The sequence below is a fragment of the Anabrus simplex genome, chromosome 1 (genome assembly GCF_040414725.1).
Source record: "Anabrus simplex isolate iqAnaSimp1 chromosome 1, ASM4041472v1, whole genome shotgun sequence".
Classification (NCBI taxonomy): domain Eukaryota; kingdom Metazoa; phylum Arthropoda; class Insecta; order Orthoptera; family Tettigoniidae; genus Anabrus; species Anabrus simplex.
Genome location: NC_090265.1, coordinates 1,515,266,479 through 1,516,419,911, shown reverse-complemented (window position 1 = coordinate 1,516,419,911; position 1,153,433 = coordinate 1,515,266,479). Strand labels below are relative to the sequence as shown.

Here is a 1,153,433-nt window from a genome sequence, read left to right as displayed (position 1 = left end):
ATTTTTTTGTTTCCCAGCTTGCTATTATTAGTTCATTAGCTGTTTTACATTTTTACTCAATGCCCTGCTAAGCAAACATAGAATAAGTCTAGTTGTATGTACTATTATCACCATTCTCAGTGCTAGTAAAAGTATAACCTCCTTTAATATTGCCTTAAAGAAATGGTTCCTCTTCATCTCCATCAAATATCAGTTCCTCTTGGCTCTGAATGGACAGTTCTGAGTGTTTCATCATAGAAAGCTCTCCTACTGTCACTGAGGGCAGAACTTTTCAGTAATCTTCTTATGTCTTGCCTCTTGTCACGGGGGATAGTAAAAGCAATTCTGAAGGTTGGTACCCATTTTAAGTTCCTTTTCAATAAGGCTGATTATGAGTTCAGCCTTGAATAGGTATTCCTATGGTCGATGGATTTATATTCTTGACAGAGTCCCAAAGCACGAACCTGTGAAAGTTTTATTGGCAGTAATGAGTAAAACACATTCTTGATTGGAAAATTTCTTGAAAACCTTGAAGAGCATATCCTCTCCCTATTTCTTCACCTGTCCAAATTTGTTCGGAGTCCTGTAATAATCTGCTGGACTTACCATATTTTTGTAGTTCCTACACTCCTTTTCTTTGTGCCCAAAGACTCGACCCGCAGGTAGGTATGAATGTCCTCTTATGGGAAACGCAAACTCAATCACATCAAATAAAGGGCTTCCTTGAATGTAAGATAATTATGCCAACTTTGTCTTATTTTTATTTTGTCCGGCACGCGAATCGGCAAATAATCTCAAAGTAGTGTACTATCCGGACAGAATTTTCTCTTCTAATAACTTCAAGAAGTTAGCCAAGCAAGATATCACTTCGTTCGATCGCTGTGGGAGCTCTTTTTTAAGTCCATGTGTAAAAATAAATGTTTTTCTTCTCGAGTGCCCCATCATGAATCATAATTGCCAGGTTATATAGCCATATCTGGTGGGCATAGTTCACCTCACCCACATTAAGTTTAAGTAAGGGTTTATTCTGCTGCATGTCCAGAACAACTTTCAGAGTTGATGGGTCATCCCATTTCAGTATTTGGTAATACTTCTTTGAATGCAAACTCTGTAGCCTATGTTCTGTTATGAGTTTCTGCCTTTAATAGCTGTTTAAATTTCCATCTTCTTTGTTACACCAAATGAACATACATCAGATTTGGGAGATCCAAATCCAATATTAAACTTACTCGCGAATATATGATAATATTTCATGTATGAACACTGTAATCCAGAGTCAGTTTCTTCTCTTTTCCACATACAATACATTTTGCTCACATTCAAAGTAGAATGTAAATATGAACGTGCAGTTTTCATTCTTGAATAATGTCACTCAATAGTTTTGAAAAGACAGACGGGAACTTGCAATCCATTTCCTTTCTGAATATTGTACTCTACGACTGCTCGATCTCTCGGAGTCTGCACCCTGGGTCATTGTTGCTTTTTCTTCTTAAATCTGCTGAACCTCAGTAAAATGTTGTCTTGTTCAATCTTCGATTTATTGCTGTATATTTCATTGAAAAAGTGTTTTATGTCATCGGTAGTTAAACTATGATCATGATGGCAATTCAGTCTTGAAGGACGATGAGCTTCTTTACTGTTCATGGCTATTTACTTCTCCATTCTTACACACCTACTTTTATCACTTGTTCCTGTTCCTTTCCTTCCCCTTTGACTTTTAGGCCACAACACTATATGAGGCAGAGCAATATAATTGCCGAAATTACTGCTACACGGCATCCCGGAAGAACCGTCTGAAGATGTGTATAATAAGTCTTTGGATATAATAAAAAATGAATTTTCGATTGAGCTCTCGATGAGAGACGTTGACTGCTGTCACTGGCTGGGGCGCCGAAGCCGGACATCTGCACAAGTGGTTGCGCAAGGAAATCGCCCGATTATAATTAAATTCCTGCGCTATCACAATCAAGATCGTGTGTGGCGAGCCAAGCGTGCACTGAAGGGGAGTGGACTTTCTTCTCACAGAGTCCCTCACAAGTGTGAGGAAAAGTATATTAAATAGTGCTAGGGACTTTTTGGGGACCAAGAAACTGCTGGACTCAGGACAGGAGAATATGTGTTTTGAAAGATAACGCAAAGTTTCAAATATGCACGATTGCGCAACTAAATGCCTTAGCTGTGTAGGATGAACGAGTGGACTGTTCAATTTTTATTATGTGTGTTTTCAGTAGTTTACGTTTGTGTGTGAGTGAGTGTGTGTATGTAATAGTCAGTGGATCTATTCAGTGCTGTTCTCAGGTAAGCTCATCTTATTTCATGTACCTCCTATTAGTTTTCCTGTTATGTTGGTAGACAGATCTATCCCTTGTGTCAACGACCCGCATTCCTCGCCTCCCCTCTTAACTCAACCCTCACCCCTCCCATACCCTGAGGCAACGGGATCCATTCTGAGGCGACAGCTGATGAATCACCCGAGAGCTCTCTCGTGTTGTCACCTAAATTCACTATCCATTGCAGTTCACCTAGAAGAACTACAGGCAGTTTTCGAAAATAATAAGGTGCATTGTATTGGCATATCAGAAAGCTGGTTACGTGGAGATTTGCCAACATGTGCTGTAAATCTCAACGGATACTCGCTGTTACGACATGACTGTACTGACAGACGAGGTGGTGGAGTAGCCTTTTACTACAGGAATGATTTAAAATGCAAGATTATCTACACCTCAGACCCAAGCCTTCCCCTGCGACCTGAGTATATGTTTGTTGAACTCAACTGTAATAAGAAAATATTAATAGGAATTGTATATAAGCCACCTAATATTAGACAAATGGAGGAATTCGAAGCAGCTTTAACTGATCTTATCTCGGTCTACGAAGATGTCGTAGTCATGGGGGATTTTAATACTGACTTGTTAAAACAAACCAGTGAATCAGATAAGTTGTGTCACATATTCCATGCTCTGAACATGGAAATCCTACCCACTTAACGCTACGAACCATGTCTACTACCCTGACCACTCAACTCACACTTCAATTGACCTTATAATGTCAAATCAACCCCAGAAAGTCATTAAGCACGGACAGGTCCCAGCTCCTGGGATTTCAACTCGCGACTTATTGTACTTATGTTACTCTATCCGAGGACCGAAGTATAAAGCACGCTACGTTATTTTAAGAGACATAAAACATATTGAATTAGATGAGCTACGCAATGACGCATATAACTTACCGTGGGATGACATACGTAATTTTCATAATATTGACTCGAAGGTCAACAGAGTCAACTCATTAGTGCTGAACTTGTATGACAAACATGCTCCGGAGAGGCAGGTAAGATTTACCCGCCCCCCTTCTCCCTGGCTGGCGACCGAGATAAGATCTGTTATGGCCAGCCGTGACCGTTGGTACAGACAATTCAGATGAACACGTGACAAAGATGACTTTGAGCAATACAGGAAACTGAGAAACAAAGTTAAACAGCTAATTAGAAACAGTAAATGCCACTACTTTCAACAGTTAGCAGGGAAATAATAATTTAAACCAAACCTGGAAGAAGTTACGATCTTTGGGCATAGGCAAAGCCGTAGAAGAGCACCTTCCCACCATATCTCTAGATACCTTAAATGATTACTTTTCTCAGCCTAAAGTTGGACCACTTCCATTACCGGCTAATCCCACAAACTTAGCATACCGTTCCGAGCGCGACCAGTTCTCTTTCCATACCGTTAGCGCAAATGATGTTAAATGTATGCTGTACTCTATCACTTCTGATGCGACAGGTAATGACGGTATCTCGATAAAGTTAATTAAAAACATCATCGGCTGTACTAACAATACTGACTCACATATTCAACTACTGCCTGACCAATGGAGTATTCCCTAACGTTTGGAAAGACGCACTAATAAGGCCTATCCCGAAAAACAATACCTTGGATTCTCCATCAGATTCCCGCCCTGTGTCCATCCTGCCACCCCTCGCAAAAGCACTCGAACGTCTGATTCATGCACAAATCATTGTATACATGACCCAAAATTCCCTCCTTGACCCTTTTCAATCCAGCTTTAAAAAAGAACATAGTACCGCGACAGCATTACTGCGAGTTACGGACGACATCAGACAAGCGATAGACCAACGATATGTGACTGTAGCAACACTACTAGACCTAAGCAGTGCCTTTGACACAGTTAGCCCTGGGTTACTACTGCTGAAACTCGGTAATCTCAACTTTAATATGACATCTCTTAACTTTTTTAGCTCCTACCTCACTGACCGTCAGCAGTGGGAACAATGTACTCAGGATGGCACAACAAGTCAATAGGTGCCCCGCAGGGGTCGGTTTTGAGCCCACTTTTATTTGTTGTTAGTATGAACGACATAGGGGACGCATTGAAATATAGCAAGTACCATATCTATGCAGATGATCTTCAGATTTATTATCACTCATATCCACAAGACATAGATGTAGCCATTGACAGAGTAAATTTTGACTTACGATGACTGAATGACAATGCGAAAAATAACAGCTTGTTAATAAATCCTAACAAAACTCAGGCTATTATATTTGGTACCAAAAGAAACCTTAACGTGTTAAAAAGTAGACATGTACCCCCAATTATTTTAAATAATATTGTCGTGCCCTATTGTACGTCAGTAAGAAACTTAGGCGTTATAATGACTGAGACGCTAAATTGGACTGAACAAGTGACAAATACATGCCGTAAAGTGCAGAAATCCCTTTTTCCTCTCAAATGCTACTCTACTATATTTCCAAAACATCTTAAAATACAACTGGTAAAATCCCTAATCTTACCAATTCTAGACTACTGCGACACTGTACTTACGGACATATCACATGACAGTAACAAGATGCTTGAATGGAGTTTAAACACCTGTATTCGATTCATATTTAAGCTGCGATATGGTTCTCACATTTCACCTTATTACAGGGAGTTGTCATGGCTTCGTGTTCATGAGCGTCGCAGTCTCCACATGTTGTCCCTTCTGCATGGAGTTCTAAACACAGGTGTACCGAATTATCTCTCTTCAAAATTGAATTACCTCTCCTCCTATCATAACCACGATACACGATCTGGCTCCTGTTGAACAATATCTCTCAGTCACTCCAGGACCTACAACCGCTCCTTTGTAGTCACTGCCGCGAGGCTGTGGAATACCCTACCTGCTACCATTAGGGATTTGCGTTCTCGTAGGAGATTTAAGATGGATTGCCGAAATCACTTTCTGAATACTTCTAGCTGACTTTTCAATGTGTGTAGTGTGAATGAGCATATTTTCATAAAAATTAGAAATATATTCGCTAGTTATAGATTTTTACTGTGTTTCCGTCTCTTATTATCACTAGTGTTAGTTTTATATTTATTATCATGTACATTTAGATTGTTGTGTTGTACATTCTATAATCTTTTTTTTATTACAATCTCCAAATTTTCTATTAGTACTATATTATTTTAAAAAGATTTGTTGTATTTAAATATTATACTGTATGTATGTTAATTATTTTAAATATTGTGGTTAAGTGTAAGAGGCCTTGAGCCCTAACTTCGCCACGAATAAAGATGAATTACCTACTTAATTACTTACTTACTTACTTACTTACTTACCTACTTACTTACTTACTTACGCATGTCTTAGCTGTCTTCCTTGTTCTTCTGGCAGACTGAATTGCTGGCTAGCGAGATACATTTCATGTCATTCGTTAGAGAGAAATCTTGTTGCCGAAAGGGAAATGAAGGGTTGAAACCACGACTAATTCATAAGTACAATATCTTCATGGGAGGTGTAGATAATAAAAGATACGTGCATTTACCTTGCCACTTGTTCCAAACCGACCAGAAGGTACTGGAAGCAAATTGTTTCAAATCTCCTAGATATGGCATTATTTGATGCATACATTCTGTACATAAAGAACACTGATAAGCCTTTAGCAAGACGAGACTTCATGGTCAGTGTAGTTAGGGGATTGCTAAATGAACAGTTCCCAATTCCAGTTGCGAGGCCAACAGGTCATGCAGGAGGCTCCTCTCATGCTCTCTAAAAACTGCCACAGAATAACAATCGCTTATGTGTTGTGTGCTTGCAAGAGAAGAAGAAATCTACATTCTGGTGTCCAGGATGTAGCGGTGGTATTCACCAGGGGTGTTACCATAAACTAGTGCACTTCTGGAGGCCTAATAATCGTGGAGTAAAAAGAAAGACCCACCCAAGTGACTCTGAGTGAAATGTATAAGTGGTAGCATACAATTGTTTCATACATTGTTGAATATTTTTTGCAGCTAAGAACAGTACATGAACTATATACTGGTACGTAACTATTTACTATGAACCGGTGCTCCTTTTGTATATGTCATTTTTTTAAATTTACCTAAATATAAACATATTATATATAGTAAAACATTTGTAAAAATATAAACAAATTCAATATATTTTTGGTCTTACATTTCTTGGATGATAAATAACAGATTTAATATAATCTTCTTATTCCTTGTACTTCGAAGGATAACAGGGTGTGCTGTTTTGGTATGTATAATATGTTAACGATTTTTGGCATAGTTAATACTAAGAGTCTGCAACACCGGTAAAATATTGCTGCCACTACAGGATAAATGACCGCCACTTCGAGGGTTAAACTAGCTTCTCCCTCCAAAACTCAAATTCAAATATTGTTCCATATTGTGCAGCAAACTATATTAAGCCATGAATGGAATTAAAGAATATTGATATGATTTAAGGGGACACTCCTGAGATAAACAGATAGTTTTATCTAATGCATGGATTTTCACAAACTTTTTGGGAATGTCACTTACATAAAAGTAGATATATCAAGAACATTTCTTTAATATACAGTACAATTAATAGTTTTCCAAAATATTTTTTAACATTTTTTTGAAATGTTTAATTCCATTTTTTTCATGTGTGACGTTCGATTAGTGATAAAACATTAATATGTAGGGTGGGATGACATGGAAAACCATTTTAACACTGCGAGGTGCCAGGTTAGAATACATACCACATAACCCAGTGCGGAGTTGTAAATCATACATAAAAATCACTGTACCGCTGTAACGTGAGGCACCAAATAAGAGAAATTAGATATAATGGCACAGTGGTACTCAAGTCTCAATAAGGTACCGGGTGACAGGCAGTTAACAATTCAATAACGGTAAGTAACCCAGTGCACAGAAAACCGAAAATAAATTAGCACATAGAGTCACCACAGAGAAGCAGTAAATGGAATAAGTTAATACAAGTAAAAAAAAGCAAGACAACTTACCTCAAAGGTGTAAATGTGGAAGGTGCCTTTACAAAGGATCATTGCAATCATGCCTCTTTCTTTAAAATTAATATAGTAAGCTTAATCGTGAAGGGATAGACTTAGGTTTTTTGAAATAGTTGAATTTAATAACAACGCAATGTGAACATTACACCAAGTTAATTAATTAAATGAATTCTCAAGCACGAATAGAGAGAAATGAATCCGATCCTTAGCACGGTGTTAATACAGAAAAGGGTGCATAAATTAACAGGGACAGGATATCAAGCAAAATCCAAAATACATAAATCATATGGTATCCCACCTAAACAAGGTGCAGTACTGGCTCAATACCAAATTAATTAACATGAAGAAACTGCTTAATCCAATTTTTAGGAATTAAATGACAGGAAATAGTTCATGAATGACACCACATAACCAGAGAAGTGCTGAAATAAGATAAATCAGTAAATATCATCAACAACTCTTCAAGGGCATTTCAGGTTAACCAGAAATTACTACTTAATTCAATTATTCATGGATTAAATCACCGGGGGAAAAAAACATCACACAATAAATAATCAGATAGCGTGGTGAAATTAAGGTAATATCGGTAATAATCACCACCAAAATTCCAAGACAAGGTCCAGTCAACTAATTCCCAACATTATCCGAACCAATCTTAATCAAACTCCCCAGTAATAACGCAAAAAACTGAAACAATATCTATGACAATAAATGTCACCAAGACGACCACCAAATAAAATTAGTATCAGACAGTCAACGAGTGACAAAACACTGTTGAACGGATTGGTATTCATTTTTCTCAGCTCCTTTTTTAAAACAATTAAATAACAATTTACCACCCAGAGTGGTTTATGATAAAAGTTAACCTTACAGAACGGTTAGGCATATTTAGCTTGTCGCCAAGGTTTAAAATGGAAATTAAGAAAAAATCATAACTTTCGATCAGGATGATATTACACCCCTTATCTGACTCATAGGGTACATTATAATTAATGCAGACACGGAATTACAGTTTTTAAAAAACAAGTTTGATAGCCTCCATAACGGAAGTTCTAAATTAACATAACTGACCATCAGAAAAATTAAAATCAGAAACCAGAAGAAAATGTGTTTTAGGAAAGGGGTCAGTTATGAACTAATGATCCAATGAGTTCCTAGTACTAACGAAAATGCCAGGTTGAGAAGAGAATCCAGAACAGAGATAATAATACCACCAGCTCATCTTACGTTAACAGATACTAGGTATAACTAAAATAAAACGAAACTTACAAAATTCCCACCCAATAGGGGTGGAAACCAGGGTAAACCCTGGAAAAATATAAGAGCTTACATGGCATGTCTGTCTGGTACAAAGACAGGAGTAAAACTTACAAGATGGCTTCCCCAACACAGTTCAAGGCCCCGGCGTTCTTGCTAGTAATAGGAAGCGAAGGGAGGGGAAAACATACACACAATGAGTGCAGCATAACACAGAAGTACACAGACAATGATATGTATACCTCTGCTAACATCTTAAGGAGGACGTGGTTCAAGGAAATTCTAACTTAAGGTATCAACCTTCCAACTCTCCCCACCCCCCACCCCCCCTCGGGGGTAGAAAATTGAACCTATAATAATAATAATAATAATAATAATAATAATAATAATAATAATAATAATAATAATAATGGAACATGAGTTGTGAATCATGGATTACACAGGCGCAGGTATACGTTAATGATTACTAGAGTCCAATGGCATTCGAAAAGGTACACAATGTGGCCAATGTTTCAATCGTGGATAGCTATACATATGAAGAACCGAGGAAGATGTAGACTTCCACCAAGTCTGAGGTATGGTGTACCATGGTCAAAGTTTCTAGGTGTCGCGAACGTAGAGCTCCAGACCAACTCTGAAACAAAAGTGGAAAGGCCACAGCACCACCAGAACAACCATAATGCAACTACAGCACAGTTATCTTGAAATACCATATGCCATTACAGGAAGTATTATGTTACAAAATATTTCCAAGGGTAAGTTTAGAAGTAGCAAGAAATAGATTTTCATAATTTAGTATATGTCTACCAAAGAAAGAAAATTTTCAGATTTCAAAGCAAGGTTACAGGCTTGAGACTTAAATGTTTACATTCAATAAGAACCTCCACTCGAGACTGAGTTATTTAAATGAAATTTTCCAAGGGATGAAAATAAATAATAACTAATGTGATACCATCAAATCATTACCAAATCCACATTAACTTCATCTCCTTGAACAAACAGTCTCGAAATAAAATGTACAATGATATTCCCAGAGGTTATCATACATAAGGGTCAGTGAATTAAACAGTACATTCCCCTTAGAAGGTTGCATTCTATAATAATATTTACCAAGGGTAACCCCTGGATGTAACAATTTAAATGAATCTCACGACAGCATGGAGTAGGTTTGGCTGGCATAAATACAGAGCTAACAATTGCAGTTATCAGACTGTGCTTCATAAATAAGCTTCTGATAGGTTCACCTGCATACACCCCAGCGTCAGTGGGTAGGGTCTGACACATCCCACTCTGAAGAGTCTAGTGTCAGACCTAAGACGAAACGCTGGTTAATATAGCAAACGCCGGATAAGCCATACATCTAATTTTTGATCTGATTTTTGATATGCTCTATTGGTGGAAAAGAATCTAATTCCCTTCATGAGAACTTGGAATTTCCATTTGGAATTGCTAGGCGGGCATTAATTCCATTGTGGAGTTTTATCTCCCGTATGCAGTTATCAGACTGTGCTTCATAAATAAGCTTCTGATAAGTTCACCTGCATACACCCCAGCGTCAGTGGGTAGGGTCTGACACATCCCACTCTGAAGAGCCTAGTGTCAGACCTAAGACGAAACGCTGGTTAATAGAGTGTCGGCCTCCGGATCCCAAGATAGCGGGTTCAAACCCGGCAGCGGTAGTCGGATTTTTAAAGGGCGGAAAAAAGTCAATTCGACACTCCATGTCGTACGATGTCGGCATGTAAAAGATCTCTGGTGACACATTTGGTGTTTACCCAACAAAATTCATTAAATCTCAGCCATAGACGCCCAAGAGAGTTTCGGTTTACTCGGTCTGCCACCTAGTGGGGGCCTAGAGTAAAACGGAACGTCGAAATTGACGAGCAGACAGCCAGATGGCGTCAAATTGAAATGTGTGCACACGGTAGCTGAGGCCATACGATTATTATTATTATTATTATTATTATTATTATTATTATTATTATTATTATTATTATTATTACTTGTCCGACTCGTTGGCTGAACGGTTAGCGTACTGGCCTTCGGTTCAGAGGGTCCCGGGTTCGATTCCCGGCCGGGTCGGGGATTTTAACCTTAATTGGTTAATTCCAATGGCACGGGGGCTGGGTGTATGTGTTGTCTTCATCATCATTTCATCCTCATCACGACGCGCAGGTCACCTACGGGTGTCAAATAGAAAGACCTGCACCTGGCGAGCCGAACCCGTCCTGGGATATCCCGGCACTAAAAGCCATACGACATTTCATTTCATTATTATTACTCAACAAACTTGCATGTCTGTGTCTTCGCAACATCTTATGCACAACCACAAAATATTTTAGAAATACTTCAGTTGCAGTCCACACTGTATGGATCTCTCCAAGTGCTTAATTCAGCACGGCTCAACAGAAGGACCTCACAAAAATAAGGGCACCTGTCCAAAACATACTCCACAGGGATAGTAGAATATGTGAGAAGGTAATAGGACAAGATTACATAAGTGATGACAGAAAGTGGCATGCACTCATTCTAAACCACATGACATGACACAATCTTCTGAGCCCCAACATGGCACATAATTTAAGTGAACCCCAAAAATTCTACAATAACAATCAATTTTTTGAGGTTCAAATCCACATGATGAACACGACGCTTACGCCAAGAACCCCAAAAGATCAGAGATGGCAAACCACACCGTCCCACATATAACATACTTAAGAACATATCCCTTCACAAGTATCTACCATGCCTTACCTCCAAAACAATGAACAATCAGAAGAGACATTGCACCACTCCTCTTAAAGGACATCAAATCCCCAGCACAACTCCCCCAAATACATTAAATACCAACTAGGGTAAGGAAACCACCAAAACTCCAATCACACACAAGGAAAACTTCGAGTTTGGGGCAACCCCAATAACAATTAGGGAAATCATGAAGTAAGTAGTACATCAAGGATATACACAATGGAAACTTCGAAGAATATCACCAAATAACACATGCCATGTAACCCAGAAATGGACATCACCAGCAGTCGTTTTCAAAAATATCAGCTATAACCTTCATCGGAACATGCCAGATCCCAAAATGGGGTGAAAATACCAACTACATACCATAAGCGATAATACCAGGATGCTAAAAATTTGATCAAATTTTACCGGTATTAATATCCAAGAGACAATAATATGCAAATACTTCACAGAGAGAGATCAGTAGTGCAGAGAGAATGAAATATTTCTTGCCCACTGGCATGGATACGGAAGAACTCACTTTGCCATGGTACATTTTCACAGATAATTGTAAGTGGTGCACACAAATGGTGGTTAGAAAGGGTGCAAGAGGAAGAAAGTACATTTATAACAGCAAATAGGTAGAAAAAAGAAAACAATATTAAGTCCATTGGTAAACAATGTACATCCAATTATGTCCAGGAAGTAAAACAGAAGGAGGTTAAGTGGGGATATTTGGAATTCCATAGGGGTTCAAGAGAGCTCAAAGGTTAATCCACACGAAACCTACTACAACTATTACCAGTCAGAGAAATAAGGATGAAAAACAACCTATTACTTGAATAAGATACCACAGACAGGCCAGGTTTAAGGAATACAGTAGCTATTAACCCACAGAGAAACAGGACAAGCAGAAACAGTAAAGGGTATTAAACAAGGGTTCAGATAGAAAATTAAGGCAATGGGTGGGATGGTGTTCTCCTAACTAAATTGAATAAACTAAGTGACTCCATTAAAAACCAGGCGATCCGATACAACTTAAGAAAGAACATAATGTTCCATACCAGGACACACCAAATTTGAAATGAAGTCAGAGGCCAATGCATACCCAAGAAACAACAAATGCCCTAAGAGGGACACGGGAAACCCTGGACTAAAAATAAAATGAATTACCTCACATACAAGACGTCCCATACCGTTTGTAGTAACCTTCCCTAACGGTAGGCATCTCAAGATTAGATAAAATATACCAGCCATGACATGGGTAGACGATGACAAATGGCAAGACAAGGAAAAATATCAGAGTCAGTCATGCAGAACCCATAACCGACAAGACTAACATCAACCGAACCCTCCCCGCCACCAAGGTGCACACCCGATAAAACCAAACTTAACTAAGAAACATGTGGTACCATGATATTAAATAAAATAAAATAAAATAAAAATAACCCTACACAAGGTTGGTTACTTGACAGAGTATGAGTCCAGAACAGAAAACTAGGCAGATAGAACACATTTCTTAGCACCAGAACATTAAGAGAAGAAAATTTAAAACACCGTAATAGAAACTACTACCCACCAAGACAAGGATTTCAGGAAAAATTTTCAAAGATTGACACATCTCATGATCATGTTCAGGCAAAGACGTCCCCAAACACAGTAAAATTAAGGTTGGGTCTATCACCAATAACACTAATACAAAATACCAGTAACGGATAACTATAATAAATGTTTTAAATAAAATTTAGGATAACAGACCAAAGATGAAAATCAAAACAAAAATTTGCAGTGTGGCAGGAGCAAAATTTCCCACAAGAACCAGACCTAACAAGGATAATTCCAGGTCACTTCAAGATTACATACCCATACATGCAACCAATCAACCAGGTACCTTACCAACATGACACAAGAGGTAAAGAAAAGGCAACAAAACCAACCAGTGTCTCAGACGCATCACCCACAATAAAACCAAAAACCACAAATAACCAACAGTAACATTAGAAACATGTACCAAACCATTCACAGGTAAAAGGAGTAATTATCCTCAACACATTCCTCTAACAGACTTAAAACCAAGGTCTACCAACACATGGATGAAGAAGGTAAGGGTAGGTTCAAACCACAAGCTCATAACACAAGGCGTAACTAGTAGGGCACTGAAAATGGGGTATTTTGTATAATGCATCAGGATTCAAGGACAACATTTAAAGGATAGAAAAAGAAATTGAAATTTACCAAAACAAAATAAGCAGGGATCAAAATGCTGAAACAAATGGCATGGTAAATAAATTAGTAAAAGCGTCGCCATAAGACCTATCTGTGTCGGTGCGACGTAAAGCAAATAGCATATATATATAATATATAATTAGTAAAAGTATCACGTCATAAATTTGGGCAGCTGCTAAGGAAACATAATACGAGTTTAGGTCAAGATAAAACATTATGAACCGGGCGAGTTGGCCGTGCGCGTAGAGGCGCGCGGCTGTGAGCTTGCATCCGGGAGATAGTAGGTTCGAATCCCACTATCGGCAGCCCTGAAAATGGTTTTCCGTGGTTTCCCATTTTCACACCAGGCAAATGCTGGGGCTGTACCTTAATTAAGGCCACGGCCGCTTCCTTCCAACTCCTAGGCCTTTCCTGTCCCATCGTCGCCATAAGACCTATCTGTGTCGGTGCGACGTAAAGCCCCTAGCAAAAAAAAAAAAAAAAAAAAACATTATGATGTACTGGTACTTCAGTAAGAGAGATAATTCCAAGATATTTACCAGACTGCATAGATGACATACTGATCAAGCTGGTAAAATAGAGGTATAACATGGGTTAGACCCACATAGTTCTTCAATAAGAAAAACCCCTATATGAGGTTAAGAGAACAAGGAGGACAAAAAAACACAAATTACCAATTTTTATACCAAAAAGAAATTAAAATTCAAGAGCACAGACTTACTTGTCGCTTCCGCAGGCCAAGGAAGAATTAAATTTAATAGCAAACCCTTTAAACATGTGATGTCCGCCAAACCAACTCCAGAAGAATTAAATCAAGATAGCTCCAACAGATAATCATCGATACTCCATGCAAATATGTTAGTAGGTGGGGAACCCAGAACATAACATGAAAACAAAACAAATAGCATTAATAGAATGCACCAACCAGGATATACATTAACAAATATGGAATTTAGAATTTACAATACACCTATAAATGTTGATAGAAATTAATACAATTTCAACAATTAGATACAAATGAAATGTTTTCTGATCCTTTCTTTAGTTTTGAAAACTCCATAATGAGCACCTAAAACAGATTCATGGTAGTACTTAAATAATGCAGGGACTAAATTAGCAGGAACTACAATTTTGAACTTGTTATCTGCTCTAGCCTTACAACACAAGACCTGATTTTTAACCACATAAGGTTTGATGACTTCACCATTATTAATCCTATCAATGAAGATTTTCAATTCCTGATCTTCTAGTTGAGTCTTAGCTATATCCTTAAAAAGGAATGGGCAATCAGTTAATATAGCATTGTGGAATTATTTAAGGAAGATCCTAACTTAACGCTATCTGTAGGAGGCAGATTGACAGGATTAGTTTGTTTAGGGATATCCTCAGAGGAGGGGCCTAGATCATGATTTACATTTCTAGAGGAGAACATTCTGCTAGTCCATCAGCAATTACATTGTCAGTGCCTTTAATATGTCTGGTTTCAAATTTAAATGCTAATATTCTTACAGCCCATTTAGCAATGCCACCAGTTTTTCTAGGCTTACTAATTACCCAACTGAGAGCTTGATTGTCAGTTTCCACAATGAAAGGAACGTGTTCAAGGTAAAGCCTAAACTTTTCAAGTCCAAATAAAACAGCAAGTGCCTCAAGTTCATATACAGAAAATTTACATTCAGTATCAGAGAGGGTTCTTGATGCATAACTAATGGCACGTCTACCAAGTTCCCTATCTTGCAGTAATACAGCAGCAATAGCATGGTGAGAAGCATTGGTTTGCAAAATAAATTCTATATTGAAATCAGGCATAGCTAAAATAGGAGCATTGCATAATGCCAGTTTCAGATCATCAAAGGCTTCCTGTTGGGGTACACCCCCATTGAAATTTTACATTTTTCTTTCTTAAGGAATTTAATGCAGCAGCTCTCTCTGCAAACGTAGGGACAAACTTCCTGAAGAAGTTTACCATACCAATGAAACATCTTTCGGCGGTGGAAATTGTTCAATAGCAACAGTCCGACTCTAATCAATAGAAACCCTATTTCCAAAAATAATATGGCCTTAGAAGGGAATTTCAGAAGATGCAAATTTAACCTTAGAGGGTTTAACAGTTAACCCAGCGTTGCGAATCTGGTCAATACTTCCTTGAGGTGTATCAAATAATCCTCAATGGATTCACAAAAAATTATAAGATATTCTAAATAGTGGTAAATGTATTTGAATTTAATGTCACTAAAGATGTTGTCTAACAGCCTTGTCAAAACAGCTGCTCCAGAAGAGATGCCAAACGGTAAGCGATTGAATTCATAGAGGTTCCTGTCAGTAGTGAAGGCAGTAATCTTCTTAGATTCTTCCTTTAAAGGAACTTCGAAATAAGCTTGATTTAAATAAAAGAAATAGACCTTAGCATTAACAAACCATGCGAAACATGAATAAATGTCAGGGAGAGGGATAGATGAATGCTTAACTTGTGTTTGAGAGATCTGTAATCAACCACAGCTTGAAATCCCCCTTGGGATTTGGGAACCAAGAAAATAGGTGAAGAATAAGGAGAGGTAGATTTCCTGATAACTCCATCCTCTAGCATTTTGTCAATAATTTCCCTTAATGCTTTCATCTTAGGAGGGGATAGGCTGTATGGAGGAGATTAGTGATGGGCAACGCTCTCGCTCGAGACTCTCGAGACTGACGTCACAGATCTCGATACCCTCGCGAGAATCTCGAGACCGATTCTCCTGTACTGCGAGCTGTGCGTCGTCGCAGTAACTACGAGTGTAAGCTTTTCAGCAGTTCTCATATGGAAATGTGTGTGCCGATAAATGTTACTAAAAGCCTGGGAGAGTACTGTGTTTTGAACTGTGAGCCCCTTAATACCATTAACGAAAGTGAAAATTGAATGTCAGTACAGTATCTTAAATTGTTCACAACTTATTTGAGGTGGACATCTTAGCTGAATAATCCTGTATAATTTGTGAATAACTGTAGATAGGATGTACACCTACTTGGATACTAAAGGCGTGCATTATTCGAACTGGAGACGAGGAAAGATATGCTTTGCTACATGTGCAACAACCATTACACATGAGTTGAACGTGTAATCTAAAATGCCTGAGTATGCTCCAATTCTTTCGAGAGGGGTGATGGGCATCGCTCTCGAGACCGATTCTCCTATGCTGCAAGCTTTGTGACGTCCCAGTAACTACGAGTGTAAGCTTGATAGTATATCACCAGTTCGCATATGGAAACGTGTGCACCAATACATTTTGTCAAAAGCCTATGAAAGCTCTGCATGTTTAACTATGCGCTCCTTAATACCATTAACGAAAATGAAAACAGAATGTCAGTATCTTAAACTGTTCACGACCGATTTCAGGTGGACTTCTTAGCTGAATAACCCGTGTAATTTGTTAATAACTGTATATAGGATTACACCTACCTGGATACCTCGCAGTTGTTGTCGTCGACTGGGTGGCTTCTTGTGACGCAGACCGGCCCGGAGGTGTTTTGTGACGATTCCTCTTCAGCGATAGTATGCGGGCTGTGTTATGTGACATCTCTTCAAAATAACCGACATCCACGACTTACGTTGCGTTTCGGACATAGGCTTCAAGTTGTCGCGTATAACTGGACACAATTACACATTGCACCGCCATATACCGAAATACCTAATTATGACGCAAATACTATATAACATTGTAAGGAATTATTTCTTTAGTCACCAAAATATCGGTAAACACAAGCAGTGGTCAATGATATTGAATGTGGGGTCTGATAACGATGTACACCTACCTGTCGAAAGAATTGGAGCATACTCAAGCATTTTAGATTACACTCCTGCGTAATGGTGGTTGCATATGCAGCAAGGCGCTTCTTGCCTCGTCTCGAGTTCGACTATGCACGCCTCTAGTATCCAGGTAAGTGTACCTACAGTACCCGTCAGTTTCTGTACTTAGCCCATTCATTCGCATACTTGCGCTCCATGTAATGAGAGAATTAGTGATGGGCAACGCTCTCACTCGAGAGTCTCGAGAATGACGTCACAGATCTCGAGACCGATCCTCCTGTAGTGCAAGCTGGGCGACGTACCAGTAACTACGGCTGTAAACTTGATAGTTTATCATTGGCAGTTATTGCGTGAAATAACGTTCTCATGTGAAAACGTGTGAGCTATACATTTTCTCAAAAGCTTGGTAAAGTACTGCATGTTGAACTCTGAACATCTTAATACCATTAACGAAAGTGAAAAACGAATGGCAGTATCTTAAACTGTTCACGACATATTTGGAGTGGCCATCTTAGTTGAATAACCCTGCATAATTTCTGAATAACTGTAGATAGGATACTAGAGGCGTGCAATGTTCGAACTTGAAACGGGAAAGATGTGCTTTGCTACATATGCAACCAACATTACATATGAGTGGAACGTGTAATCTAAAATGCCCGATTGTGCTCCAATTCTTTCAGCAGGGGTAATGGGCAACGTTCTCGAGACCGATTCTCATGTGCTGCTAGCTGTGCGACGTCCCAGTAACTACGAGTGTAAGCTTGATAGTTAGTGTACCAGGCGGTACACCTCCACGCCGCGAATTCAAATATTGTGCCAGTTGAAACCTCTCTACAGGAGAAACTCTGAACTTTAATATCTGTATAAAATCAAAAGTTTCTCGGAAGATGTCTCTACTGTAAATTTTGAATGTTCTGAAATATCTCTATTTCGATTTGTATTTGTTTGCTCTGCAGCAAGAAGTGTGCACATTCTCTTCTAGGTAGCACTACTTAAGAACTATAATTATGCACCCTAGTGCGAAGTGAAGGAACTGTTTTTTGAAGAAATTTGGTATTCATAAGTTCGTTCTTTGTTAAATTTCTTTCATTCATTTTTTGGGTTGGCAGTATAACCCTTCTCTTTCCGCCAGTTTTGAATTTAACCAATCAGTAATTTCTGTAATTCATTTTCCACCAATCCTAGATTTCATCTTCAGTTTTTACTTGTAATCTTTAGCCGACCAATAAAAGTTTGTGGGCGGGTTGTTATTATTCATGAAAGGTCTCGAATGTTCCACGAGGGTATATAAACTGCTGATTTTCTGGTCTCGGGGCCACTTCAGTAACATCTTTCGCAGTGTGGGAATATATATAGCAGGGGGCGGGAAGCGCCTCTTTCTCCAAGCAGCAGTTCATGTACAAGGTAATGGCCTGTTAACATCTTCATTTCTTGCTAGCTCAGCAGTTTAACTCTCGGGGAGGGTTCGAAACCTTTAGTATGTAAACTACCCTTTTAAAATGTAAATTCCTTTCTGTCTATCTATAAATTACAAATCTGTAAAGCGGGGATAGAGAGTGCTTCAACCTCTCGAACTCCCCTTCATTTTGAATTTGAGGTGACTATGTTTTCGTAACCGTTTTTCTCTTCCTTCTTAAAGTCTTAAACTTATTTGCCAACTAGTCTCCTCCCTAGTATGGGATTACCCCTGTATAACTGGCCGAGTGCCACCTAGGTTTTAAGAAGTTTCATGTAGGAGTGCCAGCTACGCCTCCAGTCAATTTGTTTTTTTTTTGGGCCATTTAATTAACCCAGTGTTTGTTTTCTTCATATGAAGGCCCTGTAGGTTGGGTACAAGATACCCCTGTTTCACTGTGTGTGTGCCTTAAGGGCAGTTAGGAATGAAGGTTGTTGTAGCCTTTTATAGGCTTGTAAAATTGAGAGCGGGTCTGCTCTTTTCCTCTTAACTTGGTAATTAGGAGCAAGTGCTCCTCGTACTTAGGGGTTTTCTGCCCTTTAGCTATGGTGGTTGTGAGCTGAGAGCTTAGGAATTAAACTTGGGGCTCTGTAAATTCTTAAATTGTTAATCTGCTACTTGGTACCTGTTACATCTTTGTTATTTGTTGGCATTTGTTGATTTTGGAAAAGAAAATATAACCTTTCTTAAAGTTTTAAATTAACTTTAATTCTGTAGTTGAGACCTATTCCCGCCCGCACCTTCTTTCACCTCTAACTACCACGGATAACTCCGTAACAAGTAGTAGCAGAGCGTGGTTGAATGGGTCTCAATTTAGCCCCTTTTGATGGCTAAACATTGTTTTCGTTTCGAACTCTAACAATTTTCTCAGTTGCTGGAATTTTTTTCTAAAATTTTTCTGTCATCATGTCCGGCTCTCGCGACGTCCTCCATGCCGGAGGAATTGATATATGAATTAACGATTAGGAATGTTTAGTCTGGAGGCACGGTTGCGATAGACACCAATAAGTTAAAAGATTCCCTTGATTTGCCTATTACCATCCCGACTTTGGGAGAAAAAGAGATCGATGACTCTCTCTCTCCACGATCACTGATAGTTAGTTTTTTTGAGGTAAGTGATCCATCTCCTAATCAACTCAAAAGAGTACAGGCCAGACTGTACCACTTTTATAATAGGGTATGTGATCTATTTTCCCTGAAGTTAAATGACCTTCAGGGTAAGGAAGCTAGTGCTGTTGCTGAAAACCTGTCTAAAATGTCTAGTAAAGTTAGCCAGTTGTTATCTGAATCTGCTATTCCAAAAACCGACCAGCCTATGGTAGTAAATATCATAAGTGGGGAGGATTCCTATAAAGAGGAAGGAGGTAGTACAACGAACATCTGCCCCATTAGAAACTGTGTCCGATCGTCACACGTCCATTCCACCCTTCGTGTTAAATAATGCTCCTTCTGAATCTGCTTCTCCGCCACTTAGGCCCCTTCCTACTACGTCCCCGGGTTTCAGCAGTTTGCCCCATCCTTTAGTAATGTTGCTCAGAGGTATTTCTAAGTTTTCTGTTAACTCTACCAGTGACGTAATTTCATTCTTAAGGTTTTTAGTTGAGTTTCAGGATCATGCCCTGGTTTTTTCTTTTTCCGTGTCAAATTTTGCAGATCATTTATCCCTATGCAATTGGTGTTCTCTCCGACAAGATAGTTAGGGCAATTGCTGAACAGTCATCCATAGAAGATTTCCACGCCCATCTGTTAGCTAATTTTATTCCAGCTCGAGCTAGGTCATCTCTAATTCAAAAGTATTATTATAGAGTGCAGCGACTTGATGAAAACCTAGCAGACTTCATACAAGACATCAAATTCTATACTAGGGTATTTGCCCTTCGTTTTCTCGAAGATCAAATCGTTCAAGCCATTGTGGAAGGAATTTCACAACCTTACAGATCATACTTGTGTTTTGCATCGCGTCCGCAAACTTTTGCCGAGTTAGAGGCTATGGCTGTCTCAGCCGAAGGAGTTAGATACGCCGATACCTTGCGTGTCGCGAAAGAACCCCCTCCATCCTCTAGTAGTTTTCGGCCTCCACCTCGCCGACCCATCACACCCCGTAAATGTTACGCTTGCGGGTCGCCTGACCATCTTCGCAATAAATGTCCATTGATCAAATCTAGTAGGACAAATAATGGAGCAGGTTCATCCCAAGGCTGCTTTAAATGCGGCGCGTTTTTACATATTGCCAAGAACTGCCCTAATGCTAGCAGCACCCCCTCCTGCTCAACTTCTGGTGCATCTTCCACCAAGGCCAATAATAATAAGTGACTAGTGGCTTCGGCTGAGTCGGCTAACCCTTCTTCCCGAGGCTCAGCCCCAAGTAAACATGTCGAAATTTCAGGGAAAACTCAGTCTTCAAATTTATCTTTTGAAGGTCCCAAAGAATGTCTTAGGATTGCGGCGGATACCCCCGCACCTGTTCCTTTTCTCAAAATTGAATTAAATAATGAACCGGTAACAGCTCTATTAGATTCTGGCAGTGCTTGTTCCATTATTTCGGCTGAGTGGTATTCCAAATTAAAATCTATTTGTAAACTTCCTGATTTTTGCTCGTCTTCGGTTCAATATGTTTCGGCTAATTCTTCTCCATTACAAATTTTAGGTTCCTTAAAGGCCAAAATTCGTATTTCTAAATTTACTTGGAAGGTTAAACTATTGGTGGCAAAGCACTTGTCTTTCCCCATTATATTGGGAGCAGACTTCATGTCCTATACTGGTCTAGTGCTCGATCTTCAGAGCAAGTCGTGCACTTTCATATTTGACAGTAATTCCAAAATCCCTTTGCGAAAATGTAGTTCTGTGTCATGTTCACCTATTTCGCCTACCCAGGATGAGATGTTGTTAGATCTTAGACATCTACCTGAGGAGCAGGCTGATAGTATTCGTAAGCTGTGTCAGTCGTTTCCAGAGGTTTTCTCGGATACTCTTGGTGTTACTGACCTTATTGAATACAAGATTGAGGTTACGGATTCCATCCCCGTCAGATTTCCACCTTATAGACTATCTCCGCCTAAAATGAAGGCGCTGAAAGAAATCATTGATCAGATGCTAAAAGATGGTATTATTCGCCCCTCTAAGTCGGCATACTCTTCGCCGATTTTTCTAGTCCCGAAACCCCAAGGTGGATTCAGGCCCGTGATTGATTATAGGGCTCTCAATCGGAAGGTGGTGTTACAATCCGTGTCCCTTCCCAACCTTCATTCTTGTTTTTCATGGTTTTGTAAAGCTAAGTTCTTCACCATCTTAGACCTCAATCAGGCTTATAACCAGATCCCGCTAGCAGAGGAATCCAAACACCTGACAGCTTTTGCCACAGATTGGAACTTGTACGAATACAACCGCGTGCCTTTTGTGCTCCCCACGGGAGCAGCTGTACTCACTCGACTGCTAGACAGGGTCTTCTCCGACATCAAATTTGAGTACTTGTGCCACTATCTTGATGATGTCGTCGTATTTTCGGAGACCTTCGAAGAACATCTAGATCATCTGAGAGAAGTTCTCAATCGCCTTCGTAAGGCTGGGTTAACTGTGAAGTTGTCCAAGGTCGCCTTCGCTAAGCCTTCCATGTCATTCCTAGGGCATATTGTGTCGCCCGATGGTGTTGCAGTTGATCACTCTAGAACACAGGCCATCCGTGATTTCAAGCCTCCCAAGGACATCAAAGGTATTGCTAGGTTCATTGGTATGGTGAATTTCTTCAGAAAATTTATTCCAAATTTCGCCAATAGAGCGGCGCCCTTGAACTTACTACGTAGGAAAGCCGTCAAATTTGAGTGGGGACCTTCTCAACAGGCCGCTTTTGAAGATCTCAAATTAGCTCTGTGTAATGCCCCTGTTCTGGGTATGCCGGATTTCTCGAAGAAATTCATCGTCCAAACCGACGCGTCGTCCGCGGCAGTGGCTGCGGTCCTTCTTCAAGAGACCGAACTAGGGAGGCGACCCATCGCCTATGCATCTAGGACTCTTTCGGCTCAAGAAGCCAAGTATTCCATCTATGAACTTGAGGGTTTGGCTGTCTTGTTTGCGCTAGAAAAGTTCCGCCTTTATCTGGAACATGTCAAGTTCGACTTGGAGACTGATAACCAAGCCTTAAGCTGGGTCTTAGGTAGGCCGCGTCGTACTGGTCGTATATCTCGGTGGGCCATCCGAATTTCTGCCTTCCAATTTGACGTTAGGCATATCAGAGGTACTGAAAATGTTGTGGCAGACGGACTAAGCCGCAAGTTTTCCAATGATGTAGAGACCCATGAACTGGATGATAGTTCATCACCTCCCGAGTCCATACGACCTGAGGTTAATGCCATTTTAACTGATGCTCCTATGTTGTTTAGGGATCTTGTGAAATATTAACGTGAAGATCCGACGCTGGCCCCTGTCATGGAAACCCTTTCTTCTGGAGAACATGTTGTCCCTTATGTGCTGAGGAATGGTGTTTTATGTTGCCCGTCGAAGCATGATAATAAGATGAAGGTTGTGGTTCCAGCTGTTCTTGTGCCCATGATCTTCAAGTACTATCATGAGACCCCATTAGGGGGGCATTTAGGTATCTTCAAAACCCGTGAAAAGATCCGGGAGATGTTTGTTTGGAAAGGTATGGACGGTGAAATTCGTGAACTAGTTAAAGCTTGTAAATCTTGCTTGCTTAGTAAACCCTCCATGTCCACCAAGGTAGGCCTATTGTCTTCTCATCAAGCATCGCGCCCAATGGAACGTCTGTATATCGACTACGCCGGAGCCTTCCCCCAGTCAAAGGGGAATGCCAACAAGTTCATCTTTGTGTGTGTAGATGGCTTCACTAGATTCTCATGGTTATTTTCGACTAAGCTGGCTACCGCTCAGTCCACCATTTCCTGTTTAAATTCTATCTTTGCTTCTTTTGGTCCTTGTCAATATATCGAGTCCGACAATGCGAAAGCTTTCACTTCGAATCTTTTCCGTAAATTTTGTTTTGATCTATCTATCTCTCATGTAACAACTTCTGCTTACTATCCTCAACCATCTCTGGCTGAACGGGTCAATCGTAATCTGAGGTCGGCGCTGATTGCATATCATCATGAAGATGATTCTAGGTGGGACACGTCCCTACATTGGTTAGCTTTTGCTTTGAATTCGGCGGTTCATGAATCCCATAAATTTACTCCAGCTTCTTTGATGTTCAATTTTGTTCCCAACACGCCGCTGTCTAACATTTGGTCTCTTAGTGATATTCTACCCGAGACAACAGATCCTGATAACATTAAAGATCTTTGGAAGAAGGCTATGGCCAACTTTAAAGTGTCTCATGAAAAGGTTAAGGAAAGATATGATCGTGGACGGAGACCCACCCATTTGAAGGTAGGCGACCAGGTTATGGTCAAGAATTTTGTTCCCGCGGGCAAGCTTGCCCCCAGATTTCATGGGCCGTGTGTCATTTTAGGTTTCCTTACTCCGGTGACGTTGTTAATAAGCAATCCAGCCACCGAGAGGATATTTAGGGTTCACCTGTCGCAGGTGAAACCTGTGTAATTTCCGTGCTAACTTGGTCCTTATTATTTTGTAAGAATCCTGAAGGTTATATTTTAAGTTCATTTTAAGGAATTCTGCCCCTTGTTGTTTCACATTTGGTTGAATCTGCCTTGTATAAATTTTGTAAAACCTTCCCTCAGGTCACTCTGCTGTCCTCTCCGTAAGGCCATTACCAAGCTCCCGTCTCCTGCTAAACCACACCAGTGGCTAATTAAAATGAAATAAAAACTTCCACGCCGCTGGCCCCTCAGCCTCACCACAAAGAATGTACCCTAAAATCATTATGGTCCAACAAAATTCTGCCGCCGAGATCTTAATGTTTCAGTGCCCCCGCAGCCGTGCGGCGCTGTACCGCCACTGTGGTGGAGTACGGGCCCGTTCTACTCCAGTGAGGTCAACAAGTTTACGGCGAGTCGGAGTCCTCCTTCCAGCCAAGGCTGATGTGCGGCGCACCACCTGCTAACTGCCTGCGGACTGTAAACAATCGTCGCGTGTGCGGCGTGCTTCACCACCACTACCCCTATCATAGTAGCGGGAGAGGTGTATCTCAGGGTACTAGAGGGGTCCGAGCGGCCTCCTCTGAACACAAGCAGCGGCGACTGGTCTGGCCGTCAAACTTAATCAACAACAAATGCACTTATTCAGCAACATGGACAGTCCATATCCACAATTACGGCGTTTTAGGATTTAACATCAACATCTGGTGGACTTAGAAATTTTTTTTCTTCTTCCAAGAATTAAAGTTTTCCTTTGGAATTCAATAACTACAACCATAGAGTCCTTTCATCAAAAACTGCTACAAAGAAGTTCCAAAACTGGATTTTATTTAACCCAACTTATATCAAACTAACTTCTGATTTTCTCTTCTAAATTCTTCAACTCCTCAGCAAAACTTGGATTTTTTTTAAAAAACAATTTTTTTGTTTTCTCCCGTGTCACCCCTTGGAAGGACTTTTGGGGGGGGGTGAGGTCTGTACCGGGCGGTACACCTCCACGCCGCGAATTCAAATATTGCGCCAGTTGAAACCTCTCTACAGGAGAAACTCTGAACTTTAAAATCTGTATAAAATCAAAGGTTTCTCGGAAGATGTCTCTACTGTAAATTTTGAAGTGTTCTGAAATATGTCTATTTCGATTTGTATTTGTTTGCTCTGCAGCAAGAAGTGTGCACATTCTCTTCTAGATGGCACTACTTAAGAACTATAATTATGCACCTTAGTGCGAAGTGAAGGAACTGTTTTTTGAAGAAATTTGGTATTCATAAGTTTGTTCTTTGTTAAATTTCTTTCATTCATTTTTTGGGTTGGCAGTATAACCCTTCTCTTTCCGCCAGTTTTGAATTTAACCAATCAGTAATTTCTGTAATTCATTTTCCACCAATCCTAGATTTCATCTTCAGTTTTTACTTGTAATCTTTAGCCGACCAATAAAAGTTTGTGGGCGGGTTGTTATTATTCATGAAAGGTCTCGAATGTTCCAAGAGGGTATATAAACTGCTGATTTTCTGGTCTCGGGGCCACTTCAGTAACATCTTTCGCAGTGTGGGAATATATATAGCAGGGGGCGGGAAGCGCCTCTTTCTCCAAGCAGCAGTTCATGTACAAGGTAATGGCCTGTTAACATCTTCATTTCTTGCTAGCTCAGCAGTTTAACTCTCGGGGAGGGTTCGAAACCTTTAGTATGTAAACTACCCTTTTAAAATGTAAATTCCTTTCTGTCTATCTATAAATTACAAATCTGTAAAGCGGGGATAGAGAGTGCTTCAACCTCTCGAACTCCCCTTCATTTTGAATTTGAGGTGACTATGTTTTCGTAACCGTTTTTCTCTTCCTTCTTAAAGTCTTAAACTTATTTGCCAACTAGTCTCCTCCCTAGTATGGGATTACCCCTGTATAACTGGCCGAGTGCCACCTAGGTTTTAAGAAGTTTCATGTAGGAGTGCCAGCTACGCCTCCAGTCAATTTGGGTTTTTTTTGGGCCATTTAATTAACCCAGTGTTTGTTTTCTTCATATGAAGGCCCTGTAGGTTGGGTACAAGATACCCCTGTTTCACTGTGTGTGTGCCTTAAGGGCAGTTAGGAATGAAGGTTGTTGTAGCCTTTTATAGGCTTGTAAAATTGAGAGCGGGTCTGCTCTTTTCCTCTTAACTTGGTACTTAGGAGCAAGTGCTCCTCGTACTTAGGGGTTTTCTGCCCTTTAGCTATGGTGGTTGTGAGCTGAGGGCTTAGGAATTAAACTTGGGGCTCTGTAAATTCTTAAATTGTTAATCTGCTACTTGGTACCTGTTACATCTTTGTTATTTGTCGTCATTTGTTGATTTTGGAAAAGAAAATATAACCTTTCTTAAAGTTTTAAATTAACTTTAATTCTGTAGTTGAGACCTATTCCCGCCCGCACCTTCTTTCACCTCTAACTACCACGGATATCTCCGTAACAGTTATCATAAGCAGTTCTCATATGGAAACGTGTGTGACGATAAATTTTGTCAAAAGCCTAGGAAAGCACTGCATGTTGAACTATGAGCTCCTTAATGCCATTAACGAAAGTGAAGACAGAATGCTAGTATCTTAAACTGTTCACGAGTTATTTCAAGTGAACTTCTTATCTGAATAACTGGTATAATGTGTTAATAACTGTTATTAGGATGTAAACCTACCTGGATGCCTCACAATCGTCGGCAGGGTACCTTCTTGTGATTCACACCGGGCCAGAGGTGTTCTGTGACTTCTGTGACTATTCCTCCTCATGTGTTTTTAAGTGTCGGACCATCCCAGACGTTTTTCTGCAGACGTATTTTACTTTTTTGAATAAAAAAGTACAGAGGGCTGTGCTATGTGGCATCTCTCCAAAATAACCGACATCCACGACATACGTTGCATTTGGGACATCGTCTTCAAGTTGTCGCGTACAACTAGACACACTTACACATTGCACTGTCATATACCGAAGCACCTAATTTATTGTTATTATTATTATTATTATTATTATTATTATTATTATTATTATTATTATTATTATTATCGTCGGCAGGGTACCTTCGTGTGATTCAGACCGAGCCAAAGGTGTTCTGTCACTTATGTGACTATTCCTCCTCATGTGTTTTTAAGTGTAAGACCATCCCAGAAGTTTTCCTTCGTAAACAGGACCATAAGGGATTGGAATAAATTACCTGCAGCAGTCTTTGATAGATTCTCTTCCGGTATCAAATCATTTAAGATGATGATTAATGCTACTGTAAAGTAAAAAACTTAAAAGCTGTAAATGACGGACACTGAATTTGTAACTTTCTTCTGGATTTAGGATGTTAAACTAGTAGTAATTTTTCTTATATTTTCTCTTCATGGAATTGCTTGTTGTACTCTTGTTGTTGTAGTTGTTGGGTAGTTTAGTTTAAACTTTAATATCACTTGTAGTGTTAAGCTAGTAGTACATTCAACCTATAGTATTGTAAGCCATAGTGTCAAGTAATGGAAATACTTAAGCTGTGTGTGAATTAGTGTATAATGATGCTGGGTTTAGAAAGTTAAACTCGTAGTATTTCTTGTCATATTTTCTTTCGTTGTTGTTGTCGTTATAGTTATAGGGTAATGATGGTTTAACTTCACTTTATTATCACTTGTAATGTTAAGCTAGTAGAAAGCTCAACCTGTAGTATTGTAAGCGGTAATGATAAGCACTGGAAATAATGAATTTGTGTATGATGATGCTGGATTTAGAATGTTAAATTAGTAGTACCTCTTGTAATATTTCCTTTCCATGGAATTGCTTGTTGTACTCTTGTTGTTGTTGTTGGGTAATTATGCTAACTTTACATATGACGCGAATACTCTATAACATTGTAAGGAATTATTTCCTTCGTCACCAAAATATCGGTAAACACAAGCAGTGGTCATAATATGATATTGAATGTGGGGTCTGAAAACATTGTAAACCTACCTGGCAAAAGAATTGGAGCAAACTCAACCGTTTTAGATTACACATTCCACTCATGCGTAATGGAGGTTGCATATGCAGCAAGGTGCACTTTGCCTAATTTCGAGTTCGAATACTGCACGTCTCTAGTATCCAGGTACGTGTACCAACAGTAGCCGTCAGGTTCTGTACTTAAACCACTCATTCGTGTACCTACCAGTGCATACAATGCCAGAATGCGTGTCCTTTATAATTATGTTATACCTGTACTGCGATAAAATGACCCCGGTAGAAATGAATGCCTTAGTCACTTGTTAATACGTATTTACAAAATGGAGAAGGCCCGTGGTTGGCTATTGGCATACTCATCACAAACAACGTTCGACGCCGGCACCTGTAAGCCTAACGACACGCTGCTCGCCGCACAATGCGGGGACAACGCTCTCGAGATCTCTCGAAATTTCTCGCGAGAAATTGTGCCTGCGCTAGTCTCGAGAAATCCCGAGAAGTCTCGAGACCTAGTCTCAGACTGCCCATCACTAGAGGAGATCGCACAGGGCTTGGGTCAGTTAATTCGATTTTGTATTTAATTACATCAGTGACCCCTAACCTGTTTGTAAGAACATCCGGAAACTCATTACATAATTCCCTGATTTGCTTAGCTTTAAGGTCATTGAGATGTTCGAGATTAAATGAAAGAGGATCAGCCTTTACATCGTCATCAAAATAGTCCTCACAGGGTACCTTATCTCGATCAAAATAAATATTTTCAATTTTAATAAAATCAGAAACTACATGGTCAAGACATCAAATGGTTCTCAAAATATGGTAGATCTTGGAGCATGAGTGTGTGTAAAAATATATCGGGAGAAGGGAGGGGGGCTGTTGGCCCATCCCATGGATGCCTAATTGCAAAGAACAGACACATTTGATTGAATGGAAACATGACAATGGCATCATTACCTAACAAAGCAGTTCAGCAGATGCTATGCCTACTTCTGCTGTGTGCAGACTGGCAAACAAAGCATTATTAAAGTAATAATTTGTTTGAATCAACAAAGTAACGTTGTGAAAAGAAAGAAAAACTCAGCCCTTTCCATTTGACATTTAAAAATAACCAAAATGACCAAATTATTTATTTTTTATCTCCGGAGTGTTGCCATAAGTGGGTTTTGGAATTAATGGTTTAAATGACTAAGGTGGACTTTGGAGAAAAATTCAATATATCAAATCTTATTATAACTAAGACTTAAATGAGTTTTGCATGTTATTGTAGTAGTTCAGTAGGTGTATCTCATGCGAGCAAGACGTTTCAGCAAAAAAAAAAAAAAAAAAAAAAAAAAAAAGACGTTTAAAATGACTTAGGTGGTGTTTGCAAGAAATCTCCGAATTTTCTTGTCAAATACACAAGGGTTACAGAACCTAAAACTCGCAGGCCAAGAAACAAGACCAATCCAAGGCCAAGATTAGTAACGAAATACTACATTAGGAAGAAAACTGCACATATACGTTTGTGTGAAAAAAAAACCTGTGCTTCTATAACCAAAATAATGAAGAGGTTGACTGGTGTAGCAAAGTAATTCTCAGCAACTGGTGAAAATAGACCTGAGAGGAGAGGGGGCTCTCAAATGGGATCTGGGAATGTAGAGATTTTCACAATCAATATCTGATTTCCGGAAGGCACTAAAGTCCAGGGAAAGTCACTATGGTTGGGAAAAAGTATACATGTTTAAATGGGCCCTTCACTTTCTATTAAGAAATGTTGGCAACTTTGGTAGACCAAAAGAAATGACGAAGGAAATCAAAGTGCATCATTTAGTATGTTTTCTAAAACTTTTCAAACCAAATTTAACGTAGGATTTAGAAATCCAAAAACAGTTATCTGCTCATTTTGTGAAGATTGCAGAGTTCAAATAAAGAATTGCGGAAGCTCAGGTGAAAAAATGGAATGGATGACAAGATATATTTTGCACAAGCTTAGATCAAAGAAATTTTAGGAGATAATGAAGTCTGAGAAAGAGGATATTGTGAAAGTTGCCTTTGATAAGCAGCAGAACCAGTCCCTTCCAAGGTCAGGAAATCTGAAACATTCTTTGCATGACAGGTATGGTTGTATAAGCTTACCTTCGTTATTCATGAGAAAGAACAGTGACCAATAACAGCTTCATCTACACTACTTGGACTGAAGATCAACACGGACGTAGATCAAATGAAGTGGTCTCTGCACGGCACAGCTTCCTATGAATCCTTGAAGAGAAAATTATTAAAGAGAATGCCCTAGCACTTCCTCATACTCTCAGAGACTTTTCAGATTCTGCAAGCAGCCAGACCAAAAATGCAACAATGCTGGGTTTCCTTCTAAACTATGTTAACACCAGTCATGTTTTCAATGTAGTAGAGCACAATTTCCCGATCCGGAGACACAGTTTTATGCCTCCTGATAAAGTGTTTGGGAGAGCTGAGAAAAAGTACAGGTCTCAGTAACAGATACTTCATCCAGATAACTACCATTCCATCCTGGCTAATATGGTACTGTAAAAGTTCTCGGCAAAGACTGGAGGCTTCAAAACTCCAAAAATTTTGAAATTGAAATTACCATCTTTGGTGAGGGAGCAAAGAGTGTTTATTTACAAAAATTGGTACAGCGTCATACAGGCCAAACAAACATACACTGGGTGAGTTGGCCGTGCGGTTAGAGGTGCGCGGATGAGCTTGTATCTAGGAGATAGTAGGTTCGAACCCCCTGAAGATTGTTTTACGTGGTTTCCCATTTTCACACCAGGCAAATGCTGGGGCTGTACCGTAATTAAGCCATGACCACTTCCTTCCAACTCATAGGCCTTTCCTATCCCATCGTCGCCATAAGACCTATCCGAGTCGGTGCGACGTAAAACCACTACCAAAATAAACATACACAGGGGACCCAATTACATACAGTGTTCTGAAGAAGACATCGGGCTCTTTCTGGAGATTCTGCTACGAATCCTGCTCAGAAATCGAAGAGAAGAACAAGATAAGCAAGTTAAAGAAGAAAGATGTGGATAAACTACGAGGATTGGGGCAAAAGTCATGGCAACTATTTTTTCTTGAAGACACCAGTCCGGTTGGAAAATGTGACACATACAGACGAAAGGACAAGGTGTTAACTACATGTGTGGACAATGAATAGCACTGAAATATCTTAACACACTAATTTATTACGGTAGTATACAGGGCAATATGGCCTTCCCGGTGCAAAAGAATGACAACACAGTACACATAATGTTGACATGACAAACCTGGGCCTAAAGACCCTCAAAGTAGTCCCCTGCTACTGACACCACACGCTGCCAACGATGTGGGAGGCGCTGAATACCATCTGCCTCAGCATTTACCGCACCATGTGTGAATCGAGTCACCTGTTGGCGCACAGCATTAGCAATGTCCTCTCATGTTGCAAACCGCCTACCACGTAGTGGTTCCTTAATCTTTCGAATGAGATCAAAGTCACAAGGTGAAATATCGGGGCAGTACGGTGGGTGCTCCAATTCTTCCTGTACCGGGCGGTACACCTCTACGCCGCGAATTCAAATATTGCGCCAGCTGAAACCTCTCTACAGGAGAAACTCTGAACTTTAAAATCTGTATTAAATCAAAGGTTTCTCGGAAGATGTCTCTACTGTAAATTTTGAAGTGTTCTGAACTATGTCTATTTCGATTTGTATTTGTTTGCTCTGTAGCAAGAAGTGTGGACATTCTCTTCTAGATGGCACTACTTAAGAACTATAATTGTGCACCCTAGTGCGAAGTGAAGGTACTGTTTTTTGAAGAAATTAGGTATTCATAAGTTTGTTCTTTGTTAAATTTATTTTAGTCATTTTTTGGGTTGGCAGTATAACCCTTCTCTTTCCGCCAGTTTTGAATTTAACCAATCAGTAATTTCTGTAATTAATTTTCCTCCAATCATAGCTTTCTTCCTCAGGTTTCCATGTGTAATTCCTTGTCTACCAATAAAGTTGAAGGGGTGTGTCTTTTTCATTCTTGAAAGGTCTCGAATTTTCCACGAGGGTATAAAAACTGCTCATTTTATACTATCGGGGCCACTTCAGTAACATCTTTCGCAGTGTGTGAACATATATAGTAGGGGGCGGGAAGCGCCTCTTTCTCTAAGCAGCAGTTCATCTACAAGGTAATGGCCTGTTAACATCTTCATTTCTTGCTAGCTCAGCAGTTTAACTCTCGGGGAGGGTTCGAAACCTTTAGTATGTAAACTACCCTTTTAAAATGTAAATTCTTTTCTGTCTACCTATAAATTACAAATCTGTAAAGCGGGGATAGAGAGTGCTTCACCCTCTCGAACTCCCCTGCATTTTGAATTTGAGGTGACTATGTTTTCGTAACCGTTTTTCTCTTCCTTCTTAAAGTCTTAAACTTATTTGCCAACTAGTCACCTCCCTAGTATGGGATTAGCCCCTGTATAACTGGCCGAGTGCCCCTTAGGTTTTAAGAAGTTTCATGTAGGAGTGCCAGCTACGCCTCCAGTCAATTTGGTTTTTGGGCCATTTAATTAACCCAGAGTTTGTTTTCTTCATGTGAAGGCCCTGTAGGTTGGGTACAAGATACCCCTGGTTCACTGTATGTGTGCCTTAAGGGCAGTTAGGAATGAAGGTTGTTGTAGCCTTTGATAGGCTTGTAAAATTGAGAGCGGGTCTGCTCTCTTCATCTTAACATTGTAATTAGGAGCAAGTGCTCCTCGTACTTAGGGGTTTTCTGCCCTTTAGCTATGGTGGTGGTGAGCTGAGAGCTCAGAAATTAATCTTGCGACTCGAAGCCCAAATATTGTAACAATTGTAATTTCTTAAATTGTTTTCCTGCTACTCTGCTGTTGTTATATGTTGATTTTGAAAAGAAAATATAACCTTTGTTAAAGTTTTAAAATTAACTTTAATTTTGTAAGTTGAGACCTATTTCTGCCCGCACCTTCTTTCACCTCTAACTACCATGGAAAACTCCGTAACACTTCCCATCCCCAACGTCGCAGTAGCTGCCCTACACACTCTGCTTTATGTGGTTCTGCATTTTTGTGCAGGTTTATTGCACTGTCCACAAGATCCGGGCGTTTCTCCCAAATCACGTTGTACCCGTCTCACCAGGAAGTCCCTGTAGTAGTGTGCGGTCACTGTTCTGCCATGTGGAACAAAGTGGCAAACAATGACACCCCTGACGTCATACGCAACGTTCACCAACAATTTGACTGGAGAAGGATTCTGACGGACCTTCTGACTCCTTGGCGATCCAGCATGTCGCCACTCCGTGGACTGACGTTTTAGTTCTGGTTCGTATGCCCTGGCCCAAAATTCATCGATGGCGATTATTCGTGATAAGAATTGATCGCCGTCCTGTTGCCAGCGTGCAAGGTGGTTGGAGCATATTGCATAGCGCACCCACCATTGAAATCCCGTCAGTTAATGCGGTACCCACCGTGATGCGATTTTGCGCAGTTGCAAATCATTACGCAATATCCTGTGGACGGTGCGTTTCTCGGTGCCACTTGCCCTCTCTAATTCCAGTAGTGTCCATCATCTGTCTTCATCCAGGAGCTGCTCGATGACGGCACGGGCCACGTCGGTCCACACACTGATAGGTCATCCCGATCGTTGCTCATCACTGGTTGACACGTCTTTGCTGAAACTTTCCTACCCACCATGCTACTGTACGGTATGGTAGGGCATTGTTCCCAAGGGCTTCCACTAATTCACTGTGACATTCCATTGCATTTCTCCCTCGGAGAACGGCTATCTTGATGTAATCGCACTGCTCAACACGGGTTACTTCCATCTTGCACGACACTCCCCAACTGACTGATTTCACAGCCCTCGCTGCGCTGCTACCAGCTATTACAGAGCCATCTGTTATTCTGCATACACACTATGCCTGCAGAACTTCCACACGACACATATACGTTTGTGATCCGTTCATATATCTACTAGAAAAAAATAGTTGCCATGACTTTTGCTCCAATCCTCGTATTAACATTTGTGCAGCACAATCCAAAGGACAAGGCCTTTTATGAAAAAGCTCTGGGCCGCTGCACATCACTGGCTGAGGACAATGACGATGTTCACTGGGATGAAGAAGAACCTTTTCTGTAATATAACCCTGATGTCAAGCTGTAAGATTACTTTAGTTGTGTTCCAATGAAGGTAGCACTCAGGAATGCTTTTGTTTTTATATTATATCTACTTAATCATTCATACTTTTTCCCAGAATGCACTAAGTCAGGATGACCTAGTTCATTTTGGAAAACCCAGCTGTAAAATCCAGAACTTTTTCAAGAATGGACGTTTGTATTATAAAAATAATAATTATTCTACCTTTAAGAGGCAATTAAGAGAGGGCATGATACAAACATTATGAATGATACCTAAATATATAAAAATACCTCTCTGAAAAATACTATTTTTGACTTGGTGCGTTTTGGAATCCACCTCTTAAGTTCTTACTAAAGATTAAAAATACTAAGTACCATCAGGAGTCCTGACTATGAAGCTAGGCTTAGGATATTGGAAAGCTAATCAGAAATAAACTGGGTGCCTGTTTTTGGTTTCAGAATCAGCCTAATGAGCAACATCATTCCCTCCCCACACAGACACACACACACAATTTGCTTACATCGCACCGACACAGACAGGTTTTATAGCGATGTTGGGTTAGGAGAGGGATAGAAGTGGAAGGAAGCAACCAGGGGCTTAATTAAGGGTACAGCCCCAGCACTTGCCTGGTGTGAAAATGAGAAACCACAGAAAACCATCTTCAGGGCTGCTGACAGTGGGATTCGAACCATATTTGTAGTTATTTGATTCATTTTTTCAGCACCTTTTTTTTGCAAACTCAGAGCTGATTCTCGTCACTTCTTGAGTGTCCTCATGATGATGATATTAAATTAATGGCATATGGCCTCCAGAGAGACCAGGAATCGAACCTGGACCCCCTTGGACCAAAATCCAGCATGCTAACCATTTAGCTATGGAGCCAGACATAATGATGATAATAGGATCTCTTCATAGTATAATATAATAATCATAATTTCCCCTTATCTAGACGTTAGCAGATTGGGTAAACTATGTACCAACCTCATCCATCAATGTGATCCAGTCCGGCTCTTCAGTTTCAAAAAGACAAAGTAGATGTCTTCACTGAATATTCAGTAAGTAATTATCTGATTATTAAATGTTTAATCGTAGCCCCATAGGACTCGATACACTCATGATCAGAAATTTTATAGCATTTATAGAAAATCATAATAAAATATTTGGATTGAGATGGTGATTTAGGATTTGGCAGAATTTCTTCTACAACATCACTACAATCTCATCTCTAAGAAAGGATTGCAAGCCAAATCTCTTCCTAAAATCTTTAAAAAACCTTCGTGTGCTACTTCGAGCTCCCAGTAAAAGACTATGAACTTCGATTGACTCCAAGTGATATTTACCTTTGAAGAAATTTACTATGGGTGCATAAATACTCTTCTCTTTTCGGAGCACTTCTATATCCTGTTCATTTCCCAATTCATATATTGTGGGATCCACAATTACACCTTGCTGTGTACAGAGTCTGCCAGAAAAATGTATGCACTCCTTATGGAACAAAAACTATTTATTTATTATTACTGTTCCGTGGATTCTGTGGAACGCACAGGTGTAAGAAGGTGACAGGGTGAATGGGAAGCCAGGTAAATGACCAGAGCATCAGTTAAAGCACTAAATTTTAAAATTTTATTTCTTTCCTTTTTTAATTTTGAGGTAGAAAATCTGAACAAGCAACAACAAATAACAGTTAATGAGAATAATGATGAGTTCGTCAGCTCCCACAACAACAATGACTTAAATTCAAAGAAATGGTACAATATATACGAGATGAGCATTGTAGCTCTGAGGGTACAGTATTTTACAAGAGCATATCTGCTCCACTCACTTTCATGCTAGGAGACTTAGCTCCGAAAGGTACTGTAGTCCAGCCTCTAAGAGACACATGCCCCTTACAAAATTATTTCTTACCCCTTTCAAAAACAGTGTTTGCATACACTTCTGCTCAACAGTCTGTTACACACTCGTTTATCAATAATTAATTTTAAACCGGAGCAAAGAGTGCCCATACTAAATGATTAAAAGGTTTAAGACGATCGGCCATGAACAAAAGGCTAGGAGGTGAAACACTTGCAATCTTTTTTAGAAAACACTAAAAATCCTAAATGGGCTTATGGCCCGAAGTTGCAAAGGCTAAGCCTGTACTACAAAGGGTGACTAAATTAAAAATATGAAATGCTGAAGGTGAGTGAAGAATTCAGAGGTTTAGAAGATTTTAGTTACCCCATACCAAGTTGAATGGGAATAAACAGACGGTGAACCCTCTTTGATCCCTTAATTTACATATTTCTCAGCAGAGATTTGAACTTAGTCCTCAGGCTTGCCAAAAATTTACATTTAAAGAACGATTTTAGAACTTTACATTAAGAAAAAGCTAGAAACATTTCCCTCAAGTTATCTGCCTGGATCTATCACATATTAAGAGACGTCTGCCATTACCTTGAGTTGTTGGGCCTTCCAAATGCGGGCCTACAGCCATTGCCTCCTAATTACACCACACTCCCTAGACCGGAGCGATGAAGAAGACAATATGGCCCTAAAGCGCCCCGCTTTTGTAGCATCTCAGAGGGGAAGATTCCAGAACTCCTGTACACACCCACAATTTTAATTGGCTAGAGAAATGTCACAAAATTCCTGATTGGCTGATTGGTTATGAACTTAAGGAAGAAGGAAGCTGCAGGAGTATTGACAACACAGATACATTAAAAAACAATCTACAAGAACTTAAAGTTCCCACCTTCAAAAATTGAAATTCCCTTCAGAATTAATTGTCCTTAATCCCGCCAAGGGGGCACATAGGCCGATGGTAGAGACATCTCAAGGTTAAAGGTCCAAGTATCTTGAGTTACATTACTTCGAAATTCCTAGCACAGATGACCTTCTAGAAGGCGCGCATTGCAACAGGTTGGAGAAGTTGTTCCCACGGTACAGACCTCTACACCCTAAGGTTTTACCACAGTCTGACAGTTTTGAAACCATACATCTAAGAACTCTTAAATCTTGAAATTGTATATCAACGTTGAAAAATTTCCTGATGAAGAGTCAGTTCTAATTGGTTTTTGAAGTTAGGAAATATTGATGTTGTTTGCAAAGTCGTAGAATTCCGGTCTGTTGCGCCCAAAGTTGACGGCAAGGGAGGCCGCCACTGCCGATGTCAGGATGGGGTTCCCCGGACTCCCCAAGGACCAAGTAGCATAGTTTCGCCCCATTATATAGTGGGTGGTTGGGGTTCAGCTTCCAAGCTACTCCCAAAGATGACAGTCCCCAAGTCGACCGTTAAGAAGGAGACTTGGCCGGAACGAGGCGGGCTCAAACCCCGCGCAGGCATGCCTCACCAGATGACACGACGTGGCCTCCGGGGAAAGTAGGGCTCTGTAACAATATAATTTCTGGGCGCTAGTAACTGGCTTGTAGACAGATTTGCATGTAGAGCAGTTATGGTTGGTGGTATTGAAGGACGAGTGCATGGAATTTCTGGCAGAGACTTGGAGGCAGGGGCAGAAATGGCAAAAAGGAAAATAAATAATTGAAGGGAAGGTATTCACAAAGGTATTTCAACAAGAATTTGAAATTGTCTAACTTAAATACCTACATATTTTCACCACCAACAAGGGCAGAAGGCCTCCTTGATAAACTTGCTTCCCCAAAACTTAAACTAATAAGATACTAAGGAGATAAATATAATTAAATCGGCAACGCCATCACTTGGTGGCCAAAATGAAAAGCAACAGTGTTCACACACATAAAAATTCTTTCCGTTTCAGGATTGCTCACCAAGAGGGTGACCGGAGTTAGAAAATCCAAAATTACACAAGGTCCATGAAATCTGGCAGAAAGCTTGCCTGCTGGGACAATATTTTTACTATGACCTGAACTCTGACTTTTAAATTGGTGGGTCTCCGTCCGCGATCATACCTCTCTTTTACTTTCTCATGGGAGGCTTTAAGATTATTTTTGTCCTTTCTCCACAGATTCTTGATATACTCTGGGTCTATTCAGAGATTCAGTAGAAGATTGTCAGGACTTGGAAACCATAACAGAAGATAGAGAGGGAGAGACACATAGGGAAACAAGAAGCTTCTCATTCACAAATGAAGATATTTTCAGAGAAATCCAACTGCTTCAGCAAGGAAAAGCAGCAGGAAGTGATCAAATTACTGGGGAGGTATTAAAGACAATGGGGTGGTATATAGTGCCTTATTTAAAATTTATCTTTGACTATGTCATAAATAATAGTGTAATACCAAAGGAATGGAAGGAATCTATAATAATACCAATTTATAAAGGAAAGGGTGATAAAAGGAAACCAGAGAACTACAGACCAATCAGCCTGACCAGTATAGATTGTAAAATACTGGAGCGTTTAATAGCAAAATACATCAGAGGGATATGTGATGATAAAAATTGGTTCATGAGGAGCCAGTATGGATTTAGAAAGAAATTTTCTTGCGAGGCACAACTGGTGGGATTTCAGCAGGACATATCAGTTCAGTTGGATTCAGGAGGCCAGTTAGATTGCATAGCCATAGATCTCTCCAAAGCCTTTGATAGAGTGGAACATGGAATATTATTAAAGAAATTGGAGGGAATAGGACTGGACGTAAGGGTTATACGTTGGATAAGAACATTTCTAAATTCAAGGGTTCAGAAAGTCAAAGTAGGAAATTATATATCACAGGAAGAGAAAGTTTGGAAGGGAATTGCACAGGGTAGTATAATCGGTCCGTTACTTTTCTTAATATACGCAAATGATTTAGGGAACAATATAACATCGAAAATAAGATTGTATGCAGATGACATAATTGTTTATAGGGAAATAAATAACATTGAGGATTGCTCAGAATTACAAAGGGACCTTGAGAGTATCCAAGAATGGGTTGAAGAAAATAATATGAAGATTAATGGAGACAAATCAACTGTTACAACATTTACAAACAGGAGCTTTAAAACTGAATTTGAATATACTTTGGATGAGGCAGTTATCCCTAAAGATGGCAAGTGCAAATACTTAGGTGTGAGATTTGAAAGTAATTTGCACTGGAAGGGTCATGTTGATGACATTGTTGGGAAAGCATACAGATCGTTACATGTCATAATGAGGCTACTTAAAGGATGCAACAAAGAATTAAAAGAAAAAAGTTACTTAAGTATGATTCGTCCATTATTGGAATATGCAAACAGTGTTTGGGATCCTCACCAAGAATACCTAATAAAAGAACTAGATGGTGTGCAGAGGAAAGCAGCAAGGTTTGTTACAGGGGATTTCAGGAGAAAGAGTAGTGTATCAGAAATGCTAAAGGAACTTGGTTGGGAACCTTTAAGTAAGAGAAGGGAGAAAACTAGACTTATAGGATTATATAGAGCCTATACAGGAGAAGAAGCATGGAGAGATATCCGTGAGAGGCTTCAGTTGGAAAATAATTATATTGGTAGAACTGACCACAAGTACAAAATTAGAAGGAATTTTAGCAGAAGCGATTGGGGTAAATTTTCATTCATTGGGAAGGGCGTGAAGGAGTGGAACAGTTTACCAGGGGTAGTGTTTGATCCTTTTCCAAAATCTGTACAGATATTCAAGAAGAGAATAAACAACAACAGAGAAAATAAATGAAATGTTAGAGGGCATACGACCAGTGCAGGATATTGTAAATAAAAAATGTGTGTGATTAAATTAATTCCATCCCCTGGTCTATGGAGTTTGGACAGCCCAAGTAGGGGACTGCCTGTAGGGGTGAAGTACAGTGGAGACTTCAAGGGCCCTGGGACCGCTACGGTAGCTATGAAGGCCCTTCAGGAACTCTGAAAAGTGGTGGCAAAAGGGGCTCTGGTTAAGACGCAGCAGGTCGTTATGCTACTTACGTTCCAAAATGGGTAAAATATAAATATGTAAATAAATTCAATGTTAATTTTAATCTTATACCAGTTGCAGTGGCGGCTCGTTTGGGGGGCGCTAAGGCGCGCGCCCCGCACGGGGTTCCATTAAATTACGGAATTTTAATCTTAAATGTTAACAAGCGAAATATTTTACTACTATTATCAAGGGCGCGAGTTGTACTGTACTACGGCCCGATGCGCTGCTGGCCCGGCGAAGGAGGGCGCTCTCTCAGAGCGGACCAAATACTCCGAGTCTCGCTCGACTGGCCTTGAGGGAGCCAATCAGAGGCACAGTAGAGATGTGCTGTTCTAACGGAGATTCCGGCGCGTTTCTGCAGCGGCCCATGGTTGCAGCCAACCTACCCGAAACATTGCTGATTTGATTTCTATTTAACAGGGGTCAGTTTGTGCCATTTCTCTCCTAAAACTAGGAACTATTTTACTGAGGCACTTACCTGAGTTGAATGTGCCGGTATATATTTAAAATAGTCTTGTAGTTTTTAGGATTATTAACTAACGAAACGACTAACGACTGTAACTACTGTCTCCTCGCACTTGACTCATGTTGGCCATACTCACTGGAGAGCGCGATGTTTAGCTGTGTGTTGATGAATGATCTCGTGAGGTGACTGTGACGAGGTGAAATTAGGAGAAAGTTTGTGATTTATATGTAGGCGTAGTGTTATGTTTGCATTTCGTACAGTATGATTACCATCGAACATATTAAAGAACTAACGTTCTTCTCTTTCTATCGAGAAGAAAGTCGAACTGAAGGAGTGAGGTAGGCCGACACCAGACTTCTCGTCGAAAAGACCGGAGACCAAGGAAAATGAAAATAGAGCTGCCCAAAGACAAATTAATTCTCCTGACGTATATAACAAGAACGCGCGGATATGTGGAAGTGATATCTCAGAAACCTTTTACTGCATTCCTTGCCTGCTATTTTCCCGTTGTAGGAAAGGAGATAAATGGATCACCACAGGGGTGATATCAATAGTACCATGGACTTTGAAATGCTTGGTAAAGTCAATGTCCTGTCTTGTTTGAGTGATCACTACAGCGAAACTATTCGTACACATAATTCGATCGTGGACAAGAACAGGCAAATGTTAATAATAATAATAATAATAATAATAATAATAATAATAATAATAATAATAATAATAATAATAATAATACAAACAAAAGCGGACATGAAGAACGCACAAATTCAACCCGAAGACATTTTGAATCGAAACATATATAGAAAGAAAATTGACACGTGGTAAGTTACTCCAGAGAATGAAGTACCAAAAAGAGCAGGTACCAAGTGGACGTAAGAAAGGAAGAGAATCTTTAGTCAACAGATGAAAAGCATATCATAAATAAAGCTTCGTGTGTTCCAAAAGGGACCATTCACGCATAATAATAATGATAATAATAATAATAATAATAATAATAATAATAATAATAATAATAATTACATATGCATTGCACCGTATAGTGTTCGAAGTGTGTATCTTGATGACATGGTTTGAAGAACTTGAGATATATTATGGAATTATGAAACTAAGGCGCGTCCCCCACTGCTCATATCTACGAGCCGCCACTGACCAGTTGTATATTATTATCAGAAGTAATTTCACATACTGTATATGAGTTGACTATGTTTGTAAGATATTATAAGTAGAATTTTGTAAACAATATAAATTTATTAAGGATGATGTATGTGTTTAAAAGAACAAATTATTAGCGTAAATTGTATAATATTGTATTCTAGGAAAATTTTCTTCGTCTCTTGTTAATTTAAAATATAGTGCTTGACAATAATGTATTTTAGTGTACCATTTGCCACCGAGGTAGACACCTCATTTGCAAATAAAGAGATTTTTGATTTTGATATTATCTCTGGTAAAAGCTCATAGATTGACCACAAATTTGACGAAGGAGTGTTGGGAACAAGCTTAACATAGGAAATGTGTTAAGTAGAATTTTGTAAACAATATAAATTTATTAAGGATGATGTATGTGTTTAAAAGAACAAATTATTAGCGTAAATTGTATAATATTGTATTCTAGGAAAATTTTCTTCGTCTCTTGTTAATTTAAAATATAGTGCTTGACAATAATGTATTTTAGTGTACCATTTGCCACCGAGGTAGACACCTCATTTGCAAATAAAGAGATTTTTGATTTTGATATTATCTCTGGTAAAAGCTCATTGATTGACCACAAATTTGACGAAGGAGTGTTGGGAACAAACTTAACATAGGAAATGTGTGCGAAAACTTTTGTGCCTCGTGAACAGCCGAGTTAAAGGCTAATGATAACCAGTGTGAGGACGTGTCCCAACGAGAATTATCTTCGTGGTGGAAGGCGATCAGGGCAGATCGAAGATTACGATTAACCCGCTCAGCTAGAGATGGCTCTGTGTAGTATGAGGACGTCCTGGCATGTGAGTTGGAGAGATTGAAACAGAACTTACAAAATAACTTAAAGGTGAACGCTTTAGCTCTATCAGAAACAAGTTATTGGCAGGGTCCAAAAGATGCAAAAATAGTATTGAGACAAAAAATAGTTGACTGAGCAGTGGCAAGCATAGTTGGCAACAACCATTAGAACTGTCTGAATCCATCCACGCACACAATAATGAATTTATTCCCATTCCCTTTTGATTGAGGGAAATGCCTTACGTAATCTATGTACTGTACAATCGCTCCATAGGAAGAGATGCTTGGTGTGTTGACAATAGCGCTACCTTAGTATACAGCGAGGGTTTGCTAATCAAACAAGATTTACAGGCTTTAACCATTTCCCCTTATCTCACCGCCCATACTCTTCCAGATAAATATTTCACTTATCTTCTCTCTAGTTTTGAAGATGCCGAGATTCCCCCCCCCCCCAATTGGGGCCTCATGGTAATAATTGAAAATCATAGGCAATAGAACAGCTGGAATCACAATTTTCATCTCCTGATCATGCCTCAAGAGGGCAACCGTGAACCCCATTCTGCAGAACATAAGAGACACTATGTTCCCCAGAAGAAAGGGTTTCCATAATACGAGCCAGCACCAGATCTTCACGTTGATTTCGCTATGTATCGAAATAGCATAGGGGCATCAGTCAAAACGGCGCTTAGACTAGGAGGTATAGAAATAGAAGCTGAAGAAATTTCCTCCGGGTCAACCGAATCAAAATCGCCAGAAAAAATCGGCTGAATTCATCTGCGACCACATTCTCAGATCCCCGAATGTGTCTCACATCAAATTTAAATACCGGAATTCGAACAGCCCAACGGGCGATTCGCCCGGTACGACGGAGCCTAGCCAAACGAGCTCAGAGCCTGATTGTCGGTCTCCAATTCAAATTTAACATGCTCCAGGTAAAGACGCAATTTTCCAAAGCAAATAGGACGACCAGTCCTTCAAACTCGTATATAGAGTACTTGGCTTCTTGAGATGACAAGGTTCTAGACGCATATGAAATTGGCTGCCTTCCGAATTCAGATTCCTGAAGAGGATCCGCAGCCACCGCAGTTGACGAGGCGTCTGTCTATACAATGAACTTCTTGGATAAATCTGATATTGCTAGGACTGCGGCGTAACAGAGAGCAAATTTCAAATCCATTCAAACTTGACACCTATCCTACGAAGAAGGTTTGGGGGTGCCGCCCTATTAGCAAAGTTGGGGATGAATTCATGGGCATGCCCATGAATCTAACAACCCCTTTAACATCTTTGGGAAGCTTAGAGTTACGGATTACATGTGTTCTGGAATGATCGACTGACACTCCATCAGCTGACACAATATGCCCGTAGAAGGACATGGATGGTTCAGCAAATGATACCTTGGACAACTTGATTGTCAATCCCGCTTCGAAGGCGATTTAGAGCTTCCTCTAGATGAGCTAGGTGTTCTTCAAAGGTCTCAGAGAAAATAACATCATAATTTATATCAGTGGTTCCCAAACTTTTGTGGCCATTCTCCCCTTTCTGGAGGTTGACTAACACCTATCGCCCCCTTTTCATTTTCATTGTATGCCTAAATTTGAAGTAAAGTGTAAATAAATAATAAAGCAGTAAGAACATAGAAGTGAAATAAATATTTTATATCATTATAAGGTGTACCGGTATTGACAAGGCAGACTCAAGTAAAACTTTTAAATAGTTCTGTAAGAGATTCAGACAAGTCAATACGGGATCAAACAACCATATTAACCTATTATGGTTAAGTTTATCAACAGTGCATTCGAAAAACGGGAGTGCATATTTCATTTTTAAATTGGAATCTGGAAAAATTGAGAAAGTTGACGGTTAAAATTTGAAAACATAAATAAAAATTTGAACACTTTGTTATTGTTTTGTTTTACCGTTTCAATGGCTGCCTTGTATTTGGTGGATTTCAGTTAAAGCTTGAATATCTGGATTTATGTTTGTCAAGTTCAGGCCAGTGGCGGCGCGTGACTTTCGTCACCGGGGGTTCAACAGAAGGAAAAATCCTCCCTCAATATCTCCCCACCCCCCGTCACCTGTGCCTTAATATCAAAGAATGGGCATGCCGGTGAACATAATGTGCATGCCTAAAATCTTCCCTGATGAGAACTTGCACCCTGAATGGTGACCACTCATTACATTTGCTCCATCATAACCTTGTGAAATCAACTTATCTGGATTATCCACAACTTCGTTCAAAGAAAATTTTAAACGTTCTGCTATTGTCTTTGCATAATGACTAGAGGAATAGAACAAGGCTTGACGAAAGGAGGTCGATAAGGATAGATGAAAGTGAGGAGCCTGGCACAAGTAAGTGGAAGCAATGCCAGGACTCAGCTGAGGGCCCCGTGTTTGCCAACCCACACTCCAAAGTTCAGAGCCTCTGAGGCCCCTTTTAGTCACCTCTTACGACGGGCAAGGAATACCGTAGGTGTTATTCTACCACCCCCACCCACAGGGGATCCCATGATGGTTGGAACCAACTTGTCCCTTTTAACAGCAACAAGCCACTTCGACCGAAGTTCAGGCTTATTCAATGGAAAACAATGGAAAGAAATATGTCTAAAAATAATAGCCATGTATTCGAAATAAAAGAAATGTATATATTTCTATCTCCTCCTTTTTTTCTCAATCATTCATGGTACAATGACAGAACATTCTCCCACTGATTTATCACATAATATTCTTCTGCTTCATAAATAGAACTTCATGTGATACACTGACTGACAGAGCAAATGCAACACCAAGAAGGAGTGGTCAGAACTTTATGCCAATTGCAGGGTAGACTGACGTCACTGAGGTATGCTCATGATGTGAAATGCGCCGCTGTGCTGCGCACGTAGCGAACGATAAATGGGACACGGCGTTGGCGAATGGCCCACTTCGTACCGTGATTTCTCAGCCGACAGTCATTGTAGAACGTGTTGTCGTGTGCCACAGGACACGTGTATAGCTAAGAATGCCAGGCCGCCGTCAACGGAGGCATTTTCAGCAGACAGACGAGTTTACGAGGGGTATGGTGATCGGGCTGAGAAGGGCAGGTTGGTCGCTTCGTCAAATCGCAGCCGATACCCATAGGGATGTGTCCACGGTGCAGCGCCTGTGGCGAAGATGGTTGGCGCAGGGACATGTGGCACGTGCGAGGGGTCCAGGCGCAGCCCGAGTGACGTCAGCACGCGAGGATCGGCGCATCCGCCGCCAAGCGGTGGCAGCCCCGCACGCCACGTCAACCGCCATTCTTCAGCATGTGCAAGACACCCTGGCTGTTCCAATATCGACCAGAACAATTTCCCGTCGATTGGTTGAAGGAGGCCTGCACTCCCGGCGTCCGCTCAGAAGACTACCATTGACTCCACAGCATAGACGTGCACGCCTGGCATGGTGCCGGGCTGCCGGGCTAGAGCGACTTGGATGAGGGAATGGCGGAACGTCGTGTTCTCCGATGAGTCACGCTTCTGTTCTGTCAGTGATAGTCACCGCAGACGAGTGTGGCGTCGGCGTGGAGAAAGGTCAAATCCGGCAGTAACTGTGGAGCGCCCTACCGCTAGACAACGCGGCATCATGGTTTGGGGCGCTATTGCGTATGATTCCACGTCACCTCTAGTGCGTATTCAAGGCACGTTAAATGCCCACCGCTACGTGCAGCATGTGCTGCGGCCGGTGGCACTCCCGTACCTTCAGGGGCTGCCCAATGCTCTGTTTCAGCAGGATAATGCCCGCCCACACACTGCTCGCATCTCCCAACAGGCTCTACGAGGTGTACAGATGCTTCCATGGCCAGCGTACTCTCCGGATCTCTCACCAATCGAACACATGTGGGATCTCATTGGACGCCGTTTGCAAACTCTGCCCCAGCCTCGTACGGACGACCAACTGTGGCAAATGGTTGACAGAGAATGGAGAACCATCCCTCAGGACACCATCCGCAGTCTTATTGACTCTGTACCTCGACGTGTTTCTGCGTGCATCGCCGCTCGCGGTGGTCCTACATCCTACTGAGTCGATGCCGTGCGCATTGTGTAACCTGCATATCGGTTTGAAATAAACATCAATTATTCTTCCGTGCCGTCTCTGTTTTTTCCCCAACTTTCATCCCTTTCGAACCACTCCTTCTTGGTGTTGCATTTGCACTGTCAGTCAGTGTATATTTCACAACAGAGTGGTGGAGCCGGCAATCATTCATATTTCATTACATTATTTTACATTTTGAAAATATTTTTCCTGAAAGAACTCATTACACTAGTGCTACTCTACCTCATAATTCTAAATTGATCAAACAATGAAAAGAATACCTAGCTTAGTTTTTCTCTGAATTAAATATATTTTTACCAGTTGGTTAAATTTAAGAGGAAAAATATATCGTTTAGGATGCAAAATTCCATCTCATACTCTTCTCATCTTGAATACCAATATTACGCCTACTGATTTTACAAACTCGAACTGAAAGGAGATGTTCTGAACACAAATTAAAATTAAACATGTGTTCTAACTTGTCTATTACAGGAACATTATGATTCACATAAGGAAGAACATAAAGGAGCTTGAATATTAAGCATATATGAATATAACAGTTAAACAGGTAGATTGATTAGTGTTTTCTAGTGCAAAGTAGGAGTCAGCCTAGTCAAACTTCTCTGGAACAGCATATTTAACAATTCTTTTATTATAAAGGAGATGTGAAAACATGGATAATGGTATCAATAAATCATTTTTCTGATAATTGTTAATAATCTGAAGTCATAATTTGACCTAAAAATAGATGGGTTTACCAAGCTTTATCAATCATTTTTTTCGGATTCTAGGCCCGTGTTTATCGAAATTTTAATACGGGTACACAGTCTGTAAGAACAAAATGTGTGCTTTTTCAGAATAGCCGATTAGGTCTTAAGAATTACCCCTAATGAAATGAAAAATGCAAAGAAGAAGAAGCCTAAATATTGAAAATGCCACTTCCTTACATCCCTGAATCCACCAGTCTGTAGCCCATTCTCGATTATGGTAATTTTATAACATTTCAATTCCTACTCACTTGTGAAAAGAAATACCAGATCCTTTCTGATACCAACTGTGCAATTGAAAGCTGCACATGAGGTCGCCATCGTGAATAGTACTCCACTACGCACTTACGGCTTAAATTAGGCTTACTTTCATCTATTATCGCCGATCAATGTAAGCTCGCAATTATCACTAAAATAGTTGCCAATACTATAAATTATCACTTTATCACATAACACAACTACAGATTCGCTAACCGATAGGAATAACCACGAAAAACACATAAGAAACTGTAAACATCGCCGCGGGTTAGCCATGCATTCAAAACTGAAGTGCCCGCAACATGACGATGCGCGAAGATATTCCATTTTCCGAATAGCACCAGCGCGTTCTGTGGATATAGGTAAGTAATATTAAAGTCTTTGGGTATTACATTCCCGCTACTCTTTGCCTCGGTGATTTTTAGGTTAATTATCTCTCCAAAAAGTAATTATTCCAAAGAAGGCAAATGAATGGACGTTTAGTAAGTATTGATGTATTTGGCAAAAGACAGCAATTTGAATTTGGCAGTTTAATCTGACTGCTGGTAGTAATGATGCTCTTCAACACTAGCGCTAATTATGTGCACTATTTTCTACTACGTAGTTGAATTCTTGTAAGGGCAACAGATGGCAGGCACATACTTACCCCAACACCCCCGATAACACGACTTGAGAGAGTGGCATATTGCGCATGCGTAAACCACAGATATATGTTTCTGCGATATCCTGGTCTTGTGTACGTGCCGGTCGATATCTCCCTGCACATCGCCGCTCCCTTCGCCCAGGGGGTTCATTCCAGACAAGTATCCAGCCACGGAACGGGCGCAGTTCACATGAATTGAAAGATAGTACGAGTATATTGCGGATAGATGGGCTATCAAATCAATCAATCAATCAATCAATCAATACTGATCTGCATTTAGGACAGTCGCCCAGGTGGCAGATTCCCTATCTGTTGCTTTCCTAGCCTTTTCCTAAATGATTTCAAAGAAATTGGAAATTTATTGAACGTCTCCCGTGGTAATTTATTCCAATCCCTAACTCCCCTTCCTAAGCAAGAGCTTCGAGATTGACAGTGGGGTTATGAATATTAAGTAGTTGAGCACAATGTGGTATAAACTGAAGGTTCATTGCTCCATTGCGCTATACCAGAAACCACCACTGGTTCAGGCGCAAGTCTTCTTTGAGGCAAATGTCCAATTTCTTTCTTTGTTTTGTGGGGAGTTGGACAACACAACTAAATCCTTTTTCAACTAAATATGTTGAGAGGAACGAGATAAGAAGTGGTTCAGTTTTCAGTTTTTCCCCACAGTTGTGGTTAAGTGTCCATAATCTTCACCCAGGCTAACTCGTAACAGCTCTGCCTGAAAATGATTTTCGCCTCACATTCATACTTCAGATCTAGAAACACCGTCCGCAAAGAGTTATCAAGCTTATCCGCAACTTCAAACAAGAATGTATCTAGAATCCAATCCGGAATTCGTAAGTTGGTCAAATCTTCAAATCTTGATTCCATGTTAGTTTTTAACTGATCAAGGTGATCAGTGAAAATTAGGATTTTGTCTTGTGGGAGTTCAGGAGTCTCGTTATCTGACACGGAAACTGAATCAGCTTTTTACGGCCAATATTTACCTTATGAATATCAAACTCGGCGACGAATGATGAAATAATTCCTTTGGCCTCGATAAGGTTCATCTTGTTTCCTTATTGACTCCATTCATTTTTTCAAAAATATCAGTAAGGAACGCAAGTTCCAACTTGCGTTGCTTCAAATTCTCACTTAAAACATGATCATATGTGTCGAAAAACTCGATAAACCTGTCAAATCATTCCAAAAAATGAGTCGTCTGTGAGACAGTGAGCTGAGCAGATGTGCTGAGTGGAGCGCGGAGCAATGGGTATCACGTTGACACAATATAGGATAGCGATCGGCAGATGGAACTGTAAAAAGGGAAGCAGAATGGAAACAAGAATGGAGTTAAAGGGTGAAAAAAGGAAGATGGTGGCTACGTTACTGGTGGCGGCGGTGGTGATGGTGTTGCTGATAATAGGAGGAGTAGAGATTAATCCCGGCCCAGGTCCAGTAGGTTCCATTGGATGGGAAGAGTACGAGGCGATTAGAGAGATGATAAGAGAGGCTTGTCAGACGGAGCAAATAAAAGAAATGTTCCGAGAGTTATCCAGGGAATTTATGGACCTAAAATTGAGTGTCAAAGAAGATGTAAAGAAGTTTTTGGAAGAGGAAGGGTGTAATAAAGATGAATTAGACCTATTGAAGCAGAAGGTAAGAAGCCTGGAGTGGGACCTGAGAGAAACGAAGAGAGCAGTCGAGAAGAGTTTACAAGACAACGTAAGAAAAAATATCTTCATATACGGTGTCCAAGAAGAAGAAAGAGAGTCTAAAGTTGAACTAGTGTACAAAGGTAGAAGTTATCCAGAACAGGATGAAGATCAACTTCAGTGAAGTTGATATTGACGATGTACAGCGTGTGGGGAGAGTTAAAGGTAAGAGACCAATTAGAGTGAAATTACTATCGACACTGATGGCGGACATTGTAATAAGAAATTCGAGTAATCTGAAAGGAGAGAAAGTGTGGATAAAACGGGAGATGGATAGGGAAGCCATAGAGAAGAACAGAATTCTGAATAAACATTTAAGAGAGGCAAGAAAACAAGGTCTTAAGGCATATATTAGAGGCCAGCAGCTGGTGGTTGGAAACGGAAGGTGGAATCGAGTGTGGGGGGCGGGAAGGCTGAAAAACCTTGATGAAGAACACCAACAGCAGCAGAACGTGTCCTTGGCAACAGTGGAAGTAGCAAGGAAGGTCAGTGACGTAGAAAGGAGTGATATTACGGAAGTGAGCGAAGTTCACATCACATCAGGTGCGGGAAGTAGGGATGTGCTGAACAGCAGTGCCAGCAACCAGGTGGACGGAAATGGAGAGTCCTTGAAGAGTCATCACAACACAGAGATGGAGGAAGCAAGTAATGTGCCACAACTGGTGAGGAGTACAGTGAAAATTGTGAATGAAGGTAACAGTAGGCAGGGTATGAATGCATCCTCTCCGAGTAAAAGGAACACTGAAAATAAAATGGAAAAAAGACAGGCGCTAAATAAGGAAAGATCATTAAGTTTGAAAGATCTGTGGGGAAAGAAAACAGGCGTAGGTATGGAGAAAGGGAAGGATGACGGGAGAAAAGAGAACGAGGAGAGATCTGGAGAGGACTCACAGGGAAGAGTGACAAGGAGTAGAGGTGGAAATGGAGAAGCACAGTTGCAAAGAGTGGGAGGGAATAAATAACTAGAGATGGCGATAGGGTTGTGGAATATTGAGGGGTTGATGGGGAAAATAGGGAATAAAGAATTGGAGAAAACAGTAAAGGAGTATGAGATTATTGCCCTAGTAGGGACGTGGTTAGGAAAAGGGATAGAAATTGAATGGGATGGGTATAGAGTAGTCAACGTTAATAAAAGAAAAAAGGGGGAGAATGGGAAGAAATACGGGTGGGATAACAGTTTTAATAAAAAATGAGTTAGTAGAGAGAGTAGAGAGAATACAGAATGAGGTAGAAGGGGTGGTATGGTTGAGAATTAAAATGGGAAATGATGCGAAGGAGGCAATTTGCCTGGCTCTATTATACAACCATCCTAAAGACTCAACTTATGCTAATAAAACATTTTTTGAAGAACTGATTGAAGAAATAAACAAAATGAAAGGATTATATGTGGAAGATGGAATGATATTGTTAGGGGATTGGAATGCAAGAGTGAGTAATAGGGTACCCGATTATGGGAGAGAGGATAAGGAAGTGAGTGAGTACAGAAGAAATAGTAAAGACAAAGATATAAATAGCTATGGGGTAAGATTATTAGAGTTATGTGCTATAGAAAAATTATATATTTTAAATGGATGGATGAAGGGAGATAGTAATGGTGAACTGACATTCATCTCATCGAAGGGCGGGAGTGTAGTAGATATAGGAGTTAGCACGGAAATAGCTCTAAAGATAATAAGTTTTGAGGTGAGAGAATGTGTGATAACAGAACATATGCCCATCACGATAAAATTAAGGGGGGAGTATGATGGAGTGAAGAGAAGGGTAGGAAAAAGAGATAGGTATAAGGAGGGATGGAAGTACATTTGGAATGATACCACGATCGAGAGATTGAGAACAGAGTTAAAAGAGAGTGAAGAAAGTATAAGGGTTGAAAGTGAAAGGATGTTGGAAGGAGGGGATGTGGATGAAGTTTTAAAACTAATAGAACGCCCAGTATAGAAGGTGGGTAAGAAAGTGAGAATAAGGGAAGAGATAGACAGAAACATAGGCGCGGGTTGGTTTGATGAAGAGTGTAAGAGGAAACGAATGGTTGTAATGACAGCTCTAGCGGACTTCAAGAAAGGAGGGGAACAAGGGAAAAGAGAGGATTATTGTAAATTAAGAAGAGATTACAAGAAGTTACTAAATGAGAAAAAAAGTGCTGGAAAGAGGCGGAAGCTGAGAGAGTGAACAGGTATTGCAAAGAGAAAAGATTTGATAGGGTTTGGGAAACTATAACTAAGATAAAGAGAACTAGATCGACAGGGGGAGGAACAATGATAACAGAAAATGAGTGGATAGGATATTTTGCAGAGCTTTTGGGTGGGAGGGGAGAAGGTCAGGGGGGTATGGAAAGGTCGTATATTGTAAAGGAAGTACAAACAGGAGTACAGTTACTAGATGAGGAGATAACAAGTCAGGAAATAGTTAGGGTGTTAAGTAAAGTAAAAACCAAAACAGCGGGTGGGGCAAATGGTATTACTAACAGGATATGGAAGGAAGTAGGAGCAAATGAAGTAATGTTGAAAGTGATGGTAAATTTTTTTAACAAGATATGGGAAACGAATAAATTCCCTAGCGAGTGGAGAAAAGGAGTACTTTGTCCTATATATAAGAACAAAGGAAGTCGAAGTGATCCAAACAACTATAGAGGAATAACACTCCTGGACTCGCTGTCGAAGGTATATACAGGAATTTTAGCTAATAGGATTATACATTGGGCAGAGAAATATGGAAGGATTTCGGACTATCAAAATGGATTTCGAAAAGAGAAAAATACTGTGGATAATATATGGATTTTGGATACTTTAATTACGAAGTATGTGAAAATAGCAGGGAAGAGATTATATGTAGCAGCAGTAGATTTAGAGAAAGCCTTTGATGCAGTGAATAGAAAATAAATTTCCGGATATAAAGTACAAAATACAGAGATTGGTGTTCCAATCAATGGTCAAAGGAAAAATGTTATATGGGGTAGAAATATGGGGATTAGAGGAAAATAGAAAAGAACTAAACCAGGTGGTGGCGAAATTTAGTAAGATTATCATGGGAGTCCCAAACTGTACTGCAAATGTGGGGGCTAGATTAGTATGTAAAGAATCGATAGACACTACTATAGCCAAGAGGGTGATGAAGTATTGGATGAGATTGGAAGAAGGGAAGGGAGGGGATTTAGTACAAGACCCATATAGGTTCCAGAAAAATATGGAGAACGAGAGGTATTGGGTAAATAAGTGCAAAAATAAATTACGAAAACTGGGGTTAGGAGATATAGGATATGAGAGGTGGAGAGAAAAGAAAGAATGGGTATGGAGAAGGGTTATAAGGAGAGTTGCCGATATAGAGAGACAGAATTTAATAATGGAATGTAGAGAAAGAGCCTCACTATCAGTATTTAATAAATTGTTAGAAATCATGAACCCGATAATCGAAGTGGAGGACCGGAAGGGCAAGAGAGGTCTATACTGGTGGATTTTTGGAACTCCTACAAACAGAGGGTGGATAGGTACAGAAAATGCAGGTAGATGTATTCTGTGTGGAGAAAAATGGTCGGACCTACATATATTCATCGAATGTAGGGAGTTAGAAGAGTTGAAAAAGAAAGTGTTGAGTAAAAAAGAGATAGAAAAAGTAGAAAAAATTGAAAAGATGACGGTTTGGCTGGCCAGAGAATGGGGAAGAGGAACAAATATTTCGAAATATCTAAATATGGTTAGAATGAGATTTATAAAGAAATTAAGAGAATAAGGGGTAAAAGAGGGTTACAGAGGAAGGAGAGGAAGGAGGTAGACGAAACTGCTAGGTTATATAAAAATTGAAGACAATAAGAGGAGTTTGAAGTACAATCTGATTGTATGATGAAAATAAGATTTGTATATATTTGGAGAGGATTGCATGTGTGAGAGAACGGAGGTGGTAGTTAATGTTAGAAAAAAAAAATAAAGCAACGAGGGATGTGAGTAAGAGGAACTGTTGGACTGTTTAGAAACGGAAATAAGCGGAAGAAAGAGAAGGAATAAGGGAAAGCCAGGTTTGATTGTTGGCAATTCGATGGTTTAAGATTTAAGTTCAAAAAAAAAAATTAGAGAGTAGTTTTTTAGTTTTAGTCTAAGACTCGTAGGAGCTATAGAATTGTCAACAAATACATTTGTAAACAGTGTTAGAATATGAATGATAGGGTTAGTGGACAAGAAAAGGTGTTTGGATAACATAATAGTAGATAATTTTAAACTCTGGCCTAAAAATTTTAAGAAGTAATGAGTGGTCGTAAGGAAGAGGAACTGTTGGTCTGTTTAGAGATGGAAAGGATTGATAAGTGATGTGAGGAAACAAGGAAAAGACAGATTTGTTTTGTGGCAATTCCGTGGTTTAATATGTAAGTTAAACTATTTAATAAGTATTATAAGAGAGAGATGGACAGAGGCTAGGAAGAGTAAGAGGGGAATATTAGGGATGCAAGGGGGGAGGGGTATAAGAGACAGACGGGTGGGATGGTACAGTCCCATCCCTAGGTGAAAGAGGAAACATGTCCGCTCACAGAGTAACAAGTGAATCAAGATGGAGGCAGTAAGACGACACGATTATAGGCGGAGCAGTAGATAAATGCGTGACGGATCGTATGATGGACCGGAAACCGCCTCTACGATTCGCCACGTAAGATGAGGAGAGAAGTACGAGTAATATCTAACCCGGGAGGAGTGGCTGAAGCGGCCAGGGTGGGATGGCTCTCTCCTCACAGGGAATGCCGCATGCAGCCGAGGTTTTTTATTTTATTTTTTTATGTATAGTTAGCTGTAGAGAGTAGATAGGGGATGCCCTTACATGCGGAGGAGTTCCTCGCATACCAGAGGCATCTCAATAGTTTTAGACAAGTTGGTGCAATGTTAGGCTGGATTCCACCGACATTGACACCACTAAATAAGTAGAGTAGATAGTAATTGTATTGTTTGGTTTATATTATTTTGTGCGGGTTTTTTTTGAGTTCTTAGTTAATAGTTTTAGTGTAGATAGTTAGAGCTTTATATTATATACAATTGTATGTTAGTTTATATTGTTTTGTTTTGTTTGGTTTATACTGTTTTGTTTGGTTTTTTTGGGTTCATGTGTATTTTATGCTCTTTATTGTCTGTAACCGATGGTGCAAACTAGGGTGGCAATAAGGAGTTATCTATCTTACCTATCATTCCAAGAAATGGCACAAAAAGATTCCTTTGGAAAGCCACCTCACGGCCGTATGTAGAAGCAAGCATTCGGATTCCTCATCATTTTCATGGCAAAGTTGTCGGAACAGACGGTCAATGAGGGAATTAGTTTTGATATTGCTGACACCAGTAACAACCAGTTGTAGGGTTTCATGCAGGTCACCACTCATTTTTTACGCAGCTAAGTGTTGACGATGAATGACATAGTGAATAGTGATGACCTCTGGCACTTCTTTCTTAAGGTGGTCTAGAAACCCAGCATGACGACCTGACATATCAGGAGCACCGTCTGTTGTGCAGGCGCTCACGTATTTTAAGGAAATCTCTTTTTGCTCAAAATAATCTTCCACCACTTTAGAAGTCAAAGATCCCTTTGTATCAGTGATCAAAGTTCTAGCAAACAACATTTCCTCAGTAATTTCCTTTTGTTCATTGATAAACCTCAAATAAGCTAATAAAATTGCTTTGTTATCAATCGCAGTTGATTCTGCAAAACAAATCTACTCACTTTCAACAAATTCGTGAGTTTGGATTCAACGTACGTGGCCGTTTAGTCAATTTGCCTGGACACAGTATTGTTGTTCAAAGGAAACGACTGATTTATCTTATTACTAGGGCGCTAGACTTGCATGATTCCAACAATTTTTTGGTAGCCGTTAAAACAAGAGTTTCGCCAATAGTATGAAGTTTACCACATTTATTGATCAACTAACAGATGTACCCGTGCTTCGTTACGAAAATCTACATTATATACAGAATTGTAGGTTAGGTAGTGTACACATTGTGAGCAAGATTGTATTAAATTGCATAGCTCTTATCTTTACCCTAGAAACGCGACGGGGAAGTCACCAAACATCCTTTATCATGTGAAGACTGAGTTAGGGAATTTTCACTGTAATGGTACACACGCTTGCAAACCATCAGTCACAATCAGGTTGGGGAGTTTTCATTATAATGGTAGACACTCTCCACCTGCCTTTTTACATCCTAATAAAGACCGTCTTAGTGGTTTTCCCAACTGAAATGAACATGCATTACAAAGACGTCAGTGGGAATGGAGCGATTAAAAGCAATGCTTTCATATGAAATACTCGATCAAATGAAATACCATACATTTTCTCTCTTTTAACGAACAGGACTATACTGCCGATCTAACAGTCCAAAGTACCAGAGCTGGAATGACCAAGCCGCAGACCACCGTGATTCGTGAACACTCCGTACTTTTTCGGCGGAGAGAGGGTCGAATAACGGAGACTCCCAGGGCAAAAATTAAGCCCTATTACTAATCTGTTTTCTAGCAGTAAAAATCTATCTGACTTGGAGTCAAATTTTTCCTCCAAGCCTGAGGAGAAACACCCTCTTCACTGATAATTTGAAATAAAATGAATGTAGAATTTAATAAAAGTGAAGAGGAAGAAGCTTTTCTTAAGAAACAGCTCTTTTCAGGGTTCAATTTTAAGTTATTTAGTGGATTGTGGTGCTATAATTTGGAATAGGCCTAAATTGTTATTCTAGACCAGGCAATACTACTACTACTACTACTACTAAGTCGGCCTCTACCTTAATGCACACTACTCATTCAAAAGAGCGCTCAGAGTAGGGATCGAATAACTGGAATACTATGAAGAACCAGTGTGTTACCAGCTGTATCAGAAAATGTTTGAACCAGAGGAATGGCATGCTAAATAAGAAAGTTTTCTAACTCCCCGGCAATTTACCCGCAAATTTTCAGTCAGGCTACTATACTCGGTACGCAGCAGTTGAGAGTTGAGAGGCAGCATAAGAGACAAATAACATTACAAAAAAGAATGATTAATTTAATGATATTGTTGATCAATGCTAAGCGCTTTCGATATTGTAGGCCTTTACATATCGTTTTCTTCCGACTCTGAAATACCACTCATCTTAGTGGGTACGGTAACACTGAACAAAACTAAATGATCGTAAATTGTATTCTCTGCAACTTTTGTTATGCAGTGCTTTTCGATAGGACCAAAAACATAGGTATTTAAAAATTAAATTTTAGGCGCCTTCCCTTAACTACAGTTTCATCCAGGGCGAATAAAATTGTTTATAGCTTAGACTGTAGTTTCTTATTCCCCGACTCTATATACCGATTTTCATTGAATTCTGTTAACCCATTTTCTCGTGGCTCGGCGTCGATATTGACTTAGCAAGAAATATATAAATTCATGAATATCTGTGTTATCATATCCGGTACAGTATAAATGTATAAGACATAAATGGACGGAAATTTAATTCTATATAACTTTGGTCATGTAGTACTTATCGATAGAACGACTAATATCATAAATATTTGAGAATTACATTTTTGCCTTCCCGTAAACTACCATTTCATTCAGCGTGAATAAAATGATTTACACTGACTGACAGTGACAATGCAACACCAAGGAGGAGTGGTTCGAAAGGGATGAAAGTTGGGGAAAAAACAGAGACGGCACGGATGAATAATTGATGTTTATTTCAAACCGATATGCAGGTTACACAATGCGCACGGCATCGACTCAGTAGGATGTAGGACTACCGCGAGCGGCAATGCACGCAGAAACACGTCGAGGTACAGAGTCAATAAGACTGCGGATGGTGTCCTGAGGGATGGTTCTCCATTCTCTGTCAACCATTTGCCACAGTTGGTCGTCCGTACGAGGCTGGGGCAGAGTTTGCAAACGGCGTCCAATGAGATCCCACACGTGTTCGATTGGTGAGAGATCCGGAGAGTACGCTGGCCACGGAAGCATCTCTACACCTCGTAGAGCCTGTTGAGAGATGCGAGCAGTGTGTGGGCGGGCATTATCCTGCTGAAACAGAGCATTGGGCAGCCCCTGAAGGTACGGGAGTGCCACCGGCCGCAGCACATGCTGCACGTAGCGGTGGGCATTTAACGTGCCTTGAATACGCACTAGAGGTGACGTGGAATCATACGCAATAGCGCCCCAAACCATGATGCCGCGTTGTCTAGCGGTAGGGCGCTCCACAGTTACTGCCGGATTTGACCTTTCTCCACGCCGACGCCACACTCGTCTGCGGTGACTATCACTGACAGAACAGAAGCGTGACTCATCGGAGAACACGACGTTCCGCCATTCCCTCATCCAAGTCGCTCTAGCCCGGCAGCCCGGCACCATGCCAGGCGTGCACGTCTATGCTGTGGAGTCAATGGTAGTCTTCTGAGCGGACGCCGGGAGTGTAGGCCTCCTTCAACCAATCGACGGGAAATTGTTCTGGTCGATATTGGAACAGCCAGGGTGTCTTGCACATGCTGAAGAATGGCGGTTGACGTGGCGTGCGGGGCTGCCACCGCTTGGCGGCGGATGCGCCGATCCTCGCGTGCTGACGTCATTCGGGCTGCGCCTGGACCCCTCGCACGTGCCACATCTCCCTTCGCCAACCATCTTCGCCACAGGCGCTGCACTGTGGACACATCCCTATGGGTATCGGCTGCGATTTGACGAAGCGACCAACCTGCCCTTCTCAGCCCGATCACCATACCCCTCGTAAAGTCGTCTGTCTGCTGGAAATGCCTCCGTTGACGGCGGCCTGGCATTCTTAGCTATACACGTGTCATGTGGCACAAGACAACACGTTCTACAATGACTGTCGGCTGAGAAATCACGGTACGAAGTGGGCCATTCGCCAACGCCGTGTCCCATTTATCGTTCGCTACGTGCGCAGCACAGCGGCGCATTTCACATCATGAGCATACCTCAGTGACGTCAGTCTACCCTTCAATTGGCATAAAGTTCTGACCACTCCTTCTTGGTGTTGCATTTGCTCTGTCAGTCAGTGTATATCTCAGATTTTAGTGGCTTATTCTCCCACTTTGCATACCACGTTTCAATGAGATAGGAACACTAATGACGTAAATATTTAAGAATTAATTCATAGGCCTTTCCCTTAACTACCATTTCACTCAGCATGAATAAAATTATTTATAGCCTAGATCGTAGCGACTTATTTCCAGACTGTGCATACCAATTTTTATTAGGGTAGGACCACTAATAACATAAATATATGAAAATTAAATTCAAAAGAGCGCTCAGAGTAGGGATCGAATAACTGGAATACTATGAAGAACCAGTGTGAACTACCATTTCTATCAGCGTGAATAAAATTATTTATGATTTAGATCGTAGCGACTTATTCCCCAACTTTGCATACCGATTTTCATCAAATTCTCTTCAGCCGTTTTCTAGTGATGAGTGTACATAGATACATACATACATACATACATACATACATACATACATACATACATACATACATACATACATACATACATACGTACGTACATGCATACATACATACATACATACATACATACAGACAGACAGACAGACAGACAGACAGACAGACAGACAGACAGACAGAAATTACGGAAAAGTAATAAGTGGATTTCCTTGTTACTGTGGACATGGCCAATAGAGAAATACCATTCTTTTCAAATTCTGAGCAATGTACAGACAAAACTCTTCTTTTACACTGACTGACAGAGCAAATGCAACACCAAGAAGGAGTGGTCAGAACTTAATGCCAATTGCAGGGTAGACTGACGTCACTGAGGTATACTCATGATGTGAAATGCGCCGCTGTGCTGCGCACGTAGCGAACGATAAATGGGACACGGCGTTGGCGAATGGCCCACTTCGTACCGTGATTTCTCAGCCGACAGTCATTGTAGAACCTGTTGTCGTGTGCCACAGGACACGTGTATAGCTAAGAATGCCAGGCCGCCGTCAACGGAGGCATTTCCAGCAGACAGACGACTTTACGAGGGGTATGGTGATCGGGCTGAGAAGGGCAGGTTGGTCGCTTCGTCAAATCGCAGCCGATACCCATAGGGATGTGTCCACGGTGCAGCACCTGTGGCGAAGATGGTTGGCGAAGGGACATGTGGCACGTGCGAGGGGTCCAGGCGCAGCCCGAGTGACGTCAGCACGCGAGGATCGGCGCATCCGCCGCCAAGCGGTGGCAGCCCCGCACGCCACGTCAACCGCCATTCTTCAGCATGTGCAAGACACCCTGGCTGTTCCAATATCGACCAGAACAATTTCCCGTCGATTGGTTGAAGGAGGCCTCCACTCCCGGCGTCCGCTCAGAAGACTACCATTGACTCCACAGCATAGACGTGCACACCTGGCATGGTGCCGGGCTAGAGCGACTTGGATGAGGGAATGGCGGAACGTCGTGTTCTCGGATGAGTCACGCTTCTGTTCTGTCAGTGATAGTCACCGCAGACGAGTGTGGCGTCGGCGTGGAGAAAGGTCAAATCCGGCAGTAACTGTGGAGCGCCCTACCGCTAGACAACGCGGCATCATGGTTTGGGGCGCTATTGCGTATGATTCCACGTCACCTCTAGTGCGTATTCAAGGCACGTTAAATGCCAACCGCTACGTGCAGCAAGTGCTGCGGCCGGTGGCACTCCCGTACCTTCAGGGGCTGCCCAATGCTCTGTTTCAGCAGGATAATGCCCGCCCACACACTGCTCGCATCTCCCAACAGGCTCTACGAGGTGTATAGATGCTTCCGTGGCCAGCGTACTCTCCGGATCTCTCACCAATCGAACACGTGTGGGATCTCATTGGACGCCGTTTGCAAACTCTGCCCCAGCCTCGTACGGACGACCAACTGTGGCAAATGGTTGACAGAGAATGGAGAACCATCCCTCAGGACACCATCCGCAGTCTTATTGACTCTGTACCTCGACGTGTTTCTGCGTGCATCGCCGCTCGCGGTGGTCCTACATCCTACTGAGTCGATGCCGTGCGCATTGTGTAACCTGCATATCGGTTTGAAATAAACATCAATTATTCTTCCGTGCCGTCTCTGTTTTTTCCCCAACTTTCATCCCTTTCGAACCACTCCTTCTTGGTGTTGCATTTGCTCTGTCAGTCAGTGTATATATATATATATATATATAGAGGTACCTCGTAAGAAGCAAGAAGATCTTTGTCAAGATCGGTTGCTCGTTTTTTTAAATAATACACTCACATTTATCAGTTTTAGGTTTGAGCTGTTGGAAATAATTAAGTTCTTTACTCCTTCATCACTGTGTACTCTTGATAAACTATTTTTCACTCGCGAATGCTTCATGGCTTCATTACTAGTAAATATTGTATCGCACAAAAGACAGCGTGGAGACTGCACATTTTGCAGTGACGCGATAAAACCAAATATTAAATACTCAGCTGAGTATTGACGACACCATTTCTTTTTGAATCCATTGTGCATGAACTTCTACACTTCAAAACAAACACACAAAAACAGAAAAGACACATGAAAAAGCTGATGGTGAAGCACACAAAAGGCTAGTTAAGTCTGAAGACGAATATAGCCCAATGGCAAGTGTGTTGTGATGGCAGGAAGTGGAGGTGATTGAGTCACCAGTCGGCCACGCTGAGCAACAAAAGGTGGGGACTGTGAAGAGGGGTGAGTACAGTGAACTTGCTGTCTGTGAATAGCCAGTGACTCGTGCTACCCGGGAACTTCTACTGTACAGCACTATTTTTATTTTGCCCCCTTTGAATATTCATCACCCCCCTGATAACCCAAATTGCCCACTTGGGGGTGATCGCCCCCAAGATGGGAACCACTGATGTAGATAATGGTACAGATATTCGAATTTAATATGTAAGATGCTGCCTGAAAGGAGCATGACATTGCTTATCGTCAAAACAATCCTGAACTAAGATGTGTAGCTGATAAAAATCTGCTTCGTAAAGCTATGCAGCATGTGTCGTCACCTAATGCTTCGTTGCTGAGAAGAGAGCAGCACTTGTCGTTGCCGGTGCAATGAAAGTAAAACGGTTACTAGGTGGTGGCATTAAACAGCGAAGACAGTAGAAATAATATATGTAAGAAAGGACAGAACAGATTTACTTGAAGAATGAAAATGTATATATTCTAAAATAAATACGAATTGTGAAATATATTGCAGGTGTTGTTTAATTGTTTAATATTAATCCTACCCTACAGCATGTCCTAAATTATCTAGTAGTAATAATGTTGACTTGAATCTTGTATTATGACGTAGAACAAAGTAGAGGTAGAGGTCTGAGAATAAAAAACACAAGATTTATATCACATCCTCTTTATTAATCCATGAATTTTAAATCGTTATTAAAACCAAGCCATTTGACATACTGTTTATTTCCACAACGCCGAATAACACGTTCGATTAAATAGTGATCAGGATGTTTTGATTTCTGCAGTTCTTCGATGTAGAATCCTCCTTCAATAGGCTGTTCTCTGAGATCGCGAAGTAAATATGTAACTGGATTATTAAGCTTAACACTCCTGATTCGAAAAAATTCTGTGCTCCAGTTAGGCGTCTATTATTTTGCAAAGAGAGACTTGTGTTTGCTGATACGAACGAAATCACATTTTTTAAAGCGAAGGCGGCGTGGATCAGCCGTTTTGATTACAAGTTTAATAGCATCTAAGCGTGGTGTATTTCTTGTAACAAGACGCGCCTTTGTCCAGAAAGTGCGATGAGGTGTACCGTTGTATGTAGACACGAGTCTAGGCAGCAGTTCAATCCAACGATATGAACGATACGAAATTTTAGTCCAAAATGGAAGTGTGTGTATAGGTTCTTTAAGACAGAAACAGGTTCAAAACAGGATATTTCAGGAATCGTTAATGAACAAGGGGAGTGTGTATGTGAGGATATTGAAAAGGAAGAAGTATTCAGTCAGCAGCATGTCAAGATTGTTGGTTACAAGGATAATGCCCATATAGAGTAGGAGACTTATGCTAATGAAGTATTCAAATTTATTTACATATGATAACAATAACATTTAACTAAGATACAAAAATTGAAAACTAGAAAAGCGGCTGGAATTGATAAGATTTCTGGGGATATACTAAAGACAATGGGTTGGGATATAGTACCATATCTGAAGTACTTATTTGGTTATTGCTTGGTTGAAGGAGCTATACCAAATGAATGGAGAGTTGCTATAGTAGCCCCTGTGTACAAAGGAAAGGGTGATATACATAAAGTTGAAAATTACAGGCCAGTACATTCGTTGCATGTAAGCTTTGGGAAGGCACTCTTTCTGATTATATTAGACGTGTTTGCGAAATTAATAATTGGTTTTATAGAAGGCAGTTCCGTTTTAGGAACGGCTATTCCACTGAAGCTCAACTTGTAGGATTCCAGCAAGGTATAGCAGATATCTTGCATTCAGGAGGTCAAATGGACTGTATCGCGATTGACCTGTCTAAAGCATTTGATAGGGTTGATCATGGGAGACTACTGGCAAAAATGAGTGCAATTGGAATAGACAAAAGAGTGACTGAATGTTTGCTATATTGCTAGAAAATAGATCTCAGAGAATTAGAGTAGGGGAAGCTTTATCTGACCCTGTAATCATTTTGAAGGGAATTCCTGAAGTCACTATTATTGGACCTTTATGTTTTCTCATATAGAAATGGTATTAGTAAAGAAGTGGAATCAGAGTTAAGGCTTTTTGCGGATGATGTTATTCTGTTTAGAGTAATAAATAAGTTACATGATTGTGAGCAACTGCAACGCGACCTCGATAATAATGGGAGATGGAGAGCAGGCAATGGTATGTTGATAAACGGTGTTAAAAGTCGGGTTGTGAGTTTTACAAATAGTAAAATTGCTCTCAGTTTTAATTACTGCATTGACGGGTTGAAAGATCCTTTTGGGGATCGTTGTAAATATCTAGGTGTTAATATAAGGAATGATCTTCTTTGGGGTAATCATATAAATGGAATTGTATGAATGAATGAATGAATGAATGAATGAATGAATGAATGAATGAATGAATGAATTTATTGAACTGAACATAACTGGCTTTCACCCAGTTACAATGTTCCAATGAAATAAACACTCACAGACTATAGCTAGACACTAACTACTTACTACTTAACTACTTCTAAATCTACTTTGTAGCATCTTGCCCATGGGCGGATCGCCAGCTCCACATGCAACACACCACCTAACTAAACTAACTTACTTTACTACATAAATATACTACTTAACTACTTCTAAATCTACTTTGTAGCATCCTGCACATGGGCGGATCGCCAGCTCCACATGCAACACACCACCTAACTAAACTAACTACTTTACTACATGAATATATACTAAATCTATCCTAAATCTGTCTGGCCGCGACATCACCCCTGGTGAGGAACTGCTACCACCCTTCCCTGGGATGTCACGACCAGACATGTCTCATGAGGCTCGGAAACCGATACCTCATAGACCCTTTAAGCTGTCAATGTTATTTCCTCACCACTCCTTCCTGTAACAACCCACATGTGTGCGGATTGCCTAGCTCTACATGTAGGCTGTCACACCTATATTTCACTGCCGAGACGGATTCCATAACTCGGCTCATCTTTCACTGTCTCATTGACAACTTACTTCCTCTAACCTAACACTATTCACTACTTAACTCTACTTTACATGTGCAGACGTACCAAATCAACACTTTAGCTTGAGATAGGTCAGGCCTATCCCCGCCTCTTCCAACTGTACGTCAGCAGCCAAAAACAAACAAACTAACAAAACCAAACTAAAATAAAACCAAAATAAAATAAAATAAAACGGGCAGACAAACAACCAACAATCTCATTAGAAGGTAGCCAAAACAAACTAACTAACAAAACCAAAGTAAAATAAAACAGGCAGACAAACAACAAACAACCTCATTAGAAGTAATACGGTACGGCTTACATATCAATGAACTGAATCTACTAATTAGAAATATACAATACCTAAGGAACAAGGGAACAAAACTGAACAGATATAAAAAACGAAAATAATACTAAACTTATAATTATTGTCGCCCTTAATTATTAGTGAGTTAAACTCTATAATGTTCCATATCTGTGAATCAAAGTTGTTTTATGTACATACATGATTACAAAACTTCGTTATTATTAACCCATACAGAGATGATACTTCAGAGATAACTACTTTCCGTATGTTTTCTTCTACTGACTATAATGATTTTAAACTTCTTATTCAGTGTACGGGTAACTGGTCGATTTGGAGTCTCCCTCTTCCAACTTCGGTCGTCCGAAGTAGGAGAGCCGAGACTTGGTTCATCCTGAAATACTAGCATGCATTCCTGTATGTGTAGCTTAAGTGTCCCATAATATCCTTTCAACCATGTGTACTCGTGCTAATTTCGCTGTTTCATTTTTTTTCAGCAGCATGTGCCCCTTTCCTCATGCACTAATTTCATTTTTTTCTCCCACAAGCTTTTTATAATTGTGAATAGTTTTGATAGTTTCCCTGGCCTTCTCCATTCCCTGTTTATTAATTTGACAACAGTATAGTACTCAGATTCTCTTTCCATTTTATTTATCTCTTCCGCTTCCAAGTATTTAACCCGTAATGCTCTTGTACTTTCACACTGTCTCAAGAAATGTGCATTTCCTAACTCCTTTTCACACAATAAACATGTATTTGCAACTTCTGTAAATGCCTTATTTTTATAAACTCCCATCAACCACCATATCATTCCCCTGTATTCTCTTTTGGTTAATTTATCATGTATTATTTTCATACCTGGGTATATATTCATGAATTCCTCCAGAGTTCTCCTATTATTACCCTCAGCTCTTAGCCTTTGTATTTCTATATCTGCTACCCTCTGTGCCACTCTCCCACAGACTTTTCTTTCTTCTAAATCGTTGTCCCAATAGTTCCCCATCGCAATTCCTTCTAGTATTTTCTTTAAGTTGCCCGCCCAGTACCCATCCTGATACCTCATTTGGTGTCGGTAAGCTATACCTAGAATTTCTCCCCCTCCTCCCCTTTTTAACCTAAACCAATATTTTATTAATCTCTTAATTATATCCACTTTTATATTAATGTCAGTACACATTAATCTTGCTCCACTATTCGCTGTACATATTGGTAAGCCTGTAATTATTTTAATAAATCTACAAGTGACTGAATCGAGCATTACTATTTCCTTTTCTGTGCCCCATACTTCTGAACCGTATATCATTTTAGATTTAATCACAGCGTTGTATACATTTCTTTGTACCCTAAAATCAATATTAGGCATCCTGTTATCTAATATTCTTATACTAGCTAGGGCTGCTGTACCAATCAGTTTTGCTCTCTTGACGTGTTCAGACCAATTTCCATTTCCTGATATGATAATTCCTAAATATTCTAACTTATTAACTACTTCCAGATTTACTCCTTCAAGATACCATTTCTCCTTTTTTGCTAATTTGTTCCCGTTTTTGCACACCATTACTCTAGTTTTCTGTGCGTTAATTTTCATATTCCACTCTTTACAGTACTTCTCGATACCATCCAATACTTTTTTGCATTGCAACTGGCGTTAGTGTAAACAGAAGTATGTCGTCAGCAAAGACAAGACCAGGAATATCCTGATTTTCTAAAGACGGCAGTGCTAATCTTTCCTCAACTTCAAATTCTAGTATATCGTTAATGAACAATAAAAATAAAATCGGTGACAATTTACATCCCTGTTTCAAACCCATTTTAGAAATAATATCTCCTACTATTACTCCTTCTTTGACTCTCACAGTACATTTTACTTCAGCATATATCTTTTCTATAGCCCTTATCATTTTACATGACACTCCTACTTGTCTCAATCTAGTAACGACTGCCCCCCTGTTCACAGTATCGAATGCCTTTTCTAAATCTATTGATGTAATATAGAGCTTTCCACGTTTTTTCTTTACATAACTGTCAATAAGAGTTCTCACAATAAAACATTATCTCGTGTTGTTCTCCCTCTTCTGAAGCCACTTTGAAATTTCGAGAGGATTGAATGTCTCTCTGCCCAGTTCCTTAGTCTATTTGCTAGTATACCCGTATATACTTTCCCCAATGTATCTAATAAGGTTATTCCCCTATAGTTTCCTGGATTTAATCTATCCCCTTTATTTTTGTATATAGGGCATATAATCCCCTCTTTCCAAGCTTTTGGAAATATCTCTTTCTCGAATATCTTATTGAATATCTTTGTCAAAATTTCCAACATGCCGCTTCGTTCTCCCACCTCTTTCCAAAATGGAATTGTAAATAAAGGGTTCAGATCTCTGCACATGATTATGATGGTGTTTAGGAGTTGTAGTAAGGATGTAAAGGAGAGGCTATACAAGTCTCTGGTAAGACCCCAACTAGAGTATGGTTCCAGTGTATGGGACCCTCGCCAGGATTACCTGATTCAAGAACTGGAAATAAGTCAAAAGGAAAGCAGCTCGATTTGTTCTGGGTGATTTCCGACAAAAGAGTAGCGTTACAAAAATGTTGCAAAGTTTGGGCTAGGAGGAATTGGGAGAAAGAAGACGAGCTGCTCGACTAATTGGTATGTTCCGAGCTGTCAGCGGAGATATGACGTGGAATGACATCAGTAGACGAACATGTTTGACGTCTTTAAAAGTAGGAAAGATCAAAATATGAAAATAAAGTTGGAATCCAAGTGGACAAATTGGAGCAAATATTCATTTATAGGAAGGGGAGTTAGGGATTGTAATAACTTACCAAGGGAGATGTTCAATAAATTTCCAATTTCTTTGAAATCATTTAAGAAAAGGCTAGGAAAACAAGAGATAGGGAATCTGCCCCCTGGACGACTGCCCTAAATGCAGATCAATATTGATTGATAGATTGATTGAACCTTGAGCTGTAAATTCTCGCCACATCATTTACCACGTTTCCATGGTGAATTCAAATCGATTTGAATATGATTTCCGTATCCAATACCTCATGGAAACCGGGACTCAGTTCGTATTGAGTCTCAAACTCGATCCTGTTAGAAAGTAGGATCGAATCGTACTCAATACGGATATAGTATCATGGAAACGCGGAACGTATTGAAATCGATTCGAAAAAGCTGCGGATACTCGATTATACTTTGTTTATCGTGTGCTTCCTGTGATTTCGTTCGTGTTTATTTCTTGGGTTAGTTAACAAATTTAACATGTGTAGTATAAGTAGAAATGTATGGACGCCAGAGGAGTGTATAACGTTATTAGAAATAATACGAGAGAAAGAAATATATAAGCTCTTCGACGGAGAGCGATACAAAAATGCTGAAATATATAAATTAGTTGAGCAGGAGATGGGAAAGCGAGGTTATGTAAATAAGAATGCTGAACAGATCAAGAATAATTGGAAGAGTCTGAAGTCCGCGTACAATGCTTGCAGAAAAGAGAACGTTAGGAGTTGATCGGACAGAAAAGAGTGTGAATATTTTGATCTTCTTGATGAAATGCTAGAGCGTAGACCTTCATCTTCAACTGAAGGCTTTGTTACTGTTGGAATCCCTACACAGCAGCAGCAACAACAACAACAACAACAACAGAAAGGGGTAATTGTTAGCGAATCTGAGGGGGACATCGCCCCTGATGTAACCACAACAGACCTGAGTAACTTCTTTCATTCACCGACTGGGAGCCAGTCATCTAGTGGAACTGTTGCTGGAGAGAGTACAAGTGGATCATGTGCTTCAGGTAGACAGTTATATAAGAAGAGGAAACAGTCCCCAGGAGTTGGTTTGGGGGAATTCATGGAACTGCAGAGGCAGCTCATGAACGAGTTCTTCAGATAGCAGCAGGAAGCAGAGAAAGCTGCCAGTAGGAGAAGGTCGGAGGACCTACACACAATTGTGGGGAGTTTCACAGCTGCTATCGACCGCCTAATCAATATATCCCAAGTCCCAACTTACCCATTTTCCATGTTTCCACCACATTCACTGTATCCGTACCAGTGCTCAAGTCCATCACCTCAACAATCCACATCATCGAGAGTACAAAAAAACTGAAGCTGATATTCCTCCACAATCAGTCAGTCCATACCAGCAACAGTTTTCAAGTCCATCACCTCAGCAATCCACATCATCCAGACTACCCCAAACTGAAGCTGACGAAGAATAAGATAATAGAGATCAAGGAGGAATCCATAAACACTATGTATCGTCCACTGTTTCCATAATTGTGTGTTGTGTAGTGCATAAGGGTGTGATATTTTTTTGTGAGATGTCATTTTTTATTTATATTTTAAACCATGAACTCTATGGATCTCCCACTCTTTTCATACATTGGTGTTGTGTAGTGCATAAGAGTCATAGCATTGTACAGAGGAATTGTACACAATTTTGATTTTCAGAGACTGGTGAGCAAGTATGCTTATTAAAATTAATATTCTTCATAACTTCATGAAATTTGAGGCTCACAGTTGACATGATGCAGTTGATAAATTAAATGTATGATGTATAATAACTTTTAAACTGTGTTTTGTAATAAATTGATTTAAGGAAAAATGAGTACATAATACTAACCTAGCTTCATTAAAGGAGGAGATACAATACATCATATCACAAATTCTTATATTGTTACTGGATAATGAAGGGGATATATTTACAAACAAATTTGAGCAAGCTAAGTTAATTTAAATGTTAGGCTACATTCTCTTACAAACTAAATCATATCACCAAGTTATCCTACAACTTTCCTTTAACATTTTATTTAAATATGAGCAAATTTTATGTTGGTTTTATGCCTACAGGACTTTTAGACTATTTTTGCAATGTCTTACGGATATTAAAAGGGTCCAGGCTTTTCACTGGAGTACAGTTTACTTATTATAACCTAGATCTCCTAAGTGGATACCTAGTCATGTAGTTATTTAAAGTATCTCTTATAATTGAAGCATTCAAATCGTCCAGGTCTCTTACATTTCTGGGCTGGGGCTGAGGAAATTCTAGTTCTGCCTGCTGTACAGCTTCCAACCAGTTTTGTTGGAAACTATCCTTTCTTGTTTCTATAATATTATGGAGTATCAAAAAAGAAAGAACCACACTCGGTACAAATGAATGGTTTATGTCTATTCTCTTTAATAAACATCTGAAACAGGCCTTCAATCGTCCAAATGCATTTTCAACCACTACCCTAACATTGTTCAAATATACGTTGAAGGATTCTTGTTCTGGTGTCAAATTACCTTTGTAATCTTTAATTAACCATGGTAATAGAGGATATGCTGGGTCACCCACTAAAAATATGGAATGTCTATTCCATCAATTGTCTTTTTCTTTTGGGTAGAAGAGTATTCGCGAATTTGAATAGGTTCGAATCCTTAAATACATATGCTGACTTGCATACCTAAATCTGGGGAGAAAATAAAGCTATGTTAGTTGAGAATATCATATAAATGTATGCCTAATCTTTTCGAAAGAAAAAAATTACATCAATACATTAAAAATAAGCAACAGAGTTAAATCACCTATATGAATGGTCCACAACTGCCATCATATTATACGAAGGCCAACCTTTACGATTTATGAAATCTCTGTACCCGACCGTTGGTGGCAAAACTGGGATATGAGTACCATCTATTGCACCGATGATATTAGATATGCCACACATACCCTCAAACCCATCAGCGATCTCTTGTGTCTCGACATAATTAGGTATAGTTAAGTAGTCACTACTGAATTCAGCACACAGGGCTTCACAAAATTGATACAAACATGTATGTACCATGCACTTATGTGTACCAAACTGATTTGCAATAACTCTATATTCAGCACATGAAGCTAGTTTGTACAAAACAATTGCAACTTTTTTCTCGACAGGGATTGGTTTGCGCACAAAAATACCTTGTTAGATTTGAGGTGTGGTTCAAGACGCGGACATATGAACTTAAATGTCGAAGAACTCATCCTGAAGTTGTCTAACCAATCATCTTCTGTGAAGTAATGCTGCACTATACGCTCCCACCAGTCCTTGTTCCTGTCTCTTACACAGTACCTTCTCTTCATACGCTTCTTTTGGTTTAGCTTAGATTGAAGGAAAACCATATTTTGCGCTTGCAACTGCTGCAGGAAGAACACCGTTACTCTCTGTCGCGCCAATCGTTCATACTCCCATCTCCCAAATTAATGGATTAAACTTGCAAGAAACTGATACACTATTAGGCACAATACCACAGCTTTTGACACTTCCATCGTTTTCGGTGATTGTACGGGCTATAGGATGTACATAGAACAAGTTTGTATCACGGAATATAATTCCCTTGATAATAATGCACGAGAACTTCTTTATTTACTCTATTTTGGTTAGGATTGGCTGTTACTGCCAAGCGCTACACGTCAGAATATTCTCGTACGGCGTCGCGCGATCTCGTACTCTACGAGTGTCAAGACTATCGTATTCAAATCGATCTGAATACGAATTGAATCCTACGTAAAAACAGGTAACGTACTGAGTACGGAAAGCGTATTCAAATCGATTTCAATCCCCATGGAAACGTGGTAATTGTTTTGAGTATACGATTAAAGCGTTCTACAACACTTGTTTTGAGATTGCTGTACGTAGAGTAGTGATGAATTCCAAGTAACTAACTTGAGCTAAAAAGCTAAATACTTGTTGTAAAACTCTTTACCTTGATCGGTTTGAAGAAGCCTTGAGCAGCGTTTCGATTATTCAACAATATGTTGAAATGCGTCTTGGACTTGTGCTGCTGTCTTAGAACGCACAGGTTGTGCAATAGCAAACTTAGAGTGCACATCGATGACTGTAAGTAGATACTAATACCCCTTATTGCTAGAGGCATCTGGAATCATTTCTACTAAGTCTGCTTGCGTCTGCGACAGTAGGTGCGACGTGCTGGTTTATGTAACTCGTGTGCGATGCTTATCTTTACAGGCGAGGTCTTATCTTGACGAGTCATTGTTGAAAAATAACAGCATGTCGTAATTCTCTCGCTATTTCTAGAATGTCTGATTCGTGACCTGTGTGACCAGAAATTTGCGAAGCTCTTAGAAGTTGTAATCGTTCAACGAGTAAGTTAGGTTCCTTCCTATATCTTACGTCTGCATACGGCAACAAAGGCTTGTAGATAACATTAAGACCGCGTGCAATGGTTGATTTGACAGAAACAGCTTAGAAATAAACTCTCGATTCTTGTGACCCTTATTTGCATTTACAGCTTCTGTACTCTTGTAATTACGTCGTGTTGTGTCAGTAGCAACAAGTATTGCTTTATATTTTTTAAGATCATCTTGTAAAATTATATCCTTGTCAGCTATTTGTGAGAAAAGAAGTTCTAAGAGACATTTATTAGGTTTATACGTAACGCCTTTTACGATGAGTCTGTTGCTATTAATCTTAATATTTTCAGCCTGGATCCATGGCTAAATGGTTGGTGCTGGTCTTTGGTCACAGGGGTCCCGGGTTCGATTCCCAGCAGGGTCGGGAATTTTAACCACCCTTGGTTAATTTCTGTGGCATGGCGGCTGGGTGGATGTGTCGTCTTCATCATCATTTCATCATCATGACGCGCAGGTCGCCTAAGGGAGTAAAATCGAAAGACCTGCACCTGGCGAGCCGAACATGTCCTCGGACACTCCCGGCACTAAAAGCCATACGCCATTTCATTTCATTTAACATTTGCATTACCTATCCAGAAACAGTCGTCTTCATAGCAAATACCGTAGGTTATGTCAGTTTGTCCTGTAAATGGTTTTTATATATAAGGGGCAAAGATAAATCCATAGGTATTTCGAATAAAAGTCTTAAACTGTTAACGATACACTGGCGTGATCGTAACCTCAGAAAGGAAGGTAGATCTTGTGTTGATGTAGTATGTGTTTAAGCAATAACATCTGTAACAAAAACTTAACACGGTGAGATGGTGAAATATCGTTAAGTTCTTCTTCCTTACCCTCTCCTTTATCCATATCCTTCTTCTCCTCTTCCTCAACCTGCTTTTCTTCTCTTCATGCTTTTCTTGTTCATGGTTCTCTGCTTCTTTATGCTTTTCTTGTTCATGCTACTCTTTATCATATGATGTTTGCATAGAAACAAAACTTGTAGTAGACTGGGGCAATGAAGTAAAATTTAAAATTCCTCTCAGTTGTGTACCTAGTTGCGTTTTCAAAAATAAATCAGTGTCTGCTTGAATACATTTAAGCTCTTTAAATTTCCGTCGAATTTTATTTCGAGCACGGACTATATGTTTTGTAATCTCTTTGCTGCATGTTGACATGATGGTGGTTTCTGATTAACCGGTGATTGTAAATAGGTGTTGATTAATATAAAATGATCAAAACCAATGCGATATCGTCCATATTGAACATCACTTTCTTTATCAATAACTAAAAACCTATAACGATGTCATGACCAACATGTAGCACACATACGTTTAAAGTCGTTGAATGTCATATCAGTGTTAACATGATGAACATACACATGCTGCTTGTTACGCCCATCTTTCCGAAAAAGCACAATACCATTTGCGTTGTCGCGTATCAACTGCATAGGCACACGAGAATAGGTTTGACATAAATAGATGCAATCTACATATTTATGTCACCCCATACTAAAGGATGCGCGAATAACATTTTGCTGTTCTGTTGCAACATTTTCGAGAATCATAAGGGAATTAGGAAGCACATCATCCGGTGATGGTACTTCCTCATGTGAATTAAATTCAAAATATGTCAATCCATCTTTAACCAGATCGTGCATTACAATTTGTAGAATAGCAAAAAGCGGTTGATGGAGTGACTTGGCGAAAACATCAATATTGTCGAAGGGTATGTCATTTAAAGAGGTAATGAGTGTGACTGAAAGATTTGTATTCCAAATCCCAATGGGCCAGATATAATAGGCCTATATCGAATAGTTAAAGGAAACAATGTTCCATGACGTATTTTGTAGTTGTACAAGAACTAGGTAAGAGATGTGGCACTATGTCAGTAACAGGTAGTGTGTCTTGCTGCTTCATAATCTTCGTGTTAACTGAATAATAAAGTAGGCAATATTAATATATATTGAACGAAACAACAGGTAAATGTCAGTTCATAATTCGCTCTTGACGAGTAAAGTCGTAAAGGATGGTGAAACAACGATATCCAAAAGTTATGAAGAAAACTAAAACTAAAACTGTTGGTTGGAAAGATGTTGTAAAGGCTGCACAAAAAGCTATTCGTAGGGAATACAATCCGCGCGTAGCTATTACTAAGGCACTACGCGCGGCAAGAGCGAGAATTTCTCCAAAGTGCAGAGCAGTGTTTTGTAAACGTGCACGAAATATTCCTATAACTAAACGAGGAGGATTTCTTCCTGCGCTGTTTTTTGAACTAGCAGATTTAGGGTCTTTGCTGGGTGGTGCTAGTAGTGTAGCAAGAACTGTTAAGGCTGTAGAAGAAGGGAAGCAACAGTTGAAAGAGCGTGAACATCATAACAAGAATTGCATTACGAAGCAAAAGTGTACACATGAAGCTAGCGCCTACAAAAAAAGGGCTTGGCATCTACATTTCTCCAAAAAACGTTTACTGAATGCACTGCCACATCGAACTCAAATCCACGAAGAAGTTTTTACGTTTGCTAAAAAACTAGGAATTCATTATTTTTGAGGCGTGTATATCCGCGATCAACTACCAGCATGCCCACATGAACGGGGAGTGTGCTGTAATTAAATTAGACAACAGTCGCGGGCCTGGAATTCATTACGTTGCCTACGTAAAACATAAATATAAAGTATGGTATTTCGACAGCTATAGAGATTTACTTCCTCCATTCGAGGTCATGCGTTACTTCGGAAGTAGTGCAGACATTGTTTACAATAAAAACCGTGTGCAAAAATTCAATACACGCATGTGAGGGCGATTATGTCTTATGTTCTCATATCAAACCCAGAGAGTAGACAAAGAGCAACAGTGTGCACGTGACGACTTACGGTGAAAGAACGTTCGCTGTACGCGGAGAAGGTCCTGAAACAACCGTCTACTTTAATCTAGCGATCAAACTCGGTCAACAGCTACGTAGTTTTGGAATTGTGTCATTTGAAAGCTACAATAAATCTATAATGTGCGTGATGGCGTAAATAAGTTCTATTACGATGAGTAGGGGCTAACGCTACCGTCAGGCAGTTATTCAGTAGACGATATTCATGACTACATTGAAAGTACATTAATTGAACAGCTTAGAGAAGAGAGGCTTTTTAATCATAATTACAAGTTCTCAATTACTGTGAGCGATTTAAAAGTTCAGTCCATCTCACGCAGCATTAGTACTATGGTTACCGCTTGCATTGGCAATATATACGCGCGGTATGACTGTCCTATATTCATTTCTCGCAGACGACTCGCCGATGACGAAGCACAAAGCTGCCAACCACTGTACTTAGGAACTAGTCCATCTGTTAGCAAAGGGGGTCTGGGAGTAAGCCCCCAGTTAGTGTAGGGCATGGATAAGACCATTGTTCCTGGATTGGTTATGGTACTGAGCCCTGGATCACAATTACCTCTCTTTTCACATGTTAGGGTACTTAGCCCTGGACCACAATTACCTTTCTTTTCACATATTACGGTACTTAGCCCTGGACCACAATTACCTTTCTTTCCACATATTACGGCACTTTGCCCTGGACCACAATTACCCTTCTTTCCACATGTTAGGATACTTAGCCCCGGACCAAAATTACGTTTCTTTTCACATGTTACGGTACTTAGCCCTGGACCACAATCACCTTTCTTTTCACATTACTGCACAACGGCATTCTATGTGTGTTACTGGTCAGGAAATGATACGATTGATAGCAGCAAAGCCTACTACGTCTTTCTTTGTATATAGCGCCTCTACATCTAGGCAGCAGTGCATCTGTCCATTGTTGATACAGAAAACATATCTAATTCTATTGACATGGCATCGTACGATGGATGCGTTATTAATGTTACAAGTTTAATTATTAGTGAATGAGAAGTTCAATCGTGTTGATTTTTATGTCGTCGCCGAGTACAAGGGGGTCGGGAAAGTGGTTGGTAAGCCAGTGCTAGAAAAAATACTTTCTTTGTATGGTTTGTAGTGTTTAAAATCGTAATTACTGCATCGAAACGGCTCAACTATTTCAACAGTTTCTTATATAATCGTGGCTGGCGGTGGCACGAGTGGACTGTGCCATCGCCTGAAGATTTGCCCTATGAAATGTAACTGCCATACTTCAAGATAGCCGGATATTGTTAATCTTATTTGTTTCATATGGTTATTCTTTTACATTGCCTCACTCTTAGGTCTTTTCATCGCGTAAGTTGGTCATAATTTCTGCCTATATTGAATTATGGGAACGACATTTCATTGGACTATCCTTCAGCCAATGGTAGTGTCCATTCGCCCACCGTCAGCCATGATTACTAGGTTATGAACTTGCGTGAGAAAGGCTGGACTTTTACCCATTACCATAATATAATTACAAACTTGAATACTAATCAACAAGGTTCACGCGTCCTGCACGATTTTATTATTACAGAGGAAAGTGGTTATACTACTCGTGAGAAAACGTCAGTAGTTCTTTATCCTCCTGTGTCTGTACAACACATTAGTAAGATCACTCTTAGACTTACAAATAAACATAATGAGCTTATTCATTTACATCGGCTTACAAACTTCATCTTAAACCACTATGAAATAATCAATAAAGCACGGTGTACATTCCGGAGACACATTGCATGTTTGCGAAGACTCAACGAGTTAACAGATGCCCATAAGCAGATACTTGTGCCCATAGAGTTAGTAAATAATACACTAGAGGTAGCATTGGCGCCACCGTCTACGAGAGAATAACTGTAGCTAGCGGAGCATGTTGAAATCGCAGCTGTTTGGAAAAAGCACACTCCGCTGTACTCATCAATATAAATAGGGGACTTTTAAAACTGTGTGGATATAGATATGGTTTTAAATTCTTACGTGTAAACATTCTCAGACACTACAGTATACTTGCGACGTTTCTCTCCAGTAGAAAAAAAGGCCAAAAGGAAGAAATACAGGGCAAACGCTTGATAAGAGAGGACGGTGTTCAATTGCAGTTGAGTAAACAAAATCGATTTACTGTTCATGTTAAGTATTCTAACAACATTCATTTGGACTGGGGATACGTATATTTCGCTATCCTTTGTGTAAATGTAATAAGTGGATAGGACTTCGGCATAATTCTGCTCAGCGACCGAAAACATTCTCTCTTGTACGAAGGGAATAAGCGAGTTTTTAGGCCAAAGTAGACAAAATAAATGTCATCGCCGGTTGAGGCGCTGGCTTTCTGAGCTCAAGTTGGCAGGTTCGATCCTAGCTCAGTCCGGTGATATTTGGTACTCAAATATGTCAGCCTCGTGTCAGAAATTTTCCGGTACGTCAAAGAACTCCCGTGGGACAAAATTTCGGCACATCGGCTTCTCCGAAAACCATAAAAGTAATTAGTGGAACGTAAAGCCAATAACAGTAATAATAATAATAATAATAATAATAATAATAATAATAATAATAATAATATCATCATCACTGTTTACTAAACGTGATTACAAATGAAAATATGACACTCGGTTGTGGTTTAAGTCTATTATGGAGTTTTTTATTTAGCTTTTCGTGAAATATTTGATTTGCTTTAAGATTTTAAGTTGTAAAATGACTTCCTTCAATGGAATGTGAGAGTGGTAAATGATATGATTGAACAGAACTGAAAAAATCTTCACAATAATATTTTGTTTGTTTACAATTTGCTTTACATCGCACCGACACAGACAGATTTTATGGAGACGACGTGATAAGAAAGGGCTAGGAGTGGGAAGGAAACGGTCGTGGCCTTAATTAAGGTACAACCCCAGCATTTGCCTGGTGTAGAATGGGAAACCATGGAAAAAACCGAAAAGCATCATCACGGCTATCAATAGTGGAGTTCGAACCCACTATCTCCCGAATGCAAGTTCACAGCTAGGCGACCCAAAACCCGCAACCACTCGTTCGGAATCATGCACATCAGTGGCATTACAAGAAAGGAAAAGAAATAGATCAGGTTAACTTCTAAACACTGACTGTGAGTAATCATGACCATGCGGAGCCAATTATACCCGGCAATATAATCAGTGCTGTAAGAAATATGTTGAGAAATCAACATTACTTCCTGATTATAATGCAGAGTAATAGTGTATCAACCGATTGGTTACGAAACAAAATTGTCTTTGTTAACCTACATTGGAATCATGCATGTATGATCTACCAACACGATCTATACATAAGATCTTTTGGATATTCGCCTTCAAAGATATGTTCATTCAGTGGAAGGAAAATGTCTTCCCTTATATTTCCGAAAACATTGACTTCAGTCTTCATGGTAAAGTCCAAAGAATCTCATTCACGCCGACAAGGAAAGAAACTGCGAAGTCAGCGCAAGCAGGCCAAAGCACATGACGATAAGTGTCATACAAATTATTATTTTATTCGCACAAAAATTAATTTCAGATAACCATACCTGTGAAATGATACGCCATTGCCCTTTATGAACCTCCCTGTGCAACCATAAACTGCCCAGGGGACTAACGTTTTCCTTAAGAGAAGTATAAGACTAATTTATCGAGAAACTCCAGTAGTGACAGTGCCAAACAATCCACCTTTTGCCAAACAGCACGCTCGTTCAACTTCGCACGCGACTGCAGCGCCAATGCTACCTCTAGTGTATTATTTACTAACTCTATGCTTGTGCCACACAAGCCTGCCTTGGTGATGCACTTACTTTAGTTTTACTTCTCCTTGACTGTCATTGTCATCATTAGTGATAACATTACCAAAATGTGACGTGAAACTTATAGTTTCTCTTTGAAGATGGCGCTCTAGCCATCTGTGCTGTGATTCAGTCTGCCTCTCGCTTCCCGCGTGTTAAGTTGGCATGCTCGTGAAACCAACAATAGAGGGATCGAAAATGATGAGCAAACTGGGATTTAAAATATGGTTCTTTATCTACGAACTACTCCTATCTTGGATTTACTTATTTCAACGCCCGGCTCTCTGCTGGGAGTCATTATTCTGATTGACGTTATTGTGCCAGTTACCACTTCTCCTGTGACTAATACAGTAATTCCAAGTGCGCGAGGCAAATTGTATGTTGAAAATTCGAGAGACGGTCAAATACGATAAACGCATAAACCTATAAATCTTTCGCGAACTCACTTAACAGTAGTTTAATGCAAACGTTTATCGGGTCGCGTATCGTGATCGCAGGAGTAGCGTGTGCGCTCGATGCGATTATTGCTCTAACATACGAACTGGAACGGGATCTATTCCGTGTGCCGAACCAGGCCTGCCTTGGTGATGCACTACTTTGTTCCTACATCTCCTTGACTGTCATTGTTTCCATTACCGATAACGCTGCCCGAATGTGAGGTGAAACTTATAGCTTCTGATTGAAAATGATGCACTGGCCATTTGTGTTGAATCACAGTCTGTCTCTCTCTCTCCGAGTGTTAAGTTGTTCTGCTCGTGATATCAACAATGAAGGGATCGTAAATGATGAACAAACTGGAATTTAAAATGTGCTTCTTGATCTACGAATTACTATTATAGTGGATTTACTTGTTTCAACGCTCAACTCTCTGCTGAGAGTCATTATTTTGATTGACGTAAATATTTCGAGATTCCAGATGTGAGGCTCCCAGATGTTTCATTTTATTTCATTTCACGTGCCATAGTTACAAGAACGGTACTATGTAATTGCATTCCTGTAGTCTTTTATTACCTGTCTTTACAGGTTCTTAGTTAATTTTGGGTATGTTTTAAATTTTTCTTTCTTTGTATGGACACACGCGAGAGCAGAAGGTGGTATCTACCTATCCGTTTGTTTGGGTCTGTGTGTTTGTGGGTTTTGAGACCATGCACTTCTGTTTTCTCGTCGTTTTGAATTTTGGTTGAGCTTTGGTATATTGTATGATTTGACGCTACGGCGTTCAATCCATGTTTGTCCACGTGAGGATGTCTCGGGTAGCTGGTCGACGAAAGTTATGCCTGTTACGATTATATTTGGATCAGCCTTGCCAATTTTGCGGCGGTCCAGCAGTGTACCTGTGGTGTTCGAACCAAGCTCGTGAGTCCATGATATCCGTCGCCATCCTACGCGAACGTATACGTCTCGTGCCCTAACACGCTCACTAGTGCTTTGAAACGCCGACCTAGTCTGGGTCGATTTTTATATTGGGTCTCTGTTCTTGTCCGTATGTATGTGTGCGTGTCTGTGCTGTCTGTCTGAGTGCGGTTTATAGTTCCGTATCTCGTAATTTTAATATTTCTTTTTTCTCTTTTCTGCTTTCATTTTACTTGACCGGTTTGGGCCTGTGTGATATACTATTTTATATTTCAAGGCCGTTATCTGCTGTGTTGTCAGCGAGTGTCTTTTGTTTTTGTAACTGTGGTAACATCTTATTTATTACTGCTTCTTCTCCTTTGGGAGACTGTGCTTTTGGCATTGTTGTTGTGACGCACTGGCATCAAGTTGACGCAGAGCATGGGAATAATAACTTTTGATACGTGCGCGGTTCTTATTTATACGATTATATTATCCCATGACGGTTCAATTTTCTGGTGCTTTTGGTAACATATTCCACGTCACATTTTCATACATTTTCGGAGCAAGTCTGTATTCGTATGTGGTCGTACGACTGTTGCACTCCCGCCCAGAAATAGAGAAACCTACTATGTTGTGGAACATGGTCCTACTCTATATGCATTTTTCCTGCAGTTATGTAAGTAACTTTTCAAAGCAGCTTCCAATTTTCTTGTTTTCACTTTAGTATTTTGTGTTGATAATGAACCCCGTTTATTATCCATTCTTTTATTCATGTTGGTTATGGGTTTTTACCTTTCTGTCCTTCTCTCCCCTTTTTAATTATAGCGGGTCCAGCCCCGAATTGTCTTAGTTCGTTCCAGTCCATCCACTGCGATTTATGATGAGAGGTAAGTGAGGTAGGTATTTGTGATTGTGCCATCTATCTTGATGTGTTATTGTAGCGGGAGGGGGTGCGTGAAGTGGTAGGCAGAGCGCGGTTCGTGACTGGAAGGTTTCATCGAGAGGTTAAAATGCGGTTAAACAGAGTTGGATTAGTTTGCAACTCGACCCCTTTTTTTTCATGATTATACAACACTACTATGGATGGGTGTTATATTGCGACATTCTTCCCCTTGCATATTGTTTATAATTTTGGTTTTTAAGTTTACCATTGTTTTGTATTACCCACCACATTACCTATTTTTTCTGACGATATGCTTAATATAAAAGAACCTGCGAGTATAAAACCTCCTTATGTTGATCAACAAAACGTTTCGAGCTCGTCAAATTATGACACTTCCAATATTTCAAATAACGGTAACAACGCCAATGCTACGATAAGCAAACGATCTAATGCACTTATCTCTGATACCATCAGTGACCCTGTATATCATATTTCACATCCGATTACTAACTGTGCGCCGCTATCTAACGTTCCTGTTATTGTTATACGGAAGTCGGATTTGAGGTTCTCCGGTTAGGAGAAGGGTTCTTCAGTTATTGAATTTTTGGAGAGGGTCGAACATGTCGCAGCATGTGCCTCGATGCCCATAGATTCATTTATCCCTGTTATTCCTGGTATGTAGAGGGATGTGCGAGCAAATGGTAACATATAAAATCCATAGTTGGTCCGACTTTATTAAGGAGCTTGAAACTATGTTTGGATTGTTAGACATGAATTTCGTGTTAGAACAGAAGATTCTTCGTAGGACACAAGGTCCTGGGGAACCTATTGACCAGTATGCGACCAATATCCACACCTTATTCAATCGGTTGGATGTCCAAATTTACGAGACGGAAATTTTTGATACAATCTATCGAAATCTAGGCCAAATTACAAATTGTTTATCAAAAGGTCGGAATTAAACTGCGTCGACGACATTGTGAATCTAGGCCGCGAATAGATTCCACTCTTCGATCGAATCACCTATACCAACCTCGGCCCCCACCCTTCATTTTCTCTTTTCCGGATGTCGCTTGTCGTTTTGCATCAAAATCAGTCTCTCTACAGAACGCTCTGCCGACCGTTTCGAGACCCTCGCTCGGCCGGAAACGTAGCCAGCGCTCTCCTTGATCAGGATGTTCCCCGTCGCAAGACGGCAACTTCTATTGTATGTTGGAATTGTGGAAATAATGGGCATGTCTTCAAACAATCCAATTCAAAAACTTCAGCGAAATGCTATCAATGTGGTCTAGCCGGTGTGTTCCGCAACATTTGCCCGCGATGTAACGGAAACCGGAGAAACTAACCCGGTACCAACATGAAGGCCCACCGTAGGTGCCTCAAACGTTTTCTCATCGCGAAATCTGTAGACTCCCCTTACCGTCACCTTGGGCCAAAATTTATTCTGGTTTGTGTTCTGTATACTCTTTGCTCGATCCTCTAGTTCATTCGTGAATCAATCTGTGTTGGAGTGAATGGATATAAATGATCATCGAGATCGCGAATGTTTTATAAGCTATATGTCCGCCGACGATCGCCGCATATGTCCTAAAGAACGTACCAATATCTATATCACAAATCATAACTTTTCTTGGGATCGAAATTTCAACGTTGTCCCCGATCTGTCTGCTCCCCTTATCCTGGATGCTGATTTCATGTTAGCTACCGGGTTGTCCATTGACTTCATCAGCGCTCGTTCACCTTTCGTTTCCGACATAATGAGAACTTTCCATTTGAGTACACTGCCAATAGTAAAACGTTATGTTTTGTGTCGAACCACAGTCCTCTTATCTTATCGATTTGCCTGATCTGTCCGAAAATCAAACCTCCGTGCTTAACAATCTTCTAATTGATTTCCAGGATGTGCTTACCGCATAATTTGGTTGTGCTAAAGAATTTTCGTATTGTATTAGACTGAAAGGCCATACTCCCGATAGGCACTCCCCTTTTATTTGCTCTCCTCCCAAGCTTGCTGCTATGAGGAATTGCATTAACGAATTGTTGGATAAAGGTGTCATCTGCCACTCTAAGTCTTCCTTCAGTAGCCCAGCCTTTCTGATTCCCAAGAAGGACGGCCAGCCTCGCGGTTGATAATCGATCTCTGAGCCGCAATGTAATATACGACAGTTTCCCTCTCCCGACCACCGAATCCGCACTTCAATCTTTTGGAGAGGCCAAATATTATTCCGTTTTTGATTTTAACTCTGCCTATTTTCAAATTCCCCTCGAAACCAGTTGCCAAGAATTTACAGCTTTTGCCACACCCTATGGCTTATACCAATTCAATAAGGTACTTATGGGCATTTCGGTAGGTGGCCAAGCGCTGTGTCGGACCCTTGATTCTCTCTTCGGTGATTCGAAATTTTCCTGCCGGTTTTCATACTTAGACGACGTCATGATTTTTCTAACACCTTTGAAGAGCATATTAGCCCTCTCCGGGAATTCTTCACCAGATTGAAGAGATATGGATTCACCATCAATCCTGAGAAAGCATCTTTATGTTCCAAAATAATTAAATTTTCGGGTCATGTTTCCGGTTCCTGCATCTCTGTTAATCCCGACGGAGTTGAATGTATTCGTGACTTCCCCAGGAATTTAGATCTCCGCACTGTACGTAGATTTCTCGGCATGATTGTACTTTATAGTCGGTTCATCCCTAACACCTCTGAAATTTCAGACTCTTTAAATTCTCTAAAAAGGAAAAACTTTCGATTCTTCTGGAGCGATGCTCAGTAACGAGCCTTTTGTCAACTTAAAGACGCCCTCTTTCGAGCCCCCGTATTACACAGTCCCGACTTCAATGGCGAATTTGTCCTTCAGTGAGACTCTAGTGACATACCCGTCTCCGTTGTACTGAATCAGAAGCTTGAGGATAGTCTGGCTCCTACTGCCTACTTTAGCAAGAGATTACTCGAATCTGAAATTACGTATTCCACATATGGCGTCGAGAAATTCCATTCCTACCTTGAGCATCGGCATTTTGTGTCCATACTGACAATTAGGCGTTGTGTTGGATGAGTGCAAACGTCAAAAGTTAGGAAGAACGGCTCGCTGGATTCTCAGATTGTCATCATATCCAGTTCTCAAATTTAGTAATCTTGCTGAGCATCTCATATACTGGAACCTAATTGTGGTCTTACCAGTCACTTATGTGCCCTCTCCTATACATCCTTACTACAGCCCTTAAATATCCTCACATTCTTCACTGCAGTTTGAAATGTTAATCCAACTAAAGACCTCAGAATGTTAGAAATGAATATGCATACCTGTTTACGACGGGTGGAGGTGTATGTGTGAGCAGGGGTGGGGGTGGGGATGGTTCTCATGAGGGTACAGATAGGCCCTGATGTACGCATTAAAAATTCATGCTACAGTAGTACATTAAATGGATATACTGGCAACAAAATAATCATTAAACATTTTACAACTGCTATACAATATCATGGATCCTGTTAACTTATCACTATAATACAGGTGGTAAACAAAAAAGGTGGCACCATTCAGCCCATGTTTAGCCTACACGTGGCTAAAAATTATGTTTGTTCAGTTTTCCTCTAACACTACAAGAGTTGCCATAAGCTTTATACAAGGATTGCTTTTTTGCCATAACTCACTAGCCTAATGAATAGAAGACAGCACTTGTATGTGTGTATGTATAAATACCCACATAACATACATCACATTGAAATATACCATGGGCTATACCTAAGGAACAAAATAGTGCACTTTACAAAACGACGACTCATTCAACATTCTTCAATGCAGTTTGAAATTTTAATCCAACTAAAGACTTCAAAATGTTAGAAATGAATATGCATACCGGTACCTGTTTACGAGGGGTGGAGTTGTATGTGTGAGCAGGGGTGGGGGTGGGGATGGTTCTCACGAGGGTACAGATAGGCCCTGATGTACGCATTAAAAATTCATGCTACAGTAGTACATTAAATGGATATACTGGCAATAAAATAATCATTAACGTTTTTACAACCTCTATACAATATCATGCATCCTGTTAACTTATAACTATAATACAGGTGGTGAACAAAAAAGGTGGCACCATTCAGCCCATGTTTAGCCTACGCATGGCTAAAAATTATAAGTTTGTTCAGCTTGGCCCTAACACTAGAAGGGTTGCCATGAGCTTTATACAATGTTTGTTTTTTGCCATAACTCACTAGCCTAATAAACAGATACACTTCTGCAATTTTTCTGAGGATTTTTAATTCATGCAGCTCTTCACAAAGGTATTCACTACCCACTGGATGTGAGAAATGGAAAGGCAACTTACCTCCAGTACTTAAGTTCATTACCACTGACTGGACAATAATTTTGTCTAGATTGCTGGCATTCATCTGCTCACCTAACACAACTCTCAACCTAAATTTCTTCTCTGTGCACTGAATTATTCTTAGAACATCTGGAGATGGTTCAATTAGCTTACCTCTCGAAACATGCTGCACACTAACAAGTTTTATGGGGAACTGCGTAAGAGTGATCAGGGAAACTCTCAGTTTGTCTTATTACCTTTTGTGTGTTATAAATCGTAACCACTGAATTATAAGAGGACTTCACCGTCGTGTTCACAATATCACGTTTATTATTATCAACAATACATATACGTCACAGAGTAAAAAGGGCAACTATACAAATACAAAGAATACATAGATATTTCGATGTTGACGTAACCAATGTCAATCCGCGACATTACCATTGCTCTACAACGAGAGCAAGTAAGGGACTTCAAAGCCTCATCACAATGTACCCTCTAATGTAACACAAAATGTTGTCCTGAAATTCAGACAATCGCATCCAAAGCAAATCATCATCTTCTTCTTATTATTATTATTATTATTATTATATTCCTGTGTCATTACTCTCATTACATACATTTCAAACTGTACTTTTCTGCGAACGAAATTCAAAAACACAACCCAATTGAACTGAGTCAATATTCAAACACTGTGTCTGAACAACAACCTTCTTAATGCCCATTACAACTGCAGAGTATTGGGATTATTATTCCACCCCCCACGAGCTCAAATGCAGGAAAAGAACAGCTCAATATGGTCCTGTGAAAACTTATATGTCAGCACGTATTTAAATGGATTCTGTGCTCTTGTGAGCAATATTCTAGCAACTAAACTTATAGAAGTGGCAGCTATAATAAACCCCACACAGAACATTTTACGAGCATGGCACAGAATTGGTAGGCATACACCCTCAATCTTTAAGGACCTCAAGTAATCACAGGTTTCTGTGAAGCATTTTACCTAATACTGTTCCCCCTGTTTGTAACACTTCTGAAGTGGGTTCCTTGAATTAAGCAAATCAAAAAGTCTGCCGATCATGTATATAAATTCTTCAGTTGCTTCACTGTCTGCAAAGAAAGGATAGCCCTGTTTTCTTAAAAATGAAATTGCATCAGCAACACCAGAACTTAGTGTCTGCACAGCAAGTTGTACATTCATTTTTTTTCCCCATCTAATGTGTGCACCACTAAGATTATTGGCAAAATTTAATCCCTCATTCTCCTGAATTTCATTTAATTTTGCAATGTACTCCCATTTTATATCATACTTGGAAGAGGATATAATCTTCTTATCAGAGAGGGTATTCCTGGTTAAAACTTTTCCATATGGCATGGGTGAAAAATAACAAAAACAGTACCCATTTTCACATGCCCAAAGCTACAACTATTCACTGTCAAATCTATTGTGCAACCAAGTTGTTTAATTGCTTGTACATTAGTAGAAGTTCCATCACAGGTTAGGCCCCACACTTTAACATCTACTTCATGTAACTTTGTAAGACACACATTTATCATCTGACACTGTATTTCTGCTGATGTTTTGTTAATCAGAAAGTAACCTACAGGACACTTGAAGTTGTGTGTAAGTGACACTAGCATTAATACAAGAGCTTCCGGTGCCAGTTCATCCTCAGAACCTAAAATTTCACCACAGTCCACATAGCCGGAATATTTGCCCTCAGCCCGGTCCCATACAGTTTGTGTGCATAGCGACATTGCATCTATCACAAGGTTACAGTCTTTTAACCAAGGTTTCTCATCAATATTCCCTTTGAGATACAAAAATACCTCTTCTAAATAGCCTGGCTCACAGTTCAATTTGGATGTCCATGCCCTTATTGTTGATGGGTGGGGTAAATGAAACAAATCATGGAACATTGAACGAACAAACCTAAAAGCCTTCGGTGAATACAAATACAGTGTTGAGGCAAACTGCTTCATGAGACTTGTGTAATGCCACCTGTGTTTAGCATTACCTTCATTTGTGGAAGCATTCATAAGAACTTCAAGGGGAAAGCCTTCAAACCTTGATTCAAGCACAGAAATGACACTATTTGATGAATTTGCAGATTTCAGTTCTTTGAGAAGGAGTTTCCTATTGCTAATCTTCTTGTTCCTTCATTTAAGTTTTTCTTGCAGCAACTTAAATTTTTTTCTTCAGAGCTACCTTCTTTGGTGAATCTGGAGGATTAGGTAACTTAGGAAGAGAATCACATGCAACATGATTTTCTTCAGCACAGAGGTTGGATGCTGAGTTGGTGTGCGGCTTTTCATCCTGTAAAGTAAAATATGTTTGCATCAAACACAATTATTTTTACTTTTATTAAACATTCTCCTTCCATAGTATAGGCCTAACTCTCCATTTGTCTGAAAATTTAATGATCGAAGAATGTGTACAATTTAACATGAGCATTTCAGCACCTTGTGGATGGAACTTTTAACATCAAACGTGAACATACCTTTGACCATGTGTTGGGGTTTAAGGGGATACTTACAGTCTATGATAACATCAAATGATATGTTCCCTCAGAATAAGGTAACACAGAAAAAATTACTCTTTCTAACTAGATGCTGAAATTCTATTTACAGTGCAGTGGAATGTTCACTGTAGGCCTACTGCATATTTGAGATGTGAAACTACTACAGCCTAAAATATAATAGCAAATAATACCTACCTCAACTGGTACTTGCCGTTGAATAATTCTACGTTTTTTTGGGTGGCTGAAGCAGATGATTTGGAAAATTGAAAATTTCAGGTACTGCATCATCTTTAAGAAGTGGTTTGTTTCTATCTGTACCAAACATGTAGCAGGTCTCAGAAAAGTGTTCACTACAGATAAATCTGTATTTTGTTGGGGTCCAATCTTTCCTTCTCACAGCTATAACCCACTTCTTTAATATTTCCGGACGTTTCCATGGAAATCAGCAATTGAAATTATGAATTCTGTAAGTAGATCATTCCGACTATAACCTATAAAAAAGTAACGTACGACATTTAATACGCCAAAATATCATGTATGATATCTCCATAAACATAGAAAACTTAATGGAAAGAGCCAAACCGGAAGAAAATAGTAATTATCGTTGAAAAATGCCATATTTATTATATAATTTATAGCTTTGCAGTGAGGTAGTGCTTTTAGACTCCTTACCTGTGGATATGAAATTTTGTGAGTTCACATCTGTTTTCTTCTGCTGCCTGTTAGTGCAACCGTATGCTACACAAGAAATAGGCGTCTTGATTGCATCACAAATTCGATGTACGGTCACATATTACAAAAAATCCATCAAACACAACACATCAGCTGACTTCCAGACTCAGTATCTCGTCAACTTTGCCGTACACGAGGGGGCGTGACTAGCCAAGGAACAGGAAGCAGTTTTCTGCGAGCGCTACCATGATAGTCAGCATTCCAGTATTAAAATAGTTCAGTGGGTGTGCCACACCAAGCCTGCCTTGGTGATGCACTTCCTTTATTTTTACTTCTCCTTGACTGTCGTTGTCGCCATTAGCGATAACATTTCCAAAATGTGACGTGAAACTTATAGTTTCCCCTTGAAGATAGCGCTCTTGCCATCTGTTTGGTGTTATATATTGGTGTTCTGTGGTTTCAGTCCTTCTCTCGCTTCCCGAGTGTTAAGTTGGCCTGCTCGCGAAACCATCAATGGAGGGATCGAAAATGATGAGCAAACCGGGATTTAAAATGTGCTTCTTGATCTACGAACTACTCCTATCTTGGATGTACTTATTTCAACACTCGGCTCTCGGCTGGGAGTCATTATTCTGATTGACGTAAATATATTGAGATTCCGGATGTGCTGTTCCCAGGTATTACTTTTTATTTTATTTCACGTGCCATAGTTACAATAACGGTTCTATGTGATTCCATTTCCGTAGTCTTTTATTACCTGTCTTTGCGGGCTTTTAGTTAATTTATTTTGTGTGTGTTTAAATTTTTTCTTTCTTTGATGGTGTGCACACGCGCGAGAGTAGAGAGTGGTATCTACCCACGGCCGTCGCGTGGTATATAGAATAAGCGCGCAAGGCAAGATTTAAATCGGCGTCCAACCCACCACCCCCCGCCGTCCCCAGTAAAACTCGTAATTTTGTTCGTTCCAGTTTTGGTTCGGGGGGATGATACCCTAGCTCTTTAGAGCCAATCCATTATCCACCACCTATGGAACCGCTGTGCTGCGGACTGGAAAAACAGGCACCTATTATAAATAACAGCATCACGGGACAACCACCATCCACAACATATTTGATATGCATATACCGTACTAAGATTTGTTTTATTTATATACAAAATACAGTCTTTGACTTTTTCATTATTTGTTCTTGTCTTTGGCGCTCTTTTTGTCGTCTATTTACAAACGTCAAACATTGAAACTCATTCGCGTGGCTTTTGCATGATCAAATGTTTTCAGAATTTTTCTAAAGTCTAAGTTATTTGCAGTGTCATTTTCTATTGCTAGAATGGCGAGAGAGTTCAGCCTTTCCTGTGCCATTGTAGAGCACTAATAAGTTTTTATAAGCTTAAGCTTACTAAAGCTTCGTTCAGCACCAGCAACTGTCACGGGTATTGTTAGTAACACTCTTAATGCGACCCACAAGTTTGTAAACAAATCTTTACTGTTTGTGTTTTTGATCATACGCAATACTACTTTTGGTGTGACTGTGTTCTTTCCATGATTCAAAATCGAACTTACATGTAAAAGTTCAAGATGCAATTAAATGCAGATGATAACAGACACTTCGGTTGTTTTGTCAGTTAAATGCCTTTCAAGGTCCAAACAACTTTGTTTTAGATCTTATTTTCCAGGGAGTTGAGCAACATTACCCAAAAATCCCCACACTTGTTGGTCTTCTTTCAACGCAGTTGACTTCTTAAGTGAGTTCAAAACTTTATCCACTAATGGATAAAAAACTTCTCTCATAAAGTTTTCCTCACGTGACGATTGCACTTTCTGATAAGACTCATACCAAAAAAACACATTTTCGTTTACGAATCCGTTTCTCGAAAAAAACAGGTTCGATATCAAGTTCAGCAGCTATTTCTTTAGCTGAGATTACTGCGTCCACGTATCAATTCTCTCTAAATCTGTTTAAAAACTTCAAACACTTATAGAACATTTCAGAATAGTCACTGATGTCTACTTCCTTCCCTTGAATGTTTTTACTGATCAAATTAACTTCAAAAAGAAGGTCATTCCACAAGGTCAAAGTTACGATGAAGGAAAGTCTTCCATCTGTTTAGTCAAAAATTGAGCTTCAGAGTGTGTTTGGGGGTTATCAATTTTGTCGCCTAACTCAACCAATGCATCCCTAACTTCCGCATATTGGTATTTAACAGCCTGAACAGCACTTTTGCAAGATTCCCAACGCGTTTCACGCACTTGCTTTAAAGTACTTGCTTTAGAATGTTCGCCTATTGCACACAAGCGCTTCGTTGAACTAGAGAAGATGGTAAAGAGGCGTTGTAAAATACGAAATGAAGATGTAGACTTAACTGATGATTTTGCTCAATCTGCAATTACTAGGTTTAAGCTATGGCACCCACAAGGAATGAACACAGCCAGTACACCGGCTTGAACTCTTTTATGTACACCTGCCATGCTGGCGCCGTTATCGCATCCCTGACTGTTTGTCACGCTCAAACCACACTCTTCAATTGTTTTGAACAGCAAGTCAGCGAGAGCTTCTCCAGTGGTTTCTTTGCCGACTCGATTAGGCTATAAAGCTTTCTTCTACTTTGATCGTACCCAAAATCATCTTCAGTGACGTAGCTAATCGTTAATGAAACTTGATCCTTGTGACTTATTTGTGGAGTACAATCAAGGATAAAGGAAAAATATCTGGCTTCCTTTATTTTCCTCAAGGCACTTTGCTTTACTGAATCACCTAGTATAGTTATTAACCCATTTTGTATTGACACACTTAATAAATGAACTTGTATTTCTTTGTTAGTTATACGTCTTAAGTGTCCAACTACTATATTACCAAATTTTCGTTTAAGTTGCACAAGTCCAAGAAAATTTCCATTATTTTTTATGAAAACTTTGTAAGATGGCCCCACGAAAATCCATATTGTGCTCTGCTAGATATAGAGTAATTTCCACTAACCGTCGCAATACCTCTTCTGAACGCTGACCCTTAGTTTAAATTTGCTTCGTGATGTGCTGGTTGACTGATGTGTTTCCTTTAATTCTTTTTTAATTCTCTTTTGTGCTTCAAACCATGTAGCCATATTTTTGAGATGGTTTGGTGACAACTCATGGGATTTTAAACGGTCTGCCAAATTATTCCAGTTGCTAAAACCCATTGCTTGACCAAAATGTGACTTTGATGAGGGATTAAACAATCAACAACAGAAACAATAGACAGAATCTGATTTTCCTGAATAAATCAACAATCGCCTTGATATATTTTCCATTTTCCAAAGACCGATACCGAAATTCATTTGAAAAGTGCCTATATTTTCGGTAATCGTGGTCTTCTTTAGAATATTCAGTCGGCCCTTTCAAAACAAATTCATCACACTGAATGTGCATAATATGCGCTGGCCACGTTGCAGAATTTAAAGTAATCACCGGCACCTGCTCCGATTTGTAAATAAATTCAATTTCAGTTTCAGTGTCTGTTGACAGTTCTATCACTCTTTTATTGCCATTATCGCGATCGCTTGTAACAGTATCATCAGTAGCGGAAGGTACAAATTCAGTGTCTTCGGTCTCTTGACCGCTACTTTGTGAGGTGGAACTACAGCTAGATGCAGACGTATTGGTCTCAGCCGCGGCAATATATGATGTTGTATTAGTTTTAAAAAATTAGTTAGTCTTGATACTTTACTTAATAAAGCCTCATTCACTAACCCACTTTCCTTGTACAACTTTCTCCTTTGCGCCCTTGACAACATTTACGACATAATTTTTGGAGATTTCCACTAATCAATATCACTATGCACTTCACAACAACATCGTTCAGTATTCATAAAGCTCGTAACGCACGGAAGAATAAACTATTAGCAATTGGCGCAAACAGCGACGGCGTGTCTATATCAGTGTCACTAAAACACCAAGTAAACATGACAAGTGTAAACTGTGTCCGATGCGCACTGCGGGTGGGGTGAGGTGTTGATGTCGACTCGCCGACGCCGATTTGTCACGATCCTACTCCAACCCTCACCACCTGCTACCACAGCGGACAGTGCTGCTCAGTATACACAGTTACTACAGTGTATTATGCATAGGGGGAATTTGTGCGCACTCAGCCGCGCATCCGTTTTATTATTGTATAACACAGAGATCAATACAGTCGTGTATAGAATTAAACTACAAACTCATAATGTATATATATATATTGCAGTCGTCTGTGAGACAGTGAGCTGAGCGGATGTGCTGAGTGGAGCGCGGAGCAATGGGTATCACGTTGACACAATATAGGATAGCGATCGGCAGATGGAACTGTAAAAAGGGAAGCAGAATGGAAACAAGAATGGAGTTAAAGGGTGAAAAACGGAAGATGGTGGCTACGTTACTGGTGGCGGTGGTGGTGATGGTGTTGCTGATAATAGGAGGAGTAGAGATTAATCCCGGCCCAGGTCCAGTAGGTTCCATTGGATGGGAAGAGTACGAGGCGATTAGAGAGATGATAAGAGAGGCTTGTCAGACGGAGCAAATAAAAGAAATGTTCCGAGAGTTATCCAGGGAATTTATGGACCTAAAATTGAGTGTCAAAGAAGATGTAAAGAAGATATTGGAAGAGGAAGGGTGTAATAAAGATGAATTAGACCTATTGAAGCAGAAGGTAAGAAGCCTGGAGTGGGACCTAAGAGAAACGAAGAGAGCAGTCGAGAAGAGTTTACAAGATAACGTAAGAAAAAATATCTTCATATACGGTGTCCAAGAAGAAGAAAGAGAATCTAAAGTTGAACTAGTGTACAAAGTGGTAGAAGTGATCCAGAACAGGATGAAGATCAACTTGACGATGTACAGCGTGTGGGGAGAGTGAAAGGAAAGAGACCAATTAGATGAAATTACTATCGACACTGATGGCGGACATTGTAATAAGAAATTCGAGTAATCTAAAAGGAGAGAAAGTGTGGATAAAACGGGAGATGGACAGGGAAGCCATAGAGAAGAACAGAATTCTGAATAGACATTTAAGAGAGGCAAGAAAACAAGGTCTTAAGGCATATATTAGAGGGCAGCAGCTGGTGGTTGGAAACGGAAGGTGGAATCGAGTGTGGGGGCGGGAAGGCTGAAAAAACTTGATGAGGAACACCAACAGCAGCAGAACGTGTCCTTGGCAACAGTGGAAGTAGCAAGGAAGGTCAGTGACGGAGAAAGGAGTGATATTACGGAAGTGAGCGAAGTCCACATCACATCAGGTGCGGGAAGTAGGGATGTGCTGAACAGCAGTGCCAGCAACCAGGTGGGCGGAGTCATCACAACACAGAGATGGAGGAAGCAAGTAATGTGCCACAACTGGTGAGGTGTACAGTGAAAATTGTGAATGAAGGTAACAGTAGGCAGGGTAAGAATGCATCCTCTCCGAGTAAAAGGAACACAGAAAATAAAATGGAAAAAAGATAGGCGCTAAATAAGGAAAGATCATTAAGTTTGAAAGATCTGTGGGGAAAGAAAAAAGGCGTAGGTATGGAGAAAGGGAAGGATGACGGGAGAAAAGAGGACGAGGAGAGATCTGGAGAGGACTCACAGGGAAGAGTGACAAGGAGTAGAGGTGGAAATGGAGAAGCACAGGTGCAAAGAGTGGGAGGGAATAAATAACTAGAGATGGCGATAGGGTTGTGGAATATTGAGGGGTTGATGGGGAAGATAGGGAATAAAGAATAAAGAATTGGAGAAAACAGTAAAGGAGTATGAGATTATTGCCCTAGTAGAGACGTGGTTAGGGAAAGGGATAGAAATTGAATGGGATGGGTATAGAGTAGTCAACGTGATAAAAGAAAAAGGGGGAGAATGGGAAGAAATCCGGGTGGGATAACAGTTATAATAAAAAAATGAGATAGTAGAGAGAGTAGAGAGAATACAGAATGAGGTAGAAGGGGTGGTATGGCTGAGAATTAAAATGGGAAATGATGCGAAGGAGGCAATTTGCCTGGCTTTATTATACAACCATCCTAAAGACTCAACTTATGCGAATAAAACATTTTTTGAAGAACTGATTGAAGAAATAAACAAAATGAAAGGATTATATGTAGAAGATGGAATGATATTGTTAGGGGATTGGAATGCAAGAGTGAGTAATAGGGTACCCGATTATGGGGGAGAGGATAATGAAGTGAGTGAGTACAGAAGAAATAGTAAAGACAAAGATATAAATAGCTATGGGGTAAGATTATTAGAGTTATGTGCTATAGAAAAATTATATATTTTAAATGGTTGGATGAATGGAGATAGTAATGGTGAACTGACATTCATCACATCGAAGGGCGGGAGTGTAGTAGATATAGGAGTTAGCACGGAAATAGCTCTAAAGAAGATAACAAGTTTTGAGGTGACAGAATGTGAGATAACAGAACATATGCCCATCAACATAAAATTAAGCGGGGAGTATGATGGAGTGAAGAGAAGGGTAGGAAAAAGAGACAGGTATAAGGAGGAATGGAAGTACATTGGAATGATACTACGATCGAGAGATTGAGAACAGAGTTAAAAGAGAGTGAACAAAGTATAAGGGTTGAAAGTGAAAGGATGTTGGAAGGAGGGGATGTGGATGAAGTTTTAAAACTAATAGAACGCCCAGTATGGAAGGTGGGTAAGAAAGTGAGAATAAGGGAAGAGATAGACAGAAACATAGGCACGGGGTGGTTTGATGAAGAGTGTAAGAGGAAACGAGTGGTTGTAATGACAGCTCTAGCGGACTTCAAGAAAGGAGGGGAACAAGGGAAAAGAGAGGAATATTGTAAATTAAGAAGAGATTACAAGAAGTTACTAAATGAGAAAAAAAAGTGCTGGAAAGAGGTGGAAGCTGAGAGAGTGAACAGGTATTGCAAAGAGAAAAGGTTTGATAGGGTTTGGCAAACTATGAATAAGATAAAGAGAACTAGATCGACAGGGAGAGGAACAATGATAACAGAAAATGAGTGGATAGGATATTTTGCAGAGCTTATGGGTGGGAGGGGAGAAGGTCAGGGGGCTATGGAAAAGACTATATTGTAAAGGAAGTACAAACAGGAGTACAGTTACTAGATGAGGAGATAACAAGTCAGGAAATATTTAGGGTGTTAAGTAAAGTAAAAACCAAAACAGCGGGTGGGGCAAATGGTATTACTAACAGGATATGGAAGGAAGTAGGAGCAAATGAAGTAATGTTGAAAGTGATGGTGAAATTTTTTAACAAGATATGGGAAACGAATAAATTCCCTAGCGAGTGGAGAAAAGGAGTACTTTGTCCTATATATAATGTACCGGGCGGTACACCTCCACTCCGCTAATTTAAAATGTGCGCCTGTTGAAACTCCTCTGCTGGAGGAAGTCTGAACTTTATTGACAGTATTAATTTTCTACCGTCTCAGAAGATGTCACCACGTGGAAAATTTTGAGTTTTTGAACTGTGTCATTTTTGATGTGTTTTTGTTTCGCTTGAAGTAAGAAGTGTGAACTTTCTCTTCTAGAGGACACTACTGAAGATCTACAATAGTGCAACCTAGTGCGGAGTCAAAGAACTATTTTTTGGAGAAAATTTAATTTCAAGAGTTTGTTCTTTGTTAATTTTTTTTCTATCATTGTTTAAGTTGGCAATATTTACCCCTTTCTTCCCCTTGTTATGAATGTATCCAATCCCGAATTTCTTCAATTAATTTCTATCCAATCAGATGTATCTTCCCCCAACTTGAATCTGTTGCGGGGTCCTATCCAATAAAGAGTTTGTGGGAGGGTGTTTTCTTTCCCCTAAACGCCTAGAAACTTCCGCGAGAGTATTTAAACTGCTGATTTTTGGGTCTCCGGGCCACTTCTGTTCCATCTTTCAGTGTGTTAAGTACATAGCAGGGGGCGGGAAGCGCCTCTTTCTTCTCCAGCCGTTCAACACAAGGTAATGGCCGATTAATAACTTCTTTCTTTGCTAGCTCAGCAGTTTAACTTTCGGGGCGGGTTCTAAGCGTTCAGCCATGTAACCTTTTCCTAAAATGTAACTACTCCTTTCATATATTCTCTTTTAAAACGACATATTGGGATAGAGAGTGCTAACCCTCTCGAGCTCCCACTCACATTGTCTTGGGGTGAACTTATTTTCTCAACCTATTTTTCGTTAATGTAAAACAAATTGTTCTTTTCTTAAGTCACCTCTTTAGCATGGGATTAGCCCTTGTATTAACGGCCTAGTGCCAAGTAGGTCTTAATCAAAGTGTATTAGGAGTGCAAGTTCGCCTCCTCTCAAATTGTTATTTTAGAGGTCATTTAATTAACCTGCTTTTCTTTTAATAGACCTCAGTAGATTGGGTATTTTACCCCTGTGTTTATGTCCGTTGAGGACAACTTGAAGGTGGAGTTTGGTGTGGCCTGGGAGAGGCTTAAATTTTGAGAGCGAGTGGCTCTTTTGAAAATTCTGGGTTGTATGCCTCATGGAGGTTTTTCAGTGTAATTTGGAGCAAGGGCTCCTAGGTATGAATGAGGTTTTCTCCCCCTCTGTTAACACTTGTGTATGGGGTAAAACTGAGCTGATTGCCCAAGCATTGTGAAGTCAGGGCGCGAAGCCCAAATTCTGTAAATATTGTAACTAACCCCTTTTGAATTGCTACTTTGTTCCTGCCATGCTTGTTATTTCTTTGTTTTCGAAAAGAAAATATAACCTTGTTGAATTTTAAATTAATTTTACGTCGCACTATAATTTCGTAGCTTGAAACCCATTCACACCCGCACCTTCTTTCACCTCTACCTACCACGGAAAAGTCCGTAACATATAAGAACAAAGGAAGTCGAAGTGATCCAAACAACTATAGAGGAATAACACTCCTGGACTCGCTGTCGAAGGTATATACAGGAATTTTAGCTAATAGGATTATAAATTGGGCAGAGAAATATGGAAGAATTTCGGACTATCAAAATGGATTTCGAAAAGAGAAAAATACTGTGGATAATATATTGATTTTGGATACTTTAATAGCAGGGAAGAGATTATATGTAGCAGCAGTAGATTTAGAGAAAGCCTTCGATGCAGTGAATAAAGAGGCGTTATTTACTAGATTAAGAGAGGTTGGGTTATCGGAAAAAATGAGGCTGGCAATAGAAGGAATATATGAGAAAGTATTGGTGATGATTAAACTAAAAGGGGGTGGGTTGAGTAAGTGTATGGAATCGAAAAGGGGTGTGAGGCAGGGTTGTAAGCTATCACCGATATTATTTCTACTGTTTATAAATAATATATTGATAGACATGGAGGCGAGAGATGGCAATGCCCTTGGATTTGGAAGAGGGAGATACCGGGGCTGCTATTTGCAGACGATTTATTGATCTTGGCATTAACAGCAAAGGGGTTGCAAGAAGGGCTTAATGAGGTAGTGGAATATACTAGAAGATGGGCACTCAAGATAAATGTACGGAAGACGCAGATAATGATATGTAGGAAGAGGAAAGCCAAAAAGAAAATAAATTCTGGACAGTCGAGCAGCAAGAAGTCAGACCAGAAGAAAATGGAGTATTTAGGAGTTATAATTAGTAGTAACGGCACGTGGAAAAATCATATTAGAAGATCCAGATATAAAGGGAGGGGAGCACTGGCAGTAGTGGGGATATTAGAAAATAAATTTCCGGATATAAAGTACAAAATACAGAGATTGGTGTTCCAATCAATGGTCAAAGGAAAAATGTTATATGGGGTAGAAATATGGGGATTAGAGGAAAATAGAAAAGAACAAAACCAGGTGGTGGCGAAATTGAGTAAGATTATTATGGGAGTCCCAAATTGTACTGCAAATGTGGGGGCTAGATTAGTATGTAAAGAATCGATAGACACTACTATAGCCAAGAGGGTGATGAAGTATTGGATGAGATTGGAAGAAGGGAAGGGAGGGGATTTAGTACAAGACACATATAGGTTCCAGAAAAATATGGAGAACGAGAAGTATTGGGTAAATAAGTGCAAAAATAAATTACGAAAACTGGGGTTAGGAGATATAGGATATGAGAGGTGGAGAGAGAAGAAAGAATGGGTATGGGGAAGGGTTATAAGGAGAGTTGCCGATATAGAGAGACAGAGTTTAATAATGGAATGTAGGGAAAGAGCCTCACTATCAGTATTTAATAAATTGTTAGAAATCATGAACCCGAAAATCGAAGCTGAGGACCGGAAGGGCAAAAGAGGTCTATACTGGTGGATTTTTGGAATTCCTAGAAACAGAGGGTGGATAGGTACAGAAAATGCAGGTAGATGTATTCTGTGTGGAGAAAGATGGTCGGACCTACATATATTCATCGAATGTAGGGAGTTAGAAGAGTTGAAAAAGAAAGCGTTGAGTAAGAAAGAGATAGAAAAAGTAGAAAAAATTGAAAAGATGACGGTATGGCTGGGCAGAGAATGGGGAAGAGGAACAAATATTTCGAAATATTTAAATATGGTTAGAATGAGATTTATAAAGAAATTGAGAGAATAAGGGTTACAGAGGAAGGAGAGGAAGGAGGTAGACGAAACTGCTAGGTTATATAAAAATTTATGACAATAAGAGGAGTTCGGAGTACAATCTGATTGTATGATGAAAAGAAGATTTGTATATATTTGGAGAGGACTGCATGTGTGAGAGAATGGAGGTGGTAGTGAATGTTAGAAAAAAAATGGGATAATAAAGTAACGAGGGATGTGAGTAAGAGGAACTGTTGGACTGTTTAGAAACGGAAATAAGCGGAAGAAAGAGAAGGGATAAGGGAAAGCCCGGTTTGATTGTTGGCAATTCGATGGTTTAAGATGTAAGTTCAAAAAAATTTAGAGAGTAGTTTTTAGTTTTAGTCTAAAAGTCGTAGGAGCTAGAGAATTGTCAACAAATATATTTGTAAACTTTATCTGAATATTAACGATAGGGTTAGTGGACGAGAAAAGGTGTTTGGATAACATAATAGTAGATAATTTTAAACATTTGTTTAAAATTTTAATAAGTAATGAGTGGCCGTGAGGAAGAGGAACTGTTGGACTGTTTAGAGATGGAAAGGATTGATAAGTGATGTGAGAAAACAAGGAAAAGTCAGATTTGATTTGTGGCAATTCGGTGGTTTAATATGTAAGTTAAACTATTTAAAAAATGCAATTAGGAAGTAGCTTTAGTCAAAGAGATGCAAGAATAAGAAAGAAAAGCGATGAACAAGGAACTGGAAATTGTCAACAAGTACGTTTGTATATAGTGTATAAATATTAACTATACGGTGTAGTGGATGATTATCTGTAAAAGTTAGCGAATAAGTATTATAAGAGAGATGGACAGAGGAAGGAAGAGTAAGTTCAACTATTAAAAAAAATACAATTAGGAAGTAGCTTTAGTCTAAGGAACTGGAAATTGTCAACAAGTACGTTTGTATATAGTGTATAAATATTAACTATACGGTATAGTGGATGATTATCTGTAAACGTTAGCGAATAAGTATTATAAGAGAGATGGACAGAGGCAAGGAAGAGTAAGAGGGGAAGATTTGGGATGGAAGGGGGGAGGGGTATAAGAGACAGACGGGTGGGATGGTACAGTCCCATCCCTAGGTGAAAGAGGAAACATGTCCGCTCACAGAATAACAAGTGAATCAAGATGGTGACAGGAATGAAGTAAGACGACACGATTATAGGCGGAGCAGTAGATAAATGCGTGACGGATCGTATGATGGACCGGCATCCGCCTCTACGATTCGCCACGTAAAATGAGGAGAGTAGTACGAGTTATAGGTGGGGGTAATATCTAACCCGGGAGGAGTGGCTGATAGCGGTGCTCTGGGTGGGATGGCTCTCTCCTCACAGGGAATGCCGCGAGCAGCCAAAGTTTCTTTTTCTTTATGTTTAGTTAGCTGTAGAGAGTAGATATGGGTTAGTATATTAGAATTAAGGTAGGGGATGCCCTAACATGCGGAGGTGTTCCTCGCATACCAGAGGCATATCAATAGTTTTAGACAAGTTGGTGCCGTGCCAGGCTGGATTCCGCCGGCATGGACACCACTAAATAAGTAGAGTAGTTAGTAAATTGTTTTGTTTGGTTTATATTATTTTGTGTGGTTTTTTGGGTTCATAGTTAATAGTTTTAGTGTAGATAGTTAGAGCTTTACATTATATATAATAGTATGTTAGTTTATATTGTTTTGTTTTGGTTTATATTCTTTTGTTTGGTTTTTTGGTTTATGTGTATTTTATGTTCTTTATTGCCTGTAGCCGATGGTGCAAACTAGGGTGGCAATAAAGAGTTATCTTATCTTATCTTATCTTATCTTATCTTATCTTATATATATTGCGCTGTTCCCGCGTCCAGGTAAGGACGCACAAATTCCAGGCTAGCTTAAACTACAATAATACTTGTCGCTATTTTGTTATTTACGGGCTATGGATTCAGGTTGAAAAGAAAGAATACCGAATTATGCTTGAGGAAACCTCTAACTCACGTAGAAGGACGTCTCCTACTCGCTTACTAGCTAGAATTCCCTATGGTTTACCAGACTGCCATGAATATAGGTGCTTATGACTAAGCCACTACTCTACAAAGTTATTAAAAGAAAGGTTGATGTTTTAACATACTACATTTTATTACAAGTTCTGTTCATTCATTCCATAGAAAGGATATCATGATTTCATCTTTGGGAATAAGAGTAAAGACTAGTGGGCTATACCTTTATTCAAAAGTTCATTTTTGATAAAATTAAATTAACGTTCTCGAAAGAAATAAAGTATCCAAGTAAGATGCTTGAAAAATTACCAAATTACAATCTTAAAAGATCTCAATCACAAACAACTTGTCTGGAGTGTATCCTTTTGAAAAGAAAGAAACTAAAATGAATGACGGTATCGGACAAAGGAATATTGTGTAATGATAACCTTAAGTAATTAACATGTCCGATATTTGAAGTACTAAATGATAAAAAATATTAAACAAGTAAAACATTAGATAATTAAAATATTCGCTGATTGAAATATTGATTAAGTAGAATATTAGATAATTAAAACATTCAATGATTAAAATATTGAATAGGTAAGATATTAGATTTTAGATGCACCTAATGAATAAAAATAATATTTACAGTACAACATAATATATACAGTGTCGTAGATTGAAGGTGGTTTTAAAATATACAGGGCGCTGCTTTGTATCTGGCATTAAACCATTTTACGAAATTGAAAACACATCTCTTCTACATGAAGTCTCACAACATTGACATTAACTGTTCTGTTTTTCTGATCATATTTACGTTGATCTACAGAAATGAAATAATTTTCCTTCCTTCTAATTCTTTGTGTCTAAATACACAATCAGATTAACCTGGAAAATATTCTCGTAGTATTTTTAACATTTAATAAGTGTTGTATTGCACGTAATGTTCATATTTATTGACATATTCGGTTGCATAAACATTTATAAGTCCCTTTTAAATTAATGTATACTCTCAAAAAGAATGATCAAACATCACATTTAGAATATTAGGTAAATTACTCTCTTAACTTGAGCTTATTCATAAATTCAAGTGCGTATCCATGTTATTACACTATATTACCAAGTGTATATTATCACAAATCCATCAAAATATACGTTGCTTACATGGTCTACCTTGTGCGAAGACTCTACCTCAAAAATAGTAACTCATATTCCTGCAGTCAGTCATCAGTGATACTAGATAACGCCTTAGAAATAACTTCAAATTTCACCTAACACATGAGAAGAATCTTATAATTAGAAGATATATATGAGGGTGTCCGCTAGTTCAAATTCATCCTCCTTGTTAGAAATCATTTGGTGATTTTACGCATAAATGTCAACATACGGATGTCATTTCGATCGTATTCTAACATACTCTATGCTTACTCATGCGTAAATAAACAAATGAAAACCGAATAAGTCCACTAATCACTTCATAAAGCTCAATATGGATTATTATGTCCACAACAACATGACCATGATTATATTTGCGAAGAATAATAACTACTACCAACGTTAATTACCAATCTCACATCATCACTTTCATGAAATAATCATTATTTCACATTTTAAATATCACACTTCAAATTACCATATATATCTCATCATATTCTAATTCAACATATCTCTTACCTTTATCATGGTTCGTGAACTTACTTATTCAGTTATACCTTTGATTCCTTCATAATTCCAGAAGTAATACTACCACATTTATATAGCAAGCACTTCATATATACGATCTCTATCTTACAATTCTTCGGTCATATATCTTCTCACATATGCCTAACTTCCATTCTGTCGTCGTATAAAACTCACCAATACATTAAAAAAACTAACCTTCTCTCACACTATATATTGACAACGTTACGAACGAAGGCTTTCATATCACTGAATGACTGTTTCCTACATATGGATTTGACGTTTCAGGTCTGAAGATTACCTAACATCCTTTAACCTAACTTGTAATCCACTGCTCGTATTTCGTCATCGCACTTATATTAGTTAGTTTAGCACTTTGATCAAAAGGAAAAATGAATAATTTCTTACTTGTACATTAAATTTAAAACAGACTTATCTTTATTCAGCAACTCCTGTAGTCAACTCATGTCCGGATGACTGGACGTGCAGACATATCTCCTTCCGTTTCCCTAAGTATTTTGGAATGCTCGGGAACGTCTCATCTGGTTTCTGGTCGTCCTGGGGCTGGCAACGTCTTCCTACGGTGCGTTCATCCGGGTAGTCTCGCCTTCCGTCTTCTTAGAACATCTTGATCATGGTTTGAGCAATTGGAACAGAATAATATGTGACTTTAAATAACATCGTCATCTTAGGGCTATGTTCTGTTGTTGCCTGCTTATGTAGAATGAATGCTTTTCTTGGGAGAGTTGATGCTAGAGATAATTAAGAGTCTGGGCTAGGTGAAAGTGATTATTATACTCAAAATAAGTAAATTGTATTTTATATATCCCTTCTCAATATTCTTGTCGAAATTCCAATCCTTTAGTTATCTAAAATTGGAAGTATCGGCTAATACGTCGTCTAAGGAAAATCGTGACGTATCACCGTTGCAAATTCTGTATTTATCTTTTGAGTTCTTTAATTTCGCGGAGCGAAATAATATTTCTTGCAAAAATTGTGGAGTGTAGCCATCAATGAAGCCTTCCTCTTGTCTTTAGTATGAAATACTGATACGCTGATATCTTCCTTTGGCGATCAACTATATCGCTTCTCTTGTACGCAAGTTAAGTGAATGTAGTTTTTTCTTAATAATACCTCGTAACAATCTTCCTACTTCGTTCCTTTTTCCACTGCCTTCTATGTTTCGATCCTTTTCCGAGCGCTTGACGAAAATATTACCATCTTGGCTTGTAGTATTGTCTGACGTTTAAATATTCGTCATTCTTGACAGTTCAGACTCGATTTTTGTTCCGGTCGTATCTTTAGGTAACAGTGAAATGGCACAAAATATATTTACCCACGGCGGCGCCCCCCCCCCGATCACAACGCGACCGCATTTGTCGCCCCACTGACGCGACGGCCCTGTATCTACTTACCGGTTTGTTTGGGTCTGTGTTTTTGTGGGTTTTGAGACCATGCACTTCTGTTTTCTCGTCGTTTTGAATCATGGTTGAGCTTTGGTATATTGTATCATTTGACGCTACGGAGTTCAATCCATGTTTGTCCACGTGAGTCAATTTGGATATCCCGCGTATTGAGTCTACAAAAGTTATGATTGCTGCCTTTATATTTGGATCAGCCTTGCCTATTTTTGCGCCGGTCCAGCATTGTATCTGTGCTGTTTGAACCAAGCTCGTGAGTCCATGATATCCGTCGCCATCCTGCGCGAACGTATACATCTTGTGCCCTGACACGCTGACTAGTCTGGGTTGATTTTTATATTGGGTCTCTGTTCTTGTCCATGTATATGTGTGGAACCAACTAGAGGGAAGTATATTTTGGATGTGGTGCTGATAAAACCAGATGAGCTCTATAGAGAAACCGAAGTAACAGAAGCTGTTTTTGTCGTGGTTAAAAATAAATGTGAAAGAAAGGAATTAGGACAATTAGACTTTTAGGCAGTACCTAGCATATGGCTGATAAAACAGGCATGAGGGAGTTTTTAAAAAGTAACTATGATCACTGGAAAATGGTAAATAAAATTGTAAACAGACTCTGGGCTGAGTTTACAGCAATTGTTGAAGAATGTGAAAATAGGTTCGTTCCTTTAAAGGTGGTATGGAATGGTAAGGTTCCACTATATTATAACAGAGAAGTAAAGAGACTACGAAGGAGGTGCAGACTGGAAAGAAATAGAGTTAGAAATCTTTATGGAAGTAAGGAGAAATTGAAAGAAGTTACTAGGAAATTGAATCTAGCAAAGAAGTCAGCTAAGGGTAACATGATTGCAAGCATAATTGGTGGTCATACAAATTTTAGTAAAAAACGGAATAGTATGTATAGGTACTTCAAGGCATAAACAGGTTCAAGGAAGGACATTCCAGGAATAATTATGAACAAGGGGAGTGTGTATGCGAGGATCTTCACAATGCAGAAGTATTCAGTCAGCAGTATGTAAAGATTGTTGGTTACAAGGATAATGTCCAGATAGGGAATGTGAGTAATACTAAATAAGTATTAAAATTTACCTATGATAACAATGACATTTACAGTAAGATACAAAAGTTGAAAACTAGAAAAGCAGCTGGAATTGATAAGATTTCTGAGGTTATACTAAAGGCAATGGGTTGGGATATAGTACCATATCTGAAATACTCATTTGATTATTGTTTGGTTGAAGGAGCTATACCAAATGAATAGAGAGTTGCTATAGTAGCCACTGTGTATAAACCAAAGGGTTATAGACATAAAATTGAAAATTACAGGCCAGTCATTTTGACATGCATTGTATGTAAGCTTTGGGAAAGCATTCTTTCTGATTATATTAAAGATGTTTGCAAAATTAATAACTGGTTTGACAGAAGGCAGTTTGGGTTTAGGAAAGGTTATTCGACCGAATCTCAGCTTGTAGGATTTCAGCAAGATATAGCAGATGTCCTGGATTCAGGATGCCAAATGGTCTGTATTGCGATTGACCTACCTCAAGCATGGAAGACTACTAGCAAAAATTAGTGCAATTAGACTAGAAAAAAGAGTCACTGAATTGGTGGCTATATTTCTAGAAAATAGTACTCAGAGAATTGGAGTAGGCGAAACTTTATCTGACCCTGTAATAATTAAGAGGGGAATTACTCAAGGCAGTATTATTGGACCTTTGCGTTTGCTTATATATATATCAATGATATGTGTAAAGGTGTGGAATCAGAGATAAGGCTGTTTGCAGATGATGTTATTCTGTACAGAGTAATAAATAAGTTACAAGATTGTGAGCGGCTGCAGGGTGACCTCGATAGCGTGGTGAGATGGACGGTGGAAAATGGTATGATGATAAACGATGTTAAAAGTCAGGTTGTGAGTTTCACAAATAGGAAAAGTCCTCTCAGTTTAATTACTGCGTTGATGGGGTGAAGGATCCTTTTGGGGATCATTGTTTTTTCGTTTTTTTGTTATTTGCTTTATGTCGCACCGACACGGACAGGGTTTTTGGCGATGGTGAGGAAGGGGCTAGGAGTGGGAAGGAAGCGGTTGTGGCCTTAATTCAGGTACAGCCCCAGAATTTGCCTGGTCTGAAAATGGGAGACCACGGAAAACCATCTTCAGGGCTGCCGACAGTGGGGATCGAACCCTCGATCTCCCGAATACTGGATACTGGCCGCACTTAAGCGACTGCAGCTATCGAGCTCGGTGGGGATCATTGTAAGTACCTAGGTGTTAATATAAGAAAAGGTCTTCATTGGGGTAATCACATAAATATGATTGTTAATAAAGGGTGCAGAGCTCTGCACATGGTTATGAGGGCATTTAGGCGTTGTAGTAAGGATGTAAAGGAGAGGGCATATAAGTCTCTGGTAAGACCCCAACTAGAGTATGGTTCCAGTGTATGGGACCCTCATCAGGATTACTAGATTCAAGAACTGGAAAAATTCAAAGAAAAGCAGCTCATTTTGTTCTAGGTTACAAAATGTTGCAAAGTTTGGGCTGGGGAGATTTGGGAGAAAGGAGACGAGCTGCTCGATTAAATGGTATGTTGCCAGCTGTCAGAGGAGAGATGGCGTGGTAGGACATCAGTAGACGAATAAGTTTGAGTGGTGTCTTTAAAAGTAGGAAATATCACAATGTGAAGGTAAAGTTGGAAATCAAGAGGATAAATTGGGGCAAATATCCGTTGATAGGAAAGGGAGTTAGGGATTGGTATAACTTACCAAGGGAAATGATCAATAATTTTCCAATTTCTTTGCGATCATTTAAGAAAAGTTTAGGAAAACAACAGGTAGGGAATCTGCCACCTGGGCGACTGCGCTAAATGCAGATCAGTAGTCTTTGATTGTGATTGATTGCTTGTCTGTGCTGTTAGTCTGAGTGCGGTTTATAGTACTTTCCGTATCTCGTAATGTTAATTTTAATATTTCTTACTTTTTCAATTCTGCTTTCATTTTACTTGGCCAGTTTGGGCCTATATGATGTGCTATTTTATATTTGTAGGCCGTTGTCTGATCTATTGTCGGCGCGTGTGTTTTGTTTTTGTAACTGTGGAAAAATCTTGAATATTGCTTCTGCTCCTTTGGGAGGCTGTGCTTTTGGCATTGTTTTTGTGACACTCGTTCGAAGCATGGGAACACTAACACTTGATACGTGCACGGATCGTATTCATACGATTATATTATCCCATGTTGGGGGGTGGTGGTAGTGGTGGTGGTGGTGGTGATTACTGTTTTAAGAGGAAGTACAACTGGGCAACCATCCTCTAAATAACACTAATCAGAGAGAAAAAATGAAGGGGTCCGACACTTCGAAAATGAAGGTATCGGCCAAAGGAAGACAAGGGCCACGAAGGGCAAGAAATTGAAAGACTCCCTAGGCCTCCATACGTAACTCCGTCGGGGTCGTAATAGAACAAGGGTTGACGAAGAGAGGTCGATGACGATAGATGCAAGTGAGGAGCCTGGCACAAGTAAGTGGAAGCAATGCCAGGACGCAGCTGAGGGCCGCGTGTTTTCCAACTCACACTCCAAAGTTCAGAGCTCCTGAGGCCACTTTTAGTCATCTCTTATGATGGGCAAGGGATACCGTAGGTGTTATTCTACCACCCCACCCACAGGGGACCCCATGGTGGTTCCATTGTCTGGTTTTTTGGTAACGTGTTCCACGTCTCATATTCATCCATTTCCGGAGTAAGTCTGTATTCGTATGTGGTCGTACTGAATTGAATTTGGCGACTGCGTGCACTCTCGCCGAGCAATACAGAAACCTACTATGTTGTGGAACATGGTCCTACTCGACATGCATTTTTCCTGCAGTTATGTAAATAATTATATATTTTCAAAGCAACTTCCCATATCCTTGTCTTCGTGTTAGTATTCTGTGTTGATAATAAATCCCATTTTATCCATTATTTTATTCATGGGGTTATGGGTTTTTGCCTCTCTCTCCTTCTCTCACGTTTTTATCTACGCGCGGGTCCAGCTCGGTACTGTCTTAGTTCGTTCCAGCCCATCCACGGCAATTTATGATGAGAGGTAAGTGAGGTAGGTATTTGTGATTATGTCGTGTATCTCGATGTGTTCTTTTAGTGGGTGGGGGTGTGTGATACTCCAGGATTTAGTTATACGCCACTAAACAAAAGGGAAGAAATACTAGTCATTATGAACACAGTAGAAACTCATGAAAGTGTAGTCCGAAGTGAGCTTCATTCTTATCAACATTTTACGTTTGGTCTGAATAACAATGATGAATTTCGCTTTATCATTAATCAGCAAGGTGTATACACCCTACCACACGAAAGCTATCAGTATGTTGAAGGATGACTAGATAAGTCAGATGCAAGAGGACCAAGCACATCTCAACTAAACAAACATGGTCTAGCTTTTCTCTTTCCTGAAGCGCGATATGAAGTAAATAAAGTGGAAATAGATAGATCGAAGAATGTTGGTTTTACAAGGGCAATGAAACCCTACCCTTCCTTTAGTGTTGAAGAAAGTAATCTATTACGGATGGCAGGATGGTGTCCAAAAGCTACTAGCAACAGGATGGTTAATGAGGACGGAACGTTTACAGGTATCTTATCATTAAAACATATTCTCGGCTTCGCAGAAGACTTTAGATGGATTATAATCAACGCAAATCAAGGGCTAATTCTGATCCGTGATCAAAGTGATTACAATTCTCTTAAACCTGCAGAATCACCGGTAGACTCGAAAATTACACGTCATCGTATATTATGGAGGGTTCCACGTGTAACATTATCTGATCGAGAAAAATTCGGTGGTTCAAGATTGTCCAAAATGATCCACCATTATCTTTACGTTTTCAAAGTTTGGAGCTGCTTGAATATACGGTGTTACCACCTACAAACTAGCATAGCTGGGCTGTTAAAACGTCACGTTTTAGCGAAAAGCCTTTGTATATTATTTTTAGCTTTAAATAGTAAATTCAACCACGAAAAAAGAGCTCACAGTTTGATCACTGTAAATTAAGAAACATTAGACTATATCTCAACGGAACGTATCCATACGAAAACATAGACATTTATTTTGAGAAATAAAATTTGGGTTATCCTATGACATGTTTTGTAAATTCCAATCGTCGTGTCATCAGAAAGAAGATCGTCCGCTACTCTCGCCTGAAGAATTTAAAAATTAAGCATCGATTATATTTATAGACTGCTCTTATCATGAAGAATATATAAAAATCTTCTGTCGATATTCGTTTAGAGTTTGAAACCTCTGAAAACATTCCTGCTAACACAACAGCATATTGTCTTACTATTCATATGAGTGATGTCACTTCCCATCCGCTAACGAAAATTGTTACAAGACTATAAATAATGATAGCTATTGTGTGCTTCCACATCATACACTATGGAACAGAAAGAAGAAATAGACTACACCGTTACAGACAATCGTCTTGATAAAAACAAAACTGTGAATGTCCACCTTGTTCGCTTATCAGCGTAACTAATACGCAAGTTCTTATTTATCTCACATAAGGAAGTGAGGCTATTAAGATGTTCCATAGACATAGATCCTTATATCAGAAGACAAAATATCTGATTCAATGTTTACCACCAGGACATTTATCTAAGTACGCTGCACCTTTCGTAGATGCTTTTTGGGACATCCTTCCTCACCACAGTAAGGTGTCAATCGATGTATCTTTATGCAGACCCTGTCGATGACAGTACAAGCATCGAGGTAAAATGCTTCGGATGATTGGGATGGACCTAATCGGTAGATTTCAAACTGTACACAGTGTATGGATGAAATTTTCCATTTCATTACAGCACCTATAATGAATCAGAAAGGAACAAATCTCATGAATAAAAACAGGGTAAGAAGTGCATTATCTTCTTTGTGAAGCATAACGTACATAGTAAAATGTATAAAGAATAATTTCATAACCAATAAATGTTTTGTTTAATTTGAATGTTGCAGGGGGCAGTACAATATTGGAAGCATGCTACCTCTTCGCAGTAAGCTGATGAGTAGTAGACCAACCTTGTCGGCGGCAAAAACCAAGACTGCTCTATAACCGGTAGTAGTTTGTTTAATTCTGTACATATTTACACAATTAATATTTTATTAAATTCAAAATGTTCTACTTATTGCATTCCCTTTGCCTCTTCTCACTTTTCGAAAATATTTACACTCATACTGTCTGCAAAGGCTTGAGTTTACTAGAGTGTAACCGTGAAAACGAACAAGTCTAATAATGCATAACCATGTCGACAGATTACGTGGTGAGGTGTAGTCAGCATAACAGATCCTCCCATCTGTCATTCTCTGCAATCTAGACCGGGATCTACAATAGATAGCTCTTTAATTGTATTGATAACTGTGTAGTTAGGCCCCTCCAAAGAGGCATCTGTAAGGAGGTAAGGGTATCTGTCCGTAAAACTGGGCCAAAATAGTGACACTGTAGTTATGCCCCTCCGAAAATGGCGACGGTAATGGCATCTACCCGCAAAATTGCACCAAAGATGGCGACAGTGGAGTTAGGCCCTACAAAATGTCGTCTTAGAGGAGAGAAGGGCATCTGACCGTACAACTGAGCCCAAGATGGCGATTTTGTAGTTAAGTACCTCCAAAATTGGAACGAGAAGGACATCTGCCCGTAAAACTGAGCCAAGATGGCGACGGTGTAGTTAGGCCCCTCCAAAATAGTAACGGGAACGGTATCTAACCGTAAAACGGTTCTCCGCGTAGTTAGTCTCCTCAAAAATGGCGACGGAAAGGGCATCTGACCCAAAACTAGGCTCTGTGTAGTTAGGCTCCTCCATAAATTTAGGCATGTTCTCTTGTGCGAATCCCTCATTGCCCCACTACTTAAGACTTCGTTGTTAAAATACGCGAATCCCCATTGCTGTACTACACTAGGTGGCGTCGGGAAGGATATCTGACTCTAAAAGTGAGGTTAGGCCCCTCCATGAGGTTAGGCTTGCTCTCTTACGTGAATCCAAATTGCCTACTACTCACGATGGCGTCGCGAGTATCCCCATTGACCAACTATACAAGATGGCGTCCGGGGGGCATTTGACCGTAAATGTATGGTTAGGCCCCTCCTTGAGGTTAGTCTTGCTTTCTTACGCGAATCCACATTGCCCTACTACTATTACTGCCGTAAAAGTAAGGTTTGGACTCTCCACGAAGACTACTGTTGCCGCCGGGACGAGCACCTCCGTGAAAGTAGGTTATTCCCCTCCAAGATGGCGACTGTTAGGTTGGGCTAGCTCTCTAATGCAAAATCCGCGTCGGGAGCCGTAAAAGTGAGGTTAGGCCCGTCTAAGATGGCGTCTTTGAGGTTAAGCTTGTTCTTTTATGCAAAATCCGCGAAAGTACATTGCTCCTCTAATCAATCAATCAATCAATCAATCAATACTGATCTGCATTTAGGACAGTCGCCCAGGTGGCAGATTCTCTATCTGTTGTTTTCCTAGCCTTTTCCTAAACGATTTCAAAGAAATTGGAAATTTATTGAACGTCTCCCTTGGTAAGTTATTCCAATCCCTAACTCCCCTTCCTATAAATGAATATTTGGCCCAATTTGTCCTCTTGAATTCCAACTTTATCTTCATATTGTGATCTGTCCTACTTTTATAAACGCCACTCAAACTTATTCGTCTACTAAGTGGTATGTTCCGAGCTGTCAGCGGAGAAATGGCCATTTCTCCGCTGACAGCTCGGAACATACCACTTAGTCGAGCAGCTCTTCTTCTTTCTCTCAATTCCTCGCAACCCAAACTCTGCAACATTCTTGTAACGCTACTCTTTTGTCGGAAATCACCCAGAACAAATCGAGCTGCTTTTCTTTAGTTTTTCCAGTTCTTGAATGAGGTAATCCTGGTGAGGGTCCCATACACTGGAAGCATACTCTAGCTGGGGTCTTACCAGATATTTATATGCCCTCTGCTTTACATCCTTACTACAACCCCTAAACAACCTCATACTCAACTACGGATCAATGACCTTAGCTGCAAACGTACTTTGCCCCTTTACTAGGGGTCAATTACCTCGTGGGAAAATGCTGACGCAGCCCCCATTGTTTCAGATCCCGTTTTGCTTTACTTCTCGCGATATATAATGTCATTAACAATGCGATACTTCCCTTAAAGTAAGAAGGTTTGCTACAAATGCATCAGCTCTATTCGAGACCCTTAACTGGTAAAATTTGTCGATTTTCCCTGTCACGTTATTCTCATTATTCAGAGGACCATTTCACTCTCTCCTCAGAATTTCACAACTGCCAGATCAGCCGTTCTCGAATTCTCTCGCAGGCAGGTGTGATGAGAAAGCCTCTTTAGGTGACGCCTCATCATTTCGGCCCACTTCTTAAGATTGCTCTAAAGTGGTCCCTACTCGTAACTCAATGGATAGTCTCGGATCCTCTGGACATCGTACTACATTTTGCCGAGATCTTTCTGGTCATTCATCGAAATGGACGACACTGGAAATCTATCCATTCGATTCATGAATCGTAGTAATGATGCATTCCATGATGATTGGAATAACATCAATCCAAGCCAAATGTTATCGCGAGTAGTATATCCGGCAAACCTCAGCTATCTCCCGCATTGTCCTCTCTATGGGACAGAACTTGGGTGCCTTACAGAACTTAGAAAGTGTTGGATATGTAACTGTCATATCTCCCGCTATAATACTGCTGAAGTGAATTGTTTGCAGTTACGTGTCAAAATCTCCTCCGGCTTCCCAATGTTAGGAATTATTTTATTACGGATTTGATACATCACGACGCGGGTGTTAGCCTAGTATTCACGACACAATAATGACAAAATAGGAAAAGAAATCCATACATACTAAAATAAATTGCAATTCTCGTGGCTATCGGAAGTGGCCCATAGAAATCTAAAACATACAATTCTCGCGGTTTTTCTGGTAACAGCGGCTTCGGTGGTTGTTTCAACAAAATATATGAATTTGGCTTGATACGCTGATAAATGTCACATGTCATCAATGCCGTACGGAGCCATTCTCATCATCTTTGGCCAAGTAATGTTTCCCGTGAGGCAATCACCTTTTCAGTACCCGGGAGGGCAATCACGTTATGCGCAAGCCATATTAGGTCGACTTGAAAAACTTGTGGAACGACAAATCTAAGGTTTGTTGGACTTCATCCAAGAATTTATATAGGATCATATTGTTTTGGGAATGTCGATTAGAAAATTGGTATTCTGGCGTTCCTGGTTGAAGCTGTTTCTTGAAAAGATCGGCAATCGACGACTTTGAGGCTAATTCTCATGTTCTTTACTGATGTGCCTCAGCCCATCTACTACCTCTCGGTCGCCTCTGCTCAACACAAGATGGTATAATATTTTTAATTCCGGATAATGGTTTCCTCTCAATGAATCCACGTTGATATTCTCTTTACCAGTACACTGTTCCACTTCGAGATTGAAATGTTGTACAAAAAAGTCCATATGTTGACCCTCTGAGTGAACATCGTCGATTTGAGCATGAATGTCAGAGTTTATTATTCGTCCCAAGTAAAACAGGAAATCCATGAATGTACTTCCGCCAGTGACTGTGGGCGGTAACAACAGCTATCATCTCTAGCTATTCTTCTCATGAATGCGATGAAATTTATTCGCCTTTCTTGATACAGTAGAGCAGCGAAGTCTATCATCGATGCGTCTGTTTGAATCAACGAGTTTTTAGTGAAAAAAGGGTATCCCATTTTAACGCTGCTTTCGAGGAGCTCTTTAGAATTACGAAAGGTTTCTTTGCATGCTGAATCCCACTTCAACGATTGTTCTTCTTGAGGAGATCATGCAAAGCAGCCACCGTGGTCGTATAAGCCGACAAATGGTCTGCAAATAATCCGCAAATACCCAGGAATTGCCTGACGTGTTTGAACCTCGTGGGTTTCGGAAAGCTTTGAATCCTCACTGGATACGGGGAAACACTCGCCCAATCGGTGATATGCCCAAGAACAACATATTGCGTTGTTAAAAATGTGATTTCACGAAGTTGATTTGAAGTTGTTTTATTAAGCTCCTCCAACACGAGGTGAAAATGTTCTAGATGATCTTTTAGGGTCTGCGTCGCGATCAAGATATCATAGAGATATCATCCCGCTATGGACTTGACCTCCTCACTGAAGTTTCGCTCAAAAGTACTAATCAAGGCTGACCAAGCGTTCTTGAGCACAAACGGTACCCGGCTGTATACGTACGCTTGTTGGTCGAACATAAACCCGGTAACGATCACTGACTCACTAGATAATTCCACATGGTGGTAATATGCCCACAAATCGACACTGGAAAATTTGCATGTGTTGGAACTTCTTCAAGATGTCCTAAATGTTAGGTACTCTCTCCTATTCTGGCACTAATCATCCATTTATTGTCCTAGCATCCACGCACACCCTCAACGATCCATTGACGTTGGCAACAATAACTAACGGATTCGAAAAGGGGTTGGAGCCTTTGAAATCAAATTATCTACCATCTCTTTCTTCCTCTTCCTCTGCCTTTTCCAAGTTAGCAACCATCCTCGCGAACTTAGTCCATATTACATCCATTTCCTGTTGCGCCCCTTTTGGGAATACATCCGAACACTCTTCGTCGTTCTGGTAAAATTGAGCAGTCCAAATTCTCTCTTCACGTGATACTTCCTTCATGTCATTGAGCTGGACGTCTTCCTGATTCTTGTTATTTTGAAATTTAACTTAATTTTGATCCATGTCGATTACGGCCTTGCACTATCTTAAAAGTTCCTTACCCAAAATAATGTTGTATTCCATTTTATCTAACATAAGAAATGGATGTGAGAGAACAGCATTGCCTATCTGTACGTCTAAATATACGTGGGCATTGCATACATTTGTACGATCCGGTATGAACCCTCTCGACATCAATTTTGATGGCGGTAATACTGGTATCCGGAATTTGGACAAATATAGTGTATACTACGCTTATGCCGACTCCAGTGTCTACCAAACAACGCACGCGTAGTCCTTGAAGTTTGATATAAAGCACCGTAATTATTTTATGACATTTTCTTACTTTTGCTCGAATCTTCTAGTAGATCTTCCGGTTGAACAACCCATGTACGGTCGTCACCGTCGTCCAGTCTGAGTTCATCGGGTGGCTGCTTACTGCAGAAAATTCTATCTATTCGCTGCCTAATTGGAATTATTTTCTTGTTCCGGTCCCCGTGAAGTAATCCGTCGCCTGAGGATTGATTGCTCTCTTATATATTGACACGCTATGCCTGAAACTGGAGGCCTCACGCTTCCCTGCACCCTTCCAACGCGGCCATCTCTTGAATGCTATTTATTGCCATTTGCCATTTATCGGTGCCTGCTGATTGGTTCCTCAATTGTTCGATATAACGGCAGGACTCAGCATGTCGTTCCCGAATTTGACCATCTCGTTTCCTAGGTTTCGTCAGTGAGCGATTTCCTTCATTCTTCCATCGGGAGTATGATCCCCTGAACCGACTGATTGACTATATCGTGATCCTAAATTCCTATCTGGACAATGTCTGGAGACATAACCACAGGAATTCCACACTTCGTGGTACCGTTCCTTCGGCCTTTTCCAGGTTGGTGGGATGCACTCTTTCCTACACTAAGGGGGACGGGATTCCTTAATTTCATGCGTATTAGATCCTTGTGTTTCATGTTTCGGCGGACCTTAATCTAAAGCTACACTTACGTTATGTACCGCACCGTGGTGACGTTATCTCAAATGTCCTCCATTTGCCGTTTGATCAGCCTAACGCAAAATACACTCTGCTTCAATGGCCGTTTTCACGTTAGCCGAGACCAATATATTTTGGAACTCGGGAGTCAGCAGCCCTATTGCAGATATTAGCTCGTTCCGAAGGAGGGCTGTCTAGTTACTTCATTCCTAACAAGTGATTAACGAAGTACTCACAACATCACGTTTGTCCCGCGGCGGATTCTTTCTTGAACAGAGTTCTAATCTTAGATTATACTGAGCCTCAATCTCCAATATTTTTCTAAAAATCGACACCGGAACTCTTCATACCTAACGAAGCACTACTTGAATACCCTAAACTATACCAACGGCTGTTCTATTAAGTAACGCTCAACGATTCTGAGACGTCTCTCGCGTGGTATACGATGGTGAGTAAAATATTGGCCCACTTCATTGAGCAACCGACCCCTTGAGTCGTGTGGACATTGGATCCGATATTTTTAGGCTCATTGTCTGCCATCCGTACAACGTTATAAATAGGAAGCCGGCCTAATTCCTTTGGAGTCGAACTACGACCTACGGGAAACGTGTTGGCATTGCATCACTCATATGTGATGACTCCTCAACTATTCCTTGATCTAAACTGTCAATTCGAATCTCAGGATCTCCGTTCCCTTGTCTCTTAAGAATCGACATCATCACCGCTTCCTCCTTTGATTCCTGAAGTTTGAGATGTCCACTTCTTCTCGGAGTTCGTTAATAAACTCATCATGAATGTCTATTTTGATTCCAAATGTATGAGTTCCTTGACTCCATTTATCCGTCTGCTTAGATAGTTCTTGTGTTTCATCTCGAAGTTCCTGTTGATTTCCTTCAATTTATTTATTCGCGTCCTTTTTCTCTTGATCCATTTTCCTTCCAACATAACCATGCACCGCCAGGAACTTGGCATCATTATTTTCCGTGGCCTGCATTAACTGTCCCTCGACGTTCCCACGCTTGATCTCAAATTCTGTTAGGTCAGCCTGCATGCTTTCTACATCCTTGGTCACGGCTACCACCTGAATCTCAAGATCTTCGACTTTGCCTGCCTGAACAGTCATTTTCCCTTCAATAAATCCCATTCGATTGCTCAAGCGAGTTTCCACCTAGCCTAATTGTGTGAAAACGGTATCCATTTTATCCGTTAACTTGTGTGGTGTGGATCCAAGAGAGCTTTATTTTCTGCGGCCTGCGTCTTACACTGTACTTCCTGCTCGTCTAAATGTTTAGTGCGATTTCTTACTTGTACATTATGCTAATCGAGATGCTTGTCTAATAGGGAACATGCATAATTTTCAGAAATATTTTTTTTGAAAAGTACACCAATGAAATAGTACGTAAACATATTACGTTGTGGTAAGTTGCCTTGTTTTCTACCATTTAAAAATATTTAAAAGTACCTTTCCGCAAGGCGAGTGAAACGTCCTCCGACGTAAGCGGCGCGCTGTGACGTCACGATCCAGTACCGCATGCAGATCTACCAGCCATTGTGCATCGCCGTTACTAAAAGCCGATTGTTTATTATTCGTGATCGCGAATAACTTCAAAATGACAGAAGAAAGGTTCAAAACAGCACAGTCAGATAATTCACCATTTGTAGATGTCATCATTCTTGAAAAATAGTGACTTTTGTGGCCGCAGAAATTCGCGGATAAAAAGCATGTTTGTAAGTGGCATCTTTTATATACGTGCAATGTACTGTAACTCATAGTATTAGGATAACAACGAACCTGGATAAAATCACATCACTTTCAACTTTTCCTTCTAGACTGATTACCATATTAAAGAATAACATTACATTTTCGGGCTTTCAGCATTAGTAAAGTAAGAAATCGGATTTCAGCACTAATATAAACATAGGTAGCATTATAGTACTAGTCCCCCTCTGTGATGTAGTGGTTAATGTGATTAGCTGCCACCCCCGGAGGCCCGGTTTCGATTCCCGGCTCTGCCATGAAAGTTGAAAACAAATAGTACGTGGGCTGGAACGGGGTCTACTCAGACTCGAAAGGTCAACTGAGTAGAGGGGTTTCGAATCCCACCTCAGCCATCATCGAAGTGGTTTTTCGTATTTTCCCACTTCTCCTCCAGGCACCTAAGGCAACGGCCGTTTTCTTCCCTCTTTCTTGTCTATCCCTTTCGATCTTCCCATCCTCCAACAAGGCCCCTGTTGAGCATAGCAGGTGAGGCCGCCTGGGCGAGGTAATGGCCCTCCTCACCAGTTGTATCACCATACCCAAAGTCTCACGCTCCAGGACACTGCCCTTGAAGCAGTAGAGGTGAAATCCATCGCTGAGTCCGAGGGAAAAACCAACCCTGAAGGATAAACTGATTAAGAAAGAAAGAAAGAAAGAAAGAAAGAAAGAAAGAAAGAAAGAAAGGTCATAGTACTATAGGTCTATAATCTATCATTCCCGAAAAAAAATTATGGTTGGTGCAACTGGATTACCCACTTCTGGTGCCCATGAAAGAGAAACATTAAATATCTTTGTGGAGGGAAAGAGTCAAACATGATAAAGATAAATGTGACTTCATCTAGTTTTCACAAGTCGGGCTGAGTGGTTCATGCGGCTTTCTGACCCCAACTTGGCAGGTTTGATTCTGGTTCATTCCGGTGGTAGTTGACTGTGCTCAAATACGTGAGCCTCGAGTCGGTAGATTGACTGGCACTTAAAAGAACTACAGGACTAAATTCCTGCACATCGGCGTCTCCGAAAACCGTAGAAGTAATTAGCAGGGCGTAAAGCCAATAACATTAATTACATTTGGCTTTTAACAAGCTGAGCATATCGCCCAAGAAAAGTATCTTGGTGACATTTTAGTCGTTAAATACAGGAATGTCTTTGGGTGCTGTGACTTTTACTTTCTTTTTTTGCTATATGCTTTACGTCGCACCGTCACAGATAGGTCTTATGGCGACGATGGGAAAGGAAAGGCCTAGGAATGGGAAGGAAGTGGCCGTGGCCTTAATTAAGGTACAACCCCAGCATTTGATTGGCGTGAAAATGGGAAACCACGGAAAACCATCTTCAGGGCTGCCGACAGTGGGGTTCGAACCCACTATCTCCCGGATGCGAGCTCACAGCTGCGCGCTTCTAACCGCACGGCCAACTCACCCGGTATTTTTACCCTTCGGTTTATTGACTTGGCTTGTATAACCTAAAACTTAGGCTAAGTTGGATAATATTTTAAACACCTACATCACTTTTTTCACCTGTGTGCAATTATGTTATTTATTTCCTTAATATTATGATAATTATCCAGCGGTGAGAGGCCGACGCGCTTCCATCTGAGCCACGGAGACTCTGCAATCATCCTCTATATAACACTAATCTGAGGGAAAAATGAACGGATCCGATACTTCGAAAAATGTAGATATCGCCTAAAGCAAGCAAGGGTCACATGAAAATGAGACTCCCTAGGCCTGGGGAACCTAATACCGTCGGGGTCGGAAAAAACAAGAGTTGACCAAGAGAAGTCGGATAGGATAGATGAAAGTGAGGACCCTAGCGCTACTAAGTGGAAGCAATGCCAGGACTCAGCTAAGGGCCCCATGATCGCTAACCTACGCTCCAAAGTTCAGAACCCCTGGGGCCCCTTTTAGTCGCCTCTTACGACAGGCTGGGGATACCGTGGGTGATATTCTACCGCCTCCCACCCACAGGGGGATCTGTAATGAGGGATGTTATTCTAATTTTTCCCAATCGAAAAGCCAGCATAGGCCTAATTTCTTCTTAAGTGTCTTGATGCGGTAGTCGGAGGCAGTGAAGTGTTCTAATGAATCTGTAACCCGTAAACTGAAGTCTCATTATTTAAGTTAAAATGTAAATTACAGACTCTGGATGAAGTCCCAGGTGACCAAAGCGAACCTAATTTCCCCTCCCTGTCTGGATTATTGAAACCTCAAATTGTTCTCCTTTTTTTGACGAATTGGACTTGCGGTACGAAATACCATATCTTATAGTGTATATGAAATTTACTTGGAGTTCATTTGAACACTAACAGTAAGAGAAATATTTAAGTAAAAGTATTAAAAACACTTTTCTCCATATGTTACTACACCACAGCACATGCAAACTATAGCAAGATGTCAAGACATCTGGCGGCGGTACTGGGGACGGTTTTTATGCTCTGAACTAGCGCACACTTCCCGGCCTTGTATATCTCGTAGACAACGGCATGATATGATTCTTTGAAAGAAAACTGAACATTGTTATCAAAGCACTTCATTGGCGAGTATTATCTTGGTATTATAAAATATTTTGGTATTATCTTTCCTACGTATGAGAGTGTTTACTAAGTTTTGGAAGACTGCCTAAAGCCATTAGTTAAACGTCACTATTAGTACATTCGCGCTGAAACTACATATTGAAATCACCTCTCGAAGATATATCGACCTGGCTCTTATACAAACACCATCAACAACTTACTACTAAACAATATATATAGTTAAATTTTGAAAAGAAAGAAACTTTGTGAAACTTAACTAAATCCTCCTGCATTTCTGAACTGGTACAGCTGGTCTCTCGTTCTTCTACAGGCGGTCATCTCCGGGTTACCGCTGCATCACGTCCGGGCTGTGGTCTCAAGTCTCGGGTCCGTACGTATAGCTGGTTAGGTTACCGCCAGACGTCAATCCCATCTCCAGTTTAGTTGGCCATCATGTACCTCTCGAAAACATGCACAAGAAACACATTTAAAATCATGATTAGTTTCGTAATCTTGTTATTGCCAGATCTTCTTTGAATTATGCCTAGGTTGAGCAAAGTCAATTATGACGTTGCACACGTCAATATTTCAATTTGAATGGCATTAAAGGTATCTTCAATATTGCCTTGTTTTATAATTAGATACTCTACATTAGCAATTTTCAATGTTTCTACTAATAAATCTTTGATAGTATCTAGTTCAATCCCAATCTGCGCTCAACTATTCACTTCGTCTTTTCTTTGGATATTCCGCTCGGGATTTCTATTACGTTTACGAGAAATATAGCGTTCTATCTTTATATTGCAACTTGTTCTCCCAATAAATTAGGAAATATCCCTTTTGATTCTGCTGTTAAATCGACCAAGGTAACCACCCCACAGCAGGACCGATATTTGGCCTTAACAGCCCGACAAAATCGGAGTGCATCTGCAAGACAATTGTCGACGTAGCTTGCAGCCGTCCCAGGGGTTGCCGTTTTCCTGCAAACTGTGTACCGGAGGCTCAGAACAACAGGGCTGTTTGCCCGACGTCCAGCAGTGTGCGTGCCGCTCACTACAGCACAGAGACGGGCCCGTTTACTGTGGAGACGTCAACATCGAAAATGGACCATGAGTGAATGGAGGCATGTGCTCTTCACATATGAATGCCGCTTCAGTTTGCTGACGATTCCCGTCGCACATTGATCTGGAGAGATCCGGGTAGCCGATACAACCAGAGGAACATCGTTGAATGGCAGCAGTATGGTGGTGGTGGCGTCATGGTATGGGGCGGCATCATGTTGAATGGCTGTACGAACCTGCACATCTTCATTGGTGGTCCGAGGAACACTGTTAACTCTCTGAGATACAGCGATGAGGTACTGAGATCACATGTTCAACTCTTCGGAGGTGCGGGTGGTCCAGACTTCCTCTTAATGGACCACAATGCCCGACCGCACCGCATTCCTCTGGTGGATTGATTTCTGGAGGACATTCATCGCATGGACTGGCCAGCGAGGTCTGCGGATCTGAATCCTACAGAGTATGCCTGGGATGCACTTGGGAGGCGAATTGCACCCATCCGCCTCCACCAAGGACCCTACAAGTCCTTCGCATTACCCTTTTGGAGGAATGGGATCGATTGCCGCAAAGGTCTTGGACCATCTGATAGAGAGCATGCCACAGCACTGCGAAGCATGTGTGACCGTTAGGGGTAACCATACACCCTATTAACAGCATATTTTGTTGGTGAAGACATTGCCAAGTTTCGTTAGTAATTGTGAAAGGTGTAACTTAGCTATCAGAACCTTTCTAACACTGTTTCTTGAACAAGTTGTGTGACACATGGTGTTTGATTCAGCTTCCGTTTGTTCATCAGTCCGTCTGACATTCCTATCAGGCGGTATGGCCTCGTTTAGTGATAATGCTTCATTTTTGGACACTAGTGTATTTGCCAATTTCCATTTCCAATTAGATGATTTGATTTTTTTAAACTGATTCTTCACTGCTTGGTCCGTTCTTTCCTTGAGACTGTGACATTAGTTAGACCTCTCCCTTAGTTTGAATTGCCACTGTATCTTTCGACTGTTGTGCTATCCAACAAAGACTGTGCGAACCTTACCATATCCAAGAAGTTCAATGTTTCTTGATTAGAGTCTCTACTGGTGGTTTTGTAGTGTTACCTAGTGTTCTGTACTGTAATTAACTTTATGAAGAATGTTCATGTTTTAAGGTCTTATAACCTGAACGTCTACAGTTGTTTTTGTGTTATTTTTGAGTTGTCACCATTGTCTTTAACTTTGATAAGCCAATTAAAATTCTGACTGATGACCAAACGGATAGGTGAATTACATCTTTGTTCTAAAACTGTTAGCCAGCTCCCTGTAAATTCTGTATTTTGGACCTGATGTGTAAATCATCAGAACTGTAAGAGTGCTACATTAGGCTAAATGGAGAAGGCCTTCTTCAGGAGCAATATCTGTGGCTGGGGGCTAGCATGAGGTAAAGCAGAACTTTATCTAACTATGTAAAGTTTAACTACGTGTGGTATAGGGAAGATTTCAACATTCCCCTTTAACATGTAACAGTTAGATCGATCAGCATTTCCTCAATTTAAACTAGGGATATTTCTTCTGTGCTAGGATTTAAAATGTCGATTTTATAGGCGATCTACAGACATGATGTTAACACCCCTCATGGGGATTTTGAAAAATGTAAGGACGCACAAGAGTGTACTCTTATTTCCCTTACTGACTTTGTTTTCTGGTGACTAAGTATTATTCGTAAATTTTTCTACACTCATCTTGGTCTTCAACTTTTCTTCTTTAGTCACCTAGTTGAATGGCTTATCCACAGTGTCCTCAGGCCCTATGCCCTGTTAGGTTTTATCTTAAGTCTTGAATTAGAAGCGCTTGAGTGGATTCAACCAGCATTTTCATTTAGTTCTCGCCTTTTGTTTTTTTTCCTTTTCTTGACCATGAAGTATTGGCTTCGGCTCCTGTAAATTTCTGGATCTTTCGAACATGGCTCTCCTATGATGTAAGGATAGCACGTTTAAAAGCTGTTTAAGCTTTCAAAAGTGTAGCCTGCTCAGATTAATTAGTGGCATTTTGACACGAGGATATTAATTTAATATCCTGGCACATAAAGGGCATTTGTAATGCGTAATATGTGAAATTGTTGTCAGGGTTCGAGACCCATCTTTGTACATGAGTAACTTTAAAATTGAGGGTTTGATTCTCCTCTTAGTAACTTTGTACTAGAAGCTACATCTACTTTGAACTGTGTAAAATTCTTTTTTAATCTGCTAGGGGAATTTATTTGCAAAGGCCGGCCTATACCATAGATTTTGTAAATTTATAAGACCTATAAATAATTTGTTAAACACTAAGGTAAATAGGCTGTGAAGATGTCCGCTGCTTTAGGGTTAGCTTCTCCTAAATCTGGCAATGGTAAATAGGTTGCATTTACCTTTGTTTCATAACATAATCAACACAAGATCTAATTTATAACATAAATCTATTCCACCTTTTTTCACAAATTGCCTTTATATGCAAGTGTTCAACAAATTATTTCTAGATCAAGACAATGGTTTATGTTTATTGAAATATACTAACATATCTCGAGAATTTTCAAATGTTGTGTTACATCCTCAAGACAGTGACTTATTTTAGGGTGAGTTATATCGAATGTTAGATCAAACTATTTTCAAGTGTTATACTATCTATTTTTATATATGTATGGTCAATTACGTTTCTAAGTATTGTAAGTCCTTATGGCTGATGATGGCCTAATATAAATAGGCCAAAACTAGTACTATAATTAAAATAAATTGAAGTACTAATTTTATATTGAAATGATTAGGTAGATTACCTCATTTATCTACAATGTTTATATGTTTATTCCAGCTGAACTGGCCATTTAGTGGGTGAAGTACAGGAATTTACAAATCTTATTTACAGGTCTTATTCACTACAGAATTTCACCAGCCACTCTGTCTCATCTTACACTTTAACACGTGGTATCTCGCAATGGTCACCGCACCTTGCGGATGTACAATTCGTGCCGGCCTCCTGATAACTCTGTATGTTGCACAGCTTGTGGTGAAATCCGTGCACTGAGAGTCTTGTCACAGTGTGGCAGAGTTCGTATCCTCCCTGCATCTATTCGCGGCTCGCCATAGCGTCAGTAAGGTAGCATTCCTCCCATATCTTGCGTTTCTTCTCATAGAGTTCCCTCAGTAAGTCCTGATAAGCTAATGTTGCTGGTAGTAAGAGCTTCAGTCGTACCTGTTGTATAAAGAAGGGCTCTCTGGTCAGTTCATACATGAGGCGAGAGGGTGTGTGTTTGGAGAGACATAACACCCTTTTCAAGTATGTTGCCTTCAGCTTCTCTATCATATTGAAGTTTTTCTTCTTCATATGTGTCCATATGTTTTCCTAGTAAATACTTTATTAACGGTAATACAATTTTACTAAATGTTTTTCTAAATTTTCTTGGAGCTGAGTGTGTTACTCCGATGAATATGTGACTTACTTTGGTAAGCTCTGTGTTTTAGACATATCTACTGCTGTCAAACTGACGAACGGTCACAGACTTAAATTCAATGAAGTGTGATCAGACGAAATAAATAACCAGAGGCAGTGGCGTGCGGTGGTTTTGAAAAGTGGGTATGCTGTCCAAGGTAGGACGTACTAATTACCGGACGTAGGAAGTATAATTTAAAGTGCATCATTATATAAACGAATGTAACCAAGCTGTAACCATATAGACTTACCTATGTGTAATCTCATGAAAATTGAAGAACTTCTAACCAGAGCGTACGGTATCATGTCAAATCCTTGGCTCTTCAGGAAACACAAAATAACTAGTGACATCACATGTATAGATTTAAAAAATCAATATATTTTTAAAGCTGCAATTAACTTATTGAGATGTATAGAAATAGTTTATTTATGCGCAATAACATTGCATAATCCGTTAAAAAAGGAAGGCAAACGTGTCATTGTTGCGTTTTTGTATAAAAATTATTTTATTCAGTTTCAGTTTCAGCCAACTTGAAATACCTCTGACACTAATGCAACAGCATCATGCATATTGCATTGTACACATAGGCCTATCAAAAATTGATAGTAACTTATTTGCTACGTTTTTGTGAGAAGTTCTTCTATTGTCCACTGTATGCTCTACTACTAACAAAACAGTGCATTAAGTCCCTCCACAAGATTTTTGGTTGCTTTGAGTCTACTTGAAGGTGAAATCTAGTCGTCTCTCTTGTTTTGTGAATGTTGTGATGACATTATCATAAAATGTGTCTGTGCTTTTCAGTTGGTGCAGAACTTCCTTTTCTATGGACAGAACTGCCAAGCCTGATAGCCGCTCTTGACTCTGTGTTGATCTCTGATAAGTCTTAATCCTCCTGAGGGCTTAATACGATCTTTCAACTGACGCTGTTGCGCTTGGAACTGTTACTATAAGTACACCCAATTTGCACACTTCAGGCAGGGCTGTATCTAATTGTTTGCTTTTCAGAGAACACACTAACTGATGAGGGTGTTGACCATAAAATTCATCAAATGAATACAGCACGGTAAGTTCATTCTTCAATCGGATAAAATCAAACGAGTCTTTATAGGACAGTTTAATACTTTCAAAAGCAGAATGAGGAAAAGTAGCTTTGTACGCTTCATACTTCAGAGGATCCAACAAGGAAGTAAACTGTAATTGGTTTAATGACCCAAATCGTTCGGCTAATTGTACAATAATGTTGTCAAAAATAGAGTGGTAAAGGAATTTCCTTGACATTATTAGATCTTCTTCCCGACATTGTCGTTTAGTTGGTAGAAAGTCTTCGACACCATGGTAGACCAGAGTCTCGGCCCAAATTACATCACACTTTTTTGAGGTTTAGTACCTCTCTTTTGATTTCCTGTTGGGAGCAATATAGGACATCTAAATGCTTGGATTGAAGGATATTGAAAAGGATATCAGTGAAGGTGAAAAGGAAGTTTCAGTGCTGGTTAGAAATTTCATGAAACCTTGTGCCGCTACAACTGTTTCACTGTCCCAGTTTGAGCTTTCATCTAAAACATTCCGAAAGAATTCAAGGAATGAAGTGCGATGTTCTTTCACTGTGTGAACAAGACGAGATGAAAAATTCCACGGTGTTGAAGCATTTCTAGGCATCCTCTTTGCGGTACCGGTAAATTTTTTCAGTTCATGAGATCGTTTAGTGGACTTGTGAAAAAATTATCCTAATCCCATTAAGGTCTGAAAAAATATTCTACATTCCTTGATACAAGAAAATGACTGTGACAAAATCACATTAAGCTCGTGACTAAATAAATATGGATAAATATGTCCTTCGGAAAGAGTTCTTGTACTTGTGTGGCCGGCCATCACAGCTGCTCCGTTGAACGTTTGTGCAACCAACATGTATTTTAAGTCAAACTCAGTAACAATGTTTTCTTAGAAGTGAAGCTGCCACGGTGTGAAGAATTATTTAAATTAATTTCCGGGTTGAACCGTGTTCTACTTGTACGCACATCACGTACAGTTTGCCGACGTTTCGAATGCATTGCAGTATTCTTTGTCAAGGCGACTGAAATACCCCTACTCGATCCGAGGTAATCAGTCTCCCAGGTGCTGGCTGGGCGACCCAAGCGGTAGGTGTGTCGCGTACCCTCGCTAATGCAGAAATTCGTACTGCAGAATAACCTTCCTGCATACGGCAGAAAACCATAATGCAGCAATTGCTCTTAGTTAAAAAAATGGTATTGCCAACTGACAAGATAAAATTATTTGATGCACTTACAGTTGCATTATTGCTTACTTTGCTTCTCTAGTCCAACGGGTAAGTTCGGCTTAGCCTGCATACCCACAATGCACGCCACTGACTAGAGGGATTGCTGTCATTAAGTCGAGGTAAGCTAGAACTCCACAAGTGAAGTCATGACAAGGAACGCTGCATATCGCATATCTCAACAGCAAATTTTATGACTATAACTCCAACAGAGAATGATTTTTACTTCGGTATTGTGCATCGGCAATACAAACAGTGGTAGTGTACGATGAATTGAAGTGCAGTGCAATGGATTTGTGATGATGGGTTTGCTATACACGTGAAGTGAGAATATTTGTCATTTGGAGTGCTATTGCTATAGGACAAAAACAGGAAACTTACAGAACCCTTGGGCCACTATGAAAGATCCCTACCTTCCTTACCTATCAGAAATTCTCATGAGATCAGTCTCTTGGGTCGTTACGGGTTCTTCGTCACTTGCTGAGGTAAAAGGAAGGGTTCAGTAATCCTAATCTATCTACTCAAATGAAAGGTCTATTCACAAAATATTTGTATTTATTAATGAAATCACGATGAAAAATATTCATAATCAATATAATTTGGACTCAATCTTGTCCACTTCACGCCACAATAATTTAACATAGAGGAGCAGAATATTGGTTTGAGCCTTTGACTTAACTGCCTGATGGGCATCCTTACTAGAAACCATTGTCACATATTATAAATGAAGAAAATAAAGTCTGGAAATCCTTAAGTTCGGCTTCCATGTGAGACTGCATGTACCATCATGATTCTTGATGGTCCAACCCCCGTAACACGAACTCTGGGTATAATTAAGGCAGTCCAATCGGTGTGTGCCACACAGTAGTTGTACGGAATGGACCCTTAATTTAATCGATGTGACCTGCGACTAAGTCATGGACCGACATCTAAACTTCTAAGTTACTTTAAAGTCATTGTGGATGATGACCGAGAGGAAAATGATGTTACAGTGGCACATGGCCTTAATCTAAGTCACTGAGGTTGATTACCCCATGACCATCCAAGCTTCTAAGCTGAAGGCTAAACACAATTAAGTTACATCGGTTGATGACTAAGTTCCACTTTACTAATCCCAGCACATTTAATACTCAATCAATCAAAATCAAATAATACAACAACAACAAAGCTCACAATACTTTGTGGCAGTAAAATCCATTACCTTCGGATATGTCCCCTTAAGCGTTACGTTAATACTTGAGCTTTCCCAGAAAAATAAACTAAGATTTCCAGAATGCACCTTCAAGTTATTTACTTGGTTTAATTTATTTCACAAATTCGGTTTCCACTGAATTTAATAAATTTAAATGATTTTACCAGTCTTAATTAACAACAAATTCTATCTCCGCGGACGAAAGGTTTCTTTCACAAGTCCCTACTCGAATTCTGACTTCGATCGTGTTTATCGTTTTTGTTAACGTGCAGCTGGAAGGTAATTTACATCATTTATTTCCAGTATTATATCTTGTTTCATGACATCACACTTTAAATTTAATCTAATACTAGCAATTATTACTTGGATAACCCTAATAATTAAGTACCAAACAAATCTGCATAAGTAACTCGTCGTAAAATGTAAGCCCATTTACTATGTCATAACCCACCATGACATTTCCGTAAAGTTTTGTGCACCCCTCAAAAATAAATCAATCATCACTACCATCACTCTATATTTTGGACAATCCTTGAATTAGCTAACTTCGCTCATTATACTCTAACCTCGTGGTTTCAAATATACATTACGATCTCAATTAAACAAACTAGTAGTATCTAATAACCTACACGTTATTCCCGGATGAAAATTTCAACTAGTTCACGCACATTTAATGATTCATTCTAAAGAATAAAATCTCATTTTTAACACGTAACAGGCAGCACACTCCCGTTGTCTCCGAGTGGCGACTAAATCAGCTGGTGGTATTGGAAACAAGCAACCCTCCTTGACAGCTCTTTGAAACGAAACATCTGTCCTATTTCCACTCATAACTGGTCTCACAAGAATGAAATCTTCGACTTCGCAAATAGAATTATAAATACAATATTCCTGACCAAACAGATATGCACAAAAATGTACTTTTAAAATGTCATTCAGTAATTGTACACGTCACAAATTAACACTTATGAGGATTCTCTCACAACTTCCCATCTCAAACACTATACAAATATCTTCATCGGGCTCACATAAAATCCCGGCATCATTACAGGCTTCCAATCACCTGATTCGCAAATTCTATCTCAACTCATACGACAAATCTAACCTCTTGCCTTCAACTCGACGACTTTCACTGACAAAAAGAATGGAATAAAACTCCTTAGAATCCACGACGCATAAATTACGCACAATACTTTAATAATGAACAACTTCTCATAACATGACCTCGTATTTTAAATATTGGATTTTCACAAAAATGACTGACAAACTTTACTGTTATTTATTTGCCAATCAAACACAGTTTAAACAGACATAGAATAGCATTCCCCTTCGTGACAAATAATCACTGATCTACATTACCCAACACTACAGTACGCTTCCACCCGACTGAAACTGGGTAACTACGGATACCTTGCACCAATTCCATTTTATAGAACAGAAAATATTTACGTCAAATAAAACATCTTGACATCACAACAATATAGGCAATAAATTCATGGAAATGACGATCTACTTTGGACTGATATCACTTCGTAGCCCTCATTAATAACTTTTTACAACATGTTACGCGGCACTCGTGATACCTTTAAAATTTATCCAAGCAAAAAATAAAACACATGACCTTTCCTCATATTTCTGACATTCACGAAACATATGGGTGACCAACTGCGTCATAAATATCCATTACAAATACATATAATTGTGATATCATAAAACAGATTAAAAACGGCGTTGAGATGGCATCCTACCTACCTTAACTGCACGTCAGCTTCCATTTTTGGGCTCACGAGTAACCCTGAGATGTTTATTTAGCCATTTTAGTACTTCTGGCTTCACATTTGGTTTTATTTATGTTTTCCTGGAAAATAAAGCATAAAAAAGAAAAAATGCCCTTCACTCGGTGTCTTCGCTGATCGCACTCGACTGATTGTATTTGTTACCCGCACACGAATTACTTTCTTTACAACACAATATTTACAACTTCACAAATACTACTTCGGTATCTTGACCGTCTCTTATCAGGTTACTTATGCAGTGAACAACTATCTCCAAGTCAAGACCCCGGCCACATCGGCCAAAATCTATGTTTGCTGGACTTAGTCTACTTCTCGACGATCCATTTACTGAACAGTTCAACCCTCTCACTCGAGCTTCAATTATACAAATGCAGGGGTTTCAAGATGGCGTCACTCTTATTTAATAGATTCTATCCCCTCTCTGAGGCATTTTTCCTTGCCGCCAAGAAAATTTGCTTAATTTTTCCGACTTAGTGGAATTGCATTTAAAAGAGTTTTTGCTGTAACCGAGTATTTGCTAGCTTGCTATCGACAGAGTTCACGACCATTTATAATTATTCCTTGCCAAATTAACTGGTTAATTGACCTCATTAATAGGCACTATATTCTAACGACTCAGCGTGGGTAAAACAGACACGCGCGTCCTTCCTGAAAAATCCACAGAAATGGCTTATCAATCTCAAATCTGTTTTACTAAAGACCAATTGTCTTACAAATAATTACATGACACTCATTATACCCCGTTCATTGCTAATTCCTTTATTTAAATATACTTATTTAACCAAAACTTTCTTCTGTATCAATCCACCTTTGACATGTGCGGATGACGTCACATCTCATAGCGTGAGAAACACAGTAGCCACCTTCTCGCCTCGTGTCGCCTCTCCAATATAAAAAATATGTTCGAGCTTTTCATTACAACTGTCATGGGGTCTCATGTGGTAACGTTAAGATTTTAAAATCCTTAGGACACAAAGGTCATGGGTTCACCTATCAAAATTATTTTTTTAATGTCTGCATGTCCTCCTCTGTGGCGTAGTGGTTAGTGTGATTGGCTCACACCCCCCGAGGCTCGGGTTCGATTCCCGGCTCTGCCACGAAATTTGAAAAGTGGTACAAGGATGGAAGGAAATAAATAAATAAATAAATAAATAAATAAATAAATAAATAAATAAATAAATAAATAAATAAATAAATAAATAAATAAATAAATAAATAAATAAGGATAATCCATATTTAGTTTACCTATCACTATTATTATTTCTAATGTCTGCATGTCGCCACTGTGGTGTAGTAGTTAGTGTGATTAGCTGGCACCCCCCGAGGCCCGGGTTCGATTCCCGGCTGTCACGAAATTTGAAAAGTGGTACGAGGGCTGGAACGTGAACAACACATCCGGAGGCAGCCAGTCATAGAGAGGGAAATACAATGAGGACCATCACGCCCCACCGGTGGAAGTGACCAGTCCTAAAGAGAGAAGATCAACAAAAACCGCCACACCCCTACCGGCGGATGAAGAAAATAAAGAAGACAAAAATGAAGGCTATAATTTAGTCCACAGGAGAGGATGCAGGGAACAAGAGATGAGAGGGAACAATGCACGACCATTCATGATAGGCACGATGCGCCCAACAGGTTCGGGGTTCCGAGCAGGAGATAGATCTGGATGGCTTTATGTGGAAAACTCCATCAAGATACCACAAAGGAGAAAATCATTCAACACTTCCATGAACAGGAAGATCAAGTGCGATGACATGGAAACAAATGGCCACCTAAAGGCCTTCAGACTCGGGGTGCCTCTTGGTTGCCGCGAACAAGCCCTACAGCCAGACTGCTGGCCAGTGGGAGTGCTGGTGAGACAGTACCTTCTTCGGAGCAAGAAACACAAAAGCGCCCGGCTGTAACATCAAACTCAGTAAACTCAAAATAAAGACACTAAACTGGAATATTGAAGGTCATAGCACAGCATTAGCGTGCATTCCAGATAATTTCTTCAAGCCTTACGATATAGCGTTCCTGACGGAAACCTTCCTTACAAAAGACTGGAACACAATAAGCACGCATTACTTTGTTCAATTCTATGGCGGAGCAAGGCCCAAAGGGCAGACCCAAGGGCGGCATCATACGTCCCATCACAGAAATTTTCTCACCCTTCTCAATTTCCCTCAAATCAAGACACTCCCTAGTAGTAAGGACCACCATCTGCGTTCTTAAATGTGTGTACTTTCAGTCGGAGCTCACAGCAATAAATATCATAGACGAAATAAGTCAGTGCTTGGATACTATCACCCAGGATGACTCAGTCATACTGGCAGGGGACCTGAACTGCCGTGTAGACACCCCTTTACGAAAAACGACAGATGTCTTGAACTACCTGGAAGAGGAAGGCTTTGCACTTTTAAATAATAAAGCAACCCACACTTACTTCTGTCATAATGGCTCAAGCACCACTGACCTCATATTTGTGAATTCCGAACTTAAACTACTAGAACAAATCATCATCCCGGAAGTGGAAAGGAAGCACCTGCCAGTAGAAACATTGCTACAAGTAAAGAACACAGTAAAAAAAGAGACCAAAAAACCCAATTAAGCTAAGCAGAAAGGCAAACATATCAGCACTTGGCAGTGTCGACACCAGCACAATAACACGTTGCTACAAAGAGAGAATCTCAATGAAGCAGCATTATGGATAGAAGGACTCATCCTAAAGACCACTCACACAGTAGACAACACAAAACGCAGAGCTAAACCATGGTTCAACAAGGGATGTTACGAAGCCAGATGGAAAGTCATCAATGCCATGCATAAAGCCAGAATAACTCAATCATTGGATGACTTGGACCGCTATGGTAAGCTGAGGAGAGAGTACAAAATCAAGATTAAGGAAGTGTGAAGAATATTCTGGGAGGAAGAGGAAAAACGTTTAATAGAAACAGCAAGGCAGAGACCATACAAGGCTCTTCAGCCGAAGCAACTGAAATTCCCAGGAAACATCCCAATGAAGGTCTGGGAAAGACATCTAAGCTCAAACCTTCAGGTTAATGACACACGCCCGCCGGCAGCAAGCCCCACAGTGACTCAACCCCCTACACAGGAGAGCAAATTTTTCACAGAAGATGAAATAATCCACACAATTATGAGTACAAAGCACAATAAAGCATCTGGACCAGACAACATTTACAAGCACCTGAAAACTATGCTTCCTTAACTAGTGACTCCACTCACAGCACTCCTCAACGAGAGCCTGATACGAGGAACTATACCGGACAAGTGGAAACACTCAAAGGTGATAATGTTGTACAACGGAAAAGGTAACACGTCTGACCCAAATGCGTATAGGGACATTGCGCTGAGGAACACCCTACTCAAGATACTTATAACACTATTATGTAAGCGTCTTCGAGATATTATCGATGAGAAACTCCCCGATTCGCAGTTTGGTTTCAGATGTGGGAGATCAACTACACAAGCTATACACTTTCTCCAAGCTGATATAGAAATGGCCTTAGCAAACTGTGGGGGAAAGCTTCATGCAATCTTCATAGATTATACCAAGGCATTTGACACAATCAATAGATCCATTCTAATGAAGAGGCTGGAAACCGCCTTAGGCTCAAGACATTACCTGCTGCCAATCATCAGAGACCTTCTCTCTAATAACTGGGTGGAAATATATGATTGCATAGATAAATCGAGCCTGATACAACAAACTGTTGGGGTACTGCAGGGGGACCCACTAAGCCCTTTACTCTTCATTGTAGCTACAGCAGACATCATCGAGACAATAAAACATGACAATGTAAACCTTCTAATGTATGCGGACGATATGGCATTGACCTCAACCACAGAGGGCAACTTGCAGACAACCTTCAACCAGGTGGTGGACTGGGCACAAGAAAATGACCTGGCATTGAATGAAGGGAAGACAGTCTCCATGACTTTCAGAAGAGGGGGAGACCCGGCATTTTCTACACTGGCGAGACACCGCTAAAGTCAGTCACCAGCTTTTCGTATCTGGGACTAACCCTTCAGACACAGGGAACCGTATTCACACGTCGCATAAACGACAGAGTTAGCGCCGCGAAGAGACCCATAAGTGACATCGAGTCAATAGCTAAACTCTCTCTGGAAACAGCCCTATGACTGTTCCAACTCAAAGTTGAACCTGTCATAACATACGGACTGAATCTACAATAATTATCTAATCTCATTAATATGGAACACGAAAATTATAAAGTTTCATGTTATTTCTTGTTAATATTTCCCTTTTGTTAAATCTCTTGTTGTTGTTGTTTTGAAAAGATCATCCAGTAAGGAAAGGAAGAAAATACATTTCGGTAGATATTTTTTTTTGTCAAAATTTAGTCTTTGGTTCTTGCTTTGTCCAGCCATGTTTTTTTTCGTCTCTGCACTATTAAAATAATAGTAACACACACCATTACTTGTTTGGTGAAACGGAGGAGTATAACAATATTTTATTCTGTGTTTTTCAAGGAAACTCGTGTGGTTTAAATGTTTTACTATTATCCAGAAACGGGTGCTTCCACATGCGCTTTAGGTAATCATAAATGAACAAGAAACATAGGAATTTTCACCAAAAAAGCCAAAATTAAAACCAAATAAAATATAACATTAAACAAATTTACATTTATTAATAAACTTAAATCTAAATCACCGTAAATTTTATAAACATTAAATAATCCAACTAATAGGGGTAAAGATGCCAATAAAGTATAAAATAACAAATATACCCCGGCCTGAAGCAGCTCAGGCTGATACCCTCAACCTAAAATTAAAAATAAAGTTGGAATCAAACTACTTTAAAAAAATAAATAAAAAGAAAATATGCTATATGGACAAAGCGGATATGGTGCCTCAGAATAGGTTAGGGCGTCCCCTGCTAAAAGCGACGCGCAGCTCTTCAGGTGCTGGGGGAACTGTGAAAAATGGGCAACCAGCACCAAACTACATCAAAATTGCAACAGTAAATGTACTGACACTGACGGGAAAGACAGAAGAACTGGTTGAATTCATGATAGAAAAAGATATAGCCATACTTGGACTGTGCGAGACCAAGAAGAAGGGTGCAGGGGAGATCCCTCTGAGAGAAGGATACAGGCTGTATTACAGCGGAGGACCTGAAGAAAAAATGGAGTGGCCATCATACTTAGAAGAGAAATCCAAGAATACGTGGAATATACAAAGTACGTCAGCGATAGGATGATGATGATGAGGAGACTCCAATTTGAAAATGGCGTGAAAGATCTATTTGAGTTGTATGCTCCACAAACTAGTTGCATAGATGAACATCTAGAGGACTTCTCAGAGGAAGTGGAGAGACAGATTGAAGATAAGGAAGTACTATTGATGGGAGATCTAAATGCACAAGTTGGAATGGAAAGACAAGGGAAGGAAGATGTTGTAGGGCCCTTTGGATATGGAAATGTAAATCTAGAAGGCGAGTTGTTGGTGGGTTTTTGCATGAGGAATCAAATGATTGTTGGAAACGCCTGGTTTAGGAAGAAGAACAGTCAGAAGATTACAAGGTATGGTTGGAGAGACAGACGAACAAAGACCATGATTGATTATATAACCATAGAGAAAGAACACCGGAAGAACCTTGTAGATGTAACAGACATGCCTGAAGAAGCCTTTGGTGGAGATCATAGAGTTGTGATAGGAAAACTGAAAGTTGGAAAGATTGAAAAACCCCAATTAAGAAGAAAGAATTAAAGTATGGAAGTTGAAGGAGAAAAGCATACAAGAAGGATTTCAAAGGGAAATAATACCCTTCGTACCCAGGACAGAGGTGGGGAATGTTGAAGAGGAATGGAAAAGATTTAAGGAAGCACTGGTTGGATGTGCACAAAAGGTGTGTGGTAGAACATCAGGAAATGTGAAAGACAAAGAAATACACTGGTGGAATGATAGGGTAAAGATTAAAGTGAAGAAAAAGAAAATGGCATGGAAAGCATGTAAAACATCTAAGACTGAAGAAAGTAGAAGAAAATATGTGGAGGCAAAGAATTTGGCCAAGAAAGTAATGGACGAAGAAAAGAGGAAAAGCTGGGCCTTATTCACACAGAAATTGAGAGATGATACGCAGGGCAGCAAGAAATTACTGTATGGTATCTTAAGAAACAAAAAGAGAGATCAAGTAAACACCAGATTTGTGAAGGATGAAGGTGGCATAATTTTAACAAAGCCAGAAGAAATAAGAAATAGATGGAGAGAGTATTTTCAGAAGCTGCTGAACATAAGAACGGATGACAGTCATTCAATGGATGACCAGGAAAGGCAATTAGTTGATGAAGAAATGGATAAAGAAATTACAATGAATGAAATTGAAATGGCAGTAAGAAAGATGAAGAATGGAAAAACTGCTGGAATAGATGAAATTTCAGTGGAGATGATAAAGGCAGCTGGAGCTGTAGGCCTGCAGTGGACATATCGGGTTCTCAGGAATGTCTGGGAGAATAAGGAGGTCCCTGAGGATTGGCAAAAAGGAATAATCATCCCAATTTTCAAGAAAGGTGATAAGAAAGTTTTGAAGAACTACAGGGGAATTACTCTAATATCCCATGTTGCTAAGATAATGGAAAGGATACTGGAAAGTAGAATAAGGTTGAGGGTTGAGAATCAGATACAGGAAATTCAGTTTGGTTTCAGAAGTGGAAGGTCAACAATAGAACCCATTTTCATTATGATACAACTAATGGAAAAGCATTGGGAGTACAGGAATGATATGGTGATGACATTCATTGACATTGAAAAGGCATATGACAGTGTCCCCAGGACGAAAGTTTTGGACAGTCTGGTGCAAAAAGGAATTGGACAGGGATTAATAAAAATGATCATGGCATTGTATAAGGAATGTTGTAGTTGCGTGCAAACACAAGTTGGCAGGACAAGTTGGTTCAAAATAACTAGTGGGCTGAGACAGGGAAGTGTTCTATTACCAATCCTGTTTACAATAGTAATGGATGACATCATGAGAACAGCAAAGGCAGCATATGGAGGAAGAGAAATGAACATGATGTTATTTGCAGATGATATTGCGATTTGGGGAGAAGACGCCAGGAAGGTTCAAGAACAGTTGAATGTGATGAATGGGAAGGTCGAAGAATGTGGATTGAAAATAAGTGTAGAAAAGAGTAAAACTCTTGTTATGACTAGAGGGGAGAATGAAGGGAAGGTCAGATTAGACTTGCAGACAAGCCCCCGGAAGTAGTGGAAACGTTTAAATACCTGGGGAGTGAATGAATGGAGAATGCTCGACTGGATGCTGAGATTAGTAAAATGATTCAAGCTGGAAGTTGTTTCTATCATAGTGTAAGAAACATGTTATGGGACAAAGATGTGCCAATGGAAGCAAAGGAAACTATGCACAATATGTATTACGTACCCATAACAACTTACGGAGCAGAAACTTGGACAATGACAAAGAAGGATGAGAGTCAAATACAGGCAGCCGAAATGAAATTCTTGAGGAGCATGATACAGAAGAGTAGAAGAGACAAAATAAGGAATGAGAAAATCCGGGAAGAAATTGGTGTGGAAAAAATGAATGATAGAATAGAGAAGAGCCGACTAAGATGGTTTGGGCACATAAAGCGAATGAGCGACGAAAGAATGCCAAAAAAGGTGATGGAAATGCAAATCCAAGGAAGGAGAGGCCGTGGACGACCACAATTGAGATGGAAGGATACCATCCAACGCAGCATTATAGAAAGAAACCTGAACTGGGACACAGTGTTGGAGGAGGAGTGGTGGAATGACTGACGAAAGTGGAGAGGAACCATATTTGCCCCTACCCGGCTACAGCTGGATAAAGGGAAATGATGATGATGATGACTATTATCCAACAGTAAAATGTTGGAATCTCAATTAGTGGATGAATTTTATAGGAAATCTATTACTGTTGAAGCTGTCATAATACCTCACAAACCTCTGGCCACTTCTAGTAAGAATCCACTAAGATCAAAATGTTATGCCCATTCGTTGGTCCACAGAAGTCTATACATAATCTGGATCAAGACTTTGACGTTCTTACCTAAGGAATAACTTTGGCACTCCATGCTTCTATACAATGTGGACAATTTCTTATCATAAACTGATCCACACCAGGCCACCAAATGTAACTTCATGCGATGACTTTGGTTTCAGAGATTTCTTGGTGAACCTTATGAAAAAATTGAAGTACAACAGTTCTGTATTTCTTTTGAACTACAACCTGATTACTCCAAAGGAGGCATTCTCGATAAATTGACAGGGCCACCTGCCAAGATTTCAGTGCCTTAAAAGCTCGTTTACACGGGTAGAGCAGCGAAGCGAGTAGAGTAGATAGTAGAGTAGCTACGTTACTCTACTCTACCACTGTCTGGTAGAGTTAACACTAGTATCGTTCATACGGGAGTTGAGCCATAGAGTAGAGTAGAGTAGTAGCACCATGTTAAGATGTAAGCACATCGTAAGGAAGTGTTTACAGACATTTGCAAACATATTAATGCAAGAGGTTAGTAAAGATGATGCTTGTTGTTTTAAGGGGCCTAACATCGAAGGTCATCGGCCCAGGTTAGTAAAGTGTTAGAAGAAGCAAATGAGGAAAGAAGGGAATGGGCAAGAGGCTGGCTTAGTAGGAGAGATACACTCGGATCATCAACATTAATTCTGAGAGAACTTGTGACAGGGTATAAAGAATACAGAAAGTGTATGAGGTTGACGTCTGATAAATTTCAGACATTGTTAGATGCTATAACACCGCAAATTCTAAGACACGACACATTGATGAGAGATGCAATAACACTGTGAGTTAAGCTTGAGGAACCTCTGAAGTTCTTGGCTACTGGTAATAGCCATCAGTACATTGTAAATCATGCTGGCGTAGGCCTAATTTGTAGTAGCTTCTTCGCCATAAATACCCCAATTATTGATCTATTTATATAATTTTTTGTTCGTTGCTTGTATGGCCCAGGTGTAGAGCTTGAGCTTCAAGATCTGACATTGTAGTGTAAACAATAATTATTTTGGATATTCCAAACAAAATATGGAAATTATTCAATTTGTTGGGGAAATTACTGGTATTGCTGAAAATTAATGGCATTGGCAAATGATATGTAGAAGATCCCTATGTGTGTTATTAATATGATTGAAGTACACAGTCCTGCACTATTGTCTTGCCTAACATAAACATGTCAAGACACATGATGAACATGCTGTGTAACACTGAAACTTGAGAAACCTTCATTTAAAGGGACAATCCAGCTGACACTTGTTTATATTTTATATTGCATCTTCAAAACTATTATAGGTATAGGTATTTTTAAAATCCTTCCATCGAAAAGAGGGGAGTCTGTTCTCCTTTATAAGACAACTAGCTGATGTACCCGTGCTTCGCTACGGAATTCTACATTGTATACAGAATTCTAGGTTAGGTAGTGTACACGTTGTGGGCAAGATTGTCTTAAATTGTATAGCTCTTAACGTTACCCTAGAAACGCGACGGGAGGTCACCAAACATCTTTTCTCATATGAAGACTGAGGGAGTTTTCACTGTAATGGTAGACCCATGTTCATACCATCAGTCACAATCAGATTGGGATGTTTTCATTATAATGCCTTTTTACATCCTCAGAAAGACTGTCTTAGTGGTTTTCCCAACTGAAATGAACATACAATGACGTCAATAGGAATGGCGCGATTAAAATCAATGCTTTTATATTACGAAATACTCGTTCAAATTAAACACCACACATTTTCTCACTTTTAACGAACAGGACTACTCTGCCTATCTAACAGTCCAAAGTTCCAGATCTGGAATGACCAAACCGCAGACAGCCGTGATCCGTGAACACTCTTCGGCTTTCTTCGGCGGGGAGAGGGTCAAATAGTGGAGACTCCCGGGGCAAAAACTATGCCCGGTTACTATTCTGTTTCCTAGGAGAACCCGATGAGTCAGAAAATATCAATTCACTACACTGGCGGCGGAAAAATCTATCTGACTTGAAGGCAAATTTTTCCTCCAAGCCAGAAGAGAAACCCCCTCTTCATTGCTAGTTCGGAATAAATTCAATGTAGAATTTAATAAAAGTGAAGAGAAAGAAACGGCTCTTTTCAGAGTTGAATTTTGAGTTATTTACTGAACATTGTGGTGCTATAATTTGGAAAAGGCCTAAATTGTTATTCTAGACCAGGCCATACTACTACTACTACTACTACTACTACTACCACTACCACTAAGTGACGCTCTGCCTTAAGTATGCACACTGATCATTCCAAACAACGCGTCAGAGTAGGGATCGAATAGCTGAAATACTATGATGATCCAGTGTGTTACGTACCAGCTGTATCAGAAAAAGTATGAACCAGAGGAATGGCATGCTAAAGAAGAAAGTTTTCTTACTCCCCGGCTATTTCCCGCCAATATTTAGTCAGGCTGTTATACTCCGTACGCAGCAGTAATCCCATCTCTCGGAGCTGAGAGTCAGCATAAGAGACAAAGAACATCACAATAAACAATGGTCAATGTAATGTTATTGTTGATCAATGTTATGCACTTTCGATATTATAGGCCTTCACATTTCGTTTTATTCCCACTCTGAAATACCACTCTTATCAAAGTCGGTACAGTAAAACTGAATAAAAGATAAATGATCGGAAATTGTATTCTCTATAACTTTTTTATATAGTACATTTCGATAGGACCAATAACATTGGTATTTAAAAATTATATTTTAGGCGCCTTCCCCTAAACTACAATTTTATCCAGGATGAATAAAATTGTTTATAGCTTAGACTGTAGTTTCTTATTCCCCGACTCTATATACCGATTTGGATTAAATTCTGTTAACCCATTTTCTCGTGGCTCGGCATTGATATGGACTTAGCAACTAAATACAAATTCATGAATATCTGTGTTATTATAGCCGGTACGGTAAAAACGTATAAGACACAAATGGTCGGAAATTTAATTCTCTATAACTTTGGTTATGTAGTATTTATCTATACAATTAATATAAATATTTGAGAATTATATTTAGGCCTTCCCCTAAACTACCATTTCACTCAGCATAAATAAAATTACTTATAGCTTAAATTGTAGTGGCTCATTCTCCGACTTCGCATACCAATTTTCAATGAAATAGAACCACTAATAACGTAAGTATTTAAAAATTAAATTTTATGCCTTCCCGTAAACTACCATTTCACTCAACGTGAATAAAATTATTCATAGGCTAGATTGTAGCGACGTATTCCTAGAATTTGCATACCATTTTTTTGAAGATAGGACTACTAAAAACATAAATATTTGAAAATTAAATTTTAGGCCTTCCCCTAAACTACAATTTCTATCAGCGTGAATAAAATTATTTATGGCCTAGATTGTAGCGACTTAACCGCCGACTGCGCATACCGATTTTCATTAAATTCTCTTTGGCCGTTTTCTAGTGATGCGTGTACATACATACATACATACAGACAGACAGACAGACAGACAGACAGACAGACAGACAGACAGAAATTACGGAAAAGTAAAAAGTGCAATTCCTGGTTACTGTGGACATGACCGATGCAGAAATACAATTCTTTTCAAATTCTGAGCAATGTACAGACAAAACTCTTATTATATATATATGTATATACAGGGTGAAGCGTAATTCGCGCACTCGGGCGTCGCAGCGCGACTCCTCACATGCCAGCAATAAAAAAATGTATCTTACAAAATTTCATCTTGCGAGTATATCCGGCAGAAAAACGACGTTGAAGGTTAGCAATCTGGCAACACTGTAACCACATGTAGGGTAACTACCTCTGTCATCAGACATTACTCGTATTGTACAGTTGGTGCAATGGATAGAGTTTTGGGTTAGCATGCAGGAGGTCGAGTGGTCGATCCTGGGTTGAGGCGTATGTTTTTTATTTCGTAAATGTAGTCCAGGTGGTATGGTATCTGGCATCATAATCGCCAACAGCGATTGCAGTGGGTCCTCTAGAAACCATTTGCACTTACATACTACGATCCTAGAAATGGACGAACAATCGTTTTCATTGGTCAGCTTTGAAAGGCGCCCTTTCCACGTCGTGGGCGTGAATTTATTCGCACCACTTCATCTACTAGATGTGAAACCTGTTTTCTTTGTACCCTCCTCCAATGGTCCCATTGATTAGTACCAACTATTATTCTTGCCTCGTTCAGGTCCATTACATTTCGTTAGGGTCTTACGTTACCAGTAGGCCTAGCAACGTGCTCTGCGAATAATGTCCAAACTCGGTTACAATTTGTATGTGTTATCACCATGGTCCCAATAATTCTGCCTTTCAACATTGCGTGTTGCGTCTGGTAACCGCATGCTATTTAGTTTGTATCTTAATGTATTATTATTATTATGATGATGTTGTAAATGTAGGAGTCCGCCTCTGTGGTGTAGTGGTTAGCGTGATTAGCTGCCACCCCCCGGAGGCCCGGGTTCGATTCCCGGGGTCCACTCAGCCTCGGGAGGTCAACTGAGTAGAGGTGGGTTCGATTCCCACCTCAGCCATCCTGGAAGTGGTTTTCCGTGGTTTCCCACTTCTCCTCCAGGCGAATGCCGGGATGGTACCTAACTTTAGGCCACGGCCGCTTCCTTCCCTCTTCCTTGCCTATCCCTTCCAATCTTCCCATCCCTCCACAAGGCCCCTGTTCAGCATAGCAGGTGCGGCCGCCTGGGCGAGGTACTGGTCATACTCCCCAGTTGTATCCCCGACCAAGAGTCTGAAGCTCCAGGACACTGCCCTTGAGGCGGTAGAGGTGGAATCCCTTGCTGTGTCCGAGGGAAAAGCCGACCCTGGAGGGTAAACAGATGATGATGATGATGTAAATGTGGGATACATGTGACCTCAGAAACGGTGTCTTACTGTATCACAGTAGGTAATGTCAGATGGAAATTAGCAAATAAAAAATGCGCCTCAACCCAGGATCGAACCATCGACCTCCTGCATGCCAAAAACTCTACCCACTGCACCAACTGTACAGCACGACGCGGACGTGCTGACAGCGGTAGTTACCCTACATATGGTTACAATGTTGCCAGATTGCTACTCTTTAACGTCCGTTTTCTACCGGATATACTCGCAAGACGAAATTTTGTAAGGGACATTTTTTTATTGCTGGCATGTGAGGAGTCGCGCTGCGACGCACGAGTGCGCGAATTACGCTTCACTCTGTATATAGATTACATTTCAGGCCTTCCCCTACACTAACATTTCACTCAGTGTGAATAACATTATTTAAAGCCTAGATTATAGCGACCTATTCCCCGACTTTGCATACCAATTTTCGTGAAGATACGACCACTAATAAAATAAATATTTGACAATTAAATTTTAGGCCTTCCCCTAAACTACCATTTTTCTCAGCGTGTATAGCCTATATTGTAGAGAATTATTTCCCATCTTTGTCTAGCGATTTTCATTAAGACACGACCACTAATAACACAAATATTTGAGAATTAAATTTCAGGCCTTCCCCTAAACTACCATTTCACTCAGCGTGATTAAAATAACTTATAGCCTAGATTGTAGCGGTTCATTACCCGACTTTACATTCCGATTTTCATTCAATTCTCTTCAGCCGTTTTCTCGTGGTGCGTGGACAGACAGACAGACAGACAGAAATTACGGAAAAGTAAAAAATGCATTTTCTTGTTACTGTGGACACGAGCGGTACAGAAATACCATTCTTTTCAAATTCTGAGCAATGTACAGACAAAACTCTTATTTTATATATATATATAGATTACATTTCAGGCCTTCCCTAAAATAACATTTCACTCAGTGTGAATAACATTATTTAAAGCCTAGATTATAGCGACCTATTCCCCGACTTTGCATACCAATTTTCGTGAAGATACGACCAATAATAAAATAAATATTTGACAATTAAATTTTAGGCCTTCCCCTAAACTACCATTTTTCTCATCGTGTATAGCCTATATTGTAGCGACTTATTTCCCCATCTTTGTCTAGCGATTTTCATTAAGACACGACCAATAATAACATAAATATTTGAGAATAAAATTTCAGGCCTTCCCCTAAACTACCATTTCACTCAGCGTGATTAAAACAATTTATAGCCTAGATTGTAACGGTTCATCATCCGAATTTACATTCCGATTTTCATTAAATTCTCTTCAGCCGTTTTCTCGTGATGCGTGTACATACATACATACATACATAGGCCTACATACATAAATTACGGAAAAGTAAAAAAATGCATTTTCTTGTTACTGTGGACATGAGCGATACAGAAATACCATTCTTTTCAAATTCTGAGCAATGTACAGACAAAACTCTTATTTTATATATATATTACATTATGGCCTTCCCCTAAACTACCATTTCACTCAGCGTGAATAACATTATTGATAGCCTAGATTATAGCGACCTATTCCCCGACTTTGCATACCAATTTTCGTGGAGATACAACCACTAGTAAAATAAATATTTGACAATTAAATTTCAGGCCATCCCCTAAACTACCATTTTTCTCAGCATGTATAGCCTATATTGTAGCGAATTATTTCCCATTTTTGTCTAGCGATTTTCATTAAGACACGACCACTAATAACATAAATATTTGCGAATTAAATTTCAGGCCTTCCCCTAAACTACCATTTCACTCAGCGTGATTAAAATAATTTATAGCCTAGATTGTAGCGGTTCATCACCCGACTTTACATTCCGATTTTCATTAAATTCTCTTCAGCCGTTTTCTCGTGATGCGTGTACATACATACATACATAGGCCTACATACATAAATTACGGAAAAGTAAAAAATGCATTTTCTTGTTACTGTGGACATGAGCGATACAGAAATACCATTCTTTTCAAATTCTGAGCAATGTACAGACAAAACTCTCATTATATATATATATAGATGGTACAGTTTTGGGGTTAAAGGGCTGTCATCCTGGCCCCATGATTTCTACATATTTCGAAAATTGTATTTGTTGAGGTTGAAATTGGATACAATTCTTAGAGTTTACTTTACTAAACCACTTAAGAGAGGGAGTGTAGATGTCTGTGGCACCACCTCGAGACTTCTTGGATTTACAAATTTTCATCAGTTCTTGGTTATAGGTACATCGTCATTTTTTTAAATTTTCTGTGTAAGTTCCATTGAACCAAAACCTTCTTTACCCATTTTCGTAATCAAGTCCTCTTCCACCGCCCGTCTCATATTATTGTTTCTGTAAATAATGCTGTTTATGTTCCATAAACATTCTTTTTCACGATAAAGTTCTTCAAATTTACATGTTTCTTCTTCCGTCCACTTCATTTTGCCACTAAAGAAATGCACAGATGCTCAGTTTACTCAACGGAATACAATCCGTACACACATGGAAATAGTCGAACGATGTGCCAACTGAAAAATCGAGCGCCCTCAGCCTTCTCCGCCAGCTCTCGGAGCTCAGATCCGGTGGAGGGGGAAGGATAGTGGTAGTTACTTTACCACAGGAGAAACCCACTCTACTCTAATTGCTACTATCCCAATCGTGTCCACGATGCTAGTAGCTCTACTATCTAATCTACCCATATAAATGAGCCTTAAGTTCTGATGACTGATTGCCAGGCAGATCCTCAACTATTCCAAGAAGTATTTCATTCATATGGTTGCCATGTTTGTGAGCTAAATGCAATTGGTGCCTCAGATCCATCTGCCAGTCGTTGAGACAATTTCTCCAACAGAAGGAGGTCTGCTGTTTTGAGGTTAGCTTCCCCTATATCCAGCAATGGTAATCTGCTGCAAGCAACTGCGTTTTGGTGCTTTGATCCAGGATGACACTCCAACTGATAGTTCTAGTTTCCTAAGGTCAAAGTACAGCATAGCATTCTAATGCTTTGTAGCAAACCCAGCAGTGGTTTATGATCTGTGACATAGCTGCTTTCTTGATAGCTTTTGCCTTTTCTTCTGTAGGGTGCGTACCATTTGTTTTGTAGCAAACCAGCAGTGGTTATAATCTGTCACTGAAATCGTAAAGTGACCTTAAATATAGTGATGGAATTTGTTCATCCCGAACATAATTGCTAATGTTTCTTTATCTAAGTGTGAATAATTTCATTTGAATGGTTGCCATGTTTGTGAGCTAAATGCAATAGGTGCCTCTGATCCATCTGCCAGTTGTTGAGATAATACAACCCTTACATCATATGGCAACTCACACACCACACATAACACTATCTTCCACCACAATAGCACGCAGTTACCTACACATGGCAGATGCCGCCCACCCTCATCGGAGGGTCTGTCTTACAAGGGGTGCACTCGGCTAGAAATAGCCATACGAAATTTTAAAAAAAATTAATATGGCGAAGCATCACAAGCAAATACAAAAGGTAAGGATGGACCACAATGAATTAAAACCTGGTCTGATATCGAAAGATCTTTGGCATTCTGAATGCCTTTCATTCAGTTTGTCCTCAGTGCCAACTGTTTATCTTAGATAACAAACGTTAGAGAGGTTACTGTACCGTTGCTTTATTTAACAAGAATTCATCGTAGAAGTTCAGCAGCCCCAAAATAACTCTCTAACTCGGAACGATTTTGTGGCATGGCCGCTTTCTTGATAGCTTTTGCCTTTTCCACTATAGGGTGTATACCGTTTGCAACTGTTCTGAAACCAAAATATTCAATTGATTTCATTGCAAGTTCACATTTCTTCAGATTCAAGCATAAGCCCACACTTATAAGGTTCTCAACTACCAGACATACTCTATGCCAATGTTCTTCTTCTGAAGCCTCCTTGATGAGCATATCATCCAAATACAAAACAACTCCTGGAATACCATTAAGTAAAGTTTCCATCAACTGTTGGAAATACGCTGGTACTGATGATATGACGGAAGGTAATCTCATTACCCGGAAAAGCCCCTTTGTTGTATTATTGATTATTCATCTAATGTTATCTGTAGATAGGCCTTGTCAGATCAATTTTTGTAAACCATTGACTGCATGACAACTTTGTTAACACTTCACTGATGGACAGTAGGGGGTAAATATCCTTCTTATTGACTGTATTAACCGTTACTCAGGAATTGCCACATGTTTTTATTTCTCCATTTGATTCCAAGATGGGAACAATTGGTGTGGCCCAGTCAGATTGTTCTGTAGGTACTAATATTCCTTCCTCCACTATCTTCTGTAATGTTGCTTCTACTTTTGCTTGAAAAGCAACCTGTAACGTTTAAATATTGGTTTGGTGTTCTCAACAATTATGTATACAAGGTTTCCCCTTGAATATTCCTACTTGTCCAAGAGAGAATATTTTCTAATAATTTCATTTGAGTTGGGACATCACTGCACTGAATCAAATTATATCTGAAAACCGAAATATTTAAAGAGTCAAATTAAGTGCGACCCAACAGGCTTGGCCCATCCCACTTTTTCTTTGGTTAGTAATGGTAACTTCGCACTGTTTCCTTTGAAACTAACTAGAACATCACCAACACCTAAGAACTTACAAGTTTTCCTTTGACCATGTCTGGAGAACAACGTTGGATGGATTCAGAACTTCATTTCCATTCCACAAGTGTTGAAATATTGTTCTTCCTATTATTGACTGTCCAGCCCCTGAATCAATTTCTATTTAGTGCTCACCCAATTGCACCCTCCTCTTCTTCAACTTTGGAGATGACTGTGTATGTCGCATTTTCTGCATCCATTGGCTCTTTAGTAATATGACATGCCTTCAATTTTTGAATGGAAGAATTCATATTCTTATTATCATGATATTTTCTGTTTTCTATATTTTTATTCATCAGGCACTTTTTCAATATGCCCCAGTTTGTTACAGTATCCGCAAATTGATTTTTCATGATGGCACATTTCAACAGGATGATTATTTCCACACAGAAAACTTGATCTACATTCATTTAACGGTTCACAATTTTGCTTTGACTTGAGGAACAGTCCTTATCTTTTAACTCCATTCAATTTTTTGAGGCAGATTCATCTGCTATAGCTTCCTCAAAAACATTTTTGTATATTAAATGAGAATCCACGAGGAGATGGCCCTGAAGCAGTTCATTAGCCATAATAAAAATCAATCTGTCCAGTAAGATTTCTTCAAATTGAGGCACTGAAAATGCTCACTTAATGGCTGCGTGTTTGTCCAACCCTTGTCCCGTTTCCCTACGGGGTCGGGTATGAGGTGAGATGAATTTGTCGTGGCGGTTTTTTATGACCGGATGCCCTTCCTGACGTCAACCTCATCAGAGGAGTTAATGAGAGATGAAATGAATGACGTGATATATGATAGTAGGGAGAGGGTGAAACCCGGTGCCGGCACATAGCCTACTCCTGTCGAATAGCACCAAGGGGTCTGCTCAAGGCTTAACGTCCCCATCCGACGGACGAATCACCATCAACAGCGTCATATGCCCTCACTCCATATGAGCACTGCGGAGAGGTTTGGAATTTAATCCAGGCTTTTGGCACGCAATCTAGTGATTAGAAATTGTATACCACCACCTCCCCTACCCTGCCGGCCAACATTCTGTTGGTGAAAATTTTTTCGACCAACGGGACTCGAACCGGCTAACCTCGGCGTTAGACCGTTTTTAGACTTCAGCGCCTTAACGATCATGGCCACCAGGCGGGCTACTTAATGGCTGCAACTCCACTAAATTATCTACTAATGATTTATTAGGTAGTGGTCATATCTATTACATTTAAATCTTTGCACATATTTGCTCATTCTCGGGTTATAATGATTTAATAACAACATAAGTGCATCAATGTACGATAAATTGCTTACCTTGTTAGGAGCTGCTAATGAGCGAAGTGTTCGTATGTAGTTTTGTTACAAGCTGAGAAAAGAATTGCTTTCTTCTTTACCTCACTTGTCAGAAGTAATACCATTTGCTTCCAAATAGAATTCTAGTTGTTGATTGATGATTGTTGTTTAAAGGGGCCTAACTTCTAGGTCATTGGCCCCTAATGATACGAAATGAGACGAAATGAAATGATAAATTAAAAACCCTCCCCTCCGAACCGTGACCTTGCCGCGGTGGGGAGGCTTGCGTGTCCCAATGAAGCAGATAGCCGAGCCGCAGGTGCAACCATATCGGATGGGTATCTGTTGAGAGACCAGACTAAGGAATGGTTCATCGAAAGGGGGGGTAGCAGCCTTTCGGAAGTTGCAAGGGTGGCAGTCTAGATGATTGACTGATATGGCCTTGTAATAATACTCAACATGGCTTAGCTGTGCTGATACTGCTACACGGCTGAAAGCAACGGGAAACTACAGCCGTAACTAACTCCCGAGGACATGCAGGTCTCTCTGTATGAATGATGTACTGATGATGGCTTCCTCCCGGGAAAAATGTTCCGGAGGTAAACTAGTCCCCCATTCGGATCTCCGGGTGGGGACTACACGAGAGGGGGCGATCATCAGGAAGATGGATACTGACATTCTGGGAGTCGGAGCGTGGAATGTTAGAAGTTTGAATCGTTGTGGTAGATTAGAGAATCTGAAAAGGGAGATGGATAGACTAAAGTTAGATGTAGTTGGTATAAGTGAAGTACGTTGGCAGGAAGAACAGGATTTTTGGTCAGGCGACTACCGAATTATCAACACAAAATCAAACAGGGGAAATGCAGGAGTTGGTTTAATAATGAATAAGAAAAGAGGGCAGTGGGTAAGCTACTACGACCAGCATGGTGAAAGAATTATTGTCGTCAAGATAGACACCACACAAATGCCCACCACAATAGTGCAGGTCTATATGCTTTTTTTTTTTTTTTTGCTAGTTGCTTTACGTCGCACTGACACAGATAGGTCTTATGGCGACGATGGGACAGGAAAGGGCTAGGAGTGGGAAGGAAGCGGCCGTGGCCTTAATTAAGGTACAGCCCCAGCATTTGCCTGGTGTGAAAATGGGAAACCATGGAAAACCATTTTCAAGGTCTATATGCCTACTAGCTCAGAGGATGATGAGAAAGTCAAAAGAATATATGAAGATATAGAAGATTTAATAAAATATGTAAAAGGTGACGAGAAACTAATTGTGATGGGAGACTGGAATGCAGTGGTAGGCCAAGGAAGAGAAGGTAATACAGTAGGAGAATTCGCATTGGGACAAAGTAACGAAAGAGGAAGTCACCTGGTTGAATTCTGCACTGATCATAATTTAGTCCTTGCCAATACTTGGTTCAAACACCACAAACGACGGCTGTATACATGGACGAGACCTGGAGACACTGGAAGGTATCAAATAGACTTCATTATGATTAGGCAGAGATTCAGAAACCAGGTGTTGGATTGCAAAACTTTCCCAGGAGCAGACGTGGACTCTGACCACAACTTGTTGGTCATGAAATGCCATCTGAAGCTGAAGAAACTGAAGAAAGGTAAGAATGCAAAAGGATGGGATCTAGACAAGTTGAAAGAAAAGAGTGTGAGGGATTATTTCAAGGAACATGTTGCACAAGGACTATATGAAAAGGATGAAGGAAAAACAACAGAGGAAGAGTGGATGGTCATGAAAAACGAAGTCAGTAGGGCTGCTGAAGAAATGTTAGGAAGGAAGAAAAGATCAACTAAGAATCAGTGGATAACTCAGGAGATACTAGACCTGATTGATGAACGACGAAAATACAAGAATTCTAGAAATGAAGAGGGCAGAAAGGAATACAGGCGATTAAAGAATGAAGTGGATAGAAAGTGCAAGGTAGCTAAGGAAAAACGGCTGAAGGAAAAGTGCAAGGATGTCGAAGGTTGTATGGTTCTAGGAAAGGTAGATGCTGCATACAGGGAAATCAAGGAAACCTTTGGAGAAAGGAAATTGAGGTGTATGAATATTAAGAGCTCAGATGGAAAGCCACTTCTAGGGAAAGAAGACAAAGCAGAAAGATGGCAGGAAAATATCCAACAGTTGTATCAAGGTAAAGAAGTAGATAATTTGGTTCTGGAACAAGAAGAGGCTGTTGATGCTGATGAAATGGGAGATCCAATTTTGAGGTCAGAGTTTGACAGAGCTGTGACCGACCTAAATAGGAACAAGGCACCTGGAATTGATGACATTCCCGCTGAACTACTGACTGCCTTAGAAGAAACCAGCATGGCAAGGTTATTCCATTTTGTGTGTGTAAGATGTATGAGACAGGAGAAGTCCCATTTGATTTTCGTCAGAATGTTGTTATACCTATTCCCAAGAAAGCCGGTGCTGACAGATGTGAAAACTACTGCACCATTAGTTTAGTATCTTGTGCCTGCAAAATTTTAACACGTATTATTTACGGAAGAATGGAAAAACAAGTCGAAGCTGAGTTGGGAGAAGATCAATTTGGCTTCAGAAGAAATGTAGGAACACGTGAAGCAATATTGACTTTATGTCTGATCTTAGAGGATCGAATCAAGAAAGACAAGCCCACGTACATGGCATTCGTAGATCTAGAAAAGGCATTCGATAATGTTGATTGGACCAAGATATTTAAGATTCTGAAGGTGATTGGGATCAGATACCGAGAATTAAGAATTATCTACAATCTGTGTAAAAATCAGCCTGCAGTAATAAGAATTGAGGGCTTTGAAAAAGCAGCAGCAATCCAGAAAGGCGTGAGGCAAGGCTGCAGTTTGTCCCCCCGCCTTTTCAATGTTTACATAGAACAAGCAGTAAGGGAAATCAAAGAGGAATTTGGAGAGAGAATCACAATCCAAGGAGAGGAAATCAAAAACTTGAGATTTGCCGATGATATTGATATTTTATCTGAGACTGCAGAAGATCTTGAGAAGCTGCTGAATGGTATGGACAAAGTCTTGGGTAAGGAGTACAAGATGAAAATAAATAAGTCCAAAACAAAAGTAATGGAGTGCAGTCGAACGAAGGCAGGAGATGCAGGAAATGTTAAATTAGGAAATGAAGTCTTAAAAGAAGTAAATGAATATTGTTACTTGGGTAGTAAAATAACTAACGATGGCAGAAGTAAGAAGGAAATAAAATGCAGATTTGCACAAGCAAGAAAGAGCTTTCTTAAGAAAAGAAATTTGCTCACTTCAAACATTGATATATGAATTAGAAGGATGTTTTTGAAGACTTTCATGTGGAGCGTGGCATTGTATGGAAGTGAAATATGGACGATAACTAGCTCAGAAAGAGAATAGAAGCTTTTGAAATGTGGTGTTGCAGAAGAATGCTGAAGGTGAGGTGGATAGATCAGATCACGAATGAAGAGATACTGAATGAATTGGCGAGAGGAGATCGATTTGGCTAAATTTGACAAGAAGAAGAGATAGAATGATAGGACACATCATAAGATACCCAGCACTTGTTCAGTTGGTTTTTGAAGGAAGTGTAGGTGGTAAGAACGGTAGGGGTAGACCAAGGTATGAATATGACAGGCAGATTAGAGCAGATGTGGGATGCAATAGTTACGTACAAATGAAAAGGTTAGCACATTATAGGGTGGCAGGGAGTGCTGCATCAAACCAGTCTATGGACTGATGATTCAACAAATTAAAAACCCAAATCCTCCACTGACCACAATTCAAAATGTGAGGACGAAGAATGAATGGATGGAAATTTAAAACGATCAGTGGAACCGACCCACAGTGCCTCACATGCACAGAAGCTGATGTAGAACAATAGAATTACTGACCAAGGGACTGCTTCTATAGCACAATATTGAATCAATGATACTCGTAGTCAAAAGGGGTCCAAAATCCAAGTCAGCGGCCCCTCACAATCGTACTTATCGCTAGGAAAGTAGAACCATGGTATTTGTCATGTTGCGGTACAAATCAAGAGTAGCGTAGACTCGCGGTATTCCACACATTATGGTACTACTCACAGGTAATGAAATTTGCACATGTATTACAGATCTACTGTGTTTCGCACATTACAGTGCCATTGACAGGCAATGCAAACCTATGGTGTTCATCACCTAAGTGTACTCACCACAGGGACTCGTACTATCCCATGGTGTTCCTCATATAGTGGGTACTAATCATAGGCAAGCCAGAATCATGGGTTCCGTCATCCCATGGTGTCGCTTATATAGTGCTACTAATCACAGGTACTGTAAAAGCCGTTACACTCTCGTTTGCTACTAATCACAAACCTATTTGGTATCCAACATAGTAGTACTACGCGCAAGGAAAAGCAACCCATGGTGTTCCCCGCGTGGTGGTACTAATCACAAGGAGTTTCATGGTTCTAATATAATCATCCCTTGGTCGCCCCTTAGGACAGGCAGGGGATACCGTGGGTGAATTCTTCGTCTGCATCCCCCACCCACAGGAGGTATTCTAGTATTTCTGCATACATCTCCAATGATTCAGACGAGCCTGGGATGAATTCACTTAAAGGACCAACTGTACCAGTAATAACCTGCATCTCACTGATGCTTTCAGAATTAGATTCAGTCATTTTTCTTACAATCTTATATCCTCGTCACCAATGTTATATCTTAACTCAATATCATTCATACAATTCAGTCTAAGTTAAGACAAGCACAAAATCTCCTCTATTACACATACATTTTTCAATCATTCTCTCCGAATTCAATAGTCACGGCCATCTACAGTAGGTTACTGGTTTCTGGTAAGGCTCCAATGGTCATCTCTGACATTTGGTAGTTTGTGAGACCTGTGTAGAATCTCTATGATTTGGAAATTTGTTGTAGAATATTTTATTTATATTCAATGTATGATGTGGAATGTTGTGGTAGAATATTTTATTCATATTCCATTTAGCTACCTAACCAGTATGGTGCAAAATATTTTAGTAAGTTATATTTTATTTGTATTCCCTTTATCCACTTAAGTAACTACTAAATTGTAAATTATTGCTCTGTAATAGCTGGAACAGTCCAGAAAGGTTGGAAGGCGAACTTTTCCTGTCGGTTGTGGATTCTAGAAATATGTCCTTACGAATTGTGGAAAATGGAAAGTTCGCGATTAGTGTCTGTATATGTTTGGGAATATTGTATAAACATCGTGACTGGGTAAAGAGTTATGATTGGTGGATCTGGGTGGCGATAGGCAAGCTCCTGTGCTCTGATTGGTCTCTCGGTAATTGCACCAAGGCCGGACTTCCCTTCTTAAGTGAGCAAGACAGGATTTCATGGTCTTTGGTTCTCTCTTCAGTCCTGCCGTTTTGACGCACGTCGGCGTATCCTCGCTCCCACGATGGGCTACCTTGGGGTAAGCACGGTTGATTTCAGTTCCGCTTTAATTTAGTTTAATTTACTGGTGTTGTCGCGTAGGAGTTTGCTCTACTTGCCACTCTATTTCACAGATGTTTTAGAAAACAGTTTACTTTCATTCTAAATTGTATTTGTATCTTGTGTGCCTTCTTACCTTCAGAATCGTATTGTAGAACTTGGATTATGATAAGATATTTTTGGTTAACTTCTTGGCCTAATAGCAAAGCTCTTGTCAAACAACATCTAATCTTGTATTAGCAAATTGTGTATCTGGATTGTGTGGATAGATGAATATGTTTGGAAGTTACCTTGTAATGTTGATTTCGGAAAATAATATTTTGAAAACAAGAGATCAGCGTTGATTTTACTGGAAACCCGCAACCGTCGCATCTCTATGGCCTTTGGTAGGTTCCCAGCCCCCGTTCCACGTTCCTTGTTTATAGTCGTCAAGTTGCCCAACCTGATATTTGTTTGTGTGTATCCGGCGCAGTTCATCTGACGTTTATTGCGTGTCTAGGTTTAAGGTACTGAGTAATTTGATTTATTTTCCTCCATTTTAACTGTGTATCACGTAACCGCTGAAAACCGGTTACAGTTTGGCATTGTCCACCTTACCATCTAAGCCAATTCATACTTACAGCTTCATCAATCATGTTCACCTCTGTGGATCAGCGGTAGAGTGTCGGCCTCCGGATCCCAAGATAGCGGGTTCAAACCCGGCAGAGGTAGTCGGATTTTTGAAGGGCGGAAAAAAGTCCATTCGACACTCCATGTCGTACGATGTCGGCATGTAAAACATCTCTGGTGACACATTTGGTGTTTACCCGACAAAATTAATTAAATCTCAGCCATAGACGCCCAAGAGAGTTTCGGTTTACTCGGTCTGCCACCTAGTGGGGGCCTAGAGAAAAACGGAACGTCGAAATTGACGAACAGACAGCCAGATGGCGTCAAATTGAAATGTCTGCACACGGTAGCTGAGGCCATACGATTATTATTATTATTATTATTATTATTATTATTATTATTAATACCTAATACTTATCTCGGACGAAGTGCATAATGATCGATTCTCTTTTCAGTTCATTGTCTGTTTATGTAGTTTCACAAATCTACTCTAGTCGATCATAAATATTGGTACTGAAGTACTGTAGATGACATATATACTGGATAAGGAAACTAATCTACAAATTATCACAATACTCCTAAGTAGAATTAGGGGAGGAGGTTAGTGGGGTTCCTTTTTGCTATTTGCTTTATGTCGCACTAACATACATAGGTCTTATGGCGACGATGGGACAGGAAAGGCCTAGGAATAGGAAGGAAGCAGCCATGGCCTTAATTAAGGTACAGCCCAAGCATTTGCCTGGTGTGAAAATGGGAAACCATCTTCAGGGCTGCCGACAGTGGGGTTCGAACCCACTATCTCCCGGATGCGAGCTCACAGCTGCGTCCGCCTAACCGCACCGCCAACTCGCCCGGTGAGGGAGTTCCTAGGTGGTTCACATATTTCCATAAAAGATATCTTTGTTTTTAAAAACATAATTATATCATAGTATTCAATCACTGGCAAGCATAATAATTCTGCCAGGCTGAGTGGCTCAGATGGTTGAGGCGCTGGCCTTCTGACCCCAACTTGGCAGGTTTGATCCTAGCTCAGTCCAGTGGTATTTGAAGGTGCTCAAATACGTCAGTTTCGTGTCGGTAATTTTACTGGCATGTAAAAGAACTCCTGTGGACTAAATTTCAGCACCTCAGCGTCTCCCAACTCCGTAAAAGTAGTTAGTGGGACATAAAGCCATTAACCTTATTATTATTATTATTATTATAATGATTCTGTTCTGAGTTCATCGATGTTGATTATGGATTCATTGAGGAGACCAATTCTAGAAACATAAGTTCCGGCACAATGTTAACACATCAAATATACCCAAGGCTCTTGCTTTTATAGAGCCTGGTAGTAATTTCTTTTCTAATTTTCTTATTCTGATCGGCAATATCTTTTATTCGACTCCTGTTTGCCTTCTTTAAAATTTAAGAATTTCATCTTATACCCGTATTGAATTGAGAACGTAAGAGAAGTAACTTCAACTTACTTAACCATTATAACATTTATTTGTATTGAAAACGTGGACCCTTTAAGTTACCTTTCTTACTCCTGCCTTTGTCGCTATTCAAAATGTTGTAGGCTCTTATAGACAATACATCAGCACACTCGCTGATATGATGCTACATTGAAGAAAAGTCCATATACTAAGGTATAAAATATTCTGAACACTTTTTGTTCAATTAAGTATCTGGAGGGTTGAGTCATTACTGATATAGCTGCATAAAACCATTTTTCACATCATCTGTTAAGTCTTCAGCTGGTAGGTTCTTCAAATTAGCATTACCAAAGGTAATGTGGTTATAGGGAAACCACAAAAATAATGAAGCATACAAGGCATGATGAGGAATGAGGTAGTTTGCCCTTACTTTTCTCTCTGGGACAGAAAGTGGTATTGCAGAATGAGTGGCTCTATGAGTAACACCTTTCATAACATCCAGACACACTAGTCATGTTCCAATGTCATTACTCAGCACTACCCATATCTCAGCAGCTTCTATACTGTCATAGCCATAAATGAGATGCGAGACTTCAGTGGAAGCTGCATTGTGTTCTGGCCTGTGTCAAGAGATATGCAAATACAACATGCGTTCCATAAGTAATGCAACCAATTTCTGCTGACTTAACTGTACACCGCAGTGTGTTCTAACCTGCTGGGCTAGGTGAAAGGGGGTGTTAGCTTTAAACGCTCTTTGTCTCATTCGGCAGCGAGCTGCCGGAGAGTCAGGACGTGAGTTTCCGTCAAGCCCGTTTTGAGTTCATGTAACACGGCACAATGGATCATTCTGTAGAGCAACGGTATGCTATCAAATTTTGCGTTAAACTTGGGAAGTCCGCCACCGAAACGTTTCCATTACTTCAGCAGGCCTTTGGGACTGATTGCTTGTCCAAATCACAAGATTTCTGATGGCGCAAGTAGTTCATGGAGGGCCGAGAGGAGATCACCGACAAACCTCGCAGTGGACGGCCATCAACCTCACGAGTTGACGAAAATGTGACGCGTGTGCACGATTGTTTGAACTCTGACGGACGGCTGAGCCTTCAATTGATAGCACAAACTCTAAACATGGCAAAAACAACCGGTTTCCGTACTGTGATTGAAAAGGAGGGTCTCGTGCTGCCGAAGCGACATCAAAGACACGTGGAAAGTTCATCACAACAACGCGCCGAGTCACAGCGCCTTCATTGTCAACGACTTCCTGGCCAGGACCAACACCCCATTGGTTCCCCAGCCTCCCTACAGTCCTGACCTGGCTCCCGCTGACTTTTTTTGTTTCCTCGGTTAAAAGGAGTCATGAAAGGAAAACATTGGGACACGACTGAAAGAATTCAGGCGCATGTTACATCGGCTCTAAAGGACATTCCGGAAAAGGCCTTCCAGGCATGGAAACACCGCCTCCAGAAGTGTATCGACGCAAGAGTGTGCTATTTTGAAGATTTTTTATTATTTGTACAAATATATTCAATAAATGATTTTTTATGAATTTGGTCGCATTATTTATGGAACACACCTTGTATACTGCATCCATCAAGGTATAGTAACAGGTGAACTTTACATCAAAAAGTGCAAGTAATAATATTCAACCTTTGACTACACATTCCTATTAATATACACTAGTGGAAATGGAAAGTGTTACACCGTGAAGTACCACGCCAATATTTATCAAACTCTGTGGAGATGTTCATCACGTAACATGTATTAAATGATTAAACTTTCAGCCCACTCGGAACTGTCCATCACCATCATTATCAGTATGAGGTATGACCCTCACGGGCACGAATACACTCTTTATTTATTTCGTGTCAGAGTGTTGAAAAAACTTAAAATATATATAAGGTATTATATATAAACAAAACAAAGTACATTTTATGTCACAAAACATGTTTCACACAATGTCTGCCCAGAAATGGGCAACAGAAATTCCCTCTTCAGTGGCTTGAATCAAGTCATGAAGTGTACACGCACGAACATTAATGGTGTCCCGACATAAACAATCAACACTGCCCCACTCCAGTACTGAAAAGGAGGGAAGAGAGTGAAGGGGTAGTGTTGAAGGCCACTCCAGTACTGAAAAGGAGGGGAAGGGAGTGAACAGGTAGTGCTGAATACACAGTGTGTGTATTCCGGCGTTATACTGTAACATTGTAATAAGATGGCTCCTATCCTATCACAGGTGAATTGAGGCCGTATTATTGGCATGAGGGAGGCTCGCATGGTCCCCCTAGCAATAGCACAAGCAATACCATGCAGTCTTAAGACAATTTGGAGATGGATAGAAGTATGGCAAGAACGAGGTGAAGAAGGATTGGTAGACCCTATATAACGCAGCTACGAAATATTCCTAACTAATATAAAATACTTTTCGGTTAAAAACCTCAGTTACCTCTTAATACTGTAATAAACAAAGTAGGTTACCTTTTAATGTTTTTATCTTAAAATGCTATTTGTTCGGAGCGTCGACCTATAGAGTTCTTTTGCCCCTACTTGCACAATGTATGAACCTGCATGTAATTGGAATTGCGGAAGTGTTGAGTGTTGAATGTGAGAAACGTTAAGGACGACACAAACACGCAGTCCCTAGGCCATGGATATAATCATTTACAATTAAAACCCCCCTGACCCGGCCGGGAATCGAACCCGGGGCGGCCGGACGCATTGCGCCGTACACCGCGGGGCCGGACGAGTAGGTAACCTAATGCTGTACTTCAATACATCCGCCATTGTGCCCATTTCGATCACAACGAAGTCTTGTAGCGGGCTGTCTGCATGCAGTTCATGCAGCAATGCGTTAAGCGAGAAGGTGAGTCATTGTGCCTTCTACACTACACTACCCCTTCCCCCATGTTTTGTACTGGATTGGCCTTCAACACTACCCCTTCACTCTCTCCCCTTCTTTTCAGTACTGGAGTGGGGCAGTGTTGATTGTTTATGTCGGGACACCATTAATGTGCACGTCTGTACAACGAACAGGGCAGGACTGACAGTCATACAGGTGTTGGGTAGTTTGTTGCTCCCCACAATTGCAGAAGTCTGACTAATCTTTCAAATAACTCCATTTTTTTAGGTTATCCTTGGATTTACTTACTCCACTCATCAAACGATTCAGTGCCTTCCAGGTTGTCCATTCCAAATGATGACCAGGGGGTAGAGATTCAGAAAGCACCATCCAATCAGAAAGATGCTCCATTTTTGCTCACCACATATCACAATGTGCTGTTCTTGTTGGTTTATCCAGAGCCTTGGAAACATTGAGGAAACTTTTCCTGGACTTCAGTCTTCTGGGTAGAGGTCGATGTCCAAATAAAAGGTGGTTGCTTGTGAGATCCACCTTTGACCTCTCTTGCCTTGCAAACACTTCTCGCCGAATGTCCGGAGGAGAAATACCAGCCAAGCAGTAGAGTTTGTCAGTGGGAGTAAGTTTCAGACACCCAGTTACTATTCTGCATGATTCATCATATTTATCAAACTCTGTGGAGATGTTCATCACGTAACATGTATTAAATGATTAAACTTTCAGCCCACTCGGAACTGTCCATCACCATCATTATCAGTATGAGGTATGACCCTCACGGGCACGAATACACTCAGCTTCGTATGGGCTGACCTGAACCAGACAGGACATGCATACTTAGCTGCAGAGAAACTCAGAGCAAGAGCTGAGGTTCTTAACAAAGTTGGATGGGCTCCCCATTTGCTAGAGCAAAGTTTACGGCAGATGTTATTTCGGGCTGAGACTTTCTGTCCAGAGTTAACACAGTGTTTCTTGTATGTTAAGGTCCGGTCTAAGGTGACAACCAGGTACCTTGGCGTAAAGCAATGCTTCAGTTGCTTGCACAGCTGTCTAGTAGCTTCTCGATTTTGAAGATGAAATGCACACACCTGGGTCTTAGTCGGGTTTTGCAGTAGCCGGTTCTTCTGATAGTACACTAAAAAGTTCCTTAAGTGCATTTCAGTGGTTTGAAAGTCGTCACACTGGAACACTAAAACCAGGTCATTGGCATAAATGAAGCTTCTTGTATAGGAAGGCTTTGGCTGGTCATTCGTGTAGATATTAAAGAGGATTGGCGAGAAGACACTGCCCTGTGGAAGTCCCTCCCGTTGATCCCTCCACCTACTGTACTTTCCTTGAAACTCAACAAAGAACCGGTGATTCTGCAGGAGAGTTTCAACAATCTTCATGAAACCATAGTCTCTGGTGAAGTTATAGAGCTTGGTGATCAAAGTTCTATGATGCACTGTGTCGTACGCTGCTGTGTCCACGAATATCACTCCTGTGATTTTACGTCTTTCAAACCCATCCTCTATATGCAGAGTTAAATTGAGCACCTGTGAAGTGCAGATCCTTCCGGATCTAAAGCCTGTTCTGGAATAAGATGTTGATCTACTTTAGATGTGAGGCGCTCAAGTAGGATCCTCTCAAATACCTTACATAGGTGACAAAGTAATGATATTTGTCTGTAGCTCTTAGGATCTAATGGATCCTTACCTGGTTTCAAAATAGCCATCACTCGAGACTTCCTCCACACCTTAGGTATCTGTTTACTCTGCAGGCAATTGTTTAGAAAATCAACAACTCACTTCCTTGCTCTGGAACCAAAATGTTTTATTTGTTCCTCTCACATATCATCCAGACCTGTAGCCTTGCCACTTTTTGATTTCTTTAGTTCCTCTAGGGTGATATTATTAGTGAGGTCGCTAGACTACTTGTCTATTTGGCGTTCTATTTTAACTCTATTCATATAACTCCCTATTTTTTTAATTGAGCAAAAGTTGATGAGCAATGGCATCTGGGGACAAATTGACGTGTACAGGGGCTTTTGTGAAGTCATTATTAAGCCTCTTTAAGAGTCGCCAGGCTTTCTGACTACTTTTGGACATGTCCAACTCTTCAAGGGTAGATATCCAACGATTTTGTTTATCTTCCGCTAACATTGTTGTCAGCTCTAGACATTTCTGCACAGTCTGTTCGCCAAAGGGATTCGTCTCGAATAGATCAATGTATTCAGCCAGCAGAGCTGAGGAATGTTGATTAAGACCAGGAACATAATTCATTCGACAACCTCTGGGAATTGACTGTCTGGAGCTCTTGTTCACAGCATCTACAAACAGCTCGTAGTCAGTCATAGAAATACCTATATCAGATACAGCATCTTCCAGATATGCAGTGAACTTGTTCCAGTCTGCTTTCTTAAAATTATATCGCCTGCAGAAAGGTATGTATGCTCATGGGACATACCACAGCAAATACCTGACACATGATGGGTCTGTGTTGTGTGTGTGGTATAGGGGTGCCGATGTTCTTTATACACTGCTAAGCAATTCCTTCGCTAACAAAGATTAGATCATGGTTATAACCTCGTTCCCAATGTCCGCTGTTAAAAGAAGGAGGTAGTTTAACATCGTGTAACAGTAGCATCTAGTGGGTCTCAGCCCATTCCAGCACAGCCTCTCCATTTTCATATCCCCAGACATTGCTTTGGCTGTTAAAGTAACCAATTACAATGTGAATGGCTTGATTGTCGAAATTCCTTGGTTTCTGGAAATGGAATGCAGAATTTGGTGGTTTATATATAGAGGAAACAGTGCAATGATTTAACTCAACTGTAAGGAGTTCTACGTCAGCACAGTCAGATATATCAGTGGATAGGACCGCTATACCAGGTTTGACAAATATTGCACTTCCATGCTGTTGGCTTGGTCTCTCTACCACTAAACGCATACCAGAAATTCTTGGCCTGCTCTGATTATTGTCTCGATGGGTTTCTTGTACACAAAGGACATCACAGCCATGTTTCTTACATAAATTCTGCAACAGTTCTTCTTTTACAAGGGACATTCCTTCGATGTTTATGGACATAATCGACAACTGTGGTCCTGAAAAGGACCTTTTAAGAATCATCTTTCAACACTTCTAGAATGGAAGAATTAGTCGGTAGATATGTGCACTCTCTACCGTTTGCAGGGAGCACCATCAGTCACAATCTGTTTAATCAAGCTTAACTGCACAATTTATTCTGTGGCTGCACATGTGGAGGTTTCTTCCAATATATTTGTTTTGTTATTGGACATTTGTATTTGGTGCAGCATGGAAACAAACAGCCCCCGAATGTCATCTTGAGGGATTTCTTGTCAAGCCTGAAACATGTGTCACTTCATGAAGACTGCTGGCTGGAAGAGGTATGACAGTATACGTCTTCCCATCACATCCCAATCATGCTCTATTGGTGACAAATCAGGGTACTGGGCAGGTCAGTCAAGGATCCGTACATTTCTCAAGGCGTTTCCGGTGTGATCTGCAGTGTGGGCTCTTCAATTTATCCTGCAGGAATATGCCATTTGGTACCCTCGTCATGAAAGGTATGACAACAGGGTTTACGATTCTTGCCACATACTGACGAGCATGTAGCCCCCCTTCAACAAGTACCAAATCCGTCCTGTTGTCATATCCAATTGTTCCCCACAACATAATTCCACGAGTTGGAGTGGTATGTGCCTCGATAATCGCTTCTTTCTGTGCCTTTTTACCAGGTCGTCTATGGACATGTTCCCATCGATATGACCTCCACAAACAGAAGCGATATTCATCGCTGAACACCACAGAATGCCACTCGATGTCCCAGTTGACTGGCTCTATACCATGCAAGTCTCGAATGTCTGTGATTTGGTGTCAGTGGTAAACAACACGTGGCAACTTGAGATCTCAACCCAGCTTCCAGTAATTGGTTATCGACGGTTCGTGGTGACACTCTGCCTAGATTTCAACTGTTGTCATCCATCTGTTTGTCAGAGGCAGCCGATGAATGATACGATCTTCTTGTCGTGTAGTCCTTCTGGAAGGATCTGTGCCTGCTCTTTGTGTCACACTGTTGCCCGTTGTCCTGAGTCCACCTCGTTACTATTCGCTCTGCAGTCATAGCACTACAGCCAACTGTCTGCACAATATGTCGGTATGATGCTCCCATATCCCTCATGCCCATGATTCGACCTATCACAAAGTCCGAAAGATGGCGATAAGCTACCTGTGCACGTCCTCTAGGTATGCTGTGTTGCGATCTCTACTTGAAAACAGACAGTAACGTTAGACACACCCAATAGCCATCAGGTACACACACCACCCGCCATCCTCAGGAAAGGCGATTTTTGCTATACTAACAATTACGTTGTATGAGGATGAAATTTTAATCAACATATCTCACAGGCATGGAAATACTGGGGTTTCAGATTGGTGGCATACGGTCAAGGTATTCATGGTGTAATACTTTCTATTTCCACTAGTGTATAAGAAGTATATGCGTAGTGTATTTGTTTTTACACAAAATCACTTAAAATCTGCAATAACAGACAACTGTTATACAAGCAGAATAGTTTGGTTTAATCATACTTATAATAGTTAATTGGATAATAATGTGAAAACATTACATAAAATACAAAAACTGTCAGCAACTTGAAGAAATATTGAAGTATCATTATACTGAATTCTGGAATAAACTTCTTGGAAATATTGTTCATAAATGTGGAAAATTGATTTTACTTATATCACTTCAGCCACATTTCAGCCCAGTCACTCTATGTCTTCAACACAATCTCCATTATTGCATTCTGGACAAGTGATCACAGTAACCACATGTTCTTTACACACTGATTCTTACATGCACTGCATACATCATTGTCACCCTGTTCATCTGTCTGCCATGAGAGAAGCACCGTTGTCATATTTTGATGGAGGGTCTTCCTCTTGCCTTTTGTATTTTCTCAGAAAGAGCTGTGTGTCTGCAGGCAGGTTCCTAAGTTCAGCTCCGTTTTCAAGATGTGGTTTCATCAAAGATATTGACAAGGCTTTGAGGAAATCTCTGACTCTTCAGTATTTATGGCCATTTTCAACGTGTGTTGGATTGTGTACGATTTGACTGTTCATTCTTGCTATATTCACAAACTGATAAAAATAAAGCCAAAGCCCTTGTTCTTCTTGATACCATACAGGAATCACTCAATTTATTCATGGTATTTAAACTATCTTTGTTGCAATTATAGTCCATTATCATGATAGCCCGCCCACTGGCCATGATCATTAAGGCGTTGAAGTCTATATGGTTTGACATCATGGTTAGTCGGTTCGAGTCCTGCTGGTCGATAAAGATTTCACCATCAGAAAGTTGGCTGGCAAAGTAGGAAAGGTGGTGGTATACAATTTCTCATCAGTAGATTGCGTGCCAAAAACCTGGATTAAATTCCAAACCCCTCCGCAGTGACATATGAAGTGAGGTAATATGACGCTGTTGATGGTGATTCAACCATCCGAACCGGACGAGTTGGCCATGCGGTGAGGGGCGTACAGCTGTGAGCTTGCATCCAGGATATGGTGGGTTCGAACACCACTGTCGGCAGCCCTGAAGATGGTTTTCTGTGGTTTCCCATTTTCACGCCAGGCAAATGCTGGAGCTGCTCCTTAATTAAGGCAGTTTCCTTCACACTCCGAGGATTTTCTATCCCATCGTCGCCATAAGACCTACTTGTGTTGGTGCGACATAAAACAAATTGTAATCCGTCGGATGGATATGTAAAGCTTTGTGCACACCCCTTGGTGCTATTCAACAGAAGTGGGCTATGTGCTGGCACCAGGTTTAACCCTCTCCCTATATCATCAACATTTTCCCACATGTAGGCATGCAGGTCACCTATGGGGGTCAAATAGAAAGACCTGCACCAGGCAAGCCGAACATGTCCTTGGACACTCCTGGCACTAAAAGCTAACTGATAGATTATGCTATGATGAATGTCAGTAATTCACTCTTAGCAGTATTCTTTGCATCTCGAGTATGGTCATTGTTTTCCCGCATTTTTTTGATCTGCAAATTTATGCATGCAAGGATATGTTGAATAATGTCCTTTGTGAAAAACGTTTCATAAGCACTTCTTTCAACCACAATATTATGTGCACATGGCTTTTGACCAGGAAATATTTGCACACTGTGATGTTTACGCCTTTTACTTAACTTCCTTGTCAATGGGCTTTTACTCCACCTGGTCACTTTATCTTTCCCCTCAAAATACTCGTCGCCAATGTCACTGTTCTCACTGCTATGGAACTATCCCTTTTCTGCCCTGAGTCACTCAAATCTCCTCCTGATTCTGTATCGTGATCATTTTCCTCTATAAATTCTTCTTCAGAAGTATCTGCATCTCCTCCAACTTCTTCTAATTCTTCCTGTGCTATAGCCTGATAAATTTCAGTAAGCCGCTTTGGATTTTTAGCTCATATACAAGCCCTACGAAAACAGAACTGTACAAGACACGGAGACAGTTTCTAATTCTATTAAAATATCATGTGATAAAGAATACAGTGAGTTAACTAACTGAATCAATATTGCACTTGCATAACTATACACGTGGTATACTTTGTTCATCACATGCTAGAGCTCATTGTTCATTCTCATGAATCAGCGCTAACAAATCCAACAACGACACTGCTTGTAGTCGTAGCAAACATTTCAGGGATAGGTTAGATGACGCCTAAGAACCCACAGAAAAACAACAACAAAATTACCTTCTTTAGTACGGGTGGTGTACTTCATACACCAGTGCATGTATTTAAAGGTTAAATGAACATGAGGAGCTGTGAAATTGATGACAATGAAAGATGTTCAGTTTTATATGGCTATCTACTCAGGATGAATCAAGAAAGGCTTACATGAAAGATTTTGATGCACTGTGAAAGGAAAAAGGCTGTTCCCAGTGCTAATCCCCATTATCTTATATTGCTACAACTGTTTTTGTGACTCATCCTTTAATTTCTGGTTTCCTATGCATTACAACTTTTATTATAATTTGGGTCCACCTTATTCAATACATAAAAATTGGTGCTTGCATGTAATTACAATATATATCTCAATCAGAACTAGTTTTGAGTCACGTAAAAATGATTGCGTTATAAGATGCAATTTTATATCTTGTCTCTTCAGTGAAGTGATAGTTTATTACATTCTATTATTACAGGTCCGCATTGAACTGGGAACGTTGTCCTTAATAACATCTCAAAGGACTTATGGCTCGTTTCCACCTCACTAGGATTGCTCCATTAAAGGGACACTGTAGTTTTTACTGAATCATTTCTACTACGATTCTACGTCAAGTTTTAAGAAGCGCGATAAATAAGCACAGAGTACTTCAAGACTATTTTACTTTAAAGTTGTTGTTCTTTTAAATTCATGTTATTTCATAAGTGAGCAAACCGGTTTGCATAAGTTTTTATCAGTTTATGGCTTACAACTCGCAAGTCTTGGACTTGTAGAAAATATAGTATAATTTTAACAGAGTTTCATGTTGTTAAAGTGGTTTTAAATTGTGATCAATTTGACGTAGATAAACTTATATGATTGTCGATTTTTACACAAACTTATATCAGCTGATGATGATGCAGAGGGGCGTCGAAACTAATTCGGATTGAGATATATGTTGTAATTACATCTAAGTAACAATTTTTATGTATTGAATAAGGTGGACCCAAATTATAATAAAAGTTATAATCTTGGGTCAATACAGACAAACAATGAAGTTTATTAATTTCCTATGCATTGTTTTTGTATTTTTATTCGGCTGATGATGACCCAGATTGGGGTCGAAACCGGTACCGCTTCCGCTTATAATTAAATAAGAATGTAACACTACATTTCTTATTTACTTGTATTGAATAGGTCGAACTACGTTATTTGTTATTTCAATTTAATTGTGAAGAATGTGGGTATCAGAGGGAGATGCCAAGAAAAGAAATTGTTTCAAATGAATGACTTCTGAGATGAAATGGAAATTTCCAAGAGTTCTCTTTTCAGAAAAACAAAGGAAGGATATAAGTGAAATTAAACAATACTTGTGGAACATTAAAGCCAATGGATGAAGGAAATGAGTAGTCTACTGTGACCTACATCCAATAGAAAAAGAAGAACCTTGAATGACGATGCTAAACTGAGTATTATTTTCACCCAAGCTATTCACATTCTCCAGGAAAAAGGTTGAATAGGACCTTATTACAAGTCCTACGGAACCTACCCAAATCCTAACCTTAATGATTACAGTACACACACTACTACAGCTACCTTAATATAACCAGTTATCAGACACATTTCAGCATACTAATGTACATGACCTAAGCCTAATCAACAATAACGTAACTCTGACCGAAGGAACAGTTGCCTAGCTGTACTTCCACTTAAAAGAACAATAATCACAACTCTGACTAATAACAATTCTTCTTCTTCCTGTCTTTGTCTCGATTCCTTGGGGTCAGCACTAATGGGGATCAAGCCTAATTTTACAACCAGAGCTCATTTGGAATTTAAAGACTCCTTCCCCCGCCGGGAGGAGGAGTTTGGTTAGATTTGCTGGTACCAGTGCAATTTAATGCTCCTTACCCAGCTCTTATGTGCAATTTAGTATTTGGTAGAAAATGTATAATTGAAAGGTTGTTTTAATGGCTGATTTGTAGTTATTAGTGAAGTTACTAGTTAGTGAATAATAAATTGCTGACATTGGTCACCTATCCAGTGAGTGACCATACCCAACATTGCTTAACTGTGGCTTAATGAATATTAGTTATTAATTGAAAGGTTTATTATGTGCAGTTAAATTGGAACAAGTCTGATTTTTCGCTTGAGTATATGGCTGACACAGATTTAGTGTTTTAGATATGTGGTAGCATTGGTATGGTTACCCATTCAAGTACTGACCACGCCTGAAATTTACCTTTTCTGGGTAATGGGACTTTATCTGAACTGTTCGCAGAGGCTAACATTTTAATAAACTATTGCGTTTACAATTTAATGAGTGTGTTCAGTTGGTCATTTTGAAAATAATACAGTTATTTATTGGCATTAACGTTGCACCGAGCCACGTTCCGAGACCAGTGCTTCACCTGGAGTTTAGTAGGCAGCGGTTTGCAGAGGAAGTGAGGTTTTCATGTTTTCTTGGTGGGGGAGGGGGTGGAAATCTTGGCTGGTTTTGTCCAGGGGTCTCAGCTACTCAGTCCACCGAGATGGCCCTGGACGCTGTAGGTTTGATTGGAAATATGGGTGAGAAGTAAGGTTAGAAGGGTGTTGATTGCTTGGTTGGCCTGAAATAAGTTGGGGGTGGGTAGGAGTGGGGGCGGCTTGGTGTTAGCAGTAGCGGTGGTTGTCTGGGTGAAGAGAGCAACGGTTGGGTAGTTTTAGGGTCTGTGATAGGTGTTTTGTGTGTGAACTGTTTGTGATTGCTGATAACTGTCTTCTGTCCAACTCGTTGGCTGAACGGTCAGCGTACTGGCCTTCGGTTCAGAGGGTCCCGGGTTCGATTCCCGGTCGGGTCGGGGATTTTAACCTTAATTGGTTAATTCCATTGGCACGGGGGCTAGGTGTATGTGTTGTCTTCATCATCATTTCATCCTCATCACGACGCGCAGGTCGCCTACGGGCGACAAATAGAAAGACCTGCACTTGGCGAGCCGAACCCGTCTTGGGATATCCCGGCACTAAAAGCCACATGACATTTCATAACTGCCTTCTTGAAGTAAGGACAGCCAGAGAAAAAGGCTGTGTGATTGCCGTGGCAATTCACGCACCTCGCCTACTCCCTAGGCACCTTGCAATCAGTATGACGGTGAGGGCCACCACATCTATTACAGCAGGAATCATTTTTGCAGCGAGCTGCATGATGGTCTAGTTTGAGACAGTTATAGCACAAGATTGTGAGTGTGGGGTGCGGTGGACGTGAATGATATGGGGGTGTGTGGGGGTGGTTGTGTGTAGGAGTGTTGGAAGGCACCTGAGGCTTGGGTTGTTTGTTAGGTGTTGGATTTTTCTTCTTAGGAGTCTGTGTCTTGGTAGTTTGTGTAAGTGTTATGTAGTGTGTTGGATAGCTTGTACAGACTTGTGCATGGTGTGGGTGGGGGGTGGGGGTGGGGGGGGGGGTGTAGTTTGCACATAGGTTTCTTGAGAGGGTGGGTTGGTTTGTTCACAGAAGTCAAAGGGTCTGTGGGATGGCTTAAGAACAGGAATCTGCTGTAGTGGGAGCTTGACAGCAGGAGTCTATTGTAGTGGGAGTAGCTTGGATATGGACATGACGTGTGGTGTGACCTGCTGATTGGTGAGAAAGAGAGAGCTGTGAGGTCTGAGTTTGTTGGTTCACAACTTTGGGATCAATTTTTACTTGTTGGTTTGAGGTATTGTAAACTGGATTGATAGGTGTAGGATATTGGTTGATTTGAGAGTCTCTAAAATATTGCGGACTGAGGTATTTCTGCGAGGAGTGACCGTGAGGAGGTTATTATGCGTTTCTTCTATGACGGCGAGATGCTGGTCAAATATGCGCATAAGTGCTGTGATGATAGTTTTCCTGGTTTGAGGGACTGGGTCTGGATTGTTTAGTGGAAAGATCAGGACTTGGCATTTTTGGGAGACTGCGAAGCGGTTATTATTCCTGACACAGTAGAGGGGCATAATGAAGTCAATCTCTTCTTCTTCTTCCCTGGTTTAATCTTCATGGCGTGGGTACTGAGGGGACTTAATTTGATGTGAGAGTTTGTGGGTCTGGTTGGATGGCAGGGAGGGGGTGGGGGAGTGGTAATGTTGCTGATCTTCTGCGGTCACTTCTTCCTTTGTTGTCCGGTGGTGTCGATGACATACGCGGGCGCTGTCGATGATTTCCTTGAATTTGTCTTTGTATGATGGGTCGTTGGGAATGACGTACATAAGATGTATTTCTCCTTGTTCTAAGATGGTATGGGTCAGGTTGAATAGGGCTTGGAAGAGAGAAAGGAATGCTTGTCTGCAGCTGGGGTGGTTTTGAGATAACTTTGGAAATACCTCAATTATATAATAGTTCGTGGTATCGTAGAGGCAGTCATGGTTGAAGGTAATGTTAATAGGCTGTGAGTCGTTTATGTATGGGCCCCAGCTACTCGGTCCACTGGGGTTATCCATAATTGGAGGGGAGTTAGGGGTTTCAAGGTTGAGGACTGTGGGAGCAATGTTTCCATATTCTGCATATAGTGTGTTGAACATTGTTTCTGTTTCAGGACTAAGGCCTATGGACATATTGCTTGTGATTGGTATGTATGTATAGTGTGTAGAGGAGGTGAAGCACTAGTTAGGTCTGGTCAAACTCGTGTGAGGACCGGTGTAGTTGGGCGCACACTCGGTGGGCATGGTTGAAACAGGTATAGCTTTTCTGTATCACAACGTGACAACGTGACAAGTTTCGAACCAATGCCACACTGAGGGCTACCGACAAATTGCTTTCGTATGCCTGCACAGTGGAAGGCTGGCAGGCTGGCTGGTAGGGCTCTGGATGTATAGCAGCTGCTATTGGTTGGAGTTCTTGGTTCCGCCCTCTGATTGGCTGGCAGACTGCGCGGGGGCTGGAGATGTCACTTGGTGGAAGGCGGGCTGGCTAGTGCAGGGTGCTAGCTCCATACTAGACTCTCCGTGTTCAGTCTGAGTATACCTCAAAGGGCGGACTGCGCTGGAAATGCTCGCAGGTGGTCTACATAGTGCTGGCTCAGGGGCTCGCTGCGGCCAGGCTAGGTGCTTGGCGGGTGACGATGGCGAGCTGGCAGGATGCAAGCTTGGTACTTGGCTCTCCGTGATGTGTTCGCTATGAACGCTTTGCTGAGAGTCTGTGTGTTCAGTTTTATAACCAGATGCCTTTCCTGATACCAACCTTATGTGCAGGGATGTACTCACTATTGAATATGTCTGTGATGTTTGGTAATATGTTTTGTTGTATGTAAATGAAGATGTGTATTAATATGAACAAAATCACCCAGCCTCAAGTCCAGGAATTAAACAGATGTGGCTAGAATCACCAGTCCGTTCGGGCTCGGGACTCTCCAAACTGAAAGCCACTACACTGACCATTTAGCCAATAATAATAATAATAATAATAATAATAATAATAATAATAATAATAATAATAACTGTATGGCCTCAGCTACTATGTGCAGGCATTTTTATTTGATGCCACCTAGGCTGCCTGGATGTAAAATTCAACATTCCGTCACTACCAGATGGCAGAGAAATGCATCTCTGTTGGGCAATCTACGTTCAAGTTTTAATTAATTCCGTGTCTAGCTCCATGGCTAAATGGTGAGCGTGTTGGCCTTTAGTCACAGGGGTCCCGGGTTCGATTCCCAGCAGGGTTGGGAATTTTAACCAAAACTGGTTAATTTCGCTGGCACGGGGGCTGGGTGTATGTGTCGTCTTTATCAACATTTCATCTTCATCATGACGCGCAGGTCACCTACGAGCGTCAAATAAAAAGAAAGGAAAAAATGACCTGCACCTGGCGAAACAAACATGTCCGCGGACACTCCCAGCACTAAAAGCCATATGCGATTTCAATTAATTTTGTAGGGTAAACACCAAATTTATCATTAGAGATCTTTTACATGCCGACATCTCGTGACATGGAATACCAAATGGAATTTCTCCCGCCTTTCAGGCTTGGACCCCATGATCTCGGGATCCAGAGGTCAGTACTCTACCACTGATCCACAGAGGGATACAGGAAAGAAACAAACAACTGACAAATAAAGTACATACAGAAACATGAAAACATTATTTTTCTGTTGGACATGGGACAGAGTAGACTACGAAGAAAGAATTTCAGTGTATTGGATTTATATTTATAATAGGATAAACACACTGACAAGTCAGTATCTGAGGAAGAAGCAACAGAAAGAAAAAAACAAGGATAATTTTGCATCTTCGTACATTGTCTTCAAATAGGCAGGTTCTCTCTTTATTAATCTCTGTTCTTCTACATCCATTTACTCTCAGCCCCCGACAAGCTCATTTCTGCTTCCCAGCCTCATCAGGGCAATGGGCATCAATACTCATTGGTGGGGTGGGGAACAATATTTTGTTGCTAGCGCTTTAATGGCGCATTAACACACCACAGGTTTTTTTGGACGCAAGGATGGGAAAGGACTAGGATTGTAGCGCCCATGGCCTTAATTAAAGTACATTTGCCTAATGTGAAAATAGGAAACTATGGAAAACCATCTTCAGGGCTGCCGATGGTGGGAGTGGGAACAACTTGAAAGATCTTAAGTTTGAATGTGAGAAGTTAGTTAAAGACAAAAGACAGAAAAAAGCAAGAGATAAAAGGGTAAACTTGAATACAAAAGGAACATAGGACAAATACAGAAGGAGAAAAGGATTTCAAAAGGTCAATGTAATGGAAAGGAAGCAACAAGTGACAAATTAAGTCTTATTAGACAGATTGGAACATAAATCATGTTCACTAGATGCAAGCCACTGGCATGAGTGTATGTGTGTGTCTAATATGGCCTTTATTTCTTACAAAATGTTCTCTTCCCAGTTTTCTTATCTATATCTGACTTCAACTGACTAATGTTTACTGTTGTGTGCTCAGTTTCTTCTGATGTCCGACTCGGCTGAATGGTCAGCGTACTGGTCTTCGGTTCAGAGGGTCCCGGGTTCGATTCTCGACCAGGTCGGGGATTTTAACCTTCATTGGTTAATTCCAATGGCTTGAAGGCTGGGGTTTGTGCTGTCCCCAACATCCTTGCAACTCACACACCACACATAACACTATCCTCCACCACAATAACACGCAATTACCTACACATGGCAGATGCCGCCCACCCTCATCGGAGGGTCTGCCTTACAAGGGCTGCACTCAGCTAGAAATAGCCACACAAAATTAATTAATCTCCAGTAGATGACATTACTGCTGCAACTGTACAAAAAATAACCCATCAGTGACGGGTAGGCCTACAACAGCTAGTTCCTAAAATGGTGGTTGTGACGACTGTTATGAGGGCAAAATGGAATTATCAGCTCCTTTCAACAAAAAATAATACAAGGAAGACATTGAACCCTTCAAATAATGAAGGTATCATTTAAAGAAAGAAAAGGGTGATGGAAGATGAAAATGAATGGCTCCCTAGACCTATGAACCTGATACTGTTGAGGATAGAGAACTAGAGTTGACCAAGGGAGTTTCAATAGTAAACTAAGTGGAAACAGAGCAAGGCTTAGCTGGGATTCCAGAGTCGCTACTCCACATTCACCAGATGCAAGTTACTGAGGGACATAGGCTACTAAATATGGTCATTATTTCTCTGTTACAAATGTCCTGTTCTCCTACCAGTTTTCTCTGATATTGGTACTTGGTATAAGTAATTGCCCACTACTTTAGGCTGTCATCCTATCGCAATGACCAATTCAAACTAAACTATTATTTTCTACAAGACCAACCAATAATATTACTGGTAAAGGCAAAACTTGCTTTCATAGCAATATATATAAAGATTTTTAAGCTGTACTGGTACATGTTCTGTATGACTGTATTCCCTTGCTTCATTCCTGTGTACACTCAAGCAAGAGCCGATTCAAATAGGATTGTAACCAAAGGAAACCATCAATATGGAATTATTCTAATATCTTGTAAAGGATTGCAACCATATACAGTGAAACCACGGAATGCGAGTAACTTGGTCTACGAGTGTTTTGCAAGACGAGCAAATATTTTAAATAAATTGTAACTTGATAAGCGAGTGAGGTTCCGCAATACGAGCGTCACGTGTGCCTATGTTTTCCCCTCTCCTGTGCCTTTGTCGAATGGATGAACGAGGTCTTTGGTCCTATTGTGAAGAAATACCTTTCAGAAATTAATCTGCCACTCAAAGTCTTGCTGGTTATGGACAATGCTCCCGCTCATCCTCCAGGCCTTGAGGCCAACTCACTGGAGGAATTCAAGTTCGTTAAGGTTAAGTTCCTTCCTCCCAACACTACCCACTACTCCAGAATATGGATAAGCAAGTCATTTCGAACTTCAAGAAGCTATACACCAAAGCACTATTTCAGCGATGGTTCACAGTGACCGAAGGAACAAACCTTTCCCTCCGAGAATTTGGGAGAAATCATTTCCCCGTCGTGAACTGCCTGAAGATCATCGATAAAGCCTGGGATGGAGTCATCAAGAGAACACTCACTTCCGCTTGGGGAAAGCTGTGGCCTGACTGTGTTCTTGGACGTGACTTTGAGGGGATTGTTGGAGACAATGAGCCGCCGATTGTCGATGAAATTGTGCCGTTAGGGAAGACTGTGTAGCTGGAGGTGAATGATGTGGACATTCAAGAGCTGGTGGAAGAACATAGCTAGGAACTAACCACCAACGAACTGATGGACCTGCATCGCGAACTACAGGAGGAGGTTATGGAGGAGATCTCGTCCGGTGAAGAGGAGGAAAAGTCAATGGAATCTCTCACTTCAACTGAGATTCGGGAATAAGTGCAAAATGTGGGAAACGGTGCAATATTTTGTAGAAAAACACCACCCAAATAAGGCTGAGGCAGTACGAGCGATAAATCAGTTCAATGACAATGCAATGTCACATTTTCGTGAAATCCTCAAAAAGAGGCAAAAGCAACAGTCATAGGACAGGTTCCTCGTTAAAGTTGCACAGAAAGAAAACAATTCCAGTGAGCCAACAGATAGCAGTGATTCCATTAGTGAAATTGGTGCTACACAGTAACTCTTCTCATGTCATCTCTTGTCTAACTCACACCAAAAATGATTCTATTGTGAGGTAAAGTGCACTTTAATTTGTATTGCCTTATATTTGGTTTTAGAAATGATATGCGAATAAATATTTTTGTTTTGTGGACGAATCATCCGCGTTTCAATTGTTTCTTATGGGAAAACTTGCTTTGATTTACGAGCGCTTTGGATTACAAGCATGTTGCCGGAACGAATTATGCTCGCAATCCAAGGTTCCACTGTACATCTTAATCGCATCTTTAAAGTGCAGTTTTAAAAAGTAATTAGGTCTGCACGAGCCAATTTGTTTCACCTGTATCTGAGAAACAGTGCTAAGTTATAGCCTCTAAAAGCAGTATGTGGCAGATGCTAGGCGATAGTCCAGTACCTTAAAACAATTATCGCAAACATTTTCGAAAATGAGAGCATTAGGGTATGGAGGTTGGAAAAAGAAACAGTTCTGAAAATGAGTAGGAAGCTAGTTGAATGATTGGTTAGTGGCTGAGATTTTGATTCTGTATAATCGGCGACCTGTACTCAACAGAATCGTGAAACTAATAAAATTATGCTCGTTACTTGAAAATGTTCAACAAAGAAGGGGAAAAGGAAATAAAACACGAGGCTGTTGCACTGTTCTTACGTGGGTCTACCGTAACCCAAAGGACAAATCTTCACCCTCCGCGACGTCTAAACCAGTTTTGAAGCACTTAATTTATTTCTGATTGCTAAATAACAGATAATAACAGCATCGTTTCTTTTATGTGCTGGCAGTAATATGTTCATTTCGTAATCGATTTTAAAAATCATTTTATTAGGCCTACAAAATTAGGTTAGTTTGCTAGTGTAAAATAGCTAAAAAATTATTAGAACTAACGACATGGTAATTTCTGTTACGGCTTAGAAGCAATCGTATATGGGTAAAGAATTGCCCTTCAACACCATTCCATTCCAACTTGTCTAATTACCCTAATGACGACTATTCAACACACCGCACAAACACCGCAGCACACAGAGCGACACGGAGTGCGAGACAAGTAGAAGATCACATCCCATATTCGATAAATGCGCTATCTGTGGTCAGCCCATGCATGGAGAAAAGAGACAATGGCGACATGTAAGTGGCGTGTGTTTGGGTACAGAAATATATAAATATCCATTTTTAAAAACTGTCGTTTGTGGAGTTTTCTTAGGGTACATTTGATCAAGTAAGATAAATGTTGAAGATACCTATGTGACTACCAAGTTATGAAGAATATGAAGTATAGTGTGTAAACATAGTGCATTTGTTTGAGCTCCAGAGTGGCCCATACCCGAAAAGTGACAAATGAAACCGACTCGATCAAAGTATTGTGATCAAAATGCTTAGGTAAGCTCGATAAAAGTGGCCAGGTTTTTGGAATGTAGGCCTCATTAATACCTGCAACTTATTCTATTACTTTTGTTTGTGCATAAAAATAAACATACATTACCCTTAAGGTTAGGTGTATTGAATTGTTACCAAGACTAGATACCCACTGTCTTTTTCATGTCAGTATTAACTTCCTGAAGTTGATGTGGATATATATCAATCATCAATTCCTTATCTTCTATGTTTATTTGTTACTTTAGGAAAATTCTTGAAACACTTGATTTAAGGATTAGCAGAGGAGGTTAATGGATAGCGAAGGGATGGTAAAGTGAAAGGACATGAGCCATAATATTGCAGGGATGGCGCCCTTTGTCAGGTATGTATTTACTTTAGGCCTATGCATTTATCCATAATTTTTCTTTGAATGTATTGTAACATTGTTTGATCATTGTTAATTTCAGTATGCCAAGGGGGAGGAACCACTTGTACTTCCAGGGTCCTGGTGGAGATGCACAGCATATGCAGCGTGGTCCATGCTTTCATGATGAGCGTAGTGAAAAGCATCTTACTAATGCTTGCAGGTTAGTATTACACTATTTTATGTGCTGTTTCGATGCATGTACATGTCTTGTAGGATAAGTGTATTGAAGTATGATGGAGACGTACTGTAGGCTTGAATTTCAAAAAAGTCTATTAGTCCTCCAATTCTGTTGATCAACAATACCTTGGAATAAGAATTTTATGCTGTTACCGTGATAACTCCAGCCCTCAGTTAGTCATATAGTAATTGTTTATTTTACAGTTCTTTACTGCATGAACTCTTCGGAAATATCTGCTGGAATGATCATAATAGTGACATTTGGTAATAATTTATTATGATTCACGCAAGCTTTATAACATTAAAGTAGAAATCATGCAAATCTTCCGTAGAAGAGGAGAGATGTGTTCATTGCGATATCTAGGGACCCACCGGCCTGGCCCCAGAAGTACATTTACTTTTATAACCTAATAAAGAGTAGACGTGATGCTTCTGTAGATCGGCCGCTGATGGGAAGCGTTAGAAATTATTGAGAAGTAACGTTTTACAATAGCTGAAGTAGCAGAGAGGAGTGATCCTTCCTCTATGCTTGCTAGAAACCCACCATCCCGCCCCAAAAAGTTTTCTTAATTATATAGGAGAATTGAAAGCAAAACAGCTTGAAAGAACGAATTGCCACCATTATCTTTGTTTCTATTGGCCAGCTCCGATCAGCTGTGGTCGGCTGTGAAGAAGTCTATGTAATTTTTTTCCTGCTAGAGGTCGCATGATCAGTGGACATAGGGTTACCACATTAGGTGTAATTGTATCCCCCGCTGTAATTAAGGCACGGTTTTGGTCATTCAGTCTCTGTCGCAAAAAGTGTGTAGATGAACATAAATTGAGGGATATTCCTATAATTCAGACCAATGGTCTTGTCACTAGCCGGAACTAATCTAACCTATCCAGACCAGTGGTTTTGTCACTTACCAGACCTAACCAATCCAGACCAATGGTTTTGACGCTAGCCGGACCTAACCAATCCAGCCCAATGGTTTTTGTCACTAGCCGGACCTAACCTGTCCAGACCAATGGTTTTGACACTAGATGGACCTAAGCAATTTAGACCAATGGTGTTGTCACGTGGGTTACTAGAGGCCTAGGGCCGCTTCACGGCTCTAACCTGGGGCCTTACGCCCCCAGACCTTTCCTTGCGCCCAGCCCAATTATCTTGTCACTAGCCAGACCTAACCAATCTAGCCCAGTGGTCTTGTCACGAGCTGGACCTAACCTCCGGACCAATAGTCTGTCTTGTCACTAGATATGTTTAGGTTGGCAGCTCTATATAGCTGTTTCAGACGTCACCGACCTGCGCCATGTTGTTCGTGTAGCATTTTACATCATTTGAGGCACGCTATTTTGTTTGTTCAACCACGTGACGTCCTGGCTCTCGACCGCACTCCGGTACAAAGATGGATCTCTCTGTCTGTGCGTAGTGTTTATTTCTGGACCCGCTCTAAGCCGGTTCCCTTTGTGAAAGGATTTTATACCGTATTTACGCGAATAATCCCCGCATACTTAAAAAAAAAATTGAGGTACGAAATTGGGGTACAGGTTTTATTTGCGTCGAGGTTGGCAACGCTCCTGTTTCACATAGTTTTCGATATTGGGTGTAGAGTTATGCTTTGTGCAACTGCAGATGGAAGATAACTGCCCCCATATGTCATATTACAATGGAAAACAATTAAGACTCTTAAATAAAACTGCCTTTATATTAAAAAAATAGTTTTTACAGTGTAATTTAAATTCAAATTTTCTCAGCGTCATGATGGAACGCGTCCTCTGGAACGTGCAGGGGTAGCGTTCCAATCTTTCACTTGCTCCTGTGTGTCTACAGTGTGTCTCATAATTTGAGTGAAATTGTAATTCGTCACTATTCAGCGTTTTAAGGAACGCCACAATGTCACGTAGCAGGCAGTGTGCAGAGAAACAGAATCCCGAACACTGGTGATGCCGACAGTTGGCGAAAAAGCGTGGTCCATAATTATAATCAATTCGTATGCACCAAACTGTATTGTCAATACCAATGAAACTGCTTTTTTAAATTTTTTTTTTTATACCGAGATCAAACGGGCGCATGGTTTAGAGGAGATAGGGTCACTGCACTGTATTGCAATGCAGACGGAAGCGAGAGACTTGCTACTCCCTCCCCTCATCATAGGAATGTTTGATAAGCCACGGTGTTTTAAGGGCCACGGGTATCAAGGCATCTAAAATGCATACGATGAGTAATCCAATGAATAAAGCACTTGCACAGGGGTGCCAGCATAGATTTCTCCTCGACTTTGAATCATATTTTTTTTCCTTTTTTCTTTCGTTGTGTGAGGTTATGTTTGCCAGTGCATTATTTGATTACTGTAAATGCGCCTTGGTGGATACATTTTGGATTTTTTTCGTGGCATTTGAAAGGTTTAAACTGTGAATAAATGTTAATTGCATGCGGTCACGTAATTCGAAGTTACATTTTTGCGTCTCTACAACTTCGAATTAACAAGGTTTTACTGTATTGAAAACTTACAAACGAGTTCGAAGGTGTGTCTGTTTCAAGTGTTTACATTGCACGAAAAGATTTATCCCCCACTGGTCGTGTTACTCTCCAAGTAAAAAGAATTGCGTGTGCGAAGTGTTTTAGACGTGGAGTGTGACGAATTTGTAAGTAATTTAGGAGAGGATTCTGTAATGGAAGATACAAAGAATCTTCCGACGTACAGCGAATCGAGCCTATTGCAAGTTCAGATTAATGAAATACCTGTCACATAAGAAGGCCTACTTGCCAATTTTCATGGCAAATATATTTTATAGCAGTGATAATGCATTTTTATCATATCAGATATGTTCAGGCAAATTAGCTATATCCGTCATGTTCATATTTGTGTAAAGACCACGTGGAACTCGAGGAGTGATATGAAATGTTTGTTTATGTCTACGTTACTTTTTCGCTGGAAGGAATTTTAGTTCATTTCATTTTTCCAAAATTATCCTTCCTAAAATTAGGGTGTGGGGTTTATTTGGTGGCGGGGATTATTCGCGTAAGTATGGTATTAGTAATGTAACCTATTGACAGATAGAAGCACTGTTTTATTCCATTGATGCATTCGATAAACACTTCTGTGCAGTAATTCTGTGGAATGAATAACTTGTATCTTAATAGATAATAATGTTATTTGCTTTAAGTCCCACTAACTACTCTTATGGTCTTCGGAGACGCCAAGGTGCCGGAATTTAGTCCCGCAGGAGTTCTTTTACGTGCTAGTAAATCTACCGACACGAGGCTGTCGTATTTGAGCACCTTCAAATACCACCGGACTGAGCCAGGATCGAACCTGCCAAGTTGGGGTTAGAAGGCCAGCGCCTTAACTGTCTGAGCCACTTAGCCCGGCAGCTTGTATCTTGGCAACCTCATCGTAAGCAAAATCATGGCTGCCTCCAAGTTGAGTGACGAAGCAATTATAAGGGAATTTTTAGAAGAGAGTGACGTTGATATAGAAATAAGAGATGGAGAATTTAGTGGAAGTGAAAATAGTTCGTGTGCCAGTGACGTGAGAGCTGTTAAAATGTGTTATTGAATTTTAGGCCTACATTTGATGTTACACCAACGGCTTCTAATCGTCTTTTACACGATAGGGAATGGAACTGGGAGCACGTTAATAATACTCCAGAGTATCATTCATGCATCGCAACTGGTGAAATAGTGTTGTTCAAAGGCCCCTAGGACAATGACCTAACGAACTGCAAGTTGTGAAACAATTTCTAACAGCAGATTTTTGGGAACATCTAACCAAAGAGACAAATGCTCATGCATGCTGAGGATATAAATAGGGTAATGTCATATGAAAAGGAACACTGGTTTCCTGTATCTGTGGATGAAATTAAGGCACATTTTCCTCTGTGTATCCTAACATCACAAAATAAGAAGCCCTCACTCCAAGACAATTGGTCTAAGCGCAGGGTTATGGAGACTCCAATTTTTGTAGAAAACCATGCCTTTCAAGAGGTTGTTTTTTGAGCTTTACTTCGCACCGACACAGATAGGTCTTATGGCGACGATGGGAGTGGGAAGGAAGCGGCCGTGGCCTTAATTAAGGTACAGCCCCAGCATTTGTCTGGTGTGAAAATGGGAAACCACGGAAAACCATCTGCAGGGCTGCCGACAGTGGGGTTCGAACCTACTATCTCCCGAATACCGGGTACTGGCCGCACTTAAGCGACTGCACCTATCGAGCTCGGTCAAGAAGTTCAAATCTATAAATAAATTCCTCCACTTATCTAGTGATGCCCCTGGAACTCCTGGTGGTAAACTTAGGAAAGTAAGGCATGTGCAAGATTTACTTTCAGATAGATTTCCAAAGTTCTATGTGCTTGGTGAAAGTGTCTGTAGATGAAAGTCTGATGGAGTTCAAGGGTAGGCTTTCATACGTACAATATAACCCATCAAAGAGAGCCAGGTTTGGCATGAAAATATACAAGGTGTGTGCATCTGATAATGGGTACTGTTGGAACTTCAGAATGTATACTGGGAAGGAGAATGGCAGTGAAGTACCTACAGTGGGATTACTTTCTTTACCTTCAAGTGAAAAAGTAGTTATGGAAATGTGTGAAGAGCTTTTGGGTTGCTGGAGAATGCTGTACATGGACAACTGGTACAGTTCACCAACATTATTCAGAAATCTACTGGATAATAAGACTTATGCTGTTGGTACAGTGAGACCAAATAGGAAGTTCATGTCCAAAGAACTCAGCAGCGCAAAGCTGAAAAGGGGGGAACTCACCTTCATTTCCAGTAATGGGGTTTTGACTGTGAAATGGGTAGACAAGAAGGTGGTGCACAGGCTCTCTACACAACATAGCAGGCCAGATTACCTTGAAGTGGTGATGTATTATGGCAAGAAGAATGTTCAGACCCAATCTTGTTGTTGATTACAACTGTGGAATGGGTGGTGTTGATTCTCACGATCAGAGACTCAGATCATTCCCCTTGATGAGGAAGTATGTAAAAGGATACAAAAATATATACTTCTACATACTAGACATGACACTTCTGAATTCCAACATCATTCATCCCCTCCTCAACCCTGACAAGAAGCGAGTAGGCTTTACCAGCTTCCGGATCAATTTGGCCGAACAGCTGTTGGCAAGTGTGACCTTGCCTGACTATCCAAAACGAGGACGCCCAAGCCCTGGGGATACACCACTGAGACTTCAGGGAAGGTACTGGGGACACTTTCCAACCAAATTATCCCCAACAATGAAGAGGGTTGTCCCATTGCGGAGATGCAAAGTCTGTGTGACATGGGGTCTGAGGAAGGAATCTTCATTTGAATGCCACCGGTGCAAGGTGGTGCTGCACGTAGATGACTGTTTTATGGTCTGCCATACACATAAAGATTTTACGAAGTACAGCTGACAGTAGTTTGGATATTTCCTCTCATTAGGTGTCTGTAAAACATACTTTTTCAGTATCAAAGATATTATCATGTAAAGTAATGAAAATAAATGGTACACCATGGCATAAATTCAATTAAATGGTATTTGAATGGGTTAATGTCTGTGACATCGTGCGAGCTGTGCTATACGCGGCCTGCTTGCGGAAGAATTACCAGAGTAGCACATGGCATTCTCCATTGCTAGAATAGCTACTGGCATTGTTGTTGGCCAACATATAATTGGATTTGACATAATTTCCATCAGTTATGGTAATTAAATTCCATTACCAACCTGTGCAGAATAAAAGCACAAATAAATTAAACCAGTAAAGGAAACAATGTACGTCCATGCCAGTGGTTTATTAACCATCCTGCACAGTGTTATCTCCAGAAAGTTTCGTCAGCCGAGTGGCAGGAATGAGTAGCTGGGTGGGAAATACTACATAAAAAATGAATATGACAAAATTTCAGTTTATTCTTCTCAGGACATTAACAGTATTGGACAGATAAATATAAATTGCAAAATTGAACTATTTTAGTGTTATCACAAACAACACATAACAGAGTATTTTGAACTTTTAGTGTTCTACTGCTTGTACATAATCATGTAACACTGGGATTTACCACTCGGTTGCTGTGAAGTGCCATATGGGTTTGTGACGTCATGCGGAATCGAGTGCTTACATGTGATTCCACTTTAATCCAGACACCGTTTGCACTCAACACTACGTGATGATCAAGCTAAACATTTAAACTCTGATATAAATCATGCAATTATGCTGACAATAATTGAAGACTGGAAATTCCAAAGGGGCTAAGTACCATTTTTGTGAAAAATGAGATTTTGCTGCCTGTAGGAGGTATGTATCAAGGCCAATGCCTGAAGAAAGGTTCCAAGTCCGTACGTGCTCCTGATAGTTTCCTATGACTGCTCCTAGATTGCGCGGGTGGTACATCCAGCGCATGATGAATGTCGATAGGGGCTAAGTCCACTTTCTGCCACTGGCGCTCTGCTCTTTATCAGTCGCCATATGTTAATGAAGATGGCTGATGTTACAGTGCGTAGTGATTCTATAGACTGTGCTGGACCAAAAACAATGAAAAGATAACCCAAAAGTGTAAGTAAGAGAGTGGTGGAGAAGAAAAGGAGAGTGTCTGGTTTATCATACAAGACAAGAACAGGAAAAGCAATATCACCCAAGCAACGGCCAAGCATGCAGGTATGAGATCAGTGCGTTAAAATTTAATGCTTCACAGTAATATTGCATGATATTCATTGAATATTATAGTAGTTTCCTAGATTTCTTGCAGTGTTATTAGCGACAGTAATATATAAATATAACTTTGTTGCATTACAACTAACACGTTTGCAATATTTTGTTACCTGCAAATGCGGGTATGATTGTCACTCCTTGTCAGCAGAACATAAGACGAATTTATTTACTATGTTCTACCAGGAAGATGAGCAGACACAACGCACTTTTTTAATGGGGCTCATGGATGTTATTCCAGTTCAACGTCGGCGAAACGGAAAGTATGCAGATCCACAGCGAAGTCGCCGCCAGTGTACATTGATTTTTACGGTTCCTGATGGTGTGGGTGGACATAAGCAGGTATGTAAGAAGACCTTTATGGATGTTTTTGGTATTTCGAAGAAAAAAATACAGTCGATGGCGCAGAAGAAAAAGGGCGGTGATACAGTTTTCTAAGACAAAAGAGGAGGAGCATTTAACAGAAAATACACAGATGAAGATTGGCAGATGGTTCGGAACCACATTAAAATGTTGCCTAGAGATGTGAGTCACTACAGTCGAAAGCGTACAACGAAGGAGTACCTAAGCCCTGATCTTAATATGAACAGGCTATTTACTGCTTTTAAACTAAAATATCCAGATACTAATGTGACATATAAATTTTACAGAAAAGTTTTCCTTACGGATTTTTCACATGTATCCTTGCGAAAGCCACGATCAGATACATGCCGAACATGTGACCGACTCGTTCTAGAAGCTAAGGCAAATCACCAGAATGCTTACAAAGCTAAGCAAGAACTTGAGTTGCACCATCGCAAAGCCGAAAAAGCCGCATCACTGGTAAGAAGGGATGCAATTTTTGCAACGTTACCAGATAGTGATACGTGCACTGTATCCATAGGTCTCCAACAGGTAATGTTTGTACCATTCCTTACACATTCAGATATGTTCTATCTAAGACATCTCTCATGTTACAATTTCGGAGTACATATGCATGATACTGGTGACGCAACGATGTGTATGTGGAATGAGAGTGAAGGTGGCAGTGGGGCCAATGAAATCGCGTCCTGTTTATTTACATTTTTCAATCAACTACACAGCATTACAATGAATGAAGAGAAAGCTGTGTGTATGGAGTGACAACTGCTCCGTACAAAATAAAAACAAAGTAATGCTATTCGTGTACATGTTCCTTGTTTCTTGTGGTGTGTTTGATTGTATTGACCATAAATATCTCATATCTGGACATAGCTTTCTGGCATGCGATCGAGATTTCGCAATGATCGAAAAGAGAAAGAAGACAGTGAAGTGTTTTATTCCCGATGATCTGATGAAGTTAGTGAGATCATCACGTCATGCAAAGCCATTCAGAGTTTTGGAAATGCATGACTCTCACTTTCTGGACTTTAACACAGCAGCAGATAACTTGCTCACCACCAACAAACTGAATATATCAACTGCATCTTGGATCAGAGTAACTGCCCCAGGAGAAGTCAAAATACGAAGAACCCTGAATGAACTTGAAGAGTGGACGACATTTAATGTCCTGAAGAAGGGAAAATCTGTTTCAGATTTCCAACACATTGAAATAAAGCAAGTTGAGAACCGCCATTGTATTTCAAAGGAGAAGAAGAAAGACCTTTTAAGCATTATTCAATATTTACCTGAAGAATATAGGAAGTTTTACCAGGATATTTGTAGTTAAAAGTGTGTAAAATGTCACAAGAAGGTATTTGTTACTCTCCTTCCACATCCTCTTGCTATTGTAATAATTTGTTTACATCAGAAGAAAAGTGGACTTACCCCTTTTGTCATCAAAAGATAAATGGACTTAGCCCTTTTCTAAATTATCATTTTTGTTTTGGTACTATGTGCTTACTAGTTGTTCAGTTAAGTCTGTGAGTTAACTACCAGGCCACAGCAGCCTCTAGTGTGCAATATGAGTGTATTATTTGTGTCAAGTAATTGTTCAGGGAATAAATTGGTTTTCTTTAATTATCTCAAAACTTTCATTTTGGTACTTAGCCCCTTTGGAATTTCCAGTCTTCAATTATGATTTATATCATTTAAATAAACAGTTTAACACTATTTACTGCACCGTTCCCGCATCCAGGTGAGGATACATGAGTTCCAGACTAGCTCTTGATAAATAAGTCCATCTGATTAATATTGCTGGGTTGTGGGTTCCGCTTGAGAAAGTACGCCGATGGCCTATGGTAAATCTCAACCTACGCAGAAGGACGTCTCCAACACGCTATCAGTCGGATACCATACTCACATGTCGCCGTAATTAATAGCAAACTTCAGGTTACTACGATATTTCAAGTGATTCGTACGTGTTACTAACGAAATCGCAATCAGAAAATGAGTCATTACAGCCTTACATCTAGTTCTTATACTAAGTAGGCATTAAAAGAATTATGTAGTTTCACTGTTCAGCTTTTATTGACTATTCAATCTAAGTATCAAGTAAATGTCATGTAAGATGTCGTTAAAAGATTTCCTTGTACGACGTAGACAGTTTCATAATGCTATAGGCATCTCCATCAGTTGCAATTACGTTGAAATAAGGAAAAATAGGTTTGGAAAAACCCGTAACAAGTAGTTGAAAACTAGGCCTTAATCATCGATTCATTAACTCTGGCCTGTCGAAATACTAAGTCATAGTTAAGTCATGTTCGCAGAATCAATTGAAAAAGAAAAATATATAATTCAAATGAAACATATTAAATAGAGTTGAAAGAATTAGATGCATCCAATTGATTAAAAAATGAAAAGAAGATTATTCTCCCTACTATATACATCATTTCAGATTATAGTTTCAAATTAGAATGTAAAACGCAGTGAAAATAACCAAATAAATAATTAATTAAGATCTGGAATCTCTTCTCACTGAGCTGGATTGCTCCTCAAAGTTACCAAAAATTCTATCATTTAACCTTTAATTCACATATGACTAGTGAAACGAATGTCACTCTGCTAAAACTTAACATCTGTGTCCATACACAGTAGAAAATCGTATGGGAAAGCAATGTCTGTTTTCTGAGGACTTCAGTTAACTCATATGTTTGAAAATTTGCAGGTATGTTTCATATTTCATAGGGTCTGATCTCCATATCAGCAAATTCAGGTCCACTCTAAGTCGTAATTAATTTCAAATTAATTCTATCATAAGGCTTATGTGGCTCATTCACTCAATTATTATCTTAATCCATGGTTAAAATTCAATTTAAGTGCGTATCTGGCTGAATGTAGCATTGCCAAGTGTATTTAATTAACTTTCTAACAAATTATACCATAAGTGGAAAAATTGACCAGTGATGTGTCAAACTGCTCCCATAAAATCATGAATTAGGTTACCATGTGTGAGAGTACTTGAAAATGGTCATAAATAACTCAGTGAAGGCCTAAATATTAAAGTTATTAGCCTCTTGGCTCATCTGATGATCCTGCATACTCAAACAACTCTGTATTGATGGCATTGAGATCGTATCCTAACCTATTTTGTGTATCTGGGAATACAAACAGCAATTGAAAACAATACATTTCAATATATACCTTAGCATGCGTAATTTACACATACTATCATCTCTCAGAAGACTACTATGACCAACCTTTCAAATAAAAATAAATATCACCATCACAACTTAACATACGCTTATATTATTTCTTCATTCACCATTTATCACTTCAAATATCACATAACATTCATATTAGTGCATCTCAAGCACCCATCTCATTAAATACGCTGCATATGTGCCATAACCTACACATATAAAAACATTATCCTTACCGTCATAGTATCAAAGAAAAGTGTATCACAATACTAAGCTGTACTACTATACTTCGTCGTAAACATTCCCTAAATACGATCTCCAAGCTTGTTATTTTGATAAGCCATCACACATGTATATTGAGATTTATATTATACTCTAACACTTCACTGATAACGATTAAAAAATATCTATTAATTTCTCTCACACCACATTGATAAATTTGCGAACGGCTCTCACTGGTATTTTACGCCTATATATGGGATTAACAGTAACTTCAGATGAATACCTACTTCTATGTAATTACACTTCAATATTATATACGCACGCACAATGTCACAAATCATATCACACATAGCCAAAAAGTAAAGGTTTCTACTTACGAAAAACGACTCATAGGGGACTTAACTTTGCTTATTGGGCCCTGTCTGCCATCTCGCTGTTGATCATCGGGAATGGTAGGCCTCGCTCCATGGTTCTGCTTTAGGTAATCGGGTCCATCTCGTCTTCTGAGCTGATTACCAACCCTCCTGGGTCATCAATCTCGTAAAGCATCAGGAACAGAATAATACAATGTATTAGTTAATGTTGACATGCTGCAATTTATCTTCGTTTCATACTGCCTATGATATCAGAATATATGTGCTCTGGGCCGTCTAGTTTCGCTATAATAGTTCTAACTGAGCTACTATTTGTAAATTCTCTCGCTTGCTGAGTGAATGCAATTTTTCCGTGCTTATTAGAATTGCACTTGACAGCTGGTTGGGCTCTGCTCTCTACGATGTGCAGTATCAGACAAATATAAAGCTTCCAAGTCCAGTCGTGACGTATTAGTTGTACCAGACTTGAAGATTCCTTTTTGCTGGTCTTAAATTTCGCGCAGTTATTTCAATTTATACAGTTGACGTTGAGCGGGCTGCCGCGGATTTTATTCTCCGTCAATAGTTGATCTTGGAAACAGATAAGTTGGCTTATTTCTATACTCGACTCCGTCTTACTTGGCGTAGTGCTGAATTGTGTCTAGAGTTTTAATGGAAGTCTCTTTTTTTTAATAATTAGTTTAAATAATCCGCTTCTGTCATTCTTTTCTCACAGCCTTCTAAGAATGGTTCTTTCGGTGACTACCGGTTTAAAGGATTATCATTTCGACTCGTACCGATGTTAATTATTTTCACCTTGACCTATTAATGGTTTGAACGCCATTTTTGTTCCTACTGCTGCAAATATAGAACGGTGAAATGGCACATTACGTTATATTTAGAGCACCCAATGACTCAACTATGTATTAAAACTATGTAACTAGCACATATCTAGGTTATGTTAGCCGGGCGGTCTGTAAAAACGGCAGGGCGGTGTGCCCATTAAAAAGGTCCCAGGGAGAACACTGCTGCATGCTAAATTAATTCAGCTTTTCACCACCAGCCCACATTGAATGTGCTGCTATTATACGGCAAGAAGAAAGGAAGAGCTCCAGACCAATCTGTGTTATGAGAACATGGCCCCATCCAGTCCAATCTCTTGTCATGAAAGGCATTTTTCTGTGGCCGAAGCGCATACTGTCCGCACGGCAAGAAAAGAGGTCATTTAGTAGCTGTAATCTATCTTTGCACATCCAGGCCAGTGTCATGGAAACAGTTGCCCTTTTGGGGCCACACTCCCTTTGAGAGGCTTTTTTTTTCCTGTGGTTGCAGCACATACTGTCACCGCAGGCAAGGAAAAAGGTGTTATAGTGCCCGTAACCTATCTTAGTTCCTAAGAAGACAGCTCAGCAGCCCCGTGCACCGTGCGATCTTGTGGTCCGCGAGAAATAAACAAATGACAGTCATACAATGCCTAGATGTTTGTGATGCAAGTGGTGACCCATGGTACTAGTGTTGCATGAACAAAGGGTAACTTTTGCCATGACATTTAGAGCAATTTTTGTGTGTTGAGTTGTTTGGTGTCTAATTACAAGACTGGTAATTCAGACATAATTGTCGAAAATTATTTATTTTGTAATATATTTTTTAACAGTGCTTCAGTACTACCTGGAAAGATTTATATGCAGGATAGGAAAATACGGTACATCAAGTTACAAGCGTGCACTTATTTTCTGGATCAACATTTATGTCATTTATTTCGAAAAATGAACGAGGCAATATCTATGAGTTAGAAATATTGTACCTTTTCTCTTGAGTTGGCTCTGGGGTGTTAAACTTTTTGTTAGGTACTAGGAGAGTGCCACCCATTTTTTGCCCGATTTGCAACTCTCTAGTTAAACATTCATCACTCTCTCAATTTATACCCATTCTCAGTGAAACTTTTTTCTGTTTTATAAAAGGACCAGGCAAGTTGGCCGTGTGGTCAGGGGCACGCGGCTGTGAGCTTGCATCCGGTAGATAGTGGGTTCGAATCCCACTGTCGGCAGCCCTGATGATGGTTTTCTGTGGTTTCCCATTTTCACCCCAGGCAAATGCTGGGGCTGTACCTTAATTAAGGCCACGGCTGCTTCCTTCCACTCCCAGGCCTTTCCTGTCCCATCGTCGCCATAAGACCTATCTGTGTCAGTGTGACGTAAAGCAACTATTACAAGTTGTCCATTTCATGACCGTATCGATGTTTAATCAAGAAGTAAATATAAATAACCACCTAATCGATACTTTATTAATGCCTCAGGCAAAATTGAATAAAATTAAAACTTACAGGACATGTTTCGACCACTTAGTGGTCCTCTTCAGCTGTATAAATAAAGAACTGAAAAGAAAAACATTGACAATAAGCACAAATAAACGTTTATTTATAGTTCAAATTGGAATAAATCATGAATTTAAAAATGTAAAATTCAATTACTGAAAATCCACATTTTAAGGCAAATATATAGTTCTAAAAATTAGTGTGACACACTAGCTGATAGTGTTTCTTGTAGTACAGCATCGGACTGTCATTCTGGATAAAATTATGTTATTTGGAGTGATAATATATCATAAAAATGAAAATATAAGCTATAGGTTCAGCATCATGAGGAGGGGCATGTTTCAGTTCAGGTAACTCGAGGAAAGGTTGAGATGGTTGGTATGGTAAAACACTATCACGGGTAACTTCACTAAATAATGGCAATGTGCGATATTCTTAATACCAATATTACCGTGGAAATCTTTGTTACTTTCCAAATTATCTCTAACCTCGGCATTTGATGGTGTTCCACATCAAAAATCATTTTCAGAATCACTCTCACTGACTATAACCTCACTAGAAGTGTTTTCAACACTATTATGAAGTCAAGTTCACTTTCTGACTCGACATAATCATTGTCATTCTCTAAACTATGTATGTAATTAGTTAGAACAGCATTGTTTGTAAAAAAAAAATTTAAAAATGATATTTGTTCATGGTGTCGACCTCTGTAGATCTTTTGCCACTAATTTCACCCTATAATAGGAACCTGCGTTTAAGTGTCATTGCGGAAGTGTAGAGTGTTGAATGCGAGGAAAGGAACGTTAAGGACGACACAGACACCCAGTCCCCAGGCCAGGATTATTAATCATCTACAATTAAAAAAACCTGACTCGGCCGGGAATTGAACCCGGGGCTGCCGGGCAATAGGCGGACGCGTTGCTCCCTACACCGCGGGGTCGGACATCGTTTGTAAATAGTCGTCCCATAAGTCCGCCAGCACTGTTGACATGTGCACAAGATGTGCAGATATGAGCTTCAAATTTTTAAATATTCGTCACATGAAAACAAATAATTTCATGGGGCTCGTAGTGGTAAATTCGGAGACTACACTCCTTCCTTGATAATAATATATAAATACGTGCTACCATCTAATGGAAAAGGAAGAACTATGGTAGTTTCCAAATGAGTCTGCATGAGGGATGATATATCATTCCTGGCACTAGTCGGCATGCCCACAGAGGAATGAAAAATCATCCCTTGGCGCTCAAAGTGTTAAGACACCGTCAAACTTTCACTGTTTACTGATGTTTCCCTGGCAAGTACATCTGGTAAATGTAAATATTGCTCATGTTGGTTAAATTAATAGAAAATTTTATTCTGAACATGGTGAGCTACATTATTGATTCTTATACAGGTTGGGGGGCCAAGTGTTAGAAATGAACAACTTTGTTGATATTGTTCATGTATGGTATTCATAGTTTCTGTGTGCAGTTGTCTTCAATATCCCTGTGCAGCTTCGGGATATTTTCAAGATAAAGATTTTTTTTAAATCAGTTAAAAATTATATAAAAGTATACATAGTCATTTTTCCTGTTTTTCTTCATGGTGTGAGGTACATTCTGCTTGATTGACACAGCTAAGAATATTCACCTATGTTTCAAGACAAATATGTAGGAGCTAACCTACATATCATTTGGAATTTATAATTCTTCTCAAGGTGATAGGTTTTTGTCTCCAGTTTTCCCCTTTAAAACAATAAACACCACTACTGACACCTCCAGATTAAGAGCAGATTTATGATAAAACTTACATACCTGGTGGATGAAATTCAGTTTAGAGGTCCAATATGGCATGGCTTGGATGACGGCGCAAGCCAACACGGGCGCTCAAGTAAAGGGGATCTGGAAGCTTAAGACCATGTTCGAGCCGCTCACAGGCTTCTAGTATCTCATGACAATACCTTTGGTTTGAATTGGTTAGGTCTAGATTGGTTAGGTTCAGGTAATGACAAGACTATTGGGCTTCTCACAGACTCTGCAAGATATTCACCGGGCGAGTTGGCCGTGTGGTTAGGGGTACGTGGCTGTGAGCTTGCATCCGGGAAATACCTAGTAGGTTTGAATCCCACTGTCGGCAGCCCTGAAGATGGTTTCCCATGGTTTCCCATTTTCATACCAGGCAAATTCTGGGGCTGTAGCTTAATTAAGGCCACAGCCGCTTCCTTCCAACTCCTAGGCCATTCCTATCCTATCGTCGCCATAAGACCTATCTGTCTCGGTGCGACGTAAAGCCACTAGCAAAAAAAAAAAAAAACAAAAAAAAAACAACACGAAGATATTCAATTGTTTCTTAAGACACTTTGTAGAACACTAAAGTTTGTAGGACCTCCTACATGCCATTTGAAATTTATTATTTTTCTAAAGATGATAGCTTTTTTTCTCCAAAGTCATTTAATTTATCCTAAGATTTGGAGAAAGGAGCTGTTGGCTGATAATATAGTTTTCTCCCCCTTAAAATAATAATCGCCACTCCTTGCATCTTCAGATTAGGTGCAGATTTTGAGTTAACAGTTTCTTTTTATGAATTATGGATTTGTATAGGAATGGCAAGGCAAATGATTCAAGTCTATTTTTTTTTTTTCTATTAAAGCCTTATGAATGCAATTATTTTGGTTTCACACTTCCACTCCTGGTGATTGCTAGAATGGTATTTTAGAGACTATGGTTGAGCATAAGGTCACCAGGATAACAAAGATATATTATGACTAAATTATTGGAACAGCAGATTCTACAGGATCATTTTTTTAAGCTTTGGTCACAACACCACTCATGGCATGGCTGGTGCAATGACACTCAGCCGCTAGCCGGTATTATGTGCACCTTTCCTCCCCACTATATTGTGTCAATTCACAGTTATAGAAAGCTATTTCTAGTGAAACTATTAGTCTTAAATTCTTAAATTTAATCTTACCTGGTACAGGCAGGTACTTCACGCCTCACCTCATCACCACCCATCACCAAAGCAGGCTGTTCTAACATCACTGGTTAACAGGGCCAGAGCGATATCAGACGCAGAACACCTCGAAGAAGAGAAAGAACACCCCACGAGAACCCTCAAGAGAAATGGGTACTCGCTCAATAACATCTGACGAGTCTTTAGAAAATCAGAAGAAAACAAAAGGCCTGCATAGAAGAAAACGACAAGAAGGAAGAACTGACCTGCCCAAAAACAGCGATACATCCATACATTTAAAACACTACAGGCAGGATCGGCAATATACTGGGCAAATATGACATAAAAACCATCTATAAACCACACTGGAAGCTAGCCTGTTATCTACCACTAGTAAAAGACGCAACAGAACTACAGGCTCCTGGAGTATACCAAATTGAATGTAGCTGCGGAACTTCTTATGTTGGTGAAATAAAACGTCTGATCTCCCCCCGCCTAAAAGAACATATCCATCACACCATGAAGCAAAACACAGATCTTTCAGCGGTAGCCAAGCATTCCTACGAAACAAGACACGGAATATCATTTGACAAGACCAAGATCCTAGCAGCTATCCCTTGGAAACTGGAAAGGAAAATCTGTGAGCTATCGAAATCAAGAAACATCCGAACAATATGAATTTAGAAGAAGGATATAAAATCAGCAATTCTTGGATGCCTATCATACAGACCACAACTTAAACACGCAGGTCGAACTTCCATTTACATAACAGCGCGGGCAAGCCCCAGTACCTGGCTGTGACACATACTTTCCAGAAATCTCACGAGACAGCCAGGGGGCTTACATCAGCCAGAAAGGCTAGGATATATAAGACCAAGTGTAGTGTGATTGCTGCCTGGGAGACTGATTACCTCGGATCAAGTAGGGGTATTTTAGTCGCCTTGGCAAAGAATACTGCAATGTATTCGAAATGTCGGCAAACTGTACATAATGTACAGAAAACAATAACATGGTTCAACGTGGAAAATAAACTAAATAATGGCATTACGTTTGATATTCAAAATATTGTCCCTCAGCTGTCAAACGCGCTTGACACTTGTAAACAGATTTTTCAGACACTCGGTGAATCTCAGCCCGTATGATATTCAAAATAACTTGCCCAATGTTCTCTTATAGTACTTGTCCTGTGAGAGGGTTGTTCACAAACACTTTTCCCTTCAGTATCCCCCACAGATAATAATCACAGCAATTTAAATCGGAAGGTCTAGCGGGATAATTAACCACACGGTCTTCGAAAACTTCCCATATTATCTCCAAAGACCAATCAGCAGTGTGTGTCATTGCATTATATTGCATGAAGTAACCATTATTCCTTCCTTCTGCCGTCAGCTCTTGAAAGAATGGCGTGATAATGAAGTCTATATTTCGGTCAGCATTTATTGTTTCGTGGAAAAATCTAGGCCCTATAATACTATGAGCACTTATTGCGCACCAAACTACTATCTTTACATCATGAAGTGGACAGAGATCCAGCTGGTTGGAATTTTCTGCACTCCAGTAGTGATTGTTTTGACTATTTATGTAGCCACTTAAGTGCAGTCATGCCTCATCACTAAAAAATGATTCTGGGTCAGCATCGCGAACAGACTGAAGCCACCAGTTACAACACCGAACCCTAGCGAAACTTTCAGGTCCATTTAATTATTGGGTAGCGGTGGGTTTGTATGGTTTGGCTTTTAACATTTTTTTTGCTTTGTGGGCAGAAGATTAGCTTGTATGGTATGATGCGATAGGGATTTTTGGTAGAATTCTTTCCAAGAGAGCTCCCATTTCATCAGGCTTTTCCTCTGTTAAAACAGTTTGTCTTCTGCATGTTTTCTTGTTAAGAATGGACCGGTGGTGCAGAATTTTTTCATTAAATTACATACCGTATTCCTGTGGGCAGGGAGGCTGCCAGGAAATTTGCGATTGAATCAAAAGCAACACTCTCTAACACAAGAATGCTTTGCATAACACAACACAGTGAATACACGCTGTTCTACTATATATACGTCACTCATTAAACACACAATAACTTTTGTATTCATATAGAAACTACGCTATTTCAAGGCTAAGGCCACGCAGAAAGCGTTTTGATTTAGCATGCATTAAGAAGCGGTCTGAGCAGTTGAGTGCGTAGAATAAAGCCAGCAGTTGAACATGGCCATGGCCAGACCAATAGCAGAACCGGCTCTACTGCTCACACGCTTACTGTTCAACGCCACTTCAAGCCATATCAGTTTGTTTTTTGTTGTTCAGCTGTAAGCGTGTTGTCCCGAGCTCTCCATGTCTTTTGGAACAGAGGAATTGATTCCATCAGTTTTTAAACGACCGGTTCTGTATCTCTCAAATATTTTAAAAACAGGAATGTTACTTCGGAAGCATGGAAAGAAGTCTGTACAGGAGTAAAGACATATGAAGGTAAGTTACACTCAGATGAATATTTAATTATTTATTTAAAAGCACAGATAAGAACACAACTAAACCATGTTTATACACAGGCCATTATTTACTGTAAGTTAATTGGTCACAAAACGTGAGATTGGTTTTGGCTGTGTGTTTCTATGTTTCGTTGTGCAATACATTTGCAGATATTGCGTATTGATTTTTGTTATTAAAGTACTGCGTAAACTTGTACCTGATCGAATTAGCTGTAGTAGAATATTCATTGCATGATTTGTAATGAATGTTGTTCTACTAGCAGGTTGATTCTCCAAGTTCAAACTATTTGTGTCTGTTACCTCGTTAATTATCACACATTTGTGCAACTCACATGCAGCTCGAACAGTAGTGATGACAGTGTTAGGTGATGTGTCTATAGCTTTTCTTAAAATTTGCCATCATCATCCTTTCATGTATTAGTGCTGTAGAAGAACTGATATGGTCTATACAAAGATTTGCATTTTTCACGGCATTTCTTCCTGGGGCGTTCCAGATATCTTTTCCCATCGGGGCAGTAGTTTATGACTGCTAAAATTTGCCATTTAGCAATTAAAATTCCAAATGCACATTCTACTTTTTGTCTACATCTTGTCAGTCTGCCGGGCTGAGTGGCTCAGCTGGTTGAGGCGCTGGCCTTCTGACCCCAACTTGGCAGGTTCAATCCTGGCTCAGTCCGGTGGTATTTGAAGGTGCCTTGTGTTGGTAGATTTACTGGCACGTAAAAGAATTCTTGCGGAACAAAAATTTCAGCACCTCGGCGTCTCCGAAAACCGTAAAAGTAGGTAATGGGACGTAAAGCAAATAACATTATTATTTCTTGTCAGTCTGTAGTTGAAAATATGTTTGGAATCATCCAATGATTTTCTTGGGAAAGGATTAGAGGAAAGAGGAGCCTCATCACCAGTGAGGACAAAAGGCACTTCAGTCAGTGAATTGGGTAATTCAGTTGGTGGTAGAATATTTAAACAATTTGTTTCCAGCGACTCATGTAATTTCAAACTCCTGAAAACACAGTCATCACTTTTTCAGACTTTACAGCTCACATCAATAGCTACAATTTTACAGTCTGCATCCGCCATCTCATGTAGAACGATAAAATAATAATGGTTGTAATTGAAATAATAGGATCCACTATCATTTGGACGTTTTATTCTAATATGTTTCCCATTAATGGTGACAATGCAATTAGGAAAATTAGTTTTAAGGTACATGTTATCAGCAATACTTTTCCACATTCTTTCATCAAGGAAAGGAAGGTATTCTTTCATTGGTAATTCCCATATTGCTTCTGTGCATCTTTCACTATTGAAGCCACATTAGTTTTGCCCATCCAGAATGCAAAAGCCAGGGAACGAAAAACATCCCACTAGTCAGAAATCTGTAAGAATTAATAATATTACCATTCAAGACGTGAATTACTTCTAGCAATTTATATTGATTGTACCAGGTGTTCACAATTAAACGTTATGGTATTCAGCCTGATACAGCACGTGCTGTAATGATCATAGGAGTGAAATATCGTAGACACGCTCACAAATTATGCCAAAAAAATGATTAGTTCTAAATTTTGCCACTAGTTGAAAATATGGCACTCTAAGCGGTCAGACCATGCAATATTCCGTAACTCTAACGTCAAAATGTTCTTCCGGTAGAATTACGTTGCGTCAGTTCCTTGGTTTTTACAATGTTTAGTAAAGCTAAAGGTTCCACCTATTCAATATGTTATCGTAATGGTCTATTTAGAACATCACATATTTATTTAACTTATCATAAAATACATCTTTGGGACCGGTTTCGGCAATCCACTATGCCATCATCAGCCATTGAGTTTTTTATAGCAAGGAACATTCAAAAATTTTAAAAATATGCAATAGCAAGTCCTATTCTTACATGAAAAACATTAAAAATATAGCTAAATAGCATAGGCCCATTGTACTATACAAATAACATGTCTTTTTTGAAAAATACAATATTATTTAGTGCATCTAAAATTTTTAATACTAAATAAGTTCCTTGGTTGATAAAGATGTTGATTCCCATAGGGAACCTGATATGTTTGTTCCAAATGAGTAAATTTATAATACCGATATACACCAGCGTCAGAAAGTTTAGACTCACCCATGAATTTTCACTTACCATGAAAGATATGGGCTATTTGTTGAAAATCAACATGGAAATACCTATGTTTTTAGTACTAACTGGTTTTATTACACATTTCTCTAGATTTTCTTTTATACTGATCATTCACAAGGAGCTAGAAACACAATCACATCATCTTAAGCAATCACACCGCCTGTTCATCCACCCTTTGCTTTGATTACTGCTTTACAGATGCGTGACATTCTAGCTGTTAATTTTTCCAAAGTCATGGTATTTATACATCCCCAGGTTTATAACAGACATTGCCACAACCCATCCACATTGCCTGGTGCCTTTTCTTTCACTTTCCTGTCAAGCTCTTCCCACAAAAGTTCAATAGGTGACAGATCAGGTGATTGAGGAGGCCAGACCATTAGTTCCAATTTTCCTTCAGCTTGTTTCCTTTCCAGATACTGCTTGCACAAATGAGAGGTGTGTTTAGGATCATTGTCCTGCTGTAGAACAAATCCTTCACCAATCAGCTTCATTCCAGATGGCACGGCATTGCACGAAAGGATACGTTGATATTGTTTCTTTTCCAGTATTCCCTCTACTTTCACCAAATCACCAACCTGATTATTTCCAAAATATCCCCACACTGTCACATTTCTTCCTCCATGCTTTACAGGTAGAATTATGCTGGATTCTATAACCCTTTCGCCGGGGCGGCGACGAACGTATTACATGTTATAAACCTCATTTTAGGTCCGTATTGAAAATTTAACAGTTCAACAATGATAAAGGTGTTTTAATTTATTCCACCTATGTGGAACTAAGAATTTAATTATGTAACAACTATACGTGAAAATATAAGTATTGAATAGGTGGAATAAATTAAAACACCTTTATCATTGTTGACGAACGTATTGGCGACGATTGAACCGAATTTTTCAAATTTAGATTCATCCGTCCAATGCACCCTTTTCCATTGTTCACCGGTCCACTTAGCATGCATTTTGGCTCATTGTAGCCTTTTCTAATCGTGAACAGTTTTCAACAATGGTTTCCATGCTGCTATGGGACCAAACAATCCCGCCTCCAGCAGACGATTTTTCATTGTGGTCTCAGACAGTCTCTACAATATCTACCGCTGTACTCCTTCTGTCATGCTTGCTGAGGATTTATGGTTTTCTTCAATTTTAGAAGTCTTCCTTGGACGTCCACTGCGTGGTCGGTCCTCACAACTACCCATTTCCTCTCTGCGTTTCACTGCTCTGCGAACACTGCACTCTTAAAATTAAAAAAAAAATTCTGCAATTTTTTGGCTCGACCACCCAGTTTTTCTTCATCAGCACAAGCCTTGGCTCTGTTTTCTTAGGTTATATTAGCCTTCTTCCCCATATTCAATTGTTTGATGTGTGTTGTTACCGTAGTTATGCCCAGATAACATCAATGTAGAAAATAAACAATCTGGTACAGAGATTAACATACAACTGCTCGGGATAACTTCTGTAGGCTGTCAACTTACAAGACAGCGAGGAAATGAGAAGGACAAGTAATCGCGTGAGAGAGGCATGTTTATTACCTGGGAAAGGGCCGGAAGTTATCCAGGTAGAAGCAGGCAGTAAGAGCTGGGGACCATAAATCTGTCAACTTCTTTGAAAAGATAAAGTAAAATCTCCCAATATGCACTGAAATAGCTTTATGAAGTGCATAAGTAACAGAACTAAAGTACCACTTATCACACAGAAAACAGTTCTTTAAGAAAATTATTAATTTTCGTAGGTGAGTCTAAACTTTCTGACATTAGTGTAGTTGGTCTGTTATTGGACATTATACATTTTACAACTAACTCATTCCTGGTTGCCAGCGTTTCGCCTCACTGTGCTAAGTTGGGCTCATCAGTTGGTAAATAGCACACCTACCAGGACGCGTGGCTATTGAATTCCGTGCAGGCCACTCGAACACGTCAATGCCAACAGACACAAGAAATATTCTGCAATGAGTGTCCATATGAGAGATACTGGCCACCAATATACTGACATAAATAAGACTTGACCATTTTTTAAAAAGTGAGCAAAGAGAACCTGATGAGCAATTATGAAAATATTTATATAGGTTTGGACCAGAGTATTAATGCAAACAAACATTTGAATGATGTACAAGAGAACAAAATTCTGTTATATGGACAGATCCCATCGCTTTTATCATCACGAAAAATTAATCATTTGAAGTCGCCTCCTCTAAAACAAACATCCCACCCTCTCGCTCCAGCTAAGGGCCAAGCTATTTCCCCTTCCCCCACTAATAGCACTGTTCCCCCCCTACCGCCCCTAGCCAAGTTCGCTGGGCAAAAGAAAACATAATTATAACACGCGCAGTAGCGTGGCGAGAAGAAAGTCAGAGCGAGACTCAGTCATGAACCAGCTATAGGGAGTTTCACCAAATTGTGATGGTAAGCTTTTACGTCACGCATTCGTGACATATTCTCTTTTCTTAAATTTCCGAGGGTTTTAAACGCATTAATTTTTATATTTCTTTTTTTCCAGACCTTGTATAAAAAAAAAAAGAAGGAATATCCATAAAATTTAAGCCATGAATATGGTGGTCACGCAGCGCTGATCTTTGCCATACGACAGGCTATCTCAAAAGGCTTCAGATTTCTTTTACCAGAATAGCTCAATTTTGAAAGAAATTTCCATACGAGTTAAAGTTTTTAAATATTCTGATGTGGATTTGGTCCCAATCCTATTCTGAGGCCAGAATTTCAATCTCCTCAGTCAACACACTGGAACTACCAGATACCAACACTGCTTGTAAAATTTTCAAGTAAAGTTGTTCATATTTAACATTGAAGAAAGATTGTTGGGAGTGTTAAACTCCTTTATGAAATAATGTGTATATTTTGTCTTCAGTATTTTCTCAACAGTTCATAAAGGAACTTCCGTTTTAAATTACTAGACAGCAACAATGAACTTCATATTCCGTTACGAGACCTTATGGCTGGCATGTCATATTTCCAGTTATATTTCAATTTTAACATTGAAGATAACATAAGTTTTTGCAAGAAGTGAGGACAATTTTGTATAAATGTATATATTATATCTTTAGCTTATGTCAAATAGTACTTAAAAAGGCATTGTAGCTGATCTCAAACGGTTCTTAAAAAGGCATTGGGTTCTTCCATTTTTTCAATTTCTGAACAATGAGTTTTTTAATCTATCACATGATTTTATGGCTGAAGAAGTCTCTAATAGAGACGAAATATGGACCAAAATTGATTGAATATGTTTTTATGTTAAATAGTTTTCACTTGGCTGGCCATCTTCAGCCTTAATGTAATACATGTAATAACTAAACAAATGTACAAAAACACAACTCACATTAAAATCTGGGGTGATTTATTTGTCAAATTTTACACATAGTTTGTCTTTTCAACATCTTTATCATCGATGGCCAAGCAGACATCAATTTTTGGAAATGAGACAAAGTTTCTCATAGTGCATTGGCACTGCCAGTGGCTTAAAATTGAGAAACAATGTTAGGTTTACAATTTACTTTTCTTATTAGCATATAATAACTATACAGATTCAATCAATCGGCAACCAGCTGTCATCTCATTCATGTATATGTGTCAATGACGATGCTCATTCTCCTTTTCTCATTGTTTTTAATAAAAACAAAACCCTATTCTATAATATCAATAATATAATTGCGTGCGTTTTTATACCTGAGAAGAAATCATTGCCATATAACCTCCTTTTTAATATTTCTGACGTTCAAGGAATATTCTCCTTAACATAAATTACTCTCATGATCGGGAATGCTAACGATGGAATGCACCTAATAATTCAAATAATTTTTTCAATTGTGTCCTAATCGATCTTTTCATAAACAAATTCTCGATCTCTTGTAGATGTTCATTGTAGTCAAATAATGTGTGCCTGGTGCAAATGAAGGTGAACTTGACGTGTATCATTCATGATATTTACTTCAGTCCATGGCCTCCGTCGTATAAACTGTTATTGGAACTAAACGTTGCGCATAAGAAATCAGTTTACTCTCCCGTCGAATATAGTCCATTTCATTCAACAGTAATTGATTGTATTTCGATATTAAACTTCTGGACATGAATTTGTTAGATACCGGTACTACAGGATTCTAAGCTTATGAATTCTCAGATATTTAATTTTTATTAAAGCTTACCACTCAATTGAGCGAGTTACTTCGATTTTTCAATGTACATGGACGTAAATTGACTGGACGTATACTTTCACATGATTTCAAACAGCTTCCATACCATCATAAACTTTAATGATTCCTTCATCTTCGACTCGGAATCCATTGAAAGGTTATATTCCCACCTTACTTAGAATAGAAATTTCGAGCAAAGTGAGAAATTTTGTTCAGCAATCATAAGTTAAATTTACAACCTTCTTCTAATTCAAGAAATCAGTCTCTATATATCGTATGTTAAGGTTTTCGAAGAACTCTTGATAGATTGTTAGTATAATTTCTGTTCGCTTTTACATGACCATTTCAAGATGTTCCGATTCACTTGTTCTCCAAACATTCCTTATAATGCGCCTCCTAGCTTTCGATCTTTTGCTTCTCTTCTGGTGCATATTCGCTCATCTCATATTGCTCACCATCCCGAATAACGTTGATTTCTTCCTCGATTATAGGGTATGATATCATTTCAAGTTAGATACATTAAAAATAGAAATATATATGGAGTCCAGATTTTGGTTCTTGCAGGCATTATTGTCTAGAATGTCTACAATCTTAAATGGTCCAATATACAAGTGAGCGAACTTAGAGTAAAACTTGGTAGCGGGATTTGAAATCGCAGGCTCCCTCACAAGCACGAAATTTCCGACCTCCAATGGGTTACGGAATCGCTTATTCCTCATATTCCTAAGTCGTCGCTCTGCTTGTTTCTTCGTGCGTAGTCGAGCTTGTTCGACATTCTCTTCAACGTTGGGTCTTTCTTTCATTGGCCTGTTGATATCATTCCATGGACGTTTCAGATATTCATTCATGTGAATTATGCTCGGTATAGGCACCGTGCGCATCGCTCTAGCGATCGGGCGGAGAACAACACGTGAGGCAGACTTGCAGTAGCTGTTCTGTTATGACTGAACGTGTAGTCAGTCAGATGATAATGGCAGAGAAAAGGAGATCAAGTAAACGAAATTGATGTGTTGTCAGATGTTCCAATACTTACGCAAATACGGGAAGTGAAGTACAAATTTATTGTTTTCCAAAACGAGCGATAGATGTGGACCGAAGGGGGCGATGGATAATACAAGGAGTTAACCGAACGAAGTAAGTAGGCCTACACATACATACTGCACATATTTGCAGTAAGTTCAGTTGATCCGATTTAATTTAATTTTTAGCACTGATAGATCACTTTGGCAACCTACGACTTACCGGTACTCAAGAATATGTAGTGCACATTTCATCGGAAACAGAAGATCTGGACACGCACTAAGTCCAGCCTATGTTCCGACAATATTTCCGGATGAATCAAAGAAGCGGAATGTGTCGCCGGGATCCAGCTTACAGCGCTTTCACTGACAACTCAAGCGATTAAAAAAGGAAGAATCAGATGGAAAATTTTCAAGTACAGTTTGCCCAAGTAACATAACCAAGGATGCATCCGTGCGAACAGATGCATCTGAATTTCATTGTTCAGACTTCATGTTTCCATGTTCAATAAATGAAAACGACGTAAATACACGTATTCCACTTAATTTCGGTCTGGGAGGGGACGTTACGAAACATGATAAAATGTTTGGAACGGAAAACGATCATGCAGACATCAAGGGTTCAGGTTTCCAAGGCTACAGTTCCATAAGGAACAATGCACAAATGCGTGATTTAACAGGTGTGAACTTCAACGTCTTTGCCTTGCGTTATTATCAAACTGTAATGTTTCGAAATTATGTAAATAAACAAGATTATTCATTTTCCTAATGAAAATGAAAATCGGACTGTCCTATTCTGCTTTGAGAGTGTTCACAGGACAACAATTTCACGTATTTTTACGACCGTGCTTATGCAACTGGCACTGCGTACGAAACATTTCATATTCTGGCCTAGTAAGGAAAGTGTTCAAGAAACAATTTCTCCAGCATTTAAAAGAAATTACGGTAATTGTCGAGTCGTTATTGACTGCACAGAATTTAGGGTTGAACAGCCTCCCCAGGTAGATCAAGAGATTGTATTTCTAGTCTCAATACAAGGATCGCTACACTGCAAAAGTTTTAATTGCAATCACGCCTAAAGGTATGATCGCTTTAAATCTAAATGTTATGGTGGAAGAGCTAGCGACTGATTCATAACAACTGTCAGTGTTTTACTTTCTTTCACCCTGGCGATGAGGTCATGGCTGATAAAGGAGTTAGGCATCAGAACTAACTTATCTAGCCGCGGTATCATAATCGTGACACCACCGTTCTTACATGATGGGAGATTAACAGCTGAGGAAGTTGCGTGTTATTGCGAGTGTTAGAATTCACGTAGAAAGGTGTATTCAAAGAATGAAAATATACAATATATTACAGAAATCGTCTGTGTGTTGCGTGGTAACGAATTTGCAACCCCATCGAATAACACGAACAACAAATGAACTTCCATAGCATTCTATTGCTTCACTTTCCATTTCACTTCTGTAAGAATGTTCAAAGCAGCTCCCCCAACTGGAGATTCATTTAATAATGCGAGAGAGTACCGTATCAAAGTTATGTCGCCTAGTTTTGATCTGATTTGCTTTCGTCATCATCATCATCTGTTTACCATCCAGGGTCGGTTTTTCCCTCGGACACAGCGAGGGATCCCACCTCTACCGCCTCAAGGGCAGTGTCCTGGAGCTTCAGACTCTTGGTCGGGGATACAACTGGGGAGAATGACCAGTACCTCGCCCAGGTGGCCTCACCTGCTATGCTGAACAGGTGCCTTGTGGAGGGATGGGAAGATTGGAAGGAATAGGCAAGGAAGAGGGAAGGAAGCAGCCGTGGCCTTATGTTAGGTACCATCCCGGCATTCGCCTGGAGGAGAAGTGGGAAACCACGGAAAACCACTTCCAGGATGGCTGAGGTGGGAATCGAACCCACCTCTACTCAGTTGACCTCCCGAGGCTGAGTGGACCCCGTTCCAGCCCTCGTACAACTTTTCAAATTTCGTGGCAGAGCCGGGAATCGAACCCGGGCTTCCGGGGGTGGCAGCTAATCACTACACCACAGAGGCAGACATTTGCTTTCGTGCTAGCAGATATTCTTATCTTTTTTTTGAAACCATCGAGGGCTTCTTGATTGAGATAGTGTCCAGGGAGATTTTAATTATATAATATTATATATAATTTAATTTAATTATATGATCTGTATCAACCTGCGCTTTGCTGGTAAAAAACATTTCGTCACTCACAATGCGAAAGGTGTATTTATCTGGCAAGCGCACGTCGTTAGAGACTTATAAATGTAATAGCTGCGTCACAATTTCCTCACATTCTTCTCACATCATTCACTGCCCTGTCTATCAATAAGGTGACTACGGCCCTGCACGATTGTTTGATTTCAGTACTTGCTTCTGCTCGATGCTTTGTACGAAGACTGCAAGGAATGTGTTTCAAAATATACTTAGTTAATTCGAAGGGGGGGAAGAGATGTTCTCAAAGTCTTTTTACCGAACAGTTCTTCTACGCGTTTGCCTTTTTTATATTTTTCTGTTGACATTGTTTTCGGGCTCGGTTTTCCCCACTGTTGCGGACGGTCTGTTTTGGAGACAACACCTTCAGTATTTATATAATACACTACCGCAGCTACGCGTTTGCAATTTCTTCTGGCGCCGGCAGGACAGGAACATTTGCTGGTAGAGACTAGAGACATTACGATTCTGGTTAACCTGAATCCAAAATAAAAATGCCTACAACTTAGCAAACATGCATCAATTAATCCTTACTAAATAAACTAGGTAAATTTTCACCTAACTACACCTTGCCTACCTCAAGTTTCACGATATAAGGCGGCAAATTGCCAGACGTTTGTCGGATGACTTTTCCTGTGATGTATCCGAAACCATTCGAAATTAACTCTTTAACGCCTTTCACGTGGCCACTGACAACAAGGTTTCTTCCTTTATTGCATGATGATTCACTTAGATCCCCGAATTGAATCTCTTTAAACCCGCAACTTGTTCGAATGTTACACACATTGTACTGAGACTCTCGCACTGCGCCTCACCTCTTGTTTCAGAACGGGCCACTATGTAGCGCTAGTAGTAGCATTTCGATCAACCTGCACGGTGCCTATATTACCAATAGATTCATGCCAAGTGTGGTTCATACACTCTGCAACTATCAGTAGAAGCAAAGTCCAAGCCCAATGACGTTGAGGACAGAAAATCCGACAATATTTTGATAGCTCTCTCATAACTCTTTCTGCTGCGTTTGATTCGGGATGACGTATGGAACTGAAACGATGTTGGATACCCATTCTTTCTAACGTTTCTGAAAATTCAGTAGACGTAAATTGTGTTCCATGGTCAGTTAATATGCTATCTGGTTTACCCATCTGACGTATGATAGACCTTTCTAATCTCTTGATGATTGTTTTCGAATTTGATTTTCTGATAGGCTGCAATGATATGAATTTTTACATGACATCCAGAACGGCAAGAATGAAACAGTTCCCAAGTTTACCAGGAGGTAATCCTCCATACAAATCCATTGCGTATACTTCTGTTTGCTTGTTTGGTATCACAAGGATTGGCTGTTGATACAAAAAGATAGAACTATGTTTCACTCTGACATGTATCGGTGGTTTTGACTATTCTCCCTACGGTTCTTCGGAGTTCATTCCAAGTGAAAGTTTCTCCAATGGTAGCTATTAACTTGTCAGCTCCTCCATGACCAATCATACGATGTATGTACCAGATTAATTTGCACCTTAGCTTCTGTGGGACTACAACTCTTGGTTTCGTTTTTTCTCAATGTACAAACTTGTATAGAATTTTATGTTTATAAATCAGCCATCGGTAGATCAATTTTTTGGTTTTCATGGCTATTATCTGCAGTTTTTTTCTGACAGTGTTCAATAATCACTATCAATGATTGAACCTCGTGTTGTAACTCCGGTAATCGTTTTAATTTATCCAAGCATTCTTCGTCATCGGGGGTCTTCTCTATTATATTAACTTCCCGGATGTCTTCTATAGGATTTCGACTCAAACTATCTGCTAAAATGTTAGACTTTCCTGGGCAAAATTCAATCTGAAGGTCGAATTCTCGAGTGTGTAGAGCGCACCTGGACACTCTTTCGCTAGATAACGTTGACTTCAACACGAAAGTTAGTGCTTCGTGGTCAGTTTGAATTACCATTGGGTATCCATAAATTATCTTTCTCCACTTCTGCAGCTCATAAACAATTGCCAACATATCTAACTCAGTTGTTGTATAGTTAAGTTTATGGGAACGCAATTTTCTGCTTACGAATGCCAAATAGGTCTTTCTTTTACCCATATGTTCATCTTCTTGATAAAGAGCAGCTCCAATTCCAATTAGCGAAACATCTGATTAAATGATAAATTTCATATTAAAATCTTGATAATCATCATCATCATCATCATCGGCCAATTCTATCATTACATGATGTGGCCTCTTTAAGTCGTGAACTCAGGTAAGTCTTTAGCAGAACTCTCCAGGTAGAATGGTCTCGAGCAGTTCTCTGCTCGGATATCCCAATTTAATATTGCCTGCCATTAAATTTTTCATGTCAGCGAAAGCTTGATTGTGATGGTTACTCCAGTGCCATCGATTATTCATTTTCAATAATTCTTGTAAGTGCGCTACCATGTCAGTATATCCTGGACAATGATTAGCAAAGAATTGAGTCATTCCTAAAAGTTGCCGGATGTGCTTAATTCTTCTTGGCTTAGGAAAGTCGCAAATAGCTTGGATTTTAGGAGGATTAGGTTTGATTCCTACCCATCAACTACTTGTCCAACGAACGAAATTTCTGGTTGGTAAAACTTTGATTTCGACCTATTAATCTTGAAACCTGCTTCATTCAAATTAGATAATATTTGATCCAATTTCATCAAGTGTTCTTCGAACATGGATGTAGCTAGTACTATGTTATCAACATGTCGTTATAAATTCCTTGACTTCAGGCTTTAAATTTCTGTCCAGTGCTCGAATGAGTGCTGCTCCAGAATTACGGATTCCAAAAGGAAGTCTTTCGAAAATATACACGTGATTGTCAAATAAAAATCCTGTGAACAGTTTAGATTTCCTTTCCAACACAATGTGATAATACGATGACATCAAGTCCAATATGGTGAAGAATTTCATGCCTTTAAATCGTCTAATAATATCCTTTATCAAAGGAGTTTGGAGTTTAAATGTCGAGCATCCAAGCATATGCGAATGGAACCATTACTTTTCCTCACTGCTACTAATAGACATATACGGCAAATGTGCCATATAAATAATACCATTGTCAATCATCTCCTGAATGACTTTCTTAGCCTTTGACATAAATTTATCCTGTACAGGATAAGGTTTGGCTTTGAAAGGTCTCCAGTCTTAAAACCAACAACTTATATTCAACATTTTTCACTGCACCAGGCTGAGATTTGAAAGCATCTCCATGTTTTGTCAGTAAAGCCATAATCATTTTCTTCTGTTCATTAGTACCTCCAATTCCTTTATCAGTCATCCTATCGTTTGAAATCTCTTCAGGGCTCTACTTGATTCCCTCCGTGAGATGTACTACTTCTTCCAATGATAACATTCATGGTTTTCTGTGACTCGCTAATTCCCTTGTTTTCTACCTTCGCTTTGATATATTATTGTTCCTTGTTATCACATTTGAATCTAATTTCTTCTTTCCTCAGGTGGATTATGATGTTATTCTCATGTATAAAATCAAATCCAATAATCAAATTATATTGAACTCTATCCATAACCACAAATGGATGTTCAATATTAATCTTCCCAATTTGTACAGGTAAATATGTTTGTATCTTACATTTGGTAATACTATCTGGACTTATTCCTTTTATTTTCATGTTTGTCACGGGAATTACGGGAATATAGATTTTGCTTTGCAATTCTGAAATACCAAACTCTATAGCTGCAGTCGCTTAAGTGTGGTCGGTATCCAGTATTCGGGAGATAGTGTGTTCGAACCGCATTGTCGGCAGTCCTGAAGATGGTTTTGCATGGTTTCCCATTTTTTTGCTAGTTGCTTTACGTTGCATTTCCCATTTTCACACCAGGCAAATGCTGGGACTGTACCTTAATTAAGGCCACGGCTGCTTCCTTCCCAATCCTAGCCCTTTCCTATCTCATCGTCGCCATAAGACCTATCTGTCGGTGCAACATAAAGCAAGTTATAAAAAAAGAGCAGTTCTGAAAATAATGCTTTGGAGACAATACTACAGGGTGTCCACCCATATGGAAAACCGAGAAAACCAGGAAATGTCAGGGAATTTGATAAATGACGGGAAAACTGTGAAATGTTAGGGAATTCAAAAAATCTGGAAATCCCTTCTTCTGCCAGATAAAATCGACATACCACATTTATCGGTGTAATAGAAGCCCATTTTTCAGTTTTTGTAACATTAATCTAGGGCTTGTCTTTTATGCCAGGAATAAATTGTAGAGAAAACTTAATAAACATTTAAAAAAAACAAGTGTGTTCTCGAATGTGAAGTAACCGATAGCATCAGCATCTGCTATATGTCGATCGAATTTTCAAAGTTATGATCTGCTTACTATTGAATATTCTGTGTTGTTGGGGAATTGTGAGCTTGATGAATTAGGCCTATATTGCGTTCTCAGTATTTCTAATTGCTTAAATACATGGCTTCTTCAACAAAATATGCATATAGACAGAATTCCACAACCCTACAGATGACTGTGTTTGTTTACTGTGTAATGACGCGTGCGATAGTCACTACCTCGTAAAATGTAAAAACAGACAAAAAATGCAGGAAGGTGTGAAATACACTTAAACTCAATACTCATTCGAGTGCTCGTGATTATTATTATTATTATTATTATTATTATTATTATTATTATTATTATTATTATTATTATCATTAAATGCGCTGACGTAGGTAAGCCATGTGTAAATATGTAATGCATCGTGACACCGTTCGGGCCGCGCCATGTTGAGTTTCTAACCTGTCTTTCGTGCAAGGGGTTCGGAAGTTTTAAGGCATGACTAGTAGCTTGTAATATCACATGTAATTTTGTGAATAGAGAACAAGATTTCTAAATAAAGTGACATCACATTGTAAGATGAAGGTGATTTGTTGGTTAGGATATTTTGAGTTTGTGAAGTATGTTTGTATGTGTACAGTCTTGATGTAGCAAATCCCAAGCTGCCATTCATATCAATTTATATCGGTTGAGCGCAATCTCGAAACCGGTCTGCCAACTGTATTGTCTACATCACCACGTGGTTAAGCTACATAACTTTGTGTGTATGGTATAGGTTTAATAGTGTTCAGTGTAGTTGTAATTTTATTTACATCCGTGTGTTGGTTAGCATATAGTTCGTCTGTGTACCATACCCCAGTATAGTTCGTGAAAGACAAGTGGCAATAATGTGACTCGGCAAAAATTGACACCGTGGTCTCAATCAGCCATAACCTCCCCTTCTTATGCCAGTCATTAGCCATGAATAATTTATTTCTTTTATTCTTAATAATAATGTGCCTATCCTTGTTTTAGTGTTTGATATTGTTGGCAAGTGCATGCATTATCTTTGAAGGTTTTGTGAATTTGTTTTCACTTGTGATTCGCGTGTGTTCATAGTACGGTATTACATTTTACGAGGGCTCTGAGCTGCAGTTATATTGCATCAGCTGTTATCGAAGCAGTAGAATGCTGGCAACATAGGTAAGGCAATGCTCACATGTTTTGCGAACTGTCAGTTTAGAAGAAAGCCGTGCGGAGTATAGGACTATTTAAAGATTTTTTACAATATCCTTATCTTACTTCTTTTTTCGGCTAACAATGTATTCATAAAAGCCAAGGAAAACTTTGTTTAATGAAAGGTGGCTGCTTGATGATACTTTCAGAACATGTTTGAAACCCATCACTCAGAACAAATTTTCAGCATTTTGCATAGTATGTAAAACATAATTTTCTCTTCGCAAAACATGGGGAAGCAGACATTGAGAAGTTACATGGTAGGAAAGAAGCATGCCATTAGTGTCAAGTTCAGCCAGTTCTCGGCATTCCTTTCAAGTTATTTAAAAAAAGAACATTCAAATAGTGTAGTAACAAAAGACTTAAAACTCAGTAGATAATACCTTGGCCGCAAACACAAATTGTCCTCTGCCTGCCACAGCTACCACAACGAACTCTATCACATATGACTCCACTGCTGCTGCTTCTGCTTCTTCCATTAAAGAAGGTTCACCAGAGACGAGATGTCTACAGAATTATCTTTCAAGAGAGCAAGTAACCAAAGCTGAGATTATATGGTGCATGTATACTGTCATGCAACACCATTCTTTATGTTCCAATGAAGCTAGTGTACGTTTGTTCCCAGTAATGTTTCCAGACTCTGAAATAGCTTCGAAAGTTCAACTGCACAGAACAAATGTTGCATATACAATCACTCGTGGTTTGGCTCCCTATTTTCATAAGCAAGTTCTTGAGATGTATTGTAAGTGCACTCATTTCACCCTTTGGTTTTGACGAGTCACTGAATAAAGTTTCTCACATGGGCCAAATGGATCTTGTAGTTCGTGGTTTCAATCCTGATACCAATGAAGTATGCACTTCTTATTTTGATTCCATGTTTCTTGGTCACTCTACCTCCTAGGATTTGTTAAATGGTTTTTTGCGAGCACTGCAGGGACTCAATCTAAAAGAACTCTTACAAATTTCAGTGGATGGTCCAAATGTTAATAAAAAGTTCCTTCAGGATATCAGTAATTTATTAAGTGATGATCCAGATGTTCCTGTTTTGGTGAACATTGGATCTTATGGCTTGCATACTGTTCACAATTTATATAAAATAGCAGTAAAAGAAACTCAGTGGAATATTGCAGAGTTTCTTTGTGCTCTTCACTTCCTGTTTTGCTACGTTCCACATTATTCAGGTTCAAACGTATTTCCTTTTTAAATATTGTGCTATAAGATTTCTTGAAAATCGAAAGTCATTGAACGTGCTATACATATTGTACCAGGAAAATTGATTTCAAAAAGCATGAGGGTGTTCTTTTTTTTTTTTTTTTTTTTGCTTTACATTGCACCGACACAGATAGGTCTTATGGCGATGATGGGACAGGGAAGGGCTAGGAGTGGGAAGGAAGCGGCCGTGGCCTTAATGAAGGTACAGCCCCAGCATTTGCCTGGTATGAAAATGGGAAACCACGGAAAACCATTTTCAGGGCTGCCGACAGTGGGGTTCGAACCTACTATCTCCCGAATACTGGATACTGGCCGCACTTAAGCGACTGCAGCTATCGAGGGTGTTCTGAGGGGTGCCTAGTCCTTAGGAGAAGGTACAGAGAGCAAGGATCGCAAGGCGAAATAATAGATATTATAACTTTTCCCTTTTATTCAATCTATGAAAAGTTACCCTATTATATCGCTGAATTGTAGTGATCATAGATATTTATTGGAAAATATACCCCAATTCCAACAACAAAATATCGAACAAATTATGTTGATCGTATAAAAAATCCAACTGGATAATGTTCTTTTCACCAGTTATGTCCATCATGACTTTCTTGATGTAAATTAATAAAGCATGTTGTAAGTAAGTAAGAGATCCTAAATTCCTTTCTTATTATCACTTGTGATTTCAGAGTATGTTTTCTATGTAAATTAAATAAAGTAAATTTTATAATTCCTTCTTGTGAACACATCAAACTATTTATACCCAAATATAAAACACTTGAAATTAAATCCGATCTTCTGGTATAAAGTTCTAAGTATTGTCCTATTTTATGTAACTTATTATACACTTTATGTGAATATTGCAAATAAGGAGCTTATGGTATGCTTTCACTATAAATGAAGCACTGAATTGAAATTCTAAAGTTCCAACAAGTGAGAACATATGATATTACGAGGGCACACTGTCTTCTGAAAGTCTGTCTACTTTTAAGTATTGTAAAGCGTTAATTTTCTAAGTTTATAAAAATATTAAGTAAGTGAGCTTTTGAATTGAGTTAATGTTTCTTTTGTCAGCAATGACACTGTCTGTAAGAGTTTTGTTGAAAGTCAGAATTATGTTTCTGAATGAAAAGACACTTATATCACCTGACATATGTCTTCTTGTTGAGCTCGAACTGTTGAATACTGCTCTGCAAGCAGCAAACTGGAACTCAGCTAACAGCAAGCACCACGATATTCGATAGTACCATGTCCCAGGAACTGTCTCTCGTAGTACCAAGTCTATGTTCTGCGTTGATCTGCATCAAATCTCCGTCGATCTATGTCGTTCTCCGTCGTCATGAGTCAGGATTTCTCATGTTAATAAAAGAGTGGCTTTAACACGAGTAAGTCCATCTAACTAGGCCAATGATAGTGTGTCCTATGTTGAAACATGCACCATTTGATTTGTGATGTTAGAACTGATTATAACCGTCTCAGAAATAATCACCATTCACTGGATGAGAAATGTGTCGAAGCACTGTTTCTTTTTGTAAGTTGTGATAATTGGAAAATAAGAAAACACATTTCTATGCATAGTTCATCTATACACTCACTGCACACTATTCATCTTGTCAGAAATAACTCTCATTCGAAGCACAGTTTGTCATGACTCACTTCACAGTAAAGAAATAAATAAATGGCTCTCTCTCGTAATATATCGTAATGTTCCCTCTCACTATCACAGTTCCTTAAATACTCGTGTACGAATCCTGTTAAATCACATTGTCACTGAATTACGAAGTATGCGTAATGTATTGCAGCATATTTACAGTTCATTGGACAGTCTATTCACACGAGATGTTTCAAATGGTACAGTCTGTTACAATGATTAGCGAACAGTCTTTATGCACAAGTTAAAGTGTTTTAGGCTCAAAATAGTCGATGTGTTGCAAGCCTACATTCACGATGTTGTAGGATGAAACAGTTCAATACCATTACAATTTAAAGTAGTCATGCTAACTTCAAGTTTGTTAAAGTTATTCACACGAAAATCGAGGTATTTGGTAAGTTCAAACATTGGCGAAATATTACAAGTCTTATGACTTCGATGTTATACACACGTTAATTTCTGAAGTTCGAATGTCCCTGATGAATTGTAAGTCCAACAATTTATAGGTTACTCACTGGTATTCACATAAACTAAGTGTCAACTTGCTGTCGAAATTTATACAAGTATTACGACGTTCCGGCAGAATGAAAATTGAGTTCAACTTCACTTGTCGCGAGCAGCATGACAGGCGAGCCAGCTGTGAAGGATTTGAACTGGTTTGCTACGGTCCAGTCCACTGCTTATATTCCCCAAGGCCAAGGTTACTCGCCACGTCATAAGGAGAAATGTGGTTTCTTTCTCGCTTATATCTCTTGAACGCCTTGATGGAATTTGTTGAGATTGACATATGTTTGCCTTCAGAACACTAGCTACACAATGAGGTATGTCTCATTTCTGTATCTTCATTGGTTAAAAAGTTTAAAAAAATTCTTTCCAGTACATTCAAGAGAAATTCATACAACACGTGGCACTGATGTCACCCGCAGGTTCATCGCTCGTGACGTGTCCTGCTTGCCACGAGAGGAACTTCGTATCGAGCTCACATAAGATGTCGGGTACATGAACACATATTATTGCCGTCGTTTTCCAAATGTACCGGCAACTTTAAAATAATGTACCTGGCTAAAACAGGTCCTGGTACGATATCCTACATAATGTTGACAAATATGTGGAAGGAACAAACAGAGACAAGAAAATCCCAAACTGTAACAGCTTCAAAATAGCATCAACTTCACTCCAAGAGAAGCTACTTAAGGCCAAGTTGTCATTTTTAATATCACTTGTGGGAGATTTGAAACCATTCCTAAAACAGTTTCAGACAGATCTTCCATTTGCACTACTCCTGTATGAGTTTCTCATTGCAACAATGAAAAATGTCATGACAAGGTTTGTTAAGTCTGAGTCACTACAGTCTTCAGAAAATGTCCTCAAAATTTATTTATACAGTAAAGAAAATCTTCTGCCTGTATCTAAAATTGACATAGGTTATGCTGCTAGAGCAGCACTGCATGGCACTCCTGGATTAAATGATAGAGATATATTAGTGTTTACCCAGATTGTCTAAGAGGAATGGTAGCTTTGTATAAGAAGTTACTGGAACGGTCACCGCTGGCATATAAACTGACTAAAGGAATTTCTTGTATCGATCAAAGTGTAGCCAAGCAACCTCTAAGCAGCAAACAGCTAAGGGTAGCTTTAAATGCCTTTGTTGAAAACAAATGGATCTCGGGTAATGAAGCCGATCATATACAAAAGGAGTTCACTTCTGTTTGTGAGAATGATTCTTCGTCTTCTAAAGACGAGAGATTATATCACTTTTAGCTCTGCACTGTTTTGCCAACAGTAAATTTGAAAACAAAGTTGGCTTCATTTCTCAAAATGATACTAATATTGTTTCATGGAAATGCTTCACTTGAACGGGGTTTTTCTCTTAATAAAGAGATTATTCTTGAGAACATGCTACAAGAATCCCTTGTAGCACAAAGAAGAATATATGATGCTATCTCAAATCTTGGTGGAATTGAAAAGGTCTCCATTAATAAGAACATGCTCCATGCTGCAAGGAATGCTCATGCTTTGTATATTCAGAATCTAAAGGAGAAACGTGAAGCATTGGAAGTAGAAGATTCTTTGCAAAAAAAATAATAAGAGAAAGGCCACTTTGTTGCTGACAGAATTAGAAGAAAAGAAGCAGAAGGTGATGGCAGAAGCTCGACAGTCGTTGCTGGCTATAGATGAAGAAATTTCTTTGATGAAGCAGTAATGGTGATCATTTTTTAAAATCTTAAAGTGAATTAAATTGGGTGGAAGGTAAGTGATATTTCAAGGTATTATTACCTGGGATCACCATAAATCTCTTCTGGTCATTTAGAACAACCTTGAAAGCTCCTCATCCAACCCCTTGTGGAATTGAATCACCAGCATTTCAGAGAAATTTATCTTCAAGGACTGAATTTCATAGAAGGAGGGGCATCTTCCTCCTGAGATGACAGATTTCTTTCTCATTGTTATAAGGGATCACCATGCAACAGTAGATGAATTGTGGAATTGATCGCAATAATGTAGCAAAAGGTTTTTAGCATCTCCTTGGAGAAAATAGCCTTTATGCAGTTTGCCACAGGAGTACAACTAATATATGAACATCTAGCTGCCTGTTTTTGTTTCACTTGTCTGCGTACTGATTAGACTGAGGAGCAGTGAAGTCATGTCGTTTTTATATGAGACCAGATTTCATAGAAAATTGTGTTGTTCATAATAAACCTTAAAAGGGTTATTTTTATCAATAAATTTTTTCTTTCTTTCTTTCTTTCTTTCTTTCTTTCTTTCTTTCTTAAGCAGTGACGAAGTAAGGGCTTATGGCCCTTCTTACACTTAACCACGTAGATTGTAACAGAGTAAAGGAATATTACCATTCAGTTACGGAAATAGATACTAGGGAAAGCAAGCATTGTGCATCAAACAAAGAAAAAGATAGAGCATAATATAGAAGAAGTCTGCTATAGCGAGTACGGCATATAACGAGGACCACATTATAACGACCGCTTTTGTCTGTCCTTACAAAATTCCTATACTAAACTGTGTATTATCCTTTGTTTACAGCGAGAGCACTTTCACTGACACATCCATTATTACAAGTGATTAAGCAATTTTTTCCGTTACTAATATTTATGCACCCAGCGATTATATTGCATGCGATCAGCCATCTTCGGTATCGTTTCCTCGCTATGTCGACTTCTGAGCTCTCTTGTCGACATTCTAAGGTGATGTCAGAGTTGATTTGTAAAACCTGTTGGCTGTTCCGTAAAGAAAAATGGAAATGAAAGAGAAGAACATGTTTTTGTAATAAATGCATAAATAACTCGTCCAATAGAGTTGTTAACTCATTAAAAATAAAGGCTGAAGTAAAACGATTGCTTTACTGCTGTTTCGTAAAGAAAATTGGAAATGAAAGAGGAGAACATGTTTTCGAAACGAATACGTAAATAAGATGGTCGATATCAGTTGTTAACTCGTTAGAAATAAAGGCTAAGTAAACAATCTCTTAATTTTAATGCTCTACTCTGAAAATAAATAACAACGCGATACACCTCAAGATATGGCATAGCGCATCACCGATTTGAGAGTTTAGTTTATATTTTCTTGCGTCTGGATAAATTTTGGAGAGGCTACTCCCATGTAAATTTATAGCGAGAATGTTATAATTTCTTTACTGACGCTTGGAATATGTTTTAATGATACATACAGTATAGTATAGTTTAGGTGGCACTGCTTGAATAAGAAAACTAAAACATTTGCCACAAAATGCAATTGATCATCTTCGGTACGTATCGTTTCCTCGCTATGTACACTTGTTAGCTTTCTTGCTGACATTTGAAGGCGATGTCGGAGTTGATTGGTAATACCCATGGACTGCTGTTCATTGTTGCCAACTTAGCTTTTCCCCCGATAAATCCAGCTTATTTAATCCAACGTTTAGCGGCACAAGAACAGTATTCTCGCTGTAGCTTTTTACTTGCTAAATCTAGTTTATTTCATCTAACGTGGCTCATGTGATGTGGGTATGGTCACGTAGTCATGGTACGTGTCTCACCACTTGTCCAGCGGTAGCATAGAATGTGCCTTTGTGATGTCATATTATGATATTGACATCCCTTCTCATCCTACAGTTTTACTATCCGATGATCTCACAAAACATTGTTACTTGTGCCAGGCTCCTCACTTTCACCTATCCTATCCATCCTCCCTTGGTCAACTCTTGTTCTTTTCCCACTCGATGGTATTAGGTCACAAGGCCTAGGGTGTCTTTCACTTTCACACCCTTCGTGGCCCTTGTTTTTCTTTGGCCGATACCTTCATTTTTAGAATTGTCAGAGCCGTGCCATTTTTTTCTCTGATGAATGCCTAGTTGTACTTCCTGTTAAAACAATAATCACCACCACCTCCACCTGTCAAGACTAGCTCAGTGTACATAATTAAATGTCCATGGTTTGCAGTTATAGTAATTTGCTAATTGGACAGAACAAAGAAGAGTTTCATTTTCTACCTGACGAGAAGTGCTGTAAATATTTGGCTTATTTTTTAACTATTTGTAGTTCTGATTTAGCTTTTTCTTGCATAGCCTATTGGATGAAGATCTAGCTTATTAAATAAAAATTGTGTTGGCAGCACTGCTGCTTTTCACTCTAAGAAAATTCAAAATGAAAGAGGATAACACGTTTTTGTAATAAATGCCTAAATAACATGGCCGATAGGAGTTGTTAACTCGTTTGAAATAAAGGCTGAAGTAAATGATCGCGTAACTTTAATGTTATATACTGAAATTAAGTAAAAATGTGATAAACCTTAAGGTATGGCAGAGTATATCACCGATTTCAGATGACGGGTTATATTTTCTCGCATCTAATTGAATTTCGGAAAGGCTGTTCCTGTGTAAATTTGTAGTGAGGAGGTCATCATTTCTCTACGTGTGCTTGAAATATGTTTTCATGATAGATATACGGTTATATTAGGTTAGGTGATGCTGTTTGAAGAAGAAAACTGGAACATTTGTCACAGAGGCCTCTGGATTGATACTATTCTTCTTCTTGTCGTTTGGGCCTACTGAGGACCACGGGGCTCGTTTCGACTCCTTGTATGGAAATTCTGTTTTTTCTTCGCCCAGAAAGCTTTAATCTTCTTGCTGTGTGCTTGTTTCCTTTCCTCGGTCCACTTCGGTCGTGTGGTGCCTGTACTCTGTCTGCTGGTGAGAGACTCTGGAAAGACACCTTGAAAGGTCAACTGCCGGAATAATTCACGATCCTGTAGGGTTTGTTCTGAAATCCCCAGCTGTTCTAAGTCGGACTTCACTGTGGTGATCCATTTATTTTGGGACCCTTTCCCTCTGCCTGTAGTGGTAAAAATCTTGCTGGTAAGTCTGTAAGTACTCATACGAGTCAAATGCCCGTAGAAAGTCAATTGCCTCTTCTTCATGAATGTAACTATGTCTTCTTGATGGTCATAGATCTCATTGTTGTGCTTTATCCTGTAAGTACCATCCCCTTCTCTTATTGGTCCTAAAATCCTCCTTAGTATTTTTCGTTCCTTGAGCTCTAGCTTCCTCATTGGACCTTTTCTGTTCATCAGAAGACACTCAGAGGCGTGCATTACGGACGGTCTTACTACTGAATTGTAATGTTGGAATTTAAGGTTCTTAGAGAGGCACTTGGATGTATAGATGCTCTCACAGGTATGGTAGATCCTTTCCAACTTGGTGCATCTGATGTCTGTTGCTAATGTCTCATTCTCGGTTGCTGAAATCCATTCCCCTAGGTACTTCACTGCAGGAACCTTACGAATGGTGGTGTTTTCCAATGGCATAGTATGTGGGACTCCCTTTATGTTAGTCATGAACTCAGTTTACTTTATATTGACCCTCAAGCCGGTTTTAGCTGCTATGGTATAGAGGCTCTGTAGCTGGTGAGTAGCTTCTATGTTGTTGGCTAATAAGGTAAGGTCGTCGGCAAAGGCCAGGCAAGGTACACTGAGATTATCTTTCTTGTAGCCAATTTTCAGTCCACTTCCTGGAGGTAATATGGCAGTCCATTCCCTGATAATCTTTTCTAGAACGCAGTTAAAGAGAATGCAAGAAATTCCATCACATTGTCTAACTCCCGTTTGGATAGAGAAACTCTCTGAGAGCTCACCTCTAAACTTTACTTTGGAGGTGGTGTTCTTCAGCGTAGCCTGGATTAGTCTGATGGTCTTCTCATCCAGGCCTAATTCCCATAAGGTGGAGAAGAGGGTCTGCCTATCTATTGAATCATATGCCTTCTGAAAGTCCACTAGTGTGACTACCCATTGGTGTCCACCACGATTCTTGTACCTCAGGATTGTCTTGAGGTTCTGTATCTGCTCTGTGCAAGATCTATTTGCGCGGAAACCGGCCTGATATTCACCTAATTGGGAATCCAGTGGACTGACCACTCTGGTTTGCAGGGCTTTAGAAAAGATTTTGTATGTAACCGATATTAGAGAGATGCCTCTGTAGTTGTTCAGTTCTATCTTACTACCTTTCTTGTGCAGAGGATGGATCACTGCTGAGATCCATTCCTCAGGTAAGGTCTCCGTTGCCCAAATATCCTCTATGATCTGATGGATGCTTTGTATGGATTGTTCGTCAGCATATTTCCACATCTCCGCTACTATACCGTCTTCACCTGAGCCCTTGTTGTTCTTTAGGCTGTTGATAATCTCCCTTATTTCTTCAATGGTTGGCGGTGTGGAGTCTCGGTTTCTGGAAAGAGGCTCAGAGAATGCGAGTCTCTCTTTAGGTTCCTCTGCTTTGATGAGCTGCTTGAAATACCCTGCAAGAGTATCGGTACAATCCTTGTTGTTGAACTGAAGTTTCCCGTCAGGTCCACGAAGATGAAGGGTGGGAGCTGTGTACTTCGTTGTCTGTTTTCTGAGTTCCCTGTAGAAATCTCTTGAGTTGTGCCTCTTATAGTCTTCTTCCGCCTGTTGTATTAGAGCCTTGTTATGGTTCCTCTTAGCCTGTCGTACTATACTGGCAGTTATTTTCCTTTGAGTAAGGAAGGCCTGGTACTATAATTTTTTTAGAATGAAATTGAACATACACTTTCACGTAGTATCGGATTTTGATAAATAACAAGTGAGAAAGCCGTAGTGTGGATATCATCCACAAAAACGCAAGTTTTGAACAAACTGATTGCCGATTTTAATGTGTATGGGGCTTTCCCGACTTTTATGAAAAATCTGATATAACGACAATCCATTAAAACGTGTAAATTTTTCGCCATTATGAATTCTCACCATAACAGACTTCTACTGTAGTTTAATAAGAAACAATACATCATAGTGAAAACAAGTAAGGTGCAATATGACAACATAGCATAGAGCAATACGTAATAAAACAAGTATGAGAGTAATAGGTTATGTTACTTAAATTCTTTGTACACGAATTAAAAGCCAAATGTTATGCACATATATGTTATTAGACATGAAATAAGTTAATAGTCCATGAACAATTTATAGAAATAGAGGTGCCAGAAGATTAAACTTCTGGGGGTGTGGGGAAAAAAATAAATCTTTGGTTATACAAAAACTTAAACATTTTATTTAATTCCAAAATTTTATTTTCCAAGAGTACTAAAATGTGTTGTAGTAAAGTAATAAAAGCAGTGAAAAAAGCACACTTTCATAATCGTTCAAGTTGTTTGCCCATCCTAAAAGATTGTCCAATACTTCAACATGTTTTCAACAGTTCTCTTGACCTCTCCTTACTCTTGACAGCCGATGTTGAAGGGTGTCCAGTTGGCTGACACAGATCTGAAACTAGACGCAACCCAACGTATGCTCTAAACTCTTCTGAATTTTAAAAATTCCGTCTGTAGTATACTTGCACAGGTTTGTAGTTCCTAGCTGTTCTCCGGTGAAACTTGATACACAACATACAGTTTGTCGATGACAGATTTATATCTATCAACTAATGAAAATGACTGGACTACATCAGACACTGAAAGCTTAAGCCTGTGGTTAGCACAGTGCCAAACAATAACTGAAGGGAATTTTTCACTAAATAATCCTCCAAGACGTTTGCTTTTACCAATCGTAGTAGCAGCTCCGTCACATGTTAAGCTTGTTAAGTTTTTACTTAAAAATGTGTCAGTTATTCCACTAGAGTAAAGACAGTTAATCAAAGAGTCAAATACCGCCTTAGAAGTAACACCATCATGGTCTGATAAAACTTATCCAGGCTAAGTGACTCAGAGGGTTGAGGCGCTGGCGTTCTGACCCCCAACCTGGCAGGTTCGATCCTGGCTCAGTCCAGTGGTATTTGAAGGTGCTCAAATACGTCAACCTTGTGTTGGTAGCTTTACTGGCACGTAAAAGAACTCCTGCTGGACAAAATTCCAGCACCTCGGCATCTCTGAAAACCGTCAAAAAGTAGTTAGTGGGACATAAAAACAATTAACATTGTTATTAGTGAATCTGAAAAAAGATGATGAAACCACACACGCACCAGTTTTACCCAAAGAACAACGAATATACAGGGTGAAGCGTAATTCGCGCACTCGGGCGTCACAGCGCGACTCCTCACATGCCAGCAATAAAAAAATGTCTCTTACAAATTTTCGTCTTGCGAGTATATCCGGTAGAAAACGGACGTTGAAGAGTAGCAATCTGGCAACACTGTAAACATATGTAGGGTAACTACCGCTGTCAACACGTTCTCGTCGTGCTGTACAGGTGGTGCAGTGGGTAGAGTTTTTGGTTGGCATGCAGGAGGTCGATGGTTCGATCCTGGGTTGAGGTGCGTTTTTTATTTGCTAATTTCCATCTGACATTACCTACTGTAATACAGTAAGACACCGTTTCTGAGGTCACATGTATCCTACATTTACAAAATTTTGTAACGCTGAAACAACGAATAACTGGTTAGACTAATAAGAAACAGACAGCTGAAACAAACAGGTTTCACATCTAGTAGATGAAGTGGTGCGAATAAATTCGTTTGCGACGTGGAAAGGGTGCCTTTCAAAGCTGACCAATGAAAACGATTGTTCGTATATTTCTAGGATCGTAGTAGATAAGTGCAAATGGTTTCTAGAGGACCCACTGCAATCGCTGTTGGCGATTATGATGCCAGATACCATACCACCTGGACTACATTTACGAAATAAAAAACACATGCCTCAACCCAGGATCGACCACTCGACCTCCTGCATGATAACCCATAACTCTATCCACTGCACCAACTGTACAGTACGTCTATCTTCTGCTGACAGAGGTAGTTACCCTACATGTGGTTACAGTGTTGCCAGATTGCTACTCTTCAACGTCGTTTTTCTGCCGGATATACTCGCAAGACGAAATTTTGTAAGAGACATTTTTTTATTGCTGGCATGTGAGGAGTCGCGCTGCGACGCCCGAGTGCGCGAATTACGCTTCACCCTGTATACAACCAAACTTGACTTGTTGCTAATTGATTCATCAATTATTAGGCCAATTTTCATGTCGTTGATTATTTCAATAACAAATGTTTCTTGATTTCTTTACTTACGTGTAAAGCAATGTTAGCAGACTTTTTGTCTGAATCTAAAATGAGACCCCTGTCAACCCCATTAACCACTCAACGTGGTACACTGCATGCAGACTCTCCAATGCTCTCTGTCGTGGCGTGACGTGCATTTCACGCGCGTAGCAGCTTCTGATTTGTGTTTCTATCTAGCGAACATTTCTTAAACTGTTACAAATGAAGTAAGATATATTTACAGACGAAGCATCGATTTTTCATTTGATACGTATATCTATAGAGTTTTTATCGTTTACATATGAGGCGGTCCGTTCCAAAACTCGTCTTAACCATCATAAGTGATTTTTCAGGAAAAGCGAAAAACCTGTAATTTTTGTAATATAAGTCTCACTTGTTTAAATGTATTACGACGCGTTCAAGTCCAATGTCATAGGGTCGTCTTACTGAAGAATTATAAATATAATTAGTAGAACGTCAATAAATTACATTTGTATTTTGGATAAGACGAGTTTTGGAGCACCCAAAAAAATTCAAAATATATTACCTCACACAACTTATTTTTAAATAAGAAAAATGAAAGGGTTGAGAATATAATGTTGTAATATAACTCACCACTACACTCATGTACCTTTTTGCTATCAGTATAATGATATTCACAAATAAATTAAACACAGCAGTGTGATTTATCATATTTACATCCTATCCATAGTATTTGGAAGAGAATTTTTCCTTTATAGGCTACATTGCACTCGCAATAGAAGTAACTTGAACAATAAAACATCACTTTGTTGTTAATCAAACTCTCAAATCTGTTCCCTCCTCTTGAGGTCCATCATAAAGAACTTCTGTTTCTACAACAAGATTGTTTTCGTCTACAGAAATTGAGGTGAACAGATTCTTATAAAAAGAAAGCAACACATTCCTATCCCAATCCATTCTAAAATGCTTTTCAAGCAAACTTTTTACGTCCTTTACTTTGGCGGGATTCAAGTTTACTCCTGGCAATAATTCAGGTGGCATTAGCATATCTCGTCAGGCGTTTTCCCTTTTTCATTACCGATTTTCCTAAACCGATGTCTGAGTTGTAAGGAGGTTCTTCTCTAAGGGTGGCATTTCCCAGCGAGTCTTTGCTAATAACAAATCGTTTCACTGAAGAAAATTCACAGTGCCAAGATGCAGGCATTTTCATCATATTTTCAGAAACCATTTTCCAATTGTTCACCGAGGAGTCTCCGCCAAACTTGAAGACTTCAGCATGTTTGCTAAAGATGTCTTCATATTCTGCTGGATTACAGATTATAGAGCATTTCCATATCTCTCTCTCTCGACTTGAGTAAATACCCTGTCAGAGGGCAGAAATGAGTGGCATGTCATAGGAAAGACCTATTCAACACTTTCTATATTAGGCGGAGCTGTGTGTGTCAAGAAATATGAGCACATTGCAATCATTGTAGATTTGCGGTTCTCGCACGAATTCGTATAGTAGCGAAGTTTGACAAATCAGTTTGTAATAATCGATGGTAAACTGCAGATGTCGTTTCATTAGACCCCTTGTTGAATTCATGCTCCATCCATGTGTATGTAAAAACATTCTCCTTTGTCAACTTGGCATGTGAGGTACCCCTCACAATGGTAAAATTATAGGTGTACAATTGGCGACTGTAATAGGCAATCTGATCTGGAAATTTTGGATTCACAAGATTCTTTTGGCAGTCAAATGAAAATATTGCCATCCTATCCGTTTATTCTTGGAGCATTCTGAAAAAGGCTGCAGCCCTTAGTTAGAAGTTCCAAGATTAAATCATTCTTCAGTGCTACGTTCGAACTTTCAAGTTTAATTTTCTCCTTGAACTCTATGCACTTTGAGCAAGCGTCAGTAACTGGTGTTACGAATCCTGTGTTGTAGCAACGCGTAAAAATTTCACGGAAGAACCACCGCTTCACCCTGAGTTCTGTTATTTATAAGTTTCATTTCCGTATTGATGGATATTACTTTACAGAAAAACAATATATATACAAATCTCCACCTTATCAATACAAATTTATTTTACATTAAGCAAGTAAATATAGTCAAATAGTCAAGACTAGTTTCGACCCCTAGGGGGTCATCCTCAGTTGACATGCAATAAAAATTGTATTGTTCATAAAAACATCACATATAGTGGTAAAAGTTTGGACTAATTTAGACTGATCATTAATGTTGGTATGTCTAATGCATGACTAGTGTGCATCGTTCATGAAGACACATATCACCTTACTGCTACTACCATCCAGTTTTTAGGTTATATAATATGGAACACACATATGTTTGTGTAACTCAACAGTGGCAAGTTCAACTATGTACACAATTGGCTATTGATTAGTCACATGAAAGTACAGAACACTGGCTTGAACATTTCTGATTGAGGTATCAATGCAACACCTTACTTGCATACATCCTAGAAGCTAAATTCAGTTTGTAAGGCCCATTACTTCTGATTGAAACTTAGTATGAAGTTAAAATTTGAATAAAAATATTTGCTAATGCAGACATTAAAATGTTGTTAAAATGGGCATATAGTCAAAAACAGTGGTATGTATGCCACACATGTCTAGTTAAAAATACATTACATTGATGTTGTTTATGTGCGGTACAACATGTACACTGATTTGGAATAAATGAGGTTTGTATATATAGTGTTCCAACAAAATGGATCCATAAAAATAATACCAATTGTCTTTACATATAATATTTTTATGGATCCATTTTGTTGGAACACTATATATACAAACCTCATTTATTCCAAATCAGTGTACATGTTGTACCGCACATAAACAACATCAATGTAATGTATTTTTAACTAGACATGTGTGGCATACATACCACTGTTTTTGACTATATGCCCATTTTAACAACATTTTAATGTCTGCATTAGCAAATATTTTTATTCAAATTTTAACTTCATACTAAGTTTCAATCAGAAGTAATGGGCCTTACAAACTGAATTTAGCTTCTAGGATGTATGCAAGTAAGGTGTTGCATTGATACCTCAATCAGAAATGTTCAAGCCAGTGTTCTGTACTTTCATGTGACTAATCAATAGCCAATTGTGTACATAGTTGAACTTGCCACTGTTGAGTTACACAAACATATGTGTGTTCCATATTATATAACCTAAAAACTGGATGGTAGTAGCAGTAAGGTGATATGTGTCTTCATGAACGATGCACACTAGTCATGCATTAGACATACCAACATTAATGATCAGTCTAAATTAGTCCAAACTTTTACCACTATATGTGATGTTTTTATGAACAATACAATTTTTATTGCATGTCAACTGAGGATGACCCCCTAGGGGTCGAAACTAGTCTTGACTATTTGACTATATTTACTTGCTTAATGTAAAATAAATTTGTATTGATAAGGTGGAGATTTGTATATATATTGTTTTTCTGTAAAGTATCACCCTGAGTTCTTCAGGCGATTTGTTGTTATACATTTTGTAAAGCCTAGCGATGCTTAAATTTCCAGGTAGATACTGTCTGACCGGTGACTTTCCGCGGCAATAGTGACTTTCACAACACTGCAAACCTTCAATGAAACGTTTCACGGAGTGCTTCTTTTCAGTGTACTCTGGTTTGATCCTAGCTCCTCCCCTCTTTTCTGTTGGAAGTTTCCCTGTCGTGAAGGGATTTCTGGCAGTCCTCTGAACCCGATCTTTCCTGACATGCAATACATTCAAGAATGTCTTTTGGCAGACCTGAATGTGAAACTGTTCTGTATTAGCAAGTTTTATATACCTTCCACAACAAGAGCAATATTTTCGGTCATCTTAATACACTCTATTCATAGCACAAAACTGCATGAAAGACTAACACAGTTCAAGAACAAGTCAAAGAGGGGAAAGACTGGCATAAAACGCGGCTAAATTGTAGCGTGAGTCACGTGCTGAAATTATCCATTCCTATTGGTTGATTGTATATGGCGAGTTTTGGAACGACAAGCGCCGTGGATAAGGTGAGTTATGGAACAATAGCCTAAGTTTGCTGACAGATTTCTATGGGAAAAGGCGCGTTTTGGTGCTTGATTTTGTGTTAGAACTATCACAAACATCACCAAGAAGGCAATGCTACCTCTAACTCAGTTTTTTAAAAAAATGGATAAGACGAGTTTTGGAACGGACCGCCTCATATATCCTGTCTGAAAAACCAACAAGTTCTGGTGTTGACATCATGGCAGCTAAACGGTTTCTTCTGATCGCAAATTCGAAAATTAACAATGTTTAACCGAATGATGATAGGGAAAGTTTAGATTTGTTAAGCAAAGACTAGGATATAAAATTTGAGAGGGAAAGTGGTGATCGTGACACTGATGTTGCTTTTGATATATGGGAAAATATTGGCTGCAATGTTATTGATGGTGGGTTTGTGTGAGAAGACATGGATAATTATAGAGGGCAAAGGGAAATATTTATGGCAAAGTATGGGTCTCAGAATGCTGTAAAGAACTGCGTATATTCTGTGTGAAAACTTTCAGTTGTTTTCTACTGTCAAGTTCGTCAAGGTTATAGTAGAATAGGCAGATATTTATGCTCAACGTCGCATGCAATCACATGATATGTTATTTCCATTCTGATCAAGGTAAATTAAAGTGTACTGGTTACTGTGGAGGAAGTGTGTGTAGTTTTTGCATTGTGTGTGTTAATGAGCATAGTACAGAAACCTGTATTGAGATCTTATTTCTCAAAAAATCCACATACTAGTTACTTCTGTATTTGGTTCAGCCATATCTCTTTTTCAATTTGAAAGCTCAGAAGGTTCCTCCACTTCATAGACCTTGGATAATTCCAGTGAACGATGCTGTTTGTGTGTTTATGCACTAATAACAAACTGAACATTTTGGTAAAATCCATTGAACCGCTTGTCATATACGCCCAATTAACTAAAAGCCTGCACTCACAGCATGCTTCATGCTATACCCCTCCCGCAGCACAAAGCAGCGAGGTAGTGAAAGTTGTCTCATGCTGAGAGGTTAAGTTCTTGCAAATCAATTTCTGTTAAGAAATTGTTAAATGACTGGTGTTCTTGAACAACATTATATGCAGTACGAAATATATTTTCAGTAGCTTGTTTTTTGTGAACATACTGCTTCAAAACAACATTCTCCTATACTTCATTTTTACCTTCACATACAATTTTGACAGCTGCTCTATGACCAGCACTTTCTTTGTGTTCATTTTGTTTTTCTTAAGGAAGTTTTTTCCTTTAGTGTCACCATGGCTACTTATCTCAACACTTGCCAATCTTTTGAAATGTTCACACCTGTTTTTTTTTTTTTCTGGACCGAAAAGACCCCAACCATTACAAGCACTGCATCCTAACATCCCATTTTTTAACAAACAACCAGTCATATTTTATCTCAAAACATTGTTTTTTTGTTTTTTGAGAGAGTCCAGCAATCTGGAAAGACATTGTCACACTCAACAGGTACATATTTTTCTTTAGGGTATTCTACATTAGAGTCAAGAGTCATTACCTTTTCAGAAGTCATTGTTTCACTTGCGGTGCTTTTCATTTGTCCGTCATCGTCGTTAACCATTTTGGCATCTCACTGGTATTGTTACAACTAATGCTGTGGTTAATTCTTTTACTGCCACCCGAAAGTGAGGAAAAATCAGTTAGCTTTTTGCTCATTTCACGATCGATCACACTCACACGGACTTTTCACTGCTCAGACACACCCAACCTCAACAACACACCAATGGAAGGAAACAGCAAGTCATGGGAAGGGGAGGTACCGGTAGTAGGAGAATTGAGGATGAGTCAGACCATGATGTAATTACATAGGTGAAGCATTCCCAACCATGCACAATAGCATAAGGTGTTAGGCAATGAAACATCTGCCAGGTACTAGCCACACGTACTAGCTGTATATAACTGAAAGCGTGTTTATGTTTTTAAAATATATATTCTTAAAGTTGTATCTTCAGTATTTCATTGTATATTATAACCAGGGAACGGATTTATATATAAATACATATCTCTTTAGGGAGCTAAAATTAATTATATTTTGCATTATTCTTCATGGTTCATGGTGTAGGTTACTGTAGTCACGTCCTAGTTCGTGAACCATGGGCACTGGCTAAGTGGCCTACGAAGTGGTCCTGAGAGTGGGATACCAGTTGCTATGAAATGTTGGAATGGGAGTGGGCATCTCGGACATATTCTGAGTCATGGCCCTTCTTGTGCTCAGGCGGCTAGGACTATACAATTCAATGGTGGTCCATAACCCGTTAGAGGAGAGATCCTCACTTGGACTATGTGTAAGTAGGGTAGGATCCAGCTTCATGAATTTACCGAGGTCAGAACATTTTAAGCAAGCCTCGGACCTATGGGAGTAACGGAGTCCCACTCCCATTTGACAGGCGAGGGACTCCTTGGAAACAACTTGGTGAACAAAAGGGAATTCGATGGGGAGCTATCAATATTAATGGGGCTTATGGAAGAAAGAAAGTAGAACTGACTGAGTCAGCAAAGAGGATGCATCTGGATGTACTAGGAGTAAGTGATATTTGGGTAAGGGGAGATAATGAGGAAGAGATAGGAGACTATAAAGTGTACTTGACGGGTGTTAGAAAGGGAAGGGCAGAGTATGGGGTAGGGTTGTTTATCCAGAATGTAATTGCACGCAACATAGTTTCTGTTAGGCACGTAAGTGAGCGAATGATGTGGGTAGATTTGGCATTTGGAGGAATTACGACGAGAATTGTCTGTCTATTCACCATGTGAGGTTGCAGATGAGGACGAAGTTGACAAGTTTTATGAAGCATTGAGTGACATCGTGATCAGGGTCAACAGCAAGGAAAGAATAGTGCTAATGGGCAATTTCAATGCAAGAGTTGGGAATAGAACTGAAGGATACGAAAGGGTGATGGGTAAATGTGGGGAAGATATGGAAGCTAATGGGAATGGGAAGTGTTTGCTGGACTTCTGTGCTAGTATGGGATTAGCAGTTACGAATATATTCTACAAGCATAAGGCTATACACCGCTACACATGGGAGGCTAAGGGTACCAGATCCATAATAGACTATATCTTAACTGACCTCGAATTCAGAAAATCTGTTAGGAATGTACAAGTTTTCCAGGGATTTTTCGATGATACAGACCAATACCTGATCTGTAGTGAACTAAGTATCTCTAGGCCTAGGGTAGAGAAAGTGAAATCTGTCTGCTAACAAATAAGGGTAGAAAATCTCCAGGACAATGAAATTAGAAGTACATGGGTATGATCAGTGAGAAGTTACGAACAGTGGACAGTAAGCAGGTTCAGGATATAGAAAGAGAATGGGTGGCATACAGGGATGCTGTAGTAGAAACAGCAAGGGAATGCCTAGGAACAACTGTGTGTAAAGATGGGGAAAGGTGAACATCTTGGTGAAATGATGAAGTGAGAGCAGCTTGTAAACATAAAAAGAAGGCTTATCAGAAATGGCTCCAAACAAGGGCCGCGGCAGACTGGGATTTTTACGTAGATGAACGAAACAGAGCGAAACAAATAGTTGTTGAATCCAAAAAGAAGTCATGGGAAGATTTTGTTAATAACCTGGAAAGGCTAGGTCAATCAGCAGGGAATAAAAAATCTTAGGAAGGGAGGGGAAAAAGGAAATGAACTGTGTTTTGAGTAATTCAGGTGAACCCATAATAGATCCTAGGGAATATTTTGAACATCTTCTCAACGTAAAAGGAGATCTTCCTGGTGGTGTTGCGAACAGCCAAGCTCATGGGGAGAAGGAAAATGATGATGGTGAAATTATGATTGAGGAAGTGGAAAGGAAGGTAAATAAACTCCATTGTCATAAAGCAGCAGGAATAGATGAAATTAGACCTGAGATGGTGAAGTATAGTGGGAAGGCAGGGATGAAATGCCTTCATAGAGTAGTAAGATTAGCATGGAATATTGGTAAGGTACCTTAAGATTGGACAAAAGCAGTAATTGCACCTATCTATAAGCAAGGGAACAGGAAGGATTGCAACAACTATCGAGGTATCTCATTGATTGGTATACCAGGCAAAGTATTCACTGGCATCTTGGAAGGGAGGGTGCGATCAGTGGTTGAGAGGAAGTCGGATGAAAACCAGTGTGGTTTCAGACCACAGAGGGGCTGTCAGGATCAATATTCAGTATGCGCCAGGAAATTGAAAAATGCTGCGAGAGGAATAGGCAGTTGTGTTTCGTAGATCTAGAGAAAGCATATGACAGGGTACCGAGGGAAAAGATGGTCGCCATAGTGAGGGACTATGGAATTAAAGGTAGATTATTAAAATCAATCAAAGGCATTTATGTTGACAATTGGGCTTCAGTAAGAATTGATGGTAGAATGAGTTCTTGGTTCAGGGTACTTACGGGAGTTAGACAAGGCTGTAATCTTTCACCTCTGCTGTTCGTATTTTACATGGATCATCTGCTGGAAGGTATAAAATAGCAGGGAGGGATTCAGTTAGGTGTAAATGTAGTAAGCAGTCTAGCCTATGCTGACAACCTGGTCTTAATGGCAGATTGTGCTGAAAGCCTGCACTCTAATATCTTGGAACTTGAAAATAGGTGCAATGAGTATGGTATGAAAATAAGCCTTTTGAAGACTAAATTGATGTCATGTAAGAAATTCGACAGAATTGAATGTCAGATTGGTGATACAAAGCTAGAACAGGTCGATAATTTCAAGTATTTAGGTTGTGTTCTCCCAGGATGGTAATATAGTGAAAAGCTAATGCAGTGAGTTTGCAGTTGCAATCAACAATATTCTGTAAGAAGGAAGTCAGCTCCCAGACAAAACTATCTTTACATCGGTCTGTTTTCAGACCAACTTTGCTTTACGGGAGCTAAAGTTGGGTGGCCTCTGGATATCTTATTCATAAGTTAGAAGTAACAGACATGAAAGTAGCAAGAATGATTGCTGGTACAAACAGGTGGGAACAATGGCAGGATGGTACTCGAAATGAGGAGATAAAGACTAATTTAGGAATGAACTCGATGGATGAAGCTGTATGCTTAAACCGGCTTCGGTGGTGGGGTCATGTGAGGTGAATGGAGGAGGTTAGTTTGCCTAGGAGAATAATGGACTCTGCTATGGAGGGTAAGAGAAGTAGAGGTAGACCAAGACGACGGTGGTTAGACTCAGTTTCTAACGATTTAAAGATAAAAGGTATAGAACTAAATGAGGCCACAACACTAGTTGCAAATCGAGGATTGTGGCGACGTATAGTAGATTCACACAGGCTTGCAGACTGAACGCTGAAAGGCATAACAGTCTATAATGATAATGTTTGTATGTATTTATTTTTATTTATGTATTTATTTATTCATTCATTCATTCATTCAGGATTAGCAAAAGCATAACGCCGAATTACAAAGATCCGAGCTATGTACAATAGTTATGAATCTAAAATGGAAGATATATAAATATTTACAGAGAACACAAATATACACAATAAAAACTGTACAATCATATATAATACATATTTACATAAACAACGTTATTAACAAAGAAAAATACATTTACAGTAAATACAGGAGCAGAACTGGAAAGAACAAGAAGGAAAATTAAGTTATATTAGAAATATCACGACAGAAGGAAGGAAACATTATGAAGATGTCTAGGTTCGTGTTGATAGATAATGTATTAAACATTGGTGGAATACGTATAGAAAGGGACCTTTGGGTGAGAGAAAGCCGGGAGTAAGGAATATGGAATAGGGTCTTCATTCTGCTAGTACGGGATGGGACGTTGAGGGGGAATAATGAAGCTAAATCTGGAGACCTAAATAGACCATTAGCTGCTTTGTATAGCAGCTTTAGGTCGGCTACTTTCCACCGGCGCGCGGCTGTGAGCTTGCATCCGGGAGATCGTGGGTTCGAGCCCCACTGTCGGCAGCCCTGAAGATGGTTTTCTGTGGTTTCCCATTTTCACACCAGGCAAATGCTGGGGCTGTACCTTAATTAAGGCCACAGCCGCTTCCTTCCAACTCGTAGGTCTTTCCTATCCCATCGTCGCCATAAGACCTATCTGTGTCGGTGCGACGTAAAGCAAATAGCAACAAAAAAAAAAAAAAAAAACTTTCCACCGGGCAGAAAGAGTCCTGAGGTTCAGTTTCTCAAGCACTTGGATGGTGCTTAGGTTCCGACACGCAGGGACCCTGGCTCTGACGATAGCACAGAAAAAAGATTGTACACGGTCAAGGTGGCAGAGGTTTGAAGAAGCAGAAATGGACCAGACTGGAGAGGCGTATTCAACAATAGGTAAGATACAGGAAACGTAGAATGCTTGGAGGGCATTTACATCTGTGATGTCAGAAAACCTGTAGAGTAAACCGAGGAGTGACATAACACGTGAGGTAACCCTGTTTATGTGCGAGACAAACAACAATTTACTGTCAAAATGCACTCCTAAGTCTTTTTGATTGTCAACAAGAGCAATCGGTTGGTTCAGTAGGTGATATTCTTGTAGAACAGGGGATTTACAAAGCGTGAACGAAATGGTGGAACACTTGGAGGGATGAGGTTTAAGATACCATGTAGTACACCAGCCTGACAGTGAATCAAGAGCATTTTGCAATTGGATTGTATCTGTAGGAGAATCGATCTGCTTGAAGATTTTACAAGCATCTGCAAAGAGGATTTCACATGAATGGTGGGAAACAGTATTGATAAGGTCATCAATAAACAGGGCAAAAAGAAGTGGACCTACTGTAGGACACTACCCTGCAGGACACCAGAGAGGGTGGTGGTGGGAGAAGACCTGCATCCATCAAGGACCACACGCTGTAGTCTTTCGCTCAGAAAGTTTGTGTGCAAGAAGCATGTGATCCACGGTATCGAAGGCCTTCGCGATGTTGATATAGCATACATCAAGTTGAGAGCCCGCGTGGATGGCAGACATGGCTTGATGGAGGAGGATAGCCAAGTTAGTTATGCAGGAGCTTCCAGGAAGGAAACCATGCTGCTGAGGGGATATATATGGAATTGTAAACGCAAGCAAATACTGTTGGATGATCCTTTCACAAATGATTGATAAAGCAGGTAATATAGAGACCGGGCGATAATTTGCGAAATCCGACCTCTGTCCACCTTTAAGAACAGGTGTTATATAAGCAAGTTTCCAGGAGCTCAGAAAGTAGCCGACTGAGAAGCACCGATTGAATATCACACTAATAGGGTATGAAAGACTTACTGCTGTATTGCTAAGGAAGATAGGACTGAGACCATCCGGACCAGTGGGTTTATTTTTTGACAAAGACGAAAGTAGGGAGTACACTTCAGATTCAGTGGTAGAAATGTTACTGAGGCTATGGGAAGTAACAGGTTTGATTTTAGGGAACTCAGCATACTGCACAGGTTTAACAAAATTAGAGGTAAAATATTCATTGAATAATTCAGGTCTGTCTGCTCCACTGGCTACAGAATGGTCCCAGGTTACCACTTCTGGTATTTGTTTGTTGTCTCTTCTGTTATTTATAAGTGACCAGAACCTTTTACTGTTGTGTCTTACTTCAAGGCAGGCTCCGTTAATATATTCTGAGTAATCCTGCCTTAATAAATACTTGTGGTGTTTGTGAAGGTCAGAGAGTATTTTATAATTTCTCTCGGAGGGCGCGTTCTTCCATTGTCTCCAGGCTACCGATTTTTTTAGTTCAGCACTTTTAGTATCACTCTTCTTCCATGGGGGGAATTTCCTGGACATCGAACGAGTAGGAATGAGGTCACGGATCACAGCAAGCGTCCAATCATAAAATAATTCTACCGCATCTTGAACTTCACCGACTTGCAACAAATGCCATGGTAAAAGGGACAGGGTACGATTCACAGTCTGCCAGTCAACTTTACGCCACACAGGCTCAGAAGGACAGGTCGATGACATCTCGAAGCACGGGGAGGGGTGAGAGTGAAAGTTGCTTCAACGGACTTGTGGTTGGAGTTAAAAATATTTCGTCCCACATATGAGTGTGCGTTATAGGAAAGCCGGTGGTCAAGAAGACTATTTCCGCAGGTGTTTTCCAAGACATGCTGTTTGAAGTTCAGTCCAGTAATATAGTGGTCCACATACCATTTGTCCAGGCTATTAGATGGCTCACCTAATGAAGGAGAAATACAGGAGACAGACAGATTAAAGTCTCCTAGTATGACAGTGTTATCTTTGGAATGAACGGCTTTAAGCACAGAGGAAAGAAAAGCTTCAGAATAGTTGAGATAGGAACGAGGTGGTCTATAGATACATGCAAATAGATATTTTATGTTATGAAATGTAACTTCAACCCAAACAGCTTCACAGTCATTCATCAGGTCGGAGTGTAGGGTCTCATGCCATTTAGATTTGACAGCGATTAAAACACCTCTTCCCCGGGATCCAGTTCTACGATCGGCCCTGAATAAGGAAAACTCTTTAGAGAGTGGGATTTCAGAGTCTAACACAAAATCCGTCAACCAAGTTTAACTTAAGGCGATAACGTCAAAAGCAGCTAATTCTTGAACATGAAGTTCACAGTCCGTAATCTTATTTTTTATGGACCTGATATTTTGACAGTACACAGAGAACTCATTATTCGTTGTCGGCCCAGGGTTAATTTGCACATCACCAGACAGGAGTAACAGTGTTAGTAAGAAACTTAACGGGGAACATCGCGCCAAATATTTTCTTTTCAGGGATTTGCTTGTTGTTGTTCTTGTAGGGTAATTGTGTTTTTAACTTTATTGTCATTGTAATGTTAAGCTAGTAGTAAGGTCAACCTATAGTATTGTAAGCCGTAGTGTTAAGCACTGGAAATACTTTGGTTGTGTAAGAAAAATAATTAAATGAGCTCATGGCATTGATTACTTTACATTTTCTTGAAGACACAGCTTGTAAAACATGTTAAAATATGCATAATAAAAGTCAGAAATGTGCACAATAAATGTGAAATTTGTTATGTAAACACTAATCTGAAATATATAGACATATGCATATAGCCTATATATTCATTCAGGTTCACCTTCAAACACACTTCATTGTCAGTTTTGGAGGACTACAAATCGGCAAATAAAATGTGCATTTGCATAGAAATCAGATCTCTAATGATGACAGCCAAATGTGTTTATCGTGTTACAATGATGTAGTTGGAGAAACAATCAATCGCTACTGATCTGCATTTAGGGAAGTTGCCCCGGGTGGCAGATTCCCTACCTGTTGTTTTCCTAGCCTTTTCTTAAATGATTTCAAAGAAATTGGAAATTTATTGAACATCTCCCATGGTAAGTTATTCCAGTTCCTAACTCCCGTTCTTATAAACGAATATTTGCCCCAATTTGTTGCCTTGAATTCCAACTTTATCTTCATATTGTGATCTTTCCTACTTTTAAAGACACCACTCAAACTTATTCAACTACTGATGTCATTCAACGCCATTTCTCCACCGACAGCTTAGAACATGATATAGATGTTGATTTCCATAGGGAATCTGAAATATTTGTTCCGAATGAGTAAATTTATAATACCAATATAAATGGTCCGTTATTGGACATTATAAATTTTCCAGCTAACTCATTCCTGGTTGCCAGCGTTTCGCCCCCGTGTGCTTGGCTGGGCTCATCAGTTGGTACCTAGCACACCTACCAAGACGCTGGCTAGTGCATACCGTGGAGTCCACTGCGTAGGCTAATTGTAGCCACCAGTAGTGCCATTGCACTATGAGACACTTGGTCTCATTACCAAAAATTGATGCCTGCTTGGCCATCAGATGATATAGATGTTGATTTCCATAGGGAATCTGAAATATTTGTTCCAAATGAGTAAATTTATAATACCAATATGAATGGTCCGTTATTGGACATTATAAATTTTCCAGCTAACTCATTCCTGGTTGCCAGCGTTTCGCCCCCGTGTGCTAGGCTGGGCTCATCAGTTGGTACCTAGCACACCTACCAAGACGCTGGCTAGTAATGAGACCAAGTGTCTCATAGTGCATTGGCACTGCTGGTGGCTACAATTAGCCTACGCAGTGGCCTCCACGGTATGCACTAGCCAGCGTCTTGGTAGGTGTGCTAGGTACCAACTGATGAGCCCAGCCTAGCACACGGGGGCGAAACGCTGGCAACCAGGAATGAGTTAGCTGGAAAATTTATAATGTCCAATAACGGACCATTTATATTGGTATTATAGCTTAGAACATACCACTTATTATTGTCCACCTGTTCAATATAAATTACAAATTTGTATCATACATACCACTTAGTCGAGCAGCTCTTCTTCTTTCTCCCAAGACTTCCCAGCCCAAACTTTGCAACATTTTTGTAACGCTACTCTTTTGTCGGAAATCACCTAGTACAAGTCGAGCTGCTTTTCTGTGGATATTTTTCCAGTTCTTGAATCAAGTAATCCTGGTGAGGATACGCTGGAACCATACTCTAGTTGGGCTTCAAATGAGAAATACTATAGTCAGAGAACATTATGGGTAGGAAACAAATAGAAGCAAATTAATGCCAGACCGGGCGAGTTGGTCGTGCGGTTAGGGGCGTGGAGCTGTGAACTCGCATCCGGGAAGTAATGGATTTGAATCCCACTGTCGGCAGCCCTGAAGATGGTTTTCCGTAGTCTCCCATTTTCACAACAGGCAAATGCTGGGGTGTACCTTAATTAAGGCCACTGTCACTTCCTTCCCATTCCTGGGCCTTTCCTGTCCCATCTTCGCCATAAGACCTATCTGTGTCAGAGCGACTTAAAGCAAATAGCAAAAAAATTAATGCCAGACAGAAACTATGGAAATACTTTGCTAGTTCAGGCAGCTGGGGCATTTTTTTTTGTAGTGTAATAAAGATTCTGAACATTTTTTTTTAATTAAGTGAAACGGGCTCATTGTTGGTCCTGGAGAAGTAACAGACAGATGTTAGGATTAATTTGAAAGCCTATCCTAAAAAGAAACTCTTCTAATATTTCATATTGCAGAATTTAATGGTAAAATGGAGATATATAGAGAACACTAAAAAACAAAAGTTTTGTCTTACAGCGCGGATGAAGTAAGATCTGAAAGGTGAAGGAAGAGAGAGAGAGTGTGTATTTTTTTTACAATGTCAAGACTTGCTGGTGTTAGTCTAGATTTGGAGGTAGTTATGTAGGATGAACAGATGACTTGTTCTACTTTCCTTTCCTTCTTTCTATCTTTCTTCATGTTATTCACTTTTGTCTACTGTGCGTCTTCTTCCTCCGACTTTATTGGAATCTTAACCAGAGCAACACTGCGGCTGTCCAAATCAAGATGAGCATTGTCCTGAAACTGCAAGGAGGGTAGTGGTACAAGGCAAAACTGCATTCTCTCAAGCTTCCTGTTCGGTATCTTCGCTGAGCACATGATGAGAGAAGTGCTAGAGGACTGGAAAGGTGGTATTTCTGTTGGGGGGTAAGTAGATCAGCAATCTGAAGTATGCTGATATCTCACCGAAGCTGGCTGCTAGTGCACAGAACCTGCAGATGTTAAATAGCAGGAAATGTGGCCAGGAAATTGACGAAGGCAGACGAAGGTAATGGTGGTTGACAGTGTGAGGAACATAGCTAGTTTCAAGGTTACCCAGAAATTAGTTCCCTTGGTTTTGATGATTTCCAATATGGGAGGATATTCTGACGAAATCAACAGAGGAACAGCCATGACCAGAGCAGCCACCACAAAGCCGGCAGGATATGGTAGGACCAGACAGTTACAAAGAATATAACCGAGTGATTTGGCCATGCGGTTAGGGCCACGCAGCTGTGGGCTTACATTCGGGAGATTGTGGGTTTGAACTCTACTGTCAGCAGGCCTGAAAATTATTTTCTGGTGTTTCCCCATTTTCACACCAGGCACATGCTGGGGCTGTACTTTAAGGCCATGGCTGCTTCCTTCCCACTCCTAGCCTTTCCCTATTCCCTCGTTGCCACAAGACAAGTCTTTGTCGGTGCGACGTAAAGCAAATGGTAATAATAAAGAATACAAAATTAAAGCTGACTCCCTTACATTCTCCATTGCCATGTATGTAACTGAGACCTGGACAAACAAACAGGCAGATAAGAGGAAAATAGATAGCTGTGAGATGTGGGTTTACCAACATATTCTCCACATTTCTTGGACTGAACACCATACGTATACATCCATGCTAGAAGAATTAGGTATCCAGACTAGGCTTCTTGAGCAGATCAGCCAGCCTTACCTTCAGTACTTTGGGCATATTACCAGAAGAACAGCCACCCTGGGGAAGCTTGTGGTGGAGGAAAAAGTTAATGGCAAACGACCCCGAGGAAGGGACCCAAACAAATGGGTGCGACCCCAGCTGCAGTCCATGATAGAGAAATTTTTCCATGAGGCTGCCCTGATAGCAACAGACTGCCAAGAAATTTGGGCAGCAAAAGCATGAATGCCACCATGCTATGTTAAGGGCAGGGGATGTAGTCTAGATTGTTAATGCAGTCAGTACTCTAGCACAGATTGTTGGGTATTTGCACTTGGAGAATGCTCATGGAAAGTGCACCAAATTCATGTAACGGTTGATTAAAATTCATATAATAAAATGAATAATAATTTTGTATGGCTATTACTACCCTGGTGCAGCCCTTGTAAGGCAAACCCTCTGATGAGGGTAGGCAGCATCTGCGGTGTATGGGAAATTGCGCATTGTTATGGTGGAGGATAGTGTGGTGTGTGATGTATGAGTTGCAGGGATTTTAAGAACAGCACTAGATACCTCTTCGCCAAGATAAGTGAATTAACCGTTTAAGATTAAAATCCCCGACACGGCTCTGAATGTAAACCGGGACATCTGATCAGAAAGCGATTATGCTGACCATTCAGCCAAGGAATAATGTCCAGATATTATAGACAGCTGCAGGTAGGCAGAGTTAAATCAGATGTTCTCCACCATGGATAATGTAGGACATTTTCAAGAAAGTTCTTAGTTATCAATTTCCAAGTTCAGACATTTCAAGGTGTCGGAATCTGGTGGTCTGAGCCAGCTCTGATAAGCCTACTTATAGTTTCTCCCTTAAAAATGAATGCATAATTTTCAGGTAAGGAGTGAATTCCAAAACAACATTCCTGAAAAAAATCCTATACATTTCCTCCATGGTGTCATGTTGTTTGTAGTAAAAAATATTGTACTGTGTCTGTGAATGAAGTATTTTCCTTTTTTCATTTAAGCATGCCTCTGGGAGCCCTGGGACCTGAGTTCAAGCCTCCAGTCGGTGGTGTACCAGACCCCCCTCCTCCTGCCAAGAAGAAACGGCGTACCTCCAATGCAAATACAGTACCTGCACCACCGGCTCCTGCATTACAAGATCTTCTTCCCCCTCCTCTCACAGGTATGTTAAATTTGTGAAATTTTTTCTTGAAATGAAAGATTCTTCTTCATTTGTGTTTCATTTATTATACGCTCAATTGCAAAAAAAAAAAAAAATTACACCATGAACGAATTGTGAAAACACGACGAAGGTTGCCATATAGTATGTGTAGAGGCATGATTTTTTCGCATTAACGATAAGCGCGACAAAAATATTTTGAGGCGATTTTGCTATATCTTTACGAATCATATGTTTCTGGTTAAGAAAATATGGATATTATGTTCGCAGATTAAAGCGAATTAAAGCGATAAAGCCATTTTAAAGCGAAATTCAATTATTTTGCAATAAGCACGATTTTACAGCGAAATCTGTAGTGAATAACGAACTTGACATTTTGTTCCAAGATTATGTTTGAAAAGAAAAGGAAGAGTGAAAAATGATTTATCAACAGGAAAGAAATATGTTATCATTAATGTTCTGGAAAATCTCTTTAAGACATAGCATCAAAGAAAACGGGTTGGCTCCAGGTTTTTTGCCAAACGAAATGTTTGGAATGTTGTTCTTGTGGTGGCTGGTAATCCCACCCCAACCTGTCTCCTCACGGCATTGTGCAATTCTGGAATACCTAATGACGTCTACAAGCAGCACAGTTGACTGGTGTATTTCGGCTTCGTGGTCAGGTAAAATTAAGAAAGTGATCACAGACAGTAGTGAAGATGGGTCGCTCGCTCGACAAGTGTTACGGTGCACAGCAGAGCTAAACAGTTTGTGATTGATGGTTTATACGTTTCGGAAAGCAATATTTTAATGTGTAAATTTTATAATGTTCATATCGAGTGGGAGAAAGAAGATACCGTATCAAAACATTTTAAAAATACGGAACATTCAGAACGTAAACTTAGCACTCCAACAGTGAAATGGCCGGCAAGAATAGAACTCTCATTATACATGAAAAAGAAAGCTAAGAGTAAAAAAACAGAATTTATTCACGAAACAACAGCGATGCTACTCAAAGCCAACATCCCGCTGGAGAAGGTAGACGACCCTGCAGTTCGGAAATGGCTTCAAAAGTATGTACCAGGTATGTACAGTCGTATCAATTAAACCTCCATAATCAACAATCAGTGATAGTAATTAAACCTTGAATGATTAATTTTAGAATTTTATTCAAGCGAAATTAAAGCGATACAGCAATATCTATTTCGTGAAATGATGCAAAAATTAGTATCCTTCTCGTGAAATCGTTCAAAAATTAATGAAAAAAGATCATGCCTCTAAGTATGTGTCATAAGCTGACACTATTCTCCGGACCACGTTTTGAACAGACTAAACAGAACTAATGTCATTGTCTCATCACACTCGCCGTGGTTGCCAAATGAACCAGCAATGCACAATTTAAAGTTGTACTCCAGCGCTATAATACAGCACAGCTCACGGATTGTACTTCGAGTGCATTTAACCCATATGCACCTACCCGCCCTTTGCTCTGACATTGCTAGGAATCCGCGAACATTTTAGTATTTAACCTTGTTGTTGCAAGCTTTCAGTTAAAACAGTATAGTGGGTGATCGACTGCGCATATTATCACAGGACCTGTTTTATATTATTGAGAAATTCCATGCTATTGCTCATGACACAAAAAACAGAACAATACAGAAATATAACACACACAAAAATCCCTTTGAAAAAATTTTTTCATTAACTTACCTTACCTCGGAAGTTCTTTTGTATGTGGCATGACCTTAATTATACGACACGAGACTAACATTTGCCTGAATTTGAAATAATGAAATAATAGGAAATCAATACATGTGCCTAACATTTGCCTGATTTGGAATTAAGGAACTAATGGGAAACTAATCATGAGGCAGCGAATGATGAGATTCGAACCTATCTCCCAAATATGAACTTACAGCAGTATGTCTCACTCAGTGTATTATTATTATGATTACCGGTATTATTATTATTAAGATTGAGTCTGAGGATCACTGGTAAAGTGTTCACATCCAGGTACCAAGATCGTAGGTTCAAATCCGGCAGTTGTAATTGGACCTTGAGGGGCAGGAGAAAGTTCATTCGGCATTCCATGTTGTACGATATTACTACGCGAAAGATCTCTTGTGATACATTTCGTGTTCATTCATGCACAGGATCACTAATAACTTCTTTCTCACTATCACTGCTGAAATCAGAGCCTAAAACATTAAGTATGCTTTGAATTTCTCTATTACTGAGCATACCACGAGAGCAAGCAACTTCCTTAGCCATCTTGCCAACAACAGAAGACAGATTTCTCGATCGATATTTTAATCAATTCTCTTTGCCAAAGAAGCATACCAGAGCACTCTGGTGACATTTGGAGACACCAAGAACAGATTTCAATCAGAAATGTTTACGGAAAAAGCCAACGGATATCACAAACTTCTCCAATATGCGACCTTGCACCCCTGGCGTATCAGACTGCTTGCGGAGTCCTGGCCCAGCCACTCGAGCGCGTATCAGTCCGCTTACGGGTGCATAGGAGTTAAAAGAAATAATACATTAATGTATGCATGTTAGAATCCCATAGTTTTTTAACAGCTTACGTCTTTAAACAATTAATTTACTGAATTACATTTTTAATGTACTAATTACAATTTCACCCTTAAAGCATTGTGAACGAATCCTTTTGACATACAGAGTAAGCATTACACTCATTAAATTGTTATTATTATTATTATTATTATTATTATTATTATTATTATTATTATTATTATTATATATTTATATATATATATATAAAACATTATTATTTATTATTCACTATTATTATCTAAATATATGGCCTGATTCCATTCGAAGACCGGTCCAGGAATGGAATGAAACCCCATCTAGCTCCAAGTATTTGAAATGAGCCTGCCGGAGAGGACTGTCACACTACTCACGGGCAATTACTGAATAAGCGAGAGAAGTGATGATTACACTGCCTGCGATGGTTTTATTGCCACCATCCTGTATTGCTTTTTAGGATGACTTCTGCATCCTGAATCAGGATCCGATGTTAATTTTTCCCCATCACACCACGTTTTCTCAGAAATCGTATATTAAATTTATTTCATCACATGCAGTAATGCACTTCTTACGTTGTTAGGAAGAGTGTTGCTTTAATTTAGATTTCCATATTCTTTCATTAATTTATTTTATTGTTTTATTAATTCGATGCCCTCCAGCCATTTTGTAGTTCTGTATTATCATGCTCAGAGTGTAGAGCCGGCAGCTATTTACAACATAGCCGGCAAAGCGCTGTTTTGGCTGAGTGGCGTCATTCTCTCGTGCTTCGTCCGCGATAGTCTGAGTTGTGTTTCGCTCGCTGGTGAAATGTGATATTTGTCTTCATAAGCATTCTATATGTGAGTGACGCACTGTGTTAATATTTTTATGGAACTTACATCTATCAACATGCCACGACGTGGCTACAAGAATAATCCAGATACATTCTGCTATGTATGTGGAAGTTACGTGCCGATGAGACAGCGGCGCAATATAACCAAGTTTGTGAGAAAGGACCACTATGCCTACTTCGGCTTGAAACTTGGAGACCAAGACAAGCCGTGGGCACCAATAAGGCTTGTAGAACGTGTATAGAGCAGTTATGGCAACGGGTGAACGGTAAGCGAACTGTTGCCATTTGGTATTCCAATAGTGTGGCGAGAACCCCCAGACCACAGTACTCCCTCCTACTTCTGTTCTGTGAATGTGAAGGGATTTAACAGCAGGAATAAAGGTAACATTGTGTATTCAAGTAATATTCGATCTGCAATTTTACCTGTTCCTCACGGCCCTGATACACCAGAACCACAGAGTCCAGAACATTTAGAGGATTGTCCCTCTTATGAATCTGACGCAGAAGTGGTGGACACTAACTCTGACTGTGATTTCTCCCCTGAATGTGTTGAAAAAGAACCGAGACTGTTCAAGCAAAGTGCCTTAAATGATTTAGTTAGAGATTTTGGCCTTACAAAGGAATCTGCCGAGTTACTCGAGTCTAGACTTCGTGAAGGGAACATGTTGCCACCAAGGACAACGTACTATTGGTACAGACATAACGAACAAGAATTTACACCCTTCTTTTCTGATGACGGAGCCTTGGTTTACTGCAGCAACATTCCGGAGGTTATCTTCAAACTAGAACACCACAGTATGACTCTATTGACTGGAGACTTTTCATCGATGCCTCCAAGCGTAGTTTGAAGTGTGTCTTTCTTCACAATGAAAACAAACATCCATTCCCGTTGCTCATTCAGTTATTATGCGAGTAACATATGGGAATCTCGAAATGCTGTTGTGTAAACTGAAGTACCAGGAACACAAGTGGCAAGTGTGTGGTGATTTCAAAGTAATAGGTATTCTGTTAGGTTTACAAGGAGGTTACACAAAGCACCCCTGCTTTGTGTGCGAGTGGGACAGTCGAGCAAGGTTACATCACTGGACTCAAAAAGAATGGCCACGTAGACAGTGGATTGTAGGGTCGAAAAATATAATACAAGAACCTCTTGTTCACAAGAGCAAAATACTCTTACCTCCGCTTCATATCAAACTAGGGCTTATGAAGCAATTCGTTAAGGCCCTAAACAATGAAGATGATTGCTCTCAGTACCTGTGTAATCGATTCCCAGGCATCAGTAATTCCAAAATCAAGGAGGGTATTTTCACAGGTCCAGAAATCAGAAATTTTCTTTTTGATGCTAATTATGAAGATGTTATGTGCGCTGCAGAGCGATCGGCATGGACAGCATTCAGGAATGTGGTTATAAACTTTCTTGGAAACACAAAGGATTCAGGCTACAAACAAATGGGGGACAGATTGCTTGTTTCTCTCCAAGATTTAGGCCGCAAAATGAGCTTGAAAGTGCACATTAACATTCACATCAGGACTATTTCCCTGAGAACCTAGGAATGCTGAGCTAAGAGCAAGGAGAAAGATTTCGTCAGGTTCTACAGGAAATGGAACACAGATATCAAGGGAAATGTATTACTGCTGGTTACTAAAGAGATAAGGTCCAACTACTCCTCACACACGAAAAGCAAGGCGAAGACGTTTCTTATACTAAGGTAGGACATTATAAAATTGAAACCGTAGACTTACCATTCTCAACACGTTATGAGGCTTAATGCGTGGTAAATTTTGGTCCATTTGGCTGTGTTTTTCTACAGATCTGTTCACACAATACACTAATTATCTTCTTTATATTATGTTCATAAGTATACCAGTGTAAGATAGGAGTGTTCAGATAGGTGAAAATAATAAGAAGCGTTCTTTACATGTGATGTGCTTCTTCTTCTCCTCCTCCTCCTTTTCTTCATGGGGCCTCTAAATATTAGTTCCTAATTAGCGTCAATCTCCAAGATCTTTTGCTACCATGTTTTTCCGTCATTCCCACCTTGATATACCTGCTCCCTTCACAAAGCTGCAGGTTGTTCTTATTGGGTCTTCTTGGATTTTTCCTCTCTCTTCACCTGGTAGTCTAGAGTGGAGAGTCTGATTCTACCCAGCGCTTCACATTTGAAAATTGTGTGTTCAGCTGATTCCTCTGCTTCACTGCATTTTCTACATATGTTGTCTCTTATTACTCCAATTCTATGTAGGTGTTTTTTCAGATGGCAGTGTCCTGTCAACAGTCCTACAATCAATCAATCACTACTGATCTGCATTTAGGGCAGTCGCCCAGGTGGCAGATTCCCTATCTGTTTTTTTCCTAGCCTTTTCTTAAATAATTGCAAAGAAATTGGAAATTTATTGCACATCTCCCTTGGTAAGTTATTCCAATCCCTAACTCCCTTTCCTATAAACGAATATTTGTCCCAATTTGTCCTCTTGAATTCCAACTTTATCTTCATATTGTGAGTTTTCCTACTTTTAAAGACACCATCGAAACTTTTTCGTCTACTGATGTCCTCCCACGCCATCTCTCCACTGACAGCTCGGAACATACCACTTACAAGTGATAAAAATCATTGTTATCCGTATTGAAGATACTGAATGTAGGATGTTAAAAGGTTTGTTTTTTTCACCTATTCAATACATATAAATTTTATAAATTAGGAATTTATTGTAGATTCCACTTGAGACATGTTTCGCCCTTCATTGAGGGCATCATCAGTCAAAATATCACCTCAAGGTAAAAAATCAGGTAACTGGTTAGTAGTAGACATGTACAAATTAATACATATTATTAACAACATATAAAAATTAAGTATGGGAAAAAATTTGCACAAAAGTGATGGTTGAACATGTAGGTTTAGATGAAAAGTCAGCACCAATGCCTAAAAATAACAAAGTAGAGTTCTGCAGTGGTGCTCAGGAGAAACAGTTGACGCAATCATATGAAAATAAAAAGTTTAAAAAATATTTACAATAAAACAATTAAGGGAGAAAAGGTGTAGTGTTTGGCATCAATGTTAGTAACCAAAAATTGATGTCAAAGGTTGGTAACTATACAGTATTTACATAGTTCAATTGAACAGTTGAGATAAAGTTTTTTAAAAATATTTACATTTAACATTCAGCGTAAATGTTTGTAATAAAAACTACTGTTAATGATTGGTAACTATATAGTAATTACATTATCTAATTGAAAGTTGAGAATAGGCATCAAGCTGAAAGTTTTCCAGTTGAAGCGCCGAGATCGGGACGGAGACTGGTCAGTGTGGCTGGAGATTCATGGGTAATCCGTGCGTTTGAACAACAACAATGGTGACAGTTAAAGTGGGTAATTGCTAATTAGGAAAAATGTTGTGGGTTGAAACTTCTGCTTATTCTTTTAGTTGACTTCTGTAGCATCGATTGTGATGTGGAGACATCGGTGTGAAATGCCGGTGAGACAAAATGATATTGTTCCGTGGAATAAAATAAGGCGGACTACGGGATGAAGTTGTTGGTCTTTACTGGTCTGGTGAGATAGAATAGAGTTGCTTGTGTTGTGGACTGCTGTGGAGAGATTAGAAAGTATACGGCAACTGCAGAGTCAGAGCGTTAAAGCTGAGGTGAGGCATCTTCTTATTCTGACTGCGAAGAGGAGCCGTAGTGGCCCGCCATATTTGTGCCGATGTGCACTGGGTTCCGGTGAGTTGTTGAAAGTTGTATTGTAAGAAGTGGAAGTTATCTGTAATTGAGACGTTAATAGTATTAGTTGGTGTGTAAGAAAGGTTTATGGTAAGTAATGAAGAGTGAATGTTATGTTACTTACCTGATGTGTCGCTGAGAGGTGATTGTTGATGAGTATTGGTGGACTAAGAAGGAGGCTCAGTCGGTAATACGCACATGCGGTTAGCAATGGCGGCGGGAGGAGTGGATAGCTTTGGGGGGGAGGGGCATGGGCGGAGTCATGCGCAAAGGTGAGCTGTCAGAATGGAGGAAGGTAGAGTGGAGGGGCGAGCTAGTTGTGTATTGGGAGTGCAGGTTGATGTAGTGTTGGTTTATAAAAAGAGGGGGGGGATAAGGAACCGAAAGTTACGCGGATAATATTGATGCCTTTAGTTAATGTGATGAATGTTATTTGCTTGTGTTGGGTGTTGTATTGTTTTTGAAGGTCGAGTGGTTCTTATTTCTCGTGTTGTATCGGTGGGGTCGTGGTGGAGGGGGGGGTGCTTGGGTGGGAGGACGTGTGGGCTTGCTGTCGTTGTGTGTGGGGGAATTGGTCGGAAAGGGGGAGGTGGGGGGTAGGGGGGTAATTGTCGACGTGCTGGGTGAGTTAGTTAATGTGGTATTGAAGATTTTAGACAAGTTGTTGCCTTGAAAATTTATTTTTTGTAGTAAGGTGGGAATTTGTTCATAAAGGGGGTTTTTTAAATCTATTATCTCGTTGAGGTTTTTATCCTTGTTGAAGTGTTGGTCTAGATAGATGTATAGGTTCTCAAACTCAGTCATTAGTTTGCCCTTCTCGACTTTTTTTAGGATTGTTAAGTCTTGTTCTATTGTGGTGAAGTGGTGGCCAGTGTCCCTCATGTGGGTGCTCATTGCGGAAAATTTATTATGTTTTTGGGCATTGTAGTGTTCTAAATAACGGGTTTGGAAGCTTCGGCCAGTTTGTCCGATGTACGAGGAGTTGCATTGTGAACAGGTGAGTCTGTAAATACCTGAAAACCCTGAAAACTTGAAAACCCTTCTCAAAAATTCAACTTTCCTCTTAAATGACCATGAAATCTTTAAACTAGTCAACATGAATCCAACTTTACCCACAGCCAAGTCCTTACCCAAAACCCACAAAAAAGACATCCCCATCCGACCAATTATCAACAGTAGAGGCAGTCCAACATACAAAACTTCAAGATTTCTACACTACTTTCTCAAAAAACACTACAAATTCAACAACAAATACCCCATTAAGAACTCAATTGACCTATGTCAAACCCTGAATAAATTTACACTGCAACCAAACCACATTCTATGTTCCTTTGACATCACTAACATGTATCCGAACATCCCAGTTCTCGAAACCATCAACATCATTAAAAACAACCTCTCCAAACACAGTGGACTAAGCAAAATAGAAATTGATGAGTTCATTAAAATATTAACCTTTGTATTGAACAATAATTACTTCACGTTCAACAACAAGATTTACCATCAAAATGGCTTAGCTATGGGAGACCCTATTTATGGCATTCTAGCGAACATCTATATGGACAACTTAGAACACAATAAAATTATAAACTCCATCGATGGTATTCATCTTTGGCTCCGCTATGTCGACGACACACTAGTAATCATCGATAAACAGTGCAACAACAGCGACAACATCCTCACATTCCTAAACACTTTAGACAACAACATAAAATTCACAAAAGAAGATGAGGACAACGGCTCCATCAATTTTTTAGACATCAACATCACACGAATGGACAACGCTTTTGAGTTTCAAATACACAGAAAACCCTCCTTCACCCCACTAACAATAAACAATAATTCCTTACACCCAAACTCCCATAAACAAGCCCCTTACTACAGTTTAATATACAGAGCTTTAAAAATCCCCCTTTCACCTACCAATCTGAAAAAAGAACTTGATTACATAACAGATATTGCCAAATTCAATGGCTTCAACACCAACATGATCAACAAGATCATCAACAAAGTAAAACTAAAATTAACAACAAATCTTTCCCCAATAAAACCCAATAAACACAAATACGCAACTTTCACATACACTAATCCAGTTATCCACCAGATAGCCAACCCCCTAAAAAAGCACGAAGTCAACATTGCTTTCAAAACGCAGAACACGAACCAGAACATATTTTTCAACCAGAACTCTGTCAACCCAAGAAGAAACCTCTACGTGGGCTCAGGTATTTACAGACTCACGTGTTCACAATGCAACTCCTCGTACATCGGACAAACTGGCCGAAGCTTCCAAACCCGTTATTTAGAACACTACAATGCCCAAAAACATAATAAATTTTCCGCAATGAGCACCCACATGAGGGACACTGGCCACCACTTCACCACAATAGAACAAGACTTAACAATCCTAAAAAAAGTCGAGAAGGGCAAACTAATGACTGAGTTTGAGAACCTATACATCTACCTAGACCAACACTTCAACAAGGATAAAAACCTCAACGAGATAATAGATTTAAAAAACCCCCTTTATGAACAAATTCCCACCTTACTACAAAAAATAAATTTTCAAGGCAACAACTTGTCTAAAATCTTCAATACCACATTAACTAACTCACCCAGCACGTCGACAATTACCCCCCTACCCCCCACCTCCCCCTTTCCGACCAATTCCCCCACACACAACGACAGCAAGCCCACACATCCTCCCACCCAAGCACCCCCCCCTCCACCACGACCCCACCGATACAACACGAGAAATAAGAACCACTCGACCTTCAAAAACAATACAACACCCAACACAAGCAAATAACATTCATCACATTAACTAAAGGCATCAATATTATCCGCGTAACTTTCGGTTCCTTATCCCCCCCCCCCTCTTTTTATAAACCAACACTACATCAACCTGCACTCCCAATACACAACTAGCTCGCCCCTCCACTCTACCTTCCTCCATTCTGACAGCTCACCTTTGCGCATGACTCCGCCCATGCCCCTCCCCCCCAAAGCTATCCACTCCTCCCGCCGCCATTGCTAACCGCATGTGCGTATTACCGACTGAGCCTCCTTCTTAGTCCACCAATACTCATCAACAATCACCTCTCAGCGACACATCAGGTAAGTAACATAACATTCACTCTTCATTACTTACCATAAACCTTTCTTACACACCAACTAATACTATTAACGTCTCAATTACAGATAACTTCCACTTCTTACAATACAACTTTCAACAACTCACCGGAACCCAGTGCACATCGGCACAAATATGGCGGGCCACTACGGCTCCTCTTCGCAGTCAGAATAAGAAGATGCCTCACCTCAGCTTTAACGCTCTGACTCTGCAGTTGCCGTATACTTTCTAATCTCTCCACAGCAGTCCACAACACAAGCAACTCTATTCTATCTCACCAGACCAGTAAAGACCAACAACTTCATCCCGTAGTCCGCCTTATTTTATTCCACGGAACAATATCATTTTGTCTCACCGGCATTTCACACCGATGTCTCCACATCACAATCGATGCTACAGAAGTCAACTAAAAGAATAAGCAGAAGTTTCAACCCACAACATTTTTCCTAATTAGCAATTACCCACTTTAACTGTCACCATTGTTGTTGTTCAAACGCACGGATTACCCATGAATCTCCAGCCACACTGACCAGTCTCCGTCCCGATCTCGGCGCTTCAACTGGAAAACTTTCAGCTTGATGCCTATTCTCAACTTTCAATTAGATAATGTAATTACTATATAGTTACCAATCATTAACAGTAGTTTTTATTACAAACATTTACGCTGAATGTTAAATGTAAATATTTTTAAAAAACTTTATCTCAACTGTTCAATTGAACTATGTAAATACTGTATAGTTACCAACCTTTGACATCAATTTTTGGTTACTAACATTGATGCCAAACACTACACCTTTTCTCCCTTAATTGTTTTATTGTAAATATTTTTTAAACTTTTTATTTTCATATGATTGCGTCAACTGTTTCTCCAGAGCACCACTGCAGAACTCTACTTTGTTATTTTTAGGCATTGGTGCTGACTTTTCATCTAAACCTACATGTTCAACCATCACTTTTGTGCAAATTTTTTCCCATACTTAATTTTTATATGTTGTTAATAATATGTATTAATTTGTACATGTCTACTACTAACCAGTTACCTGATTTTTTACCTTGAGGTGATATTTTGACTGATGATGCCCTCAATGAAGGGCGAAACATGTCTCAAGTGGAATCTACAATAAATTCCTAATTTATAAAATTTATATGTATTGAATAGGTGAAAAAAACAAACCTTTTAACATCCTACATACCACTTAGTCGAGCAGCTCGTCTTCTTTCTCTCAAGTCTTCCCAGCCCAATCTTTACTTCCCTGTTATAATATAGTGGATCTTTAGCATTCCTTGCCACCTTTAAAGGTACGATGTACATTCAAGTTCTAAGGCCTCCGATTTTTTTTCTCCAGACTGGAAAGAAATAGAAACATGTGCATTGTTTTAAAATGAGCCCGCGTTCGTTGTCAAAACGTCACAGAGATGGCAGCACTATATGACAGATGGAATTTTAGCGCCAGCCGCGAGAATGAGAACTGTTTTAGATACTTAAAATGGCGACGTTTTCCTTACTTGAACAGCGTGCAATCATTCGTTTTTTGAATTTGCGTGGTGTGACACCAATTGAAATTCATCGACAGTTGAAGGAGACATGTGGTGATGGAGTTACGGATGTGTCGAAGGTGCGTTCGTGGGTGCGACAGTTTCATGAAGGCAGAACATCGTGTGACAACAAGCTGAAACAACCTCGGGCTCGCACAAGCCGGTCTGACGACATGATCGAGAAAGTGGAGAGAATTGTTTTGGGGGTTCGCCGAATGACTGTTGAACAGATCGCCTCCAGTGTTGGCATTTCCGTGGGTTCTGTGCACACAATCCTGCATGACGACCTGAAAATGCGAAAAGTGTCATCCAGGTGGGTGCCACGAATGCTGACGGACGTTACGCAAACGTTTCTTCGTGAAAACAACTTTGAAGTGATCCCTCATGCTCCCTACTCACCTGACCTGGCTCCTAGTGACTTTTGGCTTTTTCCAACAATGAAAGACACTCTCAGTGGCCGCACATTCACCAGCCGTGCTGCTATTGCCTCAGCGATTTTCCAGTGGTCAAAACAGACTCCTAAAGAAGCCTTCGCCGCTGCCATGGAATCATGGCGTCGACGTTGTGAAAAATGTGTACGTCTGCAGGGCGATTACGTCGAAAAGTAACGCCATTTTCATCGTTTTCGGGTGAGTAGTTAGTTAGAAAAAAAATCGGAGGCCTTAGAACTTGAATGCACCTCGTACAAACCTATGTTCACATTCCTCAATAATTGCTTTAAACCCATCCCAGAGTCTGTTTACAGTTTTATTTACCGTTTTCCACCGATCATAGTTACTTATTAAAAACTCCCTCACGCCTGTTTTATCAGCCATATGGTACTGCCTAACAGTCCTACTTTTAAGACCTTCCTTTCTCTCACATTTATTTTTAATTACTACAAAAGCAGTTTCGTGGTCACTAATACCATCTGTTACTTGAGTTTCTCTATAGAGCTCATCTGGCTTTACTAGCACAACATCCAGAATATTCTTTCCTCTAGTTGGTTCCATCACTTTCTGAATCAGGTGCCCTTCTCATATTAACTTATTTGCCATTTGTTGGTCATGCTTCCTGTTGTTCGCATTACCTTCCTAATTGACATTTGGTAAATTGAGATCACCCGCTACGATCACTTTCCTTTCCTTATAGTTTCCCATGTAGCTGATTATCTTATCATATAATTCTGAATCAGCATCTGCGCTACCCTTTCCTGGTCTGTACACTCCAAAGACATCAAGTTGTCTATTATCTTTAGAAATGAGCCTTACCCCTAGAATTTCGTGCTTGTCATCTTTAACTTTTTCGTAGCTTACAAATTCTTCTTTCATGAGAATGAATACTCCCCCTCCTACCATTCCTTTCCCATCTCTACGATACACCCTCCAGTTCCGTGAGAAAATTTCTGCATCCATTATATCATTTTTCAGCCATGATTCAACTCCTATTACAATATCTGATAAGTATATACAGTAGAACCTCGATAATTCGAAATCTGTTAATTCAAAATCCCACGTAATTCGAAGAAGTTCTCGTTCCCGATAACATGAGATACAGTTTTGCATGTTATTTAAATTGTTTAATTCGAAATACGGATAATTCATAATTCGAAGTACAATGTCGGCCCCATTACCGATATTCAGACTTTTAATTCGAACTGCCTTTACATTTTAAAACAATAGTATGTTACAGAGTAATTTCAACTCGAAATTTATCCGCGTCATAATAGAACGCGTGTTTCGGAACGTGGAGTGGTAGCTTTCCGCACTTACACTCACTTCGGTGGGTCTACAGCGCGCTTCATGATTGCCAAGTTGAATGAAATCGGAATTATTTTGTATTCAACCTTTTAAGGAACGCCGTAACATCACGCAACAGGCAGTGTGCGGGAAAACAAAATGTGCGAACACTGGCGATGCCGACAGTTGACAAAAAAGCGTGGCTCATATAATAAATTCGTAGGCACCGAACAATACTGTCATTGCCGATGAAACTGCATTGCTTTATTTTAATGCGAGCCCAAACGGTCTTATGGTTTTAAAGGAGAAAGTGCCAGCCGGAGAATCGTACAAGGGTCGGGGATGGGGTCATTGTAGTGCGTTGACATGGAAGCGAGAAACTTTATCCCCTCGTCATAGAAAAGTTCGATAAGCTACAATGTTTTAAGGGCGTCGTACACTTTCGATCCCAATACAAAGCATCTAAAAATGTAAACAGTACAGATATCCAAAAAATAATGCATTTGCACGGTGGAAGCAGCATAATTTATCCTTGTCTTTGAATTGTGTGATTGTTTTTCTTTCGTTGCGTGAGGTTATGTTCGTCAGTGATTTATCCAAGTGCATTATTTGAACATTGTAAATTCACCTTGTTGGATACATTTCGGATTGAATTTATTAATGGGTCTTAGAATACTTTGTGACGCGGCAAGTGTTTACATTTCTGAAATACGAGAGAAGTGCCATGGCGGGAAATCGTACAAAGATAGAGTCATAGGAAAGTTTGATTTTAAGGGCATCGGGTACTTTCTGTGTAAATACAAGGCATCTAAAATGCATACAGTATAGTACTCCAATCTCCAATGAATAAAGCACTTGCACATGGGAGCCAGAATAGATTTCTCCTCGTCTTTGAATCGTGCTTTTTTTTTTTTTTTTTTCTTACGTTGCATGAGGTTATATTTGCCAGTGAGATATGAAAGTGCATTATTTGAATACTGTAAATGCACCTTTTTTGGATACATTTTGGAAATAGTTCTTTTTTTATGGCATTTGAAAGGTATAAACTGTGAATCAAGGTTAACTGCATGCAGTAACGGGACTTAGAATATTTCGTAATGCGGCAAGGATTGGTACTTCTGAATTGCGAATTGGCGGTTAATTCGAAATCACGTAATTCGAATTCCGATTTTTGAGTCCCAACGACTTCGAATTAACGAGGTTTTACTGTATCTATTAAATTAATGCTATTCCTTTCTTTACAATACTTCTACAGTTGAGCACTAACAGTTTTATGTCATCCCTACTTGATTTCCAGTTCCCTGTTCCCTTAACACCGCTCCCTAGCGCACCCTGTTTCCCTGAATGTATCTCCCTATAACCCTTCCAAACAAATTTCCTAACTTATATGTACCACTGCGGTTTAAGTGAAGGCCAACTGAGCGCAGATCCCTATCTCCTACCCACCCATTAGGATCTAAAAATTTAACTCCCAGTTTCCCACATACCCACTCCATAGTCTCATTTAAATCCCAAATCACCTTCCAGTCAGTATCCCTCCTCCACAGTATTCCACTGATAACAATCTCCGCTTCCTGAAACTTCATCCGTGCTGCATTTACCAGATCCCACACATCCCCAACTATGTTGGTACTTATACCTGCTTGTTTTACGTTGTTAGTACCAACGTGAAACACTACCACCTTCTCCTTCCCCTCCTCCTTCTCTTCTACTTTCCTCAACATCTGCCTTTACCTAATTCCTGGATAACACTCTACCCTGGTACCCTTTCCTCCACACACTTTCCCGACATGTCTAACGATAGAATCCCTCATGACCAGAGCCTCAACCCTACCCATCTCATTTGATTCCCTCCCCTCCAGGTCAGTCCTATCTTTCCTGACAGGTGCAGAAGCTACTTCCTCCTCCCTTTTCTCCAACCCATTACCCTGTTCCACCTGTCTTTTCCTATCCACTATTCCATATTTCCCTTTGCTACCTCTTCCCTTTCTTCTACTTCCATCTTATATTTTCTCTGCTGAGTTTCAACAGTTCTTTAGTGTGCTTCTTGTTTGGTCCATTTATCAGTTCCTTTGCAAGCCTGTATCCTGGGGTATTTTTCCAGTTCTCCATTTGTTTTTGTTTTTTGTACCCATTTTCCTATGTAGTGTTGGGCTTGTCCATAGGAAATCCTGCATACAGGTTCTGGGCCTACAAAATGTGTTTCTGCCGCTTTCCTGGCCAGTTCATATGCCTTCACATTTCCTTCTATAACTTCATGCCCTGGTACCCATATTATTTTGACAATGTTGTACTTTGAGAGGTTCAGGAGAAGTGAATGACAATACCAGACAATTCTGGATATTATCCAGACTGCCTCTAGTGCCTTAATGGCCGTTTGGCTGTCCGTACAAATGAAAATGAAAATATTCTTATTCCTATAGTTCATTTTCAGATTTTCTTCAAGACATGTTGTGATAGCTATCATTTCAGCTTGAAAGACTGTAGTGTGTCTGCCCAGGCTTATCTGGATTGATCTCTCAGGTCTTCCCCTGTTGATCCCTCCTCCTGTGCCATCCACAGTCTTTGGGCCATCAGTCCACCACACTATATCTTCTTTTTCAGTATTCCATTTGTTGATATCCCAGTTTTTTTGTTTTTTTTAATTGTCTGGGTCTCAAACGGTTCTTCAAAGTTGTACTTTGGTATCATATGATCAGAAGGCATGTATAGAACTTCCTCTGTTATTACTAGGGCCCAGATTTTTAGGTTTTAAACTATTTAATACCTTGCTAGCTCACTGCAGTATTTTAACTTACTTATCCATTTGATTACCTTTGGAGTAAATTACTGGAATCTTATGAAACCTAAAAATGGCTAAATACGACGTTAAAAACCTAAAAAGAACTAAATGGACTATTCAAGACAATATTACGTTATTTTGAAATAGAAGTACCAAATATTAATGAAAGTGAATGATTAAAAAAAAAAAATTAAAATATGCACGACTTTTTGGAACGACTTCATGGTTTGGAACTGAAAGTAGTTTTTAAGTATAACTTGTGCGAAAGAAACAACATGATACGATATTATTTCACCAGGGTACAGCACAAATCTAGAGGCAGCCCCCTGGTATTCACTGACCTGTATCTAGCAGGTACAAGCTTGCCTGACTTCTCAGCTGCAGTGCATCTCTCATTGTGTACGGTCGACTACCGCCAGCTACTGTGCTGTTCACTGTTTAGCTCTATACACATTATTGTGCGACAGACTAAAATTAATTTTCCCTATAAATCAATTGTTGAAGGCAATTTAAGAAGCTTACGCATCTCAGAAGTAGCGATGCCTAAAGGCAAGTCATCTCGAAGTTGTTATTTGCCAGGGGATTGGTAACGATCCGGACTTCACTACAGATGGCAAAATTATATTTTGTCAAGTCTGCCTAAAGCAGGTAAGGAATTATTTAACATACCTCGAACAAAACAAATCCCCATTACTGTAATGAAAAGCAAGTTTTATAGAAAATTATAAATGAGTTAACATAAATATTATGGTTGAAAGCTTATAAGATGAATGCTGCAAAGAAAACCTCGGATGAGTAATAGTACTAGGGAGTCCACACAAATGAAAAGTTGAGCATATAGTACATACCTTGTGTCTACAACAAACTATAATTATTTTATTTACGTACTTTTCCAGGTTGCATGTGACCAAAAATCACATTTTGTGCAGCACAAGGAATCTACAGGACATATCAGCGACACTGCTATCAAAAAAGGAGCAATTTTCTGTTGCACCAGCCAGTCATTTCCAGTTTTCCTGGCACTTCACCGGTAGATAATTTTAATATCCGGTTATTTGAAGCGCTGGTTTCGGCAAATGTTTTGTGGAATGCTCTACATAATCCTGTGCTTAAGAAATTTTTTGAGGACATCAGCTGCCGTAAGATATCAGAGAATCCACGTTGAGAAATTTGGAAAAACTGTGCGAGAAAACTATCGAAGATATAAGAAGTGATATAGGTGATCGTTACATCTGGCTTTCAGTGGACACAAGCACAGATGGTTGTGGTCGTTACATCGCAAACGTTGTGGTAGGTAAATTAGATGCCACAGAGCCTGGTAAACCTCATATTATACTGTGCAAGATGCGGGAAAAAACAAACCATAGCACCATAGCTTGCACCATCCAAGAGGTTCTTCGCATTCTTTGGCCAAGAGAAAAACAGGATGACAAGTTTTTACTTCTTTTGAGGGTCAGTGCGGCATACATGATCAAAGCTGGTGAAGTATTGAAGAGTTTCTACCCTAACATATTGCATGTAACTTACATAGCCGTTGGCTTACACAGATTGGCTGAAGAGGTTAGAAATAATTTTCCAGGAGTAAACAGTATTGTTTCTTCTGTGAAAAAGGTGTTTCTTAAAGCCCTTAGTTGCATTCTCACATTCAAGAAAATGTTGCCTCAGACTCCTCATCCTCCCGAACCCATCATCATTCGTTGGGGGACATGGCTCAGTGCACCCGTATACTATGACAATCACTTTGAAGACATTAAACATAGTGCAAATTCTTTTGATGTCGATGAGGCACTCTGCATAGCGAAGGCTAAAACACCTCTGACGAACGAGAACGCTGTTTGACTTGCCTACATTAGGAGACACTTTGCTGAACTTCCTTCAAATATTGAGTGTGTTGTGTCACCATCGTTACCATTAAAAGATGCAATAGAAGTTGTGGACTCCATTTCAAAGAAGGAAATACCAGGACCAGTGGGTGCAAGCTTACCAAAATTCTGCAGCAGAACCCTGGATTTTCAACAATGAAGAATGTGTCTGAAATATTTCAGTGAGAAGAAGTTACTGACGAGGTACCATGGTGAAGTATTGAAGAACTTCTACCCTAACATATTGCATGTAACTTACATAGCCGTTGGCTACTTCAGTGAAGTTGGCTCCAATGACTTCTTGTTGTGTGGAGCGTACATTTTCCTGCTATAACAATATTTTGAGAGATAACAGAAAAAGTTATACTCTGCAAAATCTGGAAATGTATTTAGTTGTACAATGTTACAGCAAGTGAAAAATGTGTTCTGTGCTTCTGAAAATGTTTGTTTCTTGATTCATCAGAGGTGACAATAATGTAACCTACATGAACTATTTATTGTATTTGTGCATAATTTTTCGTTGTTTTTTTATTTCAGTTGGAATGATGAGTTTGAAATGCTTTCATTAACCCATTCTGTCCCATATTTAGAGAATATTTTGAAATAAGTGGTATAGTTTTGTACTAGAGAGGTGTGAAGTATCACAGATGTTTTCATGTATTTAAAAAAATTGTGTAACGAGAAACTTCTAATTACGCTCTCATACTCAAAAGACTCTTACAGACACTTGAAGTGCGCCTGCACTATGAGTTGAGTGTATTTTCTGTTTCTACATTGGTTGTTCCCCCTCCTGTCCCTTCACCTTCCCTTCTCAAGCGTAGTCTTGGTGGCTGGTAGTATCCAGCGTTTGATTCTCATTATTTATTTGTCGCTCTCTAGAGCATCTACTTGGGGTTCCTTTTGAACCCGAAGTTTCTGGGGTGTGAACATCGGAACGTAAGTCGTGAGTGAATGTTACATGTGTATATTGAGTGAACGGTTAATGCTAATGGCCGTGAATGGGTGTGTAATTGGATTAGAGTTGTGCTTCTGTGCGTGCTGTGCTGTGTGGATGTGCCGGGTTCGTAGTCCCGGGGCCTATGGCCAGTTGAAGGCCGTTTCTTTTTGTAGTATGTATTTTTCAAATGTGTTTCTGTAATATTACCTGTGGGTAAAAGATATTATGTTCTCGGTTGTATATACGAGGCCAATATGGATTACTTTGAAAAGGTTCTTCAGTCATGGTACTGTAAATATGTTGTTACCATTGAATAAAAGACGAATGAATTTACAGATGGAAAGCTCCCTAACCTCGGTCCACCTAGCTTCCTCTCTGGGCCTGTTCCTGTTTCCCTAGGCCCTATTGCTAGCACCTTCTCAGGAGGTAGCGTTATTGCGTGGTTTCCATCAGTAAATTCAATCTTGTCTATTATTCTTTTGTATTTAAAGGAGAAAATATGACTGATACTAGTAAAAATGCACAAGGGTCAATGGGACCCGTTAATGAAGATAAGATATGCGAACGGTTCGGTCTCGAATTGCTACGAACCGAGGAGGTGGGATATGAACTGAGTAGTAGGGGCGTTTCTCCTGCTGGCACATTAGACGATAATATTAGATTACTTCGTTCCTTGTTACGTAACCCTGTTAGTTTATCGAGCTGTCAACCTTCCATTGTTCTTGTAACCGCTACTACAGTGGTTACACAAAACGAAGCACTAAACACAGTAAAAGGTGGAAGGTAAGAGCAATTACACTATATCAGAAACCACTACACACTCAGAGAAACATTGGCTGAAATTATGCGGATCTCCGCCGACCAAAACATACGTAAATATCAGTAGGGCCAACTAGTGGACAATAAACCAGGAAAGTGGAAACAGGCAGGACATACCGAGGGCATGGACATGGCTTAGATTGCAGATTCCGAAATAAATCAACCGTGATCCTTAAATTTGAAAAATGTTATTTACAAAAGGATTTTACAAATACATTCCAAACAAAATCCGCCAATTTGCAACTTACGAACTATACTCTCCGTGATACACATAACTTAGAGGTTCCTTGACAATGTCCTTCTACAAGTTCAAAATTTCAAACCAACTATACATCTAGTTACAAATCCAGTTGTACAATGTAATTTACAGTGAAGTAAACGTACTCTCCACAACTCTAGCATACATCAAAAGACACTGAACTACCAGAGGCAAACCCCAAGGTAAATATATTAAACCACAATCTACATATTTAGTGAAACAAGAAATGGGAATGCCTCGAAAACAAACAGGCAAGCCCAGCTGAAAAGCTAAGTTGTAATAAGTAATTAATTTGACGAATCTAGGTTAGGCTAGGGCAGACTCCTATACGAAATAGGAACCGAACATTACGGAAATTTTAGCCGGAACGGAATTCAAGATTGCTTACCCGAAGGTGGCCCATCCCGGAAGCGAGGCGTCACACACGACGTAAAACTTCAGACAGACAGACTAAGGCAGACCGGGCCAAGACAAGACAAGACAGACCGAATTTTCACGAACGCAGCTTCGCTCTATATATATATAGGTAAACCCTGGCCTTGGAGTAGCCAATCAGAATGCATGAGTCCGCCCATCCCCACCTAGTTTCACCAATCACAATTCCTACTTTCAGTCGCAAACTTTAACTAAACTTCTCGAATACGCACGTTCATGAATCTTCCATTTCCAGAATAGTAAGAAAATGCCTTCTAGAACATAACCAACAAAAGGCAACACACCCTGTTCAAAAATTCATGTAACTTTCTGGATACTTCCATTAAGTACAGAACTGAAATCTACTTTTTACAAATACATATGTTACAAATATTACACTGTACAGGTTAGGTAGTTTCAAATAAAACATATTGCCACACTTTACAAATAAAGTCTTCAATAAACATTTTCCACTTCCACTACATTGTTCACCTGTGACATCCCGAAAGTCGAGCCACGCTCGATTATTAACGTAGTTTCACTGGGGAGAAAGTGATAAAACGTTCTCACACAGTACAGATAGTAAAGATACATTACTCTAACACACACTATTTCTTGAAGTTGACTTTCTAAGCAATCAAAACAAACTGTCGTTATATCAAGGTCCTTTTAGTAGGCAAGATTTTACGATTCACCAATAATTTTCAAAAATAATGAAGGTGTTTATTGATCCACCTATTAAGTATCACATTAAAATCCACATGGATAGTCACATTACACTTTAAAACGCCTTCTGACCCTTTCATAATTGTTTAGACAATTTGTACTCTGTCCACCAAAGGATGTACACACTTTCTTTCTGCCAAATGTTAGTCAGCCAGGAACTTCTCACTTTGTTGCTAAACAGCGTTCAAAGCCTCCTTATAGGCGAGATTACGGACTAAGTATTTTGCACCACTTTTCCACATCAGTCACAGCACAGCTAGGCCACAGGTTCTCGCTGATGATGCGGCTGCCGATACGGCCGTTTGCCGCCAGCCTCCATTCAGCTTCAGTCCGACCCAGGTAGCTATGTAATTGCAGTCGAGTGGTATCTTGCACAAGATAAGCAGATGGGTGAGACACCGTCCAGTCCGACTGTCTCCACTGGGACGTTCGTCATAGGATCGTGGTGCGGCATGGTAGCGCCCAAGGCACAGAGTGTGCCTCCCGACTTGGCACTTCAGGTTGCTGTCAGAAGAAGCTAGTCACTGCAGCCACTGTAACATAAATGAACCGCAGCAGACAGGAGAATACTCAAGGAAAGTATGCTGCTGGCCTCAAAGATCTTGCGCAGTCTCCCAAAGAGTGGCTTAATGAGTATGCAGTAGGGACTCTCCCTCACACACCAGGGATATTAGGGCACTAGCCCCAGGGTAAGCACTGCTATCTATAATTCATTTGACAAGATTATGGTGGGGGTGAAAGGAAACTAATGCCTAATGCCTATATGCCTATAATGCCTATATAATAACTATAGGAGTTTACCCTAAACCTGAAAGTAAGGGGAATAAATTCCAAGGAGTGACCCTAACTAAAACCTACGTAACTTATAATACTAAATCCATTACACTAGAGGATACCTAAAGTATTCACCTACACAATTACAACTAACTGACAACAAAACTTATTATGATCTTATAACTAAAACCTTATATAGTAAATACCTTACAATAAACGTATTATTTTATAACTAAATTCTTACAAATAACTTACAACTAAATCTACATGGTCACCAACAATGGTATTTACCCTTCCCTACCAGGCTTAAGGTACCTTGATCTGGGAGAGGTGGACTCTGCTAATCCTTTTCCTTTTGGGTGCCCTTGTGAAAAAGATGGAGTACAGGATAGGTTAGGACTAACGTTATCCTGCAATGTTACGGGCGCAGACAACCTCATTTGAGAAAGGTTCTCACTGATCTGAGAGACCATTTGGGCATTAACCGGTTGTGTAGAGGTAATGCAACTTGATACTGGTGGCGCTAAGACAGGGGGGTGGTTTTGCACCCTTGTATCAGAAACGGGCTGATTAACAATAGAGGGCAAACACTGAGCCATAACAGGATTAGCAGTTGCCACAGGAAAACTTGTACTGGCACCAACATGCAACAGAGATATATCATTAGAATGACTTACAGGTGTCCTAGTTCCAGACAATGAAATAGAAGATCCCAGGGCAACATTATTCACCTCAGACTCCTGAATAGGCCTAACACCAGCACTAGGTGTCAGATTGGACACTTGAGCAGCAACATATGCATCACCAGAATTAACACTGTCACTCATTTCAGATGGGATAGACACTTGAATTTCAGAAACTGTGTTATTTAACTTATTTCCTTCAAGCAAACCACTGATTCAGTCAAAAATTCTGGAAAACTGTTCAAGGAAGGCTTGACATTTCTGCCGCTCAACTTCCGGCAATTCGAGGGATAACAAATCCTTAATTCTGTTGAGATAATGTAGTAACTGCCCCTTAACCCGCGCTAATTGGCCATGCGAGGGCTTAGAAGCACCAAAGGACACAAGAATGGCGTTAAATTCAGGTAACCTATCTTTAATCACGGCCAAAGACTCACGCAACTCGTCTGTAGTTAACTCGGGTATGGTTATAGGTAGGTTAAGAGACTGTTTCAACAGGCTAGTATCATCTCTGACATTGCCCGTTGAATTAATTTTTAGGATACGAAGTTCATAAACGAGTTCTGCTTTTCTCAAATGGAAAGGATAAGGAACAGCGCGAGCCATCCTGACAGGTAGAAACAAATTTCAAGCGATGCACAAATCACAACTTTTACGGAGTTTTAGGTTAGGTATGATCACGGTTCACTTTTCGTCGTCCGCAACCTAGCGCTTATCTCTGCTACCAAATGTAAACGCTACTACAGTGGTTACACAAAACAAAGCACTAAACACAGTAAAAGGGGGAAGGTAAGAGCAATTACACAATATCAGAAACCACTACACACACAGAGAAACATTAGCTGAAATTATGCGGATCTCCGCCGACCAAAACATACGTAAATATCAGTAGGGCCAGCTAGTGGACAATAAACCAGGAAGGTGGAAACAGGCAGGACCTACCGAGGGCATGGACATGGCTTAGATTGCAGATTCTGAAATAAATCAACCGTGATCCTTAAATTTGAAAAATGTTATTTACAAAAGGATTTTACAAATACATTCCGAACAAAATCCGCCAACTTGCAACTTACGAACTATACTCTCCGTGATACACATAACTTAGAGGTCCCTTGACAATGTCCTTCTACAAGTTCAAAATTTCAAACCAACTATACATCTAGTTACAAATCCAGTTGTAAAATGTAATTTACAGTGAAGTAAACGTACTCTCCACAACTCTAGCGTACATCAAGAGACACTGAAATACCAGAGGCAAACCCCAAGGTAAATATATAAACCACAATCTACATATTTAGTGAAACAAGAAATGGGAATGCCTCGAAAACAAACAGGCAAGCCCAGCTGAAAAGCTAAGGTGTAATAAATAATTAATGAATCTAGGTTAGGCTAGGGCAGACTCCTATATGAAATAGCAACCGAACATTACGGAAATTTTAGCCGGAACAGAATTCAAGATTGCTTACCCGAAGGTGGCCCATCCCGGAAGCGAGGCGTTGCACGCGACGTAAAACTTCAGACAGACAGACTAAGGCAGACCGGGCCAAGACAAGACAGACCGAATTATCACGAACGCAGAGCTTCGCTCTCTATATATAGGTAAACCCTGGCCTTGGAGTAGCCAATCAGAATGCATGAGTCCGCCCATCCCCACGTAGTTTCACCAATCACAATTCCTACTTTCAGTCGCAAACTTTAACTAAACTTCTCGAATACGCACGTTCACGAATCTTCCATTTCCAGAATAGTAAGAAAATGCCTTCTAGAACACATAACCAACAAAAGGCAACACACCCTGTTCAAAAATTCATGTAACTTTCTGGATACTTCCATTAAGTACAGAACTGAAATCTACTTTTTACAAATACATACGTTACAAATATTACACTGTACGGGTTAGGTCGTTTCAAATAAAACATATTACCACACTTTACAAATAAAGTCTTCAATAAACATTTTCCACCTCCACTACATTGCTCACCTGTGACATCTTCCTCCCCCCGAAAGTTGAGCCACGCTCGATCATTAACGTAGTTTCACTGGGGAGAAAGTGATAAAACGTTCTCACACAGTACAGATAATAAAGATACATTACTCTAACACACACTATTTCTTGAAGTTGACTTTCTGAGAAGGTGCTAGCATTAGGACCTAGGGAAACAGGAACATGCCCAGAGAGGAAGCTGGGTGGACCGAGGTTAGGGAGCTTTCCATCTGTAAATTCATTCGTCTTTTATTCAATGGTAACAACATATTTACAGTACCATAACCGAAGAACCTCTTCAAAGTAATCCAATAAACTCCTATTGGCCTCGTATGTACAACTGAGAACATAATATCTTTTACCCACAGGTAATATAACAGAAACACAATTAGTACTAGAATATAACATTTGAAAAATACATACTACAAAAAGAAATGGCCTTCAACTGGCCATAGGCCCCTGGACTACGAACCCGGCACATCCACACAGCACAGCACAGCACGCACAGAAGCACAACTCTAATCCAATTACACACCCATTCGCGGCCATTAGCATTAACCTTTCACTCAATATACACATGTAACATTCACTCATGACGTACGCTCCGATGTTCGCAGCCTAGAAGCCTCGGGTTCGAAAGGAACCCCCAAGTAGATGCTCTAGAGAGCGACAAATAAATAATGAGAATCAAACGCTGGATACTACCAGCCACCAAGACTATGCTTGAGAAGGGAAGGGGAAAGGACAGGAGGGGGAACAACCAATGTAGAAACAGAAAATACACTCAACTCATAGTGTAGGCACACTTCAAGTGTCTGTAAGAGTCTTTTGAGTCTGAGAGCATAATTAGAAGTTTCTCGTTACACAATTTTTTTAAATACTAGAAAACATCTGTGATAGAAGGTTACAATAAAGTACAAAAAAGTTTGAATGAATAGTATAAAGATAATGTAATAGTAATAGTAATGATTGAAATGATCATTAAAAGCTATTTCAGGAGGATAAAAACTTTAAAAAAACATTTTGAGCTATTAAATAAACTAAAAAGTGGTTTTTAAGAACCTAAAAATCTGGGCCCTAGTTATTAGTCTGTTAATTTTACTGTGTCTTAGATTGGGTCTTTGTGCATTTGAGCACTCTGATTGTGCCAAACTATATGAACTCATTCTAGCCTGTCCTTTTATGAAATTGCATAGTGATGGAAGGTCTAGTAAAGTATTCAAGGCTTCTGTTGGCGTAGTTCTCGTAGCCCCAGTTATGTCTATGCATGCCATTCTCTGTAGGCTATCCAATCTACTGCCGACTTTTCCTTGACTTACTTTCTGCCACCAGATGATTGCAGCATAGGCCATCAACGGTCTAATGATCATTGTGTATATCCACATTGCCATTGATGGTCTTAGGCCCCATGTCTTCCCAATGGTTCTTTTACATGCATACAGCAAGTTCTTGGCCCGGGTTATGTTCTTTTCTATATGTGGATTTCAGGTTAGATTTTTATCTAACACTACACCTATGTGCATTGCCTGTTCTTCCATATATGTATCTCGCCCAAAGAGCTTCAGTGATCTGTTTTCCTCTAATTTTCTCCTTATTGTAAAAGGGACCAGCGTTATCTTGTTCAGATTGACTGATAGTTGTTCATCCCGATACCAGTTCTCCACAAGGTTGAGTGATCTTTGCATGAGGTCCTGGATGACACTCATCACCTTATCTCGTGCCACAATCACTAGGTCATCTGAGTATCCTTGTGTATGGAAACCCTGTTCGTTGTGCATAGCTATGATTTTGTTCACCACAAGTTCCACAGCAGAGGCGAAAGAAATCCTCCCCGAGCACAGCCTCGTGTGGCCCTAACCGCCAGCGTTTCTTCAAACAGAGTTGCTTTTATCTTCCTTCCGTCTAACATGGATTTAATCCATTTGATGACTATTTTACTCACCTTGCTCTTTTTGAATGCTTTGATCATAGTCATAGGTTGTATTGCTGAAGTCTTGATTAATTAATTTCATTATGTTCCGTATTGATATCTACCATATATCATAGAAAGAAAGAGAGATCCACCTGATCAATACTTATTTATTAATTTTTTTTTTTCTAAAACAGAACCGGTTTCGACTCCTCACAAAGTCATCTACAGCAATAGTTATCAGATGTCATAGACCAGAAGAGGGCCACCTACAACAACTGGTTTTTTCACACACCAGTGCATCCTGTTTTTAACGATTTCAAGATTAACAACTTCAGCAGCACACACTCATCTTCAAACCAGAACACTTTAACAATATTAGAAAAATGCAAGCTACACAGTGCTTGGACTCATATACCTTCATGAATGTTTATACTTTTCACTTGATTCATCAATAGACGTTTGCATCTTGGAGTGTACTTTTGCCTTGTGTGCAATTAATGTGTTTTACATGGTTTATATTTAATATGTCAATCAATAAGTTACCTATTTATTTATTTATTTATTTATTTATTTATTTATTTATTTATTTATCCGTGTCCGAAATCACTACAATATATTTACAAATACTCTATTTACACTTTGTCTCTCCAGTATTCAACTGTCGAGATTGCACATTCATTGGCTTCCACCAAATCCTTCATACTACATGGTTTAGGCAGATTTCTACAGGTGAGAAGGTGTCCATGATCTTGCTTTTCACCACACTCACACAAATCTTGATCACCATACCCCCACCTTTTCAGGTTGGTTTTACACGGAAGATGCCTCCACGAAGATTTTAAAGACAATCGGGCGTACCCTGGGCAACGTTGAGGAATCCTCAGCGGCTGATTCTTCCATCACCGAAACACTAACTTATTAGTTATTTTACTATTATTATGAACGTGATACGTTTCATTATGTATATGTCAATCTAACTTCCGACACATGTTTCTTTACTTGACAAGGTATAAAACCTTATACAACATTATAAGAGCTTGTACAGCTGTATTCAAGCATATTACCTTTTTACACCTGACGAATTGGTTTAAGAACTTGTTTTATCTGTATAACTTGAAAGGTGATAGTACAAATGTACATAGCAATGTGTTTTACCATATACCCTGTAATGTAAACTTTTAATGTGTTTCAAATTGTTATCTTTTTAATATTAGTCTTCAAACAAACTTATATATACGAATAGGATAACCACTCGAAAACATGACTACTTAATGTCATTCAATACAAAATTGTTTTAAATTTGGCAAGGTATTACCAATAAGAATGTGTAGTCTAATGTAAATGTATGACAGCTGTGTGAGGCGTCAAAACCGGTTCTGTTTAAAAAAAAAAAATTAATAAATAAGTATCGATCAGGTGGATCTCTCTTTCTTTCTATGATATATGTATTGCTGAAGGCTCCCTGTATATCTAGAAATGCCACTAGTGAATTTTTTTTAATATTCTAGGCTGTCCTCTAGTTTACAAACCAACTGGTGGAGTGCTACTTCAGTGGATCTGCCAGGTCTATATGCAAACTGATTTTCATGTAACGTTCAGTTCAGTTGCACCGTTCTTCTGATATATTTGTCCAAAATTTCCTCCATTGCTTTCAGCATGAAGGAGGTTAAACATAATGGTCTGTATGCTTTGGCTTGGGCATAGTTTGCCCTTCCAGGCTTAGGTATGAATACTGCTTTAGCTTCAGACCATGATTTCCACGTACCCTAAAGCTAGACTAGCTCTGAAGAGGTCTGTCAGGGCATTGACGAGTATCTCCTGTCCTTCCTGTAGGAGTATCATCTGGCCCCAGAGCCTTTATAGGGTGAAACGTGTTGATTGCCCATTTTACTTGCTTGTGTTTTATTGTTCTCTTGGCACAATTCCAGTCTGCTCTTCGAGCCCGGGTCTCTGTTCCATCCGTTTCTTCTTCTGTCATCTCCTCAGCCTCAGAATAATGACACGCCATTAGCATCTCCAGCGTGTCCTTCCCTGCCTGAGTAAATGACCCATCTGGTTTCTCTAGTGTCCTCACCTGATTTATAGGGATTGCTTTCAGAACCTTCTGGAGCCTTGCTGTTTCAGTGTGTGATTTCACTTTCTCACAGAACACTCTCCAAGATTTTCTTTTTGCTTTCCATTTCCAGGTTATACTCAGTGATTTTCCTATGATATACGTCCCACATATGATTTCTAGATGATGTTCTATACAACATCCTAACCTCTTTTGTCATTTTGGCTGGTTTGTTGTTCCACCTCCCTACATTTTTGGTGTTTTTCTTTTCTTTAAGAGGACAGTTTTCATGGAATGAGTCTATAATGGCCTCTTCTAATATTTCCACTGCCTCATCCAATTCTTTCTGTCCTCTCACGTTAGTTGGAGTTTTTTGTGCAGCCTTCCGTAGAACTTCTCTGTATCTATCCCAGTTAGTTCTTTTTGGGTCTCCGTATGTCTCAGTCCCATATAGTCTCGCATCTATTGCAAATTGGATGTGCTGGTGGTCCGCCAATGATGGTTCCTCCAGCACCTTCCTGTCTTTAATAAAGTTTGCAATATGTGTAGTGCTTAGTGTAATGTCTATTACCTCCCCACGATTTTTATTTATAAAAGTAGGCTACTTTCATAGGTTTAGTATCGTCAACTCAGTTCAGTAAAGACTCACCCCTTGCATTGCAGTTCGTGCTGCTCCATGCCGTTTGGTGTGAATTTGCGTCTGCTCCAAGGACTAGGTGTTCCCCTTTCCTGTTTGCGTTGCGAATTAGGTTCTCAACTTCTTCTGAAGGGGGCAGATTATTTGAGTCATATGGGAGGTATGCAGAGCCTATGGTTATTTCTCTGGGACCTTCCCAATTACCAAGTTTTATCTTGGCTGCCGCTAGGTCCTTTGAACGATGTTCCTGCAACAGAAGGTATTTTAGTTTTCTGCTCACAAGTAAACATGTTCTAGAGATATTCGATGTAGTATCGTACGTAAGCTTACCTCCAGATTCCGCCAGTCCTGCTACTCTGCCTTTAACTACCCATGGCTCTTGTATAAGAGCCACATCGATAGCCTCGGACTTGAACTTCCTGACGAAATTGGCCACAGCTGATTTTTTATGTTGTAGCTTGGCCTGTAGAATTTTCAGTACCATCCTTGCCGACGCTAGGTTTTGTTTTTCCCTTAATTACGTGAAATTTTATCTGCCCAAGTCCAAGCTTGGCCTTAAGGCGTCTCTTCTTGAGCTCTTCAAAATCTCTTTCATTAAGGCGCGAAACAATTGTCCTTCCTGTGTCATCAGTAGCTGTTGCATTCAGCACTCTCCACTCTTTCGTGGGAAGTTTGGTGTCATGCTGATGTATCCTGACAAGCACATCATCAACGTTCATCTTGTCAAATGGAGGACACTTGGTGATGACCTTTGTAGTATTCAGCACCTTATTGGCTTTTGCCACCTCAAAATTCCCCTTTCCAAGGGTTGCAATTGGCCACTGTCTGTTCGAGCCAGCTTTTAGTTTCTGGATTTGCACGGATCAGTACTATTGCTCCACTTTCCAGCCTTGGACACTCGAGGAAGCCTGGAAGGCATCTGTCCGACAGTTTCATTTGCGCTATCAGAGCAGATGAAAGTTCCTTCACGTCTTCCTCCTTCAGTTTCCCGCCTGGAAAGGTTTTAGGTGTTATTGCTACCTTGATTGAAGTTAGTCTTTCTGAAAAGGACATGACCACCTCTTCTGTCTGTTTCTTGGCGGGCGGTTTTGTAGCCGAACTTGATGGCGTAGTATCCCCCGACCTTGGGCTTTTGGTCGTTGTCGGAGGGATAGCCTCTCGCCGATCCCTGTTCCTTGGCTTCTTCTCTGTTCAAGTTCCAGCTGCTATTTTGGCTTCCTTCCTTGCTCTCTTCCTTTCCTTGTAATATGCACTGTTGCGAGGTGGCCTGTCGATATGAAATCTGTTGATTTTTGATGCAGAAATCTTCAGTTCTGTCTCTACAGACGTTCCTGGTTTGCTTGTGGTAGCAGGTAGGCCTACTCATGTCATCTCCACTTGGCAATATCATGACTGAGTTTGCAGCCATGACTTCCCCCCTCGGTTGGGATCGCCCCTTTCCCAACCCGCGGCTCGTCCAGGCTACGTAGAGCAGAGTGATGTGTTGGTTCCAGCACCCCGCAGTGAGCTTTCACCTCAATCACCAGCCCTACTTCACCTGAACCACCGTATCTCCTATGTGGAGGAACCATGGATGCCTCTGTAGTATGTGTGGGCGAGGCCTCCATTTCCAAGCCTTGACCTTGGGCTTGTAACAATCACAATGCCTCAAGACATTTTCTGGCAATACCTGTTTTTGGTCCGCGAGAGGGTATTTTATTTCCCTCATACCCTCCAGACAAGTCCAGAGGGCCCCCCTATCCGCCACCTGGGACGCGCCCGATAGGGGAACAGGTAAGAAAACCCCACGGGTACATGTGATAATAGTAATCTTGCATGTGCAGTGCTGCATATTTATAAAAGTTTCATTTAGAATTTGCACAAAAAACCTGATGTGATAGGGGAAAACTGACTTCAGTTCCGGAATCAGCATGCCCGAAATATAAAAGATCACTATGTAAACTTCATGCAGTGATTGGAAACTTTGAATTCGCAGGTCAGTGTTATGTACTTGTATTGGAATTAACTTGAAACTGACAGGAGACCTGTCCCACCTTCGCTTTGTCCAGCACAATTTCAATAAATTATTACGAATATATTTTTATATAAAACATTATTACATATTATTATCATCATGCAGGAGGTTTCAGTGTCAGCTTACCTTGTACCGCAGTAATTAATCTGTATTGCTGTCGAGTAGCTGCATACCCAAGTCGGAATCGGGGTCAGCACGCGAGGTATCATCACTAGAGCTGGAGCTGTCATCAGTGAGATTGATCACAATCTTGTTGTGAAGACGTTCTACGAGACCATCCGCTCCCCACATGCGATTCTCCGTCTATTTCACATGTTCTACATAATTTCGTCATTGTTCCAAAGTCACTTTACGTATGTCCTCTCGCATTAATTGTTCCTCTTCTGGGAGCTTGTAACGTTTGTTGTTAGCTGCAGTGTATCCCTTCACTTGGCTCCCTTCACTTTAGCTCACAGTGATATGGAGGGAGATGTAACACCTGGGTGTGACCTGCAGCTGCTGCCAGATTGTCAATGTGATAGTTGGCATCATAATTTGCTCGAATTTTATTGAGTATGTACACAAGTTCAAGTGTTTTCATAGAGGGTTCCCAAGTACTATTTTTATCTGTCAACCAAGCCTGAATAACAGGTTTCGTGGCACTTTTTATGGGCACGTGCTTGATTTTCACTAAGTGATATGAAGCATTATCTATGACAGTAACTGAATTAGGTGGTATGTTCAGTCATGGTTGCTTCGTCAAATATTCCTTGTATCGCTCACCGTCCATTTCCCGATGATAGTCGTCTGTCTTCTTGCCCACGAATATAAGTTCTGCTCCCTCAACGAACCCACACTCAGTCCCTGCATGAATCAGCAGTACACGCTCCGCTTTGCCTGAGGGTGCCTTGCTACCTGTGGTGAGTCTATGCCTGCGTGGTTGTCTTACTACATGTATCACCCAAACCCTGGACTTGGTGTGGCCGGCGTTTGCCCATGTCTCATCTGTGTACACTACGGGTTTTCCCTTGGCCCTTACATCGCTAACAATGCGTAAATACCTATGACACCAAGAAACAGTGTCTTCCCTGTCAATGAACAATGATTCTCTCCTTTGCTTTATATACTTAAACCCCATATCTAAAAGTAGCCTCTGCATGGTTGTTTTGTAGACCTTTGGAAGTTCCAGGTTCTCATTAACAATTGATACCACTTTATTTAATGTCAGTAGATGGTTCTCCCTGTGCAAGACATGGATTTTTCTCCTTATTGCCGCTCAAGTAAAGGAATCATACTTCTGTAGACCACCAAGCTCGATAGCTGCAGTAGCTTAAGTGCGGCCAGTATCCAGTATTCGGGAGATAGTGGGTTCGAACCCCACTGTCGGCAGCCCTGAAAATGGTTTTCCGTGGTTTCCCATTTTCACACCAGGCAAATGCTGGGGCTGTACCTTAATTAAGGCCACGGCCGCTTCCTTCCCACTCCTAGCCCTTCCCTGTCCCATCGTCGATATAAGACCTATCTGTGTCGGTGCGACGTAAAGCAACTACCAATCTTCTTAAAAGGAAAGAAAAATTCCACCTAATCAATACATTTATTTTCTTGCAAAGTACTACAATCTAGGACCGGTTTCGACCCTTCATAGGTCCCGGACTAGGACCTACAATCTTGCAAAGTACCGAAAGTACCGAAACCGGTCCTAGATTGTAGTACTTTGCAAGAAAATAAATGTATTGATTAGGTGGAATTTTTCTTTCCTTTTAAGAAGATTGGTAAATGTCAATACGGAAAATGAAATTCATAAATCAAGATGTAAAGCAACTAGCAAAAAAAAAAAAAAACTTCTGTAGACCAGTTACTTTCCTTTCTGTTCCTCTATGCTTTTGAGGTCTCCAACCATTTTCCGGTTGTATAATCAGCTTTTACATTGAGCATGGTTGTATATGAAGCTCCCACTGCCTCTGCTGTCTGTCTCGCTGCTTTATGAGCAGTAGTAATCTCACCATCAATGGTTTTTGCTCGGAAATGCTTATAAACAGACAGAATCATGTTTCTCTCGACGGACATAAAAATATTATTATTATTATTATTATTATTATTATTATTATTATTATTATTATTATTATTATTATTACTATTATTTATTTTCCACTAATTGTAGTTACAATTTAGGGATGGTGAATGGAGAAAGGGCATAGCCCCACATACACAAAAGTGCCTCCATCACCACTTAAAATTAAAATATACAAATATACAATTACATTCTACATGGTGTTCTTGCGTTTCTTTTTCAACTGATAAGTCTGGTGAATTTTTTGTTCAGATCCATTGCACAATAATATCGAATAATGAGTAAGAAGAAACCTACAAACGTACAAGAGACAACAAGAATTATGAATTAGGACACAATACGCACATACACTGTTTTTGTAAAAGCGAAGCCCACTGATAAAATTCGCTCACTGCTGTTTCAAACAGACTATGATTGGAACTGCACCCGCATGTTCAAGATATCCACTGAGCAAGTAAATAAGTATGGCAGCTCCACATTGACGGCACCATTGCCAAAACTCGTAGCGCACCCCCTTGCCCCCTCACTACCATGTGACGACACCGTAGGCGCTGCCCCCGTCACCTGCGCCATCACCTGGTCCATACGCTCACTTCCGCTTTAGTCTGTTCAAAAGGTGGTCCGTAGAATAGCTGATGTACCTGTGCTTCGCTATGAAATTCTCAGAAAGACTGTCTGTGGTTTTCCCAACTGAAGTCAACATAGGTCATTACATTGATGTCGTAGGAATGTCGCAATTAAAAGCATTGTTATTTAAAAAGTTTTATCGAATGGGAAATCGCATATTTTCACACTTTTAACAAACAACACTGCACTGCCGATCTGACAGTCCAAAGTTCCAGTACTGGAATGACCAGGCCGCAGTCAGCTGTGAACACTACTCTGCCATTATTCCGTTAAATATGCATACTGTTCATTCCAGTCAGTGCTCAGAGTAGGGATTGAATAGCTGGAATGCTATGATGAACCAGTGTGTTACTTACCAGTAGTATAGGAAAATATACGAATCGGAGGAATGGCATGCTAAAGAAGAGAGAGAGATCTAACTTCCCAGCTACTTCCGCCAATATTCAGGCAGGTTGTTATACTCGGTGCGCAGCAGTAATCCCATCTATGGAGATGAGTTGCAGCATAAAACACAAAGCACATCACAACAAACAATGGTCAATGCAATCTTATTGTTCATCAATTTTATGAGCTTTCTGTATTGTAGGCCTTCCCATTTACTTTCCTTCTGACTCTGTGATATTAGGGCATCTTATAAAATTATTTATAGCATAGACTGTGGTTCCTTATTCCCCGAATTTACATACCGATTTTCATTAAATTATATTCAGCCGTTTTCTTATGATGCATGTACATACATACATACAGACAGAAATTTTCGGAAAATTAAAAAGTTAATTTCCTTGTTACTGTAGACACGGTTGATACAGAAATACAGTTCTTTTTAAATTCTGGTCAATGTACAGACAAAACTCTTATTTTATATATATGATGTGTCCCATTTGATTTTAATGCTGGTTGCTTATGGCAAAGTGCCTCCTGTAGGGACACCAAGGCCTTGACGTTGGTGTGAAGGCTTGTTTGCACGTTGATCACAGAGGCTATCCCAGCTCAAGGTTCCCCTCGCTGGATTGACGTTAGAATAGGGGCATACTAACCATGTGTCACCTGAGTTGTCTTGAGAGATGGCTGTGCTCTTTTTTCTTCATTCTATCTCTTTCTTTCCTATTCTTATCTCCTTAAATTTCACTTCTCTGATTGCCCAGCGACCTTCTCTGCCTTGGGTAGAATGTTTGTTTTCTGAATATGTATGCGTGCGGGCGCACGTGGAGGTTTTATCCTTCGCCATTCACAAGTTTTGGGTTGTGGCAAGATGATGCATTGCATGGCTACTGGGAGAGTAGTCCCTAATGGCCAACCTCCAGATACCAGACAACTTCTGGAGTATGCAGCCTTACCTCAGCATAGGTGGCTCTGACGAAGGTTGACTATTTATTTCCCTAGCTACTCGTGGGACCAAAAATGGAATCCTACCTGTCTTTTCCTTCTCTCACAAAAACAAACTAGGGATACTCCAGTTTCTGTTGATTATGAAAGTGACAAACAGGACACTTGTACCCTAGTCTGTTCCAGCATCTTCAGTGAAGTTGTGCCGCTACTAACTCAGCTTATAAATCTCACTAACTCAGTCGGACGCAGTTGCAGTTAAATTAAGAACTGGTGTTTGGTTTAATGGTCCATCTAATCAATACACTTCACTTTGCAAGTGAGAACACAATATTAAAACATATTACACATTCTTTGGAACATGTTTTGTCTAATTTAAGACTTCTTGAGCCACAGCATCTCGTAACAGATTAAGATACATCATTATTACTGTCTAATAATTTAAAAGAGACCGAGCAGATAGCTGCAGTCACTTAAGTGAGGCCAGTATCCAGTATTCGGGAGATAGTAGTTTTGAACCCCACTGTCGGCAGCCCTGAAGATGGTTTTCTGTGGTTTCCTATTTTCATACCAGGCAAATGCTGGGGCTGTACCTTAATTAAAGCCATGGCCGCTTCCCAGTCCTAGCCCTTCCCTGTCCCATTGTCGACATAAGACCTATCTGTGTTGGTGCGACGTAAAGCCAATAGTAATAGCAATTAATTAAAAATTTAAAAGAGGAAAGCAACGGAAAACTACCTCACTCTGCATTTCCCTAGTATGCCTCTTCAGTGACGCTTAGGCTATGACAGCTGTTGATGGAACTGTGGAGGATCAAACCAGCCTAAGGGCTGAATACACAACATACAATCGTTTTTAAAAAATGGAATGAACCCATGTCCCTTTACGAAATGTTTGAAAATACACTCAAAGCAATACACGTTATTTTTCCATAAAATTGTCCTCCAACATCTTGTAAAAATACTTCACATATTAAAATTCGAATCTAAATGATATTTCTTGAAATATGACATGCGGTGCTGGTAGCTGGTAGCTTCAGTGTACTGACTGAGGGAGATTTGAACACTGGCCTCGGAGTGGGAAAATGAGACCTTATCCACTTCAGGATACTGAAAGTTTTAATTCTAATGAAGATTCCTTTCAAAAGACATGGTCTGGAAGGAATGAGATACCGTATAATCTCAAATACCACCCACCACCGAATAAGACCCGCTCCCTTATTTTGAAAGAACAAAATTAAAAAAAAAAAGTGAAGTCAAAATCATTTACAATCTTTGCTAACCCACATCAAATGATTAGAAAATACAAATAAAAGTAAACAAACATTTCCAGAACAATATCCAATGAGTTCATCATCATCAGTACCAACTTAGGAACTTTTATCACCATCACCTTCCCACAAAATGTCATCGCTGCCATCCATAGCATTAGAAATGCGACATTTCCTGAAGCTCTTCTGTATGAGGTCTCCAGGGATACGATTCCATGCTGTCAAAATCCACGAACACAGCAGCTGAACTTCTGGGCGCTGAATGCGACTAGTTGGCGTCAGTGTGATTATCAGCCGCCATCCATTCTGTATAGAGCTGTTTCAAGGCTGCTTTAAATGGACGGTTCACGCAGACATCCAGCGGCTGTAGCATGGACGTCATCCCGCCCGAAATGACTGCTAGGTCCGTATTCCCATTTTTGATATGTTTCATCACAGCGTCTGTTGTGTGGCCGCGGTAACTGTCGAGAACAAGCAAGCTCTTTTGTCCCAATCCCATGTTGCTAAGATAATGGAGAGGATACTGGAAAGTAGAATAAGGTTGAAGGTTGAGAATCAGATACTGGAAAATCAGTTTGGTTTCAGAAGTGGAAGGTCAACAACAGAGCCCATTTTCATTATGAGACAGCTAATGGAAAAGCAATGGGAGTACAGGAATGATATGGTGATGGCATTCATCGACATTGAAAAGGCATATGACAGTGTCCCCAGGACGAAAGTTTGGGACAGTCTGGTGCCAAAAGGAATTGGACAGGGATTAATAAAAATGATCACGGCAATGTACAAGGAATGTTGTAGTTGCGTGCAAACACAAGTTGGCAGGACAAGTTGGTTCAAAATAACTAGTGGGCTGAGGCAGGGAAGTGTTCTATCACCAATTTGTTTACCATAGTAATGGATGACATCATGAGAACAGCAAAAGCAGAATATGGAGGAAGAGAAATGAACATGCTGTTATTTGCAGATGATATTGTGATTTGGGGAGGAGACGACAGGAAGGTTCAAGAACAGTTGGATGTGGTGAATGGGAAAATAGAAGAATGTGGGTTGAAAATAAGTGTAGAGAAGAGTAAAACCCTTGTTATGACTAGAGGGGAGAGAAAAGGGAAAGGTCAAATTAGACTTGCAGACAAGCCCCTGAAAGTAGTGGAAACATTTAAATACCTGGGGATTGAATTAATGGAGAATGCCCGACTGGATGCTGAAATTAGTAAGAGGATTCAAGCTGGAAGCTGTTTCTATCATAGTGTAAGAAACATGTTATGGGACAAAGATGTGCCAATGGAAGCAAAGGAAACTATGTACAAGATGTATTACGTACCCATAACTACTTATGGGGCAGAAACTTGGACAATGACATAGAAGGATGAGAGTCGAATACAGGCAGCCGAAATGAAGTTCTTGAGGAGTATGTTATAGAAGAGTAGAAGAGACAAAATAAGGAATGAGAAAATCCGGGAAGAAATTGGAGTGGAAAAAATGAATGATAGAATTGAAAAGATGGTTTGTGCACGTAAAGCGAATGAGTGATGAAAGAATGCCAAAAAAGGTGATGGAAATGCAAATGCAAGGAAGGAGAGGCCGTGGTCGACCACGATTGAGATGGACGGACACAATCCAACGCAGTATTATAGGAAGAAACCTGGACTGGGACACAGTGTTGGAGGAGGAGTGGTGGAAAGACCGAAGAAAATGGAGAGGAACCATATTTGCCCCTACCCGGATACAGCTGGATAAAGGGAAATGATGATGATGATGATGATGATGATGATGATGATGATGATGATGATGATGATGATGATGATGATGATGATGATTGCACCAGGGAGACGTTGCCAGACACACTTGACCCAGTCTTCCACAAGTGAACTGTCCATCCAGACGGAGTTCAGAGATCTGACGATAACACCAGTGGGTAGATTTTTAGGAAGCGTGTTTTACTTGAGAACAATGTATGGCGGCAATTTGGTTCCGTCGGCGAGAATACACATTACCGTACACCGTTGTTTTTCATTACCACCTGTTCTAATGGTAACACTTTTCGTACCCTTAACATTCACAGTCCTGTCCACTGGCATTTCAAAGTAGACTGCCGTCTGATCTGCATTGCCAATTTGGGAAAGCAAATATGCATTTTTCCTTCCTTAACCAAATTATATGACGCTGAAACGACAATAACTTCTCCTCGTAGGTACCAGGAAGACACTGTGAAATTGAGGTACACCTTCGTACGCTCAACCCATTTCTTTTATAAAAATTACAAACCCATCCTCGGCTTGCCTTAAACCCTTCCGGTGAAAGTTCCTTTGCGATCTCTAATGCCTTTAGCTGACACATTTCGGTTGACACATTATATCCCAATTCCCGCCTTTCTGTCACATATTTATAAAGTTTTTTTTTTTTTTCAATTTCTGGAAACTGTACACTCGGTCCACAAAAAGCTCTACGATCACCACTACATGTTAATAGCACGTTTTTATTTTTTCTCCACTTGCGAATACATAGCACGTTTTTATTTTTTTCCAATTGCGAATACACGACTCGTCAATATCGTATTTCCTACCGGCGGCACGATTTCCAATAACTTCGGCTTCCGAACTACTTTCAGTTTCTCACTCGCAGTAAAAGATCGCAAATGCTTTGTGGAATTCATGTTGATACCCCGAGAACGTGCGTGAGACTGATGCCAGAAGCGCAAGTAGCATATACTGAGAGCGGAGAGAGCATTGTTGCCAAGCCACGCCGGCGGTGATGCCCAATTTATGCGCATTCAGAAAGATAAATTTCCCAAAATTGTATATAAGACCCGCACGCAATTTTAGAAGCGATATTTTCGAAAAAATAGTGCGGGTGGTATTAGAGTTTTCGTCACGAATGCGTGACATAAAATCTTAACCATCAAAGTTGGTGAATCTTCCTATAGCTGAATTCCGATCCGAGCCTCGCTCTGACTTGCTTCTCGCCACGCTACTGCCCGTGTTATAATTATGTTTCCTCTCGCTCATCGGAACTTGGCTGGGGGCGGTAGGAGGAGCAGCGCTATTAATGGGGGGAGGGGAAACTGCTCCACCTATATGCAGAGCGGAAGGATGGGTTGTTTGTTTTAGTGGGGGTAACTTCAAATTATTAATTTTTCGTGATGATAAAGGCAACAGTATTTGTTTATACAACAGATTTTTATTCTCTTGTACATCATTCACATTTTTGTTTGTGTTAAAACTCCGGTCCAACGTATATAAATATTTTCGTATGTGCTCATCAGGTTCCCTTTGCTCACTTTTTTTAATTTGGTCAAGTCTCTATATCGGTATATTGGTGACCTGTATCTCCCATATGGCCACTCATAGCAGAATACTTCCTGTGTCTGTTAGCATTGGCGTGTTCCAGATACCTAGTTTGAAAACTCCTACCTGTTTGCCCAACGTACTTGGCAAAACATGATTGCACAACTTCATAGATTCCTGAACCTAAGTAATTCTCTTTATTGTAATTTACACTATTGTGGTTATAAAATACGTGACCAATATTGTTCTTTGTTGAACATGAGACCTGATAGTCGTGTTTCTTAATTAATTTTCGATTTGGAAAATCCTGGTTCTGTAAATGTAAAAGTAGGATACTTTGAACTTTTGCAATTCTCTGGTGCTAGTCTTATGTTTGTTCTTTGTTTTTACTATCAATCAATCAATACTGATCTGCATTTAGGGCAGTCGCCCAGGTGGCAGATTCCCTATCTGTTGCTTTCCTAGCCTTTTCCGAAATGATTTCAAAGAAATTGGAAATTCATTGAACATCTCCCTTGGTAAGTTATTCCAATCCCTAACTCCCCTTCCTATAAATGAATATTTGCCCCAGTTTGTCCTCTTGAATTCCAACTTTATCTTCATATCGTGATCTTTCCTACTTTTATAAACGCCATTCAAACCTATTCGTCTACTAATGTCATTCCATGCCATCTCTCCGCTGACAGCTCGGAACATACCACTTAGTCGAGCAGCTCTTCTTCTTTCTCTCAGTTCTTCCCAACCCAAACATTGCAACATTTTTGTAGCGCTACTCTTTTGTCGGAAATCACCCAGAACAAATCGAGCTGCTTTTCTTTGGATTTTTTCCAGTTCTTGAATCAGGTAATCCTGGTGAGGGTCCCATACACTGGAACCATACTCTAGTTGGGGTCTTACCAGAGACTTATATGCACTCTCCTTTACATCCCTACTACAACCCCTATACACCCTCATAACCATGTGTAGAGATCGGTACCCTTTATTTACAATCCCATTTATGTGATTACCCCAGTGAAGATCTTTCCTTATATTAACACCTAGATACTTACAATGATCCCCAAAAGGAACTTTCACCCCATCAACGCAGTAATTAAAACTGAGAGGACTTTTCCTATTTGTGAAACTCACAACCTGACTTTTAGCCCTGTTTATCAACATACCATTGCCTGCTGTCCATCTCACAACATTTTGTGAGGTCACGTTGCAGTTGCTCACAATCTTGTAACTTATTTATCACTCTATAGAGAATAACATCATCCGCAAAAAGCCTTACCTCCGATTCCACTCCTTTACTCATATCATTTATATATATAAGAAAACATAAAGGTCCGATAACACTGCCTGGAGGAACTCCCCTCTCAACTATTACAGGGTCAGACAAAGCTTCACCTACTCTAACTCTCTGAGATCTATTTTCTAGAAATATAGCAACCCATTCAGTCACTCTTTTGTCTAGTCCAATTGCACTCATTTTTGCCAGTAGTCTCCCATGATCCACCCTATCAAATGCTTTAGACATGTCAATCGCGATACAGTCCATTTGACCTCCAGAATCCAAGATATCTGCTATATCTTGCTGGAATCCTACAAGTTGAGCTTCAGTGGAATAACCTTTCCTAAAACCGAATTGCCTTCTATCGAACCAGTTATTAATTTCACAAACATGTCTAATATAATCAGAAAGAATGCCTTCCCAAAGCTTACATACAATGCATGTCAAACTTACTGGCCTGTAATTTTCAGCTTTATGTCTATCACCCTTTCCTTTATACACAGGAGCTACTATAGCAACTCTCCATTCATCTGGTATAGCCTTTTCGACCAAACAATAATCAAATAAGTACTTCAGATATGGTACTGCATTCCAACACATTGTCTTTAGTATATCCCCAGAAATCTGATCAACTCCAGCCGCTTTTCTAGTTTACTTATGATTTTATTAATGGTGTTAACACTGAACTCATTCATACTGGCTATCTTCTGTATAAACCGTAATTCTTTCTCTCTTTCCGTATGAGATAAAGGTGAATGAAGGCTCGATAAACCATACTTATATACTTCATAAGGGAACTTACCGACTTCCCTCTTCATGGTCATGTCCAAGAAATTTAAAGCATTATCTTTCTCTTTTTCAACTGTAAATTTGATTCTTTCATCTAATGAATTTAAAATTGTAAAACATTGTTACTATTGTTATAACTAGTGGGCAAATTTCTATGACCTAAAAATGTATGAAATATGTATGCATTTATGACCTAATAAACATAAAAATATGACCTATAAAATTCAAAATATGACTTAATGAATAGCATCTACGTTACATAGAAACACTTTTATTATGATTGCTACAGGCTGCAATTAATTTAGAGTTTTAAAAATTTTAATTCTTCAAAGTCTTTAACCCAAAATCAACTAGAATGATGAATATTTCATGAACTCGTTAAGGTTACACTGCATACTCCTAGGCAAGGACGGACTCTGTGGAAGACATAAACACTACAGTTACCTTCACTGTTCAATATTCAATCAGTTTTAATTTATACACAAAACATATGTTATTTGAATGACACATTCATACCTGATCTAGTCTCCATTATCAGAATTGTTGCAATTTATGATCACATGCATCTTAAGATTGTTAATGTTGTCGCTGAATATCGTCTTGTAGCGAGAAAACTTTTGACATGACACGATATAACAGGAGTGTACTTGAATAGAGTTAAATCACTTGGAGAAAATTCCTGGAAATCTGCAGATGAAGGGTTTCCACAAAGAATGTCACTTATTCAGCGCAGGTACACAAGTCCGCTATTTTTTTCCAGTACATTTTCTAATTTTCTACACACCCTAGATGCTATTGTTCCTTCGCATGCTTTAATTCCTGTTCAATGCACTTTGCAACATCCAGTGCATCGCTTAGTTCTGCACCTGAAACTTCCACTTGCATGATTGCTCCAGATAAAGAATTAAAATTGGACTTTACGTAAGCCAGGTCCGCTTTTAATGTAGTGCTTGAAATTAAATCTTGAGTGGTTTTTATGGAGGACGATTCTGCAGGATCAAAAGACTTCATGATCATCTCCACGACATCTAAGTTGTTGCAGTAGTACACTGCGGTATCAAGCCAAGTACCCATCGCGTTATAACTGGCTGGGGAGGTAGGGGTAGTGAAGGTGCTTCTCCTTGAAATTTCTGAACACGAAGTGGAGCTTTGACAAACACTTCCTTACAGTTCGATATTAATTTATCAACTTCAGGGTAGCTACTTCTAACTTCTTCAGCTGCCCTGTGCAAAGCATGTGCAAGACATGTCACATGTATCATTTTCGGGTATAGCATTTTAAGTCCCTTGGCTGCCTTCACCATATACGGCGCAGCGTCAGTTACAAATAGAAGAATGTGCTCTGTCTTTGCCCCGTTTGGCCACTGCAAAACTGCAATGGTGGAATGGTTTGTCTTCTCTAGCACTTCACATGTCAGGAGGAACGTATCTCCAGGCCGGTCTTCCTTCTGCGTGCCAACAATCACATTTGCTACATATCTTCCATCCACATCTGTGCTCTCGTCTGTTGAAACCCATATCTTACTGTCTCCCACGCCACGCCTTATTATATTCAACATCTCTTCATAACAAGGGGTCAGATAGTCCTTCCTGAGAGTAGGTTCGTTGGGAACAGGATGCTTTGTATGTTTTTCATGAAACTGTCTGAAGCTTTGGCTGTTAAGTTTCTTTAAAGGAATATTAGATGAAACCATCATCTTGCAGAGATCGTGTGAAAATTGTGAACACTGTAAACTTGATGTCGGGGTTTCGAATAGCAGATATTGCCTATTTTTGAGTGCAGAATATCTAGTTACACAATTCTTATGTGTTACAGTATTACAGTGTTCTTGCACAGAGAAGCGTTTTTCGGCGAAGGGCGAAGGAGAGAGATAGGAACAATGACAAATAACTGCAGAATTACCTCTGCTTCCGTGTAAACTATAGCCCGGTTTCCAGGAATTGACCCAGCTAGCAAACAATAGATCCTACCTGTTTGAAACATTCCATAAACTTCTTTAGAATGGTTTTTCAGTAGTATATTCCAGTCTATCCTGAAAAATAATTTCTAGAGCTTATTCTGATTTTTATAAAACGAAATTCAAATGAAAATGACCAAAATATGCCATTATAATGATATTTTGTTCAAAATATGCCATAAAACTTAAGAAAGCCTAAATATGCATTTATATGCCTGATAAAACCTGCTTAATTTTGATTATCATGCTTGGAAATGTGTTGAAAATACAAGACTATTGGATATAATGTTCAGGGAAAAAATATGACTTGTCATAGAAATCCGCTTCCTAGCTATAAAGTTTATCTATTATTACAAAAGTGTCATCCACAAATCGTGTCCAAAAATCCAAACCTTGGATATGTCCAATTATTTTGTGGTGTTCTAAATGGTCTAAATATATATTGGCCAGGATACCCGAGGCTGGAGCTCCCATTGGTAATCCCTCCTGACTATAAATAGTGTTGTTGAACATAAAATAATTGTTTTTTGTGACAAACTCCAGAATTTTCATGAATTGTTTAGTTTCTAATTTCCCCAGTTGACCTTGACTAGTTAAATTCATTCTAATAATATGTATTGTTTTACTGACCAGGATATTTGCATACATAATAGTTATGTCATATGAACATAAGTAATGATGTGGCAGAAGTTTGAAACTTTCCAAACTATCACAAAAATCTACTGAATTCCTTATTGTTGATTTATTATAAAACTTATAGTTGTTAGAAAGAAATTTGTGTATAAATTTGGAGATTTCATACGTAGGACTGTTCTTACAATTAATAATAGGTCTAACAGGTACTTCTGCTTTATGGATTTTGGGCAACATTCTAGCCGTAGGTAACCTGGGGTTTATATTTATCAACCTCTGAATTTTGTCTTCATTGAGGATAAACGTAGAATTTTTCAATAATTTTAAACTTTTTTGTATCGTAGCTGTGGGGTCCTATTGACTCTGGAAAACGACTCGTCAGAAAAAAACCTTTTCTGTCTTTTCAGTATAATCTGCCTCGATCATGATAACGTCTGTGTCTTTTATTTTATTTTATTCCTATGATCCTTGTTACATTATACCTTGTCTAATGGAATATTGGATAAAATCATAAGTAAATCATAAGTAAAAAGAAAGAGCAATGTAAGACTGGCACCATAGAATTGCAAGAGTTCAAAGTATGCTACTTTTACATTTACAAACCCAGGGATATTCCAAATCACAAAATTATGTAAGAAACACGACTATCAGGTCTCATTTTCAACAAAGAACTGTCATGGTCACATATTTTATAACCATAATAGTGTAAATTACAATAAAGAGAATTACTTAGGTTGAGGAATCTACAAACTTAAGTGCAATCAATGTTTTGTCACGTAAGTTGGCCAAATAGGTAAGAGTTTTCAAACTAGGTATCTGGAACACGTCAATGCTAATAGACACAGGAAGTATTCTGCTATGAGTGTCCATATGGGAGATACGGGTCACCAGTACATACATACATACATTATCATTATAGACTGTTATGCCTTTCAGCGTTCAGTATGCAAGTCTGTGAATTTACTAAGCGTTGCCACAATCCTCTATTTGCAACTAGTGCTGTGGCCTTATTTATTTCTATACCTCTTATCCTTACATCATTAGGAACCGAGTCTAACCTTCGTCATCTTGGTCTCCCTCTACTCCTCTTACCCTCGATAACACAGTCCATTATTCTCCTAGGTAACCTATCCTCCTCCATTCATGTCACATGACCCCACCACCGAAGGAGATTTATGCGCACAGCTTCGTCCATCGAGTTTATTCCTAACTTAGCCTTTATCTCCTCGTTCTGATTACCCTCCTGCCATTCATCATCATCATCATCATCATCATCAGTGTCCCACTCCAGTTGCCCGGGTGTGGTTAACAAGCCTCCTCCACTCCTTTCTGTCCTTCCACTTTTCCTGCTCCATTACTTCTAATGTCCTTCCAAATCTGATCCATCCACCTTCTTCTTGGTCTTTCAACTGGTCTCCTTCCCTTTTCTTTCCAGTTCCCTTCTTGCTACCTGTTCCTTTCCCATTCTCTTTACATGTTCGAACCATCTCAGTCTTGCTTTCTGTATGTTCTGTACTAATGGTTCTATATTTAGCTCTTCTGATTTTAATATTTTGAATTCTATCTCTTCTTGTCTTTTTAACCGATGTTGTTAAAAATTTCATTTCTATTGCTTGGATCTTACTATCTTGTCTCTTACTAGTTACCAGCGTTTCTAGTCCGTATGTTAGAATTGGTATGAAATGCTGTTTATATAATGGTAATTTCGTTCTCTTGGGTACTTTGTCATCCCATAAAAGCTCTCTGACTTGATGATAAAATGTTGTACCTTTACTTATTCTGTTATTAATTTCAGGATTGATTTCATTACTTCCATTCATAATGCTACCCAGACATGTAAACTGTTCTATATTCTCTAACAGTTCTCCGTCTATGTTCACTTGGCTTCTCTTTTTCTCTTTTCCACAGTGCATGATTACAGTTTTCTTTTTATTATTTACCATTCCAAACTCCTTCAGATTTTCTTTCCAAATGTCCAGTCTTTTTGTACTTCCTTTTCTCCCTTTCCCCAAATCACCATATCATCTGCAAATACCAAAGCATTCACTTCATCACTACTGATACTCTGTTTTGCACGTTTTATGATTTCATCCATCAATATAATAAACAATAATGGTGACAGTGCACTTTTCTGCTTGCGACCTTTTTTGTATATAATGTTTCAGGGTCACCACTCCCCACTAGTGCACTGCTTTTACTATCCTCCCTCCTGCCATTGTTCCCACCTATTTGTACCAGAAATCATTCTCGCTACTTTCATGTCTGTTACTTCTAACTTATGAATAAGATATCCTGAGTTCACACAGCTTTCGCTCCCGTAAAGCAAAGTTGGTCTGAAAACAGACAGCCTGCAGCTACTAGCCTCGCCACGTGAGAACTGATCTCATATCTCACCTACACTTGCTGACACTGTATTCCTTCCCTACCATGTGTGACAAGCCAACTTGGCGGAAACCAGACCCAACACATGGCCTGCCACACACTTCCGCTTAGTACGTCACACCTCCTCTGTTCATTGTCAGCTCTCTACCTTCCCTCTCCTTTTTCTTCCCGTGCAGACATGCTCAAGCCTAACTTCTTTGGGGTGGGTCAAGTCCCAGCTCCTCCCTCTTCCCTTGATACGTCACCTTCCCCTCTCTCGCACTATTCTCGCCCACTACATCTCACCTTATTAAACTTAAGACTTATACATCAACTAACAACCATTTTACATCCCTCATCAGTGCACCTAAAACAATTTAACTTTTTTTTTTTTTCACACCTCACTTACACGCAAACAAACAGTTTCCATTCTAAGTCCATTAGTTCACTCAGTCTTCTCAATCTACAGCACCACACTTACATCAAACTGTTAGACTTATCCCAGTTCTTCCATCCTATTAAACTTAGTACATAAACATCAAGAATCCATCATTTTACAACCCTCATCAAGGCATCTACACAATTTCACTTTTGTTTCATATGACCTACTTTCATAAAATTCCTTACCTGCTGACATAAATTTAGTCTTCGAGAGGCTAATTTTCATACCATACTCATTGCACCTCTTTTCAAGTTCCAAGATATTAAGACTGCAGGCTTTTGGCACAATCTGCCATTAAGACCGAGTCGTCAGCATAGGCCAGACTGCTTACTACAATTACACTTAACTGAATTCCTCCCTGCCACTTCATACCTTTCAGCAGATGATCCAATAAAACTACAGACAGCAGAGGTGAAAGATGGCAACCTTGTTTAACTCCTGTAAGTACCCTGAAACAAGAACTCATTCTACCATCAGTTCTCACTGCAGTGCAATTGTCAACATAAATGCCTTTGATTGATTTCAATAATCTACCTTTTTAATTCCATAGTCCCCCAGTATGACGAACATCTTTTCCCTCGGTACCCTGTCATATGCTTTCTCTAGATCTATGAAACATAAACACAACTGCCCATTCCTCTAGTAACATTTTTCAATAACCTGGCGCATACTGAATATCTGATCCTGACAGCCCCTCTGTGGTCTGAAACCACACTGGTTTTCATCCAACTTCCTCTCAACGACTGATCGCACCCTCCCTTCCAAGATGCCAGTGAATACTTTGCCTGGTATACTAATCAATGAGATACTTCAATAGTTGTTGCAATCCTTCCTGTTCCCTTGCTTATAGATAGGTGCAATTACTGCTTTTGTCCAATCTGAAGGTACTTACCAACACTCCATGCTAATTTATGACTGTATGAAGCCATTTTATCCCTGCCTTCCCACTATACTTCACCATTTCAGGTCTAATTTCATCTACTCCTGATGCTTCATGACAATGGAGTTCATTTACCATCCTTTCCACTTCCTCAAGCATAATTTCACCAACATCATTTTCTTCCTCCCCATAAGCTTGGTTGTTCGCGACATAACCAGGGAGATTTCCTTTTACATTTAGAAGATTCTCAAAGTATTCTCTCCACCTGTCCAGTGATTCCCTGGGATCTATTATGAGTTCACCTGAATTACTCAAAACACTGTTCATTTCTCTTTTCCCTCCCTTCGTAAGATTCTTTATTACTGTCCAGAAAGGTTTCCCTGCTGCTTGACGTAGCCTTTCCAAGTTATTACCAAAATCTTCCCATGACTTCTTTTTGGATTCAACAGCTACTTGTTTCGCTCTGTTTCTTTCATCTACGTACAATTTCCTGTCGGCATTGGCCCTTGTTTGGAGCCATTTATGATAAAGCTTTTTTTTTTACATTTACAAGCTGCTCTCACTTCATCATTCCACAGAGAGTTAAATTTTTCCTGTCTTTACACACAGTCGTTCCTAGGCATTCTCTTGCTGTTTCTACTATAGCATCCCCGTATGCCACCCATTCTGTTTCTATATCCTGAACCTTTTTACTGTCCACTGTTCAAAACTTTTCACTAATCATACCCATATACTTCTAATTTCTTTGTCCTGGAGATTTTCTACTCTTATTCTTTTGCAGATTTCACTTTCTCTACCCTAGGCCTAGAGATACTTAGTTCACTACAGATCAGATAATGATCTTTATCATTGAAAAATCCCCCAAAAACCTGTACATTCCTACAGACTTCCTGAATTTGAAGTTGGTTAAGATATAGTCTATTGTGGATCTGGTACCTCTAGCCTCCCATGTGTAGCAGTGAATAGCCTTATGCTTGAAGAATGTAATTGCTAAACCCATACTAGCACAGAATTCCAGTGAACGCTTACCATTCCCACTATCTTCCATATCTTCCTCACATTTACCAATCACCCTTTCATATCCTTCAGTTCTATTTCTAACTCTCGCATTGAAATTGCCCATTAGCACTCTCCTATCGTTGGTGTTCACCCTGACTACGAATGTCACTCAATGCTTCATAAAACTTGTCAACTTAATCCTCATCTGCACTCTCACATGGTGAATACACTGAGACAATTCTCTTCCTACTTCCTCCAACTGCCAAATCTACCCACATCATTCACTCATTTACATACCTAACAGAAACTATGTTGCATGCAATAGTATTCCTGATAAACAGTCTTACCCCATACTCTGCCCTTCCCTTTTTAATACCCATCAAGTACACTTTATTATCTCCTATCTCTTCCTTGTTATCTCACCTTACCCGAATATCACGTACTCCTAGTACATCCACATGCATACTCTTTGCTGACTCAGCCAGTTCTACTTTCTTTCTTCGATATTGATAGCTCCCCAACGAATTCCATTTTGTTCGTCAAGTTGTTTTCAAGGAGTCCGTCGCCTGTCAAAGGGGAGTGGGATTCTGTTACTTCCATAGGTCCAAGGCTTGCTTGAAATGTTCTGAGCTCGGTAAATTCGTGAAGCAAGATGCTTTCCTGCTTGCACATAGTCCAATTGAGGATCTCTATCAGATTGGGGACCACCTGTGGATTGTATAGTCCTAGCCGCCTGAGCACAAGGAGGGCCATGACTCAGTATATGTCCGCGATGCCCACTCCCATTCCATAGCAAGTGGTATTCCGACTCTCAGGACCACTTACTAAGCCACTCAGCCATTGCCCATGGTTCACGAACGAGGACGTGTCTACAGTAACACACACCATGAACCATCGGGTCACCAATATTTCGATATAAATAGAGACTTGACCATATTAAAAAAAGTGAGCAAAGGGAACCTGATGAGCACATACAAAAATATTTATATAGGTTTGGACCTGAGTTTTAACACGAACAAAAATTTGAACGACGTACAAGAGGAAAAAAAATTCTTTATATGGACAGATACCGTTGCTTTTATCACCACGAAAATTAATAATTTGAAGTTACCTCCGCTAAAATAAACAACGCACCCTTGCATTCTGCATATAGGCATAGCAGTTTCCCCTTCCCTTACTAATAGCACTGATCCTCCTCCTACCGCCCCCAGCTAAGTTCTGCCGGGCAAGAGGAAACATAATTATAATATGCACAGTAGCGTGGCGAGAAGCACGTCAGAGCGAGTCTCGGATGGGTACCAGCTATAGGAAGATTTACCAATTTTGATGGTAAGTTTTTTGTCACGCAATTGTGACGAATACTCATTTTTAATTTTTCGAGTGTTTAAACCCATTAATTATATATATATATATATATATTTTCCCGTTCGGAGGCCAGTGTTCAAATCTCCCTCAGTCAATACACTGAAGCTACCAGCTACCAGCACCACGTCATATTTCAAGAAAAATAATTTAGATTCAAATTTTAACACGTGGAGAATTTTTACAAGGTAGTGATGGACAATTTTATAGAAAAATAGTGTGTATTGTTTTTAGTGTATTTTCAAACATTTCATTAAGGGACAGTAATAATGATGTATCTTAATCTGTTACAAGACGCTGTGGCTGAAGAAGTCTTAAATTAGACAAAACATGTACTAAAGAATGTGTAATATGTTTTAATATTGTATTGATTGGATGGACCATTAAGGCTAACACCAGTTTTTAATTTAAGCTGTATCAATCTATATAATGAAGTTTGTAAATTATAGCAGTTGCAGTTTGCACTTTGATTCCTGCAATGTCATTGGAGTGCAACATGTATTTTCCACCAGACCACAATCAGTGTTCATGAACTCCAAACTTGATTGCTCGATTACTCCTCCCTTCCTCTTGCTAGGAGACGTGAACACCCATAATACCCTCTGGTGTTCTCTAAGATGGTGTGATATCCTCATTTCTCACATGACCGTGCCGTATTTTCTGCAGGGTACTCCTAAGAAATTTCATTCCACAGGCCCTCTATTTACTAAAGTCTCTAGTCCACAACATGCAGGTTTGTAGGCTGTGTTTGAGTGTGGGTATAAGATACAATTTATACAAGGACATCTGTGTTTGCAGGGGTACCTTCTTGTCCCAGATCAGGGGACGTATGAGGTTATAGAATTTAGACGCATGGGCCACTTTATTAGGTACTTCTTCCCCTGCTCCTCCCTTGTTTGAGACCACTCTCCCAGGGTACCTGAATTCTTGTACTTTTCTAATGTATTACCTATTCAGTTGGTATTTGGCAACCAGTTTTATCTCTGCTCATTTTCATGGCAACAGTTTTTTTGTTTTGCTCACTTTCATCTTAAAAGCGTTGAACTTGCCTACTTATTTGTTCAGCCAATCTTATACCTCCTTTTCTGTCTGCCCCCAAGTAGCAACATCAACAGTAAACACCGAGGCATTTAACTCTCCATTTAGTTCTTTCTTGATGTCCTTTATTAGGGCATCCATGACTGCCACAAACAGCAGAGGCGAAAGAACACTCCCTTGTTATACTCCCTGAGTTGGCTCAAACCATTCTGAGTGGCCATCCACCAATTCTAATGCAGCTGTAACACTTATTGTATAACATTTTTATCTTGCCAATAAGGTATTGTGGTATGGCTAATTTTTCTAGGCTTCTCCAGATGACATCTTCCGGAATGCTTTTGCACATCCAAGAAGACCAAAAATAGGTATTTTTCCCATTCAAGTACTTCCCCTTTAACATCCACAAGGCAAAGATCAGATCTGTGTTGTTCTTGTGAGGTACAAACCCATGTTCTTCCTCTGTGAGAGATTCTAATGAGGTTCAGAGTCTAGCTTCAATAATGTTTTCCATAATCTTTAAAACATGGAACAGATGTGTAATACGTCTGTAGTTCTCACACTTTCGACGGGTTCATTTCTTGAATATCGGAATAATTATTCTCTTGGGCCAATCTTCAGGCACCTGATTCTCATGCCACACTCTAGCTCTTTATTTCAGCTCCGAATGGATGGTGGCAGCTACAGCAAACTATTAACATTGTCAACAAAAGGGCCCTGCAACATGGTTTTTGATTCTCAGCAGCGAAAACCTCAGTTGTACACTTCTGTCGGTGAAGGCTTTTGCATCCAGAACTACAGTTCCGCTTGCAAAACATTATCCTACCAGTGGTGGACACCTGCAGGTTCCTCGCTTTCCATTGTGGTGAGTGTTTAACTTGGCAGCCCCACATCCATCAGTTGAAGGTTACCTGCATAAAAAGACTTAACATGCTTAAATTTCTCAGCGGCACTCTGTGGGGGACTGGCCATGCAGTGCTGTTATATTTTTACATGGCCTCGATTCTATCCCAAATGGAGTATGGGGGTGTGACATATTGTTCAACGTCAAAACCTGTGCTGTACAGTGTAGTGTACTTCAGCCATAGCTTTCTGTACTGGCTTCCTTCCCAGCCTACTCGCTGAATTGGAATTTCATCTTTACAAAGAAGACGGCAGCAGACACTCCTCATCTACACTGCCAAAATTTGTGAAATGCCGCAACATCCAAGCTATCAATGTCTCTTTAATGCCCAGTACCACAAGAGGTACGAAAACTGTCCAATTGCCACATGGCCGGTTGGGATTCTAATAGATATCTTGTGTTGTGAGGTAGATGTGGCTATTGGTGGTTGTCTTGAGCGGACCCATAGTGAGGTACCTCCGTGGCAAGTTCTGCGTCTGGATATATGGTGAACACGGATGCCTCTCTTCTTCACAGGTACTTCCAGCACTTTGTTCACCAGTACCTGGACATGTGACTTGTCTTCAAGGGTGGTTCTAAGGTAGGAAAAAATGTTGGATGCTCTTTCGTCTCCAATAATGTTATTGCTAAGATCTCGCTTCCCAGTGTCTGTAGTGTAAATTCGGTGGTGCTCTTTGCCATCTTAGAAGCACTGCAGTTTCCACTAAGGGATGAAATAGGTCACTCTCTTGTGTTTATCGACTCATTAAGTGCTCTACAGTCTATTGATACCCCTCGCAACACCTACTGGTGCAGCAGATTCATGACCTTCTTGCCTAGTTGTGTGATGCTGGCACCAGAATCACTTTCACGTAGTTCCAAGTCACGTTGATAATGCAGGAAATGAACTTGCAGATCAAGCTGCAAAAGAAGTGGTACTTTTACAACCTAGACCTATGAACGTACCTCCTATGGATATTTGTTCTCAGGTACGCCAAACCGTCTTGGTGTCCTGGGAATCGGAGTGTCTAGCTATTGGAACTCCCAAAAGGTCGAGTGCAATTAAGAAGACAGCTGTCGTTTAGCAGTCCTCTTTCTAAGTTTATGTTATAAGGAGATTTCCACCTTCCAGTGTTTTTCAATTTCTTATAACAGTTTTATTATTTAATGATATAATCCAGCTTAATCTCTAGGGGTATACTAAATAGGACATGTTTCGTTCCGATTATGGAACATCTTCAGCTAAAAGATTTGACAAAATTGCAAGACAATTAAAACACATGTGATAGTTTTGGTGATAAAATAAAATGTTCATTCATGTTGGGTTAAAATTTCCAACAAGTCAGTGTCCAAGTGAAGAAGTAAAATCTGCTTAATTTTTTTTAAATATGTTGGAGACATGTATGCTTGTTAATTATGAAGATAAAATTAGAGATATAAAAGATTTTCTTAAAGTATAGTTATTGGGGGAACTCTTGAGAAATAACCGTAGTTGAAGTTGAGTTGCAGTTAGACTATTAAAATGAGTCTTCTTGTTTCAGAGTTGTAGTTAGAATATTAAAATGAGTCTTCTTGTTTCAGACTCATGAATCAAAAGAAAAAAGAAATAACACCAAAAGAAATGGCTCGCAGAAAAACAATTCCATCCAAGACGTGAGGAACGCAATTGTTATCCATTTTCCTCCAAAGAAAAATATATAAAGAGGTCAAATCTGACATAACACAAGAACCCAAAGGTGCAAAGAAGAAAAAGGAAAACATATCACATGGAGCTCAAATACAAATATGGAGGCTTGCCTAAAAATATGTTAAAGACCAAAATATAAACAGACAAGGTTGCCATGGTAACTAAATAACAAGACTGCATTAATGGTGTAAGAGGACCTTCAAAGACAATTATACTTAAGGGAAACTATGATATTGATTAAAAAATAAATGGACAAATAAAATAAAGAAAATCCCTCTTTGCTTAGCAGCGGCATACAGTCAGTTTCTCACGTTATCCTCCACAACCAATCAGAGACTACAGTCTTACAAGTGCAGTGTCATAAAATGAACATATCACATGATACGTAGGTTTCAAATATATTCCAGGACAAGGGGCTCCAAAAGGTCTAGCCCAGACGTGCACACCATACTAATTCCATAAATTGTAGTACTACAGTACTTGTTCCTTACCTTTTTAAATTTCAATGTAACCTAACCTTCTCTTAAACATAGCTTCTACTACAAGTCACAAAGTGCATCAGAGAGACAATCAAACCATTGGACATAAGACCGGGCTTGCCAAATACTGCCGATGTAAACTAGAGAAATGTTTCTCTCAGGGGCACATATAAAACACAGTCATACCAAACACACAGTTGAATGAACAGTCTGTATGTCACTCACTATGGTAAGATACAAAGAACCATAGATGGAACGTTAAAATATCAACAGGTTCCAAATCATAATCAAGCTACCATTGGTAACCAAGTAATAAAGAGAAATGTGGTTAACTATAATCATTATATCAATAACAATATTATGAATCTCGTGAGAATAGGAAGGCCCGGAATATTTTCAACTGTAAACCGAGTATAAATTTGTGGGTAACATAAAATAGCAATATCTTCATTTTTTTCTTCTCAAGTCAGGTCAAGTGTATCTTTCAACCAAAGAAAGCCAAAACAATTGAAAAGTCAGAGAGAAAATCTCCAGCTGAGATGGAACGCTAGCATCACCTAACAAAATAAACAGTTACTGAGTTTGCAGCTAGTATAGGATGCAAGAATGCAAATAAGATGAGTATATAGGATAGAGACTCTGTTGTGTTATGAAACAAAGAGTAAGGTCAAGGTATCAAAATATACTGATACAGAGTTGTCTCAAGTATAGTTATTTATATAACTCAGAACTCAAGAATATTCTGTTAATACCATTGTTGTTATATAGAAACTTATCTCTCTTATCTAACTCCATTGTGTATTTTGTTTGGCATAAACCAGTTGGTCTCTAGGCATGCTCCATTAGGGAAGTTTATTCTACAACATTACTGATTATGCTCTTTCTTTTTAGGTTATGGAGACACCATTGTTGCCTCAAATCCTTTTGATGACTCACCTCCACAAATGCAGCATTCGATGAGCATGAGCCACGGACATCACATGCACATGAATCACCATCACCACCACCACCATCACATGGGAGGACCTCCCATGGGGGGTATGAGCCCCATGAGTGGAATGGGGGGTCCTCCCATGAACAGCAGTCACATGTCGGGTATGGGTGGTCCTTCAATGAACAGTATGGGTCACAGCATGGGTGGTCCTCCGATGAACAGTGGCCCAATGGGCGGTGGTCCTATGAGTAGTGGCCCACCAATGGGCAGTCCTATGAACAGTTGTCCTCCCATGGGTAGTCCGATGAACAGTGGACCGATGGGAGGACCTATGGGTAGTCCTATGAACAATATTGGGGGGCCTATAATGAACAGTGGTTCTATGGGTAGCCCTATGGGAAGCCCTATGAACAGTCTTAGTGGTCCTCCTATGAATAGTGGTCATATGAATAATGGGCCGATGGGTGGTGGCCCAATGAGTGGTGGTCAGATGGGTAGTCACAACCTGGGTGGTCCTCCGATGAACAGCAGCCCTATGGGGGGCCCTCCAATGAACAGCAGTCCCATGGGTGGTCCATCGATGAACAACGGGCCTATGGGTGGCCCTGCGATGAACAACGGACCAATGGGTGGCCCTGGAATGAACACCATGTGTGGCCCGCCAATGGGCAGTGGACCTATGGGAGGTCCACCAATAAGCAGCAGTCATATGGGAGGTGGCATGAATATGGGACCTATGAACAACATGGGATCCATGAGTCCGATGAATCATCACCACTCGCCTCACTCTCATCCCATGGGCAACATGGGGTCGATGGGAGGCATGAGCAGCATGCATTCAATGGGTATGCATGGACCTCCTCATGGTCCACATCCTTCGCACGGTTTCCCTGGACCAGGAATGGGGCCGAAGCCTATGCCAGTTTCTGCAGGCAAGGTAAATGTTTTTATATATTAATGCTAAATCTTTGAATAATATGGCTAGTGTTTACTGACAGCATAGACTTAGTATACTCGGAGTGCTTAAATCATATTGATTGAAATGTAGCCTTAAAGTGTGAATAAGGGAAAGCTGTGAGGGAAACAGGTTTTTATAATATACCTCAATATAATAATTTGGAGTTAATATATTATACAGGGTGAGGCAGTGAAAAGTTACCGTCACTTTAGCCGGTGCTGCCACGCACGTGGACTGGTGAAATACTTGGTTTGTTTCCAAGTGGCGGGGATAGAGTGTGCGGTCAGGCAGCTCAGCGAGCATGGTCAGCGGTAAGAGTATGGAATGAATGTTTTAGTTTACAAGTGGAGTTCTTGTTGAGTACATGTTATTAGCATTATTAGTGTTGCATTCCAACACTTGTTGTCGACTGTTGTGTTAGTTATCATGATCATGTATACTGTAATATTGGACAACCAATGTTCCTAGTTGAGACACTTCTCCTAAAAAAGAAATCGTTTGACAGAATCGTTTGAAAAATCAAGTGTCTGTTATTTTTGGTTGTGGGGCTCCTAAACACAGAAAGGATAGCATATAGAATAAGAAGTGTGAGCACTGCATAAGTTGCCATGGTCTGCTGTTCAGATGGTGCTGTGAACACCTCGACCTAGTGCAGGGAACAGTGGCATGTATAACTACTACTAACTACGAGTACATAAGAAATAGATATATATAATTCACACTCATAGAATAATACAGCAGGTGAATAATTTGGAATATTTGTGAGATGATTTTACTTTCATCGTGTTGGATAAGTCCCTTCTTATCTCCTTGGTGCAGAAGAATAATCTGCATTTCAAGTAGCAGAATCCAAGTTTGGGTAAAAAACACAACCGATTCGCTTCACAGCTTCCTAATTGTGAAGATTTCACCATAATACTCTAGGAATATACACTCATGTTCATAAAAACCAGAACACCTTGAAAGACTAGAGATAGGAAGTTCATATTCACAGGACATGTGCATTAGTATGTTCTGAATAAATTATTAGCATTTGAACCATGTCTGCCCTCAGGTTCAAGGTCCACATCGATATCTCGGCGTACCACCACCGACTGGTAAAATGTGCGTGCGGCTCTCGTCACTATAAACCGAAGGTAATGGATCAGTGTGACTTGAGCAGATGTGCAGGATGTCTCGCAGACGTATGCGAGAACCTTACCATCAGATAAATGAGTTTGAAAGACGGTGCATTATTGGCATGAGAGAACGTGATGCGTAGATCCGGGAAATTGCTGCTTGTGTGGGACAAAGTGTGTCGGCAATGCAACAGGTGTGTACAGAATGGTTCTCAGAAGTCCGTGAACACAATGAGATGGGTCTGGTCGCACCACCCAGATCTCCCTGAGAAGATCGAAACCTCATCCGAATGGCATTGCAGGACAGATCTGCGTCCTCCTCGGCTCTGGCGCAACAGTGGAACACATCGTACACTATCAGGAGTGACAGTCCGTCGCCATTTATTATGGTCTGGGTTACCGGCGTGTCGTCCACTTCTCCGCCTACCTTTGACTAATGTGCATAAACATGGTGTATGGAATGACGTCACTGGGGACAGGAATGGCAGCAGATAGTGTTTTCGGACTATTCCAGGTTCTGTTTGTTTAAAAATGATGGCCGCATTGTGGTTCGCCGCGACAGGGGAAGAGGCATCACATTGACTGCATTCGCACAAGACATACATCTCCAACTCAAGGCCTTATGGTGTGGGGTGCTATTGGGTACGACCACAAATCACAGTTGGTGCATGTCCAGGGCACTGTGACCAGTTTGAACTACATGAATGACATCCTGCGATTCATAGCCATACCCTTTCTGCACGACACCCCAGTCACCATATTTCAGCAGGACAATGCGCGACCACATGTTGCTGCATGAACATGTGCCTTCTTGTTGTTACAGAATGTCAGACTGTTGCCCTGGCCCGCCCAATCACCGGACTTGTCAGCAATTGAAAACCTGTTGGATATGATGAAACGATGGGTGCAATGCTGTGACCCAGTGCAGCATGGTTGGCTATACCCCAGGACGCCATTCGCGCCTTATACGCATCTGTGTAATTACGCATGGAACAAGTTATCAGTACCCATGGAGGACCCAGTGCCTACTAGGCAATAGGACACATGCTGAACCTATGTGACTGAAATGCTAATCGTTTCTGCAGAACATACCCATGAACATGTCCTGTGAATATGAACTTCCTATCTTTAGTCTTGCAAGATGTTCTGTTTTTTATGAACATTATGGTATCATTATCATCATCATTTCCCAACTCCAGTTTCCCGGGAGTGGTGTACAAGCGCTCACCATCTCCTTCTGTCTTCATACGTCTTCTGATCCAGTACATCCTCCCATTTGTATCCTCTCTCCTCCACATCTGATCTTACAGTCTCTATCCAACATTTTCCTGGTCTTCCTTGTGGTCGAAATATTTTCTGGCAGGTATATCCCCCATAAACTTTTAACAGGAAAAATTTTTCTATGAGAGTTACTATTTCCACTCGCAACAATCGATCCTATACACTTTTCGATGCATAGGTAAAGTATGTACAGTGGCCTCAACGTAGGAAGGTGTCCGCTGAGGGGAAGCGTACAGCGAAAGAGGGCCCCCACTACCTTAAGTAGAGTTCTGTACTGTCGTTTAGAAATAAAGTAGACCTCTGGATCTTAGGCAACTATCGAATTGCAATGGAATAAATAAATACAAAGTCAAATATGTCAGAAATCATAATACTAATCATAATACTAATCATAATGCAGGGGAAAACGAAAACGAACGTGTTGAGCGAGAAAACGTAATATTGAATGTACGAATAAAAAGTATCCAACAAGGATATGGAAACACTAGATACAATTTTTGCCAATATGATTGCGTTTTACGTTGCGTATCCGTGGGTACTATATCTACCATTCCTCAAGATAAGAGGAAAGTATTAAAAGGTGTGAAAGACACGAGAGAACGAATATGAAAAGCTTTTCTGCTGGGGCTTATAAAATAACAATTGCACTGAACGGTGTGAAAAACACCAAACAACAAATATGAAAACATATGCATGGCCCCAAGTATTATTGCAGAACACACTCTTTTTAAAACGCATGTTAGTAGAAGCTTTTTATTTCAGAGCAGTGGGTTATAAAACATTATTTTCTGGTCACACTCTTAAACAGTGAATTGGAGGTTATACTTGGCCATGTGCGACTGCGACAGGATGATTTTGATCGCCGTTTTAAACATTTCGACCAAGTCAAATCGATTGAGTCAAAACTTGAAGGTGCGAGTTCAGCGTTCGCGACCTGGTGGCGCTTTAAAGATGTGGATGCCAGTCCACTATCTGAAAGGTGTTAATGCTGTCTTCATTAGAAAGGAATTTCACTTTTTCTGTATCCATAACTAGTCTATCACAAGACAAATATGTACCACGCTAGTCAATTTCACACAATTATGTTCCTAATCCAGGTATAGGCTACCGTATCATGTGAAGAAACTTCACTGTATCACTCAACACAAAATAAATTTCTAACTTCTGAAAGGAAGACAAGTACAAATAGGCTCACTTCTTCTGTTATCATGCAACTCTGGCGACAGCTCTTACCTGAGTTGTAAATCACAAAGGATGACAAATAATATTTTCAGGTCTAGGAAAAATTTGATCATACTCGTAGTACGCGTAATAGCGAAAATTTGTGATGCGACAGGTATGTTTATATGTTCCTAATCCAGATATAGGCTACCATATGACACAAGAAATATTCACTATACTTCACTGCACCACTCAACACAAAATAAATTTCTAACTTCTGAATGGAATACAAAATACAAGCACAAATAGACTCAATGTGTTATTCAGCAATCTTACTGCGGACAGGCAAGTGAAATTGAACACTCCTGAGGCCAACATTGCTCCCGAATGTACAGCTTATCCTGTGAAGTTCAGGAATTTAAGGCCTTTTTCCATATTTATGCAACTGTGGTGACAGATCTTACCTGAGTTGGAAATCACGTTTCACAAGGGATGACAAATAACATTTTTTAGGGCTAGGAAAAATTTGATCGTACTAAGCTGTAATAGCGAAAATTCATGACGTGATAAGTGCGGTTTTATATAGATTTAATACAGTGAGAATCGGGACTTCGAATTTATGACGTGCTAAGCGTGAAAACGTCTTAATGAGGAATGCACTAACAAGGTTTCACTGTACTTGTTTCTGAGGCATCTCTATCTGTGCCATAACTGAACTACACTATACTACTAGAGTAACATCTAAACTACACTTTTTTTTTACATCTTCTGCTCCACTATGCGATACACTGAACTTACCGACTCTTAAGGCCGGTGCTATTCACTTCTTTTAATAATTTCATACCTAAGCCCATAATCGGAGATATTCATAGTTGCAGCATAAGCCTAAAATCCACATGGATGGGTGACCTATACATTTCACAGCAGCTGAATAGCTCTCACAAACATCAACACATGGGATCAGTGTGAGCGATCCAACTACATGACATTACATTACACTACACTACACCATAGCTGTGCGAGAATGCCAAAGCGTGCTGGGTATAAATTATCCAAGACTGGCATCAACAAATACGTTACCAGCTCGAACAACACAGATCCTAGTAAAATATCTAGCAATAACGACTATTTGGGGCAGTCCTATTAGGACCAAGAATTTTCGTAAGGGTAAAAAGTACCCACACCTCCTGACAGGTTATCAAATAAGGTTGAAATTTGTCACAGTTTTATGTTATGTTGGCCCAAAGGTAGGGAAATAGTTATGAACTTTAAAAAAAAAAGTTTTTTGCAAGGAGAATATATGAAAGGAAAATAAAAAATATGTTAATGATCTGCTAAAATGTGTCAAACCTATACTTTAAACTTCATTAAGTGCTTACATTGTAACAAAATTTCAACATAATTTTCTTTTTGCTTGTATCCTGTTAGTCGTTGACACATTCATTCCCTTAGAAGTTTGTGCTTAGAGCTTGTATATGGATCACATTCAGAATATCACAGTGGGAGAAAGAATATGCTTGTGCATGCATGAACAAGATACCTTCCTACATTGAAGCCACTGTAATGTAATTAGTGTAGTTAGTGAAGCAGGTACATTATCAAGTACAAATGTTCAGACACATCTACAGTGCCTTCTACAGTCACTCTCAAGTATTCCATTTTTTCTTAAAAGTGAATGTATTGTAATAATCTCAGAGGATGTTCTGCCATGGAATTTAAGTTTCATGTGCCTCTGATTTTTTTTTTTTTTTTAAACGCCACATTAACACATAGAAGGTTTTCGACGACAGAAGGGTGGGAGATTGTGAAGGTAGTGGCCTTGGCCTTCATTAAGGTACAACCCCAGCATTTGCCTGGTGTGAAAATGGTAAACCACAGAAAACCATCTTAGGACTGCCAACAGTGGGTTTCGAACCCACTATCTCCCGAATGCAAGCTCACAGCTGTGCGACCCTAACCGCACAGCCACTTGCTCGGTCTCTGATCCTTTATACAATGCCAGTGTAGGAATTGCTGAATTTAATGCGTAAGTCAGAGAGTTGGGATCTCTCGTGAAATTTTCAGTTGTTTTACTATTTTTCTAAACCCTCTAAATGTAACACTGATAAAATGTTATCACATTAGGGATATATCTACTGAATAGCTGAAATGCTAATTAAATGTTCATTCTTGGGAATAAATTAGGATCCATATGAGCAGATGTGAGTTTATAGTAAATAAGCTTTCATAACAGAAAATTCAGGATGTGTTACATTTGTAAACTTTCTTATAAAATCAGCATCGTCATGAAAGTGATTTAAATATATAGGTGCTATTGATGCGCTGTTTTCGTAGAAATTAAGTGAAACCAAGGGCTCATAATTGTAGCCCATACACAGATTTTAATAATTGCAGTAAAATGTCGTTAAAACGTTTCTGCAGGGAACAAGGAAAAAGAATGTGTTATGCAAGAAAACGTACTACTGAATACACAAATAAAAACTATCCAACAGGGAAATGGAAACACTAGATATGATTTTTTCCAACATGACGGCATTTTACGTCGTGTTTCCGTGGGTATGTACTATATCTACCATTTCTAAAGGTGAGAGGAGAATAGTAAAAGGTGTGAAAAACACAAGAGAATAAATACAAAAATGTTTTCTGCTAGAGATTAGAAAATAACAACTGTGCATTAAAAGGTGTGAAAGAAAAAGACAGCAAGTATGTCAAGTATGAAAACATTTGCATGGGACCCCATGAAAATATCTAGTATTATTGCAGATCACACTCTATCTAAAACAAATGGTAGTAGAAGCCTTTTATTTCAGACCAGTGGGTTATTAAACATTATTTTCTGGTCTCACTCTTGGACAGTGAATTGGAGGTTACACTCGATCCTGGTGGCTGCAACTTTGACCTCCATTTTGAATGACAAAACTTCAATTCGACTAACTTGAATGATCAATTTGAAATTCGACATGTATACTACCTCCGCACGCTAAACACATTGGAGACGTAGTTTCTATGGGCGCATGATTTCATTGCTACTGACAGCACTTGGAAAATCTACGAGCATATGTTTTCACTGAGGCTAGAAAGAGAAGCCACTGTTTCAGTGAGCTCTGACTTCACCAGGACACTGTCTGTTGCTTCTAGTGAGCATACAGTTTACTAGTTATGAGCGGAAGTCAAGAGCTCTTTTTTCAAGGCATTGATAACACAGCTGTGTTATTACATAGCCTGTGGCTGCATCATCCCTCACTCTCAGCTGTGAAACAAGCGGGAAAGTATGTGCATATGGACAGGAAGAGTGTGTGTTTGGGAGGCTGGCTTATGTGTGTCATTCTTGTGGCTATTATGTCTAATTCAAGCGCACAAAATTTAGGCGATGGACGTTCTTATGGAAGACTCGGGTTCTGAAATGAAGGACAACGATGACAATTTCATACAAAGTGATTATGATGATTCTAATGCTTCAGGCAATTAAGCTTATTATTTAGCTGATTTCAAATAGGTACAAAGTGGGTTCTGTAATATAGTTTTATACCAGGTCTGTAGTAATTTAGGTGGTTTCCTGCGAGCAGATGACAACCTGCAGCGAGCCGATGCAAGCCCGTCGTCAAGTTACGAACTTCAGGAAAAGCATCAAAACACAGGGAGGAAGCATGCTGTTCAGAGATCAGCTATTGATGACGGATGTTCATCTACCCATAATCTTCTTCAGTTACCTGTATTTCGAGAAAAAAATGGGATTCAGAATTCCGTTGGATAATAACAGTGATGCATGGGAATGTTTTAGTGATTATTCTGAACGTATATATTTTTAGAGACATTAAATCAGAAACAACTCGTTTTGGAAGTGATGCAATAAAAAGAAATTGCAGTGAACAGATAAAGCAGATTTCAAATTTGTGTCATTTCTTGTGACTATTATGTCTAATTCAAGCGCACAAAATTTAGGCGATGAATAATCCGTATTGGATGTTCTTATGGAAGACTCGGCTCCTGGACTACAGTTACATTGAGGGAGGTGTATCACTTCTTTGCAATAATCATTCATATGTGTTTGGTTGTGAAGCCAAAGTTGACAGATTATTGGGTGAAATTGCAGATTCATAAAGCTCCTTTCCCGAGATCACTTCTATCTAAGGATATATTTTGAGCGATTTTGTCAGTTTCTCACTTGAATTACAATCAAACCTATGTTCCGAAAGGTCAACCCAACTATGACCGACTGTAGAAGATTAGCCCAGTTTATGACCATTTTATTAGAAAATGTAATGACAATTTCTAACCCACTGAAAATTTGGTAGTTGATGAGTTGGTAGTTGGTAGTTGTGAGGCCGGGTAGGTTTCTGTTTTTACGTAAAGAATAAGTCAAACAAATATCGAATCAAGTTTTACATTGTCAGTGATGCAGAATCTGATTATGTTTGCAACTGCAAAATTTATACAGGGTTGGCTGGGGGGACAAATAACACGGTTCAGGAACTAAAAAAATCGGTTATGTGGTCCTTATTTCAACAAGGGTCATACTATTTATATGGATACATACTTTACCAGTGTCCCATTGTTTCAGTTGTGGAGCAGAAAAGAATAACAGTTGACACTGTTCAAAAAAATAGGGAAAAAATACGGACAATTTTCAAAATAACAAAATTGAGAAAGAGTGAAGTGTTATTCAGATATAAACAACATTTACTTGCACCCTAGTGGAAAGACACAAGGGATGTTTATTATCTTTCATCAACCCACAGGGAAAAAGTGACAAGTGTTCATGTAAAATGTGAGGGAGACAACATAAACAAGTTAATGCCCAATCTAGTATTAGGTTACAATAAAAATAAAACTGGAGTGGATCTTGAAAATCAGTTCCTTAGTTATTTTCCATTCCAATGTAAGCAACTGAAATGGTGGAAAAAAAGTATTTTTCCATATTTTTTGCATGGCTATGGTAAATTCCTTCATAATATACAAGAAAACCCAGTCAGATCCAAAGAAAGCACATTTAGAGGGCTTTATGATTGAATTAGCAACTAATTTCATGGAAACAGAAGGCATTAACAACCCACTACCCAGCATGAGTAATATCACAAATTCTGCTGCGTGACTGACTGGGGGGCATTTTGCTGAAAGAATTCTGCCCACCACAGGGAAGCAGTATGCATCTAGGCAATGTAAGGTATGTGCAGACAAAGGGCAAAAGAATAATGGAAGGAGAATTAAGAGGGAAACAGTGGTTCTGTAGCATATGTGATATTGGTTTGTGTATACCAGATTGTTTCAAGGTTTACCACACTAAAGCTAATTACTGCTTGTAAACAACGATACCCATTCCAGTTGACCTCGTGGGTTAGACTATGTATATATCAGTAGTATGTTTTAGTTGATTTGTCCTTAATATTTGCAAAATTTTAAAATATTAACCTGACTGGTATCTACAGCAACATCAGACTGAAAGAAAAAAAAACTTGCTTGTAAAACATACTGTGTTCATAAATATATAAAGTAAACTGCTGTACTATTATAACAATTAAAAATTATTTATGTGAAGAGGAGTCAAGTCCTTCTAAATATACCAACAGTTTTTACAATCATCACTTTACCTAACCTTAAAAAAACATTTAAAATAAAAATCCTGCGATTTCTGGAAGATAGCACGTTCAAATATGACCGTCTCCAATGTGTTCAAGATGATAGATTTTAATTTTGTTTTCAATAGTAAGGAATTTTACGACTTGTTTCGAATCCATAACTAGGTTGTCACAAGACAAATATGCACCACACCAATCAACTTTACACAATTACGTTCCTAATCCATACGTAGGCTATCAGGCAGCAAATATTCACTACCCTTCATTTTACCACTTAACACAAAATAAATTCCTTTTTTTTTTTGCTAGGGGCTTTACGTCGCACCGACACAGATAGGTCTTATGGCGACGATGGGATAGGAAAGGCTTGGGAGTTGGAAGGAAGCGGCCGTGGCCTTAATTAAGGTACAGCCCCAGCATTTGCCTGGTGTGAAAATGGGAAACCACGGAAAACCATTTTCAGGGCTGCCGATAGTGGGATTCGAACCTACTATCTCCCGGATGCAAGCTCACAGCCGCGCGCCTCTACGCGCACGGCCAACTCGCCCGGTAAATAAATTCCTAGTTTCTGAATGGAATATGAAATACAAGCATAAACAGGCTCACTGTGTTATTCGATGATGCTTGTTGTTTAAAGGGGCCTAACACCGAGGTCATCGGCCCCACTGTGTTATTTAGCAATCTCACTGCTAACTGGCAAGTAAAACTGAACATTCCTGAGGCTAACTGTTTGCTACCCGAAGGTGCAACTTATCCTTTGAAGTTCAGAAATTCAAGGTCTTCTCCCATTATCACGCAACTGTGGCGGGGGCTCTTTCTTACCCTACTTGGAAATCACGTTCCTTTCACAATGAATGACAAATAACATTGTCAGGGCTAGGAAAAATGTGATCATACTAAGTGGTAATAGCGAAAATTCGGGATACAATAAGTGATGTATTTTTGTATGTATTTAATACAATGTGAATGGTGACTTCGAACTTACGGCATGCTAAGTGGGAAAACGTGTTGAAGAGGAACACACTAACGAGGTTTCACTGTATTAGAATGTGTATTTATTTCCGGAAGTGCCTTTAGCTTTCCTCAGAGAAAAAAATCTAGAAGTGTCAAATCTGGTGAACGGGCCGGCTAAGGTACAGCTCCTCTTCATTGAATGCAATGATTTGGAAACAATTGGTGAAGACAAACTGTAATACGTCGTGCACTACGCACTGGACAGTCATCATGCTGATACCACGTGTTTCTCCTAGTTTGCAGTGGAACATCTTCTAACATCTGTGGAAATTGCTCTGTTAGGAGATTGATATACTTTAGAGAATGTAGTGTTCCTTCTATGCAAGAACGGCCTGTAAGCTGATGGTTTACTGTTCCACACCACACTTTTAAACTCACGGGCGCTGACACTCCACCTGACAAAGCCAATGGAGCTTGTTTAAGGATTAATAGTTATTTTGGAAGTTTACTTGACCATGATTTGTAAATGTTGCTTCATCATTAAATAAGATATATTATAAATCTAGTGTATCTTGTCTTAATGCCCATGTACAAAAGTTAGTATGATTCTCAAAGTCATTTCCATGTAGATCTTGGTGGAGAGGGACTTGATGCAGATGGAACTTATGAGGGTGAAGAACGCATACTACACTTGCCTGACTTGTGCCACTTCCTCGTGCATTGCATGGGAATAACGTGCAGATCTACATCATCAGCATTTAGCATATTTCACCCTCTTCTCCAGTCAGTCGTTTCTTTCTGTTACTTTTTCTAGGTGCTAAGCTTCTAGTTTCACGTAAGTGGTTTAAGAGGTTCACAAATAATAATTGTCGAGATGGGTGATTACATTTGGGATATCATTCCACGTACAAACCACACAAATGAACAGCTTTCTACCTGCATTTTCCATACATCATTAGCATGTCGGCTAAGAAGACTATAGAGTGGCTGTTGCATAGCCATATTTGAATCCTCTTGATTCCGCATTTGCCATATTTTAAGTGATCAAGTGTGGTGATGAAACAAATATACAGGTGGCGGGAATAAAGACCGTTTCACAGTTTTTTTTATTAGGAAAGCAGTCAAAGGGCATTAAAATACAAGATATACATACATACATACATACATACATACATATTGCATAAAGAAGAAAAATAAACACATTACAAAGGAAATTACAATACATTGCCATTAAATACATTATGCTCTACTTACTGAGAATGAACATATAGAATAGAGAACAGAAAACTTGGAAAAAATAATATGACAAGGAGAAATATTGGATATCAGTTGGAGTTGTAATAAAACAATGTACTGAATAAAAAATAACAAATATAGTAATAATAAAACAATACATTATGATGGAGGAAATTGTTCATATACCTTGAATAATAATAATAATAATAATAATAATAATAATAATAATAATAATAATAATAATAATAATAATAATAATAATGATGGTGTATGGCCTCCAGAGAAGGCTGGTGCAGGTGAAGACCTCATCAGTGGTACAAGACTGAGTGGAAGAGGGAGTCATGTGTTTATAAATTGACTACATTCCCTGCAACCATGATCTGCTGAGACAGTTTGTTGACTGCATAGTCATCTCAGGAGAGCCTCTGACATCTCAACATAGGCTTTTGATTGGAGAGCTCTTGCAATGGTGTCCGTTAAACAACAGAGTCAGACCAACTACGAAGATTAATTGGTTTAAGCTACGAGTTAAAGAGCAGCTCAACCACTCATTGATGATATTGAGGCGTATATTGTCCAGGACATACAGGAGAGTAACAACACCACCCCAGATCAAATGTGGATGAGATTCCAGAAGTACTGTACCAGCAGGGTAAGGCATCACCTTGGAGTTTCTAATGGCATACTGAAAATAGACAAGGAAACATGGTGGTGAAAATATAATGTCCAGGAGGCACTGCAGAAGAAAAAGATTGCATTTAAAGCATGGTGGAAAGAGAAAGACAGCCACAATGGACAAGACCTAAAGGAAGAATATAAGATCATCAAAAAGCAGGCCAAGAGAGTCGTAGCAATAGCTAAAAATCTGCTCAGCATGAATGACAATCCAGGGATATTGTCGCCACAAAATATATGTATGGGATCAGGGAATATTACTGACTAATGATAAAGCCATTAACAACCACAGTATTTTGAACGGTTAGTAAATGAGGAATTTCCACGAGACAGAGCAGTTTCGCAGTGTCCAGTTGATGGGCCTTTGCCTGAAGTCACCCCTTCTAATATTGCAGTAGCTGTGTCAAAGATGACGAATAGCAAAGTGGTTGGCGTCACTAAGTTCCTAAGGTGTATGTGAAGATGATCCAAGATATGTGCCTACGTCCATCTACTATGGTGAAAACCATTGCAGGTGTTCCAGATAGTTCCCATGTAATGTTGGTGTACATCAGGGGTTGGCACGGAGCCTGTTACTGTTCAACATTGTCATCTACTACCTGACAGATTAGCTGATGACAGACCTTGCCGTGGACCATTCTTTATGCAGGCGATGCTGTTTTGGTAGGTGAGTCATGTCAGGAGGTTGTGGCAATCTTGGAACAATGGCGAGTAATACTAGAGGCACATAGATTAAGAATAAGTCGCAAGAGAACAGAGTACATGTTCTTCAACTTTGCGCAGCTAGGGCAAGCGGACCCACACAGGACTGTCTTCCCTGCTAGAGAACAACTGATTTTATTTATTCGTGTCAGAAGTGCTTACAGTGATTGAAGTTAATATGGTAATAATGCAGAATATGTACATCATAAATGAACAATGTAACATTGAGTTGACAATTCATTTACACTGTTGCCGTCCAGAAATTAGCAACATCGATTGCATTTGGTGTAGCACAAATCAGGTCTTCCAGAGTACATTATGTTGGACGCTGACTACATTGGATCAGGTGGGAGAACGTCTGCACTTTGCCACATTCACATAGCAGTGACTCCATACGGAAACCCTATTTCATTAAGTCTATTGAGCGATCTCCATGTGGTCCATTTCTCTGTGTATGCAGCGGGAAGTTTTTCACAGGATGTGAGCCATCCCTCAGGGCTGTTAAACCTTGCACGCCAGAGATCAGTTCGGGAATGCTGTGGTGTCCCGACAATAGCCTCGGTTGTTCGGAGTAAGCTGTACCTTGATTTTAGTCATGGGGTTTCTGGTTGACATCCATGTAAAGGATGTCCTTGAGAAGTTTGCACCTTGTACATCTCAAGAAGAACAACTATGATGACCGACAAGTTCAAATATCTTGGATCAGTCATCACAACTGATGGTAATATCGATGCAGATGTCAAACACCGTATCAGTGTTGGTTGGACGAAATGGCGGTCTCTTACTGGTGTTCTGTCTGATAAGCGGATGCCAGTCAAATTAAAGGACAAAGTGTACAAAGCCACTGTCCGGCTTGCCCTCATGTACGGCTCCAAGTGTTGGGCAAGGCAGAAAAAGTATGACCAGCAAATGCATGTTACAGAGATGCGGATGTTGCGATGGTCAGTGGGTGTCATTGTGCATGACAGACTGCGCAACAGTTGTGCCCATAGCGACACGATGGAGGGAAAACATCTTTGCTGGTATGGTTACATCAGAAGAAGAAATGAACACCGTTTAGTACAGAAAGCTCTTGCCATTGAAGAGCCGAAGAGAGGAAGAGGGTGTCCTATGGCAACGTGGAAACAAACTGCTGAGGCTGCTTTAAGGATAAGGAAAAGTGAAATGCCATTAGATCTGGTTCAAGAACGTCGGACATACTGTGTCTCCGAGTCAAGACGAGCCGACCCTCAGTGAGCTCGGGAGTGCCCGTTTTATGGGTGCATATACGGCCAGGAAAGAAGAAGGTGAATGTAACGTATATCACTACATCGAGACTACTGGCCCTCCATGATGTGCAAGGCCTAGACGCTTTACACCAGACAAATTTAACGCAGCGAACGACAAATTTCAGTTTATGATGGAACAAGGTATATGTAGGCCATCACAGAGGCCTTAGGCAAGCCCGCTCCACCTCGTCAAAAAGAAATCAGGGGACTGGCATGTCCATGTGGTGACTGCCGGAAACTGAATGCCCAAACCGTTCCGGACAGATATCCCGTCCCTAACATTGAAGACTGCACTCTAGCCCTTCATGGCTGTAGGGTATTCTCTATTCTGGATCTCAGCAAGGCGTTCCTTCAAGTACCGGTTCATCCTAAGCACATAGCCAAAACAGCAATATCAATGCCCTTTGGACTGTTTGAATTTGTCAGAATGCCTTTTGGACTTCACAATGCTGGTCAGACCTTCCAGCGCTGTATTGATTCCATCACTTGAGACTTGCATTTTGATTTTCTACCAGGCGAGTTGGCCATGTAGTTATGGGCGCACGGCTGTGAGCTTGCATCCCGGAGATAATGGGTTCGAATCCCACTGTTGGCAGCCCTGAAGATGGTTTTCTTTGGTTTCCCATTTTCACCAGGCAAATGCTAGGGCTGTACTTAATTAAGGCCATGGCCGCTTCCTTCCAACTCCTAGGCCTTTCCTATCGCATTATTGCCATAAGACCTATCTGTGTTGGTGCGACTTAAAGCCACTAGCAAAAAAAAAAAAAATATTTTGTCATCGTATGAAGAGCACTTGCAACATCTTGACATCATCTTGTCACAACTCCACAAACACAAGCTCACACTAAATGTGGCTAAAAGTGTGTTCCCCAGAATTGTGTTAAATTTTGGAGGTATCTGATTACTCCTGAAGGTCTGTCACCAGATCCTGAAAATTAAATGCATTCTCCACATATCCCAAACCACAGTCAGTCTCACAGCTAAAGAGGTTTCTGGGAGTGATCAGTTTATATCACGAGTTCTACCTTCATTTCTCTGATATCCAGGCACCACTTCACATCTGTTCCAATTTCAAGAATGACAATTCGTTGACTGAGCGGACCCCTGAATTGGATTTAGCATTTCAGAAATGCAAAGACACTCTAGCAAACCATGTAATGCTTCCTTTCCTATCGCCCAAAGCTGAGCTTAGCATAATGACTGATGCATCCAGTGTATCTGTCAGAGGAGTCATCAGTCAAACTTGTGACGACATAACCCATCTACTGGCTTTCTTCTGTAGAAAACTCGCTCCAGCAGAAAAGAAATATTCTACCTATGACCGAGAACTGTTAGTCATATTTTCCATTATACATCACTTCCTCCTACATACTGGATGGTCAAAATTTCAAAATTGATATGGATCATTGACCTGTCATTTACGCTTTTTCTAAATCAATTGACAGCCTCACACCTCAGCAAAGCTGTCAGCTCTCTAATATTAGACAATTCTCCACTGACGTTCGCTTCATTGAAGGGATGAACAACAGTCCAGCTAATGCACTCTCCAGGATCCAGACAATGTACAGTACGTACAGTTTCTCTTGCAGATATTGCCGCTGTACAAGACAAACATGAGCAATTTACTATACTCTTGACAAGAGACTCATCTAGTCTTGAACTGATGAAGCTTAAACTTGAGGACGCAGAGATGTACTGTGACATTTCCACAGGCACAATTCGACCGTATGCTCCATGGGTTCTTCGAGCTACAATTTTCGAACATTTTCACACCATTTCTCTCCCAGGAAGCTGAGCTACTTCCCGTCTTATAACCCAGTGTTTCGTGTGGCCTCAGATGCAAAGCGACATCAAGGAGTGGGTGTGACAGTCCAACAATTACCAAAAGTCAGAAACCCACAGACACAAAAATTCTCCCCTCCACATGCTTCTGAAACCAGATGAAAGATTTGCTCCGATCATGTCGATGCGATCCGACCTCTACCACCTAATGAAAGATACTTGCTAACGTGCACTGACCATTTCACTCGATGGGTTGAAGCCTTCCCTATGTGAGACCAGACGACTGAAACCATTGTGAAGACATTTTTTTATAGTTGGGTTTGCCCGATTTGGATCCTCGGTCAGGCTGATGCATGATCAGGAAAGAAATTTTGAGTCAGACCTGTTTCAGTAAGTATCTTGCCTACTTGGAATCAATGCCCACCATACCACAGCTTACCACCCACAGGCCAATGGTCTCGTCGATAGAGTTCACCGCACTCTGAAAGCTGCGTTAATGAGCCGCCAGCATTCAGACATTCCTGGTACGAAGAGCTCCTGATAATTCTCCTTGGTCTTCATTGTGCCTATAAGGAGGACATCAAGGCCACAACATCCCAGCTGGTGAATTCTTTGAATTGACACCCAATGACTCTTTACCCAGCCATGCATACATCCAACATCTCAGGCAAGTTTTTGACAATATTCGGTCCACAAATACTCCTTGGCACGCAGTTGCACGTCCATTCTGCCACAAAACCCTAAACTCTTGTACTCATGTATATCTTCATCAAGATGGAGTTCGTGTTGCACTGCAGCAACCCTATAACATCCTACGAAGTGCTGCGACGTTCCAGCAAAATGTTCGACATTGTTATTAGTGGTATAAGATCAGTCTCTCGTGATTGCCTGAAACCTGCTTTTGTGATTGAACAGCGTACATCAACTCCCACCACTCGGCCAGTAGCATCAATGCCATGGGTGCCCCAAAAACTTTACACATCAGCCTAAGTACCTTCGTCATCATCAGTTCTAGAGAGTAAACCACCTGAAACCACCATTACACATAGTGAGTGTAGAGTACATTTCTCTAAAGCCTTTGATGACTTTTTTTTAAGATAACAGGAAGAAGTGATGTAGTGAGCTCTTATGGAATGGAGTGACAACAAACAATGTGTGTCTCTTTCATAGAATTTCCTATTTGTAACCTCCTTGTATTATCTTGCATTTTTGATGTTCTTTTGTTTTGCTCCAGCTCTTAATTTAAAAATAATAAAGTGCTGTGTCTTGGTTAACATTAATATTTATTTATCTATGCAACTAACACTAAAACATCAATTTACCCATATGAAATATTTGTAACTTTAAGAAAAAGTAGGCTGTTCCAACTCATTTCCTATTGTTTACCTCGTCTCCCTTTTCATAAGAAATACAGTTAAGTAGTAATTTTCGAATAGAAGAGTCGCTATATTGAGTGTGTTGTACAGTACTTGTAAAGGTATTGGAAGAGATCTGCTTTTAACTTACAGTGAGTCCAACTGAAAACTGGATTCTGCGTGGGGAGGATTTAAAAAAGAAACTTCCCACTTCAAGTGAAAAGGGCATGAAAGGTAAATGCAAATCATGTAGTTTAGAAATGCAGAGATTAGTTGCTAGAATGAAGTTACATACAGTATTTAAAAATGTAACAGCACAAAAGATAATCAAGAAAAAAATGATACTGCAACTTCTGGCAATGAAGATCAAAATTCAGAGACAGATCCAGTTGTTTCACCTTCAGCATCAAAACATAAAAGAATAGTTACGAATTAGCTATTCACTCAGGGACCCTCTCTAAAAATTAAGCAAAGTCAGATTAGTCACTTTGTTGTCTGAACTAGTGAAAAAGAAAAGAGAAAAAAAAAAAAAAAAAGACTTAGATAAACAGGTTGCAAAATTCTGTTATGCTACAAACAGCTACATCCGCTCCATTAATCATTCAGAATTCAGAAGACTCGTATGTATGTTGCGACCTGGCTATACTCTGCTGCAGTAGCACGACCACTTCTTGAGGAAATTTATCAAAATGTGAGAAGTGTTTTCAAGGACTTATTTGAGAATACAGCTTGTATGAGCTTAGAATGATGGTCAAATGTGCATTATGAGCCCATTGTGTGCATTACAGTGACCAGTGAAAACGTGGACGTACATCTGTTCAAAACACACCCACAGTGACTTATTGAACTTGGTGAATAAATTGTGAGAGTGAATTAAAGTATAATGTGAGAAACTTCTATTACAGACAATGTAAGCACTATGGCAAAAATTAGGAGTGGTCTGAAGGAAAGGGAAGATATGATATAATTACATATGGCTGCTCTGCTCATATTTTGAATCTTCTCACCTGGGATCTTACCAACGACACCTAAAACATAAAGGAATATGTAGAAGTTGGGAAATACTTCTACAGTAATAATTTTGCCAATGCAAAATTTAGGAGAGTAAGAGCACAATCATTATTCCTGCTTCAGGAAGTTCGATGGAATGCCTGCCTTCAGTCTAACATTAGAAACTGGCCATTACTTGTGACGATTATCTTACATTAAAAACTGGTTAATTTTTCTGAAGATATGTAAAGAAAATAGACAAAATTGAAGATTACATTAAGAGAAAGGTTAGTGACCTTCAAATAAAGCGAAATGCTGAAGTAGTTTTAATTGTGTTAAAAACCAATAGCACTGGCTCTCGATGTAACCCAGAGCAGTGACCGTACCATTGGACAAGCAGTGAAAGTGGGGGGAAATACTGAAGTATGACTTGGAGGAATTACAACAAGCTGTTAAGGAAATCTGAAATTTATGACACAAATACTGTAATGTTTGAAAAATGTTATTATCAAGCATTGGCTGCACCACATTTTCTCACTTTCATTTTTCATTCTGTATTAATAAATTCAGAATATGTTTTACATCCATCCGAGCATGAATGTGGCTTTCAAGTTACCCAGGAAAAATATGGAGGAACTTCATTTCTATCAATACTTGTGAAATGTCAAGCAAAATCTCATCCCTTCATTCCAACAATGTTCACCAATGAAGTGGTGCAAGGTGTGTCTGCTTTGTTGTGTTGGAAATGTGAAGAAAATATTCTTGGCAAGTTGGTAATAGAAAAAAAGTTATGCATCTCTTAACAGCTAGAGCAGGTGTAGAATATGTGTTTTCTATGTTTGGTATTGCTCATTCCAACAGACTTGATATAGATGTCGCAGGATAATTGTAACTTCTCCTCTTTTTAAAAAAGATTTCACAATCTTTATAAAATATCAAAGCCATTTCTTATTAACAGTGCTGATGTAGTTATTTTATTATTATTATTAATTATATACAGTTGTATCAGCACACACTTTATTAAAACATAACTGGTTTTCGGACACTAAGGTCCATCATAAGTGTTAAAATCTAAATTTAATTCCACAGGAGTGTGTCGTCAAAATTGGTTAAAATGATTTTAAAATGTAGCCCTGTTGTCATCAACATAGGAAGGGTATAAGAAGGGCTGGAACACTGATAATGGACCTTAGTGTCCGAAAACCGGTTATTTTTAATAAAGTGTGTGCTGATACCACTGTATATAATTAATAATAATAATAATAATAATAATAACATTTTACAATCTGCTGCTTAATTGTAGAAAAAAATGTTGATTACTCAATTAGACTGGAAAATGACAATGCAAAAAGGCTAGCCTCTTTGCAATTTATTTGAAAGCAGTATTATCGTTATATTTAATATCGACTTGTGAAAATTTGAATATATAATTCCACCTTTACAATACTGTAATTGTCTTTATTGAAAAGACTACAATAAATTATCTCGTGAAACATGTTTCGTCCTCTTATGGGACATCTTCAGTCACAAATACAAAACATTAAAAATAAGGCGAGGACACTTTGAAATAAGTGAATAAAAAGTCTTTGTATCCTGTTACACGGCGTGATGGCGTCTTGTCAATCTTCAATGTTAAAATGGTGTGGCGTGAGCATGATATGAAGCTTGAAGTCCAATTAAAATCACAGATTAAATTGTTGTTCAACGAATTTTCAATTATAAAACAACGTGAGTGGCTGTGCGAATAAAATTATATGCATCCTTACTGAAATCAACATAGGTCATTACAAAAATGTAAGTATGAATGTAGCGATTAAAAGCAATGCTATCATATAAAATACTCGATCAAATGGAAAGCCGCACATTTTATCACTTTTAACGAACAGTGCTGCGGTTAGATTGCGGTGCCAATCTAATAGACCAAAGTTCCAGAGCTGGGATGACCAGGCCGCAGATTGCCAATGACACTCATCTGCCATTATTCCGCTAAATATGCACACTGTTCATTTCAATCAGTGCCTCAGAGTAGGGATTGAATAGCCCGAATGCTATGATGATCCAGTATGTTACGTACCAGTAGTATCAGAAAATTTATAAACCAGGGGAATGGCATGCTAAAGAAGAAAGTTATCTAACTCCCCAGCTACTTCCCATCAATATTCAGGCAGGCTGTTACACTCTGTACGACTGGGCGAGTTGACCGTGTGGTTAGCGGTGCGCAGCTGTGAGCTTGCATCCGAGAGATGGTGGATTCGAACCCCCATTATCGGCAGCGCTGAAGATGGTATTCCGTGGTTTCCCACTTTCACACCAGTCAAATGCTGGGCCTGTACCTTAATTAAGGCCTAAGGCACTCCTAGCCTTTTCCTATCCCATCGTCGTCATAAAACCTATCTATGTCGGTGCGACGTAAATCAAATAAAAAATACTCTGTACGCAGCAGTAATCCTATCTACCGGAGATGAGGGGCAACAGAAGACAAAGCACATCACGACAAACAATGGTCAATGTAATGTTATTGTTGATCAATGTTATGAGCTTTCTATATTGTAGGCCTACACATTTAGTTTTCTTTCGATTCTGTGATTTGTAAAATATTTTATACCGTAAACTGTAGTTTCTTATTCTCCGACTTTACATACCGATTTTCATTAAACACTGTTTACCTATTTTCTCGTTACTCGGCGCTGATATGGACTTAGTAACAAAAATCCAAATTCATGAATATCTTTGTGATCATAGCCAGTACGGTAACAATGTATAAGACATGAATAATAGGAAATTTAATACTATATAACCTTAGTTATGTAGCATTCATCGATTACACTTCTAATAAGAAATATTTGAGAATTACATTTTAGGCCTTCCCCTAAACTACCATTTCACTCAGCGTGAATAAAATAATTTACAGCCTAGACTATAGGGACTTATTTCCTGACTTTGCATACCGATTTTCATCAAGTTAGGACTACTAATAACAATATTTGAGAATTAAATTTTAGGCCTTCCCCTAAACTACCATTTTTCTCAGCGTGAATACAATTGTTGATAGCCTAGATTGTAGCAACTTATTCTCCAACTTTGCACACCCATTTTCTTTAAAATACGACCACTAATAACATAAATAGTTGAGAATTAAATTTTAGGCCTTTCCCTAAACTACCATTCACTCAGCGTGAGTAAAATGATTTATAGCCTAGATTGTAGAGGCTCATCCCCCGACTTCACATACCGATTTTCATTAAATTATCTTCAAACGTTTTCTCGTGATGCGTGTACATACATACATACATACAGACAGACAGAAATTATGGAAAAGTAAAAAGTGCATTTTCTTGATACTATGGACATGACCGATAAAGAAATACCATTATTTTCAAATTCTGAGCAATGTACAGACAAAACTCTTATTTTATATATATAGATTGTATAGAAAACAGTGTGGTGGTAATGCCACATTAAAATAGCTATCTTAAGAGGTGGAGTTATACTGATGATGCAAGCTGAACTGGATTATGTGTTGACAATAGGGGCCTAAAAAGAAAAAGAAAATATGAAAGATTTGAGGAACAAGTTCAATTAAATATGAACTAAGTGCCCATCCAGTCACTCACCTCTTTGCCCATCCTATGTCGACCACTCCACCTCAAATGCTAAAGCTAACTGAGTGACGTCCTCGAAGGTCGTTAAGGACTGACTGTGAGGGGAGGTTGAGGGGAGTTTGATGTAAGGGGAGAGGCGTGAGGTAGAGTATTACTCACGCGCCTTCGTGAAAAGAATTTATTGATTAACTCCTCGAAAAGTATATTGATATCCTCCGATATCTCATTGAGATTATAAATCGGGTTGCATTTTTTATCAATATTTATAAAAATGTTTTCGAAAATATTCAACAGGTTTCCTTTCTTACATAAATGGAGAATTTGAAGATCTTGTTGTATGCCCGTGAATGTATGATTGGTATCGTCCATATGTGAACCGAATGCTGAGAATCTGCTGTACTTAGATGCATTAACATGTTCATTATACCTTATGTTAAAATTGCGGCCTGTCTGTCGAATATAACTGGCGGAACACTCCTGGCACTTTAATTTGTAAACACTTGATTTCTGTAATTTGCTATTGCCGTTATTTATAGTGTGCTGATTAAAGAAAAGATGGGCGTTGTTATTGGTTGTTTTAAAAGAAACTTTCATATTAAGTTTCTTGAAAACTTCCGTGATTTCGTATATTTTACTGTGACTATAAGTGAAAAAGGCGTAACTATCTTCTTTCTTTTTGGTATCCTTGATTAATGTGGAAAATTATTTCTTTTCAGTTTTGTTAATAATTTTGTCCACAAATTGCCTGTTGAACCCGTTTCTTTTTGCTATAAAATAAATAGTATCCAACTCATTTTTACGATCTGCTTCTGACATGGGTATATTATAAGCTCTGTGAATCATACTGTAAAAGGAGGCCCTCTTATCTGCTGCCGGGTGTACGGAACTTGGTCTAATTACGTTTGCCGTTGAGTGGGTTTCCTGAATATTTTAAACCTAAGTTTATTAGAATCATTAATAATTGTAATGTCAAGAAAATTTAATGCTTTATTATTTTCACTTTCGAAAGAAAATTTAATCTGTGAATCCATATTGTTTAATTGTTCTAACACCTCCTGTCCATTAGTAATGCTATGGTCAATATTGTAAACGTATCATCTACGTATCTCAACCAGCTTATTATTCCTTTAATGTTATTGGTTTTACTATTTTCAAGAAAATCCATATAGATTTCCGCAAGCTGGGGCCCCCCATAGGAAGACCTTCCTGTTTATATATTTGACCGTTGGAGGTGAAGTAATTATTAGCGGTGATGAACTCCAAAATATTAATAAAATCTGTTATCTCTTGCCTACTCAAATTACTGTATTTAAGTAGATTATTCTTTACAAGATTTATCGTTTTTAATTCTGGAATATTCGAGAATATATTTTTCACGTCAAATGAATACATCTTATGGTTTGATTGCATGTTTAAATCTTTAATATGATCGCAAAATTCTTTGGAATTCTTAATAGACCTTTTACCCTCAAATCTATAATGTTTTTTTTTTTTTTAAATTGTGTATAAATCTAGACGTCTTATCGGTATATTCTCTTTATGCACCTTCGGTAATGCCCTAGCCGTCGGAATACCCGGGTTCATATTAATAAGTTTATGGGATTCCCTTTCATTAAAGATGAAAAAAGATAATTTAAGAAGTGGCTTTAAGTTTCTCTGGATGATATTCGTCGGGTCTTTTTTTTATAATTTTGAATGAATTCTCTGCGAAAAAGGTTTCGGTTTTCCATATGTATGATTCTTTATTCATTATGACCGTCGCATTCGCTTTGTCCGCCTTAGTCACATCAAACCATTCTCCCTAATTTTCTGTTTCAGTGAAGTTATTGTTTGGTTATGATGTGTAGAAATTCTATCTTTGTTATTATTTATTAAATTAGAAAGTTTTTTCTTAATATTATATCTAGTCTCTGTGTAGTCTCTTACATCAAACTCCCCTCAACCTCCTGTCACAGTCAGTCCTCAACGACCTTCAAAGACGTCACTCAGTTAGCTTTAGCATTTGTGGTGGAGTGGTCGACATAGGATGGGCAAAGAGGTGAGTGACTGGATGGGCACTTAGTTCATATTTAATTGAACTTGTTCCTCAATTCTTTCATATTTTCTTTTTCTTTTTAGGCCCCTATTGTCAACACATAATCAAGTTCAGCTTGCATCATCAGTATAACTCCACCTCTTAATCAAGATAGCTATTTTAATGTGGCATTACCACCACACTGTTTTATGTACAATGTGCATATAATTTTATTCGCACAGTCACTCACGTTGTTTTATAATTGAAAATTTGTTGTTTCGAACAACAATTTAATCTGTGATTTTAATTGGACTTCATGCTTCATATCGTGTTCACGCCGCACCATTTTAACATTGAAGATTGACAAGACGCCATCACGCCGCGTCACAGGATACAAAGGCGTTTTGTTCACTTATTTTAACATGCCCTCACCTTATTTTTAATGTTTTGTATTTGTGACTGAAGATGTACCATAAGAGGACGAAGCATGTTTCACGAGATAATTTAATGTAGTCTTTTCAGTAAAGACAATTACAGTATTGTAAAGGTGGAATTATAAATTCAAATTTTCACAAGTTGACACTTTGACAATATGGGCTCTAATATGAGGTTTATAACATGCAATATTTAATATTATTATGAAATAGTAATTTCACTTTTTAACTTCTTGAATCCCCCTTATGGGTTCTGCAAAACAAAAATGTAAAATATTCAGTAAAGAGTTGTATGTTGGGTATTCAGCCTGAAGGATGGTTTGATCCTCCTCAGCTCCACCAGCAGCTGTCATAGATAGCCTAGGTATCACTGAAGGGGCACACCTGGGAAATGAGTGAGGTAGTTTCCCATTGTTTTCCTCGCAAGGCCAGAAGTTGCTATTACATATCAGTCTGCCAAGCCAAGAAAATTAAACTCAAAATAACAAAATGAGTAGCAAATGACAAGGTCTATTGAAACTAATCTGGAGTATAACTTGCATTATTATTAATTAAAGGTCACTTCAACTGCTGAACAATCACCACACATCCTACATGCCTAGCTTTTATTTTGAAACACATTCTACAGTAATGAAAAAGAAGTTGAATACTGGTATCTCAATTAAGAACAGTACTTAGGCATGATGTTTATAAATGGAAATTTATAGTAGTAGTAATAATAATAATAGTGAATTCTGAAATTTTTTTCTGAAAGACTACTTATTAACACGTTAAGTGCAATGACAATTTGAGTTCCACTGGATATTATTTTTTGAATCAAGTATATTGATTTGTTGAGCACTAATTTTTAGCAAGTTTACAGCAACAATTTTGAAAACCTTGTCCACCGAATGGTGACTGCTTTGATATTGCCTCTTTAAAAAAATATAGTTATGTCCAATATAGCACCAGAGTTCAGTGCAGCCGATTATTGTATTTCATGGTATGGAAACCAGTTTTTAATAATTCCCGAAGTGGTACGAAACTATTTATACAGTCCATTCCTGAAATCTATGACCTTTTCGTACAATATTCTTGTGAACTGCCATGTGCAGACAAGAAGAGAAATAGCTACTTGCCTTTCAGCAAAATTGCAGAATAATTATGCTCTTTGGATCAAAGAGTTATTCCACATAAAGTATACGAATGATAAGTTAGAAAAATGATAGTCTCTCATCTAGTCAAAAGCAAATAACATTATTATTTCTATGTATAGTGATAAAAGCTGCCTCCAGGCAACAATAGAAATTCTCTAGATTCCTCCTGGCACTACAGGGAAAATATAGCCCTTGGATAAGTTTTTCTTCCAGCAATTGAAGGCTGTCTTTTGCCATTTAACAGACATTATGCCAGCTTGTGAAGACTTTCAGTTTGATATTTATTAGAGAAACAGCCTTCATTCATTTTGAATTTTCTTCCCCATGCTTCAGCGACATGGTTTGCAACCAATTGCACAACGGAGAGACCTCCCAAATTTGAGGTGCCTGCGAAATATTGCCTTCAGCAAATAAGGAAAATTATAGAGAACAATGTGTATATTCGTTGTGCGTGGTGTCAGAAATATTTGTGTTTTTATTATGTGATTAACGCACCCCATTTATGTTTCACCTAACAATAAAGTGACCTTGGCTTGCATTAACCTGCCAGTTCGTTCTGTCTCTCTCCAGCACAACTGCAATTCTACTCTGCTGTGCGGCACACTAGCCGGCAAGATGCAAGGGTTGTCCAATAGCTGTGGTGTCGCATAGATTTTTAATCAAGATTTTTGACACCTTGCAATTTGAGCTGACAGTTATATTTTTGTACCTTGCTATTTTATTGTCTCCTCATCGTCTCAGTAAAATTGCATTGTCGGTTTCGGTATGATATCGGTAGTTCCCTTGTAAGATACAACACGTAACAGTCCAAGATACTGAATATTCTGTCTTGTAGTGCCTATTAATTCCCAACATTCTCCCCACCTTGGTCAACCTCCAGAGGGATGACCAGCTGAATCGGTCAGGCTATTTGTTGTCCCTGTGGGGTACGAAGAGTAACAGTCCTTACCTTATGGTCTCTTTCTTCCATCAGCCTCTCTATTCTTCCTCTTCTCCAGAGATGGTGGCCATCCTCTTGAATCAGAACTGGATCTCCGACTCAGAACTCAATGTATCTCCTGGACGTATTTTGAACTTCATGAAAACTCTTGAGTTCCAAAAAGTACTCCTTGGTCCATCTTCTCCAAGAAATTGTCTGCTAGTTTCTGCTCTAGTCTGAATTCTCTTGTCAAGACATGTTTAATAGTCAGTTCTGTACCTGTGGGCACGATTAGGAGTCCTTCGCCAACAAGAAAGTGTGCTGGAGTCAGGTCTTCAGCCTCGCCTCCATGGGAGATTAGCCTCGAGTTTACCACAGCTTCAGTGCTGACTAAGTGTTGAGCTGTTCTCTTTGAGTCGTGATTGTCCCAGTACTCTTCGTAAACATTGCTTAATTGTGCCTACCAACCTCTCCCACCATCCTCTCCGCCAAGCTGCCCGAGTTTAAACCTAAGAATTTCATTTAAACCCGATCTGCAGGTAGTGGATCTGCCACAATAGGAAATGTGGTCTTATGTCAGTTGGCTAGTTTCTTCAGGGTTGCTGAGGGGCGATAAACTTCCAGCCGATACTGATTTTTGGAAAGGAATGGATGGGTCTCTGAAGATGATAATGCCTTCCAAAGCTCCAACAGTTCTGCATTAGTGGCCTGAAACGTCTTTGCTTGTCTGTATAAATGGTACGTGGAAGTTCACACCTACCAGCAAACTTCTGAAAAGCTATCAGGAAGGTGTCCGTGGCCATACTGGAACATAACTCTATGTCTTTTGCACATGTAACAACTCAAATGAACAGGGCTATATTGGCCTTTTCCATATTCATGCCCACTTTTATGTAGAGAGGACTGACGGTCTATCCCGGTAACTAGGAAGGGCTTTGATGGTCTCACCCGATCTGCAGGTAGTGGAGCTTCAATTTGCTATCATCTTGGGTTTTTCATTATTCTGCATGGGAGGCATCCGTGCAGGACCTTCTTAGTGATTTGACGGGATCTAAGGATCCAGAATTCTTTCCAGAGATCTGACAACAGTATCTGGATTCTAAAATGATGCAATCTAATTGCCGGATAAGGAGGCTCGTGAATTGGGGAGACCCGCCTAGTGGTTTGGGAGGTCGTTGTACCCTAGTAAGATCTTCACAATGCAAGCGACTCTTGAGATGAATGAGTCTGTCTATGATGGAAGGGTTCGAATTGTCTTATCTGAATTCTTTAGGAATTGGTTGACTATTCTGGAGTGTTTGAAGCGCTAGTGCAAAATATTCCCATTGAACGGCTCTTATCCAGTAGATACATGCCTTTGTGAGTTCAACTGCTGTTGACTCTCCTGTGGGTTTTTCTCGATGACAAATATTGTGTGCTAACACTGCACCTGATACGAAGTCATCCATGAAAGTGTTATTATCTATGAGGGGTGCCACAATAGGAAATGTGGTCTTATGTCAGTCGGCTAGTTTCTTCAGGGTTGCAGAGAACAAGTATGGACTGCTGGTCAGGCCGAGTGGAAGCCTAGTGAAGCGATAGGTTACTATCTTTTCTGCCGTGTAGTAGCTCCCATTACTATCCTGAGTAACCCTGTACCCCAAAATCTTGTCAAGTCCCCGTCTTCCTCATGTAAGGCTAGCTGAAGAAATGCTTGTGTAATATTGCTAATGATGGCCGAGAGATGTATTCTGAATCGTAACAAAATAGCTAATATCTCGAGCAGCAGATTTGGGCCTTCCTCTGAAACATCGTTCAGAGGATGAGAGTCTGTTTCATGAGAAGGCACATTGACAGGTATGCTCCGCTTCGTTCTTCCATATTTCTCTTTGTTCACAGCTTGATGAGGGAGGTAGAACGTGGTGATCTTTGTCTCTCCAGCAGGTGTTACTTCTACTTGCTCCTTCATGATGTCCAGCATTTGTTTTATAGCACTCTTCCTTCGTAGCACTATTATTTTGAAGTATTTTACTCAAGGTATTGAATCAAAGTTCTACATTTATTTGGTTACTTGAAGGAAGAACATTCTGTTTTCTTGGTAGACAGGCTATTCTGTGATGATCTTGTACATGATAGGCTGCTTGTATTTCTTGAAGAATTGCTGTCTCTTTCTGAGTTATTTCTCAATCATGATTTGTTGTTATTCCCATCGTCTTTAGGTCCCAGAAGTGTCTTAGTTCATCGTCCGAAGGTGACCAAACCTGATCATTGAAATTGGCAACAGTTGGATTCATACATGTTCCAGATTGGCGAGGATCGATCAAAATATCATTGGAATCAGAACGATCGATTCAGAAATTCAAATCGGTGAGATGTCTTTCACTATCTTCCAGTATTGGTCACTGCTGATTAAGATCCCCTAGAGCAGGTTCTCTTGAGAATCAGTCCTAGGGTTGGCTAACTGCAATATGTTGTGGCATGCCACAGTCTTAATATCTTGTGGAGCTGCTGGCTGAGGTGAGAGTGAATGTGCACTTTCATAAGCATTGATGACAGCCATAGAACTTGTCCAAACTCCTTTAATATTGAATTGAACGACTCTGCATTGACATCAGGGATTAGTCTGGGATTCAAATTTGCAAAGAGTCGCTTCGTGTTTGTTGGTGGTTAGCAATTGTAAGTGATCTGTTCTTGATCTTGATAAATATTGCCTGACTTCCACTGTTTGGCATACACCAAGTAAGATGGTGTAGCACTGTAGGTCCTGTGATGCTGACTGCAAGAATGTGAAACCTCATATACTGATGTTTATTTTACCTACGGAGGCAATGTTGGTCTGACCTTCTGAGGCATTAGAATTCTTAATGTAATCACAAGTGGATTTATGATGTGCCTTCTTGTGGTTAGTACACTGTGCTCTTCCTTTATTTCTGCAATTGGATGCTGTATACTTGAATGAGGCACGGAAAGCACCGATGAGTTCTCTGCAGTCTCTTTTTGCTCCGTATCATTGGTGATTTTCTTACAGTCCTGGGCCCAGTGGCCCTGTGATTCACAAAAGGCACAAAATTGTTCCAGCCTCTTGGCCCCTTTTCATACTGAGACTTTAGGATCGGCACAGAAGTGAAGAGCTGTTGCCATAGGGTTGTAGCTTGATAATCTGGAAGTTTCACAGCAAATCTTCTGTGTGGTAAGTACCCCATCCGCTTCCTTGCCAAGGAATTCCATCAGTTTTAGGATGTTGCCTTCTGAAAGATATTCTCGTTTGGTGTGGATAATCTAGCGACGGCAAATGTCAGGAAATACTGTGAGGATCTTCAGTGGAAGTACTTGGCCGTAGGCATTCATGTCTTCCCCTAGTGCACGCAGAGCTTGAATGCGGTGGTTACAATCAATAAAAGTTAAATTAAGCACCTCTGGTATTGCAAAGTGGATGGGCTTAATATTTTCCAGGCAGTCCAAGTGGGCCTGTATAATCCTATTCTTGTTGCCATAATGAGTATTAAGAATTTTCTCTATTATTCATATGTCTTGGCTGTCATGGCGATACCTTCAATCAAGTGCTTTGGTTCTCCTAAGTAACCTTGCAGAAATACGTGTTTATAAATGTTGAGTAGTAACGAGTCATTATCGATCGACTGTTGGAAGTGTTCCCAGAAGCGTGCCCATGTCTCTGTGTCACCTGAAAAGGGTTCCAGTTTTATTGGAGGCAAGTGTTGGTACTAATTGTGTGTCGGTGATCCTAATATTCGACATCGAACTTGCCAGTTGTTTTCCCATCTCGTAAAATATGTATGATAGTATGCTTGGTGGTTTCAATATATTCTTCACATGTAGTCGTGTCATCAAAGAGGGGGTGAATCTCATTGTCAAGGCGTGTTAATTTGTTTAAGGTCTCCTTACAATATTCGTAATTTTCAGGAGAGGTAGACTCGGTAAATTCTCGTAATTCCTTGACTAAACATGAAATGTTTGTTCTTTCCCTAGCATGTCTTCTTTTCAATTGGTGCAGTCATGTGGTATTAGTGTCACTGCCTTCCATGCTGAGCCTGTCAACATGAATTGCTATAATAAAGGAACACAATGTTAAAAAGGGAGTTAAGAGGTTCCACCTATTCAATACACTGATATACAGTTGCACAAACTTATGTTAAAACATGTTTAATTCGGGACCGGTTTCGACACATATTTGGTGCCATCATCAGCCGATTGATAGAGCAGGGCAAAAAATATACGATTATCAACACACACAACACAAAATATAAGACAATGTTCATACTGTAAAGGATATATGTAAAAAATGTAACACTTTCATGAAGATGAAATATTCAATTGAAGGTCATAAGCAACGTGACAGTCTTGTACACTTCTGCTGTGAGTGTTGAAATCACATATAATGATGTTGAATTAATGGATAAGAACAAGTTAAGGGACTTGATTCAACACATTGCCTTGTTATATTGTGATAAAAAGGATCTTGAAAGATGCAGCTTGTGTACAGCTGTTGCTAGACAAGGAATAACATGCTTTTGTTTTATTGGCATGTCCAAAGGTGGATAGCGACATATATGAACTCCTAAGAGTTTCTTAGTTTTAACTGTATCAATACGGATCTATACGATGAAGTTCTTAAATTGTACTAATGTTCCCGGTGCTAAAACTCGACTTCTAAGACCTATCGTTGTGGTCACTGACGATGCTTCTAGCACCATGCATGTGTTTTCCAGTCCTATGGTCATAGTAAAGAATAACTTCCAAGACCTAACGTGGTGGTAAAGAGTACTGTTCTAACATCAGTCTTACCGTAGTAATGAAATGGTGTATGGCTTTTTTTGCTGGGAGTGTCCGAGGACATGTTCAGCTTGCCAGGTTCAGGTCTTTTGATTTGAGGCCCATAGGTGACCTGCATGTCGTAATGAGGATGAAATGATGATGAAGAAAGTATACACATCTAGCCCTCGTGCCAGCGGAATTAACCAAGGATGGTTAAAATTCCCAACCCTGCCGAGAATCGAATCCGACCAAAGGCCACCACGCTAACCATTTAGCCATGGAGCTGGATTTAGCGTAGTGATAATGTTTCTAACTCCGAAAGATGTCTTCCAACTCTTAAAAATAACTAAAATAAAAATTAACTTTCTAGACCTAATATGGTGGTAAGGAATAATGCCGTAATGCCAAAAGAATGATTTTGAAGTTTTATCGTAATGGTAAAGAATTGTGATCTAACACCAGAAGAATGTAAATTTACAACTCACATATTATAAATACATCTACACTGTATGTCCTAACTTTCTACTAAATCTGTCTTATCATTCCCATACAAACACTTCCAACCATCCATGATATTCTCAAATACCTTAAAATAACAGCTTGACATGATGTCATTACAAATTAACAAATCGTCGTTGCCGGAACAAAACCTCCTATGTGATAATATTTTTGGAGATATACTGACCCGCAGCACATTATCAAAAGCGAGAATGCCTTGACAATATTCACACAATATTGCACCTTAGATGACAGAACCTTACCAGCCAAAGTTCTTAAGCTAAAATATTTCACATAGGAGGTTTTGTCCCGGCAGCGACGATATTATAGTGTGACGTTCAAAATTAAATCTTCCTATTACCCAACACTTCTAACCTTGAAGCCTAAATAAATCTACATTTAATATTCAACACTCGAAGCCATGGGACGACTGCACTCATATGAATCTACGGTTATATTCAAATCTGAACTAAATTATTCAAATTATTCAACTAGCACTTCATCATAAATAATTCTTCAAGCAACTCTTTACAAGATCTACAGGTGGTATTTGGACTCTTCCTGAATACATATGAACATCACTACTCACAAAATCCACAGGGTCTCACAATTATCCCTGGACAACATTTCACCTTCGCATAATATGCAGGGGCTCAGTCTTCAGATGCACCCTGTTGTGCAATATGTGCTCAACATCAATAAAAGTTCTGCCTGAATAAATTTTCAGTTTGACGTCTCATTACTTCAGTCCCAACTGATAACTGTAGCTTCTGAAATTCATCGCTTAACTTGGGCCTCAAATTTATCCCAGAATTTACACCAGCTAATTTATTTCCTCAAAAATATTCTGAATCCAATTCTCCTCAAATTTTCTACTCCACATTTTAAATAGAACAAAATTTATCTTCAAATTTATTATTATTATTTCTTTTACTGGTATTGATTTGCTTCGAACACAGTATGAACAGTATGAACTGCGTTCTCCTTTATTATCATTATTTAATAATTTTGTTGGTTATGATGACTAATTTCTAGAATTAACCTCTGAAATTACACAACGGACAAATGTAGGCTTCAAAAACTCATTTTAAGGATACAGAATTAGTTGATATAGATATTATAGTGAACCTGAAATATTTGTCCTGAATGAGTAAATTCATAATTCCAATATTAATTGTCCATTATTGGACATAAATTTTTCAGCTAACTCATTCTTGGTTGCCAGCATTTCGCCCCAGTGTACCAATTTGGGCTCATCAGTTGGTAACTAGCACACGTACCAAGACATATAATATATGCATGTAATGGAGGCCACTATGTAGGCTACTTGGAGTCACAGGCAGTGCCAATGCGCTACGAGAGACTTAAGTCTCTCTTACAAAAATTGATGCCTGCTGGGCAATCAGATGATATAGGTATTATATTGGAGGTGTGCTAGTTACCAGCTGATGAGCCCAAATTGGCACATTGCGGTGAAGGGCGAAACGCTGGAAACCAAGAATGAGTTGGCTGGAAAATTTATTATGTCCAATAATGGACCATTTATATTGGAATTACAGAATTAGTTAGCAACTTTATTATTGTTATTATTAATAGTGGTGTTTACTAAATCTCAAGTTAACCTCTGATTTAACACTGCAGATAAGTATAGGTTTAAAAGAACACCTTTTAACAACACAAACTTCATTCAGTAACATCACTAAAAAATCACTGGTAATTATTTATGTTTGTCTTGTCAATACTAATCAAAAGCTATTTAATCCATATTAATTAAAATATTGTACGTTTCTCTTCGTCAGCAACCAAACAATCTACCAAATAATCTGCGGACTTGATACAAAACCATATTAAAAATATACTATCAAATAAGTTATAAATTAAAATACAAGAATTGTCATCTAAATAAGATCTTTAAAATTACAAAGAAATAATATATCTTTTTCTTTAAATGTTCTGATAGTATCTCTGAAAACAATGTGTGCATCGAAAATGTAAAACTTAAAATTATATTGTAGCTCCTTCTGTACTCTTTATCTATTGAAAATACCTTCAAAATGGCTAACAGTGTTCTTCTTTAGTAAGTTGGAGGAAGATATACAGTGACATTTATTTAGATGAGACATCGAATGTGCGAGAAAGTAACTGACATCTGTTTCTTTTATCTAATGTTAACAAAGTGTCGATATATATCTAGACTGAGCTTATGTATTAAATGTGGATTATGTATGAATTTAATATGTATTAAATGACTTTTGATTAGTACTGACAATGCGAACATATAACATTTTTCAGTGTTGTTGTTGAATGAATTTTGTATCTTTAAATGGTATTCTTTTAAACCCATATTCTTGTTAGCCATTTTGGAGGTATTTTCAGCAAACAAAGACTGTAGAAGGAGCTGCAATATAAATTTGAAATTTTTTACATACACGTTGTTTTTAGAGACATTATCAGAATTATTTTAAGAAAATACATTTTTATGTACTTTTACAGATTTTATTTTGATGTCCATTCTTGTATTTTAATTTATAACTTATTTGATAGGATATTGTAATATGTTTTTCTATCAAGTTTGTGGATTATTTAGTGGATTTCTTGGACGCTGATGATGAGAATGTGGTTCTCGAAACGTATGCCATTTTAATTAATATGGATTAATTAGCTTTTGATTAGTATTGACAAGGCAGACATATAGCATTACCAGTAGTTTTCAGTGTTGTTACTGAATATAAGTCCATATGGACCAAAAATAAACCATAATGGTTAAAATTACAAACCTCATTATCGATTATCATCATTCATTAATGGTGTTGATAACTGATTTTTAAGCTGACATTTAATATAATACTGTAAACAAACATAGATTTAAAGGAACACATTGTAAACTTCTTCTGCACACAAGCTACGTCTTGAATCTCATGACAAATATCTATACATCTTAAACCTGAATTGTGGCGTTACTATAATTATTAAACATAAAGAAAACACGGACGTTAAAATAGCAAGTTATGCACTTTTAAAGGTACATGATTGCAAGTTTATGTGACCTTTGAGTGTCAGATTCACATCATACTCTATTCCATCAACCACCTTGGACATAGCCCTACTAGTACATATGTTGACTGCTATGACAGTGGCCTTCTATATATATATATAAAATAAGAGTTTTGTCTGTACATTGCTCAGAATTTGAAAAGAAGGTATTTCTGTATTGGTCATGTCCACAGTAACAAGGACATGCAGTTTTTAACCTTTCCGTAATTTCTGTCTGTATGTATGTATGTATTTATGTATTATGCACACGCATCACGAGAAAACGGCTGAAGAGAATTTAATGAAAATCGGTATTTAATGTCGGGGATGAGCCACTATAATCTGTGCTATAAATAATTTTATTCCTGCTGAGTGAAATGGTAGTTCAGTATCGATAAGTACTACATAACCGTATATAGTGTTAAATTTCCGATCATTTATGTCATATACATTTTTCCCATACTGGCTATGATAACACACATATTCATGAATTTGTATTTTTGTTGCTAAGTCCATATCAACACCGAGCCATGAGAAAATGGGTATTTATTTGTTTATTTAGTGTATGCATACAAATACATTATTACAAATGAACAACAGTAATCAATGAACTAAACTACAAACAAACATCTAGACCTTGTATGTACTCAATATATTTTGGGGTTGCTAACAAGAAGTCTTCATATGGCCTTCCATATGCTCTGATGCTGCAGTCCTCCCTGATGTGTTCAATAGTTTGTCGCGGTGCACCACGGTCTCATACCGGTGAGGACAGCATTCGCCATTTAAAAAGTGAATCCTCATGTCCCGTCCTTAGGTGGTTGAGCATTGGCAATACCTTGCGAGGTTGATCAAACCCTGGAACTGTCTTAGTGATGCATGGCACAGAGGTGCCAACTATTACGGATTGTCCGTAATTATTACTGATTTCACTTCGCGGTTACGGAGTTACGGTCAAAGGGGAAATTATTACGGAAAATCTGGCATTATCACGAAAAGGTCATTTTCGACGGAAACAAAAGAAAAGGAAAAATGTTCAGTCCTTTCGAGCCTTTCTCCTAAATCGTCTTTATTTCAATGCTTGTGAGTTGGCAACGATAATTATTCGATGGTGACTTCCTTTTGCTACCCATAAGCGTTGTAAAATTCATTGTGAATGAAGGAGCTCAGGCGCTGCTCTTCTCCACTACAGATCCTTCAGTAATATTGTATTTGCTGTGTTAAGTGTACCTGACAGTTGACAGAAAGATTGAGAATGAAGTGAGGCCTACATTAAGCACATCTGCACTGGTATCGCTTATGGTTCAGAAAACGAAAATGTCATCACAGTCGGAAGGATGCTTCAAGAAAAAACTGAAAAGCAGCTGCTGCGTGAGAAACAAGCTACAAGGAATTTTTTATCACAGAACTAACAGGTTGCGTGCAAACGTTATTGTGTAATATGATATACTTTTGGATGGATTGCTAGTGGGAAGGGCAAAAGGGGTGTCATTATCAAGACGGATGGAGCATGCTTTGGACTTGACTCGAAATTTTTCTCGGGGACGGAGGGCGATTAATGATAATCCACTTCAAAGTTGGCGCCTCTGATGGCATCCTTGGCATGTAGCTGGAGCATTTTTCATCCATTCTCGCCTCCAAGAATCGGTGATGTTGAACCCGATGTGATTGATGTCAGTTGCAAGAGGTGGATGTCTCGAACGGAGTTGGTTGATTTTGAGGTCCGAGATGTCAGAGTGTACCGGTAGTCCAGGGTTCGCTAGGATCTTGTTGTATTCTCTGATCAAAGCTACTTTCCTTCGCAGGTTAGGGGGTGGTATGTTACTTAGGACAGGCAGCCAAATGGTGGGAGTAGACCTGATTGTTCCTGTAATAATGTGCATAGTACTATTAAGTTGGACATCAACTTTGTTAGTATGGGCGCTGTTCAACCATACTGGTGCACAGTACTCCGCCGCAGAGTATACCAGGCTCAACGCAGACGTCCGCAGAGTTGTGGCGGATGATCCCCATGTGGTTCCACAAAACTTTTGTATGATGATGTTTCTTGTTCTCAGTTTCGCAGCAGTTTTTGTGAGATGTGATTTAAATGACAGGGTCCTGTCTAGTGTGATTCCCAGATATGTTGGTTCCTTATTGTGGGTAAGTTGTGTACCATCAAAGTAGACTTCCAGAGTCCTATTGGATTGTCTGTTGTTGAGATGGAAGCAAGTCACCTCTGTTTTTCATGCATTTGGTCGAAGCCTCCATTTTTAAAAATACTCTGCAAGCACAGACAAATCAATATTACCGCTCACTTACATTATAACATTGTAGTGAAGTTGTGCTGCAAATATATCGATCTATATGCAAGAATTGTGTCTCTGTTGTGGTTTCTGGTGGGTGTTTGTGGATTATTTTGATGTGCTGACCTAGTGTTGGTGTTGTCTAGTAGTTTTACGATCTTTATTTGCTGTTATTAGTGTTATATATGTTATATTTGTGAAAGTTTTACACCCTAAGTGGCAGCCATTTTGGATTTGCTACAATGGTTCCTGAGATAACACTAGATAGAAAGGCAATTTATTATATCCGTCTATAAAATCTTGCCCTAAGTGTCAGCTATCTTGTCTGATTTAACATAATTGCCACAGAAACCACGATTCATATAGAAACTCTTACATATCCGGTGTTGCCTAGATCACAGAATCTGTATTGTTTAATTACATCTATGCCCTGTCTAAGTACACCATCTTTTACTTAGTCAGCCATCGTTAGGGCGGGGTCGATGTTGCTTTACGTCCGTAGGTTTTAACCTTAAAGTGCCCTACACGTGTACCCCGGGTGGTGTTAAGAAAGCAACATAACTGGCTGCCAGACAGTCCTTCCAGCTCTCCTGTCTACACGACAAATACATACCAAACTGAATAAGAAAATGGGTAAACAGAATTTAATGAAAATCGGTATATAGAGTCGGGGAATAAGAAATTACAGTTTAAGCTATAAACAATTTTATTCACTCTGAATGAAATGGTAGTTTAGGGGAAGGCGTCTAAAATTTAATTTTTAAATACCTATGTTATTGGTCCTATTGAAAAGTACTACATAACTGAAGTTATAGAGAATACAATTTCCGATCATTTATGTTTTATTCAGTTTTACCATACCGACTATGATAAGAGTGGTATTTCAGAGTCAGAAGAAAATTAAATGTGAAGGCCTACATTGATCAACAATAATATTACATTGACCATTGTTTGTTGTGCTGTTCCTCGTCTATGCTGACACTCAACTCCGATAGGTAGGATTACTGCTGCAAACTGAGTATATCAGCCTGACTGAATATTGGTGGGAAATTGCTGGGGAGTTAGATAACTTTCTTCTTTAGCATGTCATTCCTCTGGTTCAATACTGCTGGTAGGTAACACACTGGATCATCATAGTATTCCACCTATTTGATACTACTCTGACGTGCTGTTTGGAATGAGCAGTGTGCACACTTATGGCAGAGGCTTTTTTAGTAGTAGTAGTAGTAGTAGTAGTAGTAGTAGTAGTAATAGTAGTATGAACTGGTCTAGAATTCCAATTTAGGCCTATTCCAAATTATAGTACCACAATTCACTAAATAACTCAAAATTGATCTCTGAAAAGAGCTGTTTCTTAAGAAAAGCTTCTTCCTCTTCACTTTTATTAAATTCTACATTTATTTTATTCCAAATTAGCAGCGAAGATGGGGTTTCTCCTCCAAGTCAGATAGTTTTTTCCCCCACCATTGTAGTGAATTGAGATTTTCAAACTCTTTGGATACTCCTAGGATACAGATAAGTAAACAGGCATAGTTTTTGCCCTGGAACTCTCCACTATTCGAATCCCCACCCCCACCCCCGCGCGGAGTGTTCACAGATCATGGATGTCTGCGGCCTGGTCATTCCAGCTCTGGAACTTTGGACTGTTAGATCGGCAGTGTAGTACTGTTTATTAAAAGTGAGAAAATGTGTGGTTTTTCATTTGATTATTTCATATGAAAGCATTGCTTTTAATCACGTCATTCCTACTGACGTCATTGTAATGACCCATGTTCATTTCGGTTGGGAAAAACCACTAAGAGAGTCCTTCGGAGAATCTAAAAAGGCAGGTGGAGAGTGAGTGTTTGCCATTATAATGTCATCTCCCCAACCTGATTGTGACTGATGGTAGGCAGCTGGCCTTACATTACCATTACAATGAAAATTCCCTAACCCAGTCTTCATATGAGAAAAAACATTTGGTGACTTCCCCGTCGCGTTTCTAGGGTATCGTTAAGAACTATGCAATTTAATACAATCTTGCTCACAATATGTACACTATCTAACCTAGAATGCTGTATACAATGTAGAATTCTGTAGCGAACCACAGGTACATCAGCTAATAATAAAGAAAGATTGGTGGATGTTCGTCCTAATCAATACAATTTATATTTGGTTATTTATTTACACCATCAATACGGAACATAAAACGTATAAATTATGAAATTGGTCATCTTAACGCTTTTTTTTATATATTAACAACACACTACAGAAGAAACACAGAAAAATACTTTCGTATTCAAACATCTTCTGTGTCATTTCTGTCTTGATGAAATGATCCGTAATTGCACACAGGATATTATACTCACTATATGGCAGGAAGGGAAAAAACCTCTTGTTCGATAAGATAGGGCCACCTTTTCGCAGGTAGCGAACACTCCCTTGTCAACTGAGTTTAGACAAATGTCAACGTTTTGGTAATATTGGGTAAAAGAAACAGACATTGCATTCTCCCACATTTGATGTCTCATCTAAGTAAATAAATAAATGTTTCTGTAGATCTTCCTCCAACCTTGGTAACATATGTACAGGTTTGTGTCCTACTATTTGCTTTATATGAAACCCAACAACAGAGCTTGAATTTTACATATCTTTCAGTAACTCTTCATGAAATAATCTAAGTCCAAATTTCTTATCGAAATCTCGCTGAGATATGTGATGTCCTCACTACTGGACTTTGCCATGGCCCATATATTGCTCCCGAAATTCACCGTGGAGACTGTTCCAATCCTTTGGAGAAAAATGATGCAGATTATCCCTCACTCTCTGGTTGTATAGCCACGCCACCCTACGGCAGAATATGGCGCAACAGTAATGCCTCTGGATCATCACCTTCTGAAATCGTGGGGATCTTCTAAAAATTGATACTCAAAATAATACAGAAATTCAGGCTGTCATGCCTCCTCTTTCAAAATAATTTTCATTTCATTTTAAATGCCTAAAATGCCCTAGGCATCACCTGGGCTATTTTCTTCCACTGTGGCACATAGCTCGACTCGTGGCATACATCTTACGTCATGGAATCACCTCCTGTTCTCATTTACTTTGACTTTGTTTTTCAGTGCTTATATGTGATATTTAACAGATATTTCACATGGAGAAACCCTCTGGCATTTCATGCATTTCACCTGTGAAATTTGGGGCTTTATTATTGCCGGAATGGCCCCATTATCCTTTAAACTTCAGCTCCCGAAGGACTGCAAAATCCCACATATCTGAAGATGTTCATTCATGCAAGGAGACTGCATTCCCTCAGAGTTCCATCTGTCACTGTCACTTGGGACCTCAAACACCTGGTTTACTGGAGAATATCGATCACATACTAGCATAAGCGGAAGGATACGATATACCTTAAAGAGCTATGGCGACACTATAATCTTAGCTTGTAAAGTAATGGTTGACATTTCTTCAACATTGCATTGACTACAATTTTCTGCTTTTGTCTAAAAGGGGTGACCTGTTTTGTTTGTGTGCTTGTGTTGGCATTTTATGTCCATTTTATTTATTTTTTTCCAGTAAATATATTGTGATTGTAGCAACATTTAGTTTATTCTCTGTTCTGTTGAAATTATGTTTTTGATTTTGAGATTGATACTTTCACGTCCGTAATCGTAGACCTGATGATAATTTGAAGAAGTCTTCCTCGTGAATAGTCAATGTTTTCTTCTCAAGACGCAGAGCAAAGTTCTCTGCAAAATGTAAAGAATTTCACCTTGTTTTCTTGACACAGCAAAAGCCCAAAAGCTTATCATCATGTCTGTGTTTCTGATTATTCAGTCTCTTTTGTAACTAACAATTTATTATTTTTCTAGCATTTACGACATCAGGAGTATCTGTTGCTGAGCCTAAGAGCTCTTCGGCGACACGTTCTAATTAGGAATTTCATTATCAGAAAGAGACTATGGAGTAGACATACTATTATTGAATGAAATGTATGTCTGCAAGGATTGCCTTTTCATGGGAGAGTCAAGTTTCTTAACTGTCTTTGAAAAATGTTTGTTTAGATCATGAAATATATGGGGGGCTGCTTTCATCTCTGTCGTGGAATCTCAACTCTTTCACTGGTCATCAAGAACAAATCTACACTTAATAAAAAGTTGTTGGAAAAATGAATATCACACACAGAATAATTACAAGTCAGTTTTCTGGCCTTTCTAGGGATAGCTTTCTTCTACTTTGAAAAAAAGAAAATTGCTCTTTTTAGGTGGTTTAGAGAAATGTTTAGCTGAAGAAGATTGGTCACATCCAGTTCTGCATCCAAATACAGTACAAAACACATTCGCATGTTGCAGTAGTTAGTTTTCCAACGTTCCTCTCTTCAGACACAATGTATTTTCACATGACAATGAATTGCAACAAAATAATCAGTGATTATTATGAAAACTGTGGATAGCGGTAACCGTGTGCTTACGATAATACTATACTAGCATACTGCAATCTCAGGTGACAGTGCTGCTGCTGTGTGACATGGCCATGACTCCCCTCATTTGGCTTACAGGTAAAATTGATGGTAACAAATAATACTGAATGTTCTTCTTTACTATTATTCTGCAAGCAAGTATACTGGAACATGTGTTTATTGGTAACTTGACAGTAAGAGCTCTCACACTTCTTCTTCTTCTATACGTTATGCAGAAACTGTACAAGAACAATCCACATACTCTTGAAGCCCTGGAGAATGAAATCAGTCGACTAATAATGGAAATTTCAGAGCAGAGATATGAGTGTTGAGTTTTTTTACGCTGATGCAACATTTATATTGGTTTTCAACTTCGTTCATTATTAACTCTTAACTAATAATTTTGGCCTTACATAATGAAAATGACTGGAATGCTATGTGACCGAATGTTACCTGTGAGATTGAAAGTTAAAGTACCGGGCGAGTTGGCCGTGCGGTTAGGGGCGCGCAGCTATGAGTTTGCATCCGGGAGATAGTGGGTTCGAACCCCACTGTCAGCAGCCCTGAAAATGGTTTTCCATAGTTTTACATTTTCACACTAGGCAATTGCTGGGGCTGTATCTTAATTAAGGCCACGGCTGATTCCCTCCCACTCTCAGGCCTTTTCTATCCCATTGCCGCAATAAGACCTATCTGTGTCGGTGCTCAGATGGTATGGTCACATTGTTTGGAGGGATGAGAACTATGTGGAGAAGAATGTCTTGAGGATGCATGATGAACGCAAAAGGAAGAGAGGACAGCCCATGAAAAGAGTGATGGAGCTAATTCAGGAAGATCTTGAGGAGATAGATCTACATGAGGAACTGGTAAAAGAATGAAATCGAAGGTGCTCATTAAAAACAGCGACCCTGTATGAAATGAGTTTAGCTGCAAAAAGAAGTAGTACGGTAATGAAACTGAACACCCGCCCATGCTGCTATAGTTTACTGGTGAGTCTAGCAATGGAGGCCAGGCAGTCTGTTGCTGTGACGTCCCCTTTATAGTGTGGTGACATTTTGCTGCCTCTCCCTGTACTATATATCACCATATACAAGCCAGTATTTCATACTTAATCTCCATTAGGAAAAAGTAGAAATTGTACATTGTAGGTTCATCTTATACATTAGATATAAATTTCAATACTGATGATGATAAGAAGAAAATTTGTGGCACAGTACCTGTCAGATACATGGACAGGGGGGTGAAATGAACTGTGTTGGTTGCATCAGACTTACTGTGAACAGTTTCTTTTGTTTTCCAAATGTAAACAGTTAAATAGGTACACACTTCATCTTGTGAGAAAAGAAATTGATGATAGAAAATAATACTGAGTGTTCTTCTTTATCATTACTCTGCAAGCAAGTATACTGGAACATGTGTTTATTGGTAACTTGACAGTAACAAAGTATCTCAGATTTATTTAATGAAGGTAAAACTCCTTGTTGTACTGCCATGCTGGTTTCAGAAGTTTTGGGCTCTGATAAATATGTTTATTAATATTAGTAACTTGGTGTTGTTTATTCCAGATTTTTGCCTACAACTTCTTAATTTTTTCCCTTCTTTCATATCCCAGTAATGTATTTTTCAAAACTGAACTAGATGATTTTCAGTTTATTTTCATTTTAACTCATGTATTGTTTATTTTCAAAATAATGATATATATATAATTTACACAATACCCTAAAAACAAAAATTCAACATACGTGTGCGTGAAAAAACTACAAAAAGTGCCCGAATTTACCCCATACTTGTACTGTAGGAGAGTCACAAAGTTCCCCCCTATACAATACAAGTTTCTTCAGTTTATTTACATTAATTAGTATATTTTTTGTCATAAAATGTTGGTCATCATCAGCTAAAAGTTGAATAACATTTAAAGCTAAGAACTACAAGTGTCATATAGCAAAACATTAAACTAAAAAACTATATTGAAGCTAAAATGACAAATTCATGGCAGTTAAAAAATGTCTTATAAAGGTCATATGATGCAGCATTTACATAAGTTCTTGAAGTGAACCAGAATTGTTGTTGACATTAAAATGCAGCTTTTGGTATTTGAAGATGTAAACATTAAGTCTTGGCTTACGTTATATGGGACGTTTTTGTGAATTTGTAATAAAGCCCGACTAGTAAAAAGTATTACATAAATAATGAGTAAATAAATAAACAGAAAAAGTAAGTAATGGTAACGGACATGGCATGTTTAATAGCAACCACAAGTGAATCACAATGTTGATAAGTTTGTGGTTGCTATTAAACAGCCCATGTCCCTTACCATTGTTTACTCCCGAGCCCCTCAGTTCATTGTTCCAGATGTGTGACAGTGCGGCAACAGCAGATTCATGAGTGAGAAATCTAACCCCTTAATGCCCAGTGTCTTCATGTGAGGATACAAAGTTCTTTGCTTAAAAAAGAAACTGTATTTGATATATTATTGTACCCCATGGTAGCATTAAACAAAGCAAAATGGAAATGAGAAACCAAATACAGGGAAAACTAACCTGGCACACTGTGTGAGGTTGCTAGGAACGGAAGCAGGCTCATGGTGAGATTTTCCCCCGCCCTTGAAATAAATGACGAAAATCATCTTTATTGTACTGTTTTAGATTTAATTGGTTTATTAAAGCTTTTTGTATTTATTTTCATAAGAATTATTGTAACCTTACATTATTTTAGTTACAAATGTAGAATATTTTACCTTGTTTAATATAACCATGACAAATAGAATACCTAGTGTGATCACTCCGCTCTCTTAACATCATCATTGGTGGCCCCGCCGGAGTGTGGCGTTACAGTCGCAACGCACCAGCTGCAACAACATGTGCACCAAATTGTCGACAAAGGTAATAGGCGGGGTTGCGTGTGAAGTCATGGTAATAATTTTAATGCCTATCGAGGGAATTTGTTTGTTTTGATATTTTCCGAAAGTCTCTGTTAATATCTGTGCAGTGCTTTGTGTGTGCAATCAACTAAGTTTTCTATTATTTAGAGAAAATGTCTTACTTTTGTTCTGGTTGTAAATCAGGTTACGGGAGGAAGCCTGACGGCAGACAGTTCTTTTATACTGCCAAAAGAAAATATCTGTTTGCAAAGTAAATGAGAGTTATTCCAAAAAAAAAAAAAAAAAAAGATAAGCAATTGCTGGCCAAAAGCAGAACGTGTTACCTGCATTTTCGGCAGATTTACTTAACTTATAAAGGCGGACTGTTTCATTGTGTACAGTAAAAACATCCTCGTGTGAGATGAAAATTAAAATCAGGAGCGGTGCCTCATGGTTTTTTCCAAATTTACTGAAATACATATCCACTGCGGTAAAATTGCGAAAGGCACCCGGTAAGAAAAGGAGTGAAGACAGTATCAAGAGGATAAGGAACCAGAATCACGATGTGAGTGAAGCAGTGATGGCAACTGTGAGCGGTAAGGTTCAAGGTCGGGCTAGTGGTAGTCAAATTCACGGCCAGTCTAGTTCTCTTGCTGATACCCAAAAGTCAATTCTCAAAAGTCTCTCAAAAGGCGACTAAAGTACGCAACTCATAATTCAATGCAAGCTAAATATCTCCTTCCTCAGTCAAAGCTAGGATTAATTTTCTACAGGAGCAGATTAAGAACATGGAATGTTTTATGTGCTCTGTTTAAAAATTATTTTTGTTTTCTTTTTGGGTGTTGTATTTGGTTATTTGCGTATCAGTGTAACCTCTGCTAAAACAATGTGTAGCATTGGTGATTGGCTCCACTAGCACCACTTTGCGGGAGTGTGCTTGAATTCAGCCAGTGATCTTACTAGGTATTCTATTCATCATGATATAACCTTACTCAATAAATGAAGTTATTCAATAATATAGAAAAGCTACAAAATCACTATAAACAAGAAGCAAACCAATAAACAAAATGGTAATCTGTTGTTTATCCAAAACTGTTGAGGGAACTATCAGTATGGTCATATTGAAACCGACAATAAAATTTTGCTGATAGGATGAGAAGGACCATAAGAAGCCAAAGTAAAACATTTTGCTGCATTTTCGAGCTGTAAGATCCTGAAATCAACACGGAAATGTCTAATAAGATCGCATGCGTTAACATACAGCTGGACGTGGACAGCCCTGGTGACCAGCTGAGGCGAGCGCGTTACCTTGAGCTTTCTGGGCCAGGCAGTTAACACTTGTTCCTTTGAAAGAGCAGTCATGAAACAGCTAATTTTCTAGGGTATATATATTACGTTATTCATGAGAAAAAGGTTTCTCTTCTTCCCGTGAAATAACTTTGGAAGAAAGGGAGATGGGTCGACATGTGATCAAACTAATTGAAAATTATCCCATGGATGCCAGCATTGTCTCAGTCATGTCTGGAGAGAAATAGTGATAGCAAAAGTAACAGTTGAAACAACAACACTTCATCTGCATCATCTGAAACAGAAGACAGCACACCATTGCCAGGTACGAGAGGTGTTACAGATCTGAGCTTGAGCCCCAGTCTGATTCCCGTCAATCAAATGAAGCGACACCACAGTAACCTGACACATCTACCAGTTCAAGCTATGCTTCCAGTCCACAGAAGAAAATGAAACACACTGTAGATCTTGAGCACAAGAGGGGGTAAAAAGTGGCTTTCATTAACCACTGTTCACAAAAATTGTATGGTGATATCACTCTAATATCTGTACGTTAGCATCTATGTCAGGAAGTCCTGTTGAACACAGGAAACTGATGTATAAAAAAAATTATTTTCCCGCTTTGCAGAAACAAGAAGGTTGACGCAGAATGTTCACGACGAAGACCTGCAACTGTAGGCCTTGGACATTTCAAGTGAGATTTCAATGGGGCAAAGTAATTTTAGTGCATCTATTGGTTGGTTGAGTTGCTTCAAGAAAAAAGTACTGAATCAAAAGTAGAAAAATCACAAAAAATTGTATCCCGTGCATGTCAGCGAGAAGAAGAGGAGGAAAGATTAAAGTTGCAAAGAAATTTGTGGAAGCAGCTGCCGAGCAATTTTTAGATTACACTCCTTAATCAATATAAAATAGAGATCAGAGTGTTTTCGTGCATAAACTAAAAGCAAAAGTGACTATATTGTTTGTTAGCGAGAAACGTACAGAAACAGTTGCTCAGTTGGTTAGTGCATTCACCCATTCATAAACAATTATGCCTACTGTTAGTGTGGCAGGTACTCCTTTCCCGAACTTATTCTTTGTACCCCAGGAGGCAACTGGAACGTTTGGTACGAGAGTTTTCAGAAAAATGTTTCATGCCGAAAATATAATTGTAACAGCAACAAAATCAGTGAAAATGGGAAAAAAAGAATTGAAGCGTTGGTTTTGGTTTAAAGAAGCATTCTTCCCATTCACGGAAGATCAGTGTATGCTACTGTTAGATTCCTGGACTACTTATAGTGTTAAATGTTGCCTTGAAGACATTCCTCCTGGCAAAAGTATAGAAATGCTCTAAGGTAGATTCCTCTGGGTAGTATAGGGAAAATACAGTCCTTGGATAATTTTTTTTTTTTTGTTTGTTTGTTTAACAGATATTATGCTGGCTTGTGAAGACTTCCAGTTTGATGTTTATCAGAGAAACAGCATATTGAAAATGCAATCTTTCATCCATTTTCAATTTTCTTCCCAACAGAACAAGGAGATGATTAACAATTCATCGTTCGCAATCGAACACATAACAGAGAAACTAACTGAGTTTATTAAAGTGCCTGCAAAATATTGCCTTCAAACAAGTAAGGAAAACTGTGAAGAAAAATGTGATCTTAAAGTGCATATTCATTGGTGCATGGTGCTTTTGTCATGCAATTAACATACCTCATTTATGTTTCATGTTCATTCCCTCACATTAAAGTGACCTTGGCACGCAGTAACCTACCAGTTCATTCTATATCTCTCTCTCCAGTACAACTGCAACTCCACTCTGCTGTACGCCGTGCCAGCAAGATGGAAAGGTTGTCCAGTAGCTGCGTTGTCACATGAATTTTGAATCAAGATTTTGACGCCTTCCAATTTGAAATGGCAGCTAAATTTTTGTACATAGCTATTTTATTGTCTCCTCATCCTCTCAGTGAAATTGCATCATCGGTTTCGATATGACATTGTCGATAGTTTCCTTGTGAGTCAAATCTAATAGCAGTGTTTTAGTTATCACTATCTTCACGTTCATGCCCTCAGCACCTGATGCAGAGACCAGCTGGTGTATTCTCCTTGCACACCAGCACAAGACAGTCTGCACAACATGTTTTGGTATAACGATTTTTTTTCCTTGGACTGAACCTGCACTTTTTTATCACTATCCCCTTGAGGTAATTTGGAGGATACGACTTCTGCAGAGTCACCAAAGGTCCTTCGTATCTGTGATAGCAAACGTGTAGGCAAGCATCCATCCTACTGTTGCTCTCCTAGTGATAAGGCTTGAAGAATTCCATTGCTGTTTCTGATAGTTCCATTGCTAACTTTTTTCCATAGAGTCTTTTTGGGCAAACATTCTCACAATTAGCTATATATGATGTAACTGTTGCGCCTTTCCTGCGTCCAGGATGGGTTGCGAAGAAATCCAGACTAGCATACTCTCAGGGTTAGTTGACTGTCAAAGTTTTTTTAAAAACATGGATTCCAGGAGAGATGTGAAAAACTTCTTAACGGACAATTCATCTGCCGATATTAATGATGGACGTCACCATCCTACAAATCGTTATTTTCATCAAGAAAAATCTAAAAATATGAAATGCTTAAACTAAATGATGAATATGAATACCAATATATCTTAATCATAATTATTTGTTCAAATTCTAAGAAAACTTAAGAAAAGTAAATATAATTGAAAGAAAATTATCATCTCATTTTAAAATTCATCAATTCAGTTTCGTTGTAGTAACTAGGATCGTTGATTGAAATATAATAATTATGTACAATAAAAGAAATTATTTAAATTTTAAATTTTTGAAATGAACTCGCATGTCGTAATTACTTAGGATGGGCATTAGATTTTCTTTGTTGTAGTATTATTATTTCAATGGAATATGTCAGGAAAAGGATAAGTATCAAGTTAGCATAATATGTGCTCATATTTACATTAATATCTAATATCACTTGTCAACACAAATGTACCATTCATCTCATTAATCTTCAGTTCAATTTATTCATAATTTATTCATAAAAATATGTCTGATGAGAAACATTCTCGCTTAAATACCTGAATTCCAACACGTTACTAAGTGTGATTTATTAAACTAGGTAAAGGATATCATTCATGAAGAGTCTATGAACTATCTAACCTCCTGGAATTATTTATAAAGAAATAATAATGCCTATGCATATGATTCAGTGTGTGCCATGTTTTTCTTCAATGAATATTCAACATTACAGTAGAGATCTAGATTAAGATTAATCAACATACTACTCAGCATTCCCTAAAATGATTTATTTCAATGATCTACTTATGCCATAACTTATTATAAACACCACAATATGTTTTCGCCTACGTAGGATATGGATTACCTGTCAACGATTGATCATCACGGTATCATGAATATTAATGATCATGGGTTGCGTCAATACTCTTCTCTTTTTCTTCATAATCATTTTCTTCTTTACCGATGTAGCAACACATACTCCATATATGTATCCTTCCTTATATTAATTTAATACTTCAATATCACTTTCTTCTCATATATATCATATCATACTTCTTCCTTTTCTTTCAAATAATTTTCACCTCTACCTCAACTTGATGCTTGGAATCATTTAACTCTCAATTATTCACTTATCCAATCTCTTCTCAATTAATCTCATTACCGGATGAGTTGACGGTGGCTTTAGGGGTGCGCAGCTGTGAGCTTGTATCCTGAAGATAGTGGGTTCGAACCCCACTGTCGGCAGCCGTGAAGATGACTTTCCATGGTTTCCCAGCTGGGGCTGTACCTGAATTAAGGCCACGGCCACTTCCTTGCCATTCCTAGGCCTTTCCTCTCCCACCGTCGCCATAAGACCTATCTGTGTTGGTGTGACATAAAACAAATAGAAAAAATATCTCATTACCACTTCAGATTATTCTCATATCCATATATTCTCTGACTTCATATGGCACTGTTCAACCTTCACACTCCAAGATATTAACCATCACTCACATATAACCTTAAATATTCTACTGCTACATATCTCACAATTCACATAGAATAACCTATTAATATGCTTAAATATCATAGCAATGGCACTAACGTATAATTCACTTCACATTCCCTAACCAGGATTGGTTATGTCTTTCAGATGACTACTTATATCCATGTATTTTGATACAAATGTAACATTAATCCGCAAGAATCTAACATATTTGGGATATTTTGAAGATTGCAACAATTAACCATTTATTCACCAAAAAATATGAATGATTATATTAATTTTATAAGAAAAACTTATCTTTTTCCTTTGGCTCCTCCGGGATTGAATTAGTTTCTCCTCGACGTTGGCAGCTCGGGCTTGGCAATTACATCCTGCCGTTGGTCATCGGGATGCTCTGGGGATTGTAAGCCTCCTTTGCCGTCATCTCAGCTCAGCCTCCTCCAGACATCTCACCATCGACTTCTTTGAAATGTATGACAGCCAGATCTTGCGCAAATAAGTTACAAACATACATATATGAAGTTAGTTGCGTCGTAATGTTGAATCCATAGCCTTCTAACATTTTAGTTTCAATGACAATTCTTTTGTCTTGACTTTAATCTTAATAATGTTAGCAGATTACCAATATGTCTCAGATATATATATTGTAGTTGTTATTGTATGAGTTGATTTAGCTATTTCTGCGTAATCTCAAAATTTTCTTCCTTGTAATTGTGTCAAGGCCTATTCTTTGCTTGACGATATTTCAATGTTTAAATATATTTATAATTCTCTTATTTTGCAGTTTTTATTACGGCTTTTGCAATTACGCATTCTCTAATAGATGTAGATCTCGCAAATCTTCTTCTTCTAATGATTCTTTTGCAACTCTTGAGATTATACGTGCATTTTTAGTCTCTTCAGATTGACACGTTTGTTCCTTAAGCTTGCTCATTCAATTATTATTTTGCAATAGTACAGTGTCTTAACAATTCTGAATCCTTCCTTTGTCTCAGCCACTGCCATATTGATCTTTTCTATTCCGATCTCGTTATATATTGTATCTCCTTGGTATGAATGACTGAGTTCATGCATCATGTTTAACTTTGATATTGGCAATTGCGTCCATTTTAGCTCCATTGAATTAGCATTTTAGGACAGTGAAATGGTGTACTGTTTAGTTTACAGAAGATTCATTATGGTCACTTTTTGTTTTTTCCTGAAACCGTATACAAACTTTTCAACCCATCCATGCAATCTACGCCACCCTTTGTTATATTATAAAATGTAATGATTTCAGGTTTAGTCTCCTCCCCTGTTGCTGCATCAGTGTAGTCTCCTTCATGCATTATGGAGAGTACAATGCATTTTTCTTCTGTTTGACACATATGAAGAAAAAAAAAGTCTTTTCCGTGAGCAAGCGAGCTTGTATTTCCTTTGTATTCTGGATCTCAACAAGGATCTGTGGTTTGTTACTCTTAAGAGTTCCAACCAATGTTAAACTGGGATTGTTTAGGAGATCTAGTGCTGTGGAGGAACTGATGTGAAGAAATTGTCTGTTGTTACATTCCTGCCAGATCTAATAAAGGCTTGAATGAGATGTTTCACAACTACATGTGCTCTGTTGTCCTGAACGTAGGGCTCTCGTGGCTGTTGTGTTCCTGGATAAATCTCCATTCTCATTGTGTGTTTCTGCTAAGGAATATATTTTGATTCTGTACTTTGCCGGTGTATTTATCATATAACGCTGAAAAGAACATTTTCTGAAAGACCCCAGCATTTCATCAACAGCTAAATGTTCATGAGGTGCTCAGTAGGTCTCACATTTCCCAACAAATTCTTCAAATGCTGTCCATATAGGAGCTAGATTATCTTCTTTTCTGTGCTGCTTGCTATGGATGTCATCAAAACACAGAGCACGTGCAAGCATACAAAAGCATTTTTGTAAACATAACTAAACGAAAAGGTTATGGACCTGTTCCATCAGTAGCTCATAGGTCTCCCAACATTTATATGAGAACCTTTCATCATACCCGATAAATACAGCAAACCTAACAAAGCTAACATTTCTTCATAATCAATATCACAAACATCTCTTTCACTTGTGACTTTTACACATTTCTGCCAATTTGAGGTTGGTGTAACGCACAATTTTATAGCATTTTTAGGGAAAAATAAATGCAATGCTTCCATTGCTGAATTTACATTTCGAGCTTGTCCCCTCACACCTGGTAGATATCCCACAAGATTCCGATGCGTAGTTTTATGTGTCGTGTTTGTGCAGTGTACCTTTCCAGGTAGTAACTCCATCTTTCCCTGTGTGTATGGGTCTATTTCGTACCACTTGGTGATAATTTGCAACAGCAGATTCAGTTTCAATTCCCCAAAACTCGTTTTTGCTATTTTGTTCAATTAATTCAACATTATTTACTTCATTATCACTGCAATTGTCAATTGTATTATCTGAATCTTCATCTGCTTCTTCCTTCCTGTTTATCTCCTTTTCCACTTTATCTACACATTGTAACACTTTCTGTGCAGTCTCGTCACTCATAGTTCAATATATTTACAGCATTCAGCAATGCTAGAAATACTACCGTAACAAGGCGCAAGATGAGAGAAAATGTCACTGAACTGTAAGGATTACACCAGTACACTGCAAAAAAAATAAAAAAAACCTTCACCAACAAGCAACTAGACTGTTGCAGAAAATTATGAACTTGTAATACCTAGAAGGGTAGACACGAGCGCAAAACCATTGCGCATTGGGACATGTTCAAATCAAGGAATGAAGGATTTCCTCACCATGCGCCCAGTGCTGGGCCAAAGACGATACGAGCAGACAGAAAAATGTATGTGGAAGGTGTGGTCAACCCTGCCAGGAAATGTAACTAGTGACATCAAGATCTTCAAAAGATAATCAGGGTCATAAAAACACAATTTATTAAATATCGCAAAAATTTTCAAGAATTAGGATCATTACCTTTCATCATAAAGTTGAAATTAAAAATAAAGAAATTAAAATAACGATAATTAATTTTAACATACTCAGAGGAACTACATATAAGGAACTTAAACCAAAGTATCTTTATCTTTGGGACCTACTCTATAAGGGAATTAAATATAAAGAATTTAAATAACAAGAATCCTTACGCTTCAAATTGTTAGGTGGAAATTAAGCAAACACAAATTCAAAATGATCATTACCTTTAAAATACTCAAGTGTGAAGAAAATAAAAAATAAACGTAACCGTGCATTTTTGGAAGAGCATTTCTATACCAGAGTGCTTGCTGGCACTTGAGTTTGTGAACCTGCTCTCAGAACCTACATGATGTTCCTACTCAAAGTAAAGCTTCATCTGGCTTCAAAGTACTATATCAAGATGGGATTGAAAATTCAGGAAACTAAAGTTAAAGAATTAATTAGATAATAATAGAGCTACACGTGAAGACGCCTGTCCCACATGAAACCTAAGTAGAGAATGACCCACGTTAACAAAATGTCCGTGCAGGAATTCTGGCTTGCACCCAGTAAACATCTGGAACAATAGAACTCTTCAACCAATCAGCATGCAGGTTTTCAACTAAATTATTGCGCTTCTACCTACATAATGCTGCACCTTTTTGTACTAATAACTAAATCATCAAGGGAATTTTAAAAGTATTACCATGAAATGCTTTCACATTTATGAATACATGCCGTGAGGCAGCAGCATATTCATTACAAACATAAGGTGGAATATAAGATTCCCTTATACAGTGGGCTAGCTCCATTCTACAGGAGTAAGCGAACAATGGACATGCAGAGTTAAATTTATGTTCACATGACGGATCACAAACCCTAAGGTGGAATATAAGATTACCAGTTGTAGTGTGCTACTCCCATATTACCAGGAAGAGGCAAAGAGGTAGAATCTGACCTTGAAGCATGTAGAAATGTTGAATGTGATTAAGTACACCTCTTTCCTTATGTAATAAAGTGAAAAGTGACATAGACAAGTCTCCTTTTTTAATCTTCACATCTTTTTTCATTGCCTTCCTTTTGAACATTTTCCTGTCTGTTTTTGCCCCTTTTTTATTTTTCCCTCTTATTTTTGTCCTTTATTAATTAAAATTTGTCCCTTTAAAATCCAGTCAATAATAATAATAATAATAATAATAATAATAATAATAATAATAATAATAATAATAATAATAATATGGCCTCGACTACTGTGTGCAGGCATTTCAATTTGATGCCATCTGGCTGCCTGCTTGTCAATTTTGGTGTTCCATTTTATTCTAGGCCTACTACAGTGAGTTTCTCCCATCAGTTGGCCGACAGGCGTGCCCAGAATATCTGCCTCCCGCTGACTCATCACCCCCTGCTCCATTGCATAGCAACAAGGACAGCACTTCACTCACTTCATCCGTGCATGACATGAGATAACAATTAAAATTAAGAAAATTAGTAATTAAGAAAATAAACTTGTACCGTATGACAGGATATGTTGGAAATGTTCTCCTCCTGCATCCACACATTTCTGGCATCGTCTTAGGAATCTCCAATTCACACGCATAAGTTTGTCTTCCATAATTGAGGCTATTTCATGCCGGATATGATCTTTCACTTTGTCCAGCTGTGAGGGTTTCTTGCATACACTATATTTTTTTAAGCTCCCCATAAATAAAAGTCACAAACAGTTAAATCTGGGGACCGTGACTGCCATAAGTCCGTACTAATACAAGGGCACTAGGAAAGTTTTGCAGTACAAAAAAATGGTTGGCTGGACACCCCTGTTAAGGTGAAGGATGAAAAGAGGGGTGAAAACAGGTCTAGAAGACAGCAAGGTGCAACCTTCACACCAGTTGTTACCATGCAGTGGGATTGAAAGCAAGTTAAGATGTCAGTGTGGTCTAAAGGTGAATATCGCGCAATTATCCGCTACAATTTTGCTCGTGGATTAACTGTTGACCAGTGCCTGGAGGAAATGACTCCAGTGCTGGGAAAAGACTGTCCACATCGGACAACAATTTTCCGCAGGTACAAAGAGTTCCAGAGGGGAAATTTTGGGGTTGAAGACTATCTTCATTCTGGGCGACCGTCTGAATCAGTGACTGAGGAAAACATTCAAGCTGTGAGGAAAATGTTGCAGCAAGAGAAGTGGTTGACATATCGGCAGGTAGAAGAGACCCTCTACATCCCTGCACCAGCTATGCATTCAGTTCTACACGACCATCTCCATGTTAGAAAGGTTTGTTCCCTTTGGGTGCCCCTTTCACTTTCAGAGGAACAGAGGGCACATCGAGTGAAATGGTGCCGAGAAATGCTAAAACAGTTTGAAAATGGGACTTCGCGTAACATCAGTAGCATTGTTACAGGTGAGGAAACTTGGCTTTATTATTACGATGTCCCAACAAAATCCCAGAATAAGGTGTGGCTGTTTGAAGATGAGGGTACTCCTGTGACTGTGCGAAAGTCAAGGTCAGTGAAGAAAAAGATGATTGCAGTATTCTTTACTAAATCGGGCATCCTGACTCGGGTTGTGCTAGAAACATGAAGGACAGTTACTGCGAAGTGGTACAGTGAGACTTGTCTGCCTCAGGTCATCCAGGCTCTCAAGCAGCTCCATCCAAGGTCACGGCTCAACACTTGGCTCTTGCATCATGACAATGCTTCAGCACATCATGCTAATGTAACAATGGATTTTCTTGTCAGATCAGGGTTGACTGTGCTTGATCACCCTCCATACAGTTCTGATCTTGCCCCATGTGACTTCGCACTCTTCCCAGAAGTGAAGATAAAGAGGCGTTTTGCATCCGACGAGGAGCTTCTGACAGCATGGGATCAAGAGTGTGAAAATATAACCTAAGAAAAGTGGCAGAGTTGGTTCCTTGACTGGTTTTGATGTACGGAGAAGTGTATTGAGTGTGGTGGAAATTATTTTGAAAAGGTCTAAAGCGTTCACTCACATTGCAAAACTTTCCTAGTGCCCTTTGTAACACTGCCTTCAAAAATTTCCTCAATTAAGTTTAATGTGTCATTAGCTGTATGCATGGTGGCAGAGTCTTGCTGAAAATATCCATTTCAATAGTCATTGTCAGTCATTTTGTCAAAAAATTGTTTGAGTGTATTATCCCTCTATCTTTGTGCATTAATTGTTCTCTGAGGAAGGATAGGCCTTGTAATTCTGTATCTATCCACTGCGCACCATACTGTGATCCGTTCGTGATGTAGAGGAATTTTATATATACGATTGGGGTTTTTCTGTATTCCAGTATCTGTTATTCTGCATCGAAACATACCCGTGTAAGTGGAACCCTGCTTTGCCAGAGAAAAATATTAAGCCTGGATCAATTATTTCTTCATGAACATTTGGCAACATCCAGTTACAAAAAAATTTACAATTTTGATGTTTTTGTAGCCTGCTGTGCTGAGCTGTTCAAAACCCCAGCTTCTTGTCCAAGTCATCTTAGGGATTTTGTAGGTGTATGTTGTAATCTTTCTGTGATTTCATTTACTTTTTCCTTATATATCGTGTTTTTTAACACTTCACTTCACTTATCGAGTAAAGAATCGGTTCTTCTCAATTTGTTTACAAGTTTCCGCACGGTCTCTCTACGTGGAGGGCATACGCCTGGAAATTGTGTTGCAAATGACCTAACGACTTCCCTGCAAGACTCTTGTTTTCACATAATTATCATAGATAAATACCCATTCGTCACTGTATACGCGTGTGGAGACATGAGAATTATACCCCGTAGAAACACTTCACAACTCTAGAACAGTTGGAGCAACAGATCAACACTTAATACACGTTCTAAGCATGGACCTGAACTGCAAAGTGCAGGCCTTCCCATGCTGTCGCTGCACTGTGTAACGGGAAGTGATGAGTCAACGGGTGGCAGATAAGCTAGGTGCGCCTGCTGGCCAACCAATGAGAGAAACTCACTCTAGTTAGCAAAGTAAACCAAATCTCTCTTGAGCATCTATGATTGAGTTTGTAACTAATTTTATTGGGTAAACACCAAATGTCACTGAAAATGTTAATATTATTTTCTCTGAAGATATTCATTAATTGGTAAATGTTGTTTTTAATGAAGGTGAAGGAAGAGTAAATTGTCTTGGGTTTGGTATCCCTTACTACAGTAGAGTTTGGTTTGGTTTTGGATTTTATTAATGATTTCATTTATAAAAGACCTTGGATAACCATTCTTGTTAGTTATGGAGTGAATCATTTTGGTTTGTCTGTTCAAATTTTTCTCTGATAATGGAATGTCAACTCATTGTGGCTTTGTACCTCATTCCTGAATATTCTGTGTCAAACATCTCCTTTGTAAGGTATGTGGGTATTCTTCTGAGCAGCAGATAATATCAGAACAGTTAACAATGCTACAAATTCTTCTTCACACAAATCAGACACTGTTGCACTTTGGATGCTATAATTTGCATATTTTGCTGCAATTTTTTCATTAGTGTGCTTGATTATTTTATCACGCATTGTCTAGTAAAATATGAGGAAAATGCTTTCCTTGGTGAGTTAACATTTTTTGCTCTATCTTTCGGTCCCTGCCTATAATGAATAATATTCTTAGCTGCTGAGCGAGTATTTGGTGGTTTGGAGGAACTACAGACCAACAGTGCCCATTTCGTCCCCACTAAACTACTTTTACTGCGCACTGTTACATAAGGATCTTTTTTTACAAGCCTCGGTATTCTGCTGAACTTGTCCTTCTATAGAGCTTTCCACTTCCTTGGAGCTTGAGTTTGAGGAATAACGAGATATTGTTTCTATGTTATGAGGGTTTGCAAGTGACATCATCATTGAGATTGCCATTCATTAACACAATGCCATTTCTACATTGTATGCAGTTTCACTGCCACAATTTTCACTATCACTCTCACCTTCCATTTCATCTAGCCATTTCACAGCCTTTTTTGTGGAAGAGGTATTAGTAAATGCCATATTTAACAGGAATTTCAGGTATAAACGTCCAAAAGGTCTGTTGTTGTGATTCAATACCTAGACAGAGAGCAGAAAGGATTCTTGTTAACTAAATTTGAATTAAATGTAAGCACAATCCTGCTGCTTCAGTCGAATAGTGAATTATACTTACGACAAAAATAAGGCTTCGTCAGAAAGACTACATGCAGCACATAACTCACTAACGAGACAGGTTTCCACAGGTCAAGGACGAATGAAGGTACTGAAGGAGCCAAGCGGCTGAGGTGATAAGAGGTGGGGGAGAGATTATATCATTGGCATCGTCATTCTGACAAAGTGTTAGCTCTCTAGGGTTAAAGCAAATTTTAAGATGGTAAAAAATTCCTCTATTTCTATTCTGCTTAATGTGATGTGTTTCAATAAGTTGTCCTTGATTAAACTGACTGTGTTACTGACAGGAATGCTTGGATATATATTGATGATATGAAATGAGTGAATGGTGTGATGTTTTGAAATCTTAATTGCTTTTGTCCTATTGCCTAATTCTGTTGTGTTCTTGATTGATGTTTTAAATTAAAAGTGTTAATGCCTTTTCAGAAATTTATTGATTAACTGTGAAACTTTATATGTTTGGCTGTTTCTGAAGTTTGTGATGGGCTTTTTGGGCATGTCCATCATGTGTGAAATTTCAGTAAAGTTTTTGTGGTTAGAATTCCACGATTCAAGTTCAACATTTTGGTTGCTTCTTGGTTAATTGATGATGATGAGGATGATGAGGCTTGTCGTTTAAAGGGGCCTAACATCTAAGTCATCGGCCCCTCTTGGTTATTTAACAAGCAAGTAGTGTTCTTGAAGATCTCTTTTGAGTTGGATTTTTTTGGTAGGGTCTTTTTGATGGAAACAAAAGTTTTCCAAGAAAAAACTTTTTTTCTTCAGTGTAATCTTTGGTTTTTTTTTAATGACATTGGTATTCCCCTTGTCTGCCTTGGTGACGATGACGTTGTTTCTTTTATTTCCTTTATGAGGTCTAACAGTTGTTTGTTGTGTCTCTTTGTACTAGGTGATTTGTTAGGTGTTGGTGCATTAATAGTGTTGGTTAATTTCTTTTTGATTATGTGTTTTATGCCTTCCTGTTTTTTACGGGCAGTTTGTTCAAAGTTACCTCTGATTCAGCTATCATGTTGATCAAATTGTGTGAATTTAATAGTTAATTCCAATTATGCTTGGAGCCCTTTATTCAAAATTGGTAATTTGCCGTTGTCAAACGCTGTGTCACTTAAATTACGAGGGCTGAGTTTTTTTCTCAACCTCCAATGGGCCATAAAAGAAAGACACATTGGCATAACAAAATTATTTTATCACTATAAGTTTTGTAGTTTCATACTTATTTTTCCACGGAATCGCAAAAATGATTTAGGCTTTTGTCATATCATGACACCAGCTTTCCGATGCCCTTTGCAAAGAAGTCTGCTGCCAATAAGGTAATGTGTGTCTGGACAGCCTCCTGTTCCATTAAGTCCACCAACAAGACACCTTTATGGTCCCAAAAAATGCCAAATGCCAAAATTGTTTTGGCGATTATGTGGAAAAATGAGTATGAAACTATAAAACTTATAGTGATAAAATCACTTTGTTATGTCAGTGTGTCTTTTTTTATAGCCCATCGGAAGTCAAAAAGGAAGAAAAAACAGCCCTCGTAATTGTTGGAGGTTGGAATTTGTGTTCTTGACTGTGAGGTGTGTGAGTTGAGTTTGGTTTTCCTGTTGCTCAATGACAGTTTAAACTTTTTTGGACCGGGCGAGTTGGCCGTGCGCGTAGAGGCGCGCGGCTGTGAGCTTGCATCCGGGAGATAGTAGGTTCGAATCCCACTATCGGCAGCCCTGAAGATGGTTTTCCGTGGTTTCCCATTTTCACACCAGGCAAATGCTGGGGCTGTACCTTAATTAAGGCCACGGCCGCTTCCTTCCAACTCCTAGGCCTTTCCTATCCCATCGTTGCCATAAGACCTATCTGTGTCGGTACGACGTAAAGCCCCTAGCAAAAAAAAAACAAAAAAAAAACAAAAAAAAAAACTCTTTTGGTTTGGAGAAGAAGGATGCATTCACTGCTTAGACTGTTCTTTGGTTCCTGGAATGTCACACAGGACCCAAGTATCATCGCCAGTAACGACTGCCTTAAAAAACTCTTCGCCCTCACTATGGTAACGCATGAGAAACATTACGGCTGACGCCATCCGCTGAGTTTTGTTGGGACCCAACGTGAACAAAGTTTCCTGTATCTTAAGTGTTGAGTCACAGTTGTGTACAGAGAAGAGCTTTAAATGCCTGGAATTGCTGTAGAAAGTTCACTGATCGTAAACCTCCATTTGTGGCGTACAAACTAAGACCTTCAGGAGGCTGTTGAGATGCAGAGGGCATCAAAAAGCAGGTGTTACGATACAACAAATGCCTAAATCGTTTTGGCGATTATGTGGAAAAATAAGTATGGAACTACAAACCATTTAGTGATCAAATTAATTTCGTCTTGTCAATGCGCCCTTTTTTATAGCCCATCGGAAATTGAAAAAAAAAAAAAAAAAAAGAAGACAGGCCTTGTAATTGTTAGAGGCTGGAATTTTTCTTGACTGTGAGGTGTGTAAGTTGAGTTTGCTTTATTACTCAGATTGTCGAGTTTCAGTGTATTTGGCTTGCAATTAAGTGTCTCCTGATTCTTCGAGAGTAACATGGATAGTTTCTTGTCTGCGAAACATTGAAAAGACTCCTACTCTAATGTGGTCAAATGGAAAGGACTTCCAAGTGGGTATTGAAGAATTTGTTGTTCAGAGAGGTCTTCTTCTTGAATAAGAACTTAATTTCATTTTTTAAACCATATTCTGTTTGTAATGTTATGAGTTTTTTTTTACATGAAATGTCTCATTATGTTTCCTGCTACTGAATTTTTTAAAATTTTGTACTAAATTTTGTGATACACATTTCTTTAAGAAATGGACACAATTTTGCATCATAGTTTCAAATAATGGTGTGCTTTATTTTTAGCCGGGTCGACATTGTTAATCGTTACAAATTTCATTGTAATCCATATTGACAGGTATCGGTTACAAAATACTTTGTTATTTAAGGTCAGCCTAATCAATATTTGTTTTACTCATGATGAGTTACAATTGGTAAGTACACATTTCATCTTGTTTCAAGCCTTTATCAGCTGATAGATAATTAAAGGTAAAGAATAATCATTCTCTTATAAACTAACCCACCCCCCCTCAGCACTTAACACCCTTGAAAGGGCTTTGGCCTGCCCAGCGACCACTGCTCAGCCTGAAGGCCTGCCGATAACAACGGGCCGTGTGGTCAGCACGACGCATCCTCTCGGCCGTTATTCTGGGCTTTCGAGACAGGGGCTGCCATCTCACCGTCAGATAGCTCCTCAATTCTAATCACGTAGGCTGAGTGGACCTCGAACCAGCCCTCAGGTGGAGAGAAAAATCTCTGACCTGGCCGGGAATCGAATCCGGGGCCTCCGGGCGAGAGGCAGGCACACTACCCCTAAACTTTTTTTTTTCAATCACTACTGATCTGCACTTAGGGCAGTCGCCAGGTGGCAGATTCCCTATCTGTTGTTTTCCTAGCTTTTTCTTAAATGAACACAAAGAAATTGGAAAATTATTGAACATTTCCCTTGGTAAGTTATTCCAATCCCAACTCCTCTTCCTATAAACGAATATTTGCCCCAATATACTTTGTTATTTAAGGTCAGCCTAATCAATATTTGTTTCACTCATGATGAGTTACATTTGGTGAGTACATGTTTCATCTTGTTTCAAGCCTTCATCAGCTGATAAATAATTAAAGCTAAAGAATAATCATTCTCTTATAAACTAACCCCCCCACAGGGCCAGCTTATAAACTACATAAAAGGCACACATTAAAAATAAACAGTATAACATTTGAACCTTTATGAGGATCCTTAAAATTATTGTTTCTTGGAAAAGGTGGAAGGCACGTTAAAATCAATGCGCATTAAAATAATTGGCCCTTCTGAAGAATTCTTAAAATGAATGTCTCTTAAGGAAGAATGTCATGTTAAATACACTGTACATTAATTTGGTGATGAGCGTGTGAATCCTTTTTTGCATCAGAAGCACTTGTTTGATTAATTAATACGAAGGAAGGTGCACATTTTCATCCGGTTTGAATTGGCTTTTCAAGTGAATTTTTGTGCAAGTGTTTGTTATCATATTGGAGTTTTAATTAATTTGGAAACATTGTTTGTGATGAGCTGTAAATTTTGCTTGAACATGTGTCATTTTGCAACATATTTTAGAATGATTTTTGACCGGGTGCCTGGTAAAATTGAGGTTTTGATTTTGACTGGGGGTGCTCCATGAGAAGGGGCGGAACATGTCTCGACTTATATTTTAAAGATGTTTTGACTCGTACATAAAATATTTTGTATTTTATTGAGTGGGTGGTAGTAGAATATTTTTTTAACGTATATTATATGATTCCTTCAATACGGACCTACAATGATTTTCATTACTTGTAATGATAAAGCCAACCAGGCTAATAAAAATAAGTATCAAAACCTCAAAACCAAAATTAGTAAAATCTCAAAAGATATCCAATTCTTAAAAGGATGCGTAAGGCTCAATCTAGTGCCCAAGTTTCTAAAATCGACCCAAAGGAAAAACATTCCAAAACACAAATCTAAAGACATTCAAAACAAAATCAACAACATTTAACAAGAGGCGAAAGGAGAGCTCTGAAGGAACTTAGAGATGATTCTGAACTGACCATTCTCTCAGCTAATAAGGGTAATGCGACAGTGGCTATGGACACTGACGAGTATAATAAGATATCGGCTATATTGCCTGTCTACAGACTGAGCTCACGTGACCACACCACTCGTGTGTCCAATGCCACCATGAAGCTCTTCAGGCAATCTTCAATTCCAAAAGAGGAGGCTAAACATCTGTCCCCGGGGGATGCAGTGCCACCTAGATTATATGGACTGCCTAAGATCCATAAAAAAGCTGTTCCCCTCAGACCTATTGTTAATGCGATAGGTTCTCCTACGTATGCTCTGGCTAAATACCTAAGCAAATTGCTTCAGTCGCACATAGGGCGTACTAAATCATACGTCAGGGACTCGGTATTTCGTCAACAATCTTTCAACCATAACCCTTCAACCTAATGCACTTTTGGTGAGTTTCGATGTGGAGTCCTGGTTCACTAAAGTGCCAACTGACTCGGTCGTGTCTCTCATTGAACACCTGTTCCCTGAGGACATTACTAAGGTATTTTACCACTGCCTGACATCCAGCTTTTTCTTGTGGGGTGGGAATTTCTATGAACAGATAGGCGGAGTGGCTATCAGAAGTCCATTTTCACCCATAGTGGCTAATTTCTTTATGGAGCATTTGAGGACGAGGCTGTTGCTTCGGCACCCATGAAGCCTATGATATGGTGGAGGTGTGTTGATGATGTATTTGTGATCTGGACAGAAGGTCCTGAGAAACTTCATCTATTTCTAGACCACCTAAATCAGCAACATCCATCAATAAAATTCACTACGGAGATGGAGTCGGACGGATGCCTTCCTTTCTTGGATGTTCTAGCAAGAAAGAAACCAGACGGCTCCTTAGGACATACCGTCTATCGTAAGCCTACCTACGCAAATCGCTATCTTCATGCAGATTCTCACCACCATCCAGCACAAAAACAAGGCATTGTCACGACACTCGCCAAGAAGGCGAGACGAACTTGTGGGCCATCACATTTCTAGATGGAGATGGACACGCTCAAAGTCGCGTTTAAGGGTAATGGTTACAGCGATTTGCAGATTCATAGAGCCGTACATCCCAGAGAAACAACCAAGCAAATCTCACAGAAGGAAGAAGTGAAGGGAATTGCCTGCTTGCCTTACATTCACAACACCACAGATCAAATTGCCAAGGTCCTCCGCAAACACAATATAAAAACCGTGTTTGGCACCGCCACTAAATTGCTCAGTCTGAGTAAAACCAAGGACAAATTGTCCCCACTTCTACATCCTGAGGTATACGAAATTCCCTGTATGTGCGGTAAAGTATACGTCGGCCAAACATGCCAGTCCATTGATACCTCTATCAAAGAACATGAACTCAATATTCGTCTCAACCAACCTGACAAATTGGCAATAATTGAGCACGCTCTATCGTCGGGTCATGATATCATGCTCTTATCCACACTAGACACTACAGGTCCAGGATTATACGGGAAGCTGTGGAAATACATGTGTGTGTGTTTCATCATCAGCCCGAAGGCTGGTTGGATCCTCAACGGTTCCACCATGAGCTGTCATAGATGGCCTAGGCATCACTGAAGAGGTGTACTGGGGAAATGAGGAGTGAGGTAGTTTCCCGTTGCTTTCCTCACCGAGCCAGAAGATGCTATTACATATCAGTCTGCCAAGCCCACTGAAATGCATGCACCAACCGACCCTATGAGCAATATTTTCACACCATTCATAGCAGGGACTGGCTGCGTAAGGAATGGCATTACTAGCATCGCTCATACCTCAGTCACTTTCATTTTGTCAAAGCCAAGGATAAGACAGAGACAGGTCAATGAAAGTAACAAAATTGCTCTAGCCCAGACCAGAAGACTTAGTGCACTGTAAACACTAGGTCCCGCCAGCAAAGGCATGTGGAAATTCATAGTAATCCTAAAAATTTCAACAGTTACACCGGCTATCAATTAAGTTATACCTGGTTGCCAGCCATTAAGAATTTACGTAGGTAGTTCCCTTCCCTGCCCCTTCACTATTGTTATTTCATCTTGGTGTTTTCCAAATTCGTACGTTCCTCGTCGCCAGATGTTTCATTCCAGGCTTATGTCTACGTCTTACACCTGTCATGTTACGCAAACACGTTATGTGAACCGCTTAGTCTGATTGTGATGGTTTGACCAGCTTCCGCTTCGAACGCTAGCGCTGTGCCACGTCCTAGGGGACATCTGGTGGTGGTGAATGAACGTACCCTTTCCACTTCTACTTCTATTATAACGTTCCAAATTCAAAAGTGTCATTGTTTAAGAAGCCTTTCTCGTGGACAGTCAAGAATTCTTCTGAGGACGCAGAGCACAGTTTTCTGCGAAACGTTAAGAATTTCACCTTATTTTCATGACACAGCACAAGCCCAAAAGCTTATACAATACCATGTCTATAAGTACGGGCCATGAAAGCATTAATGGAAAAATCAACATCTGGCTCAGAAATGAAATAAAACTAATGTATAGAAGGAATTCATTATTAAACACACAACCTTACCGGGAAAATTTGACCCTTGCGCAATCCTTACCCCCTCTTGAATGGAACTCTTATTAAAGACACATCACGTATAAATTACAGATCACATTGGACAAAAAAAAAAAAAAAAAAAACATTAAACCAGAACAGTAACATAAAAACACCCACCTCCCCATGGAACAATATTCCAACTACAATTAACTTGTTCGACACTACATTTTCAAATAAAGAAATACATCTCTTCAACCAAGGCCTAAAACTCAATTGGCCTAGACCACACAAAGCAGAAGATATAATCACCACAATAGCTAAAGCCGAATAAAACATAAACAAATTCCATTAGACAGGCAGAATGATGTGAGATACGAAATTAAGAAATTACCTACTCCCATAAAAGAAGTTTCTATCAACAATAACTTCACCTCTCTAAAACAGACCCAAGATTTAAGAAAAAGAAGTGGACACCAACAACGTCATAGTAACCAAAGCCGACAAAGGCAACACCATAGTTCTAATGAATAAACAAGATTACATTTAAAAAAACAGAAGAGTTCTTTTCTAATGAAACTTGCACAATAATCTCGAAAGATCCCACCATAAAAACTCAACTCAATTGGAGAATTTGACGGTAAAATGGCTAGCATAGTCATCACGTAACCGGCAGCATAGTAGCAGCTCGCCCCGTAAGCTCATTGACAGCATGGAGGACATATTGTTTGGTTCAGACCAGGGTTACATCACTTTAATTTGTGGATAAATTTAGACGAAACTGAAGAATCGGATGGTTAAAATGGCTAGCGTGGTCGGGTGGGATTAAGAGGAGGAAATTCCGATTCGTGTGAGGTCTCAGAATTATAGCAGGCTTAAGGGAAGAAGAAAAAAAATTTTTTTTCAAGAAGAGAGCAGAAAATATTTTAAGGTAGTGACTAACTTAATAGGTGTTATTTATTTATTTTTACGAATTGGAAACTATTTTATTTTAAAGTGTTTTACTTAATGGCAAAGTAAATGTAAATTTAGACACGAAGAAATATTTTATTCCTTTTAGATGTAAATAAGGACGTAAAATTAGCATATAGTGATTAATTTAATAGATTTTATTATTTATGATTTGAAAATTTCTAGTTTAAAGTCTGTAACAAGTGACATAGTAAGTAAGTGAAAGGTGAAACACAGAGAAATATTTTAACAATTTCAAGATTTATATATAATTGTTCTATTTGTACCAATGTACCAAGTCCAAAGATTAATTGATGTTTTGGCACCGCTGAAGAAGAGAGTAGGTGGCTCTCGAAACATGTACGGTAATTAAGTAATTAAGTAATATGTAAAGTATTGACAAGGCGGAAAAGTGTTCTATAGCGATTCGTAGTTCTGATGGTGTTGAATTTTGTCTAATTTGTACATTGAACTAGTTAATTTCTCATTATGGTGTTTTTATGCTTACTTGTAAAGTGTTTTAAATCAGCAATTTTGTGACACATTTGCAAAAATTAAAAAAATTGGTAAGCTTGTGATTTATTTTTTTCCAAATTTTGTCATTAGAAACTCAGGTGTGCAGGTATTATTCGGTTGCTGACGGTATTCAGGATTATACAGTAATCCTAACTTATACAGTATTTCCCATTGGTTTTTCTTCATGTGTTAGTATAAATATGAAGGGTAATTGTCCCCTTCTCTTACTCGCAATAACTCTCTCCCCATGTTTGGTGAAAGGCAGGTAGATAATTCTAGATCCTAGGGTATTCTTTGGCCTAATGAGCTGGATGGATGTGTGACACTGTTGAACTGGTTTTCCGTGGTTTCCCATTTTCGCACCAGGCAAATGCTGGGGCTGTACCTTAATTAAGGCCATGGCCGCACCAGTACATAGTATGTGTAAGTCATAGGGTATAAGATAGTCCATTGTATTATGATATTGTAATTCACTGTCCAGCTTGATCTCGCTTATAGATGATTTAATGGAAACGTTCCAGAGTTTTACGAGTTTTAACATTTGAGTTTTTCATGGTAATCATGTCATGGGCCGAGAATTTAATTTAATGGAGTTTAATTTACCTAATACTCAATATACAGTCTCAGCTAATCCAATAAATAAAAAAATCTATATACACTGACTGACAGAGCAAATGCAACACCAAGAAGGAGTGGTTCGAAAGGGATGAAAGTTGGGGAAAAAACAGAGACGGCACGGACGAATAATTGATGTTTATTTCAAACCGATATACAGGTTACACAATGCGCACGGCATCGACTCAGTAGGATGTAGGACCACCGCGAGCGGCGATGCACGCAGAAACACGTCGAGGTACAGAGTCAATAAGAGTGCGGATGGTGTCCTGAGGGATGGTTCTCCATTCTCTGTCAACCATTTGCCACAGTTGGTCGTCCGTACGAGGCTGGGGCAGAGTTTGCAAACGGCGTCCAATGAGATCCCACACGTGTTCGATTGGTGAGAGATCCGGAGAGTACGCTGGCCACGGAAGCATCTGTACACCTCGTAGAGCCTGTTGGGAGATGTGAGCAGTGTGTGGGCGGACATTATCCTGCTGAAACAGAGCATTGGGCAGCCCCTAAAGGTACGGGAGTGCCACCGGCCGCAACACATGCTGCACGTAGCGGTGGGCATTTAACGTGCGTTGAATACGCACTAGAGGTGACGTGGAATCATACGCAATAGCGCCCCAAACCATGATGCCGCGTTGTCTAGCGGTAGGGCGCTCCACAGTTACTGCCGGATTTGACCTTTCTCCACGCCGACGCCACACTCGTCTGCGGTGACTATCACTGACAGAACAGAAGCGTAACTCATCGGAGAACACGACGTTCCGCCATTCCCTCATCCAAGTTGCTCTAGCCCGGCACCATGCCAGGCGTGCACGTCTATGCTGTGGAGTCAATGGTAGTCTTCTGAGCGGACGCCGGGAGTACAGGCCTCCTTCAACCAAATTGTTCTGGTCGATATTGGAACAGCCAGGGTGTCTTGCACATGCTGAAGAATGGCGGTTGACGTGGCGTGCGGGGCTGCCACCGCTTGGCGGCGGATGCGCCGATCCTCACGTGCTGACGTCACTCGGGCTGTGCCTGGACCCCTCGCACGTGCCACATGTCCCTGCGCCAACCATCTTCGCCACAGGCGCTGCACCGTGGACACATCCCTATGGGTATCGGCTGCGATTTGACGAAGCGACCAACCTGCCCTTCTCAGCCCGATCACCATACCCCTCGTAAAGTCGTCTGTCTGCTGGAAATGCCTCCGTTGACGGCAGCCTGGCATTCTTCGCTATACACGTGTCCTGTGGCACACGACAACACGTTCTACAATGACTGTCGGCTGAGAAATCACGGTACGAAGTGGGCCATTCGCCAACGCCGTGTCCCATTTATCGTTCGCTACGTGCGCAGCACAGTGGCGCATTTCACATCATGAGCATACCTCAGTGACGTCAGTCTACCCTGCAATTGGCATAAAGTTCTGACCACTCCTTGGTGTTGCATTTGCTCTGTCAGTCAGTGTTTTAAAAGTGTTCGCTATAACCAGCTTTGACAAATCCAACTGTTCGTTCTACTGGACGATTTGCTTCATTTTTGTTTTATTCTCTCCAGAATTACCTGCCGGTGAATCATGAGACATTGATACGTCCTAAGTTTAGCCAACTTTGAGTAATCATGAAATAAAATCTTTAAATGATCACTCCATTGATTGCAAGCAGAGGCTTACCCTAACCTGCAATACATTCTGTACTTAGCAGGTTGTTAAGTGATTAACACTTTCATTAATATTCTGATATATGTGATTTTCATTTTTGTATTATTGCATGCAGCCATGTTTGATTACTACGTATGAAGCCAGAGAGTATACACTTCCTCTGATCACGGAAGAATACTATTCCCTGCTAGATACTCTTTGATTCTCTAACCTTTTCTGGCTTCCAATATATTCAACAGATGGTAGAGCATTCCTAATAATTTACATGCTGCTAAGAGAAAAAAGTCTATGTACAAACAGCCCCCATCATCACATACGCCTTAGACATTATATGGGAACACCTGTCGAAGGATAAGCTAGCTACATTAGAAAGAGTGAAGGCCATTATCTTAAAAAAGTTCTCCACCTGGAAACGCTCCTTTGAGACTAACATATGAGCTCACAAGACAACTGTTCTGTATAGATGAACTGCATTTAAAAATACCTGCCTTCTACTACACAATACCAATGAAGAACTGCACAATAAAAAGCAAATATATGGATAGATATTTTTTTAACGAAACATACGGCATGATGACATCAGAATGGAGCATACCATAACACGTTTCTTATTAAATGTTCATAAAAGCATTAGAAAGGGCAAGCAAAATAATGTGACTATGTCAAGCATGTCAAGACGTGTTATATGATCTATTTATAATGAATGCTGTGGAGTAGCACTGGTCCTCTAGTATGTATATTACATGACAGTTGCTGATACGAGGACTATGCCGAAATGTTTTTAGCAGAGTGTGAGAAAAAAATTTGATTTGCGAAACAACTATTTCAACTTTTCAAAATACTCTCCATTAGCACGTATACATTTTTCCATTCTCTGAAACCACTTAGAAAACGTTTCAGTCCAAGCTTCTTTCGGGATGTCACTTAGTGAACTCTCGTACGCTGCAATTGCCTCTTCATCTGACGAAAACTGCTGCCCACGTATTTTTTCCTTGGTCTTAGGGAACAGGTCAGGTGAATAGGGGGGATGAGGTAACACTTGCACTTTTTCCCTTTCCAAAAAGTCAATTGTTCTGGCAGCCCTGCGTGCAGATGCATTGTAGTGATGCAGCAGAAGATACCCACTCTTGGACTTTGGGTGCTGTGACCTCCAAGTGGCGAGGACTTTGGGAAGATAGTCATTCACATAACATTCAGCATTGGCTGTACGACGTGTGTCCAAGGTCACAGAGGTGAGATGCCCCGTTTTCGTAAAAAAAAAAAAAAAAAAAGTTGCCACCATCTTCTTTCCGGAGCTCTGACTTCGTTGAACTTTTGTGGGTGGTTCCTCCCCTCTAAAGCACCACACAGAAGACTGTCTCTTCGTTTCAGGGTCATAAGGGTAGACCCATGTTTCATCACCTGTGACAATATTGTAGGTGTCTTTGGACTGCCCTCCATTGAATTTTTCTAGCATGAAATGACACCAGTCCACTCTCTCCTCCTTTTGGCTTTCTGTCTGGGAATGTGGTACCCAATAGGCACATCTCTTGGTAAGGCCTAAATAATCATGAACGATGGTCTGCGCTGCTCTTGACCCAATATTTAAGGTCCCTTCAATGTCACAAAAATGTAAGATGTGGATCTGCTTTGATCATTTCCCTCGCAGCATTATTTGTTTTCTTGAGTCACAGCTGTTGCTGGACGACCGGGACGAGGTTCATCTTCACTTGACTGCTGACCCCTTGAAAACTCGCGAAACCAATTTACAATTGTGGCTCTAGAAGGGGCAGCCTCACCAAAAACGCGCAGCAAAGAAGAATGGCATTCTTCGGCACTTAATTTCTTTTTATAATCATAAAAAATCACTGCTCGAAAATCGCGACGTGACAGATCCATCTTGCACCATGTCTGACTCAGCACTGTCTGTGCTTTCTTCCCTCGCTGTGGAGGAACTACCGCTAGGAAGGGTTGCGCGCGCATGTTCCAAGGTCGAAAAACATCGCTCTTTCAAATGAAAATAATCCCACTGTCCTTAGAATTGTGGTTTTCGCGCTGTTAAAAACTTTCGGCATAACCTTCGTAGTAGACCTAATATCTACCTACCAGAGCTTTAAAGTAAAGTAATAATAGATTTCAGGACAGAAGTTTTAAGTTTAAAAAACAGGCGCTGCATTAATTGTAGAATGTTTGAAATAAATAGATCATCATATTTTGGAAGATTTTATTTTAATGTTTTCATGTTATGGGTTACTGTAGTCATGTCCCAGTTTTTGAACCATGGGCAATGGCTGAGGGGCTTAGTAAGTCATCCTGAGAGTCATGATACCAGTTGTTACGGAATGAGCGTGGGCATCTGGGTCATATTCTGAGTTATGGCCCTCCTTGTGCTCGGGCAGCTAGTACTATACAATCCACCATGGTCCCTAACCGATTATAGAGGAGAGATTCACTAGAATTATGTGTCAGTAGGGTAGCATCCTGCTTCACAAAATTTTTACAGAGCGTGCTCAGAACGTTCTAAGCAAGTCTCGGACCTATGGGAGTAACGGAGTTCCACTTCCATTTGACAGGCGAGAGTCTCGTTAGAAACAACTTGGCGAACTAAATGGAATTCGATGGGGAGCTATTAATATCAGTGGGGCCTATGGAAGAAAGAAAGCAGAACACACTTGTGTTTTCTGTGATGCAATACAACGGATCTTTTAAAAAGTTCACTGTGTTTTCCAGAAACATGACTGATTAGAACAAATCTGTCTTCACTGTTCTTTAAGTATTTCCTCCAGCCAACCAATATTGCACTAAATATGGTTGGACCTACACTCGCAACTTATTTTGTCCAAGTTTGGATCCATGTACATTTTTAACAGTTTCCATCGTAGTTGTTGAATATATTTTTAATATATTGAAGCTATGCACATTTTAACATAAACTCCCATTGCATTTGTTAACTGAATTTGATCTCGGATTTTAAGTATCACTGGTTCTGTTGTATGTCTTTCTTCTTTATTATTTTGCTGATGATGACCTCGAAGATAGGTCGAAACATGTCCATTGTATTTTAAAGAACTATGTAACTTTTAAGCAGACCATTTTAATTAACAGCAGAAGTGTATTGAATAGGTGGACCAAATATATTGAATTCTTTCAGAATTTCACTTTAGATATTTTGAAGTCAATACGGAACCGGAATGAAGTTTATTACTTGTAAGAATTGGTTGAGTCAGCAAGCAAAGAGGATGCATCTGGATATGTTAGGAGTTAAGGGGTAAGGGGAGATAGTGAAAAAGAGAGAGAGGAGATTGAAAAATGAAAATCCACAGCCTGTTTCTTGTCATTCGACTGGGTCAGCAATGGAATGAATGAAGCCCCCATCTAGCGGCGAAGATAGGAATTGTGCAGGTTGCCGAAGCCTGTCGCACTCCTCTGGGGCAATGATTAATGAATGACAGATGAAGTGAAATGATATTGGAGAGTGTTGCTGGAATGAATTATGACAGGGAAAACGGGAGTACCGGGAGTAAAACCTGTCCCGCCTCCGCTTTGTCCAGCACAAATCTCACATGGAGTGACCAGAATTTGAACCACAGAACTCAGGGGTGAGAGCATGCTGCCGCCTGAGCCACGGAGGCTCCCTAGAGAGGAGATTATAAAGTATTATTAACAGATGTTAGAAAGGGAAGGACAGAATATGGGGTAGGACTGGTCATCAGGAATACTATTGCACACAACATAGTTTCTGTGAGGCAGATAAATGAGCGAATGATATGGATAGATTTTGCTGCTGGAGGAATTAGGACAGTATTTTGTGATATTGTATTCACCATGTGATGGTGCAGATGAGGATGAAATTGACAAGTTTTACGAAGCACTGAGTGACATCGTAGTTGGGGTCAACACCAAGGATAGGATAGTGCTAATGGGCTATTTCAGTGCGAGAGTTGGAAATCAAACTGAAGGATACGAAAAGGTGATGGGTAATTGTGGGGAGGATGTGGAAGGTATTAGGAATGGGAAGCATTTACTGGACTTCTATGCTAGTATAGGATTCGCAGTTACGAATACGTTCTTCTAGTATAAGGCTGTTCACTGCTACACGTGGGAGGGTAGAGGCATTGGATCCTTAACAGCCTATATTACAGCTGAATTTGAATTCAGGAAATCTGTTATGAATGTGCAGGTATTCCGGAGATTTTTTGATATAGCAGACCCCTATGTGATCTGTAGTGAACTAATTATCTCTGGGCCTAGGATACAGAAGAAAGTGAAATCTCTCTGCAGACGGACAAGGGCAGAAAATCTCCAGGATAAAGAAATACGACAGAAATACATGGATATAATTAGGGGAAAGTTCAAACAGTAGACTGTAAGAAGGTTAGAAGAAAACAAAGAAGAATTCCGATAAGTCATCCAAAGAAAGCTTCAGGTAACAAAGGAAGAAGACCTAGCACAAATGTTAGTTGTAAGTGCACAAGAAGTAGGTGGCTTATGTAAGAATAACAACCAACCAAATAAATTCAGTGACAAAACCAAAGACCTGCTACAGAGGAGAAGAGAAATGAAAATTTGAACTGATCGTGACACTATAGAATACTCTGAGCTATGTAAGACCTTAAGAAGAGAAATAAAAGCTGATGTACAGACTTTCAATGAAGAAACCTTAAGAACGAGTGTAGAGAACAAAAGAAGTTTAAAGGCAACTAAACGTAAGCTCACAATTGGTAAAAAACAGATCATAGCAATTGAAGGAGACATTAGTCGAATTACTGAAGAGGAGGAGATTTTGAATTTTAGTAGTGACTTTTATAGCAGTCTGTATAGTAAAACAAAACTTAAAGTTCCAGATATATTTATTTATTTATTTATTTATTATTTAATTATTAGATGCAGCCTATGGAGGGCCATTTTACACATCATAATAATAATAATAATAATAATAATAATAATAATAATAATAATAATAATAATAATAATAATAATTTTAAATACATATAAGAAATAACAAAGGTATAAACAACAATATTAAGTAAAAACAATAAATTAACAATTTTAACAGTAACAATGTAACAACAATGACAACGGTAATTGGCAAGGGTCGGTTACTGAAATCAGGAAGAAGAAAGGTCGAGGGTTGGAGGGACAGAAGAAAGTGAAAACCCGGGGAGGACTTAGAGGAATCTTCTAATTTTTTGTTTGAAGGATGCGAAAGGTGTGAATATGTCAGTATCGGGTAGTGAGTTACGAAGAGTAGGGAGACGGTGGAAGATAGAGCGTTGTAAAGTTAGGCGCGGATGGGACACTGACGAGTGCGCCGGTTGCGTGTAGGGCGGGGAGGAACGTGTATACGGAAGTACGCCGGAAGAGTATTACATTTGGTGTAACAATTGATTATTTTGTGAAGGTAACATAGATCAGAGAACTGTAAACAGCTTCTCAGGTCAAGTATACCCAGATAGTTCATAATGTCAGATTTAGTTTTGTTCTTAAAGACAGGATTGCGAGTCTTAACAATGAAAGTGAAAAAGTTAAAAATACTATTTAGTTGAGATATGTTTGTGATAGCAGATGAGGACCAAATAGGGGAACAAAAGTCAATAATGGGGAGAACATATGAGACAAAGTATTATTTTAAGGCGTTAATATCATTAATTTCAGTAAACCTGTAAAGAATGCCTAGAGTACGCATGGATATTCCTCTAAGTCCTCCCCGGATTTTATAGAGTGAATGTGAGCAGAGAAGGTTAGTTTACAGTCTATTATAACACCTAGGTCTCTTACCTGAGAAGCCGATTGCAATGTATTTCCCTGGATGGTATATGCAGTGTTAATTCTTTGCTTTAATAATGAAAAGGAGATTGTATTGCACTTCTTAACATTGGGAGAAAGATTCCATTTCTTAAACCAGTCACCACACGAATTGAGAACAGTCTGTAATTCATCACAGTCATCAGGCGTAGACACTTCTCTTAGGATTTTCAGGTCATCAGCGTACAAGAGGAGGGAACACTGACTATTTTGGGTGCAATGAATTATGTCATCGATATAGAGAACAAAGAGTAGGGGTCCCAGAATACTGCCCTGAGATACACCTGATAACACAGGTAACTATGTTGAGGCAGATTCAGGGAGTACCACTCTTTGTTTTCTGCTGGAGAGGAAACTTGTTATCAGTGACAAGATGGGACCATGGATATTAAATCTGGTGGCGAGCTTATGAAGAAGAAGTGCATGATCCACTGAGTCAAATGCCTTGGCCAGATCTATATAGATTACATCTAACTGAGATTTATTTTCCATTGCTGTATTGATGTGGTGATTGAGAACAGTGAGGTTAGTGAGGCATGATTTTCTGGGAGTGAATCCGTGTTGTTCTTCAGAGAGGTACAGCTGTGTGAAGAAGAGGAGTCTGCGGTGGATTATTCTTTCAAGGATAGTATTGGAATGATAGATATTGGGCGGTATGATGAGATATCATGTTTGTTGCCAGATTTGAAAATTGGTGTGATATCAGCTTGTTTCCAGCTGTCGGGGAATGTACCAGTAGCCATACACAGGTTTAAAATTGTAGACAACGGTGCACAGAGAGATACAGAAGTATTTTTGAGGAATATAGGGCTAATATCATTGGGCGGTTTGTTGGGAGACTACTGAGAATATTTTGAACTTCGTTAGGGGTCGTTGATATTTGCGACAGAGAGTAATTGCAAACACTATTGATATGTGGTAGTTCTGTGAGAGGTGCAGGAGGGGTAAAGGTGGAGTGAAAGTACTCATTGAATTTTTGAGACCTTAATTCAGTTGGGACATCATCACTATGTATTTCAAGATTCAGTGGTATCCGGGGTGACTTTCTACGTGATGAAATGAGGGTCCAGAATTTTTTAGGGTTGTTTTTAAGGTTTCCAGTTATAGAAGTGATGTGCTGGTTGTAGTCATTTTTAATATGCGATTTTGAAATTTTCCTGAGGTATTTAAAAGTATTATACGTGTGTGAATTGGGGATGGACTTCCAGAGGGACCACGCACGGGTTTTGTTCTTTAGTAGCAATTAAGTTTCGGCACTCAGCCAGGGGGGGATATTTGTGTGTTCTGGGTTTGGAGAAAGGTACACGCTGTTTAATGGTAGTAAATATTAAATCCTCAAACAGGGAAACCGCACTGTTGACGTCACGATCAGCTGATAACCAGCACCAAGGGAGGGATGACAAGTCCTGGTTGACGACTAGCCAGTCCACTTTACTCCATAGAGGAAATGTTTGCCTCGCAGCGGGTGGGAAGTCTTTATGTTGATAAGCAGGTAGGCTGAGGGTAGCTTCAATTGAGTCATGGTCAGCGCTAAAATGTTTCTGCCAACAGATACACTAACACTAGTTACTGTAGAGAAAAGGATGTCCAATGTTGCCAGATTTCTGGTGGGTTTTAAGCAGAACTGATGTAGATGAAGAGTGTTTATGAAATTAGACAAAATAAATGAGTCCACAGGGTCGGTTACTGTTCCAGTGATTGTAGATTGCCAGGATATGTGCGAATTGAAATCACCGATTAGCACAATATCGTTGGATTTATTCAGAGCCAAAACCGTTGAATTAAAGCAATTTTCTAACGCTGTGATATCACCGGAGGGTGGGCGGTAGAAGCAGCCAACTAACAAGTTTTTAGTTCCGGAGATCGTAATTTCAACCCAGGTTATCTCACATTCAGTTTCTAGGTCGGGCCTGTGACGGGCTTTAAGTTTATTACTTACTGCAATCATTTCACCTCCCCCACGCTTACCGGTACCTCTGTTTCTACGGAACACTGAAAAGTTAGACGAGAATGGAAGTTCACTGTCCGAGACAAAATCAGGTAACCAAGTTTCCGTGAAGCATAATACATCAAACTCGCTAAATTCAGGTTCACTGAGTACACAGGCAGTTAGTTTGTTTTTCAGGCTCTGGGTATTCTGATAATAAACATTAAGCAGACCTGGATTTAAATGAATGTCGCTGGAAAGAAGTAGGAAGATAACAAACGCAACACGTGAGGAAGCATGGCAACCTTTCGTCCTTTCACTGGAAGAGACAGGGGCATGGCGAAGCACAGGGAGATCGTAGACGGACAAAGCAGAGGAAATATAATGCCGTTCAGTGAAGCACCATTGCAGTACGGAAACACACGACACTTCACTTGCTTCAGGGATGGTTGTACGGAAGTCAGATATGCTATAGACACCATGAAGAAAGGAACTGTTGCTGGTGATGATCTCTCTGTTGATATTTTGAAGCTTACAGTTGATGAAACAGTAAACCACTTGGCTAAAATCTTCACTTCTTGTTTACACAATGCTTCCATCTCAGCATCATGGAATAAAGCAAAAATAGTATTATTACATAAAAAAGGAAGTATTCACAATATTCAAAACTATCGCCCTATAAGCTTGCTCTCTGTTTTGTACAAACTTTTTATGAAGATCTTATTACACAGAATCAGCTCTACCCTTGACTCAGCCCAGCCAATTGAATAAGCAGGATTCCTCAGCAGCTTTAGCACAATGGACCACATTCTGGCTCTGCGTGAAGTGATTAGCAGAGCAAATGAATACCAGATGCCTCTCTGCATTGCCTTTGTTGATTTTGAAAAGGCATTTGATACAATCAGCCATTCAGCTATCTTACAAGCCTTAGATGAGCAGGGAGTTGAAGTGGCTTATATCAGAGTTCTTAATAACATCTACAAGACCTCTTCAGCCTTTTCTTAGAGGTGAAGCTTCCACGGTGTGAAGAATTATTTAGTTTAATTTCCAGGTTGAATCGTGTTGTAGTTGTCTGTACATCACGTACATTTTGCTGACGTTTTGAATACATTGCAGTATTCTTTGTCAAGGCGACTGAAATACTCCTACTCGATCCGAGGTAATCAGTCTCCCAGGCAGCAATTTACACTACTAGAGTGGCCCTGACCTTGGCCTTCTATATCTTAGCCTTTCTGGCTGACGTAAGGCCTGGCTGTCCCGTGAGCATACTGGCAGGTATGTGTCACAGCCAGGTAGTGGGGGCTTGCCCGCGCTGTTATGTAATGGGGTTTCGGCCCATGTGTTTATGTTGTGGTCTGTATGTCTTAAACTATGAATGATAGGCATCCAAGAATTACTGATTTTATATCCTTCTTTTAAATTTATGTTGTTCGGATGTTTCTTGATTTCGATAGCCTCGCTGATTTTCCTTTCCAGATTCCGAGGGATAGCTGCTAGGATCTTGGTCTTATCAAATTATATTCCGTGCCTTGTTTTGTAGAAATGCTTGGCTACCACTAAAATATCTGTGTTTTGGTTCTTGGTGTGACGGATACGTTCTTTTAGGCAGGTGGAGATCAGACGTTTTGTTTCACCAACATAACAAGCTCCGCAGCTACATTCAATGTGATATACTCCAGGAGCCTGTAATTCTATTGTGTCTTTTACTGGTGGTAGATAACGGGCTAGCTCCAGTGAGGTTCATAGATGGTTTTTATGTCGTATTTGTCCAGTATCTTGCCGATCCTGTCTGTTGTATTTTTAATGTATGGCAGTATCGCTGTTTTCGGGCGGGTCAGATCTGCTTTCCCGTTGTTTTCTCCTACGGCGGCCTATCCCTGTTCTCTTCTGTTTTTTTAAAGACTCGTCGGGTGTTATTGAGCGAGTAGCCATTTTTCCTGAGGGTTCTCGTGAGGTGTTCTTTCTCTTCCTCGAGGTGCTCTGCGTCTGATATCACTATGGCCCTGTTCACCAGTGTACGCTGGAACTAGCCACTGCCAAAGAAAACAAGAAATTCAACTGCCTCCTAAAAAAACAGAAACCGAAACCACCTCCTCCACTGCAGAAGAATGTAATGGTTAACCTTACAGACAAGCCACTCAGTGAACCTACTACTTCAGTCTTGAAAAAAGGACTAAACTACGCAGTAGCTCCGAATAGTATACCGGTGGAAGAAATAATTCGCAAAATTGAAATTGCAATCCGACACCTTCCTACCAAATCTGCAGAGGAGATCAAACAGGATATATCATGTCTACTGAGAACCGCAAAGCCGCCGCCATCCAGTTTGACCAAAGAAGAAATTCATGCCCTAAAAACACTACGTCAAGATACGGAAAAAATTATCCTACCCGCAGATAAAGGCAACTCTATGGTGATAATGACACGCACCGACTACATTCAGAAAATAAAACAATTACTCACTGATTCTACATACAGAAAAATAAGAAACCCTACCAACCGCATTAAGAACAAACTCCACATACTAGTAAAAAATTCCACTATCCCAGCCGAAATACAGAAGAAGCTGATATTCTCGGACCCGATACCTCCTAAATTGTATGGCCTTCCTAAAATCCATAAAGAAGGCATACCTCTGCGACCTATCGTGAGCGCTATAGGATCTCCGACGCACGATATCGCCTATTACCTAGCCAGACTACTTCAGCCACATACAGGACACACTGAAACCTACGTGAAGGACTCCTGACATTTCATCCAGCTCCTTAAGGACCAATCAATTGAAAGTACGGACTTATTAGTAAGTTTTGACGTCACGTCACTTTTCACCAAGGTGCCGCTAACAGAAGTATTTCTGCTATTAGACCAGAAACTTGCAGAAGATCTGTCAACACTAGCTAAAGAATGCCTTAATGCTACTTATTTCTATTCTAAGTTCCCATGGAGGGAATTAGATATTTTTCCACCAATAGAGCATGTCAAAAATCAGATGTAAGGCTTTTTTCAGGCGTTTTGCTCTATCAACCACCGTTTCATCTTAGGTCTGACACTAGACGCAGGCAATAATTCCATTGTGGAGATTTATCTCCTGTATGCAGTTATCAGACTGTGCCTCTTATAATGGGCTTCTGATAAGTTCACCTGCATACACCCCAGCGTCAATGGGTAGGATCTGACACATCCCACTCTGATGAGTCTAGTGTCAGACATAAGATAAAACGGTGGTTGATGGAGCAAAATACCTGAAAAAAGCCTTACATCTGACTTATTTTTATTTCAACGGGGAGTTCTATGAACAGACAGAAGGGGCCGGCGATGGGGTCGCCGCTCTCTCCAATAACAGCAAACATGTATATAGAACACTTCGAACAGAAAGCCTTAGCCACATCTACCCTGAAACCGAAATGTTTTCTCCATTTTGTGGACAACACATTCGTCTGGCCTCATGGGAGCAATAACCTACAGCTATTTCTCAACCATCTCATCTCTATTCACGCAAATATTCAGTTCACCATGGAAATCGAAGTAGACGGAGAACTACCGTTCCTGGATGTCCTAGTAAAGCGCATTTCCAATGGGACTCTGAATCACGCAGTATACGGGAAACCCACACACAGACAGGTACCTACACGCCTCGTCTCATCATCACCCATCACAAAAGCAGGCTGTCCTAACATCACTGGTGAACAGGGCCATAGCGATATCAGACGCAGAGCACCTCGAGGAAGAGAAAAAACATCTCACAAGAACCCTCAGGAAAAATGGCTACTCGCTCAATAACACCCGACGAGTCTTTAAAAAAACAGAAGAGAACAGGGATAGGCCGCCGTAGGAGAAAACAACGGGAAAGCAGATCTGACCCGCCCGAAAACAGTGATACTGCCATACATTAAAAATACAACAGACAAGATCGGCAAGATACTGGACAAATACGACATAAAAACCATCTATAAACCTCACTGGAAGCTAGCCCGTTTATCTACCACCAGTAAAGGACACAATAGAATTATAGGCTCCTGGAGTATATCACATTGAATGTAGCTGCGGAGCTTGTTATGTTGGTGAAACAAAACGTCTGATCTCCACCCGCCTAAAAGAACGTATCCATCACACCAAGAACTAAAACACAGATATTTCAGTGGTAGCCAAGCATTCCTACAAAACAAGGCATGGAATATAATTTGATAAGACCAAGATCCTAGCAGCTATCCCTTGGAATCTGGAAAGGAAAATCCACGAGGCTATCGAAATCAAGAAACATCCGAACAACATAAATTTAGAAGAAGGATATAAAATCAGTAATTCTTGGATGCCTATCATTCATAGTTTAAGACATACAGACCACAACATAAACACATGGGCCGAAACCCCATTACATAACAGCGCGGGCAAGCCCCCACTACCTGGCTGTGACACATACCTGCCAGTATGCTCACGAGACAGCCAGGGCTTACGTCAGCCAGAAAGGCTAGGATATAGAAGGCCAAGGTCAGAGCCACTCTAGTAGTGTAAATTGCTGCCTGGGAGACTGATTACCTCGGATCGAGTAGGGGTATTTCAGTCGCCTTGACAAAGAATACTGCAATGTATTCGAAACGTCGGCAAAATGTACGTGATGTGCAGACAACTACAACACGGTTCAACCCGGAAATTAAACTAAATAACTCTTCAGTCTTTGTTAATGTCGTTGAAGCAACTTCAGAATTCTCTATCGGAAGAGGTGTTAAACAAGGTGATCCAATCTCTCCAAAGTTATTCTCAGCTGTTTTGAAGATGGCAATGTCGAAGTTAAATTGGGAAGGAAAGGGTATAAGGATCAATGGCAGAAGGCTTAACAACTTGAGATTTGCTGATGACATTGCATTACTGGCAAACGACAATGACGAATTCCAGACATTAATTACTGATCTCGCCATAGAATATGAGTCAGTCGACTTGAAGGTGAACCTTTCCAAAACAAAAGTCATGTCCAACAAGTGGGTCACAGCAGGAATTGTGAACATCAACAACATACCGTTCGAGAAGGTCAATGAATATATCTATCTGGGCTAGTTGATGAATATCAAAGGTGATATAAGATCAGAAATTTTTCGACGCATTAAACTAGGATGGCAGGCGTATGGAAGAAACTCAAGTGTCTTCAGATCAAATATGCCAGTAAATCTGAAGAAAATAGTTTATGATCAGTGCATTCTACCTGTGCTGACTTATGGCTGTGAGACCTGGACACTGAACGAATTTTTGAAAGGGAAACTTAGGGCAGTGCAGAGAGGCTTGGAGAGCAAGTTAATGACATTCTTGAGAGAATAGCCACCTTAAAATGGCAATGGGCTGAACATATTGCTCGAAGGGAAGATGACAGATGGACGAAGTTAGTGTTAGAATAGAGTCCAAGAGATCATCAAAGGCCTAGAGGAAGACCGCCAGACAGATGGGACAAGGACATCAAGAGAATAGCTCGTACTACCTGGCAGAGAACTGCTCGAGACCATTCTACCTTGAGAGTTCTACTAAAGACTTACCTGAGTTCACAACTTAAAGAGGCCTCATCATGTAATGATAGAATTGGCTGATGATGATGATGATGATGATGACATGGATATGATTAGAAGTTTCGAACAGTGGACAGTAAGCAGGTTCAGGATATAGAAAGAGAATGGCTGGCATACAGGGATGCTGTAGTAGAAACAGTAAGGGAATGCCTAGGAACGACTGTGTGAAGGAGAAAAGCGAACATCTTGGTGGAATGATGAAGTGAGAGCAGCTTGTAAACGTAAAAAGAGGGCTCATCAGAAATGGCTCCAAACAAGGGTAGGTCAAGCAGCAGGGAAACCTTTCTAGACAGTAATAAAGAATCTTAAGAAGAGAGGGAAAAAGGAAATGAACAGTGTTTTGCGTTGGTGAAATTACAATTCAGGAAGTGGAAAGGATGGTAAATTATGGTAAATAAACTTCGTTGTCATAAAGCAGCAGGAATAGATGAAATCAGACTTGAAATGGTGAAGTATAGTGGGAAGGCAGGGATGAAATGGCTTCATAGAGTAGTTAGCATGGAATGTTGGTAAGGTACCTTCAGATTGGACCGCAGCACTAATTGCACCTATCTGTAAGCAAGGGAACAGGAAGGATTGCAACAACTATTGAGGTATCTCATTGATCAGTATACCAGGCAAAGTATTCACTGGCATCTTGGAAGGGTTGAGAGAAAGTTGGACCATGGAGGGGCTGTCAGGATCAGATTTTCAGTATGCGCCAGGTTATTGAGAAATGTTGCTAGAGGAATAGTTGTGTTTATGCTTCATAGATCTAGAGAAAGCATATGACATGGTACCGAGGGAAAAGATGTTCGCTGTACTGGGGGATGATGGAATTAAGGGTAGATTATTGAAAGCAATCAAAGGCATTTATGTTGACAATTGCGCTGCAGTGAGAATGGATGGTAGAATGAGTTCTTGGTGCAGGGTACTTACAGGAGTTAGATAGGGTTGTCATCTTTCACCTCTGCTGTCTGTAGTTTTATTGGATCATCTGCTGAAAGGTATAAAGTGGCAGGGAGGGATTCAATTAAGTGGAAATGTAGTAAGCAGTCTGGCGTACGCTGACGACTTGGTCTTGATGGCAGATTGTGCCAAAAGCCTGCAGCCTAATATCTTGGAACTTGAAAATAGGTGCAATGAGTATGGTATGAAAATTAGCTTCTCAAAGACTAAATTGATGTCAGTAAGTAAGAAATTCAACAGAACTGAATGTCAGATTGGTGTTACAAAGCTGGAACAGTTAGATAATTTTAAGTATTTAGGTTGTGTGTTCTCCCAGGATGGTAATATAGTGAGATTAAATCAAGGTGTAGTAAAATTAATGCAGTGAGCTCACTGTTGCAATCAACAGTGTTCTGTAAGAAGGAAGTCAGCTCCTGGGTGAAACTATTTTTACATCGGTCTGTTTTCAGCGAAAGCTGGGTGGACTCAGGTTATCTTATTCATAAGTCATATGTAACAGACATGAAAGTAGCGAGAATGATTGCTGGTACAAACAGGTGGGAACAATGGCAGGAGGGTGCTCAGAATAAGGATATAAAGGCTAAGTTAGAAATGAACTCGATGGATGAAGCTGTACGCATAAACTGGCTTCGGTGGTGGGGTCATGTGAGACGAATGGAGGAGGATAGTTTACCTAGGAGAAAAATGGACTCTGTTTTGGAGGGTAAGAAGAGTAGAGTGAGACCGAGACGACGATGGTTAGACTCGGTTTCTAACAATTTAAAGATAGGATTTATAGGACAAAATGAGGCCACAGCACTGGTTGCAAATAGAGGCTTGCAGACTGAACACTGAAAGGCATAACGGTCTATAATGATAGCGTATGTATGTATTAAACAAGGGATAAAAATATACACTGTTAAGCAAAGAATGACATGTTTCGTTCTTAAGAGTAATTAGATTCTGTCAAGTCACTCTCAGATATTTAGAAATTGCTTATGTTTATCTCTGTTTAATATTTAGGAACTTATCTTAATAATGTCCTGATTTGTGTCCACTCCACCATTAACTGCAAGGTGTTTGGATAACCGTTGCTCTGTCATTGGCGTGAGTCCATTGTAGTCCATTGACCTGCTTTCACCACGTCACGTTCCTTCACCTGCCACGTCATGCCCCTCTCCTTGACACGTTATTATTTTTATTCATGTTGTTGTTGTTATTATTATTATTTCTCGTATTTCAGTTCTTTATGTAAACTATGCAAGGGTTCTTAATGTGCTTCTTAATGATCATGTAATTTATGTTTACGTGAATGGCTTTCGTATTTTTTTATTACCATCAATTTATTCATGTTATTGATTTTTTGGGAACATTCTAATGAGCTTTTTTTTAACAGGTTAGTTAGTTTTTCTTTAATTTTCGTTTTATAATTTAGGCTTATGTTTATATGAACGGCTTTCATGGAACTACACTTGTAGTTTATTATTATTAAGGGATAGTTTAACAGGCTTTTTAACGGATTGTTTAGTTTTCCTTTAATTTTCCGTTGTGTAATTTACGTTTACGTGAACTGATTTCGTGGAACTATATCCATAGATTTTAATTATTTCTTTTAGGAGAGTCCTTGTGAGATTTAAAATTTTATTTAAAGATCATCTCAAGTGGCGAGGATGGTGTGCAAGTTTTGGAGAACTTACTACTACATACTGCTACTTCTACTACAAAATTTACACACTGTCCTCGCCACTTGAGAGTATCTTTAAGTAGATTATCATATATCACTAAAATTTAAAATCTCACAAGGACTCTCCTGAAAAGAAATTAATAACTATGGATATAGTTCCACGGAAGCAATTTACATTAACATACATTACATAACAGAAAATTATAGGAAACTAAAAAATCTGTTAAAAATGTTGTTAGACTATCTCTTAATAATAATAAAAACTACGAATATAGTTCTACAAAAGCCATTCATATAAACATAGCCTAAATTACAAAATGCAAATTAAAGTAAAACTAAGCAACCTGTTAAAAAAACTTCATTAGACTATCTATATATATAAAATAAGAGTTTTGTCTGTACATTGCTCAGAATTTGAAAATAATGATATTTCTGTATCGGTCATGTCCATAGTAACAAGAAAATGCACTTTTTACTTTTCCGTAATTTCTGTGTGTGTGTCTGTATGTATGTATGTATGTATGTATGTATGTATGTATGTATGTATGTATGTATGTATGTATGTATGTACACGCATCACGAGAAAATGGTTGAAGAGAATTTAATGAAAATCGGTATGTGAAGTCAGGGGATGAGCCTCTACAATCTAGGCTATAAATCATTTTACTCATGCTGAGTGAAATGGTAGTTTAGGGGAAGGCCTAAAATTGAATTCTCAACTATATTTTAAAGAAAATGGGTATGCAAAGTTGGGGAAAAAGTTGCTACAATCTAGACTATCAATAACTGTATTCACGCTGAGAAAAATGGTAGTTTAGGGGCAGGCCTAAAATATAATTCTCAAATATTGTTGTTATTAGTAGTCCTATCTTGATGAAAATCGGTATGCAAAGTCAGGAAATAAGTCGCTATAGTCTAGGTTGTAAATTATTTTATTCACATTGAGTGAAATGGTAGTTTAGGGGAAGGCCTAAAATGTAATTCTCAAATATTTCTTATTAGAGGTGTATTCGATGAATGCTACATAACTACGGTTATATAGTATTAAATTTCCTATTATTCAATGTCTTATACATTATTACCGTACTGGCTATGATCACAAAGATATTCATGATTTTGGATTTTTGTTACTAAGTCCATATCAGCGCCGAGTAACCAGAAAATGGGTAAACAGTATTTAATGAAAATCGGAATGTAAAGTCGGAGAATAAGAAACTACAGTTTATGGTATAAAATATTTTACAATTCACAGAGTCGAAAGAAAACTAAATGTGAAGGCCTACAATATAGAAAGATCATAACATTGATCAACAATAACATTACATTGACCATTGTTTGTCATGATGTGCTTTGTGTCATCTGTTGCCCCTCATCTACAGTAGATACTGCTGCGTACAGAGTATTTTTTGATTTACGTCGCACCGACATAGATAGGTTTTATGGCGACGATGGGGTAGGAAAGGGCTAGGGAGTGCCTTAGGCCTTAATTAAGGTACAGGCCCAGCATTTGACTGGTGTGAAAGTGGTAAACCACGGAATACCATCATCAGCGCTGCCGACAATAGGGTTCGAATCTACTATCGGATGCAAGCTCACAGCTGTGCACCGCTAACCACACGGTCAACTCGCCCAGTCGTACAGAGTGTAACAGCCTGCCTGAATATTGATGGGAAGTAGCTGGGGAGTTAGATAACTTTCTTCGTTAGCATGCCATTCCCCTGGTTTATAAATTTTCTGATACTATTGGTACGTAACACACTGGATCATCATAGCATTCGGGCTATTCAATCCCTATTCTGAGGCACTGATTGGAATGAACAGTGTGCATATTTAGCGGAATAATGGCAGATGAGTGTTCATGGCAATCTGCGGCCTGGTCATCCCAGCTCTGGAACTTTGGACTATTAGATTGGCACCGCAATCTAACCGCAGCACTGTTCGTTAAAAGTGATAAAATGTGCGGCTTTCCATTTGATCGAGTATTTTATATGATAGCATTGCTTTTAATCGCTACATTCATACTTACGTTTTTGTAATGACCTATGTCGATTTCAGGTTAAGAAAAACACAAAGTCAGTCTTTCTGAGAATCCCGTAGCGAAGCACGGGTACATCAGCTAGTTTCAAATAAATCAATAAAATGAATAAATTGATTGCATAAAAAAATGTATGAAAGCCATTCACGTAAACGTAAATTACCTGATCATTAAGACGCTCATTAAGAACCTTTGCATAGTTTACTTAAAGAATTGAAATATGAGAAATAAGAACAACATGAATAAAAGGAATAAACAACGTGTCGGTGATATGTTAAGTAGAGGGGAAAGACGTGGGAGGGAATGGGACGTGACGTAGCGAAAGTAGGTTCAGGGACTACAGCTTGGACCGACGCCAATGATAGAGCAACGGTTATCCAAACACCTCACAGTTAATGTTGGAGTGGAGACAAGGCTAGACATTATGAAGATAAGTTCCTAAATATTAAACAGAGATAAACATAAATATTATTTCTAAATATTTGAGTGTGATTTGATAGAATCTGATGATGTCCTTTTAAGAACAAAACATGTCATTCTTTGTTTAATAGTGTGTATTTTTATCCCTTTTTTAATAATGTAGGATTTTTGACAGGTATGTTGTAGTATAATATTTATATTTAACCTGTATGTTCAACAGACTGAAGAGATTTTATGTTACATTTAACTGAGTCGACACTGCAAAGTACAGCTTCCTTCTTAAAAAAAAAAAAAAAAACATCCTGTTGTGGTTAGTAGTGTAGTGTAGTTATTTGTGTGTGAAGAGGAGTGTGTTGGGGCAAACATAAACAGCCAGCCCTCAAGTCAGAGGAATTAGCAAGTGCATGTAAAATCCTCACCCAACCAGGAATCAAATCTGGGTCCTTCTGAACTAATGCTGACCATTCAGCCAAAGAGCCAGACAAGATATTACCTTAGGTTATCACTAGAAATATTTTCACTGACAACAGTTTTTTTTTTTCTAATGAAATTCTGTTAAAATTTTCACATTTGCAACTCCAACATTAATCACAGTATTTATATTACTTTGCTGTATTTAATTTTGTCTATCATTTTTAGTAACACAAAACTTAGTATCATAGTTCTATTTTCCAGAGAATAGCTAGTATATGATGTATCTACTACTGGAGTTCTTTAACATGCAAAATGCAAACGAAACAGGATTATTACATTGATCACTCTCAGATCACACTGACTTCATTGGGATTGAACTCCCTAGTCTGGGAACAGAAGGACAATGACTAGACTATTTGTCTCATTGAGGTTAGCTTTAAGTTAATTATACTTGCATTATATTTTGTTGTTACAATTCTTTCACATATTCCCTTCTCTGATTATCTCTTTGAAATTTGTCTCTGTTTTTCCAGGCCCATCACTTTCATCTTTCCCGTCCGACTAGGCTTGGTCAACTCTCGTTCCCTTCCGACCCTGACGGTATTAGGTTCGCAAGGCCTACAGTGTCTTTCATTTTCACACCCTTCGTGGCATTTTCCTTTCTCTTGGCAATACGTCCATTCTTTGAAGGTTTGGGTCTTTTCTGTTCAATCCTCTGATTGGTGTTAAAAGAGGATGGTTACCTATTTGTACTTTCCCTTAAAAACAGTGGTCACATTCCATCACTCTCTCTCTCTTCATGCTTTTATTTTTGTTCAGTTATTGTCAACTCATATGTCAGACTACTGAATATGTAATAATGACTTTTGAGACATAATTTGTTTGAATTTGTTACAGGTTTATCCTCCAGATCAACCAATGGTATTCAACCCACAGAACCCAAATGCTCCTCCTATCTATCCATGTGGTACCTGCCATAAAGAAGTCCATGACAATGATCAGGCAATTCTGTGCGAGTCTGGCTGCAATTTCTGGTTCCATCGGTGAGTATACGAGTATCTTACTGTTTATAAGATAGTTATATTATTATTTGTCTTTCATTATTGAACATTTTCTCCTGACCTATTTTTCCCCTGTATTGTTTTGAAAATCTCCAATAATGTTTCCTGCATAACTATCATAATTATTGTTGTGGCTTGCAAGAGGTTATCCATTTAATTTTATCAGAAGCAATTATCATATTGTGATCAGATCCTATCTCAGCTCCTCTGTAAGCTCTGATATCAGTTATGGAGCTTCTATGCCTGTTATCAATAGTACATTAGTACTAACATTGGCTATACAGAGCCCTCAATGCCATATGGAAGGATGAAAGAATAGCTGAAGATTGGCAACAAGGAAGCATTGTACCACTGTTCAAAAAAGGAAATAGGAAGAAATGTGAAAATTATAGAGATATAACCCTATTATCACATGGGATAAAAATAATGGAGAAAGTCATAGACAAAAGACTGAGGGATATAATAGAAACACAGTTAGAGGAAGAACAATATGGCTTTAGACCAAATAGATCAACAATGCCCTTTTTTTGCTTGTTTTGACTGAAATCTTGTAGGAAGGACAATTGAGCATTTTAAGATTTTTAGTAATCCTGGGCTCTCTGACTAGTACTATTTTGTTGTACTTCTGCTAGATAGCATCTGATACTCAAAACTGTTGACTTATTTATAGTAACTTATAAAGACTTTGTACAGAGGTATATTTCGATGACTGTTGCTCTGAAGAACAAACCACAGAACTGATTTAACATCAGTAATACTGTGTAATAACTTCCTGTAGCAAAATGAGGAGCATCATAGTCAAATTTCTTAACGTTATGTTACAGTAAGTGATAATGTGAAAGTATCATCCTCTTGACATTATTTTAAGATATGATTTTGGTTGGAAGTGAGGCGCATATTTTTATGTTCAGTTTGGTTTTATTCATAATTTATTATAAGTTTAAAAAAATTAAAACCATAATCTAATGCGTACAACCTTTTAGTTTATAATGTGTTACGAGAATGACTTACTGGTATTGCCACTCAGAAATCAGAGTGCAATTATGGGTATCAATAATGTGCAAATTATTTATTTAGGACTAGCGATAGGGAACTGAAATCAGATGTAAAAACATTACAAGTGTTGAAAATGGGAAAATTAGAACAGTTTAATTACCCAAGTAGATACTAAATTTGTGGTGCAGAGTTGTTTGCTTCACCATATTGGAAATATAGTCCTATACTGTAAGTAAAATCAGGAACAAAGAATAGGATAAACACAATGGCACTGGTTGATATCAGAACAAGCAAGAGAAAGAGGAGACAAGGGCGAACATGAAGATACCAAAAAAAAAAAAAACCCAGATGATCTCCATGTCTTCACATACTGTTGTCTTCAAATAGATAAGGTTCTGTCCTCATCTCTCCCAGTTTTAATACATCTGCTTCTTTTCTCAGTCCCTGCTGAGCTTGCTTCTGCTTACCAGCTGCATCAGGAGGGCGGGCATCATCTCATTTAGGGCCTATCTTGACTGAACTTCAGTCTTGATATGGTAAATGCAGGATAAGAAGAAGCTGGATAAACACAAGAAAAGAGAAAAGACAAAGAATAAAAATGAATACGGGATACAGGTGCTAAAATGCTAAGAATGCTTGGAGACACATAAAAGAGAGAAGGAACTCAACGGGTCAATATAAGTTATGGAAAGGAACAAATAAGAGACGAAGTATATACAAGGGTTATTTCTTTATTAGTGGCAACACTGTTGTATGATATGGATATAGATCCCCTTAGGGAAGCTGAATTATTTGTGCCGAATGAGTAAATTTATAATACCAGTATAATTGGTCTGTTATTGGACATTCTAAATTTTCAGGCTAACTCATTCCTATTGCCAGCATTTCGCCCCAGTTTGCCTCCATGGTATGTACTAGCCGTGCTACTTGGTAGGTGCGCTAGTTAGCAACTGATGAGCCCAAAGTAGCACACTGGGGCGAAACTCTGACAACAGGACGGAGTTACACAAGTATGAAGGACGCGTTCTCCACCTAATCAATACTTTATTTTACATAGTGTCAATATTATTTACATGAATAAGTAAATAATTTAAATATGTAAATAATTTATGTAAATAATATTGACACTATGTAAAATAAAGTATTGATTAGGTGGAGAACTCATCCTTCATACTTGTGTGCTTGAACTATCAATACGGACTATGAAGCTAATAGATTATAGTAGGATGGAGTTAGCCTGAAAATTTATAACGTCCGATAACAGGCCTATTACAGTACCTGGCCACTTTATTAGACTCAACATAAAAAATCTTCATTTTTCTAACAAAATGTTATATTAACAGACATTTAATGGAATATTACACATCACTAATGGATAGCATTACAGTATGTTTAATTTACGATGTCATACGCAGTTTTAAGACTGCAATTCCAATATTTAGTCAGTCCACCCTTAGCTTTTATGACTGCTTGCACCCTGTGAGGCATACTTGCAATGCAAGATGAAGCTACTGCTGACAACTTTTCATTATGTTTCCAATGAAATGTGATCTTTTCAAGTAGTTGAAGCTTGGTAGTGATACAATCTTTACCATTTTCAGACATTGCCACACATTCTCAATCGGGATCAAATCGGGTGAATTACGGGGCCAGTCCAAAAGAGGAATTTCTTTCTCTTTCAGAAAAGCTTTAATAGATTTTGCTGTGTGGCATGGAGCCCCATCTTGCATGAAAATCTTGTTTTCAGCTTCACTAAACCAGTCCTTCAATTGCGGGATCAGTCTATTTTCAAGTATTTGTACTGATCCTGACGCATTATACCCTCCACAATCTGAAGACGTCCCATTCCCTTTCCACTTATCACTGACCAAATCATGATATTGGTAGGATGTTTTACTGTTTGCTGGGCGCAAATCTTCTCATACTTTTCACTAGACAATATTCTTACAAACCGGGATTTCTCGCTGACAACTCAAAAGTTGATTCATCACTGAAGCAAACCTAGAAATTAAGATGATGTGTATGAAATTTAAAGTTGTAAATACTCGTTGGAATTTTCCTAGCTAAAACATTATTTGTTAAGGAATTTATATAAGGAACTTACCCTTTTCCAGTCTTCTGCTGTGAAATGTTGGCGTTTTCTTGCCCACTGTAGTCTCCGTTTCATCATTCGTTCAGTGTTTGGCTTTCTTAGCTTTTCGACGACATCGGTACCCCAAGCTGCAAGTACGTCGACGCACTCTTCTCTCGGAAACCTTGATACCACTGTTGTTCAGTTCTTGGGTTACAGTAGCATAAGATGCCCTTCTGTTTCCTTTCACAATTTTGACGAGCAAACCTTCTGCTCTTGGAGTCAGAATTTTCTTCCTACCACATTTCCCTCTTCTGTTCTTCGGGTAATCTCTCCCAGTTTTATTTGTATTGTTTATACGACGTACAGAAGTCTGCGATATTCCTGAATGGGCAGTAATTTCTCGTTGTGTCAGATTTCCATTCTGCAAAAGTCCCTTCACAAACTCAATTTTGCGAGGAAAAAGGTCTTGAGACTTCCCCATAACTCTGTTGTCAAGAATTTGTTTGATTTCCCAAGTAACAAATTTAAAACGACTGCTACCTCATAAAGTTCCTGTTATCAACACAGATTTAGCGTAAATATCTAAAATACAGCAAGACAAACTGTTAAAGTTAATTATCAGTAAACCAACTACATATCTGACACAAAAATCGCGGGAATTATTACCTCATATGTTTATAGCAAGGTAGGTACTAAGTTAATAAAGTAAAAAAAGGCAGGAATTTGTAATGATAATAAGTTCCAAAACTCACATTATTATCAAGAATACCATGTCCTACAATGCAAGTATCAACAATGGGTTTGCTGTCACATAAATCCAAGAAGTAGGGTGTCAAGTGTAAAGAATTGCTAAAAAGGTCCTTGAGTCTAATAATGTGGCCAGGTACTGTATAGTAGTATTATAAATTTACTCGTTTGGGACAAACTGACCTGTTGAGTTCCTTTTCTCTTTTATGTGTCTCCAAGCATTCCTAACATTTTAGCACCTGCATCCCGTATTCATTTTTATTCTTTGTCTTTTCTCTTTTCTTGTGTTTATCCATATCATCTGATAGCCTGGCAAGCTTCATTTTTTGCAAAAGAGACAAAGTCTTTCATAATGCATTGGCACTGCAGGTAGCTTCAAATAGTCTACGCAGTGGTTTCCACGGTATGCACTAGCCATGCATCTTGGTAGGCGTGCCATTTACCAACTGACAAAGCCCAAATTAGCTCACTGGGGTGAAACACTGGTAACAGGAATGAGTTAGCCTGAAAATGTATAATGCCCAATAACGGACCCATTATATTGGTATTAAAACACTGTTGTGAGCACACTAGGAAACAGAACCTATGTTTCTCGCATATACACATTAGGGCAGGGATGGCGGATCTTTTCCAACCAGTGTGCCATTTTAAGTCCGGTTTATTGTTTTGAACTGTCTACTGTGCCACATATTATTTTCCTTTGGACTAGTTACAACCCCCAGATGTCTTGTTAGCAATTAAATAAAAGACATTGAATTAATGTTTGCAAAATCCTCCGATTATTGATTCTAAAATAATTTTTGTACCAAGTGTACCTAACATATTACATAATTTACAGTTATTTTAACAATATATTGATACTGTATATTTAGAGAAGTTTAACATTAATTTTTTTCTTTCTTTCTAGCGTATGCACAGGGTTGACTGAAGCAGCTTACCAGTTGCTCACAGCTGAAGTGTACGCAGAGTGGGTGTGTGACAAGTGTTTATCTTCCAAAAGCATACCGTTAGTGAAATTCAAGCCATAAGACAGAATATATATTGTCGAGTCAAACCTGCCTCGTTTGTTGCTGAGTTGGCATCGAAATGTGTGGATGAGTGTCGGTGTGAGTGTGTGCGTGTGTGTTCACAGATGTGTCAAAACAAAAACTATGCATACTTCCTTCTTGGAATTCTTCTGTTAATACTTAACCTTCTGTACTTCTTGACAGTGTGTTGTTTTTATTTTAGATCTTAGGCAGCTAACCTTGTTGTTTTTTTTCTACTAAGTGACAACACAATCAATTTGGTGACTACTATCTTTATAATATATAATAAATATTGTGTTCATATTACTTATTCATTTACGGAATTGAGACAGTTTTTTGTGACGTCTTTTTGAGATATTATATCGTATTTTGAGATAATTTTTTGTATATACGATACAAATAATAATGTGTGGTCGGGTTTTTTGTCACATAAGTTTCTTTCCCTTGTAAAATAATCTTGTATGAAAGCATAATGTATGATCACTTGGTCACAAAAAGTACTTTTTTTAATATTTCTCTTTTTTAAGTTTTGAAACTCGAGCATATTAAAAATTGTTTATTCTACAAATGATCTTGTAAAAAATCTTCATACTTAAATGAACAACTTTACCTGAGTATGCAAAATACAAAAGAAAAAATGTGCATAGTTTATTTTTTATCATGTGAATAAATATATTAGCAATAAAATTTGTTATACATTATCTAATATGGGTTTGAATATTATTTTCTTAAATAGTACCGTAATCACATTCCCACCTTCTCTATTTTCTGCTCCCAGCACATGTTCAATGGGATTTATGATAAATAATGAATGAAACTTAATCTCCAGTCATGAGCTAACAGAAAAGCAGAAACTGCTATCATGCTTGTTAGGCATGGTTTCTGAAACACCAAGTATGGAATGCTTAGGTTTTTGTGATCAACAGTTTAAGAATTTACGGTGGTATTTTATGGTGCTCAGATACTCCACCCTCATGTTGGTAGATTTATTAGAACATAGAAGAACTCCTGTGGGACTGTATTCTGGCATCTTGGCATCTCCCAAACCCATAAAAGTTATTGGTGAGATGTAAAACCTGTCATGTTATTTTTATTATCTTATGGCTTTAGTCCAAGTCAAACCTTCATTGACCAAATATTAACTGGTGGTGGTAGTTGTTATTGTTTTAAGGGGAAGTGTAACTACGTAAACACCCCCTCCCAAATCTTAATTACTAGTAATGTTTTTGAAGAAATCTTACGTTGCAATAAAGAGTAGCTCAGCATTAATTAATCTCTCAAATGGACTTTTGATAAAGTGCATAGGACTGGTCTGTCACAGTCCCAGTCCAAGGGGTGTCAGTTCAGACTGTAACAAGCTGTCTAGCTGATAACTTCACTGTAAAATTGCCGCGTTTGCCGTCATGCTCTCCCCGTCAACACTCCGGTGTACCCCCTACTTGTTGCTAGCCTAGCTCAACTCCACACATAATTTGATGCCACACCATTCTGGACCCGGCGAGTTGGCTGTGTGGTTAGAGGCATGCGACTGTGAGCTTGCATCCGGGAGATAGTGGGTTTGAATCCTTGAATGTGGTTTTCCGTGGTTTCCCATTTTCACACCAGGCAAATGCTGGGGCTGTACCTTAATTAAGGCCACGGCTGCTTCCTTCCAACTCCTAGGCCTTTCCTATCCCATCGTCGCCATAAGACCTATCTGTGTCGGTGCGACGTAAAGCCACTAGCAAAAAAAAAAAAAAAAAAAAAGAAATAACAACGTTCTGGCCGAGCTTACCTTCTATGATGGCACGTTATTTAGAATTTAAGTAAATGCTAAATAACCAACATATTTAGCACACTTTGCTGGTGTCAGTTTAGAAGACTGCTGTCCTTACTTTCATCGTTCAATTGCTTTTTGGCAATAATAGTCGTGGAGAGGTTTTTTTTTTTTTGCAAGCTGCTTTACTTCGCATCAACACAGATAGGTCTTATGGCAACGATAGGATAGGAAAGGGCTAGGAGTGGGAAGGAAGTGTCCGTGGCCTTAATTAAGGTACAGCACCAGCATTTGCCTGGTGTGAAATGGGAAACCATGGAAAACCATCTTCAGGGCTGCTGACAGTGCGGTTTGTACCCTTTATCTCCCAAATACTGGATACTGGCTGCACTTAAGCAACTACAGCTATCGAGCTCAGTGAGACTGAGAGTTTGATCTCAGCCTAGGTAAGTAGACTTCCTATAATAAGAATGCCCGTACAATGTCAAATTGTTCATCTCAACACATGAAATAACCTTGATATACTCATTAGATATTAGACCAGCAAAATTTTCCCATTCTCTGTGTCATAACCTGTCTACTTACCGTGTTTGCTATGTGAAGCACATTGTTTTGATACAAGAATGTGGTTAATTGATGATATTGATAGACTTATGTAATAGTGGAAAATGCACATTATAAGAACCTGATAGATGTTAGAGCCATTCTGAAAGAAGCCTCTGGTGGAGATCACAGGGCAATGATAGCTAAGTTGAAAGTAGGAGAGGTTAAACAGTTACATCTAAAAAGAAATAACAAAACATAGAAACTGAAAGCAAAGGATGTGCAAGAAAAGTTCTTAAGTGAGAACCCAGAACAGGCAATGTGGAATGTGAATGGAAAAATTATAAAGAAGCGTTAGTTGGATTTGCAAGAATGATATGTAGATCATCATCAGGAAAGGAAATTTTAAAAAAGAGAAGGCATGGAAATGAAAAATATCTAGGACTGAAGACAGGCAGAAATATATGGACGCAAAGAAAATGACAAACAAATTTGTGGAAGAAGGGTTGATCGCTGTTCAGACAGAAACTAACAGATGATGCACAGTGTGGAAATAATGTACTGTGCAGAATTCTAAGAAACAAGAAAAGAAAGAAAGAATATAAATGCTAAAATGGCTTTTTTTTTTTTTTTCCTTGCTAGTTGCTTTACGTCGCACCGACACAGATAGGTCTTATGGCGACGATGGGACAGGGAAGGGCTAGGAGTGGGAAGGAAGCGGCCGTGGCCTTAATTAAGGTACAGCCCCAGCATTTGCCTGGTGTGAAAATGGGAAACCACAGAAAACCATTTTCAGGGCTGCCGACAGTGGGATTCGAACCTACTATCTCCCGAATACTGGATACTGGCCGCACTTAAGCGACTGCAGCTATCGAGCTCGGTGGCATAATATTAACAAAACCAGAAGAAATAAGAAATTGATGGGAAGGATATTTCCAGAAACTACTAAATGTTAGAACTAACAAGAATCATAGGTAAAAAGGCAATGAACAGGAGGAGAAATCACATTGGAAGATGCTGAAATGGCGATTCAGAAGATGAGTTATCTTGTCCACAAGGTGATAACTATAATCCTGCCACAACACATTTTGAAGTTTGCGTTTGATACTTCCCACAATTTTAATACTTTAATGAATTTCTGAACTAACAGCTTCTAAACAAATAATTGCACTCGATATAATTTCAAAATTTGACTTAACCCATTTGTGCTCCTAATTAGAAATAATTTTTCAACTATTTTTCATCGTTTCAGGTTCATAACAAACCTAATAAGAAGAACTGAAATTTAAAAAAAAAAATCCCCAAATAGTCAGTTTTGACTGGCCACTTACTGTAAGTTGCCGAGGAGCACATACATAGTCAAAACCAGAAGGAAACAATAGCATTTTACAAACATAACCCATACCTCGAAGCAGAGGCACATCGCACTTTCTACACAAATATGTTGTGGGGTTTCCACATACTTTGCAACGCCTATACTTGGATGTTACCTTCCCATTGATGTGATCCATTTGGTCTCCCTTCATATTATCCAACACTGGTGAAAACTCTTAATGTTGGTCAGATGCCTGGAGATCGCTGTGGCATCCCAAGACATACAACATATTGATGACGGAAGTCCAACTATGTCATATCTAGAGACGGGAATTATAGGCACGAATAGGTTAGAATGCAAACGTATTTGAAGAAGGCGCAAGTGTAATCTAGCCGCTCTACAGTTATGTCGGGGAGTTGCATAAATTTTAGGGGTTCTGTTTGTCCAGATCGATAATATATATGAAAATCTCACCGCAGAACCGTCATGCGGGTAACATGCACCTGCGCCTTGGTTAAATAAGTTTGCATTCTAACCTATTCATGCCTATAATTCCCGTCTCTGGTCATATCATATCAAGTTTGCAGAACAGAAGCCATGCTTGCACAGAGGAAACATCAACGGCCCAAGCAAAGAATAGCCACCACCATTTCTTTGTCCTAATACTGCAGCGGCATGTAGCTTACAACTGGTCACCGACTTGGAGATGTGCACGAGTTGGTCTTACGAGCTCTGGTGTACACTGGAGCACACTCGTGACAGTCTTCATAATGACTGCAGTAGCCCATGGTCTAACACCTGGTCAAGTCTGATATGATAGAGAAATGACATTGGGAAATATTACACAGTTGTTCAGTCTTTAGAGTACCTTGTCATTCATTAAGAGGTGGAGACTGTAAATGAGGTAACGAAGAAACTAAATAACAAGCAGTACTATGTAGAGGATGATAATTATTGCAATGATTGTAAGGCAAAAACCAAAGTAAGGGAACTAGTTTATATCGTCATTAATGACAAGGGTAAAAAGTGAAGTGCAAATTTGGAGAATGTATTTTAAAGAAATGCAGTACCAGTACTTTAGCTAGACACAATTGCTCCCAATCAATGAATCGTGGAAGCTCATCGACCGGCATTCCCACAGTCAGTAGCGTTGTAAAACATAAGATCATTGAGGCCTGTGTAGTATTACCCTGCAACTAACAAAAGAACCTGTGCAAAGCTCACTTCTCCGCGCATTCTCTCCGAGTGGATGTCTGACATCATAGGGAGTAGTGGAGGGGGTCACATGCTGCCTAGCCACCGTACTGTGCACACTGTGAAGCGCGGTTACACAAGAGTTTTGCTGTCACTTCTGTATCCGTTTTAGCGCTCTTGTTGTTTTGACAGTTTTATTTGCATTTCTTTCTTTAGTTGTATTAATTATAGTCCTATAATTCCTTCGCGTGTAGCGTGTACTGTATTGGTAAATGTTTTTATGCATATAGTGTTGAACAGTGTCACCTAGCGACCTTCAAGGGTCATTACTCATTACGAAGCACATTAACCAGGTGAATAAACTAAATTCTTGACTGTGTAAAAAACAGAATCAGAAGTAGCGGCAGTTGCGTAACTGGTATGCCAAAACACACGCACATCTAAAGCCGCTCAGCAGCGAAATAATTGACGGCAGCCCAGTCTTTCAGCTATATAGTGTTGTGTACCATGTTATTCTAGTGAGAGTGTCATTTAAATGTACAGCAGTTATGGCTGCTACTTTGAAGTCTGGTAGCAAATCTGGACAGCCTGTAAGGGGACAAGCCAGAGAAATAGTATATAACGTAGCTGCTCACTTACGAGAACAGAAAACAGTTCATAAACTGACTTATAATTTAGTGGCTTCAACAAGTGAAGCAACAGGGGTTTCAAAGTCACTGGTGAAACGTATTTTAGCGGAAGGGAAGACGTCTATGGCCAAGGGTCGTTTGCATTTTTCTACACCTGATGGCAAGAAAACAGTGCACAAGAAAAGGATCGAAACAGACGACTTCACAAAAGATGTGATACGTCGGAAAATAAGCGAATTTTACATGATGAAAATACTGTACCTACACTGGACAAATCGAAGCGTGTGTTAAAATCGGAAAATATACTTGACTGTGGCAGAGAGTATCTTTGACGGTTATTTTGTGTTGTTCATATTATGTCCTGTGTGTGTACGCTTATTGGAACAGTATACTTTTATTTTTTAATTTTAAAAATATGGTTTACAGCTTGGGTATTGTAAGTAGTTCCATTTAACTCAATGCTTAATACTTTTGGCCACTTTACATTTACTTTCGTTCTTTTAATTGCATTGCGTTTCCAGCTTTAATGAAAGAATAATATCAATCGAAGAGCCTGACTGCAGCTTCTTGCAGTATGTGTTAACGCCAGCTTGACAGCCGGCATGTCTGTCAGCCAGTTGCGCGTGTGCTTGTCCTTGATTCGTCAGGTAACATCGGGATGAACCGGAACAAGCTGCAAGAACCGAAGTAGCCGAGGGTTCTTTTGTTTGTTGTCGGTTAATAATGTGTGCATTAGATCTGCGGCCATTCAGTGCCGTGTCGGACTGTGGTTTTCGTAAGGTGGCACAAGAACTAGTAATTAACATGGGTAAGTGAATAAGGAAAAGTTGAAGTTTCCGATGTACTACCTCATCGAACAACTGTTATGCCAATGTCATGGACTAGTCAATGACACTTGTCGCTCAGTTATCCTGGTAGTTGTAGAGGCAATGAGAGATAATTGTTGTCCAGATACTGATGATATGTGGACTGACAATTATAAAAAGAATTATTTCCTGTTGCTCACTGTGCATTGCTTCCATCGTTGGGTCCTCAAAAGTAGAATAATATCTGCATGCCTATTCCCTAAAGCACCAAAGTCTGGTGACAATATTATTCAACAAATTATACAACAGATTGGCTTGTTAGGCGTTCAGTTGTCAGACTTTTGTAACTGATCAGGGTTTAAATAGGAAGAAGACATTCAAAATTCAAGAGGGTTTTTCCCAAATCCCTTGTGCAGCACACTGTTTGATTATGGTATTGAGGCATACTTTCACTGAAGAACTCCTACGTACCAAAGGACAGGAAGTGCTGGTTGTGCTTAAGATAACTCAGAAAATTGTGGAATACTTTAAACGAACTGTTATGGTGATATTACTTGAAAAATCCTTGTATTGAGATGTGGATACCTGATGGAATTCAAAATTACGATGGTGAAATCGGTTTTTCATCAGTTTGACAACATTCTGGAAATTTTGTCTAGTGCTAACGCGGTGATAGTCAAAAGCAAACAAAACTAAAAGGTAAAATGGAATCAATGGACAAAGGTGTTATGAAGGATTTAATTGATTTCTTGCAACTGTTCAAAGATGCCACGGATGACTTGGAATGTTCAAGAAAGGTAACCAACCAGAATGTACTGCTGTGGTTTCCCAGTCTTGAAAGTCATTGTGAATAGAGACCTGGTGACAAAGAAGTCATGGTGAAGATAAAAGGTAGATGTTCTATATGTATACAAGAAGCGCTATAGGCGGGCGCTAGCATTTTGATGTATCCACAATGACGCACACAAAATGGTGTCAACTTGCATACACGGATTTATTTACACTTATTTACAAATTAAATGCACATAACATAAATCACTGCCGTCACAACTAAACACTTTACTCCGTAAACATCAACAAGCCACCATTTTAACAACTGCCTATCACAGCGCATGGAAATTACAACCTTAAAACGCAGTTGAAACCACTGGCGTAGCCCAGGGGGGCCGGCCCCCCCCCACCAAAATGTTTCCCAAAACTAGAGCGAGGATCAGCCGATGTTTTACGTACGGTGCGAACAACTTAAAATTTTACGCTGAAATGTTACATTAACGTAGCGACAAAGAATCTACTAACAAGGTTCAATAGGGCCATACATAATTCTCCATATTTGTACTGCTTGAATGAAAGGAAAACACTTAGGATTGTGATGCGCGGGTATATTTCCCTCTAGAGGCCTCAGTATTGGGGATGTAACAGTGTGCTGACAAAAGTCAAGACATGAGGAAAGGGGCAATTAGCAAGGGATCACTCAGTAGGGAGCCGGAACGTGATCATCGAGATAACGGGGGCCACGACCAGAAACAGTTGCAAGCTTACAACATCGTGTCAGCTTTTGCACATCAGTTCCCGGAAACAACAATGTCCTAGGGATCCTCGGGTTGTACCTTGGTTGAGAGATGTGCTAGTTTAAGTTGCAGCGTTGGGAAGACTGTGACAGGATTGTGAGCTGCACTTGTGCATCCTCGGTAAGTTATGAAAAAGTTTTTTTTCAAATTCTAACAGTAGCAAGACAATTGCGGATGCGTGGCTAAGTTCGATAGGTAGGCCTATATATTTTGTCAAATGCCCAGGAACTGGTTGGAACCTCAAATTTCATCATCAAAACTACTTTGTATTTGGCGGGCATGATAACTCAGTTCCAGTGGTTCTATCTTCTCATCAGGGCGGCCCAGGCTTGAATTGCAGTTGATGCATGAAACATTTTTAAAATGGGAACTCACTTTCTATTGAAACGGATTCTACTTAAAGCACTAGATCCCATCCCTTACCTTTCTTTATACTTTTGAGCCATAACCCTTTCATTTATGGTGGTGTATTTTGAGTATCCAACCATTCCTCGGGCTTACCTTGTACCTTAAATGGTCAGTGGATGCAGTGGCATACCCACAAAATAATTTCAGTCCAGGTCGGTAGCGTGGATACAACTTTTCATTGGAAGGGGTTCTGAAAAGATTTTTAAATTTTGATTTAGAAAATATCTTTACGTCGCACCGTAGGTCTTATGGCGACGATGGGAAAGGAAAGGGCTAAAAGCGGGAAGGAAGCGACCGTGGCCTTAATTAAGGTACAGCCTTGCATTTGCCTGGTGTGAAAAATGGGAAACCACGGAAAACCATCTTTAGGGCTGCCGACAGTGGGGTTTGAACCCACTATCTCCCGGATGCAAGCACACAGCTCTGCGCCCCTAACCGCACGGCCAACTCGCCCGGTGGATATGAAAAGAAAGCCGGTCCTACCGAGTGCGGTGATGGATCTTCAGTAGATGTTGATGGTTTTGATTGTTAACATGTACAATCATAGCTTCTGTACTCTTAACATAAATCGGCTGCATTATTGAAACTGATCGTAAAAATGGTAATATCGTTCTTCGTTTGTGAGGAAATAGCATCTTCATTTAATTTGTCTTCTCATAAAAAGGAACCACTTTGTTACTACACGCCGTGAAGGCGACTACCTTCTAGGTCATAGATATTTTGATTACGAGAGACTCAAGGCCAACTACAGCACCCAAAAAAAGGCTGTATCTTCCCCATCCCATGTCTTTCTTAATTGTCAGTGCCGGGAATCGAATGCAGGATGCCTAAAGTCAAATTCTAAAATAAGGAAACCTAAAAGTAACCAGATGGCTCCGTGGTGTAGGGGTAGCATGCCTGCCTCTTACCGGAGGTCCCAGGTTCGATTCCCGGCCAGGTCAGGAATTTTTACCTGGATCTAAGGGTTAGTTCGAGGTACACTCAGCCCACGTGTTTATAATTGAGGAGTTATCTGACGGTGAGATGGCGGCCCCAGTCTAGAAAGCCAATGGAGTAGAGAATTCGTCGTGCTGACCACACGACAACTCGTAATCTGCAGGCCTCCAGGCTGAACAGCGGTCGCTTGGAAGGCGATGGCCCTTCAGGGCTGTTACGCCATAGAGTTTGGTTTGGAAATGTGAACAGAGAAGGAAGCGACACCCCTGCAAGGCTCTTTAGCTTCCAGCTAGTTCTTCTGTCCAGCCTCGTGCATTTAGGACAGTTGAAAACCGTACGCCTTAATAAATGCTCCTTATAAAACCCTTGTAAAATTACTAACTGCATCTATTTATAACAATAATCACAAACGCCTCCTTTTCACGTAGTTCAGTTGGTTGAGTCACTGCCCTTCTGAGTCCGAGTTCACAAGTTCAAATCCCGGCTTGGGTGGGTGGCCCTTAAAACGGTGTTGAAATGGCAACAGCTCCGTGTCGTTGGTTTCTGGCACGTTAATAAAACTTATACATACGAATATTAGCATAAAAAACTGTAACTTTATACTACGGTACTATATTGTGTATCCCAGGCTTGCGAGGGAAAGTAATTAACAGTCTGCTGTACATCACACCGACACAGATAGGTCTTATGGCAACGGTGGGATAGGAAATGCCTAGGGGTGGGAAGGAAGCGGCTGTGGCCTTAATAATTAAGGTACAGCCCCAGCATTTGCTTGGTGTGAAAATGGGAAACCATGGGAAACCATTTTCAGGGCTGCACTAACCGCGAGATAAACTAATAGGACAAGGTAAAACCTACCTAGCATATTTGTGATGTGTATTTTTCTTTACCAACTAACAAAATATCTATACCCATATGCTTTACATTCTATATTTTATTTATTTATTTATTTATTTATTTATTTATTTATTTATTTATTGATTTATTTATTTATTTATTTATTAGTGCCATCTGTACAGTGACGAAGTTAGGGCTCCAGGCCCCCTCGTACACTTAAGCATATACTAATCTGAATCTTAAATAAAATACTGAGATACCTAAAATAGTAAAAACTACATAAATTAATATAATTGAAAATAAATTTAAATAAATTATTAACTAAATTAATATTAAAACTAATTATTATTAAAAGCTCTTAAAAATGACTAATCCTCATGCACGCACACTCATACTCCAACCATTCAGTCAGCTGTCCTCAGCAGGTAGTCTCTGCAGGTGACCTTAAATCGTGATTTGAAAAAAACCAGTTTCTCTGACCTGAGCTGGCAGGGTATTCCATAATCTGGTGACAGTCACCACAAATGATCTATTAATTTTATTTGTGCGGCGCAGTGGAATAGAAAGAATGAATCTAGAATGTGTATTTAAGTTGTGAATGATAAAAAGATGAATTTAGAAGAAATATACAGTGACTGACTTTCAGCTACCACTCTATACACCGTCGTTAAAGTGTGTAGCTGCCGACGTTTATCAGATATCAGCCATGAGACAACCTGATAGTATGGGGTGATATGAACATCGTACCCTATATTGTAAATAAACCTCAGGCAGGAATTCAGTGCTCGTTGAAGTTAAAGTGTGTCTTCTCTCGTCATGTCAACTAAAACGACGTCACAATAATCAAGAACAGGGAGAATGAGTGTCTGTATTAGTTTGGCCCGTATCTCAAATGGAAATACATACCTCTGCCGTTTAAGAGGGGGAAGAACTCCAAAAATCTTTTTATGTATTTCTTTCGTGTGATCAGACCAATCAACTGTTTCATTCATCATTACGCCGAGGTTTTTAACCGTTTTACTGTAGGGAATAATGTTACCATTCAGTAGGATAGGCGGGATTGCGACATTGTTTGAGCAACTCAGTAATTTTCGTGATCCAATTATGATTGCCTGAGATTTTGTGCAGCTTAATATAAGAGAGTTTCGTTGTGCTATACACTGAGTCGTCGGTGGTCATTGTTAATATCTTGTCTTACAGTGTCGAAATATTTTAAGATCGTCAGCATAGAGATGGTGTGTGTTATTTCTTGTCACAGATGGTATGCCATTGATATACAGAAAATTAGGGCCCCTGGAATACTGCCCTTTGGGGCAACACTAAGTTTTATTTTCCATTTAGAGGCCTTGTCGTTTACTGTTACACGCTGTTGACGGTTACTCAAATAAGAACTAAAAACCTTAAGTACAACCAGGTCAAAATTTAGTAGTTCCATTTTCTTTATCATAGTCGGAATTACTATAGTGTCAAAGGCGCTACTGAAGTCAAGAAGAATAAGTATAGTGAGCAGTCGGTTGTCCATAGCGTTCCTAAAGTCTTCAGTAACCTTCAAAAGCGCTGTCGAGGTACTGTGACCCTTCTTAAATCCAGATGGCAAAGGGTCAAAAAGAGCATTTTTATTTAGGTATTCCAGAACTTACTCGGATACTAAACGTTCAAAGGCTTTAGAAAACGCAGGGAGTATGGACATAGGACGATAGTCAGAGGGTGATTGTGGGTCTAAACTCTCAGGTACCGGTATAATATTGGCTGTTTTCCAGACAGGAGGGAAAGTTCCGTTTAGTAAACAGTATTTCAGTATATGCGTCAGTTGAATAAAAGTAATAGGAATATCATCTACACCTGTAGTCTTTGATTTAATCGAGTACAAAGCCTTTTTAACCTGATTTTCTGTGACACTGTGAAATGTGAATGGTGGATTTGCTGGAGGGGAGGGCGGTGAGTCGGTGCAGTTAATTGGGGTAGGTTGAATATTTATTCTACTAAAGTAATCGTTCAGTTCGTCAAGTGGAATGTCAGAGTTGTCTGTCTCTGTTGACGTTTTCTTATTCCCAGAAATCTAGGTTGGTCCCATGCGCGATTAGAATGTAATTTGTTACCTAAATTCTGGAAATATATATATATATTTTTTTTTCTGATTAACTGATTTGTACGATATCTTAAGATGCGGTAAGATTCGAAGTCTGTATCATCTAGGGTTTGTTTATAATGTCGAAATAACGAGTCACGGTGGGCCATCATTCTCTTAGCTTCATCATCTAGCCATGGACAAGACAGGCGAGAAACCTGTACTCGACGTGTGTGTGTGTATGTGTGTGTGTGTGTGTGTGTGTGTGTGTGTGTGTGTGTGTGTGTGTGTGTGTGTGTGTATTTCTTTGCGGCATTATTGTAATAAAATGTCACTTCTTTATTGCTTATCACATGACCATGATTATAATAACATTACCGTTTTTATTCTAAATCAGAATATTGCATCTTTACTCAAACAACTGTTTATTCTTGCATTCATTTCACTTGTACTCGGAATATATGAAAAGCTGCAGTTATGTTGGGATGAGAGTAAGAGAGGTAGCGGAGGGGAGGGAGGGGGTTGTCGTCCAACGAGTCCAGACTTTTAACGAATGTCCTTTTATTAAGTATTTTATATATAATGTATAATAATATTAGCTTCCGGAATCCGACTCATTGGCTGAATGATCACTGTTGAGGCCTTCGGTTCTGAGGGTCCCGGGTTCGATTCCCGGCTGGGTCGGGGATTTTAATCACGTCTGATTAATTCTTCTGGCTCTGGGTGTTTGTCCCAAGGCTTTTCTCTTCATATTCAGACAACATACTACACTACCAACCACCAAAGAAAGACACAACAGTGACTACATCCCTCCATACAAGGTTGGTGTCGGCGCACGCCCCGTGGTGTAGGGGTAGGGATTTTTACCTGGACCTGAGGGCTGGTTCGAGGTCCACTCAGCCTGCGTGATTAGAATTGAGGAGGTATCTGACGCTGAGATAGCGGCCCCGGCCTAGAAAGCCAAGAATAACGGCTATTCATGGCTATTTCTGTTAATATATTTCCTTTCCTCTATGATTTTCTACTTGTACACAGAAATTATTACATTAGGTATTACAGAACTTCACCAGTCAACGAGTACAGACACGATTCTTGAGGTAGCTGACAATACCAAAGAAAAAATCAACAGTCTGAAAACAGAAATACAAGGACCGAAGTCGGAAAATTTGTCATTAACGAAATAATTTATGGCTCTCAACAAGTCCAAAGTTACAAAATATGCTGTACTTTTTATGAAATGATATCTGCACAACAAGCAGCACGTATATAGTGAACTGAAGCATGTCTGGTCTCAATGTTTCTCTCCTGGCCAAATTCGATCCCTTCTGAGCAGAAACAAGAAAGTGAAGTGGGACCTCCATGACATTGCACATGCCTTTACCTTAAGAGCTCTCTCTTAGGCATATGTTTATTTGCAAAAACAGAGATATCTTCTACCTTGTAGCTCAACCTTTCAAAATTGGGCCAAGCACTTTTAAGTGTAAACCTGGAATTCTGACAGAGGTTCTCGATCTCATTAAGGCTAAAGGCAGAAACATTTACAGATAAATTTCGACGAGTACTCTGTTCATAAAAATGTCATTTTTCTCAATTTTGCAATCACTGCTGTGAGTGTATGTGTACCATTATAGATACAGATTTTAGGTGCTATGTTTTCGTATTAATTTTATATGATAAATGTTATGTCCTCTAAAGATACTTGATGGTCATGTTTTATGATTAATCTGATGACGTGATTTTAGGTCCACATAATTCCATGAAATTCACAACAAAATAACATCGCTGTATGTGAGAAGAAACACATTCATTGGGATTAGACGAACCAGAAAGCATATGTGGACATTTTAAGAAAGAATCCTGTCAAGAAGAATCTTCTCTGGGTAGCATTATCATCATTTAAGATGAGTTAATATCTAATCTCCAATAGAAAATAAGTCTAGATGTATAACAAAATATTCTTAAATTATTGTATTTCCTGTAACCTACATGTCTTATAACTCGTATTTTTCTTTCTTTTGAGCGTGCGATAATTAACTATAATAAGTTGAATACTAATTGTCCTTTATGTTAAGTTAAAACGTATTGAATTCAGTGTTTACCTCATTTATATGCTTATTAGTTCGAGTACTCCATTCATAAAATGTTATTTTTCTCAATTTCGCCAGTATGAGTGTGTGTGTATCATTACAGATACAGATTTGAGGTGCTATGTTTTCGTATTCATTTTAAAAATGTTATGTCCTCTAAAGATACATTACTAAGTGGAGTGTAATTAAGATATCTAACAAGATTAACTCAAGAAACACTCAACTAACTGTACCCTTTAACACATAATGCATTGAATCTGGTGGTAGCACTATCCTCAGAGACATCATGTGCATCAGCCAATGGCATCTCAGCTCTCTGGAATGGTCTACCTATTAATATTCTAGTTACACTGATATTGCTGCTTCTTTCTTACTTTCTTTTATCGCATTGTCAACGAGCCTTGAGGTATACGTACAGTATGGTTGCAGAGTTATTTTGTTCATGTTTCATAGAGTCTAAATTTGTTATAATGGCCAAAAATAAGACATATTCTGCAAAGACGATAGCAGAGAAGTTGCGGATCATCGAAGAAGTCAATGAGAAAAAAACAAAACAAAAGTGAAATAGCCAAAACATAGAGAATATCACTATCAACACGTTTGATGTTCTGAAAAAATCGAGAAAAGATTGAACAACAGATGATCGATGCTAAGAAGATTGATCAATGGAGGCAAATTGGAGGAGCAAGGCATACGGAGGTAGAAGATGAGTTAATAAAGTGGTTTCACCAAGCCTGTTTACATAATATTTTGGTGAATGGTCCACTGATAAAATAAAAGTCAAATGAACTGGCACTGAATCTCAGACTGGACTTCCAGTGCTCAAATGGCTGGCTGCAACAATTCAAAGAACAGCATACTATCACTTGGCAGGCAGTGAGTGGCAAAAAGTGCAAGTGTTGATGTATAGATGCTGATTCCCCGTGGGAAACCTGAAATATTTGTCCTCAATGAGTAAATTTATAATACCAATATAAATGGTCCCTTGTTGGACATTATAAATTTTCCAGCTAACTCATTCCTGGTTGCCAGCGTTTTGCCCCCGTGTGCTAGGTTGGGCTCATCAGGAATGAGTTAGCTGAAAAATTTATGATGTCCAATAACGGACCATTTATATTGGTATTACAAATTTACTCATTCGGGACAAATATTTCAGGTTTCCTATGGGAATCAACATCTATATCATCTGATGGCCAAGCAGGCATCAATTTTTGGTAATGAGGCAAAGTCTCTCATAGTGCATTGACACTGCCGGTGGCTCCAAGTAACCTACACAGTGGCCTCCATGGGACACAACACACATTACACACATCGACGTCTCTCAGGTGGACTACACAACTCGTCGCAGAAGACACTCTGCTATTTTTGATCGGCCGGGTGGCTATACATCTTTACTATCCGCTCGCGCTGAGCCAACAAAGCATATAGGCCGACTCCTTGTTGGATGTCAGCCTACCTACCATCAACCACCATGATGACCACCACCATCACCACTACCTTTGCGACCCCTGCTCACACCTTCTCCTCCCTTTCCATCACAACTGTTACGTCATCCCATTCATCGCCGCTTCTATCCACCTCTCTCCCCGTGCTACCTCCTGTTGATCCACCTCGACTATTACGTATTCCTCCCCGCTACTTCACCCGCCCTTTTATGCCGTCTACAACTGCCTTGCCAACCACTACGTCACCACCACCGTCCGTCGTACCAGCAGCAGCCGCTCATCAACTTCCATCACCGTCAGCAACATCAGCCACAAACGAAGTCTTCAGTTGCGTCGTCCGTGGCGTAAGCCCACTCATCCCGGCAACCGAGATTCAAGAACAACTACGCCTTCAAGTCATACCCGTCAAGAGGGCGTTCCGTATCTACAACTCCACCGGCCCGACATACTTAATCAGACTTCAGCTTCACAGCGCAGCAGCCATCGCCCACCTGATCTCGAACGGAGCACTTCTTTACGGCCGTCATCATACCGTCGTTCCCTGTCGCTCACCTCCCCACCTTAGCCATCGCACCTCCACATCTCGTTGCCATACCCGGCCAGATCATCACCGCTTTCAACGTTCTTTCCATATCCGTCCACCTACTTCCTCTGCTAATCTCTCCCCGCCTACCCTTGCATATCTCCAATATCTCATAACTGTCCTTTACCATATCGCTTCAACACTTCATCACCTTACCTTTCCATGCAACTTCCTTCTTGACACTCTGGTGTAAACCTCCATCTAAAGTTATTTCCCCAAGCTGAGTGGCTCCTCCATAATATTCACATCGCTTACCCATTGCCTACATCTACAAGCGTCACATTATTCTCTTCACTGCTCCTGGCCCGAGAGATCGCGTTACGATCTAGGGGGCCCACCTCGCCCTCCGGGTGGGGAATGAAAACTATTTCGTCGTTATCGTCGCCTCCATGGGGACACCCTTCGCAACAGGACGCAAGACACGCCATCTCTGTTTCTGAGGACGAATCATTTCTTTCCACATGTTTGATCGGTCAGGGTGACGACACATCTCTACTTCGCACCTCGCCAAGCTAAATAGAATATCGGCTGTCCCTAAGTTGGTTGACGGCCTTCCCCAGCAATGTTCTCTTGCCACGTCACTGATGTCGACCCAGCCCTCTCGGTTGAGGCTATTTACTATGAAATTCACCACTTGGGGTCTCTCTTGTACATCGCCTTTACTCCGGTGCCAATCCGGCCCCAGAGATAGTACTGAAATTCAACTCTGCACATGCCTGCAACTCTATCTTGGACAATGGAGTGTTTATTTCTCGCCGCCATCATCGAGCGACATCTACCCCATTATATATCAGCGCTCAGCTCCAGGATGGTGAAGACCCTGCTCCAGCTGCTGCTCGAACGCCTCCGTATCGTTTTCCTCCACTGCCCTCGTCCACCTGCCCCGCCCCTCCTCCTATCATCACTACCTTGCCTGTTCCCACTACCACACCTACCACCACCATCACTACTTCCGCTCACACCTCTTCCTTCCTTCCTATCACTATCACGACTACATCTCACTCTTCACCCCTATTGACATCATCTCTCCCCTCCCCTCCTGCCCCTGATCCCCTGACTACCCACCGAACATCTCTTCAACAATTCGCCGAGGGACCTTCTCCTGATCTGCCTACAAATGTGGTACGTTCTTCGATGCCTTTGCCACCACAGCCATCAGACAGCACTTCCACCTTCAGCTGTGTAATTTGCGGTGTGGATCCTCGCCTTGCGCCTGCAGCTATTACACAACAACTACGTCAGACTGGCCTACCTGTATGCCGTGCATCACGTATTTACAATGCTGATGGTCCGACCTTCCTGGTGCGCCTGCAACTCCAGACTCCAGACGACATCCAGCGCCTTCTCTCCAGTGGACTACGCCACTTTGAACGCCACCATAGGGTCGAACCCTCACTGTCACTCCCACTCACCATGCCCCGTCCTCCCACACACCGCAGTCGCCCCTGGCCTGACCCTCCTCCTCAATCACCTCATCCACGTCTACGCTCTTCTCCAGGCCCACCCCAGCCTCCCTGCCTTACCCCATTCCCATTTTCCCCTGACCTTCTCAGTCTTCTTCTAACCTCTCTAGTTAACTTCTCTTCCTTTTACCACTTCCTTGCCCAACAACTCCTACTTCGCCCCTTTGTGGAAACCCTTATTCACTCCATCTATGTCTTACATTTCAATAAAGATCATTATCTGAAAAAAAAAAAAAAAAAAAAAAAAAACTACCATCTCTTCTATTTTTTACATCCTCCTACCCACCTCCCTCATCCATCAAACCTCCCCAACCCGCCCGCATCTCTTGGCCAGAGAGAGGGTGTTACCCTCTAGGTGGCCCGCCCCACCCCTTCAGGGTGGGGAAGGAAAACATTTAAGCAAGGCTCCACGGGTTCTTTTCATCGACATCTCCAAGACGGACTGAGTTATTCTCTGCAAAACTCTTCTTGGTTTTTTCTCAGCCGGGTGGCTAAACATCTCTACTTCTGCTACCTCGCCGACTCAACAAAGCACATAGGCTGACACCTCGCTGGAAGTTAGCCTCCCCAACACCATGGATAGCTGTGTGATCCTTGACGTTGATCCTTCTCTCCAAGACCACGTCATCCTAACACAACTCCAACAGAAAGGCATCGCAACTGACAGTGTCTCCAGAACACTGCAAGACAATATTCCCACACATCGTGTTTTTGTTCTACTCTACCGGCCAGGCCACCTTCAACGCATCCTCGCCAGCGGAGTCTACCTCAACCGCCAGCACCACCGCGTGGAAGCAATTCTTCCATGTGTTGATGATGCAGCAACGACACCACCATCACCACCTCCACCGCCGTTACGACCACCACAACATCGACCCATCTTTCTCCCTATGTTCCAATTACAACTGTTATCACCTGCCAACCTTCCCCACTCATGAGTTCTTCGCTCCATCTCTCCCCCATACCTAAACAACCCCCGCATCAATACCTATCAGCTGAATCATCAGGTCTACAAACGCAGCACAGCCTTCGTCATCTCCACCTGCCGATGAACCAGCAGCCTCCGCACCACCATCACTGACGCAGCCTTCTTCAACCCTTCACACCATGTCCAGCTGTGTGATCCGCGGTGTGGATCCTGCCCTCTCAGAATGCACCATTCTCCGTCACCTCCAAGCTGAAGGCGTCCCAGTTCGTCGCATCTTCTGAATTAAGAACGCATCCGGCCCAACCTGTATGGTGCGTATACACGTCCCGAGCGCTGAAGATGCAGAACACCTAATTTGCAACGGAATTTACATCTACAACCATCGATATAAAGTTGAGCCTTCCATCTCCCCATCCTAATCTGTTCTCCATCCCAACAACAATTCTCATCGTCGCACCCGGCCAGCCACTTCTTTTCAACCTTGCCAATTCGTCAGTCCACCCCTCCCCCCACCTAGTTACATCACCTATCCACCATCGATGCTTGAAATTCTACAATCCTTCACATCTTCCATCCTCAACATCACAACGTCGCTGCACCTCCTAACCCTACATTTGCATCCTGGTACACTGCTCTAATACTTCACTCCCCAGTAAACCCTCTCTTCTTCCTATCACTGCAGCCAAGAGACCCCATCTTCCCCCTCATTCAACCTGTCAAATCGCTTAACCACCTTCTTCATTTATCGCATCACTCAGTTATCTTCACCTCTCTTGGCCCGAGAGAGAGCGTAACTCTCTAGGGGGCCCGCCCCGCCTTTTAGGCGGGGAATGAAAACTTCTTATGCACGCATGCCTCCACGGTATGCACTAGCCATGCGTCTTGGTGGGTGTGCTAGGTACCAACTGATGAGCCCAACCTAGCACACAGGGGCAAAACACTGGCAACCAGGAATGAGTTAGCTGGAAAATTTATAATGTCCAATAACGGACCATTTATATTAGTGGAAGTGTTGTCACAAAATATTAACGAATGGCAGGAACGAGTGGCACTGATTTAAGCGAAATATGCACCCAAGAACCTGTTCAATGTGGATAAGACAGCTCTCCTTTTCAATCCCCAACCAAAGAGAACTCGGGGGTTGAAAGGACAGGCTTGTCACAGTGGAAAAGATTTTAAGGACAGAGAGACAGTGATGCTCTGCTCTAATGCAGATGGTAGTGAGAAATGATGCCTTCCTATTATAGGCAAGTTTGCAAAGCTCCGCTGTTTTAAGGGTGTGAAGAATTTTGTGTGTGATTATAGATGCTCTGAAAATGCTTGGATGACCGGAAATTTGTTCCATGAATGGTTGCTCTGTTTGGAAACAAAAATGGTGTGTAAAGACTGCAATATTCTTTTTATTCTAGATCGATGCACTGCCGATAACCATGACGAACTGGAACTTTAAAATGTCCATCTCCTGTACTTGCCGACAAAACACTACCTGCCACACGCAACCATTGGATCAAGGGATTGTTTATTGCATGAAACGTGCATATCAGAAGCGGCTCATTCGTTTTTTATTAAGGTATCAAGAAATGTGCCCTGCTTTAATATCAGGAAGTGAATATCATGGATGCTATACGGACTGTAACTGTGGCTTGGGACACTGTAACACCATCTGTTATAAAGAACTGCTTCCAGAAGTGTGGGTTCTTTACAAATGATACAGAAGAAACAGCCAAGGCCTATGCTGATAACATGATAACAGAAAGTGGACTGATTTATAACAGCATTTGGAGTTGGAAGAAACTTTTGAAGACTTTGTGAACACTGATAATCAAGTACCGTAAAACGGGGTAACATCGGCCACTTTCTCTTACATTTTTAAAATTAAAATGTGAAATATTCCCTCTAATTTTCTGAAAAATGTAAGTTCTGCCATGTTTGTTCTTCATTTTTAAATACGAATATTAATTCTAATTGTTATTCAGTAATGAATTATGAATATCGAAAGAGTGGCTGGAGTTACCTCATGCTTTGGGGTAACTTCGGCCGCCATAAAAACAACTCAAGAAATGTTTTCTTTGATGTAATGTTACTTCGGCCACCATAAATGTTTTTAAAAACCTGCAGAATGCGAAAAGTAATCAAAATAACAGGAATATTCTAAACATTCAGGAAGAGGGGAAATTCTATTTAGGTACGTAAATTTTAAGACTGATGAACCCTGGACTTCTTTATTATTACATAAGTCTCTGTACCATACACTCAATATTTGGCGCTTCCTTTTATTCTTTTATTCTAGACTGAAAAAATTGGAATTATTATCTTACTTACAATTTCTGCTCTATTCGTTTTGAGGATTGGAGGTATCCAGGTTCAAGTCATGAATACAACACAAACTTACTGTACACATCTATATATATAAAATAAGAGTTTTGTCTGTACATTGCTCAGAATTTGAAAAGAATGGTATTTCTGTATCGGTCATGTCCTCAGTAACAAGAAAATGCATTTTTTACTTTTCCGTAATTTCTGTCTGTCTGTCTGTCTGTCTGTCTGTATGTATGTATGTATGTATGTACACGCATCACGAGAAAACGGCTGAAGAGAATTTAATGAAAAATGGTATTTAAAGTCGAGGGATGAGCCACTACAATCTAAGCTATAAATAATTTTATTCACGCTGAGTGGAATGGTAGTTTAGGGGAAGGCCTAAAACTTAATTCTCAAATATTTATGTTATTAGTGGTCCTATTGATAAATAGTACATAACTAAAGTTACATAGAATTAAATTTCCGATCATTTATGTCCTATACATTTTTACCGTACCGGCTATGATAACATAGATATTCATCAATTTGTATTTTTGTTGTTAAGTCCATATTAATGCTGAGCCACGAGAAAATGGGTTAACAGAATTTAATGAAAATCGGTATATATAGAGTAGGGGGATAAGAAACTACAGTCTAAGCTATAAACAATTTTATTCACCCTGGATGAAATTGTAGTTTAAGGGAAGGCGCATAAAATTTAATTTTTAAACGCCTATGTAATTGGTCTTATCAAAAAGTACTACATAACAAAAGTTACAGAGAATACAATTTCCGATCTTTTATGTTTTGTTTTTTTAGTTTTACTGTACCGACTATGATAAGAGTGGTATTTCAGAGTCGGAAGAAAACTAAATGTGAAGGGCTACAATATCGAAAGCGCATAACATTGATCAACAATAACATTTCATTGACCATTGTTTGTTGTGATGTTCTTTGCCTCTTATGCTGCCAATGAACTCCGATAAATGGGATTACTGCTGCGTACCGTACCGAGCTCGATAGCTGCAGTCGCTTAAGTGCGGCCAGTATCCAGTATTCGATAGTGGGTTCGAATCCCACTGTAGACAGCCCTGAAGATGGTTTTCCATGGTTTCCCATTTTCACACCAAGCACATGCTGGGGCTGTACCTTAATTAAGGCCACGGCCGCTTCCTTCCCACTCCTAGCCCTTTCCTGTCCCATCATCACTATAAGACCTATCTGTGTCGGTGCGATGTAAAGCAACTTCAAAAAACTTGCTTGCTGCGTACCGAGTATAACAGCCTCACTGAATATTGGTGGGAAACAGCTGGGGAGTTAAGATAACTTTCTACTTTGGCATGCCGTTCCTCTGGTTCATACATTTTCTGATACTGCTGATACGTACACACTGGTTCATCATAGTATTGCAGCTATTCGATCCCTACTGTGACGCGCTGTTTTGAATGGGCAGTGTGCACACTTATGCCTAAGGCAGAGGCCCACTTAGTAGTAGTAGTAGTAGTAGTAGTAGTAGTAGTAGTAGTAGTAGTAGTAGTAGTAGTAGTATGACCTGGTCTAGAATTACAATTTAGGGCTATTCCAAATTATAGCACCACAATTCACTAAATAACTCAAAATTCAACCCTGAGAAGAGCCATTTCTTAAGAAAAGTTTCTTTCTCTTCACTTTTATTAAATTCTACATTCATTTTATTCCAAATTAGCAGTGAAGAGGGGGTTTCTCCTCTGGCTTGGAGAAAAAATTTGCCTCCAAGTCAGACTTTTCCGCCGCCAGGGTAGTGAATTGAGGTTTTCCGGTTCATCGGGTACTCCTAGGAAACAGATTAGTAAAAGGGCATAGTTTTTGCCCTGGGACTCTCCACTATTTGATCCCTCCCCCCGCCGAAAAAGGCGAAGAGTGTTCCTGGATCACAGCTGTCTGTGGCTTGGTCATTCCAGCTCTGGAACTTTGGACTGTTAGATCGGCAGTATAGTCCTGTTCGTTAAAAGAGAGAAAATATGTGGTACCTAATTCATTTGATTATTTCATATGAAAGCATTGCTTTTAATCACTCCATTCCCACTGACGTAATTGTAATGTATATTCCTTTCAGTTGGGAAAACCACTAAGACAGTTTTTCTGAGGATGTAAAAAGGGAGGTGGAGAGTGAGTGCATACCATTATAATAAAAACTCTCCAACCTGATTTAGACTGATGGTAGGCAAGTGGGCCTATCATTGCAATTAAAATTCCCTAACTCAGTGTTCATATGAGAAAAGATGTCTGGTGACTTCCCCATCTCGTTTCTAGGGTAACGTTAAGAGCTATGCAATTTAATACAATTTTGCTCACAACGTGTACACTACCTAACCTAGAATTCTGTATACAATGTAGAATTCTGTAGCGAAGCACGGGTACATCAGCTAGTTTTCAATATAATTTTGTTACGCAGAAATTAGTTTCATTCAAAGTTATGTAATTCAAAGCCCCATTTTTTGTGTCTCAATCACTTTGAATTATAGAGGTTTTACTGTATAATGATGTATGCAAGACCAAATGGACTGAGGTATTATGAACCCTCAGAAAATTCAGGAAAGGAAACAATCAATATCTGAGAATTACATTATTTTATAAAATGCGAATAATAGCAGAGATAAGTGTTTAAGGAGAAGTATAAATAGGAAACTATCCCCAAATGTTGAGATTGCTGTAATTGGTGCTTAAAGGGACAAAGGAAAGGGGTAAGGAATTTTAAATAACCATGTTTTTTGTAGGCCTTGTCCGAGATAGTGAATTAATTCTGTAATAATTCTGTTACCAGTCACAATTTTTATTAAATGTAAATTGTTTTAATTATTCATAAAGAGGTAAGGAATTGATTGTAAATCAGAAAAAAATTACAAGGAAAGCAAACTAAAAACTTTTGAGATCAGATTAATAGAATAAGTAGTTATGATTTTTATTTATTTGTTCATACAACATTGAATAGTGTGTTACAATTTCTTGATGGACGTTGTATTTTTTTCATCTGTCTCTTAACTCAGGCTAGATCAAAATGTAGCTTCTGCTGAAGTCCTAATCTCCTTTTTACTTCTAATGGTATGGAAGCTGCTGAGTAATGATATTTGGAACATGACTACTGCAGCTGGATGTTATGAAAGGTGCTACTCATAGGACAGGTCATGCTGCATTAGCACTGTCTGGCCTGGTGAAGAAAACAAAGGAAAAATACCTCACTCCTTATCATGCCTAGTATGCTTCATTATGGTACTCCCATCAGTTTTTGCAGATTCCCTATAACCACATAAACTTTGATGGTGTTTCTTGTGGATCCAACCAGCCTTCAGGCTGAAGACTTAACAGATAGTATAGAAACAAGAATAAAGTAAAAATCAGATAGATTTGGATAATGTACAATTTTCAGATGTTCTAGGTATTCTTCAGTTCCTGAATTAGCACGACGACACTCTGCAATTCCTCCAGCTAAATTTTATTTTTGGATGATATGTAATCCAGTAATATGTGTTAATAATCAATTTTCTATTGTTTGCCTCCTGTATGGTAACAACTCGCGTACGTATATCCTGCAAATCACACTGGAATCTATATTAACTTTTTGCACTGCGAAAACAAGACTGTTCCAAAGATATGAAATCTGTTGTACATTAATCTAATAAATGATGAAGTTTTAGGTCTGCCAAGTGATTAGGTATAATAAAATGTGCTATTAATGCTTAAAACCACAATACAGTGACATTATAGGATTATGAAACAGTGAAATGGTAGAGAATTGCATGCTAGATATCCTTAATACAAGCCACTTGTACATCTTTTCCATAGCTGAGAGGGATATGTATCAGAGTGCTACTCAGACTGTAGAAGGCTCAAATGTTTTTTACTTGTTCACAGAGCTTCAGTTTTCAAACACAGGTCAGTTCTTGCCAAATTCAACCAGTAAAACTCTGATACAGTAGATAACTTTGCTATAGGGTTCAGGAAACCTCTACTTTCATCAGGCAAACCACAGGCTACCAGTATATTGGCTATGGGCTTTGTGGGGAATAAACATGTGCCACTACCACATTGTAATGCTCACTGCTTATTTATTAACACCATGGTTATGCCATATTTGGTGTTAGCTCTGAGGACAAATGAACAGAAATTAGACACACTGGTATGAACTGACTGAGATTTTCTTTACCATTTGTTTTGTATTATTTGTGTAACTACAGGGACTGTTGTTTTCAAGTAGTCTATAACATCAGGTGAAAAAATTACATTACAAGGGGCAGCTGATTCACCTGATGAATACAGCAAGGATATATTTCCTTAGTTGTCCTGAAGAGATTCACAAGGGTCCATTCATGGTCTTAAATTGTAGCTAGGTGGTTGGGCACTAGGATCTTGGACAAGGTGATCCTTTGTAGGTAGTGAAGCATTCCACATTCCCTTCTATTTGTCTTTGCTTTGGAAAGAAAAATCAGACATGGCAGGATATTAACTATTGTGGTCTCCTTGAACGCAGTCTACGAGATGGAAATAATAATTCACTAGTTCAGTAGATTTTCACCCTCTTTCTGAACTATACTTTCAGAGGTTTCAGATTTGTAATTGCTAGTAAATCTTTTGTTCAGAAAGAGTGAATATTTTCCATTATTATTATTAAGCTTACTTAACAAAATCTACATATTAAGGTTATGGAGATAAGCTCTGTATTTGGGGGATGAGTGGGTTTGAACTCCAACATCTACTGTCCTGAGAATGGTTTCCTGTGGTTTCCCGTTTTTCACGTCTAGGCAAATGATAGGCAGTTCCCATTCATAGGTCACAGCTGACCTGTTCCTCCTCCCCACCTAATTTCATTCACTATCCTTCATTTCATCTTCATTAGCTGCACTGTGGTTGGCACTAGGAACGGATCCGGCCTTAAAAACACACCATATAATTTCATCTCACCTCATCCCCAACGCTGTATCAAGAAACAGGACAAAGGGGTAGACATAAATACATTAGGCTTACGTAGTGAAAGAGAAATAATGGAAATTTCATACATCCTTACTTGTTACAAATTTTATTTTCTTTAAATAACACACACTGTAACATTGGTACAATTTCTCTAACACTTTTTTTGAAAATCACAGATTTTATAAATCCATATAACAACATTCCTACAAGAACTTGACATTTAACAATGGAAATAGATTATAAAATTTCAACATTAGGAAAAGAGTTTTAAAATACACTTAAGAGAAGGAAAGAGATATGTTAAGGTATGAATGGTAAGGATATGAATACAAAGTTCATGTATAATGTTTTCCTAAAAATACTAAGTAGTTGAACTCCTTTTAAGAAACATCAATTTATTATTATTATTATATACGTAATTGGCAAACTAGTGTATGAAGTCCTTTTACAGTAGGCTATACCGATGACAAGGTCATGTTTTTAAACAAACAGCATTTATTGAGAGTCATAAATGACATTCAATATTATCTGAATTAAAATAATACAATTGCTTGAGGTAGTTGAAGAAGTAGTCTCTCTTCAGCCTTCATTATGAAGTTGTCGGTGTTCACGTCTCTCAATTTCTTGCAACTTAACTGAATTGGTGTAGGTGCGAGCCACATGTGCCTTAGTGATCCGAACATCTCGATCCCTAATATCATCTACCCAAACAGCTCTTGGAATGTTCGGTCTTGAGAAGATGGGGGCGTTATTGCATGTGATACTCAAGCCTTAAACAGAATACAAATTTTGGAATAAGTCAATGGCAAATCTAATTTAAATTTTTTCTTTCTAATTCACATTAACTCTTGAAGGAACTGGTCTTTATTGAGATTTGAAATTTATCTTAAATTTTCATATTTCCAATCATATGCCTTATTTACCAGCAATTTGTAGATTCAATAGATAAGAGACAGTTTGAAATTTATCCTCTGTACCAGTGTACTTAGTTACTGCAAAAATTATGAATGGTACTTTCATTCAAATATAAAAAGTGTGGGTACTTTCTTAGTTCAAATTTATATCTTCCAGCAAATGATTAGAAATTAATAATAATAATAATAATAATAATAATAATAATAATAATAATAATAATAATAATAATAATAATAATGTGTAGTGATGTGATATCATACCTAAATTCCTTTTTGGTCTTGTTAGTGTTGAATGCTGAAACAATTTTCATTGATTAATGATTGGACCCAAATGAAAGAAAAAAATACTTCTCTTAATTGCACTACATGATAATAGCAAAAGTTAATTCTTAATACATCATGATTATATTACATTTCCATTAAAGAAAATGAAAAGAAAAAACAAAGTAGACTTGAAAATTTTCTAATCCTGTCATTGAAATACATCATACATTCATACATTTTTTTACATATTTTTATCATCTTAAAACATTGGAAAAGAAATACTACAAAGGAGCAATTATTTATTATAGTAATTGGGGCCTAGATTTTTAGACTTAAAACAACACAAGGATGAAAAACAGTGATACATAAAAAACTTAAACGAGATAAAATACAATCAGCAATTGCAATAAAAATCCATGTTTAGAATATCTATTGCTTCAATCTTGTTGTAAGATGAATCTAGTTGTAACAGGTGTGAATTTGTGTGGGTCCAACCGTGTTTACAACAACTATTGATTGGCTGGAGGAATACTTTAAAATTATGAAGACTGTCAAATGCTATCTGTTAGTCACGCTTATGGAATGGAGTAAAGTTTTGAGATCTGTAAGTTTCTTCACAGAGAATAAGAGTGTAACCAGAATCTAAAAGTGAAACCAAATTTTTTTGCCTGAAATAGAGTAAACACATATTCCAATATGTTGTGCATCTTATAAAGTTAAAAGAAAGTTATTTTTTAATAGATCTGTTAGACCTTCATATGTGAGACAGAAGTTCACATAAAACCGGCCTACACACATATTATTGTTGTGTATTTAAGCATGTATGTATATGTACACTGGTCAGCCTAAAGACTAGTTGGCCCCTCAACAGTTCTACCATCAGCTGTCATAAAAAGCCCTCACAGGCATGCTAGGGAATTTATCATTTCAAGATTGTACTTGTTTATCACTGTCATGAAATAAATAAATCAATGGCCTATGTTTGCCAATTATTATTACGGGGCTAGGAGTTGTAGACCATCCAATAACAAAACGAAAATGAGACAAAGTTGCCAAATGATCAATATGGTCAAATGTTTGATGTTCACATCTTTCTGTAAAAGAAATTGTTATAAATAATATATATTAATCCCTAACCAAGAAAAGGCCAGCAGAGACTGGAGAAAAATGAATGTGTAAGTACTAGTATACACACGTATATTACTAAATGATAAAGAATAGTAGCTATTTCATTTGATGTTTTAGGCTAAGTTTCAATATTGTTTCTGGCTCTTGATGGAATATGGCCTGTTCATTTATTAAATAAATATGAAGATTATACTACAGTTTTTATTTTTGAAATGAATGAAACTGTTATGTTTGAGGAACAAAAGTATAATAACATTTTTTTACAGTACTGAAAGAAGACAGTAAAAAAGGGGAAATACAATATTATTCCAATGTGATAGAGGCAATGCAGTCTCAATATCGTCTTTTTCCTGCTATATTAGTTTTCTTTATAGTATTATCCCAATAACTATCAATTCTTCCTTCAAAAGCTAGTCCTGTTTCCACCTGCAACATCTTTCATTCATTAACAAGCACATCCTCTTTTATATGGACAGGTAGTTATCTGGCAACAAATTATATCTCGATAGCTTTGGCAGTTTTTCACAAGGGAGGGATTTAAACATCTCAGAGCTTTAATCAAATCACAATCTTTAATTGCTTTTTCAATCAAATATTTGAATCCGGAAACATAATACTCTCTAGCACTGTTCATGAAAACAAAGAATTCTTTTTCTGGGTGATGTGGAAGTTCATTTTAAATTTTCTATGAAGCAACAATATCTTTTAGGAGCAATGCATTTAAAAAAAAAAAATCAAGTAACACATTTAGAACAAATTTGCCAACAGAACTAGATTTTGCAAACATGTCCAGCCAGTTTTTCTAACAGATCTTGTACTTGAAGGTACAGGATATAAATTAAAGGTTCGTCTCATTGGAATACTTGGGTGAAGTATGTAAAACATTCTGCAGAAGATATAGTGAAGTACATTTCTGCTTTGCTTGTTGAACTACATAACAGTTTGACCATCCTCCTTTTTGCATGAGGTAGACAGTCACACAGTTTGATTCTTTATTGATGACAAGAATTTAAGAAAATAGGTTCAAGCAATTCAAGCAATCTCCCAGCAGAGGGATGAAATGTAAGCCATCTAGACAGAGAATGTTTCAAGAATTTCATTTGAGGTAACTTCAGATCTTCATGAATACTTGATATTCCTCCAGCCTGGCTGGTCACCCATCAAAATAGCGGTAAACAGCAACAACAGCTAATTCAGATATATCTTCATCAAAAGACATCTACCATGAATGATGTCAACGGGACAAGTCCCGATATCAACTAATCTGTAAGATCTTGTTAAATCTTCTTTGAAAAGTCTATGAACTTTCTTATTCACATCTGGTCCATCTGAGCCAATCACCGTGAGTTTGTAGCTCTCTCTGTGTATGAATGGTAGAGTGCTGGCCTCCAGATCCCAAGATAGTGGGTTCCAACCTGGCTGCAGGGAGGAAATAAGTCCATTCGACACTCCATGTCATACGATGTCGACATGTTAAAGATACCAATATAGTTGATCCGTTATTGGACATTGTAAATCTTCCAGCCAACTCATTCCTGGTTGCCAGCGCTTCACCCCAGTGTGCCAAGCTGGGCTCATCAGTTGGTAAATAGCACCCCCACCAATACGCATGGCCAGTGCACACGGTGGAGGCTACTGCGTAGGCTACCTGGAGCCACCGGCAGTGCCAGTGCAATAAGAGAGAGTTTGTCTCACTTTCAAAAACTGATGCCTGCGTGGCCATCACATGATAAAGATGTTGATTCCCATAATGAACTTGAAATATTTGTTCCAAATGAGTAAATTTATAATACCAATATAGTTATTTATAATGTCCAATAACGAACCAACTATATTGGTATTATTCCCTATGGGAATCAACATCTTTATCCTGTAAAAGATCTCTGGTGACACATTTGGTGTTTACCCAACAAAATTCATTTAAAGAAACACAGCCATAAACATCACTCGAGAGAGATTCGGTTTAATGTGACATCTAGTAAGCCTACAGTAAAACAGAAAATCAAAATTGATGAGCAACCAGCCAGATAGTGTCAAATTAAAAGTTAAACAGAGAAGCTGAGGCCATATTATTATCATCATCATCATCATAATCATCGTGATTTTTTAGGTATATGGCAACAGGAGAATCTTTCCACTCTCTGAGCTATGTGTTTCAAAACTCTCACAGCTATATCAGTGTGAATATCAGAGATGTGGTTTCTGCAATCTTCAGAAGGCCAATGCACATATTTATGCCTGTGCCCTCAGAGAATGGAAAGCAAACACAATGGAATTCTGGGAATGATGGCAATTTTCAAACTGTGTGGGAGCAATTGACAGTAAATATGTTATGCACTTCATAGAATGGTTCCCAATTTTTTAATTATAAGAACATTTTTTCCATAGTCCTCTTAGCAATTGTTAACACAAATGATAAATGTATTGCTGTTGACGTTGATTCTTATGGAAAAGAGGGCTACAGTGGAATATTTGCAAAATCTAACATGAGGAAGCAACTATATTCCAACACATTTAACCTCCTGCCAGATGCAACATCGCCTGGTTCTAACAAAATTTTTCCGTTTGGTGATGAAGCAATTTGACTCCACAGAAACATTAGGAAACCTTATAATAAGCCCCAAGCGAAAGAGGACTATGAGAAGGCAGTATTCAATTATTGCCTTTGCAGAGCTAGACATGTATCTAAAAATGCCTTCAGTCTTTTAAGTCAGATTTTCAGAGTTTTCTGTTCTTCAGTTGTGGTCAAATCCAAAATTTGTGACTCGATAATCTTAGCAGCTTGCTATCCGCACAATTTAATTACGAAGGACACTCAATCACTTTTTCCTGAACTTAATGGAAAAGAACCTGAAAAAGGTGTAAATAATGTGACACCTCTTAGTAGAAATTGAGGTTTCACTATGGCAGAGGGCTTTTCAGTTCAAAACTCCTTCAAGGATTATTTTGTTAGAGAAGGCAAAGTTGAGTGGCAAGACATGTACAATGCTTAAGTATTCTAACAAGCGTTCTTAGATTAATGATGCCACTATGACGTATGGCATAATTTATTAGTGATTTAAAAAGGCTGACAATAACAACAACAAAAACAACTTGGCCCAGTTTCATGAAAATGTAGGTTTAGAAACATTGTTGAAACAACTGAAAATCTACCACCATATTATTTAAGAGAAGGTTTATACAATATTATTATTGAGTTCAACATTTATGCAGGGAGTTGCACAACATGGTATATGTATATATCACCTTATTATTGGTAGTAATTCTAAATTGTGTCTCCCATAATTCCAACCCTTCATCCACGCCGTGGGAGATGGGCAACGTCATTAAGTAAGGGATTGCCTGGTGGGGTGATACCGTATACAGTGGGGACTGTATGTGCCCTGTGATCACTTCACTAACTGTGAAAGCCCAGCAGGAACCCCAAAAAGTGGCAGCTAACAGGGCTCTGGTGAAATGCTGCTGCCTTGTAGTATGTGGGGATGGCTCCCCAAAGGCTAAGGGAGGAAAACCCTGACTAAAAATTACCTGTCTTCTAGAAGAGGTTGGATGTAGGGCTGAAACCCTGCTCTATAAAAAATCAAGTTGCAAAACTTCAACAAAAGAAAGATGGACTGATTAATGGAGACAAACATGGCATGGAAATAGTGGGAGATTGTTGAAGAAGCCAAGGTCTACAATGAACTGTAGAGCCAAAGAAGAAGAAGATTTCTAAATTGTAAATATAAATTGAACACTGTTATATAATGTTCAGGATCTAACCTGCCTGTTTAATTCTTCTACTGTGATTTAATAATGTGATAGCATTGTAATAGTAATGTTTTAGTACGGTACATAACATAGGATGATGTACCCACAATGATGCACGTAAAATGCTGTCAACTTGTGTACAGGATTTATTTACAATTATTTACACAGTGAATGCACATAACCTTAATCACTGTATCACAAATAAAACACTTCACTCCAAGAACATCAACAAAGCCACCATTTTAACAACTGCCTATCAATTCAACATGGAGATTGCAACCTTAAAACATAGTTGAAACAGTTTACTGCTTACAAGCATGTCACAACGTGGTCACAAGTATAACCTGTTAACCCATAACTCGAACTAAGTAATAACTCATCGTTACCATCAAGACCACCTCCTTATATACGTGCCTGGCCAGGCTTCTAGAAAGATACATGACCAAACTACCTTCTCATAAATTCTCGAATGGCTAACAACATGGTTATAATTTACGTATCCACACAGACGCACACGAAATGCTGTCAGTTGGTACAATTAATTTTATTCACATATATTCACAAATTAACACACACATAACCTTAATCACAGTATCAAAACACTTCACTTCAAGAATATCAACAAAGCCGCCATTATTAAAAACAACTGCCGACACTTCAATATGGAGGTTAAACCTTTGAAACACAGTCGAAACAGATGACTGTGTATTTCAATATGGAGACTGCTAATACCATTCTGGAAGTTGCAGTGTGTTTCACAATTATGGATTACAATTTGCATATATTATTATTATTATTATTATTATTATTATTATTATTATTATTATTATTATTATTATTATTATTATTATTATTATTATTATTATTATTCAAGCTTGATATCTGCATTAGTTACTCATGGGTGAAAGAATATTGTTTTCAAGTTATACCTGTTATCAAACTTGCGGCATACTGTAATGTACAGACTATTCTACCATGATCTAGTGCCATTCTAAAAGTTACAGTGTGTTTCACAATTCTGTAGCGGATTACACATCATATACAGGTAAGAATAAATTATAATATTAAGTTACAGGTATTTACATTAACTGAACTGATATAAATGTTTATATACAGTGCCTGTTTCATGGCATAACCTCAAAAACAATGCAATCATATCGCATGTACACATGATGTAATACTAATACCAAATGGATGTAACACTTCAAGCTATACATACAATAATAATAATAATAATAATAATAATAATAATAATAATAATAATAATAATAATAATAATAATAATGATAATGATAATAATAATTACTGTTATGCCTTTCAGCGTTCAGTCTGCAAGCCTCTGTGAATGTACTAAACATCACCACAATCCTCTATTTGCCACTAGTGCTGTGGTCTCATTTAATTCTGTACCTCTTATCTTTAAATTGTTAGAAACTGAGTCTAACCATCATCGTCTTGGTCTAACTCTACTTCTCTTACCCTCCATAACAGAGTCCATTATTCTCCTAGGTAACCTATCCTCCTCCATTCGCCGCACATGACCCCACCATCGAAGCTAGCTTATGCGTATATTATATTATTATTATTATTACATCATATGTACATATGATACGATTGCGTTGTTTGTGAGGTTATGTCATGAAACATGTGCTGTACATAAATATTTATATGAGTTCAGTTAATGTAAATAACTGTAAATTAATATAATAATAATAATAATAATAATAATAATAATAATAATAATAATAATAATAATAATAATAATATTCGAGCTTGATATCTGCATTAGTTACCCATGGTTGAGAGAATATTGTTTTCAAGTTATACCTGTTATCGCATTTGCGGCATAATGTACAGAATAGCCATTCTGGAAGTTACAGTGTGTTTCACAATTCTGTAGCAGATTACACATCATATAGAGGTAATGATAAATTATATAATAATAATTTACAGTTATTTACATTAACTGAACTCATATAAATATTTATGTACAGTACATGTTTCATGACATAACCTCACAAACAACGCAACTGTATCGTATGAACATATGATGTAATAATAATAATACAAATACTAACTGGATGTAACACTTCGTAGCTATACATTACAAGTGGTAATAATAATAATAATAATAATAATAATAATTTGAGCTCGATACTTGCATCATTTGCCCACGGGTAAGGGAATACTGCTTTCAAGTTATATCTGTTTATCACACTTGTGTCAATGATGTGAATATATTTTCCCATTTATATATCAATAACCCTTTATTTAGAAATGTATAAAAAGGTAGGGCCTACCATGTTAAGGCACAAGGTACAGTACTCACATTTTTACACTTTCGGGTTATTCCATGCCTAATCATCACAAAATTTAATATATATATATATACATACTTTTCAACCCATCCATCTCAGGAATCAAAATACATGAAGTTGTTTGTATACACACGCAAAATTTTATGCCTCTGCTTTACGATATTACAAACATGGTAAAGAATGCAAAATTCTTCCTAGTGCGCTCCACAAAAATATATCATAACATTGCTTCTAATTGAGATAGAACCTTCATGTTGGTCTTATTTTGAAACTAAAGGGACATAGTTTACACTAAAAATAGTTACATTTTTAAAATAATTTTTCATTCCAAGGTCAAATGTGTCACATTTGACCTTGAATATCTAAGAAAATGTATCTTTAATTTTATTGGAGAAAAAATATGTTAAGCAGTTAAATGCATTCTCTCTTTGGTATAAATTTCATGTTGGGATGCCCTTCGGAACAGGAGGATTTTTTTAAATAAAGTATAAGTGCAGGTAATAGTAGTAAACTATTATTGCACCAAACATGCATCACACAGTTCAGACTTGTCTCAAGGTTGCTCTCTCCCACTCTCGTTTTCTCTTCCTAGATGCACTGATAATCTGCTAAGCAAGCTCAGTCCTGCTCAATCTTCTGCGGAGTTCACAAGTGATTTGGAGACTAGTGATTCTGTAAGTAGTGATAATTCGAAAAAGTGCAAGAAAATGGAATAATAAAAGTACATACAGACACAGTGCTGCAACCTATATGATATTAAAGGGCACAAGAGCAGTAGATATTAATTAAGGAGGGTGCTACAATGGATGATAGAAAAACTACCACATGTGAATAGTAAACAAATGAATTGTGAAAACTGTAGGAAGAAAATTAAAATATCTGATGATAATCCTGAGGAAGAACCAAGCTCATCAGTTGATGAAGAAAGTGTATAGAATTGGACACATATAGGACTCAATCTTCTATACAATCATTAAATGAAAGTCTGAGTAGTGTCGGTGCATCACCCGTCAAGAAGAGAATGAAGAAAGAGCCATACTGCAAAAAGAAAGCTACTAAAATTGTGAAAGTTGTAAGAGAAGATATTTCACATTCCAGCTGAAGAACCCATGCCTCACAACGACATTTCAGATGCCACACTGCTACAACCTAAAGAAAAGTTTGAAGAAACCACTGAGAAGAGTGAGAAAGTTACAATTTTGACCATCCTTCCTGAAGACTGGAGTATCAGACGAATAAAGCAGGAATTTCCTTGTGCAAGTAACTACAGTACATGATATGTAAATCTAAGCTATTAATAAGAGAATGTGGGATTTTGTCCACACCAAATCCTAAACAAGGAAGGAGCTTGGAACTAGATGTGGCTGACACTGTGAAGAACTTCGACTGCAATGATGATGTCAGCAGAATTATGCTTGCCAAGAAAGACTTTGTGAGTCTTAGAATGGGTGGCACAAAAGAACACATACAAAAGAGGCTAATTTTAAACAACCTTGCAGAAGTGTATATTCATTTCAAACAGTCATATCCTGGTGTGAAGATTGGTTTTTCAAACTTTGCTCCTCTGCGGACTAAACATTGTGTTCTTGTTGAAGCAAGTGGTACACATACTGTATGTATTTGTTCTTTACATCAGAATGTGAAATTACACTAGCCTGCGAATTTAAACTTTTCATTTTCAATAAAAATTGTGATTTTACATAATGTTGATGCACTGAATCCATAATTTCAATCCATTTACTTCTATCATGTAAGGTTTTCTTGCAATATCACTTTACATGTATTGTGCCGTTTCCATGTGGAACATAACGCGAGTAAGGGAGCAACGAGCAGAGGTCCGGAAACATGGCGCCGGAACAGTCTAGGCGAGAGCTCGAATACAAACGTTGAATACGCGAAGAAGTGATCGTGAAGAGAGAGACTTTGCTTTCATCTTTGAGCGGAAAGACGTGTAAATATTTGTAAATAATGTTAGAATTAAGTTAAATGTAAAATGTAGAGTGTATAAAATAAGACGAAACCAAAGATCGTTCATACAGGGTAATGTTATAAAATGTTAAAACATCGATAGTTATAAATAAGGACGGTGGTGACATCTAGGTATCGATAGATGTAAGTAGGTACTTAAGATAAACTTCCACATCTAGTGTGTAATTCTGTATTCCGTGTCTTGTTTCAAAACGAAAAGGAAGATATTATAAGCCTGTACATTGTTCATTGTTGTTGGAGTCGAGGTAATGATAATGTGAAATTGATATACGGAAGCTTAAGAAAAGTGGTTGCTAGACGAGCATATTATCAGTGCACATGAACCGAATGTGAAAAGAAGTTATTAGGTGGTATGTACGCCGCAAATGAATGCAAACAGTGCGAAATAACGACGTAATACTCACAATTGTACAAGCCAAAGCCATTACAAGGAAAGCAACGCAATACGCAAAAGAAATTGTCTGTATCTTACAAACATCTACATATAAGTGGAAGTTTATGCATTGTTGGTTCAATAGTGATTGTGTGTGTATTGAATAATCTAATGTTAGCCTTTTTCAGGTGTGGTCTGCATGAAAGTAAAATAATAGTGTCAGAGGAATATCCAAGGAATACGATTACAATGGAGAACATGGAGAGCTAGATGAATAAAAGCACGTGCAGCTGAGATGATGAGGTGGTTACGAGAAAGGATAACTTAGGCCTAGTGCTTCCCAATACCCGGGCCATCCAAGTCAGTAATGTTACACTCTCTTTAATAATAATAATAATAATAATAATAATAATAATAATAATAATAATAATAATAATAATAATAATAATAATAATAATAATAATAATAATAATGCCTTCTGCATTTTATTTATTTGCAGTTTATTTTAGTTACTAGTATTTTCAATGTAGATAGTAGTGTATGTACAGTACATGTCCTGAAGTAGTTCGGCAACACGTAATAATAATTACACAATGAACGACGTGATATTATGTGATTTGGCCTGTAGTAATTCATATACCGTACGCGTTTGGCGACACGGTATTCGAAATTCTATGCTATGTGAGCGAACGACTTGTTATATCGGTAGGCGACTTCGGCATCGTTTATATTATGTTTTGGTATCGTGATTACTGAAAGGCACGAGCTTATGCAGGCGTATGTAACAGGCGTTAGCATTGGATCAGCATATTTATTGTGAAGTTGACACAGGTAACGCAGGTAAATGGATACGTGATGTAATATAAGCACGGAGACACCGAACGTTGTAAATTTCAGGATACGTCGTTTTTCGGATGATAATTGCAGCATGTTTACTATAATTACGAGTATGGTTATGAAGCAACTGCATATCGGGGTATCAATGAGGATGTTCTGCAGGTAAGTGATACAAATGTAGTGAAGTTATAAGAAATGATACTAATGTGAGTCGAAGTGAAATAAATAATGATAATAATGATGATGTGAATGCCAAGTATATTAAGTGCCTGCGATGGTGATAGTTATTGTGTTGTTAAATAATATAGTGTGGGAGTGATATCGTGATTTGCTATTGATGCGTGGGCGAGCTCACGTGAGGTTCCGTGATTGAAATAGAGAAAAGTGCTGCGCCATGAGAATTATACAATAAGTTGAGATGTGATAGTGAAAATTCGTCCTAAATTCGTTACGTACAACGTGCTATTTAACTTGTTATGTTACTGTGAAGTTGGATAAAGTATATGGAGGTGTTTTTCATGTACAAGCTAATGCTGAGATTGTAATACCCATGTATAAGTGAATGTTAAGGTTGTAATATTCATACATGAGTGAATGCTAAGACTGTTATGTTCATATGTAAGTGTAGGCTAAGACGGTGATGCTGTTGATTATTAATTGCGATGCGATGTCGGCCAGGGTTGTTCAATTGATTATCACGACACTTCGGATGCCATATTCGGAATTTACATTCGGTTATTAGGATTTTCAGTTGGTACGATGGCGATACGCTTGCGGTGTGTAGAAAGCTTGCCACGCACATAACTACGAGGACACATGCCATGATATCGGTTAGATTAGGTGTTTACTTCATGGACATACCGTAGTGGTTAAGTTTAAGTAGTAAAGATATCATGTGATGTTTTATTGACATTTGAGTGTGCATATTTCTTGTTCTTACATGTGTTTATTTTTTTATTATTAATTTTTATGCAGTAGCATTAAGTTAATACGATCCTCGAAGGTATGTGCGAGGATGGGCGTGTAGCTATCGTTGCGTCAAGGCGAGCCACATTAGGACGGCATAAGTTAGTTAGGATGGTGATGATTATTGATTTTTGGTAGGATAGGTATCACATAAAAAAGGCATTATTATTAGCTGGACGTGACGCGGATGGGATTAAATTTCTCCTATTGCAAACCTGGAATTAATCAAAACAAACAGAAAAAAAGGTACCCAAAACAATGATAGTATAAGAAAAGAATATGATCATGCAGGTGATACACTCAAACAGAACAGGTTAAAACAAGATCTCGGAAATAATTATTAATTTCAAGGTTCAGGTGTATTAATGAATAGATGTGCACTGGTGTTCGTAAGTATGAATAGCTCTTGAAAAATGATGATTGATTAATTCAAATTCACTGCATTATGTTGAAATAGGTCTAAATTAATTGAATTACGTCAACCGTTTTTGTGTCATTATCAATGATTCCAAATATCAAAAATTAGGATCACGCTTTGGTTTCGTCTTAGGTAGGATCACTTAAATTCATAAATAGAATTCAATCCAGAATATCTCCATCCTTTCATTATACAACAGATGTAAACAACCTTACCTGTAAATTTAATGGAAACTTCAAGGTCATATTGAAGTACGAATACCTCTAATGTAAAACAAAAGTCATGGTCGTTGAATGTACGTCACAAATTATAAAAATAGATAATGCAGACTGAACGGCGACGAATCGGTAACCTCGATGCAGAGATTCAGAAACCAGGCCGCCCGATAGGATTCCGAATCCGATTCTCACCACAGACGCGGACACGTATTCGTATGGACACATTAGCTAGCTGCGGCATACACAAAGACCTGCGACTCTCGGAAATAGCCCCACAAAAAGAAGAACCTGTTAAGACCCTGAGTGTAGAGTGCTCCCAGTGCTAATCCATGGGGCCAGCCGCCCGTAAGGGTGCAGTGTTGTATAAATTAATTAACAAATTATTAAACAAATTAATCTAAAACACCGCGTAATCGATACTTTATTTCTTGCCTTTTGGCAGATTATAAAAACATTATCATATACAAGACATGCTTCGACCACTTAGTGGTCATTTTCATCTGTCTTCAACTAGCTTAGATGAAACAATTTGATTAGTACCTGCATTAAAATCTTAAATTACCTTCCCATGGGAACTTATAACTATTGATAAAGCGCTTGAAATTTTTTGGGGGAGGGAAAAGGGGGATTTTATTAATGTGGTGTGTTAAAAGGTACTTCAGTTACAATTCGCATCTATGTTAATACTTAAAGACTTATTTTCTAATCAAACATATTTAAAAAATCTTAAAAACATCTGTAATCAGGCACTTTTTGTAAAAACACTAGGTGGCTTGAATTTGCTTATGTTAAAAATCGGTGTGTATAACAGTCTTCAAGTTTCTTATTGATTGTCTATTGTGTTAATTATCTTCCTTGAAAGTTGCTTTTTATTTTTAGTAGCAGGTTGTGTTTAACTCTTAATTTACAATGGTCCCATGGTGATTTTAAAGTTGCGTGAAATGGCCGTCCTCAGATTTGGGCAGCTTGCCTCATGATCTGCAACCAGCAGAAAGATCGTAAAATGTTAAAGTGTATCATTAAAGTAAATTATTCTAATTTAGTTTGATCTCAGAAAGAAAGTAGTGCTAAGGAGTATATTGCTTTAACTCAGCTTTCTGGAATGGTGTTTATACTCCGCCGCCTTGAGACTGTTTTCATGTACACGACCTAGTGTTATAGCGATGTGCCACAGTTTGCTCGTTTGTATGATTCACCGGAGAGAGGGGAAGCGAGGTCGTGTCGCCATCTAATATATCTCGCGAAGGGGGTGGGAGTACTAGCTGTGCTTCTGTGACGTCGTGTTTGATTATTCTACTTGTTCGTCGTATTTGTCTTCTGTTTACCTATTCTATGTATTTACATATATGCTCAGATAGGAGGTTATTTTGGTCATTCGTTTCATTTAAATTCCATTCTTTGTTTTCTAATTTGTCGATAATAATGTGGATATCTTCTACGTTGTTCATAAGACTTACTTTATTAATCCTACTAATGATTTGAAGATCTTGTTTAATGTTAGTGAATTTGTGGCTTGCTTCTTTCATATGAGCTCCCATAGCAGAGAATCTCCTGTGCTTCCCTGCATTAACATGCTCCTGATATCTAATTGTAAAGCTTCTTCCTGATTGTTACACATATGTTTTTCTACACTGATTGCATATCAACTTATAAATGCCTGACTCCTGAAATTCATCGTCCTTAAGTTTATAGACTTTGTCATGATTGAAGAATCTATGTTTCGTGTTGTTGTTAGTTGGAAATGCTACTACGGTGTTGTGTTTCTTAAACGAATTTGCTATTTCATAAATCCTCGGGTTATTGAAGGTGAATTTGACGTACCTCTTCGCTTTCTCCGATTGCTGCTTTAATTTTATTTGTTGTTGATATTTGCACTTAGTAATGATTTTATTGATGAATTTCAAACTATAGCCATTAAAAAGGGCTTGCTGGCGAATGTAAGCTAGTTCCTCCTTCCTGTCTTTTTCAGTTACTGTAATTTTAAATGCCCTGTTGATGAAACTATAGTAAGCGGATTTCTTTTGTGAAATAGGGTGTAAGGAGTCGCTTTGTATTGTATTCGGTGTAAAAGTGGGATTTCTGTGTATTCTAAAATGGAACTTCTTTTTTTCCCGAATTGTTTGAATGTCTAGAAAATTAAGTATGCCTTCTTCTTCTTCTTCTTCTTCTTCTTCTTCTTCTACCGCAAATTAAATGTTTGGGTGTAAGTTATTTAAGGTATTTAGAATGTTGTGATTGTTATTAAGTTCTTTACTTATTATGGCATAAGTATCATCAACATAGCGTAGCCAGAGATCTAGTCCTTTAATGTGGCTTAATATCTGAGTGTGTTCTAGGTAATCGAGGTGTATATTAGCTAAAATCCCTGAAAATAATTAAAGAAGGAGTTGAATTCTGTTTAAGAGGATACTTCTATCTAAAAACTGAAGATGTTACAGACGTGAATGTTGGTATTTTGAATCTCCTTTAAAAATAAATAAACATATTTTTTGTTTATGGAAAGTCCACTTAACAGAGGAGGGGGTGGAAAGAAGTGAAGAAGTTGAATTCTTTTTATGAGGATACTTATATCTCAAAAACAGAATATGTTACACATGTGAAATTTGGCATTTTGAATCTTCTTTAAAAATAAACACACATTTTTTTGTTTAAGGAAAATCCACTTGAGGGGCTGAAAAGAATTGAAAAAGCAGGTGAATTTTTAAGATGAGTACTGGTATATCTACCGTATATGTCAAAAACTTAACATGTCACAGATATGAAACTTGGATTTTGAATGTCCTGTAATAATACAGGAATGCATACCTTTTATTTTCGGAAAAGGCACTTGACGGGGGTGAACAGAAGTGAAAAGAGAGTTGAATAATTTTTTATGAGGATGCTTACATCTCAAAAGTTGAAGCTGTTACAGACGTGAAAATTGGTATTTGTAATCTCGTTTAAAAATAAAGAAACATGCAACTTTTTTTGGAAAATACACTTAGGTTGGGTGGGGGTGGGAGGAGGACTGATAAAGGGGTTGAATTCTTTTAATGACGGATACTTATATCTCAAAAACTGAAGATATTACGAGCGTGGAAATAGGTATTTTTTAACTTGAGAGAAAGACTGTTTCTCACATGTACAGTTCCATTTCGCATGGTCATTTAGCCCCAAAAGGCAATACCACAAGCGTTATTTACAAAGAGTTTCTGGGGTAAATGAAAGTCAATTTTTCATTGAGTTTTTTACTTTAGGGATTTTCAGACAATGTCTTAGTACAGTACCGAGGAACGATTACTTTTATCAAATTATGAAATCCACGCGAGCAAAGCCACGGGTAACTGCAAGTATATCTATATTCCGTTCAAATTTTGCAGCTTTACTAGCCGAGGAGGTATACAAATATGCTGATAGATGACAGAAGTTGTTCCTTGAACTCTACCGATGACGGAAATACCCTCAGTATCTTGCAATATTTTTTCTCCTCTTAGTGAGAGTTGCATAATAAACATGTTGCGTAACACAGCTTTTAGCGTGTATACCTATTACGTATTTTTGCAGTTTTCCAATGAAATAGCACAGCAAAAACAGATTAGCAATACTGATATAGACACAGAAGAGTTGGATTTTAGTGTATGTAACTCTGAAGTTGAAAATTCTTTCTCCAGCTCATCTGAGAGTAACAACCACACAAGTGACACTGGCAGCGAGAGAGTGGATAGAATGTAAGTACGATAATAACATTTCAGGAACTATGACTCTTATACAAATTCGTAATATTGATCAAGGGCCAACGTTGCCATCAAACTTTGATACTGAAACACACCATAGAGAATATTAATGTTATTTTTGCGTAGTGTGGATACAACTTCTGCGACTGTTCTTTGACTAGTTTTTCCACTTTTTGGTGAACAAAGACATAAAATGAAACTAAAGCATCACTGAAGGGAGCTTTTTGTACATATATTCCATAATAGTTGACTAATGTGTACTGAGCGGAGTAGCCACACTATGGCTACGGAGCTAAGCTCTGCATTCAGAAGACGCAAGAGTTCGCCATGTCAGCTTTCCTGAAAACGATTTTCTGTGATTTGCCATTTTCACTTATAGGCAAATGCTGGGACAGCTCCTATTTTTAGGCCAGAGCAGTTTCGTTCCTGCTGCTTACCCAGTTTCATTCACAACTATTCATTTCTTCTTCACTAGCTCCTCAACTGAGGTTGATATTGGGAAGGGCATCCAGCCGTATAAAAATGCCATATAAATTCATCTCACCTCATCCCCGACCCCATATCAGGATGGGACTAACGGGTAGACATACAGAGGACTAACGTGTACTTAAAGTTAACCATTGTCAGATCATATCATGGAGTGTCCCTTGTGCCATTCTTCAAGTGAGAAAATGACGAGACGATATTTATTTTGTCTCCAGACAAATTCAAAGTTGAGTTCCTACTCTTAAACAAGATATGTGGTTAATTTGGGCATATTTTCATTGCCTTAGTACGTACGTACGTATGTATGTATGTATGTATGTATGTATGTATGTATGTATGAATGTATGAATGTATGTATGTATGTATGTATGTATGTATGTATGCATGTATGTATGTATTGTGACCGTACACAGGTCTTGGCTGACTGAATATGGGTCAGTGTGATACTGGGGTTCGCTTTGTCGGCGAGGTACGTGTGGCCTTGGCCAGGTGATAGAAAACCAGTTTCTGACCTGAAGGGGGTAGCTGGCTGACTGTAAAAAAATAATAAAAACAAAAGCGAACGAGTGATAAAAATAACCAGAGTGTGTTCATCTGCAATTACATCGATTTGTTATAAATGAAATATTATAATATCTTTAGTGGCGTGATATGAATCATTAGGAAGGTACACATGAATCATATTTGACTGAACTGTATTAATAATATCACATGTGAACTATAAAAATTAATAACTGAATTTTTACTTGATTTCAACGGTATTTCGGCTAGAAATGATGGTGAAATTATGTAATCAAACCCCAGAAGAATTCAGTATTTGAGCTGACTTCACTTCCGACCACGAGTGCCACTCACGATATTTAAGACAAGTCATAAGAGTCAATTGGAGTATGGTGCACACGTATTAGATATGGCGTCTACCACAACTTTAGCACAATTAAATACAATACAATTTAGCGCCCTACGGATTTGTATAGGTGCTCTTCGTACTACGCCTACTAATGCCTTACTTGTGGAAGCTGGTGATCCTCCTGTACAAATACGGCGTCTTATGTTAACCACAAAATATCTCCTTAAAAAATTTGCCGTAATTGCTACTCCTCTCATTCCCAAATTACAACTATTGTTTGAACTTTCTGATACCTTTCGTCATCGTCTTCGTCTTATCAAAATGCCGGCCCTGTATCATGCATATAGCTATTTACTTGAACAACGAGATTCTATTTTTCGCATGCCCAATCTGCCGTATTATTCCTTTTCTTATGCATGTTTTATTCATCGCCCGTATATTATCTTACCTCCTGCTTCTAATTATAGCCACGATGTTTCTTCGCACAGTACTCAAGTACGGATTCACAAAAAATTACGTGTTACCCCCTCCCCTAGTTCTGTAGACATCTATACGGATGGCTCGAAGACACTAACTGGCGTTGGAGCGGCTTTTTTGCTGTACAACCGCATTTTGTCCAACAAATTAGATTACCCAATTATTTTTCTATTTATTCTGCTGAACTTTTTGCCGTAAGACAAGCCCTCCTTTATGTTATACAACATCATTATGACAAAGTAACTATTTACACTGATTCAAGAATCACTCTCCTCCATCTCTTTTTCATTCAACTGGTATTTACATAACTTCAAACATTTAATTTACACCCTTGAATGTTCAAACGTCTACCTTACGTTTGTTTGGGTACCAGCTCACATTGGAATTTATGGTAATGAACGAGCTGATAATGCTGCTAAACAAGCGTCACGTCTTCCCCTCCCCGCTGCCTCTATAGCTACTCCACCTACTGATTACTTTATACATGTTAAACGTAAGGCTCGTGAAGATTGGCAAATACAATGGCAAAATACTGCAAGCTACAAGGGTAGATCGTACTACCAACTTCAACCGCTCATTCCCCTACAACCATGGTTCGTATCAGGTCAGTATTCCAGACGACACATCATTACTATTATCCGTCTTAGGTTTAATCATGCGCTTACACCACTGTATAAATATAAATTTCATCTGTCAACTCACTCACTTTGTGTTTGTGGTTCTCCCGACGCAGATGCTAACCATATCTTTTTCAATTGTCCGTTATATCGTTCAGCCAGACACCGTTTTTTACACCGCCTTGTTCAGCACAAATTTCCATTGCCTGTCTAGCATATCTTGTTTACTTTACAATTTGACACCTACTGTCATTTCATTAATTACCACGTTTCTTGATGACGTTCACTTAACCTTATAATTAGCATCTGCACCATGCTTTCATTGTTTTTGTTGTTTAGTGAGTTGGTATGTTCCTAGCTTCCTTTGTGTACATAGCATGTTTGATTGTCTTTTTAAAGGTGTTTTTTTCATATCTGATTATTCAGCTCCTTTTGTTCCCTTGAACCGGGCTTTCTACCTTCTATATGAAGTTTTAGCACTTGCTTTAGTTATTGCTCCCGCTATATGAGTTTATCAAGTGTATATTGTGTACATTGTCGTGTGTCTTTATTCAGTGCTCCGTATGGTTAGGTGTGTATATAGTTCTTGTTAATTACATAAGAATATTGACTGGGCAAAATTATTAAATAAGGAGCCCAAAACAGTTCAATAAGAAGAAGAAGAAGAAGAAAAGAGGAAGTCATAAGAGTACAAGCGCTCACAAGCTGACATGTTCCTGGTCTACTATCTACAGTCACTTTGTGTACTTCGCTAGCGGATTTCAACGCGGAACTTCAGTGGAATACTATCATCAGGGATAGTGGACTCATTCCTGTGTTCGATGCTTTCTACAATTATGCAAATCTACGACTTGAGTTAATGCAGTAAACAGACGTCGAAATAGCAGACAAAATTTTTAAAGTACGTGTTCTTTCCATCCTAAATTGCATGTGTGCTCAGGATTTCTTTTAACTCATATGGTACAAGTTTCAGCAACCTCACGAGTGTAAACGTGGAAGAGGGCCTCTACGTTATCATCGCCTGAGGAAGATGGAACTTCGTGCCTTGGACTCCACGTATTTCATCATGAAGTTCTAAGCCCATGACCAACGTCGGCAGCGGCGAAATGCAGGGACTTTCGCCTTAGAATGGGTGATTGAGGACCCGGACTTCGCGATGTGAAGACAACTAAATAAGTTAAGTCGACTACGTCTTATTTATATCTGTTCTATGTAGCTCTTTATTTCTACTCTTCATCTTTCCTTAGATTTGTTCTATAATATCTGGTTGATTTATTTTTACGACATTTCACTGGTTATTTCTAGAGATGTGATAGGACTTGTAGCTTAATTTGCATACTTGCTTGATTCATGACCACGGATTGACGAGTTTGATGATGATGGATCAGTTGAAGTTACGGTATCTATGTGTTACCGGAACCACCCTTTCTTATTGTACGAAATTCATTATGATAGTGAGTTAATCTGTGTCCAATGAATTTATCGAGGTGATATTTTTCCAGTATTTTTAACATTTTCATGGTAATTGGACTTTTACTCGTACCTTATATTTACTATAGCATGTCATCAGGATATTAATTCCGAATCGAGTGTACCGGTATGAATTTATTTAGAGTACATGCAATATGGTATGTGATAACTAATCTATTAGGTAATCATTGAGACAAATTTAATGAGGATATGACTTGTTTTGGGACGATGACAGGTCCTTATAATTTTCATGACTACACAGGCTTGATAATTGGTTACGATGAGTTATGGTCGTCGTTATGATATTGTACTGTACGCGTGATTTATGAGGAATTTGTACGTACGATATGAGTCTTTGTGAAATTGGAATTTTCACATGGTAATGTAGGAATATTTTTATACATGACGTTGATCATAGTATAATGGAAATACGGAATCTTCGAGATTTTACGAGGTGTTGTTAACATAATAATGTCTTCTGATGATGAGGACAAGTCCATGTTGATCGATGTTCTCCATAATTCAAGATAATATCCTAATGGTGTTCATGAAAGTCAGAAATTCTAAGTTTAAGGTACGTGTAAATTTACTGGAAGATCTCAGGTCTGGAGAATAGATCCTCAATTGAATATTCTAATAATGTTACAGTTCGAAACCAGGCATGCTCACTTTTCGATTTCTTATTTCGTACTCACGTGGAGACTTTATCTTTTTAACATGTTGGAACGAGTTTATGGAAGAGTGGCGAAATTAACACCCGATGATGATGTGTAAATATTGTAGATATTTTCTTCTTTGATATTTTTCAGTAGCTAGTAGTAGATTTAGAGATTTTCTAGTGGTAAGACAGTTATTTTCTATGCATTTGTGTTGTGGTGATGTGTGACACTTTGATGATGTTAATTCGTTATGTGGGCAGGATTTCCACGTTGAGGATATATTTTTCCCTATTTATTGATTTTTCCGTAGGGTCATAATGCTAATTTTTGTTCATTTAATGACCAAGCGATAATAAGTTTTGTTATTAGTTCTCACGAGGAGTTAAGTGGGAAGACGTGAACAGATATACTCGACGTCTCGAAATAACTTGTAGAAAACAAAGGCAAATTCAAATTTTCATGTCAATGTTAACAAAATTTTTGATGAACAGAATTTCACTCTTATTTTGTCAAGGTGGTAAAATCAATTAATTAATCTTGTATATTTTTATTATACACTTTATTAAAATGCATTTTTCAGATTGTTCGAGGAATACTACGCAAGACCTCATTTTTAAAAAATTAACTCGACTTTAAATTACTAAATGAATGTTTTAAAACAAAGAAAAACAATGTTATATTCAAACACTCTGTTAGAATGGTACGGAAATTAAGTTATGTGTACCATCCCATTTGTTTGTAATTTTTTGTCACATCAAGAGCAATAGTAATTAACGTAAAGTAGCGATCATTTTCATTATCGTAGATGTCAGGATGGCTAATATTTTATTTTCATTGAATAAAAGTGTGATATGTTCTCTATATTTAAAACATTCTTATTTTCCGAACCTTATGTCAATCCTGCCACTTTTATATTTTTTTAAAGTCAGAGGTCCTGTGAACTGAGCACCCCTGGGGTGTCTCTTGTTCACCGGCAGACCTAGTCGGGGACAGTATGTATGTACAGTCTTTAGCCCTAAGGCAGGTTGGATCCTCAACAGCTTTGCCATCAGCTGTTATAGATGGCCTAGGCATCACTGAAGAGGCATACTAGGGAAATGAGGAGTGGGGTAGTTTCCCGCTGCTTTCCTCACCGAGCCAGAAGTTACTATTACATATCAGTCTGCCAAGCCCACTGAAATGCATGCATCAACCAACCCTACGAGCAACATTTTCACACCATTCATAGCAGGGACTGGCTGCAGAAGGAATGGCATTATTATCATCATCGCTCATACCTCAGTCACTTTCATATTGTCAAAGCCAAGAATAAGACAGAGACAGATCAATGAAAGTAACAAAATTGCTCTAGCGTATACCAGAAGACACAGTGCACTGTAAACACTAGGTCCTGCCAGCAAAAGCATTGTTTTAGTATATTTTCCAAAATTCCTATGCATTTTTTACAGTTTTTCACCACCTACAGCCATAAATTACCACCGTCCATGAAGGGTTAAAATGGCTCATTCATAATGCTAAAATGTTTATGAACAGGTTCTGGAAAATGAACAGAGAACTATGCTTATGTAATGGAAAAAGGAAGATTGAAAACTCTGATTGTGGTATGCAATAAGAGGAACATATACAGGATATAAAATAACTGTACGATAGGAAAATGGACTATAACGAATAATACGGCAATTTCTGAAAAATTTAGAAACTTACTTGACATAAATAAGAAGAAGATAAAATGGAATTCACAAAACAAAACAGAAATCACAGTTTTATGTTGCTATTGATATTGTGAAGATACTAAAGGGACTTGCATAATTTTTATGGATTAAAACCACAGGGATATGAATTTTTATTTTAAAAATTCCTCATGCATTGACTGAGATTAAAACTGCAACCACCCTTGTGAAAAACTGACAATTATTGTTGGAAAATCCTTTAAAGAAACATGTATATAGAACAGAAAGTAATTTAAAATATAATTTTTGTAAACAATAATGATGAATTTATTTCTTTTCATCTAAGATTACTTCACCTTTTCTGATCTTATTCCATGGAATAAAATACTAGCTAAAAAGTCATAAATTAATGATCTACTTACTCTTGAAGAATATGATGAAAATACTGCTGGCAACTTGTTTGTGCCAAAGACTGGACTTATCTTCTGTACAAAATTTGTTCTTGCTAAAGTTCCATATTTCCTCTCATCTCCAGGCCTCAGTGTACCAGTCTTTTGCATAATGTGATAAATCTGAAGCAGGAAGTTGATAATTAGTGACAATTTTTTAAAGAATTTATAACTTTTTTTTTTTAGGCTGTTGAAACTAAATCAATATACCATAACTCTATAAAATACTTAAAAAGGAAAACATTTTATTAGCAGATTATACATGAAAAAGTTACCAATAATTAAAAATAAAATGATATGTTTCATTCTTGACAGAACATTATCAGATTCTATTAAATCACACCCTTTTTATTTATTTTACAATCAAAGAAAATGATTATGAAATGTAAAAACACGTATGTTTAAATTCTGTTTATACCGTAGTCCAGCAGAGAGTGCAAAGTGGTGCAATGGTCTGTCCTTGATATGAGGCCAGCTATCTAATTTGTCAGTAATTTTCATGCTCCAGTGACTTCAACAGCCTTCACAGAGCTGTACATGTAGCATTTTGATCACCATCATAATCATCACATTGTCCGGCTCCATGGCTAAATGGTTAGTATGCTGGCCTTTGGACACAGGGCTCCTGGATTCGATTCCCGGCATAGGTCGGGAATTTTAACAATAATTGGTTAATTTTGCTGGCACGAGGGCTGGGTGTATGTGTCGTCTTCATCATAATTTCACCCCCCTCATGACGCGCAGGAAGCCTACAGGCGTCAAATCAAAAGACCTGTCTCTGGCGAGCTGAACATGTCCTCAGACACTCCCGGTACTAAAAGCCATATGCCATTTCATTTTTTTTCATCACATTTTAAATGGATTTGGAAATTATTTAGGGTTTGTTTAATGAGCTGGCTAGTTTACCAGTGACTTGCTGTTACATCATTTTCTGGTGATGTCATTGCCTTTCTGCACTACTATAATTCTAGTTTTATTTTATTGGACCACTTTGGGCAATTTTATAAAAAGAGTTTTTCAGTTTGCTGTCAGCCCAGTACTTTCTTTCTTTATCTGAAATCACCCGCCCATTGTCTGCTGATGATCTCTGTTTGTTGTCTGGTATATTTGTCAGTGGGTTTCTTGACTTGGTCAATTTTGTTTTGTAAATCAGCTAATGTACTGCAATTTGTAGTTCCCTCATATCTTCCTTGATTTCTGTAATCCATCTAATGTTGCTCCTACTGTTCTGTATTTTTTCTATAATTCTTCTGATCCTGTTTTCTGGTGCCCTGAGTAAATGTCCAAAGAATGAAATTTGTTTCTTTCTCATTACCAGTACCATTCCCTTGTAGACTGGTTCATTAGATGCTCATCTCCAGTATCCATTTTCTTGGTAGTTTCTGTTTATGCACATTCTGGCATTCTCCTTTCAATCTGAAGTATTCTCTATTTCTGCAGTGTTAGTTTTTCTGAAAATTGTTGCATTTGCTTATGTTTTATAGTGTTTTAACTTTGTGGCTACTGTGAGGCCCTTTTTATTGTATGTGTTTTTGGTGTGTAATGACCGTGTGTGACGACGCGCCCCCTTTCATGTCTCAGTGCCGAGCTAACAGATTCGAGTGAGTCTCGAATCCGAGATCTCTGAGACCAAGGATATTGAGTATCGATTTAGTGTTTATATGATCATGTAACAGTGGCAAGAAGTTATAGTGTTTCAAATGTTTGAGTGATAATTTTATTACTTTACAATGGCGAAAAATGAAAGTATCCTCCTATTCAATACATCATATATTCCGTCATTAGACGGAGTAAACAAGTTCAGACATGTTTAGGCTCGTTTGAGCCATCTTCAGTGAAAAAATTAGGGGGGTTGGAATAATTTACATAATATGAGTTGAAAAAATGCTAAAAAACATAATGAAAGCGCAAATGAAAAAACAAACAAAAGAGAGCCTAGACGGAAACAAAATAGCACAAATATAAAATATTTACATCAAAATGCAGAGCAAAAAACAACTTATTGCAACAAAATTCAGTGAAACTGGAGTTAATTTGAAATAATAATTGATACTAAAAAACTGCGTTAACCTAAGAAACAAGGGAATGAGAATGTGCTACCATTATTCATTTCAATTACAAGATATTAAGTGAAAAAAATTATAAGTCTTTAAAACATAAGATTTCATACAAGTTTTACTTGAGGCCAAGCTGGTGCAACGCAAGTTAGTGCATGTGTAATGTTGTGAAATAGCTGACATCACAGCGTCAGTGTAAAACAGAAAATGCAATAGAAAGTTCTGGAAGTGTTTCTAGAATGAAGTAGTGTGTAGATTTTCTGACGCAGTAAGAAGCCAGTCGTTCAAGTAGATTCCATGTCACTTCCCATCGGTTAGTGGGAGGAACATGTGAACCAATCAGACTTAAAAACGACGTACTCCTGGAGAAGTAGAGGGAAAAACTTTGAGAAGCTTCGAACGGAGGATATAGGGAATAGTACTTGGACAGATCAGGGAGAATATAGCCAGCTTGCGTGCAAGCAGCGTGTGTGTGGCTGTGAGCCAGAACAGTACAGAATTTGTAGGTTATGTTTATGGCAGTAAGCCGTGGAGCAAGTAGTATGTGGCCGTGTGCCACTGAGGGAAACAGTCCAGAAAACGTAAAGGGTACGCGAGGCAGTGAAGGTATCACTGTGGACAGCAAGGATAGCAGGTTGCTATAGGAAGAGTTAGAGCCATAACGACTAAGTTTCTTGTCGTGGCAGTGAGCCTAAAGACTGGAAACGATCATCGAACTGTTTGCTAGAAAGACCAAGTAATATAGTGTGCCTTTCCTAAGGGTAACATAACCGTATAGTCAGAACTGTTGGGAGATAGGCTCTTCTGACTGACGACGGAGTTCGAGGGTGACGAATTTGAGCCTTGGAGATACACATCCACTCTAACTAACATTGCAATGCTTGAGATGCCAGCGCAGAGGAGAAGTCAAGAAAGAAGTCAGACGCAGAGAGAAGTCTTCAATCACAAGATAAGTAATTATCAAGTTTTGCAGGGTTTGATCTTATTGAATTGGACAGTCAAGGACTTTAAGACTATCTAACCAAGAGCTATAGTTGTATTTGTACAAAGATTTCAAGATTCTTAATTGTATATTTGGTAAGTGTACAGTGTGTGCCTATTTAAGGTAATACAGGTGAAGGGAAAGTTGACCTTGTTGTTATTTTTAATATTAGCTCCCGAAAAAAATCCAAACCAGGTCCTAGCCTGCCGAATCCTTAGGATCACGGCAGGTGATATATTGTGCTCTGGTTAGTTTATTTATTCTATTATCCTATGGCTGATTTTTGATGTTTTATATTATGAGGTATTTCTCCTAAATATTTAATTTTTGTCAATGATTTTGATTTCCTGTTCTTCTGTTGTGATTTTACTAACGAATGGTCAGTTAACAAGATTTCTGTCCTTTCAAAGGATATTCTGAGGCCAATCTTCTGTGCTATTTCCTGTACTTATTTAACTTGTTCTTGGGCTTCTTGAACATTGTTGGACAGGAGAGCAAGGTCATCATCAAATACCAGGCAGTTTAAACTTACGTTGTCCCAATTTTGATGTTCTTCGGGTTATTGTTTTACCATTCTTTCATTATATACCCCAAGGCACAGTCAAACAGCAGTGGTGACAGGAAATCCCCCTGTCATAAACCTGCTTTTATGCAGAATGGCTCAGAAAATTCCCCTTTGAACTTTAGATTTTGTATTGGTTAAGATGAGTTCTATCAATATGATAAATTTTGGGTGGCATCTGGAACTGAACATTTTCAGCATTGAAGGTCTATGGAAATGGATACAGTCATATGCCTTCGTAAAGTAAATAAATAAACAATTTTAAAAAAAAAATTGAAATGATTTTGAAGTTGTTAATGAGCATTAGTTCCGGTCTAGAAAGCCAACAATAACGGCTGAGAGGATTCGTCGTGCTGACCACATGACACCTCGTAATCTGCAGGCCTTCGGGCTGAGCAGCGGTCGCTTGGTAGGCCAAGGCCCTTCAAGGGCTGTAGTGCCATGGTTTTCTCTCTCTCTCTCTCTCTCTCTCTCTCTCTCTAATGAGCATTACTGATTACCATATTATATATTGTAATAAATGGAGTATGGTCTGTAACATCATGCTGCGGTGATGTGAACAGCTTACGTGGCTCTGGACTTATAGCTTTATTATTATTGTTGTTGTTGATGTTATATTTTAAACTGTTTTGGAAGTTATTTAGAGGTTTAATGAGCATTTAATGAACTGGCTAGTTTCCTGGTAACTTTTTGTTATGTCATTTTCCAGTGATGTTTTTGCCTTTTTTGCAGACTTGTTTTATTATTATTATTATTATTATTATTATTATTATTATTATTATTATTATTATTATTATTATTATCATCATCATCATCATCATAACCATGGATATTATTTTCTTTGTTTGCTAGGGTCTACTATGGACTCCCTTCCCCTTCTCAGCTGCCGTCCCCAAATAACAAACAACTTTCTACTGCTGCCCACCATTGTTCAGTTGTAACATCAACATGACATGACACAACGTGGACAGAGTGTGCTCCAGGAGGCTGAAGGATAGGGAGTGAGTAAATAGTATCATCATTTACTCAAATTCTTTTAGCCGTGTTTTTTCAATTTCCACCACTATACTTATTTCATTTTATTTTCTTTCTAGACTCCAACAGGCTTAAGAACTGCCAGTAATTCTGACACTTGATTTTCTGTGTTGAAATTTTTCATCAAAAACTCTGTCCTATGAGTAAAAACGGTTCCTTCACATTTAAACAAGAAGAGTTCCCCACAATTCAACCTGACAAATATTAGGCACATTTTATGACTAGAATATACTGGAATAATATTATTAACTTTCTATCAAGATTTTAACAAGAGAACATTTTAAGACAGTCACGATAAATTGCCAGTAACTTCTTTGAGCATTCATGACTTATCATCATCATCATCATCATCACTTTTGTATCATGTATTTATATAGTTCTAGTAGTATTTAAGATGTCTTTGTCAATTGTTCAAACCAGCTGAGGGTGGCCCAATGAGGGCTAAAACATGTAACTTACAGGAAGGGAATAACTTTCACATGACTGAATTTAATATTCAATAGTAGTATAATAATATACATCCCACTAACTACTTCTACAGTTTTTCGAGATGCAGAGGTGCCGGAATTTAGTCCCAAAGGAGATCTTTAACATGCCAGTAAATATGCCGACATGAGGTTGATGTATTTGAGCACCTTCAAATATCACCGGACTGAGCCAGGATAAGGTTTAAATTGCACTGAAAGGTGGACCAATAATACATATTCTCTTACGAGTTAGTATTTATGATTTCTGTGTAATTATTAACATTTATTCTGTCCCCTTTTTTGTGCAGTGGGTGTATTAATGCTGACTTCCATTCCTTCAGAATGCTCTCTGTCTGACAAATATCCTGAAACAGTGTCACTAAGTGTTCTCCAGCATATTTCAATAACTCTGCAGCTCCTGAGTCTTTAGCTAATGACTTGTTTTTCATTCCTGTTATTATTTCCCTGATTTCTTCTTTATTTGGTGGTTTTAAGTCTAGTAACTTGTTTGAAGATTTCTCCAATGTTAGCGAGTTTCTTCAGAAGTTTTACAGTTCAGAAGTTGCTGGAAATAATTCACAAGGTGTGAACAATTCTGTTCTATACCAGTGAGAGTTAATTGTTGGATGCGCTAGTGAGTGGTTGACTGTTCCAAGAGCTCTGTGTTATCTCAGTGATAAAGTAGTTAATAATTGTAGATATTTACCAAATTTTGTGTGTGTGTGATACATTTAGCTCCACAAATAATTGTGTTTAGTGTTTATTTGTAGTAATCTGCGATTAGCAGGCATTTATTTACAGTTTCCACACTGAGTAGTTCCGTAGGTGTTCGCTAGATTACAACAGGTAATTTAGGTCAGCGTGAAAGAAGAAATATATATTTCTTTTTAATAGTATTATAAAAATATCAATAGGTTTGTTGATAAAATACGGTACTTACAAATATGGGATATTAAAAAGAGTCGTAACTTCGGTAGCGGTTATACCTATTAGTGCAGGCATTTGACAAGGTATTTCAAATAGCAGTTCAACGGTTCCACCTATCACGAAGGTAATAACTTCTTTTAATAACGTGATACTGTTGTAAATTTTGTTTAAAGAAAGGATTTCAACAGACTAGACAGTATTTCACTGGCGAAATAGTTAACAGTCGTAATTGTTATTGATTATTGTCGCTCTTCTTATTCAAATATTGGCATTGTTGGCTACAGTCTGTGAACAAAGGGTGTAGTGTATCAAGAAAATATAAATAAAAATCAGCTGATTCTGTATTGCAATCATTTGTAGTTCTGAGTAGGCAGTTAAAGTATCCGTAATTTATATTTCACACCTTTGACATTTCAGTATTTATGAGTGGTTGGCTAATAATCAAGTTCCTACATTCCAATAACTGCAATTCATGAGAAATTATTGTAAACAACCTCATATTTTTCAACATTTAAGGACACTTTTATTTTCCGTCCCATGGAGTAGGGAAAATAATAGTAATCCACCATCTGTAAAGATCACATAACCGCATTTCAGTTAAGAATTGTAGTGTAGATACAGTGTATTAGATAGTATCTTGCCTGTTATATTTGTGTGTATTTTTGTGCAAACGGCAGGTTTCATTTCTATTTTTTATTTTATTTTATTTTTTTTTTTTTGCTATGGGCTTTACATCGCACCGAGTTTCATTTCTATTACAGCATAGTAGGACAAGTAGTACTAATATTAATATGTATACGTGTTTAACTTTGTTGGTAATCTTTGAGTACCTACCGGTAGTTCTTGCAAATATCTAAATTTAAGCCTAATTGGAATTTTCATTTCTGTTTGTGCTTAGTAAGAACCTAGGATATGTCTGAACATTGTTTTAACATTATTGTAGTGTATTATAGTAACTTATTAGAAATTAGAGTGCCTATTCTCTAATTTTGAGTAGTTTTGTGAATTTCAAACTTTAATGGTAATTTTCTTCTCTGTTTTTGCTTGGTAACAACCTGTTGTAATTAGAATACGTCTGAACGTAGTTTAAAATTATTGTAGTGTATTATAGCATCTTATTAGAAAGAAGTGTGTTTATTCTATTACTGTTAAATATTTGTATAGTACCGGTATAGTACCGTTTCTGTGGTATCTGTAGTAACTCTCTTACTAAAATTCTGTTGTTGTAATTAGGGTAGACTTAACTGCAGTTAAGAAATGCATAATTCTTGTGCATTATTCTCTGTTTCCAGTAATTAACAGCAATTTTCATCGTGTTAGCATGTTGTAGGAATAAAAATAGTATAATTAAGTAGTATTGTAGTGTAGTAGTAGCCTATATTAAATAACTTACTCTCGTGTGTTCTTTGTGAACTAACCTAGACAGTATTTCTTTCCTTTCATTTCTATTTTGCACAGAATAAGTTCTTATTTTTCCATTTTCTTTTCATTATTTAGTAAAAAATGGCTAAGCAGTGTGAGTGTGGGAACTGTGGGTGTGGCCAGGCATTAAGGAGTATGAGGGAGGGAGAGCTTGAGGGAGATAATTAGGATACTCTCAGAGGACAGGAAGGAAAGCAGGCCTCCAAACAATGTACAGGATACAGTAGGTGTAATAGAGGGATTGGAAGGAAATGGGGGAATTGTGGAAGACACATGGTCTAATGTTTTAAGGGGAAGGAGATTGCAGGCTAAGGGCTCCATTCAGGATCAAAATTCAGGACAGGTGTCGGTGAGAAATCGGTACGAGTCACTGCAGGTAGAAAACCGAGGGAAGATGAGGAACAGGGAACTGTTGCCGAGAAGTTTGGAAGTAGGAGAAAGGGAAGAGGTAGGGAAAGGAAATGTGGAGTAGTGGATAGGAAAAGACAGGTGGAAGAGGGTCATGGGATGGAGAAAAGGGAGGAGGAAGTAGGTTCTGCAGCTGTCAGGAAAGATAGGACTGACCAGGAGGGGAGGGGATCAAATGAGGGGTTGAGGCTCTGGTCATGGGGGATTCTATTGTTTGACATATCGGGAAGGTGTTTGGAGGAAAGGGTACGAGGGTAGAGTGTTATTCAGGAATTAGGTTAAGGCAGATGTTGAGGAAAGTAGAAGAGAAGGAGGAGGGAAAGGAGAAGGTGGTCGTGTTTCACGTTGGTACTAACAATGTAAGACAAGCAGGTATAAGTACCAACATAGTTGGGGATGTGTGGGACCTGGTGAATGCAGCACGGGTGAAGTTTAAGGAAGCAGAGATTGTTATCAGTGGTATACTGTGTAGGAGGGATACTGACTGGAAGGTGATTGGGGATTTAAAAGAGACTATGGAGTGGGTATGTGGGAAACTGGGAGCGAAATTTCTAGATCCTAATGGGTGGGTAGGAGATAGGGATCTGCGCTCAGATGGCCTTCACTTAAACCGCAGTGGTATATATAAGTTAGGAAATTTGTTTAGAAGGGTTATAGGGAGGTACATTCAGGGAAACAGGGTGGCCTAGGGAGTGGTGTTAAGGGAACAGGGAACTGTAAATCAAGTAGGGTTGACATAAAACTGTTAGTGCTCAACTGTAGAAGTATTTTAAAGTAAGGAATAGAATTACTGTAAGTAATTTAATAGATATATACTTACCAAATATTGTAATAGGAGTTGAATCATGGCTGAGAAATGATATAATGGATGCAGAAATTTTCTCAAGGAACTGGAAGGTGTATCGTAGAGATAGGATAGGAACATAGGAGGGGAAGTATTCATTCTCGTGAAAGAGGAATTTGTAAGTTACGAAAAACTTAAAGATGACAAGCACGAAATTCTAGGGGTAAGGCTCATTTCTAAGGATAATAGGCAACTTGATGTCTTTGGAGTGTACAGACCAGGAAAGGGTAGCGCAAATGCTGATTCAGAATTATTTGATAAGATAATCAGCTATGTGGGGAACGATAAGGAAAGGAACGTGATCGTAGCGGGTGATCTCAATTTACCAAATGTCAATTGGGAAGCTAATGCGAACGACAGGAAGCATGACCAACAAATGGCAAATCAGTTAATATGGTAAGGGCACCTGATTCAGAAAGTGATGGAACCAACTAGAGGGAAGAATATTCTGGATGTGGTGCTGGTAAAACCAGATGATCTCTATAGAGAAACCAAACTAATAGATGGTATTAGTGATCATGAAGCTGTTTTTGTGGTAATTAAAAATAAATGTGAAAGAAAGGAAGAGATTAAAATTAGGACTGTTAGGCAGTACCATATGAAGGGTGCAGGGAAAGAAAGGGCTAAGTCCATTTTCATTTTTTAATTTTTTAATGTGAATGAGATGTTTATTCCCGGTCCTAAACAATACCTCAGGTGGATTTGGAAAGAAGGAGCTAAGTCCACAAATACAGCAAAAACAAGAAACAGTGCACTGGGAAAGAAGGGGTCATGTCCAGTAAGTCAGGGAATAAACGGGCTCTTAAACAGTAGTTTTGAACCTTTAAGTTACCAACCCTGTCATATTAATTATTATTTCCCTCCATTGTACCATTTGGAGGTTAGTTAATGTGTAAGAGTTTGTTCTAGGAGTGTTCTGTGAATGATTCAGCAAGAAAGTGTTCTTTATTGCTTCAATATGTGTGACTTAAGTGAACTATCAGATTCTTCAATTATTAAGGATGATCAGCACCAGGTAACTAAGAAAAGGAGACATCATGGAAGAATGTCAGAGGTCAGGACCAAACTTAACCTAAGTAGTCATATAATGGGGCAGAACTGCAATTGTAAGATGAAATGTTTTGATGTGGTTGGTGAGGAAAACAGGAAAACCATTTTAAGGAATTTTAATCTCATGTTAAGCAGGGACATCAAAGATTCATACCTATGCGGTCTCATTTCTGTTTTACCAGTCGCTCGTCGACGGCCTAGAAACTTGGAGGGTCAAGCAAATACTGCCAAACAAGCCACGTACAAGTACAGAGTGAGGGGATGTGCCGGTGTAACGAATGATTACGATGTATGCCGTAAAGCTTCCCTTGCAATTCATGGTATTGGTAAAAAGAGGGTTGAGCGGCTGGTAAGAGGCCTTAAAATCACCGGTGTAAGTCCAAAGAACATGAGAGGAAAGCATTCCAATCGGCTGTGGAAGATTCCAGAAGAAAGTTTAGATGCTGTTCGTGAACATACAAAATAATTTCCCTCAAGAGACAGTCACTATGGTATACGAGACACCAAAAAAGCATATTTAGCTGAAGATCTCAATAGTAAGAGAATGTATGGTATGTTTAAAACTAAGTATCCTACGATCCAGCTTTCATATGAAATTTACCGTTCAGTATTCAACAATGAATTCAATATCAGTTTTGGATACCCACGAACGGACACTTGTTCTACCTGCGATGAATACAAAGCAAAGGTCACCACTTTAGAGAAAGAAAAATCAAACTGTGGGGACTTTGCAAGAGCTGCCCAAATTTCTGATGAAATAAGAATACTTTCATTTGGAAATAGGGTCCATCTTACATGGGCTGACACCTTCTATGCCAGAAAACGGAAAGCGCGGATAAGTTGTAAACGTTCAAGCATAAAAGAAGCAATTTGTATTGATTATGGTAGAAATCTGCCTATCCCTAACATACCAACTGATGATGCTTATTATAAGAGAGAGCTGTCTCTTTATGTATTCAATATTCATAGACTATCCTGTGGTGAAAGTCAGTTTTATCTCTATACAGAGGTTGAAGGAAAGAAAGGCAGTGATGACGTTTGTTATTGCATGATTATTTTTGTAATCATCTGCCCATGAAAATTAGAGACATTCAAATATTCTGTGACTCTTGCGCAGGACAAAATAAGAATCACACTGTATTTCGATTTCTTCACTATCTTGTTCATTTTGAGGTCACAGTTACATGGAGTGTGACCGCAACATGGGCCTAATTAACCAAAAGGCACATATTGAAACACCTGAAGACTGGGCATATGTTTTCAACACAGCCAGAGAAAACCCCTCACCGTTTCAAGTTCGGCTCCTTCATTCATCGGAAGAACCATTTGCCACGTCGTCTGCCATAAGTGATTTCATTTTTGCGAAGTGGACAGTGCACCTCTCTCAATTCTACAAGAAGAAATTCCCCACTCGACCTATTCGCGAAATTGTTCTGGACAACAATGACAGAGGAATAAAGTTCCGCTGCACATACATGGGGAAGTGGACTGATCAGGAAATGATTTCCAGAACCCAGAAGCAGCTTCCCAATGGACAATTCTTCTTGCCAGGACGTAGCTACTCTACTGGTAAGTTAAATTTACATTACTATGTAACCCTGTATCCACCAATGGAAAATGTTACACATGAGGAGTAAAGTGAGTTATGGTCGAATTACCTTTTGTATAAGGTTCCATCCCAATATCAAAGGCAAAGTACAACGACTTGCAACACCTGGCTAAATTCTGTGGATCAAAGGCCCAAACATTCTTTCAAGAACTCCCGAGACAATAGGAGTGGAGTGATATTAAACAGTGACATCTATGATTCAATACTCTTAATTTATACTAATGTGCCTTAGTCTACTGAACAAATGTTGGTAAAATCGGTCGGTTTATTTGCCGATGTAATTGTCCGTTCACATTCATTATAATTTCCATAATAATCATGATACAGTACATAAATTACTTTAAATAACACTGAAAAATTGTCAAATAATGGATTGGGCACCATTTTTACAACATACCCTCTGTATGAATAGCCCCGTTCTTTCCCCTTCTGTAGTGTAGTTTGGAGAGCAAAGTTTATTTTTCCGAACATAGAATGTTGTTTTTACACCAGATATAAGTTAAAACTGTTTAACAATTATACAGCTAGTAGAGAATACCTATAACTGATATTCACTTTAGAAAATACAGGTGGTAAACAGAGTTAAACTGTTTAATGCCATTTACTCAAAATTTTAAAAATGTGACTTAGCTCTTTCTTTCCCTGCACCCTTCATATGGCTGATAAAACAGGCATGAGGGAGTTTTTAATAAGTAACTATGATCAGTGGAAACGGTAAATAAAAAACGTAAACAGAATCTAGGATGGGTTTAAAGCAATTGTTGAGGAATGTGAAAATAGGTTTGTACCTTTAAAGATGGTAAGGAATGGTAAAGATCCACTAAATTATAACAGGGAAGTAAAGAGACTAAGAAGGAGGTGCAGGTTTGAAGGAAATAGAGTTAGAAATGGCTGTGGAATAAGGAGAAATTGAAGGAACTTACTAGGAAATTGAATCTAGCAAAGAAGTCAGCTAAGGATAACATGATGGCAAGCATAATTCGTGGCCACACTAATTTTAGTGAAAAATGGAAGAGTATGTATAGGTACTTTGAGGCAGAAACAGGGTCCAAGAAGGATATTCCAGGAATAATTAATGAACAAGTGGAGTGTGTATGTGAGGATCTTCAAAAGGCAGAAGTATTCAGTAAGCAGTATGTAAAGATTGTTGGTTACAAGGATAATGTCCAGATAGAGGAGGTGACTAATACTAAAGAAGTATTAAAATTTACCTATGACAGCAATGACATTTACAGTAAGATACAAAAGTTGAAAACTAGAAAAGCGGCTGGAATTGATAAGGTTTCGGGGGATATACTAAAGACAATGAGTTGGGATATAGTACCATATCTGAAGTACTTGTTTGATTATTGTTTGCATGAAGGAACTTTACCAAATGAACGGAGAGTTGCTATAGTAGCCCCTGTATATACAGGAAAGGGTGACAGACATAAAGCTGCAAATTATAGGCTAGTCAGTTTGACACATATTGTATGTAAGCTTTGGGAAAGCATTCTTTCCGATTATATAAGACATGTTTGCAAAATTAATAACTGGTTTGATAGAAGGCAGTTTGGGTTTAGGAAAGGTTATTCCACTGAAGCCCAACTTGTAGGATTCCAGCAAGATATAGCAGATATCCTGGATTCAGGAGGTCAATTGGACTGTATTGCGATTGACTTATCTAAGGCATTTGTTAGGGTAGATGATGGGAGACTACTGGCAAAAATGAGTGCAGTTGGACTTGACAAAAGAGTGACTGAATGGGTGGCTCTGTTTCTAGAAAATAGAACTCAGAGAATTAGAGTAGGTGAAGCTTTATCTGTCCCTGTAATAATTAAGAGGGGAATTCTTCAAGGCAGTATTATTGGACCTTTATGTTTCCTTATATATATCAATGATATATGTAAAGAAGTGGAATCAGAGATAAGGCTTTTTGCAAATGATGTTATTCTGTACAGAGTAATAAATAAGTTACAAGATTGTGAGCAACTGCAAAATGACCTCGATAATGTTGTGAGATGGACAGTAGGCAATGGTATGATGATAAACGGGGATAAAAGTCAGGTTGTGAGTTTCACAAATAGGAAAAGACCTCTCAGTTTTAATTACTGCGTTGATGGGGTGAAAGTTCCCTTTGGGGATCATTGTAAATACCTAGGTATTAATATAAGGAAAGATCTTCATTGGGGTAATCACATAAATATGATTGTAAATAAAGGGTACAGATCTCTGCACATGGTTATGAGAGTATTTAGGGGTTGTAGTAAGGATGTAAAAGAGAGAGCATATTTGTCTCTGGTGAGACCCCAACTAGAGTATGGTTCCAGTGTATGGGACCCTTACCAGGATTACTTGATTCAGGAACTGGAAAAAATCCAAAGGAAAGCAGCTCGATTTGTTCTGGGTGATTTCCAACAAAAGAGTAGCGTTTAAAGATAAAAATTTCATTGTTCCGTATTGAAAAGTATCACAGTTAAAATTGAAATAATAAAAAAAGAGGTTCAACCTATTCAATACATAAGAATAAGAAATGCAGTGATTACCTTCTTATTTAATAATAAGTAGAAGTGGTACCGGTTTCGACCCTAGTCCAGGTCATCATCAGCCTATTAAAATATGAAAAACAATAGGAAAAAGAAAATAAAAGATCGAGTTCACTCCAGATCAGTAGAAGAGGCAATATAAAAATGACGGGGGTAGACACTGTAAAATTCAGAAGAAGTTAAATGTAAGTCACTAAAGAAACTTAAAGGAAAACAGTGCGTAACTTTCTGAGCGGCCATACTTTTAATATATACATACATATATACATACATTATCATTATAGGCTGTTATGCCTTTCAGCGTTCAGTCTGCAAGCCTCTGAGAATTTACTAAACGTCGCCACAATCCTCGATTTGCAACTAGTGTTGTGACCTCATTTAGTTCTATACTTCTTATCATTAAACCGTTAGAAACCGAGTCTAACCATCATCGTCTTGGTCTCCCTCTACTTCTCTTACCCTCCATAGCAGAGTCCATTATTCTCCTTGGTAACCTATCCTCCTCCATTCGCCTCACATGACCTCACCACCGAAGCCGGTTTATGCGTACAGCTTCATCCATCAAGTTCAATCCTAAATTAGCCTTTACCACCTCATTCCGAGTACCCTCCTGCCATTGTTTCCACCTGTTTGTACCAGCAATCATTCTTGCTACTTTCATGTCTGTTACTTCTAACTTGTGAATAAGGTATCCTGAATCCACTCAGCTTTCACTCCCGTAAAGCAAAGTTGGTCTGAAAACAGACCGATGTAAAGATAGTTTCGTCTGGGAGCTGACTTCCTTCTTACAGAATACTGCTGATCGCAACTGCGAGCTCACTGCATTAGTTTTACTACACCTTGATTCAATCTCCCTTACTATATTACTATCCTGGGAGAACACACAACCTAAATACTTGAAATTATTGACCTGTTCTAGCTTTGTATCACCAATCTGACATTCAATTCTGTTGAATTTCATACCTACTGGCATCAATTTAGTCTTCGAGAGGCTAATTTTCATACCATACTCATTGCACCTATTTTCAAGTTCCAAGATATTAGACTGCAGGCTTTCGGCACAGTCTGCCATTAAGACCAAGTCATCAGCATAGGTCAAACTGCTTACTATGTTCCCACCTAACTGAGTCCCTCCCTGCCATTTTATACCTTTCAGCAGATGATCCATGTCAACTATGAACAGTAAAGGTGAAAGATTACGGCCTTGTCTAACCCCTGTAAGTACCCTGAACCAAGAACTCATTCTACCATCAATTCTCACTGAAGCCCAATTGTCAACATAAATGCCTTTGATTGATTTTAATAATCTACCTTTAATTCCATAGTCCCCCAGTATAGTGAACATCTTTTCCCTTGGTACCCTGTCATATGCTTTCTCTAGATCTACAAAACATAAACACAGCTGCCTATTCCTCTCATAACATTTTTCAATTACCTGGCGCATACTGAAAATCTGATCCTGACAGCCTCTCTGTGGTCTGAAACCACACTGGTTTACATCCAACTTCCTCTCAACGACTGATCGCATCCTCCCTTCCAAGATGCCAATGAATACTTTGCCTGGTATATTAATCAATGAGATACCTCGATAGTTGTTGCAATCCTTCCTGTTCCCTTGCTTATAGATAGGTGCAATTACTGCTTTTGTCCAATCTGAAGGTATCTTACCAACACTCCACGCTAATTTTACTACTCTATGAAGCCATTTCATCCCAGCCTTCCCACTATACTTCACCATTTCATGTCTAATTTCATCTATTCCTGCTGCCTTATGACAATGGAGTTTTTTTACCATCCTTTCCACTTCCTCAAGCATAATTTCACCAACATAATTTTCCTCCTCCCCATGAGCTTGGCAATTCGCAACACCACCAGGATGATTTCCTTTTACATTGAGAAGCTGTTCAAAATATTCCCTCCACCTCTCCAGTGATTCCCTGGGATCTATTATGAGTTCACCTGAATTACTCAAAATACTGTTCATTTCTTTTTTCCCCTCCCTTTCTAAGATTCTTTATTACTGTCCAGAAAGGTTTCCCTGCTGCTTGACCTAGCCTTTCCAGGTTATTACCAAAATCTTCCCATGACTTCTTTTTGGATTCAACAACTATTTGTTTCGCTGTGTTTCTTTCATCTATGTACAAATCCCTGTCTGCCTTGGCCGTTGTTTGGAGCCATTTCTGATAAGCCTTCTTTTTACATTTAGAGGCTGCTCTCACTTCATCATTCCACCTAGATGTTCGCCTTTTCCCATCTTTAAACACAGTTGTTCCTAGGCATTCCCTTGCTGTTTCTACTACAGCATCCCTGTATGCCACCCATTCACTTTCTATATCCTGAACCTGCTTACTGTCTACTGTTCGAAACTTCTCACTAATCATATCCATGAACTTCCGTCTAATTTCCTCGTCGTGGAGATTTTCCAACCTTATTCGTTTGCAGACAGATTTCACTTTCTCTACCCTAGGCCTAGAGATACTTAGTTCACTACAGATCAGATACTGGTCTGTATCATCGAAAAATCCACGAAAAACTTGTACATTCCTAACAGATTTCCTGAATTTGAAGTCGGTTAAGATATAGTCTATTATGGATCTGGTACCTCTAGCCTCCCATGTGTAGCAGTGAATAGCCTTATGCTTGAAGATGTATTCGTAACAGCTAAACCCATACTAGCACAGAAGTCCAGCAAACGTTTCCCATTCCCATTAGCTTCCATATCTTCCCCACATTTACCAATCACCCTTTCGTATCCTTGAGTTCTATTTCCAACTCTCGCATTGAAATCGCCCATTAGCACTATACTATCCTTGCTGTTGACCCTGACCACGATGTCACTCAATGCTTCATAAAACTTGTCAACTTCATCCTCATTTGCACCCTCACATGGTGAATACACGACACAATTCTTGTCCTAATTCCTCCAAGTGACAAATCTACCCACATCATTCGCTCATTTACGTGCCTAACAGAAACTATGTTGCGTGCAATGGTATTCCTGATAAAGAGCCCTACCCCAGACTCTGCCCTTCCCTTTCTAACACCTGTCAAGTACACTTTATAATCTCCTATCTCTTCTTCATTATCACCCCTTACCTGAATATCACTTACTCCTAGCACCCCCAGATGCATCCTGTTTGCTGACTCAGCCAGTTCTACTTTCTTTCTTCCATAAGCCCCATTAATATTGATAGCTCCCCATCGATTTCCATTTCAGTCGCCAAGTTGTTTCCAAGGAGTCCCTCGTCTGTCAGATGGGAGTAGGACTCCATTACTCCCATAGGTCCGAGGCTTGCTTAAAATGTTCTGAGCTCGGTAAATTCATGAAGCAGGATGCTACCCTACTTGCACATAGTCCAAGTGAGGATCTCTCCTCTAACGGGTTATGGACCACCGGTGAATTGTATAGTCCTAGCCGCCTGAGCACAAGGAGGGCCAGGACTCAGAATATGTCCGAGATGCCCACTCCCATTCCATAGCAACTGGTATCCCGACTCTCAGGACCACTTACTAGGCCACTCAGCCGTTGCGCATGGTTCATGAACTAGGATGTGACTACAGTAACCCACAAACATGAACCATTAATATGTATATAAAAGATTTGATATATCACAGAAAAACATAGACAAAGTCCATTTCTTTTTCTATTTTCCCTTTTTGAAAAAAACAGGAGTTACAACATTCACCTTGAAGGTGGAAATATAATGGATAAGACAATAAGGATGATGACACGCGGAGCGTTTTTTTCCGAGTTGGCCGCCAGTCTGTTGCTGCCTGTGATTGATACACAAGGCGGTTTTTGCCGACTGTGACAAAACACACGAGCAAGCGTGATGTTAGATGGGGCAAGACAAACTACAATTTTCAGACCACAATACAGAAAAAAAACATGGCTGCGGTACCGCACTAAAACCGACATAGCGAGAAGTAACCTAATAATGTATGAATTGATACTTACCAATGATGCCGCATAAATTCAGCTGAATGTATGTACTCAATCTACGGCATGAGAGCGCGCACAAAGTCTTCAAAATGCTCGCTGTACCGCCAGCAAACGACAGGCCGAGTCGGCAAATCTGCCGCCTGCCAGCTAGCACCGCTGTGTCTGTTTTATCCCATCTGATACAATAGAAACATGCGCCGACTTGGCAAAAAACGCTCCATGTGTCATCAGTCTAAAACAACAAACTAGCGAAGTTAACAGTTTCAAAACTGTGCGTACGTTATTACTTTTTTTGTTTTTTGGGATGCGTGAAACATTTTCAAGAATAACTTTTCAACAACACTATTATAATAGGCCACGTATAAAATGCAACACCTCCAGGGTGTTTTATAAAAGCGTAACAAAAGATGAAGACATCAAAAAGGGGAGGCAGGATGATAAGAGACAGTTTGAGGATAGGAGAGGAGAGTAGAAGTTCGAATCCGACTGCGTAACAGAACCCTTTCAGACCGTGTACGCACAATTGTGCAGGTTCATAATTTATTTATGCCTGAGCTTATTTGACGTATTCTTGGCGCTAAACCGGAATGCAGTGATTGTGTGGAACACGTAGCATGTACTTCAATTGTTTTTATTTAGCGCTTGGCCACCAAGGGGCAGAAAGAAGACAATTATGCGGGTTCGTATTTTATTTGGTCTGAGCTTATTTGACGTATTCTTGGCACTAGACCAGACTGCAGTGATTGTGCGGAACACGTAGCATGTACTTCAGTTGTTTTTATTTAGCGCTTGGCCACCAGGGGGCAGAAAGAAGACAATTGTGCGGGTTCATATTTTATTTATGTCTGAGCTTATTTGACGTATTCTTGGCGCTAGACTGGACTGCAGTGATTGTGCGGGACACGTAGCATGTACTTCAGTTGTTTTTATTTAGCGGAAGAAGAGTTTAAAAATACAGTTCATTGGCAAGATGGCAGGAAGCAGTAAAGCCTAAAGTAAATATTTATTTATTGCATTCATATTAATCTAGAAGCTTCACTGTGTAAATTGTTTAGCAAACGTAAATTGTGAACTTATATAACTAGTACATAATATTATGAGGTTTTGAATGTTGATATGCACAATTGTGCGGGCTAGGTTTTCCTACAGGCAATGCATGCGGGAGTGCTGGGTGCTGCCACAAAAAGCACTGTGAAAGCAGAATTCGTATTCTACGTGAGAAATGTATTGTACAAGATTTTAATCGTTCCACACTGTAAAATAGAACATCTGATCATGTACATTTGTATATTCACATGTGCTGAGATTAAATTTTTACTTTTTTCTTTTTTGCAAGTAGTGAATTAAGTCTTAACACGCACAATTGTGTGGGTGCTGTTTATCAGACGATAGTTCTTATTTTGTAAAATAAACTGTAAACACATGTATTTGAGAGCATTTTATAAAAATTTTTATGTACAAACATTCACACCTCCAGTTTTCTTTCAGGTCTGACGACAAGGTGCTGCCGCCAAAAGGGCTGTAAAAGCAAAACTCGTCCTCAGTGTAGAAAATATAATGTATACTTGTGTTTGAACAAAGATTTTAATTGTTTCACACTGTAAAATAGAACATCTCATCATGTACATATGTATATTCACATGCACTGAGGTAATTTTTCTTTTTTCTTTTTTGGAAGTAGTGAATTTTCTTTTCTTTTTTGGAAGAAGTGAATTAAGTTGTGACATGCACAATTGCTTTTTCTCAGATGTTAATTTTCATTTTGTAGAATAAACTAAAAATATAATGTATCTAAGAGCATTTTAGTCAGTTTTTGACGTATAAACAAAAATTCACACCACCAGTTTTCTATCAGGTCTGAAATGATTAAAAAGGTTCTTTCACCCGTTATTGTCAATATCAGATGCTTTGAACAGTCATCTCCATGGTCAGTCTCAGTCCACATTTAAAGTTTTTCAAACAGGAGTCGTGAAATTTTGAGTAACCACCCGAAGGTAAAAATTTTCTAATCATGGAAAAACTATTAAGGCACAAATCAAGGCCTCAGAAACTTGAATCTATGAAAGGCATGCCTAAAGGGCAAAGTTAAAGTTCCATAGAATTATAAGTAGTTTTTAGCTCACCCAGATCCGATGTGGATGATTTAGAGTTCGAGTTGGACAGAAAAGGTCTCGCAACATATGAGCAAGCCGCATGAGGTCAAAGCCACACACTCTCTCTCTCTGAACATAAGTCAATGCCAGGCTGATGGGCCGAGCTTGGCTGTCGCTTATATATGCAAAAGGAAGCGCAGGCTAGCTGCTTCCAGAAGTTTTGATGACGTAACTGGTGACTTAGGTAGTACAGGGTAGATAGCAGACAACCAGTCACTATACAATAAGTTGTGAGAGCACACAGAGAGACAGGTGAGCACACAATGTTCAGTGTAAAAAAAAATTAAATAACATCAAGTAATTAATACGTTGACGAAGAACGCAAATGAACACCTAGAAGCATAGATGGCAGAAGCAGGTTAGAAAATTAACGTAGAAAGTAGATGATCACGTAGAGGAGTAGATATGCAGATTATGGCACGATCACGTTACACTATTAACACACATTCACACGCCTAAGTAACACTGTGGACTTCTGGAGCAGGTAGCCACTCACTCCGAAAAAGTTCATGGCATTAATTATTTTACATTTTCTTGAAGACTGCTTGTAAAACATGTTAAAATATGCATAATAAAAGTAGAAAACAAGCACAATAAATCCGAAATTTGAAGTGTATGCATTAATCTCAGTTTCTGTATTATATATATATATATATATATATATATATATATATATATATGCACTATTAAACTGAATAATTCATCCAGTTTCACTTTCAAATGCACTTCCTTGACAGTTTTGGATGTCTACATATTGGCAAACAAAATATGTATTTGTATATAAAACCTATATCTGTTTATCATTCAACAGTTTTAGCATTTGATTGTAAGACTTCCGACAATGAGGAAGAAGGATATGAACAGGATCCACGTTGTCTTAGATAAGATTTCATCAGAGTATAGTTGGAAAAACAAACTGTGACAGAATATAAAATATAGACATTAGGATCATGGCCCATATGAATAGGCTGCAGGACACCATTATTTAATCCAGAGTCACGTAATATAGCAGAGGATTGAGAAAAACAGATTACCAAGGACAATATTTGAAACTGTAGGTGACCACAAATTAAAAGAAAGACATTATCTTGTAATAAAGACTCCCATTACATTTCAGGAGAATAAGAATAACAAAAATAGTGTCAACATAGATATTACCAAATGTGTAGCAACTATAGGATGGTGTCAGCGAGGTGGTCTTGGTTGATCACAGTGATGGGAGTGCTGTTCTGCTTGAGGCACTGATGGAATATCAGGAAACCTGATGACTTGGAGAGGTTCTTTCAACTGAGGGAATAAATCACAGTCACAAGGACTCATGTCAGGGTAATAATGTTAGATGTTCCAAGACTTTCCAATGCCACCTGTGCAACATGGTAGTCACTGCTTCCACCACATGGTAATACACATTTTCAAGCAAGATGCAAGGTAGATTATTCCAAAAGAAATGTGGACATTTCTGCTGCATAGTCCAATCCAAGTGATGCTCATGGAAACGGCAGCAGTACACTGCATTGACAGTTCTACCCTGGGTGGAACCATGACAAATGACGACACCTTCAGTGTCACATGCCACTATCAACATGACCCTCACTCTACTGGTTTCCTGTTGAATTTTCTGTGGATGAAGCAATCTGGGGTGGCACCATTCACTCAATTGCTGCTGATTCAGCATGGACTCATGCACATGTGTCCATTGCTTCATAAATAGCCAGAATACACCAAAGAAATGTGTACCCTTCATTATGGTATCTGTCAAGATGGGCACCAGCTACAACATACTGGTATCATTTCTGTACATCTGCGAGGTGTTGGAGAGCCTATCGGTATGCAATCTTCCTCACACTGAGAATGTTCTCCAGCACATGCCTTATGTGCTGATGATGAATTTCAACTTCTACGGGTAATTCTTAGACAATCCACTTGTGGTCTCTACTCTACCTTTTCACTGAAAATGGGTGGCAATGGAATGCACTTACCCATAATTCAGCAGCCCAAGTTGGTAATGCGTCATTGCCACAGGCTTCACATAAGCCTAGATGACATTCCTGTGCATTTTTGCCATGGGCCATATGTATTTTGATCCACAATTGTTGATCTACCTTTGTCAGCATGTATAAAGGTAAAATATAACATGTTTGTCGCCCACTTCAACTGTTCATACTTGCTGCATCAACTGCTTCAGGAATTCCATACAATGACACAAGCTCCAATTGATGCACTTCACCAAGGTAGCTTCACGCTACGCTATTAGGATGGCTACTCCGGTGGTTGAAGCTTCCATTGAATGGAGTGCTATGACGTCACGCGGTATGAACAATAGCAGGTAGGGTACACAGTCGCAGTACAGCAAGCCTGTTCATTCTCGCGCCTGTGAAACATCTTCCCAATCTTTCATCAAATAATAATTTGGTCCAATCCGATTCGATAAGTACCGGTCCTTCAAATAGATTTAAAAGCAAGATCAGTGAAATTGCATTATATTTTGTCACATATTTTGCGGTTAAATATCAACTATCAAATACATATTAAAGTATTAAAACTTAAGTGTCAGGAGACTTAATTAGCTGATGAACCAACCCAAAGCTTGATGCAACTGTAATGGACTAGTATAACTTGGAAACAATTCTCTAACCCATGAGTAAATAATGGAAATATCAAGCTCGATGATGATGATTATTATTATTATTATTATTATCAAGACTTGTGAGGTGTGGCTGTTAAGTTGTTTACATGTATTAGTATTATTATTATTATTTACATAGTTATATAAATACTTTATTTGGTATAAACTGTGATGATATAATTTGTGAGGTTATGTCATGAAACATCTGCTGTATATATGTTAATGTGAGTTTATTTCATGTAAGAACATGTAATTAATATAGTGTAAAACAAAAGCTAAAGGTTTCCACCTATTCAATACTGTATGTTGTAACCTTAAAAAAGTTGCATATATTTGTTGAAACTAGTTTCGGTCTTCCCAGAGATCATCACCAGTCAAAATCAAAGTAAAGGCAAGACATGAATAAAAAAATATAAAAAATATATATATATGAAGCAAGCATGAAAATGAAGACAATTAAAGATTTTAAAAACACTCATCACAATCACATGTCCTGTACAAGATCTCAGCTATTCTTCAATATTGGAAGACTGCACCTCACAGAAGACCAGGTGAATACTAAAATATCAGCACTAGAGGAATCTTCTAGAACTTGGCTCAGCTGAAAAAAGTGTGAACACAATGACGTTGATGGGAAAGAGTTGAGATGTTCATTTGTTTCCAACATGGCAGAAACAAACATGGAGGAATAAAAATAAAAATATAAAATAAATTAAAAATGCCTAAGGTGAGGCTGAGGGATGTGGAATGGAGGGAAAGAAGGGGATTTAGAGTACTTAATTTCTTTTTACTGAAAATACAAATTAACAGATCAAATAGAGGGTTTGTTTTTTCAGATATTTCATTAAGGTTGAAATTGGAATTAAGGAAGTGATCCAGGTGGATGAAACAATTCTCAAAGATATTGAGCTGAGAGCCCTTATTAACCATATTTGTGAATTTATGGTTTGAGTCCATCATGTGTTTTCCCATAGTGGAAAATCTATTACATTTACATGAATTTACATGTTCTAAGTAACTCGTCTCCAAGTTTCTACCTGTTTGGCTGATATAGGAGGACGGACAGCTACTACATTTAAGTATATAAACACTGGATTTATACAATTTTTAATTCTTATTACTAATTGAGTTTGTGTTGTGTAAAAGTGATGCTTTAAAAGATATTTTATATCATGTTTTTTGAAAATGTTGGAAATCTGGTGTATCGGTGGATTATTAAAAGTGAACGTGGAAAATAAGGTATTCTTAATTTTTTCTTCTTTAGTGACTAAATTTATTATTCCTTCAATGAAATGTTTATTATATCCGTTGGCTTTGGCTATGTTTCTGATGGTGTTTAATTCATGTACAAGATCTTTTTTTGACATTGGAATATTGAATGGACGATGAACCATGCTGTAGTATGCAGCACGTTTATGTTTTCTATAAATTTTGTAACTAAGGGAATTGTGGTGTCTTGAGATAGTTAAGTCTAAAAAATTGATTTTATGCTAGTGTCTGATTCTAGAGTGAATTTGATATATGGATCAAGTGTGTTTAAGTTTGAAAGGGTGGTGGTAGCATCAATTAATTTTTCATCCTTTATAACTATAAAATCATCTACATATCTGGCCCAAAACTGAATGTTGTTGAAAATATTATTGTAAAAAATTCCATGATCCATACTGGGAACAAACGAACATTTCAACACTTTCCTATCAACATCATGGTGTTTACACTTGTTTCAGCTGAGCCGAGTTCTAGAAGATTCCTCTAGTGTTGATATTTTAGTGTTTCACCTGGTCTTCTGTGAGGTGCAGTCTTCCAATTGGAGGAAAGCTGAGAGCTTGCACAGGAGATGTGATTGTGATGAGTGTTTTTAGAATCTTTGTCTTGAATTTCATGCTTGCTCCCTATGTTTATATATTTTGTTACTTTTTAACTATATTTTTGTTATTTTTATTTTTAATTCATGTCTTGCCTTTGCTTTGATTTTGACTGATGATGGTCTCTGGGAAGACCGACACTAGTTTCAACACATATATGTAACTTTTTTTAGGTTACAGCATACAGTATTGAATAGTGGAAACCTTCAGCTATTGTTTTATGCTATATTGCTCTTCACTATGGATTAATATGAAATGTATTGCCTATGATGTAATTAATAGTATATAATTTATTATTACCTGTATATATGATGTGTAAATCCAACACATGTGCAACACACAGTAATAGTCCAGAACAAAGTATCTTTGGAACTACAGAGTTACAGAAATTTCCATTCATTGTAAATAGGTTATTGGAAACTCTCCAAATTATGAGAAAACATGTTATGTCATATTCTTCTACAAGCCTGAACAGGCAATGTACATAAAGAGGCAGTCTTGATGGTTGAGTGGAGTAATTTTAGTGAGAGTTATGAGTGCAAGTCGTCATTGAAAGTTAGAAACTTCATTTTGTTCCGTATTGAACTGGGATTACAGTAAAATGAAAAATGATAAAGGTCCACCTTTTCAATACAATGAATGTTTATTGATGTGTGTATATATCACATAACGTTTAAAGAAGATTGGTACTAGTTTCGACACTCATTGTGCATCATCAGCCAACGAATCAATTCAGCAAAATACAACTTATCAAATAGCAATATATAACACATGATAGCACCTACAAGACAAATGTTAAACTATGACTAGTTAAAATATAAAATACATGACAGCAAATACAAGGACTAATGTTAAAAGTTAAATTGTAACACATTAAAACAATGAAAGCAAACCAGAGAAGGTAACACAATTGTTAAGGTATGATACACGAGAAAATAGTCCAGCTTGAGGTTTGTAGAACATAAGGTGTATCTATATACAACGCTTGAATCCACCTAATAAGGCAAATTCTAAATGTAACGTTAAAATGATGATGGTATGGTGCGTATGACCATCTAAAATACATGACAGCACCTATAAAGTCACTGTTAGATTATAACCAGTTGAAATGATGAGGTGCATCTGACTGTAAAATATAACATTTTTGAGAAGGTATCCCAGTTGTTGAGTCTTGATAAACAAGAGAATAGTCCAGCTTGAGGTGCATGGATCATAAGGTAACATATGTTATCAGTGGGAAGAATAGTCTTGTTCTCTTAAGTTGCGGTAATTAACAGGCTTAATTCAGGTGGTTTCGTAGCCAGCAATGTGGTCGTGTGAAGATCATAATTTGAATCAACATTATAATTCCCAGTTCAGTACGGAAACGTGGAGACCTGCCAAAAAGAATGAAAGCCAAATTAGGCGTAATATAAATGTAGATAGCCAAAAGAAAGATAAGGGAAAAGAGGCAAACTCACCTTGAGCAGTGTGATGGCACAGTTGTTGAAAGGAGAGGAGCTGGGCTAATGAAGAGAGCAATAATGGAGGCCGAGTAGCCAGCTTCTTGGTAGGTGTGCTAGGGACCAACTGATGAGCCCAGCCTAGCACACAAGGGCAAAATGCTGGCAACCAGGAATGAGTTAGCTGGAAAATTTATAATGTCCAATAACGGACCATTAATATTGGTATTATAAATTTACTCATTCGGAACAAATTTTTCAGATTCCCTATGGGAATCAACATCTATATCATCTGATGGCCAGGCATGCATCAATTTTTGATAATGAGACAAAGTCTCTCATAGTGCATCGGCACTGCCGGTGGCTACAATTAGCCTACGCAGTGAGTTCGACAGCCGTAGTGGAAGGACGTGTTCCTCCCGCTCGCTCTCTCTCTCCTTGCCAGGCGCTCTGTACTGTCCCAGTACTAGTCAGGCAGCTGTACTTGTTAGTACATCTTCGAAGGAGCTTTGTCTAAGCTGAGCACTTCTCAGTGCTCGCTTCTCTCTTTCAGGATTTTATTTCAGGATGGCCACGACGAAGTTCAGGGACGGTCCCAATGGCATGGCGATGGCGAGAGGAGTCTACTACAGGGGAGGTCGCCTCTGCACAACGCGGCAATGGATGGAGGACCACCCAGAACCGAGGACACCGTCCTCACCGAGGGAGCAGGACGAGTTGCAGACCGAGGTGGAGACGGAGCCGCACAGGGACGGGTGCGATCCCCCTGAAGGCTTTTTCTTCTCTGAGGGCTACACCGATCCGGAGTACGAGGCGCTGCTCGTCTACTACAGGCCAGGTCGCCCTGTTCATTCCGAACGGGCCCTAGTCCTGGACAGAGTGCGGCGCCCCCTCCAGGGTGGCAGGAGGCTACCGACGACCATGTCCGTGGAGAGCCATCTACCAGGAGGCCTCATCATAAGGCATCACGACCAGGAGCGGATGCACGACGTGGAGATGGAGCTCTCTACTCTGTTTCAGGTCGTCCGACTACCTGGGAGGGACGGCGTGCCAGGGACGAACGCCGGCGCCCTCAGGAGGAATGCTGAGCCGGAGACCAGGGAGGCCATCACCCAGACGCCGAGGAGGCTAAGGCATAGGGCGGTTAACACTGACCTATCCAAGCCACCCAGCCGGAGACCAGCGACGCCACAACGGAGGTGGAGCACGCCGCCCCCTGGCGCCGCGACTGTGCGACCCAGGCTGAGCGACTCGGAACTGCAAAGTGGACGCAGACCGCTCCTCCAAGGGCCACCTCCATGAAGTGGTCACAGACCCGGGCCTACCAGGAAGGGCCTGTCACCTGGGCGCAATCCAGGAAGGCGCCCCTGATGGCAGATGGCAGCACAGCAGTGGAAAAGGACGCCCCATGGCGTTCGGAGACTGCTACCCAGGCCCAGCCTGCCATCATATCTGTCGAACTGCAGACCTCGATGTGCGCCCTCCAGGACCGGGAACGCAGTCGAGTGGTAGCACCGACCGACGCCGCCGCCGCCAGCCAGGAGAAGGAAGAAGACGGCGACGCAGCGGAGCCACCAGCCACCCCGGGGTCACCAGGCCGGGAGGAGGGCCACCAGGACGAGGCCTCTTCCCCCGCCGAGAAGAAACCCCAGGGAAGAAGAAGACGACGACGCCGGACCAGGAAGCAGAAGGCGATGCCGGCCCACCACGAGAGGACTGCCCAGCTGCAACGCAGGACTGCTCCCAGGACAGCAGTCAGCCGAGGAGCCAATCAGGAGAGGACCTCAGCAGGTAGCGGTAGCGGCAGTCAGGTGAGAACAGAACGTCCCCCTCAACAGCTCTTGCAGTGTTTCCGCTGTTTGAGGTGGGGCCACCGACAGGTCAGCTGTGGGCTCCAAGTAAGGTGCAACCGTTGTGGTGGTGATCACCATTACACGGCCTGCGCTACACTTAGGGAGGCGCCGGTGTGCGCCAACTGCGCGGGGGGCCATCCGGCCTCCCATCGCAGTTGCCCTGTATACCGGGCCATGGCACGGGCAGAGAGGAAGGAGGCCCGGCGCCATGTCCCGCAACCATCCAGCAGGCGGGCTTGGCCTCATTCTCCGGGATTGGAGACTGGGTACGAGGGACCTCAAGGGGGTCGGGCGGTGCGGCAGGCACTAGTGGCTATTGCCGCATGGCTCGGCAACCGGCACGGCCCGCGCTAGTCACAGCAGTGCCCAGAAGGACTGATCCCCTGAATAACTGGAACGGCGAGGAATAGGCTTATGACGATGCATGATACCTATTTCCAACTAACACAATTACCTGGACCTCTCCAGAACCACGTCCTTGCATGTGCTATCTACAAAATGTCAGGTTTTACATGTAGGCACCTTTCTATTTCCGCCTATGTGGTTTTGTCCTGACCCTTACTACCTGATTACACCACTATTGATACCCACCACCACATCTGGCCTGGTAGCATGCTGAGCATGGGGACAGGCAGATACTCCTGTAGTATCACACTTCCACTCCTCCCTGCTATCTTTTTCTTCTTAGAACTAATAGCATGTCGGAGGCCATGTAGATTGAGTCGATGGTCACGCGGGGGGAGCGGGCTTCGGGGGCCCCCCCGAAAAAAAAAAAGAAAAAAAAACCTCCATGGTATGCACTAGCCAGCACCTTGGTAGGTGTGCTAGGTACCAACTGATGAGCCCAGCCTAGCACACGAGGGCGAAACGCTGGCAACCAGGAATGAGATAGCTGGAAAATTTATAATGTCCAATAACGGACCATTAATATTGGTATTAAAACATTTCAGTCTCTGAAGACTTGTTAGCAATGTCAATGCACAACTCATTTGTGACAAAGCCCATTAAATTTTTTTGAGACTCAGGTTCCACAAGTCTTGTTGATGGGCCATTGAAATCTTCTCCAACTTACGTGCTTCCGGATAAAGGAATTGAATTTTGCATTTCCTGATAATAATTGCAGCCTAATTTGATTTCTCACTTCAAATGGAGTTGGGTTGTTACAAAATACTCTCAACCCATGAACACGAGAGAAAAAGTTCTCCAAACAATCCTGGTTTATGCGCGATGTTAGTATGTAAGAAATACCTTGCCCTTTCGGGTTCTCATAAAGTCTGAGTAATTACTAAATTTGACGCAAGTGTGACTAACGGATATAACTTGAAAACAATATTCTCTCACCCATGGGTAAATAATGCAAGTATCGAGCTTAAATTATTATTATTTTACGATTATTATTATTTTTTTTCTACTGGCTTTACATCGCATCGACACAGGTCTTATGGCGACACATGGGATAGGAAAGGCCAAGGAGTTCGAAGGAAGTGGCCGTGGCCTTAATTAAGGTACAGCCCCAGCATTTGCGTGGTGTGAAAATGGGAAACCACGGAAAACCATCTTCAGGACTGCCGACAGTGGGATTTGAATCCACTGTCTCCCGGATGCTATTATTATTATTATTATTATTATTATTATTATTATTATTATTATTATTATTATTATTATTACTACTTGTAATGTATGGCTAGGAAGTGTTTACATTCATTTAGTATTAATATGATTATTAATATTTATGTAGTCAAATGATCGCAGTGTTTGAAAGGGTATGTCATGAAACATGTACTGTATACAGACATTTATATGAGTTCAATTAATGTAAGAACCTGTATATAATTTATTATTACCTGTATGTATGATTTGTAATCCACTACAGAATTGTGAAACATACTGTAACATCCACAATGGCACTCGGTAGATGAGAACTCTGTAGAATATGATGATGATGATGATGATGCTTGTTGTTTAAAAGGGCCTAACATCTAGGTCATCAGCCCCTAATGGTACGAAGTGTAATGACAAATTAAAAGTTCAAAATCATCCACTGACTAAAATAAAAAAAGTCATGAAGAATGAATGGAGGGATATGAATTTAAAACAATCAGTGGATCCGACGCAAAAACTAACATAAAAAATAGTATTGCTGACCAAGGGACCACTTCTAATGCACAATACTGAATCGAGGAGGCTTGTTGGCTAAAGGGGTCCAAAATCCAGGTCAACGGCCTCTCATAACAGTACTTATCACCAGTAAAGTGTCCGCCTCCGTAGCGTAACGGTTAGTGTGATTAGCTGCCATCCTCGGGGGCCTGGGTTCGATTCCCGGTACTGCCAGAAATTAAAAAAACGGCAGGAGGGCTGGTATGTGGTTGAAATGGTACATGCAGCTCACCTCCAATGGGGGTGTGCCTGAAAAGAGCTGCGCCACCTCGGGATGAGGACACGAGTTTATTATTATACCAGTAAAGTAGAATCATGGTATTTGTCATGTTGGGGTACTAATCAAAAGAAGTGTAGACTCACGGTATTCCACACATGATGATACAACTCACAAGTATTGTACGTTGCACATGTAACGCACACCTATGGTGTTTCTCACATAATGGCACCACTCATAGGCAACGCAAACCGATGGTGTTCCTCACCTATGTGTACTAATCACTGTCGCCAGTATTCCCATGGTGTTCCTCATATAGTGGGTACTAATCACAGGCAACGCAGATCCACGGTGTCACTCATAAAGTGGTACTAATCACAGGCAATGCCCAGACCCGTGGTGTTTCTCACAATGATACTAATCACAGGTACTGGAAACCCACTGTGAACCACTCTCTGCTACTAGTAACCACAAACCTCTGGTGTAACTAATATAGTGGTACAGTAATACCCGCAAGTAAAGGTGACCCTTGGTGTTCCCCGCGAGATGGTACTAATAAAAAATGAGGTAACGGACAAAGAAAGGCAAGGCCACGAAGGGCGTGAAAATGAAAGACTCCCTAGACCTCGAATGCTCTAATACCGTTGGAGTCAGAAAAGAACAAGAGTTGACCAAGGGTGGTCGGACAGGATAGACGAAAGTGAGGAGCCTGGAACAAGTAAGTGGAAACAATGACAGGACTCGGCTAAGGGCCCCGTGGTCGAAAACCCACACTCCCAAGTTGAGAGCCCCTTGGGCCCCTTTTAGTCACCTCTTACGACAGGCAGGGGATACCGTGTGTGTATTCTTCATCTGCAAAGAATATTCTGCTGGGCCTAAGCACTCTAGAATTTATGAGAAAATGTATCTTTCTAGAAGCCTGGCCGACGGTAGAGACGAGTTATTGTTTAGTAGGTTTAACTGGAGTTACTTGTGAATACGTGTTGTGGTTAGGCTGACGTGCCAACGTAGGCAGTCAGTAGTCAACTGTTTCAACTGTGTTTTAAGATTGCAATCTCCATGTGCTGTGACAGGCAATTGTTAAAATTGCGGTTTGTTGATGTGTATATTTTATTTGTGACAGCAGTTGATCACGATATGTGTATGTTTATGTGAAGTTAAGGTGAAATAAATAAGTGTACCACCTGACAGCATTTCGTGTGCATCTTTGTAAATTGAAATTACAAATCCCTTCTGAAAAGGTAACAGAATGTTTCTTTTGTTAACCCTTACCTGGGGGATAATGTCCAGAAATTTTTTCAGGGTACTTTCTTGGCTGTTAATATTAAGTTCATAGCCACGTTTGAGTGGAGTTTTATGGTCCTTGCAGATCCTAGAATTTAATACATCGAATACATCATTAACCAGCTTGAAAAAATGACTTTCATGATTTTTATGCTGGAAGTATGTAACTGCTTTAGCAGTACGCCGAGAAAACAGCTGTGCGGCTAATAGTATATTTTGATGAGATCGTCCAGTTACTGATATGATACGTTGGTGTGAGGTCCCCACTTTAGTGGGCTAACAATTCTTGTATCATACCACTATGTACTTCAGTTCCGTCGGGCAGCGAAAGACCCTCATTTAAGAAATGGTTCCTCAAGCTTTAAAAGATGAGGCACATCACAGAAAACCCACACTTTTCTTAATTTGCCCATGGGATTATAAAAGAAAGTGTTGGCCATATTCACATGCAGCTCTTTCCACACTTTAGCATTTTTCCCTCCCATATCACATGTTACGGCAACCACATTAATGTGGAAAGCTTCAATGTTTGTAATAATGTCCTGCAGAATTTTGGCTGTCATGGTCTTGTTATAATCCACAGTCATAAACCATGACTAAAAGGACATTTCTGTAGGGGCCCAGTATTACATTACCCATTGAATCATAACAAATACAAGAGTCAATATTAATCTAATCAAAACTTAAAACAGCATATTTATCCAGTCCTTGAAAATTTACTGCACAAGACTTTAATAAAAGGAGCACTTCCTTCAAAATACCAGGTCTGTATTTCAGTTTTTGTATCCACTTCTGCAATGTTGATCAAGCAGGTAAAGGAGTGTTTCTCTTTCTAAGGTACGCATAAGCCTTCTTAGAAAGTGCCCTTAAAGGAAGAGCACTCGCAATGTCTTCTGAGGACCATTTCACTATTACCTTCATGCTTACAAGACACCAAATCTGTCCTGGTGTAAAACATTTTGTCAGTATTTTCTCTACCATTTTTCTGATAATATTTTGTGTCACTTTGGGTGGTGATGGTCGTCTTTTTCCTGATAAGACATACCTTGGACCTCTACATTTTTCAAACGTATCTTTCGTAGGTTTCAGCATCACCAAAGTAGCAGCATGCTTCCTTTCCAATGCTTCAACTTGTCTTTGAAGTTTCTGAGTTTCTTCTTTCTTATTATCTTCAACTGTGTCAGTAATAGTTGACTGGGGATCATGTAGTGAGAGTAGACATCGCCCATTTCCTGATATTTTGACCTTCATGCTGTATATCTCGTTCAGTGGAGCCCTGTGGAAAGCCAATACATACGTGTTTTAGAACAGTGTTTTGGACACCATTAGGCCAAAGTTTTCAAAATAGCTTATACCATTAGATTAGATGACAGATATGGAAGTAAAGAATACATACCTGTGATGTCCTCCCCTGCAAACCATGTGACCTTGTCGCAGTGGGGAGGCTTGCGTGTCCGAATGAAGCAGATAGCTGAGCCGCAGGTGCAACAATATCGGATGGGTGTCTGTTGAGAGACCAGACTAAGGAATGGTTCATCGAAAGGGGGGTAGCAGACTTTCGGAAGTTGCAAGGGCGGCAGTCTGGATAATTGACCGATACGGCCTTGTAATAATACTCAACATGGCTTAGCTGTGTTGATACTGCTACACGGCTGAAAGCAACGGGAAACTACAGCTGTAACTAACTCCCGAGGACACGCAGCCCTCTCAGTATGAATGATGTACTGATGATGGCTTCCTCCCGGGGTAAAATATTCCGGAGGTAAACTAGTCCCCCATTCCGATCTCCGGGTGGGGACTACACGAGAGGGGGCGATCATCAGGAAGATGGATACTGACATTCTGCGAGTCGGAGCGTGGAATGTTAGAAGTTTGAATCGTTGTGGTAGGTTAGAGAATCTGAAAAGGGAGATGGATAGACTAAAGTTAGATGTAGTTTGTATAACTAAGTACGTTGGCAGCAGGAACAGGATTTTTGGTCAGGCGACTACTGAATTATCAACACAAAATCAAATAGAGGAAATGCAGGAGTTGGTTTAATAATGAATAAGAAAATAGGACAGCGGGTAAGCTACTATGACCAGCATAGTGAAAGAATTATTGTCGTCAAGATAGACACCAAACCAATGCCCACCACAATAGTAGAGGTCTAAATGCCTACTAGCTCAGCGGATGATGAGGAAATCGAAAGAATATATGAAGAGATAGAAGATTTAATACAATATGTAAAAGGTGACGAGAATCTAATTGTGATGGGAGACTGGAATGCAGTGGTAGACCAAGGAAGAGAAGGTAATACAGTAGGAGAATTCAGATTGGGACAAAGGAACGAAAGAGGAAGTCGGCTGGTTGAATTCTGCACTGATCACAATTTAGTCCTTGCCAATACTTGGTTCAAACACCACAAACGATGGCTGTATACGTGGACGAGACCTGGAGACACAGGAAGGTATCAAATAGACTTCATTATGATAAGGCAGAGATTCAGAAACCAGGTGTTGGATTGCGAAACTTTTCCAGGAGCAGACGTGGACTCTGACTACAACTTGTTGGTCATGAAATGCCATCTGAAGCTGAAGAAATTGAAGAAAGGAAGGAATGAAAAAAAGATGGGATCTAGGCAAGTTGAAAGAAAAGAGTGTAAGGGATTGTTTCAAGGAACATGTTGCACAAGGACTAAATGAAAAGGCTGAAGGAAACACAATAGAGGAAGAGTGGATAGTCATGAAAAATGAAGTCAGTACGGCTGCTGAAGAAATGTTAGGAAGGAAGAAAAGATCAACAAAGAATCAGTGGATAACTCAGGAGATACTAGACCTGATTGATGAACGATGAAAATACAAGAATGCTAGAAATGAAGAGGGCAGAAAAGAATACAGGCGATTAAAGAATCAAGTGGATAGAAAGTGCAAGGTAGCTAAGGAAGAATGGCTGAAGGAGAAGTGCAAGGATGTCAAAGGTTGTATGGTCCTAGGAAAGGTAGATGCTGCATACAGGAAAATCAAGGAAACCTTTGGAGAAAAGAAATCTAGGTGTATGAATATTAAGAGCTCAGGTGGAAAACCACTTCTAGGGAAAGAAGACAAAGCACAAAGATGGCAGGAACATGTCCAACAGCTGTATCAAGGTAAAGATGTAGATAATTTGGTTCTGGAAAATGAAGAGGCTGTTGATGCTGATGAAATGGGAGACCCAATTTTGAGGTCAGAGTTTGACAGAGCTGTGAGTGACCTAAATAGGAACAAGGCACCTGGAATTGATGACATTCCCTCTGAATTACCGACTGCCTTAGGAGAAACCAGGATGGCAAGGTTATTCCATTTAGTGTGTAAGATGTATGAGACAGGGGAAATCCCATCTGATTTTCGGCAGAATGTTGTTATACCTATTCCCAAGAAAGCCGGTGCTGACAGGTGTGAAAACTACCACACCATTAGTTTAGTGTCTCATGCCTGCAAAATTTTAACACGTATTATCTACAGAAGAATGGAAAAACAAGTTGAAGCTGAGTTGGGAGAAGATCAATTTGACTTCAGAAGAAATGTAGGAACACATGAAGCAATCCTGACCTTATGTCTGATCTTAGAGGATTGAATCAGGAAGGACAAGTCCACGTACATGGCATTCGTAGATCTAGAAAAGGCATTCGATAATGTTGATTGGGCCAAGCTATTTAAGATTCTGAAGGTGATTGGGTTCAGATACCGAGAACGGAGAATTATCTACAATCTGTATAAAAATCAGTCTGCAGTGATAAGAATCGAGGGCTTTGAAAAAGAAGTAGCAATCCAGAAAAGAGTGAGGCAAGGCTGCAGTTTGTCCCCCATCTCTTCAATGTTTACATAGAATGGGCTGTAAAGGAAATCAAAGAGGAATTTGGAAAGGGAATCACAATCCAAGGAGAGGAAATCAAAACCTTGAAATTTGCCGATGATATTGTTATTCTATCTGAGACTGCAGAAGATCTCGAGAAGCTGCTGAATGGTATGGGCGAAGTATTGGGTGAGGAGTACAAGATGAAAATAAATAAGTCCAAAGTCTTAAAGGATGTAGATGAATATTGTTACTTGGATAGTGAAATAACTAATGATGGCAAAAGTAAGGAGGACATAAATTGCAGATTAGCACAAGCAAGGAAGAGCTTTCTTAAGAAAAGAAATTTGCTCACTTCAGACATTGATATACGAATTAGAAAGATGTTTTTGAAGACTTTCGTGTGGAGCGTGGCATTATATGGAAGTGAAACATGGACGATAACTAGCTCAGAAAGAAAGAGAATAGAAGCTTTTGAAATGTGGTGTTACAGAAGAATGCTGAAGGTGAGATGGATAAATCGAATCACAAATGAAGGGATACTGAATCGAATTGGCGAGAGGAGATTGATCTGGCTAAATTTGATGAGAAGAAGAAATAGAATGATAGGACACATCTTAAGATACCCTGGACTTGTTCAGTTGGTTTTTGAAGGAAGTGTAGGTGGTAAGAACGGTAGGGGTAGACCAAGGTATGAATATGACAAGCAGATTGGAGCAGATGTAGGATGCAATAGTTACGTAGAAATGAAAAGGTTAGCACAGGATAGGGGGGCATGGAGGCTGCATCAAACCAGTCTATGGACTGATGACTCAAACAACAACCTGTGATGTAGTTTCACTTGCCCTAGATCCTTCAGTAGTAAAACCTCCATGCCACTTGGAAATAAATTGAGATGGTACAGCATTTGGGCATTGTATTTTCTTGGTGGGCAAACCTAAAATATCATTTAATGAAATCTTGCTCATAATCCGTTGAAAGAAAATGAACAGAACATATGCGAGAATTGTCTGGATTAAACTTATCAGTTCGCTTACAGCGAGAAATCCACAAATGCAATAACTCGTCATTTTTTGGAAACCTGTGATACATAACACCAGTACATTTAAATCCATAATTACAACACTGCGCCACAACACAATAAATACGACTTTTAACGTTTCAACTCATTATCATTACAATGCATGGGTTCACACCAGACCAAAACATAAAGTAGAACTAACTGAAAAGATCAGCAGTAGAAACACATATTTCATCAGGAGGGCAGGCAAGTGCTGACTTCATAACACATGTCATGCAGAAGGTGAACAGGGAGAGAAACAAGTGAGCACGATGTGGGAAGGCACTTCACTGCCTGTTAGTGAATGCATGATGTTTTAACATTGTTCTGACAGTGTTGCCACTCTTTTATTAATAAACCTTGCGTATTGCAGTAGACCTATATATTATTACAACTTTCTTTTTAAAGTGGGTTGTCTGAAAAGTTTTGAACATTTCTGACTGATGCAAATTTGAGTGCTCTATATGCTGTCATACTGTTTGGAATCATATTAAACCATTTGCAAGACAATTTTTAAATTAATCTTTCAGTAAAGTTAGGTTTCAATCTGCAGAAGTTCTGTGTTTCGTACTTGGTTCCAAATATAGATGAAAAAAACACAATGGAATGGATGATTTAAGAAATGAATGATGACCAGAGATGAAATATGGAGCAGAAACACTTCTGGGATCCAACAAAACAGCAAAATGGAGTATTAAATCAAAGATGCTCTTTGTTCAGTGAGAGTTTAAAAATATTCTTTGCAATGAGCTACTCTTAAACAGTCAGATGATCAATCTAGATGCAAACTGCAAGGATTAATGAACAGAAAAATCAATCAATCAATCAAATCAATCAATCAGTCACTACTGATCTGCATTTAGGGCAGTCGCCCAGGTGGCAGATTCCCTATCTGATGTTTTCGTAACCTTTTCTTCAATGATCGCAAAGAAATTGGAAATTTATTGAACATCTCCCTTGGTAAGTTATTACAATCCCTAATTCCCCTACCTATAAACGAATATTTGCCTCAATTTGTCCTCTTGAATTTCAGCTTTATTGTCATATTGTGATCTTGACTACTTTTAAAGACATCACTCAAACATATTCATCTACTGATGTCATTCCATGCCATCTCTCCACTGACAGCTCAGAACATAGCACTTATCTCACTAAGTTTAAAAAAAGAGTATTTCATTACCCCATCTATTCAATACAATTAATTCCATGGTTATGTGGTTAAATGAACATAGAAATTGCTGGATTTAAAGGGACATGTTTTGCCCTTTTTTTAATTGGGCATCATCAGCCTTATTTAATCATAAAACAAGCTTTGGTTTGAGAAATTTATCACTTATAAAATTGAACTGTTGATTTCTTAAAAGTATTGACACTGAGGAATAGTTATTATTATAAATAAATATATTGAGATATAACATATACAAGACATGTAAAATTACTTTAAACAATTTAAAATATTAGTCTAATATCAATCTAAATTTACCCCTCCCACACTTATGTTAAGAAATAAAAATGGTAAAATGGCACACAATAATCAGGATAATGCTAACATTCTTGCAGAATACTTTAAAGAGTTACTTAATTGTGAGGATCCTGTGGAACATTTAGAATTTGATCCTAACCCAAAAAATAAAACTCCATTACAAAAGATTATACCACCAGTTTACAATGAAGTGAAAACGGCAATTAATGCACTTAAAAACTACAAAGCAGCAGGAGAGAATCAAATAGTAGCAGAAATATGGAAGAATGCTAATGATCAGACTATTCAAAACCTACATAAATACATCATTGATATTTGGAACACGGAGAAGCTTCCTGAGGAATGGAATACAGCGATAATCCACCCGCTGCACAAGAAAGGTGATCGCTCCGATCCAAATAATTATCGGGGGATATCCTTACTTGATATTACATACAAGATTTTATCCAAGATTATATACACAAGAATCCAAGAACAACTCGACCAAGAACTTGGAGAATATCAGGGAGGATTTCGACCAGGTAGAAGCTGTCCAGATCAAATCATTAGTTTAAAATGGATAATGAAGCACCAAAGAGTTCGAAGTAAGGGTCTGGTCATCACGTTTGTAGATTTTAAAAAAGCATACGACAGTATTCATCGTGACTCATTATTAAAAAGCCTTAAAGAATTTGGCTTACATCAAAAACTTGTTAACCTCATTAATATGACTTTTAAAAATACGAAGGCAAAAGTTAAATTTAGAGGTGAATTATCAGAATCATTCACTATAAGAACTGGACTTCGACAAGGAGACGGACTTTTACCATTGTTATTTAATTGTGCATTGGAGAAGGTTATGCGTGAATGGAACAAGAAATGCCAACCAACTATCAAGATCGGTAGAAATATTAAACTCAACTGCCTTGCTTTTGCGGACGATTTAGCATTACTTGCAAATACAATAGAAGAGGCTAAATTTCAAATTGAACAACTAGAAATTATAGCTAAAAAAATGGGATTACAAATTTCATTTGAAAAAACAGAAATGATGCCAACTTTTAAAGTTGATTTACCAGTTATTCAGCTGAACAGTAATAAAGAGATTAAAATTGTTCAGAAATTCAAATATCTTGGGGAAATAATAACATGGAACACAAATGAAAAAGAAGCAATAGAACACAGAACAACTAAATTTAAACAAGCACAAAGACTTACCTGGCCAACCTATAAAAAAAAATCTCTTTCGATAAACGCTAAGCTGAAACACTATAATTCCATAGTTAAACCAGAGGCAACCTATGCTAGTGAAACTTTATTCAAATTAAATGTAAAATCTACAACAGACAAATTACAGAAAACTGAGAGAAGAATTCTTAGAACAATTATTAATAAAAAACACCAAGTTGATGGACAGTGGAGATTGTTGCCTAACAACATTGTCTATCGTGAATGTGAATCAATAATATCTACAATGCGTAAAAGAAGAATTTCCTTTTTCTGTCACATATCAAGATTAGCAGACACCAGGATATTGAAACAACTATTCGATTACTTTTTGAAGAATAAAATCAATAATAATTGGTTCAAAGAAGTTCAGGACGATTTGGAAGAATTGGGTATAACTCGGCAACAAATCAAAGACAGAAAAGAGAAGAGGATTTTGAAGAACAAAAGCATAAGTCTCAAACTAAAAGCAGTTGAACGGAAACAATATACTATATCGGACACACAAAGGGCTTCCAGGTCGGAGAGGATGAAAAAGTTCTGGGAGAAGAAGAAGAAGAAATTAACTCAAATGTATTGATTTCAGTGCTCCAATGTGGGCGTAAAATATGTAAATAAAAAATAATAAATAAAATTAGTCTAAAAAGAAAGGAATTTTGTGTCATATTAATTCTATGAATCCAGCAATCTCTACATTCATTTAACCATATAACCATGGAATTAACTGTATTGAATAGCTGGGTTAATGAAATACTCCTTTTGTAAACTTAGTGAGATAGCTATTTTCAATACGGAACAAAGATGAGAGTAATGGTTTGTAACATACCACTTAGTCAAGCAGATCGTCTCCTTTCTCCCAAGTCTTCCCAGCCCAAACTTTGCAACATTTTTGTAACGCTACTCTTCTGTCGGAAATCACCCAGAACAAATCGAGCTGCTTTTCTTTGAACTTTTCCCAGTTACTGAATCAAGTAATCCTGGTGAGGGTCCCATACACTGGAACCATACTCATGTTGGGGTCTTACCAGAGACTTATATGCCCTCTCCTTTACATCCTTTTCATCTGTCCCAAAAATATCCTTGGAAAGTGAAGAGACAATATAAAGTGAGGTACAGTGACCACCTTCCTAGTTTATTTTAGCTGCTTGGAGGGACTGATTGACTTGGATTAAGTAGGAATACGTTAGTCGCCTTGATAAAGAATATTGAAATGTATTTGAAATGAGGCAATATGTATATAAGGTACAACAATATGGTCCAACCTAAGAAAAGAACTTAATAGTAACAGATAGGTGGTTGTGTTCCACCAAGAGAATATGGAGCTTCATAAAAGATGAGAGTATGAATCCAAATTCAATAAGAACACATTGTTTCAGTTCACTGCAAGACTACATTCATCAGAGATGAGTCATCTGATTTCTACTTGTTTTCTTCTTTGTAGAATTCTGTGTACAAAATAACTCATTTGGCGATTTCATTGTCTCTATGGCAGCCTAGTTTCGTGTGAAGAAAATGTTATAATTGATGGAAAAATGAACAATATTTAATAAATATTCTTCAATGCACAAAATTTATTTCACTTCCATCTGAGAAAAATACTCAGAATTTTCCTTACAATTTAATATAGTAGTCTTTAAATAGTTTTACCTGTTCCAATAAGCCATTACTGCGAATTAAGAAGTCTCTCTGAGCCAGCCCAGTCATCCTGTCACGCTCTTCAGCTTCTAGTATTGGTTCAGGATCATAACATGGCAAACTACATGATTTTATCTCACGGATACCTCTCTTCAACTGTAATTGAGGAACAAGAATACTCTACGTTAATGTATATTTTTATTTTCTATTCCATGCTAGTAATGAATTCCATGAACTTACCGCAAGTGGTGGTGGTGGTGGTGGTGGTGGTGGTGGTGGAGATGGGAGTGGTTGTGGTAGCAAACTCTTCTTGGTTTGCAGAGGTTTCTTAATTGGTTCTTTGGAAGGAGGACTTTCTGGCTGTAGACGCTCCAATTCCTTAACCTTTCCTACAGGTCGTTTGGCTGCTTCAAGTTTTGCTTTACTCTGTTTGATTAAAATACAAAGTCATTACTTGCATATAGTACATGCTAACAAAGAAACATATAGCTTAGATAAAGTTCCTCATAAGTTTCTAGAAATGAGAAAAAAATCACAGGAGTAAGAAGAACAGATCCTTTGAAGAAGAGTATCAGCAAATGGCAGGGAAGGGTATTCAGTGCAAATTCAACCAGGGAATTTTTACACAGAAGTATTTTCATCTTTGGAAAAGGCACCTATTGGAGAAGTTCTCAAAAATATTTAATCCAAAGTAAATTTAAACCAAAGAAAATTGTCCCAAATTTGTTAATTAAATTATTTCATGTTCCTTTTTATATTTCTGTCTTTAAGTATCGATGTAGTTCTGTTCAGTACTATAATTTACATTGCCATATTATGACCACAAAAAAATGCAAATATTCAATAATATTTTCCATGATCTCTGAAATCATGGTACTGGGATGTAATGTTGAGGATGTGAAAACAGGTTTGTACCTTTAAAGGTAGTAAGGTGTGGTAAAAATCCACTATATTATAACAGAGAAGTAAAGAGACTAAGAAGGAGGTGCAGACTGGAAAGAAATAGAGTTAGAAATGGCAGTGGAAGTAAGTTGAAATTGAAGGAACTTACTAGGAAATTGAATCTACCAAAGAAGGCAGCTAAGGATAACATGATGGCAAGCATAATTGGCAGTCATACAAATTTTAGTGAAAAATGGAAGGGTATGTATAGGTACTTTAAGGCAGAAACAGGTTCAAAGAAGGACATTCCAGGAATCATTAATGAACAAGGGGAGTGTGTATGTGAGGATCTTCAAAAGGCAGAAGTATTTAGTCAGCAGTATGTAAAGATTGATGGTTACAAGGATAATGTCCAGATAGAGGAGGTGACTAATGCTAAAGAAGTATTAAAATTTACATATGATAACAACGATATTTACAATAAGATACAAAAGGTGAAAACTAGAAAAGTGACTAGAATTGATAAGATTTCTGGAGATATACTAAAGACAATGGGTTGGGATATAGTACCATATCTGAAGTACTTATTTGATTATTGTTTGGTTGAAGGAGCTATACCAAATGATGGAAAGTTGCTGTAGTAGCCCCTGTGTATAAACGAAAGGGTGATCGACATAACGCTAAAGACATAAGGCCAGTAAGTTTGACATGTGTTGCATGTAAGCTTTGGGAAGGCATTCTTTCTGATTATATTAGACATGTTTGCAAAATTCAATAGAAGGCAGTTCGGTTTTAGGATAGGTTATTCCACTGAAGCTCAATTTGTAGCATTTCAGCAAGATATAGCAGATATCTTGGATTCAGGAGGTCAAATGGACTGTATCGTGATTGACCTGTCTAAAGCATTTGACAGAGTGGATCATGGGAGACTTCTGGCAAAATGAGTGAAACTGTATTAGACAAAAGAGTGACTGAATGGGTTGCTATATTTCTAGAAAATAGATCTGAGAGAATTAGAGTAGGCAAAGCTTTATCTGACCCTGTAATAATTAAGAGGGGAATTCCTCAAGGCAGTTTCCTTATATATATAAAATTTATGAGTAAAGGAGTGGAATCAGAGGTTAGGCTTTTTGTGGATGATGTTATTCTGTATAGAGTAATAAATAAGTTACAAGATTGTGAGCAACTGCAACGTGACCTCGAAAATGTTGTGAGATGGACAGCAGGCAATGGTATGTTGATAAACAGGGTTAAAAGTCAGGTTGTGAGTTTCACAAATAGGAAAAGTCCTCTCAGTTTTATTGATGGAGTGAAAGTTCCTTTTGGGGATCATTTTAAGTATCTGGGTGTTAATATAAGGAAAGATCTTCATTGGAGTAATCACAAAAATGGGACTGTAAATAGAGGATACAAATCTCTGCTCATGGTTATGAGGGTGTTGACGGGTTGTAGTAAAGATCTGAGAGAATTAGAGTAGGCAAAGCTTTATCTGACCCTGTAATAATTAAGACGGGAATTCCTCAAGGCAGTTTCCTTATATATATAAAATTTATGAGTAAAGGAGTGGAATCAGAGGTTAGGCTTTTTGTGGATGATGTTATTCTGTATAGAGTAATAAATAAGTTACAAGATTGTGAGCAACTGCAACGTGACCTCGAAAATGTTGTGAGATGGACAGCAGGCAATGGTATGTTGATAAACAGGGTTAAAAGTCAGGTTGTGAGTTTCACAAATAGGAAAAGTCCTCTCAGTTTTATTGATGGGGTGAAAGTTCCTTTTGGGGATCATTTTAAGTATCTGGGTGTTAATATAAGGAAAGATCTTCATTGGAGTAATCACAAAAATGGGACTGTAAATAGAGGATACAAATCTCTGCTCATGGTTATGAGGGTGTTGACGGGTTGTAGTAAGGATGTAAAGGAGAGGGATATAAGTCTCTGGTAAGATCCCAACTAGAGTATGGTTCCAGTGCACAGTACACCCTAAGCCACTGATGAGTGCAGACGTATTGAGTGGAGGGTCCCTGGAGTGGGAGAAGTGAGTGCAAGTGCTGAGTGCAGGAAGGTACTGAGGAGCTTACTGACAATGATTGGTGTGGAACAATACAGGGCAACCATAGGAGGACGGCAGGGAAGAAAGAAGAAGTGAAACCAGGAGGGTGTAAAATGGAAATGGAAATTAAAGGAGAATTAATGCTATCAGTGGCGGTGATTATAATATTGCTATGGATTGGGGGGGGGGAGTCGAGCTGAACCCATGTCTGACCTCCAGTGGAAATATGAGCTGGGAAGACATGGAAACAATTAGAAGAGTTGTAAAAGAGGTGGTTGTAGAAGTCTGCCCCTTGGAGCAACTCAAAAAAATGATTCAAGAACAAACGAGGGAGTTTGAAAGAATGGAGGGATGGTTGCAAGAAAGGGCAGACGACACAACATCGCAAGTGAGGAAAAATGCTGAAGAAGTTGCAGCATTAAGGGAGAAAATAGGATGATTAGAAGAAGAGACGCTGAAACTGAAAGCAGAAGTGGAAGCCAACACTTTAAATCGCAGGAAGAAATGCCTATTTATATATGGTGTGCCTGAGGAGAAGAGGGAGGACAAAGTGCTTACAATTTATAAAGTAGTGGACCTAATTCAGGGGAAAATGAAAATTAATTTTAGTGAAGTGGACATAGACAATGTGCAGAGAGTGGGAAGAAGTAGAGGCAACAGGCCTATCAAAGTACAACTGTTTTCTACGTTGATGGCTGATATTGTGGTTGGCAATGCGAGTAACATGCAGAGGGAAAAAGTATGGATCAAGAGGGACGTGGGAATATAAGTGATCAGGAATGAAAACATTCTTAGAAAACATATGATACGAGCTAGACATTAAGGGCTGAGAGCAATTATCAGAGGACAAGAACTAGTTGTGTCAAGCAGCAGGTGGAGTAGAATCTGGTCTGTGAATAGATTGATGGACCTAGAAATGAAGATAAAACAAGACGAAGAAGCAGAGAGAAGTGAAGCGATTAGTGGGGAAGATAGGCAAGTGAAAGATAGTGATATGGGAGAAGAGGGGGAATGTAGTAATGTCAATACCAAAAGTAACAATGTGCTGTGCGAAGAGAGACAGGGAGAGGTGCCAAGTGAAAATGCGATCATAAACACCGATAAGGAAGGAGCAGTGGATAATGGGGTGAGAACAGGCAGGCCTAGGGATATAGTCACAGTCACAGCTAGAGTCAAACAAAGTCAGCAGGGTGGAAACAGTGAAGAAATGGCAGCTCAGAGGGGAATGGAATGTTCAGAGGCAACCTGGAAGAGAGTAGAGCAGCGCTGGAACGAAGGGTGGAGCAGATGTTTCAGGAGTAGAAGCTTAGAGACATGTGGGGAATAGGAGGAAATGATGAGGGTATTGCTACAGGAAATAAAAACTTAATAAAGTCAGAAAGAAGTAAGAAAATTGTTACAGAAGGCAGAGTGGGAGTAAGTTGAAATTGGTATGTAGTAAGGTAATTTGGAATTGATCTGGAGTGTTAAGTGTAAGTGAAAGGTTGTGGAGTTGAATGGAGTTTTTGGTAGGTAATGAAGTGTGTTTATTTATTGCTGGGAGTTGGATGGAGTTTTCGGTAGATAATGAAGTGTGTTTATTTACTGCAGAAGTGTGGAGATGGAGAAGTGGTGGTATATGTAATGGCAGAATTTAAGTGTTGAGAGGGTTGAGAATTGAAAAGTGGTGTTTGTTTGAGTGCTAAATGTATGTGGTGAAATGATCTGTAGAGGGATATACTGTATGTTAAGTGTAATGTCTTGAGGTGTGTTATGATGTGGAGTTGGAAGTAGGTGTCTGTAAGTGGCGGTATGAGATTGGCAAGTTGACGTACGGTGGTATACGAAGAGTGATTGTGTTTATTAAATAGGCAGGGTTGGCAAATTTTGGTTTGGTGGACATGATGGCAAATTTAATGTGGAGAATAAGTATATTTGATGAGTGATGTATAAAAGTTGGAGCTGGTGGCATGAGATTGGAAAGGTTGATGGTGATTTTAGGTTATTTGTGTGTTTGTTAAGCAAATTTAATGGTTTGATTGGCAAAGAATGACGAGGAGGTAGTTAAAGTGTTGGAACGTGGGGGCTGGATCAGCAGAGTAACCAGGTCAGGTGTTATGACAATATCTATGATGGAATGTGCCGCGTCGGCGAGGCCAGTCAGGTGGAAGGTGTAGTTCTTTTTATAGCTTGCATATGTGGTATTCTAATTTTTAATTATGTGTTTGCCTTTTGCCAGGGCTAACAGCTCTCCGGAAGTGAGTTGACCGTGGGCCATTTGTTTATATGTCTTTTAACTATACTTTATTTAAATAGCATATTCTGGAAAGACATTAGAAATATTCAGGGGAGACGTTGGACGTGGCATGAAGGGACCGAGGATGCCTGCTGTGGTGACCCTCACTTTGGGGGTCACACTTCTAGAGTATCCGACGGACTTCGTGGCATGTCCAAGGAGTACGTTTGATTATTATTATTATTATTATTATTATTATTATTATTATTAGTTTGTTTTTGTCAATTTCTGTTTATTTGAGTATAGGCTGTAACTGTTATTTTTCTCATTTAACAGATCAAATGGGTATTTGTTACTGTAGATCTGGAGAAAAATAATAAAGCAATAAAGAGTATGGTTCCAGTGTATGGACCCTCACCAAGATTAATGATTCAAGAACTGCAAAAAATCCAAAGAAAAGCAGCTTGATTTGTTCTGGGTAATTTCCGACAAAAGAGTAGCGTTACAAAAATGTTGTGAGTTTGGGCTGGGAAGAACTGGGAGAAAGAACATGAGCTGCTCGTCTAAGTGGTATGTTGCAGGTTATAAATTTCATTTTTTTTGTCTGTATTGAAGATCTACTTGTGATACAAATTCTTATAATTTTATTAATTACCACCTATTCAACACAATAAAAATGTAATAAAAACTTACATATTTATTAAGTTGTTAATATGGTACATGTTTCGCTCCTTTTTCGTGAGCATCATCAGCCAATTATCATTTAAGGTTATATAAGATCATGAATCTATTCCATTGGATTAAGATTATGCTTGTAAACCTAATTGACAAATCTTATAATATTTTACAAGTCATATAACAATAAAATAATGTCTTTAAGGTAAAACATATTTGTCTAAAATTTATTTAAGCCTAACATTTTATTGACAAAACTCATCTGGTGAACATCCTTTAAAACTATTTTAAAAAACCTTTTGATAACTGGCTAATTGTATTGATTCAATGCTGCTTGACTTGTATGATTGGCGTTGAAACTTCGTTAACTACAGTATATTAACAATTTTCTACAGTTGATAATTGCCTATGTTATGAACATTTAACTTGTTCTCGATGTTGCTGGAGTAACATTTGTACAAAATGTATTGGCATTAATTTTGTACTGTCAATATGAGAATATTGTTCATGAACAAACTTGTTGGTGAATAAACACTTTCTAATGTGATGTAGAATTTGAATTGTTCTCTTTTGTTCCAAATTGGGCTTGTTGGTATATCTGCAATGAAAGATAAAAAATTATATGTTTATGGTTTTGATTATAAGTCTGTATAAACTTCTTATTGAAAGATCTGTAACTTACTTTTCTTTCTGCTGCATAATTGTCTAGTGTTACTCCTAGCCTCTTGAGAACTACTTGTTGTTCTGTTTACACTCCTTGTATTATATGAGTGAGTGTGGATGAGTTTACGTTTTGGCGGGGAGTGGGAAGGGGAAGTGAAGGTAGGCGGTGCATTGATAGCTGCAATAGATTGTGGAGGGGACTGCCTAGGAGAAGTAAGGGGAGGAGTTGAGTTTGTTTGTGTCAATAAGCCATTAACTTTTGTCAGATTAAAATGTTTATAGAATTTATTTATATCAGATTTAAGCATTTGTATTAGTTCCGGTAGTTGTACTAAGATGGGGTTCTTTATTTCAATTTCGTCATTTAGATTTTTATTTTTGTTGTATTGCTGATCTAAATGAATGTATATGTTTTCTAATTTTGTCATTTCTTTTCCTTTTTCTACTCTTCTTAAAATTCTTAAATCCCTTTCAATAGTTGTAAAACTGTGTCCAGTTTCTAGCATATGTGTTCCCATTGCAGAATGTTTCTTGTGTTTGGCTGCATTTACATGTTCGAGATACCTTATCACAAAGCTTCAGCCAGTTTGGCCAACAAATCAAAAATTGCATTCTGCAGACGCAAGCCTATATATTCCAGATCCTTGATATTGATTGCTATTTATATTAACTTTATTGTGGTTAAGAAAATATTTCAGTGTGTGTTTTGGGTTTTGAAAGCAATGTTAATATCTCGTTTTTTTTATTGTATTAGTGACTTGGTATATAGCTGGGTTAGTAAATGTAAAAGTTGCAAATTTGGATTTCTCTGGCATGAGATTTGTGGCCAATTTTATTTTCACCTTGTTAATGATCTTGTTAACCATCTCTATTTCATAACCATTATTGAGTGCCAGGTCTTTTATGAAATTAAGTTCTTTCTTTAAACTCTTACTTGTTAGTGGAATTTTTAGGGCTCTGTAAACCAAACTAAAAATACCACCTGTTTTTGAGAATTGGGGTGGAGTGACTCATTTTTTATTGTAAACGTCGGTTTTCTATAAATCTGGAAATCGAATTTATTTCCTGCTCTCTTCACATGTATATCTAGAAAACTTAGCGAATTGTTACTTTCATCTTCTTTAGTAAATTTTATGTTACTGTCTAATTAAAAAAAAATCCGAAATATTGTCAGTATTATTCGTTTTACTGTCTATTATAACAAACATGTCATCCACGTATCTCAGCCAAAGTTTTAGTCCTTCTATGTTATTCAAAATTTTAACATTTTCTAAATGATCCATATAAATGTTAGCCAGTATACCTGATGCAGGGTCACCCATTCCCAAGCACATTTGATGATATATCTTTTGATTAAATGTGAAGTAATTATTATTTAAAACAAATCTCAATACCTTTATGAATTCTTCTATTTCACACCTACTTAATTTGCTGTGATTGAATAAATTGAGTTTGATTATATTAATGTTTTCATTAATCGGTATGCAAGGGTACATGTTAGTTATATCATATGAACACATTTTATGATGTGGTTGCAGTTTGAATTTATTAAGCTTATCACAGAATTTTGACTGTAGGATCTTTCTGTATTATCGAATAGGCTCCATACGAAAAAAAATTCTTCTGTTTTCTTAATGTAATCATGCTTATTTAAAATTCAACGGAATCTAAAGAAAATGCTTAAAAATTCGTCTTTCCTCTTTAATGAACTGGAGTGTCAGAAGGTGATAAATATGAATCCCAAGATACCAACAGCCAGAGCCATGCCCAAAGTCCATAAAGCTAATATACCCATGCGACCTATAATCAACTGCATGAATAGCCCAGCATATAAGACTTCTAAATTTATACATCAATTTTTTAAAAGCACTATAAATTTTACAATAATTCTACAATCAATAAATAACTCAATAGAATTCTGTGATAAGCTTAATAAATTCAAACTGCAACCGCATCATAAAATGTGTTCATATGATATAACTAACATGTACCCTTGCATACCGATTAATGAAAACATTAATATAATCAAACTCAATTTATTCAATCACAGCAAATTAAGTAGGTGTGAAATAGAAGAATTCATAAAGGTATTGAGATTTGTTTTAAATAATAAGTACTTCACATTTAATCAAAAGATATATCATCAAATGTGCTTGGGAATGGGTGACCCTGCATCAGGTATACTGGCTAACATTTATATGGATCATTTAGAAAATGTTAAAATTTTGAATAACATAGGAGGACTAAAACTTTGGCTGAGATACGTGGATGACATGTTTGTTATAATAGACAGTAAAACGAATAATACTGACAATATTTCGGATTTTTTTAAAATTAGACAGTAACATAAAATTTACTAAAGAAGATGAAAGTAACAATTCGCTAAGTTTTCTAGATATACATGTGAAGAGAGCAGGAAATAAATTCGATTTCCAGATTTATAGAAAACCGACGTTTACAATAAAAAATGAGTCACTCCACCCCAATTCTCACAAACAGGTGGCATTTTTAGTTTGGTTTACAGAGCCCTAAAAATTCCACTAACAAGTAAGAGTTTAAAGAAAGAACTTAATTTCATAAAAGACCTGGCACTCAATAATGGTTATGAAATAGAGATGGTTAACAAGATCATTAACAAGGTGAAAATAAAATTGGCCACAAATCTCATGCCAGAGAAATCCAAATTTGCAACTTTTACATTTACTAACCCAGCTATATACCAAGTCACTAATACAATAAAAAAAACGAGATATTAACATTGCCTTCAAAACCCAAAGCACAAACTGAAATATTTTCTTTAACCACAATAAAGTTAATATAAATAGCAATCAATATCAAGGATCTGGAATATATAGGCTAGCGTGTGCAGAATGCAATTTTTCATATGTTGGCCAAACTGGCCGAAGCTTTATGATTAGATATCTCGAACATGTAAATGCAGCCAAACACAAGAAACATTCTGCAATGGGAACACACATGCTAGAAACTGGACACAGTTTTACAACTATTGAAAGGGATTTAAGAATTTTAAGAAGAGTAGAAAAAGGAAAAGAAATGACAAAATTAGAAAACATATACATTCATTTAGATCAGCAATACAACAAAAATAAAAATCTAAATGACAAAATTGAAATAAAGAACCCCATCTTAGTACAATTACCGGAACTAATACAAATGCTTAAATCTGATATTAATAAATTCTATAAACATTTTAATCCGACAAAAGTTAATGGCTTATTGACACAAACAAACTCAACTCCTCCCCTTACTTCTCCTAGGCAGTCCCCTCCACAATCTATTGCAGCTATCAATGCACCGCCTACCTTCACTTCCCCTTCCCACTCCCCGCCAAAATGTAAACTCATCCACACTCACTCATATAATACAAGGAGTGTAAACAGAACAACAAGTAGTTCTCAAGAGGCTAGGAGTAACACTAGACAATTACGCAGCAGAAAGAAAAGTAAGTGACAATTCTTTCGATAAAGGTAAACTCGTGTCCTCATCCCGAGGTGGCGCAGCTCTTTTCAGGCACACCCCCATTGGAGGTGAGCTGCATGTACCATTTCAACCACATACCAGCCCTCCTGCCAGTTTTAAATTCCTGACAGTTCCAGGAATCGAACCCGGGCCCCCGAGGACGGCAGCTAATAACTCTAACCATTACGCTACGGAGGCGGACAATTCTTTCGATAAGAAGTTTATACAGACTTATAATCAAAACCATAAACATATAATTTTTTATCTTTCATTGCAGATATACCAACAAGCCCAATTTGGAACATACGAGAACAATTCAAATTCTACATCACATTAGAAAGTGTTTATTCACCAACAAGTTTGTTCATGAACAATATTCTCATATTGACAGCACAAAATTAATGCCAATACATTTTGTACAAATGTTACTCCAGCAACATCGAGAACAAGTTAAATGTTCATAACATAGGCAATTATCAACTGTAGAAAATTGTTAATATACTGTAGTTAACGAAGTTTCAACGCCAATCATACAAGTCAAGCAGCATTGAATCAATACAATTAGCCAGTTATCAAAAGGTTTTTTAAAATAGTTTTAAAGGATGTTCACCAGATGAGTTTTGTCAATAAAATGTTAGGCTTAAATAAATTTTAGACAAATATGTTTTACCTTAAAGACATTATTTTATTGTTATATGACTTGTAAAATATTATAAGATTTGTCAGTCAGGTTTGCAAGCATAATCTTAATCCAATAGAATAGATTCATGATCTTATATAACCTTAAATGATAATAGGCTGACGATGCTCACGAAAAAGGAGCGAAACATGTACCATATTAACAACTTAATAAATATGTAAGTTTTTATTACATTTTTATTGTACTGAATAGGTGATAATTAACAAAATTATAAGAATTTGTATCACAAGTGGCATGTTCCGAGCTGTTAGCAGAGAAATGGCATGGAATGACGTTAGTAGACGAATAAGTTTGACTGGCGTCTTTAAAAGTAGGAAAGATCACATTATGAAGGTAAGGTAAGAGGACAAATTGGGGAAAATATTCATTTATAGGAAGGAGAGTTAGGGATTGGAATAACTTACCAAGGGAGATGTTCAATAATTTCCAATGTCATTGAAATCATTTAAGAAAAGTGTAGGAAAACAACAAATAGGGAATCTGCCACCTGGGCGACTGCTTTAAATGCAGATCAGTATTGACTGATTGAGTGATACTTACAGAAGCTCAGTGGAACATTTTCCAAGACCAAGTCCAATTTAAGTTGTCTAACATACTAGCTAGTTAGCAAACAACACTATAAAAGAAACTTAAATTGGTTATAGACAAAGCTATGTCTAAAAACTTTCCGGTCAAATCTATCAATAATCCAGGACCAACTACTGATCTTTTAGAACATTTCCATCCTCCAGTAATTAATCTTTCCAATACAATCTTGGATGAAGATGACAATATCATTCTTTCTAAAGGCCCAAAGCATATTGGCCATTCTTAAACCCTGCCAATGCAGCTGCAAACCTCGTTATTGAGTCAGAAATGGACATCAACAGAATGCCATAAAACCTGCAAGATGAACTTAGATTTGATGTGAAAAAGCAAGTAAATAAAACCTTCCTGTCTAAAAACTGTACAACGGCCTCCAATACTAACAAAAATAAAGATTCTCTCATGGAAACAAAGAAGATTCGGAATCTCAAAAGGAAAGTAAACGATAATCAACTTATCATTACAAAAGCCGACAAAGGCAATGTGACAGTAGTCATGGACAGAACGGATTACATTCAGAAAACTTTTTAAAAACAATGACTCATTTTCAATTATTAAGAAAGACCCCACACAGTCAATACAATGTCAGTTAAAACAAATATTAAAAAGTACATCTTTTCTGTTCACTGAACAAGAAAAACAAAAACTAATAATTATGAATCCAAGTTTACCGACAGCCAAAGCACTCCTCAAAATACACAAGGCCGGTGTCCCCTTTCGACCCATTAACAATTATAGACCTAGTCCTCTTTAAAAATTAGCACAATTTATTCAGACATTTCTTAATAAACATTTCAATTTCTCTTCAAATAAGTCCATCAAGGACACGACTGAACTACGGTATGTGCCATAATATACAGTACTCATTTTCATGCAGTGGGCAAGTGCACTCCTGAGCGTCTGCATGTTTTTACATCACCATGGTGAATTGTTAGTTGTGTAAAGAACTTGTGCTCTGTGATTGGAAGTGACACTGGGTTTCGCCACGGAGGAAAAAGTGTTTATGGTGGAGTATTATTTTCGCTCGTATGAAAAACGGTTATCAAGGTGGGCCGAGTTTAAAGTTAGTGGCGGAACAATATCATGAACACTTTAATAAGCAAGCACCTAGCAACACAGTTATGCTATCTATTGTTAAAAAATTTCATCGTACGGGTAGTGTATTGTGTCAACACAAGGGAAGATCTGGTAAGCCAGTAACTGTGACCACAAATGAAAATCATGGATGTGTTCTTAATCAGGTGTTGCAGTCTCCAAAGAGAAGTCTTCGGCGAACAGCCCTGAAATTAAACAGCAGCCCTACGTCACTTTAACGATTTTTTAAAGACATAGGTGGATTTCTGTACCGAATACAGGTTGGGCAACGTTTGATGGAGTATGATAGGCATGTCAGGGTGTAATATTGTGCACGATTTTTAATCATGGTGTACGAGGATCCAGATTTTTTGTTCAACATGTGGTTCTCCGACAAAAGTCACATTCACTCGGACGGTTTTATCAATCGCCAAACAACTCGCTTTCTTGGTTTTGAGAGGCCAGATACTATAGTCCAGAAACCGCTACATAGTGAGCGTGTGACGATTTGGTGTGCAGTGTCAGGAAACGGTGTGCTAGGTCCGTATTTCATAGAGAATGATGATGATGGTGGTGCAACGCTATAAGAACGTGGTGATCGGGCCATTTATTCAGGATCTAAGAAGGTTTTTTCGTGCCAGGAACATGCAGATGATTAGACAGTGGTTCCAACAAGACGGGGTGACCTGCCACACCGCTCGACAGACTAAGGCTATGCTGCAAGAAACCTTTCCAGGACGAGTAATTTCCTGCGGGGCTGAGTTCCCCTGATCTCACACCACCTGATGCTTACGTGTGGGGAATGTTAAAGGAGCAAATTTTCAATTGTCCAGATCCACCCAAAACTGTGCCTGCATTACGTCAGAAGATCGTCTCGTTCTTCAGGACTCTGTAGCAACCTATGTTCAAGAATATGTTGGAAAATCTGCATAATCGTTATGAACACTTCCTACAGCGCAATGGAGCACATTTTGAACATTTACACTATCATCTCGATAAGTAAGGTAATGACAATAAGACTAACATAATTTCTAGTACTGTATATTTTGGCGCATACTGTAATTAAAAAATTAGACAATTTTAAACTTCAACCTTTCCACACTATACATTCCTTTGATATAGTCAATATGTATCCTAGTATAAACACCAACTCTTTGTTTCCTATTATCAAACACAATTTACTCGCCAATAATAAACTCAGCAAGATAGAAGTTCTTAATTTCATGAACATTCTTAACTTGCTAATTAATAATAATTACTTTATACTGAATAATATTATTTACAAGCAGAATGGCTTAGCAATGTGGTCTCCAGCCCTGGGGATTCTGGCTGTTATTTACCTCAATTTCTTGGAAAACATTGCTATAGATGATAATTTAAAGTTTAATAATATTCATTTCTGGGCCAGGTATGTGGACAAAACCTTTATAATTCTAGATGAACATTCCACAGATGCACAGTATACCCTTGATAATCTTAACAGTTTAGACCAAGATATCAAATTTACTTTAGAATCGGAGACCAATAATTTTATAATATTTTTGGATTTAACAATCACTAGATCGCTTTCCTCTTTTAAATACAACATTTACAGAAAACCAACTCAAACAGCCAATACCATAAGGAATGACTCATCACAGCCTCAAGCTCACAAAAATGAAACATATAACAGCCTGGTAGACCACGCATTTAAGATACCAATGTCAAAAAAGAACTTAAACAAAGAGCTCAATATAATTTTTTCTATAGCTAAAAGCAATGGATTCAAATAAGCCTTTATAGAGAGAATAATGAGTTTAGGCATTACCCTAACACTACCCTATTAAGAAATAAATCCAAAGATGACGTTTTTTCAACATTCACTTTTTAAAATGAAATTTACAATATCACTAACATATTCAAAAACATAACGTGAAAATATCCTTCAGAACTAATTTTTTTCTATTTGTTTAACGTCGCACTAACACATCGAAGGTTTTCGGTGACGGAAGGGTAGGAGATTGGGAAGGTAGCGGCCATGGTCTTCATTAAGGTACAGCCCCAGCATTTGCCTGGTGTGAAAACGGGAAACCACGGAAGACCATCTTCAGGGCTGCTGATAGTGGGGTTTGAACCCACTATCTCCCAAATGCAAGCTCACGGCTGCACGATCCTAACTGCACGGCCACTTGCTCGGTTCCAGAACTAGTAATATAAGTAATGACATCCTTCATAACTCTACCTCAGTAAACAAGAGTAACGTTTTTCACAAGTCCGGAGTATACAGATTTTGCTGTCAAGATTGCAACATTTCGTACCTGGGACAAACAGGACGGATTTCAAGATCCGATATGCAGAACAGGTCATTGCCGTCAGATATAATAAGTCGTGTTTTTGTGCATTCCAGCACTCTGATTGTGCCAGTCTATAGGCCTATGAACTCATTCTAGCCTGTCCTTTTATGAAATTGTATAGTGATGGGAGGTCTAGTAAAGTATTCAAGGCTTCTGTTGGCGTAGTTCTCATAGCCCCAGTTATGGCTGTGCATGCCATTCTCTGTAGGCTATCCAATTTACTGCCGACTTTTCCTCGACTTACTTGCCGCCAGATGATTGCAGCATAGGCCATCAACGGTCCAATGATCATTGTGCATCCACATTGCCATTGATGGTCTTAGGCCCCATGTCTTCCCAACGGTTCTTTTACATGCATACAGCAAGTTCTTGACCTGGGTTATGTTCCTTTCTGTATGTGGATTCCAGGTTAGATTTTTATCTAACACTACACCTAGGTGCAGTGCCTGTTTTTCCACATATATATATCTTGCCCAAAGAGCTTCAGCGATCTCTTTCCCTCTCATTTTCTCCATCTTTTAAAAGGGACCAGAGTTATCTTGTTCGGGTTGACTGATAGTTGTTCTTCCCGATGCCAGTTCTCTACAAGCTTGAGTGATCTTTGCACGAGGTCCTGGATAACACTCATCACCTTACCTTACCTCGTACCACAATCACTAGGTCAGCTGCGTATCCTTGTGTATAGAAACCCTGTTCGTTGTAAAATTAACAGAGTAATAACAGACGAAGTTCTACATGTACCTTGTGATCATATGATACCAAAGTACAACTTTGAAAAACTGTTTGAGACCCAGATAATAAAAAAAGAAGACTGGGATATCAACAAATGGAACATTGAAAAAGAAAATATAGTGTGGTGGACAGATGGCTCAATGACTGTGGATGGCACATGAGGAGGGATCAACGGGAAAAGACCTGAGAGATCAATCCAAATGAGCCTGGGCAGACACACTACAGTCTTTCAAGCTAAAATGATAGCTATCACAACATGTCTTGAAGAAAATCTGAAAATGAACTATAGGAATAAGAACATTTTCATTTTTATGGACAGCCAAGTGGCCATAAAGGCACTAGAGGCAGTCCGGATAATATCCAGAATTGTCTGGTATTGCCACTCACTTCTCCTGAAGCTCTCCAAGTACAAGATTGTCAAAATAATATGGGTACGAGGGCATGCAGGTATAGAAGGAAATGAAAAGGCAGATAAACTGGCCAGGAAAGGGGCAGAAACACATTTTGTAGGCCCAGAACCGGTATGCAGGATTTCCTATGGACAAGCCCAATACCACATAGGAAAATGGATACAAAAGAAACAAAATGAAAACTGAAAAAATACTCCAGAATGCAGGCTTGCAAAGGAACTGATAAAAGGACCAAACAAGAAGCATACTAAAGAACTGTTGAAACTCAGAAGAGAAAATATAAGATGGGTAGTAGGACTACACAGAATTGGAGTAATAAGACACATCATATGCAGGAAATGCAATGAAGCAGAGGAATCAGATGAACAAATACTTTTCGAATGTGAGGTGCTGTGTAGAATCAGACCCTCCACTCCAGGACTACCAGGTGAAGAGAGAGAAAAAAATCCAAGATGACCCAATAAGAACAACCTGCAGCTTTGTGAAGGGAGAAGGTATATCTAGGCAGGAATGAAGGAAAAACATGGTAGCAAAAGATCTTAGAGGTCGACGCTAATTAGGAACTAATATTTAGAGGTCCCATGAAGAAAAGAAGAAGAGCTAGAAGGGACTCACGGAAAAGTCAAGTGGATTGAAAAATTTAAGTATCGTGGTGAATGGATAGAACTTAACATGTCCAAAAAAGAAGCCTTTGCATCGTGCATGAATAAAATTGAAATGGCTTACCATCTGACTAAAACTGTCTATAACAAAAGATATATGTCTCTGAATGCAAAAATCAAACACTATTGAACTGTCATCTGGCCAGAGGCTCTATATGCAGTGTAATGTCTCGCCATGAACAAAAAAGGCGTGATGGAGAAATTGGAGGCTAAGGAAAGGAAGATTTTGAGGAAAATCTTGGGTTCAGTCAAAGACTATGGTGAGTTTAGGAGACGGCACAACAAGGAGTTGTACTCGCATGTGGAGAAAATAACCACGTGATCAGGAAAAGGAGGATTACGTTTTATGGACACATGGCCTGAATAAGTCAACATGGTAAACCAACCACATTTTTACTCATCCTTAAAGATCAGCTGGTGCTCAGGGAAGCACCCAGCCTTAACATTAGATAATCACTCCTTTTTTTTTTCATTCTCTTGTCTGTCTTTCCTCCTACTCCCCTCACCTCTCAAAGTCTACTTGCCAACAATGACCATTATTATTATTATTATTGTTATATTATCCTCCACTTATGAAGGTTGCTGTGAAAAATTTTGGATCCATGTTTTTCTTTTATGTGTTATCTATACATGTGGTCTTACATGGTAAGTCACTGCTCTTCATCTGTTCCAAAGCACATATATATTTCAATCCTGATAGCTTTCTTACCTGAGCATTTATATTGTTACATATTTTATTTTGGATTCAGCATGCCTTGTTTTAGAAAGATCTGATTAAATAGAAGTGGGTATAAAAAGAAATAGGTAGTTTTTGTAAGGAAAAAGTAAACTTTTACTTGAAAACTATACATGATTGAGGAAATAGGGCTTTGAATTCAGTGCATGCAAATCATCTAAAATATATCCAAATTCATATTTGTGAGTAAAATGTGACTGTAATTTATTCTTCAGTCATATTAAAGTAGGCAATTACCTCTAACTCCACTCGTTGAAGACGAGCGCATTCTTCTCGTGCACGAGAAGCAGCTGTTTCCTGGAACAGGGAGCTCTGGGTTTGGTTGAAAAGCTCTGCATACTTGTTGCTGCCATGCATGGGATAGATACAGCGGTAATTTCCCAGATGGGTCTCTTCCCATGATTCCTGGATTCTGATATTTTCCTGAAGAGTTTTTTCTGACGTCTGTGCACTGGGTGTATCAGAGCTGTAATAAGTTACAATACAAATAAGAAATTCTCCTTGTATTCATTCCAGTACTGACTTTACATCAAGGGTTTAGCTTAAGAACAATCCTGTCCTTAATTTTCTCTAGCCTTTACAACTTAAGAACAGTATTCTTTTTCATATTGCATGCATATCTTTAGATGGTGATAATATATCTTTATAATAATAAGATATTGTAAGAATAAATAACATAATTTAAAAAAAGATAAAACCACTGTCAGATTAAAGTGGACGGTGTTCTGCATTAACACTAATATAAAGAAAATGAGATTTTGGTTCCACCTATAGCATAGCACAATGAACTACTTGTATGCATGGTTTTGGCACTTTTCTTTAATAATAGCCTTGACTTGACTAACTTGACATATTTCCTTTAATTCCTAGGTGGAACGTAGGGCCTTGGTAAAATTTCGCTAGTTTATTCTACTTGTTGCCAATGCTTTCACTTCTCTCCATGTCTTGTTGACTCCAGCTACTCTCTGTCTATTGTTCTCTTCCAGGTAATCCAGTCTGCCTTGCCTGCGACTACCTTGTGGATTCCAGCTCAATGCCTGCCTCATGACACTTTCTCGTGGTCTTCTCAGGGTGTGCCCAATCAATCTCCATTTTCTTATCATTACCTGCTGCTGTATAGGACTTTGACTTTGACTTATGGCCTCCCAAAGGTCTTTGTTTGAGATGGTCTTTGACAATAATATTCTCATAATGTACCTCAGGCAACAATTTAGAAAAGTCTGTTGCCTTGTGGTAATGTGGTAACTTTCCAGGTCTCACTTCCATATAGTAAAACAGCGCAGTACGAGGAGTGGTGCGAGTCAGCCGTGAGAGGTGTCAGGTGATTTGGATGCAACAACATCATAGTAAGTTGCTTTCAATCTCAAACACAATCAATCCATTTCATGTCCGGCTTCACGGCTAAATTTTGTGTGTGTGTGTGTGTGTGTGTGTGTGTGTGTGTGTGATATCTTCCGCATTAGAATTCATTGTAAGTAGCCCTATCCTCATAGACCCACAGGTCACCTATATGGCGTCTTCGGAGGCCACACATACATTATTATTATTATTATTATTATTATTATTATTATTATTATTATTATTATTATTATTATCAATAATAATAATTTTGTTCATTTGGGACCGGTTTCAACACATACTAATAATAATAATAATATACATACATACATACATTATCATTATAGACTGTTATGCCTTTCAGCGTTCAGTCTGCAAGCCTCTGTGAATTTACTAAACGTCGCCACAATCCTCGATTTGCAACTAGTGTTGTGGCCTCATTTAGCTCTATACCTCTTATCTTTAAATCGTTAGAAACCGAGTCTAACCATCGTCGTCGTGGTCTACCTCTACTGCTCTTACCCTCCATAGCAGAGTCCATTATTCTCCTAGGTAACCTATCCTCCTCCATTCGCCTCACATGACCCCACCACCAAAGCCGGTTCATGCGTACAGCTTCATCCATCGAGTTCATTCCTAAATTAGCCTTTATCTCCACATTCCGAGTACCCTGCTGCCATTGTTCCCACCTGTTTGTACCAGCAATCATTCTTGCTACTTTCATGTCTGTTACTTCTAACTTATGAATAAGATATCCTGAATCCACCCAGCTGTCGCTCCCGTAAAGCAAAGTTGGTCTGAAAACAGACCGATGTAAAGATAGTTTCGTCTGGGAGCTGACTTCCTTCTTACAGAATACTGTTCATCGAAGCTGCGAGCTCACTGCATTAGCTTTACGACACCTTGATTCAATCTCACTTACTATATTACCATCCTGCGAAAACACACAACCTAAATACTTGAAAACATCGACCTGTTCTAGCTTTGTATCACCAATCTGAAATTCAATTCTGTTGAATTTCTTACCTACTGACATCAATTTAGTCTTCGAGAGGCTAATTTTCATACCATACTCATTGCACCAATTTTCAAGTTCCACGATATTAGACTGTAGGCTTTCGGCACAATCTGCCATTAAGACCAAGTCGTCAGCATAGGCCAAACTGTTTACTACATTTCCACCTAACCAAATCCCTCCCTCCCATTTTATACCTTTCAGCAGATGATCCATGTAAACTACAAACAGCAAAGGTGAAAGATTACAGCCTTGTCTAACCCCTGTAAGTACCCTGAACCAAGAACTCATTCTACCATCAATTCTCACTGAAGCCCAATTGTCAACATAAATGCCTTTGATTGCTTTTAATAATCTGCCTTTAATTCCATAGTCCCCCAATATGGCGAACATCTTTTCCCTCGGTACCCTGTCATATGCCTTCTCTAGATCTACGAAACATAAACACAACTGCCTATTCCTCTCATAACATTTTTCAATTACCTGGCGCATACTGAAAAAATCTGATCCTGACAGCCTCTCTGTGGTCTGAAACCACACTGGTTTTCATCCACCTTCCTCTCAACGACTGAACGCATCCTCCCTTCCAAGATGCCAGTGAATACTTTGCCTGGTATACTAATCAATGAGATACCTCGATAGTTGTTGCAATCCTTCCTGTTCCCTTGTTTATAGATAGGTGCAATTACTGCTTTTGTCCAATCTGAAGGTACCTTGCCAACACTCCACGCTAATTTTACTACTCTATGAAGCCATTTCATCCCAGCCTTCCCACTATACTTCACCATTTCATGTCTAATTTCAACTATTCCTGCTGCCTTATGACAATGGAGTTTTTTTACCATCCTTTCCACTTCCTCAAGCATAATTTCACCAACGTAATTTTCCTCCTCCCCATGAGCTTGGCAATTCGCAACACCACCAGGATGATTTCCTTTTACATTGAGAAGCTGTTCAAAATATTCCCTCCACCTCTCCAGTGATTCCCTGGAATCTATTATGAGTTCACCTGAATTACTCAAAATACTGCTCATTTCTTTTTTCCCCTCCCTTCCTAAGATTCTTTATTAACTGTCCAGAAAGGTTTACCTGCTGCTTGACCTAGCCTTTCCAGGTTATTACCAAAATCTTCCCATGAATTCTTTTTGGATTCAACAACTATTTGTTTCGCTCTGTTTCTTTCATCTACATACAAATCCCTGTCTGCCTCGGCCCTTGTTTGGAACCATTCCTTATAAGCCTTCTTTTTACGTTTACAGGCTGCTCTCACTTCATCATTCCACCAAGATGTTCGCCTTTTCCCATCTTTACATACAGTTGTTCCTAGGCATTCCCTTGCTGTTTCTACTACAGCATCCCTGTATGCCACCCATTCACTTTCTATATCCTGAACCTGCTTACTGTCTACTGTTCGAAACTTCTCACTAATCATATTCATGTACTTCCGTCTAATTTCCTCGTCGTGGAGATTTTCTACCCTTATTCGTTTGCAGACAGATTTCACTTTCTCTACCTTAGGCCTAGAGATACTTAGTTCACTACAGATCAGATAGTGGTCTGTCTCATCGAAAAATCCCCAGAAAACTCGTACATTCCTAACAGATTTCCTCAATTCGAAGTCTGTTAAGATATAGTCTATTGTGGATCTGGTACCCCTAGCCTCCCATGTGTAGCGGTGAATAGCCTTATGCTTGAAGAATGTTTTCGTAACAGCTAAACCCATACTAGCACAGAAGTCCAGCAAACGCTTTCCATTCCAATTAGCTTCCATATCTTCCCCACATTTACCAATCACCCTTTCGTATCCTTCAGTTCTATTCTCAACTCTCGCATTGAAATCGCCCATTAGCACTATTCTATCCTTGCTGTTGACCCTGACCACGATGTCACTCAATGCTTCATAAAACTTGTCAACTTCATCCTCATCTGCATCCTCACATGGTGAATACACGGACACAATTCTAGTCCTAATTCCTCCAACTGACAAATCTACCCACATCATTCGCTCATTTACGTGCCTAACAGAAACTATGTTGCGTGCAATGGTATTCCTGATAAAGAGCCCTACCCCAGACTCTGCCCTTCCCTTTCTAACACCCGTCAAGTACACTTTATAATCTCCTATCTCTTCCTCGTTATCTCCCCTTACCCGAATATCACTTACTCCTAGCACATCCAGATGCATCCTGTTTGCTGACTCAGCCAGTTCTACTTTCTTTCTTCCATAAGCCCCATTAATATTGATAGCTCCCCATCGAATTCCATTTCGTTCGCCAAGTTGTTTCCAAGGAGTCCCTCGTCTGTCAGATGGGAGTAGGACTCCATTACTCCCATAGGTCCGAGGCTTGCTTAAAATGTTCTGAGCTCGGTCGATTCATGAAGCAGGATGCTGCCCTACTTGCACATAGTCCAAGTGAGGATCTCTCCTCTAACGGGTTATGGACCACCGGTGGATTCTATAGTCCTAGCCGCCTGAGCACAAGGAGGGCCAGGACTCAGAATATGTCCGAGATGCCCACTCCCATTTCATAGCAACTGGTATCCCGACTCTCAGGACCACTTACTAGGCCACTCAGCTGTTGCCCATGGTTCACGAACTAGGACGTGACTACAGTAACCAACAAACATGAACCATTAATAATAATAATAATAATAATAATAATAATAATAATAATAATAATAATCCCCATGTTGGGATTTACTAGTTAGCTCCATTGGGCACATCCCATTGGAATTGGGGAAGCTCGCTGGCTCTGCCGCCAGCAGAGTCAGAGGGTAGTAGGGAAATAAAATACCACCGTGAAAAAAAAAAAATTGGTCCGTTGCCAGGGTTACGGCGAAGAATGGTAAATGACCAGAAGCCAGAAAACATCTTGAGGCAACCTCTAGGGCTAACAACCCTAGTTGTAAAAGGATGGGTACCCGTCCAAAGCAAAGTCAAGTCAAAAAGCATGATGGCACAACATTTCAAGAAACATACCCCAGGGAGTAAATCTTCGGATAAATCCCTCGTCGTGAATGCCACGGCGCACGAGTCTCGTTCGGATTCTGGGGGAGACTCGACATCATGCAAGAGACGAGTCGGAGCATCTCGGTGTACCCCGAAGAGTCAAAAACTCAGGCCAAAATCTAAAACCTTTCTAGCAACTTTCAACATAAATTCACTTACACAAACTGGCAAGCTGAAAACCCTCACCAAAGCTCTTCACGAAAATCAGATATCCATAATGGCCCTACAGGAAACAAGATACCCAGATGAAGAGATTTTTGAATCCGAAGGGTACCGATTTTTCAAGAGCAAAGCGCAAAGAGGAATCCTCAATGGAGCTGTGATGCTTGGAACTGCGTTTGCTGTTAGAACCAAGATCCTTAAATCGGTTGCAAATTTCAAACCTGTGAATGACAGATTGTCTTTACTCACAATTAAATGCGCGAACAAAACCTACGCTCTAGTTAACGCACATGCTCCTACAAACGATAAGAACAAGTCTGATCCAGACGAAGTTGATAATTTCTGGGACCTACTGGATGAAAAATTAAACAAAATCCCCAAACACCATGTCAAGCTTCTTTCGGGTGACTTCAATGCCCAACTAGGTCGTGAACAGAAGTACAAGAAAGTTATAGGAAATTACCCTGCTCACAAAAGAACCAATCCCAATGGCAAAAGACTGGTGTCCATTTGCGAAAATCACAACATGCAGGTCATGTCGACCCACTTTCGTCATCTACCCAGAAAGCAAATGACTTGGCGTTCTCCCGTCCAAACTCTCAGAGAGTTCCAAATATATCATGTTGCAATCTCCAGGAGAAACAGCCCTGAGATTATGAATGTCAAGGTAAAGAAAGGCATCAATGTGGCCTCAGATCACTATATGTCTCTTAGCAAATTCAAACCAATTCCCGCAAACACAAGGAAGACAACCAAACAGATCAGACGCTTCGACAATTATAAACTTCGGCAAAGGGTCGAGGAGTTCCAGGAGAAGACTAGACCAAATGACTGTGACTTTAACAACGCCAAAAGTCTCCTTGTTGAGGCCGCCAAAGACGTTGCAGAAATCAAGAGAAGCAAAAAGCATGCCTGGTGGAATGGTACCTGCGAATCAGTCCTCCAAGAAAGACTCAATGCTTGGAAACAGTACTACTCTACGAAATCAGAAAATGATTGGGAAACCTACAAAACCCAACGTGCCCAAGCAGCTAGGGTGTTCAGAACTGAGAAACGTAAATACGAAAAATGTCTCACTGAAAAGATAGAACAAAACTTTAGGAAGAATGAAAGCAGAGAGTACTACAGAGCCTTCAAACGCAAACTCACTGGCTATAAACCACCATCTCTATGCTTTGAGCGAAAGGACGGCACACTAGTGACGTCAGATGAAGAAAATTGCAGCATTCTGGCGGACTACTTCAAGAATTTACTTAATTGCTCTAAACCGCAAAGCCCCATTGAAACCAAGGAACCCTTACTCAGGTACCTAGATTCCAGACCACCCGACAGAGATGAAATCAAGCGCCACATTGCCCGTCTCAGAAATAACAAAGCGCCGGTGGAAGACTCGGTAGTAGCAGAACTATGGAAATATGCCCCAGAGGAATCACTTGATATCTTGCAAAAGCAAATAGAAGAAATTTGGTACAAGGAGACCCTACCCGAAGATTGGAAAATAGCTTTGATCCATCCACTACACGAAAAAAGCAGCATGATGAACATCAACAACTACAGAGGAATATCTTTGCTACCCGTGACTTACAAAATTCTATCACTTGCCATCCTGGAGCGTTTGGAAGCACAAGTCGAACATCAAATAGGTGAATACCAAGAAGGGTTCAGAAAAGGTCGCTCAACAGCCGAGCAGATCCAAAATGTCAAAACGATCATCAGATATTGTACACTAAGGTCCAAGCAGTATGTGTCTGTCTTTGTGGACTTTAAGAAAGCGTACGACTCCATTGACCGGGATGTCCTGCTAAACATCTTAAATGAATTCGGAGTTGATTTGAAACTGCTGGCATTAATTAGAGCCACCCTGACCGATACAAAATCGAAGGTGAAGTTCCACGGATGTCTCTCGCATTCCTTTGACATCAAAACAGGAGTCCGACAAGGTGATGGGCTATCCCCGATACTCTTCAACTGTGTTCTTGAAAAGATCATCAGAACCTGGCGGATGAGATTACAGGAAAGCAACTATAGTCCATTGAGAATAAGAACCAAATCCAAGGGGATCGCAACAGACTGTTTAGCATTTGCCGATGATATTGCTGTTCTCTCAAACGACATAGAAACCGCTAGAGCTCAAGTTGAAATTTTAAAGGAAATTGCCGAACAAACTGGTTTGAGATATCGTTTGAGAAAACAGAAGTAATGCTAACATCAAAGAGGCTCCTCCAAAACTCCATACAAAATACGGGGACATCACCCGAGTAGACAAATTCAAATACCTGGGTGAGATCATCATGAAAAATGGACTGGACAAAGAAGCACTTCAGGAGCGAGTACGCAAACTGGAAATAGCCTACCAAACATCCCGCACAATCTACAACAAAAAATGCCTTTCCCAAAACACCAAGATACGTCACTATGAAACTGTTCTGAAGCCAGTAGTTCTATATGGAGCCGAAACCCTGTCTCTAAATGCCAACAAAGGACTCCTTGAAGAACTGGAGAAAAAAGAATGCAAAATTGTGAGAGGAATCTTGGGATCAAAGTACAGAAATGGAATCCGTCAAAAGAGATCCAACGAGGAAGTCTACAGTAAAATAGAGAAAATTACCGACACAATCAGAAAAAGATGGGCACGATTTTAAGGCCATCTGAAAAGAATGGACGGAAGAAAGTTAACTAAAGAAATCTTTAACTTTTTTGATTCAAACCCCAAAACCACAATTCCCTGGTTTAGAAATACCAAAGAAGACCTGCAAATGCTACATATCTCAGCTGAAGATGCCCTTAACAGAGATCTCTTCCGCAAGAAAATATTGACGAACGGGCTAAACCGAGACGAGCAACCGAAGAGAAAACACGGTGCCCCTTGGACAGAGGAGCGTAAGCAGGCCCACTCACAAAGAATGAGGGAAATTTGGGCTCTAAAGAAGGCCAAGTTCAGTGTCAAATGCAACAAGACTTAACGTGGTCCTTGATGGCCCCAGCGAATTATATATATATAATAATAATCATCATAATCCATTTCATCTGACAAGGAAATTCCCCCTTTCCAATCAAATCAAGTGTTAAGTGTCACAAAAATTTGCATAGTTATGCACTGTTTTTTCATTTATTTATGAAGAAACTTCAAGATCCCTGAGCCTTGGGATCATTTTCCACGTGGTATTTCACATCAAGAGATATCAAATAGTCTCAATGAAGAAGAAACCTTAGACCTTTCATCTTGTCAATGACAAGTTGTTTTTAATATGAGTGGTTAATTATGTTTTACTTATGTAACAGTGTTTTTGTACATATTTTAACTGTGAATCAAGATCACAGCTGAAGATGTTTTCTACGAAAAATGAAACATGTACCGACTCATTTAGAATAAATTAATGTAAGATCATAAGATTTAAAGTGGTGGAAAGGCAGAACTTCTCAAACTTACAAGTTGGAATTTGTTATGAAAAAATAATCGAAAATGACCAATATTAGTGTCTAATCTATGCTTTTTGGATAGTTGAGATGAACAGCGGCACTCCAGATGCCATATCAAATAGAAGGAAGGATCCACCTTTCAATACTTCGTTGTTAAGTAGAACCAAATAGATGTTTCAACCTGTATATTTGGGACTGGTTTCAACACATTTGAAGTGTCACCATCAGCCAATGAGTAAAGCAGTGCAAAAATTAAGTCATAAAAGTCTAAAAACAACTAACACAATGATCACAGGCAAAAATTTAACACTATTTTGTGCCAAAGCAATTCCAGTAGATGTTCAAAACACAATTATTACAATCAAAAGAGTAAAAAGAACACCACTAATTTGTGCCGAAACAAATGCAGTTGAAGTTCATAAGCAGGTCTAGTACAATCCTGTTATGCCGCATTCACATATGAAGACATAAGAAGATGTTGTATTTGAGATCGATAACGAGTTAAAGGACTTGTTCTAATAAGCAAACTTGAAGGATAACTCATTATCTATTTAATATTGTATATTTCTCTATTCAATACGGAACAATTACGAAATTTTTAACTTTAAAACTCCAGATGCGGTTTAAGTCTCCATCGGCATTAGGGTAAAAAGGGGTGAAGACCTAGATTATGGATGTGTGTGTGTATATGTTCCAGCACAACACTCAACCAAACTTTGTACACATGTGACTATCTGGAGAAAAATACTGGGGGGGGGGGAGGGGGGTAAGACAACCCCAGCACCCCTACGGTTGTGGGTTGGGATGGAGCGACATATAAAAATCATTGAAAAATATTAGAGTCAGATCCATACTGTTCGGGATTAGTGAGATGAATTGTGACCCTCTGGATCCCGTTTAAATCCAAGTTCAGCCTCCAATGGCATGGGAGTCAGAAGGCTTGAAAAAGAAAATATCCAAATTGGTGACAGTCCCAATGACAACTGGAATTGTGTACATCGTATCTATAGCGCGATGCGTAAATACATACAATTATCACTTTTTTATTGATTTTTTGAAAGGATCAGCTATTTCCCAGACAATATGGGCTTCAAACAAGGACAAACTTCCACGCAAAAAAAAAATCTTAAACTAAAACTTTTATTTAAACACTAAACAATAACTCTAAAATGATAAAATAGTTTGTAAAATATCAATCACCATCACAATAAAGAAATCTACAAACCTTCACTTTATACAAAATTAACATGTAATATACGTAAATCCTAAAAGTTATTCAAGAAAGGACATGGGCAATGCATGGAGGAATTTCATACCAAGACACGCTATTTCACCTACTCATAATGAATGCTGCAGAGCAACAAAGTTCCTCTAGTATAATTATTAATACAGCTTAATAATTTTGCCTTTTCATTGGGTCAACATGTGGTAAAGGTCTAAATTCAAAACATTAGGTGGAAGTAAAACATTACACTTTATCACACCAATCAAACAAACATCAAACCAAGTACAAACAGTACTCGGACACAATACCAGCAAGCATAAACTTACTGGACCCTTGAACTTACCATTCCATCGTTGGTCGTCTGCCACAGCTGTTTCAATAGAGCAATATCAAACTCTTGGATCTTGGGGTCGTGGCGGGTTTATTTCTGTCACTACATTGACAAAATGATGGGGTTCAGAAGAGAGCCTAACTACTTTAAATGAGGAGCAAAAATGCGCTTACTAAAATTTTATTCAATTAAATCATGACAAAAAATATTTATTAAAATCATCCATAAAAATCACTCAATAACTTAAAATGTTTTAACGCAGTCACAATTCTCAACATGAATGTTATCTTCTTCTTATTGTTTAACATTATGTTTCAAAGAATGAAAATGTATTATAAAATTTGTGGACAGCAAATCTAGAAAACGAGAATAAAACCTGAAAATCAGGCACCATTAATCCAAACAATAACTCAGAGTTAATCCACATGATCCATGGAAAATCTGACCTTCAACAAGTAGAATTACAGATTTACATTTAATTAAGGTTATCCACCACTCTGGTATCCTATCGGATATTGGAACATCCCCCAAATGGACCCTTAATCGAACCAAATTGACCATCATTTTCTTTAGATAGGTTGCGAAATACAGTAGAAGCCCGATATAGCGAGTACGGCATATAACGAGAACTCTGTTATAGCGACGACTTTTTTCTGTCCCTTTAAAATTCCTATATTAAACTGTGTATCGTCCTTCGGTTACAGCGAGAACCCTATCACTAGCGCATCCGTTATAACGAGCGATTAAACGCGCGCGATTTTTTCCGTTACCGATATTTATGCACCCCAGCGATGATACTGCATGTGATCGATTAACTTCGGCATCGTTTTCTCGCTATGTGCACTAGCGATTTCTCTCGTAGACATTCGAAGGCGATGTCGGAGTCGATTAGTAATACCCGTCGACAGCTCTTCCGTAAAGAAAAATCGAAATGAAGGAGAACATATTTTCGTAACAAAATGCGTAAATAACATGTCCGATAACGGTTGTTAACTCGTTAAAAATTAAGGCCGACTAAACGACCGCTAAATTTTGAGGCTAAACACTGCAATTAAGAATGGGATACACCTCGAGATATGGCAGAGTGCTTAATTGATTTCAGAGGTTAGTTTATATTTTGTCGCGTCTGGTTAAATTACGGAAAGGCTATTATGAAAATTTATACCGAGAAAGTTATACTTTCTCTATTGGCGCTTGATTTTCATCATACGTATAGTACGGTTAAGTTAGGATACGTGACGCTGTTTGAATAAGAAAACTGAAACGTTTGCAACAAAATGCGATTGATCAACTTCGGTACAGTACAGTTTTCTCACTTTGTGCATTTGCGAGCTCTCTCGTTGACATTCAGAGGCGATGTTGGAGTTGATTAGTAATACCCATCGACTGCTGTTCTCTAAAGAAAATTCGAAATGGAAGAGGATAACACGTTTTCATAATAAATGCCTAAATAACGTGGCCGATAGCAATTGTTAACTCGCTAGAATTAAAGACTGAAATAAACGATATCTTAATTTTAATGTTACCGAGCTTGATAGCTGTAGTCGCTTAAGTGCGGCCAGTATCCAGTAATCGGGAGATAGTGGGTTCGAACCCCACTGTCGGCAGCCCTGAAGATGGTTTTCCGTGGCTTCCCATTTTCACACCAGGCAAATGCTGGGGCTGTACCTTAATTAAGGCCACGGCCGCTTCCTTCCCATTCCTAGGCCTTTCCTATCCCATCGTCGCCGTAAGACATGTCTGTGTCGGTGCGACTTAAAGCAAATAGAAATTTTAATGTTATATGCGGGAATTAAGTAAGAATGTGATACACCTCAAGATATGGCAGAGTACATCACTTATTTCAGAGGATATTGCATATCTTCTGGCGTCTAGTTACGGCTATTTACATGTAAATATTTCGCGATGAGGTTATTTCTCTACATGCGTTTCAAATATGTTTTCATGATAGGCTACATATACGGTTAGGTTAGGTGACGCTGTTTGAAGAAGAAAGCTGAGGTGTTTGCCACACAAATCTCTGGAGTGATACCGTATTTCTCCGAATCCAAGACTTTTTTCCCCCTCAGAATCTCATGTGAAAACTCAAGGGTTGTTGCAATCGCGGCCTAACAGTAAGTTAATGGATACCACTGGCAACTACCGCGGTAACCACGCTACTTCTTTTCACACGCGCACAGAGCTCGTTGACACTCGGAAATGTAGAATAATTGTGCAGCCGCAAGAAAATACGGCATAGGCCTAACTAAAGCCAATTTTTGGCGTTAGCGTGAAGACAAAGAGCTTAAAAAAATGCGTACTGTACAAAAAATGCATTCAGTGGTCAGCAACAAGGACGCTTTAAAGAAGTAGAAGATGAAATTGTGAGGTATATGCACGAAAAACGCAAGGGCGGAATGGCCATACCGTGGCGCACTAAACTCGTTCGTTGACTTTCAGCGATCACGATTAGGCCTATACATCGCTAGCCGCTGAATGTGGCCGAACCCGATAAGCGAGACGTGCGTGTAGCGGTAGCCGGTTATATCTGACGCTGCGTAACAGAAGTAACAGTTTTATAGACAGCAGGAATAATTTCCTGATGGATCGTTGTATTGTAGAGACGCATGGAATAGGTATTACCGGAACATTTACAACGAGTTCTTTTCGGTATTATGATGCCAATGTTAAGTTAATGGTCGTCAAACCCGCGGAAATAAAGAATAATTGTGCAGCCGCAAAAAAGAAATACGGCGTGACGAAAGTCAATGTTCGGCGTCTAAAAATGTGTAGGCCTACTGTACAACAAGGCATTCATATGATTTTACAAACTTCTTTTTGAGCCTGATATCAACTTTTTGAAGGATTCAGAGAAATACGGTACTATATTTTTTCAGAATGAAATAAACACACACTTTCACGTAGCATCGGATTACAAAAAATAACAAACAATAAGCCGTAGTGTGGCTATCATCTGCGGAAACGCAAGTTTTGAAAAAACTGATTGCTGTTTCATACCGATTTTAATGTGCATGAAGGGTTTTCCGACTTTTATACAAAAATCGGATATAACGACAATCCGTTATAGCGAGTGAATTTTCGCTTATGCGAATTCTCGCTATAGCGGGCTTGTACTGTATCACTAGAAAGCATGGCGTTCATTACAAGTTAACATCAATGATCACAATCAAAAATAAAATTTCACCATGTATTGTCATCTCATGACACCCTTAAGTTACAGAATAATCCCGATGCTGAAAGATGCATCACCCAAACAGATGTTCACACGAAACCAACAACAAAGTGATTCAAGGGGATCTTACGTTACGTCGTCCTGAAGGAACAAAACTGAGAAATGCAGGAAGACGTTAATTCATCATGCAATTATAAGAAATGCCAAACACTGAAGTTAAAGAAGAGTGATAAGTCACTTCAAAATATTCTTACTAAACCACCTTTCAGGTTATGAAATAATAATGTTGTTAAGTTTGTTAAATTAAGTCCACACTACAAAAAAAATCACAGAAATCTTTCCAATTTTCTATAACTACAACTACCATTACAAATTTGTCTACCTACACTTGTCCCATTAAAGCAAACTACAAGTAATCGGTAGACCAACGTCTCACCTAATATAAACTGAAGTAACGAAAATTGAAAATAAAATATATTAACAGCTGACGAATCGAAACCGCATTTGTAGCGTAAGTCCCACATAAATGAACTAAGTGTCAACACACTGCACTATCACAAGATACCGGACATCCAAACCATAAATTTCAAAGTCAAGAAATAAAATGGAAAACGAAAGTTCATCGAACCCGAACATATGCGGCTAAGCAGCATTAATCAATCTCCATTAGCTAGGTTTCCATGTTGGACAACCCTCACAATCATGCCACCACTAATGCAACGCTATTATGGGAGCACCTTCTGGCTACTAAGAACTATGCCGAAACATGGGCTGAATATTACCTGCTAACATCCTTCACATCCGTATTCACTAGTGCAGACACTAACATCGTTCTAGTCGATTCGCAAAAATGACTAACCTATGGCTTGACTATATACCAGGGCTGGCCACAACGAGGCTCGCGAGCCGCATGCGGCTCTTGAGTCAGTCTCGTGCGGCTCGACACCAACCTTAGAGTAAAATTAAATGATATAATTAATGGAATCTAATGACATCTCGCGGCCGGCGGCAGTCAGTAGCAGCGATGTGCGGCTTAACATTATTAGCGCTGCAGGACAGTGGTGAGAGACGGAAGATGAAGATAGTTCCGATTTCTTCCATTAAATAGTGCTTTGAGCGCGAAAGTGTGTCACTGAGTCAGTGTCGTTAGGTAAAGCCGGTCGCGTTCACGTGTAGGCGGTACCGAATGTCCGGTACTTTTCTGTGTGCAGTTGTGTGCTGTTTGAGTACAGTTGTGGCCTGGTGTCCGAACAGTTGCGATGCTGTCTAAGAAGCGTAAATATGAAGAGGAGAATCTAGCTTTTTAATACCGACTGGGACGAGGAATTCGTTTTTGTAGAAAGAAACGGTAACCCAATGTGTCTTTTGTGTCGAATAACTTTGTCACAGTTCAAGGCCAGTAATCTAAACCGCCATCATGACACTGACCACAGCGGTTTCAAAAAAAAAGATTTCCCTGTTGGCTCTCAGTTAAGGACAACCAAACTGAAATCACTAAAGGAAAAACTTCATGGCCAGAGTAGGGTTATGTCAATTTTTACCAAGGAAGCAGATTTGACAACCGAAGATGGCTTCATCTTGGCTTTTAATATTACACATAAGAACATGGCACAAGTTATTTCTGTTTTAGAATCCGAAAATAAGAAACTGCACAAACTGATCAACGAAATGCCTGCTGCTAGACACACAATAGAGAGGCGAGTTTCTGTCATTAGTGCAGATATTTTAAATAATTTCCAAAAAAATCTAAGCGAGTGCTCAGCAGTTAGTCTGGCTCTGGACGAGTCTATTGATATCAAAGATAAACCACAACTAGCCGTATTTGTGAGGTATGTGTCAAAGGACTTGCAGGTGGTGAAAGAACTTTTAGACCTGGTTACATTGAAGGACATTGCGACATTAAAGAAGCCTTGGAAACAAGGGCTTATTGGGCTTTTAAATGCTGACACATCATTTCCTGATTTCCTACCTATACATTGTATTATTCACAGAGAACATTTAGCAGCAAAACATTTTCAATACCCTCATATTATGCAGGTTGTTCTAAAAATTGTGAACTGTATTCACTCATGTGCCAAAACACACCAACAGTTAAAATCTTTTATACAAGATATGAACAATGGTTAGCTTCCTGATTAATAAGATGGCTATCAGTAAGCAATGTTCTTGGCAGATTTTTTGAATTACTTGATCCAATCAAACAGGTTATGGAAGGAAAAGGAAAATCATTCCCTGAACTTAATGACCCCAGCGGTTGTTAGACTTAGCTTTTTTTACAGATGTGGTCCAGCATTTAAAAACGTTAAACATATCTTTACAAGGAAAAGAAAAACTTACTTCTGATTTGGCCCAGACTGTATTTAGCTTTCATAGCAAGTTAAAGCTTTTTGGGAAAGGCCTTCAAACTAAAACATTTTCTCACTTCAAATATTTGAAGAAAATTACTAAAAGCCTTCCTGACGTTCAGGTGGAAAACTGAAGATTACATGAGTAAAATGTCTGGCCTTGTTGAGGAAATCAATGGCAGATTTAATGACTAATCACTTAAACCTTCATTTTCACTCCTGGAAAATCCTTTTTCTGTTGATGTTGTGGGCGGGCGATGGCTGTCCTGTTTCATCACCAATAACAAAGGATGCAGCAGCTGTAGAGTTGGCGCTACATGAACTGCAAGAGGACGAAGGACTAAAAGGCCTCAAACGAAGTGGCATTTCTACCACAGAATTTTGGAAGAGAATGTTCCAGAAGAAAAAATACCCACTTACAAAAGAGTGTGCCAAGAGACTTATCTCAATCAATGGGAATACTTATGTGTGTGAATCACTGTACTCAACGCTTAAATTCATTAAATTTAAATATCGATCTGAACTAACTGATGAGCATGTAAGAGAACATGCGCGAACTGCGCGTACCTATTTACAGCCAGATTTCAAAAAATTAACAGCTAAAGTGAACACTCGAAAAAGTAAAATCTCATTCCTTGACGTGCAACTGAACAATAATGCTCTGTGCAGTGTAGAAAATAAATGTTCCATCATTTGTTAAAAAATGAAAAACGTGTCTTCATTTTATAAATCATTTTTTAAACATGCTCCCAATGTTGTCTCCTAAATTTGCGGCTCCCAGAATTAAGGTTAGTGGCCACCCCTGCTATATACAGACAATGCACTAATCCTGTCGTTGAGCCTATGTAGTCTACACATCCGTATATTGATGTAATACACGCAGCATCCTACATCTATCGTTGAGCCAAAGTTGGGAAGTCTACACATCATTTAGACTGTCAGGCGAAATCGAAACTCCAAACACAATTCTGGATATTTAAATTTAATCCTTGTTGAAACTCTAACACAATAAAATGAAACTCGCCCCAGCTGAACTCGAATCTGGAAATATAACACTGTCCATTTCATACAATAAATGTGAAACTGAAATTAAACAATGTCCGGCTACCATAATCCAAAACTCAATACAATCTCAACACATGAGTGAAGTTTGATAAATAAAAATAAATTCAACACTAGTATTATTTTACGCAATATCGTTAAAAATAGTAATTATCACCATCACGGAATCCACAGCATAACTCTAGTGTGAGGCTCCAAATGGCCTTTAATCTTAATGTTCCAAACATGTATTGTCATGAACTATCCAGTGAAGCAACTTTCCATCGATCTACACAAGCCAGACTATCATTCTAATAACATTCAATTTTCTATCCCGCAATGTTTCCATTCAAATAATAATTTTCTCTCATAAAATAATACAGAATAGAATTCAGTTTACAATAATCAAGTATCACCTCGACTGTGTTCAGAATGCACTTTGTTCATGGGGTCAACTATCACAAAAATGCACAACGCTGGTTCTACATAGAATCATCACTTGGACTTAATTGCCAAGACCTACAATCTCATAGAAAAATGGTAACCATGGGAGAATATCGACTTGAAAATAAAAACAGGTGTTACAACGCGCTCACTTAGATTCTGACCACTATTAAATTAGTCATCTCTTCTGGATTGCTTATAGGACATTGTCATCTTATACAGCCTGTCTCAGAAATATCACATTTTAACAAACAATCTGTCACAAAATTCTTTTCCATCAACAAACAGAGTCTCTTATCCTTGGCTACATGTTCATTATACATCACTCGTAAATATACAGGCTTACTCTGCCTTTAACATCTTCCTAACTATTCTCATAATATTTCATTTCCATTACAGTTCATTTCTTCCTGTTCAAAACTTTTCAAATATACATAATCCCACATTAAACAATTTTATAAGAATCTCTCAATTAACTTCATTACATTTTTCTGACCTCCAGAACAAAAATAACATACCATGATTTTCTGTATCACAAATACACGGTGTCACAAAATTTAAGTTTCCCAAAAACAACTGATAACTTTATCAGACTTCACTGGATTTTGGTATAAATCACAAATCCCACTCGACATTACTGTTGAATACATAATTTATCATTAAAATTTTATCCTGACATGAATATTAATATTATTATTCATATTTTGATTAAATTGATATTTGACTTTATCACGCTCAGAATGACTATTTTACCGTTATCATATTTGTAACTTTTATCAGCCTGAACATTATTTCATTGATTTTTAGTACATTATTTAAACTTCGCATTTTAAGTTTCTTAATTAAATTTTAAATGCATTTAAGAGTTTCGGACACTGACATGAACAATAGATACTTCGTCTGAACAATATAATATACTTAAATCTACACACGCAACATAGTAATTTAATGGGACAAGCATTTACAATCTATCTACAAAACATATTGAAAATATACACAGACCTTGTAAAGGCGTCATCTTTGGGCTCCTGGCTACATTTTAGCCAGCTCGTTCAGAATTAGCCACTCATACTTGCAGAGAATATTCTTTCTTACACATTAATTATATTTACACAGATTCTACATGGGAAATGGTATAAACACACAAATAATGGATTATTCTGGTGGCCCACTATCTGTACGTATTTACCATCCACTGGAAAGAAACTGACTGTGTGTGAGAACTTCAACTCGGCCTCAACCCTTTTGTTATACCAAGTGTTCACGAGATATCAGACTAGAGGCTTATCTCTGGCTAGTCTACCACTCCCCTACTGTTTCAAAAAACACACAATAATTAGATGAAAGCTAGCTATGTACTTGCAATTTTCATTTGCAGAAGTTAAGGAATTCTGTTACTAATTCAAATAATAATAATAATAATAATAATAATAATAATAATAATAATAATAATAATAATAATAATAATAATGTTATTTCTTTTACGTCCCACTAACTACCCTTTTACGGTTTTTAGAGACGCCGAGGTGCCGGAATTCAGTCCCGCAGGAGTTCTTTAATGTGCCAGTAAATCTACCGACACGAGGCTGACGTATTCGAGCACCTTCAAATACCACCGGACTGAGCCAGGATCAAACCTGCCAAGTTGGGGTCAGAAGGCCAGCGCCTCTACCGTCTGAGCCACTCAGCCCGACACTAATTCAACTAAGAAATGTCCTTTTTACCTTTACCACACGATAAAATATTTTATCTTAATTCACTAGCTCACAAGTTTATTTCAAGATGCGAACTGTCCTCGCGACTACCAAATAAGTGAGTGTGTCTACTGTCCAGAGTTGGCGATACTTATAGGTTTCCAAGGGACACTATCCTTGTCATGATGAATTGTGTGTAATCATACAATTTCATAACCACTGGGTCGATTTCTTTTGAAACTAACCCCAAAAATTCAACCAAAATTCCAAGTCATGATGGGTTGTTTACGGATCTTCCCCATGTTTTTAATGAGCGTAATTAATTTCATGCATGCGACTTCATGCGCTTTTTAATGGTGTGGCCTTGACATGCGCTGTTAACCTGCCAATACAGAAGCCAACTTTTCTCCAGGCTTAATTACATACATTTCCACCCTGTGGATTTTAGCTTCATTTAATATTTCTTAAATTCTTAATTATTTATTTCTTGGTTAATTATATTGCTGAAATCTCTCGAATGAAGATTTATTATGTGGAAGTTAAATATTAACTACACAAGATCATTCGAAGTGTTCCGACACTGTCCGAATGGATGGCTCGCTTTCTCCCACGGCTTTTTCTCATGGTGACTTGTCCCCCAATGGATGATGAGATTCTTGCAATAAAGAATTATGGTTGCGCTTGTAGTTGTATTTTGTAGTTGCAATTTTCTAGTTGCAATATTTAGTGGGGTTAGAATTACGGGTTCAATCTGACTGTTCTTGCATACATTTCCCGACACCTGGTTAGTTACTTCAATATGGTCGGAAGGCTTGCATGTCTCAGTGATTCCGAGAGCAATGCTGGCAGGAGCTTCAGCCCCTCGTACAGCCACCAAGCCAGTCAGGTCAAGGGTGAGGGACCAGACTAAATGACAAACCATACCTATATTAGGTCCTTCAATAGCAGCTGCAGTAGAGAAGATCTTCAGAATGTTCAATCAATCATTACTGATCTGCATTTAGGGCTGTCACCCAGGTAGAAATTCTCTATCAAATGTTAACCTAGTCTTTCCTTAAATGATTTCAAAGAACTTGGAAATTTATTGAACATTTTGCTTGATAAATTATTCCAATCCCTAATTCATCTTCCAATAAATTATCTGCCCCAATTTGTCCTCTTGAATACCAACTTTATATCTTCATATTATCCCCATCTAAAATGGTTTTAACTAATTGGGAGTAGTCGTTATTTTATTTTGCTAGGGGAGACCTGATCTACAATGGTTAAACAGCTGGGGTAGTAACCCTGAGCCTGGCAACAGCGCGCTGCATGCGTGAAAGATCAAAGGGAGGAATTATTTCTCTATTTGGATTTCAGCCAGAGCAATCAGGTCACCGAAGTTAACCACATGGCAAGAGAAGACAACATTTCATGCACAAACTGTGATATTTAGAACAGGAACTCCAAAAATTTCCATAGTGAGGAGATTTCAACCAATGGATATATGATATATGAGCCAATAAGAACCAAAAATAAATTTACACACCTATTAAGTACAGTTTATACAAGTTATGTGAAATACTGTATGAACCCAAACCCCATGGCACTACAGCCCTTGAAGGACCTTGTCCTGCCAAGTGACCGCTGCTCAGCCCGAAGGCCTGCATATTACGAGGTGTCGTGTGGTCAGCGCGACAAATATTTTCGGCCGTTATTCTTGGCTCCCTAGATCGGGGGCCACCATCTCTTCACTTGTCTCAGATACAACTACTTTTACACTTACGAGTAACATTATCTTACTGCTATATTTCGAACAGTTCAACGAAGTACGAGTATCTTATATTTTCTCTACAATATCAATGTCTTTCGATATGTTAAGGAAAGGCTAGTTGGCAGAAATGTAACTAAATTTACTGTGGAACAGTGGGAAACAGGCTACATTTAACTCACCAGATGCAATGAGAATAGCAATGCAGGGAACTTTGAAGAGAAGCAACTTGTTCTTTACTTTAGGAAAGAAGTTTTCTCATCCTTGCTAATATTATCCTAGAAGCCTGTGTTGAGAAAAGTGTTATGCAAATTTAGTGCAATGTTATAGCCTACAATAGAGCAAAGTTAAGTATTTGTGTGTTAGTTTTCAGTAACTACCAATGGTTGTGCACATCATCAGGGATGAGAGAATACGAAGGATATTCACAAAGCAACCAGCAATGAAGCATCACTTGGCATATTCAGCGAGGGACATAGAAGTCGACATGAGCAGTTAAATTATAAGTCAAGAACTTCATTTTCCCGTATTGAACTGAGATTCACAATTAGAATTAAAGAAGGTTCAACCTATTCAATACAAAATGTGTTGTACAGGGTGTTCACAACATATTATTTATTATTACCAGTACCGGTTTTGACGCTTAATGGCGTCATCATCAGCTAGAAATCACAAAGTGGGCAGAGTACATGTCATAAAAGTTGTATACATAATACATACATTGCAAAATGCAAATGATAGGCTGTTTTCTCATTAAAAGCTAGAAGAATGATGTGTAAAATATGGTGATATAATATAACACATAGAGGTGTTATAGTCTAATGAGGCAGGTGAGTATTGTATAATAAAATTGGTCTGATGAATGAGAATAAAAGTCTTCATATGATAATAAAACGATGCAGTAAAATTGTCCACTCTTCTATTGTTGTTCAATGGAGAGATATATAAGTCCAGGTCCAGTGTTGTATGTGGTTGGCAAGACCATCAAATATTTGTCTAAGGCCGGGTCACCTGACATTGAGAGGTTGAATGAGGTTGATTTTTAAGGCTGTCTCAGCTCAACGTGGGTGGTGAAGCTTAAAAGGAATAAAAAACTAAGTTAATGAAATAAGATTCTTATACAAGAAAAAATCTTTCTTGAATAACAAACTATATGAGCCACACCTCAAGACAGCGCACTTACTTTCCAAAGCTCAATGGGACATATTGCAAACTACACCCGCGGAAAAACTGTTCAATATACTGGAGCAAAAACAAGCAACACATGAGAAGAAACTTAATAAACTTAAGAATAACGCAAGGCTAAATAGACCAATTACAAAAAAAATTCTAATAAATCGAGTACCCATAACCAAGAGTCTTTAATAGAACATTTTCACCCTCCAGTAGCTAACTTAACAAAAATAAAACTTTCAGACAAGGAAAATGAGATCCTTGAAAAAGAACCAAAACACAATTGGCCATATCCTAATAAAGTTAATATCGCTACCACACTGGTCATAGAGTCTGAAACAGCCATAAACAAAATGCCTTTAGACTTACAAGATGGGGTCAGATTGGATGTTAAGCGGACATTAAACAAAATCCATAACCTAAAAAACAAAACAACACCCACTAACAGTAGTACACACAAAGAAACCTTTGCAGAATGAGAACACATTACCAAACTCACGAAGAAAATTAAAGATCACGACCTTATCATCACAAAAGCCGATAAGGGCAATACGACCGTTATCATGAATAAAAATGATTACATTGAAAAAAACAAAACGTTTTTTCAATAATGGCTCCTTCTCTATAGCTACAAAAGATCCGACTCAGCAAATCCAACGTCTCCTAAAACAAACTTTAAAAAATACATCATTCCTTTTCACAGAACAAGAAAAAACGCAATTAATTCACATGAATCCCGGTCTGCCTACGCCAAAGCTTTCCCCAAAATCCATAAGACCAGCGTACCCATATGCCCCATCATTAACTATAGACCTAGTCCATTATACAAATTGGCCCAATTCATCCAAAACTTCCTTAGTAAAAATTATAAATTTCAGTCGAAAATATCCGTAAAAGACTCTATTGAATTAATCGGAAAACTAAATATATTTCAAATACAACCGTTTCACACCCTTCATTCATTTGATATCAATAATATGTATCCCACCATTAACACTAAAAATCTTCTTCCCATAATCCAAAATAACCTAACAACAAAATAGACTGGCTATGGGGTCGCGGGCCTCAGGAATTTTGGCGAAGATATACACAGATTTCCTAGAAGACACAGCAATTAATAACAATAATATTTTCTCAAACATACTTTTCTGGTCCAGATATGTCGAGACACTCTGGTTATTCTGGATGACAGAACGGTTAATGCAGCTACCACCCTTAACAATTTAAACAAGATAGATCCTAATATAAAATTTACATTGGAATCCGAGACCAATAATTCAATTAATTTTTTAGACCTTACAATCAAGAGACTTCCTTCTTCACTAATAATATCTATAGAAAACCAACACAAACAGCAACAACTATCAGAAGAGACTCCACACACCCACACGCACACAAGTGCGCCAATTACTATAGTATGGTAGACCGTGCACTAAAAATACCGTTATCCAAGGAAAACCTAAAGAAAGAACTGAATACCATACTTGCCATCGCTAAATATAATGGTCATAATTCTTCACTCATAGAACGCATTATCAACAACTGTAAACATAGACTAAAGACAACATTAACCAAAGAAAGACTTAACCCTGCCCTATACGCCACCTTCACTTTTAATGAAAACATACACAGTGTAACTAACATCTTCAAGAAACATAATATTAAAATATCATACAGAACCAACAATAGAAATATGGATATAGTTCACAATACGAAGTCAATAAACAAATCCGACATTCACGCAAAATCAGGTGTTCACCGTTTCCAATGCAATAACTGTTTTTCCTCATACATTGGACAGACCGGGAGAAGCTTCAAAGTTAGATACTTAGAACACGTCAATGCCCTTAAGTATAATAGGTTTTCTGCAATAGGCCAACACATACATGACTCAAAGCATAATTTCACTACCATAGAACAAGACCTAGAAATTCTCAAAAACATAAACAAAGGCCCTTTACTCGATGTTACGGAAAACTATTTTATTCACTTAGATCAATTTTTCAATCCTAATCTAAACCTTAATGAAATTTCAGAAAAACCTAATATCCTTTTCGATTTTCTAATCGAAGTCTTTAGAGGTATCACAATCACGGAGAGGAAAGCGATCTTTTACGCTCTCCAAAACACTCTTCTATGTCCCACCCCACCGCCACTCCGCCCCCCTGACCCGCCTGAACTCCGCCTTCCCATCCCTTCCATTCCATTCCTCTCTCCGTCTCCCCCTCCCCCTCCTCTTCCCGCTCCTCCCGCGCTACCTTCATACTCACTCAACTTACTCACATCCATCTCACTCGTCCACAACTCTTCTCACAGCATACAACCAGCACGCTAAACAAGGTGAGTCTCATATCCTATCATATTTGTCCGCGCTCCCATTTTTAGCTATCCATTTCATTAACTTAGTTTTTTCTTCCTTTTAAGCTTCACCACCCACGTTGAGCTGAGACAACCTTAAAAATCAACCTTATTCAACTTCTCAACATCAGTGTCCCGGCCATAGACAAATATTTGATGGTCTTAGCAACCACATACAACACTGGACCTGAACTTATATATGTCTCCGTTGAACAACAATAGAAGAGTGGACAATTTTACTGCATCGTTTTATTATCATATGAAGACTTTTATTCTCATTCATCAGACCAATTTTATTGTACAATACTAACCTGCCTCGTTAGACTATAACGCCTCTATGTGTTATATTATATCACCATATTTTACACATCATTCTTCTAGCTTTTAATGAGAAAACAGCCTATCATTTGTATTTTGCAATGTATGTATTATGTATACAACTTTTATGACATGTACTCTGCCCACTTCGTGATTTCTAGCTGATGATGACGCCATTAAGCATCAAAACCGGTACTAGTAATAATAAATAATATGTTGTGAACACCCTGTACAACACATTTTGTATTGAATAGGTTGAACCTTCTTTAATTCTAATTGTGAATGAGCAGTTAAATCCAACATTGTGCAACCTGTGCAATGAGGCAGTCCATTCAAACCTAAGAAGGGGATCATCGGCCAATCTATGACCTAGGCGGAGAGAATCCATTTCAATCATCTAAAATTAAGTACAATTTTATAAAATAATTCTTTCATTTCCTTAGATGATGGTATATTTCTTCTAGTTATGTAGATATTTTCTTAATTGAAATATTTTTTCTTATTCTATTTTGGTGTTGGTAGCATAGAAATGGAATAGCTCTCTCTTGGTATTTGAATGCTAGTGAATTCTTCTGAAATAACTACTAGAACATTGTTAATCATTCGTAATAATGATTTTAAAAATAATTTGAAGCCAAAAAATAACTTAGAAAGTTAAATGGAAAAAATTCATTGATGAAATAAATTAAAAAAGGGGTGAAGAAGGATTTCAGTCTTCAAAGATTTATTCTTCTTTGATAACCTTCTAGATCAAGTCAGTAATAGGAATTAAAATAAGCAAATAAAAATAGTAATGCTGAAGTTGAGAATCAAATTGGGAAAGTTAAGTCCAACTGTTGAGCAAATAAATGTAATAATGTTGTGAATAATTTGCTGTAATTATTAAGTGCTCAATACTCCGCTAGAAAATTATGGAATGGTAGGAATCCATTATTTAGGAATTCATTCTCATATCCTAAAGGCAAGGCCTTGTCGCTGCAACAACATTTGTCTCTTCTCTGGTGAGCGTTTCAGGTCAACATATTTTTTCAAATTCAGTCTGTCCATCACGGAATCCAGATACTTCTTCCTCGGCCTTCCTCTTCCCTTCTTATCCAGAATTTTTCCTTCCAGCATAGTCGTGAGGAATGTGTTACGTCGAAGTATGTGGCCAAAGAATTTGGTTTTCCTCTTTTCTACAGTGTTGATCAATTCCCTTGTTTCGTCTATTTCCTTAAGGAGCGTATTGTTTGACTTTTTCTCTATCCAACTAATTTTCAGCATCCTCCTCCATATCCACATTTCCATTGCTTCCAGGCGTTTTATACCCTGTTTTGCTAAGACCCATGTTTTGCAACCATACAACAAAACACTCAACACAAACATTTTGGCAAATTCTTTCCTAATTTTAATGTTATGTTCCTGCTTGTCAAAGGCTGTTTCTTGTTACTGAAGGCTTGTTTAGCAACAACAATCCTCCTGTTTTCTGTGGTGCATAAACTGCATAAATTAGGCAGCTAAATTTGGGAATGATTTTCACCGAGGACATATTGTCACATGGGCAGACATTAGCTAGAGAGTTAAGTCATTCAATTAAAGGCTCAACAACTATTGATGAAATGATTAACTGAGTAATCCTAATTAAATGGGATAGTAATATAGGTAATGTGAAGTCAGCATTCTTCATCTTAATTCCTAAAATAAAGTTATTGATATAGGAGAGTTATTCCATGAAAGTGATTCCTATATTTTCTTATCACTAATTTTAACAGTGAAAATGTGTACAGAAATGGAAAATCCAGTAGGATTATCTACTGTAATTAATGGCTACAATGAATAATACTGTATTTACGCAAATAATCCCTGCACCCTAATTTTAGGAAGAATCATTTTGAAAAAATGAAATGAACTAAAATTCTTTCCATCGAAGGAGTGAAGTAGGCATAAACAAACATTTCAAATCACTCCCGGAGGTCCAGATGGTCTTTACGCAAATATGAACATGTAAATTTACGGATATAGCTGCTTTGCCTGAACATATTTGAGATGATAAAAATACATTATCACTGCCAAAAAATATATTTGCCATGAAAATTACTGTATCAAGTAGGCCTAGGTATTTCAATTACCTGAACATGCAATAGGCTCGATTCCCTGTAGATTGGAAGATTCATTGTCTCTTGCATCGCAAGAATTCTCTCCTAAATTACTTACAAATTCATCACACTCCACATCTAAACTTTTCACACGCAGGCTCTTTTTTCTCAGATATTAGCACGACCGGTGGTGGATAATTCTTATCGTGAAATATAAACACTTGAAACAGACACACCGGTGAACACTAATGTTAGTTTTGCGATACAGTAAAACATTGTTAATTCAAACACTTTGGGACACAAAAATCTGACTTTGAAATACGTGATTTGGAATTAACTACCAACTCATGCTTCAGAAATGCTAACCCTTGCCGCGACAAAATATTCAAGACCTGTTACTGCATGCAACTAACATTGATTCACAGTTTAAACCTTCCAAATGCCATGGAAAAACCATTCCAAAATGTATCTAACAAGGTGAATTTACAGTATTCAAATAATGTACTTGGATAACTCAGTGGCAAATATAACCTCATTAAACGAAAGAAAAAAAGAAACACGATTCAAAGACGAGGACAAATTATGCTGGCTCCCCTGTGCAAGTGCTTTATTTTTGGATTACTGATCTGTTTGCATGTTTAGATGCCTTGTACTTGCACAGAAAGTACCCGACGCCCTTAAAACATCATGGCTTATCAAGATTTCCTATAAAGTGGGGAGGAAGTCTTTCACTTCTGTCTGCATTGCAACACAGTACAGTGACCCCATCTCCTTTAAAAACGTCCGTTTTGGCTAGGCATAAAAAACAATTGTTTCATTGGCAATGCCAGTACTGTTTGGTGTGTACGAATTGCTTATAATTATTGCCACGCTCTTTCGCCAGCTGTCGGCATTGCCAGTGTTCGCGGATTCTGCTTCTCCGCACACTGCCTGTTACGTGATACTATAGTGTTCCTTAAAACGCTGAATACAAAAGCATTATGATTTCACTCAAATTCAGCAACTATGAAACACACTGTCGACACACCGAAGTGAAAGAAAGTGCGTAAAGCTATCCCAGCACATTCCGGAAGACACGTTCTATCGTGACACAGAGAAATTTTGAATTTAAATTACTCTTTAAAATACTATTTTTAAAATGTAAATGCAGTTTTAAATTAAAAGTCTGAATTGTTTTCCGTTTAAATATGATGTATGGGGGCAGTTTTCTTCCATCTGCGATTACACAAAGCGTAACTGTACATCCAACATCGAAAACATGCCAACCTTGACGCAAATAAAACCTGCACCCCAATTTCATGCCTGAGTTTTTTTAAAAAATATGCGGGGATTATTTGCGTAAATACGGTAATAATAATTGAAGAAATAATCAAGCTGTAAGTTATGTAAAACCAATTAATAAAATCCTGATATAAATACATGAGTAGTGTAGTATTTGGATATTTGTGACCATCTTCATTCATATGATATTTTCATGTATAATTCATCTTTGTTGTCTGAACTCCATGTGTCCATCATAGTGATAGGATCAGATCGATTGAAGCTAGGAATGTTACTACTATGTGTCTATGAATGACAGTGCTCCATTTAACCAAAATAGAGTTAGAAAATTATTTAACCTTTTTGAGAATCATAGTCATCAACCTTATCAAACATGGCATACTTTGATCCAGGGATGAAAGAAAGGCCAAACAAAACATTCATGAGAAAACATTGTACAATTGATATGAGTGTAATGGATCAGTACAAAAAAAGGTTCCAAATTAAGTAAATGATTTACAACCAAAATATTCATTTATTAGAGCTAATCATTTGTGATGATGATGATGATGATGATAAAAAATTGCCTAATAATATTTATTCATGATTTAAGGAATTACTTACCAGCAGGATTCAAGCTGGAGGAACATTCTATAGAGTTGTCCGAGACCTAATATGGAACCCAAAAGTACCATTGAAATGCAAGCGAGCAATTTATCTGACTTACTACATGCCAATTTTGACATATGGGGGTGAGACCTGGACCATGACGAAAAAGGATGAAGCAAGGATTCAGGCAGCTGAAATGAGATTCACCCGAGTGATGGTTGGCAAAACAAGACGAGATAAATTTCGTAATGAGAACATCAGGGACATGGCTCAGGTTGGCAGAATGCAGGATAACATAACAGCGTAGACTCAAATGGTATGGTCACATGCAAAGGATGGATTCTGATCGCATACCCAGTAAAATGTATGATCTTCAGTTAAAATATTCAAGACCAAGAGGGCGGCCAAGAATGTGATATACAGACATGGTGAAAAATGACACTCAGCAACGAGGAGGGGACTGGGACAATGTTGAAGAAGGAGGAAAGTACAAAGACAGAAATTGGTGGAGGGGCTTCATTCGCCGTCCCACATTGTTCCATTTACAAAACTTGAAAGCAGTGAGAAAAAATGTCGCACGTATTTCTGAGAGCAAGGCATTTTGTCGTCCCTCTCCCCTTGATCCACCTCACGAGGCTTTGTGACGTATGTCTGATAGCTGTTGGAACCGGGGTGACAGCTGTTCTAGGCTTCGTTCCGTCAGATCGCCACTTATAACTATCAACCATGCATTACTCATCGTAGGTACTTCCCCACGTTATACTTCTGACTTAATATCGTAGATAACGCAGCGCTGATATTTCATTCCCGTTTACTTTTACATCCTTGAAGGATGACACTCTAGGGCTGCTGTTATAGGAGTAAATATAGTTTTCTTTTTATAGATAGATCTGCTAAAATGAAATGCATTCTTTCAGGTTTAGTGTTCTCTTTTGTTGGTTGGAATTGAACCCGTGATCATGGGTCGGACACCACAACTGATCTCCCAAGGAAGCTAATTAACCAGTGAATGATGGGTATGACCACTGTAAAATTCAACATTTTACTTAATGTAATAATAATAATAATAATAATAATAATAATAATAATAATAATAATAATAATAATAATAATAATAATAATAATAGTCCATGGCATCTGTATATGATTGGTGGTGACCTAACGGCGATAAAATGAATGGCGAAGATGTCATAAAAAACCAGTCCCCAAGCCAGGGGAATTAACAATATGAGGGGGTTGATTCTGAAAATTGAACCAGGATCGTCGGACCAAAAGCAAGCATTCTATCCATTTAGCCACAAAGCCGGACTTTAATTTGCTAAACCTTAGGCCACGATCACCACTGATCAGGTGTTAGGTATTGGCAGTGGCAGAGGCCAGGACAGTAGCTTGTGAAGCAGCCTTGATAACACAGGAAGCTTCTCCGTTGGCTATTGGCTGCAGCTCAAAACACTGAAGGTTTCACGTTCACTAAACCAAATATCAAAAAGGGGTAACCTAAGTCTAGTGGTATCGTCGCCATAAGACCTATCTGTGTCGGTGCGACGTAAAACCCCTAGCAAAAAAAAAAGTCTAGTGGTAGCTCACGTCTTGATTCCAGCATACGCCACTGAGCTTTACTATCACGTAGTGTCGTGAGCGAGCACTGTCTGGATTAGCGTGAAATCACATGCGAACACTCGATTCAGCATGTCGTCACAAACCAATATTGCATCCACAGTAACCAAGTGGTGAACCCCGATATTACAAGGTTATGAACAAGCAGTAGAACAATAGAAGTTCAAAATACTCTGTTATGTCTTGTTCGTGATAATAACACTAAAATAGTTCAATTTTGCACTTAATGTATACCTGTCTGTTATTGTTAATGACCTGCGGGGAATGAATTGAAATTTTATCATATTCATTTTTTAAGTAGTATTCCCTTCCAGGCTACTCATTCCTGCCACCCGGCTGAAGAAAATTTCTGGGGAGAACAATGTGGCGGTATACAATTTATAATTACTAGACTGCGTGCCAAAAATTGGGATTAAATTCCAGACCTCTCCGCAGTGCTCATATGGATTGAGGGTATATGCCGCTCTTGATGGTAATTCATCTGTTGGATGGAGACGTTAAGCTTTGAGCAGACCCCCTGGTGCTATTTGACAGGAATAGGTTATGTACTGGCACCGGGTTTAACACTCTCCCTTCCTGCTATCATATATCACGCCATTCATTTCACCTCATTAACTAATCTCATGAGGTTGACGTTAGGAAGGGCATCTGGTCATAAAAACCTGCCCCGACAGATTCATCTCACCTCATACCCGACCCCGTAGAGAAAGAGGACAAGGGTTGGACAAACAAAAACAACTAATAATGGTGCAAGATGATGTAAATAAATGTACATAATATAACAAAGGTCAGGGGTTAAAATCACATAGAAGTGCCAGCAAGGTCAAATAGGAGTAAATGACTTGTACAGGAGAATCTATAAATGTCATTGTATGTACTGTATGTGTGTATGTCTTACATCTCCTCTCAAAACCACTGGAGTGATTTCAACCAAAATTGGTACACTTATAAACTTAGTATCAGGAGACAAAACTGCGTGGAGGGGCAAGACACTGCAAGCACACTCAGGCGCGTGGGGCGGGGTGAGATATAAAAATTGTAACCGGTTTCCATTGGTTAAATGATGCATAGTTAAGAAAAGAGGAAATAAATCAATTTACATGGCACCTTAAAACCTTAACACACAATAAACATCAGATGAACTGCGCCAATACACGAATAAATATAAGATTGGGCAATGTGACGATTATAATAAAGGAACATGGAGCGGGTCTGGGGAAGCTACCAGGACCATAGAGATACAAAAGTTGCGGGTTTCCAGAAAAGTCAACGGTGATTCCTTGATTCAAGATATTATTTTCCAAAATAAATATTTACAAGGTAAATTCCGACAAAATTTATCTATCCAAACAATCCAGTTACACAATTTACGAATACAGGATTAGATGTTGTTTGGCAAGAGCTTTGTTATTAGGTCAGAGGTTAACTGAATATACCTTAGCATAATCCGAGTTCTTCAATACAATTTAGAGAGTAAGAGGAAACACAAGATACAAACACAATATTAAATATAAGTTAACGTGCTTTCTAAGACATCTGAGAAATTGAGTGGCGAGTCTGGGCGAGTATGGCAAACTCCTATGTGAAAATACAAGCGAACATTAAATATAAATTGAAGTGGAACTGATATCAACAGTGCTCACCCAATGTAGCCCATCTCGGGAGCGAGGATTCGCCGACGTGCGTCTCATCGCAGGACTGACGAGAGAACCAAAGGCAACAAAATCTTGCTTCGCTCTCTTAAAAAGACAAGTCTGGCCCCAGTGTGATTACTGAGTGACCAATCAGAACACAGGAGCCTCCTATTGCCACCCAGATCCACCAATCAAAACTCTTTAGCAAGTCGTGATGTTTTCACAATATTCCAGAACATAGGCAGACATTAATCACAAACTTTCCATCTTCCAGAATTAGTAAGGACATGCTTCTAGAATCGACAGGGGCCAACACACCCTGTTCCAAAAGTATGCATCACAGCCTTTCTGGAATATTACAGATCTCACCCAACAATAATAATTTACAATCTAGTAGTTACTTAAATAGATAAAGGGAATACAGCAAAACATTCCAGAATAATATTCTACACCAAACAGGCTAGGTAGGTAAAGGGAATACAACTAAAATATTCTACAACAACATTCCACATCATACAGTAAACATTCCTTAAAAGAGATTCTGCACAGGTCTCAAAAATAATCAAAAATGGTGTCCATGCTTTTTGGGGTCTTTGAGAAGAATAGTGACACACCAGATTTTTTAAAGTATGTTGTTTTATTGTTTGAGCCATCAGTCCATAGACTGGTTTGAAGCAGCTCTCTATGTTACCCTATCCTGTGCTAACGTTTTCATTTCTACGTAACTATTGCATCCTACATCTGCTCTAATCTGCTTGTCATATTCATACCTTGGTCTACCCCTACCGTTCTTACCACCTACACTTCCTTCAAAAACCAACTGAACAAGTCCTGGGTGTCTTAAGATGTGTCCTATCATTCTATCTCTTCTTCTCGTCAAATTTAGCCAAATCGATCTCCTCTCACCAATTCGATTCAGTATCTCTTCATCCGTGATTCGATCTATCCATCTCACCTTCAGCATTCTTCTGTAACACCACGTTTCAAAAGCTTCTATTCTCTTTCTTTCTGAGCCAGTTATCATCCACGTTTCACTTCCATACAATGCCACGCTCCACACGAAAGTCTTCAAAAACATCCTTCTAATTCTGATATCAATGTTTGAAGTGAGCAAATTTCTTTTCTTAAGAAAGCTCTTCCTGGCTTGTGCTAGTCTGCATTTTATGTCCTCCTTACTTCTGCCATCGCTAGTTATTTTACTACGCAAGTAACAATATTCATCTACTTCCTTTAAGACTTAATTTCCCAATCTAATATTTCCTACATCACCTGCCTTCGTTCGACTGCACTCCATTACTTTTGTTTTGGACTTATTTATTTTCATCTTGTACTCCTTACCCAAGACTTCATCCATACCATTCAGCAACTTGTCGAGATCTTCTGCAGTCTCAGATAAAATAACAATATCATCAGCAAATCTCAAGGTTTTGATTTCCTCTCCTTGGACTGTGATTCCCTTTCCAAATTTCTCTTTGATTTCCTTTACTGCCTGTTCTATGTAAACATTGAAAAAGAGAGGGGGCAAACTGCAGCCTTGCCTCACTCCTTTCTGGATTGTTACTTCTTTTTCAAATCCCTCGATTCTTATTACTGCAGACTGATTTTTATACAGATTGTAGGAAATTCTTCGTTCTCGGTATCTGATGCCTATCATCTTGAGAAACATAAATAGCTTGGTCCAATCAACATTATCGAATGCCTTTTCTAGATCTACGAATGCCATGTACGTGGGCTTGTCCTTTTTGATTCAATCCTCTAAGATCAGACGTAAAGTCAGGATTGCTTCACGTGTTCCTACATTTCTTCTGAAGCCAAATTGATTTTCTCCCAACTCAGCATCAATTTATTTTTCCATTCTTCTGTAAATAATACGTGTTAACATTTTGCAGGCATGAGATACTAAACTAATGGTGCGGTAGTTCTCACACCTGTCAGCACCGGCTATCTTGGGAATAGGTATAACTACATTCTGCCGAAAATCAGATGGGACTTCTCCTGTCTCATACATCTTGCACACATAATGAAATAACCTTGCCATGCTGGTTTCTCCTAAGGCAGTCAGTAATTCAGAGGGAATGTCATCAATTCCAGGTGCCTTGTTCCTATTTAGGTCACTCACAGCTCTGTCAAACTCTGACCTCAAAATTGGGTCTCCCATTTCATCAGCATCAACAGCCTCTTCATGTTCCAGAACCAAATTATCTACATCTTTACCTTGATACAACTGTTGGGCATGTTCCTGGCATCTTTGTGCTTTGTCTTCTTTCCCTAGAAGTGGCTTTCCATCTGAGCTCTTAATATTCATACACCTAGATTTCCTTTCTCCAAAGGATTTCTTGATTTTCCTGTATGCAGCATCTACCTTTCCCAGGACCATACAGCCTTCGACATCCTTGCACTTCTCTTTCAGCCATTCTTCCTTAGCTACCTTGCACTTTCTATCCACTTGATTCTTTAATCGCCTGTATTCTTTTCCGCCCTCTTCATTTCTAGCATTCTTGTATTTTCGTCGTTCATCAATCAGGTCTAGTATCTCCTGAAGTATCCACTGATTCTTAGTTGATCTTTTCTTCCTTCCTAACATTTCTTCAGCAGCCCTACTGATTTCATTTTTCATGACTCTCCACTCTTCCTCTATAGTGTTTCCTTCAGCCTTTTCATTTAGTCCTTTTGCAACATGTTCCTTGAAACAATCCCTCATACTCTTTTCTTTCAACTTGACTAGATCCCGTCTTTTTGCATTCTTTCCTTTCTTGAATTTCTTCAACTTCAGATGGCATTTCATGACCAACAAGTTGTGGTCAGAGTCCACGTCTGCTCCTGGGAAAGTTTTGCAATCCAACACCTGGTTTCTGAATCTCTGCCTAATCATAATGAAGTCTATTTGATACCTTCCAGTGTCTCCAGGTCTCGTCCACGTATACAGCCATCGTTTGTGGTATTTGAACCAAGTATTGGCAAGGACTAAATTATGATCAGTGCAGAATTCAACCAGCCTACTTCCTCTTTCGTTCCTTTGTCCCAATCCAAATTCTCCTACTGTACTACCTTCTCTTCCTTGGCCTACCACTGCATTCCAGTCTCCCATCACAATTAGATTCTCGTCACCTTTTACATATTGTATTAAATCTTCTTTCTCCTCATATATTCTTTTGATTTTTTCATCATCCGCTGAACTAGTAGGCATATAGACCTGCACTATTGTGGTGGGCATTGGTTTGGTGTCTATCTTGATGACAATAATTATTTCACTATGCTGGTCGTAGTAGCTTACCCGCTGCCCTATTTTCTTATTCATTATTAAACCAACTCCTGCATTTCCCCTGTTTGATTTTGTGTTGATAATTCGGTAGTTGCCTGACCAAAAATCTTGTTCTTCCTGCCAACGTACTTCACTTATACCAACTATATCTAACTTTAGCCTATCCATCTCCCTTTTCAGATTCTCTAACCTACCACAACAATTCAAACTTCTAACATTCCACGCTCCGACTCGCAGAATGTCAGTATCCATCTTCCTGATGATCGCCCCCTCTCGTGTAGTCCCCACCCGGATATCCGAATGGGGGACTAGTTTACCTCCGGAATATTTTAACCGGGAGGAAGCCATCATCAGTACATCATTCATACAGAGAGAGCTGCATGTCCTCGGGAGGTAGTTACGGCTGTAGTTTCCCGTTGCTTTCAGCCGCGTAGCAGTATCAACACAGCTAAGCCATGTTGAGTATTATTACAAGGCTGTTTCAGTCAATCATCTAGACTTCTGCCCTTGCAACTACCGAAAGGCTGCTACCCCCCTTTCGATGAACCATTCGTTAGTCTGGTCTCTCAACAGATTCCCATCCAATATAGTTGCACCTGCGGCTCGGCTATTTGCATCATTGGGGCACGCAAGCCTCCCCACCGTGGCAAGGTCACATGGTTCGCAGAGGAGGTTTTTAAAGTAACGCAAGTGTAATAGACTAATATAACCTGGAAACAATATTCTTCAACCCATGGGTAAATAATGAAAATATTGATTATTAATATTATTTTTATGATTATTATTATGACTTGTGAGGTATTTCTATGAAGTGTTTACATCCATTTAGTATTAGTATTGTGCCCGTTCGCGTCTCGTAGACCATTTACAAAATGGCGGCGTAGGAAGGTATGGCCCATGCGATCTATTAAGGCAATGAACTTCTCATTAATACGGTATATAGGAGACCATGCACGTCACGGAACGGACTGATTTGGAAGACACTGCAGGACAGTAGAGGCTCAGTTGGATTGTTTTATAAAAAAATATAGCAGCGGACTAATTGTTAAAAAAATATACTCTAAAAATTTCAACGGCAGAAGAAAGACGCAGTGTACATGCTAAGCTTTACATCTGAAGATTATCCTAAACTTCTGAAGAAGATACCGGTATTGACTACGGTATTTTACGATCGACGATATAATCTGACAAAATAATTCACCGGTGTACATTATAAAAGAGACGAGATATTATAAAAATAAGTAAATCGCGGTGAGATACATCTGACTTGGATCCAGTGAGCAACCACTCTGCGATTGGCGAAGAAGGACTCACTATATCGGAGGACCGATAATTTCGTATGGGAAGAAAGTTACCCCTGTTGTTATAAATTAATATATATATATATACGAAGAATTTATCCCAACTGATGAAAATTTCGTCATTAAGAATAAGCAGTAGAACAATGGAATACATCATGACTGATTGCTCCGCAAAAGGAATTTTCTACGCTGTCTGCAGATTTGGAATGATGACTGCTTGCTAAATCTACATGATGGGTTGAACTGGGGATAGGTACCGGTCAGCCAGATGACCAGAAGATGAGGAATGGACCGTCCAGCCAGATGACCAGCCGATGAGGAATGGACCGTCCAGCCAGATGACCAGCCGATGAGGAATGGACCGGCCAGCCAGATGACCAACCGATGAGGAATGGACCAGCCAGCCATATGACCAGTCGATGACCGGGAAGACGTTGTCCAACCGGAGATCCAGATCCTAACAGGGTCTAACCACAACCAAGGAATGGAGCGACAACCAGACCAAACATAACATCTGACGAGCTATATCTTTACATTTTTTAGTAGAGTAGTTTCTTGCAATCTACACCCTCACTCTAACTTCGGTATGTGCTGAGTAACTGGTGATATTTATGAATTAATCAAGAACGTGTGTGAATCATAAAGTGAAGTGTGAGATATTTAAGGCTATAAGATGGCATTGTAGAATTAGAATTCTATTATATCACATACATGCTACCGCACTTGCATACATACAGTAGAAACTAGCATGAGTAAATGAAAGAAGTGTTACTTGTGAAGATCTAATAGCAATGAGTCTATACAACTAGTGAAACTTCGATTAATCTCGTATTACTGGTACAATGATTACGTCATGAATTTACCTGCGCGACACAGATGAATATAGTTAAGTTACGTATTCCTTTCTTTATAGAAAGAGGGCATTGAACTCCAACTGCTGTTAAAAGATCAGAGGTTATGAAAATGCGTTTATAATAAGGCAATTCTAAAATGTTTGGCATATAGCTTTAAGAGTAATCCGCGATATGCGTACGGCAATAAGTATGCCAGTGGTATGATAATGTATATTGGAATGGTGTTAACATATGGTTATTTCTCGGAGTATATTAAGGAATATTTGAAGTGCAGATGTTCGTTTATGTTCTGCGGTATGAGAAAGAATTGCTATTCGCCGAGGGAACGTTGCGTTAGATTAACATGAGGTGAGTTTCTGTGTCATATGGAAAGAGTATGTCAAAAGAGTGAACATTTTAAGGTAAGATTGACAAGTACTATGGTAGAATTGTGAATCGTGACAGTTTTTATCTGATATTGGTAAATGGTATGTACCGAATACAAGAGAGTTCTTTAACATACGGTTTAACTAGGCTCATGACTAAGTACACATGTGATATTCTTTGGTGCGGTGACTTTTCAATATAATACGTATTAATTTCATTCTGTACTGAACATACGAGTTGTGTAGCTCGTACACATGAGAGATATTGAGTAATAGGAGATAGCTAAAGCACATTGAGCCGTTGGTGGAGGAGTGTGTGGATCGGAAACTACCTAAACGGTTAGATAGATGTTCATTTCTTTTCACGCAGATATGATTTGAGTTGAAGTGTTTAAAACATAAAGAATAGGAAAATGGTTAGTTAGGAGCCATATGTCGTAGGCTCTAGGGAGGTATTGTCTTAGCCCGTGAGTTGTTATTTATGCGTATTCAAGATGAAGGACCAAGTAATCAGAGTTCAGATTTATGAATGGAAAATTTAGAGAGCAGTTTTACGATTTCATACTCACGCAAGAGTTTGTTTGGGAGATACATACGCAAAGATATGATCAGATTTACATTCGCAATCTGACTTTATCCCACTTAATTTTTATTACGTTTCAATTTAGCAAACCATCCATTTTTATCACAGTAAAATGACTTAAATGTGGTGAGAATAATTAATATAATTATCGTGACAGTATTCACATCGAGTATTTATATGGAGACCGTGATTGCTCAGTGATCTCTTAAATATAATTAGAGTAAATCAAATACACTTCGGAACATGGCTACCAATATAGAAGTAAATAACTAATATGAACTTTAACATTGAATGAGAATGAGTGTAAATAATATAAAATTTTAATTATTTTACTTTATTTGAGCCAGCGCTGACTCTAATCCTTTATACATAAATGTTATTAAGATAATACTACCCAGAATTCACATTAACTTTACATTGAACATGATTTATTCAATAAATTTTCTTATACTATTCTTTTAGAAAGTGCCTGTGTTATGAATTCCTTTTGGGTAACAGCTAGTTTGTAAGTTAGCTAATAAGTTTAGTAGATATAAGTAGCTGATGAATTTGACAAAAGAGAGAGATTCCTTTTGAGGTTTTCGGCCGCAGGTCCTTACTTGAGTGAATGGGTTCCCCCATGATGCGTGTCTCAGCAGACTGAGTCTCTTCCGAAACCACGTTAAAAACAAACACATATAAAATCTCAGATTTTATGAGCGATAGAGAATACCCTGAGAAGAAACCGAGTTACCGGGAGAACATTGCACTGACCGCTCGATTGCCGGGTGCAGAATAATTACTATTTACATAGTTATGTCCGGACTTTATTTGGTATAAACACGATCGTATTATTTTCTGAGGTTACGTCATGAAACATCTATTGTATATATATTAATATGAGTTTATTGAATGTGAGAACATGTAATTCATAGTATATAATTTATTATTACCTGTATATATGATGTATAATCCAATATAACATTGTGCAACGCACTGTAATATCCAGAATAACATATCTTTGGCACTAGATAGTTATAGAAAATTCTTTACAATTAACTAGGCTATTGGAGATTCTAGAATTTATGAGAAAATATGCTGTGTCACATTCTTCTAGAAGCCTGGCCAGGCAACGTATATAAAGAGGCAGTCTTGATGGTAGAGTGGAGTTGTTTTGATCAAACTTGAGTGGCAGTCGTGTTAGCCAAGTGTTTGAATTCAAGTATGTGAATTGGTTTAAGTTGGGTTAGTAGTTGACATGCAACTGTTGAGGTCTCTCCTTATCTTTATTCGTCATTGTAGTGTTTTGTTTTATGATGGCAGCTTATTAGTTTGCGTGTGTAAATAATTTGTAAATAAAATAGTGTACACAACTGACAGCATTTTGTGTATGTCTTGTGAATAAATCAAAAGTCCAAGTTCAGCCCCCTTCGGGGTGGGAGGTGAGGGAGGAGTGATATACAAAAATAAACTAAAATAGTGTTGAATTCACAGTTTTCGGGTCGCTGAGATGAATAGTGACACTCCGTATTTTTAAAAATCCACTTTCAGGCCCCTTTGGGGTGGGGGTGATGGGGGAGTGATATATAAAAATAATAAAAAATAATGTTGAATCCACAGTTTTGGGGGTCGCTGAGATGAATAGTGACACTCTAGTTTAAAAAAATCCAAGTTCCGGCTCCTTTGAGCTGAGGGGTGAGAGGGAGGAGTGATATATAATCAAAAATAGTGTCGAATCCATACTTTTGAGGGTCACTGAGATGAATAGTGACAGTCCGGATTTAAAAAATCCAAGTTTAGCTCCCTTTGGCATAGGGGTGAGAAAAAATAAAATAAGCAAAATGACTGACATTATGGTTGTATGTGTGTATTTACCAGTATATCTTTCAATTTAATTTGGTACAGATATCTGTGAGAAATGCTGTGGGGGTAGAACCCTTCCAGGAGAGGGTGAAATACAAATGTACTGTAACTGAAAATGACGAATAATCGTGTTGAATTCATACTTTTCAGGACTACTGGAGCGATTTGAAACAAACTTAGTACACTCATGACTTACTATGAAGACTAACCGTCTGGAGGTAAGACACACTATCACCATTAAGGGTGCAGGTGAGTGGGGTGAAATATAAAAATAATGGAAAATAGTGTTGAATCTATAGCTTCCATGGTCAATGAGATTAATAGTACACGGCGGACTATTTTTTAAATTCCAAGTTCAGCCCCATTTGGGATTGGGGGGAAGGCGAGTGGGTTGAGATATAAAAATTATAAATATAGAGTCGAATACATAGTTATTGGAATCGCTGAGATGAATAGTGAGCCTCTGGATTTTTTAATTCCGTAAGGCAGGGCTTCCTAAGTGCTCAAAATCTCACGTGTGCAAATCGAGGCGCAGAGACTCCGTGCACTATGCATCGTTCCGACTTGGCTCAACTCGGTTCGACTCGAATGGTGTAGTGCGCTGAGAGCGACGAAGCGTTTGGTGATAGACGGCTTGTTTATCAGTGAAATAGATAAGCACAAGACAACAACATCATAATGGAGCAACCTGTTTCGAAGAAAGCAAAGACTTCCAAAAGTCCATTTAAATCGAACTGGGAACTTTCGTATTTCTTTGTCTGTCGTGACGATAAAGTCAAATGCTTAATCCGTGGGTCAATAATTATGTGATAAGTTAATCATAAAGATCTATTTTCCAATACAAAAGCTTTGCTCAAATTCTATGAGAATTTGTCGAAGGAAGATTTTCCTAAACTGCATTGAGAAGCAGCTAAGATTATTTCTATGTTTGGTTCACTATGTGTACGTGAAAGGTATTTTTTCCTGTTTAGACTTGTACGGAAACTAGATTGCGTGCTAGTAGGCCTATTTCTGATTGTAATTTAAAGAAGGCTCTCACACTGCTGTCAGCCGGTCCCTTGTTTTCAGGCATAACTGGTATCATTGCAAAGATAAAGGAAAAGAAGAGCTAAAGAAGATAAATTGTCTGCTCAAATCAAATTGAAAGAAGAGTGTCTTAATACGGTAACATTGCCCCATACAACAGTGTCACCGCTCACCGCACATAAACATTTCGGAGTGAGGGGAGGATCAGTGGGGAAGGTGGAGAAGGCAAAGACAGGCCGAACAGGTGAGACAGGTGTAGGGGAAGTGGAGTGGGGGTTTGCACTCTGGTCAACCTAGTGAAGTCGTCTCCTGCACCTTGCGTCCGTGCACTGCATGGCGCATACACCCCGAGAGGCCCTGCCTTAAGGGTGGGGAGCGAGGAGTGTGATATATAAAAATAATAAAAAATTGTGTTGAATTCATACTTTTCGGGATCACTGAGATGAATGATGACACTCCCTGGAATCTTCACCGTTAAGATCATCTATTTATATAGGGGCTGGCCAATCATCCAGAAAGATACGTTACAAAAAAAACCTTCTCGAATATTCTAGAGTTTCCAATACATAGAAATAGTGTACAGAATATTCTCAAACATTCTAGTGCCTATACCATTCTGGAAGTTACAGTGTGTTTCACAATTATGGATTACAATTTATATATACATAAGAATAAATTATAATATTAATTTACAGGTATTTACATTAACGGAATTGATATCAATGTCTATGTACAACATGTTCATGACATAACCTCACACACAATACGATTATTCAACTACCGTACGTAAATAATAATACTATTTGTATGTAACACTTCACAGCTATATATACAAGCAATGATAATAACAACCACAATCATAAAATAATAATAATAATAATAATAATAATAATAATAATAATAATAATCACGATCATAAAACAAAATAATAATAATAATTCAAGCTCGATATTTACATTAGTTACCCAAGAGAAAGAGAATATTGTTTTCAAGTTATAGCTGTTATCGCACTTGGGTCAAGAGTGAATATCACTTGCTGGAACCTTGTAAGGCAACGGGGGCAATGTAACAGCTTCCTTGGCAGCCGTATCAGCTAACTCATTGATGTATACACAGACACACACACACAAAATGCTGTCAATTATGTACACTATTTTATTTACACTTATTTACACATTATACACACACAAACTAATAAACTGCCATCATAAACAAAACACTACTATGAAGGATAAGAACAAGACTGCCATCTTGAAACATTTGACTGCTACCGTAGCACGTCAACAGAATCACAACATGAGTTTACAAAAACAACTCAATTCTACCATCAAGACTGCCTCTTTATATACATAAGTGGATCAAAAGGTTAGTTGCACTAACGCGCCGCAGCAGCGTGCTGTGTGTCGCAAATGTGGGCACAGCGGAGAAAGGGACAGACACTGCCTACACATCTGTTAGGCAGGTCACTATGGTGTATCGTCTAGTATTGTGTGAATAGCGGCCAAATGCAATGGCGCGTCAACTGAAAGTTCACTCCAAATATGAGGTGCGTGCGACAATCCGATTCCTATCGGCCAAAAGGAAGAATTGCACGGACATTCATCGTGAAATTAGTGCTGTGTATGGGGAGCAGGCCATTTCCCAGCAAGGTATCATAAAGTGGTGTCAGCAATTCGAAGCCGGATGCACGGATATCATGGACAACCATCGCAAAGGCAGGCCCGCATCGTCCAGGACCCATGCAAAGGTCAACAGTGTGAATGCGATCATTAGACAGAACCGACACATTAAACTGAGAGAAATCGCGACGCAGCTGAACATGTCGTATGGCAGTGTGTTCGCCATTGTTCACGAGGACCTTGGATATTGTAAGCTGTGTCAAAGATGGGTCCCACGTCTTCTCACCGATGAGCATAAGGGACGTTTCCAATCCTCCCTGGCATTTTTGCAACGTTATGCCGCAGACGGCAAGGGTTTCTGTGGCGAATCGTCACAGGCGACTAAATGTCGGTCCACCACTTCACCCCCGAAACAAAGCGAACATCAATGGAATGGGTGCACCCCTCATCACCACAACGAAAGAAGGCCAAGGTTCAACCTTCAGCCGGTAAGGTTATGGCGACAGTGTTCTTTGACATGGAGGGTTTGTTGCACGTGGAATTCATGCCGAAAGGAACGACGATCAACGCGGCGTCGTATTGTCAAACGTTGCACCGGTTCCGTAAAGCGATTAAAGAGAAGCGCCGGGGGATATTGAGCGCCTGTGTGATTTTGTTGCACGATTACGCAACACCTCACAAGGCCCGCCAAACGAGAGAACTGCTGCAGCGTTTCAAGTGGGAGGTCTGGCAACATCCACCCTACAGCTGATATAGATGTGGATTCCCATAGGGAATGTGTAATATTTGTTCCGAATGAGTAAATTTACTCGTATAATACCAATATAAATGGTCCGTTATCGGACATTATAAATTTTCCAGCCAACCCATTCCTGGTTGCCAGCGTTTCGCCCCCGTGTACTAGGCTGGGCTCTTCAGTTGGTACCTAGCACACCCACCAAGAAGCTGGCCAGTGCATACCGTGGAAGCCAATGCGTAGGCTAATTGTAGCCACCGGCAGTGCCAATGGGTTGTCTGGAAAATTTATAATGTCCAATAACGGACCATTTATATTGGTATTATCCACCCTTCGGTCCCGACCTAGCGCCATGTGACTTTCATCTGTTCAGTAAGCTCAAAACGGAGCTCAGTGGTCGAAGTTTTCAGACCGATGAGGAGGTGAAGGCCGCTGTCTCCGAGTGGTTGCAGAATGCTGGAGGAAATTTCTATGCATCCGGCATCGACAAGTTGGTTGTGCGTTCATAGAAATGTTTGGAGTCTCTTGGAAACTATGTGGAAAAGTGACGTTACAGTGTATGTCATTATAGCTGTGTTGCTGTTGTATAGGTGGTGTCCAATAACGGACCATTTATATTGGTATTATCCACCCTTCAGTCCCGACCTAGCGCCATGTGACTTTCATCTGTTCAGTAAGCTCAAAACGGAGCTCAGTGGTCGACGTTTTCAGACCGATGAGGAGGTGAAGGCCGCTGTCTCCGAGTGGTTGCAGAATGCTGGAGGAAATTTCTATGCATCCGGCATCGACAAGTTGGTTGTGCGTTCGTAGAAATGTTTGGAGTCTCTTGGAAACTATGTGGAAAAGTGACGTTACAGTGTATGTCATTATAGCTGTGTTGCTGTTGTATAGGTGGTGTAATAAATGGCCATAACTGGGAAGTGCAACTTATTTTCTGATCTCCCCTCATACGTTTCCTGGCCAGGTTTCTAGAAGAATATGGCATAACATGTTTTCTCGCAAATTCGAGTCTCTAATAGCCTACCTACAATATAAGGATCTTTCCACATAATTCTAGTTACACACAGCATTGTTCTGGACTTATCACAGTGTGCTGCACAATGTTACATTGGATTATACATCATATATACAAGTAATAATAAATTATATATTGTACTATTAATTACGTGTTCTTACATTAAATAAACTCATATTAATATATATATATAGCACATGTTTCATGACAAAACCTCACAAATAATACAATCGTGATTATACCAAATAAGGTTCGCACACAACTATGTAAATAATAATAATAATAATAATAATAATAATAATAATAATAATAATAATAATAATAACAACTGGCGGATGAAATACTAAAGATCCCAAAAATAACATCAAAATTCTCCTGGGGGACTTCAATGCACAAGTGGGGCGGGAAAGGAAGTACATTGAAATAGTTGGACAATATCCAGCACACAACAGGACGAATAAAAACGGAGAAAGACTGATCAATTTATGCAACATGAACAACTTCAAACTCATGTCTACCCATTTAAAAGCACGCCCCAATAAAAAGAAAACATGGGTATCACCAAACCCCTTGTTAGGCGAATTTCAACTGGACCATGTAGCGATATCCAAGAACAATTACAAGGAAATTCATAACGTCAAAGTTAGAAAAGCAGTTAATGTAACATCAGACCATTATTTATCACAGATAAAGATGAATTTCATACCCAGACGAAAAACACATTTCTGTGGCGATAGAGTGCCAAAAATTGACTGTGAATTGCTCATCCAAGAAAAGAGGGAAGAATACAGGAAAAAGCTACAGGTGCCAAAAAATTGGAATGAAGTGACAAAAAATCTGCAGGAGCCAGCAGTTGAATTAGCGTCTACGAAACGTCGAAGCAAGCATGCATGATGGAATGCAGAATGTGAAAATGCAATCAAAGAAAGATTTGAGGCATGGAAATCGTGGAATGAGAATAAGACTGTGACAAATTTGGAAAAATCACGAGAAAAGGAAACAAACCCACCAAACACTGAGAAGAGTCAGAAGAGAACACCTTAGGGCAGAAGTCACAGAAATGGATAAAAACTTCAAGAAAAACAATACCAGATTTTTCCATAGGGCCTTTAAAAATAGAATCAAAGGCTATATAGCACCGAGCCTGCATTTCAAGAAAACGGACGGAACTCTTGCCCTCAACAATAAAGATAACTGTGAGATAATTGCAAAGTACTTTGAATACCTCCTTAACTGTGAATCACCACGGGAAAAATTGGAGATTGAGAAGGACACAATCCAGAACCCAGATTCTGAACCACCAGATGAGGAAGAAGTAAGGGAAGTAATAAACTCCCTAAAGAACAACAAAGCATCTGGTGAAGATGGAGTAATAGCAGAACTGTGGAAGATAGCCAATGACGCCTTTATCACTGAAGTGACAGAAATGTTCCGGAATATTTGGAGAGATGAGAAAATACCAGAAGACTGGCTAGTGGCATTAATACACCCGCTACATAAAAAGGGACCGAAACAGACGTCAACAACTACCGAGGAATATCACTTATCTGTCACGTATAAGATTTTTTCTAAACTCTTATTGAACAGACTGACACCGCAAATTGACCACAAGTTGGGAGAGTATCAGGGTGGCTTCAGGAGAGGGCGCTCTTGTCAGGAACATACCTTGAGTCTAAAAATGATAATCAAATATTACAATGCGCGGGCAAAGAACATTTTCATCTCTTTCGTTGACTTTCAAAAAGCATACGATTCAACAGATATAGACACATTGATGGAAATTTTGAGAGAATATGGCATCGAACAAAAAATCTCCACTTTGGAGTCATTCTGCCATGTGGCTGGCGAGGATGATGAGTGCGGATACTGAGGAGAGTTTTATTTCAGCGGGCTATAATTGTGTTGATTTTATTGGTTTTGATCCATGTCACTACGGTTGTTGCAATAGATGAGATTTTCATATCACAACGTTTAGTTTTGATTTTCCTTTATGCTATGACCGTGCTGAGGAATATTTGTGTCATGTAACCTGTTTCAGAGACAAACATTGAGTTATGCGTTGAAAGTTAAAACCTACTCAGTTATTTTCATTAATTTGTGTCATGTAATTTATTTCAGGACTACACGTTGATTTATATGTGCTCTGGTAAAGTCCACCAGTTGACTGATTTTGTGTCATGTAATCTGTTTCAGAGACCAACGAAGAATTATGTGTTAAAGCCTACTGTTATTTTAAGTGAATTTGTTTCATGTAATTTATTTCAGGAATCCACGTTGATTTATGTGTGCTGTTGTAAAGTCCACCAGTTGATTGATTTTGTGTCATGTAATTTATTTCAGGAACCTACGTTGAACAGGAAGCGATTGCTCAAAGTGTAAATTTATTTCCTTATATTTTGCACCAAGAATATGAGTGAGTGCATGAACGTTGCATAAATACAGCTTGCTTTTTTCTTGGTGAGGCCTGGAAAATATGATATCATGTTTTTGTTTCTTTGATTGTGTATATATGCCATTTATGTGATTTTATTGTGTGTGGTTCAATCCACTGTGTTTTGTGGTGCTCATGAGTTTTCTCATGATTGAGGTGTAGATATTTGTAGGATGTTTTACCACTCAGTGTAGATTTAGTGTACAGTTAGATTAGAGATTTCTAGATCCTAATGGGTGGGTAGGCATCTGCGCTCAGATGGCTTTCACTTAAAATGCATTGGTACATATAAGATAGGAAATTTGTTTGGAAGGGTAATAGGGAGGTACATTCAAGGAAACGGGATTGTCAAGGGAGCGGTGATAAAGGTACCGAGATCTCGAAGTCAAGCAGGGATGACATAAAAATGTTAGTGTTGAAATGTAGAAGTATTGTAAAGAAAGGAATAGATATATATTTATCAGATATTGTAATAGGAGTTGAATCATGGCTGAGAAATGATATACTGAATGCAGACATTTCCTCACGGAACTGGAGAGTGTAAATGCTTACAATATAGTGATTATTTTAATCCACCTATTCAATACAAATTGGTTTTGTGTTGCTAATTGGTTTTGTGTTGCTAGTTCATAGTATTAGTATAGAATAGGTGGATTAAAATAATCACTATATTGTAAGCATTTATAGCAAATTTCAATATGGGTCTAATCATGATATTAGTTCCATGTAATAACTGGAGAGTGTATCGTGGAGATAGGATACGAATGGTAGGAGGGGGAGTATTCATTTTGGTGAAAGAAGAATTTGTAAGCTACCAAAAAGTTAAAGATGAGAAACATGAAATTCTAGGTGTAAGGCACATTTATAAAGATAATATGCAACTTGATGTCTTTGGAGTGTACAGACCGGGAAAGGGTAGCGCTGACACGGAATCAGAATTATTTGATAAGATAATCAGTTGTGTGGAAAATGACATGGAAAGGAATGTGATTGTAGCAGGGCATCTGAATTTACCAACTGTCAATTGGGAAGGAAATGCAAATGACAGGAAGCATGACCAACAAATGGTAAATAAGCTAATATGGACAGGACAGCTGATTCAGAAACTGATGGAACCAACTAGAGGGAAAAATATCCTGGATGTGGTGCTAGTAAAACCAGATGAGCTCTATAGACAAACCGAAGTAAGAGATGGCATTAGTGATCATGAAGCTGTTTTTGTCGTAGTTAAAAATAAATGTGTTAGAAAGGAAGGTCTTAAAAGTAGGACTATTAGGCAGTACCATATGCCTGATAAAGCAGGCATGAGGCAGTTTTTAATAAGCAACTGTGATCGCTGGAAAACGGTAACAAGAAATGTAAACAGCCTAGATGGGTTTAAAGCAATTGTTGAGGAATGTGAAAACATGTTTGTATCTTTAAAGGTGGTAAGAAATTGTAAAGACCCACCTTATTATAATAGAGAAATAAACAGCATAGGAAGGAGGTACAGGTTGGAAAGAAATAGAGTTAGAAATTGCTGTGGAAGTAAGGAGAAATTGAAGGAAGCTACTAGAAAATTGAATCTAGCAAAGAAGGCAGCTAAGGATAACATGATGGGAGGCATAATTGGCAGTCATACAAATTTTAGTGATAAATGAAATGTATGTATAGGTATTTTAAGGAAGAAACAGGTTCCAAGAAGGACATTCCAGGAATAATTAATGAACAAGAGGATTGTGTATGTGAGGATCTTCAAAAGGCAGAAGTATTCAGTCAGCAGTATGTAAAGATTATTGGTTACAAGGATAATGTCCAGATAGAGGAGGAGACTAATGCTAAAAAATGTATTAAAATTTACCTATGATAACAATGACATTTACAATAAGATACAAAAGTTGAAAACTAGAAAAGCTGCTGGAATTGATAATATTTCTGGGGATATACTAAGGACAATTGGTTGGGATATAGTACCGTATCTGAAGTACTTATTCGATTATTGTTTGCTTGATGGAGTTATACCAAATGAATGGCGAGTTGCTATAGTAGCCCCTGTGTATAAAGGAAAGGGTGATAACATATAGCTGAAAGTTACAGGTCAGTAAGTTTGACATGCATTGTATGTAAGCTTGGGGAAGGCATTCTTTCTGATTATATTAGACATGTTTGTGAAATTAATAACTGGTTCGATAGAAGGAAGTTTGGTTTTAGGAAAGGTTATTCCACTGAAGCTCTACTTGTAGGATTCCAGCAAGATATAGCAGATATCCTGGATTCAGGTCAAATGGATTGTATTGACCTGTTTAAAGCATTTGATAGGGTGGATCATGGGAGACTGCTGACAAAAATGAGTGCAATTGGACTAGACAAAAGAGTGACTGAATGGGTTGCTGTATTTCTAGAAAATAGATCTCGTAGAATTAAAGTAGGCAAAGCTTTATCTGACCCTGTAATAATTAAGAGGGGAATTCCTCAGGGCAGTACTTTCGGACCTTTATGTTTTCTTATATATATAAATGATATGAGTAAAGGAGTAGAATCGGAGGTAAGGCTTTTTGCGGATGATGTTATTCTCTATAGAGTGATAAATAAGTTACAAGATAGTGAGCAACTGCAACGTGACCTCGAAAATGTTGTGAGATGGACAGCAGGCAATGGTATGTCGATAAACGGGGTTAAAAGTCAGGTTGTGAGATTCACAAATAGGAAAAGTCCTCTCAGTTTTAATTACTGCGTTGATGGGGTGAAAGTTCATTTTGGGGATCATTGTAAGTATCTAGGTGTTAATATAAGGAAAGATATTCATTGGGGTAATCACATAAATGGGATTGTAAATATTTTTTGCTAGGGGCTTTACGTCGCACCGACACAAATAGGTCTTATGGCGACGATGGGATAGGAAAGGCCTAGGAGTTGGAAGGAAGCGGCCGTGGCCTTAATTAAGGTACAGCCCCTCCATTTGCCTGGTGTGAAAATGGGAAACCGCGGAGCACCATCTTCAGGGCTGCCGATAGTGGGATTCGAACCTACTATCTCCCGGATGCAAGCTCACAGCCGAGCGCCTCTACGCGCACGGCCAACTCGCCCGGTGGGATTGTTAATAAAGGGTACAGATCTCTGCATATGGTTATGAGGGTGTTTAGGGGTTGTAGTAAGGATGTAAAGGAGAGGGCATTAAGTCTCTGGTAAGACCCCAACTAGAGTATGGTTCCAGTGTATGGGCCCCCACCAGGATTACCTGATTCAAGAACTGGAAAAAATCCAAAGAAAAGCAGCTCGATTTGTTCTGGGTGATTTCCGACAAGAGAGTAGCGTTACAAAAATGTTGCTTAATTTGGGTTGGGAAGAATTGAGAGAAAGAAGAAGAGCTGCTCGACTAAGTGGTATGTATGTCTCGAATATTATTACAATATTTTTTAAGTCCACCTGTTCAATACAATACAATATAAACCACTATTTCATATGGTTAAAATATTATACATAATACATAACAGTCAATGGTACATGTTTCACCCTCCTTTACGGGCATCATCAGCCATATCAATCTTAAAAATAATACATATGGAGTCTTTCTAATCTTATAAATTATGAAATAATGATTTCGTAAAACATTATACAATAACATCTAAAACAACGATAATGCACCAAAGTGTGTTAAAATTAACAGTTTTTGAAGATTAAAACGTGGTTAAACATGAATATTTGAGAGTTTAGAAATAAAATGGATCCTTTTTGTTATATATCATTAAGACTGTGACGGCCTTGAGTGTAAATACAATCATCAAAGGGGGGGGTGTTTCTTCAATTCTCATAGTATGAATCCAAGATGGTAAAATCACTGTCAGTTATTTAAAACAGAAGTGTGAACGTAATAAACATGTTAAAATGTGTTTACGGTTGATATATCTGTAAGTAGAAAAGAAAATGGAACTTTTTGGAGGCGTTGCTAATGATAACGTATGCCAAAGCTAGCGGGTGTCAGTAATTATGTTGGTAGTCAATTGGATCCCAACGGACGGTCAATTTGGTGTTATAACCCCGTTGAAACATTTGTTGGAAGAAATGATCGAGTTCTTTCTGAAACAAAATGTTAACGAAAGTTGGTTAAATAATACTGTACAAGAGATTTCCCGTACGTCAAAAATGCCTAAGGCGATACTTACTCATACGGGGCGTATTAAGTACGTCGGGCTGTTCCAGCAACGCTAGCTTGACTGAGCTTTCTACTTCTAGTATTATAACGGTGTGGCTGAGGCAGTGATGGATGTGGAGGGGGGTAAGGGTGGGTGGATCCTTGCGCGCATGTGTTGTTATTGGAAGGTTGTTAGGAGCAAGACGGGCGGGCCTAACATTTGACGAGGTGGTGGAAGCTTTAGAACAAAAAGTTCTAAAAGTTCGCGGGATTGTATTATGTTTTGAATTCACAATGCCTAATAACTTTGGAGTTAGTTCATATCAAGGATTTCTTGCCTCCGTGGCGTCATTAAGATTATGGTCTTTGTTATAGGCTTGGTCTAAAAAGATGTAAAGATTTTCTAATTCATTCATAAGTTTTCCTTTACCTATACATTTTAGAATAGTGATATCCTTATCAACTGATGTAAACTGGTGTCCTGTTTCACTCGTGTGTGAGCTCATCGCTGAATATTTGTTGTGTTTTAAGGCATTGTAGTGTTCCATATATCTCGTATAGAAGCTGCGCCCAGTCTGTCCAACATAACTAAATCCACACTGTACATGGTATGTTCCGAGCTGTCAGCGGAGAGATGGCGTGGAATGACATTAGTAGACGAATAAGTTTGAATGGCGTATATAAAAGTAGGAAAGATCACAATATGAAGATAAAGTTGAAATTCAAGAGGACAAACTGGGGCAAATATTCATTTATAGGAAGGGGAGTTAGGGATTGGAATAACTTACCAAGGGAGACGTTCAATAAATTTCCAATTTCTCTGAAATCATTTAGGAAAAGGCTAGGAAAGCAACAGATAGGGAATCTGCCACCGGCGCAACTGCCCTAAATGCAGATCAGTATTGATTGATTGATTGATTGATTGATTGATTGATTGATGACAGAACAATTAGGGACTTGTTCATCTGAAAAATCACATTGATTTGCTTAGTCTTACCGAACTGATAAGAGAATTAAGAGATGAGGGGAAGGTGGAAAGTGGGGAATGATGCAACGCGGCATGGCAGGTCGCTGCCTGGTGGTTGCGAGGCATCGTGTGCTGCTAGTATTCAAAGTCATCTTCACCTCTCTCCACCTCCTTGCTAATGCCATCATCCGGCAGGTTTTCGGCATTCAATATTGGCATTCAAAATTGAAAGTGGCCTGTGCAGTTTTCACAACGTCATTGTAGAACTTTGGAGGAATAGTGTGTACTAAATTTCAACGAGATTATAATTATTTTACACCAAAATCCAAATCCCTTGTTAATGTCACCCCTGTCCACAAATTATCACATTTATTCTTCCCTCTTGCAACCAGGAACATGCAGAAGAATATTCAAAACATTTAACAAGAAGTAGAAACAGAAGAAACTAAGCCCAAATGAGTTTAAAAGCACAAGGGATTCTTCAATGAAGAGTCTGAATCTGAAACTGAACCAGGAAATGAAAATGATCTAAATTGTATACTACTGAACAGTTATTTGAAGATATTGGAAAAACTGTATACAGAGATAAAAGCACGAATGACTGTATACAATGAATTTGTAGAAAGATTCTCATTCTTATCAAAGCTCACAGAAATTCACAAATTAACTTACATACTACAAACAAAAGATTTATCCATCAGATATCAAAGAATCATTTGCAACAGGATGTATACATCTGAAATTCTTTGTCTTAGAAGAAGGAAATAAAACATGTCATTGCCACTTCTAAACAAACTTCTGATAGCAAAAACCTTCAGGATTATGCATGAAAGTGTATATACGTTTGAAGATATACCAATCTACTCTTTCTACTACTGGTATTCTCTCAGCTCTTAGGACCTTCTCAACACTTGTGAGGCTTAAAAGTATTTATGTTCATCTCAAACCCAAAAATGCTTGGTGCATCTTGCAATGCTTGCCAATGAAGAGATTTAACTGTAAAATTAGAAGATGAAGATGTTATGGTATAGACAATGCTTGTTCATGAAAAAGCAATACGTAAACCACTATCCTGCTAATTATTCCTATATTTGTGTTATTTTAATAGAGTAGGCTATAGTAGTTTTATTACCAGTATAACGGTATTATTATTATTATTTATATTATTATTATTTGATATTTAACCTTGCAGGCATTTTACTATTCATTATCTGGAAATAACTGCAAATGAAATATTGGCTTTTCAAGTTTGGGGAAGGGAGGGCGAAAAATTCTTTGGGTCCAGGTGTTGTAAAAGTTAAATTTGGCCCTGGGGGTGATGCTCCATTGCCAATCGGTCAGTGTTTGATTCCCCTTAACGATCTGCTTGAAGAAAATCGCCTGGGCCAGTAGCTTTCCCTGGCTTCATTGCTTTCAAATCAGCCTTGACCTCTTTGATTTTGAAGTCTCCAACAGGTCCTTTCATATCAGCAGTGGCTCGGATTGGTGGATGCGGAAATTCCTCCGCCAGTGCTCTCTTGCCTTGTTTCAAACAACCAGTAAGTTACCCTTCTCATTGCCGATGCCACAGAGGTGCTGGATGTCTTCTGTTTTGCGATGCCTTGCTTTGGTTAGTCAGTATAATTCTCGCTCACCTTCTTGCGTGTCTGGTTTTGCGTAAAGCTCTGCAAAATGTGCAGATTTGTTGTAGCTATGATCTTCTTTGCATTGCTACTGACTATCTTATAGGCTATCCAACTTCCAACGAGATGGTGTCTTGTTGGCCAGAAACTCATGGTAAAGCTGTTTCTTCTTTTGTACCACATTTCTGACCTCATCATTCCATGTATCTTTGTAAAATTTTCTCTGCCCTGGCTTTGTTGCTCCAAGAACAGAGTGTCCAGTATCATTGCTGCCTCCTTCAGTTTGATCCAGCTCTATTTGACTGTAATAATCAGTGGTAATATTATTTGTGCAACAACATCGACCTAGTTTTCCTTGAAGCACCACCATTTAATTCTCGGTGGTCCTGTACGAAGGGCATGTTCAGAATTTGGCAATTTGATATGCAACTTGCAGATAGCTGGCCAGTGTTGTGTGGTAACAGTTTCATATGGTGCATCTAACAAGTCTTCAAGGTCTCGACGCATGACAAGGATGTAATTGATCTGAGTTGTATTTGCGCTGCTGTAGTATGTAATTAAATGTTAATCACACTTCTTGAACCGGGTGTGCATGATGAACAGGTAATGGGCATCTGCATAATCGAGGATTCATTGGCCGTCATCGTCCTTTTTCTGAAACCATGACCACCATGATCTTCCTTTCTGTGACCAACATGTCCATTTAGATCACTGGGAATAATGAGGTAGTCTTCTACGGTAGAAGTATGTCACACACTCTCTACAACATCTTTACTTCTATATTTTTCTCTTACCATCTGCCAACTTTGCCAGTCTAGTGCTGCTACATCTGCATCGTGTGCTCCGCCTGATCGCCCAGCACATTATAGACTGTGGTGCTTCCCTCTGCTCTTTCTTACCTCGCCGCTACGTCATGCATACATCGTCTTCTTTCTTGCATGTTCTGGACTTGGCCTCATGCTACTATATAAGAGTACTCCACCTTGTTACCACCAGTCAGGCATTGTGTAACGATATGTAGTGGAGGGAGCAGTTATTTTTGCAAGTGGCTGCTCCGTTGTGATTTTTAATTAACTACTTGGAATACCACCTTTTATAATTCAACGCATAGCTGGGTGAGCAAAAATTTATCATGAACTTATATGATGTTTTCACTCGAAGACTTACTACAATACGCCCTTCAGGCATTGATTGTTACCTGAACTTCATTCAGTGTATAAGATTTGAGCACGTGTCTACGTTTCAACTAATTTTCTACTAATGTTTCTAAGTTACTGGAGGTAGTACCCCTAACGTATTATATTTAACTTGCCTAGAATGCTCATTCTTATTTTAATACGGGAACTGTCTGTTGTGTTTCCCGTTATTCTATGCCAAACAGCGCTGGACTGGTATCTGCCTTCTGTGCAGGCGAGCTCGTTTTTTAGCTGTGCATATGTCACTGGCCAATCAGTGCTAGCGAGGATTCTTACATAACGGACCTCTCTCTCAGACTTGTAGTAGCACTTAATATCTCCAGTCCATTTTCAACTTTACGCAGTGGATTTTCAGTGGACAATGGACGTGATTAGAATTGAGAAGCTATCTGACGGTGAGGTAGCGGCCCCGATTTAGAAAGCCAAGAATAACAGCCGAGAGGATACGTCGTGCTGACCACGGTGACATTTTTAGCCTTCCCTATTTATGTTTTGGACTGGCTATCACCATGGAAATCAGTGTCACATCGTCCAACCTCTACATTTAACTTGATTGATGCTCCTACAGGTGCCTTTAAAGTATCTTGTGTATCTGGGTCTGTACTGAAAGAAATTAATGAAATTGAGGAACTAAATCTTAAGCATTTCAGTGAGGAGAAGGCTGAGCAAATTCGTGCCCTCTGTAAAGACTTTTCGGAGGTATTCACCAGTAAATTAGGTTTGACAGATGTCCTAGAGTATGATATTGAACTAACTGATAACCAACCTGTCAGATCTCCTCTGTATTGACTCTCACCACCGCATATGCTTGAACTGAAAAAGATTGAAAAAATGCTTGAAGAGGGTGCCATCCAGCCTTCTACCTCACCATATGCCTCTCCTGTTTTTCTGTTGCCTAAGCCCTCTGGTGGCTTCAGAGCAGTTATAGATTATCGAGCCTTGAACCGTAAGGTGGTCCTTCAGTCTATCCCATTGTCTGACTTACACACTTGCTTTGGGTGGTTTTCAGGGGCTAAATGTTTTACTGCACTGGACCTTAATTAACCTTATTACCAGGCACCTTTGCCTAAGCGGTCCATACCGCTTACAGATTTTATTACTGATTGGAATCTGTATGAATTCAACAGGTTACCATTTGGTTTGAGTTGTGGTGCAGCTGTGTTAACTCGTTTACTAGATTCTATCCTCTCAGATGTGAAATTTAAATTTATTTTTAATTATCTTGGTGATCTGGTAATCTTTTCAAACACTTTTGAGGAGCATGTGAACCATATCAGGGAAGTTCTTGAGTGCCTGAAAAAGGCTGGTCTTTCAGTTAAGTGATCTAAGGTAGCCTTCGCCCAACTCAGTATGTCGTTTCTGGGGCATGTTGTTTCTTCTAATGGAGTCTCCATTGATCAACCTCAAACCCAGGCTATCAGGGAATTTCAATCCCCTAAAGATGTAAAAGGTTTTGCTTGCTTTGTGGGCATGGTGAACATTTTTCACAAATTCATTCCAAATTTTGCTGCAGTAGCAGCTCCTCTTAATTACCTGAGGTGCAAGGATGTCAAGATCTTCTGGGGCCCTTCCCAACAAGAAGCCTTTGAAATGTTGAAGCTTGCTTTTTTGAATGCTCCTGTTTTGGCCATACCTGATTTTTATTAGACGTTTCATATTTCAGACAGATGCTTCTGGAAAAGCTATAGCTGGCATACCACTGCAAGAGTATGAGGATGGATGCAGACCTGTAGCCTATGTATCCAGCATCCTAACTGACCTAGAGAGCAAATACTCTATCTATGAGTTAGAATGCCTAGCTGTACTGTTTGCCCTTGAAAAGTTTCGGCCCTTTATCGAACATGTGAATTTCAACCTTGAAACAGATAATCAGGCTCTCTCGTGGGTATTGAACCAACCCAAAAGAACTGGGAAAATTATTAGATGGGCACTTCGGATTTCTGCTTTTAGTTTTCAGGTTAAACATATTATAGGTACAGAGAATGTCATCGCTGATAGTTTAAGTAGAATGTTTGATGGTGACTTTGGTCTTAATGTAAAGTCTAAAGTTGAAAGTCTTGATGAAGATAATGTTGTTGGGGTTAGTGCCATCCTTTCTGATCTGCCTTTACTCTACCACGAATTCAAGGATCAGCAGAAATCTGATCCTGAATTAAATGAGATCATCAACAAAATTAACGAAGGGATTGTAGTAAAATCTTACTCCCTAGTCAAGGGTGTCCTGTGTTGTAAAGGTCGGGGTGACCATTGTTTCAAAATAATTGTTCCTAAGGTACTAGTACCAATTATCTTCAAGAATTATCACTGTTGTCCTATTGGGGGGTCATTTGGGGACATTCAAAACTAGGCAAAAAATTAGGCAGTTCTTCATTTGGAAAAAGATGGACAGTGATATCCGAAACATGGTTAAATCTTGCAAAATTTGTGCTATCAGTAAACCTAGCCTGAACAACCATGTTGGTTTTTTATCATCTTCACAAGCCTCTCGCCGGATGGAAAGGTTATTCATCGACTACGTGGGACCAATGCCTCGATCTTCTCTGGGGAACACCCATATTTTTGGGTGTGTTGATGCGTTCTCTCAGTTTTCCTGGATTATTCCCACTAAGTATACTACGTCTCAAACTTCTATAAACTGTTTACCTTCAATCTTTGCATCTTTTGGCCCTTCCAAGTTTCTAGTCTCTGACAATGCCAGTGTATTCACTAGTCATTTGTTTAAGAAATGTCTATTTGACTTGTGCATCTCGCATGTTACAACCACTCCATATTATCCAAATCCATCTTATGCTGAGAGAATGAATAGAAATCTGAAGTCTGCACTGATAGCGTGTCACCACAATAATCAATTTAAGTGGGACTCTTGTCTGCACTGGTTAGCTCACGCATTCAACTCTGCTATCCATGAATCTCATGGTAAAACACCCATGTCTCTGATGTTTTCTTATACCCCATATTCTCCAATGTCAACGTGCTTGGTATTGATGATCTTTTGCCCGATCTGTCTAAACCCTATGATGTTCAAAGAGTTTGGAAAGAAGCCAGGAAGAATCTGTCCATATTGTAGAAAGTCAACTAGGTTGAAAGTTGGAGATCAAGTCTTCGTTAAGTGTTACCCCATCAGTAAGGCCATCAGTAAGTTTACAGCTAAGCTTGCACCTTTGGTATCAAGGCCCTTGTATTGTATTACAATTTCTGTCCCCAGTATCTGTGTTAGTGAGTGATCCGGTTACTAGAAGAATTATGCGAGTCCATCTGTCCCAGATTAAGCTTGGTTAATGTGTAGTATCCCTTCCTTTCTTTCCTTAATGATGCTGCTTAGTAAAGCGCTAGTGTGTTGATATAGACCTGTGGTTGGGAACTACCTTTCAGTGAGCAAATTGAATTTAATCCTCTAATATGGTTTAATGTAATTATTTCTGTTGCATATGATTAAAAATGAAAATGAAAACCTACAACCTGTTTTCCAGTCATTGACCGGGTCAGGGGTGTAATGAATGAAACATATATAGGCTGTTATTACAATGGGGTCGCCACTCCCAAGGTGATTTATTAATGAGTGATAAATGCTATGAAATGATAATGGAGAGTGTTACTGGAATGAAAGATGACAGGGAAAACCGGAGTACCCGGAGAAAAACCTGTCCCGCCTCCGCTTTATAGGGATCAGGATTTGAATCACGGTATCCAGTGGTGAGAGGCCGATGCGCTGCCGTCTGAGCCATGGAGGCTCTTTGCGTATGATTATCTTCTAGTAAATGTTTCAATGATAATTGATCCTTGGTTTGGGAACATCATGTAGTATTTTCTGTTTTATGTGTCTCTGTCGGTTTCCTGGGTTGTTATGGTTTTTCGAGCAAGCATTGTGGTTCTGTAGTGTGTAAAGAAAAAAATTACCATGCGGCGGTTACTTAGCTGATTGTTACTGCTGTACAATATCTTACCTGTATGCCTTATGTTTTCTTAAACTGGGATTTAGGCATTTATTTCTCATAGCAGGTCTTGTATGATAGTGTTGTAGCATTGATGTATTGGGTATTGCAAGGCTGCCGTCTGTCATTTACCTACTTATGCCTTGGTATTTTAAAAATGTTATAGTTCTGTGTGGTTGATATGTATTTTCTCACTTGTACTGGGTGTGCCTATTTTCTTGCAGTCACTAGCCTATTTCTTGTTTGGTTTTATTTCTACACCAGGGTGATTGTCTAAAATTATTGAGAATTGGTAACTGTGGATTACTAAAAAAGGGTACATGATTTAAACATTGATTATTATTGTTTATACCTTTGGCCTGCAACTAATTTTGAAAAATTAATCCTTATTTATCCTATGAAAATTATCTAGCTCTGTTTCTTTATTCACCCTTTGTAGTGAAAATTTGTTAAGATGTTGTGTCTTATATCTACACCTGTATAATTATTTTGGAGGTATATTATCGTTCTTTGATAATTTACTCTATTTCCTTGCACCTTTCATGTTTGGCTTAGCGCTTTGAAATTTATTACCACTACTAGTTGCTGGGCAGTAGTTAATGTTCTATTCTCTAGGTCAACCTTATTGGGCGGTTGTTAGTTATTGAGGAGCTCTGTTAATCGGTGTTGGAGTTGGTAGCCTGTTTGCCTTGGGCATGGACCCTGCGTCTTTACGGTCTTCCTTCCTCTAACTATTGGTTGCTTGTGCTTCTCTATTTCTAATAGTTATGTTGCCCTCTTGGTAATTATTCCCGCCACCGACTGTGGTATGTCTATCCTAAGTAAACTCTACCTAGAGCCTTACTTGACTTGTAGAATTTCTGGTGTCAAAACTAGTAATCAATCTTCTTTTTTGTTTTGTTTTGAAATTTTTATTTGCTAAAAACACATTTCTGCCATTGGTTGTAATAACGTTATCTATTATTGTGTTCATCAGTCTTGCCCAACCTGTTTTGAGCCGAGCAACTGGTGGAGCAGCCAGATAGTTCCATGTTGCTCTCTGTTTGACCAGTTATGAAGACAAGCGTGTTCATGAGTTCGATTATTTAGTTTATTGATTGACTAGTTGAGATGAGTGATGAGTATATGCTTCTCCTTGTATTACTGATGAAGAAGAGGTGAAGGAAAAGAAAGATGCATGTGCATCCTATTCTATTTTTAAGACAATCTAAAGGGTTCTACTATACTCTTTTTGATGAGCTTTGTGCAGACAGCAAGTTCTTCAATTACTTGCAAATGGCAAAATCATCAATACTACTGTTTCAAATTGGAGGGCATCTTTCTATTTCACAGATGAAAACTTCAGTGTTCACTTTTGAGTCTATGAACGTTTGACACTCTTTCAAAAGTTGTTTCTGTTTCTCCTTTTCTCCTTTCTCTGCACTTCCAGTAGCACTTATTTTATCCATAGCGCACTTCCACTTGCTGTCAAGAAAACAGTACACAGTAGCACATGGCTATGCGTAACTAAACTGTTGCTGCCGGTCTCTGGCTGCCTTGTGTAATAAGCCCCATATATTTCAACTCCCGGCCACCACCAATGGTCACCAGATTGGTTGCCGGATAGGGAAGCCTCAAGGTCAACAAAGTGTGGTCGCGCAACTGGCTGCCCTAGTGTAATAACATCCATAACAGTCCATGCCCGATGAGTGGCTGCACGACCTGGCTGCCCTGTGTAATAACGCCCTTAGTGTATCATATGGTTCTGTACGAGTTGTAGATTGCATGTGGGCGAGTAGTATGTGACCCTCTTCCACCTGTTGCTGTTATGTTGTATTGTGTGAGAAAGGATTGTTAACCTGAGATATTTATCTTCTTTTACCTTAATGGCTGGTTTTCTAATCCTGAGTTTGGTCATGGTGAGGCGTAGTATCATGGATTTTATTTAGGTTAATGAATGGCATGTCATCGAGAATAGAAAAGGTACTTTGGTCCTTTCGTGGCTAACACATGTCCTTTGGGGTTCTGAGGTTTATTGTTGGTTGTTTCGTGGCATTTTGGTGGGTGGTTAGGCAACTTATTATCGAATCATTGTGTCCTAGTGGAGATGGAAATGGTTAATTTAGTGTACTGTATATCTGCAACTCGTGTAGGATTATATGCTCTTGGTGAGTGTAATTGGTGTTTGCCCACATAACCTTTTGCTCTGATGTAATCATTATTTTAATTACGATGCTGTAAAGCTCAATTAAGCTTAACCTACCGTCTATGGTGTCTTTTTTTCCCCCCCTGAGTGGAATTTTCTAATACCTGTGGATATTGTTGATTTAACACCTTACTGTTCTGTGTTTTGGTTGGATGAGCATGTGATTATCTACCAATTATCTGTCGGTACTGGAATCATCCCACTATTTGGTTATGGGATCTCTTAGTGGAGTTACCTTCCTTCCCGGCATGTTAGCGAGCGACTTCTAGCGACCAACCTCATTATCTGCTATGTATACTTTATTTACCTGCTCTCCAGTATGATAGGAAGTGATACCTGTTTAGCTAGCGTGCAACAGTGTGTATCTGCGGATGTCACTTATTTTTAAACTGCTTTGTGGCGAGGTCCCTATGAACAACTGGTAGTGTATGATGTTTGGTCATTGCTCCACCACCTTCTGGTTGGTCATCTAATTTGAGGTATTTCATTACCTTTCTTTTGATTTAATTAGGTGTACTATTATGGAAGGTATATTTTAGGTATTTTTGCAAAGTTGGTTGGTAATATGACTTCAGAGTCAAGTACCCTCCTGAAGTTTTAATCTAAACCATCCCTTTTCTGTACTTCCCTTGGTGTTTATAGTAGAGTTGTGAGTTAACTACCTTCCATCCTTACGTTTTTCTTTGCTTTGTGTTCCTTAGTAGATAGGTTGCTGACGACAAACTGTAGCGCTCCCTACACCTAATAGTACCAGAGGTCTCCAATTGATTCTGCCTAGGTTACCTTAGCTTGGAAGAACCGTTATCCTTAGCCCATGGGATTTGTTATTTTCTTAATCCTTGCTATGTGGTCTGTAGTTGATTTGTTGGTGAGATTATTTTTGGGTCTCTTGCTTGCTGGGTTATGTGAGGTCATGTATATGAGATGTCGAAGCAAAAAGGAATAATAAAATAATTTTGGTTGAATATTTGTGAAACTTTGAAAATCAATAAGCTCACTGAATTGTGGTTCTGCGCCCATTTCTTTCTAGTGTTTTAACTCTGGTTTCCATTACTCCAGCTTTACAGGTGTAATGTGGTTTGTTGTGAAATTGTTCTCACTTGGTAAATGTTGAGTTAAGTTACTTTTAACATGTTAGTATCCTGTACCTGGGGGCGGGGGTTGGCCTCCATGGTTTTTTCCATTTTGGGAATTGGGGATGTATGTGGAAGATAATTTTGTAAAACTGTAACTTCCATTTTGAGCAGTCCTGCTGTTATGATAATGGTGTATTTGAATTATCTATTGGATGATTAGACTATTAGTATTAAATATAAGGCATGTACAGGTGGATTCTGGGTATTCTTTGGATTATGATGTGTTTGTGCCTTTGGTTGATGAAGTAAAGTTGTACTAAGGAAAATTGTGGTTGTGATATATCATGGTTATGTTATTGATATCTGGGTAATCCGAAGGAACCTTAGATTATTTCCCTACAACCATTGTGGAATTTTTTGGTAAAAGGAATTATGAACTGTCAACTCTTGTGTACCTTCTTCACTTTAATTCTCTTGTCTAGGCTTATTGGTAATTTTGATGTAGCTCATTCCTTTAACTTTACCTGTTACTCTAAGATATTTTTTCCCTTTCTGATTATTATGTCTTCCTGCTGTTGTTATCTGTGGTGATCAACCAAAGTGTAAGATGACGATTACGTTCCATCGTAAACTTGTTTTGAGCATAATCTTAGTGGTGAGGATCGTTGTCGAGCAACTTTTGCATGCCCCACTATCCTTATGATTTTACGTATCTCCTTCGCCCTCTCCACTCTTCCTTTGCCTCGACAAGTACCTTTTCCTGAAAACTCCCACAGATAACTTATCACAGGAAGAAAAATTTTGAAGCCTTTTCTTGACTCTACGTTTAGCATATCCTTCCCTCCTTCCACTCTTCTTGTTGGTATGGGTGTACTACTGAGAAATTGATGTTTTACTTAATATTATATAATTTATGATTGCGGGTCCATGATTTATGTTGGTGTTAAACCTTCTGTTGGTTCGAATGAATTCTTCATTTTAGGGGAGTACTGGATAGGTTGATTACGGGTGGATGAAAATGGTTACGATCGTCTGCTGGTCTACTATTGCGTCTAATTTGATAATTTTACGATTTGGATCTTTAATATCGTAAAGATTTGGACTTTCTCGAGAATACTAAAATCAACAATAAATTCGACAATATCCTCCTTTGGGCTAGGTATGTCGATGATGTCCTAGTAGTTATTAACGAGAATTTGGAAGATGCTCACACCACACTTCAAACACTTAATAACATCGATCCTCATATTAAATTCACATTGGAGTCGGAAGTAGACCAAAAAATCAATTTTCTGGATCTTACCATCACTAGACAACAGGAATCTTTAACCTACAAGATCTACAGAAAGCCCACCCAATCGGCCATCACAATCCAACAAGATTCAGCTCATCCCCTTCCCCACAAAAAAGCTACCTATAACAGTCTTGTACATAGAGCATTCAACATTCCTATGAATAAAAAAGATCTTCATATCGAATTGAATACTATCTGCTACATTGCCAGATTCAATGACTTCAATAGCCATTTCATAGAAAATATCATTAACAAACATAAATTTCACCCCAAGACCACACTTAAAAAAGAACCACTTAAACATGACTCTTTTTCCATTTTCACTTACGTCAATGGAATTCACAAGATCACCAATGTTTTAAAGAAAAAAAGGTATGAAAATAGCCTTTAAAACCAACAACAAGAACACACAAATCTTACATAACACATCACATATTAATAAAATAAATAGGTACACAAAATCAGGTGTCTACAGCATTAAATGTAATACATGTTCTAATATTTCTTATGTGGGGCAAATCGGCAGGAGCTTCAACATTAGATATTTGGAACATTTCAATGCAGTCAGATATAACAAATTCTCAGCTATCGGCCAACACATGGTCGACTAGAACCACAAATTCACGAATATCGAAACAGACATGGACATTCTCGAACTAGCTAAGAAAGGGCCTCTACTCAATATAATTGAGAACTTTTCCATTCATTTGGATCAATACTTTAATGCCAACTACAACCTTAACGAAATAACTGAGAAACCCAATATTTTATTTGACCTTTTCGTTACTTACTACAGAAAAAACAAATCGGTCGTTCAAAACTTTTTCTTTAAGTCAATTAAGGGTCCCCCGCCAATATAAACACCATCACTTCCTCTCCCGTCTACCCCGCCTTGAACCTTTCCCATCCCTCCCACCCTCCACCACTTACGTCATTCCTCCCCACCGTATTCACCTACCCCCTCTCCCGCTGATCTACTCCGCGCTACGCTCACTCCGTGACTTGCATTCAATACAGCAAGTTTGTTCCACGCAGCGCAAGGTAAGTCATCGTTTATATTTTCTGGTGCATCGTTCATTCTCTATTTGATTACTCGCGTTAATACTAACTTCTTTCCCCAGGTTCTTTGGGGTTCCGATTGAATTGAGACTACTTCTGTTTAACACAGCAAGCTTTACATTCCACCATACAACATGTCCAACTTTGTCAACTTTTAATCTTATGCTGGTCTCATCGGACAACTCTTGCCTCTACGCTAAAGTGGAACTCACATCTAGAAATTTCTAGAAGCAATTACTTAGTTGTAAATGTTAATTGTGCAACACAGGAGTAACTGTCAACCAAAGACTATCTCATCAAGAGTTTTTACGTGACTTCACTAAGATTTTACTTGTCAATGTGAACATTTCTGTTACTTTTATCATAATTCGCATTACGGTTTTTCACTTTTTGTCTGTCATTCCACCACCATCCCATCCTTCTAGATCCTCTCTCATTTCTCCACATTATTTTACTTTATTTTATCACTATGTCTTTCACTGTTGTAATTTGGATAGGCTGGATGATGGTCCACAGTGGACCGAAACTAGTACCTATTAATATCATTGTAATGTTTTTGTAAAACATCAAATGATTTTAGTATTGAGAAGGTGGAATATTAAAATTTTGTATTTACTTTAAGCATAGTCTTAACTCAATACAGAACCTAACAATGAAGTTTATTACTTTGAATCATGACGAGTGCATTACTCGTTAATTCACATTCCCGGTGAGCGGTTGGTGGAAGATGCTACACGGTGTTCTTTTGTGAGTTAGACTATGGATTCCTCACCGAGGAAATGCACACTGTGGGCTGTCTTTTATATTTGTAATTTGGAGGCAATATGTTGTACACAGAACTAATTATGACTTGATGGAAACGTAGCCAAAGTGTTTATTACTTGCTCATTCTTTGAATAATACAACAAGCTTGTCGTTATTTATTAATCCCGCAGCAGACATTTTACATTGTGAATGTGTATGGCTTAGTAACAGAGTATAGTGAGGTGGCTGGGTTTGTTTTTTTGTACAGTTATGACATGTGGTAAGATTCCACGGTGATGATGCCATTGTGCTAATGTATTTAAGGTTAAGATGTGACAGTCTTCATATCCGTAGGATAATCAATTTGAAGCTTGGCCTTCAGAATTATGTACAGTTGTGGTGTATAGCTTGTAGATTTTTGTTTGTGTAGGTTTACTGGTTTAATCTTGTGATGATAATTGTTGGTTTTTGTTTTGTTTTAATATTGTTTTGGGAGTAAATGTTGTAGTGAAACTTGTGGTAAATATTTTATCGGTGAAGTGAGAAAAAACCTGGCATGCTATTCAAATGTTATTTCAGGGGTAAACAGCAACAGGTAAGGTTGTAAAGTAAGTCTGGAGCCTCGTCAGCCTGATGACTGTCGCCTTGGGAGAGGGAGTTGCTCGTTGCTCTACAGAATTAATTATTCTTGCAATTCTTTGGCAGGTGGTGCCAATCTTGTTATTTATACTTATTTTAGTCCCCATTTATCAATTTGGTATTTTCAATAGCTTGTAGATCTTACAAGGTTACATTCTATGCCCCTTATATTAAGAAAATCAATCAAATACTATACTGAAATGTCAGTGGGATGTAAAAACAATAATACTAACAAATATGGAACTCTAGTATATTCAAACCTGAGGGTCCACATTGTTAAACAGTACCATAAATTTCACGACTGAAAACTTGCGGGCCTGTAGCATAATGGTTATCGCGGCAGTCTTGAAATTGAAAATTGAAGGCCATGAGTTTCTAATTCAGTCACCTTTTTTTGTAAGAAAATAATAAATAATAATAATAATAATAATAATAATAATAATAATAATAATAATAATAATAATAATAATAATAATAATAATAATAATAATAATAATAATAATAATAATAATTTCTTTACATCCCACTAAGTACTTTTATGGTTTTCAGAGATGCCAAGGTGCCAGAATATAGTCCCACAGGAATTCTTTTACATGCCAGTAAATGTACCTATACGAGGCTGACGTATTTGAGCATCTTCAAATAACACCAGACTGAGCCAGGATCGAACCTGCCAAATTTGGATCGGAAGACTATCGCATCAACCACCTGAACCATTCGCCCGGCATAGGAAAATTATTTCAGTGTATTATTGGCATAGGCTTGAGCACCAGTCCAACTAATTTAATACGTTTGTATGGTAATTCTTCATGCATAAATTGGTGAAAGAGACTTTAGGAAATTCTGAACACTTCTTCCTTGTCAGGAACATCGTAGTTCACTCACATAACCCAATATGTGTTTTATATATATATATATATTACGTATTTCTGTCTTCAGAGGTAAAACAGAACATTCAAACTACAGCAAAAGTTTCCTTGTAGAGTTCGAGAAGATTGGCCCTAAAGAAGAAGAAGAAGAAGAAGAATAAGAAGAAGAAGTCACAATAATGGACCAAAACTCCTGTTTCTTAATTACAGCTTATCTTTCCCAAAATCTTAATAAGTCATGGATGTTGTTAAGTTATCTGCCCCTTCTGGTGCTTTGGCTGAATGGTTAGCGCTTCGTGCTCCCTCTCCTTTTTAAGATACTTTCATTCTTCGGAGTGTTGGAACTCCTCCATTTCCCTACTGATTAGTGTTAATAGAGCAAGGGCTACGTGTCTGTGTTTGTATTCTTACATATCTTCAAGTACATGCAACACATCATACGAAAAACAACCACAGAAACACGCAATAGTAAATATATCCCTTCACATATGATTGCTGTTAGGAAAGGCATCCGGCCAGAAAACTAGGCTAAGTCCATAAAAAATTCTGCACTAGGTAATTAAGAAAAAACTAGAAAGAAGAGAAGAGAGTAGTTGTTAAATATTTCCCCCAGAGGCTGGGTGGATCCTCAAACAAATTCTGCTTTATAATTTTTAAGACATAGCGAAAGGCACGGCTAACGGGAGTAAGATGTTGATTCCCATAAGGAATCTGAAATATTTGTTCCGAATGAGTAAATTTATAATACCAATATAAATGGTCCGTTATTGGACATTATAAATTTTGCAGCTAACTCATTCCTGGTTGCCCTCGAGGGCGAAACGCTGGCAACCAGGAATGAGTTAGCTGGAAAATTTATAATGTCCAATAACCATTTATATTGGTATTATAAATTTACTCATTTGGAACAAATATTTCAGATTCCCTATGGGAATCAACATCTATATCATCTGATGGCCAAGCAAGCATCAATTTTTGATAATGAGACAAAGTCTCTCATAGTGCATTGGCACTGCCGGTGGCTACAATTAGTCTACGCAGTGGCCTCCACGGTATGCACTAGCCAGCGTCTTGGTAGGTGTGCTAGGTACCAACTGATGAGCCCAGCCTAGCACACGAGGGCGAAACGCTGGCAACCAGGAATGAGTTAGCTGGAAAATTTATAATGTCCAATAACGGACCATTTATATTGGTATTAATGGGAGTAATGCTCGTTTGGAGGTTTATGAAGGAGCCATTTCGTATTTTAAAATTTCATTCTTAATTATGATTATTCATTTACTTTAATAAAAATATTTCCAATGAGTGCAGTGCATTACTCTCAACTGTAGCATAGACAAGTATGCAGTTCACACCAACATGCAAGATGTCACCCCCATTGCTGTTCGCACTCCGCTCAATGCTGTTGAGATACAGCTGTCCGGTATTGGTGTATTAAAGTATTTGGTTTATCTTTTATTAAAGTAGTTGAAGGGTGATGTCTATATTTATTAATAATTCTATCAAGGAAAAAATTGTTGTATCCATTTGATTTTGCAATGAAGTAAATGGTATTAATTAACTTTTTAGATCTTGTTTGGTCATCGGAACAGTGAAAGCTCTATGAACTTAACTATTGTAAGTGGCCCATTTGTGGGTTATTAGGTGAGTTGAATCATGACGGATTGTGGAACTAGTTTGAATAGGTTTCCTGAAGATTTTATAACCTAAAGAGGTTGGGTTTCTAGTGATGTTTAGGTCTGAATAGTTAACTGTTTGTTCTAGTATGGATTCAAGTGTAAATTTAATTTGGGGGTCAATATTATTAAGATTTAGAAGAGTGGACTCCGCACTAGAAATGTTTTCATTTAAAATAACGACCTCATCGACATATCTAACCAAAAAGAGGATATTGTTAACATTTTGGTTATTTTCAATATTGTGTTCCATGAAATCTAACCAATTTCAGCCAGATGCCTGAAGCTGGTGAGCCCATGGTCAAACCTTTTTGTTTATAGATGACATTATTAAAAGTGAAGAAACTGTTATCCAGAAATAATTTCAAAACCAAAATGAAATCTTAGATTTATAATTTATAATTTATAATTTATAATTTATAATTTATAATTTATAATTTATAATTTATAATTTATAATTTATAATTTATAATTTATAATTTATAATTTATAATTTATAATTTACTTAAATGACAGAGTTGATTTAAGTTATTTTCAATAATGGGGTAGAGTTTGGATATTTGTATACTAGGGTACATATTAATGATATCAAAAGAATGAAGTGAGTGATAAGGTTGGATATTGATATTACTTAATTTATTAATTAGATCTGAAGTGTTTTTGATGGATTTGTTGGACATAAAATGATAATTCTTTCTGAGAAATTTTTGAATTGTGAAATTTTATATAAAGGACTTGGCCTAAAACTAATTATAGGACAAGTGGGTACATTAGCTTTATGTATTTTAGGAAGAACTTTAGCAGTAGGGAAACTTGGAAATTATGCTGATTAATTTAATTTTTTCTTGATCTGTGAATAGGAAAGGGGTGTTCTTTAAGGTTTGTTTTAGTAATCTCTGAATTTTCTGGGTTGAATTGTTTTTGACTATGGAAAAGGAAGTATCAGAAAAGAAATTACTTGTTTTATTTATGTAATCAGTTTTATCCATTATAACGGTAGTATCACTTCCTAGTACATTTGTTTACTACACGTCCAACACTTGTTTACATAAGATGACTTATTTCTTTTCTTTCTTTCATTCTTTTCATGTAATATATTACATTCCTTAAATTTCATCAATATTTCCTACATTTTTCTAATTTATTTTTCCTTTCTTTATATCAACATTAGATGAGAATTCATTCCACCATTTTAATACAAAGAATACATTTTTTTAAACTTAATTCATATCTTCAAGTGCCTTTTAACCTTCATTTTTAAAGCCATTAATTTCCATGGATACCGTACCTTCAATATTTTTTACATTGTTTTCTTTATACACAACTATATAGAATTTCCTTTCCACTACAATAGTATATTTGAGTTTTCTAGATGCGCAACTGTCCATGTCCACTTTAAAAAGTGAGTTGGCACTCTGGATAGTAGAACATGACATTTTACATATGCTTGAAATGCTGTTTATGCTCAAGGCTCTCCATGTCCTATGGAAAACAGCTCACAAAAAGTGTGGTTAGATTCAAAACTGTCCATGTCCATCAGTAAGTTAGGTGAAAAACTTGCCTTGATCCTTTTGACAAATAGCATTGAAGGCTGGAGTCATGTGACTGTAATGCAAGATGGCTACCGCAAGCATGTAAACATTGTACTTGTGTGGTCTCTTACAGTTTATTCTGAAAGTTATACACATTTTTCACCAAAATAAATTATGGAACATAATCAAGGCATGACAGAAAGAAAGACAACCTGACCATTCTAGGAAGCGGGTACGCCGTGAAGACCAGTGGAAACGAAGAATGGCAAAATTGAAGAGGTACGTATTTTGTCTTTACATCATGCAGTAAATGGTGGAAATCTGAGCATAAGAATAACATTTCAAGGTGTTAAGAAAAAATGTATACCCTATTAATCGTATTTGTGTGAAAGTAATAAATACGTGTGTTGACTATTATCAATGACTTGACTTAATATTGATCTATGAATAACAAGTATTTGTTTATATGTGCGATTTCAGATATTCGTCAAAAGGACTTCCAGAGTATCCGAAATGTGGTCATCGAACCAGATGGGACTGTGCTAGCCTGAAAATGACAGATATTAAGTCTTTTCATACCAGCTTTTATGTAAAGTGTGATAAAATTTACGAAGATAATTTCCTTCTGAAATACATGAGTATCAAGATGCATACCTGCCAACTTTTAGAAACTAAAAATAGGAAGATTTTTAAATTCTTGGATTTCATCACATATATCCCACCATAGTCTAGGTGAAAAAAGGTCAGGATAAAAGGCACATATATCTACAGTTACAATGTGAATTGACCATTAAATTTAAAATCTTGAACTAAGAAAACATAAAAATGGTTACAAGAAAATGTATCTAATCATTCTCATGTATGACACATACGATTAATAATATTTATGTCACACTGACACATGCAATAAAATGCATAATACCATATTTTCTCATGTAATTAACGCACCTTTTTGACGAAAAATACAAAAGAAAACTTCGGATGTGTAAATTATTCAAGTAATTCAGGTTTTAAAAAATTAATTACAATTCATTTACATTTAAAAGATACATCAAATATAATATAAACACAACTGGTTCAACTCATTTGCGGTTATCGTCATTTGGCGTAAAATTCCGGTGTGAGATTTTTTCTGAAAATTCAAATAAGGACACATCAGATAAGTTAGACGTGGGTTTGAAGTACCGACACTGGAAAATATTCTTTCCGTTACGAGCTGACAATATGACATGAAGTGAAATAAACATGAACTAATAAGAGTACAATTCATGTAATGTCATAACAATGACATACTGGTACCGACAAAAAAAGAAAACTGACGAACATGACGAGGGACCCTGCTAGATTACCCCAAACCGTTCGTATCCATCCACGCTTTTTCTTGGATCACTCGGAAATTTTGCTTTAGGCATTGTTTATCATTTTAGAACAATGTAAGGTGCAAGCTTTTTGCCATCAGCTGTTACAGCAAGGATTGTTTTTCACTTCCGGTAGTGCACACGATAACACTTGATGGGTTCCTTTCTTATAGACTGTTCGACTTAGTGGCATATGGAAAGTGATTGGTGTCTGACCTGCGGTTCCTATTTGGGAGATCACTTTACGTTTCTCAATCACAAAGTGATGAAAATGGTGAAAATAATTCGTCATTTTTTGGCATAATGTTGTTCTTTGTCGAAGAGAAAATCCATTTCTTTCTTTTTTTTTTTTTTTTGCTATGGGCTTTACGTCGCACCGACACAGATAGGTCTTATGGTGACGATGGGATAGGAAAGGCCTAGGAGTTGGAAGGAAGCGGCCGTGGCCTTAATTAAGGTACAGCCCCAGCATTTGCCTAGTGTGAAAATGGGAAACCACGGAAAACCATCTTCAGGGCTGCTGATAGTGGGATTCGAACCTACTATCTCCCGGATGCAAGCTCACAGCCGCGCGCCTCTACGCGCACGGCCAACTCGCCCGGTAAGTCCATTTCTCTTCACATAATTAATCAAGCCTCGGCTAACCTTCAAATCCCAGACACTGATTCTACATGCAGCGGCTATTTCTCATTCTTTAAAATACGGCATTTTGTCCGAAACGGCTTATCCAACGTCGCATAACAAAATCATATATTTAAGCAGATCCTCCTCTACTTGCGGAAACTTGTCGCTTTTTGGTCCGAAAAATGCTTTGCGAGATTTGGTGGTTGCTTGAAGTGCACTTCTGTTACCGCGGTATCGCACGTTGCATTTGGACACTGAATACCTGCTGCCCGCTGCCCGCTGCCCTAATCCCGTATGTTTCGGCATAACTGATAACCGCAAGTTTGTATGATGCAGTATTACTTGAATACTGTGGACTAACAATTTTGAGATCACAGAATGTCCCGTACCCGAAACCCTTGTAAAATATATTTGTATCAGACTGGAACAGAGCGTCATTAGTAGTCACTTCTGGGCTGATTCTCTCACTGCACTAGTGCAGTGGGATTTCCTGCCAGCTAATAACAATACATTGCCCAGTATTTGGAATGCCCGTTTTTGCAGTAGGAAGGCCGCTACCTGAGTAGTTGACATCTTTATTTTGAAATGCATCCGGAGCTGGGTGATGGATGTTCGAAGTGGTGGGTGCGTCAAATACGTGAATATTTCTTTTTCTCCACTTTGGGCCTCAAAAGATTGGGATGCATAAATTATGCAAGAGTGTTAATTATGCAAGAAAATATGGTAGTTTCCTTTTTCAGACGGTAAAATGAACAGAAATTTATAGATATCTCTGAACACTTGGAGATAATGTTTGTTTTATTTTTTGGGCATAACGAGAAGAGAAACTGGCACCGACAAAATCCTCTTAAAAACTTTCAACTCATTAAAATTATGCACTGAAATACGCGAAACTAACACAAAAAAAAACAATTCAATATATCCCATACATTATTAACATACGACTTTGACAGAGGGGGAAAGCATAGAAACGCAAGAAAAAATACGTGGCCTACAACTCCGACGAAACTACGAACAGAAACCATGTCAACAACGCGCGAACAACACAATAAGGAACTCATTTTTTCGTCCTGATTAATTGAGTCGCTAGCGCGCACTAGTCTCTCTTGCTTGCAGGATGATTGCCGTCCCAAATCGCCAGCTGTATGAAGCTTAAACGCTGCTGTGGTGAGCGGGAAACACGATACCTGAAGGCGAAGGATGAAACACTTGCGAAATAAAGCATCAAATAAATACTCTTGAAAATGAGGTTTCGTAAATTACACAAGCACATAAGAATTTATACTAGGGGGAAAGTATTGGCCGTACTGGAGGTTATATTGGTCAAAAATAGGAAGAAGTAAAAATAGGAAAGGTTGGCAGGTGTGAAGATGCCTTCAAGATCCCGTTGCAGGGGAGAAAGACAAATCAACAGAGGACAGACAATCTCTTATTTTGTACGAAAGAAAAGTACCAGGTGTGTCAGTGAAAGTGAAAGTATGCCTGAAACATTTTTGAACATTTTTTGTGTTTCAAAAGCAAGAGTGCAGAACATCACATGTCATCACCACAAGACTGGAGATATTGCTAAGAAGAGAAGAGGGGGTGATCGCCAGTTGATGAAGAATAAGCCCAAACGGCAGGAAGTAATTGCTCATATAAAAAGGTATGTTCCAACTGAGTCACATTACAGCAGAGAGAAAAGCTGTTGCGTGTATTTACCTGTGACTCTCAACATTAGAAAGATGTGGCGGCATTACAATTCTGTGGTTACTCCTGAAAAGTGAGTCACGCAGTCTTCTTTTTACGAACATACGTAGGTTGAGTCATAACTCACAGCAACTACTTTTTTCTCGCGAACAGGAGACAACACGGAAAATCTAAGATATGCATTTGGAAACGTACGCTATGTACTTGCGTATGATACTACTAGATGGTGTATGTAAACAACAGTGTGGGTCCAAGCATGCCTCCGAGTTCAGTGTGTGAGTGAGAGCGTCACAAAATGGAAGTCAACAAGCAGGAGCAACGATTGTATATTAAAATGGCAGTTCTCTGCGGTAGAAATGCACGTCAATGCCATACAGAGCTGTGGGAAGCATTAGATGTGCATTCCATGCCCTATTTAACAGTGGCGAGATGGGTGGAGACGTTCAAACGGGGTAGAGTATCAACTACCGATTTGCCTCGCCCAGGCCGTCCAGTGTCCATGGACAAAGATGTACGAAGTAGATTATTTTGAAGGTCTCTAACCAGTGGAGACTTGTCCTTTGTATGTAGTCTTGTGTATTTGCTGGCTATACCATAATAAAACAATGTTTACCAATGGATTGTGTTCTGTCACTTTCCTATGAGAATCTCCTGAAGTCAGAATTTGTCTTCAGGCACTATGCATAAGTACCTGCCCTATATTTCCAAATGCATATCTTAGATTTTCTGTGTTGTGCCCTGTTCACAAGAAAAAAAAAGTTGCCATGACTTATGACTCGACCATCATATTAATAAAAAATTTAACATTGGATTGGATTCTCCAAAAAATGGATGTTTGTTCGATGTGCCTCAGACTTTTGAAGCAGATCAAAACTGAAAAGTGTTTTGTTAAGAAAGCTCAACTTACGGGTCAAAAGAGACTTCATAACCTTAAAGCAAACAGTTTCTATTCGCTGCTGAAGGAAAAGCAAGACAACTTTCTGACAATGTCCTTTGACTGCCAAAAGAATTTACCCTTGCCAAAAATACCAGATCAGAGTGTCTATTACAGTAGGCAAGTATACCTATACAATTTTGCCATTGTAGTAGGTTTATCTAAATCAAGGTTAACCACTAATAATGTCTTCGTGTACACTTGGCTGGAACATGAAAGTAAGAAGGGTTCAAATGAAATATGTTCAGCTCTTTACCACTGTTTGTGCCATACAGACATGAGCAACATACACTTTGAGATTAATTGCCGATGGATGCCCTGGGCAAAATAAGAACACAATAGTTCAGCCACAAACGAAAAAGGAGTACATGTCTCGTATCTATATCAAGGAAAGTCTACGAGTATCTCTGTTAAATCTAAAAATATACGGATGAGGAAACTAAATACCAGATTACAGAAAACAATCTGTAAATTGAGAAGTAGGATACGGGTAATGAAATCAGAAAAAAAAAAGTTTTACGGTATCTGAACTTGACCCAAAAACCAAACCAAATTGAAAAGCATGCTAAAATTGGTCATTTAGGAGCTTTATTCCTGTTAGAACGAATTTAATTTTCTTCTTCTTTCTTCATCCTTTACCCTCCAGGGTCGGTTTTTACCTCGGACTCAGGGAGGGATCCCCCACCTTTACTGCCTCAAGGGTAATGTCCTGGAGCACCAGACTTTGGGTCGGGGGATACAGCTGGGGAGGATGACCATTACCTCGCCCAGGCAGCCTCACCTGCTATGCTGAACAGGGGCCTTGTGGATGGGAAGATTGGAAAGGACAGGCAGAGAAGAGGGAAGGAAGCGGCCGTGGCCTTAAGTTAGGTACTATCCTGGCATTTGCCTGGAGGAGAAGTGGGAAACCACGGAAAACCACTTTGAGGATGGGTGAGGTGGAAATCGAACCCACCTCTACTCAGTTGACCTCCCGAGGCTGAGTGGACCCTATCCCAGCCCTCGTACCACTTTTCAAATTTCGTGGCAGGGCCGGGAATCAAACCTGGACCTCCGGGGGTGACAGCTCATCACACTAACCACTACACCACAGAGGCGAATACAAATTTAATTTTACAGGGAGAAAAAAGAGAAATACGTTTTTTTTAAATTTTGTGTGGCTATTTCTAGCCGAGTGCAGCCCTTGTAAGGCAGACCCTCCGATGAGGGTGGGCGGCATCTGCCATTTTGTAGGACACTGCGTGTTATTGTGGTGGAGGATAGTGTTATGTGTGGTGTGTGAATTGCAGGGATGTTGGGGACAGCACAAACACCCAGCCCCCGGGCCAATGGAATTAACCAATTAAGGTTCAAATCCCTGACCCAGCCGGGAATCGAACCCGGGACCCTCTGAACCGAAGGCCAGTACGCTGACCATTCAGCCAACGAGTCGGACAGAAATACAGTGAAACAATGCTAAATATTTGCATAACGGGCATAACATCGCTCACCAAACAGCAGCTTCAATACGAATGTCAAAATATCAGATGTGCGGAGGAAAAGACTGGATCGCTGATAATTGGTGAAAGGGCGATTAAACCCAAAGTTATTTATGAGCGCAATCTCGGTTCGCTTATTGGATACTCTGAGGCACAATTAAAGGAATCGGTAAGAAGTGACAAACTCGCTATCAGTTTTCTCTGCTTCTTTCGTGAATTAATTATTTCGTTTGAGCATATTGTAAGAAATACGTTGTAAAAAATAAGTGAAACCTCTTGGTCTATCCTTGATCTCATATCTGTTTACTGCGTTCTGAAATTACTAGTTTTAATGAATTTTTATAGTTTTCATATTCGAATGTGTTGCAATGAGCAGGCGAGACAGATCAGTAAAGAGAACTCTAGTGGCACTTGCCGGAAGTATCTCGGGACGAGTCTAGTGTGCTGTATTTCCCGGCCTTGCGTATCTCGTAGGCAACGGTCAAACTCTGACCTCAAAATTGGGTCTCCTATTTCATCAGCATCAACAGCCTCAAATTATCTACATCTTTACCTTGATGCACAACTGTTGGATACGCTCCTGCCATCTTTCTGCTTTGTCTTCTTTCCCTAGAAGTGGCTTTCCATCTGAGCTCTTAATATTCATACACCTAGATTTCCTTTCTCCAAAGGTTTCCGCGATTTTCCTGTATGCAGCATCTACCTTTACCAGGACCATCCATCGACATCCTTGTACTTCTCCTTCAGCCATTCTTCCTTAGCTACCTTGCACTTTCTATCCACTTGATTCTTTAATCACCTGTATTCTTTTCTGCCCTCTTCATTTCTAGCATTTCATCGTTCATCAATCAGGACTAGTATATCCCGAGTTACCCACTGATTCTTAGTTGATCTTTTCTTCCTTCCTAACATTTCTTCAGCAGCCCTACTGACTTGATTTTTCATGACTGTCAACTCTTCCTCTATTGTGTTTCCTTCAGCCTTTTCATTTAGCCCTTGTGCAACATGTTCTTTGAAATAATCCCTCATACTCTTTTCCTTCAACTTGTCTAGATCCCATCTATTTGCATTCTTTCCTTTCTTCAATTTCTTCAGCTTCAGATGGCATTTCATGACCAACAAGTTGTGGTCAGAGTCCACATCTGTTCCTGGGAAAGTTTTGTAATCCAAGACCTCGTTTCTGAATCTCTGCCTAATCATGATGAAGTCTATTTGATACCTTCCAGTGTCTCCAGGTCTCGTCCACATATACAGCCGTCGTTTGTAGTGTTTGCACCGAGTATTGGCATGGACTAAATTATTATCAGTGCAGAATTCAACCAGCCGACTTCCTCTTTCGTTCCTTTGTCCCAATCCAAATTCTTCTACTGAATTACCTTCTCTTCCTTGGCCTACCACTGCATTCCAGTCTCCCATAATTCGATTCTCATCACCTTTTACATATTGTATTAAATCTTCCATCTCAAGATTGTGGCAGGCATTGGTTTGGTGTCTATCTTGACGATAATAATTCTTTCACCGTGCTGGTCGTAGTAGCTTACCTGCTGCCCTATTTTCTTATTCATTATTAATCTAACTCCTGCATTTCCCCTGTTTGATTTTGTGTTGATAATTCAGTAGTCGCCAGACCAAAAATCCTGTTCTTCCTGCCAACGTACTTCACTTAAACCAACTACATCTAACTTTAGTCTATCCATCTCCCTTTTCAGTTTCTCTAACCTACCATAATGATTCAAACTTCTAACATTCCGTGTTCCGACTCGCAGAATGTCAGTATCCATTTTCCTGACGATCGCCCCCTCTTGTGTAGTCCCCACCCAGAGATCTGAATGGGGGACTAGTTTACCTCGGGAATATTTTACCCGGGAGGAAGCCATCATCAGTACATCATTTATACAGAGAGAACTGTATGTCCTCAGGAGGTAGTTACAACTGTAGCTTCCCGTTGCTTTCAGCCGTGCAGCAGTATCAACACAGCTAAGCCATGTTGAGTGTTATTACAAGGCCGTATCAGTCAATCATCTAGACTGCCGCCCTTGCAACTACCGAAAGGCTGCTACCCCCCTTTCGATGAACCATTCCTTAGTCTGGTCTCTCAACAGATACCCATCCGATATGGTTGCACCTGCAGCTCGGCTATCTGCTTCATGGGGACACGTAAGCCTCCCAACCATGGCAAGGACACACGGTTTACAGGGGAGTTCCATTCGTAATTCTATTATATCTTATCCTAGCTTCATTACATATATTTCCTCATAGATTACTCCTTAATACCCCTGATACGGACATCTCTCTATCCTCATACATCAGGGTAACATTACTCAAATATCATTTGCGGAGTTCATGACTGATTATCGACGATGTAGTACGATCCCTGTTATTCCTCTTTGCCCAATTTATGCTTGATTAGTTATCTGAGGTTAGTCTCCACGAATGAACATCAGGGTGTAAATTTACATTCCCCTAAATTTTAACTATTACGTATATGTAATTATTACGTGGTCCCAAACCACTATTGAAAATGAAAATCCACAGCCTGTTTCCAGACATCTGACCGGGTCAAGAATGGAATGAATGGCCCCCCCCATTTAGCAGTGAGGATAGGAATTGTGCCGGTTGCCATAGCCTGTTGCACTCTTCTGGGGCAATGATTAATGACTGACAGTTGAAATGAAATGATACTGGAGAGTGTTGCTTGAATGAAAGACGATGGGGAAAACCGGAGTACCCAGAGAAAAACCTGTCCCGCCTCCACTTTGTCCAGCACAAATCTCACATGGAGCAAACAGGATTTGAACTACGGAACCCAGCGGAGAAAGGCCGGTGCACTGCCACCTGAGCCACGGAGGTTTCTACCAAACCGTTATTAGCACAATATAATTTAGACACTTATTTAATTAATTAGAACTGCAATTTTAACAATAAGTTTAGACCGTTATTTAGCATTCATTAATTAATTCAATTTTTATTAACACATTATTTGGAACCCAATTAGAAATTTGGTATGTCATTAGTAACTCATAGTCATCTTAGTTATTTTATCCATTTAAGGCTCAAATTTTAACACTGTTTACATATTAATATTGCATTTTTACTCCTGATAATTTAATCCATTTAAAACAACTGGCAAAATCTCAGCATTTTGGTATTTTTATTATTATCATTCGATCTTCTGTATGTAAATCACATATTTAAGTACAATGGCACTTTCACATCTCTGGATTTATCATAACATACCTAGTTCCTAATATTAAAGTATAACAAAGACCAATGAGGTCGAGAAATTCATTTAAATAATAATAATAATGTTATGTGCTTTACGTCCCACTAACTACTTTTAAGGTCTTCGGAGACGCCGAGGTGCCGGAATTTAGTCCCGCAGGAGTTCTTTTACGTGCCAGTAAATCTACAGACACGGGGCTGTCGTATTTGAGCACCTTCAAATACCACCGGACTGAGCCAGGATCGAACCTGCCAAGTTGGGGTTAGAAGGCCAGCGCCTTAACCGTCTGAGCCACTCAGCCCGGCGAGAAATTCATTTAGTATAAACTGGGTTTGAATAAGACTCTCCGAAACAAATAATAAACAAATTAAATTAACCCAAATCAAATTTATGCCTAACAAACAAACATTAATTAAATGATATAAACCATTTTAACTTCATGTACAAAAACAAGCATTAATTAATACATCTACCCCCTGTTAACACTTAATCTAATTATGTCCCTCCATCTTATGTTAAATAAATCATGGAACCGAGAAACGGTCCATGTTTTACATTAGGTAACCATTATTAATCTACTTAATTCCCCAACTCACCCCGATAACATTCCCACATAATTAAACAAATCATGGTACTCATCACTGTGTAAAATTCCTGTGTTGGACGAATAAAAGTCCACAGGCCCTCATCCGCCTTACACTGCCATCATTTTGGCCGTTTAAGAAATGGAGCTCAATTAATCCTGTGCACTTATTATTTAAACAATCTTAAACTAAATTTTCTACCAGAAGTTATACATTATTTTGATTCACAGGTGCCTAAAACCATCTGCTCTTTCACTAACACTTTCTTAGTTCCTGCCCGCACTAGGAACTGCTGATACTAATGACGAAGTATCGTATCACGCGACCTGGCGCGGCTTGCGATTGTCAAATACGGCACTTCTGAAATGTTATCTAGGCCGTCTAGTGTTCGTTTCGCTGACTCAGTTTCCTCCACATGTGATGAAGTCTCCCGTCCCATGTGAAATATTCCAAGTGCATGCTAGGCACAATGCCTTCTTACAACTGTTACCGTCAACTGCCGATAATTGATATTATTCTCACTGACTTCCAATGATATAAGAATCATCGTAAAGTTAAACTGAACTGATCACTGTTTAGATCACAAATATGACTAATCATATTTGAGTTTACTATAACCAGCTTAAGTACTGGGTGGATAAATTTGTATGGAGCAGCAGAAGTTTGACCTACAACTCTGTCCACCTGTTGTGTGTCTAGTCACTCAAGTCACTCTTATTTATACTTGCTTGGCCAATTCTTCCTATTCATCAGAGGTCAACCCTAAGAGAGGAGGTAGTTTTCTTAAATCGGTATTTATAAGCGGACTTGAATGTTAAAATTTTACCACAGAATGGTCTGATAATGTACTCTCACATGTTGTAATCATATCCAAATTCGATCATAGGTTAATAAGATATCAATGGATATCCGTCCTCCACGTTTCGCGCATTTTGAGTGTTGCTGCTGGCATGGTATAGTTCTGACCAATAGCAATCCAGTTGGGGTCGATTCCTAGAAATTGATACCTTAATTTATGAAACTTATTGTCAATCATCATGGCGATGATCTTCTAAAATTCCCACATTTGAAATACTGCAGTTTGAATATTTTATTTGTTATTAATTTCAAAGATAGCTGGATTTCATATTTGCTGATTCAAAGCTGTCACACCTGGGGTAGATCCAAAAGTTATCAGAATTTTTAAATTTATTTTTTTAGAAATTTTGCTTTACGTCACACCGACACAGATAGGTCTTATGGCAACGATGGGATAGGAAAGGCCCGCGAGTGGCAAGGAAGCAGTCGTGGCCTTAATTAAGGTACAGTCCCAACATTTGCCTGGTGTGAAAATGGGAAACCACGGAAAACCATTTTTAGAGCTGCGGACAGTGGGGTTCAAGCCCACTATCTCCCGGATGCAAGCCCACAGCTGTGCGCTCCTAACCACTCGGCCAACTCGCCCGGTACCAGAATTTTGTCACTGGCCATAAACTAAAGCGGGTCTTTTAAATGTTCCCATCGCCAACCTGACGACTACATGCCCGTAGGCTAGGAAAATGTGTTTCAACACTTCTGAGAATCTGTGTCGTAGTGCAAACTTGCCTTATTCAGAAATAACAGTCTTCTCTTCCTGATAACAATTAGCCTATCTGTTAATGCTCTCCCTTTTCCAGTATCATAAATAAGGGGGCAGACACTTTGTGTACTTTCCGTCAAGATAACATCTTAACTAGCCAGGCTTTGTACCAGGGAAATTGTCCACTGCTATTGTACGTTTAATGTCCCTGGCTCCAGGTCTGTCTGAATATTCTTGCAGATGTGGTAATATTTCACCAGCAAGCCCCAGCCTTATAATATGTATTTCAGTCTTCCAATATTCTATCAATTCATATAAATTGTATCAAATCATGATGAGATAGCCCTTCCCACATGGGTACAATATAATAATATTACCTTTTTATATTTCTTGTATTGGATAGCGAGATACTGTAATTGGTCAGTTTTCAAGAATTTCTAGGTCCCCAATTTACTAGTTCTAATGATGTCTTATCTCTTTTTCATATAGGCTGCCTGGCCCAAGGCTGTAAAATTCTGCTCGGTTTGCCTGGAAGGATGTGGGGAGGTCGAAAAATGTAAGAAGCGAGATTTCCACTTTTGGAGGTGCACGACCCTGAGGTTCACTCAGCCTACACAAAAAATGAGTACCAGGTTAATTCCTGGGGCAAAGGCGGCCGGGCATAGAGCTAACCACTTTATTGCACCAAGTGTAGAAGATACGGAGAGTGGAAGCCTTTACTTTCCACCCTTCCCAGGGCTTTCATGGCCTGTATGGAGATGACTTTGCTATCCCTTTTCCATATATTTAATTCTTTCTTAGATATGCAATTCCTTAGATAATAATGGAGAGGAAATAGTAGGAACTCACCTGGAATCTTTAGGAAGACCCTGTAACAGTCTTTCTCTCACTTTTCTGCGATCTTCTACCAAAATTTTCTTCTTATCAGGATGACAAAAGTTAAGGATTTCAAATGTATCCATTAATAGACATTCCTTAATTTCCTTGTCAATTTGTGCATCAGTATGAAAACTGGGGGAGTGGTTCACCTGCAAAATAGGAAGAGAAAAGAGACATCAATTTATTGATCTACCTCAATAATTATCCTAATGACTGTAGTCTGTGTCAGCATTTGAGTGAAAGCCATGTATACTTGTAAACAGATGATCAAGTTATAAATTTACTTTTGCACAAAGTAGTTTTTGGTTCATGTAACAATCTACCATATCATTTTTATCTTTTAGAACAGCAATTAGATCAAATTATTTACAACCAACTTCCTAGTTTATTTCAATTTTTCTCTCCCAAACTTAAGTTCTTCCATGAAGGTAACCCCTAAAGAAAGTATATTAATGTGTGAAATTATTGTTATTATTATTATTATTATTATTATTATTATTATTATTATTATTATTATTATTATTATTATTATTATTATTATTATTATTATTATTATTATTAATTTTATTATTATTATTATTATTATGCACAATAAATGGATGTGTATTGTACCCGTAAAAATGTGTTCATATCTTTAAGGCGCTTGACATTAAATTAAAGAGCATGATTCTTAACCTAGGGAGTGGCTTTATCATTGGAGCTGGTACAGAGAGAGGTATAGTTATCAATTTGAGAGATTATTTTGATAAATTGAGTTTATTGATCAACAGAAGCAAGTTCATATCACCTTCGTACAGCAGCGTGGAAGTGTCGTGGCTGGTTGGTACCTCCAAGTCCTGGGATGGTGCTGGACATCGACTGAGCAGGGACCACACCTGCTCGGATGAGGAGTTCTGGAATGTCTGGAGGTTCTGGAAATGTCTCGACATTCTGGAAGTCTCGACGTTCTGCAATGTCCCGAAGATTGGCACACGTTCCTGGGTTCGATTCGAGACGTAATCCACACTTGAATTTCATGTACGGCACTCCACACTTTCAGGGCACTGTCTGAACAGATATGACCTTTTAATTATGGTTACTGCACTCTAGATATTAAATCAAAACGTTCTGGAATAATCACTCGAAGAACAAGTACTGGTAGAAATGCAAGTTCATAATGCAAGCTCACTGTAAGTCAGAATGTTCTAGAGGATGACTGTCACTGCAGTCCTAAACGCATAGTTCTGAAGATTTAAAACATGTTGGCAATGCACTGAATAAGTAGCACTCGGAAACTGTCCTGTTCCGTCAATAGACGAAGTGAATAGCCATTAAAGAAAATAATATTTGAAAGAAAAAGTCTGACTTCATAAATTATGGATCACTCAAAATACTGGAAAGTTCTATGCTTTCTGGGAACGCGATATGCGTATTCTGAATTGTCACAGTCTTTAAGAATCAAAACATAAGTCCCTGTGCAGCACTTGGAAAGTATTGCATATTTCACAATTCAACGTAATGTTGAATGTCCCCTAAGTTTCATAGTCTTTACAAGGCGTAACTTCAATGAGGCACTTGAAAAAAACAAGTCACATCATTCACACGAAAGTTTATGTTGGTAGGACACAAGTTCATCCTACACGCTCGGAAAGTTTCAATGTTCCAGAAATTGATTTTAAAAAATACAAGTTCGAATAAGTTTGAAACGTAAGTTCAATGCGGTACACAACACTCGTGAAAATTCAAAGTCCTTCCAATCGTCGTCGAATAAGTAAGTCCCTATGTGGCACTTAAAAAAAAAACAAAGTTCCAATGTGTAGAAATAACAAAGTTCCAATGTGCCAAAATATTAAAGTCCCAACACGACATTCGAAGAAAATAAAATTCCGATGACAATGTTCCAGTATGTCACCTTAAGAAAATAATAAAGTCTTGTCGCGACACTTGGCGAAAATAACTAAGTTCCAATGAGACGCTTCAGAAAATAACAGAGTTCTTATATGGCACTTTAACAAAATATCAAAGTCTAATCACGACACACGAAAAAGAACAAAGTTCCAATGTGTCAATATGACAAACTTCCAATACGATGCTCGCAGAAAACAAAGTCCCATTCAGGCACTTCAAGAATATGATAAAGTCCCGATACAACACTTAGAGAAAATACCGAAATACTTGTATTTCGCAGACTGTCAACTAGAAGTTCGACACACACAATACTTCTCTTGTCACCCGTGTCACAGAGACGGCGGAGTGACAGACACTGAATTCGTAGGTCGGGTGGTCCTCCTTTTATACACGTTCGCATGGAAGTGTCTAGAACTCGGGTACTATCTACCCTTATAACTTCTATAATACTCAGTGGATTTTCTTGAAATCTTAACAGATGATGTCCATTGTAAGGGCTTTTAAGATGGCAGTGTCAAAATAGCGATAAAGTAGCTCGAAATGTACTTTTGAGGATGAGCTGGAACATTACCATATATGGTAGCGGGTAGCTGGCTTACGGCGGCCACGTCACTCGCTGGGTACGTCACTGCGTTCGGCGGGCTGCCTGCCTTCCATCTCGCGCGAAGTTCAACAAACATACTTCGGACTTCTGTCGTAGCGGTGTTCCCGGTACAGTATGTGTAAATGTGCTGAAACTGATGAACTGTTCAATGTGCTATTGTTGCTATTTTTAACCCTCCTAGTGCCATGCGTTTTTATACGGGGTACTCTATGAATTCAACCCACTTTAAAACTAAAGGCTAAATAAGATGAACCATAATTCTCCAAATTTTAAACCCTATAACTCAAATTAGAACAGAATATACTTTTCAAGTTCAGACCTCTAAAGTTACCTAAAATATTCAGGAACTCACCTAAGAATGGTGTGGCAGGATGTCGTAAGATGCGTACTGGTAGACGTAAAAAGAAAAAATGGAATTTTCTGTCTAGTATTTATTGAATATTATTAACAGTATCTACAAGAAATTTTTTATGTATTTACACTTCTTCAGTCACTACCACTTTTAACACTTGTGAAACTCCAAACATATTGGACGGGGCCCACGTTTGCACTTTGCGCACTGTAAATGGGAACTTTTCACTGGTCTACCATTTTCTTTCTAGACATGGCACATCATTTCAGGTTATGTTTCAGAATATTTTCCAGTAGCATTCCGGAAGGCACCTCCCAGAAGGCAACTTGATGTCTTTGGAGTGTACAGACTAGGAAACGGTAGCGCTGACGCTAACGTATACACAAAGATGCACATGAGATGCTGTCAGTTGGTACAATTTTTATTCACATCTATTTACAAATTCAACACACATAACCTCAATCACTGCTGTCACAACAAAACACTCACATCACAAACTGCCATTAAAAAAAAATGTCAATCGTTGCATGTGGAGATAGAACCTTGAAACACAGTTGAAACAGTTGACTACTGACTGCTTACATCAGCATGTCAGTTAACCACAACACGTGTTCACCAGTGAAACTCCTGTTGAACAATAACTCGTCGTTAATATCAAGACCACTTCCTTATATATGTGCCTGGCCAGGCTTCTGGAAAGCTACATTACTTTCTCAAAAATTCAAGAGTGTCTGATACATAGATTATAATGTACAGAATATTCTGCATCGTTCACGTCTACCTGTACCATTCTGGAAGTTACAGCGTTTTTCACAATTATGGATTATAAATTATACATACAGGTAAGAATAAATTATATAATATTAATTTACAAGTACTTACATTAAGTGAACTCATATGAATATTTATGTACAACACATGTTTCATGACATAACCTCACAAACAGCGCAATCATATCGTATGTACATATGATGTAATAATAATAATAATAATACTAAATGGATGTAAACACTTCATAGTTATATATTACTAATAATAATAATAATAATAATAATAATAATAATAATAATAATAATAATAATAATAATAATAATAATAATAATAATAATAACACAACCCAGCATTTTTAAACATTTTATTTTGTAGAATGAGGTGTAATAGGTGATCTTAAGGGACACTGGGACTGAAATTTTGGCAAAATATATGAAAAATATTGATTTTTGTTTTTTTCCATATTAATACACCCCTAACCCCTGCGGATCAGATAGCAGTGTTTTACCTGAATTCTGCAATTTTTAAAGCTCTAGCATAGCTTTTAAATGCCTGGCATGCAGTCCTTTAAACGCCCACTTTCTTTCGACTCACGATCAGTGCACATTAGTGGTGTATTCAATCAGATTTCTTTATTTCATTTCATAGGAATAATTCAAAAAGGCCTCCTACATCTGTCGGTCTGCATTGTGCTGCTTTCTAGTGGAGGAATGTGTCAACCATGTAGCAAAGAGAAGGGGAACAGGCTTGCGACAGGTGGTACAGACTTGGAAGCTGAAATGTGTACAACTTGGTGGTCAGACAGGTGGTCTTACTAATGCCACGATAACAAAACTTACAAATTATTATAGGAATGCAATAGTACAGAACATAACTAATATTGCAGATATGAAGAAAGCAGTGTATGCCACTACATGTCAACTGACAGTAAGGCCCAGCACGGGAAGTGTCCTAAGGTTCTGAGTCTTGGTGCTTTTATAATCAAGTACCACAGCAGGTAAAACCTCACAGAGCCATGACAAAATGACTGTAAAGCTTTCAGAACCTTTAGTTGTAAAGATTATGCCTGTTTATGAAAGGCTGGCATCAGATGAGCTACTATCCAGATGCATCCGGTGTTCTACTCAAAATCAGAATGAGTCTCTGCATTCTGTTATCTGGAGGAATTGCCCAAAAGAGATTTTTATTTCATGGAGGAGACTTGACATTTCTGTTTGTAATGCTGTAGCAGAATTCAACATGGGGTGTAGTGCAACAAGAGAGTTGAAATCAGGAATAACACAAACTTCAGTATCTCATGTCACAGCACAAGCACTTTGTACCAGGCAGTACACCTCCACGCCACGAATTCAAAGATTGCGCCAGTTGAAATCCCTCTACAGGAGGAAGCCTGAACTTTAACAAACTATATTAACTCAATGGTTTCTCGGAAGATGTCTCTATTGTAAATTTTGAAGTGTTCTGAACTATGTCTATTTCGATTTGTATTTGTTTGCTCTGTAGCAAGAAGTGTGGACATTCTCTTCTAGATGGCACTACTTAAGAACTATAATTATGCACCCTAGTGCGAAGTGAAGGAACTGTTTTTTTGACAAATTTGGTATTCATAAGTTTGTTCTTTGTTAAATTTCTTTCATTCATTTTTTGGGTTGGCAGTATAACCCTTCTCTTTCCGCCAGTTTTGAATTTAACCAATCAGTAATTTCTGTAATTAATTTTCCTCCAATCATAGCTTTCTTCCTCAGGTTTCCATGTGTAATTCCTAGTCTACCAATAAAGTTGAAGGAGTGTGCCTATTCATTCTTGAAAGGTCTCGAATTTTCCACAAGGGTATAAAAACCGCTGATTTTCTTGTCTCCAGGCCACTTCAGTAATATCTTTCTCAGTGTGGGAATATATAGCAGGGGGCGGGAAGCGCCTCTTTCTCCAAGCAGTAGTTCATCTACAAGGTAATGGCCTGTTAACATCTTCATTTCTTGCTAGCTCAGCAGTTTAACTCTCGGGGAGGGTTCGAAACCTTTAGTATGTAACCTACCCTTTTAAAATGTAAATTCTTTTCTGTCTATCTACAAATTACTAATCTGTAAAGCGGGGATAGAGAGTGCTTCACACTCTCGAACTCCCCTTCATTTTGAATTTGAGGTGACTATGTTTTCGTAACCGTTTTTCTCTTCCTTCGTAAAGTCTTAAACTTATTTGCCAACTAGTCACCTCCATAGATTGGGATTAGCCCCTGTATCATCGACCTAGCGCCACATAGGTTTTAGACAAAACCTTTGTGTAGGAGTGCAAGTTATCGCCTCCATTCAATCTTGTATTATGGGCCAGTAATGTAACCTGATGTTTTGTTTTCCTCATGTAAAGGCCCTGTAGGTTGGGTATCAAATACCCCTGTTTCTTAGTGTGCCTTGAGGGCAGTCTGAACTGAAGGTTTTAGCCTTTGATAGGCTGGTAATATTGAGAGCGGTTCTGCTCTTTTCTGTAACATTGTAATTAGGAGCAAGTGCTCCATGTACTTAGAGGTTTTCTACCCTGTAGCTTTTGTGATTGTGAGCTGAGAGCTCAAGAGTTAATGAATTCGGGCCGTAGTCCAATATAGGTAAAAATCACTTAACTGGTTTTCGGTACAGCGGCTGTATACCTGATTGTCTTTGTTATTTCCCCTAGTGGGAACCGGTTAAATATTCTCTAAATTGTGTACCTGATTTAACTTGTTGTTATTTGTTGTATGCTCAAAATTCTATGCTACCATTGTTAAGTTTTGAAAATATAACCTTGTTAAAATTTTAATTCATCTTTCGTGCTTCTGTACTTGAGACCTATTCCAACCCGCACCTTCTTTCACCTCTGCAAATCCACAAAACTCCGTAACACACTTAAAAGATGTGACAGTCGCAGGAAGTATGAAAGTCTGCGGTCATAAATGGAGAAGCGAAAGACATGTCAACGGAAGGTGAAACTGACCAAAACGAAGGAGGCTGCAAAACAGAAGAAGGAGGGTGTCCCTTATGCTGCAGGACAGTTCTAATGTCTTTGGTAGCCTGAAACCTTGTAAATTGTCCATTATTTTAGAAAATGGCTTTTTTCTCTGATTCACTTTTTCAGGCATTCAAAATGTTACATGCATCATAAATCTTATGATATTGCTTTCAAAATGTGCATGTATTATCTTCATTGGAATAACTATAAACCTGCGGATTGATTTTAGGATTGCACTTTTGATCTGGCTGCAAAAAATTTTCAAACTTAAAAAATTGAAGATTTTTTGTAGAATAAAACTTGGATATAAAAAAAATTATTTCTTCATACTCATTAATGCAATTCAAAGCTGAATCCGTAGGTTTCTTCCAATTGTTTTAGTGCAATAGAATATTACCTAAAAGTTACACTATCTTGATTGGTTTAATGCAGCAGACCTTTATAAATATAGAATAATTTGCACATGAAAATGTACAAAATAATTAATATCTCAAGAATTCATCAACTTGCAATGCTCAAATTTCCCACAGTGGTTTATATTATGACTATTCATAAGCATATAAAATTTCAAAGCTGTACCTCAGTTCATATAGAATTTGGAAATTTCAGTCCCAGTGTCCCTTAACTAATTTTGGGTCACTGAACACGAATCCGTTGTCCGTTTCTACGTATCTCGTCACATTTTCTCGCAATAGGTATATCGATATAAGAGATAGACCTGAATATTGTATATAAAAAGTACAAAAAAAGTTGATAATTTTGAAAATATTTATAATTTTTTGTATTATTATATATATTTTGATTGAATATTGTCTTGAATTATTATATACAATGAATAATTATTGTGTATAAAATTACAATGAAGTATTTAGCATTTATTGTAATATAATACTGATTTACATAAAACACATAAACAAATAACTCTGAGGCAATGAAAGCAATTTATGTTGACAATTAAACATGATTTACAAGTGAAAAGTGTAACTTTTATTCAGTAGCTTTATGAATTCATAAATGTGAACAAAATAAACGTTAACAGTCCTAGATGTCCCCTTGGAATGAACGCTTGGCTGCCCAGCGTCTGACTGCATCAAGTTTGTCTTCTCTTTTCAAACACCAACTGTAGTCGGCCATCAATGGTTCATCCCACCTCACCTGGTACATTCTTTCTGCCTCCTTGATGTCCTGGTAGAACCTCTCTCGCATCTCTTCACTAACAGCCCCAAAATTTTCCGGAAAGTGATAGAGATGAGAATGAAGGAAGTGCAATTTCAGACTCATTCTACACCCCAACTCTCTCATATCATCCAACATCTTTTTCACTATTGTTTTGTATTGTTCATCCCTTACATTTCCTAGGAACTTTGTTATGACGTCTCTTATTGAATTCCACGCAGCGTGTTCCACCACATTCATCGTCTGTTCAAAGTTTTTGTCTTTCAGAAGCTTTCTAATTTGTGGTCCATTAAAAATGCCTTCCTCGAATTTTGCATCAGATAAATGTGGAAATTTGCTTGCAATGTACTTGAAACAGGGGCTACTTTTGTCCAAGGCCTTAACAAACTGCTTCATGATTCCCAGTTTGATGTGTAGCGCTGGAAAAATCATTTTTTGTGTCAAAACTTGTCTCTTGGGCCAGGAAGGTGTGTGTGGCGACTACTGTGTGTGAGCCTGTGATATCCGTAGTAGATAATGGTGTAAGATGCAGTGAAAAATGTGGCAAATGCAGAAGAGTAGTTAAAAATGGGATTCTGTGTCGTAAGTGTGATGAATGGTACCATTTTCGCTGTGCAAATATTGTAAATAGGACTGATATTGAAGAAAGTGAGTGGCTGTGTCCCGAGTGTAAACAAACTGACAGTGAGGCAGAACAACAAGAAAGAGAGACTTACGAAACTATAATTAAGATTTTAGGAGTGCTACAAGAGGACTTATGCGCTCTGAAACATGAAAATGAAAGCTTAAAGGACAGAATAAAGAAACTGGAAGATAAAGAAGACATTGGAGATGAAAGATCGCCGTGGACGGAAGTGACGCGTGGTCATTTTAGGCCTAATGTTAAACATATGAGAGAAACTACGAACAACTTAAAACCGGGAAAAAACTCTTTGCAGTGCCAAAATAGATTTCAGTTTTTGCAGCAAGTTCCAGAAGAAGACACACCAAGTTTTCCAAATAATTTTAAATCCAGTGGAGGTAAGCTACAGAAGAAAACCAACCGAAAGTCAAGATCGCCAAAGATTCATCTCTACGCAGACAGTCAAGGGCGGGGTATGGCAGAAGGCTTCAAGGATGAGCTGCAGAATCCAGAGACTGAGGTTTTAGGACTAATAAAACCAGGTGCCAAAACTGAAGACGTCCTTTCAAGTTGTGATCCTGTGTTAGAGAAGGACAATTATGTGGTGATTGTGAGTGGTACAAGGGACATTGCTGCAAATGAAGGTGAGGAATTAATTACGACTCTCAGAGGTAAGATTTCTAAACTACCTGACTCAAAAGTAATTGTAGTAAATGTGCCACCCAGGTTTGACCTTTTAGAGGACTCATGTGTGAACAAAGCTGTACATGATGTAAATATAAAAATCAAGAGATTAAGTAAGAGTTTTAGAAATGTCTATGTAGTAGATACTTTAGGTCTTGGCAGGCAAATGTTCACTAGGCATGGGTTACATCTAAATGGTAATGGAAAAGCAACTCTCTGTAGACAAATTGCTACAATTATCAACAGAGATTTGCAAACTAATCTGTACTTAACAAAACCCATACCACTAAACTGGCACATACAGGGAAACTTGCCAGAAAACCCAGACCCTTAAATCAAGATCTATGTACAAGGATCTGGGTTCCAGGGAAGTTCTCAACTCATGAGTCAAACGTTACCCAATTGCAACAGTCAAGTTTTAGGGAGGAAGGAGGTCTGAGATTGCTCTTGGTAAACTGTCAGAGTGTAGTAAATAAACAATTAAAATTCGGTACATTGATGGAATCTTATGAGACGGATGTGGTGATAGGAGTGGAATCGTGGTTGAGAGAAGGGGTGGGTAATACAGAAGTATTTCCAGAAGGGTATACAGTCTACCGTAGAGACCGAGGAGATAAAAAAGGGAGGAGGGGTATTTATTCTGGTGAAGGAAACTTATTGTTCGCATGAATGGTTTACTGATGAAAGGGATGAAATATTAGGGATAAAATTAGTTTGTGATAATATGAAGGAGGTGGGAATTATAGGAACATATAGGCCTGGAAGAGAGGAAAGAGACATGGAAATATTTGAGAAAATAATGGATTATACTCATAAAAACAATAATGATACGGTAATAATTGGGGGAGATCTAAACTTGCCTGAAGTTGAATGGAATGGAGCTGCAAGTGAAGCCCATGAACAGAAACTGGCAAATAAGTTAATTTGGGAGGGAGGATTTACACAAGTAGTACAAGAACCAACTCGTCTCAATAACTTGCTAGATGTATTCTTGGTTAAACCATGGGAAATTGTTGATAAAACTGAGGTAATTGAAGGAATAGGTGACCATAAGGCTGTAATAATGGATGTAGGACTTGTACCAAAAAGGCTTAATAAGAGGGTCACAAAAGACAAGAAATTATACAGAAAAACTAAAGTTGATGAATTTGGGACTTACCTTAAATCACAATTCAGTTGTTGGATAAGTGAAGGGAATAATGTGGATACACTTTGGGCTAAATTTAAAGGAATCATTTGGGAAGGAGAGAAGAGATTTGTACCTGTTAAGAAGGGTAAAATGACCTCAGACCCTGTTTATTACACAAGTGAAATAAGAAAATTAAAAAGAAAATGTAGAATAATAAACAGGAAAATCAAAGAAAGTAGGGAGAGTAGAGAAAGTAGAAAACAGCTAATGAGGGAACTGAATAGAGTGAAAAAGGAAGCAAAAGAGAATTATATGAATGGCATTCTTCAAGAGGGTAATGACCACAAAGGGAAATGGAAAAAGCTGTATTCATATATTAGGAATCAAAAAGGAAAAGGAATCCAAATTCCTACAATGGTGGGAGAAGGGGGTGAACACTATTTAACAGATACTGAGAAAGCAAACCTCTTTAGTAGGGAATTCCGAGATTCAGTAGAAGATTGTCAGGACTTGGAAACCGTAACAGAAGATAGAGAGGGAGAGACACAAAGGGAAACAAGAAGCTTCTTTCACAAATGAAGATATTTTCAGAGAAATCCAACTGCTTCAGCAAGAAAAAGCAGCAGGAAGTGATCAAATTACTGGGGAGGTATTAAAGACAATGGGGTGGTATATAGTGCCTTATTTAAAATTTCTCTTTGACTATGTCATAAATAATAGTGTCATACCAAAGGAATGGAAGGAATCTATAATAATACCAATTTATAAAGGAAAGGGTGATAAAAGGAAACCAGAGAACTACAGACCAATCAGCCTGACCAGTATAGTTTGTAAAATACTGGAGAGTTTAATAACAAATTACATCAGAGGGATATGTGATGATAAAAATTGTTTCATGAGGAGCCAGTATGGATTTAGAAAGAAATTTTCTTGTGAGGCACAACTGGTAGGATTTCAGCAGGACATATCAGATCAGTTAGATTCAGGAGGCCAGTTAGATTGCATAGCCATAGATCTTTCCAAAGCCTTTGATAGAGTGGAACATGGAATATTATTAAAGAAATTGGAGGGAATAGGATTGGATGTAAGGGTTATACGTTGGATAAGAACATTTCTAAATTCAAGGGTTCAGAAAGTCAAAGTAGGAAATAATATATCACAGGAAGAGAAAGTCTGGAAGGGAATTGCACAGGGTAGTATAATCGGTCCGTTACTTTTCTTAATATACGCAAATGATTTAGGGAACAATATAACATCGAAAATAAGATTGTATACAGATGACATAATTGTTTATAGGGAAATAAATAACATTGAGGATTGTTCAGAATTACAAAGGGACCTTGACAGTATCCAAGAATGGGTTGAAGAAAATAATATGAAGATTAATGGAGGCATATCAACTGTTACAACATTTACAAACAGGAGCTTTAAAACTGAATTTGAATATACTTTGGATGAGGTAGTTATTTAATTATCCTTGATATCTATGCCTGAGGTAGTTATCCCAAAAGATGGCAAGTGCAAATACTTAGGTGTGAGATTTGAAAGTAATCTGCACTGGAAGGGTCATGTTGATGACATTGTTGGGAAAGCATACAGATCGTTACATGTCATAATGAGACTACTTAAAGGATGCAACAAAGAATTAAAAGAAAAAAGTTACTTAAGTATGGTTCGTCCATTATTGGAACATGCAAACAGTGTTTGGGATCCTCACCATGAATACCTAAAAAAAGAACTAGATGGTGTGCAGAGGAAAGCAGCAAGGTTTGTAACAGGGGATTTCAGGAGAAAGAGTAGTGTATCAGAAATGTTAGAGGAACTTGGGTGGGAAACTTTAAGTAAGAGAAGGGAGAAAACTAGACTTATAGGATTATATAGAGCCTATACAGGAGAAGAAGCATGGGGAGATATCCGTGAGAGGCTTCGGTTGGAAAATAATTATATTGGTAGAACTGACCACAAGTACAAAATTAGAAGGAATTTTAATAGAAGCGATTGGGGTAAATTTTCTTTCATTGGGAAGGGCGTGAAGGAGTGGAACAGTTTACCAGGGGTAGTGTTTGATCCTTTTCCAAAATCTGTACAGATATTCAAGAAGAGAATAAACAACAACAGAGATAATAAATTAAATGTTAGAGGGCATTCGACCAGTGCAGGATATAGTAAATAATAAATGTGTGTGATTAAATTAATTCCATCCCCTGGTCTAAGGAGTTTGGACAGCCCAAGTAGGGGACTGCCTGTAGGGGTGAAGTACAGTGGGGACTTCGAGGGCCCTGGGACCGCTACGGTAACTGTGAAGGCCCTTCAGGAACTCTGAAAAGTGGTGGCAAAAGGGGCTCTGGTTAAGACGCAGCAGGTCGTTATGCTACTTAGGTTCCAAAATGGGTAAAATATAAATATGTAAATAAATTCAGTGTTAATTTTTATCTTATACCAGTTGTATAGTATTATTAGAAGTAATTTCACATACTGTACTGTATATGAGTTGACTATGTTTGTAAGATATTATAAGTAGAATTTTGTAAACAATATAAATTTATTAAGGATGATGTGTGTGTTTAATAGAAAAAATTATTAGCGTAAATTGTATAATATTGTATTCTAGGAAAATTTTCTTCATCTCCTGTTAATTTAAAATTTAGTGCTTGACAATAATGTACTTTAGTGTACCATTTGCCACCGAGGTAGACACCTCATTTGCAAATAAAGAGATTTTGATTTTTTGATTTTTTTTTATTTTTGTTCCTAGCTCTGCTGTCCCATTCACATAAATAACAAGGGAATTTAGTGTAGCCTGCTTGTTGTCCTAACAGAATACCACACACCTTCAAGTCACTACACACATCCCACCGGTGCTCTTGATATTTGATTTTACGTAAAACAGTTTGCATTGTGATATAATTTTCTTTTAGTGAAACAGAATGTGCCACAGGAATCAAAGCTAGAGTGTTTCCGTTATGAAGCAGTACAGCCTTTTGGATCCTCTAAGAGGAATCCACAAACAATTTCCATTCTTCAGGAGTGTAATCTCTCCCTAGCTGTTCTATCAATCCTGGAATGTCACAGCAGGTCAGATCATCTTCCTTCTTGAAATATTTCCTGAACTCCTTATCTCTGTGTCTATACCAAGAAAAGGTAGTTCCAGGCGCAAGAAGGTTCTTTTAATTTCAATCGTGACCCTAACAGTTCACTTTTTCCCTTTGTGAGACCAAGGTCTCGTATTAGATCACTCAACTCCGACTGTTTAAACAATTGTGGACCTACTGCATCTGCGGCAGGTGAAAAATCCACATCCATACCAACTTGCTCATTATCAGAATATGAGGAACCGTCAGAGTCAGGTAAACTGGTAGGAGGGAAAAGTATTGGAAATTCTGGTCCATGGGGAAGAGGTCTCATCGCCGACTTTAAATTCGGGTACACAATACTGTCCTTGTTTCTCTTACTGAATCCCACTACTTTACACAGGCAAAAGTAACAGTCCGTGGTATGGTCCTGGGGCTCACGCCACACCATTCCTATCCCAAATGGAAGGGCCTTATGTTTCCTAATGCTCCACTGTCGTAGGTTTTCAAGGCACGTTCTACAAATTACGTGGGGAGCCCGCGACTTGTCCAAGTCTCCTAATTTTATCTTAAAATATGCATAATATAAACTTTTCACTGATGCAGTTATTGGCCTACTCTGTCCCTTCATAATATAACACCCACACACATAACAGAATGAGTCTGGCTTATTCACACATCTTCTAATTCCTGACACACTTGCCATTTTTGCAACACAACACAGTATAACAAGGTCAGACTTCCACCTCACTCACGACGCAACTGACTGGATTCACGGCATTGCCGCTACCATGAGCTAAAAAGAGACTCTGTTATCTGACTAATTCAATGAAGGGGACATAGGAGGTGGAGGAGGTTTGGATTAACAATCGTACGCAACATTAACAAAGCAAACCACGGCCACTCTAACAACAGCTGTTTCGCTGTTATCACAAAGCAGCACTGTGCCGCAATGACACATATTCAGACAGTAAATGGCAAATAACACGAAAACTAGATGTGATACAATAGAACCAATGATATTTCTGAAATCAGGAGACTTTATTTAGTTAAAGTCATGTATCAGATGCTTTGCCGCAAAAATCATGCTGGGTAGTGTAATACAAGCTCGATATTTGCATTAGTTACCCATGGGTGAGAGAATACTGTTTTCAAGTTATATCTGTTTATCACACTTGCGACAATATCGCCCCGATAACTTGAAACAATTTCCACACTTTGTCACACTCTCTTGGTCCTCACCATTTAACTACACACAGACTACCTCAGTCACACAGCTCTCCTGTTGGCGCTGTCTAAGTCAAAAGTTCGTAGCTCGGCGGTTCCATTGGGGACCACCACCTTCCCACGTTGGGTCCGCTGGGTCCGGTCTACGGTGTCTTCATTCCTGGTGATGATGATCCACAGGTCCTCGCGTGGCATTCGAAGCTCCACAGGCTTTCCCCTCGTTCATACCTTTGTGTCCTGTCAGGTGGCACCCTCGTTTGTTGGTTGTTGGTTTGGACCCCATTGGTTCTCCGTCTCCTACAGGGGGTCCGACTGACTGTGTCATTGCCATCGCTGCCTCCATCCCCTAGGACATCATCTAAGCCTCCCCATAGCCTCCATGCTGAACATTCTCCCTAGAGAGTTCACGGTGCCGTGGAGCTTACTGTGGCTGTCGAGCATCTTGCTCTTGGTGTCATACTGGTATGGCCCATTCACCATCGCGTCGTCCGGTTGTTCGGTCTCAGTATCAAAAACCCACGGCGTTCTGTTAGTGTCCTCTCCTACAGCTGGACTCGGTAGTCGGCTCTCGGTTGGTTGACACTGTCATGCCCGCCGAATTCTCACACAACTTACTCGCAGGTCATACTTCCATTTCCTGCCCACAAAGCCCAGCGATCAGGTATTCGGTTCCCTCTTCTGACTTCAGTCCGGTCTTGAACTGGGCCCCGATTTTCTCCTTGAGTTTTCCAAGGTGGGCCTTGATTTTCTCCTCGAGTTTTCCAAACTGGGCCCCGATGTTCTACTTGAGTTTTCCAAACTGGGCCTCGAGTTTTCCAAATGGGCCTCAATGTTCTCCTCGAGTTTTCGAAACTGGGCTTCGATGTTTTTAGCCAAGGAAATTAACAGTTCAAACATTACCATGGTTGAGTCCAACAGATTCTAATAGTCCAGTTGTGGTCACCAATTAACGTATCTACAAAGACGCACACAAGATGCTGTCAGCTGGTACAATTATTTTCTTCACATCATTTACAAATTAAACACACACACAACATTAATAACTGCTGTCAAACAAAACACTTCACTCCGAGAACATCAACACAGCCACCACTTTGAAAACAACTGCCTGACACTTATATGGAGATTACAACCTTAAAACACAGATGAAACAGTTGATTACCAACTGCCTACCTCGGCATGTCAGTTAACCATAACACATGTTCACCAGTGAAGCTCCTACTTAACAACAACTCCCAGACCAATAACTCTCCAATCAATAACTCCCTGTCACCATCAAGATCGTCTCCCTATACATGTCCTGGCCAGGTTTCCAGAAAGATACGTTACGAGAAATACTTTCTCGAAAACTCTACAGTGCCCAGTACATAGACATACTCTACAGAATATTCTCAATTTTTCTAGTGCCTATTACCATTCTGGAAGTTACAGTGTGTTTCACAATTATGGATTACACATTATATATAGAGGTAAGAATAAATTATATACAGGTTCTTACATTGAACTGATATAAATATTTAGGTACAGCACATGTTTCATGACATAACCTCACAAGCAATGCAATTGTATAATAATAATAATAATAATAATAATACAAATACTAACTGGATGTAACACTACCCAGCCATACATACAAATAATAATAATAATAATAATAATAATAATAATAATAATAATAATAATAATAATAATAATAATAATGAAAAATGAAAAGGTGTAAGGCTTTCAGTGCCAGGAGTGTCCGAGGACAAGTTCAGCTCACCAAATGCAGGTCTTTTGATTTGAGCCCCGTAGGCAACCTGTGCGTCGTGATGAGGATGAAATAATGAATGATGGAGACAACACACACACCCAGCCCCTGTGCCAGCGAAATTAACCAATTATGGTTAAAATTCCTGACCCTGCCGGGACCCCTGTGACCAAAGGGCAGCACGCTAACCATTTAGCCATGGAACCGGACATAATAATAATAATAATAATAATAATAATAATAATAATAATAATAATAATAATAATAATAATAATAATAATAATAATAATAATAATAATAATAATAAACTGACAAACCAAAGTTCGTTGGCCAGTAGATGCACAAAAGGACCTCGCAGAAGTCAACATTCATCCAATTGCAACCAGAAGGAATACATACAGACAAAAGATCAACACCCATAAATTTGCACCCAAGAATCCATCTGAGAAAAGCCTGAAACTCAAAAATTCATGGACACAAGAAAGACGCCAGGACCACAATGAAAGGATGAGGAAGTTTTTGGAAGATAAGAAGAACAAGAAAATGAAGAATACCAGTGCTATTTAATGGTTCCACGTGCTCCTTAAGGGGCTAAATGAATGTATATAATAATAATAATAATAATAATAATAATAATAATAATAATAATCATCATCATCATCTGAGCTCGATATTTGCATTAGTTACCCATGGATGAGAGAATATTGTTTTCAAGCTATATCCGTTTATTACACTTGCGTCAACGCTGGTTCAGAATTATATAATAAGATAATCAGCTATGTGGGAAACGATGTGAAAAGGAACACGATTGTAGTGGGTGATCTCAATTTACCAAATCTCAATTGGGATGGTGATGCGAGCAACAGGAAGCATGACCAACAAATAGCAAATAAGTTAATATGAGAAGGGCAGCTGATACAGTAAGTGATGAAACCAACTAGAGGGAAGAATATTGTGGTTGTGTTGCTGATTAAACCAGATGAGCTCTATAGAGAAACCAAAATAATAGATGGTATTAGTGAAAACAAAGCTGTTTTTGTCATAGTTAAAAATAAATGTTATAAAAAGGAAGGTCTTAAAAGTAGGACTATTAGGCAGTACCATATGGCTGATAAAACAGGCATGAGGGAATTTAAAAAAAGTAATTATGATCGATGGAAAACGGTAAATAAAAATGTAAACAGACTCTTGGATGGGTTTAAAGCAATTGTTGAGGAATGTCAAAACATGTTTGTACCTTTAAATGTGGTAAAGGCCCACTACATTGTAACAGAGAAGTAAAGAGACTGAGAAGGAGATGCAGGTTGAAAGAAATAAAGTTAGAAATGGCTGTGGAAGTAAGGAGAAACTGAAGGAACTTACTAGGAAATTGAATCTAGCAAAGAAGTCAGCTAAGGATAACATGATGGCAAGCATAACTGGTGAAAAGTGGAAGGGTATGTATAGGTACTTTAAGGCAGAAACAGGTTCCAAGAAGGATGTTGCAGAAATCATTAATGAATAAGGGTAGTGAGTATGCGAGGATCTTCAAAAGGTAGAAGTATTCAGTCAGCAGTATGTAAAGATTGTTGGTAGCAAGTATAATGTCCAGATAGGGGAACACTAATACTAAAGAAGTATTAAAATTTACCTATGATAACAACATTTACAATAAGATGCAAAAGTTGAAAACTAGAAAAGCAGCTGGAATTGTTAAGATTTTGGGGGATATACTTAAGACAATTGGTTGGGATATAGTACCATATCTGAAGTACTTATTTGATTATTGGTTGCATGAAGGAGCTATACCACATGAAAGGAAAGTTGCTATAGTAGCCCCTGTGAATGAAGGAAAGATGATAGACATAAAGCTGAAAAAATTACAGGTCAGTCAGTTTGGAATACATTGCATGTAAGCTTTGGAAAAGCAGTCTCTCTGATTATATTAGACATGTACGCAATATTAATAACTGGTTCAATAGAAGGTCAAATGGAGTGTATTGCGACTGACCTATCTAAGGCATTTGATAGGGTATATCACGGGAGACTACTGGTGAAAATGAGTGCAATTGGGCTAGACAAAAGCATGACTGAACAGGTGGCTATGTTTCTAGAAAATAGATCTCAGATAATTAGATTAGGTGAAGCTTTATCTAACCCTGTAAAAATTAAGAGGGGAATTTCCCAATGCAGTGTTATTGGACCTTTATGTTTTCTTATACGGTAAATAAAAATGTAAACAGACTCTTGGATGGGTTTAAAGCAATTGTTGAGGAATGTCAAAACATGTTTGTATCTTTAAAGGTGGTAAAGGCCCACTACATTATAACAGAGAAGTAAAGAGACTGAGAAGGAGATGCAGGTAAAGATGATATGAGTAAAGAAGTTGAATCACCGGGCGAGTTGGCCGTGCGCGTAGAGGCGCGCGGCTGTGAGCTTGCATCCAGGAGATAGTAGGTTCGAATCCCACTATCGGCAGCCCTGAAAATGGTTTTCCGTGGTTTCCCATTTTCACACCAGGCAAATGCTGGGGCTGTACCTTAATTAAGGCCACGGCCGCTTCCTTCCAACTTCTTGTCCTTTCCTATCCCATCGTCGCCATAAGACCTATCTGTGTCGGTGCGACGTAAAGCCCCTAGCAAAAAAAAAGAAGTTGAATCAGAGATAAGGCATTTTGCAGACAAAGTTATTCTGTATAGAGTAATAAACAAGTTACAAGATTGATGATGTTTAAAGGGGCCTAACATCTAGGCCATTGGCCCCTAATGGTACAAAATGAGACGAAATGAAGTGACAAATTAAAAGCCCACAAACATCAACTGATCACAACTCAAAATGTGAGGGCGAAGAATGAATGGATGGATATGAATTTAAAACGATCAGTGGAACCGACCTACAGTGCCTCACATGCACAGAAGCTGGCGCAGAACAATAGTATTACCGACCAAGGGACTGCTTCTACAGCACAATACTGAATCGACGATACTTGTAGTCGAAAGGGGTCCAAAATCCAAGTCTGCGGCCCCTCACAATGGTACTTATTGCTAGGAAAGTAGAACCATGGTATTTGTAACATTGCGGTACTAATCAAGAGTAGTGTAGACTTGCAGTATTCCAGACATTATGGTACTACTCACAGGTAATGATATTCGCACATGTATTACAGACCTATGCTGTTTCGCACATTGCGGCACCATTTATAAGCAACGCAAACCTACGGTGTTCATCACATAAGGGTACTAACCACAGGGACTCTTACTATCGCATGGCGTTCCTCATATAGGGGGTACTCATCATAGGCAAGCCAGAACCATGGGTTACCTCACCCCATGTTGTCGCTCATATAGTGCTACTAATCACAGGTACCGTAAAAGTCATCACGCTCTCGTTTGCTACCAATCACAAACCTACTTGGTACCCAAAATAGTGGTACTACGTCCAAGTAAAAGCGACCCATGGTGTTCCTCATGCGGCGGTAATAATCACAAGTAGTTTCATGGTTCTAATTTGATCACCCCTTGGTTGCCCCTTTTAGTCGCCTCTTACGACAGGCAGGGGATACCATGGGTGAATTCTTCGTCTGCGTCCCCCACCCACATGGGGTGTTACAAGATTGTGAGCCACTGCAAAATGACCTCGATAATGTTGTAGATGGACAGAAGGCCTACGCAATGGTATGATGATAAATGGGGTTAAAAGTCAGGTTGTGAGTTTCACTAATAACAAAAGTCCTCTCAGTTTTAATTACTGCATTAACGGGGTGAAAGTTCCTTATGGGAATCATTGTAAATACCTAGGTGTTAACATAACGAAAGATCTTCATTGGGGTAATTAGATAAATGGGATTGTAAATGAAGGTACAGTTCTCTGCACATTGTTATGAGGGTATTTAGGGTTTGTATTAGGGGTATAAAGGAGAGGTCATATAAGACTCTGGTAAAACCCTAACTACCGAGCTCGATAGCTGCAGTTGCTTAAGTGCGGCCAGTATCCAGTATTCGGGAGATAGTAGGTTCAAACTGAGTCAAAAGATCAGTAGTAGGTTCCCGATTTCTAGTCTGTTTGACTGGAGAGCCTCCAGGCTCACCTCAGAGCTACCGCTTTACTTACTGAAGCCCAATGGAACTTACTTCAAGAACAAACTGTAGCTAAGTTATCTGATATATTAGCCACAAAACAATCCACACCAGACAAAAAACTCAGAGTACTTCTAGACAAAGCTACTTCTGGAGGCTCTCCATTCAAACAGACTAGAAATTGGGAACCTACTACTGATCTTTTGACTCAATTCCATCCTCCTTTTAATCAACCTCTCCAACATAATCTTGGATGAGGATGAAAAAGCTATTCTCGCTTAAGATACAAAGCACAATTGGCCATGTCTAAATCCTGCCAACACAGTTACTAAACTTGGTATTGAGTCAGAGATGGCTATTAGTATAATGCTACATGACCTCCAAGAGGAAATCAGATTTGATGTAAAAAACAACTTGATAAAACCTTTCTTTCTGAAAAACGTGCATTAGTCCCCAATAATAGTAATATTACAGAACCTCTTAAAGTAAGGAAGAAAATATAGGACCTCAAAAAAAGTATCTGTTAATAACCTTATCATCACAAAAGCCGATAAGGGCAATACGACCGTAGTTATGGAAAAAACAGATTACATACAGAAAACTGAAGACCTTTTTAATAATGATTCTTTTTCAATTATAAAGAAGGACCCTACACAACTCATTCAATGACAGCTAAAACAAATCTTAAAAGATTCTTCCTTCCTTTTTACAGAACAAGAAAAAGAAAAGTTATTAACCATGAACCCGAGTTTGCCGACAGCAAGATCACTTCCCAAAATTCACAAGGCCGGTGTCCCCATTCGACCTAGTATAAATTATAGACCCAGTCCTCTTTACAAGCTAGCACAGTTCATTCAAATGTTTCTTGCTAAAAATTACAATTTTTTTTCAAATAACTCTATTAAGAACACCCTGGAATTAATTAAGAGATTAGATCATTTTGTTCTTCGTCTCTTTCACACCATGCATTCTTTCAATATAGTTAACATGTTTCCCAGTATAAATATAATGCACTTTTTCCCATCATCAAGAAGAATTGTCTTGCTAATAGTCAACTCAGTAAGCTAGAAGTTCCAAATGTTATGAGCCTTCTCAGCTTGCTGATTAACAATAATTACTTTACCATCGATAATATCATTTATAAGCAGAATGGTCTGGCAACAGGGTCACCGGCCTCGGGGATTTTGGCAGAGATTTATTTAGATTTCCTGGAAAATAATGTTATAGTCAACAATTTAACGTTCAATAATATTCATTTCTGGGCCAGATATGTGGACGATACTTCCGTAATTCTCGATGAGCGGTCCACAAATGCAAAATCTACCCTTGATAATCTCAACAGTTTAGATCAAGATATAAAATTTACCTTGGAATCTGAGAATAATAATCATTTAAATTTTTTGGACCTAACAATTACTCAATCACTTTCTTCTTTTTCATATAATATCTATAGAAAGCCCACTCAGACTGCTATCACCATCAGGAATGATTCTTCCCATCCTCGGGCTCATAAAAATGCTACCTACAATAGTCTGGTTGACAGAGCCTTTAGAGTTCCTATGTCAGAAAAGAATTTAAATAAAGAACTCAATTTAATTCGTGCGATAGCTAAAAACAATGGTGTCAAGAATGTCTTCATTGAAAGAATCATTAACAAGTTTAAGTACCGTTCTAATACTATCCTTCTGAGAAGAAATCTTGAAGTTAGTACTTTTTTGACCTTCATCTTTACAAATAAAATACACAATATCACCAACATCTTCAAAAAGCATAACACCAAGGTTTCTTATAGAACTAATAATAGAAGCATTGACATCCTGCATAACTCCACTTCAATAAATAAAAATAATGTCTTTCATAGTTCCGGAGTGTACAGATTATGCTGTCATGACTGCAGCAGTTCTTATCTTGGACAAACAGGAAGAAATTTTAAAATCAGATATGCAGAACACGTTAATGCCGTCAGATAAAATAGGTTTTCGGCAATGGGGCAGCATATGAAAGATTTTCAGCATAATTTTACTAACATTGATCAGGATCTCACAGTTTTACAGGTTCTCAATAAAGGTACTGTGCTTGACATCACTGAGAGTTATTTCATTCACCTGGATCAATATTTTAGTTCTGGTTTAAATCTCAACGATATTTCTGAGAAACCAAAAGTATTGTTCGTTGTTTTGATAGCATTCTTCAGACTCAGAAAAGTTTCCAATAGCAAATCAGTCTTTCAAAGCATACAGAAAACGTTCTCACGCCACGCGCTCTCACTGCATCGCCCTATATAGTTCCCCCTCTCTCTTCCCTCCTGCTTTCCTTGCCTTTAACACTAAGCCCCTCCTCCTCTCCCATGCCCCGCCTATCCCGCTATTTCCCCTCAATACCTCCCCTGAACTAATTCTCCGCCTTCCCCTCCAACACAGAGACATTGGTCATGGTGTCTTTCGACTCTCAGCGTCTTCCCTTACATCTGATTGCACACATCATACACGCCGCCAGAGGTGAGTCTCATATTCACGTTAATTTCTTAGGACAGGACAGGACCTTATCTTTTTTCAAGAGTTTTTCTTAACATCCCCCTCTTTTTTCTTTATCTGCTTCAGGCCCCATTTTGAACCCAGAACATTGTTTAGCACCCTGGGAAAACACGGCGGCCACCTCATTTTCATGTAAAACCTTGCTATAGAATACTTAGTAGACCGATCCAGCCACAATTTCTTAAGTTACAGAAGACATACATTTTACGACGTAAAAAACAGATAAGATGTACAATATTATAGGGAAGGATCCACCTTTCAATACTCCATAGTAAAAAGTAGTTACAACCTGTTTAATGGGACAGGTTTGAACACATTTAGAGTGAATTGCCACGATGTGATACAATGTTAATATTTTGCCTGTGTTTAATATGTTAGTCATTGTTAAGATCTTCGCTAATTGGCTGATGATGACACTCTAAATGTGTTGAAACCGGTCCCATTAAACAGGTTGTAACTACTTTTTACTACGGAGTATTGAAAGGTGGATCCTTCCCTATAATATTGTACATCTTATTTTCTCTATTCAATACGGAACAATCATGAAGTTTTTAACTTTAAAAAGTAAAAAACAGATTTTGAAGTTTCTTCATGTTCTCTTTAGATTTAAAATTTGTTACATCTTAAGACTGGCTAAGCTATTTTAATGACCGATCTTTTTCAATTAATGGTAAAACAAAATATTTTTTGATTGAAGTTTTTAATATTTGCACCATTTACTTCACGACTCGGTGAATGTTCATTAAGAAGACTTTCATACAAATATTCTCATGAAAAAGGAAATATGTTATTGGACTTTTAAGACAGTAATATATAAGTTATTGTCCTCAGCTCATTGTTAATCTAGTCGCATATCATTCAAAGTTTTTAACTTTCAGTGAACTCTTGTTAAGAGGATTTACACAAAGCTTTAAGATAATTGATGCTATATTTTTTTAGAGAAGTGCATTTTTAGGTTAATACTACAAGCTAATGTTCACAGCTCATGTTTTTAATCAAGTCATTCCTCCTATAATTTATAAGATTTGTGTCTACTTTTATGCATTGTTTTGCAACCTTAAGTTGTCATTGTATGTTTTTCTAATTTTTTGGCTGAAGATGATGCACACCAGCATCAGAATCGGTCCCATGAATAATAAAATGTTATAATTCATTTTATAACATTGTATTGTATTGTATTGAATAGTTGGACCCCACTTTTTGTTCCCATTAGATTCTCGGTTCAATACGGATTTAATATAAAGTTTGGAACAATGTAAAAGCACACAACAAATTGACGAGAAAATTCTATAAGTGGTGCATCTCAATCTCAAACAAAACAGACATCTGTTTACAGAACGACTGGACAGTTGCAAACAACAAAAAACTTACGAAGATTACTTCTCAAAGAGAACAGTTGAAGTGTTTACAAATGCAAATATCCGATTGGCAAAGCTCGAAAATCAAGAGTTACGAGCATGGATTACTGAGATTTTGACTGAAGAGCAATCAAGTGTGAAAACTCTACGTGAGAAATGATTATCAGGTAACTAACTGAACCACCCAATTGGTATTACTTTGGATCCGGGCACATAAATACAACATTGCAGCAAGCGGACACAATGAAAAGAACTGTTGCATGTAAACGATAGCAGTCTGAGAGTTGTGATCTGAATAAACCAAATGGCAGTGGAGTGTTAGGTTGTGATCTGGACAAACCAAATGGAAGTGACAGGTTAGATTAGGTGCATTAGTAAAAGCAGCCCATAGGCTGCCACATTTGCAATCAACTTATGAGACATCAAGCTTTGTTCCAGGATTCAATTCCTTGGTTTATTTTGGTCCAGGGCCATTCCTTCTTTCAATATCACCATACCCCATCTTGGGATTAGTGTACCCCAGTTACCCAAGCAGCACTATTACTGACAGAATGGGGAGTTGTGTTTTAGCAATTATTGCAGGATTCTTTTGTTGTAATGTTAAGTCTATGAAATTCTAAAAATTACTCTTTAATTTTTCTTGAAGTGCCTCTAATCACTGTAGACTGACAACAGAAGCTGTAGCTGGGAAGAAAATACACATGTTGTGTGACAAAACTACTGACAGATTGGGGTGTTGTGTTTTTGTAGTTATTTTGTAAGTTCCAGAAGCCTCCATGGCTCAGGAGCACATCGGCCTCTCACTGCTGTGTTCCATGGTTCAAATCCCGGTCACTCCATGTGAGATTTGTGCTGGACAAAGCAGAGGCAGGACAGGTTTTTCTCTGGGTACTCCAGTTTTCCCTATCACCTTTCATTCCAGCAACACTCTCCATTATCATTTCATCTGTCAGTCATTAATTATTACCCCAGAGGAGTGCAACAGACCTCGGCAGCCGACACAATTTTTATCCTGCAGGATGCTAATTAGTTTTCTTAATCCTCGCAACAAGATAGAGGCTTCATTCATTCCATCCTTGACCCGGTCAATGGGTGGACAACAGTTGTAGGTTTCCTTCTTCTTCTTCTTCTTTTTCTTCTTTCTAAGTTCCAACTGAATCTGAAAGGAAGCTATTTGTTGCTGCAGTGAATTATCTTGAAGCAGGAAATGGTACAAACTGCTGCTCTGAGAACCTACAATGTACTGTATGATTCCGTGAAAGTCTTTGTCAGTGACATTGCTCCATTTATGACTCACTCCTACGAAACGTTACCAGTGGTTATAGAGGATCATTTTAAGTATGTGCAGTGTTGGACACATAAGCTTATCTTAGTTGGCAATTGTTGGATCACAGTGACATCTGATTTGAATCATGTGGTAACACAAAAAGGTGAAGTCTGCATTTCTGAATACAAGAAAATGTAAATACTTCTTACGGTCTCAGTGTGAGAATTCAATGGAAGCAAAGCTCTTTCCTTCACCTGTCTTTACTCAGTGGAACAGCTGGTTTGATGCTGTCTTCTATTTAAATGGGTACTTTCAACAGATTGTCACATTTTCCAAGTTGTCTGATATAAAAGATATCAACAACTGAGGCATTAACTACCTAAAGGACCTGACTGACTGGAAAGTAAATAAATAGACTTCATTCGCAAATGGTCTTTGTTGGTGATCATGCAGTTGAGATAGTTAACTTCTTTTTTGCTAGTGGCTTTACGTCCCACCAACACAGATAGGTCTTGTGGCGACAATGGGATAGGAAAGACCTAGGAGTTGGAAGGAAGTGGCTGTGGCCTGGTGTGAAAATGGGAAACCATGGAAAACCATCTTCGGGGCTGCCGAAAGTGGGATTCAAACCCACTATCTCCCGAATGCAAGCGCACAGCGACGTGCCCTTAACCGCCCAGTAGTTAACTTCTTACGAAACTTGAGGGATCTCGGTATACAACCTCTTATTTGCTGTGCCCCAAACTTCATAACCTAGAGGTAACTTTTTCTGCAATTTGTGATGGGTATTTTTCTGCAGCAACTACCAATGCCTTAGTCAAGCTCATTCCTTTAGAGAAAGCTGCATGCAGAGACATTGTCATTAAAGCAGCTCATTCTTCAAAGTGCAAGCTACAGACTTTGAAAGTCAAAGACCCTAATCACAATAATTTTGTTGCTATTTCTCAAGCTCTGTATCCTAAAAATATCATTTTGAGTAACAGGAAAGCAGCTGAGCTTGAGAAACTGTTTGGCATATAAATTCTTTCAAAAAGGAAATTAGGTCTGGTTACAGTTCCTTCAGAGATACAATTCAAAACCAACTGAAGGAAGGTGCGAGATGTGATATCATGCTTGCATTAACTGCAATGCAGTCAGAGTTCTCTGCATTTGCTAAATTTTGTTTTGATTCATTGTGGACCCCAACAAACAATGCTGACAGTGAGTGTGCTTTATCCCACTATAATACAGTGGTTACAGACAGAAGGTGCAACTTGACAGAAGGCAATGCTGAACTTATTACAAAGCTTTCATTTGAACAGTGATTTTTCTAGTGGATTTGCAAATTTCTTTTTGTTGTGGACCTTAACCCTCGACTGGCGTTGTGGGGTCTTTAAAGATACCAGTGACTTTGTACAACCCTGGCGCTCCCTCCGTATTCCGTTCTAGCTATCGCCGTTCACTGTAGCCGTTACTTAGTGCAAGGTCAACTGCTGTCTGGAGTTTTAGCGTTTAGTAAATATTAGTTTTCTCAGGAACTTGATTTAAATATTGTGTGGTGCCGTTTATGACCCCACAACAGCGTTTGTGTTATGAAGTTCGTCGTGACTTAAAATTTTGTAAGTTTCATATTTCATTCGAAGAGCGTGTTTGGTACTTTTTCTTCGTGTAGGCCTTGCTATGGCTTCCACATCTCGCCCTGGCATGTCAGTATGTGATCCTAGGTTCGCAGTGTTTTAGAGGAAGATGCCGAAGGAAGTGACGACAGCGATCTCTCAGATGAAAATGATGCAGATTACAATTCCGAGCATGACATGGATTCGGAACAAGAAGAAAGTGAGAAAGGCGAAGAGGGAAGTTCCACGGACAACCTAGACGTCCATAACCAGCCGTCATCTTTCTCTGGTAGAAACAGCTAGAAGTGGTGAGCTACCGAACCCAACAGGCAAGTGAGACGTCAAAGTCAGAACATTATTGTCAAACTTCCAACCCTTAAGTGGTTGTGAAAATGACGTAAATGACTATGAAATTAAAAAGTTTTAAGAGTTTGGTATAGTATAATATTTAAATGTACCTTTGAATTTGCTTTGGAGCCATTGAACATTTAAAAAAATAAATTTCATTTAAGTTTAATTCATGGGAGTGCGATTTTCTTTTAAAATCAGTGACGGTAAAACAATTGTGCGTTATCTCACAATCTATAATCAGTAAGGATATTAATTCCTCATCGTAGGTAATGCAACAGGTATAAGGAAATACAACTGACATGTATTTATTTTTGAAACTTAAATAAAGGGTGTTTGAGGTCATCCAATGTATGATATAATTTTCGACCCCACAACGCCATTTACGTACCAACATTTTCACAACGCCAGTCGAGGGTTAATAAACATTGTTGAGTGTGAGCATGTTTTATATCATCTAAAAAGACTAATTTTTATTAAAAAATCATAATTTTCAAAAAATAGATGCTAATTTTGATGAAAGCAGATGCTATTTTTCCAGTCTATATTCATTAGTAATTTAGTCACAACAAGAAATGCTAGTCCATGTCTCCATATATTTTTCTTATTGACATTGCTCTTTGCTCCACAGTAGTAGAAGAAGCCCAAATAATAATGTGATATTGAGTCGCACAGCATCCAAAACTTTATTCCTCATTTGTGATGTTCTTTGTTTGGCTGATACCGCAACAAAGAAGAATGACGTGTTATTCCAATAAGCGACTCATCTATTCTAAGGTGTTTATAGGGAGTGTAATGCTGTTTGAACAAACTGTTGGTGTGATCCACAAGAGGACTGAAACAAGTATATCGATGGCTTTCTTTAAAAACCTCATAAGTCCGAATACTCTTCCTATCCATTATATTCCTTAAGACTGGTCACGCCTCCCGGTCTCATATTCATATGCAGTCCAAAAGAATAATTTTCATTATGGTCATTTTTCTCTGCCAATTTGTAAAGGAAAATTAACCTTAAATACATTATACTGTAGGAGTGTGTAAATTTGCCATTCAATCAACATCCCTACAATACGGTACGGTAAGGTCCATTTTCCTTTAGACATTAGCAAAGGAAAATGAACACAGCGAAAATTATTCTGATGGACTGCATACAAATATATGACCAGAAGGCGTAACCAGTCTTAAGGAGTATAATGGGTAGGAAGAACGTTTGGACATACGAGGTTTTAAAAGAAAGCCATTGATATGGGTCATAAATATTCATGGCCAGGGGGAAACAACGAATCATTATTCACATGGTGAATGCATTTCAGAATCAGATGAAAGTCAGTATTCCAATATGTAGATATTGTCTGTGTACATTTAACTCCCATCTCTAACAAGGCAGCAACAAAACTTTCATTTCCTTTAAAGTAACACTTTGCCCCTGTTTTATGTGGGAATGTGGCTTCAATTGTGCTGACCTCAAGAATTGAGTAGTATATCTATTAGTTTCTGTCACCATTAGCTGCCAGAGGGCCTGAGTATAGAAGAGATAAAAGTATGAAAAAAGTTTTGCGCTGCACGGCAGGACATCCTTCGAACCTGGATTTTCCAAGTAGGACGGTGCAGGTTGATAACAACTGTCATATTTTACAAAAACCTCCCAAAACACAGAGGTTTGGGGAACATTACCACCACCATCATCATCATCATCATCATCATCATCATCATCATCATCATCATTGTGTTATTGTTATTCTCATCCTCAGGACAGTAATTTGCTCCATCAGTAAGTAAAACAGAATTACATAAATGGCATACTTCATGAGGGTAATGCCTACAAAAGGAAATGGAAGAAGTGTATTCATATATCAGGAAACAAAAGGGAAAAGAAATCCAAATTCCCACAATGGTGGGAGAAAGGGGTGAACACCTGTTAACAGATAATGAGAAAGCAAATCTATTTAGTAGGACATTCATAGATTCAGAAGAAGATTGTCAGGAGTTGAAAACCAAAACAGAAGATAGAGAAGGAGAAACACATAAGGAAACAAGAAGCTGCTCATTCACAAATGAGGATATTTTCAGAGAAATCCAACTGCTTCAGCAAGGAAAAACAGCAGGGAGTGATCAAATTACTGGGGAGGTATTAAAGACAATGGGGTGGTACCTACTGCCTTATTTAAAATTTCACTTTGACTATGCCGTACATAATAGTGTAATACCAAAGGAATGGAAGGAATGTATAAAGGAAAGGGTGAGAAAGCTGAGAAAGGAAAGCTGAGAACTACAGACCATTCAGCCTGACCAGTCGAGTTTGTATAATACTGGAGATATACCAGATATCGAAATAGGAGTTGAATCATGGCTGAGAAATGATATAATGGATGAAGAGATTTTCTCACAGAACTGGAGTGTGTATCGTACATATAGGATAGCAATGGTTGGAGGGGGAGTATTCACTCTGGTGAAAGAAGAATTTGCAAGCTACGAAAAAGTTAAAGATGACAAACATGAAATTCTAGGTGTAAGGATCATCTCTAAAGATAACAGGCAACTTGAAGTCTTTGGAGTGTACAGACCAGTAAAAGGGTAGCGCGACCCTGATTCAGAATTATTTGATAAGATAATCAGCAGTGTACAAAATGATAAGGAAAGGAACGTGATTGTAGCAGGTGATCGCAATCTACCAAATGTCAATTGGGAAGGTAATGCGAACAACAGCAAGCATAACCAACAAATGGCAAAGAAGTTAATATGGGAAGGGCAGCTGATTCAGAAAGTGATGAAACCAACTGAGGGAAGAATATCCTGGATGTGGTGCTGGTAAAACCAGATGAGCTCTATAGAGAAATCGAAGTAATAGATGGTATTAGTGATCATGAAGCTGTTTGTGTGGTAATTAAAAATAAATGTGAAAGAAATGAAGAGATTAAAATTAGGACTATTAGGCAGTACCATATGGCTGATAAAACAGGCATGAGGGAGTTTTTAATAAGTAACTATGATTGGAGGAAAACAGTAAATAAAAATGTAAACAGACTCTGGGATGGGTTTAAAGCAATTGTTGAGGAATGTGAAAATAGGTTTGTACATTTAAAGGTGGTGAGGAATTGTAAAGATCCAATATATTATAACAGAGAAGTAAAGATACTAAGAAGGAGGTGCAGGTTGGAAAGAAATAGAGTTAGAAATGGCTGTGGATGTAAGGATAAATTGAAGGAAGTTACTAGGAAATTGAATCTAGCAATGAAGTCAGCTAAGGATAACATGATGGCAAGCATAATTGGCAGCCATACAAATTTTAGTGAAAAATGCAATAGTATGTATAGGTACTTTTAGGCAGAAACAGGTTCCAAGAAGGACATTCCAGAAATCATTAACGAACAAGGGGAGTATGTATATGACGATCTTCAAAAGGCAGAAGTATTTGGTCAGCAGTATGTAAAGATTGTTGGTTACAAGGATAATATCCAGATAGAGGAGGTGACTAATACTAAAGAAGTATTAAAATTTACATATGATAACAATGACATTTATAATAAGATACAAAAGTTGAAAACTAGAAAAGCGGCTGGAATTGATAAGATTTCTGAGGATATACTAAAGACACTGGGTTGGGATATAGTACCATATCTGAAGTACTTGTTTGATTATTGTTTGCATGAAGGAACTTTACCAAATGAATGGAGAGTTGCTATAGTAGCCCCCGTATATAAAGGAAAGGGTGATAGACATAAAGCTGAAAATTACAGGCCAGTCAGTTTGACATGCATTGCATGCAAGTTTTAGAAAAGCATTCTTTCTGATTATATAAGACATGTTTGTGAAATTAATAACTGGTTTGATAGAAGGCAGTTTGGGTTTAGGAAAGGTTATTTCACTGAAGCCCAAGATATAGCAGATATCCTGGATTCAGGAGGTCAATTGGACTGTATCATGATTGACCTGTCTAAGGCATTTGATAGGGTAGATCATGGGAGACTACTGGCAAAAATGAGTGCAATTGGATTTGACAAAAGTGTGATTGAAAGGGTGGCTCTGTTTCTAGAAAATAGAACTCAGAGAATTAGAGTAGGTGTAATAATTAAGAGGGGAATTTCTCAAGGTATTATTATTGTACCTTTATGTTTTCTTAAATATATCAATGATACGTGTAAAGAAGTGGAATCAGAGATAAGGCTTTTTGCAGATGATGTTATTCTGTACAGAGTAATAAATAAGTTACAAGATTGTGAGCAACTGCAAAATGACCTCGATAATGTTGTGAGATGGACAGTAGGCAATGGTATGATGATAAACGGGGTTAACAGTCAGGTTGTGAGTTTCACAAATAAGAAAAGTCCTCTCAGTTTTAATTACTGCATTAATGGGGTGAAAGTTCCCTTTGGGGATCATTGTAACTACCTAGGTCATAATATAAGGAAAGATCTTCATTAGGGTAATCACATAAATATGATTGTAAATAAAGGGTACAGATCTCTGCACATGGTTATGAGGGTATTTAGGGGTTGTAGTAAGGATGTAAAGGAGAGGGCACAAAAGTCTCTGGTAAAACCGCAACTAGAGTATGGTTCCAGCTTATGGGACCCTCACCACGATTACTTGATTCAATAACTGGAAAAAATCCAAAGAAAAGCAGCTCAATTTTTTCTGGGTGATTTCCGACAAAAGAGTAGCATTACAAAAATGTTGCAAAGTTTGGGCTGGGAAGACTTGGGAGAAAGGAGATGAGCTGCTCGTCTAAGTGGTATGTTACAAACCATTACTCTCATCTTTGTGCCGTACTGAAAACAGCTATCTCACCAAGTTTACAAAAGGAGTATTTCATTACCCCACCTATTCAATACAATTAATTCCACGGTTATGTGGGTAAATGAACATAGAAATTGCTGGATTTAAAGGGACATGTTTTGTCTTTTTTTTTTTATTGGGTACCATCAGCCTTAACCTTAAAACAACATTTTGCGTTTTGCATAGCATTCTTGTCTACTGAAGTCTTGGGTTTGATAATCCGATCCCTAAGCGATGCGTATGTTCAGACTATTTACGAAGAGGATCCACCTCAGTGTCAGATGTGATATTTTCAGAATTAATATGACACAAAATTCTTTTCTTTTTAGATTAACATTTTAAATTGTTTAAAATAATTTTACAGGTAGATTATTAAAATCAATCAAAGGCATTTATGTTGACAATTGGGCTTCAGTGAGAATTGATGGTAGAATGAGTTCATGGCTCAGGGTCTTTACAGGAGTTAGACAAGGCTGTAATCTTTCACCTTTGCTGTTCGTAGTTTACATGGATCATCTGCTGAAAGGTATAAAATGGCAGGGAGGGATTCAGTTAGGTGGAAATGTAGTAAGCAGTTTGGCCTATGCTGACGACTTGGTCTTAATGGCAGACTGTGCCGAAAGCCTGCAGTCTAATATCTTGGAACTTGAAAATAGGTGCAATGAGTATGGTCTGAAAATTAGCCCCTCGAAGACTAAATTGATGTCAGTAGGTAAGAAATTCAACAGAATTGAATGTCAGATTGGTGATACAAAGCTAGAACAGGTCGATAATTTCAAGTATTTAGGTTGTGTGTTCTCCCAGGATGGTAATATAGTAAGTGAAATTGAATCAAGGTGTAGTAAAGCTAATGCAGTGAGCTTGCAGTTGCGATCAGCAGTATTCTGTAAGAAGGAAGCCAGCTCCCAGACGAAACTATCTTTACATCAGTCTGTTTTCAGACCAACTTTGCTTTACGGGAGCGAAAGCTGGGTGGACTCAGGATATCTTATTCATAAGTTAGAAGTAACAGACATGAAAGTAGCGAGAATGATTGCTGGTACAAACAGGTGGGAACAATGGCAGGAGGGTACTTGGAATGAGGAGATAAAGGCTAATTTAGGAATGAACTCGATGGATGAAGCTGTACGTATAAACCGGCTTTGGTGGTGGGGTCATGTGAGGCGAATGGAGGAGGATAGGTTACCTATGAGAATAATGGACTCTGTTATGGAGGGTAAGAGAAGTAGAGGGAGACCAAGACAACGATGGTTAGACTCGGTTTCTAACGATTTAAAGATAAGAGGTATAGAACTAAGTGAGGCCACAACACTAGTTGCAAATCGAGGATTGTGGCGACGTTTAGTAAATTCTCAGAGGCTTGCAGACTGAATGCTGAAAGGCGTAACAGTCTATAATGATAATGTATGTATGTATGTATGTATGTATGTATGTATGTGCTATGTCTCAATATCTTTATTTTGTATAATAACTATTCCACAGTGTGAATACTTGTAAGAAAACAACAGTTCAGTTTTATAAGTGATAATGTCCTCAAACCAAAGCTTGTTTTCTGATTAAATAAGGCTGATGATGCCCAGTAAATAAAGGGAGAAACACGTCATTTTAAATCCAGCAATTTCTATATTCATTTAACCACATAACCATGGAATTAATTATATTGAATAGGTGGGGTAATGAAATAATAGTTTTGTAAACTTAGAGAGATAAGTGGTATGTTCCAAGCTGTCAGTGGAGAGATGGCTTGGAACGACATCCGTATGTGATACAAATGCTTATAATTTTGTTAAATACCACCTATTCGATACAATAATAATGTAATAAAACTTACATATTTAGTAAGTTAATAATAATAATAATAATAATAATAATAATAATAATAATAATAATAATAATAATAATAATAATAATAATAATAATAACTTTAGAAATATGTAAGTTTTTATTACATTATTATTGTATTGAATAGGTGGTATTTAACAAAATTATAAGAATTTGTATCAGAAGTAGATCTTCAATATGGACAAAAAATGAAATTTGATGATGATGATGATGATGATGCTTGTTGTTTTAAGGGGCCTAACAGCGAAGGTCATCGGCCCCTAATGGTACGAAATGAAAGAACAAAAATTACAAAGGCATCCACTGACCAAAATAAAAATAAAAAATGTCATGAAGAATGAATGGATGGACAGGAACCCAACAAAACACAAAACAAACAAAAACAAAAACCAGTGGATCGGATTCAATAGAGAACGAAAATAACAGTATTACCGACCAAGGTACCACTTATAAAGCACAATGATGCTTGGTGTCTAAAGGGGGTGCAAAATCCACGTCTAAGGCCCCACAGAATGGTACATGTCGCGAGTAAAATAGAACCATGGTATGTGTCATGTTGGGGTATTAATCAGAAGTAGCGAAGACTCACGGTGTTCCACAAAAGATAGTACTACTCACAAGTATTGTACTTCGTACAGGTAACGCAGACCTATGGTGTTTCGCACACAATGGCGTCACTTACAGCCAACGCAAACCGATGAGTTTCCTCACCTAGGGTACTAGTCACGGGTGCCGGTCCCAAGGGCCCCGTGGTGTTCCGCACATAGTGAATACTAATCACAGGCAACGCAGACCCACGGTGTCGCTCATATAGTGGTACAACTCACAGGCTACGCCCAGACCCGCGGTGTTGCCCACATGGGTACAACGCACGGGTACTGGAATCCACCAGGCCAGGCTTTTTACTGCAACGAATCACAAACATATTTAGTACCATATTAGTGATACTACTCGCAAGTACATGCAACCCATGGTGTTCCCCGCATGATGGTACGAATCAAAAGTAGTTGCATGGTTCTAATTCATTCATCCCTTGGTCGCCCCTTTTAGTCGCCTCGCACGACAGGCAGGGGATACCGTGGGTGTATTATTCGTCAGCCTCCCCCACCCACAGGGGGTGTGTGTTTGGTCCGCGAGAGGTATTTTATTTCCCTCAAGTCCGCTGGCAAGCCGGTTAGGACCCCCCCTATCCGCCACCTGGGACGCGCCACGTGAGAGTATCACCTCTCCCCCTGCTACGCCTTCGTAGCAGGTTCATGGAAAATGAAATTTATAACCAGCAATGACATCAGTAGACGAATAATTTTGAGTGGTGTCTTTAAAAGTGGGAAAGATCACAATATGCAAATAAGGTTGGAATTCAAGAGGACAAATTGGGGCAAATATTCGTTTATAGGAAGGGGAGTTAGGGATTGGAATAACTTACCAAGGGAGAGTTTCAATACATTTCCAATTTCTTTGCAATCATTTAAGAAAAGGCTAGGAAATCAACAGATAGGGAATCTGCCACTTGGGCAACTGCACTAAATGCAGATTAGTATTGATTGATTGATTGATTGATTGATTGATTGATTGATTGATTGATTGATTGATTGATTGATTGATTGATTGATTGATTGATTGATTGATTGATTGATTGAGTTTAATAGCAAAGTATATCAGAGAGATATGTGAAGATAAAAATTGGTTCATGAGGAGCCATTATGGATTTAGAAATAAATTTTCTAGTGAGGCACAACTGTTGAGATTTTAAGGGGACATATCAGATCGGTCTAAAGCATTTAACAGAGTAGAACATGGAATATTATTAAAGAAACTAGTGGAGAGAATAGGATTGGACATAAGGGTTATGCATTGATAAGAACATTTCTAAATTCAAGGGTTCAGAACGTCAAAGTAGGAAATCATGTATCACAGGAAGAGAAAGTTTGGAAGGGAACAGGGTAGCATAATCAGCCCATTACTTTTCTTAACATATGCAAACAAATTTGGGAACAATATAACATCAAAAATAAGATTGTATGCAGACGTAATTGTTTATAGGGAAATAAATAACATTGAGGATTGTACAGAATTACAAAGGGACCTTGACAGCATCCAACAATGGTTTGATGAGAATAATATGAAGATTAATGAAGGCAAATTAATTGTCACAACATTTACAAACAGGAGATTAAAAACTGAATTTAAATGTAGGCCTACTTTGGATAAGGTAATTGTCCCAAAATATGGCAAGTGCAAATACTTAGGTGTGAGATTTGAAAGTAATTTGCACTGGAAGGGTCATGTTGATGACAGTGTTGGGAAAGCATACAGATCATCACATGTCATAATGAGGCTCCTTAAAGGATGCAACAAATAATTAAAAGAGAAAAGTTGCTTAAGTATGGCTCGTCCATTATTGGAATATGCAAACAGTGTTTGGAATCCTCACCAGGAATACCTAATAAATGAAATAGATTGCGTGCAGAGGAAAGCAGCAAGATTTGTAACAGAGGATTTCAGGAGAAAGTGTAAGTAAGAGCAGTAGTGTTGTGAGTTTCACAAATAGGAAACCTTCTCTCAGTTTTAATTGCCATACTGATGAGGTGAAAGTACCTTATGGGATCACTTTAAGTATCTAGGTGTTAATAAAAGGAAAGATCTTCACTGGGGTAATCACATAAATGGGATTGTAAATAAAGGGTACAGTTCTCAGCACATGGTTATGGGAGTGTTTAGGAATTTTAGTAAGGGTATAAAGGAGAAGGCATACAAGTCTCTTGTAAGACCCTAAATAGAGTATGGTACCAGTGTATTGGACCATCACCAGGATTACTTATTCAAGAACTGGAAAAAAATCCAAAGAAAGCAACTTGTTTTGTTCTGGGTAATTTCCGACAAAAGAGTAGCGTTAAAAAAATGTCGAAATGTATGGGCTGGGAACACTTGGGAGAAAGAACACGAGCTGCTCAACTAAGTGGTATATGATATAGATGTTGATTCCCATAGGGAACCTATTGGTATTGGTATTATACCTATTGGTATTATTAAGTGGTATGTTCTGAGCTTTCAGTGGAGATGGTGTGGAATGACATTAGTAGACGAATAAGTTTGAGTGGTGTCTTTAAAAGTAGGAATGATCACCATATGAAGATAAAGTTTGAATTGAAGAGGACAAATTGGGGCAAATTCTTGTTTATGGGAAGAGGAGTTAGGGATTGGAATAACTTACCTAGGGAGATGTTCAATAAAATTCCAATTTCTTTGAAATCATTTGAGAAAAGGCTAGGAAAACTACAGATAGGGAATCTGCCACCTGGGTGACTGCCCTAAATGGAGATCAGTAGTGATTGATTGATTGATTGATTGATTGATTGATAGATAAAACTAGATTTATAAGATTATATAGAGCTTATACAGGAGAGGAAACATGTGGGTGGGTGGGGGGGGAAATAATCCACGAGAGGCTACAGTTGGAAAATAATTATGTTGGCAGGGCTGACCACAAGTATAAAATTAGATGGGATTTTAGCAGAAATAATTGGGGTAAATTTTCATTCATTGGGAATTGCGTGAATGAGCGGAACAGTTTTCCTACGGAATTCTTTGATCCTTTTCAAAAGCTGTACAGATATTCAAGAAGAGAATAAACAGCAACAGAGAAAAGAAATGTTATAGGGCAGGTTATTGTAAATAGAGAATTTTTGTGAATAAATTATGTAATTCTACCCCCTTGTCTATGGAGACTGGACAGCTGAAGTAGGGGACTGTTTGTAGGGATGAAGTACAGTGGAGACTTCGAGAGCACTTGAACTGCTACAAAAGCTGTGAAAGCCCTTCAGTAACTCTGAAAAGTGGTGGCAAAAGGGGCTCTGGTTAAGATACAGCAGGTCGTTATGCATGTTACGTACCAAAATGGGTAGGGAAAAAAAAAATCAATGTAAATTTAAATTATATAGCAGTTGTATAGTATTATTTGAAGTGATTCCACATACTGTATACGAGTTGATTATGTGCGTAAGTACAGAAGATATTGCGAGTTGAATTTTGTAAATTATATAAATTTATTAAGGATGATCGGTGTGTTTAATAGAAAAATTGTTAATGTAAATTGTATAATACTGAATTTTAGGAAAATGTCATTTCTTTTTAATTTTAATTTATTTTTACTGCTTGAGAACAATGTATTTTTGTGTATCATTTGCCACTGAGGTAGACACCTTATTTGCTATTAAAGTGGTTCTGATTTGATTTGAATACTCTGACCTCTAAGACAAAATCGCAGCACTTACTCGTGCAGTTCCTGCCATAACCTCACTACTCTTCCCGTTTGAGTCATTATTCTCATAATTAACTCCCATTAAAGGGTGAAGTGTTCAAGTACTCCACTAAATCATCATCATTTGCGAACACATTACCACCAGCATCATGCCTTGCTGCCATTTTCACAAGCTACCCAGCGACACTTCATAAAACATACACCAAGTTCAGTACTGATGAAACCCAAACAAAATGTAGTGACAAACTGCAGACAATAATGAAAATTTTATGTGTTTACAATCCTACAATAACCAGCTTTCCCTCCCATCAATGAAATGATACTCAGTAATTAGTGTTTATTAAGGAACTAGTGAGAAGAGTGTGATTGCACTCCTGACAATTTTAGCAATCACGCTTCTTGGCACTCTAAGGGTTAAATATGTAGTGCAGTGTTTTTCAACCTTTGTTTCAGGGAACCCTAGAAATATTTAACTAAACTTTCGGGAACTTTAGCTGGCCCTAGTACATATTCTAACATACCGTAGGGAAAAACACAGAATGGTGTTATACACTAGGGGAATACTATTTATAGAAATTTTACAACTTACAGTGTGTGTCCAGAACTTGTTTCATTTCTCTATGGGGTTGAGTATAAAGTGAGATGAATTTTCATAGCAAGTATTTATGACTGGATGCCCTTACTAACGTTAACCTCATCAGAGGAGTGAATGAGATGAATGATGTGAATATGATAGTAGGAAGGGACAGGGTAAAACCTGATGCTAGCACATAGCCTACTTCTGATAAATAGCACCAAGTGGATCACTCAAGAATTAGCATCCTCATCTGAAGGATGAATCACCATCAATAGCATCATATGCACTCACTCCATATGGACACTGCAGAGAGGTTTGGAACTGAATCGAGGCTTTTGGCATGCAATCTAGTGATTAGAAATTGTATATCCCCACTTCTCCTATCCTGCTGGCCAACATTCTGATGGTGAAAATTTTTTGACCAATGGGACTCAAACTAACTAGTGTAATCACATTGTCACACCGAATATACTTGACACCTGAATGATCGTGGCCACCAGGCGGCCCTTAATTTTACATTTTACAAAAATTGTTACAGAAGCAGTACTTTTATTAATACAGAATCTTTTCATACAAAGAAATTTATGTCAATACAACTTCTGCAAAGCATTTTTAGAGACTTGTTAAAAATAATCAGTTTCTTAAATGCATAATTCTGTCGACACTGACAGTTCAATTGGATATTTTGGCTTGTGGTTTAGAACACAATAATTTTATTCTTATTCTTGACCTCAACTTTGATAGACAAGCATGAAGCTATACAAAAATTCACTATTACAGTGGAACCTCGATTATCCGTTCCCGGAAAATACGTTTTCCCGGAATATGCGTTCAAATTACGTGGTCCCGCGAGCATCGTAATTGAATCACGTTGTAAAAGTCCCGCATTACCCGTTCCTCGAAGAAACGATTTCCCGGATCAACCGTCCAGAAATTCCAGTCGCATCAACGCTAAATCCTCGATCAATCGTTTTTTAATAAACTGTATCTAACAAAAGGACGGCTATGGAATATTTATGGATCTTGGCGTTACTGCACCGATACTGGAAAAGCGATCGGCGGTGAACTTGCATAAGGGACCATCTTAGCATCGCATTCGGGTGGTATTGTTTAGAAAATCTCGGAAAATCATAAAGCAGAGAATGACGACAACAATTGCAAGGAGACACGGCGCATTTCGACAGCTCTGCTTGAAGACGGAACGAGTTTCGTCAAATGTTCGCACTTATAAAACGTCCATATTATGTCCAAGGTTAGATGTTTATATTTTTACTTTTTTCGATCGTACTGCCGAAGAGGTTTTTGGCACTTTGCTCAGGGCACTGCAGAGTAACTGGGCTTTCAGGCAGGAATCGAAACTGCTTCTTAACACAAATTCAGTATTTTTGATATTATCGTTCATGATTATGTTAGCGAGACCAAAACACATGTTGCACCTAAATGTAATTTTAAAAAAAGAAAGCCATGGGAGGTCTTGGAATTGCCTATTACTGTTTAGGTCCTAATGTAAGACTGGGAATTTTACGTTTTCGTGTTAAAATACCAAAAACCGCAGTCGTTTTATCTGCGCACGTTACATTTTAAATGGTTGGTATAATTTCAAACTCGTACTGACATGTGCAGCGAGCGCGCTTTCCAGATGACCTCAAGGTCACGAATAACCGTAATTTCTGAAGTTTTGATATTTCTTTTATCTTTTCAATTTGATTGGATTTGTGACGCGCAGAATTGAATATAATGCATATAATGCATTCGAGAACTTTTAAGAATCGATACTTACATTCGAAACCATGTTTTCGAGTTTAACATAACCTTTAAAAGTCGACGTAGGCCTAATTTGCGCGGTACGAGATTTCCAGAAACTGACTACGAACAGTATACCGGAGACCAAATTACAATGAAAGATTAAGAAATGAACTGATTTCGCATTCATTTTGGGTGCTTTTGTATCTAATGTGCTTTATTTTATTAGACGAGAGAATTAAAAACTAGGCCTACTTGTGGTCGATTGTCGTTGGGCTTGGCGTTATTAGATTTTTCGAAGAGTTTGGCTAGCCTAATCAAAGTCACTGAACTGAAAGAAGTTTTCACGGGAAACTGACGAAGATTCCCCTGTAAAACTGAATATAAAGTATCGAGATTTTGAACTCGCGTTCCGGTAATTAATGCGGTTTCGTGGTCTAACATGTCCGCCTCACATCCAGAGGCCCGGGTTCGATTGCGACCAGGTCAGACAATTTTACCTGGATATAAGTCTGGTTCCAGATCCACTCAGCCTACGTGATTACTTTTAATTGTGGAGCTATCTAATGGTGAGATGGCGGCCCCGATCTACAGAGCCAGGAATATCGGCCGAGAGGATTCGTCGCACTGACCATGCGCACCTCGTAATCTGGAGTCCTTCGGGCAGGCAAAGTCCTACTGGGGCTGTAGTTTGGTTTGGTTTAGGAGTTTTGTAAGATTATAATTATACATATTTCATTTTTGTGATGTTTAGCCAAATTGTTGATGGTTTTCATTCATTCCCAGATTTTCCGTTTTCCCGTATTGTACGTTTTATTTTCATGGTCCCTCGAAAAACGGAGAATCGAGGTTTCACTGTATTACATTGTAGAAATTAGCACGCTGTGACTTAAAACAAACATACAGCAATGGGAACACTGAAATCGTGCAATGCTGTCTACTGAGCCTGGTATTGAGGGAGTGTAAACTGAGATCCAGTTGGCCGTGTTCTATACACTCACTTCTTTCCAAGACACCAGATGGTAGTAAGTCTGCATGTCTAATTTCAGCAAAGTTTGTGTGTAGCATCCACTATAGAGAGTCAAAAGTTGACTTATGACTGCTCTTAAAACATTTTATGCATTTTGTCAGAACCCATGACATAGCATTAGAGAACTTAAGGTTTCTGTGGAACACTGGTTGAGAATTGCTGGTCTGGTGAAATTGATGAATTGTTGAGTGTTCTACTATTCTATGTGCATCTTAGAACATTGAGAAGTTTGTTGCCAAAAATCTGCAGAGGAAATGTTGTGGTTTTCAATGTGCCTATCGGGGTGACATCGTAGAGAACTCGTGTGTTACCCTTGAAGTGAAGAAAATGAATAAGCTGTACACAGCCATCTGTAAATGTTATCCTAATGTCAGTCTTCTAAACATAGATAGCCTAATAAGAACTCATTTCACCACATACAGGCAGCATTTAAATAAAATAGGTAAGGAAGTACTTGGAAATATTACTGTTAATGTTGTTCATAATAAGTCTCAGGGTCATGTTCTTATTAAATTTCACTTCAGCAAGGCCAGCCAAAATGAAGAGGGTACAACGACTGACACCATATCCCAATCATCAGGGACAACAATAAAATAAACGCTACAAGGTGTGCTAAAATATCAAGACGCATAGACATCAGAAAATTGGCCAGTTCTGATGTCAGAACTAGTGTTGGTGCTGCTCTGGAAGAAAAGATGGAAGCACTAAAAGAGTATCAACATATAGAAGTAGAATCCACATGGAACTCTATAAGAGATAGCATAACTCAAGTCCAGGAAAATAACATAGGATACGTCAACAGCAGCAAAAAGCAAAACTGGATGACTGATGAAATCCTGGAGCTTATGAATTAAAGGAGGAAATATAAAGGTAAAGACCCCGTTAAATACAAAAATCTACACAAAGAGATATGTAGAAAATGCAGAGAAGCAAAGGAATCCTGGATGTCTGACAAATGCAAGGAAATCAAGGAACTTCAGGAGAAGCATGATCACTTTAACCTATATAAAAAGGTGAAAGAGCTGAGTGGTCTACAAAAGAAGTGATGCGGACAAATATTAAGGAACACAAACAATGAGATTATTTTAGGAGTTGAAGAAAAACTTAAAAGATGGAAGGAATACGTCGAATATCTCTTCAATGATGACAGAGATGATCCTCCACCACCTGACGAAAGAATCAATGAAGCCAGTCCTGAAATAACAAAGAGTGAAGTATTGAATGCCATTAAACTTCAGAAGAATGGTAAAGTCACTGGTTCAGACAGAATTTACGCTGAAGTTGTTAAAATTATAGCTGAACAGGACTCAACCGGTCTCAGTCTACTAACATCGTTGTTCAACATCATCTATACATCAGGAAAGATACCTTCTGACTGGCTGAGATCAACTTTCATACCAATACCGAAGAAGCAGAACTCCTCCCAGTGTGATGATTACCGTATGATTAGTTTGATGTCCCATGTCCTCAAAATATTTCTGCGAATCATACACACCCGGATTTACAAGAAATGTGAATCTTATATGGATCAGACCCAGTTTGGCTTCCGAAATGGGGTCGGCACACGTGAAGCACTCTTCTCCTTAAATGTACTAGTACAGAGGTGCAGGGACATGAATGTCGATGTATATACTTGTTTCATTGACTACAAAAAAGCCTTCGATTCTGTGAAACATGAAAAGATGATAGAGATATTAAGATCAACTGGTATTGACCAATGCGATTTACGCATTATCAGCGCACTGTACTGGAATCAAACTGCAGATGTAAAAATCGACCAAAGAACATCAGAAGCGTCTACAATCAGAAAAGGTGTTCGTCAGGGTTGTGTGCTGTCACCTCTCTTATTCAACATTTATTCTGAGGCAATATTTAAGGAGGTATTGTTGGAGGAAAACAGCGGGATAGTTATAAATGGACAGGCAATTAACAATATCAGGTACGCAGATGATACTGTTGTCATAGCAAATGAATTACCTGTGCTCCAATGCATGATAGACAAATTAGTCCAGCGCAGTGAAGAGTTTGGCCTGTTTGTCAACGCTTCCAAGACCAAAGTTGTAGTCTTCTCTAAAAGAAAAATTCCAGCAACTCTGTCAATAAACGGCAGTAAGATTGAACAAGTATCCTCCTTCAAATACTTGGGTACTGTGCTAGATGAGGAATGTGATTCCAAGAGGAAGATAAAATCTAGAATAGAACAGGCCAGGAGGCAATTTTTTAGCATGAAACAGCTATTTACAAAATCGGACCTCAGTGTGCAATTAAGAATGCGAATGATTTGGTGCTATGTATTCTCCATTTTTCTCTTTGGATGTGAAAGCTGAAACCCTTGACCAAAATCTAGAAAAAAGAATTGATGCTTTTGAAATGTATCTATATCGCCGCCTACTCCGAATACCGTGGGTGCTGAAAATTTCAGATGACGAAGTCCTTCATCGCATGAAGAAACAAAAAGAACTATTACTTACTGCTAAAAAAAGAAAAACCCAATATCTAGGGCACATTATGAGAGGCGAGAAGTACCAGCTATTACAACTCATCATTGAAGGTAAAATACAGGGGAAAAGGTCTGTTGGCAGGAGGAAGAATTCATGGCTGAAGGACATCCGAAGATGGCACAACTGCACTTCAGAAGATGCTTTCCATGCTGCAACATCACGTCCAGAGCCCTGGCTATGAGGACCGCCAACCTCCGCTAGGAGAAGGCGCCTCAAGAAGAAGAAGAGCTTTCTCAGCAAACTTGTGAGGAAACCATAAAGCTCATCAATAGGTCACTCGGATATATAAGAAGAGTTAAAGGAGAAGCTAAATGGTGGAGCACCATCAGGACAAGCTGAAGGAGGGCAAAGAAACCAAGCAGAACTAAGAACATCAAGTAGGACAAGGAGATGACCTGTATCATTAGACAGGATTTTTTAAGGTAAAAGGTAATAACAATAAAGGGGGGAGGGGAGGATATTAAAACTTGTTCAATCAGAATGTTTAATCTTTAAGAAATACAATTTTTAAGTATGGAGATACTACTGGCAGATAATTTACAAGATAAGATGTTTTATGTTTAACTAAACATTGGTTGGTGGAACATAAGATTTCAAACTATGTATTAGAAGCAACTAGCAAGTAACTTTTGTAGAAGGGAAATGAAGTATGGAAGTTATGTATACATGTAAATAATAATCTCAAATGGAAGCTGTTGGATAAATTTGAGTATGTGAATGCAAAGGAGCATTTTGAGGCTACCTTTCTTTTGGGGCCCACAGATTAGTCCTGACATTACTTCCACTTACTTGTGTCAGACTCCTCACTTTCATCTATCCTATCTGAACTCTCTTGGTCAACTCTTGTTCTTTTCTGACACCAATGGTATTAGAGCACTCAAACCTTAGAGAGTCTTTCATTTTCATGCCCTTCGTGGCCCTTGTCTATCTTTGACATTACCTTCATTTTTTGAAGTGTCAGACCCCTTCCATTTTTCTCTCTCTGATTAGTGTTATATAGAGGATGGTTGCCTAGTTGTATTTCCTCTTACAACAATAATCAACACCACCACCATGCTACCTTTCTTTGAATTAGTAGATTGTAAGTTAATAATTGTATGCATTTATAGAAATCCTCCAAGTAATGTCCAAATCTTTTACAATAATATTGAAATTATTTTAGATGACCTGTTGTGGTTTGATGTAGGTCTCCACGCCACCCTACCCTGTGCTAATTAAATTTGTGTGGCTATTTCTAGCTGAGTGCAGCCCTTGTAAGGCAGACCCTCCGATAAAGGTGGGCGGCATCCGCCATGTGTAGGTAACTGCGTGTTATTACGATGGAGGATAGTGTTATGTGTGGTGTGTGAGTTGCAGGATTGTTGGAGACAGCAAAAACACCCAGCTCCAGGCCATTGGAATTAAACAATGAAGGTTAAAATCCCTGACCTGGCCGCGAATAAAACCCAGGACCCTCTGAACCGAAGGCCAGTACGCTGAACATTCAGCCAATGAATCGGACTATCCTGTACTAACCTTTCCATTTCTACGTAACTACTGCATCCTACATCTACTAATCTGCTTATCATATTCATACCTTGGTCTAGCCCTACCGTTCTTACCGCCTACACTTCCCTCAAAAACCCACTGAACAAGTCCTGGGTGTCTTAACATGTGTCCTATCATTCTATCCCTTCCTCTGCTTCAATTTAGCCAAATTGATCCCCTCTCACCAATTCGATTCGGTATCTCTTCAATAGTGATTCGATCTATCCATCTGACCTTCAGTATTCTTCTGTAACAATACATTTCAAAAGCTTCTTTCTTTCTGAGCTAGTTATCGTCCATGTTTCATGTCCATACAAAGCCACGCTCCAGACGAAAGTCTTCAAAAGCATATTTCTAATTCCTATATCAATGTTCGAAGCAAGCAAATTTCTTTTCTTAAGAAAGGCATTCTTTGTTTGTGCTTGTCTGTATATTATGTCCTCCTTGCCAGTCTAGTCTTAAGCAAGCAGTGAAAGCAGACGTCCTGAGTGGTGAGTGCCGAGAAATGATTACAGTGGAGCAATATCGAGCTGCGGTTGGAAGATGGCAGGAGTCTGAAGAGGAAAACAACTAAAAGAATGGAGTGCAAGGGTGATCTGCAAAGTATGAGAGGGTTGGTTTTGGTGGCAGCTGTGGTGACAGTGTTACTAGTTATTGGGGGAGTGGAACTGAATCCCGGCCCAAATACAAGTGGAAATATCAGTTGGGATGACATTGAAGCCATTAAGGAGGTGGTTTAAGAGGTGTGCCAATTGGATCAGATCAAGGAAATGATTCGGGATAAATTTAAAGAGTTTGACGACATGAAGAAGTGGATCTAGGAAAAAATGGGTGAGACAATGTCGAAGGTGGAAAGTAATGAGGAAGATATTGTGCTAGTGAGGAAGAAGGTAAAAAATTTGGAAGAGGAGGTGTGGTTAAATTGAAGAAAGAGGAAGCAATCAGTAGTCAGGAACATACGAGGACATGTCCTCCTTACTTCTGCCATTATTAGTTATTTTACTATCGAAGTAACAGTATTCATCTACTTCCTTTAAGACTTAATTTCCTGAACTAATATTTCCAGCATCACCTGACCTTGTTCGACTGCACTCCATTACTTTCATTTTGGATTATTTATTTTCATTTGTACTCCTTACCAAAGACTCTGTCTGTACCATTCAGCAATTTCTCCAGATCTTCTGCAGTCTCAGATAAAATAACAATATCATCAGCAAATCTCAGGGTTTTGATTTCCACTCCTTGGATTGTGATTCCCTTCCCAAATTCCTCTTAGATTTCCTTCACTGCCTGTTCTATACAAACACCAAAAAGGAGGGCTGCTAAAAAAATGTTAGGAAGAAAGGAAAGATCAACTAAGAATCAGTGGATAACACAGGAGATACTAGATCTGATTGAAGAATGATGAAAGTACAAAATGCATAAAATGAAGAGTGCAGAAAGGAACTGCAACTTTGCCTCACTCTTTTCTGGATTGCTGCTTCTTTTTCAAAGCCCTCGAGTCATCACTGCAGACTGATTTTTATACAGATTGCAGATCATTCTTCATTCTCGGTATCTGATCCCAATCATCTTCAGAATCTCAAATGGCTTGGCCCAATCAACATTATCAGATGTCTTTTCAAGATATATGAACACCATGTATGTGGGCTTCTTCTTCTTCTTCTTAATTCGATCCTCTAAGATCAGACGTAAAGTCAGGATTACCGGCTTTCTTGGGAATAGATATAACAACATTCTGCCGAAAATCAGACGGCACTTCTCCTGTCTCATATTGTCCCCACTATGGCAAACTAGTGAAAGTGGAAAAACTAGGGAATCTTTAGTTCTGAATTTTGGTCTAGATTTTATTATTTATATAACATCTACCCTCTGACAGTGTCACACATCTGCAGGTCATTCTGTATGGTTAACAATCATTAAATATAAAAAATTGATTTGACATGAGTAATCTCAACTTCTTTCAGCTCTCCTAATTTTTTGACAATTTGCAGATTCATTAGTTTGCTAGAGGGAGGACGATATATCTTGCACACTATGCTGGTTTCTCCTAAGGCAGTCAGTAATTCAGAGGGAATGTTGTCAATTCCTGGTGTCTTGTTCTTATTAGGTCTCTCAAAGCTGTCTAATTCTGACCTCAAAATTGGGTCTTCCATTTCATCAGCATCAACAGCCTCTTCTTGTTCCAGAACCGTATCATCTACCTTGATACAACTGTTGGATATGTTCCTGCCATCTTGCTGCCTTGTCTTCCTTTTCCTAGAAGCTATTTTCCATGTGAACTCTTAATATTCATATCCTAGTTTTCCTTTCTCCAAAGGTTTCCTCAACTTTTCTGTATGCAGCATCTGCCTTTCCTAGGACCATACAATCTTCAGCATCCTTGCACTTCTCCTTCAGCCATTCTTCCTTAGCTGTCCTGCATTTTCTTTTCACTTCACTCTTTAACTGTCTGTATTCCTTTCTGCACTCTTCATTGTATGCATTTTGTACTTTCATCATTCTTCAATCAGATCTAGTACCTCCTGTGTTATCCACTGATTCTTAGTTGATCTTTCCTTTCTTCCTAACATTTTTTTTAGCAGCCCTCCTGTGTTATCCATTGATTCTTAATTGAACTTTCCTTTCTTCCTAACATTTTTTTTCAGCAGCCCTAGAGACCTCATTCTTCATGACTGTCCATTCTTCCTCTGTTGTGTTTCTTTCAGTCTTTTCATTTAGTTTTCGTGTAACATGTTCCTTGAAACAGTGCCTCACAATGGCATTTCATGACCAGCAAGTTGTTGTTAGAGTCTACGCCTGCTCCTGGGAAAGTTTTTGCAATCCAACATCTGGGTTCTGAATCTCTGCCTAATCATTATGAATTATACACTTAATACCTTCCAGTGTCTCCAGGTCTTGTCCATGTATACAGCCATTGTTTGTGGTGTTTGAACCAGGTATTAGCAAGCACTAAATTATGATCAGTGCAGAATTCAACCAGCCGACTTTCTCTTTCATTCCATTCCTTTGTCCCAATCTGAATTCTCCTACTGTATTACCTTCTCTTCCTTTGCCTACCACTGCATTCCAGTCTCCCATTACAATTAGATTCTTGTCACCTTTTATATACTGTATTAAATCATCTATTTTCTCATATATTCTTTCGATTTTTTCATCATCTGCTGAACTAGTAGGCATATAGACCTCCACTATTGTGGTGGGCATTGGTTTTGTGCCTATCTTGACAACAATAATCCTTTCACTACGCTGGTCATAGGAGTTTACCCACTACCCTATTTTCTTATTCATTATTAAACCAACTCCTGCATTTCCCCTGTTTGATTTTGTGTTGGTAATATTTTGTAGTCACCTGACCAAAAGTCTTGTTCTTCCTGCAAATGTACTTCACTTATACCAACTACAACTGTCTTTCCATCTCCCTTGTCAGATTTTCTAAGCTGCCACAACGATTCAAACTTCTAACATTCCACACTCTGACTCAAAGAATGTCAGCATCCATCTTCCGGATGAATGCCCCTCTTGTGTAGTCCTCACCCGGAGATCCAAATGGGGGAATATTTTACCTCCGAAATATTTTACCCGGAAGGAAGCTTTCATCAGTACATCAATCATAGAGAGAGAGCTGCATGTCCTCGGGAGTTAGTTACGGCTGTTGTTACCCGCTGCTTTCAGCTGCGTAGCAGTATCAACACAGCTAAGCTATGTTGAATATTATTACAAGGCCATACCAGTCAATCATCCTGACTGCCACCCTTCCAACTTCCGAAAGGCTGAACCATTCGTTAGTCTGGTCTCTCGACAGATACCCATCCAATATGTTTGCACCCGCAGCTCGGCTGTCTGCTTCATTGGGACACGCAAGCCTCCCCACCATGGCAAGGTATTGAATAGGTGACTGCAATAAATTTTATTCTAATAGAATCTTACTTAACCCCTCAGCGCCGACCTCTATACGTGGTATAGACCCCCTTTTCTTCCGTAGCCGCCGACCTCTATACGTGGTATAGACCCATACATGGTTTCGCATTTACGGCTATAGCGCGAAGAGTTTTGGTGTTATGGATATGCAAACTGTTTTGTTTCCAAGAAGACATTTTCGGGTTTATCAGTGTTCTAAATAAGAATTGAAAATCGTTTTAAAGTGTAGTTGCTTTTGCAAGGATAAGTGTTTGTCAATTATGTCTGAGCACCAATCCCTGCTTTTTTTAATAGTCCGTTTGCTTCATTCGTTCCCACAGAATAAAATAAAGAAATGATGATCTGAGAAGTTTCTACTTTCTTGTGATGTTCTTTGCTCTAATTTTGTATTAAGAGTGCAGTTTATTTATTATATTTGTCTTTATTTCTCAGCTTGTAGTCTTTTCGTAACTCTCCACGAGTGCTCTGTGTAGGCATCAGTTAGTGCTGCTTTCTGTCATACGATACGAGAAGCAGTTGTGCATGGTATATATCTCGTTTGAAAGACGATGTATCGACCTTTTAATCTGAAATATGTATCGAGTTGGTTTGATTCGTCATAAATGTTATTCCCCTCATTCAGTTTCGTCCTGCCGCTTTCGGTCCCGCTGCAGCTTCATCAGCTTGTGTGATGCACCGTGCTCAATGGCTAGCTCCTGCTGAGAGTAACGTGCTTGAAATATTATATAATTCAAATGAAAGTTTAGTCGGAAGTAATAGTGGCAGTATTAGCAGTAGTGATAATGAAATAAATGATGTGGCTGTGGCGGATGCAGTGGTAAATGATGAGAGTGATGAGGAGGAACCAGTACTTGGAAATTTTGTGTAGGAGACTATAGATATGCATACAGGTCAAAGGAAAGTTTTCAACAGTGAATTATGATTCCTAGATTCTCCAATAATATTTAGACAAGTTACAGGGACAAACATTGAGCAATTATCTTATTAGTTTCAGCTGATGGAAGGTTTGTTTACGTAGTACAAAATACGCTTCTCGGGCGAGAAACGAAATATTCAAGGCCGGCGCGCATCAGATAATACAGTTCCAAGGTTGCAGGAAATACATTTTATCAGGAAATTAGCACCCAAGAGTGAGAAATCCAAACCTCAGAGACGCTGTATCGCGTGTTCAAAACACGGTGAAAAGAAGACATCGGTGTACTGCTGCCAGGAGTGTGCCTTGGGTCTCTGTCTCGAAGAGTGCTTCGAACTCTATCACACGGAACTAAATTACTAAGGAAATGTGAAACAATGATATAATTATCTTCATGTACATAGTTCTACCATAAGGAATTCCAAATTTCGTGAATATCGGGCTACTCTTATACTAGTAGTAATGCTTTAAGTGAATCAATGTATTTCAGTCGCGCGTAGTTGAAATCTCATCCGGCCGCGAGGTAGGAAGCTCTTTAAACGGCAGTGACGCTAAGGGGTTAAGGCAAAGCCTACTAGATACTAGAAGGCCTGGACAGAGAGCCAATTTCTTGCATTAAAAGCGGGGTAATAGTTTTTCTCCTTTCCACCGCTAGGTTCACGTTTATGTTCTGTTGTTTGGCACGAATTCTATGATAACGTGTGTTACTGCAACATGTTTTAGGAGAAGAAATAACATATTAAACTTCATTTTATAAGGAAAGGCCTTATCTAACATGAAATATGAAGAGTTTTGTTAATTTATTTGGTCTCACGATTTGCAATATATGGATGGTTGCTGAGATGCACTTAACATTTGTTTAGTTATGTGCTTCCAAATTATCGTGAAGGTGGTGGTGGTGATTATTGTTTTAAGAGGAAGTACAAGTAGGCAACCGTCCTCTATATAACAATAATCAGAGAGAGAAACTGGAAGGGACCAAACACTTCGAAAAATGAAAGTATCGGCCAGAGGAAGACAAGGGCCACAAAGGGCGTGAAAATGAGACTCCCTAGCCCTCAGAAACCTAATAGCATCGGGGTCGGCAAAGAACCAGAGTTGACCAAGGAAGGTCGGATAGGATAGATGAAAGTGAGGAGCCTGACACAAGTAAGTGGAAGAAATGCCAGGACTCAGCTAAGGGCCCCATGAACGCCAACCCATGATCCAAATTTCAGAGCCCCTGGGTCCAATTGCCGTCAAGTTTCTCTTTCCATTGTGTAGGTTAAGGTGGTTTATTGTTGCGTGCCTAACTACACATCTGACACAGCGAAGAAATATACACAAATATAAATTTTCATCTTTTTCCTAAAGATCCGAGTTTAGGGGACAAATGGAGGCAAGCTATTTCTCGACAGGGCAGCAGCAGAAAAGGATATCTTTGGGCTCCTAATGATAACTCCAGAATATGTAGCTTGCACTTTGTCGAATCAGATTACAGTGTAAGTACAGTGAGGGGAATTCTGCTCCCCGACAAAGTACCGGCGCAAATTCGTCTTCTTAAAATGTATTAATATTTACAACGTGGGCGTTAGGATATCTCGGAAAATGTAACCTTGTCTGAAAGCTGACATTCCGCATCGCTCCAAAGTTTAAAGAGACGTTTCAGTGCCGCGACTGTGATCAAGCACACATCACATACATTATAGGCTACGTACAAAATTTTTCAGGCCTGTTCTTGATACTAATGCAAAGAAAGTGACTAAAGACTGTGATTTATTAAACAAATTCAAGAGCAAGCCTCTTAGCAGAAAAGTGTTGAAATTATAGAAATAGGGAAAAATTGTGTGAGTACTTCCATTTAGGCCTATTTCCCTATTCTTTATTCTTGTGTGATAATCAAGTGCTAAATGAAAGAAATATATGAAGTGTAGTGTGTTCTAATTTGTTTTATATATTTATATATGATTCACACCGGACATAATGATAAAAATGATAATAAAATGTATTATTTCGCGTTATTATATGAATCTTCAATATAAGGATATAGACAGAACATGAGAACAACAGAACATAAACGCAATCCAAGCGGCCATTTCCTGAACTACTTTGTTTGCCCAGAAATGTGTCGGCTTGTCCAGGCCTTCTATTATAGCGTAGGCAATGGTTAAGGTCACATGGTTCGCATGGGAGGTGACCTACAGAATAAAAACAAGAATGTAATAATCATGGATGATTCTAATACAGATCTTTTAGAGAATTGTAGAGATGTTACTTTTCTCGTATGATCAACAGGCAATTGTAAATCAACCAGCTAGAATATTTGGGATACCAAGTCGGCAGTAAATGAAATTGTATTGAATGAGGAAAAGTAGAATTATGAAGTAGAAGTTCCATTTACAGGAATATTAAAATGAATAATAAGGAAAATATTTCATACTTTAACCAGTTTTGGGCCAAGGAAACTTGGAAGAGGTTGTTAAATATAATTCAAATCTAACTGTCCTCTAGTGCCACCACCTAGTATTCTTTGGTGTTTTCTCTTTGGTTATGAGCATCCATTTTCATTTGTTCAGTTCGCGCTGGTCACTACATTTGTTCTGATGGATTCATTGTGTTAAGCTCGATTCAATAAACCTGCACTCTAAAGTAACAAGTGTCATATTTCATTTCATAATCCACAGCCTTATTAATAGCTGCCTCTGTGGATCCGTGGTAGAGTGTCGGCCTCCGGATCCCAAGATAGCGGGTTCAAACCCGGCAGAGGTAGTCGGATTTTTGAAGGGCGGAAAAAAGTCCATTCGACACTCCATGTCGTACGATGTCGGCATGTAAAAGATCTCTGGTGATACATTTGGTATTTACCCGACAAAATTAATTAAATCTCAGCCATAGACGCCCAAGAGAGATCCGGTTTACTCTAGGTCCGCTAGATGGCAGACAGAGTAAGCCGGAACGTCGAAATTGACGAGCAGACAGCCAGATGGCGTCAAATCGAAATGTCTGCAAACGGTAGCTGAGGCCATACGATTATTATTATTATTAGCCTTATTAATAGGTTATGGGCCCAGGGTCACACATGAAGAACTGAAATTATAGAAAGACGGGAAAGTGTGGTTACAGTGTACTGGAACATTCCGTAATGTGGCAGGAAAGAATGAGAAATGGTGTCAATCTGCGACAGTGTGCATTGAAATGCTCTCAAAACACAATTTTTATACATAGAAAATACAATGAAAACATTATTCTTAAAAAAATTATCTGCAGTCCTACGTAAGTAGTGAAAAAGTAAAGCCCAAGGCAAATGCAGAGAAAGTGACCACAGTGACGGCATGGGAATCACAAGATAGTAAGGCTATGTAAGACATACTTCTGGAATCTCTTCAACCGAGTTGAAACAGGTGAAGAATTATGCGACGCCGAGAGAACTTTGGCAAAAGTTGGAAAATGTGTAGCAGTCCAACGGCCCTCGAAGAAAAGCTAATCTGCTGAAACAAATAGTGCTTTAACGCATGAACGAGGGTGATGATATTCGTGATCATCTGCGAAGATTCTTCAATGCTGATGACTGACTCAGTGATATGGAAGTGCCGATAAAAACTACCTTGTGTTGATATTGTTACTCATCAGTTTACCTACGAGTTTTGATAGTTTTCGTATTACAATCGAGTCATGTTACGAAATCCCGAAACATTGCGCATAAATATAGTTGAGTAAAGTGACGCTTGATTGAGTAACCACCAAAATCTTGCAGAATGCAATGTTGGAGCAGAATCAGAACAATAACGACACTCAGAAATATGGCAAATCAGCTACGTATAAATCGAATAAGCACGACAGTGATGCATTCAGGTGTTTGAAGTGAAAAAAGCCAAGTCACAAAACAGAGAATTACAGGTCGAAAGTGAATTGTTATTAAAAACAAGATGGAAAACACATTGCTGTATGCTGCACTGGTGTGTGTCACGAAGCAAACATCTTGTTGGCTCATTTGATCGACAAGAAATGGTGGTGGTTGAATGGTGGTTGTACCGCACACATGGCCAAGGACACTGACAGTTTTAAGTACATTGAATCGAACATTGGTGAAACCTTGAATGTGGTGAACTCCAGCTCCATGAAAATCAGTGCAAATGGAATTAGACAGTTGGTGACAGTTGGTGACACGAGTGAATGAAAGTGATAAGATAGTTGACTTGGAAGATAGGAAACTTAAAAGGGTCCACCTTTTCAATACAATAAATGTTATAGTTTATTTACAACATATATTTACACTTGGAACTAGTTTCGACGCTGTTTGGCGTCATCTTCAGCCAAAATGTGGGAAATAGGCTAGCATGTAGACATTTATATTACACAAGGCGTTTCATTAAACAATACACATCTTATGAGGAGATAAAAACAGGGACGAACATAGAAACAAATGAATCGTTGAGAAAGCAAAAGTTATACATATTAAAAATAATCTTAACCACACATCTTGCAGTGTGAAAATATTCGCCTTGAATGATTCCTGAATACAAACGCACGCGCACACACTTCTGAAGAGCCAGCAGGCAGGAAAAAGTAAGGTGAAACCTTAAGAGTTCTTCTGAGAAGAGTTCATCATTTTTCTATGTTCCGACTAACTAATGAAGTCTCCCTTGAGTTTCTGATAAACATACACAACAGGAAATTCTCCTTCACTCTCAAATAGCTACAAAGACCAACGGTAAATTGCATTTTAAATATTGTGCAGAGACGTGAAAGCATGATCTTCATTTAACCCATTTTTTTATCTCCTCGTAAGAGGTGTATTGTTTAATGTAACAAACTATCTGAACTTTCTTACTTGTTATACCCACTACCAGCTTGCTGGACCTGTCATTCTATTGCCAGAACCCTTCTGCCTGTCTCATTTCAGGATTTCATCAGGGCCTTCACAGCTATTGTACTAATCCTGGGGCACAAAAGTTCTTGCTATTTAACCTCCACAGTGAAGGACTCGTCAATAACAAAAAAAAATTATAATGTTTCACTTGGACTTAACGTCTTGAGTTTCTCTCTCTAGAGGACTTTTTCATAACCTCACATGTGCACAGAGGCAAATTTTGGCAGGCACAAATGACATGGTTTCAGGAGAGGATTCTCACTCTTTCATAAAGTAAACTTCCCATCACTGTTTAATTCAGGTGTGTGAGTGTGCGTGTGTGTTTGTGTGTTTGTGTGTGTGCGCGTGTTTTTTTTAAAACTAAGGTCTGTTTTTTTTTTGTAGACCCTAGTAGTTTGCGCGCATATCGCAATGAGCGCGTGCGTCGTGTTCTGGCATGCCTTGGGAACAACTGTGCTCAGTTTCAGCTCTGTAGCTAACCTGTACGGTTCTGTTGCGTGCTTTCAAAATCATGGCGTCGGTGTTTGGGATAGGCATGGTGTTTTGTTGGTCGACTTCATGCAACGAGGAACCACTCTCAATGCAGAAGCATACTGCCAAACCCTGAGAAAGCTACGCAGAGTGATTCAAAACAAAAGACGTGGTATGCTGACAAAGGGAATTGTCTTTCTCCATGACAATGCAAGACCTCACACTGCAGGTCAGACCTGTGATTTATTGGACAGTTTTGGCTGGGAAGTTTTAGACCACCCACCCTACAGTCCTGATCTTGCACCGAGCGATTACCATCCGTTCCTCCACCTCAAACATCACCTCAGTGGCAACCATTACAATGATGACGATGTGAAAACGTCAGTGAACTCTTGGTTATCGAAGCAGGCGGCAAGTTTCTATGAAGAGGGTATTTTAAAATTGGTTACAAAGTATGATAAGTGTTTGAACAAACTTGGCAACTATTTCTGAAATAACCGTTCGTTGTGTACTTATTTTCAAACAGACCTTACTTAAAAAACACGCCTTGTATGTATGTATGTATGTATGTATGTATGTATGTATGTATGTATGTATGTATGTATGTTGAACCCTTGTCCTGTTTCTCTACAGGGTCAAGTATGAAATGAGATGAATCTTCTTAGTGAGTTTTATGGCCCTATGGCCTGCCTGACGTCAATCTCATTAGAGGGGTTAATGAGATATAATGAATGATGTGATACCCCGTTAGAAGATAGAGGGTGAAATCCGTTGCCGGCACATAGCCTACTCCTATCGAATAGCACCAAGGGGTCTGCTCCAGACTTAATGTCTCCATCTGACCAAAGAATCACCATCAACAGCGTCATAGGCTGCCATTCCATATGAACACTGCGGAACAGTTTGTAACTGAATCCAGACTTTTGGCACACAATCTAGTGATTAGAAATTGACCACCCCCTTTCCCACCATACCAGCCAACATTCTGAAGGTGAATATTTTTCGACCAACAGGACAAGAACTGGCTGACTACAGTGTCAGACCATGTAGATTTAATGCTTTAACGATCATAGCCACGAGGCGAGTTACTATATAATTCAGCTATATGAAGTTAGATTCATCTCAGATTTTAAAAATCACTGTGAAGAAAAGGAAAATTTTGATAAGGATTGTAATGGTATTTGAAATTTTGTATTCAGTCATGTCTACCTTAAGATATGAGCAGAGTTATTTAGAACTTCCATCTTTTTAGCTCTGTGTTGGGCATGGAACCTGAATGGTCCATTATCTTCAGTCACTGCTGTTACTATCAAGTTCTGGTTGGCCTTGGCTTCTATTGCAGAGCCATCTTGTCAGTCTAGAATGGGATGTCGTGCTTTAACCACACTCATATGTGATTTCTCATAAGGGATTTCTTCCCTTTTTCCAACCCTTTTGGTATGGAAATTATTCTATAAGTCTCTCTAATTATTTTGGTTTATCTTTTTGTTAGTTCTGATGTTGTTTTTATTCTCTAAATTTGTCTTATTGTGTGGGCAATCAATTACCATTATTCTATACAGAATCTTTTAAGACACACAAGATTTATTGTCATTCTCGCTAGTGAATAAAGAGTGATTCTTTGAGTTATTAGTGACTGTTTTTCTAAAACCCATTATATTATGCTGTTCTCTTTTAATTACCAATGATCAATAATTTTATTTACAGCCCTTCAAATAACGTAGACTAAGATGTTGTCCAATTCTATTATATTCTGTAATGATAGGCATTATTTACCAAAGTAAGAATGGAAAAATTATTACTGACCATTTTTCTAAAACCCATTATATCATTTTATTCTATTTTAATTACAGAATAACTTTAATAACTTTAACTACAGCCGTTCAATTAATCAAGGTTAACATATTGTTCCTTTTGACATAATTCTGTGTCCCTTCTTCTTCTTCTTCTTCCTCTTCTTCTTCTCCTCCTCCTCCTCCTCCTCCTCCTCCTCCTCCTCCTCCTCCTCCTCCTCCTCCTCCTTTGAGACCACACTGGATTACTTTAATCAACCCTTTGGTTTTTCTTCTTGGTAGTAACTGTCCGAACCAGACAGTCCACCCAGTACTTCTTCATACGTGTTGATATTCTTGTCCTTTCTTGTGTAGAGAATACACTAGTTGGGATTTTCTTCTTTGTGAATGAAAGTGGAAAATCATATTTTTAAGTGTTGTGTTTACTGTTTTCTTATCCATAGCGTCATCCGGTGCAAGGCCAATTCTTTAAAATCCTCCCTAATTTCTTTTATCCATCTGCATCCAGTTGTATTTTCTGAAGCAAGATTGTACTGCACTAGCTGTTTCAGAAGTCACAAATCTGGCATTCTCAGGATGTGGCCAAAGTACCCTAGTCTTTTCTTGTGCATGGTATCAGTAACAGGTTCTAATTTTTGATATACAACTTGTTAGGTACTATTCGCTATTGCCCATCTTTTTGATAGATTTTATTAATACAAGTTCTTCTAATTCGTCTTTCAATCTTCTGTAATCTGTCAGTTTTGGATTGTTCGTTTAGATGGAATAATGTTTCTGCGGTATATGTGGCTTCTGGCTTTATGATTATATTGCAATATTTCATTTTTGCATTAATGGATAAGCATTTCTTTTTGTGCCTTGGATAACTTCTTTGCCCTTATCTGAATTGAAGGTTTTTCATTTAAATTATTTGTTATTAACTTACCTAGATATTTGAATTGTGTTACAATATTAATTTTAGTACCATTAACATGTATTTATTTTAATGGTGTTGGTTTTTGGAGCATATGAAGCTCTGATATTTGAGTTTTTGCTTCATCTACAGTAAATCTTTGGCTAATAATGACATATCATCTGCAAAACCAAGCGAATTTGCTTGGATTTTCCTACCTATTTTAATATATTGGAGGACATTTTCTAAACCATTCTCGCATTTCTGTGTCATTTCTTATTATTTCTTATTAGCGATGCACAGTATTTTTAAAATATCGTCTTAATTGTCGGATAGTCTTGATGTAAACATAGGCTTTTAAAAGAGACAAAAATTGAGAAAAATGAAACTCATATGCCTTTTTACAGCTAGATATTCAGGTGTTTCCTTGTTTCCATTTTATTAACTTTTCCTAGTAACATTTATCGAGATGGGATCTGGATTTTGTTTTTTCTATAAAAATGCTATAAAAGACTTCACCCATGAAAGATGTATTGTTTAATTAAAGGACTTGGTCTTAAGTCTGCATTACTCCAATTCTGAATTGACATTTATTGTTCCTTACAATCGAAGGTGTGTTAATTTATTCACAATATGAAGATAAAGTTGGAATTCAAGAGAACAAATTGAGGCAAATATTCGTTTATAGGAAGGGGAGTTAGGGAGATGTTCAATAATTTTCCAATTTCTTTGCGATCATTTAAGAAAAGGCTAGGAAAACAAGAGATAGGGAATCTGCCACCTGGGCGACTGCCCTAATGCAGATCAGTAGTGATTGAAAAAAAAAAATTAAAGTGATGATTGAAGGTATCATTTAATTGATTTTGCTGTGACCCTACTTTTTCTTTACTGGACATGTATTTGGTAATGCTGATATTTTTTCTGCCTATTACTTGTGTTTACTCAATTATTCTCTTAAAGAGACGATTTAGGATATCATTTACTTGATTTAGCTGTGACCAACTTTTCCTTTACTGGACGTGTGCTCGGTAATGTTGATATAATTTCTCGCACCTATTAATTTTGGGGGTATTTGTTTTTATTTAACTTTTGGTATTCTTGGTAAACACACTCTATTTGGTTGTGGTATCTTGTTTAGTGTAATAAAGATATTAGCATCAACTTTCTAACCTGACAAATTTTATCGTAAAATACTATAGATTCAAATACCTTCTTCATCTTTTCTTCTTTTTGTTAATTAATTGGTAACTGAAAACTCATTCATTGATTTGCCCTTAAATTATGTAATTAACATTTCATTTATTAAATTTATGTAGTTGAAACCAGTCTTCTCTTTTCACTGGTAATAATTTTAATTCGTCAATACTGTGATAGACGATAGTGAGAAAAATATTTCTTCTGAAGAAAGTTAGATTATTAATTCTTTTTTAAGAGTTGAAATTAATCACTCAACCATTCAAAACTCATAATTATGCAAGATCATGGACTATACCTCCCACCTAATAATTTTATCTCTGATAAGGTGAGTATATGATATGGTATACAGTATTCTTTTAACTGTGCCTGAAAGTAAATATATTTGGTATATCTTCTCCACGTTACTGTCATTACCTTGACTTGAATTATTTGATTTTTTATTCTTATCTGATTACTCTTGTTATTGGTGTATCTGCTCTACCCTGTATCATCTTAATTTATATCTTGATTATTAACTGCCATCACAATAATTATTTTAACTGATTTTATAACTTAACTGCTACCACAGGATTTTGAATATAGTAGTTACGATATTTGCCATGAATAATTCCAAACATATTGTATATGAGAGATGAAATATTGTCAAAAAGAAGAGTTTCTTTCCTTTGTGATATCAATGTTAGTTATTCATGTGTAAAATAATTAATGACCTACAATTAAATACTTAAATGAAACAGATGTTAAAAATTTACCTCTAAGATGAATGGCTTCAGACGATGATCCAGTAGTATGTCAAATCCAAGCAGTTCGAAACAGGCATTTGCAATATTATGGGAAGGAAAGCAGGCATGGTAATTGTGTTTCAGTGTAGGATGAGCTGCTATGATTGTCTTGATAATGACATCATCAATGCTGGCCCAGATATCCTTTATGTTGTAGTTTTTCTTCTCTAACCACTTATTCAACGTTGATATTTTCCTTTGAGAAAAAAATCAAATTAGAAGTAGGTCAATATTGATGGGGAGTTAAGTTGTACATATAATGATAAGCATACCTCTTACTGCCAGCCTCATCATCTAAAATATAGGTCCGACTATGCTTGTTCACAGCATAATTAGTGAGATGCATGAACACATTAGATGTGTTAGTCTGGGTTGGCTCCCTATATCTGCTCGTAGCAAACCTTTGAAGGAAAAGAGAATTTCATAAATTATTTCACTTATGTTGAATCTTGCCATTCCCTTCATAATTTATTAAACACTAACATAGTGTAATCTTGAGATTTAGAACTAAAAATGGATAAACGATTGTCAACTCAGAAAGAAATATCAGTTCAAATGGTGATGTAAGTAATCAGAATATCATTCATGAGAAATGTTTTTATAATTTTGTTATTAAAAAAGAGACAAACATGTACATTTTCTGAAACTAAATTTCTTATTGAGTGACAAGCCTATGTGGGAAGGAGAGAAGAGATTTGTACCTGTTAAGAAGGGTAAAATGACCTCAGACCCTGTTTATTATACAAGGGAAATAAGAAAATTAAAAAGAAAATGTAGAGTAGTAAACAGGAAAATCAAAGTGGGTAGGGAGAATAGAGAAACTAGAAAACAGCTAATGAGCGAACTGAATAGAGTGAAAAAGGAAGCAAAAAGAGAAATATATGAATGGCATAGTTCAAGAGGGTAATGACCACAAAGGGAAATGGAAAAATAGTATTCATATATTAGGAATCAGAAAGGAAAAGGAATCCAGATTCCTACAATGGTGAGAGAAGGAGGTGAACACTATTTAACAGATACTGAGAAAGCAAATCTATTTAGTAAGGAATTCAGAGATTCAGTAGTAGATTGTCAGGAGTTGGAAACAGTAACAGAAGATAGAGAGGGAGAGACACATAGGGAAACAAGAAGCTTCTCATTCACAAATGAAGATATTTTCAGAGAAATCCAACTGCTTCAGCAAGGAAAAGCAGCAGGAAATGATCGAATTACTGGGGAGGTATTAAAGACAATGGGGTGGTACATAGTGCCTTATTCAAAATTTCTCTTTGACTATGTCATAAATAATAGTGTAATACCAAAAGAATGGAAGGAATCTATAATAATACCAATTTATAAAGGAAACGGTGATAAAAGGAAACCAGAGAACTACAGACCAATCAGCCTGACCAGTATAGTTTGTAAAATACTGGAGAGTTTAATAGCAAAGTACATTAGAGGGATATGTGATGATAAAAATTGGTTCATGAGGAGCCAGTATGGATTTAGAAAGAAATTTTCTTGTGAGGCACAACTGGTGGGATTTCAGCAGGATATCTGATATTATCAGATCAGTTGGATTCAGGAGGCCAGTTAGATTGCATAGCCATAGATCTTTCCAAAGCCTTTGATAGAATGGAACATGGAATATTATTAAAGAAATTGGAGGGAATAGGATTGGACATAAGGGTTATACATTGGATAAGAACATTTCTAAATTCAAAGGCTCAGAAAGTCAAAGTAGGAAATACTATATCACAGGAAGAGAAAGTTCGAAAGAGAATTGCACAGAGTAGTATAATCAGTCTGTTGCTTTTCTTAGCATACACAGATGATTTAGGGAACAATATAACATCAAAAATAAGATTGTATGCAGATGATATAATAGTTTATAGGGAAATAAATAACATTGAGGATTGTTCAGAATTACAAAGGGACCTTGGGAGTATCCAACAATGGGTTGAAGAAAATAATATGAAGGTTAATGGAGGCAAATCAACTGTTACAACATTTACAGACAGGAGCTTTAAAATTGAATTTGAATATACTTTGGATGAGGTAGTTATCCCAAAAGATGGCAAGTGCAAATACTTAGGTCATGTTGATGACATTGTTGGGAAAGCATACAGATCGTTACATGTCATAATGAGGCTACTTAAAGGATGCAACAAAGAATTAAAAGAAAAAAGTTACTTAAGTATGGTTCGTCCATTATTGGAATATGCAAACAGTGTTTGGGATCCTCATCAAGAATACCTAATAAAAGAAATAGATAGAGTGCAGAGGAAAGCAGCAAGATTTGTAACAGGGGATTTCAGGAGAAACAGCAGTGTATCAGAAATGTTAGAGGAACTTGGGTGGGAAACTTTAAGTAAGAGAAAGGAGAAAACTAGACTTATAGGATTATATAGAGCCTATACAGGTGAAGAAGCATGGGGAGAGGCTTCAGTTGGAAAATAATTATATCGGCAGAACTGACCACAAGTATAAAATTAGGAGTAGTTTTAGCAGAAGCGATTGGGGAATTTTCATTCATTGGGAAGTGCGTGAAAGAGTGGAACAGTTTACCAGGGGTAGTGTTTGATCCTTTTCCAAAATCTACAGATATTCAAGAAGAGAATAAACAACAACAGGGAAAATAAATGAAATGTTAGAGGGTATTCGACCAGTGACCAGTGCAGGATATTGTAAATAAAAAATAAGTGTGAAAAAAATTAATTCCATCCCCTGGCCCATGGAGTTTGAACAGCCAAAGTAGGGGACTGCCAGTAGGGGTGAAGTACAGTGGGGACTTTGAGGGCTCTGGGACTGCTACGGTAGCTGTGAAGGCCCTTCAGGAACTCTGAAAAGTGGTGGCAAAAGGGGCTCTGGTTAAGACGCAGCAGGTCGTTATGCTGCTTTGGTTCAAAATGGGTGAAAAAATAAATAAGTAAATAAATGCAATGTAAATTTTAATCTTATACCAGTTGCATAGTAATATAGTAATATGTTTTATTTATCCTGGCAAAGTTAGGGATGTACTCCCTTTCTTACACTTAACCAGTCTTAACCTAGAACACTTAATAATAACTACTGATGACAATAATATGATAATATGGACAATAGTAACAGTAATACCATTAACAAAAGTAACCACACTTAAAAAAAAAAATCATATCATCTATATAATATAAATCGTACGTAAAGTGCAGAATATAATTATGAATAATGAGTACTAAGAGTATAATTATGAATAATGAGTACTAAGAATATAACTGTGAATAATGAGTACTAAGAATATAATTATGAAAAATGAGTACTAAGAATATCATTATGAATAATGAGTACTATAACAACTACTTAAGAAAAAGTTTAGAAAATATATACATTTCTACAGTACACCGAAATATCGCCTTCAGTTGAGAGGTGAAGAGAAGGATTAGTAAGAAGTAGAAGAAGAGGAAGAAGAAGAATATCTGTGAAAGGAAGAGGGAAATGATGATGAAGAGGCGGTAGGAGTAGGTGTTTTCAGGTCATAATTTGATGATTCATGCATGTTTACCTAGTATTTCGACACAGGCATGTTTAAAAGCTAAGCTGCTGGACATGCTTCTGACGTCCACTGGTAAGAGATTCCATTGTCGGGCTGCGGTAACGGTGAATGATTTCGTGTAGATTGCTGTTCTGTGTACAGGAAGGGATAAACACATGGTGCTGCAGGATCGGGTATTTTTGTTATGGTCTGTGGAGAGGAGCTTCATTCGATCACAGAGATAGGCTGGTTGAGAACTTTTAAGAATAGTATGCAAGAAGCAAAGAGTATGAAGTGTGCGTCGTTCTTGCAGGCGAAGCCACCCGAGCCGCATATAAGACGGTGTGACATGGTCAGCGTAACGAAGTCCACAGATAAATCTTACACAGGCATTCTGAGCGCACTGTAATTTCCTTCCCCAGTCTACTCCTAGGTTGTTGTAAACTATGTCGCAATAATCAAAATGAGGTAATGCGAGTGATTCAACAAGAATTTTCTTTAGTTTAAAAGGGAAAGTTAATTTGAATTTACTGAGACAGCGCAGCGTTCCGTATATTTTCCTACACACAGATATAGTTAGTATTATTTGAAGTAATTCCACATACTGTATATGAGTTGACTATGTTTGTAAGTATAGGAGATATTATAAGTAGAATTTTGTAAACAATATAAATTTATTAAGGATGATCTGTTTGTTTAATATAAAAAAATGTTAGCATAAATTGTACATTATTGTATTCTAGAAAAATTTTTTTCTTTTCTTGTTAATTTAAAATTTAGTGCCTGACAGTAATGTATTTTAGTGTACCATTTGCCACTGAGGTAGACACCTCATTTGCAGATCTCGATATGAAATTATTTTTGGTTTGAACTTGGGACTTTTAATAGAATAGGCCATAAATATAGCATCATGCCACAATATACCTGGGACACTAATTTGACAGTGGTGAAGAACTAATTCAGGTTGGTTTGTGGCAATGAGATCAATTAAGGTGTGGGGTGATGTGTCTGTGTGATGTATGGCATTAATAATAATAATAATGTTATTTGCTTTACGTCCCACTAACTACTTTTACGGTCTTCGGAGACGCCGAGGTGCCGGAATTTAGTCCCGCAGGAGTTCTTTTACGTGCCAGTAAATCTATCGACACGAGGCTGTCGTATTTGAGCACCTTCAAATACCACCGGACTGAGCCAGGATCGAACCTGCCAAGTTGGGGTTAAAAGGCCAGCGCCTTAACTGTCTGAGCCACTCAGCCCGGCATGTATGGCATTGAGAGGGAGAAATGTTAAGTTGCAAGCTTTTAAATAAGTTAAAAGTTGGGTTGTCTGAGGAGAGTTAGGTTCAAGAAGGTTTATGTTGAAATCTCCCATAATAATTATATTTGAGTAATCGGTGACTAAATCTTGTATTTGAGTCTCTAGACCGCATTAAAAAAAAACCCCGCATTTGGTGGCTTATATACTACACCCAGAAGACATTTTACTTCACTCACAGTTATTTCCAGGAACATGAACACAGGTTTTCGCTCGTACGGACCTTTAGACCTACAGATTATTTTAGGGCATAGACTGGTCGTTACATATGTGGCGGTACCCCTGGAGGGCTTATTTAATCTGTCTGATCTAAGCAATGTAAAACCCGCCAGCTGCAGTCTTTCTATTGCATGGTGTGGTTTTAACCAAGATTCGGAAACTAATATTGCGTGGAAACTGGGAGGAATAAATAGAGCTTTAATTTCATCCATTTGCACCTCCGCAAGGAGAGTTTGAGTGTTTATATGGCAAATCTTTAAAGCATTTCTGTACGGAGTAAGCTTGTGGTTAATGATGTCCCTTGTTGACTAGGAATGGCAAGAGAGCTCAGATGACAATAGCTGTGTGTTGCCTGCACAGCTTGTTCCTGGGACATTGGGGGAGGGTGGAGTAAGTGAAAGTTTGTGAGGAATGTTTGGAAGGAAGAGGAGAGCCTCTTTGTTTGTCTCAAGGTCGTTATCAGAGGGACTAAGCATAGTTGACTCCAGTTTCTCCACTTTCAAGTTATACTGTATTTTCTAAGTAACTTATGAAGTTCTCAGTTATGTTGGAGATGATTATGACAATAATGGCAATGTAACTAACAATTTACAGTGATCAGTGCGATAATGGTGTAGCACCTTAGGAGCACGTACACCACAAAATAATAATACTAACAAAATATAGATAGAGACTGTAAGATCAGATGTGGAGGAGAGAGGATACAAACGGGGGATGTACTGGATCAGAAGATGTATGAAGACAGAAGAAGATAGCGAACGCTTGTACACTACACCCAGGAAACTGGAGTTGGGAAATGATGATGATGATGATAATAATGATGATGATGATGATGATGAGTTAGAAGCCTTGAATTCTGTGTATTGGATCTTTTTAAGTTCAATGTTAATTTGTTTTTTCCTGAACCATGATTCTAACCTAGACAGGACTGTATTTGCTGCAGTTTCTATAGACAAAGGGTCAGGATTTTTAATAATTATGTTTGTATCATCAGCATACAGAACTGCAGTTTCTACTTGATTATTGTGAGGAAGATCATTCACATAGATCAAGAAAAGACAGGCCTCAAAGTATTACCCTGCGGAATACCTAAGTCTACATATTTTACCTGAGAGTGATATGTCTCATTATGCCCTTTACTGTTACAATGTGTAATTTCAACAAACTGGGATCGTTTATCCAGGTATGATCTAAACCAGTCGTTAACAATTCCTCTAACTCCAGTCTGATATAATTTGTGCAACAATATTTCATGATCAACAGTATCAAATGCCTTTGAAAGGTCAAGAAATAGTCCTATCGCAGTTTCATCATTATCAAGAGCATTTACGACCAACTGTGTAAAATGTGATAAAGCAGACAAAGTACTTCTGCCAGCTCTGAATCCATGTTGTGCATCATTTAACAAGTTATATTTGATTAAAAATTTGGTAAGCCGATCTTTCATAGCACATTCAAATATTTTTGAAATAACAGTAAGTATTGATATTAGTCTGGGATAACTAGCTATTTTTAGGAGATTAGTAAACTGACCACTAGAAAATGATTCATTGATGAGATAAGTTAAAAGCTGTATACCAGATAAGGAGCACATTTTTAATGACATTTGTGAGAATTTCATCTACACCTGTGGAAGTTTTATTCTTCAAAGACTGTATGATTTTAAGAACTTCCAATTCTGTTACTGGACTTAACTGCATAGAATTTTGCACAAAGTTTGGGAGTTCTGGTAATACATCTGATTTATTTGCATTTTCAAGTTTGTATGGTAAGGACAGAAAGAAATAATTTATATAATTTGTCAAATGATAAGGGTCATTCATTTGTATTCCCTCATCATTTTTTATGGCAGCAACTTTATTTCCAACTGCGTGTCTGTTGGTTTCTCCTTTGATTACATTCCATATGGTTCATGATTTATTGCACGACTCTTTTTAACTTTCTTGTTACTGTGCATTATTTTAGCCGCCCTAAGAACTCTCTGATAGATTGATTTGTAGTTTTAAACATACATACAAAAAACCTGGTCACAACTCTGCTGTGTTAATCTACTTAGTAATTTACATTTTTGACTTGAAATCCATATAGCCTTCGTGATCCATGGCTTTTTTGAAGATTCATTAATTACTGCAAGTTTTCTTGGAAAATGTAATTCAAATTGTGTTAAAAATACTATACTTTTGATCAATGCTATGACCAAATGTTATTGGAGCCCAGATCTGAAGTTAAAGACTTTCAATGAAACTGCCACATGCAGCTGCAGAGAAAAAACAAGTTAACTGTGCTTGTTTCATTTTGGTTGAATGCTTGTTAGCATTCTCAATTTCTGGTTGTAAAATTTGAGCATGATGATCTGATAATTGAAAATTTATATTGGACGCTTGCATTTTAGAATAATGGAAATTAATACAAATGTTGTCTATCATTGAAGCTGAGGTGGTAGTTACCCGGGTGGGTGTAGAAAACAGCAGGGATGCTACCCCTACACCATGGGCTGGCTTAAAAAGTGATGATATATTTTAATTTATTTTATTCTGCATACTGATGTTTTAAAAAGCTTGATTAGTTTCTTTGGCACTGTGATGGGCTTGAAGACTTCAAAATTTTCATTGGCTTTACCAAACTGTTACTCAATATTTTATAATAAACACACCATTCATTTGAGGCAGTACCAACTCATGTAAAAATGTGGACATAAACGATAAATAATTTGTACTATACTTTGTGATTTTACCAGTGATTTGTTCACTATGACTTCCTTCATTAATGTATTCAGTATCCTTTTCACAACTTTCATGTTCCTTTTTCAAATTTCCCACCTTTCATTAAAGTTTCATCCTCTAACTCACAGTCAAATTACAAAATGTTATTCAGTGACTACGATCAACCATTTACATTAATGACAAGCTTTGATCCAACGACAGATAAGTTGTGTTTTATTTTGACCTGATTGGCATTCATACTTCTTTAGTCTGAATCGTGCTGACTGTTCTAAACCTTAAAGCAGTTATTCATTCTTTTCACCTGTACTGCAGGATCATTAAATACAGGGCGATTAATTTAAAAGTTCAGAGCGGAGTGCCGAGGAATAGCTGCGCTGGGAAGCGGACACAGCGAGTGCAGTGCCCGCAATGACAAGCTGGCATAGTTGGCTCAAAGAAGCAGCATGATTATGCTTATAGAAACTGAACGAAACTAAACTCACCGGCTACATAGATGCTCTGGACAAATAAATAAATAAATAAATAAATAAATAAATAAATAAATAAATAAATAAATAAATAAATAAATAAATAAACAAACTAGGAAATTAAACTGAACTCACCAGTATACAGACAATACTGAAAGTGATCTACTTCAGCTGCAATGCAAGCTTCACATCTTGTAATGAAATTTTGAAACCACTTTGTAGTTCATGGACACCAATAGAACACACAATGTTCCTAATTTCAATTTTTAATTCTTCTGCAGCTCGAGGATTATTTCTGTAAACTTTTCCTTTAAGATTTCCCCATAGATAAAAATCACATGTTCTTAAATCAGGCGAACAAGGGGGCCATAAGCCTTTACTATCATCATCGAACACTTCCCATAACCGTTGCATAGAGCTACGCGGCGTGTGGGCCATTGCACTATCCTGCTGGAAACAGCCGTACCTTTTCTCTTCTTCAGTCAGTTTAGCAAAAAATGGTTCCAGAATGTTAACGGTCAGAAGTAATAGTGACCTGAAAAATGATCGGACCTTTAATTCGTCAAGCACTGATAGCCCACCACAACACCCACCTTCACATTGTGCAGAGGTCTCGGTTGTAAAATGTGCAGGTTGTCTGTATCCCAGATTCTATTGTTCTGTGAATTGACATATCCACTCAAATTAAACCAGGCTTCGTCGCTCATAAAAAGAAAGTTCGGATCCACAATACCATCGTGGACACTATTCATTAGCCAATTGCAAAATCATATTCTTGCATTGAGATCTATAGGCAGTATGTTATGGACTGAATGAGTCCGCTAAGATCGTAAATGTAACAATTTTGTTGCATTACATGCTGAAGAAGGTGAAATACCACTTTCCTGAGCTACTCTCCGAAGCGACTTATGTGGACTGACCTGGAGTCTTGCCCATATATCTTCTAACCTCTCCCGTGTGAGAGCTGTTCTCCTTAGCCTTTTTCTTATTGCTTAAGGAACCAGTACTATTTTAACTGGTTTCTTCCTCTTGTGCAAATAACACTCAACCGAAAATATTCTTTGGTCTATAGTGTATTTAACCATCGTGATAATAACCTCACAACACACCTTAACAGTACCTACAATAGTTTCTAGCGAACTGAGGGACAGAGTGCTAAATAGCTGCGCGCTGGCAGTGAATACTTCTTATCTCGCCAGTGTTGACACAAGCCATATAGTGCTAGCTCGGGAATTCCCACGGCATGTGAGCAGAAGTCTGAACTCTTAAATTATTCTCCCTGTAGAACAGCATTTGTTTAATGGAGAAGTGAAATACTCTCCTATAGAATTACATTAAAAAAGTAATAAGTCAATTTTCCATAAACTATATATATCATGTTGGTTACCATTACATTATATTTTCACACAGTCCATAAAGCAACTGTGCGAAACCCTGGGGAAAAGTAGCCCCTGAGAGAGAGAGAGAGAGAGAGAGAGAGAGAGAGAGATCTGCAATGCCAAAACATTATTGCTTACAAGCAGAAAAGTGAAAAGAAAAAAAGAAGAAGAAAGAACCACTCTGAATATTGGAGGAAAAATCTTTGCACAATAATTCTGATGGGCCTGCAAAACTGCCTTCTGTGTCTCTTGAGGGTCAAAGTATGGCTTTAGAGCCAGCCAATCTGCTGTGGATGTGATCTTCTGACAACTTCAACTAAAGAAGTGCAGTGAGCAGCAGAAACCACTCTTCATTGCTTTCATCAATCAGGACAAAGCTATTGACTTGGCCAATATTCGTGGGCTCTACATGTTACTTCGTAAGATTATATTCCCACCCAAACTTCCCAGTATGGTAGTCTTTTTCCTGAGAACATGTGAGGTACAATCTGCTTCAATGGTATATCATCAGAAGTATTTTTGGAAAACAGTGGTGCTAAGCAGGATTGCATATTGGCTTTTGCACTATTTAGCATCTTCTTCTCTCTGCACCTGAATCATACCTTTGGAGATAACACCATGACCATGTATTTATACACAATAGTTGGCCACATACTGTTCAACACAGCTCACCTTAGAGCCAAGATCAATGTGAACATGGTAAATATGTGAGCTGCTACATGCTGATAATGGTACTCTGATACACACAAAGATGTTCAACTATAACACTTCAACAGCTTACACTTGCCTGTAGAGAATTCAGTCTCAACTATCCACTCACAGAAAACTAACGTACCATAACGCAGGATACTGATACGTAACAATACATTACCAGCAATAGACACACTCTCATGATGGCTTCACTTATGTGGAATCCTTTCTAACCAGCACTTTATCTCTTGGTTACCAACAGTTACAAAGCCAGCAGGTATTAGGCAACATTGAAGAAGAGTGTGTGGAATAAAATAGGCCTGACAGAGAAAACCAAACTTCGGGTCTGCTATGCTAGTGTCATCAGCATGCTTATCTCCAGCAGAGAGGCTTGGACACCCCTCCCTAGCTACAAGAAGAGACTAAACGTGGTGGTGGTGGTGGTGGTGGTGGTGGTGGTGGTGGTGGTGGTGGTGGTGGTGGTGGTTTTAAGAGGAAGTACAACTAGGCAACCATCCTCTATTAACACTAATCAAAGGGGGAAAATGGAAGGGATCTGACACTTCAAAAATGAAGGTATCGGACAGAGAAAGATATGGGCCATGAAAATTAAAGACTCCCAAGGCCTCGTTACTTAACACTGTTGGGGTCAGAAACGAATAAGAGTTGACCAAGGGAGATCAGACAGGATAGGATAGATGATGGTGAGGAGGCTTCCACAAGTAAATGGAAGCAATGCCAGGACTCAGCTAAGATCCCCAGGGCTAGTATGGGGTTAAATAGGTACATGCAGCTCACCTCCATTGGGGGTGTGTCTGAAAAGAGTTGTACCACCTCGGGACGAGGATACAATTTTAATCTGTCTGCTTAGTATAATGGTTAGCTCTATTAGCAGTCATCCTTGGAAGCCTGGGTTTGATTCTCAGAAAGTTAAAAATGACAGGAGAGCTGGTATGCGGTTAACCCTTTGTTTACTGACAGGACTTTTTAGTCCCATTTTTTTTTAAATCATTGCAGAAATTGCACGTTACCTGGAAACCTGAAGAGAATCCTCATTCCTATGTAGAAATAGTTCCAGAATCTAGTGAACGATGGCAGCATCAATCATGGGTGACGTACAGCAGCTATCTGGCTGACATGTCACACTGTGCAGTAGTGGTGAAGGTGAATGTTGGAGACCCAAAAATAATTATTTGTAATAGCATTTCTACTGCTCAAATTGTGAGCTAATATTTTTCCTCCCTAAATGAATACCTTAAAAGACAAATTCTTCTGTATGAACTTATTTATTACGTAGCATTGTGGAATTCTGGAGTTATAAAATACTGGGGACTCTGAAGTCTTGTCACGTACCAGAGATAACAAAGAGTGGTTAAGGTTATGTCCGGAAGTTGCTAACTGCATTAGTATCCTATCCATAGGTTATTGGACAGATCTATTTGTGATAAATAGCATCGGTGCCACCTGCAAATTATTATTTAGCTTTATTTCAGCAGTTGAGTGTTTAGATATAGATAGAAGACCCTTCTTACTTTTCAGTATTATAGCTCTCTGCAGAAAATGTCTCAATGTAACTGATATAGCATTTGAGCTGGAAAATATAGCTGAGAATACTCCTAGTGAATTAAGTAATGATAGTGAGGAAGCATTTTCTCTAGAGATCCGTAATGCTGAAAAGTAAGAAAAGATTTCTACTGCAGACCTAGTAAGAATGGTAATCTATATCTGAACACTCAGCTGCCGAAATAAGGCTAAATAACTGAAGCAATGCGCTGAATAGGGGACCAAAATCTCTATTATGAGTTAATTGCAAAAAACGCCATCTTGGACTGGCGTTAGATCCCTTTTCCATGTGAGACAGAAGTTCTCCACCCCTAGTACAGCAACAAGTTCTGAATTCTTATACATGACTACGCCACTATGCAAGAACGTCCATATAGATCCTTATTCCGATGAAACCTCACTTTCGGTAAAAATGTCGATTAGATTTCTTTTCGGTGCATCGCTTCAATTACTACTATGGTTATTGGTTAGGTATGTTACCAGTACTGTTACTAGTACCATTATGGTTACTACCACAATCAGATAATAATAATAATAATAATAATAATAATAATAATAATAATAATAATAATAATAATAATAATAATAATAATAATAATAATAATAATAATAATAATAATAATAATAATAATAATAATAATTACAGTAGTCTTATATATTTGTAAGGTTTTCCTCCTCTCTAAAACTGTAACATATTTAGAAATAAGGTATTATTGTATTGTAAATATTTTGTAAACTCTGCCAATATTTAATCCTTTTATTGCACCATTAAGAGCCTTGGCTCAGGTGCCCTTTCTTGAGTAAATAAAAATAATGTAAAAATAAATAATCGTGTATGGCCTCAGGAGAGGACTGGTGCAGGTTGTCTTACAAGTTGGCACGCTATAAAATTAAGTGAAGTAAACAAATAAATCCACCTATTCGATACAATATATTTTTTGCCTTACGCAAATTTACATTTCAGTAGTACACATTTTGTTCAGTATCTAAATATCATCAGCTACAGCTTGTTTAGGTGATATAATTAAAGGGTATAAAAACATATTCTCCTATTAGTCTGAAAAAACATTCACAACACCATAAAAAGTTTGACTTTGTTAAGCCTTGAAGGGGATGAAGGGAGGGGGTAAACAAAATTAACTATAACTAGTCTTACATTAAAACATTATCACCTAAAACACTTGTGATAACGTATCCAAATACTTTTTCAAATATAATCCTCGCATTAACTGAGAAAAAGAAAAAAATATTCCCGTCTTCTTGTAGCATCATGTCTTGTTTAGGAGATCTGAGTAGTGTACATATGAAGAAAACTGGTGATGTTTGCAGTGAAATTTGACACCTCATTAGAGAAAAGAGTATGGGTTGTCTTGTATTTGACTGTGCTTTTTAGGTGGTTGGTGGCTTGTAATCAATCTGTAACTAGAAAAAAGGAGATTAAGAATGTAAGTATATAATTTAGGCCATGATAAAAAAAATTTAAACTGTTTAGATCTTTGTAGACTTGCCCTAATGTGTGTAAGTTGGAACATGTTCGCTAGTGATGTGAAGTGGGGGAGGTAGGGGAAGGGGGCAAGTCCTCAACCTCCACGTTGCTCACTGTTTCCTGAGGGGAGGAGGATTTTGACTGAGAATCAGGGAATCCAAGTTTGTTTACGCTGATCTTTGGAATATCTTGTTTCCTACCTAATATCTTCAGGTAAATTAAGACTGCTCGTAAAGAGGATTCTTATGTTCGAAGGCGTCGCTAAGGTTTTTAACCTTCTTAATGAGCTGGTCTAAATAAATATGGCTGTTTTCAAGACTGTTCATTAGTTTACCTTTGTTCAATCTACTTATGATTGTAAGGTCTTGTTCGATATTGGTCCGTGGCCTGTCGTGCCCATATAGGTCCCCATGGGTGAGAATCTTCTGTGTCCCTCAGCGTTGACATGCTCCTGGTACCTGATATTAAAAACTTTGTCTGGATTGTCCTATACAGGACGCTTCACAGTGGGAGCATGTCAACCTGTATAATCCTGAATTAAGGTATTTTCCTTTCTTGGGAGGGTTTACATGTTTTGATTATAAAAAAACTATCTTTCGTGTTATTGTTTGTTGAGCATGCAATTTTGTAATTATATTTTTTAAACAGATTTGATGATGATGATGCTTGTTGTTTAAAGGGGCTTAACATCAAGGTTATCGGCCCCTAATGGTACGAAATGAGACGAAACAGAATGACAAATTAAAAGCCCAAAATTCTCCACTGACCAGAATTCAAAACATGAGGACGAAGAATGAATGGATGGATATGAATTTAAAACAATCAGTGGATGCCACCCGCAATACCTTACATTCATAGAAACTGACGGAAAAACAATAGGATTACTGACCAAGGGACTGCTGCTAGAGCATAATACTGAATCGAGGATGCTTGCAGTCTAAAGGGGGTCCAAAATCCAAGTTATCTGCCCCTCATAACGGTACTTATCGCTAGGAAAGTAGAACCATGGCATTTATCATGTTGCGGTACTAATCAAAAGTAGCAGAGACTCGCGGTATTCCACACATTATGGTACTACTTACAGGTTATGAAATTCGACATATAATACAGACCTATGGTTTTTCTCACATTGCGATGCCATTTACAGGCAATGCAACCCTATGGTGTTCATCACATAAGAGTACTAACCACAGGGACCTTCCACTATCCCGTGGTGTTCCTCATATAGTGGGTACTAATCACAGGCAAGGCAGAACCATGGTAGCTATCATCCCATGGTCCTGCTCATATGGTGGTACTAATCACAGGTACTGCAAAAGCCGACCGCATGGTGCTCCTGTGTGCTACTAATCACAAACCTATTTCGTACCTAATATAGTGGTACTACGCGCAAGTAAAAGCGACCCTTGTTGTTCTCCACGTGGTGGTACTGATCACAAGTAGTTTCATAGTTCTAATACAATCATCCCTTGGTCGCCCCTTTTAGTCGCCTCTCACGACAGGCAGGGGATACTGTGGGTGTATTATTCGTCTGCCTCTCCCACCCACAGGGGGTAGTGTGTTTGGTCCGTGAGAGGTATTTTATTTCCCTCAAGTCCGCCGGCAAGCCGGTTAGGACCCCCCTATCCGCCACCTGGGACGCGCCATGTGGGAGCATCACCTCTCCCCCTGCTACGCCTGTGTAGCAGGTTTGTGGTTAAACAGATTTGTCAGTGCATAACTGTTAAGGTTGTTGTAGGTAAACCTTAGGTATATCTCATCCTTCTTCAGTTCAAATGACAAATTAGATTGTTGTTTAACTGTAAATTTATTATTTTCTTCTTCTTCTTCTTCTTTTATGACCACATAGGATCACTTTAGTCAGTCCGTCGTTCAGGTCTCTTTGAAGGGATTGTTTGGGCTTTGCGGTCCTCCCAGTACTTCTTCAGACGCTCCGATCTTCGTGCCCTTTCCTCAGTTGAAAATGTGCGTGTTGTTGGTTTGTTTTGTGTAAGGGTAAAGCGGAGGTTTGTATTCTTGAGTTTTGTATTCAATTTTATCTTATTTTTGGTGTCTTCTGTTGTAAGGCCTATTTCCTTCAGATCCTATCTTACTTCTCTGATCCATTTACATCCTGTTGTGGTATTTTTTGAGACGAGATTGTGTTGTACTAGTTGTTTCAGAAGTCTCGAGTCCTGCATCCTCATGATATGTCCAAAGAATCCCAGTCTCCTCTTACGCATAGTATCTGTAATGGGTTCTAGCTCTTTGTACACGACTTTGTTAGGTATTAACCGCCACTGTCCATCTTTCTGATATTTTTTGTTGATACAGGTTCTTCCAATCCTCCTTTCAATTTTCTGAAGTCTGTCAGTCTTTGATTGTTTATTCAGGTAAAAGAGTGTTTCTGCTGCATATGTAGCTTCCGGTTTTATAACTGTGTTGTAGTGTTTTATTTTTGTATTTATTGATAGACATTTCTTTTTGTAGATATCCCATGTTAATTTTTGTGCTTTAGCTAATCTATTTGTTCTTACTTGGATTGAGATTTTTTCATTTAAGTTATGTGTTATTACTTCTCCAAGATATTTAAACTGAGTTACTATTTTGATTTTATTACCATTTATGGTGACTTCTTTTAGCTGTGTTGGTTTTTGGGGCATAATTTCTGTTTTTTCAAATGATATTTTGAGGCCAATTTTATTTGCAATGTTTTGAAGTTCTGATATCTGGGTTTTTGCTTCTTTTATGTCCACTGCTAGTAATGCTAAATCGTCAGCAAAACCCAGGCAATTTGTTTTGATTTTTCGGCCAATCTTTATTTTGGGGGGACATTTTCTAAACCATTCCCTCATTACCATTTCTAGAGCACAGTTAAATAATAGTGGTGAGAGCCCATCTCCCTGCCGTAGTCCAGTTTTAATTTCAAATGTCTCTGATGTTTCACCCCTAAACTTCACTTTTGACTTGGTATTGGTGAGAGTCAATTTTATCATGTTTATTAATTTGGGGTGTAGTCCAAGGTGTCTTAAAATTTTAAACAGAGATTCTCTATGGATGCAATCATAAGCTTTCTTGAAATCTACAAATGTTACCACCATATCTCTGTTTCTTCTCCTGTTATAGTCCATTATCAACTTAAGACTCATGATCTGATCAGGACAGCTCCTCCAGGGTCTGAAACCTCCTTGATATTCTCCTAGTTCTTTCTCAAGTTGTAAACTTATCCTATTAAGGATGATTATTGAAAATATTTTGTATGTTATGTCTAGGAGCGAGATTCCCCTGTAGTTATTAGGGTCGGTTTTGTCCCCTTTTTTGTGCAGAGGATGAATGAGGGCTGTTGTCCAGTGTTCTGGTAGTTCTTCTTTAATCCAGATAGAGACAAGTTGTTGATGGAGGGCAACTTTTGCTGAGGTTCCTGCATATTTCCAGATTTCCGCAAAGGTCTGATCTTCTCCTGGCGCTTTGTAGTTTTTTAATTTATTCAGAGCTTGGTAGACTTCCTTTATTGTGGGGGGATTGATGTTTTCTGGTGATGTTTTTATCGGGGTGTTGGTGTCCAAATGAAGGAGTTCTGTAGGTTCCTCACAATTTAAAAGCTTGTTGAAATGTTTAGCCAGAATTTCTGCATTGTCTTTATTGTTATGGGCCAGCTTACCATCTTCATTCTTCATCAGTAGGGTCGGGGGTTCATATTTTTGGAGCTGCTTTCTGAAGGTTTTGTAGTAGTCCCTTGATTTAGTTTTACTGAACTGTTCTTCAATTAACTGCAGGGTGTCCTTATGATGTTGTCTTTTTATTCTTCTTAAGACTTGGGTAGTTTCTTTTCTCTGTTTTACTAGCTTTTGATAGGATATTTCTGTCTTTTGGGACTGATGTAATAGCCATGCCTGATGTCTTTTCTCCACTGTTTCATCACATTCACTGTTCCACCATTGGTGTTTTTTACGTGGTTTAATTGGAGCTAGGTCTTCTGCAATTTGTTTAAGGTTGTGTACTAAGTCTTCAAGTTTGTCTGTGATTTTTATTTTTTCAGTTGCTTTCTGGTAATTTTTGTTGTTGATTAGCTGGGTAGGATCTATTTTTCTTTTAGTTTTAAGGGCTTGCTTTTGTTGTCTCCTCTGGGGAGTGAGTTTAATTTTAATTTTAACTACGTAGTGATCTGAACCTGTGTCTATTCCTCGGAGGACTTTGACGTTATAGACGTGGTCCAGTTGCCATTCTCCTTTAGTGTAGTCAGGGTGTTTCCATGTTTTGAGTTTTTGAGGTTTCCTCTTAAAACATGTAGATTTTGAGATTAAATTATGGTTTCTACACAGGTCAACTAGTCTCTCTCCATTTTTATTTGTTTTCTTGTGTGCTGGCCATTTTCCGATGATGTCACGGTATTTTCTTTCTCTGCCTAGTTGAGCGTTGAAGTCGCCTATTAATAATTTTATATGGTGTTTGGGGATGTTATCTATGGTCTGGTCCAATAGGTCCCAAAATTCTCCTGTTTCCTCCTGGTCTTTTGAGGAGTTGTTTTTATCATTAGTGGGAGCATGGGCATTTATTATAGTATAGATTTTATTAGATGCCTTTAAGGTGAGCGTTGAGAGTCGTGGAGACTGTGATCTGAATTCTTGAACTGAGTTTATTATTTTAAGGCTGACCAAAAATCCTGTTCCAAATTGTGGGACATTCTTCATCACTCTCTTCCCGGGTATACCTTTATAAAGTCTGTACCCTTGAGATTCCAAGGCATCCTGGTCAGTGTTTCTAATTTCCTGTAATCCCATGATAAGAATTTTGTGTTGGTCCATTATGTCGGTGATCACTTTTAGTTTACTTATTTACTTATTTATGTCATTCAAACAGAAAATCACTATAGGGGGCTTGTTTACAGATAAATGTTCGTTTCCTCATTCAAGTTGAAAAAGAGGATCTTGCTAGCCCTATTGATGGAACTATAATAGGGAGATCTACGTAGCGTGTCTACAGGTCTAATCCCACTATTTTGCTGAAATCTAGATAAATGCCAGCCAAAACTCTTGAGGCTGGGGCTCCCATGGCAAGGCCTTTATGACAATAAATCTTATTATTGAAAGAAAAATAATTATGTTAGAGTATAAACTTGACAATATTGATGAAGTCTTCTATTTCCGGTATACTAATACGGTTATGTTCCATTTGATTCGTTTTGATGATACTTATTATTTCTTCTATAACAATGTTCATGTACATATCTTTTATATCAAAAGAACATGTAGTGTGAAAAAAGGTTAATTTAAAATCTTTAGTTATTTTTACAAAAGTCTACTGAGTTCCTAATTGGAGTTTTGTTATGAAATATGTAGTTATGAGACAGATATCTATGCATAAACTGAGATGTTTTATATGTGGGGCTATCTCAAAAATTTATGATTGGTCTGATTGGTATGTTTTATTTGTGTAATTTTGGTAATGCTCTGGCCTTTGGGAGCCTCGGATTCATATAAATAAGCTTTTGTGCATCTTCATCACTGAGAATAAAAGATGCTTCCTAAAGTAGTCCCTTTAGAATCTGTTGTGTACGTAAAGTAGGGCCTTTATTGATAACGCTAAAAGTGTTACTATTGAAAAAGATCTTAGTTTTAATGACATAGTAATCTAAAATTACTATGGATCCCACTTTATCTGTCTTTGTGTCTATTATGTTGCTCTGTTTAATCTTTGCTTCAAGGTCTTTATTAAATTTAGTGTTACCCTGAAAGGACTTTAAACCATTAATAAGGATGGGGATTTTCTCTTTTGCTTCATAATGCAAATTATCTTGAATTTCAAAGGGTTGCTATTTGCTTTATGACGCACCGACACAGATAGGTCTTATGGCGACGATAGGACAGGAAAGGACTAGGAGTGAGAAGGAAGTGGCTGTGGCCTTAATTAAGGTACAGCCCTGACATTTTCCTGGTGTGAAAATGGGAAACCATGGAAAACCATCTTCAGGGCTGCCGACATTGGGGTCCGAACCCACTATCTCCCAAATTTCAAAGGGAAGAGTTTGTTTCTGCTGTTTCTGCTAATGTTGTGATTAAATCTTTGTTCCTACTTGTGCTTGGCCAATTAAAGTTAGAGCATCGCCCTAGTGTCTGAATTTCTTCTTCTGTAAAGCCGACTCTAGAAAGATTTTGTAATGATCCAATGTTGAATTAGGTAGCGGCTTTCTTTTTTCTCCTTTCCCTGGAGAATTACACTTTATTTGTGAAAGTTTGTTATTTAGGGTCTCTTGTTTCTTACCAATTATATTGCTCATTTTCTCACTGCTTGCCTCTGGAAGGAGTCCCATTCTAGAGGTAACAGTGAGGATGAGGCTGAGAGATGAACTAGGTATATTTCATGATTGAAGAATTGCTTCTTCCTGTATGTGAATTTATCTTCCTTTTTAACCAAATTTAGTTAACTTTTTTTGGGTTGCAAATTGATGATTAGAATTGATATATTTTCTTTGAGTGCTGGCTGTTAAGAAATTTGGGTACAAGATTGCTTTTAAGGCATTCTTTGAGAAATGTTATATCCTTAATTATCTTGGCTAATTTCACCCTTAAAGCACAGTCAAATGCAATAGTGTTTTCTCTAAAGAAGTGTCAAATTTCACTGGATACACCAGTTTTCTTCATATGTACATTACTCAGATCTCTTAAACAAGACACGATGCTGCAAGAAAATGGGCATAATTTTATTTTTCAGTAGATCTAAGATTGCATGTTAACGCGAGGACTATATTTAAAAAAATATTTGGATATGTTATCAAGATTCAAGATTCTTTATTAGTCATTAAGCAACATAGTTACAATAGACTTTGTCATTAAGTTCACATGTACAAAATAATCATTTCATATAATCTTTATTTTAAGATTACCAAAATCTGAATTAAAGAAATCATTTATATCATAAAGAACTTTTGATGTTATCCACGTTTTAAGAGCAGTTTTAAATTTATTTATTGATGCATCCACAAGAATATTTAGAAGTTTATTAAAAAAATTATATTGGAAATATAAGTGGCTATTTATACATTTGCTTAATCTAAATGAAGGTAAATCTAACCTGGAGTGAGTTCTGGTATTACATTTATGTATTTCCAAACACTGTTTATAATACTGCAAATTTTCTTTGACAAATAATAGATTACTATATTTAAATCAATAAATATATAAATATATACACAGGCTAGGTATTGTCATTGTATGTAATTCGCAAAATGAATCTGAACAGCTATCTCTCTTATTTAATTCCATTAAAATTCTAATTGCTTTCTTTTGACTAAATTTTTTTTTTTTTTTTTTTTTTACTGTTGTCCAAAAGCCTAATGCCATACTGAAGGTATATTCAATATTTTACAGTTTTTCTTCATTTACTGTTAAACTATTGGCCTGAAACCACACATTGGACCTATTTAACATATTATTTACAATTGACTAAGCAGAGTTTAAATCAGAGTCAATTCCAGAAAAAGTTGTATCATTTGCAAAAGGAACAGTGTTATTGCCCATGTAATGTGGTAAATCATTAATAAATATCACAAACAAGAGTGGACCTAAGATCGAATCCTGAAGGATTCCGACCTTCGTTTCTTTAAGTTCTGACTTTCTGTCACTGAAAACTATCATTTGCCTTCTACTTTTCAGATATAATTCAAGGAAAGCAAGTTCTACACCTTCCAGACCATATAATTTCGGTTTATCAATTATAATATTATGTGGAATACTATTGAATGCTTTACTTAGGTCTACCAGGGCAGTACATACTCTTATCTTATTTTCAAAAGCAACTAATATTTCATTTACTAGATTCTCTACTGCTTGAATAGTAGATTTGCCTGACATAAAACCAAATTGTGAGGAAATGAAAAAGTTTATTTTTATCAAAGTATAAATATATCTAATTTTTCACAACTGCCTCAATTAGTTTACCCAAAATAGAAACAAGTATAACTGGTCTATATCCAGATGGATCATCTTTATCTTTATTTTTAAACAGGAGAATAGTTTTTGATATTTTGAACATCTTTGGAAATATACGTAACTTAAGCACATTATTTGTCATAAAAGCAAAGGGTACATCAATGACATTCTTTATAACATGATTTGAGAGACCAAAAATGTCTTCACTTTTGAGTTTTTAAAATCATTTACCATGTTAATTATATCATAAGTTGAGATTAATTCAAACTTGAATTTTGCCCTAGAGTCATTGTGAAGTGAATATAAACATAAGTCATGTGCACTGAGCTTAACAAAATTTTTGTTGACATTTACTGGGACACAGTTTAAAAAGTTGTCATTAAATTCATCAGAAGAAATATTTGGGAGTTCTTGGTTTTTGTTTTTTAAACCATTTTCAGTTTTTATCATTGTCCAAGCAGCCCTACACTTATTACTAGAATTTAAAATGTATGCTTTATTGTATTTAATTCTAGCAAGTCTGATTTCTTTACGGAATAGGTTCCTACTTTGAATAACGAAATTTCTATTTTTGGGATTTACTAAGGTCATGTTTCTAAGCATTAGGACTTGGATTCCTTAGCTGAGCTGACTCTAATGTATACCATTTCTTTCTTTTCAAACTCTTATGCAGACACATCAGACTTATATGGACATGTTTAATTAAAATAATAGAGTAATTTGTTGACAAATTCTTCACACATTTCTTCTACACTACAATTTTCTCGATAGATAGTATCCCATTTTTCTAACCAAAGTTGATATCTAAAATCATAGATATTTTGCAGACTAATATTTCTAGATTTTCACCTATTCTTTAATTTATTGCTACATCCAAATGGATTTTTATTACATATAGTACTAGCAATTACCCGCGGCTTCACTCGCGTGGATTTCGTAATTTGATCAAAGTAATCGTTCTTCGGCATTGTACTAACACATTATCTGAAAATTCCTAAAGTATAAAATCTCACCCAAAAATTCAGTTTTATTTACCCCAGAAATGCATTGTAAATCATGTTTGTGATATTACCTTTTGAGGCTAAGACAACCATGCGACATAGAACTGTACATGTGAGAAATATTCTCTCAAGTCGAAAAAATAAATACAAGTTTCTTTATTTTTATAGGAGATTCCAAATACATATTCCCACATCTGTAACATCTTCAGTTTGTGAGAAATAAATCACTATCCCTATAAAAATAATTCAACCCCTTGATCAGTCCTTCCCCCACCCAACCTCCATCTATGTGTAGTTTCCGAAAACAGAAATACATGTTTCTATATTTTTAAAGGGGATTCCAAATACCAATTTTCACGTCTGTAACATCTTCGACATCTTCAAATACCAAGTTTCTTGTCTCTAACATGTTAAGTTTTTGACATATACTGTAGATATACCGGTACTCATCTTAAAAATTCACCCGCTCTTCCAATTCTTTTCAGCCCCTTAATTGGACTTTCCGAAAACAAAACAATACGTGTTTCATTATTTTTAAGGGAGATTTCAAATAACAGTTTTCATGTCTGTACGTCTGTAACACTTTCAGTTCTTGAGATAAATGTATACTCATAAGAATAATTCAACTTCTTCTTCTTTTTCACTTCTTTCCACCCCTCTGCCGCCTTAAGTGGACTTTCGGAAAACAAAAAATACGAGTTTCTCTATTTTGAAACGAAATTCTAAATACCAACGTTCACGCCTGTAACAGCTTCAGTTTTTAAGATAATGTATCCTCATAAACATATTTCAACTCTTTACGTTTTTATTTTCAACCCCCCACTCCTTAAGTAGTTTTTCCGAAAAAACAAATGCGTGTTTCATTATTTTTAAAGGAGATTCCAAATACTAATTTTCACATCTGTAACATCTTCAGTTTTTGAGATATAAGTATCCTCATAAAAGTAATTCAACTTTTCAAACCCCACCTTCGTACCCGTCAAGTGGATTCCCCTCTCCCTAAAAGTGCGTGTTTATTTTTAAAGGAGATTCAAATACCAATTTTCACGTCTTTAACATCTTTAGTTTTTGAGATATAACATCCTCATACAAAGAATTCAACTAATTTTTCAATACATTCACCTCCATTAAGTGGATTTTCCTCAGACAAAAGAACATGTGTTTCTTTACTTGGAAAGAAGATTCCAAATACAAATGTTCATGCCTCCAACATCTTCATTTTCTGTGATATAAGTATCCTCATAAAGAGAATTCTACTCCTTTTTCACCCCAGCCCGTTAAGTTGATTTACTGCCCACCCCCCCAAAATGCATGTTTCTTTTTCATTAAAGGAGATTCCAAATACTAATTTTCACGTCTGCAACATCTTCAGTTTTTGGGATATAAGTATCCTCATACAAAGAATTCAACTAATTTTTCAATTAACTCACCCCCCTTTAGTGGATATTCCAAAGACAAAATACTGCGTGTTTCTTTACTTTGAAAGAAAATTCCTAATACAAATTTTCATGTATGTAACATCTTGAGTTTTTGAGATAGAAGTATCCTCATGAAAAGAATTCAACTCGTTTTTCACTCCACCCCCACCCGTTAAGTTGGTTTCACCCCTCCCCAAATGTGTGTGTTTCTTTATTTTTAAAGGAAATTCCAAATACCAGTTTTCACGTTTGTAACATCTTTAGACTTTTGGTGTATATATACATTCTCATACAAATAAACCAACTAAATTTTCAATTCCTTCAACCCCCCCCCCCCCTCCATTACGGTTTTCTCCGGAAACCAAAGAATATGTGTTTCCGTACTTTTTAAAGGAGATTCCAGATACCAATTTTCACGTCTGCAACATGTTAAGTTTTCGAGATATACTGTAGATATGTTACTTTCAAAAATTCACCCCCTTTTTCAGTTCCCCTTAAGTGGATTTTCTGAAAAAATTATGATTCTTTACTTTTACTGGAAATTCCTAATTCCAGTTTTCAAATCTTTAATATGTTACGAGTATGAGATAATTTGCAGATATAATCTTTTTAAAAATTCACCCCGTTATTCACTCCTGTTCACCCCATATTCATCGGATTATCCAAAAACACAAAAATACATATTTTTTAATTTTCAAAGGAGATTCTAAATACCAATTTTCATATCTGTAACATCTTCAGTTTTTGACATATGAGTCTCTTCATAAAAGGTGTTTAACCCCTTTACCCCCTTTTTCCACCCCCCTTAAAGCGATTTTCCCTAAACAGTAAAATACGTGTTCCTTTATTTTTAAAGGAGATTCCAAATACCAAGTTTTACATCTGTAAACTTTTTAAAGTTTTGAGATATAGATACACGTATTTTAAAATTTAACCACCCTTTTCACCCCCTTAGCAACGGAATATCCAAAAATCCTCCCTTAGCAAGCACCTACATTGTACTATAAATGTAGCCTCAAACTTTCATTATGTCCAGTAGTTTTGGCTCGGCGATGGTCGGTCGGTCGGTCAGTCAAGACATGTTCTTTTATATATACAGATTGTGTTAGATTTAATGATTAAGCACAACATATTATGGTCAGACATACACGTTTTTATAACCCCTTTGTCCATAATACTAATGTCATTATTAGTTATAACATTGTCAATACAAGCATTCCTGGTATTTCGAGAAAAAATAAGATAGACATTATACGATCTTAGCAGATTTACAAATTCATGGACTATAGGTATGTCTTTCTTGATGTCTATGTTAAAGTTTCCTAGGATAAAAAATTTGACTTTACTATTTACAAATGACTCTATGAAGGATTCTAAATTATGTATAAAATTTATATTGTACACTTCAGCAGTATATAGTGATATTATGACCACATCATGCTTTAGAAGTTTAATTGCACACACCTCAAAATCAGTGTCAATCCTAAAAATTTTAACCTCAATTTTCTGAAAAGGGATGCTTTCCTTTACAAAGATCAAGAATCCACCATAAGCTAACTATGATGTTTTACAGTATGCTGAGCCTAATTTATAACCACCAGTAGTATAAAAATTTAGTTCAGCAAAAGTAAGTCAGTGTTCATTAACTGATATATTATGTCGAGAAGATTCAGCTTAAAATATATCTAATTTATTGAAAGAGGTCCTTACAGCTTACCCTGTTTAGTTTTTGGAATTTTGTTGTTGCAACAAAAAGCTTCAAGTTTAGTGTTTTAGGCAATAATTTTTAAAATCTAAGACTGATTATAGTTAATTTTGTTTACCTCACCCCCTCCTTCCCATCCCCTTCAAGGCTTAACGAAGTCAAGTTTTTTATGGTGTTGTGAATGTTTTAAGACTAATATAAGAAGAATATGTTTTAATACCCCTTAATTATGTCACCTAACATGCTGTAGATGATGATGTTTAGATACTAAACAAACAACAGATGTACTACTGAAATGTAAATTTGCCTAAGGCAAAAAATATATTGTATCAATTAGGTGGATTTATTGGTTTGCTTCACTTAGGAGTATAATATATTGGTACAGACCATGAGGTTGATAGTTTGCAGCTTGATAGCCTATAGGTGACCTGCACATCTGAGAAGATGGAGCCCTACCTACAATGAATTCTAATGATAAAGATTGCACAAACACCCAGCCTCCAAGCCAGAGGAAGTGGAATTAAAATCCCCGATATAGCCGGGAACTGAACCCGGGACCCCCTGGACCAACAGACAGCAAGCAACCATTTAGTCATGGAACCGGACACCTTGGTCAGATGAAATTTACTCATTTTTAGGCTTAGAATACCTTTTTGGATACAATGTACTAAAGTAGTTTGTTATTCATATGCACCTTGAAAATATTCCCATCAATCCCGTCAAGACTTTCAAGTCCCAAGTTACATTTTGGCCCAAATTACTAATATTTTGCACGTTTATGGTTTCATACATGTTTGTATACCTAAACCTACATGTCAGTAAATTGTACTAAAATTTTAGTCCAAAAAATATTAAAAATTAATAATATTCAGTAAATAAAGTGTTAAAATGGTACATGCAGCTCACCTCCAATTGGGGTGTACATAAAAAGAGGTGCACCTCTCAGTACAAGGACATGAGTTTACTTACACTGATATTGTACAGCAGGCAGATATCTTAACTCGCAGATATCTCGCCACTGGCGACTCAGATGGCTGGGCCATATCAGGTGCATCGATCATCAATGAATCACAAAGTTTTTCACTATATGGAGAACTACTTGAGGATACAATGTTGGTTGGAAGACAGATAGTTAATTTCAAAAAGATCTGATAACTGGGGAAGTATACCTAACACCAGGAATTCCTATTGGCTGGTTATGTGAAACAGAATCCAGACAGTGGATAAGACGAGGAACAATGTGCTTATTGCAAAGAAAGCTGAACAGATAGAGAGAACGACTCTGACCTGGTCCTTCCAAATTTCATGTGCCTGAATTGAGCTAGGAATTACCACTCTAGAGTGGACTTTTCTAGCTATCTCAAGAAATACCTGAAATAAACTAGTATGCTTCACCATCATTCTTTTACTGATGGGAAGGTTAAGGTTGAGCAAGTGAGGTCTGATAACTACACACTGTATTACAATTTTTCAGGTTGATGGGAAATTCATATTAATTATCTTCCTCCAGAAATTATACCATATATGCACAAACAGTCCATGCACTCTAATTTTAGGAAGGGAAATTTTGAAAACAGAAAAAGGAAAGACTTTTATACAAAGTTTATACACCGTTTATGTGAAATGCATTCCTAATAAACCGTGTATAAGCCTCCTGTGTATACGCACATTATAACTATACAGAGTTTATTAGTAAGACTGTTATATTGCAAATAGTAATTACTACAGTACAAGAATTTATAAAATTATGAAACAAATTGTCACATCGTAATCCTCAAATGTATCAATTTCTGGTCTGCATTACCATTTCATAAGAGTAAATACAAATTTCTCTGGCACAAACTAATAGAAAATGTGTGGAATTTCACATTTGTACCAGTGTTTACTCTAACTTTTCAGTAATGTGGATGTTTTCTTTAGCCATGAATGACTTACAATGAGAATCAAGGAATTTAATTGGAATCCACCTTGTCAATACCAAACATCTTCTTCCTAGTGTATTTCCCGCTGGTTCAGGGTCCACTGACAATACCAAACATACCATAATAAAATAAACACGATGTTTATTTCATAAAACATTACATAAAACCCAATTGAAATACAGCTTATTATAATGTCTATTCCTTTTTCCAATTCAAAGATCATAAACCAACCACTGGGATCACTCAGAGACCAATATGTGACACTTCTAAAATAATAATTTAAATTAATTCTGTAGTTTTAAAAATATTTATACAGTAAATCTCATCATTACTAATAGCATTCACTTTGTGTCTACCGTATTTTAAAATCTTGATGTTTCTGTGTGGATTTATTCAGCTTGTTCTTCAGTATGCTGGGTGAACTTCATTAAAATACTCGAGCCAGGTCACTTCAAGTTCTTTGAAAATAGTGAAATGCATGGCCGCTTGCTGTTGACAACATTCTCCTGGGACTGTAGATGTTATTCAGATGTGTTCCAGAAATGCATAGCAGTGAAGGCAAAAGGAAGAGGAGCATGAGATCTCAACTCTTATAGGAAGAGCAATCGAAACTTTGATTACTATCCTTTTTAAAACACATGAGTTTACCAATTTAAACAACAGGTTCTCTGATGCTGAAACTTCATTCAAACTTAAGTCACTATTATGTTTTTGAGATAAATAGGTTAACAGTTTTTCCCAGATATTCATGTAATTCCTTTTCTGAGCTGCATGAAATAATTTTATGTCCTTTTATGACTGTTGTTATGCATATGTTTGCACATAGCCGAATATCTTCTGTGTTCTGTGTTTCACAGTGTTCATGTGCTCTTTATAACAAACTTTGTCCTGATTGTCTGATGTACTTGTTTTTACACTACTGGCAAGTGAAGATATAAACTCCTGATCTATGATATTGATTTACTTTATCAACTAGCTGCCTCTGTGGATCCGTGGTAGAGTGTCGGCCTCCGGATCCCAAGATAGCGGGTTCAAACCAGGCAGAGGTAGTCAGATTTTTGAAGGGCGTAAAAAAAGTCCATTTGACACTCCATGTCGTACGATGTTGGCATGTAAAAGATCTCTGGTGATACATTTGGTATTTACCCGACAAAATTAATTAAATCTCAGCCATAGACACTCAAGAGAGATCCGGTTTACTCTGTCTGCCATCTAACAGACCTAGAGTAAAACGGAACGTCGAAATTGACGAGCAGACAGCCAAATGGCATCAAATTGAAATGTCTGCACACGGTAGCTGAGGCCATCTGATTATTATTATTATTATTATTATTATTATTATTATTATTATTATTATTATTATTATTATTACTTTATCGTGTGAATTAAACAAGATATTACTATTATTAGCTCTGTACATTATTTTAATGACATGCTTTTTGTAAAAACATTTGACAACTCATACAAGTGTTTATCATTATAAATGAGAAAAACAAAATTTATTTTTTTATTTCTTATTTTTATTTTATTCTTAATTCTATTAATGTAATATTTAGAATATCCATTATACTTCATGATTTCAAAGTTTCACAGGTAGCAGGTAGGGACCCTCTTCGGAGGCAGCCCTGCCCAGAAATTGGCGCCCCTGCTTGTGTGAGTCCCAGAGCACACTGACCCGGTGTGTAACATCTGGTAAGGGTCTAAGCTCAGAGTTACAAGCGAAGCCCTCAACAGAATCTACAGCGGAAAAGATGGACTTCGGAATGGTGGAGATTGCAGAAGAGGTAGCCCAGTACTCGGGGAATAGTACGAGTACACTATCCCCCAGCAGCGTCTGTTTCCTAGGTGAGGGGCGGCTGCAAGGGCATCTGTTCCCCATGTAAGGGGCGGCCTAGAACCAACTCTGGGGCTTAAAACCTCAGTTTTAACTCTGAGGAGTAGTCTGTTCCTGCCCTCCCACCTAATTTCAACTTAAGGCATGATGGAAATGTCTTCAGGAAAAACTACTCCAGGGGGTACCGAGAAATGGAAATCCCCCACTGCCAAGAGCAGTGCAACCAGGCCGTCGGATTCTGGAGAGCCTGGAACATCATGTAGGGAAGAGTCGGAGCTTCCCAGAACTTCAATGCAGAAGATTCGACCCCCCCACTAAAAAAACCACCTTCTGGGAACAGTGAACATTAACACTCTTTTACAGGCCGGGAAATTAAAACAACTCATCAGTATTAAAAAGGAACAGGATATTTGCATATTAGCAGTACAAGAGACGAGATTTCTGGACGAAAATTTGAGTCAGATGGTTTCAGAATCTATATAAAGAGACAACCATGGAAGGTCTTTTAAGGAATAGTCCACCGGCTGAACCAAGAGTTCGGATACAGTGGGCTGCCACCTAAAAGATACCGTGAAGTCAGAGGCACGGAAATACCCCAGTACCTCATACACGAACGAGGCAAAATCAAGAATCAAACCAAAGCAAATAACATACTTCTCTACACACAATATAAACTCACGCAAACCGGTAAACTAAAACTGGTCACTGACATAATGGACCAACACAAAATTCTTATCATGGGATTACAGGAAATTAGAAACACTGACCAGGATGCCTTGGAATCTCAAGGGTACAGACTATATAAAGGTATACCCGGGAAGAGAGTGATGAAGAATGTCCCACAATTTGGAACAGGATTTTTGGTCAGCCTTACAATAATAAACTCAGTTCAAGAATTCAAATCACAGTCTCCACGACTATCCATGCTCACCAAGGCATCTAATAAAATCTATACTATAATAAATGCCCGTGCTCCCATTAATGATAAAAACAACTCCTCAAAAGACCATGAGGAAACAGAAGAATTTTGGGACCTATTGGACCAGACCATAGATAACATCCCCAAACACCATGTAAAATTATTAATAGGCAATTTCAACGCTCAACGAGGCAGAGAAAGAAAATACCATAACATCATCGGAAAATGGCCAGCACACAAGAAAACAAATAAAAATGGACAGATACTAGTTGACCTGTGTAGAAACCATAATTTAATCACAAAATCTACATGTTATAAGAGGAAACCTCAAAAACTCAAAACATAGAAACACCCTGACTACACTAAAGCAGAATGGCAACTGGATCATATCTGCATGGACAAATACCACCACAAAGAGATATAAAATGTCAAAGTCCTCCGAGGAATAGACACAGATTCAGATCACTACGTAGTTAAAATTAAACTCACTCCCCAGAGGAGAAAGCAAAAGCAAGCCATAAAAACTAAAAGAAAAATAGATCATACCCAGCTAATCAACAACAAAAATTACCAGAGAGCAACTGAAAAAATAAAAAATCACAGATAAACTTAAATACTTAGTACACAACCTTAAACAAATTGCAGAAGACCTGGCTCCAATTAAACCACATAAAAATACCAATGGTGGAACAGTGAATGTGATGAAACAGTGGAGAAAAGACATCAGGCATGGCTATTACATCAGTCCCAAAAAACAGAAATATCCTATCAGAATCTAGTAAAACAGAGAAAAGAAACTACCCAAGTCTTAAGAAGAATAAAAAGACAACATCATAAGGACACACTGCAGTTAACTGAAGAACAATTCAATAAAACTCAATCAAGAGACTACTACAAAACCTTCCGAAAGCAGCTCCAAAAATATGAACCCCCGACCCTACTGATGAAGGATGACAATGGTAAGCTGGCTCATAACAATAAAGACAATGCAGAAATTCTGGCTAAATATTTCAACAAGCTTTTAAACTGTGAGGAACCTACAGAATTCCTTCATTTGGACACCAACACCCCGATAAAAACACCACCAGAGAACATCAATCCCCCCACAATAAAGGAAGTCTACCAAACTCTGAATAAATTAAAAAGCTACAAAGCGCCAGGAGAAGAACAGACCTTTGCGGAAATCTGGAAATATGCAGGAAGATCAGCAAAAGTTGCCCTCCATCGACAACTTGTCTCTATCAGGATTAAAGAAGAACAACTAGAAAGTCGACAACAGCCCACATTCACCCACTGCACAAAAAAGGAGACAAAAGCGACCCTAGTAACTACAGGGGAATCCCGCTCCTAGATATAACATGCAAAATATTTTCAATAATCATCCTTAATAGGATAAGTTTACAACTTGAGAAAGAACTAGGAGAATATCAAGGAGGTTTCAGACCCTGGAGGAGCTGTCCTGATCAGATCATGAGTCTTAAGTTGATAATAGACCAGGGCGTCTCAGGGTGCATGCGCTTGGTGCATGCACTGTGCACGGTGCAAAAGACGACTTCGCTTGGCTGACCAGAGTGCAGCAATAACGCTTACTCTCTCTTTCCTCACGCCTGTCTCGCTCGCTTCCCCTGTCTCCCTCTACGCACTTGCTTTGTAGCGTTCAACATCCGAGCTGAGTTGCGCCGAGTAGAGCCGAACTGAACCGAGCTTAGCCGAGTAGCCCAGAGATGAAGCGTTGGTCCGAACCAAGTCGAGCGACAGCGATGCACAGTGCAAGGAGTTCTTGCGCCTCAAATTGCACGCGTGAGATTCTGGGCATTTGAGAGGCCCTGTAATAGACCTTTTTTTTTTTTTTTTTTTTTTTGCTAGGGACTTTACGTCGCTCCGACACAGATAGGTCTTATGGCGACGATGGGATAGGAAAGGCCTACGAGTTGGAAGGAAGCGGCCGTGGCCTTAATTAAGGTACAGCCCCAGCATTTGCCTGGTGTGAAAATGGGAAACCACGGAAAACCATCTTCAGGGCTGCCGATAGTGGGATTCGAACCTACTACCTCCCGGATGCAAGCTCACAGCCGCGCGCCTCAACGCGTACGGCCAACTCGCCCGGTTGTAATAGACTATAACAGGAGAAGAAACAAAGATATGCTGATAACATTTGTAGATTTCAAGAAAGCTTATGATTGCATCCATAGAGAATATCTTTTTAAAATTTTAAGACACCTTGGACACACTCCAAATTAATAAACATGATAAAATTGACTCTCACTAACACCAAATCAAAAGTGAAGTTTAGGGGTGAAACATCAGAGACATTTGAAATTAAAACTGGACTACGGCAGGGAGATGGGCTCTCACCACTATTATTTAATTGTGCTCTAGAAATGGTAATGAGGGAATGGTTTAGGAAATGTCCCCCCAAAATAAAGATTGGCCGAAAAATCAAAACAAACTGCCTGGGTTTTGCTGACGATTTAGCATTACTAACAGTGGACATAAAAAGAAGCAATAAAACCCAGATATCAGAACTTCAAAACATTGCAAAAAAACAGGCCTGAAAATAACATTTGAAAAAACAGAAATTATGCCCCAAACACCAACACAATTAAAAGAAGTTACCATAAATGGTAATAAAATCAAAATAATAACTCTATTTGAATATCTTGGAGAAGTAATAACACATAACCTAAATGAAAAATCTCAATCCAAACAAGAACAAATAGATTAACTAAAGCACAACAATTAACATGGGATATTACAAAAAGAAATGTCTATCAAAAAATGCAAAAATAAAACACTACAACACAGTTATAAAACATATATACATATACATATGCAGCAGAAACACTTTTTCACCTGAATAAACAATCAAAGACTGACAGATTTCAGAAAATTGAAAGGAGGATTGAAAGAACCTGCATCAACAAAAAATACCAGAAAGATGGACAGTGGCGGTTAATACCTAACAAAGTCGTGTACAAAGAGCTAGAACCCATTACAGATACTATGTGTAAGAGGAGACTGGGATTCTTTGGACATATCATGAGGATGCAGGATTCGAGAACTTCTGAAACAACTAGTACAACACAATCTCGTCTCAAAAAATACCACAACAAGATGTAAATGGATCAGAGAAGTAAGAGAGGATCTGAGGGAAATAGGCCTTACCACAGAAGACACCACAAATAGGTGGAGGTGGTGATTTTTGTTTTAAGAGGAAGTACAACGAGGTAATCATCCTCTCTGAACAAATTAGTGGAAAAGAAATTTAAAATATAAAACAAAATTATTTATTCACCAAAGGAATTCGGAAATGCAGTACAAAATAAAACAAAAACAATTACAGAATTAGGCCGAAAAAATTACTAACGAATCAAAAGGGAAGTCCACTGTCACACATAAAGCGGATGACAAGATCAGCAGTAGTCGTGTCATTGGCTAGTATGCGTTCAAGTGTTTCCTGCAAGCCGAGGCTCCGTCTTAGGCCAAAGAGATCGGCACACTCTGTGAGGATGTGGGCCACAATGAAGTCGGCACCACAAGAACACACTGGGGGGTCTTCCCTCTTTAGGAGATAAGAGTGCGTAGATTGTAAATGACCTATCCTCAGCCTACACAATACTATGGCCTCTCTCCGTGAAGGCCAGAAGGAGGACCGCCACACGGTATATGTCTCCTTAATTGCTTTCAGCTTGTTGAGAATTCGGATAGCTAGCCACTTCGATTCCCAGGACGCCAAGATGGTTCACCGTAGCTGAGAACAAATATCCTTAGCAGGTACAGTGACAGGTCTTGGAGGTAAATGTACAGCTTCCTTTGAAGCTTCATCCACAAGTTCGTTTCCCGTAATCCCAACGTGGCTTGGAAGCCATGCGAAAGTCTGGTGCCAGCATCCCTTAACCTGGCTAGAAGGTCATGTATCTGCTGTACCATTGGGTGTTGCAAGGAATAGGTTTCAATAGACAGCAGAGAGCTTAATGAATCGGTACACATAAGAAAGTGGCTTCTTTCCTCACGCAGTGCAAACTGCAGAGCCTCTAAGATGGTGTAATGCTCTGCAGTATACACACTACATACTATAGGAAGCGAGATCTTCATGCTTATATCATCAATGACGAAAGAGCAACCAACATTATCTCCGATTTTAGAACCACCCGTGAAGATAAGTCTCGCAGACGGATATTGGTGAAAGAAGTCCTAGAAATACCTCCGATAAATGGAGGAATCCATGTTCACCTTGGGTACACGTAGCAAATCTAGACGTATATCCGGTCGCGGAACCAACCACGGAGGTACCTCGCTAAGAGTTTGTTTAAGACAACCACCGATATCGAAATTCAAATCATGACACAAGCTATCAATTGAAATCCAACCGGCCATGTAGCATTCGGCTTGTCTTGGCACCTCTGTTGGTATTGGGTACGATAGATGCATTGATAGGTTGGATGTAGCATCATTTCACGAATTTTAGCAGCGTATATGAGGAGAAACTGCTGCCTGTTTATCCATAAAGGTGGAACTCCCGCTTAAGCGAGTAGGCTGGGAATTGGGCTAGTACGGAAAGCTCCCGTTGCCAGCCTAACTCCACTATGGTGAATACTGTATAAAAGGCTCAGCATAGATTTTGATGCTGAGCCATAAGCCGCACTTCCATAGCCAATTCGGCAGAGGACCGTCGCCGAGTAAAATCGTAGCAGTACAGCACGGTCAGCCCCCCACGAAGTGCGCTGCTGAGAAATTTAAGCATGTTAAGTCTCTTCATGCAGGCAACCTTCAACTGATGGATGTGTGGCTGCCACATAAGTCTCTTATCAAAATGGAGACCCAGGAATCTGCAGGTGTCAACCACTGGTAAGACACTGTTTCGCAAGCGGAGCTCTGGGTCGGGATGCACAGGCCGACGTGGACAGAAGTATACAACTGAGGTTTTCGCTGCTGAAAATCGAAAACCATGTTGCAGGGCCCATCTGTCGATTCGGTTAATAGCTTGCTGTAGCTGTCTCTCAGCAAACGCCACCCTTCTGGAGCTGTAATGTAGAGCTAAGTCGTCTACATATAGCGATGGAATGACTGCGGGCCCAGCAGCGGCAACTATGCCGTTGATGGCGATTGCGAATAGCATAATATATAAGTAATAATAATAACAACGTAAACGTTTCCACCTTTTCAATACTGAATTATATTCACAAAATTATAAATTACACGGTACTAGTTTCGACCCATCTAGGGGTCATCATCAGCCGTATTGAATATATTGAATATATTTTAGTATTGAAAAGGTGGAAACGTTTACGTTGTTATTATTATTACTTATATATTATTCTCAGTTCAATATGGACCAAAAACATGAAATTCATAACCATTAAAGCGAATAGCATGACACTCAGTACTGATCCCTGAGGTACTCCATTTTCCTGAACATAATATTGAGAAAATGCACTCCCTACTCGGACTCAAAAGAGCCAGAGGGACATGTTCTCAATAAACTTTGGCAAATTTTCCCCAAATCCCCACTGGTGTAGTGTGGATAGAATCCTGTATCGCCAGGTAGTGTTGTAAGCTTTCTCCAGATCAAAAAACACTGCGACTAGGTGTTCCTTTCGGAGAAAGGCCTCCTGAATGGCACTCTCCAGTCTGACCAGATGATCAGTGGCAGACCGGCGAGAGCGAAAACCACAATGGTAGTTAGACAAGAGACTCTCCTTTTCCATGGCCCACACAAGACGCCGGTTAACCATCCTTTCAAATAGCTTACAGAGGCCATTTGTAAGGCTTATTGGCCTATAACTATCCAGAAATTTTGGATCTCTACCTAGATGGAAACACTCCCTCACTCCATATTCTGTTGAATAGAGTGAGGATATCCTTGAGATATGTGACTCAAATGCTTGAGCGTTTGATTATGGATTTTTTTTTTTTTTTTTTTGCTAGGGGCTTTACGTCGCACCGACACAGATAGGTCTTATGGCGACGATGGGATAGGAAAGACCTAGGAGTTGGAAGGAAGCGGCCGTGGCCTTAATTAAGGTACAACCCCAGCATTTGCCTGGTGTGAAAATGGGAAACCACGGAAAACCATCTTCAGGGCTGCCGATAGTGGGATTCGAACCTACTACCTCCCGGATGCAAGCTCACAGCCGCGCGCCTCTACGCGCACGGCCAACTCGCCCGGTGATTATGGATTTTGTCTGGTCCAAGAGCCATATCTCTGCATAGCGCAAGTGCACTCCGCAACTACCACTCCGTGAAGGGCACGCTGCACGGATGCGAAGCACTAGAAGCAAAAGTGAGATGGTGTGCGTCTTCTTCACGCTTAATTGGAAGAAATGCAGATTCGTATCTCCTAGAGCTGGACGTATCTGTGAAATGTGACGCGATGTGGTCGGCAATGACTGAAGGGATCATAACTATACCTCCATTAATGGAGATTCCGGGTACTGATTGCACATTCTGTACTCCAACAATACGGCGGAGTTTTGTCCACACTTGTGATGACATAGTATGTACCGTGATGGATGACACATGCTTTTCCCACGTAGCTTTCTAACCTTCTCGAATCAAAAAACGGGCCTTCGCGCACAGACGCTTAAATGTGATATGATTGGCCATTGTAGGATTCCGATGATAATGCTTAAAAGCCCGTCGGCGATCACGTATGGCTGCTGCAATTTCATCCGTCCATCATGGGACCTGTTTCCGGCGACGATAACTTGACGAGGAAGGAATTGTTTACAATGCAGCAGACAAAATTCCAGTAGTAATGGAAAAAAACGTGGTCATCAACAGACTCCAGCGTATCATCAGCCATCACTCCGCGTTTCATAAATTCTGGCCAGTTTGCCTGCCGAAATAACCAGCTCTTGGGTACTTTGGAATGTCATTGATTCGAGACAGATAGAATTATTGGGAAGTGGTCACTATCAAAGAGGTCGTCGTGTACTTGCCACCGTAGCAGAGGAACTATCGCACGGCTGCACAAAGTGACATCCAGGTGTGAGAATGTGCCATGTACGCTGCTGAAATATGTCGGTTCCCCTGTATTAAGCACGCAAAGATCAAACGGTTTGATCATTCGCTCAAGCATCCTCCCCCTAGCACAGGAAGACGGAGAACCCTATAGTATGTTACGGGCGTTCACGTCTCCCAGCACGAGTGATAAAATCTTGTAGCATACGAATTTTAAGGTCGTAATCCGGTATAATGTGCACGTTGCAAACCGTTGTCATTACTGGCAACGGACTGCGAAACTGCAACTGCATCCAGCTGAGTACGGAGCGGTACTTCTTCACTGAAGATGTCGGAGCGAACTAGGGTACAAACGCCCCAGTTGCCGCACCATCTGCAGCTACTCTGTCTTTGGAATAAAGACGATATCCTCCCATAGTCGTGTCGTGTACAGGTCTCAAACCCGATTCTTGTAGACAGACTATGGAGGCTGCATAGACAGACATCAATTGACGTAACTCAGCTAGGCGACAGTGATAACTACTGTAGTTCCACTGCAATAGTGCCATTGTGTGGATAGGTAAAGCCTGGAATTCAGAGCAATTTCTTGCCCTTTGTTCGGTCCTTTACCTGCCAGGATCCGCCGTCTTTGTCAGAATCGAATTTGCACAATCACCATCCACGACAATGAGTGGTTCAGTCTCCATTGTCTCCTCAGAAGAAGGAGGCGCGGTGACTGTACCCTCCGCGGACGGTGATCTCATTGATCAGGAACAGTGGGCTTTCTTCCTGGGAGAACTAGGTTCTCCAGAAAGTGATCGAACAAAAGGGCGTCGGTGCCTTTCGTTCTTGCCCACCGTTTCTGTCTTTTTTGGAGGAGAGCTGGCAGATGGTTTGCTGGATTTCTTCAGGAATCCTGTGAGTCCCGATTGAGTTGGAGAAGGCTTCTTCTCCAATTTCTGAAGGGAGCTCCGCGGCTTCACCTTCTCCTCCTTTATGATCTGGGCATTGGAAGGAGGGCAAGACTTTCCAGGCATATTTGGGGAAATCTTCCCCCCGCCCTGTTGGGGGAGGACTTCCCAGCCAAACATTCCTGGGGAGGACCCTTCCCAGGCAACGTCGACAGTAACGCTCTTTTCGATGTTTTACATGTTGAATCTCCAGTTTCTTTGGTTTTTGAATTTTGTTGCTGACTTTGACTTTTCGATGCATTATCAGTACTGGTGTTCTGTACAAAACTCTGTGGAGTGATCCGCACGTTTGCGACCTTTTCAGGGAAGGAGATGGAGAACTCTGGAGCAGCCATGGACTTCAACTTCTTCCAGGCATCTGGACAAGGTAGCTTATCCAGCGTTTTTATCTCCTGGATCTTCTTCCCGCTTGAATGTGGGGCACTCCTTGGAGATTAGAGCATGTGTACCCGGGGCAGTTGACGCACACAGGTGGTGGTGTGCATTCAACCCCAGCATGCTCGCACTTCCCACACATTTTGCAGGTCGTCAAACCTGTACGTCGCAATGAGGTGTGGCCACACTTTTGACAGTTATAGCACCTCATTGGTGCCGGAATATATTGACGAACAGTCAGACGATACATTGCCACTTTTATCCATTCAGGTACGGTCTCTGCGTCGAAGGTAAGGATGAAAGCACCCGTATCGAGTAGCTCATCACCCACACACCTCTTCAACCACTTCACGTCGGTTACGCCCCGACATGCTAGGTACCGGATCATCGTATCATCGGAAGACTTAACCAAATCCCTGTGGAATACAACTCCCTTGCAGGAGTTAAGGGTTTGGTGCTTCTTGATTTTCACCTCTACCTTTCCGAATAACTTGGCTTTAAGTAGCCGCCTGGACTGTTCAGCCGTAGATGTCTAGCTAAGTACGGATCCATCGTGGAGCTTGCGCATCTCGTCGACTTCACCAGCAACAATTTCTTCGATGGAATTGCTGATCATGAAAGGACATTCACCAACAAAACTCTTACCATCGACCCTGGAGGCAACCAGGAATGGAGGAAGACGTTCCTCACTTACATAATCCACTGGAACTGGAGTATACAGCTTGCGTTTCTTGCCAATCTTGGACGCAGTTTTTTGAAGGGTGCCACCCTTTGAAAAGGAAGGAATAGAAGAGAGAGGTTCCTTTTTTTGGTCCCACGAGTACTCCGGAGATATGAAGTGGACCTTCGGCAGAGCCTAAGAGATGTAACGTAGGCAAGGCTTAATCCAGAAGGCGCCTAGTATCTGGAGGGGGTTGCTAGGAACTACTCACCCAGTAGCCATGAATCACCTCGCCACGACCTGAAACTTGTGATTGGGGGAGGATAAAACCTCCGTACTAACCTGTTCTACCGAGGCAGAGAGGGTGGCCAGACAGGAAGAGGATTGAAATTTAAGGTGAGAATAGAAGGGTAGAAATAGTGATGAAGAATTAAGAGCACAGGCACCTCTCAGGAAACTCGGGGGACACCTTGTTAGTCTGGCTCTACACCGAGGCCAATCCAGCATGGGTAAACCTGAGGTGGCACAGCCCTCGGGATCAACAAGCACACAAGCCCCCACACCGATGTCAAGGTCACGGTGTCCCTAGAGGGGGCACCACAAATAAGATAAAATTGAATACAAAACTGAAGAATACAAACCTCCGCTTTACCCTTACACAAAACAAACCAACAACATGCATATTTTCAACTGAGGAAAGGGTTCGAAGATTGGAGCGTCTGAAGAAGTACTGGGAGGACCGCAAAGCCCGAACAATCCCTTCAAAGAGACCGGAACGACGGACTCACTAAAGTGATCCTATGAGGTCATTAAAGAAGAAGAAGAAAGAAAAACCTGCAATAAGAGACAACTCTAACAAACCAATTCTAGGAACGGCCTTTGTAGTCAAAAGGAGCATTACTGAGTCCGTCATAAACTTCACGTCACTAATAGAGAGGCTCTCACTTCTCTCCTTTAGATCTGGCAACAAAGCTTACACGATCATCAACACACATGCCCCTATAAATGAAGATGACAGGAAACGTCCAGAAAAGGTGGATGAATTTTGGTAAACTCTTGAAGATATAACTTCCAAAATTCCACATCATATGTAACCGTACGCTATTTGCTATACGTCGCACCGACACAGATAGGTCTTATGGCGACGATGGGATAAGAAAGGCCTAGGAATTGGAAGGAAGCGGCCGTGGCCTTAATTAAGGCACAGCCCCGGCATTTGCTTGGTGTGAAAATGGGAAACCACAGAAAACCATCTTCAGGGCTGCCGACAGTGGGGCTCGAACCCACTATCTCCCGATTACTGGATACTGGCCGCACTTAAGCGACTGCAGCTATCGAGTTCGGTATAACAGTACGAAAGTACGATCGCCAAATTTTAGGTTAAGAAATTTCGTAAAATAAATTGTAATGTTAAAGTCATGAAAATCATGTAATTTTGTTTATTTAGAATGTAAAAACGTAATATTATAAGAAGAATGTGTAGTTAGGGAATATTGTATATGTGCATCATTATATTTTGTATAAATTTCCGTTTGGGTAAGAGACTGTAAATATGGCCTAGCCGTAAGGATTGTACAACCGGGAAAACAGCGACTATATCGGGAAGGACGGTTGAAGTCAGTTGAATGTGTTGCAACAAAGTGGCTTGGAAACACGGGGTACGGCCAGGTAGTATAGGCTGAAGATTGGAATGGATCAATGTGGATGTACGTGAGTGGACGTTCGATGTTCTTCTTCTTCTTCTTCTTCTTCTTCTTCTTCTCCTTGTATGTTGTTGGGCTTAGTTTTAACTCTGTACCCAATAACCACACCGTTTGTTAATGCACTTATTTGTGTTGGAAATGCAAGGTTTGGAAGTTGTTTTGCGTGGTTGAGGAAGAATCAGAGGAGTAGGCTTGTGCTGGTAAAGAATGATTAAATTATTAATTGGACCCTATGTTAGATTGTAATGAAAAGATAATATTCGCCGATATGTGATATCCATGCTAGATATGTAATTTCTTCTATTATCGGTGAGCTGATTTGTACTGTTGTTAACATGTGTAGTTTAAAGGAATAGTCAGGTTATGTAATGTAAGTGCGAGAATGTTAGTGACATGTGTAGGCTACTAAAGGTGACTTATAAGGCGATTTTACATTCATCAAGGAAATTAGTGAGCATATTTACTAATGGTTCCGTAGGAGCATGAATAAGACAAGCGACACTAGTTGGTAGAGGAACGTTATGATTTATTAGAGCTTGAAAAAACGTTTTTCGTTGGTTAGAATAGTTACAACATTGGAATATTATGTGATGAATCGTACCACTTGCTTGCTGACAGGTGCAAATATCTGTGTCACTGATATGAAATTTATACTTATATTCGGGTGTAAGCGCATGATTGAATCGTAAACGGATTAGTGTAGTTATGTTATATGTCTTCTAGAGTAAGTGCCCATAGTGAACCAGGGGGTTCTTTGCAGTTCCGGTTGTAGTTGATAATAAGCTTTACCCTTCGTTTTTGCGGAATTTTTCCATAGAGAAGACCATTTTTGAAGTACGTTCTGTTTGATAGTAGGGGAATAATCCGTGCGTGGAATGGCGAGGTAATAGGGAAGTCCTTGTCCTTCAGCTGCAGCTTTAGCTAAACGATCAACCTGAACATTACCTGGTATGCTGCAATGACTTGGTATCCAAATTAATATTATATCATGCTGAGTTACGGAAAGGTTGTATAACAATTTACGGATGTTCCATATATACCAACTAGAAGATTCCTGCGGGGTTTTGATACTTTGAAGTACACTTAATGAATCGGTACAGATGATGGCATTGGGAATATTATATTGCCGTAAACATAAAAGAGTTTGGCGAATAGCAAATGTTTCAGCAGTGTATATGGAAGCGTTGGGTGGTAACGTAAATTGTTGCTGAAAGTTAAGCTGGGGGATGTAATAGGCAGCTCCAGTTCCCTCTGAAGTCTTAGATCCGTCTGTAAAGCAATTTGTGTATTGTTTATGCGGATTGAGAAATGCTTGTAAAGTTTTATTAACTAGAGTGGGATTATTCTTCAGATTACCCGGAAGGTGTTCGAAAGTAGTAGTTATGATGGAAGGGTGGTATGTAGATAAGTTGTATTCGTTAGAGTATGCCGGTAATGATCTTGTCTGTACAACATTATTTCTTAAGGGAAAAATGACTTCATATGCCAATAGAAGTGCCGGTATGTTGTTGACTTTCAATTTTCGACATATTTGGTACTCATTTAAAAGCTGCAATTTAGGTAATATGGGATGACGATTCAGAGCTATCTTTTTAAGTAAATATTTAGACGCTAGATATTCTCTTCGTGTATCCAAGGGTAGTTCTGCTGCTTCAACCAGTAAGGCATTGGTGGGTGTTGTCCGTAATGCACCTAATATGATTCGTAAAGCGGTGAATTGTAACGTGTCCAGTTTTTTTTTTTAGGTTGGTCTTTGACGCCGTATCGAAGAAATGGCAGCCATAATCTATCCTTGCCCGGATTGAATTTTTATATAAAAGTAGTAGTGTGGCCGGATCCGATCCCCAGTTTCTACGAGTTAAGGACTTAAGAATTTGGATTGTATTTTCAATGTTGGACTTCAGTCGGTCAAAATGTGTCTTCCAATTTAACTTATTGTCTATGAAAATTCCTAAATATTTGGTATAGGGTTGAATAGAAATATGGTGGCTAGCATATGGTAGTGCAGATTTGTCATATGTTCGTTTTTGGGTAAATATAACAGCTGCACTTTTGGAGTGTGTGATTTCTAAACCGTGGTGTTCCATCCACTCATGTATATGAGAGAGGGTTTGGGAGATGGAGTGACGACATTGGTCTACGGTATTTTGTGTGGTATAGATCAGTATGTCGTCTGCAAATTGCAATATACGTGCATGAGGAGTTACTACTCGTTCCAAATCATCTGTATAGAGAGTAAAAAGTATTCCACTTAATATATCCCCTTGCGGAATCCCGACATTGGCCTGTCGTGCACAAGTATTAAGTCTATAATTTTTCAAATTTAATGTTCGATTTAGCAAAAGGTTTTTAAATATATGAATAAGGGGTAGTGGGAAGTGTAACTTATGTAATTTTTGAAACAAAATGTGAAGATCAACATTATCGTAAGCTCCTTTAACATCGAGAAAAACCGCTATAGTAGCTTGTTTTCGGCACCGTGCTAATAAGAGGTCCGTTAGAAAAATATTTAAGGCATCTATGGTACTTCGTCCTTTTATGAAAGCAAATTGACATTTTGGTAAATCATTATGATACTCTAATTGCCATATTAATCTGCGGAGAAGGATGCGTTGAAAGGTTTTACGTAGACAGGACCCTAATATTATACCTCTATAATTTTGAGGTTGTAAGGGATCAGTACCTGGTTTGTGTATTGGAATGATGTCAAAATTATTCCAGTCTGAAGGTATTACAGTATCTGTGAAAATTGTATTAAACCGGTTAATAATAATGGATTTAGCCTTAGTTGGTAGAGAGCTGAGCATCTTGTAAGTTATAAAATCAGGCCCTGGGGATGTTGTTTTTTTATGTAGGGCGACTTCTAATTCCTGATATGTAATAGGATTCATCAAAGATTGATATTTATTAGAAGAGTATGAACAACTTAAGAGATAAGCAGGCTGATCAAAATCGGGTGTTAAATTGCAGTAGAATTGATATAATTGGGGCGGAGATAAAGCTGTAGGTTGGGGTGTGTGCCGAGAGTTACTAAGAGAGAGAAGTTTTGCCCAGATGATCTTGCTGGATGTAGTACTGTTAATACTCTCTACGAAGGTTTTCCATGCGATTCGACGTTTATTGTTAAATAAACATCTAATTTTTGCACAGATTCGTTTATATTGCATGTAATTAGTAAAAGTAAAATGTTTTCGTAAATTTTGCAGCAGGTTTCGCCGTCATCTAATCTAGACCTCACATTCTTGATCCCACCAACGGATTTTGAGCGTTGGATTATGATTGGTTGAGGTTTTGTAAATGATTGGATGATAGATGTCGAGATACGATTTTATACAGTGTAAAAGCGAATCATATTCCGCGGATGGCATTTTATAGGTATGACTGAACTGATCCTGAATAAATTGCGAAAAGAGATCGTAATCCATATTATTCAGATTGCGTATAGGTATCCGAGGAAGCGTGTAAGTTGAAAAAGACCTGTGGTTAGACCATGTAACGAGAATGGGGAAGTGATCACTACCATGAAGGTCCTTAATAGTTTGCCAAGATAATTTATGCGCTATGTCCGTGGTACATATAGTAAGATCTACCGCGCTCGGAGCATTTGTAGGGGCTGATAGCCGGGTAGGTGATCCATCATTAATTATGGTGAGATTGACTTGAAGAGAAGAGGTTAAGATATGAGTTCCTTTGGAGCTATTGCTCTTGCTTCCCCAAGTTACGTGATGAGCATTGAAGTCACCAAATATAATATTTTGCTTCGCACCGGTAAATTGGTTAAAAAAATTGGACCAATTATGGTAGGAACCATGTATATCGGGAGGGCAGTAAAAGTTAGAAAAGATAAAATCTTTTATTTGAATGCGCTGAAAGTAAGTGCCTGCAATAGCTTGTTCCGATGGGAGAAGATGATAGGGTATGCAATTCTTAATTACAATTGCAATTCCACCATATCCTGCACCATCTAATCGTTCAATAGTATATCCATTAATGCGAAAGTTAATGTAATTTGAAAACCATGTTTCTTGTAAGAAGATAATATCTGGTTGGAATTCGTTAATGAGTAGGATTAACTCATGTCGCTTGTTTACCACACTCCTACAATTCCATTGCAGTATCTGCATATTTATTATCTAAAATGGGGAGGATTTTATCAAGTATCAACTTTAATAAATGTCGCCATTGGACATTTGGTCCCATTAGTTCCATCAGATTAACAAAATCGTCCTGGATCTCTTTGCGTATATCTTTAACAGGGGCTACTTTTGATGTGGAAGGGGTCATTCCCTGCTCGGTTTCGCTAGCAGGATTAGTAGAAACCGCCGGTGTACTAGTATGGGTAGTCGGAGTTTGGTTAGCTAGTGATTTTTCCGTTGGTGGGGTTCGTATTAGATTGAGATAGGTCTCTCGATCACAACCCGGGCGTGGGGGTGGACGAGGTTCCCGGTGTACATAGGTAGTGATTTTACGTTTACACGGGTTGAAATTATCAGGTCTGCTTCCCAGAGTTTCAGCCAAGGATGGAAAATGATGTGGTACGGTAGTAAGGTAGGATTATAGTTAACGGGTTGCAGCCTATTTTTGGCTTCTTCAAAGGAAACGTTTTCTGTACACATATGCTTCTTAATGGCTGTCTGTTGTTGGTGCACAGCACATCGCGAGGATCCGACTTGATGATTCTGATCACAATGGAGGCATTTGACAAGCGTTTGTTGACAGTCCTTCGTGACATGGTTATTGCTGCATCGGCCACAACGAGGAGTTTTCACCCGACAATTGAGGGCTGTATGTCCGTAACGTTGACAATGTTTGCAAATAATAGGATTAAAGATGAAGACCTGAACGTCCAAAATGACGCTAAAAATAGAAATCTGCCGAGGGAGAACTTGAGTTTCAAAAGTGACCTTCACAGTTCCTGTCGGAACATACTCGAATGAATCAGCGTTAGATTTCCTTCTTTTAAGGCGTTGGACACCTATAACCGGCACAGGTGAATCAATAAATTTCTTAAGTTCATCTTCAGTTAAAGTCAAATCCACTCCCCTTACTAAACCGACCCTGTAGACATTGGAGGAAGGTATATAAGCTTTCAGGTTTTTCTCACTGAGAATGGGGTGTTGCATAAAATGATTAGCATCGTCAGCTGTGAAACAAGTTAATTGGATCCGATTTTTTCCTTTTCTATGAATAGCTTTGATACCCGGAATTTTACGCTCATAAAAGAGCCTACCCAATGCCATTGGGTGTAAGTTGCCCACATTTTTGTTATCATTTGCTTCAACAAACACAAGATAGGGGCCCATATGATTGGCAGGGTATCGGGTCGCTGGTGGAATTTTACTTGTGGGTATTGGATGTGAATTAGTTTTCTGTTCATCCCCAATTGGAGGGTTATCAGATTGTTGAATGGCGGTACTAGCTTGTGTTGGGTTAGGCGTTCTATCCTCAAGAGAATCCATGGAGGCATCGTCCCCATTGTCTGAATTGAGAATAATTGAGTCAGTCATATCAACTGGACCATCTACTAATAAATTATCACCCTCTAGAAGGTTCGGACTACGATTAGTTCCTCCTCCCCCACTGGCAAATGCCATGGTGAGTAAATTACATGAAAAAACACAATAGCACTCAGAATATAGCACACGATATTTAATACGAAGTCACTCTGCTACGAAGGCAGCAACTTGCACACGCTAAAAGGAATAACACTCGTTTTCGCTGGGAACAACCGCACTCAATGAGAGCTCGAACACGACTGATAGCCAAACTTGAGTCTAGGGAATGTCGAGGAGCAGCCATCATCGGCTTTGCTCGTGACTGCTCGAGAAACCTCGGCGTTTAGTACCGCCTACCTAGCTATTGCGCGCCACGTGTGCAAGGAGAAGAAGAAGCTCTGTTTTGTTTGTTGTTGAAGTGCAGCCATAAAGCATTTCCGCGAGGTGCAGCCGTTGCAGCTTTTCGCGAAGCCAGTATTGCTTGGTTTGTGATAGTTTACTGTACGAGTCATTACGCCGAGTTATTTTAAATCGTGTTGCTGTGAAGTACAGACTGTAAAAGACGCGTTATTTCTTCTGTTGTCGAAGTGCAGCCATAAAGCATTTCCACGAGGTGCAGCCGATGCAGCTTTTCGCGAAGCCAGTATTGCTTGGTTTGTGATAGTTTACTGTACGAGTCATTACGCCGAGTTATTTTAAATCGTGCTGCTGTGTACAGACTGTATTAATAGACTTCTGCAGTATTTGGGGGTCCACTTCATGAAACAGTGAATTAGTTACGTGCATTAAGTGGTTTATTGCGCATTGCAGTGAACTTTTTGTGCTTGCACAATGGACAATTTCGTATGTAGTGAGTGTAATAAATTTTTCAATTACAGGAAAAATTTAAATCACGTAAGAACAAAGCACACTAACAAAAACCCTAAATTTTCGTGTGATTTGTGTAGTTTTACCTCTCACACAAAATACAATTTAGAACGACATAAAAATTCACAACATAAGACTGCGAAGTGTGAACAACCTCAAGTATGGTTAGTCCACACCAAAGTTAATAAACAATGTTAACGAAACAAAGTTAATGAACAATTTTAACGAAAACATTTCTCAAGATGTTAATAAACTTTTGTTAACAAACCTTTTTAACATTGTGTCCACACCAAATAAACTTTTGTTAACAAACTTCTTTAACATTGTGTCCACACCAAAATATCTGTTTGTGAGGTTACAATGGATAGGGTCAGGAAGAAGAAAATACAGCTGCAGCTTTGACTATTTTAATGAGTGCAATTAGAAAAAAATGCAGACGCAAAGTGTGACAAAGAAAAATATTGAAAAGGTGTTTAAAATTAAGTTTGGAGAGGACACTTAGGCCTATGTCAGAACTTTCAATTCATGATGCAGCAGGCTTTCAAAACTTTCTGAGAATGTCCCCACAAGACTTTCAGTTCTTGTTGACAGTAATTGAGTCTGAAATTGCAAGAAATGATACAAATTTGTTGGAATGCCACCTGCATTAATGTTAGACTAAGTATAACTTGAAGATTCCTAGCGACTGGTGATTCCTACCAAGGATCATGTAAGAGTGTAAGAGAAATACTCCTACACTTCACTTATGTATTTGTATGGTGTATGTGAGTTGCTTGCGATTCGACAGTCTATTTCGAAAAATTAATAAAAGAATTGTATTCCGCGCTACGAATTTGCGTGTTCTAATTGCGTCTTTGCGCATGTGCGAACCGAAATGTTAACGAAAACACGAAATGTTAATGAAAAGTTTCATTCACAAAAGTTAAAGAAATTTTGTTTATCAACATGCTCGAAAAGTTAATGAACACGCTATTTTGTTTATTAACAGACAGAAATGTTCATGAACATTGTTCATTAACAATGTTTATTAACAAAGTTAACGAAAACATCTTGGTGTGGACGCACCTTAAAATGTCCGCTTTGTGTAGAAGAATGTGCTACAAAATCCGATATGGTGGCACATTTTATTAATTTTCATGAGATTCGTATCGCAAAGGAAAGTTTAAAATTTGCGAATGAAGAGGATTTCCTTAAGTGGAAACGTGAAAAAGAAAGTGAGCAAGTGTGTGAATTTGTTGTATGTCGCTCCAAGTACGAATGTAAAGATGGTTCTTCTAAAATGAAATACAGGTGTCACAGGGATGGGACCTTTAACTCAAGGGGTAATCATGAGCGTTACCAGAAAGTACTTGGAAGCAACAAGATAAGTGGTCATTGTCCAGCAAATATTGATGTTACTTTTCAGTCTGGAGAAGTGCATGTTTCATTTTGTGCAACACATGTAGGCCACCAAGAAGAGTTAGGTCGCATGAGATTATCGCTGTCGGAAAGAAATGACTTAGCGAGGAAGATTGCGATGAAAATTCCTTTCGATAGAATCCTTGATGAGGTTAGAGGTTCTATTGGTGAAACTGACATTGAACGCATTCATCTTCTGACCAGAAAAGATCTATTTAACATTGAGCAAGAGTACAATTTAAAATCTGAAGCTGTGCGGCATGAGAATGATTGTACGAGTGTCGAAGCATGGATTCGTGAAATGGACGAACGTGGAGGAATAGTACGCTTTTACAAGGGTCAAGACATGTCTTCTATGCTGTACCCTCAATTAAAACCAGAGGACTTCGTTCTAATTATAATGAATGAGGCGCAGGCTCCGTCCCTCCGTCAGTAGAATAAAGTCTTTCTTCCGCTTTCCTCGAGACAAATCAGTGTAAGTAAATTCCAATATTGTGAAATATTAGTGGCGATGCAGAGATTGCACTCATAGGTTTGACTTTAATTTGGCTTTTTTTATGTTTTAGGTGTGATCAATGGGTTGTCAAATTGAGGAGAAATGATCTTGAGGACATCAAGAAAAGGGACCTACCTACATACATACAAGATATGTTGAGATCACTTCCAATCCACAGATTTTAGGAATCCTCGGCACTTTAGTCAGGGGTAAGTCATGAATCAATCACTCAGTCTCTTAATCTGCATTTAGGGCAGTCGGCCAGGTGGAACATTCCCTATTGGTTTTTTTTCTAGCCTTTTCTTAAATGATTGCAAAGAAATTGGAAATTTCTTGAACATCTCCCTTGGTAAGTTATTCCAATCACTAACTCCCCTTCCTATAAATGAATATTTGCCCCAATTTGTCCTCTTGAATTCCAGCTTTATCTTCATATTGTGATCTTTCCTACTTTTAAAGACACCAGTCAAACTTATTCGTCTACTAATGTCATGCCAAGCCATCTCTCCACTGACAGCTCGGAACATAACTGAGATTCAGTATGGACCCAACATGATTTTTATCACTTGTAACATACCACTTAGTCGAGCAGCTCGTCTCCTTTCTCCGAAATTTTCCCAGCCCAAACTTTGCATTATTTTTGTAATGGTACTCTTTTGTTGAAAATCACCCAGAACAAATCAAGGTACTTTTCTTTGGATTTTTTTCCAGTTCTTGAGAATCAAGTTATCCTGGTGAGGGTCCCATATGCTGGATCCATACTCTAGTTTAGGTCTTACCAGAGACTTATATGCCCTCTCCTTTACATCCTTACTACAACCCCTGAATACCCTCATAACCATGTGCAGAGATCTGTACCCTTTAGTTACAATCATATTTATGTGTTTATCTCAATGAAGATATTTCCTTATATTAACACCTAGATACTTACAATGATCCCCAAAAGGATCTTTCACCGTATCAACGCAGTAATTAAAGCTGAGAGGACTTTTCCTATTTGTGAAACTGACAGCCTGACTTTTAACCCCGTTTATCATCGTACCATTGCCTACTGTCCATCTTACAACATTATCGAGGTCATTTTGCAGTTGCTCACAATCTTGTAACTTATTGATTACTCTGTACAGAATAACATCATCAGCAAACAGCCTTATCTTTTATTCCACTTCTTTACACATATCATTTATATATATAAGAAAATATAAAGGTCCAATAATACTGCCCTGAGGAATTCCCCTCTTGATTTTTACAGGGTCAGAAAAAGCTTTGCCTACTCTAATTCTCTGAGTTCTATTTTCTAGAAATATAGCCACCCATTCTTGTTTTCTTCATGGGGCCTCTAAATATTAGTTCCTAATTAGTGTCGACCTCTAAGATCTTTTGCTACCATGTTTTTCCTTCATTCCCACCTAGATATACCTGCTCCCTTCACAAAGCAGCAGGTTGTTCTTATTGGGTCTTCTTGGATTTGTCCTCTCACTTCACCTGGTAGTCCTAGAGTAGAGAGTCTGATTCTACCCAACGCCTCACATTCAAAAAGTATGTGTTCAGCTGATTCCTCTGCTTCATTGCATTTCCTACATATGTTGTCTCTTATTACTCCAATTCTATGTAGGTTTTTTTTTTTCAGTTGGCAGTATCCTGTCAACAGCCCTACTACCCATCTTATATTTCCTCTGTTGAGTTTCAACAACTCTTTAGTACGGTATGCTTCTTGTTTAGTCCTTTTTCAGTTCCTTTGCAAGCCTGCATCCTGGAGTAGTTTTCCAGTTTTCCATCTGTTTCTTTTGTATGCATTTTCCTATGTAGTGTTGAGCTTGTCCATAGGAAATCCCGCATACAGGTTCCGGGCCTACAAAATGTGTTTCTGCCACTTTCCTGGCCAGTTTATCTGCCTTTTCATTTCCTTCTATACATTTATGCCTGGTACTCATGTTATTTTGACAATGTTGTACTTTGAGAGCTTCAGAAGAAATGAGTGGCAATACCAGACAATTCTGGATATTATCCGGACTGCCTCTAGTGCCTTAATGGCCGCTTGGCTGTCCGTTAAAATGAAAATGTTCTTATTCCTATAGTTCATTTTCAGATGTTCTTCAAGACATGTGATTTATATGGGTTGATTTCAGAATCTTCTGGAGCCTTGCTGTTTCATTGTGTGCTTCCACTTTCTCACAGAACGGTCTCCAAGATTTTCTTTTTGCTTTCCATATCTCTAGGTTATACTCAGTGAGTTTCCTATGATATACGTCCCACATACCATTTCTAGATGATATTCTATACAACATCCTAACCTCTTTTTTCATTTTGGCTAGTTTGTTGTTCCACCACCTTACTTTTTGGTGTGTTTCTTTTCTTTGAGAGGACAGTTGTCATGGAATGAGTCTATTATGGCCTCTTCTAATACTTTCAGTGCCCATCCAATTCTTTCTGTCCTCTCACATTAGTTTGAATTTCTTGTACAGCCTTCCCTAGAACTTCTCCGTATCTATCCCAGTTAGTTCTTTTTTTACTCTGTACATGTCAATCCCACATAGTCTCGCATCTATTGCAAATTGGATGTGCTGGTGGTCTGCCAATCATGGTTTCTCCAGTACCTTCCAGTCTTTAATAAAGTTTGCAATATGCGTAGTGCTGAGTGTAATGTCCATTACCTCCCAACGATTTTTATTTATAAACGTAGGCTTGTTTCTTGGTTTTAGTGTCGTCAAGAGTTCCAATAATAAACTCTAGTAAAGACTCACCTCTTGCATTGCTGCCCCATGCCGTGTGATGTGAATTTGCATCTGCTCGAAGGACTAAGTGTTCGCCTTTCCTCTTTGCGTTGCAAATTAGGTTCTCAACTTCTTCTGGTGGGGACAGATTAGTTGAGTCATATGGGAGGTATGCAGAGCCTATGGTTATATCTCTGGGAGCTTCCCAATTTCCAAGTTTTATCTTTTATCTTGGCTGCCAATAAGTCCTTGGAACAATGTTCCTGCATCAGAAGGCATTGTAGTCTTCTGCTCACAAGTAAACATGTTCTAGACATATTTGATGTAGTATCGTACATTAACTTACCTCCAGATTCCGTGAGTCCTGCTATTCTGCCCTTAACTACCCGTTGCTTGTGTATAAAAGCCACATCGATAGCCTCGGACTTGAACTTCCTGACGAAATTGGCAACAGCTGACTTTTTATGTTGTAGGTTGGCCTGTAGAACTTTCAGTACCATCCTTGCCAACGCTAGGTTTTGTTTTTCCCTTGATTACTTGAAAGTTGATCTGCCCAAGTCCAAGCTTGGCCTTAAGGCCTCTCTTCTTGAGCTCTTCAAAAGCTCTTTCATTAAGGGCCAAAACAGTTATCCTTCCTGTGTCATCAGTAGTTGTTGCATTCAGCACTCTCCACTCTTTCGTCGGAAATTTGGTGTCATGCTCATGTATCCTGAAAGGCACATCATCAACCTTCATCTTGTCATATGGAGGAGGAAACTTGGCGATGACCTTTGTAGTATTCAGCACCTTCTTGACTTCTGCCACCTCCAAATTCTCCCCTTTCCAAGGGTAGCAATTGGCCACTGTCTGTTCCAGCCAGCTTTTAGTTTCTGGATTTACACAGATCAGTACCACTGCTCCACTTTCCAGCCTCGGAGATTCGAGGAAGCCTGAAAGGCATCCATCTGACAGCGGTTTCATTTGCGCTATCAGAGCAAATGTAAGTTCCTTCACGTCATCCTCCTTCAGTTTCCCATCTGGAAAGGTTTTAGGTATTATTGCTACCTTGATTGAAGTTAGTCTTTCCGAAAAGGACATGACCGTCTCTTCTTTCTGGTTTTTGGCGGACGGTTTTGTAGCCGAACTTGATGGCATACTATCCCCTGGCCTCAGCCTTTTGGGCATTGTCGGAGGGATAGTCTCTCGCCGATCCCTGTTCCTTGGCTTCTTCTCCGTCCAAGTTCCAGTCGCTATTTTGGCCTCCTTCCTCGCTCCCTTCCTTTCCTTGTAATATGCACTGTTGCGAGGTGGTCTGTCGATATGAAATCTGTTGATTTTCGAGGCAGAAATCTTCAGTTCTGTTTCTATGGACGTTCTGCTTTGCTTGTAGTAGCAGTCTGCTCTACTGGAGCTTCTGTTGCCATTTCTTGTTTTGAGTCAGCGACAGCCTGTCCAATTGGGACTTCTGTCTCCATTTCTTCATCTTGGGCTTGCTCCTGGATATGCTCTATTGGAGCTTCCATGGCTTCCCTTGATATCGAAATTTTTGAAATTGGCTCTTTTTAAGCAAACATATTTCAATCAATCATAGGTTTTTTGGCCCTTCTAGGGTCCTGAGCGTCGTTCTTACCATCCGTGGTGAGCCACACAGCCATACATTGTCCTCCCACAACTTAGGCTCTCCGTAGCAGAGACCACGCCCCTCAGTCGTCCATCCAGCGGTCCGCCCCTGGCCCGAACCTAGCCAGGTTTGTTCCCCCTTCAGTAGGCCTACTCACGTGGTCTCCACTTGGCATTATCATGAATGAGTTCGGGCCAGGCTACGTAGAGCAAAGTGATGTGTTGGTTCCAGTGCCCCGCAGTGAGCCTTCACCTCAGTCACCAGCCCCACTTCACCTGAACCACCGTATCACCCAGGTGGAGGAACCAAGGATGCCTCTCTAGCATGTGTGGGCGAGGCCTCCACTCCAAGCCTTGACTTGGGCTTGTAACAAAAGCCACCCATTCAGTCACTCTTTTTTTCTAGTCCAATTGCACTCATTTTTTCCAGTAGTCTCCCATGATCTACCCTATCAAATGCTTTACATAGGTCAATCGCAATAAAGTCCATTTGACCTCCTGAATCCAGGATATCTGCTATATCTTGTTGGAATCCTACAAGTTGAGCTTCAGTAGAATAACATTTTCTAAACTCAAACTGCCTTCTATGAAACCAGTTATTAATTTTGCAAACATGTCTAATATAATCAGAAAGAATGCTTTCCCAAAGCGTACATGCAATGCATGTCAAACTGACTGGCCTGTAATTTTATGCTTTATGAAGTTAAATAGTTCTTGTGTATAAAACTTAACTTCCCTTTATTGCTTGAAATAGAGAAAATGAATATTACATACATAGCTACAGGCAGTTATGCCCTTCAGCGTTCAGTCTGCAAGCCTCTGTGAGTTAAATAATAATAATAATAATGACTTAGTATTTTATTGCAGTCAATGGTCATAAGATTAAATTACAGTTCATAAATCCTTTAAGTTACACTAGAAAAACATGAGCATAATTTGAACATGAATATTTTGCACATTACAGCATAGTATCTTGCAATTTATTATTATTATTATTATTATTATTATTATTATTATTATTATTATTATTATTATTATTATTATTATTATTATATAATAAAGGCACCAAACAACATTTCACTACTCACAACGGGGAGTAAATATTAGTTGCAGCAGAAACATGTCAGCAGTTATTTTCTCTGAGGACAGATAAGTGTGCGATACCTATCACAAGCTCCACCGCATGGAGCACAGATACACTGAGGACTTGGCCCCTGGTAACTGAACGCTGAAAACTGCCTTCACTCTGTCATTCCGACAATATTTTGCTTTTCACTACCTTTAGAGAGGGTTGTTCCTAGGCATTTCCTTCCTGCTTTTACTGCCGCATCACTGTATGCCACCCATTCTTTCTATATTGTATGCCTGTATCCTGGACTCCGTTACTTCCATAGGTCCGAGGCTTACTTGAAATGTCCCAAGGTAGGTCGATTCTGTGAAGCAGGATGCTACCTTACTTATAGTCCTAGTGACGACCTCTCCCCTGACGGGTCCTAGCCACCTGAGCACAAAGCAGCCCATGACTTGGAATATGTTAGGGTATCTCGAGTCTGAGGACCATGTTATAGGCAACTCAGCCGTTGCCTGTGGTTCTCGAACTAGGCGGTGACTGCAGTAACCCACACCATGGACCACAAAAAATAATAATATAATAATAATAATAATACATCTTGGGCTGTTACACAACTACTATGAAATTGATTGGTATTTCATAACAGTTCATCATATTCTTGTAATTTATATGCTGTATTATTATAGCCTACCAGTTTTGCATTTCATAGTACTATAGCATGGGCTTATTCAAAAAGCAATGTGTATAATTAATATGAATATTAACTTTGTTTCAATAAACTTCTTTTAGGCTAAAACCCAATTCTGTGCCAACACAGAATCTTCCCAGCAGCAGCATGAAGGGCGCTTTGGGATCAAGAAAAAGAGGGAGTCCACACAAGAGGGAGAGAGAAGTAGAAGAAGAAAAAATGGAACATCTCCACCAGTACTGCTCAGGTGCAGCCAACAATTGTACTGAAGTAGGGCCTATAACACATTTTCCTTAGTGGAGTAACAAATTTGCAGCAATTGCCTGTAGGCCAGTAGGCCTTGACAAGGAAGAAGAAGTTTTCTTATGGGACTTTTTCTGTGGAAAATAATCGTCACTGTGTTTCACACTTTATCCCCCTTGAAGTAGAAGGTGGTGTGCTGATCATCGCTTTTGTGCTATGGGCATGTATAGTTGGGATTATTGGTTGGAGCTGTTTCTCAATTATATCTACATGTTTTGGTGATTCTATTGTTGCGAGAATGCTTTCAATCCTCACTTAGCCTTCTTTTCATGGGATTATGCAATTCCTTCAGAATAATGTCCTTTTCTTCGTTTGAAGGTGCTTCCTGAATGACTAAATTTGTATCTGATTCTAAATAGTGTTCATTAGCACCACCAATATATTTAGCCGCTAGGTGTATATGTTTGCACATATTAAATTTAATGGAAGAGTCGTGGCATGTACAAACGTATGAATGAATGCAGGTATTGCACTCTGTACACTTCAGGTCACAGCCGCAATTCATTTCACCCGTTCTTCTCACCTCGTACAGTTCACTTTTCTTCGTGGATGGAACAGTCCATACATCCTCACTGCAAATAATTTCTCCTGGTTGTAACGATAATGAATTGGCATGCCTTAGTCTTATTTGTGAGAGTTTATTTGTAAGTTTGCCTTTATTCATGTAAATAAGGCGGTCATAAAGTTTATCTCTCACAAATCGCATGAGGATATGGATTTTTTTTTTTTTTTTTTTTTTACAAAAAACAATATATATATATATATATATATGAGTCTCCACCTTATCAATACAAATTTATTTTACATTAAGCTGGTAAATATAGTCAAGACTAGTTTCGACCCCTAGGGGGTCATCCTCAGTTGACATGCATTAAAAATGTATTATTTACAAAAACATCACATGTAGTGGTAAAAGCTTAAATTAATTTGAACCGATCATTAATGTTGGTATGTCTGGTACATTTGGGCTATTGTATGTGTCAATTTTGAGTTTTTAGCACACAGTGTGAAGGTAGTTGATTAACTAGTGTGTATCATCCATGAAGACACATATTATATTTTATGCTACTACCATCCAATTTTTTTTTTGGGTTATACAATGTGGAATATACATACATTTGTGCAAATCAACAGTGGCAAGTTTAACAATATACATTTAAAGTTGGTTCATAAATTACACAAATTGGCTATTGATTAGTCATATGAAAATGTAGGACATTGGTTTGAGCACTTTTGACTGAGATATCAATGTAACCTTACTGGCATATATCTTAGGTGCTAAAATCAGTTTATAAAGCCTGTTACTCTTGATTGAGTCTTGGAATAGGGTTAAAATTTTTTAAATAAAAACTATTTGCTTAGTATAGGCATTAAATAATGCTGTTAAAATGGACATATAGCTAAAACAGTGGTATATGTATGCCATATATGCCTGGTTAAAAACACATTACATTAATGTTATTGATATGTGGTGCTACATGTACATGTACATCAATAACATTAATGTAATGTGTTTTTAACCAGGCATATATGGCATACATATACCACTGTTTTAGCTATATGTCCATTTTAACAGCATTATTTAATGCCTATACTAAGCAAATAGTTTTTATTTAAAAATTTTTAACCCTATTCCAAGACTCAATCAAGAGTAACAGGCTTTATAAACTGATTTTAGCATCTAAGATATATGCCAGTAAGGTGTTACATTGATATCTCAGTCAAAAGTGCTCAAACCAATGTCCTACATTTTCATATGACTAATCAATAGCCAATTTGTGTAATTTATGAACCAACTTTAAATGTATATTGTTAAACTTGCCACTGTTGATTTGCACAAATGTATGTATATTCCACATTGTATAACCCAAAAAAATTGGATGGTAGTAGCATAAAAAATAATATGTGTCTTCATGGATGATACACACTAGTTAATCAACTACCTTCACACTGTGTGCTAAAAACTCAAAATTGACACATACAATAGCCCAAATGTACCAGACATACCAACATTAATGATCGGTTCAAATTAATTTAAGCTTTTACCACTACATGTGATGTTTTTGTAAATAATACATTTTTAATGCATGTCAACTGAGGATGACCCCCTAGGGGTCGAAACTAGTCTTGACTATATTTACCAGCTTAATGTAAAATAAATTTGTATTGATAAGGTGGAGACTCATATATATATTGTTTTTTGTAAAGCAATATCTATCAATACGGAAATGAAACTTATAAACAACAGTGAGGATATGGATTGCGATGTCCAGTCTCTTAGGCTTCTTACCCTCCATGTATATGTGTTTAATTACTCCATGCATGTGCTCTAGATGCATGTTAGTGTTGAGGCCGGCATTGAGACGTTTACAATAAGCCCAGCTACTTGCAGAGTGTTCATAATTGGCCTCGAAATAAATACCAAAATCTCTTGTGTCAGGGTCACTTTTTAATTTATTTATTTCTTGATAGAGCATTCTCGAAAAAGCAGCCTCGTCTCTTTCCTCCAGCAATACTCTGAGCTCCTTGTACACCTCCACCTGTTTCTCTCGGCCTTTAACTTTAGAAAGGTTTTTCCTCCAAGCACGGTCAACATGCCACGAACAGAACAGGCGGAATTTGGCAGGCATCATTACGCATAGCCAGGCACTGTAAAATGTTTCTGTCATGTCTGACATGAACACTTTTGGCTGTAGTGTCACTTGCAGAGCCTCTTTAATAACTCTGCAAAACACTTCCATCACAAATGCATCCGTCCTATTTGATAGCATGAACGCGCATGGAAATCCTTGGAACTTGCCATCTACGACTAGGAGGGTAGTTAGTTCAAATTCGTACTTATTTAAACCATGTGTGCTGTCAATACAAGTGAACTTGTCGCCGTATCGTAGTAACGTTTCTTGCTGCGCCTCATTCATTATAATTAGAACGAAGTCCTCTGGTTTTAATTGAGGGTACAGCATAGAAGACATGTCTTGACCCTTGTAAAAGCGTACTATTCCTCCACGTTCGTCCATTTCACGAATCCATGCTTCGACACTCGTACAATCATTCTCATGCCGCACAGCTTCAGATTTTAAATTGTACTCTTGCTCAATGTTAAATAGATCTTTTCTGGTCAGAAAATGAATGCGTTCAATGTCAGTTTCACCAATAGAATCTCTAACCTCATCAAGGATTCTATCGAAAGGAATTTTCATCGCAATCTTCCTCGCTAAGTCATTTCTTTCCGACAGCGATAATCTCATGCGACCTAACTCTTCTTGGTGGCCTACATGTGTTGCACAAAATGAAACATGCACTTCTCCAGACTGAAAAGTAACATCAATATTTGCTGGACAATGACCACTTATCTTGTTGCTTCCAAGTACTTTCTGGTGACGCTCATGATTACCCCTTGAGTTAAAGGTCCCATCCCTGTGACACCTGTATTTCATTTTAGAGGAACCATCTTTACATTTGTACTTGGAGCGACATACAACAAATTCACACACTTGCTAATTTTCTTTTTCACATTTCCACTTAAGGAAATCCTCTTCATTCGCAAATTTTAAACTTTCGTTTGCGATACGAATCTCATGAAAATTAATAAAATGTGCCACCATATCGGATTTTGTAGCACATTCTTCTACACAAAGCGGACATTTTACTTGAGGTTGTTCACACTTCGCAGTCTTATGTTGTGAATTTTTATGTCGTTCTAAATTGTATTTTGTGTGAGAGGTAAAACTACACAAATCACACGAAAATTTAGGATTTTTGTTAGTGTGCTTTGTTCTTACGTGATGATTTAAAGTTTTCCTATAATTGAAAAATTTATTACACTCACTACATACGAAATTGTCCATTGTGCAAGCATAAAAAGTTCACTGCAATGTGCAATAAAGCAGTTAATTCACGTAACTAATTCACTATTTCATGAAGTGGACCCCCAAAACACTGCAGAAGTCTATTAAAGCCGATTATGGCTGCTCCTAGACACAAGTCCGGTATGTTTATTTGATGATGAGGATGATGCTTGTTGTTTAAAGAGGCGTCACATCGAAAGTCATCGGCCCTGTTTATATTGTGTATTTTAAGGCGTGCTCTTGCAGTTGGTATTTTGGGGTTCATGTTAATCAATTGCAGTGTCTGCTGTTCATTTAACAAGAACTGAGGATTTTTGAGTATTTATTTGAGATTCTTTTGGATGGTATTAGTGCGGTCTTTCTTGACAATATTGAATTTATCATCTCTGAAAAAATGCTGTCTTCAGTTTTACCCACAATTACTGTACAGTAGTATTGCCTTTATGTAAGTTGTCCTTGATTTTTTGTTTTAGGCGGTTAAATTGTTTGTTAGCTACTGATTACTTATTAATTTCCTGTTTTTTGTGAAAATGAAGAAATTTATGTTTATATATTATTTGATGAAAAATTTAAAATAAAATATATAAAACAAAAAATATTCTTCTTCTTCTCCTCTTACTGCTTTTCCCATATATGTGGATTCGGGGGTGTGACATGTCTCGCTTCATGGCGCCAACTCTGTGGGGGGATGTAATAACCAGCCCTCAGATTTTAGGGAAAGACGTATTTTGTTCTTGAAGAAATGACTAAAAATGAAGTTGTATATACACGTTTCATGTATTTATTAAGTTAGAAACTGTACTCCTATTGTGCTTAAAAATGTCTGAATTGACGTTAAAACCTATATAATTCTTATTTTTATCCCTAAATCGGTTAAAAATGCCTTTCAGTATATTTCGAGAAAATAAAATATTTGCTGGCTTATGTTCAGTCTTTACGAAAATTTTAAAATCGGGAAGCTATAAACCACTCTCTCCGAAATGCCTTAAGAACCTCCTGCAGTGAACACTCCCGTAGTTTGTCACAAGGCAGAAGATGACACAGTATCCGTTGACTTCTGGGGAAAAGAACTGCATTTCATTCTGTGAGAATATTTTGGTGTTCCCGTTTGTTCAGTGTATGAATTATGCTGAAAGTGTCAGGTTACAACTCGTCTTTAATTAAAAAGTGGTTACAGGAGTTGCTCCTGTGACGTTTGCAGCAAAGAGGTGAATAAAGTTGTTTATTTCCCCGTAACGAGTTATTAACTGCAGTTAAGAATTGTTTAATTCTTGTGCGTTATTCTGTTTGCAGTAATAACCAGCAATTTTCATCCTGTTAGGGTGTTGTAGGAATTTAAAAAATCACACAAATAAGTAGTATAGTAGTAGCCTATATTAATTAACTTATTAACGGGCGAGTTGGCCATGCGGTTAGGAGCGCGCAGCTGTGAGCTCACATCCGGGAGATAGTGGGTTTGAACCCCACTGTCAGCAGCCGTGAAGATGGTTTTCCGTAGTTTCCCATTTTCACATCAGTCAATCGGCAGCTCCGCCAACTCGGCACTTTGAACGAACCAGCTCAAAGGTGGTGTTAATGCAGACATAATGAAACTGAGGAGAGTCTGATGTCCTTATATACCTACGCGGGGTATTAATACTCTTTAAATTATGCAAGAAAGCTTTCTAGAAGCGACCTTTTAACTCTGCCCAATTTCCCCTACCTTATAGTACAACTGAAATCCGTCTGCGAGCAAGGCTAACGTTAGGGCAGCCCGTCGCCAGCCGGGCCAACGTCAGCGGTGCCCACGGCAGCGAGCCCGGCCCCCGTCGCCAACGGTGCCAATTTAATATATATAAAACAATTGTTGAGGAATGTAAAAATAGGTTTGTACCTTTAAAGGTAGTAAGGAATGGTAAAGATCCACTATATTATCCGCTGGCTGGCTCGACTGCTGGTACGGATCTCCCAAACATACGCTCTCCAGATAGTCGCATGCAGTGTTGTGTTTTGTTATAGTTGGAGACCTTTGTCTATCCTGATTGTTTTTAAATCTTTGATTCTCAACAAACAAGTTCATCTATTTCTTCGGTTGAGTGGTTTATTTTGTGTGTGCTTCCATATACAGTATACTCATTTCAAGACTCATGCCGCCTATAAGACGCGGGCGGAGCAACTTTGGTCGAAGAACTCCACATGCTACAAGCCAAGCTAATTTTCAGTTTAATCGAACTGCACAACAACGTGAAGAGTTGAATGAAACTGAAAGGATTGGGATATTACAAACCCGTGCAGCGCGTCGTTCAGCTAATAATCTTGCAAGTTTGAATCGAGCTGCTTTCAGTTACGATGTTTCGATTGACTACAGTGCCTACCAGTGTGTTGCTATTGTATCTATGAACTCAGTGTGCCAATATTGTAAGGCAATGAAATACAAAAATGAAGCCGCTGGATTGTGTTGCGCAAATGGCAAAATGAAATTAGTGCCATTGATTCCACCACCAGATCCATTGTACTCATTAGTTTCAGGAACAAGAACAGATTCCATATATTTCCTTACAAATATCCAAAAAATATAGACCTGCTGAACAGTTCACATCTATGTTAGTCTATCAGGGTAATTTCTAGGTAGTGATATGCTGTGACCTATTTCAGCATTTCCTTATTCACAATCAAGATATTCATATTGCAGGTAATGAAAATACATTTTTCCAGTAGTTTGTTATTAACTTTTGGTAGCAGTAGAAAATTAACTCATTCGATGTTGATAACGTAATCATTTGCATTATTCTGATTTTTGCGTGCAGTACAGACTGAATTCGAGTTCGTTCCATTGTAATTTATTTTTGACAGAACAACATTTGTCGAGTCAGCTAGTTAAAAATAAATGTGTAAGAAAGGAAGATATAAAAATTAAGACTATTAAGCAGTACCATATGGCTGATAAAACAGGCATGAGGGAGTTTTTAATAAGTAACTATGATTGGTGGGAAACGGTAAATAAAAATGTAAACAGACTCTGGGATGGGTTTAAAGCAATTGTTGAGGAATGTGAAAATAGGTTTGTACCTTTAAAAGTGGTAAGGAATGGTAAAGATCCACTATATTATGGTATAACAAAGAAGTAAAGAGACTAGGAAGGAGATGCAAGTTGGAAAGAGATTGAGTTAGAAATGGCTCTGGAAGTAAGGAGAAATTGAAGGAACTTACTAGGAAATTGAATCTAGCAAAGAAGTCAGCATAACTGACAGCCATACAATTTTAGTGAAAAATGGAATAGTATGTATAGGTACTTTAAGGCAGAAACAGGTTCCAGGAATCATTAATGAACAAGGAGAGTGTGTATGCGAGGATCTTCAAAAGGCAGAAGTATTCTGTCAGCAGTATGTAAAGATTGTTGGTTCCAAGGATAATGTGCAGACAGAGGAGGTAAGTGATACTAAAGAAGTGTTAAAATTTACCTAGGACAAGAATGACATTTACAGTAAGATACAAAAGTTGAAAACTAGAAAAGCAGCTAGAATTCATAAGGTTTCAGGGGATATGCTAAAGACAATGGGTTGGATATAGTACCATGTCTGAAGTACTTATTTGATTATTGTTTGCATTTAGGAGCTATACCAAATGAATGGAGAGTCGCTATAGTAGCCCCTGTGTACAAAGGAAAGGGTGATAGACATAAAGCTAAAAATTACAGTCCATTCAGTTTGACATGCATTGCATGTAAACGTTGGGAAAGCAATGTTTCTAATTATAAAAGACATGTTTGAAAAATTAATAACTGGTTTGATAGAAGGCAGTTTGGGTTTAGGAAAGGTTGTTCCACTGAAGCTCAGCTTGTAGGATTCCAGCAAAATATAGCAGATATCCTGGATTCAGGAGGCCAGTTGGACTGTATCACGATTGACCTATGGTGGGCATTTGATAGGGTGGATCATGGGAGACTACTGGCAAAAATGAGTGCAATTGGACTTGAGAAAAGAGTGACTGAATGGGTGGCTCTGTTTCTAGAAAATAGGACTCGGAGAATTACAGTAGGCGGAGCTTTATCTGTCTCTGTAATAATTAAGAGGGGAGTTCCTCAAGGCAGTATTATTAGACTTTTACGGTTTCTTATATGATATGTGTAAAGAAGTGGAATCAAAGATGAGGCTTTTTGCAGGTGATGTTATTCTGTACAGAGTAATAAATAAGTTACAAGATTGTGGGCAACTGCAAAATGACCTCGATAATGTTGTGAGATGGACAGTAGGCGATGGTATGATGATAAACGGGGTTAAAAGCCAGGTTGTGACTTCCAAAAATAGGAAAAGTCCTCATTTTCAATTACTGGGTTGTTGGGATGAAAGTTCCCATTGGGGATCATTGTAAATACCTAGGTCTTAAATTAAGGAACGAGCTTCATTGGGGTAATCACATAAATATGATTGTAACTAAAGGGTACCCATCTCTCCACTTGGTTATGAAGGTATTTAGGGGTTGTAGTAAGGATGTAAAAGGAGAGCGCATATAAGTCTCTGTTTTTTTTAAATTTCGTGTTTGCTATTTCTAGCCGAGTGCAGCCCATGAAAGGCAGACCCTCCGATGTGCGTGGGTGGCATCTGCCATGTGTAGGTGACTGCGTGTTGTTATGGCGGAGGATAGTGTTATGTGTGATTTGCAGGGATGTTGGGGACAGCACAAACACCCAGTCCCTGGGCCATTGAAATTAACCAGTGAATGTTAAAATCCCCAGCCCGGCCGGGAATCGAACCCAGGGCCCTCTGAACCGAAGGCCATTACGCTGACCATTCAGCCCACGGAGTCTCTGGTAAGGCTGCAACTAGAGTATGGTTCCAGTGTATGGGACTCTCGACAGGATTACTTGATTCAAGAACTGGCAAGAATCCAAAGAAAAGCAGCTCGATCTGTTCTGGGCAATTTCCAACAAAAGAGTAGCGTTGCAAGAATGTTGCAAAATTTGAGCTGGGAAGACTTGGGAGAAAGGAGACGGACGAGCTGCTCGACTAAATGGTATATCCCGAGCTGTCAGGGGAGAGATGGCGTGGGAGGACATCAGTAGACGAATAAGTTCGAGTAGTGTGTTTAAAAGTAGGAAGGATCACAGTATGAAGATAAAGTTGGAATTCAAAAGGACAAATTGGGGCAAATATTCGTTTATAGGAAGGGGAGTTAGGGATTGGAATAACTTACCAAGGGAGATGTTCAATAAATTTCCAATTTCTTTGCAATCCTTTAAGAAAAGGCTAGGAAATCAACAGGTAGGGAATCTGCCACCTGGATGACTGCTCTAAATGCAGATCAGTAGTGATTGATTATCAATTTAGCAAAATAAGTATGGTATTTTAATTAACTTAATGCCTATCAAAATACGTACAATTGAAGCTGCCTAAAATTATTTTAGAAACTACTTGACAGTCTTTTAGGCAGCTAAAATGACCTTTTAACACCTAAATATCCGAAGTCTAGTAATCACTATTGCATGTTTCTGTTGTGGTTGGGAGTGCAGTGTGTGTTGTCTGAATTTAAAAAGCTACCTTCTGTTTTCCTTGACCGGATCAAGGATGAAATGAATTAAGCATATTTAGGCTATTAGTACGATGGGATCGCCACTCCCAAGGTGATTTATTAATGACTTATAGATACTATGAAATGAGAATGGAGAGTGTTGCTGCAATGAAAGATGACAGGAAAAAAGCGTAAGTACCCGGAGAAAAACCTGTCCTGCCTCTGCTTTGTCCAGCACAAATCCCTCATGGGGTGCCTGGGATTTGAACCACGTTTTCCAGCGGTGAGAGGCCGACGCGCTGCCGTCTGTGACAGGGAGGCTCAGTGTGTTGTCGGAATATTAAGAGAAAAGTGGTGGAACAAACACTAACACCCAGTCTATGAGCCAGAAGTAATTAGGCGTGATTAAAATCTTCGATCCGGATGGAAAACAAATCCGGGACCTTCTGAAATGACGGTCACAGCCAAGGATTCGAACAAAGTGAAATCCTTATTGAGTTTTATTAGTATTACTATCAGTATTAACATTCAACTATTGTAATAGAAAGAAGCAAAAATCATTATTTAGTTTATCAATTTTAAACACGTACCGGTAACGTTCGTTGTTCAATCTTGCCGCCTGATTATTTTTTAGGGACTTGAAAACGCTTTAAAAATATAGTTAAGTACCGTAGTTAAAACTCTAGGCTTTAAAGTTATACAAACATGTACGGCGTCTGGAGGGACAGATTTTATTTGTACTATTGCTCAAGAATGAGAGAAATTCATACTTTAAAACGTGGGAGCGGCTCCACGCGCTGCGCTCACGGGACACAGTGCTGGCCTTCACGAAAAGCTGCATCGGCTGTACATCGACAATGCCTGACAGCAAAACAAAGCTTCTTCTTCTCCTCCTTCTCCTGCTCCACACGTGGCGCGAAATCGCCATGATAGGTAGGAGGTGCTAAACGCCGAGGTTTCTCGAGCAGTCACGAGCAAAGCCGATGATGGCTGCTCCTCGACATTCCCTAGACTCAAGTGATAGCCAATACGAGGGCTTTGTTTTAAGCGAGGTTGGGTTGACTGAGTGACGCGTGAAGAAATGCCTGTGAGAGCGTTGCTACTAGTAACCTTTTCAGGACGCTATAACCACGTGCAGCAAGCCTATATAAGTATGTACGCGTGTGCGGCAATTCATTTCTGACTCTTATTCTGTTTCTGGATGTGTTTGTGTTCTTGATTCTGTGTGTTTCTCACTCGGACCGGCGCGCGGGAGCTACTTTGCGCAGATTCCTAGGCGATGCTCTATTGTTCTTAAGTATATTTTACCTACGGAGTGAGCACGCTAAATATCGCTGATGCTCCGAGTTTCTGGTGGCCGTTATGTAAAAGACGCTACTAAGTGTTTATTTGTAATTCCAACTCTGTGTAATAATTAGACTATAATTCTTCTACGAGATAATGTACAGTGGATGGGGTGGTGCGTACCGAATCTACATTCGGTAGTGGATGTGTGGTTGTGCAGAGAGCTAATTCTTGGTAAAGGAAATCGTCGGCCGAGTATGCAGTTTCAGTAATGTTGGAGAAACGTGAGGCGTCACACTAACATGTGCGGCAGTCGGGAAGGACTCAAGACGTCGATGAAGTGTGTAAATAAGGTTAGGGATGCTCTTCGTAAAGAAGGTTGCATCCGTACGAAGAGAAAGTCGCCGTACTTTTCTTTACCAGAATACGATTTTTGTTCTGTAACAGTAGTGAGTGTAGTGGGACTCTTACCTGGAGGTAAGTTAAGAAATGTATATCTAGTGAAAGTAATGATTTTGTTGTTGGTAGTAGTGTGTATATTTGCCTTTGTAAACGACAGACGAGTAGGTCTCGTCAAGTAATGATTTATGTCGGTTTTTTTGTAGTTGTTTGTAAGTTGCCTTTGTGGGCGGCAATCAGGGGTAAGTAGGTAAGGTTATAAAGTAAGTCTGGAGCTTCGTGAGCCTGATGATCGTCGCCTTGCTAGAGGGAGTTGCTCATTGCTCTACATAGTTATATATTCCTGTAACTGTTTTACAGGTGGCGCCCAGTCTTGGTATTTATACTTATTTCACTCACCGTTTATTCATTTCATATTTTCAATAGCATGCAAATGTTACAATACCAAGCTGGTTTCAGGAAAGGGAGGTCGTGTACAGAACAGATATTCAACCTCAAGGGTATTCTAAGGACTAGCTCATTGAGGGGCTGGAACACTGTGGTAATCTTAATTGATTTCCAAAAAGCACAGGACTCAATTGATACACAGATATTATTTAATGTCCTAGAAGAGTTTGGAATCAACAGGAAAATGAGAGAAATAATAAAACAAACCCTGACAGACACCATCTCAAAAATAAAATTCGCTGGAGAAATATCTGATCCATTCCAAATAAAGACAGGAGTCAGACAAGGAGATGGATTATCACCCATCCTGTTTAACACTGTATTGGAGAAAGTCATAAGAACCTGGGAAAACTCTCTGAAAGTAGAAGGCAAACAGGGAATTCATCTTGGGTGCAAGGGATAAAACTTGGAAATTAAATGTCTGGCATTTGCTGATGATCTTGCTCTCTTAGCTCAAAACAGAGAGGATGTCCAAAGGATGCTGGAGCTTCATGACACTGTGAAGAAAACAGGTCTGAAAGTTTCCTACGAAAAGACGAAGTACGTGGAGTACCGACATCAGGGAGAGAAAAGCATGGAAGTGAAGTGTGGAAAGATTAGAAGAGTAGAAATGTTTAAGTAGAGTAGACGTCCGATATAGCGAGTATGGCATATAACGAGAACCACGTTATACCGATAATGCTACGCTGTTCCTTCAAAATTCCTATATTAAACTGTGTATTATCCTTCGGTTATTACGAGCGATTAAGCATGCGCGATTTTTTCCGTTACCGATATTTATGCACCCCAGCGATTATATTGCATTCGTTTATCTTCGGTACCGTTTCCTCGCTACGACCACTAGCAAGTTCTCGTCAACATTCGAAGGTGATGTCGGAGTCTATTAGTAATGCCCGTCGACTGCTGTTCCGTAAAGAATATTCGAAATGAAAGAAAACATATTTTCATAATAAATGCGTAAATAACGTGTCTGATAACAGTTCTTAACTCGTTAAAAATAAAGGCTGACTAAATTATCACTTAATTTTAATGCTAAATACTGCAATTAAGTAAAAATGGGATACACCTCGAGATATGGCAGAGTGCATATTTGATTTCACAGGTTAGTTTACATTTTCTCGAAACTTGTTAAATTCCGGAAAGGTTATCATCATGTAAATTTATAGCGAGAAAGTTGTAATTTCTCTACTGGCGCTTGAAATATGTTTTCATCATATGTATAGTACGGTTAAGTTAGGATAGGTGACGCAGTTTGAATAAGGAAACTGAAACCTTCGCCACAAAATGCGACTGATCCTCTTTGGTACGCAGTTTTCTCCCTATGTGCATTTGCGAGCTCTCTCGTCGACATTTGAAGGCGATGTTGGATGAAGTCAAATAAATATTAAACTTTATTTATTCCACCTATTCAATACATAAACATATATTTTAATAATGAATTAAATCTGTCGATAAAATTATAGGGACATGTTTCGCCCTTTAATTAAGGGCATTTTCAGCCTTAATCTCAAAGTGAAAGTTAATTAATCAGGTACCTGATTGTAATTAAATTACCTATGAATGTGAAGAAGGTGTTGGAAAAGAGCGAAATGGTTGACAATAGTTATGAAATTCTTAATATGAGGCCTTAATAAAGTCTAAAATACAAATAGTCGTAAATTTATACACGTTCTTGAATGTAGTTAAGAAATTCTTGAAATGAGGCCTTAATAAAGTCTAAAATACAAATAGTTGTGAATTTATACACTTCAATGTCCTTGTTTAGAAATTGGTAACAAATTGTATATTGGTGGTTTTATAAGAACGTAAATTTTGTAAAGTGGCGTCCTGTGGATGTTGAGGGCGTTAGAGGAAATTTTTGGATCTTAAACAGATTGAATGTCACAATAATAATAATGAAAATGTAGTTGATAATTCCAAATGGAGTATTAATGCATATTAAATCTGGTAGAGAGACGTTTCCGTTGCCCACTTCAAGTGAGGTTTATAATAAATTCTTACGTCGAAACAAGTAAAGCGGGGCCTTTTGATGGTTGAGGATGTTCGAGAAAATTTATGGGGTGTTAAACACTTCAAACGTCAGGATAAAGGTGAAGAATGTAGTTAATAACGTAGAATGGACTTTAAACACAATATTAAAAAATTAGTAAAGAGACGTTTCTGTTGTTCACTTCAAGTGGTGTTTATAATAATATGTGAAGTGATAAAACTGTAGTCTTCTACAAGCACGAGAGAAGAAGAGTGCTTGAAGGTAAGCTGCTGTGTTAAAAGTTAGCTGGAAGGAACAGCTGTAGTCTCTTGTATAGAGTCGTAAGGGAAGATTGGATTGAAGTCTGTAACAATAGGAGATTTACGTGTTAAAGAATGAATTTGAATGAAAGGAGAGTTTAAAGAGAAATCGAAGTGTGTAAAACCACTTACCTCTTTATTAATGTTGAAATTGGTTGATAAAGAAGATTTGGAGAGAAAACGTTGTGTGTAATTTCATTTATTTTCAATTGTAATATTATTCAATAGTTGCTATGGTAGCGTTGAAATGATTGATATTTAAGTTACTAGTGTTACAGATGATGTGAGGGTCGAAGCGGTGTGCCAAGTTTATATGTTATTGGCCGTGGCGGGTAACGGGAACTGAGTTCAATTCTTAGAACAATATAAAGAGAAACGATATCAACAGTATCAAGTGGAATTCAAATAAAAGTTGGAACCAGTCTATAGTCAATCTTCTGTGAGGAGAGAAATTAGCCTTTGTCTTGAATTACGATGCGGGAGCGAGGGAAAGTTTGACAGTAAACATCCAAAATTATAAAGTTAAATAAGGACTCAGTTAATTTTGCTAAAAAGGTGTTCTGTAAAGGGTTGATGGCATAAAAAATAAAACTGTAGCATTAATAGTTTGGCGAAGCAAAGGGTTTTTTTGAAAAGGTAAGTTTAGTCCTTTCAGAGCATGTAAGAGTGAGGGAGAGTGTTTGATGGTAAGTAATTTTTTACAGAGATTTTGGTTAGAAGTAATAAGGAGGGGAATTTAATATTAAACGTATGAGATTATAGAGTTAACCAGTAGTTGATACTTGTTACTTGTGCTTCTGGTATGATAACGGTGTGAGGATATGGGAGGTGGATGTGGTGAGGTGGGGGTAGGGTGGGGTGTTAATTTTATTTGTTGTTGGTAGTGGTTGGATTGTGGGTACGGGCAGGGCAGGAGTTGTGTTTTTTGAAATTAATGGGGACTTTGAAGTTAATAATTTAATATTATTTAGATTGTTATGTTGATTTAAATTTAGTGATTGCAGTAATTTTGGTAAAGTTTCGTATAATGGGATTTTTACTTCAACTATATCATTGAGGTTTAAATTTTTGCTATAGTATTGGTCTAATATATATATATATATATATATATATATATATATATATATATGTTTTCTAATTCATTCATTAATTTACTTTTACCTACTTTTTAAATAATTGTGAGGTCTTGATCTATAGTGGTGAAATGATGTCCTGTTTCTTTCATATGGGAACTAATAGCTGAGAATTTGTTGTGTTTGATGGCATCAAAATGTTCCAAGTACCTAGTTTGAAAGCTTCGGCCTGTTTGACCAATGTAAGAGGCGAAACATTGTGTGCATGCGAGTTTATATATGCCTGAACCTGTTTAAAGTTGTTGTTTGAATTGATTGTGTTGTGATTGAAGAATAATTTTTGGTTGGTGTTGGATGTTCTAAAGGTTATGCAAGTGTTTTGTTATTTTATGGAGTTTGAAATTTGGTAAATGTCTGGACTGTTGTATGTGAAAGTAATAAACTTATTCTTTTTGGGTTTCACAGGGTGAGTTTTGTTGTTAATTTGAGTTTGATTTTGCTGATTAAATTGTTAATTGTTTCTAGTTTATACTCATTATTTTTTGCTAAGTTTTTATATAATTGAGTTCTCTTTTTAGGTTTTAAGGTGATAGAGGGATTTTAAAGGCTTTGTAAATTAAGCTGTGAAAGGTAGCTAGTTTATGGGATTTTGGGTGTAATTAAGTATCTTTTATTGTTGTTGAGGTGTGAGTAGGTTTCCTATAAATTTGGAAGTCAAAGTTATCATTATTATGTGTTACTGTGATGTCTAAGATATTTAAGGATCCGTTGATTTCGTCTTCTTTAGTAAATTTTATATTTTGGTCTAAGTTGTTTAAAAAATTTAAAATATTAGTACTGTTATTGAGTTATTTATCAATAATTACAAATGTGTCATCTACATATCGAAGCCACAAGTTAAGGCCTACTATATTAGTAGCAATTTTAATATGTTCTAAAGAATCTAAATAGATGTCGGCTAAGATGCCAGATAAGGGATCTCCCATGGCTAGGCCATCCTGATGGTAGATTTTACCATTAAATGTAAAATACCGGTAGTTTTTAGAACAAAGTTTAGGAGACTTAAGAATTCTTCCAATTCGAGTTTGCTAAGTTTAATGTGTTTAGTGAGGTTGTTTTTGATAATATTAAGTTTCGTTGACTGGTACGTTAGAATACATGTTGGCGATATCAAAAGAGCACATATTGTGGTTGGGTAGTAAGGTGAATTCTTTTAAAATATTACAGAAATCAGAATTTTTATTGGGGATTTATTGTTAAAATGTAATGTTTTTTGAGAAAGCTGTGGATATATTTTGAGGTTTTATATGTTGGACTATTTCTGCAATTGATGATTGGACGTATAGGTATATCTTTCTTATGGAATTTAGGTAAAACACTTGCTGTGGGAGTATTAGGGTTCATATGTAATTTTTTTGCTGTTCTTGTTCATTTAGTAAAAATGAAGAGTTCTTTAATAATGTTTTAAAATTTTGTTGGATTTATTGTGGGATCTTTATTAATTACTGTGTAAGTTTCGTTTGTGAAAAAATCTTCAGTTTTCTTAATATAGTCTTTTTTATTTAATAAAACAATAGTTTCCCCTTGTCAGCTTTAATTGTTATTATATTGTTATCTTTTATTTTGTTTTTATGTCTTTAATTATTTTAGTATGGTTAAGATTAGCATTTTTATTTAATCCCTCAGTTAATGTTGGTAGTTTCTTTTTTATTTCGTGTCTAGTATCATTTTGTAATTCCAAAGGTAGTTTTGAGATATTCGTCTCAACTTCTGCTATGGTGGTGATGATATCGTTTTCTTTATGTATACTAGGCCAATTATGTTTTAATCCTTTATTTAAGAATTCCAATTACTTATCTGAAAAGATCGTACTTGTTAAGTTAATTGCGGCGGGTGTGTTGTTGAAAGAAGGAGTCTTTTTGTGTCTATCTTCTTGCCTTTTAGGTAACTGTAGTTGATTTTCTTTTAAAAAGGCGAGTTTTTTATCTAACATTATTTGTTTCTTATTTAGGATAATATTCAATTTGTAATCTACATGCAATTGAAATGAATTCCATTCTATAGGGGCTAGAAATTGAGACACCGATAAGTGTAGTCTGTATAGTAAGTTTAAAAGGGACTTCTTTCTGTATAAAGTTTTAATTTCGTTTTTACGCCAAATTTCATTGGTTTTGTTTTGAGTTTTGATTAAATAAGGAGAAGATACGTTTTTTCTTTGGACATGTCTCAAAAATCTTGGTACCAATTTTAGTCAAAGACATTCTTTTAAAAAGGTTATATCTTTAATGAAACTGCCGATCTTAACTTTCAGGTTGAGATATTTGTTTAACATACGGTTTGCCTGGTTGGCTTTTACATTACATGTTATAATTCTCATGTTTAGGTCCGTATTGAAATGTACAATGAAGTCAAATAAATATTAAAGTTTATTTATTCCACCTGTTCAATACATAAAAAGAAATTTGGCCGAATTTGCAAGCAGGAAGAAGAAAGTTATCTTTTTTATGGGAATATTAAAAGCTCTATTAATGAGACAGTAGAAGGTTCTTTTTTTATGTTGACTAGGGTGATTAGAATATTTTCTAATAATGGAATTATAATGAGAACTCGCACCAGCCATCATCACCCCACACAAATGATGCAATATGTACCTGGCATGCTTCTTGCTAATGGTGGTGGAAAGGGTTGCCATCTTTCACATTTCTGTATGTACACTGTACCAACTTCAACACACATATTACCCACAATCCAAATTTTCAACCAACTTTCATATTTCGAAAAAAAATGTGGGGATTATTTGCATATATGCACTATTGCCTGAATCTAGATGATGATAATTTATATATACAGGTAAATATGCTAAATCATCAAATCAAAGTTGACACCATAATTACTTTATACTTTCAGTACGAAAATGGACCATTATTATCAGAGTCTTTCCGTTGATTGCATAGTATTTCAGAGTGATATCAATGACATGATATGGAAATATTGTAAGTCAATGGAAACTTTTTCCAACTGAACAAGTAGTAATATCAGGTACAATGCCACTGCTCAAATATTGATGAGTTAGATCAGGGCCTCTCAAACGCCCGTAATCTCATGCGTGCAAACAGCGGCGCAGAGTTCCTGTGCACAGTGCGTCGGTCCCATTCGGCTAGGCTCGGACCAACGCCTCGTCTCCGGGCTATTCGGCTAAGCTCGGCTCAACTCAGCTCGGATTTGGAGCACTACGGAGCAAGTGAGGAAGAGGGAGACAGGGGGAGCGAGAGAGACATGCATGGGGAAAGAGAGAGACAGCGCTATTGCTCCAAATCGAGGAGTGGGGTCTGCATTCTGGACAACCAAGCGAAGTCGTATTTGCCCGTGAGATATTATGGCTTGGTTCATGTTTAAATCATTGAGTGGAAACTTGTCCCAGTAGATGACATGTCTTTGATCAGAGTATTTCCAAATTAGTATCAACTTCAAGCCATGGATTGGTCTGCAATATTAGACAATTAACTTACGAAATATTGAACATGTGTGTGATTCTAGAAGTAATTAAAGAGAATCAGTGTGCATTAGTCTACTAAAAACATAAGAGTGCCATGATCTACTACCATGGACAAAATTTACAAGCATTATCCAAAATAGCGAGGTGGATAACTGAATATCTCAAGATCAGGAAGTTGACTTGCCACTGAAGAGCTGAATAGAGGAAGAGGGCATCCTAAGGCAACATGGAAACAAACTGCTGAGGCTACCTTAAGGAAACGTGAAGTGCCATTAGATCTGGTGCAAGAACACTGGACACACTCTCTCCGAGTCAGACAACTCGACCCTGAATGAGCTCGGGAGTGCCCGTTTTATGGCTACATATACGGCCAGCAAAGAACGTAGTTCACTTGACAGAAGAATGGATGCTAACAGGTCTGTCTCAACAAACTTGGCTGGTGCAAGCATCACTTCAAGGACAACTGCTTAGGGATTTAATGGGTAAGAGGCATTCTTAACTGTTGCAGTGACTTCCTTCTGAGATTTGGAAAAACATAAAGCAAGCGTGCAGAGTAAAATTCTTTGTTCTGTATGTTTCCTTATTATTACAATTTATTTTAATTAAAACAAAACAAAAATTGTAGACACACTACCAATATCTTGGTTCATATATTAAGCCAATATAATCACTTGGCTAAAATAACTTTTCAAAGTGGGTTGGTATACACTGTCAGCCTAAATTTTGATCATGAAAAAAATGGTGCTGAAGACATTTGATAGCTAAGACACTGATGTATTTAAATTACTTATTACAAAGGTTTTAGCTCATAAACTTGATATCTGCAACCTAAAAGTAGCCGAAAAAATTGCTGTAGTTATCACATATCATAGTACTGTCAAAAATGGAATTATTTATAAAATATAATAATTTAAGAGAAAAACCGACCTTTACCTCACAAGTCCATCATTATACACAAATATTCTTAGAGGATCGCAAGAAGTCATCAGAACATAGATGCGGAGGTCAAATTTGAATCCATCGATAAGAAAGGGCTGTAAAGAAAATCACATATCAGCATTTAATACCTCCATTACTGTATTATTATTTGTATATCCTGTGCATCAATGTATGACATAAGCTATATTTTAAGACACCAGGAAAGATATAAATAATGATCCCTTAGTTTTTCATACATTTGGTAATTTAACTAGAATGATTATGTACTGCAATGAACTAAAATGTACAGTGATCTTCATTCAATTATAATTACACCATCACTTTAAGTACCTATGTTAAATGATAACTTTGTGAATTCTTACTGCCTTATCTGGAACTTACTTCATGAGATGCTTACTGCAGATGATAAAACATGCTTTTTTACTCATTTAAATTACCAGAACAGATTTTTTGAAATTTGTGATATATTACTTCATTCTTTCAAAAGATCTCATTTCACAAACAGGTTTATAGTGAGTAATATGTCTTTTCAAGTCATGAATATACACAAAGCTGGGCAAGAAACTGTTAATCCATTGTTAATTAATGAAGTTGACAAAATTCCTTGAATTTAACTTTCAAGTTAAACTAAAAAAATATTAATGGTTTTCTTAACCTCCATTAACTTTAGGCTGTTACATTCGTTGTTGATGCTACGCTCGTGTGTTAGGCAAATCAAATAACAAACGAATTAATGCGAGGTGCGAATGCGACGCATACATAAGTGTTATGCTAGGCATGGCGTGGGTGTGAGTAGGAACGCTATTGTGAAGTGTTAGTATTTTACGACTAACAACATCAGTGCTGTTGTGTCTCAAATCAGAATGGTGATTGATTTTTGAAATATTTAAAACCTAACATTTTTACTATGAGTAAAATAGTGCCCCTTTTTGGTTTGATGAATCCAAATAAGACGTAGAAGCGGGGAGCGAGTCGTGAGGAGGAGGGGCGACGAATTCCTTGGGTGTGTCGGATGTTCGTGGAGGGGGTGTCGCATTAAAGGGCGGTAGAGCAGTAGCTGTTTTTACAGAGGAAGTATTATTAGCGGTTGTATAATTAAACATTCTCATAAGTTATTATTATTTATATTGAAAAGGGAGAGTAGTTCTGGAATTTTTTCTATTGCTGGACTTTTAATTTCTTAAGTATCATTTAAATTTTAATTTCATTTAAAATGCTGGTCTAAGAATATGTAAATGTTCTCAAACTCTGTCATAAGTTTACTTTTATTGATGTATTTCAAGATTTGAAGGTCTTTTTCAATTGTAAAACTGTAACCAGTTTCTTCCATATGGGTGCTAATGGCGGAATACTTTTTATGTTTCGTAGCGTTGTAGTCTTCAAGGTATCTGGTCAAAAAGCTACGTCCAGTCTGTCCGATATAGGAAAATCCACAATGGGTGCATTTAAGCCTACAGATACCAGAGTTCGAGAATTTATTGTGGTTAATGTTAACTATACCTGAATTGAAGAATATATTACGGTTCGTATATCGGGTTCTATAAGCGATATTAATACCGTATTTCTTTAGAGGGTTAGTAACTTGAAATAGGCCTGAGTTCGTGTAGGTAAAGGCAGCATATTTCGCTTTTATAGGCTTGTCCGGAATCAATTTCGCTGCGGTTTTTAATTTTATCTTGATGATTTTATTAATCATCAAGGGATTATAGCCATTAATTCTGGCCAAATCCTTCATATAGTTAATTTTTTTGCGATTTTCAGTTGTGAGCGGGATTTTTAATGCTCTGTAGACAAGACTAAAAAATGCAGCCTGTTTATGAGATTGCGGATGTAAGGAATCGCGTCTTATAGTGAGCAAAAGAAGGCTTTCTAAATATTTGAAAAATGAACTTATTTTCCCTTGAAACGTTTAAATCCAAAAAGTTTAGAGAACCATTGATCTCGTCTTCCTTAGTGAATTTGACATCATTGTCAAGCTCATTAAGGGATGTTAGCACGCTGTGACTTATCATTTTTCTGTGTATCTTTTTTTTTTGCTAGTTGTTTTACGTCGCACCGACACAGATAGGTCTTATGGCGACGATGGGGCAGGAAAGGGCTTGGAGTGGGAAGGAAGCGGCCGTGGCCTTAATTAAGGTACAGCCCTAGCATTTGCCTGGTGTGAAAATGGGAAACCACGGAAAACCATTTTCAGGGCTGCCGACAGAGGCGTTCGAACCTACTATCTCCCGAATACTGGATACTGGCCGCACTTAAGCGACTGTAGCTATCGAGCTCGGTTTTCTGTGTATGTATAATGGCAAAACTGTCAACATACCTTAACCATAATCGAAGACCATTGATATTATTGATTATTTTCTTATTTTCCAAATCCATAAAGATAGTAGCTAGAATGCCCGAGATCGGGTCGCCCATTGCTATGCCCTATTGATTATATATTTTATTATTGAAGGTGAAATAGTTATTATTAAGTACAAATTCTAACAAACTGATGAGATTATCTATTTCACATTTGCTAAGGTTACTGTGTTTTAAAAGGTTTGTTTTAATAATCTTAACAGTTTTGCTTACCGGAATATTGGTATACATATTGGTAATATCATAGGATACCATTACGTGATGATGCACAAGATTGAATTTCGATAGTTTTTCACAAAATTCAACAGAATTTCTTATATAGGCTGTGTTATTGTATTTAAAGTGTTTACTGAGAAAATTATGCAAACATTTGGAACTTTGTAAGAAGGGCTGTTCATGCAGTTAATAATGGGGGATATAGGTACGTCTTTTTTATGGATTTTTGGCAAAGCTTTTGCAGTTGGGAGTTTTGGGTTCATTATTATAAGTTACTGATATTCGTGTTCTTGTAATAAGGACGGTAGATTCTTCAATAGGTTCTTCAAACCGTTGGATTTTGGGGGTGGGATCTTTATTATTATTCAAGACACCTCATGATTATTTTATAAATCAATGAGTGTATTGTATTGAGTAGGTGGTTGTAAATAAAAGGATTTTATAATTTTAATACTGTGTTAATCAGGGTTGCATTGCAACCTGGAATAGAAAAATAAAACTGACAAATTTTAAGCAGCACACTAAATGTTTTAATGTCGGGGCTACATTTGAAAAGCTCACACCATTGCTTATCTAATGTTGTATGATTATCAATTTTGGAACTACTAGAGTAATTCTCAAGAAGTTCAGAATCATCTATCTCCACACCTTTAGACTGCAAATCCTTGAGACACAGAAGAACATCTTCAAATGTTTCGTATTATGATTTTTCATCCACTGAAAACACTTAAATTCTTCCATCGTAGGGTTATGTCTGTTTAACAGATATTGAATGTACATTTCATAAACACCAACATGTTCTACAAATGCAATGCATTCTCCTTCGAATCCATTTTCAGTAGGGATTTCAGCGACTGTTTGACTTTAAGAGGCATAAATTTATTTTCCATCCTATAACTCAGTGTGGCCATAGTTGAATCTAATAGCCTACAGTATATCACAGACTTCTGCTATAGAGATTGCTTCTTTTTCAGTGGATGAAACTTTATTGTGCATAGTGGAATGAATAAACCACAGGTAAAACTCACAAAACTTGTTTTCAAAAAAAGGAACCTAATTACAGGAGGAACACAATGAGACAGAAAGTACAACTGTAGAGCTGGAAACAGTTTTAGTACTCTTTCTACAGAAGGAAACAAACTTAACCACCTTGTTTTACTGTGACCTTGATCGAAAAATAAAATGTAAAACAAGCTCTGGCCATTTTAAAAAAAATAGTGCAACACTTAAATAAAGTGTGTATCTCAAGAAAATTACAGATTTTCTGGATTTGAAAACACCTGCCAATTGGTTTAGAAATAATTTGTTCAGAGTGGATGATAGCTAATTTAAAGTGCATTTGACGGGATAAGGTACAATAAGAGTTTTAGAGAACTGGATGGGCATCTTAATTGCACTTTTTACAGAAACTGTCTTTATGGTTTAAGACATCGAGAATTAATATTGTAGCGAGTTGACGGGGTAATAGGATCAATTAACACTAGACTGGTAGCTTCAGTACTAAGATTTATTAGCTAGGCACTAAACTACACACGACTACACACAACTTTTGCTCATAACACATACTTACGCAGTTCGCGCGCTCTCTCCCCCTTCGTTTCTCACTTCTCACACTACAGAGTTTTACACTCACACACAAGGTCCCGCGTCGCACGGCCACACGCTCTCTCCTTCGCCGACAGTCCGCACTGAACCACACTAGTCCGATAATCACGGCAGTTCACATACTTCACTATACTGGCGGTCGCTCACGACTGAACGACACCAACTTCTAACTCAGTCTAACTCTCACTAACTCCAGGCAGGTCGTTCCTCTCTTATATACCTGTGCTGGCTCTTCTAGAATCGTCCGGATGCTGATGGATCCAGGAACATCGCGAGATGGAACACTCCAGATTAATCGTGGAGTCATTTGCATACTCCTCTGCTACGGAACCACGAGCGGAAGCGAATGGGGCTGGCCCAGCACTTAAACGCTGCTAGTGATTGGTGCAGTTGAAGCGTAAGGGGTGGGACTATACGGTGCCGGGCCGGGCGCACTGCCAATTGACACGCCGCACGCTATGACCATTACACTTCCCCCTCCTCAAGGCTGCTCGTCCCGAGCTGCTCCGCGATACGGTGCCAAGCGATCCAGGTGAACAACCATCATCTTCCATATGGGAGGCCGCCAGATCCGGTAGACGACGTCGTTGATCCTGGTGATGATTGTATACGGGCCATCCCATTGTGGCTACAGTTTCGGTGACTTCCCTTTTGTCCGCACCGGACAGCCACGCTCTATCACCTTCTTGGAAACCCGCAGAGTTCGCGCGCATGTCGTGGTGGGCTTTCATCCTGTCGCTGGCTACCATTAGATGATAACGGCCATAATCGTGGATGTGGTCGAGCCAATCCACCAACTCCCATGCATAGTCTGTCGCTGGTTGCTGCTGGTCTGGTGCAGACCCGAACATTAGATCGCATGGCATTCGGAGCTCCCTTTCGAAGACCATGTTGGCAGGTGTCATGCCCGTCGTCTCATGGGTGGACGCTCGATAGGCCATCAAGAAGAAGGGGGCCCTCTCGTCCCAGTCCTTCTGGTGCGCCGAAACCACCTTCCTGAGGTGCTCTTCGACGGTTTTCACAAAACGCTCCACCATACCATCTGAGGGTGGAGAGGCGTCGTACGTGTCTTCCGCACTCCTAAGCGTTGCAGAACCTCTTGCATCAACCTGGAATCAAAGTTTCTGCCTTGGTTGCTATGAAGTTCCCTCGGGACACCGAATCGACAGAAGAAGTTCTTGACCAAGACGTCGGCCACAATCAATGCCTCTTGGTTCGGGATGGCGTAGACCTCCGGCCACTTTGTGAAGTAGTCCATAGCCAGGAGTAGGTAACGGTTCCCAGCGTCAGATTCGGAGAATGGTCCAGCGACATCAATGGCGATCCTCTCGAATGGTGTTCGAACGTTGTACTGCATCATTTGGCCCATACTCCTGGTAGGTGGACCCCGGCTCGCCGTGCAGGTGTCACACAACTGGCACATCCTCTCAACTTCGTTCCTCAAGTGCACCCAGTAGTAACGTTGTCGGGCACGATCTAGTGTCTTATTCACTCTCAAGTGGCCGGCAGTAACACCCGCGAACAACTCGGTCAGCACCACATTTCTTATGCTCCTGGGGATTATCAGCTGTGCAATGTGCTTCTTTCCGTCGGTTGATTCCCACGTGTGGGTAAGTACCCCGTCACTAACCATGAGAGACGACCACTCTGCCCAGTACGCCTTATAGGTTGGACTGCTTTCGGCGATGTCTTTCCATTCCGGACTCTGCCCCGACTCTACCTCTCGTAAGATCAGCCCGATGCCGTCATCCTTCAGCTGCTCCCTCCTGAGGGCATCTCGATCCCATCCTTCAGCGGCGGTAGCCCTCACGGCCCGGACGTCCACGATGCCTGCCTGTCTCTCCACTTTCTGGCAGTGAGTACAGTTCGCAGGGCATGGTCTTCTCGATAGAGCGTCGGCGTTGCAGTGCTTCTTTCCTTGTCGGTGCTCGGTGGTGAAGTCGTGCTCCTGAAGGCGTTGCACCTAGCGAGCTGTCTGACCTTTCAGGTTTTTGAAGCTTAGGAGCCAGGTCAATGCGGAGTGGTCGGTGCGTATACGGAAAGGCTGCTCATACAGATGCTTGTGGAAGTGCTCCAAGGTCTTCAAGATGGCCAGCAATTCCCAACGCGTCACGCAGTAATTTCTCTCAGCTTTTGACAACGTCTTGCTGAAATAGGCGATCACCTTCTCCTGGCCATCGTGCGCTTGTGGCAGTACCCCACCAACTCCCACGTCGCTGGCGTCGGTATCGACGATGAACTTCTCCCAAGGCTTGGGGTATCCGAGGATGGGTGCAGTACACAGCGACTCCTTCAGCTTCCGGAAGGCAGTCTCCGCCTCGCTTGACCACTGGAAAGACCTCCTCTCCTCGATGAGTCGTGTAAGAGGCTTTGAGATGTCTGCGTAGCCAGCTATAAATCTGTGGTAATACGTTTAAAGGCCAGGAAAACTCCTTAGTTCTCGCTTGTCTTTCGCCACTGGCCAGTCCCTGACAGCGTCTAACTTCTCCGGATCCGTGGCTACTCCATCCGATGATATGATGTGGCCCAGGTAGCGGACTTCCTTCTGGAACAGCTGGCATTTTGGGGGATTTAGCTTTAGGTGAGCCCGACGTAGTCTGTCGAACACTTTCCGCAGGTTCTCCACGTGCTTTTTGAACGTGCGTCCCATAATAATTATGTCGTCCAGGTACACGAGGCAAGCGCCGTGAGTTAGCCCCCTCAGCACGGCCTCTATCAGTCGCTCGAAAGTCGCCGGCGAGATGCAGAGGCCGAAGGGCATCACGGTGAACTTGTAGAGCCCTTGGCCGTTGAGAACGCCGTCTTCTCCTTGTCTTCCGGATGGAGCGCTACTTGCCAGTATCCAGACTTCAGGTCCAAAGTCGAAAACCACTGGGCTCCAGATAACGTTTCCAGGGTATCATCTATCCGAGGTAACGGGAAACACTCCTTCTTCGTGATGTCGTTCAACTTCCGGTAATCGACGCAGAAACGGAGTTCACCGTTCTTTTTCTTCACCAGGACGAATGGCGATGATCACGGGCTGTTCGACTCCTCGGTGACTCCCCGTTGCTTCATGTCATCTAGCATCTGGTCGATTTCCACCTTCTTCGCCAGGGGTACCGTACGAGCTGGCTGTCGGACTGGAGAGGCGTCGCCGGTGTTAATCTGATGGTACACTCTGCCCGTCTTTCCGTAGTCACCTCCGGCAGTGAAGATGTCCTGAAACACATGGATTAGTTCCTCCCTGAGCTGTCTCGCCTCTAAATATTTCCGGGCGTCCGATATAATCTTCCGGAGCTTATCCAATCCTTCGCCTGCTTCCAGGGTCTGTGCGTCTTCGTCGTCCACAGGCACGACGCACGTGACTGGTTCACAAGTCCCAAGCACGGTCCCGCTGTGTACCCTCTGCTCCCGCGACGTCGAATTCGATATTCGTACCGGCACGCAGCTTCGTGCCAGAACGAGCGTCCTGGCCAGGTAGAATCCTTGTTCGGTGGTCGTCGAACCGGGTTCCACGAACACGCTGTCCCCTTGTATGGGTTCTTCTAACCGTGCCGTAAGCATCACCTCGCTGTTGACTGGTATAACTTCTTCGCTGGCCAACGTTAACCGCGCTACTCGAGTGTGTGTCCCTGGGCGTCGCAGCATTACCTCTTATTTGCCGAGCCACAATACACGTCGTCCCACATCGACAGTCGCCTCGTATTTCCGTAGCGCGACTAGGCCCAGGATGACCTCATACGTGATGGCGGCGATGAAGCCCCAGACTCGTAGGCGCCGTTGTCCCAGCGTCAGTTGAAGTAGCGCCTCCTTCAAGACAGGGATGGTGTCTCCTGAGGCCGTTCGCAGCAAATAAGGGCGTTGGGGTTCCCTTTCTGGCTGTCCCTCAGCGATGTCCGGCATGGCTATGGTCAATGCCGCTCCCGTGTCTATAGTGAATAGGCACGGCTTGTCTCCAAGCCACCCGCCGGCGATCAAGTTGTCGTCGCTCCGCTCGGTGACCACATTTAGCGTGAAACGAGGGGACGGTAGTGACGGTGCCGACGAGTCCCTCTCCTTGTCGACCCTTACTCGTTTCCCTGATAATGGGCCGCCTCCATATGGTAGTTCCTCCGCAGGTGACCACGCTCGCCGCAATTCCAACAGGTGATCTCGTTGGTGTGTCGGCGTCTCAGCGGCGGCGTGCGTCGTTCTCCCGTAACGGCGCGGGTCTCCGGCGCGTCCTCGCTTCTCACGGCTCGTATTCTTGGAGACGGTGCCGTGGTTCCCTTCACTGCCTCCACCCTCACGGCCTCTGAGGCAAAGCTCCCCGCTGAGCATCAGATTTTGACACATCTCAGCGTCGCGGAGCCCATCAATGAATGTATATGTTGCCTCACATTGAATGTGGTCCAGAGGCAGCCCATCCAGAGCCTTGTGGGCTAGCTGCTCCGCATCTTGCGCGAATTATTGCAGCGTCTCATTAGCGCGCTGGGTCCTCTTCCTTAGCTGGACTCAGCAGGCGGCTGCCAGCTGGTAGTCACCGTATCGGCTGTCGAGCGCTGTAACGACCTCGTCGTAAGTGGCACCCGGCTGAAGGCTGTGTAGTACTTCCGCTGCTGGTCCTTGCAGACCAGGCGATTAGGTACACGGCCCTTTCCTCCGATGTCCAACCGTTGTGCCCTCACTCGGTCTCGAATTGGGCCCGGAAGGTCCGCCAAGATGTTGTCCCGTCGAAGTGCGGGGGTTTTACTTTCCCGGCGCTGGAGCAGTTGTCGCTGCAGGTGGCCCAAGCACAAGTCTCCATGGCTGTCAATCTCGTACGCAGGGCATTTACTTCTTCTTTCAGGTCTCGAACCCATGACTCCACAACCTGCGGTATTTCTTTGATCTGTTTTTCAACCAGTTCCTGTACGTCCTGCATAATGTCACTCTTTAGTTTTCCTTCGAGAGAGCGCATTTCGTGTTCTAATTTACCTTGTCCACCCTTAAGTTCATTTAATTCCAGTTTCAGTTCGCTCTTGATTTCGCCCTGTTTGGATGAGAGTTCGGTGAAATTACTGAGGAGAGCCTGAAACTGTTCGCTATCCATTTTACGATTCACTAGAAATTCCTAGTTACGAAATTACTGCTACCAGTCGTTCCCGATTCTGACACCAGTTGCAGCGAGTTGGCGGGGTAGTAGGATCAAGTAACACTAGACTGGTAGCTTCAATACTAAGATTTATTAGCTAGGCACTAAACTACACAACTTTTGCCCATAACACACACTTACGCAGTTCGCGCGCTCTCTCTCCCTTCGTTTCTCATTTGTTCTCACACTACACAGTTTTACACTTACATATAAGGTCCCGCGTCGCACGGCTACACGTTCTCTCCTTCGCCGACAGCCCGCACTGTAGTACACTAGTCCGATAATCACGGCAGTTCACATACTTCACTATACTGGCAGTCGCTCACGACTGAACGACAACAACTCAGTCTAACTCTCACTAACTCCAGGCAGGCCGTTCCTCTCTTATATACCTCCGCTGGCTCTTCTAGAATCGTCGGGATGATGGATGGATCCAGGAACATCGCGAGATGAACACTCCAGCTTAATCGTGGAGTCATTTGCATACTCCTCTGCTACGGGACCGCGAGCGGAAGCAAGTGGGGCTGGCCTAGCACTTAAACGCTGATAGTGATGGGCGCAGTTGAAGCGTAAGGGGTGGGACTCTACGGTGCCGGGCCGGGCCCACTGCCACTTAACATGGCGGACGCTATGACCATTACAATATGATTAAGAATTAACCACTCACTGCAGAAATATTGCAGCATTCATCTCATTCAGTATCTGTCTTATTAAATTTCAGAATGATGAATTATTAGAGGGTTACAGAATATCCCTAAATTTTTACGGATTTATAAAAAATTATATCGCTGTACCTATAGGAGATATTTACATGTTTCTTTTTTCTTTGTGCTCGTTGAAGCATCTAGTTACAAAATGTTTGTTTCAAATTAGCTACCACCATACCATATTTTGTGAATAAAAAGAGGGGTTGGATTACTAAGTAAGTACAGTTTACTGAAATACTGTTATATTGACCCTATTTTGATAATGTAAAATGTGCACTGCAATTATAAAACAACAATAATAATGAAAATGATATAAAATGTAACCGGTACTAGGGCGGTTACACAAATACACAGTTAAAAGGCAGGAAAATAAAAGCAATTACACGATACCTTAAACACTACACACACTATAAACATCGGATGAACTGCGCAGACCTGAGCCGAAAACAACACAAGTAAATATCAGGGCATGCAACCTGACGGTAATAAAATAAGGGACAATCGTTGCCATAAGACCTATCTGTGTCGGTGCGACGTAAAGCCCATAGCAACAAAAACAAGGGACATGGAATGGGACCGGGAACCAACCAAAGGCCATATGGATGCGAAGGTTGCGGCTTTCCGAAAAGACAACCGTGATCTCTGGATTACAAAATTTGACAACAAAATAACTACCGAACAAATTCAGCTGTACAGAAAATTTAGATACACACGACACACGAATTAGACGTTCTTTGACAAATACAAGTTAGCTGTTAAGCGAATACATCTCAGCACAAATCAAATTCTACAAGTACAATCTTGAAGGTAAGAGGAAACACAATATGCAATTACAATTTAAGAGTGAAACTAAACGTGCTTTTCACAACATCTGATTCGATGATTACACTTTCAGGTCCCTCTGACTGCAAGTTTGGACAACAATCAATACGGAATGTGCCCAACACGAGCTGCAATACATTGATGAATTCGTTGAGGTATGGAGTCAATAAGGCCCTTGATCGCTTCCTAAGGAATTGTGGCCCATGCTTGCTGCACTGCACGGGTCATGTTACATCCAGAGACTAAATGGAATGCACCCACCAGATTTTGTATTCTTTGGTTTTGAGAACGTTTTTGTTTTTGTACGAGAAATAACGATGTAAATAAAGTTTTAAGTTTGTGGAAAATAATAAAAGTCATCAGCTGTGTGACTATCAGACGAATTCCGTTTTATCGGGTAGATTTTCGGGTTCGACGTAACAGGTCATTTGTTCCAGAGTTGTGGGTGGCTGAGGACGGTTGGCCAGTTGTCGACCCATCATGTCCCACACGTGCTAAATAGGACTGAGGTCCGGGGATCTGGCGGGCCATTCTAAGGTTGTGATGTCGTGGAGAGCTTCTCTGGAGATGCGTGCAGTTTGAACCCGGGCATTATCCTGCTGAAATATCCCATTAGCAATGTTCGTCATCATAGGGACAACCACTGGATTGAGTACCCTATCAACGTATTGTCGAGCAGTCATAGTGCCCTCAACAAGCACTAACTGTGATTTTACATTAAAGCCAATAGCTCCCCAGATCATAATGCTTGGTGTTGGCCCTGTGTGCCTCTCGATTATAAGATCTGGGCGAGCCCTCTGCCCGGTACGTCGGCGCACACGATTCCGGCGATCACTGCGGGCATGACAGAAGCGCGATTCATCACTAATGACGACCTAGCCCCGGGGTAGCACTGATTTTTTGGACAAGTTTGAGGTGGGGGTGAAAGGAAACCACAGGAGTTTTCCCCTTACCCCGAAATGTTAGGGGAATAAAATCCACTCAGTGACCCTAAACTAAAACCTGCCTAACTATTATACTAAATCCATTGCACTAAAGGGGATAAATGCTAGAGGAATGCTAATGTGTTTACCTACACGATTACTCACTAGACGGCATCTAAAACTTTCAACTACCTTACAACACAAACTTATTAACTTACAACTAAAATCTTACAATAACCTTATAACAAACTTATCATTACCTTACAACTAAAATCTTACAAATAGCTTACAACTAAATCTACATTGTCACCAACAATGGTATTTACCTCTTTCCTTTTCCTTTCGGGGTCGCTCACCAATAGTGACACCGGGGTAAGGAAATTTTAAGATGGTGCAGAGACCTCGAAATCTAGGGGCCAACTTACTGGTAACATGGTCCGCACAGACAGATTGTGCGGTCTTCGACCGTGGTTGTAATTACGCAGGACCTTAGCGTAATAGACCTTTAAGTTTTTTCGTGCACGGTGCCAATTAGCTCAGATCTTTTCTGGGCTGGCATCGTCAGGCAGATCATTAATTGACCATAGATGTAAAAATGGCGACCAGTGCTTAGTAGCGTGTGTTTCAGTCTCCAGGTTTATCAGTGATTTGAAGGTGTAAGATCGGCATTTACGTGTGGAACTTTCAACTAAGTGATAAGTAAAACTACCGTGCTACGAACAGCCAGTTCAAAGTGTACCACAAGTAATTAAGAACATAATCCTTCTTGTAAACAGCCATGCCAGGGAAAGGAAAGGTAGTAACAACGGACAGCCCAGTGAAGCGCGCCCTACAGGAAGCTCTGAGAGACAAGGAAACACTCGCCACGCTAGCAAACATCATACAAGACCAGGTAGCCAGGGCCGTTATAGACCAACTTAAAGCTACGATAGATTTTAATACGAAAGTAATCGAGGAGATGAGGGAAGCGCTCGAAGCCAGAGACAAGATAATATCAGACCTCAGGGAGCAGCTCGAAACTAAAACCGATGCTCTCGAACAATATCAACGGCGGCAATCACTGCGTGTGTTCGGGGTGCGGGAATCGAGTGGTGAGGACACGGACAAAATTGTCATTGAGCTAGCTGACAGTATTGGAGTACATTTAACGCACGAGGACATAGACATAAGTCACAGGGTAGGCAAGATGAGTACAGATAAGCCGCGTCCGATAATAGTGAAGTTCGTGTCATACCGCAAACGGAACGAACTATTCAAATCTAAAAAGAAACTGAAAGGAACGGGCAAAACAATTAGAGAAGACCTCACGTCAATCAGGATGAAACTGTTGCAAGAAGCGATCACTAGATTTTCTGTGTCCAATTGTTGGACAATAGACGGTATGATTATTGTGAAACACAATGGTGTGAAATATCGTGTGTCGAGCAGAGCGGAATTGGACAGGATCAAATAAACCGACAGACTGAAACTAACATGACACTACACATTTTACAGTTTTAACTAACTTAGACACTAGACTTTTAATTACTAGACTATAATTACTATTCAAACTATTACTTTTAGGTTATATCTTCATTAGATTTACATATAATAACTAGGCAAGATAGCGTACAGGTTGGCAACTCAAAGCGAGAGTGCTGAACATGCTTCTATTTTCGGCAAGGTTACTGGTGGTCAGCTGAGCGGAATCTCCGCTCCCATACCTACACAGCCCCCTAGTACTAATCCGCTTACAAATGCTTTTAACAACTTTCCAAATTCCTTACAGGTAGTACATGCTAACGTTCAAAGTCTAATTCCTCACTTCCACGAACTCCGTAACATTATTGCTAATGTCAACCCTCACATCGTCATGAACGGAGAAACCTGGATGAAACCGTGGTTGTCAGATTCTCTTGTCCACCTCGAAAATTATACCTTGATCCGAAATGATCGCACAGGTAAAGCCGGCGGCGGAGTAGCTATGTATATTAGGAACGACTTAAAATATAAAATAATTTACAAAACAACTAGTGAATACTGCGCAAGGCCCGAGTTCATGTTCATTGAAATTGAGGCTTTAGGTGTAAAGTGCTTACTGAGTGTTGTGTATCGCCCACCAAAGATTGGATACATCACCGACCTTGAAGACATCTTACTTGACCTCCTACCCAGGTATGAGCATGTTTTATTACTAGGGGACCTCAATACTGACATCCTTAACGACAAAATGACTGAGACTAAACAACTAATCAACATATTTAAATCTTGTAACATGACGATTTTGCCACTTAAACCAACACATCACACAGCCACGTCACATACATTACTGGACTTAATTGTGACGAATAACCCTGACAGAGTACTGACCCACGGGCAAATGTCTGCTTGCGGACTATCCAATCACGACTTAATTTATTTAGCTTATTCACTTAAATGCCCCAAGTACAGACCTAAATTAATCACATTCAGAGATCCAAAACGTATAAATAACGAAGCCCTATTAGAAGATGCTGCAAACATACCTTGGCATAATGTCCATATTTTAGATAATATAGATGATAAAGTGGAGTTCTTAAACACACAACTGCTAGCTCTCCTTAATAAACACGCGCCAAAACGCACTGCTCGTGTAACACGCCCTGCGGCTCCATGGATGACGCAGGAAATACGAGACTTAATGACAGAGAGAGACAAAGCTTTCAGAAAATTTAAAACTAGCCAAATACCAAACGATTTTGACCTGTACAAGGCCCTTCGTAACAGAACCACACAGGCCGTAAGGAATGCTAAAATAAGACACTCACAGAACATTTTGCTAACCCGAAACACGACAACAATCTGGAAAACCGTTAAAAAAATGGGCATAGGCAGAAATAAAATACATACTGCTGACGTTAAAATATCACTGGATGATTTAAACCAATACTTTACTACAAGACCCGTTAACACTGACGAGACAACAAAAGAACAGACGATTAACAAAATTCTACACAATGGCAATACTAACAATGGAGGAGAACAGTTATATTTTTCCCTCGTAACTCCTGCAGAAGTAAGACAAATTGCACGATCAATAAAGACAACTGCGACAGGATGTGACGAGATTGTTCCACAGTTACTGTTAAAAACTCTAGATGTAATCCTACCAACTCTAACCCACATCATAAATACCTCACTGATAACCGGCATATTCCCTTCCCTTTGGAAATATGCAATTGTTCGCCCCCTCCCCAAGACCAACAATCCCGTGGAACCCAAAGACTATCGATCCATTTGCATTTTACCATTTCTGTCCAAAATTTTGGAGAAAATAGTTCACAGACAAATAACCGCATATTTAAATAACAATATGCTTCTTGACAAATACCAGTCTGGTTTTAGAAGCAATCATAGCACAACTACTGCACTGCTTAAAGTTACAAACGACATAGGAGTAGCTATGGATAAGGGAGAAGTTACTGTTTTAACTCTTCTAGACCTTAGTAAGGCCTTTGACTGCGTTGACACGGACATACTAATAGCAAAATTACGTGCTCTTAATTTCTCACAAAGCACACTATCCTGGATGTATTCCTATCTCTCTGATCGCCGGCAGTGTGTATCTACAGGTGAAAATTTCTCTTCATGGCAATCTGTAGAGACTGGAATACAACAGGGGTCAGTGCTAGCGCCACTCCTATTTTCGATCTTCATTTCAGGACTAACACAAGTAATTAAACATTGTCAATATCATGTGTACGCAGACGACATACAGATATATACACATGCACACCCTCGTGACTTACCGACTGCAATAAATAATATGAACGACGACCTAGGAAGAATATGTAGGTGGACCGATGACCATGCACTAAAAATCAATGCCCAAAAATCACAGTGTATTCTTTTAGCTACCCAAAAAACTCACGCACGACTTACAGACATCCATACCCACTCAGTAACATTAAGAGGCACTCAGTTACAATTCAAAGACACAGTTAAAAACTTAGGGATGATAATGGATAAAAACCTTAGTTAGAACGATCATGTAACAGGTATATGTCAGCGAGTGTTTTATTCCTTACATTCCCTTAAAAAACTCAGAGATCTACTCCCCCAAAATGTAAGAAAACTGCTTATCCAAAGTATGGTAATGCCAATATTCGACTACTGTGACGTAGTATACAGTAACCTGAATGCCTCACTTTCCATCAAGCTCCAAAAGGCACATAACGCATGCGTTCGATTTATTTCAGATATACCAAAGTTTAGCCATATTTCTCCCGCATTTGGTAGGCTTTCATGGCTACGCTTAAGAGAGCGACGAAATTTACACACTCTTTCCCTGTTACATCGTATACTGAACCTTAACACACCTGAATACCTTGCCACACAATTCCATTACCTAGCATCACCTTCTAGTATTCCTACCAGATCATCATCCACCGCAGTACTAAGCATTCCCATTCACCGCTCAACTGGCTACAGTAGATCATTTATAGTCGCCGCCAGCCGAATTTGGAATTCCCTACCTGCTGAAATTAGGAGCGTGTCAAACCACCTCCGCTTTAAGAAACTCTGTCAAACCTGGTTAATAAATAATAATGATTTCTTATAACATAGTAGGATTAGATCATAGTTAAGTTTTAGATTAATTAAAACATTTAATTGCTACCTTAAGATATTAAACTGTAGATAATTTAGTGTATATTTAACTCTTCATGTAGGTGTATGTATGGTCGGACAGAATAGCAGGCTTCATAGCCTGAGTCCCGCCATATAAAACAAGACAATAAATAAATAAATAAATAAATAAATAAATAAATAAATAAATAGATTTAATAGTGGAGAATTTTGAGTAAAGGCCAACATTAACGAAGCAGGGGTTTGCTTGTGGCTCTCATGGACAGCAGTGTTAAATGCAAACGACAACCAATTTAGTGATGAATCCCACTTAGAGTGGTCAGCGGAGTGATAAGTTATGAGTGCAGATCGCAGGTTACGATTCACTCTCTCAGCATAATTTGGCCTCAGGTAATACGGGGTAGTGGTTACATGAGCAATGGATAGATTAAAACAGAAATTCTGGAACTGAAGAGAAGTAAAAGCTCTTGCATTATCACTCACCAAAAATGGACAGGGTCCAAAAGAAGCAAATATCTGTTTCAAGCACGAGATGGTGGCGTTGGTGTTAGCCATCCGAGTTGGGAACAGCCACGTAAAACGCGAAAAGGCGTCAACACACACAAGTATGAAGCGATGGCAATTCCGTGATCTTGGGAACGGACAGATGTAGTCTATGAACAATCTCTCCATTGGCCAAGAAACTTGCTCGGAAGACAAGATATCTAGATGAATATTCGGGGTCGGTTTACTGATGTTGCAAGTCTTACAGGATTTGACAAAGGTACGGATCTCAATATCCATGGATTTTCAAATGAAGTGCTTACGAATTCTCTCTCTCGTTTTAAAAACGCCCAAAATGACCCCCCCTGGGGATTCATGAAAATATTTGAAGAGAGCCGGAACCAGGTGAGTTGGGACTACAAATTTGGGGTGTCTGCGACTGCGAGCAGGACAACACAAGACATCATTCTTAAGGATGTAAGGCTTAAAATTTTCACTGGATTTAATTCTGTCGATACTAGCTTTTAACGCACCGTCGTCCTCCTGTTTGGTTATATCTTTGAAACTATATTCACAAAGGCTGACACTTGTTCAGGAGAGGGGTCTGCAGGCTCTGGTTGAGGGTCACAGCTGCCTGGATAGAACATCCTACTGAGGCCATCAGCCACAACGTTTTCCGTGCCACGAATGTGGCAAGCTTCAAATTGGAAGGTTGAGATGCGCACTGTCCAACGCGCAAGACGACCGGTCCTTCGCGGTTTGGCCAGTACCCAACTCGACGCCTGATTATCAGTTTCCAGATAGCAAGGGAAATGTTCCAAGAACATTCTGAAGTGTTCTAAAGAGAAGATAATACTTAAGGCTTCCAACTCGCAAATGGATAATTTCGTTCAGCAGGATTCAGGGCAGGAGAAGCATAAGAAATAGGACGATGCCCCTCTTGAAATTCCTGAAGGAGAACACCGGATATGCCTGAGGAAGGAGCGTCAGTCTGAAGAATGAAGCGTTTAGAAATGTCTGGCATAGCCAGTACAGGAGTGTTACATAAGGCGGATTTCGTCGCTAAAGGGTTCACGTTGGGCATCACTCTACACAAATTTGGCATCCTTCCTACTCAAGGCATGTAATGGGGCTGCCCGTTCAGCAAAATTGGGAATGAATTTGCAAAAAAAAAAAATTAACCATGCCATGAATCTGGCTACAGCCTTGACATCCTTTGGCGTGGGAAAATTCTGGATGGCGGCAGTACAAGACTGATCGATTGAGACAACCTTCTCCGACACAATAGCCTAAGAAGGACATCTGCGGTTGTGCGAAAGAAACCTTGGTGGCCTTGAGGGTTAGACGTGCTTTACGCAGTCTTTCAAGCACTTCGTTGAGATGGACAAGGTGTTCCTCGAAGGTTTCGCTAAAGGTTACCAAATCGACAAGGTAATTATAAACGAACTTAATGTCAGATAAAACATAATCCAGTAACCGAGTAAGGACTGCAGCTCCCGTCACCAGTACGAATGGAACGTGCTCAAATTCATATAGGTTGCAATCGGTAGCAAAAGCTGTGAGGTGCTTGGATTCCTCGGCCAGAGGTATCTGGTAATATGGCTGATTTAAATCGTAGGTGATAAAAAAAAATTTTGGCATTAGCAAACCAAGAAAAACACGAGTGCAAGTCAGGAAGGGGAACAGATTGGAGGACCACCTTAGTCAACCACAGGACGATAACCACCTTGCGGTTTAGGGACCAGAAACATGGGAGAAGAATAGGCTGACTTAGAAGAGCGTATCACTCCGTCAGCGAGCATTTGGTCAATAATAGCCTTAAGGGCTTTCATTTTGGGAGGTGACAGCCGATATGGAGGAGAGCGAACAGGTATGTTATCCGTGACTTCAATTTTGTACTCCAAGACATTCGTGACACTTAACTTGTCGGTAAAGACATCAGGGAACTTATTGCAGAGTTTCCTAAGTTGGTTGGCATGCTCCTCGCGTAAATGATTAAAATTAAAAGTTTTGGGTTCGTCAGAATCTTCAGGAACAGCATTAACGTGACAAGGCAGAATAGGGGAGCGATCACACAGCTCAAAGGATCTTGCACAAAATTTAAAATGGAATCTATTGAACTGCAGGTGCATAATCATGCCAGTTTTAGGAATCAAACTGGCACCCAATATGTACTGACAGGATAAATCTTTTGCCACTAGTACTGGCATTTTCCATGTGAAATCACGGACTCTTATCTTGACATCTAGGGATCCTACAATGTTCAATGAGTTGGAATTAGCTGTATGACAGGTTAAGGACACGGGCTCTAATGTAACGCTCTGCTACCAATATGTAACCGGTACTAGGGCGGTTACACAGATACACAGTTAAAAGGCAGGAAAATAAAAGCAATTACGCAGTACCTTAAACACTACACACACTGTAAACATCGGATGAACTACGCAGACCTCAGCGGAAAACAACACAAGTAAATATCAGGGCGAGCAACTTGACGGTAATAAAACAAGGGACGTGGAACGGGACCGGGAACCAACCAAAGACCATACGGATGCGAAGGTTGCGGCTTTCCGAAAATACAACAGTGATATCTGGTTTTCAAAATATTATTTTCAAAATTTGACAATACAAAATAACTACCGAATAAATTCAGCGGTACAGAAAACCTAGATACACACAACACACGAATTAGACAAATACAATTTGTTGTTCCTTGACAAGAGCTTTACCTTAAGTCCAAAGAGTTAAGTGAATACATCTCAGCACAAATCAAATTCGACAAGAACAATCTTGAAGGTAAGAGGAAACACAATATGCAATTACAATTCGGAGTGAAACTAAATGTGCTTGTTCACAACACCTGATCAATAGAGTGGTGATTAGGGCAATCTCCTGTGAGATACATAAACGAAAATTAAATGCAAATTAAAATGGAACTGAAAACAACAGTGCTTACCCTAAGGCAGCCCATGCTGAAAGCGAGGAGTCGCCGACGACGTCAAAACTTTGGCACAGACAGCCAGACAGACGTAGATCGACAGACCTAAGACAGAAGACGAAAGACAGACAGGCCACAAAATGCTGCCTCGCTCACTTTAAAAAGGGAAGTCTGACCTTGGAGTAGCCAATCAGAACACAGGGGCTTGCCCATCGACTCCCAGATTCACCAATCACAACACTTTCTCCATTCGCGATATGCAACCAATATTCTCGAACACATATACAGGCACTAATCGTGAACCTTCCATTTCCCAGAATAGAGATGACATATTTCTAGAACTATAACTAACAAAGGCCGACACACCCTGTTCCAAAGGTTCGCGTCACAATCTTTCTGGACTGTTCCAGTAAATATAGAACAATAATCTAGTAGTTACAAATAAAATATGTTATCACAATATTTTATACAGTACAGGTTAGGTTGCTATATGGAATACGAACCAAATATTCTAGCACAACTCTCCACGTCATACAGAAAGCATTATTTATAAAGATTTACAAATAAAATCTTCTACAAACACTTTCCACCTCCGAGAGATTCTACACGTCTCATAAAATAACAATTGTTCAGTAACAATACGTAGGTCGAGTCATAAGACATGGCAACTAATTTTTTTTTGAGAATAGGAGAGAACACGGAAAATCTAAGATATGCATTTGGAAATGTATGGTATGTACTTGCATATGATGCCACTAGATAGTGTATGTAAACAACAGTGTGGGTCTAAGCATGCCCCCAAGTTCAGCGTGTGAGTGAGAGCATCACATAATGGAAGTCTTGTGTGCCATCCAGTGCGTGAGGGGCACACTGTCAATCCAGTTTATTACAGTTTCTTTTTGTTGTAACAATTGTGCCGTGCAGTGCAAACCAAATGTCCAGATCTTTTGGACAATGCCATAATCCTACACAATAACGCGACAGCTCAAACAGGAGCCATCGTTCAGTGTCGCTTACAACGGTGGGGATGGGAGGTTCTTCCGCACCTGCCTTATTCGCCTGATTTGAGCCCATGTGACTATGATTTAATCCCCAACGTCAAGAGGCCATTACATGGACAACGGTTTGCTAACAAAGAGGACATCGTAACAGCATTTTGGAGAGAGGTGTCACATGTTAGCGATACACATGCAACAAATGGTATTCAGCGCCTGCCCCACTGCTGGAATGCACAGTGGAAACCTTGGGTGATTATTTCAAAGGTCTGTGACCAGTGGAAACCTGTCTTTCGCACACAGTCTTGTGTATTTTCTGTCTATACCATAATAAAACAATATTTACCAATAGCCTGTGTTCTGTCACTTTCTTAGGAGAATCTCCTGAAGTCACAATTTGTCTTCAGGCACTATCCATAAGTACATGCCCTATATTTCCAAATGCATCTCTTAGATCTTCAGTGTTGTCTCCTGTTTGCAAGAAAAAAAATAGTTGCCATGACTTATGACTCGACCCTCATAGTAACAACAATAATGAAAATCGGAGCCCTTATGAATTTTATGATGATAGTGGCTCAGAAGATGATACTAGCGAAGGCACACAGAGTAAAGATGATACTGAAGGTATATATTTATAATTTTAAGCATAAATGTAAATATTACTGACATCCAAATATGAATTCAAAACAATATCTTGCATTTGTTTATAACTGGAATTCATTTCACAGCATACAACAGGTTCCCTAGTGTTTCATAATTGCAATATAGTTGGTCCATTATTGGACATAATACATTTTTCAGCTAACTCATTCCTGGCTGCTAGGCATTTCGCCCCAGTTAGCTGGAAAAAAAGTACAATGTCCAATAACGGACCAATATATTGGTATTATAAATCTCCTCATTCAGGACAAATATTTCAGGTTGCCTACGGGAATCAAGATCTATATCATTTCATAATTGCCTTAATATGTAAGAATATCTGCATATCTGTAAAGTTTTTTGTTTTTTTGTATATATGAGAGATTATGATTACATAAAATATCACTTTCATCAAGCACTTGTTTGCTGCAAGAAGCCATGTTTTGAAGCAAATTAAGTGACATCTACTAATGCACACTTCAATAATATCATACATTTTCCGACTTAGACAGATAATACTGCCATTTGTTGAAATACTCTCGTAACTAATACATGAACAAACATGATGTAGCCGTCAGAATATGTGCATAGCTTGTTCTTGATTTTTAGTGAATTGTCAAACCTTACATCGTAACAGCAGCTCGCAGCGTGGTGAGAATGTAATTTTGGCCGCTGTAAGCTCGCAGTTAGACTGGAAATATTTAACTACCACATATCATTCTTGCAGTTAACTGAGAGCAAGAGAAAGCTCAGGTTCAACTCTCTAGTGTTGTTAACAGGCAAAAATGGAAATGTTTCACTGACAACACTATTGCTATGTTGCAATGAACCACAGACCCCAGTAGAAATGACACCATTTAGTTTAGTTTTGAGACATGAATTCTGAAAGCATTCTATACCGGTACCTGCAGAAGTACACTAATTTTATGTTACAAGACAGGATATAGAGACAGGCATGAAATACGATAAAACTGTGAATTATGTGTTTTATGGCTGTAACGTAATAAAACTGCGGACGTTGAAACACTACCTGAAAAGTTAATTGAAGCATTAGATAGAGGTAAACTTATGTTACCCTCAGAACTGTCTTTAATTACAATTTGTGTTGTATGGTTTGTAATGCAGCTTATAGATAATAATTTTAAGAGCAAATTTTTAGTTAGCACGAATCAGCTAGGGCTTCTGAAGAAACTTACTTTACACATACTGACGAGTTATCTGAAAGACTGCAGTATTAGAATGATGATAGATTCAGAAGAACCTTGTTTGTGTTCATGTAAAGTTACTATAAATCTTGTGAATATTTGTAAACATTGTTGTAACATTATGCTGAATAATTTTGTAAAAAATGAGAATGGTGGAAAAGGATGTAATGTTGTTAGAAAACTTAAGAAAGTTGAAACAGCTTAATATTTTGCCTCAGATTGTAAATGAAGGTATGAATTCTGACTCTTTTGTTACCAGAGTTGGAAAGAAAATGCAATTGCATGATATTTATTATGTTCATAATGTCATGAAATTAAAAATATTAATGTTTCATTGACTAGGTTTCAAACTTTCCGAGGGTATAATTTTGGTTCCCAACTCTATTCTATTTCCTTAGTTGTAGGTACACCTTTCTTCTATTTTATCAACCCTAGAACCAGCAAGGGCGGGGAGGGCCGGGGTGTGGGGAATAAATTGCCTGTGTTGTCACATTTTTGGTGTAAAATGCATGTAAAATTTGTAACCTGAAAATACAATGTTTTAAGTAATTGTCTACCAAACTGTCAAATAGTCATTATTTCAATATCTGTTATTGAGTTCCTATAATACACTTTCATAGAGCAGGCAATTTTTGCCCCCATCCTCACCCCCAGACTTGCATGTAACAGATTTTCTCTCTGGCAGAATGTCTGAACGAAGTCAAACTATCAGTTTTCACTCCTGCACTTCAGTTGTTGGCACTTATGAAGATATTGTCACCGTTTGAAGTTATTACTGACTGCTTTCCAGCTGTGGGTCTGTAAAGAATGTAAACAATTCTCCCTACCGTTCGCCACTTGCCTTCACGCCCTTCCTCCTCCAACCACATGCACCTGGGACTCACAGTGTAGCAGAAAGACAAATGTACCCTTTGTTCAAATTAGAAGTGATTGTATAATAATGTTACGGAAATATCTGTCGCAAGATGAGGTAATTGCTACGTTGAATGATGAAAGTGATGTAGACGACAAAAGTGATCCAGAAGAAGATAATGTTTCCATTTGTTACAACAGTAAAATGGAGAATGGTGAGACAATACATCTAGAGTCAGAGTCAGAATAGAGAGGTTCATCCCCTAGAGAGCAGAACTTTCCTAATGCCAGTACTAATGTTGTAGTACTGAGAAGTGGTAGGGAATTTATTACTGTTGTTCCAAGACATGTCCGAAGATCAGTGCAAATTATAGTGAAATTCCGTGAAGGTTTGACAAATGAAGGTTTGACAACTAATATCACTGAGTCATTCAAGAAGTTTATAATTCCTGAAGTAATGGACACCATTGTCGAGCATATTAATCAGGAGGCAATTCTGAAGAATAAGAAACCAACAAACTCAAGAGAAATGTATTCATTCGTGAGCATACTGCTGCAAATGGATGCAAATAATGACAGCCTTGCCACTACAAGTTTTATGGGGGACTGTACCTGGCAAAAATATGTACATTGCCTCTATGAGTCACCTTAGATTTGCAGAATTGATATCTCTGTTAAGAGTTGATGACCGAATAACAAAGGCTGAAAGACACAATACGATATGTTTGCCCCGCTTAATGAAGTGCTTCAGAAAATTAATGACAAGTTTGACAAGTGCTATGTGCCTGGTTTTCATCTCATAATTGATGAGATGCTATCACTTTTTAGACAGAGATGTCCTTTCAACGTTTTTCTAAGAGATAAACCAGGAAAGTATGGAATTCTGATCAGAATATTAGCAGACTCTCATACCTGATATGTACAACAAATGGAGGTTTATAGTGGTAAAGATAAGAGGTCTAAAGAACGGTCTGCAAAGGCAATTGTGAAATGTTTAGTAAAACCGGTGGTGGGGTCTAGAAGAAACATCACAATAGACTGTTATTACAGAAGAACTATTTGAAAAAGCAAAGCTCACCTTAGTTGCCACATTGAAGAGCAATTAACAACACATACCAGAGGAGCTGAAGAAGAACCAGGGACGTAAGTTGTATTCCTTCATGTTCTTATTCACGGATCCAAGAATGCAAAGAGAACCCGTAACCCTGGTTTCATTCATCACCCACCTAAAGGCCACAAGGAATCTCCTCCACCTCTCCACCCATCATAGTAATGACAAAGTTACAATTCAAGTGGAAAGAAGAAAACCGACATCAACTTGTATTATAGCAATAAAGGAGGTGTAAATACTATTGACCAAATGGCAAGACATCACTCCATAAAATGAGGTGTGAGAAGATGGCCACTTTCTGTGTTCTTCACCCTAATAGGTATTGCTTGTATAAATGCCTGAACGATATTCACCAAGAATAACCCTGACTGGAATAAGAAGAAACAGAATCTCAAGAGGCTGTACATATTGGAGTTGGGACAACAACTCATAAGACCAATTATAGAAGACAGGGCAGATGTGTTTGGTTTGAAAAAAACCTATTATTTCAGCTATGGAAAGTGTCCTTGGAAGATCTTTATCCAGTGCTGCTCCAACTACTGCTTCTATACCATACACAAGACGGAAGATGCCATCAGTGTTTGAAGTCCGTTCACACTAAGAAGGGAAAAGATAAAATGACCAAAGTGACAATGTTCTGCCGCAGATGCTCCAGATATGTTTGCAAGGCTCATTCCACAAAAACTATTATCTGTACCAACTGTGAGAGCGAAAGTGAGAGTGAATGAACTCTGTAATGTTCCTATGATTTGTAAAAACTGTTAGCATCATACACCAGGCATTTCATTATTTTCTATGTTGTTTGTAAGTGTAGTCATTGTTAACTTATCACAATACTGTAAGATCACAGGTATCTATATATATAAAATAAGAGTTTTTTCTGTACATTGCTCAGAATTTGAAAAGAATGGTATTTCTGTATCGGTCATGTCCATAGTAACAAGGGAGTGCACGTTTTACTTTTCTGTAATTTCTGTCTGTCTGTCTGTCTGTATGTATGTATGTATGTATGTATGTATGTATGTATGTATGTATGTATGTATGTATGTATGTATGTATAGTATGCATGTATGTACAGTATGTATGTATGTATGTACACACATCACGAGAAAACGGCTGAAGAGAATTTAATGAAAATCGGTATATTAAGTCGGGGGATAAGCCACTACAATCTAGGCTGTAAATAATTTTATTCACACTGAGTGAAATGGTAGTTTAGGAGAAGGCCTAAAATTTTATTCTCAAATATTTATATTATTAGTGGCCCTATCGATAAATACTACATAAATAAAGATATATAGAATTAAATTTCTGATCATTTATGTCATACATTGTTACTGTAGTGGCTTTGATAATACAGATACTCGTGAATTTGTATTTTTGTTGCCAAGTCCATATCAACACCGAACAACGAGAAAATGGGTTAACAGAATTTAATGAAAGTCGGTATATAGAGTCAGAGAATAAGAAACTACAGTCCAAATTATAAACAATTTTATTCACCCTGTATGGAATTGTAGTTTAGGGGAAGGTGCCTAAAATTTAATTTTTAAATACCTGTTATTGGTCATATCGAAAAGTTATGGAGAATACAATTTCTGACCATTTATGTTTTATTCAATTTTACCGCACCGACTATGATAAGAGTGGTATTTCAGAGTTGGAAAAAAGTAATTGTGAAGGCCTACAATATTGAAAGCACATAACATTGATCAACAATAACATTACATTGACCATTGTTTGTGGTGATATTCTTTGTCTCTTTATGCTGCCGCTCTACTCCGATAGATGAGATTACTGCTGCGTACCGAGTACAATATAACACCCTCACTGAATATTGGTGGGAAATAGCTGGAGAATTAGAAAACTTTCTTCATTAGCATGTCATTCCTCTGGTTCATACATTTTCTGATACTGTACTGCTGGTACGTAACTCACTGGTTCATCATAGTATTCCAGCTATTCGATCCCTACTCTGACACACTGTTTTGAATGAGCAGTGTGAACTCTTAAGGCACAGGCTCACGTAGTAGTAGTAGTAGTAGTAGTAGTAGTAGTAGTACTACCTGGTCTAAAATTATGATTTAGGCATATTCCAAATTATAGCACCACAATTCACAAAATAACTAAAATTCAACCCTGAAAAAAGCTGTTTCTTAGAAAGAGCTTCTTCCTCATCACTTTTATTAAATTCTACATTCATTTTATTCAAAATTAGCAGTGAAGAGGAGGTTTCTCCTCTGGCTTGGAGGAAAAAATTGCCCCCTAGTCAGATAGATTTTTCCACCAACAGTGTAGTGAATTGAGATTTTACAACTCATCGGGTACTCCTAGGAAACAGATTAGTAAAAAGGCATAGTTTTTGCCGTGGGGCTCTCCACTATTCGCCCCCCGCGAAAAAGAGTGTTCACAGATCACTGCTGCCTGCAACCTAGTCATTCCAGCTCTGGAACTTTGGACTGTTAGATCGGCAGCGTATGATTGTTTGTTAAAAGTGAGAAAATGTGTGCCTTTTCATTTGATCAAGTATTTCATGTGAAATCATTGCTTTCACTCGCGCCATTTCTACTGACGTCATTGTGATGACCTATGTTCATTTCAGTTGGGAAAACCACTAAGACAGTCTTTCTGAGGATGTAGAAAGGCAGGTGGAGAGTGAGTGTCTACCATTATAATGCAATTCCCCAACCTGATTGTGACTAATGGTAGGCAAGTGGGCCTCACCATTATAATGAAAATTCCCTAACGCAGTCTTCATATGAAAAAAGACATTTGGTGATTTCTCCATTGCGTTTCCAGGGTAACGTTAAGAGCTATAAATTTAAAATAATCTTGCTCACAACATGTACTCTACCTAACCTACAATTCTGTATATAATGAAGAATTCCATTGCAAAGCACAGGTACATCAGCTAGTTTTGTAATAAAACTTGATAAAAGTGTTGAAAATAATAGCAGGTAATGTTTGACCCCTGCCCCCCCTCCTCCTAGATGTTCATGTGAGAGATCTTATCTTGGTAGTTATATGGTAGTTCTAGGGTTTTCAGATTATCCTTGGTAGTTTTTTATTTGCCATACTTAAACATTCATTTATAACCATCAAATCTCTCATGCCCCTCTCTGGGACACACAAAATGCAATGTACTCAATTTAAACTACTTTACTTGCGGAAATATCAATAAACGAAGAAAGCAAATGAATGTTATTACATGTTGAGAGCATTTCTTCAATAACTGAAGAGAGAAGTGGGACATTGGAAAAGTGGGGAAGACGGTACAGTAGCAGGAATTGGGGGGAGGGGGGCACCCCACTCGTGGAGAAAATATTACATTTTTATTCTATTGTAGCTGCCTGAAACCTGAATTACAGTATTTAAAATAAAAGCAATATGTACAAGCCCTGTTGTCTCGTCAGCTAATTCTTTCCTTTATTTTCTTTAATTATTAAAAAAATAAGTCATAAAAACATGCACAAAATGCCGTTTGTCGCAGCTAACTGATTTGTATAGCGCCACAGCAAGTAGTGGAGACTTTGCATGTACTGTGAGGAAGGGTAGCAGAGGTATATTATTTATCAAGGTCATGGAAACTGAGGTATGATTCACGCACTTGCCACGCAAATTCGTCAGTATGGCAGTCCTTTTAATGTCTGTTAGTTTCTTAATGTACAGTCAAATGCTAAATGATTTTTAATTGTATATGTTTTGAGGTACCTGTGGAACAGCAGAGGTGAAAGACGGTTCGGGCTGGAATGGGTCTAACTACAACTCCGAAAGATGAATTAAAAATTTAAATAAAGGTTATATTTTCAATAGACAACAAGATTTAACAAATTTTCACTAGGAATAGACAACAAGATTTAACAAATTTTCACTAGGTGAAATAACAATGAAGAAAATCAGGTACAATTATAACTTTACAAACGAAAGCACAAGTTAAGGGGTCCTTACAAATCCTGGGCTTCGAGCCCCAATTTCACAATCCTTGAGCTCTCAGCTCAAAACCACAAAATACCAAAGGGCAGAAAGCCCCTAATTCCATGGAGCACTTGCTCCCACCCAGTAATGTCAAGCCTCCTAGAGGCAACTTTCAAAATACCAGAAAGAGGAATACCAGAGAGGGGAATTCCTCAAGGCAGTATTATCGGACCTTTATGTTTTCTTATATATAAATGATATATGTAAAGGAGTGGAATCGGAGGTAAGGCTTTTTGCGGATGATGTTATTCTCTATAGAGTGATAAATAAGTTACAAGATTGTGAGCAACTGCAACGTGACCTCGAAAATGTTGTGAAATGGACAGCAGGCAATGGTATGTTGATAAATGGGGTTAAAAGTCAGGTTGTGAGTTTCACAAATAGGAAAAGTCCTCTCAGTTTTAATTACTGCGTTGATGGGGTGAAAGTCCCTTTTGGGGATCATTGTAGGTATCTGGGTGTTAATATATGGAAAGATCTTCATTGGGGTAATCACATAAATGGGATTGTAAATAAAGGGTACAGATCTCTGCACATGGTTATGAGGGTGTTTAGGGGTTGTAGTAAGGATGTAAAGGAGAGGGCATATAAGTCTCTGGTAAGACCCCAACTAGAGTATGGTTCCAGTGTATGGGACCCTCGCCAGGATTACCTGATTCAAGAACTGGAAAAAAATCCAAAGAAAAGCAGCTCGATTTGTTCTGGGTGATTTCCGACAAAAGAGTAGTTTTACAAAAATGTTGCAAAGTTTGGGTTGGGAAGAACTGAGAGGAAGAAGAAGAGCTGCTCGACTAAGTGGTATGTTCCGAGCTGTCAGCGGAGAGATGGCGTGGAATGACATTAGTAGACGAATAAGTTTGAATGGCGTTTATAAAAGTAGGAAAGATCACAATATGAAGATAAAGTTGGAATTCAAGAGGACAAACTGGGGCAAATATTCATTTATAGGAAGGGGAGTTAGGGATTGGAATAACTTACCAAGGGAGATGTTCAATAAATTTCCAATTTCTTTGAAATCATTTAGGAAAAGGCTAGGAAAGCAACAGATAGGGAATCTGCCACCTGGGCGACTGCCCTAAATGCAGATCAGTATTCATTCATTCATTCTCTCAATCTTTCAAGCCTATTAAAGGCAATACCAGACTTTACAATTAACTGCCATCAAGGCAGAACTTACAAATATAAACAGGGGTATCTCGTACCCAATCTACTGGGCCTTCGCAGGAAGGAAAACAAAACGGGTTAAGATAATGGCCCAAAATACAAAGCCGAATGGAGACGAGTACTTGCACTCCTACATGAAAGCTTGTTAAAACCTAAGTGGCGCTATGCCGATTCAACAGGGGCTATTCCCTCACTAGGGAGGTGACTCGTATAAGAAAATTTTAATACCTTAGGAAAGAGAAGAAAATCGGTTATGAAAACGTAGTCACCTCACATCAAAATGAATGGGAGCTCGAGAGGGTAAGGCACTCTCTATCCCCGATTTACAGTTGAAGTAACATGAAAATTTTACATCGAAATGGTATAGGTTACATCAAAACGGTTTCGGACCTTCCACGAGGATTAAACTGCTGAGCTAGCAAGAAATTAAAGATGTTAAACAGCCATTACCTTTTTGAAGGACTGCTGACTGATGAAAGAGGTGCTTCCTGCCTCCTGCTATTCTTCCGTACACTAAGCTAGATGTTGTACGAGTGGCGGAGAGCCAGGAAAATCAGCAGTTTTTATACTCTCGGGGAAGATTCAAGATCTTACATGAATGATTAAGACACACCCACAGTCGTTTATTGGGTAGCTTACAGTTACACATCGACACTGGTAAAGAAAGATGCCATTGGCTGAAAATTAATGACAGAAATTTACGATTGGCTAATTTCAAAACTGGCAGAAAGAAAGATTAATTTTGCCAACCCACAAATGAAAGAACAACATTTAGTAAAGAACAAACTTATGAATACAAAATATCTTCTAGAAAAGTTCCTCACTTCACGCCAGGATGCATGATCGTAGTTTTTGGTAGAGACATCTGTGAGAGAATGTCCACACTTCTTGATAATTAGAAAACAAAAAACAATTCGAAATTAACACGGTGACATCTTCAGATAAACGGTTGAATTAATTCAGTTTCAAAGTTCAGAGTTTCAACTGTAGAGGAGAACTTTAAGGCGGAAAATTCAAATGTGCGGCGTATAGGTGTACCAACCGGTACAGTATAATCATGCCATCCTTCTATGTAATTGTAATACATACGCAATACCGATACTTTGGTGAAAATTTTATTAAACCGTATTGAATCAAAATCGCAAAAAACTAATATTACCACACTCAAGTAGATAAACTGTAAACCTTTACCTCCCTCGAAATTCACTCAGAGAGCAGCAAAACACTTATAATTTTGTAGGATTTTTTCTATTACTTTTGATATATACAGTATAACCCCTCCGCCATATCACACAATTCCAGGTATTTTTTGTTGTCTGTACATATTTTTGTCCCCCCACTTCTAACTTCCAATTACCACTACAGAGAAGGTAAGTTATTTTTTGTTTCATCATGTGGTATAAAAGTGTACTAAATTAAATAAATTTAATTATTCAATTAATATATTATACTGAATTAATAAAAAGTAGATTTTGTAATCATGAACAATTGAAGAACTATAATGATTATTTTATTAAAATAAAACAAAAAGTTATTAAAGGTCTTTCCACAAAATACTATGGCAAGAAATGGGAATATTCACTCTCCACAAAGATATCCTGTAAGTCCCTGAACTGCTCAGCTGTTGTTTTCTACTGTCTTTCTCTTAGCAATTTTTTTAATTTATATGCTTTCCCTGCTGGTATTCTTTTCAGAAAATTATATTAAGACTGACAAGATAGCATTTAAAGATTCATAATAAAACCAATAGCCTCCGTGGCTTGGACGGCAGTATGCCGCCCTCTCACCGCTGGGTTCTGTGGTTCAAATCCTGGTCACTCCACGTGGGACAGGTTTTTTGCCGGGTACTGCGGTTTTCCCTGTCATAATTCATTTCGGCAACACACTCATATATCATTTCATTTCATCTGTCATTCATTAATCATTGCCCCAGAGGATTGCAACAGGCTTTGGCAGCTGGCATGATTCCTATCCTTGCCGCTAGATTCATTCATTCCATTCCTGACCTGGTCGAATGACTGGAAACAGGCTGTGGATTTTCATTTTTAATGTAACCAATCATATAAAATGCAGGAGTGTGTGTGAAGGCTTGTATTATTAACAAAAATAAAGGCTATGTTATTCAGGTGAGAGCAGATGGCAGTGCTGATTGATTAAAGCGCAAATGTCAGACCTCAACTAAGCTGATCATGTGACTTCACTTGCAATCTCGTTAGCCACGCAAGAGAATGTGTAAGACTCTAATTGAATTCAGGTCCTTGCAGTTGCATACTCTCTACAGCAATGTCTGGGGTCTTTGAATGTGTACAACAGGCAAGAGCACAGTGTCGCAGCACGTGTATTGAAGCAGAACATACATTTGCATAGTTTCTATAAAATATTACAATTAAATTGCCAGGTAAGAGTTTCATTGTCAACCACCTCAAAATCTACTTCAACTATTGATTTCCGACCTATGATTTAATAAGTTTGTTCTTGTCCGTTGTCATCCCTAGAAGTTTGAGTATTGAATTTTGATACACCTTGCATATTACTTAATTTCATGTTTTTTATATACTGTCACATTGAGTAGCTATGATCACTAAGTGAGACTAAATATGATCCTTGAAACTTCTAAAATTATTTTTTACATATTATATACTTTTTACATTTTAGTTTGTGACTTTTAGTATTTACCATTATTTTACAAAATAACTGATTCTTAAAATTCTCACTGCAAAGCTTGGACCTCTTGGGGAGAAGAACATCTTTGCATTTACTGAAAATACATTCTACAGGGACACTTGAAGGAATACATGTGTTTAATTTTACGAACACCCCCAACAATGATGGATTTTGCAGGTCCATGTGAATACTATGGAGAAGTTTGAAATTGAATCCAGGCTCTTGGCATGCAATCTAGTGATTAGAAATTGTATACAATCACCTCTCCTACTCTGCTGACCAACATTCTGATGGTGAAAACTTTTCCACCACGAGACTCAAACCAACTAATTGATACCTTAATGATTACGACCACAAGGCTAGCTGCCTTATACAAAAAAGCCATACGGATTTTCTTTGTAATTCCATTGTTTCTCCAGAAAATTTTGCTTTTTGAGCAACCACTGGCCAAGGCCTTGTCGGCTAGGTTCTTGCCCCAGTTGGATTGACCACTAATAAAGTGTACAAAGAGATCTTTGAAAACTAATTCACAGAATGGTTAATAAATATCATTTCATTACCAGTAGGTTAAAAATTACAGCTTACATGGTTAACTTTAGGTAGAAACAGGTGTCAGTGACATCGCTGACTATCAGCTTGCCAACCAGGGGTAGCATATGTTTTGCTAGTTTATTTATAATTTTATTATGTGATAGTATTCTACTGTTAGTAATGTTTACATAATGCATCCACGTATAGAGTTTTGATGTTTTTTTAATTCCTTACTCCTCTTTCATTATCTCCAGTTTTGAAACTGCCTGCACAATACTGCCAATACTGAATGTTATTGTTGGTATCGATACTTATTTCCAATATTGTCAGAGTATACTTTAATTACAAGTTGCTTCACGTTGCACCGACACAGATAGGTCTTATGGTGACGATGCGATAAGAAAGAGCTAGGAGTGGGAAGGAAGCGGCCGTGGCCTTAATTAATGTACAGCCCCAGCATTTGCCTGGTATACATCACTGCACATCCTTGGCTTTACAGTCCATATGCTTGTGAGTGTTGGAGCTCCAATGTCGATGACAAGAATGTAATGAATACCAGAATGTTAAGAGTACAATTTTATTTCAAGAAGTAAATTATGAGTAAAAGTTACAATTGTTAAAAACTAATGATTACAAGTAAAAATTGTTGGAAATGTATTTGTTATAATAATAGGCCTAATTTGATTACTTTTATTCAATGACTTTCCCTCACTGAAAATAACTGTGTGTCACATTTATTTTGTACTAGGTCTCATCTATGGTTCAGAAATATACTCAACTAAACAAAGACGTCAGCAAAATTCAAGCAACAGAAATCAGATTCATCAGAACTATGAATCAAAAGACAAGCTCAGAAATGAAGTGAGTAGGAAGGAAGCTGCATCAAGGTACAATCACCAGTGTTATGAAAAATCACTAAAGTGGTATGGACATGTAAGGAGAAAGGACAATGAAAGAACTGCAAGGAAATAAAATACTTGTCTCGAAATGGAAGAAAATAGATCAAGGAAACGTTCAATACAGACAGTGAAATCAGATGTGAAGGAAAACAGATTCATGTGGAAAGATGTCCAAGAACAAAAATTATATAAGATAGGAAGAAGTGGTGAGTTCTTGTATACCACACCTAATTCATCTGTACAGTTTTGAGTTCCTATTAGTCTGTATCATCATCACATTTCTGAAAATCAAACTACTTTTCAAACTCTGCCTGTATTACTTTGAATTCTTCATAGACACATCATAATTTCAAAAACGTTCAAAGAAACATACCTTGGCCAAGTATACCTGGCAGATCAAGCGGTCAAATGGCTTGAGATCTTTCAAGCTTCTTGTTAAAAATATGCCTCTTCCTTGACAACCCGTTTCTGGTTTACAAATGTATGTTCGGTTGCGTTTGGAGCGAGCGTACGTCAAAGCATCACCGTAGCTGAAAAAGCAAAAAATGATTAAAGAACAAATATCTCATACTTGAATATAACTTATGTTTTCAGGTACAGAAATAATAGATTTAAAATAAACTAATTACAACTTATCTGTCATATTACACAGTGTAATGTTTTGTTGGAAAATATTCCAGTGTTGAGAAATTATGGAAAATTCTTAATATGTTAGACACCAGTTACATTTTCTGTTGTCAAATCTTACAAGAAACATTTCCTGTATCCTCTTGACAGTGAGAATAATTAATTTTCTTCTCTGATAGGTCATCTTGTTGTCTTCCCTCAGTGGCATACCAGCAACCCCTGCTGTGCAGGGGAGAGGGGGGACTAAAGGAGTCTCTGGACACCAGGGCCTTGGTTTGATTCAGTGCATTAATGGAAATGAATTCGTAGTCATCAGATAATGATGCCTGAATTAATTTGAAATAACTCTACGTTCAAATTATTAGTTAAATAATGATGAGGTGGTTTCATAGTCTCCAGTCCAACAGTTAGAGCCAGTAACTCATGCTCCACTATTTTCCACTAATGAGTGACACCCTTGGTGGGCTTGGTTCATTGACATGGTACTGAGGTTATTTCTGACTTCTAAGAAAGAGCTCTAGTATAGTGGGCATGTCATAACTCTGTTCTGCCACCAAGTAGCTGTGGCTTTGTAAGAATTTGAGTAGTTGAGTGACTCTCAACACTACAATAATTCACATGACATTTCCTGCACATTTGGGGCTTGGGAGTACAATACAAAATTTCCGTTCCATATTTGACTACGCCTCTCATTTTTGGAATCTCCATAGGCTGGTTCCGTTTGTAATCAGAGAATGTGTAACTGTCAGTTCGGTCTTCAGTACCAGTTCTTCAGGTGACGTTTTCTCACATATCTACATTGCGCCATTGCTTAACGTCTGTAGGTATAACCTTAAAGTGCCCTACACATGTCCCCCGGGTGGTGCTAAGTAAGCAACAACATTGGCTGCTTTTCTTGCGGATATCCCAGCAAATAGAGGATACGTTACCGAGCTCGATAGCTGCAGTTGCTTAAGTGAGGCCAGTATCCAGTATTCAGGAGATAGTGGGTTCGAGCCCCACTGTCAGCAGCCCTGAAGATGGTTTTCCGTGGTTTCCCATTTTCACACCAGGCAAATGCTGGGGCTGTACCTTAATTAAAGCCATGGCCACTTCCATGCCATTCCTAGACCTTTTCTGTCCCATCGTCGCCATAAGACCTATCTGTGTCGGTGTGACATAAAGCCACTAGGAAAAAAAAAAAAAGTGAGGATACCTCACAACCGTGATCATGAGTACAAACAGTTCTTCTTAGAGCCAAATAACAACAAAGGACCTAGGACATTCAGTGACAATACTATAACTAAATGTTGAAGGCATAAGCATGGCAGTGAGACAAGAGTGCTGAATGACAACCAAGTGGATGTAGTACTCTTACAAAAAACTCACTGTGAAGACCAAATCCAACTCCTCTCCAGATTTAAGTTGCCAGGATACTGTCTTGTTGCAGAAACTTTCCACGAGAGCTACAGAACAGCAACTTACACTAAGAACATCGAGCAGGTAGAAGCTTTAAGTACAAGCGCTGATAATAATATATTCACCATCAAAATTAGAACTGCTGGATTACAAGTTATCAACATCTATAAACCTTCTTCCCAGCCCTGGGTTAATGAAGCCATCCACAATGTGGACCATCTTACTGCCATCTTAGGGGATTTTAACAGTTGCCACACCATCTGGGGATATAAAGATACCAATTCAGATGACAATACTATACTAGAATGGGCAGAAGCTGAAGATATTTTCTTGATGTATGATGCCAAAGAGAGAGGTACCTTTCACTTTGCTAGATGGAAACATGACTATAAAACAGACCTCTGTTTTGTTTCCAAGGACCAACAGGGGAGACCGCTCCCCTGCAGAAGAAGTCAGCACAGGCCAGTTCTTCTGAAAGTTGGTATTGTTCCAATTATAAAATCAAATGCAGTGCCCAGATGGAACTTGACAAAGGCTAAATGGGATTTCCTCACCAGCGAGATGGGACACAATATCCAATGGATTCCACAAACTCTTGAAAACTATAACCATTTTACTGGACTGATATGTTCTATAACAAAGAAGCACATTCCCTGAGGATTTAGAAAGGAATACATCCCAGGGTGGAGCGAGAGGTGCAAAGAGCTGTATGAAGAATACCAACGGAGTAATCAAATGGAAGTCGCTGATGAATTATTGCATTGCTCAGACTCTGCCAGGAAGGAAAAATAACATACACTGACGTCTAGTATTAACTACCAATGCTCCAGCAGAAAAGAATGGTCCCTCCTTAAGAAGCTGGGCAGTAGTACTCCTAATTATCACAGCAAGAACTCTAAAATAAAGCCAGAACACACAGCAAACAGAATTGTTGGCTTAACCAGAGCATCAGCAGACACAAAAAGGGACAAAACAAGGCAAATTCTAAACGAGCTAAAGATAGAACTATCCAGGGCTGAAACAAACTCTCAGTTCTCTGAGGATTTTACTGTTGCAGAGATCCCAGCAGTTTTGAAGGAAACAAAATCAGTCCTAGAACTATGGAATGGCTTGCTAAATTCTACAGTGACATCCTAATGAAAAGAAGGCTCCCACGTCTTCTTAAAAGAACTAAAGTAGTTGCTGTTGTGAAGCCTGGGAAAAGTTGCTGTAATGTGGAAGATTATTAGCCTATAGCTCTACTGAATATCTGCTACAAGGTACTAGAGAGACTGATCTATAACAGAATCTCAGCTACAGTACTTCAGCACATTCCAGTTGAACAGGCAGGATTCAGCCCTAACAGGAGCTGTTGCGATCAGGTTTTGGCACTAACCAGCCATATTGAGCAGGGTTTTCAAGAAAAAATGAAAATGGTTGCTGTGTTTGTGGACTTATCAGCCTACGATACAGTCTGGCAAAAAGGAATGATCCTGATGTTCCAGAAAATTATCCCTTGCAAGACCGTAGCTTCCTTGTTCAACAAAATGCTATGCAATTGCCTAATTCAAGTACATCTCAATGGAAAAATAAGCAGATCCTACAGATTAAATGATGGACTGCCACAGGGTTCTGTTCTTGCTCCACTTCTCTTCAATCTCTACATGGCAGATTTTCCATCTACTGCATGCCAAAAGTTTATATATGCTGATGACATAGCCCTAACAGAACAGTCTGACTTCGAGACCGCTGAAGCTATTCTCATACAAGATCTCCTAAAAATGGATAGATACTCCAACACCTAATGATTGAAACCCAATATAAACAAAACAGAGATTAGTACCTTTCATCTAGACAACAGGAGAGCCCATTACATTCCACAAGTACAATTCAGAGGCCAACAGCTAAAGTATTGTGCTCATCCAAAATACTTGGGTATTGTGCTGGATCACTCTTTGACGTATAGAGAACACCTCTGCAGAACAGCAGCAAGGGTTAAACCATGTAACAACATCCTTTAAAAACTCAGTGGCACTAGTTGGGGGAGCAAATGCTAATGTCTTCTGAACAATAGCTCTTGCCCCAGTATTTGTTGTATTGTATTGTATTTTATTTTGTCCAACTGATCATACAGTGATATGGGACACGTCAATAATCATATTTACAGTAACAAAGGATAAAACAGTAATATACATGCCAAGATAAATAAAGAGAAATATACAATGTGGTAAAGAGGCACAGATTTAAAAAAAAAAAAAAAAAAAAGAAAAGTGATACATAAGTTAATTTTCAAGAGCTAAGTATTCTTCAATAGAATAAAAACAATGGTTAGAAACAAATTTGAATAATTCTTTCTTAAATTTTGAACATGGTTTTATCTGCTTAATGTAGTCTGGTAATTTATTAAATAAATGTTCTCCTGCATAACTCAGACTTGATTCATATAGCTTAGTTTTGTGTGGTTCTATGTGCAGACTGTGCCTATTTCTAGTATTATACCTATGTACATCAGAGTTGATGGTGTAGCTGTTTACATTCTCCTTCATATATACAAGTGTATGGAAGATATAAAGGCTAGGCAATGGTAAAATAAAATAAAGTTTAAAGTACTTCTTGCAGCTTGTCCTGCTGCCGACATCGGCCATTCCTCTAATTATTTTCTTTTGTAACTTAAAGATGACTTTGCTATATCGTGACTTCCCCCAGTAAATGATTCCATAGGTTAGTATGGGATGGACATATGCAAAATACATAATTTGGCAAGCCTTTAAATTAAAACTATTTTTCAAAGATATTATCATGAAAAATATTCTACTAAGCTTTTTCCCTATAAACTCTGTATGTTTTTCCCAGTATACCCAGTTGCAGAATATTGCAGCCCTGTACAGATCAACAGCACACACACAGGTAAAGTTGATGTCCAGCTGAATGATACCATGAGGTCAGTGTCTGGCACACTCAAATCCACACCACATAAATGGCTGCCAGTATTAATATACATACAGCAGATGTATCATGACATAACCTCATACGTTTTCTTACACAAGACAGATCATACAACACACAAATAATATGACCACAGTTTGTACCAAATAAAGTCTGTACATAACTATGTAAATAATAATAATAATAGACGTAAACAACTTCATGGCCACACCTCACAAGTAGTAGTAGTAATAATAATAATAATAATAATAATAATAATAATAATAATAATAATAATAATAATAATAATAATAATAATACCTACTAACCAAGCTCGATATTTTTGCCTTTTACCCATGGGTTTAGAGAATTGTTTCCAAGTTCTACTAGTCCATTACACTTGCAGCAGGTGTTGGGTCAGGTGTTTGCAATGGAATAAACAGAATGAGTGGCTTTTATTCAGGAGTCCAAGAAAGAAAAGACTTGGGGAACTGCTCATTAATTTCACTGTGCAGCTCAAAATTTAAACTTGGTCTTAAAAGACACTGCTAAAATTACTCAAAATCTCCTCATTTTATAGCTGTCTCAAGAGAATGTCTTGTTTCAGTTCTAGTATTAATAGGTGGGAACTTCTTGAAGACAACAGAAAAGCTCCAACACTAAAGAAACTCTGTCCAACAAGGTGGTCATCAGTTCACGATACACTGTCAGCAATTCATTATCGCTATCTGGACATAAGGAAAGCCTTAAGTGTAATAGGCTTCATGTATAAGAAATCAGATGAACATAAGGAGTCCCTTTATTTAAAGAAACAGTTATAAACATTGTCGTTCATGCAGTTATTCAATACAAAATACTGATAACCACCAATATTATATTTCAGGCTCTGCAGTCACCCTATGAAAATCTTTACATTGCTTCAAACTTTCTCGATGGAGCAATAGGCTCACTTTCCATATTAAGGAACTCTCTTGACAAAAGTGAATGAAGAGGCTAAAATTATGGCAGTCCCATGTTGCTTTTCAAAGAAGTGCAATGCAAAATTAATAAAAATTTTTGATTAATTATGTGAAGATGAACAATTTGATGATCCACAGCAATAGTTTAAAAATTTCTGTTTATTACAAAAACTTTGGTCTTTTGCTTAGCCAGCTGAGAATCAGATTTACAAGTTTGTCAGAAGTCCTCCACAAATTTGAGTGTTTACAACCTACTACTCTTGCAGCTGCAGTAAGTCTTTTGCAAGAATATCCAAATGACCTATCTACAGACTTGCCTCATTAACTGTTGATGATCTGGAACATTCTCAAGAAAGAAATTTGCCTTCTGCGAAGTGCCTCAGTGAAAAACTTAGCAGATTTAATAATTAGGAATCACACGATTATCTTGAGTGTTCTGGATGTTTCAGTGGCACTGAAATTATTCTTGACACTTCCAGTGACAGCAGCTACGGAGGAAAGGTCTTTCTCAAAATTAAAACTTGTTAAGAACCATGTACGTAGCTCAATGATGTGAGAATGATTGTCTGCTTTGAGTATGATTAGGATTGAAGCGGACACAGCACGAAAATTAAATACAGATGCCCAGGTGGACAGGGGCTGCAAGATTTCCAGCTGGCAAATACAGAACACTTTAATTTCTTTTCCATATAGCACTAAAATAAAACACCACAGCCATTTAATGAATGAGAGAAGAGACCAGGGATGTATTAACTAATAAATAGCACTAAGATTATACCAGCCTGAAATATTTATTTAATTTGTTACAAACTAATAAAGCGTTAGTCTTTAGAATGAAATGTACATTTCACAAGTACTTTGTCATTTGAAGATGCAATTTGCAACAATTTCTTTTTCAACAAACATTTCTTGTGAAATTCCTCACAATTCTCATCATAGTTTAAGTATACAGTTCAAAGTTTTATTAAATCTACAGAGCTTCTGTTTCTATCATTTCTAGCCACCTCTCTGGCATTGTTTTACTTCAGAGAGTTACTTATAGCTTTTCACCAGCAACACCCTCCCCAGTAAACAAATTGACTATGTCAATAACATCTGAACACATGTCATACATATTCAGTTCTTCCTGTAAATCTAGTGTCTCCACTAACTTCAAATTGCTGAACTGAGGTAACCATTTACATAGCTAATTAACACAAACCCCATAGATGAAAAAGGATTAGTTTTGTTTTGAGAATATAAACCACCGCCATAGACTTCCATCTTGATAAATATATATTTTGTTTTTTACTGTACATATGTCCAACATATCAACAATGAAGCAATAAAATTTCTCCAATAAAACAGCATTTCTCTAACATGCTGCCTCACCAAAAGGCATTGCGTTTTGCATAAGAAAACTTGAAACAAGAACAACACAATAGCAAATAGTTACTTCTGCATACATAAGGAATATTCTGAAATAATGAATTGGTGACAATATCATTAGTTGTGGAAGGTTAATAATAACATGTTGTCACCTCTAAAATGAATGTCATTACTAATACAGTACATTTTGCATAATTACTACATCACAAATTATTCATGCTTAGGAAGAATACACAGCTTTCTGATAGGTCTCTTGATCACACCTGAATCAGTTCTGACACTAGAAACTCTTGCCAGTGCATCGTCACCAGGATGAATTATCTCTATCACTCCCTTTTGCTAATGCGTAGGGGATAGACTGTTGTCCTTTATAAACAAAACATCAACAGAGCAGGGATTTGGATATTCCTTGGTCCATTTGTGATGCTGTTGAAGTGTATTCAGGTATTCTTTATGCCATCTCTGCCAGAAGTCCTGAGTCATCTTTTGAACATGTTGCCATCGTGGCAGACGGCTGAAGCTGGAATGGGCAAATTTGTAATCAGGAACTGTCATGAGAGGTTCCCTAACAAGGAAATGAGGACATGATGCTGCATAGGCTTTTGGGCTTATGCCGTGTCAAGAAAAGAAGGTGAATTTCTTTATGTTTCGCAGGGAACTGTGCCCTGCGTCCTCAGAAGAAATCTTGACTGTCCACGAGAAAAGAATTTCACCTTGTTTTCTTGACACGGCATAAGCCCAAAAGCCTACACAGCATCACGTTTATATGTATGGGCCGTGAAAGCATCAATGGCAAGAAGGAAATGAGGAGTTAGATAGGATGAATCAGAAGGATCATCACTGAGTCTTGAAAGAGGATGAGAATTTAGACAAGTTTCTATTTGGGCTGATAAGGTTGTTAATTCCTCAAAGGTGAGAACTGTGTTTCCCATTGTTCTTTGCAGGCAATACTTAGAACTCTTTACCATAGCTTCCCAGGCCACTCCGAAGTGTGGTGCCGAAGGGGGAATGAAGTGCTAGTTGATTTCTTATGTTGATGCAGCTTCTATACTACTACTTTGTTGTTCGGTTTCCTTCAGGAAGTTCTGAAGCTCCTTCAGCTCTATTACAGTGCCAATAAAGTTGGTCCTGTTGTTACTATAGATGTTAGAAACACAAACTCGGCATGCTGCAAAACAACGAAGTGCTGCTATGAATGCACTTGTTGATAAACTGGATATGACTTCAAGATGGACAGCTCTGATTATGAGGCAAGTAAAGCCTGCATTGTAGGATCTATTTGTTTGTTTATTTCTTTGAGTACCAAATTTTATTAAGAATGGTCCAGCATAGTCTATCCCTAATGTTCAAAAATGGTCTGGGAGATTTCCCATTTTCTGCTCATTAGATATTGCCTTCATTTTTAAACAAGTTGAATTGATATGTTTCTTCACAATTTGGCAAATACTTGGGATCAAGTACCTTTGTCTAAGGGAGGATATAAGCAATTGAGGTCCTGCATGGAGTAACCTGAAATGTTCATTTAGGATGATAAGTTTGGTGAAATGATGTCCAGCAGGCAAGATGAGTTGAAGTTCAGATTCATATGGTATGGGTGCATTTTGCAGTTGTCCTTCAACTTGAAGATAGCCATTCAGATCTAGTACAGGGCTCAAGATCTTTAATTCGCTAGTGACTTGAGATATTCTAAATCCAAATGGTAGCAAGTAAAATTGCACAATTCCAATACATTTGTTGAGAACATTGTTTAGCTCCTGAAGCCGCAGCGGTGAAGAATAAAACCAATATAATGGTCCGTTATTGGACATTATAAATTTTCCAGCTAACTCATTCTGGGTTGCCTGCGTTTCGCCCTCGTGTGCTAAGTTAGGCTCGTCAGTTGGGACTTAGCACACCACCCAAGACGCAAGGCTAGTGCATACCGTGGAGGCCACTGCATAGGCTACTTGAAGCCACCAGCAGTGCCAATGCACTATGAGAGCTATGTCCCATTTCCAAAAATTGATGCCTGCCTGGCCATCAAATGATATTTGTCCTGAATGAGTAAATTTATAAAACCAATATAATGGTCCGTTATTGGACATTATAAATTTTCCAGCTAACTCATTCTGGGTTGCCTGCGTTTCGCCCTCGTGTGCTAAGTTAGGCTCGTCAGTTGGGACTTAGCACACCACCCAAAACGCAAGGCTAGTGCATACCGTGGAGGCCACTGCATAGGCTACTTGAAGCCACCAGCAGTGCCAATGCACTATGAGAGCTATGTCCCATTTCCAAAAATTGATGCCTGCCTGGCCATCAAATGATGTAGATGTTGATTCCCATAGGGAACCTAAAATATTTGTCCTGAATGAGTAAATTTATAAAACCAATATAATGGTCCGTTATTGGACATTATAAATTTTCCAGCTAACTCATTCTGGGTTGCCTGCGTTTCGCCCTTGTGTGCTAAGTTAGGCTCGTCAGTTGGGACTTAGCACACCACCCAAGACGCAAGGCTAGTGCATACCGTGGAGGCCACTGCATAGGCTACTTGAAGCCACCAGCAGTGCCAATGCACTATGAGAGCTATGTCCCATTTCCAAAAATTGATGCCTGTCTGGCCATCAAATGATGTAGCACACGAGAGCGAAACGCAGGCAACCCAGAATGAGTTAGCTGGAAAATTTATAATGTCCAATAACGGACCATTATATTGGTTTTATAAATTTACTCATTCAGGACAAATATTTTAGGTTCCCTATGGGAATCAACATCTACATCATTTGATGGCCAGGCAGGCATCAATTTCCTCATAGTGCATTGGCACTGCTGGTGGCTTCAAGTAGCCTATGCAGTGGCCTCCACGGTATGCACTAGCCTTGCGTCTAGGGTGGTGTGCTAAGTCCCAACTGACGAGCCTAACTTAGCACATGAGGGCGAAACGCAGGCAACCAAGAATGAGTTAGCTGGAAAATTTATAATGTCCAATAACGGACCATTATATTGGTTTTATAAATTTACTCATTCAGGACAAATATTTTAGGTTCCCTATGGGAATCAACATCTACATCACGCGGTGAAGAATCTCGTTCATTGTGTCTTTTACTGCAGTTGTGGATGAATCTGAAACAATGGATATACGACTGGTACCAAAAAGGCTTAATAAGAGGGTCACACAAGACAAGAAATTGTACAGAAAAGCTAAAGTTGATGAATTTGGGACTTACCTTAAATCACAATTCAGTTGTTGGATAAAGGAAGGGAGTAATGTGGATACACTTTGGGCTAACTTTAAAGGAATCATATGGGAAGGAGGGAAAAGATTTGTACCTGTTAAGAAGGGTAAAATGACCTCAGACCCTGTTTATTATACAAGGGTAATAAGAAAATTAAAAAGAAAATGTAGAATAGTAACCAGGAAAATCAAGGTAGGGAGAATAGATAAACTAGAAAAAAGTTAATGAGGGAACTGAATAGAGTGAAAAAGGAAGTAAAAGAGAATTATATGAATGGCATACTTCAAGAAGGTAATGACCACAAAGGAAAATGGAAAAAGCTGTATTCATATTTATCAGGAATCAAAAAAGAAAAGGAATCCAAATTTCTACATTGATGGGAAAAGGGGGACACTATTTAACAGATACTGAGAAAGCAAACCTATTTAATAGGGAATTCAGAGATTCAGTAGAAGATTGTCAGGAGTTGGAAACCGAAACAGAAGATAGAGAGGAAGAGACACATACGGAAACAAGAAGTTTCTCATTCACAAATGAAGATATTTTCAGAGAAATCCAACTGCTTCAGCAAGGAAAAGCAGCAGGAAGTGATCAAATTACTGGGGAGGTATTAAAGACAATGGGATTTAGCCAGTATGGATTTAGAAAGAAATTTTCTTGTGAGGCACAACTGGTGGGATTTCAGCAGGATATCTGATATTATCAGATCAGTTGGATTCAGGAGGCCAGTTAGATTGCATAGCCATAGATCTTTCCAAAGCCTTTGATAGAGTGGAACATGGAATATTATTAAAGAAATTGGAGGGAATAGGATAGGACATAAGGGTTACACGTTAGATAAAAACGTTTCTAAATTCAAGGGTTCAGAAAGTCAAAGTACGAAATAATGTATCGCAGGAAGAGAAAGTTTGGAAGAAATTTGCACAGGGTAGTATAATCAGTCCGTTACTTTTCTTAATATATGCAAATGATTTAGGGAATAATATAACATCAAGAATAAGAGTGTATACAGATGACATAATTGTTTATAGGGAAATACATAACATTGAGGATTGTTCAGAATTACAAAGGGACCTTGAGAGTATCCAACAATGGGTTGAAGAAAATAATTAACTGTTATAACATTTACAAACAGAAGTTTTAAAACTGAATTTGAATATACTTTGGATGGGGTAGTTATCCCAAAAGATGGCAAGTGCAAATACCTAGGTGTGAGATTTGAAAGTAATTTGCACTGGAAGGGTCATATGGATGACACTGTTGGGAAAGCATACAGATTGTTACATGTCATGATGAGGCTACTTAAAGGATGCAACAGAATTAAAAGAGAAAAGTTACTTAAGTATGGTTCGTTTATTATTGGAATATGCAAACAGTGTTTGGGATAGTGTGCAGAGGAAAGCAGCAAGATTTGTAACAGGGGATTTCAGGAGAAAGAGTAGTGTATCAGAAATGTTAAAGGAACTTGGATGGGAAACTTTAAGTGAGAGAAGGGAGAAAACTAGACTTGCAGGATTACTAGCTGATGTACCCGTGCTTCGCTACGGGATTCTCAGAAAGACTGACTTTGTGGTTTTCTTAACTGAAATCAACATAGGTCATTACAAAAACGTAAGTACCGAGCTCGATAGCTGCAGTCGCTTAAGTGCGGCCAGTATCCAGTAATCGGAAGATCGTGGGTTCGAGTCCCACTGTCGGCAGCCTTGAAGATAGTTTTCCGTGGTTTCCCATTTTCACACCAGGCAAATGCCGGGGCTGTACCATAATTAAGGCCACGGCCGCTTCCTTCCACCTCCTAGGCCTTTATCCCATTATTTCATGATTACTGGATACTGGCTGCACTTAAGCGACTGCAGCTATCGAGCTCGGTAAAAGAAGATCTAGAATGCTTGGCTGAACATTAAGAGCTTCAAGTGCCTCAGTAACCCTAACTTGGTAGAAGGTTCTAATACCTGTTTAATGTATTCTGCTGCTATTAGTTTTGGAGAATGTTATCTGTTAACAGGAATGTTATAGGCCACTGGAAAATTAATGTCTGTTATAGTTATATTTCTAATAGCATTCTTTGCTTCTCCTTTAAGAGATTGAGAACTGATAGTGAAATCTTTCAATGTTTGAAAGCTCACTGTTATTAACAACTAAGTTTTCAAAGGTAACCTTAAAATGCAATCAAGTAGTTAATATTCCATCAAAAGTAGGAAGGTTGATTTTAGGGAGTTTTATATTTCTAGCAAGACTGTGTGATGACTGAGATGCTACTCCATCAATCATGCAAGAACCATTTGTATTGGTGGCACTTCGGAGCTTTGATTCTAATAAGTCGATATTATCTTTGAAGTCTTGCCCGTAGTCAGCGTAATAAATTAATAAACCTTGATCCAGAGATTTGTGTGCAGTATCGTGCTGAAAAGTTTTATCAAATACTTTCTACATGTTAGGTAGTGTCTACAGTCCTAACCCATGATATATGAGTGACCGGAATGAGGGAGGAGTTAGAGAGTGTAAGGGAGATAATTAGGATTCTCTCAGAGGACAGGAAGGAAAGTAGGCCTACCTCAAACAATGTACAGGATACAGTAGGTGTAAAAGTGGGATGGGAAGGAAAGGGAGGAATTGTAGAAGACAGGTGGTCTAATGTTTTAAGGGGATGGAGATTGCAGGCTAAGGGCTCCATTCAGAATCAGAATTCAGGACAGGTGTCTGTGAGAAATTGGTACGAGTCACTGCAGGTAGAACAATACGAGAGAAGACGAGGAACAGGGAACTGTTGCTGAGAAGTGTGGAACTAGGAGAAAGGGAAAAGGTAGGAAAGGGAAACCTGGAATAGGGGATAGGAGAAAACAAGTGGAACAGGACCATGGGATGGAGAAAAGCGAGAAGGAAGTATATTCTGCAGCTGTCAGGAAAGATAAGACTGACCAGGAGGAGAGGAGATCAACTGAGGTGGGTAGGGTTGAGGCTCTGGTCATGGGGGATTCCATTGTTAGACATGGGAAAGTGTGTGGAGGAAAGGGTACCAGGGTAGAGTGTTATCCAGGAATTAGGTTAAGGCAGATGTTGAGGAAAGTAGAAGAGAACGAGGAGGGAAAGGAGAAGGTGGTAGTGTTTCATGTTGGTACTAACAACATAAGACAAGCAGGTATAAGTACCAACATAGTTGGGGATGTGTGGAACCTGGTAAATGCAGCACAGGTGAAGTTCAAGGAAGTAGAGATTGTTATCAGTGGAATACTGTGTCGGAGGGATACTGACTGGAAGGTAACTGGGGATTTAAATGAGGCTATGGAGTGGGTATGTGGGAAACTGGGAGTGAGATTTCTCGATCCTAATGCGTGGGCAGGAGATAGGGATCTGCGCTGAGATGGCCTTCACTTAAACCGCAGTGGTACATTTAAGTTAGGAAATTTGTTTAGAAATGGAGCGGCCTAGGGAGCGGTGGTAAGGGAATGGAAGACAGGAAATCAAGTAGGGAAGACATAAAAATGTTAGTGCTGAACTGTAGAAGTATTGTAATGAAAGGAATAGAATTAGGTATTTTAATAGATATATACTTCCCAGATATTGTAACAGGAGTTGAATCATGGCTGAGAAACGATATAATGGATGCAGAAAGTTTCTCATGGAACTGGAGTGTGTAAATACAAAGTATGTTACAAGTGTTATTTTTAATATCCACCTATTCAATACAAACAGATCCAGTAAATTAAGAATTAAATATTATCATAAAAAGTCACAAGGGACATTTTTCGCCCATATTAAGGGCATCATCAGCCTCAAGCTCAAACCTGTAAGGTGAATAATCAGGATCCTGATTGTATCGTAGAGGTAGGATAGGAATGGTAGGAGGGGGAGTATTCATTCTGGTGAAAGAAGAATTTGTAAGCTATGAAAAAGTTCAAGATGACAAACATGAAATTCTAGGAGTAAGGCTCATCTCTAAAGATAATAGGCAATTTGATGTCTTTGGAGTGTAGAGACCAGGAAAGGTTAACACAGACGCTGATTCAGAATAATTTGATAAGATAATCAGCTATCTGCGAAATGATAAGGAAAGGAACGTGATTATAGAGGGTGATCTCCATTTACCAAATGTCAATTGGGAAGGTAATGCGAACAACAGGAAGCATGACCAACATATGGCAAATGAGTTAATATTGGAAGGGCATCTGATTCAGAAAGTGATGGAATCAACTAGAGGGAAGAATATTCTGGATGTGGTGCTGGTAAAACCAGATGAGCTCTATAGAGAAACTGAAGTAATAGATGGTATTAGTGATCATGAAGCTGTTTTTGTGGTAGTTAAAAATAATGTGAAAGAAAGGAAGCTATTAAAATTAGGACTATTATGCAGTACCATATGGCTGATAAAACAGGCATGAGGGAGTTTTTAAAAAGTAACTATGATCAGTGGTAATGAGTAATGACTTTATTTTTTTTTCCTCCGATCTACAGCATTGAAGCCTTATTGATCTACTAAGGAGAATAATAATAATGCCCAACCTAGGCAGCTTAATCTAACATACACATATAATAATTCCTGTAAAATAAACATATCTGACACCAAAGCAAGGGAAAAAAAAGCCATATTGATATAAATAATAATAATCAGATGGCAACGAGGCAGAATGGTCTGTTGTCCCTGGTATAAGACAGTATGGCAGTATGGCTATGAAAAACTAACTGGTAACATATTGCTATGTAGAGTACGATGTTGTGTCAGATTTGCATCTGCACTTTTAAACAAAGAGTATATCACTTCCGGCCGGGTTCGCACTCAGCATATTCTTTCTTGAACACTGACCTCTCTGGTTCTCTACTTAAGTTGCAAACCTGGCTTCGTATTTCCTCCACTGTAGTGCCGGTGTGCAATTTTTCACCTTACGTTTCGTTACTGTTGACCACTATTTGAACTCTATTGTCTCACTATATTTATTATCTTTAGAATCCAGACAAATCACTACCATAACTGAAACCATATTCGCTCACCATTAACTTGGACCCTCAGCTCATATACCAACCATCTCCACATATTAGCTTTATCCTTAACACCTATCCAATTTACAATCACGCTCTTCCTCATTCACTGCACACTTTACCGCCTACGAATTTAACTATTTGATCACTCTTGTCATAGTTACGAATAACACACAAACGTAATCTATAATCTTCATTTCCGTATTGACAATTGCACAATTAAAAATAGGAGAGGATTTCCACCGATCAATACTTATTTATTGTATATATTAAACTACAGGACCGGTTTCGACCTCATATTCAAGGTTATCTTCAGCTGAACCATACATATATATTTATATAATGAAGCTTTGATTAAGATTGTGTTGTTAAAGGAATGCCATATGATGATGATGTACATTTAGTCACATACAAATGGGGCACGTCTTAGCATGAACTGGCGTATATGTCATTCTGTACAATATTGCAACTGTATGTCTAAAATGTTGAAGGTCTTAAAACTAGTGTATAAAACACGTCTTTACCTAAACTAACATATATATATATATGTACAAGATAAATACAATATATAAAAACACTTCATGCATATGCATATGTATTTATCTTGTACATATATATATATTAGTTTAGGTAAAGACGTGTTTTATACACTAGTTTTAAGACCTTCAACATTTTAGACATACAGTTGCAATATTGTACAGAATGACATATACGCCAGTTCACGCTAAGACGTGCCCCATTTGTATGTGACTAAATGTACATCATCATCATATGGCATTCCTTTAACAACACAATCTTAATCAAAGCGTCATTATATAAATATATATGTATGGTTCAGCTGAAGATGACCTTGAATATGAGGTCGAAACCGGTCCTGTAGTTTAATATATACAATAAATAAGTATTGATTGGTGGAAATCCTCTCCTATTTTTAATTTGACACACAAACTCCGCAATTCTCATGTGCACACCAATTTACTTTCTACTGCAAATTTACTTTTTTGCTTCTTGTCACTATGCCTTCGTCCAATTTGTTCTTCTTACCCCATATCTCCCTTAGGCTCAAACTTCTTCCTTTCGCCAGGTTACCCCTCGCTGCTTCTTCCTGTCTCCCAGCTGTAATTTCACTTCCTTTGTGTGCACTTGTCACATCTTGTGTTCCGCCCCCACAATCACTTCCTGTATCTTCCTTTCTTCTCTCCCACAGGCCTTCGTCCTCTGCTCCTTAAATACTGCCCTGGTCTCGCTGGTTTCCTTCCTTATTTCCCTCCTCATCTCAGCTGTTAGCTCTCTGGCTCCTTCTTCGATTGATTTGTAAATAGCTTCTATCAAGTTAATTTTTTCTTGCTTCGAGCTTTGGTCTAGTGTCTTATTTTCTTTGGTTCTTTCTTTATCTCCAGGTCCGTCTTCACCCACTTAACTGTCTCTGACTTGCCTTTCTTCCACTCTCTTCCCCACTACCCCTTTGTTCTTCCTATTCTCTTCCATTTCCTGTAATTTCTTCGCTGTCCACACTCTGGTCCATAGTCCATTGGATACTACTAGCTGTTGCCCCTTAATGTAGGCTCTTAAACCTTGTATTTTAGCCCTAACTAAATGTTTTTTCAGGGTGTTTATATTCTTTACCCCTTCTCTTCCCATGTCCCTTTTAATCCAAATTTTTGTGCTACGTATATTATCTGCGCCTCTTATCACTACTTCCGCCATCAGGGTGGAAAACAACTTCAGTTTTATCGGCCTATCACCCCGTTTTTACCTATCCTTTCCACATCATCAATATCAACTTCACTAAAGTTAATTTTCATCATTTTCTGAATAACTTCCACAACTTTGTAGGTTGTCAGCACTTTGTCTTCCCCTTTGTCTTCCGGCACTCCATATATAAATAAGCATTTATTCCTGCGTTCTAGGTTGCTGTCTTCAATTTCTGCTTTCAGCTTCACCACCTCTTCCTCCATCTCCTTTATTTTTGCCTTTAGCAATATCATTTCTCTCTCGCTGTTTTCCACTTCGTTCATTGTCTCCTCTGTTTTTCCCTGTATCCAACGTCGCATATGTTCAAATTCCTTCATTTGTTCTTTCATCATATTTTTAATCTGCTCAAACGGGCATACTTCTTCCACCACTTCTTTCACCACTCTTCTTATGACCTCCATGTCTTCCCAGTTCATGTTGCCACTGGAAGTCGGGCCGGGGTTCACCTCCACCCCTCCTATGGCTAACAGTACCATAATCGCTGCTGCGACCAGTACCATCTCGCCCATCATTCTTGTTTCCACTTTACCTCCTTTATTTCTAACTGTTTCCTTTTTCCATCTTCCCTGCCATCTTCCAATAACTGCACGATATTGATCCACACCAATCATCTTCCTCTTCCCTCCCGTCTTACTTTTCCACTCACCGGTCACACTCCACACCGGCTCTACCGGCACCTCACTCAGCACGTCTGTCACCAAACGCTGACTAGGTTAGACTGTGTATGATCAGTGGAAAACAGTAAATAAAAGTGTAAACAGACTCTGGGATGGGTTTAAAGCAATTGTTGAGGAATGTGAAATTAGGTTTGTACCTTTAAAGGTGGTAAGGAATGGTACAGATCCACTATATTATGACAGAGAAGTAAAGAGACTAAGAAGGAGGTGCAGGTTGGAAAGAAATATAGAAATGGCTGTGGAAGTAAGGAGAAATTGAAGGAACTTACTAGAAAATTGAATCTAGCAAAGAAGTCAGCTAAGGATAACATGATGGCAAGCATAATTGGCAGTCATACAAATTTTAGTGAAAAATGGAAGAGTATGTATAGGTACTTTAAGGCAGAAATAGGTTCCAAGAAGGATATTCCAGAAATCATTAATGAACACGGACAGTGTGTATGCAAGGATCTTCAAAATGCAGAAGTATTCAGTCAGACGTATGTATTGTTGGTGACAAGGATAATGTCCAGATAGGGGAGTTGACTAATACTAAAGAAGTATTAAAATTTACCTATGACAACAATGACATTTACAGTAAGATACAAAAATTGAAAACTAGAAAAGCAGCTGGAATTGATAACGTTTCAGGGGATATACTAAAGACAATGGGTTGGGATATAGTACCATATCTGAAGTACTTATTTGATTATTGTTTTCATAAAGGAGCTATACCTAATGAACGGTGGGTTGCTATAGTAGCCCCTGTGTGTAAAGGAAAGGGTGATAGACATAAAGCTGAAAATTACAGGCCAGTAAGTTTGACATGCATTGTATGTAAGCTTTGGGAAGGCATTCTTTCTGACAATTAATTGGAATGTGCTTTCCAATTTTTAACTTTATTGTAATATCTTTTAATAGCATGAATCAACCACCTATGTCATAATTCTTAAATAATTGTCATGTATTTAGACTCAAATATTAACACAAACATTGTTAAGCAAATAATATACTACATTTCATATTGTAATAGTTGTTTAACAATCTCTAATCCATTTTACAAGTCATAGTTACTTTTCAACAGTATTCATAAGTCATTTTCAATCAGGTACCTGATCTATTCCTAAGGTAAAAATATGGCTGATGATTCCTGCTATTGATAGGCAAAACATGTACCATCCAATGTATTAATTTTATGTTGACAATTTTGATAAGGACAAAGTCCTAATTTTTAAGATTATATTGTAGTATTGTATTGTATTGTATTGAATAGGTGGGTAAACAATAAAAACATACTAGTGTTATTTAATACAAATGCTTTCAATACGGATCCAAAAAGGATTTTTATCACGTGTAACATACCACTTAGTCGAGCACCTCGTCTCCTTTCTCCCAAGTCTTCCCAGCCCAAACTTTGCAACATTTTTGTAACGCTACTCTTTTGTTGGAAATCACCCAGAACAAATCGAGCTACTTTTCCTTGGAGATTTTTTCCAGTTCCCGCATCAAGTAATCCTGGTGAGGGTGCCATACACTGGAACCATACTCTAGTTGGGGTCTTGCCAGAGACTTAAATGCCCTCTCATTTACATCCTTACTACAACCCCTAAATACCCTCATAACTATGTGCAGAGATCTGTACCCTTTATTTCCAATCATATTTATGTGATTACACCAATGAAGATCTTTCCTGATATTGAGACCTTGGTAATAACATTGATCCCAAAAAGGGAACTTTCACCCCATCAATGCAGTAATTAAAACTGAGAGGACTTTTCCTATTTGTGAGACTCACAACCTGAATCTTCACCATGTTTATCCTCATACCATTGCCTACTGTCCATCTCACACCATTAAAACTTTAGGAATGATGAGTATTAATGTTTTTTAAAATCTGGTAATAGTTCTTGTTTCTTGAAGTTGATAAGTATTCATTTTTCATTTATGTGCTTATAAATTTGAAGAATTTTCATAAGGCTTGGTTCTTTTTGAAATAATATTAGTTTGAATTCTGGATACTGTAGGCCATATTAAAGTTTATGTAGATGTCATTAGGTCATCTTCTTTGACGTGTTATTTGTAGGAAGAGTTTGTGATAAGTGTAGCTCTTTGTTGTTGGATGGCTTGAAGTAAGCGTACTAGTCGAAAGGGAACGTTGTTGTAGTAAAAGTTGTTGTAATTGGTAGGTAGGCAAGTGTGTAATGAAATTCCCTTCGACTGCTGAGATGTTAACTTACTGTGTTGAGAACTTCAGAGCTACTGTGCCCTGTTCCCTTATTGCTGCTCCCTAGGCCACCCTGTTTCCCTGAATGTACCTCCCTATAACCCTTCTAAACAAATTTCCTTACTTATATACTGTGCGATGGCTACACCTAACACAAAGAATGGAATAGAGAGTACAACAACTGTTACGGTTAGAAGGGAAATTAAACGTCTGAGAAATGTGTTGAACTCTCCATGCAGCTCATTCAGAGAGCATGTGATTTGTCTATGATCTGAAACACACCATAATACAGGAAACTTTCAGTGTACTGGTGGGCCAAAGCAATTGCTGAACTGAGATGTTGTTTGCAACTTCAACGGAAGGCACAGAGAACACGAGTCAACCAAGAAGGTACCTCACTCACAGGAAAGTATAAGTCAGTGCAGAAAGAACTCAGAAATGCAATTAAAAGGAGTAAAGTCGACAAATGGTGGAAACTGCTAAGGAAGCGGATGACGACCCATGAGGACTAGCATATAAGATCATTATGAAGAAACCAGGGGATCCCTGAAATCCGATTATGGACTCAAAAACAGCAGAGGATATAGTGAATACACTATTCACAGATCATGCTGAGAGTATTGATTTTTGATTAGAAGAGTTAATGGCAGTGATTAGTTCCCACAGAAATAAAAAGGCCGCAGGACCAGATGGCATTCCAGTAGAGATATGAAAGGTGATAACGGAATTCTGTTCACAGATGCTGGTAAAAATGTACAACAACTGCGTGATGTCGGGGGGTTTTAGAGGTCGCTGGAAAACAGCTCGATTAGTTCTAATAAGCAAAGAGAAATGTGGGGCTATTGGCCTTTATATATACTGGATACTTTTGGGAAAGGCTTAGAGAAACTTCTGCAGCCAAGAATTTTATCAGCAGTTCAATCAGCTGGGTATCTTTCTGATCGTCAACGTGGATTTTGATGAGGACACTCGACAATTAAAGCAGTGCAAGAAGTAGTGAACACAGCAGAAAGTGCACAAATGGGTAATCATCATTCTCGAAATTGACACTTCTTGCAACTTTAGGTGTTAGGAACGCTTTAAACTCAGCAAGATCGAATGACATGTTGGAAGTGCTTCACAAAACCTTTAAACTATCAGAGTATCTCATGTGCATAATGAGAAGCTATGTGAAAGATAGCACTCTTAGTATATTATACAGAAAATGGTCAGAGAATGAAACGTCTCACAGCTGGTGCAGCACAAGGGTCTATCCTTGGACCAAATCTTTGGAACAACATGCATGACTGGAGATGCCGGAATACACTATGCTAGTGGATTATGCTTACGATGTAGCTCTTTTGATAGTAACTTAAGATCTGAAGTTGGCTCAGTTTAAGCTTAATCAAGTGATGCGATGTGTCAAAGAATGGATGGCGAATGACAGATTACTTCTAGCAGATCTTAAAACAGAGATTGTTCTTCTGACAAGAAAAGTAATTATAACCATTGTTCCAATACAGGTTGGACAAACAATGATCAAAACATCTAGAAGTATAAAGTATCTTGGGTGACACTTGATACCAACTTATATTCTGGGATCATATAAAACGTGTGGTAGACAAGGCGGAGAAAACAACTATTGTGCTAAGCAGATTAATGAGCAATGTAAAAGGCCCAAAATCCAGCAAGAGATGACTTCTGATGTATAAGCAATACATTTCATGATTTTTTTTGTTAGGGGCTTTACGTCGCACCGACACAGATAGGTCTTATGGCGACGATGGGATAGGAAAGGCCTAGGAGTTGGAAGGAAACAGCCGTGACCTTAATTAAAGTACAGCCCCAGCATTTCCCTGGTGTGAAAATGGGAAACCATTGAAAACCATTTTCAGGGCTGCTGATAGTGGGATTTGAACCTACTATCTCCCGGATGCAAGCTCACAGCCGCGCGCCTCTACACGCACGGCCAACTCGCCCCGTACATTTCGTGATTAGGCCCATATTGATGGATATAACTTACTTTAGTTTATTATCCACCTAATCAATACATAGTTTACTCTCAAACAGTACTAGTTTCAATAGTACATAGATCTTTCTAAAAGAGAAAAAAAGAAAATTACTTGACTGAATCGAAAGAAAATCACGGGACTGTGAATGGTAAAGAGAGAAAGCTTACCCTTCGAGGTTACAGTGGTGCACCCAGCATAGCTGTCAGTGTTGACTACTGCTTTGAATTCGTTGTGACATAGCAGAGGAGGAAGTAGAAGGAAGGAGAGGGAGAGCTGATGTAAGAAGGGAAGGGAGGGGAGGGGAGGGGAAAGTTGGAATGAGGAAGGCACGCGAGGAGAAGGAGGGGAACTGTTAGGAGGATCATTTGTAAAACACTTAATTTTTACACCCACGCAGGTAACAGCCAACTCAGCTACAACGATAGACAACATTTGTATTAATTTCCATTGCTCTAAAATGCAAGTGTCCAATATAAATCCATCATCATGCTCAAATTTTGCAACTAGAAATTGAGAATGCTAACAAGCACTCAACCAAAATGAGCAAGCACAATTAACTCATGTTACACAAAGCATGGCCTTCATCTAAACAATTCAGGTAAACGAAAGATAGCAAATATTGTTCTAGATTTTATTAATCATAAGATATGTACTGTAAAAAAGGCAACTCCCTTGAGTTACAATACTGACCAGGAAAACTAGTAGAAAGAACCAGCTGTACTTCAAGCTGGCTCTGCCAACTAGAAAATGAAACTCAGGAAAGAAAGGAATTTCAAGTTACCCAATTGCAACAGTCAAGTTTTAGGGAGGAAGGGGGTCTGAGATTGCTCTTGGTAAACTGTCAGAGTGTAGTAAATAAACAATTAAAATTCGGTACATTGATGGAATCTTATGAGACTGATGTGGTGATAGGAGTGGAATCATGGTTGAGAGAAGGGGTGGGTAATAGAGTAGTATTTCCAGAAGGGTACACAGTCTATCGTACAGACCGAGGAGATAAAAAGGGAGGCGGGAAGGGGGGGGTGTTTATTCTGGTGAAGGAAACTTATTGTTCACATGAATGGTTTACCGATGAAAGGGATCAAATATTAGGGATAAAAATTAATTTGTGATAATATGAAGGAGGTGGGAATTATAGGAACATACAGGCCTGGAAGAGAGGAAAGAGACATGGAAATATTTGAGAAAATAATAGATTATACTCATAAAAACAATAATAATGATGTGATAATAATTGGGGGAGATCTAAACTTGTCTGAGGTTGAATGGAATGGAGCTGCAAGTGAAGCCCATGAACAGAAACTGGCAAATAAGTTAATTTGGGAGGGAGGATTTACACAAGCAGTACAAGAACCGACTCGTCTCAATAACTTACTAGATGTATTCTTGGTTAAACCATGGGAAATTGTTGATAACACTGAGGTAATTAAAGGAATAGGTGACAATAAGGCTGTAATAATGGATGTAGGACTGGTACCAAAAAGGCTTAATAAGAGAGTCACACAAGACAAGAAATTGTACAGAAAAACTAAAGTTGATGAATTTGGGACTTACCTTAAAATCACAATTCAGTTGTTGGATAAGTGAAGGAAGTAATGTGGATACACTTTGGGCTAAATTCAAAGGAATCGTTTGGGAAGGAGAGAAGAGATTTGTACCTGTGAAGAAGGGTAAAATGACCTCAGACCCTGTTTATTATACAAGGGAAATAAGAAAATTAAAAAGAAAATGTAGAATAGTAAATAGGAAAATCAAAGAAGGCAGGGAGAGTAGAGAAAGTAGAAAACAGCTAATGAGGGAACTGAATAGAGTGAAAAAGGAAGCAAAAGAGAATTATATGAATGGCATTCTTCGAGAGCGTGATGGCCACAAAGGGAAATGGAAAAAGCTGTATTCATATATCAGGAATCAAAAAGGAAAAGGAATCCAAATTTCTACAATGGTGGGAGAAGGGGGTGAACACTATTTAACAGATACTGAGAAAGCAAACCTCTTCAGTAGGGAATTCAGAGATTCAGTAGATGATTGTCAGGAGTTGGAAACCGAAACAGAAGATACAGAGGGAGAGAGACAGAGGGAAACAAGAAGCTTCTCATTCACAAATGAAGATATGTTGTGTTTGGGTCATCAGTCCATAGACTGGTTTGATGCAGCTCTAAATGCCACCCTATCCTGTACTAACCTTTTCATTTCTACTTAACTACTGCATCCTACGTCTGCTCTAATCTGCTTGTCATAATCATACCTTGGTCTACCCCTATCGTTCTTACCACCTACACTTCCTTCAAAAACCAACTGAACAAGTCCTGGGTGTCTTAAGATGTGTCCTATCATTCTATCTCTTCTTCTCATCAAATTTAGCCAAATCAATCTCCTCTCACCAATTCAATTCAGTATCTCTTCATTCGTGATTCGATCTATCCATCTCACCTTCAGCATTCTTCTGTAACACCCCATTTCAAAAGCTTCTATTCTCTTTCTTTCTGAGCTAGTTATCGTCCATGTTTCACTTCCATACAATGCCACGCTCCAAACGAAAGTCTTCAAAAACATCTTTCTAATTCCGATATCAATGTTTGCAGTGAGCAAATTTCTTTTTTTAAGAAAGCTCTTCCTGGCTTGTGCTAGTCTGCATTTTATGTCCTCCTTACTTCTGCCATCGTTAGTTATTTTACTACCCAAGTAACAATATTCATCTACTTCCTTTAAGACTTCATTTCCCAACCTAATATTTCCTACATCACCTGCCTTCATTCGACTGCACTCCATTACTTTTGTTTTGGACTTATTTTCAGAGAAATCCAACTGTTTCACCAAGGAAAAGCAGCAGGAAGTGATCAAATTACTGGGGAGGTGTTAAAGACAATGGGGTGGTATATAGTGCCTTATTTAAAATTTCTCTTTGACTATGTCATAAATAATAGTGTAATACCAAAGGAATGGAGGGAATCTATAATAATACCAATTTATAAAGAAAAGGGTGATAAAAGGAAACCAGAGAACTACAGACCAATCAGCCTGACCAGTATAGTTTGTAAAATACTGGAGAGTTTAATAGCAAAGTACATCAGAGGGATATGTGATGATAAAAATTGGTTCATGAGGAGCCACTATTAGAAATAAATTTTCTTGTGAGGCACAACTGGTGGGATTTCAGCAGGACATATCAGATCAATTGGATTCAGGAGGCCAGTTAGATTTCATAGCCATAGATCTTTCCAAAGCATTTGATAGAGTGGAACATGGAATATTATTAAAGAAATTGGAGGGAATAGGATAGGACATAAGGGTTACACGTTAGATAAAAACATTTCTAAATTCAAGGGTTCAGAAAGTCAAAGTACGAAATAATGTATCGCAGGAAGAGAAAGTTTGGAAGAAATTTGCACAGGGTAGTATAATCAGTCCGTTACTTTTCTTAATATATGCAAATGATTTAGGGAATAATATAACATCAAGAATAAGAGTGTATACAGATGACATAATTGTTTATAGGGAAATACATAACATTGAGGATTGTTCAGAATTACAAAGGGACCTTGAGAGTATCCAACAATGGGTTGAAGAAAATAATTAACTGTTATAACATTTACAAACAGAAGTTTTAAAACTGAATTTGAATATACTTTGGATGGGGTAGTTATCCCAAAAGATGGCAAGTGCAAATACCTAGGTGTAAGATTTGAAAGTAGTTTGCACTGGAAGGGTCATGTGGATGACATTGGTGGGAAAGCATACAGATCGTTACATGTCATAATGAGGCTACTTAAAGGATGCAACAAAGAATTAAAAGAGAAAAGTTACTTAAGTATGGTTCGTCCATTATTGGAATATGCAAAGAGTGTTTGGGATCCTCACCAAGAATACCTAATAAAAGAAATAGATAGTGTGCAGAAGAAAGCAGCAAGATTTGTAACAGGGGATTTCAGGAGAAAGAGTAGTGTATCAGAAATGTTAAAGGAACTAGGGTGGGAAACTTTAAGTAAGAGAAGGGATAAAACTAGACTTATAGGATTATATAGAGCCTATACAGGAGAAGAAGCATGGGGAGATATCCGTGAGAGGCTTCAGTTGGAAAATAATTATATCGGCAGGACTGACCACAAATATAAAATTAGAAGGAATTTTAGCCGAAGCGATTGGGGTAAATTTTCATTCATTGGGAAGGGTGTGAAGGAGTGGAACAATTTACCCGGGGTAGTGTTTGATCCTTTTCCAAAATCTGTACAGATATTTAAAAAGAGAATAAACAGCAACAGAGAAAATTAATGAAATGTTAGAGGGCATTTGACCAGTGCAGGTTAATGTAAATAAAAAATGTGTGTGAATAAATTAATTCTATCCCCTGGTCTAAGGATTTAGGACAGCCAAAGTAGGGGACTGCCTGTAGGGGTGAAGTACAGTGGGGACTTCGAGGGCCCTGGGACCGCTACGGTAGCTGTGAAGGCCCTTCAGGAACTCTGAAAAGTGGTGGCAAAAGGGGCTCTGGTTAAGACGCAGCAGGTCGTTATGCTACTTAGGTTCCAGAATGGGTAAAGAAAAGAAAAAGTAAATAAATGCAATGTAAATTTTAATCTTATACCAGTTGTACAGTATCATTTGAAGTAATTCCACATACTGTATATCAGTTGACTATATTTGTAAGTAGTACAGGAGATATTATAAGTAGAATTTGGTAAACAATGTAAATTTATTAAGGATGAGCTGTGTGTTTAATAGAAAAAATTGTTAGTATAAATTATATAATATTGTATTATAGGAAAATTTTATTCTCTTGTTAATTTAATATTTAGTGCTTGACAATAATGTATTTTAGTGTACCATTTGCCATCGAGGTAGACACCTCATTTGCAAATAAAGAGATTTTGATTTTGATTTTCTTTGCAGCTGCTCGTGGGAGTTTCATTGAAAGTCTTAAACTTCAGACCTGGGCCCCAGTAACATTTGGTCATAGCATTGAACAAAAGTATAGAACCTTTTAAAGCATTTTTTAAAATGCAATATGAATTACATTTTCCAAAAAAACTTGCAGTAATTAATGAAACTTCAACAAAGTCATGGATCATGAAGTGTATATGGATCTCAAGTCAAAAATGTAAATTACTAAGTAGATTAGCACAGCAGAGTTGTGACCGGTTTTTTTGTATGTTAAAAACTACAAATCAGTCTCGTAATCTATGATCTTCATATCCGTATTGATGAACTACACAATTAGAAATAGTACCGGTTTCGACCCCCTACATAGGGTCATTTTCAGCTGAACAATACATTCACACAATTATAGATCATGAAGCTATGATTAAGATTACATTGTCTGGGGATAGCAAATATTTGGTCAAGTCCAAATGGGGCATGTCAAAATGAGAACTGGCGTGTATGTCACTAAGTGTGACAATGCAATTGTATGTCTATAATTATATGCTTTAGGTCTTAAAATTTGTTTATAAAACACTATCTCCACTTAAAACTAACTTGTAAGTATGCAAACTAAAAACAATATATATAGGAACACTTCATGCACATGAACATTCATGTCTTGCATGTTATTAAGTTCATCGGTTGACTTCTGTGTTCAAGTCTTATTTTCCTAGTTGAACACTTGGTTGATGCTTTTGGAGCTTGAGTGATATGATTTGCTTTTCTTTTATTAAATATAACTTATTAAATAATGCACAACACAGGTTAAGAGCTGGCAGAAGTACTTTGTCTGCTTTATCACATTTTACACAGTTGGCCGTAAATGCTCTTGATAATGATGAAACTGTGATAGGACTATTTCTTGACCTTTCAAAGGCATTTGATACTGATGATCATGAAATATTGTTGCACAAATTGTATCAGACTGGAGTTAGAGGAATTGTTAATGACTGGTTTAGATCATACCTGGATAAACGATCCCAGTTTGTTGAAATTACACATTGTAACAGTAAAGGGCATAATGAGACATATCACCTCTCAGGTAAAAAAATAGGTATTCCACAGGGTAATATTTTGGGGCCTGTTCTTTTCTTGATCTATGTGAATGATCTTCCTCACAATAATCACGTAGAAACTGCAGTTCTGTCTGATGGTACAAAACATAATTATTAATAATCCTGACCCTATGTCTATAAAAACTGCAGCAAATACAGTCCTGTCTAGGTTAGAATCAAAGTTCAGGAAAAACAAATTAACGTTGAACCTAAAAAAAGACCCAGTACATGGAACTCAAGGCATCTAACTATCATGACAAAACTGCAAAAAAATACAACCTTATCTTAAATGCAAATGCAATTGAAAATATGTTGACCATAAAATTTTTAGGTGTCCATATAAATGAAAAATTACGATTGTCATATTAAAAAAATTGGGAAGTCTCTGAGTTCTGTTTGTTTTGCCTTAAGGATTTTGTCTATTAGGTGTAGTGAGGAATATGTTAGAATAGCATATTTTGGATATTTCCATTCAGTCATTACTTATACTATTGGTCTCTGGGACTGGTACAAATTAAATCTTGATGTTATTTTTCGAATACGGAAACGAACTATCAGAATTATATCGAGACGTAACAGGTTAGATCATTGCAGACCATTATTTAAGAGACTAAGGATACTTCCAGTACCAAGCATTTACATCACGCAATGCATTCTACACATGAAAAAAATATTGATCACTTCAGAAAGAATTTTGACAATCACAATTAGCAAACGCAAACAAGAAATAATATTTTTATTGAACACAAGAGTAAAACCAATGCCTTAAGACATATAGACTTTGTTGGACCAGGCCACGTCGGAGACACTCACTTGGGTTCCCGACGGATTTACCTTTTAGCCAGTGGCACGCCCGGTCATCCACGGACGCTCTCGAGGTAAATCCGTCTGGAACCCAAGCAAGTGTCTCCGACGTGGCCTGGTCCAGTTGGATGGCTTGTGCCCATCCCTTGCTTCCAAATAAGATTAAAGATATTAGTTCCGTTAGTTAATTTACCACAGCTTTAAAAAACCTCCTGCTGAATAGCTCCTTCTGTAGTACAGAAGAATATATGATGAAGCGCTGGTAATGATGCTATTATTTATTAACTTGTAAACGTTCTTAAGGTGGGATGTAACTGAGAATGCATTGCTGGATTTAAAAGTTCACTGAGTCCACAATATGAGACATAGAAAGACAAAACTTTGCATAGTTAATTACAAACGATTGAGCTATTATACAACAAACAATAACTATCCATGTTATAAAAATGGCACCAGTACAGTCAGTTTAAAAAGTTTGTTACATCCCCTTATTTAGGTACACTTTAAAACAAAACTTCAAAAGACTCTGGGTTGATTTTTTTACACTTTTACGTACATGATATTATGTCTAACTTTATGAAGAATTATGGAAATACAATCAGAAATGTAGGTATTTATTATGGTAATTTGAAGTTAGGATGTTGTAAACGATAGTAAAAAATCAATGTAAATACTTGCAGATTGAACAAATGATTAGATAGAAGCATAATTCTTCATAAATATGCGTAGTCACTCAATAAACAGTGTCTGAAAATTTCAGTACTTTAGTTCTTGGGGTTTCAGAGAAAATTGTACCTTCGCGGTGAAAATATTGAATAATACCAATATAATGGTCCGTTATTGGACATTATAAAATTTCCAGCTAACTCATTCTTGGTTGCCTGCGTTTCGCCCTCGTGTGCTAAGTTAGGCTCGTCAGTGGTGAAAACACCAGGATCCATTCCAGCCCTCTTTAGGACTTCAATTCTACCCCTGTTCCCTTCATTAAAATACAGAACAGCATAATACACTGCTATATTCTACACCTTCAAACCACAAAATGTTGTTTTAGGGCATCTCAACCAAACCAGATTATTAAAACTCTCATTATTGTTCTGAGTTTTGCCATGCAAACAACATTTCAGAAGTTCTGGATCAGCAAGAGACCTAAATATGGGCTTGATGGCTAGCATCACAGCCTCTGGAAGTGAATTATTGTGCCTGTAGGTATGGATATCTCTGTTGTACTTGCAGCACCCTTCCATGGGACACAGATTGTGCACTGGATTTTTGTCAGTGGATATTTTGTGGAAAAATGTGGCCCAAACAGCAGTTTTCATAGCATCAACACTGGTGTTGCTTTTCTCTAATTGCCTTTCCATAATAAACCTGAAAAGAGTCTATATCCTTCTGGGTAAGTCTCCCTCTCCCACCAAGCGGTTTCCCATCTTCTAATTTTTGGCCTTTACCTTCCTTCAGTAAATGACGCAGCCTGGATCCAACACGTTTCTGGACATGACCCACACATTCTAACTTGGTCACCTCACAGTCATATGGTTTACTGTCAACTACAGATTTTAAAGATTTAGAATCACCATCACTTAGGTAGTAAGTATATCTAACACCATACATATTTTGTGAATGACAGAACATTTTCACTACAGAAGCTGGCCACCACTTGATCCATTGTAATTTTTGTAACAAACATGAGAGTGTTTTTCTGCCATTCATTCTCTAATTCAGTATTTTCTAGTTTCTTTCTAACAGAACACTCATGACAATATTTAGACATTGTCTCAACATCTATAACTTCCCCTCAGTCAATGCTGATTATGGATGACACTCCACAGAGAGAAGTGTGCCCACGCTTCATCCATGAACCATCGACTGAAGCAAAGAGATCTGTTGGAACCTCGATCTTCTCCTCCAACACCTGTAGTTCAATTTCTCTGTCTTTTACAATTTGCTTCACAGCCACTGCCATGCTTTCCTTGGCCACATCACTGACATCTTTCAAAATATGTTTGTTTCTTTTATCAAACCTTGCAATGGGTGGTGGGATATTCATCAAATGATGACCTGTTATTGCACAATTCACAAAAAATTGTCAGTTCACAAGCTAAACCTTCTCTTCTACAACACTGACAAGGGAACATCCACAATGGTGAAGTCGCCGATCGTGATGAAACTTAGTAAACACATTGAGGTACATGTAAAAACAATGCCAGCATCAATTTTAGGCGCCAACATTCATTAGCACGCTAACTAAGGGGCCTAAAAGTTGCGACAGTTCAAGTTGAAAAATAAGGTGTTTAACTTTGTAGACATATGTATTTTGACTATGGGCGAAGGATTGGAGAGCTTGTAATACACTTTGAGAATAGCTGAATATATTTATTTTTTTGGATTGCAACTGTTGGACATACAATTCTGCTGTAAAGATAGTTAAATTATTAAGCAACGGATATTTAAAGCTAGTTTGTGTTTGTGGATCATAAAATGCTACTCCGACTCCAGTAGTCAATTTTGACCCATCGGTAAAAAGGTGATAATCTGGTGAGGTTATTGAACTTTTAAATTTCTTAAGAGCGTATAATTTGGGATGAGGTGAATACATTGATTGTTTTAATGAATCAGAAGGGGCAATGATAACAGAAGGACGGAATGTTTGAATATCATAAACATATGAATACAAATTTACGCGTGGTGTGCGAAGTATAGTCTCAGTAAGATGGTGGAGTTCAGCATACGCCATATATATGGCGGGGTACTGATGATGAGGTGGAGGATGCTGTTGATAATATTCATATAATAATTTTAATTTAGGGACGATAAGGAAGTTCGATCTGCTAATATGTTTAGGTAGGAATTTTTTTGAAATTTTTATCCTGCGAATATACAGTGGTTCTTCTGTAGTTTCTACTAGTAAAGCGTTAGTTGGTGGTGTTCGGAGGGCACCCACAGTGATACGTAGTGCTGAAAATTGTAGACGATCCAAAGCTAGTAAACTGTGTTTAGCGGTTAAATCAATAATGTGGGCGCTATAATCAAGTATGGACCGAATGGTTGCACGATATAGTTGTAATGCTGACAAGGGGACAGCACCCCATGCATGTTTCGTTACTGTTCGTAAGATAGTAATATAACGATCAGATTTCCGAATTAAATACTGTATTTGGGGTTGCCATGTAAGTCTTTGGTCGATATATATGCCTAAATATAAGTGTTGTGGGACAAAGGGGATGCTATAGGTATCAAAGTTAATAGAGCTTTTATCAAAGGTTCGTTTATTTGTAAAGATCATCGCTGCACATTTAGCGATTGAAAGTGAAAGTCCATGGGTTGTTAGCCACCGAAGGACTAAACTTAAAACGCGAGATATTGTGGCTTTACAATGATCAATGTTGGAGTGAGAATAATAAATAACATAATCATCCGCGTAAGCTAGAATTCGAGCGTGTGGAGTCACAATAGATTCGAGATCTTTCATATAAAGGGCAAACAAAATTCCACTTAGTATCGAACCCTGTGGTAATCCTTGTGATGTATAGCGGCTTTCAATTGTGTGTTGAGTTGATTTAATGGTTAACCGGCGATTGGTAAATAGTTGATTTAAAATAGAAAAGAATTTGATGGGAAATCCAGAAATAAATAATTTCTCCCAGAGAATATGCAATAACACAGCATCATAGGCACCTTTAATATCCAAAAAGACTGCCACGGTTGTTTCCGCCATTTTGCCAATAAGATGTCGAGTAGGAAAATAATGATAGGTTCCTGTGTACTATTACCACGTCTAAAAGCGAACTGATACTCAGGTAATAGCGAGTGATATTCCAATAACCACGCCATTCGTTTCATGAGGATTTTACAGAAGACTTTCCGTATACATGATCCCAAAACTATGCCACGAAAATTTTCAGGTTCGGTAGGTCGTTTTGTTGGTTTCAAAATAGGAGTTATGAAAAAATCGTTCCATGTTGCCGGTACGTGTAATGTCTCAAGAATACTATTATAATATTGTAGTAAATAAATTTGGGCGTGAGGGGGTAGGCCCTGAGCATGAGATAAGTAATTGCATCAGGTCCTGGGGACGAGCTATTAACGGTACATAATACAGATTGTAGTTCGTTATATGTAATTGGCTTTAATAACGAAGTAAAAGAACGAGAATTGTCCTGTGGGGTGGGTAGAAATGGCGGATTTACTGATACTGGGACGAGGGTATATAAGAAATCTTCTAAAACTTGTCGCGGATAGGAAGAATAAGTTTGGTATTGGAATGTTCGCGTTATCATGCGGATCACGTTCCAGAATTTCGCTGCTGGTAATTGAGGAGTTAATGTAGAGATAAAAGACTGCCAAGCTTTTCGTTTTTTAGCATTCAAGACAAGCTTTGTTTTTGCAATATGATTTCGCAACTGGAAATAATGCTGCTGAGTCATTGATTGGCGGTATTGTTTAAATAATTGTTTTCGCTGATGAATGAGATCGTGACATTCTTTATCCCACCATTTTATTTCATATTCCTGTGGGTGGGTCGTCACTTTAAGCGGTCGACACGGATGAAACATATTTAAATATTGGGTTAAATAAGGGAGTAAGGTTGGAAAGGTAATAGGTGACTCGTGTTCCTGCTGCAAGATATGATTGAGTTATGATTGATAGTTTGAAATATTGAAATTTTTATAAGATCGGACATTACTTATACATGAAGGTGTCTTAAACTGGGAAATTATTGGGCGATTACCATATGTTATGATGATGGGGAAGTGGTCACTGGTGTACGTATCAGATAATGTGTGCCAGGTGGTGACAGGGACCATGGTTGGATGACATAATGTAAGGTCTACGGCACTGGGTGGAGATCCAGGTGGAGTTAAACGGGTCGGGGAACCATCGTTTAAAATAAACAGATTCTGATGATTTGAGGTAGCAAGTAAATTGGAGCCTTTTATTGTATCTATGATACACCCCCATTCAGTGTGATGGCAATTGAAATCACCGAGAATGAAAAGGTGTTGGAATGTTGCAAATTGTTGGAAAAATTGCGTCCATTGATTCTGAGTAATGTAAATTTGGGGGGGGGGGGCAATAGATATTTATAAAACAAGTATTATGGTGTACTATCCCTACTGCATAAGTGTGTGGGATGAAATATTGCAAAGGTAATTGTGTAAAGGGTAATGAAGTTTGTACACATGTGGCGACTCCATCAAAACCGTTACCATCGTGTCGGAATACTTGATAAACTCTTAATCTGAAAATGAAATGTGGTTGAAATCGCGTTTCTTGTAAGCAAATAATATTAGCTTGCGTTTCGTTTATTAATATTTGTAACTCATGTCGTTTAGAGGTGGCACTTCGACAATTCCATTGGAGTAATGTAATCATGCAAGAATGTTCATGATAGAATCTCGTAGTTTATATAATAAATGGTGAATCTGAGGCTCGTGGCTCATACTTTGGATTAACATTACCAGCAATTGCTGGATTTCTTGTTGAAGTCGTTCCTTGGTAGGAGGATAGCTTATGTCTTGGGGGGCTGCGGAAGGTTGCTGCCCATTAGAAGGTGATGAACTTGATGGGTATGGTAAGTGCAGAGGTTGTTGCATAGCACTCGTTGACGGGAATGAATTTACTGGAACCGAAGGCTCATTTCGCAGGATGGCCATGTATCCTTGCCTATCAAAGCCGGGCTCGGGTGTAGGAGGGGGAGATTGCATGATGACTTGAGTAAACATACGTTTACGAGGGTTTGGTGTCGGAGGAGATGAGGGATTCGATGGTAGAGGAGGGAACTGATGTTCTTGTTGTTCAGAATGGTAAATTGGAAGGGCAATTCGAGCTTTAGCTTCGGGAAAGGACAGGTATTCAGTACTCATTAACCTTTTAAAGTTAACTTGATACTTGTGTTCAGGACAAGTTGAGGAACCCGTAACATGATTTTTCTTACAGTAGGCGCATTGCGTGAATTGCTCAGTACAAGCCTGGGTTTCATGCTGCTGCGAACATTTCCCACAACGTGCGTTTTTGGCTCGACATTGCCGAATTGTATGTCCATAGCGCTGGCATTTGCGACAGCGAATAGGTGAAAAGACGTAAGGTTCAACTGCCATATTACCTTATATAAGGCTACATGGGATGGGAGCGTTTGAGCCCTGAAAACTATTTTTATAGAACCTGTAGGAAGGTATTGGGTTTCTCCATCTTGAATTGCATGACGATTAAGACGTTGCACGCTTTTAACTGGTGCCTCAGATTCCAGATACTGTAAGATTTCATCATTCGATAGGCCTTTTTCAACTCCACGAATAATTCCTACTCGTAACACTTGTGAAGATCGAATATAAGCTTTAATTTTTAGGGTTTCAAGAATAGGGTTACTCAAAAAGGCATTGGCTTGAGAAGCCGTACGGAAAGTGACTTGTAGTCTATTGCGTCCCTTACGTTGGATAGATTTGACGTTGAGCTTAGTTTCATAGAATCGGCGACGAAGTGCCATAGGGTGTAAACTGCCTATATTTTGATTGTTAATAGATTCAACGAATACAAAGAAGGGTCCATGATGAAAGCGATTATAATATTCCGGGGGAGAAGCTACTGGGGACACCTCGGATTGATTGTTAAGTTGTTCTGGATTAGAACGGTCTGCTACTTCCGTACTACGCCTCTGTACATTAGTCTCAGATAACTGAGAACCTTGCAGTTGTGTCGTATTACTAGGTGAATCAGTTATGGATTCCTCATCCATGGGTACGACAATCTCGCGTTCCACTCGTAGATTATGCCCGGCCACTTTCAACGTTCTGCCACTGTCGGTCTCCATAACTTCTCACTCCTTCGCCACACTTAAGCAAAACACAATTGATTACCACTACCGCGCACCACTGACTCGCACAACTAAGGTAGTGTACCGTACAACGATCACTGGGTGACTGTGAAAACAAAACACACTGCTACGTAGTGCCAAAACTACACATCATTTTCCAAAGAGAACTCCATCTATGGAGATGTTCCATAGAGAAAAATAATTTTATGACCAGTGAGTAGAATATAATAAATATACAATTATTGAATGACATAAAATAGGGTGCGGCTATATGTATGCAACATCATATATGAATTATTTTTAAAAGTACTTCTAGTCGAGTTATGAGCTTGATACTTTCACACAATATATATATAAGACCATACATACGGAAAACATATTTTTCAAAATTTCGATTTTTTGACCCCTCGCCAGTTACATCCGCCCTTAATATATAGTATATAGCCTTAAAAGTATGTTAATGTCACACTGATTATGTACATAATATTAACTCTGAGCTACAAAGAACATCTCACCAAGCTCTCTCACAAAATCGCTACAAGGAAAAACATCCTGCACAAGCTTTGTGGCAGTTCCTGGGGAGCCTCGGCTGACTGCTTACGATTAACGGGTATCAGTCTTGTCTACTCTGCAACGGAATACTGTGCCCCGGTATGGCTGAAAAGTGCACATGTGCATACTGTGGATAACAAGCTGGTATGGCTGGAAAGTGCACATGTGCATAAAGTGGATACTAAGCTGAATTATACCATGCGCTGCATAACTGGTAGGTACTGTAAAGTCAACACCTCGCCACTGGTTACCCGTACTTAGTCATATCCAACCACCCCACCTGAGGAGATAGGAAGCTCTGCTGAGAGAAGCAAAGAAGATCTGGTCATCTCCCTCATTACCAGTTCAACAGGAAATTTTGTTACCTATCGCCACAACGACTTCGATCTAGGAGACCAGCAAGTAAACTCACCGGCCGACTCTTGAGGGACAATTTTAATCTAAACGAGAACTGACGGGATGAGTGGTCAATTTCAACATCTGGAACAAATGCTTATGACCTAAATCCAACTCAGAAAATGAAGGGATTCGACCTCCCAAGAAAACTATGGTGTTGCCTCAACAGACTGAGAACTGGGCAAGGACGCTGCAATTTCTTACGCCATAAGTGGGGTTGGATGGTTTGTAGTTCCATACAATTAAAAAATAAATAAATAACTCCTCACTCATAGATTTTTATTTTTATTTTGTCTTGTAACTATTGCTAGAAGACAAACGGCTAAAGAACTTAGAAGAATCAAAAGAGACCATCAAAAACAAAACCTAGCTAACATACATGAATCATTCAAACAACATAAGACACGAGACTATTACAGGACATTTAAACAATATCAATCAGGGTATGCTCCACCTACACTCATGATGAGAAATAAACAAGGACAACCAGCACACAATAATGAGAATGCCAAAATTCTAGCTGATCACTTCAAAGAATTACTAAATGCTGAAGACCCAAAAGAATACAGTAGAAGTCCGTTATAGCGAGAATTCATAACAGCGAAAAAATTACTCGCTATAACGGATTATCATTATATCCAATTTTTGTATAAAAGTCGGAAAACCCTTCATACACTTTAAAATCGGTATGAAACGGCAATCAGTTTCTTCAAAACTTGCGTTTCCGCAGACGATATCCACACCACGGCTTACTTGTTTGTTATTTTGCGTAATCCGATACTACGTGAAAGTGTATGTTTAATTTCATTCTGAAAAAAATATAGTTCTGTATTTCTCCGAATCCAAGATGAACCCCACTTTTTCCTTCAAAAAATTTAAATCAGGCTCAAAAGGAAGTTAGTAAAATCGTACAGGCCTACGCATTTTTAGACTATTTTTAGATGCCGAACACTGACCTTCTTCACGTCGTATTTCATTCTTTTTTGCGGCTGCACAATTATTCTTTATTTCCGCGGGTTAAAGGACCATTAACTTAACATTGGCATCATAATAGGCTACCGAAGAGAACTCGTAGAAAATTTTCCGGCAATACCTATTCCATGCGTCTCTACAATACAACGATCCATCAGGAATTTATTCTTGCTGTCTATAAAACTGTTACTTTTAAGCATCGTCAGATATAACCGACTACCGCTACACGCACGTCTCGCTTGTCGGGTGCGGCCAAATTCAACGGCTAGCGATGTATAGGCCTAATCGCGAACGTTGAATGTTAACGAACGAGTTTATTGCGCCACGGTATGGCCAACCGCCCTTGCGTTTTTCGTGCACATGCCTCACAATTTCATCGTCGACTTCCTTAAAGCGTCCTTGTTGTGGACCACTGAATGGATTTTTTGTACAGTACGCATTTGTTTTAGCTCTTTGTCTTCACGCTAACGCCAAAAATCGGCTTTAGTTAGGCTTATGCCGTATTTTCTCGAGGCTGCACAATTATTCTACATTTCCGGGGTGTTTAATAAACATTAACTTAAAATTGGCATCATAATATCGACTAGAACCCGTTGAAGATTTGCCGGCAATGCCTTTTCCACGTATCATTACAATACGACTATCCATCACGAAAATATTCCTGCTGTCTATAAACCTTAATTTTACTAAGCGTCAAGTACAATAGACGCGTTATGACTCTGCCACTGAGTAGCCATGGCTTTTCTAAGAATTCGAAGGGTCGCATGTTTTGATGCCATTCTGCAGATTTGAGAAACACACACTGTACAACCGGTAGCGATGTGTAGTAAAGAAGCGGTCGTCAATGAGTTCTGTGCGCGTGTGAAAAGAAGCAGCGTGGTTACCAGGGTTGCCAATCTGGTGATTTTGTCACCAGATCTGGTGTTTTCAGGAAGTCGCATGGTGACAAAATTTGAATTTTGCGACATGTCAAAATTATGGTGTTTTTCTTTAAAATCTGGTGACATACTTGGTGATTTTATAATAAAATGTCAATTTAAAAAAGACCTACGCTCATAAGACAATTACAGTTAGTGTAGTTGTGAACAATGGGGAAACCTCAGTATAAACAGCGATTTAGAGACGAATAGCTTAAGGATGATAGATATAATAAGTGGTTACTAAAAGTAAAAGGAAATGCCATAAAAGACTTTTGCAAATACTGTAAAACTCAACTAGCTGCTAAATTAGGAGATATTGAAAAACATAGGAACACTGCTAAACACATCAAGGCAGCCGAACCCTTTAATTCTAATAGGCAGGAAACTTTAAATTTTAAACCAGTTAATATTGAAGAAGAACGACACTTTTCATAGCAGAACATTGCTCCGTTCAAGAGGTTGACCATCTTAGCGAGTTTTGTAAAGTAAATTTTCCCGATAGCAAATGGATTAATAATTTAAGTTGCATCGTACATAATGAAATGAAATGTCGTGTGGCTTTTAGTACCGGGATATCCCAGGACGGGTACGGCTCGCCAGGAGCAGGTGTTTCCATCTGACGCCCGTAGGCGACCTGTGCGTCGTGATGAGGATGAAATGATGATAAAGACAACACATACACCCAGCTAACGTGCCATTGGAATTAACCAATTAAGGTTAAAATCCCCGACCCGGTCGGGAATCGAACCCGGGACTCTCTGAAGTGGAGGCCAGTACGCTGACCGTTCAGCCAACGAGTCGGACATCGTACATAATGCACTGCTATAGTACAAAACGTGTTAGCTCCTCATTTTGAAAAAGACTTGATAGATGATTTACGTGAAAGTGAAAACGGTTATAGTTTGTTGTTGGATGAAACGAATGATATGTCAGTTACCAAGTTAGGTATTGTTATAAGATACTATTCAAAAAGCAAAAGAGATATTGTCGTGATATCTACGGTTAGTAAAATTGTCAGAATGTGCAGCTGATACTATAGTTGAGGCTTTGGAGAAATGTCTGCGTAATAAATGTTTGGTTTGACTATATTACAGGCAATAGGAACAGACAATGCGTCTGTTATGGTAGGCATAAATCATGGCGTTTATGTAAAGTTAAAGGCTAAAGTGCCAAATCTACAATTAGTCAGATGCGTTTGTCACTCTCTACAATTGGGAGTTTCACATGCATCAGGGTGTTTACCGAGAAACTTAGATTTCCTCATAAGGGAAAGTTACAATTGGTTTTCACATTCATCTCTGCTGCAGGTTATATACAAAGAACTATACGAGACAATAAATGAAGGCGACTCTCCCTTGAAATTTGTACAGTCAAGCCAAATTCGGTGGCTGTCCATCGAAAGTGCAGTGACAAGAATAATGCAACAGTGGACTGAGTTAAAAACACACTTTGAAATCGCTCGTCTTAAAGATCGCTGTTATACAGCCAATATTTTATATTCAATGTAAATCGACCCTCAGAATTACTTGTACTTGTCTTTTCTGAAGCCAATTTTGGGTGAAGTGCAGACCGTATATAACAAGTTCGAAAGTCGAAACCAAGATCCTACAAAATTATTAGGTGAGCTAATCCTTCTCATTAAGTCATTATGCACCAAGGTTCTACCACCCAGTGTCAAAGTAGATGTCCTGAAAACAGAAATTAATGATCATCTGGACCCAAAGCCCTACCTAGGTTATGATTTCGAAACTGAAGTATCATTGTCCTCCCTTTGTGAAGACCAACAGAAACAACTACGCGATAGATGAGTGCAATTCATCGTTGAACTTATACAACAATTGAGGCAAAGATTACCTGAAAATACAGGGATCCTTGAAAAATGTCTCTTTTCACCTGAAAATTGTTTAAGGTCTTTCAAGTTGCAAATTATTGATATAGCACAACTCTTTTATGCTGACAATAATGTTATTGCGGCAGTAGAAAACCAGTGGAGAAATCTGCATCATATCCAGTGGACGGAAGTTAAGGACACTGTGAAATTTTGGGCAGAAGTTGATTTGTATAGGGATTCAACTGGAGAAAACCCTTTCCACGAACTTGCAAATTTAGCTTTATCGACTCTCATACTTCCTCATTCTAATGCGGATGTAGAATGAGTGTTCAGCCAAGTCAATATAACTAAAAATAAACTGAGAAATAGAATGACAATTCAAACTCTCCATTCGGTCATGTGTGTACAATTTTGATTGAATAGGGCAGCGAAATGATGTTATGCATACGATCTACCGAAAGAAGTACTGCTGAATAGGCACATTAGAGTCATACAACTATCCAGGTCAAGTACCCGCAACTTCTACAGATCAGCCATAAATAAACAAATATAACGTAGTACAGTTTTTTAATTTGTGTATTGTAGTTTGCAATTAAGTAAGCTTATGTTAGGATTACGATAATTGACATAACGCAGTGAACATTTTATTATTATAATAGTGCTTTCTTAGACTTGTATTCAATTGATCATATGGCTATAATATAGGCTAGACCTATCTTCACAAGAGGACACCATTAGAGTTACTAAACTTCAGAGGCAGAACAGCACAACTGAAAGAAGGTAAGTGTAATTGTAATGCATTATCTTACTAAATCTGGAGAATTTATAGAGTTTTCAAATCCAGATCTGGTGATAATGATTGTCTAGGAGTTGGCAACCCTGGTGGTTACTGCGGTAGTTGCCAGTGGTATCCATTAACTTACTGTTAGGCCGCGAATGCACCAACGCTTGAGTTTTTGCATGAGATTCTGAGAAAAAAAGTCTTGGATTCGGAGAAATACGGTATCACCCCAGAGATTTCTATGGCAAACGCCTCAGCTTTCTTCTTCAAACAGCGTCACCTAAACTAACCGTATATGTAGCCTATCATGAAAACATATTTGAAATGCATGTAGAGAAATAACCTCCTAGCGAAAAATTTACATGTAAATAGCCGTAACTAGACGCGAGAAGATATGAAATATCTCTGAAATCAGTGATGCACTTTGCCATGTCTTGAGGTGTATGACATTCTTACGTAATTTCCGTATAGGCCTATAACATTAAAATGAAGATATCGTTTATTCAGTCTTTATTTTTACGAGTTAACAACTGCTATCGGCCACGTTATTTGCGCATTTATTACGAAAACGTGTTATCCTCTTTCATTTCGAATTTTCTTTAGAGAACAGCAGTCGATGGGTATTACTAATCAACTCCAACATCGCCTTTGAATGTCAACGAGAGAACTCGCAAATGCACAAAGTGAGAAAACTATACCGTACCGAAGATGATCGATCGCATTTTGTTGCAAACGTTTCAGTTTTCTTATTCAAACTATTCATATTCATTCTTATTCATACTATACGTATGATGAAAACACACTTCAAGCGCCGGTAGAGAAATTATACCTTTCTCGCTACAAATTTTCATAATAGCCTTTCTGTAACTTAACCAGACGCGACAAAATACAAACTAACCTATGAAATCAATTAAGCACTCTGCCATATCTCGAGGTGTATCCCATTCTTACTTAATTGCAGCATTTAGCCTCAAAATTAAGCGGTCGTTTAGTCAGCCTTAATTTTTAACGAGTTAACAACCGTTATCGGACACGTTATTGACGCATTTATTACGAAAATATGTTCTCCTTCATTTCGAATTTTCTTTACGGAACAGCTGTCGACGGATATTACTAATCGACTCCGACATCGCATTTGAATGTCGACGAGAGAAATCGCTAGCGCACATAGCGAGGAAACGATGCCGAGGGTAATCGATCGCTTGCAATATCATCGTTGGGGTGCATAAATATCGGTAACGGAAAAAATCGCGCGCGCTTAATCGCTCGTAATAACGGATGCGCCAGTGATAGGGTTCTCGCTGTAACCGAAGGACGATACACAGGTTAATATGGGAATTTTGAAGGGAGAGAAAAAGGCCGTCGCTATAACGGAGTTCTCGTTATATGTCGCACTCGCTATAGCGGACTTCTACTGTACTTAGAATTTTCACCTGATCCAAATAATAAAACATGCTCAGACAAGGTTATTCCACCAGATTTCCATGAGGTACTTCAAGCGATTAATTGGCTCAAGAATGACAAAGCTGCAGGAGAAAATCATGTAGTTGCAGAGCTGTGGAAGAATGCAAATAACCAAACACTTCAAAAGTTACACAAACACATCATAGACATATGGAACTATGAAAAACTGCCTGCAGAATGGAATACAGCTATAATTCATCCAATACACAAAAAGGGGGGTAAACTGGATCCAAAATAATTACCGAAGGATCTCTCTACTTGATATCACATAAGATCCTGTCTAGAATTATTCTCATGAGAATTCAAGAACAGCTTGACTAAGAACTTGGAGAGTATCAGGGGGGATTTCGACCTGGAAGAAGTTGTCCTGACCAAATCATAAGGAGGAGATCTTGACGGCGACAAGTTAGTTACAGTCAGTTACTGTTAGTTACTGCTGAGTTATTGTTTGGAAGTTGAGTTATGGTGTAACAAGGTTATATCTGTGACCACGTGGATGTCATGCTTTTAAGCAGTTGTCCTTAAATGGTGGTTTGTTATGTGAATGTTTTGTTTTTTGACAACAGTGATTAAGATTATGTGTGTAATTTGTAACTACGTGTAAATAAAATAATTGTACCAACTGACAGCATCTCATGTGCGTCTTTGTGGATACATTAAATTATAGTAGAATAAATCTAATATAGGAACATTATAGAGTTTTCTACTGCTTTCGACTATATAGATTTTGAGGTTAGACTCCTACGTATTTGAGGTTATACAAATTTTATAATACATATTTACTGGGAAACCATGTATTAGTCATATTTAACATTTAATGAAAGATAATTTAGCATAGGACCAAAATATACCAACCACATTAATTGGAGGTTTTACACCAGTTATGATGTCATACCTACGACAAGGTGTGCTATTTACCAACTGGTGGGCCCAGTTTAGCACGCTGGGGTGAAACTCTGGCAACTAGGAAAGAGTTCATCATCATCGTTTTGCCCTTCCAGCGAGCCAGGTAGGGTGTTTGAAAACGACCATCTTCCAAAGTTGCCTATTGAAAAAGATTTTGTTGTCCATGACAGATTCCCAATTCCATCCTCTTCTCCCCACGTCTTCCCTCAGTTGGTCCATCCATTATCTTCTTTGTCTTCCAGCTGATCTTCTACCTGTTATTCTCTTTTCCAAATAAGCACATGGTCACCTTGTGCTATTCATTCATTTAACATGCCCAAACCATTTAAGTCTAGATGACCTAAGTGTTTCCTTCATCGATTCATTTAGACCTAGATTAGATCGGATCTCATCATTATTCACGTGATCAAGTCGTGTCGTTTGGAGGGCAGTTCTAAGAAATTTCATTTCACAGGCTTGAATCCTACTACAATCCTTTGATGTTAATGTGCAGGTTTCCAGAGAATATGTAAGGATGGGGATGAAATATGACTTGTACAGTATAATTTTTGTTCTTTGTGGGACCTTCTCATCCCATAGTAGGTGTCTAATGATACTGTAAAAGTCAGAGCCTTTGGTTACTCTGTTCATTATTTCTATCTCAGCTCTATTATTACTAGCCATTACGCTTCCTAAATATCTGAATTGGTGTACTACTTCAACTTGGTGGTCCTGTATTTTTATGTTGCATTCTGTATTACATCTGCTGATTTTCAATGCTACTGTTTTTGATGGGTTCAATTTCATTCCATAAGCAAACTTCTTACACCATGCATTCAGATTATTTTGTGCTCCCTCCTCTGTTTCTTCCCATATTGCCACATCGTCTGCAAACACCAGAGCCTGAAGATCTTTATTACCTTTTCGTTTTAGTTCCTTTAAAATGGTATCTATAAGTGCTATGAATAGAAGAGGTGATAAGGCACTTCCCTGTTGTACTCTTTTGGTTGTATTGAACCATTCAGACACAACTTTTGCAATTAGTATATCGTCGCTGCTGGGACAAAACCTCCTATGTGAAATAATTTTAGCTTAGAACTTAGGTGCAATATTGTGTGCATATTGTCAAGGCATTCTCGCTCTTCACAACGTATGTGCTGCGGGTCAGTATATCTCCAAAACATATTATCACATAGGAGATTTTGTCCCGGCAACGACGATATAGCATTTGGATCTTCCTAATAATGTACTTCAGTACACCAAGTTTTCTAAGACTTTTCCAAATAGTTGATCTAGGAACATTATGGATATTGAAAAGACGTATGATAAACACAATAATTAGGTCTTTTCCTCTTTCCCATTGTTTCTCTGCCAACATCCTCAAAGCAAAAATCAGATCTCTTGTGCTTCTTCCAGCCCTAAAGCCATGTTGTTCTTCTAAGGCTCTACTATATCCCTTACTCTGGCTTCAATGATCTTCCCCATAATTTTAAGGTCTATGATAAGAGGGTAATGCCTCTGCAGTTTTCATTTTTCCTTCCACTCCCTTTCTTAAAGATAGGAACTATCACCCCTTTTGTCCAATCTTCAGGTATTTCATTATCCTTCCATATTGTTTTGATACAGATAAGAGATAAGGAAGTACTATTGATGGGATATCTAAATGCACAAGTTGGAATGGAAAGACAAGGAAAGGAAGATGTTGTAGGGCCCTTTGGATATGTAAATGTAAATCTAGAAGGCGAGTTGTTGGTGGATTTTTGCATGAGGAATCAAATGATTGTTGGAAACACCTGGTTTAGGAAGAAGAACAGTCAGAAGATTACAAGGTATGGTTGGGGAGACAGACGAACAAAGACCATGATTGATTATATAATCATAGAGAAAGAACACCGGAAGAACCTTGTAGATGTAACAGCCATGCCTGAAGAAGCCTTTAGTGGAGATCATAGAGTTGTGATAGGAAAATTGAAAGTTGGAAAGATAGAAAAATCCCAATTAAGAAGGGAGAAAAGAATTAAAGTACGGAAGTTGAAGGAGAAAAGCATAAAAGAAGAATTTCAAAGGGAAATAATACCCTTGGTACCCAGGACAGAGGTGGGGAATGTTGAAGAGGAATGGAGAAGATTTAAGGAAGCACTGGTTGGATGTGCAGAAAAGGTGTGTGGTAGAACATCAGGAAATGTGAAAGACAAAGAAACACACTGGTGGAATGATTGGGTAAAGATTAAAGTGAAGGAAAAGAAAATGGCATGGAAAGCATGGAAAACATCTAAGACTGAAGAAAGTAGAAGAAAATATGTGGAGGCAAAGAATTTGGCCAAGAAAGTAGTGGAGGAAAACAGGAAAAGCTGGGCCTTAATCACACAGAAATTGAGAGATGATACGCAGGGCAGCAAGAAATTATTGTATGGTATCTTAAGAAACAAAAAGAGAGATCAAGTAAACACCAGATTTGTGAAGGATGAAGGTGGCATAATTTTAACAAAGCCAGAAGAAATAAGAAATAGATGGAGAGAGTATTTTCAGAAGCTGCTGAACATAAGAACGGACGGCAGTCATTCAATGGACGACCAGGAAAGCCAATTAGTTGATGAAGAAATGGATAAAGAAATTACAATGAATGAAATTGAAATGGCAGTAATAAAGATGAAGAAAGGAAAAACTGCTAGAATAGATGAAATTTCAGTGGAGATGATAAAGGCAGCTGGAGCTGTAGGCCTGCAGTGGACATATCGGGTTCTCAGAAATGTCTGGGAGAATAAGGAGGTCCCTGAGGATTGGCAAAAAGGAATAATAATCCCAATTTTCAAGAAAGGTGATAAGAAAGTTTTGAAGAACTACAGGGGAATTACTCTAATATCCCATCTTGCTAAGATAATGGAAAGGATACTGGAAAGTAGAATAAGATTGAGGGTTGAGAATCAGATACAGGAAAATCAGTTTAGTTTCAGAAGTGGAAGGTCAACAATAGAGCCCATTTTCATTACGAGACAACTAATGGAAAAGTATTGGGAGTACGGGAATGATATGGTGATGACATTCATCGATATTGAAAAGGCATATGATAGTGTCCCCAGGACAAAAGTTTGGGACAGTCTGGTGCAAAAAGAAATTGGACAGGGATTAATAAAAATTTTCATGGCATTGTATAAGGAATGTTGTAGTTGCGTGCAAACACAAGTTGGCAGGACAAGTTGGTTCAGAATAACTAGTGGGCTGAGACAGGGAAGTGTTCTATCACCAATCCTGTTTACAATAATAATGGATGACATCATGAGAACAGTAAAAGCAGTATATGGAGGAAGAGAAATGATGTTATTTGCAGATGATATTGTGATTTGGGGAGAAGACGACAGGAAGGTTCAAGAACAGTTGAATGTGGTGAATGGGAAGATCGAAGAATGTGGATTGAAAATAAGTGTAGAAAAGAGTAAAACTCTTGTTATGACTAGAGGGGAGAAAGAAGGGAAAGGTCAGATTAGACTTGCAGACAAGCCCCTGGAAGTAGTGGAAATGGTTAAATACCTGGGGAATGAAGTAATGGAGAATGCTCGACTGGATGCTGAGATTAGTAAAAGGATTCAAGCTGGAAGTTGTTTCTATCATAGTGTAAGAAACATGTTATGGGACAAAGATGTGCCAACGGCAGCAAAGGATACTATGTACAAGATGTATTACGTACCCATAACAACTTACGGAGCAGAAACTTGGACAATGACAAAGAAGGATGAGAGTTGAATACAGGCAGCCGAAATGTTCTTGAGGAGTATGATACAGAATAGAAGAGACAAAATAAGGAATGAGAAAATCCGGAAAGAAATTGGAGTGGAAAAAATGAATGACAAAATAGAGAAGAGCTGACTAAGATGATTTGGGCACATAAAGCGAATGAGCGACGAAAGAATGCCAAAAAAGGTGATGGAAATGCGAATCCAAGGAAGGAGAGGCCGTGGACGACCATGATTGAGATGGAAGGATACCATCCAATGCAGCATTATAGAAAGAAACCTGGACTGGGATACAGTGTTGGAGGAGGAGTGGTGGAAAGACCAAAGAAAGTGGAGAGGAACCATATTTGCCCCTACCCGGCTACAGCCGGATAAAGGGAAATGATGATGATGATGATGATTGTTTTGAGAACTCTATACAGCCTCTGTAGTCCTCGCAGACCAGAAGCTTTAATCAAGTCAGCTGTAACTTCATCAGCTCCTGCTGACTTACCACTTCTTATCCTATGAAGAGCTTGCTCTACTTCTGTCCATGAAATTGGGATATCTTCCTCTATTGTTACCTGGAAAAAAGGTATAATGTCCGATAATGGACCAACTATATTGGTATTATAAATTTACTCATCGAGACAAATGTTTCAGGTTCCCTATGGGAATCAACATCTATATCACCTGATGGCCAGGCAGGCAGCTTCCAGTACCTTCTACATTCGTCGAGACTCTTCTCCGCTCTTTGCGATCAGTCAAGAACTCCGTACACCACCAAGATCTCTGAATGGCTCTCTTAACATGGAAACCAAGCAGCAGAAACAAGCTTGAGGCATACAACATGTGGAATCGCCAGCACCGGACGGAGGACGCAAGAAAATATATGGGAACCCAGCCTCTCGCACCTCGGGCTTTACATATACTTCAACCCGCTCTCTCCTCTCCGTCCGGGACAATCTTGCCGGTCTCCTGTGCCAGGCATTGAACCGCTATTGGATCCTTCTGTTAGGAATATCATGGCACCATTCCACCTGCCGCCACAATCACCACCAGCTTCTACTTCTACCACCTACATGCCTGCGCACGTACGCAGCTTCGCCGAAGTCGCCATGAACCCAGCCCTTGCACCACCACACATCCAAAATTGCAGTGCCATCCATCCATCACCAATACCAGGAGCACCCTTCTGTGTGATAAAACTAATGCACATAGACCCAGCCAAAGCCAATACACGCAGCATCTACCAAATTTTCACCTGCTTCACACCAAACTATGCAGACTATAACATCGAACTCCAACGCACCCGGGATGTCTACTTCACTATCAAAACTTCAAAGCCATTCTACAACCATTACATGTTATAATTCTCATATTTTGGTCCGTATTGAATTGTACAATAAAGTCAAAGAAATATTAATATTTCTCTGACTTCATTCTACAACCATCAGGGTGGAGCAGTTTGGGTCTCATACCCATGCCACCAATTTGACCAGTAACAGCCTACACAACGTCCAGCACCACCATCTTGACCATCACCCACCATGTCCGTGGTTGCCTATGGTGTGGAGCGTGACTGGACTGACGATGAGGTGGCTGCTCGACTTCAGCTCAAGGGCCACCAATTTTTTTTAAATCAACCGCATCCGCAATGAACAAGGCCCCATTTTGCTGATCTGGATCCTCTCCAAGGACATTAACACCCTGCATCTGCTACTTCGGGATGGTGCTGTTATCTATGGGCGTCGCCACCGGGTGGAGCCGTCACGCTCGGCACCGCCACAGAGGATTCGCTGCGACTGGTGTCAGCGGTATGATCATCCATCTGGTGCCTCCTGCGTTCAACGAAAGGTATGCGCCATCTGTAGCCAGGATCATAACACCTCTGCATGTCCAAATAAGGCTACACCTATGTGTAAATTGTTCTCTCCCTCACCCGGCCTTATCTTATAAATGTAAGGCCAACCCAGCTCCTAACCCCTCACAATCTGAATCTATCATCCCAGTTATTTCCCAGGATCTCCCCACTCCCGATTCCGCTTCCACTCTCCTCTCCTCCAGCTCTGAAAATATAATTTGCTTCATGGCGATAATACTCCAGAACATTCTACCCTTCAACCGTCCCCAAATCCTGACCCAGATCCAACTGGCAGCGCGATTGGTATTCAATACCCATTTGGATGAAGCTTACTCGGGAAACAACATGCATTTTGCATTAGCCTTTACTTAGCTAATGGTAATTAAGGCCTATTATGCTAACATTCGATCTGTCCACTCCAATTGCGCTCCATTGGATCTCTCCCTCTCCTTGCACGACCCTGAAGTTTTTATTTTAAACAAAACTTTCTTAACACCTAAGCAACAGCTACATTTTTCCCAATATCACCTCTTTCGAGCAGATAAACCCGGAGAAGCTCGAGGTGGTGTGGCTGTTGGCATTAAAAATTACACCACTACTAAACAACATTACATTTCCTAACTATTTTTATGAATATTTAATTATTGAGACTTTTCTCCCTAATAACCCCTTCCTTGTCTTTGCAACACTCTACCTACCCCCTCGAATACCACCCCCTATCAATTTAATTAAGCATATAGATAATACTTTTCAAAATTATATCTTCATTGCTGATACAGTATTAATATTCATTCTTATACAGTTGCACAACAAACAGAATTTGATACTTTAATTTCTAAACTTCGGGGCATACAAATCCCCTTTCCCTTCCCTACCCGCCCTACTTCCAATACTACCCCTGATGCCCTTATCATATTACCTACCTTAGCTCCCTATCCTACCATCGCCCAATCATTAGCTTTAGGTTCTGACCATACCCCAGCCCTCATTACTATCCCTACTATATTCTATCAAAATTGCTTGACTACTTCTCGACCCCCACCTACTAGACACTATTCACAAACAAACTGCACTGACTACATACAAACGATTACAGAACTAATTACAGACTCTCTACTTCCCCCTTCTATTCCCAACCTTCTCTCCCTCACAATACGAGTAGAATTGGCTCTTACTAGAGCAGATCAACTTCATATACCACTTAATCAAAAAGGTCTGGTCAAATGTTCCACCTTTACAATACTAAATTTTTAAAAAAATTATTTGTTCTTAATCTTAAAACTTTTTGTGATGATGACTACAGGATGGATGAAACATGTTATGTTATTTTTAAATGTTATTTAAATAAATAACATTTTTTTAGTATTGTAAAGGTGGAACATTTGACCATACCTTTTTGATTAAGTATATGTATGATAATACAGGCTTTATAATGAAATGTATTTAATGCAATTTTAATTCATATACCACCCAACCAACCACCTATTCCGCCCAAAGCTCTTTCCCTACTTAAACTCTCTCATGACCTCTATCGTTCATATGTACAAACCCGGGACGCTAGAACTTCACAACACCGACAAACCTTGAGACATGCACGCTCTTATATCAAGGCTATGAAACATAAACAGTGGACAACAGCCTGTTCTGATCTTTCTAATATGGACGACTCAAGAAAATTCTGGACTACTTTTTGACGCATGACACAAACTAGACCACCCCTCCCTACTTAACCCATCCATACCTCACCTCACCCCCCTTTGAATGACAAAGAAAAAGCTGATGTATTTGCTCTCCAGTATACGTCTTTTCTCCTTCTACTAACCCTTTACATGACCACCCTGATGGATCCACCATATCTCAATACTTTCAACCTGATCTCCCCCCCACCTACAATCATAATTTCTCCATTTTCCTACTATTGATTACACACACCCTCTTAACGCTCCCATCACTCCACCAGTAATCCTTAACTTTCTCCGAAACCGTTAAAACACAGCCCACGGAAGTGACCATATTACCTACTGCCATATCCGTGAAGCCCCCACGATCCTTATCAATATCCTATCCAGTATATATACTGCCATTCTCTACATCAGAGTTAATCCCAAACACTGGGGTAAAGCAAACATCCTACTTTTTCTTAAGCCCAACAAACTTCCCTCCGACATTCACTCTTATCTCTCTCCTAACAGTCATGTCCAAAATATTTGAAGGTATACTTACTAAAGGAATGTCAAAATACTTACATTCATCCACTCCTCCCAAGCTGGTTTTTGGCCTCATTTCTCCACACAGGATCACTTCTTTCATATCGCCTCCTCTTTTACCACCTACCTTAAAACTCATCGACCCACTGCATTGATAAGTGTGGATGTTGACAAAGCTTTTGACAGTGTGTGGCATCCCAGTATATTTTACAAACTTAGTCACTTACCCCTCCATACTACTATACTTTGTTTCTTTTACAACTACCGTAACTCCTGCTGTGCTGATGAACTGATCCACGGAACCCACTACTTCACCTTCCCCATCACATCCGACTTGACTTGCCCAAGGCTCGCCCCTATTCCCCCACTATACTCCTTGTTTATGTAAGATATTCCTTATCCCCATGCCCCCTTACCGTTATATCACTGATGACCTTGTGGTTTTATCCATCTGCCATAACCCTGCTTCCCTTCAATCCAAACTTCAATAATACCCCACTACTTTCGAACTCTGGCTTAACACCTCAAGCCTCTCCTTTAATCTTACTAAAACCCAATTCATGATTTTCCGCTCCAAATCACGCATATGTCGCCCAACACAAAGTCCGCTTAACCATGTACACTGACTGACAGAGCAAATGCAACACCAAGAAGGAGTGGTCAGAACTTTATGCCAATTGCAGGGTAGACTGACGTCACTGAGGTATACTCATGATGTGAAATGCGCCGCTGTGCTGCGCACGTAGCGAACGATAAATGGGACACGGCGTTGGCGAATGGCCCACTTCGTACCGTGATTTCTCAGCCGACAGTCATTGTAGAACGTGTTGTCGTGTGCCACAGGACTAAGAATGCCAGGCCGCCGTCAACGGAGGCATTTCCAGCAGACAGACGACTTTACGAGGGGTATGGTGATCGGGCTGAGAAGGGCAGGTTGGTCGCTTCGTCAAATCGCAGCCGATACCCATAGGGATGTGTCCACGGTGCAGCGCCTGTGGCGAAGATGGTTGGCGCAGGGACATGTGGCACGTGCGAGGGGTCCAGGCGCAGCCCGAGTGACGTCAGCACGCGAGGATCGGCGCATCCGCCGCCAAGCGGTGGCAGCCCCGCACGCCACGTCAACCGCCATTCTTCAGCATGTGCAAGACACCCTGGCTGTTCCAATATCGACCAGAACAATTTCCCGTCGATTGGTTGAAGGAGGCCTGCACTCCCGGCGTCCGCTCAGAAGACTACCATTGACTCCACAGCATAGACGTGCACGCCTGGCATGGTGCCGGGCTAGAGCGACTTGCATGAGGGAATGGCGGAACGTCGTGTTCTCCGATGAGTCACGCTTCTGTTCTGTCAGTGATAGTCACCGCAGACGAGTGTGGCGTCGGCGTGGTGAAATGTCAAATCCGGCAGTAACTGTGGAGCGCCCTACCGCTAGACAACACGGCATCATGGTTTGGGGCGCTATTGCGTATGATTCCACGTCACCTCTAGTGCGTATTCAAGGCACGTTAAATGCCCACCGCTACGTGCAGCATGTGCTGCGGCCGGTGGCACTCCCGTACCTTCAAGGGCTGCCCAATGCTCTGTTTCAGCAGGATAATGCCCACCCACACACTGCTCGCATCTCCCAACAGGCTCTACGAGGTGTACAGATGCTTCCGTGGCCAGCGTACTCTCCGGATCTCTCACCAATTGAACACGTGTGGGATCTCATTGGACGCCGTTTGCTAACTCTGCCCCAGCCTCGTACGGACGACCAACTGTGGCAAATGGTTGACAGAGAATGAAGAATCATCCCTCAGGACACCATCCGCACTCTTATTGACTCTGTACCTCGACGTGTTTCTGCGTGCATCGCCGCTCGCGGTGGTCCTACATCCTACTGAGTCGATGCCGTGCGCATTGTGTAACCTGCATATCGGTTTGAAATAAACATCAATTATTCCTCCGTGCCGTCTCTGTTTTTTCCCCAACTTTCATCCCTTTCGAACCACTCCTCCTTGGTGTTGCATTGTCACTGTCAGTCAGTGTATAATACACCTCTCATTGAAACTAATCAACTAACGTACCTCGGAATCAAATTCCAAAATAACCTTAAATGAAACCTTCATCTATCCTCAATCCACCGTAAAGCCCTTACCCGCTTCCGATATACCTGGGTACCCAAACCCCCACAAATCATAAACTGTGACTGTAGAAGTGTATGATCCCCAACTTAGGTTAGGAAATTTTCGTAATACAATTTGTAATATTAATGTAGTGAAAATCATATAATTTTGTTACTTTATAATGTAAAAATGTAATATTGTAAGAATAATTTGTAGTAGGGAATTTTGTATCTGTGTATCTTTATATTGGTGTAACTTTAATTTGTGTAAGAATCTCCACATGGCATGGCAGTGTTAATTGCTCAAGAATGTGCAACACGGAAAACAGTGGCTATATCGGGAAAGACGCTTGAAGTCAGTTGAAAATGTTGCAACAACGTAACTTGGAAACCCGGGGTACAGCCAGGAAGTATAGGCTGAAGATTGGAATTGATCAATGTGGACGTACATGAGTGGACGTTCTATGTCACATCAGCCGCTCGATAGCCAATGAGAGGGCTTTGTTTCAAGCAAGGTTGGATTGACCGAGTGATGCATATGCCTGTTAGGGCGTTGCTACCCGTAAACTTTTCGGGACGCTATAACCACTTGCAGCAAGCCTATATATACTGTAAGTGTGTACACATGTGCGTCAAAGATTCTAATTTTATTCTCATTCAACACAGGTGATCCTATGCTACTGTTCCTCAGTATACATTACAGAGTGAGCACTCTATAATAGGGAACATGCATTATCTGCGGTTCTAATTAAAAATATGCTAATCTGATTCAAAATTTCATGCAGAATTTAAAAATGTGATCAGAATGTACAAATAATAACTCCAAACATGATAAAAATCTAAATTAAAGTACGAAAATGTCACGTGACGCAAATACGCGATCTCATTGGTCTGACGTCATCGTACAGGTTGACTGAATTAGCAGACGAAATAACACAATGTGCTGTGAGAAGCAGGATACACTTTGCGTATTTCTACTTTATGTTAGTGTCTGGTATAGTTAAATTCGAGGTCTATACATTGGATAATAATCTGAGTGGTATATTTTAGACTTAAAATGAATCCTGCGTAGACAGTGAGGCAGAAAACTTATAAATGGTGTATAGTTCCGATGTGCAATAGCACATCGCATACCATCCCAAATAAATTGTTTATAAATGTTCCAAAGACGCTAAAACTAGGGAGAAATGGATTTTGGCGAGTCGGAGAAATGCTGGTGATATATCAGAAAAGTCTACAGTTTATTTTTAGATCATTTTAACGTAAGTTGAATTTGTTTGAATTTTCAATCACATTTCCATGTCAGCTGTTCTAGTGGTAAAATTTAAATTTTAATGTATGAAGCTTTAATTAAATGCTTCAATTACACCTTGGAATATGAAAGTAATAAACAGTGCATTAATTAATGCTGATTATTAAAGTATTCTCCAAACCTAACCTATGTTTTGGGTGATCCATGTCAAGGTAATAAATCAAAGGATTATAAACCATATTGACAGCTCTAATTATACCAATTTATCTTGGCATGCGATAGTTATTTATGTCTTTATTGAAGAGCTTACATTTGTAAAGAAATTTAGGCTATAGCTAAATACTCTATAATATAACAAAAAATAGGCGTGTACATCATGAAAGAAAACAACGTGAATTTAACAAATGTATATCTCTACACAAAACCAATGCTTGTCTGTTGGGGTCTTATAAGTTAACAATGCTCAATTATAATAAGATTAATGAAATAAATAATATAATAGCACAAGGTGAAAATAGTGATGTTGGTGTTTAAAATATTATCCAACTTAGCCTAAGTTTTAGGTTATACAAGCCAAGTCAATAAACCAAAGGGTAAAAATACCGGGCGATTTGGCCGTGCAGTTAGGAGCGCTCAGCTGTGACCTCGCAACCGGGAGATAGTGGGTTCGAACCCCACTGTTGGCAGCCCTGAAGATGGTTTTCCGTGGTTTCCCATTTTCACACCAGACAGATGCTGGGGTTGTACCTTACTTAAGGCCATGGCCACTTCCTTCCCATTCCTAGGCCTTTTGCCGACGGTGCGACATAAAGCAAAAGAAAAAAAAAAGTAAAAGTCACAGTCACAGTACCCAAAGACATTCCTGTATTGAACGACTAAAATGTCATCAAGACACTTTTCTTGCGTGATAGGCTCAGCTTGTTAAAAGCCAAATGTAATTAATGTTATTGGCTTTACGCCCCGCTAACTACTTCTATGGTTTTCAGAGACGCCGATGTGCAGGAATTTATTCCTGCAGGAGTTCTTTTACGTGCCAGTAAATCTACCGACACGAGGCTGACGTATTTGAGCACCTTCAACCACCACCGGACTGAACCAGGATCGAGCCTGCCAAGCTGGGGTCAGAAGGCCAGCACCTCAACCGTCTGAACCACTCAGCCCGACTTGTGAAAACTAGATGAAGTCATATTTACCTTTATCATGTTTAACTTTTTCCCTCCACCAAGATATTTAATGTTTCTCTTTCATGGGCCCCGGAAGTGGGTAGGCCAGTTGCCCCAACCATAAATATATATTTTTTCGGAAATTATAGGTTATAGACCTATAGTACTATGATCTTTCTTTCCTTCTTTCTTTCTTTCTTTCTTTCTTAATCAGTTTATCCTTCAGGTTTGGTTTTTTCCTCGGACTCAGTGAGGGATTTCACCTCTACCCATTGAAGGACAGTGTCCTGGAGCGTGAGACTTTGGGTATGATGATACAACTGGTGAGGAGGGCCATTATCTCGCCCAGGCGGTCTCATCTGCTATCCTCAACAGGGGCCTTGTTGGAGGATGGGAAGATCGGAAGGGATAGACAAGGGAAGGAAACGGCCGTGGCCTTAGGTGCCTGGAGTAGAAGAGGGAAAATACGAAAAACCACTTCGAGGATGGCTGAGGTGGGATTCGAAACCCATCTACTCAGTTGACCTCCTGAGGTGGAGTAGACCCCGTTCCAGGCCTCGTACTATTTGTTTTCAACTTTCATGGCAGAGCCGGGAATCGAAACCGGGCCTTCAGGATGGCAGCTAATCACATTAACCACTACACCACAGAGGCGGACTAGTACTATAATGCTACCTATATGTTTATGTTAGTGCTGAAATCCGATTTCTTACTTTACTAATGTTGAAAGTCCGAATATGTAATGTTATTCTTTAATATGGGAATCAGTCTAGAAGGAAATGTTGAAAGTGATGTGATTTCTATCCAGGTTCGTTGTTATCCTAATATTATAAGTTGCAGTACATTGCACGTATATAAAAGATGCCACTTACAAACTTGCTTTTTATCCACGAATTTCTGCGGCCATAAAAGTCACTATTTTTCAAGAATGACGACATCTACACATGGTAGATTGTCTGACTGAGCTGTTTTGAACCTTTCTTCTGTCGTTTTGAAGTTATTCGCGATCACGTATAATAAACAATCGGCTTTTAGTAACGGCTGATGCACAATGGCTGGTAGAGCTGCATGCGGTACTGGATCGTGATGTCACAGCGCGCCGCTTACGTCAGAGGCAATTTCACTCGCCTTGCGGAAAGGCACTTTTAAATATCTTTTTAATGGTAGAAAACAAGGCAACTTACCACAATGTAATACGTTTACGTACTATTTCATTGGTGTACTTTTCAAAAAAAATATCTTTGAAAATCATGCATGTTCCCTATTACATATGCATACAAGTTTCGGGTGTGCATTCTGAAAAAGACACCACTAAGTGTTTATTTGTTAGTCAAACTCTGTTTTATTCTTCTATGAGATAATGTACAGTGGGTGTGATGGTGTATACAGCATGCACATTCTGGAGTGGAGATGTTGTGCACAGAAATAATTCTTGCTAGAGGAAATCGTCGGCTGAGTATGCAGTACTTCAGTTGGAGAAACGTGAGTGGCCACATTAACGGTTTTTTTTTTTTTTTTTTTTTGCTAGTGGCTTTACATCGCACTGGCACGGCACAGATAGGTCTTATGGTGACGATGGGATAGGAAAGGCCTAGGAGGTGGAAGGAAGCGACCGTGGCCTTAATTAAGGTACAGCCCCAGCATTTGCCTGGTGTGAAAATGGGAAACCACGGAAAACCATATTCAGGGCTGCCGACAGTGGGGTTCGAACCCACTGTCTCTCGGATGCGAGCTCACAGCTGTGCGCTCCTAACCGCACAGCCAACTCGCCCGGTCAAGGAGGAATTAATCTCATCATCATCATCATCATCATCATCACCACCACCACCACCACCATCATCATCATCATCATCATCATCATTTCCCTTTATCCAGCTGTAGCCGGGTAGGGGCAAATATGGTTCCTCTCCACTTTCTTCGGTCTTTCCACCACTCCTCCTCCAACACTGTGTCCCAGTCCAGGTTTCTTTCTATAATGCTGCGTTGGATGGTATCCTTCCATCTCAATCATGGTTGTCCACGGCCTCTCCTTCCTTGGATTTGCATTTCCATCACCTTTTTTGGCATTCTTTCGTCGCTCATTCGCTTTATGTGCCCAAACCATCTTAGTCGGCTCTTCTCTATTCTGTCATTCATTTTTTCCACTCCAATTTCTTCCTGGATTTTCTCATTCCTTATTTTGTCTCTTCTATTCTGTATCATACTCCTCAAGAACATTTCGGCTGCCTGTATTCAACTCTCATCCTTCTTTGTCATTGTCCAAGTTTCTGCTCCGTAAGTTGTTATGGGTACGTAATACATCTTGTACATAGTATCCTTTGCTTCCGTTGGCACATCTTTGTCCTATAACATGTTTCTTACACTATGATAGAAACAACTTCCAGCTTGAATCCTTTTACTAATCTCAGCATCCAGTCGAGCATTCTCCATTAATTCACTCCCCAGGTATTTAAACGTTTCCACTACTTCCAAGGGCTTGTCTGCAAGTCTAATCTGACCTTTCCCTTCTTTCTCCCCTCTAGTCATAACAAGAGTTTTACTCTTTTCTACACTTATTTTCACCGGGCGAGTTGGCCGTGCGTGTAGAGGCACGCGGCTGTGAGCTTGCATCCGGGAGATCGTGGGTTCGAGCCCCACTGTCGGCAGCCCTGAAGATGGTTTTCCGTGGTTTCCCATTTTCACACCAGGCAAATGCTGGGGCTGTACCTTAATTAAGGCCACGGCCGCTTCCTTCCAACTCCTAGGCCTTTCCCATCCCATCGTCGCCATAAGACCTATCTGTGTCGGTGCGACGTAAAGCAAATAGCAAAAACACTTATTTTCAATCCACATACTTCAATCTTCCCATTCACCACATTCAACTGTTCTTGAACCTTCCTGTCGTCTTCTCCCCAAATCACAATATCATCTGCAAATAACATCATGTTCATTTCTCTTCCTCCATATGCTGCTTTTGCCGTTCTCATGATGTCATCCATTACTATTGTAAACAGGATTGGTGATAGAACACTTCCCTGTCTCAGCCCGCTAGTGATTTTGAACCAACTTGTCCTGCCTACTTGTGTTTGCATGCAACTACAACATTCCTTATACAATGCCATGATCATTTTTATTAATCCCTGTCCAATTCCTTTTTGCACCAGACTGTCCCAAACTTTCGTCCTAGGGACACTGTCATATGCCTTTTCAATATCAATGTATGTCATCACCATATCATTCCCGTACTCCCAATGCTTTTCCATAGTTGTCTCGTAATGAAAATGGGCTCTATTGTTGACCTTCCACTTCTGAAACCAAACTGATTTTCCTGTATCTGCTTCTCAACCCTCAACCTTATTCTACTTTCCAGTATCCTTTCCATTATCTTAGCAACAAGGGATATTAGAGTAATTCCCCTGTAGTTCTTCAAAACTTTCTTATCACCTTTCTTGAAAATTGGGATGATTATTCCTTTTTGCCAATCCTCAGGGACCTCCTTATTCTCCCAGACATTCCTGAGAACCCGGTATGTCCACTGCAGGCCTACAGCTCCAGCTGCCTTTATCATCTCCACTGAAATTTCATCTATTCTAGCAGTTTTTCCATTCTTCATCTTTCTTACTGCCATTTCAATTTCATTCATTGTAATTTCTTTATCCATTTCTTCGTCAACTAATTGCCTTTCCTGGTTGTCCATTGAATGACTGTCATCCGTTCTTATGTTCAGCAGCTTCTGAAAATATTCTCTCCATCTATTTCTTATTTCTTCTGGCTTTGTTAAAATTATGCCACCTTCATCCTTCACAAATCTGGTGTTTACTTGATCTCTCTTTTTGTTTCTTAAGATACCATACAGTAATTTCTTGCTGCCCTGCGTATCATCTCTCAATGTCTGTGTGAATAAGGCCCAGCTTTTCCTCCTTTCTTCCTCCACTACTTTCTTGGCCAAATTCTTTGCCTCCACGTATTTTATTCTACTTTCTTCAGTCTTAGATGTTTTCCATGCTTTCCATGCCATTTTCTTTTCCTTCACTTTAATCTATGAACTTTTAATTAGGAAGGTCCAGTCTGGTGGCACAGTTGTGGCAGATATTGCCAAACTTAAGGAATCTTTAGAATTTCCCATTTGTATCCCGGTATTTGGGGAGAAAGATATTGATGAGGTTCTTTCCACAATCACCGACAATACCACTGAGCCAGCATCAGTTGTTAGTTTCTTTGAAGTAAGCGATCCTTCCACTAATCAACTTAAGGGGGTTCAAGGTAGATTATTCCATTTTTACAATAGGGCAAGGGACCTATTGTCTCTAAAACTAAAGGATGATCATGCTAAGAAAGCTAGTAACTTGGTCGAACACCTGTCTGACATGTCTAATAGGGTTAGTCAACTGTTGTCTGGGGCTGCTAGTACTAAAACTGACCATGTTCAGACTGTCAACTTAACAACAGAAGAGGACTCTAGTAGGTCTATTGAGAGTAGGAAATCGGTGGTTCAAGAACAAACATCTGCCCCAACGGAACAAGTGTCCGATCATTTAAAACAACTTCCAACCTTCTTTATTAGTAATGCAGTGTCTGAACCCTCTCAATCTGCAATGCCATCCCCTTTATTTTGCCAGGTTTCAGCAGCTTGCCCCACCCATTAGCCATGTTCTTAAAGGCATATCTGATTCTCGGTAAATTCTACTAATGAGGTGATATCCTTCTTAAGATTCCTTGTCGAATTTCAATATCATGCTTTGGTATTTGCTCTGTCTCATTTTCAAATTATACAAATTAATTACTCTTATTCTGTAAGCGTCCTCTCAGACAAAACTGTGAAAGCAATAGCTGACAGATGTTCTATTGAAAACTTCCATGCCCATCTTCTGGCTAAATTTATTCCAGCTAGAGCTATGTCATCGTTAATACAGAAGTACTACTTCTGAGTACAGAGGTTGTACGAGAATTTGGCCAATTTTATTCAAGACATAAAATTCTTTATGCAGGTATTCACTCTCCATTTTCCCAAAGATCAATTTGTGCAAACCATTCGAAGGAATTTCTCCACCTTATAGGTCGTACTTATGTTTTGCTTCTCGACCTCAAACTTTCGCCGAACTTGAGGCAATGGCAGTGTTAGCTGAGGGAGTGAGTTACGCTGACACCTTACGAGTCACCAGGGAGCCCCCTCCATCAACTCTCAGTTCTCAGCCACCTTCTCGCCGAACCTTCCCTACACGCAAGTGTTATGCATGCAGATTGACAGAACACCTTAGGAATAAGTTTCCTTGAGTAAAACCTAGTGGACCGAGCTCGATAGCTGCAGTTGCTTAAGTGCGGCCAGTACACACTATTTGGGAGATAGTAGGTTCGAACCCCACTGTTGGCAGCCCTGAAAATGGTTTCCCGTGGTTTCCCATTTTCACACCAGGCAAATGCTGGGGCTGTACCTTAATTAAGGCCACAGCCGCTTCCTTCCCACTCCTAGCCCTTTCCTGTCCCATCGTCGCCATAAGACCTATCTGTGTCGGTGCAACGTAAAACAACTAGCAAAAAAAACCTAGTGGAACTAGGAACGGAGCAGGCCCATCCCAAGGTTGTTTTAAGTCCGGGTCATTTTCCCATCTAGCAAAAAATTGCACTTCACTTAACAGCACACCTTTCTGTTCAACTTCTGGTGCTGCCTCAACCAACTTAGGTGATAGGAAGTGACTCGTGTCATCGGCTGAGTCACCATGTTCAACTTCCTGAGGCTCAACCCCCCGTTAAATCAGGCACTGAACTATCGAGGAAGATACCCTCTCTAATTTATCATTTGAAGGTCCTATGGAATGCCTTAAAATTGCTTCTGAGACCCCAGGATTCATGCCATATCTTAAAATGGAGGTTAATAACGAACCTGTTATGATGCTATTAGATTCAGGGAGTGTTAGCTCTATTATTTCTGAGGAGTGGTACTCTAACTGAAAGCCAGTTGTAAATGTTCAAACTATTGTTAGTCTTCGATTAAATGTGTTTCAGCAAATTCTTCAGAAATTTTAGGCTTTATTTTTCCTAAAGTTTGTATCACAAATTTACATGGAAAATTAAGTTATTTGTAGCTAAACAGTTGTCTTGCCCAGTAATACTGGGGGCCGATTTCATGTCTCATTCTGGTCTTGTGCTTGACCTTCAGAGCAAGTCGTGCACATTCAAATTTGATAGTATTGTTAATATTCCTCTTTTGAAATGCAATTCTGTGTCATTTTCATTTATTTCACCTACCCAGAGTGAGATGTCATTAGATCTTAGGCATCTACCCGAGGACCAGGCTGAAAGTATTCAAAGGTTGTGTCAGTTTTTTCCTGACATATTTTCAGAAAACCTTGGTGTCACTGACCTGACTGAGTATAAGGTTGAGGTAACAGATTCAATTCCCACACGATTTCCTCCATATAGGCTACTTCCACCTAAAATGAAGGCTCTTAAAGAGATCAAATGTTAAAAGCCAAGGTTGTTTAAGGCCTGTCATCAATTTCAGAGCATTAAACCATAAGGTCGTGTGACAATCAGTGCCCCTTTCTGACCTTCATTCATGTTTTTCATGGTTTCGTAAGGCTAAGTTCTTAACCACCTTAGTTCTTAAGCGTATAACAGATTGTGCTGGCAGAAGAATCCAAACATCTGACGGCTTTTGCCACTGATTGGAATTTGTATGAATACAACCGCGTGCCTTTCGTGCTCCCCACGGGCACAGCTGTCCTTACTAGACTGCTGGATAGGGTCTTCTCCGACATAAAATTTGAATACCTCATCATTATCTTGACGATGTCGTGGTGTTTCCTAAGAGCTTTGAAGAACACTTAGATCATCTTAAGGAAGTCCTAAATCACCTTCGTAAGACCAGGTTGACCATTATGTTATCTAAGGTGGCATTTACTAAGCCTTCTATGTCTTTCTTAGGGCAAATTGTGTTGCCCGATGGAGTTTCTATCGACCATTCTAGAATGCAGGCTATTCGTGACTTCAAGCTGCCTAAGGACATCAAAGAAATCACTAGGTTCATCGGCATGGTGAATTTCTTCAAGAAATTTATTCCTAACTTTGCCAATTGGCCGGCGCCCCTAAACCTACTTCAGAGGAAAGGTGTCGAGTTCAAATAGGGGCCATCGCAGCAAGATGCTTTTGAAGATTTTAAGTTAGCTCTTTGTGACGCCCCAGTATTAGCCAAGTACTCCGTCTACGAATTAGAAGGACTGGCAGTCCTTTTTGCCTTGGAGAAGTTCCACCCTGTCAAATTTGAATTAGAAACAGACAATCAAGCTTTAAGTTGGGTCTTAGATGGCCTCGCCGTACTGGATATATTGCCCGTTGGGCAATCAGAATTTCCGCTTTTCAATTCGTCGTGTGACACATTAGATCAGAGAATGAGGTCGTGGATGGATTAAGCCACATGTTTTCTAGTGACATTGAGTCCAGTTCTTCTCCTCCCATGCCCATCTGGTGTTGGTGCCATTTTGACTGATGCCCCTATGTTGTTTCGTGATATCAAGAAATATCAGCGGGAAGATCCAGTGCTAGCTAGCTCCTATTATGGAAAACCTTTCTTCCGGGGAACATGCTGTCCCCTATGTGCTGAGGAATGGGGTTTTGTGCTACCCTTTGAGGCACGATCAGAAGATGAAAGTACTTGTTCCAGCAGTTCTTGTGCTCATGATCATCAAGTACTATCATGAGACCCCATTAGGCATTTAGGCATCTTCGAAAGCAGAGAGAAAATCGGAGAAATGTTCATCTGGAAGAGTATGGATGGCCAAATCAGAGAAATGGTTAAAGCTTGTAAATCTTGCTTGCTTAGTAAGCCCATCTTGTCTACTAAGTGAGGGCTATTTCATCACATCAAGCATTTCGCCCCATGGAGCGTTCGTATACAGACTACGTCGGACTCTTCACTCAATCAAAGGGAACGGGAATAAATTCATCCTTCACTAGATTTTCATGGTTATTTCCGACTAAGCTGGCTACAGCTCATTCTACCCATTCTTGCCAGTGGCTTGCATATGCTAACACCACTCAAGTAGATTTGGTGATTGATGATCTGACTACAGAATCAACATTTACCAGTTACTGATTTGCAATTGAAATTGTAATGATTAGCAGTGATGGAACTAACAATTCTATGAATATCAGTACAAGAAAGAGTCTGGATGATGAGCATACTCCAGATGCTAAGAATTTAGAGCCTAATTTATTTTTCAGATTTTACACTTAGTTCATCCCAGATTTGAATGTTAATTGTGTGTCTGTGCATTAGTTCTCAAATCAATTGTGTGTTTTTACATTTGTTGAGCTATTAGATGTATTACATTAAGGCCGAAAGTAGTCCCTAGTTAAAAAAAAAAAAAGATATTTGTTCGTGGCATCGACCTCTGCAGATCTATTGCCACTACTTTCATCATATGATAGGAGCCTGCGTGTAAGTGTAATTGCGGAAGTGTAGAGTGTTGAATGTGAGAAAAGGAACGTTAAGGACAACACAAACACCCAGTCCCCAGGCCAGATATATCAATAATTTACAATTTAAAACCCCTGACCCGGCCAGAAATCAAACCCAGGGCCGCCGGGTGACAGGCGGACACGTTGCCCCCTACACCGCGGGGCCGGACAGTCCCTAGTTTAGTAATGTAATTCAATAATATTGCATAATATAGTATTGAAAAAGGTGGACCATACAACATTAATTTAATTATTATTATTGCAATTCTTTTTTATCATCTCAGCCTTACCCCGTGTTATACAAGGTTTAAACATAAGAGTTTCATTTTTGGTCCGTATTGAACTGAGAATGGAAGATAGGAAAAACTAGAAAGGTTCCACCTTTTCAATACAAAAATGTTATAGGTTTATTTATAACATGTATTTGCACTTGGGACTAGTTTCTATATTCATCCATGTTTTTATCTCCTTGCAAGATTTGTATTGTTTAATGTAACACCTTGTGTAATATGAATGCCTACACACTGGCCTATTTTCCCATTTTTTGGCTGATGATGACGCCAACACAGCGTCGAAACTAGTCCCAAGTGCAAATACATGTTATAAATAAACCTATAACATTTTTGTATTGAAAAGGTGGAACCTTTCTAGTTTTTCCTATCTTCCATTATACAAGGTTGGCGTTAACTTCTGTAATTTTCTTCCTCCAGATGTTCCTGTCCCAAGTTTCTTTTCATTTCCAGCCTTTCCTTATCAGGTCTTCCATTATTTTACACTCCAATGAGGATATCATGTGGTAATTACTTCACTTACTATCCATTACTGACAAATAATAGTAATTTCAGCATCTTAGATATTCAGTAAGAAGTACAAGTAGCATGCTTAAATTTAATTGAATATCATGATAATTTACTTGCTACTGAGTTTGACAAGTCCCTTAATGCAACATCTACATCTGGATACTGGTAAACAAGGCCAAATATACAGAACTCAAGTAAAAATATTTTATGGCAAAATCTCAAGATTTAAGTATATAATAATATAGAGCCTATGTTCAAAAATGCTTTTAGCAGTATGAAGTATGAGACTGTCTTGTTGGAACAAATGCTTTATAAACATAAGAACAAAATATTTTTAGTGCCTTTATATTTAAGATGAGAAATAAACCATTATAACGAAGAAGTATGATTCTTTACATACATTTCTGTCACATTACTGAAAACGTTCCTTGGGACTGTAAAGTGCATACAAGACAGCCACAAATTTTGACCACAACACATTTCTTAATATTTGTCTCTTCTTTTTTTCTCTCTTCATTTGTGTGTGTTAAGTAAACATGCATGTATGAAGTAAATAATATTCAGGCTGAGTGAGCTTGATTTACGACATTCCCCATTTGTTTCACTCTTTTTGGTTGGTAAGAATGCAGAAATGAATGCTGAAGCTACACTCTTCTCCCTTCCCTGTTCCCATTTCACCATAAAGACAGCGCTCAAAAACAACAAAACTTGTGCACACAGTAGTAGGATCATGATGCTGATATCAGAGCTGTGCATGAGGACAAGTTGCACATCTGGATACTGGTGAACAAGGCCAAATATGCAGAATTCAAGTGAAAAATTTTATGGCAAAATTAAAGTACTTTTATTACAGTTCATAGATTTAAAAAAAAAATTAAAAATTTAAAAAAATATGTAACTGGGGAAGTTTGTGTACTTACTCAGCTGGAAGACACCATGTTTTTGGGAAGAAGTTGTAATCTTTGGGAAACAGCTTACGCATACGATTTAAATTTCTGGCAAGCAAGTCTTTTCGACAAATCTCTAACATACCAGGAAAGTGATTTATTTTCTGAAAAGGAAGAAGTAAACATTATGTTCACTTATATTATACAAGGAAAATATTAGGCTGTCTTATAATTAAAGTATTTCTCAAATACATATATACAGTAAAACCTCACTAGTCCAAACTAATTGGGACCGAGACCAGTTTGGACTGGCAAAAATTCAGATTAACAGGCTTAATTCACTGTTGAATCTTTACAAGCCTAACTAGGGCAGAAAAATCATAAATTAATTCTAGTACAGTATTATATTATACACTTCTTCTTCATTCTTAGGAGGCCATCTCCCTATGCAGGCTGGCAATCCAATTGATTATGATAACTCATGACAAAAATGCTCAAAAGATAAAAGTACAATAGAGTGCAGTATTAAATAATATTGCATAACTAGCAAATGTACCCGTGCTAAGCCGCGGTATTTTACATTGTGTACAGATATCGAAATAAATTACTGTACATGCAGTGAATAAGACTTTTTTAAATTGCATGTCTCTTAGCGTTATCCAGAAACAGCAGGAAGAGGTTCTCATATGTTGTTTTCAATGTAAAGTGCGAGTTGCGGAGTTGTGATGATAACGGCAGGCTCACTTACCTACTGCCATTCACAATCGAGTAGGTAAATTCTCATTACAATGGGTGGCCCCATTACCTACTGCATGGTCACTATCGATTTGGGGAGTTTTCATTACAATGGCAGGCACCATTTCCTACTTCCAGACAGATTACAGTAGAGGAGCTTTTAATATAATAGCAGGCACTTTCCCTACTGCCAGTCAAAAGTGAGTTGTGCTGTTATCATTATAATGACAGGCCCCCTTTCTTAATGACAGTCATACCGTGTTGGCGAGTTTCCATTATAATAGCAAGGCCACTATGCCTAATGCCAGTCACATTTTAGATTGATAGACTTGTTTATTGTGGTGGGCACACTTGTCTACTAACAAACACAATCGGTTAGTGGCATTTTGAACTAAATTGCACGCTCCCTTGATTTCTGCCAGTCAAATCAAGAATGGAATTATTGATTACAATGGAGTCCCTCCTTACCAATGCTAGTTACAAAGGAGTTGGAGATGCATCCCATTCCTACTGTCAGTCAAAGTCGATGTGGAGAGTAATTATTACAATATCATACATCCTCCTGCTTAGAGTCCCTATCGATGTAAAATATTAATTACAGTGGCAAACACACCCTTTCTACATCGTTACAGATCAACTTTAATGAATATATATAGATCAACATAGAAAATATATGCATATTTACAATAATGCAAACCTTCATTTACAGATTAACTGCTGCTAAACTATACATCATATCAACAAATGGACTGTACCATAGACACCTCATTTAGCGGTCTAAATGACTGGTCGTAGATATTTTCTCCTGTCTCATCTATTTATGGGTAAAATTGAGTAAAATAGGTAAGGTTTTCTCACAATGCATTACTTTTGGGTATTAATGTGACAGCTACAAACACAGAATGTAGCTGACGTATGGAAACTGGGTGGGCCAATGTTTGTGTAGAATTAAATGATTCTATCCTTCATTTAAGTGAGTCGAACTCTGAATTATATGTGTAGAAAGAGCAAAATGTACGTATAATCCAGAAATAGAGACAAATCTAACATATAAGGAATAGACATACGACGAAACATCATAGGACCAAAGTTGTAGATCTCTCCAAATTAAATTGAGATTGTGCAATCCATTTTGTGATGCGACTTACCATTTAACCATGAAATACCTCGAAATGAAGGTCAGCCCTAACATTAAAATTGCCTCCAAATTCCTATACTTTTTGAGAATAAAAAATAAAATATTTAAAGATCTTGCAAGCTTTCCGCCGATTACAGCCTAAGACATATAATTTTGCCAAATTTCAATTTTCTAGCTCGTCTGGCAGATTGTGCCTCAATCTTGCTTTGGGGTAGATGGGGGAAAGGGGAGGGGGGTAAAATGAGGACTTTCAGGAAACTAAAGCTAACAAAAATGCAGATGGTCATTATTACACTTGAAATGGATAACTGCATGAAAATTTTGCCAAAATGTCAATGTACAGACACACGGTCATTATGATTTTATTCATATAGATTAGGAATCTGCTCAATGTACAATTACAAGTTCCCGGTGATCAGTCAATGGAAAACGCTATGTAGTGTTCTTTTGAAAGTCAGACTCTGGATCATTCCTCTCTGAGGAAATGCACACTGTAATTTACTTTGTAAGTTATGTGTAATCTGGAGGTAATGTATTGTTGTACAAAGAACTGATTTTGGATAGATGAAACCGTAGGCCAAGTGTTAACCCTTGTTCCTTCTTTGAATAATACGACATGGTTGTTATTATCTATTAATCCCCTAGCAGCCATTTTACATTGTGAATGTGTATAGCTTTATTAACAGAGTATATTGAGGTGACTGGGATTGTTTTTTTTATACAGTTATAACACGTGGTAAATTTATCCCACAGTGATGGTGCTATTTGTTCCCTTCAGTGTTTCAATTTTGCCAAAAATTCGCAAGACAAAACTTCTCTATTTTGTCACGAAAGAGTGACTGAATGGCTGGCTAAGTTTCTAGAAAATAGAACTCAGAGAATCAGAGTAGGCGAAGCTTTATCTGTCCCTGTAATATTTAAGAGGTGAATTCCTCAAGGCAGTGTTATTGGACCTTTATGTTTTCTAATATATATCAATGATATGTGTAAAGGAGTGAAATTGGAGATTAGGCTCTTTGCAGATGATGTTATTCGGTACAGAGTAATAAATAAGTTACAAGATTGTGAGCAACGCCAAAATGACCTCGATAATGTTGTGAGATGGACAGTAGGCAATGGTATGATGATAAACGGTGTTAGAAGACAGGTTGTAAGTTTCACTATTAGGAAAAGTCCTCTTAGTTTTAATTACTGCGTTGATGGGGTGAAAGTTCCCTTTGGGGATCATTGTAAGTGCCTAGGTGTTAATGTAAGGAAAGATCTTCATTGGGGTAATCAGATAAATATTATTGTAAATAAAGTGTACAGATTTCTGCACATGGTTATGAGGGTATTTAGGGGTTGTAGTAAGGATGTAAAGGAGACGGCATATAAGTCTCTGGTAAGACACCAACTAGAGTATGGTTCCAGTGTATGGGACCCTCACCAGGATTACTTGAATCAAGAACTGGAGAAAATTCTAAGAAAAGCAGCGCAGTTTGTTCTGTGTGATTTCTGACAAAAGAGTAATGTTGCAAAAATGTTGCAAAGTAAGGGCTGGGAAGACTTGGGAGAAAGGAGAAAAGCTGCTCGACTAAGTGGTATGTAAATACAAAGTATTGTACATTTCAATACAGACCTAACATGAGAATTATAACGTGTGAGTGGTATGTTAAAAGGAGAACAGACTTTCAATACGGAAAAAATGAGGATAGTCTCTTGCAGTAAATGGTATGTTCTGAGCTGTCATGGAGAGATGGCATGGAATGACATCAGTTGACAAATTTTAAGTGGTGTCCTTAAAAGCAGGAAAGATCACAATTTGAAGATGAATTTGGAATTCAAGAGGAGAAATTGGGGTAAATATTCATTTATAGAAAGGGGAGTTATGGATTGGAATAACTTACAAGGGCGATGTTCAATGAATTTCCAATTTCTTTGCAATCATTTAAGAAAAGACTAGGAAAACAACAGATAGGGAATCTGCCACCTAGGCCACTGCCCTAAATGCAGATCAGTAGTGATTGATTGATTGATTGATTGATTGATTGATTGATTGATTGATTGATTGATTGATTGATTGATTGATTGATTGATTGATTGATTGATTGATTGATTGATTGATTGATTGAAGTTTTGAGCTATATATACACTCATTTAAAAATTTACCTCCCTTTAGACCCCCTTAGTGACGGAATATCCAAAAGTCCTACCTTAACTAGCACCTACATTGTAATATAAATGTATTCTCAAAATTTCATTTCTTTATGTCCAGTAATTTTGACTCGGCAATGATGAATGTGGTAATTCTAAATTCCCATGGAGGGAATTAGATATTTTTCCACCAATAGAGCATATCAAAGATCAGATCAAAAATTAGATGTTGGCTTTTCAGGCGTTTGCTCTATTAACCAGCATTTCGTCTTAGGTCTGACACTAGACTCGTCAGAGTGGGATGTGTCAGACCCTACCCACTGATGCTGGGGTGTATGCAGGTGAACTTATCAGAAGCCTCTTATGTGGCACAGTCTGATAACTGCATACGGGAGATAAAACTCCACAATGGAATTAATGCCCGCCTAGCAATTCCAAATGGTAATACTAAATTCCCATGGAGGGAATTCCATTGTGGAGTTTTATCTCCCGTATGCAGTTATCAGACTGTGCCACATAAGAGGCTTCTGATAAGTTCACCTGCATACACCCCAGCATCAGTGGGTAGGGTCTGACACATCCCACTCTGACGAGTCTAGTGTCAGACCTAAGACGAAATGCTGGTTAATAGAGCAAACGCCTGAAAAGCCAACATCTAATTTTTGATCTGATCTTTGATATGCTCTATTGGTGGAAAAATATCTAATTCCCTCCATGGGAATTTAGAATTACCATTTGGAATTGCTAGGCGGGCATTAAATCCATTGTGGAGTTTTATCTCCCGTATGCAGTTATCAGACTGTGCCACATAAGAGGCTTCTGATAAGTTCACCTGCATACACCCCAGCATCAGTGGGTAGGGTCTGACACATCCCACTCTGACGAGTCTAGTGTCAGACCTAAGACGAAATGCTGGTTAATAGAGCAAACGCCTGAAAAGCCAACATCTAATTTTTGATCTGATCAATGATGAATGTGTCAGTCAGTTAGTCAGGACATGTTCTTTTATATATTTATGTATGTATGTATGTATTCATCTATCTACCTATCTATTATTATTTTTGTTTATTTGTTTGTTTATTTATTTATTTATTTATTTATTTATTTATTTATTTATTTATTTTTAATTTTCTTTATTATTACTTTATTATTACACTTATTATTACCTTATTATTACTCGACTTCCAATCACTGATGGTTGCTTTTCCAACACTGAATGTGGCTGCTAATTTAATTCCACTTTTCCCTTCATCAAGGCATTTTAACACTTCCAAGTTTAATGACACCAAAGTATGTGTTCTCTTGCCTAACATTTTAAAAACAAAAACCCAAGCAGTAAGGTAAACACAGCACAGAAGAGGTAAGAGTTAAGACACATGGATGACACATCACAGCTCAGCGCAAAACTGAATACAGAACTAGCCAAAATGACGGTTGAGAGTCCTTGACTGCTCCAGTGCCTCCTGCGAGTTATGTTATAAGTGTACTGATCGATTTCAACAATTATGCAAAATAATTTTTTTGTGCATATCTATATAAATAAAATTGTAATGACTGTGTGTCTGTACATTGACTATTTTGGCAAAATTTCCACACAGTTGTCCATTTCAGGTGTAATAATGACCATCTGTATATTTTTTACCTTTGGTGTCTGTTTATTTATCTGTTCCAGTATCCAGTATTCGGGAGATAGTGGGTTCAAACCCCACTGTCGGCAGCCCTGAAGATGGTTTTCAGTGGTTTCCCATTTTCAGACCAGGCAAATGCTGGGGCCACGGCTGCTTCATTTCCATTATGTCTATCACCCTTTCCTTTACACACAGGGGCTACTATAGCAACTCGCCATTCATTAGTTATAGCTCCTTTATGAAAACAATAATCAAATAAGTACTTCAGATATGGTACTATATCCCAACGTATTGTCTTTAGTGTATCCCCCGAAACCTTATCAATTCCAGCTGCTTTTCTAGTTTTCAATTTTTGTATCTGTCTGTAAAAGTCATTGTTGTCATAGGTAAATTTTAATACTTCTTTAGTCAACTCACCTATCTGGACATTATCCTTGTCACCAACAATACATACGTCTGACTGAATACTTCTGCCTTTTGAAGATCCTTGCATTCACACTCCCCTTGTTCTTTAATCATTCCTGGAATATCTTTCTTGGAACCTGTTTCTGCCTTACTCTTCTATTTTTCACTAAAATATATATGACCACCAATTATGCTTGCCATCATGTTATCCTTAGCTGACTTCTTTGCTAGATTCAATTTCCTATTAAGTTCCTTCAATTTCTCCTTACTTCCACAGCCATTTCTAACTCTATAGCAACTCTCCTTTCATTTGGTAAAGTTCCTTTTAGGCCTTCCCCTAAACTACCATTTCACTCAGCATGAATAACATAATTTATAGCCTAGGTTGTAGTGGCTCATCCCCTGACTTTACATACTGATTTTCATTAAATTCTCTTCAGCCATTTTCTCGTGATGCGTGTACATACAGACAGAAATTACGGAAAAGTAAAAAGTGCATTTCCTTGTTACTGTGGGCATGACCGATACAGAAATGCCATTCATTTCAAATTCTGAGCAATGTATGGACAAAACTGTTACATATAGATATAATGATGTACACATGCAATATTCTGTAACTATAAATTCTTCTTACAATATTATGTTCTTACATCTTAATTTAACAAATTAACATGATATTCACTACTTCATATTACAAATAATTTTACAGAAATTTTCTAACCTAAAATCAAACTTGTGTATGGTTTCAATACCTCCCCTTGATTTGGGATTTGGCATGCAGACAATTGAGCAAATCACAAATATAATGGGCATGTCTGATAGCTCAGGCTTGTCTGAAAAAATGAAAAATATATATAACACATTACTACTATGTCACACTACCCATTATCTTACATAATGTTTTAAGTTACAGTATACTTTATACAGGTTCCAACCATCACCTCTTGATCATTAACCAGGCAGTATGAACATTCACCCATCTTGCTTACCATAATATTTATGGGTCCTCACTGGCAGATTCGCCCCTGATCTGCAATGGATAGACGAGGTCCTGTCAACAGGATCTCCTCCCCTACCTTAAAATTATCCCCTTTCTGCTGCTGCTTTCCCCCTTTTATCTCCCCCACCTTACATGCATTGGTGTTTGTCAACTGGATGAACACTTTCACAGGTACCTTCTGTGCAGAGGACGGACCTACCATGGTCACCAACCTCACACAAAAGTTCTCTTCCCATTCTTTCCCACTTATTCAGATTGTCATTCGACACATATAAATGGGATATTCAAAACATCCACACATCATTGAAATCATTTATACTACTTTCCACTCAACATACGTTTGAATCGACTTCCTGTTTTCTCATCCACATTGCCACTCTTACTTTCCTTGAACTTTCTCCACACCCCCAAATAATCTCCAACACAACTAATCTTCAGAAAATCTTCAAACCCTGAATCACAATAATATTTACCACCCCTCCTACAAATATTATACACACAATGTGACCTATAATCCCCTTCACACAAGGTTTCACACACAACAGTGACAGTTTTGGTCCACTCAACCTTATACAGCATACCAGCTTCAATCACCTTCACACAACTCTTCTCACACATTCCCTGACTCACACTCACACTCGTCTTCTCACTGAAATCACCACTATCATTGACCTGAAGATCCCCATCATTACTGCTAGATTCCCCCACAATTACTCCATCTTCCATATCTTATCTTAGCTTAAGTAAGAGAAGGGAGAAAAGTAACTTATAGGATTATATACAGCCTATACAGGAGAGGAAGCATGGGAGAAAATCCACGAGTGGCTTTAGTTGGAAAATAATTATACTGATAGGGCTGACCACAAGTATAAAATTAGACAGGATTTTAGCAGAAACGATTGGGGTAAATTTTCATTCATTGGGAAGGGTGCGATGGCGTGGAACAGTTTACCTGGGGAAGCATTTGGTCCTTTTCCAAAATCTGTACAGTTATTCAAGAAAAGAATCAGCAACAAAGAAAAGAAATGTTGCAGGGCATTCAACCTGTGTAGGCTATTTTAAATAAAGAATTTATATGAATAAATTAATTCCATCCTCTTGTCATTGGACAGCCGAAGTAGGGGACTGCCTGTAGCGGTGAAGTACAGTGGGGATTTGAAGAGCCCTGGGACAGTTACGGTAGCTGTGAAGTCCCTTCAGGAACTCTGAAAAGCAGTAGCAAAAGTGGTTCTGGTTAAGACACAGCATGTCGTTATGCACATTAGGTACCAAAATGGGTTAAAAAAGCAATGCAAATTTAAATCTTAGAGCAGTTGTATAGTTTATTTTTAATTTTTAAAGTGATTCCATATACTGTATTGAACCCGACAGGGGCATGATCCAAGGACCTCTGGTCAATACTGATCTTTCAAAGTACAGACGCAATGCTATTTAAGAAAAGGGATACCGAAACGAATTAGCATCCATATCATTAAGACAGATAATATGAGTCTTTTAAATTTATTATACAGAATTTCATGGATTGCGATCTATTGCGCAATACTTCCCTATGTGTAACAGGAGCACGCAGCAGAAGTCAAACCTACCCAAACTCGGGCGAGGCTGCAATCAGTGGTTTCCCATGACGTAACTCGAGGGGAGACATCCCTTCCTCAGGACTAAGAGAATGAGGGGAAACTAATTTTTTCGAAGCGAAATATGGAAGCCATCTTTAATTCAGACCAGCCAACCTAATTATCTACGATGCAAAATTTAATCAAATATGAATTCTGGAGTCGTTCTTCATTTTTAAAAGAGACAACTATAATTGAGACATTTATTTAGAGTCTCTAATGTCCTATTACTCGCTAATTTTTGTAGGGAGAAAGAATACAGGCTCAGTTGTGCGTGGAAAATTATCGAGGGCCATCTGGTTATCGTCACCACACATCCTTGAGACGGGACTTCACCCTAGCAGACAGGGGGCGGCAGAACAAACATTAATTAATTAAAGGAGATCCAAAAACGTACGGATATGTCTCAATCACGTCAGGTGAATATTGGTCACCTGACAGTCATACTATTAAACCTCAATGTGCCGTGGATAGGCCATATGCAGATTAGGGGTGGGAGAAATGATCCCTTTGTAAAAAGCACTGCCGAGGGCGAAGCGCGTCATTTGGGACTCTCAGCTTGCCGACGGCAGAGCTATGTTTTGCTAAGCTCTTATTAATTCCATGTTCAAGAGAATTTAACTTCAATTTCAAGTGAAATAACAGAATTCGCATAAGTAGTGCATAGATTTGGTCTCCGTGACACCAGTGTTAACTTTTCATAAAACCGTGATGTGTCGCGAACATTCAGTGCGGAAAGTAATATTATTATTACTATAGCACGATAGTATTAGGTAACGACAAAAGGTATAGTGGCTGAGAGATAGACGGAATTCGGTACTGAACCGCGGACTACGTAGTAGTATCCAAAATTCTGACCGGACGTTCATGTTGAATGCAATTAACCAGAGTGTGAAATTAAACAGTGACATGTTTGTGCACAGGATTAATGCCAGCAGCTCCACCAGCAAGGAACCATGGACCCCCAGCCTGAAGGTGGAATAGAATTGCAAGTGATCACTGCGGTGCCCATGGATCAACAGTAAATTCAGTATGGATCTCCTGAGTTGACAAAGGTGTCATCGAGTGATGTATGAAGTATGAATCATATTATCTAGCCTGATTAGAGGGGATGGGAAAGGTTTATCATAAGTTGACGCTATAAAGGTTAGGGATGTAATTTCATTTGAATATGAAGTACCATAATGGAGCACGTAGTTGTTAATTCCTATTTCATGTAGTCAATAACAGTCTGAGTGATTAATTGTAAATAATTTAATAACTATAATAAGTTGTCTTGCAGGTGGCAGAGATTTATTAATTTATTTTATCTTGGGGAACCTTTGGTCGATTATTGCATCAGAAGACCAGTAGTAATGAGTCTAGGGTAATTCCAGCTCGATTGTAGTTAGTCTAATATTGATAAGTGCATGAATGTTAAAGGGGTAAGTATTATGTTACGTGAAGGCACAGAGCTACGAGAATTGTCGACAGAACTGATACCCCAAGGCCTCCCTGAAATATTTAGATAGGGAGTGTTATAATCTAAGTTGGATTATTTGATTAAATTTATCAGGATTTAATTAAAATTCGAGTGTGAGATAAATATTGTGTGAATGTTGAATTGATTATTGTATTGCCGTGTGACGATAAAGTAACCAAGTGCTAACCATCAACTAATTAGAAGTTATTAATTAGGCGTTAATTGCCGTTTGAGTACGTAATTATATTGTAATTGCGAAGTAGATTCCGCACGAAAGACTGGTATGATCTAAGCACCAGGTAAGTCATGTGGAATGACAGTCTAAAGATGAAGATGATGATGATGATAATAATAATAATAATAATAATAATAATAATAGTGGGCATGTAAATATTAGTATCGTAAAACCGGTGTTGTGTTGTAAGATTGATGTGATGTTGCAGTCATGGTCTGGCCATGAAATATATGTGTTGAATTCGAGGAGATTTATCGGAAGCTGGCGCGATTTGTGAGGAATATACCTCGGGTTATTGTGGACGTACTTCAGAACAAAGTGGTCTTGTTTTCTTATGAAAGGAAATGTTACGCCTATTAATGGGAGGGCTGTTGACCACCTGTGGAAAGGGGCTGACCCGTCTGACCCTGCCACCAGAAGTGTTCTTTGTGTATGTCCCATCTCTGTGAAAAGAGGGGCTTTTAAAGTAAAGAGAAGTAAGCCTGTCTGAACGGCTAATAATGTGAAATATTCAACATGCCAGTACGATATATGCATTGACAAATGACACAGTGGATGATGCTAATGTTTGCTAGAGAATCATTGTTAATTATTTGAATATAATTTAGCTAGGGGTTTCAGTACCATGTCTTCATCCCAAGGGGTTGTCAGTTCGATGCTCAATCAGGCATTGGAAATCTACAATGTTGAAAGGAAGATTGGAGTGCCTCACGTATTTATTGCATATAATGTGTGATTTTTTAAAAATGTTGTTTTATGTGTCATGCTGAGACTATAATTATGGTCGGCGGTTTGTATCCCAGCGTGGGTTGGTTTGAACCCGGATGTTCGTTCCACATTTGTATATTTTTTTATCGTATTTCATTGGGAATCTTTTTTGTGCTTGCATTAGAATAGGGTTCGCACAGACTTGTTGCATGCATGTTACTTTTACTTGCTAATAATGTGATATAACCTCAGTGTTTATGATAAATATTTCCATTCACTTCATGTCACGATACATTGCTTTGCAATAAACTTACTCATTTCTATCACGAAGGACAAAAATCCATTGAATAACCCACAACGATAATCATCAACAATTAATGTAACTCATCTGTGTATATAAATGCGACATCCCTATCATCATTAAGGCTGAATAAACCGGTTTTGTTAGTTAAAATTTTAATTTGAATGTGTTCTCATTTTAGTTAAGTATGACCCATTTCTCCTACCCTGTATGCCTTTAAGGTTTCTTTAATTAAGCGCCTATTTTATTATTCTTTTGACCCGTCAACGCCCTGTAGACATTTTGCCGGAGCCTTTGGGGTAGGGGCGGGTACAGTATATGAGTTGATTGTGTGTGTAACTACAGAAGATATTAATTCACTGCTAATCCATGTGCACAGACACTTACCCAAACATAAATTTATACAATATATTGATGCACATATGTAATATTCCCTAACTAAAAATTCTTTTTAGAATTTTATGTTCTTACATCTTAATTTTAAAAATTCACACGATATCACTACTTTATATTACAAATAATTTTACAGAAATTTCCTAACCTAAAATTTTGTAGAATTTTGTAAATTATATAAATTTATTTAGGATGAGCTGCATGTTTAATAGAAAAATTGTTAATGTAAATTGTATAATACTTTAATTTAGGAAAATGTCCTCTTTTCTTTTTAATTTAAAATTTAGTTGTTGAGAACAATGTATTTTTGTGTATCATTTGCCACTGAGGTAGACATCTCATTTGCAAATAAAGTATTTTGATTTGAATTGATTTGATTTGTAAACTAAACCTAACCCTACACTCACACATCATTCATATCATTAACACTGTTCCTCTCGACCCTCTTAACTGAAGTTTCATTAATCTCAAAATCACCACTACCCTGACACATTATCGACATAACATTAATCTCGTCACTTACACTAACATCCACATCATCATATATCTCCCTCAAAGACTCCTCCTCCACCAAATAACTTTCATCACCTTCATGAAAAACTTCCTTCTCAATTTCTGCAACTTCCTCAAAAGCAACAATTACCACAGTGCTATCGCCATCAACACTAGCACGTAGTAGGTCCTCCATCAAATCCTCCTTAATTTTCTTCATGTCCCTTATCCCCAGAAACTCTGCAATCATCACTTTTCCTCCTTGCATTATCAAGTTATTTTCCAATGCTACTACCCCAATCATTAATTGCCATGCTCTGCTCATCAATTACCTCCGCTATTTCCTTCCATTGATTACTAATCCCGTCCTTTAATTCCTTCCCTTGATTACTAAACCTCACCTTTAACTCCATCCTTAATTCCTTCATCTGTTTAAGTAACAGTCTCATAAGATCATTATTACCCCCACCCCTATTACTCATTCCCTTTTCTCCCTTCTTCACTACAGATAAGAAACAGTTTTCTTAAATATTTCACTCTGTACATTTGTGTTAACACTATTACTGCCACCACTTCCAATCACAGACACTGGGTCTGTTGCATAAAAATAAGTTGTTTATTATTTATTTATCATATGATATATGTATATATATTTTCAAGATAAATGTGCATAGTCACAAGTCCACACAATACTATAAATCTAGGTCAAGCTTTTTGACCCAATCAACTGCTTCATCCAATGTGCGGTGAATGTCCATTAGCTATACTTGGAAAACTTGAATTGTGCAGTCAGCAGCAATGTAGTGGATTGAATGAGAAGGGGCACCACAATCACAATTTGCAGAGCTAGTCCAACCCCATTTGCACAATAGATAACCACATCTGCCTTGTCCAGTTCTTATCCGATTGATGATTCTCCACTGTCGCCTTGGAAGATCAAATTCTTGTACATGTTTAGAAGGGTTCTCAACTAGATGTTTGTTGACTACTGAAGACTGATCCCACTGGGCTGAAGACCTTAGATGTTAGGCCCATTTAAACAACAAGCATCATCAACTAGCATCACTGACCCCACTGGGATTTCCATAAACTGTTAACATGAAAAGGGGTTCATTCAGGATATGTTGTTGTACGCCAGGGTGGATTCCCTGATTTCTGTTGTTGATGTTCAGTGTTTGTAATGTTGTTGTTTGAGTCATCAGTCCATAGACTAGTTTGATGCAGCTCTCCATGCCACCCTATCCTGTGCTAACCTTTTCATTTCTACCTAACTATTGCATCCTACATCTGCTCTAATCTGTTTGTCATATTCATACCTTGGTCTACCCCTACCGTTCTTACCACCTACACTTCCTTCAAAAACCAACTGAACAAGTCCTGGGTGTCTTAAAATGTGTCCTATCATTCTATCTCTTCTTCTCATCAGATTTAGCCAAATCGATCTCCTCTCACCAATTCGATTCAGTATCTATTCATTCGTGATTCGATCTATCCATCTAACCTTCAGCATTCTTCTGTAACACCACATTTCAAAAGCTTCCATTCTCTTTCTTTCTGAGCTAGTTATCGTCCATGTTTCACTTCCATACAATGCCACGCTCCACACGAAAGTCTTCAAAAACATCTTTCTAATTCCGATATCAATGTTTGAAGTAAGCAAACTTCTTTTCTTAAGAAAGCTCTTCCTTGCTTGTGCTAATAATAATAATAATAATAATAATAATAATAATAATCGTATGGCCTCAGCTACCGTGTGCAGACATTTCAATTTGACGCCATCTGGCTGTCTGCTCGTCAGTTTCGACGTTCCGTTTTACTCTAGGTCCCCACTAGGTGGCAGACCGAGTAAACCGAAACTCTCTTGGGCGTCTATGGCTGAGATTTAATGAATTTTGTCGGGTAAACACCAAATGTGTCACCAGAGATCTTTTATATGCCGACATCATACGACATGGAGTGTCGAATGGACTTTTTTCCGCCCTTCAAAAATCCGACTACCTCTGCATCAATTTTTGATAATGAGACAATGTCTCTCATAGTGCATTGGCACTGCCGATGGCTACAATTAGCCTACTACAATTAGCCTACACAGTGGCCTCCACGGTATGCACTATCCAGCATCTTGGTAGGTGTGCTAGGTACCAACTGATGAGCCCAGCCTAGCACACGGGGGCGAAACGCTGGCAACTAGGAATGAGTTAGCTGGAAAATTTATGATGTCCAATAACGGACCATTTATATTGGTATCCTTAGAACATACCATCTATCGTAAGCCTACCCACACATATCGCGATCTTCATGCAGATTCTCACCACCATCCAGCACAAAAACAAGGCATTCTCACGACATTCGCCAAGAGGGCGAGACGAATTTGTGAGCCATCAAATATATAGGTGGAGATGAACACGCTCAAAGTCGCGTTCAAGGGTAATGGTTGCAGTGATTTGCAGATTCATAGAGCCCTGCATCCCAAAGAAACGACCAAGCAAAGCTCACAGATGGAAGAAGTGAAGGGAACTGTCTACTTGCCTTACATTCACAACACCACAGATCGAATGGAGAAGGTCCTCCGAAAACACAATATAAAAGCAGTGTTTGGCACCGGTACTAAAATTGCTCACAGTCTGAGTAAAACCAAGGACAAATTGTCCCCACTTTTACAGCCTGTGGTATACGAAATTTCCTGTACTTGCGGTAAGGTATACATCAGCCAAACATGCCGGTCCATTGGTACCCATATCAAGGAATATCAACGTAATATTCGTCTCAACCAGCCAGACAAATTGGCAATAGCTGAGCATGTTGTATCGTCGGGTCATGATGTCATGTTCCAAGATGCTCGAGCACTTACCCACGCTAGACACTACAGGTCCAGGATTATACGGGAAGCTGTAGAAATATGTAGAAATCCTAACAATTTCAACAGGAACACTGGCTATTAATTAACCCATTAGCGTCTGAATTAATTTTTTTTCTGAGATTAATTAATTATTGTGGTTTACCACATGTTTTGGACCAAAATAAACTAATGAAACAAGTTTCACAATTGTGGCAACGCTAGGTCATAAGATATTTGATGTTGCCACATGGCAACGCTAAGCGCTTGCACTACCTATTTTTTACTGCTAGAGGCTTTACGTCGCACCGACACAGATAGGTCTTATGGCGACGATGGGATAGGAAAGGACAAGGAGTTGGAAGGAAGCGGCCGTGGCCTTAATTAAGGTACAGCCCCAGCATTTGCCTGGTGTGAAAATGGGAAACCACGGAAAACCATTTTCAGGGCTGCCGATAGTGGGATTCGAACCTACTATCTCCCGGATGCAAGCTCACAGCCGCGCGCCTCTACGCGCACGGCCAACTCGCCCGGTCTACCTATTTTTTAACAATGAGTTTTCATAGAAGAATTTCAAGTTACAGAGTAATTTTTTGTTTGTTGTGGAATAACAGTGTTGAAAAATCTCAGCATTATTTATTGTAAGAATATTGAATATTACTTTTTATTCACATCACAGCTAAAAATATATAATTATAGAATAAAGGAAAATCTATTTGTTTGCAGTACAGAGAACCATATCAGCTCAATTTTTTCTGGGTGATTTCCAACAAAAGAGTAGCGTTACAAAAATGTTGCAAAGTTTGGGCAGGGAAAAACTGGGAGAAAGGAGACGAGCTGCTCAACTGAGTGGTATGTATATCACAAATATTATTATAATATTTATAGATCCACCTGTTCAATACAATACAATACAATACAATCCACTATTTCATGTGGTTAAAATTATGTATACATAAAAGTCATAGGTATATGTTTCACCCTCTTTTTACAGGCATCATCAGCCTATATCAATCTTAAAAATTAATGGATATGGGATCTTTCTAATCTTATAAACTATAGAGTAAAATGTTGGACAATGATCTCATAAAATGTTATACTATAATATCTAAAATAGGGATATTGCACAGAAAGTATGTTAAAAACACTGTGAATTAACAGTTTTTGAAGATTATAACATGGTTAATCATGAATATTCGAGTGTTTAAAACTAAAATGGATCCTTTTCTTATACATCATTAGGACAGTGATGGCCTTGAGTGTAAAAGCACAATCATCCAAGGGGGATGTTTGCTCATTCCCATAGCATGAGTTCAAGATAGTAAAATCAATGTCAGTTATTTAAAATAGAAGTGTGAACATATCAAATGTTAAAATATGTACAGTTGATTTACCAGAAAGTCGTAGAAAAGAAGATGGGACTTCTTATGGAGACGTTGCTAATGATAAAATGTTGTGTCAAAGCTAGCTGATGTCGGTGTTTAGTTGTGAGCTCTCAGCAGAGAAATGGCGTGGAATGACATTAGTAGACGAATAAGTTTGATTGGCGTCTTTAAAAGTAGGAAAGATCACAATATGAAGATAAAGTTGGAATACAAGAGGATGAATTGGGGCAAATATTCATTTATAGGAAGGGGAGTTAGGGATTGGAGTAACCACGGGAGATGTTCAATAAATTTCCAATGTCATTGAAATCATTTAAGAAAGGGCTAGGAAAACAACAGATAGGGAATCTGCCGCCTGGGCAACTGCCCTAAATGCAGATCAGTATTGATTGATTGATTTGCCTGTCAAAACAAAACTCTCAATAGAACAAATAGAATAAAATAAAAAAATAGGAAAACTGAGAACCAAAGAACTTCAGATGTAGTTACACACTATAGAGTAACTACAGGAGTCAGTATTTTCTTAGGCAGATAAAAGCCTTCCCTCATTACTTGCGTGTTAGGCACAGAGATAGAGATTGATAATCTTTTCCTGTCTTCGTATCATCGTGCGTGTCCCAATAAGAACACTTGGAGGATAACGTACTGTATCCATAAATGAAAAATATGGTGATAGAGCAATGAATTTCATCAGAAGTTATTTGTGAGTCTGTACAGTTTAGAAACATTGCATACTTTCTGGTCTCTTGAACTGAATGTTCAATCAGCTGATGATACACAAACAATTCAAAAATGTCAACAATATTCATGGATTTTTACTTTCTGTAATTAGGCTCTGGAAATGTTAACAGTCACCCTATATCGAATTCAGTCCCTTCAGTCTATCTTGGTTTGTAATTTGATTTCTTATTTTCTCTATCAGTTACCTGCTCATTTGCAGTTTCATGTATTGAAACAGATCTTGCGCCAGTAGACAAAAAAAAAGCTCCATCCTCTGGTAACACACCTTCACCATCGTAAGTAATCCTAATTTTTTCATTATTTACAAGCTTCATTTCAGCACTGGCACGTAACTGTCAAGAGCTGAGTTTATCAATAAGCTCGCCAACATCTTCATCACCAGCAGTCCTCATGTGTAACTACACTTACATCGGGTGGTTCCACTAAAATATCACCACTGAGATCTTAAGTCAGTAGCATATCCAGTGCTTCTGAAAGAGTAAATCCCTTCCTGCAAGGAAGATGTATGAATTGGGATAAAGTAACATGATGTGACAGCTGCAGAAATTGCATTGAGTATAAACGCCTAACTAATGGTTCAACAAGCACTACTATGGCATTGTGCGCCTGTACTATTTCAAATACTTACAACATATATATTTAAGTGTGCACAACACTACTGTAAACAAAATCTAATGAAACATCTTCATTTATAAATTTTATATCCTTTTTACGCAAAGCTGTCAGCCATTTCGTAGGAATCTGAAAATAGAGTTCAACACTCCTTGTGACACAACAGTAGATTTTAAAATTAAATAAACATGACTACTCAATTCTACAAACACTGTCGGATGACACCACATTCTTCCAGATTCTTTCTTGTTGCAAAAAGTACTAAAAGAAAAAGGTGCAAAAATCGTTGCCATATGGCAACGCATGGTGCTAATGGGTTAAGTAATACCTGGTTGCCAGCCATTAAGAATTTACGTAGGTAGATCCCTTTGATGTCCCTTCACTACTGTTATTTATTTAAACCTAAAAATTTCATTTTTGTCCGTATTGAACTGAGAATGGATGATAGGAAAACTTAAAACGGTCCACCTTTTCAATACAAAAATGTTATAGTTTATTTATAACATGTATTTGCACTTGGAACTAGTTTCAACGCTGTTTTGCGTCATCATCAGCCAAAATGTGGGAAATAGGCCAGCCTGTAGGCATTTATATTACACAAGGCATTACATTAAACAATATACATCTTACAAGGAGATAAAAACAGGGACGAATATAGAAACAAATGAATCGTTGAGAAAGCAAAAGTTATACATATTAAAAATAACCTTAACCACACATCTTGCAGTGCGAAAGTGTTCTTCTTGAATGATTCCTGAATATAAAACACACGCACACACATTTCTGAAGAGCCAGCAGGCAGGACAAAGTAAAGTGAAACCTTAAGAGTTCTTCTGAGAAGAGTTCATCATTTTTTCTATGTTCCGACTAACTAATGAAGTCTCCCTTGAGTTCCTGATAAACATACACAACAGGAAATTCTCCTTCACTCTCAACAATAGCTATAAAGACCAACGGTAAAATTTCATTTTAAATATTGTGCAGAGACGTGAAAGCATGATCTTGAACATGATATAACTCCTTCATATAACCCAATTTTTTACACAAGGTGTTGCATTAAATAATACACATCTTACGAGGAGATAAAAACAGGGACGAATGTAGAAACACATGCATCGTTGAGAAAGCAAAAGTTATACATATTAAAAATAAGCTTAACCACACAACTTGCAGTGCGAAAATATTTGCCTTGAATGATTCCTGAATACAAAATGCACGCGCACACACTTCTAAAGAGCCAGCAGGCAGGAAAAAGTAAAGTGAAACCTTAAGAGTTCTTCTGAGAAGAGTTCATCATTTTTTCTATGTTCCGACTAACTAATGAAGTCTCCCTTGAGTTCCTGATAAACATACACAGCAGGAAATTCTCCTTCACTCTCAACAATAGCTATAAAGACCAACGGTAAAATTTCATTTTAAATATTGTGCAGAGACGTGAAAGCATGATCTTGAACATGATATAACTCCTTCATATAACCCAATTTTTTACACAAGGTGTTGCATTAAATAATACACATCTTACGAGGAGATAAAAACAGGGACGAATGTAGAAACACATGCATCGTTGAGAAAGCAAAAGTTATACATATTAAAAATAAGCTTAACCACACAACTTGCAGTGCGAAAATATTTGCCTTGAATGATTCCTGAATACAAAATGCATGCGCACACACTTCTAAAGAGCCAGCAGGCAGGAAAAAGTAAGGTGAAACCTTAAGAGTTCTTCTGAGAAGAGTTCATCATTCTTTCTATGTTCCGACTAACTAATGAAGTCTCCCTTGAGTTCCTGATAAACATACACAACAGGAAATTAAACAATACACATCTTACAAGGAGATAAAAACAGGGAAAGTTATACATATTAAAAATAACCTTAACCACACATCTTGTAGTGCGAAAATATTCGTCTTGAATGATTCCTGAATACAAAACACACACGCACACATTTCTGAAGAGCCAGCAGGCATGAAAAAGTAAAGTGAAACCTTAAGAGTTCTTCTGAGAAGAGTTCATCATTTTTTCTATGTTCCGACTAACTAATGAAGTCTCTCTTGAGTTCCTGATAAACATACACAGCAGGAAATTCTCCTTCACTCTCAACAATAGCTATAAAGACCAACGGTAAATTCATTTTAAATATTGTGCAGAGACGTGAAAGTATGATCTTGAACATGATATAACGCCTTCATTTAACCCAATTTCTTACACAAGGTGTTACATTAAACAATACACATCTTACGAGGAGATAAAAACAGGGACGAATGTAGAAACAAATGCATCGTTGAGAAAGCAAAAGTTATACATATTAAAAATAAGCTTAACCACACAACTTGCAGTGCGAAAATATTTGCCTTGAATGATTCCTGAATACAAAACGCACGCGCACACATTTCTAAAGAGCCAGCAGGCAGGAAAAAGTAAGGTGAAACCTTAAGAGTTCTTCTGAGAAGAGTTCATCATTCTTTCTGTGTTCCGACTAACTTGAGTTCCTGATAAACATACACAACAGGAAATTCTCCTTAACTCTCAACAATAGCTATAAAAGACCAACGGTAAATTGTATTTTAAATACTGTGCAGAGATGTGGAAGCATGATCCTGAACATGATATAACTTCTTCATTTAACCACCTTTGAAAGTCTCTCTCTCTATATTACATAGCTTCATTAACACACCATTCTGCAGATGCACAAAATAATCTTGTAATCTTCACAGGTCCGGTATTCAGCTCGACAAGAAATACGTTGTTGAGAGTTTGGAGGTTGACTGTGCCAGACTTTCAAAGGTGGTTATATGAAGAAGTTATATCATGTTCAGGATCATGCTTCCACATCTCTGCACAGTATTTAAAATACAATTTACCGTTGGTCTTTTATAGCTATTGTTGAGAGTTAAGGAGAATTTCCTGTTGTGTATGTTTATCAGGAACTCAAGGGAGACTTCATTAGTTAGTCGGAACACAGAAAGAATGATGAACTCTTCTCAGAAGAACTCTCAAGGTTTCACCTTACTTTTTACTGCCTGCTGGCTCTTTAGAAGTGTGTGCGCGTGCATTTTGTATTCAGGAATCATTCAAGGCAAATATTTTCGCACTGCAAGTTGTGTGGTTAAGCTTATTTTTAATATGTATAACTTTTGCTTTCTCAACGATGCATGTGTTTCTACATTCGTCCCTGTTTTTATCTCCTCGTAAGATGTGTATTATTTAATGCAACACCTTGTGTAAAAAATTGGGTTATATGAAGGAGTTATATCATGTTCAAGATCATGCTTTCACGTCTCTGCACAATATTTAAAATGAAATTTTACCGTTGGTCTTTATAGCTATTGTTGAGATTGAAGGAGAATTTCCTGTTGTGTATGTTTATCAGGAACTCGAGGGAGACTTCATTAGTTAGTCGGAACATAGAAAAAATGATGAACTCTTCTCAGAAGAACTCTTAAGGTTTCACTTTACTTTGTCCTTCCTGCTGGCTCTTCAGAAATGTGTGCGCGTGTGTTTTATATTCAGGAATCATTCAAGAAGAACTCTTTCGCACTGCAAGATGTGTGGTTAAGGTTATTTTTAATATGTATAACTTTTGCTTTCTCAACGATTCATTTGTTCTATATTCGTCCCTGTTTTTATCTCCTTGTAAGATGTGTATTGTTTAATGTAACGCCTTGTGTAATATAAATGCCTACATGCTGGCCTATTTCCCACATTTTGGCTGATGATGACGCAAAACAGCGTTGAAACTAGTTCCAAGTGAAAATACATGTTATAAATAAACTATAACATTTTTGTATTGAAAAGGTGGACCGTTTTAAGTTTTCCTATCATCTACTGTTATTTAGTCTTGGTGTTTTCCAAATTCGTACATTCCTCATAGCCAGATGTTTCATTCCAGACTTGTGTCAATATTATACACCTGTCAGTGTCATATGTTACATACACATGTTATGTGAAACTCTTAGACTGATTCTGATGGTTCGGTCAGCTTCCGCTTCGAATGCTAGTGCTGTGCCGCATCCGGGTAGCCAGCCATCTGGTGGCGAATGAACGTACCATATCCACTTCTATTATAAACTCTAAATTTTAAAAGTCATTGTTTAAGAAGCCTTTCTCGGGGACAGTCAAGATTTTCTTCTGATGATGTAGAGCACAGTTCGCTGCAAAACGTAAAGAATTTCACCTTATTTTCTTGACATGGCATAAGCCCAAAAGCCTATACAGTATCATGTCTATTAGTACGGGCCGTGAAAGCATCAATGGCAACAATAATAATAATGATTCGAGCTCGATATCTGCATTAGTTACCCATGGGTGAGAGAATATTGTTTTCAAGTTATACCTGTTATCGGACTTGTGTCAATATCCCCGCTATAACTTGAAACAACTTCCACACTTTGTCACAGTCGTTGACACTGCCTTGGACGTAGGTTGTATCTTCTTTCTTCTTCGATGTCGCTGGATGTGCTCCCTCCACTTGATCAGCATGTGCCGTATCGGAGGTCAGGGTTGCCTCGCTGCCAGCCTCTTTGTCGATGATACTTGATGTGTTCTCCTCACGATGACCAGATGATGCTGTGTCATTAGTAGCCTCTCCTCCTGGCTTTCTCTGTATGCGCAGCAGTTGGGTGGCTCGCCGCAACTCCGATGTGGTCCTTGACAAGAGGGTTGGCCTTCAGTAAGTAGACCCCATGGCCCAGCCATTTATCCACCTCGATGGAACCAACCCCTTAGGTGCGAGACCTGCATGAAACCTTCCAATCTTATTACTGACTGAGTGGTCATGTCGCAGTACTTGTTGGCGTGGTAGGAAGATTTGCATCTCTTCGACATCTTGAGCCTTGGCCTGGGTAAGGGATCTCTTCTCGGCCAAAGCTTGCTTCTCCTTGATGTTCTGCTGCTGCTGCCACTCTGCCAGGGAAACAGCTGCCTCATCTTAACCCAAAGTGGATGGTGGACAAATCTCCCAATCCCCAGTGCCGTACAGCTGATGACCAAGAAACAGCTCTGCTGAAGAATAGCCGGAGACACGGTTGATGCATCGTCACAGAGTGACTGCGGTATCTGACGGTCCCACAGTTGATGTTCTTTGTCTATCAGGTGGACTTGTAGCATCCTTTTCAGCTCCTGGTTCTGCTGTTCCGTTGGATTTGCCCTTGGATTGTAGATATGGGTGGTCCAGTGCTCCACACCCCATTCCGTCATCATTTGTTACCACTTCCTCGATGTGAATTGACTCCAACGTATTCACAGAGCTGCCATGAGATGCTGTCAGTTGGTACAATTATTTTATTTATATTTATCTACAAATTAATACACACACATAACCTTAATCACAGTATCACAACACAAACACTTCACTACGAGAATATCAACAAAGCCGCCATTATTAAAAACAACTACCAACACTTCAATATGGAGGTTACAGCTTTGAAACACAGTTGAAAACAGATGACTACCGACTGCCTACCTCGGCCTGTCAGCTAACACGTGGTCACAAGTATATTCTTGCTACACCATAACTCGTCAACCAATAACTTCCAAACAACAACATAACTCAGCCGTAACTCCAGTAACTAACTTCATCATCAAGATCGTCTCTTTATATAGGTGCCTGGCCAGACTTCTAGAAAGTTACATTACAAAATATATCTTTGTGAAAATTCTAGAGTGCGTATGAGCTATACAAATTCTTGCCTGCTGATAGTTTTTATTTTGACTTTTTAAATGGTGACTATAATGGACTAAATTATTATCTGTCACAGTTCAGCTGGAAGGTGATGTTTCAAAATGTATCAACTGATAAAGCAGTAGAAACCTTCTATTCAGTACTACATTATGGCATGGAACTTTACATCCCTATACGGAATTTTAAGACTCCCAAATTCCCAAAGTGGTTTAATCATAAATTGAAGTCACTGATTATTGAAAAGAAGAAAGCACATAAGCGATACAAAATATCAGGTCTCAATAGTGATTATCAGCATTTCTCGAAATTAAGAAATGAATGCAAGTGTGAATCTAAATCTTGCTATACAATGTATGTTTCCAACTGTGAACGAAGTATTACTTCCAATCCACAGAAATTCTGGCAATATCTAAGTTCTAAAAGGTCATGTAATAATATTCCTTCAACAATGCATCTTAATGAAGTTACAGCAGATACTGGAGAAAATATTGTCAATCTTTTTGCTAACCACTTTTCATCTGTTTATTCTTCTTATCAGAATAGTAGTAGTATGTCATATGATTATCCTTTCTCTGTCATTCTATCAGTTATAAACATTATCAAGGCAGAAATTTACAACAAACTGATATCTCTGGAATTAAAGAAAACTGTAGGACCTGATGGTGTTTCAACTTACCTGCTCAAGTACTGCTCATTTATTTTATGTGAAGCACTCTTTTATCTGTTCAACTTATCATTAAACCAAGGTGTTTTTCCAGTGGAATGGAAGAAAGGATTTGTTAGTCCAGTTTTCAAAAATGGTGATAAAACTGACATAAAACAATATAGAGCAGTTATAATTTCTTCTCATATTTCCAAAATATTTGACACAATAATTCTTGATAAAATCACACCTCTCTTTAGAAACATCATCATTGATGAGCAGCATGGATTCTTTTCAGGACAGTCAACCTGTAGCAATCTTCTTTTATTTTATCAGTTCCTCTTGGATGCAATAGAGTACCACTCCCAAGTGGACTGCATTTAATACAGACTTCTCAAAAGCTTTTGACACTGTCGATCACGATATCTTGCTGCAAAAACTAACGGGATACAGAATTAATGGGCCTCTCCTCTCATGGTTTGAATCATATCTTAAAAATTGCCTGCAGATTGTTAAAATAAGGAATCATTTTTCTGCGCCTATTACTGTTACCAGTGGAATTCCTCAAGGGTCTCACTTTGTGCCCTTACTTTTTACTCTCTACATAAATGACATTAAAATATACTTAAGAATACTAAATTGCTTTTGTTTGCCGACGATGCAAAAATTTTTATGCAAATTAATTGTCCACTTGATTGTTTAAAACTTCAAGAAGATGTACATCATCTGGAAAAGAACTGTATTCAAAATGGGTTGAAACTTAATCATGAGAAATGTAAAATAATATTGTTTTTTAAAAACAAGAAGAAAATATCATTTCTGTACAAATTTAGTAATAACAATCTAACTCCTGTTTCACAAGTTAATGACCTTGGTGTTTTATTCAGTTATAACCTATCATTTAATGAACATATTGAAAATATTTGTAAGAAAGCATTTCAAAGATTGGGTTGCATTACTAGATATTCTAGGGAATTTTCAAACTTAGCTACCTATCGATTGCTGTATGTATCTATGGTACGCCCTATACTAGAATACTGTACACATGTTTGGAGCCCTTCTCATCAGACCTCTATCCATAGATTAGATTCAGTACAACATAAATTTCTTCATCTATATTCTTTTAGAGCAGGATTCTCATATGATAATGTTGATTATACATCCCTACAACAGTCCTTAAATCTGCATAGCCTGTCACAACGCCGTGAATTATTGGATACACTCTTCATTTTTAAATTGCTTCATTCCTTGGTGAATTGTCCACAACTCCTTGCAAAAATTAACGTACATGTACCAGACAGATGCACAAGGTTCAAGAATACATTGTCTACAAATTGGCACAGAACTAACTATGCATTCAATGGGCCAATTGAACGAATGTCAAGTTCTCTAAACAAAGTGGATATTGATATATTTAACTGCTCATTGTCAATATTTAGAACTCACTTACATAATCTCCAGAATTGACTATTACTTTCCTGTGCTTACTTGTAATATAACCTGTGTATATATCTGTACATATTTTTCTACTTATACTCCATTGAACTTTCTTTTTACTGTGTTTTGTATTAATTTTGTATTACTTTCCTGTGCTTACTTGTAATATATCCTGTGTATATATCTGTACATATTTTTCTACTTATACTCCATTGAACTTTCTTTTTACTGTGTCTTGTCTATACTTCCCTACTGTTATGTACAATGGTATTTCCGTTAATAAAGTATTATTATAAAGTAAGGAATATTCTCAATTGTTCTGGTGTCTATACCATTCTGGAAGTTACAGTGTATTTCACAATTATGGATTACAATTTATATATAGGTAAGAATATAATATTAATTTACAGGTATTTACATTAATGGAATTGATATAAATGTCTATGTACATGACATAACTTCACACACAATACAATCATTCAACTACCGTATGTAAATAATAATAATAATAATAATAATAATAATAATAATAATAATAATAATAATAATAATAATAATAATAATAATAATAATAATAATAATAATAATAATAATAATAATAATAATAATGATGATGATGATGACGATGATGATGATACAGGTTTGTGGGTTACTGTAATCACATCCTAGTTCATGAACCATGGGCAACGGCTGAGTTGCCAAGTAAGTGGTCCTGAGAGTCGGCATACCAGTTGCTATGGAATGGGAGTGGGCTTCTCGGACATATTCTGAGTCATGGCCCTCCTTATGCTCAGGTGGCTAGGACTATATAATTCACCGGTGGTCCATAACCCGTTAGAGGAGAGATCCTCACTTGGACTATGTGCAAGTAGGGTAGCATCCTGCTTCATGGATTTACCGAGCTCAGAACACTTTAAGTAAGCCTATGGGAGTATCGAAGTCCCACTCCCATTTGACAGGCGAGGGACTCCTTGGAAACAACTTGGCGAACGAAATGGAATTCGATGGGGAGCTATCAGTATTAATGGGGCTTATGGAAGAAAGAAATAGAACTGGCTGAGTCAGCAAAGAGGATGCATTTGGATGTGCTAGGAGTAAGTGATAATATTCGGGTAAGGGGAGATAAGGAGGAAGAGGTAGGAGATTATAAAGTGTACCTGATGGGTGTTAGAAAGGGAAGGGCAGAGTCTGGGGTAGGGCTCTTTATCAGGAATACCATTGCACGCAACGTAGTTTCTGTTAGGCACGTAAAAGAGCGAATGATGTGGGTAGATTTGTCAGTGGGAGGAATTAGGACAAGAATTGTGTCCGTGTATTCACCATGTGAGGGTGCAGATGAGGATGAAGTTGACAAGTTTTATGAAGCATTGAGTGACATCGTGGTCAGGGTCAACAGCAAGGATAGAATAGTGCTAATGGGCAATTTCAATGTGAGAGTTGGGAATAGAACTGAAGGATACGAAAGGGTGATTGGTAAATGTGGGGAAGATATCGAAGCTAATGGGAATGGGAAGCATTTGTTGGACTTCTGTGCTAGTATGGGTTTAGCTGTTACAAATACATTCTTCAAGCATAAGGCTATTCATCGCTACACATGGGAGGCTAGGGATACCAGATCCATAATAGACTATGTCTTAACAGACTTTGATTCAGCAAATCTGTTAGGAATGTACGAGTTTTTCAAGGATTTTTCGATGATACAGACCACTATCTGATCTGTAGTGAACTAAGTATGTCTAGGCGTAGGGTAGAGAAAGTGAAATCTGTCTGCAAACGAATAAGGGTAGAAAATCTCCAGGACAAGGAAATTAGACAGAAGTATATGGATATGATTAGTGAGAAGTTTCGAACAGTAGACAGTAAGCAGGTTCAGGATATATAAAGTGAATGGGTGCCATACAGGGATGCTGCAGTAGAAACAGCACGGGAATGCCTAGGAACAACTGTGTGTAAAGATGGGAAAAGGCGAACATCTTGGTGGAATGATGAAGTGAGAGCAGCCTGTAAACGTAAAAAGAAGGCTTATCAGAAATGGCTCCAAACAAGGCCCGAGGCAGACAGGGATTTATGAAAGAAACAGAGCGAAACAAATAGTTGTTGTATCCAAAAAGAAGGCATGGGAAGATTTTGGTAATAACCTGTAAAGGCTAGGTCAAGGAGCAGGGAAATCTTTCTGGACAGTAATAAAGAATCTTAGGAAGGGAGGGAAAAAGGAAATGAACAGTGTTTTGAGTAATTCAGGTGAACTCATAATAGATCCCAGGGAATCACTGGAGAGGTGGAGGGAATATTTTGAACATCTTCTCAATGTAAAAGGAAATCATCGTGGTGGTGTTGCAAACAGCCAAGCTCATGAGGAGGAGGAGGAAAATGATGTTGGTGAAATTATGCTTGAGGAAGTGGTAAGGATAGTAAATAAACTCCATTGTCATAAGGCAGCAGGAATAGATGAAATTAGACCTGAAATGGTGAAGTATAGTGGGAAGGCAGGGATGAAATGGCTTCATAGAGTAGTAAAATTAGCGTGGAGTGTTGGTAAGGTACCTTCATATTGGACAAAAGCAGTAATTGCACCTATCTATAAGCAAGGGAACAGGAAGGATTGCAACAACTATCGAGGTATCTCATTGATTAGTATACCAGGCAAAGTATTCACTGGTATCTTGGAAGGGAGGGTACGATCAGTAGTTGAGAGGAAGTTGTATTAAAACCAGTGTGGTTTCAGACCACAGAGAGGCTGTCAGGATCAGATTTTCAGTATGCGCCAGGTAACTGAAAAATTCTACAAGAGGAATAGGCAGTTGTGTTTATGTTTCGTAGATCTAGAGAAAGCACATGACAGGGTACCGAGGGAAAAGATGTTCACTATACTGGGGGACTATGGAATTAAAGGTAGATTATTAAAATCAATCAAAGGCATTTATGTTGACAATTGGGCTTCAGTGAGAATTGATGGTAGAATGAGTTCTTTGTTCAGGGTACTTACAGGGGTTAGACAAAGCTGTAATCTTACACCTTTGCTGTTTATAGTTTACATGAATCATCTGCTGAAAGGTATAAAATGGCAGGAAGGGATTCAGTTAGGTGGAAATATAGTAAGCAGTTTGGCCTATGCTGACGACTTAGTCTTAATGACAGACTGTGCTGAAGGCCTGCAGTCTAATATCTTGGAACTTGAAAATAGGTGCAATGAGTATTGTATGAAAATTAGCCTTTCGAAGACTAAACTGATGTCAGTAGGTAAGAAATTCAACAGAATTGAATATCAGATTGGTGATACAAGGCTAGAACAGGTCGATAATTTCAAGTATTTAGGTTGTGTGTTCTCCCAGGATGGCAATATAGTGAGATTGAATCAAGGTGTAGTAAAGCTAATGCAGTGAGCTCGCAGTTGCGATCAGCAGTATTCTGTAAGAAGGAAGTCGGCTCCCAGACGAAACTATATTTACATCAGTCTGTTTTCAGACCAACTTTGCTTTACGGGAGCGAAAGCTGGGTGGACTCAGGATATCTTATTCATAAGTTAGAAGTAACAGACATAAAAGTAGCAAGAATGATTGCTGGTACAAACAGGTGGGAACAATGGCAGGATGGTACTCAGAATGATGAGATAAAGGCTAATTTAGGAATGAACTCGATGGATGAAGCTGTACGCATAAGCTGGCCTCGGTGGTGGGGTCATGTGAGACGAATGGAGGAGGATAGGTTACCTAGGAGAATAATGGACTCTGCTATGGAGGGTAAGAGAAGTACAGGGAGACCAAGACGACGACGGTTAGACTCTGTTTCTAACAATTTAAAGATAAGAGGTATAGAACTAAATGAGGCCACAACACTAGTTGCAAATCGAGGATTGTGGCGACGTTTAGTAAATTCACAGAGGCTTGCAGACTGAACGGTGAAAGGCATAACAGTCTATAATGATAATTTATGTATGTATGTATGTATGTATAATAATAATAATAATAATAATAATAATAATAATAATAATAATAATAATAATAATAATAATAATAATAATAATAATAATAAATATTCGAGCTTGATATGTGCATTAATTACCCATGGGTGAGAGAATACTGTTTTCAAGTTACACCTGTTATCACACTTCTGGTATCGCACATGGATCAAGCTGATGTCATGTTTATGAGGTGATGGAGGAACATGGTGTCATCTGCTATGTTTGATTTTTTTATGCCAAAGCAAAATGACTGATTTTGTCCAAAAGAACAACCAGTGAAGTGTATTACAGTGCAATATTATGTTACTGTAAAAATTGATCATATAAAATCACCCGTAAGTAAATGTAATTGCATTATTCACTTGTCTGTAAGATATACTACAGTATATATATATATATGACTTTAAAACTGTATATGAGTTTGTCATTGCTATTCACCTACTTCAACACAATTGCAATTTTAAATTTCTGCCAATTTTGGTTTGGATTATTCATGTTTTTGGACTAGTGGTGTTCGGACTAATGAGGTTCCACTGAATTTATAAACATTTAAAAAGAAATTCAACAGCAGAGACTGAAATGGATATCATTATTATGGTACTAACTGTCAAAATTACTGTAACATCAGTTTGGGGCTGTTGGAAATGACTCAAAAAATGTGTGTGATGTGGAAGGTGAGGAATTCATCAAAAAGCATGTAGCCTAATTATTATGATACTAGTAAATCAACAGAGAAGATAAAGTTACTGAAGTTCTTCCAAACTCTGGAAGATTTTCTACATAGTAAAAATATGCATACACTTTTGGAAAATTTATCAACAAGTGGTGGTGGTGGTGGTGGTGGTGGTGGTGGTGGTGTTCACTGTTTTAAGAGGAAGTACAACTAGGCAACCATCCTCTATATAACACTAATCAGAGAGAAAAAAATGGAAGGGGGTCCGACACTTCAAAAAATGAAGATATTGGCCAAAGGAAGACAAGGGCCACGAATAATAATAATAATAATAATAATAATAATAATAATAATAATAATAATAATAATAATAATAATAATAATTCGTATTTATTCGTGGCGAAGTTAGGGCTCAAGGCCATCTCTTACAATTAACCACAATATTTAAAATAATTTACATACATATAATATTTAAATACAACAGATCTTTTAAACTAACATAGTACTAATAGAAAATATGGAGACTGTAATAAAAAAAGATTATAGAATGTACAACATGACAATCTAAACGTACATGATAATAAATATAAAACTAACGCTAGTGATAAGAGACGGAAACACAGTAAAAACCTATAACTAGCAAATATATTTCTAATTTTATGGAAATATGCTCATTCACGCTCTCATTCACACTACACACATCGAAGTATTCAGAAAGTGATTTCGGCAATCCATCTTAAATCTACGAGAACGCAAATCCCTAATGGTAACAGGTAGGGTATTCCATAGCCTCGCGGCAGTGACTACAAGTGAGCGTTTGTAGGTCCTGGAGTGACTGAGAGATATTGTTAAACAGGAGCCAGATCGTGTATCATGGTTATGATAGGAGGAGAGGTAATTAAATTTTGATGAGAGATAATTCGGTACACCAGTGTTTAGAACTCCATGCAGAAGGGACAACATGTGGAGATTGTGACACTCATGAACAGGAAGCCATGACAACTCCCTGTAATAAGGTGAAATGTGAGAACCATATCGAAGCTTAAATATGAATCGAATACAGGTGTTTAACCCTCTTGGAGCTAAGAGCCGATCTGGTCGGCCGCTCCCCATCAGCTGGAAGAGGCCAGAGCTGCGCCTCCACTCTACTACTGTAAAGTGCCAGGCTGTTTTTCAGTGGAAATACATGTATTTTAAAATTCGCGTATATCTACCGGTTTATAGTAAATACCGGCATGAAATTTTCTACATATCGACTACGTAGAATAAGAAACTGGTTTGGAGTGATATAAAGAGTCAAAGACGTTTTATTGTTGATTTATAGTTGTCGATAACGTTTATTTTTAGGAAGAGAGAAATATTTTCGCACTTTCTCTCTCAATATCTACTTTGAAAAAATAATTTACAATACAAAAGAATATACTTAATTATGTATAATGTATTTCTAAATACAATTCTATAGAATAACTAATTTGAACGAGAAAAATAAAAACATAAAAAATAAAAATTCAAACATATGTCGCTAATAAAAACAAGACAATTTTACTCACCGATAAAATTTGCGTGTATGTATCGATGTTTGGCAAAAACTGACAACAAATTTTCAACGTGCGGACAACACAGTATTAAAATAATTCTGTATTATTAAATAAGTAAAAAATAGTAGTTGATATTACAGTTTTTGTTTTTAGAAAAAATAGTTTCTCGTTTTTGGTTGTAGTATATATTAGAAAAATAGTTTTACAATACAACAGAATTTACGAAATTAAGAAATGTATGGCACTAAAGCCGTGATTTGCTTTGACCTAATAAGCGACCGCTGCTCAGTTCGGTACCTGCACTTTACGAGGTGAATCATGGTCAGTGAGACGGATCCTCTCAGTAATTATTCTTGGTTTTCCAGACCAGGGTCGCCCTCTCACCCTCAGATATCTCCTCAATTGCAATCACTTAGGTTCACTTAGATTGAGTGAACTTCGAACCAACCCTCAGGACCAGGCGAAAATTCTTGACCTGTTTTATTTAAATCTAAGAATTTCATTTTTGTCCATATTGAACTGAAAATGGAAGATAGGAAACTTAAAAGGGGTCCACCTTTTCAATACAAATAAATGTTATAGTTTATTTACAACATATATTTACACTTGGAACTAGTTTCGACGCTGTTTGGAGTCATCTTCAGCCAAAATGTGGGAAATAGGCTAGCATGTAGACATTTATATTACAAGGTGTTACATTAGTGTGATTAAATGAGAGAACATGAAGACACGAAGTACAATGTTAGTTTTCAAAGTGGTCCTGAAGGATGAGTCGAACTTGTATAAACATGAGATAACATAATCACTTGAACAATAAAACATATAAACATATAAACTGTAACAAAACCATGCGGAAGTACAAGATGATTGGCATTGGAGATTCAAAGTTCAGACACTCTTCCATTGAATGTTGCCTGCCGCGAATGTAGTACAAAACATAGGTTATATTTCAATAAACACAATCTCCTCAAAAATGCACATAACATTATAAAATATTTGGGTTGAGGTGAAATTTGGCAGTTAGGGATTGAAATCACTTATTCAATAAGCGTCAATTCAAAAAACAGCTGTAAAGGGTGAGACAAGAATTGCACAAGCGTGAGTTTGGACTCGATAAATGCAAAAAAAAAAAACCACATGGAACACACTCGAAAATGTAGGTTCGTGATGAATATGGCACAAAGGGTCTGCGTTTAATCATTCATTGAATGGCACTGGTGCGAGTGTAGTTCAAATGTGAGTTAGGATTTAAACAGCCTCATAGAATTGCACGTGAACTCTGAACTTATGTTGCGAGATGAACTTGGCAGTGAAGGTTCGAATTGCAGATATTCAGTAATGTCAATTCAAAACAGTCCATGAAGGTGAATGCAAAGCTATAATTCATACGAGTTAGGACTCATAAATAATATTTTCAAATATAAATAACGTATTCAACTTTCCATGGTACATGGTGAAATTGGCGGTTAAATAATTAAAGTTTGTAGGATTTCTTCGTCAGGTGCCATATAAGTCAAGCGCAGCGTAAGTATGAGACAGGGCTCAACATATCCAAACTGGTAGAAATGTATATTTGAATCCAAGTGTGAGATGAACATGGTAGGTTGACTGTGCCAGTATTTGTGGTGTATTGTTGCAGCGTTACGTGTAGGGTGGGGGCAGGTTTCTATGATGTTTATTGCGGGACCTAAGGCGGTAAAGCTATGGCGTGAAACGAAGAGGAATAGAGCGTATTGAATAGTTTAGGTCTGGGGAGCGGCCATTGTTGGATTAGGAGGGGAGAGGGAAGGAGCGGTAGGGGAGGAGGAGTGGAAGGAGGGGAAATATGGAGGGTGATGTGGTGAAAGTGTGTGGCGTGACAAAGTATTATGCATAATGTGAAAGACAGATCTATTTTTTGGGATATTAATGTTTTTGAAAAATTCAATGAGAAAGTCGAATAGGATCTTTGGTTTCTCTGAGATATCATTTAAGTTTAGGTTTGGATTGAAATATTGGTCTAAATGAATATAGGGGTTTTCAGTGACGTCTAGGAAAGAACCTTTGTTTAGAATTTCTAATACCTTAAGATCTTGATTTATTTCAGTAAAGTTGTGCTTGAATTCTTTTATATGTAGGCCGACTGCGGAAAAATGGTTGTGTTTTATGGCATTGACATGTTCTGCATATCTGATTTTAAAACTGTGTCCTGTTTGCCCTAGGTAAGAACTTTTGCAGTCTTGGCAAGAAAACCTATATACACCTGATTTAGAAAAAGGACTACTTTTATTTATTGATGAAGAGTTGTGTAGGATCTCTGTGCTTCTATTGTTAGTACGAAAGGCTATTTTTACATTGTGTTTTTTAAGAACGTTAGTGACGTTGTAAATTTCTTTATCAAAAGTAAATGTAGAAAACGTGGCAGTGCTATTATTGTCTTTTATTAGGGTGGTTTTGGGCGGTGTCTGAATTTATTGATTATTCTTTCATTATATCCATTAAATCTTGCTATAGAGCGAATGGTGTTCAGTCCTTTATTTAAGTTTTTTCTGGACATCGGGATCTTGAATGCTCGGTCTACTAAGCTATTATATGTAGCTGCTTTGTGTGTTTGGGGATGTAGTGAGTCATTTCTTATAGTAGTGGCCGTTTGAGTGGGCTTTCTATAGATACTATATGTGAACGAAGAGGGGTGCCTATTGATTGTTAGGTCTAGAAAGTTGATGGAGTTGTTTATCTCTGATTCTAAGGTAAATTCAATGTCATGATCAATGTTATTAAGGTTTTTGAGGGTGGATGGCACGTCTATGGAGCGTTCATCTAGGATTATAAATGTGTCATCTACGTACCTAGCCCAGAATTGGATATTAGCAAATTTGATGTTATTGTCGATGGCGGTGTGCTCTAGGAAATCAAGGTAGATCTCTGCTAAAATTCCTGAGGCTGGTGAATCCATAGCCAAACCATCTTGTTTGTAAATGATCTTATCGAATGTGAAATAATTATTGTTAATTAGTAATCTTAATATAGTCATAAAGTCTTGAACTTCTAGTTTACTTAGTTGGTTGTTAGCAAGTAAGTTTTTTCAATGATTGGGAATAATGAGTTGGTTTTTATACTGGGATACATGTTGACTATATCAAAGGAGTGCATTGAGTGATATGGTTGAAGTTTGAAACTGTTTAGTTTGTTCACTAATTCTACAGTGTTCCTGATGGATTCATTTGACGAGAATTTATAATGTTTATTAAGAAATTGTAGGATAAATTGAGATAATTTATATCAGGGGCTTGGTCTGTAGTTTATTATGGGTCGAATAGGGACACCGGTTTTGTGGATTTTGGGTAGTGCTTTAGCTGTTGGTAGACCTGGGTTCATAGTAATTAATTTTTGTTTTTCTTGCTCAGTGAGGAGAAAAGATGTGCTTTTTAGAATTTGTTTCAATTGCCTTTGAATTGATTGTGTTGGGTCCTTCTTAACTATTGAAAAGGAGTCATTATATAAGAAATTTTTGGTTTTTTGAATGTAATCTGTTTTATCCATAATGACTGTTGTGTTGCCTTTGTCGGCCTTTGTAATAATGAGTTGGTTGTCTTTTACTTTCTTTTTAAGATTGAGAATTAGTTTTCTTTCAGTAAGGGAATCTTTGTTGATTTTGGTGATAGGGGTCGCGGTGCGATTTTTTGAGAAAAAACTTTTGTTTAATTTTTTTTTACGTCCATTCTGAGTTCGTCTTGTAGGTCATATGGCATTTTGCTGATAGCAACTTCTGATTCGACTACGAGTTTGGAGGCTGTAAGGGCCTAGTTGAAACAGGGCCAGTTGTGCTTTGGACCTTTCGAAAGAATTCTTATATCGTCCTCATCTAAGTTGGTAGAGGAAAGGTTAATTACTGGTGGGTGGAATTGTTGTAGAGTGTCATTAGCGAGTTTAGGCTTGCTGTTAGGTTTTGGAGGGGAGTTACTGTGATTTTTCTTATTTTTAAGTGCTTCAAGTTTTCTCTCTAATGTTATCTGTTGTGCAATTCTTGTCTCACCCTTTACAGCTGTTTTTTGAATTGACGCTTATTGAATAAGTGATTTCAATCCCCAACTGCCAAATTTCATCTCAACCCAAATATTTTATAATGTTATGTGCATTTTTGAGAAGATTGTGTTTATTGAAATATAACCTATGTTTTGTACTACATTCGCGGCAGGCAACATTCAATGGAAGAGTGTCTGAACTAATTTGAATCTCCATTGCCAATCATCTTGTACTTCCGCATGGTTTTGTTACAGTTTATATGTTTATATATTTTATTGTTCAAGTGATTATGTTATCTCATGTTTATACAAGTTCGACTCACCCTTCAAGACCACTTTGAAAACTAACATTGTACTTCGCGTCTTCATGTTCTCTCATTTAACCACACTAATGTAACACCTTGTAACATAAATGTCTACATGCTAGCCTATTTCCCACATTTTGGCTGAAGATGACGCCAAACAGCGTCGAAACTAGTTCCAAGTGTAAATATATGTTGTAAATAAACTATAACATTTATTTGTATTGAAAAGGTGGAGCCCTTTTAAGTTTCCTATCTTCAATTCTTGACCTGGGCGGGAATCGAAGCCATGACCGGGTGAGAGGCAGGCACACTACACTTGGCCCATGGAGACCGGCATTTAGGTAATGATAGAGGACTATATGTGACTATAAGGTTTAGCAGAGAGTAAGTGAAAAGTAAATTGAAGTATGATATGGGCGGAGAATCAGACGGTAAGGCATGTTTAGGTCCAAGAACTTCCTTGAAGGAGACAGGAGGTTGAGGAATGTTGGTTCATTGAAACAAATTTCCACAAAATGTTCTCCAGAGACATCATCATCATAATATTCGTTATCACTAGTTTCATCTATAGTTTCATCTATCACCATATTCAGAGCAGCTTTAGTGCTATTAGACACAATTAAACGTCTCTTCTTTAGCTGCGGTGATTCCGCGGACGTGTCCGGTATAATTTCGTCGCTACTCTCTGAACTAAATTCCCAATTGCTATCCGATAAATCATCCGTGTTAACTTCACACTGTTCTAAATACTGCATTAATTTATTGTCATCAATACCTGCTGAAAAATTATCACGTGAACAACATGTCATTTTCCTGTCACAAATCCACTCACTGCAAGGAGCAATCTCTTACTGACCGGTTAGCGGTATTTGTAAACACAGGAAACGACTCTTGTGAAAGGTATAACACCCTCTTCAAACTGCCAAAGCAAGGCCAGGCACACAATAACGTGTAGCCCCTTTACTACAGGTTGTAACAAAAGTATGCACGTCACTATAGGTTGCCTCAAAATTATGTATATCACAGAATTTTAAGCGGGCCAATGCAATCGGCTCTGGCAACTTCCGACTGGATTGTTAACGGCCGACCAGATCGGCTCTGGCAATTTAAAGGGCGGATGTTCGCACTACCGCCTGGCACCAAGAGAGTTAAACTCCGTTCAAGCATCTTGTTACTGTCTTAAGATATGTCCGTGAGTACAGTGTCGCAGTAGTCTAGAACTGGTAAGATTAGGGATTTTACCAGTTGTATTTTAAGATGTTTTGGAAGTATAGTAGAGTAGCGTTTGAGAGGAAAAAGGGATTTCTGCACTTTACGGCATGTATTTGTCACTTGTTCACTCCAATTTAGTGTCTCAGTCATTATAACGCCTAAGTTTCTTACTGACGCACAATAGGGCATGACAGTATTATTTAAAATAATTGGGGGCACATGTCTACTTTTTAACAAGTTAAGGTTTCTTTTGGTACCAAATATAATAGCCTGAGTTTTGTTAGGATTTATTAACAAGCTGTTATTTTTCGCATAGTCATTCAATAGATTCACAATTAAGTATTTATTTATTTTCCACCTAGTCGATACAATGATTGCTTAAGGCAATTTTTAATGGTCAAAAGTGGTACATGTTTCGTATATTATCAACATCTTCAGCCACATAACACTGTTTAGATGAAAAATATATAAAATTGACAGCTGATGAATCACCCGAGAGCTACAGTCACATATTGTTGGTCTATCGCTTGTCTGATATCATCCGTAACTCGCAGTAATGCTGTTGTGATACTATGTCCTTTTTTAAAGCCAGATTGAAAAGGGTCAAGGAGGGAATTTTGGGTCAGGTATACAGTGATTTGTGCATGAATCTGACGTTCGAGTGCTTTTGCAAGGGGTGGCAGGATGGACACAGGGCAGTAATCTGATGAAGAATCCAAGGTATTGTTTTTCGGGATAGGCCTTATTAACGCGTCTTTCCAAACGTTAGGGAATACTCCATTGGTCAGGCAGTAGTTGAATATGATAGAGTACAGCACACGTTTAACATCATTTGCACTAACGGTGTGGAAAGAGAACTGGTCGTGCTCGGAACGGCATGCTAAGTTTGTGGGATTAGCCGGTAATGGAACTGGTCCGACTTTAGGCTGAGAAAAGTAATCATTTAGCGTATCTAGAGATATGGTGGGAATATGCTCTTCTACGGCTTTGCCTATGCCCAAAGATCGTAACTTCTTCCAGGTTTGGTTTAAATTATTATTTCCCGCTAACTGTCGAAAATAGTGGCATTTAATGTTTCTAATTAGCTGTTTAACTTTGTTTCTCAGTTTCCTGTATTGCTCAAAGTCATCTTTGTCACGTGTTCGTCTGAATTGTCTGTACCAACGGTCACGGCTGGCCATAACAGATCTTATCTCGGTCGTCACCTAGGGAGAAGGGGGGGAGGGGGGGGGCGGGCAGAACAATCTTACCTGCTTCTCAGGAGCATGTTTGTCATAAAGTTCAACACTAATGAATTGAATCTGTTAACCTTTGAGTCAATGTCATAAAAATTATGTATCTCATCCTTATATGCTTATATGCGTCATTGCGTAGGTCATCTAATTCAATATGTTTTATGTCTCTTAAGATAACATAGCGTGCTTTATACTTCGGACCTTGGATAGAGTAACATAAATACAATAAGTTGTGAGTTGAAATCCCAGGAGCTGGGATCTGTCCGTGCTTAATGACTTTCTGGGGTTGATTTGAAATTATAAGGTCAATTAAAGTGTGCGATTTTTTGAGAAAAAACTTTTGTTTAATTGTTTTTTTACGTCCATTCTGAGTTCGTCTTGTAGGTCATATGGCATTTTGCTGATAGCAACTTCTGATTCGACTACGAGTTTGGAGGCTGTAAGGGCCTAGTTGAAACAGGGCCAGTTGTGCTTTGGACCTTTCGAAAGAATTCTTATATCGTCCTCATCTAAGTTGGTAGAGGAAAGGTTAATTACTGGTGGGTGGAATTGTTGTAGAGTGTCATTAGCGAGTTTAGGCTTGCTGTTAGGTTTTGGAGGGGAGTTACTGTGATTTTTCTTATTTTTAAGTGCTTCAAGTTTTCTCTCTAATGTTATCTGTTGTGCAATTCTTGTCTCACCCTTTACAGCTGTTTTTTGAATTGACGCTTATTGAATAAGTGATTTCAATCCCTAACTGCCAAATTTCACCTCAACCCAAATATTTTATAATGTTATGTTCATTTTTGAGAAGATTGTGTTTATTGAAATATAACCTATGTTTTGTACTACATTCGCGGCAGGCAACATTCAATGGAAGAGTGACTGAACTAATTTGAATCTCCAATGCCAATCATCTTGTACTTCCGCATGGTTTTGTTACAGTTTATATGTTTATATATTTTATTGTTCAAGTGATTATGTTATCTCATGTTTATACAAGTTCAACTCACCCTTCAGGACCACTTTGAAAACTAACATTGTACTTCGCGTCTTCATGGTCTCTCATTTAATCACACTAATGTAACACCTTGTAATATAAATGTCTACATGCTAGCCTATTTCCCACATTTTGGCTGAAGATGACGCCAAACAGCGTCGAAACTAGTTCCAAGTGTAAATATATGTTGTAAATAAACTATAACATTTATTTGTATTGAAAAGGTGGAGCCCTTTTAAGTTTCCTATCTTCAATTCTTGACCGAGGCGGGAATCGAAGCCATGACCGGGTGAGAGGCAGGCACGCTACACTTGGCCCATGGAGACCGGCATTTAGGTAATGATAGAGGACTATATGTGACTATAAGGTTTAGCAGAGAGTAAGTGAAAAGTAAATTGAAGTATGATATGGGCGGAGAATCAGACGGTAAGGCATGTTTAGGTCCAAGAACTTCCTTGAAGGAGATAGGAGGTTGAGGAATGTTGGTTCATTGAAACAAATTTCCACAAAATGTTCTCCAGAGACATCATCATAATATTCGTTATCACTAGTTTCATCTATCACCATATTCAGAGCAGCTTTAGTGCTATTAGACACAATTAAACGTCTCTTCTTTAGCTGCGGTGATTCCGCGGACGTGTCCGGTATAATTTCGTCGCTACTCTCTGAACTAAATTCCCAATTGCTATCCGATAAATCATCCGTGTTAACTTCACACTGTTCTAAATACTGCATTAATTTATTGTCATCAATACCTGCTGAAAAATTATCACGTGAACAACATGTCATTTTCCTGTCACAAATCCACTCACTGCAAGGAGCAATCTCTTACTGACCGGTTAGCGGTATTTGTAAACACAGGAAACGACTCTTGTGAAAGGTATAACACCCTCTTCAAACTGCCAAAGCAAGGCCAGGCACACAATAACGTGTAGCCCCTTTACTACAGGTTGTAACAAAAGTATGCACGTCACTATAGGTTGCCTCAAAATTATGTATATCACAGAATTTTAAGCGGGCCAATGCAGTCGGCTCTGGCAACTTCCGACTGGATTGTTAACGGCCGACCAGATCGGCTCTGGCAATTTAAAGGGCGGATGTTCGCACTACCGCCTGGCACCAAGAGAGTTAAACTCCGTTCAAGCATCTTGTTACTGTCTTAAGATATGTCCGTGAGTACAATGTCGCAGTAGTCTAGAACTGGTAAGATTAGGGATTTTACCAGTTGTATTTTAAGATGTTTTGGAAGTATAGTAGAGTAGCGTTTGAGAGGAAAAAGGGATTTCTGCACTTTACGGCATGTATTTGTCACTTGTTCACTCCAATTTAGTGTCTCAGTCATTATAACGCCTAAGTTTCTTACTGACGCACAATAGGGCATGACAGTATTATTTAAAATAATTGGGGGCACATGTCTACTTTTTAACAAGTTAAGGTTTCTTTTGGTACCAAATATAATAGCCTGAGTTTTGTTAGGATTTATTAACAAGCTGTTATTTTTCGCATAGTCATTCAATAGATTCACAATTAAGTATTTATTTATTTTCCACCTAGTCGATACAATGATTGCTTAAGGCAATTTTTAATGGTCAAAAGTGGTACATGTTTCGTATATTATCAACATCTTCAGCCACATAACACTGTTTAGATGAAAAATATATAAAATTGACAGCTGATGAATCACCCGAGAGCTACAGTCACATATTGTTGGTCTATCGCTTGTCTGATATCATCCGTAACTCGCAGTAATGCTGTTGTGATACTATGTCCTTTTTTAAAGCCAGATTGAAAAGGGTCAAGGAGGGAATTTTGGGTCAGGTATACAGTGATTTGTGCATGAATCTGACGTTCGAGTGCTTTTGCAAGGGGTGGCAGGATGGACACAGGGCAGTAATCTGATGAAGAATCCAAGGTATTGTTTTTCGGGATAGGCCTTATTAACGCGTCTTTCCAAACGTTAGGGAATACTCCATTGGTCAGGCAGTAGTTGAATATGATAGAGTACAGCACACGTTTAACATCATTTGCACTAACGGTGTGGAAAGAGAACTGGTCGTGCTCGGAACGGCATGCTAAGTTTGTGGGATTAGCCGGTAATGGAACTGGTCCGACTTTAGGCTGAGAAAAGTAATCATTTAGCGTATCTAGAGATATGGTGGGAATATGCTCTTCTACGGCTTTGCCTATGCCCAAAGATCGTAACTTCTTCCAGGTTTGGTTTAAATTATTATTTCCCGCTAACTGTCGAAAATAGTGGCATTTAATGTTTCTAATTAGCTGTTTAACTTTGTTTCTCAGTTTCCTGTATTGCTCAAAGTCATCTTTGTCACGTGTTCGTCTGAATTGTCTGTACCAACGGTCACGGCTGGCCATAACAGATCTTATCTCGGTCGTCACCTAGGGAGAAGGGGGGGGAGGGGGGGGGCGGGCAGAACAATCTTACCTGCTTCTCAGGAGCATGTTTGTCATAAAGTTCAACACTAATGAATTGAATCTGTTAACCTTTGAGTCAATGTCATAAAAATTATGTATCTCATCCCACGGTAAGTTATATGCGTCATTGCGTAGGTCATCTAATTCAATATGTTTTATGTCTCTTAAGATAACATAGCGTGCTTTATACTTCGGACCTTGGATAGAGTAACATAAATACAATAAGTTGTGAGTTGAAATCCCAGGAGCTGGGATCTGTCCGTGCTTAATGACTTTCTGGGGTTGATTTGAAATTATAAGGTCAATTAAAGTGTGCGATTTTTTGAGAAAAAACTTTTGTTTAATTGTTTTTTTACGTCCATTCTGAGTTCGTCTTGTAGGTCATATGGCATTTTGCTGATAGCAACTTCTGATTCGACTACGAGTTTGGAGGCTGTAAGGGCCTAGTTGAAACAGGGCCAGTTGTGCTTTGGACCTTTCGAAAGAATTCTTATATCGTCCTCATCTAAGTTGGTAGAGGAAAGGTTAATTACTGGTGGGTGGAATTGTTGTAGAGTGTCATTAGCGAGTTTAGGCTTGCTGTTAGGTTTTGTAGGGGAGTTACTGTGATTTTTCTTATTTTTAAGTGCTTCAAGTTTTCTCTCTAATGTTATCTGTTGTGCAATTCTTGTCTCACCCTTTACAGCTGTTTTTTGAATTGACGCTTATTGAATAAGTGATTTCAATCCCTAACTGCCAAATTTCACCTCAACCCAAATATTTTATAATGTTATGTTCATTTTTGAGAAGATTGTGTTTATTGAAATATAACCTATGTTTTGTACTACATTCGCGGCAGGCAACATTCAATGGAAGAGTGACTGAACTAATTTGAATCTCCAATGCCAATCATCTTGTACTTCCGCATGGTTTTGTTACAGTTTATATGTTTATATATTTTATTGTTCAAGTGATTATGTTATCTCATGTTTATACAAGTTCAACTCACCCTTCAGGACCACTTTGAAAACTAACATTGTACTTCGCGTCTTCATGGTCTCTCATTTAATCACACTAATGTAACACCTTGTAATATAAATGTCTACATGCTAGCCTATTTCCCACATTTTGGCTGAAGATGACGCCAAACAGCGTCGAAACTAGTTCCAAGTGTAAATATATGTTGTAAATAAACTATAACATTTATTTGTATTGAAAAGGTGGAGCCCTTTTAAGTTTCCTATCTTCAATTCTTGACCGAGGCGGGAATCGAAGCCATGACCGGGTGAGAGGCAGGCACGCTACACTTGGCCCATGGAGACCGGCATTTAGGTAATGATAGAGGACTATATGTGACTATAAGGTTTAGCAGAGAGTAAGTGAAAAGTAAATTGAAGTATGATATGGGCAGAGAATCAGACGGTAAGGCATGTTTAGGTCCAAGAACTTCCTTGAAGGAGATAGGAGGTTGAGGAATGTTGGTTCATTGAAACAAATTTCCACAAAATGTTCTCCAGAGACATCATCATAATATTCGTTATCACTAGTTTCATCTATCACCATATTCAGAGCAGCTTTAGTGCTATTAGACACAATTAAACGTCTCTTCTTTAGCTGCGGTGATTCCGCGGACGTGTCCGGTATAATTTCGTCGCTACTCTCTGAACTAAATTCCCAATTGCTATCCGATAAATCATCCGTGTTAACTTCACACTGTTCTAAATACTGCATTAATTTATTGTCATCAATACCTGCTGAAAAATTATCACGTGAACAACATGTCATTTTCCTGTCACAAATCCACTCACTGCAAGGAGCAATCTCTTACTGACCGGTTAGCGGTATTTGTAAACACAGGAAACGACTCTTGTGAAAGGTATAACACCCTCTTCAAACTGCCAAAGCAAGGCCAGGCACACAATAACGTGTAGCCCCTTTACTACAGGTTGTAACAAAAGTATGCACGTCACTATAGGTTGCCTCAAAATTATGTATATCACAGAATTTTAAGCGGGCCAATGCAGTCGGCTCTGGCAACTTCCGACTGGATTGTTAACGGCCGACCAGATCGGCTCTGGCAATTTAAAGGGCGGATGTTCGCACTACCGCCTGGCACCAAGAGAGTTAAACTCCGTTCAAGCATCTTGTTACTGTCTTAAGATATGTCCGTGAGTACAATGTCGCAGTAGTCTAGAACTGGTAAGATTAGGGATTTTACCAGTTGTATTTTAAGATGTTTTGGAAGTATAGTAGAGTAGCGTTTGAGAGGAAAAAGGGATTTCTGCACTTTACGGCATGTATTTGTCACTTGTTCACTCCAATTTAGTGTCTCAGTCATTATAACGCCTAAGTTTCTTACTGACGCACAATAGGGCATGACAGTATTATTTAAAATAATTGGGGGCACATGTCTACTTTTTAACAAGTTAAGGTTTCTTTTGGTACCAAATATAATAGCCTGAGTTTTGTTAGGATTTATTAACAAGCTGTTATTTTTCGCATAGTCATTCAATAGATTCACAATTAAGTATTTATTTATTTTCCACCTAGTCGATACAATGATTGCTTAAGGCAATTTTTAATGGTCAAAAGTGGTACATGTTTCGTATATTATCAACATCTTCAGCCACATAACACTGTTTAGATGAAAAATATATAAAATTGACAGCTGATGAATCACCCGAGAGCTACAGTCACATATCGTTGGTCTATCGCTTGTCTGATATCATCCGTAACTCGCAGTAATGCTGTTGTGGTACTATGTCCTTTTTTAAAGCCAGATTGAAAAGGGTCAAGGAGGGAATTTTGGGTCAGGTATACAGTGATTTGTGCATGAATCTGACGTTCGAGTGCTTTTGCAAGGGGTGGCAGGATGGACACAGGGCAGTAATCTGATGAAGAATCCAAGGTATTGTTTTTCGGGATAGGCCTTATTAACGCGTCTTTCCAAACGTTAGGGAATACTCCATTGGTCAGGCAGTAGTTGAATATGATAGAGTACAGCACACGTTTAACATCATTTGCACTAACGGTGTGGAAAGAGAACTGGTCGTGCTCGGAACGGCAAGCTAAGTTTGTGGGATTAGCCGGTAATGGAACTGGTCCGACTTTAGGCTGAGAAAAGTAATCATTTAGCGTATCTAGAGATATGGTGGGAATATGCTCTTCTACGGCTTTGCCTATGCCCAAAGATCGTAACTTCTTCCAGGTTTGGTTTAAATTATTATTTCCCGCTAACTGTCGAAAATAGTGACATTTAATGTTTCTAATTAGCTGTTTAACTTTGTTTCTCAGTTTCCTGTATTGCTCAAAGTCATCTTTGTCATGTGTTTGTCTGAATTGTCTGTACCAACGGTCACGGCTGGCCATAACAGATCTTATCTCGGTCGTCACCTAGGGAGAAGGGGGGGGAGGGGGGGGGCGGGCAGAACAATCTTACCTGCTTCTCAGGAGCATGTTTGTCATACAAGTTCAACACTAATGAATTGAATCTGTTAACCTTTGAGTCAATGTCATGAAAATTACGTATCTCATCCCACGGTAAGTTATATGCGTCATTGCGTAGGTCATCTAATTCAATATGTTTTATGTCTCTTAAGATAACATAGCGTGCTTTATACTTCGGACCTTGGATAGAGTAACATAAATACAATAAGTCGTGAGTTGAAATCCCAGGAGCTGGGATCTGTCCGTGCTTAATGACTTTCTGGGGTTGATTTGAAATTATAAGGTCAATTAAAGTGTGAGTCGAGTGGTCAGGGTAGTAGACGTGGTTCGTAGCATTAAGTGGTAGGATTTCCATGTTCAGGGCATGGAATATGTGACACAACTTATCCGATTCACTGGTTTGTTTTAACAAGTCAGTATTAAAATCCCCCATGACTACAACATCTTCGTAGACCGAGATAAGATCAGTTAAAGCTGCTTCGAATTCCTCCATTTGTCTAATATTAGGTGGCTTATATACAATTCCTATTAATATTTTCTTATTACAGTCAAGTTCAACAAACATATACTCAGGTCGCAGGAGAAGGCTTGGGTCTGAGGTGCAGATAATCTTGCATTTTAAATCATTCCTGTAGTAAAAGGCTACTCCACCACCTTGTCTGTCAGTACGGTCATGTCGTAAGAGTGAGTATCCGTCGAGATTTACAGCACAGGACGGCAAATCTCCACGTAACAAGCTTTCTGATATGCCATTACAATGCACCTTATTATTTTCAAAAATCGCCTGTAGTTCTTCTAGGTGAGCTGCAATGGATAGTGAATTCAGGTGACAACACGAGAGAGCTCTCGGGTGATTCATCAGCTGTCGCCTCAGTATGGATCCCATTGCCTCAGGGTATGGGAGGGGTGAGGATTGAGTTAAGAGGGGAGGCGAGGAATGCGGGTCGTTGACACAAGGGATAGATTCGTCTACCAACATAACAGGAACACTAATAGTAGGTACATGAAATAAGATGAGCTTACCTGAAAACAACACTGAATACATCCAGTGACTATTACATACACACACTCACTCACACACAAACGTAAACTACTGAAAACACACATAATAAAATTGAACATTCCACTCGTTCATCCTACACAGCTAAGGCATTTAGTTGCGCAATCATGCATATTTGAAACTTTCTGTTATCTTTCAAAACACATATTCTCCCGTCCTGAGTCCAACAGTTTCTTGGTCCCCAAAAGTCCCTAGCACGATTTAATATACTTTTCCTCACACTTGTGAGGGACTCTGTTAGAAGAAGTCTACTCCCCTTCAGCGCACGCTTAGCTCGCCACACACGATCTCGATCATGATAGTGCAGGAATTTAATTATAATTGGGCAATTTCTTTGCGCAACCACTTGTGCAGATGTCCGGCTTCGGCGCCCCAGCTGGTGACAGCGGTCGACGTCACTCATTGAGAGCTCAATCGAAAATTTATTTTTTGTTATATCCAGAGACTTCTTATACACATCTTCAGAGGGTTCTTCTGGGACGCCGTGTAGCAGTAGGCAATTTCGGCGACTATATTGCTCTGCCTCATCTAATGCCTCATCCTGTTTCCGAATTTTGTCCTCAATCGTGCTTAGTTGTTTCTTCAGGTCACCAATTGCACTTGTTACTTGCGACTTGAATGCCTGGAAATCGCCGTCCAGCGTTTGAAGCATAGTCGGAGGGTTGGCAGCACTTACAGCGGAGTCCAAGCGAGCTTGAGAGTCCTTCATCACCTCTTCAAATTCACTTATTTTCCTAGTTGATTCTTTCAGAGCCATGACGGGAGTGTAAAACTGAGGCTTGTCAATTTATGTTCCACAACTATGCACAGATCAAACGCTTACTGCAACTTATTATACGAATCGAGTAGGATGTTTACCATCAATTTTAAGATTATTAAGATTATTAAGGATTATTTAGGATTATTAAGGATGTTTACGGAGCGAAATTACTCACTCATCACACTAGTCGCCATGTTGATGTACAAAGGGCGTAAAAATGAAAGACTCCCTAGCCCTCGCAAACCTAATAGCGTCGGGGTTGGAAAAGAACAAGAGGTGACAACGGGAGGTCGGATAGGATAGATGAAAGTGAGGAGCCTGGCACAAGTAAGTGGTAGCATTGCTGGGACTCAGCTAAGGGCCCCATGGTCACCATCCCACGCTCCAAAGTTCAGAGCCCCTGGGGTCCCTATTAGTCGCCTCTTACTACAGGCAGGGGATACTGTGGGTGTTATTCTACCGCTCCCACCCTCAGGGGGAGACTGTCCAAGGAAATTGATCCATCATACAATATGGCAACATGCCACACTTCATTCAAAAGACTGGGATCAGTACTTCGTAAATGAACACCAGAATAAAACAGTGTTGAATGGATTAAAGCGGAACACAAAATAGGAAGGACAGACATGAAAACATGGTAGGTCAAGCACAATATCGCTATGGCAGTCATTTCTAGAGCATTGAGGATATACTTTATCTTAAAAGTTAAAGATTCATTCTGCCATGGGATCACAGCACAGGATAGATAGCTAGGTTCATCAAATCCAAAGAATTCAATGGCATTTTCTTTGATGGGTACAGACTATAATTATACTACTGTTGTATGCTGAGTGCTCATTCCAGAGGATGGTCTGAACCTCAATAGCTCCACCATCAGCTGCCATAGGTGGTCCAGGCATCAGTGAAGAAGCATACTAGAGAAATAAGGAGTGAGGAAGTTTCCTGTTGCTTTCCTCACTGAGCCAGAGGTTGCCATTACATCTCAGTCTGCCAAGCATACTGAAATGCCTGCACTAACCGACCCTATGTGCAACACTTTTACACTATTCATAACAGGGACTGACTGCATAAGGAATGGCAGCACTAGCATCACTCATACCTTGGTCACTTTCATCCTGTCAAAGCTAAGGATAAGACTGAGACGGGTCAATGAAGGAAAAAATTTGTTCTAGCCCACACCAGAAGACAGTGCACTGTAAACACTATATTGTACCATTCTGTTAATTATGAGAATGGATATTTAACGCTGATAAAATAATGCGCAGCAGGACGCTAATTGCAAAGGCGTGATGCTATACTAAGCACGGGAACTGAAGGGGATTCCCGAGGAAAGGCGTGGTCATGTGCGACGAAGAAAGAATATGTGAGGAAGAAAGAAAGAGAGATGGAATTTTGTCTGGGGGAGAGACCTGCCATCTTACCAGAGATTTTCAGCGGCAACAGACAGGCTCACCACATTACGGAAATTGAGTCGTAATTCTTATATTTGAAGGTTTCCCAGGAAAGTAAAAGGATGGAAATCATTGCCAGAATTTTACGAAGCCATAGGTACATCAAAGTCTATTAATATATAATCGAATAAATAACTACGTGGGAGGCCGACTACCGTGAGAAAATATTTCGAGGCCACATGCCAATCTCAAGTTGTTTCCCAGGACTTCCCAGAGCGTCGCGTGGGTTCCTGCATTCTATAAGAGCTGAGAATGGTGGGAGGAGGTATTCAGTCCATGATAAGATCGCTGTCCGTGCGCGTCGCGTCTCTGCTGATATTCGCGCCAGAAACCTTTGTCTAAGACAAAGATTGTGACTAATAAGTGTTGTGGCAATAACTTGATTCAGTAGCTTCGAGATTTGTAAAATTCCCGGAAGCAATTTAAGTGAATGACAATATGTAGACGTTTGCAGTGAGACCGCGAGTGTTTAAGTATTTGACGGAAAGAGTGCTACCTGTGTAGACTTTCATTATGAGGCGATGAGAGAGGAGTGGCGACGGGCGAAAGGAGTACCAATAACAATAAGCTGGGATAGTTGGTATTATTCTGGTCAGACGTAGAAGACTAGATTAGTGGAGCAGGAATAGTAAAGTCAGTTTCGAGATTCCAGATATCCAGTACTGATTCCCATGTCAAAGGGAATAAATAGATCGGGAGGTGGTGTGCTGTGAATAAACTAAGTATTTAATTTTAGTGAAGAGCGGTGAGGTGTGCAGGAGACGGGTGTTACGAACTGCCGTCCACGACCCCAAGAAGACGACCAACGGGCCACCCAGACGGAAGAAGACATCATGAACGTGATACACTGGAAGACAGGACCTAAGGGATCGATCCGGGACAACGCTGCCGCCATGACTGCTTAAGCATTCGCAGTCAACCCGGACGGTGAGGAAGATGTCTCCAAGATGATAGATAAGTGAACTATAATTAATATATATGTGTAGGGTCGGGGGGTTGTTATGCAGAAATACAGTGATTAATTTGTAAATATAGTAGGGAATATGATTACAGCCCATTAGGCCATTTATTGAGGTATTTTCTTTATATATTTTAGGGTAAGGCATATACATTTTATTCTTTTTCATAGAAAGCAAGGATCAAGGTAGCTTATGTGATAGTGTTGCTGTGTACATAGTCGTAGGGAAGCTTAATTACGAGCTTAGGTCAATGTTCCTTAGTGCCTGGCATCAGACGATATCTGCTTGTAAGTATGGGTTATTAATGATAGTGTACCATTTCTTTATATTGGGAAGGGAATCTGTCTGCATAATGTAAAGCATGCATGCGGCCTGGATTTAATTGTTTTACTTCATGTTTGCATTGAGTTTGATTAACTGTGAGTGTAATGAAACTACACCGTAGGCTATGTCACGAATATTTGCGACCCCTCATACTCTGCCAAGTAAGGGACTGAACCCTAGACTTGAGGGTAGCTGGAACTCGTCGCATGGGTTGACGGCGAGGTTGATGTGAATAACGGAATGTCATACTTCATATGTTATAATCGAGACCCAGGGCGGTCTGTCACGGGTGTTGGACAGTTAGAAAAATGTAGGTGATTCCTCACTCATTTATATGGCTATTTTCGTCATGTGTAGAAGAGGGTAGGAGCAGTGGCAAAAGTCTCTGCATGCTTGGAAACTAGGCTATGTTTTTATCTTCTTTTTGTTGTGAGGGTGTTTCACGGTCGAGTCTTGGAGGTCATTCCCCCAGCCTGCACGGCAGGGAGGCTCGACGCCATTTTTTAAAGAGACAGTAATGTGTGAGAATTCCTTTCTTGCGGGCGAGACAAGCTGCCACGGCAGTTTCATTCATTCATTCATTCATTCATTCATTCATTCATTCATTCATTCATTCATTCTTTCTTTCTTTCTTTCTTTCTTTCTTTATTTATTTATTTATTTATTTATTTTTGTTAATTGAGATGTCTTAGGTAGGAACTGGGCACTAAGGAAACTATCTTAATCAGTACATTTTGTAAATATAACATTTGTTTAATGGACCTTGGTTCACATCCATAAAATATATATTTCATGAGAGATTGAATAGATATGCCTGTAGTTGTAGATTCAAACTTACTATTTTGTTGTGTGTATTTCCCAAATAATGTACGGGGACCTTTTTGTGGCTTTATTTCTGCAGGACAATTTCTCACCCTGGCATCATATACTTTATTTGTAGGTACAGCGATGCTGTTCCATGTAAGGACACATTTGTTTCTTTGGTTCACTTATCGTCTCCCGCACGACATCAACCAGCTATTGTATATTTTTTCGATGTTTATCTTTGGATTTATGATGTGAGTCTTTGGGGCATCCATTTTAGCACTATTAGTGCAATCAATTGTAAAATAAAAAAGGAAAATATTGGTTTAAGAATACACAACTTAGGCTCAAAATGTTAGTAAATGCATTTGTGTTCCTCATTTCGTAAGCATACGTATAGAACAATTTTCTTTATTATCTCCCTACTCTCGTTCACAAGAACCCAGTAAACGACCTTTTCTGCCGACTGCAGTTGAGCTGGCGCATTCATAGATAACAGGTAAGAAGGCAAGATCAATTATGCAGTGTTGTTTATGCCCTATCGGGTACATTAAAATGTCTCCTAATAGCGTGTAGCAAGAGTATTGTGAGGGAGGATAATAATATCGACTGTAACATAGTAAATTGCTTTTAATTGTGTGTGACGAGTGTATAAGATGCAGACGCTACGAATATCCAAATTAGGATACAAAACGTGGCTGAATGAGAGTGGATTATTAGTTACGAGTTTTCTTTGATAAATGAGGAACTAGGACAGAGAAGCTGGAGTTTGACATTGAATCTGTCCGAATGTTAGTGCATATTTAGCAATGGTGAATATAGGTACAGGAAATTGAGGTCAAAAATAATGATAGGTTTTATTGATCATTGTGAGGATGATTTCTTTCAGATAAACCATTTTTACAAGATTACACCGTTACTTAGGTTAAATTAAACAACCTGTTATTTGCATTTGTTCAAAATTTGTCATTTTTGTGGTTCATATGTGAAGTGACAGAGCATAAGTTGATGGATAGAAATTTAATGAAACTTGGAGTTATGATGTCGTGCGGAGGAAGACCCCAGACTTCTCTCCTGAAGGGTTGGCGCATTCTCATTATAGTAAAATGTCGTTGACGTTAGAAGATATAAAGAGCCTATTGAAGGAGGAATTAGGACAAGTCAGGGCTCAGATGGCCGAGGTTAAAAAGGAGCAGAAAGTGGAATTAGAAAGGCAGATAGCTGCGATAAAGTCACAAGTTAATGATGTAAGTGAAAAACAGATGAGTAAAATTGAAGAACAGAAAGTAGAATTAGAAATGCAGATAGCGGCGATAAAATCATAGGTTACTGATGTAAGTGAAAAACAGATGATTAAAACTGAGGAACAATTAGTAGGGTTAGAAGAACGTACTAATGGTAAATTAGATCGGTTAATGGCGGATAATCAGTAGACTCAGATGCGGCTCGGGGAATTAGATGAGAAAATAGAAAGGGTCCGCATTTGCTGCCTGGAGAACACAGAGGAATTGAGGAGGCAGGTGTCAAACATGGAGAAGGAAACAGGAGAACAAATTACCACGTTGAAAGAAGTAGTGGGGACGCTAGAGGAAAGGACGCTTAATAATGAAGTTCTGGTAGAGAAGAAGTTGAAAGCATACGCTGTGGACATAGATGAAATAAAGAGGGAGATAGATGAAACTAGTTCTGGTCTGTGGAGAATTATCTAACTGACCGTACCTGTTCGCTACACAGCTAAGGAGTTTGAGCCTCCATGGACGTTAACATACTCTTGCTATCTACTGAATATGGACTCCATGAAAGTAATAGTATAGTAGTCTTGGTGATGTTTAATGCTGTTGTAGCAGAGGATAATTCTTTGTAAGAATAAATCAGTAACCCTATGACATTTCAGTGTTCTTATGAAGTAAAACATTACATAATGGTGCCGAAACCCGTTTATGGAACGATTAGCGGCTAGAAAAACGCGGACAGACAACGGTAAGCAGCATCACGCAACATCGCCGTATCAACAAGAAACCAGCTAACCCAAGTAAGATCTCTACTTACATTCAATTTCTTAAGCAACGGATATACATTTGAAGGAATATACGTAATTATATACATTACGAACAGACTCATTTGAAGTGTTACGAAACATCAGTGTACGTTTCAAAGTGCGTCGCAAAAACAGTGAATATTACAAGTGTGTAAAGCCTCTGTTGACAGGATCAGTACTATAGCCAACACTTAAGATTTAACTGTCGTAAAAACATAATACGGAAACCCGGACTGTTTACGAATGCAGTGTAACTTCAGGTTGCAGTGAAATACCAATTACAGTACAGATATAGGTTAAAGACAGGAATACGGTAATGTCCATGTACGTAGTGTGTGTTATTTTCGTTAACGGTATTCGTGCATAATTCAGTTCAGGGAAACATGGAGAATACGAATATTAACGCAGCTACTGCTCAGTTTACAGTTTCAAATGCAAACATTTTACAGACTGAAAGACGCATTCGAACAGCAACCAGATCGTCGGAAAATAGACTTGTTCAAAGACTACGAACAGCGATCGAAGATGGATATGATGACATCGAAATGGAAATATTAGCACAAAGATTACACGAACTACTACTAGATTTGAGCGAAATTCAGAAACGGATACAGGCGTTGCAGGAAGACGATGCGAACGAACGGGATGCAGAAGAGTGTGAAAACCGTCAAATAGAAGGCCGAAAACTAATTGCAATAGCAAACAAGAAGATCAAAGAAATTAGGTTTCCCCCTGGGAGAGAATGGTACAGACAGTGAAAAGCTGTTTGAAGAAAGCCTTAGGAAGCAGGCGGTTCGATGATGAAGAAATTTACACAGTTCTCGTCGGAATTGAAGCAACAATCAACAGTAGACCCTTGACGTATGTGGAAAACGATCCTCAGCATCGTGCGCTGACACCAGCACATTTTCTTATTGGTGATAACACAACAAGGCTACCAGACAGAAAGACCAATGTTGAAGATAGTAACAAAACAAAGGAAGAAATGAATCAGATGTGGATAGAAAAACAGTCTGCACTGAACACATTTTGGAAGCAGTGGAGGAACGAGTATCTATTGGATCTAAATAGTTTCCATGAAGTTCAGCAACGGAACCAGAATCGTCCACTTCTTCAACATGGAGATCTGGCGCTACTAAGCGACGATAAACTACCAAGGCAAATTTGGAAGATAGCTAGAATCTCCAAACTCATCATGGGACGAGATGGGAAGATCAGGTCCTGTGAGCTGACTGACAAAGAGGGGAGAGTATTTCGAAGACCCATTCAACTGGTACATCCATTGGAGTTGAGCAACCGTGATACGGCTCAAGGTGGGGAGTGTGGAGAATTATCTAACTGACCGTACCTGTTCGCTACACAGCTAAGGAGTTTGAGCCTCCATGGACGTTAACATACTCTTGCTATCTACTTAATATGGACTCCATGAAAGTAATAGTATAGTAGTCTTGGTGATGTTTGATGCTGTTGTAGCAGAGGATAATTCTTTGTAAGAATAAATCAGTAACCCTATGACATTTCAGTGTTCTTATGAAGTAAAACATTACATGGTCTGGTATTGTTGGAAAAGAAGATGGATTCTAAGATAGGAGCAATAAATGAGAAGGCAGCTGACAGGATGGAACGAATTGAAGAAAAGGCAAGAGCAAAAATGATTAGTCTTGAAACTCAAGTAGAACAAACCGAGACGCAAATGACCGCCAGGATGTCAGGTTTAGAACTTCAAGTAGGTCAAATGAAACAGCAACTAGAACAAAATAATTCTTACGAGTATGAGAGAGGAAAAGGAGAAGGGGTGCTGACATCATCAAACGAAATAAAGGCGCCGGTGGAAATTAAGGTAGAGGGCAGTTCCTTAAGTGAGTCAGCGGCGATTAACGAGTCTTTGAATGTACAGAAACCAATGATACGGAGCTCAATGCCGGAGAATGGTAATATCATTCCCGTATATAATATAGTGAGGTCAAATGAGGACAAACCTAAGAAGTTCTTAGCTAATGGCAAATGCACGCCCCGTTCGTTTCTCAGAGAAATCGAAGAGTATATGGAGGATTTTCGGGTACCTAAGGAGAAACGACTCCGAACTGTAGAGAAGTTCTTAGGAGGGACGGTGTCTCAGTGGATGACCGCATTCAAAAACACTTTTCAGTCTTATGAGGACTTTAAGGAGGCGTTTCTTAGTAAATATTGGAGCCTCTCGGTACAGCAGAATTTAAGACTGGAGCTATATGCTAGACGCTACGCTAGTACGCTACCCACGCGCTTCAACGATTTTTTCATTTCACAATTAATTAAGCTACAGGAACTAGATCACCCCCCTCCCGAGAAAGAAGTTATTACGACTATCATGAAGCAGTTACCGGTCGAGGTGCAAAGAATTCTGATCGCCGCCAATGTCAATACGGCTAGTGAGGTAGAAGCTACTTTGAGACAGTAAGATCAGACTTCGGCACAGAATCAGCCTCGTGTTCGGCATATAGAGGCGGTAAATACACTTGAGGCGATGCCCGAAGAACACTCACGGGGAAGGAACAATCGACAAGAAATTCAGGATTCAGGTACCCAGACTTCGAGTAGGATTAGAGAGGAAGGACAATACAGGCAACAAAGGGGATCGAATGGGGGACCCTGGTATAGGAACAACCAGCATAAATACAGAAACTACAAAGAAAGGGGAGAGAGGCCAGCATTAAGATACGATCCCGGACCGCAAGGTAGACAGTATCGGCTGAGATACGAGGGGAGAGGCGAGTGGAGAAAGCCTTACTCAAATGGGAACGAGGATCGAAGGCGAGACTTCCAACAACGAAGAAACGATTACAGACCTCGCGACTCGGAACGAGAAAGAGAACATAGGCAATATGTCAATCAGTTAGAGCAGGGACGTAACAATTCAGATGATTGGAGAAAGGCTATCCAGCAGATGAGTCAATCACATGATGGCGCTCAGAGTCGAGAACTCCAGCAACACATTAGCGAGAACAGAGGGTGTAACTTGAACCCACAAGCGCCCAAGTACAACCGAGGGTGTACCGGAGCTAAAAAAACTACAAGGTCCACAAATGGAGATAGCCTAAACACTGAGGGGAAGAACGGCGAAGAGGGATGGATGACGGTGACGGTAGACAGTTGGGTAATAAGGCCTGAGGATTTACTAGATGACCACATTAAAATTGATGTTAAGACGGTTAAAGAATTACCGGTAATATATGCTCGTATACATGGTTTAAAGACAAAAATTCTTATGGACACAGGCGCCTCAATTAGCGTTATTTCTCAAGCATTACTGGCAGAAATAAAGACTAGAGCACGGATCCCTTCTATTCCTATCACTAAGCTGAAAGTCAGAGGGATCGTACCAGATAAGACGACTGTATGCAAGGAACAGGTCTTAGTGGACATAGAAATAGGCAGGTCAGTCATATCTCACCCTTGCGTAGTGCTCACGAAAAAAGAATATAATTTGATCTTGGGAGCAGATTTTCTTTGTGAACATCAGGCGAATATTGACATGGGTAACAATGTTATTAGATTACACCTAAGCCCGATACCCGAAGAAGTTAAACTGAATGACGATGAGGATTACCACCCTGAAGAAAGAATCTGGTTAACTGCAGCAGAAGAAGGGAACATGGGCGAATATGAAGACATGCCAGCGTTAGAACTGGAGGATTACAAGGAAATTTTTCAGAGGTGTGAAATTATGGTAGCCGAATTAGAGGAGGAATCAGAGAGAGAAAACTTTGAGGCGATAAAGCCACCGAAAATAGCGGAAGCTAAAATTGGGGAAGAAGACAAGAAAAGATTACAAAGTATCTTAGAGCGGTATGCAACGGTTTTTGGTTCGAAACTTTCAATACCGTCTGAACGTAACGAATTGGGAACCGTATAAGCAGAAACCATATCCCATACCGGAAAAATTCTTTTCCCAAGTTAAAGGTATACTAGAGGACATGGAGAGAAATGGCATAATATCAAAGGCGGCCACACCTTTCCTGAACCCCATTTGTACGGTTCCTAAGGCCAACGGTTCGATCCGTTTGTGTTTGGATGCTCATGGATTAAATAGCCGATTAGTGCCAGAATATGAATGTGCCCTGGCAATAAAGGACTTATTGACAAAATTTGATGATATGGAGTACTTCAGTACATTCGATTTGACGTCTTCGTTCTTCCATATCGTCTTAGACCCAGAGACAAGCATGCTGACAAGTTTCATGTTCGATAACCAGACGTATCGCTTTAAACGGCTCCCATTTGGTGTGAAGACATCAAGTTCGGCTCTTATACGCGCTCTGGAAGCGAACCTGAGCCCAGAAGTAAAGGCGTTTACTCTCAAATATGTGGACGATTTAATAATAGGTTCAAAGACCCTGGATAAACACTTAACAAAGGTAGACATGTTACTGGAAGACCTCAATACGAGCAACTTTAAGATAAACTTCGAGAAGTCTCATTTCTGTCAGAGAAGCGTTTTATTCTTAGGCCATGTGGTGGATGGAACAGGTGTAAGGCCTAACCCTACGAAGATAGCCGCAATACAGAATTTTCCTACACCTAGCCGTGTGAAGCATATTAGACAGTTCCTGGGTTTATGTCTCTTTTTCGTGAATCATTGTCCAGGTTACACGGAAACTGTCGCTCCACTACAAGACCTATTGAAAGTAAATAATCGTTGGAACTGGGATAAGATACATGAACAGGCATTTCAGAATACTAAACGACTGCTGGCAAATTCTGTGAAGTTAGGATATCCCGATTACACCCGCAAGTTCGTAATACAGACAGATGCATCAGAAGTGGGAATAGGTGCTGTACTATATCAAGAAACCCCAGAGAAAGAAAACCCAATAACGTATCTCTCCTTCATGAGTCAAAAATTACGATCTCATGAATGTAAATATACTACGACTGAACTAGAGATGTTGTCGATAGTTACTGCTCTGAATTATTGGAGGAAATATGTTTATGGTTTTCCTGTCATAATCTGAACAGACCATAAGGCTCTCACTTTTGTATTAAAGACAAATCTGGCAAGCGGCCGAGTTACTAGATGGGCGCTTTATGTCCAGCAGTTTGATTTAACTTTTGAGCACTGCCTGGGGAAAATGAATGTACTGGCAGATGCGTTGAGCAGTAATCCGAATCCGGAAGAAGTTTCGATAAACTTGACAACATTGGAACAGGAAGATCAGGAAGTCTTAGACCAGCTGCGAAACATAGGGCAAGAGCAATTAGAAGACCCTGTCACTCGTCTCATGGTGAAGTATTTTAAGAAAGAATTACAACAAGGAACCCCAGAATACAGTGAGGCACAGAAGAAGGCTGCATCCTACCATTTCCTTAATGGCATGTTACACAAATTTGTGGACGAAGAACACACCCGGTTACGGATAGTGGTACCTTCTAATTTACAGACAGGTTTAATTTGGCTTACACACCATGCTACAGGACATGCCGGTATTGATAAGGTTACTGCGACACTACAAGAAACTTTCGTTTGGCCTAAGTTGAGAACAACAGTTCAGCAGTTACTTAAGACCTGCGATATATGCCAGCGGGTGAAACCAAACCCCTACCTATTAAAGCAAAAACCGAAACCGTTACTCCCTACGGAGCCAAGAAAACTTTTCGCAATAGATTGGTATGGGCCAATTCCCGCAGCGAGTAGAGGCTTGAAATACATATTAGTATGCATGGATGTTTTCAGTAAATATGTAACACTGTGTCCAGTACGGAAGGCAAATACCCGGACGGCGCTAAATCAGTTGAAAAACAAGATAATTCCTTCCATGGGGAAACCTGAGAGTTTATTATCGGACCACGGTGCGCAGTTCACTTCTGAGGCCTTTAAAAGGGAACTGGAACGCTTGGGAATCAAACACGTGCTATCCAGCATACGGCACCCTGAAGCTAACCCGAGTGAAAGAATAATGCGAGAGATCGCTAAGTACTGTCGTATCTACTGTCCGTGAGAACATTATAAGTGGTTGAGTGTGATACCTATTATCACCGAGTCCATCAATTCAACACAACACGAATCTACGTCACAAATTCCTTCAGTTTTACACTACAATGTCTACCCCTGTAGACCGTGGCAAGGTGTTATTCCGTGCCCCACCGACACAAGAATGTCACAAGAGATGTGTGTGAGGAAGGCTGCCGAACAGCCGAGGGCGCAGGCGGAACGCAGAATGAGGAGAACCAGAGGGAGGCGTTTTCACCGCCCATTACGAGTGAATGAATTAGTGCTCATTCGTCGCCCCACTCCCAGTCAGCCGTCAGCAAGATTTTATCACAAGTTCGCTGAACTATACGTCGGACCTTATCGTATAATTCAGTGTTACGATAATAACGCCTACCGTGTGAGGAGCTTGGACGGTAGGACTGAGAGGGTATTCAATGCGGCCAACCTCAAAATTTATATGCCTAGAGGACAAATGCCAATCGAGGACGGTATAGGGAATGAAGAGGTGGATGAAGAAGACGATGAAGGTGAAGAAGAGGAAGATGTAGGAGATGCGGACGAAGTACCGGAGATGCAAGACGGTGGAAATGAAACCCTTGACTACAACCTGAATGAAGAAGATATCAATGTGCTAAGGACAGAAGAAATTTCGCTACAGAATGGGGAAACAAAGGAGATCGTTGAGAGGAAATGTAGTGAGTGTATGGGACATCAAAGAAAATTCTTAGCTCAGTTAGATGTATACTGTACTATGGAGTTAGAAAGGAAGGTGAGGAATTATTGGAGCAAGCTCAAAAGACACCACAGGATGGCTCGGAATGAAAGAAAGGGCCACATGAGCGTTAGATATCAGACGCAAAGAAAAATACAAACAAATAATAGATTTTTTCATATTTTTCTTTGGTGTGTGGGGAAGCAAATGTACCATTCTGTTAATTATGAGAATGGATATTTAATGCTGATAAAATAATGCGCAGCAGGACGCTAACTGCAAAGGCGTGATGCTATACTAAGCGCGGGAACTGAAAGGGATTCCCGAGGCAAGGCGTGGTCATGTGGGACGAAGAAAGAATATGTGAGGGAGAAAGAAAGAGAGATGGGATTTTGTCTGGGGGTGAGATCTGCCATCTTACCAGAGATTTTCAGCGGCAACAGACAGGCTCACCACATTACGGAAATTGAGTCGTAATTCCTATATTTGAAGGTTTCCCAGGAAAGTAAAAGGATGGAAATCATTGCCAGAATTTTACGAAGCCATAGGTACATCAAAGTCTATTAATATATAATCGAATAAATAACCACGTGGGAGGCCGACTACCGTGAGAAAATATTTCGAGGCCACATGCCAATCTCAAGTTGTTTCCCGGGACTTCCCAGAGCGTCGCGTGGGTTCCTGCATTCTATAAGAGCTGAGAATGGTGGGAGGAGGTATTCAGTCCATGATAAGATCGCTGTCCGTGCGCGTCGCGTCTCTGCTGATATTCGCACCATAAACCTTTGTCTAAGACAAAGATTGTGACTAATAAGTGTTGTGGCGATAACTTGATTCAGTAGCTTCGAGATTTGTAAAATTCCTGGTAGCAATTTAAGTGAATGACAATATGTAGATGTTTGCAGTGAGACCGCGAGTGTTTAAGTATTTGACGCAAAGAGTGCTACCTGTGTAGACTTTCATTATGAGGCGATGAGAGAAGAGTGGCGACGGGCGAAAGGAGTACCAATAACAATAAGCTAGGATAGTTTGTATTATTCCGGTCAGACGTAGAAGACTAGATTAGTGGAGCAGGAATAATAAAGTCAGTTTCGAGATTCCAGATATCCAGTACTGATTCCCATGTCAAAGGGAATAAATAGATCGGGAGGTGGTGTGCTGTGAATAAACTAAGTATTTCCTTTTAGTGAAGAGCGGTGAGGTGTGCAGGAGATGGGTGTTACGAACTGCCGTCCACGACCCCAAGAAGACGACCAACGGGCCACCCAGATGGAAGAAGATATCATGAACGTGATACACTGGAAGACTGGACCTAAAGGATCGATCCGGGACAACGCTGCCGCCATGACTGCTTAAGCATTCGCAGTCAACCCGGACGGTGAGGAAGAGGTCTCCAAGATGATAGATAAGTGAACTATAATTAATATATATGTGTAGGGTCGGGGGGTTGTTATGCAGAAATATGGTGATTAATTTGTAAATATAGTAGGGAATATGATTATGGCCCATTAGGCCATTTATTGAGGTATTTTCTTTATATATTTTAGGGTAAGGCATATACATTTTATTCTATTTCATAGAAAGCAAGGATCAAGGTAGCTTATGTGATAGTGTTGCTGTGTACATAGTCGTAGGGAAGCTTAATTACGAGCTTAGGTCAATGTTTCTTAGTGCCTGGCATCAGACGATATCTGCTTGTAAGTATGGGTTATTAATGATAGTGTACCATTTCTTTATATTGGAAAGGGAATCTGTATGCATAATGTAAAGCACACATGCGGCCTGGATTTAATTGTTTACTTTATGTTTGTATTGAGTTTGATTAACTGTGAGTGTAATGAAACTACACCGTAGGCTATGTCACGAATATTTGCGACCCCTCAATACTCTGCCAAGTAAGGGACTGAACCCTAGACTTGAGGGTAGCTGGAACTCGTCGCATGGGTTGACGGCGAGGTTGATGTGAATAACGGAATGTTATACTTCATATGTTATAATCGAGACCCAGGGCGGTCTGTCACGGGTGTTGGACAGTTAGAAAAATGTAGGTGATTCCTCACTCATTTATATGGCTATTTTCGTCATGTGTAGAAGAGGGTAGGAGCAGTGGCAAAGGTCTCTGCATGCTTGGAAACTAGGCTATGTTTTTATCTTCTTTTCGTTGTGAGGGTGTTTCACGGTCGAGTCTTGGAGGTCATTCCCCCAGCCTGCACGGCAGGGAGGCTCGACGCCATTTTTTAAAGAGACAGTAATGTGTGAGAATTCCTTTCTTGTGGGCGAGACAAGCTGCCACGGCAGTTTCATTCATTCATTCATTCATTCATTCATTCATTCATTCATTCTTTCTTTCTTTCTTTCTTTTTTTTTTTTTAATTGAGATGTCTTAGGTAGGAACTGGGCACTAAGGAAACTAGCTTAATCAGTACATTTTGTAAATATAACGTTTGTTTAATGGACCTTGGTTCACATCCATAAAATATATATTTTATGCGAGATTGAATAGATATTCCTGTAGTTGTAGATTCAAACTTACTATTTTGTTGTGTGTATTTCCCAAATAATGTACGGGGACCTTTTTGTGGCTTTATTTCTGCAGGACAATTTCTCACCCTGGCATCATATACTTTATTTGTAGGTACAGCGATGCTGTTCCATGTAAGGACACATTTGTTTCTTTGGTTCACTTATCGTCTCCCGCACGACATCAACCAGCTATTGTATATTTTTTCGATGTTTATCTTTGGATTTATGATGTGAGCCTTTGGGGCATCCATTTTAGCACTATTAGTGCAATCAATTGTAAAATAAAAAAAGGAAAATATTGGTTTAAGAATACACAACTTAGGCTCAAAATGTTAGTAAATGCGTTTGTGTTCCTTATCTCGTAAGCATACGTATAGAACAATTTTCTTTATTATCTCCCTACTCTCGTTCACAAGAACCCAGTAAACGACCGTTCCTGCCGACTGCAGTTGAGCTGGCGCATTCATCAGATAACAGGTAAGAAGGTAAGATCGATTATGCAGTGTTGTTTATGCCCTATAGGGTACAATATGTTGCCAGCAAGGTCGTTATATACTACAAAAACTGATAAGTTTTTTGCTAGTGGTTTAATGTCACACTAGTACATTAAAGGTTTTCGACGATGCAAGGATGGGAAAGGGCTAGGATTTGGATGGTAGCACCCGTGGCCTTAATTACGGTACAGCCCTAGCATCTGCCTGGTGTGAAAATGAGAAACTATTTGAAACCATCTTCAGGGCTGCCGATGGCAGATTTCGAACCCACCATCTCCCAAATACAAGCTCACAGCTTCACCACCTTAATCACACGGCTATCTCACTTGGTCTAAAAGTGACTAAGTAAGTAAAAATTATATTATTTACACTGACTGACAGAGCAAATGCAACACCAAGAAGGAGTGGTCAGAACTTTATGCCAATTGCAGGGTAGACTGACGTCACTGAGGTATGATCATGATGTGAAATGCGCCGCTGAGCTGCGCATGTAGCGAACGATAAATGGGCCACGGCGTTGGCGAATGGCCCACTTCGTACCGTGATTTCTCAGCCGACAGTCATTGTAGAACGTGTTGTCGTGTGCCACAGGACACGTGTATAGCTAAGAATGCCAGGCCGCCGTCAACGGAGGCATTTCCAGCAGACAGACGACTTTACGAGGGTTATGGTGATCGGGCTGAGAAGGGCAGGTTGGTCGCTTCGTCGAATCGCAGCCGATACCCATAGGGATGTGTCCACGGTGCAGCGCCTGTGGCGAAGATGGTTGGCGCAGGGACATGTGGCACGTGCGAGGGGTCCAGGTGCAGCCCGAGTGACGTCAGCACGCGAGGATCGGCGCATCCGCCGCCAAGCGGTGGCAGCCCCGCACGCCACGTAAACCGCCATTCTTTAACATGTGCAAGACACCCTGGCTGTTCCAATATCGACCAGAACAATTTCCCGTCGATTGGTTGAAGGAGGCCTGCACTCCCGGCGTCCGCTCAGAAGACTACCATTGACTCCACAGCATAGACGTGCACGCCTGGCATGGTGCCGGGCTAGAGCGACTTGGATGAGGGAATGGCGGAACGTCGTGTTCTCCGATGAGTCACGCTTCAGTTCTGTCAATGATAGTCACCGCAGACGAGTGTGGCGTCGGCGTGGAGAAAGGTCAAATCCGGCAGTAACTGTGGAGCGCCCTACCGCTAGACAACGCGGCATCATGGTTTGGGGCGCTATTGCGTATGATTCCACGTCACCTCTAGTGCGTATTCAAGGCACGTTAAATGCCCACCGCTACGTGCAGCATGTGCTGCGGCCGGTGGCACTCCCGTACCTTCAGGGGTTGCCCAATGCTCTGTTTCAGCAGGATAATGCCCGCCCACACACTGCTCGCATCTCCCAACAGGCTCTACGAGGTGTACAGATGCTTCCGTGGCCAGCGTACTCTCCGGATCTCTCACCAATCGAACACGTGTGGGATCTCATTGGACGCCGTTTGCAAACTCTGCCCCAGCCTCGTACGGACGACCAACTGGGGCAAATGGTTGACAGAGAATGGAGAACCATCCCTCAGGACACCATCCGCACTCTTATTGACTCTGTACCTCGACGTGTTTCTGCGTGCATCGCCGCTCGCGGTGGTCCTACATCCTACTGAGTCGATGCCGTGCGCATTGTGTAACCTGCATATCGGTTTGAAATAAACATCAATTATTCGTCCGTGCTGTCTCTGTTTTTTCCCCAACTTTCATCCCTTTCGAACCACTCCTCCTTGGTGTTGCATTTGCTCTGTCAGTCAGTGTATATGACAATATGCTACCTGTAGTTCTATAGATTTGGCAAAAATTTCAAAATAAAGAAAGGATATACTGTATCTTCAGTTAATTAGACATTATGGTTTACTTTTAGTCAATACTTATATATAATCGTATCATGAATAAGGTGAAATGAAAAAAAAAAGTGTTTCACCTGAAATCTCTTCATGTCCTTTAGTCTCTCATTAGTCACAGAAAGGTCGGTCCAATAAAGATTCCAGTGTTCATCCTCACCAACTTCCTTCATTCCAAATTTTGTAGCAACATGACGCACCACTTCATACCTGCAGTTCACTGTACAGATTGATAGTCTGTGAAAGAGAAGTTCCGAAATAAAAGGTCTTTTATATCATGTTTGCTATGGTAACAAAATACTATATTCCTTAAAGACATGATACTCTATAGGCTTTTGGGCTTATGCCGTGTCAAGAAAATAAGGGGAAATTCTTAACGTTTCGCACGTGCCCTTGAATTTAAGAATGCATTACTGTTGTAGCTGTAATGGTATGTTCATTCGTCACCAGGTGGCTTGCTGTATGCTGGCACAGCGCACCAAGCAGGAGCTGACAACAACATTAAGCTCCAATTAAGATGTTCTAACAAATCGTGTGTGTGTGTGTGTGTGTGTGTGTGTGTGTGTGTGAAGTAACTAGAGGACCTAAACGTGCCCTGTGAAACGTTAAGAATTTCACCTTATTTTCTTGACATGGCATAAGCCCAAAAGCCTATAGAGTATCATGTCTTTAAGTACGGGCCATGAAAGCATTAATGACAATACTATATTCCTTGTTGGTTAGCTTTAATACCTTAGAATTTTCAACATATATGGGTTTTTCGGTTTTTGCCCTGTCAAGAAAACAAGGTGACCCTTTACGTTTTGAAGAGAACTTTGCTCCACGTCTTCAGAAGAAATTTTCGACTGTACACGAGGAAGACTTCTACAATAATGAGCATTTGAATTTAAGAATGCATTACTGTTGTAGCTGTATTGGTATGTTCATTCGTCACCAGGTGGCTCGCTGCATGCTGGCACAGCGCACCAAGCAGGTGCTGACAACAACATTAAGCTCCAATTAAGATGTGTGTGTGTGTGAGAAGTAACTAGAGGACCTAAACGAATCAGTGACGAATGTGGTAGAAGAAATACATAAACTTATAAAATAAAATGCAATGAAAGACACCAGGATATAATAGAACAGAGCTGCAGAAAGAAAGTATGTGGAAAAAACCAGAGAATGAATAATGATATGAGACCGCGTGGAAGGGGGGCCACAACCGGTGTACACACATATGAAAGTATGACACTTAACACATAGCTTGGAATGACCCATCTGGTGATGATGAATGTACGAATTTGGAAAATACCAAAACAAAATAACAATATAGAAAGGATAAGGAAGAGAACTACCTATGTAAATCATTAATGGCAGGCAACTACATATCATGTAATTGATAGCCAATGTCCCTGTTGAAATTGTTATGATTTTTACGTATTTCCACAGCTTCCCGCATAATCCTAGACCTTTAGTGTTTAGTGTGGATAAGCGCTCGAACATCTTAGAACACGACATCGTGACCCAAACAATAGGGTGCATTCAGCTATTGCTGACTTCTCTGGCTGGTTGAGACAGATATTTCTTTGGTGTTCCTTGATGCGAGTTCCAGTGGACCGACATGTTTCGCCAATGTATAGCTTATAACAAATGTAAGAAATTCATTTCACTCCACCTATTCAATACAATTCAAATGTTGATGTTGAGTTAAAACATTATTAAAATGAGAGTTGAGATATGTTTCACCCTTTCCTATGGGGCATCATCCATCATATCAGTACCTCAAATCCTACCAGGTGCCTGGTTGAAAATTGTTCTAAAATTTGCTGCATAACTGAATACATTAAAAAACTTACAAATCATATCGTTACCTTGTATCAAATTGATTAAAAATCTACTACACTAATGAATACAATAAACAAACTTCACTTAAAAAAGCCATCATATAAGTAAAATTGACAATATTGATGGCCTGGAGCCATGGTAAATGCTAAATATTGATGAGAGTTTAAAAATATTATTACAAAATTGTGGAAATGAGTATAAAACAATACAAATGTTAATGTGTGGAATGGTGAGGAAAAGCATTCCAATATTGTGCCAATTTCCGTAATGTTTGGTTTTGGAACGTCGTACTTGATGTAGTCTATTCAAAAATAGCGAACAAGTTATAAATTTCTTTTTTTTTTTTTAGTTTTTGACTAGCCCAGACTGATGTTGCATTCACGTCACAGTTCAACCCGAGCACTTATGTTGAGCAAATCTATTGTACACCAACCGAAAGAGTTCGCCAAAATGTCATTAGACCATCCACCTCCGTTGAGGAGGCGGTGGTGAATTTTTGTTTTAAGTGGAAGTACGTGGTAATCATCCTCTCTGAACATATTAGTGGAAAACAAATTTCAAATAAATACTAAATTATTTATTCAACAAAGGAATTTGAAAACGCAGTAGAAAATAAAACAAAAAATAATTTATTTAGGCCGAAAAATTACTAACGAATCAAAAGGGAATGTGCCTTTCCTGATTAACAGTACACTTGTAATTTATGTACCCTTGATTAGTCATTGTTGCACATAAAGCGGATGATGAGATCAGGAGTAGTTGCATCATCGGCTAGTATGCATTAGTGCGTTTACTGCAGGCCGAGGCTCTGCCTTAGGCCAGAGAGATCAGTGCACTCTGTGAGGATGTGGGCCACGGTGAAGTCGGCACCACAAGAACACACTGGGAGATCTTCCCTCTTTAGGAGATAAGAGTGGGTAGATCGTAAATGACCTATCCTCAGCCTACCCAATACTATGGCCTCTCTCCATGAAGGCCGGAAAGAGGAGCGCCACACGGTAGTTATCTTCTTAACTGCTCTTAGCTTGTTGGGAGTTCGGATAGCTAGCAACTCCGATTCCAAGGACGCCATGGTTCGACGTAGCTGAGAACAAATATCTTTAGCAGGTACATTGACAGGTCTTGAAGGTAAAAGTACGGCTTCCTTTGCAACTTCATCCGCATGTTCGTTTCCTGCAATTCCAACGTGGCTTGGAAGTCACATGAAAGTGATTCTGGTGCCAGCATCACTTAACCAGGCTAGAAGTTCATGAATCTGCTGTACCAGTGAGTGTTGCGAGAAACAGGCTTCAACAGACTGCAGAGAGCTTAACGAGTCAGTACACATAAGAAAGTGGCTTCTTTCATCACGTAGTGCAAACTGCAGAGCCTCTAAGATGGCATAAAACTCTGCAATGTACAGGCTACATACTAGGAAGCGAGATCTTCGTGCTCATATCGTCAGTGACGAAAGAGCAATCAACATTATCTCTGATTTTAGAACCATCCGTGAAGATAAGTCTCGCAGACGGATATTGGTGAAAGAAGTCCTGGAAATACCTCCGATAAACGGAGGAATTCGTGTTCACCTTGGGTCCATGGAGTAGTTCTAGACGTATATCCGGTCACGGAACCAACCACAGAGGTACCTCACTGAAAGTTTGTTCAAGACAACCACCGATATCGGTATTCAGATCACGACACAAGCTATCAATTCAAAACCCAACCGGCCGTATGGCTTTCGGCCGGTTTTGGTACCTCTGGTGGTATTGGGTACTAAAGATGCATTGATAGCCTGGATGTAGCAGCATTTCACAAATTTTGGCAGCGTACGTGAGCAGTAACTGCTGCCTCCTTATCCATAAAGGTGGAACTCCCGCTTCAGTGAGTAGGCTGGGAATGGGGCTAGTACGGAGAGCTCCCGTTGCCAGCCTAACTCCACTATGGTGAATACTGTCTAAAAGGCTCAGCGCAGATTTTGATGCTGAGCCATAAGCCGCACTACCATAGTCAATTCGGGAGAGGACTGTTGCCATGTAAAATCGTAACAGCACCGCACGGTCAGCCCCCCACGAAGTGCCGCTGAGAAACTTAAGCTATTAAGTCTCTTCATGCAGGCAACCTTCAACTGACGGATGTGGGGCTGCCACGTAAGTCTCTTATCAAAATGGAGACCCAGGAATCTGCAGGTGTCAACCACTGGTAAGACACTGTTTCACAAGCGGAGCTCTGGGTCGGGATGCACAGGCCGACGTTGACAGAAGTGTACAACTGAGGTTTTCGCTGCTGAAAATCGAAAACCATGTTGCAGGGCCCATCTGTCTACTCGGTTAATAGCTTGCTCTAGCTGTCTTTCAGCAAACGCCACCCTTCCAGAGCTGTAATGTAGAGCTAAGTCATCTACATATAGCGATGGAACGACTGCGGGCCCAGCAGTGGCAACTATGCCGTTGATGGCGATTGCGAACAGCGTGACACTCAGTACAGATCCCTGAGGTACTCCATTTTCCTGAACGTAATATTGAGAAAATGCATTCCCTACTTGGACTCGAAAGAGCCGGAGGGACATGAAGTTCTCAATAAACGTTGGCTAATTTACCCAAAATCCCCACTGGTGGAGAGTGGAGAGAATTCCGTATCGCCAGGTGGTATCGTAAGCTTTCCCCAGGTCAGAAAACATGGTGACTAGGTGTTCCTTCCGGAGAAAGGCCTCCTGAATGGCACTCTCCAGTCTGACCAGATGATCAGTGGCAGGCCGATGAGAGCGAAACCCACACTGTTAGTTAGTCAAGAGACCTACCTTTTCCATAGCCCACACAAGACGCCAGTTAACCGTCCTTTCAAATAGCTTACAAAGGCCATTTGTAAGGCATATTGGCCTATAACTATCCAGGAGTATTGGATCTTTACCTGGCTTGGGAATTGGTATCACAATTCCCTCACGCCATTGAGATGGAAACACTCCTTCACTCCATATTTTGAACAGGGTGAGGTTACCCTTGAGACATCTGTCACCCAAATGCTTTTATGGATTTTATCCAGTCTAGGAGCCGTATTCCTGCATAGCGCGAGAGCACTCCGCACCTCCCATTTGGTGAAGGGCACGTTGTAGGGATGCGAAGCACTAGAGGCAAAAGAGAGATGGTGTGCCTCTGCTTTGCGCTTAATTGGAAGAAATGCAGTCGTATCTCCTAGAGCTGGACGTATCCGTGAAATGTGATGCGATGTGATCAGCAATGACTGAAGGAATAGTAACTATGTCTCCATTAATGGAGATTCCCGGTACTGAGGGCACATTCTGTACTCCAACAATACGGCAGAGTTTTGTCCTCACTTGTGATGACGGAGTAAGAGCTGTGATGGATGACACATACTTTTCCCACATAGCTTTCTTACTTTCTTGAATCAAAAAATGGGCCTTCGCGCTCTGACACTTAAATGTGATATGACTGGCCATCGTAGGATTCCGATGTTAATGCTTAAAAGCCCATCAGAGATCACATATGGCTGCTGCAATTTCGTCCGTCCACCATGGGACCTGTTTCCGGTGACAAATACTGGACAAGGAAGGAATTGTGTCCTCTGCAGCAGCCAAAATTCCAGTAGTATTGGAAGAAATGTGGTCATCAACAGACTCCAGCATATCATCAGCCATCACTGCACATTTCGTAAATTCTGGCCAAATTGCCCGCTGAAGTAACCAGCACTTGGGTACTTCGGACTGTCTTTGATTCAAGAGAGATTGAATTATCGGGAAGTGGTCACTATCACAGAGGTCATTGTGTACTTGCCACCATAGCAGGGGAACTAGCGCACGGCTGCACAAAGTGACATCCAGGTGTGAATGTGCCATGTGCGCTGCTGAAATGTGTCGGTTTCCCTGTATTAGGCACGCAAAGATCAAACAGGTTGATCATTCGCTCGAGTATCCTCCCCCTAGCACAGGAAGATGGAGAACCCCATAGTATGTTACGGGCGTTCACGACTCCCAGCACGAGGAAAGGAGGAGGCAACTGAGCAATCAAATCTTGCAGTGCATGGATTTCAAGGTTATAATCTGGTGGAAAATACATGTTGCAAACCATTGTCATTACTGGCAATGGAGTGCGAACTGCAACTGCATCTAGCTGAGTACGGAGCAGTACTTCTTCGCTGAAGACACAAGAGCGAACTAGGGTACAAACGCACTTAGTTGCCGCGCCATCCAGAGCTACTCTGTCTTTGGAATAAAGATGATATCCTTTCATAGTCGTGTAGTGTCCAGGTCTCAAACGAGATTCCTGTAGACAGACTATGGAGACCGCAATGACGGATATCAATTGACGTAACTCAGCTAGGCAACAATGATAACTACTGCAGTTCCACTGCAATAGTGCCATTGTGTAGACAGGTAAAGCTTCAAATTCAGAGCAATTTCTTGCACTTCGTTCAGTCCATTACCTGCCAGGTTTCGCCGTCTTTGTCGCTATCGTTTTTGTCACAATCACCATCCATGACAATGAGTGGTTCAGTCTCCATTGTCTCCTCAGAAGGAGTAGGCGCGGTGACTAGACCCTCTGCGGATGGTGATCTCATTGATCGGGAACAGTGGGCCTTCTTTCTGGGAGAACTAGGTTCTCCAGAAAGTGATTGAACAAGAGGGCGTCGGAGCCTCTCGCTCTCACCCACCGTTTCTCTCTTTTTTGGAGGAGAGCCAGCAGATGGCCTGCCGGATTTCTTCGGGGACCCTGTGACCCTCGATTGAATTGGAGAAGGCTTCTTCTCCAATTTCTTAAGGGAGCTCTGTGGCTTCACCTTCTCCTTTATGGTCTGGGCAGTGGAAGGAGGGTTGGACTTTCCAGCCCTATTTGGGGAAGTCTTTCCCCCCGAACTGTTGGGGGAGGACTTCCCAGCCGAACGTTCTTGGGAAGCACCCTTCCTACGCAACGTCGGCAATAACGCACTTTTCGATCCTTGTGCTGTTAAGACTCCAGTTTCTTTAGCGACTATCTTTTGTTGCTGGCTGGACTTATCGATGCATTTTCAGTGCTGGTGTTCTGTACAAGACTCTATGGAGTGGTCAGCACATTTGCAACCTTTTCAGCGAACGAGATGGAGAACTCCGGAGCAGCCATAGACTTGAACTTCCTCTGGGCTTATCGAGCGTTTTTATCTCCTGGATCTTCTTCTCCTGCTTGAATGTGGGGCACTCCTTGAAGATTGGAGCATGCGCACGCGGGCAGTTGACGCACACAGGTGGTGGTGTGCAGTCAACCCCAGCATGCTCGCACTTCCCACACATATTGCAGGTCGTCGTAGTGGGGTGTGGTCAAACTTCTGACAGTTATAACACCTCATTGGTGCTGGAATATACGGACGAACAGTCAGACAATACATTGCTACCTTTATTCGTTCAGGTACAGTCTCAGTGTCGAAGGTACGGATGAAAGCATCCATAACCCGTATCGAGTAGCTTATCACCCACACGCCTCTTCAACCTCTTCACATCAGTTACACCCCTACCTGCTAGGTACCGGATCATCATATCATCGGAAGACGTAACCAAATCCCTGTGGAATATAACTCCCTTGCAGGAGTTAAGGGTTTGGTGCTTCTCGATTTTCACCTCTACCTTTCTGAATAACTTGGCTTTAAGTAGCCGTCTGGACTGTTCAGCTGTAGATGTCTTGATAGGCACAGATCCATTGCGGAGCTTGCGCATCTCATTGATTTCACTAGCAACAATTTCTTCGATTGAATTGTATATCATAAAAGGGCATTCATCAAGGAAACTTTTAACATCGACCCTGGAAGCAACCAGGAATCGAGGAAGATGTTCGTCACTTATATAGTCTACTGGAACTGGAGTATAGCGCTTACGTTTCTTACCCATTTTGACACTGTTTCTTGAAGGGTGCTCATGGCAGAGTACTTTTTATGCTTTAAGGCATTATAATGTTCCAAGTATCTAGTTCTAAAACTACGGCCAGTTTGTCCCGATATATGAAGGATTCCGGCCACAATTATTCTACAATTGATCAGGACCTCCACATTATAAAATATGTAAATAAAAGCAGCTTAATGACTGAATTGGAAAATACATACATTTTCTTGGATCAACATTTTAATAATAATTTGAATGATGTCCCTGAGAATAGCCCATTAATTGAACAAGTCCCCAATTTACTCACTAATCTTAATAAAAATCATAACAATTTCACAAAAATCTTCAATTAATAACCTTTAAATACCCCTCCAGTCGTCATAACAGATTCCACCTTACCCCCTCCCCATAATACAACTCCGCCACCAGCTTCCAGTACTCTCATTGTTGCGCCTACCCCTCCCAACTTACTCTCCGCCTAGGCAAGCACACAGATACAACACACGCAGCAATGGGCATCAATTTAACAGCCCCCTTGAACGGCTAATGTCTCCGGTCAACGCTCATCCAACATAACAGGTAAGCGATCTTAGTCTCCAATTTTGAACACTCTATTTTCAAGGCCCGAGTATATCTGTTTCCTCTTTCCATTTCCAGATTTCAGTTCACGCACTTGGCATCTTATTTTTTTCTGTTTTGGTCTTGAACTCCCAGCAAAAATGAAGCGGCTTCAGGCGTGATCAATCCTGTTTGAAGTGTTACTACTCTATGTCTGCTACAATATGTGATTTCTCTCGCGCATTCTCACGTATCTATACAAAAGTGAGATTTAATTATTTCTTCACTTAAAAGAATATAACCATCAAGTTTTGTTATGTATGAACATTCTTATTAACTGACTGGCAGCGTTGAGTTTGATTATTACACTGCCAGCTCTGTGTTGTACGTTATGTTTTTAACCTCTGGCAACACGATTACGTGTTTTTTCTAACTCAGCCATGATGAACACTCTTATATATTTTCACTCTTGTTTTTATGTTTGAACATTCTGATTGACTGACTGGTAACAATGATATCCTAATGATTTTAATTATTTCACTACCAGCTCTGTATTGTAGCCTACTTTCTGTTCTTATCCTCTGTCTCAACTCGATTGTGTTTTTTCTCTTAGCCATGTTGTAACATTCCATGTTTTTTCATTCTAGTTTTAAGCCTATTTTCATTTTCTAAACATAAACGTTGATTCTTAGGGTGCCATATATGTTAAGGACACTAGGTTGAGGACCCTGACCTAACTTTAGGCTAAGATTTATTTTTGGCTGATGATGCTTACTACTGTTAAGTGAAACATGTCCCATTTACAACGCCTGTTGTAATGTTTATTTCCTAAATATAAGGAAAGATAAGTATTGGAAAGGTGGTGTTAACTATTATTCTTGTTTTAATGTTCATATCTGATGTCCAATACGGTCTACAATGAGATTTATTACTTGTAACTCTCAGGATATAGCGTAAGCTGCTGTCGCCTAGAAACAGTTTGTCCATCAAGTCGATTCAATCTCAGTGCGGCTTTGCAATTTAATAAAATTACTCATAATAATAAAACTGCCTATCCTACTTCATTCAAACTACTTCATAATCCTTCTCAGATGTAATAAGAACAAACTGTGAAAATTTCAGAGAAATTGGTCCAGTAGTTTTTGAATCTATTAATTTCAAATATACCAACATCCAATTTTATATATATAGAAGATAAACATATTAAGAACGTGCCTGATCATTTTCTTCAACATTATTAATTTCTCAGTTATCACTAGCCACGATGTCGCTGTCTTCCTTGGGAGCAACAGGTTTATAATTTTTTTTGTGTCAGAGTCAGAGTGATACATCTTCAGAGAATGAGAGAGAATGTATAAACAGCAGACAGGTCCTAAATACTTTCAAAGTTGCTTTTTCGCTAAATAGCAAACGGTATTTTCTGCGAGATCAATCAATACTGATCTGCATTTAGGGCAGTCGCCCAGGTGGCAGATTCCCTATCTGTTGCTTTCCTAGCCTTTTCCGAAATGATTTCAAAGAAATTGGAAATTTATTGAACATGTCCCTTGGTAAGTTATTCCAATCCCTAACTCCCCTTCTTATAAATGAATATTTGCCCCAGTTTGTCCTCTTGAATTCCAACTTTATCTTCATATTGTGATCTTTCCTACTTTTATAAACACCATTCAAACTTATTCGTCTACTAATGTCATTCCACGCCATCTCTCCGCTGACAGCTCGGAACATACCACTTAGTCAAGCAGCTCTTCTTCTTTCTCTCAATTCTTCCCAACCCAAACATTGCAACATTTTTGTAACGCTACTCTTTTGTCGGAAATCACTCAGAACAAATCGAGCTGCTTTTCTTTGGATTTTTTCCAGTTCTTGAATAAGGTAATCCTGGTAAGGGTCCCATACACTGGAACCATACTCTAGTTGGGGTCTTACCAGAGACTTATATGCCCTCTCCTTTACATCCTTACTACAACCCCTAAACACCCTCATATCCATGTGCAGAGATCGGTACCCTTTATTTACAATCCCATTTATGTGATTACCACAATGAAGATCTTTCCTTATATTAACACCTAGATACTTACAATGATCCCCAAAAGGAACTTTCACCCCATCAACGCAGTAATTAAAACTGAGAGGACTTTTCCTATTTGTGAAACTCACAACCTGACTTTTAACCCCGCTTGCTGTCCATCTCACAACATTTTCGAGGTCACGTTGCAGTTGCTCACAATCTTGTAACTTATTTATCACTCTATAGAGAATAACATCATCCGCAAAAAGCCTTACCTCCGATTCCACTCCTTTACTCATATCATTTATATATATAAGAAAAAATAAAGGTCCGATAACACTGCCCTGAGGAACTCCCCTCTCAACTATTACAGGGTCAGACAAAGCTTCACCTACTCTAACTCTCTGAGATCTATTTTCTAGAAATATAGCAACCCATTCAGTCACTCTTTTGTCTAGTCCAATTGCACTCATTTTTGCCAGTAGTCTCCCATGATCCACCCTATCAAATGCTTTAGACAGGTCATTCGCGATACAGTCCATTTGACCTCCAGAATCCAAGATATCTGCTATATCTTGCTGGAATCCTACAAGTTGAGCTTCAGTGGAATAATCTTTCCTAAAACCAAATTGCCTTCTATCGAACCAGTTATTAATTTCACAAACATGTCTAATATAATCAGAAAGAATGCCTTCCTAAAGCTTACATACAATGCATGTCAAACTTACTGGCCTGTAATTTTCAGCTTTATATCTATCACCCTTTCCTTTATACACAGGGGCTACTATAGCAACTTCCCATTCATCTGGTATAGCTCCTCCGACCAAACAATAATCAAATAAGTACTTCAGATATGGTACTATATCCCAACCCATTGTCTTTAGTATATCCCCAGAAATCCTATCAATTCCAGCCACTTTTCTAGTTTTCAACTTTTGTATCTTATTGTACATGTCATTGTTATCATATGTAAATTTTATTACTTCTTTGGCCTTAGTCTCCTCCTCTATCTCAACATTATCCTTCAAACCAACAATCTTCATATTCTGCTGACTGAGTACTTCTGCCTTTTGAAGATCTTCACATACACACTCCCTTTGTTCATTAATTATTCCTGGAATGTCCTTCTTGGAACCTGTTTCTGCCTTAAAATACCTATACATACCCTTCCATTTTTCACTAAAATGTGTACGACTGCCAATTATGCTTGCCATCATGTTATCCTTAGCTGCCTTCTTTGCTAGATTCAATTTTCTAGTAAGTTCCTTCAATTTCTCTTTACTTCCACAGCCATTTCTAACTCTATTTTTTTCCAGTCTGCACCTCCTTCTTAGTCTCTTTATTTCTCTATTATAATAAGGTGGGTTTGTACCATTCCTTACCACCCTTAAAGGTACGAACCTGTTTTCGCATTCCTCAACAATTTCTTTAAACCCATCCCAGAGTCTGTTTACATTTTTATAGTTACTTTTTAAAAACTGCCTCATGCCTGCTTTATCAGCCATATGGTACTGCCTAACAGTCCTACTTTTAAGACCTTCCTTTCTATCACATTTATTTTTAACTACCACAAAAACAGCTTCATGATCACTAATACCATCTATTACTTCAGTTTCCCTATAGAGCTCATCTGGTTTTATCAGCACCACATCCAGGATATTTTTCCCCCTGGCTGGTTCCATCACTTTCTGAATCAGCTGTCCTTCCCATATTAACTTATTTGCCATTTGTTGGTCATGCTTCCTGTCGTTCGCATTTCCTTCCCAATTTACATCTGGCAAATTCAGATCTCCCGCTACAATCACATTCCTTTCCATGTCGTTTCCCACATAGCTGACTATCCTATCAAATAATTCCGAATCCGCATCAGTGCTACCCTTTCCCGATCTGTACACTCCAAATATATCAAGTTGCCTATTATCTTTAGATATGAGCCTTACACCTAGAATTTCATGTGTCTCATCTTTAACTTTTTCGTAGCTTACAAATTCTTCTTTCACCAGAATGAACACTCCCCCTCCCACCATTCCTATCCTATCTCTACGATACACACTCCAGTGCCGTGAGAAAATTTCTGCATCCATGATATCATTTCTCAGCCATGATTCAACTCCTATTACAATATCTGGTAAATATATATATCTATTAAATTACTTAATTCTATTCCTTTCTTTACAATACTTCTACAGTTCAACACTAACAATTTTATGTCATCCCTACTTGATTTCCAGTTCCCTGTTCCCTTATCACCTCTCCCTAGGCCATCCCGTTTCCCTGAATGTACCTCCCTATTACCCTTCCAAACAAATTTCCTAACTTTTATGTACCACTGCGGTTTAAATGAAGGCCATCTGAGCGCAGATCCCTATCTCCTACCCACCCATTAGGATCTAGAAATTTTACTCCCAGTTTCCCACATACCCACTCCATAGTCTCATTTAAATCCCCAATCACCCTCCAGTCAGTCCTGAGTTTCACTAAAACTTTGTGTAAACTTGCCGAAAAAATGCACACATAGTATGAAGTATACTTGTCTAATAATTACTGCACTGTTCATCCATAAAAACAAGGTAGTTAACAATAAACAAGAATGGCATTCTCAAACATATGAGCGCGCACACAGGTGAACTTAACCCTGTCAATGTTTCTCCCATATAATGAGTGGAACTAACAAAGCTACGCAGCTGATTCAATGGCATATGGAAGGGTTCACTCAAAAGATACTGAGAGAGGAGGCCTGAAGAGCACATTATAAATAACTGAAATACACATTTCAATTTTGCCTGGGTAATTTTTTCACATATGCACATATTTATGGGTTAAAAACACTCTAGCCTTTTAAGTACAGTGAGTGAACTACTCTAATCACAGATTGTTACTCCAGACAATGTATTTGTCAACAAAATAGTAAAAGATAAATACTTAAAGAGAAAAGGTGTTAAACTGCATATTATAGCTATAGATTTACTGAAAGCTTGTGATTCTGTAGGCAGAGGGGTGGTCGTTCCAGAGCTGGCTAAAACAGCGGTGTCAATTGAAATGATTATTGTGTATTTGGAGGTTAAATGTATGATTAAAGTGAAAGAAGAATTAAAAGTGGGGGAAATTAATGTATTCACAAAGATGCGCACAAAATGCTGTCAGTTTTCCCCCCATTTTTTTCACAAATTATATTTACATCTTCTACATACACACACTAATAAGCTGCCATCAATGAAACAAAACACTACTACGGAAGAATAAGAGGAATAAGACTGCCATCTTGAAATATTTGACTGCTACAGTAGCATGTCGGCAGAATCACAACACGAGTTCACAAAAACAACTCCAACTAACCAACCGTCAAGACTGTCTCTTTACATATGTTGCCTAGCCAGGCTTCTAGAAGGATATGACACAACATCTTGTAAATACTAGAGTGTCCAATAGCATAGTTACAATGTACGAAACGTTCTACATAGTTCTCATACATAGCGTTGTTCTGAATATAGCGGTGTGTTTCACAATGTTACATCGGATTATATATCATATATACAGGTAATAATAAATTATATATTATTATGTGTTCTTACATTAAATAAACTCATATTAATATATATATATTAATATATATTATATATATTAATATATATATATATATATATATATATATATATATATATATATATATTGCACCCGCCCACCTCCTGAGTCCCAGACTAGCATTTATCTCAGGGGTGATCAGTTCGAAAACGAATAAAAGTTTTATATCAAAAAAATATATATCGGCGCATCAAATGAACACAGGGATGAACGGGGCATGAAAATTTAAGGTTACGGGGGACGACTCATTCATGGATACAAAATTCTGACTCCACAATAGGAATGGGAAGTGACAACTTAAATTCCATGGGCATACTAGACTAACTACAATGAAAAGATATGGAAGCTGTTTCCTATTGAAATTGCAATGAGGAGCAATTTATTCACTTATTTTGCATACTACACATGTTGACAAATTTACATTGGGACACTTTTAATCCTGAAAAATAAATGACATAATACTTGGATTTTACCTCACTACTCTGGTAGTGTAAAACATCTGGTGAATTCGTCCCAATTGGTTACTGGGGATCGAATCCACATCCGTATGATTGGACGTTTCACCGCTGGAGATATTCTTTCGGCGACGAAGGCACGACAGTAACTTTTTACTGTCGTCTCCTCGTTCCGTTTGGACATGAGACACTTCCGGTATGTACATTCTGGTGAGCCGGACACCCACCGTAGAAAATGTTATCGCCTTGAAAAAACGGGAATTTATAATACGGACAAACTCTAGCCTATTATTTCCAGATTCACAAACACACCAGGTAGAGTTCATTAACTCAAAAGCTACTTTAATATTTACACTTGTCAATACGACAAGACGTACGGAAAGGTTCATTACTCTGCTCTGACCCTGCAAACATGTGCCGTCCGTGGGTTATTTACGTATCTACCGCTATCTCCCCGTGAAAACCCAACATGTGGTTCGGAGCAGTTCGACACAGGATGACTGTCCCTAGCATATCCTCCTATTATTATTAGATAATATCATTACCATTCTCTGTCTGATCATTAGCATATACTTTGACTATCATCAATTAATTTTATTATATCATTAATTTCAATTATAATCCGGTATTTGATTATTATCATTTGTCATCCGGGATGATTATATGCCAACCCTTGCCGACGTTTCAAACGAAGGTTAGTTCTTCCTCCTAAATTATCCGCACAATATAATGATCAGCTTCCTCATAAATATTTTTATTATTATTATTATTATTATTATTATTATTATTATTATTATTATTATTATTAGTGGAAATCGTGATTATCGTAACCCGTAATCATCCTCGCTATAATACTTCAACTTCTCGCTCTTATTAATTTCATCAAAAAAAATAAGTTTAAAAAAAAAGTACCTTCATTGGTTATTCTTCTTCTCCTTCTTCAAATATTTTATTTATTATTATTATTAGTTAAAAATCTCAAATCTTTCATTTCATCTCCCAACATCATTATTATGTCCAAAATATAAAAAAATTATTCTTCAAAAAAAGTACTTTTCTTAATATTTATTATTATTATTATTATTAAAAAAACTTAAATTCGCCTGTTACACGGTAGTTCACTCTTAATATGTTTAACGCATAACCCCTTTTACAATTCCGATTTATCTTGGCACTAAGCACTCGATTTAAGACAAGATTCACTTGGAGTATGATTATTGTTATTATTATTATTAAAAATGGAAAGATGATATTTTAATATCCACTCTTTAGAATTTAGTCACATATGTTAAATCCCGTTATGAACCACTAAGATCTGCTTTATATTAGTCGGGACCACACGGTATTCGGGACCGTACCTTCAACTTCGTACTGCCGTTAATTTTATATGGGGACACCTGTCCTCCCAAGACACCTCTCACAACCTATGGCACATCGCGGCTGGGCAAATACCTCCAATGCCGGCGATTGCTAAACTATTCCTTCAAATTTGAAGTCCATTTCCTTTCATCGGAACTCTTCAAACATTTAATTCATAAATTAATCCTCGGTGCGTGGATTCTACCACTAAGAACACCGGCATATGCATTTATATCATCTTAGGCCTTGAGATTCATCTATTTCATCATTACAAACAATACGGCTCAACTTATTTCACGCCGGATATTCGTCCCTCATGACTTCCAACTCTAAATATGGGCTCAAATCATTCTGGGCTTTTAACATATCGTGACCATTCTAATTCACGTGCCTATATCGCTTTTAAACAAAATTTTAATGGTTAAATTAAAGTCCAAAAACGTAAAATCAAAAATTTACGTAAAATCAAACTGACTACGCGAATGAAAGTCTTTAACGCTACATGTCATCTCCACTTTGATTATTATATTTGCACTGGCTAACTCGCGAAGCACTGTCATTATTATTATTATACTTTAACTTGCACACACCCAAATATTATTATTATTATTATTATTTTACTTTCCTTTGTCGACTCACAAACATGATTATTATTAGTATTTTAATGACCTTCCGTACGCAACACAAATCTTCCATACTCTGGCTCTTTCATAATCTGGCTGTCTAATAGAAATTATTCCTAATTAAAATACAAATGATCACCGCAGTGAATGAAATTCAAATAAATGGGTTAGCACAAAAAAAGAATTTAACACTTGAAATGAACTTAATTCAAAGTATTACAAACAGCATGCATTAATTGAAAGAAATATATCCCATATTTACATTATATACAACAAACAAATGCTCAAATTAATTAATCTAACCCATTATTACGTTAATATAAATTAGTTCGTCCGTCTAACAAAAAAATAAAATCATGGACTCGGGAAGCGGACCATGTTAAGTAACCATAATTAATTTACACTGAACCCCGTTTAGTCGCGATAACATCCCCTAAATATCAAAATTGTGTACTCATTCCTGTGTAGAATTCCATTGTCTCGTAGCGGAGGAGATATAGGCTTTACGGCCCCATGGTGATTTACTCGTTCATCATGTCGCACAATACAAATTTTACACAATAAAACACTTCTGGGTGATTACCCATGATTAATACCTTATTACACTATTTTACACAAAAATATTAATAACAAAAAAAACACTTATAGGTGCTCCTAGACCCATGACACTCGCACAATATACTCTTCATATACGCCCGAAACACACGTCGTGACACATTACGGCGAAATGTCGTTCATTTGAACCGGCGCGTATCGCGTCTTCAACCGGCACTTCCTGGTTTATTTTCAAGCCGTCTTGATCATCGCCTAGCTCCTATAATTCCCTGCTCGGATAGTTATTCACCGTCTATCTTGAGGTGTTTACTTCAGGCTCCGCACTCTGCCTTCCAAAGGTACTATCGGCGTTCCGTTAGTTAGTTATTATTTAAACACATGACATTCATTAATTTCAACATACAATTGTACTGATTATACACACTCGGTACTATGGATAATTTCACTGTTCGTATTCATTCTCCTAATAATTCACGTACTTTCAGCTCTAATTGACTTCGAATACGTCCCGAGGTACTGACTTACAGAGTCAACATGTCAGAGTCTCAACTACTTCATTACGACTGACACGACTGGTGACCGATAACGACTGGTGACTGGTAAGAACTGAGTACTGGTAGGAACTGCTGTGATGTGAGGTCCGCTACTGGACTTTTATGGACGATATGATTTCCCGCCGGGGTCATCCGCGGTCAACTTTTGGAGAGGGGGGTTGGTTATCCTAAATCGGCAGATGCAGGTGGAGTTGGATTTCTTGCTTTATCCTACTTAATACACTGGTGATACACATTCATGTGTCGTATTCTGAACTCATATCGTTCGGTGATCATGGAAATATCACTTAATTTCTGTCCTCCACCTTTCGCGCGCTAACTCGGCGTCCCTGATGGCGTGCCCATCTCGACCAATGGCGAGATAGCGTGGGTCATTTCCACGAATTCATTACTTTAATTTATTACGATTACCATTATTCAACATGGGAACGATATCACAAAAATCCCCTCTATTCAATCATGTGGTTGGAATAATTTAATTATTGTTATCGGAGAAGCTAACTGGAGTTCACTCTGAGTTTTTCTTATGTTGGTTCATCTGCGGCCTACGATAAATTTTCTCATTGGTCAACACCGCTTTGGTTAGTTTTAAATCTCTCCCTGTTAAACGTGGCCACACCAAATGCCTCGGGCGTGAAAATACCCGGTACGTCATATTCTCGGTATTGGCGATACACCTGCTCGGCCTTGGTCCGAAATATATACTCTTTCACTTCCTTGTAGTAATTATTCTGTTGTTGTGAGCTCTAGATTTTAATCCTCTTATCTTTTGACCAGGAAACCTTCTTCCCCTTAATGACAAGCTTACCGTGGCGCCGGACTGTCGCGATCATGTTGAAATTTTCCCGTCCACACAAAACTGACACTGTATTTATTTAATATTCCAATATATCTGTATTTCTCATATCAAAATCAAATCATGAAACTAGGGGATATCTCATCAGGGTACATTTTCCTGTTGCTCGGTAAAAAAAAATCTTGTGATAATCATGAGATTTTTTTATATATCCGCATCATACTTTCATCATGATTTGATTACTGCTTTCGTTCCTTTTTGATGGTGACTGATCTCGTCCCGCAGATTCTGGTTATTGAGTCTCAATTCTTCATTCTCTCGTTGAATCAGGTGGATCCTGTTAACGAACTCTTGGACATCACTGTCGATCTCTCCGCATTCTGGGCATGGTCTTGCTTCTATTTGCCTATGGATCAGTTGGACTTCTTCATCTCTTCCATCTTCTTCTTCATCATCCTCTTCTTCGTCCTCATCTTCTTCTTGGTCATCCTCTGCCTCGTTTCGTGCATCCTCAGCCTCTCTCTGATCTGCCGGTGTATGGTACAGCTTTAAATTGGCGGCGTTATACACGTTTTCAGTGCTACCATCCAAGCTCTGGACCTTATATGAATTATTCTCATAAGTATGTATGATTTTGTAAGGCCCCACAAATAACTGGCAAAACTTGTGGTACACCTTGCGTTCAGGATTAGAAACTGCAGGTTTCTTAACTAGAACCAATTCGCCAACTCTCAATGGACGGTGGAATCGCTTATTCCTGAGTCTCCTTAATCTGCGCTCGGCTTGTGCTTCCAAGTGTTCTCGCGTTTTCCTGACACAGATTTCGTTTGAATCCCGGGGATCTGTGGGACATGCAACCGCGTCGTGCCATGGCCTGGTCGGATATCTATTGAAATGTATCACTTCAGGAATTTGACCCGTCGCTTCGTGGATCGTGGTGTTAATGCACTCAGCTATGATAGGCACCACGTCAATCCAACGCCAGTGTGCTTCTGAACAATAGATTCGGCAGAATTTAGCGATCTCTCTCATAATCCTTTCTGAAGGGTTTGATTCGGGATGGCGAATCGAACTTAGCACGTGTTTAATGTCTAGCTGTTGCAACTGATTCGCAAATGCAGCGGAAGTGAACTGACTGCCATGATCAGTAAGGATGAACTTGGGCTTCCCCATTCTCGGAATTATGTGTGATGTTATTCCTCTCAAAACGGTTTTGGAATTAGCTTTCTGCAGTGGATATAGTGCTACAAATTTTGAAAATACGTCTAAACTGACGAGAATGAACTGGTTTCCCCTGCGGGCTTTTGGTAACGGCCCATATAGGTCCATTGCGAAGGTTTCCCGTGGCTCTGTGGGTAGCAAAGGGCGTGGAGATTGCTTGAGTAGGTACGGGTTCGGTTTTATCCTCTGACAGATATCACAAGTCCGTAATACATCTCGAACCGTTTGATTCATTTTGGCCCACACGAAAGTCTCCTGAAGAGTTGCCAAGACCTTCCCAATACCTCCATGTCCAATGACACGATGTACATGGTTTACTAACGGCATTTGCATCTCTGACGGTACTACGATCCGAAGTTTCGTGTGATCATCATCCACAAACTTGTGTAGGATTCCGTTTATGTAATGGTAATTAGCTGACAACTTGTTCGCCCTCGCGAACTGTGGACTATCTGGTGGCAATTTCTTAGTGAAGAAATCGACCATCATGTTGTCGAAACCGTCTCTCTTCTGTATTTGCCTTCTAAATATTGCTTGGTCTCCTGATGTAGCTCCTCCATAGTTTGTATCGTCGCCTCTATGTATGGTTTCCCATCGTCTCGGTCCCAAACACTACATGGCTTGTCATCCTTTCGGTCATGATTTTGGATTGCCTCCTTCCATTTCCTCTTCTTCAGCTCATCGAGGTACTGCTGGGTTTCTGGGTGTCGATCGTCCCCATTTCTACGGTATTCCTCCGTGTAAGGCCTTCGGTTATTCTGATTTCTTCGGTGGTACGGCTGAGTTTCGCTCCTTCCATTCCGATGTCCACGGTATCCCCTTTCGTCATGGAATTTAACATGCTTCGTTTGCCAGTTGCCTTCCGCAAATCCTCCTCCGTGATTCCATTGTCGGGGTCTCCATCCTGGATCATACATCCTCTTGGGTTCTGGATCGGTACTCGTTCCTTGACTTCTAGTACAGATGGTTATAGTTTCCGTCTGCCTCTCGACGTTATTTATCTGTTGCTCTCTAGGCCTGGGTTGCCTCTGGTTAGAGTGATACGTGGTCTGATCTAATTGACGTAACAAAGCTTCCGCTTGCACTGCAGTCTGAATATTCGACGCAATCATCATCCGCTGGACCTCAAATGGTAACTGCTTCCCGATAGCGCTAATGAGTTCTGTCTCACTGACCGGATTATCTAATTCCCGCATCTTATGAAATTGGGATACGAAATACTCTGAATATTTAGTTGGGGACGATGTTGAATAACGTCTAGAATACAACTCCAACCTAAGATCTTGCTGTTCTTGGATACTCCAGAATTTTTGCAAAAACGCCTGTCGGAATCCCATGAAATCCTCGAATGTGTATAAGAAGGCCCTGAACCACATTGCAGGTGCTCCGTCCAAAAACTTTTCTACAGTTCGTAATTGCCGCTCCGCCGGAATTTTATTTTCACTAATATAGTTAGTGATCTCGCGGATGAAGCCTTTAGGGGTTATATGTCCTCGAGCGTCGTATCTAGGTGGTTTGTCGTCTGGCATTTTGATGACGTGGACCACAGATGTCGGAAGGGCATTTGATGATGATGACGATCCGTCTCCTACTTCAAACTTAAGTCCGGTCGTATCGGCCTGTGACATGCCTTCCTTTTTATGAAAGCCCTGATTGTCTGGGGTCTCGAACTCTCGGTACTGGAGATGGAAGTCCTGAAGTGACCCTGGCTGTTCTAACCTGGCCTTGACCTGTTCCAGATCCTTTCTAATTTCTTCCAGCCTTTCGGTATTACTGTCGGGCATTTGCTTGGACACTGAATTCTGCCCCGTGTGGACCTTAAATTGTTCCACTATTCTGACCTCTGTGTCAGCGATCGTCTGGCTTTGTTCCGCTAACCCATCAGTCTTTCTGAACAATGCTATATTTGCCTCCTCACACTGTGTGAGTCTACGGCTACGATCTTCCGAATTCGTCTTTATATCCTGAATTTCATTTCTGAGACCGGCTACTAGTACTAGGGTACGAACAGTTTCACCTCGTAACTCATCGATTCCCTTTTCGTGCCTGTCCAAAGTATTTGCAGTATATGCACCTTTACTTTCCACGTGGCTTCGGATGATATCGTTTTCCTTGCGACATTCACCCCTCACCTCTTCGATGTGCGCCTTTAAATCTTCGCGGTCGACCAACCTCTGAGCTGAAATCTCCTGAATACTGGCCTTTAATTTCTCCTTAATTTCATTATGTTCTAGTAACGCCTCATCCCTGAATCGGTCAACCTTTTCATTGACACTAATAATACAAGAGTCGATATGCCCTTTCAATTCGTCTTTAGCGAAATGACACGCCTCCTGGACTTGGGTCATTCGGTCCCGTAATTCCTGTCCTAGTGATATACTGGCGGCATGAACCTCAGCTATTTGTTCTGTGAGTTTTATTTTATTAAATTCACACGCGGCCTGTACCATATCGACTTTATTTTCCAAAGAAACACTAGCGGCCTGCACCTTGTCCACTTTCATTTCTAACGAACTATTAGCGGCATGTATTTGTTCCGTCAGTTCCTGTCTAGTAGAAACACTAGCGGCCTGAACTATAGATGTCAGTTCCTTTTTAGTAGAAACACTAGCGGCCTGCATCTGTTCCGTGAGTTCTTGTTTATTTAGAACCATAACTCGCATTAAGTCTTCCAAAGTGAGAGCTTTCACCTCTCCCTGTCCTTCTAACTGTTCACCTTGGGGACGCTCCCCACCTTCGTCTGACATTATATCAAATGAGAAAAGAGGGCCGATCAGCCTCTCATCCTATCGCACACGATTACGACAATTTTGGGTCTAGGCCCTATCATACGGTTATATCCTTGTTAATATTTTCTAGAATTTTTAAATTTCCAAATTCAAAACCAAACAATATTTTTCGCTTTCACATAGCGAATAATTTATATAACGTAATTCAAATTTTCATATTAATTGATATCACGTGCTCATTATGAGTGAAATTCATATCATTAGTCACTCCCGAATATGACAACAACAACAACAATCGATAATACCATGACGAAAACCTTGAAGTCACCTGTCTTGAAATAATTTAAATTTAACTTACACAGTTCCATTATCTTTTTATTAATACTTGAATCTGGTTCTCAGTCACATTTTTACCAAATACAGTATTCCTAATAAATTTTGCCTATATAAAATTCCTGCCCATGGATAGTTACATTTATGTGGAGTCTCACTAAATCACAATAAATTTTAATTTCATAGAATAGGGAATTATTAATTTAATGAGTCTCTATAGCAATAAAATACTATTGTATAATTATCAAGTCTAGCCCCGTTCGAAACTAACCTTACTTTAATATGAAATACTACTTGACATATCAAAAACCACTATTCAACCGTGATGCGGTCAAAATTTAATTAAATATCCCGATTGGGTTTACATTTAAGTTAAACAACTGGGCCTCTTTATAATGAAATCGGGCACTGAGCTGCTCGCTAATGATATCGTCGCTAATACAACAAAAAGTTCAGATTTTTTTTTTTTTTTTTTTTTTGCGAAAAAAAAATATAAAGTCACCCGTTGCTCAAACATGATGCAATAGGCCCTTTTACGTTGGGCGCCATTATGCACCCGCCCACCTCCTGAGTCCCAGACTAGCATTTATCTCAGGGGTGATCAGTTCGAAAACGAATAAAAGTTTTATATCAAAAAAATATATATCGGCGCATCAAATGAATACAGGGATGAACGGGGCATGAAAATTTAAGGTTACGGGGGACGACTCATTCATGGATACAAAATTCTGACTCCACAATAGGAATGGGAAGTGACAACTTAAATTCCATGGGCATACTAGACTAACTACAATGAAAAGATATGGAAGCTGTTTCCTATTGAAATTGCAATGAGGAGCAATTTATTCACTTATTTTGCATACTACACATGTTGACAAATTTACATTGGGACACTTTTAATCCTGAAAAATAAATGACATAATACTTGGATTTTACCTCACTACTCTGGTAGTGTAAAACATCTGGTGAATTCGTCCCAATTGGTTACTGGGGATCGAATCCACATCCGTATGATTGGACGTTTCACCGCTGGAGATATTCTTTCGGCGACGAAGGCACGACAGTAACTTTTTACTGTCGTCTCCTCGTTCCGTTTGGACATGAGACACTTCCGGTATGTACATTCTGGTGAGCCGGACACCCACCGTAGAAAATGTTATCGCCTTGAAAAAACGGGAATTTATAATACGGACAAACTCTAGCCTATTATTTCCAGATTCACAAACACACCAGGTAGAGTTCATTAACTCAAAAGCTACTTTAATATTTACACTTGTCAATACGACAAGACGTACGGAAAGGTTCATTACTCTGCTCTGACCCTGCAAACATGTGCCGTCCGTGGGTTATTTACGTATCTACCGCTATCTCCCCGTGAAAACCCAACATGTGGTTCGGAGCAGTTCGACACAGGATGACTGTCCCTAGCATATCCTCCTATTATTATTAGATAATATCATTACCATTCTCTGTCTGATCATTAGCATATACTTTGACTATCATCAATTAATTTTATTATATCATTAATTTCAATTATAATCCGGTATTTGATTATTATCATTTGTCATCCGGGATGATTATATGCCAACCCTTGCCGACGTTTCAAACGAAGGTTAGTTCTTCCTCCTAAATTATCCGCACAATATAATGATCAGCTTCCTCATAAATATTTTTATTATTATTATTATTATTATTATTATTATTATTATTATTATTATTATTATTATTAGTGGAAATCGTGATTATCGTAACCCGTAATCATCCTCGCTATAATACTTCAACTTCTCGCTCTTATTAATTTCATCAAAAAAAATAAGTTTAAAAAAAAAGTACCTTCATTGGTTATTCTTCTTCTCCTTCTTCAAATATTTTATTTATTATTATTATTAGTTAAAAATCTCAAATCTTTCATTTCATCTCCCAACATCATTATTATGTCCAAAATATAAAAAAATTATTCTTCAAAAAAAGTACTTTTCTTAATATTTATTATTATTATTATTATTAAAAAAACTTAAATTCGCCTGTTACACGGTAGTTCACTCTTAATATGTTTAACGCATAACCCCTTTTACAATTCCGATTTATCTTGGCACTAAGCACTCGATTTAAGACAAGATTCACTTGGAGTATGATTATTGTTATTATTATTATTAAAAATGGAAAGATGATATTTTAATATCCACTCTTTAGAATTTAGTCACATATGTTAAATCCCGTTATGAACCACTAAGATCTGCTTTATATTAGTCGGGACCACACGGTATTCGGGACCGTACCTTCAACTTCGTACTGCCGTTAATTTTATATGGGGACACCTGTCCTCCCAAGACACCTCTCACAACCTATGGCACATCGCGGCTGGGCAAATACCTCCAATGCCGGCGATTGCTAAACTATTCCTTCAAATTTGAAGTCCATTTCCTTTCATCGGAACTCTTCAAACATTTAATTCATAAATTAATCCTCGGTGCGTGGATTCTACCACTAAGAACACCGGCATATGCATTTATATCATCTTAGGCCTTGAGATTCATCTATTTCATCATTACAAACAATACGGCTCAACTTATTTCACGCCGGATATTCGTCCCTCATGACTTCCAACTCTAAATATGGGCTCAAATCATTCTGGGCTTTTAACATATCGTGACCATTCTAATTCACGTGCCTATATCGCTTTTAAACAAAATTTTAATGGTTAAATTAAAGTCCAAAAACGTAAAATCAAAAATTTACGTAAAATCAAACTGACTACGCGAATGAAAGTCTTTAACGCTACATGTCATCTCCACTTTGATTATTATATTTGCACTGGCTAACTCGCGAAGCACTGTCATTATTATTATTATACTTTAACTTGCACACACCCAAATATTATTATTATTATTATTATTATTTTACTTTCCTTTGTCGACTCACAAACATGATTATTATTAGTATTTTAATGACCTTCCGTACGCAACACAAATCTTCCATACTCTGGCTCTTTCATAATCTGGCTGTCTAATAGAAATTATTCCTAATTAAAATACAAATGATCACCGCAGTGAATGAAATTCAAATAAATGGGTTAGCACAAAAAAAGAATTTAACACTTGAAATGAACTTAATTCAAAGTATTACAAACAGCATGCATTAATTGAAAGAAATATATCCCATATTTACATTATATACAACAAACAAATGCTCAAATTAATTAATCTAACCCATTATTACGTTAATATAAATTAGTTCGTCCGTCTAACAAAAAAATAAAATCATGGACTCGGGAAGCGGACCATGTTAAGTAACCATAATTAATTTACACTGAACCCCGTTTAGTCGCGATAACATCCCCTAAATATCAAAATTGTGTACTCATTCCTGTGTAGAATTCCATTGTCTCGTAGCGGAGGAGATATAGGCTTTACGGCCCCATGGTGATTTACTCGTTCATCATGTCGCACAATACAAATTTTACACAATAAAACACTTCTGGGTGATTACCCATGATTAATACCTTATTACACTATTTTACACAAAAATATTAATAACAAAAAAAACACTTATAGGTGCTCCTAGACCCATGACACTCGCACAATATACTCTTCATATACGCCCGAAACACACGTCGTGACACATTACGGCGAAATGTCGTTCATTTGAACCGGCGCGTATCGCGTCTTCAACCGGCACTTCCTGGTTTATTTTCAAGCCGTCTTGATCATCGCCTAGCTCCTATAATTCCCTGCTCGGATAGTTATTCACCGTCTATCTTGAGGTGTTTACTTCAGGCTCCGCACTCTGCCTTCCAAAGGTACTATCGGCGTTCCGTTAGTTAGTTATTATTTAAACACATGACATTCATTAATTTCAACATACAATTGTACTGATTATACACACTCGGTACTATGGATAATTTCACTGTTCGTATTCATTCTCCTAATAATTCACGTACTTTCAGCTCTAATTGACTTCGAATACGTCCCGAGGTACTGACTTACAGAGTCAACATGTCAGAGTCTCAACTACTTCATTACGACTGACACGACTGGTGACCGATAACGACTGGTGACTGGTAAGAACTGAGTACTGGTAGGAACTGCTGTGATGTGAGGTCCGCTACTGGACTTTTATGGACGATATGATTTCCCGCCGGGGTCATCCGCGGTCAACTTTTGGAGAGGGGGGTTGGTTATCCTAAATCGGCAGATGCAGGTGGAGTTGGATTTCTTGCTTTATCCTACTTAATACACTGGTGATACACATTCATGTGTCGTATTCTGAACTCATATCGTTCGGTGATCATGGAAATATCACTTAATTTCTGTCCTCCACCTTTCGCGCGCTAACTCGGCGTCCCTGATGGCGTGCCCATCTCGACCAATGGCGAGATAGCGTGGGTCATTTCCACGAATTCATTACTTTAATTTATTACGATTACCATTATTCAACATGGGAACGATATCACAAAAATCCCCTCTATTCAATCATGTGGTTGGAATAATTTAATTATTGTTATCGGAGAAGCTAACTGGAGTTCACTCTGAGTTTTTCTTATGTTGGTTCATCTGCGGCCTACGATAAATTTTCTCATTGGTCAACACCGCTTTGGTTAGTTTTAAATCTCTCCCTGTTAAACGTGGCCACACCAAATGCCTCGGGCGTGAAAATACCCGGTACGTCATATTCTCGGTATTGGCGATACACCTGCTCGGCCTTGGTCCGAAATATATACTCTTTCACTTCCTTGTAGTAATTATTCTGTTGTTGTGAGCTCTAGATTTTAATCCTCTTATCTTTTGACCAGGAAACCTTCTTCCCCTTAATGACAAGCTTACCGTGGCGCCGGACTGTCGCGATCATGTTGAAATTTTCCCGTCCACACAAAACTGACACTGTATTTATTTAATATTCCAATATATCTGTATTTCTCATATCAAAATCAAATCATGAAACTAGGGGATATCTCATCAGGGTACAATATATATATATACACACAGTAGATGTTTCATGACATAACCTCACAAATAATACGATCATGATTTGTAGTCCGGACATAGCTAAGTAAATGATGATGATGATGATGATGATGATGATGATAATAATAATAATAATAATAATAATAATAATAATAATAATAATAATACAAGCACAATTTTGGGATTATTTACTCATGGGTTAAAGAATATCATTTCCAAGTCATATCAGTCTATTACACTTGCGTTAATATCCCCCCTATAACTTGAAACAATTTCAACAATCTATCACACTTGGTGACTTTGCCTTGGTCGTAGATTGTATCTTCTCTCTTCCTCAATGTCGCTGGCTATGCTCTCCTCCTCTTGACCAGATTGTGACGTGCCAGGGGTTGGTGTTGCCTTGCTGCCAGCCTCTTCCTTGATGATAGTCAATGCGTTCTCCTCATGACCAGATTGTACTGTGTACTGTGTCATTAGTAGCCTCTCCTCCGGGTGGACCCGTGGCATTATCAGGCTTACTCTGTATACGCAGTGGTTGGGTGACTCACCACAACTCCGATGCGTTGACCTTGACAGGAGCATTGGTCTTTAGTAAGTAGACCCCATTGCCCAGCTTCTTATCCACCTCGACGAGACCAACCCACTCAGGTGCAAGACCTGCGTGAAACCCTCCAATCTTATTACTGACTGGATGGTTACGTCACTAGTACTTGTTCGCCTGGTAGGAAAATCTGGGTCACTTCAACATCTTGAGCCTTGGCCTGGGTAAGGGATCTCCTCTCAGCCAAAGCTTGCTTCTCGCTGATCTCCTACTGCTGCTTATGCTGCCACTCTGCTAGGGAAACAGCTGCATCAACTTCAATAGAAGTGGGTGGTAGAAGAATCTCCCAATCCCCAGTGCCACATAGCTGGCGACCAAGGAACAGTCCCACTAGGGAATAGCCAGTGACACGGTTGATGCATTGTTGCAGGGCAAAGAGTGACTGCGGTATCTGACAGTCCCACTGTCGATGTTCATTGTCTATTACGTGGACCCGTACCATCCTTTTTATTTCCTAGTTGCGTCATTCTGTTGGGTTGGCCCTTGGGTTGTAGATAACAGAGGTCCAGTGCTCCACACCCTATTCAGTCATTATTACTACCACTTCCTTGACATGAACTGACTCCCGTTGTCTGGCAGAATGCACAATGGATAACCATAGCAGCTGAAGATGGTGATGCGTCGTGGCTTCTGGTATCGGAAAGGCCTCAATCCATCTTGTGAAGAGGTCGGTGATTACTAGAACTACTGTTTTACCCCTTGTTGTTCTAGGGTAAGGACCCATAAAGCCCGCATGTCGACCCAGAAGAATCTTCGTTGGATAGACTGATACACTATGTCTCTTCACCTCCTGGATGGCTGGCTTCAGTGCTGTCATGGAACTTCGAGGATGTCCATTTTGTGCTGTCTAGGGATCACCACTACTGCAGGCGTGTCGGAGAGGTGCGATCTGTACATTAAGAGTCCTCTGTCAACCTGGAAGTTCTTATAGCACATCTTGAATTCCCTCGGGACGAGTTGACAATCGGTGTTCTGTCTAATCCACTGTGTCATGGTCCTACAGGGCTTGTCACGTTCTTGCCATTGATTAATTACTCCCAGATCAAGTTCCTTCTTGATGGTCATCAGGACAGGTTCCTTGGGCTCACTCTGGTGTTTTCGTGGGAACTCCCTCTCGACAATGGTGCTCCTAGATTTCGGTTCCATCGGCGGGTGCCTAGATAAACTGTCTGCTCCCATATTCATCGATCCCAAGATGTGACACACATCAAAATCAAATTGTGCAATTAACAGAGTCCATTACATCAATTTAGATTTTGAGCCAGAGACCGAGTTCAACCATTTGAAAGCTGCGTTATCAATGTAGAACTGGAACTTCCTTCCCTCCAAGTAGCCTCTGAATTTGCCCATGGCCCACACCACAGCTAAGGCTTCCTTCTTGGCAATGCAGTAGCATTGTTCGGCGGGAGATAGCTTTCTGCTGGCATACCTGATGATGTGCCTTCCGCCATCACTCCCCTTCTGGAATAACACTGCTCCTAGGCCAGAGTCACGGGCATCCGTCTGCAGGCACATCTTCCATTGAGGGTCAGGATGGGCTAGACCGGGAGCGTTGCATATCGCAGCCTTAATGCCTTCGAATACAGCCTCATCCTTGCAGGTCCATTGGAATGGGCGGTTGTTATGGAGTAGATCGGTGACTGGTATTGCCTTCTTTTCAAAGAGTGGCACAATGCTGCTATACCATCCACACAACCAAGGAAATGACGTACTTGTCACTTGGTCCGCAGTGTTGAGCTTCTTCGATAGCTCGATTCTTCTCCGGTTACCTTTCTAAGTCTTTGGATGTTCTACGCAGAAGTAGGCAAAGTGGCACTTTTCCAGTTGGCAAGTCAGTCCATGAATCTTCAGTAGTTCGAGACCTATCCTCAGATGTACAAGATATTCATGAAAATTCTTACTGTGAATTAAAATATTATCGAAATACACTTGGCAGAAATCTCCAACATATCCTGACAATACCTTATCCATCAGTCGCATGAAGGTTAGAGGAGCATTCTTCAATAATAATAATAATAATAATATTTTATTGCAGCCAATGGCCAAAATATATTTACATTAATACACAACATTAGTCATCTCTGCAGAAGGCTATCATCGATTCGCGCCGACAAGTACAAATCATGGCATGATATCGTTCACAGCTCTTACCACAACGTTCACATACACAGTCCGTGTCTGGTTGATGGAATTTCTTTGTTTTACACAGCTTATAATGAAATCTGTGTATTGCAAAGCATGTAATCAAGTGTCTGAGCTCATATCCTCCTGCTTGCCAGTCTTTGTAAACCATTGCGTCCGTCGAGTAAAATTGCTCCATATGTCTCTCTTCTTTGCTCATAATTTCTCTATGAACTGTAGATATGTTGGTGTAGTTGGTAGCGGTAGGTGACAACGGACATCTTCTACATAGAAAGGTTCGCGAGTTAACTCGTATACAAGCCTTGAAGGCGTATACTTCGAGACACATAGTACCTTTTTCAGAAACGTAGCTTTCACTTTTTCTAATTGCTCGAACTGTTTCATTTTGAGATGCGGCCATACAATTTCTAATCCATAGGTGATCACTGGTGACACTTTGAGGTCAAATAGTTGCAGGGCTGTTTTGATAGATAACTTATTCAAATTCTGTATGTCGTTGATGGCTCTGATTGCTGCATTTGTCCTGTCATTGATGTGGGTAGACAAAACATTACCACTAGTTTGTAGTGCGACCCCCAAATACTTGAAGTTCGAAACATTCTTTAGAGGTCTCCCATGTATATGAAACTCTGATGCTTTACCTCCTTTCCTAAATGTCATTGTTACTGCCTTTTCCTCATTTAACTGAAGTTCATTCTCTTCTGTCCATTTCACCAGCGCGTCAAGTGTCTCTTGCAGTTTCTCGCTGGACCTCGAGGCAATCACGATATCGTCTGCATACATATATATGCTTGTTTCTTCAGGGATTACTTCTGTAATGTCCGCTGTAGCAATTATAAATAGTAGTGGGCTTAGTGGATCCCCTTGTAGTACACCGGTGGTTTGTTGAATTGGGTTGGACTTCGTAACAAATTTCTATGCAGTTTGAGGCCAGTATGTTCTGAATTTGTCGTTTGAGACTTGCATTGCTTCTCATTAATCTGTCTAGTTTCTCCATTATAATTTTTCGGCTGATAGAGTCGAAAGCTTTGGAGAATGTAGGATGCTAAAAGGTTAGTTTTTTCCACCTATTCAATACATATAAATTTTGTAAATTAGGAATTTATTATTGATTCCACTTGAGACATGTTTCGCCCTTCATTGAGGGCATCATCAGTCAAAATATCACCTCAAGGTAAAAAATCAGGTAACTGGTTAGTAGTTGACATGTACAAATTAATACATATTATTAATACAATTACAAAAATTAAGTATGGGAAATAGTTGTACAAAAGTGATGGTTGAACATATAGGTTTATAGATGAAAAGTCAGCACCAATGCCTAAAATTAACATAGTAGAGTTCGGCAGTGGTGCTCTGGAGAAACAGTTGACGCAATCATAGGAAAATAAAAAGTTAAAAAATATTTACATTAAAACAATTAAGGGAGAAAAGGTGTAGTGTTCGGCATCAATGTTTGTAACCAAAAATTAATGTTAAAGGTTGGTAACTATACAGTATTTACATTGTTCAATTGAACAGTTGAGATAAAGTTTTAAAAATATTTAGTATTTACATTGTTCAATTGAACAGTTGAGATAAAGTTTTAAAAATATTTACATTATAACATTCAGCGTAAATGTTTGTAATAAAAACTAATGTCAATAGTTGGTAACTATATAGTAATTACATTATCTAATTGAATAGTTGAGAATTTACAATTATATACATAATTACACAAGAGCAGGAAATTTTTTTTTTTAGTACCAAGTGCGTCCTGATGTTTTAGAGGTTGGAAGAAGGAATTAGTATTGACATTTCAGAAATATGTAGAGCAGTTTATTTTAGTTAAAATCGCCGGGGGTAGGGAAATATTTCATAGCCAAATGAGGTGTTATAGGCATCAAGCTGGAAGTTTTTCAGTTGCAGCGCCGAGATCGGTACGGAGACTGGTCAGTGTGGATGGAGATTCATGGGTATTCCGTGCGTTTGGACGGCAACAATGGTGACAGTTATTAGTGGGTAATTGCTGGTTATGTGGGTAATTGCTAATTAGGAAAATGTTGCGGGTTGAAACTTTCGCTTATTCTTTTAGTTGACTTCTGTAGCATCGAATGTGATGTGAAGACATCGGTGTGAAATGCCGGTGAGACAAATTGATATTGTTCCGTGGAATAAAGTATGGCGGACTTCGGGATGAAGTTATTGTTCTTTTCTGGTCTGGTGAGATAGAATAGAGTTGCTTGTGTTGTGAACTGCTGTGGAGAGATTAGAATGTATATGGCAACTGCAGAGTCAGAGCGTTAAAGCTGGGGTGAGGCATCTTCTCATTCTGACTGCGAAGAGGAGCCGTAGTGGCACGCCATATTTGTGCCGATGTGCGCTGGGTTCCGGAGTGTTGTTGAAAGTTGTATTGTATGCAGTGGAAGTTATCTGTAATTGAGATGTTAATAGTATTGGTTAGTGTGTAAGAAAGGTTTATGGTAAGTAATGAAGAGTGAATGTTATGTTACATACCTGATGTGTCGCTGAGAGGTAATTGATGATGAGTATTGGTGGACTAAGAAGGAGGCTCAGTCGGTAATACGCACATGCGGTTAGCAATGGCGGCGGGAGGGGTGGAGAGCTTTGGGGGGGTGAGGGGCATGGGCGGAGTCATGCGCAAAGGTGAGCTGTCAGAATAGAGGAAGGTAGAGTGGAGGGGCGGGCTTGTTGTGTATTGGGAGTGCAGGTTGATGTAGTGTTGGTTTATAAAAAGAGGGGGGGGGGGGTATCAGGAACCGAAAGTTACGCGGATAATATTGATGCCTATTTGTTAATGTGGTCAATGTTATTTGCTTGTGTTGGGTGTTGTATTGCTTTTGAAGGTTGAGTGGTTATTATTTCTCGTGTTGTATCGGTGGGATCGTGGTGGAGGGGGAGGTGCTTGGGTGGGAGGATGTGTGGGCTTGCTGTCGTTGTGTGTGGGGGAATTGGTCGGAAATGGGGAGGTGGGGGGTAGGGGGGTGATTGTCGACGTGCTGGGTGAGTTAGTTATTGTGGTATTGAAGATTTTAGACAAGTTGTTGCCTTGAAAATTTATTTTTTGTAGTAAGGTGGGAATTTGTTCATAAAGGGGTTTTTTAAATCTATTATCTCGTTGAGGTTTTTATCTTTGTTGAAGTGTTGGTCTAGATAGATGTATAGGTTCTCAAACTCAGTCATTAGTTTGCCTTTCTCGACTTTTTTTTAGGATTGTTAAGTCTTGTTCTATTGTGGTGAAGTGGTGGCCAGTGTCCCTCATGTGGGTGCTCATTGCGGAAAATTTATTATGTTTTTGGGCATTGTAGTGTTCTAAATAACGGGTTTGGAAGCTTCGGCCAGTTTGTCCAATGTACGAGGAGTTGCATTGTGAACAGGCGAGTCTGTGAATACCTGAGCCCGTGTAGTGGTTTCTTCTTGGGTTGACAGAGTTCTGGTTGAAAAATATGTTCTGGTTCGTGTTCTGCATTTTGAAAGCAATGTTGACTTCGTGCTTTTTTAGGGGGTTGGCTATCTGGTGGATGGCTGGATTAGTGTATGTGAAAGTTGCGTATTTGTGTTTATTGGGTTTTGTTGGGGAAAGATTAGTTGTTAATTTTAGTTTTACTTTGTTGATGATCTTGTTGATCATGTTGGTGTTGAAGCCATTGAACTTGGCAATATCTGTTATGTAATCAAGTTCTTTTTTCAGATTGGTAGGTGAAAGGGGAATTTTTAAAGCTCTGTATATTAAACTGTAGTAAGGGGCTTGTTTATGGGAGTTTGGGTGTAAGGAATTATTGTTTATAGTTAGTGGGGTGAAGGAGGGTTTTCTGTGTATTCGAAACTCAAATGCGTTGTCCATTCGTGTGATGTTGATGTCTAAAAAATTGATGGAGCCGTTGTCCTCATCTTCTTTTGTGAATTTTATGTTGTTGTCTAAAGTGTTTAGGAATGTGAGGATGTTGTCGCTGTTGTTGCACTGTTTGTCGATGATTACTAGTGTGTCGTCGACATAGCGGAGCCAAAGATGAATACCCTTGATGGAATTCATAATTTTATTATGTTCTAAGTTGTCCATATAGATGTTTGCTAGAATGCCAGAAATAGGGTCTCCCATAGCTAAGCCCTTTTGATGGTAAATCTTGTTGTTGAACATGAAGTAATTATTGTTCAAAATAAAGGTTAATATTTTAATGAACTCATCAATTTCTATTTTGCTTAGTCCACTATGTTTGGAGAGGTTATTTTTTATGATGTTGATGGTTTTGAGAACTGGGATGTTCGGATACATGTTGGTGATGTCAAAGGAACATAGAATGTGGTTTGGTTGCAGTGTAAATTTATTCAGGGTTTGACATAGGTCAATTGAGTTCTTAATGGGGTTTTTGTTGTTGAATTTGTAGTGTTTTTTGAGAAAGTAGTGTAGAAATCTTGAAGTTTTGTATGTTGGACTGCCTCTACTGTTGATAATTGGTCGGATGGGGATGTCTTTTTTGTGGGTTTTGGGTAAGAACTTGGCTGTGGGTAAAGTTGGATTCATGTTGACTAGTTTAAAGATTTCATGGTCATTTAAGAGGAAAGTTGAATTTTTGAGAAGGGTTTTCAAGTTGCGTTGTACTTTTGGTATAGGATCCTTGTTGATGGTGGTGTAGGTTGTGTCGGAAAAGAATTCTTCAGTTTTTTTGATGCAGTCCTGTTTGTTCATGAGTACAGTTGTGTTACCTTTGTCGGCTTTCGTTACTATAACGTTATTGGTGTTTATTTTGGTCTTTAAAGTATGGATTTGTTTTGAGAGGGTAGTGTTTTTGTTGGTTTTTAACTCATTAACTAGGGAGGGCAGTTTCTTTTTTATTTCGTGTCTGACGTCATTTTGTTTCTCTGTGGTGATCTGTTTACTAATGTTGGATTCTACTTCTGCAATAGTGGTGGTTAGGTCATCGATAGTATTGGGGTTAGGCCAATTGTGTTTTAGGCCTCTGTTTAGGAGGTTCATTTCTATGTCAGAGAAGGTGGTGTCAGACAAATTGATGGTAGTAGGGGTGTTGTTTGAAGTAAAGGATGTTATTTAGAACACTACAATGCCCAAAAACATAATAAATTTTCCGCAATGAGCACCCACATGAGGGACACTGGCCACCACTTCACCACAATAGAACAAGACTTAACAATCCTAAAAAAAGTCGAGAAAGGCAAACTAATGACTGAGTTTGAGAACCTATACATCTATCTAGACCAACACTTCAACAAAGATAAAAACCTCAACGAGATAATAGATTTTAAAAAAACCCTTTATGAACAAATTCCCACCTTACTACAAAAAATAAATTTTCAAGGCAACAACTTGTCTAAAATCTTCAATTCCACAATAACTAACTCACCCAGCACGTCGACAATCACCCCCCTACCCCCCACCTCCCCATTTCTGACCAATTCCCGCACACACAACGACAGCAAGCCCATACATCCTCCCACCCAAGCACCTCCCCCTCCACCATGACCCCACCGATACAACACGAGAAATAATAACCACTCGACCTTCAAAAGCAATACAACACCCAACACAAGCAAATAACATTGACCACATTAACAAATAGGCATCAATATTATCCGCGTAACTTTCGGTTCCTTATACCCCCCCCCCTCTTTTTATAAACCAACACTACATCAACCTGCACTCCCAATACACAACAAGCCCGCCCCTCCACTCTACCTTCCTCTATTCTGACAGCTCACCTTTGCGCATGACTCCGCCCATGCCCCTCCCCCCCCCAAAGCTCTCCACCCCTCCCGCCGCCATTGCTAACCGCATGTGCGTATTACCGACTGAGCCTCCTTCTTAGTCCACCAATACTCATCATCAATTACCTCTCAGCGACACATCAGGTATGTAACATAACATTCACTCTTCATTACTTACCATAAACCTTTCTTACACACTAACCAATACTATTAACATCTCAATTACAGATAACTTCCACTGCATACAATACAACTTTCAACAACACGCCGGAACCCAGCGCACATCGGCACAAATATGGCGTGCCACTACGGCTCCTCTTCGCAGTCAGAATGAGAAGATGCCTCACCCCAGCTTTAACGCTCTGACTCTGCAGTTGCCATATACATTCTAATCTCTCCACAGCAGTTCACAACACAAGCAACTCTATTCTATCTCACCAGACCAGAAAAGAACAATAACTTCATCCCGAAGTCCGCCATACTTTATTCCACGGAACAATATCAATTTGTCTCACTGGCATTTCACACCGATGTCTTCACATCACATTCGATGCTACAGAAGTCAACTAAAAGAATAAGCGAAAGTTTCAACCCGCAACATTTTCCTAATTAGCAATTACCCACATAACCAGCAATTACCCACTAATAACTGTCACCATTGTTGCCGTCCAAACGCACGGAATACCCATGAATCTCCATCCACACTGACCAGTCTCCGTACCGATCTCGGCGCTGCAACTGAAAAACTTCCAGCTTGATGCCTATAACACCTCATTTGGCTATGAAATATTTCCCTACCCCCGGTGATTTTAACTAAAATAAACTGCTCTACATATTTCTGAAATGTCAATACTAATTCCTTCTTCCAACCTCTAAAACATCAGGACGCACTTGGTACTAAAAAAAAATTTCCTGCTCTTGTGTAATTATGTATATAATTGTAAATTCTCAACTATTCAATTAGATAATGTAATTACTATATAGTTACCAACTATTGACATTAGTTTTTATTACAAACATTTACGCTGAATGTTATAATGTAAATATTTTTAAAACTTTATCTCAACTGTTCAATTGAACAATGTAAATACTAAATATTTTTAAAACTTTATCTCAACTGTTCAATTGAACAATGTAAATACTGTATAGTTACCAACCTTTAACATTAATTTTTGGTTACAAACATTGACGCCGAACACTACACCTTTTCTCCCTTAATTGTTTTAATGTAAATATTTTTTAACTTTTTATTTTCCTATGATTGCGTCAACTGTTTCTCCAGAGCACCACTGCCGAACTCTACTATGTTAATTTTAGGCATTGGTGCTGACTTTTCATCTATAAACCTATATGTTCAACCATCACTTTTGTACAACTATTTCCCATACTTAATTTTTGTAATTGTATTAATAATATGTATTAATTTGTACATGTCAACTACTAACCAGTTACCTGATTTTTTACCTTGAGGTGATATTTTGACTGATGATGCCCTCAATGAAGGGCGAAACATGTCTCAAGTGGAATCAATAATAAATTCCTAATTTACAAAATTTATATGTATTGAATAGGTGGAAAAAACTAACCTTTTTGCATCCTACATTCAGTATCTTCAATACGGATAGCAATGATTTTTATCACTTGCAACAGCTTTGAAGAAGTCGATGAAAATGGTATACAGCTTGCCTCCCGCTCTAGTTGTACCTGGTTCAATATCATCCAGTAGACACTTGATGGCCTCAATTGTGTTCCTCCCTCTTCTAAAACCGAATTGTTCTTCTGGTAGTTTGGAATCGACTTCTCTAGTCAGGCATTGACATAAGAGTTTTGTTAGGATCTTTAGCATCGTACATTTGAGAGTGACGCCTCTATAAGCGTTTGGATCTTCAGTGCTTCCCTTTCGTTTATATATCATTTTGACTGTGGACTTTCTCCAGCTGCTTGGAATCGTTCCTTACTTAAGGCATTGGTTCAAGACATATGTTATTGCTTCTTTTAGTGTCGGGAAAGCAATTTTGATGTGTTCATTGTAGAAATTATCCGGACCGCAAGCCTTATTATTCTTAGAGCTGTTTATAGCATCTTCGACTTCCTTGAACGTAAACCGTTCAGTGTCTAGGTCTTTTTCTCCCGTGGGTGTTTGAGCTAGAATACTGCAAGGACGTGTGTCTCTTGTACTTGATACGTGGCCCACATGATTCTCCCAAACCTCAACAGGAATATTTCACGGATATTTTGGGCGTCTTGGGTTAAGAGCTTTATACGGGTATTCTTCAATCCAAAAGGCATTACTGTAAACTGGTACAATCCTCTCGGTGTCATGAAGGTGGTCAGTGGTCTAGAACTTTCCTTGACCTCCACTTTCCAATATCTGGAGTTGAGTTCCAGTGTGCTGAACATCCTAGATCCACTTATTTGTTTCAGCAAGTCTTTCAGGTCAGGCATGGGGTAGTCATCACTAACGGTCTTCTCATTCAACTTACGGAAGTCCACTCACAGTCGATACTACCCATTCATCTTTTTCAGTAGGATGATAGGTGAAGCCCAACAGGATGTATAGAGGGTTCGATGAGACCTTGCCCTTCCATCTCTTGAATCTTCTTAATGATGAAGTTGCACTTATCCAGATTGATTGGATATGTGCATTGCCTGATGGGTGAGGACATGCTGCATTCAATGGTGTGCGTTTAATGTGGTAGTCCATCCTATTTTATTGGTGATGACTTCCGGAAAGTCCTTTAAGGCGCATCTCAGCTCTTCTTCTTCTTCACTTGATTGAAGATGCATTAACTGCATATCTTCCAGGTCTACGTTGACTTCTGCATCCTTCCAAGTCCGGAGATTTCCATCGTGCCAGGCGACCCTCAGACATCTGGCTTTTCCCAAAATGACTTCTGAGCTGCAAAGTCTAGGCTCACCTTGTATTCTACCAGAAAGTCATGACCTAATATGATGTCAGGTATTAGGTTCTGAATCACTGCAATGCCAATTAAAATAGGTAGGTCCTTGAATCTAGCAGTTATGTTAGTTTGTCCTTGGATGGTATAGGTTACACCATCCGCTGCTCCCTCTACCCTTCCAAGATGGAGAGACTTCAGTGGCGGTAGTAATCTGGCAACAGTCCCACTGACAAATGAGTGGCTCGCTTGGCTACCGAGTACGGCTGAAAAGCTCTCATTGCCTATCCTCAAGATGACAGCTGGGCGAGGTTGGTTTGTTCTGCTCACCATCTGACCAATCCCTCTCCTGCTTGTCTGTCAGGTCTTGAGGCACCTCCTGTTCCTGGTCCCACCCACCCCTTAATCCAGAATGGACCGGACCTATTTTCTCTGACGCCACGGTTGGGCACTTGTTCTTCAGGTGTCCCATTCTTACACACTGACAACACTTCCTAACTGAGCTGGTGTCTTCCGCAGCTTTGCTCTTGTGTTCCTCCTCCAACTGAGCAATGATTCTACATAGATCATCAAAGAATCTCGGTTGTGATACTTTCACTAGGGGTCGAATCTTATCGTGGAGTAGCTCCATGATGTCTGGTAAGATTTCGTTCTCGCTTGCTTCCGGGTGCAGCCGCTTGAAGAGCTGGTACTTCTGGAGGACGAACGCGCTAACTCTCATACCGGTGGTTTGTGCTCAGTCAGTAGCTTCCTTTTCACAGAGCTCTTCACCCCTTCAGAATTAAACTTAGCAAGGAATTCACTCTTGAAGTCCATCCAATTTAAATTTAAGCCCTTCAAGTTATTCCACCAAGTAGCGGCTTGCCCCTTTAACTGCGGCGTGATGAGTTGAACGAAAATGTCTTCCAGTAGATTAGTCTTCCTAGTAGACTGACCAATCCCTCGATAAAACTAGTTGGGTTCTCTTCCAGTCGCCTGTGGAATTCCAGAAGGCTCTCCATAATCACCTTCGAGTTCTCCAGAGATGCCAACTATTACGATTCAATCGTAATAGCTACGAATTACCCATCATAATTATGCCTTTATGAATGACACACCACAAATTACGATTTTTGTTGATTTTTAAATGTAAGTGTATGAAGTGTTCAAAAGGATACACAAGGAACTGCCATTACAGCTTGAATTTTCAGAATATTCTTTCTGGATTTCTCAGTAATAATTTATACCCCTGCCCTTCCTGTCCCTCGTTTCAGAATATTTCGAGTTTTCACGTACCAAACGCAGTGTGTGCTTCAAGTACTGGAAAAATAGGCACCTGTGAAGTGGTATATCTTGTGGAGTTATTGTCTTTGTTCGTCACATGATGAGACTTCCATGCAAGTATGCGAGTTTGTTAGTCTTTGTTTTGGCAGCAAAGTGGTGACAAACTCCATTTCATTGTGAATACTGTGTGACTATGGAAGTATTTATTGCAATTTTGGTTGCCAAATTCTAGGATATACACTAATTGTGTGTTACAAAATGTGAAAATGTTGAAATAATGAAGCGATTTCTTGTGCAGGAAAATATGTGCAGTGACAGTAACTGGTGACACTAAGAGAAACCAAAAATAGTTCAAAAATGTAGGGAGGAATACTCGAAAGAATGGCCCTGTTTACTGTGTTCATCAAAATCTCATTCACACGTGTTTTTTAGTATGTGTAGCCATGATTTTTCAGTTGCAAATGGAGGACGAGACGAATGTCATAAACATATGGCTAGCAAAATTCATACGGATACAGTTAAGCTGAGGGACACAAACAAGAATTTAACCATTTTTGCTAAATCCTTGGAAGATGAAAGCTCAGTAACAAACACGGAGTTGTTGTTTACGACTTTTCTTGTTGAACACAACTTGACTTTAGCCTGCAGTGACCATGCGGGACGTTTGTTCAAGAAAATGTTTCCTGATTCGAAAACAGCTTCACAGTACGGTTGTGCGAGAACAAAAACGGGAGCACTAGTTAAAACTTTGGCTTCTCCAGGTGAGGGAAAGGTAACAGAGTTAATGAAGTCCCAGCCCTTTGCCCTGGCAACAGAGGGTGAGTAACGATATGAATGATAAAAAGCTCTACCCATTGGTTGTGACGCTTTACGATGGGGAATGTACACAAATTTCAATGATAATTCTTACAATTCAGGAACCCAACGTCAATACAGGCAAAGGAATATTCAATGTTTTGGATGATGAACTGAAGAAGAGGGGGATTCCGTGAGATAACTGCGTAGGCTTTGCATGTGATAATGCAAGTACTTTGACTGGTGTTTCCAAAGCTGTGAGCTCCTTTATTTGTAAACAAAATTCTAATATTAGTGTGCAAGGCTGTGCTTGTCACCTTATGCACTTAGCTGCTCAAAAGGGGTGCAGTGCTCTTGTAAATGTTAATACTGAACAGTTTTTAATTTATATTTATTACTATTTTGTGAAGAGTTCAAAGAGGCAAAATACTTTAAAGGTATGCCAGGAAGTCTTTGATGAAAAGATTAAATATATAGTGTGTATCAAGGGTCTTAGAACAGTGGAACCCTTTAAAAATGCTCTTCTGTGAATCAGATTCTGACAAGGCCAACTCAAAATTTCTGAAAGTTAAGGAGCAATTTGAAAATCCATCTACTGTGCTTTACATTTTGTTTCTCAGATCTGTTCTTCCACTTTTCAACTCCTTAAATGTATTCCTCCAACAAGAGACACCACTTATTCATAAACTTCATTCAATGTTAAATGAATTTTTCAGTGACCTTATTGTTCGCTTTGTGAGGGCATCCTCTGTTCCAGAGTCCGATAGTAATTTGCTTGATGTGAAATTTAGTTCTGCTAAATTACAGAAAAGTTAAAGTGAGTTGGTCATCGGGGCAAACACAAGGGCTTACATAAGGGCAGTTTCTCTACATGAAACTACATTGAAAAAGTTTCAATCCGATGTGAGACTGTTCTATACAAAATGTGCAAGTACATTGTCAACAAATGGCCAATTAGGGATACATTTCTCGAGTAAACTGAAGTTGCTGATGTTTTCCAGAGGAAATCCAAGAGTTTTTTATCAATAGATTTTATGATTGACCGGTTTCCTAAACTTCTGTTTTCAGAAGAAATTGATTCTTTGGAAACCGAGTTTAGTCGTTTCTAATTTGATGTATTCTCTTTTGACAGGGATGAAAGGGCCAACAGATTTTGGTTTGAAATATATAAGGAAGTACCCTTCACTGAGTAAGCTAATGATGGTTATTTTTATTGTACCCCATAGCAATGCTCCAGTGGAATGAGTTTTTAGTTTGATGAGGAAGAACAACATTGAATTCCATGCTAATACGAACACCGAACTGTTCAGTGCTCTGTTAGTGAAAAGGATGCACATGATATCATAAGTAAAAGCCTGTCACCAATGTACGTTTACCAAACAGGAACTACAAGCTACTGAGGGGGCAACTACAGTACTCAACAAAAGAAATGGTCCTTCAACCTCCACTCAGATATGTAGGCCTACTGCAGATCACTTGTTACTCTAGCAGGTAAGAATCACACACTGTTTATATGCCAGTCTTTTAATATGTTACATCTGGTTGAACTGTATGCTGTTCATTGTTTTTCAATGATGTGTAAGTTAGTGAGATCTCGAAAAAAAAAAAACTCTACGGCTGCCCCCCCCCCCCCCCCCCCCAGTGCCCTAACGGCTGCATTACTACCAATTACCTTTCTTGAAAGTTGGCATTTCTCGTCCTGTATTGCCCATTAGGTTTGAGGGTTTAGAGGCGTGGCATTAGGTCCAGTTTGAGTTAATCTATCTTCTATCACGTGAAAGGTACTTTCTCTTATAGTCTGTACATCTCCCTTGATGATCAAAGACTGGTTTTCCAAAATTCCTTCAACAGCAGAAATACAGGTTTCAAAAGTTCCCTTGTTGGTAGAAATTCTCCCCTCTACCTGTTGTTTTATGCAGGAAATCTGGATTTTCACTTCCTTCTTGAGTTTCGAGATGCCCCCTTCCAGCTGGCTTACCCTAATATCAATCTGCTCAACCTGTCCCAGTTTTGACCTGATGTCCGATATCTGCTGTGTTAATTGATTGGTGACGTCACTGATTTGGGATGACATTTTATCATCTACGGCTGAAATTTTTGATTCTAGGCATTGTTCTACTCTGTAATCATGCATGTACACTTGTGATATTTGTCTGGTTAAAACTGTATTGGCTTGAGAAATTTCGTCTGAAAGTTTGTTATTCTGTTCTGTTAAGGTGGAATTAACTTGTGAATCAACATCTTAGATTTTGTCATTGAGTGCCTGCATCATGGTCATTATTTTTATTAACCTCATCTTCTAATGACGAGCCCGGATCTTCGTCCACCTCGATAAAAAACCTTTTTGGGATCTTCGCCTTTTTTTACGAGATACTCTTGTAAAACATAGGATATAGACTTCATGGTTCTGATCCATATTGAATTGTAATCACAATAATAATTATTAAATTAATGTTGTAATGGTCCACCTTTCAATACTATATAAGCAATATTTTGATTTACATTAACTAGGGACTAGTTTCAGCCTGAGCTGGCCATCTTCAGCCTTAATACAAAACATCTAATAACTAAACAAATATACATACACACAACTGACATAAAACAAATGAACGAATATATAAAATTGATATTAAAAACTGGGATGAAATTAAGAGAATAAACTAGGCTCTAAATTCTTAGCATCTTGAGTATGCTCATCATCGAGACTCCTTCACGCACTATTATTCACAGAATTGTTAGTTCCATCACTGCTAATCATTCCAATTTCAATTGTAAATTGGGAACTGGTAAATGTTGACCCTGTAGTCAATCACATCTACTTGAGTGGTGTTAGCCGTATGCAAGTCACTGAACGCTGCTGTAAACAATCACCAGCTGACGCAGAACTGCTAGATGGTGTTTCAACATCAATCAACCTAATAAAAGGAAATGCTCTCATAGTGCTTGTTCGTAACCACGTTTTCAATAGTTTCTTCTTGCCGTTCATTGGAAGTTTACTCTTTGCGAGTTCATGTTGTTGTATCACTTGCATTTTTCTAATTCGTACTTACATGCGTATTCACTCGAAAATTATTCTTACATCCTGTCATGGTCACCAGTTAATGTATTCACAAAGACGCACACAAAGTGCTATCAACTGTGTACCCTATTTTATTCACAATTTATATTTATATCTTCTACATACACGCACTAATGAGCTGCCATCATGAAACAAAACACTACTATGGAAGAATAAAAATAATAACACTGCCATCTCGAAACATTTGACTGATACAATAGCATGTCGGCAGAATCACAACAACAGTTCACAAAAACAACTCCAACTAACCAACCATCAAGACCGCCTCTTTATATATGTTGCAGGGCCAGGCTTCTAGAAGGATATAACACAACATATCTTGTTGAAAATTCTAGAGTGTCCAATAGCATAGCTACAATCTAAAAAAGGTTCTACGTAGTTCCCATCATACATAGCGCTGTTCTGGATATTACGGTGTGTTGCATAATGTTACGTTGGATTATACATCATATATACGGGTAATAATGTCTGGCTCCAAGGCTAAATTTTTAGCGTGCTGGCCTTTGGACACAGGAGTCCCGTGTCTGATTCCCGGCGGGGTCGGGAATTTTAACCATCATTGGTTCATTTCTCTGGCACGGGGGCTAGGTGTTTGTGTCATCTGCATCATCATTTTATCCTCATCAGGACGCACAGGTCGCCTACGGGCGTCAGATCAAAAGACCTTCATCTGGCGAGCTGAACTTGTCCTCGGACACTCCCAGCACTAAAACCATATGCCATTTCATTCACAGGTAATAATAAAACATACTATTAATTATGTGTTATTACATTCAATAAACTCATATTAAACTTTTCCGGTCCAACGTCAAGCTCACCTCGACATTATGTTTCGTTCTACATGAGAAGTTATTTATTGAAGTTCTTTGACCTGATTGAGGTCGATCGATATCCCTGGAGTTTCTAGAGCAACTTTTTGTGCACAAAAGAAGCCATTCTGTTATCTCCATGGATATAATACGAGATATATGTAGCCGTGTGTCATCATGGTTACCCGCGGCCTGTCAGCTGTGTTTACAGTGAGTAGTGCTGCACACGTGTTGTACTAGGCATGTTTATCTGTGAAAGCGAATTGTCTCGGTTGAATTTGCGATATAAAATTGGCAAATATGAATGAAGAAGAAATACGTATGCACATTTATTTAGACAGCAGTGACGATGATTATTTATTTGAATTAGACGAAGAGTTTAGAGAACTGTCAAGTGAAGATAAAAGTGTAGTGAATGATCCTGGACCATTATATGCTGATTCCGAAGATTCATAAGAGGGAGTTCCAGTGACTACTACAAAAGCAAGAAGACATGCGAATGGGCCGAGGTGGAGGAGGGGATATGGCACACGGCAATTATGATGCTTCTCAGGTCAGGGTTGATAATTTCAGTAAAAGTGATGCTGAACATACTTCCACACATAAAAATGGGAATGCAAACGGCAATAGTGTTTACCGGAATGTAACTTTTCACGATAGTGAGCCACCTAGACTAAGTTATTCATCAGATCAGAAAAGTAGAGGACCGCAGGTTCTGAATAGCTGCATCACTCCACTTCAGTTTATTACGTTGTATGTTGTTTTTTACTCCTGCACTGACGACGAAAATTATTATGGAAACTAATTTCTATGCAATAGATTGTACGGTAATAATCATAATTATAATATAATTATAATTACTAATCAAAATTCTGAGTTTAATCTGACTAGGTGTAAATGTGCAAAATTAATTTAAACCAGATTGTTGGAACATGTGCCAGAAAATTGGACTGCAAAGGGTTAATAGGGTTAATATATAGTTCTATATATACAGCAGATGTTTCATGACATAACAAATAATAGATCAAGATTTGTACCAAATAAAGTCTGGACAAAATTACGTAAATAATAATATTAATACTAAATGGATGTAAACAATTCACAGCCATACCTCACAAGTAATAATAATAATAATTCAAGCTCAATATTGGCATTATTTACCCAGGGGTTAAAGAATAATTGTTTGCAAGTTATATTATATTGGTGATGAACTACGGGATCAACTTTTACCAGTTCCCATTTACTATTGAATTATTAATGATTAGATGTTTTGTGTATATACATTAATACTTGAAATATTCTCAATGATGAGCATACTCAAGAAGTTAGAACCTAGTTTATTTTCAAATTTAATCATAATTTCATCCCAGTTTTTTAATGTCAATTTGTATATATTTGTTTTATGTCAATTGTGTGCATGTACATTTGTTTAGTTATTAGATGTTTTACATTAAGGCTGAAGGTGGTCAGCCCTGGCCGAAACTAGTCCCTAATTAATTAATGTAATTTAGAATATTACATATTTTAGAATATTACATATTATAGTACTGTATTTAAAGGTGGACCATTACTACATTAATTTAATAATTATATTGTACATCATTGTTAGATTGGGTCAGCATGTCCAGACAGGTGATTTGGGCATATAATGCGGATGGAGCCAACAAGGACAGCATATGTTAACTTGGAGAGACATGGGGCAGGAAAACGGATGGTGGGAAGATTAAGAACCCACTGGATGGACATTGTAGATCGGGGAAGGACACTGGAGGATGTCATTAAAGACGCTTGTCAACAGTACCTGGGAAACTGCAACTGTAAAATGATGATGATGATAATGATGATGATGATGACGATGATGATGATATCTAATAATGTGTTTCCTTACAGGTATCGCAAGTTTGCAAGTCCTCAATCACTTCATCATGTCCTACAACTAACGTAAGGCTTCATTTTTTGAAGGGATACTGCTCTCTGCACATTAATTGTTGGTACTATGGCATGACTTGCACAAGTTGCCTGCATGCCTCTATTATCATTAGACAGATGGCCATACGATGCATGTAATTATGCACTAAAAACATTTAAAATATGCACTAAAAGCATTAAAATTTGGCACTTACAAGTGAAGTCTTTGAGATTTTACACTCCGATTCTTCCCAAGGTTTGTATGCGGGTAGCTAAGCTAGTGTACATTCTAAAAGTGAAAAAAATATGTGGCCAGATTATTATTTAATGCAGTTTATTTGAAGTTGAAAGTTGTGAAAATACATGAAGAGATGAGATCAGGTAAGGTTGAGAGGGATGAGTCATAGTCACAGTGTTGGGTGTTATCTGACCACTGACCATGACAGGATGATAATTTAGCCACAATGAGCCAATAATACAATTCAACAATTGCATGGAAGACACAATGTGAACAAAAACATCCACTGGTTCGATAGGTGATTGTGAAAATGAATAATATTAATTGCGTTATATCTGGCAACACAGCATACAATGTTTTTAAACATAATCATATATTCTCAACTAGCAACTAGGTCATGAAACTTGTAGATTGCACAGTGTAATTATAATCAGTGTAAAACATCACCAATGTTATTCGTGACACTCATCTCTCCATGTGCTACATGTCTGAGCAGAAGAATAATGTTAGGTACTCAACAATTGACACTGTTGCTAGTCAAGCCCAACCGTACCAGTGGGATGTTTTTTTTTGTTTATGTTGTGTATATGTATAAATTATCAGTCTGTCGTGGTCAGCCAAAATTTAACTCTATTACCGAAACTCATCCTTTTTTAACCTTATCTCAGCCATGAGTTACTGCACGGTATGTCTCTGTGCGTATTTTCACCCCTTTCAATGTTAAAAAATTGCATTAACTATGCAGTCAAATATGGCTTTCACTTCTGAAATGTACACTAGCTCAACTACCAGCATGCAAACTTTGAACAAAATCAGAGTGTAACACCTCAAAAACTATTAAAATTTATAAGTCACCCATTTTTAAAGCTCTTAGCATAGCTTTAAATGATAATGATTCATTGCACTATAAAATAAGAATAAAGGTCCAGGAGATACAGAATGAGATATTCAAATAATGATAGCCATATATTTGCTGCAAAAAAGATTACTTTTGTTTAATCATAGATTTACAACAATGTTTTCAAGAACTTTTGCTATACTTCAAATGACAGTAAATCGTACAAGTTTTCAGTTGTGAAGGAATAGAGTCTTTAGTAAATACAAGCCTGGATGTTGAACACGAATGTTCAACACCACAATTTGTAATTGGGGCAAACTTAAAAAAAAAACGGAAATCTTGGTAGTTCCCCAATATTTAAGCCGGAGTCCCTCGCCCCTTCAATACAGATGCCACTTTCTGAATGTAGAACAGCCCTGAATTTGTATGTATGAAATATGTGAAATATGGTGCAAGATAAGCAATTAGGCCACATGCAAAATAAAATAAATTCATTTTCCCAAAAGTTGCAAAATATGCAAAATAAAATTGAAGATCTGAAATAAATTAGGCTCTAAGCACCAAAGTTACACATTTTGAGATACTGTGTGAAACAGAATCTACAGGCCAAGCCTAACAATGTATAAAGGCTCGAACTGCCACAAATGATGGTGTAACAATATCTATCAACAGATGGCATGCTCTATGCTCCATGCCAGTGCCTTCTATACTTTAACCCTATCGCTACCAGTGTTGCTCCTAAGCAACGTGTATTTCAAGGACACCTCACCAGTTTTTATTTAGAGTGGTCCCTTCAATCCCATTGTTGCCATAAAGCTACAGGTATGTGTTTTCATAAAATGACTACAAATGCCACTTACAGCACTGATCTAGGTGGCAGTGTGTGCGTTTAGTATGTGAAGTGAATCAGCTGGCTGTGATCTAGTTACGCCAGTGTTACAAAATCACTTTTCAGAACAATTAATTGTGAGTTAACTTTTTATATTAGTGTATTTGTCAACTTAATGTACTGTTGTAAGATTATGTACCGCGATAAACTGAAATAAATATCATAGCTTGTGAATATATCTGATTAGAAAATGGTGTTGCTCTCAAGCTACATTGGGATTAAGTATAAACAAATCATTCTAACCTAACTTTTACCAACCGGATTGTAATTCCATTCTATACTTGTTTTATGCCAATACCCAACATGAAACCGACACAAATAAGGAACGAAAAGGACGTTCTTGATATTCTTGAACAGTTATCAGATGGAATTAATTCTGAAATAGATGAATTGTCAGAGTGTGAGGACTCGGAAGATGAAACAGCCGTATTTCTTCGAGCATAGTTGTGGCTCTCACAAATGAGCTTCCTGAACACAAGAACTTCAAAGTTTACTTCGATAACTGGTTTCTTCTCTTCAACTTGCCATAGCACTGAAAGAAAGGGGGATTATTCTGTGTGGGCACACTACGTAATGACAGGATGGGCAAGTGTCCCCTGATGTCTGAAGCTGAACTGAAACGCTCTGGAAGAGTCAGCTACGACTGGCGTGTGGAAAAGAACAGTAATGTGGCACTTACAAGATGGTATAAGAGAAAAAAGTGAATTTTATATCAGCTAATGCTGCAATTGATCCAGTAGGGGAATGTAAGAGGTGGAATGCATCACAAAAGGTAACCATGGAAATAGATTGCCCCAGTGTTACAAAAGAGTATAACTTCTTCATTGGAGGGGTAGATTAGGCTGGTATGCTTCAGGAATTGTACAGAATTGACTTGAGATCAGTGAAGTGGTACACTAGAATTATATACTGGTGTATTAGTGTTGCCTTTGTGAATGGATGGTTGTTGTACCGTAGACATCGGGTTCAACGACATAAAAAATGTCAATATTCGCTGGCAAAATTCCAGGCAAATATTGCAAGTGCGCTTACGAGATCAGGGAAAGGGAAAGGTACAAAACGTCGCTCCAGTGAAGCACCCAAAGAACCCACTAAAAGGCGAACATTTGCAGTCCGCCCAGATGATGACCGTCGGTACACGGGTATGAACACTGGCCGGGATACTCTGGTAAAGGTAGACGCAAATTTTGCCCAGGTCGATTCACTCAAGTAGTATGTGCAAAATTTAATGTAAACTTGTGCCTAACTGCAGCAATGGCAAACTGCCTCACACCTCGTCTTGCCAAGTATGCCTCATTTTGGTACTGTCATTGTTTTTTGTGGTTTTCGTATAGCTGCACAGCCTTTAGTGGTGCTGTTTGAGGATCCAACCAGCCTCTGGGCTGATGACCTAACAGCCAGCAAAAAATTGCTTCACTCTGTTCCATACGAAGTAGGCCTTTCTTGTGTACTGTATTTGTTTTTGGAATGATAGTTCTTGTAAAGGAAAGTTGTTAAAGTAATGTGACGTTTCTCCCATCATCCAGTGTTCTAAAACATGTTCTTTTTATATTTTAATGTCTCTTGTACACTTTAATCTTAATTATGATATTGTAATGTTTCTAGTACTGTGTAATGTCTTAATAAAGTAGAGTAGAATATTTAAAATTTCAGTTTATTTTGTCTTCGAATTACCACTGAGCCCCAATGTAGCTCTGAAGCAACATGTTCAAAAATCCAAGTCTAGGAGGGAATTTTTTTGAAAATGGCAAAAATGCATTTGAATGTGACCTAATAGTATGGAACAGCACAAATACAAATTGTATTAAAATTATTTTTACTCTTGGGGTTCAAAGGGTTAAACTCATTTTCCTCCAAACTTAGAGCCTTCTTTATTTCAAGTCATCAATTGCTCTTATTTATATTTCTTTCAAAATACAAGGATATACAGAATGACCTAAAAGTTCATTAACATTTGACGAGGCAATACTTCACTGAACATTGGAGATATCATCATCATCATCAGTTTTCCACTCCAGTTGCCCGGGTGTGGTTTATGAGCACTCTCCACTTCTGTCTGTCCGTGTACCACTCTTCTCTCAAGACGACATCCCAGATGATTCCTCTTGTTCCTATGTCCTCTTTCACTTGGTCCAGCCACCTCTTCCTAGGTCTTCCTACCGGTCGTTTTCCGGCCACGACTGTGTGTAGCCATTGTTTTGCTGTCCTTCCATCGTCCATTCGTTTGACATGGCCAAACCATTTCAAACGGGCCCTTGTCACTTTTTCATTCAGGGATGGGTACACACCAGCTTGCTGGAGATATAGAGGTAATAATTGACACACGTGTTTGCCATGACATGGGGTTTTATTGGCAGGAAAATAAAGTACACCAAATGCCCAACAGATGCCACTCCATATGATACACAAGCAATAATTAGCATAACAATCATGGTTTAGCAAAGATGATGGTCTGTGTAACACATGCTCAACATGATGGCAGTCATTCATCAACAATATCTGTAGTCGAGGGACAATGTTGTGAACAGCACTGTACAGCAGATCCGTAGGTATAGTGAAAAATGGCTGTTGGATGTTGTCTTTTAGCATCACTAAAGAGGTCAAATGATCGCGGTAGACTTGCATAAGCCCACAACTAATAATCACACGGATTGAGGTTGGGGGACCGAGGAGGCCAAGCATGACATGCCACGATTGCAGGCTCATCTGATGCCCTCTCTCACAACAGCTCTTTTTATAGCATACACGGGCCTCATGCAGCATCACTGATGTGTTGCTGTTCAGTGCCATCTGTTTGTGCACTCGTTGTTGGTGTCAATAATCAAGCATGTGTGGCCATTTGTACCTGAGGTGTTGCTGTCCAGTGCCATCAGTTGGTCATTTTGTGTACTTCATTTTGGTGTTAATAAGAAACCATGTCATGCCAATTATGTGTGTCAAATATTACCTATCTACCTCCAATATTCCATGAAGTATTGCCTTGTCAAATGATAATTGACATTTGGGTCAACCTGTATAAATTTTTCTTAAAATATTTATTCAAAAGAAACACATATTTATATGCAAAACCTCTGTCATTATCACCCTTAAACTGTTAGAACTATTAATGGATGATGAGTTCATTTGAGAGGAAAGGTCAATAGAATATACATAAAAGGTATGATCAATTGAAAAATTAATCTAGCTGTGGTGTCAAGGAAGATTCATGTCCTTCCATTTTGTCTGGTACTGTAGTTAAAGACAAATAACCACTTTGCACTACAGTATCAGTACCTACTTAAAATTTCACTGTCAAAGCACTGATAACATACGAACAAAGCTGAAACCTCCATTTAAGTTTATAAAGTACTACTGCTATGTTCCATACCTTTTTGAACCTTCCCATCTCAATATGACTAGCCTGGAGTAGTTCTATAGTGTTATTATGTTCCACACAAAATTACCTATATGTGACACGCACATCAGGAAACCAACATTGTCACACTTAGGAATAAGTACACCATAATTTTGATACATATGGATATAAGCTTTTTGCAGATGATGTTATTCTCTACAGAGTAATAAATAAGTTACAAGATTGTGAGCACCTGCAAAATGACCTCGATAATGTTGTGAGATGGACAGTAGGCAATGGTATGATGATAAACGGGGTTAGAAGTCAGGTTGTGAGTTTCACAAATAGGAAAAGTCCTCTCAGTCTTAATTACTGCATTGATAGGGAGAAAGTTCCTTTTGGGGATCATTGTAAGTACTTAGGTCTTAATATAAGGAAAGAACTTCATTGCGGTAATCACATGAATATGACTGAAAATAAAGGGTACAGATCTCTGTACATGGTTATGAGGGTGTTGAGGGGTTGTAGTAGGGATGTAAAGGAGAGAGCATACTGTAAGTCTATGGTAAGATCCCAACTAGAGTATGGTTCCAGTGAATGGGGCACTCACCAGGATTACTTGATTCAAGAACTGGAGAAAATCCAAAGAAAAGCAGCTCGATTTGTTCTGGGTGATTTCCAACCAAAGAGTAGCGTTACAAAAATGTTGCAAAGTTTGGTCTGGGAAGACTTGGGAGGAAGGAGACGAGCTGCTCAACTAAGTGGTATATCTTACTAAGTTTGCAAAAGGAGTATTTCATTACCCCACCTATTCAACACAATCAATTCCACGGTTATGTGGTTAAATGAACATAGAAATTACTAGATTTAAAGGGACATGTTTCGCCCTTCTTTAATTGGGCATCATCAGCCTTATTTAATCTTAAAACAAGCTTTGGTTTGAGGACATTATCACATATAAATATTGAACTGTTGATTTCTTAAAAGTATTGACACTGTGGAATAGTTATTATACAAAATTAAGATATTGAGATATAACATATACAACACATGTTAAAATTACTTTAAACAATTTAAAATTCTCATCTAAAAAGAAAAGAAGTTTGTGCGATATTAATTCTAAAAATAACACATGTCTGACACTGAGATGGATCCTCTTCATAAAATGTCTGAACATACGAATTGCTTGGGGATCAGAATATCGAACCCAAGACTTCAGTAGATAAGAGGGGTATGACAAAATGCAAAAGCTGAGGCTGAATTCTGTTTTTTTAATGAAAAACACAGGAGCTAAAATTACTTGGCCAGAAAGAAGGCAAACGGGTTAAAATTATCTTATCACGTTGAGTAAATAAAAATCATCATATGATGACTGAAGCAAGAAAACATTGATATGTAGGTTAAAGTCGCTGCTGAGACGAATTTATCATAGTATTTGATGGGTTTATTTGATAGTCTTATGAAATTGTGGTCCCTCTTGAAGTTGTAGACATCCAAGGAAAAGAACGTGGTAACTCTGTAATGAAACAAAAAGCGAGCTTGATGGTGTGTGATTAGATCGTGTGTGAAACCCTAAGAGTTAATCGCTATGTAAAACGGGTACTTACTCTTTTGGCATAAACTATGTCCGTCTTAATGTATCAGCAGCGTTAGTCTGTTTGGAGTTCCTACTCCTAGTGTTGTATCGATGTGATAGGGGTGGTGGGGAATGTTGAGGGGAAGCGGAGGTAGGCGGAGCATTGCATGCCGATGTTAATGTGGAAGGGGGTTATTTGGAGGAGTAAGTGTAGACTTAGTATTTGGTGACAAGAGAGGAGTTTTTAATTCAAAGGATTTGAATACTCGTGGGACTCCATTATGGTCTGGGTTGACCGTTTTTAATAACTTAGGTGTTAAAGTATATAGGGGACTTCTGACTTCCATGTCGTCGTTAAGATTACGATGTTTGTTATATGTCTTGTCCAGAAAAATATATATATATATTGTCTAATTCATTTAAAAGTTTACCTTTGATTGTATTCCTGATTATTGTGAGATCCTTTTCAATAGAAGTGAAACGGTGACCAATTTCCTTCATATGCATGCTCATTGCTGAATAGTTATTGTCTTTTTTGCATTAACACGTTAAGTGCCAAGCCGATTTTAGCACACTATTCCCCTGGTGCCAGGGATGTTTTTTGAATAGTATTCTGCTGGTGCCAAAGCAATTGTACACGTTGTAGGCTGTTTATATAATCTTGGGATGTATTTATATGATGTACTAAGTAAACATCTCACCATACCAAGGTCATATGTGACGCCATATGGTGTCACATCAATTCTTACGAAAGACAAAATATAGCGTGACGCCATATAGTGTCACAGAATTTTTTTGACATGAAATTTGCAATACGAATTTCAAATACAGGAGATTTATTTGCTAATTAAAAATTTAGGCAATATTTATGAAAACCTAGTAAAATGCAAAATAGATACTTATATTAAATATTGTTGTGAACAGTTTTCTGGTAACCCGGAACAATGAAAATATGAGTCTCGGCAAGATTGGCAGGCAGTGACACTCGCAGTGCATCATAAGCATTAGACTTTAAACAACAATTAACCTTCAGTCACTCTTTGTTGTGAAATGATTCAAAGCACTTCAGACAAAGGAAAGGTGTGTCAGGACAGGTTGTGCAGACAGCTGACACCCTTTTTGCGGCAGAAGCAGCAGCACTTTCTGCCCATGACCTTGTAGTTGCTGATAGCAGCTTCGACACCGACCTCGAGCTTTCCTGCAATATTGAAAGGAAGAAATAAAAAATAATTTTATAATTAGGATTGACATCCTGCGGAAGTGCAGTAATGTTGAACTTGATAACACTTACCTGGTACATTTCTGTCCTTCCGTCTTGTTGGCTTCCGCAAGGTAGTGGTTCTCTCTCTTAGGAGTACGTCTAACAGGGTCGTTAGTTGGACAAAATAGAGTGTTGACCACGTTCCTTCGAAACTCCGCAAGAGACATTTTCCGATGTCCAGTAACCCGCGTCTTATTGTACAGAAGCAGTGCATTTACAACGGCAGTACCAAAAAGAATGTCATCTGCAACTTTGTCGAGCCATCAGATGGTTTTCCTCATTGCGGTGTGATACGAAGAAAGTGTGTCTGCAATATCTATTCCTCCTTTCATTTTATTGTACGTTATTACGATTTTCGGTTTAACCACATCTTCGTGTTTCCTGTTCCTTTTGCCCGTAGCAATTACTTCATTAGAATATTTGGTTGAGATAATCAGCACGTCCCTCTGATCTCTCCACTTCATCACTGTCAATCCATTTCCATTCTCCATTGCAATGAGTTCTCCCTTCTTAAGCTTTGCATTTACAACATCCTTTGGTAAACCTTTTCGATTTTTCCTAAGTGTGCCAATAAAATGTGTCTTACGATCCAGTAGCACCTTAGCTAACTCAATTGATGAGTAATAATTGTCGGTGCAGAGAAAGCGGCCACTGTCCAGATATGGGTCCATAAGTTGCATTACAACTTGAGTAGCCATGCTCAGTGTATTCTGAGCATTCAAGGTACCTTTACCAGCGTATACTTTAGTTTTGTAGGTGTAGCCCGTGTTGTCGCACAGCTTAAATTGTTTAACACCGTACCTGTGTGCCTTACCAGGCATAAATTGCCGGAATGATAAACGACCCCTCCACGGAATCATTGATTCATCAACTATGAGGTTTTCACCTGGAGTTTTGACACTCTTGAAGTTCATATGCATTATATCTAACAGTGGCTGAATCTTGTGCAACTTTCCAGCTGAAGCATCGTTGGGACCAAAGTGCCAGAATCGAAGTAGTAACTGAAAATGATTTCCTGACATTGCCTTACCAGCTACACTATTTCCATATACAGAAAACTGGCTCCAGTAATTTGATAATGAAGGCATTCTTACAAGACCCATCCACAATCTCAAACCTATAAAAACTTTAATTTCCTCCTTTGTAGTATCTATCCACTCCTTCAAACGACTAGACCGCTTAATATGCATAGAGGCTAGTGTTTGATTTGCACTGATATTAGTTTGTAGTACCATCATATCAAGAACTTCGTCTGTTAGGAACAGTCGGTAAAACTCATATGGTGTGGCTGTAGAAGTATCAATTTGAAGATTTAGATGCTCTTGGCTGGTAAGTGGAATATCTTTCTGTGCCCCTACACAAGGACCCCAGGCATCATTGTTCACATAATTGGCTACACCATTACCTGCACCGTCCCCACCTATAATATCATTATCAGTATCGCCATTGTCTTCCGCATCACTCCATACATCCCTCATGCTGTCACTGTCACTGCACTCATCATCACCAGCGTTATATTCACTGCTATCAACACTTACATCTTCCTCTCCATCAGAATCCATCAGTAATTCACAAATATCCATTTCACTAATTCTCTTCTTTGCAAGCCGCTTACCATTTCTACTAAGATTATTACCAATATCTTCCATTTTTTATATTTTTGCACAACTATACAAACTGAGTGATAATACGTACGTAAACAAGGAGTAAACAATGCCTGGCGCGCTTTCACCTGTGACAATGACCACTGGCCAGTCAGTGACTTCGGAAGAATACTGTGGCCCCACATGGTGGCACACAGTAAAAATACATAGCTGGAATAGACCCTGAAGTTCGCTCTTCAAGTAGAACCAATTTTACGCGCATAGATGTCACAGCTGATTATCTATGGCGCATCGCCTGAAACTCTAGTGTGCCGCCATATTCTTCAATTATAATAAAATTAATAATAACAACAATAGATATTCAGGTTCAGGAGTCTACAGATTAATGTGTTCTCAGTGAGGATTTCCGTATATTGGACAGACTGAGCGAAGCTTCTACATACGACACATGGAATACTTTAATGCAGAAAAAATATTCGGCAATGAGCACACACATGAAGGAAACTGGTCACCGTTTCACTTCTATTGTAAAGGATCTCACAATAATCAGGAATACAAGCAAAGGTAAACTTTCAAATGAATTATAGAATATATATATATATATATATATATATATATATATTTCTGTGGACAAGACATATAACAAAGATTGTAATCTTAACGACAACACGGAAGTCAGAAGTCCCCTTTAACACCTAAGTTATTAAAAAACGGTCAACCCAAACCATAACAGAGTCCCATGAGTATTCAAATCCTTTGAGTTAAAAACTCTCCTCTTATCGCCAAATACTAAGCCTACACTAGCTCCTCCAAACAACCCCACTTCCACATTAACATCGGCATGCAATGCTCTGCCTACCTCCGCTTCCCCTCAACATTCCCCTGCTGCTGATACATTAAGACAGACATAATTTACGGCAAAAGAGTAAGTACCCGTTTTACATAGCGATTAACTCTTAGGGTTTCATACACGATCTAATTGCACACCATCAAGCTCGTTTTTTGTTTCATTACAGAGTAACCATGTTCTGTTCCTTGGATGTCTACAACTTCAAGAGGGACCACAATTTCATAAGACTGTCAAATAAACCCATCAAATATTAACGATAAGTTTGTCTCAGCAGCGACTTTAACCAACATATCAATGTTTTCTTGCTTCAGTCATCATATGATGCTGTTTATTTACTCAACATGATAAGATAATTTTAACCTGTTTGCCTTCTTTCTGGCCAAGTAATTTTAGCTCCTGTGTTTTTCATAAAAAACAGAATTCAGCCTCAGCTTTTGCGTTTTGTCATACCATTCTTATCTACTGAAGTCTTGGGTTCAATATTCCGATCCCCAAGTGATGCGTATGTTCAAACTTTTTATGAAGAGGATCCATCTTAGTGTCGGACATGTGTTATTTTTAGAATTAATATCACACAAACTTGTTTTCTTTTTAGATGAAAATTTTAAATTGTTTAAAGTAATTTTAACATGTGTTGTATATGTTATGTCTCAATATCTTTATTTTGTATAATAATAACTATTCCACAGTGTCAATACTTTTAAGAAATCAACAGTTCAATATTTATAAGTGATAATGTCCTCAAACCAAAGCTTGTTTTAGGATTAAATAAGGCTGATGATGCCCAATTAAAGAAGGGTGAAACATGTCCCTTTAAATCTAGCAATTTCTATGTTCATTTAACCACATAACCGTGGAATTGATTGTGTTGAATAGGTGGGGTAATGAAATACAACTTTTGCAAACTTAAAAGATAGCTGTTTTCAATATGGACCAAAGATGAGATTGATGGTTTGTAATAAGTGGTTTGTTCCGAACTGTCAGTGGAGAGATGGCGTGGAATGACATCAGTAGGTGAATAAGTTTGAGTGGTGTCTTTAAAAGTAGGAATGATCACTTTATGAAGATAAGTTGGAATTCAAGAGGACAAATTGTGGCAAATAAACATTTATAGGAAGAGGAGTTAGGGATTGGAATAACTTACCAAGGGAGATGTTCAATAAATTACAATTTCTTTGCATTTTTTTAAGAAAAGGCTAGGAAAACAACAGATAAGGAATCTTCCACCTGGGCGACTACCCTATATGTAGATCAGAAGTGACCGATTGATTGAACCTGATAGTAAAAGCATTTAGTAGAGTTTAGAGCGCTAATAATTGGAAGCTACTTTTTTTCTTAAGAATGTGTTTAATAAAGCCAAGCCAAGCCAAGCCATCTCTGCACAATCCACGAAGGTTCTTGCACGACTGGAAGGTAAAGACTCCTGCTAATCATAACCTCAACATGATATATGTATGTATTGCACCTGTCCCGTGCTCTACAGGGCACCCTTAAATTAACTTAGTTTCACAAATAAATATTTGAATGGAATTCTTTGGATGGGAAACTTCAGAAGTCACTTCCTGGGCGTGGAAGTCCCATTTTCCCTACATTCATTGTTTCAACGGCTAAGCTCAAGAGCATACGGGTCAATGATCTGTTCACTAAAAGAAAAATTGGACACTAAATATAACTATATTGAAAGTAGGGTAATGTATGATATGAGAGGAATACTTTGACTACTAAAAGGAGAAGATTTTTGCTCCCAATAAAAACAAAGCTTTAATTATCTAATAGAGTCACAGGGTAAATAACATACATGAGATAATGCCATCTTGTTACATGAAAATAACATCAATTAGTTGAAATGAAATGAAATGGCGTATGGCTTTTAGTGCCAGGAGTGTCTGAGGACAAGTTCGGCTCACCAGGTGCAAGTCTTTTGATTTGACACCCGTAGGGACCTGCACGTCATGATGAGGATGAAATGAGGATGAAGACGGCACATACGCCCAGCCCCCGTGCCAGTGAAATTAACCATACATGCATACATACATTATCATTATAGACTGTTATGCCTTTCAGCGTTCAGTCTGCAAGCCTCTGTGAATTTACTAAACGTCGCCACAACCCTCGATTTTCAACTAGTGGTGTGGCCTCATTTAGTTCTATACCTCTTACCTTTAAATCGTTAGAAACTGAGTCTAACAATCGTTGTCTTGGTCTATCTCTACTTCTCTTACTCTCCATAGCAGAGTCCATTATTCTCCTAGGTAACCTATCCTCATCCATTCGCCTCACATGACCCCACCTTCGAAGCTGGTTTATACGTACAGCTTCATCCATCGAGTTCATTCCTAAATTAGCCTTTATCTCCTCATTCCGAGTACCCTCCTGTCATTGTTCCCACCTGTTTGTGCCATCAATCATTCTTGCTACTTTCATGTCTGTTACTTCTAACCTATGAATAAAATATCCTGAGTCCACCCAGCTTTCGCTCCCGTAAAGCAAAGTCGGTCTGAAAACAGACCGGTTTAAAGATAGTTTTGTCTGGGAGCTGACTTCCTTCTTACAGAATACTGTTGATCGCAACTGCGAGCTCACTGCATTAGCTTTACGACACCTTGATTCAATCTCACTTACTATATTACCATCCTGTGAGAACACACAACCTAAATACTTGAAATTATCAACCTGTTCTAGCTTTGTATCACCAATCTGATATTCAATTCTGTTGAATTTCTTACCTACTGACATCAATTTAGTCTTCGAAAGGCTAATTTTCATACCATACCCATTGCACCTATTTTCATTTCCAAGATATTACACTGCAGGCTTTCAGGACAATCTGCCATTAAGACCAAGTCGTCAGCATAGGCCAGGCTGCTTATTACATTTCCACCTAACTGAATCCCTCCCTGCCATTTTATACTTTTCAGCAGATGATCCATATAAACTACGAACAGCAAAGGTGAAAGATTACAGCCTTGTCTAACCCCTGTAAGTACCCTGAACCAAGAACTCATTCTACCATCAATTCTCACTGAAGCCCAATTGTCAACATAAATGCCTTTGATTGATTTTAATAATCTACCTTTAATTCCATAGTCCCCCAGTATAGCGAATATCTTTTTCCTCGGTACCCTGTCATATGCTTTCTCTAGATCTACGAAACATAAACACGACTGCCTATTCCTCTCCTAGCATTTTTCCATTACCTGGCGCATACTGAAAATCTGATCCTGACAGCCTCTCTGTGGTCTGAAACCACACTGGGTTTCATCCAACTTCCTCTCAGCGACTGTTCGCACCCTCCCTTCCAAGATGCTAGTGAATATTTTGCCTGGTATAGTAATCAATGAGATACCTCGATAGTTGTTGCAATCCTTCCTGTTCCCTTGCTTATAGATAGGTGCAATTACTGCTTTTGTCCAATATGAAGGTACCTTACCAACACTCCATGCTAATTTTACTACTCTATGAAGCCATTTCATCCCTGCCTTCCCACTGTACTTCACCATTTCAGGTCTAATTTCATCTACAGTGGAACCTCGATTATCCGTTCCCGGAAAATACGTTTTCCCGGAATATGCGTTCAAATTACGCGGTCCCGCGAGCATCGTAATTAAATCACGTTGTAAAAGTCCCGCATTATCCGTTCCTCGAAGAAACTATTTCCCGGATCAACCGTCCAGAAATTCCAGTCCCATCAATGCTAAATCCTCTATCAATCGTTTTTTAATAAACTGTATCTCACGAAAGGACAGCTATGGAATATTTATGGATCACTGCGATAATTAAAGCAAGTAGGGCCTACTGTACCGGTACTGGAAAAGCAGTCGGCGGTGAACTTGCATAAGGGACCATCTTAGCATCGCATTCGGGTGGTATTGTTTAGAGAATCTCGGAAAATCATAAAGCAGAGAGTGGCCACAACAATTGCAAGGAGACACGGCGCATTTCGACAGCTCTGCTTGAAGACAGAACGAGTTTCGTCAAATGTTCGCACTTATAAAACGTCCATATTATGTCCAGGGTTAGATGTTTATATTTTGACATTTTTTCGATCGTACTGCCGAAGAGGTTTTCAGCACTTTGCTCAGGGCACTGCAGAGTAACTGGGCTTTCAGGCAGGAATCGAAACTGTTCCTTCTTAACACAAATTCAGTATTTTTGATATTATCGTACATAATTATGTTAGCGAGACCAAAACGGACGTTGCACCTTACATTTTAAAAAAAGAAAGCCATGGGAGGTCTTGGGATTGCCTATTACTGTTTAGGTTCTAATAAGACTGGGAATTTTACGTTTTCGTGTTAAAATACCGGTACCAAAAACCGCAGTCGTTTTATTTACGCACGTTACATTTTAAATGGTTGGTATCATTTCAAACTCGTACTGACATGAGCAGTGAGCGCGCTTTCCAGATGACCTCAAGGTCACGAATAACCGTAATTTCTGAAGTTTTGATATTTCTTTTATCTTTCCAATTTGATTGGATTTGTGACGCGCATAATTGAATTTAATGCATTCGAGAACTTTTAAGAATCGATACATACATTCGAAACCATGTTTTCGAGTTCAACATAACCTTTAAAAGTCGATGTAGGCCTAATTTGCGCGGTACGAGATTTCCAGAAACTGACTACGAACAGTATACCGGGGACCAACGAGTTCGCGCTGGTTCCCGGTGGCGAGTGGACGTGACTATCGGTGCTAGCGTATTACTTGGTATAATGTGCGAGTAGGTTCGGTTTTGGTAAGGTGTTCAAGTTTCGTCGCTTCCTTGGGAGTGGTGTGGGAGTCTTGTGAGTAATTATATGTATTAATTTCCCAACTCCCTCCGACCCTTATGGCGGAGTCGAGTGGGGGACTGAGTATGGAGGAGGAGTCAATTGAGGTAGATAGTCGTGAGTTCTCTTTGGATAACACCCTCGTGTTAAATGACCCACCCCCACCTGATAGTAACCGTGCTCCCTCTCCTAAAGTTGATGTGTATTCTCTGAAACCTGACACACAGACATATGATGAGAAACATACGGGACCCTACTTAGTATTTGTGGAGGCCATTGCTGACGGTAAGAAATTGGGCAGCATCCATCCCATGGCTTTGGGAAAAAAAATTTATGATCGTAAATTTGAAGGTGTTACTCAACTTGCTCGGCGAGGTCGCCATAGAATCCAAATTGAGTTTACTTCACGAACAAAAGCTAACGATTTTCTCACCAACCCTATCTTAAAGGAAAAAACCTTAAAGCGTTTATTCCTTCCGCGTCACTCTATAAGATAGGTGTTATTCGAGGGGTAGATAAAGATTTATCGGTCGAGGAACTTTGTAAGGTTGCTGAATCAACCGCCCCCTTAGTCGAAGCACAGAGAATGAACCGACGCTCCGTTCAGGATGGCCGCGTCAGTTACATTCCCACTGGTACCATTAGACTCACGTTTCGCAGCCAGACTCTCCCTGCTTTCATTTCCATCTACCGGGTTCGTACCCAGGTCGAACCATTTGTTTTCCAGCCAACGATTTGCCGGCGATGCCAACGATACGGCCACACCAGAAAAAACTGTAGGGCTCAACAACCTCGATGCGCTAATTGCGCACATGAACATGAAACCACAGAATGTAAGAATTCTCCCCGACTTTGTCTCAATTGTTCCGGAGAACATTCCGTAGGTTCCCTTCTGTTGGAATGTTGAAGTTTTCTCATAAAAAATAAAATGTCATGTATCATATCTTGTACATATTTTAGGAATACACATTGAGGTTATGTGTTGGTAATTCATATTAATTTAGTCAAGTGGTTTATCTTCATTTGTTATAGTCTTTGGACATTTTGCATTGCTATGTGCGTGTGTGTGTCAGTCAGTTGTAGTCAACAGCTCGTAATAAATGGATGTGTCATGAAGCTGGTGTTTCAATGGTGTAAGTTTTGCCCTAAACGCGGTGTAAGCGAGCAGAAATGAAGATATTTTCAACAGGTTATGGGCCCAGAGCTCCAGAGTGCCAAAACGCCGCAGTAAATTTCGGTCAATATAAGTGGAAATTGAACAACGTGAATTAACGTCGGACGAAGCAAGTTGTGACACTATTGACGGTAAAAATGGCGACCTCGTGGACCGGTGAAGAAACACAGAATAGGAATGTGGCCAAGCTTACAGTGGAGAACTATTTTTCGTGGGCATTAAAAGTGAAACAAGAGCTGCTGTTGAAAGATGTATGGGAATCAGTAATAGGGTATGAAGATACGCCAGGTTGTCAACTGCCTCAGACGGAAACGAGACGACGAGCGTGAAACAATGTGATCGCGTTAGCGGTTATTTTCAAATATGTCGGAGAAGATTTTGAAAGTGACATTGCAGATATTGAATCAGCGAAAAGGGCATGGGAAAAACTGGACGAGTTGTGCAATGACGGAGGGCTAGTGAATGGTGCTATGACCTTGAAACAGTTAACTCATTTTGTGAAGCCGAAGGACATGAGTGTTTAAGAATACTTCGCAAAAATAAATCAACTTTGGAGGAGAACTAGTAAAGCCGGATACGAATTCACAGATCAACAAGTTGCAGGAATGATCATCGGAAATCTTACAGAGGAATATGCAGCTTGTATACCTTCCTTGGAAGCTGATTTGGCGAAACTGACCATCTCGAAGGTGAAGGCGAGATTACTCACGGAGGAAAGCAGAAGGAAACTTCAGCAAAATGGAGGAAAGGCTTATGACACTGGAAAACGTGAGGAGGATGAAGCTCAAGCCATGGTTGTTCAACAGAAGCGAGATATCAAGAAAGAAGACGTGGGACGAGGAAAATATAGTTGCTACAATTGCGGTAAACAGGGACATGTATCTAAATATTGTCGCAGTACCCAAAAGTGCTTCAATTGTGGTAAGTCAGGACATTATTCAAAAGTATGTCCAACAATGAAGAGTGATGAACCATCGCAGGAGAGTAAATCAGTGAATGCGAGTGGAAAACTGGTAAGCTCAGAAATTATACATGTAGTAGATAAGGCGATGAGCATGGTCGTTTCTGTGGGAGCTGAGAAAATTAAAGATTGGTTGTTCGATTCAGGTGCGTCCCATCATATGTGTCCAACAAAGGAGATGTTTACAGACATGTTAACAAATGTAACCGGGAATGTAGAAATAGGAGATAACAGTAAGCTGGATATTAAAGGTATAGGTAAGGTAAAAGTAAAAATGTCCACAGGATGGACAATTACATTTACAGACGTGTTGTATGTACCAAACTTAGGTGCAAATTTAATATCAGTTGGTAAGTTAACCAGCAAAGGTTTCAAAGTAGGATTTGCAGGTGAGAAAGCAGTGGTTGTAGATAAGAATGGAGATGAAACATTGTTTGTTGCAAACAGGAGGAATGATGTGTATGTAGTACAAATAGAGGGGAGAAATGATATTGTAGCTGTGAGTGACTGTGATCAAATGATAGATCAAGAATGTAATAACAATGTAGTATTTAAAAGTGTTGGGCAGGTTAGGTTGTGGCATGAGAGATACGGACATGCACATTCTGAAGCCTTGTTTAAATTGCCTATGTTAGAATTGAAAAGGAGTAATGACATTAATACTTGTTCTGTATGCATTCAGGGGAAACTAACTAACAAGGGAGTACCTAAGTCTTGTGAGCGTAAGGTAGAAAAACCACTTGATGTTGTGCACACTGATGTAATTGGAAAAATTAGTCCACCATCACTTGGAAAAGCTCAATATGTTGTGACCATGATTGATGAATACTCCAGATTTAATGTGGCTGTATGTATGAAAAATAAGGATGAAGTATTAGAGGTGTTTAATAGGTATCAGGCAAATGCAGAAAAGTTACATGGTGTAGGAATTAAGGTGGTGCAATCTGACAATGGTACAGAGTATACATGTAGCAGGTTTGAAGCACAATTGCAAAAATGTGGTATTACTCATAGGAGGTCAGTACCGTACACTCCACAACAAAATGGATTAGCAGAGAGGCAGAATAGAACGATGTTTGATACTGTTAGATGTCTATTGATCCAGTCAGGGTTACCAAAGGAATTCTGGGGAGAAGCGGTAATGACAGCAGTGTACTTGAGAAATAGGTGCCCATCCTCAGCAATAAATTTTCAGATACCGTATGAACTGTGGTTCAATAGGAAGTTGGATCAGGAAGAAATAGGTAGATTGAAAGTATTTGGATGTCAGGCATGGGCTGTGAGGGCAGACAGCAGGAAGTTAGATCCCAGAGCAGAGCCATGCGTTATGATAGGGTACGAGACAGGTACTAAAGATGGATATAGGTTATGGAGTCTTGAAAGGGAAAGAGTAATAGTGAGGAGAAGTGTCGTATTTGAGGAACAGATATTTCCCTTTAAGGTGAAAAGTCCTGGAATTGATATCAAGGAAAAGATAAATGTACCAAAGGCAGAGGGTAGTGAAACATACTTTGACATACTGTGCACTGAAGATCCAGAGATAAAATTAGGGACTGAGTTAGACACAGAGGACGGAGAGGAAACATTGGCTGTTGAGCCAACGACCGGAGAGGAACAACTAGAGGTTGAGTCTGTAGCAATACAAGAGCCAGGTAATAGTCTGAGAAGGTCAATAAGACAGAGGAAAGGTAAGACTTGTGCAGATTGTAAGGCAGTGATGGAAGTTAGGCATGCAAATATAGTAGAACCTAGAACAGTTGAGGAGGCTATGTCAAGCCAAGAGTCTGGTAACTGGATGGAGGCCATGAAAGTGGAGATCAATGAGATGAGAAAGAAGGATGTTTGGGAAATTGTAAAAAGACCAGAAAATGTCAAGATAATTAGTTCTAAGTGGGTGTTTTCATTGAAATATGACAGTGAGGGTAACATTCAGAAATATAAAGCCAGGTTGGTTGCCCAAGGTTTTAAGAGACAGATGAACCTTAGTTTTGATGAAACATTTAGTCCTGTTATAAAGAGGAAAACAATGAGACTGTTAATAGGTATTGCAGTACGTAGAGGCTGGACTGTAGAACATCTAGATGTAACTAGTGCTTACTTAAATAGTGAAATCAGTTGTACTGTATACATGGAGCAACCAGAATTGTTTGTAGAAAAGGATGTCCAAAACTATGTATGTAAATTGAAGAAAAGCATCTATGGACTACCTAATTCGAGTAAAGACTGGAATGCTTGTGTAGATGCTATAATTAGAAGACTAGATTTTAAGAGATGTATCAAAGAACCATGTGTGTATGTAAAGGAGTGTTGTATTGTTGGCTTGTATGTTGATGACATTATTGCAGTAGGTGACAAAGAGGTTGTTAAGTTGGTTAAAATAAGGTTGGCAGATGAGTTAGAGATTAAAGATCTAGGGAAGGCAACAAACTTGTTGTCAATAAAAATAGAACAGACAAAAGAAGGGGTTATGTTGAGTCAAAGTTTATACATTGACAAATTACTTGCTGATTTTTCCATGAGTGACTGTAAACCGAGTAAGACTGTTTTACCAAGTGGGTATTCAGCAGCTGAAAATGATGAGCAGGAATTTGATTGTACCATTTATCGCAGTGCAGTAGGAAGTTTGCTATATTTGTCAAATAATACTAGACCTGACATTGCATTTGCGGTAAGTAAAGTTAGTCAGAATTGTCAAAAACCTACGATTAAAGATTGGAAAGAAGTGAAGCATATCATGAGATATTTATGTGGTACTAGAGATTTAAAGTTGTGTTTCAAAAATTGTGAGGAGTCAGTACAAGTGTTCTGTGATGCAGATTGGGCAGGAGATACTAAGTCTAGAAGATCAGTGAGTGGTTATGTAACCACTGTGGCAGGGGGAGCAATATCATGGTATAGTAAGAAACAGAGTTGTATTGCTAGATCTACCATGGATGCTGAATACATAGCAATGGCAGAGGTATCTCGAGAAGTAACTTGGATGAAAGATTTGCTATCAGAGCTAGGGCTGGAAAGCTTTATGGATATACCTTGTAAAGTTTTTGCTGACAATGCAGCAGCAATTAAATTGAGTAAAAATGATTTTGTGAGTGAAAGGTCAAAACATATTGACATCATGTACCATGTATGTAGAGAACTGGTAGAAAAGGGGTTAATTGAGTTTGTATATGTAGCATCAGAGAGAAATGCTGCAGACTTGCTCACAAAGAATTTATCAAGCAACAAGCTTAAGAGTTTGTATAAGCTTATAGGTTTGCGATGAGAGGACAATTGATTGAGGTGTTGTATTTTTATTTTTTTGAGAAAAGGGGGGAGTGTTGGAATGTTGAAGTTTTCTCATAAAAAATAAAATGTCATGTATCATATCTTGTACATATTTTAGGAATACACATTGAGGTTATGTGTTGGTAATTCATATTAATTTAGTCAAGTGGTTTATCTTCATTTGTTATAGTCTTCGGACATTTTGAATTGCTATGTGCGTGTGTGTGTCAGTCAGTTGTAGTCAACAGCTCGTAATAAATGGATGTGTCATGAAGCTGGTGTTTCAATGGTATAAGTTTTGCCCTAAACGCGGTGTAAGCGAGCAGAAATGAAGATATTTTCAACACCTTCAATGCCCAGAACATCAACGGCAACAGGACCTGAAAAAAAAGCAGGCGTTGGACGTCCCTCAGTTATCCTCAGAGACATTTTTACCCCGACAACCAATAGATTCAACCCCCTTTTGAACTTACACAACTTTCCTCCGCTTCCGAGCACTTCGCCGTTTCCTCAACCCCAGTCGACGAGAAAGCGAAAATTTACGGCGGTCGTATCATCGCCTCCACCTAGTCCGGATCGTTCGCCGGGTTACGATGTCAAGGGATATCGTGCCCTTCTCAAACAGCCTCCCTCTGTCCCAACTGCTATACATCCTATACCTTCCATATCGGGGACGAACCTCCCGACCACTTCCAGGCATGTAGATTCTACTGTATACTCCAAGCAAGATAGTTCCCGGGCCTCGAACCGGGTATCGGCTACCATTACAGCTATTTCAAACAAACTCTCTGCTTATGCCCGGGCGGCTGAAAACGATGCTAAATGGTCTAAAATGCTCCTCACCATGCAAGAGGAAGTTCAGTCACTACTCCACTCATTAGTATCTTTTATATCGTTAAATGATCATTCTTCAGTGGAATGCACGTAGCGTAATTCACAAGAGACATGAATTATTCTTACTCATTGATTCTTACAAACCTCATCTCATTTTCCTCAGTGAAACTTGGTTAGCTCCGGCCAAACATTTTCATATACCCCATTATACGGTTATTCGTCATGACAATTATGGTTTTGACGGGGCGTGTATTTTGGTCCATAACAGCCTACCATACTCGTCGGTATCATTAACGTATAAAATACCTGGTACACAGGCGGTTGCTATTGTGATCGACAACATCCATTTTATTTCCATCTATTGCCCCCCGAGAATTCAAGGCACTTATGCTAATTGGGCGACTTTTTTCTCACACCTGCCGCACCCCTTTCTTCTGGGGGGCGATTTAAACGGGCACCATCGGAGCTGGGGATGTGACGTTTCGTGCCCTAAGGGCAATAAAATAGCTAAATTAGCAGTATCACATAATTTACGGATTTTGAATGATGAGTCACCTACTCGCGTTACGCCCCCTTCTACGCATAAGAGTGCTGTGGATTTAACTATCTGTTCGAGTAATCTGGCGCACCGTGTGGAATGGGAGGTCGTCAAGGACACCCATTCCAGCGACCATTTCCCTATCTTTATTGGGTTGGCTGACAGTCTCCCCGCCGCTCAACCCCCGGTTAAAGTAAGCAGACGAATGCGCCACTTCAATTCTTCTCAGTTTCAACATGTTTTAGTCCACAAATTTACAGCCTTAGGAGGTCATCCGGTGTCCTACAGTTCCTTCACAGCTATTATCACTGAATATCTCGATCTCTACCATCCACTCCAACCATATTTCCCACCTAAATCTATCGTTTATGCACGCTGGTGGGACGCGGAATGCACTGCCTTAATATCACGCCGGAAAGCAGCTTTGCGCTCTTTTCGACGTTTGGGTACGTTTCAATCTTACTTACATTATAAAGTCATAGTAGCACAATCGCAAAAGGTTTTTAATGATAAACGCCGCCGAGCTTGGAAAACTTTCATTGCCTCGTTAAATAGGCAGACACCGTCCAAACATATATGGAGAGCAATAGCTGGTCTATCGAACCGCCTCCTTAATCCACCGTCTACTATACATTTCAATATGAATGCTCTGATAACCTTTTTTCATCACCTCACGCCGGATTCGGTAGACCCTCAGTATGGCTTCGTTATCCCTCCTAGTTCCAATACCTTTTCGTCGCTCATGAGCCCAATTGACATAGAAGAATTAAATCTGGTTCTCAATACTTCCAACAATTCGACACCTGGACGGGATGCGATCTCGTATTCCGTATTAAAGCAACTCCCCCTTCTAGCTAGGCAACATTTACTTCACATTTTCAATCATTGCCTTGAGACTGCTCGAACCCCTTCCACATGGAATGACTTATCTAGTACCCCTGTTGAAACCAGGTAAAAATCCTCTCCTTACTGATAGTTATAGGGGTATCTACCTGGGCCAATGCCTTAGGAAACTTTTCCAAAAAATTCTTCTGGAACGCCTCAAATGGTCTCTCGATTTTTATAACCTGCTACCAAAATATCAATTTGCCTTCCTCCCGGGTCGTTCTGCCTCTGATGCCATTAATCTTTTGGTTACAGATATCAGTTTAGCACGTTGTCGGAAGGAACCTTTGGTGGCAATTTTCTTTGACTTACGGGGAGCATATGATCATGTTGACCTAAAAATTCTACTCCAAAAATTGCTAAATTACAATTTTCCGCCGCTCTTTATTAATCTCCTATTGAATATGCTAAGGCACAGATCACTTCAACTCAAACATTTCCCACAAATCTCAGCCCGTCTGACCTCTACGGGGCTCCCTCAGGGGAATATTCTAAGTCCTATTCTCTTCTCAATCTATTCGATGTCCCTCGAGAACATTATTACACGCAGAGCACGTATGATCCAATTTGCTGACGATCTCGTGATATATCTCAGTCTTCCACAACTTGAAGAGGTTTATAAGTCATTACATCTGACGTTACTGGATTTTGGAAAGTGGCTCCATGATCATAACTTAGAGGTATCTTTCGCCAAATGTCGTGCGATGATTTTCTCTTGGGCTCGGCGTACAGATCACCCGCCTATTCGCTTCCAAGGGTTTTCGATCCCGATAGTCCAGTATACTACATATCTTGGTATTTACCTTGACCGGAAATTACTATGGCACTCCCACCTCAAATACCTGGTGGATAAGTCCTTTCCTAAAAAATCACTCTTTGTTGCCCTACGACATAGATCTTGGGGATCCGATCCTAGTACGATGCTTCTGTTATATCGTAACATTATTCGATCGTCTTTGGATTATGGCTCGGGGTTTATCGACACGGCGGCCAAGAACAAACTTAATCACTTGGATTCACTGCAAGTACAGTTTGTTAAACTTTGTCTTGGGGCTCTACCTTCTTCCCCCCACAATGCCACCCTGGTTGAAGCTGCGGAATTCCCCTTACATCTGCGGCGAAAATTGCTAGCAACCAAGTTTCTTCTACGGACTTTATCTCTAAACTCTCATCCCTAAATTATCTTTGCTCGTTCGTTATTATCAAGATATGGGTACTCCGTTACACAGATTCCCCGCGCTGGCTTGGGCTTATTGGAAATTTAGCTATCTTCGCAACTCTATTCTGCGTAACCCGTCCACAGCTAACTACATTTTTCCCTTTCAGGCAAACTACTATGTCCCTGACATGATACTCCCCACGTCAGGGAAGGTCCCATCTTTTGGCCCGGCCCGGACACAAAGTGCTCGGAAATATGTCCATCACATTTTGGCACAGGATGTTCACACATTAGTACCCGTCTTCTTTACTGATGGGTCCAAAATTTGCACCCCCCCAGGTGTGGGGGCGGCCTTTTTCTCCTCAGATCTAGTTCTAGGTAAACAATTCTCCCTCCCGTCGGAGACTACTATCTTTACGGCTGAAGCTTTCGCCATCCGTCAAGCCCTCTTGTACGTTAAGTACTCCCGCCTCGAAACTGCCACTATTGCTTCTGATTCCTTGAGTGTGCTTCAGGCTTTACACAATCCCAATTACCGTTCTCATTGGTATATTCAGAATCTTCGAAAAATTTGTTTCGATCTCCATCAACGAGGTAAAAAAGATTAAATTTATCTGGGTTCCGGGTCATTCCCATGTCACTGGTAATGAACAGGCTGATCGCTTAGCTCAGGCTGCTGCGCATGGTCAGGGTGTGGCGTTTTATTTGATGCTGCCGTACATGGAATTTTGGAGCGGTTGTTGCGAGACTCTACGACAGATTTGGCAGACTGAGTGGAGTAACCCCGCGTGTCGAAAAGGACGGAACTTATTCACAATTCTCCCGAATGTCCCACGTTCTCCGTGGTTTACAAAACATCCCTATACTCGACGTCATATTACGAATCTTGTCCGTTTGCGGCTTAACCACATGTGCACGCCGGATCAATTATTTCGGATGAAGTTGGTCGCGTCTAACCTCTGTCAGTGTCGTACGTCGATTGCTACCATTAATCATCTACTTTTTCAATGTCCGTTACTCGAAATTAGCAGGCGTAAATGGTTACAACCGTTTTTTCGTACACAATTCGCGTTACCCACTCAATTGACGTGTTGGATACTCGATCCCACGCCTACTACGGTAATTGCCCTCTCGAATTTCCTTTATGACACTAATTGTTTACTGTAGGTTCGGTGTTGTTGTTTTCCTTTTCCCCTTATGTGTCGACCTGGTCTTGTTTGTGATTGGTAGAAGTCGCCAAGTATCGGTCATTCTGGCGTGAAGTCTCGTACCTTGTGTCCTTGTGCTTTTCCTGTGTGGTAGATATGTAGTTGAATTCCTTATCCCCCTTTTTTACATTTTCCATATTCTGTTTCAGTCTCCTTCATCTTTTGTGTTTGTTTAGAGAATGCGGTATACCGCTCCCAAGCGAAGCCCATCAAATTATACGATCAAGACAAGACAAGATACCGGGGACCAAATTACAATGAAAGATTAAGAAATGAACGGATTTCGCCATCATTTTGGGTGCTTTTGTATCTAATGTGCTTTATTTTATTAGATGAGAGAATTAAAAACTACTTTTGGTCGATTGTCGTTTGGCTTGGCGTTGTTAGATTTATCGAAGAGTTTGGCTAGCGTAATCAAAGTTGCTGAACTGAAAGACGTTTTCACGGGAAAATGACGAAGATTCTCCTGTAAAACTGAATATAAAGTATCGAAATTTTGAACTCGCGTACCGGTAATTAATGCACTTTCGCGGTCTAACATGCCCGCCTCTCATCCAGAGGGCCCGGGTTCGATTGCGACCAGGTCAGGCAATTTTACCTGGATGTAAGTCTGGTTCCAGGTCCACTCAGCCTATGTGATTACCTTTAATTGTGGAGCTATCTAATGGTGAGATGGCGACCCCGATCTACAAAGGCAGGAATATCGGCCGAGAGGATTCGTCGCACTGACCATGCGCACCTCGTAATCTGCAGGCCTTCGGGCTGAGCAGTGGTCGCTTGGCAGAAAGTCCCACTGGGGCTGTAGTTTGGTTTGGTTTAGGAGTTTTTGTAAGATTATAATTATACATATTTCATTTTTGTGATGTTTAGCCAAATTGTTGATGGTTTTCATTCATTCCCGGATTTTCCGTTTTCCCGTATTGTACGTTTTATTTTCATGGTCCCTCGGAAAACGGAGAATCGAGGTTTCACTGTATTCCTGCTGCTTTATGACAATGGAGTATATTTAACATCCTTTCAACTTCCTCAAGCATAATTTCACCAACATCATTTAACATCATTTAACCAATGATGGTTAAAATTCCCGAACCTGCCAGGAATCGAACCTGGGATCCCTGTGACTAAAGGTCAGCATGCTAACCATTTAGCCAAGGAGCCGGACATCAATTAGTTGACGAAGATCTTTATGTCCTATCAGTCTGTATTATATCTCACTCGCATTACACTTCTAACACATATAATAAACATGCATTTTAGGAATTTACATATGTCTGGATAAGGGCGTCCCCTTTATATCCGAGCAATACCTGCCTGTATCTCTTACACTAAGGTACAATTAACACACGATGAAATATTTACATTTAGATGGCACTCCTCGCGAAGTGACGCAATTATTTGGTGTCTATCATGGTTATGAAGTTTTAATAAATTTTGGTTGAGCACATTCCTACATTCACGAATATAACATCACCGTAATTTGCTTGTTAGATTGATATGATTATCTTAATAAATTCACAATATCGCTTTAAGCATATTTATCTGGGATGTCCTATCCTAACATCTCACAAGGTGGACTGAACAATGCTGGTTGCCTGTAATAAGTCACAAACACAATAATATGTATAAGAATATATGTATAAGAAATAATGAACCATTACCTGAAATTACAACAATAAATATCACACTTCACATACAAGATACATAAAGAGGTGTTATGACAATTCCAGGTCTGCTGACAGTGATCCATGGCTGTCACTGTTACATGGGGGTCGAATCCATGCATCGTCAGTTTTTGGGGTGCATGCCTGAAATTCCTAGATCCGATTTAATAAAAGAAAATATGGGAGGAGTCACTTCATCTAACGACATGTCGAATATAATAACGTTGGTTGCAAGATACAAGTTGCATATGAGATTCAATACTGTGTTCGGGGAGCGAGCTTGTCGTATGAATACTACAAATCTTCAATAGCCGGGCAAAACTTGACTGCGCCTCTCTCTTGGACTATGGGTCATAAATAACCTTCTGACAGTAGCCTGCCCTGTCAGCTGTGAGACCAATCTTCCTTTCACTTTTAAATCCTGTGCGGTACTTTAACTCGCACTTCATACAGCCTAGTCCAGGCGCTTCATTATTATTATTATTATTATTATTATTATTATTATTATTCAAATCATGTGCAGCATTTTCTTCATACGTCATGTTGCCGAATCCAGGCGCTTCATAATTATTATTATTACAGATCTCACTTTATCAATGACCTGGCCTTCTAATTATATTAATCGTATTATTCTCTCGTCACCTCGGTCTGTCATTTCACTTACTTTCACACAAATTAACTCTCCTTCCCTCGCACACTAGCATATGAAACCATATTGCACCTTGATCTAGAAGACTCTATTACATCAGGTAATTTACATAATATCACGTCACTCGTGTAATCTATATAAATCATTAATCGCACCCCGTGGTGGATACTCACCTTCTTCTGGTCAGCAATCTTACAGGGGGAATGGTCTCTACATTACTTGTGAAGCATTGAAACAAATCGAACTTAACATCTTACGACAACTGATAACCACGATGACTTTGAGTGATTTAAAATATGTCTTGAAACAGAACTCCCATCTTAAAATGCTTCACAGTTTATAATGCTAAGGTCCTTACTAATCCATGCACGGTTTTAACAGGAATAAATTTATGATCGCCCGATCATAGAGGACAAAGATTCATTTAAAACCCTATTAATAAAAAGTTTCCATCCCTTCAAAATATGCCTACAATGCTTACCTACCTTTTCAGTAATTACACGCACTAGAAAAATTTATGTACATAACTTTAAACAAATTACGGGAGAGAAAATTCATGCTAAGAAATTGGAATGTACTCAATACTTCTGCTTGTAATCTGCCACCATCGGAGGGCACATCTGGAGCGTTTAGGCGGCCATCACTGCAGCCTTGTTAGCGAGAAGTCCCTGGTTCGTCATCTGCTTGGTCCCGTGCATGTTATCTTGAAATGTGGTCTCGTGCAGTTAAAAATCTAGATGTTCCCTGGATAGATGAATGCAGGCACTTATGGCACGACTCTAGTCTATTCCAGTCCAGGCTTCAACGACCATACAGGCAAAAGATGGGAACTGGTTACAGAATATTGTTTCTGCATTTTCAAATAACCTACTTGTGGTTAGATCCACTCATTGGCTCAAGTGGACTAACCCGAATAGCAGTAAGTCTCTATGAATCGCTATTCATTTCCTTTTTCCACACGGCCTGATTAATGGTTACTTTTACTTAACGTGAGTGTCCCTGGATTAGGCAGATGTTCTTCTCTTTGTAACACCTTTCTATTAGTTTACTGACCATCTATCACTGCTTGGTTACCTTACAGTCAGCCACTAACTGTCACCTGAATGTAGTCGGTTTCTCACTAACTCTGAGAGACGAACGTTTACCAGTTCATTAATTATTATTTCTATGAGCCATCACTGAAATTATGAATAGGTATTCCCTTAATAAATTTCTGGGAATTTAAAATACCTTCACTCAAACACCACCGTGATTGTTTCACACCATACGGCATGACTTTGTGGTTCCCGTATCGATCTGATACATTTTGTTTGGCACTAAACATCACTCACCATTTTCCATACGCACTGGATCACTATGATTAAACACTTGGGTTCACGTCTCACACTGACACGTGAATACTATGGTAGCACAGATTACAATGGAATGATGGAGCTAAGTCTGGGTTTCATTTATAGTGGTTTGGCCTGGTGGCTAGGGAGGTAGCAGGCCATGCCCCTAAGCAAAATTTTGCTCCGCTAATAGTCATCTCCCAGCATCGTGAAATGACTCCTACTTTATACCAATCTAATTTCATGTAGACCGATCGCTGGGTCGATCGTAATCCCGAACACTTCCTTTTATAAATTCAAGTTTCCTTTATTATGTCCTGGGGATCCAACCATTTCCTTTGAATGGTTAGACCCTAACAACTGGCAGCAATTTGTGCACTACTGCGTAACGTGCGTCATTACCGCTCCATTCAAAAAGTATTACCCTTTCTTACATCATTAATTTGCATAAAATACGCCAGTTCAAATGAGTCCTTACTCATAAATTTCCATAGGTTATATCTAAAAAGTTGTTATCATTATTAACAACAGTTGAATATGGTGGGTTGGCACCAGTGAATGTGCGGGGAAATCGCAAAGAATTTCTATTTTTCGTGTTAACACGCCGTGGTAGAATCCACCTTCCGACCTACATACTCTCCTGCACTTGGCATGCTGTCTCTCTTCTCTGTCTTGCAAAGTGAGAACGTAATTCCAAGGGCGAGATGTACATGACTCTCTTTTCCTCATAGCGCGTAACAAGACCTCTGCTCTCGGAGCCGACACGGTGATATTTGTATCCCGGTCTGGGTGAAAAATGCTCATTCTGGCACTATATGTCGTAGAATAGCGCGGAAAATGGCATATATCGTTAGCTGGACCTCAGGACATGCCTATGATGTGGTATTGAACGGTTTCAGTATGTATGTATGTATGTATGTATGTACGTCTGTCTAACCTTTCTCCTGTTTCTCTCCGGGTTCGGATAAGAAGTGACATGAATATTTGTAGTTAGTTTTTATGACCAGATGCCCTACCTGACATCAACCTTATCAGAGGAGTTAATGGGATGAAATGAATGACGTGATATATTGACACAGGTGTAGAATAATATATTGGAAGTGGAAAGTGTTTGTAGGAGATTTTATTTGTAAATCTTGTGTTTTAATAATATCTTCTGTATGATCTGGAGTGTGTTGTAAAATATTTTATTTGTATTTCATTAACTACCTAACCTGTACAGTGTAAATATATTTTGTAACATATTGTATTTGTAACTAGTAGATAACATTTCTATATTAACTGGAACAGTCCAGAAAGTTTGTGACATGAATTTTTGAACAGGGTGTGTTGGCCTTTGTTAGTTATGCATTCGAGAAAAAATGTTCTTACTATTCTGGAAATGGAAGGATCACGATCATCTGTGTTCGAGAAAATGGTTAAAAGATCGCAACCGCTGAAAGAGTTGTGATTGGTCAATCCGGGCAAGCTCCTGTGTTCTGATTGGCCTACTCCAAGGCCAGATTTCCCTTTAAAATGGGCTAGGCAGCATTTCGTGAGAGGTCCTAAGTCTGTGAGCCGTCTTGGTCTTGGCCTGCCGAAGTTTTTGACGTCGTGAACATCTCCTTGGTACCAGCATGGGCTGCCTAAGGGTACGGCCTGTTGTTTTCTGTCCGGTTTTAAGTTCCATTTAGCTTTCGTTGGTGTATCACAGGAGTTTGCCCTCATCGCCACTCTTTCGATCAGATGTGAAAAGCAAGTTTTAATTTCACTCTAAAATGCAATAGTATTTTGTGCTTCCTCTTACTTCAATATTGTATTTGTGGAATTTGATTTGTACTGAGATGTATTTGCTTAACTCTTTCAACTTAAGGCAAAGCTTCTTTTTTTTTTTTTTTTTTTTTGCTATTGGCTTTACGTCGCACCGACACAGATATGTCTTTTGGCGACGATGGGACAGGAAAGGGCTGGGAGTGGGAAAGAAGCGGCCATGGCCTTAACTGAGGTACAGCCCCAGCATTTGTCTGGTGTGAAAATGGGACACGACGGAAAACCATCTTCAGGGCTGCCGACAGTGGGGTTCGAGCCCACTATCTCCCGAATACTGGATATTGGCCGCACTTAAGCGACTGCAGCTATCGAACTCGGTAGGCAAAGCTCTTGTCTAGAAACATCTAAACTATATTTGTCAAAGAACGTGTATGTCGTGTGTAGTATGTCTAGATTTGGTGTACAGCTGAATTTGTTTCGGAAGTTAATTTGTATTGCCGATTTTGTAAATATTATTTTGAAAACAAGAGATCGCTGTTGGCTTTTTGGAAAACTGCAACCTTCACACCTCCATAGCCCCTGGTAAGGTTTCCCAGTCTCCTTTCCAGGTTCCTGGTTTATTATCATCAAGTTGCCCTCACTGATATATACCAGTGTTGTTTTCAGCTGAGTTCTGGGTAGTTCATCAGATGTTTTATTGTGAGTGTAGTGTCTTAGGTACCGAGTAATTGCCTTTACTTTCCTCCCTTTAACTGTGTTTGGGGTAGTCACTGAAGTACCGGTTACATATATTGGTAGCATAGCAGAAACAAGTGCTAGGTTGCGGACAAAGAAAAGTGAACCGTGATCATACCTAACCTAAAACACCGTAAAAGTTGTGATTCGTATATCGCGTTAACATTTTGTTTCTACCCGTCAGGATGGCTCATGCTGTTCCTAATCCTTTCCATTTGAGAAAGTCAGAACTCATTTACAAATTAATAATCTGAAAAATTAATTCGACAGGCAATGTCAGAGATCACACTAGCCTGTTGAAACGGTCTCTTAATTTGCCGATAACCATACCCGAGTTAACTATGGACAAGTTGCGTGAGTCTTTGGCCGTGGTTAAAGGGGGATTAACATAATTCAACGCCATTCTTGTGTCCTTTTGTGCTTCTGAGCCCTCACATGGCCAATTATCGCGGGTTAAGGCGCACTTACTATATTACCTGGACAGAATTAGGTATTTGTTGTCTCTCGAATTGGCGGAAGTTGCGCGGTAGGAATGTCAAGCCTTATTAGTACAGTATTTGAGAATTTTCGACAGAATCAGTGGTTTGCTTGAAGGGAATAAGTTGAATAACACAGATTCTGAAGTTCAAGTGTCTATCCCATCTGAAATGTGTGAAAGTGTTAACTCTGGTGCTGCATCTGTTGCTCCTCAAGTGTGCACTCTGACATCTAGTGCTGGTGTTATTCAGGAGTCTGAGGTGAATAATGCTCGCCTGGGATCTTCTGTTTCGTTGTCTGGAACTAGGACACCTGTCAGTCATTCAAATGATCTATCTCCTTTGCATGTCGGTACCCGTGCCAATTTTCCTGTGGTAACTGGTAATTCTGTTGTAGCTCAGTGTCTGTCCTCTATTGTTAATCAGCCCGGTTCTGATGCAATGGTGCAAGACCACACCCCTGTCTTAGCGCCACTGGTATCAAGTGCTCTTTTAGGTTTCATAAACCCTACACAAGCGGTTAATGCCCCGATGGTCTCTCAGATTAGCAAGAACTTTTCACAAATGAGATTGCCAGCGCCTTTAACGTTGCAGGCTAACGTTAGTCCTAAACTAACCTATACTCCGTACTTTTCACAAGGGCACCCGAATCAAAGGTGCGATGCCTCAGTAACCCCTCTGGACCACTCTAAGCCTTCCAGGCACCCCCTACACCTGTTTTCCCCCAGATTTTCTCTAACCTGACTTACGCGTTGACTGCTGTATTTAAGGGAGTCTCTAAATTTTCAGCTAACTCCGTTGATAAGGTTATTTCCTTCCTTCGGTTCCTAACCGAGTTCAAGGATCAGGCAATAGTGTATAATCTCAGTAACGACCACGTATTTAGAATTCTATACCCGCATGTATCAGGAGTTCTTTCTGAGCATATTGTCAGGGCCATTTCCGAAAGATGGTCTGTAGATCAATTTCATGCACAGGTGCTTGAATTTTTCATTCCTGCTCGTACCTTGTCTTCATTAGTGCAGAAGCACTATTTCAGAGTACAACATCTCAATGAGTCATTATCTGAATATGTTCAAGATATTAAGCTCCAGGCTGAGATTTTCCCGCTCCACTATTCAGAGGCCCAGATGGTTGCCAATATAATTGAAGGTCTCGCCCCGAACTACAGATCATATCTGGCTCTTTCACTCCGACCAGCAACGTTTGCCCAGTTGGAAGCGGTTATGGTTCCTGCAGAAGGTGTTCGATATGCTGATCAGTTACGCCTTGCATTAGCCCCACCTCCTATGAGCATGCCCTCTCCTCAGGATTCTAAAACCATCCCTTCACCTGCTTCCAACTCACATAATCCTTGTTCATGTTTCGATTATGGCTCATCTGCTCATCTCAAGCGGTTCTGTCCTAAGGTTGGGGCATTAGGTAATGAAAAACCTGCCATGGGTAGAGGCTCTTCCACCAATACTTCTTGCCGTAACTGTGGGTCAACTAGGCACTTCTCTAGGCAGTGCCCACATAACACTTCAGGCTTTGGACCTCCAGGCAATAGTAGTTCTAGATGACTAACCGCCAGTTCTGATGGTAAACCCCAAAGCATGGCTTCTTGTTTTGTCAATCATGACTGTACCTTCAAGGACAATTTACTTAATTCTGAGGCTAATGATTGCTCCCAGTCTGATTCTGGTGCTCATTTCGTGCAGTCCTGTAGGATTTCTGCCATACTTTCCTTTAAATTACCGTACTTATGCATAGAGGTAAATAATGAACCTGTCTGTGCGTTACTAGACTCTGGGAATAGTGTCAACTTGATGAGTTAGACCTGGTATGATTCTATGAAAACTGTTTGCTAGTTACCTACATTAGAACCCATGTCTTTAACCTGCCATACTGCTAATTCCAACTCATTAAATATTGTAGGATCACTAGAGGTCAAGATTAGAGTCCGTGACTTCAGATGGAAAATGCCAGTACTAGTGGCAAGAGATTTATCCTGTCAGTTCATACTGGGTGACAATTTTATTAAAACAGGCATGATATTGGACCTGCAGTTCAACAAATTCCATTTTAAATTTTGTGCGAGAACCTTTCAGCTGTGTGATCGCTCCCCTATTCTGCCTTGTCACGTTAATGCTGTTCCTGAAGATTCTGACAAACCCAAAGCTTTTGATTTTAATCATTTACCCAAGGAGCAGGCCAGTCAACTTAGGAAACTCTGCAATAAGTTCCCTGATGTCTTTACTGACAGGTTAGGTGTTACCAATGTCCTAGAATACAAAATTGAAGCCACAAATAACATACATGTCTGTTCTCCTCCGTATCGGCTGTCACCACCCAAAATGAAAGCCCTTAAGGCTACTATCGATCAAATGCTCGCTGACGGAGTGATATGCCCTTCTAAGTCAGCCTATTCTTCTCCCATGTTTCTGGTCCCTAAACCGCAAGGTGGTTATCATCCTGTAGTTGACTATTGGATGTTGAACCGTAAGGTGGTCCTCCAATCTGTTCCCCTTCCTGATTTTCACTCTTGTTTTTCTTGGTTTGCTAATGCAAAAAATTTTTTCCACCTTTGATTTAAATCAGGTGTATTACCAGATACCTCTTGCCGAAGAATCCAAGCATCTCTAAGCCTTTGCGACCGACTGGAACCTATATGAATTTGAGCACATCCAATTTGGGCTGGCGACTGGAGCTGCTGTCCTTACTTGGTTACTGGATTATGTTTTATCTGACATTAAGTTCAAGTTCGTCTATAATTACCTTGACAATTTGGTGATCTTTAGTGAAACCTCCAAGGAACACCTTGTCCATCTCAACGAAGTGCTTGAAAGACTGCGTAAGGCAGGGCTAACCCTCAAGGCCACCAAGGTTTCTTTCGCACAACCCCAGATGTCCCCCTTAGGCCATATTGTGTCAGGGAGGGGTATCTCAATCGATCAGTCTCGTACTGCCGCCATCCAGAATTTTCCCACTCGAAAGGACGTCAAGGCTGGAGCCAGATTCATTGGCATAGTTAATTTTTTCGTAAATTCATTCCCAATTTTGCTGAATGGGCAGCCCCATTAAATGCCTTGAGAAGAAAGTATGCCAAATTTGTGTGGGGTGATGCCCAATGTGAAGCCCTCATGGACTTGAAATCTGCCTTATGTAACGCTCCTGTTCTGGCTATGTCAGACTTTTCTAAATGCTTCATCCTTCAAACTGATGCCTCTTCCTCAGGCATGTCTGGTGTTCTTCTTCAGGAATTTCAAGAGGGGCTTCGTCCTATTTCTTATGCTTCCCATGCCCTGAATCCTGCTGAATGAAATTATTCCATTTATGAGTTGGAAGCCTTAGCTGTTGACTTCTATTTAGAATGCTTCAGAATGTACCTGGAATATCTTCCTTTCAATCTGGAAACCGTTAATCAGGCGTTGAGTTGGGTACTGGCTAAGCTGAGAAGGACCAGTCGTCTAGCACGTTAGGCAGTGCGCATCTCAGCCTTCCAATTTGAAGCCCACCATATTTGTGGCACGGAAAACTTTGTGGCTGATGGCCTCAGTAGGATGTTCTATCCAGGCAGCTCTGACCCTCAATCAGAGCCTGCAGACCCTTCTCCTGAACAAGTATCAGCCTTCGTGAATATAGTTCTAATTGACTCTCCCTTCCTTTTCAAGGATATAACCAAACATCAGGAGGACAATGCTGAGTTAAAAGGTATTATCGACAGGATGAAATCCGGTGAGCATGTTAAGCCTTACATCCTTAAGAATGGTGTCTTGTGTTGTCCGGCTCGCAGTTGCAGAGACCCCAAAATTGTAGTCCCAACTAATCTTGTACCGGCTCTCTTCAAATATTTTCATGAATCCCCAGTGGGCAGTCATCTGGGGGTTTTCAAAATGAGAGAGAAAATTCATAAGCACTTCATTTGGACATCCGTGGATAGTGAGATACATACCCTTGTCAAATCCTGTAAGACTTGTAACATCACTAAACCTGCCCCGAATACTCGTCTAGGTCTCTTGTCTTCCGAGCAAGCTTCTCGTCCAATGGAGAGATTGTTTATAGACTACATTGGTCCCTTCCCGAGATCTCGGAATGGTCATCGTTTCATACTTGTGTGTGTTGACACCTTTTCACATTTTACGTGGCTGTTCCCCACTCGTATGGCTAACGCCAACACCACCATCTCGTGCTTGAAACAGATATTTGCTTCATTTGGACCCTATCAATTTTTGGTAAGTGATAATGCAAGAACCTTTACTTCTGTCCAGTTCCAGAATTTCTGTTTTGATCTATCTCTTGTTCATGTAACCGCTACCCTGTATTACCCGTGGCCAAATTATGCTGAGAGAGTGAATCGTAACCTGCAACCTGCCCTCATAACTTATCACTCCACTGACCATTCCAAGTGGGAATCTTCACTAAATTGGTTGTCGTTTGCATTTAACACTGCCATTCATGAATGCCGCAAGCAAATCCTTGCTTCGTTAATGTTGGTTTTTACTCCAAATTCTCCACTATCTAATCTGTGGTCAATTAATGATCTTCTGCCCGATGATGCCAGCCCAGAAAAGGTCCGAGCTGATTGGCACCATGCATGAAAGAACTAAAAGGTTTATTACACTAAGGTCCAGTGTAATTACAACCACGGGCGAAGGCCGCACGATCTGTCTGTGGGTGACCAAGTGTTTATTAAAATGCACACCGTCAGTAGTGCTGCGGACCATGTTATCAGTAAATTGGCTCCCAGATTTCGAGGTCCCTGCACCATCTTAAAGTTCCTTACCCCGGTGACATTATTAGTGAACGATCCCGAAAGGAAAAGGATCAGCAGAGTCCACCTCTCCCAGGTGAAGGTACCTTAAGTCATGTAGGGAGGAGTAAATACCACTGTGGGTGACCATGTAGATTTAGTTGTAAGCTATTTGTAAGATTTTAGTTGTAAGGTAATGATAAGTTTCTTGTAAGGTACTTGTAAGATTTTAGTTGTAAGGTAGTAAGTTTGTGTGTAAGGTACTTATAAGTATTGTGTAGATAAATACTTTATGTATCTCCTAGCACTTATCTACCTTAGTGTAATGTTTTTAGTATAATAAGTTAGGTAGGTTTTAGTTTAGGGTCACTGCTTGGAATTTATTTCCCTAACTTTCAGGCTTAGGGTAAACTCCTGTAGTTTCCTTTCACCCCCACCGTAAACTGGTCTAATGAATGGATTATAGATAGTGCTTACGCCGAGGCTAGATGCTCTAAATTCCCTGGTGTGCGAAGACAGTTTAAACATTTTTGTACTTAGCACCAAATAAGACTTTAACTACCATTATTGTCAATACTGTACAATAGGACGGCCTTGTTTTGAGTGAAAATTCACCAACGTGTTCACTAGTGTAACATTTTTTAGTTAATTTTGATATTTTGTTAATGATAAGATTGTAAATGTTTTTTAATGTATTCACTCAGGTAACATATTTTTATTATTTCTAATCAGACGTCTGGTAGAATTTTGAGGTATTTGATATGACTGATGATGCCTCACAGAAGGGGTGAAACATGTCTCAACGATTTTCAACGATGTTTAACTAATACGTTAACATCTTGTACCGTATTGAATAGGTTGAGTTAAAATACATTTCTTATATTATTATAAATTAAGATACTTTCAATAAGGAAAAAATGATTTTCATTACTTGTAACCACATCATCAGCAAGAACCTGTGGTCTAGCAGTGCAAACTCAATCCTGTGATTGGTGTGAAAAAGTGATGCAAAGTGATCACGATTTCAACTCTGTCCACAGAAAGGATGTACACTCATTCCTTATGAGCACTATGGAAAGGTTTGGAATTTAATCCAGGCTTTTGGCATGCAATCTGATTAGAAATTGTATACCACCACCTCCCCTACCCTGCCAGCCAACATTCTGATGGTGTAAGTTTTTCGACCAACGGGACTGGAATCGGTTAACTACGGTGTCAGATTGAATAGATTTCAACAGCCTAGGCCACTAGGCGGACTAACCTCAGCACTATGTGTGATAGAGTAAGTAGTTAAGCTCTATGCCTGGCCACCTTTGCCCCCAAGAATTAACGCGTTACTCATTTCTGGTGTATGCCGAGTGAACCTAGGTATGTTCCTTGACTTCTTGAAGGGGAATCGAACCAAAGTCCTTTTGGATGAACCAAGCATACCTTTCCTGCCTTGGCTATCAGCCCCTTTATGTGCTTAACATCATACTAATATCTGTTTTTGGTTTGAGATAAGAAAAGACTAAGAATGGAAGCGTAAAAGCAATGGTACAGCCCCACCATTTGTCTGCTATGAAAATGGAAAACTACGGATAATCTTTACAGCTACCAATAATTTTGCCCAAACCCACCACCTCTGGAAAGCATAGCCAACTCATTCTATTTAGAAAGCTATATATAGAATAAAAATATATTATAAAATTAAGGCATTGCACCCTCTAGCACAAAGAATTAGACAACATTAAGGAATGAATTTCACTAAGAAAGTACAGAAATATGCCAGCGGAACAACCGGTTGATTCATCAGCTCCATGAATGATAGTAACAGATTTTTATCAGAATGATATTAATGACAGTATTGGTGAATTTATCTAGCTTGGATATATTTACACTATGTTTAAAATATGCCTTTGCTGGCGAGATGTAGTGTTTACAGTGCACTATGTCTTCTGGTATGGGCTATATCAAATTTGTTACTTTCATTGACCTGTCTCAGTCTCATCCTTGGCTTTGACAATATGAAAGTGACTGAGGTATGAGTGATTCTGGTAATACCATTCCTTATGCAGCCAGTCCCTTTTATGAATGGTGTGAAAATATCGCTCATAGGGTCGGTTGGTGCATGCATTTCAGTGGGCTTGGCAGACAGATATGTAATAGCAACGGCTGGCTTGGTGCGGAAAGCAACGGGAAACTACCTCGCTCCTCATTTCCCTAGTACGTCTCTTCAGTAACGCCTAGGCTATTTATGACAGCTGTTGGCGGAGCTGCAGAGGATCAAACCAGCCTTCGGGCTGAATACCCAACATACATACATGTTTAAAATTATTTGTATAAAAACTTTCTTCAGTTTATACCAGTTTTCTTGGGTTGCTGAAGCCACCCAAGCTCATTTTGGTTTTGGCTGGGGGTTCAAGGCAGTATGTCCTTCCTGATGTGACATGAATTTCAAGGTGAAAATCTCAACCCAAGATTAAACGGAATTTGAACCTCAGCCCTTTTGGAGAGAAGCCAGCATCTAAGCCAATGAACTAATCATGCACATTTGCGTAGAATAAACCTTTATATGGATTAGCTGTAGACTCTTTCTCAATAGTTGTGAGTAATATGACTAATTTAAGTCTTCAGGATGTACACCTTAATACAAAGCTGTCTAGCCTTGAATTAGTGTACATATATCTGATACAATTTAAGTATCTCAATCATATGAATGCTGGAAACCTCAAACTTCCTTAAACAGAATGATCTAATTTATAGAATTATTTCTGATTTACTGCAAATTTTATTAGAGAAATATAATCATAAACCAAGAAACTTACTTCTTTTTTCGTTTCTTCTTTTTCCGTTTCACTTCTCCAGCTGGTATCAAAGGATCAGACTTGTTTGGTTTATTTGGTGAAAGAAGCGGGATGTAATGTGGCACTGCAGAAATTTTCAGTACAATGTTATTTAGATAATGTATTTTAATTCAAAGTAAGAGATATTATAATCTAATTTATTGGCCAAAGAAAGGAACATTTATTGTGATTTTCAATTATAATTTTTAATACTTTTTAAAATATAAAATTAGTTAATTATCATGATAACAGGAATGCTCTCTCAAATAAATAATAATACAGATACAAATAATACAAGGAGTTCCAAAACTAACTTCAGAAATATTGTCACTGTGAACCATGAGGCAGATATAAACTCTTTCATGTGAATGAACAGAGTGTGCAGTGGAGGAATATTTACACTCATAAACAAAAAATCATATATCAAGAAGGAGTTGTCATTTGTTCCAAACTCAGCATGCTATTACATCGCAAGCAGATAGTCAAATGGTAAGTGTAGTGACATGATTAGTTGAAGAGCCTTGCTATCAGAGGCTGTGACTGTCCTGCCACCCATAGCCTATGTAAAGGTTCATAAAGGCTACTTATGTCCAGTGGAATGCTGTTTCCAGTTGTGGAGAGCTCATCAACCACTCAACATGCCTCTATGATGAAAATGAAAAAGATTTAATCCATTTATCAGAGTTTGAGAGGGGGCACATTTTTGGAATATGCTAGACTGGATGATTGCATTGACAAATCCTCCATTACCTAGGCTGTTCAGAGAAGACTGATAGGGTGTGTTGGGATCAGTGGATGCGTGGGGCCAGGCACACACAGCAGCTGAGCTCAGAAAGCCCTTGACTGACCATCAGAAAAGAATATCATTTGATCCTCTGACAAACATTAGCAGGCCCAATTGTTATGGTGTCCACCATCCAGGCACATGTAGCAATATCATTACAGGGCCATATCTGCCTGAACCATTTTTAGGTGCCTGGCTGAAGGAAATTTAATCTCATGGTATCCTTTACATGTCTGCCAATGAGTGGTGGTGGTGGTGGTGGTGATTATTGTTTTAAAAGGAAGTACAACTGGGCAACCATCCTCTATATAACACTAATCAGAGAGAGAGAATGGAAGGGGTCCGACACTTCAAAAAATGAAGGTATCGGCCAAAGGAAGACAACGGCCACAAAGGGCATGAAAATAGAAGACTCCCTAGGCCTCCATACGTAATACCGTCGGGATCTGAAAAGAATAAGAGTTGACCAAGGGAGGTTGGATAGGATAGATGAAAGTGAGGAGCCTGGCACAGGTAAGTAGAAGCAATGCCAGGACTCAGCTGAGGGGCCCGTGGTCACCAACCCACGCTGCAAAGTTCAGAGCCTCTGAGGCCCCTTTTAGTCGCCTCTTACGACAGGCAGGAGATACCGTGGGTGTTATTCTACTGCCCCCACCCACAGGGGGATCCCGAAGGATACACCTGGACTGCTACATGCTGGAACCAGTTGTCTTTAGTGACGAATCCATGTTCTCGTGTACTGAAAATGGCTGTATTCATGTTTGGAAGCCTCTTAGTTAGCATCTCAATCCAGGCTCTACTGTGGTCCAACACACCACCACTACTGCTTGTATGCTGGTTTGGGGGGAGGGGATGAATACGACAGTTGAGCACCCACAGCAGCGATACAAGGGACATGGACAGCGCAGCAATATATGCAGGACATCCTGCAGCTGCATATATGTTCCCTTTCATGAGAGGCTTCCAAGAGGCATTTACCAGTAGGATAAAACTTGGCCATACATAGCAAAAGAATCACAGGAATGCCTCCATAACACCATCACACTACTGTGGTCTACCTGATTGCCAGATTAATTGCCCATCAAATATGTCTGGAACAATCTGGGACACAAACTTCAGCAGCCTAGGAGTTTACATGATGATTTTTTATTTATTTTTTGTTGCTATTGGCTTTACGTTGCATCGACACAGATAGGTCTTATTGCGACGATGGGACAGGAAAGGGCTAGGAGTGGGAAGGAAGCGGCCGTGGCCTTAATTACGGTACAGCCCCACCATTTGCCTGGTGCGAAAATGGGAAACCACAGAAAACCATCTTCAGGGCTGCCGACAGTGGGGTTCGAACCCACTATCTCCCGAATACTGGATACTGGTCGCACTTAAGCGACTGCAGCTATGCAGCTCGGTTTTACATGATCTAGAGGACTAGCTGCAGCAAACAGGGATACTGCAGGATACCCTATGAAATCTGCAAGCCTCCAAACTCAGTCATATAATATTTTGAATCCAATGTAAAGGCAGACCCACAGGGTATTAGAGTCTTTCTTCAAGTGTATAGTTTCCTGCAACCGACCGACCGACCAACCAACCAACCATCTTCATTTAGGGCAATCGCCCAAGTGGCAGATTCCCAATCTGTTGTTTACCTAGTCTTTTCCTTAATAATTGCAAAGATTTTGGAAATTTACTGAACATATCCCTGGTAAATTATACTAATCCTTAATTCCTCTTCCTATAAATGAATATCTATCCCAATTTGTCCTCTTGTATTCCAACTTTACCTTCATACTAGCAAAATATCCATGCTTTGCTACAGCTTTAAACTGGAAGTTATTATTCAAAGGTTTACATTTTGGAGATTCCACTGTCAGCTGAGCCTGTAAAATACACCCTCAGTTCATACGTCAAATGGACCAATAACATTATTATAAAATCTAAGACAGAATTTTATGTTTATAGATGGCAGCACCAATCTCTGGTAAAAATCAAGATGAAACCTCTATTATTTAGGCCTAGTAAATGCATTAAGCTTGCGGAATTTGATTAGTAATTTCAGAGATTTTTAACTCTTTTAAAATGAGACATTAAATGTGTGCAAGAATACGTAAGTACCATAAATGATATACAGTCTCAACACATGTTCCAACAGTCAGGTACTAAGTTTAAGGTTATTTCAGTTAAACCCCTGAGTTTTTATAAATACTTGTTCTGGCAAGAAAGAAGAGAAATCGGAAATTTGGTCAAGTACCTTGACTGTTGAGAAGACTTTGTTCTAGAACTTTAACAACTTCTGCATGGTCCCAAACCTTATATACATGAAATATTTTGAATTATATCATATACTAAGGAGTCCAGATGGATCATGGAAGAAGATTGGTCGATTGAACAAAGAGCTTCAGTGGGTGGCCAAAAGTTCCGGATCATTCTTTGTAGACAGCAACAGTTGGATCGATGACAGGGACTTCAGCAGGGATGGACTTCATCTGAACCAGCGAGGAGTGGCGAGACTAGGTGAACCCTTTTCGAGGGTTACCGAGTCCTTTTCCACCCAAACGGATGACGGCGCAGAACGGGCAGCCAAATGATGATCCACGATGGGAGCAGATTCAGTGGAGCTACAACGACAACAGGGCCACCAACAGGATATTGTGAGAGGCAGTGATACCGGATCGTGTTCTTTGATTGTTGCAGGTAAACTGCGGAAGTATCGGTAATAAAATCGCAAAATTTGAAAACTTGTTGATATAATATAATTGATATAATTGTGGGAACGGAAAGTTGGTTATCGGATTTCTAATGTTCAGACGGGATAGAGGATCAAAAGAAGGGGGAAATTTCATTTGTGTTAGGTCAGAGCGAAGCAGTACGTTAAAATGTGTTCTCAACGACTGTGAAATAATTAGGGTAGAGGTTAATAATGCACAAATAAACAAAATATAGTTATTATTGGAGCTTATCGCCTGCCAAAATCAGGTTTAAACATGATCACTCATCTTTCAGAATTGACATGTGCAAATATAAGCTATAGGAAAAGAACTATAATTGCAAGGGATCTAAATCTACTGTCAGTAAACTGGGCTGGGTCAACTACGGGGGAGCCTATCACAGGATGCAGTTAACTTATTAGTGTGGAATAAGGGCTTTTCCCAAGCCGTTACAAAGAACACATGTAAAAAAGCACTTTTAGATGTTTTTCTAGTCAGACCGGATGATATAGTTATATCTTGTGATGTAATCATGGGATTAGTGACCACAGTGCAGTGATACTCAATTTCTCTTGGGAAACTTGTAATATGAGGCCTGTGAGAATTTCTACGACTATTTGGTGTTATCCGAGGGGAGACTCCGTAGGTTTTCAAAACATTTTGAGGTTGTGCTATACAAATTGGTTAAAGGAGGGCAAGAAGATGGACAACATTTGGGAGAACTTCAAAACCATTTTAAATACTGGACTGAATAAATTCGTTCCCAAAAGGATAATTAGGGAAAATTCAGATCCGCCATACTACACCGCAACTATTAGGAAGCTTAAACGTAAGACTAGAAGAGAGTTCAACAGAAGAAATAATAACGATGTGTGCAAAGCAGAGTATAGAAGTTTGGCAAAGCTTTTGCTAGCAGAAAAGAAAGTGGCTGAAGAGAAATATCTTGACAATATCCTAAATAAAAATTAAAACTCCTGGAATGTGTTTCAAAATGTATATGAAAACTGCAGCACTATGGAAAGGTTTTTATTCCGGCAGTACAGTTATTCAGGGACAATTTTACGAAAACTAATAATGATTTCCAAATTAAAGCTTCATTATTGCATAAAGGTCTTTCTAAACTCAGAAGAAGTAAATCTTGTGGGCCAGATTCTATTTCTGGAGAGGCACTTAAACTCGGGCGTGAAGCGATCACCATATTTAATAAGATTCTTTAATATATCACTGAACAATACGAAGTTTCCAAAAGATTGAAAATCAGCCATTGTAGTTCCTATTCACAAACAAGGTGACAAGAGTGACTTGAATAACCACAGACCGGTAAATTTGACGTCAATCATATGCAAACAAATGGAGCAATTAATAGCAGATTATTTGAGGTTAAAATGGAAATGATATTTAAGAGGCAGCATGGTTTTAGAGAACGCTTCTCCTGTGAAAGTCAGCTCTGTTCCGTATATCAAGATATATCGGATAAGCTTGACAGTGGCTCAAGGATTGGTGCAATAGTTACTGATTTTACTAAGGCATTCCATCATGTGCCACATGACATCCTCCTTAACACGTTAGCGCATACGGGCATTGACATCAGACTTGTGAAATGGATACAAGAACTCTCTCAATGGAAGAACTCAGAGGGTGTGTGTGGGAGAAACTCTATCTTCTCCAATAAGCATTACATCTGGTGTGGCTCAGGGTAGCGTTATTGGGCCAATTCTTTTCATACTTTTCACGATTGATAGGCCTGATTCGATAAAATTGGAAGTGCGCCTCTTTGCCGATGATTGCATCGTATACCGGGAGATAAAAACAGAGGAGGATGAACTATTGCTTCAACAGGATTTAGATGCGATTGAAAAATGGGGGCGTGATAATCAAATGAAAATCCACAGCAGAACAAGCAAGAAATTTGTTTCAGTAAAAGAAAATGACAGTAAAGAGGGATTACAAAATTGGAGGGGAAAGTGTTGTTGAAGTTAATAGTTGTAAGTATTTAGGTGTTACTATTACAAAAGACTTAAACTGGTCAGAGCAAGTGGAAAATGTAGTTAAGAAATCCTGAAGATCGTTACGTTTTGTTATGCAGAATCTTAAGAAAGTTAATTCTGGTGCCAAAAGTAAAGCTTATAAATGCTTGGTAAGACCGATTCTCGAATATGGATCTACGTGCTGAAATTTGTATAGGGTGGGTTTAATAAATTCCCAAGAAAAAGTTCAAAGAAGAGTGATGCGTTTCGTAACTGGGAATAGGAGGAATACCATTAATTGGGAAAGTCTTGAATACAGAAGAACTAGAGCTCGCCTGTGTGGTCTTTATTAGAGCCATACGGGAAGGGCTGCCTGGAGTAGTATTAGGAATAGGTTGGAACCTCCCCCATACTTATCGAGAAATGATCATAAGCATAAAATTAGGGCCAGATACCAGCATACGGATGTGGGAAAGTTTTCATTTGTAAACAAGACCATAAGGGATTGGAATAAATTACCTGCAGCAGTCTTTGGTAGATTCCCTTCCGATGTCAGGTCATTCAGGAAGACCATTAGTGCTAGTGTAGAGTAAAAATTGTAAATTACGGACACTGAATTTGTGATTTTCTGCTTGGCTTAGATTGTGAAACTAGGTAGTTTTTCTTGTGGTAGCCTATTCTCTTTCCTGCGAATTGCTTGTTGGTACTTATACTGTTGTAGTTGTTGGGTAATTACCTATGTTTTAAATTTACTTTATTATCACTAGTAATGTTAAGCTAGTAGTATGCTCAACGTATAGTACTGTAAGCTGTAGTGTTAAGCACTGGAAGTGATGATGATGGATTTTGAATTTTAAACTTAAACTAGTAGTATTTCTTTCCAGGGATTTGCTTGCTTGCTTGCTTGCTTGCTTGCTTGCTTGCTTGGTGTTGGTGTATGGTAATTATGTTTTAACTTTACTTTATTATCATTGTAATGTTAAGCTAGTAGTAAGCTGAATCTATAGTATTGTAGTGTTAAACACTGGAAATACTTCAGTTGTATATGCAATTTTTTTACGATGATGCTGGATTTAGAAAGTTTAACTAGTAGTATTTTCTTTCCATGTAATTGCTTGTTGTACTCTGGTTATAGCAGCAGCAGCAGCAGCAGCAGCAGTAGTAATAATAGTAGTAGTAGTAGTAGTAGTTGGGTAATTATGCTTAAATCTCACTTTATTATAAATTGTAATTTTAAGCTAATAGTAAGCTCAACCTATAGTATTGTATGCCATAGTGTTAATTGAAAATCCACAGCCTGTTTCCAGTCATTCGACCGAGTCAGGAATGGAATGAACGAAGCCCCCATCTAGCGGTGAGGATAAGAATTGTGCCGGCTGCCGAAGCCTGTTGCATTCCCCTGGGGCAATGATTAATGAATGACAGATAAATGAAATGATATGGAAGAGTGTTGCTGGAATGAAATATGACAGGGAAAATAGTGTTAAGTACTAGAATGTATGAAATTGTATATGATGATGCTGGATTTAGAATGCTAAACTAGTAATATTTCTGTAATATTTTCTTACCATGGAATTGCTTGTTGTACTCTTATTGTTTGTTTGTTGTTGCTGGGTAATTATGTTAACTTTATAGACATGATACTGTACAGGCTTTTGGGCTTGTGCCATGCCTCAACTGTCCACGAGAATTCTTCTGAGGACACAGAGCACAGTTTTCTGTGAAACGTTAAGAATTTCACCTTATTTTCTTGACACAGCACAAGCCCAAAAGCCTATACAGTATCATGTCTATAAGTACAGGCCGTGAAAGCATTAACGGCAATATGTTAACTTTACTCTTACACTACTGTAAGTGACCATTACCACCGAGATGTTTCCCATTTGCGATGTAGAGAAAATGGGTGAACAGAATTTAATGAAAATCGGTATGTGAAGGTGGGGAGTAAGGAACTACAGTCTACACTGCAAATAATTTTGTTCACCCTCGTTGAAATGGTAGTTTAGGGGAAGGTGCCAAAATTTAATTTTTAATTACCTATCTTACTGGCCATATCGAAAAGTACTACATAACAAAAGTTATAGAGAGTACAATGTCCGGTTATTTATGTCTTATTCAGTTTTACCATACCGACTATAATAATATTGGTGGTGATGGTGATTAAATTGTGAATATGATTACAAGAATGAGAAAAAAGTCATGAAGGAGCGATCACTTGAATAATAATACAAGAGGGAGTCATGAAAGGAAGGACACCTCACTCTACATTAGATGCTGCAATATCACAGAGTCAGAAGAAAATTAAATGTGAAGGCCTGCAATATAGAAAGCTCATAAAATTGATCAACAACAACATTACATTGCCCATTGTTTGATGTGAGTGCTTTGTCTATTCTGCTGCCATGAATCTCCGATAGATGGGATTACTGCTGCGTACCTAGTATAACAGCCTGCCTGAATATTGTCGGGAACTAGCTGGGGACTTAGATCTCTCTTCTTTAGCATGCTATTCCTCTGGTTCATAAGTTTTCTGATACTACTGGTACATAACACACTGGATCATCATAGTATTCTAGCTTTTCGATCCCTACTCTGAGGCAGTGATTGGAATGAGCAGTGTGCACACTTAAACATAATAATGACACAGGAGTGTTCACATGATATAGATGTTGATTCCCTGAAATATTTCAGATTCCCTATGGGAATCAACATCTATATCATCTGATGGCCAAGCAGGCTTCAATTTCTGGAAGTGAGACAAGTGTCTCATAGTGCATTGGGGCTGCCGGTGGCTTCAAGTAGCCTACGCAGTGGCCTCCACGTTATGCACTAGCCATGTGTCTTGGTAGGTGTGCAAGGTACCAACTGACGAGCCCAACCTAGAACACGGGGGTGAAACGCTGGCAACCAGGAATGAGTTAGCTGGAAAATTTATAATGTCCAATAAGAGACCATTTATATTGGTATTAACCATAGTACTTTTTGTTAAAAGTGAGAAAATGTGCTGTTTTTCAGTTTATCGAATATGTCATATGACAGCATTACTTTTAATCATGACATTCGTACTGACGTCATTTGTCATTTGTAATGGCCTATGTTGACTTCAGTTGGGAAAACTATAAGGACAGTCTTTCTGAGAATTCCATAGCGAAGCACGGGTACAACAGCTAGTTGTTTGATACAAACATCATTGAGCTTCATATAATCACGCGGGCGCTTGATGCAATATATTAATCTATGCATGTGCTAAGTAATGGCATCTAAGTGCGTGACCGATTCACACGTGTGGAACATGAGTTCATACTATTTTCGGAAGGCTTATCAGAGACCGATCGTCTTACTCACATACTTCCTGTGAGGTAATAGGGACGTGTAATTTTTAGCCTAGTAGCCTCTTATAGCAGTAGTTGGGCTTTGAGACAATAAGTGTTATAAATATATCATAGTATGTATTGCATAAGACATGTAGAATAAGCCTTTTTGACCAATTGTATCTCTTGATTTCTGGTTTTGTAAAGTTGGCAGGTATGTGGTAAGTATATTTTAAATTACTAAATTCTATTCCTTTATTTACAATGCTTTTACAGCTCAACTCTTTATCACCACTCCTTAGTCCGCCTCGTTTCCCTGAATGTACCTCACTATATCCCTTCTAAAAAACTTCCTAACTTATACGCACTACTGCAGTTCAAGTGAAGGCCATCTAAGCATATATCCCTATCTCCTCCTCACCCATTAGTGTCTGCAAATCTCACTTCCCATTTCCCACATACCCATCCAATGTGGGTCATCAGTTTATAGACTGGTTTGATGCAGCGCTCCATGCTACCCTATCCTGTGCTAACCTTTTCATTTCTACAGAACTACTACATCCTACATCTACTGTAATCTATTAGTTACATTTATACCTTCGTCTACCCCCGCCATTTTTATACCCCACACTTCTCCCAAATATTAACTGAAGAACACACGCCCTATCATTCTGTCCCTTTTTCTGGTCAAATTTTGCCAAATCATTCTCATCTCATCCATTCAATTCAGTTTCTCTTCATTTGTGATTCAATCTCTCCACTTCAGCATTCAAGTGTAACACCACATTTCAAAAGCTACTATTCTCTTTCTTTCTGAGCTCGTTATCATCCTTGTTTCATTTCCATACAGTGCCAAAATCCTGATGAAAGTCTTTAAAAACATATTTCTAATTCCTTTATCAATGTTCGAAGTTAGCAAATTTCTTTTCACAAGAAAGACCTTCCTTGCTTGTGCTAGTCTGCATTTTATGTCCCCCTTACTACAGTCATCATTAGTTATTCTACTGTACTACCTAAGTAACAATATCCACCCACTTCCTTTTGACTTCGTTTCCTAATCTAATATTCCCTGCGTCATCAGACTTCATTTGAATGCACTCCATTACTTTGTTGCGAATTTGTTTATTTTCAACTTGTACTCCTTCACCAAGACTGCGTCCATATCACTCAGCAATTTCTCCAGATCTTCTGCAGACTCATATAGAATAACATCATTGGCAAATCTCAGAGTTTTGATTTCCTCTCCTTGGCATGTGATTCCTTTTCCAAATTCCTCCTTGATTTCCTTTATTGCCTATCCTATGTAAACAATGAAAAGGAAAGGGGACAAACTACAGCCTTGCCTCACTCCTTTCTGGATTGCTGCTGCTTTTTCATAGTCTTTGATTCTTATCACTGCATACTGATTTTTGTACAGATTGTAGATAATCCTTCTTTCTCTGTATCTAATCCCGATCACCTTCAGAATCTCAAATACTTTGGTCCAATTAACATTATCAAATGCCACTGATGCTTTCACGGTCCGTACTTATAGACATGATATAGACTTTTGGGCTTATGCTTTCTTGACACGGCAAAGGCCCAAAAGCCTGTATCATGTCTATTATCAAATGCCTTTTCTAGTCTACAAATGCCATGTACATAGCCTTGTCTTTCTTAATATGATCCTCTAAGATGAGTCGTAAGGTCAGGATCACTGCATGTGTTTCTATATTTCTATATTTCTTTCAAAGCCAAACTGATCTACTTCCATTCAGCTTTAACTTGTCTTTCCATACTTCTCTAAATAATGTGTGTCACAATTTTTCAAGCTTGACTTACTAAGCTAACGGTGCATTAATTTTCACACTTGTCAGCACGTAATTTCTAGGGAATAGGTATAACAACATTCTGTCTAAAATCCGATGGCACAACCCCTGTATCATACATCTTACACACTAAACGGAATAACTTCTCCATCCTGGTTTCTCCTAAAGCAGTCAGTAATTCTAAGGGTATGTCATCGATTCCCGGTGCTTTGTTCCTGCTTAGGTCTCTCAAAGCTATGTTGAATTCCGACCTCAAAATTGCGTCTCCCATGTCATCAGCATCAACAGTCTCTTCTTGTTCCAAGGACACTATCATCTACTTCTTTACCTTTATACAACTCTTGGATATATTCCTGCCATCTTTCTGACTTGTCTTCTTTCCCTAGAAGTGCTTTTCCATCTGAGCTTTTAATATTCATACACCTAGTTTTCCTTTCTCCAAGGATTTCCTCAATTGTCCTGTATGCAGCATCTACCTCTCCTACGACCATACAACTTTCAAAATCCTTGCACTTCTCTTTCACCCATTCTTCCTTAGCTGTCCTACACTTTCTATCTACTTCATTCCTTATTCGCCTGTATTCTTTTCTGCCCTCCTCATTTTCTTGCATTCTTGTACTTTCGTCATTTGTCAATCAGGTCTAGTATCTCTTGAGTTATCCACTGTTCCTTAGTTGATCTTTCCTTTCTTCCTAACCTTTCTTCAGCAGCCTTACTGATCTCATTCTTTATGACTGTCCATTCTTCCTCTAGCGTGTTTCCTTCAGCCTTTTCATTTAGTCCTTGTGTTACATATTGCTTGTAACAATTCCTTACACTCTTTTCTTTCAACCTGTCCAGATCCCATCTCCTTGCATTCCTTCCTTTCTTCAATTTCTTCAATTTCAGATGGAATTTCATGACCAAAAGGTTGCGGTCAGAGCCCACATCTGCTCCTGGGAGAGTCTTGCAATCCAACATCTGGTTTCTGAATCTCTGCTTAATCATAATGAAGTCCATTTGATACCTTCCAGTGTCTCCAGGTCTCATCCATGTATACAGCTATCGTTTGTGGTGTTTGAACCAAGTGTTAGCAAGGACTAAATCATGATCGGTGCAGAATTCAACCAACCGGCTTCATCTTTCATTCCTTTGTCCCATTCTGAATTGTCCTACCTCTTTCTTGGCCTACCATTGCATTCCAATCTCCCATCACAATTAGATTCTTTTTCTTTTTTGCTATTTGCTTTACATCACACCGACACAGATAGGTCTTATGGTAATGAAAGGCCTAGAAATGGGAAGGAAACGGCCATGGCCTTAATTAAGGTACAGCCCCATCATTTGCCTGGTGTGAAAATGGTGGGGTTCGAACTCGCTATCTCCCGGGTGCGAGCTCACAGCTGCGCAACCCTAACTGCACGGCCAACTCGCCTGGTCAATTAGATTCTCGCCTCCTTTTACATACTGTATTAAATCTTCTACCTGTTCTTATACTTTTGATTTCATCATCTGCTGAATTAGTAGGCATATAGATGTGCACTATTGTGATAGGCATCGGTTAGGTGCCTATCTCGACAACAATAATTTGTTCACTATGCTGGTTGTAGTAGCTTACCTTCCTATTTTCTTATTCATTATTAAAGCAACTCCCACATTGCCAATGTTTTATTTTGTGTTGAATTCTTTAGTTGCCTGACCAAAAAACCTGCTCTTTCTGCCACTGTACTTCACTTATACCAACTATATCTAATTTTAGCCTATCCATTTCCCACTTCAGATTCTGAAGCCTACCACAATGATTCAAACTCCTAATATTCCATGGTCCAACTTGCATTCATCTTCCGGATGATTGCCCCCTCCTGTGTATTCCCCACCTGGAGATGTGAATGGGGACTATTTTACATCCAGAAAATTTTACTCAGGTGGAAGCCATCATCATTCATTCATCCAGAGAGATTTGCATGTCCTCGGGAGTTAGTCACAGCTGTAGTTTCCTGTTGTTTTCAGCCATGTAACAGTATCAATGCAACTAATGTGTGTTAAATATTATAACAAGGCCATATCAGTCAATCTTCCAGACTGCCGCCTTTGCAAATTCCGAAAGGCTGCCACACCTCTTTCAATCAACTATTAGTTAGTTTGGTCTCCTATCTGATATGGTTGCACCTACGGTTCAGCTATCTGCTTCCTCGGGAGTTAGTCACAGCTGTAGTTTCCTGTTGTTTTCAGCCATGTAACAGTATCAATGCAACTAATGTGTGTTAAATATTATAACAAGGCCATATCAGTCAATCTTCCAGACTGCCGCCTTTGCAAATTCCGAAAGGCTGCCACACCTCTTTCAATCAACTATTAGTTAGTTTGGTCTCCTATCTGATATGGTTGCACCTACGGTTCAGCTATCTGCTTCATTGGGATGTGAAAGCCTCCCCGCCGCAGCAAGGTCACAGGGTTCATCAATTCCATACTCTTATTTCAATTCCCAGTTACCCTCCAGTCAGTATCTCTCCTATATAGTATCCCAGTGAATACTATCTCTTCTTCCTTAAACTTCTTCCGTGTTGTTACAAACCAGATCCCACACATCCCAACTATGTTTGTACCTTTCCTCAACATTTGCCTTAACCTAATTCCTGGATAAACTTTACCCTGGTTCCCTTTCCTCCACACACTTCCCCATATGTCTGACAATTGAGTCACCCATGACCGGAACCTCAACCCCACTCTGCTCATTTGAACCCCTCCTTTCCTGGTTTCCCTTAACTTCCCTGATGCCTGCAGAACCCATTTCTTCCTACCTTTTCTCCCTCACTACCCTGCTCCACCTCTCTCTTCCTATTTTCTACTCTACTTTCCCTTTCCTACTGGTCCCATTCCTCTTGTCCTGCTCCTCTTCTGTAACACTTCCCAGGCCTCTATCTTCCTTCTGCTAATCTACCTGCAGCAACTTATACAGATTTCTCACCAATACCTCTCCTGGGCCCACTGGCTGAGAAAAACCCTTAGCCCTCATTTTCTTTGACCCTAAAACATTAGCACCTGTCTTCCACGACTTCTCCCCTTCCTTCCCCTCCCTCTTGCCTACTTACCGTATCCTGTACGTTGATTGAGGGAGACCTATCTTCATTTCCGTCCTCCATTACAAGTTTAATTATCTCCACTCTGATATCGTAATCACTTACTTATATGAACATTACAATTAAGCATATCAAGTTTAATGTGATTCCAACAATTCTTTGTGCATGATTTCTTTTGTCAATGAGTTAATGTATTGTTAAACCTTTACTCCACTAACCAATACTGATAATCATTACCTAGTGACAATAAGAGAAGTTAATACTGGTAGTTAAAAATCTAATATTTTTCTAAGTCTACAATTGACAAAACATCTTATTATTATTATTATTATTATTATTATTATTATTATTATTATTATTATTATTATTATTGTTCTTCCATTGTCCCACACAGCCAGCGACCATTTTAAACCACCATTTTGAACAATTATAGGCATCATATTGGCTTCAAACCAATGTCCCTCATGTCCACTTTTACTGGATCTCGCCAGCGTCTTTTGCTTGTGTAGTGTCTGTGAGCATGATTGTCAACATATAGGAGGGTCTGTTGGAAGTTCCAAGTGAAGAGGTGTAGTGACAGTGCTCTAAAATAAATGACAAAACATATGGCTGAAATAACCACAACTTTAGGTTTTCCGTTTGGTTCCATGAAACAAGTAAGGTGACTTAACATTATTGTTTTCTGATTCATTAGTCATAATTACTCCACGATTCTTCTCAATCATATTTCCACATAAGAGATAGTATAGAAAATACTTCACTGGTATACCTACATTAAGGAATACACAACCTCTTTTTAGCAAGAGACAAAATTCTGAAATATTTGACAATGTGTCTTAAATTTTCAACATATCTGTGTTATACCTAAAATGCAGAGATTTTATATATATGCTTTTTTCTGTTCTTAATAGACTGAAAAACTTGATTGTGTCAGCTCATCTGTTGACATGATGCTTTCTATTAATATTCTGCTGAAAACGGCATATAATTCAGCATTCAAGGAGCGAGTGAAGAAGAATGTTGTTACAATGGAGACCTGTCAGGAAGTAATGTTGTATGGAGAGAGAATTCGCCTCTCCTGTCAAAATCTAGGGGTAAAAAATACCTACCGTATACCTGCCTTGAAGAACAAACTATTTCCATTATGTCAGATGAAACAAATGACAAAACAGGCAGGGCAATATTTGTTGTGATGATTTTCACACTATAACCATGTCTTCATGATGCAGACTTTTCTGCTTGCCAGGAAGAAAGAGCATGCCTTCCAACATTTTCTGCAGGAGAGAAGTTCTTAAGCTGGATTGTTCCTCATTACTGTTCCCACATCGTGGAATACGTGGTTAGAAACAGTTGAGTAGCTTGCACACAACTGGGACATACTATTTGAGTTTGTTGCCTCTAGTGTCAGTCAGGAGTCTAGAATGCTTAGAAACCAGTTCTGCATCAATTGCTGCAGGAGACTCTCCAAAGCTTCAGAACTTGAGGAAAAACCTCAAAGTGGATATTAAGGGAGCCTTTAACAAGATAGTGCAGGAGAAGCTTGAAACACTGAAAGACACTCTTGGGAGCTGAACAACAGACGATATAATAGAAATGGTAAGCAACTTACACACAAAATTGGACACATTTATAATAGAGGTTAAAACTCAATTTTAAAAAATATCTTTGATCCTTACAGAATTCTAGTGAGCAACAGGAGACAGACCAAAGGTTCTTGTCAAAAAATACCAATTCTGAAAGAAATTTCTGCTGACGAAGGGGAAAATAAACTGTTAAGAAGTACCCAGAAATCTCAACAGATGTTGAGACAATATATGAGAATCACCAATCTATCATTGATAGTGCCCCAAGAGGTGCTGGTCGAGGTATGATTATGAGGTAGTAGTTTCAGAGAAAGTACAACTGGGCAACCAACCTCCCTTAAACACCAATCAGAGGAAAAATGTAAGATGTGTGACACTTTGAAAAATGGAAGTATCAGTAAAAGAAAGGGAAGGGCCACAAAAAACATTAAAGTGAATGGTTCCCTAGGCTCACAATTAGACATTTATTTATTTTTCACCTAGTCGATACAATGATTGCTTAAGGCAATTTAATGGTTAAAAGTGGTACATGTTTTGTATATTATCAACATCTTCAGCCACATAACACTGTTTAGATGAAAAATATATAAATTGACAAAGTAATGCTTTAGAAGAAGTGTCCTTAAAATTAACATAAGATAACATAACATATAAATATAAAATATAAATATAAATAACAAATAACTCAAGAGAATATATATAATATAATATATTATATCATATATTCTATATTATATATATATTATATATAATATAGAATATATATAATATAATATATTATATCATATATTCTTTATATTATATATATATATATATATATTATATATATATTCTCTTGAGTTATTTGTTTGTTTTAGTGTTGTCAATCTTATGTTAATTTTAAGGACACTTCCTCTAAAGCATTACTTTGTCAATTTATATATTTTTCATCTAAACAGTGTTATGTAGCTGAAGATGTTGTAATATACGAAACAAGTACCACTTTTAACCATTAAATTGCCTTAAGCAATCATTGTATCGACTAGGTGGAAAATAAATAAATACTTAATTGTGAATCTATTGAAGTGAGATACGGACCATGAAACTGATTTTATGTGATTCCCTAGGCCTCACAAACCCAATTCCATCGGGGTTGGAAGAGAACAGGAGTTGATGGATGTAAAAATGGGAGGCCAGGTAGAAAAGATGAAAGTGAGGAGCTTGATACACGTAAGTGAGTTAATGCCAGACTCATCACTAAAAGCAGCGTGGGTTCCAGTCATAAACATTCCTGCCATGACTGTCAGCAGAACAAATCTCAATCTGACCAATTTAGAACTATAGTCAGAATCAAAAAATGAGGTTAAGCAGTGAGTGATTGTAAAATGTGTGAATATTTCTATCAGTTTTATTTTTAATATGACCATTTTTGTTTTCTATGAGATATTTTATAACTCCATGTACTTTATTTCACACTTGTTTGGTTGAAAAAAATTAGTTGATTGCATGTTCTAAAAAGAAAAGTCTTTATGTTATCCTCCTTACATACACACATACATACATACATTATCATTATAGACTGTTACGCCTTTCAGCGTTCAGTCTGCAAGCCTCTGTGAATTTACTAAACGTTGCCACAATCCTCGATTTGCAACTAGTGTTGTGGCCTCATTTAGTTCTATACCTCTTATCTTTAAATCGTTAGAAACCGAGTCTAACTATCGTCGTCTTGGTCTACCTCTACTTCTCTTACCCTCCATAGCAGAGTCCATTCTTCTCCTAGGCAACCTATCCTCCTCCATTCGCCTCACATGACCCCACCACCGAAGCCGGTTTATGCGTACAGCTTCATCCATCGAGTTCATTCCTAAATTAGCCTTTATCTCCTCATTCTGAGTACCCTCCTGCCATTGTTCCCACCTGTTTGTACCAACAATCATTCTTGCTACTTTCATGTCTGTTACTTCTAACTTATGAATAAGATATCCCGAGTTCACCCAGCTTTCGCTCCCGTAAAGCAAAGTTGGTCTGAAAACAGACCGATGTAAAGATAGTTTCGTCTGGGAGCTGACTTCCTTCTTACAGAATACGGATCGCAACTGCGAGCTCACTGCATTAGCTTTACTACACCTTGATTCAATCTCACTTACTATATTACCATCCTGGGAGAACTTCTTCTTCTTCTTCTTCTTCTTCTTCTTCTTCTTTTCTAGCCTATTTCAATCCACTGCTGGATATAGGCCTCTTCCATGTGCTTCCATCGTCTTCGGTCTTGAGCCACTTGGAACCAGCGTGTTCCAGCCAACAGCTTTATGTCGTCGAGCCATCTCTTCAGGGGTCTTCCAATGCCTCTCTTGTGTCCCCATGGTCTCCAGTGAACAATCCTAGAGGTCCACCTGTTGTAGTTTTGTCGAGCTACGTGTCCTACCCATTGCCATTTTAGTTTTGCTACTATCTCTAGGATGTCTGTTACATTAGTTCTTCTCCTGATGTCCTCTGAACGGATCTTATCCCTAAGGCTGATCCCTAGCATCTGTCGCTCCATGGCTCGTTGTGTTCGCTGAAGCTTGCGAGCACTTTCCTTCGTCAGAGTCATCGTTTCCAGACCGTAAGTTGTAACTGGCAGCACGCACGTATTATAAACCTTGGTCTTCAGGTTAATTGGAACATCCTTGTTAGTGAGGATGAATCTTAGTTTTCGGAATGCAGTCCAACTCATACCTATTCTGCGAGGAATTTCTGCACGTTGGTTGTCTTTTCCAAGTTTTATCTTGTGTCCAAGATAGATGTACTCATCGACAGCTTCTATATATTGGTTTCCTGTTTTAAGTGGTCGACTCTCTGGGCTTAGTATTTTCGTTTTATTAATGTTCATTTCCAAACCAATCTTAGCAGAACACACAACCTAAATACTTGAAATTATAGACCTGTTCTAGCTTTGTATCACCAATCTGACATTCAAATCTGGTGAATTTCTTACCTACTGACATCAATTTAGTCTTCGAGAGGCTAATTTTCATACCATACTCATTGCACCTATTTTCAAGTTCCAAGATATTAGACCACAGGCTTTCGGCACAGTCTGCCATTAAAACCAAGTAGTCAGCATAGGCCAAACTGCTTACTACATTTCCACCTAACTGAATCCCTCCCTGCCATTTTATACCTTTCAGCAGATGATCCATGTAAACTACGAACAGCAAAGGTGAAAGATTACAGCCTTGTCTAACCCCTGTAAGTACCCTGAACCAAGAACTCATTCTACCATCAATTCTCACTGAAGCCCAATTGTCAACATAAATGCCTTTGATTGATTTTAATAATCTACCTTTAACTCCATAGTCCCTCAGTATGGCGAACATCTTTTCCCTCGGTACCCTGTCATATGCTTTCTCTAGATCTACGAAACATAAACACAACTGCCTATTCCTCTCATAGCATTTTTCAATTACCTGGCACATACTGAAAATCTGATCCTGACAGCCTCTCAGTGGTCTGAAACCACACTGGTTTACATCCAACTTCCTCTCAACGACTGATCGCACCCTACCTTCCAAGATGCCAGTGAATACTTTGCCTGGTATACTAATCAATGAGATACCTCGATAGTTGTTGCAATCCCTTGCTTATAGATAGGTGCAATTACTGCTTTTGTCCAATATGAAGGTACCTTACCAACACTCCACGCTAATTTTACTACTCTATGAAGCCATTTCATCCCTGCCTTCCCACTATACTTCACCATTTCAGGTCTAATTTCATCTATTCCTGCTGCCTTATGACAATGGAGTTTATTTACTATCCTTACCACTTCCTCAAGCATAATTTCACCAACATCATTTTCCTCCTCCTCCTCATGAGCTTGGCTGTTTGCAACACCACCACGATGATTTCCTTTTACATTGAGAAGATGTTCAAAATATTCCCTCCACCTCTCCAGTGATTCCCTGGGATCTATTATGAGTTCACCTGAATTACTCAAAACACTGTTCATTTCCTTTTTCCCTCCCTTCCTAAGATTCTTTATTACTGTCCAGAAAGATTTCCCTGCTCCTTGACCTAGCCTTTACAGGTTATTACCAAAATCTTCCCATGCCTTCTTTTTGGATACAACAACTATTTGTTTCGCTCTGTTTCTTTCATAAATCCCTGTCTGCCTCGGGCCTTGTTTGGAGCCATTTCTGATAAGCCTTCTTTTTACGTTTACAGGCTACTCTCACTTCATCATTCCACCAAGATGTTCGCCTTTTCCCATCTATACACACAGTTGTTCCTAGGCATTCCCTTGCTGTTTCTACTACAGCATCCCTGTATGGCACCCATTCACTTTCTATATCCTGAACCTCCTTACTGTCTACTGTTTGAAACTTCTCACTAATCATGTCCATGTACTTCTGTCTAATTTCCTCGTCCTGGAGATTTTCTACCCTTATTCGTTTGCAGACAGATTTCACTTTCTCTACCTTAGGCCTAGAGATACTTAGTTCACTACAGATCAGATAGTGGTCTGTATCATCGAAAAATCAGCGGAAAACTCGTACATTCCTAACAGATTTCCTGAATTCGAAGTCTGTTAAGATATAGTCTATTATTGATCTGGTACCCCTAGCCTCCCATGTGTAGCGGTGAATAGCCTTATTCTTGAAGAATGTATTTGTAACAGCTAAACCCATACTAGCACAGAAGTCCAGCAAATGCTTCCCATTCCCATTAGCTTCCATATCTTCCCCACATTTACCAATCACCCTTTCGTATCCTTCAGTTCTATTCCCAACTCTCGCATTGAAATCGCGCATTAGCACTATTCTATCCTTGCTGTTGACCCTGACCACGATGTCACTCAATGCTTCATAAAACTTGTCAACTTCATCCTCATCTGCACCCTCACATGGTGAATACATGGACACAATTCTTGTCCTAATTCCTCCCACTGACAAATCTATCCACATCATTCGCTCATTTACGTGCCTAACAGAAACTACGTTGCGTGCGATGGTATTCCTGATAAAGAGCCCTACCCCAGACTCTGCCCTTCCCTTTCTAACACCCGTCAAGTACATTTTATAATCTCCTATCTCTTCCTCATTATCTCCCCTTACCCGAATATCACTTACTCCTAGCACATCCAGATGCATCCTCTTTGCTGACTCAGCCAGTTCTACCTTCTTCCATAAGCCCCATTAATATTGATAGCTCCCCATCGAATTCCATTTCATTCGCCAAGTTGTTTCCAAGGAGTCCCTCGCCTGTCAAATGGGAGTGGGACTCCATTACTCCCATAGGTCCGAGGCTTGCTTAAAGTGTTCTGAGCTCGGTAAATTCATGAAGCAGGACGCTGCCCTACTTGGATCCTCCTTGTCAATACAAAAATGTCTATGTGTGTTAGATGGGACAAACAATGTACAAGATACAGTAGGTGTAAAAGAGGGATAGGATGGAAAGGGGGAATTGTAGAAGACAGGTGGTCAAAGGTTTCAAGGGGAAGCACATTGCATGCTAAGGGCTCCATTCAGGATAAGAATTCAGGACAGGTGTCTGTGAGAAATCAGTACGAGTCACTGAGGTAGAGCAATAGAGGGAAGATGAGGAGCAGGGAACTGTTACTGAGAAGTGTGGAAATAGGATGAAGAGAAAAAATAAGAAAGAAAATGTAGAGTAAAAGATACAATGAGAAAGGTGGAACATGCTCATGGCAGGAGGAAGTAGCTTCTGCAGCCATCAAGAAAGATAGGGCTGACCAGGAAGGGAGGGATCAAATGAGGTGGGTAGGGTTGAGGCTCAGGTCATGGAGGGTTCCGTTGTTAGACATGTGGGAAAGTGTGTGGAGGAAAATGAACCAGGGTAGATGTTATCTAGGAATTAGGTTAAGGCAGATGTTGAGGAAAGCAGAGGAGAAGGGGGAGGGAAAGGAGAACTTGGTAGTTTTTCACGTTGGTATCAACAACGTAAGGTAAACAAGTACCAACATAGTTGAGGATGTGTGCGATCTGGTAAATGCAGCATGGGTGAAGTTGAAGGAAGCAGAGATTGTTATCAGTGGAATACTGTGTAGAAGGGATACCAACTGGAAGATGATTGGGGAATTAAATGAGACTGTGGAGTGGGTATGTGGGGAACTGGGAGTGAAATTTCTAGATCTTAAAAGGTGGGTAGGAGATAGGGATCTGGGCTCAAATGGCCTTCACTTAAACCGCAGTGGTAGGAGTACATTCAGGGAAACGGGGTAGTCTAGGGAGCTATGATACGGGTACAGGGATCTGGAAGTCAAGCAGGGATGACATAAAAATATTAATGTTGAACTGTAGAGGTACTGTAAAGAAAGGAATAGCATTAAGTAATTTAATAGATTTATACTTACCAAATATTGTAATAGGAGTTGAATCATGGGTGAGTAATGACATAATGGATGCAGAAATTTTCTCACAGAACTGGAGTGTGTATCATAGATATAGGATAAGAATGGTACGAGGGGGAGTATTCATTCTGATGAGAGGAGAATGTTTAAGCTATAAAAATGTTATAGGTGACAAACATTCAATTCTAGGTGTAAGGCTCATCCCTAAAGATAATAGGCAACTTGATATCTTAGGAATGTACAGACTGGGAAAGGGTAGTGCTGACACTGATTCAGAATTATTTGATAAGATAATCGGGAAACTATATGGAAAGGAACATGATTGTTGTGGGTGATGTCAATTTACCCAATGTTAATTACGAAGGTAATGTGAACGACAGGAAGCATGACCAACAAATGGCAAATAAGTTAATATGGGAAGGACAGCTGTTTCAGGAAGTGATGGAACCAACTAAAGGGAAGAATATTCTGGACATGGTGCTGGTAAAACCAGATGAGCTCTATAGAGGAACCAAAGTAATACATGGTATTGGTGATCAAGAAGCTGTTTTTGTTGTAGTTAGAAATAAATGTGACAGAAAAGAAAATCTTAAAAGTAGGACTTTTAGGCAGTACCATATGGCTGATAAAACAGATAGATAGATAAATGTCTTTATTGGCATAGTTAAGGCCATTGGGCCTTCTCTTACACTAAACCAATTAGTATTCATTAAAGTCATAAGTAATACTACTGTAATTAATACTAGAAGACACAATTTAAACACAATCAAAATATAACTGAAATAAAATTCCACCACAATGAGACATACATACAACAACAATAATAATGATGATGATGATGATAATAATAATAATAATAATAATAATAATAATAATAATAATAATAATAATAATAATAATAATAATAATAATAATAATAATAATAATAATAATAATAATAATAATAATAATAATAATAATAATAATAATAATAATAATAATAATAATAATAATAATAATAATAATAATAATAATAGCTAGTAATGATATTGTAGTAGCACAATCACTGAAGGGCCAGAAATGCACAGGTTACTCGCATCCTGCTGTACCTCTTAACGCTCTCTTAAATGACACTGTAGTTGGTACTCCTCTGACGTCGTCCGGTAAACGATTCCATTCTCGTGAGGCAAACACTGAGAATGAGCTGTTATATGTGGCAGTCCAATGGTGAGGGATGATGAGCAGGTTGGATGTTTGAGCCCTTGTATGTCTGTCATGAACATTTGAGAAGTAATGGAAACGCAAAGAAGGTAAGATGGAGAAGATGTAATAAGAACTCGATGGTGGAGAGACAAAGTATGATGGTTACGACGAACATGGAGTCACGACCACTCTAATTTTAGGAAAGATGGTAAGACGTGGTCATATTTTCTTAAATTGCATATATATCTCACACATGCATTTTGAGCGTGCTGTAGTCTTAGGGAAAATTGCTGCCTTACGTCATTGAAAACAACATCACAATAGTCAAAATGTGGCATTACAAGAGCTTTAATTAATTTCTTTTTAAGCTTTATTGGAAATATATGTTTATATAAAGAATGTAAAGCTGAGTAAACTTTTTGACAGATATGTAAGACATGTGCAGACCATGTCATGCATTCGTCCACATAACAACACCGAGATTCTTTACTTGTGATTCAAAAGGAATTGGAACATCCTGAAGGATTACTCTTGGCAACGGACATTTAGTTATACTTGTTATTTGACTTTGATGGCCAAGAAGGATTACTTGCGACTTTGTAGGGTTCAATTTCAGGCCGTGCGCAGTCGATCAATCACTAACAGCCTGTAAGTCAATGTTTAATAAGTCAATATTTTCCTGAAGGTCTCGTGCTGGAGAGTCTGTGTAGAGTTGAAGATCGTCAGCGTACATATGGTATTTGCAGTGTCTTAAATTCGAAGATATGTCATTCACAAAGAGTGCAAAAAGAAGAGGACCAAGTGCAGAGCCTTGAGGGACTCCTCTGTTCACGTGGCGCCACGAGGAAACGATTCCACTATTACCTTTCACACATTATTGATGTCCGTGAAGATAAGAATGCATCCAAGCAATTGTACTCTGAGAAAAATGTAGAGCCTACAGTTTTACAAGTAAAATGTCAATGTCTACGCTGTCGAAAGCTTTAATGTAATCTAGTAGTACCAGAACTGTGAATCATCCTCTGTCTATTGCTTGTCTAACATTCTCAGTCACTTTAAGTATGGCTGTAGTTGTACTATGTCCTTGTCGGAAACCGGACTGGAGAGGATTAAGGAGATTGTGCGTTCGAAGGTACTCAGACATTTGCGTATGGACTACATATCCTAAGATTTTAGATAAAGCTGATAAAATACAGATTGGATGATAGTCTCCCTCGTTCGAAGGCGTTTGACTTTTCAGAAGAGGTAGCACAATAGCCTTCTTCCAGAGAGTTGGATATATGGATTATAGAAGAGAGAAATTGATTATATGAGTTAAGGTTGGTAATGTATAATCAAGAATTAGTTTGAGCATGTCAGTCCCATTGTCATCAATTCCTTTTGCTTTCGTGCTTATTCTGAGGACTGCTTTTCTGACTTGGAGAGGCGTCACTTGACTGAAATAGAATTTCTCTCTGTCAGGGGTAGGTTGTGTACCATAATAATTCATAAGTCTCTGTTTGTCGTCAGGTCGTACTGCGGAGCAATTAGCAGTAAAGTACTCGTTAAGAGTCTTGAGAGGTACTGTAATTTCTTCTCTGTTCTTGTTATTCGTAAGTCCAAGCTTGTTAATAGATTTCCAAAATGTCACTGTTCTACCGTCAGGCGTAATTAAACTGTAAGTGTGTCGCAGTTTAGCATTTTGTATTTGTTGTGTTGTCTTATTTCGTAACTTCCCATATTCGTCAAAGTTTTGTACGATAGGGTCATTTTTGTACTGTCTGTGAGCGCAGTTTCTTTGTTTCATTAATTGTCTAATTTCATCATTTAACCACGGGGAGAGTCCTTTCGATATTCTCGCTTGCCGCTTTGGGGAATGCTTGTCAAATAGTTCCGTTACTTTGTTATTAAAGAAGTCAACTTTGTCGTCTAGATTGTTATAGTTCATTATGTCATGCCAGGGTATTTTGCCTGCGTCCTCTGAGAGTCTATCTTTATTTATATTTTTCAATGGTCGATAGGTGATACATTTCTGGGAGGGTTTCGGTGGCCGGAGGTTATATGAGATGTATATTGCATCGTGTGCAGATATACCAGGTACAGAGGTTTGACCTACATTGAGAACTCTGTCTAAGTTGCTGGTAACTATAACATATAATAGTGTGTGCGAATGAGATGTACAGTGAGTCGGAGAGAGAGGTAAGATTTCCATATTATAAGCTTGAAACAATGTTTTGAGTTGTGTAGATTCAGAAGAAGTTGCATCAGTTAAGTCCGTATTGAAGTCTCCCATAATTATTGTGTGAGGGTAGTCTGGCAGTAGCTTAGTTAAGTCAGCTTCAGAATCTTCTAAGCGATCTGTATTCGGAGGTTTGTAAACAACTCCTACAAGGGCTTTAATCCCGTTCGTTGTTATTTCTACCGACATGTGTTACGTGGTCCTGATCTCAACCTTTCTCTTACCTTGGGCATACTTCATCGCTCCAGTTCTGTAGACATTATACTGCTCTGCTCCGTCTGCTTGCTAGTCTCCCTCACTACTGCTTGGGCTTTCGCCCCTCCTCGCGTCACTTCGTGACGTCATCTGTCTCCAGTGCTTTCTAGGCCTGCCTTCCCTGGCCTATACAACTCGCCGCTTCCCTTCGACCGGCGATCAGGTGTGCTTCGCATATTGTAATTAACCAGTGGGAGCTTGTGCTTTCTGCACAGCTGGTCCGTGTTGGTTTTAACCTGACTTCAATTTTCTTCTTCAGACCGGGTGAGCAGACTTATTATTATTACGCTTTCATATTTGCCCTTTTCTTGCCTTGATAGGTTCTGCCACTGTTTTGCACTCTGAACTTTAGTCCCTTCAGGACTCAACAAAAAATTATGGTGCACTAAATCTCGCTTCTCTGACCTATTATTGGAGTGACAAGGAAAAAGAGTTGTGGATCGCCAACCTCATAAGTGACCTGGAACTTTTTTGTGTGGTGTAGTGAACGTCATTTTCCATCATTTTGAATTGGGACTTTGCAGCCTGATCCCTACCTATTTTACCATCCCCTTTCTTTCGCTTCCTTATTTTTCTTTTACTGGTGTTTTCCCTCGTCCTTTCCTTCCTCCTTTCTTTCCATGTTACTTTATGGAGATCTTAAAAGCTAATCAATGGTAAAATCGTGGTCTGCGAATCAGATAGTATACCTTCTCTTTACTTGTGAAACACTTTCTTCTTTCCTATTTGAAGCAAAGTGTGTTTATTTGGGGGAATAAGATATTGTTTTACTTGGTCTCTTACTAGCTTAGGGAATGTTCCATTCTACTTGTGTAAAAATTGATTATGCTACCTCAAAACCTTTTCGTAGTTCGACTTTGAATGACTTCAATTCACGTAAAATTCTTCTGATCTGGTCATTTTGTACCTTAACCCTTTCAGACCGTGTACGCACAATTGTGCGGGTTCGTATTTTATTTATGTCTGAGCTTATTTGACGTTTTCTTGGCGCTAGACCGGACTGCAGTGCTTGTGCGGGACACGTAGCATGTACTTCAGCTGTTTTTATTTAGTACTTGACCACCAGGGGGCAGGAAGAAGAGTTTAAAAATACAGTTCATTAGCAATATGGCGGGAAGCAGTAATGCCTAAAGTAGGTATTTATTTATTGCATTCATATTAATCCAGAAGCTTTACTGAATATCAAAATATAATCTATGAAATGTGTAGATTGTGTAGCAAACGTAAATTGTGTACTTTCAACATCGTACGTAATACCATGAGGTTTTGAATGTTGATACGCACATATGTGCGGGCTAGGTTTCCTTACAGCCAACGCATGCAGGAGTGCTGGGTGCTGTCGCAAAAAGGACTGAGAAAGAAATCTCATACTCTACATGAGAAATGTAATGTATAAGATTTTAACTGTTTAAAATCGTTCAACACTGTAAAATAGGACATTTGATCATGTACATGTGCATATTCACATGTACTGAGATGAATTTTTTTTTTTTTTTTTAATTTTTTGCCAGTAGTGAATGAAGTCCTGACACGCACAATTGTGTGGGCTCTGTTTTTCAGCCGATAGTTCTTATTTTGTAAAATAAACTGTAAAAACATGTATTTGAGAGCATTTTAGTAAGTTTTTGACGTTTTGACACCTCCAGATTTCTTTCAGGTTTGACGACAAGCTGCTGCAGCCAAAAGGGCAGTAATAGCAAAACTCCTCCTCAATGTAGAAAATATAACATTTACTTGTGTTTGAACGAAGATTTAATTGTTTTAAATTATTCCCCACTGGAAAATAGAACATTTGATCATGCATATGTATATTCACATGCTTTGAGGTAATTTTTCTTTTTTGTAAGTAATGAAGTAAGTCCTGACACGCACAATTGTGCGGGTGCTTTTTTTACAGATGTTAATTTTTATTTTGTAGAATAAACTAAACATATGTGTATTTAAGAGCATTTTAGTCAGTTTTTGACATACAAACAAAACTTCACACCACCAGTTTTCTTTCAGGTCTGAAAGGGTTAACAAAGAATATATTAATGATAACTTGTGTTTGATTGTCTGTTGTTCCCATTTTTCTTGTACCTGTGTATACCAAAGATAATCTATTTTACTTACTCTTGTATAATACATGTAATCTCTTTTTTGGTGCTACTATAATACAATCTGTTACTTGAAACCTGTTGTTTCGGGTGTTATCATTCTTGTTATCCCCTCCCATTTATTCTAAGTGTACCTACTACGGAATTCCTCTTGGGAAAAGGCCCAAAATATAATTTCATACGTTACTCCGCTGACGTCTTGCGACATTACATTTATTGTTTGTGGTTGCTTGATCACGATAATTGGACGGCGTAGTTATATCATACCTCACGCTTCCCTGCACTCTTGGTCTGGTGTTCTACCACAGCACATTAGCGTATGGTTGATGGGAGTCATCCCCTCCCTCTTTTCTTAGGAATCATTGCTATTATTATTACTCTGATTACCTAGCAAACATAACACATGAATTCTGGTTTCCTCTCATACCTGCCTGGTGAATGACCTAACAACTTAGGTTTGAGGCTGGTTAGGAAATAGCCACATACCCCTCCACCCCGTTTGTGAGTGCGGTCATTTCTCAGAAGCGAGTACCCTTCAAGATGACACAAAGAAGACTGGCTATTATCTGTTAACCATGACTTAGACACTAGCAGGACATGTAAAACAGGTGGAGTGAATATTTCTACTATCTCGTCCATTTGGTTTGCTGCTAATATACTTTGCGCGTTTATATGACAGACGTGCAGGGCTCTGGGATGTTGCGAGACGAAATTCTTGAGATACTAGCGGTACCTTGGTCAAGGTTTGCGCTAGAGGGTGAGGGGAGTGGGGACAGCAGAAGGACGGGAGAGGGTAGCTGGTTTGATGCGACATAAGGTAGCTGTTGAAATTGACTAGTGACGTCAGAAGAATTTGTTTTGTCACTTGTAACTCTTACCAACTTGGAACGATGAGAGTTAACAATATGTACAGATAAACACAAAAGGCTACGAGGAATTAACTGAAGTAGTGGAGTGCAGGAATATAATCAACAGTGCCTAGAATTACCTATTAATTTAAAGTGCGACTAAATTAAGGGTGTTGTATCTAAATTAATAAAATTAAAAGTACTTAAAGGCATGAGGAAGTTTAAAAAAGTAACTATGATCGGTGGAAAACTATAAATAAAAACATAAACATATTCTGGGATGGGTTTAAAGCAATTGTTGAGGAATGTGAAAACAGGTTTGTACCTGTAGGACTCTATCTCTTTATTTCTCTGTTATAATATAGTGTGTCTTTACCACTCCTTACCACCTTTAAAAGTACAGCTCTCAGCTTTTTGGGAGATCGGATTGCTAGCCACACCGATTCCCGAAACAATGGTCCAAGATGTTTCAGTGCAGCTGAGAACAAATATCCCTAGCTGATACATTCATATGCCTAGGTGGTAAAAGTACTGCTTCCTCTGCAGCTTGATATGTAAGTTCATTCCCCACAATCCCAACTTGGCCTGGAAACCAGACGAAGGTGATTCTAGTGCCAGCATCACACAACCTGACTATAACAAATAGAATACTACTACAGCCATATATGAGACTGATACAACATTGAAATCTACAATTTACTTGAGCCCTCATCAATGGATAAATGTAAAATGAAGAATATGTCAGTAGAAAGTAACAGGCAGATGTTGAAATGAGAGATGGAAATCTATCACAGTTATGATTCAAAACCAATAGCATGCCTCCATAATCTTCTAATCATTTAGTTGCAGCTTTAACTCTCTCTCTTCCAGACACCTTCTCAACACCTACAAAGTGCAAAGTGTTCCTCGATTACTTGGTGAATTCTGAAAAACTAGTCCTTATAACACTCTCAGTAGGTAGTCTAAAATGCTAAACTTTTCACTGATCTTATCCTCCAACAACTGAGTCTTTTTTTTTTTAATGCCTGTACATGTTGTCTGATCAAAGAATACCTGAATATTTGGTGCAATCCTTCCTTGTCTTTTGTTTTTACATGTAAAGTTACAGCTTCTGTTTAAATGGTATTTTATTAAAATCTTACTCATTACTAAAAAAACGTTCCTGACATTATTTCTGGGGAAAAATTCTGTGGACTTCCACTGAATATGTAACTCCTTATAACTCCTACATAAGCCAACAACAACGCAACAATTTTATGACAGAAAGATCACCTGTCACCACTACTTTTCAACTGTGCCTTGGAATATGAGAAACTGGTACTAAGATAACTGGTAGATCCAAAGACAACAGAAATTTAAATTGCCTGGGATTTGCTGATGATCTTGCTCTCCTGTCCAACAATGTTCACAAAGCCTGACAACTACAGGAAACAGTGCAGGAAATCTGCCCCAGAATATCCTTCAAAAAGATAGAAATCATGTTAACTAGCCCTATTCCTTAATCTACAACAATCTCTCATTTTCACCATTAGTCTTCATATCAATTAAAGAATGTTCTCTCAGAGCAACTACTATACAATGTTGTATTGAACTATATCTGCTAAATCTAAGCTCCTCACACTAAACGAACATTACGTTTCTTGCATACAGCATACATGTTTATATAATTTGTGAAGAACATTTTATATTTTTCTGGTACATAGCAAGATTAAGTCCCATTTTATCAGTCTTGTGAGCAATTTATGAAAAGCAACAAACTGTGATATGCTATATTTTAAACTACCTTGAACAGTGGTATTATAGTTTTTAAGGATTATATATGCATCTATACCACCTGACAAAGTTAAGCACCCAGAAGGAGTGGTTGAAAGTGAACGAAACTACATATGCTGAAAGACCCTGTGCCTTTACTGAACTGAATACAATAAGGGATGAAAGAGACAAGGTCGTTGGCAGTTACAGGTGGAATGTTGGCGCCATGTCAGTAGGGTCGCATGTGGTTCAGAATAGTGTCCAACAGCCTTTGGATCCTCTCCTGAGGCAAGTACATCTACAGTTGTTGCAGCTGTCACTGCAGATCTCGCAGGTTGGTATCTGGAACAAGTCCCCTTCCAATGTCATTCCACATGCATTCAATGATGGAGAGGTCTGGGGATCTTGCTGGCCAAGGGAGACCTCAACATGATGCATACTGGAGCAAGACCATCCTACTGTAAAAAATGCAATAAAGCGTTTGAAGTTAGGGATAGCCTCCGATAACATGCACCTGTACATACTGGAGTAAAGCCAAACCCCTGCACGGAGTGCAAAAAAGATGTTTCGTCTACTTAGTAATCTTCGCACCCACACGCTTCTTCATAACGAGGAAAGGCCCTTACAATGTCAGGATTTCAACAATTACATCGGTAGGAGAAGTGACCTCCGGCTACATATAATGATACACACCCGGTGGTGGTGGTGTTTACTAATACTGATCACGAAAATTATGACTTCCGTAATGTCATTTAATCAAAATTAGGATGCAAGAATATGTTCTACGTAAGTAGTAGTGTTGTCTGTCTTATGAGATCTTCCCGTTAGGAGAGACTTCATCTAATTGTGAAGTTAAATCAGTGCCTAAGTCAACAGCCATCTTTATTTTATTGCTTGGCATTGATTGCACATTGTTCTTCTCGAGGCAGACTAACTTAAACGTTACCAAATCTTGGAAGTCATAACGCACTACCATCTGGCGGAATTCGCATTAGTTACATCTGATATTATCATATGGAGTGGGTATATCTGCCCGTACATATACTCTACGTACCTCGTATAGATTATTTACAAATTTTTTTTCTTTTCAATATACACCACGTCCATCTATCTTATATTTTCAAAATTATCATTGATCAAGCGCTAAGAATAATTACTGCTCTGATATCTACCATAGTAACTCTATGAGAAACAAATTAATATTCATCTCCTGCCACGTTAAAATAAACATACAGAATTAAAATGCCTAACATTGATTCACAGTTTGGTTTATTTAAAGATATGAACTTCATTAATGTCTCCATATTGAATTGAGATTAACGATAAGATATCTATTAGGTTCAACCTTTTCAATACTAATTAGGTACGTGTTTATGTTACAAATACCTTTTATTCAACTTTGGGACCGGTTTCGACATATACACTGACTGACAGAGCAAAATGCAACACCAAGAAGGAGTGGTCAGAACTTTATGCCAATTGCAGGGTAGACTGACGTCACTGAGGTATGCTCATGATGTGAAATGCGCCGCTGTGCTGCGTACGTAGCGAACGATAAATGGGACACGGCGTTGGCGAATGGCCCACTTCGTACCGTGATTTCTCAGCCGACAGTCATTGTAGAACGTGTTGTCGTGTGCCACAGGACACGTGTATAGCTAAGAATGCCAGGCCGCCGTCAACGGAGGCATTTCCAGCAGACAGACGACTTTACGAGGGGTATGGTGATCGGGCTGAGAAGGGCAGGTTGGTCGCTTCGTCAAATCGCAGCCGATACCCATAGGGATGTGTCCACGGTGCAGCGCCTGTGGCGAAGATGGTTGGCGCAGGGACATGTGGCACGTGCGAGGGGTCCAGGCGCAGCCCGAGTGACGTCAGCACGCGAGAATCGGCGCATCCGCCGCCAAGCGGTGGCAGCCCCGCACACCACGTCAACCGCCATTCTTCAGCATGTGCAAGACACCCTGGCTGTTCCAATATCGACCAGAACAATTTCCCGTCGATTGGTTGAAGGAGGCCTGCACTCCCGGCGTCCGCTCAGAAGACTACCATTGACTCCACAGCATAGACGTGCATGCCTGGCATGGTGCCGGGCTAGAGCGACTTGGATGAGGGAATGGCGGAACGTCGTGTTCTCCGATGAGTCACGCTTCTGTTCTGTCAGTGATAGTCACCGCAGACGAGTGTGGCGTCGGCGTGGAGAAAGGTCAAATCCGGCAGTAACTGTGGAGCGCCCTACCGCTAGACAACGCGGCATCATGGTTTGGGGCGCTATTGCGTATGATTCCACGTCACCTCTAGTGCGTATTCAAGGCACGTTAAATGCCCACCGCTACGTGCAGCATGTGCTGCGGCCGGTGGCACTCCCGTACCTTCAGGGGCTGCCCAATGCTCTGTTTCAGCAGGATAATGCCCGCCCACACACTGCTCGCATCTCCCAACAGGCTCTACGAGGTGTACAGATGCTTCTGTGGCCAGCGTACTCTCCGGATCTCTCACCAATCGAACACGTGTGGGATCTCATTGGACGCCGTTTGCAAACTCTGCCCCAGCCTCGTATGGACGACCAACTGTGGCAAATGGTTGACAGAGAATGGAGAACCATCCCTCAGGACACCATCCGCACTCTTATTGACTCTGTACCTCGACGTGTTTCTGCGTGCATCGCCGCTCGCGGTGGTTCTACATCCTACTGAGTCGATGCCGTGTGCATTGTGTAACCTGCATATCGGTTTGAAATAAACATCAATTATTCGTCCGTGCCATCTCTGTTTTTTCCCCAACTTTCATCCATTTCGAACCACTCCTTCTTGGTGTTGCATTTGCTCTGTCAGTCAGTGTATGATGTCATCATCAGCCATAAAAAGATCACAATATATAAGCAAGGACACAATCTGTAACTGACTATTCACACCATGTGTCATAACAGAAGAGTAACAGCTTAATAATTAAATCTGGCGCAGTGACACATTGAAGTAAACATAAAGTCTCTCATTATTCGTGGAATAAAAGAAGGTTCTTCGATATGTAGTCTTTGTGCATCCGTTCAATAGAAGGCTCTGATAGGCTTCCAAAGTAAAGAGTCATTTAAAACACACACACGTGATATGCGTCAACCAGAGGTCGAGAACATATTTGATTCACTTGTAATTTATACCTGATAAAAATTTAATACTGATGAATATGAAATCAGTCAGTGGTAAAAGACATCAGTCTTGGGGGAAGGAGATATAAAATGTGGTAGGTCTGGAGGGGAGGAAGATGGGGGAAGAAAAGGATCTTGTTAGGGGATTAGTAGGTTTAAGGTGGGTCTTGTGAACAATGTGGTGGGGGTTTGTAACATGATAGGGTACTGTGTATCGTAGTAAATATTGACCTCCTATTCGGAAGATTAAAATACTTTAATTAAAAAATCAAATAGAATATTAGTTTTTTCTGAGATTTCATTCACTTAGACCAGTTCATCGTTCAGATTCGAATTGGAGTTGAAGAACTGGTTAAATCTGGCGCAGTGACACATTGAAGTAAACATAAAGTCTCATTATTCGTGGAATAAAAGAAGGTTCTTCATAATGTAGTCTTTGTGCATCCGTTCAATAGAAGGCTCCGATAGGCTTCCAAAGTAAAGAGTCATTTAAAACACACACACGTGATATGCGTCAACCAGAGGTCGAGAACATATTTGAGTCACTTGTAATTTATACCTGATTCAAGAGACTTTATGTTTACTTCAATGTGTCACTGCGCCAGATTTAATTATTAAGCCGTTACTCTTCTGTTATGACACATGGTGTGAATAGTCAGTTACAGACTGTGTCCTTGCTTATATATTGTGATCTTTTTATGGCTGATGATGACATTATATATGTCGAAACCAGTCCCAAAGTTGAATAAAAGGTATTTGTAACATAAACACGTACCTAATTAGTATTGAAAAGGTTAAACCTAATAGATATCTTATCGTTAATCACAGTCTGGTGACGAAATTCCGTGTCCTATCTGTAATAAACATTGTAAGTCGGCATTAGGAGTAAATATTCACATAGGAAAAGCTCACCCTGAGAAAAGGAGAAATAAAATCGTAACATAATATGCTAGTAACATGAATGTTGGGGAAAGCTTACAGTTGACAGAAGACACCCCAACGGTTGCTGATCATGAAAATGAAAATATTAATCCTATGAAGAGTTGGGAAGATAGGATTTCAAACATTATGGTGATGCTAATCAGCTGGAATCTTTTACTTCTGAGGTTATGCAGTTCTTTGCAAATCAGGTTAATGAGTTACCTGACCCTCAAAATTCTGCTGTTAGATATTACAAAAGTAGAAATTTACAAAATAATCGTAAATATGACCATAAAACCTCCAGTAACCCACAGCGGAGGTCTAAAAGGCAATGAGAGAAAAACAGAGAGAGTTATGCCTATGAGGTAGCCCAATATCATTTCTATAATCAGAGGCAGAAAATTGCTCGCAAAATTTTGGACAAAACTAATAAGACCCATTCTTGTAAAATTCCAATAACTACGATTTCGGATCATTTTGAAAAGACTTTTGGTACTGAAAATAACAATTCTCCTCTTTCTCTTATGGAAAAAAGCACTGACTTACCTGCTGATATTCATATTTCAGTAGATGATGTCCATAAGGCATTATACAACATTAAAGCTGACACCTCACCAGGCCCAGATAATATTACAGTTCGTGTATTACGGCATCTCAAGGCTACAAAATTTCTAACGTTACTCATCAACACGATGCTTCATTTTTCCTACGTACCTTCAAAACTCAAAACGGCCAGAACAATTTTAATACATAAGGGTGGAGAGATAAAATGATATTAAAGAATGGAGACCTGTAACCATATATTCGGTGATTAGGAGAATAACTGAATGAGTACTAGATATGAGACTACGTTCATATGTCATACTAAGTCCTCACCAGCGTGGCTTCATGCCATTACCTGGAACTCATGTCAACGCTTCCTTCTTGAATGGTTGCCTCCAAGATGTGAAACGCAACAAAAAGGATTGTTGCGTCTTTTTCAGATGTCACAAAAGCATTTGACTATTGGACATGAACATATCAAACGATCTCTTCGACAATCTGAAATTCCTCCTAACTTATGTAGATTAATTGAAGCAATTCTTACAAAGAAAGTTCAAGTGGAAGCTGATCATAAGAAATCAAAACCCATCAAAATTAAGTGTGGCATATCTCACCACTGGTGTTCAATTTAGCAATCAATACTGTAATACAAAATCTCACTGACCATGACATATCCCAACATTATGGCTATATTTTACCTGATGATCTACCACCGTTATCCTCATTTGCTTTCGCAGATGACCTAGTCATACTCAGCAAAACTGAAAATGATGCTACTACCTTGTTAAATTTAGCTGAAAGCAGCTTTGGATAAATTGGTTTCCATATCCATCCTCTTAAAAGCAAATCTATAATCCTGAAGAAAGGAGAATTAACTGAAAGAAACGTCACTACAGTCGAAGGATCAATAATCCCATCAATAAAAACAAACAATGAACGAATCAAGTATTTAGGACTTGACTTCAACAATGAAATTTCTCTTGACAGACATAAACTAATAAGCACAATAACTTCCGACTTAAATAATCTGGTAAAAACAAAACTTCTAAAACCAGAGCAAATGATCAAGATTATTAACAAGTTTGTTTGGCTGGGTTTGATCTATCCTCTACAATGTGCCCCTCTGACACAATTATCAAACACTTTTCTTAAAGATATGGACAAAATTATAAGAAGTTCTGTAAAAGAAATAATGATGCTGCCAGATGATACTCCAAATTCGATGCTGTATAGTGCCAGAAAGGTCAGAGGGATGGGAATAATTTGCGCAGAATGGGAAGCTGATATACAGCATTCCAGTATTTGTAATCACTTACTCCATGTTCAGGACGTTCACCCACCATACGTAAGGAAGTTACCTGAAGAACAAGATATAGCACTCCACAGACTTGACATAAAATAACAGAAAGCCTCCCCCCCAAAGACTGATGGAAGAAAACTATGTGAAATTATGAGAAATCGATACTTTCAGTCGTGGTACCAGCTACCACATAAAGGAAAAGGAGTTGTATTATATTCAGAATGCCCGAAAGCAAACTCCTGGATGACTCATAAATCACATCTGTCCTCTTCTGAATACATAAATGCAGTGAAGATGACATGCAACCTCACCGCAGTCAGGTTGGTTCCCTGTAGGTCATTCAACACAACCCGTTGCCGCCAAAATGGCTGCAACGAGACAGAAACTCTTGGACATGTGCTGAGATTCTGCCGGAGCAGTGAACTAATGTGCAACCATCGCCACCACCATGTAAGAACGTCGATTGCTCAAGGCTTGAGACAGCGTGGATGGGAGGTGCACGAGGAGGTTCACTGCATCTCTACTGATGACTAATCGGAGGGCGGACTTGTAGCCATCAACAGAGAGGACATTAAAAGCAATGGTCTTAGATCCCACCATTTGCTTTGAAAGAGACCTTAATCAGGCTCGGGATGTGGACCTAGAAAAGCAAGCTATTTATGTTCCGTGCTTGCCTTACCCTTCATCTAAGTATAAAATACCTATCGATCGGTGGATTGTCAGAGGCCTGCTATTCGGAGCAAGAGGCACCCTCCCTAGTTAGACATCAAACTTCCTACAAAACTTGAAAGTTCCATTCTGCAAGTTAGAAAAAGTAGTAATACCGATACTGTAGGACTCTCTGCAAATCATTCATTTCTATCTGTACCTGAGAACGTGATTGACATTCCTCCCCCACTAACCCTGTAAAAAAAAAAAAAAAAAGAAGATAACAGCATCAACGATTAAATTTTCGTTTCTTGATATTATTAAATTTTCGTTTCTTGATATTTTTAAACTTCATTGAAATTGAAACTGTATTCCGGATCCAAATGGTCGCCCTCATTGGAGGACGGATGATTTCTTCTTTAATAAATCTCTCTCTCTGATGAGGGTCCCATACGCTGGAACCATACTCTAGTTGTGGTTTTACCAGAGACTTATACGTCCTCTCCTTTACATCCTTACCCTAAACACCCACATAACCATGTGCAGAGATCTGTACCCTTTATTTACAATCATATTTATGTGATTACCCCCAATAAAGATCTTTCCTCATTATTAACATCTTGGTACTTACAATGATCCCCAAAAGGAACTTTCACCCCATCAATGCAGTAATTAAAACTGAGAGGAATTTTCCTATTTGTGAAACAGACAACCTGACTTTTAACGCCGTTTATCATCACACCATTGCCTACTATTCATCTCACAAAATTATCAAGGTCATTTCGCAGTTGCCCACAATCTTGTAACTTATTTACTACTCTGTACAGAATAACATCATCTGAAAAAAGCCATTTACCTCTCTGATTCCACTTCTTTACACATAACACTGATATATATAAATAAGAAAAAAGATCCAATAATACTGCCTTGAGGAATTTCCCTCTTAATTATTACAGGGACAGTTAAAGCTTCGCCTACTCTAATTCTCTGAGTTCTCTTTTCTAGAAATATAGCCACCCATTCGGTCACTCTTTTGTCTAGTCCAATTGCACTCATTTTTGCCAAGTAGTTTTCTGTGATCTACCCTATTAAATGCCTTAGATAGGTCAATCGCGATACAGTCCATTTGACCTCCTGAATCCAGGATATCTGCTATATCTTGCTGGAAACCTACAAGTTGAGCTTCAATGGAATAACCTTGCCTAAACCCAAACTGCCTTCTATCAAACTAGTTATTAATTTTGCAAACATGTCTAATATCCCTTTCAGACCGTGTACGCACAATTGTGCGGGTTCGTATTTTATTTATTCCTGACCGTAATTGATGTTTTTTCGGTGCTAGACAGGACTGCAGTGATTGTGCGGGACACGTGGCGTGTATTTCAAATGTTTTTAGTACCCATTTGACCGCCAGGGCAAAGGAAGAAGAGTTTAAAAAGCACAGTTGATTGGCGAGATGGCGGGAAGCAGTAGTGCCAAAAGTAAGTATTTATTTATTGCATTTATATTAATCTAGAAGCTTTACTGAATACCGGAATATATTCAATAAAGTGTGTACATTGTTTAGTAAACGTAAATTTTGAAGATACATCATCGTATGTGATACGAGGTTTTGAATTTTGATACGCACAATTGTGTGGGTCCTTTTTTTCGGATGTTAGTTTTTATTTTGTAACAAACTATCAATGTGTATTGAGGAGCATTTTAGCCAGTTTTTGACACACTAACAAAATTTCACACCTCCAGTTTTCTTTCAGGTCTGAAAAGGATATAATCAGAAAAGAATGCTTTCGCAAATCTTACATGCAATGCATGTCAAACTGACTGGCCTGTAATTTTCAGCCTTATGTCTATCACCCTTTCTAAATAGGGGCTATTATAGGCAACTCTCCATTCATTAGGTATAGCTCCTTCATGGAAACAATAATCAAATAAGAACTTCAGATATGGTACTCTATCCCAACCCATTGTTTTCAGCATATTCCCAAAAATCTTATCAATTCCAGCTGCTTTTCGAGTTTTCAACTTTTTTATCTTACTGTAAATGATGATGTAATCATAGCTAAATTTTAATACTTCTTTAGTATTAGTCATCCTCCTCCATCTGTACATTATCCTTGTAACCAACAATCTTGACATACTGCTGACTGAATACTTCTGCCTTTTGAAGATCCTCGCATACACACTCCCTTTGTTCATTAATGATTTCTGGAACGTCCTTCTTGGAACCAGTTTCTGCCTTAAAGTATCTATACATACCATTCCATTTTTTCACTAAAATTTGTATGACCTCCCATTATGCTTGCCATCATGTTATCCTTAGTTGACTTCTTTGCTAGATTCAATTTCCTAGAAAGTTCCTTCAATTTCTCCTTACTTCCTCAGCCATTTCTAACTCTATTTCTTTCTAACCTGCATTTCCTTCTTAGTCTCTTTACTTCTCTGTTACAATATAGTGGGTCTTTACCATTCCTTACCACCTTTAAAGGTACAAACCTGTTTTTACATTCCTCAACAATTGCTTTAAAACCATCCCAGAGTCTGTTTACATTTTTATTTACCTTTTCCACCGATCATAGTGACTTTTTTAAAAATTCCTCATGCCTGTTTTATCAGCCATATGGTACTGCCTAATAGTCCCAATTTGAATACCTTCCTTTCCATCACATTTATTTTTAACTACAACAAAAACAGCTTCGTGATCACTAATGCCATCTATTACTTTGGTTTTTCTAGAGAGCTTATCTGGTTTTACCAGCACCACATCCAGAATATTCTTCTCTCTAGTTGGTTCCATCACTTTCTGAATCAGCTGTCCTAAACTAAATATATACGGTATGCACCAAAATATACAGTACTAATTTTCGCGCAGTGCGCATGCACATGCCTGAGCGTCTGCATGTTGTTACATCGCCATGATGAATTGTTAGTTGTGTAAAGAACATTATGCTCTGTGATTGTAAGTGACAATGGGTCTTGTGATGGAGGGAAAAAGTGTTTATAGTGGAGTATTATTTTCGCTCGTACGGAAACGGTTATCAAGGTGGGCCATGTTTAAAGTTAGTGGCAGAACAACATCATGAACACTTCAATAAGCCAGCACCTAGCAACACAGTTATGCTATCTATTGTTAAAATATTTCATCATACGGGTAGTGAATTGTGTCAACGCAAGGGAAGTTCTGGTAGGCCAGTAACTGTGTCCACAAATGAAAATCATGGATGTGTTCTCAATCAGGTGTTGCAGTTTCCAAAGAGAAGTCTTCAGCGAACAGCCCTGAAATTAAACATCGGCCCTACGTCACTTCGACAATTGTTTAAAGACACAGGTGGATTTCCGTACCAAATACAGGTTGGGCAACGATTGACGGAGCACGATAGGCATGTCAGGGTGGAATACTGTGCACGATTTTTGGCCATGGTGTACGAGGATCCAGATTTCTTGTTCAACGTGTGGTTCTCTGACGAAAGTCACATTCACTTGGATGGTTTTAGCAATCGCCAAACAACTCGCTTTCTTGGTTTCGAGAGGCCAGACACTATAGTAGAGAAACCGCTACATAGTGTGTGTGTGACGATTTGGTGTGCAGTGTCAGGAAACGGTGTGCTAGGTCCGTATTTCATGGAGAATGATGATGGTGCACCTCTTACTGTTGACCAGGAATGCTATAGGAACATGGTGATCAGGCCATTTATTCAGGATCTAATAAGGTTTTGTCGTACCTGAAACATGCAGATGAATAGACAGTGGTTCCAACAAGACGGGGCAACCTGCCACAGCACTCGACAGACTATGGCTATGCTGCAAGAAACATTTCCAGGACAAGTAATTTCCTGCGGGGCTGAGTTCCCCTACCCATCACATTCCCCCGATCTCACACCACCTGATGCTTACGTGTGGAGAATGTTAAAGGAGCAAATTTTCAATTGTCCAGATCCACCCAAAACTGTGCCTGCATTACGTCAGAAGATTGTCTCGTTCTTCGGGACTCTGCAGCAACCTATGTTCCAGAATATGTTGGAAAATCTGCATGATCATTATGAACACTGCCTACAGCGCAGTGGAGCACATTTTGAACATTTACATTATCATCTCGATAAGTAAGGTAATGACAATAAGACTAACATAATTTCCAGTACTGTATATTTTGGCGCATACTGTAGAAAGTTGTGTAGTAAGTTGGTTTGCCCAACATGACATGTGTCTCACAACAGTTTTCACAGTGTCAGTACGCCGATGTTAAGCATCACAATTTTGAAAACAACATGCCACATATGACGGAAATGGAAGATTCTGATTAGCTAGGACAGAGAAAATAATGTGACTTGAAGAATTTATTTTATGGCTGGTTTGCCGGAAGGCTGGTCTTATTGGTCTTGAGTAGTGGAAATGTTGTGATCAGCTGGTTGTCCTATTTGAAGGGTGTGACATTTAGGTTTAGTCTTATTAAAACAAACAAAGAAAGAAAGCAAGTTAAGATCCGAGAAAATAAAGAAGTACTGGTCTAACAGAAAACTGAATGTTGCTGGTGTCTGTCTCGTGGAGATTTGTCTCGTTGATGGACGTTCGGTTGGTACACACTACAGGCTTAGATATCATCCATCATGTGTTATATACAAGTCTGCTATGAAGTGCTAAGCCATTATATTTAGCTGAATATAACGTGAGTATGGTTTCAATATAAAGTAAGAAACCATGAACTTGACACCAAAGTTATTGGCGAGTTTGGCGAGGTATGGTGGCATTTAAGCTCAACTTCAGTCACTACAGATCACTTCGAGATGGTGTAGTGGGTTATACGGCTAAGGTTCGTGGTCTCGCTGTTCAGACTAGCCAGATTATATATATAATTTCAAGCTAATAAGATTTTGTGTATGTATGTATGTACAGTTGAGTTTAGCGTGTGCCCAGGGATGGAGAAAGTCTGACTATAATGTTTCATAGCAAGGTTGTTGTACCAGCTAATTTAAGTCAGTAATTATGTGACATAAATTCAGTGCAGATTGTGAATAATAAGAAAGGACAGTATATTTTTGATATTGTAATTTGTGTTATAAGTTATGGAGGTGGTATGGTATAGATGTATCGATGTGGTCAAATTTGAGTGTCTATTTCTTGCATTGTAGTTTTGTTGTCAACTGTTGTGAAGAATATTGAGGTGTTAAGTTTGAAAGTATATTTATATATTTTAATGGACAGCGTGTCATTTCACAAAAGAATATAACGTAGCCAGTATATCCTCATGCCTTTTTCAGTTCAACAAGTCATCAGGTTAGGTACCACAATATTTTATCATAAAATAGTATATTAGTATCATAAAAGTGACTGAAATTTAAAATAAATCTCAGAATAAATCTTATCAGCCTATGACCCCACACTGGATAATAACTTATTTTCATGATGATTTCATATTGTGTATCAAGTATACTGGCACCCAATCAGTTTTCCTTTTGGAGCACGCTTGAAAGGTGGGATAGCACGATTGGTGCAAGAGGAGGTAATACACTCTTCTGAGGATGAGAAAAGAAGTCTATGAAGTGTACATGCAGAAAACCAAAACAAAGCTGAATTAACTTCATGAGCTGCTTCAAATTTTGCTTTAAGTGTAAATCCAGACATAGTACTTCCGTTTCTCAGGTTTAATTCAGTCAAATTATTTATAAGAAATCATTCTTTTTCATCATCAGGCACCTGAAGGGATCTATACCACAATGTTTTATCATAAAATAGTATATTAGTATCATAAAAGTGACTGAAATTCAAAACAAATCTGAGAATTTTTTAGGAATTGAATTGTTGCATTTTTCATGCTGGTAAGTGTATATTTTAAAATTATTACTTTATTACTATTGTAATACTGTAATAATAATTCTATGGCCTCAGCTATCAAGTGCAAGTATTTTGACTTGACACCATCTAGCTGCATGCTTGTCAGTTTCAACGTTCAGTTTCACTCTAGGCCTACTAGATGGCAGAGTAAACCAAATCTCTTTTGGGCATCTAAGGGGTTATGTTTTTAATGAATTTTGTCAGATAAACACCAAATGTGTCACCAGAGATCTTTAACATGCCGACATCGTACGATAAGGAGGTCGAAAGAGCTTTAATTTTTTTTTTTTTTTTCACCCTTCAAAAATCCAACCACATCTGCCAGGTTTGAACCTCGCTATCTCGAGATCCAGAGGCAGACAATACCACTGATTCATAAATCAGTAGTTTTGAAAATACGAAAAGGTTAACACAGAACATGGTGGCTTGGAGTGCTGCATCAAACCAGTCTTTGGACTGATGACCCAACAACAACAAAAACATACATCTTCAATAGTTATTCACAGGCATATAGGTCAGGGCAGCTACCCTTGTTCTGTTTGGGTCTTGCCAGGAATTCTAGGCCAGGTACCCTCCCTGATGCCAAGTGATATTTTACATGAAAATCCCAACTCCATGCCACAGGTACTCGAAGTCTGGATGGGAAGCCAACCACTATGGCACTGTGCTCGCATGCCTCCACTATATTATTATTTATTTGTACTTCCTACAATAATAGAATGCCCAAACCTGACAAAGTATACCAAGATAATAATGTACATTAAGATATGAAAAAAACAGTTAAAGGCTTCATGGAGTCTCTCTTTTTTTACAAGTTTCCCCACAATATCACTGAGGACTGCACGGGTGATATTATTATTATTATTATTATTATTATTATTATTATTATTATTATTATTATTATTATTATTATTATTATTATTATTATTATTATTATTATTATTATTTAGATAGATAGGCCCAAACAAATCTCATGAACTGCATTCGACTTTCTGTGCAAAGTACAAGCAATGCAAAGGACGGATGGAAGAATAAACAGGGTGAAAGAAATTTTATGTTCCAGAAAGGGCATGCAACATAAAAGGTTTGCATACCACTGGTCTAATCAACAGCAATCAACTGCACCATTAAGGTTGGCTAGATGCAGTTAAATTTGTGGTTGTCTGGTAAAAGTATGTCCTATGATTATTATTTTATGTCAGATAAATTTTAAATAATTTGAATATAAAAAACATTTGCATATAATTCACACAGGATGTGAGATAAGTTAGTATCAAAATCATGTATTCTTGTTAGTTGATTACTGTACCTTGTTGTTTCCTTAAGTGGCCAGTACTTTCTTTTCCATCATTGTCATCTCTTTCTTCTTCTCCTTCTCCATCTGTTTCTCCTCCATATGTGTAGTAGTTTTCTGCTGTAGTGCATTGTTCCCTTTTACCACAGTTGCGATTGTTAAATTCATCAACTAGAGTAAGAACCTTATCAACAGTCTCTTCATCTGCACATTCATCCAACTCGCCATCGATTTCACTGTCACTGGAAGACAAACTTAATAGACTGGTACTGCTATTTGTACAAATCGATGGGGAATTCCTACATACATCACCATTCATTGCAGGCAATCCTCATGACGATCATGTACTGGAACAACAAAGCACTCAAGCCACTTGTAAGACGATCTCTAAATGCATAATATATGTTCATAAACTTTTAGTGTATAGGCCTACACTGAAGTAAAAAAAATATATAAAGTGATTTTAGATTAAGGAATGCAATGGACACTACAATATATAATAATACAACACCCTTCACAATATAATTAATAAATATGATTACTTAAATTGAATAAGTTTGGATTTCTTAGCAAATCAAAGTTGAATCATTTAACATAGAGAGGGGAGGGGAAATAGGGGCGGAGAGAGTGGAACATTGTGAAACCTTCCTTCATCACTCTCCACTGTACAGTATGCTAGATTATAACATCCAATAGGAAGGATCCACAACATTGCACTCGCTCCTCCCATGCCTCCCCTCCCCTCTCTTCAAACAATATGCTATGTTCAAAACTTTCCATTTGCCTCTCCATGACCACAGTCCTGAAATAGTGTTTGGTGACAATGGACTTAGCACTGCCAGTCTAGATAAGTACAGAAGTTTTTTCTTTATGTTAATTCTTGTAAATCATTATTTGTCAATACTTGTTCATAATATCACCTACTTCTCTATCACTGACAAGTTTACGCAATGTAAACAATACTATACATCTATACGCATGTTTTATGTGATTTGGTAGAATCTGAGGATGTTCTTGTAGAATGAAACATGTCATTCTTTGTATAATAGTGTGTATTTTTTTTTTTTTTTACATGTATGTTTATAGTGTTATAATTTATATTGAAATTGTTGTGTGTTAACAGACTGCAAAGTTTTTATGTTATATTTTACGGAGTCAACACTCAAAAGTATGGCTTCCTTATTAACAAAAAAAAACAAAAAACTTCTTAATATAGCAATGAAATAGTATGGTTACCTTATATAAATCAGGCTTCAAGTACGTACAACTTTGCATACAGTTTAAAGCACTTCACACAATATAAACAAAAAACAATATGATCGCACAATTACCTTTTTTTTTTCTAGTTGTTTTACGTCGCACCGACACAGATAGGTCTTACGGCGACGATGGGACAGGAAAGGGCTAGGAGTGGGAAGGAAGCGGCTGTGGCCTTAATTAAGGTACAGACCCAGCATTTGCCTGGTGTGAAAATGGGAAACCATGGAAAACCATTTTCAGGGCTGCCGACAGTGGGGTTTGAACCTACTATCTCCCGAATACTGGATATTGGCCGCACTTAAGCGACTGCAGCTATCGAGCTTGGTCAAACAATTAGCATCAGTCACTTGAAAAATACACTATCTTTAACATACAAGATTACAAGCAGTAGAAATAATACTAAGAAAGTGTAGCTTATTTACTTGAACTTTAGATACAAAAATCAGAGATTTCATAACATATAAGAGACATGGAAATGAGAAAGTGGTGGAGGGGGTAGTGGTGGTAATTACTGTTTTAAGAGGAAGGACAACTGGACAGTCATGTATATATTAAAAAGTTTACTAAAAACAGCTTTGTCTTGTCCAGTCTATCCGGCCATTCTACTGGACCGATTTGCTTCATTCTTTTTTTATTCCTTCTGGAATTACCTTCCAGTGAGGTATCAGACATTGATTGGTCTCTAAGTTCAGTCAATTTTGAGTAATCCTAAAATCAAATCATTAAAATGACCACTCCAATAATTGCAGGCAAAGGCTTTCTCTACCCTGCAAGACTTACTGTACTTAGCTGGTTGCTAAGCAATTTATACTTTCATTAATATTTTGATATATTATTATTATTATTATTATTATTATTATTATTATTATTATTATTATTATTATTATTATTAAAGCGTCTTTATTGTGGCGAAGTTAGGGCTCCCGGCCCTTTCTTACACTTAACCACTTCATGTATATACAATGTATATTTTACATAAAATTTAAACATATGAAATCTTTACAACCTAAAGTATAACTAAAGCAACTAAAGTATCACTAACTAAACTAAGGTGAGTAAAGTATAACTAAATTATATACAGGAACACATTGCAATAAACAACCATATTCACTCTCATTCATGCATCCCATTCACACTCAAGAAAGACAGGAAGTGCTTAAAAGATGACGCTGGCAAAGGATTTTAAATTTTGTCTTAGATTTAGCTTCCCTGATGTCATTGGGGAGTTCATTCCACCAGCTCGTGGCGGTGATAGTGAACGATCTGTTGTAGGTTGCGGTTCGATGCACAGGAATTTCTAGCGTACAGCCTGACCGGGTATTGAACAGGTGCAGGGAACTAAGGTAGCGAAATCTGGTGGATAGGTAAGGAGGAGTGTTTTCAGAAAGCACTTGATACACCAAAGTAGTTGCGTGGAGTCTACGTCTGTCATTCAGTCGTAACCAAGATAATTGTGTATAGAATGGGGATACATGGGTGTATGGTTGTATGTATGTGATTTTCATCCTCAGTAATGTGATTGCATGCAGCCATTTTTTATTATTACCTGTCAAGCGAGAGAGTATACTTCCTCTGATCATGCAAGAATACTATTCTCTGCTAGATACTCTTTAATTCTCTGACCTTCTCCAGCTTCTAAATATACTCAACAGATAGCAGAATGTTCCTACTTAGTTACATGCTGCTATAAGAAAACAGTCAACATATGCACAAACGGGAAGGTATCAAGTTGACTAACCTTCTGTATGACCATTAATAAAGTGCAGGAACAAACTCTTGAAAAAATGGGTGTCTACTTATCTGAACCAGTATTTGGTCATGGCCAATTACATGTACTGTATTGGGCAAGACCGTTTGGAAATGTTAAGATCCAGATACACCCGAATGGTTGAAGTACAGTGAATATTGTATGGAAGGAAGTATAATAAACTACATTATAAATGAGTCAATTATTACGTACCGGTATTAAATCTTCATAAAACTATTGAAAAGGGTGCAGGAAAAACAATATGACTATGACAGGCATATTGAGATAAATTGGACATATTTATAACAAATGTTACAGAGCAGCATGGGACTACTAGTCCTCTCTCAACATTAATCAGAGGGAAAAAATAAAAATGAAAGACTCCGTAGGCCAGGGATGGCAAACCTTTACCGACTAGTGTGTCAATTAAGGTCTTGTTTATTACTTTTTACTGTCTAGTGTGCCATCGGTTATTTTCTTGTAAAATAATCATGAAACCCCTCATTTGACTTCATTTAGGTATTAGATTTCATTACATATAAATCCATTCAACTGAATGTTTCATGACACTATTTTGTAAACATTGCTGAAAATTGCATAAAAAAAGTAAATTTAAGAATAAGGTATATTTTTGCTTTAACCTAATAAAATATGTCAATAGCATTAATTGAGGCATACTTCTTTATTAAAACTTAATGTTAAAATATGCTATGTTGCTAGATTATCAACCTATTTTTTACATAGACATGATACTGTATAGGCTGTTGGGCTAATGCCGTGTCAAGAAAATAAGGTGAAATTCTTTACATTTCACAGAGAACTGTGCTCTGCGTCATCAGAAGAAAATCTCAATTGTCCACGAGAAAGGCTTCTTAAACAATGACTTTTTAAATTTATGTTCATTCGCCACCAGATGGCCCCCCAGACGTGTCACAGTGCTAGCATTCGAAGCGGAAGCATCATTTTATCAACTGGTAAATTTCATTACATAATTCCCTTATATTGCAAACATGTGTCTTTTAAACTTCCCTCTAACATGTCTTTTGTTCAAAAGAACGGAAGGCTGCATCAAACCAATCTACAGACTGATGACCCAAACAACATTATGTTAGTATTTATATATTACTATGTACAGAAGTGGGGGCAGTAGAATACATCAGCCGTATCCCCTGCCTGTCGTAAGAGGTGATTAAAAGGGGGACCAGTGGCTCTCAACTTGGGAGCATGGGTTGGCAATCATAGTTGTCATAATTACGTCTGGGATTGCTTCCACTTACCATTGCCATTCTCCTCACTTTCATATTTCCTATTTGCTGTTCTATGGTCAACTCTTGTTTACTATCCCCCCCCCCCCAATGGTATTAGATTGAAAATATTGAAAAAAAATTCTGAAACTGAAATTCCTAGGATCAAAAATAATGGATCAAAAATTTTCTGGTATATGGGTTAACAGTAAAACATTCACCTGTGAAAATAAATCATATTCTCACACTTATTTAATCAATCAATCAATCAATCAATCAATCAATCAATCAATCAATCAATCAATCAATCAATCAATCAATCAATCAATCAATCAATCAATCAATCAATCAATCAATCAATCAATCAATCAATCAATCAATCAATCACCACTGATCTGCATTTAGGACAGTTGCCCAGGTCGCAGATTTGCTATCTGTTGTTTACCTTGTCTTTTTCTTAACCCGCGAGGCCTTGCCGCGCGGTCTTTTCGACCGCACATTCATTTATTCACTTGTAATCTGCAATGAACTTGCATCTCGTCTTTCTCTTGCTTCTCTTATCCTCCACTGGAGAGTTGACAACGCTAGTGCAGTAACAGTTAATCTAAATTTGTTGTCCATTGTTACCGGGAGGAAGAAACTCTGACCTCGACAGAAGTTGCGGTCTTTCCCACCACGCGCGAGGCCTTGCGTTTAGCGTTGTTCTTTTGTTTGTGTTCCGTACTGCGAGTCTTAATAGTTCTTTCTGTGTGTAATGTTAAGTTTCGTGTTAGAAAACATGGATCCGAAGGAAACAGAGAGGATTGATCAACTGCTGCGAAGCATAGAAAAAGAAGAATCAGTGAACTGAGCTCTTCAACGACAACAGCATACAGCAAGGCGCTGTTTGTTTGAAGATGACGATAGTGATTGTGAACCGTTTGATGACACTACAGCATCTGATGACGAGAATCATTCAGTGAATTGAAATGAACATGATACGGAAAGTGAGGAGTCTGGCGAATCTGAAGATGATATAGACAATCCTTGCGTGGAGCCTGATCAAGTACCACATCTGCTTCGTAAGGATAATAAAACAAAGTGGGATGCTTATGTAATGTGTAAAACAGGCCGTAAAAGAAAATGGAATATAGTGAAACCTTCTCATTTACCAGGTGCAATAAGGGAGGCAAGACATGTCCAATCTTCATTAGAAGCCTGGCAGTTGTATTTCCCTGACGGTGTACTGGAAGAAATTGTAGCATATACTAATGTATCGATTGACAAAAATCAGACTAACTATAGCTGGCCACGTGATGCTGCCAATACAAATATTGTGGAACTGAAGGCTGTGATTGGCCTTCTTTATTTGGCAGGTGTAGTCAAATAAAGACATTTGAACCTGAAGGACTTATGGGCTACAGATGGGACGGGTGTTGAAGCTTTTCGCCTAACAATGTCCAGAACACGATTCGAGTTTATCTAACGTGCACTCAGGTTTGATGATATAAATGATTGGGATAATAGGGTGATAGTTGATAAATTAACTCACATCAGGAAGATCTTTGAGGACTTTGTGACCAGATGCATGAAATATTATTCACTTAGTGAATATCTCACAACTGATGAGATGTTACAGGGGTTTCGTTGTCGTTGCCCATTCACGGAATATAATCCAACCCGGATAAATACGGCATCAAAGTATTTTCCATGGTAGATGCCAGAACATTTTATATGTATAAAATGGAAGTTTACGTAGGAAAACAACCGGAAGGGCCTTATCAAGTTGACAACATAGCAAAAGTGTAGTCGAGTGGCTAGTTCAACCAATTTTCGGGTCTGGACGCAATATTACCATGGACAATTGGTACACCTCAGTACCATTATCTGAATCATTGCTCAACGATCACAATCTTACAATCGTGGGAGCAATGAGAAAAAATAAACCACAAATTCCTCCAGTTTTTGTTCAAACCAAGACTCGTAAAGCGAATACTAGCCTGTTACATGTTATAATTCTCATGTTAGGTCCGTATTGAAATGTACGTAAATACAAAGTATGTTACAAGTGTTTATTTATATATCCACCTATTCAATACAAAGAGATCTTTTTAGAAATTAAATATTAATATAAAATGTTAAGGGACATGTTTCGCCCATATTAAGGGCATCATCAGCCTCAAATTCAAACCTGTATGGTGAAAAATCAGGATCCTGATTGCTCTTACAAGCCATAAAAAGAGGATATCATTATAGGTGTCAGTCTAAACATGCAAAATATTAGAATGTCCTTGGCTAAAATTGCAGTATCAAGCTGCATGTCATAAGTTCACAAATATTGTGGAACTGAAGGCTGTGATTGGCCTTCTTTATTTGGCAGGTGTAGTCAAATAAAGACATTTGAACCTGAAGGACTTATGGGCTACAGATGGGACGGGTGTTGAAGCTTTTCGCCTAACAATGCAGCTTGATACTGCAATTTTAGCCAAGGACATTCTAATATTTTGCATGTTTAGACTGACACCTATAATGATATCCTCTTTTTATGGCTTGTAAGAGCAATCAGGATCCTGATTTTTCACCATACAGGTTTGAATTTGAGGCTGATGATGCCCTTAATATGGGCGAAACATGTCCCTTAACATTTTATATTAATATTTAATTTCTAAAAAGATCTCTTTGTATTGAATAGGTGGATATATAAATAAACACTTGTAACATACTTTGTATTTACTAGCCTGTTTGCGTATAGAGGACAGCAAACACTTCTTTCATATGTACCAAGAAGAAATAAAAATGTACTTCTTTCTACGATGCATGAAGGAGATAACATAGACCCGGATTCAGGAGAAGCGAACAAAGCCGAGATGCTTACTTTTTATAACTTCACGTAAGGGGGCGTTGACGTCGTAGACAAGATGAAGTCTGAATACTCTGTCTCTAGAATCAGCAATCGCTGGCCCCTAACATTCTACATGCTTTTGAACATTGCTGCCATCAACAGTTTTATTATTTTTAGAGACAGGCCTAATGGAAGTGGCATAAATCGCCGGAAATATTTGAAGGAGCTCTCAATGATGCTACGAAATGGTTACATGATTCATCGTGCATCGAATGACTGCATTACTCCTGATGTAAAGATGCGTTTGTGTAGCATTTTGGGTACTGAAAAAGAGGACCAACGTTACCAAACTGTAAATCAGACAGACAATGGTTGCTGTGCTTACTGTGACAGAAAGAAGAATCGGAAAACCAAAACTAAATGTGTTTCATGTTCACAGTTCATATGTAAAGAGCACACATGGCCATCATGTGTCCAGTGCATGGAGAAAAGTGTTGAAATCATACACGAGGAGGGGGATGATGACTAAATTCTTCAGCATTTGTGAGATTTGGCAAGTTCTGAGCGATTTTCCAGTATTGCACTCAGTGTTAAGTTCCGAGATTTGTTTTGAAGCAGCCATAGGTGATGAAAATTACTAATGACTGGTGCATTGGGACTTGAGTGGGTTTTCATTCTTTAATGTTCATTATTGTTTGCATTTTACATTTCCAGAGTTCAATTTTTAAACATCGGTAGCCATAAGTTCTGACGGACAGATGTTCAAAGTAGTCAACTGAAATGAATATATCTTTATTTTGTGTCTTGCAGAATATTTTCTCAGCTGATTAGACATACACTTGTGTAATAAAGCTATGATATGACATTTCGGAGTATTGTGTTCAAAAAAATAATTTGTGCATTAAATAATGCCCATGGATTCTGTGCGGTCGAAAAGACCGCGTGCGAGTTCTGGCGAAAAAATATCAGTGCGAGTTCTCCTACATACATACGTACATACATTATAGACTGTTATGCCTTTCAGCGTTCAGTCTGCAAGCATCTGTGTATTTACTAAACGTCGCCACAATCCTCGATTTTCAACTAGTGTTGTGGCCTCATTTAGTTCTATACCTCTTATCTTTAAATCGTTAGAAACAGAGTCTAACCATCGTCGTCTTGGTCTACCTCTGCTTCTCTTGCCCTCCATAGCAGAGTCCATTATTCTCCTAGGTAACCTATCCTCCTCCATTCGCCTCACATGACAACATCACCGAAGCCGGTTTATGCATACAGCTTCATCCATCGAGTTCATTCCTAAATTAGCCTTTATCTCCTAATTCCGAGTACCATCCTGCCATTGTTCCCACCTGTTTGTACCAGCAATCATTCTTGCTACTTTCATGTCTGTTACTTCTAACTTATGAATAAGATATCCTGAGTCCACCCAGCTTTTGCTCCCATAAAGCAAAGTTGGTCTGAAAACAGACCGATGTAACGATAGTTTTGTCTGGGAGCTGACTTCCTTCTTAGAGAATACTGTTGATCGCAACTGCGAGCTCACTGCATTAACTTTACGACACCTTGATTCAATCTCACTTACTATATTACCATCCTGTGAGAATGCACAACCTAAATACTTGAAATTATCGACCTGTTCCAGCTTTGTATCACCAATCTGACATTCAATTCTGTTGAATTTCGTACCTATGGACATCAATTTAGTCTTCGAGAGGCTAATTTTCATACCATACTCATTGCACCTATTTTCAAGTTCCAAGATATTACACTGCAGGCTTTCGGCACAATCTGCCATTAAGACCAAGTCGTCAACATAGGCCAGACTGCTTATTACATTTCCACCTAACTGAATCCCTCCCTGCCATTCTATACCTTTCAGCAGATGATCCATGTAAACTACGAACAGCAAAGGTGAAAGATTACAGCCTTGTCTAACCCCTGTAAGTACCCTGAACCAAGAACTCATTCTACCATCAATTCTCACTGAAGCCCAATTGTCAACATAAATACCTTTGATTGATTTTAATAATCTACCTTTAATTCCATAGTACCCTAGTATAGCGAACATCTTCTCTCTCGGTACCCTGTCGTATGCTTTCTCTAGATCTACGAAACACAACTGCCTATTCCTCTCGTAGCATTTTTCAATTACCTGGCACATACTGAAAATCTGATCCTGACAGCCTCTCTGTGGTCTGAAATCACACTGGGTTTCATTCAACTTCCTCTCAACAACTGATCGCACCCTCCCTTCCAAGATGCCAGTGAATACTTTGCCTGATATAATAATCAATGAGATACCTCGATAGTTGTTGCAATCCTTCCTGTTCCCTTGCTTATAGATAGGTGCAACTACTGCTTTTGTCCAATATGAAGGTACCTTACCAACACTCCATGCTAATTTTACTACTCTATGTAGCCATTTCATCCCTGCCTTCCCACTATACTTCACCATTTCAGGTCTAATTTCATTTATTCCTGCTGCTTTATGACAGTGGAGTTTATTGACTATCCTTTCCACTTCCTCTAGCATAATTTCACCATCATTTTCCTCCTCCTCATGAGCTAGGCTGTTCGCAACACCACAAGGATGATTTCCTTTTACATTGAGAAGAAGTTCAAAATATTCCCTCCACCTCTCCAGTGATTCCCTGGGATCTATTATGAGTTCACCTGAATTACTCAAAACACTGTTCATTTCCTTTTTCCCTCCCTTCCTAAGATTCTTTATTACTGTCCAGAAAGGTTTCCCTGCTGCTTGACCTAGCCTTTCCAGGTTATTACCAAAATCTTCCCATGACTTCTTTTGGGATTCAACAACTATTTGTTTTGCTCTGTTTCTTTCATCTACGTACAAATCCTGTCTGCCTCGGCCCTTGTTTGAAGCCATTTCTGATAAGCCTTTTTTTTTTTACGTTTACAAGCTGCTCTCACTTCATCATTCCACCAAGATGTTCGCCTTTTCCCATCTATACACACAGTTGTTCCTAGGCATTCCCTTGCTGTTTCTACTACAGCATCCCTGTATGCCACCCATTCACTTTCTATATCCTGAACCTCCTTACTGTCTACTGTTTGAAACTTCTCACTAATCATATCCATGTACTTCTGTCTAATTTCCTCGTCCTGGAGATTTTCTACCCTTATTTGTTTGCAGACAGATTTCACTTTCTCTACCCTAGGCCTAGAGATACTTAGTTCACTACAGATCAGATAGTGGTCTGCATCATCGAAAAATCAGCGGAAAACTCGTACATTCCTAACAGATTTCCTGAATTCGAAGTCTGTTAAGATATAGTCTATTATGGATCTGGTACCCCTAGCCTCCCATGTGTAGCGGTGAATAGCCTTATGCTTGAAGAATGTATTTGTATCAGCTAAACCCATACTAGCACAGAAGTCCAGCAAACGCTTCCCATTCCCATTAGCTTCCATATCTTCCCCACACTTACCAATCACCCTTTCGTATCCTTCAGTTCTATTCCCAACTCTCGCATTGAAATCGCGCATTAGCACTATTCTATCCTTGCTGTTGACCCTGACCACGATGTCACTCAATGCTTCATAAAACTTGTCAACTTCATCCTCATCTGCACCCTCACATGGTGAATACACGGACACAATTCTTGTCCTAATTCCTCCCACTGACAAATCTACCCACATCATTCGCTCATTTACGTGCCTAACAGAAACTACGTTGCGTGCAATGGTATTCCTGATAAAGAGCCCTACCCCAGACTCTGCCCTTCCCTTTCTAACACCCGTCAGGTACACTTTATAATCTCCTATCTCTTCCTCCTTATCTCCCCTTACCCGAATATCACTTACTCCTAGCACATCCAAATGCATCCTCTTTGCTGACTCAGCCAGTTCTATTTCTTTCTTCCATAAGCCCCATTAATACTGATAGCTCCCCATCGAATTCCATTTCGTTCGCCAAGTTTGTTTCCAAGGAGTCCCTCGCCTGTCAAATGGGAGTGGGACTCCGATACTCCCACAGGCTTGCTTAAAGTGTTCTGAGCTCGGTAAATCCATGAAGCAGGATGCTACCCTACTTGCACATAGTCCAAGTGAGGATCTCTCCTCTAACGGGTTATGGACCACCGGTGAATTGTATAGTCCTAGCCGCCTGAGCACAAGGAGGGCCAGGACTCAGAATATATCCAAGATGCCCACTCCCATTCCATAGCAACTGGTATCCCGACTCTCAGGACCACTTACTAGGCCACTCAACCATTGCCCATGGTTCACGAACTAGGACGTGACTACAGTAATCCACAAACATGAACCATGCGAGTTCTCCTGAGTTAAATAATTTCAAGAAGCTGGAAATTTATTAAACATCTCCTGTGGTAAATTATTCCAAACCCTAACTCCTCACCTATATATGAATACAGTATTTGCCCCACATTGTCATCTTGACTTCCAACTATATCTTCATGTTATGATCTTTCCAAAACACTACTCAACCTTTTTTGTCTAATAATGTCGTTCCACAGCCGGCCCTGTAGTTTAGGGGTAGCGTGCCTGCCTCTTACCTGGAGGCCCCGGGTTCAATTCCCAGCCAGGTCAGGGATTTTTACCTGGACCTGAGGGCTGGTTCAAGGTCCACTCAGCCTACGTGATTAGAATTGAGGAGCTATCTGATGGTGATATGGCGGCCCTGGATTTTTTCTAGTTTTTTCTAGTTTTAACTCAATATTCTTGGTGAGGGTCCCATCACTGGAACTATATTCTTATTGGGGTATTACCAGAGACTTAAATGCCCTCTCCTTTACATCCTTACTACAAACCCTAAACACCAATATAAATGGTCCGTTATTGGACGTTGTAAATTTTCCAGCTAACTCATTCCTGGTTGCCAGAGTTTTGCCCCTGTGTGCCGATAGGGCTTTTCCTCTTTGTGAAACTCGCAACCTGACTTTTCACCCAGCTTATCATCATACCATGACTGCTGTCCGTCTTAGAACATTGTCAAGGTCTCTTTGCAGTTGCTCACAATCTTGTAACTTATTTATTACTCTGTAGACAATACCTAACAAAAATCCTTATCACTAATTCCAGTTCTTTACTCGTATCATTCATATAGAAGAAAACATAAACGTCCAATAATACTGCCTTGAGGAATTCCCCACTTAATGATTACAGGATCAGATAATGCTTCACCTAATGTAATTTTCTGAGTTCCGTTTCCTGGAAATATAGCCACCCATTCAGTCACTCTTTTGTCTAGTCCAATTTCACTCATTTTTGCCAGCAGTCTCTCCCATGACCTATCCTAACAAATGCCTTAGATAGGTCAATCGACACACAGCCCATTTGACCTTCTGAATCTAAAATATCTGCTATATCTTGCTGGAATCCTATAAGTTGAGCTTCAGTGGAACAACTTTTCATAAACCCGAACTGCCTTCTATGAAACCAGTTAGTAATTTTGTAAACATCGTCGGCAGCTGATACTGGTATCCGAGTTTCCGTTTCTCGCCTGCAGTTCCATAATCCTTAGTCCACACAATGAAGGTGGTTCTGATGACTTATTAGATCAATTCTTGCATAAAACATGCGGCCACACATGTTGCATCTGATGGAAGGTGGGGGGCATGGCAATGTTTGACGTAGCTTGTTTCTCTTACAAGTTTCCTCTTTCTGTCTTCGACATTCCTCTCAAACTATGCAACTGCAGCTGAGATGGTAGCACGCCAGCAAGGGCGATCCAATGCAAGAGTATGGCAGGTATTTAGGTTTATATCTACTCTTCTCATGGTCTGCTTAAGTTGGTCTTTATATCGCTTCGGAGGAGAACTATGAGTCCTCTTGCCAGTGCTGAGTTCACCATACAGGATTTGCCGAGGGAGTCTGCTGTCACTCACACGATGGATATGGCCTGCCTATCTAAGTCGGTGACCAACAATGGTGGCTTCAATACTGTTTAGCTTTGCTTTCTCGAGAACTGCTATATTAATTATATGATCATGATGGATCTAAGTTTTTGTTGATGAAAGCGTTCCAGTTTCTTGATGTCCCGGCAATGTAGGGTCCAGATTTCACACCTGTAGAGTAACGTAGCAATAACAACAGCTTGGTACACCATTATTTTCGTGCGGATACTTAGATCTTTGTTCTGGAATACACAATGTGAGACACATCCAAAGGCCACATGAGCACTCTGTATTCTGTTTTCCATGTCCTTCTCAGTTTACAGCACGTTGAGAGCATACTCCCAAGGTACAACAAGTGCTCCACCCTTTCCAGAGCTGTGCCAGATATGGTGATATCAAAATCTGGAGGGGTGGTTCCAGGAGCAGACTTAGTAAGCACTTTGGTCTTCTGAATGTTGACAGTCAGGCCAAAACGTTCATAAGCTCTGTTGAAGCAGATGACAGTTCGTTAAATGGACAACTTGTAATAAAGCTCTTCTGGTGTATGGGTTGGAGAAGCATTGTCATCTGCTTACTGCAATTCTGTAACCCGGGTGGAATAGGTCAGTCTTTTGGAGCTAAATCTGGCCTGGTTGAAAAGCCCCCCATTATAGCGATATTTAATTTCCAGACCTGTGTTGTTTGCAGGCATTGCCTCAAAGCATAGCTGCCAGGTACAGGGCGAAAAGTGTAGGTGCAAGTACACATCCTTGCTTGAGTCCATTTGTGATTGGAAATTCTTCTGAGATATCATTCTGATACAGTACCTGACCAACCATACCATCATGGAGAGCTTGGATCAGACCAACAAAATGCTCAGGGCATCCAAAGCGCCTCAAAACCATTCACATAGCATTTAGCAGAACTGTATCAAAGGCCTTTTCAAGGTCACAGAACACTAAGAACAGAGGTGTCATTTGTTCTCTGCACTTCTTCTGGAGTTGTCTTGCGCAGAAGATCATGTCAATTGTACCACGAGAAGCATGATATCCACACTGAAATTTAGGTAGTAACCTGTCAGAAACAACCTGAAGTCAATTCAGTAAGATTCTAGCAAATATTTTTCCAGCTTTGAAGAGCAGGGATATACCACGGTAGTTTCCACAGATACTGCGATCACCTTTCATGAAGATTGTAACTATTGTGGAGTTTTTATGACAGCAGAAACATATTTGGTTTCCCAGATTAGAAGAATCAGATAGAAGAGTCTGGTTTTTAGAGGTGACACCCCACTTTGAATGAGTTCAAGAGGAATGTTGTCTGATCCTGGAGCCTTCCCTGTTTTCATTCTGCTGAGAGCTTTTATAAACTCTTGGAATGTTGGAGGAGTGTCTATCCATGGTTGGGGAGTATATTAAGGAACATGCTGCAGAAAAACTTCAGCAGCAGCAGCAGCAGCAGAATTACGGTTCAAGAGTGAGCTGAAGTGCTATTTCCATCGTTTCAAGATGTCCTGGCTGTCTGTAAGAATGGTGGTAGTATCAACAGCTTTCAGAGTTCCTGATGATGAGCAGAAGGAACCATACAGCTTTCAGTCCTGTGTAAAAGTTGCGTAAGTCCCTGATATCTGAGAATTTCTAAACTTTCTTGGTTTTCTTGCTGCTACCATTTGATATACCTCCTTCAAGCGAACAATAATCAAATAAGTACTTTAGGTATGGTACTAAAACCCAACTCTGCAAATAACCTTACTCCTTGTGGGTGGGGTTAACTTCCAATAAGTAACCAGGGGAACCTGACCCCTACAGAGCGCGTCCCCAGGTGGCGGATATGGGGCCCCTACAGTATGTAGGGCTGGTTGAAATAACCAATACAACCCGCGGACCAACAGGTAGCCCAATTCCTGGGGGTTTTAAAATACTGGGACACCTTCTCTCCAGGGGTCATAAATATGGAGGGCCCTTGCCCTGGGTTAAGGGTGAAGACCTCAACGGCATCTACGGCTGAGAATATGGACTTTGGTACGGTGGAGATGGTGGAAGAGGCAACCCATCCGTCTGGGGTGTACAGATGGAACCTACTGCCTTGTAGGACGAGGAAGGCATCCTCAAAGGCTAAGGGAGTAAACCCTGAAAGAAAATCCTCTTATGAGTTAGGCCTAGCAAGTCAGCAGGAGAGTAATGAGTACAGTCGCTTTCAATAAGAAAAAGAGCCTCGGAAAGAATATTATAGACCGGACTGACACATCCTCTCAGACAATTGTAAAGTATGATGACCGTAAGGCTGATGATATACAATGTTCTGAAAGGAAGCCCCAAATAAAAAAGAGACCCAAATACTGAATTGGAACTATGAACATTCTATCATTAACTGGAAAGTTAGAAGAACTACTAGACATGATGGATAGAAGAAAAATATCAATACTGAGATTAAGTGAGACCAAATGGAAAGGGATTGGAAGTAAGACACTTCGTGGAGGTTATAAATTATACTGGAGTGGACAGGAGAAGGTAGCGAAAAATGGTGTTGGATTCTTAATTAACGAAGGGACTGATGCTACAACTGAAGTTATCTGCAAAAGTGATAGAATCATTAAAATGTTCATGAAACTGGAGAACACTAAGTACACCATCATACAAGTGTATGCCCCACAGACAGGCTGCAGTGAAGAAGACAAAGAGAAATTTTGGCAAGACCTGGAAGATACAGTTAATGAGGAAAATGTTGTTATTATTATTGGAGACGATTTAGCATTACTTGCAAATACAATAGAAGAGGCTAAATTTCAAATTGAACAACTAGAAATTATAGCTAAAAAAATGGGATTACAAATTTCATTTGAAAAAACAGAAATGATGCCAACTTTTAAAGTTGATTTACCAGTTATTCAGCTGAACAGTAATAAAGAGATTAAAATTGTTCAGAAATTCAAATATCTTGGGGAAATAATAACATGGAACACAAATGAAAAAGAAGCAATAGAACACAGAACAACTAAATTTAAACAAGCACAAAGACTTACCTGGCCAACCTATAAAAAAAAATCTCTTTCGATAAACGCTAAGCTGAAACACTATAATTCCATAGTTAAACCAGAGGCAACCTATGCTAGTGAAACTTTATTCAAATTAAATGTAAAATCTACAACAGACAAATTACAGAAAACTGAGAGAAGAATTCTTAGAACAATTATTAATAAAAAACACCAAGTTGATGGACAGTGGAGATTGTTGCCTAACAACATTGTCTATCGTGAATGTGAATCAATAATATCTACAATGCGTAAAAGAAGAATTTCCTTTTTCTGTCACATATCAAGATTAGCAGACACCAGGATATTGAAACAACTATTCGATTACTTTTTGAAGAATAAAATCAATAATAATTGGTTCAAAGAAGTTCAGGACGATTTGGAAGAATTGGGTATAACTCGGCAACAAATCAAAGACAGAAAAGAGAAGAGGATTTTGAAGAACAAAAGCATAAGTCTCAAACTAAAAGTAGTTGAACGGAAACAATATACTATATCGGACACACAAAGGGCTTCCAGGTCGGAGAGGATGAAAAAGTTCTGGGAGAAGAAGAAGAAGAAATAAACTCAAATGTATTGATTTCAGTGCTCCAATGTGGGCGTAAAATATGTAAATAATATTGGAGATCTAAATGCACAAGTTGGGGTAGACAGACTTGGGTACGAGAACATCATTGGTCCACATGGATTTGGACAAAGGAACCCAGAAGAAGAACAACTATTAGATCTGTGCAGAAGAAATGATCTTATAATCAAAAAAACATTCTTCAAAAAACGAGACAGTCACAGAATAACAAGGTACAGTTGGGATGGCCAGTATAGAACACTGATTGACTATGTAATCACAAATAAAGATGGTGGCAGGTACATCACAGATGTAAAGGTCATCCCTAGTGAAAGCATGGACAGTGACCACAGATTGTTGGTAGTAGACTTCAAACATAAGACAAATGAAACGCAGAAACTTATTACGAAAAAACCAAGGGTTAAAACGTGGAAGTTGCAAGAAGTCCAAATAAAGGAAGAATATAAACTAAGGATTCAACAGAGTTTGCCGAAGTGTGAAGTAACCAGCGTTAATGAAGAATGGAAGGCCTTCAAAGACACATTTGTGGGAGAAGCCAAAAACCTGTGTGGAGTTACAAGTTCTATCAAAAGAAAAAAGGAGACACCATGGTGGAATGATAGAGTGAAAACAGCGGTGAAAGAAACCAAATAAAGAAGGCACTGGACAAGGAAAAACAAAAACAGGGAAAAGAACGAAATGAACAAGAAATACAAAGACTTCAAGGAGTATACAGGAACAAGAAACTTGCTGTAAAGAACATTGTAAGGGGAGAAAAAGAGAAGAAATGGAATGAGTTTGCAGACAAACTGGAAGAGAACAGTAGAGGAAATATGAAATTGCTATACAGAGTAGTGAAAAACAAGCGAAGGGATCAACAGACCATAAAAGCAATAGAACGTGATGATGGAACTCTGGCACAAGAAGAGGAAGAAATTAAACAAGAACTCAAGATCTATTTCGAAAAGCTGCTGAATGGAGATACAGAAAACATAACAACAGATAGAGGAGAGCCAAGTCAAGGAACCACAACTAAACCATCAATTACATGGCTTGAGGTTGAAAATGCGCTCAAGAGCATGAAGAAAGGAAAGGCAGTGGGCATAGATGAACTAAGTGCAGATATGCTGAAAGCAGCAGGAATTCCAGGAATCCAATGGCTCTACAGACTGCTCAACAAGATATGGGCGGAAAATACTATTCCTGAGGACTGGAAGATGGGCATCATTGTACCTCTGTTCAAGAAAGGAAGCCGACGAAAATGTACTAATTACCGTGGTATCACACTACTGTCTCATATCCTGAAAATATTGGAAAAAATAATAGAGACCAGAATCAGAGATATTGTTGAACCAATTTTGGAAGAAGAGCAGTATGGTTTCAGACCAGGAAGGTCAACTACAGACCTTATATTTGCAGTTAGGATGCTAACGGAAAAATACTGGGAGAAGAACAAGCCTTTATTTCTAATATTTTTGGACATTGAGAAAGCATACAATAGTGTACCAAGGGAAAGAATTTGGCAATGCATGAAAGAACTTCAAGTGAGAGACAGCTTCATAGACAAAGTGAAAATGTTGTACAGTGGGAACAGAAGCTGTATTCAAGTAGGATGTGGTTTGTCGGACTGGTTTGAAACAAAGAGAGGAGTGCAGCAGGGCAGCTCATTGTCACCACTTCTATTTATTATTGTAATGGATGTAGTAATGAAATCTATTAAAAGGAAAGAACATGGAGATATCAAAGCCTTCACATTTGCAGATGATGTTGCTATCTGGAGTGACTCAGAAGAGGAATTGGGAGAGAGAATACAAAGCTGGAATGAGGAGTTTAAGAAATATGGTTTAAACATCAGCAAGACCAAGACGGTGGTGATGAAAGTGTATGGGGAAGGAACAGAACCAATAGTCATGTTAATTAAAGCTCAACTGGACAGCGTTCCAGTTTTCAAATACTTGGGTAGCGTTATATCAAATGACAACCTAGCAAAACATGAGGTGAACAATCGAATCAATAAGGCAACACAATTTTACCCCCAGGTAAGACACCTGCTGTGGGATGAGCAAATACCCATGAAAACAAAAATGACATTGTACAAGTCCTATTATACACCAATTCTTACATACAGTCTCGAAACCACAACACTGACCAATAGAGATAATTCCAAACTTCAGGCAGCTGAAATGAAATTCCTACGCACTATGATCCAGAAAACCAGGAAAGACAAGATTAGGAATGATAAAATTAGAGAAGAAGTAGGAATAGATGATTCTCTCCTCAATAAGATTCAGATATCAAGACTGAAGTGGTTTGCTCACATGAAGAGGATGCCAGTAAACAGAAATGCAAGGAAGGAATTTGACAGAAAGGTAGAAGGAAGACGACCCGTGGGAAGGCCACGAAGGAAATGGATAGATTTAGTTAAGAGCGATGTACTGCTGAGAGGTCATGATTGGAACAAGTTGGTGGAGGAAGAATGTACAAGGACAGGATGAGATGGAGGAGACTCATATACTACACCCGGGAAACTGGAGATGGTTTAGGATGATGATGATGATGATGATGATGATGATGATGATGATGATGATGACTAAAACCCAACCCATTGCCTTTAGTATATCCCCAGAAATCTTGCCAACTCCAACTGCTTTCCTAGTTTTAAAATGTTGTACCTTATTTTTGTTATCATAAGTAAATTTCAATACTTCGTTAGCATTGGTCATCCCCTCTACCTCAACAATATCCTTGTAACCAGCAACCTTTACATACTGATGAAAGAATACTTCTGTCTTCTATAAATCCTCACATACTGAACCGGGAATGCTAATACAACGCCCTGTCTCAAAGTATTTAAAGTTTAAAATACCTGCTGCACGCAAGATTAGCCAACCGCAACTGGCAAACGAGGAGCGAGCTGGTCGGTGAAGGACAAGCTACATCATATAGAATGTTCTATAGTTCCATGCCTGATAATTAAAAAATTAGCATCACGATTTGGACCACATCGCCTCCGTAGCATAACGGTTAGTGTTGTTAGCTGCCATCCACGGAGGCCCGGGTTCGATTCCCGGTACTGCCAGAAATTTAAGAATAGCAGGAGGGCTGGTATGTGGTTGAAATGGTACACGCAGCTCACCTCCAATGGGGGTGTGCCTGAAAAGAGCTGCACCACCTCGGGATGAGGACATGAGTTTACTTTACCATGTAGCCAATGTTAAATTATGCATAATTACCAGGGGGAGTCTCTGCGAACACCTTGAGACTCTGAAGATTTAAAAAAAAAAATAATGGGGGTGATATGCGGTTATAAGAACTCAGCAAGAGAGTTCTCTTAGCCTCTGTCACCTCAATTCTTCAACTTCCTACCTACACGTGGTGCCCCTGTTAAGCCGAGCAACTCAGTGGAAGGTTGGGTAACCAACTCCAGCAGGAAACTGAGTCAGTGAGCAGACAGGTTTTGGAGGTCAGTAAAAGGCAACAGGAAAACACTACTGAAATCATCCCAAGAAGTTTATGGCAATGGACCTCTGTATAAAAAAAACTCTGGAGGTTAAACTTCCCCTCAATCGGATCTCCGGGATGGGAATACATCAAGGTTTTCTAATAGAGATGAAGGAAGGATGAGTAAAAGCCCTAGAAAAAGTAAACAGAGTTTGAGGATAGATACATGGAATGTACTAACTTTATTACAGCAAGGAAAATTGGAAAATGCTAAACAAGAAATGGCTAAAAACAAACCTGACATACTAGGCATGAGTGAAGAGAGATGGGGAGGTAGTAGAGAACTGGATAGTGGAGGATATACACTATATTGCTCAGGTGCTGAGCGTGGTGTACAACATGGAGTAGGAAGACTAATTAAGAAGATAAAAGCCTAAAGTGTTGAAGATAGAATATGTAAATGAGAGAATAATTATGCTAAGATTGAAAGGCAATCAGAAAGATTTAGTAATAATTCAAGTTTGTATGCCAACCAGTCAACTTCCAGAAAAGGAGGTAGAGGAATGTTACGAGCAAACAGAAGAGATTAGTGGAAAAGAAATGAAGAATGTATGTGTGGTGATAATGGGAGATTGGAATGCCGTTGTTGGAGGAGGACATGAAGACGAAATAATTGGGAAATATATATATATATATATTTTTTTTTTTTTTTACATCTATCTATTACAGAGTTAGAAATGACAGACGTCAGATGTTAGTTGACTTCTGTAAAAGAAACTACATTGTTATTGGCAGTACATTGTTTGAAAACAGTAAAAGGAGGAGGTATACTTGGACATCTAGTATAAATAATGAAAGGTATCAAACAGACTATATTATGATACAACACAGATATAGGAATGGCTTAAAAATGCAAACTGTTATCCAAGAGCAGACATATGTTCTGATCACAGCCTACTTGTTGCAGAATTGTGCATTAAATTAAAAGGAGTAAGGATAAGTAAGAGCAATGAAGTGATATGCCTTGAAAATTTGAAAGAAAAAAATGTTGTAGCGTTGGAAGAGAGGCTTGTTGAAAAATTACAAACTGAGAATGAGGTTAACCGTGTTAATGAAAAATGGGAGAGATTTAGAAACAATCTTAAAGAGACAGCAAAAGAAGTTCCGGGAACCAAATGAAGGAGAAAAATAAGAAAGGAATGGGTAATTGAAGAAATGTTGGACAAAATGGAAGAAAGGAGAAAATGGAAAAACATAAACACTCAAGAAGAAAGAAGTATAGAAAATTAAATAATGAATTAAGATGGAAGACCGAACAGGCTAAAGAAAAGTGGATCAGAGATGATGATGCTTGTTGTTTAGAGGGGCCTAATATCTAGGTCATCGCCCCCTAATGTGGATCAGAGAAACCTGCAGCAAAATAGAACAGTTGGAAAGTGAAGGTAAATATGCCATGATGTGCAAAGAAGCTATGGAGTTAACATTCAAGGATAAAAGGAATGGAAGTGGAATGACTGAGTTTAAAACATTGGATAGACAGTTAGTAAGTGAGCCTGAAAAAGCTACGGAATGATGGTAAGAGTACATAGAATGGTTATATGATTGGAACAGCAGACCAGGTGAGAGCAGTATAAATTTGGAGAAGGAAAATGAAATAAATGAAGAACAGACTGGGTTCAGTATATTGGAAGGAGAGATAGAGACAACTATTAGGAAATGAAGAATGGTAAGGCAGATGGTGTAGATGAAATACCAGTTGAACTACTCAAAGTACTTCAGGGGAAAGGAAAGGATATATTTGTAAAACTTTGCCAAGAAATATACTTAAAAGGGAAATGGCCAAAAGATTTTCTGGAAACTATATTAATACCAATAGAAAAAAGAAAAGATAGTAAAAAATGTGAAGAACTTAGGACACTAAGTTTAATTTCTCATGCAGCTAAAATAATATTAAGGGCAATAAACAGAAGGATTTACAGACGAATGGAAAATTATGCTGGTGAAGAACAATATGGATTTAGGTATTGAGTAGACACAAAGGATGCCATTGGTTTACTGAAAGTTATAGAAGAAAGGTACATAGAGAAGAATAGATAAGTATACACAGTCTTTGTAGACTTAGAGAAGGCATTTGACAAAGTGAGGTGGGATAAGCTCTTGGAGATACTAAAAAAATATGGAGTGGAATGGAGAGAGAGAGAGAGAGAGAAGATTGATCAAGGAATTATATTACAACAAGAGCAAGAGTGAGAATAAGAGGAGAATTAACAGAAGAAATCAGACCGGGGAAAGGTGTTAGATAGGGTTGCTGCTTATCACCAACTTTATTTAATATTTACTAGGAGGAAATTATTTGTGAATGTTTGGATGGTAAAAGAGGTGTCAACATTGGAGGTAAGAGAATTGAATGCATAAGGTTTGCTGATGATACGGCAGTAATAGCTGAAAATGTGAAGGACCTCCACAAAATGCTGAGAGAATTAAAGAAAAAGTATGAAGAGTACGGAATGAGCATAAACAAAAAAGAAAACCAAATTCATGATACTTGGAGGTAAAGGTGAAAAGTGACAATCAAGGGGAGAAATTATTGAACAGGTGAATAAGTTTAATTATCTTGGAAGTATTGTGACTGAAGACCTTCACTCTATAACAGACATAAAAGCTCGAATTTCCTTAGCCACAGAAAGCTTCAAGAAGAAGAAAAAAGCTGTTTTGTGGCCTGCTAGAGAAAGATCTGAGGAAGAGACTTGCAAGGTGTTACATATGGAGTATAGCTCTATACGGCACTGAAACATGGACATTATGGAAGAAGAACATAGAAGAGTAGAGGCATCTTAGATGTGGATTTGGAAAAGAATTAAAGGAGTAAGCTGGGAAGATAAAATATCAAGTGAGGAAGTTCTGAAAGAGTGGATGAACTGAGGAGCATGCTGACCTTAATCCAAAAAAGGAAGAAAAATTGGATAGGGCATAATCTAAGACAATATTTTACTATGAGTAGAAATGGAAGGGATGATAAAAGGAAAATGAGGAAGGGGAAGGAGACGATATCAGTTATCAGACAGCATTAGAAATAGAAAGGAAGATTATGCAGAAGTGAAGAAAAGGGCACAAGATCAAGAGATATGGAGGTCACAGCTATGATTGGACCTGCCGAATGGCAGAACAACCTATGATGATGATGAAAGCAAATCCATGGAAAATTGACAAAGGTACTGCAAGCTGAAGTTATACGGAAATCTTGTGATGCGACCAGCTGGTTTCGTATAAATTGAGGACCAGGCGACACGACAGAGTGCAATTCCACAGCCCAGCTGTGCTGGCACTGTAGGACGGTCGACAACTGAATTTTACCTGTGTGTTACTGTGAACTACGACAGAAACCCATCATATAAAAGTTACTGAATATTGTTTATCAGTTCATATTCCGAGTAGTGTACGTCAGACTTGCTTTGTTCAAATTATATTAGAACTGAGCAACTGAACTTAGATTTTGGAACTGTGAATTCAAACTTACTTGAATGTCGAGTGCTAATCTTAGGACCTGTATTTCCAAGTGAAATTCAAATTCTTTCTTTCTTTCTTCGAGTGGAGATGTTCACTCAGTCTTTAAGACAGTGCATAAGACTAGGAGTTTGTAAATACAGCTCGAAAGCTGATTAACATTTCTTCTTCTTCTTCTTCTTCTTATTTTATGACCACATAGGATCACTTTAGTCAGTCCGTCGTTCAGGTCTCTTTGAAGGGATTGTTCGGGCTTTGCGGTCCTCCCAGTACTTCTTCAGATGCTCTGATCTTCGTGCCCTTTCCTCAGTTGAAAATGTACGTGTTGTTGGTTTGTTTTGTGTAAGGGTAAAGCGGAGGTTTGTATTCTTGAGTTTTGTATTCAATTTTATCTTATTTGTGGTGTCTTCTGTTGTAAGGCCTATTTCCTTCAGATCCTCTCTTACTTCTCTGATCCATTTACATCCTGTTGTGGTATTTTTTGAGACGAGATTGTGTTGTACTAGTTGTTTCAGAAGTCTCGAATCCTGCATCCTCATGATATGTCCAAAGAATCCCAGTCTCCTCTTACGCATAGTATCCGTAATGGGTTCTAGCTCTTTGTACACGACTTTGTTAGGTATTAACCGCCACTGTCCATCTTTCTGGTATTTTTTGTTGATGCAGGTTCTTCCAATCCTCCTTTCAATTTTCTGAAGTCTGTCAGTCTTTGATTGTTTATTCAGGTAAAAGAGTGTTTCTGCTGCATATGTAGCTTCCGGTTTTATAACTGTGTTGTAGTGTTTAATTTTTGTATTTATTGATAAACATTTCTTTTTGTAGATATCCCATGTTAATTTTTGTGCTTTAGCTAATCTATTTGTTCTTACTTGGATTGAGATTTTTTCATTTAAGTTATGTGTTATTACTTCTCCAAGATATTTAAACTGAGTTACTATTTTGATTTTATTACCATTTATGGTGACTTCTTTTAGCCGTGTTGGTTTTTGGGGCATAATTTCTGTTTTTTCAAATGATATTTTGAGGCCAATTTTATTTGCAATGTTTTGAAATTCTGATATCTGGGTTTTTGCTTCTTTTATGTCCACTGCTAGTAATGCTAAATCGTCAGCAAAACCCAGGCAATTTGTTTTGATTTTTCGGCCAATCTTTATTTTGGGGGGACATTTTCTAAACCATTCCCTCATTACCATTTCTAGAGCACAGTTAAATAATAGTGGTGAGAGCCCATCTCCCTGCCGTAGTCCAGTTTTAATTTCAAATGTCTCTGATGTTTCACCCCTAAACTTCACTTTTGATTTGGTATTGGTGAGAGTCAATTTTAACATGTTTATTAATTTGGGGTGTAGTCCAAGGTGTCTTAAAATTTTAAACAGAGATTCTCTATGGATGCAATCATAAGCTTTCTTGAAATCTACAAAAGTTATCACCATATCTCTGTTTCTTCTCCTGTTATAGTCCATTATCAACTTAAGACTCATGATCTGATCAGGACAGCTCCTCCAGGGTCTGAAACCTCCTTGATATTCTCCTAGTTCTTTCTCAAGTTGTAAACTTATCCTACTAAGGATGATTATTGAAAATATTTTGTATGTTATGTCTAGGAGTGAGATTCCCCTGTAGTTATTAGGGTCGGTTTTGTCCCCTTTTTTGTGCAGTGGATGAATGAGGGCTGTTGTCCAGTGTTCTGGTAGTTCTTCTTTAATCCAGATAGAGACAAGTTGTTGATGGAGGGCAACTTTTGCTGATGTTCCTGCATATTTCCAGATTTCCGCAAAGGTCTGATCTTCTCCTGGTGCTTTGTAGTTTTTTAATTTATTCAGAGCTTGGTAGACTTCCTTTATTGTGGGGGGATTGATGTTCTCTGGTGATGTTTTTATCGGGGTGTTGGTGTCCAAATGAAGGAGTTCTGTACGTTCCTCACAATTTAAAAGCTTGTTGAAATGTTTAGCCAGAATTTCTGCATTGTCTTTATTGTTATGGGCCAGCTTACCATCTTCATCCTTCATCAGTAGGGTCGGGGGTTCATATTTTTGGAGCTGCTTTCTGAAGGTTTTGTAGTAGTCCCTTGATTGAGTTTTACTGAACTGTTCTTCAATTAACTGCAGGGTGTCCTTATGATGTTGTCTTTTTATTCTTCTTAAGACTTGGGTAGTTTCTTTTCTCTGTTTTACTAGCTTTTGATAGGATATTTCTGTCTTTTGGGACTGATGTAATAGCCATGCCTGATGTCTTTTCTCCACTGTTTCATCACATTGACTGTTCCATCACTGGTGTTTTTTACGTGGTTTAATTGGAGCCAGGTCTTCTGCAATTTGTTTAAGGTTGTGTACTAAGTCTTCAAGTTTATTTGTAATTTTTATTTTTTCAGTTGCTTTCTGGTAATTTTTGTTGTTGATTAGCTGGGTAGGATCTATTTTTCTTTTAGTTTTAAGGGCTTGCTTTTGTTGTCTCCTCTGGGGAGTGAGTTTAATTTTAATTTTAACTACGTAGTGATCTGAACCTGTGTCTATTCCTCGGAGGACTTTGATGTTATAGATCTCTTTGTGGTGGTATTTGTCCATGCAGACGTGATCCAGTTGCCATTCTCCTTTTAACATTTATTCTATATTAGAGTTCAATAAACTTTAGTTTCAGTCAAGAGAAATTACTTTCTCGTACAAGTGGCTGAAGGTCATGACAGTACTATGTGTAGTATTAGACATAAAGTGGTCTCAGTAACTAAATGCCCAATATTATCATGTGTGAACGGAACTAGACTCACATTCTGTAAATATCAAGTGTCATGTTACAATAGCGTGTCAACGCAACTAAATTCATACGTTTGTACTTAACATGTTTTAGTCTCACCGACTTGTAAATAATTCTGACAACTGCAAGACGTAATGAAACTTCTTATGCATTTATGTCCTCTTACTTCATGTACTATGAAATGCACAAGTGAATCATTACTTTGAATTTATTTAAAACTGTGCCCAGTGACATTTTCAAAATCATGCCAAGTGAATGGTTTATTTTCAAAACTGTGCCAAGTGAAATGTTTCTTTTAAAAACCTTCAAAAACTGTGTCAAGTGAATTTTGCTTTCGAGTGTACGTTTTATCCCATCACATTTGAACCTCAGAATAATCACTGTATTTTCATAAGTGCAGTTATAGTAAAGAAATGTTCGTGATAGATTCTATTGATATTGTACATGGTATAACCACATTTCTTTACTCCCTTCATGGAAACCATTCAAACCATTCAATTTAATTTCAAACTGCACCAATAATCAGCTGAGTGTACACAATCGTACCAAATGTGAACCCTGGAACTTAAGACTCCCATACCGTCTACGATCTCCCAGAACTTCCAGACCTTCTAGTCACATGGGAATTCCCGTGGTCCCACGGTACTGAGAGCTGACTTATGGTATGGGAAAGTAGTACCAGCAGTAAGAGACATTGCCTGCCACAACACAAAGGACATTCACGCCTCCTTTCCAACTTCGGCTGTATTAAATGTGATATGCAATTTGTCTTCTTTTATGAATAAACATTTATTTTGAAAACTTCCTTCTCTGCACACATTCCAAGCATGGGCCATACACGCCTTGCATAAATCCATGCTCTCCAAGATGGCTAAGTACGGGTGTTCCTTGTACAGAGAAGGGGGGATAAGAGGGGGCTCGACTCAATTGGAATGCTAGTAAGACATATCAGTGATTCGATTTGGATAGATAATTTCATAAATGATAGACACATTTCTATTAGATCAGTGATTTTCCCAGTGAACTTGTAATTCTAAATTTCAAAGTAAATGAAATTGAGGCACAATGCTAGGCTAGTAATTCAAAGACAATATTTGATTTTCTTCTAGTGTAAATAATTAATAGATTTAAGTGTGTTTAAATATTTTGAGTGAATATTTCTAATTGAACTTTAAACCATAGAACATTAATGGTAAAATTGAGACATTTTAAAAGTGAATGATAGCATTTATTGCTGTTAGCCATTTTCTGTCATTCATATATTATACCAGCAAAAATGGAAAACATATTAGCCATTATGGAAGCCTTAAAGGTTAGTTTGAATGAAAGGATCACCAAATCCAACACTAATTTAGGACAGCGAATAATGAATCTAATGCCAATCTAGGAAATGGCATCGCTCAGCTTAGGGAACCTAATGCTGCAACCAATGCTAATTTAGAAAACTGGATTGCTGCAAGCAATACTAGAATCACCTAACTGACTAAAACTGTTACACAAGTCCAGAAGGGGATTGACACTAAGTTAACAGAAGTTAATGTCAATCTAGAATGTAGGCTTACTCAAGCTGGTACCAAAATCAAGAAAAGATTTACCAAGTCTAAAACAAAACTGGATTCTAAATTCACGGAAATCAATGAATGACTAACACATGACTTAGAAGCCATGAGGGAGAATATTGAAACCCAAGTAGTGGAGGACTTGAAAGCTGCCTTTCCTACTTCTCAACAGATCATTAAAGAAGTAGAAAGCTTCAAGGCAGACTTCAAAGAGTCTCACGGAAGGATGTTACTAGCACATGCTAAGATAGCTTCCATTCAAGACAATATCCATGATTCCTTCAAAATCAATTTCTATAAGTAACAAAGTTAACCTGTTGAAAACTCATCAAGACGAAGTGATAAACATTTCAAGTCTCAGTTAGACAGCACCCATACTCAAATTACTCATATAGGTCGCGATATAACGGAGGTGAAACAGGACCTTGAAAAAGATGTGAAGGAACTCGAAAATTCAATACAAGGGCAAGTCAAGATTGTTAAAGCTGAACTGCAAGGCAAAATTGAAACACTTAACAACAAAGTATCTTAGATAGAAAAGGATGTATTATCATCTTTCTTATTTCCACGGAATTAGTGGAGAAACGACCTAACATTTCTTCACTGATGAGGATATCGGAAGATAAACCAGCAAAATTTTCCAGGAAGTTGGAATATACGGCAAAGGAATTTCTTCTTAATGTAGAAGAATATTTTCAGCAAAATCGCATAAGTCCCGATTGTCAGTTACGTATAGCATCCAAGTTATTAGAAGGATGGGTGTTAATGTGGTACACTGCATTTAAATTTAGTAAAAGGACTTACAATAAGTTTAAAGAGGCACTAATCAAAAGGTTTTAGGATGCCAAAACTCAACGTTTAATTGAACTCCAATTATATTCTCAGAAATATAATACAGCTGTTAATACTTCACATCATTCCAATTTTCTGATTTTGCAATTAAAGAAGATGCAATTCTTTGATCCTCCTCTACCGGAGCAAGAATTAATACAGATGGTGACATTGAAATTTCCAGCGAATGTACAGGAAATCTTGGTAGCGGCCAACTTGCAAGATCTGGAACAGATGGACGATGTTCTGAGGAGGCTTGATACTACCCATAACCAGAACTTGCCAAAACCAAGCAAGACAAAATGTGTTACAGCTAATCCTGTAGAAGTTAAGACCCACATTAGACTGAACCTCGAACCTCAAGAAGTGAGGGAATTTCAAAGAGACACAACATATCGTTATAGGAGATTTAGGAGACATCCGTATGAAGGAAGGACACTATACTAATGTGAGCAAACTTGGAGGAAACATACAAATACACCAAACAATGATAAAGATTCCCAGAGGGCAGAACTTGAAAACAGACGGAGAGGTACATGAATACGTTCAGAATCGAAATAAGAATGAAGGTTACTAGGTGCTACTTCTTTGAAATACCAAGAAAACATTAGGAGAAACAATATGTCTGAAACAAAACCCAAATCAAAGGGAGCAATTAAAAAAACCAATGACATGATAAAGAGATTGCCTGAAACCCAAGTGGAGGAGAGGTACTTTGTACTACAGCTATTAAACTACTGGTATATACATGATACAGAATTGTTGTATGAAGACTCCATACCAGCACAACCAAAAATACAGAGTAGTCTTCAAGTCATCAACATTAAAATAAGCATGATCAATGTTACTTCTTTGATAGATTCTGGACCTCAGGCTTCCCTAATTTCTAACAAATTGATAGAGAAATTAAAGGGGAAAGAAGATGCACTTATAACACCTGTCGCTCAGGTTAAAATAAAGGGAATTGTACCAGATAAAAGTATCAAATGCAAATTACAGGCTTTTGTGGAGTTTGAAATTGAAGGTGTCCTATTTCAACATGTATTTTAATATCAACTCAGATGAAGTTCAACGTCACGTTGGGATCTTATTTACTTGTAAAATTTTGAGGAATAATTGATTTCGCTGCCAATATGATAAGGTTCTTTGATATCAACTCTGTAGAGTTGCTGTTGGTTAATTATGAAAATGCGAGGTGCCAGTACAGGAAACCAAAGGCAAGATAAGAGATGCTCTGCCTATCGAAGATAATCTATATGAAAGGGGTATACCCGATGAAGTGGGACCCTTCATCCTGCCTTCATCGGTGATGATTATGACGTAGGTCGCAATTACATCACTTTTCTCACCAATGCGGCTGAAAGCCCAGGGTTCGCTCAGAAGTGGCAGAGGCAATACAAGAAATCTTCAAGAATTACCCAGACATATTTAATGATGAACCAAGGGTTATTAAGGACTTCAAGTATCATCTGAATGTTAAGGACAATTCTCCATATAAAAAGCGACCGTACCCAGTCCCTGAAAAATATCTGAATAACGCTAGGATATTAATTAAACAAATGGAAAGTGAAGGCATAATCTCCAAGTGCTTCACTCCATTCACTAATCCCCTTGCAATATTGTCAGGAATCCAAACAGCAGCCTACGCATATGCCTCGATGCTCAGGAATAAAATGAAACACTAGTCTTTGAATATGACTACCCTCATTTACTACGGGATGTCATAAGGAAGTTTTATGGGATGAAACTCTCTTCAACCATGGATAGGACCTCATCCTGTTTTCATATTTTGCTAGATGAAGATAACCAGAAGTTCACTGGATTTATGTTTGACAATATCACCTATGCCAAATTGTTCCCTCTCTTTGTAGGACCATACAGGATTGCTGCTGTACTTACCAACGGTGCCTACAAGAAGGAAAAATTAAATGGCAATGTCGAGGGAATATTCAATGCTACTAATCTCAAAAAAATACTTTGAGAGAGATAGGAGATAAGGAAAATGAACCAGGAACACTGATTCAAAGTATTTAAAGTTTAAAATACCCGCTGTGTGCAAGATTAGCCAACTGCAGCTGGCGAACGAGGGGCGAGCTCGGTGCTGGTCAGTCAAGGACAAGCTACGTCATATAGAATGTTCTATAGTTCCATGCCTGATAACTCAATAAATAAAATTAGCATCACGATTTGAACTACATTACCATGTAGCCAATGCTAAATTATGCATAATTACTAAGTCTACAACAAATCCATGGAAAATTGATGAAGTCATTGCAAGTTCAACTTAGAAGGAAATCTTGTGACGAGACCAGCTGGTTTTGTATAAATTGAGGACCAGGCAACACGATAGAGTGTGATTTCACAGCCCAGCCGAGCTGGCTTACTGTAAAACGATTGACAACTGAATTCTGCCAGTGTGTTACTAGGAACATTGACAGAAACCCATCGTATAAAAGTGACTGAATATTTTCTTTCTTTCTTTCTTTCTTTCTTTCTTCGAGTGGAGATGTTCACTCAGTCTTTAAGACGGTGCATAAGACTAGGAGTACATAAGTACAACTTAAAAGCTGATTAACATTTATTCTACATTAAAGTTGAATAGACTTAACCAAGTAGTTTCAGTCAAGAGAAATTACTTTCTCGTACAAGTGGTTGAAGGTCATGACAATACTATGTAGAGTATTCGACATAACAAAGAGGTCTCAGTGGACAAAGCTGTATTTACCTTCGTAACTAAATACACCATATTGTCACATGCGAACAGAACTAAATTCACATTCTGTAAATATGAAGTGTCATGTTACAATCGCATGTGAACGGAACTAAATTCATACGTTTGTACTTAACATGTTGTAGCCTCACCAACTTTTAAATAATTCTGACAATAGTAGGATGTAATGAAACTTCTTACGCATTTGTGTCCTCTTACTTCATGTACTGTGAAACACACAAGCAAATCATTACTTTAAATTTATTTAAAACTGTGCCCAGTGAAATTTTCAAAACCGTGCCAAGTGAATGGTTTATTTTCAAAACTGTGCCAAGTGAAATGTTTCTTTTAAAAACAGTGTCAAGTGAATTTTGCTTTTGAGTGTTTGATCCCATTAACATTCGAACCGCAGAATAACCTCTTTATTTTCGTAAGTGCTGTTATAGTTAAGAAATGTTTGTGATAGATTCTGTTCACATTCTACACGGTATAACCACATTTCTTTACTCCCTACATGGAAACCATTCAATTGAATTTCAAACTGCACCAATAGTCAATTGATTGTACACAATCGCACCGAATGAGTGAACCCTGGAACCAGACCTCATGGGAATTCACATGGTCCCATGGTACAGAGGTGACTTGTGGTGTGCGAAAGGAGTACCAGCAATGAGGGACATTGCCTGCCACAACACAAAGGACACTCACTCCTCTTTTCCAACTTCGACTGTATTAAAGGTGATATGCAAACAGTTCAATTTAAAAAGTCTATTTTGAAAACCTCTCTCTCTCTCTCTCTGTACGCATTCCAAGCATGGATCGTACGCACCTTGCATAAATCCATGTTCTCCAAGATTGCTAAGGACTGGCATTCCTGGTACAATACATGCTCCCCTTGTGTATTAATGATTCCTGGAATGTCCTCCCTGGAACCTATTTCTGCCTGAAGTACCTATATATACCCTTCTAGTTTTTTACTAAAATTTGTATGACTGGCAATTATGCTTGCCATCATGTTCCTTAACTGACTTCTTTGCTAGATTCAATTTCTTTGTAAGTTCCTTCAATTTCCCCTTACTTCCACAACCATTTCTAACTATTTCTTTCCAACCGCACCTCCTTCTTAGTCTCTTTACTTCTCTGTCCTTACAACTCCTTACCACCTTTAAAGGTGTATACCTGTTTTCATTTTACTCCGCAACTGCTTTAAACCCATCCCCCAGGCTATTTACATTTTTATTTACCATTTTTCACTCACCATAATTACTTTTTAAAACCTCACGCCTACCTTATCAACCATATGATACTACTTTTACGACCTTCCTCTCTATCACATTTAGTTTCAACTATGACAAAAACAGCTTGGTGATCACTTATACCATCTAATACTTCAGTTTCTCTATAGAGCTCATCTGGTTTTACCAGCACAATGTCTAGAATATTCTTTCCTCTAGTTCGTTCCATCACTTTCTGATTCAGCTGTCCTTCCCAGATTAACTTGGTCATGCTTCTTGATGTTCACATTACATTCCCATTTGAGATTTGGTAAATTGAGAGCACCCACTACAATCATGTACCTTTCTGTATCATTTCCCACATAGCTGACTATCTTGTTAAATAATTCTGCATCAGCATCAGCACCACCCTTCCCAGGTCTGTACACTCCAAAAACATCACATTGTCTAATTATCTAAAGAGGTATACAGGGAAATGAGGAGAGATGTATTTTCTCATTGTCATTTAATATTGTAAGAAGGTAGTGTATCATTCTGCAGATGTGCATACACTAACTGACCCAACAGGAAAGCCTGGCTGCGTAAGAAATTGTGTTACTAGCAATCTTCGTATGTCTGTTACTTTTATATCTTCAAAGCTAAAAATCAGACAGATTGCAGTGGCCATTAGTCTGATTACTGTCTGGGTACATTGTATAGTATAAAATTATTATTACTGTATTATCATACATTGGCATTGACCTGGCATTTCACTTCAACAACCTCTTGAAACACTTCTTTGCTTTTATTGGACAAGTACTGACCTGGCATTCTATACGGACTTTTACCTTCAAACAGTTCTTTACTTTCATTGCATACATACCAAACTTGTTCGAGACTTTCTACTATAGCCTTGTCACTGACGGCATCAAAATCTTCATACTGAGTTTCCACTAGGCAATTTGGGCAATGGTACATATGCCATAGGATAGACACCTAATATTATGTGCAATTCCTCTGGCTGGGATAAGTGCAGCATCTCAGGGTAGCAGTTCAACAAGTGTGCAGAAAACCTTTGGGCAGATTTTAAACTATGGCATTTCAATGGCTTTCCATAGCTCCCTAGTATTTGTATATAGCAGATTTTGGATATGATCAGACTTCTCCATTATGTCCCATAAATCGAGCAAGAGTTGGTACCATATCAGTGTTTGAAACACTCCAGAATGACTCCTTGACAGCGGCTACATTCTGCAAAAGCACACTATCCTGCTGAAATAACCCACTGTTATAGGTTATGTGAAGGTTCTGAAAGGATGTAAACAGTCACCAAGCAGCTGAATACCGGTATAGTAGTCAGCATTCACTGACTGGTCTAGGCAGATCAGTGGACCCAATCTATGACACGAAAGCACACCCGCACATGTATGAAATCATGAACAAATGAAATGGCGTATGGCTTTTAGTGCCGGGAGTGTCCGAGGACAAGTTCGGCTCGCCAGGTGCAGGTCTTTTGAATTGACACCCGTAGGCGACCTGCGCGTCGTGATGAGGATGAAATGTGATGAAGACAACACATACACCCAGCCCCCGTGCCAGCGAAATTAACCAATTAAGGTTAAAATTCCCGACCCTGCCGGGAATCGAACCCGGAACCCCTGTGGCCAAAGGCCAGAATGCTAACCATTTAGCCATATGAAATCATCACCAACCTGGAAAGATCTATGGTCTCCTGTGGTCTGCAAATAACTGAAACTGGAATTTTTATACAATAAGCTTTACATCGCACCAACACAGATAGGTCTTATGGTAACGATGGAACAGGAAAGGACTAGGAGTAGGAAGGTTGATAATTAGGCATCATGTAACAGGGCCTATCCTGGGCAGGGTGAGAAATGATGCCACAGCAGTTGCTCAAATCATTGGCATCTCCCATTTGCTCTACTTCCATATTAAACAGCAAACAGCTCGTAGCTGAAGTTTTTTTCAGAGGACCACTAGTAGGATGTCACTGTTGATAGTATTCTTAGTTTGACTAGGCAAGCATTTTCCTTATTATTACATGTGTTTTAGCATTTTATGTATGTATGTATGTATGTATGTATGTATGTATGTATGTATGTATGTATGTATGTATGTATGTATGTCTATCGTATGGGTTTCCAAACTTCAAATGTATTAACTATGTTTCTACTTTTTTATTATTTTGATTATTCAGTGCGTACATACGTTATATGTATCCACAAGAAGTAATAATGTTTCATTGTCATAGGCGATTGTTAGCTATGATGGTATACTGCTGTGTGCCATACTGCAGGAATAAGTGCAGGAAAGTAAAGGGGATTTCATTTCATGAATTTTCATGCCATTCAGCGCTCAGACAGAAATGGCTAAATGCTATTTCTAAAGATGGCCTTCTATAATCTAATAGCTTCATAGCCCGTATTGATAGTTCAAGCACACAAGTATCAAGGATGAGTTCTCCACCTAATCAATACTTTATTTTACATAGTGTCAATATTATTTACCTAAAAGGACAGTACCGGTTTTGACCTGTAAATACGTCATCTTCAGCTGTTGAAGATACTTAACGTTAAGATATATACATATGGTTCAGTTTTGGGGTTAAAGGGCTTTTATCCTGGCTCCATGATTTCTACATATTTCAAAAATTATATTTGTATATATTTGTATTTTTTAGAATAGTGGCATTCACAAACATGTTTTTCAGCATTGATCTGAGAATAAGCTATGTATCAGTAAACAGTTCACTGAACCTCTTATTCTAATGAACAAGACGTCCCCGCATATTTGCGGCCCAACAATGAACTTTGAAACATCTCATAAAACCGTTGGACATAGTGTTGGCATTTAATATAGATATTCAAACTTGACACCAGCATGTCAGTGATTCTTGAAAAACTCTAAGAGTTGTATCCAATTTCAACCTCAGCAAATATAATTTTTGAAATATGTAGAAATCATAGGGCCAGAGTAAAAGCCCTCTAACCCCCGAAACTGTACCATGTCTATATATTGTACCAGGAATTGTGGGTTTAGGGTATGAGAAGGATCTCAGGTAGTTGAAGTTGATTTTGGAGCCGGTACAGAGCAGGATAGAATCGCAGGGTGAATAATAGATGGTTATAACTGGTTCAATAGAAGGCAATTCGGTTTTAGGAAAGGTTATTCCACTGAAGCTCAACTTGTAGGATTCCAGCAAGATATAGCAGATATCTTGGATTCTGGAGGTCAAATGGACTGTATCGCGATTGACCTGTCTAAAGCATTTGATAGGGTGGATCATGGGAGACTACTGGCAAAAATGAGTGCAATTTGACTGGACAAAAGAGTGACTGAATGGGCTGCTATATTTCTAGAAAATAGATCTCAGAGAATTAGGGTAGGTGAAGCTTTATCTGACCCTGTAATAATTAAGAGGGGAATTCCTCAAGGCAGTATTATCGGACCTTTATGTTTTCTTATATATATAAATGATATGAGTAAAGGAGTGGAATCGGAGGTAAGGCTTTTTGCGGATGATGTTATTCTCTATAGAGTGATAAATAAGTTACAAGATTGTGAGCAACTGCAGCGTGACCTCGAAAATGTTGTGAGATGGACAGCAGGCAGTGGTATGATGATAAACGGGGTTAAAAGTCAGGTTGTGAGTTTCACAAATAGGAAAAGTCCTCTCAGTTTTAATTACTGCGTTGATGGGGTGAAAGTTTCTTTTTGGGGATCATTGTAAGTATCTAGGTGTTAATATAAGGAAAGATCTTCATTGGGGTAATCACATAAATGGGATTGTAAATAAAGGGTACAGATCTCTGCACATGGTTATGAGGGTGTTTAGGGGTTGTAGTAAGGATGTAAAGGAGAGGGCATATATGTCTCTGGTAAGACCCCAACTAGAGTATGGTTCCAGTGTATGGGACCCTCACCAGGATTACCTGATTCAAGAACTGGAAAAAATCCAAAAAAAAGCAGCTCGATTTGTTCTGGGTGATTTCCGACAAAAGAGTAGCGTTACAAAAATGTTGCAATGTTTGGGTTGGGAAGAATTGAGAGAAAGAAGAAGAGCTGCTTGACTAAGTGGTATGTATGTCTCAAATATTATTACAATATTATAAGTCCACCTGTTCAATACAATACAATATGATCCACTATTTCATATGGTCAAGAAAATTTTATACATAATATGTATTATGTATATGTATTATGTATTAAAAAAATTTTTGACCATATGAAATAGTGGATCATATTGTATTGTATTGAACAGGTGGACTTATAATATTGTAATAATATTTTTTTTTTTTTGCTAGGGGCTTTACGTCGCACCGACACAGATAGGTCTTATGGCGACGATGGGATAGGAAAGGCCTAGGAGTTGGAAGGAAGCGGCCGTGGCCTTAATTAAGATACAGCCCCAGCATTTGCCTGGTGTGAAAATGGGAAACCACGGAAAACCATTTTCAGGGCTGCCGATAGTGGGATTCGAACCTACTATCTCCCGGATGCAAGCTCACAGCCGCGCGCCTCTACGCGCACGGCCAACTCGCCCGGTGTAATAATATTTGAGACATACGTCAACTTCAATACGGAACCAAAATGAGAATAGTTACTTGTAAGTGGTATGTTCCGAGCTGTCAGCGGAGAGTTGGCGTGGAATGACATTAGTAGACGAATAAGTTTGAGTGGCGTTTATAAAAGTAGGAAAGATCACAATATGAAGATAAAGTTGAAATTCAAGAGGACAAACTGGGGCAAATATTCATTTATAGGAAGGGGAGTTAGGGATGGGAATAACTTACCAAGGGAGACGTTCAATAAATTTCCAATTTCTTTGAAATCATTTAGGAAAAGGCTAGGAAAGCAAAAGATAGGGAATCTGCCACCTGGGCGATTGCCCTCAATGCAGATCAGTATTGATTGATTGATTGATTGATTGACAAACAATTTATTAATAATGTTAAATGCTTCATCACCCTGCAATATCAATATAGGACTCAGATATTTTGTTGAAATCAAAATATGCTAACGTAAATCTTCTTGAATTCAGTTCGTGAAAATAAATAAATCTCACAGATCCTATAGTCCTTTGTGAAAACACGAAGTGTCAGTTCTTCACCTAAAGTCTTTCTAAGTATTAATTCATGAAATGAACACTCGCTTATAATTGAAAATTGAAATAAGAATTTAAATTTCTGTTGAAAGTTTCTCAGTTTGTTAGCCTTGAAATATAGAACACTTGAAAATCCTAGAGTTCTTCTATGTAATATGAATATTAAATTTTTAATAAAATAAATTTATTATTAAAGATGAACTTTTGAGAAATGGTGAAAAACTACGAAATATCGTCACACGCAACACTGAGTAAATCACTGTTCAAGATTGATAAGAAAAAGTCAGTCAGTTTGTGACTACTCACTTAATAAAGAAAATTTGGCTTACAAATGTTGATGGGAATCTGGAACATTCCGCGGGGTGCGGACGAAGACTCAAACTTGATGTTCCACGAAGAAACCACGTTGACGTCCTTCGATGGGTACAATAGATGAGATGATGTTGAAGGTAGCTGGATCTTGTAGAATTTCATCAAGATTTCCGCTGCTCGAGGAGGTGATTTTAGCACACGGAACGTTCATTTGGTGCAAGTAGTATTTACAGACACTATCATTCACTGTTAAACACAGTTCAGTTTGTATGTTAATTTTATGACATTTAATGAATGATCACAGTCCTTGCTGCATAAAACACTATTTTAAATCGTCACTGAGAACGTCCATAAATACACAGTTCAAACACTTGAAAAAGTTACGTGTAATATTTCTCATTCTCTGACCACAGTCTTTGAATCATTATCCTAGCAGATAACACTGACTTTCTGGTGGTGATAAAATTATATTACTTTAGAAAAAGTTCTTAATATTCACCAAGTTTATCACTGTAGTAAGTCATATCCTAATATGACATGTAAATAAAGAAACACAGTTCAAGGATGTACTGTATCAGAAAAATGAGTCTTAGAGTAGTTAGAGTTATTGTACATGACAGTTTCTGTTTATTGTGGTAATTTAATATTATGTGAAATTAATTAAGTCCACACGTCATGTTCTAGTTTGTGAATGTCCAATATTTAACTTCATACTACAATAATTTCACACGTGTTATACTCCGAAATGTCTGTGAATTATATCGTAGTCGCGGCACGATAAACTAGGTACGGTGCGACGTCTTTTACAAGTACGACGGCGATTGATTATCCCATAATTTCATCTCTGCGAAACGCGACGGAAAGTACTGCCTTCGAGACTGCACGGACATACTGTACGAGGGTCAGTCTCCCCTCTGTCTCACTCACACACACACACTGCGCTGCTCTGCACTGCACTGCTAGACTGTACTGCTGAACTGAACTGCTTGTTACCCTTGACCTAGTGGCATATATATCTGCGCCAGGAGGGGTGGTGTTCTAAGTCATGTGACCGTGAGTGCTCGATCTTCTTAAATTTTATATTGTTATAACTCAGAAACTACTGGACAGATTGCTATGAAATTTACAGGATTTTACTTTTATGATATCTGCTACAATTTAGCGTTGGTCCTGTTCAAATCGGTTGAGGCGTTAAAAAGTTCGCAAGAGAAAAATGCTTTTGATAAATATCTCTAGGGGAGGCAAGTTTCAAGCGGTCACCTGGTCAGTCGTGGAATCTGGTACGTACTGGAATGTTCCTTCGCTCAGCTGATCGCATGGCGGACGGAAATCGTATGCTGAAATAAAGTTTTTCAATTGATATGTGCCAGGACCTAGGCCTTCCTGGTACAATATCTTAACATTACTTATTTTTTTGAATAGTGGTATTCATGTTTTTTTAATGGCATTCTTGTTTAATTTTAATTTTAGTAGTATTTATTCTGTACAGTCGCTATTAAGCATGTTCTTCAACAGCTGAAGATGACCTATTTACAGGGTCAAAACCGGTACTGTCCTTTTATGTAAATAATATTGACACTATGTAAAATAATGTATTGATTAGGTGGAAAACTCATCCTTCATACTTGTGTACATACATTACTGGACTTAATTGTGATGAATAAACCTTGACCCACGGGCAAATATCTGCTTGCGGACTAACCAATCACAACTTAATTTATTTAGCTTATTCACTTAAATGCCCCAAGTACAGACCTAAATAAATTACTTCTGAGACATAAAAAGTATAAATAACGAAGCCCTATTAGAAGACGCTGCAAGCATACCTTGGCATAATGTCCATATTCTAGATAATACAGATGATAAAGCAAATTCAGTAGAGACAATACGCGATACTCAGCGAGATATCGAGGGACAGCTATTAGAGCTCTCTCTAGCGGATTGACCTGAGAACTACTGATTCGGTCATAAGAGCACGTGTATTTGTGCGTGAAGTTTTTGGTGTTATTTATGAGTTTTCAGAGAGTTGACATAATTAAATAGTAGCGTGTGCCATTCCTTGATATCTCCTCTCAACATAAGGGGAAAGGTATGTGCTGTGTTTGGCTGCAGTAACTATGAAGTAGAGAAGAATGCACGATCTTGCTTCAGTTTCCCTTGTGACAAGAAAATGTAAGTAATATTGTGTTTGCATATCTATTTTTCCAGTGACAAAGATTTTTATAGTACTTCATAATCTTCTGACGTGCTCGACCCATATTTTAATTGGCTTAAAATATAATACGAATATTTTATTGTATAGTGCAGCAGTTAACCTTTAAGACCAATGTGTTGTAGGTGTGATCTGTGGGTTTGATTTAATTCAAGAAAATACATATGCATATGAGTATAGCGGGTTGTGTTCCAAGATACCCCATTTGGAATGCCGTAATGCGTTGTCAAGCACTGAAGAAAATATGGGTGATTTAAGAAATGTACATATTTTGTTGAAACAATATGATGATGCTAATTTGCTTTACCCTAATATAATGGCATTATGGCAAGTATTGCTTATAGGGAAAGTTTGAATGTTTTTGAGGCTAAATTTATAGATTTTCTTTCTGTTAGTAGGCTTCAAGTTAAAAGGAAAATTGTCCAGCTCTTACATGTAAATTCACTGACTCATGTGTGTAAGGAATGTGCCGATATTTTTGTTGACAAGTGAACCCATGAAGTTTCCTGGTCCCATTTTAGTTAATTTTTTTGTGTTTTCCTAACCATATGTAAGTACATCTATATATATAAAATAAGAGTTTTGTCTGTACATTGCTCAGTATTTGAAAATAATGGTATTTCTGTATCAGTCATGACCACAGTAACCAGGAAATGCATTTTTTACTTTTCCGTAATTTCTCTCTGTCTATCTGCATGTATGTACACGCATCACTAGAAAACGGCCAGAGAGAATTTAATGAAAATTGGTATGCAAAGTCAGGGAATAAGTCGCTACAATCTAGGCTATAAATAATTTTATTCACACTAATAAAAATGGTAGTTTAGGGAAGGGCCTAAAATTTAATTTTCAAGTATTTATGTTTTTAGTAGTCCTATCTTCATAAAAATTGGTATGCAAAGTCGAGGAATATGTCGCTACAATCTAGCTTAAGAATAATTTTATTCACGCTGAGTGAAATGGTAGTTTAGAGGAAGGCCTAAAATTTAATTTTTAAATATTTACATTATTAGTTGTCCTATTTCATTGAAAATTGGTATGCAATGTCGGCGAATGAGCCACTACAATTTAAGATATAAGTAATTTTATTTACACTGAGTGAAATGGTAGTTTAGGGGAAGGCCAAATGTAATCCTCAAATATTTATATTATTAGTTGTCGTATCGAAAAATACTACATAACCAAAGTTATAGAGAATTACATTTCAGACCATTTATGTCTTATACATTTTTACCGTACCGGCTATGATAACACAGATATTCATGAATTTGTATTTTTGTTGCTAAGTCCATACCAACGCCGAGCCACAAGAAAATGGGTTAACAGAATTGTAATGAAAATCGGTATATAGAGTCGGGGAATAAGAAACTACAGTCTAAGCTATAAACAATTTTATTCATCCTGGATGAAATTGTAGTTTAGGGGAAGGTGCCTAAAATGTAATTTTTAAATACCAATATTATTGGTCCTATCAAAAAGTACTATATAAAAAAGTTATACAGAATACAATTTCCGATCATTTATCTTTTATTCAGTTTTACCATACCGAGTATGATAAGAGTGGTATTTCAGAGTCGGAAGAAAAGAAATGTGAAGGACTATAATATCGAAAGTGCATAACATTGATCAACAATAACATTACATTGACAATTGTTTATTGTGATGTTCTTTGTCTCTTATGCTGCCTCTTAACTCCGATAGATGGGATTACTGCTGCGTACCGAGTATAACAGCCTGACTGGATATTGGCGGGAAATAGCCGGGGAGTTAGAAAACTTTCTTCTTTAGCAAGTCATTCCTCTGGTTCATACATTTTCTGATACAGCTGGTACGTAACACACTGGATCATGATAGTATTTCAGATATTCGATCCCTACTCTGATGCGCTGTTTTGAATGAGCAGTGTGCATACTTAAGGCAGAGCCTCGCTTAGTGGTGGTGGTGGTGGTGGTGGTGGTGGTGGTGGTAGTAGTAGTAGTAGTAGTAGTAGTAGTAGTAGTATGATGGCCTGGTCAAGAATAACAATTAAGGCCTTTTCCAAATTATAGCACCACAATATTCACTAACTCAATATTCAACTCTGAAAAGGGCCGTTTCTTAAAAAAAGCTTCTTTCTCTTCACTTTTATTAAATTCTACATTCAATTTATTCCAAACTAGCAGTGAAGAGGGGGTTTCTCTTCTGGCTTGGAGGAAAAATTTGCCTTCAAGTCAGATAGATATTTCCGCCACCAGTGTAGTAAATATTTTCCAACTCATCGGGTACTCCTAGGAAACATAATATTAATTGGGCATAGTTTTTGCCCTGGGAGTCTCCACTATTCGACCTTCTCTCCGCCAGTGAAAGCTGAAGAGTGTTCGCGGATCACGGCTGTCTGCGGTTTGGTCATTCCAGGTCTGGAACTTTGGACTGTTAGATAGGCAGTGTAGTCCTGTTCGTTAAAAGTGAGAAAGTGTGTGGTGTTTCATTTGAACGAGTATTTCATAATATGAAAGCATTGCTTTTAATCGCGCCATTCCTATTGACGTCAGTTCAGAAAACCACTAAGACAGTTTTTCTGAGGATGTAAAAAGGCATTATAATGAAAATATCCCAAGCTGATTGTGACTGATGGTATGAAATTGGGTCTACCATTACAGTGAAAATTCCCTCAGTCTTCATTTGAGAAAAGATGTTTGGTGACCTCCCGTCGCGTTTCTAGGGTAGCGTTAAGAGCTATACAATTTAAGATAATCTTGCTCACATGTACACTACCCAACCTAGAATTATGTATACAATGTAGAATCCCGTAGCGAAGCACGGGTACATCAGCTAGTTAAATATATGTTATGCATAGAACACAGGATATTGCGTACTTTGGTAGGGAGGTGCGATCCGAAAAATCGGATCACATGCAAGGATAAAATACACTGAGGAAGAGGGAGAGGTAGAGAAGACTCAATAATAGAAGACCAGTACAACACAACAATTGTTTCTTTATTGTTGATTTTGTCAGAATATCAGTTACATATACACTCACATTCAAGAAACATGCTCAAATGTTGATACAAACAACTTTTTTGCTCAAAATTCTGTACTTCTATCACACTTCTGTAGAGTTCTTCAAAGAAACTGCCTAAGGCATAATACCACCACTGTTTTCCTAGTATGAATGGTAGGCCTTGAAACATTTTGGGTGCAGGCCTACATCACATTTGTCGCACATGAATTTTGCTTTACCTGAACACTGGCAACATTCGTTTTCCATGCTCACGGAAATAATCCAGTGGTTCCTTCCGTCGAAGCGACTATCTATGTTGGGATCACACGGTTGTTTACCTCTTCTAGAAACAGTTCCATGCGTCTTCAGCAAACTAACGAATACATCCCTTCGATACTTCAGGAGACTTTGTGATTTATCATCATCTGGCAAGACTTTACGCATTATCAGCCATGCATTGACAATACAAACGTCCAGTAAGTAAACAAAGATTGGCCAGTACCATTTTTTTTGACGTATTCTGGTTCTGTATGTCGCCACTAACTGATCCATTAGATCTACACCCCCCATTCCTTTATTATAGGAGCCAAAAAGTGTAGGCTGCTTGATTGTCATCTTTCCTTTCTTTTCCTTGAACCATCTAGAGCAGGTTCCGTCTCTATTTTCACCGTGGTTTGTTGCTATGGTAACAACATTGTTATCCTTCCACCTGACAGCAAGTATTTCACTCGAAAAGCGGAAATCGCTGGATCCACGTGGCAGTTTCTTCATTTCTCCTGTGTTGATGAGAGGGCATTTCTCAGTACGGCCTTCTCAAATAGTTCCCGTTGCACAGTAACCTTCATCAGACAGGTGTTTGAGCAATTTTATTGACATGTGTGTGGGTACATCTGAAGATTTTATTAGTGATATAACTGTATCACCACCTAAGCCAAACTCATCATTTTCTTCCTTCCGTGTATAAATTTTGAAGGACACCATATAACCAGATGAAGAACAAAGTGCCCAGTTCTTGAATCCAAATCTTATTGATTTACCTCTTATATATTGCTTAGCATAATGTTTCCCATAGTATGGAATCATACTTTCGTCTATAGACAAGTGCTCTTCAAGTCCACCATGGCTGCTGAAATTTTCGTTCAGTATATCGATGATAGGTCTCAGCTTGTACAGACGATCGTTCGGGTCAATGTTGTCATTATCATTGAAATGCAGGTAGTGCAAAATACTTTTAAATCTATTACAGCGGATGCTGTTGGCTAAAAGCTTGGGAACATCTTCATCTGCTGACCAGTACATCCTTCTGTTGGGATATTTAGCATACCCTGATAAAAGCAGGCCTCCTATCAGCACCCAAAATTCCGACTCTGTTAGGCCAAGAATAAAATTTTTCTGAGCTGCATATTTATTGCTTTCTTCTACAATTTTATGTACCAAGTTCTTTGAAAAAAACAACTGAAAAAAACTGCAATGGTGTTTGGCATGTTTCTGCAGTCTTGGACACAGGTATTGGTTCGCACTGAGTTTTCAAGACAGGATGAGGATCTGATTTCCTCCACGTAAAATTTTGTTTTTCCCTCACAGGAACACGTTTCATCTTTCGCGGGAGTCTACCATTTTCATCTGTTTCAGATACCTGAACAACTTTTGAACCAGACGCGATAGGTTCTGGTGTAAATCCAAGAGAATTTTCGGTTTCTTCAAAGTCGGTGTCATTAGTCTGTATTTCACACAAGCTAATCATCATCCTCCAACCAAGGTGGTTAAGGTTACCCTCATGTTAGTCATCAGTTTTATCATTGTCAGTGTCTGTCTCCCTACCCGCTGCTGGAACTGCAGTGTATATTACATTCTCAGTGTCATCACTGTCTTCCTCGTCCTCTTCCTCAAGCATTTCAATTATCTTGGCCACAGGGAGGCTGAAACAAAATGAGAAACAAATATTGTACTCATTATGTTGAGATCAGAAACATCCTACAACGATTACAACATTTAGTTGGTATTGTATAAGGAGAACAATGTAAGACTGCTTTGCATGTGATCCGATTTTTCGGATCCACGAAAATAAATCACGTTATTTCCAAAACATATGAATGTACTTGTCTGAAATACATATCAAACAAAAGCATGGATTCTCAACAATACTCCTACAACAAATAAAAGATCAGATATGTTATAAATAAGTGACATTTTTGCAAAATACTTACCACATGCTGTGAACAGTGCTCCTCTGAGACACCATCTTGTCTTTTAATGAATACTGTATCAGTCTGGCCAACTGCACGCACTAACTAATGGTACTGACTTGTTCAGAAGGAATTACTGAACAGATATGAAAGTGGAAAGAAGAGAAAATCACATAATTACGAAATTTAAAGCCTGAAATACCAAGATCCGATTTTTCGGATCATATGCACTTATGGGTTATGATGACAATGCTTTTAAATGAGAAAAAAGAAAAATCTAGCCGTGAAAATTCAGGCAGGAATTTGAAAGCTAAAAAAGTAATGCATACATGAAAGATCAAGCCCTTTCACAGCAGTCCATTCCACATCTTGATTTTATGTCTAATTTCAGTCTTTAAATAATAACCTGTTAAATAATTGAGTACCTCCGTGGAATAACGTTGGATGTGACATTTTGGTCTGAAGTGAGGTTACAATGAAATAATGTTGGTTGTTACTCCCTCCATAAGATAGTAAGTAGTCTAAGCGAAATTTCCTTTTAAAACACACTTTATTTTGATCGCAAAAGTTGGCTTCCCTGGAAGAACGTTGGATGTTATGCAAGATGGCGGATGCATCCTGTTGTAAGCTGTCGCCATCAGCTCCTAAAAACATGAATAACTCAAGAAAACGTAAGCTGAATTTCAATAAATGGAAAGACAATACTAGGAAGATTGCAAGGAACAGTGGGAAAGAGTATTCCTATTGGAAAGGAAAGGTTGTCCAAGAGAAAAGGCCTTTATTTGAGGTAAGTGGAAAAACGTTGGATGTTACTGTTGTTGAATGTTATATGAATATATTGCAGGTATATTGGCTATAAACAATTTTTGTATATTTAGCCACTTCATTTTTTATTTATACTGGTTTCTAAATGATTTAAAGAGAAATTTAGTAGTAATAGACTAATTTTGAGGTTAAGGCAATCTTGTAAATGGGTAAAATACAGCATTAATAAGTAACATGAAAATATTTTACTGACAAGTAATATTTTAAACTTTCAAGAATGGTAGGGTTTATTAGTTAATCACTTTCTCCTGTCCTTGTAGGATCAAATTTGCTCCAGCAAGTGCTCCAGGCCTGGATGCAAATTTATGGATGTATATAAGAAGATGCAAGAGTTCGACAACTTCTACAATAAAGATGACAATGACCAGACTGTATTCCTGAGTGACCATATGAGTATAAGTGAACCCACTAGGAGGAGACCTGGGAAGTCAGATGCAACATCAAGTCGTAAGGCGTCGTTTTCTTATTACGTGAAAGTGGGCGGTGAGTTAATGCAAGTGTGCCAAAAAACATTTTGTGACACGTATCAGATATCTTTTAGAAGGTACAAATTTTACAAAGTAAATTGAAAATATAGACAGAACACTAGAGGACCAACGTGGCCGTCATCATAATAGACCACATGGAACACCAAACACAACAAAAGATAAAATTGGGGAATTCATTAACAGACTTCCACGCCAGCCTAGTCACTACAGCCGAAAGAAAACTGCAATTGAATATTTAGATCACAAGCTGAATGTTTCAAAATTAGCAGAAATGTTTAAAGGAGACTTCTCTGCTATAGATGCTGGTAAGCACATATTCAAAGATATTTTTCGTTCTGAATTCAAACTCAAATTTGGACTACCGAGAAGCGACACATGCAGAGTATGTGACGAACTCTTTGTTAAGCTTCAAGCAGCAGAAAATGAAAAAGCGAGGCAGGAGATACAAGTTGAAAGTGACCTCCACCATGCAAGGGTAGATATTGCATATGCGTACCTCAAATCTGACATTGAAAAATCAAAGACAAACCCCCAGTTATGTTGTGTTATGTAAGGATATGCAGCAAGTGTTGTTTTGTCCAGATCTTAGGCACAGCAGTGTTTTCTATCTGCGGCAACTCTCTTGTTATAACCTTGCTATTCATGACATGGGAAGAAACCAAGCAACAATGCATCTTTGGCATGAGTGTATTTCCAGGAGAGGTTCTGTAGAAGTCGCCTCATGTATGTATCATTAGATTACAAATAATTTCTCAAAACTACCACTTTCTGAAGAAAGAAGTCTTATTGTATGGTCTGATCGGTGTGTTGGGCAAAATAATAATTGGAAATTAATAGGCCTGTATCAGTTTTTTGTTAATTCAGGATTCTTTTCTAGAGTTGAACGAAAGTTTTTATGTTCTAGCCATAGTTTTCTTCCCTGTGATAGGGATTTTGCCCTAATTGCCCTAATTGTGTTATGGTTCCAGAAGAATAGAAATACGTCATTGCACATGCTGGTGTTAATAGATCTTTTGAAGTCGTAGAAATGGAACAGAATGATTTTAAAGATTTTTCGTCTGTTGATAGAAACATAAAAAGGGATCCGAACCTTAAAATTACCCAGAATGTGTGGCTTCAGATCTCCAGTGATGACCCACACACCATCAGGGTTAGAAAGAGCGACAATGTTCTTCAACCATGGTCACAGCATGTGATAACCAAATTTGGAAAGGGAAAAAGTTACCACCTCTCGCAGAAAACTTCCCGCCAGTCTATAAAGCTCCTCTTCCTATTACTTCAGACAAAAAGCGTGACCTTTTGAACATGTGTCCCCCTTTGGAACCGAAATACAGAGACTTCCATTACTCCTTGCCTGCATCAGATGCACCAAAACAGAGTCAACAAGGCATATGCGAATGAGAAGACAAACATTCTTGTAACGCATACTCATTTGTTGCTAAATTCTGTACATTGTAAATATTCCATTGTTATGTTTTAATAAATTTAGTAAGACAGTGTGAAAATGAGTGGTTGAGGAATGCTTAAGATGCATGTTATGTTACATCCAACGTTCTTCCACACTCAAATTTATATAGGCTATAATAGGACTGTTTATAACATCCAACTTTCTTCCACTGTAAAGCTGGAAAAATAGCATTTATTTAATACATTAAAATGGAGAAAATATAATATGTCATGAAAATGTACTGTCTGGCTTGCAATTAACATTGTATTAATATTTTCATCAACATATTTTATGTTTTCGTACCCTAAGATTGTTTTTTTCGTCTCCTGAAAAATTGTCCAAGTGTTACATCCAACGTTATTCCACGGAGGTACTCAATTCTTCATTCATTTATTCAGAATTGCTTTAGCAACTTTGAAGTTAGTAACACTTTCTTTCTAGACGTAATTTATTTATCCATTTCCGTACGTACATTTCCATTGATATTTGAATTTAGCGCGAATTTTCCGGTCAAGCCACTAGGAGCGCCACTTGCGACTTGTCTCCCATTTTAACAAGGCTAAATCCAGAAGTGTCGCGTATTGTCTCTACTGTATTTGGATAAAGTGGAGTTCTCAAACAAACAACTGGTAGCTCTTCTCAATAAACACGCGCCAAAACGCAGTGCTCGCATAATGCCCTGCGGTTCCATGGATTACTCAGGAAATATGCGACTTAATGACAGAGAGAGACAAAGCTTTCAGAAAATCTAAAACTAGCCAAGTACAAAACAATTTTGATCTGTACAAGACCCTTCATAACAGGACCACACAGGCCGTAAGGAATGCTAAAATAAGACACTCACAGAACATTTTGCTAACCCGGAACACAACAACAATCTGGAAAACCGTTAAAAAAATGGGCATAGGTGGAAATAAAATACATACTGCTGACATTAAACTACCACTGGATGATTTAAACCAATACTTTACTGCAAGACCCGTTAACATCGACAAAGAACAGACGATTAAAAAAATTCTACACAATGGCAATACTAACAATGGAGGAGAACAATTATATTTTTTATTTGTAACTCCTGCAGAAGTGAGACAAATTGCACAAGCAATAAAGACAACTGCGACAGGATGTGACGAGATTGTTCCACAGTTACTGTTAAAAACTCTAGAAGTAATCCCACCAACTCTAACCCATATCATTAATACCTCACTGAAAACCGGCATATTTCCTTCCCTTTGGAAACGTGCAATTGTTCGCCCACTCCCAAAGACCAACAATCCCGTGGAACCCAAAGACTTTCGATCCATTTTCATTTTACCATTTCTGTCCAAAATTTTGGAGAAAATAGTTCAAAGACAAATAACCACATATTTAAATAACTATATACTTCTTGACAAATACCACTCTGGTTTTAGAAGCAATTATAGCACAACTACTGCACTACTTAAAGTTACAAACAACATAGGAGTAGCTTTGGATAAGGGAGAAACTGTTTTAACTCTCCTAGACCTTAGTAAGGCCTTCGACAGCTTTGACGCGAACATACTAATGGTAAAATTACGTGCTCTTAAGTTCTCACATCCTGGATGCATTTCTATCTCTCTGATCGCTGGCAGTGTGTATCAACAGGTGAAAATTCCTCTTCATGGCAATCTGTAGAGACTGGAAGTGCTAGCGCCACTCCTATTTTCGATCTTCATTTCAGGACTAACACAAGTAATTAAACATTGTCAATATCATGTGCACGCAGACGACTTACAAATATATACACATGCAAATCGTCATGACTTACCGACTGCAATAAATAATGTGAATGATGACTTAGAAAGAATATGTAAGTGGACGGATGACCATGCACTAAAAATCAATGCCCCAAAATCGCAGTGTATTCTTTTAGCTATCCAAAAAAAACATGCACGCCTCACAGACGTGCATACCCACTCAGTAACATTAAGAGGCACTCGGTTACAATTCAAAGACAGTTAAAATGTTAGGGATGATAATGGTTAGCTGGAACGATCATGTAATAGGTATATGTCAGCGAGTGTTTTATTCCTTACATTCCCTCACGAAACTCGGAGATTCACTCCCGCAAAATGTAAGAAAACTGCTTATCCAAAGTACGGTAATGCCAATATTCAAGTACTGTGACGTAGTATACAGTAACCTGAATGCCTCATTTTCCATCAAGCTCCAAAAGACACATAACGTGTGTGTTCGATTTACCGTATTTCAGATATACCAAGGTTTAACCATATTTCTCCCACATTTGATAGACTTTCATGGCTACGCTTAAGAGAGCGACAAAATTTACACACTGTTACCCTGTTACATTGAATACTGAACCTTAACACTCCTGAATACCTTGCCACACAAATCCATTACCTAGCATCACCTTCTAGTATTCCTACCAGATCATCATCCAGCTCAGTACTAAGCATTCCCATTCACTGCTCAACCAGCTACAGTAGATCATTTGTAGTCGCCGCCAGCCGAATTTGGAATTCCCTACCTGCTGAAATTAGGAGCATGTCAAACCATCTCCGCTTTAAGAAACTCTGTCAAACTTGGTTAATAAATAATAATTATAATTCATAACATAGTAAGATAGAGATAGAAAGGGTGAAAGCAACTTTCCTTAAAAGAGCCCTATGCGTATCTAAATACACACCCTCTAGACTTGTGTATGAACTGACCCGAGAACCTTTCTTCATTGAGGACTTGCGACATACAATGACTCTACAATCAACAAAGGCATATCAAGAGCTCTTACATGAATTAAAATTAAAGAAGATAAAAATTTGGAGTGATTTCTATATAACGGATGCAATGACAGCAGTCAATTGGTGTCAGAGTTGTTTCGACCTCAGACATACAGTGACCCGTGCAGCTGTCCATTGCTTCCATCATAAGGCATGTGTTGTACCTAGATTTCACGATCCGAACCACGACTGTGTATGTCGATGGTGTGAGATGATCTGTGGTCATTAACACGCACTGGAGTGCCCGAAGAGACCGTGTTCTCTGACAAAACTTTGTAGTGGTTAAGTTTATACCCCTGCACATTGTGCGCTTTTCTGTGTAAATAAATACCATAGCAGGATTAGATCATAACTACGTTATTAGGTTAATTAAAACATTTAATTGATATCTTAAGATATTAAATTGTAGATAATTTATTTAGTGTATATTTAACTCTTCATGTAGGTGTATGTATTGCCAGACAGAATAGTAGACTTCATAGCCTGAGTCCCGCCATATAAAACAAGACAATAAATAAATTTAAAAAATTAAAACATACATGAATAGAGGAGAGTGGAAGAGGCTTGTCAATAGTATCCGGGAAAGTGGAACTGTAGACAGATGATGATGATGATGATGATGATGATGATGATGATGATGATGAAACCAATAGCAGTGTCTGAACTTGTAGGTACCATATTAGATTTATATCTGATTTTGAGACTGATAATTGAGCAGTTAAAGGATATGGATGAAAAGAGAAAGAGACTACAAAAGCCATATCTTCCAACCATGACCTATATTAACATTCCATTTCAAAATAGGAAAATATATGGATTACTCTTCAGAATCATAAAGTGGTACATAAAAGTTTGTCTATGGCATATTGTGCTGACTAAATTTGATATGTTGATATCCTGTGTGACTTACGACGTATCCTACCTACCAACTTAGCCAACTTAGATTAATGATTTGTACAAAAAGAAAGAAAAGAAATAAACATATCTCAATTTATATTTCTAATACACAGAATAACCTTTCTGTTGTTAAATTTATTATTATTGTTGTTATGTTCTTGAACTTCATGTCAATTTAATTGTTTGCAGAAGTCTGCTTTTCTATAATGTTCTCCCTTGCAGCAGAATAACTGTATGCCTACATGTGGAAGGGCATGCGGAAACATGAAGACCAAGATGCAGTACACCTTACTACACCAATGCCAATGGAAGAATGATGAGATACAAGGTACCATTAGCACATGAGAGGATAAACAAGACCATTTAACCAAGTCACATACTGAAGAAGACACAGGAATAGAGAGACCATTACTAGTACCAAAGAAACAGAACCAAACAGTCTTTGAGCAGGAGAATGGAGAGCCTGGCTGTATGTATGGCATGTACATCCTTTGGTGAAGAAGGAAGACCTGACAGCTCACATAAATCAATGTGGTATCACAGGGAAAACAGAATGTGAACAACTCGAATCAGCTAGATTCAACAAAGCCTACAGAATTGGCATTCCTTTTGACACGAAAGAATTGACAGAAAAATATGATGCTTGGCCAAAGGGTATCATAGTATGACGTCATATTTTTTGGAGATGGAGAGGGGTAGGAAGTAGAGCATAACACAAAGAACGACAATGATACAGTAAAGCTCTTAACATGGAATGTAGAAGGACTGACAACGGTGTCAAAGAGAAATACATTTTCAACCACTTTGACAAACAGTGCTGGTATTAACAGAGACTTTTATAATGAAAGACTGGGGGATTATATGCAGTACACGGACCTGCCACTACAAGAACTACAGGCAGACCATCTGGAGGAGTATCATGTTTATTAAAACCAAAGCTCTGCCCATCTGAAGTTGTACATAAAACAGTGAACATGGCTGCCTAGTAACAGGTTTATACCTTCAACTGGTGCTTAAGGAAGAGGACATAAGCGAGGGTTTAAATACGTCTCATCCAAACGACTTTAGTGATAACAACAGGTAATATGAACTGTTGTACAGATATTAAAAATTGTAAGGATGAAACAATGCTCGGGTATTTACAGGGTGGAGTGATGCTTATAAACAAACGGCATGAGGAAACGTATATTTGTCACAACAGAAGCAGTACGATAGATCTTGTATTTTCGAACCTGTAATGCGAACGGTATGCACAACAAGAAATATTAAAGAAGATTGAGACGAAACATCTACAAATAGCTACCAACTTCCAGATGGACAATAAACATACCTACCCTCCCAGAATAATTACCCGGGGGAGGATATTAAACATGGAACTGATTTTAACTGAAGAAGATCTAATATACATAGAATAACCTTTCCAGAGACATTCATCGCGAAAATCGGGTTACTCACTTTCAGTACATACTCCAACCAAAAGACACAAGGTCTACCAAGCATGCTAACAGAAGAGAAAATTCGGATAGCACCCAACTATTTACCACATATGAGGTGCAAGATGTGATTGAAAAACTGAAAAGTAATAAAACTTGTGGGCCTGATAATATATACTGTACAACGAACATATCAAAAGTGCGGCCCCAGGTTTAGTGGACATTTGGACGATGCTATTCAATGGGTCCCTTAGGTAGAGGTGCATCCCAGACATATGGGGGATCTCTAACCTTAAATTGCTGTATAAAGGAAAGGGTAATCTAAGTAATCCTGAAGCATACAGAGGCATAGCTTTAGAGTGAATTATCCTAAAAACAATTTACCAAACTGATAGGGACTAACACAGAAACTTATGATAGTAGTAGATGAGCACGTCCCAGACAAGCAATTTGGCTTCAGGGAGGGTCGTTCCACACTACATGCAGTTGAATGTCTGCTGAAAGATATTCAAGAGGCCCTTAGGCTTAAGAAGGGAAAGTGATCAAAATATTTGTAGATTACTCAAAAGCATTTGACTGAATTAACAGAATGATACTCATAGGAAAACTACTCAATTAATAATTAACTAATTAATACAGATATATTGGCCAAAAATAGAGTACAATTAAGCAACTCAATCTCTACATCCACAGGAATTGAGCAAACGATAGGTGTTCTCCTTTTTACAGTTGTATCAAGGTAAAGATGTAGATAATTTGGTTCTGGAACATGAAGAGGCTGTTGATGCTGATGAAATGGGAAACCCAATTTTGAGGTCAGAATTTGACAGAGCTGTGAGTGACTTAAATAGGAACAAGGCACCTGGAATTGATGACATTCCCTCTGAACTACTGACTGCTTAGGAGAAACCAGCATGGCAAGGTTATTTCATTTAGTGTGCAAGATGTATGAGACAGGAGAAGTCCCATCCGATTATCGGCAGAATGTTGTTACACCTATTCCCAAGAAAGCCGGTGCTGACAGGTGTGAAAACTACCGCACCATTAGTTTAGTATCTAATGCCTGCAAAATTTTAACACGTATTATTTACAGAAGAATGGAAAAACAAGTTGAAGCTGAGTTGGGAGAAGATCAATTTGGCTTCAGAAGAAATGTAGGAACACGTGAAGCAATCCTGACTTTACGTCTGATCTTAGAGGATCGAATCAAGAAGGACAAGCCCACGTACATGGCATTCGTAGATCTAGAAAAGGCATTCGATAATGTTGATTGGACCAAGCTATTTATGATTCTGAAGATGATAGGGATCAGATACCGAGAACAAAGTATTATCTACAATCTGTATAAAAATCAGTCTGCAGTGATAAGAATCGAGGGCTTTGACAAAAGAAGCAGCAATCCAGAAAGGAGTGAGGCAAGGCTGCAGTTTGTCCCCTCTCCTTTTCAATGTTTACATAGAACAGGCAGTAAAGGAAATCAAAGAGAAATTTGGAAAGGGAATCACAGTCCAAGGAGAGGAAATCAAAACCTTGAGATTTGCCGATGATATTGTTATTTTATCTGAGACTGCAGAAGATCTCGAGAAGTTGCTGAATGATATGGATGAAGTCTTGGGTAAGGAGTACAAGATGAAAATAAATAAGTCCAAAACAAAAGTAATGGAGTGCAGTCGAACGAAGGCAGGTGATGTAGGAAATATTAGATTGGGAAATGAAGTCTTAAAGGAAGTAGATGAATATTGTTACTTGGGCAGTAAAATAACAGACGATGGCAGAAGTAAGGAGGACATAAAATGCAGACTAGCACAAGCAAGGAAGAGCTTTCTTAAGAAAAGAAATTTGCTCACTTCAAACATTGGTATAGGAATTAGAAAGATGTTTTTGAAGACTTTCGTGTGGAGCGTGGCATTGTATGGAAGTGAAACATGGACGATAACTAGCTCAGAAAGAAAGAGAATAGAAGCTTTTGAAATGTGGTGTTACAGAAGAATGCTGAAGGTGAGATGGATAGATCGAATTACGAATGAAGGAATACTAAATCGAATTGGTGACAGGAGATCGATTTGGCTAAATTTGACGAGAAGAAGAGATAGAATGATAGGACACATCTTGAGACACCCAGGAGTTGTTCAGTTGGTTTTTGAAGGAAGTGTAGGTGGTAAGAACGGTAGGGGTAGACCAAGGTATGAATATGACAAGCAGATTAGAGCAGATGTAGGATGCAATAGTTATGTAGAAATGAAAAGGTTAGCACAGGATAGGGTGGCATGGAGGGCTGCATCAAACCAGTCTATGGACTGATGACTCAAACAGCAACATTGCTCTTCAATATGGAATGATATAAAATTCATTACCTATGATTACACATGTTTGTGAAATGAATAACTGGTTCAATAGAAGGCAGTTTGAGTTTAGCAAAGGTTATTCACTGAAGCTCAACTTGTAGGATTCCAGGAATATATAGCAGATATCTTGGATTCAGGAGGTCAATTGGACTGTATTGCGATTGATCTATCTAAGGCATTTGATAAGGTAGATCATGGGAGACTACTGGCAAAAATGAGGGCTATTGGACTAGACAAAAGAGTGACTGAATGGGTGGCTATATTTCTAGAAAATAGAACTCAGAATCAGAGTACGCAAAGCTTTATCTGACACAGTTATAATTAAGAGTAGAATTCCTCAAGGCGGTATTATTGGACCTTTATGTTATCTTATATATATCAATGATATGTGTAAAGAAGTGGAATCAGAGATAACGCTTTTTGTGGACGATGTTATTCTGTATAGAGTAATAAATAAGTTACAAGATTGTGAGCAACTGCAAAATGACCTTGATAATCTGGAAAAAAATCCAAAGAAAAGTAGCTTGATTTGTTCTTGGTGATTTCCGACAAAAGGGTAGCGTTACGAAAATGTTGCAAAGTTTGGGCTGGGAAGACTTGGAAGAAAGGAGACGAGCTGCTCGACTTGTGGTATGTCACTAAGTTTACAAAAGGAGTATTTCATTACCCCACCTATTCAATACAAATTAATTCCACGGTTATGCGGTTAAATGAACATAGAAATTACCAGATTTAAAGGGACATGTTTCGCCCTCCTTTTATTTGGCATCATCAGCCTATTTAATCTTAAAACAAGCTTTGGTTTGAGGATATTATTGCTTATAAAACAGGTAAACAGGTCTGTACCTTTAAAAGTGGTAAGGAATGGTAAAGACCCAGTACATTATAACAGGGAAGTAAAGAGACTAAGGACTAAGGTTGGAAAGAAAGAGAGAAATAATATAATATAATATAATATAATATAATATAATATAATATAATATAATATAATATAATATAATATAATATAATATATATTCAAACCAAAGCTTGTTTTAAAATTAAATAGGCTGATGATGCCCAATAAAAGAAGGGCAAAACATGTCCCTTTAAATCTGGTAATTTCTATGTTCATTTATCCACATAACCGTGGAATTAATCTGTACTGAATAGGTGGGGTAATGAAATACTCCTTTTGTAAATTTAGTGAGATAACTGTTTTCAATATGGAACAATGATGAGAGTAATGGTTTGTAATATGTGATACGTTCCGAGCTGTTAGTGGAGAGATGGCGTGGAATGACACTGGTTTGAGTGGTGTCTTTAAAAGTAGGAAAGATCACAATTAGAAGATAAAGTTGGAATTCTAGAGGACAAATTGGGGCAAATATTCATTTATAGGAAGGGGAGTTAGGAACTGGAATAACTTACCAAGGGGGATGTTCAATAATTTTCCAATTTCTTTGTAATCTTTTAAGAAAAGGCTAGGAAAACAACAGATAGGGAATCTGCCACCTGGGCGACTGCCCTAAATACAAATCTGTAGTGACTGATTGATTGACCTCGTAACAGGATACGCAGTGCGTAGTTTTCACAACAAGATATGTAGGGCAGTTCAAAACCGACTGAAGAATGTACTATATGTTCTCTTTGTAGGGAAATATGTGATTGGTACCATGTGGAAAAATGCAAGAAACATATCCTTGACTCAATCCTGTAATGCCCAATTGTGAAATGACTGGCCTGGTGCAGGTCTTTTGAGTTGATGCCCTATAGGCGAATAAGGATAAGGCCCTATCTGAGATGAATTATAATGTTGAAGACAACACAAACACCCGGCCCCCAAGCCAAAAGAGTTAACCAATTAACTTTAAATTCCCGACTCGGTCGGGAAGAGAACCCAGGACCCCTTGGACCAAAAACCAGTATGCTTTATATTTAGACATGAAGCCGGACCACTCAGATTATATCTCTCTCTAAACCAAAATAACTGGTTCCGATTAACATGTAGAATATAACGAATTCAAAACATATGTACAATATTGATGATAATACAACTTTTTGGGTACAAGTATAGGGTCAACCTGAAATTGAAAACCCGAAAGGAGTTCCATCACATTTTACACTGTAAAGTAATGGTAACAAGCTTTTTTCTAAAATTGAAAACCATAAAGTCCGCCTCTGTGGTGTAATGTTTAGTGGAATTACCTGCCACCCCCTGATGCCCACGTTCAATTTCCAGCTCTGCCAGGAAATTTGAAAAGTGGTACAAGGGCAGGAATGGGGTCCACTCAGCCTCGGGAGGTCAACTGAGTAGAGGGGGGTTCGATTTCCATCTCAGCCATCCTCAAAGTTGTTTTCCATGATTTCCCACTTCTCCTCCAGGCAAATGCCGGGATGATACCTAACGTAAGGCCACGGCTGCTTCCTTCCTCTTCCTTGTCTACCCCTTCCGATCTTCCCATCCCCCAAAGGCCCCTGTTCAGCATAGCAGCAAGGCCGCCTGAGCAAGGTACTGGTCCTCCACTCCAGTTTAATCCCTACAACCCAAAGTCTCATGTTCCAGAACACTGCCCTTGAGGTGGTCGAGGTGGGATCGCTCGCAGAGTCCGACGGAAAAGCAAAACCTGGAGGGTAAACGGATTAAGAAAGCCATAAAATGTCACATCAGTTGGTACCAGTCGTCAAGAACCTACTTACGTCCCAGTGACAAATGAACATTAAACAGCTGTTCCTGCACTGGTAAGGGTTATACTTTTTAAGTAATTGGTTGATTTATGATATATTATATTGAACCTTAAATTGTATAGGTAAAATGGATCAGCGAGAACAATATAATTGAATTAGCCTGTAAATGTGAATTAAAGTAAATACATCTACGGTATACTGGCACTAAGTTATGCAGGCACTAGTGCAACTCAGTTTCATTCGTATTTATGCCGTGCAATGATTAATTTACTTTAATGAAATCAATTATACAATTGATTTATTCGTTTCAGCAAGGATCTAAATACCGATATATTCTAATAATTTTCTAAACGGAACTACTATCTATGGGGCTCGACTAGGTGGGGGTGTTCTACAAAGTGATTATGCCTACTATAGAAATACCGCTACCGGTATACGAAAACTGTTGGTTTCCCTTTAGCTGAGATAAGAACACATACTCATTAACTTACGGCAGCTGAGATGAGGCAATATATTTGCTAATTCTGGTATTATACATTATCCCAAAGAAAGCTGAGAAACAAATGTTTCAGTCCGCACTGGCGTTAATCGCGAAAACATGCTGCACGTGGAGCGAACTGAAAAAAGCGGTGTTTAATCTATATATAATAATATTTCTTCTTCCACGTTCATCTTTAAAAAAGGAGTGTTACGGACTGTTCAGGTGATAAACCTACAACTTTCTACAAGAAGCCCAGACTAACTTGAAAAATCGATTTCTAATTTGAGAAACATACCATGATCCACAATTTACTGTCCTTCTAGGCATTAATCATGCCCGTAGACAACCATTTAGCTTGTCAATCCTGAAGACAGAAATGTCATTACCATGTTTGTAGGTTGAAATTTGGTTGTCAATCAACAATTACAGTCTCGGTTTTCTATTGGCTATCGAGCTCAGCAATAGCGTGAGCGATCTCTAAATATCGATTTACGGCATAAGTCTGGGCGTTGCCTACGAGATATCTCGTTGGCAACGGTCCGGGAGTATATGGAAGAAAGATTCAACACAGGTCTTGAAAAGGTATACCGGTACTAAAATGGCTGCATCCTAATATATGCCATGAATAAAATCTACATTTACCTTAGGCTTAAAGTACATAGGAGTAACGAACATGAAATATAATCCCTTTAACCGAAATAAAGGAAGGAAATGTCAATAGAAAATGCTATGAACATCTGAGTTACCTTAACTATGTAGCCTAACTTGTATACGTTAAATGTACGGTATCACACCTCTACAACGAGTTTAACTCACTTTCTGTTTATTCTCATGTAAAATGTCAGGGTACTTAAGATTACGTGTTATATCATAATTCTTCTACGTGGATATCAGATTTGTATTGCACCTATATGAGCCACGGCTCAGGTGCCATTTACGAAATATAAGAATAGAAGTTTCCCATGACATCGATTGGTACCTAAAGGAAGTTATAAATCAACCAGGCTTACCCATAGTGTGGAAGAAATACGGTTCCCGACATACAAGAAACGCTTAAATGATGGGGCGATCTAATTGTCTTTCAGAGACTTCTATCCAACTTCTGTTTTTGAGTATAAAACGGGCTTAGTGATACAGAAACTCGTGCCTTTACTGGCACAGGTGCACACAACGCCTGTGCCACTTTTAACACCGTGCCAAGGCACCGGTGCCGCGGCACTACCAGTACCTATGGCTCGGAATGGCCTATTGCATAATTCAGCTAATGTGGAGAAGTCAACGAGCTAGAATAACATAGAGGGGCTGTATACCTGACATCAGCGCTCCCTGCTTGAAGCAAGTTGATAAGGGGCAGCCATGTTAACGGTTGTCAAAACAAAGCGAATTGGCGCGAGAGCCAAGGATCATGTAAGAGAGCATATGTTGAGGTGACAGGGAGATCGTGCATGCCAATTTAACTCCCTAAGTTTTAAGAAGTGAAAACAAAGATTCTCGCTTTCAAGAATGCCAGCCGTAAGCTCAGCGTATGGTTGTACTAATCGGAGTAATAAAACCAAGGATATATCGTACTTTAAGTAAGTATTACTGAATTATAGCCGAGGTTCGTTTTTGTAATTTCTGTTTGTAATTAAATCCATTTTATTGTTTACTTAGCGAAAGTATGGATAGCCACGGTAATTATTTGTCGAATTTTGCTTCAGATTTCGTTTAAAGAACAAGGAATTAACCGAACAATGCGTTGTGAGGGTGAAAAGAGATAAATGGTATCGCATTCAATTCAGTTGCTTATGCTCTGTACATTTCCAGCCCTATTTAATTTTCATTCACATTTACAAATAAAGGAAACGGAGCGCCCACCACCAAGAAAACGTAACCACAAAAAAACACTTCGTTCAAACGTACACCAAGTATGATAAATACAGCATTTTACAAGACTTTATTGTAGATGTATGTTGCCTTGGTTTTTAAAACTATGCCACACTTCACAATGGACAACTTTCAAGCTTACCTTTCAGCTAGTAATCCCAGTATGATATGGTAATGGGAGAAACATGATATCCCCCCTACATTATAATAAATAATTACACTGAACGATTATTGTGGTAAAGTATTCATGGGCCGCCTCTGTGGTGCACTGGTTAGCGTGAGCAGCTGCCACCCCTGGAAGCCCGGGTTCGATTCCCAACTCCGCCACGAAATTTGAAAAGAGGCACGAGGGCTGTAACGGGATTCTATCAGCCTGGGGAGGTCAACTGAGTAGAAGTGGGTTCGACTCCCACCTCAGCCATCCTCGAAGTGATTTTCCGTGGTTTCTCACGTCTCCTCCAGGCAAATGCCGGGATGGTACCTAACTTAAGGCCACGGCCGCTTCCTTCTCCCCACGCCCCACAAGGCCCCTGTTCAGCATAGCAGGTGCAGCCCTCCCTCACAGTTGTATCCCCCGACCCAATGTCTCACGCTCCAGAACACTGTCCTTGAGGTGGTAGAGGTAGGATCCGTCACTGAGTCCGTGGGAAAAACCAACCCGGGAGGGTAAACAGATTAAGAAAGGAACACAGTACTCATGAGGATGCAATAATTTTAAAAATATGAACAGAATGAGGTTGTAACCTATTGTAGGTCCCTATGATTTTAAGGTTTCCTGTCATAAATATTTATGTCCATCGTTTTTATTCTAATTTACGCTTAACCACAACAGCCAAGCAGGGTAACGCTCTTGTTCCGATTTCGAGGCCTATTCGTATGTCACTGTGCGATGATTTCGAACTACCCTACAATCAACTGATCGTGATGTTGGCCTCGTGCCGCAATATGATGAAGTGGCGGTATTCGCTTTCATGCTTCAAACTTTCGACAACGGTCTTTAATTCTCCCCCAGCGATTCTAAAATGCGCATATTCTACACTTTTCGTCATTTAAAGGCCATGCCCCCTTGCTTGTGTGACAACAGGAAACATGGCGGACGTTCGTTCTATTAGGTTCACCCAGGCAGCGCTTCCGCCTCTCTATGTTATTCTAGCTCGTTGGGAGAAGTACAGGACTAGAGATGGGCACTATCGACTGATAACTAGTCGATAGTTTAAACTATCGTAGCAGTCGACTGCTTTAAAAAACTAGTCGACTGAATTCAGTCGCATTCCCGTCACTGATCTCCCACGTTTTGCTCTCCAGTCAGCGCTACTAAACAAGTCGACTGAATTCAGTCGCACTCCCGTCACAGCTAATGGAACTATCGGTTTATGGTCACTTCGGATATGTAATTTATAATATGTTAACTTTATATTATTTAGCGTATGGCTTATACAGACATAATCAGTAATATACATATATACATATTTACAGCTGAGAAACAAAGCAACTTGTGCTTCACAATTGAATGTCTAATTCTTCGATCCAGCGTGCAGCATCCGGAGTTAGCAGCAGGAAGTCATCCTCATCACCGTGATAGGCTCGAATCCTACATTCCCTGACGATATGACGAACAGTCTGGTGTGGAGCTCCGCAGTCACAGTCTGGGTTAGGTAGCTTTTTCCACTTATGGAGAGCGGCTCTGCACCGACCATGTCCTGTTCTGATTCTATTCAGGGCAGTCCAGGTCTTGCGTGGTAGGTGGGATCCACTTGGAAGTCTGGGACCTGAGAAGAAGGTATGAAGGCGCACATCCGTTGCTGCTTCCCATCTACTTTTCCACTCATCAAGAGATTTAAAATCTTTAGCATCCATGTTAGAGGCATCACGCAGAGTTGGATGGCGTGATTTTAGTCTGTTAAGATTCAGAAGTGGCAGGTCACTATTCACGGGTAGACTAGGATTTCTTGAGATCTTGTGAAATTCCTTCATAAGGGCATTAGATCGGCGTAGATCAGGTGGCATTATACCAGTTAGCAGTGGAAGCCAATGAACTGGAGTAGATGTGATTGCGCCAGATATGATGCGCATTGTGGTATTAAGCTGGGTGTCAACAAGCCTTGTATGATGACTGTTCATCCAAACAGGTGCACAATACTCGGCACTTGAATACACCAAACCCAGGGCTGAAGATCGCAAAGTGGTTGCTGAAGATCCCCAAGTAGTTCCACACAGTTTATGAAGGATGTTATTTCGAGACTTCAACTTTTGTGCTAAGTTCAGGAGGTGTTGTTTGAAGGATAGTGTACGGTCCAAGATGACACCAAGGTATTTTGGGTTCCGTTAACTTTATAGGTATCTACCAACGAGCTCCTACTTAATATGGCGATTTTCTCTTGTCGTTTATGTGCTCTTTATTTCGTTGCATATTTGTTTATATTAATTACGTTATTCATTTATAAGACATAACTATAATAACTATCGTAACAGTCGACTGCTTTAAAAAACTAGTCGCACTCCCGTCACAGAATATACAGTAGTGCGATAGTGTGTTTGGCTATTCTCATATATATCTTGACTGTGTACTAGCCTACAGCAACAAGTTTTACATATTATTGTTAGCAATGTTCAGGAATAGAGCCTCATTGTCGTCTTTCTACGTTTCACTGTCCATTTAGTACCAAGAAAGGCCATTCGTATGATGTTGGTTCGTATTAAGGGCATCTCTATATTTGTTAGCCCCATGTACGGACGAGTGCGTAAACCGGATTTTAATCTGCGCAACTGTGAATTCCTCGATAGTGTGATTATATAATCCGGGATTGGGGTATGTGCCCAAGGTACAGTACTATTGTGGCATTTGCCAGGAATGAATGTAGAAACCCCCATGGAAAACTGGTATTCGTTGTCCGTGAATGGAATACGGAACTGGGATATCCAGGTGGTGCAGCTTCTTATTCCTAATGTGGAGCGGAGTAGACTTCTCGGCTGCGAACGTGGGTCCCTTTGAATAAATTTGTAAATCACTCAATATAACATTAATTTTTTATCTAATGGGTGTCTATACAAGTGATTTCTAATTATTGGTAAATTGCGTTAAATTGAGTCGAATTCGTAAAAGTACGATTCTCTACTTTTGATACGGAAAGTTTCGACTGGAAACATTCGAATGTTTTTCATTGAATGACTACTTGCGTGATATGAATACTTTCATTCGACTGTTCAGTCTTCTCAACGGGAAGTAATGAATACTTTTGTTCGACTGAAAACATTCGACTATTCAGTCGATAGTTCGAAGGGACTATCGCCCGAGTAGTCGATAGTGGTTTTCAGTCGATAGTGCCCGTCTCTATACAGGACTTTTCTTTGTACAGGACAAAGTTGTATGGTCATGATACGCTGATTGGAGCATTATACACTACCGGTATGTGTCAATATCGTTCTATTTCATAACCTAGAGGATATATTTTTATTAAATAAATAAATAAATAAATGTTTGTTTGTTTGTCCAACCCTTGTCCCGTTTCCCTACGGGGTCGGGTATGAAGTGAGATGAATTTGTCGTGGCGGTTTTTTATGACCGGATGCCCTTCCTGACGTCAACCTCATCAGAGGAGTTAATGAGATGAAATGAATGACGTGATATATGATAGTAGGGAGAGGGTGAAACCCGGTGCCGGCACATAGCCTACTCCTGTCGAATAGCACCAAGGGGTCTGCTCAAGGCTTAACGTCCCCATCCGACGGACGAATCACCATCAACAGCGTCATATGCCCTCACTCCATATGAGCACTGCGGAGAGGTTTGGAATTTAATCCAGGCTTTTGGCACGCAATCTAGTGATTAGAAATTGTATACCACCACCTCCCCTACCCTGCCGGCCAACATTCTGATGGTGAAAATTTTTTCGACCAACGGGACTCGAACCGGCTAACCTCGGTGTTAGACCGTTTTTAGACTTCAGCGCCTTAACGATCATGGCCACCAGGCGGGCTAAATAAATAAATAAATAAATAAATAAATAAATAAATAAATAAATACATAAATAAATAAATACTACTTTTATTGCAGCCAACAGCTATAAAGAATTCACATAAATAAATACGTAAATACTACAATTAGACAGATGACAGTCTGTAATCTGTATGAAATATCGTGGTGGTGGTGGTGTTATTAAGAGGAAGTACAACTGGGCAACCATCCTCTATATAACACTAATCATAGGAAATATGGAAGGGATCCGACACTTCGAAAAATGAAGGTATCGGCCAAAGGAAGACAACGGCCACGAAGGGCGTGAAAATGAAAGACTCCCTAGGCCTCCATACGTAATACCGTTGGGTCGGAAAAGAACAAGAGTTGACCAAGAGAGGTCGTATAGGATAGATGAAAGTGAAGAGCATGGCACAAGTAAGTGGAAGCAATGCCAGGACTCAGCTAAGGGCCCCGTGGTCGCCAACCCACGCTCCAATGTTCAGAGCAGGGGGTACCGTGGGTGTTGTTCTACCGCCCCCACCCATAGGGGGATATCAAGTCTAGTCCGAGCAAAATTTCTTGATCGACGTAAGCCGATTCTCACCAAAGAGAATAAGTGAGAGAGGACTCTAGACCTTCTTAGCACGTTCCTCTAGACGTTTTATTTCACTACTACTTCTACTAGTACTACTAAAATGTTTTCATTCCACCCCTGAAGGAGGAGGCGGGCCTCTTACACGGTGACGCCGTCTTTCAGGCCGGGAGATTTCTGACGGTAAAGGAGATGCTCGGAGAAGGTGAGAGGGTTGGCGGCCGTGATCTGTACTAGGAAATGTCCGGGTATTCACCTTATTGCAGGAGAAAAGAAAACTATCTTCAGGACAGCCGACAGTTGGAGACAGCCGTGAGAGCCAGCCCTGTTCCGTCTCCCTAATGCAGAGGCGTAGAGCTACGGTAGAGCCGTGGCCACCTCTCCTCTACTCGGTTTGTCGGTCAGAGTGCAGAACTGTTGAAGCACGGACCAGCCGTGGCCACTTGTGGACCGAGACCCAATCTGCATCTACCAAATTTATTTCACTTCCGTGAGACCGTTGTTAATCGGCCTTGTTTTTAGCCCTTTGTGCCTGAAGGGCCTGCAGGACCTGAAGGGGCCTTTTTGCCTGAGGGGCCTGGTTTCCTTGTGCGTGAAGCGCCTGTGCCTGACGGGCCTGCTTGAGCTTTAGGGTCGCCACGTTTGTTACCCTTTGGCCCTTTGCCTTGAAAGGCGGCTTCGAAGTCCCTGCGGCTGGGACAGTCCTTAAAATTAGCCGCGTGTTTCCCCCCGCAGTTAGCGCACTTAGAGTACTCGGGGTTCCTGCCGTGGGGGCAGTCGCGGGACAAGTGGGAGGCGGCGAATCTGCAGCACCTGGGCTCCAGTCGGCCATGCCTCTGACACACTTCACATTGGGGGCCAGTGGCTGGGGGGCGGTACGGCTCGACCGACACCAGCATGTTTGCGAGCATCCGCATTTTCCGCAGGTTGTCCGCTCCTGGGGTGTCCGCCACGGCAATCAGGAATAGGTTGCTATTTGCTGGCCTATTCCCTGTTCGCATCCGCACCACGGAGAATGCGGGGATATCCTGTGCTTTCAATGCAAGCTGGATTTCGTCCGCATTACTTCCGTTAATGGGGGTCCTCACTGCGAACCACTTCATAGTGCTGTTGGGCAATACTTTTACAAAATTAATATTCACTACCGGTGGCTACAATTAGCCTACGCAGTGGCCTCCACGGTATGCACTAACCAGCGTCTTGGTAGGTGTACTAGGTACCAACTGATGAGCCCAGTCTAGCACACGGGGGCGAAACGCTGGCAACCAGGAATGAGTTAGCTGGAAAATTTATAATGTCCAATAACGGACCATTTATATTGGTATTATAAATTTACTCATTCGGAACAAATATTTCAGAAATATCATCTGATGGCCAAGCAGGCATCAATTTTTGGTAATGATACAATGTTTCTCATAGTGCATTGGCACTGCCGGTGGCTACAATTAGCCTACGCAGTGGCCTCCACGGTATGCACTAGTCAGCGTCTTGGTAGGTGTGCTAGGTACCAACTAATGAGCCCAGCCTAGCACACGGGGGCGAAACGCTTGCAACCAGGAATGAGTTAGCTGGAAAATTTATAATGTCCAATAACGGACCATTTATATTGGTACTGCGAGCATTAGCAAAATGTATGTAGAAGTCATACGGTTCGACCTTACATCTTTAGGCCTAAGTGAGCAACCAAGCCTTCTCACACCTCCTGCCCTCCTGGACCTAACGAGCCTTGGTTCTAACTTTACTTTATTATCACTTGTAATGCTAAGCGAGTAAGTAAACTCAACTTACAGTAAACCTTAATATTATAGTAAACCGTAGTTTTATGCACTAGAAATATTTAAGTTCTGTGGAAGTCACTATTGCTACCGGGATATATCCAAACTGCGGTGTATTTGTTAATAATAATAATAATAATAATAATAATAATAATAATAATAATAATAATAATAATAATAATAATAATAATAATTGTTCCAGGGTTATCTGTGGAACGCAGAGGTGAAAGAAGGTGCGGGCTGGAATGGGTCAATCTACGAGAGACAAAGATTAATCTAAAAAATTAAAATAAAGTTTATATTTCTTTTCAGAAAATTTAATGTTAACAAACAATTTTTGACGTATGGGTAGTAAGGTACAAAATAGCAATTTTGATACAAGAATAGAAAACCCAAGGATTGGTAATTTACAAGTTTTGAGCTTCTAGCTCCAAATTTGCAAGTTCCCAAAGTAATGTTGCGTTCAGATAGATAAGGAGAGAAATCTCCCAAAACACAATTTTCAAGAGCACTTTGCTCCAACAGTTACAAATTTACGGCCTTCCCAAGGCACCACTCAATACTACATAAATATTTTCTTTTGCTATTTGTTTTACGTCGCACCGACACAGATAGGCCTAATGGCGACGATGGGATAAGAAAGGTCTAATAATGGGAAGGAAGTGGCCGTGGCCTTAATTAAGGTACAGCCCCAGCATTTGCCTGGTGTGAAAATGGGAAACCACGGAAAACCATCTTCAGGGCTGCCGACAGTGGGGTTCGAACCCACTATTTCCCGGATACAAACTCACAGCTGCGCGCCCCTAATCGCACGGCCAACTCGCCCGGTTACACAAATATCAGACAAGAGCTTACATGCTCTCCAAATTCAACCAAGGAGACTGCGCTCCCAATCCTTACAGCCTGATTAAGGCAACCTTTAACATTACATTAAAGATTAGAGCTTCTTTGCTCAATAGAATTACTAGGCCTCTCTAGGCACACCCTACAATTTGAACGCCATGGTAATTCCCTTTTCTATTACACAGGGGTATCTAGTACCCACACCACCGGGCCTACGTGAAGAAGAACAGATTACATTACTGGTCCAAACACAAAATGTATGGAGGCGTACACTTGCGCTCCTTGAAAACCAAGTTTAGAACTCTACTGGGGCTTGCGGCCCGATGATGCAGAGGCTAATCCCAAACTATTGAGGTGACTAGAATGACAAGTTTCTTTATGATTTACAGGAGAAAATCAGTTACTAAATCGTAGTCACCTCAAGATAAAATTGAAGGGGAATTCGAGAGGGTAACGCACTCCCTAACCCCGATTTACAATTTAAGTCTCTAGGACTTACAATAAGTTTTACATGGAAAGGAGAAAATTTATATTTTTAGAAAAATGGAGGTTACATAGTTAAAGATTAGAAACTTCCCCTCGGGTCAGTTTGCGGAGATCACTACTTAGATCTAAGAATAGTTGACCATTACCTTAGCTGATGTTCTGCCTGCCGAAAATAGAGGCCCGCGCCTCCTGCCTTGACACACATACTCAGTAATTCGATGATCAATAAGACAAGTTAACTTGAAAAATCCGCAGCTTTTATACCCGAGAGGAAGGTTTGAGAAGGCTCTGGACAAAATCCGGACACACCCTCTCATTTTACTGGATAATCAAAAGTTACAAGAAGCTTATGATTGGTTGAAAAATTAAATACAGAAAATTTGCCATTGGCCAGACTCAAAAGCTGGCGGGATGGGAAGGAAGTGTTGCAAACCTTGAAGTACCAAAAATAATTAACGTCAATTCAGTTGAGAAAACCTATAAACACAAAATTCCTTCAAATATCTAATTATTCCAATTTGCACTAGAGTGCATGACCTCAGTTCTTTAGTACAGAGATATATGGAGAAAAGTGCGAACTCCTAGTAATACACCAAACAAAACAAAGAAATCCAGTCAGTTTAGGAAACTTTCAAATAACATATTCCTCTGTTATTTAGTAGTGACATCTTCTGATCAATGTCCCAACATCATGCACTAGCTGTTTCAAGATTAGTTCGATAGATAGCGTTTCTTAAGGCGCTTCTTTTAAATGTGCAGGGTTGAGGTGTTCCTCCCGGTACAATAATTATAAGTATAATAAAAAGAATTCATCGACGAAGGAGATCTACAATGAATGCGAAAAAAAAAGCTGATTGACGACATAGCAGATGCCCTCAGACATCCAAAAGGGAAACTTAACGCGATCTTCGTGGACAACCTAAGAAGACCACAGGACTAAAACATAATTCAAACAGTTCAAATAATATATCGCATAACCAAAGACTTCAACATTCGTGTTTCTCCAACTGTTAGTTTAGCGGTTTGATGCCTAAATATGGTGTACATACACTGAACAAAATGGAAATTGCAACACTCAGAAGGAGTGGTGCTACATTGCTGCAACTGAACATGCAGGACGAGAGTTCGGTTGTGCATCGATAATTAAACTTTCAGGTCCCTCTGACCGAAAGTTTGGACAACAATCAATACAGGATGTGCCCACCACAAGCTGCAATACATTGATGAATTCGTCGAGACATGGAGTCAATAAGGCCCTGGATCGCTTCCTGAGGATTTGTGGCCCATGCTTGCTGCACTGCACGGGTCAGTTGTTCCAGAGTTGTGGGTGGCTGAGGACGGTTGGCCAGTTGTCGACCTATCACGTCCCACACATGCTCAATAGGACTGAGGTCTGGGATCTGGCGGGCCATTCTAAGGTTGTGATGTCGTGGAGAGCTTCTCTAGAGATGCGTGCAATGTGACCCCGGGCATTGTCCTGCTGAAACATCCCATTAGCAATGTTCGCCATCATAGGGACAACCACTGGATTGAGTACCCGATCGACATACTGTCGAGCAGTCATAGTGCCCTCAACAAGCACTAATTGTGATTTCACATTAAAGCCAATAGCTTCCCAGATCATAATGCTTAGTGTTGACCCTGTGTGCCTCTCGACAATATGATCTGGGCGGCCCCTCTCCCCGGTACGTCGGCGCACACGATTCTAGCGATCACTGCGGGCAAGACAGAAGCGCGATTCATCACTAAAGACGACCCTATGCCATTCGTCGACCCCCGTCGATCTTTCTCGACACCAGGCCAGCCTTACACGTCGCTGATGTGGGGTCAATGGGACACCTTCTGCAGGGACACGGGCTCGTAAGCCAGCTGCACGCAGGCGATTACCAACTGTATGTTGTGTAACGTGGGGTGCCACAGCTGCTCGAATTTGCGCTGCTGTTGCATGGGGTTCCATCCGGGCCATCCGAATGATGCGGCGATCCTCTCTCACAGTTGTCCGTCGCGCTGGGCCTGTGCCAGGTCTACGAGTGTGGGTACCTTCACTTGAGCACCGCTGCCATACACGTTGTACCGTAGATGCCTGTCGGCCAACACGTGCAGCAACAGTCCTTAGCGATAATCCAGCCCTACACAGCCCAATTATCCGAGCCCTCTCAAACGGCGACATTTGTTGATAGCGTGCTCTTCTCTGTCGTCGAGGCATGTTTGATGGGGAACACTTCACTGCACAGACTGCAAGTCAACTACGCTACACCAGAGTCCGTATACTGGAGTTGATTCCTCCGCGACCAATCACGTGGGGAGACCTATAGCAACAATCCAATGGGTCTGAAACTTTGATCGTTTACATACCTACATAGCATCGTTCCATACCTTGAAAATCAACACAAACGACAAATGCCTTCATGGTGTTGCAATTTCCATGTTCTTAAGTGTATTTAAGGCCTAAGTGCGAAATATCTCGAAAACAGTACGTCCTAGAGCTAAACGGACGATTTTGACCTTTATCGTAAACACAATGATTACTGTCTAGAACACGATAACTGAAGAAAAACAGTTAAAAGTCAAAAAGCAAATTTTGGGCTTAAATGCAAAATGTCAAGTATATCGAAAACGGTACGTCGTAGAGGAAAACGGACAAATTTTTAGCCCGTAATATCCCAGAGCGGTCTGTCTGGAACATGATAGCATAAGAAAAGGTAGTCTAATGATGGGATCAACGGTTCTGTTCCTACTTAGGCCCTTAAACACTTTGTCTGCTTTAGCCTGGTATGTTCTGTCTTGGAGCAACTTTCACAATTTGATCTGTTCTTGCTATAGCATAGGTCATAACGTGCTTCGGCACAACGAGTCGATACATCAAATTTAGGACCTAAATGCAAAATGTTAAATATCTCGAAAACGGTGCGTCGTAGAGCAAAACGGACAAAATTTTAGTCTCTAATACGCGGGGGCGGTCTGCCTAGAACTTGATAGCATAAGAAAAAAGTGGTCTAATGATAGGACCTACGATTCGGTTCCTAACTAAGCCCTTGGATATTTACTCTGCTTTAGCCTGCCATGTTGTGTTTTGGAGCAACTTTCACAACTTGATTTGTTCTTGCTATGGCATAGGTCATAACGTGCTTCGGCACAACGGTTCGATTCACCATTTTAGGGCCTGAATGCATAATATTTAATATCTCAAAAAACGGTGTCTCGTACAGAAAAACGGACAAAATTTTAGTCTCCAGTACCTCGAGGCGGTCTGTCTGGAGAGTGATAGCATAAGAAAAAGAAGTCTAATGATAGCATCAACCATAAACACATCTCCAGAACACATTTCACCATCAATTTCATCATATCCACTAAACTCAATCTCTACATACATTGACCGGCTAAATAATATATACCTCCAGCTCCACCTCATCCTCAAACTCTCTCAAACACACCTCCAGAACATTCACCAACAATTTCATCATAATCACTCCTCCAAAACGTATTCCCTCCATACTAATAACATCAACTCACCATTACTTCCAAATCACAATTACCATCCACGTGCCAATCTAAACACACCTCCAGAGCGCATTTCACCAACAATTTATCATCACCTCATCCTACTTTCACCATAAACCACCGATCACTTACATACCTTTTTTTTCTAGTTGCTTTACGTCGCACCGACACAGATAGGTCTTAAGGCGACGATGGGACAGGAAAGGGCTAGGAGTGGGAGGGAAGCGGCCGTGGCCTTAATTAAGGTACAGCCCCAGGATTTGCCTGGTGTGAAAATGGGAAACCACGGAAAACCATCTTCAGGGCTGCCGACAGTGGGGTTCGAACGTACTATCTCCCGAATACTGGATACTGGCCGCAATTAAGCGACTGCAGCTATCGAGCCCGGTACACTTACATACCAAATACAGCTTATCCACTATAATCACACCATCATATCCACTGTAAAACTACTTTCTAACATTATTAGAGTTTTTGCTTCTTGTCGCAATACCCACATCATTTCTTTATTCCCCATAGGTCCCTTAAGCTCTTTTCCTTCCTAAGCCTGACTTGCTTCCTCTGCTCAAACACAGTTCATTTCTCTGCCTGGGTACCTCTGCGTTGTCCGTCTCACTCGGCACATCCCTTACTTCACTGCATTCACTTCTCTGATTTTCCTCTTCACTTGCTGTGCCCGTAGCTGTATCCCTAAAACTTCCTATTCGCACCCCATTGTCCACCGCTCTTCCCTTTTCACTATCCACGATCACACTTTCACTCGGCTCCACATTCTGTCTTTCTTCATTCACCTTCCTGTTTTCCTTGGTATTTTCTTTATCAGCTTGTCTGTCTTCTCCAACATTGCTGTGTATAACTTGCCTTTCTACCACTCTCTTCCCCATACTTATCTTCCTCCTGTGTCATCTTTTCCTCCAGGTCCAGTAATTTGGTCACGGTCCAAATACTTTTCCAGCAGCCATTTGTCACTACAATTTCCTGACCCCTGATAAAAAGCTCCCAAACCTTGGTGTTTCTTAAGAATTTTGGCATTCCTGATCCCTTCACTTCCCATGTCTCTCCTGATCCATATTGTTTCCCTCTGTATATTACCCGCATTTCCCATCACTATATCGGCCAACAACGTGGAAAAAGTTGCACTTTAGTCGGCCTATTTCCTTTTACTTTCCATATTCTCGCCACATCGTCTATGTCTACTTCACTGAAATTAATTTTCATTTTCCCCTGAATTAGGTCCACCACTTTATAAATTGTAAGCAGTTTGTCCTCTCTTCTCCTCGGGTAGACCACATATAAATAGGAATTTCTTTCTCTGATTTTGTGTATTGATTTCTACTTCTGATTTCAGCTTCAGCGTTTTCTCTTTTAATCTTCTTATTTTCTCCCTTAATGATGCCACTTCTTCTGTGTTGTTTCTCACTTTGGCTGTTGTGTCATCTGCCTTTTCTCGAAACCATTTCTTCATTTTATCGAACTTCGTTTGCTCTTGAATCAAATTTTTAAGCTCAATGGGCACACCTCTTCAACCACCTCTTTTACAACTCTTTTGATTAGCTCCACGTCTTCCCAACCCATACTTCCGCTGGAGTTCGGCCCGGGTTTACTCCTCCGATCCGTAACATTACTATAATCACCGCTGTTGTCAGCATCATCTCTCCCTTCATTCCCAATACCATTCTACTACCTCCTAATTTCACTTTTTCTTTCTCCCCAGCCATCTTCCTGTTACTGCCCTGTATTGCTCAACACCAATCGTCTTCTTTAAACTCCTCACTTCTCTCTTACACTCCCTTTCGTCACTCACCTCCTTCATTACCGGGACCATCTACTCAACATGTCCTCGCTTGTCAAGCGCTTAGGCTATACTGTTTAGCACTTGTGCTTAATAGCAATATTGAATTTCTTGAAGTTTTGTTTTTTTATCTGAAAAGATAACAGTTATTCATGGACATTTGATTATTATTATTTCCAGCAACTTTGTTTTTCTACATTTGGGGTTAGCTAAGTTTACTCTACGAGTATTAGTATATGTGTATAGCATCTTAAGCTGTCTAGGTTGGGCATTATTATTTTTCTCCCTTAATGGATCAATAAGGCTTCATCGCTGTAGATCTGGAAGAAAAATAAATGCTTTACTTACTTACTTACTTACTTCATCATCATCATCATCATCATCTGTTTACCCTCCAGGTTCGGTTTTTCCCTCGGACTTAGCGAGGGATCCCACCTCTACCGCCTCAAGGGCAGTGTCCTGGAGCTTCAGACTCTTGGTCGGAGGATACAACTGGGGAGTATGACCACTTACTTACTTACTTACTAAAATAATTAATAAACAACTAGTAGACGCTCGTTTAGCACTTGTGACTGGGTTCGAAACCGTTCGAATGCATGACACTTCACCTCCGACCCCATAGAAACAGTAATAATAAAACCGTGAAAATTGATTCATTTATTTTCGGTCCAACACGTGAGTTCGATGGGTTGAGTCATAATACTCGGAAAAACCTATAGTATTGTGCTGTATGTAAGACGTAATGCTTAAGCACTGGATATACTTAAGAATGTTGAACTAGTAAATAATTTCTTTAAATAGATTTGCTTCTCTTACTTTTGTTGTTTTACTTTTGTGTTGTTGCTGTAGTTGGGTAATTATGTTTTTAAATTTACCTTATTATCACACTATTGTAGGTGACCATTGCTACCGGCATATATATCCTAACTGCGACGTATTTGTTAATAATAATAAATTTAAGCGTTCGTGCGAACGAAGCAGTTTTATTTCTTGAGACCGGGTTCGAATCCGTTCAATTGCATGTCATCTCATCTCAGACCCTATATAAATGTGAATAGTTAAACGAGGTAAATAATTCATTAATTCATTTTGTAGTCATCATAGTCGTCAAGAGTTTTATTTTTTTATTTTTCGTTCTCACCGAAGTTAGGTGATCCCAGTCCCGGTAGTAAAATAAATGTTCATTATCAGAATGTTAGTCGGCAGAGTAATTTCAAGTCTCGATTAAATTCTAAAGCTTTTCGTGGGGGAGAATACAACAATGTAAGAGTAACTTCGGATAGCGACATAAAATGTCGAGCAGCTAGCACCCTGTTAGTATTCGATAGGGGTAGGATCCCAGTTTCACTCACCGTCACTTATTTCACCCTCATCTGAGGTTTGCGTCAAACATTTAAATTCATTCCATTTTATTCCCGATCCTGCAAAACAGAACAGCACTGCGAGCATGTATTAGAATAGCAGGATGTACATAGAAGTCATACGACTAACTGAACGTACCCGAGCAAGCTGACTCAAACCTTCTGCTCTCCTCTTTCAAACCAGCCTTAGTTCACTTTTGTATCACCACTACGGGTCTTGTAAACCCATTTTTGTTTATCTCTTGTGACTGGGTTCGAATCCGTTCGAATGCATGACACCTCATCTCCGACCCCATAGAAACAGTAATAATAAAACCGTGAAAATTCATTCATCTATTTTCTATCTAACACCTAAGTTAGCTTGTTTGAGTCTCAATACTGCAAAAAAGTACATTTTCGGAATATTAGTCGGCAAGGTAAGATCTGTAGTAGTACACAATTTCAAGCCTTGATTAAATTTCAAACCTTTTCGTAGGGGGTATACAACGAAATTAACGGTAACCTGGGAGAGAGGCATAAAGTGATCCCCCTTGGTCTTATTCGACAGGAGGAGGCTATATGTCGGCACACTCTCCCTTCCTTGTTTCACTTGCCGTCATTCATTTTATCCTCATCCGAGTTTAGCGTCGAACACTCATAATCATCCCACCTCATGCCCGATCCCGCGTAAGAGAACGGGGCTACAGAGCAGGAATATTTCCTTTCTTTCCTGGAACTAGGGCTAACCCTAGACGAGCAGCGGTCACTTGGTCAGGTCAAGAGACCTACACGTACCCTACCGCATTACACCCAGATTACAGCACAGCATCTTGGCGTAGCCATAGAGTTAATAAATAACACACTAGAGGTAGCATTGGCGCCACCGTCTACGAGAGAATCACTGTAGCGAGCGGAGCATGTTGAAATCGCAGCTGTTTGGCAAAAAGCTCACTCCGCCGTACTCATCAATATAAATTGGGGACTTTTAAAACTATGTGGATATAGATACGGTTTAAATTCCTTTCATGTAAACATTCTCAGATACTACAGTATACTTGCGATGCTTCTCTCCCGTAAAAAAGAAAGCCCTAAGAGCATAAATACAGGAGAAATGTGTGATAAAAGAGAACGGTGTTCAGTTGCAGTTAAGTAATACAAAATCAATTTGCTGTTCATATTAAGTCTTCTAACAACATACGTTTAGAAGGAGGGCACGTATATTTCGCTATCCTTTATGTAAATGGCCAGGACTTTGCTATAATTCTGCCTAATAACCGAAAATGTCAACTCTCGTACGAAGCGGATGAGAGAGTTTTTAGGGCTAAAAGCGTTGGCGAGATTTTGGGGTAAAGTAGACAAAATATTGTCATTGCTTGTTTAGACGCTGGCTTTCTGAGCCAAAGTTGGCAGGTTCGAGCCTGACTTAGTACGGTTATACTTGAAGATGCTCAAATATGTGAGCCTCTTGTAGATAAATTTACCGGCATATGAAAAAACTCCCGTAGGAAAAAATTCCGACTCCTCAGCGTCTCTGAAAACCGTGTAAGTAGTTAGTGGGACGTAAATCCATTATTATTATTATTATTATTATTATTACTATTATTACTATTATTATTATTATTATTATCGATGTTTTCTAAATGCGATTACAAGTGGAAATATGACACTCGCTTGTGGTTTCAGCCCATTATGGAGTTTTTATTTAGCTTTACCTGAAATGTATGATTTGCTTTAAGAATTTAACTTGTAAAATGATTTTTGTTAATTGAAAGGGAAAGTGGTAAATTATATGATTGAAGAGAACTGAAAAAATACAATAATTTTTACTATTTGCTTTACATCGCACCGACACAGATGGACCTTATGGCGACGGTGGGATAGGAAAGGACTAGGAGTGGGAAGGAAGCGCACATGGGCTTAAATAAGGTACATCCCCAGCATTTGCCTGGTGTGAAAATGGGAAACCACGGAAAACCATCTTCAGTGCTGCCGACAGCGGGGTTTTAACCTACTATTTCTCGAAAGCAAGCTTACAGCTGCGTGGCCCTAGCCGCATTGCCAACTCGCTCAGTCAATTTACATATTATGGTTGTATATAGTCCTATATGCCATTTAAGGGAATAATATTCACGAAAGTAAAGACTCAGATGTTAACACGGTGTTGCACATTTAGGCTCTAAATTTCAAAGTCTGGTAAGGTATGAATGGGGACTGTTACACGTATTGTACGAAGGGAAAGCAACAAACTGTGTATACAGAAAATATATTCATTAGATTTTAATACTATAAATACACACAGAAACTGAAAAACGGAGCGCAATTCCAGACTATCATGCACAAAGTTTCTTATGTTCTTTTTTGTACCAATTTGCTTTACGTCGCACCGACACACACAGGTCTTACGGCGACTATGGGATAGGAAGGGACTAGGAGTGGGAAGGAAACGACTGTGGCCTTAATTAAGGTGTAAAAACTGGAAACCATCTTCAGTGCTGCCGACAGTGGGGTCAAGCTGATAGCTAGGCGACCTAAAGCCACTCGCTCGGTATCATGCACATGGCCATTCAGTGAAAGGAAAATTTCATCCCTTGTATTTCCTAAAACTTTAATTACAGTCTCCAAGGAAAGATCCGAAGAATCTCATTCACACCGACAGGGGAATCAGTCGCGAAGTCAGCCCAAGTAGGCCAATTCACCAGACAGTGAGTGTCAGGCAAAGTATTATTTTATACGCACGGAAATGAATTTCAATGAAACATACATGTGAAATGATACGCCTCTGCCCTTTATGAACCTCTCTATGCAACCATAAGTTGCACAGGAGACTAGCATTTTCCTTCAGAGAAGTATATACTTCAATTTATCGGGAAGCTCCAGTAGTAACAGTGCCAAACAATCTAGTTTTTGCCAAACAGGTTGCTCGTTCAACTTCGCACGCGACTGCAGCGCCCATGCTACCTCTAGTGTATAATATACTAACTCTATGGGCGTAGCCACCAAGCGAGAGTAATCGACCTACCATCTTCCGAATATAGGCTAACAGCTACACAGCCGCCGAACTCGGAGAGTTATGTACAGCCAAATCCTACTAGATACTAGAAGGCCTGGACAGAAAGCCAATTTCTTGCACTAAAAGCACTTTTGTCTAGCGCCTGACACTCAGCAGCCGTCATCGGTTATATTCGGTGTCACTCGGCTCGCAGTGCCGAACGCATCGTGTCGTCACAAGTCCCGCTCATCTTTCATTCTTTGAGAATCCTTGAGTGAAATAATTTAGCTAGTGTATTATTTAATTCTATCGTGTCGTCACAAGTAATTAATTAAGGTAGTGTATGAAATTTAATGCTAAAATCGCGATAAATAACATCGTGTGTGCAGTATCTTCTACCGGTACATCCTATAATATTCTTTCTTTTATTGTAGTGTATGCATTCCCGAAGATCCCGTGCGGAAAAAATGCTCGCTCCCAATATGTAGCGTGCGGTAGTCAGATGAAGTTTGTAAAAACGTGGATTGAAGTTTTTCATTGAGAATTTTAGAGTGAAATTATTAAGCTAGTGTATTATTTAATTATAAAGTAGTCATGAATAACTATGTGTGCACAGTATGTTCTACGTCTTTTAATTATAGAAAAAAGTTGAATCGTCATTTTCAGACGAAACATTCAGGTGATGCAGTGAAATTTACATGTGACTTCTGCAGTTTCAGCACTCATAATAAGTACAATTTAAAGTGTCATCTAAGTGCCTTTATATGTAGCTGTCATGAGTCAGCCATCAAATTCAATATGTATAAGCATATCCATCTGATAGCAATGCAGTCTGCTGAAAAAGAAAATACAGACAAATCCAGCACAGAAAGTGACCTTGTTATTCAGGAACGCCCATCTAAAGAGGAAGAAGAAAGACTCATAAATGAGATTCGCAATCCCCTGAAGAAAAATTCGGATAACGATGTACAACAAAGAAAAAGAAAAAGAAATGTTCGAACAAATTCTTGCAGAAGTTGAGAATATTGAAGATTCTGAACTTGCTGAGAAACACCTTCAACCTATAATACCTACAATACGGGCCCGGAAGTCAATGACAACACACATCATCTACACACATGCCACCTTCTTCTAAAAGAATAAATTTCGAACCGCAAAGAAGACTATTCTCCACTAAAAAAGACCTTATCAAAGAATAGCCTCATCATTGTCAAGACCTACTGTAGACGAGCAAGAAGTAATCTGTGTAAATTTATTACTCCGCTAAACTACACACCACAGCCATGTAATAAATATATGTAGTTGTATCTTCCCTAGTTTGTTCCACAGTGATATGTTTCTCATCTTTCAGATAATATCAATTGAAATTTTTTGTTTATTGTATTAGTTACCATTTTGAGTGTGAACAATAAGTTATTTACAGAATCTGTGCAATATGACAGGTGACATTAAAAACTAAACTATAAGTGTTGAAACTGTGGTCATAAGTCGTTCGACAGGACTAAGCGTGAACAATAAGTTATTTACAGAATCTGTGCAAAATATGTCAAGTGATATTAGGAACTAAACTATAAGTGCTCAAACTGTGGTAAAGATCGTTCGAAAATCCTATTCCCCGCGCTTCTGGAGATGTAGAACTAATTTGGTAAGCCTACTTTGATGATAAATAATTTTCCAGATATATACAATCCATATACAGTTGTAAGAGGGAGACGTCTCATCCCAGCAAAGAAAAGTTAAAAGTTTTATCAGCGCGCTCCCCTTACAATATTATATGGGCCTCCATTACAACGATATGATATGAATATTTGTAACTAGGTATGCCTTTCATAATAATATTAGTCACTAATTTTCTCTCAATATGTTAGAAATCACAAGTAGCATTAGAACCCGTTATAAACTGGACACGCAATAACATTGTGAGCGTTCAATTATATCACTACGCCTGTAATTCTGTTCACAATACACTCAACTCGAGGGAAGTGTTAATCCTTAGTTTTGAAACGCTCAAGCAGGGGAAGGATGTGGCTAAATATCGGGCGACGACGACCATGCACGAACTTAGCCGATGATGGCTTCTGAGTGTCAGGAGCTACAACAAAGTCTAAAAGCAGGGTTATGGTTTTTCTCCTTTCCATCGCTAGGTTCGCGTTCATGTTCTGTTGTTTGGCACGAATTCTATGATTACGTGTGTTACAGCAACATGTTTCATGACAAGAAATAACATATTAAACTTCATTTTATAAGGTAAGGCCTTATCTAACATGAAATGTGAAGAGTTTTGACGTTTTCTAATTTATTTGGTCTCACAATTTGCAATATATGGATGGTTGCTGTGATGCATTTAGCATTTGTTTAGTTATGTGCTTCCAAATTGCCGTGAAGGTGGTGGTGGTGATTATTGTTTTAAGAGGAAGTACAACTAGGCAACTATTCTCTATATAACACTAACCAGAGAGAAAAACTGGAAAGAATCCAACAGGTCGAAAAATAAAAGTATCAGCCAAATGAAGACAAAGGCCACGAAGGCCGTGAAAATGAAGAACTCCCTAGCCCTCGAAAACCTAATAGCGTCGGAGTCGGCAAAGAACTAGGGTTGACCAAGGAAGGTCGGATCGGATAGATGAAAGTGAGGAGCCTAGCACGAGTAAGTGGAAGAAATGCCAGTACTCAGCTAAAGGCCCCGTGGTCACCAACTCACGCTCCAAATTTCCGAGCCCCTGGGGCCACTTACCGTCAAGTTTCTCTTTCCATTCTGTAGGTTAAGATGGTTTATTGTTGCGTGCCTAACTGCACATCTGACACAGCGAAGAAATATACACAAATATAAATGTTCATCTTTTTCCTAAAGATCCGAGTTTACTGGAGAAGTGGAGGCTTGCTATTTCTCGACAGGACAGCAGAAAAGGATCTCTTTGGGCTCCTAGTGATAACTCCAGAATATGTAGCTTGCACTTTGTCGAATCAGATTACAGTGTAAGTACTGTGAGGGGAATTCAATCAATCAATCAATCAATCAAGCAAGCAAGCAAGCAAGCAACCAAGCAATCAATCAATCAATTACTACTGATCTGCATTTAGGGCAGTCGCCCAGGTGGCAGATTCCCTATCTGTTGTTTTCCTAGCCTTTTCTTAAATGATTGCAAAGAAATTAGAAATTTATTGAACATCTCCCTTGGTAAGTTATTCCAATCCCTAAGCCCCCTTCCTATAAATGAATATTTGCCCTAGTTTGTCCTCTTGAATTCCAACTTTATCTTCATATTGTGATCTTTCCTACTTTTATAAACGCCACTCAAACTTATTTGTCTACTAATGTCATTCCACGCCATCTCTCCGCTGACAGCTCGGAACATACCACTTAGTCGAGCAGCTCGTCTCCTTTCTCCCAAGTCTTCCCAGCCCAAACTTTGCCACATTTTTGTAGCGCTACAGTTTTGTCGGAAAACCCCCTGTACAAATCGAGCTGCTTTTCTTTGGATGTTTTCCAGTTCCTGAATCAAGTAATCCTGGTAAGGGTGCCATACACTGGAACCATACTCTAGTTGCGGTCTCACCAGAGACAAATATGCTCTCTCCTTTACATCCTTACTACAACCCCTAAATACTCTCATAACCACGTGCAGGGATCTGTACCCTTTACTTACAATCATATTTATGTGATTACCCCAATGAAGATCTTTCCTTATATTAATACCTAGGTATTTACAATGATCCCCAAAGGGAACTTTCACCACATCAACGCAGTAATTAAAACTGAGAGGACTTTTCCTATTTGTGAAACTCACAACCTGACTTTTATCCCCGTTTATCATCATACCATTGCCTACCGTCCATCTCACAACATTGTCGAGGTCATTTTGCAGTTGCTCACAATCTTGTAACTTATTTATTACTCTGTACAGAATAACATCATCTGCGAAAATGCTTATCTCTGATTCCACTTCTTTACACATATCATTGACATATATAAGAAAACATAAAGGTCCAATAATACTGTCTTGAGGAATTCCCCTCTTAATTTTTACAGGGACAGATAAAGCTTCACTTACTCTAATTATCTGAGTTCTATTTTCTAGAAACAGAGCCACCCATTCAGTCACTCTTTTGTCAAGTCCAATTGCACTCATTTTTGCCAGTAGTCTCCTACCCTATCAAATGCCTTAGATAAGTCAATCGCAATACAGTCCAATTGACCTCCTGAATCCAGGATATCTGATATATCTTGCTGGAATCCTACAAGTTGAGCTTCAGTGGAATAACCTTTCCTAAACCCAAACTGCCTTCTATCAAACCAGTTGTTAATTTTGCAAACATGTCTAATATAATCAAAAAGAATGCTTTCCGAAAGCTTGCACACAATGCATGTCAAGCTGACTGGCATGTAATTTTCAGCTTTATGTTTATCACCCTTTCCTTTATATACAGGAGCTACTATAGCAACTGTCCATCCATTTGGCAAAGTTCCTTCATGTAAACAATAATCAAACAAGTACTTCAGATATGGTACTATATCCCAACCCATTATCTTTAGTATATCCCCGGATACCTTATGAATTCCAGCTGCTTTTCTAGTTTTCAACTTTTGTATCTGCTCCTCGACAAAGTGCCGACTCAAATTCGTCTTCTTCTGAAAAATGTATTAATATTTACAACGCGCGCGCTAGGATATCTCGGAAAATGTAACCTTGTTCGAAAGCTGAAATTCCTTACCGCTCCAAAGTTTAAAGAGACGTTTCAGTGCCACAACTGTGATCAAGCACACATCACTTACGCAATTTTTCAGGCCCGTTCTTGATAATAATGCAAAGAAAGTGACTAAAGACTGTGATTTATTAAACAAATTCAAGAGCAAGCCTCTGAGCAGAAAAGTGTTGAAATTATAGAAATAGGGAAAAATCGGGTGAATACATTTATTTAGGCCTATTTCCCTATTCTCTATGCTTGTGTGATAAACAAGTGCAAAATGAAAGAAATCTATTAAGTGTAGTGTATTATAAATTGTTTTATGTATTTATATCTGATTTACGCCGGGCATAATGATAATAAAATGTATTGTTTCGCGTTATTGTATGAATTTTCAATATAAGGATATAGACAGATCATGAAAACAACAGAACATAAACGCGATACAAGCGGCCATTGCCTGAACTATTTTGCTCGCCCAGAAATGCGTCGGCTCGTCCAGGCCTTCTATTATAGCGTAGGCAACGGTACAGCATGGTCCTAATCCTCCAATTTCCCGCGAATCCTCTGCAGATGTACTGTACTGTATTTATAAACACATTGCAACTCTCTTACTCTGTTGAAAGTAAGACAGCAGGCCATCTCAGATCTCCTGCTCCCCTGTTACTAACGGAAGAGAATTGCCTTAGTTGCATCTCCCAAATTTCATGCCGTCTCATCAAAGGAACCATTTATGTAGTCAGGGAGAAAGTTTTAAAGATGGAAGGATTCCAAGGGAGGGAAGCAAAGAAAACCGGCACAAAGTGGTCTGAAGAAAGAAAAAGAAACTTAGGTCATTTGCCATTTCTACTGTTTTCAGTCTCAGAATGTATCGATAAGCCGATATATTGTGTTCCAACTTGAATTTGTCAAAATTGTTGGTTTAATAGACAATATCTCAACAACGGTTGGTTTAGAGCAAAAAAGGAGCGATAACTTTACCACCTTTTCAGTAACGCCACACGAATATATACGAACATAATTAGTTATGTTAAGAACCTGAAGGGTCAACGGTTCGATTCGTCATTTAGTTCCTTCGATATTTCCACTGTTTTCAGTCACAGAATGTATCGATATATTGTGTTCTGACTTCAAAATTCTTGGTTTAAATCGATAATATCTCGAAAACGGTTGGTTGAATATTTTGTCAAGAAGGGTAGTGAACATACATTTACATTTCGGCATCTTATCTTGTATCATACTACACTCCAACTGCTGTTGCTGAGAATGAAAGAGCGACTCGCTTCAAGCGAGGAAAACAACTTCTTATTCTTCGTGAAATGTTGTATTGGGCTCCCTGTGATTTTTACTCAGTCAATATTCTTGTGAGAGTTATAAAATACGGTATAGATATGTAAATAAATAAATAAATAAATAAACGAATTGGAGCACTGCGTACACACGAAAGAAGAGACTCATAAAACGTTAGCTATGTCGTATGCAAGGGATAAGTGTCACATAGGAGGTATTAAGCAGGTCAAGTAACAAAATAGAAGAATAACTGTAATTGATAAAGAGTCACCACAAAAACAAACCATCAGGTTGTATACACAAAGTGTGCCAGGATCATATCGACAAAAGTGAAATGAAATAATATGGTATCCAGTTATAAAAGTAATAACTGGAATTGCAGTGGGTGTCAGATTATGGAGTAAACAAGAAATACTGGTAGGCAATGAAAATTTGTCCTGGACAAGACGGTGTAAAGACGTCGGTGGGCTGAACGATATAATGGACATTGGAAAAAAATATGATTGGCATCTCCATCGGGGTTACCACATTCATAAAAGGGTGAGTTGTCAGATGAAATCGTTATTTATATAGCAGAGTAAGGCCTCGATTAATACTTAGACGGATGATAGTAGTAATATGTCGTCTAGAGTACTGGCCTGTTATGAACCACGGTTGTAGAGGAATAAGAGGTTGCAGTTGGTAGTACGATCTACCTTTGTACTTGGCAGTATCATCCCATTCTGAGTGAGCCTTGTTTTTGACATGTATAAAATAATCAGTGGTGGGAATTGCCATAGTAGAGGCTGGAAGCGGAAGACGTCCTGCTTGCTTTCCATAAGTATCTGCTTGCTCATTTCCAAAAATTCCTATATTTGCTAGCACCCAGACGAAGCTGAGATATACATTAGAGTGATCGGGTGTATAAATGATATGTTTTACGTTATATAGGTATCAATAGAAGGAGGTGGAAGAGAGTGATTGAAATACGCTCATAGAATCGGTGTAGATGGTTAGTTTTGCATAATTGTGTTTTGTAACATAAAGCTGAGTTCAGCAGAATAAATGGAGAAGTAATTAGGTAATCGAAATTGTTGGGCTGACTGAGGCTGAAGAGCAAAAAAGGCCGCTCCAACGCCAGTCGATGACTTAGAGCCGTCTCGGTATACATAGACAGTACTTGTAAAGGGGGAGACACCTAATTTTTGTGAAGCTGTGCAAGTGTGCAGAGCTGATTTGCAACGCGGCAATAGGCAGTAGGGAGAATAATATGAGGACGATGAATGAAACTTTCATAAGAAAAAGAGTAATACGGCAATATAAGCGTGCGCAAAATAGCTTCGCGATATCCATGTAAATAACTATGTGCGTAGTATAGTGCCGGCATTTTTTGAAGACGTTGATGGGGAAGAGTGGAAAGTTCGTACAATAGCTGCAATTTTGGCGTGAGGGGAGTAGCGATGATGGCAAATTTCTTGAAGAGGTGTTTTGTTGGTAACATAAGTCGTCGTATTTTTAGAGAGGGATAGCCAGCTTCTACAAGTAATGCGTTATTGGACGTTGAGTGAAGAGCACCGAAACAGATGCGGAGAGCGCTGAATTGTTTCGTATTTAGATGCGCTAAAGTAGTATTAAAGGCCATATCTAGGACATGGGCACCATACTCCATATAGGAACGGAGGGTGGCCTTATATAAAGAAAGAGCGGTCGCCGGGTCCGCTCCCGAAATTCTGCGTGTAACAGTTCGGCGGACATTTAAATAAGAAGTGGCTTTATTATGTAAATATTTAATATGCTGAGTCCAGGTTAGTTTATGGTCTAAATGTAGTCCAAGGTATTTAGGTACAGATAGGTACAGGTACAGATAGGGATGGAATACGTATCGACTAGAAGAGGGTTCCGGTCATATTCACGGCGATGGGTAAAGATCATCGTTGAGCATTTGGATGTTGCAAGCTGAAGGCCATGGGAATCCAACCACGAGGTAGCCTCAATCATGAGTTGCGACATTCACTCGCGGCATGTATCGATTTTGGGATGAGATAGGTAAAAAACGATATCGTCAGCGTACGCTATTATGAGGGCGGAGCGCTTTATCAACCTGTCAAAATCGCTCATGTAAAGAGCAAAAAGTATCCCGCTGAAAATGTCCGCTTGCGGCAAGCCAATTGACTTCTGCCGACTAGAAATAGGATGTTGAGACGATTTTACTATAAGATTACGGTATATAAATAATTGCTGTAAAAGGGAAGTAAAACCAGGTGGGAAATTCTTTGCAGAAAAACAATCCAATAACATATGTAATGGAATAGAGTCATATGCTCCTGGAATATCGAGAAACGTAGCTATGGTACTGTGGTGACTTGCTTTGGCCAATAGTAGACCGAGTACAAAGGTGTTTATAGCATCTTGAGTACTACGGCCTTTAAGAAACGCATATTGATTTTTTGGGACCAGGTTATGATAGGTATTCTAGCACCCAGAGAGATCTCTGTAGTAGTATTTTAAGAAATGATTTCTTTGAACACGAACTGAGAACAATCCCACGGTAACTGTGAAAATGAGAGGCTATCTTATTCGGTTTAAAGATTGGCACAAGAAATGAATCATTCCATTGATATGGCACCTTTAAGTGTAGTCAATATGGTATAATTGTATTTAAGAATCACTTGCTTAGCTGTGGGAGGCAACAAGTGCAGCATACTGTAGGTAATGTAATCGGGGCCGGGTGCTGACTGAGAGGATGTGGGGATAACTGCTTCGATTTCATAGAGTGTATTAGGTTGTAATAACACAGAAGAATAACGACTGGAATCGTCTTGTGAAAAGGTACTTGCAGGGACGACATAGTCTGGAGTGAGAGAATGAATAAACTGCTTAAGCACATCATTCGGGATTGTCGCACTTGCGGCATGTTGAGAAACACGAGTCAGTGTACGAACATCATTTCAGAGTTGCGTGACCTGTGTGGATGTTGTGAGTGATGAAATAAAGCTCCCCCCGCGTTTCCCGTCGCGTGGCATTAAAAACTCGGTGGGAATAAGCAATATGATGTTTTAAAGCGAAATAGTTGTAAGGCGACAAGTTTTTTCGATAAAGGCTAAATAATCTTCCACGTTTCGGTATAGTGTTGTGGCACTCATCATCCCACCAACGCAGACGGCAAAGTTGCCGTGGTTGAAGAGTTTGAACGACTTTGAATGGGTGTTAGATATTGATATAGCGAAAGACGATCTGAAGGAGTGAATCATATGTTAACATATTAGAAGGCATAGAAGAAAGTTGAGTCGCGATAAAGTGGCGGAAGGTGTTCGCGCCAAAGTTCTTAAGCGATCGTACAGTAGGAATATGACTGTTGTCAAACAGAGACGGGTTCGGTTTACTGAGGCCGTACGTAATAATAATGGCAAAGTGATCGCTTATAAAGGTATCCACCGAAATATGCCAGGTAAGACCCCAATTAGAGTATGGTTCCATTGTATGGGACCCTCACCAGGATTACTTGATTCAAGAAATCCAAAGAAAAGCAGCTCGATTTGTTCTGGGTGATTTCGAACAAAAGAGTAGCGTTACAAAAATGTTGCAAAGTTTGGACTGGGAACGCTTGGGAGAAAGGATACGAGCTGCTTGACTAAGTGGTATGTCATACCAATATTTGGTAATGAGACAAAGTCTCTCATAGTGCATTGGCACTGCCGGTGGCTCAAGTAGCCTACGGTATACACTAGACATGCGTCTTGGTAGGTGCGCTATTTACCAACTGATGAGCCCAGCTTAGCACACTGGGGAGAAACGCTGATAACCAGGATTGAGTTAGCTGGAGAATTTATAATGTCCAATAGCGGACTATTTATATTGGTACATTATTATAAATTTACTCATTCGGGACAGATATTTCAGGTTCACTATGGGAATCAATATCAAATTTTGGTAATGAGACAAAGTCTCTCATAGTGCCGGTGGCCCCAAGTAGCCTACACAGTAGACTCCACGGTATACACTAGACATGCGTCTTGGCAGGTGTGCTATTTACCAACTGATGAACCCAACTTAGCACACTGGGGCAAAACGCTGGCAACCAGGATTGAGTTAGCTGGAGAAGTTATAATGTCCAATAACGGACCGTTTATATAGGTAGAGTATTATAAATTTACTCATTCGGGACAAATATTTCAGGTTCCCTATTGGAATCAATATCTGTATCATAAGTGGTATGTTCCGAGCTGTCAGTGGAGAGATGGTGTGGAATGACGTCAGTGATGAATACGTTTGAGTGGTGTCTTTAAAAGTAGGAAATATCACAATATGAAGATAAAGTTGGAATTCAAAAGGACAAATTGGGGAAAATGTTTGTTTATAGGAAGGAAATTTATGGATTGGAAGAAATTACTAAGGGAGATGTTCAATAAATTTTCTGAGGCTGCTTCGCGTTTATACCCACAGCCAAGAGCTCCACAAGATTCTCTTCGAAATTTCCCCACCTCCTCCATACTCAAGCGACTCCAATTATTGTTGTTGAAGCTCCGCGTAAGCGGAAGTTTACACAGGTTATTGTTCAAGATTTGCCACCCAAACCAACTCCCGGTTATGACCGTATGGGACATATGCAACTTCTGCAACACTATCAAATTCCCGGGCACCCATCAATGAGGGCTCAGCAAAACGCCCCTTCATATCCTAAGCCGATCCCATCTACATCCAGACAACACTCATCACGGCAAGCAGTAAAGCAAGCTGGTGTGCCCTCTCAACATGAGACGCAAAAAGAACCAAGTCCTACATTGCCTACATACGCTCATGTTGCTACTACAACCACTACTTAAGGATCAACCTAATATGTTAAACATGGTTGGACAATTCTGCGACAGCCTCCAGCACTTATTCAACCAAGACGATGAAAACAATTCAATGGAATGCTAGAAGTATTCGGAATAAAAACCATGAATTGCGAATATTGATGAAAAATACAACACCGGCTATAGTAGTCCTACAAGAAACTTGGCTTGCGCCCGATAATGTTTCTTCTATACCTTCTTTCCAAATTGAACGCAAAGACTGCCAGGGGCATTATGGAGTAGCATTTCTAATACATCAATCAGTCGCATATCAGCTACTTCATCCCCAATACCAAATACCTAACACAAGTGTACTTGGTATAATATCTAACAATATACATGTCATAAATATATATTCCCCACCTGATCAATATATATCATATATGTAATGACAGCAATTTTTTAATCAATTCCCCGACACCAGCCAACTCCTGACATTAGGCGACATGAATATTCACCATACCCAATGGTGTTAACAAGTTGATATACCTAGGGGAACTAACTCCTTGAATCACCGATCTCGATAGCTGCAGTCGCTTAAGTGCGGCCAGTATCCAGTATTCGGGAGATAGTATGTTCGAACCCCACTGTCGGCAGCCCTGAAAATAGTTTTCCGAAGTTCCCATTTTCACACCAGGTAAATGCTGGGGCTGTACCTTAATTAAGACCACGGCCGCTTCCTTCCCACTCCTAGCCCTTTCCTCTCCCATCGTCGCCGTAAGACATATCTGTGTCGGTGCGACGTAAAACAACTAGCAAAAAATATAACTTCTTGAATCCAATACAACAAAGTAACCTAGTCATTCTCAATGATGGGTTACCGACTAGATTAAACCCTCTGGAGCACCTCCCAGTGCAGTGGATATTTCATTATGCAGTTATAATATAGCATCCACAACTACCTGGCGTACATTAAGTGATACCCACAACAGTGATCACTTTCCAATAATTATCACTCATGGTTCCGGATCAATAGTAACACACCATGGTCCCAAAAAGGTAATGAGTACAACACGCTCTTTACATCAGTTAGATCCCTAGGCGTTCAACATATTTATAGGTACTCAATCAGATTGAAAAACATACAGACGATGAATTTAATTACAATACTCTCCATCAAATACATGTCCATATCTGGAATGTTATCACCCATTTAAACCAACACCTAACGCACAGTCCCACAATATTGGTGGCCTCAGATGGTGGGATGAGGAATGCCGCCACTTAGTTCTTAAACGGAAACGCCTTTTTAAAATCTATTGGAAAATATTAAACATAGCGAATTATATTAGCCCGAAACTCCATACTGCTACACTACGACGAATATTCCACCAAAAAGACGCAAAGCTTGGCAAACATTCATCAATTCTTTCCATGTATATATATCAGTAACAAGTTTGTGGAACGCGGTCAGAGCACTGACGCGTGTCTCCACACAAAATACTAGACCTTTAATTCAGCCCGATGTACTGGAACAATTCCTTTACTCATTAACTCCCAAAACGGTGGTACCACAGTATGTCCCTAAAAGCAACGATTCTACACGATCATCCACAGTTTTGTAACAGAACATCACCCTCCGTGAACTTACAGCTATGTTATAAAAATGTAAAACATCTACACCTGGTCCGGATTACATTAATTATACGATGATAAAAGCCCTCCCCAATCAGGCCTTACAAGCACTTGTTAATCACTACAATGAAATCCTACAAACCTCTACCCCTCCAGACGACTGGAATAAATTTTTCTTAATACCAATTCCCAAACCACGGCTACCGTTGAATGATCACAAGAATATTCGTGGAATAGTATTAGCATCTTGCATACGCAAAATAATTTTAAAAATACACTGACTGACAGAGCAAATGCAACACCAAGAAGGAGTGGTTCGAAAGGGATGAAAGTTGGGGAAAAAACAGAGATGGCACGGACGAATAATTGATGTTTATTTCAAACCGATATGCAGGTTACACAATGCGCACGGCATCGACTCAGTAGGATGTAGGACCACCGCGAGCGGCGATGCACGCAGAAACACGTCGAGGTACAGAGTCAATAAGAGTGCGGATGGTGTCCTGAGGGATGGTTCTCCATTCTCTGTCAACCATTTGCCACAGTTGGTCGTCCGTACGAGGCTGGGGCAGAGTTTGCAAACGGCGTCCAATGAGATCCCACACGTGTTCGATTGGTGAGAGATCCGGAGAGTACGCTGGCCACGGAAGCATCTGTACACCTCGTATAGCCTGTTGGGAGATGCGAGCAGTGTGTGGGCGGGCATTATCCTGCTGAAACAGAGCATTGGGCAGCCCCTGAAGGTACGGGAGTGCCACCGGCCGCAGCACATGCTGCACGTAGCGGTGGGCATTTAACGTGCCTTGAATACGCACTAGAGGTGACGTGGAATCATACGCAATAGCGCCCCAAACCATGATGCCGCGTTGTCTAGCGGTAGGGCGCTCCACAGTCACTGCCGGATTTGACCTTTCTCCACGCCGACGCCACACTCGTCTGCGGTGACTATCACTGACAGAACAGAAGCGTGACTCATCGGAGAACACGATGTTCCGCCATTCCCTCATGCAAGTCGCTCTAGCCCGGCACCATGCCAGGCGTGCACGTCTATGCTGTGGAGTCAATGGTAGTCTTCTGAGCGGACGCCGGGAGTGCAGGCCTCCTTCAACCAATCGACGGGAAATTGTTCTGGTCGATATTGGAACAGCCAGGGTGTCTTGCACATGCTGAAGAATGGCGGTTGACGTGGCGTGCGTGGCTGCCACCGCTTGGCAGCGGATGCGCCGATCCTCGCGTGCTGACCTCACTCGGGCTGCGCCTGGACCCCTCGCACGTGCCACATGTCCCTGCGCCAACCATCTTCGCCACAGGCGCTGCACCGTGGACACATCCCTATGGGTATCGGCTGCGATTTGACGAAGCGACCAATCTGCCCTTCTCAGCCCGATCACCATACCCCTCGTAAAGTCGTCTGTCTGCTGGAAATGCCTCCGTTGACGGCGGCCCGGCATTCTTAGCTATACACGTGTCCTGTGGCACACGAGTAGTATAATTGGATGGTTCTGCCGCACCTCCGCCGCCGCACGCCTCCGCCCGCCTCCTCCGCCGCCGCCTCCGCCCGCGGGAAATTTGAATTTTGGCGGGAAATTTGAATTTTGGCGCGAGATTTGAATTTGTAAACAAAGCCACGTGCTTTTTGACAGCTGTCATCGACAACAACGCAACGCTAACCTCACTGCTGCCATCTTGACGGGCCTAAACCTCACTAGTGCCAACTTAACCTAACTAGCATGAGGTAAACAAAGCCACGTGTTTTTTGACAGCCACGTGCTTTTTGACAGACAACAACGCATCGCTAACCTCAGTACTGCCATCTTGACGGGCCTAAACCTCAGTAGTGCCAACTTAACCTAACTAGTGCGAGATAAACAAATCCACGTGCTTTTTGACAGCCACGTGCTTTTTGACAGATTTGTAAACAAAGCCACGTGCTTTTTGTCAGACAACAACGCATCGCTAACCTCAGTACTGCCATCTTGACGGGCCTAAACCTCAGTAGTACCAACTTAACCTAACTAGCGTGTGGTAAACAAAGCCACGTGCTTTTGACAGCCACGTGCTTTTTTGACAGCTGTCATCCGCCATCTTTAAACTACAGAGCACCGTGCTGCCCTCTTTCATCACCTATTATCGGCAGTGCTGCCATCTTGACAGACCTAAACCTTAGTGCTACCAACTTAACCTCACTAGCTCGAGATAAACAAATCCACGTGCTTTTTGACAGCCACGTGCTTTTTTGATAGCTGTCATCCGCCATCTTTGAGCACAGTGCTGCCCTCTTTAGCTACTTACCTTTGAAATGTGGTGGCGGATAATTTGAAAAATGCTTTTCGACAAGCAGCCATCTTTAATCCAGAGAGAACAGTGCTACCCTCTATGTGGTGGCGGCAAATTGAAAAATTCCACGTGCTCTTGTTTGGAAACAAACTCACGTGCTTTTTCGACAGCTACCATCTGCCATCTTTAATCTATAGAGCACAGTGCTGCCCTCTTTAGCTACTTACCTTTGAAATGTGGTGGCGACAAATTCCACGTGCTCTTGTTTAGTAAACAAACTCACGTGCTTTTTTGTCAGCTGTCATCCGCCATCTTTAATCTATAGAGCACAGTGCTGCCCTCTTTATCGTAGTAGATGTAAATTCGTCACAGCTGTCATCCGCAGTGCTGCCATCTTAACGGGCTTAAACCTTAGTGCTACCAACTTAACCTTACTAGCGCGAGATAAACAAATCCACGTGCTTTTTGACAGCTGTCATCCACCATCTTTAATCTATAGAGCACAGTGGTGCCCTCTTTAGCTACTCACCTTTGAAATGTGGTGGCGGATAATTTGAAAAATGCTTTTTGATAGCAGCCATCTTTGAGCACCGTGCTACCCTCTTTTGTGGTGGCAGGCAATTCCACGTGACAGCAGCCATCTTTAATCATGAGAGCACCGTGCTGCCCTCTATGTGGTGGCGGCAAATTCTACATGCTCTTGTTTGGAAACAAACTCACGTGCTTTTTTCTGACAGCTGTCATCCGCCATCTTGCATCACAAACCTCAGTGCTGCGCTCTTTAGCTAGATACCTTTGAAATGTGGTGGCGGCAATTTGAAAAAATCTATGTGCTCTTGTTTAGTAAACAAAGCCACGTGCTTTTTATGACAGCTATCATCCACCATCTTTAATCAATAGAGCACGGTGCTGCTATCATGCAGGCAATTTCATCACCTGTCATCCGCCATCTTTTAATGAACAGAGCACCGTGCTGCTCTCTGTAGTAGCGGGCAATTTGAAAAGTTCTGTTAGCTGTCATCCGCCATCTTTAATCAAGAGAGCACCGTGCTGCTATCTATGTGGTGGCGGCAAATTCTACGTGCTACGCGCAGCTGTCATCCACCATCTTACATCGCAAACCTCAGTGCTACACTCTATGTGGTGGCAGATAATTTAAAAAGAAAAATTCTACATCAGTCCTCTCTCGACGCTAATTGCACAAGATGGTGACTATACATGACTCCTTATAGGTGCTTATGCAAGATGATCGCTATACATAGACGCCCTTGGGATGCTTGCGCAAGATGGCGGTTATACAAGGCTCCTTATGAGGGATGCTTGCGCGAGATGGTGGTTGCTCTTATGAGGCGGCTTAAGGATCCATGTCTAGAGATGCCCTAAGGATGCTTGCGCAAGATGGCGGATGCAAGATGGCGGCTATACATAGCTCCTTATGAGACAGCCAGTACAACATGTGATCAGAACATTGATTGATGTGTTCAGAACACTGTACTCGATACAACATGTGATTAAAATATTGCGTGGTGTGTTCAGAACACTACATAAGTAGAATCGAACGCTGTATTAGGGGATACCTTTGTTTAGATTGAAACATAACAAGACTAGAATTGAACACTGCACATTGATTGATTGATGTGTTCAGAACACAAAATAAGTAGAATCGAACACTGTACTCGATGTCGTTAACTTCAACATGTGATTAAAACATTGTCTGGTGTGTTCAGAACACTACATAAGTAGAATCGAACGCTGTACAACATGTTAGGGGATACCTTTGTTTAGATTGAAACATAACAAGACTAGAATTGAACACTGCACTCGATGTCGTTACATGCGATCAGAACAATGATTGATGTGTTCAGATCACGAAACAAGTAGAACCGAACACTGTACAACATGTTAGGGGATACCTTTGTTCTAAGAAGATCAGCTTGAAACATAACAAGACTAGAATTGAACACTGCACTCGATACAACATGTAATCAGAACATTGATTGATGCGTTCAGATCACGAAACAAGTAGAACCGAACACTGTACAACATGTTAAGGGATACCTTTGTTTAGATTGAAACTAACAAGACTAACACTTCAAATGATTTGCTTAGTACGAAAATAAAAAAATATATACCGCGTAGCTAACTCGTTCATCACACTGCTAAGACGCTTAGTAATTGTGAATACACTCATACGAAAATCAAGAAAGCACACTGCGTAGCCAACTCGCTCGGCTCACTCGCTTAGTATTTGCAACACACACGGATAAGAATGTTCCGAGATACTTACATGTTTTTTAAGGGAGGGTGAAAGATTATAAATTATATGTACACATGTTGTCTCCTCCAAGTTGTAAGATGAAATAGACGCAGTACTGCGAGTTTCCGCTCTAGCTGGCGAACGGAAGTAGCATGATATCTCAGCAAAAAATAATACGCGTGAGCTTGCAAGTCAGACACAATGATGGATACCGCGATTCAAATCCTGGTAACTTATGCCGTCGGGAAGGGTATCCGGCGACCATCTAGCTGTAAATCCTCGATTCTCGACAGATTCTTAATCCGAGTTCTTTGACGTCAGGAAGGGCAACTAGTTGAAAACAATTATCGAACACGCATCGCGAAGGCAAGAGTGTGCAGCGATATGCTTGTTTAGACTTGCAGATTACGAAAAGAAACATAACAAGACTTGAGTCTTAAAACAAATTCTTGCGATTTAAAATCTTAGTCAGGAAGGGCATCCAGCAGTAAAACAATAGTTCGTGATTTAAAATCTAGCAGTAAAACCCCCGATTCTCGACAGATTCTTAATCCGAGTTCTTTGACGTCAGGAAGGGCAACCGGTTGAAAACAATTATCGAACACGCATCGCGAAGGCAAGAGTGTGCAGCGATATGCTTGTTTAGACTTGCAGATTACGAAAAGAAACATAACAAGACTTGAGTCTTAAAACAAATTCTTGCGATTTAAAATCTTAGTCAGGAAGGGCATCCAGCAGTAAAACAATAGTTCGTGATTTAAAATCTGGCAGTAAAACCCCCGATTCTCGACAGATTCTTAATCCGAGTTCTTTGACGTCAGGAAGGGCAACTAGTTGAAAACAATTATCGAACACGCATCGCGAAGGCAAGAGTGTGCAGCAATATGCTTGTTTAGACTTGCAGATTACGAAAAGAAACATAACAAGACTTGAGTCTTAAAACAAATTCTTGCGATTTAAAATCTTAGTCAGGAAGGGCATCCAGCAGTAAAACAATAGTTCGTGATTTAAAATCTAGCAGTAAAACCCCAGATTCTCGACAGATTCTTAATCCGAGTTCTTTGACGTCAGGAAGGGCAACCGGTTGAAGTCTAAACAAGCATATCGCTGCACACTCTTGCCTTCGCGATGCGTGTTCGATAATTGTTTTCAACCGGTTGCCCTTCCTGACGTCAAAGAACTCGGATTAAGAATCTGTCGAGAATCGGGGGTTTTACTGCTAGATTTTAAATCACGAACTATTGTTTTACTGCTGGATGCCCTTCCTGACTAAGATTTTAAATCGCAAGAATTTGTTTTAAGACTCAAGTCTTGTTATGTTTCTTTTCGTAATCTGCAAGTCTAAACAAGCATATCGCTGCACACTCTTGCCTTCGCGATGCGTGTTCGATAATTGTTTTCAACTAGTTGCCCTTCCTGACGTCAAAGAACTCGGATTAAGAATCTGTCGAGAATCGAGGATTTACAGCTAGATGGTCGCCGGATACCCTTCCCGACGGCATAAGTTACCAGGATTTGAATCGCGGTATCCATCATTGTGTCTGACTTGCAAGCTCACGCGTATTATTTTTTGCTGAGATATCATGCTACTTCCGTTCGCCAGCTAGAGCGGAAACTCGCAGTACTGCGTCTATTTCATCTTACAACTTGGAGGAGACAACATGTGTACATATAATTTATAATCTTTCACCCTCCCTTAAAAAACATGTAAGTATCTCGGAACATTCTTATCCGTGTGTGTTGCAAATACTAAGCGAGTGAGCCGAGCGAGTTGGCTACGCAGTGTGCTTTCTTGATTTTCGTATGAGTGTATTCACAATTACTAAGCGTCTTAGCAGTGTGATGAACGAGTTAGCTACGCGGTATATATTTTTTTATTTTCGTACTAAGCAAATCATTTGAAGTGTTAGTCTTGTTAGTTTCAATCTAAACAAAGGTATCCCTTAACATGTTGTACAGTGTTCGGTTCTACTTGTTTCGTGATCTGAACGCATCAATCAATGTTCTGATTACATGTTGTATCGAGTGCAGTGTTCAATTCTAGTCTTGTTATGTTTCAAGCTGATCTTCTTAGAACAAAGGTATCCCCTAACATGTTGTACAGTGTTCGGTTCTACTTGTTTCGTGATCTGAACACATCAATCATTGTTCTGATCGCATGTAACGACATCGAGTGCAGTGTTCAATTCTAGTCTTGTTATGTTTCAATCTAAACAAAGGTATCCCCTAACATGTTGTACAGCGTTCGATTCTACTTATGTAGTGTTCTGAACACACCAGACAATGTTTTAATCACATGTTGAAGTTAACGACATCGAGTACAGTGTTCGATTCTACTTATTTTGTGTTCTGAACACATCAATCAATCAATGTGCAGTGTTCAATTCTAGTCTTGTTATGTTTCAATCTAAACAAAGGTATCCCCTAATACAGCGTTCGATTCTACTTATGTAGTGTTCTGAACACACCACACAATGTTTTAATCACATGTTGTATCGAGTACAGTGTTCTGAACACATCAATCAATGTTCTGATCACATGTTGTACTGGCTGTCTCATAAGGAGCTATGTATAGCCGCCATCTTGCATCCGCCATCTTGCGCAAGCATCCTTAGGGCATCTCTAGTCATGGATCCTTAAGCCGCCTCATAAGAGCAACCACCATCTCGCGCAAGCATCCCTCATAAGGAGCCTTGTATAACCGCCATCTTGCGCAAGCATCCCAAGGGCGTCTATGTATAGCGATCATCTTGCATAAGCACCTTTAAGGAGTCATGTATAGTCACCATCTTGTGCAATTAGCGTCGAGAGAGGACTGATGTAGAATTTTTCTTTTTAAATTATCTGCCACCACATAGAGTGTAGCACTGAGGTTTGCGATGTAAGATGGTGGATGACAGCTGCGCGTAGCACGTAGAATTTGCCGCCACCACATAGATAGCAGCACGGTGCTCTCTTGATTAAAGATGGCGGATGACAGCTAACAGAACTTTTCAAATTGCCCGCTACTACAGAGAGCAGCACGGTGCTCTGTTCATTAAAAGATGGCGGATGACAGGTGATGAAATTGCCTGCATGATAGCAGCACCGTGCTCTATTGATTAAAGATGGTGCATGATAGCTGTCATAAAAAGCACGTGGCTTTGTTTACTAAACAAGAGCACATAGATTTTTTTCAAATTGCCGCCACCACATTTCAAAGGTATCTAGCTAAAGAGCGCAGCACTGAGGTTTGTGATGCAAGATGGCGGATGACAGCTGTCAGAAAAAAGCACGTGAGTTTGTTTCCAAACAAGAGCATGTAGAATTTGCCGCCACCACATAGAGGGCAGCACGGTGCTCTTATGATTAAAGATGGCTGCTGTCACGTGGAATTGCCTGCCACCACAAAAGAGGGTAGCACGGTGCTCAAAGATGGCTGCTATCAAAAAGCATTTTTCAAATTATCCGCCACCACATTTCAAAGGTAAGTAGCTAAAGAGGGCACCACTGTGCTCTATAGATTAAAGATGGTGGATGACAGCTGTCAAAAACCACGTGGATTTGTTTATCTCGCGCTAGTAAGGTTAAGTTGGTAGCACTAAGGTTTAAGCCCGTTAAGATGGCAGCACTGCGGATGACAGCTGTGACGAATTTACATCTACTACGATAAAGAGGGCAGCACTGTGCTCTATAGATTAAAGATGGCGGATGACAGCTGACAAAAAAGCACGTGAGTTTGTTTACTAAACAAGAGCACGTGGAATTTGTCGCCACCACATTTCAAAGGTAAGTAGCTAAAGAGGGCAGCACTGTGCTCTATAGATTAAAGATGGCAGATGGTAGCTGTCGAAAAAGCACGTGAGTTTGTTTCCAAACAAGAGCACGTGGAATTTTTCAATTTGCCGCCACCACATAGAGGGTAGCACTGTTCTCTCTGGATTAAAGATGGCTGCTTGTCGAAAAGCATTTTTCAAATTATCCGCCACCACATTTCAAAGGTAAGTAGCTAAAGAGGGCAGCACTGTGCTCAAAGATGGCGGATGACAGCTATCAAAAAAGCACGTGGCTGTCAAAAAGCACGTGGATTTGTTTATCTCGAGCTAGTGAGGTTAAGTTGGTAGCACTAAGGTTTAGGTCTGTCAAGATGGCAGCACTGCCGATGATAGGTGATGAAAGAGGGCAGCACGGTGCTCTGTAGTTTAAAGATGGCGGATGACAGCTGTCAAAAAAGCACGTGGCTGTCAAAAGCACGTGGCTTTGTTTACCACACGCTAGTTAGGTTATGTTGGTACTACTGAGGCTTAGGCCCGTCAAGATGGCAGTACTGAGGTTAGCGATGCGTTGTTGTCTGTCAAAAAGCACGTGGCTGTCAAAAAACACGTGGCTTTGTTTACCTCATGCTAGTTAGGTTAAGTTGGCACTAGTGAGGTTTAGGCCCGTCAAGATGGCAGCAGTGAGGTTAGCGTTGCGTTGTTGTCGATGACAGCTGTCAAAAAGCACGTGGCTTTGTTTACAAATTCAAATCTCGCGCCAAAATTCAAATTTCCCGCCAAAATTCAAATTTCCCGCGGGCGGCGGCGGAGGAGGCGGCGGCGGCGGAGGCGGCGGCGGAGGAGGAGGCGGGCGGAGGCGTGCGGCGGCGGAGGTGCGGCAGAACCATCCAATTATACTACTCACACGACAACACGTTCTACAAAGACTGTCGGCTGAGAAATCACGGTACGAAGTGAGCCATTCGCCAACGCCGTGTCCCTTTTATCGTTCACTACGTGCGCAGCACAGCGGCGCATTTCACATCATGAGCATACCTCAGTGACGTCAGTCTACCCTGCAATTGGCATAAAGTTCTGACCACTCCTTCTTGGTGTTGCATTTGCTCTGTCTGTCAGTCAGTGTAATACTACAACGTTTTTTATGGTACTTAGAATACAATGAATTTGTTCCCAAATACCATTATGCATATTTTAAAGGTGGCAGTTCACATGATGCCATTAATATACTACTAACTGGCATATTGCTTGCTAAAACACGCAAATATCACACAATAGCAATAAATTTGGATATACGGGGGGGAGAGGCGTTTGAATCCGTCCCATTGCATATGTTATGGGCCTCACTATCATCCAAAGGAATTCCTACTTTGTTCATTACACTACTCCGAAACCTCCTTACATATAGAACGCTTATAATAAAACACCCTGATTCTCCACCTATTTCTCGTCAGGCTACGGATGGAATTCTTCAGGGCGATATTTTTAGTGGCATATTATTTGCATTGTATATCTCAAACCTAGAACAACTTGTACTACAATATGCCCGAATCTTACACTCTGCGGATGATATAGTCATTTACACATCAGAGAGAGAGAGAGAGAGAGAGGTATTTATAGTGCCCGTAATACTATTACTAAATTAACGCTTGAAGTACAGAACTGGCTCAGTGCCCATGGTTTATCACTATCTCCATCTAAGTGTTCTACACTCATTTTTACGCAGAAACGGATCTACAACACTGAACTGCTAACAGTGGGTTCCTATGAGATACAGATAAATACACATCATAAATATATAGGCACCATCCTAGATAACATACTAAATTTTTAAAGACATGTCAACTACCTCAGAAATATGGCTGCTTATTATATAAAACTCCTCAAAGCTATAACGAGGCGATCATAGTGGGCAGACCCTACGACAGCCAAGTCAGTGTACTGCGCTACAATTCGTTCAAGATTAGATTATTGTGCTCATATAATTGATATTGCTAATCCCGTAACACTGAATAAGCTAAATACTATACAACACCAAGCATTACGTACTTGTTTTGGTGCGTTAAAATCTACACCAACGAATGCTTTGCAAGTGGATACGGGAGAAACACCACTCCACATTCGCCGGCAGTACCTTGCTTCCAAGTACCTACTACGAATTTTAATATCAGTTTCTAATCATATTATACCGAAACCCCAACTACTGTATGAAAGATACAATTCGTATAATATAAGAAATAAAAAAACCCTGCTCTAATAAGTGTATTCCAACACGTATCTACATTCAAAACAAATATCATCACGAGCTCAAACCTCCCCCATTATACGGTATCGTATGAAGTAGTCCAATACTACCCAGATACTATAAAAGCTACAACTACTAGTTTTACATTCCTGCAGTATAAAACCTCTACGTTTTCATCAACCTCGAAAAAACGTCGTTTATCATACTCTAATATTGGACATAATTTCTTTACCGAAGGATCTAAAATTTCCTGCGGAGTAGGCGCAGCGTTTTATTATGAACGAATACAACACACTGAACTATATAAACTCCACCCGGATTTCTTTATAATCACAGCAGAACTTATAGGGATACGTCAAACACTACTGTATATAAAAAACGAATCAATCCCGAATGCCAATATTTTCATTGATTCACTATCAGCATTACAATCGATCCATTCCTCTAAATTCACGCTTAACTGGTATGTTTATAATGTTAAGCAGCTATTATATGACCTACGTAATACTGGTACACAGATTACGATTATATGGATTCCGGCGCATAAAAATATTCCCGGTAATGGAAAAGCGGGTAAAGCTGCCAAAGAAGCATCAATGCTCACCACCCCTCCAGTGACATTTATGACTCCAGTTACCGATCTAATTCCAATACTAAAGAAACATCAAAAATCAACATGGCAACAGTTCTGGAATGAAACTGCAAGAATAAAAGGGAAATTCTATCACAGAATCCAACCCTCTCTGCCAATCCAACACTGGTATCAAGGAACAACTTACATACGGCGTCATATAATAAATATTATTCGGCTACGTTTCAACCATTCGCTTACGCCAATGTATAAGTATTGTTTCAAAATTGTCAACCAACCGATATGTCAGTGTGGTTCAAATGAAGCGGATGCAAATCACCTCATTCTCCAGTGTCCGTTATATATTCAGGCTCGAACACGGTTAATTGCAAGTCTAATACGTTTACGACTACCGCTTCCAACAAGTGTTGATTGTCTTGTTTACAACCCGACGCCGGAGGTAATATACATAATAAACAGATTTTTAGATGAAACGGAAATCATACTATAAGAAATTCCATACGGTTAAAGTTTTCATTAATAGTTGTGTCATTTACAAAGTCTTCATCACACTCCCGACTATGCCTACTTAAGATTTGATTAGGTTTTGTTTATGCAACTCTAGCAGGTACTGAGAACAATCAAGACCGACTCCAATCCTCAGACCGTAATATAAAAAAGCATGGCGGCCGAAGTAGCCGCATTGCTGATAATGGCTAACACGAAAATATCACGTACATATTATATAAATGGCGGTAATTTAATATGATAAATGTAACTTCGTAGGGAAAATCACTATTACACGTGTGAAAACGCTTCGCCAACAAGTACACACCACATATAATCAACTAGAATCACATATATTCTACTTAGAAAGGAGACCGACAAGCTGAATACTTAGACATTTCAAATCGTCAAATAACTTTTTCTCTTAGATTTCACTTCGCCGGATAGATGAAAATACATAATAAAACTCTTAAAATGACATTTCTAACAACATTTCGAATGTTTCAAAATAAATTAAGGTGCGAAATTCCTCGATTTATTCGCTCTCATGAGAATTGTGAAACATAACTTGTTGCCTTAGTTTTGAAGCGGTGGACAATTATTAAATTCACCACCCAATGAATGGGAAGTATATACGAAATAATAATGTTATTGGCTTTACGTCCCACTAACTACATTTTTTGCGGGTTTCGGAAACGTCGAAATGCCGAAATTTAGTCCTGCAGTAGTTCCTTTACGTACCTGTAAATCTACCGACACGGGGCTGACCGGACTGAGCCAGGATCGAATCTACCAACTTGAGATCAGAAGACAGCTCCTTAGCCGTCTGAGTCACTCAGATCTAGTACACCCGAACGGTTCATGTTAACCCAATGAATGGGCCTGGTAATGTTAATATAATGTTGACATATGGCATAAAACATTTGACACAATGATAGTAACCGTAGTAATGAAACGTTCAGACACTAAATATATAATAGGTTTTTACCCATTAAAGAACATGAGTGCAAAAACTCTATTGACTAAACATTGATATTTAACCACATGGACGAGCTTCAGTTCGGCGCAGTCTGCTTGATGACAGATAATCACAGCATAAATCGGAAGGTGTTGGTAGTGTAAAACCCTACGCTACAAACCCAGCTAATCCCGCTAAGTCACTATTTCTTTTGTGTAACAGTATACAGATTGCTCCATCTGTCACACTTATACGTTTTGTTATACTCCAAGATTCAGCCAAACATTTCCGTAGGCAAAGCACAGATTATTGTAAAATACACTTGCATCTAAATCACTAGACACTTTGAAGCACATAGACACTGACGGAATAACACAATATCAATTATATTCTATCTAAGTTAATATTTTTCGAGGAACACAAATAGTTTGGAAGTAAGGAACTGGCTTCCCTAACCTCAGACTTATTCTCAAAATGATGTATGCACGCTACGTTTCTGCCATGGACATCAAAATAATCACGATGTATATTCCTAATTGATTTCTCATCTAACGTTCTATTCCGTAGGAAACTTAAGAATAGTTGTATGAGAGGCATGCATTGCCATAGTTAGACAAAAAACCTTGTCCACATAGTGCACTCATGTTCTTTAATGGGTAAAAACAGGATCAAAACAGGCACATTATCACATTACTGCGTATAATTAGAGATCCTATGTATCCACTGACTCATATAAATACACTCGCACACTTATATTCTACATGAAACTAACATTTATCGTCGACTTTCATAAAATTAAACCGACTACTTACGATAACAATAAACCAAAACAAACCCGCATTTCCAACAATTCCGGCTACTCGATTCGCCATTTTTGAACGATCGAGAGTAGCATTAAGGTCTGAGGATTGGAGTCGGTCTTGGAACAATGTCCGCACTGCTACTGTCATTTGTCGACTCTAGCTCATATGTCATAGTGCGTTGTCCTTTTGTTAGAAAGATCCAGATTCAGTAGGTAACATTCTCTTTGGTAGGGAAGGTTTAGCTTTTCCGTCCTTATTTGCCTTTTTGACCCACTATTTAAACACCTTTCACCCTTGCAGACCCATCAAGACACTTAGACCTCCCCCAGTTACCGCAATCGAATGGTGGGATAAGGACTGTCACGATCTTATTTCTCGGCGCAAACTGTTATTCAAATTATATTGTAAGTCCATGACTCAATATAATTATCTGCAATTACGTAAGCATATCGCGAAAAGGAAACTAATTTTTAATTCCAAGAAACGTAAGGCATGGCAAACATTCCTCTCCTATTTAACCCCTCACCTACCTTCTGCACAATTATGGAACGCAATTCGCATGATTACACGAACCTTTCAATATCAAACCCAATATTCTTTGCCACAAACGTTATTAGAAGAATTTCTACAGTCGATCACCCCGGCCTCGGCAATACCCCCATTTCTATCCTCGTCAGCTCATGATCCTCGTCAATTTCCTACATTGCTACAACCGATAACCTATCATGAACTTCAAACAGTGATATCCTTTGTAAATAGTTCATCTCCTGGACCGGGTGCCATTACGTATAACATGATTAAATTACTCCCCTCTCAAGCTCAGTTTTTATTATTGCAGTATTATAACGATATCTTCAATTCCGTTCAAGTGCAAACGCAATGGAATAATTTTTATAACTCCAATATTAAAACCCTATAAACGCCCAAACTTTCCACAACATTTCCGTGGAATAGTTTTAGGTTCGTGCATCCGCAAAACATTTTGCAAAATTTTACTTCGAAGACTAATGTGGACGTTGGAGTACTATAACATGTTTCCTAAGTATCAATTTGCTTTTATGCGAGGACGCAGTACACAAGATCCTATCATAATATTGATCCTTGATATCTTATTAGCTAGATGGAGGAAGCAAACCACTATCGCTATATTCCTGGACATCAAAGGCGCTTACGATTCAGTCTTGCTGCATATTTTATGGGAAAAATTATCTAGTCATGGTTTTCCCTTTAATTTTATATCTATCTTGCACCAATTATTCACAAACCGTACAATAACACTAAAATCTTCTCAGTACCAATTCTCCAGTCGTCAAACATCACATGGCTTACCACAGGGATCCATATTGAGTGGAATGTTATTCGCTTTATACCAGGTGGCTCACAGACGCCGTATTTTCTACTTATAAATGTCCCGCATGCATAAGTGATGTGTGGGTTGTCTACCAACTGATTTTAACAGGGGAACTACTGCCAGCGGGCAGGTTACGTCAAAATATGAAGAGATAAGAAACAGAGTCACACTCGCAGCATGTTGCTCAGCGCTGGCGGTCGAATGCACCCCTTGCATTAGTAAACATCGTTTTCGACCGCATAGTTCTAGGCTGGTGTATGGTACAGCCGCACTATATTTACTGTCTGCTTATCGCCAATGGCTAGTGTGTTCAGCAGCGACGAATACATAGATATTATTTTAATCTGGACAACCCGGTCGGAATGCAACCGAAGCTCCAAACAGACGTATGCCTTCTACACAAGTATTTCACCGAACAGTATCGTTTTTGTTTCATACAAGCAACTCTTTTATCGAGTGGAATGTCTACACATGTATAAATTAACAAGTGATTAAATTTCCTTTTCTGCATCTTTGGCGTGTTAACAAACAGTAGCGGCGATTAGTGGGTGGGGCGTGAAGGAAAAGTTGCCTCCGCCTCTCACCACTTTGTGGAGTAAACATTACATATTCACTTTAGCCACCTGGAACTAGGAATTATTATTATTTGTTTTGCTAATTGCTTTACGTCGCACCGACACAGTTAGGTCTTATGGTGACAATGGGATAGGAAAGGCCTAGGAGTTGGAAGGAAGCGGTCGTGGCATTAATTAAGGTACAGCAACAGCATTTGCGTGGTGTGAAAATAGGAAACCACGGAAAACCATCTTCAGGGCTGCCCACAGTGGGATTCGAACCCACAATCTCCCGGATGCAAGCTCACAGCGAATTATTTGTAAAAGAAACGTTATCTGTACAAGCCTTTGTGTCTTATCTGCTAATTGTTTCCTTTATTTTCCTTAATTATTAACATAATTTTTGGCGGAAATGAGCACCAAATGCCGTTCGTCGCGGCTAACCGATTTGTATACCGCTACGGCAAGTAGTGGAGACTTTGCATGTGCTGTGGGAAAGGGTAGTAGGGGTATAATGTTTTTGCCAAGGTCGTGGACACTGAGTTATAATTCACCGGGATGCCGCACGCATTCGTCAGTCTGGCAGCCTCTTCAGTGTCTATTAGTTCTTTAGTGTGTATTAAAATACTAAATAACTTTTAATTGCATGATCATGCCGTACTTCTATTTAATTGTACCGGCTGAGCTAGCCGTGGAGTTAGGGCCGCGCAGCTGCGAGCTCGCACCCGGGAGATAGTGGTTTCGAATCCCACTGTCGGCAGCCCTGAATACGGTTTTCCGTAGTTCCCCATTATCACACCAGGCAAATGCTGGGGCTGTACCTTAATTAAGGCCACGGCCGCTTCCATCTCATTCCTAGGCCTTTCCCGTTCCATCGTCGCCATAAGAACTATCTGTGTCGGTGCGACGTAAAGCAAAATAGTAGAATAATTTTTTTACAATTGGTTTTACGTCGCACCGACACAAATAGGAATTATGGCTACGATGAGACAGGGAAGGGCTACGCGTGGAAAGGAAGCGGCCATGGCCTTAAATACGGTACAGCCCCAGCACTTCCACTCGATAAAAGAGTTGCTTGTATGAAACAAAAACGATACTGTTCGGTGAAATACTTGTGTAGAAGGCATACGTCTGTTTGCAGCTTCGGTTGCATTCCAACCGGGTTGTCCAGATTAAAATAATGTCTATGTATTCGTCGCTGCTGAACACACTAGCCATTGGCGATAAGCAGATAGTAAATATAGTGCGGCTGTACCATACACCAGCCTAGTACTATGCGGTCGAAAGCGATGTTTACTATTGCAAGGGGTGCATTCGACCGCCAGCGCTGAGTAACATGCTGCGAGTGTGACTTTGTTTCTTATCTCTTCATATTCTGACGTAACCTGCCCGCTGGCAGCAGTTCCCCTGTTAAAATCAGTTGGTAGACACCCCACACATCACTTATGCATGCGGGACATTTATAAGTAGAAAGTACGGCACCCGTGAGCCACTGATGACTATGTAATTTATTTTTCCCATACTAACATTGACGACTGCAGGAAAACGATATCGCAAGTCATGTGTCTTGTTTTTCAGTGTCTAACTTTCCATGGCCTTCACCTTTCACTTCCTAAGTGTGCAGCAATGGTTTTCACTACCAAGCGAGTGTTTGATAAAAGTCCTATCAATTTTGATGGCTCCCCAACACTCGTATTTAGGTATTTGTCTGGACCAAAATCTTAATTGGAATTTTCAGCTTCAGCGGTTATATCGAAAGTCAGAAGGTTACCTTAACATCCTGAAAACAGTAACTAGGCGTAATTGGGGAGCTGACCCTTCCTCAGCTTTACAGTTGTATCGGGCCACAATTCGATCTACATTGGATTACAGTGCGCATATAATTGACTTAGCACCTAAACAAACTCTCTTAAAATTAGATAGAATACAATATTCCGCCTTACGCATAAGTATTGGTGCTCTTAAAATTACACCTACCAATGCTCTGTTAGTTGAAGCCAAAGAACCACCTCTTCACATTCGTAGGTTAAAGCTAGCAAAAAATTATTCTCAAACATATCGCTCGATCGAATCCATTATAATTCCTAAACAGAAATTATTGTACGAATATTGCCAGCAGCGTCCCCCAACAAGTAGAAAATACCCAGCGATATATATAGCATATGTTGAAATGCATAATATTCAAGACTCGATCCTACGAACACCTCGCTTAATTATGCATTCATACAATTATGATATTCTCACCTTCAAACCGTCAATTATTATACCTTCTTCCTTCCCATCAGCCCAACCTTCCCACGGGACAGAATCTATTAAGCTAATTCGCAAAATATTTAAAGGATCATTAAACCCACAAGATTACAATATATTTACCGATGGGGCAAAATCCCCTAATGGAGTAGGAGCAGCTTTATTTGACTCTCAAGCACATATAAGTTTTAAATATCCTCTACTGAGTATTATAACTATATTCACAGCAGAACTGTATGCGATCTATCAAGCACTATTATATGTCCAACGTCTTGGTTTCCGGAAGATAAATATCTTTACAGATTCTGAAAATTGTTCTCCAGGCTTTACAGTCATTTTCGCAATCCCACAATATGTATTTATACGAGGTTAAATACTTGCTCTCTCAACTTGAGAAGTCAGGCGTATATATTACGTTGATCTGGATAAAAGGGTATACTAATCATTTCGGTAATGATCAAGCCGATTCTGCAGCCAAGGAGGCAAGTTATGATACCTCAAACCCACTACAAATCAAAATTCCGATTTCTGATGTCTTTTCTTGCATTCAGCAAGAAGCTAATCAAGCTTGGCATACATTATGGCGATTTTCTGCAGGTAAGGATGGAAAATACTATTATCAATTACAGCCCACTATCCAGATACAATCATGGTTTTCCAAAGGTACGTACACGCTCCGGCACATTATCAGTATAATACGATTACGTTTTAATCACTCCTTAACCCCAGCCTACAAATTTCGTTTTCATATTTCTAATCATCCATCTTGTACATGTGGACACATAAATGGATATAGTGATCATCTATTTTTCCAATGTCCTCAATATGCCCTCCAACAACGATTACCAATTCAGAAATTAATAAGTCTCCACGTACCTCTGCCAACAACTGTTTCAGTACTGTTGTTTGAACCATCACCACTTATAAGCACTCTTATTAACCAATTTCTTGATTCTACTCAAATACGGTTGTAATTATACCTCATTAATTTGTTTGTTCGTTACGTTCATGGAAATGACACTCCTACAGGGTCTTTCAAGTGCTTAGCTTAGCTTCTTATCTCGTAATATTAGTACTGCAATGGTTCCTAATATTTAACATCACACTTGGTTATTCGTGTGCAAATAAACTTTAATAGCAAATTGAATAATATCATTAGGTGAAATACTAAGTATGACTTGGGACTGGGAAAAAGGACACTTCAATCCCAATCTTCTCAAGAAAGAAAAGAAAAGGTAAGGTTTAGGGTAACACGTCGTTCGTAATAACACACGTCCTTGGTAAGTTTTTATTACACATTGAGAAATATCTACATTACAGCCCTCTATTTGTGTTATCCCATCCTTAATACGAGATCCTTTAGTTGTGGAGTTATATTCTATGTCCTTCCCAATTGTAGACCCGTTCTCGTATGTCAAAGTAGCAAGACGACAAGATGTGTCACTTCGGCGTGAAGATATAATAACTTGTGTCTACGTGCTTACTCCTAAGTCTATTACCCTTACACCCACAAGATGTAGATTTTCACCCACACCAGTGATCATTGTCCTAAAGTACTTTCTGAATAGTGCATTACTTCCACTTACTACGGTCCAATCCATACATGATAATAGCCAAGAAGTTCACAGTTTTAAAATCTGTGAGATAAAGTGTTTATTAGTCACCATAACTAAGTGGTTCTGAGTGTTTCATTCATACAGTATTGGAACTGGGTGTTAGTTAAATTCCAAGCCCAATCAAATATCAAGAAGTAGTAGAAGAAGAAGAAGAAAAAAAATTAATCCTAAAGGTTCAGTTCGTGTTTGCTCGCCGTGCGATACACTAGCTAGTGAGTGAGTGTTAGTCGTGTACGGTATTGGTGACTAGTTTTCCTTGAGTGTGAGTAGTGAGTGGGCGGTAGGCCATGGCTACCTCCAGTGGAGGGCCATTGCCAGTGACGGGTGATCAGATAGTAGTAGGACGTGAAATTGAACTTCCAATGGAAGTAGAATCCATGTCTGATAAATCGTCTGATAACGAGCAACTGCCGTTATCCAATTCAACCAAGCGTGACCAACGACGTTTAGATACAGGAGGACAACTTCGTTCTAATGACGAACAGCCTAATCAACAATCAACAGTGCAACAAGAAGTGCCTACACCTGAGTATTATAACAAATTCCATCATGGGCCATATATAGTGTTCGTTGAATCTAGTGTAGAAAAGAATGTTGGTAGGTTACATTCCATGGCCCTTGGTCGCCGTTTTTATGAACAAGACTTACATGCCAAATCCATTCAGCGTAAAGGCAGAAACCGAATCCAGGTGACCTTTCATAATGCCACGCAGGCCAATGTTTTTTTGCGAAATTCGATCTTAGAAGCATTGAAAATAAAGGCGTATATTCCCTCCTCCCAAGTATTACGAGTTGGAATAATACGTGGGGTTGATAAGGGCATCTCAAATGAGGAAATTTTCAAAAATCTAGAATCTGTAGCACCAGTTAAGTCCGTGCAAAGGTTAAATCGTAGGGTTGTCCAGGCGGTGAAACAACGTATCTGCCTATCGGCTCTATTAAGATTGTTTTTCGTGCTCAAATGCTACCTCAAGAGGTAGTTTTATATAAAGTTTATATGGAAGTTGAGCCCTTCATTTTTTCACCTATCCGTTGCCGAAAATGCCAGCGATTTGGACACACTATAAAACAATGTCAAGCAAAAAAAATTCCCGATGTGAAAAATGTTCCCAATTACACGAAACTAAAGACTGTACTGAACAATTTCTTCAATGTGCATATTGTAAGAAGGATCATATTACGGGATCACAGGATTGTCCTTAGCATAAATATCAAGTCCAAATTAAAAAGCTTATGAGTACAGAATACCTCTCATTTCCGCAAGCAAAGGCTCGAATAGCACTCACAGTTTACTACCCAGATCAACAGCCGAATCAAATTCATCCATTACCACGTGAAAATCCATTACCACACGACAATCGATCACCACCAATAGAAAATCCACGGAAGCGCAAGTTTACTCATGTTATCTTACGATCTCAACCCTCCATACCTGAGCCTGGTTATGATAAGCAGGGTTATTTAGCCATTCTTAGGAATGAGCATGCACCTTCAGAACGACCAACTCCGTCATCGAGTACAACGGTGGCACCTGAACCAGTGTTACATACACAAAATATTCCGTCTCAGCAACGCGGTCAGAGAAATATTTCGGCCTCCCAAGCCACAAGTTATATTCCCACGAAGGAATATCTTCACAACGAAATTCAACGTATTCTAATAATGTTAATACAGCACTTGGGGCACGAACCCCAACTAAGTAATGTCATCTATAAATTGAGGGATCACATTATGACTATTAGTTCATGATCAGATTACTGCAATGGAACAGTAGAAGTGTCATTTCCAAGCAACATGAATTGCATTTATTAATAAATGAGACTCAGGCTAATTTCATATTTTTACAGGAAACGTGGTTTAAACCTAACTCTTCTTTTCGATTAAGTGGCTATCAGGTCATACGACATTATGATAACGGTTATGACGGTGTAGCCACGTGCATTCAGAAGTCCTTAAGTTATACCATGCTAACTCTTCAATATTTTATCCCACACACTTATGCGGTAGGAATAGTTTATAATAACAATTGTTTTATGAATATATAATGTCCTCCGCACATTTATGTCACGCAAGGACAATGGGCACAATGTTTTGCTCAATTTGCACACTTTCAGCATATCTTCGTTGTAGGCGACTTCAATTGTCATCACACCGAATGGGGAGGTACAACAGATACGATAAAGGGGTTAAATTTATTATTAATGTCTAATCGACACGAGTATTTCATTTTAAATGACGGCTCCCCGACTCGTCTTTCACCTCCCGGATCCCCACCTAGCGCGGTGGATCTGACGCTTTGCCGTACGAATATGGTTCCCGTTACCACATGACATACTTTGTCAGACACTCACACCAGCGATCATTTCCCTATTATCATAACGTATGGAGTTATACAATATGTCCCTACATCATTAGCCTTGCACACAGTAAGTAATGTCCGATCATACAAAAATTTCAATTCACAATCTTATCGTGCATATATTACTCATACTCTGCAGCAGGAGCGTGGTAAACATATAACTTTTACATCATTAGTTGATTATATGACCCAATACTTAAATACATTTCACCCTTGCAGAACTATCAAAGCATCTAGTCCTCCCCCGGTTAACGTCATTAAATGGTGGGATAAAGACTGTCATGATCTCATAATTAAGAGAAAACAACTATTTAAATTATACCGTCAGTCTATGACTCAACACAATTATTTGCAATTACGAAAGCATATCGCAAAGACGAAACTCATTTTTAATACCAAGAAACGTAAGGCTTGGCAAGCATTTATTTCATCATTAACCCCTCAGCTACCCTCAGCAAAATTATGGAATGCCATTCGTATGATAACGAGAACGTTTCAATATCAAGCTCAATATTCCTTTCCTCGTATGGTCTTAGAAGAATTTCTGCAATCGATCACCCCGGTTTCGGCTATTCCTCCATTTTTACCTTCACCATCCCTTTCTTCTTGCCAATTCATTACATTGTTACAACCAATAACCTATAATGAGCTTCAATCCGTAATATCTAATGTCAATAGTTCATCGCCAGGACCGGATGCTATTACGTATAATATGCTGAAATTATTTCCTCCCCAAGCTCACGTTTTATTACTACAATATTATAATGATATTCTTACGTCTCTTCAAGTACCATCACAATGGAATAATTTTTATAACCCCAATATTAAAGCCCACCAAACGTTCAAATGCACCCGAAAATTTTAGAGGAATTGTATTAGGATCATGCATACGCAAAACATTCTGCAAAATTTTACTGAAAAGAATGGCGTGGACGTTAGAATATTACTCCCTGTTTCCTAAGTATCAATTTGCCTTTATGCGAGGACGCAGTACACAAGATCCTATCACTATATTGATCCTTGATATTTTATTAGCTAAATGGCGGAAGCAAACTACTATTGCCGTTTTCCTGGACATCAAAGGTGCTTATGATTCAGTGTTATTGCACATATTATGGAAAAAATTATCATGTTATGGATTTCCCTTTAATTTTATATCTATTTTGCACCAATTGTTCACAAACCGTACTTTAACAGTCAAATCTACTCAATATCAAATTGATAGTCGTCAAACATCGAACGGTTTACCACAGGGGTCCATCTTGAGTGGAATATTATTTGCTTTATGTATGCAGGAACTCGAAACTATTGTTATGCCCGTATATTAGCTTTTGCAGATGATTATGTCATTTATTATTCCTATACTAACATTGACAATTGCAAGAACACAATATCGCATGTCCTGAGTCTTGTTTTTCTGTGGCTAACTTCTCATGGCCTCCATCTTTCACTACCTAAGTGTGCAGCAATTGTTTTTACTACCAAACGAGTTTTTGACAAAAGTCCTATTACTTTCGATGATTATAGAATCCCCTTTGTCCCCGAAATTTATATTTAGGAATTTGTATGGATCAAAATTTAAATTGGAATTATTAACTTCAGCAGTTAACTAGACAGTCAGAACGTTATATCCACATTTTGAAAACAGTAACTAGGCGTAATTGGTGTGCTAAACCCTCTTCAGCTTTACAGTTATATCGCGCTACCATTCGATGTACATTGGACTACAGTGCACATATAATTGACTTAGCACCCAAACAAAATCCTTTAAAATTAGATAGAATACAATTTTCCGCTTTACGTATAAGTATTGGTGCACTCAAAACAACACCTACAAACGCTTTGTTGGTTGAAGCCACAGAAGAACCTGTTTATATACGTCGATTAAAAATTGCGAAACATTTCTGCTCAAATATATCGGTAGATCGAAATCTATTATATTTCCTAAACTGAAATTATTGTATGAATACTATCAACAGCGTCCCCCAACAAATCACCGATACCCAGCGATATATATGGCATATGTTGACATACAGAATATTCATGAATCCATTCTACGAACACCCCGCTTAATTATGTATTCGTACAATTACGACATTCTTATATTCAGACCGTCCATAATTATATCTTCTTCCTGTCCATTGACCCAATATTCACGCGAAATCGACTCGTATAACACTCGTCATAAAAAATTTAAAGGATTATTACATTCACAAGATTATAATACATTTACCGATGGGGCAAAATCACATAATGGAGTAGGAGCAGCCTTCTTTGATTCTCAAGTACAACTAAGTTTCAAATATCCTCTATCGAATAGTATAACTATATTTACAGCCGAACTCTATGCGATTTATCAAGCAGTTTTATATGTTTAAAGACTGAGATTCCGGAAGATAAATATATTTAGCGATTCCCAAAGTGTTCTCCAAGCGTTACAATCTTTTTCACAAACTTGTAATATGTATATTGTGCCCTTCCAAAGGCAACAAATGCGGTGATCTTCTTCCTTCCTCTGTGCGCCGGCTGCTTCTGTAAATAATGACATTTAAATGATACTCACCGCTGCATGTAGACTCTTCTTCCTCAGTCGCGGTGCGTCCGAAATATCCCACGGGTGATAGGCCACACGTCGATCGGGGAGTGAGGAAATGAAAAGATGGGGTAAACTAAACTATAATAACGGTACCCAAAGACTGAATTAAAATTTAAATAACAAACTGATTTATTGAACAAAATGCAAAGTGAAAATTTATGAAAAATAAACTGGTGGAAAATATAAACAAAGTGAAATGAAATGAAATTAAAAAAATAGAAGATCTACCTCACAATAACTCAATTATCTGCCTAATAAAAAAATTGACTGAAGATCGATCAAATTTAAATATACCAGATTACGTTGACACTGTCTTCAAGACGATGACGTGAATAAATTCAAAACTCTGGTCAGAAAATACCACCTCATTTGAAATACTGAATTGTAATACATAGAAAAGTGTCTATCAAAATAAATTAGTGTAGTTAATTAATTAATTAATTAATTAGTTAAGTCATCAAATCAACACTGACTCAGAGGTGTTTATCAAATATTTAATACAAGTGACTCAGTTGGGAAACACCCGACTTTAAATAATCATGGACTGCACTAACCATGTGTAACAAATAAAAGAAAGAATTTAGAGAAAACAACCATGAACATTGTACTTCATCTACCACATAACCATAGCCACATTCAAAACTACTCGTGGTTGAAATTTTTTTTATTGAAACATGAACCTGAGTGTTACAATCACTCATTAAATTATTTAAACTTCACTTGCATGACTGTGATAGCCTGGACTTCTTTAAAATATAAAATAATTAGGCCAAGTGCCTCATGTTTACATCTCAAATGAAAGCGATCCTTGTACATTATTAATTTTACTCAATTTGCCGCTGCCTGCATTTCATTACGAACTTATTATTTGTGGTACCACCACTAGATGGAGGCATATCCCATCTCATTTACCTCATTCATTGCGGCATTCATGATACGACTGGTTTATTAAAGATCGCTTCATTTCCTAATTAAAATGTAGTGGATTTCTAAGGCTTGGTAATTACTGAATGTCTGGTATGAGCATACCACTACTATGGTTTTGACTATGACCTAATCGATGATCTCTTATCCTAACACATGAAATCTTATTTACATAATTAAACTTGTTAATGGAGAAACACTGCTCCAACAACAAAAAATACTGAAATCAAAACTAACCTAACTACACTTATCTATTTACATCAATCAAATACAAATAATTCACGTATGATCAGATCCTACAAATAAATGGTAATAAAGGTACACAAAGAAAAAATATAAATAAACAAATCTGGATCCCAACATCGCTGTCTGCCGAAAGTTAAAATAAATAAATAAATTTTTAAAAAATGCGCATATCTCGGAGTTTAAAGGAAATTTACCCCGCTACAAGTAGCAAAATATTGTGAATTTGACGGCAATCTTCTAACCTCAGACGAAAATGTCTGGCCATGACACTATTCAGCCTTTATGGACAATAATTACTGCTATTACATGTTATCCATGATTCTACATGACTGTCAAAATACACATTGATTCGTCGCTCCGCTCACATATTACCTCGTGCTTTAATTTGCATATTTGCCGAGCATCTACTTTCCCTGGAACTATTTGAAACAAAATACAGGCTTCTGCCTACAATCATAGTCCATGTCGTTACATATTTAACACTCTTGGTTAAATTATTCATCTCTCAATTCTATTTACTCATCATTATTCTCGACGTAGTAACTCATAATACGGCCTCGCTCATAACCGGCGGGCGAAATATCTCTCGTACACATCTCTATTTCTTACGACAGTGTTCATGACATGGTCCAATATCACATTTCCATTATCAACGCAGATCATCAGGGATATATTCACTTAGCTCGATCTCTAGCTCATTCTCTGCTTCACATGTACAGAATATCAGAGCTGACTTATCAATGGCTTCCTGTCACTAACTGTTTACTACAAATGACGAGATTGCCTCTCAAAAACACGGCTATTGAAAAACGTGTAACCGCATCTACACACAGAAATAAATATACGCTTGTCCACCAAATCGTCGCAAAAAACACGGTATAAGAGCTACCGGAAACGGTCATCTGTATGATGTTTACACAACATGAAATAAACTGAATGCGCAAGTAGCAAAATAAGCATTAAAATCAACAAGGCGGCATCTACAAAAAAAAAACATAACTCCAACAGAAATATCTCTCATAACTAACGTTATAATAACATGATTATTATTATTATTATTATTATTATTATTATTATTATTATTATTATTATTATTATTATTATTCAACTGCATTACACTCATTTAAATCTAATAAGATAGCATTCTAATCTGTCAAAGTGACTTACTACAAAATGATCCATAATAATTATGCAAACACATTTACGTAAAGAGAGTGCAAATACCCTAGCTCACACTTATTATTATTATTATTATTATTATTATTATTATTATTATATGAATTATTTACAATCCTATCTAACAGTCTAAGCTACATTTGATCATCGATTGGTTCATAGTCCAACATATTTTATTTATGCATTCTGTTGTTGCTCATACCTTGGTGATGGAGGCAGGTTGGATCACCCTCCGGGCTCTGTCATGATGAATTAGAATTCCATCTTGAAGCTGATGTGGTATTCCGAATTTTCACACACGCATACTTGATACATTTTTATAAAGGCGTTACACACGTTCACATTTACATAAATACTCGCATTTTCTAGCAATTCAATGAAGATTATACCATAGCACTGCATTACACCTGACGTGAAGTCGAATGTTTTCTCTCCGCTACCTGCCTGACGTCTCCTGCCGGTCACACACCCCTCTCAGTTTGTTTGTTTAAGGCTTACCAGTTGTTCACCTCTTCGAAACATAACAGTTTACTCAAGGTCTTAACATCGCGGCCTTCCATTAATGAAAAGTCATTCTCCTCCCTGTCTGCTTTAACTAGTTTCTCCCCGTAACATCTTGCTTGCCATAACAGTTCATTGAAAGTGATGAAAGCAAGCTAAAAGTACTGCTTCCAATGATGTGTGGAGAAATTTTTATACTAATCGTCCTCCAAAATAAAAGAATAAAATGGCCTTTCAACAACTATCCAAACTACACGTGGATCAGAAAAATTTTATGCAGTTACGTGTTGCAACATGTTCCATTGTCCCTCTCGGTTGGTTGTGTAAGTTCATTTAAGGCATGTGTTGAAAAGTGTAGCTATTGCCTGATTATCTCTGCATAAATTCAAAATAAATTAAAAGTTTGTTAAAGTGTTCATTTCTCCTGAAATATTACTCTCCCAAGTAAATACATGGCTCACTCGGATGCCAACAAGTGTCTCTGATCGCTTTCCTACCAGACTCAGAATTCACACAAGACTGAACTCACGCCTTACAAGACTGAATTTGAAAGCTGACACACTAACTCACACACTGACTGACACACACTGAAGATTCACCACTCTGCTCGCTGGTTTTTGTAATCAGTTGTCCCCCACTTCGCAAATAGTTCTGTGGAAGGGATGTAGCGTAGTAATCTAGCACTTGGGAACGCTTTATCATACATCCGTAGGTTAAAGCTTTAAGGAATATGTACAAAATCTTCCTAATTTCGGTCTGACTTACTTGTTATATTGCGCTGTGGGAAACGATCACAGGGTAATCCACACGACGGCGCGCGTCACCGGCGTTATTTTCTTCCAGCGAATGGTTTCTTCCCGCCATGACAGTTCAATTCCTGGGCGAAACTACTCTTCCGTGTAAAGTTAAAATTTTCTTAATTAGCCACTAATTTTTTTTTTGCTAGGGGCTTTACGTCGCACCGACACAGATAGGTCTTATGGCGACGATGGGATGGGAAAGGCCTGGGAGTTGGAAGGAAGCGGCCGTGGCCTTAATTAAGGTACAGCCCCAGCATTTGCCTGGTGTGAAAATGGGAAACCACGGAAAACCATCTTCAGGGCTGCCGATAGTGGGATTCGAACCTACTATCTCCCGGATGCAAGCTCACAGCCGCGCGCCTCTGCGCGCACGGCCAACTCGCCCGGTAGCCACTAATTAATCCCACCTCTGCACCGATAAATTTTCAAATATTATTAGGAAGTCAGGACACTGTTTTTCACAACTACTCCGGGCTCCAAATAGCGAAATACTGGTTGTAGATTCCCGCTATGACAAAACATTTAAATTTGCAATTTTATGATTGGCTGAGATGTTCGCGCTCTTCGCAGCATGGATGCTTCCATTTTCTGCCAAGGGTTGGCGGGTATTATCGTTGTCTCTCTTGCCCTTCTAAGTAGGTCAGGCTCAACGCGTGATTTTCCCGCGAGAATCGAGTAGAAAGTTGCCACTCCTTGCCGGTACCATAAACTTTATTGGATGTAGCACTTAGGCCAGTCTATAAGCTGTTCGTGCTATGAGAAAAGTTTTGCGGATCTCCTTGCCGTCTGACAGGCGCCAGAATGTCGCTTTGTGACTGCTAGCTTTCACAGCCTACTGTTGTATTCCAATATGCGAATTATTCAACTTTTAATTCGTACATTAATTACGCAAATTCGCTTATGGGTGCAATATATATATATATATATACGAAGTTAAACACCTGATCTATCAACTCGAGAAGAGCATATTAATCATTTCGGTGATGATAAAGCCGATTCGGCAGCTAAAGAGGCAAGTAATGATACCTCAAATCTACTACAAATTAAAATTTCACGTATTAAGATGGATGCTAATCAGCCGTGGCATACACTATGGCGACTTTCTGCAGGTACGAAAGGACAACATTATTACCAATTGCAGCCTAACATTCCGAAACAACCATGGTTTTTTAAAGGTCCGTACACGCGTCGACATATTATCAATATTATACTATTACGTTTTAATCACTCTTTAACCTCCACTTATAAACATCGTTTCCATATCGATAACAGTCCATCTTGTACTTGTGGATACATTAATGGCGATAGTGATCATTTATTTTTTCATTGTCCACAATATGCACCTCAACAAAGACTCTTAATTCGGAAATTAGTAAGTATTCACGTACCTTGGCCTACGCGAGTCTCAGTCCTGTTATTTCAACCATCACCACAGATAATCACAATCTTCAACCATTTTCTTGACTCTACTCAAATCCGGTTGTAATTATGCTACATTCAATTATTTGTTTCCCTGCGTGCATGGAAGTGACACTTCTATAGGTTCCAAGGGCTTCGCCCACATCTTTTCTTATTTTGAAGGTGTTGTAGTGTTTCTTAATATTTCATATTACCTGGTATACTTGTACACATACAGTTTACTCGTGATGCGTGTGTATCGTAAAGTGAATTAAGTGAAATATTATGTATGGCTTGAGACTGGGAAACAGAACACTCAATCCCAACCAATCTCCTCAAGAAAAAATCCTAAAGGTTGAAGACGTCAAGATGGGTCACTTCGGCGTGAAGATATAGTGCCTTGTGTCCACGTGCTTACTCCTAAGTCCATTACCCTTACACCCACAAGATGTAAATTTTCACCCATACCAATGATCTTTGTACTAAAGTACTTTCTGAATAGTCCTACGGTTCCATAAATACATGATAATAAACAAGAGTTTCACAGTTTTCCCAGCTTTAACACCTGTGAGATAAAGTGTTTATTAGTCACCATAACCATCGCCCTCTACTATGGCTGCGCTAATACGCCTTCCCAATACAGCGATGTGAGTGATATGGGCCTAGTTCCCATTTTTACCGCCGAGCGCTGCTTCGCTGGCATTGAAACTCGATTGTTCATTACAGCACACGTTAAGTGTTTTGTAAATTTCTGTTTAAATATACAGCCAATCACTCGATAAATATATTTGAATCACGCCTTACACCTTAATAAAGAAATTTAGTAAAGAACGTATCCCTCCGCAGCGGAAAAACCGTACAAAATAATGTTAACCGTAGGTAGTAATTAGGGGCTGCCTATCCGAGGTGGTAAAGGCGTGCTCGGTTCGCCCGGAAGACGTGGGTTGGAATCTCCGTCAGGAAGTCGTAAAAATTTAAGAAACGAGATTTCCACTTCTGGAGGTGCATATGGCCCTGAGGTTCACTCAGCCTACACCAATTAATTCCTGGGGGCAAAGACGGCCGGGCGTAGAGCTAACCCCTCTACCCCATCAAATGCCGAGGTTAACAATGGTGCAAGCCTTTACCTTCCACTCTCCCAAGAGCCTTCATGGCCTGTACGGAGGTGACTTAGCTTTGCTTGTAGGTAATAAATACTGTAGAAATAATTTCACACACTTTTCTGTTTAAGTGTTTCGTTCGCGTTCTCATATTTCGGTCTTTCAAAGATCTCTGTTATTTATGTGGCTAAGTTGTTTAAGAATACAAGAATAACACACTCGCAAATAACTTCACTCAATAACTGTGAATGTCCGATTTTAGGACAACTGAAGTGAGGAAAATCAAGCAACAAGTACATTAAATAGTCATCATAGACGCAATAGGATTTTTATGAACAAATGGTTGTGCTTTCAATACAAAATCATGAATAACTTTCAAAGTCCACATTGGCAAATCAGATGGCTACTGCAGCCTGCTGTTTTAATCTCTTTTATAAATCAAGTCCATTAGCACTGTTGCACACCTTGGTCTTGTTAAAAGAATCAAGCATCTTGTCCGGTTGCAATGTTGTTACATTTGTGCTACTGACATGTATGTCGAATCATTTTCTTATGATAACATGTATTTGACAGTGGTACCTCCATTAAAATATCGTGCATATCTGTATACGAATGGTCTTTTAAATATTCTAGAGCTGTTATTACTTCAGTCGCGAAAATATATTTCGCGCACCGCACGTTCATTTTCTTAAACTTAGACGGCTCGATATGTTTGCGTGTAAGAAAAATGAACGGGTTTCACAGTTTCATTTGATTGCATCTGATACAGTTTCTTGATAAAATCACCATGTATATCCTGGGAACCATCAATAATAGATTTTTTTAGTAAAGAATTTCTTACTTTTCAGAATGTGCCATTTGTCGAAAGCAAGAAGAGGCATTTCACTATCAACAGGATGACAGATCTTCGGTTTAATGTGTTTTGAAGAAGACATTCTTCTTACCATGCTAACATTAGTCTTACGATTGTCACTCACAATGCGCAACACGAAAAAACCGCAAGCTTCAACTTCCTTTATTGTTGTGAGTGTTAAAGTATGAAGCTCTGTCCCTAAAAGCCTATTAAAAGATGCTGCTGTAACCTTTATTTTGTAGTCACAGCGGAAATTATAAAACGGAGAAGGTTATTGACCAGAGTAATTCGATTTCTATTTTCGCTTGCATGGCAGTCATCTTGAGTAGTTTTTATTTGCTCAACATGGAACGAAGCTCTTTCTATTCAAAGAAGGTGCCCAGTTTCTTGTCATATAACATCTCCTGTTCGATGGACTACCAACAAACACAATCTCTCTGCTTCAGTTAGGCGCTGACTTTCTGCTAAAAGGCGCTCCTTTATTAAGAGGGTTATTCCAGTATCGCAGTTTATATCTCCTACGTAGCGTGAAAATGTGTTTTATTCGGTGTGGCAAACATATGACCTCGAATTGAAATTAAGAGAAAAATTCGTTCTTGGGATACCATTCAGCCATTTATGACGTTGTTACTCGTTGAAAGGAAATTCATGAAACGAAATTCCCCTTCCCGATCTGCTTTTCATCTTACATCAAGGCACACAGCAGTAAACAATATTATGTACATAAACATTAAAACAATTCACGACCAAAGAAACAAGCCAAATAAGTCAAACAGAGGTTAAAATTACGGCAGCACTTTTAGCAATGATCACTGAGCGTATCTCTTCAAGTAGACTAATGCCAGCTTTCCAGCGCCCCAAGCGCCTCAACTGGTAACTATGACGTGTTCGCTCGTTTACGTGTGTGACCGGGCGAATGAGAAGGCGTATTAGCGCAGTGATAGTAGAGAGCGATGCCATAACTAAGTGTTTGGAACTGGGTGTTAGTTAAATACAGAGCCCAACCAAAACCACCATTCACCCTCTTCCTGGAAACCTCGGCGCGATCACTTGGGCAGGAGTAAGAAGAAAAGAAGAGAACAGCGGAAGCGTTGTGCTACGGGGCTCAGTTATAGACACACAGTCGCCGCAACTGTCTTCGCTTACTGCGATACGGTTCAGGCACCTGAGCAATTTGTCTGGGGCCGTTTTTACATTTAATTGTAATACGGACCCAACCATGAGCATATTTGTCTTGTGTGTTACACTGTGCCACGTGCCCGCGATCGCCACTGCAGTGACGGCGGACCCCTCTTTTCGTGCGTCGCGGGCTTGCCTGTGAACACTGCGCATCAAGCGGCCGGGCTTGTCCTTGCCGACCACACAGGACTTCTCCGTCGTGCTGCTCTGCTACCCCGTACCGAGACTGGTAGTTTATGGGAGCAAATTAGCGTCTCGGTTCGGGCCGACAGGCCTAGACGTAGGTCCCCCACTTTAGTCGCCTAGGCGGCCAACGTAAACTACTATCCGTGAACTTGGTGCACCACCGCTCGTGTCTTGTCCGTGGCTCCAACCACTTTAAAAACTCGCCCTGATACGACGGTGACAACAAGTTCACGACACTAAATCCGCCCTCGGGCGTTTGATTTTCCTCCCACTCTGCTCACCAATTTCCCCACCTCAAGGATGCATTTCTGTGGTAAGATAACCCACCACTGGCTGCGCTCTTCTCAATTTCAGACCCGGCCCCCTGCCTCGGCAGGTGGCTACCCCCACCCCAATTCACTTCTGATTACTAATTATCTTAATCTATGGTCTTCCTTGGTTCGAGAAACCCTCCAGTCCGCCGTCCCGTTCAGACGCCTTCACGAGAGCCGCCAATACCCGATCATTATTCCCCCATGATGACAAGAGGCCGCGCTAGGTCTCGTAGTGCCAACCCTGGAGGGAGTACCCGCAGGCTCGCTGACCAGTCACCCACCCCCAGTGGCTGAGACATCGGCAACCCCACTATCGCCCCCATCTAATTCTCCAGTCCCCCTCTTTCCAGCTCTGATAATGACACTATTGTCATCCCAGTCGACTGCCAGGGCTCGCCCCACTCCAACTCTAGCCACTCTGACAGCCCAGGCTCTTCAGGTTCAGACACCTCAGATACTGATGAAGATGGCTACCAGTCCCCTAGTGGTAGACAACAGAAAAAGAGATTCAACCCTCATGTCTTCGCTAAGCCCAGGCCTTTGAACCTAAAGAACTCTTACGAGATCTTCAACATTATTCCCATTGACAGCAATGACCCGACGGATGCTGCCCGCAGTAGCACCGCCGCGTCTCGCAAAGGACCGACGGACGCCGGCCGCAACGGCACCGCCACGCCACGCACCATTAGAAATGGCCCTGCCCCGGCAGAAGCTGCTCGCACCAGCACTGCCGCTGCAGCCACTACTCAATCCGGCCCAGCCCCGGCAAACGCTGTCCATACCAGCATTGCCGCATCTGGTGCCACCTTAAGTTCCCCAAACGCCCCCAATAACCAGGCCAACAGTCAAGATGCTACCACTAGGGTACCCAAAATTAGAATTCCTCCAATCTATGTCAGAGAGGAGAAAGGCAAGAAGCTAGATATTCCCAACCTCAGAGAAGCACTTCGTGATAATCAGATAGCCTATAAAATGAAGGTACTCTTCGATGGTGTCCGCATTCAAACGGAAACACCTGAGGACTATGAAACCCTGAAGAGCCTGGTTCTTGCCTTTAATGGTCAATACCATACTCGACCAATCCTCGAACGTCGCTACCGCAAAGTTGTGGTACGTAACCTTCACATCAGCGAGGATCCTCAATTCATTCAAGATGCACTCACAACCCTTGGCTTCGATATTATCTCTGTGTCTCAGCTCACCTCCCCCGCACCCGCAGGAAGATGCCATTATTCCTCGTCACTTACTGTGGCAGCACCACCGAGGACCTAAACATATTTGATGTTAAATCCCTGCTCGACACTGCTGTTAAGATTGAACGCTACAACAGCCCGGAAGGACCTGTCCAGTGCTTCCGGTGCCAGCGTTTAGGTCACACCTCCGGTGGCTGCTGCTGCATATCTAAATGTGTCATGTGTGGCGAGTCCCACAGATCTCAAGACTGTCCCCGTAAGGGGGACCCCTCACAAAACCCCGTTGTGCTAATTGCAAGGAACAGCACACCGCCAGTTATCGAGGCTGTCCTGTATACCTGCGCATCTTAGCGCAGGAACAGAACCGCCTACCCTCAACAAAGAAAGGTGCTGCCGGACCCACCCCCATTACTAAGCCTGCCAAATTACGAGCCAACGTCTCATTTGCCAATGCTACCAACCCCTCAGAACTAGTGGCTCACCAACCAACTGCCCCCCCCCCAGCCCCGCCCCGCAAGCTCTCACGAGCGAAAACTTCCCCGACCTCCCCACATCGTCCGCCCCCCCTCAGCGAGCCTCCCCCTCCCCCAGCCCTCCACACAAGTATCTGATGTTATGGAAATCCTCAAACTATTCAAGGACCCCTCGTTCCGAGAAATCATCTCTCTTATTAAATCCACTCTGCAGAAGCTAAAAGAAGCCTCTGATAAATTAGAGATTATTATGTCTGCTGTACTCTCCTTCTGCGATTAATGGCCCCTACCAGCAGACAAGCACGCCCTAAACAGTTGAGGGTTCTTTTCTGGAACTCTGAGGGAATCCAGAGAGACACCCTCGAACTCTCAGAATACCTCGCAGAAGAGAGTATCGACATCGTTCTCGTCTGCGAGACCTGGCTGAAACCTGGATTGTCGGCTCGCATTAGTAACTTCATCAACTATAGAGATGACAGGACCAACCGCATTCGTGGCGGCAATTGTATATACGTGAGGCATAACCTCACACACCATAGAATCCAGACCCCCAACAACCTTACAAGTTTCGAAGCAACGACAATCCAGGTTCTCACCCACAAAGGACCCCTCAAACTTACGGCGTGCTACATCTCTCCAGACGCAGCGTTCGACCCACTAGACTGGACCGTGTTATAGATGTGGAGGTGTCCACCGTCCTGGCCGGGGATTTCAATGCCAAAAACCCCCGCTGGAACAGCCGGATCACCACCACCAGGGGCAAACAACTCGTCCATTACTGTGACCGGAACCATCTTGCTACCCATGGCCCTGATCGCCCCACCCACTTCCTCCATAACCCCAATCACCGGCTTGACACCCTGGACATTGGCATTTCTCACAGACTCCATCAGTTTATCCAACTCACTACCTTAGATCTTTTCGACTCTGACCATAAACCCGTTCTCATGACCCTAGATTCATCTCCCAACTATACACCCATCCTCATTCCCATCTATAATCGTAAAATTAACTGGAACACCTATCGCACCGAATTATCCGCTAAACTTAATGGCAATCCCAGTATGAAGGGGCCGGCTGATATAGACAACTTGGCCCTCCAAATATCAACCACCATCATCAACGCTGCCCAGACCGCCTCTGAGGGCCCTAGCGCCGTCCAATGCAGAAAAACACGCTCCCCTCGGCGATCCTGGCACAAATCAAAATCAAGAACCGTATTCGTAAGTTATGGCATATGACCAGGGACCCATATCTCAAAAGCAGATGGAACCGGTCCAAAAGGAACCTCCAGGTCATGATCTTAAACAACAGGACAGCAGCGTGGAGGTCCAGACTGGCGGGTCTGAGCGCTTCAGACAACTCCCTTCACAGGTTGCCACGTAAATTTACCCGTACTAGGACTGGCATACCCACCCTCCATGGTAGGAATGGAATGGCCTACTCTGACAAGGACAAGGCAGACCCATTGGCGAACACGTTTGAGAGTGCGTGCACGCCCAACGTCGAGCCTTGCGACGACAATTTCATTGAGCTTGTAGAAAATGATAACGAACTTCACGCTACTGACGAGACCCACCTCTCCCCAGACTTCAAATTCATTACGCCAACTGAACTGTTCGCCGCCACAAAACAGCTTAAGAACAGGAAATCTCCCGGCCTTGATAACGTTTCAGCGTCCTTTCTCAAGAATCTCCCTAGAAAGGCACTGACTTGCATAACCAAGCTTTTCAATGCGATCTTCCGGTACGGTCACTTCCCGGCCTGCTGGAAGGTCGCGAAAGTTATTATGATACCTAAACCAAACAAGGACAAAACTTTTCCTCAAAATTATCGACCCATTTCTCTTCTTAGTATTATTTCAAAATTATTTGAAATCCTGTTCTTAAGCAGACTAAACACTATTATTGACGACAAAAATCTTATGTGCGAGGAACAGTTCGGTTTCCGGCGAGGCCATTCCACTGTCCACCAGTTAACTCGCTTAACAGAAGAAATAACTAAGAATTTCAACCACCGTCGACACACTGGAGTCTGTTTTCTCGACATTTCCCGTGCGTTCGACAAGGTTTGGCATGATGGACTTATTTATAAACTTAGGACATTAGGATTCCCCCCCCCCTACGTTCTACGCCTACTGACGAGTTACTTAGCTGACAGAAAATTTCAGGTCCAGGTTGGCGCTGCGCTGTCGGACCCCCGCCCCATTGAGGCTGGGGTTCCCCAGGGCAGCGTCATCTCACCAGTTATTTTCAATCTATACATGACTGACATGCCAAAACCCACGCATGGGAAATTGTATTTATATGCAGATGATACTGCAATCTCCTCTGTCTCGTGGCAGGCACCTAAAGCTAAAGACTACCTCCAAGACTCCCTCTCCACCCTCGAGCCCTGGCTTGAGCAGTGGAGAGTTAAAATTAATGTAGACAAAAGCAGTGCTACACTCTTCACAAAACGCCGCCCTGACTCGCTCCCTCCCCTGATGTTTTTTAGCGAAGTCATCAGGTGGACTAACAAAACAAAATACCTAGGTGTCACCCTAGACAGAGGACTTACATTCGCTGACCACATTAAAACTATTGTTGCGCAAGCCAAAACGCGCCTCTTCCAAATTTTACCTATGATTAACGCCGATAATGGGCTCATGCTGTATAAGACGATGGTAAGACCCATCCTGGAATATGCCAGTCCTGTATGGGGCATAGCAGCTAAGTCCCACCTGTCAGCGGTACAGCGCGTACAGAACCGCGCGCTGCGCTCCCTGACAGGCGCATTATGGTACGAAAGAAACGTCGACCTCCATGAAACATATCAACTCCCCACTCTTCAGAAAAGGACCGAACGGGCGGCCACCAAATTCTACAGCAAACTTCATACTAACTCCAACCCCCTCATCTCCAACTTAGGAAAGTATGACACCGAGGGCCTGCGCTACCGCAGACCCAAGGATGTCCTCAATATAACCATGTAATACACACTCTTCACCCGTAATGGGTCCAGGCCACACAGTGGCCAGTTCGATCCCCCTCAAACAATCCACACACTTTCCACACCAATGCAGTCTCAGGATTAAACATCATGAAATAGCACTCAAGGCCTAATAGGTCGACGGGCTATAACCCCTCATCGGTCCCCGTGATCAGTGAGAATTGTGGTACCAATATCAAGAAGAAAGAAGATCCTAAAGGCTAAAGGTTACTTTCGTTCATATTTGCCAAAACCCCAAAATGATGTGAAATGAAACTGCGGGGAGATGACTTAGTCCAGCAGACGTTCTGATATTGACTCTGATTGCCAATGTATCTTAATTTAGGGAATAAAATAGTATGTTACATTGACTAATATTGTTAAAATGATTAATCTTACAGGCTACTTTCATTGATATGTGCCAAAGCCAAAACAGCGTCGTGAAATGAAACTGCGGAGGATGAAGTAGTCCAACTCCCCAACTGACGTTCCTTATTAATTGTGAGGAATAATAGTAATTGTTTTTATAATCATGGCATTTAGATACATAGCAGGATTTACCACAATACTTTTGTCTTCTGATGTTAATATTGAGATTAAGAGTCATTGTTCAATTAGAGTTTTAAAATTCTTTAAGCGCTGCTCTCAGGAAGGGGGCTGGACAAAACACAAAAGTACTTTTTCCATATTCGTTGTAAGCGTAACATAAATATTTTGACTCAAACATGTTTTAATTTCAATATATATACTTTAAGATTACATTTCATTCATACCTTTCACTAGAATATTAAATACCGGGCAAGTTAGCCGTGCTAATTCAGGCAATAATTTTTACTTGAAATGCAGTAGGGTGCAACAAGTTGGCCGCGCGGCGTGCAGCTGTGAGCTTGCATCCGCGAGATAGTGGGTTCGAACCCCACTGTCGGCAGCCCTGGAGGTGGTTTTCCGTGGTTTCCCATTTTCACATCAGGCTGTACCTTAATTATACCACGGCCGGTTCCTTCCCACTACTAGCCCTTTCTTATTCCACCGGCGTCATAAGACCTATCAGCGTCGGTGCAACGTAAAACAAATAACGAAGAAGAAGAATTTTAAATAAAATTCAGTGAGAGGAAAGTATTTTGAGTAAATAAATTGTAAACTGTTCTCTGCTCAATGATGATGATGATGCTTGTTGTCTAAAGTGGCTTAACATCTAGGTCATCGGCCCGATTGCTTAGGTAACAACACTTCATACGTTGGGCTTACCGTTATAGCAGTAGTGATTCTTACTTGTCAATGTTTAAATGTTAAAGATCACATTATCTTGAATAAAAATGTGTTGTGTTACTGTCGTATGGCAAATACGACACTGCCGAAAGGATTATTCTATGAGAGAAAATTCATGTGTAAAAATACCTGATTAGCGTGATTAGCTGCCACTCCCGGAGTCCCGTGTTCGATTCCTGGCCCTGCCACGAAATTTCATAAGTGGTACGAAGGCTGGAACGGGGTCCACTCAGCCTTGGGATATCAACTGTGTAGAGAGGGGTATCGATTCCCACCTCAGACATCCTCAAAGTGGTTTTCAATAGTTTCCCACTTCTCCTCCAAGCAAATGCCGGGATGGTAACTAACTTAAGGCCACGGCTGCCTCCTTCTCTCTTCCTTGTCTATGCCTTCCAATTTTCCCATCCCCAACACAAGGCCCCTGTTTAGCATAGAAGTTGCGGCCGCTTGGGCGAGATACTGGTCATCCTTCCCAATTGTATCCCTGACCCACAGTCTCACGCTCCAGGACACTACCCTTGAGGTGGTAGAGGTGGGATCCCTCACTGAGTCCGAGAGAAAAGCCAACCCTGGAGCGGTAAACAGAGTAAGAAAGAAAGAAAGAAAGAAAGAAAGAATGAAGGTAAATACCCGAAACAGAAAACTAAGATGAGAGTGCTACCTGCTTTTAGCCACCCCGTAGTTTTGTCCTGGTCTACAGAGAATTTGTGAAATGATAGTGTCCCTTTGCTCCTTTATTCCTGTTCAGAATACAAAAACGGCACACAGCAATATATATTCCAATATTTCTTAACACAGTTAAAGAAAAGCAAATCACCACACCATTGAAAAACTAATTAGCGCATAAATTAAAATCCTTGTTCAGGACAAAGTTACAGCGAGAAATCACTTTGTTCTTGTTTCCATAAAATTTCTGCTCAAAGTACAAAAAGGTACACAAGAATGTCACAAATTCCAAGATTTGTAAACACAATTTTTAAAATATAATCACCAAACTACACAATACAAAATAAATTCACCAGCGCATAACTATCAGATCTCAATATCAAGCCAACAAGCACCTCATTGCGAACACATTGTCAACATTTACGACAGCAAAACCATATAAATAAAACTGGAAATGCGGCAATTTGCGGTATATAGCTTCCTGCCAGTGGGTAGTAGGCCAGCGCGCCAGCGGCATTACGGTGAAACTTTCCAATTACAGCTTTATGCTGGGCTTCACAAGCGATTGTCAAGGCCGATATAAGGAGCGCAGCGAGGGATCCAGTCGGCTGTGGTTCGGCAGGCATAGGAGATGTAGCCTGAGGTAGAGGGGGACATTGTTGATGCCGATCAGGAGAATAACTTGGGGATGAAGCCTAGACAAGGCTTCATTAAAGGAGATATTCTCAGTGCTCATGATTTTCTTAATTTGGAGCTGGTGTGGTTGTTCGGGACAGGAAGCAGAACCAGTCAGATGGGGACCTTGACAGTGGACGCATTTAAAGAATGTTTCTAGACAGTCTTCAGTAGAATGGGAGAGCGAGCAACGACCACATCTAATAGTATTTGCCCGGCAATTCTTGTCTCTATGGCCATACCTTTGGCACTTGCAGCAATGAATAGGAACAACAAAAATAAGCGGTTCAACCTCCATATAAACACTGTATAGGGAAACATGTTGAGGTAGCATCTGACCACGAAATACTACTTTAACAGAGCCCGTAGGTAGATATTCTGTACTACCTTGTGTGACTCGACGGTTAAGGCGTTTAACAGATTTGACTGGGATCGTGGATTTTAAGTTTTTAAGAATCTCAGCTTCAGTAAGTGTTTTTTTTTCAACATCACAGATGATAACCACACGCATAATACTGGAACTGGGTATAAATGCTTTAACTTGAAGAGTAGTGAGAAGAGGATTAGTTAAGAAAGTATTGGCTTGCACTGCATATGAGAATTTAATCTGAAGGCGATTACGTCCTTTGGGAGTAATTGATTACGCACTTAAATTATTTTCATGAAATTTGTGCCCCAAAGCCATCAGGTGCAAATGATTGATATTTTGTGGATGGGTAGATTCCACATATACAATATATGGTCCATAGTGAGTACTGGGATATGTTTCAGAGCGGGGTGGATCATTAGATCCTTCCATATTTTGAGAAGAAGAATTGGATAACTGAGCGGAACCAATTAGTGAGTTATCATCTTCCATACAGAATTCTATTTCCCGTTCAACCTGTAGCTGTGACGGATCAGGCGATTCGTCACCCCCACTATGCTCTTCCATATCACAAGCACTACACGAGTAGTTAAATGTAAGCACACACTGCACTACACTATACTCAACTGTACATTACTCGCAGCCGCACACACTATACAAGGCAACCGTTCAGGTCCGCTGCCAAGCAGCAACAGAATCTTCCCCACTTTATCACATGTACAAGACTGGAGGAAAACAAATGCAGGCAGGGTAGCGGCGTTGCCATATTGGTCAATGCTCTTAACGAATATTGTCACAGCCTTCCTTTTTACTCTTAGCTAGCTTAGTTCTTATGGTCATAGTAATACATACCTTGCAATAATGGATTTCAGTATCTATAATAATTAAAAATATTACGTAGATGAATCTGGTAGTAGGTAGGGACTCCCTTTGGAGGCAGCCCTGCCCAAGGAGTGGCATCCCTGCCTATGTGAATCCCAGAGCACACTGACCCAGTGTGTAGCATCTGGTAAGGTTATGACTGAAGACCTCAACAGAATCTATAGCGGAGAAGATGGACTTGGGAACGGTGGAGATAGCAGAAAAGTCAACCCCGTACTCAGGGAATAGTATGAGTTCACTATTCCTCACCAGTGTTTGTTTCCCATGTGAGGGGCAGCTGCAAGGGCATCTGTTCCCCATGTAAGGGGTGGCTTGGGAGTGGCAACCACATTGTAACAATAGCCTAAAATGAGTGATGGTAATTATCAGCCTCGGAAAAAGTTAGGGCGTACCCTGCTAAAAGTGACGCACAGTTGTTGTGCTGTGGGAACTGTGACAAATGGGCAACCAGCGGTTAATATTATGAAGGTGGGAATAATAAATGTGTTGACCCTGATGGAAAAATCAGAGAAGTTGATTTATTTTATGGAGAAAGAGGGTGTTGCAATAATGGAACTGAATGAGGTCAAGTGGAGGGGAGAGGGAGTGAAGAGGATGAGTAGAGGGTACACCCTATACTGGAGTGGAGGAGGTGAAGCAAAGAATGAAGTAGGAGTGATTGTTAGCATAATCCTGGATGAAAATGTGGGTTGGGTAGACTACGTTAGTGATAGAATAATCAGAGTATGGCTGAGGATGGAAGGAGAAGTGAAATATTTCATCCAAGTTGTATTCATCTATCATTTTAAAGGTAGCTATCTACTCTGACTTAGCAAATGTCATGGGATAGTCACCTAACAGCGTGTGGGGCCTCCTCTGGCCCTGCGAACTGCAGTGAGACGCCATGGAAGTGAGTCGACAAGTCTCTGGTAGTCCTCTGGACGCAGCTGACACACCAAATCGTTTGCAGAGCGGCCGCCAGTGCTGGTCTGTTCGTGGGTGCAGGATCCATGCCACAGAGCCTGCGTTCCAGGACATCCCAGATATGCTCGATAGAGTTCATATCGGGGCTCCTGCGTGGCCATGGCAGTCGTTGGACCTTCGCTGCATGTTCCTGGAACCATTCCCGGACGATATGGGAGCGATGTGGCGGCGTGTTATCTTGAAACACCGCAGAACAGTCTGGGCGCTGGAAGGCCAAAAATGGGTGGAGATGGTCTCCGAGCAGCTCAACATACCGCGTACCATTCAAAGTCTCTTCCAGAACAACTAGGGGGCCCATTCCATACCAGGAAGATGCACCCCAGACCATAACAGTAACACCAGCGCCCTGGACCACACCTTCGAGGCAGGCAGGATCCATCGCTTCATGTGGTCTGCGCCATACACGGTGCCTCCCATTGGCATGGTGCGTTTGAAATCGTGATTCGTCCGACTATATCACGTTACGCCATTGTTCCAGTGTCCATCCCTGGTGACTGGCGACAAATGCGCGTCGTTGTGCCCGATGACATTGGGTTAACCCGCGAGTGGTCGCTAGCCGAAATGTAACGTAAGTGGTCGCGCATGAGACTTTCTCTCACATTAAAATACATATGACATTTTTCACAGTTTTGTGGAGCGCAAGGCTGAAATTTACTACTGAAATGAAACGCAAGTTCTACATTATATATTTCAGATAAAAATGAAATGATTAGCTCTGAGAGAGAGAGAGAGATGGCTTATGGCTTTTAGTGCCGTGAGTGTCCGAGGACAAGTTCGGCTCGCCAGATGCAGGTCTTTTGATTTGAAGCCCGTAGGCGACCTACACGTCATGATGAGGATGAAATGTTGATGAAGACGACACATATACCCAGCCCCCATGTCAGCAAAATTAACCAATTAAGGTTAAAATTCCTGACCCCGCCAGGAATTGAACCCGGCTCTTCTGTGACCAAAGGCCAGCACGCTAACAATTTAGCCATGGAGCCGGACATGATTAGCTGTTTATAAATGACACAAATTACTACTTAAAATAACATATGCAATGTACATTAAAATAAGTTCTGTGCTGAATTTGTAAAAAATAAAATCTCACACGTGCATTATATCTAGTAGTATTTGCGTACAAACCAAGGTTTCTGAACACAATAACATTTTCAAAAACAAGAAGTGCTCATAATGCAAATACTAACACGTACATCAGGAGTAAGGTTCCCGCTCCACTTCGAAATAACACCAACGTCACTGGTCGTGCGATGAGAGAAACTCTCACACAGCACGCATGGACACATAAGAACCTGTGTCCTGACTAGGGGAGGGTGTGCTTACCCTTCAAATGTGAATCGCTCTACTCACGACAGTTATAAACTCAGCTAGAAGAGGGAACAGTCACCTCCCTTTCATCACTGTGAAGTAATATCACAATAGAAGCTAATGTGAGAGACAATCTCATATAGCGACCACTCGCGGGTTAACAGTGGCACCCGTGTGCGGCGCCGGCTCCCATACCCCATAGAACCCATGTTCCTATGGATATCCCACTGGGAGACATGTCTAGCAGGGCCTGTGTTGAATTAAGCCGTGATTTGTTGCACGGTTGCCTGTCTGTCACTATTGACAATCCGTCTCAGATGTCGCCGGTCACGGTCATCGAGGGTGACTGGACGGCCGGTCGTTTGTCTGTTTTGGACGGTGACACCCGTATTCAACCATTCATGATACACGTTGGACACGGTTGATTGTGTGAAGCCAAATTCCCGCACCACTTCCGAAATTACACTTCCCATCCATTGGGCACCGACCATCATACCCCGTTCGAACGGTGTCAGCTCACGACGACGTTCCATATTACACCTGTCACATGCACAGCCACTGCTCACAAGGTCTCCTATACAACTACCGCTGGCACAGGGGGCGTGTGGTGCGCAGACAACACACCTGCGCATCAGTGCTCCGCTATCCCATGATATTTGCTCAGTCGGTGTAATTCAAATGATAATGTCATTGATGGTAACTTATTTAGTTATATAATGTAGATCTTGTAATTTAAGTTTCTTATTTATAATAGTATACATTGACGATGGCTATAGCACCTGATTTGATTTTTATTTCATTTGATTGGCCGCCATGCCCCTATACCTGATACCTCAACCAGATGTTTTCAGTATTCAAAGCCAGGATGCCTAGATTGGGAGTGGATAGACAAAAGCATCAGTGCACTGGCAGTGAACAATTTTTTTGGGGCATTGTTTTCTGATCTTGGTTTCATCTCTTCCTTCTCATATGAAACAATGCCTAGTATTGGACTAATATTATAAAGTACTGAGAGATTTACAAAGCCTTTAAAATGGTGTTGAAATGATCCCCATAGCAATCCTTTTTACAGTCTATAGAGTTAGTTACTGGCTCTTGGACTTAAACTATCACATGACTGCCAATGGCATTTTGCTTATTTTTCACTCTAAAGTATACAACAAAAATTCACCATGAGCTATTTTCATGTACAACCAACCACAAGAGAGTTTTATGTTTTAGGCCAATTCTGAAGCACCCCTTCCTGCTGATATTTTTCTGATCAACATATAGCTAAACTCCTGCTCAACCTTATTCTAAACTGAAATACCACGTATCATTAAAATACACCCATCTGTTTTTCCTGTGATGCTGTAACAGACACAGACAAATAGAATGACATCAGTATTCTTGTCAGAATGTTGCAGTTAAAAGCAATGTTATCATATGAAATGTGCAATTTGTAGAGCTGGAATACTGCTCTGCCACTTACCGTTAAGCACACACATCTCTCTACGTCACGTTACATGCCTCACGATTTTTTCGGCTGGGTGGCTCTCATCTAACCTCATCCGCAACTCAGCCGGCCTAAGCACAATCAATAGGCAGACGCCTAGTTGGTTGTCGCCTCCCCACTCCACCATGTATACTTGTCTTATCAAGGGCATGGACACCGCTTTCGAGAACTTCTTCATTTGCTACGAACTTCATAAGTCCGGCTCCCCAGTCTGCGATGTTCTCCGCCTCCGGGAAGATCCCACTGCTGCTGCTCCAAGTTCAACGGCAGTCCTGGCCTATCTACAAGATCAAGATGCAACGGCAGCCCTCATAACCAGCGGCGCGATAATCAATGGCAGACTTCATGAAGTGGTCCCTACTCCCGAGTCTCTCGTAAAGCAAACGCTCCGTTCTCCTAACCCCCTTCGCACTGTTCACAATCCTCAATCTCGTACATCTCAGCAGCTCCCATCGCCCCCCATCTCTATTTCGTCTACATCCACTACTATTACTACTGCTACCTTCACAACTTCGACCCACACTCCCTTCTATTCTTCCCCCCCTACTACCACACCTAGCCATCCACCTCCAACATCTCCCTACCTGCCACTCTACCCAGTCCCCAGCAACCCCCTGCCAACTCCACGGATGCCACCTCCACAGCTCAGCCAGTCTACCAAGAACCAGCAGCCGCCGAAACAGCCCAACAGCAGCAACCTCCTCCGAGCTGTGTCATCCATGGCATTGACCCTGCAATTACCGAACAGGACATACTGAAGGAACTCCAACTGGCAGGCATCCCAGCTCGTCGAGCATTTTGTATATTCTACACTCATGGCCCAACATTCATGATCCGCCTCCAACTCTCATCTGACGCCGACGTAGAACATCTCATCACCACTGGCGTCTGTCTCCGCAGAAGAACCTACCGAGTGGAGCACTCTCGCTCCCCCCCCCCCCGTATTGTCTGCTCCTCTTCTCTTCAAATAGCCTCCCACCCGCCACGCCCCCCCCCCCCCCCCCCACCGCATGCTATTTACCTACCCCCTTCACAACCCAACTTCTTCCAACCGCCCCTCCCGATATTGGACCTTCTTCACCTACTTGCCACTTTCATCACTAATATTACCACAACCCTCTATTACCTCCTGTCACAACACTACCCTACTCCTTACTCCAACTTCACACTGCACCCACCCATTGTACCAGCTCAATATATGTAAATACTCTTGTAAATCTATGTAACAATTTATCTTTTTCCGATTTGTGCACCTGAGATACATAAATAAAATTCTCGTCCCTCTTCCTATGATGTTTGTGGGGGTTGGCTTGCGCGGGGTGCTTTGCGGATTTTCCCTGGGTCACGGCTTGTTGTCGCGGTGTCCTTGCGCCAGTTCACTATCTTTTTCCTCCCCCGGTATGTACAACACATACCCCACTTTTTAGATTTCTTCTATGACCTTTTTTCCCTTAAATAAGGCCAAAGAACTACTCGTATAGCTGACAGCCCGTCCGCTCCTCATCCGAGGAGTGGGAATGAAATAACCATTTTGATTGATTGATTGATTGATTGATTGATTGATTGATTGATTGATTGATTGATTGATTGATTGATTGATTGATTGATTGATTGATTGATTGATTGATTGATTGATTGATTGATTTACCTACCCGCTTCACAACCCAACTTCTTTCAACCGCCCCTCCCGATATTGGACCTTCTTCACTTACTTGCCACTTCCATCACTAATATTACCACAACCCTCTATTACCTCCTGTCACAACACTACCCTACTCCTTACTCTAACTTCACTCCTCGGACGAGGAGTGGGAACGAAATAACCATTTTGATTGATTGATTGATTGATTGATTGATTGATTGATTGATTGATTGATTGATTGATTGATTGATTGATTGATTGATTGATTTTTACCATTAAGTGTGCACACTCCCCATTCATATCAGCGGCTCACAGCAGGGATCAAATAGCTGGACTGCTATGATGAACCAGTGTGTCACATACCAGTAGTTATTACAACGCACATGAACCAGAGGAATGGTATGCTAAAAAAACACAGGCAGGCTGTTCTACCTGGGTAGGTAACTCCCTTAGCTCATGTGGCACGCAGCAGTAATGCCATGTATTGGAGATAAGAGGCAGCAGAAGAGACAAAGCACACCACAACATGACAGTAGTCAATGTAATGCTATTGTTGATCACTTTTGTGGGCTTTCGATATTGTAGGCCTTCACATTTTCTTCCTGGTCCATGATATTAGGGCATCTAATATAAAGAGAGTCCTTCTTCCTCTTATGACTCCCTCTTGTCTTATTCTTCAAGTGATCATTCCTTCATGATTTTTATCTTTTCAAAATGGGCTGATGACCACGTGGTTTTTCACCTTAAGACAATCACGAGAAAAACCAACACCATCGCCATTTTACACAATTGAACCATATTTCCATGCTAGCGATACTCAGCGTTCATATGTAATAAGCAAAAAAGGAAAGGTCTAAATATATGAATATCTACTGTGACCAGATGTCCTCTTTTATCTGGACATGTCCACCTTTTTAGACCATTGTCCGGGGTCTGGATGGATTAATTTTAAAAATTCTCCTTTGTTAGTGGGGGGTATCTGTTTTACTACTTTGTTGTTACAAGTGTTCTTCCTTTTGTGATGGGATCATCAATATTGTATCGAGATATAGAAATGTGATTATGGATATACAGTACATACAATTATTCTATGCATGTCTTGTGTTGTGATAATTCACCATTCTGTATACCACATGCTTCTCTCTCAGCAATATCAAATTGGTTCTGCAACTATATAAAAAGGCTAAATTTGCGACTTTCACTTTTAACAATCCAAGTATTTATCAAATAATGAATCTGTTTAAAAACATAACCTTCAAGTTGCTTTTTTCAACAAATAACACAAACTGTGAACAGTTTTTCAACCATAGTTCAGTCAACTCTAGTAAAAGTAGAACAATAAAACTTTGATTTCCACCTATTCAATACTTTAAAAGCAATTATAAAATTAGGATCTCATCCTTATTTTATTGCTAAATTATTAAAAACATAGGACATGTTTCATTCAATTATTGAACATCTTCAGCTATACACTGACTTTCAATACAGAAAAATGAGGATAGTATCCTGCAACTCTAGTAATGATCAATACTCGAGCTCAGGCATTTGTAAACTTGCATTGATCAATGTGAAGCCACATACATTGGATAAATGGGGTGTAGCTTCATGACTAGGTACCTGGAACATGTCAGTGAAAAGAAGTGCCGAAATTTCTCAGCATTGAATGAGGCAAATCATACTTTTACATCTATTAAGAAAGACCTAATCATCCTTAGGAAAGCTACAAAAGGTAATCTTTTGAATACCATTGAAAATATATATATTTTTCTGAACCAGTTTCACAATAGTAAATATAAATGAGGTCCTCGAAAGTAAGAATCCTTTATTTGTCCAAATACCCTCTTTATTGGAAACACTAGCTATTGTGTAAGCTCAATCATTTAAGGAGGCCACCCTGGTAATTCCATTTATGAACACAGCTACCTATCCCCCCCAATATTCCCCTTCTCTTCCTTTACGTACAACTAGACACACAGCTACCCCTTCCCCTTCTCTTCCCCCACTTATAGCTATTTAAGCTCCTGTACAGGATGTATTACATACGTACAACACTAGATGCACAGCAGCAGCTGCCAAACCTGGCTACATTACTTAAAAAGGGAGTCAGCTCTGAAGGAACAAAATAAGGGTTGGCGCATTCCTTCTTCATTCTTTTTTTCACTAATTTATACTTCGTAATTTGGTTGTCACTGTATTAGTTAGATTCTTTTCCTTTTCCAGATACATGTTTGTACTAGATCCTTACAAATGAAAAAGTTCTGCACAATTCAATACAGCTATAGGATTCAACCTTAAGGAGTATTTCCCTCTTCCATTAACGTGTGCCAGCAACAGAAGTTTTTTTAATAAATATTGCAGGAAAGGCATATATTTTAACTTTAACAAGGATTTTAAAAATTGGACTGTTGTAATTTCAAGAGACGGCATCTTTCGATTTTAGATTTTAATTTTGAGCTATGAACTTATTTTAAGATTCAAGTTGAATGTACTTGATACATACTGTGTATATGGTGTTTTTAATGTGTTAGACCTTATTTTAAATGTTTATTATGTTTGTACACACCATCATGTAGACAATGTCTTATTTATGGCTATTTTAATTTAGACCATTTGTAATAACTGAAGATGGCTCTTAGGAGCCAAAACATGTACTGTGTTTTTTGGTAAATATAAATGATCACTAAGAGTGATTGTAAGACTGTATTGATTTGGTAGATCTCCCCAACAGCTATAATTTTGAATTTCAGGGTCAATACGGAACAAGGATGAAGTTTTTAACTTGTAACACAATTGTGACATTGTGTTTCGTGGCCATGTGTAGTACACCACTGCTTGTAGACACGCTGAACAGTCTGCTACAAAACAAATCCAGCAACTTCATGCACCGTATGGCCATGGGTACGGCCAAACACGATTGTCCCTTTTTGCCACTCTGTCACATCCTTACATCTACCCATGTTGACGTACAGTGTCTGCTTGAAACATCAGTGTCTCATTATCACTACTGCCTTATGCTCATGTAGAGGCAGTGTGTGTGCGGTTGAACATGGGACTTGTTTTCTGAGCCATCTGTACGGGCTTAACGATCCATCTGTGCACATGCGCTGGGGTGACTAACTTTTTATCCGGTGAGCTTATATCTTCCTGTTCTAACTTTACAGTTGTTCTTACATTTCTTGCAGTTATCACCATACAATTTCTCTTTCTTATTGATTCCCTTCCAAATTCCTCACAGGTCTTATTTAAATCTTTTATCATTCCAACCATAGCTCTTTCACTCTCTTCCAACAACACCATATCATCAGCAAGTAGAATACATTCTATCCTCCTACCACCAACCCGCACTCCTCTATGTTCCTTCCATACATTTCTGAATAATATGCTCCAAATACATTTAAACTGTATTGGGGAGGGACAACAGCCCTGCCTTTTTTTATATAATATGCTAGTTGTTCGGGGCATCGACCTATAGAGATCTTTTGCCCCTAGTTGCATCATATGATATGACCTGTGTGTAATTGGAATTGCGGAAGTGTAGAGTGTTGAATGTGAGGAAAGAACGTTAAGGACGACACAAACACCCAGTCCCCAGGCCACGGATAATAATCATTCACAATTTAAAACCCGACCCGGCCGAGAATCAAACCCAGGGCCGCCGGGTGACAGGCGGACGTGTTGCCCCCTACACCACGGGGCCGGACACAGCCGTACCTTATTCGCCTTATTCCCCTTCCAGTTGTGCTTTCTTCTGTCATCTCATTCCCAATCTGCACTCCTTCTTTCGCTTCAGTCAACTCCATCCTTCTTTAGAATGTCCATTAATTTATTCCACTGTACTCTGTCAAAGGTTTTCTCCAAATCAATGAAAACAGTGTACATTTCTCTTCCTCTTTCAATGTATGTCTCACCTATAGTTCTTAACAGTCCAATTGCATCTCTTGTTCCTTTCCCTCTTCTAAATCCAGACTTTTCCTCTGCAGTACATTTGCCCAGTCTTCCACAGAATCAACTATTTATCACCTTAAGTAAAACTTTTGCTGCATGAGAAATGAAACTGATGGATCTAAAATCCTTACCTTTCTTGGCATTATTTTTCTTCTCAATTGGTATCATTACTGCCAATAGAAAATTATCCGGCCATTCACCTTTTTCATATATCTTATTACATAAGTTAACTCATTCACACCACTATTCCTAAGGTTCTTCAACAACTCTGCTGGTAATCCATGTTCCACTTGCTTTATGATCCTTCATCTTAAAGTCCTTTCTACTTCTCCTTCCAGGATGCAGCATCCTTTGTCTTCTTCTATAGCTCTTGTTTCACCGTCTAATTCAACATCGTTTGGTCTTTGATCTGCCTCATATAGGCACTGTACATATTCTTGCCACCTTCTCACCACCTTCCCAGGTTTATAAACTAATGTACCATCACTTCTTTCTATTCCCATACTTGTCCTTTTCTTTGCTTCAAAGATTAGGTCAGCAGCTAACCTCTACATCATTTTTCTTCCTTTTCTAGTTTCTCTATTTCATCACATCTCTCTTTCATCCATATCTTCATTGCCTGTTCTGTTTCTCTCCTTAATTCATTGTTCAGCTTTCTGTACATTTGTTTCCCTTCCTTAGTTCCTACTGTCTTCTGTTTCCTTTCTTTTTCCATTTTATCCAGCATTGTCTTTGTTACCTATTCTTTCCTTATTCTTTCAAACGTCCTCACCCCTACAGCTTCTGCAAGTTCCCTAAGGTTTTGTCTCATCCTCTTCCACTTCACATTTGCACTCTATTCATTAGAACCTCTATCCCACTTTGACATAAAAGTGTTTTCCGACTCAACATCCTTACCTTCTTCCTTTAGTCTTTCTAGGTAAAGTATTGTACTTCAGAATTATTAAAACTTATAGAATACTTATTTTCTATACCAGGGCACAATACAAATGTAGAAAGACCATTTTAATTGATCTCAGCACAATCGACTCATAACAGTAACCATTTCAAAGTACTGTAGAATCTGTGAAAATCCTCTTAATGGTACAATCATACCTGCCAACTTCTAGAAATTAAAAATAGGAAGACTTTTAATTCTTGGATTTCATCACATATATTGCACCATGGTCTAGGTGAAGAAAGGTCAAGTTAAAAGGCATACATATCTACAGTTGCAATGCAAATTGACCATTAATTTTAAAATCTTAAACTAAAAAAACATAAAAATGGTTACAAGAAAATGTACTTCATCATTCTCATCTATGACACATACGAATAATAATATTTATGTCACACCGACACATGCAACAAAATGCAGAATAGTTTCCTTTATTAGACGGTAAAATGAAAGGAAATTTATAGATATCTCTGAACACTTGAAGATAACATGTGTTATATTTTTTGGCCATAACGAGAAGAGAAAATACCAGAAACTGTCACCGACTCAACTCCCTGAAATACATTCAACTCATTAAAATTATGCACAGAAATATGCAAAACTACCACATAAAAAACAATTCACTATGTCCCATACATTATTAATATACGGCTTTGATGGGGGAAGGGGGGATGGAAGCACAAAAACGCATGAAAAAACATGTGGCCTACAACGCCAACAAAACTACGCACAGAAACAACATTTACAGCGTGTGAACCACCCAACAACAAACTCTTTCTTTCGTTAGGATTAACTGAGTCGCTAGCGTGCACTAGCCTCTTTTGCTTGCAGAACGATTGCTGTCCAAAATCCCCAGTTGTATAAAGCCTACACGCTTCTGTAGTGAGCGAGAAACACGATACATGAAGGCGACGGACGAAACACTCGCGAAATAAAGCATCAAATAAATACGCTTGAAAATGAGGTTGCGTAATTTACACAAGCACATAAGAACTTATCCTTTATCCTAGGTGAAGCGTATTGACCGTACTGGGGGTTATAAAACCAAACTCCATGGCACAACCACCCCGAAGGGCCATGTCCTACCAAGCAACCGCTGCTCAGCCCAAAGGCCTGCAGATTACGAGGTGTTGTGTGGTCAGCACGATGGATCCTCTCGGGCATTATTCTTGGCTTTCTAGACCGGGACCGCCATCTCACCATCAGATAGCTCCTCAATTGTAATCATGTAGGCTGAGTGCACCTTGAACCAAGCCTCAGATGCAGGTAAAAATCCCTGAACCGGCCAGGAATCGAACCCAGTGCCTCCGGGTAAAAGGCAGGCACGCTGCCCCCACACTGCGGGGCTGCCACTGGAGGTTATACTGGTCAAAAATAGGAAGAAGTAAAAATAAATCGGAAAAGCGGAAGACGAGTTAAAAAACGGAAAGTTTCCAGGTAAATTGGAAGGGTTGGCAGGTATGTACAATATAATTTAAAGGTATTACATGTGCATATCTTTATATGTTAGACACACTAGAACTCCTGAAAGCAACTGAGTCTTCAGAAAAGTACCAGCAAGGAGTGTAAATTAGTTTCATTGTTTAAATTTTGTAAGAATTTATTGTGTAATATGTAAACAGATACATTTTTATATTTCTGTGAAAATTAGTGTAGCAGTTTAATATCTTGGGATACACTAGCTACAAAGGAGGTGGCAAATAAGAGTGCAGAAGAGCTCTCGCTTTTACCAGCAAGTACGAACACTCCTCTGGGATCCTAAAGTACCAACAAAATCAAAGCTGGTGATGTTCAATCAGTACTTCATACCTATGGTACTGAAACCTGCACTCTCACTGAGAAAGACTCATCAAGATTGCAGGCATCCACGATGAAGTTCCTTAGGTCCACAATTCAAAAAACCAAACTGGACAAGTTGAGAAATGATGTGTTTAGGAAGGAAGCTGGGATTGTTACATCATTGTTAGATTGGATCAGCTTGTCCAGACTGAGGTGGTTTGGGCAGGTAATGGGGATGGTGCTAACAAAGACAGCAAATGTTAACTTAGAGTGACATATGGCAGGGAAACGGATGGTGGGAAGACCAAGAACCCACTGGATGGACATCGTAAAGATGGACATTGCAGGTCGGGGAAGGACACTGGAGGACGTCATCAACAACAGAACGTATCTCAATAAGACAGAATGGAAGAGGCTTGCCAACAGTACCAAGGAAACTGGAACTGCAAAATGATGATGATGATGTGAAAATTAGAATGTGTGTCTAAATTCAGACTCTCAATGGAGGATTTTGTGTCCTCTGTTTTTCTGGCTTTGTCCTCCTTTTTTAAATAGTTTTGTCCTCTTTTTTATCTATTTGCATCTGATCACCCTATGAATATCTCTGTTGTCATAGCCGGTATGGTAAAACTGTATAAGATATATATGATTGGAAAGTGTATTCTATGTAACTTTTGTTACATAGTATTTATTGACAGGGCCACTAAAGTGAATGAACATGTAATATCACCTTTTAGAAGGTTTTATTAAACTTAAGACGACCAACTGGTGCATAAACAAATTCAGTGGCAACAGTAACATCTGACTAGAAAGTGTCAGGGAAAATATACAAATAAGGCAACTTTAAAACTGGATTAAGAAATGTCAGAGATCACACCCATCTAGATCATAGTCATTAAGGTGGGCAGGACAGCGACAGGTTCTCATGCTCTGTCTCAGTAGCTGGTCAGGAGTGGGAGAGGCGGTTGGACCCCTTCCTTTTGACCTTGATGATTCAGGAGATTCCGTCTAACATGGAGCTGGAACTGAAGATCTGGGTGATGAGGCAGGGGTGTGGCAATGCTCTGGACTTCCATGGGAATGTTGTCCATCTATTACTCCTCTGGCATCTTCTTCCCCGCTTTCTTCAGATATGCCTATAGGAGAAGGCAATGGTGCCAGGTCTCTAATCAAAACAGTAGTTTCCCTTTCATCGTGGTGTTGTACAGTATATGAGCATACTCAGGATTTGCTTCAAGAAGAGTAACTTCTTCCAAGAGTGGCTCGTATTCCGATTGCCTGACATGCTTCCTTAGGAGTATTGAACCTGGAGCCAGAAGCCATGAGGGGATTGAGTGTCCATAACTGGATTTTCTCTGGTGCTTAAACATCTGCTCATGGGGAGTTTCATTGGTAGTAGTACATAGCAGTGACCTGATGGCATGGACAGCATCAGGTACAACTTCTTCCCACTGTTGGATATCCATCCCCCTTGATTTCAAAACGAGTTCTGTAGTTCATCTCACTCAATTGGTGAAAGATGTGAATGTAGCTTGGCGGGTAGTGAAATATCAGGTGAGGTTGTCGCTGCACAACAACAATGTACATGATGCCCTCCATGCCGTCTGAAGCATCAGTCTCTGCAGTGAACATAGCTTCATCATCTATAGCTGAAACCAGTGCATTTTTCACATCATCTTTCAGCACTTTAAATGCTTCAATAGCTTTGTCATTAATGGAAAACTACCACTTGAAAGGTTATGTATTTTCTGGGAGAATCTTGGGATGAAGTTGGTAAAATGAGCGAACATGCCCATTGCTCTTCGAAGAGAAGCAGTGTCAGTTGGTAATGGGAGCTCTTGTAAAGGTGTCAGTCGATTGGGATCTGGGCGAATTTCATGATTGGAGATGATATAACCTAGTAGCTTTATTGTTTTGACCGAATAAACAGTCTTCTCCTTGTTTATTGCAAATTCATACTTTTCACGGCTTTCAGGAACTTGTTCAAATTGAAGTTGTGTTCTTCCTTGTTCTTGCCACCCACAATGATATCATCTAGGTAAGCAGTAACCCCAGTAAACCTTTCATTTTTGATGATCGTATCTATTGTTCTTTGAAAACAGGGTACTCCATCTGAGGGGCCAAATGGAATCCGTTTGTACTGCCAAGTTTACCGCATGCTTCGAATGCTGTGTAAGAGCAATCCTCGTCAGAGATGGGAATCCAATAATAGGTGTTTTTCAAGGCAACTGAACTGAACACTTCAAAATTTGCTACCTTGTTGACTATATCCTCGATACGTGGGAGTGGGTAAGCATCTACCTTGGTATACTGATTTATTGTTCGTGAATAGTCAACTACCATATGGCGCTTGTGGCTTTCTGATTGGGTGACAAGAACCTGAGCATGCCATGGAGAAGAGCTTTCTTGTATAATATCCTCATTTAAAAGTCGCTGAACTTTTGTTCGAT

The 1,153,433-nt window shown here is 39.2% G+C and overlaps 2 protein-coding genes across 2 annotated transcripts; one reads left to right on the top strand and one right to left on the bottom strand.

Moving 5' to 3' along the window:
• The first annotated feature begins 175,605 nt into the window (after positions 1–175,605).
• pygo (pygopus) lies at positions 175,606–389,892 on the top strand. The gene is made up of 7 exons (XM_067138006.2): positions 175,606–175,954; positions 176,197–176,312; positions 176,398–176,517; positions 239,576–239,736; positions 295,290–296,269; positions 384,183–384,328; positions 389,071–389,892. Exons 2-7 carry the CDS (start codon positions 176,275–176,277, stop codon positions 389,189–389,191), a joined length of 1,566 nt encoding a protein of 521 aa, XP_066994107.1. The 5' UTR covers positions 175,606–175,954; positions 176,197–176,274; the 3' UTR covers positions 389,192–389,892.
• Positions 389,893–415,317: 25,425 nt separating this feature from the next.
• LOC136879866 (tubulin polyglutamylase ttll6) lies at positions 415,318–1,066,540 on the bottom strand. Its single transcript, XM_067153263.2, has 16 exons — positions 1,066,432–1,066,540; positions 1,007,459–1,007,790; positions 963,844–963,946; positions 877,778–877,934; positions 813,422–813,552; positions 747,880–748,036; positions 713,714–713,814; positions 639,406–639,534; positions 639,104–639,329; positions 578,620–578,798; positions 496,633–496,861; positions 479,437–479,622; positions 479,209–479,352; positions 438,545–438,694; positions 416,181–416,214; positions 415,318–415,775 (listed from the first exon to the last, which is right to left on the bottom strand). The coding sequence occupies exons 2-16, from the start codon at positions 1,007,760–1,007,762 to the stop codon at positions 415,585–415,587; spliced, it is 2,421 nt and encodes an 806-aa protein (XP_067009364.2). The 5' UTR covers positions 1,007,763–1,007,790; positions 1,066,432–1,066,540; the 3' UTR covers positions 415,318–415,584.
• Between the last annotated feature and the right edge of the window lie 86,893 nt (positions 1,066,541–1,153,433).

Bases quoted from the DNA above. Each gene is read 5' to 3' on its own strand.
- pygo (XM_067138006.2), top strand. From the start codon at position 176,275: ATGAGCCATAATATTGCAGGGATGGCGCCCTTTGTCAG. The intron at 239,737-295,289 runs GTATGTTAAATT...CTTTCTTTTTAG, and splicing joins TCTTCCCCCTCCTCTCACAG to GTTATGGAGACACCATTGTT. The intron at 296,270-384,182 runs GTAAATGTTTTT...AATTTGTTACAG, and splicing joins TGCCAGTTTCTGCAGGCAAG to GTTTATCCTCCAGATCAACC.
- LOC136879866 (XM_067153263.2), bottom strand. From the start codon at position 1,007,762: ATGAATGGTGATGTATGTAGGAATTCCCCATCGATTTGTACAAATAGC. The intron at 813,553-877,777 runs GTGAAACACTTT...CTTCCTTTTCAG, and splicing joins AGGACATGAAGAGATTTCAG to AAAATAAATCACTTTCCTGG. The intron at 415,776-416,180 runs GTATGATATCAC...ATTCTGTTTAAG, and splicing joins AAGACCAAAAAGGAATTTAG to GCTTGAGTATCACATGCAAT.